Source organism: Phalangium opilio, unplaced genomic scaffold, assembly GCF_054372755.1.
Source record: "Phalangium opilio isolate 3A_F unplaced genomic scaffold, DU_Popi_V2 ptg000011l_1, whole genome shotgun sequence".
Classification (NCBI taxonomy): Eukaryota; Metazoa; Arthropoda; class Arachnida; order Opiliones; family Phalangiidae; genus Phalangium; species Phalangium opilio.
The window spans coordinates 4998842-6004514 of NW_028324147.1; the positions used below are offsets into that span (position 1 = coordinate 4998842).

General features: G+C 37.0%; 73 protein-coding genes, 12 long non-coding RNA genes and 1 other non-coding gene across 138 annotated transcripts; 37 read left to right on the top strand and 49 right to left on the bottom strand.

Annotated features, from left to right (window-relative positions):
• The first annotated feature begins 910 nt into the window (after positions 1-910).
• On the top strand, positions 911-13131 carry Nep3 (M13 family metallopeptidase neprilysin 3). Its single transcript, XM_089858629.1, has 18 exons — positions 911-1208; positions 4741-4774; positions 6874-7255; positions 7790-8020; positions 8123-8250; positions 8316-8648; positions 8712-8947; positions 9015-9237; positions 9304-9402; positions 9459-9536; positions 9599-9761; positions 9829-9880; positions 9973-10040; positions 10126-10250; positions 10359-10424; positions 10664-10836; positions 11108-11221; positions 11337-13131. The coding sequence occupies exons 2-17, from the start codon at positions 4751-4753 to the stop codon at positions 11205-11207; spliced, it is 2481 nt and encodes an 826-aa protein (XP_089714755.1). The 5' UTR covers positions 911-1208; positions 4741-4750; the 3' UTR covers positions 11208-11221; positions 11337-13131.
• A 396-nt stretch (positions 13132-13527) lies between these two features.
• On the bottom strand, positions 13528-67136 carry Obsc (Obscurin). Its single transcript, XM_089860752.1, has 69 exons — positions 66652-67136; positions 66140-66454; positions 65981-66064; positions 65833-65907; positions 65710-65753; positions 65530-65628; positions 64013-64489; positions 56708-56792; positions 54780-55441; positions 41343-41479; positions 38150-38323; positions 37901-38071; positions 37739-37808; positions 37580-37672; positions 37430-37522; positions 37195-37359; positions 36840-36977; positions 36366-36528; positions 35779-36069; positions 34298-34366; positions 33616-34024; positions 33377-33552; positions 32595-32679; positions 32022-32289; positions 31788-31800; positions 31430-31565; positions 30846-31303; positions 30481-30762; positions 30309-30417; positions 30061-30239; positions 29893-29998; positions 29649-29827; positions 27768-29243; positions 27325-27612; positions 27045-27150; positions 26809-26981; positions 26456-26755; positions 26275-26383; positions 26037-26215; positions 25689-25970; positions 25337-25624; positions 24918-25268; positions 24549-24836; positions 24202-24495; positions 23825-24139; positions 23463-23756; positions 22754-23391; positions 22441-22679; positions 22244-22369; positions 21671-22170; positions 20128-20193; positions 19704-20069; positions 19351-19638; positions 18899-19286; positions 18637-18837; positions 18235-18573; positions 18016-18168; positions 17902-17947; positions 17761-17841; positions 17472-17689; positions 17071-17411; positions 16723-17007; positions 16520-16651; positions 16098-16455; positions 15732-16017; positions 15421-15677; positions 14908-15057; positions 14604-14792; positions 13528-14063 (listed from the first exon to the last, which is right to left on the bottom strand). Exons 2-69 carry the CDS (start codon positions 66441-66443, stop codon positions 14024-14026), a joined length of 16224 nt encoding a protein of 5407 aa, XP_089716878.1. The 5' UTR covers positions 66444-66454; positions 66652-67136; the 3' UTR covers positions 13528-14023.
• Positions 67137-70490: 3354 nt separating this feature from the next.
• arm (armadillo) lies at positions 70491-78855 on the bottom strand. 2 transcript variants are annotated; one of them, XM_089858631.1, is made up of 11 exons: positions 78654-78855; positions 78370-78442; positions 78169-78290; positions 77491-78089; positions 75389-75590; positions 75072-75320; positions 74409-74870; positions 74024-74339; positions 73433-73557; positions 73203-73323; positions 70491-71595 (listed from the first exon to the last, which is right to left on the bottom strand). In XM_089858631.1, the coding sequence occupies exons 2-11, from the start codon at positions 78410-78412 to the stop codon at positions 71393-71395; spliced, it is 2442 nt and encodes an 813-aa protein (XP_089714757.1). In that variant the 5' UTR covers positions 78413-78442; positions 78654-78855; the 3' UTR covers positions 70491-71392. The 2 variants fall into 2 exon arrangements, with proteins under 2 accessions (XP_089714757.1, XP_089714756.1); XM_089858630.1 differs by having other exon boundaries at positions 75066-75320.
• A 288-nt stretch (positions 78856-79143) lies between these two features.
• On the bottom strand, positions 79144-89597 carry LOC149710001 (uncharacterized). The gene is made up of 11 exons (XM_089858632.1): positions 89396-89597; positions 88437-88507; positions 88211-88319; positions 87200-87240; positions 86852-87125; positions 86373-86787; positions 85724-85782; positions 85536-85645; positions 85337-85439; positions 85141-85275; positions 79144-84651 (listed from the first exon to the last, which is right to left on the bottom strand). Exons 2-11 carry the CDS (start codon positions 88467-88469, stop codon positions 83870-83872), a joined length of 2061 nt encoding a protein of 686 aa, XP_089714758.1. The 5' UTR covers positions 88470-88507; positions 89396-89597; the 3' UTR covers positions 79144-83869.
• Positions 89598-90099: 502 nt separating this feature from the next.
• Positions 90100-91651, top strand: LOC149710002 (uncharacterized). The gene has a single exon (XM_089858635.1). The coding sequence runs from the start codon at positions 90249-90251 to the stop codon at positions 91395-91397; it is 1149 nt and encodes a 382-aa protein (XP_089714761.1). The 5' UTR covers positions 90100-90248; the 3' UTR covers positions 91398-91651.
• LOC149710003 (beta-1,3-galactosyltransferase 5-like) lies at positions 91579-120332 on the bottom strand. 3 transcript variants are annotated; one of them, XM_089858637.1, is made up of 2 exons: positions 119874-120332; positions 91579-94809 (listed from the first exon to the last, which is right to left on the bottom strand). In XM_089858637.1, the coding sequence occupies exon 2, from the start codon at positions 94774-94776 to the stop codon at positions 93700-93702; it is 1077 nt and encodes a 358-aa protein (XP_089714763.1). In that variant the 5' UTR covers positions 94777-94809; positions 119874-120332; the 3' UTR covers positions 91579-93699. The 3 variants fall into 3 exon arrangements, with proteins under 3 accessions (XP_089714763.1, XP_089714762.1, XP_089714764.1); XM_089858636.1 differs by having other exon boundaries at positions 119880-120331; XM_089858638.1 differs by lacking the exon at positions 119874-120332 and adding an exon at positions 97447-98455.
• A 5169-nt stretch (positions 120333-125501) lies between these two features.
• On the top strand, positions 125502-126947 carry LOC149710004 (uncharacterized). Its single transcript, XM_089858642.1, has 2 exons — positions 125502-125613; positions 126455-126947. The coding sequence occupies exons 1-2, from the start codon at positions 125523-125525 to the stop codon at positions 126910-126912; spliced, it is 549 nt and encodes a 182-aa protein (XP_089714768.1). The 5' UTR covers positions 125502-125522; the 3' UTR covers positions 126913-126947.
• Positions 126948-127459: 512 nt separating this feature from the next.
• Positions 127460-129335, top strand: LOC149710005 (uncharacterized). Of its 2 annotated transcripts, XM_089858641.1 has the most exons (3): positions 127460-127722; positions 127892-128482; positions 128871-129335. In XM_089858641.1, the coding sequence occupies exons 2-3, from the start codon at positions 128389-128391 to the stop codon at positions 129323-129325; spliced, it is 549 nt and encodes a 182-aa protein (XP_089714767.1). In that variant the 5' UTR covers positions 127460-127722; positions 127892-128388; the 3' UTR covers positions 129326-129335. The 2 variants fall into 2 exon arrangements, with proteins under 2 accessions (XP_089714767.1, XP_089714766.1); XM_089858640.1 differs by having other exon boundaries at positions 127460-128482.
• Positions 129336-130000: 665 nt separating this feature from the next.
• Positions 130001-130773, top strand: LOC149710006 (uncharacterized). Its single transcript, XM_089858639.1, has 2 exons — positions 130001-130180; positions 130324-130773. The coding sequence occupies exons 1-2, from the start codon at positions 130042-130044 to the stop codon at positions 130740-130742; spliced, it is 558 nt and encodes a 185-aa protein (XP_089714765.1). The 5' UTR covers positions 130001-130041; the 3' UTR covers positions 130743-130773.
• A 2439-nt stretch (positions 130774-133212) lies between these two features.
• LOC149710007 (uncharacterized) lies at positions 133213-137771 on the top strand. Of its 2 annotated transcripts, XR_016376456.1 has the most exons (3): positions 133213-133736; positions 134496-135923; positions 136810-137771. XR_016376456.1 is itself a non-coding variant. In XM_089858643.1 (2 exons), exons 1-2 carry the CDS (start codon positions 135815-135817, stop codon positions 137190-137192), a joined length of 492 nt encoding a protein of 163 aa, XP_089714769.1. In that variant the 5' UTR covers positions 135712-135814; the 3' UTR covers positions 137193-137771. The 2 variants fall into 2 exon arrangements, 1 of the variants encoding a protein (XP_089714769.1); XM_089858643.1 differs by lacking the exon at positions 133213-133736 and having other exon boundaries at positions 135712-135923.
• On the bottom strand, positions 137564-145040 carry LOC149710008 (arylsulfatase B-like). Its single transcript, XM_089858634.1, has 13 exons — positions 144838-145040; positions 143620-143731; positions 143273-143428; positions 143079-143197; positions 142923-143017; positions 142197-142298; positions 141970-142033; positions 141412-141509; positions 140695-140831; positions 139807-139865; positions 139570-139684; positions 138134-138336; positions 137564-137983 (listed from the first exon to the last, which is right to left on the bottom strand). Exons 1-13 carry the CDS (start codon positions 144938-144940, stop codon positions 137799-137801), a joined length of 1548 nt encoding a protein of 515 aa, XP_089714760.1. The 5' UTR covers positions 144941-145040; the 3' UTR covers positions 137564-137798.
• A 1027-nt stretch (positions 145041-146067) lies between these two features.
• LOC149710009 (uncharacterized) lies at positions 146068-169680 on the bottom strand. 5 transcript variants are annotated; one of them, XM_089858627.1, is made up of 13 exons: positions 169532-169680; positions 168980-169127; positions 159569-159762; positions 156766-156795; positions 155151-155491; positions 154567-154750; positions 154239-154430; positions 153745-153903; positions 152910-153407; positions 150874-152056; positions 150468-150547; positions 149764-150175; positions 146068-149051 (listed from the first exon to the last, which is right to left on the bottom strand). In XM_089858627.1, the coding sequence occupies exons 3-13, from the start codon at positions 159679-159681 to the stop codon at positions 148869-148871; spliced, it is 3375 nt and encodes a 1124-aa protein (XP_089714753.1). In that variant the 5' UTR covers positions 159682-159762; positions 168980-169127; positions 169532-169680; the 3' UTR covers positions 146068-148868. The 5 variants fall into 5 exon arrangements, 4 of the variants coding, with proteins under 4 accessions (XP_089714753.1, XP_089714752.1, XP_089714751.1 ...); XM_089858626.1 differs by lacking the exons at positions 168980-169127; positions 169532-169680 and adding exons at positions 166921-166986; positions 167096-167490; XM_089858625.1 differs by lacking the exons at positions 168980-169127; positions 169532-169680 and adding an exon at positions 166921-167490.
• On the bottom strand, positions 169531-169632 carry TRNAR-UCG (transfer RNA arginine (anticodon UCG)). Its single transcript has 2 exons — positions 169596-169632; positions 169531-169566 (listed from the first exon to the last, which is right to left on the bottom strand). It is a non-coding gene; the product is annotated as a tRNA-Arg (tRNA).
• Positions 169681-169869: 189 nt separating the features above from the next.
• Positions 169870-172909, top strand: Rabex-5 (Rabaptin-5-associated exchange factor for Rab5). The gene is made up of 2 exons (XM_089858633.1): positions 169870-170217; positions 170716-172909. Exons 1-2 carry the CDS (start codon positions 170211-170213, stop codon positions 172761-172763), a joined length of 2055 nt encoding a protein of 684 aa, XP_089714759.1. The 5' UTR covers positions 169870-170210; the 3' UTR covers positions 172764-172909.
• Positions 172910-175046: 2137 nt separating this feature from the next.
• Positions 175047-177909, bottom strand: LOC149710012 (dehydrogenase/reductase SDR family member 4-like). The gene is made up of 9 exons (XM_089858644.1): positions 177684-177909; positions 176979-177169; positions 176419-176596; positions 176141-176218; positions 175960-176054; positions 175837-175888; positions 175577-175711; positions 175450-175505; positions 175047-175370 (listed from the first exon to the last, which is right to left on the bottom strand). The coding sequence occupies exons 2-9, from the start codon at positions 177140-177142 to the stop codon at positions 175256-175258; spliced, it is 873 nt and encodes a 290-aa protein (XP_089714770.1). The 5' UTR covers positions 177143-177169; positions 177684-177909; the 3' UTR covers positions 175047-175255.
• Positions 177910-178063: 154 nt separating this feature from the next.
• LOC149710013 (SOSS complex subunit B2) lies at positions 178064-180105 on the top strand. Its single transcript, XM_089858645.1, has 6 exons — positions 178064-178535; positions 178952-179090; positions 179168-179239; positions 179315-179393; positions 179468-179579; positions 179705-180105. Exons 1-6 carry the CDS (start codon positions 178460-178462, stop codon positions 179869-179871), a joined length of 645 nt encoding a protein of 214 aa, XP_089714771.1. The 5' UTR covers positions 178064-178459; the 3' UTR covers positions 179872-180105.
• Positions 180106-180796: 691 nt separating this feature from the next.
• Positions 180797-228192, bottom strand: ninaC (STKc_myosinIII_N_like and MYSc_Myo21 domain-containing protein ninaC). Of its 2 annotated transcripts, XM_089858667.1 has the most exons (27): positions 227830-228192; positions 205955-206047; positions 204823-204923; positions 203350-203682; positions 198247-198351; positions 197940-198039; positions 197466-197542; positions 196606-196751; positions 196425-196490; positions 196251-196341; positions 193450-193614; positions 192572-192793; positions 190220-190714; positions 189345-189471; positions 189049-189259; positions 188838-188979; positions 188613-188766; positions 187712-188551; positions 187552-187635; positions 187400-187459; positions 187211-187279; positions 186969-187093; positions 186108-186193; positions 185775-185888; positions 184791-184924; positions 183749-183965; positions 180797-183030 (listed from the first exon to the last, which is right to left on the bottom strand). In XM_089858667.1, the coding sequence occupies exons 3-27, from the start codon at positions 204823-204825 to the stop codon at positions 182463-182465; spliced, it is 4734 nt and encodes a 1577-aa protein (XP_089714793.1). In that variant the 5' UTR covers positions 204826-204923; positions 205955-206047; positions 227830-228192; the 3' UTR covers positions 180797-182462. The 2 variants fall into 2 exon arrangements, with proteins under 2 accessions (XP_089714793.1, XP_089714794.1); XM_089858668.1 differs by lacking the exon at positions 185775-185888.
• Positions 228193-229412: 1220 nt separating this feature from the next.
• LOC149710015 (myosin light chain kinase, smooth muscle-like) lies at positions 229413-257830 on the bottom strand. Its single transcript, XM_089858646.1, has 15 exons — positions 257604-257830; positions 238082-238139; positions 237804-237980; positions 237524-237708; positions 237395-237451; positions 236405-236854; positions 236052-236348; positions 235891-235989; positions 235035-235714; positions 233619-234178; positions 231895-232098; positions 231486-231827; positions 231253-231405; positions 230305-230428; positions 229413-230155 (listed from the first exon to the last, which is right to left on the bottom strand). The coding sequence occupies exons 2-15, from the start codon at positions 238108-238110 to the stop codon at positions 229898-229900; spliced, it is 3615 nt and encodes a 1204-aa protein (XP_089714772.1). The 5' UTR covers positions 238111-238139; positions 257604-257830; the 3' UTR covers positions 229413-229897.
• A 318-nt stretch (positions 257831-258148) lies between these two features.
• LOC149710016 (uncharacterized) lies at positions 258149-259389 on the top strand. 4 transcript variants are annotated; one of them, XM_089858649.1, is made up of 3 exons: positions 258149-258710; positions 258833-258922; positions 258953-259389. In XM_089858649.1, exons 1-3 carry the CDS (start codon positions 258419-258421, stop codon positions 259294-259296), a joined length of 726 nt encoding a protein of 241 aa, XP_089714775.1. In that variant the 5' UTR covers positions 258149-258418; the 3' UTR covers positions 259297-259389. The 4 variants fall into 4 exon arrangements, with proteins under 4 accessions (XP_089714775.1, XP_089714773.1, XP_089714776.1 ...); XM_089858650.1 differs by having other exon boundaries at positions 258168-258710; positions 258842-258922; XM_089858647.1 differs by having other exon boundaries at positions 258162-258710; positions 258833-259389.
• Positions 259390-260072: 683 nt separating this feature from the next.
• Positions 260073-261154, top strand: LOC149710017 (uncharacterized). The gene is made up of 3 exons (XR_016376459.1): positions 260073-260231; positions 260687-260840; positions 260941-261154. It is a non-coding gene; the product is annotated as an uncharacterized LOC149710017 (long non-coding RNA).
• Positions 261155-261562: 408 nt separating this feature from the next.
• Positions 261563-271114, top strand: LOC149710018 (ceramide synthase 6-like). Of its 3 annotated transcripts, none has more exons than XM_089858651.1 (11): positions 261563-261833; positions 262146-262266; positions 262354-262466; positions 262583-262640; positions 262861-262911; positions 263009-263101; positions 263685-263813; positions 263906-264012; positions 265739-265895; positions 266281-266304; positions 267705-271114. In XM_089858651.1, exons 1-11 carry the CDS (start codon positions 261646-261648, stop codon positions 267801-267803), a joined length of 1140 nt encoding a protein of 379 aa, XP_089714777.1. In that variant the 5' UTR covers positions 261563-261645; the 3' UTR covers positions 267804-271114. The 3 variants fall into 3 exon arrangements, with proteins under 3 accessions (XP_089714777.1, XP_089714778.1, XP_089714779.1); XM_089858652.1 differs by having other exon boundaries at positions 266290-266304; XM_089858653.1 differs by lacking the exon at positions 266281-266304 and having other exon boundaries at positions 261565-261833.
• A 574-nt stretch (positions 271115-271688) lies between these two features.
• LRP1 (LDL receptor protein 1) lies at positions 271689-332252 on the top strand. 3 transcript variants are annotated; one of them, XM_089858663.1, is made up of 88 exons: positions 271689-272416; positions 278881-278997; positions 282863-283006; positions 283147-283275; positions 283337-283447; positions 283545-283667; positions 284131-284279; positions 284342-284441; positions 284729-284891; positions 284952-285177; positions 285259-285433; positions 285521-285652; positions 285729-285968; positions 286047-286221; positions 286305-286539; positions 286787-287102; positions 287733-287828; positions 288008-288064; positions 290440-290568; positions 294498-294623; positions 295384-295458; positions 295533-295694; positions 295765-295887; positions 295981-296100; positions 296171-296296; positions 296547-296663; positions 296756-296881; positions 296947-297147; positions 297282-297486; positions 297666-297984; positions 298409-298505; positions 298589-298720; positions 298848-298948; positions 299042-299168; positions 299239-299416; positions 299496-299617; positions 304384-304689; positions 304828-304956; positions 305041-305181; positions 305276-305407; positions 305653-306058; positions 306160-306410; positions 306479-306712; positions 306785-306968; positions 308077-308281; positions 308362-308680; positions 309654-309779; positions 309865-310089; positions 310835-310944; positions 311026-311086; positions 311171-311311; positions 311518-311634; positions 311765-311841; positions 311925-311982; positions 312491-312610; positions 312705-312845; positions 312953-313081; positions 313152-313271; positions 314272-314397; positions 314498-314703; positions 315412-315599; positions 315672-316078; positions 316286-316515; positions 316891-317047; positions 317140-317271; positions 317361-317436; positions 317862-317905; positions 318526-318765; positions 318841-318957; positions 319051-319167; positions 319260-319379; positions 319525-319644; positions 319718-319843; positions 320499-320923; positions 321460-321862; positions 321945-322121; positions 322191-322358; positions 322425-322494; positions 322976-323107; positions 323183-323344; positions 323470-323693; positions 326084-326363; positions 327134-327262; positions 327357-327473; positions 327625-327713; positions 327852-327942; positions 328063-328183; positions 329604-332252. In XM_089858663.1, the coding sequence occupies exons 1-88, from the start codon at positions 272200-272202 to the stop codon at positions 329772-329774; spliced, it is 14388 nt and encodes a 4795-aa protein (XP_089714789.1). In that variant the 5' UTR covers positions 271689-272199; the 3' UTR covers positions 329775-332252. The 3 variants fall into 3 exon arrangements, with proteins under 3 accessions (XP_089714789.1, XP_089714790.1, XP_089714792.1); XM_089858664.1 differs by having other exon boundaries at positions 312705-312836; XM_089858666.1 differs by lacking the exons at positions 327134-327262; positions 327357-327473.
• Positions 332253-334704: 2452 nt separating this feature from the next.
• Positions 334705-336110, top strand: CSN8 (COP9 signalosome subunit 8). Its single transcript, XM_089858680.1, has 7 exons — positions 334705-334859; positions 335114-335184; positions 335242-335290; positions 335353-335482; positions 335546-335653; positions 335744-335806; positions 335885-336110. The coding sequence occupies exons 1-7, from the start codon at positions 334767-334769 to the stop codon at positions 335962-335964; spliced, it is 594 nt and encodes a 197-aa protein (XP_089714806.1). The 5' UTR covers positions 334705-334766; the 3' UTR covers positions 335965-336110.
• LOC149710021 (uncharacterized) lies at positions 335812-338463 on the bottom strand. The gene is made up of 2 exons (XM_089858681.1): positions 338077-338463; positions 335812-337583 (listed from the first exon to the last, which is right to left on the bottom strand). The coding sequence occupies exon 2, from the start codon at positions 337508-337510 to the stop codon at positions 336965-336967; it is 546 nt and encodes a 181-aa protein (XP_089714807.1). The 5' UTR covers positions 337511-337583; positions 338077-338463; the 3' UTR covers positions 335812-336964.
• Positions 337173-380547, top strand: LOC149710022 (uncharacterized). The gene is made up of 3 exons (XM_089858669.1): positions 337173-337311; positions 375176-375311; positions 375769-380547. The coding sequence occupies exons 2-3, from the start codon at positions 375217-375219 to the stop codon at positions 380321-380323; spliced, it is 4650 nt and encodes a 1549-aa protein (XP_089714795.1). The 5' UTR covers positions 337173-337311; positions 375176-375216; the 3' UTR covers positions 380324-380547.
• LOC149710023 (uncharacterized) lies at positions 339238-344896 on the bottom strand. Of its 2 annotated transcripts, none has more exons than XM_089858655.1 (2): positions 344673-344896; positions 339238-340164 (listed from the first exon to the last, which is right to left on the bottom strand). In XM_089858655.1, exon 2 carries the CDS (start codon positions 340100-340102, stop codon positions 339755-339757), a length of 348 nt encoding a protein of 115 aa, XP_089714781.1. In that variant the 5' UTR covers positions 340103-340164; positions 344673-344896; the 3' UTR covers positions 339238-339754. The 2 variants fall into 2 exon arrangements, with proteins under 2 accessions (XP_089714781.1, XP_089714780.1); XM_089858654.1 differs by lacking the exon at positions 344673-344896 and adding an exon at positions 340255-340401.
• LOC149710024 (uncharacterized) lies at positions 346048-348878 on the bottom strand. Its single transcript, XM_089860753.1, has 3 exons — positions 348494-348878; positions 346811-348436; positions 346048-346743 (listed from the first exon to the last, which is right to left on the bottom strand). Exons 1-3 carry the CDS (start codon positions 348682-348684, stop codon positions 346386-346388), a joined length of 2175 nt encoding a protein of 724 aa, XP_089716879.1. The 5' UTR covers positions 348685-348878; the 3' UTR covers positions 346048-346385.
• LOC149710025 (disintegrin and metalloproteinase domain-containing protein 10-like) lies at positions 348877-349719 on the bottom strand (the record flags this gene model as incomplete). The annotated part of the gene is made up of 2 exons (XM_089860754.1): positions 348877-348906; positions 349105-349719. Coding segments are annotated over 2 exons (645 nt in total), but the record flags the coding sequence as incomplete, so codon positions are not given.
• LOC149710026 (disintegrin and metalloproteinase domain-containing protein 10-like) lies at positions 349709-350769 on the bottom strand. Its single transcript, XM_089855989.1, has one exon. It carries the CDS (start codon positions 350377-350379, stop codon positions 349738-349740), a length of 642 nt encoding a protein of 213 aa, XP_089712115.1. The 5' UTR covers positions 350380-350769; the 3' UTR covers positions 349709-349737.
• LOC149710027 (uncharacterized) lies at positions 350960-353988 on the top strand. The gene is made up of 6 exons (XM_089855990.1): positions 350960-352292; positions 352580-352692; positions 352765-352871; positions 352933-353475; positions 353539-353671; positions 353742-353988. The coding sequence occupies exons 1-4, from the start codon at positions 351734-351736 to the stop codon at positions 353228-353230; spliced, it is 1077 nt and encodes a 358-aa protein (XP_089712116.1). The 5' UTR covers positions 350960-351733; the 3' UTR covers positions 353231-353475; positions 353539-353671; positions 353742-353988.
• LOC149710028 (uncharacterized) lies at positions 354005-360126 on the bottom strand. Its single transcript, XM_089855991.1, has 3 exons — positions 359796-360126; positions 355310-355436; positions 354005-354942 (listed from the first exon to the last, which is right to left on the bottom strand). Exons 1-3 carry the CDS (start codon positions 359878-359880, stop codon positions 354633-354635), a joined length of 522 nt encoding a protein of 173 aa, XP_089712117.1. The 5' UTR covers positions 359881-360126; the 3' UTR covers positions 354005-354632.
• LOC149710029 (uncharacterized) lies at positions 361717-365581 on the bottom strand. The gene is made up of 3 exons (XM_089858684.1): positions 365022-365581; positions 363539-363686; positions 361717-362947 (listed from the first exon to the last, which is right to left on the bottom strand). Exons 1-3 carry the CDS (start codon positions 365068-365070, stop codon positions 362626-362628), a joined length of 519 nt encoding a protein of 172 aa, XP_089714810.1. The 5' UTR covers positions 365071-365581; the 3' UTR covers positions 361717-362625.
• On the bottom strand, positions 366315-371637 carry LOC149710030 (uncharacterized). Of its 2 annotated transcripts, none has more exons than XM_089855992.1 (2): positions 371040-371637; positions 366315-366802 (listed from the first exon to the last, which is right to left on the bottom strand). In XM_089855992.1, exons 1-2 carry the CDS (start codon positions 371162-371164, stop codon positions 366451-366453), a joined length of 477 nt encoding a protein of 158 aa, XP_089712118.1. In that variant the 5' UTR covers positions 371165-371637; the 3' UTR covers positions 366315-366450. The 2 variants fall into 2 exon arrangements, with proteins under 2 accessions (XP_089712118.1, XP_089712119.1); XM_089855993.1 differs by lacking the exon at positions 371040-371637 and adding an exon at positions 367410-367574.
• Positions 372978-374463, bottom strand: LOC149710031 (uncharacterized). Its single transcript, XM_089855995.1, has 4 exons — positions 374289-374463; positions 374116-374221; positions 373396-373874; positions 372978-373321 (listed from the first exon to the last, which is right to left on the bottom strand). The coding sequence occupies exons 1-4, from the start codon at positions 374449-374451 to the stop codon at positions 373077-373079; spliced, it is 993 nt and encodes a 330-aa protein (XP_089712121.1). The 5' UTR covers positions 374452-374463; the 3' UTR covers positions 372978-373076.
• Positions 380548-382993: 2446 nt separating the features above from the next.
• LOC149710032 (uncharacterized) lies at positions 382994-392687 on the bottom strand. 2 transcript variants are annotated; one of them, XM_089855997.1, is made up of 2 exons: positions 392350-392687; positions 382994-384999 (listed from the first exon to the last, which is right to left on the bottom strand). In XM_089855997.1, exon 2 carries the CDS (start codon positions 384904-384906, stop codon positions 384064-384066), a length of 843 nt encoding a protein of 280 aa, XP_089712123.1. In that variant the 5' UTR covers positions 384907-384999; positions 392350-392687; the 3' UTR covers positions 382994-384063. The 2 variants fall into 2 exon arrangements, with proteins under 2 accessions (XP_089712123.1, XP_089712122.1); XM_089855996.1 differs by lacking the exon at positions 392350-392687 and adding an exon at positions 391353-391452.
• A 365-nt stretch (positions 392688-393052) lies between these two features.
• Positions 393053-396423, bottom strand: LOC149710033 (uncharacterized). Its single transcript, XM_089858671.1, has 4 exons — positions 396386-396423; positions 396198-396299; positions 393763-395369; positions 393053-393384 (listed from the first exon to the last, which is right to left on the bottom strand). Exons 3-4 carry the CDS (start codon positions 395354-395356, stop codon positions 393308-393310), a joined length of 1671 nt encoding a protein of 556 aa, XP_089714797.1. The 5' UTR covers positions 395357-395369; positions 396198-396299; positions 396386-396423; the 3' UTR covers positions 393053-393307.
• A 422-nt stretch (positions 396424-396845) lies between these two features.
• On the bottom strand, positions 396846-398613 carry LOC149710034 (uncharacterized). Its single transcript, XM_089858682.1, has 2 exons — positions 398025-398613; positions 396846-397846 (listed from the first exon to the last, which is right to left on the bottom strand). The coding sequence occupies exons 1-2, from the start codon at positions 398130-398132 to the stop codon at positions 397427-397429; spliced, it is 528 nt and encodes a 175-aa protein (XP_089714808.1). The 5' UTR covers positions 398133-398613; the 3' UTR covers positions 396846-397426.
• An 89-nt stretch (positions 398614-398702) lies between these two features.
• LOC149710035 (uncharacterized) lies at positions 398703-400559 on the bottom strand. 3 transcript variants are annotated; one of them, XM_089858677.1, is made up of 3 exons: positions 400419-400559; positions 399067-399572; positions 398703-399003 (listed from the first exon to the last, which is right to left on the bottom strand). In XM_089858677.1, exons 1-3 carry the CDS (start codon positions 400514-400516, stop codon positions 398849-398851), a joined length of 759 nt encoding a protein of 252 aa, XP_089714803.1. In that variant the 5' UTR covers positions 400517-400559; the 3' UTR covers positions 398703-398848. The 3 variants fall into 3 exon arrangements, with proteins under 3 accessions (XP_089714803.1, XP_089714801.1, XP_089714802.1); XM_089858675.1 differs by having other exon boundaries at positions 398703-399572; XM_089858676.1 differs by lacking the exon at positions 400419-400559 and adding an exon at positions 399713-400345 and having other exon boundaries at positions 398703-399572.
• Positions 400560-400830: 271 nt separating this feature from the next.
• Positions 400831-402762, bottom strand: LOC149710036 (uncharacterized). Its single transcript, XM_089858674.1, has 2 exons — positions 402369-402762; positions 400831-401927 (listed from the first exon to the last, which is right to left on the bottom strand). Exons 1-2 carry the CDS (start codon positions 402456-402458, stop codon positions 401118-401120), a joined length of 900 nt encoding a protein of 299 aa, XP_089714800.1. The 5' UTR covers positions 402459-402762; the 3' UTR covers positions 400831-401117.
• Positions 402763-403313: 551 nt separating this feature from the next.
• Positions 403314-407347, bottom strand: LOC149710037 (uncharacterized). 2 transcript variants are annotated; one of them, XM_089858672.1, is made up of 4 exons: positions 407208-407347; positions 406375-406786; positions 404632-406023; positions 403314-404024 (listed from the first exon to the last, which is right to left on the bottom strand). In XM_089858672.1, the coding sequence occupies exons 3-4, from the start codon at positions 405094-405096 to the stop codon at positions 403473-403475; spliced, it is 1017 nt and encodes a 338-aa protein (XP_089714798.1). In that variant the 5' UTR covers positions 405097-406023; positions 406375-406786; positions 407208-407347; the 3' UTR covers positions 403314-403472. The 2 variants fall into 2 exon arrangements, with proteins under 2 accessions (XP_089714798.1, XP_089714799.1); XM_089858673.1 differs by lacking the exon at positions 407208-407347 and adding an exon at positions 406869-407024.
• Positions 407348-411895: 4548 nt separating this feature from the next.
• On the bottom strand, positions 411896-413941 carry LOC149710038 (uncharacterized). Its single transcript, XM_089858670.1, has 2 exons — positions 412519-413941; positions 411896-412432 (listed from the first exon to the last, which is right to left on the bottom strand). Exons 1-2 carry the CDS (start codon positions 413631-413633, stop codon positions 412051-412053), a joined length of 1497 nt encoding a protein of 498 aa, XP_089714796.1. The 5' UTR covers positions 413634-413941; the 3' UTR covers positions 411896-412050.
• A 2474-nt stretch (positions 413942-416415) lies between these two features.
• LOC149710039 (uncharacterized) lies at positions 416416-418604 on the bottom strand. Of its 2 annotated transcripts, none has more exons than XM_089858679.1 (2): positions 418303-418604; positions 416416-417356 (listed from the first exon to the last, which is right to left on the bottom strand). In XM_089858679.1, the coding sequence occupies exon 2, from the start codon at positions 417338-417340 to the stop codon at positions 416552-416554; it is 789 nt and encodes a 262-aa protein (XP_089714805.1). In that variant the 5' UTR covers positions 417341-417356; positions 418303-418604; the 3' UTR covers positions 416416-416551. The 2 variants fall into 2 exon arrangements, with proteins under 2 accessions (XP_089714805.1, XP_089714804.1); XM_089858678.1 differs by having other exon boundaries at positions 418296-418604.
• Positions 418605-421111: 2507 nt separating this feature from the next.
• On the bottom strand, positions 421112-431484 carry LOC149710040 (uncharacterized). Its single transcript, XM_089858662.1, has 3 exons — positions 431364-431484; positions 421769-422147; positions 421112-421466 (listed from the first exon to the last, which is right to left on the bottom strand). The coding sequence occupies exons 2-3, from the start codon at positions 422145-422147 to the stop codon at positions 421114-421116; spliced, it is 732 nt and encodes a 243-aa protein (XP_089714788.1). The 5' UTR covers positions 431364-431484; the 3' UTR covers positions 421112-421113.
• Positions 422577-429796, bottom strand: LOC149710041 (uncharacterized). The gene is made up of 3 exons (XM_089858661.1): positions 429722-429796; positions 424653-425050; positions 422577-424304 (listed from the first exon to the last, which is right to left on the bottom strand). The coding sequence occupies exons 2-3, from the start codon at positions 424965-424967 to the stop codon at positions 423867-423869; spliced, it is 753 nt and encodes a 250-aa protein (XP_089714787.1). The 5' UTR covers positions 424968-425050; positions 429722-429796; the 3' UTR covers positions 422577-423866.
• Positions 431485-433827: 2343 nt separating the features above from the next.
• Positions 433828-436883, bottom strand: LOC149710042 (uncharacterized). Its single transcript, XM_089860755.1, has 2 exons — positions 436593-436883; positions 433828-434422 (listed from the first exon to the last, which is right to left on the bottom strand). Exons 1-2 carry the CDS (start codon positions 436631-436633, stop codon positions 433828-433830), a joined length of 636 nt encoding a protein of 211 aa, XP_089716881.1. The 5' UTR covers positions 436634-436883.
• A 915-nt stretch (positions 436884-437798) lies between these two features.
• LOC149710043 (uncharacterized) lies at positions 437799-445206 on the bottom strand. Of its 4 annotated transcripts, none has more exons than XM_089858659.1 (3): positions 444528-445206; positions 441606-441700; positions 437799-438819 (listed from the first exon to the last, which is right to left on the bottom strand). In XM_089858659.1, the coding sequence occupies exon 3, from the start codon at positions 438703-438705 to the stop codon at positions 437947-437949; it is 759 nt and encodes a 252-aa protein (XP_089714785.1). In that variant the 5' UTR covers positions 438706-438819; positions 441606-441700; positions 444528-445206; the 3' UTR covers positions 437799-437946. The 4 variants fall into 4 exon arrangements, with proteins under 4 accessions (XP_089714785.1, XP_089714784.1, XP_089714786.1 ...); XM_089858658.1 differs by having other exon boundaries at positions 444523-445206; XM_089858660.1 differs by lacking the exon at positions 441606-441700.
• A 4790-nt stretch (positions 445207-449996) lies between these two features.
• Positions 449997-451316, bottom strand: LOC149710044 (uncharacterized). Its single transcript, XM_089858683.1, has 2 exons — positions 451187-451316; positions 449997-450918 (listed from the first exon to the last, which is right to left on the bottom strand). Exons 1-2 carry the CDS (start codon positions 451193-451195, stop codon positions 450403-450405), a joined length of 525 nt encoding a protein of 174 aa, XP_089714809.1. The 5' UTR covers positions 451196-451316; the 3' UTR covers positions 449997-450402.
• A 6751-nt stretch (positions 451317-458067) lies between these two features.
• LOC149710045 (actin 403-like) lies at positions 458068-462070 on the top strand. The gene is made up of 4 exons (XM_089858685.1): positions 458068-458248; positions 459080-459223; positions 459653-460139; positions 461104-462070. The coding sequence occupies exons 2-4, from the start codon at positions 459098-459100 to the stop codon at positions 461619-461621; spliced, it is 1131 nt and encodes a 376-aa protein (XP_089714811.1). The 5' UTR covers positions 458068-458248; positions 459080-459097; the 3' UTR covers positions 461622-462070.
• An 861-nt stretch (positions 462071-462931) lies between these two features.
• p23 (cytosolic prostaglandin E synthase) lies at positions 462932-465642 on the top strand. Of its 5 annotated transcripts, none has more exons than XM_089858687.1 (9): positions 462932-463142; positions 463510-463626; positions 463719-463788; positions 463888-463986; positions 464061-464150; positions 464235-464288; positions 464417-464456; positions 464666-464702; positions 465281-465642. In XM_089858687.1, the coding sequence occupies exons 1-9, from the start codon at positions 463126-463128 to the stop codon at positions 465306-465308; spliced, it is 552 nt and encodes a 183-aa protein (XP_089714813.1). In that variant the 5' UTR covers positions 462932-463125; the 3' UTR covers positions 465309-465642. The 5 variants fall into 5 exon arrangements, with proteins under 5 accessions (XP_089714813.1, XP_089714812.1, XP_089714814.1 ...); XM_089858686.1 differs by having other exon boundaries at positions 462934-463142; positions 463507-463626; XM_089858688.1 differs by having other exon boundaries at positions 462934-463142; positions 463507-463626; positions 464417-464444.
• A 1549-nt stretch (positions 465643-467191) lies between these two features.
• On the bottom strand, positions 467192-467703 carry LOC149710047 (uncharacterized). Its single transcript, XR_016375624.1, has 3 exons — positions 467628-467703; positions 467433-467564; positions 467192-467367 (listed from the first exon to the last, which is right to left on the bottom strand). It is a non-coding gene; the product is annotated as an uncharacterized LOC149710047 (long non-coding RNA).
• Positions 467704-468132: 429 nt separating this feature from the next.
• Positions 468133-470932, bottom strand: LOC149710048 (tubulin alpha-1A chain). The gene is made up of 7 exons (XM_089858766.1): positions 470515-470932; positions 470157-470234; positions 469876-470098; positions 469606-469806; positions 469091-469543; positions 468844-469019; positions 468133-468785 (listed from the first exon to the last, which is right to left on the bottom strand). Exons 2-7 carry the CDS (start codon positions 470157-470159, stop codon positions 468486-468488), a joined length of 1356 nt encoding a protein of 451 aa, XP_089714892.1. The 5' UTR covers positions 470160-470234; positions 470515-470932; the 3' UTR covers positions 468133-468485.
• A 170-nt stretch (positions 470933-471102) lies between these two features.
• Positions 471103-481860, top strand: SCAP (SREBP cleavage activating protein). The gene is made up of 19 exons (XM_089858693.1): positions 471103-471613; positions 471899-472019; positions 472105-472262; positions 472327-472464; positions 472529-472605; positions 472680-472794; positions 472865-473052; positions 474091-474217; positions 475507-475950; positions 476004-476169; positions 476537-476859; positions 476976-477109; positions 477999-478416; positions 479245-479653; positions 480090-480175; positions 480236-480461; positions 480896-481189; positions 481269-481328; positions 481398-481860. The coding sequence occupies exons 1-19, from the start codon at positions 471471-471473 to the stop codon at positions 481572-481574; spliced, it is 3804 nt and encodes a 1267-aa protein (XP_089714819.1). The 5' UTR covers positions 471103-471470; the 3' UTR covers positions 481575-481860.
• A 337-nt stretch (positions 481861-482197) lies between these two features.
• LOC149710050 (BMP and activin membrane-bound inhibitor homolog) lies at positions 482198-550951 on the top strand. Of its 2 annotated transcripts, none has more exons than XM_089858820.1 (3): positions 482198-482270; positions 543949-544341; positions 548073-550951. In XM_089858820.1, the coding sequence occupies exons 1-3, from the start codon at positions 482213-482215 to the stop codon at positions 548552-548554; spliced, it is 933 nt and encodes a 310-aa protein (XP_089714946.1). In that variant the 5' UTR covers positions 482198-482212; the 3' UTR covers positions 548555-550951. The 2 variants fall into 2 exon arrangements, with proteins under 2 accessions (XP_089714946.1, XP_089714941.1); XM_089858815.1 differs by lacking the exon at positions 482198-482270 and adding an exon at positions 495008-495416.
• LOC149710051 (carbonyl reductase [NADPH] 1-like) lies at positions 482275-484315 on the bottom strand. Its single transcript, XM_089858865.1, has 8 exons — positions 484167-484315; positions 484006-484087; positions 483740-483918; positions 483185-483297; positions 482992-483117; positions 482785-482926; positions 482660-482723; positions 482275-482559 (listed from the first exon to the last, which is right to left on the bottom strand). Exons 1-8 carry the CDS (start codon positions 484182-484184, stop codon positions 482456-482458), a joined length of 828 nt encoding a protein of 275 aa, XP_089714991.1. The 5' UTR covers positions 484185-484315; the 3' UTR covers positions 482275-482455.
• On the bottom strand, positions 484928-486984 carry LOC149710052 (carbonyl reductase [NADPH] 3-like). Its single transcript, XM_089858853.1, has 8 exons — positions 486924-486984; positions 486729-486810; positions 486483-486661; positions 486292-486404; positions 486097-486222; positions 485900-486041; positions 485515-485578; positions 484928-485140 (listed from the first exon to the last, which is right to left on the bottom strand). Exons 1-8 carry the CDS (start codon positions 486945-486947, stop codon positions 485037-485039), a joined length of 834 nt encoding a protein of 277 aa, XP_089714979.1. The 5' UTR covers positions 486948-486984; the 3' UTR covers positions 484928-485036.
• LOC149710053 (carbonyl reductase [NADPH] 1-like) lies at positions 488545-490313 on the bottom strand. Its single transcript, XM_089858841.1, has 8 exons — positions 490154-490313; positions 490005-490086; positions 489756-489934; positions 489573-489685; positions 489373-489498; positions 489157-489298; positions 488954-489017; positions 488545-488879 (listed from the first exon to the last, which is right to left on the bottom strand). Exons 1-8 carry the CDS (start codon positions 490175-490177, stop codon positions 488776-488778), a joined length of 834 nt encoding a protein of 277 aa, XP_089714967.1. The 5' UTR covers positions 490178-490313; the 3' UTR covers positions 488545-488775.
• Positions 499563-501442, bottom strand: LOC149710054 (uncharacterized). 2 transcript variants are annotated; one of them, XR_016376463.1, is made up of 3 exons: positions 500612-501442; positions 500265-500547; positions 499563-500169 (listed from the first exon to the last, which is right to left on the bottom strand). It is a non-coding gene; the product is annotated as an uncharacterized LOC149710054 (long non-coding RNA). The 2 variants fall into 2 exon arrangements; XR_016376464.1 differs by having other exon boundaries at positions 499563-500045; positions 500612-501439.
• On the top strand, positions 508932-517866 carry LOC149710055 (uncharacterized). Its single transcript, XR_016376465.1, has 2 exons — positions 508932-516354; positions 517101-517866. It is a non-coding gene; the product is annotated as an uncharacterized LOC149710055 (long non-coding RNA).
• On the top strand, positions 528340-531524 carry LOC149710056 (uncharacterized). Its single transcript, XR_016376466.1, has 2 exons — positions 528340-528940; positions 529808-531524. It is a non-coding gene; the product is annotated as an uncharacterized LOC149710056 (long non-coding RNA).
• A 4230-nt stretch (positions 550952-555181) lies between the features above and the next one.
• Positions 555182-564850, bottom strand: LOC149710057 (uncharacterized). Its single transcript, XR_016376567.1, has 3 exons — positions 564651-564850; positions 556929-557238; positions 555182-555611 (listed from the first exon to the last, which is right to left on the bottom strand). It is a non-coding gene; the product is annotated as an uncharacterized LOC149710057 (long non-coding RNA).
• Positions 559563-562186, bottom strand: LOC149710058 (uncharacterized). The gene is made up of 2 exons (XR_016376566.1): positions 561757-562186; positions 559563-561693 (listed from the first exon to the last, which is right to left on the bottom strand). It is a non-coding gene; the product is annotated as an uncharacterized LOC149710058 (long non-coding RNA).
• Positions 564738-568158, top strand: LOC149710059 (uncharacterized). Its single transcript, XR_016376564.1, has 2 exons — positions 564738-565596; positions 565734-568158. It is a non-coding gene; the product is annotated as an uncharacterized LOC149710059 (long non-coding RNA).
• Positions 565938-568561, bottom strand: LOC149710060 (SAP domain-containing ribonucleoprotein). 3 transcript variants are annotated; one of them, XM_089858827.1, is made up of 7 exons: positions 568402-568561; positions 568243-568348; positions 567819-568171; positions 567678-567748; positions 567513-567588; positions 566837-566995; positions 565938-566059 (listed from the first exon to the last, which is right to left on the bottom strand). In XM_089858827.1, the coding sequence occupies exons 1-7, from the start codon at positions 568471-568473 to the stop codon at positions 566018-566020; spliced, it is 879 nt and encodes a 292-aa protein (XP_089714953.1). In that variant the 5' UTR covers positions 568474-568561; the 3' UTR covers positions 565938-566017. The 3 variants fall into 3 exon arrangements, with proteins under 3 accessions (XP_089714953.1, XP_089714959.1, XP_089714961.1); XM_089858833.1 differs by having other exon boundaries at positions 566843-566995; positions 568402-568550; XM_089858835.1 differs by having other exon boundaries at positions 565938-566054; positions 568402-568550.
• Positions 568562-569244: 683 nt separating this feature from the next.
• Positions 569245-707797, bottom strand: LOC149710061 (lysosomal cholesterol signaling protein-like). Its single transcript, XM_089860756.1, has 20 exons — positions 707585-707797; positions 598794-598927; positions 577423-577747; positions 575398-575511; positions 575207-575298; positions 574843-575132; positions 574440-574771; positions 574232-574353; positions 574009-574168; positions 573791-573946; positions 573610-573693; positions 572953-573164; positions 572777-572882; positions 572488-572695; positions 571837-571891; positions 571559-571730; positions 571396-571491; positions 570699-570763; positions 570078-570221; positions 569245-569661 (listed from the first exon to the last, which is right to left on the bottom strand). The coding sequence occupies exons 4-20, from the start codon at positions 575446-575448 to the stop codon at positions 569439-569441; spliced, it is 2568 nt and encodes an 855-aa protein (XP_089716882.1). The 5' UTR covers positions 575449-575511; positions 577423-577747; positions 598794-598927; positions 707585-707797; the 3' UTR covers positions 569245-569438.
• LOC149710062 (ras-like GTP-binding protein rhoA) lies at positions 614692-660211 on the top strand. Its single transcript, XM_089858692.1, has 6 exons — positions 614692-615072; positions 635313-635869; positions 654287-654374; positions 654479-654588; positions 655381-655515; positions 656769-660211. Exons 2-6 carry the CDS (start codon positions 635774-635776, stop codon positions 657000-657002), a joined length of 663 nt encoding a protein of 220 aa, XP_089714818.1. The 5' UTR covers positions 614692-615072; positions 635313-635773; the 3' UTR covers positions 657003-660211.
• Positions 702478-712105, top strand: LOC149710063 (cytochrome P450 2J6-like). The gene is made up of 8 exons (XM_089860757.1): positions 702478-702704; positions 703433-703560; positions 707413-707519; positions 707564-707889; positions 707960-708078; positions 708560-708815; positions 708890-709074; positions 711348-712105. The coding sequence occupies exons 1-8, from the start codon at positions 702478-702480 to the stop codon at positions 711536-711538; spliced, it is 1539 nt and encodes a 512-aa protein (XP_089716883.1). The 3' UTR covers positions 711539-712105.
• Positions 712106-718635: 6530 nt separating this feature from the next.
• On the top strand, positions 718636-719376 carry LOC149710064 (TD and POZ domain-containing protein 2-like). Its single transcript, XM_089860758.1, has one exon. The coding sequence runs from the start codon at positions 718636-718638 to the stop codon at positions 719374-719376; it is 741 nt and encodes a 246-aa protein (XP_089716884.1).
• Positions 719377-719984: 608 nt separating this feature from the next.
• LOC149710065 (speckle-type POZ protein B-like) lies at positions 719985-720995 on the top strand. The gene has a single exon (XM_089860759.1). The coding sequence runs from the start codon at positions 719985-719987 to the stop codon at positions 720993-720995; it is 1011 nt and encodes a 336-aa protein (XP_089716885.1).
• Positions 720996-723725: 2730 nt separating this feature from the next.
• On the top strand, positions 723726-728398 carry LOC149710066 (NADPH-dependent quinone oxidoreductase VAT1-like). Of its 3 annotated transcripts, none has more exons than XM_089858780.1 (6): positions 723726-723930; positions 724000-724487; positions 725229-725610; positions 725669-725758; positions 726215-726459; positions 726557-726783. In XM_089858780.1, the coding sequence occupies exons 2-6, from the start codon at positions 724188-724190 to the stop codon at positions 726683-726685; spliced, it is 1146 nt and encodes a 381-aa protein (XP_089714906.1). In that variant the 5' UTR covers positions 723726-723930; positions 724000-724187; the 3' UTR covers positions 726686-726783. The 3 variants fall into 3 exon arrangements, with proteins under 3 accessions (XP_089714906.1, XP_089714916.1, XP_089714900.1); XM_089858790.1 differs by having other exon boundaries at positions 724090-724487; XM_089858774.1 differs by lacking the exons at positions 723726-723930; positions 726557-726783 and adding an exon at positions 728241-728398 and having other exon boundaries at positions 724090-724487.
• LOC149710067 (mitochondrial translation release factor in rescue) lies at positions 728240-744820 on the bottom strand. 2 transcript variants are annotated; one of them, XM_089858903.1, is made up of 2 exons: positions 744684-744820; positions 728240-729078 (listed from the first exon to the last, which is right to left on the bottom strand). In XM_089858903.1, the coding sequence occupies exon 2, from the start codon at positions 729035-729037 to the stop codon at positions 728573-728575; it is 465 nt and encodes a 154-aa protein (XP_089715029.1). In that variant the 5' UTR covers positions 729038-729078; positions 744684-744820; the 3' UTR covers positions 728240-728572. The 2 variants fall into 2 exon arrangements, with proteins under 2 accessions (XP_089715029.1, XP_089715022.1); XM_089858896.1 differs by lacking the exon at positions 744684-744820 and adding an exon at positions 729170-729379.
• On the top strand, positions 729361-730431 carry Cypl (peptidyl-prolyl cis-trans isomerase-like 1 Cypl). Of its 2 annotated transcripts, none has more exons than XM_089858880.1 (4): positions 729361-729471; positions 729677-729935; positions 730001-730105; positions 730171-730431. In XM_089858880.1, exons 2-4 carry the CDS (start codon positions 729716-729718, stop codon positions 730347-730349), a joined length of 504 nt encoding a protein of 167 aa, XP_089715006.1. In that variant the 5' UTR covers positions 729361-729471; positions 729677-729715; the 3' UTR covers positions 730350-730431. The 2 variants fall into 2 exon arrangements, with proteins under 2 accessions (XP_089715006.1, XP_089715012.1); XM_089858886.1 differs by lacking the exon at positions 729361-729471 and adding an exon at positions 729476-729594.
• LOC149710069 (hypoxanthine-guanine phosphoribosyltransferase-like) lies at positions 731035-735550 on the top strand. The gene is made up of 9 exons (XM_089858872.1): positions 731035-731439; positions 731708-731790; positions 732802-732908; positions 733010-733196; positions 733933-733998; positions 734076-734176; positions 734253-734299; positions 734423-734499; positions 734587-735550. The coding sequence occupies exons 2-9, from the start codon at positions 731734-731736 to the stop codon at positions 734689-734691; spliced, it is 747 nt and encodes a 248-aa protein (XP_089714998.1). The 5' UTR covers positions 731035-731439; positions 731708-731733; the 3' UTR covers positions 734692-735550.
• On the bottom strand, positions 735548-737104 carry Ctu1 (Cytosolic thiouridylase subunit 1). 2 transcript variants are annotated; one of them, XM_089858808.1, is made up of 2 exons: positions 736724-737104; positions 735548-736644 (listed from the first exon to the last, which is right to left on the bottom strand). In XM_089858808.1, the coding sequence occupies exon 2, from the start codon at positions 736630-736632 to the stop codon at positions 735613-735615; it is 1020 nt and encodes a 339-aa protein (XP_089714934.1). In that variant the 5' UTR covers positions 736633-736644; positions 736724-737104; the 3' UTR covers positions 735548-735612. The 2 variants fall into 2 exon arrangements, with proteins under 2 accessions (XP_089714934.1, XP_089714930.1); XM_089858804.1 differs by having other exon boundaries at positions 736719-737104.
• LOC149710071 (uncharacterized) lies at positions 737367-737926 on the top strand. The gene is made up of 2 exons (XR_016376557.1): positions 737367-737628; positions 737734-737926. It is a non-coding gene; the product is annotated as an uncharacterized LOC149710071 (long non-coding RNA).
• LOC149710072 (NACHT and WD repeat domain-containing protein 2) lies at positions 738353-750557 on the top strand. The gene is made up of 7 exons (XM_089858919.1): positions 738353-742743; positions 742962-743050; positions 744509-744625; positions 744715-744918; positions 745451-745595; positions 745670-745895; positions 745961-750557. Exons 1-7 carry the CDS (start codon positions 742641-742643, stop codon positions 750168-750170), a joined length of 5094 nt encoding a protein of 1697 aa, XP_089715045.1. The 5' UTR covers positions 738353-742640; the 3' UTR covers positions 750171-750557.
• An 835-nt stretch (positions 750558-751392) lies between these two features.
• Positions 751393-753008, top strand: LOC149710073 (cytochrome c). The gene is made up of 3 exons (XM_089858904.1): positions 751393-751509; positions 752256-752467; positions 752629-753008. Exons 2-3 carry the CDS (start codon positions 752281-752283, stop codon positions 752772-752774), a joined length of 333 nt encoding a protein of 110 aa, XP_089715030.1. The 5' UTR covers positions 751393-751509; positions 752256-752280; the 3' UTR covers positions 752775-753008.
• A 1008-nt stretch (positions 753009-754016) lies between these two features.
• RapGAP1 (Rap GTPase activating protein 1) lies at positions 754017-873275 on the bottom strand. Of its 10 annotated transcripts, none has more exons than XM_089858730.1 (15): positions 873146-873275; positions 871906-872005; positions 778069-778153; positions 773731-773820; positions 763822-763878; positions 762647-763132; positions 760863-760966; positions 760665-760743; positions 760316-760554; positions 759993-760122; positions 759311-759760; positions 758055-758542; positions 757398-757909; positions 757173-757255; positions 754017-756164 (listed from the first exon to the last, which is right to left on the bottom strand). In XM_089858730.1, the coding sequence occupies exons 3-15, from the start codon at positions 778138-778140 to the stop codon at positions 756018-756020; spliced, it is 2937 nt and encodes a 978-aa protein (XP_089714856.1). In that variant the 5' UTR covers positions 778141-778153; positions 871906-872005; positions 873146-873275; the 3' UTR covers positions 754017-756017. The 10 variants fall into 10 exon arrangements, with proteins under 10 accessions (XP_089714856.1, XP_089714849.1, XP_089714871.1 ...); XM_089858723.1 differs by lacking the exon at positions 873146-873275 and adding an exon at positions 872076-872307; XM_089858745.1 differs by lacking the exons at positions 773731-773820; positions 873146-873275 and adding an exon at positions 872076-872307.
• LOC149710075 (uncharacterized) lies at positions 784142-786295 on the top strand. The gene is made up of 4 exons (XR_016376568.1): positions 784142-784730; positions 784844-784919; positions 784995-785195; positions 785260-786295. It is a non-coding gene; the product is annotated as an uncharacterized LOC149710075 (long non-coding RNA).
• LOC149710076 (uncharacterized) lies at positions 796013-797859 on the top strand. Its single transcript, XR_016375625.1, has 2 exons — positions 796013-796343; positions 797652-797859. It is a non-coding gene; the product is annotated as an uncharacterized LOC149710076 (long non-coding RNA).
• Positions 808665-811282, bottom strand: LOC149710077 (uncharacterized). Its single transcript, XR_016376467.1, has 2 exons — positions 810534-811282; positions 808665-810219 (listed from the first exon to the last, which is right to left on the bottom strand). It is a non-coding gene; the product is annotated as an uncharacterized LOC149710077 (long non-coding RNA).
• A 368-nt stretch (positions 873276-873643) lies between the features above and the next one.
• On the bottom strand, positions 873644-878621 carry LOC149710078 (uncharacterized). 2 transcript variants are annotated; one of them, XM_089858964.1, is made up of 8 exons: positions 877236-878621; positions 876056-876358; positions 875903-875973; positions 875252-875360; positions 875046-875173; positions 874226-874449; positions 873985-874150; positions 873644-873872 (listed from the first exon to the last, which is right to left on the bottom strand). In XM_089858964.1, exons 1-8 carry the CDS (start codon positions 877286-877288, stop codon positions 873760-873762), a joined length of 1167 nt encoding a protein of 388 aa, XP_089715090.1. In that variant the 5' UTR covers positions 877289-878621; the 3' UTR covers positions 873644-873759. The 2 variants fall into 2 exon arrangements, with proteins under 2 accessions (XP_089715090.1, XP_089715097.1); XM_089858971.1 differs by lacking the exon at positions 877236-878621 and adding an exon at positions 876886-877185.
• Positions 878622-881918: 3297 nt separating this feature from the next.
• Positions 881919-882736, bottom strand: LOC149710079 (MICOS complex subunit Mic10-like). The gene is made up of 4 exons (XM_089855998.1): positions 882547-882736; positions 882405-882452; positions 882202-882311; positions 881919-882123 (listed from the first exon to the last, which is right to left on the bottom strand). The coding sequence occupies exons 1-4, from the start codon at positions 882617-882619 to the stop codon at positions 882085-882087; spliced, it is 270 nt and encodes an 89-aa protein (XP_089712124.1). The 5' UTR covers positions 882620-882736; the 3' UTR covers positions 881919-882084.
• Positions 882737-883564: 828 nt separating this feature from the next.
• On the top strand, positions 883565-884799 carry shrb (charged multivesicular body protein shrub). Its single transcript, XM_089859278.1, has 2 exons — positions 883565-883606; positions 883708-884799. The coding sequence occupies exon 2, from the start codon at positions 883851-883853 to the stop codon at positions 884511-884513; it is 663 nt and encodes a 220-aa protein (XP_089715404.1). The 5' UTR covers positions 883565-883606; positions 883708-883850; the 3' UTR covers positions 884514-884799.
• Positions 884800-884935: 136 nt separating this feature from the next.
• LOC149710081 (dnaJ homolog subfamily C member 28) lies at positions 884936-887828 on the top strand. The gene is made up of 5 exons (XM_089859233.1): positions 884936-885197; positions 885989-886216; positions 886289-886509; positions 886812-886956; positions 887020-887828. Exons 1-5 carry the CDS (start codon positions 885063-885065, stop codon positions 887422-887424), a joined length of 1134 nt encoding a protein of 377 aa, XP_089715359.1. The 5' UTR covers positions 884936-885062; the 3' UTR covers positions 887425-887828.
• On the bottom strand, positions 887793-894154 carry Gart (trifunctional purine biosynthetic protein adenosine-3 Gart). Of its 2 annotated transcripts, none has more exons than XM_089858994.1 (11): positions 893895-894154; positions 893593-893755; positions 893257-893527; positions 892808-893114; positions 892318-892491; positions 891856-892262; positions 890902-891317; positions 890393-890845; positions 889578-889733; positions 888741-889231; positions 887793-888157 (listed from the first exon to the last, which is right to left on the bottom strand). In XM_089858994.1, the coding sequence occupies exons 2-11, from the start codon at positions 893735-893737 to the stop codon at positions 887972-887974; spliced, it is 3006 nt and encodes a 1001-aa protein (XP_089715120.1). In that variant the 5' UTR covers positions 893738-893755; positions 893895-894154; the 3' UTR covers positions 887793-887971. The 2 variants fall into 2 exon arrangements, with proteins under 2 accessions (XP_089715120.1, XP_089715124.1); XM_089858998.1 differs by having other exon boundaries at positions 893859-894154.
• Positions 894155-902427: 8273 nt separating this feature from the next.
• LOC149710083 (calcitonin gene-related peptide type 1 receptor-like) lies at positions 902428-953846 on the top strand. Of its 2 annotated transcripts, none has more exons than XM_089859208.1 (16): positions 902428-902730; positions 934497-934554; positions 935823-935937; positions 936971-937090; positions 940831-940937; positions 941734-941825; positions 943343-943469; positions 943952-944105; positions 944196-944265; positions 945021-945084; positions 945193-945281; positions 946294-946429; positions 948584-948625; positions 948736-948838; positions 948978-949022; positions 953185-953846. In XM_089859208.1, exons 2-16 carry the CDS (start codon positions 934537-934539, stop codon positions 953229-953231), a joined length of 1329 nt encoding a protein of 442 aa, XP_089715334.1. In that variant the 5' UTR covers positions 902428-902730; positions 934497-934536; the 3' UTR covers positions 953232-953846. The 2 variants fall into 2 exon arrangements, with proteins under 2 accessions (XP_089715334.1, XP_089715343.1); XM_089859217.1 differs by having other exon boundaries at positions 948736-948828.
• The last annotated feature ends 51827 nt before the right edge of the window (positions 953847-1005673 follow it).

Sequence of the window (1005673 nt, forward strand, 5' to 3'; positions counted from 1 at the left end):
TTTAGAGCGAGGTTACTAAACCGAATCACATACAAGATAAATAGTTCCCTCTTAAGCGTTTAAACATTTGGCAAGACGCGCTTGTGAATTTTGTCCCACGTCAAGACGAGGTTTGTGGGATGATTGCTGGGGATTTAGTGCCAAACAACTATAGAATTCATCTTACAGCGCGATGCCCATGTGAATTTTGATGAGCGGGAAAGCAAACTAAAAGGGTGAGCCTGGGAAGAATGACGTTACATAACTGCATTAAGAGGATACATAGTGTCATCCTTCTACTATTATCCCCTTCTGATAAAACTAACTTACCAAATGTTCGTGTCATAGCCTACTCGATCACGCGCTCAACGACGTGGATCGATTAAACTATGACCGTACGTGTCCACTGGCGCATGCAGCATTGTTCCACCATAGAGAAATATTATATCTGGCAGAGATAAATTTAAGGCAATTTTTTAGGAAGTGGAATTAATGCAACAGTCTATTTTTTGGGGCTTTGTTTTCCCATAACCGCAAACTTCAAACTGTTTTCCACACCAGTACCCCGTTTTCCATCCTAACAAACTATTTTTCACACGCTAGTACCCCCTATCTACTTTTGCTAGTACCTGGTTTTCCATATTAACCCTGTTTTTCCAAGCTAGTACCCCTCAAATTTAACATTAAGTGTGACACTTTATTAGCTTGGAAAATGGCTCTCTTTTGTTGGCAACAATACAGAACAATTAACCGTAAGAATAAAATGTTGGAAATTATCTTCGGAAATGTTATAAACAGGAGCAAATATTAAAAACTTCATCGAAAATCAATAAAAGTAAGCCAAACTGATAAGTTCTTTTGAAATTAGACCTAGAAAATGGCCTACTTTTTCCTCAAACTCTAGGCGAATAGGAAGGGTTCTTCGCAATTATTGATTCTCCGGATGGGAATTTAAGTAAATATCGATGGCCAAGATCTCATTTCGCTAGCAACGAGTTCGCCTAGCCATCTGGCGAGGATAAAATCATAACGGTTTCGGTAGGAAAACATGGCGGATTGGTTCGCGTTAGAGATGCCGCCGAGATGCGAGCAGTGAGTAGAGAGAACCTTTCGGAATATCGACGTAGTTTCAAACCCTTGGATTGTGATTACCCGCTATAAATGTTACTCCATCATTTCAAGACGAGATAAAAATTACTTTGGAAAATTCGAAGACGTCAATAAAAAAGGTACGGTATTTCTTTAATAGTAATTTAACAATAGTTACGAGGTGGTTAGCGATGAAACGCTTAAAGAATTAGATCTATAAATAAGAGAAATAACCTAAATTTGGAAATGGGAAGCTCAAGAGTAAAGGATCTTCTCCGGAAGATTTGTTTCCGCTTTCGTTCGTTCGTTTGTCAGAGCGATCAGATAAAATCGGAATTAGAAATTACGGAATTAATTTAAAAAATAAATAATTCAACTGTTAAAATAAGATTGTGGTTTAATTTATTTTGAGCGTGATATAATTTTGATAATTATTGGAAACTTTTAAATACTTTAAAGAATAATTTGATTTGGGTGCTATAGTTTATGGCATGGGAACTGAATAGGTATTATTATAATAATGCTTGTCGTCATTCGTACATAGCCTCGGTCCAGAATATTGATTAATTTCCCGGGGTTTTGGTGTATAAAGGTAGAGGAAAATGTACTATTGTGTAATAGTAAATGCGCTAGGGAAGAGTGTTTCCATTATAGTACCCGGTGTACTGTATTTTTTGTCAAACTAGTAAGGTTTTCTCTTTTTTTTTGAGGGAAAATAACTGCGAATGAGTTAGTTTAATTTCTTGGCACTGTATTAGGCATAATACCTTTACAGTTTTGGCGGGAAATTTTGTACGGGAAGATTACCTAACCCGTTATTCCAGGCGCGGGTTTATTTCGTCAGAATCATCTAATAAAAGTAATGTTACATTTACAACTCAGGAATCAGAGGATATAAATAAAATTCGTCGTATTCCTCTTTACGATTAAGATTAAAGGTTTTGGCGGGAAATTATTCGGTATAGGCAAAGCCGCGCGCCCATTTGCCCAGTTTTATATGATAGTCATAGACAAACTAGTAAAGAGGACAGGGATCTATCTGAAAGTAGAGGTTTTTTCGTAATATCATATTGGTTAAATTCTCAGATAAAGCGGATCTTCAACCTTAATTTAGGTAACATATAAGCCTTTGATAGAGTATTATTAATCTCGTTTTGGCGGGAAAATTATCTATTTAAATTTTTATAGACTAATTAATTATTAAGCAGGACAGGGATCAGGCTGGGTGCCTATATTCCTATTTCTCAGCAAATTCCATTGTACTGCTCTGAGATCGCACGGGGTTTGCTCTATTTTGTTATTAAATCCGCCAAAAAAAAGCAATAAGATCGTGCTCAGTTCGACCTTGAATAAAAATGCGCGTAATATCCGAAGCGTTTTCCCGCCAAAATTTCTACGCTGTCTTTTAACACGGATCGGCATCCAATAGAAGACGTGAATCTGAGAGAGATCTAGATCACCAATGGAATACTCATAAGTGTTCAGAGCACTCCGAGAGAGCTCCGAGCAGAACAATAGAATTCGCTATTAGTTTTTCTGTGATGGTAGAATGGTCTTGGTTATAGATTAGCTTTGGGAGAATAGTTGTGAGAAGAAGAAAAAAAATAATCGACGTTATATACATTTTGCTCTGCTCTTGACGTATTTCAAAGCGGACCCTTCAATAGAGGCGGTCCAAATAAAAAAATAATAAAGTGGTTTTGACTCTTGGGAGTGTGAATGTACGGGAAACGAAACTCCTTACTCTAGAAACAAACCTCAAAGGAATAGCGTCACAAACCTCTAAGAAATAGGGTCAGAAAAAAACACTTAGGTTTCCAAGGCCGAGATCCAGGGAAAGGCGTTCGAGCGAACTGAAAAGCGAGAGCGACCTTGGCGATTTTCAGATCCCCTCTGGGGCAAAAGCCTGAGGGGGAGCCGTGCAATGCGGTTCTAGCTAACTGAACTTAAACAATAGTGGATTTCCGTCATAGTGGTGCAAAAATTCGGAACAGAAAATAAAATTTAGAGCTTCTGTATTGTTTACTATATCTTTAGTTCGCTAGAACCCCCCCCAGAAGGTTTTATTCTCGTATAGTTTCGATACTCGGTTTTCAGTTTGCTAGAATCTTTTCGCTGGACCTCGGTCTTTAAAGAGCTCATAGAAAAATGGGAAATAATCATGTTTTTCTAATGTAACTTCATAAGTGTTTGGAATTAGGATTAGCTTGTATTGTGATTGGCTTAGAGCCAGGTGATTAAGTCCAAAATAAGAGATAAACGTCAAACTCACTGCAGGTTTGTGCATGGCGTGGTGATACTATACCTTTAAGAGCTATTTGACGTAAGGCGGTGTGGTGGTGAAACTAGGGCGCAACCTAAAACTATCATAAAATGACACTTGAGTCGTTTTTCAATATAATCAAGGGTTCGGAAACTTATTTAATATCTTAAAAAACTTTCGATTTCGAAATTATATTTTGATATAAATATTAATTATAATTAGAATGAAAGGTTTTTTATCTATTTTAATATTTAAATTAGTCATCAAAAGATATCGTATCTTGACAACCTTCCGACCCCTTGATTATATAACGTACTCGAGATTGAGAGTAATCTAAGTGTACGCATTCGTCGCAAAGAAAGCAGAGCTGGGAATAGAAACCTAGGTATTTTTTTAAACTAACCCTTCCTTGAGATTATACAGGGAGATAATCCTAAGAAGCATAATTATAGGACGAAGGAGTGGGGTGGCTCTATGGGAAATCAATTTTGAGTCGAAAATAGAACTTCTATGACCGTTTTTTTTGCCCTAAGGGTCACTGTTTACAAGTTATGAACATTGTCCTCGAGTGTTTTCGGTCCTACTGGTTGACACTTTTTGAAATACCCTGCATAACTTCAGTATTCTAAGCCGGAGACATTCCTAACAAAACGTTGGGGATTTCGTCATAGCTTTAGGCATTTCTTCATTCGCATTTCATCTCAAAGAAAGCGTAAATGTCGAAACCCTAGCTCCACTCTGAAACGGCGCTATAAGAAAAATTTAATAACAAACTATAAACACAAGTTCATAAGATATGTTCCATAAGTTTGTCTCTGGTTACAAACTAGAGCTTGTCATGAAGTGAGGGAGGTTGGTCATAGATTCGAGGTAGGTCATAGATTCGAGGTAAAGCGAGGGAGGCCTGGTGAGGCGCTGCATGTCAAAGGCTTAGTAATGCACAGACTAAATAGGACTAGATGATAGTCCTGCAAAATTAACCTCAGAGTGTAGGACTTCAATTCTCTCTTGTCGTTCACTTGAACTAGCTCGAGCTTTAAGTCTCTAGCATTACGAAGTATACGAAGTATACGAAGTGTCATGCTTATGGAAGGAACATATCTTATAACTTACGCTATAAAAAGAAATACAATATATTTCTGCTTAACTTTCGCTCTTAACCGTGCTGGGTAACTGGGTTTCTGTTCCTTATGCAATATTCTTTGGTGATGTTATAGCTAGCTCCTCCAGGTTTTTTATTAATCAAGATAAGATGGAGGTCTTAATCAAACATCTATCCTCCATATCGGGCTGAAATTTTAATATAGCCTAATCTTCATCTTCGGAGGCTGACCTCCCGCTCTCTTTGCTATGCAAATTTTTTTTTATTTTTTTATCTATTTACATATGGTGTAATTTTCATTTGGCAGGTACCTAGGCATGAACGGGATTCAACTAAAACCAGTAAGCCGCATGTCATCTTTCTTCTTTTGAGAGATGAAATTTATAATATATAACTATTTACACTGTGGCTTAAATATTATAATGCGCTTGCATTAAGTTAAATAGACGCTTTGAAGTAACGTAACCACTGTACTATCCGGGCCATTTCCTTTAAAATCGGGTATTTGGGAAGTGTCGTTACTTCCGTTTTAGAAACTAGATATACAGAACCGGAAACAAAGGTTTTAAATGAAGTTTGTTCGTTTTCTGTTAAGCTTGTTGACATTACAAGTGAGTTATTGGCATTAGTTGAGTTTTTAAAATAAAAATAAATCTTAACTTTTTCAAAGCAAAACAAGTGGTACGTACAATTTTGGTTTTAGTCGCTGGTTATGTGAAATACGTCTATTTGACATATGGCTGTTAATCATTCATTTATGATAATGTGTTCACTTTAAATCACATTTAAATTAAATTTGTATTAACCAGGAATATCTACGGCTTATAGGAATCATTGTGTAGACATTTTCTCAAAGTATCAAGGCGGATTTTGTATACTAATCATAATGTATGTCGAATTTTACCTCGCGAATAATGTATCTCGCTGTACCTTGCACCTAGCGTCCCCACCTTACCTCGCGTTGGTACCAACCAATGAAATCACAGTTTGAAAGACGACGTCAGAATTATGCCGGGTGACGGATAGTGCCAAAGTCCGGCCCACAAAATAGCGCACAAAACTTAACATGGAAGATATGGGAGGTCACAATAATTCCTAGCAGCTGTATATATTCCTGGTATTAACCAGCATTGAAACATACAATGTAAATATTGTATACAAATGCTAAAAAGCTTAATTGAAAGTGCTTGTTAGAGAACAAGTGAGAATTGATTTCCAATTGGTTCCAACTCCATCCATTCTCTATATAGGCTACTAAACATTTTGAAAGGGTTGGTACATTTAGATCGTAAGCAGTTTAATTCAGGTGAAAACATGGCAAACGTAGATATTCATTTACCTAATGCAAGCAAGCAAGCGGGTTACTAAATTCTATCTACTCTCGTTGTAACTCGACCGTATCGTAATCGAAACCGTGGTGCCTTTAGTATAATTGTTACGTAAGATCAACAATCCCCGGTCTTCAACCCCAAAGAAATGATGACGTTATACTTGACGTTACGAAATGTTGTAAGAATAGAACTTACTCCCCGCTTGTTTTTCTTTTTCCAATCCTACCATCTCGAAATTTGATTGAGGCCCAAAACGTCGCTTCAAAGGGATTATGAACGCTTTGGAACATAATTAGATGACATTTGATAGAATCATTCTTAATAAGAATTTTTAAATATTACGAATTATCTGTTATCAGAAGTGCACCACAAAGTGGGCGTGGTAATTGTAACATGATTCTTCCCAACATCAGTTTACATTTATTATTGCAAGGTTACTAAACCGAACAAACATACGCCATGTAAATAGTACCCTCATCATTACCCTTATTAGCGCTGCTTAACTATTTGTCAAGGTGTATGCGTTTGTGTGTTTTTGTCCCACGTCAAGACAACTAAGGTTTGTGCATGGGTTGATTGCTGAGGATTTGGTTGCTACCAAACAGTTATAGAATTCACCCTAGCACGGTGCGATAGTTACCCATCTGAAGTTTGATGAGCGGGAGAGCAAACAAAAAGGGGTTGAGATTGGGAAGAATCATGTTACATAACTAAAGAATATTAAGATGATCAATACAGAGTGTCATCCTTCATCTTATAAAGGTCTTCAAGTCCTTATGGTTTGAAGTCCCATCTAACGCCTTAAGACAAATTTATTTAAATTTGGTTTATTAAATTCTTAAATTTGAATTGAGATCCTACTCTTTTGGGTGTTGACAAAAAGATTTCATTATACCTTTGAACTAAATCAGGGGGTGTTTGTAAAATTGTTATCCAATCATTTATTTATTTATTTAAAATGGTATCTGATTACTCGAAGCTTGTTATTTTCAACCGTATAGTACGCGCGCGATACCCGTATAAAGTTTGAAAGGCCTATGTCAAATGAAAGACGGTTTAGTGTTGAAACCCTCATTTAAAATACTTTCTAACCTGATGTTTTTGATAAGATGCCACGATACAAGCGAACAGAATTTGAAGAAGACGAAACCAGCAGTACCAGTAGCATGCCAGCTGAGAACCTGCTGGGTACTGGCGTCGGTAATGACGGCGCCGATCTGGGAGGAATGGGTGGCAGAACCCTGGACAGTGGTCCCGGAACAAAGAGTCATTTCGGTGGTCCAGTCAATATGCCAGAGGTCAGCTATCAGGGTCGAAAAAGGAACTTCTGGCAACGTTGCTCCCCGTTTGAACGAGCTCTCATGTTGACCGTCTTGACGTTAACTTGCGGAATATTTTTTCTTATTATCATTATGAGTCATCCGTGCAAGGTTAAGCTCGTTCAGATTACGGCCATGAGCAACGAAACATCAGTCGAACCCCCGGCGAAAGGTAAATCAAAGAAATGGCTTTACTTGAATTTTTGCACTCTGAGCTAGCTCAGAAAAAAATGCGCAGAAACCTTACAGAATTTTGCGTACACAGGCTGCGAAGTTATAAAATCATAGATAAACCGTTTACAAATTATAAAAGCATTGCCTGAACCGTTCACAAATCATAAAATGTATGGTAGAAATGTTTAAAAAAAAATTTAAATTAAGTATAGAAATGTTTATAAAATGGTAAATTAAATATAGACATGTTTAAAAAATGGTAAATTACGCATAAAAATGTTATTAAATCACGTAATTGCGCAACGAAACGTTCGTAAATTACGGAATATCTCGTTAAAAAGTTTAAAAACGTTTAGGTAGTTAGGAAAAACTATAGAGAAAACACACGTTAAGAATATTATAAGTTTATAAGATATAAACTTATGGTATCCATATAGTTTCTGCAATAACACTATATGCAATTACACTCAGAAACGATATTCAAATGAAATTATGAAAATTAATCATAAAACTCGCTTAACGTTTTGATCAGAACCTGCGAAATTGCCTGAAAGCCCAAACTTCTGTTTAACCCCGGCTTGTATCACGGTGGCTAGCGCCATTATAAATTCAATGGATCACTCAACGGATCCTTGTAACGACTTCTATCAATATTCCTGCGGCGGCTGGGTTAAAAGCAACCCTTTACCTGACGGAAAATCCGTTTGGGGAACTTTCGGAAAATTATGGCAAGAGAATCAAGTCATTATGAAGAACGTCCTAGGTAAAAGCATTAGTTCCTTCTCTCTTCACCAGCTCTTTAGGGATTAAAACGGGAGCGTGCAATCCTTAATTGAGATTAAACTTTGTCTTAATTACCTCCCAGAGGACGAAACTGTCGTACCAAAAAGTAAAGCCGAAATGAAAGCCAAAGTTTACTACGATTCTTGTATGGATAAGAATGAAACAATGGAAAAATTAGGTGGAACACCCATGGCGGAATTATTGGAACAAGTACGTTTAACCCCTACTTGAAACCCCTTAATGGAAGGACTACTCTAAGCTCAAGTTACCTACAGGTTGGTGGCTGGAATATTTCGGGAAAACCTCCAACCAACTGGAACTTCCAATACACCTTACAACTTATACACAATAAGTACAATCGTGGTGGACTATTCACTTGGGCTGTTGGCGAAGATAAACGCAATTCCAGTCGAAACGTTATACAAATCGACCAATCAGGTTTAGGTCTCCCCAACAGAGACTACTACTTGAACAAGAGTAGCGATGACGAAATCCTCAAAGCTTACCTCAGTTACATGACGCGGGTTGGTGTCCTTTTGGGCGGTGAGGAAAATACCACTGAGGAACAAATGCGTGAAGTCATCGAATTTGAAAAGAAACTAGCCTATGTAAACTGAACCCCAAGGCCTAAAAATTCAAATTTAGCATTAACTTACCTCGATCGTGGTTAGATTACAATACCTTCTGAAGAACGACAAGATGACGAGAAACTTTACAACAAAATGAGCATCACGGAATTACAGGCAAGAGCCCCGTTCATCGACTGGTTGACTTACTTCAATTTTGCATTTAGTCAAATTGACAGGAACATTACTTCTCAAGAGGAAGTTGTCGTTTACGCACCAGAATATTTGGAGAATCTATCAAAACTAATAGTAGAATACACCTCCGATAGTCAACGCAAAGTGTAACAAAAAACAATCAGAGATTTTTTACGATTTCACTATTTCATCCTCTTGATTGCTTTTCTTCAGGATTCTCAATAATTATTTCGGTTGGGCATTGGTCCAATCCTTGACATCAAGTTTATCAAAACCTTTCCGCGATTCATCAAAAATTCTACGGAAGGCGTTAGTTGGTTCAGAGGGAGGTGACTCTCAATGGCGATTCTGCGTCACGGACACAAATAATGTTGTTGGTTTCGCACTGGGCGCCATGTTTGTACGGGAAGCCTTTCATGGTGAAAGTAAACCTTTGGTAAGCACCCAACACTTTCAGTTACATTACCTAAAACAAAGTGCTAACTAATTAGTTCAACAATAGGCTGAAAAAATGATTGATGAAATTAGAGAAGCATTCAAGGAGAACTTACCACAATTAAAATGGATGGACGAAGAAACCAGAAAACTGGCGAAAGATAAGGTAAGTGGTTTGAACTTTGAACTTTACGATATTTAAATTGCAACTGTTTATCGCAGGCCGACGCCATTATAGACATGATAGGTTTCCCGGACTTTATTATGGACCCAGTACAATTAGACAAGAAGTATGAAGGGGTAAGTCACGTTAGGCCTATTTCCGTTTCGGTAAGCCTAATTTGGAAATTGAATATCTATAGTTAAACGTAACCGAAACAGAGTATTTTCTGAACAACATCAGAGTCAACCAATTCGCGTTAATTAAGAATATGAAACAGTTGGATAAACCAACAAATAAAACCGAGTGGGAAATGACCCCACCAACTGTTAATGCCTATTACACACCAACTAAAAATAATATTGGTAGGACTTTCCAGTAGTTTCGTTTTAAACATTATTAGGCTTAACCTTCAACCTTTCAACCCATCAGTTTTTCCCGCCGGAATCCTACAAGCGCCATTTTACGATCCAAACTACCCTAAGTAAGAATTTCGCTTCGTCATCCTTTCAGCCTAAATTATGCCTTGGCGTCTTTAACTCTATCTTGGGTCTCTTTTTCTGAACTTACTTCTAGATCTTTAAATTTCGGGGCCATGGGTGTGGTGATGGGTCACGAACTAACGCACGCTTTTGATGATGAGGGTAAATTAGTCTTTAAACTAATTAACACCCTCTTCTTCGATATATTTAACCTTAATTACACTTTAAATACCGTGTCCTACGTAAGGTCGGGAATACGACAAAGAGGGTAACTTGAAAAGATGGTGGAAGAACGAGACTATTGAAAGTTTCCAAGATCAGACAAAGTGCATTGTAGATCAGTATTCAGGTTACGAAATTAATGGACAACATGTTAGTATAATTGCATAATAGTTAAATTGGTGTTGAGACCATGTGCTAATTGTTGCCGGTTAGTTGACAACGTTTAAAATACACTTGTAATATTTTTTCGTTCATCAGCTAAATGGAAAGCAAACCTTAGGCGAAAATATCGCCGATAATGGCGGACTTAAAGCCGCATTTCACGTAAGTACCTACCCAAGTACTTGGACGCGTTCACACTAGCATATTTTTTTTATTTTTGCATAAATCGTAAGATATTTAAAGTAGCTTCCATTTACCATTAAAACAAATAAAAAAGTTAGAAAGATCATAATGATATTAGTAACCATTTTAAGTAACTAGATTAAACATTATTTCTCGATCTTAATGAATCAAAGTCGGTGTAATTTATTATGGGAATAAAAATTGTATATCATATTTAGGCCTACGAATATTGGATCAACCAACACGATCCGGAGACGATTTTACCAGGAGTTAACCTAACTCATAGACAACTGTTCTTCATTGGCTTCGCGCAAGTATGGTGTTCCACCAGTACTCCGGAAGCCACGCGTTTACAAATACTAAATGATCCTCACAGTCCCGGTCCATACAGGTTCTTAACTTTTCAATTACTTTATTTGTTCTCAACTAGTTAATTATTTAAATTGTTCTTAACTCGATAATTAATTTAATTGTTCTTAACTGGTTAATTACTTTAAGTGTTCTTAACTGGTTAATCATTTTAATTGTTCTAAACTGATTAATCACTTTAATTGTTCGCAACTGATTAATTTCTTTAATTGTTCTTAACTGGTTAATTACTTTAATTTACCAGTTAAGAAGTTAAGAACAATTAACTTAACGATGTCATTAATACCATATAGGGTAATTGGAACGTTATCGAATTCGGTTGAATTTTCAAGGGAGTTCAAGTGTAAAAAGGAGGCACCAATGAACCCGACAGAAAAGTGTGATATCTGGTGATTCGTCAAAAAAAGGTAAGGGCCTTGGTTTCCCCTAAATTACTAATTGAAAAACCCGGAATATTGGATTAAGCCAACAACACACTCAAACGGTATAATTTCATTTAAACTATACTTATTTATATTTAAGATTTTGTACCACCTATATTTCTATGAAGGCGTAAAAAAAGGAACAAACTTAAAAAAAAAATAAGAAAATGAAGATGAAATATGGGTTATTTAAAATTTACTCAGACTGATAATAATTAATTAATTAAGCTTCCTATACTTGGTAATTAATTAACTATCCTATTTTCTATACTCTTTTTTATATATATTTAAATAGATATTGCTAATTATATTGTTAATTGTACCAACCAATTAAGTTATTTTATAATATCCTGCCCTTAAAAAAACGATCACATTTTTCAAATAACAATAATTAATTTCGTTTCTGTAATTAACGTATTATATTTAAGTTGCGTTTCTACCTCAACAATAACTAACACCTGTATTAATTAATGCATATCGAATTTTACCTAAAAAAAAACCAAATAGATTTATTTAATAAATGATAAGGGACAAATTAATATATATATATATAAAAATTAGAATTAAACTTATCGAAATTAATGAGAATTAAAAGTAAAGAGAAAATAAATTAGACTTTATAATGATGTAAATATAAAAATAAACCGTGCCCTTATATTTTGAGCTTAAAAGTCCCAAAATATTGGGGGGAAATATAATTAAAACTAATTAAAAAATAAAAGGCGAATAATGATAATCAAGGACTGGCGTAAAATTTTTAAGAAATAGTAATTAATATATCGGCTATTTTTCTCCAAGAATATTTAAATGAAAATAAATTTAAAATTGAATTAGGCCTAGGACTTGATAAGTAAACGCACCAGTTGGTATTTAAAACACAAGCTCGAAATTTACATATATATATAACCATAAGTTTATAAGATACGTTCCATAAGTTTGTCACTGGTAACTTAGAAACTGGAGCTTGTCATGAAGTGAGTGAGGTAGGTCATAGTTTCGAGGTAAAGCGACGCCTGGTGAGGCGCTGTCAAAGGCTTAGTAATGCAGACTAAATAGGACCTAGATGAAGTCCTGCAAAATTAACCACCAAGTGTAGTACTTCAATTCTCGTTTATCGTTCTCGAACTAGCTCGAGCTGTAAGGCTCTAGCAGCATTACGAAGTATGGAACATAACTTATAAACTTATGATATAGCCATTAGCTTATTACGTGTAAGATACCTAATAAGCTTATGATACTGCCGTAGAAAAATAAAGAGCCAAGGCTTACCAATAGTTGTTTAAAATCGGACTTGGGATGATTCTTATTTCTTTACAAAGAAATTCCCTAAATACAAAGTAAGCGTAAACAATTTTGACTCGAGTAACTATAAATACGTCCGTGCTAACGCACAGGCTTTAACTAATTAAGACTGATAATTAACGCGGCTTTTGTTAATTGTATAACGAAAACGTAACGTTTGTGTTAACGTTGAACGTTTAGAAAATGATCACAACGTCCCCATCATAAATTGTAAATAACAATTAACGTATTCCTAGTTAGCTACGGGGACTAATTAGTATAAGTATAATTAACGATAGTTCATTTACGTATTAGTATAGTAGACCTAACTCCAGGAATTTTAATACCTTAGAGAAATAATGTAAATTAGATGATGAAAACGTTAGACGTTTCGATGTTTTGTATCCCCTTAAAAAATTATAATTGGTTTTCAAGTGAAATGAGTTAAAAACGTAAATATAGTAATTTCGGTGTGAATGAGAAATAAGTATGGGGAAAGGTCATAAGGTCAGTTGGTTTAATATGTTGTTCACTTGGGTTGTGTATTTACGTGAACATACGTTTTGTATGATGTGTTGAGATTGGTTGAAAATTTGTAATAAAATACTTAAAAGTCTGCCTGGTTACTTCATTTCCTACGAAAAAATACTATTTTATATTTTCTCAGGGATAGATGTAATTTTAGAAGCAGGAATGGATAATAGAGTAATCTGGGCGCGCGTCGAAGTCCCGGACCCCCTTCCCCAGGACGGGGGGGGGGTTAAAGAAGAGGCGGGTCATAGCGACAGAGGTAAAAAGGAATTACGTATTTTTCGCCACCCCCGTCAGCAACGTTATTAAAACGTAGTTTAAGTGAGCCAATAAGATAATTTAAAATTTTGGTTACGTGTTGGAGGGAGGGGTTCTATACTGGGATATGAGTCAGACTGAAGTAAATACTAACCGTTCTCCATTCCTACTTCCAAAATTACATCTATCCCCGTTTTCTATAAATAAATGGCGAGTTTCAAAGAAAACAATAACATTTTTTTTTATTTTTTGTTTAGTTTCGTTTGAGACTCGGACAATTTTTTTTTAACTTTTTTCCTTTAAAGCAACAACTATATAACTCAACAGACAGGAAAATACATTGTTTAACTTATATTTTAAAACATCATCTACATTATTACCCTATAAACAGTAACACTTTCACTTTCGTTATGTAGGATAATATTTAATTTCCGTATTATTACGCGTAAGGCTTAACAATGAATATAAAATTGAACATTTATAATCATTATTAACCTTAAGTATAATTAACTTAGGTGTATAGGAATATATTTCTGTCATATAAATTCCGACAAACATTATTTTTTTCACTTCAAAAAGTTCAAAATATCAAACCGTGATAGTTTGACCGTAAATATTTCTTAATAATAATTTTTTATATAATTTCTTATTTAATTAAAAAAAAGTAAATTAGCGATTAAATACGCCATGTACTTTCACGAAAATAGTTCATATTTTTCAAACTTCCTCGAAGGTGTCATTCTCGAGAGAGATTGATCTGTTTGAATACAAAATACTTAACATCACCGCTATGTTCGCAAAGATCTAACTATAAAACAACAAGCCAGCCAGCCAAATTGGTCTAAGCAATAGTTTTGCGCACTACATTCGCGGAAAAAGCAAAACTGGAGAAAAATCACGCTTCCCAAAGGTTAAAGGGACTGTAAAGTTGTATCAACGGATGAATAAAAATTATTTGAACTACGTCACAGGCACCACGTGACACATGGAGTGTGACTAGACACCTAGTCCTTGTTTTTCGCGAGACTAACGCCAATTCTCCAAAATTTTCTAATATGAAAATCAGCTAAGCTTCATTTAACCACACCTTTAATTAGTTACGTGACTATGACGTATTTCAAAAACAATTAACCGACCTGCCTATGCTACTTTACAGACCCTTTAAAAACCTGGATATGTAAAAATACGTTAAAATCATGCGTAATGATTTTATAGGAAGTACTTCGTTATGGAGATAATGTTTAGGCATAAAGAAATAGTGCAAGGCATAATAATAAATAAAAGAAAATGAACTTACCGCATAAAAGAATGGCCGAACATGCTGAGTAGCCTTGGTTGTGTGGCCGCTTGTTTAGCGGCATGAAATTGTTCGGAAAATTCGTGTAGTTTATGAGCTAAGAAGACTGCGTGTTCTCGTTTCTTCAACAGGAACTCGCTGGGCAAAAGCCATTTGTGTTCTAAGCATTCTTCCACAGTTGGTCGTTTGCTGCAAACGTGAAAGTTATTTATTTCTAGTATTAAGGTTTCTCTGATATTTGTTAAGCCTTATTATTTATAAACAATGGTATGTACTATGTAGCAGAATAAATATTGGAACTTACGATGGCGTTCTTTTGAAAATGTGCATCAAAAATCTGGTAGATTCTTGCGTCACTTCCTTGTGCAAGTTTTCGAATCGGTAACGAACGTAGGAAACATTATCAGCCGTCTCGGTGTCGTTCTCACCGCGGAATGGCGATACGCCACTCAACCTTAAAAATAGTTTTTTAAAATATTAAGCCTAAAATATTTTTTACGCTAAGATTCAAATGAGTTAGGTCTAATTTTTACCTACTGTTAATAGGCTTAAATTGTACAGGAAAGAATAAGAAAAACTAATAGACCCTTTCGACGTAAAAAGGAGGGTTGGGGTAGAAAACAACCCTCAGTATCGGGACATACAAGGGGGTTGGTACATTGCCATCCGTCTTTGCACACTCTCTGGACACAAAACGCCAAGAGCGCAGGCGCCAACAAGCGAGATGGAAGACAAAGTTTTACCCCGTGTCTTTCCCTCTTATAGTTACATCGAAATGGTCTATTCGAACATAGTAGTAAAATACAGATGTACTCACAAGATGTATGTTAGTACAGCCACTCCCCATACGTCAGAGGCCGCACTGACTTCTTCCTTCTTAATTATTTCGGGTGCCATGTACTCCGTTGTTCCTCTGAAGTCAACCTTAGCTCCCGTTTTTGGTACGAAATGAGCACTTCCGAAATCGACCAATTTGACGTGAAGTCTATTTTGGCTAACCAATACCACGTTATCCGGTTGAAGTTCCAAATAGCAAATACCTCGATGGTGCAAATAGTCCAAGGCTTCCAGAACCTAAGGAGGAAATTCATGAGATGCATTTTTCTTAATTCATTAGACTAGACTTACCTGAGTTATGACTTTAGCTACGGTTTCTTCGTTGTACTGGTGCTTGGAACCCAAATAGGTCAGGATATCCATTCCGGATAACCTTTCCATGACGAAGATTGCCAGTTGATCATGAGTACTTGCCGCTAATAACCTAACTATGTGTTTATGGCAAAGTGACTTCATGGTTTCGAACTCTCTCTTGACCGCTTCTTCGTTTTCGTTCGTGGTTGCGGTTATCTTGGCAACTTGGGTTCCGGTGATACCATTTTTCAACCACGTCTTCACAACCATTGAGAATCGACCTCTGTAGAAAAAATTTCAATAATATGAGTTAGTCCTTAGTCCTATGACGTCAGAAGATGAAAGTTGGCGACACTGTCTCACCTCGTGATCTCCGCGGTAAAATTGTAGAGGTCAGTATGGCTTTGGCCTTCGGTCATTTGAACAGGATTGTCCTCTTGACTGTAACTGAATTCTTCCTCTTCTTCTTCCTCAAAGACTTCGTTGTCCTTTGACCTTTCAGTAGCGTCTTGTCTGAACTTTCTAGCCTTGGAAATTCTAATCTTCTGACCATCTCCGCTAGCAGTTGTCGTGGTCCTTTCGGACGGACTACTGGGTACTCCCCAACCAAACTTGTTCCTAGCCGTAACCCGGAAGTTGTACAAAGTACTGGGTGTCATTTCCTTGACGATGTAGAACTCGTGCTCGATATTGTCGGCAACTTTAGTCCAATCTTGATCGTCTAAATAAATCAAATCATATTGATTAATAACGTTGAGTGTTTATAAGATAAGTTAGAAAAATACCAGGTCTTTTGTATTCCAACTTGTAGCATAGAATATGACTGTTTCCGGAGAACCTCGGAGATGACCATACAACGTAAACTTCTGTGTCCGTACACTGGCTAACTTCAGGCGCGTCAGGTTTACCGGGTACATCTGTAAAACGTGGTAATTAAAGTATTTAAGTTCAGGCTTTAATTATAATTTAAAAGTTAAGGCCTTTTTACCTCCAATCTTTAGTCTGGCTCTGCAGATAGCAACTCCGTGGTTGTTCCTAGCAACGCACTTATAAACTCCGGCATCGTAGGCGTGTCCAGGTGTCAAGTGAAGTTCGCATCGTCCACTCTGCGTTTCTTTGACTTTAATTCGGCTACTCATGATAAGAATACCGTCATTTCTGAACCAGGAATAAGACGGTGCTGGAGTTCCAATAGCGTAGCAACTAAAGACACCGTCTTGTCCATCGCGAATTACGACATCAACGATACGTTCTCGGAAAAATGGCGAACCACCTTAATTGAAAACATTACAAATGAATTTATAGCAACATGACGTAAATGTTTAAAACTTCTCACCAATAGCCCTTTCTCTGTCTCCTTTGCCCTTCCAAGCTTCGGCCTTCAAGGACTCAATTTGTTCGTGGGCGTAACCCATTGTACCAATCTCGTGACTTAACCTCAATGGAATAGTCCTTGTCGACAGTCCCTTCTTTTCGTCATCAATTTCTTCATCCATGACGTCCAAAAACTTCCTACGCTCGCGGACTGCCACGTGACTATCTCCCCAATGTCCCTCCTTCAAATTATTAGCCAATGAAGGGCTACGAGAAGCTCCGACCCTGAGGTACTGTCTAACCCTTCTAGGGAAATCAGTATCCCTCAGTTGAAGAAGGTAAGTATCTGGACCATTTTGATACCTTTAACAATATATGTGTTAAATTATGCTTAGTATTTTAGACTAGTGTTAATACACTTACAAGCTTTCTGAACGAACATCGATGGCTTCCCGATTGATTTTTTGTTGGTATGTGTCGTCGAACGCTGCCGGTTTGGGTTTGGATCGGTTCAATTCGCGTTCCGGACTCTCGTTGGGCGTGTAAACTTCGCCAGGTGGGTAGATCATGCGACTGGGATGGGTGAAACATGATTCCATGGTACGTCGGCGGTAGAAGTTGCGGCAAGACGCATTGGCGTACTGTTAATTATATTTAGTTAAGTACTTGTTAATTGTACTCACTGCAATGAGTCACTTAATGTTTAGCTTACCCAATCCTTCCATTTCTTATAGTAATCCTTTAATCTGTCAATATTGTTGAGATTGTCACATTTGTCTGGAATTTCCGAGAGCTAAAATAGGGATTGAAGTGTTACGATAATAGCCTTAACTCTAACAAGTAAAATATTTACCTTCAACCATGGATGAGACAAAGCAGCCTTTACGTCCAAACGTCCGCTATTTCATTAAAATTAAGAAGGTAAGTTTCGACAAAATAATCTACGTTGAAGTCAAGCGTTACTTACGTCGGGTCAAAGACCAATAGTTTAGAAATAAAATCTCGGGCGTCATCAGAAACTTCGGCGAACGCGTCATGGAAAAAGTTAATCTTTCCATCTTGAACTCTAGTCAAAGTTTCACGGTCGTTTTCACCCAAGAACGGAGAAATTCCGCTCAAACTATGTTAGCGAAATTAAAACATTAATGTTTATATTAAATCTAACTCAATAATTGAAAATACTCACAGCAAGTAGGTAATAACACCGACACTCCACATATCAGCGGCCAAGGAAGCCGGTGACTTCTTGACCAGTTCTGGAGCAACAAACTCAGGATGTCCGTAAAGTTGAATGTAATTGCGACCAGAATGTAATCTCGCGGCCAATCCAAAGTCAGCAATCTTTATATTGTCACCGTGAAGACGGGCCAATAAGATGTCGCCAACTGTCAGTCCTAAATGACCAATGTTCTTGCCGTGCATGTGGTCAAGTCCTTCGAGTACTTGTCGAATGTAAGCAGCGACCTCGCTTTCTGTTAAGCTTCCCTTCTTCAGGATGTGGTCCAAAAGCTCACCACCTCCGCACCTGTAGGGATTTAAATGAGTTAAATGGTGTCCTTTTAATTAGGGAAGTACTTGAACATCGTACAGGTCGGTGACTAAGCTGGTTGAAGACTTTGTCTCGTAGGAATCCCATAATCTCACAAGACGAGGATGATTAAGTTGGTTCATGATATCCATTTCGGAAGCCATGAAGTCCTTCAACTTTCCTGAACCATACATAACCTTAGAGGCGTAACTCTTACCACTGGATCTCTCAACAGCGTGGTAAGTGACGCCTTGCGTTCCTCTGTTGGTTAAAACAAAAATATTAATCATAAATCTTCATGTACTTACGCAATTTAACTCACCTTCCAAGTTCCTCTCCTAAATCATAGATCTCTCCGAACGGTTTAGTTTTAGGCTTAACAACCCTTGGTCTACTGTAGGTCAAAAGGTCGTATTCATTCTCATTCTCCTCGATGGTTACCATGGCGCTAGTACTGGCGGTTCCTGCGATATTAGTGGCCGAACAAGAATAGAGGCCAGAGTCCTTCAAAATTGACCCACTCAAATACAAAGAACATTTGTCCGGTTCTTCCCATAAAATTTTAATACGAGATGACTCGTGAAGAGGTTGCCAATCCTTGAACCACTTGACTTTGGGATACGGTTTACCAATGACGCGACATTCAAGGCGTCCACCGCGTCTAATCATGATTGAAGTTTCCTCCAATCGTTGAGTAAATAATGGTGGTTCTTGAAGATAATTTCATTTGTTAGTTTATAATCATATCTAACTCTAAGCCTAATTTAAACATACCAGCCAACAACAGGTTAATTTTCTGCTTGGCTTCACCGTGTTCGTTAACAGCATGGCATGTATAACATCCTACGTCTTCTTCGGTCATCCTCGTAATGAAAATGATGACTTGACCGTTACGATCTTTCAAGAAATCATACTTTCCACCGGTTTCAAGTTTAGTGTTGTTGAAATACCAAGTGCAAGTAGGTTCAGGATAACCGTAAACCCAGAATTCAATGCTGACGGGTCTGCCCTTGATGCCGTACATGGATTCCTCTTCCTTGCGAAGAAATCTTGGTGCAGCGGCTACGAAATATTTAAATGCAACTCAATACTCTTTAAGAAGTAGAAGAGTTTTTTTCAAAACTCACCATTCTTATCAAGTGGTGGGTGTTCAATCTCGTAATCTCTTGGTTTATAATCACCAGGAGACGGTGGCATCAATTTACTTCGATGGGCGGTGACGTAGGGTGAAGGGTCACTTAACCCATGCTCATTTTGAACCCTTACTCGGTAACGATAATCCTGGAATGGTTCCAATCCTCTGACGTCGCACATTGAGTCCCTAATACCGGATCTGTAAGGAGACCAATCTCCGTTTGGATGTCTCATGTGCTCAACTTGGTAGGTGACGGGCAAACGCGGGTAGATCGGTACGGATGGTTTCCAGGCGAGGGTTAAGTTGTCATCGGACATCCTGGTAATACGTGGCTTATCGGGCAACGGTACTGGAGCTCCTGAAAGTTACGTTTATGAGTTGAAGTCAAGTAAAGATGGAGTTTCAAAGATGTCTACCTGATTTCTTGAATTTGTCATAACCAGCGTATTGATCTCCAATTGGTTTATCTGGAACTTTGTCACCTGTTTCCGGTTAAGGGTGGAAATGGTTTACTTCAAGTTATGAAGTATTTGATGCTTCGTATTGTAATTGTTTTTATAAGTAGCGGTTAAGTTGATTTTAATTTAAATTAATAATATCTGTAATTTTGTTGATTTTAAATTTGTAGTTAAGGGGATTTTAATATCAAAATTAAAATTAGTGAGTTTAGAAAGCGGTAAATGTTAAGCAACATAAGCGTCATGTGTTTTATCGTATGTTGAGTGAGTGTTGCCATACTGCGACGCATGACCAATTAAAATAATTAATTTAAGTTAATGGTTAAGTATTTAAAAAGTTTTTATTTCGAGCTCACTGAATGTCTAAGTGTTTTGCAAAATTTTTGGTTTAATTCCAATATAATTAATTTAAATTTAATTAAGCGAAGTATGACAACACGCCATCATCAAAGTTTTTAAAATTAAATAACTAGAGACAAAAACTTTCGGTAGATATTAACGTTTTTAATGTAACACTTACCTATAAATTTTACACAAAAAAACAGAAAGAAAAACGTGTTTTTATAATTATCTGCTAATACTGATAAAATTATTTAAACTTTGAAACTTAATTTAAAATTTTTTGATTAAAACTTAACGTGGTATTTACAGTAGCATTTTTCAGCACTGACATTCAGTGAGCTCCTTAAATTAAGACCTCTCCAATCAATTACACGTGTATTTACAATTATACAATTAATTGAGTTTCGCGCAAATTAATTAATTAATTACGTATTTTAGAAAACAGTCCATTTTAGTCTAAATTTTAGATATATACGAACATTACTATATTAATGTCTCGTAACTGATGTGGTTTGAGCGTGAATTTCATTAAATTCTGTTATTATTATTCCTCGGTATGAATAACTACGCTTAAATGTCTACGGGGAATGTATTTGAAGCAAAAATATCAAAGCGAGAGCTCAAATGTTTTGCCAAACAAGCTAAAGAATTGTTAAAATGCGAGAAGAGTGCTTTGCAGGGAAAAAATCAACCCAAAAAATGTAAAACTTTGGGACTAGATTTAATTTTGAGCGCAAAAATGTTTATTTCGGTGTTGAAATAATCTTACTAATGTATTACTTGAGAAAAGAACCTATATAAGACTTGAGAACATTGAAAGATATAATTGAGTTGTAGCGCTTTGGTTTCGGATTTTTTTCTCCCCCGTATTTCAATTGGGGGGAAGGAAAGTTTTTGAGGCGGCAGAGTGAAAGCCGACTCCGTTTATTGGCAGGTTCAACTGTGACGTTCCCCCCTTCAACTGATTCCACCATGTATCGCGAGCTTTCAACGACACAGTGCGAGAAACATGATACCTAAAATGGCTATTCAAAAGGTTCTCGAGTCTTATATGGGTTCTTGCAAAAGATTACGAGATTTTTGTATAGTTCTCTATATTTTATAATCTGATGGGAAATATTAAATTGAAACTAAAATTATCTTAACGTTTTAATTTAGGGTTTACTAATGTCTTTCTTAACACAATCTTCTCCCGAGCACCTATAGATATAAGCCGATAGCGCTTCGAAATACCTATCGTCACCTAAGCCAAATATGGGCGGGGTTATAGCTGCTAATACGCGATACAAAAATACGAAAGCTAAGGATCCCATGATGACGATGATAATGGGATTCTCGTGAAGATTATCTAAGACGGTCCTGGATATAGTTTCTAAATCTAAATTGCTGACGGTTCGTGATAGATTCGTAATGCTAGCGCTCGCTTGTCGGGTTAATTGAGTGAATTTCTTACTGGCTGTACGTTTCATATTAGATATCTTACTCTCTGGACGTAGTTTTCCCGTGCAGGTGTCACTGCCGTATGGATTCGAAATGGACAGTCGGTATTCCCCGAAGTCTTCCGGTTGAACATCTCGGATGTACAATCTCAAAAGGCCATTTGGTTCCAACTCGAACTTATGACGAGGACTCAAATCCAATTGCTCTCCGTTCCTGAACCTGAGTTTGAAAAGAAAAGGTTAATTGTTCAAGTCATCAAGGGACTTAACAAATTTAAACGTAAGGAACGTACCATTTAATATCAGGAGCTGGTGATCCCACGATGCAAGCGGTAAACTTGGCTTGTCCACCCTCCAAGGTATCACAGTCACCCAATTTTTTCAAGAACATAGGTGGTTGTCCCTTTTCACCCTTGTCTCTATAATTTTCAATTGATGTATTTACGATTAGTCCTTTAATCTCGTTATAACTTTGGGCGCAAGTACTTACGTTACTTTGGCTTCGGCACGGCAAACATCTTCACCTACTGGGTTCTTAGCTTTGCATTCGTAGATACCACTATCCTTGGCTCTTGGATGGGGTAAGGCTAAGATGCAAAGGTCACCTTCCTTGGTCATATTATACTTCAAACCAGGATAAATTGGACTTCCATTGAAAGTCCATTCGATTTCTGGTTCTGGGAAACCTTTCACGCGACATTGCAACTTCAAAGGCTCCGAAGATGGTGCCTATTAAACATTACAAAGTGAAGTAACTAAGTGTAATTAATGTCTTGGGCCTCGGTTTAACGTAACAGACATACCTCGAGATCAACAAGTCGTTGAATAAATCTAGGTGGAGTTCGTTCCATAACTTTAACATTGGCTTTAGAACCTGTAGTTCCAGTTGCGTTGGTAGCCTTAACTTCATACTTGCCAGCGTGTGCCGGGTTGGACTTGCGCACCTCTAGTACCGCCTTCTTACCATCGAAGGTCTGATGGACATTATCGGACGGGAAAATGGGTTGGTCATCCAGAAGCCATTGAATGGCCGGCAAAGGAGTTCCAGAAATTCCGGCTTCCAAGACAATTGGGTCACCTTCTTTCACTTCGATGTCGTTGAGCGGAGAGACAATTACTGGAGCAGAAGCTGGGTCACTTGGCAGATCGGACGTGGCCGTCACACTCAAGTCGGCATCGGTAGAAGCCTCGCCGTGAGGGTTAGTGGCGACGCAACAGTAATTAGCGCTGTCTTGAGGAATACAACGGTCGAAAAGCAGACCGACGTTTCCTTCTGGCGTATGGAATGGTTTGGCGTGGATACCGTCTGGTTTGAACACCTTGCCGTCTTTCATCCATTTGATTTCGGGAGCGGGTTGACCTGTTAGTCGGGCTTCGAGCTTAGAAGGATAACCTTCGATAGCGTCAGCCGCTTGTAATGGTTTCGTGAAAATAGGTGGTTCTACCAAGAGTCAAACAGCAAAGATATATAACAGACCACCATAGATGTCTTTACAATTACAAACAACTTACGGTTGACTGTAATAGGAGCCGAAGTCCTGACTTCCCCATTCTCATTGGCTGCAACAACGGTGTACTTTGCAGCGTCTTCTGGCAAGACGTTATCGATGTACAAGGTGCTACTTCCATCCGGTTCTTCTCTAATTCTGACGCGTCCATCGGGAATAATCTCTTGTCCATCCTTCAACCATTTGATAGCCGGTTTGGGATTGCCAGTTAACTTAGCTGTTAATTTTCCGGGTTGACCGGCGGTCAACGCTTTCTTTTCAAGTCCGATATCGATTTGCGGTTTCGTCTTGGGTACGGCTTTAAATCAATTAAAGATTGATTAGCCACGTGGTAAAATGAAGACTGAGCAAATATTATTGGCTTACGTTTTACTTCAACCGCGCAAGGACTCCTTGTTTTGCCTTCATCATTGATGGCAACAACCGCGTATTTACCAGAGTCTTCCGGCAAGGCGTGGTCAATGGTGAGTTCGACTTTGCCGTCAGGTTCTTCTTTGGTATAAATTCGATTGGACGGAACAATATCCTCGCCATCTTTCATCCATTTTATTTCCGGTTTTGGATCGCCCGTAACCTTGGCCTCCAACTTCAATGGTTCACCTTCCGTCAAATCTTTGTTGGGTGTTAAGCCTTTTTCGAATTCAGGTTTCTTGCCAGCGGGAGGCAATGTTTTGGGAATGGCTGCAAAGCAACATGAGTTACGTCTTCAATGTAAGAATATGACATCGCTCAGACTAACTTACTCGTAACTTTGGCCTCGCTTTTTCCTTCTCCTCCCTCGTTGGCAACAACAACGGCGTATTTTCCAGAGTCTTCCGGTTTAGTCTTATCAATGTGTAAGATCAAGGTACCGTCTGGTAAGATTTCCGGTTTCAAGTGGTCACTCGGAACAATTGGTTTGTTATCCTTGAGCCAAGTGACGGTTGGATTCTTAACACCGGGACTTAATTTGGCTTCTAATTTACCAGGTTCACCTTCCGTCAACAATGCGGGCAATAATGGCTGATCGAAGCGAGGTTTATCAACCTTAGGGACAACTGAAAAGTATAATTGTTAAGTAGAATCAAGGTAAAATTGTTAAATTAATTACCAGTAATAGGAGCTTCGCTTTTAGCTTCACCAGCGGGATTGCTGACGACAACAGCGTACTTTCCAGCGTCTTCGGGGGTAACTTTGTCCAACATCAAGGCGATGGTACCGTCGGGTTCTTCCGAAAGCGTAACGTGGTTATCAGGTGACAATTCTTGACCGTCCTTCATCCACTTCACTTCCGGTTTAGGTTCTCCAGAAACTTTAGCTTCCAAACGACCGGGTTTACCCTCAGCCATACTAGTTGGTTTCAAACCGTCGCTGAATGCTGGTTTTTGACTTGGTGGTCCTGTTTTAATTTTTTATCACACCACTTACTGAAAGTTTTCTTTTTTTTTGCTTTATTTTTAGTTTAAGTAAAAACACGTACTTGTAATTGCGACAGGAGCAGCAGTTGTGGCGTCACCTGCAGCGTTGGTGGCGATGCAAGTGTACTTTCCAGCGTCCTCTGGAGTTGGGCTATCAATAATCAAAGCCGAGGTACCATCGGGTTCGGTCCTCAACTTCAAACGATTGTCGCCTTCGATGGGTTCGCCATTCTTCAACCATGCGACTTGAGGGGCGGGTGTGCCTACAGCCTTAACCTCCAACTTGATTGGTTTGCCCTCGACAACGTCAGTCGCTTCCAAAGGCTTAACGAACTTAGGTTTGACTTTCTCTTCAACGGTTTCTTCGGCCTTCGAGGGTTCCTCCACCTTCGCCGCGGGTTCGGAAGGTTTGGCTATAAATTTAAATGCAAATACAATAAATTGCGGATATTCAAAGGCTTGGACCGAAATAAGTACTCACGCTTGACGGAAACTTGACTTGGACTCTTGGCTTCGCCTTGAGCATTCTTCGCAACCATTTCGTACTTGCCTGCATCGGCTGGTGTAGCGTTAAGTACCTCTAACCTGGCGACTCCGTCAGGTGACAAGGAAATCTTGGTGTTACTGTCGGGTTTCAAAGGTTTGCCATCCTTTAACCATTGGATTTCAGGCATGGGCTGACCGTTAACTTTAGCCTCGAGGATAAGGTGACCACCTTCATCTAGGGACACCTTAGGTTCCAAACCCTTCTCAACTACTGGTGAGGATTCTATGGGAGGAAATTAAACATGACGATAATGTTGCCAAAAGCTTCAAAATAATCCTGATCCTACCTTTGGTTCTCAATGCTGCTGTACTCTTAGCTTCACCGGAAGCATTCTTAGCCTTACAGGTGACAGTTCCCAAGTCTTTAGCAGTAACTCCTTTGATCGTTAAAGTGAAGCAGTCATCCTTTTGGGTGATTTTAATGCTACCACTGGCTGACAACTCTTTTTCACCCAGAAGCCAAGTTAGGGTAGGCAATGGATAACCACCGACTCTAACTTCGAAAGAAACGTCGTCGCCGATTTTGGCTGAGACGTCCTTCAAGTCCTTCAAGAAACTAGGCGCTTCACCTAAGGTCAAAAATGCATGTAAGTACTTATCATCATGGTTAATTTTATTTAATTTGATCAACCTACCCTTGATAGACAACTTCGCAGATTTCTCCTTCTTTCCGGCGCTATTAGAGGCCTTGCAAACGTAACTTCCGGTACTTTCTTCTTTGACGCTCTTAATAGCCAATGAGTGAGTACCTTTCTCTTCGTCTTTGGTAATGACTACGTTATCTGACGCCTTGATTTCAGCGCCATCCTTAAGCCTAAGCAAACAATTAATGCAGTTAGAACTAGCTTTAAATATGATAGGAAATGTTTTTACCAAGATACAGTAGGAGATGGTAACCCTGAGGTTGTGACCTCAAACTTAGCCACGGTGCCAAGTTTAACTTCCTTATCGGCCATACCGTCAATTTCAGGGGCAACTGGTTCTAGTTAATATATATATAAAAGATGGTCTTAGTAAATTTGTACTTCGTGAAACCTCTTCAATTCATTATTACCTTTGACAGTAAGAGCAGCCTGGCAAGTAGCTTCACCCTTATCGTTAACGGCTTTGCAAGAAAATGAACCACTATCTTCAACGGTCAATTCTTTCAGCGTTAAGGTGTAGACATTGTCGCTCGCGTCGCTACCCAAGATGGTAGAACTATCAGCAGTCACGGCTTGATCATTTTTGTACCAGTTAATGGTCGGTGCTGGTGTTCCGGCGACCTTAACTTCGAAACGGGCTGCGTCACCGACGATAACTAAAGTATCCACCATCTTGCGGATGAACGTTGGTGCAGCCGAGTCATCCGCACCTGAGAATTAAGTCATTTAGTTACAGTAAGTGTTTTCGATAAGTCTAACTTACTTTGGACGGACAGTAACCCCTCGGTCGATGCGGAACCAGCCTTGTTGGTAGCTGTGCACTTGTATGTTGCGCTGTCTTCCATCTTGGTTCCCGTGATGGTAACTTTACTAATTGAACCTTCGGAGGTGATTTTGATACGCTCTGTCTCAGTAATTTTACTGTCTTCCTTGTACCTTTGGTCCAAATGTCTTAGTAAGTAAACAGTTCAATAAAAAAAAACAGTTTTCGATACCCACCAAGTAATTTCTGGTTCAGGCGCTCCGCTGACTTGAATTTCGAAAAGAGATTCCTCTCCGGCCCAAACTTCTTGGTCTTTTAATCCTTTGACGAACTTGGGTTTACCTATAAGTTTACATACACATTATGTAAACTTGAAATCGTGTATTTATATTAGCAGAGCGCAGTCGCAAGCTTTAACCGGTTTAATGCCAAGCAACTAACAGATTTAACCAACAAGTCTCTACAACATCCAGGCGCCAATGCAATTACTGCCCGTCGCAGCTTTGAAGGACTTACTATTAACAATCAATTTTCCCTTGGTAACCGCTTCGCCCAAATCATTTGTAGCTTTGCATTCGTAATCACCACCCATTTCAATGGTGGCGCTGTCTATATCGATTTCGTATAGGTGCTCTTTCTCAATTTCTTGAGTAATTCTAACGGTGGCTGAGGTTTCTACCTCTTCACCATCGCGCGTCCAAGCTACTTGGGGTTGAGGTTCGCCAGTAACTTTGACAGTTAAGGTAACCGGTTCACCCTCAGTAACTTCGACATCAATAAGACCTTTTTCAATCTTTGGTTTGGCTATTTGGGTTGATAACTCAGAAATTTAGTATCGCTTTTAGTTGTTTTACACGTCAAGAACTCATTTATAGTCGACCAAAAACGAGCAAGACTTCTTTCGATCTATTTGCTTGCCTGTTTTTAGTTTATGAATGAGTTCCTGGTTTGCAACATACATAAGACTGTAAATTCCGCGCTGGTATCAACACTTCCGTGGGTATTTGTCGCTGTGGCTTTGATGGTTCCCTTTTGAGCACTATCAGCTTTCTTGATAATCAGTGAGTAGCTTCCACTTTCGATATCTTCCGTAACCTTAACAGTTTCCTCACTGGTCAAATCAGATCCATTCAAAGTCCATTTAACTTCCGCTGCAGGACTGGCTTCAACCTCTACGCTTAACTCGATGTTGGTGTCACCTTCGCGGGCTTCAAGGTCACTCAAACCCTTCTTGAAGTTAGGCTTAGCGCCTTCGCTTTCGACTCGAAGTTTGCAAGATGATATTTCTTCTCCGTATTCGTTGGTAATCTTACAGGAATATTTTCCAGTGTCGACTAAAGTGACTCGTTTCAAGATAAGTGTGAACTCGTCCTCGGCTTCTTCGGTACTTTGTACTTTCTCCCCATCGATATTGATCTCAGCATCAGCGTTCATCCAAGTGACCTTGGGTTTGGGAGTACCGGCTATCTTGACATTGAAGGTGACATCCTGACCTTCGGCTACCGTTTGATCCTCTAAGCCCTTGACAAATTTAGGTGACGATTCAACGGTGGCCTTGGAACTAGTATCGGCTTTACCCGCTTTGTTGACGGCTTCGCAAGTGTATTTACCAGCGCATGTTTCCTCTAGAGATTTGACCTTGAGGGTATGGGTACCCGTTGCTTCGTCCGTAGTTATGACATGTCTGCTATCGGCTTGTATTTCTTTGCCCTCGTATAACCAGTGGATTTCCGGTTGAGGTTTGCCCTCAACTACCACAGAAAGTTCAAGGTCTTCCCCAACTTGAGCTTTTTGATCCGAAAGACTCTTTGTGAAACGTGGCGTTTCAATTTCTTCTAGCGGTTCGACGGTGACATTGGAACTAGTATCGGCTTTACCCGCTTTGTTGACGGCTTCGCAATGGTATTTACCGGCGCATGTTTCTTGTAGAGATTTGACCTGGAGAGAATAGGTTCCCGTTGATTCGTCGGTAGTTATGACATGTCTGCTATCAGATTGGATTTCTTCGCCTTCGTATAACCAGCGGATTTCGGGTTGGGGTTTGCCCTCAACTACCACGGATAGTTCAAGGTCTTCACCAACTTGAGCTTTTTGATCCGAAAGATTCTTGGTAAAACGTGGGGTTTCAATTTCCTCTACCGGTTCGACGGTAACATTGGAACTAGTTTCAGCTTTTCCCCCTTTGTTGAGGGCCTCGCAAGTGTATTTGCCCGCACATGTTTCTTGTAGAGATTTGACCTGGAGGGCATGAGTACCCGTTGCTTCGTCGGTTGTTATGATGTGTCTGCTATCAGCCTGGATTTCATTGTCATCATGTAACCAGCGGATTTCCGGTTGAGGTTTGCCCTCAACTACCACGGAAAGTTCAAGGTCTTCTCCAACTTGAGCTTTTTGATCCGAAAGGTTCTTGGTGAAACGTGGCGTTTCAATTTCCTCTGTTATTTTAAGGGTAGAGCAGAAAATATTTAATGGTTTAGTTTTAATCTTTAGTAGAGGTTTAGTATCGTGTTTAGAGTTGTTTTCTGGTGTAGACAGAAATTAGAGAAGAACGTTTAGTTTTGTTAAAAATTGTTTTATTTATTTATTTAGCAAGTATTTATTTTTATTAATCTTATTCAAATATTAAAGTGAACTCTTATTAGAATTTTTAAAAGTTTCAACTGTGATATTTTGCTGTCAGAATTAATATAATTAAGTAAATTATACGCATACGCTTATTACTGTCGCGCTGGCATTGCGCATCGCGTGCTGCGCAACCTTAGTAAATGGTAATGTAATACTTAGTCATACTTCATACACCTTATTGTTAACCCTTGTCATCAAAGCCCTCCCAAACTTACCTTCCAAATTCAATTTGGCCGTTGACGAATCTTTTCCGAACATATTACTGACTTCAACGCTATAATCGGCCTTATCATCTTCAACTACCTTCTGGATGACCAAGGTCAATTGGTCCGAAGCCTCCTCTATGACCTTAACGCGACTTCCGTCAATAGTCAAACTAGCACCGGCTTTAGACCTAATTAAAAAAGAAAAACCCAAAAAAATCAATCTCAAATTAAAAACAAGATAAGATAAGCTCACCATTTGGCCTCTGGCTTGGGAGTTCCTTTGAACTTGATGGTAAACTTGGCGTCTTGTCCAACCTTTGTATTGACGTCCTTTAATGGTTCCAAGATCTTAGCTGAGGCTGTTGATGACGATAACGTTTAATCTCAAGTAATTGTAGACCAATACGTTTCAATTACTTACCATTAACAGAAACGTTACCACTGCTGGAACTCTTTCCGACGGAGTTGGACGCTTCCACAGTGTACTGTCCAGCATCGACGGTTCGAATTTCTTTGATTTTCAATGAATAAACACCAGTTTCTTCGTTTGAAACGACTTTGATGTTCTTAGTTTCGGTAATTTCTTTACCATCACGAAGCCTTGAGGTTTACGACAACGTATTAGACTGAGATACTTGAACGACGCAATTATACTACTACTAGTCTTACCATTTAATATTAGGTTTCGGTAACCCTTCAACTTTGACTTCTAAGGCAATATCAACATCGCCCTCCTTAAATTCCATATCAGTTAATTTCTTCGAGAAATTAGGTTTGCCTGTTGATAAGATTAATTTAATACAATCAAGTACTTAATTGCATTTTGGTTTTAAGTACTTACTCTTAATTCCGACGTTTCCACTGGTGGTATCTTTGCCATAATCGTTCTTAATTTGGCATTCGTACTTGCCGGAGTCTTCTTTGGTAACTTTTTCGATGGTTACCAAATAAGAGTTGGTTTCCTCTTCGACAATCTTGATTCGTTCGGTTTCTTTAAGGGTGGAACCATCTTTCGACCAACTGACAGTTGGTTTCGGCGTTCCGGCAACCTTTACTGACAAACTAATCGTTTCTTCTTCCACCGCTTCGACATTCTTCATTCCACGTAAGAACGAGGGTGGAGCTAAAGGTCAAAAGGTCACGGGACGTTTTCGTTTGATGAATAATATAGAAAGCCACGTAAAATATGATTGAAAATCATCATACCATTAACAGTGACGGCTGAAAAACCGGTCTGACTTCCGTATGGGTTAGTAACGATACAGGAGTAACTTCCGGCGTCTTCAGGCTTGGCCTTTGCGATGGTGAGAGAGAATATTTCTTCGGACGGATGCTCCAACTTGACTTGTTTGCCATGAGACAATGGTTGTCCATCTTTGTACCACTTGATCTCGGGTTCGGGAGTGGCTTCGACAGCTACTTCCATTTTGATTGGTTCATCTGTCATGACGGCCGTGTCCTTCAGTTGTTTCTTAAAGACCGGGGGACAAGTGACCGTCAACTTTCCGACAGATTCCACTTCCCCGACATCGTTCTTGGCCACGACTCTGTACTTTCCAGAATCAGCCTTCACGACGTTCTTGATGACCAAAGTGGTACTTTCATTATCCTCAAACAAGAACTTGAATCGGCCACCAGCCGTAATCTCTTCTTCACCATGATACCTGTGACGAAATTAGGTTAATCATTATAGTAGATATTTCTCGTGGTGTACCAAGTTAGATGACGTAGTAGATAGTAATTCTCACAATCAAAAAGTTAGATAATAGTACGAGTTATTTCAAACGTACCAAGATAAATCCGGTTTTGGAAAACCAGTTACTTTGACTTCAAGCATAGCGGAAGCACCCTCGCTAACTTCAACATCCGAAAGGTTAGCGGATATTTGAGGAGCTTCCGGTTCCCGAAGAAGTTGGTTAACTAAACCTTTAAAATAATTTCAAGTTCCATCAAAGATAATTAAATTCCTAAATGTCCACAAGCAAGTTAAAAGTTTAACCGAGTCAAAGACTCTTGCGTGTGGACTTGGAACCATTTAAACTAAACATTTAAAGGTATATACCATCACCATATATTTAACGTTACACATTAAACTAATTAAACTGAAATATAAAAGGGTCTGCGTACTTATACTGAACGTAAATTTACCTTTGACGATAAAGATGGTTGGTTAATACACGTTGTTAATAAACTGTTGGTAGACAATTCAGCCCCGTAAAAAACGTCATTAAATTCATCGTTAATTAATTAAAACACGTCATGCGTTAATTTAATAAACATGCTGAGCGATTTTTAAACGTGAAGCGGTCTCAATTTCCGATCAGGGAAAAGAGAACATTTATGTTCGGAAGTTGGTTGAGATTGAACTCGGACATTCTAAACAAAAGGATGACATTTGGTCCCGAACTGGTTGTACGGTGGTACTGGTACTGGTGGTTGCGGGCTGACGGAGGTCAGATATTCTGGGCTACCTTGGACGGTTAATTCGGCGCTGCAAGAAATTTTTCCGCTGCAAGTACTGGCTACGCAAGTGTACAAGCCAGCGTCATCGGGTTTAACGTGATGGAAACACAAAGCCAGCGTATCTTCCTGGTCATCAAACGAAACTTCGAATCGTTCGCTGGCTTCAAATTCCTTGCCGTCCCTAAACCTTCACGTTTATTACAAGAACTTATATTTAATTAACGTGCTTTAAAATTAAAGGGAGGGTGAAGCTTCGTTCCCCGGTTCGTCGTGGTACCTCTTGCTTTAAGTTGTTACCTTAATAGGGGAGCAGGACAAATGGGGGGCCGACATTTGGGAGCGTGACAATTTGGAGCTTTGAAAATAAGGTGTCCGAAAATTGGGAGGGTTGCCTACCTCCTTCACGTCGAAAAGGTGGTTTGTTTTCAGGATTTGAAGCTCACTTTTCACCCTCTCTTCTAGTACTTTCCAAGTAAATTAACAAGTACCTACCATTTAAAGGCAGGTGGGACGGGTGAGGGTGTTTTAAGGACCTCGTCATCTTCGTCCGTCAGTCCTTGGAAAACGTTTTTATGTTCTGCCAATGGGAATAAGGAGAAAAAGAAAAGAGAGCGAGTTTTTGTCGCCCGTTGACAAACGCATGCTTATGAAAATCAATTATCGTATGTCCGATTCCGATAATTAATTATATAAAAAAAAGATCGATCGATTGCTTCGTTGTCATTTTAATAAAGAGCAATGAATTAAAAATGGGGTGCAATTAACTTGCGTAGAAATTGTCGTGCAAAAATAAATAAATTATAATCATAAAATAAAAATAGTTGAAAATAATAATAATTAATAATTGTCTTTTAGTAGTAAAAAGTGACAGAGTTTCGTAGAGTAGAGAGAGAAAAAAAATAATAATAAGAAGATGAATATAGTTATAAAACTGTTTCTAAATTAAACTACATGCCTAGTTGGATTCAGCTGTTTTTGTTTAAAAAAACTATACCCATGCATATTGAAAAGACCCATCGATTCATAAGGCCTAAGCCTCACGTTAGCGCCTTAAACGTTTTCATATGGGGAAAAATAAAAATGATTATATTAAATTTAAGTACTTTAATTATAGACCCAAACCTCTACTCTAATATTTTTAACTGTGCTTTAATTTTAATTAAGAAAATAAGTTTAAATTATTAAATAACTTCTTGGTACTATCATATGTAGCCCAACTTCATTAACTTTAATTTTAATTTTAATTATTCAAATAGTAAATAACCATAACTCACTCGTCACTGCAATGTTTCCTTCTGTGACTGCTTCACCCTCGCTATTAACGGCTTTGCATTTGTACCTTCCAGCGTCAGACTCGATGACGTGGTCCAAAATCAATTCAAATACTTCCTTGGATTCGAAATGTACTTTAATTCTATCGTCGAATTTCAATTCCTCGTCATCCTTGTAGCTGTTAACACGATTAGAATTAAACAAGATCAAAAAATAAGTTAATAAAGTTTCAAGTACTTACAAGGTAATTTTTGGTTCAGGATATCCTCTGACACACAATTCAAATCGGACGGAAGTATTTTCCAATAGTTCCGTATCCTTGAGCATGACTTTGAAAACGGGTTCATGGGGTAAGACGGTTCCACCCGGGGTTGCTGGACGTGAATCGACCTTTGGAACGTCAAGACCGTGAGCTTGTTTGACGTTAACAGTGGCACTGCATGACACAGTTCCGTTTTCGTCATTGGCAATAACAGTGTACAAGGCAGAGTCTTGTACATCCGATTCCCGAATGATAAGAGAATGGTAGTTGCCATTGTTGACAATTTCGACACGGCTTCCGGCCTTCACCGGTTTGTTGTCCTTGAGCCAATTGACCATGGCTGGTGGTTGGGAGATGACCTCGCATTCCAGTGTAACGGTTTCACCCTCTGAATTAATATTTTACATGCGTTGGTTCTCATTTAAATTATGTCTTAACTAAAGACCATGTTCTATTAATTCCAGAAGAGATGTAAACAACACAGGGACGGAGGAGGTCACCTTCTTGGGTTATTTCCCTGGCGCCAAGAAGCACCGCTAGAGGCAGTGCAAGTTGGCATTGCACGGATGGAAATAACCTAAGATGGCGGCCTCCCCTCCTGCGTGTTGACTTCTCTGAAAGTAATTAAATGAACGATCTATTGACCACCACAAAGTCTTACGTTGGCACGAGACACTGCGCAAGGACTTCCTAAATTTGGGTTTGGGTGCTCCTACATCCAATTCGGAAGCTGTGGAATAAACAGAAGCGACGTCGTCTTCAAGAGCGGAGTAAAAATCTGTAACGGAAGACCAAACAAAGACAAATATCCCACCAAAAGCTCTGTAGAGATTAAGCCAATTAACTCTGCTTGTTAAGTAATTTTTAATTAATTAAATTGGTTAGTCAAGATCATCCTGACCATTTCTGTATGGTTATAATTAACCTAATAAATTATATAAAAATCCAAGCAGAGTTTGGTGGAAATTAACGTTTCGAATGGTCTTCCGCAATAAAACTTAATTAACCTTCAAAATACTAATTAATTATTCAAAAAATTCAATTAAAATTTAACAAAAATTTACAAAAAACGGACACCAACGAATATTTTTAACTCCGACTTGTTCATCTTGTTTGAATTAATGATTAAAAAGGTTTTTTTTTAATATAATTTAGTATAATATAATTTTCGAATTATTTTAATTTTTTTATAGCAAATATTTAGATTTTTAAAAATGGATTATTTAAAATTTCATAACGAAGCCTTAATTATTTCTTAATTACAAATTGAAACGACGGTATTTTTGCAAAGCTTTAGAAACGTACAAATTACATCGCTCGTCACACAAAAATGGTCAGAAATACTTAAAAGCGGGAATAAGTTGAAGAAGAAAATAGAGATTCAAGAAACGTTGATAGAAATGGAAGAAAAGAGCCCAAAAGAGAAACAAATAAGGACAAAAAAGAGAAAACTACTACGCACGCGCTAAATAGCAATTTACAAAGATTGATAGTATCAGCATTTGTAAAGTATTTGAAAGCAATTTTGAAGGAAAGTATAGAAGGTTAAGTTGAAGAAATGGAACAGTTTGGACTGAAAAAACATCTACAGACGAAATCTACTGCAAATTCCTAAGCTAAGAAGCAGGGGACAAAAAATCTCGGTATTTGAATGGTAGTTTCAAAACGCATCGAAGTTCAATTACTTTCTTACAAAAAATTAAGACTTACAATTATAATTAAGAGTAAATAGAAGGGATTGATTAAGCTCTCACTTTAGCTCTATATTTCCAGAGCTTCATAATTACACTTATAAATAATTTCAAAATTAAATTACGAAATTATTCTTGAAACTACCATATTTATACCTGTTTTGAAGCATTTCCAAGATACTTTAAAGCAAGTCTCGGCTGTGTTTCAGTTTAGGCAAATGTAACTAGATACTCCCGTGGTCAAGAGGTGGAGTTGACTGGCCCGCTAAGGTTAGCATAGGCTAGTTTTATCTCTGCCCTCGACGTTAACGAGTTCTGATTGGTTCCTGACTTTGTCAAGGTAAAATTGGCGTGTAGGGATGTATAGGGAGAGCCGACATTTGCTTTAAACACCGAGGATAGAGAGACGTTTGCAGGTTGCGATGGGCGATGCCTAGTAGAAGCTACCTACCCTCCATAGAAGTAATGGAACCAGATCGAACGCTTTCGGTAATTTGAGTGTTCATTTCTTCGTAGGCTTCGAAATCTTCGAGGATTTCGACTTTAGGTTCCGGAGACTTTGTTCGTTGAACGACGGAAGAAATCTCTTCGATTTTCGAGGAAGAGGAGAGGACGCTTTCTTGTCGTCGAATTAATGTTTCGCTTTCGTTAACTTCGGTAATTACCGGTTCGTTAGGCTTATCGAGGGAAGGTTCCTCAGGTTCAATTACTACGGGCTCGTCATCGCCTAGATCCACCATTTCTATATACGCGCAAAAATGGACAGACAAATTGGCCCCGCCACAACGTTTAGAAATTCGTTTTAAAATTGTTAAAAAACAAAATTATAGAAGCGTCCTATCAATTCCGATTTTAAAACAAGATATAGTTTAGTTCGCGATTTAAATTCATACGTATTGTTAATTTAGTTTAGAGTTTAGTAACGTTTTTTTTCTTTTTCATTTTACACGTGAAGAACTACAGCTAAGTACCTTATCTTTCAGCTATACTTACTTGGGCTTCGCGTATGACCCAAAATAGCTAGGTTTAAAAACTCACCGGATGTGATGGCGGTGACGGTTAATTCTTTGACCCATGACTCTTTCTGGATGGAGGTTCGGGCCTTGAGTTTCAATGGGAATCCCGGTTCGCTCGAACTAACGTGTTCGATAACCAAGGTTTTGTCTTCTCCGGATGGTTCAGTTACTTTGACATCAGTGAGCTATTGAAGCCAAGATCAAAGTTCATAAAAATTGAATTTAGACTAATATAAAGGTCATACGAGTCGCGTGAAGCCTAATTGAAAGGTCATACAAATTGCGTGAAACCTAAGTCAAAGGTCATACAAATCGCTTTAGGCCTAATTCAAAGGTCATACAAATAGTCTTAAGTCTAATTCAATGGTCATACAAGTCCTGTTGTTCCTAATTCAAAGGTCATACAAATCGCAATAAGCCTAACTCGAAATAAACGTGAAAAGTACTAAACCTAAGTTTGACTAACAACAAAAGCTGGACAAAGTCAAGCAATTACCTTGAAAATGTTCTTCATCATGTAAACATCCTTCTCTTGAACTTTCTTGACATCGGTAACGCACATTCGTCCTTTGAACAAGAAAACGTATCTTTCACGGGTGACCCCGGCGGTTCCTTCGGTGACCTCGAACCAATCCTGGGTTAGTAACGGGAAAATAGCCGTTTGGTTGAGTACCTATTTCGAGAAGACGTATCCCAATCCCCCTCATAGAGTATAACTTAACCAAACGGGGACTAGTAAATCCATATCAGTTAAATACAATTCCGAAGAAAACTATTCAAATCTGTCCAGGGCTATTGTCTAATGGATCTTAAGACCAACCAATTATCACGATTACTCTTCATCAACTTACGTGGCATAGCATACGACCAAATTTATGCAAATTCCCTTTGTAACCTTGAATAGAATTTAAGAATTGAGCGTCGGAGGCCTTTTGCGGAATAGTCTGCATTAGTTCTAAAGCTTTTTCAAGATCCGTAGTGTCTTCATTCAGTCTTGACGAGTATTTGATTAACTCCTGTGACGTCAAAGGTCCAATTAATTAATGTGAACATCAAGGCTTAAGTAATATTAATTTTAATGAATACCTTGAGTAAAAGTTGATAGTCGTTGATACGTTGAATGGGCAACTTAAGATGCTCAGAGAGCGTTTTGTCGTCCTTAATTTTCTTAGTATGTTCCTATTCATATTTTAAAATTTAAATCCTAATAGTAAATTGATTTACTGTTTTACTTACTTCAAAAAATTGTTTCAAAGCTGTTGTTTCTAAAATTTCCTGCGCGCGTGGTTCATTCTTACAATAATTGACGTGTTTGTCAAAATCTCTTTCCTATAAAATGTTCCAAATTATTAATTAAAAATTGACATCGATAACCAGCCAAAGTTAATTACGAACCAGTCTTAAGAAAGTTATTCCCAATTTTGATGGTTCATTGGAGTAATATTGAACTCCTTTGATCAATTCACTTTATGGAAGAAAGGTTATACAGGGTTAAATAATATCTTAAACTTTCTGTTTAATTAGACACTCTCTTAAATTATTAAATGAGATAATTACTTGTTATGAAACTCTGAGATGGCTTTAAAGTTTCCAAAGAGTTCTTCTTTGTAGTTCTTAAGTTCTGTTGGAACTGATGCGTCATCCATGGCTCTGACGTAATTACGGACAACGTATAGCATGTCCCGGGAGAAGTCCTCTTCAGTTTCAACCAATTCTTTGACTACAGCCCTGTACCAATTTACTTCAACTTAAGTTTCCTCAAATTCAAAGTTCTGTGTGCCAGTTAGGTATGTAGTGGTTACTTACGCTCTTCTGGTTGAAGCTTCGAGTTCTTTGGGGTCCGTGTACTCTTTCTCTTCAACTTCCGTTACGGTGGTAGATGTGAGGGCTTTGGTTCTGACCTTCTCCAAGTAGCAAGACGGTACCCAACCTTCTACACCACCAGCCATGTCCTTGAACGGAAATGTTCTCACAAGCCATCTACAAAGAAGTTAATGATACGTAAAATTTTACAATTTAAAAACATTCCATAATCAAGCGACTTAGATGATGTATTTAATTTATATAAACATACATAATAAATAGTATAGCCATATTATTTATGTAGTCATTTAGTTTGGAGTTCGAGTAACTTATATGGTCGCCATTTTACAATATGGCCACGAATTAAGAAGCGTCCTTAGTACCTAGATAAACCTCCCTTCAAAACTATACCCTCCAAATCGTAGATCAATAGTTTATGTGGGTACGTTAAGAAGTTGTATCAAAGGCAATCGGCGTTGCCCGTCGGGATATTTATTTTCGTTTTCGGGCTGCCATTTTTAAAGATGACGGCTAATCGAAGCCCAAAAGTCATAAATATTAGTGAAATCGGTTGAAATTCAAGGACGTTATTCCATTTCTGGCCGCCATTTTCCAAGATGGCGGTGGATTGGAAAAATCTTTCTTAAGGCGTGCGTACTAATAGTAACGTCCTTACAAAATTTCAGCCTTCTAAGTTAAGCGGTTTGGGCTTGGTGTTGCTTATTAGTCAGTAAGGACTTTGACTTATGATTGCACCTGACTATCCAAATACCAAAACTCTAAATACTTGACAATTCCTTAGAAAAGCCACCACATTAGGGAGGTTTATGTGTTTACAAGAAAAACTGTTATATTTAAACTTTACTTCTCACTAATTTTATGGTTCAAAACCCCCGCGAAGGGTGTGAAGATGGTTAGATAACGGACTGTTTTTAAAGATCTTTGTCAATCAGCCAAGCTAATAAAACCTGGATCGAATATCACCACCAGTTCATTCACCCGATGAGCAAAAGCAAAAAAAATCCTTTATTTTCTCATCCCAAAGTCAAATCAGCTGTTTTTAGCGAAGGTCTTTTCCTTTTGGTGTATACCAAAAAGGGATCAAGGGTCTTTAACTCTGAGAAACAAGCTTGCAACTCTTCTTGAATCACAAGTACATTTTTAAGAAACATTTTAAAAATTCCTTGAACTGATCGACAGATTGGAGTTCGTTGATCGAACAGATTTTCCAACTGGAATAATAAAGAAACGAGGGCCAAGACTACTCGGAAAATATTGCAGCGGGATTGCCACACAAATTATACCGAGGATTTCCTGTAATTTTTCACAAGTACAACCAAAGTTGTCAATGCTATCAGTCAGGATATTTATAAATATATTATTTTATCAGGACTACACATAGCTAATAGAAATCATTGTGGCTCCTTATCTCTCATGTTAATTTCTAGGCGGGTGTTGTGGGCCGGGCTTGAGAACTTAGTATACGTCACTCGTCATAATTCTGATGGTGTCTTTCTAACTGTAATTTCATTGGTTGGGAGCAACACGACTTCAGACGCTTGCACAAGGTGTAACGCGCAGCGAGATATATTATTCGCGAGATAAAGTTCATCAAGCATAGCTCCTCCCACAAATTCCGCCAAGATACGTTAAGAAAAACGGCTAGGCAATGATTCCAATTAGCTGTATGCATTCCTGTTCAGGTTACGTTTTAAAACACATTTATTGTAACGTTCAACGTATATGTGAATTTTCGTAAACCCAAGCAATATTATTGAATAAATTCAAATTCCATGGCCTTTCCCTGACATATTTCCTATTCTTTAAATTCCTTGACTTTTCCTTGACCTTTCTGACAAAATTTTAAATTTCCCTGACATTCCCGTGATCGTTCTGCCCCATTTTTAAAATTTCTTGACTTGTGACATGACATCTCTCTGCAAAAGGGTTCGAATCAAAAATAACGCCGCGTACTAATAATAAATTTCGACCTAAATCTTAAAACGTTTTCCAGACTCTTCAGACGCGTCAGTGATAGTGGAATTAGGTTTTTGGGTAAGGTCAAACATCAACCAAATTAAGCAAATTCTGTCACACCTCATCCTCGCAATAAACCGATAAGCAATGAAACCCAAGATATCTATCTGAAGAGGTTTAAAATCTATTTCTAAACCACGATCACAAAAAAGAAAAATAATCCGCAAAAAGTATTCAAATAAATTTCGACATAAAGTTGGCAGAATGTCATAAAACGATTATTTGTTTTTTTTTTCTAAACTTTTGAAAGCAATCGATCTGCAATAAATGACGTCGTTGATAGGTGAAACCATGGCCGGGGATTTGCCGATGCGTTGCTAATAAAAGCGCAGACACCCAGTTACAAAAATAAGGCAAAAAGAAATGGCAAATCTTAGACCTAGTCGTTACATCCATTAAATTTAGACTTCGGGGTGCTATTTTCGGAAAAGTCGCAAAAACACCCGTTACCGAATTTTGTTCGTGGTGTATCAAGGAATGAAGTTAATTAACGTGCAAGGGGAAATATTCTTAAAGGAGAATCTTTCATTGTAGCCTTCTACTCTATTAACCAGAGCCTAGCGAATCACTCACGCCTATTTACATACCGCCTCCGTCAAAATATCATTCACGGCTACGTTCTACTTACATTTAAGTAAAATAAAAATAAAATTTTAAAAGTTTTGGAGACTTTTAAAAATGACTCAGTGTGTTGATGGTTCAAGCGAGGGGCTGGTCACTTTATACACGATTGGGTAAAAGTGCGCCTCATTTTAGGATAGGAAGAAACTAAAATATCAGTATTGTGTAAAAGATGGCAATTAACGAGGTAATTAGTAAAAATTTGGAAAATGTAGTAATATTTAGTAATATTTTGGGAAAAAGGGGGAAATTTATTATGTTGATAACGACAAAACCAGGGCAACATTTAGCCAAGCATTATTTTAAATAATCATTGATTTAGCCTCTTTCTACTGACTAAAAAGGGATTAATCATTATTTTTTAATATCTTCCCTTCTATATTTAGAAAAAGAAGGCATTTTTAGGGTATAATGTTATGCTACCTGAAAAGTGAATTTTAATTAGACTTGACCTTTAATGGGTGCGCGGAGAATCAGAGTGATTATCCCCTCGGTGGACTCTCATCCCCCGAATTGCATAATTTGAAGAAACGCTTACTTTCTGGGTTTGGTGGAATCGTCCAAAATCTCGACTCTCTGTCCTTCCTTGAGAGGAATAGCTTCTTTGTCACTTCGCACGGGCTCAAAGTCGATGATGGCTTCGTACAATTTCTGGCTCGTTGACGACGACCCGCTCTGAATAAAGGAAAACAAAACGCAAAATATTGTGTTTAAATTAATCTTAAAATGCTGTCAAACGAGCAAAGAGAAAATAGAACTCAGAGGATTAAGGCTATTTGGCCTTTCGAGCGAAGCGAATCTGACGATGATGTCTTTAGATTTACACGCTACACTTCATTTAAAAACAAATTATTCATTTTTGACATTGCTATAAAAATACATGATTCGGAAATGTCTCAAAATAGTTCATTTATGTTAATTAGGATTTAATTTTACTATCCTAATGTAGAATTATTCCCCTTAAATATCTTAGAATCAGGTTAAATCGAAACACTTGAATTTATAGAAAAGTCAGAATGTTTTGTTTTATAACCACTAGCATCGTGACCTGACAAATGCAGTATTACTATAGTAACCAATATGAATCCCCTGACATTTATGACAATTTTCAAATTCCCTGAACCTTTGTGACAACTTCAAAAATTCCCTGAACCTTTGTGACAATTTTAAAAATCTCTTGAACCTTTGTGACAATTTTAATATCACTTGAACCTTTGTGACAACTTTAAAATCCCCCGCCATTTGTGACAATTTTAAAATTCCCTGACCTTTGTGACAATTTTAAAATTCCCTGAACCTTTGTGACAATTTTAAAATTCCCTGACATTCGTAACAACTTTAAAATCCCCTGACATTTGTGACAATTTAAAAAATTCTTAACTTATCCCTGACATTTCATACTCAGTTTTAAAATCCCTGACTTGTCTTTCCAGGTAGTGTCAAACAAACCCTTCTATCCCTTTATTCTGGCATACGTCCTTTTAATAATAGCGTATAAAAATCCTTGGACAATTAGACAGAAATAATGACTTCAGCAAAGAACAAGACTGAAGACTACAGTTTTTCGACGATCTTTAAATTTATTCCTCCGTGGTGGAATCTCGCGTGGAATTCAATGGAATGTTTCCATTATTCCGAATAGCTCTCCGTGTTCTGGCCAAGTGCCACCGGGCCATTAAAAGTACTTGGTCTATAATCGTGTCTTCATTGAAAGTCCTCACGGTCATTAAATACCAAGAAGCAAAAGAGCAAAGGGTGCGATGCCTGAAACTCAGTCAAATCTGTTTATCGTGTTCTTTGGAACAGTCTGATAAGAGAATGGGTATGGTATAAAGAATGTGTTTTATGCATTTGTTTAAAACAAAAGCAAGATTTCAAACAAATGTCTAGTGTAAAAGAGACAAATAGCACTCACTACACTAGTAACCGACATTTAAGATAAAATGAAAGTGAAGGATCTGTCTAAGAAAATTTGAAGTAGTGGTTAAAATTGTAAATAAATTTTTTTTTGAACTTTGATTATTTTGACATTCAGTTTGTTTAGACCCGACCTTGAACGGCCTTGAGTTTACCCTTATTTCTTGCCAAAAGGGTTCAAATTAAAAACGGAAAATACGTGACGCTCTATTGCTTATCTTCAATTTGCCTAGAATCACTTTGCATGCATGGCTTCAGAAGGAGATAATAGAATAAGGATGACATTCTGTATCCTCTAAATACTTTACTTATGTAACATGATTCTTCCCAGTCTCGTGTACCCTTTTGTTTGCGCTCCCGCTCATCAAAAATTCAGATGGGTAGCTATCGCACCGTGCAGGGTGAATTCTATAACTGTTTGGTATTTACTAAATCCTCAGCAAACAACCCTGTACAAACCTTGATTGTCTTGACGTGGGACAAAAACGCACAAACGCTTACGCCTTGGCAAATAGTTAAGCAGCGCTAATAGAGTAATGATGAGGGAACTATTTATCGCGTAGTAACCTTGCAATAATAAATGTATAGTGATGTTGAGAAGTATCATGTTGCAACCTGGACAAACGTTTTCCAGCAAAAACCTCACTGTCAGACCTATTTTAAGCCTAACTTCATTAGGTAGATTACTCAAGTTCAAGACTTAGTCATCACAGTAACCAAATAAGTACATACAAACAAGGCCTAGAGGATTTTCAACAACATTAAGTTAAGGGATCCAAGATTGTCGGATAACTTGGAAGCTAGCATTATATTATTATAAATTGTAAATCCACCCACAAACGGACGAGAATAGCCCAAGTACCAACGCACTGTTTTTTTTACTCTGATCAAGATTATAAAAGAAAACTATGCCAAAAAGATACCGTAGCCAAAATCTTCTTGCCACAGACCTAGGTCCTAAAATTAAACCGCTAAATTTTTAAAACATATACTATGACGTTCTTTATCTTTATGTAAATGAACCCTTTATTACTACTAGCATAAAATTTGAAGAGACATTAATTAATCTAACCAAGGTTTATAACGGAATTGATAGAACACCCCCCCCCCCATGAGAGACATTCAAAACTTTTCGCGAGATAATAAGGTGGGCGTTTACTGTATATCTACAGACAGTCGTTTCTGGATTTGGCGCCAAATTGACGTCACTAATTCTTGCCAAAATACCTGGGCCATGAAACATCCTAGCTGTGTCACTAATGCAATGGAAGTCAAATGTATAATTGTAAAATACGTTAGTGTTTGGGTCGAGTGTTTTAGCGTTAAAGGCGTACTGAAATTGATCAGAAATATATATTGTATCTTCATTAGACCTTTATCCTGAAAAACAATTTTACCTTAGTAGAGGGGTAAACCACTTCGCTTGAAAAGATTTCACTTAAATTTTAAAATACTTCAGATTTAAATTCCGAGATTTATCAATATTAATTTCAGTACAATTTACTGCGATTTCTAAAAAATTTTAAAAATTTTTACATCTGAGAACCCATACATTCTCAGGACAAATATAGGTTCTTTCAGGTCTTATTTCACGAGTGATTTTCCCCTAGACTTCAATGCCCCAACATGCGATAAAAATACTCAAAAATAATTAAACTTTACTATATTTAATTGTAGAACTTCAAACCAAATACATTATTCGTAACTCTGGTTTTTTTAATCATTAAATTAAATGTCCCTGTGTATAAATTAAGTAAGAAATTATTTTTAAACTACGTGTAAAAGAAATTGTTCTAAATAAAGAAGAAAGGTTAAATCTTTACATTTTCATACAAAATATTGGGGGAGGGGGTTGAGGGTCAAGAGGTCATCACCATCATCATCATGATGACGCTTTGGTATATTAAACTATAAATTACATTAACAGTTCGAGAGTGTCTGTGACCTCACGTACCTCTGGCGCCAGTACCTTCGTATGATTGGGTATCAGATCATCGTCGCTAAGGTCGTGACCTTTGTTTACTTCTACTTCGTTTACAACGCGCGAACACAGCGAAGCCAGCGATTGGGAGGGCAAAGGGGTTGAAAAAGCGGGTGGAGGGGAGATTTTATCTAATTGAAGTAAATCGTTAGGCCTAACAATGTCTAAACTATCAAGTTCTATATCGTAACATTCTTGTTCGGTATTTTCGTTATTCTCTTGATCGTGGTGTTCTGGGAAATGAAAGAAATTTTCCGAATCGTAAAAGGCATCGTCTGACGAGGTTCCACCATCGCTTAAATACTCGTTAGGTGAATGAACGTAAAGCCTGGGTTCGATTGAAACATCACGAAACGTCGAATCAGCAATTTCGATCTTTTCTAATCCAATTTTATCTCGAATATCACAATGCGATGGAATACTATCACAAACATCGGCAGGAACTATTTTCTGGTTCATTATATTTTCGTGGACGTCGGCAGACTCTTCTAGAACGTTATTTGGATGCAATTCAATTATTTTTTTCGACTCCGCTTCCTGAAATGGTTCTAGAGAATCTTCTTTCGTTGCTTCTACATTTACTTCTAAATCGTTTTTGAAATGTTCTTTTCTTTCTCGGTGTAACTGAGGAGACCTGTTCTCACTGGTCTCGTCTAATTCATTTTCAAAGGCTTCGTTGTTGTCATCCGTTACCTCGGTCTTAGGAACTGGAACGGCTTCAAACGTGGTGGTGGTGGTGGGTTTCGTTAAGGTGAACTCGCTTTCTTCTTTATTGTTTTCTTGGGTTTCTTCTAAGGTTTTGTTCGCGTTAGAAAAAGAATCATCGACGTTGAGGTTTTGGTCGTTTTCTATTTCTTCAATATTTTCGACTGCTTTTGATTCTTCTTCGACGTTGGCTTCATCTTCCTTAATATCAATGACTTCCGTTTCATTTGGAGTTATTTCCGTGTAGTTTAGATTGTATTTAGCCTCTTTTGAAATAATATCCAGTTCTATTACTGGTCCAGATTCCTCGACTTGTGGTTCAATTTCCGTTTTTTCGTTAGGCTTAACCTCATTTTCGACGGCAACTGTTTCGGGTTGCTTAAGACTGGGATCTTCTTTCACTTCCGGTTTATCGTCATTTTCGGGTACTACTAATACTTCCGTTTCAACTGGACTGCCTTCCTTCTCTGGAACATCTAATATAATTTCGTTTGTACCGGCAGACGTATTTTCATCATGAATATCTCCTTTCATTTCGTCTAAAATGTTGTTTTGATCAAAAGGATTTTCCTGTGCTGGTTCATTTGAGTTGTTTTCAAAGACAATAACGTCTAACTTCGGTTCATTTGGACTGGTATCTTCCTCAAGAACCTTTATTTTTGGTTCAATTGGACTAATATCTTGCTCAACGACCTCTACGTTTTCTTTAATTGGACTGTCATCTTCCTCGAGAACCTTTTGTCCCAGGTCAATAGAACCTTTATCTTCCTCTACTTCCGCTTCAACTGGACTATTATCATCGGACTCGGTGACCTCAGTTTGACCTTCAGTGTGATTATGTTGAAACAATTGTACTGGTCCTTCTTCAACAGTGGGTGTGTCAATCAGTTCCTCGTTTACAACTTCAACTACATTAAGTTGCGGTACTCCCTCAAGGTCTACCTCATCTCTAATCGACCTAATCTCGTTGGTGTCCCTAAATTCTCGGGTTTCACTCGAAGATATTTCAGTCTCCGAATTTTGGTTTAACTCCAAAGGTTGTTCTTCAAGCATTTCCGTGTCAATTAAGCGAGGTACGGGTACCTCAATCTCCCCCCGCTCTTGACGGAGGAGGTCTAAAGTGTCCTCTATTACCTCCGGTAAACAATCTACTTTTTCTTTCGAATCTGCCAATCTTCGTGTTGACGCGGAAAGTGCAGTCAAAATACTACTACAAGATGCAGTAGTCGAATTATTTTCATCCTCTTCCCCGTTTTCTTCATCTTGACAAGATGAGGCGACGGCCGGTTGTTCTTGACAATTAGGATTGTTATCCTTAGTAGAAATTTCGTCTCCAGGGTTATTAAGAACGACGGTATCCTCCTTGGGTGGAACGGGACTGTTATTGGATCTTTCTTCCGTGTTTCTAAACTCGTCCGAATTAAACGAATCGCAGGAAAGTCTAGACGAAACGTAGGACGCTTTACGACGTTCGCCGTAACCCGAATCTTCGTCTTCCAAGGAACCATCCATACTTTTACCGGGCGAGAAACGTCCATTTTCTTCTACATCCGTCTCTTCAGCTGATTTTGCATTTTCGTCTGGATAATTTTCGTTGAAAAAGTCTAAAATACTTTCGTCTCTCCATTCGCTGGGGTCCAAATTATTTCCAAAGTAAATGACACGGTTTTGACTGAAACCGTTAGCTTGGGATAGTTTCTCCATTTGTCTTTTCCATCTGTCAATGGCCCTTTCGGTTTTCTTATCGTAAACGACTTCGGACAGACCATTTATCTCCAGCACGGTTCTTATCTTAGGTTTAGGAATGTTCTCGTCAACTTTACCTTGAATGGTCTTCATTCTAGCCAGGAATATATCACCGCGTCCACTAACGATGTAAATATCGCCGGTGTTTGGCGATTTCCAAACACGTACGATACCCAATGGTATCATTCTATCAACTTCTTCGGGCACAAAAGCGTCTTTGGTGCGTTCGTCCCAACCGTCTAATAGTTCCAAGTTATCTTTAGTTAAATCAGTCTCACCATCTTCGACCAATACGGGGTAGACGTATTTGAAATCGACGTACGCGCGATATTTGTAACAAATACGGCAATGAAAATCGTGTTCTGTAACGGCGCGAACTTTACCATCCGGATCCAACATCGGATAGATGTATCGATAATCTCCGCATAACTTATTTTTCGTTGTGATTCGACATCCGGAGACACCGTCGAATTTGGGATAGTTTTCTTTACGCGGTACGTAACTATGTTCTTCGTTATCGACACTTTTCGACATGACACGACACGAGACTTGTTTCGAAGGCGGCGCGTGCGATGTTGATTTCTTCATATTTGAATCTTTCGAAGCCATTTCGAAGCTCTTTTCTACTACTTTAAGTTTTAATCCACACTCGTTTACAACCGAACTGACAAAATTTCAGCCCAATCCTCTTGCCACTAGAGACAGAATGATATTGAAGTCGATGTTTTTAAAAGTAAAGTTCACAGTCTAGAAAACTCGAGGAGGCAAGGCGGTTGTTTTGGTTTTTAACTTCCTCGTTCAAATTATACGCGGTATCATCAAAAAAACAGTATAGCAAGTGCACCATTTATCTCTCGTCGAATCAAAAATCACCACTGCACGTTTTTTTTTCTTCTTCTAAAGCACCTGTAACGTCACCACAAGTTGTTTCAAGATGGTTGCGATTTTAATTTCGGGAGCTATGGTGCAAGATCGAGTCGAGACGCTACGAGCTATATTTCAGCTTTAAAAATGAAGAAGTTGAGGAGACTTGGCGAGAAATAAAACGCATCAGTCTCCATATCATCGCGAGCTAAGATGCACTTTAAAACATTTTTAAAAAAGATCCTCTCTCTCTCCCTTCTTTTTCTTTTCGAAAGATTGAGCCAAGTTTCTTAATTTCGTATAGCTTGCTCGAATTTACACACTCTAACGATTTTTACCCCCTCGTTTTTAAGTTATTTTCCAAGAAGGACGCAAAATACCGCCTTGGGTACTTTTAAAGTACGTTACTACGAAGGTTGCATGCAAGAAAAACTTTCTGGCGGTCGTCGATCTAACAACAATCCACGAGAGAACTGAGAAAGACAAAAAACCTTTAAGAACGTAGAAAGAAACCTCATTTTTTACGATTCAGCGATTTTTCTCTGGTTTTGTTTTTATGTCAACGGAAGACTTCCCCTTCCGTTATACTTTGTATCTTTAAAACAATTACTATTTGGCGATGGGAATGAAAAATGACTTGGCTGAATATAGCGTTCATTTTATCATTGTTAGGCCTTGGGTAGTTTTTTGAATATCGGCAGCTAAGCCTCGTTTGGATATAGACAAACGTTAGCGGGATTTGAAAATGGTTTTAGGGTTAGGGTTGGAGTTAGGCTTAGGGTTTTGACTAGAGGGGATTTGCATATGGGTAAAACGACGAACGAAATAATAGCTAAGCAAAACGCGGACTGGGAAACAAATTCTGCGTGGCGCGAAACACGACGACGGGTTCAAGTTTGAGTGGTGAGCAGCGAGACTAAACGGCAAGGAATGTTTTGAGTTTTTGCGACTGCAGAGGCTTTAAGGCTTAAGCCTTTCAAATTCTTTCTTCCAGAAAAATAACTTAGACACGGGGATTCTTCTAAAAATAGATCAATCTATCAGACCCTGAGAATTTTTTTCTAACCATTCTGTCTCAGAGTTTGTGTGGTTTGCTGGGGAAAGTTTTAACTGTTGTTTCTCATTGACACAATGGCGCCCCTTTTTTCGCCCTACATCTTATTTTTGTAGTCAGATTGGAAGGAAATTGGAGCGATTGTTATTTCAGTATCATTAATTTCACGACGGTTACTTATGTTAAACCGACAAGTTGGGTAATCTAAGTCGGAAACTGCAAGTGCGATATTTGAAACTATCCCTTAACTTGTTAACATCCCACCTTGCGCATGCGCCTGACCTCGCCTTGTAACCAACCAATAAAATCACAGTTAGAAAGACTTCAGAACAATGAGCTCTGGCCCACATACCCGCATAGAAATTAGCATGGGAGGTATGAGGTTACAATGATTCCAATTGGTTTTATGTATTCCTGATTGGATCTTTTATAAACCGGGTGCCTGTATCGTGAAGCGTAGAGACTAGGGTGTTAGTAGATTAGCGAGTGAGTCCCTTTACAATGAGAGAAAAATTAGACTTTCGCGAATCGGGGTTTACTGGTGGCAAAGATGCCCCTAGCATTCCTTAATTCATTTAATCTTGATCTTGCATACGAAACAATACACTTTAACTGACGTCAAGAGACACTTGGAGAAAAAATAAAAATAGGGAAACTGTATCCTCATATGCTAATGTTGTTTATGTTCTGATAAACAAACGGCAATGCATCTCAACTGTCGCGTACTATATTTATTTTTGTCATCCCACGCCTCTCTCTCTCTCTCTGTACAGAAAACTCTCGAGTCTTGAAGACTGAAGTCCTGCTGCCTATTTCCAGAGTAGAAAATTAAGGTCAGGTGATTCGCTCTTGATTTTGGCCAGGGAAAATAAGCAAAGCATAGTGTCGTTATAATAACACCTACTTTAGACTAGAGTTTGGTGTATATAACCATCGTCTTATCTTAACCAAGGCTTAACTAATGAGTTTAAAGAAAAACGTGCCAATATACACAGGGTGTTTCTGATAAGTCTGCATGGCATGCATAAATTAAGGGGGATGTTCTTTGGGAAATCAATTTTGAGTCGAAAATGTATAACTTCTATCCATTCCATTTTGTTTGCCACAAGTGACACTGTTTCAAATCCAGTTATGATTTGATAAAGTGTTTTAGGAATGACCCCTTAATTAATTAAATTAGAAATCAATGCCTTTAATCAGTTTCTTAATTAAATTTAAGGGGACATCCGTAAAATACTATGTACAATCTTAACTTGAAAACAGTGTCCCTTGTGGCAAACAAAATGGAGATAGAAGTTACCTACATTTTCGACTCGAAATTGATTTCCCAAAGAACGTACATCCCCCTTAATTTATTGTATGCAGACTTATCAGAAACACCCTGTACTTTATTTATAATGCCTCGCATACTCTTAAGAGCCTAAAGGCAGGATCGGGTCATCTAGATTAGGTTCTAAAGAACGGCTGAAACAAATCTCCTCTAATTTTATCCACGTCAAGAAATATATAAGAGACGAAAAAAAAACGAAGTATTTAGAATTGAATTCTTGGCAAGGTTATAATTATAGCCGTTTCTTCTTTACGTGGAAAAGATAATCGTGATTGAAGCCGTTACAGGCCACTAATAAAACAAAACATTAAAACTTTCCATACGCCTCAATAAACTCGAATACATCAGCGTAACGAGTCTGTATGTACCAAAATTAGAAGCTAAAGATGAGATTAAAATTCTTCTGATGAATGGAATTTTCTAAGAATTTTCATCGTTAGTCTTTATTTTGGAAGGGAGGGGTCCTCACGATACCTTCAAGGATTTATCCTTTAATGAACGTCTGTCTTTATTCACCAAGAGAAAACAAAGCCTACGTTTCGAGGTGCGATTCAGTTCAGTTTAGGTAGAAGTGAATGATTTTGTTCTGTGAAGTATAAGACTCGAGGTATATTCGAAGTCTAAAGTAGCCCAATCCAAAAAGACAAATACCGCGCCAAGAATCTTAAAACTACTAACACATAGCTCACACGATCTCGCGTCAATAAGCCATGATCGAGTAAGCTATCGCTAAAGGAAAGGCGGTAACGAGGTGGTGCCATCTCTGTTTACAGCTAGAAGAAACTGAAAATTTTCAAACTAAACCGCGAATGTTTTACGTAGTCGTAGCAAAGCGACTTCTCCGACGTATACGTAATATTTTAGCAAGAAGTAATATAGTTTATTAGGGAGAGGGTATAAGTTGCCTAAGGATTCGGGCACCATAGTCCCAGTCCCCCTTTTAAAATACAAGGGGGACGTAAAAGAAGGCCCCGGGCTATTTCGCCTCTCCTCAGTCGGAAAATACGGAATTTTCGTCACTCGCGTCGCACTGACGTGAGTTTCCAAGAACCAATGAGATGCTGGTTGTAATTTAGAGGCGGGGATTAACTCCGACCTACGTTTAGACTGGAGATAAAGCTAGAAATGTGGCGAATTTATACCTTCTCCCTAGTAAACTAGAAATCACTTCTTGATTTTAGTCTATAGTCTGAACGGGCCATGACAGCATGACAGGGATGTGTACTATAGAAAGAGTTTAGATCCTTTTACTTCACAGAATATAATTCATTAGCTTCTAGTTCGGATATTCGGGTATTCACTACGAATCCTCAAATTGATTTTATAGATACATTTCTGAATTCAGGCGTTACATGGCGACATTGGACAAGGCACTAGATCTATAATTATCGAGTTGTCCAGTGACCAATAAACCACTATATAGAAATAGCAGACGCACGATCGGAGAGGCGCTCGACAATTTCTAGAGTAAATTACCCGCGTAATTAAGGGGTACTAGATTTCCTAGCTGAAATAATCGTAGTATTGACATTAGCCACAAACTATCCCCCAGTTAGAAGAAAATGCCGCGAAAAATACATTTCCTATACACACGATTTCAAACATTTTTCCCCGGATTCTTGAAATAAAATATAATCAGATACGCTCTAAAGATTTCAATGTTAGCGTCCCATAAAATTCAATGCAAAACGCATTTTATACACTTTTAAAAGTAAAAAAAATTCAGAAATATTGTATTGAAAATTAATGTTTGTTTCTAAAGCTAAATTGATTTTAAATTAGATTTGGTTTCAAAAAGAGTCCTATGCCTAGTATAAATTTTTTTTTCTCTCTCTCACCCAAATTGATAAGTCAGAAATGATGTTTTTAATAAACAAGCTTTGAATAATGTGTTTAAAAATAAAACCCAATCAAGATAGGCCTATAACTTTGGTGCGAGGGGCTAATCACTTATGGCTAGCACAAATTTCTGATCTCAAAACAAGCTGACTTTTACAGGGTTTTATCTGACCATCCTAAATTACTTTCTCTGAAGAAGTTTCCAATTTTACTTGTAGGTATTAAATCATTTAATTTAAAAAATAGTACCAGTAGATCCCGATGGACTTTTATGACACTTTTAAAATTGGATGACATTTTCAGAATTTCCAGGTACTGCGGCAACCTGAACTATCATATCTCCTTATTATATCACCTTCAAGGTTTGGACTTTCAAAAATTATATACACCCTTTAATGAAGACAAAAAAACTAATAATAATAAAATCTAAATAGAAGAAGCTCATTAACAAACTTCACTATATAGTATTTACGCTTTCAATTTTACCATAGCCAATTAAAAAGAAAAAAACTGGAAACTTTTCTGAATGAAGTAATAATCAGTGAACCATTAAAAATTGTAGAAATATTTGTAACAAAATACCAAATATTTATAACCAAAAAAAAGTGATCTGTCAAAATTTTCCCACCGTCCCATTATGTCAAAAACTTAATAAATACTTATAGGTTTATGAACTCTAAAAAATATCTACCAGACCAAATCACTAATAACACGCCCTAAAATATTAGTGCGCTTAAAATAAGTCCACGTGCTAGCAAAATAATATATTATTAATATTCGGTTAAAAAGCCAACTAATCTTGCGCGTGAACTTTATTAATTAAAGGGTTACATCGTGCTAGAATTTTAATTTCTTTTTATTTTTAATCGAAAGAGGGTAAAAAATAATGAATATTATCAATTGGAACCATGTTTCTATCTACAATATTAAAGAAGATACGAGCAATTAAGTTGCCGTAATGGACACTACGCGTTAGGCTTCCCCTCGAAGTACTGCATGGGAGTATCTCTATTGGACGAATCCGTCAGGTGGTACTAGTCGTCCAATAGAGGGGAAGCCTAACGTGTAGTGTCCATAACGGAAACTTAATTGCTCGTATCTTCTTTAATATTGTAGATAGAAACATGGTTCCAATTGATAATATTCATTATTTTATAAGCTCTTTCAATTAAAAATGAGAAACTTTAGCAAGAAATATCCCTTTAAATAATAGTTGTTTTAAAAAATTCCAACCCTTTGGTATAATGATGCTCAATTAATATTTATTAATTGTATTAATTAAACTTAATAAAAACCCGGCAAGCAAATTATAAAAACTACAGCCAGAGAAATTTCGATATATATTTTTTGCAAACATACAAACGTATTGGTTTATTAATTTCTTCTAATTTCATACATAAAAATTATGAAATTTTTAATTAACAATTAAGAAAAAAAATCAGGGGCTATCAAAGCCATTCCATTAATTTCAATTATTTTTTTAATTATTAGATTTTATTTTCGTTGTTTTTTTATTTTTTTTTGGTAATTAAATATTAAATAATATATAAAATGTAAAAAAACAATCCTAATTATGGACATTTAATTATTGACAAAACGTGCTTAAATTCGTAATTAATGAAAGAAATAATTATCAAAAATGTTTTTTTTAAGAAAAATACGCGTTTTAAACGCAAAATACAAAAAAGAAGTATTTGTAATTTGTTTTTTTTTAATTAATTGAGCACCGGTACCAAAGGGTTGGAACGAATTAACGAATGTTTATTCGTTAATTTATGTTAATTAATTAGATCCTAATTATGGTTTAATCCACGCTAATTAAACGATTTCATTTCATAGGAGTGCAGATCTCAGCTAAGAGCTACGCGAAATTAAGGGATTCAAAATTAACTACAAAAGACCTAAAAAGTTCAATTTGAAGTTAAATAAATTACGAGATCTGCTAATCTAATCAAACCAATTTGTAATTAACGCTAATTATACCAATGGTACCGGTACTTCTATCCCTACAGTATATTTTGTAACAAAATACAAAATTAGTCGGAAAAAAATAACTAAACATTTTGAGGCGCGTAATTTAATTAAATTAATTTAAAATTAATTTGATTATTTTTTTTCCGACGAATACTAAAAAATATTTAAATTATATTTTTTTACATTATGAAAAAAGAAATGTATGAAAAAATTGATAATACCGATTTAAAGGGGCTGAGTTCTTCACTCCTATTAAAATGTCACGTTTTCGCTTATAATGAGAATAAACACGCGGAAGGATTATATAGAAAAAATAGATCCGTTACCAGAGTGAAAGAAAAGTAGTACCTAAATACTTTAAGAATTACAGATTTTTGGAAGTTTAAATGTTGATGTTTGATCAGTTGTGGCTATTTTTATGAATAGAGGTTTTTCTGGCACAAATTACTCTGTGTTGCACTCTGATAACGGATTAATTGGGAATCAATATATCCCGGCCATCCTAGAACTTCTGCAAAATCTCATTGACATCTTCGCTGCTGAGAACCGATTCGACATCGCTTACCTTAGTTTCGGAGGAGAATGACTCAGAGTAAGAGAGAGCGCTGTGAGAAGACTTCCTCAAGCTAGAACCGGAAGTGTCCTCTTCCTTGTAAGACATGGAGCTCTTCTTGGTTCTCATGGAGAGCGAGGAATTTTCGTCCTCAGCGTCGATGGACGAACTGAATTTGGTCTTGGACAAGGAGTAGCGGTCATCCTCCTCCCTGGACGAGGACATCTTGGTCGATCGTTTGACCAACATGCCATCCTCTTCGTCCTTGCTGCTGGTACGGGAGCTCATACGGAAGGCGGCCGGTGAAACGGATTCGTCTTCGTCTTTGGAGGACAAGCGAGAGGTTAAGCGGCGGGCGGAGCTAAGGGTGGATTCGATGTCCTCGTCGCGGGAACTCAAGCGAGAGGTGCGGCGAATAGAAGCGATACCGCTGTCGGTGTCGTCGTCCAGACGTGACCTCAAGGACCGACGGGTTCCGGCGCCGCCGAAGACGTCATCGTCCAAGGCGGAAGTGCGGGAAGATCGCCGGAAAGAACTGGACAGATCATCGTCGGCGTCGAACGACGAGGTTATGGCCGTGCTACGACGCACCGAGGATAGAGCCGAAGAAGTTAAATCGGTCGAGTCCAATCGCGAAGAGCGGATTGAGGTCTTGCTGACTGATTCTTCGCCAACTGTCAAAAACCAAAGGAAAACAATCAGAACCAATCCAGAACCTGATACAATCATCAGTATGAAAACCGTTCCTACCAAGTTGGTGAAAGACAATAAAAAACTACATTTTTACCATACAAATTGGTAAAATGTTTGATGAAACCTTTTCAAACAATTACTACTTAAATTGCAATTCATTATATCAAATTTTGAATTTGGCCTCATTATTAACACTCCCACGTATACTAACGCCCTGTTTTAACAAGCCTCAATTACGACCTAATTAAAGGGCTTGAACCCACGCCACCTGTTTTAAATATAACCTCAATCAAATTGACAGATTAATTCCTAACTAATCCACCAGATGTCGGCCTCATTTCCTAGTGATTCAAGTCACTATTCCTTAGACCAATTTTTTTTCCCTTCCATCCCCTTTGTCTGGCTACTATCCAAAGTGATCTGGCAATTTGCTAAGAAAGAAAAAGACTGTCTTAGCCGCATTCCGTATCGCTAAACGAGGCGAAATACTTTTTAGGCTTATTTCTAGCCCCTCTCCTCTAGGAGACTCGGAAGCGTGTTCTAGAAAAGTTTCAAAGAATCGCGAAACTGAAAACCGGCACGTACGTCAAGCTAAAGAAGAAAATTTTTAGAAAAAAGGGCCATCTGGTAGACGCCAAGGCTAAACGTAAATCCAACCAATCAAAAGGCACCCTTAAGCACGCGCGAACTAACACGGAAAGAATGAAATCAAAACCGCAAAGAGCGCGCGAGCTCTAAAATTAGGCTTAAAGTCTGGCGACGGACGCCATTTTGAATTTGTAAAAAGTAAATTTTTTTTTTTTCGTTTCGCTAATTATTTCAAGAGTGAAGACCTTAGCCTTGAAAACATTAAAGGCCAGGAAGTCTAAGGATCTAATTACAATTTTTTTGTATATAAAAAAAGGGGTGAACTTCCGTGGATATTGAAATTAGATACATCCGGTTAGGGTTAGGATGTAAAAAGTGCTAAGCCTAGTTTTAAGGAATTCAAAATACGCAATTCTGATAGGGTATCTTAACTGCTACCTAATTTGAAACTTACTACATTTTGGTATTGAACTAATTTGAAACTTAAGCCTAACTAAAACTAAATTTATATTTGAACTAAAGCTAAGCCTAATTTAGTAATTTCAAACTATATTTTGTTATCAAAGTTCAAATTAAGCACTTTTTAAACACGATAGCAAACTATTTCAAATTAAGTGTATCACACATAAATTAAAAAAATAAATAACATTTTAACTCACCATATGAAGAAGCAGATGATTTAATAGTTGATTTTGAATAGGATGACATTTTGGCACTGATATCCTCAGAGCCCGGACTCTGGGCCTACAATAAAAGAGAAATCAAAATTAAACAACGCCAGAAACGATTCTTTTCAACAACAATTTAAAACTAATTAGCTTATATCCTGTAATAAATAGGGAAAGATACCGCTAGACAATTAACAAGTCGTTAATCATAATTAACGAGGAAAATATTTAAGTGGGTCGCTCGACAATTAAACCCACACGAGGAGAGAGAGATAGTTTAAATGACCCTGAGATGGTAGACAGTACCAGAACACCAAAAATGGTCAGTGTGTGAATATAACTAACCTGAGTTGAAAGCTGGTAGAGTTAAGGGTCAAAAAAGGTTTGGAAAAAGTGAGTAGAAAGCCCCCGATAAACTTCTTTATTAATTTGATGTCTCGGCCCTAGTTCCAGCGGCTATACAGCGGGACTACCTCTCGAAGAAAGTTTGTTTGAGAACGACGGAACACACTCTCTCTCTCTTTCCTGATACCGGTACTTGGGCGTGCTAAGAGTTTTTTCTTAATTTTTTTCCTCCAGTCACTTGGTCTACAAGTACACTAGGGCTGGTGCAACGTTGTGGAATTCTACCAAAAGTTCTATTTATAAATCTACGATCCGCTAGGCAATAGGGATACGGATGGTGCTCCCTTCCCAAGCTGAAGAGGAGAAGATTTTACCGAGGGAACAGACACTCAAACACCTAAAGGGTTGTTTGTAATTGCAGGAATGCATTGATTTCTCCACCACTTGGTATTGACGTAGTTAGGGGCCTGTTCATAAGCGCCGAACTCTAATTTTAAACAAGTTCTCTTTGCGTGTTCTGAACGAGTAAATTTGGGGCTGACTGTTGGTCTATACATGTGATTAGCCAATGAAACGCTAGAAAGGAGGAGTGGGCGGTTTAACGAAGTTTTAAGCCCTTCCCCTTACGTTCAATCAGTTATTAGTATGGAATCTATGGCTTCTTCAAGATTCCATGTAGATGAATCTTTGTATTACTGGTAATTGCAATAGAGAATTCTATTGGACTGCTCGGGGCGCTCTCCGAGTGCTCTGAAAAGGTTTTCGTGCTCCAATTGTGAATCGAGCTATTTCAGAGCATTCCAATGGAATTCGCTATTAGTAATTTTATTTAAATAGTGTTGTACCCCTCGGAAGTTCTTCTTAATTCTAACTCATAGTACATACTAGCCGTTACCCGCGGCGTTGCTCGCGTGTAATAAGAACTTCCATCTAAAATGATATAAAGAATGTGTAGATTTTACTGATGACTAATATTTTTGTAGCACCCAAGGAGCTAAGGCACTCGGCACAGTGTGTCAGCCCGTCGGGATATTTTTTATTACTTTTCACGCGGACATTATTCCATAAAGATGGGTTTTTAAGTTTTTGGCCGCCATTTAAAAAGATGGCAACAAATCGAACCCAAAATACCATTCAGCCCGTCTATAGGTTAAAGGAAACCATTGTACTAAATATTTGTGAAATCGGTTAATACGCGCGGACTTATTGCATAGAGAATATTTTCTTACATTTCTGGGCGCCATTTTAAAAGATAGCGAAAAATCGAACCCGAAAGACCATTCAGCCCGTCTATAGGTTAAAGCAAACCAGTGTACTAAATATTTGTGAAATCGGTTGAAACGCGTGTACTTAATTGCATAGAGAATATATTTTACATTTCTGGGCGCCATTTTTTAAGATGGCGGCGGATTGGAAAAATCTTTCTTAGTACGCGCCTACTACTTATGAATAACGTTCCTGCAAATTTTCAGCCTTCTAGGGCAAGCGGTTTGGGCTGGGCGTTGATTATCAGTCAGTCTGTCATTCAGTCAGTCAGTCAGTCAGTCAGTCAGGACTTTGATTTATATAGATATAGATTTAGTCTACCAATTTATACCCAATGAAGTTAAAGGCAGGTCCAAGTGACTTTTGGAGTAACTAACACACCTTTGCCTCTATTGGCACAATTTCATCAGATTTTCCAAATGATTTTTTAACCTTACGTTTCTGAAAAATAACATTGTCTAGCAATCTGGAGCCAAGGAAGAGAGACAGGGCATGTGTTGAGGGTAACCGGGTACTCAACACACTCTTAGCATTGGCCTTATTGGTTCACTGTTAATGAATTCTTTCTTATTTTTTTTTCATGCCATAGTTAAGAAAAAAAAAGTTTTCTCTTATTCTTATCTCTTAGTGTTGAATCGGCTTCTTTCAATTTAAACCGTTACGACGTAGAATGAGGCGAAATTAATGTGTCACGTGATTTTGTGACGTTCAATGGGGGTTTAGTCTACATCACTCGTCTGAGTAGTTTTCTGGGAAATGTTCAAATTTCTTCGGGTTATGTAACCTTAGTGTTTAATTACAGGTCTGAGACGTTATATAATATAGGACTAATTTAGGATTTAATATAAATTAATTAACCCACTTTATCCTGGTTGACCTTTGACCTATTCTATATACTTTTAAGTAAAAATTCAAATTAAAATATTTTTCATTGAGAAGTTATTGCGTAACGTTTATCAAAATAATTAATAATCAGATTAAAGAATGGCAAGCATTTCTTTTTAAAGATTGAAATGAAAAATATTTCTATTAAAAAATTTTATGTTATGTTATTTCATCTCAGCTTTTGATATCGTTTAAAAAAGTCAATTAATCCCATGTATTACGAATTAACCAAAAGTTTATATCCTATAAGTTTTAAACTGTCTACTGCAGAGCTAGGGCTTGTCGTAGCGCGACGCCTGGTGAGGTGCTTCCTAAAACGTAGTACAAACTAAACAGCGAGATGGAATGGAAACCCTCAATTCTCCGTCAAAAACGTTCTCCAAATATAGAGAGCTTTTAGACTAGGAGGATTCATACCACTTACACAAGAAGGCCTGACTCCCTGGTGGAGTCAAAAGTCAGGCCTCCTTGTGTAAATGGTATTAATCCTCATAGTCTGTAAACTAAGTATTGCAGCTCTAACTATAGCAAATTTTGGGAGTGGGGTTTAAAGTTGATATTTCTCTAAACAAGATGCTTTGTGGATCCATAATACGCCAGTTTTTATACACATCTACGCTTTAGCAAAGAATGAACGCTATTAGAGAGGAAAAAGTGTCATACTTATAGCAGCTTCGTGATTAGCTTTTGTATATCTCAAATTGACAGTTGAAAGTCGGGGTGTAAAATTAACGAGTTTCCGACACGAGTGACTGCGTAGCAATGTTGAAGATATCAGCAGTTGGGGGGAACTTAACCATTTGTAAAAAAACTATATGTTCCTTCGCCTTTAAGGCCTCTTTTAATAATATACAGGGTGTTTCTGATAAGCCTGCATGCCATAAATTAAAGCCTGGGGATGTTCTTTGGGAAATCAATTTTGATCCGAAAATGTAACTTCTATCTCCATTTTGTTTGCCACAAGGGAAACTGTTTCAAATCGAGTTATGATTTGAAGTTATGTTTTAGGGATGACCCCTTAATTAAATTAGCATTTAATCACTGTTTAAATCAGTTTCTTAATTAAATTTAAGGGGCCATCCGTAAAATACTCCATCCAATCTTAACTCGATTTGAAACAGTGTCCCTTGTGGAAAACAAAATGGAGATAGAAGTTATACATTTTCGACTCTAAATTGACTTCCCAAAAAACATCTCCCTTAACTTAATTTATGGCAGACTTATCAGAAACACCCTGTGCATAACAGAGCATCGCAACTAAAAAACCATAGACACAAAGGCCAAAAACAAATAATAGCGACGCTATTATACTTTGCAAACCTAAACTAAATAGCGAAACATTAATAGAAAACGCTGAGCCTCATTCGCGCTTCGTCTATAGTTTAAAAGTAATGGAACCTCCTTGTACCGATTGCGCTGTCGCCTATGGGAGATCATAACGCGGTGCCGACTCTCTGGGTAGGGTATACCGTAGACAAGGCCTGCACACACTTTAAATAAACCATTAAGAAAGGGGGGGTTGAAAATACCATTAATTTTTAAACGCGGGGTTAAACTTGAGTTAACGATGTTTTGATGAGGTCATGCGGGACTAATTACGTTATGGCTATACTAATAAGGAAGGCTAAAAACTAATGAATGGTTCAATTGAAATTAAAAAGAAAATGGGAGTAATACCAGGAGTTAAGTGCTCAACTATACCGAGCCACACAATTGTTGATCTTGCATTACTTCTAATTAAAACCGGTAATTTCTGGTAGTGAATTGATAGTTTCATTAGGTCTATACATAGTTTTCAGACTAGGATGATTCATACCATTTACACCAGGAGGCCAGGCTACTTGGCGGAAAAGGTTTGTAGTACTCTGGCCTACAGGTGTAAATGGTTTCAATTCATCTAGTCTGAAAACTAAATATATATAGTTCAATATACCAATTTCTTCAATCGGTAGTATAGTGATTTTCAGACAAAATACACGTTTCCTAATTCTGTACAGGAATACATACAGCTACTAGGAATCATTGTGTAACAATTTTCTAAAAGTATCTAGGCGAATTTTGTGGGAGGGGCTGGACGAATTTTACCTCGCAAATAACCTATCTCGCTGCGCGTTGTACCTTGGGCGCTCACTTAGAACCTCGCGTTGCTACCAACCAATGCAATCACTGTTTAGAAAAGACGCCAGCAGAATTATGAGGCGTGACTGATAGTACGTTCTCAAGCCCGGCCCACAAAACTCGCATAGAAATTAACATGAGATATATTGGGACACATTGATTCCTATTAGCTGTGTGTATTCCTATAATTGAATCGACTACAAAAAAAACGTTTCATCTCCAAGATGAAAACGTCAACATCATGTTGTTTATCAGTCATTCGGGACTTTTTCATAAACCGAATATAAGAGCTACTTCAATTTATATAAATGCGCGTCGTATCACTCCGCCATGTTCTCCAGATTCAATTTGGGATTGACTATATAGACCTACAGATGTAAGTTTTAAATTTGGCACTGTCTTCATCAGAAGCTGTAGATTTTTATCCTAGCACCGTTAGCCTTGACATAACGTCATTCGATGAGGAAAAATAAAATAAATGGGACGTTTTAATTCTCTCTCTTTCTCTCTCGACTTCAATCAGTAGCTTCTGGTTTCGGAGTCGGGGAAGTTTATTTCCGTCCATTTTGTTAATTGTTTGAACTGAAGAAACTCACTCTTCATCTCAGCGGAGCCAGAACGCGAAACCCCTTTAACCGGCAAGATAAATAAACCGACATTTCAGTGACACTTGATTTGAAATCAGCCCAAACACACGCACACAAACTAACGTCAGCCTTGTCGCCTCAAGATTTGATCGCCTGACAAGGTTTATTAAAAACAAGGTGGTTTATATCGTTATAAGAAACCCCTTGCTGGTTTTATTCACGAGAGAGATTTTGACTATAGGCGGAGCCTTTCTTAGTCGCTGTCAGTTTCTAACAGAGCATGTGACCTTGATAGTAACCTCGTAAAGTCGTAAGTCTGTTCCATCCCAGCTGTGTAAAATGTACCTGTGACAAGGACTTTGTGGACTTATAATTAATGTAAACACTCGGAGAAAAATGAGTTAATTAGTATAGAATTACTCATAGTGGCCACCAATGACACAAGGGTTAAAAATAAATAAATGGGAACAGACGTTTTAATGGGTTTTGCGGAGATCACAGAGCAGGAAATTTTACAGTCAAATTGTTAAGTCCATATAGACCCCGGGTGTCGTCTGCTGACCATACAATTCACAAATACTTGTCAAAGCTACAGTCTGCTACTATGAACCTGCTCGTGATGTCACACCCTCCTATCTCTTTTCTCGATTTTGGCCACCATATTGGAAGGCCAATTTAGGCCATACAATTTAGACAACCAGTATTGACGTCACGTCCCCGTAGCTCCTCCCTTTTCAGTACCACTCTATGGTCAAGCTAAATTACAGTCAAATTTTCCAACAAGAAAAGAAGAATACAAATATCTAAAGCCTGATTAATACAAGTTCGAACTAGCCTTAAACCTTCAACTTTGACCTAACCCTAAAAAAAGAAACAAAGTCCACTAAAAATATTTTAAAGTTTCTCTGGAATCTAGAACCTTCCTACCCAAATAAGCATAAGTTTAGAGACAAACTAAATTTAAATTCCTTTATTCCAACAACATTCCTAAGAAAGTTTATCGCTGTATCACAATGAAGTTCAAGACCAAAGAGTGACTATTACTAAGCCTTGGATACCACCGTGCCGTCGTAGGATGGTAAAATTTAGAACCTTCAGTCATTTGAAAACAAGTGAGCCGACAAAGAAAGGAGTTATTCATCCGAGAACAAAAAAAAAACATTTTTTCTTTGTCGCGCGGGAGTCGTGATGGGGTGATACTAATTATCAGAAACAAAGACCCAAGAAATCCCCGAAGAGGGTGGCAAATAAAGAGGAAAACTTAATAAGCGACTCCTCTCAGAGAGAGTTCTCGAAACTACAAAAATCACCCCTCCAGTGATGAGTATGGTAGAGGATTAGAAATCTAAAAATAAACCATCGTCATTTTGGAAAAGTCAGTCGGGACTTTTTCGGGTAAAGAAATAGTTTTCCCCTCTCGTTTTATCCATCATTTTGGAACTAATTGAGGCCCTAAGGGACCTCAGGCTGTTGTTTACGAGCGGAAGCGTCATTCCATCTCTAATCCCTGCCTTTGTACTTATTGGTTCAAACTGGGTTAACGTTTAAAGCCAAGAGTAATCCAAGTCTTTCTCTAATATCGCTCGAGCTGACTCAAGCTCACCACCCCGGAAATGGATGGGAAAGAGACTCGAGCGGGAGAGCGCGCGCGCTAAGACCTTGTTTTTAAGATTGCGCGGGAAATGGGACAATGTTATATACTTGTCACGTGACAGGGAGGTTAAATAGCGTCAAATGATGCTCTGTCTTACGTCAAATATGCTTTCAGAAATTTTATAAATATATATACAGGGTGTTTTTGGTTAGTCTGTCACAAATTAAATGGAATGTTCTTTGGACGAACGATTTTGAACCTATGACATTTCGCCACAAGGGACACTGTTTTCAAGTTAAGATTGTACAAAGTATTTTACGGATGATCCCTTAAATTTAATTAATAAACTGATTAAGACAATTATTTCTAATTTAATTAAGGGGTCATTCCTAAAACACCCATCAAATCATAACTCGAAAACAGGTGTCCCTTAGGGAAAAATCCAACCGAAAATGCGCTAATTCTAACTAGTTAAAAAAGAAACGAAACATAAGCACTTACACTTTGAGGTGTGGATACTCCATCAATAATTAAATGCTGCTTCCCATGATCCTCTTCTTCTTCGGCGATATCCCAAAACTTGATGGATTTTTTCGATTTAACACTCGCGACGTTTTCAGTTTTGGAGGATTCATTGGCGGAGGGCACATTAGTCACGTGACTTATGTCCGAAAAGGGGGTAACGCACGTGAAAGTCGATTCGGGGTCAGGGGTCGATAAGGAACTGACATTGTCCGACGAGAGGTCACCGAAACTCTCGTTCGTCGTAGATAATTGGGGGTACCACGAGGTCAAAGGTTCCGAAGCGGGACCCGATTTAACCGAATCCGGAGGCGACCGTGACCGACATGTACCGGAAGACCGGCGATTACCGGGCCTGCGCACTGAGTCCCACGTACTGTCCGAAACCGTTTGGTGATGGGTTCCACCGTGGTTACGGTGATAATGAGTGTTTGTGTATTGCCAACCTTCGAAAAGCTGAAAGAGCCAGCACGAATGGGGTAGAAATTAATTAGAATAAACGAAAAGGCCCCCTTAATTACATATAATTGTTGAAAACAATATATTGAAAAAAGACAATTAACGTATTGTTCTTGTAAATAAACCATTTAAAGTTTAATTATTTAGATGGTCTAAAAATTTGGGAAACAGTTCACCTCTGACCTTAAGGGGCTGAGACTAGTTTTACAGGGAAGTTAAAAATTTTAAGTGCTATATACGGTCAGCAAGAAATAATTTTTAATCAGCTGACATATTTGAAAATGGCACTATGGGTAAGTTACTAAAATTCCCTGACGCCTTTAATATTTTGACTATCTTTCTTTACATACACCAATTTATTTATTTTACTGTTGCAATATACAGGGTGTTCAAAGAAGGATGGTAGAACCGAAGTACAGCGGGTTGGTTCTATGGGAAATCAATTTTGAGTCGAAAATGACACCCTAAACCAGCTTTGATTAGAATATTTTATGAATGACCCCTTAATTAAATTAGCATTGAATTTCAGTTAATTACATAAATTTTAAGGGATCACCCGTAAAGTAATATAACTACCCCTTTTTGTAACACCCTGTATATGATACTTCAAGTGACCGTCTTTCCCGTCAAATAAGTTACAGCTTTTAGAATCAACAATGACTATACCATCTTGATATTAAAACGTCACCCAAAGTTATTAATACATAGTGAAAGAGCCATCATTTTTCTTATTAACTTTGACATTTAACCATTTATAGCTAATAAAAATTATCGGTAGCATATCACCGGAATTTTGATAATATTTATAAAATATTTGACAGGAATTAATATTGTTTTTAATATATATCATATTTTGCCCCTTTATGTTAGCTTCACTCATAAAACTGTATACACCGATGTATAGCGTGTGAAACACTTCTACAGGGGCTATGGGATTTTCAATGGAAAAATGACTGCGTTTTGCCCCTGCAGATTAGCTTACCTGACCAGCTCTAAAAACTACAAAATCGAAAAAAATATAATATTCTTTAGCTTACCATTTGGTCAGTAGGGTCAATTAAATCACGGTCCGAGCCAAAATCGTCTCGACCTAATGTTAAACTTCCGTCATCTTGAGTTAAATCCTCAATAATTCCCTATGAATCAATTAATTAAATTTAAATAATTGAAATTAAGGTTAGATTTAATTTAATTTAATTTAAACCACGTAAATTTACCTGAATTTGTTCGGAAGCTGTTAAAGACCGTCTTAAAGAACGATCTAAGATTTAATTAGTATTGATTAGATTGAGTATTAACTTTAATTAATGATCATTAATTAATTCTGAATAATTAATTACCTTGACTGTCGTCATCTGTTTGGGATCCATCATCAATTAAGATTAATAGACCCGATTGTCTTCCATTGTACTCGTCTAAATAAATTAAAAGATAATTAATATTATTTAATTAAATGTCTGGTAAATTTCAATAGCAAATGCTAATTACCATTATCGTCTGCTCTGGTGTCCGCTTCAGAGCCATCTTTAGTGGAATCGGAATACTCTGAAAAATTGGAAAAAAATTGTATGGCTTAAAGAAAAACGAATTGCAAATTAGTTTGATGAAATTTTTCCTCCTGTTTGTTAGTATAATTTAGAATCTCACCGCGAGAATAATAGTAGAGGTCACCAAAGGTCGATGCGCAGCCGTAGACGTTCTCGGCTTTGCATTCGTATTCCCCTTCGTCCTCTTCATTGGTGTTTGTGACCACGAATTCGTACCAGCCGTCCTCGTGTTTGAACAAGTCTCGTTTACCGGGAACATCGACCACAGTTTCGCCGCAATGGTACCAAACGACCTTGGGCTCCGGGTTACCGGTCACTCTTACTTGCAACGTCACTATGTCACCATCCGTCGCTTCGATTAAGGGCGGAAGACCCACCACGAAACATGGCGGCTCTCCCATCATCTTGAACCCCTCTAAATGAAAAGAATTATTTTCAATTTTATTTTAACGCGTTTCAAGCTAACTAAATTGACATTAAAACTATTTAAATATTAATAACTAAGCCTAATTACGAATATTTATAGGATAACAGACGTTAAGCCTAATCTTCTACATTGATTGGATAACATACGTTAAGCCTAACCCCTAAATTAATTGAGACACAACTTACATTTATGTTTTATTTAGTGCCATGTCAGTGCCCTCGCCAATCCATAGTATGTCCTGTAATAAATAATTCACCACTGTAATTAAATAAATGGTTGTGTAAACAATCTCAAAGCTTGCTAGAAGTAGCAATTTCCGTTTCAAAGAACTATGCCGTTCATCTCCACCCCCACCCCCAAAAAAATATATTTTCCCAAAACAGAATATTTATGGATGCTTTTCCGATATTTCTTTTAGCCCTATTAGCATAAGTACATTAATTATAAGTCTATCGATAATATATAACAAACATCGACAGCACTAGCCCTGTTGTTGTTAATAAGTATTCAATGCCAACTTCCAATCAATAATCGAGATATTCAGACTTCTAATCATAAACTTATGCTATTACAAATATTTTTAAAAGCTAAACCCCCACAAGAGAAATTTTTCTTGGCTCTGTTTTAGTTGAGGCGCGTCTGCGATGGAAGCCTAAATCAATCTTAAATCCTATCAGAGAAAAAAGCATTTTTACCCCTTTCAAAAATATCTCATAGGATAGAAACAATTTTTATTTTGGCCCCCAGTTAGTGTTATATAAACCTAACGAGAACAGAAATTCTTTTAGACTTGGCTACTCCTTGTTTTACGAAAGGCACGCAAAATCTCACCTATATATTTAATCGTTAAAAGAATATTTTTTTTAAATTTCTAAAGAAAAAAATTCTTCAACTTGACGAAAATTAATCTCGATAGCCTTTTTTTTATTTTTTAAATCCATGTCAAGGGGTTTATATCTTAGAGTTTCAAAGGGAGAGTGAAATTAAATATTTTTTATTTACTACGTTTACTAACCCTAGAAATTGGTATTTGCTTCGTATATTCGTTTGAACGAAGACAGGGTTTATGGCTTTTAGGGTTGAAAACAACCTCCGCCATATTATAAAATGGCGACAAAAAGTAAAAAAAAATGTTCCTTGCTGAGCCTAATCTGGTCTATTTTCAGTCTTGGTTTTTAGGATTACGGAGAATCATACAGGTAGGTAAATTTTCATTCCTTGCTAAGTCTAATATGGTCTATTTTTAGAATAAGTTAAGCCTAATATGGTCTATTTTTTGGAATAATTTAAGCCTAATATAGTCTATTTTTTGGAATAAGTTAAGCCTCATATAGTCTATTTTTGAAATTAGTTAAGCCATAAGTTTATAAGATATGTTCCATAAGTATGACGCTTAATTCCTATACTTCGTAATGCTAGAGACATAATGAGAGCTAGTTCGAGAACGACAAGCGAGAATTGACTACACGCGGTTTTGCAGTCCATCTCCCCATTTAGTCTGTACTAAGCCTTTGACAGCGCCTCACCAGGCGTCGCTTTACGAGAATCTATGACGTTTCATCTACGTCACTTCATGACAAGCTCTCAGTAACGAGTGACAAACTTATGGAACATATCTTATGAATATATGGTTAAGCCTAATATAGTCTATTTTTAAAATAAGTTAAGCCTAATATGGTCTATTTTTAGAATAACTTAAGCCTAATCTGATCTATTTTACCCTTGGTTTCACAATTACGGAATAAAATTACAGAAAGGTAGATATTCATCCCTTACAAAGCCTAATACAGTCTATTTTCACAACAACTCAAGCCTAATCACTCAGAGTTATTATATTCCGTTAATGAAGGATCACAGAGAGAAGAACCTTACAAGGTTTCTTTTAAGGTTTCTTCTTTCACCAACCCTTTAGACTACGGAAGAAGAGAGAAAAAAAGTAAATCATTGGGTCACGAGATATCTTTTGAAAAACAAAATTATAAGTAGGGGAGAGTTAAGCTGAGTAGCATAACGGAGTGGAGTGCAGTGCAGTAGAGAAATGTCAAACGCAAAGTTCCTCATCCGAATAACGCGATTCTTTATAGGAGGAATATTTGATATTTTGCCAAATGACGACGATGGGTGGGAAAAACCATGAAAAAAAAAATAATAGAACTAAGTCTATTCCAACTGTGTTTTCTCCTCTCCTGGTTCCAAGGGATACATTTTAGACCTTGATTGCGGAAATAAACCTTATTTTGAAGATTCAAGAATAAAAAATATCAGAGAAATCTTGTTTGGACCAATAATAGGGTCTATAAAAGTCAGGCGCCAAGAAGACTAAGTTTAAATATATTAAGATTGACATTATTGAAATAAAACGAAGTCGAATAATTCATACAGACGCCAGGATTTTAAGTATGTTATGTACAGGGTGTTTCTGATACGTCTGCATCCGTAAATTAAGGGGGATGTTTGTTCTTTGGGAAATCAATTTTGAGCCGAAAATGTATAACTTCTATCTCCATTTTGTTTTCCACAAGGGACACTGTTTCAAATCGAGTTAAGATTTGATTGGGTGTTTTAGGGATGACCCCTTAATTAAATTTGAAATCAATGTCTAAATCAGTTCTTTTATTAAATTTAAGGGGTCATCCGTAAAATACTCTGTACAATCTTAACTCAAAAACAGTGGTCCGGACGGCAAAATGGAGATAGAACGTTTTAGATTCAAAATTGATTTCCCGAAGAACATCCCCCTTAATTTATGCCAGAATTATCAGAAACACCCTGTATATATTACTACACATTTGTTTGATTTAGACCTATTTTCGTCTACTGTTTCTATGGAAACCTTCGGAACAGTAATTTCGATAAATAATCACGCTTAAAAAATTTTAATTCCGCTACTCTTTAATATTATAGAAATAGTTAAATTCGTTCAAAGTTATATTTGTTTCTGTTTCCTTAAAAAATAGACCTAAAGTAGACCAACTATTTTATCGTCTTAAGCCAAATTTCTCTTTACAAAAGAATCGCTTAAAGAAAATAGGCCAAAAATAGGCATAATTTTTCAACGTCGTGAGCCTAATATTCATCCCGAAATAAAACCATCTTTTAAAAAAATAGACCTACAGTAGATCTAGTTTTTTTTTTTTAAAAAAATTTTAAGCGTCGTGAGCCAAATTTTTGCACTTAAAAACCTACGCAGTTCATTCAACGCTATTTACTTTCAGTACCGAGACACTAATTTAATTATTTCAATTAACAATTTAAGATTTAAAACGGCTTACAACTTCCCGTCCGCTACAAAAATTATTATCGTACGACACCTGTCAAGACGTATAAAGCAGCGCGCCAAAAACAACACGGATAAAATTAACTACAAGTATTTTTCTATGCCTATGAATTCTATCCAAATAAACCCTTGAACAAATTTTAACTTTAAAAATTTACAAATAGGCTTACGAATAAATCGTTTAAATTTAAAAAATTACCTGTAAATATTGACGTTTAAAAAATTCAAATAAATCAATCAATCAACTTACCTTAAGCCTAATCGCCTTGTAGAAAAAAGGTATCCAGTCCGCTTTAGAAAAACCACATTAAGCACTGAGACACCACAGAAGCCCGTTAGTTTTCTATTCACCCAAAGGCGCAGCCTTGCGCCATAATCATTCGTCTGCTTTATCTTTTGAGTTGCGCAACCTTTTTTTCCCCGCTTTTAATCGCAGCCTCTTAGATCCCGGGGTTCTTAAAACAAAAGAACGTAACTTAAACTTGCATATTTTCAACCCGGGGTCCGCGTTTGTAAGAGAAATAAGACGGGGACCCCGGGTTGAAAGCGCTTAGTTCGAGATGCGGGAAATGGATTGGCCGTACATAACGGTACATGTATTTTGTAAAACGCGGGACTTCAGCAGCCGGGCTACGCGACTGCGCGGTAGTATAGCTATTGGTGCGTTCAGTATAAGACATCGGTAGGTAACCGAAAGCGTTTTTAAGGTAATATTTGCGCACTATAAGTAAAATACAACCAAAAAAATCATTTTTTCGTGATATTTATTGAATATTCACCTTATTTTCGTTTTACACATTGAATAAAAGTAGTAAATCATCCCCCATTGAATATTTTTTTTTTGATAAAATACTTGGTGTAAAAAAAAGATTTCTCACAATATTATTTACGCTCACTAATTACTATAAAAGGAATTTAAATATTATTTTTTATTTTTATAATGATGAGAAAAATGGGTCAAAAATTGGAAGACAACACATTAAACTATTTCGATTAAATTAATCCCACCAAAAAAAAAATATTATTAAATTGGAAAATAAAAAAATTCCTAAAGAAAAATTAAATTGAAAAAAAAAAAAAAAAATATTCCTAAAATAAAAAAAATTTAAATTTGCCTAAAATAAGAAATAAGCAAAACCTAAGTAATAACAGTAAAAATTAAAAATAATGCAATTAATTTAAAAAAAATAATTAAAAAATATATATAAAACCTTTTTAAGTCCGAAAAAAAATTATCAATTACTTTTGATTAAATTTAAACCCTCTAAATATTTCATTGGTATTATTTTGGCTTAATTATATCTTACTTTTACATTTCCACGAAAAACTGGTAAACTGGAAAATTGTTTACCATATTTTTTTAAAAAGAGGGTTTCCATATATATATATAAACTGTAGAATCCTTAGATCCAACTTTTGAGGGGAAAAAAAAAAAAAATAAAAATTATTCCCAAAATTTGATAATTTACGTTAGAACGTAAAAATTAAACCGGCAGACTTAATATAAAAAACTTGGTATAAATGCGGAGTTGGTGGCTAAAAAAATTATTATTAAATGCACGAAATGTTTTCCTGATAGAGTTCAATAGGAGCTAAAATGTTTTTTTATGTTTTTTTTTTTGTGGTTTGTTTGTTTTAACGGAGTTAGGTTATAGGTCAGTGTCATACCAAGCGGCTAATTGATTGGTACCATCCTGAGGGTTATTTGGGGAAGGGAGTGTGGGGTCCAGGTCATCGAAAGATCCGATATCCATGGGGGCATCCATGGGGGAGAAGGAGGAATTACTGCCCGGAGGACCCCCACCCAAATCCAGACCTTGCATCGAATCAATAGGGACCTGTGAATCATAAGCTAAAGGAAACAAAAGAAATACCGTTTCCGAGATTAAAATTTTATCCAATTTTGTTGTTTTCAATTAAGATTAATTTATAAAACTGTGCCGTGATTTAAATTTAATTTAAATTATAAAAGGTGTATGTGGACCCAGGGTTTTGGATTGATTGGAAAGATTTGAGGGGTCTGACGATTAAAAGTTCTTGGTTTTTTGAAGATGTTAGATGTTGGTTAGGAATTGTAGGAGTGTGTATTAGACGTTAGGAAGAGATTTGAGAGGGTTTTAGACGTTTGGGAGAGATTTGAGAGGGTTTTAGACGTCGGGGGGGGGGAGATTTGAGAGCGTTTTAGATGTCGGGGGGGGGGAGATTTGAGAGCGTCTTAGACGTCGGGGGGGGGGGGGGGATTTTGATAGCGGTTTCGACGTTGGGCGGGGGGAGAGATTTGAGAGGGTTTTAGACGCCGGGGGGGGGGGACATTTGAGAGCGTTTTAGACGTCGAGAGGGGGGGAGATTTGAGAGCGTTTTAGATGTCGGGGGGGGGGGAGATTTGAGAGCGTTTCAGATGACGGCGGGGGGGAGATTTGAGAGCGTTTTAGACGTCGGGTGGGGGGGGGGAGATTTGAGAGCGTTTTAGATGTCGGGGGGGGGGGAGATTTGAGAGCGTTTCAGATGTCGGCGGGGGGGAGATTTGAGAGCGTTTTAGACGTCGGGGGGGGGGAGATTTGAGAGCGTTTTAGACGTCGGGTGGGGGGAGATTTGAGAGCGTTTTAGACGTCGGGGGGGGGAGATTTGAGAGCGTTTTAGATGTCGGGGGGGGAGATTTGAGAGGGTTTTAGACGTCGGGGAGATATTTGAGAGGGTTTTAGATGATAGGAAGATATTTGAGAGGGTTTTAGACGTCGGGGAGATATTTGAGAGGGTTTTAGATGATAGGAAGATATTTGAGAGGGTTTTAGATGTCGGGGAGATATTTGAGAGGGTTTTAGATGTCGGGGAGATATTTGAGAGGGTTTTAGATGTTAGGAAGATATTTGAGAGGGTTTTAGATGTTAGGAAGAAATATGAGAGGTTTCTACTGTTTAAACAAATGTCTGACCCCTCAAAAAAAAAAAAGAGATAAACGCACACCATTATAGAATAAAATATTGATACCATACCCAAGGAATGTTACGTCCATTTTTTTAGGAAGCGAATGCTCAGGGGGTAAATAAGAAAAAGAGAAAAAAGCGCAGAAAGCGATTGGTTAGTAAAAAGTACCGACAAACTACGCGCTAAATTGTAGAGAAAACTGTCACAATTCACGCTGCTGCCCAGAAAGCTGAATAATAAACAAAACGCAAAGACTTTCATTGGAAAAAAAAGAACGACTGGAAAAAGAATAAAAATTCTACGAAATTGTGGAGACTTCTCCAAAATACTAATTAATTTTAATAGAAATTAAAATCCACCAAAATATAATAAATATCAATATATATTTCAATAACGAACGTCAAGACAAAATCTACAGAGACTAAAATTTTAGGCTTAACATAAAAAAAAGACTAGAAATTGATTTGTTTTTAATAAAAGGTTAAAAACAGCGAAGATATAGTTAACAGTAATTGGGAAAATAATATGTTTTACCCTGAGGTGGATAAGGGTTGTGTCTTCCACCTCCGACGCTGTGAACGCTAGGAGGATTCGAACCTTGGTACATTTGGTCGTGATAGGCTTCGTCCGGTCCTAGCATATCCATATCGCCTCCCTAAAGAATTCGGAACGAAATAATGATGGGGTGGGGGGGGGGAATGTGAGTGACGCGGTTACCCTGGTGGTTATATCAAGGACGAAATTCAAAAAGAATTAATTCTTACCCCGGGTCCCCAGGGTCCGCCATCTTCTCGAAACAAGGAATTAGTCAATTCCATTGATAAACGTTTCTTGTAATCTTGAGGTTTATCTTCCGACATGTGGTACAAAACAGCCGCGGCGTATGTAGCTAAAATAATAACAAATTATTCAAATCAATAAACAAAACTAATAACAAATCGCATAAGTATTTTAACGAAACCTCCGCCCACTACCGACCAAACCTCCGCCCACTACCGACCAAACCTCCGCCCACTACCGACCAAACCTCCGCCCACTACCGACCAAACCTCCGCCCACTACCGACCAAACCTCCGCCCACTACCGACCAAACCTCCGCCCACTACCGACCAAACCTCCGCCCACTACCGACCAAACCTCCGCCCACTACCGACCAAACCTCCGCCCACTACCGACCATACCTCCGCCCACTACCGACCAAACCTCCGCCCACCATCGACCAAACCCCCGCCCACCATCGACCAAACCCCGGCCACCATCGACCAAACCCCCGCCCACCATCGACCATACCCCCGCCCACCATCGACCAAACCCCCGCCCACCATCGACCAAACCCCCACCCATTTTCAACTTACCAACTCCTTCATTACGTGAATGAAGCAAATCTGTCAATGGTGCAGTTGCGCCTTCAGCTTCAATCATCTCGGCCCCTTCTTTGTCAGTAGCCAGCTCGGACAAAACTCCGGCCGCCACTCTTTGGATGTTCTCAATTTCGCTGTATAACAGTTGAACAAATACAGGAATGACGCTCAATCCTCGGATGATGGCGCGATTATGAGCTTCCCTGGCCAAGATGTGAAGAGCTCCGACAGTACCCTCAACTATTTCCTCCATTCTAACTCCATCAGTATAAGCGGCTTGGCTGCCATTTGACGCAATACTGGATCGTTGCTGAAACAATAGAAAAAGAGAGAATGGCTTCCGAAGTTCTCTACTCTGCAATGAACTATGGGTACTTACTCGTTGCGTATCCTGATAGGCTTTAAATAGGAGCTGAACTAAGCGAGGTATAGAGCCGTGCTCTCTCAAAGGAGCGTGATTGGCTGGGCATAGAGCCAAATTTCGAATCAGACCAATAACGGCTTTGATGAGGGGCCATCTGCTCGGAGGATGTAACAACTTAACAATAACTTGGAGGCCATAATGGAGGCGAACAGAGTTTTGCGCTTGTTCAGCCTCGGGATGACGACTGGTTAAGTGGCGGAGTGCGCAAACTGCCGGTTCAGTGATCTCCTCTCTATCACCGGCTTGAATGATAGTTCGCACCAGCGATTCGATGCCTCCAATTTGGCAGACTGTCACCTTATTGCGCTGATTATTGCAAGTCAAGTTGGAGAGAATACCAGCGGCGCAGGTCACAACGTTAATGTCGCTGCTGCTTAGGAGTTGAACCAGGTTTTGTAGAAGCATTTCCATGCTTTCCTGTTTCCGTTCGAAAAGTCGATTCAACAAACCGCAATTATTTTTAACCCATTATAATTAAGGGTGAAATGGCAAAAGCACGGACTAGTAGGCCAAAGTAGGCTTAATCTCTTTCCATTTCACCCTTTCTTCAGACGCAAGTTTGTTGGTAGAATGTCGCTATTTGAAAGTAAAATAATAACTTGATTGTATTACCGATACCTGTTTTGTGCCAGCATCGGATAAATTTCTCAATGTCCACAAACTGTTTAAGACTAATCGTTGGCTTTGATGACCAAGGTGCGTGGCTAAGGCCTGCATACCGCCAGCCTCCACAATAGCCGGCTTGTTGCTCGAACAAACTGACAAAACTTTTAAGACTCTGGAAGTAGTCCAGAGCAGTTTTTCGTAAGTGTATGAGCGCATAATTCGAACTAGCTCCGCTGGTCCTCCACTGGCTAGTATGATAAGCTACGTGTAGTAATAAATAATTATTACCAATTTAAACGGGGGGGGGGGGATTCAATTAACCACCGTACTTTGCTCTCTTGATTCCCATAAGCTAGAATCTGCAAGCAATCTGTCACAATCGCCAGAAACTTGACGTTATTGCGCTGTAAAAGGGCAACCATCTTTTGGAGACCACCGGCCAAACGCACCGCCATTTTAGAGCCTTCTTGATGAAGAAGTAGGTTATGGAGGGTTGTGATAGCGTAGAATAATACAGATTCTACTGGCGAGCTGATAACACAAAACAACAAAAAAAAGAACATTTCCTAATTAGGTTCGTTTCATTAAACTAAAACCTTGAATTAGTCTGTTTCAATCCGGCGCCCGTTTCCGACTAATACGGCGCCCGTTTCCGACTAATACGGCGCCCGTTTCCGACTAATACGGCGCCCGTTTCCGACTAATACGGCGCCCGTTTCCGACTAATACGGCGCCCGTTTCCGACTAATACGGCGCCCGTTTCCGACTAACCCGGCGCTCGCTCCCGACTAACCCGGCGCTCGCTCCCGACTAACCCGGCGCTCGCTCCCGACTAACCCGGCGCTCGCTCCCGACTAACTACGCGCTCGCTCCCGACTAACCCGGCGCTCGCTCCCGACTAACCCGGCGCTCGCTCCCGACTAACTACGCGCTCGCTCCCGACTAACCCGGCGCTCGCTCCCGACTAACCCGGCGCTCGCTCCCGACTAACCCGGCGCTCGCTCCCGACTTTACCGGCGCTCGCTCCCGACTAACCCGGCGCTCGCTCCCGACTAACCCGGCGCTCGCTCCCGACTAACCCGGCGCTCGCTCCCGACTAACCCGGCGCTCGCTCCCGACTAACCCGGCGCTCGCTCCCGACTAACCCGGCGCTCGCTCCCGACTTTACCGGCGCTCGCTCCCGACTTTACCGGCGCTCGCTCCCGACTTTACCGGCGCTCGCTCCCGACTAACCCGGCGCTCGCTCCCGACTAACCCGGCGCTCGCTCCCGACTAACCCGGCGCTCGCTCCCGACTAACCCGGCGCTCGCTCCCGACTTTACCGGCGCTCGCTCCCGACTCACCCGGCGCTCGCTCCCGACTAACCCGGCGCTCGCTCCCGACTAACCCGGCGCTCGCTCCCGACTAACCCGGCGCTCGCTCCCGACTAACCCGGCGCTCGCTCCCGACTAACCCGGCGCTCGCACCCGACTAACCCGGCGCTCGCTCCCGACTAACCCGGCGCTCGCTCCCGACTAACTACGCGCTCGCTCCCGACTAACCCGGCGCTCGCTCCCGACTAACCCGGCGCTCGCTCCCGACTAACTACGCGCTCGCTCCCGACTAACTACGCGCTCGCTCCCGACTAACCCGGCGCTCGCTCCCGACTAACCCGGCGCTCGCTCCCGACTAACCCGGCGCTCGCTCCCGACTTTACCGGCGCTCGCTCCCGACTTTACCGGCGCTCGCTCCCGACTAACCCGGCGCTCGCTCCCGACTAACCCGGCGCTCGCTCCCGACTAACCCGGCGCTCGCTCCCGACTAACCCGGCGCTCGCTCCCGACTTTACCGGCGCTCGCTCCCGACTCACCCGGCGCTCGCTCCCGACTAACCCGGCGCTCGCTCCCGACTAACCCGGCGCTCGCTCCCGACTAACCCGGCGCTCGCTCCCGACTAACCCGGCGCTCGCTCCCGACTAACCCGGCGCTCGCACCCGACTAACCCGGCGCTCGCTCCCGACTTTACCGGCGCTCGCTCCCGACTTTACCGGCGCTCGCTCCCGACTAACCCGGCGCTCGCTCCCGACTAACCCGGCGCTCGCTCCCGACTAACCCGGCGCTCGCTCCCGACTAACCCGGCGCTCGCTCCCGACTAACCCGGCGCTCGCTCCCGACTTTACCGGCGCTCGCTCCCGACTTTACCGGCGCTCGCTCCCGACTAACCCGGCGCTCGCTCCCGACTAACCCGGCGCTCGCTCCCGACTAACCCGGCGCTCGCTCCCGACTAACCCGGCGCCCGCTTCCGACTAACCCGGCGCCCGCTTCCGACTAATACGCCGCCCGTTTCCCACTAATACGGCGCCCGCTTCCGACTAATACGCCGCCCGTTTCCCACTAATACGGCGCCCGCTTCCGACTAATACGCCGCCCGTTCCGCCTTAATTAGTAATTACCTTAAGAGTTTGACGAGGGCTGGGATTCCACCGGATTTAAATATGGCCAATAACCCTTGACGATGATGAGAGAGATTGTGGAGGATACCAGCAGCACATTTTGTCGTTTCTAAATCGTTCGAGGTTGACATGGCTCTAACAAGAGCGGCTACCATTTGAGGGGAATTCATGATAGCGTGGCGAGAAGCTTCTTTCTTTGAGAGTTGATGTACCATCATGGCCGCTTGACTCACAACTACCTGATCTTCATCGTTCAGGAGTTTGATCAACTCTGGGATAGCGCGAGTGGCTAAATCTGCATCATCCTGATAGTTGATGAGATTAACAACAGCGTGCTTTAACATCTGTGATGGCTCTGAAAGTCGCTGCACCGCGGTCGATTGAGAAGGATCAAATTGCGTTGAAGGTATTTCTATTCCCTCTTCCAAAGTCTCGGGAAACATAGCGGCTCTAACTCTTTGGGATCTGGTTTGGTTTAACTGCTGATCCATTTCTTCTACTTGTTCAGCCGTAAATCCTTGTCCAAACCCAGTTTCACCCCAATCAAACACCATGGCATCGCTATCCAAATCCTCCTCTTTGCCACTCAAAGAGGGTGCCTAATTTTTACATATTTATGATTTAATTAACAACAATTTTTGCTTCTGTTAGTGGCTAATTAATGTGAAAGGAACTTACATTAGTGTTAGCACCAGAGTGAATACCAGAATCACCCATGTAGCTTCCTTGTTGCCACATCATTGTTTGCTCTTTTGGGTTACTCATTGGGAGATCGGCTGGGTTATAGTTACCATGAGACACTAATAATAGTTAAAATATTTAGTTTATAGATAATTATAAATTAAGAAGGGGGATAAAACGTAATTAAATACGACTTACTGCCTCTTGGTGCAGGCATTGGTGGCTGCTGTACGTGACTCATATTTACCACCTCACTGGTAACCAAAATTGCCTGAAATAATCAACATTATGGTAAAGATTTCTTTTCCTTAGCTACAATTCTAATTCTACACGTTTTTCAGTAATATTTTTAGGGGAAAATAGTTAAAAAATTCAACACAAAAGCCTAGTGAACGTTGATAAGCTTCGATTACGTTCGTTCGGCTCCTTTGATGTTACAAAATTGAGTTAGGCCTAACGCAAAAAATAAAACTTTAGCTTACCTGTTTTAGGACGGTTCCGAGGGACAAGTTTGACCTTTTTAAATTTTCACCAAACCGAGATTATAATATTTTTAGTTCCGAATAAACGAATAAATAACGGCGGATCATTAATTTTAAAGTAAAAACACTTTACACACTTAAGCAAATACACAGTCCAACACCCATAAAGATGGCTTCCTAGTCGGCAAAAGTTCAAAGGAATTCCCGCCCATCGAACGCCTTGTTCTCATTGGATAATATAATTAACGTCACAAGGGTTCTTCAAACTCCGGGGTACGAAACAACCAATCGGAAAGTACAATACATTCCCGCGCAATTTAAAATCGACCAGAAGCAAGATTTCCCGCTTTTTCTACTGAAAGGGATAAATAAATACAGGGTACGAAACAACCAATCAGAAAGTAGAAAACATTCCCGCGCAGTTTCAAATCGACCAGAAGCAAGATTTCTTCGCGCTTTTTCTACTGAAAACAATAAATAAATAAGCAAATTTTACATTCTACTTTATTTTATTTTGCGGGATAGGATGGGAATAGAGATTTTTTTGCACAACCAGCTGTGGTTTGTATTTAAAGAGGTGTTGTTTTTTTGCAAAATTTGGTGGGAATGTTTTTTTTTTTTTGAAGATACTACAAGCTGAAAACATACATTTCTTTTTCTATACAAAATGGTCCCGTTTTGAGAACATTATAGTAATAATTTTTTTTAAATCCCTATTTCACATTATATAAAAGAACTATATAACCTCACGCATTTTGTTTTTGGTTGTTTATTTGTTTCTTTTACTGTAATATCATCATTATTTAATTCAAAACTACCTTATTATTGGTTTACCAGTTTACAAAAGTTTTTATCTACCTATTTATACTAAGTTTATTTTAGATCGATCAATGCCGGAATTTAAATAAAAAAATCTATTTCAAACAACAATATTTCTTTTTTTTCGCTAAATTTTAATTATAGTTGTTTTTCCTTTGTATTTTTACCAAAAAACATCTTTTTTCATTTGTAATTTTGTTGTTTGCACGCATACACTTTGATATACACCACTTACAAAGACTTTTTATCGAAACATTCATTCACAAAATTGGTATTTTTTATTTAGTTTATTAATTATTATTAATTATCGGAGTTTAAGGCACCAAACAACTGAAAGCTAATAATTTTTTAAAATGTGTTTTATTTATTTTTTTTAAGGGAAATTTGTTAGGATGGGGATCGTTTTTGTATAATATGTACATTTTTAATTATGCGTTTTAATTATCTCTACGTTTAAGATTAATCACTTACTTTAATGCCGGTGTTTTAATATTTTTTTTTTGTGAAATTTGTGACCTTGCTATACAAATTAAATTCCACGTGTTGTGTTATGTTTGTTTGTTTGTTTGTTTGTTTACTTTTGCGTCATTTGCCGTTTTAAAAATTTATTTGTTAAGTTTTTTTCTTACTTAATTTAAAGTTATTTAGTTTTATAAAGAAGTGACACAATTATAAATATTGGATATTAATATTATTATTATTATTATTATTTAAAAAATTTAAAATTAAAAAGTTTAAAAAATATCATATAGGTTTGAAAGATAAAGATAAAAATTAAGTTTTCGCAGTTTGTAGTTTTAAAATTTAAAAATTCATGGTTTGTTAATTTTACTTACGAAAAAACCCTTAACCGGTGGTGGTGGTAGAAATAGTTAATTAATTTAATTAATTAATTAATTTTAATCCTTGTGTTTAAATACTATTAATTATTTTGGCACAAACAATCCATGTTTCATTCTCTTCATAATATTTTTGTAATAAAATATGTTTTCATCGTTAAAATTAAAAACTAAACATGGATGTTAATTTATTTCTTTAATTAGAGTTTATATTTGATAGATATTGTTAATTTTTAATTTTAAAGGTGGGTGGGTATTAAGAAAGGTATAAAAAGAGACAGGTGTCCGAATTTATTTGCTTGCATCAAAGTATTCTGCGCATTGTGTAAGATAAAAGTGAATAATTAGCGTAAATATGACGCTACATTTTAATTGAACACTCGAAAGCTTCCAATTAACCAAATTAAAACTGATAGCGTCATACTAAAGGCTTTAATTAGCCTTATTCCTAATCAGCGCCACCTATCCATAGCGGCGACTTTGAGAACTACTGTAATCGGCAAGCCAATCAGAAGTCGCTAAAATCTGGTGACGTCACTGACGGGCACTCTCGTCTCGGGTCTTACCAAAAATGACGTCACCAGATTTTAGCGACATCTGGAGTGGTTGGATTGCCGATTACAGTAGTTCTCAAAGTCGCCGCTATGGGTAGGTGGCGCTGATCAGGAATAAGGCTAATTAATCAATTTCTGTACTTTTGGGAGTTCAAAATAGGTTTAAATTTTAGGTTTAAAAAGTTGCCGTGATAATTTTGAATCTTTTTTAAGCGCATTTATATATCTTTTATTATTTTGTAAAATTCCGCTTCCGCTAACAATTTCGTATTACTCAAAAATTCTCTTTAAGGGTAAACTTTTCTTAATTTACAGAACAAATTAATTAATTAATACTTAAGCTATAGTTTATTTTTTCTGCCAAAATAATATTAAATCTAAGATATATAGGCCTATACATACGCGATCATTCTAATCCCAAAACATTTTTTCTACGTAACAAGCTATAAATATTTTGTTTCTTGTTAATTACGAGAGAAGTTAGTGTATAAAAAATTTATCAAAGACTAAATTAATCTTACATTTATTAAACCTGCCCTGTATTTCGTACTCGCTTTCACAATTACGACAAAAAAATACGTAAATTAAAACTAAAATAGTTTAATTTTACTTTAATTTCTACAGAAATAATAATAATATCCCCAGATTCTAAAAAGAAAAAATATCTACTTTACCTTCAAACGATAAAATTTAGCATTTAGAAAAAGTTTAATTGCCCTAAGTTGACTTTAAATTATTTATTCTAATTAGTACATTATTAGAATTAGGCTTAGTAGACATCTGGTAAATGTTTCGATCCAATGTTAGTTGAGATTGTTTATCCTAATTACTAGAATTAGGCTTAGTAGAAAAGGGTTTGTTATGCCTTATTACTAGAATTAGGCTTAGTAGAAATGGGTTTGTTATGCCTTATTACTAGAATTAGGCTTAGTAGAAATGGGTTTGTTATGCCTTATTACTAGAATTAGGCTTAGTAGAAAAGGGTTTCGTTTGTTATGCCTTATTACAAGAAATAGGCTTAGTAGAAAAGGGTTTGTTATGCCTAATTACAAGAATTAGGCTTAGTAGAAAAGGTTTGTTAAGCCATTAGGCTTCGTAAACAATGTGTGTTAAGCCTAATTCTAGAAATCAGGCTTAGTAGAAAAGGCTTTGTTAAACGTAATTGTAGTAATTAGGCTTAGTACAAAAGGGGTTTGTTAAGCCTAATTCTAGAAATCAGGCTTAGTAGAAAAGGCTTTGTTAAACTTAATTGTAGTAATTATTCTTAGTAAAAAAGGGTTTCGCCTAATTCTAGTAATCAGGCTTAGTAGAAAAGGCATTGTTAAACTTAATTGTAGTAATTAGGCTTAGTAAAAAAGGGTTTCGCCTAATTCTAGTAATCAGGCTTAGTAGAAAAGGCTTTGTTAAGGGTAATTGTAGTAATTAGGCTTAGTAAAAAAGGGGTTTGTTAAGCCTAATTCTAGTAATTAGGCTTAGAAAACAAGGGTTTAATCCTAAATTATAGAAATTTGGCTTAGCAACAACAGGTTTATTAAGCCTAATTCTAGTAATTAAGGACAAAGAGTACAGAAACTCTTACTCTGGACTTTTTAGGGATAAAGATAGTTTCAAACCATTCTAAAGAATTATTCTAAATAATCCTTATTTTAGGTCAAATTGAATTAAACTAATTTGACATTAAATCTTAGAAATACCCAAAATATACACTGCATATACTGGAAAAAAATAGCGAAAGAGAATTAAAATAATTATTAAGAATATGAAAAAACTTTTTTATACTTTTCAACTTTTTTTCTTTAATTTCTAACAAGAAAAATGGATTTTGGGGAGAGACATGAAAATAAAAATGCCAGTAAAGGATTTTTGAATTTTTCTTTTAAAATCCAACTCGTTTCTGTTATATTTCAAAAAAAGAAAGGAATTTTTATAAAAATGAAAGAAATATTGTTTGGGGGCGTATGTTAATTATTGACATTTGGTTGCTTTCATTTTTGCTAACTCGTGTATATTATTAAGTAATGTTTACAGAACTGAATGGATTTTTCAGTATTTTCGTGTTTTAATAAAGATTTGTATTAAATTTAGGCTAATCAGTAATCACTGAACAAAGAGCTCCTTATAATCAATTTTTGTATCTTCCAAAGAAAATAATACACCCAATATGTCGGCCATACATCTATCGTCTGCTAAATTGAACCATGCATTGTATACTTCAGCCAAGGCTTAAATTTTCCCCAGAATCACTGAAACTTGAGTGAATTTCCAAAATTGAGTTTCAAAGGCTTAGGTCCGAAATTTTGGTTATGGTTACCAAAGCTTAGTAACTAAATCGTGTAAAACTTGTAATCTTCTGAATTAAACCTTTAGAGATAAGCCTATTTTGTCCAAAATTAGTTACTTTAAATAAAAACATAATGACTTCTTTAATTTTTTACCAAGGCTTAAGTAAATTTCCAAAATTAAGTTTCAAAGGCTTAGGTCCCAAACTTTGGTTATGATTACCGAACTTAGTAACTAAATTGTGTAAAACTTGTAATCTTCCGAATTAAACCTTTAAAGATAGGCTTATTTTGTCCAAAATTAGTTACTTTAAAAACTTAATGACTTTTTTAATTTTTTACCAAGGCTTAAGTGAAGTTCCAAAATTCAGTTTCAAAGGCTTAGGTCCCAAACTTTGGTTATGATTACCGAACTTAGTAACTAAATCGTGTAAAACTTGTAATCTTCTGAATTAAACCTTTAAAGATAGGCCTATTTTGTCCAAAATTAGTTACTTTAAAAACTTAATATCATTCTTTAATTTTTTACCAAGGCTTAGCTGAAAAAATTCACAAATTTAGCAGACGACAGTTGTTTACAAGGGGGTGAAATTTGGAAAATAAAAATAATAACAAAGTCTAACTCTTCCTAATTGTAATTTTAATTTCAATTATATTTGAAATAGAGCGAGAATGGGGAGGGGGGAAGGTATTAATTAAAGTGTGTTAATTTTCCTTAATTTAATTTAGGTATGATTTCCGACATATCCATTAACCATAGTAGGCTTATTCGATCCCTCGGCAGCATTGTTCCCTCCTGTAACATTCTTATCCCCATTAACCCTAACATCCTTAGAGGCGGTTGCCACGACATTCCCATCATTCCCTGACTGATTACTGACATTACTACTATTATTATGATGGTGGTAACTCCGTCCCTGATTATGATTTTGAAATCTTGGGTTCCTTCCACCACCCCTTCGCGATTGTGGTGGTCTATTACGGTTGTTGTTGCCGTTATTATTTCCGGCCCCGGATTCCTCCGCATCCGTTGTATGTTGTTGTTGTCCCTGAGGCGCATTATTGTACCGCTGATTGTTACCGTTATTATTATTATAATGGGGTTTATTATAATACCCACCGCGACCACCTCGACCCCTACCACCCTGACCACCTTCGTTAAAATGACCCCCTCGACCACCTCCACCTCTGGGTTGTTGGTAATGCCTATTATAATTTGGGCGGGATTGATTAGAACCTCCTCCTCCTCCAGAGGCTCCACCTCCACCTCCACTTCCGGTTTGTGTAGATGGGTTGTTGAAGTTAGAAGAACCACCTCCACCTCCGCTAGTTCCACCGCCGCCACCACCGTAATCGGAATTAGAACCACCACCGTAATGTGGCCTAGTTTGACTGAAAAATACTCTTGAACGACCTTGGAATTGCGTTGTCGTTGTCGGGTTATGTGGTCTAACAATGTCTGATTGATGGGGGACATCGTGGGAATTAGATTCGTCAATGTTTCCGTCTAATTAATTAAAATATTAATTAATATCAGAAGGGGATGATAGAAGAAGGATGACACTCTGTATCCTCTTAATACTTCAGTTATGTAACGTCATTCTTCCCAGGCTCACCCTTTAAGTTTGCTTTCCCGCTCATCAAACTAAGTTCAAATGGGTAACTCTCGCACCGTAAGGTGAATTCAATAGTTGTTTGGCACTAAATCCCCAGCAATCAACCCACAAACCTTGATTGTCTTGACGAGGGACAAAAATGCACAAGCGCATCTTGTCAAATATTTAAACGCTAATAGAGTAATGATGAGGGAACTATTTATCGCGTATGTGATTCGGTTTAGTAACCTTGCTCTAAATGTTAATTCTGATGTTGGGAAGAATGACGTTACACTTACCCCGCTTTGTGCTCGTACACTTCTCTCGAAGAGAAGTATTATATACTTCTGTTAATATATTTCAATTTCCTCTTTGCAGGAACGGAATTTGAAATTTCTTACCTTTTAAATCGGTTGTTAGATTGCGTAGTTTTTGTTCAGTAGGGGATTCTAATATGTTGGGTGTCAAACAAGTTGAACTAGCTACTGACGAAACAGACTGTCTACGTTGACTATAACAATTCTTAACATGATAGACTGAAAAAAATCGATTAATTTTAATCCAAATTAGATCAAATTCGCATTAAAAGTAACTTACCTTCTCCAAAATTCCTAATTTCTTGAGTAATTCTATCTTTATCCCACATAAACCTTGTAGTTTTTCCTAATTCATCGTCAAATTTTCTTTCTACTACAAAATGCTATAAGAATATGTTTGAAATTAATATTTTATTATTTTTGTCTAAAAGGAACCATAATTTAGGACTAAAAGGTCTAATAATTAATTAATTTTTTACTTTAATGTCATCTTTTAGCTCTTTGAGCTCAGCTTCCGTTAACGTGGCTGCTCTATCTGCTCTTTGTTTTAATTCAGCGGCAATTTCTTTTCTTTGAGTTAAAAGAGCTCCTAGATAAATAATAAAAATAAATTATGTATTTTAAATTATTTTGTAATTAAAAATTAATTTAAATTAAGTAATCTTACTGGCATCTTTTTTCACTTTTTCCATTTCATGTTCGAGGCCTAGATTTCTTTCTTCAAGACTAGAATAGGTGAAATTTAAATTGATTCATTAGAATTTAGACCAAATTTGGGAGAATTCGGGCGTTCGGGGGAGCGAAACTCGGGCGTTCGGGGGGGAGCGAAACTCGGGCGTTCGGGGGGGAGCGAAACTCGGGCGTTCGGGGGGGAGCGAAACTCGGGCGTTCGGGGGGGAGCGAAACTCGGGCGTTCGGGGGGGAGCGAAACTCGGGCGTTCGGGGGGGAGCGAAACTCGGGCGTTCGGGGGGGAGCGAAACTCGGGCGTTCGGGGGGGAGCGAAACTCGGGCGTTCGGGGGGGAGCGAAACTCGGGCGTTCGGGGGGGGAGCGAAACTCGGGCGTTCGGGGGGGAGCGAAACTCGGGTGTTCGGGGGGGAGCGAAACTCGGGTGTTCGGGGGGGAGCGAAACTCGGGTGTTCGGGGGGGAGCGAAACTCGCGCGTTCGGGGGAGGGAAACTCGCGCCGTCGGGGGAGGGAAACTCGCGCCGTCGGGGGAGGGAAACTCGCGCCGTCGGGGGAGGGAAACTAGGGCTCTCGCGGGAGGGAAACTAGGGCGTTCGGGGGAGGGAAACTAGGACTTTGGGAGTACTTACAGTTTCTGCGCTTCTGCAATGGCTGTTTTTATCCTTTTGAAGGAGGTTTCCAATTCTTCTTCTAAGATATTGCTGACTCGAGATAAAGCTACCGTCTGTCTAGATAAATCTTTCATAGATTTGTCCAAACTAATTTTTCCTTGTGGGATAGGAGCTGAACTGGCAAAAGAGGCTTGAGAGGAGGTTTCTTCCGATAAAGAGGTTGTCCTAGATTGGCTAAAGCTCCCGGAAGAACGGTGCCTATTCTTGGGGTAGGGTTTTGTAAAATCGTGAGGGGATTTCTTAGGAGAGGCATTCGTGTCTGGAGCATTTTCGGGAGATTGGCTCGTAACAGATTCTCCCCGACCATCCCTGCTAGCGTTTGAGGCTTTAGGTTTGGTTGAAGGGTGATTTGTTGGTGATTTACTAACATCACCTACATTAATTAGTAGTTGATTAAATAGTAGCTCGTAACCCGAATTAAAACACGCGTTTTATACCATTTTGACTAGTAGAATTATTTTTATCTGTCACTGTTGAATCCCCAACTCTTTCAGAGACTTCGGAAATATTACGATTTGTTTCTTGAGGCAGTTGACTCGTAGCTGACATTTCATACTCATCATCATCGTCATCAGCATCAGCGGCAGAGTTATTATTTTTAACAACAGTTGGTGTTATTTTTGGTGTTGAGTTTGTTTCATTTAACTGAGCCGCTGCTCCTAAACTAGCTTTCTTATTCTTTCTCTTTTTGCGCTTATTTTTGTTGTTTATCTTAATTAAATAGTACTAAATTAGACAATTTGGGGGAACTAATAACCTAATTCTATTTTGGAACTTACACGTACAGAATTACTACTTGAGGTTCTTAATTCTTCAGGAATGTTTCCTTTAAATTTAAGAAATACCAATTGAATTTAATTATTCTATTTTTAGCCATAAAGGGTTGGGTTAAAGGTTATCTATACAAACTCAGGGTTGCCAGTTAATATTTCATAATTAAGATTATTACGCGCTTCCAGGTGGTGGTCTCTCCTTTAAAGGAAAAGTGTACCTAACATAATATTATACCTTTCTAAATATAAAAGGAATAGGTGAATATATAAAGTATTTGATCTTGCTCAACTTGTCAAAAAATAAGAAAACGTCATCACAGTTGCGCGCGATTTTGCACGAGACGTAAGTCTAGATGCTCGTGAGGATTTTTTTCTTTTCAAACTAAAACAAATTTCCTCACGTGCATTCTTTCCATGATCTTACGAATTTGAGCGCGAGCGTCATTTTTCCACACTAGAAACGTCACTCGTGACGATTTGTTATATTTTTCAATTAGCTCCTCCTACTTTATATATTTACCTATTAAATATTAAAAAAAACAAAGTAAATGATATCTTATTACAAAATAATTAGCATTTAATTAGTCTTAAAAATGAGGACTTTAGTGGCGTCTGCTAGCCAGAACCTACCTTACCCTTATCTAACCTAACTCAGCCTGTGAAAATTCAACCAATCCCATAGGGGTAAGAGGTTCTGGCTAGCAGACGCCACTAAACCAATGGCGGATGGCGAGGCAGTAGTTCTCATTTTTAAGACTAATTAAATGCTAATTATTTTGTAATAATAGATCATTTATTTTTCTTTAATATTTTTCCTTTTATATTTAGGGAAAGTCTGTTCTTTTAAGGTATAATGTTTTGTTATCTGACCTTTTCCTTTATTTTAAATAAAGCCAAAGGTAAATCTTTAAATTAAAAGCCACAAATTTCAAAACTTTACAGAACTTATGGCAACCCTATCACTTTGGGCCCTAAATAACCTTCACAAACCCTTTAGATATCTTAGAGTCTTAATGATTTTACCTTCAGTATAAGCATTAACAGCGGTATCAACATCAAGACCATAATACCGCAAAACTATTACAACCTCTTGCTTGTCTTTATTAGGATGCACTTCCAAAACTTTAGAGACCTTTTGTTTTTTGTACCATTTTAAAATAATATATATATATATATATATATAAATATCTCAACAATACTAGAGCCTTCTTTTCTTAGTTAGTTCATTTCAATATTAACAAAATAATACCTTATAATCCATGTTATCATCAGATGATGCCATTATCAAAAAATATAGTTGAAACAATTCTACACAAAAATCTAAAAGAAATATTTCGGTCGTCAGCGCCCGACTTCTTCTTGGTACTTATTATTAACTCGAGAATCAATGACTCAAACTAAAACTAAACTATATAGCTTCCAAAACTCAAACCATGATAATATTTTTGTAAGAATACGTGTAATCTCTCATTGCATTTTTGATAAAAATTGATAATGTCAGCTATTTAGTTGGCAAAGATAACGTCAGATTTTTCAGAAATGTTTTTAACTTATAAATTAATTGAGGAATTAATCAACTTGTAAATTGGCTTATTAATCATTTTGTTTTTTGCAAGATTTAATAAAAATTACCTCTAAGGATAACTGTGTGTATTTAATATTATATAGATAAAATTTTCTTGATAAATTTAAATAGGAATAAGTTTCTGCTTTTTCAGAATAAGACAAGTTGCATTGCATAAATGATGCAATTTTTGCAAGAAAAGCTAGTTTTATTCAACTCTGATAAATTAAACTCTCAAGAGTCAACTATTGCAACTATATTATACCCTAATAACACTAACTACATCCTAATAACACTAATTATATAGTGTTAAATAAAATTATATAATAGAGACATGCCATGAAGTACCATGCAACATTACACAACAAATTATAAATGAACACTAACCTGTCCTTAACATTAGATTTAATACTAATTCAACAAATTATGTATAATTTGACCAAAATTATAAAACTATTTTTAATGCAATTACGCATTAATTAAATGTAATATTAAAAGGGATAAAACTTATTCCAGCACCCAAAGTCTCATAGTAATTAATGGATGCTGGAATTTAGTACAAGGCCTATCGTGTTAGTAAATTAAAATTGATTCCATTCCTTCCCCCAGAATGAAGCCAAGGCTTAAGAAAATTGCATTCTTACCTCAATTTTAAGTTTCCTGTATCATAAATTCAATAGAAAATCCGTAAATTATGACTTCAATTCGATATAAAAACGTTTAAACGTCACAAACCGAAATTATTCAACACTTATTCACAGTTAATTACTTTGATTAAAGAACTGACACTATCTTACGAGGTATGAACTTGACACTTATCATCCAATGATAGGCTAAGGCATGGCTAAGGCTAGTGCTCTCGGAGTCAGAAAAAAAAAGATCAAAATTCCTTAGCCGATAAACAGGGCTGGAAATAAGGAACTTTTATTTACGTTATTACATAATTTTTTTTAGCTCCGTTGTGGATGACAGCTTTAAAAACAAAGCCTTACAGCTCCAAATTTTAGAATTAGATAAATGTGAATAAATTTGTTTTGTGGGCAATTTAAACTGCTCCAGATACGTTAGGGAGACTTTCCTATAAAATACTTGACTGATAATTCAATCAGCAACTCATTTTCAGAGACTGAAGTGAAAAATATTTAATATAATTATCCATATTTTCCACACTTTTCAAAAAAGTTTAAAAATTTTAGAAACTTATTTTCAGCCCGACTTAAGAGTACTTTGTATTTCTGTTACTAGATGGCAATAGCATTTTGAGCCTATAGAAAACCAAGGGGAAAGGGGTTTCCCCTATCAGTCATCCCCCTCGTTACAGCTTCCCGAATCCCGCCCATCATACTACTAAAGGATTTAATTTGGCCTACAGACTGGCCAGGCTCGTCAATTTTTTGATCTTGAGCTTCCCGAAAAGTTATCGCTCGGTGTAGTTCCAGTGTTACTAGCGGTTATTTTCCCGCCTTTTTAAGAAATTTGGCGCTTTAATTTTTTGACATGTCTCGTAAACAAACATCAAAATGTACTAAAACTTTACGATTTGAGTTAAATTCCCCCACAAAAGTTATCCATCTTTTAAGAGAAAACTACAACTGGAAAAAGGCTAGGAATACTTACGGCCAATCTAATCAATCGGCGCGTAATAATTTGATCTCGAATGACGATTTTGCTAAACATCTGTTAGAAATTCATAAGAGTCATTGCTCCGAATGTTCTATTAATCCTAATACCTGCGTTGTTTCTAAACAACAAAATAAACATCAGGAAGAAAATGATGATAGCAAATCCGTTCAACAGATGCTACTGGATTTAAACCAAACAATTCAAAGGCGTTTACATCAAATTGAGAATCGTTTTAAAAAACTAAATTCGAGCTATGAAAATATTCGTAGCAAAGTTGATAGATTATCAAATTTGATTCAAAATCACTCCTCATTGGAAAATGAACCATCTTCTGAAAATGGTGAAAATACCACCAGCGAATCGAACCTTACGATTGTAAGACTGAATAAAGAATCTGATTTCCCCGATGGTTCTTGGCTGGGTGACTCAAACAAACCTTTAGAACGAGTACGTTGTTGTATAACACCCAAAGACCTTTTCCATATCAACAGTACTTGTAATACAGTAGAAAAAATGGCCCTGACACTTTTGGACTATTTATTTGACCGAGAAATTCAAGCTGAATCAAATATTTCGGGTCAAGGTAGACACTGCAAGAAACAATTAAACCCTTTGTTCATCTATGGAATACAGTGCCACCTCAAACAACGTTTTGGTTTAGACGTCGAGACTTGGAATAAAATTAAACTAAATATAGATTCAAAATGCCGTAGCGCTTATCGTAGAAAAGTTAAAGGATTACCGTTAAATATTGCTAAAGTTTCTAATACGCTATTGGTCACCAGCGATAGCGAACAAAGCCAGTTTGATTTGGTTTCTAAGAATGATTTTGCCACGTCTTCGTCTTTTACGGAAGAAATAACTATGAATGAAGATTCGTTTTTGGCTGAAAATGATGGAGAATCGCAAGTTAATAAAACTGATATTCAAATTGTTGATGAAACTCCAGAACCAGAAGCTTTGGCTCAATTGGAATATGAGATTGTAACTGAAGAGCATTTGCTAAATGAATCTGAAAAATAAAATAATAATTACTAAAATAAATCAAATTACTTATTTAAAAACCTTCCAAGTTGACGGGGTTTCAATAGTATATGGTTTCCATGGCAACGCCGCCATTTTGTAACCAAGCCAAATTATACGTTACCCGGCCCTATAGAGATGTTCCTTTAGTATCAGTGCTCAATTTTTAAATCTATTTGAATCAGTCTGTAAATATTTTATTCCTGTTGTAATGAAAATGGACAATTAAAACAAAAGTATTCACTTAAACATAATGTCATTATTTTATAATAAAATTTAAGTCATCTTTTCTTCTTCTTAAATTCCAAAAAAAAAAAAAAAAGAAAAAACAATACAACGTCATTCATTTCAGACAAAAATTGTTTCAACACAGGACATCTTACTGACAATTTTAATTAATAAAAATAGTAATTAATCTTAATTACCTACGATGAAATTAAAATTAGATATTTTTGGTAGTAATACTGCTAATTGGTTTCCTTAATTAATTCTTTTTTTTTTTTTTTCAAAAAGATTTACCGATTTTTTTTAAAAAATATGACCTATTTTTCCGTTTTCAATATAATTTTTTTTTTTTTCAAAATTAGATTTACCAGTCTAATTTTTCCCCTAAAATAGCGACCTGTTTTTTAATTTTTTTTAATTAATTTTTAGTATTTTTATTTAATATTTTATCAGTGATATTATGCAGATTTTAGCAGACGTCATTAAGAGATATACAGTAGATACATTTAATTAAGAGATTGTTTATGGAATTAGAAATGTTGTTGGAACATGATTTTTTTTATAACTTTACAAAATAAAACAAAAACAAAAAAGGTTTTTAGGCAAAAAATACTATTTTTTTGAAATTAAATAAATATTAAATAAGTCCGTGAAATTGGACCAGAAATTATTGAAAGACATAATTAAGAGTCAGATCTTAAAAATAAGGACATTAGATTTAACTATACTATTTACTAACTAGAATTAATTAATTTTTAATTTTGGCACAATTTCAATTTTAATCTTATCCCTTAATTTCTATATAAGATTTTTTTTTCAGATCTTTCTGGTTAATTTTATTAATTAAATAAATGCCTTTAAATTTTTCTCACTTATTTTCTTATCATCATAATTATCATTAAAATGGGGACAAAATTTAATTTTAGAAAATACAAGATTATATTTAATTATATATTTAAATGCTAATTCTAATTTGGAAGAGATTTATAGTTTTTCTTTAATTATTTATTTAATTCATGATTGGAAGAAGTTAAGGGTAATTTATTAAATAATTTTATTTGTATTTATCTAAAATTAATTGAGCATTTATTTTAATATTTTTTACGACTTTTATATAGCCCCGATTAATTGAGATTAAAATTAATTTTACTTTTAGAAACATCAAAGTTTTTTTAATATTAAGTTAATTATTTTGAGTTTATATTTTAATTTTTAAGGGATTATAAACACGTTTTTTTAATTCAATTATCTAGCATAATAAGTCTCAGATTAACAATTAATTTGAGTTTAATACGCATAAATTAATGCCCTTTCTTGATAGTAAAATTGTGTTCATATTATTAACTATAGTTTTAAAGTCATCGCACCATATTAAGTTCACAGTAGATCAGTATTTGGAATAGATGTTAAGTTTAGAATGTGAAGGGGGGAACCGGGAGTAAGAACATTGTATAATAATTAAGCCTTTGTTTTAAGCCTTGGTCCGCCATGTGGGGGCGGCCATTTTGTTTGACCAGAATTAACCCAGAAAATGTGTGGTGCCAATCATACATTTAATTTAGGTACACGTATGATATTTTCATATTTAAGGGACTGAGGAATATTAACTCGTAATTAGAGTTCAGGTGGGGGGTAAAAAATAATTAAAATATATTCAATATTAAATAAAATTAATTAAGAACCCTGATTCGAACGGTTACGAGTTCAGAAACTAATAATAAAAAAAAAAGTAACGCGGCCGTTAACTAAATTTGTACATAATTAGGAGGGTCCCTGACTGACATGGAAACCAAAGAAAAAAATATAATTATTACAAAATACAAATTAATTATTTTACAGGACTAAAAAAGAAGGTGAAATTAAGTTAAATTAAATTAACCCTAAAAAATAGGCTTGGGTAAAGCTGACACGATTTGCTTTGCTTGAATTATTAAAATTAGGGACTTTTTAGGGTTAACTAAGCTAAACTTTTCACCCTCCAATTACGATAACAAAAAATGAGGATTATGAAAAACAAATTAAATGAAAACATAATTAATTAATTGACTTAACTAAACTTAATTACACTACCGTCCTATTACGAAGGAGGAGGGGATTGATTTAATTGGTCGTAATACTTCATCGTTTTGTTCCATAGAGCGTAAATTGTATTGACATCTGAATCAGGATGTCCAAAAAGTCTAGGCCTAACAAGGGTCGTTTCGTCTAACCAATTCTTAACATCCTCGTCAGTTATGTCTAGTTTGGGGGTAAAATCGACATGCGTCACGCCTATCCTCTTGGCCAGGACCCCGGAAACGTGTACGTCATCGACCCAAAAGTAAGGAACTTGGGGGGATTGCAAGTACAAATTAAATACGACATCCGGTGACATGACAATACCCCAACCGGAACAATAAGGTGGATAATACTTGTGCGGATACTCTTGGTAACTGACTCTCCATTTACTCGGTTCCGTACGTTTAACGTTCGGATTGTTAATTAAAAAACACATCATTAAGTCTCGCGGATTGTTCGTGCCTTGTCCGCGATAACCTTTCAAGTACCCGGACAACTGTAACATATCCACGAAGATATCATCGTCCGTTTTCAAAACGAATCTGGCTTGTCGACAAAAATACGTCACCCATTTTAAACCCATGACGTGTTTGTACGTCAAATTACGGTAAGTGTCTACGAAATTGCCCTGAACCAAGTCGGAATGCAGGTTGTTCTCCTCTTCCAAGGCTTTCTGTAGTTCAGTATCGTTGACTGTACCAACTAAAAACACTAACCTGACTTCGTTCCCGGGTTCATTTGACTCGCGACCCCACGTATCGCGTATGGCCTTACGTTTCTCGAAGTTCAAGGGCGCACTATGAACAAAAATGACCATGAACAAGTCCTCCGAGTCGCCGCAACGTTCGTTATTGATTAAGAACCGGAAATCGGTTAAGTTCACGAGCGTTTCAAAGTCCGTCGAGTTCAAGAGAGTCATATTGTAGGCGTCTTTTAAGTAATGGTCCCAAGTAGCCGCTGGTCGACGAAAGGGTTCCGTCTGGTAACTGCCCATGTAGCAGAAACTGGCGACGTAGAACACTAAAAGGACCAATAAGGAGGCGCCAACGTTCAAGCGACGTTCGCTGCCGAACCTGGAAGTTCCAGGCAAGGCCATCCTCGATGGAAGGACACGTCTAAACGTCAAGATCTGAAAGAAAATCAATTAACGGAACGGTGTTAATTAATTAGCGTCATTGTTTGTACGTGTACGATGTATTTATTTTGGGATAGAACGTGCCTAATATTAATTAGTAATTAACAGCCTCGAGCGAACCTGTCACAACTCAGCAGCTTTTTTGGTTTAGTTCTGATTTGTTGTGCAAAAGAGGTGTAGGACATTATCGAATTATTCCTTTCGTAGACACGCAGAGGCCAATTAGGTCTAAAGCTAATCATTTTTTTTTCTCTCCTCTCTAACCCTAAAGGCTTAGTGTCTCGTATAGGTAAATTCTAATCACCATGGTTCGTAAGGTTCAAACTAGTAAACATAAATAAGAGAATGTTATTAACCCCTCTTTTTGCGACGGATTTTAACTAATGCATGACTTTGCTTCAAATGGTTTAAAACGTTTCAACATCGATTTGCAATGGATATTTCAAACTGGATTTGGTTGTCAATCAAAGTTTGACATTTATGTATTCAGCTGCTAAGAATCATTGTGTATCCATTTTCACTCAACGTATCTAGCTGTACCTTACACCTAGCACGCGCCTAGGAACTCAGGTTGCTGCCAAACTAATGAAATCACAGTTAGAAAGACGTCAGAATCAGGAGCCCAACCCATAAAACCCGCATTGAAATTATCATGGAAGATATGCGGGCTCAATTATTCCTTTGATCTTTATGTATTCCTTATGTAACACAATAACCTTCGATTTTTTTAAGTATCATAAAAAGGGTTCCCATAGTTTTATGAGCATTTTAAATTTCTTTAAATTTTCCCAAACATTTCTGACTTAGCCATATTTAAATTCCATGACTTAAAAAGAGTAAACGATTATTTTAAGGAACAGGTTTCTGTGAAACGTTTCAATTTCAACTTCAAAGAATAGACCATTTCGATGTAACTTAGAAAGAAAGACACGAGGGTAAAACTCTGCCTTCCATCTCGCTTTTTTGGCGCCTGCGCTGTAGTCTTTTTGTGTCATGAGAGTGCCCATGCATAGACGGATGGCAATGTATCAACCCATCTTTTATATCCTAATACTGATGGTTGCCTACCCTCTGTTTTTTTACATCGAAAAGGTCTATGCAGTCACTGTTTTCCGAGACAATGTTCTACAAGTTTCCTGGATCCTAAAATGTTACGCTTCTGGTTTAATTTTAACTGTTGTCGAGGCGAGGTCGCAACCTTTTGATACAAGTTTTATTTTTAGAAACTATCCGATTTTCTCTTTTATTTCGGTGTATTTTTTCTCTCTAGTTTCGTTTTTAGATCCGCGGCCTTTTAATTCTAAGAAGAGCCAAGCTGTACATAGTCTTTCAGCAGCTTGTAAAGCAATCAAAACTACGTTTTAATTTAGCAACTCCCAAGGAGCTCAGGGGATTAAATTAAATTCTTTTTATGAGACACCCTGTATATCTATTTTTCTTTAACTAAAATACGATATCAAATTAATTTTCTCTTAATGAGGGTTATACGGATAAGTATTTGAGCACTATCTTTGGTAAATCAAAATATTCCTCAATAAAAACCGGTTTTTTATGAGATGTTTTTGGGAAAAAGCCATAAAGCCTTGCTATTTCAACGAAAAATATATCACTTTACAAGGTGCTAAGGTTGTAGAGAAAGAAAAACCTCGAAAGACCTTTCTTACCTTTCAATGTATTCAATTAAATCTATTGGGCGTACAATTATAATTATCATTACTTATTGTTAAGATGAGAAATGAGAAAAAACCTTGAAAACGAAACAGTTCCTGTTTAGTTTCGAATTTCCATTTTCTTTAGTATTTAGTATTTTCCAATAGACCGGTTTGAACCAGTTTTTAATTAATTTTTAAGTTTTTATTTCGGAAATGAAGCCCCTATAAACTTCGCCGTGGGTCCGGATTTTCTTATTTTTAGTTTTAATCTTTGAAATATTCAAGGACTTTTCTTTATAATAACAACGTAGCATTTTGGATGCACAAATGAAAGTTAGCATTTTCGTAGAAGTCCATAGAAGTTTGGACATTATTTAGTTAAAATTAACTTAATTATATACTTAAATGGCCGATAATGATGTCAGATAAAATATATTCAAATTTTCATCAATACGAGAGGCTACTCACTAGTATACTAATAAACAGAGGGTTCTATCACTTCGAAATATTTTAAACATCCGTCTCAAAGGAGCTATAGGTGACAACAAATCGGGAGACAACATCAGAACACGAATTTAATAAAAGTAGCTTAACTTAAGGCACGTCTAAAAATTTAAACGATAATATTCGTAATTTTCCCAAATAACTATTAGGTATTTTCACTGAGTTTCGCTCTAACAAATTTCCCTGACATTTAGATGAATCCCGCGTAAAAAAAAATCACGTGACGTTTAGGTCTTTTAAATAATACGTAATTACACGTAACCCCTTCACTTATAGAGCTAAATTACGCTAAGTAACGATCCCCTCGGCAAGCTAGTAATTACTACCAGACTCATACGAACAATCACCAAAAAAAATAATAATAATTCATTTGTCAAACATTCCTTAATGCCACAACAACAATCAGTACGTACAGCACAACAACAACAACAACAACAACAATTAAGACAACAAATCATTTTCAAATTACCCCTACCTGTATTTAATTCAAAACCTCCAAACAATATTTTTAGGCGAGTTTTTAATCCGACAGTAAAAACGTCGTCGTACATCGGTAGCTCCTAAACTTCCTCTAAAAGGATCAATTCTTTTAATACCAACGCAATTCCGAGCATGGATCCCGTTCTCTAGCTTCCTTTTTTATTCTCCATTGAAAATAACAAACCGGAAGTAGACTCAAAAACATAAATAAAATCGGAAACTCGATTTTAAATACTTTTAAAATTAATTTATAAAATCAATTTGTTGTTAAGTTTAATTAAGGTTAACATTAAGAGGGAGTATATTTTAAGGATGCTTGAATCCGTCGGCGTATCGACGGACAATGAGAAAAAAATCCAGCAGCTAGTGGCCGCCGGGTCCAAATTCCGCATGCGGACGTAGGCTCTAGTTCCGCACGTCTCCGTCTGGTTTCTCTTCTCCCACTAGCATCTCATCCTCTGCCTACCTTCCACCGCTTCCTCTCTCTCTCTCTCTACTCTATTCTGGCAGAGAGCTCCCGTTGGTCTAGAGCGCCCCTAGATCGTAGTTCTAGGCTAGTTCTCTTCCTTATTCCGGACTGCTCCGGAGCACTGTTTCCTACTGTACGGCCGCACACCAACGTTTTTAATCGATTAACGCGAGCGATGAAACGCGTGAAATCTTGCTTAGATATATATTTTCAGGGTTTTATCATAATGGCAATTTTAAAATGTTTCGCCGGGTTTAAATGTGTTAAGCATGGTTTTCATGCCAAAACGAAACAGTTATCCTGGTTAACATTTACATTAACAACGGCCCTGTTTGATTAATTTTCTCATGAAATATCCAAGGTACACAGGAATGTCGTGATTGTCGTCTGCTCCAGACCATAGAAGAATTATAGTATATTGTTCTACTTATGTCTAGCTAGATCAGGCTTCGAAATAAAGATAAACTGGTCCTCCGGACTATAGGAACCCCCGGTGTCTTGAATAATTAAACTAGCCCCAAGGACCTCTGACCCTTACCACACCCTTGAGACCAGTGAGGCTCGGGATTTGAATTAAAAAAGTGGTCCAAAGAACTAATAAACTGGTCTTAAATTCAAAAGAGCTGTAGACTTGTCTTATCTCGAAACCTGGTCTAGACGTTATAGCATTCATGACGTTATACAATACAAGCCTATGATTGGCTACGGAAATTAGAGCTGCTTGTTCCTGTAGAGTGGTAATGAGGGGGAGGAGCTACGGGGAAGAGAGTCTAAATTGTATGGACCGAGCTGACGACTTCCAATATGGTGTCCAAAACCGAGGTAAGAGATAGGAGGGCGTGACATCACGAGAAAGTTCGTAGTAGCAGACTAAAGTTTGCGCGAAAATACACTCCAGTTTTGCCTCGATTTCCGACCCCGTGAAAACCAGCCTTTAGTCCAGACAAAATGTATAACTCTGTATAATACCACTGGTATACTAACATCAGGATTCTCAAGGTTTACAAAACCATATAAGCTCATGTGTAAGAAACTTCTCGTTGGATTAAACCATTCTTTCTCATGTAACCAACCATTAAGCAATCTCAGGATCCTATCTCTCTCTCTTTCTCTTAACTTAACTAAACCATATTGTATCCTAGCGTAACGGAAACTAAGCCTTCCGCCAAAATCTTCTTGTCGTAGATGTAACAGTACATGCAGTACATAAAAAATAGAAAGCAGAGGCGTCACTTTGTCGGCCAAGGCAAAAAAATCTTATCCACACTTATGGCCAAAAAAAGAGCTGGGAAAAAATATTGTGAAGACAATTCAATGCCAATTCTTCTTTAAAGGGAGAATTAAATGTCTTGACAAACAAATTTTAATCACTTAAGATATCATCAGATAAACAACAACAAAAAGGGTACTGTGTAGTAGCGAAGTACAGTGTGTTCTATGGACGATTTTTAGTCTAAGATGTTCTATAACAATTTGCAATAAGGGTAACCGTTTACAAGTTATGACTAGAGTGCAGATTGGAGTGTTTTATGGATGACCCCTTAATGTAATTTCTAAGACATTTTGCAACAATTTCCACAGTTTTACGAGTTATGGTTAGTGTGTTTTAGGGATGATCCCTTAATATAATGTCAAAAATGTAATTTCTTAGACATTTTGCAACAATTTCCACAGTTTTACTTATTATTTTAGGGATGATCCCTTAAATTTAAGTAAGATATTTAAAGGAAATTCTATTTCAATTAAGGGGTCACCTATAAAACAGCCTGGTTTCCTGGTGTAAACGGTATCAATCCTCCTTGTGTAGCGTTAATTTTTATTGATAAATTTCTAGAGTTGACGTGCTAAGCCCAACACAAAATTTTTGATTGACGACACAAAAAAACCCATTAAAATCAGCAAACACCACGTGACGTTTTTTCAGTTGACATGGCGCGCTTTTATTAAGTAAGGAAATGACCCGCCCCACGATATATATTCAGTCATTTCGCAAAACACATTTTGTTCCTTATAATAATAATAATAAAGCTAAAATTAATACAGAAGTCTATTTTGGTGAAAATAAAATCGATATATCCGATTTTTCCCAAAAGCTCCTTCAATAAATAAAAGGAACACCATACTCTTTATTATTAAATAAATGGTATTGTTGTCAAGGGGTCGGACACTAGCTTTATAACGCAAAATTGTCGGGGCTAAAATAGAGTTTGGTGTTGAACCACCTTGTTCTCAAAGACGTAAATAAAGATATGGCTCAAACAAAAGGGGACTTTGTTGGACTGGAAATGTTAAAGCCCTAACTAATGTCTTTGTTGTTCCATCCTAATCCCATTATAAGGACAATAGAAGAAGTGTTAGACCCCTCACCCGTACAACAATACGTCTGGATAAATATAACAGCGGGGGTTGTTAACCCTACTCAAAACGTACATCTGTCTGGGCCAATATTTGAAAGAAATATTTCAAAGTTATTATTATAATGGAAAATATTTCAGCTAGGGTTCAAATCCAAAACCTAATATTAAACCTACTTCATAAAAACCCACCAGTAAAATCTTAAATTTTTTTGTTGAATTTAAATGCTAAAAAACTATTTTTAATGATAGGTAATGTTATTTCAACTTCAAAAGAATTATTAAATAATATTTATTATAATTTTTATTATGAAAAATTTTAAGATTTTTTTTTGTTATAATTATTAAGCTTTGAATTTCCAATGAATGACAATAGGGACTTGGCAGTACTACGTCATGCAACGTCAGGCTACCTTCCACTAGTGCTAAAAAACATACCAGGAGGAGGGGCTTATGTAGCTTTCATTCTGTTAAAAAAGAAACATACCATAATGGCGCTGGGGGCGGAGTTAAGCCCGAATTGCCAAGTCCCTATTAAAGCAATTCAAGCAACTGCTAAATATTAAAAACCCGAGGGCTGAGGTGAGGTTTTTTAAAAAATAAAAGCAGACGACGCTAAGGAAAATTATCGACGGCAGCACGTGGTTTTCTTTCTGATTTCTGTGTTCTGTCATAGCCCACTCGCTCCGCGCTCAAGTCACCATAGATAATAAACACGGTCACGGAGATGCGCGTGATCGAGTGGGCTATGGTCCAGTATTGTTTTATTTTTCAAACAAATATTTCCAGCGCTGTTAACCAGGTGGCGCAAGTATCGACTTATCCACGTTTTGGTATAGAGAGTTGCACATCCTATAGAGAGTCTAATGTTTTTCGCGCGCATCTCTTATCCATAATAAAAAGCAAAGAAAGACAAAAAAAGAAAAAAAAAACACTATACAAAAAGGTTTAACCCTAACCCAATCTTGGCTTGAAAGTAAAACAGAAACAAGGTTTCTAAAAATAAACTCTCTCCCTCTCTATTTCCTTTCTCTTCTAAAAACAGTTTAATTTCATCTCAGACCCTTTAAAGAAAAAAAACTAAAAAAACCTTTTGCAACTGAGCCCGATTCTCCTGGATTTTGATGGTTAAAAGCGAAAGAAAAAGAACATTTTCGGGAAACAACCTCTCTCGCTGACGTCATAAGACCCTGGGACTCTGGGAGTATCGTCAGAATTACGTCATCATCACCCCGAAATACGTATTTTCCAAGCAAAAATCTCCCGGGATTATTCCGAATCCGATGATGGGCATTTGGGGCAACTACCAAAGTTAGGATACTGATAGACTATTTCGGTTTATACTAGGAGCCATTTTCAGCAGCGCCTTTCCTTTCATGGTGTTAAACAATTATAGTTTATTATTATTAAGGTAAGCAAGGAGATGCGTCACGCGTTTACGGGAAAGGTCCAGTCAAGTTAAATGCAATTCCAGCTAGGGTTTTAAAGAGAGTATTTCTAACAAATTCCAAGCACGCCTTTGCCAGTAATATTAATTTATTTTACAATGAAAGTTCACGTAAAGGTGGGAAGGAAAGACGCACACATTTAAATCGAAATAGACCATTCTATTAAGTATTTACAGAGAAACCAACACCACTGGCGAGAGGCCGATCTCTCAGGTTATTTACCTGTGGCGTTTGCTTCTCTTCCGGAATTAATGGAACGGTTTATAGCTCTAAAAATAGTATAACGTATCCAAGCCAGAAGTTAAAGTTTATGCAACTAATTTTCAACATTTTAAATGGATGTTTTGTTTTATGGGGCGAAACGATGTTGCAGCAATCTTGTTATACACCAAAGCAAACGTCTGTTTCTTAAGTTAGACTGAGAGCTTGTCGTGACGTAACCCAAAAAAACGGTGGTTATGAAATTTCCAAATAAGAGACATACTTATGGGAAAGATATTATAAACTTATGTATGTACCTAACGTCTAAAATAAATACCGATTCTAATTTAGATGGCAAATACTGCGAAAAGAACGTCATTAAAGAACTAAACTTAGAATAAGAAAATGAAGAAATGTTTCTATTCTTTGCACCATTTAGTTAAGATTTAATGGCTTGTATCAGGAATAAATACACCTAATTGGAATAATTTTGCCCTTAACTCCCCTGTTATTTTTTGGGCGGGTATTGCGGGCCGGACTTCCTCGCCTCATAATTCTGACGTATTTTTAACTGCGATTTCATTGGTTTGGTAAGACAGTTTTAAGAATCCCAGACTTTTCCAGGCATTCCTGTATTGGAAATAACTATTGCCTGATAAATTTTAACGTCAAAATGACGTCAATTTCAAAGTGGTAATATCAAAGCAATGTTGAATAATTCAGTGATGACTAGGCCTACCTACTGTATTTTGGAGCCCATTCTGAACCACTCAACCTGATCTACTGACTGTATTATACAGGGTGTTTCTGATAAGTCTGCCATTCCATAAATTAAGGGGGATGTTCTTTGGGAAATCAATTTTGAGTCTATTTAAATGTAACTTCTATCTCCATTTTGTTTACCACAAGGGACACTGTTTTCTAGTTAAGATTGTACATAGTATTTTACAGATGACCCCGTTAAATTTAATTAAGAAACTTAAAGACACTGATCACTAATTTAATTAAAGGGTCATCACTAAAACACTTCAATCAAATCATAGCTCGATTTGAAACAGTGTCCCTTGTGGTAAACAAAATGGAATGGATAGAAGTTACATTTAAATAGACTCAAAAATCAAAATTGATTTCCCAAAGAACATCCCACTTAATTTATAGCAGACTTATCAGAATCAGAAACACCCTGTACAGTTCGAAAACAACTTGAATGCAAAATTATAGATATAGCCTTTCTCGTTAGTTCCACGCACCGGAAGCTCATATCCTCTCGTTACATAAAGTAGGTTTTAGTACGGGTATATTGAATTAAAGGGAAGACCGTATATCCGTTTCAGCCTTTATCAAAAAGTCTGCACTTTGAGATAATCGCGTACGATGGAATTCTCCACTTACACCCCTTTGTTGTTGTTGACTTGATTATCTTTTATCCCGATTTAAACTTAAAGGCTTCAATATTTATTATAAGAGTAAGTAAGTAATATAAAACCAGCAAGGCAATTTCCATTGCAGAGACGACAAGGTTATTAACTAAAAGGTTTGGTAGCTATGTTAAAGACCATTCGACTAATTCCAACTGAGAAGCCAACACCACAGAGAGGAATCCTAGTTAGGGTATTTCCCTAGCGCCACCAAGCACCGCTAGAGAATAATTGGAGAATAGTTTGACCTCTGACCTAACAACTTAGAAACTTTGTTGAATAAATAAGATTATAGTTTCATTAATTAGTACTTTCGTGTGTAACGACTAACGAATCGAACAGAATAATTGGTGATAACTGACAAGATATTTGATAGTTTTGACCTCTGACCTCTTACCCCTTACCAATTTAAAAACATGGTTCAATAAATAAGTTTATTAATTAACACTTAAGTGTGTCAAATTCAAGAATCGATCAGAATAATTGATGGTCGTTGACAAGATAAGTTAGACCTCTGACCTCTTACCAATTCAGAAAAGTTTTCCAATAAGTAACTCTAACAATTAATACTCGAGTGTGTCACGTGACACGAATCGATCAGAATAATTGGTGGTTACAGACAAGATATTTTATAGTTTTGACCCCTGACCTCTTAACAATTTAGAAACGTGGTTCAATAAATACGTTTACTAATTTAATTATACTTAAGTGTGTCAATAATCGATCAAAATAATTGATGGTCACTAACTACACATTTGATAGGTTTCACCTCTGACCTCTTAGCCCTTAGCAATTTAGAAACGCGGTTCAATAAATAAGTTTATTAATTAATACTTCAGTATGCCAAGAACCGATCAGAATAATTGATGGTCACTAACAAGATACTTGATAGTTTTGACCCTCTGACCTTTACTAGCCCATCCCACATAATAATAAAGGTGAAAAAAAAAATCAGACAGTCATAAGATGTTATTTTATGGACAATTTCCTAAAAATAGTCTGGTTCGTCAATGGCATAGCAACGGGGCTAGAGGTTGAATCAACACTCGTTAATCAAGGATGGTTACCAGGGTGTGTCTCGTCTGGGGGGGGGGCGAGAAAGAAAGAGAGAAGAAGGCCATGAAACTTTCTACGTCCATAAATAACCTCTTTTCTCCTCTCTTTAAAACTTGCCAAGCCTATAAGCATAAGTTTATAAGATATGTTCCATGATAAGTTTGTCACTGGTAACTTAGAAACTAAAGCTTGTCATGAAGTGAGTGAGGTAGGTCATAGATTCACCTTCGTAAAGTGCAGTCCGCATGGTGAGGCGCTGCTGTCAGAGGCTTAGTAATGCCAGGGATAAATTTAATTTTAGAAGTACTTTAGGAATGGAGTATTTACGGTTAGTATTTACTTCAGTTATTCCTACTCATAGCCCAGTATAGAGCCCCTCCCTACAACACGTAACTAAAAGTTTAAATTATCTTATTGGCTCACTTAAACTACGTTTTGATGACGTTGCTGACGGGGACGGCGAAAAATACGCAATCCCTTTTAACCTCTGTCGCTATGACCCGCCTCTTCTTTCATACCCCCTATGTCCCGTGGAAGGGGGTCCGGGGGGACTTTGACGCGCGCCCGTATTACTCTGTTCTCCATTCCTACTTCTAAAATTAAATCTATCCCTGGTAATTCAGACTAAATAGGAAGATTGAAGTCCTGCAAAATTAACCACCGAGTGTAGGACTTCAATTCTCGCTTGTCGTTCTACTAGAACTAGCTCGAGCTGCAAGTCTCTAGAGTAGCATTACTAAGTATAGGTAGTGTCATACTTATGGAAAGAACATATCATTTATAAACTTGCCAAGCCTTAAAAGGTACGGGTGTTAAGAGCCCCGGTCTGTGTATGTACAGTCCGAGGCGAGGCTATTATACTGAAGGGGATAAGAAACGACGTCCAAAATGCGTCGTGGCGATAATGGTCAAACTTCCGGCTGGCATAGAAAAGAAAATTGATGGAGTCTGAATAATATACGCCAACCATTCTTATATAGAATGAGGGTTCAATATATAAGCAAAAATATTTTTACATATTAAATGGATAGCGATCTTCACGACGGTATTTTGTAAACAATCTTTTAGCGCCTTCTATTGATTTGCATTAATGGTTATGAAAATCTTGGGAGTAAACCAAGATAAACAAACACAACATAAAATAGACCCTTTTCTTCAAAGGTCAGGGGGAAAATAGAGAGACCACCTTGTTGACTTAAGATGAAAGATCCGGAATATGGACAACAATGGGTTAAAAAAAATAGGAATTTGGTGGACGGGTTACATTGAAGCTCTATCCATTGTCTTTGGATCTTTCGATGGACGGGTAACTTTGAAGACCCATCTATTGTCTTTGGATTATTTGGTGAACGGCTAACTTTGAAGCCCTATCCATTGTCTTTGGATCATTCGATGGACGGGTAACTTTGAAGACCCATCTATTGTCTTTGGATTATTTGGTGAACGGCTAACTTTGAAGCCCTATCCATTGTCTTTGGATCATTCGATGGACGGGTAACTTTGAAGACCCATCTATTGTCTTTGGATTATTTGGTGAACGGCTAACTTTGAAGCCCTATCCATTGTCTTTGGATCATTCGATGGACGGGTAACTTTGAAGACCCATCTATTGTCTTTGGATTATTTGGTGAACGGCTAACTTTGAAGCCCTATCCATTGTCTTTGGATCATTCGATGGACGGGGTAACTCAGAAGCCCAATCTATTGTCTTTGGAACCGCATACTGGATATTCCTTATTCTTAACCCTATTATCAAGTAGCAGACGATACTGTGCCCCCCCCCTTCACCCCAAAACAACCTTGGAAAAGGTCTATAGCAAATGAAGTTGAAAGAAAAAGGGTTCTTACGAAATTTCCAAAAAACCAATTTGTTCCGTGAAATTCCCGTGTTTAAAATAGCGATTTTAAGGTGTGGTCACGAAGCTTGTATACACTCTTAGGCCTTGGCATGTCAAATATTGAAGTTCTCCGTAGACGAAATTTCGCGCCTGTTTTCGTTTTCAAAATTATACATTTCGCCCCTTGTAAACTATAATAACAGGAACAACCGAACGTCATAAACAAACACACCCAAAACGAAAACTGTTTTCTGATATATAAGAAAAAATAAACAATCGTTGTTTTTCTTTTAGTTTGGGCAGATATTTTAAAAGTCAAAGCGATATTAGGCGTGGGTGTCGGGAACATCACGCACGTCAGAAGGAAGATGGTAAAAAAATAAATCCGAGGGGCAACAAACACTCTTATTACAACCAATTTCAAGCCAAATTATTTATAACGTGAGATATCCAGGTTTCGTATAATCAAGAAGCGATATCTAGTTTATTAGGGAGAAGGTATAAGATGCCCAAGTATTCGCGCGCCATAGTCCCAGTCCCCCTTTCAAAATACAAGGGGGGACGTAAAAGGAGGCCGGACTATTTCACGTCTCCTCAGTCGGAAAATATGACTGTAATTTTCGTACTCATTCGCGTCGCGCTGACGTGAGTTTTCAAGAACCAATGAGATGCTGGTTGTAATTTAGAGGCGGCGGGGATTAACTCCGGACCTACTATACGTTTAGACTGGAGATAAAGCTAGTTCTAAATGTGGCGAATTTATACCTTCTCCCTAGCAAACTAGATATCGCTTCTTGATAAAACTTCGTATTAAAACTATCTTTAAACAGAAATTATTTTAGCATTAAATTAATCAAAAATTGAAGAATTTAGTGATGGATTTTATTAAAGGTGTGTTAAACAAACCCTTCAAAACTCGTGGATTTTTTTCTTCTTTGTATTCAAACCCAAGATAGAACCCTCTGTACTTTAGGCCCTATCCCCTTTCGTTAAAGGCCGACTTCCATCGAAAAGGGTTCTAGCGAACTGAAAACCGAGCATCGAGACTAACAATGGAGCGACCGTGCCGATTTTCGAAGCCACGCTGGGGTAAAAGATGGAAGGGTTCTAGCTATCTGAAAGCCGTGCAATGTGGTTCTAGCGAACTGAAGATGAACAATAGAGAATTTCGTTCGGGGGAAAGCAAAAATTCGAGAGGAAATAAATGTAAAAGGATTTCTATTATTCATCTTCAGTTCGCTAGAACCACATTGCACGTCTTTCAGTTAGCGAGAACCGTTCTAACTTTTGACCCAGCGGGGTTTCGAAAATCGGCATGGCCGCTATGGACATTGTTAGTCTCGATGCTCGGGTTTCAGTTCGCTAGAACCCTTTTCGCTGGAAGTCGGCCTTTAACACGTACTCACATACTCTTTATTATTAAAAGAAGTGAATAACCCCTCGATAAAAGCGTTCTAGAGCATCAATCGATAGTCAGGGGCGCATCATCGCAAATGCTAAAGCTTCGGTTTACACAAAATGGGAGACAGAGAAAACGATCCTAAAACTTTCCTCGGCTTGGCCCAACTGTCATTTCCAGCATTCTAACCTAAGCTTAGGGAGGCAAGAAGCAAGACGCCAGGGTGTTTTGTCTCACACGTCAGAAACTGGTGTCGTATTTCAGGGAGTAATTTAGCGTGTAGTGCGTGCGAGATTTCACCAAGAACGAATGGAAGGAGCTTATCATCTAATCTAAAATTCCAGAACGAACTGCAGCTATACTGAACCAGGATTTACGATTCCAGGATGTTTATAGCCCCCTTTATTTATTTATTCTTAATAAAATTTCAAAGACATTAAATTACATTTAAGAAGGAAACATACCGTATTTGGAATGCTAAAATTCTCCTTGTTCTTCTAAACTAATATTTAAACTTTGTATGCTTTAGACATAAAATGAGAAAGGAGGTGAGATGGAGCGGTGAATGATCATGGGCGACCTGCGGTGTGCACTGAATCTCTACCTAGTGTACCTTGCGCACGCACCTACTCTTCGGAATAGGCGATTGTTTAGTGCTGCCGCGTAGCGCCATTGTATTTGTATGAGAACTAGCTTCTATTTTTAAGACACAGAGGGCATGAGAGACGTTGCCTTACTGTACGATCCTACCTAAACGCTAAGAATTCTGGGAGAAATTCGATGCCGGACGTCTAGAATATTTCTAGCACTCCCTATGTATGACCAAGAAGTGATATCTAGTTTACTAGGGAGAAGGTATAAATTCGCCACATTTTATTCTAGCTTTATCTCCAGTCCAAACGTATAGTAGGTCCGGTGTTAATCCCGGCCTGTAAAATACAACCAGCATCTCATTGGTTCTTGAAAACTCACGTCAGCCCGACGCGAATGACGAAAATTACAGTCATATTTTCCAACTGTGGAGAGGCGAAATAGCCCGGAGCCTCCTTTTACGTCCCCCCCCCTTGTATTTTGAAAGGGGGACTGGGACTATGGCGCGGCGCGAATACTTAGGCATCTTATACCTTCTCCCTAATAAACTAGATATCACTTTTTCATACAGGTGCACTGTTTTAGCATCGCATCGCATCGTATTGCATTGTGAAACTCAAATTTCCAATTATAAATATTGAAAGAGAGAGAAAGATAGGGAGAGAGCCCTTTGGGAAGAGGAGGATCTGATATGATATGATATATTTATAGAAAGAAGTGAGTGTTTTTCTTTGTTCCGGGAGATGACTGGAAAAACAAGTTATTCTTTAACGCAGTTAGTATAGAAATGCACATGGAATAGAGGGAAGCAGACTGCAGCCGGCTCCGGCGGTCGTTGTCGCCTATCCAATTAATTAGTTTTCTATATCGCTTCGCTCCACCGCGCAAGCGACTGTAAATACGTTTACTTCTCGTGGGAGGATAAGGTTCGAGCCAGAAAAACACATTCAATATGAAGGTTGTATTATCATGGGAATTTATTGTACAATAATACACCGACGCCCGCCATCTCAAAGACACGTTACGTTACGTTTTCAACCCTTACATCTGCAGGTGAAAGAATTACTCAAAGGGTTAAGTCACTTCTAAGTATATATGGTTTCGCCAGAAGGGGATAATAGAAGAAGGATGACACTCTGTATCCTCTTAGTACTTTAGTTATGTAACGTGATTCTTCCCAGGCTTATATTCCCTTTCATTTTGCTCTCCCGCTCATCAAAGTTCAGATGGGTAACTATCGCACCGTGCTGTGGTGAATTCTGTAGTTTAGTAACCTTGCTATAATAAATGTAAAATGATGTTGGGAAGAATCATGTTACAATATACGCAACCAACAAATAAACAAGTTGGCTTGGTCTCGTCTCCATCTAAGGGTATAGGATCAAGCGATTTACGAAGTTGACTGTAGTACCATCTGTCTTTGAGCGACGAAAATAAATCTCTTATTTTTCTAGGGTAAAACAGGTTCTGCGCATGGCAAAAATCAAGCCAATCAGGTTACCCCTTTCTTACCTCAAAACCCGAGAACGAGATCTGAGCCGTTATAAAAATTCCAAAGATTTGTTGGTTGGGTCTATTACCCAGTTCGCTTTGTGGTGATACACTTCTCTCGAAGAGAAGTATTATATACTTATGATACAGCTAACAGGAAGCAGGCGCGCAAGGTGACAATTCGTCAATCATAATGATTAGGCATGCAGTTGACCATCTTCAAGAACGTACGTTTTACCTCTCGAAACCTTACAAAAAGATAAGTCTGTTTGACTTACTTTTAAACAGTTTACGATTCCAGATGTTAGGCCTACATTTCGACAAAAACACGTTGTCCCAAATAATCAAGCGCAATATTTTAGTTCGACGTAGTAACTTCGATTGACATCCTTTTTCTAAAACCACGTGAACCATCAAATAAAAATTCCTTACCTAAATATACTAAAACCAATATAATTTATCTGATTTTGGTTTATATACAGGGTGTTTGTGAAAGGTCTATCAATAATGAAAGGGCGTATTTATTGGGCCATTTTGAGTCGAAAATGTTCTATGACATTTTGCCGTCCGAGCCACTGTTTTCAAGTTATGATTGGAGTAATTTACGGATGACCCCTTAAATTTAATTAAGAAATTGAAAGACAGCGCTAATTTAATGAAGGGGTCATCCCTAAAATATTCAAATCATAACTCGAAAACCGTGGCTCGGACGGCAAAATGTCATAGAACATTTTCGACTCAAAATGGCCCAATAAATACGCTCTTTCATTATTGATGGACTTTTCACAAACACCCTGTATATATTTTTGGTGAATGTTTTAGCCCGTGAGGTTTTATTTAGCTCTGCCAGTTTTTCTAGATGTAGGCCTATACCAAAAAGGAATAGCACCGATTGAAACGAAGATAAAATGAGCGAAAATCCATCAAAGTTTTTATATTAAATCCACGAAGCGTGTCGCTTTGTTCTTGAACCTGTGTGACAACGATTGACGTTGCCATCAGACGAGAACTGCTGCTATTTTTATTGTTTAATATTAAAGGGTTCGTAGCCATTTCAAAAAGAAATATAAAAAATTATAGGAACTATAGGCCTTGGATAAAAATTTCAAAATTATAGGATAATTATAGGATGAAAATCCACGAATTATAGGATCAGTGTTTGAAGTAACGTTATGTTATGTTGAATCCGAGTCTGTACCAAGAAGCGATATCTAGTTTATTAGGGAGAAGTTATAAGATGTGTAGGTATTCGAGGCGCACCAAAGTCCCAGTCCCCCTTTCAAAATACAAGGGGGGACGTAAAGGAGTCCGGGCTATTTCGCCTCTCTTCAGTCGGACAAATACGTAATTTTCGTCATTCGCGTCGCGCTGACGTGAGTTTTCAAGAACCAATGAGATGCTGGTTGTAATTTAGAGGCGTCGGGGATTAACTCCGGACCTACTATACGTTTGGACTGGAGATAAAGCTGGAAATGTGGCGAATATATACCTTCTCCCTAGTAAACTAGATATCACTTCTTGATAACATCGATAGACTCAAAAATCCAAATTTATAAAAGTGACTTTTAGTAACTAATTTTCGGGAAAGCGACTTGGTAACCAAATTTGAAAGAAAAAAAAGTGATTTTAGTGAAAAACAGAAAGTAGCCCGGAAGCTGCTTTGTGCCATTACATTAACTTCCTAATATAGCGTGCCAATGCCAAATCGTTTTAATCCAACCAACATTAGGGCCTATAGATATATTTCTAAATATAGTATTTGCCTAGACCCTGAACAGCGACAGCCACCCAACCCAAATAATATCCTACCGGGTCAAGGAATCTAGAGCGACCAGAAAAAATTTAGTAAAAAACTTTCAATACCTTAATAATTTGCATATTTTATGACTTTAATTAAAACACAGATGAATAAATTAATTATAATGAAAAGATTAAAATGGAATTCAATTACGTTTAAATTAAAAGCGGTAAAAATTAATTATTTAACGATGTGCTGTTTAAATAACTTTAATTAAGCTAATCAATCACCCAACCAATCAATCATAAAATGAAATCAATTTTATACGACCAATTAAACATTGACATAATGGGTCATTAAAATTCCATCAACGTATATGTAAATATTGTATTAATTATTAGGCAGCGAAATTCGTCATACATTATGATAAGTCAAGCTCGTCAAACAAAAATAGACATATTGCTAGTACACCTCACCAAGAAGTGATATCTAGTTTATTAGGAATAAGTTGTAAGATGTCTAAGTATTCGCGCGCCATAGTCCCAGTCCCCCTTTCAAAATACAAGGGGGGGACGTAAAAGGAGGCCGGGCTATTTCGCAGCCTCTCCTCAGTCGGAAAATATGACTGTAATTTTCGTCATTCGCGTCCCACTGACGTGAGTTTTCAAGAACCAATGAGATGCTGGTTGTAATTTAGAGGCGGGGATTAACTCCGGACCTACTATACGTTTGGACTGGAGATAAGCAAGCTAGAAATGTGGCGAATTTATACCTTCTCCCTAATAAACTATAGATATCGGTTCTTGACCTCGCATACTGATAACCACTCCTCCCAGTACCGTCCCATGGTGTTAGTTGCTATTTGCCATTGATATTTACATAGATATAGACCAAGGTTCTTAAACTCGCATCCGCTTATATAGGTTGGCTTATAATGGGGGGTAATTTTTCGGAGTTTTGGAACGGATGGTGGGGGGGCAAGACACCTATGTTTTCCCTAGGAGAGACGTCACTGAATGTCTTAAAAAATAAAACAAGACGTAGCGATTTTGCCCTCCATTTTTTTCCATTCCCCTCTCCTCGCCTCTCCCATACCTCTACCCGAGAGTCTCGAGTAGAGTACCCGTCTGCTTCTTCAAAGCTCGGCCGCCGCTCTGGTTCATGTCCGTTGCATTTCAAATGTACTAAAATATGATTCACAGAGTTCAACCAAGGGCCATAAAGGCAAAATAATTATATTATTTAGTATTTAAATATTTAGTTTTCACATTGTCCATGTCACGTTAATTTTAGACTGACAACCAATGAAATCTAATTTCTAAAGTGTAGTTAACCTAGGCTTAATTTTTACAGGTTGATATTTTGTATTTGATTGGGAATTTCCTAAGGCAAATAATGCCGAGTTTAAACTGCGCTGTTTAGCAAACCTCAGTTGAAGCAAATACATTTTTAAACATCCATGGTTGTGTTTTATTTAATATAGTAAGGTATCAATTCACTTTAAATTTCTCAGTTGAAGCAAACACCCGTTTAAGTCCTAAGTTCAATAGAGACAGACAAAGTCATACATACTATGAGCCCGCCTTACAGGTTTTGGAGCTAATCCTAGACATTCAGCTACGTCACTCACCCCATGCAGGCTCGAGTGCGACGAATTTCGGAAGAAAGCCCAAAGTTTGAGAGAGATAGTCCCCCCTTGGATATAGACCAGACCCGGGAGATTAGGATTAACAAACAAATCATGATGATATAAGGCGGCATGCACGTGGTATGGAAATTTATCACCGCCTATCACGCGATAAAGTTGGCACCCAAACAATGTTCCCGAACCCGTCCAACAACAGTCCAAAGAATAATAAAGCAAACCCCAGGAATATAGAAAACGCATCTATCCTACTTCGACCGCGATAAATTTATGCTAAACGTAATACCGTCTGCCATTGTCACAAATTAACATCTCTCATTTGGCGCGAGAGATATAATTAGTGTCAAAAGTCCATTACTAGATGTAATAATTATATCTGTTCCCTGCTAAAGATAAAACGAACTGGTTTTGTCTTCGAATTCAGACTATTTTTAGAAAAGCGTGCGCATTGTTTGGTTTAGAAATATACTGGTCTGTGCGCATATGACGTGTTTTTATCATTAAAAAAAACTAACCGGAAATGACGTCAATAAATAGGTCACTTTGCTAGTTACGTAATTCAACATAAGTTTATAAGATATGTTCCATAAGTATGACACTTCATATACTTCGTAATGCTAGAGAGTGTCTTACAGCTCGAGCTAGTTCGAGAACGACGAGCGAGAATTGAAGTCCTATGCACTAAGTGGTTTATTTTGCAGGACTTCCATCTAGTCCTATTTAGTCTGCATTACTAAGCCTTTGACAGCAGCACCTCACCAGGCGCCTTCGCTTCACCTCGAATCTATGACCTACCTCACTCACTTCATGACAAACTCCAGTTTCTAAGTTACCAGAGACAAACTTAACATGGAACATATCTTATAAACTTATGGTTCAACGGGGTTTTACATCATTTAATGAACTTTCTAAATACATTAGGGTTGATCTTTGTTTAGCCAAGTATTTAATTATTCCGATTTCATATATACATCTAATTGTTGTCGAATTATTAAACCGTTTTGGCGCGGAGTGTTAAACAGAGGCGGCGTAATTAGAGACCACGTGATCGATTTGTTTGACGACAGGCCTCTTATGTCTTTAGAATTCTATCTAGACTCTAGAGTGGTGTTTTAAGTGTACACTTTCCCAAGATCAACTACTTGTCTTGCTACTATAGCCCGGGATCTGTGTTTTAAACCGCGCCAATTGGACCTTACTCAAATATTTTTTGTTTTCCACTTTTACTTGATTTCTATTTGTAGTTTTCAAGATATTATAGTTAACTCGCTAAGCCTAAATGTCTCCGAGTTACAATAATTTACCTTGAACCGAGTATTTATTTATTTAATAACTTTGAAAGTTTAAACGTAAAGACAATAGCTAACTAGATTGTGTGGATTTTATGACAAGCTCCAGTTTGTAACCAGTGACAAACTTATAATGTAACACATCTTATGAACTTACGCCCATACTTATATCTGATTGAAGGTAAGGGGAGGGGCTTGAAGCTTCGTTCTAAGACCAAGCTAAGACGTCAGGGTGACGGTTTTTTTACACCTGCTACTCTTAAATTCAAGCACAAAGGCTTAGAAAATGGCTTGTTAGTTTCCAAGTTGAAAAAAATCCATGTATTAATGTTTCTACAAATATTACAGTTACAAGTTGTGTGCTCACAAACTTATCAGGGCCTAACATGACCTACAAGAAATTTAATGTTATCTACACAACATCAAAAATCGGACAACTAACTACACATCACGCGATATGAACATGTTATTACAGAGTAGAACATTAATGTTTTATTCATAACAAATGTTTCCATGTAACTATAGACAACATAGGCCTATTTTAAAATTTTCTAAAACTAAAATGAGTTTAAAATTTTATACTCCATGAGTTTGACACTGTTTACCGCGAGTTTAGGTTAGTTTAACTTTTGTCAAACATATCTATTATTTCAAGGTAAAAGGGTAGTTACTTCCCATTTGCCAAAAACCAAAAATTATACATAGTTTTCAGACTAGGAGGGTTTATACTAATAACACAAGGAGACCAGGCTATAAGGAGAACAAAAGTGCAGGGTACTCTATCCTCCGAGTAGCTTGGTCACCTTGTGAAAATGGTTTGAATCCTCCAAGGTATGAAAACCATGTATTATATTGTACCATAATGTCTAAACTTTAAAAGTGATTAAGTATGGCTCTATATGCCTACGCGACCAAAGCAAAGGTATAAAAATGTTTTCAAACACATTAGGGGGTACATTTTGAACATTATCGACTCAATTTATACCTACATTACAAACAATGCGTCTATAGGCAACACATTTTCCTATACTAGCCATTTCCGGGTACGCCCCTAAGTATGATTGCCTATTTTATAAAATGTAGGCTAGTTTAAAACGTTAAAAATAACAAAATATCTACCATAATATTCTTAAAAGATATAGTATGGTTTAAAACTATCATTAAATTTTGTGTTTAATTTCTTTCTAACTCGAGCTGCAGCAAAGGCACAACATTATTATTCGTTTTCTAGCCGCCATTTTTAAATATGGCGGCAAATAGAACCCCAAAACCCATTAAACCCCGTCTATATGATTATATATATAACCCATCATCATGTAGTAAATAATTTTGAAATCCGTTCAAAAGCGTGAACATTAATTAATTCATACAGGTTTATTTGCTTTTCCGTCCGCCATTTTTCAAAATATGGCGGCAAATCGAACCCCAAAACCCATTAAACCCCGTCTATATGATTATATATAGAACCCATCATCATGTACTAAATAATTTTGAAATCCGTTCAAAAGCGTGAACATTAATTAATTCACACAGGTTTATTTGCATTTCCGGCCGCCATTTTCCAAGATGGCCGCAAACTATAGATTATCAGGCTCAATTTATACATGATTTTAGCGTGTTTAAAACCTTCAAAAGCCTTAATATTAGTCGAAATAAACGAATTGATACCATCAAGTCAAACAAACATTTTCACCGTGTCAGAATCATTATAGATCAAAGAAACCACCAAATTTTCATCATTAGGTAAGCCTAAATCAACATAACCTCACGTATTCGGTTACATTTTCTTTAAGAATAAACTTGATAAAATTACGTAAGTTTATACTTAATACCTAAAATTATTGCTGAATAATTATGTCTTGCCGTTTTTAGGGCAAAGCCATTTTAGTGTAAGTTACGGCATTAAAAATGAATTCATAAATTCAAGTGTAAATATTCTGAATACTGATTAAGATGAGGAATATTTTTTTTCTACCTTTTACAAACGCAACTATTTCGAAAGTCGAAATGAAAGTTAAACTAAAATATGATAATTATTCAGTTGAAATTCCCTACTTACGCATCCTTTTTAATTAACGGTTCTTAGAAGAATAAAAGGACCTTGATGAAGTTAGCAAATATTTAACGAGGGACCGAACACTATTTCAAATGTATTTCTGTAAAATGTTCAGATTAGCTTCCCTAACTTTGACCTGTTTTCCCTGATTTCCCTGATTTTCAACAGGGTTTCCACGGAATTTTCAGAACCAAATTCACTGACTTTTCCAGATTTTCCCTGACCTTTTTAGGCCGAAAGTGTAAATGTTTACAGCACGTTTTAAGTGCTTATAATTAAATAAACTCGATCTACATTTAGTTTCCCAATGTATTTGTTGCACCAAAATGAATAAGAAACATTTTAACTATAAATAACAGTCTAAGAGATTTTTTAAAGGCATTTACTTTATAAAAACAATTCTAGACATTTTTAAGGATTGCTCTAGAGTTTTCTGTGTTAAGAGAGGATGAGGAGAAACGTTCATTACTTTTTCAATAAAGACTTATCATCCCCAGAAATTTTACCCACTAAAATCAAATTCCATGACTTTTCCCTGACCTTTTCGGCCCATTTTTAAATCCCCGACTACTCCAGGTTTTCCCTGACCCGTGGCAACCCTATCTAGCCCCTTTAGTGCAACGCTGCTATTTTAGTAAAGGCCAAGAAAATACATAACGTACACCAAAATGCAGCAAGTTACCGACCTCTTGGTCGTTAACCTATAAGAAGTCTTACTAAGATTTAAAAAAAAAGAAACACTAAGAAACCTCCCAAGTACATTTTTTTCTTTTGCTTAACAAAACCAGAGTCTTCATCTGCCCTTGACTAAGCCTTAATTATATTTATATATTTCACGGTTTTCTAGCTAAAAAAATATTTATTCTTTGGAAAAATGAGTACGAATCGTGAATAGACTTTGCTTAATATTATTCTAAAACACAAACTGGAATAACTCGTTATATAATGCCGCCATAAACAATGTTTAAATTTACACCTTTTTAAAAAGTGTATAATAAATATTATAATGTTATAAGCGAATCCTCACGTCAAGACGAAACGAGAAGAATAGAAAGAAAAATGTGTTTAAAGGTGATGTGAAATGTATAATTTAAACGCCTCATTTTAGGCTTAATTTCTTCTAAAGTATGATCTAATTATTCGAGTAATTAGTGGCTACTAATATTTAATGCGGTATAATTGGCTATTAATAGTTTATTGGGCAAATGACTGGCAACACTTGTTTGTACACTATACAGGGTTGCCACAGATTTTTCATTTCAAAACTCCCTGACATTTCCAGGTTTTCCCTGACCATCTAAAGCGAATTTCCCTGACCAATTTTCAAAGTTACACTAACAGAAAAGTAAGAATGCAGCCTTTAAAAATTCCATATTTATCATCAGCTTTGTACTTACAATTATACTAATTTTATCAGTTTTTAATTGAGACTACTATTTAGTAGTTAATAAAACTTTATTAGGAACTATCAGAAACAGTTAATGTAGGCCTATAGAACGTTATCATTGAGCTGGTGCGCCTAGTTGGCCGTGACTACACATTTTCTCAAGTCAGTATGCAACGGAAATTCCCCGACTTTTACTAAAATTTTCAAAATCCCCGACTTTTTACACCCTTTTTCAAATTCCCGGACTTTTTACACCCTTTTTCAAATTCCCGGACTTTTTACACCCTTTTTCAAATTCCCGGACTTTTTACGACCCTTTTTCAAATTCCCTGACATTTTACGACCCTTTTTCAAATTCCCGGACTTTTTACACCCTTTTTCAAATTGCCGGACTTTTTACACCCTTTTTCAAATTCCCGGACTTTTTACACCCTTTTTCAAATTCCCGGACTTTTTACACCCTTTTTCAAATTCCCCGACTTTTTACACCCTTTTTCAAATTCCCGGACTTTTTACACCCTTTTTCAAATTCCCCGACTTTTTACACCCTTTTTCAAATTCCCGGACTTTTTACACCCTTTTTCAAATTCCCGGACTTTTTACACCCTTTTTCAAATTCCCGGACTTTTTACACCCTTTTTCAAATTCCCCGACTTTTTACACCCTTTTTCAAATTCCCTGACTTTTCCAGGATTTCCAGGTTCCGTGGCAACCCTGCTATATATAACTAGGCCATGGATACAAAGAAGGAAGTTAAACAGTCCCACAAAGAAAAGAAATTGAAAAATAACTTTTTTTTTTTTAAATATTAAACTAGATTATTTAACCAAATGGCGTTAGACCTATAGAAACCATTAACTCAGTGTAATCGGCGTACACCTTGTTGTACTTGTACTAAAGGGGTTGCACGCGATGCATTGACTCAAACCCATACCATCGACAGTGCTAAAATGAGTAAAACTAACCCCTACTCTTATGTACGTGGAATCTGACTTTCATGACAATTTTAAAATTCTCTGGTTTTTTTTTCACAATTACTGTTCCAACCCCAATTATTATTATTATTATTTTTTTTCCCCACCTACATGGGCTTCAAACTAACAATACCTAATTAAATACAATTAATAAAGATGGGAGGAAACTATATTTAAAACTCTTAAAACTAATTACGCTGTCGATTAATAATTACTTAATTAATTAATTGTACTTGTCATTTACACCAAAGCTGCGAAACTTCAAGTAATTAATATTGAACTCTTAATTGTCTTAATTTCCGCCCCTAGGCTTCCTAATTCAATTAAAACCTTAAAACCCTAATGACTAAGACCATTAGAAACACATAACCTCGCGTATGTTAGACTAAAATTAGCCGAGCCCATATTAAGAAAAATGCATTGCTTTTGCGTTACTGCAATGCGTGCCTGACCTTTAGTTCATAATCCCTTTAAAAGACAGGTCTGCTGCCTCTGTTGGGCAGGGGGTGGAGATATAAAATTCTTTTGAAGGTCGCTAACCTTGAAAAAAATAGTCTTCTCTTTTTTCAAAAGAAAAATAAAGCCAAGTATAAAGCTTCAAAGACGCCCTTTACCCAGAAAAAAATATACATTTCTGCAGAAACGGCGGGAGAAAATGTTATTTTTGTTGTTGCCCAAACGCTCTTAAATTTTGAGCCCTTGAAGATGGTGAAATTTTAGGGGAGCAAGCATAAATTTACAAGAGAAGTAGAACAGAACATCTCTAAAATATAACACAATTTCAAATACATGAGACATCCCCACAAAAGACTTTTAGTATCGGCATTTTCACAAATATCGTTTCCCTAACCGAGGCTTAGCTTTTGTCATGTCTTTATTATAACTGTCAAAATCAAATTAGCGGCAGTTAGGTTTTTACTTCAGAACCAATTATGGCTTCGTTCAAGTTTTCAACAATGATTCAAGAAGAATGAAGACTTGTTAGGCCCCTTACTTTGGGTCTAACCGCGATATTTTAACTAAAGAATGCTACTAGACCTATTATAAGTCAATAAAAAAGATATTTACACTTGCCTCGCAGTGGAATTTGACGTTTTAGATCCCCTAGACATGAAGGTCGATTACGGAAAGTCAACGGACTTGAGATGATTAGAGTTCGCCCCGGGCTATCTTTGAAAAAAACCGGTACCGGCGAAAAAAAAAATACCAACCGCCTTTTTTCCGATTTCAAATAAATACTAACCGTCATCCATATTGTCTTTTAAAGTTTATTTTAATCAAAGTTAATTACTGTAGTCCATAATTACGATATTTAAGCACAGAAAACAATTTGAAACACGATTTTAAGTAACAATTAATTGATAAAAATGTCAACAAGCTAAGCCTACTTTTTGAAAAATCACGCGCCTAGCTGGTTGATCTCTCTCGCGACGAGATCGAGAACATCCCGCTTCCCGCGCTTCTGGCTTCTGCCTCGGTTTTGGCAGCATCTGCCAATGAGTGCATTCTCTAGGAGCTCGCGCCGGCTTACCGGGTACAAAATGGGGCTGGAAATAAACGGCGAGGGGACTAAAAGGAGGCGAAGATGACGTCACTGAAACTAGGCTTATTTATTCGTGGCCGTGGTGGTGCTGGCGCTGGTAAAGTAGCGGGTTACGGGATTACGTCGCCTCTTGCCAGACAAATGTTTTTTCACCTTTATTCAGGAAGTATCGAAAGAAGTGAAAAAGGGATAGCAAATGAGCGCCAATTTGTTTATTAAACAGTTACTTTAACGTATCAACTATTTCAGGGCTAGACATAAACACTCTAAATTATTACCGTGGGCTTTGTTGAATGATTGAATCATATTTCCGAGAAATATTTTCACAAAATTGCGTATTTCGTTCGAAACCATTTTCGATTTATGGAGAAATAATTTAAACAAAACGTGATTAGTATTTTAACACCCAATTTACAAATTAGATTAAACTAATTTAATATTAGTGAAACGTGTCTATGACGTCATGGTACATGGAACATAGCAAGATACCAGTGGGATAAAAACTGACTCACTATCTTTACTGATTTCATTATGGTGATGTCATACCATAACCATGGTCATACAGGGGTGTCGGAAACTTTCAAACTCCTTGAATTCAATTCTGAGTCTCTGATGATATTTTGTAGATAAATATTTATTACAAGATAAATAATTTTGGTTGTTTTTATTACGTATTTCGAAATGCAAAGGCTACGACCGAAAATTATTATAAACTTACCAGACAAGCGTAATAGTTTTGGGGTTTAAAATTTCCAGAAAAAAAATATTTAAGCCTAAACTGTGTGTGTCCCGCCTCTCTAGAGGCGCCTGAACCGTCAGGGGCATCTCATAAATAAAATCACAATATCAATTAAGGATCACATCCCACGCTATAATCTATGATGACTGTCATAGTAATTGGTTAGCGCGTGGATCATCTGTTTTCTACATTACCAAATTAACAAAAGGAAATACAAGTTTCTATAATACAGGTTAGGACAGTGCCAACCATGAATCTTTGCTCTTTTAAACCTTATGGGGGATTGGAAACCAAGGTTCTTTCTTTATCGATACCACAGTATACACAAGCAAGGGTATAATAGTTCTCTAGTATATCAAGGTCAATCTAAACTTCACAGTTTGGCTCGAAAAGAATGACCTAAATGGTTTTCTGGCTATCGACACTAGATATTCCATGGCACTGTTCAATTTAATTTCTCTGTACTAGAAAATTGTACCCTGGCAACGTGATATAACCTCACCAGAACCTAAGCCTAATTACTTTTAAACGGAACCATAGCCCACTCGATCACGCGCTCGACGACGTGAGCAGCTTGCGTCCGTGAACGTAGGCCGAGTGGGCTATGGCCAAACGCACTGCGGGGGTCAGGTTGTTGTCTTATCCCCGTCCTCTGAGGTCACTGTACTCGAGGTCTACTCTGTTTAGAACAACCTTGGTAGTGCGTGGTTCAGCGTCACCCGCGCAATAAATGAAAGTACTTTTAGGAGAGGAGATGGTGACGAGGGGTGTTTAATAATAAGAACAATTATTCCTTGTTCCATGGCATAATGATAATGGTTTGGATGGATTCGAGAGGGGTGTGTCCATCTGCAATTCGATCCGCCAACGCGTGCGACGATTTGCCTTATACTAACCGCAAAGTACATTCAACTTCTCGGTCCGTTAGGCGTATTTGAACAGAAACAAAAGCTCTTTCATTTAATATATTGTCTGAATATATACGTAACCCCGCATCAAAACAAATTGACCCTCAACCCAAACGCTCACTTTCAGTGTAGGAGGAGGAACCATAGCTTGATGTTTTTTGAGGCTTCATTAGGTTTCTTTAAGCCTTGGTTTAAAAACGTCTCTTCCCCAAGCTTTTAGATCTAACCTTGGCAATGCTAAAATTACTATGATTAAACTAAACAATGTTCAAGGAATCTGAGGGTGATAAACAGATGCATACTTAGAACCAGTAAATCTCAATGTAAATAAACACTTCTGCCAAGTCAAAAGTTACTGATATCAAAGGCAAATAAAAATAGTAGAAAGTGAAGCCACGTACACTCTGATTAATACTAGCAGAAGTGAGATGAGACTAGAAGTGAAGGGCTCTAGCATTGATAGTAGATCCTGGCACTAGTGAACAAATTTGAGGATTTTATGCCGCTTCCCACGCGCCTACACTACTGAGAAAAAAATTGGTCGAGTTCCAAAAACATTTCCTACCCCCTTCCCCTCAACCTAAAGCCGCGGAACACGGACGCAGGTGCTTGAATCTAGTTCGGCCGTCTACCGCCACGAGCGTCTCACGTTTTGGAGGGAAAATTCTGAAACCGCCACCGGAGGGCCAACCGTTGGTGTGTTATCAAGAATATTCACTTTCGCCGAGTGAAGAATTTGGTTAGCTCAGTACTTCCGGTCTCATCTCACTTCTGATACTAGCAATAAGCGAGTTCGTAGGCAAACCGAATTACATTTACCAACTTTCAAAATCTATAATGATCATCAAGAAGCAAAAATCTCCTGATTGGTCTAGCCAAAGATGTTAAGAAGTGACGTAGGTGAACGTCATAGATTCGAGTTAAAGCGACGCCTGGCGAGGCGCTGTCAAAGTCTTATAGTAATGCAGACTAAATAGGAAGATGGAAGTTCTGCAAAATTAACCATCAGTGTGTAGGACTTCAATTCTCACTTGTTCTCTCTCGAACTAGCTCGAGCTGTCTCTACGCAGTATAGGTACTTAGTGTCATACTTTTGGAACATACCTTATAAACATATGCTGCTACTACTGCCTAATTACTTTCTGTCGTCTCTATTTGTCTTTGCTGGTACTAAGACCTTGCGAGGAATGAGACTGAAACTCGGCGTTCAACACTCTCTCTCTCTCTCTCTCTCTCTCTCTCTCTCTCTCTCTCTCGGTTGGAAAAATGTCGGTACCGAAATTAAAAGGGCGTAGACCGGAAAGCACTCGTCTCTCTGGCGCTAAGTGGTCGCCGGTCTACTCCGGAATCTTTCTCTTTTAACAGACGAACGTGTAAAAGGTGAAGGACGTAGATGTATAAAGGTAGTGGCGTATCTTGACCCGACAGTCATTAGGACTGATATTATAAGACAATCTATAAATATCACGAAAGTGGGAAAAAAGGCTTAATTCAACTACGATAAAAATCTTTCTGTATCTTTATAAGAAAAATACTGACCTACTGACAATCAATAGCCTAAACTACTTTACCTAGAAGGTTGAAATTTTGCAGGGACGTTAATCTTAAGCAGTAGGCACGAGTTAAAAAATATTTTTACAATCCGTCGCCATATTGAAAAATGGCGGACAAAATGTTAATAAACCTTATTTATGGAATAACGTTCGCGAGTTTTAACAGATTTTACTGATATTTATTTAACTAGTTTCCTAAAGTCTTTAGATGGGCTTTATGGCTTTTGGGGTTCAATTTGCCGCCATCTTTTAAAATGGCGGCCCATGAAGTAATAAAAGTGTACAGACCAGTGCATTTGAGCTAGTCGAGTACGTGAAAGTGTTTACACTAAACACTTTGAAACCGTTTTCAATTGTTTTGCAAGGATCGAAACGTAAAATTTAAAATTTGCTTTAAACTGTACAAATAAATATGTTATGATAAAATTCAGTGATTATTTTGAAAAATAGATCAGACATTTGCAAAAACCTAAATTTCCCTTTAACCCTCGTTCCTTAATCATTTATTTATTCTTAATTACAGATTGCTATGTTTCTAAACAAACCCAAAATTTACCAAATGTTGATAAATTTTAATATCAGAATAAATACATACTTATTAGACTTTCCGTTGATTTCGAAAATCGATAAAACTAACCCTTATCGTACTGTACGATTTTGAAGAATTCAACACTCAAACATGATGTGTATGAAACATATCTCTAAATGAGACAAACCCGTTTGATTCGACTGTGCATGCACGTTTCCAAATTAAATTTTAACTTTCCAACCAACATGTTCATGAAATTTTGTTTCGCGGTGTTTTTTCTGGTTATGAAACATGGATGTCCTGGTACGTGTATACCCACGGATATACGTGACCCTCCTGTAATTGGTAAGTGCAATATTTTATAATAACCGCCAGTTGAGAGCTTAAGACTGTCCAACGGGGCCTAGAGTCTCTGGTAGACAGTCCGGCACTGCCAAAACCTTTTTTTTTAAACACCCTCTATAATTGAACATTCTTCTAATTAGGATTACTTAATATTTATAATTAAATATTAGGTTGCGAGGAGTTGTACCCGAATGGCACTTTTGTCAATGAAAAGTGTCAACGTTTGTCTGATGGCTTCTTTTACCTTTTTTGTGTGTTAATGGTACTTATGGGACTACTGACCCTGGTATACCACATATGTTGCCAGCATGACGTCCGTGGCGATGACAACATGGGTTCATCAGGTCACGCGATAAATCATGACTCTAGTGAAGTTTGCGTCAATTCGAGTGAAAGTTCTTTCGCGAGTTACGGTAGTACAGATTCGGTTCCGTCTAAACAAAACCCATCAATTCACAGTTACCAACCTACATTCCATCCCCTGGTTTATTGAAAACTAATTTACTTTATCCATAAGAATTATTACAGTTTACTTGTAAATCATAGAGAAAGAAACAATAAAGGTATATACTCCTGTTCAACAGCGCTGAACATAAATGCAAAACATATTCTTGTATAGACAAGTTCGGAAATTACATACAGTGAAACCGAGATACAGTGGTCTTGTGGCTACTTGATTAATTAAAATGTTCCAAGATTAACAATTTCAAATGGTCAATGTCCAGTTTATTTAATTAAAGTGCTTGGGCTCTTCTGGCCATATGTCCAGTATTTCCCCGCCTGTCACCCAATCTATTCCCAATAACGCTGACACATCGTCTGCTCTTATACTCTTACTTGATTTACACTTGATTACGGTTTGCGACACTTCTTAAACAAACAATTAACTTCGCTGATAAATATAATTATCACAATCCACATATATATATTAAACTTCCCCCTGATTTCTGAATTTTTAAATATAACCTTTGTACATTCTTCGTGCATTTAAACGTGATAAAGTTAATGTGCATACAACAAAACATCTCAAACACGCGTGGAAAGACAACACAAAAAAATCGATCCGATCTCATTCCCGCGTTAAATTTTTCCTTTCCAAAATGTTGATGAGTATTGGTTTTGGGATATTTTTCCTGATTTTTCTAAATGGTTATATTTATAATCGTAATCGTGGCCCTTGGAATAAAGAGCGTAAGTACAACATTGTTTTACAATTGACCACTAGAACATCCTCATTGTTCGAACGGCAAAAAAAGCCATCAAGTCCGTCTTTAGGTAACAGCAGGGATAGATTTAATTTTAGAAGTAGGAATTTAGAACGGTTAGTATTTACTTCAGTCCGACTCATAGCCCAGTATAGAGCCCCTCCCTCCAACACGTAACGAAAAGTTTAAATTATCTTACTGGCTCACTTAAACCATGTTTTGATGACGTTGCTGACGGGGACGGCGAAAAAGACGTAATTCCGTTTTACCTCTGTCGCTATGGCCCGCCTCTTCTTTCATTCCCCTCGGTCCCGTGGAAGGGGTCCGGGACTTTGACGCGCGCCCAGATTACTCTGTTCTCCATTCCTACTTCTAAAATTAAATCTATCCCTGGCAACAGTTAACCAGTTACTAAATATTAGTGGATTCGGTTTAAACCCCCCAATTAACGTTATTACATAAAGAAGGGTTTTTACATTTCTGGCCGCCATTTTTCAAGAAGGCCGCGGAATGGAAAAAAATCTTTCTAGTTGCGTTAAGAGTAACGTTTGTGCAAAATTTCAACCTTTTAGGTAAAGTAGTTCGGGCTGGGCGTTGATATAAGTCAGTTAGTCAGAAGTTTGACTTATTTAGATATAGAATAACCCTATAACGCCTAAGTATGGGTCTACCATGGGGGAGGGAAATAAACGTGATGCATTCTTCTTGGCGCGAAGGAATAAACTAAAAGGGGGGCCCTCCCACCCCTGTGTACTGGTTTCTGCGCGATTTTATTAATGGAATGGTCTAATAAGACTAATTAAATAATCTCCATTTATTTCTATCAGTTTGTAATGAAGTGTATCCGAATGGCACTTACGTCACCAACGAATGCCAAGAGAAGTACAAAGAAGCCATTTCAGGGCTTCTTTTTTTCGGGATGTTGATCTTGTCATTGGCTTTCGTGGGGTGTTATATGTGTCGTTGTCGCGATGAAAAGGAGGACGGAGATCCACCAAGTCGCGTGACAAGGCGTGAATATAGGGACGAAACCGTTAGTATCAACGCGGCTACTCCATCAGTGAATTACGGTAGTACACCAATTTCGCCTCTGGAACCACAAAGGACCAGTACACAGATACCAACTTCTTCATCAGCCAATCATGGTAGTACACCAATTTCACCTCCGGAACCAGAACCGATCAGTGCACAGTTAACGAAGAACAGTCCATCCTCTGGTTATTTGAAACCGAATTTACTTTACGAACAAGAATTATTACCATTTACTTGTAATTATAAATCATAGAGGATGAAACAATAAAGGTATATACTCCTGTTCAACAGCGCTAAACTGAAATATCCCTAAATAGACAACTTCGGAAATTACATACAGAGAAACCAAATACGTGGACAATGCCGCCATTGGGGTATTCTGCCTCTCGCCAAGAATCACCGCCAGAGGCAGTGCGAGTTGGCTAGCATCCCTCGGGCTCCATCTGGCGTTGCTTCTTGACACGAGGGAGAATACTCCAGTGACGGTTTCGCCCCTGAGTGTTGGTTTTTCCGAAATGGTCTATTTTAGTATAAACTGATAAATTCCTGATCTATAAATTGTGTCAGGAAGATATCTCGATGGAGCTTGGACAGTCGTATTTTCTTTACTCTGAACCATCGAAACCACCCACCAGGGTGAGATATAAGGCGGGTGGGCCTGGACTAATTTTCACTAGCCTATAAATATTAGCTGGGCCAGTTTGAAAATTCAATGTCTGGGAAGTCTACTACTCTACTGGCCTTGTGGCTACTTGAAAATTAAAAATGTTCCAAGAAGACCAATGTCCAGTTTATTTAACCTTGGAAGAGAGAAGTACTGGAATGGAAAATACGATACCTCTAGCATAAGCCGTACGTACCCAGGCGCGGGACAGGAGGGGGGCGAATTTGGTTGAACGTCAGTCTGTAGCGGCACCTAGTGTTGAAATTTATTCTTATTTTGTGAAATTCGTCTGCTTTTTTCAGTTTCGAAAAAAATAAATTCAGTGACGGGCGGGAGGCACGGTTTAGGCTAACTTTTCTCTTCCAAAGTTTAGCAACGCGCAACGCGCAATTCGCAACGGTTTTTATTATTTTGACTCTGTTTAGTTATGGGGAAGTACTGCTGTTACATTAATTGTAAAAGTGACTTCCGATATCATAAAAATATAAATAAAGAGTACTTCCCTCTTCAAAGCCTGAACGTTCGCCATAAAAATAAAAGTACTTTTACTTCAAAATTACTCTTAAAGGTGGCAGCACTATATGACGTTCAACCAATTGCGCAATTCCGTGTCCCGAGCTTGGGTACCGCAAGATTTCCCTTCCAGTTACTTACCTCTTCCAAGATTTAACTAAAGTGCTTGGGCTCTACTGGCCATATGTCCAGTATTTCCCCGCCTGCTACCCAATCTTTTGGCACGCCCATTATCATCACTATTTTCAATACCTCTGACACATCGTCTGCTCTTACCCTCCTACTTGATTTACACTTGATTACGGTTTGCGACACTTCTTAAACAAACAATTAACTTTGCTGATAAATATAATTATCACAATCCATATATATACACATTGAACTGCCTCGAGATTTCTTAATTTTTAAATATAACCTTTGTACATTCTTCGTGCATTTAAACGTGATAAAGTTAATGTTTACAAAACAAAACATCTCAAACACGCGTTGAAAGACGACACAAAAACAAATTCGATCCGAACTTATTGTCGCGTTAAATTTTTCCATTCCAATATGTTGGTGAAAATTGGTATCCTGATAATTGTCCTGCTTATTTTACTTGGTTATATTAATTACAGTAATCCTGACACTTGGACGGTAACAGACCGTAAGTACAACATTTTTATAATGACCACTAGGGCATAATTATCATTGTTCGAACCGCAAAAGCCATAAAGTCCGTCTTTAGAATAAGGGGAAGCAGTGTATTAAATATTAGTATATGGATTTAGATACAGAATAACCCAATAACGCGTAAGTATGGGTCTACCGTAATGGCTTAATCCTAGGTGCGTGGCGGGGGAGGGAAATACACGTGATGTATTCCCTAAAGCCCACTGTGCTCGCCTGAGAAAAAAAAATACGTTTTAATCACCGGGACATGGTCATATACTTGGTCGTCCCTAAGCATGCTAGTTACCCAATAGTTCATGTTATTTAATGGAATGGTCTAATAGCCTAGGACTAATTAAATAATCTCCATTTATTTCTATCAGGTTGCGTAGAAGTGTATCCGAATGGCACTTACGTCAACGTGGAGTGCAAAAGGAATTTCAAAGAAGCCATGTCAATACTTCTTACGTTCGCAATTGTGGTCTTGGTATTACTCTCCATGTGGTATAATATATGTAAGGGTTCTTCCAATGAAAACACGAACGCAGTTCCATCAAGTCGCGTGATAACGCATGAATACAGTGACGAAAGCGTTGAATTCAACGTGGCTACTTATGATAGTACACCAGTTTCAACCCCGGAGTCAAAACCGACCAGTTCACAGATACCGACTTCCTCATCAGCCAATTACGGTAGTACACCAATTTCACCACCAGAACCAGAACCGAAGAATACACGATTACCAAAGAACAGACCATCCTCTGGTTATTTGAAAACGAATTTACTTTACCAACAAGAATTATTACCATTTACTTGTAATTATAAATCATGTTATTGAGAGAAGAAAATAAAGATACATGTTACTGTTCAACAGCACTGAACGAAATTTCAAAACATTCATGTTGATATTAAACCTCTATAGCTTAAATTCTGTGACTGTATCTCAAGAGCGGGTAAAAATGCAGGATTGATACTCGACCGAATTTGGACAGTCGTATATTCTGTACCCTTTCATCTAATGCCACGCCCATTTCAATATCACACTTTAAGTCTAGTACTGGGAACTTTACTTCTACTTTATTCACTCGGGGTAATAGCTTAAGTTTATAATATATGTTTCATAAGTATGACAATACCTATACTTCGTAATGCTAGAGACTTACAGCTCGAGCTAGTTCGAGAACGACGGAAGCGAGAATTGAAGTCCTACACTCGGAGGTTAATTTTGCAGTCCATCTTCCTATTTAGTCTGCATTACAAAGCCTTTGACGGCACCCCACCAGGGTTCGTTTTACCTGGAATCTTTGACCTACTTCACTCACTTCATGACAATCTCCAGTTTGTAACCAGTGACAAACTTATGGCCAACATATCTTATGAATTTATGGTAAGAGAAGTTCAGTTCTTGAACCCAAAATTTACTTTGTTGATAAAAATAATTATCAGAATCAAATTATTATTTGTCATTCTCAAGATTTCTAAAATCTACAAAAGTTAGCCTTATAGTACAATCACAAAGAATGTGCCTCAAATTGACGAAGAAATCCGACAAATATGGTTCGATTTAATTTCAAGTTAAAACTTTACAATATGATCACGAAAATTTGTTACGTGGCCTTTCTACTGGTTATTACCAATGGATGGTTTGGGACTTGTACACCCTCTGATAACGATGTCCCTCCTAAAGATGATGGTAAGTATAATAGTTCATAATTAACATCAAGAAAAAATAATTCTATGCTACTGAAAATGTCGTGCATGATATAATCATTCAGCGAAATCGGGGTACAGATTGATTAGGATTAATTTAATCTCTATAAATTACTTTTCAATTAGACGTAATCCCACAGTGCAGAATGGTTTGTCCTAAAAATGGAACTACGAACAATGAATGGTGTTACGATCTTATCCCTGGCTTAAAGGTCACGTGTAATGTTCGGGTACTATATATGCCGATTATGTTATTCTTGATATTTGTGATATACTTCTGTATTCAATTCACCTATGACAAACTTGTTAAACACTGCAAAGACGCGAGTGACGAGAAAACTAAAGATTCCAAGGAAGTTTGCATCAATATGAATGAGATTAAACCATCAGTGAATTACGGTAGTATACCAATTAATGTTCCGGAATCCAAATCAATCAACAACACGCAGTTACCAAACGTTAGTCCACCTCCAAGTTATTTGAAATCAAAATTACGTTATCAACAAGAATACGCGATGCTTTGTAAACAACAGCGGAAGAAATAAAGATATTTAGTATTGAATTAAATGCAAATAATATCAAGAATTCATAATGTTTGTAGGAATAAGGTTAGAGAATGAGCAGACGAATTTTCGCTACAAAAGTACACGAAGATGCTTACCAAAGGTTAGAGCATAATGCTGATTGATTCCTGGTGTTTGACCCTGGTCAAAACTCAAAAGTCGGGGGTAAAGAGAGTTTGGTGTTTGAGTATCGAAAGACGTCACAAATTGTTTAAACAGGGATAAATTTAATTTTAAAAGTAGGAATGGAGAACAGAGTAATGTGGGCGCGCGTCAACGTCCCGGACCCCCTTCCACGGGACGGAGGGGTATGAAAGAAGAGGCGGGTCATAGCGACAGAGGTAAAAGGAAACTACGTATTTTTCGCCGTCCCCATCAGCAACGAGATTAAAACGTAGTTTAAGTGAGCCAATAAGATAATTTTAACTTTTCGTTATGTGTTGGAGGGAGGGCCTCTATACTGGGTGGTCTATGAGTCGGACTGAAGTAAAATACTAACCGTTCTCCATTCCTACTTCTAAAATTAAATCTATCCCTGGTTTGAAACAAAAGAACTTTCACGCAGGCCTGGTAACGTTGAAGCCCTATCATGCATACCTATTGCGTTCACGCCCATCATTATCATCACTATTTTCAATATGAAACTTAGTCTGCTCTTGGGAGCCTCATACTCCTGATACACGTAGCGCTTCCAGAACCCACAATTTACTTTGTTGATAGAATGATAAAAATAATTATCAGAATTGGACTTCATCGTGATTTCTTAGTATTATCTTTAAGAATGTAAAGTTCAAAGTGATAAAGTTGATGTGTCGGTAAACATTTCTCATTTACGCGTGGGAAAACAGTTCAATGTCGACGTCGTTGCGGGCTTGCGGCTTTAACATGTTCGTGAAAATTTGGTTAACGGTAATTTTCTTGCTCGTTCTCTATGGAAGTACTCCCCATCGTCGTCGTAACCCTTCTCCAGATATAAAAGGTAAGTATATTATTTTCATAATGACCACTATAACCATCTCCCAACCCTGTAATCATAAATTTATAAGATATGTTCCATAAATATGACACTTCCTATACTTCGTAGTGCTAGAGACTGCAGGACTTCCATCTAGTCCTATTTAGTATGCATTACTAAGCCTTTGACAGCGCCTCACCAGGCGTCGCTTTACCCCGAATCTATGACCTAACTCATTAACTTCATAACAAGCTCCAGTTTGTAACAGTGACAAACTTATGGAACATTTCTTATGAACTTATGCTGTATGAGTCTGCCGTAGGGGCTTAAAAGACCCCATCTACAAGCACGTATAATCTTTAAAAGCTTATCCATTGCGCGTAACCTGTAATCGGTTTATAGATTGTGCGCATGCAAGTGTTGCCAGTCATGCATTTGTGACGTGTGCAATTCAAACGTTATCTACAACAACAGACTGAATTAAGCTTGTAGAATTCTGTTCGATTCAGTAATTATCATCGAGTTCCAAACTTGCATGATGCAGGAGGTGTTCTAATAACAAATTACTGGCAACTGTCCCTGAAGCGCATGCGCTGTTAAAGTTAAGAAACGGGAACGAATCTGCATAGCCCCTCGGTCGTTGCTCAGTATCTATTATGGAATATTACTCCAAATAGGACTAATTAAATGTCTCTAATTATTTGTCAATCAGAATGCTGGGAGACGTATCCGAATGGCACTTTAGTTCGTCAACGATGCCAACACTATTCGATTTCCAATTTTGTCGCGTTACTACTTGGATTAGTTGGAAGTTTCGGGTTAGGTTTTTATTGTTGTTGGCATTATCAACCCTGGAAGAACTCAAGGACCAATAATCCATCAAATCACGCGACCACGAATGATCCCAATGAATCTCGCGTCAATTTGAATTGAACTGCTTCATCAGCGAATTACGGCAGTACACCAACTTCAGATGCAGAATCCAACTCCATTAATACGCAGTTACCGAAGTACAGTTCACCTCCCGTTTATTCGGGCTCGAAAATACATTATCAACTAGAAAGTCTAGAATCACCAATTATTTGTAAACCACAGTCAGAAAAACAATAAAGATACTCAGGCTCAAACCGGTCATCTTGGGTGATACGTTTATCATGGACAATAGCAGACTGTGAACCATATTCAGTATCTCACGATAAGCCCTCTGGAATTTTTGCCATAATCTTAATTTGAAACTATCTTCCCCTTAGCGCCAACCAGGGATAGATTTAATTTTAGAAGTAGGAATGGAGAACAGAGTAATGTGGGCGCGCGTCAAAGTCCCGGACCCCCTTCCCCGGGACGGAGGGGGGTATGAAATAAGAGGCGGGTCATAGCGACAGAGGTAAAAAGGAATTAGGTATTTTTCGCCGTCCCCATCAGCAAGGTCTTCAAAACGTAGTTTAAGTGAGCCAATAAGATAATTTAAACTTTTCGTTACACGTTGATGGGAGGGGCTTTATACTGGGCTACGAGTCGGACTGAAGAAAATACTAACCGTTTTCCATCCTTACTTCTAAAATTAAACCTATCCCCCTGGTTTAAAACAAAAGAACTTTCACGCAGGCCTGGTAACGTTCAAGCCCTATCATTCATACCTATTGCCTCCACGCCCATTATTATCGTCACCATTTTCAATATCAAACATAGTCTGCTCTTGGGAGCCTCATAGTCGTACTTTATTTACTCCTGATACACGTCTTCCAGAACCCACAATTTACTTTGTTGATATAATGATAAAATAATTATCAGAATTGGATTTCATCGTGATTTCTTAGTATTATCTTTAAGAATTTAAAGTTCAAAGTGATAAAGTTGATGTGTCGGTAAACAATTCTCAATTCCGCGTGGTTAAACAGTTCAATGTCGACGTCGTTGTGGCTTTAACATGTTCGTGAAAATTTGGTTAATGGTAATTTTCTTGCTCGTTCTCTATGGAAGTATTCCCCATAGTCGTCGTAACCCTTCTCCAGATATAAAAGGTAAGTACTATATTGTCATAATATCCATCTCTCACTACTAAATATAACCGTGTAATCATAAGTTTATAAGATATGTTCCATAAGTATGACACTTCCTATACTTCTTAATGCTAGAGACTTACAGCTCGAGCTAGTTCGAGAACGACAAGCGAGAATTGAAGTACTACACTCGGTGGTTAATTTTGCAGGACTTCCATCTTCCTATTTAGTCTGCATTACTTAGCCTTTTACAGCGTCTCACCAGGCGTCGCTTTACCAGAATCTATGACCTACCTTATTCACTTCATAACAAGATCCAGTTTGTAACCAGTATCATGAAACATATCTTAAAAACTTATGCTGTAATACATAAGTATGAGTCTGCCGTAGGGGCTTAAAAGACCCCATCTACAAGCACGTATCATCTTTAAAAGCTTATCCATTAAGCGTAGCATGTAATCGGTTTATAGATAGTGTGTATGGAAGTGCTGCCTGCCATGCATTTGTGAGTGCAATTCAACCGGCGCTATCTACAACAACAGACTGAATTAAGCTTGTAGAATTCAGTTCGATTCAGTAATTATCATCGAGTTCCAAACTTGCATGATGCAGGAGATGCTCTAATAACAAATTACTGACAACTGTCCCTGAAGCGCATGCGCTGTTAAAGTTAAGAAACGGGGACGAATCTGCATAGCCCCTCGGTCGTTGCTCAGTATCTATTATGTTACATTCCTCCGAATAGGACTAATTAAATGCCTCTAATTATTTGTCAATCAGAATGCTGGGAGACGTATCCGAATGGCACTTCAGTTCCTCGACGTTGCCAACATTATTCGAGTTCCAATTTTGTCGCGTTACTACTTGGGTTAGTTGGAAGTTTCGTGTTAGGTCTTTATTGTTGTTGGCATTATCAACCCTGGACGAACTCAAGGACCAATAATCCAGCAAGTCACGCGACAACGAATGATCCCAATGAATCTCGCGTCAATTTGAATGAAACTGCTTCATCAGCGAATTACGGCAGTACACCAACTTCAGATGCGGAATCCAACTTCATCAATACGCAATTACCGAAGTACAGTTCACCTCCCGGTTATTCGGGCTCGAAAATACATTATCAACTAGAAAGTCTAGAATCACCAATTATTTGTAAACCACAGTCAGAAAAACAATAAAGATACTCTGGCTCAAACCGGTCATCTTGGGTGATACGTTTATCATGGACAATAACAGACTGTGAACTATATTCAGTATCTCACGATAAGCCCACTGGAATTTTTGCTATAGTCTTATTTTGAAACTAACTTCCCCTTAGTACAGCCAGGGATAGATTTAATTTTAGAAGTAGGAATGGAGAATGGAGTAATGTGGGCGCACGTCAAAGTCCCGGACCCCCTTCTGGGCTATGAGTCGGATTGAAGTAAATACTAACCGTTCTCCATTCCTACTTCTCAAATTAAATCTATCCCTGACCCTATTTTATTTACTCATGATAGCTACACTCCTTTAACCCGAGTCAATAATGAAAGGCTCCTCGCTTTCCCCCAAAATGGTCGCGAAATTTTCAGAATGAACGTACCTGATTGGCTAAGTGCGGGGATTGACGTTTATTGGGGGAATTTTTGACCCTTCTTCCAACTTCCTATTTACTTTGTTGATAAATAGACCACTCCAGTAATTACTTGAAGATAAACAAGCACACAAGCGGGAGGTCGCTCTATTAGTTAATTTCCCTGGCACCAACCAAGAGGCAACGCCAGACAGAGTTCACTGAACGCTGGAGGCAAGCCTCTAGCGGCGCATGCCGATGGAAAAAGCCCAATAAGGTGACCTCTTTCGCCCTTGTGTTGCTTGCTTATCTTAGACTGGAATTAGTGGAATAGTCTATAGGCTTATAACTATCAGAATCCTCAAGTATTTGACTTTCTCTTGATTGTAAAGTCTAAAATATTTACCCTTAGTACAATCTTAAAGAATTTAAAGTTCAACCGTGATAAAGTTAGTGTGTAGCAAAGAGGAATTCCAGCCATCTCAGTCACCCGTGGAAGAACGTGCGACCAAAAGAGTTCGATTGAACCCTTCTCAAAAACTTTACAATGTTCATGAAAATTGGTTACGTGGTGTTTTTACTGGCTATTGTTTATGGATGCCCTGGTACTTGTACACCAACAGATCGAGTCGGCAATGGTACTAATGGTACAGATGGTAAGTACTAAGAGTATTATTAGAAGGGTTACAGAAAATGTGCTAAATATAAAGGGTAGTTCCAAATATGGTGGTTGGGTGATTTTGAGTCCAAAATGTTTTATGATTCTATGAAATTTTGCTGTGAGGGCATGTTTTATGGATGACCCCTCAAAGTTCAGTACGAAACTGAACACAATTCTAGTTAATTAAAGGGATAATGAAGTAGCAAAAACACGTTATTTGTGATTCATTAAGGGTGTTAAAGGAATTTCCCGAGACCAATCCGGGGCAGCTAAAAATGGCTCAGTCTCATTCGTTTCTCCAGTTAAGGATTAGCCCGCTCAACGCTCATTTAACTTAATTTCGGCGTTATTTTTGGAATTAATTTATGAAATCGGACTAAATCGTGTTCCAAACTAGTTTTTTGACTATATCCAACACTTTTCTAAATGTAAAATTAACTTTAAAAGCGTTTTTAGAGCTTCCAGGTTATTGTTACTCTATAATTCATAAACTGTGACTCTTAGAGCAAAATGTCATTGAACATTTTCGACTCAAAATCGCCCACAGAACCACTGTACTTAACACCCTGTGTATATTGATATACATGAAAGCAAATAATAAAGAAACCCTAAATTGATTAGCCCGACAATCATTGCTCAATATCAATAATAGACCATTTCGACGTAAAAAAGTTGGTAGGCAACCTTCAGAATAGAGACATATCCCTACGCGCTCACATGATACAAAAAAGACTACAGCGCAGGCGCCAAAAAGCGAGATGGAAGGCAAAGTTTTACCCCCGTGTCTTTCCCTCTTACTTATATAGTTACATCGAAATGGTCTATTGAATATTCTTCCAATTAGGAGAGTAATTAAATATCTGTAATCATTTGTCAATTAGGTGTATTACCATATTGCAGAGACGTCTATCATCCGAATGGCACTGACATGCATCATTCAAATGGCACTGTTGGGTGCATCGACCCTCCCAATCACACAGTCTTTTACGCTATAATGATGGTTGTGGTAATAATTTTTGTAGGAATGGTCAACGCGTTATGTGTAAAACACTGCGATGATTTGTACCCCGATAAGCAAAAAAGTAGTGACGATACGAAAAAGGATTGTAAGGAAATTAGTCTCAAGTTGATTAAAACTACTAAGGCGAAATATGGTAGTACACCAATTTCAGTTCCGGAATCCAAACACATCATTACACGGCAAATGAGCTACACTCCACCTCCCGGTTATATGATGTCCAAATTTCATTATCAACAAGAATAAATAATTAGTTTCTAAACTAATTACATTAGCAATAAAGATACTTCTACTACTTAACAGCACTAAACAAAATAGTAAACCTATAGGCCACGTTACGTTTTTCAATGAAATAGGCCTTTTTCAAAAGGTGGGAGGGTTTAGAGTCGTCTGCTTAAAATAGAGTTGAAACCAAACATTCAAAATTCCGGACGGTATGTGGATCCGCAAGGCTTTAACGTTACTAGTCCATTTGTTTGAAGTCTTTGGTTGGTCCACATACCCATAAATGTTTCGTGCTATTTTAAAATACCCCACACTGATGATAAAGGTCTATTAAATTTCTTCTCATCTCAAATGCTATCGTTAATGTTCCAAATTAAAATTAATTAAGCCAATTGTAATTAATTGACGGAGTAAAATTTATAATGCATCTTACACAAAATATGATATGATTATTCGTTTACTGACATTAGTTTAAAACAAAATGCTGTGGTCAATTTAAGAACATAAATATACATACAAATGTGTTGTTATCAATTTAGGCTTAACTAACTAAATTTTGAGTTTAATTAATAAAGTTTGTCTTATTTAAATACTTTATAACTCAAGTCTTAAATTCCTAAATTAATTTTAAATGGTGGCATTACACCAACCGGGTGTGAATACACCCCCGTAATATTTGGGACTTCCTTTAGGGTCAACTGGTGGCTGGTCAGCTGGGACCATTTCCAGGGAACGTTCACGAAACTCCTCGAGCAAGGTCGAGACGATTCGTGGATATTTAGCCGATAAATCGTTCAATTCACGAGGATCGGCTAAGTTGTTACGTGTTTAAAAATAAATCCCAAATCGATCGATTTATCGGAAAGACGGAAAAATCAAATAAAAGATAAAAATAAACTTTCTTACAAAACTTTTGCCAGATAAAAGAAGTTAAAAAAAGAAATGGTGAAAAATTTGCATACCACGAACGTCGAACAACTTTAAGGCGGGTTGAGACGATTGATATTTCCATTGGCTTTCGCTTTTATTTCCATGTAAGCGTGTGTTGTTGTAGAAATCAGTTAAATTTCTATTTTTATTGTAGTTTCTTTTTTTAGACTGAGGAGGCGGGTACCACCCACTCGGTTCACCCCCATCTCCGACTATCAGTTTGTAATCGCCAACCCTGATTGGTAAAAAATTTACAAATGTTATAAATATACTATAGACCTACCGTTTTCAAAAGGTGTACGTAGTATCATAAGTTTATTAGATATACCAAGAAGTGATATCTAGTTTATTAGGGTGAAGGTATAAATTCGCCACCACATTTCTAGCTTTATCTCCAGTCCAAACGTATAGTAGGTCCGGAGTTAATCCCCGCCGCCTCTAAATTACAACCAACATCTCATTGGTTCTTGAAAATTCACGTCAGCGCGACGCGAATGACGGGAAAATGACGTATTTTCCGACTGAGGAGAGGCGAAATAGCCCGGCATCCTTTTACGTCCCCCCTTGTATTTTGAAAGGGGGACTGGGACTATGGCGCGCGAATACTTAGGCATCTTACACCTTCTCCCTAATAAACAAGATATCACTTCTTGATGTCTGGAAAATATCGTTTTAAAAGAGAATGAACAGCCAGTCGAAGTAAAGAATCGCGTGTCAAAGTCTATTTAAAAGGAGGGCGATACATTTTTTTATAACTTCAATTTTTAAGAGGGTGTTCAATTTCATTTTACGGAGCTTAAGGTTATAGGTCATACAGTGGGCGTTTTGGATAAATGGTTTTAATTGATTTGAACGCTTATATTCAATGCGTGTAATTTCATTTACGCTTCAACTTAATCTGAAGGTCATCAATTGATGCATGTTTAAATAATTTTTATTTTAGAGGGGTTATTAATACTGTTTCTAATGGCAAGGGGCCGTACATAAATTACGCAACTTGAAGAGGGGGCTTTTCAATAAGTGTTATTAATTGTACAGCAGATTAAATATTACTGTAATATCTTTATTATTTTATGAACAACCCCTAAATACACAACCACAACAAGATTTGAGCAACAATTCTTGTATACAGGGTGTTTCTGATAAGTATGATACGTTCTTTGGGAAATAAATTTTGAGTCGATTTAAATGTAACTTATATCTCCATTTTGCCACAACTGACACTGTTTTCGATTTATGATTTTCAAGAGTGTTTTAGTAATGACCCCTTGAAGTTACGACATTTTCGACTCAATACCGATTTCCCAAAGAACATACATCCCCCTTAATTTATGGTGGCAGACTTATCAGAAACACCCTGTACAATTTAAATACTTAGGTTTCCCTAGTTTAAATATACGACGTCATCAAGTGACAAAAAAGGCCCGTAAAATTAAAGATAAAGATGTGTATTTAAATGTATATTTACCTGACGGCTCCTCGGGGTTGTTTCTTGTCATATATATTATATACAAATTTGTTTCTAACGTTCGATTTATCCAATGATATCGACTGCCATTGATCGACGCCGTCAACTCCTTTCTCTGCAAACAAAAAACTCTCAAAATTCAGCGCAACTGCGTAGAAAATTCCACGTTTTTCTCTTTGAATATGACAAATGTATATAAAAAAGAAACATAAACTATGATATTATAGACAAACAAACCTGGAATTCCGCCAGCCAATCGAATTAAAGTCGGAAACCAATCAACCACGTGAAAGAGCCTTTCAAAGTCCGAATCCAATGTTTCGAAAGACCAAATAAAAAAAAGAAATTGTATAGAATTTTTTAAAAGATTAAAATTTATTATAATATTGAATTTTTAACCCGAAAAATTTAGGTTATTTAGAATGAATAATAATAATAATAATAAAAAACCCTTTTCTTTAAGTTTGTAATTTACTAACAAATAATTTTCATTTCTTTTATTACTGTAGGTCTCCTGTAATATTGCTCTATGGTGTCTGATTGCTGTTGGCATAAGCTAAGCTTATAAGTTATAAAATAAGTTAGCCAATGGATAAATATCAAATTTTAATTCAAATTCTCTGGAACGCTCCTTTAACCTATCTGTCTGGTCTGGTATAGTAACGTATTAAAGCCACTCAAGACTTCAAGAGTGACTTATCTCACGAAGTTAGAATTTGTAACTTCTTCATGGGATAAGTGTTTTAAAGTACAGGTGAGTTTGACAATATGGTTTACGTGTCTAAATATAATAATTTCAAGAATACATAAAGCTACTAGGAATCATTGTGTTCCATCCATTTTCACTCAACATATTTAGGCGGATTTTGTGGGAAGAGCTTGGCTAATCATAATGTATGACGAATTTTACCTCGCAAATAATCTAGCTCGCGCCTAGGAACTCGTGTTGCTACCAACCAATGAAATCACACTTAGAAAAACGTCAGAATTATGAGGCGTTCTTATGCCCGGCCCACAAAACCGGAGTAGATATTAACATGGGAGATACGAGGGCGCAATGATTCCTATTAGATGTATGAATTCCTGATAATATAAACTTATAAAGAAAATAATTTTTAGGTATACCGCTCATTGACGTATCCGGTCTTTTGTAGTCCTTTCCCATGGACAAAGGCCACGCCCCTGGTGCCACCTTCCCATAAGGTGTTTTTGTTCCCGCGAAGTGGCCAATTGTTCCCGCCATACTTGACCTGTCCCCCGTTCTGTAGAAATTAATTTTTCATCAAATATATATTTGTTAATACTAACTAAAGCCAAAGTCTCGTTCACACTAGAGTCTATAGATGCTTCCTAGAATTGTAAAAGGTCACTTTTCACTGGGCTGCTTAGTCTGTTTCGGGCCTGGTTGTAGGGGTTGTCTGCTAAGAATATTTGGTGGGTAGATTCAACTTTAAGATTTGGGCGAGGGGCTAATCACTCCAAGAGTCCGTGTACACCGATGTAATGATTTTAGTACTGTCAAAGCAGGGCTTTTAAAGATTTCCCCTTTAGTACAGTCAAAGACACACCGATTACGCTAAGTGACTGGCCCCTCGCGTTTCAATGACGTTATTTTGGTGCGTTCAGCAAGAAAACCCGATCACGTATGCCTGGAATTTCGGTACTGCACCTGAACGCACCTTTGTGACGTAGACAAAAACAGTAAACCCATTTTAAAACAAAAGTGATCAATTGGTGTCAAGATAATTTTAGACATCATCTATTCCTCAAAATATGGTTTCAAAGTTGTCTATAGTTTGAACGCGGCTATATTTATAATGAATATTTATAATGAATACGTACGTCAGTCGTGAATACCAGAAGGGTATTATCCCAGAAACCATATCGTTTCAAAGCTTGGACTATTCGACCGACGGCTTCGTCCAAGGCTGTCATCATGCCTTCATAAATTGTATTTAATGACCCCTTATTAAATTTTCCAATTTAATTTCCCCGCAGATCAATTTCTAACTTGTCATTTCAAGGGAGAGTGAATTCAATGCAGAACCCTCTGCAGAACTCGCCTATAGAGAGCTGCAATTGGAGGAGGAGCTGAGTCTCGTGACATAATTTACGCTGACATATTGGTGGGTTTAAAGCAGGGATGAAGCTGAGACCACCCAATATGGCTACAAGAACAGTGGTAAGACTTGGGAGGGTGTAAAGTAATACTATCCCATCTGAAAGCTCTTTATGTCGAATCGAGGAGAATATTTAAGAGGGGAAACTCGTTCTGGATAAAAAAAGGGGAGGTAAAACACGAGGCAGTGGCGCAATGAACGAACGGGGGGACTAAAAGCTAAAACACCAGTCTCTATTTCATTCCCGATGTGAATTCACCCTCCCTTTATTGAAATTTACCACAATAATTTCTCCTATCTTTATTTTTAATCCATTTGTATAGATTTGCATATTTCTGCGGAACCTGCAATAAATGCCGTAACATCTTATAATATCTCTGACTTAACAGTGACGTCAGAAAACGTAAAGGTTGTATAATAATACATATATATATATATATATATATATATATATATATATATATATATATATATATATATATATATATATATATATATATATCATACCTCCAAGGGGTAATGAACGGCTTGAAAAGGCAGATAGAGAAATGTGGGCGTTTTCCGGTTCAGTTTCGATATCAAATCAATCGTCGCTTTGGTGAAGGCGTGCTATCATTGAAACCCACCACAAAGGAAAGATACAAAGAAATATTCTGTTTATTGATCCAGTTCTTAAACGCGAATGGGCTTCGTAGCTTAAAGTACGTTCTATAGTCCTTGTAATCTCGTGCAAATATGAATAAAATAAAGTAAGGTATCCGCAGTGGATGAAAACCTTCCATTCACAGTGTCCTTAGTTCATAAGATAAGTTCCATAAGTTTGTCACTGGTAACTTAGAAACTGGAGCTTGTCATGAAGTGAGTGAGGTAGGTCATAGATTCGAGGTAAAGTGAAGACGCCTGGTGAGGCGCTGCTGTCAAAGGCTTAGTATGTACAGACTAAATAGGAAGATGGAAGTCCTGCAAAATTAAATTAACCGAGTGTAGGACTTCAATTCTCCCTTGTCGTTCTCTCTCGAACTAGCTCGAGCTGTAAGTCTCTAGCATTACGAAGTATAGGTACTGTCATACTTATGGAATAGTCATATCTTATAAACTTATGATAGCGCCAATAACGCATTTAAGAACCTGGGAACGTATGAACTAGGTTTCCGCGAGCACCACCATTATGGCGACGATGCACAAAGGACCTATCAGAACCAGCGGGGATTTTTATAGCACTGTCTTACTTACCGTTGAGTAGGTTCCGTTGTATCTAGGCTCTGGTTTCGTGTTATTATGTAAATCTAAATAACTGGGTCTTGAGGTACCAGGTGGTGACCTTTCGCCTACATATCCAAATCAATCGATTCTTGATGAGCCTATATCGCCTTTTCAAAAATTACTTACCATCCGTGTCTGGTCTGGAATGTTTATAATAATCTTCGGATCCCGTGTAGTACCCGAAAAATGTGTCGAAACCGCGATATGTCGGGGTGTAACGCCAGTCGCAAAATCCCATATGCCATCTGTAACCAAAAACAACGTTTAAGTATTTGTCAAAATAATCAATCAATTATAAGTAGAAGTACTTGATTACTTACTTTCCAACGGCGTGAGTTGAATACCCCAAATTACGAAGTACTTGCGGTAGGAAAGGGTACTTGAGAGTGACACCGGTTGGTTGCATCGGAAGTAAGTTGGAATTTTGTCTTCCAATACGGTAAGGGTAGTACCCTGTCATTAGAGACGATCTGGAACTAAAACCCAAAACAATGAGTTTAATTTACATAGTTTTCAGACTAGGAGGATTGGTACCATTTACACCAGGAGGCCACGCTACTTGGTACTGACTGCACTTTGTACCCCGGCCTCCTGCAGTGTAAATGGTATCAATCCTCCTTGTCTGAAAACTATGTATAATTAAAATGAATAATTTGAGGGGGCTTACGGTGTACAAATCGGTTGGACGTAGGACTGATTCATGATAACACCATTTCGGGCTAAAGCTTCCAAGTTAGGGGTAATCATGGTAGGATTGTTCCAACTGACATCGTTCCATCCTGAATTTATCAATCAAGGTTAATTGACCAATCCATAAATTTCTTGTAGATAAAAAACATAGTAGGCGTGGCTATTTCCCTGTCGCCAAGAAGCAACGCCAGACGGAGTTCACTAGCCAACTCGCACTGCCCTCTAGCGGTGCTTCTTGGTTCGAGGGAAATAACCCAAGAAGGTGACCTCCTCCCGCCCCTGTGGTGTTTGCTTCTCCCCAAGTAATTATTGGAATGGTTTATTACAACATTCTAACGATATTTTGGGTAATAGAGCCAATAGATAAAAGGTAGGGACAACTGATAAAATAAAAGATCATTACACCTTTCCTCTAAATTGTCTCAAATCAGATGGTGATAAAGAAATCCTAGTCGCGTTCGCACCAAATACTTTCTTTGAAAAGGTTTTGAATCATTTTGAAAAAGAGAATTCAACTGTTCGACCCCTCTCCTTGGTTTTACCCATCCGCTGTACTGAGCTCTATAGTCTGCTACTACGAACAGAACTTTCTCGTGACGTCACACCTTCCAATTTCTAATCTCGGTTTTGGCAAACATATTGGAAGACGTCAGCTCAGGCCATACAATTTACACTACCAATATTGACGTCACGTCCCTGTAGCTCCTCCCCTCTCAGTACCACTCTATAGAGCTATCTCAAAAGTCTTAGTGTGATGTCACTCATGCTATTTGCCCATAGAACCAAAGCGGTACCAAACATGGCCGCCGACTGCCAAAACTAAGCCAGTGACGTTTTAAGTTTTTAACTAGGCGATGACGTCACAACTGAGATAACTCTATTAGGAAGATCGTCTTACCATGCGCGAAGAATTACAATTCTTCGCCCATGGTCTTACGTCCTACGGCCCAAAATAGCTCTTTAAAATTCAATTCAATAGAGCTATCTCAGAAGCCTTAGTGTGACGTCATCCATGCTATTTCCGCAGTGATAGAACCAAAGCGGTACCAAACATGCCCGCCCACTGTCAAAGTTAACCCCGTGACGTTTTACCTAGACACTGACGTCATAACTGAGATTGATCCATTAGACTTTTAAAACAAAGTCTTCAGTGCGAACACGGCTCAAAAGTATAGATAAATAAATTTTTATTTACCTAAATCATCGGCAATGATGAAAACAATATGGGGTTTTGTTGTTTGTCCAACATTAGGCGCGTAAATCAAAGAAACTAAAGAAACTAGAGATAATATCATCATTACTTATTTATAATAGGATATTTGAAAGAAATCTCCTGGCTTAGCGCAAGCACGCACTCCGGAGAGAGCGACTGAAATGTCAAAACAATTATTGATTTTTCAAAATCTTCTTTAGAGTTTAGACTTTAAGATTCGAGATAAAATTTCCAGACGGAAGGCTGCGGAGCGAGCGGCTTCCACTATCTTCTCAAACCGATCTAACTGAGGTGTCGGACAACTTAAATTTTAAAGCAAAATGAGTACAGGTGTTTTTATCCAAATTCTACATCTTTGCGGGGATTTATTTCTTGTGGATTAAGATTAATTAATCCAATGGTTTTTGGATTATCAATTTCACTCTTAAATTCTTACTGATTTCGATCATATGTTACATTTTTCAAGATTTCTCAAATTTATGTAGAATTATTTCCTGGATTTCTTGTCATTCCCACGGATTTCGATGTTCTTCCCTTGGATTTCGGTTTTTTTCCCTAGAATTCTTGTTTTTCTCCCCTGGATTTCTTGCTTTTCCCCCCTGGATTTCTTGCTTTTCCCAGGATTTCTTGCTTTCCCCCCAGGATTTCTTGCTTTCCCCCAGGATTTCTTGCTTTTCCCCCTGGATTTCTTGATTTACCCCCTGGATTTCTTGCTTTCCCCAGGATTTCTTGCTTTCCCCCCAGGATTTCTTGCTATCCCCCCAGGGATTTCTTGCTTTCCCCCCTGGATTTCTTGGGGTTTTTCTCTTGTATTTCTTGGGGTTTTTCCCTTGTATTTCTTGGGGTTTTTCTCTTGTATTTCTTGGGGTTTTTCTCTTGGATTTCTTGGGGGTTTTCTCTTGGATTTCTGGTTTTTGCCCTTGATTTCTTGGTTTTCTTCCTTTATTTCTTGGTTTTCTTCCTTTATTTCTCGGTTTTCTTCCTTTATTTCTCGGTTTTCTTCCTTTATTTCTCGGTTTTCTTCCTTTATTTCTCGGTTTTCTTCCTTTATTTCTCGGTTTTCTTCCTTGATTTCTTGTTTTTGACCTATATTTCTTGTTTTTGATCTACATTTCTTAAATTTCTCGTATTTTCCCTGAATTTTCCAAACAACTCTAGAACAAAAGCAAAAGTTCATTAAAACCCTTTTCATTAGTTGTCGAAACATAATCGTTTTAAATAAAAAATGCTTTTCAATATTTATTTTTCTGTCAACATGAGGACATAATTAATTATGAGTGTTAATTATTTTGGGATTTTTTTCAAAAGCTACACATTTATTTTAATTTTAAACGCAATAAAAAGGAACACAACCATTGGTGAATATTATGGCTTAAATATCCGTCAACTTAATTAAATTTAATTAAAAAGAAATTAACTTAATATCATAATAATAATAATAATAAAATTGGCTGTCGACTTAATTAATTAAGTAATTAATTATCAACATTAAAAACAAAATCTCACTTTTCTTTCTGTAGCTTGGAGGGTTGGGGGGAATGTTTTAAAGTCTTAAACGTTACATTAATTATAATTTACATATTTAAATGAACCCAATGACGATGACGTCATTTTACTTAAATTTAATTTTTAAAGCCTATTTATAAAAAATTATGGCAAAAATCGACGTGAATTTATTTGGTTAATTGCAATATTTGTTTGTTTGTTTGTTTGTTTTTAAAGATGAAATCTGTACAATTTTGTATTATTATCCCTATTTACAAAGCTATACATTAAAGAGCGAATTAAGTACTTAAATTTAATTAAAATTAAAATTAACTTAAGTTTGAAATTAAAATTTTAAATTAAATTAATTACTAATTAGCTGACGTTCTTTTGCTAATTATTAATTATTTTCTGAGTGGTTATATAATTTTTATATCGTCGTAAAACCGTTCGTTCTTTAAATACATTTAAGTAATTAAATTACATTTAATTACACTATCTCGTTAATTGGGATTAATTTTAATATTAATATTAATATTAGAGGAGTTTTTTTATATAATTTTAAGGATTCTGGATTCTACACTTTTCAGCTACTTTTAATTTTTACATTTAATTCTAATTTTATATATATTTTAAATAATAATTAAGTTGGTTTTACGGGAATTTAAATAAATAATTATTTATAGTTGGAATATTTCATTTTATAATTTGCTAGGATAGGTTAATTGGTATTAATTATTAATTAATTAATTAATTAATTAAACTATAATTTCATGTTAGTTTAATTATATTTCACATTTATGTTATTATAGTCATGTAATTTATGTTTAATTATGTTTTGAAGTGTATTAGGGATTAATAATAATAATAAAAATTAATAATTATTTTTAAATTTTTTTTAAAAATAATTACTTTTGATTACGTATGGTAAATTTCTATTTTGGTTAATTATTTTTTGGTTTTAATTACTTGGTAGCTAATTAGACTCTTCTAATTAGATTAAAATTAAATTAAATGCGTATTAAACAACTTAAAATTTTCCTATGGGCGGATTAGCGTTATTTATTTTATTGCAAACAAATTTTTAATTATAATTAAAAATTTTCGTTGAAATTCCTTAAATAGGAATAGGGAATGTTTAAAATTAATTAACATTAAAAAATGGAATGTGAACGAAACAAATTTGAACAATGAAATTTATTTAAAAAAAAAATAAAAACTTAATAATAAAAAATAATAATAATTGTGGCTAATTACCAAAAATAAATAATTAAAAATGAAAACAAATAATTCATATGTCAAAAATTAAAACAAGATTTTAAATTTTGAGCGTTATACAGTAACACGTAGTTGTTATTTTAAAACTAGCTATATAGCATAAGTCTATAATTTATTTGACATAAGTTATAATCTTACGAAGGTACAGTTTTAATCTCGGGGATTTGGATAGGAAGTTAGGTATTGTCGGGAATTTATTTATTTAAAAATAGCAGGAATGAAAAACGTCTTTAAAACTAAAAGGGGAGGAGCCTTTCAAAGGGGGTAACGAATCAGACTGAAATAAAGGTTAAAGGTTAACTATTATTCACTCCCGCTAATTTTAAACATAAAAATTCCAGGTATTGTTAAACAGTGACGTCATTAATAAACTTGCTACAGACGTACGACATATAAATGACGTCATAGCTTGCTGTACAAAACCTTGCTAGCAATAAGCTTGCTATAGACGACATAATAATGACGTCATAGCTTTCTGTACAAAACCTTGCTAGCAATAGGGACTTGGCAATTCGGGCTTAACTCCGCCCCCAGCGCCATTATGGTATGTTTTTTTAACAGAATGAAAGCTATATAAGCCCCTCCTCCAAGTATGTTTTTCAGCACTAGTGGAGGGTAACCTAACATTGCATGACGTAGTACTGCCAAGTCCCTATAAACTTGCTACAGACGTACGACATATTAATGACGTCATAGCTTTCTGTACAACACTTTTCTAGCAATAAACTTGCTACAGACGACATAATAATGACGTCATACCTTTCTGTACAACACTTTTCTCGCAATAAACTTGCTACAGACGTACGATATCATATTAATGACGTCATAGCTTGCTGTAGGTAATCTTTGGGAACAAAACTATACGGGGAACAAACCAACTCTTTAATTCCATTTTAAACAACCGCCATTATAGGGGGTCCAATTATCGATCCTATACTAATCAACATCGTGACGTAATTAACCAACAAACCAACATTCAACCACCATCACTCGAGTTGCATAGTTTTAGTTTTCATACCGAACTTCATATCAATCAAATCCACGTGGCATCCAATATGGAGTCTAACAATGGGGGGAATAATCTAATTAACCCCTCTTATGGGGGTAAACTTTGTAGTAATCTCCAAGTAAAATTACTTGGTAGACATATTTTAGGCCAAAAAATGAGGGTGAAGGGGAATACTATGTATAACATTGAATTCAGTCAGCCTTTAGGCCTAATATTGTTACAATACGTCGTGTATATGTTTTTACCACACGTCAGTCTGTTTAGTAACCGCGCCATTTTGAGTTGTGGTGGTGACGCACTTTGACGGCAGGTTTTTAACAGGGGCGATGGTAATGTCGGAGACATCGTCCGAATCGGAGGATGAAGCTGACTGCGCTGAGATACAAGGAGATGAGTGAGTGTCCGGAATGACCGGAAGTTGACTCTGATTGGTCAAGTTTTGAAGAAACGGACAGGAAAAATAGGATAGAAGAAAAGAATGAAGAAAGGATTCAAAATAGGAGATTCAGGAATAAAAGAGAATAAATTTTTAATTTATTATAAGATATTTTTTATTTTTATTTAAAGACAATTAACAGCAAAGGCGCAGACATCATGCAGTAAATACTGTAGAGGTCAAAGGGTCAAAATGTTCGCGCTACGAAATTTATGATCGCCAACAACCTAAAAATACTCTAACGACACTAAAGTCGAACCATTTTCGTTGGAAAGCGGAACTAGATGACGTAATAAAGTAGAGCGCTGATTGGTCGACCCCCCCCCCCAAAAGCCTAGGGGTAAGAGGTCAAGGGGTAAAAATGTTCGTGCTTCAAAATCTATGATCGTAAAGAACCCCAAAAACATTCTAAAGCCTCAATAGTCGAACCATTTTCGTTGGAAAGCGGAACAAGATGACGTAATAACGTAGAGGTGATTGGTCGACCCAAAACAAAACCTACGGACTACGCGTTGTAAATCTCATACTGAACACTTTCAACCACCGATATTAGCACTTACCTAAGCAATATTAGAACAGCGCCTAATTGCATGACTAAAGGCCTAATTTCTCTCATTCAACATCAAACTTCACAACTTCACACAAAACGTTTACGACACCAACCAAAGCAACAAGCGTAAGAACGGACAACCGATCTGACCTTTCTCAGTCGTTCAATGCTGGCCTTTTCTTTGAGAATCGAAGCCGGAAGTGCCTTATTTCCCGTTGGAATAGTATGTCTCTTGGTAGGGTCCAGAGACTTCGCGAAGTTACAAGAATCGGAAGAAGTTAAAGATGGTTGAGGAACGACTTGATCCAAGTTAGCGGGTGTAGACGCGGAAGCGGAAGCGATTTGTAGACCGTGTCCCTGGTTCAATTTGGCCAAGGCGTCCAGACTTCGAGGAATGTCCGGGTTAGAGTTACTGGACAGGATTTCGTTCGATGTCTGCCGACTTCGTTCACTCGTGTTTTCCTCCGAATCGTCAACTCCTTCCTCTTCGGACAACACGCCTTCCGAACTCAAGGTCGAGATGGATTGACCGCTAAAGTGTTGCTGAATTCGCGATAGGTTTCTGTTAGACGCGAGAGAAAAAAGGTCGAGCTATTAAGAGGACATGAATACGCGTTAAAAGGACATGAATACGCGTTAAAAGGACATGAATACGCGTTAAAAGGACATGAATACGCGTTACGAGGACATGAATACGCGTTACAAGGACATGAATACGCGTTACAAGGACATGAATACGCGTTACAAGGACATGAATACGCGTTACAAGGACATGAATACGCGTTACAAGGATATGTCTTAAGAGTCAGAGGCAATTTGGTATGATTCGCTCAAAAAGTTTTAAATAAGCCTACCTTTGGTTCGTTAGCATGAAATCTCGCCTATCACTGTCGTAGACATCACCCTCTTCTTCTGACGTAGAAAAGTCGTGATCCTATTGGAAATTAGTTACAAGTTCAACATGGCGTAAAGTGGTACACCAGTTTAGACCCTCGTCTCAAAATAAATATTATCAGGGAAAATAGATGAGACAGTGGTGTATCATTCTTTGAGATGTCTTAGCAGGGTTTCCAAGCAAATTTTCCAATTCCCTGAATTTTCCCTGACCTTTTTGGCCCATTTTAAAATTCCCTGGCATTTCCAGCTTTTCCCTGACCTGTGGCAACCCTAACTTAGGCACTTATATCATATCTTTGCTCACAAGACAAAGATTCTCCGCGTCCTATCTATTTTTCCTGCGCCGTTACGATATCTACATACCTGTGAACTTTGAGTGATGCTATCGCAACTACTCATCTGAAACCTTCGACTACCAAACCCGGATGTCGGTTGAATCGCCGGAGGTTGGGCTCGAGTTGGCGACTCGTCACTGTCCGTCATAACTCTCTTCCGTCTATAAGCGCTAGGCGACAGCGTCATGGGCAACCCCGATCCTCCATTCACTTGCCTGTCATTCCTAGCGTCATTACTGGCCTCTTCCATCGTCTTAGGTACGTGAGACAAATTAGGGGAACCCGCAACCGAGACGCTACACGTCGGTGAGGCGTGATTAAAATCATTTCCGTTGTTAGACCCGCCATTTAAGTCGTTGTTAACCGAAGGATCCGATGACTTCCGGCTCTTATTGGAGTTAATGTCTTCGGGGGAATGTAGGAACCGTGACTTATCGATATTATTATCGTCCACGCGTAAGCAAGAGTTCAGTAGATGCTTATCATCGGTACTTCCGCAATTCCAACAATCGCGTTGCGCGGGTCGGGACCGATCGCTGCCTTCGGGGGACTGTTCCTGTCCCACCGTTGTCGTCTCAGACACAGACCTAATCCTCAGGGACAACGCGGAGTCACTGACATTCCCCAAATGTCCTGGACTGGTCAAATCAGCCTCGCTCATCAGTTCGCAACTATCGGTTTGAGTTTCGCTATCCACCAATGAACAGCCTCCGCTACACTTACGCCTTTCGTGGCAAGGACTGTTACAAGGGGAACATTGGTTACCGCCACCACCACCGCCGGATGAGGACACGACGTTACTATGGTTACCAGACCCACTACCCGAACGTCGATGATGACGGCTTCGTCGAACGCGGGTTTTTGTCGCCGAGTTATTCGAAGCGGACAAAGGGGGCGTTCCTCCAGCGCAAATATTTGAAATGACGGAAGTGGGGGTTATAGGAGGCGTTACTTGGGGCGCGTTCGATGTGGTGGGAATGTTTTGTACAAGCGTCACGGGTAAACCGCCACCGCCATTATTAGGGGGAAAGTTACGTAAATTCTCCGCGAATGTGTAACCCTTTTGAGGGCTTTCGGGGCTCGTTTGTTCCGATTGAGATTTGTAGGATTTTTTCTTGTTAAATCGTTCGTGGGCTTTGAGTAGGGGACGCACTAAACGTTTCTTGTACGGTTTGTAACCGGTTGAACAGATTTGAAGATTTTGTTCACGCCTGATAAATGGTTAACGAAATTGACCATTAACCTTAGGATCGAAGCCCAGCCAAAAATTTTAATTCCTTATAGGATTTTATAGGGAAAAAACGTCTTTTTATAGGAAAATATATAATTAAAAAATGCTCGTATATATAGTACTAATTTGGCTTAAACTATGTAGAAAAACCGTAAAATATAATAAAAAATTGGATTTTACTTTAAAAATAGGAACTTAATTAAAATGAGTGGTAATATCAAGAAGTGATATCTAGTTTAGTAGAGAGAAGGTGTAAGATGGCTAAGTATTCGCGAGCCATAGTCCCAGTCCCCCTTTCAAAATACAAGGGGGGACGTAAAAGGAGGCCGGGATATTTCGCCTCTCCCCATTGGGAAAATACGTAATTTTCGTCATTCGGGTCGCGCTGTCGTGAATTTTCAAGAACCAATGAGATACTGGTTGTATAATTTAGAGGCGGGGGGGGGGATTAACTCCGGACCTACTATACGTTTGGACTGGAGATAATGCTAGAAATGTGGCGAATTTATACCTACTCCCTAATAAACTAGATATCGCTTCTTGGTAATATAAAACAAATCCCGAGCGAGCCCCGCAATTCTGTGTCTAGTCAAATGTGATCGCGATAAAAGTGCAAAATTTTGATAAATTTGATGCTAAACTATACAAAAACTTCGACTAAGTCAAAAATACAGGATATTATAGGACCTTTCATGAAATTATCGGATATTAAAGGACCTTAAATTCATGAAATTATAGGATAATATAGGACAGGTTAAAAAACATACGACCTTATAGGAATTATAGGCCGATTGGGCTCCGTGATTGAACAAACATAAGCAAGGAAGACTTACTTGACGACTTCTTTCTCTCTGTGCTCCAACTGCAACATACAAGCCATCAAATCCATGTAGAGATTATTGGCCCTCTCCAACTTCCTCTCGTAATGTTCCCTGATGTCCTGGGCGTGTCTGAGTTCCTCCTTCCTCCTCTTAACCAGATCTTCCTCAATTTGTGGCACGTGACTACGTTCCTCTCGTTTTATATTCTGCATGTACTCTTGAATCTCTTCCTTCCAAGTGGCTTGCGTCTTAAAGTACCTTTCGCGCGGTGTACTCAGAATCTCAACGGCGGCGATGTCCAAATGAAGCATAATATGCCGGAAGGATGGCCTGTTACGAGGTTTGGCGCTCCAACATTGTTTCATCAAGAGTTTGAAACCCTCGGGACAAGTAGAAGGTACTGGTAAGTGAAGACTATTGTTGCCAACACCCCATATAATGGCGGAGGAGTCAACGTCTTTGTAAGGAACTTCGGAGGTGAGTAATTCCCAGAGGACAACACCAAATGACCTAATTTCAAGATATTTGAAGTTATGGGTAAAAGCAGAAGGGGATAATAGAAGAAGGATGACACTCTGTATCCTTTTAATACTTTAGTTATGTAACATCGTTCTTCCCAGACTGACCCCGCCCCTTTTTGTTTGTTCTCCTACTCATTTAACTTCAGATGGGTAGGCCTAACTATCGCACCGTGCTAGGGTGAATTCTATAACTGTTTGGACTTTGGTATCTTGACGCGGGACAAAAATGCACAAGCGCATGTGCATTGGCAAATAATTAAGAGCTAATAGAGTAATGATGAGGGAACTATTTATGGCGTACGTGATTAGGTTTAGTGTGAACTTACCAAATATCGACTTTTTCGTTACAAGGTTCGTTGCGAATTACTTCGGGTGCCATCCAGGCCACTGTCCCAGCGAAGGACATTTTAGTACTGATGTCATTCCATTGCCTCGATGTTCCAAAGTCGGATATTTTTAAGACGTCATTGTGGCTAATTAATACACTATAAAGATACCGATTGTAAGTTACCAAGAGGCGGGGGAATCTTTATCTACCGTCTTAACAGTTTCAGGATGACATCATAAGTTTATAAGATATGTTCCATAAGTATGACATTAACTATACTTCGTAACGCTAGAGACTTACTGAGTATGATGATACTTAGAATAAGTGGGTGGGCAAACTATAAAAAGCTCACGACGCTTGGGACATGGTGACGTCAATAAAGGGATATTTCTTCCTACATTTCTAAGTATCATCAGGACACCATAAAGATTCCCGGTGTCGTTTAAATGTTTTCCCGCTTTGACCTTTAGCTAATTAGTTTTAATTACTTACTTTGGCGATTTGAGATCACGATGAATGATTTTATGCGAGTGTAAATAGTGCATTCCGGAAGCGATTTCTTTGCTCCATTGGACAACAGTGGCTGGAGGAATTTCGCGCCCTTTCTTAAGTACTTCGTACAGTTGACCATACGGACAAAATTCCATGACGATGCAGTAGCAAGGGGATTGAGTACATACACCCCTACAAGTAAAGAAACGTGTTTTGTCTAAAGAGTTCTAGTTTCAACTTTCAACTGGATCGTTGGCCTGTCATATTCCCCCACATGTATTGGTCAAAAGGATATTTGCAACCCGCCCCATTGAACTTCAACACTTACTTGAAAGCGATGACATTGGGATGATTGAGCTTCCTGAGATGTCGGACATCAGTTTCGGATTTTTCCCGGACTTTCTTGACCGCTACCAATTCGCTGTTCAAACGTCCGACAAAAACCGCACCTTGGGCTCCGCTACCCAACCATTGTAACTCGCGAATATTTTCAAACGGTATCTCCCAATCATCTACCATTATAAATTGCCCCATAAATATACAGCCCGCATAACCTTCTACATTTAAGTCAAGGTCATGGAGACGAATTGAAACCGAGACAATAACAAAACACCAGCTGAGTGTACTATAATAATAACATCGCAACTGTTATAGATTAAAAACACAACTACATGTTCCAAAGACTCGTTAAAATTGGCTACAATAACGTAATTGGACTAGTAACTCTAACGTCAACCATATTAGATATGGTCATCACGACCTTGAAATATTAATTCAAGGTCGTAACATAAGTTCGTTCAGAGCTTTTAAAAAGATTACAACTCTACAACAAACGCTTTAATACTTCCACTACGGTCATCATAACCTTGACAAATGATATTCAAGGTCAACATGGACGAAATTTGGACTAACCTTTATTTTCAGTTTGCCCCGTTTTTCCCAGCATACTCCAAACGGGTCTTAAACATCCCAGCAACCCATCGAACCATCCTCCTCCACGTGACCCGGCACCGAGTGTAATACCACCCATCCCGGTCCCAAAGCCGCTGTAACCGACTTCAAACTCTTTCCCGTTGCTAAGCCCATTCTCGGATAGGGATCCGTTGAGACTGTTGTTGGATGGCGTGCGAATTGGCATCGAAGCTGCTGGTAACGGTGAACTTAGCGGTCTAGGCACGGACAGGCAGTTGGGTGATTTCGGACGATTACGTTCCAGAGTCAGTTGACTCAATTCTTCTTGAATACAAAGCATTCTAAATGGGTTAGAAAATGGGGTAGGGAAAAAGGAAGCGATGCTTTTGTTAGTTAGCGGGAGTTAGTATTATTTTTTTTTTTAAATTTGTTTACAAATGCAACTAGACAATAAGGATTTTTCTACTGTCTACTGTCTACCGTTTATGTTAAATTAATTTTTATTATTTTTTGGTAATGGGTTAAAACACACTACGATGTTTTAATTCTCACCTAGAAACTACCAAATTCATCAATATTTTTAAGGATTAAATAATTTTACTTAAGAATGAATATGAATTTGAAGTATTATCATTATCTCATTAAGGAAACTTAATTTAAGATTCAACTCCATGCCCAATTAGATAGATTTAAATCGTTTCGATAATTTCCTCCAATATACATAGTTAAATTCAGACTAGGAGGACTGATATGTACCGTTTAAAACTTTAAACCAGGAGGCGAAGCTACTTTTTACTGTACTTTGCCTATTATCAAGTGAAATGGGATACCAAGCTTTCAGAGAGGATATCCTGTTGGCAACCCGTTCCACGAGATAATATTGTTACTACAAGTTAAAACCGTGAAGATAATTATTTAGACATCTTTTGAAGACCTTGCGTTAAGAACTTAAGACCTTCTGTTAATTGATCTTTATAAATAAAACGCTCTAATTGAACATGGAGATTTATCTTAAACTATTGTTAATCACAAAGATAAAAAAAATCAGAGAAAATTGTACTGGAATAGAAGGTAGCGTTGATACTTGTTACGACCCTCCATTTCCGGTTATAACTCTGGAAATATAGGCCAAAAGTAAGGGAGAGGGGTTACAATACCGTCTGCTTGATATACTACATCCGGTATGTTGACCCAAGGGCATTCTTAAATAGGGCTTCAATGTTCGCGGTTTGTTTTTGAAGCCATACCTTAATTTACCTCTTTGTTGTCTACACGTACCGGAAGTTAGGTCTTAAGACAACAAGCTTGGAGTTCAAACACCAGACTTTATATTATGGAGACAGCCGGAAACGAAACAAGAACCAAACAGCCAGAGAAAGGCAATTAAGTCACCTTCTATTCCATATTTATTTTCTCTGATAAAACTTCAATAAATTCTTTTAATCTTTCTAATAAACGCCTAGATTTCAATGAATTTGAAAGTTTCCTCGATAGGTTAATTTAATTTAATTAAGTGCACCATGCTGCTAATGAAGTGATTAATAAAGATTGAAAGTAAAAGCGGAGTGGGACATATAGGATAGAAGAGAGAGAAATAGTTATTGAGTAAACGTACCCTTTTTCAAACACTTCCTCTCGGTCAGTGCTGAATCAGATGTAATGGAAAGAAACCCAGAAAGACAGAATACGAGAATTAGAGAAAGAAACAAGTAGAGACCCTTTTATTTAGAAGAATTATTCAGAAACACCATCCGTGTTAGAAAATCAGAAACAGAATAATAGAATAATTGTATAACACACCAGAAACAGGAATAATAATCCTGATAAATATGTTTACAAGGTTATGAGAAGTCGAGGGGAGACGGTGTAAAAGCATAAGTAAGATGAGACTAGAAGTAAAGAGCTCTAGCATTGGTAGTAGATCCTGGCACTAGTGAACAAACTCGAGGATTTTATGCCGCTTCCATCGCGCTAAAACTAGAGAGAAAAAAATTTGGTCGAGTTCCAAAAAAATTCCTACCCCCTTCCCCTCATCCTAAAGCCGCGGAACACGGACGCGGGTGCTTGAATCTAGTTCGGCCGTCTACCGTTGGAGTGAAAATTCTGAAACCGCTACCAGAGGGCCAACCATTGGTGTGTTATCAAGAATATTCACTTTTCGCCCAGTGAAGAATTTAGTTAGCTCAGTACTTCTAGTCTCATCTTACTTCTGGTAAAAGTTATAGACTAGACGCGAAATTGTTGTTGTACAGTACATGTGTATCAATTTCTATTCCTGAAACGTTGAACACGTGTTTGAATTTTCTTCCTCGCATGTGACTGTCGTATACCATAAGTTTATAAGTGATATGTTCCTTCCATAAGTATGACACTTCTAATACTTCGTAATGCTACGTAGAGACTTACTGGGAGCTAGTTCTAGCAGAACGACGGAAGCGAGAATTGAAGTACTACACTCGGTGGTTAATTTTGCAGACCACCTTCCTATTTAGTCTGTTTGTTGCTGGTTACTGAGAGCAGGGATAGATTTAATTTTAGAAGTAGGAATGGAGAACAGAGTAACGTGGGCGCGCGTCGAAGTCCCGGACCCCCTTCCCTGGGACCGGGGAAGGGGGGTATGAAAGAAGAGGCGGGTCATAGCGACAGAGGTAAAAGGAATTACGTATTTTTCGCCGTCCCCGTCTGCAACGTCATCAAAACGTAGTTTAAGTGAGCCAATAAGATAATTTAAACTTTTCCTTACGTGTTGCAGGGAGGAGCTCTATACTGGTCTATGAGTCCGACTGAAGTAAATACTAACCGTTCTCCATTCCTACTTCTAAAATTAAATCTATCCCTGCTGAGAGCTTATCATGAAATGACGTAGGTGAAACGTCATAGATTCTCTTAAAGCGACGCCTGGTCAGGCGCTGTCAAAGGCTTAGCACAAATTCTTGAACTAGCTCTCAGAGAGTCTCTAGCATTACGAAGTAAGGTAGTGTCACACTTATGGAATAGTCATATCTTATAAACCTATGGCACCCCTTCAACCACGCTTCCCTGTATTGTCTCTAAACCACTCAATAGAAATCGCTTTTCTCTAGGTACTCTACCTAGCTTTAATTAAAGTATTACTTATAAATTATTTTCGTGGTGTCACTTGGGTGTAATAAAATTGTCAAAGAAGCTTGAAATAGCCTTTGGAAATAATCCCAAGTGAGGTTGTTCTAAGGTATAGGGGATTATGAATGATGTACAACAACGCGCTGCTTGGCTTGGTCGTTAATATTGTCGTAGTATATACCTAGCTGGTTGGTTGGGGCACGAGGTTTACCTGACTACGTAGATAATATTATATATTACGACAAGCACCTGTTTCTCGTCGCATTCCAATCCTACCTACCACTACTTCAAAAGTTTTAGTTTACTCGAGATACGAAAAATGAGCTAAGAGAGCGAACAAATACTATATACACCGTGTTTCTGATAAGTCTGCCATAAATTAAGGGGGATGTTCTTTGGGAAATCAAATTTTGAGAAGAAAATGTAACTTCTATCCATTCCATTTTTTTTTTGTCACAAGGGACACTGTTTCAAATCGAGTTAAGATTGTACATAGTATTTTAGGGATGACCCCTTAAAATAAATTAAGAAACTGATTCAAGACATTTAATTCTAATTTAATTAAGGGGTCATCCCTAAAACACTATCAAATCATAACTCGATTTGAAACAGTGTCCCTTGTGGTAAACAAAATGTCATAGATAGAAGTTACATTTAAATCAACTCAAAATTGATTTCTCAAAGAACATCCCCATAATTTATGGCAGACTTATCAGAAACACTATCTGTATACCAATACTCCTACGGAATATTTCGAGAGGAATGTTTGATAAAAATTTGCAATCGGAAAAGGTTATTTATCTATAACTAAATTTGATTGTTGTACCAAGGAAGAATTTAATTTGATTGGAATTTCATCACAGATTAATAGAATGGGTTTCTATTTTTGGGAATTTAAAGAGTTTATTTGTTTATTATATTTTAGAAGTTCAGGGTTGAAATTTTTATTATTTTTGTGTAATTGGAGTCAATATTGACGATAAATATTATTACTTATTAGGGTTGATGTGCTTAGTGTTTTTTGGGTTGGAGTTCATATTTTAGGTGTTTTTAAGGTTTAAAGTTCGAAATTCGGGTGTTTTTAAGGGTTATAGTTCATAATTTTGATGTTATGGTACAAATTTAAAATGTTTTAAGGGTGTGATTTCATTATTTTGGTTATCAAAGGGTCAGGGATCATAATTAAGGTCTGTTTAGGAAGCAGGAAGATATGGTTTATAATTTTGCACTTTTTCAAGGCGTGTGGCTCGTATTTAGAACTATATTTGTTAGTACTCGTTATAGCTTGTTATATATCAAACGGAGAATTTTTTTACCTGGTAAAGAAATCTTCTCTGTCAGTGCTACTATTCATTGCATTCATGACGGGCACCGTTGTTTTGGCGGGTTCCTGGATCGGACTATCTACGTTAATGGCCCCCGCTGCCATGGTGGTTGCAGCCGCAAATAATTCCCAGTTAGATTTAGTCAACTCCTCTCTAACTCAACGTCATACTCAGTTGCCGCAATTCTGCCAAAACAAATTCATTTAACTTTGGTTAAAATCCACATAGAAAGACAAGTGACATTAAATATAAGCAGGGATAGATTTAATTTTAGAAGTAGGAATGGAGAACAGAGTAGTAGTCTGGGCGCGCGTCAAAGTCCCGGACCCCCTTCCGCGGGACGGAGGGGTGTGAAAGAAGAGGCGGGGGGTCATAGCGACAGAGGAATTACGTACGTCATCAAAACGTAGTTTAAGTGAGCCAATAAGATAATTTAAACTTTTCGTTACGTGTTGGAGGGAGGGACTCTATACTGGGCTATGAGTCGGACTGATGTAAATAATAACCGTTCTCCATTCCTACTTCTAAAATTAAATATATCCCTGATATAAGTTACAAAATTATTCTAATGGAATTTGACATTTAAATAGTCAACACAATGAACTATAAGTAGAGAAAATATATATGCATACATATATATCTCAAGGAAAAACCCTTGAAAACACCTTGTCAAACAGTAGACACTATTTTAACCCCGACATTTGAAAAAGGGTATTTTAATTCACCATAATGTCAACGCACAACCATCGTTCACAAAACTCAACCTAACCTAATAACCCCATATCATACCTCATACTTGTCAAAAACTAAGCTAACAAAGATAAATTAGAACTCATTACCAAAAAACCAAAACAAAACATACAAATAAGGACACTGTCAATCAATAATAATAATAATAATACACAATCACGTGGTTTCGGGTAACATAGTTCAAAGGTTACACGATTAATATCCTTAATTGAAAATGGGCGGGAATAAAAAAAACACGCGCGTTTTGGCGCGCCGACGATGCTAAGATATCGTTAACCCTAATATTAAAAGGAATTACCTCACAAAACAAAAACAGAAGGTGAAAAAAGGCGCGTTAACTGAGCGCGCGCTTTTACCTGAGCGCCGCCAACGTCGCCGGAAGACAAAGGTATTTTTAAACGTAGCCAGTTTGGAACCCGCTTTAATAATTTGCGGAGAGAACCCACCCGGTTTCCGGCTGCCAGTCGCTACGTCGCCGCACGACAAGAAAACAAAATACGTAAAAATTGAACAATCGACGTTAGACAGCCGACGTAATTCACTCTCTTTTTAGGTGAAAGAGAGAACTATACTATAATAAAGGGGGGATTATAGTTTCAAGACTGGACGCCCGGCGGCGTTGGACTCCAGATATCATTGGCGAGCGTGGGCGGGTCTCTTTAGGTCTGGAGACCATCGAATGTGACAACGTCAATGCAAGATTGTATTAACTACAGCATGCAATATCTTATCAAAATTTGACCACGTATCTTAAAAGAAAGTTTCTCAGCGTGATGAAATCAGAGTCAAGATTTTCAATAGAGCTGAATTAGGGCTTTAAATTGATACCAATGACATCAAAATCAACTCGGATTATAAATAAGAAAATAATGACCTAGTTTGAAAATATTATCGCATTTTGCGTTATCAAAAAATATATTTCGTCACGTTGACTTCATTACTAAAAACGTAGCACCCGGAATTCCAAAAGTTTCAAGTTCAATAACCCATTTTTTTCCTTGTTCTTGAAGGATTAATTAATAATTCTCAGATTTTAGCATTGTCAAGGTTGGGGCTATGTCCCTTGATTTTTCCCTGCTACCCATTTTTAAAATCCCTTAACCCTTTCCCTGACATCCATTACCAAAATCCCTTAACCCTTTCCCTGACACCCATTTTCATAATCCCTTAACCCTTTCTCTGACACCCATTTCCAAAATCCCTTTTCCCTGACACCCATTTCCAAAATCCCTTTTCCCTGACACCCATTTCCAAAATCCCTTTTCCCTGACACCCATTTCCAAAATCCCTTTTCCCTGACACCCATTTCCAAAATCCCTTTTCCCTGACACCCATTTCCAAAATCCCTTTTCCCTGACACCCATTTCCAAAATCCCTTGTCCTTTCCCTGCAAACCCATTTCCAAAATCCCTTGTCCTTTCCCTGCAAACCCATTTCCAAAATCCCTTGTCCTTTCCCTGCACACCCATTTCCAAAATCCCTTGTCCTTTCCCTGCACACCCATTCTCAAAATCCCTTAACCCTTTCCACTGACACCCATATTCAAAATCCCTTAACCCTTTCCCTAACACCCATTCTCAAAATCCCTGACTATTTTAGAGATAACCCCTAATTAATTAAATTAGAAATGATAGACTACCGACCAATTAAAACTTTGGGGGCCATCCGTAAATCACTATAAACATAACTTAAAAACAGTGTCCCTTATGGCAAAAACATTACAAAAGTAACATTTTCGACTCGAAATTTCCCAAATTTCATAAACACATAATCATAATGAAAACAAAATTTAATTTTTAATTTTCCCACGCCATCTAAAAAGGCCACTCAAAGCAATCTCCTTCCCAGAACATAAAACACATACATCGTTTTATCCCCAAAAGTCCGTATAAGCGAAAATCTCAAACAAACGACATCCCCCCCCCCCACATTCTACCATTCTAGGTCCCTATGCTTCAATCGTTATTAACACAGAGTGCTATAAAATAGAGGAGGGGGGGCAAGAAATAGTATAAGGGGGTGGGAGAGAATGGGGCAAGCAATATAATCAAAGCGCGTGCCGCAAGTTGGCGCGCGCCATTTCTAGGAAAAAATCGATCAATGACCATACACACTGCCGTTACGTTCTTCGAGGGCGCATGATCATCTTCCTATTCTCTCACTTTTCCCGCCCTTTCCAGAGAGAGCGAGCGCGAAAAAAAGGGACAATCGCCTTGTGACGTAAGCACCCACCTCACCCCCCTCCACTATCCCATCCATAAATTGACTTTCTCAGTAACGAGGGGCGTGGCCTATATGCCATTGTAAAAACAGCGTGCTGGTTATCTATTCTCTACTCTAGGCTAGGGTACAGAAAAACGATTGGTCTACAAATCTTACATTTTAGTCTACTAAGGCAATTAGGAACAATTGGCAGTCAAAGTGGCCTTTATTTGTGACTGAAAGTCCACTGTCAAAGTGGTCTATACTTGTGAAAGTCCACAGTCAAAGTGGCCTTTATTTGTGACTGAAAGTCCACTGTCAAAGTGGCCTTTATTTGTGACTGAAAGTCCACTGTCAAAGTGGCCTTTATTTGTGACTGAAAGTCCACTGTCAAAGTGGCCTTTATTTGTGACTGAAAGTCCACTGTCAAAGTGGCCTTTATTTGTGACTGAAAGTCCACTGTCAAAGTGGCCTTTATTTGTGACTGAAAGTCCACTGTCAAAGTGGCCTTTATTTGTGACTGAAAGTCCACTGTCAAAGTGGCCTTTATTTGTGACTGAAAGTCCACTGTCAAAGTGGCCTTTATTTGTGACTGAAAGTCCACTGTCAAAGTGGCCTTTATTTGTGACTGAAAGTCCACTGTCAAAGTGGTCTATACTTGTGAAAGTCCACAGTCAAAGTGGCCTTTATTTGTGACTGAAAGTCCACTGTCAAAGTGGTCTTTATTTTTGACAAAGTCCACTGTCAAAGTGGTCTTTATTTTTGACAAAGTCCACTGTCAAAGTGGTCTTTATTTGTGAAAGTCCACTGTCAAAGTGGTCTTTATTTGTGACTGAAAGTCCACAGTCAAAGTGGTCTTTATTTGTGACTGAAAGTCCACAGTCAAAGTGGTCTTTATTTGTGACTGAAAGTCCACAGTCAAAGTGGTCTTTATTTGTGACTGAAAGTCCACAGTCAAAGTGGTCTTTATTTGTGACTGAAAGTCCACAGTCAAAGTGGTCTTTATTTGTGACTGAAAGTCCACAGTCAAAGTGGCCTTTATTTGTGACTGAAAGTCCACTGTCAAAGTGGCCTTTATTTGTGACTGAAAGTCCACAGTCAAAGTGGTCTTTATTTGTGAAAGTCCACTGTCAAAGTGGTCTTTATTTGTGACTGAAAGTCCACTGTCAAAGTGGTCTTTATTTGTGAAAGTCCACAGTCAAAGTGGTCTTTATTTGTGAAAGTCCACAGTCAAAGTGGCATTTACTTGTGAAACTCCAAAAAGGTCAATACCTGCAGTGTCAAGACAACTGACCAGTCTGAGAAATAGCACGCTTCCTCCGGTCCAATTAATACCAGTTTATTAATTGCTTGGATCAGTTTTAAACTCAAGAAGTCGGGGGTTAAGGGTCCACGTGACCAGTAAATTAATTGGAGATCTTTAGAAAAACTAAGCGGAGAACAGTATAAGGACCAGCTTATTATTTAGGACAGTGGTCAAACATAAGACTCCATTTTACCACCGACTATTTAAAAGGGGCTCTTATCGTGTCTTTGTCAATATGAAGTGACGTGGGATACTTATGGAATTTAGCTCGTGATACCACTCACGTGTTTTAGATAATAGATTTATTTATATTGATAAAAAAAAAACAAAAAAAAAACAATTTATTCCGGAAAAATATTTTTGGAGGAAAAGGAAAGCAACCATGTGATTTTCATTCTTTTTTTTTTCATTCTTTAAATAAATGCTTGTAATTTCGTAATTGTCAGGAACTCTAATAAATTGTTTATTAAAAATGCTGTTAATTGGGGAACTTGATATTTAATTGTATTATGCGTGGTAGGAACGCGTTGGACCTAGGAAGTCCAGGGAAAAATATTTAATTCCTTGTACAAGAAAATAAGGGTATTTATATTTTTCCTGTTTTATAGGATTTTAAAGGACATAGGATACTATAGGAGCTACTGAACTTTGGAAAGGAAATGAACTTGGGGAATAAATATTTTAATTGAACTGGACACGTGGATTGGACTGGACTAAGTACATACCTAGAAAGGTCATGACACGTGGGTAGGACGATTCGATTGACACGTGGGTAGGACAATTACTTTACTAATAAACAAGTTACAAAGTTACGATTGGAGAGTTATAGACTTGTTAAAAATTGTTTTCATTAAAAAGGGCTAGAAAATATTCGTCCCCTCTTTCTCGGGATTAACTTTAGTGCAAGTGTTGCCAGGCAGATTAGTCAAGTACTGGTTCAAACTGAACTACTAGCCGCATTCACCTGCCTCATCAATAGTCTGGCAACACTGGAGAAACGGCAAAAACACCTTAGGGAAATTTCTCTAGCCTCTTTAATGCACACAATTTATAGGATGTTTTCCAAAATCCAAAAATCATAAGATTTTGAGAAATTATGGCTGAATTTAAAATACGTCCAAAAATATAAGATTCTAGTGTATAAGAATTATAGCTTGGGGCCACTGAGCTCTCTAAACGTATTCACTTCTGGGAAACAATAAATATTTGACTTCTAAGAAAAGAAAAGAAAATCATATAGAGATTATTTATTATGCAAACGTTCTTCTAGTCAGCTGTAAAAAGGCCATAAAATTTAATATCTAACTGTCGTAGTTGCACCATGCTAAAAATTCGATAAATTCAAAGGCTGTATAGTGTATAGTATACTATCGTGACCTCGCTGCTAAACCGCACCGCGTGTAAACCTCCAGCGTGTAAAGGTACTTTCCCGCTCAATGCCTAGGTCAAGGAAAAGCAAAAGACAATTTCCATACGAAAGCAAAACCAATCACTATAAACATCCAACGCCTTAAGTGTTGACGTTTAGTACTTAAAACTATGACACATTTGATTATGTCTTATCCGAGGGGGTAGACGCTTTGGATCTCTGTGTACACCTGAGTTCAAATGAGTTCAGCTTTGACAGTGCATTGAGTTCAAATCCTTCGGAACTCAGAGTTCAGCTTTGACAGTACATTGAGTTCAAGTCATATTGTACACCTGAGTTCTCAAGTGTCTTCCCCCTCGGTCTTATCTCTCGTGTCATGCACAAATTTTTGAAATTAGGCTTAACCATAAGTTAATGAGATATGTTCGGGATAAGTATGACACTTCAGAATGCTACTTAGAGACTTACAGCTCGAGATAACTAGTTCGAGGGAGAACGATCACAAGCGAGAATTGAAGTCCTACAGTCGGTGGTTAATTTTGCAGGACTTCCATCTTCCCATAAGGAGCTAACAACTGGCTAGGGTGAAGAGATAGTCTGACGTCACTCAACCCCCCCCCCTCTGGTTGGCATTTTTGCGCGTACAATACTGTTTCCAACCATTAGGGGGGATGAAACTCCAGTAAGAGATAAAAGGGTGTGACGTTTCAGGGTCAGAACTGTTAGCTCCCTATGTATTACTAACCCTTTGACAGCGCCTCACCAGGCCTCCCTCGCTTTACCTCGAATCTATGACCTACCTCCCTCACTTCATGACAAGCTCCAGTTTCTAAGTTACCAGTGACAAACTTATCATGGAACATATCTTATGAACTTATGGTTGGCTTAACTAAGTAATCGATTATGAGATAGACATAGACCTAAAGGAGTCCTTTCTCCGAACGAACGTTTCCAAATCCCCCCTTTTTCCCCGTCTCTTCTTTTTAAACAGAAAAGGAGGACAGTTTCTTTGAGACGAAGGGAAATCGGATTATTTCGGATGTTGGTTAAAGGTTAAAGGTCACAGAATGGTCGACGTGTTTCGACAAAAGATCGCTAACCCTAATTTGACGTTTTATTGATATTGATATTGTACTAAGTTTTTTATTTGGTTAGTAAAGTGTTAACAAATGAATTAAATCGAGCGTTTAGCGTATAAAACCTTGAATTATTTTGTGTAGAGCTATGGAAAATAGGTCATTGGGACATGAGAATTTCGTTAGCGATGCTGAAAACCTTAGTGACAATTTACGCCTTTGTATCAAGTAGTTAATTGCTTGTTGTCAGTATTTTATAAGGATTAGTTAGTTAATTGAGTGATAATTAAAGAAAATGTGATAATTAGAAGTATTATTATACAATGTCGTCACCGTAGCCCATGGAATTCCCACTAAAAAACGCATTAAAATTTATCTAGTACCGAGGATAATTTAAGTGGAAACATATTTTCCGTGAATTTTTAAAAATAGTAAATTTAAGTGTAAAATTTGGATTTTTTCTTTCTTACTATAAAACTAAAGAATTTTAAGATTAACTTTAAAATTTTAGCTCCTTCAATAGCCACAATATTATTAACCCAAAGCAATGTCCCAGCCATAAACATTTCGAAACCAAATTTGCATAATTTAAAAATTCTAATTTCAAAAACAAAATAAATACAGAAACGAAACCACTTACGTAAAAATTTGTAGTACTGTTAATCCTTCAGAAAATACGTTTAAACCACAGAAAGTTTCAACCGCACTATATTTAATACAATAATTTTAGGGAAAAACGATATTGGTAGAGACAGATATTTGTTGGAAATCGATTTTCATAACGCAATAAATAGCGCGGGGTACAAAATCCTTACAGTGAAGCACGCTAGCGGTAAAAGACTACCGTAACCATAGTAGACTCCCATCCTTCGATTCGATCCTCGCCGCAGCTACGTACGTGTTTTGCGGCGGAAAACTGCAAAAGGGGCCAATTTTGATCGACTAAGGCTTAACTGTTAAATTTTGAAATCAACTCTGATAAACGTCCTTAAACTTTGCAACGCGTTAAATTTAGGAGGAAAGAGATAAACGCGACGTACACTATTCCCGGAAACGCGAAATTTCCCGGCAAAGTCCTTTTTAAACGCAAGCACGAAGTCGGAGAGAATTAGAATTAAGCGGCGATATCACCTGTCAACCGTAGCCGCCATTGTATAAGGCCCTACTGATGTTTTTACAGGGAGAGAGAAGCCAGCCAGAGAAGCAACCACCAATGAGAAACCGAGCTCAGCGGGAGGGGAGTGTGTAGGCGGGAAAGGGGGGAAAACTAGTTCACAATAAAAGATATTTATGTCAAAATCTTTATCCAATTTTTGATTAAATCTAAGTCTTTTCAAGTGTTTTCAAGAAAATTATGGGTTTTATACGAAAGGTTCCTACTTGGTTTCATAATTGATAAAGTAATATATTTAAGATAACGCTATTAAAACCCTTATCGGTTCTTTAAATGATAAGATAGTTTAAATTTTACTGCAACTGTGAAATTTGGAATAAAAATGTACAAAATAAAGTATTAATTAAATTGTTTTGTGTTGTTCCAAGTGGTTTTATTCAACAATAGGGAAAGGGCAAAGGTGAAAATCTCACCCACTATATAAGTCATCAACCCATTAAAGCTTCCACTTTTAAAAGTTAACCGCCATTTTGAGGGAAAGGGTACAAAACCTTTGTCCGTTGGTTTTGAACCAATTAACACCTACAATATTCACTTCCTCATTCCAATTTTATCAATTAATATAAAAATCAATGCATCACAACTTCAGACGCAATTAAAACCGAAAGTTTTAATTTAAAACTTTGCTAAGCCTAACTGTTACTTTTCATAACAACTAAGCCTAATTCCTAGAAATAATGAAATTCTAATTTCTAAACGCTTAATTTAACCTCTTTAAGCACGTTTTATTTTACGGTATAGCGAACATGAGTCATAAAAAACAAGTTTTTAGTTACGTCAATGTTCAGTACTAGCGTACTAGTTTGAATAAAAATCACTATAGCAAAATAACCACCTTATATACCATACCGCCTGAAGGTATTCAAGGTTTTGACGGTGCAAGTCCCGTAGAATAAAAAAAATAAATAAAATTGGTACAAAAGGCAGATTTACAAAAATAAGGTGGTAGGATAGTGATTTCATCTCTAGCCTTTCGAGTGCGTAAATAACGCAGTTTACCAACGTACCAAAATAGCAGAAGTATCTTACCCCTCTAGAATGAGTCACCTTTCTCCCACCGGCTTCTTTTTACGGGACCACCCCCCAAAAATTCGTACTATCACTTCTTCGCTGTCAAATTCAAAAGGTATAATTTCTATTTCAAAAGTGAAATAATACTTCGGTTAAAGCAGCCGGGGTTTACGTCTAGTCTAGGTAAGCTTACGCCTTCACCTTAGATTGTAGTCGACTTTCATGATGAAAATAGGTTTAGAGGGGTGGTTCAAAGATAATAATAGAAGCACTTCGATACAAACGCAGGTTTTAAAGATTTACAGTCTATTTTTGAGGGCGATTTTAGGAGTCTAGTTCGAATTCGGACAATTTTAGACGGCTATTAAAGGGGTTATGACATTAACTCAAATATACGCGCTATACTTATGACCTAAGCTTGACCTAAGAAGCCATATTTATGTATTTCACCTTTCCTTTAGACTTAACCCTAAAATTCGGGATTTAAATTTATATCTGAACAAGGCTTACTTACCCTTTAACCTGTTTATTTTTGGCCTAAACGTGAAAAGGTCCGTGTGACTGAAACGGACTAACGGAGATACGCCTTTTTCGGGGTCATCTAGGGTCATAATGGATTGGAAAAGGTTCTTGTCCGATCTTGTTACTGATGCTAACGGCTACTGAAATGTGACAAAAAATAAATATTTTGGTTTATTACGTTTGAGATAATTTTAAATTATCAACGGTGTTAAATTATGTTTTACGGTCATGGCTGATGTCACTGATATAATTCACCAATATTTTGGTTTAGATTAAAAACTAAAATTGACCTAATATTATTTAAATGTTTGCATATAAAGTAATAGATTAAAATTAAAATTATATTAAAATTATCCCGAAAATAAAATAATATAGTGTTATTTCCAAAGTAACTATTATTTCAAATAATTATTAATTTTTTTTAATTCTAAAACATTAAAATTTGCTATTAATTTTAATTATAAAAATAAAATAAATACTTTTCCGATTATAATATAAGTTAAATAATAATTTGAATTCATAAAATAAAAATAAATTTTCTCACGTCTGCGACAGGACTCGAACCTGCAATCTTCTGATCACATCGTGACGTCATTACAACGTTACCATCGAAGTCAGACGCGTTATCCATTACGCTACGCAGACATGTGAAACTGGAACGTTGTTTCTTTACATAACCGAGACTACGCGGGTTTCGCCGCCCAGTAAGGCGCGCAAAATTCGAAGTGGGCTGTTTGAATGATAAAGTACACATTTGATTCAAATGAAATATGTGTTGAAATTTCAATTGATACTTTTATCTCAAGAGTCTCCTTGAGGGATTTGACCCTGAAAATTAAACACGAGGAGGGTATATCAAGCGACAACAATCTCGAAGAGATCACTTTGAAAACGTGGCCCACTTACTCCTGTCAGGCATTTTCTATCCTATTGTTTCTAGCTTAATCTCTTTAAGTCATACGTTAATTACGCAATTGTTAATTAATCTATAACAGAACCACCAAAAATATCGATCATATCAACGATCGTATAGATAAAATATCGCGATAAAAGTGAATTAGGGCTTAATTTTCGTGACTTTATACTTTTAATCTAGATTAATCTAGAACCATCAGCTGATTAACCACAGCATTAAATTGCTGCATTATACGATTGGAAACGTCAGAAACTGATTCATTTTATTTATTGCTATTCGTTTGAGTTCATTTCCGCGTTTTGGAGGCATGATTCGTAAGTTTTTCTATTTTACTATTCAAAATTTTATATTTAAATTAAAGCTTGAAAACTTAAAGTTTCCTAGTAGTAAAGTATGGTTAGGTAATGACTGTAATTCGTGAAACAGCTGGTTGCCTTTTCTAAGTTATAGCAGAAAACTGAGAAAAGACAATAGAAAATATTAAAAGCTGGAAATAAGTAAAATTAGGCCTACAAGTTATGAACTTTGAAATTTCCCGCTTTTGACCATTATCATTTACCTACCAAGCCAATTCGCACTTGTGATTGGTTTAAACGTAATCACATGACGATGCAACTTCGATTTCCAAATTCCCATCCCATCCCATAAGTAATATCGCGATAAAATTTCATCGTCACGATTTGCACGTGAAAATCTCGTGAGAAATTTAGGCTTGGTCGAGTCACTCGAGTGTTCGGAAGTGCTTTCTGAGGATTTTAAAGCATTCCAGAATGTTTTATCAATTATTAATTCTAAATCTTTCTGATTGTTAGGTTCCTTATTTATAGCAATTCCTAGTAGTAGTTCGATTTCGAATAAAAGACCAAGGCCTACTGCGAGTAGCAAGAAATCTAACAACAAAATGTCAAACACTGCGAAGAAATTAGAGAAAAAGGGAAGTTCCTTACATCGGATGTTAGAACAGGATCTACAATGCTTAAATAAATGTGGATTCTACGGAAACGTCCAATGGCAAGGATACTGTTCATTATGTTACAAGCAAAAGAAAGCTCAAGAACAAGAAACCAAACCTTCGGGGATGCATCCAAGAAGGTTTTCCCGAAGTCAGACAGATACATCTACATCTGGCAGCGCGAAAAGCAGTTTAGAATTTACGAAATTCGAGGAAAAGAAACGCCAACAAGCGGATAAACGCACTAATACCATCAAAAGTATAATGAAACGTACAAATTCCGCTAGAGAATCATCTTTCTCATCTCCGTTCAAAGAAACCCGTCAACCAAAACCTTTTGAGAATTTAAAAGAAGGCAGTGAACATTACGAATTCCTTAAATCCCTCCCAGATTTAGTTAAGGGCGATCTGAACAAGCATATATCTAATATAGCGGATAAAGTTAGAAAATACTTTGAAAAACCGGTCTCAATGGATGAAACATCGGAACTAGTCCTTGAATTTTACCAAAGAATGAGCGAGAGATTCGAAACGCATCAATTATACAAGGATACTTCGCACGAACGAAGAGAAAAATTGATTGATTTCACGGAATATTATCTAATGATGAAACTGTACAAGCTAGTTTTTGGCCAGATATCATCGGAACACGAAGAAAATGATTTAGCGATCCAAAATAGGATTCGAAAATTAAATTGGGTTAACTCCCAACATTTGGAACTTGAAATTAACGAATTGAAGCCTGAAATACGGGATTTAATGGATAAAGCCATCACTGACATCATTGAAATGGATTCCAAAAGAACGCCTCAAGAAAAACTAGCGTGCATCGTTAAATGCAGTAAAAACATCTTCACGGTACTTCAAGTATCTCAAGGTGGACCAGCAAGCGCTGATGAATTCCTCCCGACTTTAGTTTACGTCGTTTTGAAAGCGAATCCTCCTTTATTGCAATCCAACATAAAATACATCACTTCCTTTAGCAACCCAGCTAGATTAATGAGCGGAGAAGCTGGATACTACTTCACTAACTTATGCTGCGCCGTTTCCTTCATTGAAAAACTCACAGCAGAGTCTTTAAGTTTACCCCAAGAAGAATTTGACAGCTATATGTCCGGAGAGGCACTTCCCCCAGGGGTTTTAGAAGAAAACGCCTCATTATCGGAAGGTCTACGTAGAATGTACCGTAACCTCGCGTCACTATCCGATCTTCAAACGAGACAAGAGAAAATAATGGCGGAAGCAATTCATCTTCAAGATCAAATGGATAATTTTCGGGATAGTATTAAGAAAGAAATTGACGCAGTTTTTTTCCGATCTCCGTTGCTTTTCAAACCATATAATGTTCCTCGTGACGTCGATGTTAATCTAATTCCAATGGCATTAAGACCAAGAATCTTGGCTGAAAGGATGCAGAATGATACTGCGGATATTACCCTCGAACACGCTGAAGAAATACTCGTTTCTTTAGACGATTTGGCTAAAATTACGGAAGATACGACGATACTACTATCCCAACCAACTTCTGAAGATACAATAGGCGACTCTTCCATTGAAGACATTGATAAGACTGAAGCATCAAAAGCAATTCCTTTACCGAAAACAGCTAGTCAAATTTATGAAGAACAGGAGAAACTGTCCAGTCATTCCCCTTTATCTCGTACAAATAACGGGACATCGTTTATTCTTTCCGAAACTAACACTGAACATTTGGTGGTGATGGAAAATTCTGATATAGAAGCGACCGCATCATCGATAGACTCTTATAATAACCCAGAATCTCTATCTTTAGCCGAAATACCAGCTTACGAACCCGCCCCCGATCCTCTATCACCAGCAACTACTGGTTTTCAAGAAGCCCTAAATTTACCCCCACCTTTAATACCCCAAGTCGTAGATCCAGAATGATATCGTTAATAGTGATGAAAATATTGTAATTTTTAAAATAAAAATAAACTCCTTGTGAAATATTTCCATTTAAATTATGTAGATTAAAAATCGCAGTTGTATTAATGAATGTGAAGATTAAAGAATATAAATATGTCTCAAATTGATATGATTATGATATGTGGATGGATTAAAATTGGAATTAAAAATTAATTAGTATGATTTCGAAAATTAAGATTTACTTTGTAAATTAAATAATTGCACTTGAAGTGAAAGCCTGCCCTTCAAATATGAGTTCCAGAGGTCCTATAAACAAGGATGATGGGGTAAGGACGCGTTATCTGAGGGAAATCGGCGTGCTAACTGTGGAACGACTCCAAGTCCCGCGAGACGCTAGAAATGAGGGAGGAATACTCGGAAAAATGACGGGCGGTCTATGTCTGACAAATCAGGAAGACCGCCCGCCAATTTTCCGTGTATTACTCCCCCATTTTCAAGCGTCCCACCTCCTATAATGGCGAGAAAAACGTCCTAAATGGGCGGGAAGAACGTCCTATAATGGCGGAAAAAACGTCCTATAAGGGCGGGAGAAACGTCCTGTAAAGGCGGGGAAAACGTCCTATAAGGGCGGGTTAAACGTCCTATAAGGGCGGGGAAAACGTCCTATAAGGGCGGGGAAAACGTCCTATAAGGGCGGAGAAAACGTCCTATAAGGGCGGGGAAAACGTCCTATAAGGGCGGGGAAAACGTCCTATAAGGGCGGGGAAAACGTCCTATAAGGGCGGGGAAAACGTCCTATAAGGGCGGGGAAAACGTCCTATAAGGGCGGGGAAAACGTCCTATAAGGACGGGCGAAACGTCCTATAAGGACGGGCGAAACGTCCTATAAGGACGGGCGAAACGTCCTATAAGGGCGGGCGAAACGTCCTATAAGGGCGGGGAAAACGTCCTATAAGGGCGAGGAAAACGTCCTATAAGGGCGAGGAAAACGTCCTATAAGGGCGGGGAAAACGTCCTATAAGGGCGGGCGAAACGTCCTATAAGGGCGGGGAAAACGTCCTATAAGGGCGAGGAAAACGTCCTATAAGGGCGAGGAAAACGTCCTATAAGGGCGAGGAAAACGTCCTATAAGGGCGAGGAAAACGTCCTATAAGGGCGGGGAAAACGTCCTATAAGGGCGAGGAAAACGTCCTATAAGGGCGGGGAAAACGTCCTATAAGGGCGAGGAAAACGTCCTATAAGGGCGAGGAAAACGTCCTATAAGGGCGAGGAAAACGTCCTATAAGGGCGAGGAAAACGTCCTATAAGGGCGGGGAAAACGTCCTATAAGGGCGGGGAAAACGTCCTATAAGGGCGGGGAAAACGTCCTATAAGGACGGGCGAAACGTCCTATAAGGACGGGCGAAACGTCCTATAAGGGCGGGCGAAACGTCCTATAAGGGCGGGGAAAACGTCCTATAAGGGCGAGGAAAACGTCCTATAAGGGCGAGGAAAACGTCCTATAAGGGCGAGGAAAACGTCCTATAAGGGCGGGGAAAACGTCCTATAAGGGCGGGGAAAACGTCCTATAAGGGCGGGCGAAACGTCCTATAAGGGCGGGGAAAACGTCCTATAAGGGCGAGGAAAACGTCCTATAAGGGCGAGGAAAACGTCCTATAAGGGCGAGGAAAACGTCCTATAAGGGCGAGGAAAACGTCCTATAAGGGCGGGGAAAACGTCCTATAAGGGCGAGGAAAACGTCCTATAAGGGCGGGGAAAACGTCCTATAAGGGCGAGGAAAACGTCCTATAAGGGCGAGGAAAACGTCCTATAAGGGCGAGGAAAACGTCCTATAAGGGCGAGGAAAACGTCCTATAAGGGCGGGGAAAACGTCCTATAAGGGCGAGGAAAACGTCCTATAAGGGCGAGGAAAACGTCCTATAAGGGCGAGGAAAACGTCCTATAAGGGCGAGGAAAACGTCCTATAAGGGCGGGGAAAACGTCCTATAAGGGCGGGGAAAACGTCCTATAAGGGCGGGGAAAACGTCCTATAAGGACGGGAAAAACGTCCTATAAGGGCGGGGAAAACGTCCTATAAGGGCGGGGAAAACGTCCTATAAGGGCGGGGAAAACGTCCTATAAAGGCGGGGAAAACGTCCTATAAGGGCGAGAAAAACGTATTATAAAATCGTATAATTCTGGAAAAATAAAATACTATTAAAATGAGTCACATAAAACCCTAGTTTTAGTTAGCAGTAAAACTTTATGGCAAAAAATGGCTTTAAGAACGAAATTAGGCTGAAAATTCAAATAAATTTGAACAAATTATCAAAAAATATTGAATTTAATATAATAATAATTATAATTATAATATTGCATTAAAGTATTATATAACTTCCATAATTAACGATTAATGTCATGGTTTGATCATTGATTAAATTTTTTAGCAGTATGTCACCTTTATACTGAACCTTACACCATCCAAAGGCTAATTAGTAATTAATTACATTGACCACTTTCAATTTAGCCTTTAATTACAACCTCGAATGTATTCCACCAGTAATACAGTAAGTTTCCCCGCTAATGTAGGAAGCTTCATCGGAACAAAGGAAGGAAACTAATCCACTGATCTCATTTGGCTGACCAGCCCTAAAATTAATTTTGAACTTAAAATTAAAATAATCCCCCACAATTTAAAATTAATTAAGTTTAAAACAAACAAACAAACCGTTTTATAAGAAGCGATTCCAAAAATGGTTCAACTACATCCTTGTTCTCTAATAACTAATAAGAAACAAATTATAATTTAGTAATTAAAAGTTAAAACCATAAAAATTAAATTAAAGGTTAATTACCGTTGCGCTAAATTTTGTATCAATAATTCCGGGACAAACAGCGTTAACTCTTATGTTTAACGGAGCGCATTCTACCGCCATGGCTTTTGATAAACCTAAGAGAGCAGTTTTACTGATGGAGTAAACACCCAGCATCTGTTATAATTAAATTAAAATACAATTAGTTGTTAATTAAAATTTAACAATTAACTAAACAAAATTATTAATAGAATTATTAGTGGTTAATTTAAATTAAATTAAATTTAATAATAATTACTTACAGGCATGGGGGTATAAGCCGCGATGGATGATATGTAAACAATAGAACCACCACTGCCAATTAATAAACATTAATTAGCATTAATTACCTTTAATTCATTAAAATTTAACTTTAATATTCGTACTTTCTTTTTTCCATTTCTTCAACAACTAATTGCGATAGTTGAAAAGCATTTTTAACATTAATTGAGAAGATTTTATCCCAAACTGGCTCTTTAGTCTATATTAAATTAATTTAATACAAATTGCAATTAATTAACAACTAAATTAAAAATTAATTGTTAATGCCAATCAATTAATGCTCACTTCAAGCAGAGGTCCAAAATATGGATTAACAGCTGCATTAGAAACTAATATATCAATTCCACCAGCGTTTTTAACAGCCTAATAATTAATTAATTTCAAACATTTATTTCAATGCAATACATCGTTTTTTAGACCTAGGAGTATTGATGCAATTTACACCAGGAGGCCGGGCTACTTCGCGGACTAAGTGAAGTAAAAAGTAGCCTCAACTCCTGGTGTAAATGGTATCAGTCCTCCTAGTCTGAAAATTATGTATATTTTTAACAGATTTTTCTTACAAATTCAACTAAATGTTTTCTATCTTTCTCTTCACCAACGTGACAGACAGTTCCCAACACATCTAAACCTTCGTTTTTTAAAGTTTCTAAAGCACTGTCGACTTTAGTTTTGCGTCTGCTACTAATTATAACTTTAGCACCATCTTGGCCTAATTTTCTAGCAATGGCTAAGCCAATTCTAAATCAAAAAATTAACCGAAATTTATCACCCAAATAGCTTAAACCGAGCTTAAACTGTTTATTAAGCCACAGCCCACTCGATCACGCACGTTGCACGCGCGTGCAACCAAAGAGAATATATAGGGAGGAGTGGAAAGAGGGGAAAATCTTGTTGCTCTTTTCCTACCGCGCATCTTCAAAGCGCAGTACCGAGGCATTTCCGTTTGAGACATTTAACGGTATCGTAGGTGGCGCGACTGAGCCGGAAACTCCCTCGTACCACTAGTATAATTTAGGGGCAACAATGTAATTTAGCCTTGTGGAGCGGGAGAGCTTCAACTCCTCCCCTATATTCTCTTTGGTGCAACTTGCGTGATCGAGTGGGCTGTGATTAAACTCACCCTTCAGTTGATGCTGTAACCAATGCAACTTTACCACTCAATCGGCTTGAATTTTGTCTCATATTAGAAGAGCTTACTGATCTAACATTACTTCTTTTTAAGACTGAAAGGGGACTAATTTTGCTCATATTTTGAATGGATCGGTTTACTAATGAAGCTGCCATTTGTATATTGTTAAAATTTTTAGTAACCTATTAAAAGGAAAACTAACTCTTAAATGTAATTATTTTAAAGTCCTTATTATTATTGGGGTGCCAAACTAGTCTAGATTGGAAATTTTTGATTCAAATTGTGTCTGCTATGCTGGCCAAAATTCAAATTAAAGCTCATTTTATAGAGAAAACATAACTCTTTGAATACAAAAGATAACCTAAATAACAAATTCCTTACTATCACTAATTTTTTTAATTCTTACTACAATGCAAGGTTAAAAACCTAAATAAATATGCAATAAATTATATAAAAGTCGTGTTGTGAGTTGTGACGGCATTATAAGTTATCAATGCCTATATGTTCTATTCTATAATATTTCATAAACAAATTTTATAAGGCCTATAATTTATTCATTTTATTTGGACTCAATGGACCTATCTTTGAGTCTCTGACACCCCAGATTCAATTTAATGCATAAAATATTAACAATAACGATTCAATTAAACGTTGATAATAATTATAAATGATTAGAAATTAGTACTTAGTACTTACAGAATCCCGGTATGACCTTTGAACCTTTGAAGCTAGTCTGCTAATACTGATTAAAATGAAACAGTCTTTGTCATGCTAGGTTTCGCGATTAGGCTTAACTTTTCACACTTTTCAACTTTCAGTCGTTAGACTCGTTTTTAATGCATTTAAAATCTACTACACAGATTACATCTATCGACAATAAAGACGTTTCCTCCCCCTAACAAATTGCGCAATCAGCCAGGGAACGAGGCTCTGAATCCTAACATGCAAATAATAATAAGGGCAACGTCACGAGCGCCCGATATCAGCGCCGCCACAGTAGGGGGAAAAGTTCTATCCGACCCCTTTTAAATCCCACTCTCATTGCCAGCCATCCCCAAGTTCCCCAGTTAGGCCCCCACGAACAAAGACGTACTACACTCAAAGGCGAATCGTCGAAAACCGCGGTCCCAAAGGAAAACGAAAATTCGTTTAAATCCTTACGATTAATGATTTAAGATAGCTAATTATTAATTAATAACGAAGCCTAAACGTCTACGATATCAAATTGGACCTTATTTTCAACCCATAGAGTCTCTATTTTCGATTTTTCGGACCAAGCCCTAACGCGAATAATAAAGGGAACCCTGACGGCTTCGGCCATTTGGAACGATACGATTGGGTAAAAAAAGTGACGTAACGAAAGCGATAACGTCAGCGCGCGCGATTCGAAATTGTTTTTAAATTGCGAGCGGTTTCGCTTTCCCGCTATTCATGACAGTGCGGCCCGTCAAAAGCAAAAATAAAGTTGGAAAATGGAGATGACAAATATTCGCGATCTGAAACACGGAATGAAAAATCTTAATTTGATTTTCATCGTTTTAGAAGTTGGTAAGAGAAAATGTTTTTCTAGATTTTGGTCTATTTTTCTCTATGACTTTTGCCTATCGCGAAATTCCGTGTCATTGTCGTGGCATTTTTGGTCTATTTTTGTTTATCTATTTAAACGATATCATAGAATGAGTCAGCTACAAGCGGTACACAGTACTTTTAGCCTTGAGTACCAACGGTACTTTTATCATGCATAGAGTTAGCAATCCAGGTTATATTTCTTTAGAGTTTAATACTGTTAAAAGCAGGAAATTGCTGCTTGCCTATTTAATGGGTACCAGCTGTATTTTTCGCGTAGTATAAATATAAATCTAATTTGTAGGAAATTTTCCAAGTACATTATGACCTTGCTATGATGTTAACAGCGTATTTTCCGCTATTTTAAGTATTTTGGTCTATTTTTAATTATAATTAAGGACGCCCCAACACAACCAAAGATGGCCATGACGTCAGAACGTGTAAAATAGCTGACAGATCAGCGTCTATAAATTTATCTGTATGGGACGAACCTGGAGTTTATTTACAACCTGGGGATATATGTAGAATCACCAAAGGGTACGCCATCTTTTGTTGACCCGTGTTAATTAAGTCTAATTTGGTCTAAAATTGACCTAAAATTATTTTTGGTAAAGTTATTCCTCATTATGGAAAAGTTGCCTTACTTTATATACGGGGAAAGGTGGAGAAATTCAAAAAATCGGAGAGTGAGTTAGAGATAATTAAATCTAACTCTAATTAAGTTTAATTTTAATTAACATTTAAATTAAATTAAATATTAGATTTTGTATGGTTTTTACCGAACTACCTAATATGAGCGAACCTAATCCTGAAATGATGCAGCAATTGCAAGCTAAATTTGTAAAGAAATTATCAATTTTTTTTAATAATTTCTTTAATTAAGCTAAATTAAAAATCAAATTAATTTTAATTAGCAATCGGAAGCTAGAGGTTCACCTACTTTAAATCAACCTCTATCGGCTGTAAACCAAACGCAACCACAAATTCAAAATATAATACCAAATATGCCTGGTTCAAATCCTGGTGGTAAATATATGAATTTATTAATATTTCCCATGAATATTGTACTCGTAACGGTTCAATATTCATGGGAAATTTTAATAAATCCTTTCCTATGCCCTGAGAAATTCATCTCATAATTATTTCAATAGGTAATGGTCAGTCTTCATTTGGGCCACGAGGGGTCAATAGGCCAATTCCATACGCTAACGCGCCCAATTTACCAATAAGACCACCTCCAATGGCCACTCATAGTAATGGAATGGTTAATAATAACAATCACAATAATAATCATAAGCCAAGAATCAACAGAAGATAGTTAACATTTTAGTTAAAAAAAATGTTTTAAGAAAAAATAAGTTAGGACGATGTTTAAATAAAAAAAGAAAACCAAAACCTCATGACTTGTTTGATGTCAAGACCAAAAAAACGTTCCAGGAACTCTTGATGGACGCTCAATTATGTTCACTATAAATAATGTCAAAACAATATGAATTTTGAAAATAATAAAAAAAGAAAAAGAAATCTTGATTAAAATGAGTTTAAAATTAAATGTTTCAATATTGAATTAGTTTTTAAGCCTATAAGTTTATAATCAATTCATTATAAGTCTCCATGTAGTATATTTAATCCTCCCGTCAACAGCAGTCTAGCTTTCTTTGACGTCACTAAAGAGTGGGTAGGACAGTTTCTAAGCAGCGAGGTTTTCCTCTTTGGTCGACCAATCAACCCTAAATAATTTAAAACATAGTCTTCCTTTCTCCCCTAAAACCAGTAGACTTTTAAGGCATATATTTTGTGTTCTTGCTGCTCTCCCTCTCTCTAGCTTCTTTGGTCGACCAATCAGCGCTATACTTTAAAATTACGTCATCTACTAAAACAGAAGTTTGAGGCATTGGGGTTTTTAGAATATCTTTTGTTCGTGGTGCTTTCTCTTCTGGTCTCTCGATCCTCTTTGGTCGACCAATCAGCGCTCTACTTCAATTTTACGTTAGCGATTTCCTTCATTCTACTAAAATTAGACGTTCAGGGCATTGGGAGTTTTAGAATATCTTTTGTTCGTGGTGCTTTCTCTATAACTTCTTTGGTCGACCAATCAGCGCTATACTTTATGACGTTATCTTTCGGGGTTTAAAAAAAGCCATTTGTTGTCCTTGGTGGAAACGTATTTGTTATTACTTACCGGATTATAGTCATAAACTTATGCCTTTAGACCCAAGACAATATCACATTGCATACAATAATTGATTAATATAATTTGTTTATATCTTACTTTCTACATTATGTACATCTTATTAAATTATCTCCGATCATATAAAATCATGGGTAAATATACATTTTTCTAAATTGGGATCGTTTTCGCAACTCGTTAATAATAATAATAAGTATTATTTTTAATATTATGTCTATTAAAAATTTCGTTAATTCGTTATACATCAGGAATACATAACAGCTAATAGGAGTTATTGTGTACACTAAAATATCCCATGTTAATTTCTAGCCGGGTTTTGTGGGTATACCGGGCTTGAGAATTTACTATACGTCACGCCTAGTAATAATTCTAATGGCGTATTTGTTTGTAGCAACGCGAGTTCCTATAGGCGCGCTGCGTGATAGATTATTCGTCATACATAGTGATTAGTATAGCTCCTCCCACAAAATCGGCCTAGATACGTTGGGTGAAAATGGCTACACAATTATTCCTATTATAGCTGTATGTATTCCTGGTTATATATATAGATATATATTAGTAATTGCTAATTTAAAAAATATAATAAAATTGCACTAGTTTAAGATTTGTCTGGTTTTGGGTTTTTTTTTTTGTTTGTTTGGTTTTGTTAATAGGTTAGTTATCACAAATGAACACGGGGAACATGAAGTCCATTATTTGAAGTTAATTTCTCGTAGATTATTTTTTAATTTTGGAATTGACCCTGAGAATTATGGGGATATGAATTCTTTCCAACATTGTCGTCACCCACGGAATTCTCATGGTCTATTGAAAACTAACAAGAATTCGCTCGAAACCAGAAGTCCATAATTCACTTAAATTAACCATTGATTGAAATTAAAAAACCCGAAAAATTCTCGACCCTTTATCCATGAATTTCACGTTTTGTTAAAATCAGTGACAAATTCTCGCGAAATTCCCGTGAATTGTCAAAGTCTTTTGTAAACCGACAAATTTAAGCGAAATTCCCATGAAATGTCAGTCTTGTTAAAACCAACAAATTCAAGCGAAATTCATGTGGATTGTCAGTCTTTTTAAGACTTACAAATTTAAGTGAAATTTCCAACAATTGTTAGTTTTATTAATAAAGCCGAAAAGTTCAAGCGAAATTTCCAAAAATTTTCAGTTTCGTTTTGTTAATAAAACCGAAACATTAAAGGATAAATTCCATCAATACATAGTTTTCACTTCAGACTAGGATGATTGATACCATTTACACCAGGAAGTCAGGCTATTAGGTGGACAAAGTGCAGCACCACGTAGCTTGACCTCCTGATACCAGTAAATTGTATCAATACTCCTAGTCTGAAAACTATGTATTGTCAGTTTCGTTAATAAAACCGACAAATTCAAGCAAAATCCTCACGAATTAAATTATTTTAAAACCCACTTATATCAAGCGAAATTCATATAAATCGACTGAAAAAAAAATTCCACGAAAATTCATAGTAGACCTGGAATTAAAATTTAACTTCAAATATGGTCTTTAATAAACGTAACTAAAATCATTTCAATCGCAGAACGTCATCAGAAATTCTGAGCCTAACGAAGTTCAAAAAAAAATTACAAAATAAAAACTCAAAATTTCTAAAAAAATACATTCGGACAAAAACGATATGTAAAGACTTTAGAATCGGTTCCAGCGAGGTCAAAAGGTCAACAACAATTAAACAAAACCCTTACAACTCGATACTTCTCCCCATAATGCTGATATTTACCAATGGGTCATTTTTATCGGTCGTGAACGGTTTCAAACCTTTACACCTTCTCAAAGTCTCTGTGGGGGCGTGGTCAGTTTTCCTCAACAACTTCCTGAAATCGTAAGGGCCGGCGTTATCATCATCGTTGTTGATGTTATTATTGGATGACGTCACGTTGGTCGAAATAGAGGTCGGTTTCTTGCGATAATCTTTGTTGGACATGACATTTTGAAGGGTGATCAGTTGTTGTCTGGGAGCTCCTTTTGACTGCGGAGTGTTGTTGAATTGTTGATGTTGATGTTGATATTGACTTCGGTTGTTGTTGTTACTTCGTTGTTGGTAAGCGGATGTTGAAGAGGATTGGGACTGGTTGTGTTTGTGATAGTTGTGTTGGGGTTGGGGTTGTTGATGAGGGTGTAATAGGTTGTGGTTGTTGTTTGACTGATGATTAATGTTGCTGTTAATGACCGCAATGGGAGGACGGAGCATTTTACGAAATTGAAAAGGTCCTTGGTCTGGGTCCATGTTGGCGTTTGAATCGTCAGAACTGAATTATAAGGAAGTAAAGTAATTTTCGTTAAATGGCAGAAATTAATTTGTGACTAAAATTTTTTTAGTAAAATTCAGGGAAAAACAGCAGGGAAATTTTATAATTTTTAGTAGAATTCAAGGAAAAGTTCAGGAAATTTATTATTTTTGTTAAAATTCAAGGAAAATTCCGGAATATTTAATATTTTTGTTAAGATTCAAAGAAAAGTCCGGGAAATCTATTAGTTTTTGTTAAAATTCAGGGAAAAGTCGGGGAAAATTTATAATTTTTTTAGTAAGATTCGTGGAAAATTCAAAGAAATTTATAATTTTTTAGTAAGATTCGTGGAAAATTCAAAGAAATTTATAATTTTTTTTAGTAAGATTCGTGGAAAATTCAAAGAATTATAATTTTTAGTAAAATTCGAAGAAATTTATCATTTTTTAGTAAAATTCAAAGAAATTTATAATTTTTTAGTAAAATTCAAAGAAATTTATAATTTTTTAGTAAAATTCAAAGAAATTTATAATTTTTTAGTAAAATTCAAAGAAATTTATAATTTTTTAGTAAAATTCAAAGAAATTTATAATTTTTTAGTAAAATTCAAAGAAATTTATAATTTTTAGTAAAATTCAAGGAAAACTCAAGGAAATTTCAGGCGGTCGCAACGCGTGGCGATTCGGTATATTTTCTAGATAAAGTTCATGAAACATTTTGGTAATTTAAAAATCCTTACCTTCGACTATCAGCACCAGGTGACCTTCTCCACCATCCTTCTATTTCGGCCATAGTGGGTCTCTTCCCGAAAGATGCATTCGACTTTTGACTTTTAGGACTTCCGGATTCGGCTGGTGACGTAACGCCGCTACTGGCTCCACTGGAATTCCCGTAACGATTATCATGCAGTTTCTGAGTCGGTTGACTACCGAATAAGTAGCTCCTCGGAACCGTATCTATAATCGAATTAAAAACAAGTTAGGCCCGAATTAGAATTGAACAACAAGGATTAGGCCAAAGGTTACGACTTTATATTATATTCATGGATGAAGGATGCGCGTGAAAAACATTCGACGCTCTACAGGATGTGCAACTCCCTATACTAAAAAGTAGACAAGTCGATACTAGCGCCGCCTGGCTACCAGCGCTGGAAACCCTCGCGGGAAAAATAAAAAATACTGGGTATAAGAAAAAAACACGCGCTACCGTCAATTTTTTTCCTTAGCGTCGTCTGCTAGAAGCAAAACAGTGGTTTTTTTCTTATGTCCAGTATTTTTTATTTTTCCCGCGAGGGTTTCCAGCGCTGGTAGCCAGGCGGCGCTAGTATCGACTTGTCTACTTTTTAGTATAGGGAGTTGCACATCCTCTTGAGCGTCGAATGTTTTTCACGCGCATCCTTCATCCATGTTATATTAATGAAGTAAACAAAAACAGAACACGTAGCGTCTGGGACTCTGGGGAGGGAATCGGATTAGGCTTAACCATAAATATCAGACTAGAGTTTGACCCAAATTAGTCTTAATGAAAAATGGTCATTCCAAAGTCAATAACCCAAAGGTTAGGCTTAAATTAGGCTTGAAGGAAAAATGATCAGACTAGGGTCACTAAGCTAAAGGTTGGGCCCAAATTAGTTTAAAATGTTTAACGAAATATGATCAAACTGTAGTCATTAAACTGAAAGTTAGGCTCAAATTAGATTTAAATATCTAACAACAACTGATAAAGACAACTGTGATTTAGTCCAAAAACCGGACGCGGGCGCATAAATTGAAACTACTGACCTTTGGCATCACTCGGAATGAGTCCCATCCATTTTCCGAACATCATATTCTCTCTAGCTTTAGCTTCAGCCAAATTCGTATGCAATCCCTCTCGTACGAATTTCCCAACTTCGATTTCTTGTTCCCGTTTTTGCCTTTAAGAGTTCGCGAAATCCAAATAAATCATTCAAAACTGCATTAAAGCAGCCAGCATAAAGCTAAAGTTTAAACTTTCTAAGTATTACCAAAAGTCCATATAGATAAAAACCAAAAAGTATACTTCGTTGACAATTCTCAGCCATGTAAAATGAGAAGCAAACGACCCTATTCTCAACCCCATACACGATCCAACCAACCAATCAGAGAAGAGCTTTTTTGAGGGTCAAAGGTTTATAGAAAATAATAAGTACTCTATGGTGTCGATCCAAACGTTAATTCTTGGTACTAGATCTATTATCTTCTACTTTAGGAACCTATAGACCTTTTCGATGTACAAAAGGGAGGTAGGCAACCCTCAGTATCGGGCCATCCGTCTCTGCGCACTCTCATGAGATACAAAAAGATAACAGCGCAGGCGCCAGAAAACGAGATGGAAGGCAAATTTTTACCCCCACTTTGTCTTTCCCTCTTAGTTACATCGAAATGGTCTATTCACTCATGTTCCCTGTGCTACGGTCATCGGTCGTAAAGATAATCATACGCAGATGGGGGTCGACACTATTCTGAAAGGCAAAGGGGGGCGTTTCTCATATTACATGGCACGAGCAAACTTCAATAAAGTACACTTTTGTGCTTTTATCTACGAACTTTTGATAAAGGTAAAGTTGAAACTAAGTACTACTCTCTCTCTCTCTAAATCTATTGAACAGATTTTTTTCTTTCTTTTTCTAAATAAAAGAGTACTTAAAAGTAATAAAATAAGTCTTCTAAGTAAAAGGTCGTGGAACTCTCTAAGGGACAGCCTAAGTATTTGACTTGAAAGAATAAAATCGATATTAAACGAACGCTTTAGGTTTCAATTTTTCCTCTATAATCAAAATTGGAGCATCCCAAGGAATATCCTGATCTTCTTCCTCAGGTTCACTTCCGCTATCCAATTCATCATCCGATTTATCCTCGCTTTTTTTATTTATTTTTTTTTTAATTGCGATTAAGTTTAATTTTGTTTGATTTTTTTTATCCCCGCAGCGTTTAAATTAAATAAGATACGTAGGCAGTTAGAATTAGATTATAAGTGTAAATATTAACTTATATTTATCAGAATTAAATGAAATTTAATTTAAGAATTAGGTAAATATTAGGCCTAATTTTGTGAAATAAATAAATAAATTAACTAACCTTTTGTTTTCAGCAACGATTGTATCGTAATATTTTGACTGATCTTCGTATAATGTTTGTTTCGTTTTGGGTCGCGGAGATCTCGACTGTAAATTAAGTTTAATTTAATTACAATTAAGTTAAGAGTATAATTAAATATCTACAGGGTGTTTCATAAAAAAAACGTGATTTTTTCCTGAGAACTGCGTTAATTGCTATAATCCTCGACTGTAAGTAAATCAACTTTAATTTAATTAAAATTAAACTAAGAGTATAATTAAATATATACAGGGTGTTTCATAAAAAAACGTGATTTTTTGTGATAATTGTTATAATTGCTAATAATCCTCGACTGTAAATTAAGTTTAATTTAATTACAATTAAAATTAAATAAGGAGTATAATTAAATATATACAGGGTGTTTCTTAAAAAAAACGTGAATTTTTCGTGAGAATTGCTATAATCCTCGACTGTAAATTAAGTTTAATTTAATTATAATTAAGTTAAGAGTATAATTAGATATCTACAGGGTGTTTCATAATAAAAACGTGATTTTTTCCTGAGAACTGCGTTAATTGCTATAATCCTCGACTGTAAGTAAATCAACTTTAATTTAGTTACAATTAAACTAAGAGTATAATTAAATATATACAGGGTGTTTCATAAAAAAACCTGATTTTTTTGTGATAATTGTTATAATTGCTAATAATCCTCGACTGTAAATTAAGTTTAATTTAATTACAATTAAAATTAAATAAGGAGTATAATTAAATATATACAGGGTGTTTCTTAAAAAAACCTGATCTTTTTTCGTGAGAATTGTGTTAATTCCTATAATCTAAGTTAAAACTAAAGAAATAATAATAAAACAATGTTGCTTACCTTTTCCAATTTGGCATTATTAGAGGAATCATTGCTCTGCTTCTGATTGGTGTTATCACGATATCTCTTCCATTGTTTTTGAATAGTTCTAGCAGCGTCATCTTGACCCGTCTCCCCTAAAATTTCTAGTTTTCAAAATATATAAACAATGATTAAATATGTCAATCTTCACACACAGACAACAATAGCGTCATGAAACCAGTAAATAAATAGTTCATAAGTTTATAAGATAAGTAACATACCTTTCTTTCGACCCCTTCGACGTTCCAAGATTGGGTTTAAATGCTTACGAGTTAAATAACCACGTGCATCTATAAGAAGAAGAAGAAAATAAAAACACATCGTTTTCGTTAAACCTTGTTTTAAATTTTTCAAAATTAGTGCCAAGGCCTAACCACCAGTTACACTTAACTTAAGCCTAAATTACTTACATTTTTGTATATTGACTGCAGCTTCGTGACTGACGTAGGAATCAAGTTTTTTGATGTAATCTTCAAAGAATTTTTAATTAAAAAAACATTTAATGAAATACAATTAAAAATAGCTAAGCCTAATTAGAAGTTTAGGGTATACTAAAACTAACTTTTAGCTTCCTCTTCCTGTTGTTTAAAAAACTCCAACCTTCTTTCTTTATTGCGTTCCCGTCTGGACAACCATCCCCTCGCGTCTTTAAGCAATAACCCAAGAAATTAATTACTTCTAAACCCGTTAAGTACTTTCGTGTCCAAAGACCAAGTACTTACATTTCTGCATAATGACGACGCTTCTAGCAACATCCCATTTTTCCTTGGCCACTTTCCTCCTGGCCAACCATCTTCGAATCATACCTTGAACCTTGATGATCTTATTAATCTGTTCTTCATACAACAAGGACAAGTACTCGACGTGGTAATACTTCAAGAAGACTTTAGTCTTCCCAATGGCCCAACCGTCCATTCTCAAACGAATAAGTAGCAGACGGGCGTTCTCCTGATTGGCTATGACGCGTTCGTCGTAACCAAAGGCCAGAAAACAATATCGTTTCAAGAAATCAGCGAATGGTAAGCGATGAGAGAACCCTTGTTGCCGGATACGTATCGTCTCCAATACACCAGTGTACTGCAACTGTTCAAGTACTTTCTGTCTCGAAAACGAGCTGGCCAACTTGCTATCGTTTGGTTTTAAACAACGGACGAAGTGTGGTGTACCGGAAACGATTTTATGTAGTAAGTCCATTAAGGAGTACCGGTAGTAAGTAGAGACTGTTTGCAAGTTCCTGGTTTGACTGACGAGTCCGTGGACACCTCGTTTGGTAGTCCATTCTTCTTTGAATATCGGGGACCGAGAACGGTCAATTTCCAAGGCCATAGTGTTACATAAATGTCCAGTTTTGGTCAAAGGAGCTTGGAAAAGCGTTTGGACAATCGGGTAATCCGATTGTCGAAGTAAATGCACTATTTCCGGTGGAACAAAGTTCCGGTTTTTCTCCAAGAAGTTATGGGCCGAATAATTTACTTTCCCAGCGTAGTGTTTAATGGTAAATTGTAAAGCGTTAGACCTTGGACGGACGTAGTATTGAGATCGAATATTGTTATGGAATTTGTCTACAAAAGTATGTTATACTTAGAACAATACAACGAGTATTATACGCTATGAAATTATTACCAATAAGGCTTTGATCCGTTGCATTGGGAAAATGACTTTCTTCGTCAAGTAACGCTAAGAGACCCAGGGGTTTGGCTAAAAACATGTCTAAAACTGGCCTATTATCGCTGAACTTAACCATATCGACTTTAATCCCTTCACTCATGTATTCTTGCTGTTATTTAAGAAAATAAAACCATAACGGTAAATCAAACGCTCTCAAAGTACCTCCCTTCATCGCCTTACTTGTTCCCAAGTGAAAACGTGTTGATTAAAAAAATACTGAATCTGTTCATTAGCAATATTAATACATAATTGCTCAAACGAATTTTTATGGAAATTTTCGAACCCAAAAATATCCAAAAGACCCACGGATAAAGGTTCGCCACTAAGGTATTAAGGTCAAAGGTTAAATAATCCCTAATGATAATAAACTCGAGATAATTGCGGGGCTTACTAAGCGATCCTTCCTAAGGACAATAATCGATTAATTTCATTGACTATCCAATCGAACAAGCGTCCATAAACGGCTTTGGCCATGGCGTCACGTAAGGCGGCGGCTTCCGTGGCGCTGTTATAGCGCGTAATGGACTCGCCACGCGTGACAACACTGGTTGAGGTCAAAGCTTGAGACAGAGAGCTGCTACTTATACCCAGAAGACTAGCGACTACGTAATGGTAATTGATTTATTGTACTTTAATATTAGATAAGTACTTGGGCGAGTTGAAAAGAAGTCTGGAGTTTCTAATTACCAATAGTGACTTTTTCCTCATTTCTAATTTTGCTTTTATTAGAATTGTGTTCCGTTTCGGTTTCTACGACTTCAATATCACCCAAATGAAGAATCGCCGATAAAACGCTGTATATGATGTCGATTTCCTATTTTTAAAACGGTTATTTTGATTACAAACAAAAACAATGAGGAAAAACTCGTTAATTCTGGACAACAATTAATTAAACTGAAACAGATGTTCTTGACGCTGCAATTAAGTAACCCTTCAGTTGATTGAAATAATATAGAGAGTTTAAGAAACTAATTAACCGAAAAGCCTGTACGAAAACGGCACGGGGACTTCGTCTAAACGTTTTCTTATGCACTTTAATTTGATGAAGAAGTGATATCTAGTTTACTAGGGTGAAGGTATAATTCGCCTGCACATTTCCAGCTTTTTCTCCAGTCCAAACGTATAGTAGGTCCGGAGTTAAACCCCGCCGCCTCTAAATTACAACCAGTATCTCATTGGTTCTTGAAAACGCACGTCAGCGCAACGCGAATGACGAAAATTACGTATTTTCCGACTGAGGGGAGGCGAAATAGCCCGGCCTCCTTTTACATCCCCCTTGTATTTTGAAAGGGGGACTGGGACTAAGGCGCGCGAATACTTAGGCATCTTATACCTTCTCCCTAACCAACTAGATATCCCTTCTTGATTTGATTAAAGCCGTCTTTACACTAGATACTTTGAAACCATTTTGGAAAGGTCAAAAACTAAGTAACATTTCGATGTTTGGAGAGGAGATCTTTTATAAGAAAATGGGTTAGGCCTTTACAAAACTGTTTCCAAGTGCATCGTGTAAACACGGCTTAAGTTTAATTGAATAATTAATGAACAAACAAAGGACTTACATTTGGCCTAAATCCAAGTAGGCGAAATCCTTGTTTAATGTTCCTGAATGTTTTAACATTGGCTTCGGATCCCTTGTTACTGGACAGTCCTCCTTGCAAATATCGATGTTTTCGACTGACATCGAGATCCAAGAAATACTCTCCCAATCTGTCCTCATCAGCCAATCCATCGTACAAGTAGTAGAAGATATGGAAGTTTTTCTCGCCCGGCGCTTGCCACACAACCCGGGATTGTTCCAGCAAATAGACGGATAATTTGGCCCCCGTTATTTTGCCCGAACGCGTAAAGGTCAAGTCCAAGAATTTGCCGAAGCGACTAGAGTTATCGTTGATGCCTGTTTTAGCGTTACCGAACGCTTCCATCAACGGATTGACTTGTAATATCTTCTCTTCCAAATTGCGATTGGGCGCTTTGCCCAATGACACCAAATGACGTACCAAGAAATTGGCGCTTTCCGTTTTACCCGATCCACTTTCACCACTAATTACCACGCACTGAAATTAAATCAATCAATTTGAATCAATTAGAACACTTATTTTATCCAAATTAGTCAACCGTGAAATATAACGGGAAGTATTGGAGTATATTTGAATAATTTAAATTAAATCAAATTAAACAATATGCAAATTTTAGTTTTTTTTTTTCGATTAGTTAGAATGTCACCGAGGGGGTAGATTCCTTGGATCTTTGTTGGCGTGAACACCTGATTTCTTAAAGTTCAGGTATTTTGTACACCTGGATGCCAATATCGACCCCCTCTGACATACAAAAATACTTATCAAAAATGGCGTAGTTGTGAACATTAAATGATAATTGAAGCTCGCAATTTTTTTAATTACCAATAATTACACCATATACAGGGTGTTGCAAAAAAAGGTAATTATAGGACCAACGTGCATTGGGTTCTATGGGAAATCAATTTCAAGTCGAAAATGTAACTTCTCTTCATTTTGATTGCCCTAAGGGACCCTGTTTTTAAGTTAAGATTGTACATAGTATTTTACGGATGAGCCCTTAAATTTAATTAAAAAACTGAAAGACAATTATTTCTAATTTAATTAAGGGGTCATCCCTAAAATATTCCAAACATAACTTAGGGCAAAATGGAGATAGAAGTTACATTTTCGACTCAAAATCGATTTCCAAAGAACATGCATGATCCAACTTAAATTCTTATATAGACCGAAAATAAACACCCTGTACATAAAATTACAAGCAATTCTAACAACCAAACTATAAAGAAGAAAATACTAAGCCTATAACAACTTAAAATAAAAATAAATCATTGCCAAAAACAGAAACTCCATTTTTAAAATGTTAGTCGACTCTTTACGCCTGATTTGAAAATATTATAAGAATAAAGTCAATTAAACCTTTTAGATTTTAAAATACTCTTGTTACAAGAAAAGGGAAAATCGACTAGAAAAAATAAATATTCCTTCATTCTTAAAGACACGCAATGCATAGAGGCAACAACCGAGTGAAATAAGTCACCCGAAACCGAAAAATTCAAATGACGTCGTTTTTTGGTCGCTCCTCGTTACAATAAACGTTTTTGTCTCGTGATTTACCGTTATTAGCGCCATTTGAAACGTTTATATCTCAAAAACTATGGTTACTTTGCTGGTCATTTACGGTAAACGACGAAAGGAAGGTCTGTGTTTTTTGTTTCTTTCTTTTGTCTCGCTCGATAACCCCAATCTCTCTCTCACTGTTTTATTTCCGCGTCCTAAACTCTTCAATTTTGCAAGAAGAATTTTCAAAGTTTCTTTGACCCGAATAAAGTGAATTTTAACTTTCCATTGCGTGGTTCCCATAGCTCAAAGAGTAAATCAACCGATCTTGAGTATGTATGGGTTTCGGTTTAGGTCATAACCCTATTAACTTGTTAGGGCGCACAAGGTTAGGTCCCCTTTTTTAAAAACCAGCATTAAAATAGGACAAAATAGGTTTGAATGTGCTAGCATTTTAAACTGTCTTGGTACAGCGAAAAACCTTTTTTTTTTTGCCATAATTTACAAATTAATTAAAATAACATACTTAAACTTAATTGTTTTTGATGAAAATTAGAAAAGGCACACCCTGAAGAGTTACTTTTTAATTTAAAAGTATTCCGAAGAGTAACTTTGCTGTAATTTTTAAGTAATTTGAGTTGAACCATCACGAAAAACCCCCATGCTATTTCTATGGGACTCTAAGCCTAAAATATGTGAATTTTTGGTTTAACATTACGGAAGGGTGTCAGGTCATATCTACCAGGGTTGCCACAGATTTTTTTTCAAGGTTTACAAAATTCCCTGACTTTTCCAGTTTGAATAAGATGGTCAAAATTAGGCTAATATTGAACGTACTTGATTATGTTTTTGATGAAGCATGGCGTGGTAGGCGCTGTCAGCGACGGCGTAGATATGTGGTGGATTATTGGCTTTGGCTTGGTTCTTATAACGAATGGACACCAGGTCCGAATAGATAGGCAGTTGTTGAAAAGGATTCAAGGCCAGAAGAATGTCACCGATATACGTGTAGATTTGACCTCGTTGGTAACGAGACGCTAATTGCTCGACAACCACATCCTGGAAACGTTTCGAAAACGCAATTAAACTTTAAACAAATAAATATGAGGTTGAATAACAATCATTTCCAGTGTGGGAATAATTCGAACCATAACCCTACAAAACGGAACGGTGGCCCTTAGGTCAAAATGTCATAGATCACTTTTGAATCAAAATAGTCCAAAGAACACCCCTCCCCCTTTTAATTTCTGACAAACCTTTCAGAAACACCCTGCATAATATTGATTAAACTATTATCAAATCTGGTAGGCATAGCTTCAGGGGTACTGAAGGTCAGTAATATTTTAAGAATTAAATCTGTGTTTTTTCTCTACATTTTTCTTCAAAGAAATTAAGCTTTATGGTAATTATAATAAGTACTTCAGGGGCAAGACGAGCGAGGGCATGCAGTGTCTTTCAATAAAACACAAACTTAATCCTCTCAACTAGTAGCCAGGGTTAAGTTACGGACGAGGTAATCCGAGACGGACGGTAAAATTCAAAACCTTGAGGTGAACAACACCGAATTAAAAAGAAAAGGAAGGAACCACTCCCTTATCGAGTCGCCTTAAGACCATGCGAGAAACGGTGCTGCTGGCCAATGGCTCTATTCTATTCAATTAACAAATGGGGGAAGGGGGGGGGTTTGAGGGCTGAAACGGCCGGGGTCTTCTTACCTCGGAAAGGCACTCGAGTGCGGCTAAATCGTCATGGCATACGGGCTGCGGGCGGGACTTCCGGTCCGTCTTAAGCTGACCATGCTTCGTCGTGACCTCTGGTGGTCGCCTGGCGTAGCCGAGTTCTCTTTGTTCCATCATGATGGCACGCAATTCCGAGCAAACCTAAACAGACCAAGAAAGCAAAAAAAAAATGCATAAATAAATTATGCTGATATTTATCTAGAACTAAGAATGCGTAATGCCAGTTCTAAAGCATTTTTATAAATATTTATTTTTATTTATGGGGGTTATTATTGTGTGTTAATCCGCCTTAGTTTGCGCTATATTGCAAAGTGACGATGAAGAAGGTTACGAGTGTAACCTTCTTCAAAAGTAAATAAATCTTTACAATATTGATCTTAAGACAGAACATCGAGGGGCTATTCACTCTTAAAATCTCTGTCCACTGATTAAGAACTGTCAAGGGCAGGAAACTTAAACATTACGCGTAATCCCTATAGTACAGTCAAGGGTACAGTCGAGCACACCGATTACGCTAAGTGACTGAGCCCTCGCAGAACATTGATGCGTATGTCAATTAAAACTAAGACATTTTTAATTAAGATACGGCTTCAAACAATACGGACCATCCAAATTTGGTGCAGGACTGGCAATGTTGAAGCCGTTACTAAGGTCTTTGGATTCACATACCCAATCAATGTTAACCGCCCCCTTTTGATAAGGGGGGCTATAAAAATCATAAAATAGTATTTGAAGAATAACCACTTTACAATATGGACTTCAAATCCATATACATCAACGTCATGCATTGCAAACTTGGGTTGGAGAAAAGCCAAAGGCCTTACAACAACAACAAAACGAAGTGTAGACAGAATGGCATTGTCTACGTTTTTAACAGTTTCTTAAGGATTCTTTTTGGGTCTTTGTATTCTTTCCTATTTCTTATTCTAAAGAAGCTCAGCTATAGCTAAATACCCGGTCGGTAATTGTCCGAACGAAGGGGAAATTCATTCTCGAAAAACGGAAAACGGTATACAGTTTTGCGTAAGAAGGGAGGCCCGAGGCCACCCGGCGTCCTAATTGCTATTTTATGCTAATTCGTTCCGCCTCGGAGATGTTTCTAACAGAGTAACTCTTGAACTATAATCACGTAATCGCGTTGCTTGACGGACAACGACAGGGTCAGACAACTTTGTAAAATTAATAGAATACCAAATTATGATAATAATAAAGTTTTCATGTTTGTTTTTTTGTTTTTTTTTTAATTTCTTTACAAATGAGCGACTTCTCTTTTATTTCTAAAGTTCAGTTTTACGAAACTTTATTTTATTTATAAATGGTGACAATTAAAAATTAGTGACGTTCTAACTTCTAATCTTTATTTAAAGTACCAATTAAGGTAATTTGCATATTGCGACATCGTTAATGGGTCATTTTAAAAGCGTTATCATAATTAACGATATAGAAGAGAACTGTAGAATGCAAGGAGTGCCTAAATTTTGCAAAATGTGGCTCTATAGGGAGCTAATAACTGGCTAGGGGGGAAGAGATAGTCTGACGTCACGCAGCCCCCCTCTGGTTGGCATTTTTGCGCTTAGAATACTGTTTCCAATCGTTAGGGGGGATGAAACTCCAGTAAGAGATAGAAGGGTGTGACGTTTCAGGGTCAGAACTGTTAGCTCCATATAGTCTGCTAGTACGAAGTTTCTAGTGACGTCACCCTCTCCTATCTCATTCCACGGTTTTGGCGACCATATTGGAAGTCGTCAGCTTGGGCCATACAATTTAGACTATACCAGTATTGAGGGGACGACCCCGTAGCTAATCCCCTCTCAGTACCACAAAGAGGCTGGGCTTGAAGAAGGCTCCTCCCATATACATCAACATGGTGGTGGATTTTATTAAGTAGAAGGCTAGTGGGGGAGTAAAGCTGATTGGGCAAGCAGGGGTATGACTTTGGGTAGGAGGGGTCGCCCCCCTTACTGCAGCTTGTGTCTAATATCTATTGTACTTCCTATTGGTAGTTGATAAGATTTTTACATTGCAATTCTACTTTAACACTCTTATTTCCTGTACAACAATACACATAATAATCTGATTACGCGTTTAGTAGAGTCACAAGTACGGCTTGTACACCGATTGTACTATGTGGTTGTCACCTCGCGCTATAAGGTGTCAAATAGAAACAAAACAGGAAAGATTTCACCAGAGGTGAGTGAGTCTGGTGACTGTGCTAATGGTTTATGTTATGGACACGCTCTACCGTTATCAAAATTACATAAAGATGTAAATAACACGAGTATTGTTACAAAAATTCGACAGATTTACATCACGCACGTTACGTCACGTCACGAACGTTTTGTCAACGCGTCATGGTCAAGAGACAAGTACAAATATGAAACATTACAGTAAATTACCGGTGCGAATTTATGGGGGAAATGTTAAATTGTCATATTCTTGATAATTCAACGTACATCTATTTTAGTAACAATTGAACTCCTTTATTTTTCGAGCGCCAGAAACGAGGGGCTAACCACCCAGCGAAATCATTGTATACGCTATACTAAAAGGGATTACACGCGTTATCTTTAAAACCCCTGCCCTCGACGATGTTAAAATGATTACTAGTAATCCGTAATCGGTGTACAGGGAACCTGAGAGTGATTATCACCTCGATCAGAAATAACAGCGATATTATGGTTAAGTATCATTAATAAACAGCATGTTTTAAAACAGTAATTAAATTGCCATGGTTAAATAAAGCCGGTTTAAATGAAACAAACAAAAGTTAATCTTACCTCTTCCGGATTAAGTGGAACTTGGGTTATAAAAGGATGTTCCATTAACTCCGCGATCATCGGCCGCAATTCGAAATCTTTGACTAAACATCTAAAAACCATATTCAAATTATTTTGAGTAATATTCATGACGACTGACGAATTCTATTAACTGTCATGAAGTTCAAAACTTACTCTGACAAAAAATCGTTAAATTCTTCACTCCAGGCAACCTCGTGTTTAAGTTTAGGAGGAGGATTCCTTTTCAAAAGTAAATAAATAAACCAAATCCATAATTAACTATTAACAATTAAGGTAATAACCATGACACCGCCCACTATAGATGTAACTCAAGGTTGTTATTATTTATTGTTACCTTGGAATTTGAAAGAGAGCTCTCATTGGATGAATATCGGCCAATGGTGGTTCACCATCGGCTAATTCTATGGCTGTAATTCCGAGTGACCAAACGTCGCAACGTACGTCGTAAGAATAATCCAACTGCTGTTCGCAGGCGATCACCTATAATAAACAGGAAATAAAGAAATAAAGAAAAAAATCTTAACATTGAATATAATATATTCTTTAATAGTACATCTTTTCGGAAATCAAGTTTTAAGTTTCCAAAAACAACGCGCTTGACTGAATTTAGTCACCCTGAATTAAATTATTAGAGAGATTAAGCGGAATTTCAAAAGGAAATTATGACGCTTGTACTATTTTTGGAAGGAACATACAAAATAAGAAATATTTCACATTAGAACTTTGTCTCTATCGACAATATTAAAGGAGATATGGGGAATAACGTTTGCCCACACGTTAAGCCTTTTTAGTTATTTTTTTATTGGAAAGAGCATACAAAATAAGAAATATTTCGAATTGAAACCTTGTCTCTATCTGCAGTATTAAAGAAGATATGGGGAATTATGTTTGCCTACACGTTAAGCCTCTCTGGTACGTAGATGACGTACGGGGGCTTCAGCTTCGCACAAAGGCTTAACGCGTAAGCAAACATAATTGCTCGTATCTTCTCTAATTTTATAGATAGATGCATGGTTCCAATTTAAAATATTGGCTATTTTAAATGCGCTTTCCGAATTCGTAACAAAATTTTCTAAATTCAAGCGTGTTTTTTCTCTCTAATGTTTAAACGTTTTTGGATAACGTGGAGTCAAGGGATGGGTTTAAATTTTTAAGGGAAATGTAGCTTAAACTGTCTAGAAAATCATAGCTTACCTCGGGAGCCATCCAATATGGTGTACCCACAGACGTGTTTCGTTTGCCGAACGTTTCGGTCAGATGAGAGGAAACTCCTTCAAATAAGGAAACATTTTGACAGAATTAGAAATCAAGTTACCATGTATACTTAGAGACCATAAGTTTATAAGATATGCTCCATAAGTATGACACTTAATATACTTCGTAATTCTACAGACTTACAGCTCGCTAGTTCGAGAACGACGCGAGAATTGACTATAAGTAACCAGTGACAAACTTACGGAACATATCTTATGAACTTATGTCTCAGACCGTTTCCAATGTAACAAAATCTCTCAGGGACAAGGGGATAATCACTCTCAGATTCCATGTACACCTATTACGGGCTACGTGTAATCAATCCAGTTTATTATTGGCATACATATAACGGGGACATTAACACGAGTGACCAGCCCCTTATCTTGAACGAAAACATCTAATGCGCATATTTACCGAAATCGACCACTTTTATACGTCCTTCTTCGGTCAGGAGGATATTGTGACCTTTGACATCTCGGTGCATACAATGATTCGCGTGCAAGTACCTCAAAGCCTATATAAATAGAATAATATTTAATAAACCAATTACATCTTGTTAATTAACGGTAGAGTATAAGTATATATAGGCTTTAAGCGGCTTGTTTTGCCCAAAAATTTCCAATTGAAAAGTCGATTTTCAATGACAGTTTTAGAAGCAAATAAATATGTAAACAAAAAATACACAAACATCAACAGAAAAAATGCAAATTAAGTTACTTACATCCATAGTTTCTCTTAAAATATAAGCGATGATCACTTCTGGCAAGTGCCTTCCGCGCTTGCGCAGACCTTGAATCAGGTCCGTCACCGAACCTCCCGTACAAAGCTAAAGACAAAAAAATTAAACAAAAAGATAATTTTAATTAAAGAAATATTAATTTAATAATTAACACAAACATTTAAAAATTTCACCAAAACTATAATAATATTAATATTACCCACCCATATTACACGTTTTCGTTTACTAATAAAAGCAATCACTAAAACAATCATGATTGAAATCTCAAACCAACTTTAATTTTTTTCGATCACATCTTTACTGTGATGAGTGAATCTTTCAAATGAAATGAAATGGATCAAAAACTAAGACCCAATTTTAAAATAAAAAATAATAAAGATGTAATTAGAAATTAGAGCAAACCTAGCTTTCATTTAAAGGAGTAAAAAAAACTCGGCTCAATTTCAAGAATGAAATTCGATACAAATATTTAATACTAGAAAATTGAAAATAATTATTGCTAGACTTTGCCTTTAAAAGTAAAGCTTTTAAAATTAAGTAATTGGATTCAAATTTCAAACTCGAGATGATACTAGTGTTAATGATACTATAGTTTTAAATATCGCTATATTTTTAGCTCGATTGTACACTCAGATAAGTTATACCAATTCACCCTAAAAATTCTGATAATTTTTTACAAAATCTTTCCTGATTTTGTTAAGCGAATCGGAAATACATTAAATCCCGTATACCGTCGTTTCAATCTGTATTTTCGTCAAACTACTTTAATACAATTAGTTTCAACACTGGAAATAAATCCGCCTTAGTAATAAACCTACTCTGCAAATTCCAATTGCAAAGTTGTATCGTCTCTCCATTGGGAAGATACGGGACTACTTTAACATCTAAGGATCATTAAGATTATTTATCTCTCCGCAGTTTCTTTCCCAATACATCTCATTCCCACTGAGATTCGGAGATAAATGAAGCTTCTTGATCATTGTCACCCATCTTTATACTTCAAAATAACTCGGAGGTAAATTTCCTTTTTTTTTATTATTATATACAGGGTGTTTCTGATAAGTCTGCATCCATAAATTAAGGGGGATGTTCTTTGGGAAATCCATTTTGAGTCGAAAATGTAGGTTACTTCTATCTCCATTTTGTTTACCACAAGGGACACCGTTTCAAATCGATTTATGATTTGATGGGTGTTTTAGGGATGACCCCTTAATTAAATTACAAATCATTGTCTTGAATCAGTTTCTTAATTAAATTTAAGGGGTCATCCGTAAAATACTATGTACAATCTTAACTCGATTTGAAACAGTGTCCCTTGTGGCAAACAAAATGGAGTGGATAGAAGTTATACATTTTCGACTCAAAATCGATTTCCCAAAGAACATCCCCCTTAATTTATGGCATGCAGACTTATCAGAAACACCTTGTATCTAAAATTATTTCATTTATTTTATTACATTTTTTTAAAATTAATTCAAACCAGAATCCCTTTTACGGACTCACGCTTCGGTGATGACAATATTTTATAATATTTTTTATTTATTTTCATTGAGGACTTTTAATTTTTTTTTTCTGTTATAAATTTGTCACGCTTTTGAGAACACATTTGATCATTTCAAAGAATAAATCATGGGTTAAAAAAAAATAAAAAATTTTAAAAATAAAAAGTGTTATAATAGACGGGTATATTAAGGTAATAACCCATATACATTTATTAATAGCATTTATAAATTTAAAATCTCAGTATAGTACTTTGATATTGATATTTGTAAATGGAATAAATACAGCAGATGGGAACCATTGCGTAGCCAGTTATTTTCTAAACGTATCTAGGCGGATTTTGCATCATTTTAACCCAGATTTATCAGTTAAAATTACTTTATTTGATTTAGCTTTTAATTCCAATTAAACGCATAGATCATTCAATAAATTGTAAGTCATCAACAAGCGCCTATATATTCCTTCAATTTTTCCCCTGCATAGCACCAATGCATTAGATGAAGCCAAGAAGTGATATCTAGTTTATTAGGGAGAAGGTATAAGATGCCTAAGTATTCGCGCGCCATAGCCCCAGTCCCCTTTCAAAATACAAGGGGGGACGTAAAAGGAGGCCGGGCTATTTCGACCTCTCCTCAGTCGGAAAACATGACTGTAATTTTCGTCATTCGCGTCGTGCTGACGTGAGTTTTCAAGAACCAATGAGATGATGCTGGTTCTAATTTAAAGGCGGGGATTAACTCCGGACCTACTATACGTTTGGACTGGAGATAAAGCAAGCTATAAATGTGGCGAATTTATACCCTCTCCCTAATAAACTAGATATCACTTCTTTGTTCTATAGTATACTACTAATAATTTTGATAAAGGGTGAAAAATGGCACCAGTAAAGACCGTCGCGCCATCTAATATTAACTTATAATCGTGTCAGAAATTGAGATTAATAAATTTGGTAAACTAAATTAAACTGGATCATTTTTTCTATAACTCAAGAAGATGTTCTGCTCGATTCAAATGATGCGTGTAATAATTTATAGCTAAAAAAATGACCTCCAAAAAAAGGAAGGTCGAATCACCAAAACAGAACTGATTCAACGATTATTAAGCTTATCAATTGAAATATATTGCCTCTTCTTTTTTCATAATAAATTTCTCTACGGGAGATTAATTTAGAAGTTCCTATGAACATTAAGATATCTTTTTTTATTATTCTTAAACCTTCCATAACGCTTGAATTAGTTTTAAAAAGAATTTCGTGGTTTATAGAATTGTTTATGGTTAAAGTGATAGTAGCAGAAACAAGTATCTCTTTAAGGGCGTTTCAAAAAGGGAGGATTATTACAGGACCGAAGTACATGCCAAGAAGTGATATCTAGTTTATTAGGGAGAAGGTATAGGTTGCCTAAGTATTCGCGCGCCATAGTCCCAGTCCCCCTTTCAAAATACAAGGTGGGGGGGGACGTAAAAGGAGGCCGGGCTATTTCGCCTCTCCTCAGTCGGAAAATATGACTGTAATTTTCGTCATTCGCGTCGGGCTGACGTGAGTTTTCAAGAACCAATGAGATGCTGGTTGTAATTTAGAGGAGGGGATTAACTCCGGACCTACTATATGTTTGGACTGGAGATAAAGCTGGAAATGTGGCCAATTTTACCTTCACCCTAATTAACTAGATATCACTTCTTGCATGCGTCAGTGTAATGGATAATATACGCTACTATCCCTTTAAGGCTCTGACTACACTACAGCAGCTTGTAGCCTCAATTTTGAATGTTTGTAGGTTTATGATCGAATCTTCAATAAAACTTTTTCAGTTTCAATACAATATCGATTGATTTTTTTATGTTGCAATTTTAGAGGTTTTTGGGGAAACTCTGTAAGTGATTTACGATGGAAGCTTTATAACACTTTTACAAATAGTTCGAAATGACAATTTTATGGGTTTTCGCTTTACCTAAAAAATAAGAGTAAGTTATTGGAACTTACGCGTTTGATAGTAGCTAATCTGATAACATTATATATTTATAAAGTTACATTAAATTTAATGTTTCTGAATTAAAGTTTTTTTGTGTGTGTGTCTCTAACCCCATATAATCATAAAAATGTAATTAAGTTCTAAAATAAATAAATAGGACTTAGTATTTTTGGTTGGTTAGATTTCATTAGATGGTCGTCTACTTATAGCGCATGGGCAATAAAAGCGCGAGCCCATATGACTGTGACGTAGAAACCAGAGGTCAAGAGTGGGAGTAAGGTGCAACACAGGGAGGCTGCGAAGTAGATTATTCGCAGGCAAAATTCGTCATATGATAAGTCAAGCTCTCTTAGCACAAAATCCGCCTAGATACGTTGAGTAAAAATCGCTAGGTAGTAGGCACGCAATGATTCCTATAGTAGCTGTATGCATTCCAGGTATAACACCATAATTTTAATTAAAGTATAACCAGGATGCGTTACTCAATCACTTAAATCTATTATATTTCCTGTTGACACTTTTAAAATATTTACGATTGAAGTGTTGTCACATTTACTATTTGTATTTTCTAATGGAATGTCGAACAATATTAGCAATGCAACTTTTTAATAACACAATAAAACAGAAAATGTTTATGAAAACACCTACAAACCCTATGATATATTGAATGCCTAACACCTATTTTAAAGGACTAGTATACAAAAATTTGAAGAACAAACAATTTATTGAGAACGACGCTGATCTATGTACCATATTTGCAAATACAAGTTCTTAGTTATATTTAATCGAAAATTGCATCAAAATTTGTATTATAGATTTAAGACGTATCTATTAATAATACATGATTGTACTTTATGAAAATTTCATCACACTTATACTTATAGTTTAAATTTTCTAGCCCTAGCCCTTTAATAAATAAAATCCATTCAGTTCCGAGGCAGGCTGTCCATCCCAAACATTTTCCGACACTTTTAAATCTATAGGTGTCTATACAGGGTGTTTATGATAAGTCTGCATGCATAAATTAAGGGGGATGTTCTTTGGGAAAAATTTTGAGTCGAAAATGTATAACTTCTATCTCCATTTTGTTTACCATAAGGGACACTGTTTCAAATCGAGTTATGATTTGAAATTATGTTTTAAGGGTGACCACCTAATTAAATTAGAAATCATTGTCTTAATCAGTTTCTTAATTAAATTTAACGGGGTCATCCGCAAAATACTATGTACAATCTTAACTCGATTTGAAACAGTGTCCCTTGTGGAAAACAAAATGGAATGGATAGAAGTTGCCTACATTTAAATCGACTCAAAATCGATTTCCCAAAGAACATCCCCCTTAATTTATGCCAGCCAGACTTATCAGAAACACCCTGTATAGCCCTATATCGGTGTGATAAATTTTGATCCTTGAAGCGGAAAAATTCCGCACCCCAAAATATTTAAAAGCTTAAATTTAAAAGGAAGCTAGCTATAGCTATCAATATAGGCAGGAATCATCTTTGATAAAAAACCAATCCCATTTCATAATTTAAATACCAACACGCCCGTAATATCGAAAACGATATAAAGGTTGACTTATAATACAAGTCAACGTTGTCTGTCCAGTTCTTACCTCAATGACGAACCACAACTGATCTTCCTCGCGTCGATTTCCAGGTTTCAGGTACAATCCGTAGAACATAGGTATATTTGGATGGAGACACAAATCGCGAAGAATCAAATACTCTTCGTCGATCTCTTCGGCGTTGTCCGCGATGTTCTCCATGATTTTGACGGCCACTCGGTTACCGTCCTCCAAGTTGACCGCGGCGTATACTTCGCCGTATGTCCCTTCCCCCACAACATCTTGTAATTCAAACTTGTCACTTGGATCCGGCAACTCGCTGAAGTTGATATGTTGAGACAGCGAGTCGTAGTGTGTGACCAGCCCATTGCCAGAAGGTCCCTGAAACCCAAAAGAAGAACCGTTTAGGTCTGGACTCGAAAACATATCTTGTTTTAAAGAAGCGTCTGCTATTTTCATAACGCGTGTACTTTAACGTCTGGATAGGCTAATAGAGACCAAGGCAAGCTGGATAAGCGACTTTGTAATAGACCATTTCGATGTAACTACGAGGGAGTAACACGGGGTAAACCTTTGCCTTCCATCTCGCTATTTGGCGCCTGCGCTATAGTCTTTTTGTATCATGATAGTGCATGCGCGGAGACGGATGGCAATATATCAACCCCCTTGTATGTCCCAATACTGAGGGTTGCCTACACCCTTTTTATCGTCGAAAAGGTCTATTACGTCATAGTACGGTTCCGTTATACTTCACGCCTTTCGCTCTGTTTGATCTCAAAAATCTTATGTTTATCAATCATATGCAAATTAGAGAGGAAACAGTAACAAAGGCGAGCTCAGAGGTACTAATGACTTTAATAACACGTATCTCATCTGGAAGCTCTCTTTTCTTTAGGTCTGTTGCGTTACCATCATTAAAAGTAGTCGCGACAAAGGATTTGGCGTAACAGCTCATTCAAACTGTAGACTAAAATCTTAAGTTTACGTCGGTGAAGTCGGTTTGCTAGCTCAATTAGACACGTGTCAACGATTACGTAAAAGATTCGCGGGTTTACTTTGAAAATTTTTCAATTTCGTCGGGGCAGTGTCGAGATGGCACCACCTCGTTACCTTCTTTTCTTTAGCCATAGCTCACTCGATCATGCCTTACTAACTCGTGATCGAGTGAGCTAATACGCATTAGCAGACGATATTTATGAAAAGTTTAAGGATTATTGGCGCGGTATTTGAAAATTTTGAATGATTAGCTATTTTAGTTTTTAAAATTCCTGTTTAAAAAAATTACCATATACGCGACTCATTTTAAGCCATGGTCAGTTTGGTCACATGATAAACAATATGGACTAGCTACCTTTAGTGACCAGCCGCCCCCGCGTTTTGGCCTCCCCCCCCTCTAAGACAACCCGTTATCAAGGTAAAACTAACAGAAGGCTATCGTGGGATGCCTAACCGAAAGTTCGCGTCGGTCTTTATAGGTCAAAAAAGGTCAATTTCCTTAAAAAGTCAGTTAGTGGTACTTACCATTTTTCCTGATCCAGGCAGGTGTATGAGAATCGTCTTCTCTGCTTAAATGGTGGTCCGATGCAACCGGTCAACAATTGGTCTACGTCGTTTCGAAATATCTGAAAAAATGCGTGTTTGGAAAAAGTATTATTGGAAAATTGGGAAGCCGAGCTACAGCATCGAGAGTCAATATGAGATGAAACCTTAGAAAGCAAAAAATAGGCTAATCTAATTAATAGCCGCAAGAATTGGCTACCTCTTACCAACCTCCTCCCCATTCCGTTTCTCTCTCTCTCTCTCTTGCCCTTAGTCTTTAACTTTTAAGAAAATCGATAGAGGTGAAGGTTGCCTTGACATAGGATGACTAAGGCTTAGGTATATAGACGTAGGATCACGTGGACGCGAGATGAAGTCTGTGTAGGAATGTAAGTGTGAAAGATATAGAAACTAAGTAGTTCATGATTTAAAGTGGAGAAGTTAATTGATTCAATACACTTTACCAGGGATAGATTTAATTTTAGAAGTGGGAATGGAGTATTTACGGTTAGTATTTACTTCAGTCCGACTCATAGACCACTCAGTATAGAGCCCCTCCCTTCATGCAACACGTAACGAAAAGTTTAAATTATCTTATTGGCTCACTTAAACTACGTTTTGATGAAGTTGCTGACGGGGACGGCGAAAAATAGTGACCCTAATCCCTTATTACCTATGTCGCTATGACCCCCCCCCCTCTTCTTTCATACCCCTCCGTCTCGTGAAAGGGGGTCAGGGACTTTAACGCGCGCCCACATATTACTCAGTTATCCATTCCTACTTCAAAAACTAAATCTATCCCTGACTTGGAAATCCAATTCTTTGTCGGTTCGAATTTTTAATATTTTAATTTCTAACACTGAATCCATTTAATATGCAATGAAAGAAATCCTACACTGTATTTATGGATGGCCCCTATAAGTGCACGATTTCTAATTCAATAAAAGGTTTAGTTTCGAGAAAAAGAATTAATTGTTGACGTCATACCTACAGTTAATTACGGAAGTAGCTCTTACAATAAAAGGGGATAAGCATTGCTTGCTCATAGTGTCTGACTTAATTCAAAATAACGAACTTCCGCTATTGTTTTATATAAAAAAATAATATCACTTACATCGTTACGTGGAATGAATTGCCGCATCAGATTAGATCGTAGTTTCATGATCGAGCATCGGGAACGCCAAAAAATAGATCCCGAATTAAACCGCTATATCGGAAAAGAAAAGATAAGAGGAACAAAAATAAATAAATATCGATTCTAGTTTCTAGAGCTCCGGAATTCCCACGCCTTTGATATTCAAGATTATCGGGGAGTGTAATTCGAAGACCACGTAAGATTACAACTAAATTTAACTCGCGTAATACGTAGCCTCCCACAGTTGACGTCATACATTTCAGGGCAATATACTAAGATCACCTTTTTTAAAGGGAAGGTAACCTTAAAGGCAAGGCGTTAATTCTTTAGGGCTAATAACATCCGTCTATAGGATTAAGGGAACAACGGTACTAAGTAACTAATCAACTAAGTATTAGTGAAATCGGTAGAAACGTTATTCATTAACGAAGGTTTATTTTACATTTCGGGCCGCCATTTTCCAAGATGTCGGCAAATCAATCCCCAAAAGATATAAAGTCCGTCTATATGATATAGAGAACCAGTGTACTAAATATTAGCCAAATCGGTTGAAACGCGCGGACATTATACCATAAAGAAAGTTTATTTACATTTCTGGCCGCCATTTTCCAAGATGGCGTTGGATTGCAAAAACCTTTCATATAGAGTACCTACTAATTAAGAGTAACGTCCCTGCAAAATTTCAGCCTTCTAAATAAAACGGTTTGGACTGGGCGTTGATTATCAGACAGACAGTACGTTGACTTTTATAGATAAAATCATCCTAAACCAATATACCCTTCCTATACCCATACTTATGAACCATCCATATTATAATACACTTATGTTACCTTCAAACAAAACCAAAATAAATTAAGGGCTAGATATAACAATAAAAAAAATAATAAAAAACGAAGCCGTGACAATGACACTGTATAATTAAAAATTCAATAAAATTCAATTCAACGAGGTCGCCAGTAATAATAATAATAAAAAAAACCCAAAACAGAACCTGATGCTCTAAATACGCTCACCTGCATCTAAAAAAAAAAAAATGTTTTAATGAAATTTTATATTATTCACGCCCTGTAGATATTATGTCACCCCTTCGGCGTTAGCAACGGGCGTCACAAAGACAAAAGACCGTCACAAAAGACAGCAACCGTTTTCAAAGAACGCGTTATAATAATATATAATACAAAAGAATCACATTATAATATAATATAAATTTTTAACAACGTCACCCTATTTGGGAAGGGGAAGGGGGTTGAATATTTTATTTTTATTCAAGAGATGCTTCAAATTTGTAACGACTACTTTTATCCTTATAAGATATAACGTTGTGTATTAGTACGCCACAGTTTTAATAAGTTTACAAGTTGATCTTGAATAATATTATTTATATAATGAAGTAATTTTTAGAGCCCGTTAGGTTATAAATATGCATAAATTATTCAAGAGTATTATCAAAATGGTACGGCACATTTTTCAGTTCAGTTTAGTTTATAATTAGGTATAAATTTATATTTATATTTAGGCCTATATATTTTCTTATTTAAGTAAGGCAATCAGGTTCAGATTCTAACGGGTTTTTATGTTTCTCTAAATTTCTTTGTGTTACTTTTCACGCATTTTGGGAGCGTTATTTGAAGCGTTGATATCTTTTCACCGGAATTTAATAATAATATAAATGAAATGGGTGGGACCTTGAATTCAAAGCAGTCCATAGAATAATTTAATGTTAATTAAAATTAATTTAAAAAAGGTAATTCAACGATGGACTAAGTAAGGGTGTAATGTTTAAGATTCTGCAGGGTTTCTAAAAGGCTAGGGGTCAAGTTATTTGGTCTAAACCTAATTTTGTTGATTGCTAAAGTCGTTCAAGCCTGAATTGGTAAGACCTTATTAGCCCTATGAGGTCATTAGCACTGGAGTCTAATTATATTAATATGGTTTATCTTTGGGCTGCTTCAACAGCTCCGAGAGCATTTGGAAATATATTAGGGGAATACACCCTTTCGACGGGAAAAGGGGGGTAGGCAACCCTTATTATCGGGAGATACAAGGGGGTTGCTCCAGTGCCGTGTTTGCGCACTCTCAGATCCAAAACGACTACAGCGCAGGCGCTAAAAAGCGAGATGGAAGGCAGAGTTTTAACCCCCGTGTCTTTCCCTCTTAGACTCACTCGGTGGTTAATTTTGCAGGACTTCCATCTTCTCCTATTTAGTCTGCATTACTAAGCCTTTGACAGCAGTGCCTCACCAGGCGTCCGTTGCTTTACCATGACCTACCTCATTCACTTCATGACAAGCTCCAGTTTGTAACCAGAGATTAACAAACTTATAATGGAACATACCTTATGAACTTATGGTTTGACCCAAGAAACAAGCATGCACCCTTTAATTTTTGGCAGACTTATCAAAAGCATCCTGTATACATGTAAGTCAGTAGGAAATAAATCATAAAAATTAATTTTCTCACGCGTAGTTAAACCACATTAAAGACTTTTATAATATTTGCATATAATTAATGTATTTAGGATGTTGTTTCTTATTTATTATTTATTATTCCTGCTTTTGAATATAAACGTCTGAAAGGATGTTTGTTTATAATTCAAAATATTATTAGATCCTGATTGTTCATACATATATCCTGACAAATTTGAAACACAACTCAGAAATGTTTAATGTTCTTTAGGCTTTGTGTAGGACAAAATTTAATAGCGTGTATACGAAATATTAACCGTAACCGAGACCCATATCTTTTTTTATTTTTTTTAATAACAGGAATGTCACACGGGCATAACGGGTTAATGATTTAGCTAATTATAAATTCGGTGCTACGAAATTAGTAGCATATAGCGCCATCGGCTAATAATGTGGTTTCTTAAAGGGATAGTATTTTGCGTATAAATACATCACAAGGGCTCAAACCCGGTCCCTAAAAGTCAGGACCTATTTTCCTGCAAGGTCCTTAATCGGTATTTTTTCAATTAAATTGCGATATTTTCTTTTTCGTGAAATATCTAATAGACTACTATCACTTTAATCAGAAGTGGTATGAGACTATCATACCACTTCTGCTTTAATTAATAAAACGGTGGCTGTAAGACGGTAAATTTTTTATTGACACCCGCGAGCGAGACATTTGAGTGTAGGGTTTCATTCAAATCGCTCGGTACGTACACGCTTTTAATTTTTAATATTAAAAAGTTAAAACGTTGAATTATATATATCGAATGTAAAAGGAAATTGAAGTTCAATGTCCTATCGCTTATAGCTCGGGATTAACTTGACTAAACTCTCTAGATCTAGAAGATGGGCTGGCTATAATCCAATAGAGTCCTATTCCTCCTAGCTGGTTTTCTTCAAAAGCTTAATTCCAGTCCCGAATTTGAACTTTTGAAGACATGGATTGGCTTCCTACAAAGCCGAGGGGCCGGTCACTATTAATTTAACCAAAGCCCGGGAACAAATGATATAATTCGAGTAGCAAAGATTTGATAATAAAAAGAAATAGGATTATATCTTCACTGATCCCTAAAATTTTAGCGCAAATGATCTTAGCGTTAAAAAATAATTATTTTTAAATAATTTTAATTTTTGAGCGACTTTTAGCCGTTTCAAGTTATGTTTGAAGTGTTTTACGGATGACCCATTAATTAAATAAGCATTGTATTTAATTTTTTTGTGTTAAATTTAAGGGGTCGTCCTTAAAACACTGGACAAACGTAACTCAAAAACGGTAACCCTTAGGGCAAAATGTCATGGAACATTTTTGACTCAAAATCTCACAAAGAACATTTTAATTACTTTTTCTTCACGCCTTTCAAAAACACCCTGAATACAGTTATTAACATTAAATTAAAAAAAAATATATTGATCAACCCAAAAGTCAAGATGTTTTAAAATATTTAAAAACAACCATGGGCGATTAGAAAAATATTTTTCTAGTGTAAATTATTTATTTACTATATTTACTTCCGACTTCTGTGGTTTATGTTCTATTGTCAAAAAGACCAACTTTCTCATCTTGTTTGACCTATTTCTTTATAAAACTATTTCGGATTGGGACGTGGTTTAATTTTAGACGTTGACCTCTGACCTTTTCCTTCCACGGAGAAAATATACGATCACGTAATTAACTTAATCTAGACGGGAAAGTTTTACATCTTATCTGAGACCAAAATAAAAATAAAATGATGGGTTGCTTGTGGTGCAAGGGGAGGTGTTTTGTTTTGTCTAGATAAAAAGAGTCTCATAGCAGACGACCATGCAGGTTTCTCTAAACCATTGGCGTATTCCCGAATCCCGGGAAGTTAAATTTAAGTCAAAACAAAATCGAACGTTATTTCCTTGAAGTTCGAAATCGTTTCAGAAATATTTTATGACCACTAAGAAAAAGATATTTAACTTTCCTTTAAAAACCACTAAACGTAGGTACGTTCTAGACGATGGAAAACGTCGTAAAAACGTGGCTTAAGTAGTTAGTGGGTTTTTTTTAAAGTTAGGTGAAATGTTTTTATTGCTCATTTACCTCTGTTATCTCAATATAATAAAATTCCTTAAATTTTCTGAAGAACATCTTGTAAAGGTCATATATATCCTTTTAGGGGACAGTGATCTCGTAAATTTGTTTGGCCTTTCTCTGTTTGCATATTTGCTTATTTTAAGTCTAATTACCCACACTATAGACCGTTCCTTTAATTACTTGCGCTGCAAGAGGCAACACCAAACGTAGTCAGAGAAGGTGACCTCCCCGCCCTGTGGTGTTTGCTTCTCTTGGACTGAAATTAATCTAATGGTCTATTCTCACTCCGACGTTCTCGAACTAGTTATCTCGAGCTGTAAGTCTATAACATTACGAATTTGTATAGGTAGTGTCATACTTATGGAATGAACATATCACTTATAAACTTATGATTGAAGACTATTGAAGGCAGATATGTCTTAATTCACATGTGTGTCACTATTTTAGGACTTGTTTCATGAGACCATCAATGTTTGAGAGTCCATATCTCCATAACTAATGTTGTAGACCACATGTTCATTGACACCCTAAGACCCAAGAACACACCATTTAATTTATAGCAGACCTATCAGAAATACCCCGTTCCCAGTATGCAAATTTCCCAAGAAAACAAATCCCTTATAATAATAATAATTATTATTATTATTTTAAAATTAAAATGAAAGAACCTGCATAATTCGGGTTAATTACGCGTGAAATTTATGTTTACAGTAAATATTTACAGCACTTTATAGATTTTTAACGAGCGGTTTTAATACCCATCATTAGTTTTAGACGGTTGTTTACAACATTAGAACCTTTATATCTATGCCAAAGCGATATGGGTTACGGGTTACTTCTAAGACTGAAATTATTCTAAATCAATTGAAGTGTTTTATGGGCGTGCCCCGATTAACGTAACGAGGCGCGTAAAAATAGCGCCCATAAATTAGGAATATCCCGAGTAAATCGGGCGAACGGCTCGCTTTCAAGACGATTGGATAAATCGACAAACTGAACAGGTCATTAGGCATCTTAATCAACGATTTTCGGCAACTCGCTTCGAAGATCTTCAAAAGAGACGCTGAAATGTTTGTACTCTGGACAGTTTGAAGGAAGTTATAATACATAGTTTTCAGAGTATGACACCTCAGATGACACTACCTATACAAATTCGTAATGCTAGAGACTTACAGCTCGAGCTAGTTTGAGAACGACAAGCGAGAATTGAAGTCCTACACTTGGTGGTTAATTTTGCATGCAGGACCAAGTTCCATCTAGGTCCTATTTAGTCTGCATTACTAAGCCTTTGACAGCAGCGCATCACCAGACGTACGTCGCTTTACCTGGAATCTATGACCTACCTCAATCACCTCATGACAAGCTCCAGTTTCTAAGTTACCAGTGAAAAACTTATAATTAAACATATCTTGTGAACTTATGGTAAAATTTACACCAGGAGGCCAGGCTACTTGGCGGACAAAGTGCAGTACCAACTACCAAGTAGTGTCGCCTCCTGGTCAGAAATGCCCCAATTGGCAATATCTTAAACTCTAATAAACAAATTAAGTTGGGTAAATAAATCATATCCACAATCGTTTCACCCATAATTAAAAAAAACCTTCCCCTCCCTCCTCTGCACTGTATACAGTACCAATTAAAATTACCAAATGCAAAATAAACACATAAGGAAACTAAACGAACAATACTATATTGTATTGAATGAAAAGCCAAAGCATAGCGTTATAGAATCTTAATTAGAACCGAACAGAGTTTGGACCTCACGTGAGTTCACAGCCCTTTATGGGGAAACAAATAATTTAGCCGCGGTTCCAAAATATATTCTGTATATGTATAGGCGTACATACATAATGCGAATGGTTTCATATCGCCCCTATAGATTTGTCTATATAGCCACACATAAACCCCATTCTCTATTGTTCCTAAAGCCTAAGCTTTGTTATCGAAACAGTCAGCGATAACGGACGAAAATTATAAATGCTTTAGAAAAAGAGCTTCAAATGGGACAAGAGTAGTCGTATCAGGATTTGATGCAAAATAAGGAGAGTAGAATTGGCGAGAGTTAGAGATGCTAGTATAGGCAATGGCGCTACAAATTACCGCAGTTTTACCACCACGGTAATTTACAGGGAGTATTACCATATTTTTACCATGGTAAATTACACTGCGGTAAATCTTAATGATTTTGGTCAATTAAATATTGAAAAACAATTCTTCATTACTATAGCCAATCAATTTGCCAGCAATAATTTCCAATGATAATAAAAAATTCGACCTAACCTAAAATAACATAACCTAACCTATCCTTACATCTCCCGGTTCGGTATCCATTCCACAAAGGAACGGTGTAATGAATCCCCGATTTCACTCAATTAATTTTTAATGATAATCAGCCATACTTATCAATAATAACAAAAATTCAACCTAACCTAACCTATCCTTTCCTTACATCTCCCGGTTCAGCCTCCATTCCACAACGTAACGTTGTAATGAAGCCCACATTTCAGCCAATTCATTTATGTAAAAATGTAAAAACAGGTCCAAGAATCGATTCAATAGTTACTAAAAAAATCTCCATAAATCAATCCCATAATGCCTGGCGCCAAGAAATTTTACTTTAACGCATGGAAGATAACATACTGGGTACTTCTCTCGATCTTTATCAACTCCTGGTGATATTTAACATTTAGCATGAAAAGGAAAAAATAACTTTTGTTATAAGCGTTATCAGGGAACAAAAAAAGAGGTGCTTAGTTCTTTCTGGAGAACATTTTGATTAATTGATTACATCGTACGATAATAAGAGTCCAACTAACTATACAGGGAAAACAGTATTTGACAGGCTCTTGTTTGTTTTTACGCTGAAATTTGTTTGATAACTAAACTTATAAATGCGAAAGTTTTACGCATAAAAAAAATCAAACATCTAAAATTAGCATTAGAAATTAGATTATTTAGAACATATGTTTAATTACTATAAAAACCTCTTTACGTAACACCAATACCATAACTCCAAAAATAGCAAAACGTTAAGCGAATTAAAGGGAAGATGAAGGGCGGAACGCAGCTTGATATTAGGGTTGTGACTTAACATCCGGAGTGGGCAAAGGGGTGAAAACCTCCCCTACTAAGCGTCAGACCCTCACTAAGCCAATCAGGAGCCTTCTCCTTGCCGCCATTTTGATGGAAAGGGGAGGAGCCATTTTAAGCCATACCTCTCTGGCAGCTAACTATTTGGACAGAAAGACTTCAGATATGGCTTCGACGTTACCAGTCCACCAAAGTCCTTTTGATGGTCTTTATTATCCACATACCCATTATCTTCCGCCTTTAGAAAACGAGGTGGTCTACACACCAGACTATATTTTAGCCTATAAGTTTTTAAAATAGTCTATTTCTTTAAATGACGTCAGTTTTTTTAAAAATGAGATCAAATTATATAAATGTACAATTTTTAATCACTTAAAAATTAAACTTTCTACCCCAATTCATAACTTAATCAAAGAAAGACAGACCCCAAAGAAAAAAACTAGAAACTTTCGTTTATAAATTTCACATTTAACCAAAAAGAAAAATATTTTTAATGATAATTTTTCTATTTATTTTTAATTTCGTGGGATGTTCAAAAGAGGCGCAAAAATAAAAAAGGCGGGAAACGGATACAGAAGGCGGGAAAAATCAATGCCGTAGCCAGAAGGTAGGTGGAAATAAAAAATTAAAAACAAAAAAAAAAAAAGAGGTACCAACGACTAAGCAACAACGTACCACCACCACTTCCGGGATGCCCCAAAGAGCTAAGTGTCGCTCTCACTATAGTCCCTTAAAACATTGTTATGATAATATACCCATTTTTTGATAAAATTCGGGGGTAAAATAGAGTCTGGCTTGTATTCATAACACCATAAGTTTATAAGATGTGTTCCATAAGAATGACACTTCCTATATTTCGTAATGCTAGTGACTTACGTTAATGTTATAGCTTCCAATGTGCTAATATAGTATAACAACACTGGAATGCAGTTTTTTTTGGTTTTGGTTAATTTTTTTCTCTTTAAATCTTTTTTTTTTGGATTTCACTCTACTGACAAACAAAACCTTTACAGGCTTGAAATGGTTTTAAATTGGCTTAGTTTCAATTTATAAACAAGCTCAATTCAAGATTGCAAAACCGATTATACTGGTATATTGCATTGTCAACCGAAATATGGGGTGAATAATAACAATGACGTTCATTTTAAAACGAGAAAAAGAGTACGTGTATTATTATTAGAAAGAAGTCGGTAAAGGTACTAGATTAAAATAAATTTTTCGGTTGCCTTTTATGTTATCTGTTAACAGGATAAGTCAGATACACAGACCGCACAGACAACTCATAATACTACTACAACAACAACTAGATATGGAAATCACGTTTCGACAGTAAAATGAAATTCATTTATTCATTTGAATAATTTTTCGTTTTTTTCTTCTAAACTTTCAAATCGTGGATCACGAATTTTTTAAATTTAAGGTATATCAATTTTTTGTTGGTTACGTGCATTTGAAAAAGGCTGCTTTGTTTATCTTTTGAATTTTTAATAATTAGCACCAAAAATTTAATTTGACTAAAGAATCTCAAAGCTGTATTTAATAAATAATTTCAAGTATAAAAGAAAAAATTCTAAAATCTATATCTATATAAATCAAAGTCCTGACTGACTGATAATCAACGCCCAGCCCAAACCGCTTGCCCTAGAAGGCTGAAAATTTGCAGGAACGTTACTCATAAGTAGTAGGCGCGTACTATGAAAGATTTTTCCAATCCGCCGCCATCTTAAAAAATGGCTCCCAGAAATGAAAAAAATCTTCTCTATGCAACAAAGTCCCCACGTTTCAACCGATTTCGCAAATATTTAGTACACTGGTTTCCTTTAACCTATAGACGGACCGAATGGTCTTTTGGGTTCGATTTGTTGCCATCTTTTTAAACGGCGGCCAGAAATTTAAAAACCCTTCTTTATGGAATAATGTCCGCGTGAAAAGTAATAAAAAATGCATCCCGACGGGCTGACGGGCAACGCCGAGTGCCTTCGCTCCTAGGGTGCTACAAAAATATTAGTCACCAGTAAAATCTACCCATTCTTTATATCATTTTGATGGAAGTTCTTAATTATTACACGCGAGCGACGCAGCGGGTAACAGCTAGTGAACTATAAGGAAATCAAACCAGGTAGAAAAATTATAGCAAAAATAAAAAGTAGTTTTTTTTCAGTAGTCTACTCATTTCTGAACCAAACAGAAAATGTAGTCTTAAATAGCCCATCTAACATTCAAAGCGTAAAACCGACACTTTTTTTAGCCGAGTCTCCGAATCGATTGCTCATTAAAAATCAAAATACAGCAAACTAGGCCTAGCTAGTAACATTTTTTCCAATTCCAATTCATTTTCAATCCTGAATTTACAACAGGTTTGAAGCTAGATTCCGGCAAACTCTTAATAGACCTTTTCGACATAAAAAAATTAGTATCGCGACATGCAAGATGGTTGATACAAAAAGACTATACAGCGAAGGCTCCAAAAAGCCAGATGGAAGGCTAAGTTTTACCTCCGTGTCTTTCCCTAAAATAGTTACACTGAAATGGTCTATTGAAGTTTGAACCAGTTGGTAAATGACATACCGGTTCACTCTCCGAATGAAACGGAGTGTATAAGAAAAACCGCGGAACAATACGTGTGAAGTCAAACAAAGGAGCAAGCAAGCGACGCTGTAAAATTTTGTCTTCCTTCTTGATCGAGTGAAGACTTACTCAGCTGTGTTAAAAATCGCTAGAGATAAAACCGCAAACAAATGGCCGATTCGTTAAAATCTTTAAAAAAAATTAACGAGAAGTTAAATGGATATCTTGTTGAATTAATTACCAATTATCTCACGAATATTGAAGTAGTAGTAGTGGTTTTCATTGCACAAAGACTATTTTAACAATTTGTAAGTTAAATATAAGACTTATCTTTAGTTCTTAGCAGACGATATTAGGGAAAATAAAGTAATGGTACTTTTATAAAATAAACCAATAGAGTAATGGCAGTACTACGTATGCAAACGTCACACCCTTCTATCTCTTAGCTCAGTGTCATCCCCCTACTGGGCGCGTACAGTATCCCCTCTTACAAGAGCGCGCCCAGATGGAGGGATACACAGTCTACCACCGCCACTAGTCTATAGAAGAAGAAACTAAGCCCGAATTGCCAAGTACATAAAAAGGTACATGTGGTGTCTTAATTTATATGGTTTTTGTAATGTACAAAAGGCCAATCAAAGAAACGGAGCAAAGAAATAAGCAGACGACGTTAATAAACTTAATCAAAAGAGAAACACGCTGGTAAAAATTAACATTTTTCCTACAAATGCATGGTTCCTTTGATTGACAAAGATTAATAAACTCTAAATTTTCTTAAATCAATTAAATGCATTCATGACCGTCTGGATAATTGGACATATATATATATATACGTATATGTATATATTCAACCCTTTGAATCCTTTAAAAATAGGCTAAACCGCAGAAAACATTCGGGGAATGTTATCGGGGACTCTGGGTTAGAGAAATCAGTCAATAGAGAAACCTCAAAATATTGGTTGAAATCCCCAATTTTTATTTTATTCGAAAAAATCAAATTTTTCTTACCCATATATCAATTTTTTTCTTTCATATATTGATTGGATATTGGCCTCAATTTTAACTCAACCTTTCATTATTGCAATTAAGATTTGAGAAATTTATTTGGGTAATTTTTTATTGATGTTTATATTTCAATATATTAATTTTTTTAATACCTCCAAGGTAAAAGTTTCTTGGCGAAAATTTCCCCAAGTTACCTTCTCTGGATTTCAAACCACCAGAGTTTTAACAATAAATGGTTTAGCAACAGTTGAATTTTCAAGTGATCAATTAAAGAAAAGGATTAACTAACGAATTCAAAGGATGTAGGTTGTTTTCGCTTTCGACTTAATATAAAAAAGGTTTTCTTAAACCATTTAAATTAAACTATATTTTGATATTTGAAAAACCGAAATTCGTTACGCTTAAATAAGATCTTTTATAAACGTTTGTTTTATTTTCAAATTTTAGCGCCGTTTTATCATACAGGGTGTAAAGAAATTAAGGGGGATGTTCTCTAAACGATTTCCAGTCGAAAATGTAACTTCTATAACATTTGGGCCCCTGTTTTAAAGTTATGTTTGGAGTATTTTACGGATGACCCCGTTAAATTTAATGTAAAAAACTGATAGCGATTTCCACTGACTGCTCCAAAGAGTGCTCTCAGTGTCAGGATGACGTAACTGCCCTCAGCGAGTTTTGGAGAGAATAGTTTCGTCAGTGGAACACGATCGAGAGGTCAGAGCGCGCTCTGAATAATCAAAATTGGCGCCGGAGACGAAATGTGTATATCTTGACGCAAATGGGCCGAAACCAATTAATAGAATTAACATTTCAATTAATTTTCAAAAAATCTATTTTGAATAATGATCGACAACGTCTCTGATATAATTATTGGTTTTAGGAAGAGGCGTAATATCTTTAAAGTAATGATAAAACCTCGTATTCTTCATCTTCAGAACTTTAAGATGATTCCAGAAATAAATAAGCATAAGCGAGAGCCTGTCTTCTATGAGATACCCCATGGTCCGCCATTTTAATTTTATTACGTCATACTCGAGCACCGTCGCTCCGTCGAATTTTTCAGAGCACGAAAGAGCAATTCTCGGGCAGTTTTTGGGGTCAGTGGAAAACGCGATTCTGGGCGAGTGTTGCACTCGTGTTCCCAGTGGCGGACGAAAACGCGCCGAGAGTGCACTTAGAGTGCTCTAGTGCAGTCAGTGGAAATCGCTATGAAAGACAATGATCACTAAAACACTGCCAATCCTAATTTGAAAACTGCGTCAATTTATTACATTTTCGACTCGAAATCACCTAAAGAGCATCCCCAAATAATTTCTTACAAACTTTTCATAAACACACTGTATATTTTTACATTTCTTTAATAGCTTACTTTAAAAAATAAAAATTAAAAACCACTTCTTAAAAATTTCGCTTTTTTACATTTTCATAGGTTGAGTTGTATTAAATTTTATAGTATGAGAAATTTAAGGTCAAGGTACCTGCTTAAATTTTTTATTTTTGAATAAATAAATAAAAAAAACGAAACAAAGATTTTACAAATAAAAGAAAACCGTTCGGATGGGTGGGTGATGAAAACGATTTGCCTACATAATTTTTCTAGCCCATATTTGAACTTTTCTTCTTTTCGCGTATTTGAATTTTTAAATATTCAAATTCTAGTTTGATTTTTTGATTTTTTATTTATTTTGTTGTGGATCCGAGAAGCGTTTCTAATGACTAAAGTGTTGAAGTGTTACCGTGTTGATTGGTGAACGTTTAAATGTGATTTATTTATTTATTGCATTTACATCAGCGCAGTGTAACTCGGTCAAAACTATTAACTTTTACTGTACCTTTAGTGTGATAAAGTATGTGTAAAGGGTTGTTGCAAATTTTTCTTATTCAAAATTGTTTGAATGCATCTTTTCCAGGTGATTTTCTCTGACCGTTAAAAGTAATTTTCCTTGACCAATTTTAAATTCAACTTAAATTTATAGAAATTTTATAACTTTGTTTGTTAAAACTGACCAGTATCGTGAACTAATAAATATATTAGCTCATGCTAGTAATTCAATAAACAAATTAATGATTACTGAGCTAGTATCAAATTCCTAAACTTTATTAACAATAATTTTAAAATTCCATGACTTTCCCTGATATTCAAACCAATATACTTCAAAATCCCTGACTATTCCGAATTTTCCAAGATATCTATGGCAACCCAGTGGTTAGGAAATGGATTATGGGTAACTTTAAACATAGCGGTGTTCGTTAATTTGAGGAAATACTAACAGCTCAAATTGTGAAATTCCCTGATTTTCCCTGATATTCACACCAATATTCTTCAAAATCCCTGACTATTCCAAATTTTCCAGGATATCTAGGCAACCCAGTGGTTATGAAATGGACTATATGGGTAACTTTAAACATAGCGGTGTTTGTTAATTTGAGGGAATACTAACAGTTCAAATTGTGAAATTTATGAAATTAGAATCTCATGTTTATGACAGTAAAATTCACCAAGAAAAAAAATGGGTGTCAACTCCTTTTGATATTTGTAAAAAAATTCGCATTCATACGAATCACACCCAAGAGCCAAGCCCACATATTACCATTTTCTAAATAAGTAAATGAAAAATGCGGGAACATTTTGAAACAACCCAATTTCAAAGAACCCAACCTCACCGTAGTATACCACCAGCTGCGTTTTGCACCACACCAAGTACCAATCTAAACTAAATCCACGACACGAAATACAAACGCATACATTGACACAGAAAAAATGTAATATAAACCTATAAAAATAAAGCACAAACCATCATCTTCCAAATTTCAACTGTAAAGGCCCATTCAGACTGTAGACTAAAATATTACGTCAACATCGGTGAAGTAAGTCGCTTTGCATGCTTAATTAGACACGTGATGTGTCAACGACTACGTAAAAGATTCGTGGGTTTACTTCGATTTTTTTTTAAATTTCGTCGGACAGTGTCTAGATGGCACCACTTTGTTAAGTCTTTTATTTAGTCATGGCTCATTCAATCATGCCTTACTAACGCGTGATCGAGTGAGCTATTACGCTTTAGCAGACCATATGTATAATAAGTTTAAGGGTTCTTGGCGTGGTATGTGTCATTTTGGATTGTGCCATTTTAGTATTCAAAAGTGGCTGAGAAATAAGGATTTTTTTAAACTGGACATATGGCCAGCCAAAGCGCTTTTAATTAAAAAAACTGGACATTGGCCACTTAAAATGGTGTAACCTTGGAAGGTTTTTAATTCATTAAATGGCCACAGGGTCAGCTAGTAGACCCCCAAGCATTTAATTTTTAAACTTTACTAGCTAATTTTTAAAGTTAACATTACATTTCTCAGCCTATTCAAATTAAGCCTTGGTTCAAAAATCTCACCATATATACGAGACTCGTTTTAATTCGTCTGCTCTCACGAGCTCTGAAGTTCTGAACGCTTAAGTTCAAGATTTTGTCTAGTCTGAGTAGGGCTTTACATGAATAACAAATATGACGTAAAATAACATGTACCCTATAGCATATCACTTACGTATTTGACTCTATAATAGCGTGAATGTGATTTCAATCTTATATATTTCGTTACCTAAATAAAGAATATACTGTCTGCTTTACAGTTTTGGGAAAACAAGGCCTCTCCATTATTCATTTCGAATTTTCAGTCTAGAATTCTAGATCTTTTTATTTTTCTTTATCCATTACAAGCTATACATAACTGACATATTACAGTTCTTTTCAACTCGAAGATTTACTAGAATTCAACGATACAGTTATTTATTACAAGTTACTGAGAAAAACACAGGGCAAGCGCCTTTCAACGTGGATTAAATTCACGGTTGAAATATGTCATTTTTTCTTAATCAATACTGAAAAATCTCTATTACACGTTTCAACGGATATAATGGTACTTTTATTAGAAGATAATAAATTGAAGTAGTATATCAAAATGGTCGATCTAAACTTAAATACACAGGGTGTGTCCAAAAAGTGTGGTTGGACCAAAGTACAGTATAGGCAATCAATTTTAAGTCGAAATTGTAACTTCAATCATATTTTGCATTAAAAGCCACAAGTTATGATTGGAATGTTTTAGGGATGACCCCTTAATTAAATTCGGAATCAATGTCTTAAATCAGTTTCTTAATTAAATTTAAGGGGGTCATCCGTAAAATACTATGTACAATCTTAACTCGATTTGAAACAGTGTCCCTTGAGGCAAACAAAATGTCATGGATAGAAGTTACATTTTCGACTCGAAATTGATTTCCCAAAGAACATCCCCCTTAATTTAAGGTAGACTTATCAGAAACACCCTGTATAATAATATGAATCCACTGTACTACACCACCCCTTTATTAACACACTGTATTATTATTATACTATCCTCTGTTGCGAACTTCTGCTTGTATCAACTTTTATACGCTCCCAAGAATTTATTTCTCAAAACGGACAATTGTTTATGTTTACGGTCTTTGAGTTATAAACGCAAAAGTTGAACGACCTTGCGAAACCAAAAACTGAGGTTGATTCTTTTTTCTTACACAACACGACACGACCCGTCCCGAGGTGACAGGGGTCATCGCTATTAGTTTAAAAATCTTTAAAATCCAAGCCTAAATTGTTTAAGCTTAAGCCTGATAATTTAATCTTGGAAATTCCTGGATCGTCGTAAACCCCGTGGGAAAAACAGGTTTAATTCCGACTAGAATTTCAATTACGTAAGAAATACGTGAAAGGTATCGTTTTATTTTTTGGGGAAATGAATAAAAACCGGTCTGTAATCAAAATATTTACAAACAGAGATCTGGAGGACCTTTAAGTATGCATTTCCCGGTTTATAGTTAAATAATTTTATAAGGTTCATGGCAAGATATGCTGTCATAATAATGTTATTAGTAAATAAAAACTTGTCCGGGGATTGGAAATAACTGGACATATCGTTCTTTTTGACACGTGATGTATACTACCAAGAAGTGATATCTAGTTTATTAGGGAGAAGGTATAAATTCGCCACATTTCTAGCTTTATCTCCAGTCGAAACGTATAGTAGGTTCGGAGTTAATCCCCGCCGCCTCTAAATTACAACCAGCATCGATCTCATTGGTTCTTGAAAACTCAGGTCAGCGCGACGCGAATGACGAAAATTTAGTCATATTTTCCTACTGAGGAGAGATGCGAAATAACCCGGCCTCCTTTTACGTCCCCCCTTGTATTTTGAAAGGGGGACTGGGACTATGGCGCGCGAATACTTAAGCATCTTATACCTTCTCCCTAATAACCTAGATATCACTTCTTGACAGTAATAAATTGATAACTCGTGGTAATCCATGTAAAGAGAATCTAAGGGAGTGATTAGCCTCACGACCAGTGATCAGTCAGTTAGTAAGTGAACTTCACAAACATAGAACTACACCTTTCATCCATAAGATCGAATCACAACTTTAAACACTACGCCAGGAGAATATCTAATTACTCATAATTGGTTTCTTATCAAAAACACCCCAAGGTGTACTGAGGATGATTATTAAAGAAAATAATTCCTTAAGGCCAATCAGGATTTAATTAAGGTAGATAAGGTTTAATTTGAAAGGGACGGTCGAGGTTATCAGTACTATTATGTACCTTTAGGCTACGTCTAAGACGATGAGGTATTTTGAGTAATTACGGGTATACTTTCTTAGTTACCAAGTCCTATCTTAATAATTTCAGTTCCTCATTACGCCATTGGCGTACGTCTTATTGGAATCTCCGTTGTAGAAGTATAGAGTAATAGCACCTAACTGCCTTTGGCTACGTTTTGTTCTATGAGAAATTAACATGTAGTGCCACTACTCTATACAGTATAGGTGTTAAAAATCCAGGGGATATAACTATACAGATTCAAAGGTACAGTGAAAAATTGGTAATTTACGTGTTTGAATCTTAGAAATTAATTCTTTACGAGATTTGTCTTAACTTAGCTTAAACTGGATAATATTAAACCAAGAAGTGATATCTAGTTTATTAGGGAGAAGGTATAAATTCGCCACATTTATAATCTAGCTTTATCTCCAGTCCAAACGTATAGTAGGTCCGGAGTTAATCCCCGTCGCCTCTAAATTACAACCAGCATCTCATTGGTTCTTGAAAACTCACGTCAGCGCGACGCGAATGACAACGAAAAATACGTATTTTCCGACTGAGGAGAGGCAGCGAAATAGCCCGGCCTCCTTTTAAGTACCCCCCCCCCTTGTATTTTGAAAGGGGGACTGGGACTATGGCGCGCGAATACTTAGGCATCTTATAACTTCTCCCTAATAAACTAGATATCACTTCTTGATTGGAGGTATCTTCCTTAATATTGTAGATAGAAACATGGTTCCAATTGATAATATTCATTAATTTATACGCTCTTTCAATTAAAAAAGAAACAATACTAGCCCATTGCATCCCTTGAAAGTTTCACAGCCACTTTAATAGCCAAAGATACCATACAAATTCGCCCTGAAACCAAACCGTAGTTATTATGTATGTACATTTTTCTTTTACTATGTATTTTTTTATTTTATTAAAATATAGGTTTTCGGCAAACGTGGCCCTGGGTGTATAGCAGCCGCTATAACCGCTATGTACTTAAATATTCTAGAGGGATGGTACATACATTCTATACGTTTTTCTTCCTATATACTTTTTGGCTTCAGGATATGGGAGTGGCATTTCTTTTTATACATATATATATATATTTCCAATTCAATATTTTTTCGTGGAATATATTATACGACTATCAAAAAAAGCAAGGTCAGCTCAAAGCAAGGCCGCCTAAATATTGATGTAAGATTCTTCTAGAAGATTATCTTCAAATATTATTGAAAAATATTATTATAATATTTTTTTTTTCGTTTTAAATGCCGGTTATAGAAATACACGCCCAAAATTTACATCACGGGAATTTTGCTTAGAATTTATAAAATTTTGTTTAAATTAAAAAATATTAATAATAATAAATAAAGTTTATTTTAAAAAATGTTGGTAAATTCTTTGCACTAACTTAATAAAGTGATAGTAGGATGTAGGAAATTTTTAAAGTGTAAAGTTGTTATTTTTGGCCAACTCGTGCTACTATAACTTCTTCAATCATGCCAACTTTGAATTAAATATTGGGAAATTTTCGATCCCTTTTCAATAAACTATACACATGTTTTAAATCATAAAAAGGTACAGCTACGATACAAAGTAGTTTCCAGAATTCTACAAGCAATCAAGAAAATATTGAACTATACCAAAACATAAGTAACATAACAAACAATAAGTCTACAAGTTACAATATACAAGTTACCAACAACGAAACCAATTTAATAAGGCCAGCCAATTCTACTTCAAAAGCAAGATCAAAAAGGAATAGGCCTATTTTTTTATCAAAGAATATATTTGTATATTAGATAAGAGTGACGTAAAAACGTCATAGCGGTAAAACTATATGACATTTTCAGTTTGAATAAGGTCTATTTATAATTAAAGAAGAAATTCGAAGTTATTTACATACTTAGGAGAAAAGCAAATTGTTACTTATGTTTATATCAATATAGGGATTTCTATTTTTGAATTTAACAATAATAATAATATAGCTACCAATAAATTTACAAAAGCTCTTCTACCCTTACTTATGAATACAGCCACTAGGAATAATTGTGCCCCAATATTATCCCATGTTAATTTCTACGCTGATTTTGTGGGCCTGACTTGAGAACGTACCTCATAATTCTGAAGCCTTTCTAACTGAAATTTCTTTATTTGGTAGCAAAGAGGGGTCAATTCAGGCGCGCGCAAGATGCAACGTGCAGAGAGATCGATTATTCGCTTTGGTAATTCATAATGATTAGTCTAGCTAGCTATTCCCACAAAACTCTGAGAAAATTGATGCACAATGATTCCTAGTAGCTGTATTTATTCCTGGAATCCTGCTTTACGTTACAGGCTAAGAAAATTCATCACGTACAGTTTTTCTAGAGGCCCCTATAGCTTAACAATACAATTTAGTACAACAATAAAAGAGAGTTCATTGTGTCCGTATTAAATAAAAAACTAGTACTTAGATAAGACGTTATGGGTATTAAATTGTGTAGTCCTTAGTCTTTGCAACTTGGAAATAAATCTAAAGGTCAAAGCGGGGTCAGGGTCGGTCAGGCGAAGCTAAGGGGTCAATACTACCATAGTGTATAGATGTAGAACTCCATTACTGTTTAATATTAAACCAGTAAAAAAGATAGATACCCAAGTCTCACGGTCCTCACGTACAGTTAGAGGAGACCTCGTTTTATTCTTTCTTTGAAAATACGAAGCCTAATAATGTTTCATTATCATGATGAAATGGTTTACGAACCATAGAAAATCCTAGCTGTTACGTGATGATTCATACTGAGGTTAGGATGATTGTATAGTCTGTTATACGAGTATTTGTACGTGAATGAGTGTGAAATAACAAATTAATTGTTGTAGTTAGTGATAAGCTTCAGAAAGAGGGTCTTGTAATGTAATACAATAGAAGAGGTTTCAAAATATTGAATTCCATGGAAGAATTATTTCTTCTTTTGCTTATATCGTCTGTTATACGAGTATTTGTACGTGAATACGGTGAATGAGTGTGAAATTAATTGTTGTAGTTAGTGATAAGGTACAGGAGGAAGGATTGTGGTCTCGAAACGTAATACAATTAATAGAAGACGTTTCAAAATATTGAATTCCTGAAGAATTATTTTTTCTTTTTCGTTTATTTTGCAAGTCACAAACTAGCAAATTAAAACTAAATTTAACGGGTCATCCGTAAAGCATTCCAATGATTAACAACTCGAAAACAGTGACTCTTAGGACCAAAATGTCATAAAACATTTTCGACTTGAAATCGTTGAAAGAGTAGCCCCCTTAATTGCTGACAGATCTTTCAGAAACACCCTGTATACTGTGTCAAGTAGCATTATAACTAAGCATACATAACCATTTATAGTTATAAACATGAAAGGATAAGCAATGAAAACTTTCCTGTCTTACTTCAAATTATTTACGTCTACCTCTTGTACAGGTATACTTTACTCAAACACTGTATTACTTCTAATTATGTACGTCTATTAGCGCAGGTACACTTTAAATCTGTATTATCCTAAATTATATACATCTACTTCTTGTACAGGTACACTTGACTTAAACCCTGTATTACTTCTAATTATGCACGTCTACTTGTACAGGTAAACTTCACGTATACCCTGCATTAGTACAAATTATGTACATCTACTTTTACAGGTACAACACTTAACGTAAACCAAATATTACTTTCAATTATGTACGTCTACTGTTGATTCTGTTGTACAGGTACACTTTACGTAAACCTTGCATTACTTCTAATTATGTACGTCTACTTCTTGTACAGGAACATCTTAAACCCTGTCTAACGTCTAATTATGTACGACTACTCCCTGTACAGCTACACTTCACGTAAACCCTGTACTACTTCAAATTATGTACGTCTACTTCTTGCATGGTACCCTTTACGAAGTTTACGTGGGATAGAATATCCGTACTGAGTATTATTTTTCAAACCGGGAAACTTGAAATCACACGTCCCTTTTAAACCAGTGAATAGCGACAAAATGAACTTTGATCTCATCTGACAGTGCCTCTACCGTTTTATGAGGCCCCTATTAAGGTCTACCTTGGTTTCCACCCCCGCAATTTAATTCTTGCGGTTTCGTAATTCTCACGTATAGAGTTAGGTTCTATTCATTCCTCATTCTTACATTGTTTTATATATTTACAAATTACTATAGTTTACAATAGGATAGAGGTAAACCACGGCCGTGGTTTAAGAAGTAGCAACGCAATCAACAGAATGAATTATGATAAGAAACTGTAGTCTTGCATTTAAAAAACCGTATACTATTTTTTCAAGTGTTTATGTTTTAGTTTGTTTTTGAATTGTTCTGTTCTGTAGAGACTGCGTTTTAATTAATTTTTGAAGTTAAAATGGAATAATTAAATTTAAACGAGGTTAATTTGTTTTATACGCCGTAGTTTTGTATTTAAATTAGTAAAGATTCATATTTCAAAATGAAATTAAAATTAAGCGTTAAGTATGACGGTCTAAAATCCAAAATTAACTCAGTGGAAGGCCCGTTACTTTATTTACTTTAATGTACAAACTGGTAACTACTAGCGACTAACTACTGTTTATTTGGCTTTTACTTTTAGTATCTGTTGCTATCAGGAGATATTAAAACGTCATTCACTTAGAAACAAATATTGGCAATCAGTCAAGTCAGACTATTTTATCCTATTGGTCTTAAAGAGAAGCTTATTGTTCTAGACAAATTTGACCTTTACCCTTTTAGCAAGTGACATACCTTAACAACGATCCTCTCGAATGATAAAAAGCACCACACAGATCATTGCATTAAAAAGTATAACCGCTTGCAATTTAATGTGACCCGAAATTGTCACTTTAATTTGTTTAATTACCTGAGCAGTAATAAAACAAAACTACGAAACCTAACCTTAACCAAACTACCTACACACCATAAAATTATCGGGGTCAGTTGGCTATCTTTTTCTCGAATAATTACACTCCCGATAATTATATAAATCAATCAAATTAATCCGTAGTTAAATATATACCCTTATAAAATATTTAAATAATATAAAACTCACCAATCATAATCCAATCACATGTTTTCCTTTAATTATTTCGATGAAAAATTTCACGCACAAAATTGACTTTTCTCGAAAAAAATCCGTTAGGCCTTACTTTTCAAACAATTGGCCTATTTGGTCCACAACTCGCGCAATATCATGAAACCCTTGAACTAACGTTAAACGCGAAACAAATTCACCGCAAAATTTCGCGCGTAGTTAAAACAGTTGATAAATCAAAACACACGCCGGTATGTTTTATGATTACAGGCAAACTAATATTCGAAACAAATCACGGGCCTTCCTCCGCCAGTGTTAAAAATTCGTTTGTACTTTGTGAATCGAGAGGCGAAAAGCCAAGTTGAAGTTACAGGGACGTTGGGGGAGGGAATGGAAATTATTGTCAGGGGGGAATAGAATTATTTAATACGCTATATAAAACTATTCTTTTGAAGCCGACAAAAGGGGGGAACGATAAAATACGCTTTTTACGCTAGGTTCAAATCTCTATCGGAGTCGCAGCGCGGGAAATTATACAACAGGTTGTATCGTAGTGTCCGCGGGGGCATACGAAAATTAGTCGTGCGAAACCGCCAAAAGAAATAAAAAACCGCCCGCGCAACGCAACCATGAAAGCACGTTTTTTATAAAATTTTTTAGGCCTAAATGTAAATTTCTTTTGATTGGAGTTTTACCCATTGAGAGACCTGACGTTAGTGACGTAATGTTTCTGTGTCTAGCGTAGGTAGTTGACAAACACAAATTTATTGCTATGGGATTTTACATTACGTATTAGTCCGCCTATATAAATAGTGTGCAGGCAAGTGTTGCCAGTAATTTGTGAGTACAATTCAACCGCTATCTACAACAGACTGAAAAGCTTGTAGTTCTGTTCGATTCAGTTCCAAACCTGCAGGAGATGCTCTCACAATTACTGGCAGCCCTGAAAGGCGGTAAAGAAATCTCGCTAGCCCTTTAGTGCACATTATCTATTTCCTTAAATGAGCTTTCATTACTCATATCAGGAAAACATAGAAAAAGCAAAGGGAATCCTTATGGTGCAGCGATGATACTCAGAGATATGGGGACTAAAGATTATGAATAAATTTTGGAAATGAATTTTGACAGGTGTTATCTTCAGCCTTGACAATATTTCAGAAAGGAAATGTCATAAGATTTTCGAAATATGACTGTTTCGATAGAGATAAAAAGTCTCGGGTGAGTGGTGACATTTTGCGACTTTTTAAGTTTGTCAAGAACGAGAGCGGGCTTGCTTTGAATTGATCTCGCCTTTTAAACGATTTTTCCCGGATAGTGGCGCCACCTATTTAAAACTTTCCGAACTCACATCCCCGCCTTTAAACGATTTTCCCGGATAGTGGCGCCACCTATTTAAAACGTAACAAACTATTTTAATCCAATTTCAATAATTGTTAATTTTTTTTAACTGATATTTACATAATTTCGGCTGTTAATTACTTTGAAGATATATTAAAATTAATCCAATAGTTATATATTCAAATCTAAATTAAACATTACGTCGGCAGTTCCCCACCCTTGACTGTAGTAAATTCTACGAGAATATAACATAAACTGTCAAGTCGGTACCACATTAGATTTAATTTTTATTAGCCAACACAAAAAGCCTCTGATTACAATTACAATAAAATTAACAAATACTTAAATACATTTGAATATAAAAAAAAACACAATTATCGTCTGCTTAAAAACAAGCAAATATAAGATATCATAAAAAATATATAAAATAATCAGTATAGGCCTATTTTGGCCTATTTCAAAGGGATAGTAAAACGCGAAAACGTCAGTTAAGAATTTAATTTGGGCCTAATTTATGCCTAATATTTATAAAAAGAAAAATGTGCTTAAAATCAATAAATGTTTACATTAGAATTTCGATGTTTTCTAAGCCTAAATGCTCAAACAAACCCGGAACGTCTACGTTTTCCTTAGGCCTAAGTAATTTGTTTCACTATCCCTTTGAAAACGATCATGAAAACATAAAAAAGGGAAACTAAAATGCAAAAAAAAAAAAAAAATAAAATTTGGCCCACTGCTAAATAAAAATTTAGTTGACCTTAGTCTCGGACATTTCAGAATCTACCGAATCTGTGTCTCCCATTCCACTCTCAACGCTGGAATTTTCATCGTTTTTCATCTCGGGGATGATTGAATGACTCCCCACGCTTTGAATGCTCGAAAAGGGGGAGTTGGAGGAATAATCGCTATCCGATAAACTACCCTGAGTGGACAAAGGTGACCGTGAAGTAGACACGCCACTCAAATTGACCATTCGACCTATAGCTCTAATGGCGTTCCCGGTTTTCTATTAAATATCATTTTTGAAAATCTTATCAGAATAATTTCATGGGTTTTTAATGTTAAAACTTCTTTCACGGCACTGAAGTTAATAATTTGAAGTAAAAATCTCGGGGGGGGAAAAAGGGTTTGAGAGTTGGGACTCATTAGACCTACCTGCCATTTTCTTCTAATGATGAACTTCTTGAGTTTATCAGTGGATAATTGAACGGAACTCATGCGATTTTGTTCTTTGGCCAACCATTTGTGTTTCAAGGCTTCCGAAGGGGTTAAACGTTTTCTGAAAATGTCAGCAAAATATAATGTGAAATTAGAGTTCAATTACCAAAGAGGTAATTAGTTGGAGGAGCGAATTATCACAGGCGCGGTTGCCGATAAATCAAGTCCGATATCTCTGCCCCCCCCCCAATCCCCTCCATGATGGTCGCGAAACTCATCAAATCAAATGGATAGCGTCAGAGAAACACCACGTCAAAGATTTAAATTCCTTATAGGAAAAATAGGATTTTCTTTTCTTACGAAATTATAGGATTTTATAGGAGATGCTAAACTATAGGAAAACTTCGACTAAGTCAAAAATATAGGATATTATCAGGGATAGATTTAATTTTAGAAGTAGGAATGGAGTATTTACGGTTAGTATTTACTTCAGTTATTCCGACTCATAGCCCAGTATAGAGCCCCCTCCCTCCAACACGTGACGTAACGAAAAGTTTAAATGATCTTATTGGTTGGCTCACTTAAACTACGTTTTGATGACGTTGCTGACGGGGACGGCGAAAAATACGGAGGTAATTCCTATTTACCTCTGTCGCTATGACCCCCCGCCTCTTCTTTCATAACCCCCCCCCTCGTCCCGGGAAAGGGGGGTCCGGGACTTCGACGCGCGCCCAGATTACTCTGTTCTCCATTCCCACTTCTAAAATTAAATCTATCCCTTATATTATAGAACCTTTCATGAAATTATAGGACCTTTCGCAAAATTAGAGGACAGGTTTCAAAAAAATATAGGACCACCGGGCTCCCTGCCTTTCCCACCGAATTTGGATCCTCGTCACGGGAATTTAATTTAAGGTGAACAAAGTTACTTAATTGTCTACTTACTCTGGTCTACGAATGAATAGTTTTGATATAAGGTCCTTGGCATCTTCGGAGACTGCGTCGAAAGCTTCATCATCAAAATCATAATCAACTCTCGTAATATTAGCAAAGGTCTCGGCGTCCGAATCACCCATGAATGGCGAAAGACCAGTCAACCTAACGCAGCCCAACCCATTAACAATTACCTACAAACCTGTCAACTATAATTTTACAATTATAAGAAATTAAGTACTTACAAGACGTAACATATGACTCCGACACTCCACATATCGCTGTAAGTTCCAACGGGTTCGTAGCTAATTACTTCCGGTGCCACAAACTCCGGGGTTCCGAATAAGACGCGAATGGATTCGTCCGGTTTAAAGAGTTTGGCCAATCCAAAATCGATGATTTTAATATGATGGCTCGTTTTGGATTCGCATAAAATGTTTTCCGGTTTCAAGTCCAAGTGAATGACGCCACTGTCGTTCATGTACTTGACCGCCTCGCATATCTGTTGCATAAAGAGGACGCAATCGCGTTCCAAGAGGACGAAGTCGTCGGCCACAATTCGTTCGAACAACTCGCCACCAGTTACGCTACAGATATATTAATATTTCCAGATTCAATAATTTTTGATGAAATTCCAAAACATTCAGAGCTTACTATTCCATGACTAGCGTTACTTCTTTGGGACCTTCGTAAGCGCCATACAATTGAAGTAGTTTCGGATGCTTCAAACGGTTCATGACTTCAACTTCCTCTCTAACTTTCAATTTGTCTTTGGATTTGACGCAACGAATTACTTTAGCCGCCCTTTGAAGACCAGTACGTTTTTCGTGGCAACAATAAACAATACCGAAACGTCCCCTAGATAGGTTTGGACAGTTTTAGAGTTTTCCAGATTTTTTCCCATGCATATTTCCCTGAGTTTTTAAGGGTTTTTTCCCATATATCTCCTTCAGTTTTTAAGGGTTTTTTCCCATATATTTCCTTCAGTTTTTAAGGGTTTTTTCCCATATATCTCCTTCAGTTTTTAAGGGTTTTTTTCCCATATATCTCCTTCAGTTTTTAAGGGTTTTTTCCCATATATCTCCTTCAGTTTTTAAGGGTTTTTTCCCATATATCTCCTTCAGTTTTTAAGGGTTTATTCCCATATATCTCCTTCAGTTTTTAAGGGGTTTTTCCCATATATCTCCTTCAGTTTTTAAGGGGTTTTTCCCATATATCTCCTTCAGTTTTTAAGGGGTTTTTCCCATATATCTCCTTCAGTTTTTAAGGGGTTTTTCCCATATATCTCCTTCAGTTTTTAAGGGGTTTTTCCCATATATCTCCTTCAGTTTTTAAGGGGTTTTTCCCATATATCTCCTTCAGTTTTTAAGGGTTTTTCCCATATATTTCCTTCAGTTTTTAAGGGTTTTTTCCCATATATCTCCTTCAGTTTTTAAGGGTTTTTTTCCCATATATTTCCTTCAGTTTTTAAGGGTTTTTTTTCCCATATATTTCCTTCAGTTTTTAAGGGTTTTTTTCCCATATATTTCCTTCAGTTTTTAAGGGTTTTTTCCCATATATTTCCTTCAGTTTTTAAGGGTTTTTTCCCATATATTTCCTTCAGTTTTTAAGGGTTTTTTCCCATATATTTCCTTCAGTTTTTAAGGGTTTTTTCCCATATATTTCCTTCAGTTTTTAAGGGTTTTTTCCCATATATTTCCTTCAGTTTTTAAGGGTTTTTTCCCATATATTTCCTTCAGTTTTTAAGGGTTTTTTCCCATATATTTCCTTCAGTTTTTAAGGGTTTTTTCCCATATATTTCCTTCAGTTTTTAAGGGTTTTTTCCCATATATTTCCTTCAGTTTTTAAGGGTTTTTTCCCATATATTTCCTTCAGTTTAAGGGTTTTTTCCCATATATTTCCTTCAGTTTAAGGGTTTTTTCCCATATATTTCCTTCAGTTTTTAAGGGTTTTTTCCCCATATATATTTCCGTGAGTTTTTAAGTGTTTTGCCCATATATATTTCCCTAATTAGTTTTCTGGGTTTTCTTTCCATATATTTGCATGAATTTTCTAGGTTTTCTTTCCATATATTTCCCAGAGTTTTCCAGGTTCTTTCCCACATATTTCCCAGAGTTTTCCAGGTTCTTTCCCACATATTTCCCTGAGTTTTCAAGGGTTTTTTCCATATATGGAGTAATAACAACGGTAGTGGTTTTTTTATAGTTGAAGCAACCCCTTCAGGGCACACTTACTCAAACCTCACGAAGTTATCTGAATGCCCCGAATTTTAATTTCCTTGAGTTTTTTGTTAACTATTTATTTCCCTAAGTTTTCCATGTTTGTATGAACCCCGTTATTGGGGACAGATTTACGAATAAAACAGACAAGGTACTTACTTTCCAATGACTTCCGCTAGCGAATACCGATCAGAAAATGGTACATCCTTCTCAATTTCAACTACTTGCGAGTCCATGATGACGGAATCATTGTCGTCATTATCAACAGTGAAGACCGAATCAGATTCGGGACTTGGCGCGCTCAATCCATGGACATTCTCAGCCTTGACCCTGAAGACGTATCGTCTTTCGGGTAACAAGTCCCTGACGTGATAGGAAGTCGTGTGACAAGCTCTGCTAACTTGCGTCCATCTCATTTCGGGAAGGGAACATTTTTCCACGATGTACCCGGTTATGATGCTACCTCCGTCATAGGGTGAGCCGCTCCAACAGACGATGGCCGAGTGACTGGTGACATCGGAGACAACTGGTTTCTCGCTGGGTGGATCAGGAGGACCTTCAACCGAGACAGAGGCGAAGAGACAATCGGATCCACCGCTGTTTTCAACTGTAACCACGTATTTTCCACTATCGTCGGAAGTAGCATTTTTGATAATGAGGACCGTTAGACCTTCGTGAATTTCGATGGCGATTCGATCGTTTTCTTTAAGTATTTTGCCCTGAAAGGAATTTGTCCATGAACTAACGAAGTTCCTCGCGTTTTTTTACACTTTTCAAAAAACTATTTCCCCGAGTTTTTCCCATATATTTCCCCGACTTTTCCAGGTTTTTAAACGATATATTTCCCCGACTTTTCCAGGTTTTTAAACGATATATTTCCCAGAGTTTTCCAGGTTTTCCCCCCACATATTTCCCAGAGTTTTCCAGGTTTTCCCCCCACATATTTCCCAGAGTTTTCCAGGTTTTCCCCCCACATATTTCCCAGAGTTTTCCAGGTTTTCCCCCCACAGTTTTCCCAGAGTTTTCCAGGTTTTCCCAGAGTTTTCCAGGTTTCCCCCCCACATATTTCCCAGAGTTTTCCGGGTTCCCCCCCACATATTTCCCAGAGTTTTCCGGGTTTCCCCCCCACATATTTCCCAGAGTTTTCCGGGTTTTCACCCACATATTTCCCAGAGTTTTCCAGGTTTTCACCCACATATTTCCCAGAGTTTTCCAGGTTTTCACCCACATATTTCTCAGAGTTTTCCAGGTTTTCACCCACATATTTCTCAGAGTTTTCCAGGTTTTCACCCACATATTTCTCAGAGTTTTCCAGGTTTTCACCCACATATTTCTCAGAGTTTTCCAGGTTTTCACCCACATATTTCTCAGAGTTTTCCAGGTTTTCACCCACATATTTCTCAGAGTTTTCCAGGTTTTCCCCCACATATTTCCCGAGTTTCCCCCACATTTCCCGAGTTTTCCAGGTTTTCCCCCATACATTTCCCAAGTTTTTCCCATATAAGCTTTCCAGGTTTATATGATCCCCGTTTGAAGTTTGGGTAGAATCCACGACAACAAAGTAAAAGTACTTACTCCTTTAATCCAAGTAATTGTAGGCGGTGGTGACCCGATAAAATGCGTCCTCAAAGTGATATTCTGTCCTCTAAGAATGGATATACTTTGCGGGCCCTTTAGAACTTGCGCGGGAGTCAATCTGGGCGGCGACAAGACACGTGTCGTCAACGGAAACGGAACAGAGGCATCCGTTACAAGTATTTCCGGTATAGGTGAAGCGCTTCCGCTAATTAAAGAGTTCCTACGCCTTGAGGAACTATTTTCCATCGGGGTTACTAAAGTCAATTCCCGTTTCTCAACAAATACTTGTCCAGCAGCGCGAGTATCATTTGACTTGGATCTCCTGAAGACGGGACTCTTGGGAACCGGAGATTCCTTACCAGAGGAGGACAGGGTGTCCTCTTGGTTCGTGTCCAGGGTGGCTGTTGTTGTTGTTGAGGGGGGCGGTAATGGAGTACGTGGTTTTGTATTTGTGGGAGTGATTTCGGTCCGATCTAGGACAGTCAGAGTGCAAGAACATTCGTTTTCGCCGAACTTATTGTAGACTTCGCACGAGTACAGACCAGCGTCTTCGGGAAATAGTTCTTCAATGACTAGAGAATGCGTCGCGCCATCGTCCGAAGTGACGTATTGAAATTCGGGACAGTTTTGAATCTCGTTTTCGTTGTGAACCCAAATTACTTCCATAGGTTGAGACCCTTAATTATTTAAAATTAAAATTGGTTGTTTACAAAACTGTTTATGCTTACAAAATATATCGTAAACACTTTTAGGCCTAAATATATTCATTTCATGATAAATCAGAAAAAAGTATCTTTAACCTATGATTGGTCAAGAAGGATGACCTCACTATCAAAATCAAACTAAAACTTACCTTTAACTTGTACCGAAAGAGTTACTGGACTACCATCGACTTCTTCAAGGTCCTTCAATGCTTGAACAAACTGTGGCTTTTCCCCTGGTCTTTGTTTTTCTGATACGGTCCCAATTACTCTTAATTGAATTCTAAACATTAATTAGAAATGATTAACTTACCGTTGACAATAACACGACACGAAGTCTCAACTTGTCCAAGATCATTCTCAATTCGACAGGTGTAGAAGCCCTCGTCTTCAGGGTAAACTTCAGTGATGGTCAAGGCCGCCGTTTGACCATCGAAAGTGACATCAGCGTCTTGGTGTGCTTTAAAAACTTCTTCATCTTTCAACCACGTGATATTAGGCGCGGGAAATCCTGAGACCTCGCAGGATAAAAGACATAACTGACCATCGTCAATGGCGAAGTCTTCCAAGGGTCGGATGACCACTGGTGGACTTGATTTAGGTTTTTTGGCTAAAGCAATCGTTAAGGGTTAAGGCAAGTCGCGAGGTTGACCAACTTAGTCTTACCTCTAACTTCTAAGTCCAACGAAGCCGACGTTTTACCAACGGAATTTGTAACCATGGCAACGTAATGTCCGCTGTCTTTAACCTTGACATTTTCAATGTCAAACATGTGAATGCATTCATTCTGAGAGAACTTGAACCGCGGACATGGCTTATCATCATCGTTGGTGGTCGCGTCGGATCTTTCCCATTTGACCGTTGGCTCTGGTACGCCGGACACTGAACATATGAACCGGACAGAGTCACCTTCATCGACGACTTTACTATGAGGCGGCATGATGAATGTGGGAGCCTTGTCGCGTTTGCGGAAGGACACTTTCTCGACGGTACATAATTGGGCACCTTTCCGGTTATGGGCGGCTGTTTGCGGTTTAAGAGTGGGCGGAGTGACTTCACCATTGGTTTGTTTAGGAGGCGATTTGCGAATTGAGAAATGAAGCTTTTTGGAATCGGCTGAAAAAATTATGAGGACTGACGTGTTATTGTTATTTGTTTAATGAATAAGAACAAATAGAGAGGAAAAGGCTTAATTAGTATCACAGTGCTTTTCTCTCTATTGTATTAAATATTGAAATGTTATTTACACTTTTCCAACAATTATGGAAGTTTTTAAATGAAAGAACAAACAATTAGAATTAATCAAGAATGTATACAGCCAATAGGAATAATTGTGCCTACATAATTTCTATGCTCGGGTTTTGTGGGCCGGGCTAGAGCAGCACTATCCTAGCCTATGATCTCAATGGTTGGTTTGGTAGGTACGCGAGGTCAGGTTGCAGCGCAAGCAAGGTGCAACGCGCAGCTAGATAGATTATTCGATTTGGTAAAATTCGTCATACATAATGATTAGTCTAGCTAGCTCCTCCCACAAAACACGCCTAGATGCGTTGAGTGAAAAAGGATGGATACACAATGATTCCTAGTAGCTATATGTATTCCTAACTTAATTGTACGAATTTTAATTAACGAATATGAAACTCTTTGGTTACTTACTTCGTACGTAATCAGGTGGGGTTTTGACAACTGGTTTTAACTTAGGAAAGATAAATTCTAATAAAAGGGAATATTTATTATTTTGTTTAAACTTTAATTTTAAATTATGTTAAAATTGTCTTGACTTACTATTGATTTTATCAGGAACAGTTTTATTTTTGTTTAGTTGAGATTCGTTCGAAGGAGGAGTTGAGATTGCGTTTCCTTCAATTTTTAAAGTACTTATGGTAAAGGCGGTTCCGAACTTATTGGTGGCCATACATTTGTAAGTTCCAGTTTCGGTTTTAGAGAAACTTTTAATTGTCAGCTTACATCTGATGTATAAAAAGATACGGAACATATCTTATAAACGTATGCTTCAAACCAATTAACTAACAATTAATTTGAAATTAAAACGTGTTTCACTAACCTTTCACCTTGACGTTCGGTTCTAATACATCGTGTGGTTCCAATAACTTGACCACCTTTTTCCCAAGTCACTTCCGGTGCTGGGTACCCTTTGACGCAACATTCCAAGGTCACGGGTTGACCCTCGGTACATATTGCATTTTTCAATTTAACAGTGAATTCCGGCGTACAAGGTGTACTGATAAAATTAATATAAAATCAATCAAATTAATCGGTTAGGTTATTATGTCACTTAAATTGTTGAAATATAATATTAGTCAGCAATTAAAATACACTTACTTTTTACCCGTTAGCTTTGATGTCGACATGTTATCGGAACCTGATTTTCAACAAAGCTCTAGACAGGCAAAATAGTAAAAAAATTATAATAAATAAAAAATGTTAATTTATACGAATTAAAAATCAATCAATAACTTTATTAACCGTTAATGACTTTAATACAACGATAACAAAAACCGCCTTGAGGTTTAAAACAACACAACCCTTAATTTATAATACCAATTTATCAAAATTAAATTTCAAAAACAAAAAATGTTGTATAGTCACCCATAATTGACTTTCTGTTCTACCGAAATACCCAATTTTTTTAAATGAATAAATTTATGTTATTAAAATGTCTTTAAGCAACTTTAAGGTAACAGGATACTCAATTGCGTAGTAAAAAATTACATATTATATAGCGTAAAATATTATTGAAATCCTCCCCTATCTCGTTTACAACATCACAGGTAATATCAGAGAAACCAGGTAATAATTTTAGATAATAGGCGAGTATGTACTTTTATCGAGTATTGTATAACGTAAGGCCAATCGCTCCGCACTCGTATCTCAAATTTAAGTACGGGTAAAGTGTCAAAAATGTTACGTTATTGGAAATGTGGCGATAATAACCAATTAGAACACTTTGTAATCTTATCGTTGCCATAGTTTCTAAGTTCTAACAAAATTCTTAGGGCTAGAGCAGATTTTAATTTTAGAAGTAGGAATGGAGAATGGTGATATCTAGTTTATTAGGGAGTAGGTATAAGATGCCTAAGTATTCGCGCGCCATAGTCCCAGTCCCCCTTTCAAAATACAAGGGGGGGGGGACGTAAAAGGAGGCCGAGCTATTTCGCCTCTCCTCAGTCGGAAAATATGACTGTAATTTTTGTCATTCGCGTCGCGCTGACGTGAGTTTTCAAGAACCAATGAGATGCTGATTGTAATTTAGAGGTGGTGATTAACTCCGGACCTACTGTACGTTTGGACTGGAGATAAAGCTGGAAATGTGGCGAATTTATATCTTCTCCCTAATAAACTAGATATCACTTCTTGATAAGATATTCAAGCCCAGAGTATCCCTGTATGACTCATGTTCCTTTTTCCTTACGAGTTTCGAATTTCATAACTCCATTTTTAATAACACAACTATGAATAGGTGGTATTTATCCTTTATATAATGACAGATTACGTTAACGCAATTCATATTCAACACCTTTTAATCATCTTTAAATGATACCACATTCAAACGTAGACGCGGATTGACACCTCATTTCAAAGCCCGTAAATAAAAAAGTAGTCCATAAACAGTACAACCCAGAATAAATAATAATAAATAAAGAAAAAATAACCCTGAGAAATCAAGCAATAACCGAGGGCGGACACCATCGGTCAAGTAATGACACCCCCTTACCTTTAACCATATTGAAATACGTATAAATATTGCCTACAGTGCCACTTCCAAAGCATGAATAATCCGGCACCCTTCCTAATAAGGCTTTCGCTTTCAAACTAAATTTTATTTAGAATATATACCGGCAAATAATGATAGCTTTGAAATTAAATGTTCGAAAGTTATATAATAACGGATTGCCTTCCAGTAAAAAAAAAAAAAAATACATAATCTTTTCTTTTGAAAAAGATTTTCTCCGTGACCTCTTTACGAACTCAGTTTGATGGAGCCAACCCTATAGTAATAATAATAACCCCCATCCATCTATGAATGAATGAATGCGACAAGAATTCACGACGCCATCAACATTAAACTAAAGTGACTATGAAATGGATTTGAACCATTTTTAAGAGATTTATCTATACTATACCTATATAAGCATAAGTTCATAAGATATGTATGTTCCATAAGTTTGTTAATCTCTGGTTACAAACTGAAGCTTGTAATTTTGAAGTGAGTGAATGAGGTTGGGCATAGATTCGTGGAGGTAAAGCGAGGGAGGCCTGGTGAGGCGCTGCTGTCAAATTTGGGCTTAGCAATGCAGACTAAAGAGGAAGATGGAAGTCCTCCAAAATTAACCACCACCGAGTGTAGGACTTCAATTCTCACTTGTCGTTCTGATTGAACTAGCTCGAGCTGTAAGTCTCTCGCATTACGAACTTGTATAGGAAGTGTCATACTTATGGAACATTTTTTATAAACTTATGGTCAAAGTAATGACTGAGTAGGTGATAGTCAACGCCCAGTCCAAACCGCTTTACTTAGAAAGCTGAAATTTTGCAGGGACGTTACTCTTAAGTAGTAGGCACGCGCTTGGAAAGATTTTTGCAATCCGTGGCCATCTTGAAAAATGGCGGCCAGAAATGTAAATAAAGCTTTATGGAATAACATTAATTGCCCGTTTCAACAGCTTTCACTAATTTTAACTTAATACACTGGTTTGCTATACCCTATAGACGGGTTACCCTATAGATGGTTTCGATTTGACGCCATCTTTAAAAATGGCGGCCCAAAAGTGTAAATTGAGTGGTTCATGATCCGATTTCACGGATGTTAAGAAATTTCGAAATTTCCTTAACCCTATTTAGAACGAGATGTCGAGATGAGTGAGTAACTGACTGTCTATCTCTCAGGACTGTTAAAGGACTTAATTTAAATTGGTTGATAAGGTTTATTTTAGATTGAGACCCCATTTTTACGACGACGATGACGATGTATGGGTGTGTATACACTTATTTCAAAATGGTTGTTGAAACTTTGGTTTGTTTGAGAGTAAATTTGTATAGTTCAGCTTGGGTTTGTCTATAGTTTGTAGTTTGTATGTTTGCGTTAGGTTGTGATTCACGCTGCTAGTTCCGGAGATAGTCTAAATAAAAATTTTGAAGAGGAAGTTCTTAATTTGAAGTGTATTTATATCATCAGATTCTAAGAAACTCTGTTCAGTTATCAGTTCACCATAAGTTTATAAGATATGACTATTCCACAAGTATGACACTACCTATACTTCGTAATGCTAGAGACTTACAGCTCGAGATAACTAGTTCGAGAACGACAAGCGAGAATTGAAGTCCTACACTCGGATGGTTAATTTTGCAGGACTTCCATCTAGTCCTATTTAGTCCGCTTTACTAAGTCTTTGACAGCGCCTCATCAGGCCTCCTTCGCTTTACCTCGAATCTATGACCTACCTCCCTCACCTCATGACAAGCTCCAGTTTGTAGCCAGAGATTAACAAACTTATGGAACATACATATCTTACGAATTTATGGTATTAAGAACTTGAACTCATGTATAGAACCATGCCCAAAGCTCGACATAAAATTAATTCATTATGAACAACCTGCTTTTCAATGCCAATATTGTATGTGTTTCTTTCTTAAGTTCATATAGTGGTTTCGCGACTTTGTATAGCTTGAAGCTCATTTCTTGTAAAACCGTTTAAAAAATAATTAACGAAATTAATTTGTACATGTGGGAAAGTCGAGATGCCTCTAAGGTTTTGACCTTGTTTTCGTGGTGAGCTCGTGGTCTACATAAAAAGAGACCCTAAGCTAATTATCGCACCCTGTTTTATTCCTATACCGTATACAACACTAATGTCCTCCTACGTAATATGCAGATTTTCTTACAATTTAATGACCTATTGAAAAAGGCGGCGAAACTATATACACTCTGTATAGGAGGAAAAATATCAAAATTACATTAACCTTGTATCCTTTTGAATAATAATAAAAAAAGGCACGGTTTTTAATAACTTTATGTAGCAGTGGTCAATATTTGATACCAGTTTGATTACGAAAAACATAATTCAATAATTTATACCAGAATACATACAGCTACTAAGAATAATTGTGTAGCCATTCTTTCAACGTATCTACGAGCTAGAGGTAACATGAAGCGGTTATGAAACTCTCGCCTGACCTCGCGTTGCTACCTTCCAATGAAATCACAGTTAGAAAGGATTCTGAATTATGAGGCGTCACGGATAGTAAGTTCAAGACCGGCCCACAAAACCCGCATAGAAATTAACCTGGGATATATGGGGACACAATGATTCCTCTAAGCTTTATGTATTCCTGTTTATACAAGTTTAGCTACAAAAGTAACATTTCGAATTATTTATTAATTTTTTATTTTTCGTTCAAAATTTATTTGAATGATTGTTTTATTGTGATTGTTCATTGGTGTTATTGTTTGTAGTTAAGCAATATTTGACCTGTCAGCGGATAAATTTTGTTTTTGAGGTTATACCGATTTAATAAATACATTTTATTTCAATTTGTTCGTGAAAATGGGGTTGTCCAAATAAAATTTTATTTCAATAATAATAACCAGTTTCGAAAATTTAATTCTGAGTTTTTGTCTTTCTGACGTGCCGCGACGCTTTTGTTAAGTTGAAAATGGAAAGTTTTCGAAATATTATTGAAATGTAAATATTATAACCAACATATTTTATGAACTTCTGCTCAGTTAGTTACATCAAGAGGTGATATCTAGTTTATTAGGGAGAAGGTATAAATTGGCCGCATTTCCAGCTTTATCTCCAGTCCAAACGTATAGTAGGTCCGGAGTTAATCTCCGCCTCTAAATTACAACCAGCAACTCATTGGTTCTTGAAAACTCGTGCACGTCAGCGCGACGCGAGTGACGAAAATTACAGTCATATTTTCCGACTGAGGAGAGGCGAAATAGCCCGGCCTCCTTTTACGTCCCCCGCCCTTGTATTTTGAAAGGGGGACTAGGACTATGACGCGCGAATACTTAGGAATCTTATACCTTCTCCCTAGTAAACTACGTATCACTTCTTGGTTACACCAAAATGGTGTTATAGATTCGTCTTCGACCATAACTTTGTTTCCTTAATTAAAAGGCATACTTATAAGTATCAATTACTTGATATTTGATTGAATTAAAAAAAAAAGAAACACATCTAAAGAAAACTGGAAAAAGTGACATAGCCTGCAAGACTTGAAATGATAGAAGACTTTTAAGATTTTTAGACGTAAATATTTTCTTAGCTCTTATCGCGGGCCAAGAATGAGTGTTTCACTACTTAAATAGGAGTCTAAGCGTGAGTGGCAGCCTGGCACCCTAGCCTTGCCTATATCTTAAAAGAGCCCATGAAAAACACAACACGACCTAGACCCTAGGGAGCCTGTTTCGCAAAAAAAAATGCATTCCAAATGATCCGTCATTCGTCGTATACGAGTTCTTGAAATTCATTTCGTTAAAGATTCAAAAGACAAAATGGTTTTTGTTCGATTTAGTATAACGTCAATCAACCAATTAATTTTTATATTAAACAATATTGGTATGGTACAGGTATGACCTTGTCTGATTGATTTTTCAAGCTTAAATAAAATTAACTGTTAATGATTTTACGTCCGGAGCGTGGCACACTTCTGGTAAGTGAAACTTCTGGGCGATGAAGTTTGAAGGAATACGACATGACACGTGACGGCGTACCAACCCTATAGGTGATGACCGTCACTTGTCCACTGGAGGTGACTTGACCCCAGGACCCTTTCCAAGTATACCTCACGTCCTTCCCAGTTTAATTACACATCCTTGCTAAGGACCTCCAATTAAAAAACTCTTAAATTTATAATTTCGATTTAAATATAGCTATGATGATCAAACCACAAACAACGGCTAACAGTAGTCAAAAAACCACTAAACGCAAATACAATATATCATTTACTTTCCCTTTAGAAGAGCATGCACGTTCATTATCCCTTCAGTAAATTAGTCCAACTATAAATAAATATATTTAAATAATTCGAGTGCAAATTTGAAATTCACAATTTTTTTAAACAATTAATACAAAAACAAATATAAAGAAAATAGAGTTAAGTTAATAAACAAGCATAACTGGGTAAAGCACGTGGTATTTGGTAACCAGTCAGATAAGGCCGATCTCATACGATACATGGCACCCAGTAACCTACACATTTCTTGAACTATTTCTTTTAACAAATGTTACCCTCACTTTAAAATTGGGGAGTCACATCCACTTAATAAACTATTGGGCTTGAAAATCAAAAACAATCAACAAAACGAGGTTTGTTTTTGTATGCGGGGATGTTATATTAAAGGAGGGGAGAGGAGGGTCTCCATTTGGGTCAAATCGCTCGTCTGTGGCGTTTCGAGTTTAGTCATCCGCTTTTTAGTTTACGATCGCCTTAGTTTACTGCAACAGCTACAATTAAACATTTCCCTTCGCTATTAATAAAAATATTCCCAGTAAAGCCCCATTCAGACTGTACAGTAAAATCTTAATGCTTCGGTCGCATCGATACTTTCATTTCCCTGTTCAGACTTGAGACCAGAAGACTTAAAAACAAGTCTCATTTTGTGATGTGATTTTTGAACCAAGACTTTTGAATACTAAAATAGCTGCTCATCCAAAATGATAAACACCGCTCCAAGAATCCTTGAACGTTCCATAAATATCGTCTAATAAAGCTTATTAGCTCACTCGATAACGCTTCAGTAACTTGGGTATGATCGAGTGGGCTATGGCTAAAGAAAAGGCGCTAACGAGGTGGTGCCATCTGGACACTGTCCGACGAAACTGAAAAATTTTCAAACTAAACCCGCTAATCTTTTACGTAGTCGTTGACACGTCTCTTTGACACGTCACGTGTCTAATTTAGGGAGCAAAGTGACTTCACCGACGTGAACGTATGGTTTTTAGTCTACAGTCTGAAGGGGCCTTAAGAGTCTGCCAAGCTGCCACCTTGTTGTTCTAATAAGAAAGAATAAACACTTTAATTATCCTAAGCAGGCCTCGCTCCTAAAAAGACGGGACATTTGATACCTCCAAGTACAGTACGACTACGCGGTTTTAGTCCTAGATTTTATTTTAATTTTTTACTCCCAATTTAAGGCACTGCCATCTCGAGTTCAATGTCAAATACAACCACCTTCAAGGACATATACAAATAAGTAAGTTCATAAGATATGTTCAATTTATGACGTTTCAACAACGTCACTTCATGACAAGCTCCAGTTTGTAACCAATGACAAACTTATGGAGGAACATATCTTATGAACTTATGACAGTACAGATATTTAATTTTTCAAAATTGCCATGGACTTTTCCAGGTTTTCGCTGACCGTCTAAAGCCACTTTCCCTGAAGAAAATTCCTCACTTTTAATTGTACAAAAGTTCGAATGTTGTGGCTAAAAATGCCTTGTTGACCCCTGACCCGCAAATGTCATACAGCCCTCCTATAGGATGTAACAATCCAGAATATTAAATATCAGCTATGTAGACTATTCCATAAAGGTTTTTTATGTTTCTGGCCGCCATTTTTCAAGACGGCGATGGATTGGAAAAATCTTTTTAAAGCGCGTGCTGCCTACCACTTAAGAATAACGTCCATGGAAATTTTCAGCTTCCTATATAAAGCGGTTTGATCTGAGCGTTGATTATGAGTCAGTCCCTGACATTTGTGACAATTTTAAAATTCCCTGACTTGTACCAGAAACCCACTTTTAAATTTCTCGACTTCAACGTCACTATAGCAACTATGTTACACCATAAAATCAATATATAAAAGCCCTACCATTAGCAAAAGTAATTATTAGCAGCTAAGTCAAATTAAGGCTCCAGAAGTCATTCCTTAGACTTCAGTTAAAATAAGGCTCCCATTTTGGGGTCAAGTCAGTCTGTTAAGTCGCGTAAACACTTCATCTTCCCTTTAAACAAGTGTTAAAATAACGTAACAGTATTTAATTTCCCACGAGAGAGAGGAGGGAAGAACGCTTGTCTGAGTGTGTATGTGTGTAAAGAGAAGAAAATAGGTTTAACATAAATTATGTTTGTGACAGGCATAAATACAAAGTTGTATCGTTTATTTTGTTTTAATTTCTAGTTTTTCCCTGAGAACCGAACCTTTCCCACTTATAAGATAACATATATAAATATGTCTAAAAATAAGGTTGAAATCTGGGATGGGCCAATATCATACCGTAAAGAGGGAGTTTCGCAATTAAATTAGAAACATTCATTGGCCTAAGAGGAAACATACAAACTTTGTTTTTGAGTAAGATTAAATGGGATACATAGACTGGACTAGAATATTTTCCTTTTTAATCAAAAGAGCGTATAAAATAATGAATATTATCAATTGGAAACATGTTTCTATCTACAATATCAAGAAGTGATATCTAGTTTATTAGGGAGAAGGAATAAGATGTCTAAGTATTCGCACGCCATAGTCCCAGTCCCCCTTTCAAAATACAAGGGGGGGGGAAGTAAAAGGAGGCCGGGCTATTTCGCCTCTCCTCAAGGGGGGGGAAGTAAAAGGAGGCCGGGCTATTTCGCCTCTCCTCAGTCGGAAAATATGACTGTAATTTTCCACATTCGCGTCGCCGCGCTGACGTGCGTTTTCAAGAACCAATGAGATGCTGGTTGTAATTTAGAGGTGGAGATTAACTCCGGACCTACTTTACGTTTGGACTGGAGATAAAGCTAGATTATAAATGTGGCGAATTTATACCTTTTCCCTAATAAACTAGATATCACTTCTTGCAATAAGTTTACTTACGGATATCAATAGCGTAAAATATTTCGACGCAAATCATAAATATTAAATTTAAAAAATTAAATAAAAATGAAGTTAGATACCGGACTGCATAATTCGGAAACGTGGGAGGTTTTTGTGGATTAACATAATATTAAACATCTTTTTTTGATAAGAAATAAATTTACGCGTTTAATATTGTAATTATTTAGTGTTGAAATACAGAGTGGCTTATTTGAAGCCAATCTTTACCTATGTATTTGTAAAATATACACAAAATTATCCTCGTGACCTACGATATTGAAACAAGTTTTGAAGAAAAAGCTGACATCCTTAAGCACATTCAAGATGTACTTCAAAGGAAGCTTTAAATCCGCGGCGGCCATCTTGGAAAATGGTAACCAGATTAGTTACAATTAGGTTTTAGAGTAAAAGGGCTTTAGATCGAATTATTTACACCAATTATACTTAATTTCATATAAAGACATTTATATTAAATAAACATTTTTACAAATAAGATAATTTAGACCAAATTTGACATCAAAACTTTCTAATCTACCATCAACACCAAACCAATAAAATTCCACTTAAAATACAATAATTTTCAACCTGAATTTGTACTAAAGTCGAAGCTAAACTAAGTATTATTATAACGTAATTAACTTAGAACACTCCCAGCATTATCTTCTATGGTACATTCTTAACGTCTGTTAAATTATAACTACAATAAAAAGAATTTCAAGGTCATATACAGTATATAAAAAAAAACCATTCCTAATTACACAGGCTGTCAGAAGGAAATTATACCGTCAGTCCTACCCCTTCAATATATAACTCACTTAAATTGATAACAGACAAAAAAAATTAATATCATATTTAAGTATCAAACTAGCATTAAAATACGCATTAACTATAAATCTAAAACTTAACCAAATGTGTCTTAATATATATTTTTTTTATGTTCTAATACTTATTTAATTGTAGGGTATAGTGAAACGTTAACTGGTAATTAAATTTAAGGTTGAATTAGTTTTTCATGTAAAATAATTAACTAATTCGTATGTGTCTCTGTGTGTGGGTTTTTTAATAATTAGAGGTACGAGTCGTTTAATTATACAGATTGAGGAGATATCTTTATCAGTACAAATTTTCCTTTTGTAATAACAGAAGTGAGATGAGACTAGAAGTACTGAGCTAACCAAATTCTTCACTTGGCAAAAGTGAATATTCTTGATAACACACCAACGGTTGGCCCTCTGGTAGCGGTTTCTGAATTTTCCCTCCAAAACGTGAGACGCTCGTGGCAGTAGACAGCCGAACTAGATTCAAGTACAGGCGTCCGTGTTCCGCGGCTTTAGTACGAGCAGAGAGAATTTAGAAGGGGAGTGGAAGGTCCCCCCTTTGACTCTATTAAACGTGATGACGCCCAAACAAGATGTCGCGTTGAGCTTTTTGGGGTAGGCGAGTTTCCGGTCACGTGTTCTAAAATATCTCTGTTACAAACGCATCATACCGGAAATCGACCTGCCTAGATAACGTTTAGCAGACGACGTTGCGCTACATTCCAAACCACCCTTTCCACTCCCCTTCTAAATTCTCTCTGGTACGAGGGGAAGGGGGTAGGAAATTTTTTTGGAACTAGACCAATTTTTCTCTCTATTGTAGGCGCGATGGAAGCGGCATAAAATCCTCAAATTTGTTCACTAGTGCCAGGATCTATTACCAATGCTAGAGCCCTTCACTTCTAGTCTCATCTTACTTCTAGTAATAATGAAGGGTTTTCCTTATTTTTGGTGTATTTTCGTGCAGTTTTTTTCTAATTAGAAAGGCTTAATTAGTTACTCTTTATTTGGTTATTTAGTTAATGAAATACAGGGTGTTTCTGCTGATAAGTCTGGCTGGCATAAATTAAGTTAAGGGGGATGTTCTTTCAATCAATTTTGAGTCGAAAATGTAACTTCTATCTCCATTCCATTTTGTTTGCCACAAGGGACACTGTTCTCGAGTTATGAGAGCAAGTTCGAGGGAGAACGACAAGCGAGAATTGAAGTCCTACACTCGGTGGTTAATTTTGCAGCTAGGACTTCCATCTTAGTCCTATTTAGTCTGCATTACCAAGGAAGATGGAGATAGGGAAGTTTGGTCAGTATAGGAATCTCTCTTCACGAAATGTAGCAGGTCACATGACTTATATTCGGCGTTAGTTTGAACTGCGCAGGAAACCGGTAGTGCCGCCTATCCTCAGTACGATGCGCGAGAAAAGTGCGGCGCATGCGCACATGCACATCCACGCCTAAAACGGGATTTTTGGGCGACCGGAGTTATAGCGTCACACGAAACTTCCCTATCTCCATCTTCCTTGGCATTACTAAGGCCAAATTTGACAGCAGCACCTCACCAGGCGTGCATCGCTTTACCTCGAATCTATGACCTACCTCACTCACTTCAAAATTACAAGCTCCAGTTTCTAAGTTACCAGTAACAAACTTATAATGGAACACATCTTACGAACTTATGCTTTCTGTTATTTAAATGAAACGAAAATTTATAGGGGAAGAGACACTTGAAAATTCGGTGGAATTTAGCCTTGCATAAAGCAATGTCAATTAAAAATATCGTATGAAAGAATTATGTTTCAGAAAAACCGCTAGTAAATTATACAATTTATTTTTCAAAGTGCTGGCGGTTTTTAGGGGGAGAACAGATGGTGCATGGTTGTATGTTTCTAGAACTGATATCAACTTGAATCTTGGACTACTAAAATAGAAATAAAATGCTTTAAAAGACTTTAATTATAATCCAGCTAGGGTTAAAAATTATGAGTTTTTAAGTAAACTACGTCAATGAGTCGAATTTAAAAAATTATTTAAATAAATAAGAGGGGGATAAATTAGGATTTACGTCAATGTAGGTCTGCACAGACTATATATTTTAGAGGCTAAGAAATTGACCTCTAAACGATAACGTCTAGACCCTTGGTCTAGCCAGGGATAGATTTAATTTTAGAAGTAGGAATGGAGAACGGTTAGTATTTACTTCAGTCCGGCTCATAGACCACCCAGTATATCCCCCTCCCTTCAACACGTAACGAAAAGTTTAAATTATCTTATTGGCTCACTTAAACTAAGTTTTGATGACGTTGCTGACGGGGACGGTGAAAAATACGTAATTCCTTTTTCCCTCTGTCGCTATGACCCCCCGCCTCTTCTTTCATACCCCCCGTCCCGTGGAAGGGGGTCCGGGACTTTGACGCGCGCAGATTACTCTGTTCTCCATCCCTACTCCTAAAATTAAATCTATCCTTGGTCTAGACAAATATAAATATTCTAGCGACGTTACCAGTCAGTATACTTAAGCCTCCATTTTAAAAGATGGCGGCGAGTTCTACCCTAAAACACTAAAATGACAACTCGAAAACAGTGACCCTCAGGGCAAAATGGAGATAACATACGCCATAACATAAATACAATGGTGGGTCAAGTTTCCGTTTCTTATCCCATAATTCCTTACTCCGAGTTGATTTACTCTTGATATTATGTAAATTTTTTTACTTGGCGTAAATTTAAATTTAATCGTTCTTTATTATAGGTTTGGCAAAGCGTAAAGAGAATGAAACTATTAATTCAAAGATTTTCATCTTTCTGCTGTTGGCATTCGACTTAAAAATAGGGAACCTCGACACAATAAAGGGATTAGTTTACCGTGAAATATGATTAGTTTTAACCTAAACTCAACCTTGAGATATGAATTAAATAGTTTAGCGGGTATTTTTTATTTGAAGAAATACACGTGTGGTGTATTTGTTATGGATGGTTTAAATTACGTCGTCGGAATTTATAATTTTAGTTTTTGTTTAAAATTCATCACAAGGTTTAGCTTTAATCATCCTCAGTGTTAAGAATATTAGGTAGCAATTTACATTTTTTAGTCACCTGGCAACGGGTCCGAGAGTTTCGTGGGCAAATAGCAAGAATTACCAGGGATGCATACAGCTACTAGGAATAATTGTGTCGCCATCCATTTTCTCAACGTATCTAGGCCGATTTTGTGGGAGGAGCTATAGACCAATCATTATGTATGACGAATTTTTACCGGCGAATAATCTATCTCGTTGGGCGTTGTACCAGAAGTGAGATGAGACTAGAAGTACTGAGCTAACCAAATTCTTCACTCGGCGAAAGCGAATATTCTTGATAACACACGAACGGCTGGCCCTCTAGTACCGGTTTCTGAATTTTCCCTCCAAAACGTGAAACGCTCGTGGCGGTAGACGGCCGAACTAGATTCAAGCACAGGCGTCCGTGTTCCGCGGCTTTAGGTTGAGGGGAAGGGGGTAGGAAATGTTTTTGGAACTCGACCAATTTTTTTCTCTGTAGTGTAGGCGCGATGGAAGCGGCATAAAATCCTCAAATTTGTTCACTAGTGCCAGGATCTACTATCAGTGCTAGAGCCCTTCACTTCTAGTCTCATCTCACTTCTGGCTACACTAATCATTTTATACGAGGGATTTTACCTGGCTAATAATCTATCTCGTTGCGTGTTGTACCAACCAATGAAATCACGGTTACAAAAATTATCACCGTCGCGCAATAAATTCTCAGGACCTATCAAACACTGTCTACGCCCAACTTTGATTGTTAGTTAGTGCCAAGCACGTAAAAATCCATGTAACTTGCGAAATATTAAACAAATTAACAAGAGATTCAACTCTCTCACAAAAAACACTGTACGAATTTTTTCAAATATGTATCCATAAACCAGTTTAATACCAAATTTTGGAATCGCATCGCGTTTGAATTCGCTTGTATTTTAGGGTCAAAAGGTTAATAACGCCAAACCCTTTCGTTTCGTAATGCTAATATTAAACTATGTTAATAGATTACGTGCTGTAATTAGGCCGTGAAATCCGAAAAAAAATGATTTTAAAAATATTGGATGGTATTTCAAAGAGACCGATTTGAAAATTCGTTTCAAGAAAAACGTAACAATTTTCCCATGCATGTTTTCTAGCCCATATTTGATAACGTTAATTAATAAGTATTAATAGCGTATTAATTAATAAGTTATGATCAACCTTGAGCGGCGCCGTAGATCAAAAATACGATATTCCTAAATTACAGCTTTCAAACAATTAATTGAAGGTTAATTACTATCGGTTTTTAAAATACCTATAATTATATATGTAAATTACAAAATGTAGTTAAACAAAAGCCACGCCTAGATCGGGATACTTTTAACCAAAATCAATTAATATTAATGACAGAAAAAGCCTTAAACCCTTATATAGATAAATCTTTTAGAAAACCAAAAATATGTCGAAATGCAAATAATTTTAAATTCGTTAAAATTCACTGCAGTTAAATGGCGCTAACCACTTTCTTTAAATTTTTCAACACCATAAAAAATACGCTGATCAGTTATAGCAGGGATAGATTTAATTTTACAAGTAGGAATGGTGAACAGAGTAATGTGGGCGCGCGTCAAAGTCCCGGACCCCCTTCCACGGGCCGGAGGGGTATGAAAGAAGATGCGGGTCATAACGACAGAGATAAAAAGGAATTACGTATTTTTCGCCGTCCCCGTCAGCAACGTCATCAAAACGTAGTTTAAGTGAGCCCCAATAAGATAATTTAAACTTTTCATTACGTGTTGGAGGGAGGGGCTCTATACTGGGTGGTCTATGAGTCGGACTGAACTAAACACTAACCGTTCTCCATTCCTACTTCTAAAATTAAATCTATCCCTGGTTATAGTGAACAGCCCCTTTATTTGAGGCTTGGAAGACAACCGCAAAAATCACATATAAGGGTAACCACGAAATTGTACCCAATGTCGATTAGCCTAGTTTTAAATTTTTTAAAGATATTGAGATAAACATCTCAAAAACAAAATAGAAAATATAACGATTAACGGAGACTTTAAATCTTGCAAAAATATTTAAAATCCAAAAGGATTATAAAGCTTTCAAATCTAAATGTAACGAAATAAATACTAAATCACTCAGTCACTCAAAGATTTCGCAACGAAAGATTTTCAACAAATATTTTGCAAGATAAAATATCGAGTTACTAATCGAAAATCGCTAATGAAAATATTCTTGAAAAATATTGAATGAAAAGCAAAAATAAAATTGAAGTAATTAAGTCCTCGCATCTGTTTTACAGTCGAAATATATAATCTAGACCATACGCACACCCATAAGTTTATAAAATATGTTCCTACCATAAGTATGACACTACCTATACTTCGTAATGCTACTCTAGAGACTTACAGCTCGAGCTAGTTCTAGCAGAACGACGGAAGTGAGAATTAAAGTCCTACACTCGGTGGTTAATTTTGCAGGACCAAGTTCCATCTAGGTCCTATTTAGTCTGCATTACTAAACCTTTGACAGCAGCGCCTCACCATGCGTCGCTTTACCTCGATCTATGACCTACCTCATTCACTTCATGACAAGCTTCAGTTTGTAACCAGTGACAAACTTATGGAGCATACCTTACTAACTTATGTTTGAAGTTCATGATTGAAAATGGGTTTTGACCAATTTGTTAACATTAAAATTAATTTAAAAAATAAAAGGCAATTCAAACAAAATTCTTTAATTACTGCTCAGCAACTTGTGTGACGTGTGTTGAATTTCAATCCTAAATTATATTTATGTGGGGTGACCTTTGACCTCAAGCATATATCTTATAAACTTATGATTTAACGTTATAACCATTTTTTCCTAATTTTCCCACAATAATTGTTTTCCCTGATTTATCAAGAAAATTATGATTTCAAAACGAAATGTCCTGAGAAGCAACTCCCTGGTAATTTTTGCAACCCTAGCACACAACAGCAACCCTTCCATTTAACAACTATACCACATTGTTTAGAGTAAAACGCTCAACACGAACATGACCATAATTTAACGTTGTCCTTTCGCCCATTTTACTAACAAAAAAAAAATATGTAAAATCATTTCCTTTCATATGAAAACTATAACCATAATTTCAATTTTCTCTCTCTTTTTTGTGTGCGTTTTGTGGACAAAAAAATGGGGTTACCGTTCCACTAACCCTAAATTGAATATTAATTAATAGCCCAGGCGGTTTATTTAACCGCAACTAGACGACGACGACTACGACGACGAAAGTTACCGCCACAAATCCCAATCCGCGGTTTTTCAATTTTTTATCTTTTAATCAAAATGGACAGAATCAGATTTGGTTTTTTTTTTTGCGAAACAATAGATTAAAATTTGAGCTTTAGCTCTGGGCAATTTTTGGGGCTACAACCGTTAAATTTCAATTAAATATATATCTATTTATCTGACATGTTTTCACGGTTTATACAAGATTTTTTTTCTCTATAGTTTTGATTTGCTTTGGGAACTTTCGACACGTTCATTATTTTTTTTTTGTAATGTTACTCAAACCAAGAAGTGATATCTAGTTTATTAGGGAGAAGGTATAAGATGCCTAAGTATTCGCGCGCCATAGCCCCAGTCCCCCTTTCAAAATACAAGGGGGAACGTAAAAGGAGGCCGGGCTATTTCGCCTCTCCTCAGTCGGAAAATATGACTGTAATTTTCGTCATTCGCGTCGCCGCGCTGACGTGAGTTTTCCAGAACCAATGAGATGGTGGTTGTAATTTAGAGGCGGCGGGGATTAACTCCGGACCTACTATACGTTTGGACTGGATATAAAGCTGGATTATAAATGTGGCGAATTTATACCTTCTCCCTAATAAACTAGATATCACTTCTTGCTCAAACTAACTATACAATTATTTAAAGTGGTAGTCGCGTAAATTGGTAGGTAGGGGTCATACCCAAAACACACATCAAATCATAATTGGAAAACAGTGTCCCTTGTGGCAAAATGGAGATAGAAGTTACATTTTCGACTCAAAACAAAATTAATTTCCCACAGAACATCGCCCATAATTTATGCCATCCAGATTTATCAGAAACACCCTGTAGAATTCCTAAACCCTTTAGTTTTCTTAATAGAATCACCTGCGACTATCCCTTTAAATTAAACACCATGCATGGTAAATCTAAACCACTTTAAACTCAACGCAGTAATTCCTAGATAATCCCGTCAAACATTAACCACGTGGCTTTCGTGAGAAGGCGGGAAAAAAAAACAGCTGAGGGGTTGCGCGTGACATTCCCCGCCTTAACGCCATCAAATTTTATTTATACTTTTACTAAACAAGTTAAACTATTATTTCACGTTGAAACGACACCACTATCAATAATTTAATACCTTACTACTCTACCTATAACAATGGCACATTCTGAGACTCGAAAAAATACCAAACGCACCCACGCGACACGACAGTCGACATTGGTAACCGTTATTTGCACCAACGACAACTTAAATTTGTATGAAGTACCGTTTACCATAAATACAAATATACGAGTATTTTTTACTAGTAAGATAAGTTGGTTTTTTGTGTACTTCAATCGTGAGACCCGGAAAATGATAGAAGCATTTTACGGTCTTTAATTTATAAACTTCCGGGGAGAAATGGACTGACTCGCTAAGACTACAATGTAATTGACCTTTTGACCCCTATAAAATTATTTTAAATTTTTTTAAAAAAAAAAGGGACAAATGAACTGAATGAAAAATGGTTTTTGTTAAAAAATAAAATTGCTTCATAAATTAATGTTTTTTTTTAGGTGGTTACTTAAATTTTGGCCCAAAAGAAAAATATTTACGTAAGCTGAACCTAATCCCATATACAGTGAAAGAAGCTTATAGTCGACTCAAAATTCGTAATGGTTTGTTTATTTTAAAAGATCAGCGCTATATTCTGGCTTCAATCGGAGTTTGCTCTACCATCAAAGCTACGTTAACGTATTATTAATACCATAAGTTCATAAGGTATGTTTCATGATAAGTTTGTCACTGGTTACTTAGAAACTGGAGCTTGTCATGGAGTGAGTGAGGGGACCGTCCATAAACTACGTCACGTGAAAAAAGGCTTTTCTGACCCCCCCCGTCCCCCCAGATCACGCTTCGTCACGCTTTTCTCAGACCCCTCCCCTAAAAACCACGTCACATTTCTTTAACCCTCCCCCCTCCGCACTATGATTTGTCTTAATTTACAAATTTAATTTGATTAATTTCTTGGGTGATATGCCGCCCCCTCAGAAATATTTTCTTCCGTTTTAAGCTTTTTCCATCTGATTGACCTTTAGAATTTTAATGTCTGGATGTGCTTTTTATAAGCTTCAAAAAAGTTCCATAAAGCTTAGTTAAAGGGGCACACTTTTAAGTTTCGACACTGTCACCGAAAACAGACTAATCGAGCTTGAGATTTAGAAAATTTGTTAAAGAAACGAAACCATTTCAATCGGCAGGGGCATTTGATTCATCCTCACAAATAATAGGGGCGAATAAACAGAGACATAAGAGAGTTTACGCTGTTTATTTTAAATGCGCTATTTAAATTGGCTATAAAAAGGTGTAAATAGTAGATAATTGCTTAAATTTTCTACTATTTAAGCGATGATGGAATATCAATTTTGCTAAATTATTATAACGGTGGACTTTGGAATGTTGTGTTTCTTCTTCTATAACATAAGAGAGCCAATCGGCCTCTTACTGACGTCGTATCAAAATCAATGCTAAATGTGACGTCACGCATCGAAGAACCCCTCCCTCCCCCTTGTCACGGACCGTCACAAATTTAGAAACCCCCTCCCCCCATAAGAGTGTGACGTAGTTTATGGACGGTCCCTAGGTCATAGATTCGAGGTAAAGCGATGATTGCCTGGTGAGGCGCTGCTGTCAAAGGCTTAGTAATTCAGACTAAATAGGAGCTAGATGGAAGTCCTAGCTGCAAAATTAACCACCTATTGTTAGAACTTCAATTCTCCTCGCTTGTCGTTCTCGAACTAGTTATCTCGAGCTGTAAGTCTCTTCTGTAGCATTACGAAGTATAGATAGCGTCATACTTATGGAAGGCACATATCTTATAAACTTATGTTAACACTATCGTGAAATTCACCGGCGTAGCTTTGTCAAATAGAGCAAAGTTAAGACGTACACGGGTGACCCAAGAACGGGAAACCGAGATTGGTAACGCGAGAAACTTTCGCTAACTAAACAAAATTAATTGTTATCTACAGTTTTTGACACGCTTATGTCGGTGTTTAGAATCAATTTGCAGCAGATTGTAATCTAGGAATGGGTTTAGTTTAATGAGTTAAAATTGAAGAATTGATCCATTCTATATAGGTTGAAAATAAGGAACTGGAATAAAGGTTATAGTTAAGAGTGACTTGAAAAGGGTAATCAAAAAACAGTACAGGACAGGTATGGTAGTTGAATCTAGCATAAGGTTTTTCTATAAATTGCACAGATATACAGACTTCTACCGTTTATTTCAACAGCAGTTTTATCATAGATTACGATTACGTGACGTCAGAGACGCGTCAAAGCTATTTTGATTTATGAAGCTTAAAGTATTTTCTAAATTAAAATTTTATCAATAGAATTTCTTAGACTTTTCGATTATTTTCGTATTGAATTACGTTAATTAAGACTTTTAACTTCTTCTTAAATTACCATTTTTAAAAGTTGAATATTTTCTAAAAGAGTTCATTCAACTTCCAATCAACGATTAGGGGTTTAGTGTATCGACTAACTTGACAACTATATTTCTTTAAGTCTATTTCAAGAAAAACATTTCGAAAATCAAATTTGATGTATATACGATGTATAGAGACACGACTAACAAGTTTTATAAGTTCTAAAAAGCCCAGGAATTTTATAAAATTTGGGTTATTTTGTAACTAGTCACTGCATGTTTTAAATGGTTTGTGAAGATTCATTGTATTCATACTGGGGGGTCAAAGGTTAACAACGATTGGCGCTAAAACCGATTAATGATGCTAAGCCTAATTTTGTTGCCATTTTTTTAAAGCAATATCTTATCCATGCTTATTTTAATATGGTTAAAAAGTATACAACTAGATCTAATGTGTATTTTACAATTTGCTTATAACACGTGACTTTTGAACCCCTATAAATAAATGCAACAGTAAAATAAACATACCCATATATGGCGGTATCATATTTTTGGTAAATAATTTCCCGTGGTGTTGGTATCTTATCCGGATGACGACCGTCTTCTAAAATACTTCAATAACGCGAAATTACAAATTTCCCAAGCAATTTTGCATGAAGTTGCGACTTTACGCGTAATCCGTAATATTCGCAAGAACACCAAAAACCTTCTTCACCGCGGACTGGCGCTAAGCCGACTGATCACTGGCTTCACTGATTACTTGTCAAACGGTAACTAAAAAAGATTGCATCTTTACTTGTTTCGCGCCAAAACTGGCTAGTGTTCGAGAGTGTCTCTACATCTATCGGCAAATTGCTGAACTATTTTAAAATGCTTCGCGCGATTTTAATTTTAATTTACAGATTTATAGAAAACCATAGGTTTAAATTAATAAAATAGGCCTTTCAAAATTATAAGATAATAAAAATAATGAAAACCCATTATCTCTAAATACTCCAGTAATTAGTTAATTTCAGTCTTAAAATGGGTAAATTTCCTACGTTTATATATTAAAATGTGATAGTTTTTAAGACTGTTAGCTTTTATCGTATTAATATCAATAAATTTAATATTTGATTTGAACTCAAAATATGGACGAGGCACCTGCCTGCCTTTATTGTACTAAAACTCTATTTGAAGCTAACATTGGGTGCCAACTGTTGACGTAGCAATTTCAAGTGAAAGGGAATTTACTAACTCAAAACATTTCTCAAGTACCACATAAAATAAACTGTAGAATTAAATTGTGATCACTTTTAAACTTTATTTCAACTCAGAAGGACGCGAACGTGGACTAACCCAAAATGAAGTTTTCGTTAATTATTTTCACAATTGTTGTCACTCTAATTGCCACAATTCACTGCCGTCCGCAACAACAACCGGAAGTTGCTTCATCCGAGGGGGATGTGGCATTTTCTGAACCTGAAATACCTGAACCTGGACTGGACGAACCTTTATCAGAACCGGAAGTACCTTCTTCCGAAAGAGAAGCCCTTCCTGAAATTGCAGAGGGAACAGAAGGTCTCGAAGACGAAAACAAGGGCCAAGACAGGCTTTTCTTTGGCAACCATAATTTGCATATAGGAAACTCGTATGGTATGGTAGAAGTCAACCTTAGAACCATGTAGTTTACCAATGAGCAATGTTTGTTCTCTATGGGAAACAGTACTGCTTCTAAGACTGCATGGTTAAATTACTTCAATTTATTTACTTCCTAGTTTTTTTAGGAGGTTCTCCCGAAGGTCAAGGCAACTTCAATGGAGGATACCCTGGAGGTCAAGGAGGTTACAATGGAGGCTATCCTGGAGGTCAAGGTTTCAATGGAGGCTATCCTGGAGGTCAAGGAGGTTTTAATGGAGGCTATCCTGGAGGTCAAGGAGGTTTCAATGGAGGTTATCCAGGAGGTCAAGGAGGCTACAATGGAGGTTATCCCGGAGGTCAAAATGGAGGATATCCTGGAGGTCCAGTAGCCTTTCCAGGAGGCCCAGGAGGTTTTCCTGGAGGTCAAGGTGGGTTTCATGGAAGTCAAGGAGGTTTTCCTGGAGGTCAAGGCGGTTTTCCTGGAGGTCAAGGCGGTTTTCCTGGAGGTCAAGGAGGTTTTCCTGGAGGTCAAGGCGGTTTTCCTGGAGGTCAAGGTGGAGGACACTCTATTATGGATTTTTTAAGCTTACTAGGAAAATAAACATATATAACCATCTGTTGTTTTATAATCATTTTAATTGTTGTAATATTTATTAAATTTTTAAAATTAATGAATAAATGGTCTAACGCACAACCGTTTTGTGTGAGCCTTTATTTACTCAAAATACATTACGATATATTTTGTTAATTAATAAATTTATCACATACTCTCTTACAAATAGCAGGGACAGATTTAATTTTACAAGTAGGAATGGAGAACGGTTAGTATTTACTTTAGTCCGACTCATAGCCCAGTATAGAGCCCCTCCCTGCAACACGTAACGAAAAGTTCAAATTGTCTTATTGCCTCACTTCAACTACGTGAACTCCGTCTGGCCATGGTCTGGAGTTGCCTCTTGCATGGCGCAATCGAAATAACGCAAGAGGGCGGCCTCCTACCCATGCGCAATGGTTTCTCTTCAAGTTATTAATGGAATGGTCTATTGTTGCAACCTCAAGTATTTAGTATCGTTGGAAACAGAAGAAGACGGGCTGTTTCCCCGAATCTCTTATAATATAAACCCAAAATTATGACGTATTTCTATGTAAACATTGTCTCACACGATTTGTAAAATAAATTTATCTGATATCTGTAGGTTTTCCAAACGAAGAAATTTTTGACGTTCAAATTTACTCATTTTCGTCATTAAACCAAATATATTGCAAAATTCCCAACCCCTTTATTTCAAGATAAGGTAAATCTACATGTTTGAACAAATATGGGGTTTGCAATTTGCACCACAGTCGAAGCTACCCTACGTCATCAATATTGACTCGTAACAATCAGAGTCGTAGTCTCTTCTTTGGTGACAAGTATCTTGAGTTGCGGAAAATAACTTGAAGGGTATATAAGGAATAGTCTTTTGATTCCATATTTCACTTTCACACTCTGTTCAGTCTTGACGTGTCGTCCAAGGATCCGCAACATCCAAAATCGTAAGTACTCGTTTGAAATTTTTAACTGTGATAAGTGCTAGCTAGTGTTGCCTTTGAAAAAAACCAAGGCGATTTTCTATAACCAGCCAATTTTAGACTCATGGTCAAATACAATAACGTGGCTGTTCTAATTTGATTTTTGAAAACTTTAAATTCCCATTCGGAATTCTACATTACATAGTTTTATTTAGAAATTTGAGCGAAAAACGTGTAGCACCTAGAACTACGAAGATTTAGTTTAGTTAAAATTAAATTTCGCAAAAATTTGTAGGGGTTAAGCCTAATTTACAAGTGAGAATGAAAAACACGTGGTCAATTTTATTCGCGCCATACTTGAAAGATTTTAGTGTTAGAGAAGGAACATATTTAAGAGCCGATATGACCTTATAGAAATCTAACACAACCAATTATATTTCATATCCCTTATAAAACATTAATCCTTGCCTAATTTTCAGATGAAGTTCACCCTTTTCTTGACCCTCTTCGCTTTGGCGATGGCCTGCGTTTTTGCCGCTCCCCAAGACCCTGAAGTTGCTGGTGAAACCGGAGAAGCTAAGGAAGACAGATTTTTCTTTGGAAACCATAACCTTCATCTCGGAAACCAAAACAGTAAGAAATGAAGATAACTTTAATTTAACAATTTCCTCTTGAATCATACCACCTATATGGAGTTCACTTAAATTACAAATATAATTTTATATTTCTATAGGTCAACATGGTTTTCCTGGTAGTGGTTACCCTTCTTTGCCCTATCCTGGAGGCTATCCTAACTTCCCTTATCCAGGCGGATATCCTTACGGCAAATAGACTTATGTGTATGTCACGTGACATTTCGAGAAACACCATGAAATATTTTTAAAATGATTCAATGTGTGTTATTTATTAATCTTTTTGTCTAATAAAAAGAGTTTTAAATATACAAATTTATAAAGTTTTTCATTATATAAAGTTGGGGTTCTTATCTCCCACAAACGATATACAGTTAAAGGTAGAAATCTGCCGTTGCTTTATTTTCTTGCCCAATATATAATTTCAATTTCCCGCCACCAGTAATGTCCAAAATCACATATTAGCCCCCACCCCCTTTGGTGGAAATGGTCGAATTTGCTTTCCGCGTCATAAATTTTTGCGCTGTATGATTCAATACCTTTTAGTAATTAAGCGAGCAACAATACACATGTATGGTGATATTACAAAACACTGTTTGCGTGTAGAAAATTAGAATAACAAGATCAATGATTATGGACTACGGTAAGTACAGCTGTAAAGTGAACTGAACTGAATTACATCATACCATACCGATTAACTAAAGCGCGAGGAAAGCTTAGCCAATGCTTAGGGCAGGGAGGAAAGCTTACGGAAGCTGCGGAAAAAGTCAGAAAAGCCGAAAAGGCGCGTGAGTGTGTTTTAAAACATGGCGGATGCTAGTGCGTTTCAGAGGTTTAGCAAGTGGTTTTGGGCCGATCATATTTGGCTTCCCAAAAATTACACTTGGGAAGATTTCGCCAACACCGAAAAAATAAAATACGCGCAATTTAACGATCTATATTACGCCCTTGGTGTCGCCGCCGTCTTATTTATTGTCCGAGTTATACTAGAAAGGTATGTTCTCGCTTTTTGACCAAGGCTTAAAAGTCCCGTTCATTAACGTCTTCAGTTCATTAGAATGTAATGTAAGGAATAACGATCTAACCTCGCCGCCGACTAGGCTACCCCCCTTAAAAAACGCCCATTTCCCTATAGAAAGTAATTAGCGAAGTATTTCGTGTGCAAATAAGAAAATTATCCCTTTAAAATTCATTGGGTTAATGCCTCTATAAAATGAAATGTGTACTACTACATAATAATAATCATGGACTAATTGTCAATCAATGTGTATCATATGTAACATTAATTTTTTTGTTATTATTATAGATTTGTGTTTTCGCCAGTTGGTGTTTATTTAGGGTTAAAATCAACCAAATTAAAACGTGCCCCTGATAATGGGGTCTTGGAAAAAGCTTTTAGAGCAAATGGTAGAATTGGCTATAAACAGGTAATGGTGTTTTTTATACAAAACATGTTTTTAGGGTGTTAAAATATGAATGTTTCCCAAATACCAATCATGTTTTCAACGCTGTAGATTCAGGGATTGGCCAAACAACTCGATTGGTCAGAGAGAAAAGTTGAAAGATGGATAAGACAAAGAAATCAACAAGAAAAACCAACAACGTTGGCAAAATTCACGGAAAGCGCGTAAGTTTTGCTTCGTTTTTTTTTTAAATTAAAACGTGTTTTGCTATAGACAAGGGTATAATAAATAAATAAATAAATAAATAAATAAATGGAGTGTTTATTTGTTTAATTAAAAGATGGAGATGCACTTTCTACAGTTTTGCATTTTGTTACGGTCTTTACACCTTATCAGACGTAAGTAGATAATTGGAGGGATAATTAATAATTATTGATGTGTATAACTGTCTTGTTATTCCTTATTCTTCCTAAAACAAGTAGCTATACCCCCGCACGTTGTATGTTCATGTTGGATAAATAAACAACTAATTAATTAATTAATTAATTTGGGCTAATTATGATATTATTAATATTAATTTTAATAATAGTTTAATTTTAATTAAATATTATTATTCAGAAACCGTGGCTTTGGGACACAATGCATTGTTGGTATGATTACCCAAATCATGTAAGAAATAAATAATTAAATTAATTAATATTATAATTATAATTAATTTAAATGAGGATTAATTAAATTAAAATTATGATAATTAATTTAATTTTAGTCCGTAACTGATGGAATTTGGTGGTATTACATGATAGAATTGGGTTTCTATTGGTCTCTAATTTTCTCTCAGTTTTTAGACGTAAAACGCAAGGTAAGTTTAATTTAATTATCTAGGAGATTAAAGGGAGGGTGAAGTGGAAAATCAAGTGATTTTTTTTATCGATTCTTCTTCTAATTATAAGACCAGTCTGCATAGTGAAACATTCAGGAAATACAGTCTCCGAATGATTTTAAAATTCAAATTAGGTTCCGATTTTAAGAATCATTTTAATCAAGGACTGCCGACCAATCGCGTAACGCCCTGCCTTTTCATAAACAAAATTCTATTGGAACGTTCCGTGTTGAATGAAATTTATCGCGAGATTTGATAAAATTAGGCGCGCGATGTGACGTCACAATCGTGGCGCGAGACATGGAGCGTGCGTGCCACGAGAATTTTGTTAATAAAAAGGCAGGGCGTTACGTGATTGGTCGGAAGTCCTTGATTAAAATTATCCTTAAAATCTGAACCTAATTTGAAATAATTTTAAAATCATTCGGAGCTGGTATTTCCTGAATGTTTCACTATGCAGACTGGTCTTATAATTAGTAGAAGAATCGATAAAAAATCACTAGATTTTCCACTTCACCCTCCCTTTAATAAAAAAATATTAATTAAAATAATAATTTTTCAGGATTTTTTGCAAATGTTTGTTCATCATGTGGTGACCATACTTTTGTTATCATTATCATGGGCATCTAATTTATTTCGTGTTGGCACTCTAGTTTTGGTTGTTCACGATTTTGCTGATTGTCCCTTAGAGGTGCGACTCTATTTTATATTAATTAATTAATTAATTAATTTTAACTCGCATTAATTATTATTATTATTTTAATTGTTTTAATTTTTTTGCAGGCAGCAAAAATGGCAAAATACCTCCGTTGGCGTAGGATAGCCAATGCCACTTTCACTCTATTTTTTGTTGTTTGGCTGTTCTCTCGGTTGGGACTCTATCCTTATAGGTGAGACAAGTGTAAAGTGGAACAGTGTTTAATAGTGGTTTACACGCAAGGCTGCCTTATGTGGAATTTCTCACGAAATTACCATAAGCTGGGGGAACCTGTCCTGGAAATGTCAGGGGAAATATGTTGTAGACTAAAATTTCATTCAGATTAACTCAAGGAAATTTATATATAATAATTTATATATACCTAATTTTTAATAAAGTCTGGGGGAATTTGTGGGGCTTGGGTAACTTTGCCCTTTTGAAAGGTTTGCTGCAGCTAAAAATAATCAATTCTGCAGTTCAGTTATTTGGTGGCATTGCACCTGGAAATATATAGGACAAAACCTGGAGATTTTATTGAAATATATTGGAAAGAAAACATAAGTTTCATAGAAATATATAGGAAAAAACCTGGAAATGCATAGGAGGAAACCTGGAAATTTATTATAAAAAAACCTGGAATTTTTTAGAAAAAAAAACCTTTAAATTTATAGGAAAAAAAAACAGGAGAAAAACATGGAAATTTATAGGAAAAAAACATGGAAATTTATAGGAAAAAACATGGAAATTTATAGGAAAAAAACATGGAAATCTATAGGAAAAAACATGTAAATTTATAGGAAAAAAACATGGAAATTTATAGGAAAAAAACATGGAAATTTATAGGAAAAAAACATGGAAATGCATAGGAGGAAACCTGGAAATTTATTATAAAAAAACCTGGAATTTTTTAGAAAAAAAACCTTTAAATTTATAGGAAAAAAAAACAGGAGAAAAACATGGAAATTTATAGGAAAAAAACATGGAAATTTATAGGAAAAAAACATGGAAATTTATAGGAAAAAAACATGGAAATCTATAGGAAAAACATGTAAATTTATAGGAAAAAAACATGGAAATTTATAGGAAAAAAACATGGAAATTTATAGGAAAAAAACATGGAAATTTATAGGAAAAGAACCCGGAAATTTATAGGAAAAGAACCCGGAAATTTATAAGAAAGAACCCGGAAATTTATAGGAAAAGAACCCGGAAATTTATAGGAAAAGAACCCGGAAATTTATAAGAAAGAACCCGGAAATTTATAAGAAAGAACCCGGAAATTTATAGGAAAGAACCCGGAAATGTATAGGGAAAAACCTGGAATTTTCAGGGAAATGTATTGGAGAAAAACTGGAGTATTCAGGGATGTGTATTGAAGAAAACCTGGAAATTTTGGGGGAAATGTACAGAACACCTGGAAATTTTGGGGGAAATGTACAGAAGAACACCTGGAAATTTTGGGGGAAATGTGTATGAGAAAACCTGGAAATTTTGGGGGAAATGTATTGGAGAAAACCTGGAAATTTATAGGAAAAAAAACCTGGAACTTTGTAGGAAAACAACCTGGAAATTTATAGGAAAAAAACCTGAAATTTTCATTGAAATGTATATGAGAAAACCTGGAAATTTTGGGGGAAATGTATAGAAGAAAACGTGGAAATTTTGGGGGAAATGTATAGAAGAAAACCTGGAAATTTATAGGAAATATCGGAGAAATGTAGATGGGAAAAAAACCCTGGAAATTTCGGGGAAATGTATATGGAAAAAAAAACCTGGAAATTTCGGGTAAATCGGTTTTCCAAAAGTTTTATGAACCCTGATAAGTTAAGACCACTGTCACTGAAGTTGGACTAAGACACGCATAGATCTTTAACAACTCCATAAACATTTGTATAATGTATTCATTTTCGTCGTGGCAGAGTAATCTACAGTACATCGGTTATGGCTATAACAGTGGTGGAAATCAGTCCGGCTTATTACATTTTCAACTCTCTGCTAATTGCCCTTCAAATTCTACATATTTTGTGGACGTTGATGATAATCAGGATCGCCCGACACGCATTCGCTAACAAAGAAGTAAAATTAAAAAGAAACTTTTCCTTCCTCTCTCTCTCTCAATCTCAAATCTCTCAATCTCAATCCCGCATTCAATATATTGTTTTCTTATCCTTTTTTAATTATTCCGTAACGTTCTTGTATATTTATTTTTTGTCTTTTTTTTGACGAACGTTTAACGTACATACATTTTTTTCTGAAATCCTGTCCCTTGTCTTTCTTCATGAATTAACCCAAATATTAACCACTAACTGGCTTTTTTTGTGTTTTTTGTTTTTTCTATATTAATCAAATTAACCAACTACCCATGGATTATCCTAAAAAACAAATCAAAAACAAAACAATCAATTTTTATCCGCAAAAATCAAAAATTAACCAAAAATTTAACACTTCACATGAAACTTAGCATTCAAAGACGAAACCTTTCGAAGTACTTTCAAATTGAATATTTTTCTTTTAAATTATTTATTTTAAAGGGCAACGGAACCTCGAATTTATTATTTTGAATTTTTTTACAAAATGTAATGAAATTCAAAGTTTTATCAAGAAGTAATATCTAGTTTATTAGGGAGAAGGTATAAGGTGCCTAAGTATTCGCGGCGCGCCAAAGTCCCAGTCCCCCTTTCAAAATACAAGGGGGTCGCGTAAAAGGAGGCCGGGCTATTTCGCTACACTCTCCTCAGTCGGAAAATATGACTGTAATTTTCGTCATTCGCGTCGCGCTGACGTGCATGAGTTTTCAAGAAGCAATGAGATATACGCTGGTTGTAATTTAGAGGCGGTGGGGATTAACTCCGGACCTACTATACATTTGGACTGGAGATAAAGCTAGATTATAAATGTGGATGAATGAATTTATACCTTCTCCCTAATAAACTATAGATATCACTTCTTGGTTTTATATTATTATAATTTTTGTCCTATAATCCGCCGCAGCTTTGAATGTAACATGTTCCCGCCCGTCCCGCCTTTTCTCCTTGCTTGGATTGGAACTTGGATTGCATTTACCTCCTTCCTCTCGCTTATATGAATTATAGGATAAAAATTATTTAAAAGGGGTTATGGGATTGAAGAACCATTAAATTTAGTGTTTCAAAACTGCAAAGTTCTGCCATGAATTATGGCTGAATATCTATTGCTTATTGAATCTTACTGGCAATGAATTATTCTTCATTGCATCTGAACCCCTTAGTCCGTGAATTATTCGGCTCATTAAACCTTATGCCACGAATTATTCGGCTCATTATACGTTATGCCATGAATTATACGGCTCATTGAACGTCATGCCATGAATTATTAAACCTAATGCCATGAATTATCCGGCTCAGTGCATTTTACACCGCGAATTATCCGGCTCGGTGCATTTTAGGCCGCCGCGAATTATCCGCCTCAGTGCATTTTACGCCGCGAATTATCCGGCTCGGTGCATTTTACGCCATGAATTTGATCAATCTGCAGTCATGAATTTAATGAGTCATTTAAGATTTTAGTGGATATGAATTTAGTGAGTTATTGACCTTATTGCAGCTTATAGGTCGTAGATTTTCAATAGATGAACAAACTCCATTTAAAAACCTCGTTTAAATATAATATGTTTAAAATTAATTACTTAAAACATTCGAATTAAAGCAGAAAACTAAAATAATTATAACTGAGAACCGAATCGTTGGGGAAAAAGAACGATACGATATCCATTGCCCTTTAAAGTCCGCGATTGGTATAAATATTAACAAACACGTGATCTATAACAATGGTTTCTTTGCTTCTTTCTTTCTCTTTTGGTATTTTGCGTCCTTCCCTTCTCTAAAATAAAAAACAAAACAAAACTAGATTAAAGATCTGAGAAGCGACGAAAGCAGTGACTCCGATTCGAGCCTGGGACGCAGCGAAGATAGCAGGACCCCTTCTAAACCGAACCGCAAATCATGAGACGGACGCAACACTCTTAGACACACATAATTGCAACGTAAAAGTAAAACAGGTGAATCAGGAGTAGATAAGAATATAATACACACAAACAAACAGAAAAACAAAGAAACAACTCTTTAGATCTTAAAGAAACCAAACAAACAACAAAATATATATATAGCATCATTCCAGCATTGCCCATCATTAAAAAGAAATTCAAATTCTCGCAATACATTATTATTATTATTATTAAATATAAAACAAAGTATTCAATCGTCGCCGCTTTTTATACTAATTGTTTATTAGTGGTCCGTTTAATTATGTCTGTCGTAATTAAAAGACTTATTATTTAAATTTAAAGACTTTTTATTAAAGTTTATTCCCGGTTTCGTACGCGTAATTTATTTAAAGCTAGACTCTGCTTGATTGTAACTTGAAATCAAGTTGCCGCTGAAGTTAGAATTTCCTATTTCTTTAACCAAACGTGTATTCCTCGCTTCTTATTGGTTGAAACTTAAATTCTATCCATTCAGAGTTAAGATAATGTAAACTTTTATAGTTAAACTCCGCCCCCTTGGGAAAACATACTAGCGCCATCTAGAATGTGAAGTTAGAATTTACTATTTCTTTAACCAAACGTGTATTCCTTGCTTCTTATTGGTTGAAACTTAAATTCTATCCATTCAGAGTTAAGATAACGTAAACTTTTATAGTTAAACTCCGCCCCCTTGGTAAAGCATACTAGTGCCATCTAGAATGTGAAGTTAGAATTTATTATTTCTTTAACCAAACGTGTATTCCTCGCTTCTTATTGGTTGAACCCTTAAATTCTATCCAATCAGAGTTAAGATAATGTAAACCTTTATAGTTAAACTCCGCCCCCTTGGTAAAGCATACTAGCGCCATCTAGAATGTGAAGTTAGAATTTACTATTTCTTTAACCAAACGTGTATTCCTCGCTTCTTATTGGTTGAACCCTTAAATTCTATCCAATCAGAGTTGAGATAATCTAAACTTTTATAGTTAAACTCCGCCCCCTTGGTAAAAACATTTATACTAGCGCCATCTAGAATATTTGAATTTTTTATTTCCGGTGTAGGCAGAGTCTAGCGTGAAAAATTAAAGGAATCTAGACCGGTTGGTTTAATTTACAGTCACGTGTCTCGCTTTAATTAAAATTAAAGACCAATTAAAATTCTCCAGAATTATTTGGGATTTTTTTGTTACATAAATTAGTATTTTAAGGTGTGATAATTAAGCTTAATTAATAAACCATGAGATTAAAAACAAACCCCAAGAATATAGGCCAAGGGCAATAATTAAATTTTTAAATTTAATGTTGCTGCTTTATTTATTCCTTTAAACTTAATTCCGCATGATTAAAATTAAAAAATTAAAATTAATATTAGTATTAGTATTGTTTCAAGCCTTAATTAGTATTTTTGTTCAGCCATTTGTTAAGTTTAATTAAAAATAATCATACTTAGTTAAATTAAATTAATGCCCTTTTTTTATTCCGCATTTAACTAATTCCATGCTTAAATTAATTTATTTTTCATGGAAGCAACGTTAAATTTAAAAATTTAAATAAAGAGACGAATGTTTTTGTTTATATATGAATTTTTTAATTGTTAATTAATTCATTCGCTACGTGTAAACTAATTAATTAATTATTAATTTAATTAGCTTAATTGTAAAAAAATTAATTGTCGTTAAATGTTCTTTAAATGCGCTTAATTAATAAATTAATTAAGAGAACCAATTTTAACTCGGGTTTAATCCATTAAAGCTCTCAAGTTTTTTTTTTTGTTTTTTTTTCAATCAACTTTTTTTATTATTATTAATTATTAAATGTAATTAATTATTCAGACTAATTATATAAATTTTTAATTAATTTAAATATACGTTATAAGAAAGTTAACTAGCCTATATATTTTTTCTGTCATATTTTTGTCTTATGGACCAAAATAAAAATTTAATAATAAATTAGCCTTATTCCTGATCAGCGCCACCTACCCATAGCGGCGACTTTGAGAACTACTGTAATCGGCAAGCCAATCAGATGTCGCTAAAATCTGGTGACGTCACTGACGGGCACTCTCGTGGTCTTACCAAAAATTACGTCACCAGATTTTAGCGACATCTGGTTGGCTTGACGATTACAGTAGTTCTCAAAGTCGCCGCTATGGGTAGGTGGCGCTGATCAGGAATAAGGCTAATTCATATCTCTGCTGAAATATTACACTGGCGCCATCTACAGTCGTAAGTTCGTAACTATCTTGGAAGGGAGGGCAGAGTATCGCTTTAAATATCCTCAACTTGTATTCCATCTTAATGACGTCATTTTTGAAAACAAAACAAAGTCCAGAATCGTATTTGTATTTTTATTTTCGTTTTTTTATAAATAAATAAATAAATAAATGAAAAACTATTTGTCAGGCGCTAGTCCAATTAATAAAATGCTGAGCTTAATTAAATTAAATTAAATTAAATAATAAGGTATGGTATAATTATAATTAAATCTAATTAAGTGCTTTTTGTTACACGTAAATTAATTAAGGAAAAAATTAATTTAAGTGGGATTCTAAATAAATTAACGAAGCCTATAATTTGGAGTAGACATATTTTTACTAAATTAGGCCAAAAAATGTCTATTTTCTTTAAGAATTGCGAGGAAATGTAAATATAAGATTGAGAATGATTTACTTCAACGTATAGACTTTTGATAAGTTTTTTTTTTTATAAAATTGAACAAAAATGTAATAAAATGTTTTTTCCAATTTTTGCCAAGCATAAGTCGATGTTTTTTATAATAAAATATAAGTCAAGATAAAATACTAACAGATTTTTCAATCATATCATAAAATTAAACGTTTTTTTTTCTAGCTTTTTCATTATAAATTGAATTATTGTTGGTTTAAATGTTATGTAATAAATTTAAATATGTGTAAATAAAAATAACATATTTTGCGCCTCCCCCCACCTCATGATGAAAAATAATGTCATGAATATTTTTGCCCTTCCTCAATTTTTGCCTAATTGTAATTATAATAAAATTTTAAATCTACCTAAAACTTGATCCAGTTTAAAATAAAATAAAATAAAATTGAAAATAAAATACGTATTTTTACGAATAAAATTTAAAGCTTGATAGAATATTATATAAAAAATAAAATGAAAGTTTCAAAATTGCCATTAAAAATAATTAAACTTTCTCTTAAAATAATTAATAATTAGTAGAATTATAATTAGTCTTAGTGATTAACAAAATTAAAAAGAGGAGAATCTGTATCATCATCAGTAAAATAAATTAATTTTTCTTTTGTATTAAATTGACACAAATTATTTACGCTTTGAACTTTAAGCCTTGGTTCACAAATTATTTACACTTTGAACTTTAAGCCTTGGTTCAAAAATTATTTACGCTTTGAACTTTAAGCCTTGGTTTGAAGTTTAAGCTTAATAAAATATGTTTCTCCTGAGTCCTGGATAATGCAAGCGGTAGAATTCATATAGGCCTAGTTTGTTGACAATTAATATTATGATTATGATATCTTACTTATCTACATTTTTTATTTAGGCCTAACCAATTAATATTCAAATTAAGCCTATTTCAAAGTGTAGTTACACTTTTCCGCCAGTTTTTAAAAAAAAAAAAAGAATTGCGCGGGATAAAGAGGGTGAAGCAATCGCAAGCCTTGGAGAAAGTTTTAGCCGGGAAAAGTGGGAATCATAATGAGAACCACAACATCTAGGGGGAAATGCATAAAACTCCCCCTCGTAATACGTAATAATAGATGCCGCCAGCATCTCCGTCTCCTTGGGAGAGTAATCCCCGCAACCAAAAAACTGAATTGAACCAGCCCTTCAAGTTGCAACTTTTTCATCCCCCCGTCCGTCTCCATCTTTCTCCCATCTCAGTCGGGAGAAGCTAGCAAAGAGTGCAGTGAGGTTTCTCTAGTTGCAGTCGGGTTCATCCCAAAAGAAAGATATTATTCACAGAAGATAGTACCAGGGAACTTTGAGTGAAAACGTACAATTTTCAAGGAAGAAACCCCCGCTGCTTGTCGCGTTTGGCAAAAGAAGTTTGAAATACGACGATTTAACTAACAATCAAAGCGTGATAGAAGTTAAGAAGCTGCACTTAAAAATTGTTCCCCTCGGAATATCGTCCCCCTCTCACGACTGGCAAGGTCGCGACTCCGGGCGCCAAAATTTCCAAAATCTCGGTTTGTAGTCCGCCGACCGTACTACGATTCGATTCGTGCAGAGTTTTTGACGCGGGAAAAAAACGGTAATTTTTGATTTCGGAAGCCGCGAAAGCGAATCTTCAGGCAGATACGTTTGACAAGTCGCGGTGGTCTAACATGTCAAAGTGGGTAACTCGTGATTTAAGCGCTTCCGTTTGACCATACAAATGGTCTTGGATGATACGATGGGGTCGGGAACGGATTTTAACAACGACTGCGGCGGCTTCTTCTCGCCCATCGTCCGGAATCGACGAGATACTTCGCCGGAGAAATCTTCCCATCTTTACCGTCGATCGGAACTAACGGTTTATTTCAATTATTTCTATTATTTGTGCGTTTTAATCATCGTGTTTTCCGCTATCTTTTCGTCGGCTACCGCCAAAGGTAAGAAACATTCAATTTCGATTGATTTAGTTAATTTTAAAACAGAACTAAGTAATAAGGTTTACGTAATCAATTTCTTTTTTTGACAACCCAAGTTCCGACGTTTTGTTAATTAAGCGAAAATAAATGACAGTCATTTGATACAAAAATGGATTTTTTCTTCTGAATGTCACTTGTTTTTACCAGTGACATTCACAAATTATTTTAATTTGATTAGGGCTAAGCAATATTTAATGACAGATCGTTGTGATACACGTTTTTAGTTTAATTTCGGTAATTTATTCGGTAATGATGCTAAATTAATTCCTTTAGTATAATCAATTTATTTTAATTACTTGTGTAGGAGCTTATATTTCGAAACCCAATATTTTCGAAGAACGTTTCTAGAGATAAGAAACGCGCAGCAGACCGATCCCTACAGCGCATAGCAGCTTAAGTGGGAGATTATCTTAATTTTATCTTCAAAGGCATAGATTAAAGAAATTATGGCTAGAAACGTGAGATTGGGAGTTGTAATTGTGGTCTGCTTCTTTCGTTTTTTTCCGTTTGATAATCTGTTATTTATCCATTTCATAGTTTATGCAATTTCCTATAAAGGATTGGTTATGTAAATTTTGGTATCGAATGATTAGATGGCCATAACTTGAAGTGTATTAGGCGCGATTTAGTTGTGGTTAGGGGGGATAAGACGGGGTTGAGATGGGGTTCGTTTGGAACCTGGATAACCTGGAAAACGTCAGGGATTTCGTTAAATATTTAAAATTTAAGTCCCTGTGTAAAATATCAGGGATTTTTGATATTGTCATAGGCCTAAATGTCAGGGATTTTGGTATTGGTTTGGTAATCTTTTATTGTAGGAGTAGCGCGATAAGTTCATGGTATAGTTAAGGCCTCTTCAGACGTTACAACGTTTGACTCAAGTAGATGGGTCAAATAGTTGAGTCAGCAAAAATTGTTCAGTGATAAATGTTTAATTTGGTGCTTCAAATTGTTCACCAAATTCTGTTCACTCAACTCAAGTTGACTCATCTAAATGAGTCAAAAAGTCGTATCGTCTGAAGAGGCATTAAGTCATTTTTAAAAAACCACAAAATTCGAATTTTTCTACATACATAAAAAAGGTGCATTTGGAAACCAAAATTGGTCAGGGAAAATTACTTCAGACTGTAATTAGGGAAGACCTGAAAACATCAGGGAATTTTCTATATATTAAAGAAATTAAAATTAAAAATTGTAACAACTCCATTCATTCATTACGAATTCGGACAAGGGAATATAACTTATTTTAAAATTTAAATTTTAACATAATTTTTATGGGGAGTTTCTTAAATTTCTCGGAATAATTATTTTTAATTGAAAGTGAAAACTTTGCGTTGGGTGTGTATCAAATGGAGATTTTCCATTGGCACGCGAGACATATAATTACAAAGTTAACTTTCCCTCTCCAAGGTCTCTAATTACTAAACGCACAACCATCCAGAGGAGTTGGACAAATACTTCAAATCCCAAAAAAATATTAAAACTTCTCTTAAACCGATAATGTTTTTGCTTATAATATAAAAGGGAAACCCCTTTAGTACTTACTGATAAAACCATATGGTACATACTCCAAAGTAAACGAACGCCAAGTCTATCATAAGTTTATATATAACATCAGGAATGCATACAGCTACTAGGAATTATTGCGCCCTCCTACCTCCCATGTCAATTCCTGTGCGGGTTTTGTGGGTATACCGCGCCTCATAATTCTGATGGCGTGTTTCTATCTGTAATTTCATTGGTTGGCAGCAACGCGAGGTCAAGTACGCACGCGCAAGGTTCGATGTTCAGCGCTTTGGTAAAATTCGTCATACATAATGATTAGTCTATAGGGAGCTAACAGTTCTGACCCTGAAACGTCACAGCCTTCTATCTTTTACTGTAGTTTCATCCCCCCTAATAGTTGGAAACAGTATTCTACGCTCAAGAATGCCAACCAGAGGGGGGCTACGTGACGTAAGACTATCTCTTCCCCCTAGCCAGTTGTTAGCTCCCTATAGCTCTTCCCCACCAAATCCGCCTTGATGCGTAGAGAAAATGGATGATTACACAATGATTCCTATTAGCCTTATACATTCCTGGTTTCATATAAGTATGAAATTTTGAAAAATCGTAGGTAAAAATAGAGTGGTGTGTTGACCAGCTTGTTTTCTTAAGACGAAACATTGATGGTTATGTGCAAAACAAAGACTTTAGATCTATGGCTTCGAACAAAAGGACGTTGATGGACTGATAACAATGAAGCCTTATCCAATGTCTTTCTATCCACATACCGTTCTAATTTTCGTCTTAAACCTATATCAAGCAGACGATATTACGTCCCCCCCCCCCCCGTGTTGAAAATGGTCTACAGGCTACGCACGTCAAGCTCTCAAACTTATAGAAGATGTCTTATAAACTTATGATTGAATTGAAGTTTTCTTATAAATTGACTTTGATATTTAGTGTCAAGTGTTGCCCCTCTCGGTGTCGAAGACTGAGTGTTTTGAAATGAAAATTACACAGGAAGGTTTCGCTTTGCCAAAGTTATATCTGCCACCATAAAAATTTTGATTTACTGATCCCGCAGACATTCTAGAAGTTCATAAAATTGAAGTTAACGAACGCTATAAAATTTTCTTTGCGTTTACATTTGATCAAATTGGTTCCAACAAGGTATTCATGCAAACCAAGAAGTGATATCTAGTTTACTAGGGAGAAGGTATAAATTCGCCACATTTCTAGCTTTATCTCCAGTCCAAACGTATAGTAGGTCGGAGGTCCGGAGTTAATCCCCGCCTCTAAATTACAACCAGCATCTCATTGGTTCTTGAAAACTCACGTAAGCGCTACGCGAATGACGAAAATTACAGTCATATTTTTCAACTGAGGAGAGGCGAAATAGCCCGGCCTCCTTTTACGTCCCCCCCCCCGTATTTTGAAAGGGGGACTGGGACTATGGCGCGCGAATACTTAGGCATTTATACCTTCTCCCTAGTAAACTAGATATCGCTTCTTGGCAAATTGTCTCTGTGAATTGATAAATATACTAAATTTTTCAAGTGGAAACTTCGCTAGAATTTGTACGTGACGTGTTAAGCATATTTTGAAAAATGAAGGAATCTAAAAGCACGTGCGATTTTTCTCTCGTGCCAAAAACCTTTCAAACACGTGCCATTTTCCTTGAAATTCCATGACATCTTAGACCTCCATCAATTGACGTAGTAAAATCGTAAATGTACAGTACATACGTAATAGTGTATGGTATATGTTTCTGTTATGCTATTGACCCTTTGTTTTATCAATTTTCTTTCTGTTTGACCCCTAACAAATGAATGGGTTTGAAATATATACCCGCGAACCAAACCAAGATATCGTATCTTGAATTCTAGATCTCGTAAATGGGCCCTGTAGGCCTATAGCTAACAATTCCCGGGCAATGAGATAATTTCGAAAGTATTATAGAGTAGATGAAATTGTTAAGTTTACGCAAGTGTGTTTGTAATTTCAAGAAACCGCAGGGATAAAACCTGGTCCCTAAGGCCCCTATATTCCTGTAAGGTCCTTAAGTTACCCTAAAATTCGTATTTGTTCCTTAAACCACCCTATTTCCCAAGAAAAAAACCCAGAATAAAGCTTTATTATCATCGAAGCACCATATACAGGGTGTTTCTGATAAGTCTGCATACCATAAATTAAGGGGGATGTTCTTTGGGAAATCAATTTTGAGTCGAAAATGTAGGTAACTTCTATCTCCATTTTGTTTGCCCACAAGGGACACTGTATTCAAGTTAAGATTGTACATAGTATTTTACGGATGACCCGCTAAATTTAATTAAGAAACTGATTCAAGACATTGATTTCTAATTTAATTAAGAGGTCATCCCTAAAACACCCACCAAATCTTAACTCGATTTGAAACAGTGGCCCTTGTGGAAAACAAAATGGAGATAGAAGTTACATTTAAATCGACTCAAACTTGATTTCCCAAAGAACATCCCCCTTAATTTATGCATGTAGACTTATCAGAAGCACCCTGTATATTCCCAGTGTCTCTCTGTAAAATAAAGTAACCTATATGTTTTCCGGATAATATTATAGTAAAGCAATATACTATTATACTATTTTAATTACTGTAAAATCAGGTAAAAATCATTACAAATTACCATAAAAATTAAACAAAATTGACGTATTTCAATCATCTCATCTATATAATACATTCTTAGTGTATGGTTTGAAACTGCGTAGTTTTGCCAGTCTCGATGGAGCGCCGTTAGCTCTCTCCCCCCCCCCTCTCTCTCTCTCTCTCTCTCTCTCTCTCTCTCTCTCTCTCTCTCTCTCTCTCTCTCTCTCTCTCTCTCTCTCTCTCTCTCTCTCTCTCTCTCCGAAATCAATAATTCCGTCGCACGCTCTCTCTTTCTCTGATGGGGATGTGGGAAGCTCAAGAGCAAGGCAAAGGCTTAGGGATGCGAAGAGACGAGACAGGGATGGAAGCGAGCTCAGCGGAGAAGCCCGCCTACACATTTCCAAGATTTTTATCCCCGTTTTCCTTGGCTAATGTTGGTAGGAGGGGGGACGAGGTATATAGGGAATTTTAGCCCCTAGGCCTTGCCTAGAGGATGTATTGACCTACTTCTTAATTTCGCCTACTTCTTTCAAGTAGGCTTAGCAAAAAGCCACCCCCTTCTCATTCTCCCGCTCACTTTTTGTCTCGTAACAATATTTTTTAAATCGAGGGACTGGACAATGATTGATTGATAAGAGTTAAAAATGATTCCCTGAAAATGTTTCAATATATACAGGGTGTTTCTGATAAGTCTGACGTAAATTAAGGGCGATTTTGAGTCGAAAATGTAGCTTCTATCTCCATTTTGTTTGCCCTAAGGGCTACTGTTTTCGAGTTAAGATTTGAGTGTTTTAGGGATGACCCCTTATTTAAATTAGAAATCAATGTCTGACAGTTTCTTAATTAAAATTTAAGGGGTCATCCGTAAAATACTATGCACAATCTTAACTTGAAAGCAGCGGCCCTTATGGTAAAATGGAGATAGAAGTTGCCTACATTTTTCGACTCAAAATTCATTTCCCAAAGAACATCCTCCTTAATTTATGCCATGCAGACTTATCAGAAACACCCTGTATATAGCTGAGCAGGAATAAATACAACTAATAGGCATAATTGCGTGGTAATTTTGTCAACGTATCTAGGCTGTTTTTGTGGTAAGATTTAGCTAGACTTATCATGTATGACGAATTTTACTATACCCTCTATAAAAGTCGACCTACGACTTAGCCTCTCAAAAAATTAATAAAAAATGTCTTAGTGGGCAAAGACTTGAAAAATTAAACGATAAGAGAAGAAAATGGAATGACCGAAGTACCAGATATTAAAATTTTTCAGTTTAAAGACATGATTATAAAACATGAATTATCGACTTAGCCTCTCAAATAATTTGTTACCATTAACAAATTAGAACCCAATTAACAATTATTATTATAATGATGATCTTGATAGGCGACGGTGTAAATGGGCGACCCCTCGTTTAAAGACGATGACGTGAATATATCTGTCATTGTTAAATGAGTCCTAGGCTCAGAGCTATGAGCTAACGTTTTCGAAATCTCTGACGTTTAACAAGGGGCCCCCCTCATAGAGGATAAAGATATTATTTCTGTCAATTGCTAGTAATATATTTAAACCTAACTTAGTCATGAATTTTCTGGGTGCCCCTGAACGTTTTCATTTTTGAGGACCTATTTGCGATACTAGTATAGCAAAGGCATGCACCCGGTGTTGTATGTTGGAAAAGTTTTATTAGTTTTAGGACCGCCATTTTTAAAGATGGCGGCAAATCGAAGCCCAAAAGCTATAAAGATCTTCTATAAGTTATTAGAGGCAGTATCAAGTCTTATCTAAGAGAGCGACCGCTCTCCTAGAATAGTATACTAATATTAGTCAAATCTGGTCAAATTGATTGAAATGCATCGACGTTATTACATAAAGAATATATTTTTTATATTTCTGGCCGCCATTTTTCAAGATGGTGGCAGATTGGGAAAAATCTTTCTTAGTGCGTTCCTACTACTTAAGAGTAACCTCCCTGCAGAATTTCAGCCTTCTATATAAAGTGGTTTGGGCATACACGTTGGTAATCAGTCAGATATAGAATGTATAATTGTCTGTACTAAGCTCTGCACATCAGGAAAAACAATTGGAAAGAATTTGCTTATATTACGAAAATGTCATAACAAATATGTTAAATTATTGAATCCATTTGGGGTTGGGTCAAACACCTCGGGTCGAATGTGACAATGTCGTTAACGCTGTTAGTCAGCGATGACTTTAGAAATTTTGATAATCATTATTAATATTTATTGTGCTTCTAAATGTATAGGGCCATAAGTTTCGTTTGACATTAATTAATTTGTCGATTTAATTTTTGCAGTTCAGTGTGACGAGGAACATTTCGCGTGCAACGACGGTGAACGTTGCATTCCTAATAGGTGGAAATGTGATCAAAGTCCCGACTGTAAAGACGGATCGGACGAACCGGACGATTGTCGTGAGTATCTCTATACCCTTTTTTCTCCTCGGAAGTTAATAAGTTTTAGCCTCGGAAGTATAAGAGCTCTAAAGGCCCCTTCAGACTAGATTACAATCTTACGTTCCCGTCTACAGTCTGAATGGGCCTTTAGTTAAAGGTGAATGCACGAAACTAATAAACTTTTTGCTCTCAGTCTTCTACTTCTCAGGATATAAGTCATTAACTTCCGCTATTCTATAATGGATTAAACCTTAAATTGAGCGTTTGCTCGAGAACTATACATGCACGAGACGAGAGTTGATTAAACGCTAAGATTAAAGCACATAACTTAGTGGCAGATTGATAAACACTCAAAATATTTTATCTACTCTATCTAGAACCAACAATTTAGTAATATTTATTTTTTCTTCTTCATCTTTGAGTGAGGGGTTGTACATAGCCCTTGAGGGTCCAAGGAAGAGGCGGGATTGGGAGGGGGAGGGGAAGAAAAATGAAGGAATAAACGAGGATAGATTGAAAGTAAAGAGTTAGACGCGATGTGATGATTCTTTTGTATCATCCATTACTACCAGGGTACAACTCTAATCAATTTTCATTAAGTCCAATTTTCGTGACAAGAAAGGGTTATTACGCGTGACTTCTGACTATATAGAGCCGCCCGCCTTTTATGCTTTGATTGAAATTTATAACGTGCTACTACAATTCCCCCCCCCACCATTATCTCCTCTCCCCCGTCCCCCGGTTCTCTACTTTCATATCAAAGCTCAAGATCCGATATTATGTTCAAGGGATGGTGTAGTGTCAAAGTTATACTTCGTTACATAACATGGCCATGATTCGCTTGTTTTCTGGGCCTCATTTTCAAGGATGATATTCTGTTAAAAACTAAAAGCTGTGTACAGGGTGTTTCTGATAAGTCTGGCATAAATTAAGGGGATGTTCTTTGGGAAATCTGTTTTGAGTCGAAAATGTAACTTCTATCTATGACATTTTGCCCCAAGGGATACTGTTTTCGAGTTATAATTTGATGGGTGTTTTAGGGATGACCCTTTAATTAAACTAGAAATTATTGTCTTTCAGTTTCTTATTAAGTTTAAGGGGTCATCTTTAAAATACACGGGACAATCTTAACTTAATTTTCGACTCAAAACCGCCCAAAACACATCCAACTTAATTTATGGCAGACTTATTAGAAACACCCTGTATATATAGCTGATAAGGAATACATTCAGCTACTAGGAATCATTGTGTATACATTTTCACTCAACGTATCTAGGCGGATTTTGTTTCATTATGTACGACGAATTTTACTTCGCGAATAATATTTCCTGCTATTGTTAAGTGTTTTAGATGATTTTGATGTTTTTTCAATCTAAATAGATTAAAAATTTATGTCTCTAGTCGTTTCATTCTCCCTTTAATGTTAACTAGGACAATCCATTATGTCACCCCCGTGGTTCTGGGCCCTCTTTTAGTGAAATGAAACAAAACGGGAGTCGGAAGAGAGCGAAAAAAAAATAATAAAAACAAACCTCCATTATTTTTGTATCGTTTCGCCCATAAGGAAATAGTTGACTAAATGATGTCCTTCATCTGATATTCATTATCGCGTTTTTGCGTTTTAGGCTTAACTATGCCTATATTAAGATCGTGTACCTTCATTGCAAAAATCGGCACTGTACTTTAACTTCGGTACACCCTGAATAATGTTATACTCATCATTGAAGGCTTAACTATATTAAGTTCTTACCTTCCTACCTTAATTAATATATATCTATAGAATCTGTTCTTTATTAGACATAACCACATGTACAATTAAGTAAGGTATATATATATAAAATGTCAGGCTAATCATTGTAATGTTGATATCGCTCGTATTTAAGTAAAATCTTCTTTCGGGTGCCTTGGTCAACCTTGACCTTGTTTCGTTGAGCGACGGTAATTCTTTTCTTCAAATTTAGACGCAAGTTGCTAAGAGCCACTGCAAAAGATATTAAAAAGTCGTTGATGTAAAGAAAGAATAATTTAATTTTGTAAAAGTTCGCGATTGAATTTCGCCAGATTTCTTCTTCCGCTAAGCCTAACCCGAGGGGCTAATCACTCTAAATCTGGCTAGACACGTTGAGAAAATGGTTATACAATGATTCATTTTAGCTCTATGTATGCTGATAGTAGAGAAATGTATCTGAAGCTTCGTGTCACTTGGTTGACCTAACAAGCCAAAGTTCACATTTCATTTTATCTACATGATAATTTGATTACTAACTTATTTTTGTACATAATCCAACCGTGGTGTTGGCTCCTGAAACGTTTCAGGGTTTCCAAATATTCCAATCCATTATTGGACGTCTTGTACGTCATTTCAGATTCCCCTGTCCAGGTCAAATAATTGGAAACCCTAGCTGAAACGTTTACCAGTAAAAAATACCTTGACTATAAGTACGTCATCAACTTACGGGCAATGTCCTGGACAAAATTGACGGCCATGAAAGGGTTGTTCGCCAAAATATGAGACGCGTATTGGAAATCCTTAATTTCAATCAGGTCCGTAAGAGATGGGATTGTACCCTGTGACGCGGACATAGTAGAAACCCTTGAATCCATTTCCGGTGATGATTCTGTTGACTCTCTTGGCGACGTCATTACTATTACACCTTGAGTTAACCCAGGTGGCTCATTTTGGGTCCTTGACTCAATCACAGTTACTGGCGTCGCGTCAGAGTTGCAATCTGTTTCAGTGTTGGGTTTTATCAGGATCTCCGTTGGTTCAAACGGTGCCTCAAGTGTAGACGTATCCTTGTTGGAAGTAGCTTCAGACGGTACTGTGTCATTGTTAGGTGCCATGCCCTTGTAGGTGTCTGTCGATGTTGCCTGATTCGACGCGTTCTCAATGTTTGCTTCCACGGACGTAGCAGTTGGTGCATCCGTGGGTGCGGAAAACTGTTCTTCATTGGTATTCGGTTGCGTTGTTTTAGAGCTTGACGCGTTGGAGTTGTCCTCTTTCAATATTTTAGCTGTCTTAGCGGTGTCGGACACTGTAGTCTCGGCGGCTCTGTTTTGCTCTGTAGGTTTTGAAAGTTCCACTGCGCCTTTGAACTTATGTTTACTTGGTGAACAAATGGTCAAATTGAACATAAGGGTTAAAATGATCGCCATTGGTATGTTAGGTACCGTCATGATTATTTTTTGCAATTGTTTTTCCCGCAAAGATGAGATCCAGAAGTTTATATATCTTCAGATTTTGTTTCTTTTTGTTTAATGGGATGAACGTGATACCGAAACGTAACACTTTTGAAAACGTCTCTGAAATTTTAAACCTTAATGCTAATAATTGGATAGGACGATAAGGTTACTTTGGAGGATAAATGTACTCGATATTGAGTTACCATTTTAGCTTTTCCCCTGATTTTAATGCCAAAATTATTAACCTCTCCCGTCTCTAACCAAAGAACAGTGTTAACGTTACTGTCATGTTTGGTCCCCATTTTAGGATAGATCTAATTTACATTTTCGTCAAACGAACATCTCCCTTAATTTCTGACAGACCTTTCAAAAACACCCTGTATAAGTTAAGATTGTCCTTTTTCTTGAAACTGACATATTATAAGTACCATATTAATTTGACAATGACGCATTTAATTTGAGATGGCGTCATGAAACGTTAGTTATAATTACGCAAATTTAATTCATTTTTATGTTATAATTATGATGCTATTATAGTCCATAATTATTTAACGGACCTTGATATATTAGATCGTATAAGGTCAACTTGCTCGTGACGCGGTTTCTGTCTCGCGTCAAAGCGCTCTGTTTTTGTAGTATTCTCTTAATGCTCCATAAGGTCCGTTACTTACTTTGCCCCCTTTTTCTTGGACGCGTACAGCTCCTCAGGTATGTATGAGTGGTCAGTTCCAATGTGCCAGTACGCGTCATTGCATTCCATTGGGATGGGTGTGCGACGGTGAAGCGGACTGTGGATTGGGTGAAAATCTAGTACCGGACACTTCCGACGAAGACACTAGAAGGTGTAAGTTGATGAACGATAAACAGTTTTAATTGCATTTCGAAACAAGATTAGTAATTGAACAAATTAGTTTTATTCGGTTTATAATGGTATTAAATTGAGTAAGCAACCGACCACGTGGGTAATTGGGTTTTTGTGATTAGGTCATAAAGGTAGTGCTTGTCCTCGCAATTACTTTCGTTGCAAGGATGGTATTACGTGCTTAAAAATTGCTCAGTTATGCAATGGTCATCCCGATTGTCCGGACTATTCGGACGAGGGGTCATTTTGCCGTAAGTTTCCCCCAAAACCATGTGAAGGACTCGAAATGACCTCTATTTGACCCCTAATCAGAAAAACAAGATTGTACCGGTGCCAATTGTAAATATGGTTGTCGACCTAGTCCCAAAGGACCATTGTGTTATTGCGCCGATGGCAAAGAACCCAATGGAACCGATTGCATCGGTAAGAAACGTCAAATAAGTAGTTGTGATATTAGATCAAATATTGGGCTATAGTTATGAACTGTGTATTTATATACGTTATGGTTTAAACGTAATAGATACAAACGAGTGTCACGTGGCCGGTATATGTGACCAATTATGCACCAATGTGCACGGCAGTTTCGAATGTTCTTGCGCAGAAGGTTATGTTCGAAATGGATCAAGATGTTTCGGCGTTAACGGTGCGATTATCGATTGATCTGTTTATTGTTTTCATCGATCAATTGTTTTTTCTGTGTTGATGAATAGATATAGAGGGTGTTTCTGATAAGTTTAGCATAATTTAAGGGGGATGTATTTGGGAGCACAATTTTGAGTCGAAAGTGTCATTTCTATCTCCATTTTGCCACAAGGGGCACCATTTTCGATTTATGATTGTACATAGTATTTTACGAATGACCCCTTAAATTTAATCAATAAACTGACTTAAGACATTGATTTCTAATTTAATTAAGGGGTCATCCCTAAAACACCCATCAAATCATAACTCGATTTGAAACAGTGTCCCTTGAGGCAAAATGGAGATAGAAGATACATTTTCGACTCCAAATTGATTTCCCAAAGAACATCCCCCTTAATTTATGTTAGACTTATCAGAACCATCCTCTGTATATATTTCTATTCTTATAATTGACTACGATACAGATCCACCGTCACAAAAACCAACTTTGTTATTCGCTAATTCCATCAACATTCAACATATTTATTTAAACGGTTCCCTCGTTGAAGGGGTCGTATCGGTTAAAGATAGTTTAGCCATGGATTTTAGTCATAAAAATCGCACAGCCTGCTGGGTAGGTACACTATGGTTTTAATCAGGCTGAGTGGAAAAATTGGATTGGATCATTTTTTTTAGATCAATCATAACTCGACCCATTCCAATTTACGCTGCGGTCGTGTTTACGGGTTAACCAAACAGTGGAATTATCCACCGTTAGATGTCTTTTCGCTCTCTTGTAAGTTCTTCGGTTTAAATCGTGAGAATTAGGCTTAGCTCAATCCGGAACATCCTAATAGACAATTTCGAAAATTAAAATCAGAGAAACCATCACACAGGGGCGAGACCGCCATTGGGGTATTCTCCCTCGCGCCAAGATACAATGCCAGAGTTCACTATAGTTCGTTTCTCTGTTTGTCTATTAGTCGTACCAATGTTAGGGACAGTCCTCATTGCTAAGCCTAGTTCGATTTGGTACGTCTACCTTAAAGATAAACCGGAAATAACTGATAATTTCGTCTTCAGCCGTTAACCAAATTGCTCACGAATGGATCTCTGGTAACTGGTACTTCTTAGACGATATGCGCGAGATGATATTCATGTGTAACGGCACCTTAAGGGCATGCATAAGTATCATTGACGTTAATCTCAGCAAACCTAGAGGGATCGCTTTAGATCCCACCAAAGGGTATACAGTCTTCGAGGGTTGAAAAACAACTTCCGGTTTCTAAAGCTTTAACCAATTTAGGGTTATGTTCATAACGGAATGGGGTAGCACGGCACCCGTTCTGGAACGTGCCAAACTGGACGGCACTGACCGTGTTAAACTAGTCGAACATAAAATCGTCTATCCTTACGGTGTGACGGTTGATTTTCCAAACGAACACGTCTACTGGGTAGACACCTACCTCGATTTTGTCGAGAGAATTAATTACGATGGTACCAACCGTAAGACGGTTGTCCGCGGAATACCCGTTAGTAATTACTTAATTGATTGCTTTTCAATTACTTTTGGGTTGTTTGGAGGAGATTTGACTATCAGGCTACTACTTTAGGTGCGTAACTTGTACGGGGTAACCGTCTTCGAGAATCAGTTATACGTCACCAGTTGGCATGGTAATAGTATCATAACTGTGCACAAGTTTAACCAAAGCCAAATCACAACGGTCAAGGGAAACCTTACTCGACCATTCTCAATTCACGTCTATCATAAACAAAGACAACCCATTGGTTAGAGTTATTTTCTCATTTATTTGCGTTACAGCAATCAAGAAATCATATTTTCATATCTAATTGATTCCACAATTACCAACATAGTTCCTCATCCTTGCTCAAAGTTTAACGGAAATTGCGAACACATTTGCATTCCTCAGTACAAAAATAACAAACCCGTAGCTCAATGCGAGTGTCGGGCGGGTTTTAAACTCATTAGGAATGGCCAGTGTATCGGTCAGTAACCTTTTAACCTTTCTTCACTCGCAACCAAACACTCGGTGTGAAAAATGTCAACCCGTAATATTTGTAGCCGCGAAACTTACTCAATTCCTAATCTACGGTCGTGGTAGACCGGCTAGTGTTAAGGGTATTTCAATGGGAGCCGGTCCCCGTTACGAAGAAGTCATGGTACCCGTGACGCAACTAAGTAGACCAACGTCCATCGACTTTGACGCTGGAGCGCAATACATTTACTATTCCGACGTTCAACGATACGTCATCGGTCGACAGAAGGTTGATGGTACCGCCAGGGAAGATTTTATTAGTTCTGGTACGTAATTGCAAGCCTTATGGTCCACTGGCACTCTGGTACCTAACCATTTAGTGAACCCCCCCTCACCTACCCAAGGCTTGAACAACTGCGAAGGTCTAGCGGTTGACTGGATGGGTAGAAATTTATACTGGACAGACGAAGGTCTCTTGTCCATCAGCGTTGCAAGATTGGACAATTCCTCAATACATAAGAGACTAGTTCATGGCAATATGTCACATCCTAGGTCCATAGTTGTCGACCCAAAAAGAGGGTAAAATATATTTTTCTTGCGATCTTTTGATGGGGTTGGGGTAGTAGGGTTTTTAATTTTCTTTTTGGCGACTTTGTGGTCAGTTACATGTATTGGTCCGATTGGATGACGGACCCTCATGGAGGTGGAGCTACCAATAATTACGGAGGTCGTATTGAACGAGCTTATATGGATGGAACCAGAAGGGAAATTTTTGTCGAAACCGATATTCAATGGCCTAATGGACTCAGTTTGGATTACGTTGGGAAAAAGTTGTACTGGTGCGACGCGTCCTTGCATAGAATTGAAAGAATTAACCTGAATGGCACTGGAAGAGAGGTAGGTCAAGTATTTCTTTACTGGTTTGTGGTAACGGTTGGGGAATAGACCTGCATAAACCAACCCAATGTAGTTTGAGGTCAGTTAAGGGTAGATGAGGTTAGGTTGAGTTTGGCTTCTTTTGACGTGGGTCATCATGACCCCTATGCATACTTAGGTTGGGTTAGCTTAGGTTATAGCAAGGTTAGACACCGGGATGGCCAGTTAATTTATAGTTGGTCAAAATCCTCTTTTCACGCGCGATCAGCTCTTGCTGAAGGATGACCGAATCGGACATCCTTATGGCTTGACCCATCACGACAATTTCGTTTACTGGACGGAGTTCCAACAAGGGCAAGTATTAAGGCTTCACGTGGCTAATAAGAGCATTACCAGTCTGGTCCACGAAAATTCGCCCCTCTTCGAGATTAAACTCTACGACAGCTCATCGCAAAGTGGCACCAATCCCTGCACCGAAAACAATGGTGGATGCGATGATCTCTGCTTAGCTGTCCCCGGGAAAACAGTCTGCTCTTGTCGCGACGGATACGTCATCTCCCCGGAAAATAGTCGAAAGTGTGAAGGTAAGTTGAAATGTTTTTTAATGTCTGGAACTTTTATTTAATATTAATTTGGTAGTACTATCATTATATTTGTAAGTTCATGGTACTCAGGGTTCGAAAAAACCCAGCCCAACGGGTTTTATTGGTTTTTCTTTGGGTTTTATTGGTTTTTTCTGGGTTTTATTGGTTTTTCTTTGGTTTTTTCTAGGTTTTATTGTTTTTTTCTGGGTTTTATTGGTTATTCTTTGGGCTTTTCTGGGTTTATTGGTTTTTTCTGGGTTTTATTGGTTTTTTCTAGGTTTTATTGGTTTTTCTTTGGGTTTTATTGGTTATTCTTTGGGCTTTTCTGGGTTTTATTGGTTTTTCTTTGGGTTTTTCTGGGTTTTATTGGTTTTTCTTTGGGTTTTTCTGGGTTTTATTGGTTTTTATTTGGGGTTTTGGGTTTTTTATATTTAGCAGTTGCAGGAATTGTAGAAATTGTCACTCAAAAGTCGCTGCTTTGTGAAAAGAAGTCTTAAAATGTTTCATAATAATAAATATTTATTAAATAATACTTTTAAAGTTGAAACAATAAATATCGTTAAACAAATTAAAATTAAATTACTTTTGCATTTAAATACCGTATTTTTCTTGTATCTTTGTGTTGTTCAGAAGCCCATAACTACACTCAACCGTCGCGATGTCGCGAAGGAGAGTTTGAATGCGTGAAGAATTTAAGATGCATTGATGACCGATACTTGTGCGATGGTACGTAATACATATTACCATAAGTTTATTAAATATGTTCCATTCCATAATTATGACACTACCTATACTTCGTAATGTTAGAGACTTACTGAATTATAAAGTTAAAGATAATTAATTTATATGCCTTTGTTAATTAGGATATACGTTTTAAAAAACTATGTTATTTTAAATTATTTCAGGAGATAATGACTGCGGTGATAACAGCGACGAGGATCCCAACTTTGGTGGCAAATGCGGTAAGTAAAAAAAATTGCATGGTTTATTTGTTATTTGTTATTGATTTATTTAATTACCATAAGAAATAGGCATATGCAAATTAATTTTGTAGTCAATACAGTGTTAAGGCTTTACTTAATTAATTAAAGGGAGTGTAATAAAGGTCAAAATTAGACTTAATTACCATATTTTGACACCGTGTTTAACGGATGCTAGGGGAAAATGTCGCTAGTTACGTTAACAAATAAGACGTCGCGTTTTTTATTTTAGATTGGCAGGGTTCGTACGAACGTGAAAATTGGTGAAAAACCATTTAATTACCTTCAACAATTAGGGGAAATCTTAATTATTTTTAAAATAATCAGGGAAAATCTCAATTATTTCCTAATAAATCAGGGAAAATCTTTATTATTTCTTCAAAAACCAAGGAAAAACTAAATTATTTCTTATAAAAATTAGGGAAAATCTTAGTTATTTTCTAAAAAAATCAGGGAAAATCTTAATTATTTCCTAAAAAATCAGGGAAAATATTAATTATTTCCAAAAAGTTAGGGAAAATTCATAATTATTTCCTTTAAAATGTGGGAAAACAATTTAGGAAGTACTGTTGGGGATATTTCGTACTAACCCTGTTATACTCCCTTTAAGCAATTTAATTTAAAACTTTAGGCAATTTAATTTAATGATTTAATTAAGGAAAGCTATAGGGCCAAGTATCCCGAATTAATTAATTTAGGCTTGCTTCAAGAAATTACAAATTCTACTCAGGGACTTTCGAAAAATTAGAATAGTTCGGTTAAGGCCCATAGTATCTTTTCTCGAATGTTCCCCATGGGAAATTAAGGCCGAAATATTTAGGCTTAAGGTTCTTAATTAAATACTGAAGAAAAAATTGGGAAAACCTTATTACATTCGATTGCCACCGACTCTAGAAAGTTAAATTTATACCAAGAAGCGATATCTAGTTTTCTAGGGAGAAGGTATAAGATGCCTAAGTATTCGCGCGCCATAGTCCCCGGCCCCCTTTCAAAATACAAGGGGGGACGTAAAAGGAGGCCGGGCTATTTCGCCTCTCCTCAGTCGGAAAATACAAGTAATTTTCGTCATTCGCGTCGCGCTGACGTGAGTTTTCAAGAACCAATGAGATGCTGGTTGTAATTTAGAGGCGGGGATTAACTCCGGACCTACTATACGTTTGGACTGGAGATAAAGCTGGAAAATGTGGCGAAATTATACCTTCTCCCTAATAAACTAGATATCACTTCTTGTTTATACTAAGGTGGCAATTGAATATATTTAGACAAACTTAATTATAATTTATTACTTCTTTTTTTTTAGTTTTCTATTTTAATATATTTGAATATTTCTAAAATAAAAAAAAAAAACAAAGGAAATTTATTTTAGAGCTGGCAGTTTTTGCGCGCAAAATCCTAGTAGTGAAATTATTTTATTTTTTTTTTATTAATCGTTTTTTTATCTCTGTGAGTTGGATTGAAACAAATATACAATTCTTTTCAATAGAAAAAAAAATATGTTTTTAGAGAGTTTAAGTTAGCATTCCCAAGTTAGTCTGCTTCTTGGTGATTTCACCTTCAAGCCAAATTTGAAAAAGAAAACTCTAAAAGCACGTGTGTAATTTTTTCGCGCCTAATTTGAAAATGAAAACTTAAAAAGCACGTGTCATTTTCTCACGCCTAATTTGAAAATGAAAACTTAAAAAGCACGTGTCATTTTCTCGCGCCAAATTTGAAAATGAAAACTCAAAAAGCACGTGACTCATTTTTTCGCGTCTAATTTTAAAATTACTTCAAAAACACGTGAATCATTTTCTCGCGCCAAAATGACTTAAAAAGCACGTGTAATTAAATTTTCTCCCGCCAAATTTGAAAATTATTTAAAAAGCACGTGTGTCATTTTCTCGCGCCATTATTTTCGTACACGTTTTTTTAGTCAATTTCTAAATCACAATTAAATAAATTGTGAACGCCAACTTAAGCTCTCTAGTTTTGTAAATGTGTAGGCTTTACGAAAAGAATTGTGTAAAATATATATATCTCTAGGAAGATATAATACCAAAAATAATTAGTTTAATTATTTTTTTCTCGTGATATTACGGTATTGGAAACAAAAAAATTGATATTTAATTTCAATTTTTTTTTATTGAATTTTTGTAATTTGTTAATTATTTTCTGGCTATGACAAATTTGTTTTATTTTTTGGATCTTTTTTTTCTCTCTCTCTCTTTTTTGTCGTTTCTTTCTCTTTCTCTCTCCTCTTGGAATCCCCTCTCGTACTACCGACCAATCAAAAATGTCCCCGCCATTTTTGATTTGGACGATAATAAACGAAAATATCGATTTATAAACAATACTTAAACACAAAACAAAAACAAAAGCCCAAGTGACATGTCGTAGCGACCAGTTTAAGTGTGACGTGAATCGTTGCATTTCGGTCCATTGGGTTTGCGACAACGAGAAAGACTGTATAGACGGGACAGACGAAGAACCCATTTCCAAATGCCATAGTGAGTAGTGGTCCCTTATAGTCCAAGTAGCCTAAAGGCGTAGGAACTATTTCTTTTCATTTACGAGTTGTTTTTATTTTAATTTAATTTTATTTTCTATTTCCCCCTACTGTACTTACTATCCTTTTCTTTATTTCTCTTCTCTATCAAATTTCCACGGAGTAACAATGCGCCACGTAAAATATGGATGTGTTTAAAAGTGGTCAACTTCAGGGTCAATATTGATATTGTGGAGCCTCTATAAAACGTTTTTTTTTTGTTTTGACAAAAGTTTTGAATTTTTAAATAGTTTTGATTCACATTCGATAGATGTCGCCACAAATTTTAAATTTTTAGTATAATTGCGCGTTTTTTTAAGGAAAATGGCGGGTCGATACTAATTTAAAATTGATCAAGTAATTTAGATTTTTTTGCTGCCATTTTTTGACCCAATTATGAAAATATTAGAAGCTTCATTCAAAATTTGTCGCTAGATGGCGCTACCTCAATTTAAATAATTTAACCATCCAAACGATACTATTTTCAAATTGATAAAGTGCTACAAGGTTTTTGACGTCATTGTTTTGCTCCTGTTTCAAAAACATTTTATTTAAAAATCATGGCTAGATGGCGCAAATTCAAATCGTCTGATTGACCACTTTTTAAACGTCAAACATATTTTCAATGCATTGCAACTCCATGCTCTATCTCTTCTTGAAAAATTCTACCACCTAGTATCACTAGTCCCTCTGAATTTTTGCCCAAATATTTTGAAACAAAATTTGAACGTACTGAAATTTGAAAAGAAAATACATGAGTATTATTAATACGTACCCACTTGAATCTAAACAGCTCAAAAGTTTATTTAGTTTAACCGTCAAACTGAAAACACTTTTCTTGTTAAGGTTTGTATTTGATGAACGTGAATGTTAAATATGGAAAGATTAAAAGTGGCACTGGGATTACTGCGCATGCTCCAGAGTTTTAACACATAATGTTGACGGTGCATGATATGACTTTATAGTATAAGGACGCTTAATTAGTGTAGTTTGTTCAATCGCCACCACTCGTTATAGTAGTAAAATAGGCGCACGTTATAACGTAAAAATGTTGTGTTACCGCATATGATAACGCGATTTTCGTGTTCCCAACCCGCCAGCCAGCCAGACGGGATGTCGCGCTATAACTTTCACGCGCTCCAACAGGTCCCATATAAAAAACGTTAAAATGTTATTTCCCCTAAAAATAGGCGAACTTTCAATCGTAAAACGTGTGCGTTACGACACACGCAGTTTTCGTGTTCCCAACCCGCCAGCCAGCCGGAGAAGTCTGGGTATAACTTATACTCGTTCCAACAGGTCCCATAAAAATAAAACGATCAAATTTTATTGCCCCGAGTTTGGAATTTCTTAAAAGGCGCGTAAACTCGTAAAATTTTACGAGGGTAATAAATTTGTTAGGCGAGCAACAAGAGAGACCATGAACTAAGTTAAGTTAGTTTTAAGATCAAAAGTAAGATATTAACCAATAGTATGACATCATTGGTTATTTCTAATCAGACTTATGGTTAATTATATGATATTTAAAATATTAAATCGTGTTATTCCTCGTGATTTCAAAATTGAGAAACAAAAATTTTAGGAATAATTTAACGTATTCACAAACCACATGACGCTATGAGTAGTTATTTCTTCAAACGCGCGCGAAATTTCAAAATTTAAGAAAAGGCTTAAGGAATATTTTAAATTAAATGGCCTCAACGGGCTTTTTGTTCCGCTTTTAAACGTAATTTGTGCCAAACAAAAATGTGCATCGTACGTTAGTGGCGATTTAGTAATTAGATGATTCAATAGTATTGTGGAATAAAACTGAAAGATTACCCGAAAAGGACTAAAATTCGCTTAGAATTTTGTTCGTTTTTATTAAAAATCAACAAAATTTAAGCGAGTCTGAAATTAAATTTCTGGTAAAAAGAGTTTGTATATAATTTGGGTGTTTCTTTGATGGTGACACGATAGCTCCTACGCCTTTTTCAGTTTATCAGTCAAAGTTTTGCTGTTTCTTTGGCTATATCTAAGTATCAATCTCTTTTCATTTTTCCTGTTTTTTATTGTTAATTAATTTTTAATTACACGGTGTGTTTCGTGCAAAAATGATTAATTTTCTTTTTGTTGATCTTTTCTTACGTAGATGTCCCTGTTCCCCGCGCTTTATGTGTTGTACTGTACTTTGCATGGCTCATACTCTATCTCTCTCTCAAAATATATTTATTGTCTATCGCTATACACTTTATCTTCTTTTTAATTCATTATGAACTTACGGTATCGCCTAACATTCAATTTATCGCCTAATCATAATTTTTTTTATATCAAATTAAGCTATTTTGAAAAATGTTAATCGTTTTGAATTTGAAGTCCATGTTCGATCTAAGTAGTAAATATTAATTATATAATTATATTCTATTGAACAGAGCTAACTGAATATTTAAAACTAATTATTTTAAAATATCAAAACAAGGGAGGTTAATACCCTTTTGAAAATAATATTGATAAATATTTGTCTTAACAGGGATAGATTTAATTTTAGAAGTTGGAATGGAGAACAGAGTAATATGGGCGCGCGTCAAAGTCCCGGGCCCCCTTTCCACGGGACGGGGGGGGGGGATATGAAAGATGAGGCGGGTCTTAGCGACAGAGGTAAAAAGGAATTACTTATTTGTCGCCGTCCCCGTCAGCAACGTCATCAAAACGTAGTTTAAGTGAGCCAATAAGATAATTTAAACTTTTCGTTATGTCTTGGAGGGAGAGGCTCTATACTGGGCTATGAGTCGGACTGGAGTAAATACTAACCGTTCTCCATTCCTACTTTTAAAATTAAATCTATCCCGGGTCTTAACTATTATAAGGAATACATAAAGCCATAAGTTTCTAAGATATGTTCCATAAGTATGACACTTCATATACTTCGTAACGCTAGAGACTAACTAAGAGCTAATTCAAGAACGACAAGCGACAACTGACTACACTCGGTTTTGCAGTCCATCTTCCTATTTATTCTGTTGCTTTACCTCGAATCTATGACCTACGTCACTTCATGACAAGCTCCAGTTTTTAACCAGCGACAAACTTATGGAACATATCTTATGAACTTATGCTTTCATGTATCAACACGTAAATCAAAATTAGAGATATTTAAATTAGGAGACTCGATAATTAAGAAAACATTAGATCGCGTGTGGACTTTAACCGCAAATGCAATTTTTAAGCAAATAAAAAAAAATATTTAAAAAAAAAGTCATATTATCATAATATAGTTCAAATTACATCGCGCGATTTGAGCCGTTTAGAATATCATATAACATTATTAAAATTATGCAAATTAACCAGCATGAAAACTGATATGGTAAAACCACCTAACGATTAAGGGCATATACTCTCACATAATTACTATATTTAAATTTACCCTCAAAATGGTGCACATTTATTATTATTAGATATCATTTTACAAAATATTTTTCTTTTTTAATTTTGAACGAAAAATCCCGAATTTAATATACCTTTGGCACCAACCAAAAACCCCTGACTTTTAACCCTTCTGTCAGAAACTATAACCCTTCGCTATCTCTATCCCTTTAATCACCTTTTAAATTAATTAATTAATCAAATAGTTTTAGTAATTAATAGCTATTAGTTAAATCGCGAGAGAACATCAAAAGGCCTATTTAATTACCAAAATTCCAATTAGATCATTTTTTAACTAAAAATTATTTCGATTTGTTTTAAATTTTGCGAAAACAATATGATGTTCTTTCGATGGAAACCCAAAAGTGGAATTAATTTGAATTTTTTTAATTTTTTGAGAATTTAATTTGGGTTTTCATATTCGAAAAACAATTTATGGGTTAATTTTTTATTATAATAAAATGAATTTACGATAATTTCGAATGACAGACAGCACGTGCAATCCCAATCAATTTACGTGCAAAGTGAGCGCGCGTTGCATACCTCATAGTTGGACGTGTGATTCCGATTTTGATTGCGGCGAAGGTGATACGTCAGACGAACACGAAGCTTGCGGTATTTAATTAGATCTTGATTTGTAACGCTGTAATCAGGGTTCGTACAATCCTGGAGAACCAGGGGAACCTGGAATTTTTACTAAAATTCAGGGTCATAAGGGAAATTTATGTTCTTAAGTAAAATTCAGGGAAATCAGGGAATTTTCAGTTATTAGGTGGCCTTGGACCAGGAAATATATAGGAAAACATCTGGAATTGTCAGGGAAATTTATGGGAAAAAAATCTGGATATTTCAGGGAAATTTATGGGAAAAAAATCTGGATATTTCAGGGAAATTTATGGGAAAAAAATCTGGATATTTCAGGGAAATTTATGGGAAAAAAATCTGGATATTTCAGGGAAATATATGGGAAAACCCTGGAAATTTCTAGGAAATATATAGGAAAAAAACCTGGAAATGTCAGGAAAATACACTGGAAAGTTCCTTGAAATGTCCGGGAAATATATTGGAAAAACCAGGAGATTTGAGGGAATATCTGGGGAAAACCTGGAAATTTAAGGGAATATATGGGAAAAACCCTGGAAATGTCCGGGAAATATCTGGGAAAAACCTGGAAATGTCAAGGAAATATATGGGAAAAGTCTGCAAATTTTAGGGAAATATATAGAAAAAACCTAGAAATATCATTGAAGCATGGGAAAAAACCAGGAAATGTTATTGGGAAATAGGTTTTCCAAAATTTGTATGAACCCTGTTATAGCGCTATGATCTTAAAGGAATTTGGCTTAGCGGATTATGTATTTGAATTTCTCCATAGCTTATCCGGAATGCGACGTTTCTGAATTCAAATGCGATAATAAACGATGCGTGCAAGTAGAATACGTTTGCGATGGTACGCTACCTAGTATATTTCATACCTCTGCGGCAATTGCAGTTATTCTAATTTAAATCTTATTGAAACAAAAGGGGATGATGATTGCCGCGACGGTAGTGACGAGAAAAATTGCGTCCTGCCTTGCAACGGAACAGCGCAATTCGCGTGCGACAACGGGGTTCTCTGTTTGAGCGATTCTTTGCGATGTAACGGTGTCTGGGATTGCAAAGACGGCACTGATGAAAAGAATTGCCGTACGTTAAATCATATAAATGCAACAGCGACAAAGCGCGAACATATTACAATAGTCGCAATTTTAAATAGATAACACCACTGTCATTTGCCACAAGGGACAATTTAATTGCAGCGACGGTCAATGCATCCCCGATACGTGGGTTTGCGATTCTAAAAGGGATTGCTTCGGTGGCGAAGACGAAAAGAATTGCTGTAAGCATATATAATACCATAAGTTTATAAGATATGTTCTATAAGTATGACAACGTATCTTATGAACTTATGTTATTACTAATTACCATTTAGCTCGTGTCACTTGTGGTGCGGACGAGTTTCTCTGCCTAAACAAGGAACGATGCGTTCCATCTATTTACGTCTGCGATGGCGAGAACGATTGCGATGATGATTCAGACGAATTTGATTGCGGTAATTAGGCCTAATTCCCAACCATATTATAATTAGGCCTAAATTTACGCGTTTGATCTAAAATTATCAGAAGTGAAAGTTCCTTGTCTTTGGCCCAACAATTCATGCGATAACGGAACGACTTGTATCGAACCTTCAAAGTTTTGCGATCACATGTTCGATTGTAAAGACGAGGCTGATGAAGGTGGTGTTTGTGGTAAGTGACTTTTGACCTTTATGGAGTGGTTTCAATGCAATTTGGTGCTCGGAAAGGATACGATGAACTAGGAGTCCAGTTTCTAATTGATAAGGGAAGGAAATGGGGTTCACTTGGGAGGTAACGGAAGGGGTGTTGGGGTCAAGTTACCTTCAGAGGACAGGCTTGTCATAATCCGTGTGAAATATCAGAGAATTTTAATCATGAAAGTCAGGAAATTTCATGTTTGCTCCGTCATTTCGCTTTATAGACGAAGATCACTGTTTCTTCAGCGATTGCGAGCATGTCTGTCAAAATACGCCATGGGGTCACGTGTGCTTGTGCCCTGGTGAATTGAAACCATCTGTAGATGGACGGACTTGTACTGGTACGTTCCACTTCCGTTTGTTACGGAAGTACTTGTCGCGTAAGCCTACTTACTATAAGAGCCACGGGAAAGATAGGATAATCTCTTTTTAGACGCGAAACCTTGCGACCAATGGGGTTCGTGCAGTCAAAAATGCGTTCAACTCAAACGTAGCCATCACTGCGAATGCGTACAAGGGTATAAACTGCAAGCTGACCATTTTACCTGTAAAAGCACGGGTATGTTTTAATTAACCGCGGACAGGGAAAGTTTTCAAGGTCGTGATGACCCTAAACCTTAACAGATCCAGCGGTACCATACATTATATTTTCAAATCGCCACGAGCTACGTAGCGTTGACTTGCATACCATGTCGGTCAAGGCTTTAATATCAGGTTTGAAGAACACGATAGCGTTGGACTTTTTTCATTCGGTTGATGGCGACATGATATTCTGGACTGATGTTGTCGATGATAAAATCTATCGAGGTTCCATGATCTCAGGATGTGAGTACTTAAGTACTACTTAAGTCGTCATTTCGGGGTGATGGGCAGAGTTGGCCAGTCTGGGTTATCAACATATCTTAAGAACTTAGGGTTAACTAACAGTTTGGGGTGGTTTTTGGTCACTACTCTTTTAGCCCTAACGAATATCGAGGTGGTGGTTCAGACTGGTTTATCGACTGCGGAGGGTTTGGCTGTTGATTGGATAGGAGAGAACTTGTACTGGGTGGAAAGTAACTTGGATCAGATTGAGGTGGCCAAATTGAACGGGAGTTTTCGAAGGACCCTTATTGCCGGAAATATGGAAAGTCCCAGAGCTATTGCTTTGGATCCAAGACACGGGTAAGTACTTATTGTAGCCAAAACTGTAGTTCGTAAGGAAAGCCCACTTGTAGGGGAACCACGTGACCCGCGCTTTGCTTTAACCTTAATAAACTAGATCCCAAGCTTTCGCGCCCTTTCAATGGTTTAATAAGATCCACCCTAACATATTATCCGCGTAAAATGAAATGACCGTACAGTGTCGTGTTTTGGACGGACTGGGACAAAGTGACCCCTCGTATTGAGAAGGCTTCTATGAGCGGTGACCACCGTAAAATCGTCTTCCGCGTGGATAACGTGACGGATGGTGCGTGGCCTAACGGTTTGACCTTGGACTACGTGGCGCTTCGTATCTACTGGATCGACGCGCGATCCGATTCGATCCATACGGCGACATACGATGGCCTGGACCATCGGGAAGTCCTCCGGGGTCACGACACACTGTCCCATCCATTCGCCATCGCCCTTTTTGGTAATTACATCTACTGGACCGACTGGAGGACCAATTCCGTCATTAGGGTGAGTCCAATCTTGTTCTTTTTTTCACCTTAGTCCTTTTAAAGCGACACTGAGCTCGGATAGTCTTTGAAATAGCTGCTGCATTGTTTTCTTTTTATAAACGTAACTTTCAATTGCAATTAAAAATGCGTAATTAAGGGTTATACGTAAGGTTAAAAGGTTAAGGGCCTAGAATAGGTCGTTTTAGGCTAGCATTCTTAATGACTTGGGGTCCGCGAACTCTACTATGAGGAATTCAAGCTAACCACTTATCCCACGTAGATTGTGGGTTGATTGCTGAGGATTTAGTACCACCAAACAGTTATAGAATTAACCCTCGGTTCGATGCCCATCTGAATTAAGTTTAATAAGACTAACTGTAAGCTACCCAGCCCTTTATCACCACGTCTTAAGCGCGGCGTATGTCTGGTTTGTCTTTTAATAGGCCAACAAATGGAATGGTACTGACATACGCGTGGTACAACGCGCCATTACGCAACCTTTCGATATTCAAGTTTACCATCCTTCTAGACAACCTAAAGGTAATTCAGGTTGCCTTTGTCTCCGTGAGCAATTTTAATTGTACACGTTGTAAGAACGGGAAGTTGGGTTGGTTAATTTACAGGAGAGGTTGAGAGTCCTTGTTCGAAAGACAACGGGGGTTGTTCTCATCTTTGCTTGTTGAGTTTTAATAACACCTACAGTTGTCATTGTCCGCACGTAATGAAATTGGGAGATGATAATAAGACGTGTTTTAGTAAGAACATTTAAACGTTGCGTTCGGTAACTTGTACCGATGACCAGAGCTGGTCTCTTCGGTATCTGTTACTGAACGGGGCCTGAAGACATTGTCCGAATATTTTGTGACTAATTACTGTTACTAGGCAACGAAAAGGTCCTGTTATTTTCGAGACCTAATGAAATACGCGGTGTTGACTTAGAAAATCCTTACTATCATATTATACCACCGTTCAGTTTGCCAAAGGTAATTAATTAATTACCAATCGCAATTACCTTTTAAAACTTCGCGGCGCTATTTTAATTTTAATTCAAAATTAAATTATTAATATAATTAAAGGTTTTAAACGCGGCTGAGTTAGATTACCAAGCTAAAAACCATCGTGTTTATTGGGTCGATTCTCAACTGAACGAGGTCAAACGCGCTTTGTTGACCGGTTCCTCCATCGATACCGTTATAGACACTGGTCAGTTTTACTCTTTGAACCCTTAAGCCTCCTTATACACTACTAGTTTAGGCCTAATTTTTAATTATAGTCATAGAAAACTCTTCGGGGTTCGCGGTTGATTGGCTTTCGGAAAATATGTTCATATCATCGTACGGGGTCAAGAAACAGACAATTTCAGTTTGTAATTTGAATGGGGAATATTTAACATCTATTATCAGTACTGGTTTGAATAAACCTAAGTCATTGGCTATTCATCCCGTTGAAGGGTAAGTAACATTTATTTTTAGGTTTTGGGTAATGAGGTGTTTGTTAGGGTTGAGGTCGGACGTTGTGTTCTTGACTTAGTTGGTTGGTCTGGAGCGATCACGGTGGTAATATTCACTCGATCGAGTCTGCTCTGATGGATGGCAATCAACGAAGAACCATTACTAGTCAGAGGGACAATAATCAGTTGGATCATCCAGTCAGTAAGTACTTCATACCTTTGATTTAATTTTGGGTTCTTAAATAGTTATTTTTATTAATATCGAGAGTGAGATACTGGAATGTCCTTTGAGTATGTTGTAGTCCTATTTGTCCCCTTTTAAACGATACTAAGTACTTGGCGTTCTGACAATCAGGGTCCGAGTAATTGAACAAAATGTTCATCAACATACCCTCCATAGGAATAGCATTACACCCAATTTTAGAGGCTCATATCTCTGGTTCTACTAGAGAAACGGGGATGTCCTTTGAGTATGTTATAGTCCTATTTGTCCCCTTTAAACGATACCAAGTACTTGTCGTTCTGACAATCAGGGCCCGAGTATTTGAACAAAATGTTCATCAACATACCCTCCATAGGAATAGCATTACACCCAATTTTAGAGGCTCATATCTCTGGTTCTACTAGAGAAACGGGGATGTCCTTTGAGTATGTTATAGTCCTATTTGTCCCCTTTCAAACGATATCAAATACTTGGCGTTCTGACAATCGGGGCCCGAGTAATTGAACAAAATGTTCATCAACATACCCTCCATAGGAATAGCATTACACCCAATTTTAGAGGCTCATATCTCTGGTTCTACTAGAGAAACGGGGATGTCCTTTGAGTATGTTATAGTCCTATTTGTCCCCTTTCAAACGATATCAAATACTTGGCGTTCTGACAATCAGGGCCCGAGTAATTGAACAAAATGTTCATCAACATACCCTCCATAGGAATAGCATTACACCCAATTTTAGAGGCTCATATCTCTGGTTCTACTAGAGAAGCGGGGATGTCCTTTGAGTATGTTATAGTCCTATTTGTCCCCTTTCAAACGATATCAAATACTTGGCGTTCTGACAATCAGGGCCCGAGTAATTGAACAAAATGTTCATCAACATACCCTCCATAGGAATAGCATTACACCCAATTTTAGAGGCTCATATCTCTGGTTCTACTAGAGAAACGGGGATGTCCTTTGAGTATGTTATAGTCCTATTTGTCCCCTTTCAAACGATATCAAATACTTGGCGTTCTGACAATCAGGGCCCGAGTAATTGAACAAAATGTTCATCAACATACCCTCCATAGGAATAGCATTACACCCAATTTTAGAGGCTCATATCTCTGGTTCTACTAGAGAAACGGGGATGTCCTTTGAGTATGTTATAGTCCTATTTGTCCCCTTTCAAACGATATCAAATACTTGGCGTTCTGACAATCGGGGCCCGAGTAATTGAACAAAATGTTCATCAACATACCCTCCATAGGAATAGCATTACACCCAATTTTAGAGGCTCATATCTCTGGTTCTACTAGAGAAACGGGGATGTCCTTTGAGTATGTTATAGTCCTATTTGTCCCCTTTCAAACGATATCAAATACTTGGCGTTCTGACAATCAGGGCCCGAGTAATTGAACAAAATGTTCATCAACATACCCTCCATAGGAATAGCATTACACCCAATTTTAGAGGCTCATATCTCTGGTTCTACTAGAGAAACGGGGATGTCCTTTGAGTATGTTATAGTCCTATTTGTCCCCTTTCAAACGATATCAAATACTTGGCGTTCTGACAATCAGGGCCCGAGTAATTGAACAAAATGTTCATCAACATACCCTCCATAGGAATAGCATTACACCCAATTTTAGAGGCTCATATCTCTGGTTCTACTAGAGAAGCGGGGATGTCCTTTGAGTATGTTATAGTCCTATTTGTCCCCTTTCAAACGATATCAAATACTTGGCGTTCTGACAATCAGGGCCCGAGTAATTGAACAAAATGTTCATCAACATACCCTCCATAGGAATAGCATTACACCCAATTTTAGAGGCTCATATCTCTGGTTCTACTAGAGAAACGGGGATGTCCTTTGAGTATGTTATAGTCCTATTTGTCCCCTTTCACACGATATCAAATACTTGGCGTTCTGACAATCAGGGCCCGAGTAATTGAACAAAATGTTCATCAACATACCCTCCATAGGAATAGCATTACACCCAATTTTAGAGGCTCATATCTCTGGTTCTACTAGAGAAACGGGGATGTCCTTTGAGTATGTTATATTCCTATTTGTCCCCTTTCAAACGATATCAAATACTTGGCGTTCTGACAATCAGGGCCCGAGTAATTGAACAAAATGTTCATCAACATACCCTCCATAGGAATAGCATTACACCCAATTTTAGAGGCTCATATCTCTAGTTCTACTAGAGAAACGGGGATGTCCTTTGAGTATGTTATAGTCCTATTTGTCCCCTTTCAAACGATATCAAATACTTGGCGTTCTGACAATCAGGGCCCGAGTAATTGAACAAAATGTTCATCAACATACCCTCCATAGGAATAGCATTACACCCAATTTTAGAGGCTCATATCTCTGGTTCTACTAGAGAAACGGGGATGTCCTTTGAGTATGTTATAGTCCTATTTGTCCCCTTTCACACGATATCAAATACTTGGCGTTCTGACAATCAGGGCCCGAGTAATTGAACAAAATGTTCATCAACATACCCTCCATAGGAATAGCATTACACCCAATTTTAGAGGCTCATATCTCTGGTTCTACTAGAGAAACGGGGATGTCCTTTGAGTATGTTATATTCCTATTTGTCCCCTTTCAAACGATATCAAATACTTGGCGTTCTGACAATCAGGGCCCGAGTATTTGAACAAAATGTTCATCAACATACCCTCCATAGGAATAGCATTACACCCAATTTTAGAGGCTCATATCTCTGGTTCTACTAGAGAAACGGGGATGTCCTTTGAGTATGTTATAGTCCTATTTGTCCCCTTTCAAACGATACCAAATACTTGTCGTTCTGACAATCAGGGCCCGAGTATTTGAACAAAATGTTCATCAACATACCCTCCATAGGAATAGCATTACACCCAATTTTAGAGGCTCATATCTCTGGTTCTACTAGAGAAACGGGGATGTCCTTTGAGTATGTTATAGTCCTATTTGTCCCCTTTCAAACGATACCAAATACTTGGCGTTCTGACAATCAGGGCCCGAGTAATTGAACAAAATGTTCATCAACATACCCTCCATTGGAATAGCATTACACCCAATTTTAGAGGCTCATATCTCTGGTTCTACCAGAGAAACGGGGATGTCCTTTGAGTATGTTATAGTCCTATTTGTCCCCTCTCGAACGATACCAAATACTTGTCGTTCTGACAATCAGCGCCCGAGTAATTGAACAAAATGTTCATCAACATACCCTCCATAGGAATAGCATTACACCCAATTTTAGAGGCTCATATCTCTGGTTCTACTAGAGAAACGGGGATGTCCTTTGAGTATGTTATAGTCCTATTTGTCCCCTTTCACACGATATCAAATACTTGGCGTTCTGACAATCAGGGCCCGAGTAATTGAACAAAATGTTCATCAACATACCCTCCATAGGAATAGCATTACACCCAATTTTAGAGGCTCATATCTCTGGTTCTACTAGAGAAACGGGGATGTCCTTTGAGTATGTTATATTCCTATTTGTCCCCTTTCAAACGATATCAAATACTTGGCGTTCTGACAATCAGGGCCCGAGTAATTGAACAAAATGTTCATCAACATACCCTCCATAGGAATAGCATTACACCCAATTTTAGAGGCTCATATCTCTAGTTCTACTAGAGAAACGGGGATGTCCTTTGAGTATGTTATAGTCCTATTTGTCCCCTTTCAAACGATATCAAATACTTGGCGTTCTGACAATCAGGGCCCGAGTAATTGAACAAAATGTTCATCAACATACCCTCCATAGGAATAGCATTACACCCAATTTTAGAGGCTCATATCTCTGGTTCTACTAGAGAAACGGGGATGTCCTTTGAGTATGTTATAGTCCTATTTGTCCCCTTTCACACGATATCAAATACTTGGCGTTCTGACAATCAGGGCCCGAGTAATTGAACAAAATGTTCATCAACATACCCTCCATAGGAATAGCATTACACCCAATTTTAGAGGCTCATATCTCTGGTTCTACTAGAGAAACGGGGATGTCCTTTGAGTATGTTATAGTCCTATTTGTCCCCTTTCACACGATATCAAATACTTGGCGTTCTGACAATCAGGGCCCGAGTAATTGAACAAAATGTTCATCAACATACCCTCCATAGGAATAGCATTACACCCAATTTTAGAGGCTCATATCTCTGGTTCTACTAGAGAAACGGGGATGTCCTTTGAGTATGTTATATTCCTATTTGTCCCCTTTCAAACGATATCAAATACTTGGCGTTCTGACAATCAGGGCCCGAGTAATTGAACAAAATGTTCATCAACATACCCTCCATAGGAATAGCATTACACCCAATTTTAGAGGCTCATATCTCTAGTTCTACTAGAGAAACGGGGATGTCCTTTGAGTATGTTATAGTCCTATTTGTCCCCTTTCAAACGATATCAAATACTTGGCGTTCTGACAATCAGGGCCCGAGTAATTGAACAAAATGTTCATCAACATACCCTCCATTGGAATAGCATTACACCCAATTTTAGAGGCTCATATCTCTGGTTCTACTAGAGAAACGGGGATGTCCTTTGAGTATGTTATAGTCCTATTTGTCCCCTCTCGAACGATACCAAATACTTGTCGTTCTGACAATCAGCGCCCGAGTAATTGATCAAAATGTTCATAAACATTCCCTTCATAGGGATTTTTGGCACAAATCTGGTTCTTAACAACTTAGCTAGCTATGACAGAATATGACGCGTAGAATCCAACAAGCCTTATCTTGTAATTTATAGGCCTGTCCATCGACTTCGGGACTTCAATGTTATATTGGGTGAACAGTGGTAGCGTCAGTGAAACGATCCAAAGAGTTTCCTTGCAACCCGGACGCCATGGTAGCAATCGCGTAGAAACCTTGCTGACAGCGAAAGGACTTCAACCATACGCCCTGACCGTCTACTTGGACAAAATCTACTACAGTACACGTCACGATGCCTCCATCAATGTCATGAGCAAGAACAACGCCTCCGATCACAAAGTCCTCAGGAATAACACCGACGAAGTAATTGCTCTTAAAGTCTACGATAGTGACCTGCAAAACGGTGAGTGCAATTACTTATTAAGTTCATGTTCATGTTTATGGGGTTGGTCGTGGGTTGACGCTACTAGCCAATAAAAAGCGGCGCCAGTGTTCTTGCGCAGTAGGGCTCAATAAAAGGTGCGCAAAATATCGCTTTCAGGTACAAACGCGTGTACTGTCAATAAGGGTGGGTGTTCCCAACTATGCCTTCCTGTGTCCCCAACAACTAGGGTTTGCAAATGCACTTCCGGTTTCAACGAAGATCCCGAAGACGAAACTAAATGCATCGGTAGGCTTTTGCTTAATTAGTTTCATTAACGGAATTAACAGAACCGGAAGTAAAATAATTATCCCTTTGTAATTACCAAACAAGGCGTGTCCTCTCTATTGATGTACTCTATCAGTTGGGAGATTAAAGGGTTGTCACTTAACGTCAGCGAAATTAATACAACCGATAACGCCTTAGCTCCCATCCCTAGAATCGCCTCCGCCTCATCCATCGATTTTGACGATGGTAAGATTGTAATTGCATAAATTCAAACAAGTACTTTAGTACTTGGAAGGGTTCAGCGCTCAAATTAGGCCCATTTAACTTAATGTATTAATAGCGGAAGGTTACATCTATTGGGCCGATGGTGACGCGGGTACCCTAACCCGACTTAAACGGGATACAACCGATCGGAAGGTCATAGTTCAAGGGCTCGATTCCATTGAAGGCATCGCCGTTGATTGGTTAGCCGGTAAGTGATACACATTTTTAAGTGTCTTCATTTTGCTAGTTGACTTTATGTAGCTTGTGACGTAAGTAGCTCAAGGTTGTCTGCTTATTATTATTAATAGTTAACCGGTTGTTCTTTATCGAGGAAATAGTACAGGGGTGTTAGAAGGTTGTGTTAAGCGCGAGAAAATAGTCCCATTATCTAAATTAAATAGTACCACACTGACCACTAGCGAAATAGGTTACCGACCATTAAATAAATCTTAGGCAACATCTATTGGATCGATCCTTCATATGACGTCATCGAAGTTGCCCGATTAAACGGAGAGAAACGTTACGTTGTCGTGTCCGATAATATGGACAAACCCAAAGCCATCGCTGTGCATCCTTATAAGGGTTATTTGTACTGGAGCGATTGGGGAACGCCCCCTAAAATAGAACGATCCAATCTTGACGGCAGTGACCGAATGGTCGTCGTTAACGCCTCCATTCAAATGGTCACTGACTTGGCCATCGACTTTGACGAAGACAAACTCTATTGGAGTGACTCCCGACTGGACTCGATTCACAGATCGGACTTAGATGGGTCCAACGTCGAAGTGGTCACAGCTGATAACCTAGAGAACCCTTTCGCCCTGACCGTTCATGGAGATTACGTTTATTGGATTGATACGTAAGTACTTTGAGACTCTTTGACTTACGCTTCTCGCAACGTGATGCCAATTAAGGCAAGTACTTGACCCCTCGCGTGTTCGTGTTTAACCTTTAAAAAAGAACTCGGGAACGCGGGTCAATTTGGCGTTTGAACAAGGACAACGCCACAGACGTTGTCATGCTCTTAAACGAATTGGGGGATTCTTTAAAAGACATTCAGATTTACCATCAAAGACCCGGTTCAGACACAAATCCTTGCGCGACCAATAATGGCGGCTGCGGTAATGAACTCTGTTTGTATCGTGGTGGAGATAACTATACTTGCGCATGCGCCCACGGTAAAGTCAGCCCAGATGGAAAATCGTGCGAAGGTAATTCGAATATTCGAATTACGCGGACCTATTTTATTTTACGCCTATTCGACCTTTTAACCTTGCAGCGTACGAAGCTTTCATCATGTTTTCGCGCGTCCTAAAAATCGATAGTATTCACGTCTTTGACGAGAATAATTTGAACGCCCCGCATCCTAGCATTTCGGACAAAGAACATATGCGAAACGTGATTGGTTTAACATTTAATTACAAAACGGAAACATTGTTCTACTCCGATATTCAACGCGGAAGTATCAATTCCGTCTTTTTCAACGGAAGTAGTCATAAGGTCATCGTTTCAAGTAAGTACTTGCCGAGATGGTACTGGTAAGATTTTTTTACCTTTTTCGTTTTGGTAAATGGTTGAATTGTAGAACAAGGATCGGTGGAAGGTTTGGCCTTTGATACGGCTAACAACGAATTGTACTGGACCAGTCATAGTGACGCGTCCATTAGTCGGATTAATTTGGCGCACAAAGAAGCCGGTAAGGCTGAAAAGATTATTAGGTTGGGACCAGATGACAAACCCAGAGGTCTCGATATTGACAGTTGCGCTTCGTAAGTACTTGTTCTTTTGCATATTTGGTATTTATGAAATTTCCAAGACTCATTGCTACCGCTTACTATAAGCATGCTATAAGTTAACCTTTAAATTACCGCTCTTAGTTACCGGGTTCTCTAAATTACCGCTCCTAGTTACCGGGTTCTTTAAATTACCGCTCTTAGTTACCGGGTTCTTCAAATTACCGCCCCTAGTTACCGGGTTATTTAAATTACCGCTCTTAGTTACCGGGCTCTTTAAATTACCGCTCTTAGTTACCGGGTTCTTTAAATTACCGCTCCAAGTTACTGGGTTCTTTAAATTACCGCTCCTAGTTATCAGGCTCTTTAAATTACCGCTCCTAGTTACCGGGTTCTTTAAATTACCGCTCCTATAGTTACCGGGTACTTTAAATTACCGCTCCTATAGTTACCGGGTACTTTAAATTACCGCTCCTATAGTTACCGGGTACTTTAAATTACCTCTCCTAGTTACCACGTGGTTATAGTTAACCGTTAAATTACGTCTTCCAGTTACCGCTTATTTAAGTAAACCCTTAAATTATCGCTCGTGATTACCACCTGGTTTTAGTTAACCCTCAAATTACCGCTCCTATAGTTACCGGGTACTTTAAATTACCGCTCCTATAGTTACCGCTCCTAGTTACCGGGTTCTTTAAATTACCGCTCCTAGTTACCGGGTACTTTAAATTACCGCTCCTATAGTTACCGGGTACTTTAAATTACCACTCTTAGTTACCGGGTACTTTAAATTACCTCTCCTAGTTACCGCGTGGTTACAGTTAACCTTTAAATTACGTCTTCCAGTTACCGCTTATTTAAGTAAACCCTTAAATTATCGCTCCTGGTTACCGCCTGGTTTTAGTTAACCCTTAAATTACCGCTCGTGATTACCGCCTGGTTTTAGTTAACCCTCAAATTACCGCTCCTGGTTACCGCCTGGTTTTAGTTAACCCTTAAATTACCGCTCGTGATTACCGCCTGGTTTTAGTTAACCCTCAAATTACCGCTCCTGGTTACCGCCTGGTTTTAGTTAACCCTTAAATTACCGCTACTGATTACCGGGTAGGTTTTAGTTAACCTTTAAATTACCGCCCCTGTTTAGTCGGGTGTATTGGACCAATTGGAACACGAGACATCCGAGTATCCAGAGAGCGTATTTAAGCGGATACGACATACATTCCATAATTACGACCGAAATACGCATGCCCAATGCCTTGACCATTGACCATAAGTTACAGAAACTATACTGGTCCGACGCCCGATTGGATAAACTTGAAAGGTGCAATTTGGATGGTACCCAACGCCATGTAAGTTTGACCAATACTTCTTTCTTCTTCAACATATGGTTGTTTGTGTAAAAATGACCTTTTGGGTCATGGGTCACCAGGTACTTTTGACCGAAGACCCTCAACATCCTTTTGACATCGCGGTTTTTGGGGATTATTTGTTTTGGACTGATTGGGTGGCACATGCCGTGTTTCGCGCTAATAAATTTACCGGTTCGGACGTGGTGGTTTTGAGAAAGAATATCGCGCGACCAATGGGCATCGTGGCCGTCGCGAATGACACTCAGGATTGTACTTTGAACCCGTGTACCACTCTTAATGGCGGTTGTGAAGAACTTTGTTCGGTTGATGTTAACGGTATGGTTTTGTGTTCCTGTACGCGTGGACGTGCCTTGATGCCCGATGGAAAACGGTGTACTGGTAAGTACCATGAAATTTCGTTATTTTATTTTTTATTTTGGGGGACTTTTATTTTTAGTTTATTTTAACTGGCTTATTTTTAGTAATTGCTTTAATTAATTGATGGGATTTTAACTAGAAACATATTTATTTTAATTAAAAGTTTTATCTTGCTGGCGAAGGTTTAATATAAAATTAGAACCCCAAGGCCTATCAGATCGTTTTAAATAGAGATGTGAAGTTACCGTTTTAATTACAAATTCAAATTTTGGGAAAAAATTAAATTACTGTTCTGTCGGTATGATATAAGTCGGTAATTTACGGCGGTATTTGATAAATAACTGGTATGTTACGGACAATAAATTACTGGTAATTTACGCCGCTATGTGGTACATTTCTGGAAAGTTACGGACAGTAAATTACCGGTAATTTACGCCGGAATGTGGTACATTTCTGGAAAGTTACGGACAGTAAATTACCGGTAATTTACGCCGGAATGTGGTAAATTTATGGTGAGTTACGGACAGTAAATTACTGGTAATTTACGCCGGAATGTGGTACATTTCTGGTAAGTTACGGACAGTAAATTACTGGTAATTTACGCCGGAATATGGTACATTTCTGGTAAGTTACGGACAGTAAATTACTGGTAATTTACGCCGGAATGTGGTACATTTCTGGTAAGTTACGGACAGTAAATTACTGGTAATTTACGCCGGAATGTGGTACATTTCTGGTAAGTTACGGACAGTAAATTACTGGTAATTTACGCCGGAATGTGGTACATTTCTGGTAAGTTACAGACAGTAAATTACCGACTTGCACCTCTAGTTTCATGCTCCATGAGAAACTATCAAAATTTATTGAATTCTGATCGAAACTAGATATTTTAATTAGAGTATTTTATTTATGGTTTTAATGTCGTTTACTTATTAATAATAGTACAATAATAATAATAATTTTAAATCCGAAAAAACGCTTGAATTATCTTTAGAGCGCGAAGCTAATTGTTCCGATTCGGAATTCGAATGTGGTACCGGTATTTGTATCCCTTACGATTTAACTTGTAACGGGGTGGCCACTTGTCCCGATGAATCCGACGAAAATCCTACCTATTGCGGTACGACAATTAAAATATAAACCCAACCCAATTAATTAAGCAGTTAAAATCTACATCGCGAAATTCCTACAAAACCACTTTATAGCTTTTCGAGATTGCCGGGATGGTTTCTTTCATTGCGAAAACAACCGGTGCATCCCGCAATCGCGCGTTTGCGACACGGCCAACAATTGCGGCGACTACAGCGACGAATTCAATTGTAGTTGCGCCGAAGATCAATTCCGTTGCCAACAAGGCCCTTGCATTAGTAAAACTTATACTTGCGATAATGACCCAGATTGCCCGGATGGTAGCGATGAAATGAATTGCAGTACGTCAAGTTTAGTAATTAGACTAGGCCCATAAGTTCATAAGATAAGTTCCATGATAAGTCGTAGATTCGAGGTAAAGCGACATACGCCTGGTGAGGCACTGTCAAAGGCTTAGTATTGCAGACTAATTAGGACCTAGATGGAACTTGGTCCTGCAAAATTAACCACCGAGTGTAGGACTTCAATTCTCGCTTCCGTCGTTCCCCCTTGAACTAGTTACCTCGAGCTGTAAGTCTCTAGCTGCATTACGAAGTATAGTTAGTGCTGTCATGCGACGCCTGGTGAGGCGCTGTCAAAGGCTTAGTATTGCAGACTAATTAGGACCTAGATGGAACTTGGTCCTGCAAAATTAACCACCGAGTGTAGGACTTCAATTCTCGCTTCCGTCGTTCTCGAACTAGTTACCTCGAGCTGTAAGTCTCTAGCTGCATTACGAAGTATAGTTAGTGCTGTCATGCGACGCCTGGTGAGGCGCTGCTGTCAAAGGCTTAGTATTGCAGACTAATTAGGACCTAGATGGAAGTCCTGCAAAATTAACCACCGAGTGTAGGACTTCAATTCTCCTCGCTTGTCGTTCTGCTAGAACTAGTTACCTCGAGCTGTAAGTCTCTAGCTGCATTACGAAGTATAGTTAGTGTCGTACTTATGGAAGGAACATATCTTATAAACTTATGATTGGGTTCAATGGGAAAGCGACCGGAAACTAATTAGGATTCATTTACAATTAAAAAACATATTAAAAAGATCGCCCAAACTGCTCGAGACATCCTTTATTCTGGCATCCCGACCAGCAACTTATAAATTGCCCCAAAACGACCGCTTGCATTCACCCAGAATGGATTTGCGACGGACAGGTCAGTTCGCGAAAAACCGTACACGCAAAATGCTAATTACAAACATCAACTCATTCTTAACTTCAATTTAATTTGAATTAGAATGATTGTTGGGATATGTCAGACGAGGTTGATTGTGATAAAAATAAAACTAGTAAACACGGTAAGTTAGTTAACCCCCAGATATTACTTACCCCGATCCCGATTTGGGCCCAACAATTTACAAACCGGAAATGAAATTTGTCAGGTGCCCCAGCCGTTTCCTCTTGCGGCAACAATTCCTTCCGTTGTCGCAATGACTTGTGCATTCCAATATCGTGGCTCTGCGATCGTGATGACGATTGCGATGACGCCGTCAACGGCACACATTCCGACGAAGAAAATTGCCGTGAGTTCAGTAGTTACCATGAGGAATCATTGTCCCCCCCCATATCTCCCATGTTAAGTTCTACGCGGACTTTGTGGGCCGGGCTTAATAACACTTACTATCCGTTACACCTCATAATTCGGACATGGTTGTACACAATGATTCCTAGTACCATAAACACCATATTAGGCTTAAGTAGCTAAGTATCAACGTTCTTGAACTATTAGAATACGATTGCCAACCCGATCAATTCAAATGCGCCAATAAGGATTGTATTCCCGCAATATGGCAATGCGACGGACATCGAGATTGTACCGATGGTTCGGATGAAACCGAGGATTGCAGTGCGTAAACATTTATTTATTAGTACACTCTTTGAAAGGAGTCGTTTTCTCCATTGAAGACAATGATATTCAGTGGTGAAAACGACCCTTTCGAAGATTGTATTAATCTTAGAAGTTAAAACGTCTTTAGTGACTCGAGTTTGCGGTAACTCCGACTTTAAGTGCAATAACACTGGTCAGTGTATCCCACATGCTTGGTTATGCGATGTAAGTACTGGCATCCTTTGTTTAGAAGTACTTGCGATGTACTTGCGCGAAGTACACGAAACTTTTTGCATTTGCGTAATTAGGGTGAAAATGATTGTGGTGACGAAGACGGTAGTGACGAAATACAAGAGCAAGGATGCGGTAAGAATCTTAATAAATGTTTTGGAGTCATTTTATCGTTAAGACTAATCTTGAGTTAGTTTTGTTCGGGGTCATTTGTCGTTAGGCTTAATCTTGAACATGGTTTGGGGTCCTTTGTCGTTAGGATTGATGTTGAACAAGATTTGGGGTCATTTGTCGTTATGCTTAATGTTGAACATGGTTTGAGGTCATTTGTCGCTAGGCTTAATGTTGAACATGGGTTGGGGTCATTTGTGGTTGGGTTTAATGTCGAACCTGGTTTGGGGTCATTGTCGTTTGGCTTAATGTTTAACATGGTTAAGAGTCATTTTTCGTAGGCTTATTGTTGAACATGGTTTCGGGTCATTTGTCGTTTGGTTTAATGTTCAACATGGTTTGAGGTCATTTGTCGTTTGGTTTAATGTTGAACATATGGTTTGGGGTCATATATCGTTAGGCTTAATGTTGAACATGGTTTGGGGTCATTTGCCGTTAGGCTTACTGTTGAACATGGTTAAAAATGTTCCAGGGGTGAGCGTCTGCAAGGCTCAAGAATTTCAATGCATGAATTTTATCTGCATCATTCAATCTTTTTACTGCGACGGCGACAATGACTGCGGTGATAACTCGGACGAACCGGCGTCCTGCGGTAAGTACTTACCAATATGTTTGCGCCACACGTACCCGCGTAGGTTTTGGGGTTTGTTTGGTCTGAATGGTTTGTACTCGCATGAACAATGCAGAGCGCGCCGGTTGCGAAGAGGACGAGTACGTCTGCAAAGGGGACAAGGGAGGCAAGTGCATCCCTAAAACTTGGATCTGCAACGGGATTCGAGATTGTTCCGATGGCAGCGACGAAGACTCGGCTCTTTGTGGTAAGCAGTGTAAGAATTTTGTTAATTAGAGATTGCATAGGTGGGTAGTGTTAATGGGGGAAATAAGTTAAAGCGCGGACAAGGCTTAATAAAAGGCGCGCGTTGCTTCTTTACAGTTCAAAATTCGTCGACCTCCGCCTGCCCACCCGACTTCTTCGAGTGTAGCAATGGCGTTTGCGTCGAAGCGTCTTTGCTCTGCAACGGGGACAATAATTGCGGCGATTATTCCGACGAGTCGTCTTGCAGTGAGTTGACTTTTTTCTTGTATTTTTAAGTAACCGCTTGAGATTAGGCTTACGCTGGAAACATTGTTAGATATCAACGAGTGTCAATCAACGTTGGTTTGCGCTCAGCACTGCGAAGACATGCCCATTGGCTACAAATGTAGCTGCTATGATGGCTTCAAGGCTTTAAACGGAGGCCGTTTTTGCAACGGTATGTTTTCATTTTATTTTAAGTTGCATTTTGCTCGAATGTCCTATTTTTCAAGGTCATGATGACCACTTATTATTATTTTTTTAATGTTTTGGATTTTAATGGCGATTTTAGCGTTTATTGGATTTAGTTATTTGAGCAAATAATTAGTATATTTAGGCCTAATTTTTGTTAATTCATTATTGCATTGAATGTCCTGAATCCCGTTTCTCAAGGTCAAGATGACCTCTTTCATTTACCCTTATTTTTCCTAAAAGTATTTGATTTTGATGGCGACCGTTTTAACTTTAGTTAATTGAGCAAATAATTATTATATTTAGGCCTAATTTTTGTTAATTCATTATTGCATTGAATGTCCTGAATCCCGTTTCTCAAGGTCAAGATGACCACTTTTATTTACCTTATTTTTTTCCCCTCAAAAATATTTGATTTTGATGGCGACCGTTTTAAATTTAGTTAATTAAGCAAATAATTATTATATTTAAATTTTATTAATTATTGCATTGAATGTGGGGAATCCGGTTTTTTCAAGGTCAAGATGACCACTTTTATTTATTTATTTATTATTTTTTGAAAAATAACTGATTTTGATGGTGACCATTTAAATAATTGAATCAAATAACAATTATTATTATTATTACCAATAATTATTGCATTCCCTGAAGATATAACGAATGTCGGGAGTCCGGTTTCTCAAGGTCAAGATGACCACTTTTATTTACCTTATTTTTTCCCCAAAAAATATTTGATTTTGATGGCGACCTTTTTCAGGTTTAGTTTATTAAGCAAATAATTATTTCATTTAAATTTCGTTAATTATTGCATCGAATGTCGTGAATCCGGTTTTTTCAAGGTCAAGATGACCACTTTTATTTATTTATTTATTTATTACTTTTTGAAAAATAACTGATTGCTGATTTTGATGGCGACCATTTAAATAATTGAATCAAATAACAATAATTATTATTATTATTACCAATAACTATTGCATTGCGTGTAGATATAAACGAATGCACTGAGCGACCTTGCAGTCAAAACTGCAGGAACAGTCACGGCTCCTTTGTTTGTTCATGCGAAGACGGTTACATCTCAACGGACAACGGAGTTACTTGCAAAGCCAATAGCTGTACGTCAATATTTAGTAGACATTTTTTCGCGTCATTATTTAGGCCTAGTAAATGTTTTCATCTATTGGAGCCCTTGATTCGATACATTTCAATTGGCAGCCGTTCATCCGACACTGATCTTTACCAACCGTTACTATATCCGCGAAATCGATCTACACGGTCACGATTCCCGATTGCTGGTCAACAATTTGACCAACGCTGTCGCCCTGGACTTTGACTATGTTGAAAAATGTCTCTACTGGTCCGATGTCACCGCCCTAGGCAGCAGCTTGAAACGTTCATGCGAAAATAGCACAGAACACGAGGTAAGTGCTTAACTTTCGGTTGTAACCAAATCACTTGAACTCCTGTCTATTAGTTCTTGAAAGCTAAGCCTAAAACTTAGAGACTAGCCGCCTTTCCTCGAGGGTAATAACTTTCCGGAACCAATGTCCTGTTTATTAATGTCACTAGTTCTTGAACGCTAAGCCTAAATCTTAAAGATCGAGGTTAATAACTTTCTGGAACCAATGTTCTGTTTATTGACGTCATTTCTTGAACGTTAAGCCTAAATTATAAAGACTAGTCTTTCCTCAAGGTTAATAACTTTTCGGAACCAATGTCCTGTTTATTAATGTCACTAGTTCTTGAACGCTAAGCCTAAATCATAAAGACTAGCCTTTCCTCAAGGATAATAACTTTCCGGAACCAATGTCCTGTTTATTAATGTCACTAGTTCTTGAACGCTAAGCCTAAATCTTAAAGATCGAGGTTAATAACTTTCTGGAACCAATGTTCTGTTTATTGACGTCATTTCTTGAACGTTAAGCCTAAATCATAAAGACTAGCCTTTCCTCAAGGTTAATAACTTTTCGGAACCAATGTCCTGTTTATTGACGTCCTTAGTTCTTAAACAACAACAATAAACAAAGACTTTGTTCATAAACCCATGCAGTAGTTCTTGAACGCTAAGACCAGAATTCCTGCTTAAAGTACTTAATAAGTTAATTGATGGTAAACCCGCGAAATGTTAGGTCCTTCACGCGGCCACGGTACAAAGCCCCGATGGTTTGGCCATTGATTGGATCGCGCGAAATTTGTACTGGTGCGACAAGGGTAAGGACACCATCGAGGTATCCACCCTAAACGGGCGATTCCGTAAAGTCCTGATTCGAACTGGTCTTGAGGAACCCAGAGCCATTGTCCTCGATCCTTTCGAAGGGTGAGCGACTAACGCTTACTTAACCCAAGATTACGATACAATTACTGACCACTGTCCTTCAAAATCATAAAGATACATGTACTGGACAGATTGGGGTAGTAAACCTTGCATAGGCAAGGCGGGTATGGACGGAAGTGACCCTAAGATCTTATTAAACGAGTCCCTGGGATGGCCTAACGCGCTGACCATTGATTACGTTACCCGGGAACTGTTTTGGGCCGACGCCAAAGAGGACTACATCGCAGTGTCCGATTTGAACGGACAAAATCGGAAGATTGTCATTTCCCGCGGTTCGATGCACGCCGTTCATCATATTTTCGCCTTGACCGTTTTCGAAGACTATCTTTATTGGACCGATTGGGAAACTAAAAGCATTCATCGCTGTCACAAATACACTTGCAGTAATCAGACTGTCGTTACCACAAACATTCACAGACCTATGGACATACAAGTTCATCATCCTTTTAGACAGATGCCTCGTGAGTTAAACTCGTTACATTCTTTTAATCCATTCATTTTTGGGGCAGTTTGATCGTTAAGCCTATCTTTGAGTATGGTACTTAGGCCTAATCTTGAATATTTAATTATTTTGGAGTAAATGTCGTTGCCTGTGTTCTTGAGTATAATTTATGTTAATTATGTCGTTGAGACTAATCTTGGGGAATTGTCATTTTATTGGCACACAGTACCTTACGATAACCCATGTGAGAATAACGGGGGATGTAGTACATTATGTCTACTGACACCGGAAATGGACAGTACCGGCCCAAAAAAAGTTACGGCTACTTGCGCGTGCCCGGAAAATTACTTGTTGCAATCGGATGGATTCAGTTGCGAAAATAATTGCACGAGTTCTCAATTTGTTTGCGATCAAACGTACAAGTGCATTCCTAGTTGGTGGCGTTGCGATACTCAGGTAAGCAACCATATTTGATTTTTACCGATTACCAACCGACTTTTACCTATTAACGACCGACGTTTACCGATTAACGACCGACTTTTACCTATTACCAACCGACTTTTACCGATTACCAACCGACTTTTACCTATTACCAACCGACTTTTACCTATTACCAACCGAGTTTTACCGATTTTTACCGATTATTGACTGAAAAATCGGTAAATTAATCTAGAACGTAGTATAGGATTACCGATATAATATCCATTTTAACAAATGGTAAATGACGCGGCATTATTTGGGTGATAAGGAATTTAGGCCTAATTAGCTAATAAGCAAATCTTAGTCATAACGTTAAGCCTTAAATTTAAGCCTAACCTATTTTAACAAAAGGACGATTGCGGAGACAATACTGACGAACCGGAAGACTGTCCGGAATTTAAATGCAGTCCAGGACAATTTCAATGTCGTAGCAGCTCTTGCATCTCTCCTAGTCAAATTTGCGACGGCATTTCGCAATGCGGCGACGATTCCGACGAACTCGATTGTGGTAAGTACTCAAAACTTGTGACCTACCTAGGCCTACTTCTTTATTTTACAATTACAATTACTTAACGCTTGTACTTGTCGAACGAAAACCAGATAAACATACTTGCCTACTAAGCCAATTTAAATGTCCGCGAAACGCCAGCAAAGCCTCGCATTGCATCAGTTTGGCGAGCCAGTGCGATTTTAATGTCGATTGTCCGGGCGGTGAAGATGAAATAGATTGCCGTTAGTTTAATTTTTATTAATTATTAATCGCGATTAATTAGTAGTTAAGCCATTTTATAACGACGGTTAAATTTAATTAAACCTTTTAGCCGAAAAATCATGCATGAGTAATCAATTTAAATGCGGAAATAATAAGTGCATTCCACAAGTTTGGGTTTGCGACGGGTAAGTCTAGAGAGGATTATATTGGGTGTTTCTGAAAGGCCTATCAAATATTTTGGGGGTAGGGACGATTTTGAGTCGAAAATGTTCTGTGACATTTTGCCGTCCGAGCAACTGTTTTCGAGTTAAAATTGTACAGAGTATTTTACGGATGGCCCCTTAAATTTAATGAAGAAACTGAAATACAATGATAACTAATTTAATTAAGGGGTCATCCCTAAAACACCCATCAAATCATAACTCGATTTGAAACAGTGTCCCTTGTGGCAAAATGGAGACAGAAGTTAAATTTTCGACTCAAAATCGATTTCCCAAAGATCATCCCCCTTAATTTATGGATGCAGACTTATCAGAAACACCCTGTATTCTTAATAATGTGAATTAAGTTTGGGATTAAAACTATTGTGGTGATTGAAATGTTACTTTAGCGATAATGATTGTCCAGATAAAAGTGATGAACCAGCTGAATGCGGTAAGTACTGAACTGTTATTTAATAGGACATGATAATTTTGAGAAAGTTGATTTTAATTGCTATGGAGTTATAAAAAAAGTTTTAAAATCGTTCATAACTCGATAAAACATCGGTGTTGATTTTTAAAACCGATTTTTGAAGCTGCCTACATTAGGCCTAAATGAAATGGGCCATTTTTACCAGACGGGCGGTCATTGGTCAAAGTATCAGCCAATAAAACGAAAGGACGCGAAAAGTGTAATGTCACGGGGACTACGTTTTCGTGTTCTCTTAGCTTTGATTGGTTGTAGCTTTGCCCAAAGATACCGCTGGTTTTAGCAGATAGTTTCAGCCAATCAATCGAAAAATCGTGTGTTCCCTTAGCTTTGATTGGCTGAAACTTTATCCAATGAGACCGCTGATTTTTGCGGGAAACATTTAGAGTTAAAAATGATTGAAATAATTTCGCATCTTTTAGGCCTAATATTGGCAACCTTTGAAAGAGAAGTTTCATTAACATTTAAGCCTATTTTTTCATTCAAAAACGAGTAAAATCAACTTTAAACCCTTGACAATCCCTTGAACTTAAAAAACGACAAATTGAAACAAAAATCGTGTTTGTCAATAAACTAATAAACAGCCGATCGCCGATGTCCCCCGAACTATTTCCGGTGCAATTCCGGTCGTTGTGTCCCGGTTTCGTGGAAATGCGACGGAGATTACGATTGTCCCGATCAAGGGGACGAATTATCGAGTTGCGATAACACGACCACTTGCCATCCGACTTACTTTAAATGCCAAAATAATCGTTGCATCCCGGGCCGATGGCGATGCGATTTTGATAACGATTGTGGCGATAATTCAGATGAAGAGAAATGCGGTAATTAGGCCTAACCATATTTTATAATGTACATTAAAATTAAGTCTAATTTTAATGTACATTATCGCGAAACAGTTCCTAGAGATTGCAACGAAAACGAATTTCGTTGCGATAATGGTCGATGTATTCGCAAATCGTGGCATTGCAACGGAGAGTTTAATTGCGAAGACAGAAGTGACGAAGTTAATTGCAGTAAGTCAATTGCTCTGTCAATTGCAATACTGAATAGATCGATAGTTCTTTCTTTAAATTGACCAATTACCATTTGTCCCCCTCCCCTCGAAGACGTTACTTGTCTAGAACCCGAGTTTAAATGCAAATCTGGCAATTTCTGTTTGCCGAAAGTCTACCAATGCGACGGGGACACTGATTGCCCCGATGGCTCCGATGAAGAAAACTGCAGTAGGTTTTAATTTATTTGGCAATTTTTAGATCAATTAATTCGTAATTGCCAAAGAAAAGCAAAAGTGCAATTATCAACTTTTCTATACAAGATCGGTCATGTCGCAAAGGCGAATTCATGTGTAGAAATAAGCAATGTATCTTCAGTCGGTGGCAATGTGACGGTGATTCCGATTGCACCGATGGTTCAGACGAAGATCATAAGACGTGTGGTAAGTACCTTTACAATTACTTACTTAATGGGCGCATTACATTGCCTTCAATAGGCGCAATTGCGTCGGTAAGTACCTATACAATTACTTAATGGGCATTACATTACCTTCCACGTGCAATTGCGCCTTTGTCAACCCATTAAAGCCGGTTTAGCTTGTCCACCCGAGACATTCCGTTGCAAGAACAATATTTGCGTCCCTCGTAGTAAAGTCTGCGACGGAACAAACAATTGCAAGGATAATAGCGACGAAGATTCCAGTTTTTGTAAATACATCTTTGATTTTTAAGCCTTGGTTAAATTAGGTTTTAGGCTTAACCATAACCCTTAAAAAAATAGGCAATCATCAACATCCTTGCAATTCTTCGACTCAATTCACTTGCGACAACGGTCATTGCGTCGAGCGGAAGTTAGTTTGCGACCAACATGACGATTGCGGTGATAATTCGGATGAATTTGAATGCGGTAAGTTTTAATTTTAATTTTAATTAATATTAACATTAATATAGGCCTAATTTTCGAAAATGTTTCTGGGTTCGATTGGGGCAACTTGTTTGAAAAGTCGCGCCGCGCATGCGCGTATTAACCGAGTTAATGACAGGCTTATGTCGTTGGTCATAGAGCTATCTCAGTTGTGACATCAGTGCCTAGGTAAAACGTCACGGGGTTATAGCTTTGGCAGTGGGCGGCCATGTTTGGTACCGCTTTGGTATGACGTCACACTAAATCGGACCTTTTACCCATGATTCCTATCGCGTTTCGGGCTATTCTCAAATCATAACTCGTCATTTGGTATTAAATTGTTGTTTTCGAAAATGTTTCTGGGTTCGGTTGGGGAAACTTGTTTGAAAGGTCGCGCCGCGCATGCGCGTATTAACCGAGTTAATGATAGGCTTATGTCGTTGGTTATAGAGATATCTCAGTTGTGACGTCAGTGCCTAGGTAAAACGTCACATGCTTAGCTTTGGCAAGCGGCCATGTTTTGGTACCGCTTTGGTATGACGTCACACTAAATCGGACCTTTTACCCATGATTCCTATCGCGTTTCGGGCTATTCTATGTATAATCATAACTCGTCCTTTGGTATTAAATTGTTGTTCAACTAAAACCTTGTTTCAAGACGTTGGTCCTTGCCGATTCGGTACTTGCTCTCACATCTGCTTCCCCAAGAAGTCTTCACCGACCAATCACACTTGTAGTTGCGCGGCTGGGTACCAGAGATCCCCGGGAAATCACAGTCTTTGTAAAGCCGAAGGTCCACCGCCCATCATCTTAGTGGCTAGCCATAACGAACTGCGGCAAATTGACCCCTACAAGTCTTATTCCGGCGACCACGAAGTCGAGGATGTGGTACATCATACTTCCGGCGTTAGCCTAATGGATTCTGTTGATATTTTCTATAACGGAAGTACCGCCCTTATCTTCTGGTCAAGCGTACATGGTGGCAATATTCAAATGAGGCTTGTCAATTTGCCGGTTAAGGATAGAACGTCCAATAGGAATAAGCGAGAGGAAAAGAGAAATAATGATCAACCTTTGACATTGGTAAGTCCGAATTTTCATAACTTAATCTTCATTTGAATGACGTGTGCCGTGTCGTGTTGTGATTATGATTTCCAACTATAGTATAAGCCTATAATACTCTCCATAAGTATAGTTGAAACATAAGTTTATAAGATATGTTCCATAAGTATGGCACTACCTATACTTAGAGCTAGATCGAGAACGACAAACGAGAATTGACTACACTCGACGGTTAGTTTTGCAGTCCATCTTAATTTCTATTTAGTCTGTACTTAAGCCTCACCAGGCGTCGCTTTACCTCGAATCTATAACCTACGTCACTTCATGACAAGCTCTCATTAACCATTGACAAACTTATGGAACATATCTTATAAACTTATGTTCGAAAGGATATTTTCAACGTACTCGTGAGTCGTGTATAGTTAGTGTGTTGGCAAGTGTTACCAGTCATTTGTGATTGCAATTCAACCCAGACTTAATAGCTTGTAGTTCTGTTCAATTCAGTTCTAAGCCCGGGGGTATTTTAATTAATTTTAAATGGCATTAAATTGGTTCAGATTTCCGGTTTATCCGAACCACGGGGTATTTCGGTCAACTGGGTAAACGAACACTTGTATTGGGTCGATTCGGGGGCTAAAACTATCTCCATGACTAACTTGGACGGGACATCGCGTCGCACGGTCATTAACTCGGACATGGACCAACCCTACGACATCGTAGTTGATCCTGTTTCGAGGCATATCTTTTGGACCGACGCCGGACCATCGGGACGCCTTGAGAGAGCCCGATTGGACGGTTCGGAAAGACGACGTCTAGTTGAGAAAAATGTCCAATGGCCTACTGGCTTAGCCCTGGACTTTCCAGCAGCCAGATTGTATTGGAGTGATCCCAAGGCGTCAACGGTGGAGAGCGTCAACTTGGACGGACGGTACCGACACGTTATTAGGACATTTAAACCAGGTTTGTGAATTTTCATTCGGATCGTCTAGTATGTGATAGGGTGCAAAATTCGCGTTAGCTAAAAAGGGGGTTTGTTTTGTAGAGGAGAAACCTTTTAAACTGGACATTTTTGAGGACAATCTTTACGTCACGACATTCCATAGTAACATGGTTATCCGTATTGATAAATTCGGTACCGGTGAACCGACTTATTTAACACGTGGAATGCATAAAGCCACTGATATCGTTATAGTCCAGGAAAATAAACATCTTCCCAATTGTAAGAAGCTCATTCTTGTTTAGTCCTAATTCGCGAGAAGAAACACTGAAAATCGTTTCTGACCATTAGTGACCAGCCCTTGCAAATTTAACAATTCTTGCGGGAGCGATTCCCTTTGTGTGGCAAGAGATTCCAAAGTTGCTCTTTGCCTGTGTCCCGATGGTATGGTTGAGACTAAGACTAGTGAGGGTAAAAAGGCTTGTACCGTCATCGCACCAACACCTAAACCGGGAATAAGTGAGGGATTAACATTAATCTAGTCCATAGTTAAGTGTTTCTTTTATTAAAATAACGTCATCATAGTTGATTGCGGCTTGTACTGCCTAAACGGTGGGACTTGCAAGTTGAATGCCAACGAAGTTCCATATTGCTCGTAAGTTTCAAATAGTTTCTTAACCTTCCTTGACCTTGACCATCTAACGTGACCCTGTGTTTGCGTTTGAGCGTCAATAATGCTCCACTTAACCTTTCTTGACGTTGACCTTAACGGTCCTTAACCTTTCTTGACGTTGACCTAAACGGTCCTTAACCTTTCTTGACGTTGACCTAAACGGTCCTTAACCTTTCTTGACGTTGACCTTAACGGTCCTTAATCTTTCTTGACTTTGACCTTAACGGTCCTTAACCTTTCTTGACGTTGACCTTAACGGTCCTTAACCTTTCTTGACGTTGACCTTAACGGTCCTTAACCTTTCATGACGTTGACCTTAACGGTCCTTAACCTTTCATGACGTTGACCTTAACGGTCCTTAACCTTTCTTGACTATGACCTTGAGAGTCAAGGATGATCCCCTTAACCTTCCTTGACGTTGCCTCGAGGGTCAAGGATGGTCCGCATAACCTTTATATTGCAGATGTCCCGCGGCGTATGATGGCCACAGATGCGAGATATTCCGATGTTCCAACTACTGCAAGAACAAAGGTTTCTGTTACACCGATTTACTACAAAACTCTGCACCCGGTCAGAAACCTCCTCTTATGTGCAAGTAAGTACTTGTCCCTGTGCTAACCACGCTTACTTACCAGTTCCTGATGGTGTTCATGGTTTTAAACTCTCATAGCTGCGGACCTCAGTGGACGGGTGAAAAATGTGAAACTCCCACTCATATATGCACGGATTACTGTCACAACAACGGTACTTGCATCATAGAGTACGGGGTTCCGCGTTGTACTTGTCCGCCGGAGTTCACGGGGCTCATGTGTCATCAGTGCATCGGGTTGAAGTAAGTCTTTTTTTCTTATTCTTCTTTCAATTCACTCGAGCGCGCATTATCGTTAAGCCTAACACGAAATTAGCTAAGCCTAATCCAAAATTAGCTAAGCCTCGTCATGGTATGTATTTCTTTAGCTGCGGTAATGGAGGGGTTTGTACCAGAGGAAACGATGGTCGTCTTTCGTGTCAATGTCCCGAAGGTTACAAGGGTGACCAGTGCCAAAATTCCGAATGCGACGGTTACTGCAAGTATGGTAATTGCACCCTCAACTTGGGATTGCCCATCTGTACCTGCAATCAAGGATACACCGGAAAACGTTGCGAAGATGATATGTGTCATTCGTTGTGCCTCAATGGGGGTAAGTCGCCATTTTATTTTTTTGGTACTGGTGTGATAAATACGCGTGACTGTGGGGTTTGGTGACGTAAAATGTAAATCAATTAGTACGCGAACATTTATGTCTTTTTGGACTTCGTTCGTGTAGACCCAGAAGTAGGACTGTTCACGAGCTCGAGCCAGCTCGGGCTCGTGACGAGCGAGCCGAGTTCGAGCCGAGCCGAGCCGCCACTTTTGCGGCTCGATTAATTAACGAGCGAGCTTTTTTATGGTCGAGCCGAGCCGAGCCGATAGGCATCGAGCCGAGCCGACTCGCGAGCCGGCTCGCGAGCTTAGTCACTGATATAGTGCTTTCCTTTTAGTCTTTATTCTCTCCACCAATAGCGTTCCGTTGTATCTTTACATGAAATAAAGCGTGGGAAAAATCTCTCGTCTCTAACCTTGAGCATATTATAAAGAGCGGGTTTTACTGAACCACTACATTCCTAAAAATGGGATGGCATTTATAGTCATTCTCAAGTTTGACGTTAGTAGTAGCAATTTTTTTTAATCATGTATATGTTAATCGAGCCAGCTCGGCTCGGCTCGATCATTTTCGAGCCGAGCCGAGCTAGAGCCGAGCCAAGACCCAGCTCGGCTCGAGTCGAGCCGAGCCGCCGTTTTTTTGACTCGAGCCGAGCCGAGCTTTTAAAAAGCTCGCTCAGCTCGGCTCGTGAACAGTCCTACCCAGAAGGAAAATCGGTTCCAAATTTTAGGCTAACTATAGACCAGGGATAGATTTAATTTTAGAAGTAGGAATGGAGAACGGTTAGTATTTACTTTAGTCCGACTCATAGACCACCCAGTATAGAGCCCCTCCCTCCAACACGTAACGAAAAGTTTAAATTATCTTATTGGGACTCACTTAAACTACGTTTTGATGACGTTGCTGACGGGGACGGCGAAAAATACGTTATTCCTTTTTACCTCTGTCGCTATGACCCCCCGCCTCTTCTTTCATGCCCCCCTCCGTCCCGTGGAAGGGGGTCCGGGACTTTGACGCGCGCCCAGATTACTCTGTTCTCCATTCCTACTTCTAAAATTAAATCTATCCCTGCTACAGACCTTTTCGACGTAAAAAAAGCGGGTAGGCAATCAGTATCGGGGTCTCCTCTCGTTCTTGCATGATAAGAGGCGTGGCCTGCTGTGATTTATTTCCCATATGGGTATATAGTGATGAAGGTCACTGTAGTTCATTGTTTTGGTCCCTCCAAATCCGCCACCAGTCTCCGCATTTGAAAATTACCGCCCATTGACCGTTTTATAAAGGATACTTGTCCGTATAGCAAAAATCCTTATACTTACCCATACTTATTGAAACCATGATAGGCTTATGATAATATTTTGAAAGTATAATTTGAATTATACCTTGGCATCCGTTATTCTTTCCCAATTTTTTTACAATATAAAGTTTGGGCATGGGTTTATGTCCGGCTCTGATTCGTAACTGGAATCGATTGTGGAGGTTTTATTTTGTTTTTGCCTTCTGGGCTCTCAAGCGTCTAGCGTAAATGTAAATCATGCATGTACTGTACAATGCGTCTGTACTATAACATAACGCGACACACGTACCGGTTTCTAGCAGGTGTGGTTTTAGTCTAATAGCTACGCTATGCATTCGTTCATTCACTTGTTATATAAACCGTTAACTATGAAGAGAAAAAATTATTTAAAGTCGCCGACGGTTTTTTGTTGATATTTACGTTTTTATGGAACGTACTTGGAACCTGTTCAAAATTTAATACGGAATTTTTAACTCTTTGAAACCGTAAAGGTGGTTTAATGTGAGTTGAAAATGTGTGCTTGATGGGGAACTAGGATAGTATGATACACGTGAATTTTAGCCTGATTAATTATAGTACTTGAGTATTCTAAATTTATGCTAATTAAGTAATTGTATAAGTTAGATTAACTTTTTAATTAATTTTACTGGAATAATTTTAATGAGAAGTTAGAAACGTGTTCTATATTTATCTTGAAATCCCCAAATTATATCACCTGGCTTAGACACGTGGTGGTACTTGAAATTGCCGATTTAAACACGTGCTCTTTAAAGGGTCTGTAAAGTCGGCTTCGGCACGTGGGTAAAAATTATTTGAAATACGTCACATGACCAAGGAAAAGCGTGGTTCAAAGAAGTGGGGTTCTTTTTTTTCGAATTTCCACTTCAAGGAATTTGCGCTGAAATCTCGCGAAAAACAAGGACTAAATGTTCAGTCCCACTCTATGTGGAGTCTTTGTATCTTAGTGTCACGTGGTGCCTATGACGTATTTAAAATAATTTTTACCCGACGGCCGATGCCTGCTTTACAGTCCCTTTTTAAGCAACTTGAACGCTCTGTGAAATTTCGGTTATTGGTATGTATTTATCAGGTACTTGTCGCCGTCACGACAAGAAATTGTCTTGCGTTTGCCCCGAAGGTTATACGGGAAACCGTTGTCAAAACGATCCCTGCAATTGCCGAAATAACGCCACGTGCATTCGTGGTAAAAGTGAAAATTCCGAGTCGAAGTGTTTGTGTCGACCTGGCTTTACTGGGCAACGTTGCGAAACTTCCTTGCATTTCGTGCCGTCTTTCCCCAGTTCTTGTAAGGATTTGAAGTGTTTGAACGGTGGTACTTGCGTCATCACCAAGGGAAGGCCATTCTGCAGGTAAGCTTTAACTTGTCTAATATCGCGGTAGAAAGTAACAGGGTTCGTACAGACCTGGCGAACCGGGCAATGTCAGGGAAATAGTCTCATGGTCTGATGGAAATTTGTAATTTTTAGAAAAATTCAGGGAAACCTCTGGGAACTTTATAATTTTTAGTAAAATTCAGGGAAATCGCATTGAAATTTATAATTTTTAGTAAAATTCAGGGAAATCGCATTGAAATTTATAATTTTTAGTAAAATTCAGGGAAATCGCATTGAAATTTATAATTTTTAGTAAAATTCAGGGAAATCGCATTGAAATTTATAATTTTTAGTAAAATTCAGGGAAATCGCATTGAAATTTATAATTTTTAGTAAAGTTCAGGGAAATCAGGGATTTTTTGAGGCTGGAGTAAAGGGTTGCTTCAACTAAAGAAACCACTCAAGTAGTTTCTAGGTGGCCTTGTACCAAGAAATGTATGGGAAAAAAACATGGAAATGTGAGGGAAATATACGGGAAAACCCTGAATATGTCAGGGAAATATACGGGAAAACCCTGAATATGTCAGGGAAATATACGGGAAAACCCTGAATATGTCAGGGAAATATACGGGAAAACCCTGAATATGTCAGGGAAATATACGGGAAAACCCTGAATATGTCAGGGAAATATATGGGAAAAACCTGAATATGTCAGGGAAATCGGTTTTTAAAATGTTGTATGAACCCTGAAGGCGATAAATGTTTGTCCGCGTTTTTGACAAATTCTGTCCGTCTTGTCTTAAAAGCTGTCCTCATGGTTGGGAGGGTAAATACTGCGGCAATATGAGACACAATTATTTTACTTGCGCCGATTATTGCTTACACGGAGCCACTTGTTCGCCGCCACCTAGACCAGATTCAAAGCCCTTGTGCATGTAAGTCTTAGTCTTATAGTTCGTGCGTCGAAGTTGCTAAACTATATTCGCTAATTACCAATCATTTAAATCAATTCGACAATACGACTTGAAGATGTACCAAAAATTTCACCGGAAGTCGTTGCGAACACGCTACCAGTTGTAAAGGTTTTTGCTTTCATCAGGGTACTTGCGTATCTCCATTACACGGTGACGAACTACCGGCTTGTCTGTAAGAAATGTCGTTGTTTACTTTATTTGTTCTTGGTGTTGATGTTGATGTTAGGCTTAGCTGTAAATTGTTGGGGGTGAAGTTTTCTAAAGGACGAAGCTCTTTGCTTATTTATCTTTTGATCTCGCGTGCATTTTCGCGCCTTTTTAAGGTGTCCTGAAGGATTCAAAGGTTTGAGGTGCGAAGGCAGGGACACGGGGTACATTGCCAGGGAACCCGAACCGGAAACTGATTATAAATGTAAGAATACCAAGTATAATTTATTAGGACATTAATTCGGACCCTTTGATCAGTGTTACCAGAAGTATGATCAAAGGTTGCAGGGGATTGACCCAAGGGATGGTGTATAATTACTTTTGAACTTTGAACTTTTTATAGACGTCAAGACGATAGTTCCTGCCATTTTAGGCGTGTTTATCGTTGCTCTGGTCATTTATATAGTTGTGGTCATCGTGCGTAAAAGGAGAGGGTCAGTATATTCGTAAATTTCTGTTTATTAATTTAACTCTTGATAATCATCCATGGACAATTGAATATTGCCTTTGTATTTTCGTTAATGGGGGCATCTATTGTTGTGTCGTTGTTATAGGGGGCGTGCATTTTCTCATACTCGCATGCAAGACAGCGCCAACGTGGAGATTAGTAACCCGGTCTACATGAGGGAAGAATGCGAAGACGAAGCCGCCGCTTTTACCATCGATCCCGACAAGGTAATTAATTTACCTTTTTAATTAGGCCTATAGATAGTGCGCTAAAAAGTGTTGCCAGTCATTTGCGAGTGCGATTCAATTGATGTCTACAACAACAGTAGTAGTATTCTGTTCGATTCAGTGTCCAATCCTGAATGATGCAGGAGATGCTCTAATGACAAATTATTGGCTGGCAACTGTCCCTGAAGCGCATGCGCTGTTAAAGTTAAGAAACGACCCGGGGGGGAGTTAATTTCTCTAGCCCCTTTAATACATGCTCACTATATCTCAGTTGGTAGCAACGCGAGGTCGGGTGTCTATAGAGAGCTTTCAGGTGGGATAGTAGTACGTCACACCCTCCCAAGTCTTACCGCTGTTCTGGTAGCCATATTGGGTGGTCTCAGCTTCATTCCTGCTTTCAACCCACCAATATGGCAGCGTAAATTATGTCACGAGACTCAGCTCCTCCTCCAACTGAAAGCTCTCTATAGATACGTTGAAAAAAAAGGCTGCGCAATGATTCCTAGTAGCTGTATGTATTCCTGGTCATACTTAATCTAATTTTGTTCCTTGTGCGGCTTACTCGGGACCACCCGAAAGCCAGCTTTGTCCCTACTAACATCGTGAAGTCCCCGACTCCCCGGTCGGTCCCTCGAGGCATTTATGTACATTCTGACTTTGACAAGCATAGAAACTCACCCCGGGGGTTCCTTTTAGTACTTGAAGCCGTGAATGATTTACAAGTACCTGTCAAGTACAAATAATAGGCGTAAACTGAGGTTTATTTCTGTCCTAAAGGGGTTGGGGTTTATCGTGGGGCGCGATCTCCCCCGACACTAACTTTATAGCTCGAAACAAGCTGGCATGTACGGTATAATACTTCTTTTTCACACAAAATTTACGGGCAATAGAGTAGTGTCGGTAGAGAGGGGGGACTGTGTATCCCTCCCTCTAGGCGCGCTTTTGTAAGAGGGGATACTCGAGGGGGTAGACGCTTTGGATCTCTGTGTACACCTGAGTTCAAAAGAGTTCAGCTTTGACAGTGCATTGAGTTCAAAGCCTTCGGAACTCACAGTTCATCTTTGACAGTGCATTGAATTCAAAGCCTTCGGATCTCACAGTTCAGCTTTGACAGTGCATTGAGTTCAAAGCCTTCGGAACTCACAGTTCAGCTTTGACAGTGCATTGAGTTCAAAGCCTTCGGAACTCACAGTTCAGCTTTGACAGTACATTGAGTTCAAGACATATTGTACACCTGAGTTCTCAAGTGTCTACCCGGGTACCTCGGGGATACTGTACGCGCCTGGTAGGGGGGATGACACTGAGCTAAGAGATAGAAGGGTATGACGTTTGTTGGAAGGGAATTTCTTGAAACAAGTTGGTAGTGAGATGTTAATAGCTTCACCTTTATCTTACTCCTCCCCCTGTCCATACCATATAGTCAACCAATTTTTCGAACCCGGTGTATGATTCAATGTATCCCGGTGGTGGGGCTTCAACGGGGGAAGAAAAGAAAGGCCTACTACAAAGCGAACATCAACTACACGTTGAATTCTCCGATTGCCCATCCCAAGATTCCATCCGAGCTGAAAGACACCATCCGTTAGCCTAGACTTAAAAATATAGAAACATTTCTCGTAATTCCTATAAAAACAACCTAGAAAATGGTAAGTTTAATTTCCATTAAATTAAGTTATTGTTTTCTCTCTGAAAAAAACAACAAATTTTACAAATATTTGCGTTCCTGAATTAAATAAACAAAAACAAAAACAAATCTAATAGTACCAAACTAATTATATATATAGCGTTTTCAAGATCTATATTTGATCCATTATTGTATCATAGTAGATTAGATATATATATATATATATATTTACAAAATATATACCGAAAAAAAACAAATTAATTACTTCTACCCTATTAGCAAATTAATTAAAATTTTCGCCAAATTTCCAACAATTATTTTTTCGGTTTTTTTTTTAATTAATTAGTTAAAAACCGGTTATTTTTAATAGTTTATTTTTTAAACTAAACCGAGTGCTATATATCGCTGCAGCTATGAGTGAGATTAACATTAAAACTAATTAATACGATTAATTACGAACCCCCTCCAAAAATAAAATAAATAAATAATGAATAAATAAACAAAAATGTAAATAGTTTGTACTGGAAAACAAATAATGTTTGAGAGTTTTTGAAAATGATATGGAGGTAAGTAATTAAGACTTGTAAATTAATTAAATGAAAGATTTAAGAACAAAAAACAAATTATACCTATATACTATCTTTTACAAAATAATTAATTGGAATGTTTTAAACTAATGGGAGTTATCTAAGCTATGGGGGATAAAAAAAAATGGTGCGTATTTTAATCTAATTTTTTTTTCTACAAATTTTTTTTTAAATATTTCCATAATTTAATTAGGCTTAATTTAATTTGCTTTTAATTAATTTTTTTTAATTAATGCAAATGCAAATGCAGGATTTATTAATTTAACTTTTTAATATTAATAATAATAAAATTAAGACTGCCAAAGAAGTAGGCCAAATTTTTTTATTAAAATAGACCAAAATTAAAATTACGCAAGAATATAAAAAAATAAATTAACCAAACAAACAAACGCTCAGTAATTTATAGAAATGTACAATCAAATCAAATAATAATAATAATAATATAAACAAAAATACAAATAAATTAAATTAATTAACAAACAAATGCTAAATACAACTCAGAATTAACCAAAAAAAAATTAACAAATAATACAAAATACACCAATATTGCTCAGTCAATTATTAACACTAATTAAAAAGGTTCAATTGATGATAGAGACGATTAAAGGTTGAAGGTCAAGTTCATTTAGATTTTGTTTTAAATTCGCGTGACCTGTAAATGGGGTAGCTATATTAATTAAAATAAAATATTAATTATAATTAAAAATGGAGTTAAAGTTAACTAAAAGTGACCTGAAAGAGTGTAAATGTAAAAAAAAAAAAATTCAGTTTGTAAATTTTAATTTTCCGTTTTTTTTTATTTTTTTTTTAAAGAAATAACACATTTTTAAGAACGAATCACATTTTTTTTTCGAAAAACCATGTTATATGTTAATTAATGTATAGAATGAGGTTTTGTAAATAATTTTAATTAATTTCATTTATCAACATTGTTTTTAATTAACTATAATTAATTTTAATTTTCTACCTGAAAAATCAACCTTAACGTTTTTCGTTAATTATTAATTTTTTGTATAAAATATTTCACTAATTATTCTTGACTGTTTACAGGAGAAAAAAAACCCCACAAAAAACACAATCCAATATATTATTAATTTTTTTAATTACTGTAACGTGTACTTAACATACCATGATGTTCCCTTGAAAATAGTTAATATTAATTAAGTTTAATTCGTGTTAAAATATTTACAATGACGTGCCAAAAATATTAAGAAAAAAATCTTGTAGTTTTCATAAACTTCAAATTCAAATGAAATTTCACTAGAGTTTTTGAAGTTTCCACCTATTACGTCATCATTAAAGACACGTGATAAGTATAGAAACCAATCATAACGCCGCAGGTAAAATAGTAACTAAAAAATACTCGTTTCCCGCGCTCTATCCTGTGAAATTCTAAGCCTAAGCCTAACGAACGCATTTGGTTGTCCAATCAACTTCCAAAGATTTCTTACGTCACATAATTTGAATTTTATGAAAAATTTGTTTTTTGTTGAAATTTTCTGAAAAACTAGTGATTTTTATGCGTCTAAACTTTAGCATATGAGTTACTAATGGCGACATAAAGCTAAATATTTCTATACGCTAGGCCTTGGTCAAAAATACGTTACCCTTTAACATTGTACATCGCGTTTTTTTATTCATTTCAATAACTTGAAAAAACAAAACAACTGGTCATAACTTTAGGACATTTTCACTGCGTCTTTAATTAATTGTAGATTTAAGAATGATGTTTAATTATCTTCCAGAAGTATTTGCTCATTTCGTTCAAGACAAAAAAACAAACAGCAAAAGTAAATAATACGAGATATTATTGTCAAATGAGAGACAAATAAATAGTTTCTCGTCTTAGTCAAAAATATTTACTCGGGTTACTTTTAAATAGAGCCTATTTAGTTCGGGTCAGGATGGGGTACCTGACCAATTTTAGAAATAATGCCTTGTTTGTATATCAGTAGCTCAGGGCCGGATTAAGGGGGGCGAGGGGGTCACTGGCCCACGGACGCAAGGCTTGTTGGGGCCGCATTGAGTTAAGGTTAAACCAATCCCCTCAGCAACATTTGCTGTTTCTTTTTTCCCGGCTTAAAGGGGCGCATATTATCTCGGCCTCCCCGGGTGCAAATTGCTTAATCCGGCCCTGCAATGGCTTGAAACGAAACCAGGGAGAAATGGGGTAAGATGTAGTGGTAATGATAATGGACGACCTGCGTCACCGAAACTCTCCCAGTCTTCCTTGCGTACGCCCCTACCCTGCTCTAGGCGATTCTTAAGTGCTGCCGCGTAGCACCATTGTATTTGTATGAGAACTAGCTTCTCTTTTTAAGACAGAGGGGGCGTCCTGTACGACCCTACCTAAACGCCGAGGGTGCTGGGAGGACATCGGTGCCGTTCCGTAGGTGCAGGGGTACAAAGGCAACATTATAGGTATGGGGATTACCACTCCATCACTCTCTCCTTCAAGACGAATCAGCTATTTGGTTGAAGGTAAAGATTTGCCAGTCCTTTCTATTGGGTACAGTTACCAGTTTCGCACATTCGCAAAGCCTGCAATTCGTTTAACAATTCGGGGCTAAATTGAACGTAAATGACCCCGTATGTCGCCAATAATCCCAAGTACGATACGAGCAGGTTTTTATTAATGTTGAAACAGTCACCCAGTGTTAATGTTATTGGTGGACTGGACAATTGGCTGTACAACAATTGTACCTCATCTGCCATCTTGAACTTCAAGCCAAAGTGGGCTAGCTTATGAACCAAAGGTAATCCTCGCTCCACTGTAGCGGGGATAAGAGATCCGAAGAATGTTCCACACAGAACTAGGATGGTACATTGAAAGTTGTCCAGCATACGATACCAAAAGGCCAAACCAATTCCTTGGCCCTGTCTTATGATCTTAATTAACGTTGTTAATCCGTGACAAGCGTAGAACATGCTGCCAACGTAATGAATTGCGTTTCCAACAAACATGGCGTCGTTGAATTCGTCAACCAAGTCCCGAAAGACGTCAAGTCTTTTACGCATAACGGGCATCATTTCTTTGAAGAATATGGGATCGCTGGACATCAGTAACAAATTTTGATTGATGTCTTCCGCCAGTAAGGTCAAACCCGTCATGTAAAAGTAATAAAAGTAGACGTTGATCAAGAAAAATGCCAATGAGACAAGAGCGTAGGAAAGTGACTCCAAAATTATGTAGAAACGTTTGACACCCGACGACAAATTTGAAAAATCGCAACCGAAACATAAAGTGACCATGTTCTTCTCGACAACCTTTTTCTGACTCGGGCATAGTCGATACAAACAAGAGCAGACGCACATGAAGAGCAAGTAGGAGAGAACCATCAAGGTAGCTATGACCATCTTGCGTTTCAATAACGAATACCGTTCTACGGACTGATGTCTCAAATGACGGACGATGGTAGTTGCGACGTGTCTCAAATTGGACCTCTTGTAGACGATCACAAGAATTTCGATCAGGGCAACGGTGCACCCGAATATCAAGTTGACACCTCTTATCCCCAAGAACGTCGAAGGGTTATGAATTATTTGCGTGACAACAGCGAGCCATTGGTAAATATAGTAGACCGAGCTCAAGATGAACCATATAATCAAGTACCATTTTCCAATGAACAAAAAGTAAGTTGAACAAGGGTCATACGTGAACTGCTTAACCCTGAACTTTGTTAAGAAGCTCAATTTCATTAACTTTGATCCTGAAGAACTAAGTGATCTTATTCTTGAACCCATTGTCGCTGAGTGTTACAGTGGAAATGGAATTTATTTTTACAACAGTCTTTAATATCGACTGGAATTATATTCTTTATGGTTCTTATTGTGTATTGTGTACTAGGCCTATTTACACATAAGGGAAAACGCCCGAACTGTTTATTGCGAAACGTTTTTGAAAGAACCACAAAATCCATTATATAGTATTATTGCGTGTGACCGTTTGCATTAGCTAAGAGTTGCGATCTTAGAATGAACGAAGTTATTGTGAAAATTATATTGTATCTGCTGAATTTTGTCTATTCTTTCTTAGTATGGTTTTATTAGTTTCTTTGGCTTTCATTGTGTCAGAACGTGAGGTTTCATATTATTTAGGAAAACGCCCAGTTCAATAATTTTCAAAGTATCGCACAATCGATTGACTGCCTTTGAGGGTTACCTATAATTATTTTTTACTGCAAGGGAGGCAGCAGCTCCTCGCCTTTGATTGTTTATGATCTATGAGAAGTGTCACCTTAGAAAAATCTAGAATCAGGCAGTTAGAAAAAAATATTAATGTTGCATATTACTCCTTGCTACCGCTCCAGATTATTTGGTCTATATACTCTATGTCGAAATTTACATCGTCGTCTGCTTCTTCTATTTAACAATGGTTGTGGTAGCCGACGAAATGAATTCCACCGACGATATTTTCAGTGTTTTTAACGAACAGTTAGAAAGTCTGGAAAAGCAAGAACTTGAGGTAAGTCATTAAACAGTCCTAAAATGAAATTTAATTGGTTTTGAGTAATGATGTAAGGAATTGAGTCCGTTAATGGGTATAAACGCAACTTCATGTAAGCCTTGGCCACGATAGACTGTAGAGAGATTGGGGATGGGAATCGCTAAAATGGAAGTGCTTTGTGATTGCAAAAATTAATTAAATAACCCTCGGATTAATTAATTTCTGGTCATTGTTTATGTCAGTTAAATGAGCCCAAATTCATATATTTTCAGGCATGTGTTGGCATTGCCACTCCTCAAATTTATGGTGAAATGCTGGCTATATACCTGCTTCAAAATGATATGTAAGTTTTAATTAAATCTTGCTTCTGATAGAGTCTACATTTTAACTAATTAATTAGGCCAAATTCTAAACTTCTATGGAAGAGAATCCCAGTAGCTGTTAAGCAGGTAATCTCATAACCTTTAGGGCTATTTTAGGCCTACTTATATAATTATTCAATCGAAACCAGAGTAACCCTGAACTTGGGAAAATTTGGGCTGTTGGCACAAAACTCTGGAATAGAGATTTTTCTAATGTCTATGCTCTTTGTGAGGATGAATGGTCTGAGCCTTTAAAACCAATAATGGAACTTATAGCAGGTTCTTTAATCATTTTCACGTAAAGTTAACTGAATTGGTCTAATATTTGACTGTTTTAATTAGAAAAAACTAGAAAACGAGCTTTAGATCTTGTTTCCAAAGCATATACTTCAATCCATGCTAGTGATGTTGCTGCTTTTCTTAATCAAAGCCCAGAAAAAGTACCAGAAAGTAAAAGCACTGTTTACCTAATTTATTAATTATTTGAGAGTAGTTACTAGTTTTGGGCCTAATTTCTTAATTAATAATGATTTAATTTAGCCATTGCAGCATTGGGTTGGACTATGGATGAAACGAACAAAATTGTAGCTCCAGTAAAACCAAGTACGTTGTTGTTAAAATATTTGTTTATTTTCCTAGTACAAAGTTTTACATATTTATAAGATTCAATTATCACATCAGGTTGTACACCAGAAGAGTTAACTCCCAGCGAAGAACAACTCGCAAAATTGACTGATTTTGTAACTTTCTTAGAAACGTAAAAATTTTAAAATGTCAATTAATTAATGTATCACACTCATTTTGCTTTATTGAAAGGATTATATTCAAATTTACTGTAATTTCCCTTATTCAGCTGTACAAATAAATCTTTTTTGCATAAATAATGATTAAAAACTCTTAAAATTAATTACTCAATTAAAATTTTTAATTTAACAATTAAACTTTTCATTTTTCAGCCCCCAAAATCAGTCTTTTAGGCTTTGCTAAATTTTTAGACCTATCGTGGCTTCTGATTGGTTAGTAATGATTGACCCCGACTTCCGGAAGGGCGACCTATCGTGGCTTCTGATTGGTTAATTTTAATTGACCCACACTCATTTTGCTTTATTGAAAGGATTATATTCAAATTTACTGTAATTTCCCTTATTCAGCTGTACAAATAAATCTTTTTTTGCATAAATAATAATTAAAAACTCTTAAAATTAATTACTCAATAAAAATTTTTAATTTAACATTTAAACTTTTCATTTTTCAGCCCCCAAAATCGGTCTTTTAGGCTTGCTAAATTTTTAGACCTATCGTGGCTTCTGATTGGTTAATAATAATTGACCCCTACTTCCGGATTGCGGAAGGGCAGAGTTATTTCTGAAATGAAGCGTCGGCTGCGTCGTCTGCTTGATCTTTTTTTTTTCTGTGAGTGATGGAATTACGGGGTCATCCGGTAACGAGGTATGTCATTTAAAACGATAAATACGCGCGAATAATTAATTTGATTATAAAAAATGTCTCTAAAATATGAAAATACAATGTCTAATGAGTATTGCGGAATAGTTTTAATTGAAACAAGGCTTAAAATTAAGCCTATTATCTTCGATTGAAGTTGAGTAACTTGAGTTAGAGCCCTCACGCCGGGATAAAAATGTCGGATTTGTGTTAAGCCTTTGTCATCAGACTGCATTATTAATGAGTATTGAGGTAACGGATGTTTTTAAAGAATCACAAAAACTAAGCTTCGCGATCGGAAACTAAACTTTTATGACTTTATGGTAATGAAGAAGATTTATCGCGTTTAAAAAAATTATCGTTTATCGTTGGATTATCGGCGCATGGTGATATCGTTATGATGGGTATTGGATTAGTAATAGTCACTTCGGAAGCCCTGGAACTGGCTCTACTTTGACGGGGCGATACTTGTTCTTGACTAAACGTTTCCGAACGATGCGCGGTAACGCTTGCCGATCTCGATAAGAGACTTTCTCTTTCTTCCGGACTTTCAACGTCCGAGGCTCCACACTGACCAGTTAAAAGAGCTTCGCAGAACAAAATCGACGTTATCAAAAGGAGAATGACACCCAATGATAACAAACAAGAACTGTACGTTTTGTAAGGTAAGTTGATATCATCTTTTAATTGTCTCGCGAAAAAGTGCAACAAGATACCGGCGGCGATAAAAACTAGGCTTAAAGTCAAGAAAAAACACAGTGGAAGGGTCAAACCCCTTCGATAGTGTGGGTTGTAGTATTCGCGAATACCAGGGGTCATTGACGCGTCCAATCTTGGACGCGATCCAATATGATCACGGTCCATCTTGTAACGCTTGTCGACTTCGGGGATTGTAACCTAGGGGTGTTGATACTGTTTCTTGATACTGCATGAAGAGCTACAGTACATAAAGAAAATTTGCATTAATTTCATAGAAAACCAACCCGTACCTTAAATGGTCAACACTTGGACCTATTGTAGTTAGATTTCTAGTCTTTCGGTGAATTGTTTCGCATTATAACACACTGAAACTTCTTCAGTTTATGGGTTACTTTGGGTACAGTACAATTTGTAACGACATCATTGCTAAAGTCCTTGGTTCAAGTATTTAAAAACGTAACGTCTTTGACTAATTTTGAACTTTCGAACCATTACCATGATTGCCATTGCAAAATTAGATAGGACTTAGAAAGATTGCAAAGATTAAAGGCAAATTAAACAATATGAGTTAATTCTCACGAACTACGGAAAATTGTTGTTGTTCTATAAACATGTTGCATCAAGTCAAGTTGTCTAAACTATAACGCGGGTTTAATCATCGAATATTTAAATTTGTTTTTTAATCTTAATCAATGCAATCTTAAAAAACATTTAGAACAAAAAACACTTGCCTGATAATCTTATAGGTTGAATCATGGGGCGGGAAACTTTACATTTTGGAAACACATGGCAGCATAATGTTGAAGATTACGTTGTATAAAAGAATAAGTGACAAAATCACTCCGCAGTATATACAATTTTCGTATAAATGACTGAACATCGCTGTAGCGAAATGATAATCCTTATGTAGAAGCGATCGTAAAATTGAATAATCGTCAATCTTGATAAAACGCGTAACTATTATCAATATTATAATAGAAATAATATTTCCGAACGTGACATTAAGCACAGTAACTACGGTACAAGTGGGCCCAGATCCTTAGATTTTGCCAAAATTACGGAAAAAATTGAACGCACTTCGAACCTTGTCCCTCGTGAAGATACCACCGCCGTTATACTAGCAGTATACTTTAAATGTTGATAAATTCGCGATAAATTTCTTATCAATTGGGTATATACAGTTTTTGTGAAAGCGAGGTTTGATTATCTGTAATTGATAAGACAACAATTGATTTGTTGACTGGTTTTATTCGGCCGAGATTTCATTATTTCGTCGTGGGAATGTATGTGTGGTTAGGAATTTTTAAAGTCACTTGACTCCCCGATGGCTGACGTGTGACGGACGAATTCCCGTTTCATTCACTTATCATTTCTTTTTATTAAACAAGGTTAAAAGGTTAAAAAGGGTATTGGAAATATTATTACTGTATCGTCAACGTCACATGTTGTTCTTAGCGTAGCTCTTATTGTTTTTGTATTGCGGAATTGTGTATAATTCATTGCAAAGGGGTGAGATCAATTGAGTGATGTTTGGAAAGAGATTTAGATTTGATGGTTTGTTTATTTATTTATTTATTTATTAAGGGTTTCAGTACAAGTAGGATGGGATGTTCGCGGTCATGATGCGAGTAATTAGGGGAGGGTTGGTTTGTGTGATGTTAAGCTGGGACATATTTGAGGTTAAGGACCAAATCGCCCATCTCCGACTTTGAATGTTTAAACCCCAAAATGTCCCAACTTTCGATTTCGAAACCATTTCTCGCTTCATTCACATTTGTTGTGAAATTCAACGACAACTTTGAACCTCTTTATCTCTGAATAAATATTAGCAATGGAGGAAGAAGTTCTCTGAAATATTTTGAAATTCTGTTTTGAAAACATAAATCAACAAATTTAAAAATGTATAAAAATTTTAATAAGTACTTAATTGTAGGTACACATATATATATATACTCTGTATTTTATACAAAAATATTATCAGTTAAAATTTGTAGAAGTATTTTAAAAGTCAACTTGTTATTACAATGAGATACATAATGAAATGTTAGCATGTTCAAAGCTTGGCTGGAACTTAATTTGATGTTTTTGCTGCTTATAGTTGCCCGCATGGCATGGAATATAACAAAACACCGTTTATAGATTTTTTCCCATAACAATATTTTACATGACTATTATAATACAATATGTACAGATATGCCAGAAAATTCAGGCAACAATATTTCACCGGGGTTTTGAAATTATACATTGTTTTGTGACGCACATTTCATATTTAAACACATCGGAAACACGATCGAGCTACACATGGCCTTTCGTTAATCAGGATTTTTAACACTAACCAACACTAGCCAACGTTTCGGCCACTTCCTGGCGCTCAGGGTCTTAGTTTTGGCGACTCCGAGGTCATAAGGTTCAATATCTCTCAGTACCGGATAATTTCCCATCTCCAAGTTTATTCATGTCACATATTTTTCTCTGGTTTCGGCATTGTTTACTTTGCAAAATTCCTCCGACGCATAATATTAGTCCAATTACTAAGATGACAAGTACCGTGATTCTTAAAAACATGTTGTCGAAATAAACTGGTAAAACTATGATGACAAAAAGCAGACAGGCTAATCCGAACGGGATACCCAAACGGAACCAAAGATGTACGCGACTTCCGGTCATTTCTTCACGGATTTTTTCAACTTCTATGGTTCCTGGTTCGACCACGACCACGGGTTCACCGTCAAGGTCCTGGTACTTAGGAAGGGACATGGTTGTTGATTGTCACTAGGTCACCACCTCCTGTGTAGTTTATTTGGTCTTTCCTTAAATATCTGAAAATGATTTAAGAAATTGAAGTTAATATTTGAATTTATAATTTAGGTTTTTGAGGAATTAGATTAAGACTAATTGCGCCGGGCCACCATGAAATAATAGACGTTCAGTAATTAGCGTTTTCCCTTTCAATATTTATAACTTTTAATTGTATTTTTGAAGAAATCATATCAACGCCACCGCTTTGGTGTACATTTTGTTTTGACTGTGCCTGTTTTTGGGAAATATCTTTTATACTAAAGTGTTTTAGATAAAATCCAGCGGGTTGGGAAACTAGATATTTTATTGATTGTCGAAAACCTTTCTTCTTAGTACTTGGTACTTTATTGAATACAATATTGGTACCATCATAAGTTCATAAGATATGTTGGCCATAAGTTTGTCACTGGTTACAAACTGGAGCTTGTCATGAAGTGACGTAGGACATAGATTCGAGGTAAAGCGACTCCTGGTGTGGCGCTTTCAAATTTGTCTTAGTAATGCAGACTAAATAGGAAGATGGAAGTCCTGCAAAATAACCACCGAGTGTAGGACTTCAATTCTCGCTTCCGTCGTTCTCGAACTAGCTCGCGCTGTAAGACACTCTCTAGCATTACGAAGTATAGGTATTGTCATGCTTATGGAAGGAACATATCTTATAAACTTAGGTTGTATACATAGTTTTCAGACTGGAAGGATTGGTATCGTTTACACCAGGAGGCCACGCTATTTGGCGGACAAAGTGCAGTACAAAGTAGCTTCGACTCCTGGTGTAAATGGGTTCAATTCTCCTAGTCGGAAAACTATGTATATTGCCCAGTTTTATGACAAGAAATCAAGCGCGATTTTGACCTCTGACCCAAGTCCCCGAACAACAAAATTCAATGGCGTATGGTCCCATCAATCGACTAAAGTATAGCCCACTGCCCGACTATATAAAAATAAATTCAGCGCTCACCCTTGCTTTTTCACGGTCGTCTCTCGTTTCGTTTATAACCAATATGAAATTTAAATCAGGGTAAAGGATGCTATTACGCTTAAAAAACCACCAGATATTTTCTCAGATTAGCTCGAGGACGGGAAAACCAGTTTAGCTTTTTTTTTTGCTCGAATTGAAGCCATACGATGTACAGGGTGTTTCTGAACTAGGGCTGTCAGAAATTAAGGGGGATGTAACTTCTATCTCCATTTTGCCCAAAAGGGAACACCAGTTATCAAGTTATGATTAGTATTTTACCTATGACCCATTTAAATTTAATTAATAAACTAATTTAATTTAGGGGTCATCCGTGGTAATACAGACTCCAAACATGACTTGAAAACTGTGTCCCTTAGGGCAAATGTCATAGGTTATTGCCCAAAGAACACCATCCTTATAATTTCTGTCAAATCTTTCAGAAACACCTTGTACATACAGTGAACTGGATACAACATCAATATTATAAATTTAAAGATAGGGTATTAACATAAGTTTATAAGATATGTTCCTTCCATAAGTATGAATGACACTACCTATACTTCGTAATGCTAGAGACTTACAGCTCGAGGTAACTAGTTCGAGAACGACAAGCGAGAATTGAAGTCATACACTTAATTTTGCAGGACTTCCTAGTTCCTATTTAGTCTGCATTACTAAGCCTTTGACAGCGCCAAAACCAGGCAGTCACCGCTTTACCTCGAATCTATGTTTACTCACTTCATGACAAGCTCCAGTTTGTAACCAGAGATTAACAAACTTTATGGAACATACATATCTTATGAACTTACGCTATTAAAGATAAGTCGATTTACATCGAATGATGAACTTCTATAAATATATATTTTTCCCTTATAAATGATTACGCACTTTTGGCGTTACGCTTATTGAGCGCGACTCAGAACCCGTCGTTTGTGTTGGGGAATAAATTTTACATTTATTTCTAGTTCATTTTTCCACGTTAGATAAAATTAACGAGTTTAAATGTAGCATCAGCATCAATAACCGAATTTAGGTCAGAACAGGGAGCGTTCACTGTATGTTGTCAGAATCTTTTTATTATTTTTTTAGTATAGAAATCTCAGTTCATTTAATAATAACCTGTATATTTTAAACATCTTATAGCAGCGACTATAAACAACCTCTTACGTATTCTTATTCGTGTGTTTGACCCAGTTAAGTTTTTGGGCAGAATGACCTTTAATTAGATTTTGTGGTAAATTTAACGTTACCACGTTCAAAACAATATTATTATTTTTTTAAATGGTTTAATGGGTGGTTTAAATTAAATATAATGAAAATTTAAAAGCCCCAAATGTTTAATGAGTGAAGTCGAGGGGATAATCACTTCGCAAAATTGACATTGTTGTAAATTATTACCTTTGGGTGTACTATATACAATATTTTTGAAAATTGATATATGGGTTGATTAGTATGAAATGTAATAGCTATTATAACCACCAATGGTTAGATGGATGAAATTCGAGGGGTTAACCACTTTGCAAAATTGGTGTAAATGATTACCTTCGATTGTACAGCGACCTATAAACATTTTTTTTATATAAATTGATATATGGATTACGAAATATAATTGCGATTAAAACTGCCAATGGTTAGAGGAGTGAAAATCGAGGGACTGTTCACTCTGCGAAATCAGGTTAAACTCCGTACCTTTGACTGTACTGAAGGGATTCCTCAATTTTTAAAAGCCCTATACCCTTGACAGTTGATTAAGGCAAACCGTAATCGATGTTTACAGGAAATTTAATAGTGATTAGCCCCTCGTTGCAAAACGAGTTTATAATAACGGTCCAATACACTTCAAACCGTGCTGTAGATTCCGGAAGTATTTTTAATTTAATTTAAGTGTTTTTAAAAATTGTTCATTATATATATTTTTTTTTTTTTTTAAGTTGTTTTGTTTCCAATGGGTTACCGTCCTGTATTGGCATTATTTAACTGTAATGGCAAACATTCACTTTGACTACGTTAAACCTACGGGAAATTTAAATGGAATGCCGACAGTGTTTTTTGCGGATAGCTGATTGAATATAATAATGCGTAAAATTGTTGGAAAAATGTTGATAATAGAGAGGAACGTTTTTGTACAACCTTGACGGAAAAAATGCTTTGAATGAATTTGAAATGTTCGTACTAAACCGGATATGTCCATACACAGGTAGATTGAATTTATAATTTTATGTATAAGAGAAGAAACGTATAAAAGTTTCAGGGCTAAATCTAATTATCTTTGATTAAATCTTGAAGTTTTAATAATAACATAACGAAAAGAGTAAGACCATGGCATTATTTCTCCATTGGAAAGTACGCGTTGAAAGTCATGGTTTTGCCAGCTCGCAATAAAACCTATTTAGAAGTTAACTATATAGTGTAATGGCAGCCCCTTAATATTCACAATGGGAAAATAACATGGGGGTGTCATTAATTGTTTTTTTTTAAACAACGTAATGTATTCTCCTTTATAGAGAAATGACAGCCCCCTTCTTTGACGGTACGAAAATTTATAGGAAAAGAACTCGTGGTGTCATTAGTCTAATGACATAAAACTATCATTATTTAATATCAAATTAATCTTTGTCGTTTACAAAGACTTATTTGACGCATCATAATTTTTGCAAATTTTTTAATCCTAAACATTATATGACACTTATTAAGTTTGTTTATTTCTAATAAAGGTTAAAGTAATATATCTGCCATTACTGCAATATTAATAAACGTTGTCAAATAAAGTCTTAAAATCCCCGAAGAGTGATTAAAAACTAAGAAAGGATGAAAGGGTCTGTCAGGCACTTAGCATAATTGACACGATAATATACCTCTACTAAAGCGGCGATTACAACTTAGTAATTTTTAAAATTCATACCCTTAACAGTGTTATATATAATGCGTATATTACACTGAAACTGTAATTGGTGTGTGGGGAATTTGAGTTTAATTAGTCCCTCGAAAATTAAAAACACTTCTAAGTACAATTATGTTATACAGGGTGTTTTTGATAAGTCTGCATCCATAAATTAAGGGGGATATTATTTGGGAAATCAATTTTGAGTCGAAAATGTGTAACTTCTAACGCCATTTTGTTTCAAACAAGGGACACACACTGTTTCAAATCGAGTTATGATTTGAAATTATGTTTTAGGGATGACCCCTTAATTAAATTACCATTTAATCATTGTCTTTCAGTTTCAAAATAAAATTTAAGGGGGTCATCCATAAAATACTCTGTACATACAATCTTAACTTGAAAACTGTGTCCATTAGGTCAAAATCTCATAACTCATTATCGACTCGAAATAATTCAAATAACACTGCCCTTAATTGCTGACAAACCTTTGATAAACACCCTGTTTACTTCACAACAGGCGTCTCATCTAAGCCTCTGCTAATACTTAACACACCCAATAAAGAAACACTTAAATTGCATAAACAAACATTAAATAAACCTACAATTACAACAAACGCTAGAGGGTAAACAAATAACTTGTACATAAATACATAAACGCGTTAAAACGATCAAAAATAATAACATACCCAATGAAATAAGTTAGTATAATCCAAGTAAAGTTGTCGTTCCTAAACTAGCATCTTAGAGGATCTGTAGGAAACTAGAAACAAAACTTCGGCAGTTGTATGACGTTGCCAATTAAAATTCACCCCCAAAAACTGGTCCTTCATGCAGGACACTACCACGCACGCACCACCATGCGAAGGCAATATTTTTCAAGCCCCCGCTTTCCCGTGACGCGTCAACTCAAAGTATGGATGGAATTATGGATGTATATATGTGTGGCAGCACTGCCTCTTTTCGCTGCGGTCAGGGTGGCGCGAAACGCGTTTTGTTTCTGTCCCCCCTCGTATTAAATACAAGTGGATTTTGGTTTACATCTAGAGGAGGGAGGTTGGACTAACATTTTTGCCTTGATGGGAAAATTCAATTCATAAATCGAGTCTCTACAGCGCAGAAGCGGAGCGGGAAGCTTTGGCTTTTGGTAGAAGCATAAGGTTATATGATATGTACCATAAGTATGACACTACCTATACTTCGTAATGCTAGAGACTTACTACTGAGAGGTAGTTCGAGAACGACAAGCAAGAATTGAACTCCTACACTCGGTGGTTAATTTTGCAGGACTTCCATCTTCCTGAGTTCCTATTTAGTCTGCATTACTAAGCCTTTGACAGCGATTCACCTACCTCCCTCACTTCATGGCAAGCTCCCAGTAGCCAATGATAAACTTATGGAGCGTATCTTATGAACTTTTGGTAAAAGCTGGTTTGATAGCTATATTCTAGAGTAGCTATGTCGTACGTTAGGCGATGGCTGACTTAACATTCCGTTTTTTTGAGGAGCCTCTGTTTGGAATTTTTTTGATGAAATTGTGTTAGGGTGCGGGAGATGTTTGTGATTTGACACCCTTAAAGGGATGGTGAAAAGGAAAATCAAGTGATTTTTTATCGATTCTTCTACTAATTATAAGACCAATCTGCATTGTGAAACATTAAAGGAAATACCACTTCCGAATGATTTAAAAATTAAAATTAGTTTTTATAGATTTCGTAGATATTGGCCCCTTCGACCAATCGCTATGCCTTCTGGTTAACATAATTCCCGTGGCAACGTCGTACCTTTCTTGAATGGCTATGGTCTGTCAAGGAAGGCAACGAAAGTATTGGAATCAAATATTAGTGACATCAATTTAAATTAAAAGCTTCGACGCTATAGTAGAAATTGACTTAGTCGTTGTATACGTTTTAGCTTCACTTCAGTTCAGTTCACTGGTGCATGGTAATGCGTAAAAACGAACTCCCATCGGTCATTGACGTAGTAGTTCTAGAGAGTTTAAGTTGTCTAGGTAGATGAAGCCAAGTTGAACTATGCACGAATCATATTATATTCGGGGGAAAGTACAGTTTTGAGGCGGGGTTTCGCTAGTCCCAATCCAGGCGCCTTATTGTATGCGAAATTTAGCATAGAGTTCTTCAGCGGCCCCCACGGAGGGAGGGTGAAAACGGGCTCCGTTTATTTGCAGGCCCAACTGTGACGTTTCCCCCCTTCAATGATTCAGCTGTGTCGTAAAGTTGCTTAAACTCTCTATTACCATCGTGTGTGAAATTTATGTTAGGAAAATTCTTTCGAATTTCTTTCATATTTATAAACAAAACGTTACATCTATGTTTATTCCTTACAATTTTATCGAAAACAATGCACGTCGATTCTAATGGTTTTTCTAAAATATGAGATATTTAATCGTCTGCTTCGTTTTCTTCCGAACTTCCCTTTTTGGCTACTTTCCCACGATTATTAAAGTACCCGCGTCGAACCCCCTGGTTTCTGTTTAAGAATAGGTGCCTTCTGGGTGCAGGTATTTCGTCTTGTTCTTCGGAACTACCGCCAAGACTCGTGTCTGCGCTTTGAGGACCAAGTTGACTAAATCTAAATCCGTCTAGTTGTTGATTTTGATCATTGTCTTGGTTCATGAAGCAATCTTTACTGATGTCCATGCTAGGACAATCAAAATTGGCCAGGAATGCATTGACGGATTGATACAGATGATGACATTTCGAGGTTCGTGTTGAACATGGTTTCAAGTACCGCCCCAAGCTAATGAGGATATAGTATCGTTAAATGCCACTCAAACTTTTTACCTTAAGTAATTGCGTTGACTTACCAACATGCTCCTTGAATTTCCTCGGGTGATATTGGTTTTTTGTGCTGGCAGGGTTTGTGATCACCATGGTGATGGTGATGATGATGATGATGACCATGATGATTATCGTTGCAGGGTTTGTGACCACCGTGGTGATGATCATGATGATTATCATCGCCAGGTTTATGATCACCATTGTGATGATGATGACCGGGTTCATTGCAGGGTTCGTGATCACCGTGGTGATGACGATGATCATGATGATGACGATGGTCATTTCCGGGTTTGTGATCGCCATGGTGATGACGATGACGATGACCGTGATGATTATCATCGCAAGGTTTATGATCACCATGGTGATTATCATTGCCGGGTTTGTTAGCATCAGTTTCATTAGTTTTTGTGGAGCTTTCTGGCATCTCTCCAGAATTTACGTTAGCTTTGTTTGTGCTCTCCTCTTCTGAATCGCCATTACCAGCTGGAGCCTGTTCTCCAGACCCTGATTTAGGTTTTCCTTGTTCCTCGGATCCCGGGGCATTTTGACCTTGTTCTCCAGATCCAACATTTGTAGCTTCAGTGCCTTCTTCGCCGGATTCCACTGGGGTTTGAATTGTTTGGCCTTCAGATCCTGGAGACGCCGTACCTTGTTCCCCTGAACCGGCTGCATTTGGGCTTTGCTCTCCTGAACCCGCAGCAGTTGGGTTTTGTTCCCCTGAACCGGCTGCGGTTACGCCTTGTTCACCAGAAGCTACAGCCTCAGTTGGACCTTGTTCTTCAGGCGCGTTCGTAGCCAGAACTTCTCCAGATTCCGCCGCAGTTGTTGGTTCATGGCTAGTCCCTGCTGCACTTGGACCTTCAGAAGGGTTTTCTTTTACTAAAGCGCACCCTTTGGGGCTTTTTCGTGATCCTGAATCACCCGTTGGTACCGTGGTTACTATACCCTGTTCCTTAGAATCAACATCACTTGTTGTTGGCTCAGTACCAGTAGCGGCATCAGGAACCGGTTCGCCTGCACAACCTGCTGGCTTAGATTCTTCAGTTGTTACCAGTACGACTTCCTCAATCTCGGGTTGTTTCCTTGAACATTTTGGTTTAACGACTTTAACCGAATTCGCTTCTACTTGTACAGGAGTTTCGGTGGTAATTGTTTCACCTTCCAAGTAGGGGGCAGCGGTTCCTTCGCCTTCCTCTTCACCCTGACCATCGCAATTGGACGTAACTTCTTCCCCAAATGACAGTTCTTTCACCGTCGTTGGTTCAAGATTCAAGGTGTCAACGGTCTCGAGTGTAAGTCCAGGTTCGGTAACCGTATCCGCGTAGTTGGTAGGTCTTGGCTCGGGTCCATTCAAAATGTCGATGGCTTTATCCAGGAGAGAATTTCCCGCATCTTTTACGTCTTGCGCGACTGAGTTGACATTATGGCGAGGCTTAAAGTGTGCTCCGTGATCCTGATGAGATCTGTAATCTACCAGACTGAAATTTGGAATTCCTGGTTTATTTTTGATTCCGGCGCATGGGTAACGGTTGTATTCTAAACAGTCGATGTTATCTCGGTTTAAACTGTCGTATAAATTGATGACGAAGTTTGTGTAGAGGGGGCGACAATCTGTGTCGACGAGTAGACAACGTTCCACATGTTTCATATGACTAGTTAATGAAAATTTGGATTAATGTTTGAAAATTTTTTTTTCAAAAAAGACTTACCAACAAATATCTCTGGCTCTTTTGGCCGGGTTGATTGTTATGTAGAGGGAGTTTTGTTTATAGGAATTAACGATGAAGTTAACGTGTGTTCCGCAACAGGACAATGATTTCCCATAATCGCAATTAGCATTTGCGAAATCAACCACAAACGCGAACAGTAAAATCGCGAACAAGAAGTATAAAGACTTCATGTCCGCGTCGAGCAAAATTATTAAATTAAAATTTTCGAAAATAATATAAACTGTTTATAAACTATCTCGAAATTTAATACCACGATGAATCTCCCTTATCGATTTAGTTCTGGAAATTATCGAAGTAAAGTGTAATGCCAAGAAATTAAATCTGAAGCTTTTCTTTGTTAGTTACCATGTTTATCAAACTTTTTATTCGTGTTTCATAGTCACTTTAACCTCCTTAAATAAAATTTTGGGAAGTTTATCTTAGAGTTAAGGTCATACAATGATAGCTCTGGTTTTAATTACAATCAAGTAAAATTAAAAATAATAATATTTTTTGTAATAATAATATATTCACTTTTAATCAAATTTGGTTTCATTTAATCATTCTCGGAATTGGTTAAAAATTTTACACCAAACAGGCATTAAACATACCATGGAAATAATAAATATAAAAGCAATTAATGGCAAAAAATATATAATAGCCAGTTGTCTTTTATGTTCATCCGATGAAATGCAAACACCGTTTTTATTGCATATACCACTACCTCCCCAGCAAGACGACCCCTCCGGCAATAAAACGGCGTGTCCGGTTATTATTAAATTGCCGCAAACATTTCCGGAGACGCAACAAACCTTGCAATCATCTTCGGGGCAAACGCAAGTTTCCAAGTTTGATTTAACGCAAGCTTCAGCCTCGCATTGAGTATCGTTGAAGGTATCATTTTTGGGGCAAAATTGACTTGTACCATCGCAGATATTGGGTACTTTACAAAGACCTTGTTGGTAATGGCATATTCGTTTGATTGTACCGGTGGATATCGTGCATTGTTCCGTACAGCATGGGTCGGTTTTGTGACTGCAATTGTAACCTTCCTTGTAAGTGCAACCTGTTGGTTGCGAGGTGTTGGTGCTTGGCCTAGGAGGGTTGCAACAAGGATCTAGGATATGACATAAGTCGGACATACCGCAGTCGCATTCTTCGCCTAGTTCCTTCACGCCATTACCGCACCAAGAACCTGTGAAAGGTGAGAGACAGAGATGGTACGTGTTGCACAAACAAGGTTTTTAAACCAAATGTCCAGAGTGATCCACACAAAGCACGTGCAAGATTCTCAAGTAACACGCAAGAAGAAAACAAAACATGTCGACTCTATTACCAAAGACTAGCATACCTGTATGATTCGTTTCCAAACAGCTTCGTCTACTTCGTAATAGTTTACTAATCTGTCTTCTACTACAAGGCGAGAAATAATAATTGTTTGATTGGTAACCTTCCAAGGTATGCGGATGCATGATGTAAGGTCCTCCTTGTTCTGATCTTGGACTGCATCTACTATCATCGTGTGAACTCCCGAAAGCGTGTCCTATTTCGTGAATAACCGTGCTCGTCGTTAAGGCATCCGGTAAAAGATGTCCTCCACTTGATTTCGTAGTGATGGCTACCACGTTCAGTCTCCGTAGGCTACCATCCTGATACTTTATTGCCCGTTCGCATATACCACCGAATTGTGTCGGGTTATTCATATCAGGGACATAGGCGACACCAACTATGGCTTCGGTGAAACTTCGATGGCAAAAGGATATGACCAAGCAGACGTCATTGTTGCGTTTGGATAGATAATCCAAGTATTCATCCGGTATGATTTTACCGTTTATTGTGTGTCGGTGGTAAAGTGAAGGAAGGAGATTGTGCCAATCCTGGTACATAGTTACTTTACGAACTTGAATATATAGAATATATGGATAGTAAGCAACAAGTCCAAGGTTAATAGGCAACTTTTATTGACTTGTACTTGTCTTACCAATAAGTCCGACTCCATCCGGAACGCTGTTATCGTCAAAATCAGTTCGACGCAAAAGCGCATCCGCAAATGAGATGTGTTTGTACATTTTCAAAAAGACTTGTTCTTGACTCGGGCCAAATTCTTCGAAGAAGGTTGGATCGGCGATCAACTCCAAGCTACACAAGTGTAAAACCTTCTTTACAATTGTCTGACGTTTTGGAGCCGGTCCAGATGTTTTTGACCTCAAATTCGGGCAATGGTACTTTACAGAGGCTTTGGAATCGATGGTACAACCTATGGTACCATTTCGTAGGGTTTCCCGCGTCTGTTCCAAGCCTTGATAAAAATGCATGCTGGTTTTGAACGAAAACCAGTTTTCTCCAATGACACGGGTGTGTTCGTCTATGAAATAGACCTCGTCCTTATCGGTGAATTGAACCATTCCATGAAAGTAATTGTTCTTTAGGAAACCGGTTAAACTAACGCCTTCGTAATTGGTAGAATGTCCTTCGTATTTCCGAGGTGATTCATATCCCGGTATGACGAATGTATCGTTTGACGTATAAACTTGTAGGAAAATTGGGTCGATTCCACGTCTTTCAGAGACGATTTCACGCAATTCAATGTTTATAACATGCTCAGATATAATCATCTCGAATGAGTTGTCCATAACTCTACTTAAAGTGACGTTGCAGAACGTTTTAACTGACCCCTCCTTTAATTTTACTTGCTGATAAAGTGAAAGCGTTATTAGTAAAACGAGAACTAAGTTGAGATTCATCTCGATAAGATGCAATTACAGTGACTTCAAGGACAAAATAAGTTTGAATTTAGTGTATTTTTAGAGCACGTGATTTGGTGGTAACTATGGTTACCAACCTTCTTTATAATTGAATGGGGTCATGGTGCGCGCGTTGACCTTTACGCGCGTGATATCTCGTGCAATTTGAAATTTCAAAAAGTGTTTCTAAAGTTAGGCTTAACGTGTTGAAATGAAAATCGTCAAGAAAGGTGTTTTTCTCATCGCGGTGCTGTTGTTTTGTAGCATTGTTCAAGGCATGTTTTCTATTTATTTATTTTGGGCTTTATTCAGTAACAAAATAAGACTGTTAAAAAATTAATATAAAGGTGGGTGTAATTACACCGTAAACGTCGACGAAGATGAAGTCAAAGTGGAAAGAACTACTTTGGACTTGGTGACGAATAACGAGGGTGACAAAAATATTATTTTGAGTTCAAACGGCAAAGATAAAGTCAAAGAGGAAAGAAAAACTATTATGGACTTGGTGACGAATGTCGAGGATGACGAAAATAATACTTTGAGATCAAATGACAAAGATACAGTCAAATTGGAAAGAAAAACTGTTTTGGATTTGGTGACGAATGTTGAGGATGACGAAAATATTACTATGCTTTCAAACGACAAAGATAAAGTCAAAGGGGAAAGAAAAACTATTATGGACTTGGTGACGAATAACGAAGATGACGAAAATATTAATTTGACTTCGAAACGACGTGTCTACAAGGATGAAGTTCGTCTAGATGACGATGAAATTCAACCTCCGTCACTTGCAAAGAAAATCCATGAGATTCAGGTGAAAATCATCGACGATGATGAACAGGATTCGAAAAGGAAACCTCGGATTTATTTCGATGATGATGAAAAACTAGACACGGATGACGACGAAATTCCAAAACTAATGAAAGTTAAGAAAATTAAGATTTATAAAACTGATGATGAGAAAATTTTGAACAAACTACCAAAGAAAAATTATGAAGGACCCTTTATTTTTGAAGATGACGAAAATGACAACTCCGTGTTTAATAGATTTCCCGGTAAGGCTAGAAGTCCCCTATTGACTCTAACCCAAGATTAACTTAACCTGAGCCCGAGCCTAACTTAACCTGAACCTAAGCCTAACTTAACCTGAACCCTTGCCTAACTTAACCTGAACCTAAGCCTAACTTAACCTGAACCCTTGCCTAACTTAATCTGAACCCAAGCCTAACTTAACCTGAACCTAAGCCTAACTTAACCTGAACCCTTGCCTAACTTAATCTGAACCCAAGCCTAACTTAACCTGAACCCAAACTTAACCGAAACCAAACGTCGTATTTCACAGATATGTCCAATGAAACTCGTACAACAGAAGCTACTAAGCCTAAATCTAGTACCATTGAACCTACTCCGGATGTAAATCTAAATATGATTGACGTGAAACGAAATTTACCGCAAGTACGATCGATAAAATTAGTACAATAATCCTGGGGAAAAAATGATAAAAATTTAGGTCATTGTAACGTACAGGAATCTTGCAATCGCAATTTAACAAATTTGCTGAAATCAATGTGCGAATGGGGTTATCAAATAAAGATAGACGATCCCATTAAGTACGACAAGGAAAGCTTTTGCTGGTAAATTCCTTGAAATTTCCACGAATTTTGAATTTTCTTAATTATTTTTTGTTTATTTAAGCGCTGCGAAAGATTATCTAAAATGCATCTTTAGTGCTTTTGAAAATGGCGAATGTTTCGCCAACTACGATGAAAATTTGTTGATTTTCATTTTGACTCATGGTATGGCCCAATTAGATTGTTATCGGTACCAAAAAGTATGCCATAGAAGGACCCTGTCCGATAATACGCCCGTCCAGGCAAACCATCCAAGATATAACCCCTATCCAAATATTGCGAGTGCAGTTTCTAATTATATTTGGTTAATGGTACCATTTATAATCAACCAAATTTTTTTCTCAACTACATTTCTTTTATAAAAGATTATGTAACCTGATATTCGACCAATTATTTTTATGAAATAAAATTTCTTGTTTTGCACGTGGCTTGTTTGTCTCTCGCGCCTTTTTTTCAAATATTGTTGCGCGTGATTATAGGTCCCGCCACTTTTGAAGTGATTCGCGCCTTTCTTTTTTTTTTTTGCTAAGCCTAATGCGGTTTAAAAGTACAAATATGTTAGTGTTCAAGACTTTGGGATTTGTATTTCTTATCACACTCGTAAATGGTAAGATAATCATGTAATTTATGTAGTTTTAAAGGTTTTTCACGATTATTTTTAAATAATTAGGCGTTTTATCAAATACAAATGAAACTGTTTCAACGTGCAATTTTTATCGGGCGATGGTAAACGCGCAGTTTTGTAGAATTTCCTTTGCGGATTACTCTGTTGATAAAGAGTTTAAAAGCCACGTTATTTGTTGGTAAGTCGCGTAGATTTTAGAGAATTAGGCTTAATGTTAAGCCTTGCTTATTATGTAATTGGTGTTCTAGCGCGCTGGCCGATGTATTGCAATGCGTAAAATTGGCTTTTCTGCAACAGAACTGTTCGAACACGGATCATTTTGGAACTTTTACTGTATACGGATTGGGACAAGTTAGAGAATACATTGGGTGCTCGTTTCATAGTAAAACGTGCGAAAATTCGTTACTCAGAAACTAGGCAAAAACTTGATTTCAATTAGTAATAAAATTGGCGTATTTAGAAAATAATAAAAATTGAAAATGTTATCTGGTTTAACTGTTTATTGTTTGTTGTTTTTATTTTAAATTCTGGTTTATCTTACTGGAAGACTTTGAAGTACAAACTATAGTTAATTCGTAATCTACCATGTTTTTGTCGTGTTTATATTTGCAAATATCGTTATATTTAACATTATAATTTAATTACGAAGTAATTTTAAACATTATTTTATCAGTATTAATTATTTCATCAATTATTACTCTCAAACATTATATTTTTAAAAATTAACGCGTCAATATGACTAAAATAATATATTTTTTTTATATTTTAACAATTTAATCATAAGTTTATTTTCCTCTTAAGTCTCCAGTTAACATATACTCAATCTGTTGACGTTACAAAATTGAAAACGCTACTCGTTGCAAAATGAAAATAATCTAGAGCATTTTTCTTATTCCATCGCGAGCAGGGTTCGAATCCCAAAAAAACCCAAGGGCTTTGTTGGATTTAATCCACTTATTAAAAACCCATCACTAAAATTTTGTTGAATTTAAATGCTAAAATAATTTTGGAAGCCGTATTTTCATCTACCCAGAAGTTTTCTTACAAAAGCCTTTGAGACTTACATTCATAAACTTATGATAAAACGTAACCAATTGAAAATAAGTGGTGGGTGTTTGTTTAATTTAATTGTTCCCTAATTAACTAAAACACAAGGCGATGACGGTACAAGCGACAGCCAAGAAAGGCGTAACTAAGGCGCTGTAAGCTCCATTGAGAGCGTCGATTTGAACCTTGGCTTTGTCGTATTCTTCGACTAAATGTCCGCACTTGGCCCGATTCTGTTCGCCGCAAATGACACTGCCAATGTAAGACGCTCCCTTGTTAATCTCGGATTGGGCCTCCTCGACTTTCTCATTCAATAAACTAGCCATTTCTAAGTGCTCTTCGGGAGAGCACTTGGCTTTCGTGAAGGCATACTTCACACAGTCGCCCATATTGTATGATAAACTGTTCGCGTGTGATAAGACATTTTAGTATAGTAAGAATTGATGAACCAAGACCATAAGTTCATAAGATATGTTCCATGATAAGTTTGTCACTGGTAACTTAGAAACTGGAGCTTGTCATGAAGTGAGTGAGGTAGGTCCTAGATTCGAGGTAAAGCGATGATTGCCTGGTGAGGCGCTGTCAAAGACTTAGTACAGACTAAATAAGAGAGTGTAGTCAATTCTAGCTTGTCGTTCTCGAACTAGCTCGAGCTGTAAGTCTCTAGCATTACGAAGTCGAAGTATAGGTGGTGTCTTACTTATGGTACATATCTTATAAACTTATGCCATGACATATAGGGTCTCTGAATTTTAACTTGAGGACTTACCAGCAGCCAGTTTTCTTGGGATGTTGAACTACTTTCATTTTGTTGTTTTCGTAAGTGTCTTTGAAGGCCTTTGAACATAATTTCGCACCTTCTTCAGCGTGGTCCATGTTACAGTCTCCATTACTTCCTAAAAGTAATAATTGATTTAGTTGGATAAGTTTATAATTTCGCCATGGATCTTATAAATCCTATATAGGGGATATTGATACTGGACGCTTTGTCCCGCTTTAGAATTTTATACCCCCTATGCCATCTGTTTCACATTGTTGTCTAACGCCTGTCCTCTAAGTTAAGTTTATTGTTCTTACCAGGAGCAGATGACAAAGGAGTCTCGGACGCTAGCTTCCACAATATAGAGGGCAATGGCACCCGCGTACGTCACAGCTGTAGCGGTATCGTTTGCCATAGACGCGCTATCAGACATTATAGCAGACGATGCTTTTGGTGGATTATATCTGGCACCAAAGTCTGCTGGGAATTTGTTTTGTAATAACGGACTAACGGTGGCTACTGAGGTTCGTCTTATCCGATCGCGACATAAATATACACAATATAATTATACTTTATTCAAACAGCTGTAACCGTTGGTATTAAGATAAAAGATAAGACTAGGCCTACATTTTGTGACTTTAAACCTACTAAATAGTAAATTAAGTCCAAACTAGCAGAGAAACCCAGGTAAGCCAAGGCTTAATTAACAATTTGTGCCCACTGGAATGATTGGGCTCGGGTTTTCAAATTATAAAGCAAGGTTTTAAAAGATGCCGAAACACAATGTTATATGTGTTTTAGGGCCAAAATATTCCGTATGTTTTTGAATTAATTGACTGCTACAAGAGGTTGGAAACGAAATCACTGTCTCTTACTTTTTGGGTTTTAAAAGATCGTGAGTGATTTCTTTTCCCAACCTCTTGTAGCTATCATTTAATTCAAGACGAAATTAAGAAAAAATTGGCACTGAAACACATTTTAGTTTTTTAATAGTGTACATACGTTACTCGCTGGGCTTTTCATTATCAATTTTAGTCTAAAAAAAAGATTAAAAAGCCGTTGAAATCCATTTTAACTCTAATACTCGTTAAGCCTAGGCTAATTATAAGCAGACGATACGTATTTTTAAAGAGAGGCTCCAGACGCAATTTCCCAGATCTCCTTTCGAGACTTTGCAGCCACGCTATTGGTTGGAAAATAAAGCTCAAATTTCCTACGAGAGGGGGCACTGGCGTAATGATTTTGGTTAATAACCGTGACGTTCGCGGATCCCATTGCCCTCTACATTATGGAAGCTAGCGTCCGAGACTCCTTTGTCATCTGCTCCTGTTCTTACCAGGGATAGATTTAATTTTAGAAGTAGGAATGGAGAACGGTTAGTATTTACTTCAGTCCGACTCATAGACCACCCAGTATAGAGCCCCTCCCTCCAACACTGGGTAACGAAAATTTGAAATTATCTTATTGGCTCACTTGTTAAACTACGTTTGAATGACGTTGCTGACGGGGACGGCGAAAAATACCTAATTCCTTTTTACCTCTGTCGTTATGACCACCCGCCTCTTCTTTCATACCCCCCTCCGTCCCGGGGAAGTGGGTCCGGGACTTTGACGCGCGCCCACGTTACTCTGTTCTCCATTCCTACTTCTAAAATTAAATCTATCCCTGTTCTAACCTACTTAATTCATTCCAATATTATTTTAAATATTCTTTGGAATAAAATTAAAAAATTCAAAGATTTCTTTTTAATTTAAAGCAAAGAAACAATTAAAGATATAAATAACTATTAATTACATTTTAATCTACTACACCTCTTTATTCAACCAACCCACAAGTAAGAATTAATATTTCAAAATGTATAATTCCCACGCCTTAAAGAAAATTATGGGGGTTTTTTGGCACTGTTTTAAAACTCATTAGTAGGAGTACATAATTTAATAATCTAGGCAGCGGCGAAATTCTTTGTAATCTTGAATTCTTATTCTGAGAGAGTTGGAAGATTTAAGATTTTTGTCATCTCTAAAAAAAAAATAAAAAAAGCAAGAACACCCTCGGTGCATGGGGTATACATTATCGCGTCGGATTGCCAACTTTAAAAAGCTTATCACACGTGACTAATAATAGGCGTGGCCAAAAATATAAAAAAATGCGAGAAATTCATGCAGCTAAATTTAGAAAGTTGGAATTGCTCCACATTACACACAGAAAAATCGGGAACACTCGGAACAGTCACACATGCGCTGAAAAGGTGTAATTTTCGTTACGAGGTATTACCAAACACATACAGGGTGTTTCTGATAAGGCTGGGAATAGTCGGGGAATTTGATTTTAGTGGGTAAAATTTCTGGGGATAAGTCTTTATTGAAAGAGTAATGAAAGTTTCTCCTCCTCATCCTCTCTTAACACAGAAAACTCTAGAGCAATCCTTAAAAATGTCTAGAATTGTTTTTATAAAGTAAATGCCTTTTAAAAATCTCTTAGACTGTTATTTATAGTTAAAATGTTTCTTATTCATTTTGGTGCAACAAATACATTGGAAAACTTAATGTAGAAAGTTTATTTAATTATAAGCACTTAAAACGTGCTGTAAAAATTTACACTTTTGCCCTAAAAGGTCAGGGAAAATCTCAGAAAATGGTCAGGGAAAACCTGGAAAAGTCAGGGAATTTGGTTCTGAAAATTCCGTGGCAACCCTGTAAAAAGTGTCTTGATTTGGACCAAGGCCCAAAAAACTAACGATAATTGACTGAAGTTCAGATATTTTTCAAAGTTTTTCAGTTCAAAATTTAATACTCGATTTACGCGTTATACTATCTCTTTATTATTTCAAAAAAATTTTTGTCCCTGACAACTCGAAGCGAGCGCTGACTTCATCATGACATATTCGCTTAAATTATTTCGTAACAGGCTTGAATTAAAGCTTCGTTAGTTTAGGGCCAAAAGGGTTGAGTTAATTAGTCGACCCCAAAAAAGGTTTAACACAGTCGTCTATAACAGCCTTAAACCATCGAGTCAACTGGCGTTTCGAATTTCTAAATTTGCTAAGTAGATATATTGTTGCGTAATTTGAAACAGAAGTAAAAAAAAAAAACCCGCTGAGCTGAGACCTACTGAAGCGCGTATTTTCTTTAATTTTGTATTATTTATTTTAATTATAAATTGTTAGATGTTTAAAGTAATTAGTGTTAGTTAAGTAAAATGGATTTTCGTTTAACCCAAAATAATCTTAATCGTTCTCTAATTTCGTATTAATTATTTTAATTATAAATTGTTAGACTGTTTAAAGTAATTAGTGTTAGTTAATTTTGGATTTTCGTTTAACCCAAAATAATCTAAATCGATCTCTAATTTCGTATTATTTATTTTTTAATTATAAATTGTTAGACGTTTAAAGTAATTAGTGTTAATTAAGTTATATTGATTTTTGATAAACCCGAAAAAAATAAATAATAATTCTAAAGCGAATATTTAATTTTAGAAAGTCGATATTGCAATTGCATGGCCGTAAAATTCATTTTCCAATATTACTTAATCCTTTCTTTACAGATGAAGTAATCCAGCTTGGGTTTGTTTGAAGTTCAAACCGAGAGGGTGGGTAGTTAGTTCAATAGTTGTCAAAAATTACCTTCCCAGTATCTTTCAGTTAGCAAAATAAAAAGAGGTTAATTTATTCCATTTAAAAATAGTATATATTATAAGAAAAATAAATATCCGAGACTCGGCTCTCAGTCCCATTAGATTAAATTGTGATTATATGATTAAATTATTGTATCATAATTATCGATTCATTACGTTAAGTAATCGATTACAATCAATCGCGTTGATGTGATTGATTGTATAATTTGTTGTGATTAAAATTATTAATCTAAATTAATCTAATCCCGAAGACACCCCCACTCTGTAACAAAAATGCGAAGGTAAAACTTTAAACCAAAAACTGCAGTCCCCCAAAGGCAAGGTATAAAAATTGAAACGTTTAATCTCCGCAGTAAGGGAATTATTAAAAATTATGTTATTAATGAAGCTAAATCTAATTAATTTCAATTCATAGTCCCATGAGAGAGCTTTTGACCGAGGGGCTAATCACTCTCGAATTCCCTGTACACCACCGATTATGGATTACGTGTAATCATTTTAACACTGTCAAAGGCAAGCCTTTTAAAGTTTACACGTAATCCTTTTAGTACAGCCAAAGGCACTGCGTATACACCGATTAATCTGAGTGATTGGCCCCTCTCTTTCGTCTTCCAAAATCCCTCTTTCAATATTCACCCAAAACCCCAACTATCCGACCCCACATTTGACTCTACTCTTAACCCGCGTCTCTAAACCTTTCTGCTAAATTAAAACTGAGAAGCAAGCAAAACCCAAATCCAAACCCCATCCATATAAATTCCCAAAATAACTTTATAAAATGAGTTTTCTCTCACTGAAAGGTTATCGTTTGAAATAAAAGGTTATATACCTGCTTGTACAAGTAAATGACACATCCTACCTTTGGTCAAGGAGAAGAAGACCAAGAGCAAGATGAGGATGGATGAAGAGGAGATGAAACATTGGCGAGATTTTAATCCTTCCATTTGGAATTATATTTTATAAACCACGTTTTTAAGGTCCTCTTGCACTCAGTGGGTGTTACGTAACTTTGGGGATGCTCGACACTCTTCTGGCTCACAAGAACGCGAGACTAGCTATAACACACTGACACGAACGGAGAAATTTCTTCCAAGTTGGAATTGGGGATCTTATGGGTTGGGTTTGGGTGAAGAGATGGTGGTGGAGGCACAGACTTGATGGCAGCATACTTCGTAACCCCCTTTCCACGACGTTTCCCCCCCTTCTCTTTCCTTCCATACTTTTTATTCGAGATCTTATTCGTTCATTTAGGAAACTATTTCGGACTTCCACGGAAGTTGGGTGCATTTAAATGAAAGTTTCGTATTTGTGAAGAGTGTTGTGTTGTTGGGTACGATTTTATATTTAAATCGAAGGTGGTATTCTTTTGAACCGTTTTAAATCAACTCGTGTGTAAAAATGCTAGCTAAAACAAAGTTTAAGTATACGTTTATAAAGTGATATGTTTTTATAAGTATGACTCTACCTATGCTTCGTAATGCTACTAGAGGCTTGCTGAGAGATAGTTCTAGCAGAACGACGGAAGCGAGAATTGAAGTCCTGCACTCGGTGGTTAATTTTGCAGGACTTCCATCTAGGTCCCTATATTTAATCTGTATTACTAAGCCCAAATTTGACAGCAGCACCTCACCAGGTAATCATCGCTTTACCTCGAATCTATGACCTGCCTCATTCACTTCATGACAAGCTCCAGTTGCCAGTGACACAAACTTATTATTTAACATATCTTATAAACTTATGGTTTAAGATATTGAACGAAAAATCTGTACTGTTATGAAAAAAAACAAAAAAACTTTAGACTTCCGCGGAAGTTGGGCGGGTTTAAATGAAAGTTACGTATTTGATAATCTTGTGAAGGGTCACGTGTTTGGTACGATTTTAAGTTTTCAACTTAAGATTTGCGTATTTTACAGGTGACCCCCTCAAATTTAATTAAGAAACTGAATAAGACATTGATTTCTAATTCAATTCAGGCGTCATCTGTAAAACACCAAATCAAATCATAACTCTAAAACAGTTTCCCCTTGTTACAAAATGGAATGGATAGAAGTTACATTTTCGACTCAAAATTGATTTCCCAAAGAACATCCCCCTTAACTTAATTTATGCCAGCCATACTTATCAGAAACACCCTGTATGACCTCTTATACCGAATCTAAAATAATATTAATTATTTTAGTGAATGCTCATTGGGGTCTTGTCGAGCTTGTTTTGCCTGTTTGACAAAGTCAATGCATAGAGAGATCTTCCTATGGGTGCTTCCTTCCTTCCTCCTCCGCTTCATCCGCACCCAAATATTATGAAATCATCTTCTTCTTTTACTCCTAGGGCATTTTTTTTTATTTTAATAGACGCCACCGCAACCGCCAGGGGCCGCTCGCTTTCATCCATATCTATCCATTAATAATCATAATGTTAATGCTTCCTTTTTTTTTACATACTTGGGCGTGTCCTACTCTATCTTGGTGCGTGCGTGGGATGATATGTACAGTAGTAGATATCTATGTACAAGAAGTATTGACAGTTGTCTAACTTGGGGCTTTGCAATTGATATTATAATATTAATATTAGATGCTGGTTCTCTTAGATATTAAGGCTTGATTATTTCGATAATGGTTTCTCCGGATGAATTTATTACTGCGCGTTTTGGGTACTGTACATTGGAACCGAGGGGCTAATCACACAGATTACTATTAGTGATTAGTCCCTCGTTCGGAAGCGATCTAAATGATATTCAATTTTGACTCGTAAAATAATTTTAAATAAATATCAATTGGATAACTCGATATAAATAATTTTATTAAAAAAATTACAACTTTTTCAAGCGTTAATATATTACAATATTAATATTTGCTAATTAACATTATTATTAATCTTATTCTTATAAAAACATTTTCGATAAATATTTTACTAATATTTTTTTTTTTTTTGCATCGTGTATTTTTAATATTTTTTGTAGGTTTTATTTTGGCTTATCACTCCCTGAAAAATATTCGATTTTACTAAATTTATTTTAAACTATTTTTTCAACTATAGCTTCGTAAATTTTAATGGCTGCACTTCCGGTTTGTATACTTGAGACAACGGAAGTGACGTCAAGTTTGCTATTGATCTATAGGTATTGTTCTTTTGTTCGGTGTTTTTGTTCTGGGCAATATATAGGAAGTTTTAAAATATCTAAAACATTTTTGGTATTATTTATTTTTTTCTTTTTTGAATATTAATTTTTAAGGCTTTTGTTAAAATTCAAAACTTAAAAGCTATATAATTCTATTTTATATTTCAAACTATTGTCTTTACTTCTACGTGTTTCTCACCTCCCTGCCTATTTATTCATTGGTTCTATTTCAATCAATAGACAATCTATAAATTTATATTTAAGGATTAAGGGGGATTGTAATGCTTTTAATTATAAAGACATGGTCGCATGATTTATATTATTATCGTCTTGGGAACACTTAGACGTTCTTATTAAAAATCCTTACTATATTTTCAATAAACACAAATGAGTCGTTTCAAATCACGTGCTTGATAATTAACCAATCATTTTAGATATCAGCATTGAATAAAAAAAATCAGGAAAAATCATGGAAAATAGTCAGGGAAAATTGAGGGAATTTTTTATGACAACCTATAGCAATTTTGTAACATAGTTCCTGACAGGATAAACTTTGTTTCAACTTGTTCAACTACTTAAAACTGTTTCTCGTAAAATGTTTTAAAATGAGCATTGTCATTACTAAGTATGACAGTTTCTGTATGCTATTGGCTCCATTATTCATGACTTGTATGACAAACATTGTTTTGGCGTACTCGTCAAACAGATGCTCGCATCTTTTCCAATGCATGTAATTGCAATTAGTGTTACCCAAATAATTGGCTTCGATGTTTATCATCTTTTGAAACTCTCGTTGTTTCGCGGCGATCAATTCCAATACTTTGTACTCGTGAAGAGCGCATTTCGCTTGCGTAAATGAGTAGTTGTAACAAGGATGGATATTTTGCGATATACTGTTTTAAATAGAATAGAAGGTGGTTCAGATTTTGTTTGGTTATGGCGTGAGAAACTGACCAGGAGGACAAATTGGGGTAAATTGTTTCGTCAATCTACAACGCTTACAATACAAGTGTGACCAAAGAAGCGAGAGATAAACAACATACACTACAGAATTATTCATTCCAATGCCCCACTCTCTAATATTCGTATTTGCTCTTGATATTAGCATACGTTTATAAGTGATATGTTCCATAAGTATAACATGGACTACAGCTCGAGCTAGTTCGAGATCGACGAGCAAGAATTGAAGTCCTACACTCGGTGGTTAATTTTGCAGGACTTCCATCTAGGTCCTATTTAGTCTGCATTACTAAGCCCAAATTTGACAGCACCTCACCAGGCCTCCCTCGCTTTACCTCGAATCTATGACCTGCCTCATTCACTTCATGACAAGCTCCAGTTTGTAACCAGTGACAAAACTTATGGAACATATCTGATGAACTTATGATATAAGCAAAACTATAAAGCTTGTAATAAAAATATTTTTGGATCGATAAGGCATATTTCTTAAGCAGGCTAGTCAGGTATGAGTAAAGGGTACTAACCAACAACCGTGACGTTTTGGGCTCGCTATTATGGCTTCCCTGTTATAGTTCAACGCTCTCTCGAAAGCTTCGTCGCATAATATGACACCTTTGTGCGCCATCGTTTTATTGCATTCTGGGATTTTGTTATTTACGTGGCCTTGAACAGCTAAATTACATAAAATATAAATATGAACATTTATAAAAAAAATATTTTGTAAGCTGTTAAAAAGTTTAGAAAATGTCTCATCGGAATTTTAGTGTTTATTATACCAAGAAGTGATATCTAGTTTACTATAGGGAGAAGGTAAAAGATGCCTAAGTATACGCGCGCCATAGTCCTAGTCCCCCTTTCAAAATACAAGGGGGGACGTAAAAGGAGACCGGGCTATTTCGCTTCCCCTCAGTCGGAAAATACGTAATTTTCCTCATTCGCGTCGCGCTGACGTGCGTTTTCGAGAACTAATGAGATGCTGGTTGTAATTTAGAGGCGGGGATTAACTCCGGACCTACTATACGTTTGGACTGGAGATAAAGCTGGAAATATGGCGAATTTATACCTTCTCCCTAATAAACTAGATATCACTTCTTGATTTGACACAATTCTGAATAGAAGTTAACTAAATGTTCATCAGTTTAACTCATAGCCTTTGATTCATGGAAGGCAGACTTATCAGAAAAACCTGCATACTAGAATTATTCTTAGCTATATTTCTGTGAATTTTGCATAGAAAATACCACGTAAGAAACAATAGATAAAATTCTATCACACAATACAACTAAAAGCCCGAAAAACAAATCTTAGTTCTTCTTAGACAAACGTCAAGAAAACCTAAAGAGAGCTAAAAATACACGAAACCGAACTCTTCATACGGATGTTTTTACCCCTTTCGGCCCTCAAGGCTTCCCAACCGATATACAAACTCAGTTTCTTCAACGATCTAATCGATAAAAGGCGACAAACCAATCCTCATCCACCAATAAGAAAAGCGGGTAAAACACGTAGAACAAATATTACATATTACAATATCCAAATACATCTTTCATCTATACACATTGTCTTTCTGATATGCATGTCATAAATTAAGGGGGATGTTCTTTGGAAAATAAATTTCTAGTCGAGAATGTAACCTGTATCCATTCCATTTTGCCACAAGGGACACTGTTTCAAATCGAGTTATGATTTGATGATTGTTTTAGGGATGACCCCTTAATTTAATTAGAAATCAATGTCTTTAATCAGTTTCTTAATTAAATTTAAGGGGTCATCCGTAAAATACCCATCCAATCTTAACTCGAAAACAGTGTCCCGTGTGGCAAAATAGAGATAGAAGTTAATACATTTTCGACTCAAAATTGATTTCCCAAAGAACATCCCCCTTAATTTATGTACGCAGACTTATCAGAAACACCCTGTTTACTTCATTGTAACTAAACCCAATTATTCCTAAACCTAAATAAGAAATTAAGAAAAACGTAATTAAAAACACGTCATAAAACTTACCAGGTATTACCGTAACGAAACCTAAAATACAAATAATAATCCAGTTCATTTTCTCCTCGACCAGATGAAATAAATTAAATTGACTAAAATTCTTTTGGGGTATTTTCTGGAACTCTTTTGGGACGTTATGAATATGAACGTATCTCAGAGGTTTTACTATGAGCAACCAGACTTGGTGGCGTCAGCTTGGACGTGGATGGGGAGTTTGTGACTGGATGCGGCCCTTAGGGTTCAGGGCAACCTGAAAACTAGCCTAGCTCATAGAGCAGAGAAAACTCGTGGAGAAAACAACTGCTGAAAATCTAGCTGGAGAGGAGTATGGTAGTGACTGTTGGAGTCGCGGGCAGCGGCCAAGGTCTGAAGGCTTTGGCGATAGCTGGCGCTTTGGGGGTTTGAGGGGTGTTCGAGCCCCCTCTTTTGGATCGAACCCACGGTTCTTTCAAGCGTAAGAAATGGGAAGAGAAGGGAGGGGGTAGCCTGGGATCTAGATAGAGGATTGAATGAGTGTGAACTTGGTATGGTAGTACGCCTTACAGGCAAAAAGGAAGGATAACTACTGTTTTTCTACTCCAGCATCTTACTTTTGTCTATCGACACCCACATAGCTTTTTATATTTATATTTTTTTCCGTATTTTCTAAGGGATTGGTTTTTCTTAACTTTGAGGGAAGGATATGTCTTAGTTTTCAACGTTATTTATTACACATGCTTACTCCTAGTTGATTTACTCTTGGTTTTTGAATATTTTTGGGTTTGATTTTAGGACGGTTTATTTATGCTTATACTAGTTGCAAGAAGCGATATCTAGTTTATTAGGGAGAAGGTATAAATTCGCCACATTTCTAGCTTTATCTCCAGTCCAAACGTATAGTAGGTCCGGAGTTAATCCCCGCCTCTAAATTACAACCAGCATCTCATTGGTTCTTGAACACTCACGTCAGCGCGACGCGAATGACGAAAATTACAGTCATATTTTCCGACTGAGGAGAGGCGAAATAGCCCGACAGCCTCCTTTTACGTCCCCCCTTGTATTTTGAAAGGGGGACTGGGACTATGGTGTGCGAATACTTAGGCATCTTCCTTCTCCCTAGTAAACTAGATATTGCTTCTTGCCAGTAGCAAGTAGTATAAGTTACCAGGGAGTTAAGAGGTAGTATGGAGTGGAAATAGTGATGGGCCATAATCATTTAGTGGGGGAAACCTTAAGATCTTTATATGTTCTCAGTTTTTATATGGGTTCTTTATATAACGTAACCAATAATTGAAGAACTACGAAATGAAATTGTCACCATGTTACACAAAAAACAACTTTTAATTTGTTCCAAACAAATATATTACAAATAATCGCACGCGGGTGCAGTTAGCGAAAATTTCGCGCCACGCGTCACACGCTTATATACAACACTTCTCCCAGTTCAACCCAACTCAGTTCAGGTTTTAATGGTAGATACTGTGACATCGTTGTTTCGTAAACCGATCGGCTTAACTGTATCGAATGATTCAACATCTTCGCTTTCACGCGCCACGACCGAACACCAATAGATGCATCCTGAACCCAAGAATATTAGATTGGTAAAGATCAGAACCACGATGACCGCTCCATCCACTAAGTTGTCCGGCACTTTCCCGAATCTACTGGCTACCAGGACAATGCAACTTCCTAACATAGCAATGAACGAGATGGTCAACAGCAAGGCTTCGAGCGTGATAAAGTCCCGTCCGTCGAATTTCTTGACCACTCTGGGCACCATACGATTCGCTTGGTTTTCCAAAGACGAGAAACTGCTTAGAAAAATAAAAAAGAACTTTAATTCGAAGCCTAAATTGTAATGATAACATAGCTCGTTGGTTACGTTAATCAATGGTAAATATGAGATCGACACGGATATGTGGGCTATTTTAAACACCTAAAAATGGTCAGGGCAAAAATTGCGGGTCAGTACTTCCAGTACTAACCCTCTGATCATGGACAAACTGTAGTAACGTCTTTAAAATAAGAAACCTCCAGTTTCAAACGCGATATCTCCCGGGCAGACAATCGAATACAATTCTGACCAAAAACATCAATGTATCCATTGCAAGAGATTTTCTTTTGATCATGTATCTTATATAACTCTTGTACGGGGTCTGAACCCTTTTTAACTGACCTCTCCAGGAAATGTTTGACATTACGTAAAATGAAAGTACTTGTAACACGGAAAGTACTTGTAAAAGTCAATAGCAAGCAAACAACTTTGTACAACGATCTTACGATCAATTATTTGTAAGCAAATAACCGAAAAATGTTATCTGTAAACGATTTCTCAAGATTTATTTCCTGGATTGTATTGTCGCTTCTACAGTTGAATGAACCGATAACTTTAAAGACAAAGCAAATAAGAAGACGTACTTGGCATTAAGAAGAAACGCGTCTCCATGGCAACGCCGACAAAGTATCCTAATAGGAGGAATCTCTGGTCTACTTCGAATTCTCCTGTTACTCATCATGATTCATGGTGTGCGAATAATACCCATCCCATACATGAATAAAAGATAACTTTATGTTGCTCTTAACTTGAACAGCCAACGCAACGCGTTAATTCAGTTATGAATTTTCAAATGAATGGATATGTCGTTCGTTTCTTCTTAAGACGTTAAGAGGGGTAGTCTCGTTTCTTAATGGTCAGTTAGTGGTCAGCTGACCGGAAGCTATGTAAAAGCATTTATAGCGCTGGGCATCTGAAGTTCTGAACACGCACAAAGTAGGCGGGGTTTTGATAGGAAAGAATTTTTGGGGTATTTTTGTCTAAAGGAACTCGGAACTTAGTCATTTCCTATTCACGATCGTTCAACCTTTTCTTCGAGAGGTAGTAACACGCCTTTTAGATTATACCTTTAGTGCTTGCTACCACCAGTATTAGGGTCTATGTTCCCGATTACATGGATGGGCTTATCGGTGAAGTGCTTGCTACTAGCTGGCTGGCTACTTAAGATTAAGAAGCTAATAGGGTATAGGGCTACTTCAAATGGCTACCTAAGTTTTTCTTATACATTTACCATGACGTAATAGAGAGTTTAAGAAGTTGATCCTTGGGCTGAAGTATATCGTCTGCTAGATATAGGGTTAAGGAAGAACATCCGATATGTAGACAGCAAAAACGTTAGATAGGACTTCAAATTTACAAGTCCACTAAATCTAACGTCTTTGTTGTGCAGATACCGGATCTTAAATAAAAACTAGGTGGTCAAACAACATACTGTTTTTTATGAGTCTACGACAACTGGGTTAAAGACATTTTGGGTGACAACGACTGGGTGTTCGACAATTGGAGGACTGAAAATTGGGTGTGCGACAATTGGATGAATTGAATTTTTTTTGAAAGACTAAAGGTCCTTATCTGACCCGACTTAACCAAACAAAACCTAACCTGACTCAACTGAACCAACCCATTCGACGCCCTGTCTGTTTCATTGGCACCCAATTGTCGGACACCCATTCGTCGTCAACAAAATGTCTTCCACCCAGTTGACGTGCTCCCCTATTGTATACCCCGACTTTTAAAAGGGTCGGCCAATTTCTTAAACTCTCTAAAGTATTATATAGTTTTGGTATAAGAAGCACGCTCTCTTGGGTCAAGAACTACAGGCTATTGGTCATTTTCTTGAAAGGTCCTTGTACACTTTTTCTATTACCATCACGTAAGACATACGCTGAAAAGCTTGTGTTTTCTTACATGTTGGTTTTATACTAGTTCAAGATAAGTGCTGTTCTTCTAAATAGCAAAGGGGACCGAAAACCGGTGTTGCCTGTGTAAAGACTTAGTTAATTAAGAAAATTCTATACTGGTAATTACATCAGTGTAGCACGGCGCTAGGGGAGCTCAATGTTTTTCTCATTAAGCTTTCGTGCACCGTAGCTCTGAATTAATTATGTATTATTGATTGAATTAAGTATAATTTCATGCCATTATAAATCTCTTTGTATGCATTTAAAACTCTGGGTTATAACGTGTTTGCCTTTGCCTAAAATAACCATTATTTCTGCTGCAGCTTTTGTTGTCGTGATATTTCTTAGCCCGTCTCATTACCTCGAAAATAAAAATTGGAAAATCGATCATTTTTCTCCGGGAAAAACATTATCAATTCATGTAAAGAATTATTTTGACAGCATATACTTTGAAGAAAGAGATACACGTATTAACATATTTCTCTCTCTCTCTCGCCTTGCCTTGGTTTTATTAGCTTTAAACATAAGTTTATAAGATATGTTCCTTCCATAAGAATGACACTACCTATACTTCGTAATGCTACCTAGAGACTAACTATAGGAGCTAGTTCTAGCAGAACGACAAGTGAGAATTGAAGTCCTACACTCGGATGGTTAATTTGCAGGACTTCCATCTAGGTCCTATTTAGTCTGCATTACTAAGCCTTTGACAGCGTCTCACCAGGCGTATCTAGCTTTACCTCGAATCTATGACCTACCTCACTCACTTCATGACAAGCTCCAGTTTCTAAGTTACCAGTGACAAACTTATTATTTAACATATCTTATAAACTTATGCTTTAAATCAATAGACACACGGAAAATTACCAGATGTTAAATTGTAAACCACCATAAAATTCGTATTCACAGAATTCTTGCCAATTATAATTAGTTTTCTCTACTTAATTTTTGACCGGAGAATAAAGCGGGGGTTATGGTTTACGAAGTTACATTCGTAATACCCGTATATTGACTTTGAACAGTGGTAAAAACTCAGCGTGAAAATATTTTGGAATATAATGTCGTGTTGAAAGCTTGGGTAATCGAGTTCAGAATACATTGTTATGCCTTTACTAATGATAGAATCTAGAAGAGGTAGTTCTGATTTGATACCCCGCAAAAGGGATAATTTTCTATCGATTTACCATATTGCAGTTGTAATGGAATTGCGCATGCATTTTGCCGAGGGGGCCGGCTTAATCGGTGTACATCTTAAGGGATGATACTTAACAGTAATCGATGTACAGGGAATTTGAGAGTGATTAGCCCCTCGCACTTTGCTGCATCTCTGAGTGACTGTTTTCGTATCCGAAGTTGCGCATTAAGCCTTGGCTACTTAGCGTATTAATTATAACTTGGAGGAGAGAGAGGTGATATGATGGAGTTGTAATGTTGGTGGGCCATGTTCGGCAATGAAAGTATCCCAGAATACCTCGCGCACGCCCCTACCCTTTGATAAGAGATTTATTAAATGCTAGCTGCCGTCTATTTAATTTTCTCAGTTAATACTTAAGCCTAGTTTGAATACGAAAATTGAAAGATTTTAGGTTTATGGCTAGCGCTACACGTTAATGGGTTAATAAATCATTAAAGAGGATGCAATTAATTACTTCACAGTCGTCACAATTACCCACAAATTTCCTGGGCTCAATCTTCGTTCGAATCGGTCAAGTTTTCGTTTTGTTAAAGATTTATTGACGTGCCCTAAATTATAGACAAGTTGCAAGGTTGTCACGAAGTACTGTATTTCAAGTACTTTCTTTAAATTGGTCAAGGATATTTGTCTTTGGTAACCTCTTAGATTAACACACGTGATCTAAGTAAATATGAGCTGATTGGCCAATTGCGTCTTAACCGATAATTTTGGCTGCTTAAACTAAGCGGTGATGTCATTCATTATTGATAAAAAATTTGATAAAATTTAAATCAGGAATGTATTTTCAACATGGCACAATTGCTTCATATGAAGAAACGCGCAACGAGTGGAGCCTACGCCCTTTCTCTTTAATGTGACAGACTACTGGCAGTCAATTTGAATCATTAAACAGCATCACGTCAGCAAGTATGACGCGGCTACCCGAGAGCTTAATGCATTGCATCATTCAGAACTAGAGTTATGACAAAACGGGCATACATTTATTTAAATCGTCCATTTTATCGATGTGATGTGATCACGTCCAAAACGTAAAAACCCCCAAAAACGATTTACAAAAACTTAAGGCAAATGGTCCCATAAGACAAAAGCATTGCAATAAAACATATTGAAGTAGATACCTGGGTTTTTTCGATGCCAGAACTTTGGCAAACCTCCAGTCTTTAACTCCGGATAATTTAGGCATGGCTTTCATCTTTTCGTTGAATTTTTGGAAAAACGTCTTGTCCGATATTTCTTCTATCATGATGATGACAAAAACGGGCTATCGCTAAGCCTAATTCACGCGAAGCTTAAGCCTAACTTACTCGTCGACGAGTTGGGAATACGACGCAACTTGAATTATTATAACTAGTAACCCCTTTCAAAAGCGTTCGTGTTGCAGCGCAAAAACAATGTTGCGTGTTAAACCTTAATGCGTTTGCTTTTAAGATACGTTAACGTTAGTGGACACGGTTCTGTAAGTTTGCTAAGACGCTGTTGAAGCTAGCTGAGGGGAGAGGAAGGCAGCGATAGTCGAACCTTCAATGTACGTAGTCGTACCGTGTTGCGTCCAAAAGAATGGTTTATTTAGAATTGGTACAGTACTACGCCTACACTGCATGCTGGGAAAATAAAGAAAAAAAAGAGAAAATGCATTTATTATTGATTTGACATTTTTCCTATGTGTTTTCTCGTGTCCCTGAGTCCTAAAAGCGTCGGAGAGAATTTCGTGAAGGGACATCCCACCGGACATTGATTGCTAGGTCATTTTAACCACGCCCCCAATATTCTTTGGAAATTTTCCATTTCTTTCGCTATCTAATTGCAAAAGTTCCATGAGGTCCTTCTGTTTTTCATACCTTAACAGTTTGCGTTCTGTCATAGATCTTTTAAACCATGTAGAGGATGGGAAAATTGAGTGATAGCTTTGTCCATGCACTAGTAAGGGGATCGTCAGGATTCTAGTATTTCAAGGTCATTCGTTCGAAATAGACCCATTTCAAAAATTGGGTATCAAGGTCACTCCAAATATTGAAGTAAAGTTTGAAAGTAGTCGCGTGGTGGTTACTATGTTTGCCCATAGATCGGTCTGAGCCTTGGGTTTAAAAAAAAAAACAACATATTTTTCTAGTCCTCTTTATGATCAAACAGTCCATTGTTCCATATCAGATTACCTACAAATGAGTTTCTAGAATACTAATCAATATTTTCAACTAAAGGTTTACGATTTGAATAACAAGTTAATGGATGTATTGATAGTGTGCAGACAAGTGTTGCCAGGCATTTGTGACGTGCAATTTAACCGTTATCTACAACAGACTGAAAAGCTTCTAGTATTCTGCTCGATTCAGTTCGAAACCTGATTTGCAGGAGATGCTCTAATAACAAATTACTGGCAACACTGAAGCGCAAGCGCAGTTAAAGTTAAGAAACGGAGGGGGGTAGCGACTTTTCTAGCCCCTTTAGTGCACACAATCTATACGCAAATATGTTTACCTTTGATTACATGCTAGGATTTGTCGATAACATATTTTGAGTCAACTGCTTTTTTGTTAAATGGTAGGTGCAGATATTTTTACAAAGAAAAGAAAAATCGATCTATTTAGACTCTGTAGAAAATGGAAAGCTCCAGAAATGTAAAAATACTGTTTCAGTATCTTAAAAAACAGCGCGAGATTTTTAATTAGATTACGTTTAAATTAAACCATTAGTGGGTGTTAGCAATTATTTAAATAATTATCACACGGAGATATTTAATCTTGAAATCAAGAAATATGCTTTAATGGACATAGAGATTTCGCGTAGGAGTCGAAACTCTACTTTAATTAACCTCTTTTCTGCCTATTTAATTTTATTACAGCTGACAGAAGAATTCTGAACTTTCTTATACAATTAAGTAAAACATTAATTCTTATCCAGAAAAGTTCTTCAAAATTAATATAAGTTTAATTTATTAACAAAATATTTACGTATTTTAACGTAACGACTGTTAATTAGATCATTAGTAAAGAAAGAGAATGAACAAAATATAGCGTATTATATTAATTAAATTAATTGTTAAGAATAGAAGTAGAAAAATTAGTCATAATGAACAAAATATATAGATTAATATGTAATTAATTTAGTTAATTAATCGGAATTATATTAGTAAACATTTAAACAAGTAGAAATATTAATTAACAAAATAAAACATAGTATAAGTTATTGCCAACTAACATAAAATTAATTCCGGCTATGATTAAATTAACTTTAATTAATTCACCGGAATTAATCATCCCTCTTGACTGTCTGACGTCCGTTTTGGTCTTGGTCAAATCTGATGTATCAATGGACGTCTCGTTCGATAAGAGGTCATCTTCTTCCGAATTTTCTTCCTCCTTTTTCATCAGTAACGTAATCTCATCAGACGAAGATAATAAACCTAAATCAATTCAAAACAAACAGACAAATTGTTAAGAGTGCTTTTTAAGACTAAGAAGCCATTAACAAAATTACCATTAGTAGAACTAGTTTCAGTTTTATTTGCATCTGAACTTCCTGTTGTACTCGTTGTTGGTGCCATGGTTGTTGTGTCCTCCATATAGTCATCCTCTTCCACATCCGACACGTTTAAAACCTTATGAAAGACAATATCATTGACGTCAACTTCAAGACTGTCATCCGAGTCTAATGTATCATTGTCCGATAGTAAATTGTCATCCCAGTCGGGTCCATTCCATTTCTTGGCTTTTCTGAGGACGGGCTTCATGGTTGTATGGTGGCTAGTGGTTAAGTCAGTCTCAACAGTGGACTCCGTGGAGGACACCACTTTGGTTTCATCTACTTCCGGTGGGCAAGCGTCCCGACAGTCCAAGTAATTCGCATGATAAAACAAGTTGGAAAAGGAACTTATTCGGTCATTGATTGCCAACTCCCTTTGACAGTCCGATGACGTTAATGCGTCAGATACGCATATGTCCCAACTTTTTTTGATACTGTTGGAAAGAAGTTGACAGAAATACCATTTTAAAGCCCATAATGTGCCTTATTTTCTTGGCTAAATTTGGGATTTTTAAGCAAGGTATAAGAAGTCAAGGGTGGAACTAGTCTGCTTGACATTATGGTTAAGACGGGACATCCTGTATGTGGACCCAAAGACCTTAAATAGGGCTTCAAAGTTGCCAGTCCTGCACTAAAGTCTTTGTGTTTTTGAAGTAATTAACGGATAAATCATACCAGCAATGTAACGTAATGTTGTGTCTAGGCGGTAAGGTCTTAACTCTTTCGTCGGCCTCGTTATTGCAGTTGTCCAGTTCAGGTATCGCCATGGATTGGTTGCAAACTGTTGAAAATATGAGCGGTTAAATTGCGGATTGAATGTTACCCTGAAAATCTTTAACATTTAGTACCGGGCGTCGGCATTACAGGTGCGATTGCCTTGTTAGATTTGGCCAAGGCGCAGATGGCCACGATTAGTGCCAAAGTGGCGATAATGGCAAACGGTAGAATGTACATTTTGTGCGACTTTTTAATACGTTTCTCTAAATCCCTTCTAAGGTGCGATTGATACATAACTCGAGAAACCTTCATTGCATATGAGCCTTCTTTTAAACATACAAAGAAACCTGGCGATCAAACAACTAACTATAATTGTACTTAAAAAACCTGGTAGACCCGCGCATAATTTAGGGGTCTTATTCCCCCTTTGCATGGAATTTACATTGATTTCTACTAATCCACCACAATGGAGTAGTATTTTGATAGACATAGCCGCAATTAGTGCATTATTAAGGAAAATTTAATTTTTACTCTGATAAAATTACTCCATGCAAAATCCCAATAGAAAATGGCATAAGTTAGACAACATTTTAATATTTTACGTTATCAAAATACCGATAGAAAAATATAAACATTTTTATTCTATATTTTTTTAGGCGAAAAGTCTCAAAAATTTTATAATTTTCCACTATCATGCCCAATTTTTAACCATAAATTTTAGACGAAAATATATTTTGGCCTACTGGTGACTCATTTCTTTTGGCGGGGAAAGGTCACGAGGTAAATCGAAGAACGAGAAATTATTACAGTTTCCTCGTGCCTTTCGAACGAGGTAGATCGGCTGAAAATTAGGCTTAACGAAAACTAATTTTCGCGGTAGTAATGGCGCCCGTTTTACGGGAAGTTATTATCGGCCTGTTAATTTTACAAGTTTCTCAATTTATTAATGGTAATTTGTGGTAGTTTTGGAAGTTCATTACGGTCTTGATTATATAGAAAATTTCCGATGTTTAAATAGGTCAAGGTGACCCTGTCTTAATATGCGATCACGTGGAAGCCATGATGGCGGCCCCAGTATGCCAAGCTGCCCTACAAGATACTTTAGCCGCCTATTCATCTCGGACAGTTCAACGCATTGCTGCCTTATCCTGCTGGTAAATACTAAGTTTTTATTATATTGATTAACTGTGCACTGTTAAGCCATTGTTTACCCATGATTTGAAATGTGTTTAAGCCTAAATGTCGTATCTATTTAAGCCTAGTGTTAGATTAACTAATTGGGGATTAGGGTTGTTACCTTAATCTTAAACGTAATTACGCCTAGAATTAACACCGAGTTAATTAACTTAATTGACAACGATAAAATATTTTCCACGTTCAACTGTAATTGAACGTGATGTTAATTGTGACTTAAGTTGTTGTAAGTTCCTTTTAATTTCCTCAACATGTAAACGGTTTCAAACCATTCTTGTAATCATTTGTACCATAATTTTACTAATCCATCATGCAACAAACAAATTGTTGTACTGTAACTTAACCAATTGAAGCCTCGAAACTAACTAGAATTAAAGGTATATTAGCATTATTGAGGCGAATATGATAACTTTTCAGCACCCGTTTCGCTTTGAATCACTGTTTAACCGCGGCATTTCGTACCGGTAATTGCACCGGAACTGAAGAAAGCATGAAGGCCGCAGTCTCCAACATTCACTACTTAGCCAGCACCATCGTGAGACGCGTCAATGAAGACGACTGCCCAACTTATGAAGTAATGGGTTCTAGAAACGGACTATGTCAAGGCATGTTTGGATTCTTCAACGCGGCAATCCGTCGAATCAATTATCACGAAGCGTACCCTAATATCGAAGACATGAGCTTACCGGAAATCGAAGCCGTGCTCAGCCAACTTCCTAGAAGAAGTGTCTTTTCCTGGTTAGAAGATTACGAACCCGAGGACCTTATCAACGAGTTGAAGAGGGTCCGGGAAGAAAGTCAGCCAGATTCGGATGTTAATGACGGTTCATACGATGATGTTCCAAAATCGGACAGAGGTGCCAGGTGTCTAAATATCTCCAGTTTTGACGAAGCTTGGGAAGTCGCCATGCAACATTACAACGAATTAATCGCCAACTCTACCAGGAATTTTCTGATGTCCTTCAACGAAACCGTTCCAGACGTACCAGAGTTCAACTTCACAAAATCCTCCATTGACTTTATTGAAGCCTGGAACAAATCGGTGGAGTCTTCAAATGAATTTTTCGCGAATGCTACTCGGGACTTTGCAAATTGGAGGGATAATCTTAAATCCGCCGAAGAGGCATTCTTAGCGGCGAATAACATATCCACTCTTGAAGAAAGAATGTCCAATATGATGATCGACTTGAACAACACTTTCTCGAATATCAGCGAAAGTTTTAAGAATTTTCAATTTCCGAACATAACCAATTTTCTGATAAATTCTTCCGATGACAACCCACTGGACATCTTCGCAAACTTTACCACATTTCCGCAACTCAACCTTACAAATCCAGCTATTGACTTCCGATCCGCTTTGAACAATTCTTTAGAAGACATCCTTGGCAACGTCTCCAACACCCTATCATCTCGTAATGGCGTGTTTCCGGTGACCAACTTCTCAAATGAAGGAATACCAGGGTTCAACGTATCAACTTTCGATGTGGCTGTTGAGTCCCGAAATACTTCTTCAAATTTGGATGAAAGATTGGCCAACACAAGTTCCCGGTTAAACGGCTCTAGAAGTTTCCACGAAGATCTGAACATCGATGATGGTGACGAATTCGAAGAGTTAAGTAATGAGACTGAAGTTGAAGACGGACGTAGAAACGGTTCCAGGAGTTTGGAATCCTTAGTGGACTCCATTAGTAACTTCACCGGAAATACTTCTTCAAATCTGGATGAAAGATTGGGGAATACAAGTTCCCGGTTAAATGGCTCCAGAAGTTTTCATGAAGATCTGAACATCGATGTTGGTGACGAATTAGAGGAGCTAAGTAATGGTACTGAAGTTGAAGACGGACGTAGAAACGGTTCCAGGAGTTTGGAATCCTTATTGGACTCTATTAGTAACTTCACCGGAAATACTTCTTCAAATCTGGATGAAAGATTGGCAAACACAAGTTCCCGGTTAAATGGCTCCAGAACTTTCCATGAAGATCTGAACATCGATGTAGGTGACGAATTCGAGGAGCTAAATAATGATACTGAAGTTGAAGACGGACGTAGAAACGGTTCCAGGAGTTTGGAATCCTTATTGGACTCTATTAGTAACTTCACCGGAAATACTTCTTCAAATCTGGATGAAAGATTGGCAAACACAAGTTCCCGGTTAAATGGCTCCAGAACTTTCCATGAAGATCTGAACATCGATGTAGGTGACGAATTCGAGGAGCTAAGTAATGATACTGAAGTTGAAGACGGACGTAGAAACGGTTCCAGGAGTTTGGAATCCGTACTTCACTCTATTGGCAACTTTACCGGAAGAGCTAGAGACGGAGTTGAAAGCGCCTTCAAGGATGTGGCCAATAGAACCAAGGAATTACTTGGGAGACTGGATAACGCCACTCTAATTGATAGGCTTGAAGCTAGAGATGATTTTCGGGGATTCGTCAACAAGACTAAGGCAATTTTGGAAGATGTAAGAGCCGCCTTCAGACACGAAGAAAACGCAACCGACCGTGATGCAAGATGTCTATTCAACACCTCAATATTCGGTGAAGGCTGGGATGACTTCCTTAGACATGTCGATACGATGAACTTGTCTCTAACTAGTCGCTCTGACGAAGATGGACTTAACGACACCTTAACTACCAACAACACGCGATTAAATGCTGCCAGAAGGTTACATCAGTTGGATGGAGACGATGTCGATCCCGAAAGAATGTCCTGCGAAGAGATGAGGGAGAGATTCAACTTTCTGCTTAGTTTTTACGAAGACCATTTAACATCCATTGATTTGGGAGAAGATGTCAACCTTTCCGAAGAACCCAGAGATGATAGGGCTTTATCCAACACAACTTTGGATGAAATTGACGCTCCCGATGCAAGTGTAAATGAATCTTCAGGCATTGCAAGTTCAAGACACTCAACGTCGTTTCTGGATAGCAACTCTAACAGCTCGGATAGTAACGACAGATTAGAAGAATTACTGAATGCTACTGGTGGATTTCTAGCTAGAATAGACGAAGCTATTCCCAATCGAGATGCCAGACAACTGTCTAATGAAACTTGGTCCGAAATCATCACGAACTTAAACGAATCTTTGTCCAAACATTCGCCAACCTTCGCAGATATGAATATTTCCAATGATGACGTGTTACTTGAAATATTGAACAACAGAACGATGAAGAGATTTGATGGTGAAGATAACAATAATGCGTCTGGTATCTTCCTCGCGGAAGTCAACGGCTTGTTAACAGAAATCAATGATTCTTTATCCGAACGAGGCGCTAGACAACTGAAGAATGAAACCTGGTCGGAATTTATATCGAACTTAAACGAGTCATTGTCCGAATATTACCCATTCTTCTCCAATCTCGAGCTTGCTAATGATGACGTCCTGCTTGACTTATTGAAGAATAGAACTTCGAGAAAAATGGAAGATGATGGATACGATTCGGAGGATGGAGATGAGGACGACGATGGTGATGAGTTTTTGACAGAAGAGGAAGTACTTGGTCTTGGCACCAGAAACGACGATGACGAGTTTTTGACAGAAGATGAAGTACTTGGCACCAAGAACGAGACTATTTGCGCCGATATGGAAGACCGTCTGAAAGATTTCCTCACTAATACCACCAACACAACCACGGGTGAACAACTGGAGTCTCGTGATGATGAATTCGATTCTGAAGGCGCCACTCAAAAACCCGGAAACTTTCGGTTGGATGGGTTCAAACCTTTCGCATTCCGGGAAGAGATCAATGGTACCCTTAATGATACCTTAGTAAATGAAGGAAGCAATGGCACTCTCGGGGAATTCGTTGACATTTTGGTTCAAGATCCGTTTGACTCTAATGCAACCGCTCCCACCATTCCTGTACTTGAAGTGGATGAAGATAACCTAACGTCTTTCGCCGTTAGCCAAAATGACACTCAATTTTTTCAAGATACATCAAACTCAACCAACGTCACCATCTCTGAAAACGACGTATTTATTGACTTCGATAATACGCTAAATAACTCTTCCAACTTGACTACCTTCTTTAAAGTTGCGTCCAACAACTCCAACGTCACCGAATTTGAAGCCTTGGATACCAGCTTAAATCTGACCAACTTCTTCGAAACTACTTCAAACATCTCGAACGTCACCCAATTGGATACCAGCTTGAACTTGTCCAACTCTACCTTCTTAGAATTTGAAATACAACCCAGTACGTCCAACTTCACCAACTTCTTAGATACAACTTCAAATACCTCTAACATCACTGAATTTGAAGATATCCTCGTTGCCTTTAACACCTCAAGCCTAAACGACTCTGAGGATGGCGGTATCGTGAAGAAAGGTCGCGCTCTGAGTTTATGGGACCTTCCATCATCCCCGGACGTGGACTCAAATTCAACGTTTATTCACAACAGAAGCGACTCCAATTTAGCCCGCTCCCTAAACATTTCCGCCGAAGATAATGTACCTGATCTCTTTGAGGTTCTTTGCGAATTGGCCGACAAGGGATACAACACCACTAAAGACATCTCCGACCTGAGATCTAATTCGTCCAGAGATGCGTTCGATCGTAGTTTTATGGTCGAAATAGGCGATGAAGAACTGAATGGCACCTTTGCGGAAATTCAAAATGCTACAGATACGGAAAGTGGCCGAGACGCAAGACAGTTCTTCCCTGGTAGATTTTTTCCACCGAATCCATTCAAAGTACTCCGAGATACAGCCAGAGCAGCTAGTACTACCACGACGACTACCACTACAACAACTACGGAAAAGCCACAAACCACACAGCCACCTACAACAACTGGTGAACCCACGACAGTCGTAAGTTGGACCGACGAAAATTTCAACCCGAAAGAATCGGACCTTCTCAATGTCATTAGAATTCTTAAGTCGCCCTCAAGTTCGAGCGAAACTGTACATAACCTTGTTTTAATTGTTAGTTCTTTAATTTTCTTGTTAATTTTAGTTGAAAAGTTTATGTAACATGTTTGAGTTAGTTAATAACCAAAGTGTAATGCTTTTTTTCTTTTGGTTTTGTTGTTTTAACTTTAAAATAGAAGTTGTTTTTAATTAAGTCAAATGGCCGCGCCTTTTCTGTATTATCTAAGGTAAAGAACCATTGCAATATCGCCGCCTATTTGTGTATATTTATAGAATTTTCAAAATAGTTTTAATATATTTGACAAAAAAAAAAGAATTATAATTTCGGAAAGGTTTTGAAAAATTGTTGTGAGTTATGAATAAAATAAAGTTTAGTTTATTAATCATGTTGACTAATTATTTAAGCTTCGTTAAATAGGTGGCGTAGTTTTAAGGGTTTATTTCAATCGATATCAGAGGCTTTTTTAGCACACTTAAAAGTACTTGTAACCATGGAGGAAAAAGGGTTAGGAGAGGAAAGTGTAGGCCTGTCTATCAAACATTTCATGCTATAATCGTTTAGGCTAAATGGATCTAGTTTGTTCTGTGGACATTTGGGTAATTAAGGCATTAAATAATTCCATTTAATGATGAGTTATGTAGCCTATTATATAATGCTTATTTGTTTATGCCTAATAGTTTTCATAATCAATAAATGAATTTATTCATATATTTGTGAAGTTGCGAATGAAAACCTTTATCATGTTCGAATGATTTCGATTAGTTCCGGTTGGTTGGGAAATAAGTATTTTCCGTATTTAGCAATGAATATCGATTTATTGCAAATCCATAATTACGTAGATAATATATTCAAATTGATCAAATTCGTGAAAGTTTTTTAGGCTAAAATCTTTGAAAGCTGGTCACTGAACCTCGTAGATTAGAAAAAATAAATATAAGTGTCATAGTTCCGGAAAATCTTCAATATATGTCCCAGCTTCCGCGTAGGACCCTTTTGGTCAAGATAGCCATCCGCTTCAACCATAACCTTTACCTTAGTATGAAAAGGGTCAGGAATTTATATAGAGGTGACACAGAGAATAATTATAATATTCCCTACGCCGTTGTAACCATGAAAATTCGTTTATAAAGTATATGATAAAAGCTAGCTCCTACCAGGTTCATAACAATCATCACGAAATATAACAATTCCATGCGTCACCTCTATAATTTCCTGCTTGTAGAGTTAACGTAAAAATAATTTACTATATTTAAAAAAAGTTTTGATTAATTTATTGTTTGACAGCCAAGTTAAATTTTGATTCATAAACAAATTGCTAAGCCTAATTTGTAAAATAAAACTAAGCCTTAGTTTTAGTGAATTTGCTTAAATATTTCAACCACAAAATATACAATTTCCAATACTAGTCCTATGGCGTAGAATATGACGCCCCATTTGATTAATTTAAAGCAAAACAATTCTTGGTTTGTTGACAGCCCGCCTTCGGAATAATTGGTGGTGCTGTACTTGTAGAAGAAATACGCCATTGCCAACCAAAACAGAAGCTCACCAGTATATTTGAGGGAACGGTACAAACCCCAAAGTGCCAGGACTGGGATTCCAATTAGTCTACGTACGCATATCTCTGCTACTGGTGGAGCGCAACTTCTTGCCACGGACTTGCCTAATCTCTTGTACCATGGTGGTCGAGTAATTGCGTTCATCTTGAAAGGTAATGGAACGTTTTTGATATTTTTGTTTGAATGCTTATGTCAGGAACATCTGAAAATGCCTCAAAGGGGGCGGGATAAGACAGCTGCAACCTGACCCCCAATTTGTGTGTGGTGAGATGGTTTGGGTTAGGGTCAATGGAGGGGTCAGGTTGCCGTCTTCTAGAACTAATACGTACCTTTACACTGTTGAAGTGACGTAAGACAAAGTGAAAATGAGGCTTCTGATTGGTTGACGAACTTGCTTTAGGAGTTTTGCGGTAATTTTGAGAACTTACAGGTTTTGACAATTTTGACGTTTGCGCGGTTTTGTTAGAAATAGGCTTAACGCGATATCGACCACGCGTTAACAGCGCGTGAAGATAATAAAGTTGCAACAGTGTTTCACGTGACACTAGCAACTATTAAACCAAAATCATTAAAAAATACGTTTTGGTTAAGCACAACTTACCATCGCCATTTTGTGAGCGTTTTTATGATGGCTTTGGAAAGGACACATAATGAAGACGATATATTTTGAATATCACCTCATTGGGTAATCACAAATTTGAATTTCACCTGATTGGGTAATCTTAAGTTTGAATATCACCTGATTGGGTAATCTTAAGTTTGAATATCACCTGATTGGGTAATCTTAAGTTTGAATATCACCTGATTGGGCAATCTTAAGTTTGAATATCACCTGATTGGGGTCTCGCAAATTTGAATATCAACTCATTGGCCCTTGGGTAATCGCAAATTTGAATATCACCTCATTGGGTAATCGCAAATTTGAATATCACTTCATTGGGTAATCGCAATTCGAATATCACCTCATTGGGTAATCGCAAATTTGAATATCACCTCATTGGGTAATCTTAAAGTGGATTATCACCTCATTGGGTGGTAATCTTAAAGTGGATAATCGCAAATTTGAATATTCCACTTTTGTGATAACGCTGTTTTCTCTGAAAGCCAATCTGAAAGTATGCTTATTCTAGAAAACACTATTCGACCTACATTTTAATATGTTTAGAAAATCAAACGTTGGTGTTTGATTTAATCTATAAAATAATTAAACACTTTATTATAATAAGAGATATCTTTATTTTGATATTTCAACAAGATTCTTGATGTGTTTGGCTATATAACAAACAATTAGTCTAGTAATGGTACGATATCGTTCAGTTATTTGTGTTTGTGCTTACGAAAGTTCTTGATTTTTGTTTATTTTCTCCAACTGAACATTTTTTTAATATTTTAGCAATTTGAAATATAATTAATTATATTTCAAATAATATTATTATAAACAAGCCTTAGTTGAATTACGTTTTGACGGTTTGTTTTTCCAACTCAAAAATAACCCATTATAATCATAAATATCTAAATAACATTATTGTGGTAGTTATTGTACTGAGAGGGTGGCTTTGAAATTAATGCAGTCATGTTTATGTGTGAAATAATAATTTATAATCGATGTATGACTATTGATTTTAACTTGCAATATCAAAAATTAGGATATTTTATACTATAATTAAGTTAATAATTTTGTGAATCTATTTAATTTAATATTTCTTCATATCACAAAACGCTCGATTATTTAACAGTAACAATTAAGTAAAATGATTAGTCATTAATGTGCCATATTAAACTTATATCCTTAACGATACAAGCTTTAATTCAGAGCAAATATCACATAATTGAATCGTTTAGTTTTGAACAATAATTATTAATTATAATTTAATTTGGCTTATAACCGAGCTTTAAACCTTTTTAATTAGCTTCGTAATTAAGTTCCTTAATCAATCATTGTATTTAATTTACTTTTTCAAAACGAAGATTCAATTGTTTATTTAAATTTAAACAATTACTATTAATTTTAATTTGGCTTATTAACGCGCTTAAGCCTTCGTAATTCACTTCAATCCTTAATTATTTAATTCATTAATTAACTACATCATTTTGTTTTTCTAACGAGCAATTTAATTACTCGAATAATTTACTACAAATTGCACTTAAGGTTATTTATACCATAACCATGACTGATATGCCATAACAGTCCAGTATTGTTTATGATAGTTAATTTATTCTTTTTTAAGTTCATAAATTTATTTCGAATGTCACCTAAATTCCTAATTACTTCCTGATGGACGTCATTTAAAAATACTCGAAATTGAGTAGCTTCCAGATGGTGTATTTGGCGGGTAAGCTGGGGCTAATGGCCCGCAGTAAATTGCTATTGTCTGTCCATCAGAGTATGTCGTTGAGTAGGGTTGTTTAGCCGAATATGGGAATGGACTACTTGCGTAATCCCGTCCGAATGGTTCCTCGGGTGGTGGGAAATAAGTCGCGTCGTAGTAAGGTGGCGGCGAAGAACTACTATGTCCATCGTCATGTACCCCGATCTCGTCTAAGGTGTTAACTGTAGCGATTTCGGAACCGTCCGCGATGCCGACTAATGTTTTTTTCGCCGACTTAATGGCCAAGATAAGGAAAAATACCGAAATTATGAATATAAGTCCACCGATACCCAGGAATACTGGTCCCAGTAATAGCACGGGACTCTTGTCTTTGTCCCTATTGTTGTAATTAATTTTGGCGTGAGGGTTCTTGAAGCAATTTGTCACCACGATCATGACAATCCCCATTAAAAGTACACCGAATCCGAAGAAAGCCATTGCTAGGATGCAACGACCCGCTATCATGATACCAGCAAATTCCGCGCCAGATTTCATCCAATTGCTGTGACGGTAATACGGGTTCGGGATTGTGTACATGTAGGGTGTATCGTCGTTTCGGTGGAATACGCATTTTTCTCCTTGTCCGGGTTGTCCCCCGGTTTTGTTGTTGACTGTTGATGACAGTTGATGTTGTTGTTGAGCTTCTGATGCGGTATTGACACTGTTTGGGTGACGATTTAATTGATTTTGATTTTGGTGAACTTCCGGTTGGATGACAGCCGGGTTTAACGCGCTAGTGTCCTTCGTGGCCGTCATTTTGTATTTGTATTTGTTGAGGACCTTTATGGTAATTTATGGTGGTAAGGTGGAGGTTTAGTATCGTCTAACCATGGGCTGATTGCGAAAATCCTATAAGAGTCAAATAGAAAAGGGATAAATATTTATTAGGGTTATTTTGTAAATAGTTTATTTGCATTATTTGTGCAACACTCTAAAAGTTTGGGTATGGTGTTTGACAACGTTGTCGTTTAATTCTGGGGACAAAATGTGATTACGTGATTAAACTATGACGACACACCTAAGGTTGACCCGTGATCTAAATAGCCAGTAATTTCTGGTTTGGTCATATGTTAATCATTGATTTCTCGCGCGTTTGTCTACTATACCAAGTTGACGACTTACTATGACCGTGACAAAAGACAGTCTAATTTCAAAATGTTATCTAAAATTCGATTTTATCATATTTTCTAGGTTAAAAAGGTTAAAAATCTAATCTCCCGAATGGAAATACGTTTTCGATAGAGACACATTTTACAGTCACACGACATTAGCCCATATTTAAAATTATTCAAAACTCCCTTTTTTTGGTAGGATTTGTCATTTTAAATACATTAGCGTGGATTGAAAAGTAAAACGAGACGAAAATTTTCAAAACCGGCTTTTCTAAATGAGTAAGGATTTTTCTTCATAATGATGATAGTTTTTGATTTTAAAAATTTAAATATACGTTTCGAAATCATATAATGATACTGACCTTTCGAAATATATTCTAAAACGCAACTGATCTATTTCACATACGTATTTTATTTAAAGAAACTTTAATAAAACCTTAGCGATGACTGTAGGTCAATTCGGTTTGACTCGAATTCAACCTGTGAATAGTTTAGCCTTTTAGCTGAATCCTTGCGCAGTTGAAATAGCTTAAAGATTTCTAGCGCTTACACTAAACTATGGCGTTACTAATTTACTTTGTACACGATTTTCTACTTGCAAAGAAAGTACTTGAAGTCCAAGGACGGAAAAAGCCCCGCGTTGCTATGAGGGTAACCCCGTGGTAAAGGTGGTAATGGTGGTTGGTTTTCGCGCGCGTTTTACGCCACGTGCCTCAGCTTAGATTGCATGACGGACATTTGATCATAAAATCACATGAAGCTAATACCCCAGGTGTATTTAGTACTGAAGCCGGTTAAATGTCCGACATTTTGTGATTAAATGCTCGAATTGATTTAAACTCGAGGTCGGGGAAATACCCACCCAGGGAAACCCGCATTAGTTCAATTGCTATGCGTTTTTAGAATGTCGACCTTTTAGCCTATTTCTTTTAATGCACGAGTAAGATTTCATTGCGCAACAGCTTCTTTGATTTAATGATTTCACGGAAGGGCAATCCCAGATTTCTCGAGACTTAACATGACATTTAAAAGGTTTTTTTTTTATAAGAATTCGATTATTTCGTAGTTGCGTAATGCAACATTACTGTGCGAGGGGCTAACCAGTACGAATTTGCCTGTACACTGATTACGTAATAATTGAGTGGAATAATGGGTACACCATTAGCACTAATGATGACACTGAGTACGAAATGATTACGAGGAGTACGGTAACAATTGAGTGCAGGTGAAGTCTACAGTTACACAATGATAACGAATGATTACGGATTGTAACAGGTTCATAGACTGATTACGTAGACATTACAGATAGGGTGTACACCGATTACGGCAAGAAGTGGTTGGCCCCTCGCCTTAGTGCACCGGTAATACAATTTAAGATTGCAAAGTTTGTTTAAAGACGTGCTTGTTGCTAAGGCTTCTTTCTATATGACTCTAAAATCATCATTAGAGTCATATAGAAAATGGAACCTCAAAATGAACGCGATTTTGGAGTTGTGGTTTCACGTTTATCAAAGTTTAAGAAATTGATGGGAAAAAAGGTCTACGAAGGAGTCGATAGAACTCTAAATACTTTTACTTCAATTTGGTGAAGTTTGTCTAAAATTTCTCGAGTGCTTCTACAACTTAAGTTTAATTGATAATGAAATTTAAAAAAGCCTGGGTGTAATTGTTCACGTATGCCACAAACTTGAAAGGTATTACGTAATCAAATTTAACGTTTTGATTTTGGTAATTTTATCAAAATGAGTAAAATTAAACGAGTACCACAAAACGAATTCAAATTTATCCAACATATTCATTTACTCCGCGCGTATTTTATTTGATAATTAAATATATTACCACTATAATTATTATTTGAAAGAAAAAATCTAGATTCATGCATGGTTTTAATTGAATTATATCAAGATCTCATACTTACAAAGTCTACCAATATTTTTAAATTATCAAATGTTCATTCTTCAATGACATAACCGTAACTTCGACGCACTTATCCTAAGCCTATCTATCCACACAATCTAATGGTACAAGTCTATGTCCGTCAAGTTCCGTCTGAATATACTTTAAAAGGAGATGGAAGCGGATTTTTATTTTTTTGTTTTTTCTATGATGTTGACATTCCCACAGTTCCCACGATTCCCACAATCTTAGCACGTGAAATACCCGTGTTAGTCCTGGGAATCTCTAGTTTAGTCTGGTTATGCGCATAATGTGGGAGAGATCAAACTGACCAACACAAATTTAATAAGAGTGTATGGAAGAAATCGCTCTGGGTTAGTAAGGGACCTGGATTAGTCAGGGATTTTTAAAATTGAAGGGAAAATGTCAGGGATTTGAAGTTTTTTTCCTGAAAGGTCAGGGATGGGTCAGGGATTTCGATTGGTACATCAAGCCATTCTTCGAGGAATTCTGAATAAGAGAGAGGTGTGGAAAAGTGGCCTCTGCAGGTCGCTATTTGTTTGATCCGTTCCACATTGTATCTCTGACAATATAGTAGAACACGCTTCAGAAAATCACTATAGTTTGGCTAGCTGTAACTTAGTGACCGTCCGTCAATCGTGGGAACCGTGCACGCTCTCTTGTACTCTTCTATTTTAGGCATTTTTCTCTTATAAATGTTTAATGTCCCAGACTCCCAGTGCCCATTGTAAGGCCTAACAGTCCAGCCCTACTTATTTGGCTACATTTGCACGTTCTGCCCGAGTGTTCTAGGGAGTTTTTTTAGTGTCATTCTCTCTTGGAATCGATATGATCTTTTTGATAGATTATGGGAAATAACTGGTTGACACCTAAAGTTGTTTATTGACACTGAACGAATTTTGCGCCGTTTATTCACGCCTTTATGGACGTTAATTGTATCCACGTACAAGTTGTTGTATTGAGAAAAACTCGATTAACCTGTCGTTGTATTAGGAAATGCTTTGACGGTGTTTATTGTGGGCTCTATGAGAAATCAATTTTGTCTCTATGACTTTTGACCCCAAGGGTCACCTTCTTAATTCAACCTCGTTAGCAACGTATAATGAACCAGCACTCGGAATACAGAGTGTTTCTGAAACGTCTGGAAGAAATTAAGGGGGATGTTCTTTGGGAAGTCAATTTTGAGTCTAAAATGTAATTTATATGAAATTTTGACCCCAAGGGACACTGTTCTCGAATTATGTTTGTTCAGTGTTTTACAGATGACCCCCATTGTGTTTCAGTTTGTTGCTTAAAGGGGTCGTCCATGAAACACACTTGTAAACGGTGTCAAATAGGGCGAAATGTCGATAGAAGTTACATTTTCGACTCAAAATTGGTTTCTCAGAACCCACTGCACTTCACTTTTAAAATTGCACTTTTTGAAACACCCTGTATACCTAAGTATAAATCGTAAGATCCGTATGCATTTTAAAATATGGAACATACAACTTTGTCTAGCTGTCAATCCCCTTAGTAAAGATTGAAGCTGTCTGTGACTGTGACACGACGCTACATTAGGATCAGAACATTAGACGCCTTCTACAAAATCTATTTGTGGATCATAAGATAGGCGTGTTTTGCATACGCGTGACATTTGAAAACAGAATAATTGCCGTTGCAAATGACTGTCAGTAATGTTTTGAGCAAAAATGTCTCTTTATAATATCGCGCGACCTAAACGTGACAAAATGATCTCACGTGGATAGCGACTTTTAATTTTTGTTTTTCGGGTCAATAATGAATTCACGTGTTATTTACCGCCACGTGAGTTGACAAAACGTTTGCGACCTTTTCAAGGTTAATTAAACTCGTCGATATCATACGTTTATCGTCATAAGTATGCCTTGTTTCCCTTGCCCAATAATATATTTTCAAATAATGTTGGGAGAGGTGTTTGTTTTTACTTTAGACCATAGTGGGGAATAGACCATTTCAATGTAACTAAAGGCCTTTGACCCTTTGACCCATCTAGTTGAGTCAAAGGTTTTATCATTTGAAAAGGCCTTTAGAGAGAATAACACAAGGGTAAAACTTTGCCTTCCAACTTGCTTTTTGGCGCCTGCGCTGTGGTCTTTTTCGGTCCAGAGAATGCGCAGATATGGCAATGTATCAACCCCCTTCCATGTCCCGATGCTGAGGGTTGCCTACCCCCTATTTTTAAGTGGTAAAGGTCTATTATTGGATATGAAATAGGCCTTTTCGACGTAAACAGGTTGGTAGGCAACCCTCAGCATTGGGACGTACAAGGCGGTTTATACATTGCCGTCTCTACATGGGCACTCTCATGATACAAAAAGACTACGGCGCAGGCGCCACAAAGCGAGATGGAAGGCAAAGTTTTACCCCTGCGTCTTTCCATCTTAGTTACATCGAAATGGTCTATGGTGGGTATGACGCTGGAGTACATTTTATTTACGTTTAAACTTATGATCATAAACTTATACCAGGGCCGAAAATGAAATAACAAGAAGTTGGGTCATGTTAGGTTTGTTTCTAACGCAACAGTCGCGTGATCAAGACAAAAGACACATCTTTGCCATTTTCTAAATTATAATGAACTAAACTTGACTCACGCCCAGTCTAACGGCCTCGTGATACGGTATTAAAATAAATATTTCAACTTAACCGTGTACCATTTACGAAACCTAATGTTATATCATACGCCGAGCGGTATATTTTTCGATTTTGTCAAGCTCACGTGTTTCATATGAGTAGAACGTTATTTGCAATGCATAAATGTAAAATAGAAATTTATTATTTACCGCGTCTGTTTTGGGTTGGTATAATTGCTTTGTTGCAAAGTAATCCTTGATTGCATTTTAATATCGGAAGTGTGACACGTGATATACTCCTAGTGACTGTTCAGGTTCAATATAATGGCCAATATAGGGTCGACATATAGGTTAGGGCAAGAATTTGAACTCAAAATAGTCGTGGATTTAAAAAATTGGATGGGGCTTTAAAAAGGTCAGGGTAGTTCGAAAGGGGGCTTCAAAAAGTTCAGGGTATTTCGAAAGGGACTTAAAAAGGTCAGGGTATTTCGAAAGGGGCTTCAAAAAGGTCAGGGTATTTCGAAAGGGTCTTCGAAAAGGTCAGGGTATTTCGAAAGGGACTTCAAAAAGGTCAGGGTATTTCGAAAGGGGTTTCAAAAAAGGTCAAGGTATTTCGAAAGGGGCTTTAAAAAGGTCAGGGTATTTCGAAAGGGGCTTCAAAAAGGTCAGGGTATTTCGAAAGGGGCTTCGAAAAGGTCAGAGAATTTGTTAACGGGATTCAAAAAGGTCGGGGTATTTCGTAAGGGACTTCAAAAAAGTCAGAGAATTTCGAAAGGGGCTTCAAAAATGGTCACGGTATTTCGAAAGGGGCTTCGAGAAGGTCAAGAAATTTAAAAAATTGGCTTCATAAAGGTCAATTTAAAAGTACTTTTCAAATGTCAAGGGAATTGATAATCGGTTTTATAAGTCGTCGATTTTAGAAAGGCCTTCAAATATTACATGGTTTGAAAATGTTATTTCAAAGATAAGGGTGTTTGAAAATGGGCTACAATATCTGAATGATCAAGGAACTGAGAAAGTTCTTCAAAAAGGTCAATTTAAAAGTGGTCTTTTAAGGTCAGAGGATTTGCAATTTAAATGGGCTTCAAAAGTTAGGGGTTATGAAATAAAACTTCGTGGAATTCTTTGAAAGGTCAAGGATATTTGAAATGGGTTTCAAAAAAACCAAAAAAAAATAATAATAAAATTGATTGCTCATTTAGATTTATCTTAATTCCAATTATAATATTAACATTTTCAATATAATGAAATTTTAATGAATTTGACTTAACACTTCTTACGCTGTTAAATATCGCTTTATTTGAATTTCATATCCAAATGAGATTATAATAAACAAACTTATTATTGATTCTAAAACTTTCCTCATAACGAAAACCAAAAATAAATAAACCATAAATATATATAAAAAAGTTTTTAAACATTAGCGATAAACCCCTAGCGCTTGTTATTGGAATATTGATTCAAAATCGATATTTATTCCTTGTTTGCCCTGTCCTCATTTATAATCTTGATAGACGGGACGACATTTGCTGACTGTATTTATAATGGTTTCCGAATCAAATTTACAAACACACATAACCTTTTTTTAGTACCACGTGGTCTGTTGACGTCTTCTAAAAGGTTATTTAGGGGCCTCAATAGCGGAAATTGCTTAAACCTAAAATATTGGAACATATCCCCCTGGGGAGTTCCTAAAGGTTGGGTCCGCGGACCCTTAGCCATTAAGCCTAGCTTTATTTATTTTTAACTTCAATTAAATTTATCTAATTCTAATACTGAGTTTATAAATCAATAGATTAATTTAGGGAAACATTTTCGAGTGTCTTTCAAACTAAATTTGGTGAACACTTGTTTTCTAAATTTGATTTCAAAATAAATATTTTTTTTTCTTTTATTATTTGTTAAAAGATCAATTTCGAAAGTCAAATATTTGAGAGGTTTTTTTTCTTGAAATTGTCTTATAGTGAAGTTAAAGTTAGTCATCAAGTACCCATTCCTAATGTACGTAGTTAAAACCATAGATATTATTTATTTTGTAGCAGATAATATTACAAACTTGAAATAAATTGAACTCCCTAACCCATAGAAAACCCAAGTTGAATTATTGGTAAAATTACTTATAGTGGGCGGTGCTGAAACATAACCTTTTGTTTTCTTGTAAATTTCGTTATTTAGAAGCCTAGAGGATATACAGTAAAGGAGTAGACAATTGTTGTATTCAGTTATCGTTAAATATTTTGAAGGTACTTCCGGTGGCACGTCGTGGAAATTACCTTTGTCTAAATACCACTTTCCGCCTCCATAGAGGATATACAGTAAATTGGACGACATTTCCAACCAATAATGATATGTCTTATACAGAATGTAATCACCCAATGGATAAAAACCGTAAATGAATAGTAAAGATTAAAAGCGAGATATTCCCTTATGTATTGGTAAAGGCTAAAGTGTCGACTCCTCTACTGTATATCCTGAACGGTTAGTGCGTTCAAGGGTGCCAAGGGACTCGAACCGAATGTGTTACATGCTACATGCAAATAATTATACTTAAAAATTCAATTGCGTCAAATACTTACATGGAGACGTGTAGTGAACTTGCGATTACCGTTCTGGTGTATTGTTGAGTCCGGTGACTGCTGTATCTTGTCCCGACATTCAAACCATTCGACAGTCGAACTATGACTAACTTAAACTGTCCTATTTGATAACGGCCGCTCGAGGTCGCCTGACTTCGGTACGTTTCGTGATCGCCGGTACCACGTTTTAGTAGCGTTTAGTAACCATGGATACGCTATAGGTTCAGGCAACAGTTGGTTAAGATTAGAGGGGTCAAACACTATACAAATAGAAAGCACCTTAAACGTATATCCGTTTTAAGGCATTTGATGGCAAGCGTCCGAGCCCTTAAACTGCCTCGTGCACAAAGAAATGACTCGAGAACGACTCACGTGCCAGGCGCAGGTAATCGATAGCCATGTTAGTTACTGACGTAACATAGTTAATTATGCCATGGAGCATAATTGCTTTTTGTGTAAGCTATCGAGATTCTACTAATAAATCAATGTGTCTCCATGTCTCCCATGTTATTTTCTATGAGGTTTTGTGGGCCGGGCTTTTCTGTAGCTAAATCTTCCCTCAAAATCGGCGTAGATACTTTGAGAAAATGGGTGCTCAATGTTTCCTATTAGCTTTATGTATTCCAGGTGCTATTATATCAACCTTTAACAAACTGGTTAAGCCCTGAATAAAGCCAAATTGTTCCCATTGAAAATTACAATATTATTTTCATAATAACAACAAAAGTGATATCTTTAATTCGAATATAGATACAATATGTCATGATAAAGTATATACAAATTTTTAATACATGATTTGAACTTCTCCTGACCTTCTCTCGACCTTCACGGGTTACGCCTACATCACCGCTAATTACCGCGTTTCGGCGAAACCTAATAACGACCCTCGGTTGAGTTATTAGGCTTTGTTAAAACACGGCATTAATAAATTCCAGTGAACAATTTATTAATTTGTCCTTCAATCGCAGCTTGAGTCGGTTAACTTGTGATAGGATTTATTGAACTCCTTGTATTTGTCAGAAATCGTGAGCAATTCTGCAATGCACAAAATGAATTTAGAAGAATTAATTAACTTTTTATAGATCGTATATCTTAATTGGTAATGGTTTAATTTAACTAAGCAATTGAAAGACATTGATTTCTAATTTAATTAAGGGGCCATCCCTAAAACACTCAAATCGTAACTCGAAAACAGTGGCCTGGAGGGCAAAGTGTCATATCATTGTGCCCTCGTGTATCCTCCCATGTTCATTTCTATGCTGGTATTGTGGCCCGGACTTAAGACACAAAATCTCGCTTTATCTCTAGCTACTTTGGTAACGTGCCCTAGCCTTGCTACCCCATATTCTGTTATTTGTAATATTACTTTGGGGAAACTAGCTTTATACTTATCAAACTGAAGGTGATACTAACCTGGATGGTGTTCCTTCAGCCAAGAAACTCCCCTGTATCCAGAGCTTGTACTTGGGTAAACCATTTCCGGATTCTCTCCTTCGTGCAAACCAATACGACTTTCGGAACAGCTATCCTCAAATTTAGACTGGGCAGCGTGGACGTTCGCGAAATGTTCATTTTTCTCTAGCACACCTCCAAAATCGCTGTTACTCAAGGATATCATGTCGTCATAGTCCCTGACTGCAAAGGCCATACACGATTGAGGTCGCAAATCCGTTTCATCCCATTCAACTTCTTGGTCGGCATCAGCTTTGCGAACCTTGGGTCTAGCTCCGGTTGAAGCCCAGTTGTCAGTAGTCATTGTATTGAAGCCATTTGCAACGTAGCCTGTCATATTATTATTCAAGTTGTTCCGTAGCTCCGCGTCACCCTTGTGAACCTTGGGACTAGATCCGGTTGAAGTCTTGCTATCACAGTTTAAAGTATTTGGAATGTAAGTCGGGATGTAAGTCAGTTTTCTGTCCAGACTATCCTGTTTCTCCAAGCTTGTTACGCAAATACCGTTAGGCGTCACGCCATTCGAAATGCTCCCGTAGTTCCTCTTCGCAATTGCCAGTGAGGAGGAATTGCCGTTAAATTGCGTTTCTGCTTGCTGATGGTTTGACGAAATCTGAGCAACGTGGCGCAAGATAGTCCTCAAGTAATTGACTCGCTCTTTCTTCTGGTACAAGTAGTACGACACGATACCCATTACCAAAGAGCACAAGGTGATAGCGTTAATGATGCAACCGGATATCAGCCATCCAAGCCCGCACCAATATGTTACGGGGTTTGACGCGCCATGCGGGTAAATTTCCAAGTTAGGGAACATTAAGTAAACCCCGAAGGAAGTGATCATGGTTCCGAAGAATACCCCGATCAAAGCTGGCCTGGACCATTTAGTGGAAACGGGGACTAAAGGATCATCATCCGTGAACCATTTTCCAATGAAGGTACAGAAACCGGATGTGATGTAATAGGTCCTCCTTTCGTCCTCTTCATGGTTATTTAATCTGTTTCTACGGTTGTTGTTGTTATTGTTACCCGATGAGGCAGATCTGGACCTTGAGTTTGTTCCTCTTAATTTATTCTCATGGGATTCTTGACGCGTTGACCTGATGTAATGTTCTTTCTCTTGACGCTCGAATTTGTAATAAGCCCAGCCACCAACGACGGTGAGAAAGAAGGAAATGATGGACATGATGGTACCAACGACAAAGCAGACGTATCCCGTTATTTGACGTGATTGGTTTTTCATCATGCAAGCTTTGTACCCGAGATAGACTAAAAATAGTCCCACGAGAAACGAGACGGGTGTTTTTCGAGACCATTTCGTTAATTTGGGAATATTGGCATCGTCATTGCCAAACCATCTTGTGAAGAACCATTGCGACAAAGGAGTTATCAAGTAGTATTGGCGTCGGAGATATTGCGATTCGAAAAGATCCCGGCGAGATGCGGTGATGTCTTCGACGACCACCGAGCATTCACACGGACCTGGTCCTTCTTCCATTGTCGAAGTGTGCCTGAAACACTCGTTGTCCACATGAGAATTCGATTCTCTTACACCCATCTTTGTTGCTGGCCTGAAACGGTGGTTAGGGTATTTGATAAGTTTAACTAAAGATTTAATTGATGATTTAAGTGGGATCATATAAATAACTAAACAGAATCCCTGAATCCTATAAATCTAGGCATTGAGAAGTGGTAAGTATGGTCTTGAACCCCAAATTACTCTAGTTTATAAGGTATCTGATATATATTTCATAGAATTTTTGGTGTGTTTATTATTTTTGAATTGGACTTACCAAACTGGTTGATATCAACATAAGTTTATAATTTATGTTCCACAAGTATGACACTACCTATACTTCGTAATGCTAGAGACTTTCTTAGAGCTAGTTTTACGCGAGAATTAACTACACTCTGTTTTGCTGTCCATCTTCCTATTTAGTCTGTACTAAGCCTTTGACAACGCCTCATCAGGCGTCGCTTTACCAGAATCTATGACCTAAGTCACTTCATGACAAGCTCTCAGTAACCAGTGACAAACTTATGGAACATATCTCATAAACATAGGTCCTGACTGATAATTGACTCCCAACCCCAAACCGTTTTATTTAGAAGGCTGAAATTTTGCAGCGACGTTACTCATAAGTAGGAGACACGCAATAAGAACGATTTTTTGCAATCCTAAGCCATCTTGAAAAATGGCGACCAGAAATGTAACCAAAACCCACAGATTTCTTTAATATTTAGTACGCTGGTTCCCAATATCTTATAGACAGGCATTATGGTTTTTGGTTTTTGATTTTCCCTCGTCTTTAAACTAATAAAAATACCCCAACAAGCTTCGTTTTCTACTAATATAGCCTAATTATATAATCTTAATTATAATACGTAATTTTACTTACTGTTCCTTGAAAGAAAATGAGAGTAGTAGATGTCTTGGATCGCGGAGACCCTCAAGCTCGCCCCTGTTCAGTAGGAAGACTCTCGAGGGTATGAAAGCTAAACTGAAAATTCTTTATCATAAAAGGGTTAAATTCCAGTTTAAAATAAATACAATATAGATATATATAGTTTCGAATATTCTATGTACATTGTTAAGGGAGTATAAGTTGCTTGAAAAAAATCCCCCTGTGTCTTTGTTCAGTAAGTACACAATGCTATAACTTTCAAAATTCTAATCGACCTTGATTCAACCTTCAAAATTCAATATGAGTTTTCCCAGGATATCATGGACCTTATATAAACACGCATGGGGATTTTTGAATTGTATGATTACTTTGTCAGTGCAAGAGGATTCTAAGGATTGCTAGTATATCAAGGTGATTTCAAAACATTCTTTAAACTAGGTGGCTGCATGGATTTAATGTAAAGGTTACAACAAACTACTAATTGATTACTGGTCCGCTTTGAAAATGAAAGTCCATGACGAAATTGAGAAATTTTAAATTGGGGCTGTGATACTGAGTGTGTCTCGTAATACCTTAGTGTCGTCTAATAGTTATTGGGACGTAGACAAGATACAAACATACATGATGTTTCAAAAAGTGTTGTAGGATACTTGTGGCAAAATTTAATAGAACATTTTCGACTCCTAAGTCTATATGGTAGATTAATATGGATTCGAGGGTCTTGACCCCATGGTATCACTTGAGATTGAAAAATACTTGAATTATATTTGTTAGTTTTAGAAAAAATATATTTGTTTATTGAAAACCGAGTTTGCTTTACAATTTTCAAATATAAACAAAGCTTTTTTAAAGTCAATAATGACAATAAGGACTGATGATTTTATTTACATCTGTCAAGTTTTGAGAGGGTTTTAAAGAAAATATATGAAACATTCTTTGCATTCCATTATAATTTAATTAAAACCAATTAACATAGGGTTATAAGTTATTTGAATGTGACGGCAACTTGACCCCCATAGTACTCATAGCGTGTTATGCCATGCTTAGAATAGGTTTGGTTATAGTTTGGGGAGGCTTAGATTAGTTATGGTTTGGTTAGGCTTTGATTAGTTATGGTTTGGTTAGGCTTAGACTAGTTATGGTTTGGTTAGGCTTAGATTAGTTATGGACTGGTTAAGCTCAATGGGGGATCAGGCTGCCGTCTTCTAACCATTATTTATACATCATGGTCTGTAAGGTGGTGGAGGTATCCCCATATTACTGAATGACGCGTATGGTTCCACAATTTCTATGAAATTGCTTTCTTCCGATGGTAATCTTGCTAAACTGATGACGCCTCTGTTAGTGGCGGGCGGAGGGTGGATAACTAAGGATGGTCTTCTAAATAGTTCGCTACTTCTAACGTATGCCCCGACGTTACTGTCGCCAACAGAGACGTTTTGAGTTATCATGTATTCCTTATATCCTCTGAGGACCTTTTCAAAGAGGGCACCAACAACCAATAGGTAGATTCCAACCGAGAAAAAAACGGGTCCCAGCATACGTGTTGAGATATGGTCCCGTTCTATGCTGTACATGTGTGTCAAAATGGGTAAAGACGCGATGACCAGGATGAAACCGATAACGATGGCACAGCGAAAACCCTGATGGAAAAGGAAAATTCATAAGTTAAACAATAGAGAGGGAAGAATCATGTTTGCCGTAAAGGGCCGTCAAAACCACCGGTTTTTGATTGTGAGAATTCAACCAATCCCGTAGGGGTAAGTGGTTCATTCTCGGTTTATAAGTATTTTTAATAATAGAATAATAGAGGAAACTTACCAGTATCCATCGGCTAAGTACTTCCGGTTCAATCTTAAGTAGTTCCGGTTCTTGTTGAACCAGGCCACCCGGTGGCATGGTACTGACACTTGTAGAAGCCGAAGCCATTGTTGGAAATTTTAGTGACCTAGGGCGCCGACATTTTTTGAAGGCGTTATTTGAAACCTACAACATCCTGAATGACAAATTATCCACCTTAATTTATATCGCCTTGTTATTGTTAAATCAAAGATTACAATATTCATTATGTTCTTAACAATGAAATCGATAAATGCGTTAATATCGAGGGGCTAATTACTCTAATTCCATGTTGACTGTTTACAGTATCTTTGTAACCATTTTGACACGGTAGGACTTATCAATATTAGGCCCAATCTCTTTTAAGATACAGCGTGTACACCGATTAGACTGAGTGAAAGACCCCTCGGTTCATATTGATAAGATTAACTCAAAACATCCTCGAAGTATTAGTTCCTTTTTCCAAAATTTGTCATAAGTTGGCCGAGTTTATACCAAGGAATAGAAATGAGGTGTTTTAATAGTCCACCGGAGGTGACTTGACCTCAACACCCCTACCATCACCTCCCAAGTAATCCTCATTTCCTTAACCGTGATTAACCACTAATTCAAATTCCGCGGACCCTCTAAAGGACCCCACTGCATTGAAACCATTCCAAATATGACACATTTAAAATTTATTTATAAAATTACTTCTTTATATAGTTCTGATAAAAACAAAAATTTACATAATTTATAAATGCAGGAATACTAGTTTAAAAATTAAACTATCGTCAGTCCAATACGCCAATTAAACCTCGGATCTCTTATATTATGTTTACATCCGGAGGAAGCTGAGTGACATTGGTAGCCGCGTTTGCCGTCACTTCCGTACTTGCTTGAGATAATGTCTCGGATTCATTGGTATTTAAACCGGGAATGGGCAAGTACCCTTCCTGAACTAAGTACGTCGTCATGTTTTCTGTAAACGCAAAACCACTGGGGTAAACCGCTGAAGAAAAACCAGCCAAGGTAGACGTATTACCGTCGTAACCAGATAAATTCATGGCGTTGGCCATTTCCATCCGTTGTTGCAGCATACGGTACCGGCGCCATTGGTAATGAATGAAGTACAAGCTGAATATGATGACTGACACTGCGCCAATTAGCGATACTACGATAAGCACCATCAAAAAGTCTGGACTTTCTTGGCCGTAAAATAATAGTAACCACAACGCCATTGAACATGCCACTGTTATTATGGTGATGGGCAATGCTAGAGTAATAAGGTGGCGTTTCATTTGGCGTAGCGTCTGGTTTGGTGGACAAAAGCACGATTCAAAACTTCCGCCGCAAAACGACGCGGACTCTTCCTGAATTAATGAATTTATCGGCATGGTTGCCGCGTTGTTGTTAGATTCAAGATGATTGGGACCAGGAGCTTGGTGAGAAACTTCGTGCAAATTGGTGTCTTGCACTTGGTTCGTTTGTGGTAAATCGGTTGGGGTGTTTGTGGTGTTCGGGTTGACACTGTAGGTGAAAGTAGAGTATCTGAAAAGATAAGGATATGTATTACTCGATGTTTTGGTATGGGACACGAAGGTTCAGTTCGCTCTTGAGACACTTAAGACCTCCAGCATGAGAGTATTATTAGTTTGAGAAAGAATATCTTTTAAGCTTGAATCCCTTACGCAAGTACACAGGATAATGCAAGCACCCGCAAGTTACTTGCATTTGCCATCCATTGGTCCATTGTTGCCAAAGACGAGAGAAACGAGTTTATTAGTCATTTATTCAGTATTTGCGTTTGGGAAACAAACTTTCAAACCGGTTCTTTCTTGGCCTTGTAGTTCAATGGGAACGCAACCTTGAAACCAACAAATCGCTATTGATAAAATAAGAGGGATATAATACTTCTCTTCGAGAGAAGTGTACCACTTAGCGGGGTAATTGTAACGTGATTCTTCCAAACATCATTTTACATTTAGAGTAAGTAAGGTTACCAAACTGAGTCACATACGCGATAAATAGTTCACTAATCATTACTCTATTAGCGCTTAACTATTTGCCAAGGCGCATGCGCTTGTGGATTTTTGTCCCACGTCAAGACAATCAAGGTTTGTGCAGGGTTGAATGTTGAGGATTTAGTATACCAAACAGTTACAGAATTCACCCTAGCACGGTGCGATGCCCATCTGAAGTTTGATGAGCAGGAGAGTAAACTCAAGGGGGTCAGCCTGGGAATAATCATGTTACATAACTAAAGTATTAAGAGCACACAGAGTGTCACCCTTCTTCTATTATCCCCTTCAGATAAAATATAAAGTACTTTGCGAAATACTCCAACAAAATAGTTGAATGTTTTTGAAGCACTGAGTTCTATTGACAATTACTTACTTGTTTTCGTGGTACCGAAGATCTCGAACACTTAATGGACTTTTCTTGAGCGTATTTGGGCATGGCAAAATACTTGTCAACTCGTTTTTGTTCATCATATTTTAATTGCGCAACAGCGGTGTGCGTACGTGTGCTTCAATCCGTTTGGTATGATTAAATTAACTGTGTTTTTTAATCTTATTTACCATTCAACGACGTCCGACAGTTAAATATGCTAATTTTGGTTTTAAGTTTAAATTTTTTAAACTCAACCTATAGTTGGTTAAAACTAGTTTGATCTTGACTTTTGTTCGACGATAAAGCAACAATCTTTGTGTTTTCTAGACAAAACCGGAGTGATAAAAAAGAATGCGAAAATATTTTAGTTAAATTATTTTTTTTTTATTTTTCTAAGACCATAAGTTAGTTATTAACGTAAGTAACGCAAAATGTTTATCTACTGTCATTTTCACTCGATATATCACAGAGCAAATTATATTATTAGAGAGTTTAAGTCACCTCTAAAAATCGTCCGTCAGAGTTGTGGAGATATTGTCTCAAACCATGGCGTTCGACGCACAAGTTTTAGAGGTAAATTAAACTCTCTATTACAAAACTTAGGCTTTCACTTCTGAGATTTAATTTACTTCACAAACGTTTTAAAATAAAGTATGGTAACCTTGCTTGAAGATTTTCAAAGTTAAAACTTAATCTTTAATGTTAATATCTTTGTGGTGACGAATTGACAGCCTGACTGTACGGTGGGGGTAGTTCAAAATAAGATGGCGGTGGTGGGTCGAGTCTGACCTGATCTCGGTGACTCGTGGGTATTTGTCCAAATAGATCTTGAGTAGGAAACCTTCCGTCTGAAATAACTCTTGGAGATCGCAAATACTGATCATTAAAACCTAGATTGACGTGGCATTCTTCGTCTGATCGACTTCTTCCTCCTCGTTTAAAATATCCGCAGAACTTAAAACTCAAAACCATTCCGGTTATGACGAAACTTAAACCAAGGCCTAAGAAAACGGGTGCCAATATACGGTAATAGTTTGTGGTTTGGTAGATCTTATCTCCTTCGAGTGTTAAAACACCTTGGTGTTTCGGTCCTCCACTGGTGAACATACTGATGGAACTGATGATCAGAACGACACCCGAGATGATGAAACCCGTCAAGAAACTTCCGGTTGTCCGCATACCAGTCGACGTGTTTTGCGTCCTCGAATGAGTTTGACGTGGAAGACGGTACGTTGTCCTGGGTGCAGTCCTCGTACTGGTACTTTCGTTGTGGTGGATTTGAGGCAATCGTGTCGATGGTTGTACTTGGACTTGGTGTACCGGTACCAGGGGCGCTGGTGGAACTGCGTGAGCGCTGATGGCATCCCTACAACCACTATCCTGTGTCTCCGTTGGTACTGGTACTGAGCTTTCATTATGGGTCGTTTCCGCTTGAAAACTAGTTGGTTTTTCATCCATCACGATCGTTGTTGAACTGGCTGCAATTGGCGTCTCTCCGCGAGTATCCATAACCTAGGGTAATAGAGGTCATGATAAGTTTTTGCTGAAATTTTATTAAGTCCGAGTGTAACGATTTGATGAACTGTGCTAAGCCATAGTTTGACGATGGATGTAGTTGCTTTGAAATGGTCTATTAGTTGGTAGCTACGCAATGATTCCTATTAGATGTATGTATTCCTAACGAAACTATAAAATACGGGTGATGTAGTTAATTACTACGTCGTACTTCGGGCACAAATACAGTAAATAATTAATTACTCAATTAATATTTGTTAATTGTTTAAAACACCCTGCTTAGACTTATGGACTTAGAGATGACCTATGGGGGAAGGGGTGTGAACGTAATCTTAACTTCTCGTTGCATAAATTCGGGAGAATTAACCAATAATCGTTGCTTAGGCTTAGGAGAAGCGCATATTAGCTTTAAATTTTTGCCCAAAATGTCAAACTTACCAGCTTGGACTGGTTTGATGGAAAGGTGGTGGTAACTAAGCTTGTTTTGCCTTTGAGTTCCTTGTCTGAAAAGAACGTAATTCTCTTCATCAAGCCCTGTAATACGCGATATCCAGGTAATTCTTATCAGCGCCGATTAAAATTCTATTCAATATCTGTTATTGAAGGATATTGGAAGATTGGATAAGGGTGAAACACGCTTAGAGAAATGTGATCCGTAAATGTTTTTGCGCAGGTTATTTTTATCATACGACGTCAGTCGGTCTGTCTAGGTTTTATATCTTAAAATGCCAATGCACTAAAATGCGACGAAAATTGATTAATAATATTAAAGTACTAAACTGTAAAAAAATTGTTTGAAACCTACAAGGCTCTATATTAAATTTAAGGCCTTTTAAAATTCGAAAAAGAAGTTATGTTATTTTAGTGTGAAAAGATACGTTCTCCTTAAGGTTTTATAGGGATCATCCATAAGTATGACACTTCTCATACTTCGTAATGCTAGAGACTTACAGCTCGAGCTAGTTCCAGCAGAACGACAAGCGAGAATTGAAGTCCTACACTCGGTGGTGGTTAATTTTGCAGGACTTCCATCTAGGTCCTATTTAGTCTTCACTACTAAGCCTTTGACAGCGCCTCACCAGGCGTATGTCGCTTTACCTCGAATCTATGACTTACTTCAATCACTTCATGACAAACTCCAGTTTATAACCAGTGACAAACTTATGGAACATATCTTATGATGGAAAATGTAACTTCTGTGACATTTTGCCAATTAAGTTACGATTGGAATGTTCGGTAGTATAGTTAACCTTTCTGGAACGACCATATCATAAAGACTAAAATCAAGCATGTAGTGGAAACATAACTAATTGGTAATACTGTGGGAATTGGCACGAGCTAATTATCTTGTAAATAAATAAACCTTTAATGAAGCAATTAAGTACCAAAATCATGTAGAAAATTTATTTGCAAAGTGAAATTTCAAGGAACTATTATGTTTAAAGCAGAATTAGTTAAGAAGGTATTGAATATTATACTCTTAGAATTGACCATAGCTAAATAAAATTCAAATTAATTAATTTAGGGATTGAAATTAAAAAGTCAATTCTCGTTCTGACGACTGGCTTCGTCGTTCGCGTCAGTGTCGTCTCTTTCTTCAGTACCGGCTCCCTCAGTGACTGGAGCAGCAGCCTGGACTGGGGCGTGAGCGTCGTCTCTTTCTTCAGTACCGGCTCCCTCAGGGACTGGAGCAGCAGCCTGGACTGGGGCGTGAGCGTCGTCTCTTTCTTCAGTACCGGCTCCCTCAGGGACTGGAGCAGCAGCCTGGACTGGGGCGTGAGCGTCGTCTCTTTCTTCAGTACCGGCTCCCTCAGGGACTGGAGCAGCAGCCTGGACTGGGGCAGGAGCCCGAACACGATGGCGCGCTTGCTCACAGACGAGCCAGTGGAAAAACCACCACAAGACCATTGCCACCATGAAGCCCGACAAAACCATCAAGACTAAGCCAATTTTGTCACTGACCATTTTGTAGTAGGGATCTTCTATCAAATTACGGTCGTGAAATACCTTACTAACAATGGTTCCTCCGGCTATCACGAGCAAACCACACCCAAAGCTCTTGTATCCACAATTTCCGAATCTTTGGGATATTTTCTGGAAAGAAGACACACCCCATTACAAATAAGATTTCCATAAGGTAATAGTTAAAAGAATTTACTATAAGTTAAATTCAAAGCACTAGCTATCTTGCACTAAGGGGGAAATGACGCGCGAGATGTTTAAGGACGGACAAACTCGATAGGCGAGAGGAAACAGTCTTCAGGCTAGGAGGATTCATTCCATTTACACAAGGAGGCCAGGCTAATTTGTCCTGCTAGTAGCCTGGCCTCTTTGTGTAAATGATATGAATCCTCCAAGGTAGGAAACTATGCATAGGCCACTCGAAACGTCATTTCACCAAATACTACATTGTTTAAGATTTGTTACGAAAGACAACATTCATTTCATAAAAAATCAACCTATGGACGCTTTCCAAATGTAGAAATTAAATAGAGTCTGGTGTGTTGCCCACCTTGTTTTCTTGATAGGTATGGTAACAAAGACGATAGACACAAGACTTCAAATAATTTGATCTTAGGTGGACTAGTAACGTTGAAGCTCTACCAATGTGGGCTCTTTGTTGCCCACATACCATTTAACTAGCAGCTAGACGATACCGCGTAAACCCCCTTTTCAATACTTCGAGTTTGTGGTTACTTACGCATAGACGACCAATTCTAGTGACGCTTGTCACGCGCTCCTGGTTTGCTTGGCCCAATAAGGGAGTTTGTTCAGTTCCCTCATTCTCAGGGTCTTCCGTGTCTAATACTTGTTCGGTAGCCGAAAACAAGTCTGTTGCCAACTCGCCGCCGCCTGTAGCTGTACCTTGATCTTCGTTACTGGGTTCTGTTGCCAACTCGCCGCCACCCGTAGCTGTACCTTGATCTTCGGTACTGAGTTCTGTAGCCTGTTCCGTCGTTCCGACATTGGACACATCTTCCCCTGTACTTGTGGCAGTTGCTGTCTGAGAGTCCAAAGGCTCTTCGTTATCCTCTTCTTTGGTAGGTGATTCCAACGACTGTTCTTTCAACGTAATTGGTTCGAGGGTGATGAGGTCTTTTTCTTCTACCTTTGGTTCATTGACTTCCTCCGACAGGGCAGTCTTCGCTTCACTTGGTTCGGCCATCGTATGAGCGCGTGTTTAATGTTAATAAAATGAGAATCGTTTAAAGACCTAACGAGAAAAATTACGATATATTAAGCGGCATATATATAGATCTCAAAGGATATTAATTTTTTAATTTGATTTTATTTTTTAATTGAAGTTATCTGTGAGAATTTATAGGCCTATTTTTTATTAATTATCTAGAGCAAGTTGTAATACAAGAGTAAATAGAGAGCTAGTAGAGAATTAGGCAAATAGTGATGTGAAATTATACCGCAATTTTTTAAAACGGTTTGCAAAATTGCCGATTAAAATTTTGGGAAAACTAAAATTACATGTTCTGTTGGTAATTTAATGTAATTTATTTTTACACGTAGTCTATTAAACTACGTTGAATTGCGAGCAATTTATACCCAGTTTAGGTCATGCTTTAAAAAGCGCGAACTAATGGCAAATTGAGGAAAAACTGGACTCCGCCAAGTAAAATAGGCAAATTTTGACACTTGGTGTTTATCAAAAAGGTTTGGACTCTTTGCTCCAAAATGTGGAAACTGTTTGGTAATTTACCGGTAAATTACCATTGTAAAATTACGGTTAAATTACCGGCGAGCTACTTACGGTAAATTACCGACTCACAAAAATGGATGACTAAATGATGAAATCTTTTTTTATAAATATAACAATTTATTGGCACAAAGTTGTTGTTTTTTTTCCATTCGCTATTTTGATGAAAAGTTACAAAATTTATAAAACACTTTTAGTTGCGGTTTAGGAATAGACCATAAATCGTGTAAAGTTCGTAAATTTTTATTTATTGTAGACTACGAATGCCATTATGGTAAAAGAAGATAAACTAATAGCCATGAATGAATATTTCACGATATTGAAAACTTCTAATGCGTCATTAAGTTCTTTGACGTACTCTCCTGTAGTGATGGGATCGGAATCCTATAAACAAATACTTTATTAAATAACATAACAATAATCTTCGCTTTTCTGTCTCTCTGTTAGTAACGCTTAGTTTTGCAAAATATCGTAAATAACTTGAGTATTAGTTACAGTTTTGTATGCCTAGCTTGAATACTATCCGTCATATCTCTTAAACAATAACGTGGTCTTCATTGGCGTTGCCAAATGCCATTATGGTTCGTTTGAACCGGGCGTTGTCACGCATCGTTTAAACATTATGTAATTATTATTGTGCATAGTAAACAGCACCCAAATTGAACTTTAGATTTATTTAGTCTTTGTAACACAATATCAATTTCAATGCAAGTACATGGTAATCAAGTATCTTACCTCATTCTCTATGGAAAGTTTTTTGATATCCATGTTCGTTTCGTGCAGCAACTCGACGACAACAATCACTGAGAACCAAAAGCTATTAAAATGTCAAGACCAATTAAGAGCTTATCAGGCTGGTTCAATAGTTTTAAGTCGAAATATATCAACATGTTCTTATATTTCCGCCTGTTTTTCTAAGTTAAATATCGACTTTTGTACTACTTGTAACACGATAAGAAAGACACTCGAAACTTTTATTTCCACCGAAAGACAATCCAAATTTTAAAATTTCTTGATAAATGCAATTAATTTCGTGACCTTGACTGAATCTGTTGGGAACCGCGGCTAAACCGGAAGTACTTGTCGATACTTGACCGGTAATCGTGGTAAGATGCGTGTATTCACTCGGGTATCACGTCAACACAACCTATTTTCAAGAAATGGAAAGGGGTTAAGAAACGTAAAATAAAATTATATTAGGTACACTTCATTTTCAGTTTAAAAATGACCTGGTCCAGTTTAAAATCTAACCCTGGGCGGGAATCGGTGGTCAAAACAAATGCAACCGTTTCTAAACTATTCATCATTTTGTGTTTTCCGGTTATGTTCCAAGAGTCAAATTATTATTGTTTTGAAATTGGAAAGATGTGTTTTAAACATACTTTCCACTAAAGGGGGAATTAGCCGTTCCCCCAGCCAGTGTTGCCAGGTCGTTGATGAGTCAAGAGATAGCGGAGAGAAAGACTAGCAGTTCAGTTTCACTCAGTACTTGACCAACTTGACTCACAGAGAGCCTGACAACACTGATACAACCAAATTCAATCTTTTAATGTTCTCAAGTGTTGTACCTCTGTAATCGAGGAGTCCGTTTCAACCCTTGAACTCTCTTTGTAAGCGCGAAACAACAGGTAGAAAAAGGACAAGGTAATGCCAACCCAAGCAAAGATCAGGATGGTATTAAGAACGGTGTTTACGTTGTGTTCCCAGTCTTGATTATGGTTTTTTTCGTAGAATGGTTTCGCAATCAAAGCCCCGAGAATTATACCCAAAAATAGGAAAATGACGTAGCGTATGTACCGGAAATACTTGCAAAATGTATTCACGAAGGTCGTACTTGGAGTGGAGTTAGTAATCTGTAAAAAGTAGAACGTTGTTTCGAAAGTTAAGATTATAAACCTCCTACTTTAAATATTGACATAACCCTACAATACTTTCCATAAGTATGGAAAACTCTAACCAGAATACCATGTATAGTTGGGTTACGTGTAAGCTAGTTTATAAGATATGTTCCATAAGAATGACACTTCCTATACTTTGCAATGCTAGGGACTTACAGCTCGAGCTGATTAATTTTTGCAGGACTTCCATCTTCCTATTTGACAGCGCCTCACCAGGTGTCGCTTTACATCAAATCTATATATGATCTACGTCACTCACTTCATGACAAGCTCCAGTTTGTAACCAGTAACAAACTCATGGAACATATCCTATGCACGTATGTTATAGTAAGCTATCATGGATCCTGTTTCATGAAATACGTTACTACAAGACGTCCCTAGCTCTACAATTTTACGCGTGCAGCCTTTCATGCACTATACTTATGGAGATTATTGTAGGGTTTTGATATTTGTAATTGAACAAGTGGATATAGGCCTAGTGCGTATTATTGTAACATGTAAATTTATAAAATCATAACGATGCTAGAGATCAAGGGTAGACAATGAGATTCGCGTAATTACATTTTAAACCTGCGTCTGCATAAAGATCTGATATTACCGTCATTTTACAATGGTAATTTACCGTGGTAAATTACCATTGTAAAATTACGGTATGATATAAATCGGTAATTTAGGGCAACGGATTTTTAAATTTAATTTGATGAAACTATACGTTTAATCTAATTACCGCGTGTTATTAAATGATATTAACTGAATATTAATCGCTTACCACGACTTCTGGATCAATTTCCTCGTAAGGCGAAATCATTTGATAACCACCTCTAGGCATGGTGATCGATCGGTCTGAGTCCTTTTAGTGTTTAAAGTTTAGTTTTTTGAGATTAGCATCCGGGAACTACGCAGTTCTTAAACGACCCGTCTCGTCTAAAATTGAAATTGAACTCGCAGTTCCAATGATAAAAATTCAAGAGTGGTTATAAGTCAATATTAGGAATTATCGGGATTTAAAATGTATTGATTATTTTATTTAGTGTTTTGAGATAGGGCAAAAAAGGCAAAGGAAGTATTTAGAATGGAAAACTCCCGTGTACTTACACAACTTGCCCCTTTTGAAAAAAGGGAGTTCAAAGTGCTCTGGTCAATTGTGAAGTACTTGTAAATATGTATTTAATATAAAGATTAACCGATGACTGATTAAACAGACGATATTTTGACTGGACGAGATTATGAGTAGGATAATGCTATGTTCACACTTGCACAGGAGTCTGTTGACAACTCGTTTGCACAAAACGTTTTTATTACTAGTTCAAATGGATTTCAACAGCCTCGGTCCACGCATTAAGATGCTTCTGTTGCTTTTGTCTGCTAAAGCCCGTAAAAATAACCTTATCAATTGACTGAACGTTTCAGATATTGCAGTTTTTCTATAATTATTTCTATTTATTTAATCCTTAATCACTATTTAATTCAATCAACTGAATTTACTGTTAATCGATCAATTACATCTAAATTAATTGATCTACGCTTTTTCAAGAACTATTCCATTTTCCGAAAGCACATTATTATAAAATTAATTATTTTCAAGGGATTTCAGTGTCGATTACCCCAATACTTGTAGTGCAAGTACCAGTACAATTACCAAATACAAGCACAAGCACCGAATACAAGCACAAGCACCGAATACAAGCACAAGCACCGAATACAAGCACAAGCACCGAATACAAGCACAAGCACCGAATACAAGCACAAGCACCGAATACAAGCACAAGCACCGAATACAAGCACAAGCACCGAATACAAGCACAAGCACCGAATACAAGCACAAGCACCGAATACAAGCACAAGCACCGAATACAAGCACAAGCACCAAATAGTTATAGAATTCACCCTAGCACGGTGCTATGCCCATCTGAAGTTTGATGAGCGGGAGAGCAAGCAATAAGGATGAGCCTGCGAATAATCATGTTACATTACTGTGTTAAGAGGGTACAGAGTGTGATTTCTATTATCCCCTTTTGGTATCACAAAGGAGTAACATTGTTTTTTGAGACCTCGCACAAAACCTTTGTCTATAACTTGGCAACAAAATTACCCTAATTATGAAATTTACTTCTTTACCTTTGAATGTATTTGCAAGACAATTCGTTTAAATGTTAAAAGTGAAGTGAAAACCATTTTATTTACGATACATAACTAAAACACTCCAAAAATAAGTTACATATTTTTTTGTTTAATTACCATATGATAAATTTAAATTAAGAATTAAGACTAAACACGTTCGATTAAATTATATTAGAATTAATTACGAACTTAAAACAAAAGTCCAAATAAGCAACTTCAATTTAAGGGATAGGTGGAGTAGCTCCATAAACTAAGGCATCCCTTTGAAACTCGGCTTCAACATCTTCGGGGCTTTGACCAGGTCTTCGAACTCGATAACAGGGTTTGAAGACGCACAGTATCGCCAAGTACAAGGCGTAAAAGACGATAAAGGCCATGCAAAAGATCATCATATAGTTGATCATGTACAGAATGACCCTGGGATCATTGGGTTCGTGAGGTTGATAGTAAAAGTCCATGAGACATATTCGTATTCCAACCAGTAAGGACAAACCAACTGCAGCGATGACCGTGAACTTCCAGCGACGTTTTGGGTTGCTTAATGGATTAACGGGTGTTCCGGTACTTTCTGGATTGGCCGCTTGTTTGACCAGTAGCGCTTCACGTTCCGTCTCCCTAGCAGCACGTGCTCGCGCAGTTAGGGTAGAAGCCGATTCGAGGTACTCTATCTCCACCTCAGGCTGGGCTTCAGGTGAACTGGACTTGGCTTCAGTTGATCTTTCTATTGCTGGAATAACGGCTGTCGCCATGGTGCTTTTACGTCGTACCCTACGTTAGAGATTGCTTTGATTTATTTTCGTTTGAAGATATGGCAGGCTATTTATACGCGTTCAAAACTAAGTTGTAGTCTATAAACGCCTTGGTTTTTTTGGCCAAAATTTGTATTGATACACTATTTTTTCACTCGGACCTTTGGTCGAACCAAGCTGCTCATAGACTGTAATATTTTTTTAAATTATTTATTTAATTTCCCTCTGTTTATTTTTGAATAAATAAATTATTTTATCTAAAGTAAAAAACGTACGCTATATTTTTCAAGAGCACTTACAGTTTAATTAACAAACAATTTTTATCTTTATCCGTCGTCTACTTAACATTGACCATCGGTTACGTCATAGCAGCAAGTGCAGCCGTAAAAGGCAATATATTGTCAAATTAAATAGACGGGCGATGGTCATGCTGACCATAAAAATCCCTTGAAAGTTCTCTTCCCATTCAGCGGTCGACAATATCGTAATTTCGTAAATTATCGTCTGCTTACATACCGAAATTCATAATATCAGGAATGCATACAGCTAATAGGAATCACTGCGCAGCCATTTTCACAACGTATCAAGGCGGATTTTGTTCTGTCTGACTAATTTTACCTAGCCAAGAATCTATCTCGCTGCCTGTTGCACCTTGGGTTGTTCCCAACCAATGAAATCACAGATAGACGTAGAAAATAACACGGGACATATGGTACACAATTATTCCAAGTAGCTGTGTGTATTCGTGGTAATATATCATTTGGACCGGTATTCTGCATTGTACTTCGCATAAGGGAAGACAACTTTGAAAGGAGCTCTTCCATTGGCCAGTTTTCTTTGAAAAATTCAAGATAATCTATAGGCTAGATACTAGAGTCCAAGTATGTAACATCATGGATGAAGTGCTCACTGGTGACATTATATTTTGTGTCGGGCCTTTGAATTAAGTTCCATGACATGACGTAAATGCGTGCAATTGGTGACATCATGCTTTGTACATTAAAATTTAACTATTTACCTTGATATTTTGTTTAATATCCTATAAACTGTAAATAAAAAACTTGTCTCAGCCATTAGAGATATCAAATCTCACCCTTTATTATGGAGTAGATTAATTTCGGGTAGACAATCTAATTGTTTGATTGAAACTGAACTGAACCAAAGGTGGTATTTGTTTGATATTTAGGAAAGCTTAATATTTCCGTCTAAACTCTAAAGTAGCGACTAAAGGATCCAAGAATAAGTACTTAGATCGTATATCTTTGAATTTTGAACACCGAGATATGGAAATTCCAATTCTGTGAATAATATTCATCTTTTTGGGCCCAAATACGATAAAAGTCCAAAAAATAAATTTATCTCGCCATTTAATCACTCCTAGTGGTTAAAATATGCACTAAGGCAAAGTTTCTGTGGATTTATTAGTAATGTAACACCCAAAGCCCTAAGTTTCCCTGCCGCTATGAAGAATGTTAAAATAATCTCAAATTGAAAAGTGCATAAACCAAATTTATTTCAAACACTTACTTAAAATTTAACTTACAATTATAATATAATATATATAGCACTGAGGAAAATAAACGTGTTTCGGGAAATGGTAAAACAAAGAAAATAATAATTAAGATTACAATTACTTCGCGGATCTACACTGAACCATATTGCGCACCTAATGTGGGTCTGGGGTCTGACTCTTCGACGCTCTGATATCCTCGACACCGCCTCGTGATACAGTCCTCGCAGGAGTCCTTGCAGGAGAAAAACGCCCAAGTGAGAGCTGCCCACAATAAGTAAAAGATAATCAGGCCCATGAGGACCATTTCACACATGGTGATGATCGTCACTGGTTTGTTGGCATTCTTGGTAGGAATTTTAAAATCAGACAAGATGTTTCGAACGGCCATTAGCATGACCAAGACCATGGTTGCGACAACGCAAGCCTTCCACTTAAGATCAGGGTTGAAATCGCTCTGTTTACTGTCCACGCTACTTGGACGCGAAAGAGGGTGAGGTGGGAAGAATGACCTACTGCAAGTGACAGATCAAATTGGTATGACTTATACGAATTCAATATTAGACAGTTTTGGTTTAAAAATTGAAGTTGTACAACTTACCTGTCCGAAATCGATTTCTCGGCCCAATGTCTCTGCGAGCGTCGCGACACGACCACTTCCGGTTCCGCATCTTCACTAATCCCATTGGTATCGTCGTTATTAGAGTGGTAAAAAGCTACTTGTTCTGTGCCCTCTGGGAGGTTAGGGTAAAAACGACTACGATATAGGATAGGCTCTTCCACCTTGCGCTTAGGACTGAGTTCCGGTTCCGATAACGAAAGGCTAGATGGTTTGGGCTTTCCTAGTTCACCGGTTTCTTGATGACTGAATGATTTTTTGGGGATGGCTCCGGTAGACGCGTCAGGTCTTATCGGTATAGACAACAAAACGCTTGTACTTGCACTAGCGTTATCCTTGGAGGCGTTCACACTTGCACCACTGACGTTCAAGACTTCGTAAGAAGCTGTTCCTTGGTTGGAAGGATGCCCTGCTTTTACTTCCGGATCATCAAGTTTAGCAGTAGAATGACGCAAAGGCTCGGAAGTAGACGCTACTTTTACTTCCGGCTCCTCTAGGGTAGGACTAGGTTGACGCAAAGGCTCGGAAGTGAACGCTACTTTTACTTCCGGCTCCTCTAGGGTAGGACTAGGTTGACGCAAAGGCTCGGAAGTGAACGCTACTTTTACTTCCGGCTCCTCTATGGTAGGACTAGGTTGACGCAATGGCTCTGTAGCAGGCGCTACTTTCACTTCCGGATCCTCTAGGTTAGCAGTAGGTTGACGCGATGGCTCGGAAGCAGATGCTACTTTCTCTTCAGGCTCCTCTGGGGTAGTACTAGGTTGACGCGATGGCTCGGAAGCAGACGCTACTTTCTCTTCGGGCTCCTCTGGGGTAGTACTAGGTTGACGCGATGGCTCGGAAGCAGACGCTACTTTCTCTTCGGGCTCCTCTAGGGTAGTACAAGGTTGACGCGATGGCTCGGAAGGAGGAACTACTTCTACTTCCGGCTCCTCTGGGTTAGGACTAGGTTGACGCGATGGTTCGAGTTGCGGTTCCCTAGGACTTGGAGCGGTAGGTGGCGGTGTGTTAATGACGGCTTCAGTAACTATCATATTACTGGGAATAGTGGTTTTTTCCGTTACCGGAGGCGTATTGGGATTGGCTTCGTCACTCATTGTTTTCACTTTAGTTCCTAACGCGTTGACCTTTAGAATTTCGACTGGATTTTATCTCTTGAAACTTTGAAATAATTCGTTTCATACGTGCTTATATATGGCGAATTTAAAATGATTTTAATCGACTTTATCTGACACTTCAAACTTCAAAGGCAGTAAAAAAGGGTTAAGATGTTTTTTAAGACGCGTGTTTTGCTGAACGGTGTTGCAATACGGTCAAGCCATAAGCAGACAATATAATTGTTATCCTTATTCCGTGTGGAAACGCCCCCTTGTCAGTTGGTGAAAATATAAGCCCCCTACCACGGTGACCTTTAGTAATAGATCTAATTATTTATTATCCATGGGTTTATCATAACTTCACAAGAGATGTTTCACAGAAGTTTGTCACTGGTTACAAACTGCAGCTTGTTATGAAGTGACGTAGGTCATAGATTCTCGCAAAGCGACGCCTGGTTAGGCGCTGTCCAAGGCTTAATAATGCAGACTAAATAGGAAGATGGAAGTCCTGCAAAATCAACCTAGTGTAGCCAATCAATTCTCGCTTGTCGTTCTCGAACTAGCTCGAGCTGCAAGTCTCTAACATTACGAAGTATAGGTAGAGTCAAACTTATGGAACATATCTTATGAACTTATGATTTATGTTAATGATCTCTACTCATTTAGCGTCTTAGTCTTAGGCAGACCAAAATACTCAATTTCAATTTGGTCCATTTTACCAAATAATGCTGTTGTCTTAAAAAATTAAATAACGAAGGCTGATCAAAATAATTTATTGAACTTATTTTTGGGGTTAAATAAATGTTAAAAAAAAATTCTTCCTTAACTACAACCACATTATTTAAACACAGATTTAAATTTGAAATTATTTGTAAAAGATTTAGTTAAAAACTAAGCATTATATAATTTTAAAGTGATATTAATTAAAATATAATAAAACTAGAAAAAAATTGGCAGGTAACTTGATCATATAATTTCTTCTTCTTCGTCAAAACAGGCATCTTCGCACATTTTAATCCCAATGATCGTGACGATAAATGCTAGAATCCATAGAAGGAAGCTGTACAATACGTATTTGCCCAGTGTTATCTTCATATCACTTAGGATTACGATTATTGGGCACGCTGAAAATGCTACCAATCCCAAAAATACCATAATGCAAATTTGTTTGGGTTTAGTCAAGAATCGAACAAGTCTCCGGATATTTTCATCCTCGATTATATCATCTTGGTCCTGCAGGTGTCTCTCGACTAAAAGAGGAGCTTCTTCTTGAGACATTGCGCTATTGTAATCCTTGTCAGTTTAACGCCAGACTTCACGGAATAGATGTTAAAATTTGAATCTACAAGTATTATCTTACAAATCTCGTAATGCGTTGGGAGGTTTTATACACCTGAAAACGAAGTTAATGTATGTCGAGTCGATAAGATGATCCCCCTATGACGTCAGAAGACTAGACTGTCCAGAGTAACAATTCAACTTTGGGACAGCGGCTAACTTAAGCGCCAAAAACGGTCAAGTTAGCGCAACCTTCATCAGTTATTTTTCAAAACATTTATTTCAAAAGCAATATAAGACAAAATCAAAGATCAATTTACATTTCATTATTTTTAAAAAAATCTGACAATACCCAAGAGCATTTTACAGGCATAATTATCTAAAAAAATTAATTAGTAATTAAGCCTAAATGCTGTCATAAGGTCGTCTACCATCAGTCTCCATTAAAAGTGGGTCCGATTCTTTATTGTTCTTATCCAAAGTACAAAACGTCTTGATCGTCCAGTTGGAAGAAGTAATGACATAGATAGCGATGCAAGTTAACAACAGCCCGATCAAAAACACGAATCCCACGATCATAAACATTACACCTAAGATGGCTTCTGCCTCTTCTTCCTCACTTCCGTCGTCATATTCGGACAAGTACATCATAATGAATACCCGGAAACTAACCACGAAGACCAAGATGGAGAGGCAACTAATCAAGAATTTAAAACGACGATCCTGGTAGAAGCGACAACAACCTAGAGTGGGCCTAACTCCACCTTTCTCGTTTGGAAGACTGACTGTCAAGATCGTGGTCGGAATCTTTTGCACTTCCGCTACTTGATGACAAACATCTTCCTCTTTTTCGAAAGGATTAGGGGTCAAAGGTTTTTTGGCCACCTTTTCGAAAGGGTTCGGGGTCAAAGGTTGAGTTCGGTTGTTGGAAATGTTGGAGGAGAAAGTACTGTTAACTTTGGCGACTTGCACGAAGTCTATGACTGGTCTCTTTGGTTTGGATGCAATTTCATCATGGACTGATTTTCCTCGAGAACTTTCTTCTATGTCGTCTGTTTCTTCCTCAAATGGATTGGTTGATTTCTTAATTGGTTCCGAAATCCTTCCGTAATTGCATTCTTCTTTTATGTCGTCTGCTTCGTCTTCAAACGGATTGGTTGATGGGATGATTGATTTTGAAGTGGTACCGTTATTGTTTGACATCTTGGAAGTTTCTGCCTTTTGCTAAGCCTTGGACTTTTCCAACATGTGTCTTAAAGACAAGTGTAGTTTAATTTCTAGTTTGAGGTTTCGTGGTATGTCACTTACTCCTTTGATTTTCAATTTAATAAAATTGTAAAAAATATGTTTTCATTTATTTTTAATCCATAATTTTTTTTAATTGAAATTTATTTTTCGGTGAACAATTTTTAAAAAATTACATAAGAGCAGAGCCACTAGTAGTACTTAGTAACTTAACAAGGCCCGCTTTTAAAATCACTTTCAGAGTATTTATTAATCACAATTGCAAGTATAGACTCATTTAATTCATTTAAAATTTCTTTTAAAAAATCACAATTTAAATTACATGGTAAATATTTTTTATAATTAGTTTAAAAAATACTGTGTCTGTCATATCCTTAAGGTAGACAATTTGCTTATTAGTACTTTTCAAGTGGCGCGTTGGGACCCTGTGGTCCTTGTTGGTAAGGAGGTGGGGCTTCCTGCGATGTTTCCCCGGACATGACGGGTCCTTGCGCGTAACCCTGTTGAGGATAGCCACTTGGTGCTTGATTGGGGGCCGGTGATTGGGTTCCTTGAGGGTAGGCGGAACCGTAATAGGGTTGTTGCGGTGGTGGTTGTTGTCCGTATGGGGTCGCTTGTCGACCGGAAACGATAGGTGCTGGTATAATAACCGTGGACGTTGTAGTGAAAGCTTCTGCCCTTTGTTTCTTTGCAGCTTTAACGGCAAAGATAATTCCAAGTACACCACCAATCAGGAAGACGATACCCAATGTTAGAAAGATGGGTGCCATAATACGCAATGGATTGGTGAATGATTGATTGAAGTTGTTATTGCGACTGATGGAGTCAATGTTGTTGGCTTGGACAAACATTATCAGCGACGTAATGATCAAGAAGATACCGGACGTGACAAAACCAATCAGGCATCGTCCAGCGATGACAAATCCCGCCACATTGGCGCCATTGGACACCCAGGAACCCTGTTGAGGCGTATGAAGAGTCGTGCCAATGTAAGTACCACCGGGTGGTGGTGGGGGTGGTACGTTTCCATATTGTTGTTGGGGGTACTGGTACGTTTGTTGTTGTTGTGGGTACTGAGGAGGGGCAGGAGCGTTTTGACTAGTGTTGGGATGGTGTTTGTCGTAATCTGGTATGGGTGTTGGTTGAGGTTGAACTGGGTACTGAGGTTGTTGTGACGATGCCATGACTTATGTCTCTGTTCTGAAATTTAAAGGTATGTGTTGTTAGTCACTGATTACTAATAGTACACTTTCGTAATTAAAAACGAAAGAAAAATAACAGTTGGCTTTGTTAAAGGGGAGGGGAAGTGATGTTTGTACGTCATTATAGCTTCTACATGTACATTACTAGCTCAGGAGACCCTTATCTCTATAAAAAGATATCCTAGACATTTCAGAGATTTTCTTTAATACTCTAATACAAATACTCGACACCTCGAAACTAAGATTCGTGAGGTAATTTATAACCACCAATATGGCTGCTTGAACCACTGGTAAGGCCTGGGAGGTTGTGATTTACTACTAACGGAAATAAAAGCTCTCTATACAGTCGAGTTTCGTCTAACTTTTATAAATACTTCATTTTCCAAGTCACGTGAAAAACCGACCAGCCGTAAGGGGTCTCCTTGAAAGTTTTTAAATCTCGAGCAGGAAAAGCTAAAAAAATATCTATTACACTCATAATATATTAAAAACTAAAAAGCTATAATTATAAATACAAAATTGATAAATTCTTATAATTTTAAACGTTTTTTGATAGTGTTATTAGAGTGTGGGTCGATACATTTATTTCTAAAGGTCATCAATTTTAATTTACATTAAATTTAATATACATAGACCATTTACACCAGGGGGCGGGGCTACTTCGTACTGCACTTTACCCGCCAAGTACCTTGGTCCTCCTGGTGTAAATAGTATCAATCCTCCTAGTCTGAAAACTACGTTTCACTACGCTTATCATATCTAATATTTTTAAGTGAGACAAAAATAGTTTTAATTCAAAACCAAGCATATACATTTCATCACAAGTGACTAGCCCAGGGGTTGAAATTAAAACAAGACAATACACCCATAATTTTCCCCCGGCATATAATTAATAATTATGTGAACCTAATTTAAATATAACTCAAAACAAACTTACTACTTACGCTGTTAAGCCTTGAAAGGTACTGTAAAACTCGGGTGTTATCTTTTGTTAGTGCACCGTTGGTAACCTTTTAAAAGAAGGAAAGTTCCGAGTTACAGGCAGCTTCGATGGTGTATAAACTAGAATTCTTTATCTTTTTAACAAAGCAGAAATATACGTAGCGAGCTGATAAGACCCGCGAGTCGTGTCGCCATCAAATGAAACTGTACGGGTAACGGGTGGTGTTTTATTATGTGTTTCGTTGCGTACTTTCGTTTCCTACGGCTTTGCAAACTATTTCGCAATATATGTTGCGGGTGGGTTTTAACGTCAGGTTTCAAGGATAAACAGAGCGTTGTCTGGGTCTCTGGGATGGGATAGGAAATCGTGAAGTAATGTAACAAATAAAAGTGTACCCTCTCTTTATTTACATAGCTTTCAGGCTATGATGATACATACTATTTGCACAAGGAGACTAAACTACATTTTTGTCCTCGAAGTAGCTTGGGCTCAATTATGTAAATGGTATGAATCCTCCTAGCCGGGAAACTATGTATTAATTTATTGATTTAATTAAAGCAGGGATAGATTTAATTTTAGAAGTAGGAATGGAGAACGGTTAGTATTTACTTCAGTCCGGCTCATAGACCACCCGGTATAGAGCCCCTCCCTCCAACACGTAACGAAATGTTTAAATTATCTTATTGGTTCACTTAAACTACGTTTTGATGACGTTGCTGACGGGGACGGCGAAAAATACGTAATTCCTTTTTACCTCTGTCGCTATGCCCCTCCGTCCCGTGGAAAGGGGTCCGGAACTTTGACGCTCGCCCACATTACTCTGTTCTCCATTCCTACTTCTAAAATTAAATCTATCCCTGATTAAAGTTAATGTACTCCCGCTGTTCTTTTTTGAGGAAATATTACAGTGGTGTAGAAAGACCCAAAAAAAAAAATATATTACCGTTTGTTTTTATGAAAGCAACTTAACTAGCTAAGGTACCCGGTCACGTCCGGGGGTGTTTTAATGAACTGGAAACCGGAAAGAGTTTCCTGTCTATGTAGACACCTAAACACTAAACGGTCTTTGGACCCAAACTTAATCTCCCTGATGTTATTTTTATTTTAGAAGCAACCTTTTTCTTTTACTTAAATTACAACTATCAAATTCAATAAAATTGGGGGTTATTCATAAAGCTAAATTGTTACGGGTTTATAATGGGACATTCTTGACATGCTTAAAGACTAGGGATTCGTCTCTGTCCCAACCTGGAGGAACTTAACCAAACCACTTCATAAAACCCTTCCCCTAGTGTTTCTGATATCAACCATGATACAGTTTTATCAATGTCAGAAATTAACAGGGCATTAAGGGCATCTTGCTGGGTCCGGAGTTCGACTTCGGGTTATTAGCATAGAGGTTGCGCTTAGAAGGCGTACTTCTATTTGTTACAATGTTTATGATTCGCATAATTTAAAACGGAACGATTTAGGAAGTAACAAAGTTCCTTTTTTGTAAAGTTTAAAAATAACTGAAGTTGGGAAAAACCATTTCAATTTAGGAGAAATTCTACAGTTTTATTATTTAATTTATACAATATTTTATGTACCATAATTTTAATTTAAACGGGGATTTTGTTTTTTCTTTAAAACAATATATATATTATACAATTTTAATATCTCTACAATAATTTATATATATTTATATACTTATATACTTACATATATATATATCTATTAACACTTTTAATGTAGTTTTAAAGGTAAAGTCTCAGTGATAAAGACAAGCCCTTTAAAATAACAAATTTTTATAATATTATAACCTGTTACAGGATACTTTTCACGTTTTTATCTGACGTCATATATTTTCTTTGGCACGTGATATAATTTTCATTTCAATCTTTTTTTTTTCTTTTTTAAATTTATGATTTTTGATACGCATTATGTTATTATCTTTTCAAAAATGTAATAGCAAACATTTTTTCAAAGAACCACTGAGGTTTTTAATCTTTGTGGAAGGTCACGTGTCATCAAAATTTGCATGTTTATCGTCTTAAGTTATTTTACTAAGATAAGGGTAAATTAAGGATGACTAAAATGTTTTCAGAACCCTGTGAGTGTTCTAGGGGGGAAGCAAAGATGAAATTGGTTGCAATATTCGATAAACTATGGCGCCACTAGTAAGCTAGAGAGATAAAAGTTGAGATAGAAGAGACTCAAGAGAGAGAAAATTCGATCTTGTCGAGTTAGGGAACCAACTCGACCAAGGTACAACAGGGACTCCATTCTAAAGTCCATTCTACTACCTAGGAGGAAAGATGTGAGATAAAGTCGCAATCTCCATACCTATAACGGAGCCTCTGTAGCCCCATCTAAGGAACGGTAACGAATGATCCCAGCATCCTCTGCGTTTTGGTAGGTTCGCACGTTAACGTCGACAATGCCACACTGTGTCTTAAAAATAGTAGCTAATTCATGAGAACTAGCTTAAATTTTTACATGGCACTACCCGGCAGCATTTAACAATCCCCTACCAAAAGGATAGTGGCATGCGCCAGGTACTCTGGGAGACTCATTGCCGCACATGGCCGACCAACATGACTACCCCATCATCTCTTTCCTCTAAGCTTCTACTTTATTTACTTCTGCTAATGCTAATACGTATCAAAAATCATGAATTTATATCGAACTTGTTCTAGGCATTTTCCCTGTTCAAGGGTATTTATTTATTTTCTTTTCAAATTGTTCTTTAGCATAGTAGCGAATTACTTTAGTTCTTCCCGCCTTTGACTCTATTCAATGACTCGATTCGAACGCTTTACAATTTGCCTTCCTAATTAACGCGTATTGAGGATATTTCTTCGTAAGGTGGTGGTGCATCCGGAATTGGTGTCATACCATCATTAGGGTTATTCGTGTTTGGCCCAGTGGCCCCTTGTTGGGGGTTAGGAGGCGGGCCCATTTGGTGACGTATATCGGTTGGTTGAAAGTCCTGCATTTCCATCCATTGGGGGGCGTTTGGTAGAGGCGCGAATACGAAAGACGTTCCTGGCATTCCCATGGAACCCAAGTTCTCCGTGTATACCACTCCAGGAAAGTGAGTTTGAGTTGAAACGTCCGAGGCCAGTGGTCGGCTACCATCAACTGTCATTGCCGTTCCGTCGGCGCAAACTTGAAGTACTTGTCCTGTTGAGGAAGAACTATCGTTACTTAGAATATAAAGATAGTATATGCGTTGCCTGGGTGTTTTGGGGGCCTGAAAACCAGGAGTTTCCTGTCTGAACACTAAATTGTCTTTGGTCTCAACCTTGAGAATAATAATAATAATCTAAGCTTTGACTATGAAGGGATTTCAACACTAAGCCTGTGGCTTGTTAACAGGTGGGTCCCTTTACAATGCATAGAGGGGTGATGGCTAGCTCCTATGCCACAGAAGCACTCAATCAAACATCTTTCTAAAATCTACAAGAAGATTAAACGTTGTTTACCTTTGACCTTTCCGCTATAACACTTATGTATAAGTATCTTGATGGCTATGAAAATCAGTGGTCCCAGAAAAAACGAGAACCCTTTCAAGTAGGGATCTAAAGGTAAGACGCTGATAACTATCTCAATGGCGAAGAGAATGAAGATGATGACGCATGTCCATACGATGCAACGGGCCAATCGGGAGTAACAAGTCGATTGATTGGCTCCCGAAACCGCCTGAGGATATTGGTAGATCTGTTGTATGATGTAGGGCTGCTGTCCTGGTAATGGTTGCCCATTGGGACCCGTAGTTGGACCGGCTTGGACGTAAGCGTGTCCTGGTTCGGCTGGATTGTGCGTAATAATGATTTGACGCTGAAGACCCGGACCAGACGCCATCTGGAAAAGAAAGTATTGAGATAAAGACAGATCTGCAAGCGACCTTGTTATAAATGAACCAAAAATTCATTACCAGCAACTCAGAAACCTTAATTAACACCGCTTTAGGCTTAACGTTTATGTAACAAGAATTCACCTTTGTTAAAGCATGCAGACGACAGTACAATGGTTACTAATTCACCAAAGCTCAAACTAGATTATTAATGGACCCAATTATTGTGTTCTTACTCATAAGCCTATCTTTTCTGTCAGTGTTGGGAATTTTACATGAAGCCTTAACCCCGAAAATAAAACAGTTATTAGATAAATTCCAAAGTTTTAAAGAAAAATAATCATCTGTTTTAATGGTACGGTCAAAAATCTTTTGTACAATACTGACTTACGAACCTCTGGTCAACTATAGAGGTCAAATTACAACATTATTACGGTTATTAAGTATGTTCCGGTGGGGGTTTTTGTGTGCATTTCAAAATATTTGAAGAATTGATGATAATATCGAACATTCAATATTGATTTTACTTAAAGGGATAGTAGCATACAAAATTATTATTAAATATCGAACTTTATTTAACCAAAACTATGGTTTTCAAGATTGAACGCCACTATCCCTTTATTATGTGTATATATATATATTTTTTGCAAACAATTTGGACGAGTGCGTTGCTCCCAGCTTAGGGTTCATTGTTTATATCAAACATATCCTATCACGTGAACATTTTGAATGGATAAGGTGGGGCTAACTCGCGAAATCAATACAAAAATATTGCGGTGCTTAGCGCTGATATTCTTTTATGCTTTTTTCGGGAAAAAATTGTCCTGGAAAATCGATTGAACAAATCGAAATTGTGGGTGTACTTAGTTATCAGGGCTTTGTTAAGTTTGTGTCGTACTTAAAGGGATAGTAGGGGGATAATTTCGACTGCGTAAGGTTTTGATTGTGAAAAGTTAAGCCTAATAAGTTAAGTCTTTTCATTTAAAAATTAAAAATAATTTAATAATGAATTAATAAATATGCAACGTGAGGCAGAGGCAGACCGCTCACAATGCTCTAATTTAACTGGTATATGACTATCCCTTTAATAAATAACCTCAGAATGGGTCAGGTGAGTTTAAGGTAAATGACCTGATTGGTTTGGAAACCATCGGTCATTGATAACCTAACTTCTAACTAAGATGGAATTGACCATGTCACAGTCGAAGTAATGAAAGCGAAAACGTCAGGTCCTGCGAAATAAAACGGCTACATAATGATTCCTATTGAAATAGGGCCTGTCAGTTTGTGGGTAGATCAGTGGATCTTTCCATAAAGCCCTATAGCAACGCTGTCTTGAAAATAAATCTACATTTCTGTCGACTTGCATTCATAAACCCCACGTGATAGTTTTGAACGGTCATGGTTTGTCTCTGTTTCTACAATTGCTCGAAGCCTGTGGGCTTAATTTAAACCATTGCGAGACAAGTTAAGCAACCAATTTTAAAAAAATAATTAACTACTTCAATTGGCAAATACTATAGTGCGAGTTAATAGTTAGGGTGCTATTTAAGCTACCCCTGGACTAGTTAGTATACCTTCGTAGAAAACATTTTTTTGAACTATTTAATCCATTACAATGATGGATTTGATATATTTTTGTTTTAAAATTCTTTTTGAATATTTAAGGCCTATTTCATATGTTTCTAAGACCACCGTGGGACGGTTGTTAATTGTCATTTGACGCTTCAGGCGTTGTACCGTGATTCCGAATAGGCGGGTGGTGGGGAATGAGTGCAAGTTAAGGGTCCAGCGTTATTGGCCGCTGTCCTATAAGACGGAGGACGTATTGCGGCGTAAGGCTTAGGGGATTCCGGTTCATCGGCCAAATAATGAGCGGACGGATTACTGCAGGCTAAACTTCTCTGAGGAGAAGATTTGTACGGGACGTAGATTGGGGAGGATGGTTGGTATGGTTCGGCGGCGTAACGCGTGCTGTGTAAGACGGGTTGATGATGTTGTTGGTGGTATTGATGTTGATGGTAGTTAGCCTCGTCTCTGGCTGCTCGAGCCTCATCTGGAGGTGGATTGTATATTGTAGAGACTCCGAACGAGCAAGTGCCCGTTTCAATTGGTCCCGGAAGGTCGCTGTGTCCTGATGTGTGGTAATGGACAGTTGGTTGATTCTAAGAGAGAAAGTAATTAAATCGTGTTAAATTTTGACTGGTACTTCGGGCTATTTTTAGTTGTGATATAGTTCATTTGAATTAGACTTTGTTAGTATTTGGTCTAAGCCTTTGTGTAAACATCACAGCATGCCTGCTAATCTCTAACCTAACAAGCTTCGTAGGCGCAGACATTTTAACCTGATACTGGCTGATATCTGTAGTCAATAAACCAGTAAAACCTGGACAAAGAACTTTTACCTGACTGACGCTAAGTTGGCATTTCTAACTATTATTCAACTCTCTCAATAAACATAACAATATCTTATCAAATGAACTAGCAGAACTTTAGACCTAAAAAAAACTCACGGCGTATGAGTCAACAACATCATAGTTCCCAGGCGGTCTGGGTACGGCGTGTTCATTCTTCGAGTACTTAGCGATGACTAGAAGACAGACGATGCCTCCGACTAGGAAGAAGAGTCCCACTGATAGAAAGATGATACCCATGACGCGTGGAACATTGACGGATCCATCTCGACTCTCAAACTTGGAAGCAACGGCCAAGGGAAGAATACCCATGATGCACAGACCGAAGCCGAAGAAGGCCAACTGCAGGACGCAACGTCCGCCGATCGATACGAAACCGAATCGGGAACGTGACTGCATGAGATTGCCGGGCATAAATGTCTTTCCCGGAAGGCAACACGAACTGGACAAAGACCAAAACGGTGGACTTCCTCCACCCAAGGCTACATGTACACCTGCTAGAAATATCAGCCTCGATTACTAACCCGAAAATTTGAATCAGTTTCAGTGGGGAATCTTTCGCGTGAAATGAGTCAAGCGTTTTCCCCATTCTATATAGTCTACTCCCAAAATTGTAAACCCCTTTAAACAACGACGCCCCGAAATCGTGTCGTGATTAAGGACAATTAAGAGCGTTGAGAAATTGTTTCGATGAACCGAGTGACTGGTCGGTGGAAACGTATAGCCTAACCCATGCCTACTGCGTGTTTATCCAATCGATAAGCTGCCAGAAAATAAGGAATAACAAATTTAATTTATATACAATCTGATTTTAAGTTTCAAACACCTGCTCTTGAAGTTTATAGTTATATCGTTATATAATCTAATTGAAATATGTTTTAGTCTGTGATAGCTGATTTCAGAACGTTTAGGTGGTACACGTTTTCCATTCAATTGGGTTAAAAAATGGCAACCCGACCCCGTTGAAACTATAGCCTAAACCTGGGCCTGAATTTATCCTAAACTTAGGCCTAATTTCACCCTAAACTTCAGCCTAAATTCACCCTAAACCTATGCCTAAATTCACCCAAAACAAAAGCCTAAATTCACCCGAAACTTCAGCCCAAATTCACCCTAAACTTCAGCCTAAATTCACTCAAAACTTATGCCTAAATTCACCCTAAACCTAAACCTAAATTCACCCAAAACTAAAGCGTAAATTCACCCAAAACTTCAGCCCAAATTCACGCTATACCTAAGATTAAATTCACCCTAACAAAACTCCGTTTTTGACCCTAACCTAAGATACTAAACTAAGCCTAACCTTACCTAAACTATAACACAATTCAATTAAATTGCCATCTTGTCCACACAACTCACTAAAGCTTGAGAAAATTTCAAATTTGATTTTCACAAATTTTATCAAAATCCAAAATACAGAATAGAGTACGTTAAAGAACCCTTGGAATAAAGTAGATAATAATGACACCATATTGGAAATTACATTAATCTTTAAGAATATCCATGGATATTTGAATCCTTTTTCTCGCGTACAACCTGGTGCTCACGGAAATCTAGGGTGGAATTTTTTTTAGGCGTGTCGACTTTCAGTTATTATGAGATTGGATTTGATACTATTTCTTTTTTCCCGGACGCTTACGAGGGATCATTCTCTACACGTATGGTAAAATGAACTTCCTCGCTGTAGGAGTCGAAGCGAAGGCTAGGCGTGGTTACCTTACTTAGTCCCCAATGGGAAGTATTTTAGTATAGAGGCATGATCATACAGCCGAAGAATTACTAATTTTCCCTAACCCTAACTTTCTGCTATTTTTACTTTTAAATCAGTAGAACGCGTGTGCCTTAGTCAAAATGCCTTGCCTTCATTTTTATAAGCCGACAATTTTATTTTTCAGTTTTTGAATAATTTACATGGTGAAGTGGAAATGCAACGTGAATTGTTATTGGGCTTACGAGATACATGGACGACGCCACAAGCTATACCGGTACGCCTTTGTTGGTGTTGCATTGTGCTAAGTGCGTAGCCTTGACAAAAGAAAAACAATAACGTCACCTTTATGGTTCTGAAAGCTACGTATAGTCAGAAGTCACTTGAATACCCTTAGTGTGACGTCACCCATGCTATTTGCTCATAGAACCAAAACGGTACCAAACATGGCCGCCTACTGCTAAAGCTAAGCCCGTGACGTTTTACCTAGGCACTGACGTCACAATTGAGGTAGCTCTATAGGAATCATTGTGCCTCCATATCTCTCGTGTTAGTTCCTTTCTATGCGGGTTTTGTGGGCGGGGCTTAAGTAGTATCCGTTACGTCTTATAATTCTGACGTCTTTCTAACTGTGATATCATTGGTTGGTATAGCGCGAGGTCCTAGGCGCGTGCTAGGTGCAACGTGGAGCAAGATAGATTATTCGTAATCCCGCGTTGCATTTCTACTTTGAACCTAACTCCCTTAATTAGTTTCAAATCTTTGAAATATTTTTACGAAGTCGCTAATATATGTCTAACATCATTAAGTATTAATTCATGATAAAGAAAAGAAGGAAAGAAAAAGAAACCTTCCGGAAAATGGTTGGCTTCCGAATCCGAAATCGGATTATTAAAGAGACCAATCTTTCATATTTTGTCATTTGCTTTCTCACGAAATCTTTTTTGCTGTAGTGTCCAGCGTCCAATGCTCACTGCCTTTCATTAACTGTTAAGATAATTTGGGTTATTTATAACAGTGAGGGTAGAAGGGCGACAATCTAACTAAGTAGTGTCTATCGGGTGGAATTACATTTTAACATAAGTTTATGATCATAAGACTGAAACTCTACAGCCCTTTGGGTACAGATATTACGTGCAGAGCGTAAGGCCTATTCAGAATTTAAGATTAGTCTAAAATCTTACGTCGCTTTGCTCGCTCAAATAGACACGTGTCATTTGTGTCAACGACTACGTAAACAGTTCGCGGGTTTAGTTTGAAATTTTTTAAATTTCGTCGGGCAGTGTCGAGATGGCACCACCAGGTCGTTGGTGGCTTCTCTTTAGCTATAGCTCACTCGATCATGCATTACTAACGCGTGATCGAGTGGATTACGCATTAGCAGACGATATTTACGAAAAGTTTAAGGATTCATGGCTGTGTTTGTAATTTTGAATTCGGATATTTTAGTATTCAAAAGTCTGGCTCTAAAATCGCTATAAAATGGGACTCGTTTTAAGTTGTCTGCTCTCTTGTCTGAACAGGGAAATGATGTTAGCGACCGACGGAAAGGTAAGGTCTTATTTACTCTAGTCTGAAGGGGCCTTAAGGCTTTACTTATAGGGGTGACAAACAACAACTCGAACGTTCTACCCTCTGAAAAACGCGTAGCCTACCCTCTCTTTATAGTATAGTGGCTTTTGTTTATAGCGTCGGACTAGTGGTCGTGGGTGGGAGTGGCTTTGAGCCTTATGATCGAAGACTTACGACTGGGCTCTCTCTCTAGTTTGGGTCATTCGTTACTATTTTAATAGCATGCTAGGAAGCACCGTTTATCATAGAGCAACCATGCAAAAGAGATCCCTTCTTTAGCTATTTATAACGAAAAACGTGCTTCCAAAATGAAAAGGCGTTGTTTTCAAAATGATCACTAAATCATGTGCACCCTTATTCTGTAATTTTAATATACAAAATTTTAAAAGACACGAAGTCAGACGAAAATTAAGAGGTTTCACTGAATTTTCTTTTTGGACTTTCTTGACTAGAAACGTGATGGTGTTCAAAGCGAACTGAAGATGAAATATTATATGACATCCTATTTAACACCTTAAAGTTTGGTAGAGCTGAAATAGCTTGGCCTTTGTTAGTTTCGGTTCGCCTTTTATTGGGTTTCGGTCTTAAAATTTCGATGATATTCAGTTGAGGAGAAGTAAGGTAAGATGGAGTAGTTATGATGATGGATGACGTGCTGCACTGAAACTCTCCCAGTGTACCAAGTTGCGCACGTCCCTACCCTTGGGTAGGCGATTGTTAAGTGCTGCCGCGTGGCGCCATTGTTTTTGTATGAGAAGTAGCTTCTATTTTTAAGACATAGGGGGCGACATTTACGATTCTGTACTATACGTACTAAACGCTGAGGATGCTGGGAGGACTTCGGTGCCATTCCGTAGATGGGGTACAGGGGCAATGTTATAGGCACATGGGGATTACCACTCCATACCTCTCTCCTTTTAAGGGTTAATTGGTTTGATCAAATGATCCCTGACTTTTGCTAATAGGGAATAATGATTCTTATTTGATTAAGTACTCTATCATGTTTTTAAACGCGTAAATATAAAATTCAACGAAATCTATTCAATACATAGTTTTCAAACTAGAAGGGGGTTTATACCATTTACACAAGGACTGGCTTTTGACTCCACCACGAAGTCTGGCCTCCTTGTGTAAATGGTAGGAATCCTCCTAGTCTGAAAACTATGTATTAGATCACTAAAATGATCAACATTTGGTCACTCACTCACTCACTGATCACTGTAGATCCAGAACCCTAGCTGGGTCCTAAGAATACGATGCTAAAACTATAGTTTACAATGTAACTTGATATTCTTAAATACTGAGCCTAGATGCTCACTGAGAAATATCTATCTATGATCCGCGAACGTCTCGTTGTAAATACGTTTCTAAAACTTCCCTAAATTTTCGAAACTATTCGTTTACACAGCAGCACTGCTTTATAGGTAGATATTGTTTAAATTATAATATAGTGGTAGCTCTCTTATATGTATAAGAATTCAAACCGGGTTTAATGCATATATATCATTAAATATGAAAACAGTCTACTATATTTCACTATAAAATGTAACCGGTCTAAACATCCGCACCACAACCACAATTGGGAAGTATCGAGTCTGGTCTACGCTTCCTTCTTGGTAGCTATTTAGTAAAATTAATACAGTTAACGTTTGTTTATTACGAAACGCTTCGCAATATGCAAACGTTAATATACATCTGTTCTTTCTTCCTAAAGTTTATTTACTATTCCATTCATTTTAAAAATAATCCAATGAACAAAAAACCTTGATAAAATAATTTCGCTATAACTTATCAAAAACGCTTTACTCATTTCAACGCGGAAGCCTTTAGCGTGGGTTGGTGATTTGAAATTCTTGAAATTTCAAACCGAAATAATATAAATTCTTACCTGTTATATGACGATAAGTGACATTTCGGACGGGGTTTTGTTGTACGAGATTTTTGCGACAGACCGAACCGAAACGATGTATCTTCGAAGGGGGATTTTTACACTATAACGCGCTCTTGAAAGCTGTGAAGCTCCGCCGGTGAAATCGCCCGAAAGGGGCGCGAAAAATCGACATCGCGTGTGCTGGTCAAGCCGTAAAGGTAGTATAATAGCCTGCCAGGTCTACTTTCCCGTCCGTCAGGTACCCACCCTAATGACGTCACGGGAAGGAATGGAATCACGTGACACTATTCGAGCGTGATTATATAAGATGTTTGGATCATTGTTTATGACCATGGCCTTAAACCATAAGGGCCGAAAGCCTCCGGACGATTTTTGGACCAAGTTATAGTTCTCCTTTTTGAAATGGTGTATGATACTTTGTGTGATTATATTTTAGCATAGTTTTAGCTATCGCCTATCGTGTTTTAGAATTAAAAGTTTTATGGGCCTAGTTGGGTTGGACAGTTGTGATGCTACACAGAAAAGTAACACTTTGGGTTTAACTAAGTAAAACGTGATTATTTTGACATGATAATTTTTATCAGAGAACCTGATAACTCATTTATATTTAATTGAGTATTCAAAACTAAAAGTTATAAATAGATAACCAATTATTATTTGTGATAAGTCTGGCAAAAATTAATTTTCTTTGGACAATTTTGAGTCGAAAATGTAACTTCTATGACATTGTGTCGTCCGGGCCACTGTTTTCAAGTTAAGATTGTAAGTAGTATTTTACGGGTGACCCCGTTAAATTTAATTAAGAATTGATTTCTAATTTAATTAAGGGGTCATCCCTAAAACACTTAATCAAATCATAACTCGACTTGAAACAGTGTTCCTTGTGGCAAAATGGAGATAGAAGTTACAATTTTGACTCAAATCGCCCAAAGAACATCCCTCTTAAATTATTGCAGACTTATCAGAAACACCCTGTATTTTGTAGAATTTTCGTCATCGAATCAATTACTGTTCAAACATAATATCATCTGAAGACATAATAAGCTTTTAATTTTTTCAATTGTTAATGTTCTTGATTGACATTAACGGAAGTCCATAAACGTTTTGAACACAATGACGGTGATCGACCAATATTATTTTGGTTTATCGCCTCATTGCCGTCACACTTTCCCCATGCAGCTGTGTTGTTCAGTTTGTCATGTGCAATAAAGTACAACAACTTACGTACTACTATACAGGGGCTATTACAATTAAGCCTGTAGATAGATACACAAGTGTTTACAGGACACAAACACGTAACAGAATTAACTGTCCAGAACGTACCCTAAATTCGACGACAATAACTCATTACACGTCATTAAACTGTATACGTAGCAATTAATGAACTTCCTTTATTGAGTACATGTACTAATGAAATACGTCAAAGTTCAAAACCCAATCGCGTCTATTTTAAACCAATCAATAGCCTGCATTTGCTCCACAAATAGAATACTTAAACTTCTTTTAATCCCTGTGTCTTTAGGCCTTGCCTAACATCATCATGGGTAAAAGGCGTAAGAATCTCTTAATCTCTCCATAAGGGGACGTACGTACTTTCTTCATGCACAACTTAAAATCATCGTAAATAATTAATTCTTACCTTGAGTGGCTAATCGCTGACGTCACACCGCTAACGGGGGACGATTTTGAAAGGTACTTGACCACTAGAAGGATGTCCAGTTTCTATCGTTGTCCAGGGTGAATGAAATATTAGGAAGGTTTTTTTTGTAGACGACGACAAAGATGAACTGTTAAGACTAAGCTTACCATAGACTATACGAGCGCAGTTAGCAGTTACCGGAACTTGATCTCCCGGTATTCCTCGGAAGCGAAGAGATCGAAAAGACGTACGTACTACACGTCAACCATCGATCCAAGATTGTACTATGGTGCATCTTTTCCTGCCCCCTGAATGCGTCTCTTTCCTGCAAAACGCCTAGATGTCGCTTTTAGTTATATCATATGCAAGGTGTATTTTAAATCGATGCTCAATTTTGGTGTTTATACGCTTCATTTGCTCCTGTTAAAGATTGAGGAGATATTGCTGTAGTGGAAACCCCCATACTTATAACGTTTCCTCTGAAACCCCACCTACGGAATGGCACCGAAGTCCTCCCAGCATCCTCAGCGTTTAGGTAGGGTCGTACAGTACGGAATCGTAAAGGACGACCCCTTTGTCTTAAAAATAGAAGCTAGTTCAGATACAAATACAATGGCGCTACGTGGCACCATTTAACAATCGAATAACCGAAGGGTAGGGGCGTGCGCAAGGTACACTGGAAGAGTTTCAGTGCCTCAGGTCACCCACCATCATTTCAACTCCAACTTATCACATTTCTCCCTGGTTGAAGAACGTGCTGCTGAAATTCAAGCGGCTTGTTTAAGGTCTAGGGGTCAGATACTTGGGATGAAGTCACTCAAGTCTGATTTACAAAATTTTGAACATATTTTTGAAGTATAATTTCTGGTGATTCTTTTGAAACAAAAGGATTATGGGAACAACAATTAAAGAACCTAGGTTAACGGTTAGGCCTTGGTGTGAGTGAGGAAAATTCAACAGGTGGTGGTGGTACTAGTCGTCCAATTGAATTTTATACCCCAACGTCGACTGCTTTTCAGTTAATTTCCCTTGCGCCTAGAGGCAAAGCCAGGCGGAGTTCACTACACGCGGAAGGAAACGCTAGGCGACTCGTGCTGCACTCTAGCGGTGCTTTTTGGCGCGAGGGAAATAACCCATGAAGGTGACCTACCCAGCTCCTGCGGTGTTTGCTTCTCTTACAGTGTAATTAATGGAACATAGTCTTTATCTTATTTGAATTCTTGACTCATCGTGCGTGCATGGAACCTTAAGTGCACAAAATCAAAACAGTTAATTTTAAATTAACTACGACAATAAATAGGTTATTTTGATTTTGAATGAAGATAGGCCGGTGGTAGTACATTCCAAAGTTGTTAACTTAACTCATTGTTACAGCTTCAAAGTTTTGGTAAATTGAGGGTGAAGTATTATAAAGCGCAATTTTTCTCATATACGAAAAGCAGCGCGTATCGAGGAGCGCAAATTTTTACACCCCTGTTCTCTCCCTCTTGACAAGTATTGTTAGGAATTTTTATAAATTGCCTTAAGGCTTAGTGTCTTTATACTGGCAACGAAGGAATAGCCTGAATTATTGCTCGTAAATCAAAGTGGTCCACGTAATACTATGCAATATGCAATCTGAGCCTCAGGTTGTAAATATATTGATGGGAGAAAACCCCCAAGTTACATTAAAGGGATTTTTACGGGACGTCGTAAAATAGATGCGGCGAAATAAATTTCCCCTTTATTGTACTTTTTTTGTTGTTTGTTTATTTTGTTTTTCCCAAATTGCCATTAAAACATTATTTGCCTGGTTAAAAGAGATTCTAGGGCGACGATGGCGAAATGGTATAGCCGCTTTCATCAATTAATAAACATAAACAACTAATTCCATCAATAGCTTCCGGGAAACAAACGTATGACTGAATATATTCCAGGAAATTCGGAAGTTCAAAGGTCCAGCTTTCATATTCAGGAACTGGGGAAACTGACAGGGATTAATGTATGATTAATTGATTATATTTAAAATAACTTAGAATCTAGACAAATATGACATGACCTGGCTTTGACTTATCTCAAGCCACAGATCGAATGTTTGAAATTGGGTATCGAAATATGTCAAGGTGTTGCTGCAAATCAGTGAAGGGAGACTTATCATGTTAAACTTATGAAAGTGGCGTCGACTATAGCTTGAGTGGTGCAGACACATTGTAGGATTTGGCAGTAAGATAGATGTAATAGATCATTCCATTAATTCCAGAAGAGAAATAAACACCACAGGGGCGGGGAGGTCATCTTGGGTTGTTTCCCCCGGCCCTAGAATTACCGCTAGAGGCAGTGCGAGTCGACTATAAACAAATGTCAGGTACATGTTTATAAATAATCAAAATTAGAAAAAGATAAATCAAAATTATTTATCATTTATTCTCGAGTATAATAAAATATTTGAAGTAAAAAACATTTGCCTAAATTTAAATTAAGTATATTAAGCTTCCGTTTGGGGCGGTGAATACGGAGGTGGGGGTTCGTACGACGGATATGAAATCAAATGCCTAGATAATGGCATGGACCTCGTGTCCCTTCTGAGGTTTATTGGTCCCGGCGGTCTTATACCATCCACTACGTCATGACGCGTGCCCCTAGCCATACTTGGGAAGATACTTTCCACGGTTGCCGGTAATGGCGAATGACTATCGCTTGATTCCCCGCTGGACCGTCTGCGTCTCACTGTCCGATGGAATTCAACGTTCATAATCATGTAGAAGCAACATGGCGCCGAACAAACCGTCCCGAAGACCCCGATCAAGATCATGGCCAAACCGGATACTCTGTAATCGTAGTTATTGATGGACATGATAGCCAAGACCACACCCGTGATTAGAACCATGGCCGATGCTACCATCAACGAGGAGAAGAAACGTTTTTTCGAACAGAACGTCTTGCGGGCCACTGGATCAGGAATGAAACTGATCCCCGATGAGTCATCTTCGATCGTGGTCACGCTGGTCAAGCTGCTGTCGCTTCTGGTACGGCATACTTCGGCGTAGCTTGGTAGATAAGCCGGGTCATTCACGTTCAGGCTGATTGATGAAAGAGGTTTATACGCAATAATTAGTAAACTTTGATTGAAACAGGGATTAATAGAAGCGTCACCAGGAATATTTATTGGTTAAAATTAACTTTAAGTTGTGAGCCGGTTCTTTAGTGAACTCGGGACGTCGTGACGTGGATAATGGAGTACCGTAGAAGCTCCTACTACATCACTTTGAAGTATCATAGCTGTATCATAAGTATTACCCGTGTCTCTTCTATGTTAGGGCCTTCGGTCCGTTTTCCTGGGGCCCGCACCTTCTAGGGGCCCGGGACGTGTGTAGGGCTGTTTTGAAGGGGGCCCGCGACTTAGTCAACTTTCCCGGGTCCCACAAACGGCTCTGTTTATGTTTTCCATTTAGGTATATTGTTTGAAACCGTATCGGTGCAAAACCAGAGAGAATATAGCAACGGGAGTAGAAGCTTAAGCGCGATAAGAATAAGACCTCGCTCTACTTCCTCATGATAAATTTTCACCGCGCAAACGCAACCTCGCCCAAAGATTTATTTCTTAGCATCTCAGTTGAAATGAAATGAACTTTTGATCATCTTCTTAGCTTTACTACATTAATATAAGTTAATATTGCACTGCTTACGTCATACCCAAAAGTCTTTATGATTGTTGGGACCCCTTTTGTGATTTTAACCGCGATAACATCCCTAATTATTCCATCGTTATATCGTAATGAAATTTCGCGATAAAATATTGCAACGTATACACGTTTTATGACCTTTCCCCCCCTTTAAACATACGTGTATTACTTGTTTATGATCTATATATACATCACGTTTACATTTAAAATTTACGAAATTTTAGTAATTTCATTCGCTAAATTTATTATAGATTCATGGAAGCCTGGTCATTCAAAGCCCCGAGTTTTTCTTGGGCAACGGTTGCAATATTGTGCAGGCACTCAATGTGAATGTCTTAAGATTAGACAGGTGAAACTACTAAACATCTTTTATGTAGAGCAATGACAAATTTCTTGAAACCATTTTTCAAGATGGATACCAATTTAAGGTTATATCTATGCAGCTTATCTGCAGGATATAATAAATGTGTAAGCCAAATATCCCTCGAATCGGTTAAAATTTAAGTCAGTTATTGCGTCTGGAAGTTTCAGTTACTTCTCTGTCCGCCATTTTATAAGATGGCCACCAATTTTAGCCAAGAACTACGCAGAATTTCTGCAGGATATAATAAATGCATAAACCAAATATCCATTGAATCGGTTAAAATTTAACTCGGTTATTGCGTATGGAAGTTTCAGTTAATTTTCCGGAAAGTCCACCATTTGTTAAAATGGCAGTCGAACCTGCATGCTCCGCTATAAATGTACTATGCGCAATTATCGTGCGCGCATGCTATATATAAGGTTAAGACGGAACCACCACCTGTATGTGGACAACGAAGACGTTTAAGAGGGCTTCTAAGTTACCAGTTAACAAAATTTGAAGCCATATCTAACGTCTCGTTATTCACATACCCATCAACAAGGTGGTCAAACTCCAGACTCTATTGTAACGTTAAATTGCATTGACCCTGCACCGTCACACATGAAATTCTCATGTCCTGTCCCTGTACATCGGAACAGGCAGTATTCCCTTAAGTCAAAATTTTCCCATTCCTCGGGAAGCTCAAAGTAAAGAGAGGGAAGTATGAGATTAATTTATAATCAAAAGGCAAATACGGTTTACGTTATGTCAGAAGTATATAATACTTCTCTTCGAGAGAAGTGTACCACAAAGTGGGGTAAGTGTAACGTCACTCTTCCCAACATCGGAACATTTAGAGCAAGGTTACTAAAACGAATCACATACGCGATAAATAGTTCCCTCATCATTACTCTATTAGCGTTTAAATATTTGGGAAGACGCGCTTGTGCATTTTTGTCCCACGTCAAGACAATCAAGGTTTGTGCAGGTTGATTGCTAGGGATTTAGTGCCAAACAATTATAGAATTCACCTTACGGTGCGATGCCCATTTGTAGTTTGATGAGCGGGAAAGCAAACTAAAAGGGTGAGCCTGAGAAGAATGACGTTACATAACTAAAACATTAAGAGGATACAGTGTCATCCTTCTTCTATTATCCCCTTCTGGTTATGTCTATTCCCAGGACGCTGCTGGTAGACCCCCCTCAAAATGTACAACAACTTACGTGCTACCATCATCCCCGGTTGCAGCCGCGTTCGTTGGCATATTTTACAAATTCACAATTTTCATTTTACGCAAAATTGAAAAGATTGTCTCTCCTCGTCTCCCTGGGTCCATATCAAATCCGGAACGAACAAAATTTCTCGCTAATTAAACTCTCTTTTGAAAAGTTGATACGACAACAACCGCCAAAACGCGTTCGCCAACTACCGATAGTTGTAAAAGGTCAGTTCATAGACTCGTAAAAGGCTTAACTTACATTTAGGCTTAACGATTTAGACCTATAACAACGTACGAAGCTGTGTAGGGAACTTTGGAAGGTTTTTATTTTACAGTTACCTGTTAACTGATATCGTAATGGACCCTGGATAAGAAATGGTAAAGTTGAAACAACCGACCAATAAGATACGAAAAAGATTAGATTTCCTAGAAAAACTTCTCCAAAAGTTCGTTCGAAGTTTATGAGACTTTCGAAGTACGGGATGGTAATTTAATTTTATACCAGGAAGGTGAATTTCGATTCCAACAAATGGCTTCAAGGGAAAACGAAACTCGGTTAAAGGGATTGCAAACCAAATTCAAAAGCCGTCTGTTTGTAATTCTATGCCGTTTTCCATTGAGACGAATTCAAATTTCCTTAAAATTGCAGCTAGACCTTAAATAGTTACTACTCCGTTTTTTCAGATTGTCAGTATTCTACATACTTCTAGAGTCTCATAGACCTCTGATAATAACTATAGTGTTCAAAGCCAATTCACTGATAAGCTTTCGCGGATGTTGCTGTTGTGTTGCTGTTAAATATATATTACGTAGCCTACCTGTAGTCTTTTTCAATTTGTTACAACTTTTAGACGATTTTTTCCTCTTTCCTTTTTGGTAATTTGTTGATTGCTTTTTCACGGCACCTGGTATCTATCTTAGAACTGTTATGTAACGAACCTTAGAAGAGGTAAATTTTACCGTAAACCATTTATCATTTCGATGTAACAAAAAGGGAAAGACACGGGGGTAAAACTTGGGTCTTCCATCTCGCTTTTTGAAGCCTGCGCTGTAGTCTTTTAGTACTTTCTGAGAGTGCATGCGCAGAGATGGCATTGTATCAACCCTCTTGTATGTCCTGATACTGAGGGTTGCCTACCCCGTTTTTTACATCGAAAAGGTCTACTGTGAGCCTAAATAATCGTTACTTAAAACCAATAACAGCGCCATCTTTTGAATCATTCGTAAAATTTTATTTACAACTATTACAAAAGTCGAAAAAACATTGATATGTATAGGGATATATTTGTAAAAGGATTTTAAAATTTTCAACCAATTATTTAAAAAATTATTATTAAAATAAGCAGCGTTTAATATAATTAATATCTTTGTCTGTTGGCGTTTCTGTAATTAGGGTTAAAAGGGGGCGGAGGTTCTTCGTAATCTTGATCAATGGCGTACATCCTTCCTCTACTATAATATGGATTATGAGTATACGCTGATGACGTTTGTAACTGGGGTGGTGGTGGTGGGACGTTTCTACGAGGCGTGACGTCATACTGTTCAATGTAAAAAACGTCGCTACTGGCGCTGGTTGCTGTAGACAATCTTGGTGCCGAAACCCGGGTAGGTAATTGCGAATATATACTACCTTCGCGTTCAGCTGGATAACCACCGGTATTACCGGCGTATTGTTGACCTTGCACCACCACCTTATGGTTAACTGTTTGCACCGTTTGTCTGTTTGGGTGCATGATCTGAATTTGACCTTGACCTTGTACTGAAGGTGGTGGAGGTCTAACTTGAACGGAAACGGGTCTAAGGACGCGTTCGGGTACCGATCTAACCGATTTAACCGTTAAAGCTAAACCGGTGAAGAAGCAGATAACACCAATTGGTAGTATGATCAACCCCGATATCTGCATGCCTTTGTTCCCACTGTCCACTGGAACTTCACCCAGCCTTCCACGACGCGTTTCACTTGGACTGAACCCGAGCGAAATTAACGTTAGACCAGTGACTAGTAGAGCCAAACCGACGAGATCTAAAACTATGCACCATTTGAAGGATAGATTAGAACACGCTTTCCACCCTGATACTGCCACCTGGCGAGCGTTATGGGCAGGAGTTGAAGGCATTTTGCGTGTTGAATTTAAGTCTACGTTTGATGGAATTGGTCAGTGTTTATTATCCTAAAGATCAAGCGTAGAACTCTGCCAGTTCCGCGTCGTCTTGTACATGAAGAACACAACCTAGGGGGATAAGAGAAGAGTTCATATTAAATATTTAAAATTGCGAAATGGGATAGAGGACTTTTACATATTTTACATCCTTATATCGAAGCGGAAGCACGTTTCGTTCATCACATATTTACATAAAGGGGAACGTACATTACGTTACTGGGGGCCCACCCCCTTTCGAACCCCGATGTATTATTCTATACCTTTGGAAACAAGTAAGATTAAGATGCCTATAACGTATCAACTAGCTCCTTTGAAATTTTAAATGAAATCTTTACAAAGCTTTTAGAAGATTAAGTATAAGTAATTAACCAAATGAATAAATGATTCGATGAGTCTTTTACTAATTATTAATATTATAACAGGGGTAAATCAATTACTACAATAATCAACTAACCAGCGTTTGAAAAAAAAATGGAGCCAAGGCTTATGTTACGGCCATAGCGACATCTGTCGACGGATACTCTGCCCAAAACTTCAAAACGCGCTGTGCAGTAAACTTTAATGTTAATTTTGTAGTATAGTAGTTACGGTTCGAAAATAGCACCCTTCTTAACTAACAACAGTGTACTGTCATCTTTCCACTATTCACTGTATTATGTTCATTGGAAAGAAAGTATTGAGTGCTACTACTTTAAGATACTAATGAGTACAATTTGAAAATATTCCCAACCCAAAACTGGCAGTCAGGGTGAGCCTGTAAAAACACTGTAAGGAACAATTCTAATATTAGCTTTAGCTCGACGTCAAAAATGGATAAAAGTTAAAAAAAAAAAAAGCCTAAAGGTGTTTGCTTAAGAAAAGATGAGTTAGAGTACGTATTCCGGGCGGGGCCCCAAAATGCCCACTCTCTCTTCAGTAACTTTAGGTAAAGGATTCATACCCCTTCCTAAAGGCCCCTTCAGACGGTGCAATCGCTTTAGTAGACACGTGTCAAACGACTACGTAAAATATTCGCGAGTTCAGTTTGAAACTTTTCTGTGTCGAGATGGCACCACCTCGTTAGCGCCTTCTGTTTAGTCATAGCTCACTCGATCCCCAACGACTACGTAAAAGACTCGCGGGTTTAGGCTGAAAATTTTCAGTTTCGGCGGACAGTATCGAGATGGCGCCACCTCGTTAGTGCCTTCGTTTAGCCATAGCTCACTCGATCATGCATTACTGATGCATGATCGAGTATTTTACTCTAGTCTGTCTGAATGGGCCTTAATAGAGAAATATACTCCAGGGTACGGAAGAAAGAAGATGAATTTTCTATTTTTCTATAAAAGTTTTCTTTTCATTTTCATTCTTTTCTCGTTGAGTGCTAGTCTAGTACGATTCTTTAGCTGTAATCTGTACCGAATCCCCGAAAGAAATTGGCGGCGCTACTTACGTCACCCCTTCCCTATCAACCGAAAGGTATAGCTTACTATATAAGACGAGCATGTGTCCATGTCGAAATCAACCCCAATGACAGTTGATAATATTTTTCATCCACGTCAAATTTGAAACGGAATCTGAACAGAACAGAACTACAATCTTTTAAGACTATTGTAGATTGCGGTTGAATTTTAGTCACAAATTACTGGCAACACATGTCTGCACACTATCTATAGTTTCATAAATCAGAGAAGTTTCTTAACGGATCACGTGACGTCTGGCTCCCCGGTTGTGCGTCGAGGTAGGTGCGCGTGAGAGAGATATCGTGCTGTGCCGTTTTAGTAACTTTCCCTCTTTATGACTCTCATTGTTAAACGTGCTCGCTGAATCTATCTACTCCAGCTTCATTTACTCTTGATTGACGTTAATGGCTGCGATACTCTCAACTCTGGGACAAGTACTTAGCGTGATTTTTTTTCTTTTGAACATTAACCCTAGTCCGGCTATATTTTGGGAGATGTTTGGGAGGGGGGGGTGAAAACTCTATACTCTATAGCTATCGTCTCGGGAGATTTGTGAACATTTTCCCATTTCTAATCCTCCTCCCACTTTTCTTCTCCGATGTTTGCCAGAACTGAACAGATAATGCGTAATCATTTCCAAGCAAGATTGTATATTCTTAAAAAAAAAAAAAATACTACATCTACCTAAGCTTACTATTTTCTGATTCTTCTTATTCTGCTTCTGAATATTGGAATATAAATAATTCCGTCTTTGTAAGGAAACCATACTAAAGTCTCTCCTAATCTTAAAGAGAGAGTGAAATCATTGTAAGCTTTGTTTCTTTCCTTTGAAGTTTTAAAACACAAAGGAAGATACTGAAAGAAAGTAAAGTGCTCAACAAGTTTATGGTAATAAGACTGCCTGCGTTTAGTTTAGGGGTAAATTTATTGTCACAATTAATTGTCTGCATGGGTTCTCTTCAACCAATTGTATGGTACCTTTAATTTTTAAATAACTTTCATGACCTACTCACTCGTGAAGCATTGTCCCTACCTGCTCTAAAATTAATCAATTTGTAGTAATGGACCGGACCTGAGTTGTTCCGCAGTTAGCCCGCCTATTTCTCCCAGATTTAGTATCCACACCCTCCCCCTCATGCCAGTATGTATTTCTTCCGTTAGCTCAGAGGGAACCTGAAAATACCCCCTCCATAGGAATAGCATTACACTAAATTTTGGAGGCTCATAACTCTGGCTCTACTAGAGATACGGGGATGTCCTTTGAGTATGTTATAGTCCTATTTACCCCCCATCCAACCATACTAAAAACTTAGGGCTACGACAAACAGGGGCTGAGTAATTAAGCAAAATGTTCACAAACATACCCCCTTCCATAGGAATAGCATTACACTAAACTTTGGAGCTTTAGATTACCTTTGATATAACTTTAGCGATAATTAAAACTTGTAGAACACTCGATCATTCGAGTATCTCTTTGACATCTAACAGCTTGATGTCTTGCACCATTCCTTTAAAAGTTAAAGATAGGAGAAGATGTTTGAGAGAAAGCGAGAGGAATCTTTTTAGGTTATGTCTTTATCTGTGCAGGAATGAGAAGGGGTTATAGCCATGCACGCTATATATATATTGGGATTTAAATCGCTTGCTAAGCTTATTACTGAAGGAATAGACGGAAGAAGCTGGGCTGGGGGGGGGGGGTTTAAAAGGCGTCTTATAGTAGTAGAAAACATTAAAATGAAAGAGGCTATCAGAATCAGTAAGGGGTAACTGAAGAAGACCCACCGCGTAATCGATACATTCAAGACAAAAAAGAAAAAAAAAGAAACCGGTCATGAAACGTGGCTATACATGACCTCTTCCTTGAGGGGTCGGATATTAAACTAAAATACTTTGAGCTGTACAGAGCTATCATTGAAGTTGTAATGATTTTAATTAGTGGTATCTATTACCCTTTCCCTTTCTTTGATCGTCCGTATCTTTTAATTAAACATTCAAACATGGAGTACAGTGTTCACTTTTGGTTTAGGAAAAGTGGGGCTTAGCAATTTTTGTCAGTTCTTTTGTTGTACAACTACGTAAAATATTTGAACTTAGCAACTGGTGTCTGTCTACTTTATGTTCAATTTTGGTCCATTGTAAGCAAATGTTGTACGTAAAAGTGAAAGTATGACCCAGGGTTAGCAAAAGTTGGACATAGCAGAGTAACTATGGCCCAGGGTAAGCATAAGTTGAACGTATCAGAACAACTATGACCCAGGGTAATAGCAATAGTTGGACGTAGTAGAGTAACTATGACCCAAGGGTAAGCTAAATTTGGACGTAGCAGAGCAATTATGACCCAGGGTAATAGCAATACTTGGACGTAGCAGAGCTACTATGACCCAGGGTAAGCAAAAGTTGGACATAGCAGAGCAACTATGACCCAAGGGTTAGCAAAAGTTAGCTACGTCCAAACGTAGCAGAGCAACTATGACCCAGTGTAAGAAAACGTTGGACGTAACAGATGAACTATGACGCAGGGTAATAGCAAAAATGGTAGTAGCAGAACAACCATGACCTAGGGTAATCATAAATTGGACGTATCACAGCAACTATGACCCAGGGTTGGCAAAGGCTGCAACACGTCGTCTATGCTCTCCTTACATACCTTCTGATAAAAGTAATCTACAGGTAAATCCAGTACCTTAGGGGCGGTATTGTTTCATTTAATTAAAAACGAGAGGAAACATATTGAAGGCTTAACTTGAAATTTAAAACAAAAGATCTGGCAAGTATTGGACACCTTGTAATTTCCTATCTCCGTTCGCGTTTTAGTTTTTCCACTAAAAAGAGGCATTCTCGAATTTCCGAACGGTGTCGTTTTCTCAAATCATGTTTTTATACGTTTTAGCTCAGGAATTTCGGTTAAACCGAATTTTCTACGTCGCCTATACTTTCAATTCAAAAACGTGGTAACTGCTTTAAAAATAAAGCTAGAGATACGAGGTGGTCGTAAAAGTTTTAAGTGTTGCTTAAGTACCGAACTCCTCGGGTTTCTTTTTTTAAACATTCCCCATTGTTAATCTTGAGTTACGTGGTTACGTTTATGCCTGGCGTTAAGTTGATTGATGATTTTCATTAAACAAAAACTCCTTATTTAACTCCCTAAATGTCGTATCGATTATGGGTTTACTACCTAAAGATACCACACTTTGTAGATAAATAAAAAATAATTATATCCTAAATTTAAACCTGGCCTCTTAGGTTCAATCAACATCAAGGTGCAATTGTATATTAGTTTACATCCTTGAAAAATAGTAGATTTCTATTGTTGTGGGTTTTAATTTAGGCAAACTTCTAAGAGTGTTAAATAAGCATTAATTAAATGTTGGGTAGCTATAATTCTCTTGAAAAATTAGAAGGGACTTCAGATAAGGCTTATCTGTGCTATGTTTATCTGAAATTCTGAATTGTATATTTGCTGGAGGAAGAAAGTCTACGGTTCCGTATCTAATAAATTTTTAGGGTGCGTTGTAAATACAAGAATTTTGTGATTTCGAAACGTGCCATTTTTTATATATATAGGTTATAGTTCAATTAATATAGTTTAAGAAAATTCCATTCCAAGGTTTTGAAAACCCAAAAAGTTCGTCTGCTATAAACGAAGACCGCGACTTGTATTTAACTTAATTACTGTGAAATTTGTATTAATTTTGGTAAATTAATATGCTAGCTCCCCCAATTAATATTTATGTAAATAATTAATCAAATTACATTCAAAAGGAAAATACAGTTTTCTCAATGTTTTCACTGTAACTCTAATGGTACTTTAGAACTGATTCAAACTGAATTACACGTTGACAACCTTAAAACAATGATGATAACTGAGGAATTTTCTTCCACTCCTCCCCCCTTATTGAAAACTATCATAACGTTTTGATAGAAATCAGCATGCCATGTTTGATAAAAAAGGGTTTCGACATAACAAAAAACAATTATGTTTAGTGCCGTTTTCAATTGACTGCTAGTATTTTTTAATTTTTTCCCCCAACCATGGAGTATTAAATAAGGAATCCCAGCTTTAGTTTGATACTTATCTAAGACATCTTAATTACGACTCCAGTAAAGTGAAAGTGACTAGCCTACATTCGAAAATTCAATTCAATTGTAAACGGCATAGGATGTGACTGACAAATAGAGTAATACTTCAAATAAAAAACCAGGCTTTATTTTAATTCTCTTTTAAGGCATCTTAATTAATACTTCACGCAAAAAGTGAATGAAAAACGGCGGCATAAGTACAAATAGGATGTCACAAAATACAGAAGGCGGGTTAAGTACTTATCAATACCTCACTTTACTCAGCGTCTTCACCTCCAAAGCGTGGTAGTAATTAACGGTGGTGAAACCACTTCATTCCAATGAAGCTGTCTCGACAACTTCTTCACGCTTCATCTCTCCATTCCGTTAGTAATTGCGATTGGGTAATTCTCTCACTCACGTCGGTACTCCTGACGAGTGTTCAGGAGCTCCAAGTAAGAGTGCTCTTGATCTCTGTATCTCCTAAGAGTCACTGAGCAGGCTCTGCTCTGGACAGCGCACCACCCAATCTTCCAAAACTACCTGTTTTAAAAGCTTGATCGTACTAGCATCTAGTGGTCTATGAATCTTTGATGTATCCTAACGTTTTGAAGCAGGGGAAAGTGAAGGAGAGAGAGAGGGTGTTAGAGGAGCGCGCGCATGCAGCGACACGAACAGCTAGCGGCGTAAAAAGCAGTCAATAATCTTTAGGATAAATTTTAAGCTTTCCTACGGTTCGGTTGCCTAGCAACTCCCTTGTCAACATTACTCTATACTTATTAGCCAAACGGTTAAGCTGAGGAATTAAGTTTGGTTCACCCCTCGATTACCTAGACTTCTTGGGGCTAAATTGTATTTATGGGTAGATAAATTCGTTGGCTAAAGGTGCCTCGAGCTAGAATCGCTAAACGGTTGCTAAAGGGATGGTGAAATAACGGGATATTTTTTGGTGAAAATAGAGATGCTGCAGCTGGAATAGATTGTCCTCCCTTTGGAAGTATGTTAAGGAGGGTCGTTTCCGGTTGTAGCTGATTGGTTGGCATTTATTATTAGTTCCGGAAATCGAGCTACAACTGTTTTGGTTTAAGTAACGATCTACCCTACGCCCTACTTTCTATTCCAGTGTACTATTTTCTCTGGTGCTTGGAATTCTCGTTAAAAAAAATAGAAAGTTTGCAACGTCGCCGTCGGGGCTAGGGTTCACAGGGTCTTTAATGTTTTCAGGGGTTTTCTGATGGATATTGAAGTAGAACCCAACATTACAAGTGGTAATTGTTCACGTATGAACACCGCGTACTTTTTCTATGTTAATACAACGTAATTTAGAATTTGGCTGTAATGTCGGGATCAAAATGTTCATGGAAAGGTTCACAAAATACCAGAGAAGATTTCTTAGGTTTGAACTTTGACTCATAAACACGTGGACTTTTAAGAACTATTTTATTAAAAATTATACGTAAACAAATGACTTCATTTAGTAAAGCGAATAATTAAGAACTTCAATTCTTGTTTATTATTGATTAATTTAAAGCTTTTTCCATTAATTGTTAGCTAGCTATAAAAAATCATGGAGTAATATTTAAGGACACCAACCTTCATTGTTATAATTGCTCCTAGTGATTTGTTTCTTGGAAAATTACAATGGAAAAGGCATTAACTCAAACAATTTATATAAAAAACATTTCAAACTGTACACAGTAATATAAACATTGTATTTAAACACTTATTAGTTCATCATTATTAACTTATGAAATCCCATACTATTGATAATTTAAATTCAGTCAGTTCAAACGTGAGTTTTTCCTGATAAATTGTCTTTTCTCTTTGATCAGGTCAGATCAGGTCAAAGTACTTTTACCAGGGTAAGGAGGAGGTGGATCCCAATACCTGCAGGGCAACCCTGACCCATCAAAATCTTGACCACCGCAGGATTGAAATCGTCCAGCGTTGACCACCGATGAAGAATTCACATCCGGGTAATACAAATGATACGAATTCACTCTTGACCAGGGCGAGAATCTACCTTGACCGGCACCGAACGGTGGCGCACTCATTGAACAATTGGTCCCCAAGTCCGATTGGGCCGGTATGACGTCGTCGATACTGGAAGATCTGAGCAAGGCCCGACGGTCCAACGCGAAAAGGATAATGGCCTTAATCATAACCACGCCCCCGGCGCAAATGAAGGCGTAACCGAAGACGCGCATAGTATTGCCGTCTGTCGATGGTGACATTATACCCGGATGACCAGCGACCACCGTTAAGGCGATACCCGAAGCCAAGAACGCGAAACCGACCACGAGCACAAGGTGTAAGCAAGGTCGAGGCCATAAACGTCCGTTTCCGGAATTTCTGGATGGTGACATATCTGGTAGGTAATGGTCCCGTGGATTGTATTCCATTTTGGTCACTGTCTTTGGACTGTTTGGGGCGTACTTCTCAATGGACACGTTTTACAGTTTGGTATTTGAGAGGAAAATATCAAATCTGAAATTTCAAGAGATGTTTAAATTTTGTTATCTGACCAGTCAAATATTTGTAGCAAGACAAATATTTATATTTTGATATTTGGAAAGGCGTATTTTCAAAACAAATATGCAAATTATGACAGTGACAACTTTTTAAATGCAATGAAAATCAAAATTTTACAGTTTAAGAGCCTTAGCCGAAAAACACGTAACACCCTAGACATTTCAGACATCGAAAAGCATACATGGATGATTTTTCCCCGCGCTAAACTTGAAAGATGTTACGTCTAGAAATACGTTAGGATATTTTCGTACACGTTTCTCGATAAATGTCTAATGCCGTTTACCATTGGCTGCAAGATATATTCCACCATTGAGTAATATTTAATGATACCGTGCTTTCGTGCGATGCATTTCAAATTAAAAATTCATTATTACTCCAATAAACCTATATACTCCAAGGATGCTTGCTTTTTGCATGCCAAAGGAAATCGACACACAAAACTCTTATATAATTTCAAAACAAACTTTCTCAACCCCTATGTACATACAATAAACCGTTTCTAAAGATTAGTTTGCATGCATTAAAGGAGCTAGAGAAATTTCCTCCCAAGTTTCTTAACTTTAACTGCACATGCTCCTCAGTGTTGCCAGTAGTTTGTTATTAGTGCATCTCCTACGTCGTTTAGGTTTGAAACTGAATGAAAATGATTGAATCGAACCGAATACTACAAGCTTTTCAGTCTGTAGAGAGCTTTCAAATGGGATAGTAGTACGTCACACCTTCCCAAGTCTTACCGCTGTTCTGGTAGCCATATTGGTTGGGTGGTCTCAGATTTATTCCTGCTATAAACCCACCAATATGGCAGCTTAAATCTCCTCCTCCAACTGAAAGCTCTCTATTGAATTGCACACACACGAATACATAACTGCATGGCAACACTTGCCTACACACTCTAGATAACGCTAAAAGATATTCAAACGAAAAGTGTACATACCAAATCTTCCAAAACATAATTCATCTTGCAATCCGTAAATACATCCAAAAAATTGATTGTGGAAGTTAATTGTCTATATCAACTTAATCACGAAAACGTTGCGTTTTATCTATTCGAACCCGAACCGTTCTCTGTTAAAAACCGAGCACCAAAATTTGAAAACTGCCAACTGAACCAACGAAGCCTCTCACTGGTAACAAAAAACTCAAATTACGCAACGCAACGCAACGCAACTATCCTATGGGAACGAAATCGAAAAAGTGAACCCCCTTAAAAATTAACCGTTTACAAAAGGTTGTGAGTGTGTCCCCAGCCGGTCCGGTCGGGTTTGTGCAAAGAGTGGATGGAGAGTAGAGTAGGAACAGCTCAGCTCAGCTGAAATCCCAAATATTATTTGAATAAAGTCCTCCATACTCCATCTCTGCACGCGCTTCGGACCCCGACACCCCGTGCACGTGGAGCATGGAGTATGGGGAACACGAGAGGGGGAGGAAGGGATGAAGCAATATGTTAATTTCTGTTCCCTCGCCAATCCAAGCTGGGGGTCATCTTTAGAAAAAAACAGTAAAATAGGTTTAAGTTATAGTTATAGTAGACTGTATAGTTAGTTGGGGTCTGATGACGACGGAGAGTGGCGCGTGCCACAGCGCTAAAACCGTCGACAATATAAAGCATCTGTTTTTACATAGTGTACCCCCTCTCTATAGCAGCTGGTTTCATATAGGATCATAGAGGGTTTCCCGCTAAGGATCATATAGATATAATACAATTTCCTTCCTGGCCTTCATCTGGGCTATCCGTCCCATGAATTTACGCAGTTTTACATGAATAATTGGCTTAATTTTTATGTAATGTTTTAATGGTAGCGTAAGTTTATGAGATATGTCAAATAATAAGTTTGTCACTGGTTACAAACTGGAGCTTGTCATGAAGTGAATGAGGTAGGTCATAGATTCGAGGTGAAGCGAGGGAGGCCTGGTGAGGCGCTGCTGTCAAAGGCTTAGTAATGCAGACTAAATAGGACCTAGATGGAAATCCTGCAAAATTAACCACCGAGTGTAGGACTTCAATTCTCGCTTCCGTCGTTCTCGAACTAGCTCGAGCTGTAAGTCTCTCAGTAGCATTACGAAGTATAGGTATTGTCATACTTATGGAAGGAACATATCACTTATAAACTTATGCAAACACCTTTAAGCTTCAAATTGAAGGAAGTTATCGCGTCTAGATCTTTTGGTTCGTTAGTTTTCTGTCCTCCATTTTCCAAAATGGCTACCGATTAAAATATAATTTTATATAAATATGCTATAAGCTATATTGAACGAATGTCCAAAATTTCAGCAAAATCAGTTGAGAATTGTGACATTTACGACGTCGGAAACGAAGCTTTTTATTTCAAGGCCAGAAGCAAATTCCTAATTCAGTTAAAAATTCTCGTGGTGAAACTTGAATCAACTCATAGTCTCGTATACAGATACCCGAATAGCATATGGCTCCCGCCAAGTTTTTCCCGCCAAAATTTGGGGGTACTGTTATTAAAACTGTCCGAATCGTTATATTTATGAATTCCCCTAGTCCCTCCCCCCCTCCTTTCCGTTTTGATGGGTTTTCTAAGCTATACCAAAGTATTGGTAACGAGGATTGGAAATGGTACTACTTGTGGTTCAGTTTAGCGACTATTGGGCGACCGTCCGTTCCGGGAGATGAAATTAATGGGATTTCCGGTTGACACCAACACGCCAAGAGTCAGCTATAGTTTCCGGTTAAGAGTCTTTCGTTAATAAATAACAATAAATGCCCATTAGAATTTAGATTTTTTTATATACATGTATATAAAGGTGATTCAAAGTTGTTGAAAAATAGTAATCATTTGTAGAGGTTATTGGGTAGCGTTAAGCGATGACAAAAAGAGATGGTAATCTATTGTTGATTGTTGTTTAACTGATTTAAATAGGTAACGGGTTCCAATCTGACCGAGATTCTGACCTTTAATGGTCAATAGTTCACCCAATTTACTGACCAATTAATGTTTATCTGATCGGATTACTTTATTGGTGTAATAAGCCACAGGAAATTAGATCTTTAGTTGTAGAATAATGCGACCAAGTTTCATGACTCATGAATCATTGAAACATTATCCCCATAATAAAATGGAGAACTCGTGTTTGATCGAGTCATCAAACGCAACAAGTTTTCAACCTAACTTTTGATGGTTATTAATTAAACTTAAATCCCAATAAATAAGATGTTATTATTAATTCCCCGAAATTATAGTTAGTTAGTTGCTATTATTTTAATTATTTAATGAATATTATTATTTACAAGTAAGCAGATCTTACATCACAACATGCATTCCGAGTATCAGCATTATATGCGTAACTGATTTAAATAATTATAATAATTGTTTCCTTCAATTAAAGTAAACCATTTTTGCTTTAATTGTTTGGTTGCGGGTCATTTATTTTTAAGTAGTCTTTGTAATAGTAATACTTGTACGAATTGAACATCACGAGATCCATATGTTTATATCTTAAGTCACCCTGACTTACTATTCTGCTCAAAATGTGAAATAAGGCGGTCGGAGTGTGAAAATGACCAGTTTTTAAATTGTCTTGACCAGGGGTTCAATGGTCAACTTGTTCGTTCGGTTAATTACCTTCCAGAACCCAACTGACTACTGGTCAACGCTTATTTTATGGAGACCTTCCTAATAAACTGCGCGATGAATCCATGTGTGGTGCCTTCTTGCAGAGGCGGAAACGATTCCAAAATGTGTCTTTCGTCATTGTTTGACTCAACGTAACCGCTTACGCTGGTCACTGTCCTTTCGTGCTGGACAGTGTTACAAGCTGCTTGGAGGTCATTCCGTCTCAACTTTCTAACCGTCAAGGCCACTCTGGCTAGCATAAATACGCCGAAACCCAAAGAAGCGACACCTAAAACGAAAAATAGAATTGCGAAAGTGTCCAATGGTGTTTCTTTCCAATGTTGAGCTGTGTGTTCTCCAGTTTGGGTTTTGAATGAAATGACCTCTACGATGATTCCCAATGTAATGAAGGCTAAACCAAGCGCTATTAAACACGCTGCAGTCTTGACCGCGGTTTTAAGGTGCAGACTAGCACCATTTGTCTCTGACGCGGTCGAAAAGTCTCCAAGGGTCACTGTATCGGTTTCGACGCTGATACTTCGTTCAGTTAGAAGACCCTAGAAGTATAAAAAAACTGTACTGTATGACCCGTTTCATGACGTCATTACTCTCTCGAACATGTCGTCATAACCAATTAAATTGAAACAGGAAGTTTCTTGACTTTAACGGTAATCATTTCGCGGCAATTTGACCTAATTATCTTAATTTCTAAGCCTTAGCCCCTCGGTTGATCTGGGATTATGATTATGATATTACTATTGATCTTGTAGTCTGGAGACTTATGTTTATAGACGTATGATAAGTTAATTTTCACCTTAAACTTACTCTGTCCATGGTGATTTCTTTTGTCCGGATCTATTTTCTACTATTTTGACATTTATTTCCAGATATTTGCCTGTCATTTTTTCCACCCACTGTAAAGGCTTTGTTCTAGTTGTTAATTTTTCAAGATAGATTTAGCGTTTTTAATCCACCGGTACTTGAATATTTGATAATAATTGTACCTTGAACCACCGTTATCTTGTAGTTTAATACTTTAATTCCAAAACGATATATGTATGTCATGAGTTAAACTTAATTACAATCATAAAACCATTGTTTTTTGTCGTCAGGCCACTTTAATTTAATGTACTTTAATTCTAATGAATTCCTGTTCAATTATAATTCTACATTTCGGTGAATTTCCAATACTGTGTTATTCATCCATTTCATTTGATTCAACTCCAACAATGCGTACCGCCTCCTTGGTTTATTCGATTAAATTTTTATTGATTTCTACTCCTGTAGTATTCATCCTTGCTGTTAAATTCAACTCCAACAGCGCGTAGAACCTCCTTGGTTTGTTCGATTATATATTAACAAATTTCCACTCTAGTAGTACTCATCCATTTCACTAGATTCAACTCCTATTGTGAAATCATACAGCCTCCTTGCTTTGTATTTTTTAAAAATTAGTTCCTAAGCTTGCCGACAGATGGCGACACGCAGTCCAATAATCATTAAATTGTTGCGGAATTTCGTATCTTTTTCAAGTTTACTGAACTGAAGCGTGTCCTGGCGGTGTATCATGGAAACGTCTTTGAAGTTTGCGCCTTTGCGTGCCGGCTATTTACGTTTGTCGACCGGAATAACCCAGACAGCTAAAGACACTTTTTTTTCTGTCAAAACTGGAAAGCTAAAATGCGTTATCTGTTTCAGGTGAAATACCTTCAATCTTTCTTTATAAGTGGCGGGATTGGCACGTCATCGAAGATATTTCTTCATTTCTTGAAATAGATATTGAAATTAAAGGAAATAAAAATCAATTTAATATCTTACGTCATCCGTTATGACGTAAGAGCCTTGATTTAAAGTCTTAAATCTGCCAACGAGTAAAGAACCTTACTTTTAAATCAATAACACTATGTCGTAAAGTCTGTTATATGGCTTCAAATTTTTATAAATCCGAGGGGCTATCTACTTTTCTTTTCTGGTATGAAATAGTATCGCTTTTGAATGCGATTTCATTTAATATGCCAAGACATACTCGGGAAAATGACTGACTAGCCCCTCACACAATTTTAGTATCAATTTGAAATGAACTTATAACGCATCTTTCAAACATGTACAACCGTAGAGAGCGTGAAGTTGAGGAGTAGACGCTTAGAGTTGAGTTTTGGCAAAATATAAGATATTTCGTACACTTGAAACACGTGTACAACCATAGAGAGTAAAACATTGAGGAGTAGAGTGTAACAGCTTTTTCAAGGCATTTATTTCTTTAATTTCAAACCTAATGTAGTAATGTTCACCATATTTCAACCAATAAGAGTGCAGAGTAAGAAACGCTCATATCAGAAATTGAGATGAAAAAGTTCAAACCAAACCCACCCAGCTTTCGACTCCTCTACTTTATACCACTCTCTTCTATAATATTGTATATTTATTAATTTAATTATGTTTTAAAACTTCGAATTAATGAGCTTCAATTTGACCCATAAGTATGGTCTTAATTATTAAGGGAAATTATACAGGATATTATTATACTTATAGGCTTCTGTTTAACATCACTAAAAATCACAAATGAAGTTTTTGACATATTGAGGCGAAGTACTGTTACGTCACGTGTTTGACTTGGGCGGGTAACCAAAGAGCGATTGCGGTTTCCGTTTGATATAACTAACCCATTCTTATTTATATACCATAAGTTTATAAGATATGTTCGGTATAAGTATGACACTACCTATACTTCATAATGCTAGAGACTTACAGCTCGAGCTAGTTCGAGAACGACGGAAGCGAGAATTGAAGTCCTACACTCGGTGTTAATTTTGCAGGACTTCCATCTAGGTCCTATTTAGTCTGCATTACTAAGCCTTTGACAGCAGTGCCTCACAAGGCCTCCCTCGCTTTACCTCGAATCTATGACCTACCTCACTAACTCCATGATAAGCTCCAGTTTGTAACCAGTGACAAACTTAAGGAACATATCTTATGAACTTATTAATATACCACATAGCTCTGTGTCCATAGAGATCCGTATCTCGATTTCACAATTTTCTAATTGTTCCGATGTGTTTTTAACAAAGTAATTTTGGGAAAAATGTATTATAAAATCTTTTGATAAAGAAATTAATCATTGTGATAAAATGTTTAGTATCAATTTATCACTCTCGTGAGTCGTACAATTTTGATAAATAATACCAGATAATACACTATAAATTGCACTCAAGGTTTTGGAATTTTAACAAATTTCGTGGAAACTAATGAAGTACTAATACTTTCGCAATATTAATAATGAATGGTGACGTCATTTATTGCCATAATTCTCCATCAATTATCGTAGTAAACATTAATGTATTTATCACCCTCGTGACTGTAGATTCAGATCATAAAAATAATTGTATCTATTTGATAAAATCATAAGTTTATAAGATATCTTCCATAAGTATGACGCTTCCTATATACTTCACATTAATGCTATAGAGACTTAAAGCTCGAGCTAGTTTAAGGGAGAACGACAAGCGAGAATTGACTACACTCGGTTAATTTTGCAGTCCATTTTTCTATTTAGTCTGTACTAAACCTTTGACAGCGCCTCACCAGGCGTCGCTTTACCTCGAATCTATGACCTACCTCATTCACTTCATGACAAGCTCCAGTTTGTAACCAATGACAAACTTATGGAACATATCTTATGAACCTATGACAAAATTAACAGTACTCTTGGGCGACAATAAGTTTCTTGCGTTTTCCAGGTGGCGCTGTTATAGCATTTTTAACGAGGGGCCACTCACTTAGCTTATACTGTGTACACGACTGTACGTTTGACAGTACTAAATGTATTACGCGTAATCTTTGAGTTTCCTGTCCTTGACAGTGCTTGAACGATTAGGCCTAATCCTTAATCAGTGTACAGAGACTCCGGAGAGTGATTACCTCCTCGATGTTGAATTATACCCAATATAGCCTTGGAGACTTGTTGTTATTATCGTTCATTAACTAATATGTTTACAAATAAATTAACGATAAATAATAAGAGGTCTGCTAAATACCTAACAGAACCATCCTTAAAAAATACTAAAATTAAGTTATAAATCACTTGTTTTTCAATGTCAAAATATATCCCTAGTGAAGTTGCTAGCGTGAAAATAGGCTTAGCTGCTTATTTGTGAAACTCTATACGATTGAAACAATGGCTGGGACACGGGTTGGCAGCGGATGTAACCTTAATAACTCGGACTAAATCAAGCGAATCAATATCTAGTCGAGTAATCAAAATATCAAATGAGAAAACGCGGAACCCTATTGTTAGAAACCGACTCGGATATCATTCAATCTGGAGAGAGAAAAAAATATTGTTACTAAAAAGAACGCGTTCTTGATTTTCATCCTAATTGGACATAGAATTTAGAAATGAGTTCCTCCAACGTTTCTCGAAACTAAACACCAAGGAATAGAAACTAGTACAGCAGACGTCTCAAATTTTTGAAGGTCATAGTCATTTCTTTCCCATAGAGCTATCTCAGTTGTGACGTCAGTGCCTAGGTAAAACGTCAGGGGCTTAGCTTTGGCAGTGGGCGGCCATGTTTGGTACCACTTTGGTTCTATGGGCAAATAGCATGGGTGACGTCACTCCATGAGGCTTCTGAGATTGCTCTATATATGGCAACGTCACACACCTCTATCTCTTACCTTAGTTATATCCCCCCTTCCGGGGGCAAATAGTATTCTCTATTACAAAGTTGTCCCCATCGTTGCGTTGGGGATACACAGTTCACTACCGAAATTACTCTAGAGATACATCTACATAGTTTACACTAAAGGGGTCTTTTGCCGTTTCCCAAGTGTTGCCAGGACGTTTGTGAGTCAAGATAATACAGATATAATCATATAAAGGCTAACAGTTAGTTTGAATCAGCGCTTGTCTTGATCATTGTGACTCACAGCTAGAGTCCTGGCAACACTGCGCTGAAGTTTAAGCTGAGGGGGAGGAATTTTCTGTTGCCCAAACAGTGAAAACTATCTATAGTTCATAGTAATTTACTTATAGATTCTGAACCAAAAATGCTAATGTATTGGTAATTTCCAGGTATTCTATAACTTGGTAATTAACAATCAAGTATTTAGTAAATTATAGACTCTCAACGTTCAAATTTTTTGATATTTTTAGACCAAGAGTAATGGAGGTTTGATACCATTTACACTGCAGGAGGCCAGACTACTTGGCACTGTACTGTTGTCCGCCAAGTACGCTGACCTCCTGGTACAAGTAAATGGTATCAATGCTCCTATCTGAAAACTATGTACATGTTGAGCTATTTGATCACAACACTACAGGAAATACTGCTCTCGATCTCCAAATATTTCTTCATCAAGATAAAACTTAAATAAATTTTATTCACCATATTTTACAAAATACGCGATTAAAATATTAATAAAGGTTCCTATTCCTTCACCAATTTTCTTTGATTCCACCACGTCCACCGTCCACGAGGTAGGTAGGAAGTTCGCTCGATTCCCGAAATTTTCCGCGGTATTTTTTCCCCAAAGCTGACCCTGAAAAAACTCCAGACGCCGGAGCATAGAGAAAAGAGATTTTTTCAAGGGGAATAACATAACGCATCTTCTACCTTTAGAGACTGCCTTAAAATGGTTGAAATTCTAAACCGAAATTTGGCAAGCGTTCAGTCCCTCGTATCTTTTTCCATTAAAGAGCGTAGACCCACCGCGTACCGTCAATGGCCAAATCCATTTGAACGCTTCAATTGTTAAGAAAACCAGGCCTTCCCCTCTTCTTGTTCCTGCCTTCCATCGCGGCGGTATTTAATACCGTATGTCTTCAAAAGTTAAGATACGAGGCCTAAAGTATGCAACTAATTATTTTACTTTATAGCGCGTTAACTTTAGGCAGGGCGGGGGATACGTCACTCCTTGTAATAATATACTATTTTTAAATTTCACTCTAAAGTCCCCTCGAATTCACTTGTATTCAAGAGAAGTTACCGAGGTCTAAGTTGATTTAAGTGAATTCACGAGATTTCAAGTGACTTTATGGTAAAATTCACGAGATTTCAAGGGACCTTGTAAATAATTCACGAGATTTCAAGGGACCTTGTAAATAATTCACGAGATTTCAAGGGACCTTGTAAATACTTCACGAGATTTCAAGGGACCTTGTAAATAATTCACGAGATTTCAAGGGACCTTGTAAATAATTCACGAGATTTCAATTGATTTCATGGCGAATTCACGAGATTTCAAATGATTTCATGGCGAATTCACGAGATTTCAAGTGACTTTATGAAGAGTTCACGAGATTTCAAGTGACCTTTTAAATAATTCACGAGATTTCAAGTGACGTAATGAAGAGTTCACGAGGTTTCAAGTGACTTTATGAAGAATTCACGAGATTTCAAGTGATGTCATGGTGTATTCACTTCTAATTCGCCAAAAATTCTTGTGAATATGACACTAAAAATCAGCTATGCAAATGATTCACGAGACTAGTCCCTCTTAGTTGAATAATTTGAAGGTTATTTTCCCTTTAAGGCTACATTTGAACTGCGGGGTTCACCGAAGCTTATTCATTTTACCTCTGTCATGGTGTCATCTATCTTTGATATGGGACAAGGACAATAGAAAAATGGATAGGATTATAACCTCTATATTAGTAACTTTTACCATGCCTCATATGTACGGTTTTCTGTTTTGAAAATTTAGGTCATATTGAACTATACTAACTCCAATATTGCCAGCTAATATATTTGTACTTCAATGGCTTCTTAAACCAGGGCTTGAAGACATTCTCCTTATTTGTATGGTTGTAGTAAGAACGAAGTACAAGTACAAACCCATTACATCACACGTAAAAACGGAATAAATCTAGGCCTAAATTTGGGGCGTAAATTTTTCTAATTTCGTTTGAAGTTTAGCGGAATGAAAATGTTGTAAAAGTTCCTAGACTTTCAAGTCCTTAAGCGGAAAAAACGTTTCCGTTTTCGGGCAAAAAATTTCCGAGCTTCAAATTCCGGGAAACAACCTTGCCCCAAGCTTATGTCTTCCCCATCATCCTAAGCCTTGGTCTCTTCCAACAAGTGTTTAAAAACTAATGTTTTCTTTTTTTTTTTAATAAAAAATTTTTTTATTGAAAACCCCGACCTATTTCCTCGCACACATTCATATTCCATAAAAGTACAACTTTATAACAACATGTAGAAATATATATTTTGTATTTTCCAATAGCAATGCGGGCATTTACAAGGGCTTTTTACTATTTATTTTTTAGTACTATGTATTTCATCCCCTACCGCTTGCTTGGCTGAAGGGGGGCAGGAAATAGGGGCAAGTTTCCGGAAAGATTCGCCGGTTTCCTTATATGGGCATAGCGAGCGGCTCTATAGTCCGAAACCGACCAATCAGGGAACGGCTAGAGATCTGTTTGAATGCGGTATAGACGAGAGAGAGGCCTACGTCGGAAGTGGGGTAACTGAAATAGGAAGATTCGTAGCAGCGCTATCGGTGAAAACACCTCCTTATATGAAACTCTGCTCGAGTTCTCTTTGATTTTTAGTTCCCAGTTTCGCCACTAGTTCAAAATCGGTCGCGCCTTTTTAATATTGAGCGGGAGTTTTGGCTGAAGGTTAGGTTGTTTCGTTAGTGGTTTGATAAAAAAACGTTAGTCAAGGTGGCCCCGAGACTTTACCATATATGGGCATGAGCTTCTCTCTTGTTCGTTAGTTCTTACTGAGTCGGCGCGCAAGGTACACGTGGAGAGTTTCCCGGGCTTCGACTGTGCTAGTTGAAGTTACTGTTTTAAGTTTCATTCAAACCACCTACACTTGATCAGATCGGACGGTCTATATCAAGGATCGAATAATTCAAATTTTTTCTCTTCGAAAGCTCAATGTAAGTTGAAATTTTACTGATTTTAAGTTAGTTTTAACCTTAAGATAGTTCCGTTCTTTAGTTATTTAATTAAAAAAATTTTTTCGGTTTTTACCGCGGAAAATCTTTTAGTTTTTTAAGCTATGCGGTCTGTAGAGAAATGTATTTCGCCTCTAATATTTTAATTTAAATGAATATTAACTAACGGAAAATATTAGTGGCAAGGTTTTATTGTAGGCTTTCGGTAGAGTTTTAAGGTCTTGTTTCCGGCGAAAATTTAGGTAGTTTCATTCCTAATTAATCCTGAATCTGGGCATTTAGTTGGTCAACTAGGTTAGTAATTACCCGATCATTACATTAACCTAGTTCATTTAATACAAAGGAGTCTACGGATTAGTAAATCTGTTGTTTTAATTGTAAAATCGACCCATAAAATTATTTGCTAGCCTTGCTAACTTCAACGGGGATTCGAGGGAAAAAGAGAGAGGCGTTTCTCCTTTGAAAAGTTAGACCGCCGCTTTGGCGTTATGATACAGTCAGTGGGGGGTCTTTCGTTTCACAAGAGGGGGGGAGTTAAGGCTAAGCAATAAGGATGATAACGATGGATGACTCGTTCGTTCCGTGATTCAACGGAAAAATTCCTCTTAGGGGTGTGTATGAATCATAGTTAGTCGTTCCAGTATCCCTTTAAGAAATAAGGCGCGCCTAGATCTCGGCCACTCGGTGCTCAGTGGCTTCCCTCTCTTCATTCCTCTGTCGCGCGTTAGTGCAGTTGTATTTATACGCGGTTTTAATACTTCGAAGACTTCGGGTTTTTTAAAACTAATAGGGATTTATTTTAATTGTTAACAGAAAACTTAAAAATCAATCATGTGTGACGATGATGTTGCCGCTCTTGTCGTTGACAACGGATCCGGAATGTGCAAAGCCGGTTTCGCTGGGGATGATGCCCCCAGGGCCGTCTTTCCATCCATCGTTGGTAGACCAAGACATCAAGTAAGTACTTGTGGTGACGGTGATTAAGATTTTACGGCAATTAGCGTACCGCGTTAGGCTTTGTGAATTCTTAGAATGTTTATATAGAAAATTAGGCAGCCAGGCGTGACGTGATGGTTTTGGTTTAATTGGTAGGCATACTTCTTCAATCTTCATAGTTCATTAGCCACATTTTTTTTTCTTCTAGTTATTGTATTAACTTAGCGCAGTGTTAAGATTTTAAGAACACAAACTTTAGTCTATTTTTGACCTAAAATGATCTCGTAATTCGTAGGCGAACTTATTCAATCTTTATAGTTCATTAGCGACATTTTCGTTAGTTATTGTATTAACTTAGCACAGTGTTAAGATTTTGCTAGGAACACCAACCTTGGCCTATTTTTGACCTAAAATTAAACATTTCCCCCTCTTCTTTCTTGTCTTTGCTAGGGTGTCATGGTTGGTATGGGTCAAAAGGACAGTTACGTAGGAGATGAAGCCCAAAGCAAACGAGGTATCCTTACCTTAAAATACCCCATTGAACACGGTATTGTCACCAACTGGGATGACATGGAAAAAATCTGGCATCACACCTTCTACAACGAACTTCGAGTTGCCCCCGAAGAACACCCCGTATTGTTGACTGAAGCCCCGCTCAATCCTAAGGCCAACAGAGAAAAGATGACTCAAATTATGTTCGAAACCTTCAACACCCCCGCCATGTACGTTGCCATTCAAGCTGTCTTGTCTCTATACGCTTCTGGTCGTACCACCGGTATTGTCTTGGATTCTGGAGATGGTGTCTCCCATACTGTACCAATCTACGAAGGTTATGCCCTTCCTCACGCTATTTTGCGTTTGGATTTGGCTGGACGTGATCTTACCGACTACTTAATGAAGATCTTGACTGAAAGGGGTTACTCATTCACCACAACTGGTATGTTGACCACCACTTTGGCCTATTTTAAACCCTTGATTAGGTTAGCTAGTTTAAGGGTACTTATTTTAATCTATAGCTGAGATTGGTCTAATAAGATTAGAGAGAGGTGGGAGGGAGTAATAATGTGAATAGGCCGCGGGTTGTTAGCTAGCTTAGTGGCTAGAATCTTCTCTCTCCAGCGCTGGCTCAGCTCAGTCACTCGCCGCGGTGTCCGCGCGCATGCGTCAATTTTAAAAACCGGCTTTGAACTAGTGGGAGTTGGGGGGACGCCAATTGCTGGTGCGCGGTAGCTAGAAACGAGCGATAGAGATAAAGATTCCTACCCCCACCCATTTTTCCCCTTCCGTTTATATTACCGCGTCTTATCAGCTCACCTCTCTCATCCCTGGTCTATTTAACATTAGATTATAGGCCTTTTTATGTTTATGAGAGTTTTAACACGGTTCTATGTTTATTTTAATCAACAGCCGAAAGAGAAAACCCTTGATTTGGTCGCGTTTCTTATTTTAACTATAGCCGAGATTGGTCTAATAAGATTGGAGAGAGGTTAGAGGGAGTAATAATGTGAATAGGCCGCGGGTTGTTAGCTAGCTTAGTGGCTAGAATCTTCTCTCTCCAGAGCTGGCTCAGTTCAGTCACTCGCCGCGGTGTCCGCGCGCATGCGTCAAATTTAAAAACCGGCTTGGAAGTGGGAGTTGGGAGGGGACGGCACGTGCGCAGTAGCTAGAAACGAGCGATAGAGATAAAAATTCCTACCCCCTCCCTTTTCCCCTTCCATTTATATTACCGCGTCTTATCACCTCTCTCTCATCCCTGGTCTATAGAGTAATGGCAGCCCTCTGCCTTCGACTGTATTAAGCTCTATGGGGAAATAACATGGGGTGCCATTAGTCTATTTAACCCTAGATTATAGGCCTTTTATGCGAGTTCTAACGCGGTTCTATTTTTAATTAATCAACAGCCGAAAGAGAAATTGTTCGTGACATCAAGGAAAAACTTTGTTACGTCGCCTTGGACTTTGAACAAGAAATGAACACCGCCGCTTCTTCATCCTCTTTGGAGAAATCTTACGAACTTCCCGACGGACAAGTCATTACCATTGGAAACGAGAGGTTCCGTTGCCCGGAAGCCCTCTTCCAACCATCATTCTTGGGAATGGAATCTTGCGGAATCCACGAAACTACTTATAACAGTATCATGAAGTGTGACGTTGATATCCGTAAGGACTTGTACGCCAATACTGTCTTGTCCGGAGGTACCACTATGTACCCGGGTATCGCTGATAGAATGCAAAAAGAAATCACCGCTCTCGCGCCCAGTACGATGAAAATTAAAATTATCGCTCCACCCGAAAGGAAATACAGCGTTTGGATCGGAGGTTCCATCTTGGCTTCCCTTTCCACCTTCCAACAAATGTGGATTAGCAAACAAGAGTACGACGAATCCGGACCTAGCATTGTTCACCGAAAATGCTTCTAAATTAATTAATTAATTTAAAAACTTTATTAATTAATAACATTTTCGCTAATTTTTTTTTTTCCTAAAAATACCAAAAAAGTTTTGTTCAGTTTTTGTCAATTTATTTTTATTTTAATTAATCGCTAATAAACTTAAGGACATTAAAATGAGCGTGAAGGGCCGAGTGGTCAGCCCAAAACTTCAGTGGAACGGCAAAACAAAACTCTGGGAACAATTTACGATGAAATTGTTTAAATGGTTTATTTTTCTCGTGTCGGTAAAGTGAAAATTTTGTATTGTATATTTCTCGGTTGATATTATTATATTTTTCGTCTTGATTTTATCCCTTGAAAGCCCAAAGTGTAATACTAATTGTATATTTTTCCGTTTCACTTTATACGAAGGAGAATAATTTTCCGTTTTGAAGTATAGTTTATTTTTTTATTTAAGTTAAACAGACGTAAAAAGATGCTTTCCTTCCCCCCTCATTCCATCCCCACTTGGATATAATAATAAATAAATAAAGGGGTTTTGAAAACAAAACTAAATCTTGTCACAAGTTTTTTAAATATATTAATATTAAGAATAAGAAATTCCCTCCCCTTTTTATTATTTTTCATTTATTTTCCTTTTGTGAGTTTTTTTTTTAGTCTTTATTATACGTGTATTTATGAAATGGCGACTAAAAAATAAAAACCAAATTTGTTAATTTGATATACTTCGTTGTAAGTCTTGATTAACGTCAACAGAAAGAGATATAGGCTACCTTGACGTCATACGTCTTTAACTTGATACGTTACACTACAAAAATTAACGATATATCCACTTAAACTGTTCGTAAGTACGATATTTGTGATATATCCGCAAATTTGTACATCAAAACTTGCTCTATAAAAGTAACTGTTCTGTACACACACACTAAAAAATTCACGAAATATCGTCTTAAACTCTTTGTAAGTACGATAGTAACGTGATACCTTCGATATTCGCGAAGGTGGTTCAAATATTCGGAAGAAAACCGCAAATTTCTACATCAAAACTTGCTTTATAAAACTAACTGGGATGTAAAACGTAAGACTAAGCGTTAAAAGTAATATATTTAGTATTTTAAGCCTTTTTGCTCAGTTAAATATCTAAATTTAAACCGTAAAACGCCTAAAGACTGTTAAGATCATAGGTTAAGATCCCATAATTGTGAAGTTATTCTTAAGCCTTGGTGAAAAACACGTGGCATTAGGGAGTTCATAAAAAACGCGCGAAATAATTCGCGGGAAAATACCATTCACGGGCGCCATCTAGCACCGTGTACTCGTATTATGAGCCAATTAGCATGGTGAGATAGCGCCGGCGAGAGAAAACACACTTTCCTTTCAAGATTTTCTGTACCCGTAGCCCGTGGTTGGTGTTTTGAGATCTTTGTGTTTTACTTTCATTTTTCATCGTAAGAAAAATTTGAGTGTAAAATTCGACAAATTAATTGCCGTAGTCATTAAGTTTATATTAATTTAAATATAAAGTCCGAAAAATGCCAGAAACAGACAGGTATGTAACGAGTTCAAAACCGAAAATGTGCTTTTCATTGTCACGGGTACTTGAGCCTTGGCCATAGAAAATGTTATGGAGTTTTCTTTTCCAAAACTAAAATTAAATATAGGGTAATGGCAGCCCTCTCCCTTCTACTGTATTAAGCTCTATGGGGAAATAACATGGGGTGCCATTAGTCTTAAAATAGGCCTTGGTACGTTTCGGAAGCTTTTTTTTTTAGTTTTACACGCTTTTAAATATTAATTTTGCTAAAATTAAATTATTTTGGCTACCAAGTATTCTAATAATGACACGTTTACGCCTTAAAATGATAGAATAAGTTAAAAATAATGATGATTAAACTTAATTTCTGTAATTCTAGTAGTTTGCCCGCCCCTCCAGTTTTATGGGCTCAAAGACACAATCTAGTTTATCTTAAAATTGCTCTTGAAGACTGCAAAAATCCAACAATTAAATTAGATAAAGACAAATTATACTTCAAGTATGAACATTCTTTATTCCTTATTAATTATTCACAATTTATTTAATTATTATCATTAAAACTTAATTAATTAATATTTAAACAAATTAAAGAGGACTCGGTGGTACAAGCAAAACTGACCATGAAGTAACTTTAGAGTTTTACTCTGAAATTAAACCAGATGTGAGTTAATTAATTAATTTAAAGAAAGACTATTTTATATTGAAATTAAAGATAATATAATTAAATTTTATATTAACTTTAATTATAATTAAACTAAAGGAATCCAAATTTGTCACGAGAGATCGTGGTACAGAATTTGTTTTAATAAAAGCGGATGAAGGACCATTTTGGAAACGTTTACTTAAAACAGAAACCAAAGTAGGAGAATTAATTAAAAGTTAATTAGAGCATTAAGTTAATTAATTTGATTTAAATGTTTATTTTAATTGCAGTTTCACTGGTTAAAAGTAGACTTTAATAAGTGGAGGGATGAAGATGATTCTGAAGATGAAGTTGGTGAAGATGGAACCGATTTTGAAGAGGTTTGAAAAGCTTAATTAGCTGTTTTAATTATAACTTCTTAATTAGCTGTTTTAATTAATATTTTGATGTTTATTCCTTTATAGATGATGAAAAAAATGGGAGGGTTAAAGAGTGGTAGCAATGACTTAGTTGATATGGTAATTAAAACATTTTTAATTAATTTACTCATTAGAAATTTTAATTTTAATGTTAAATTACTAATTAGGCATTTTTTGATTTAAATTTAATACAACTAATTTTTATTTTTTATTTTTTAATTAATTAGGGTAACGATGCAGATAGTGATGATGAAGGTAGGTCTAATGGTATTTAAAAAAAACAATTAGTAATTATAACTATTTTAATTATATTTAAACTTTAATTTTAAAATTTAAAGGGTTAGTGACTCCATAATATTATTTTCGATTTTTATAATTTAATTTTAATTTAATTTACATGGTGTCTCTATCTCTTTAAAGGCATGCATGATTAAACCCAACCCTAATTAACTTCAATTTAATTTAAATTAAATTAGAAATTCCAGACTTGGATTTAAACTTCAATGTTAAAGGGTTAGCGACTCCATAATTTTAATTTTATTTTTATTTTATTAATTTTATTTTTAAGTGGTGTCTCTATCTCTTTAAAGGCATGATTAAACCCAACCCTAATTAATTTAACTTTAATTTAAATTAGAAATTTCAGACTTGGATTTAAAATTTTAAACTTTAATTTTAAAGGGTTAGGGACTCCAAAATTCTATTTTGATTTTATAATCTCATTATGATTTAATTTTAAATGGTGTCTCTATCTCTTTAAAGGTATAAAATCCAACCCTAATTAACTTTAAATTAAATTAATTTTGATCAGAAATTCCAGACTTGGATTTAAAATTTTAAACTTTAATTTTAAAGGGTTAGGGACTCCATAATTCTATTTTTATTTTATAATTTAATTTTAATTAAATGGTGTCTCTATCTCTTTAAAGGCATTAAACCCAAACTTTAATTTTAAAGGGTTAGGGACTCCATATAATTCTATTTTTATTTTATAATTTCATTATATTTAATTTTAAATGGTGTCTCTATCTCTTTAAAGGCATTAAATCCAACCCTAATTAACTCTTTAAATTAAATTAATTTTTAATTAGAAATTCCAGACTTGGAGTGAAGATGTGAGAATAAAAATTAGGCCCAACAACAAAAAAGCAAACAAAATTCAATCCTATTGCAAAAACAAAATATCATTGTCATCGTTCGTTCGTTCGTTTGTTTATTTTTCTCCTCTCAAAATTTACTACAAAAAAAAAAAACATCCATGAATTTTTTTCTTTTAATTTAATTAGTCAAATTAATTAATTAATTAATTAATCCACTTATTGTTTTTTCTCCTTAAAATTATTAATTTTACATTTTGTTTGTCACAAAAAATAAAAAACGATTAACAACAATCTGCTGTTAATATCATTTCATGAAGATTAAATAAAATATTCCATTTTTTTCGTTTCCCTAATTTCGTTTTTTAGTTTTCACAAATTTTTAATTGCGTGAAAATTAATTAATTATGATGGCATTCATAATAAGATGTAAATTTACCTATTTACCTATTTATAATTAAAAATAATTGAATAGAAAATGCTGAAAAAAACAAAACTTCATAATTTAATAAAGTTACAAAAGGGTTAGTAAGTAATTAATTAATTAAACTTAAAATTCCATTTTTCCTGTAATTAACTTTGGAGGAAAAAACAGTTTTAAGGAAAATTTTGGATCAATTAATAAGAATATTGATTGTGTATTTCTGAAACTTCTTTTTTCAATTTATAAAAGAAATTTTCACCAACTGAAAAAAAAGTAATAAAATTTCAAATTTTGTTCTTAATTTATTATCCAATTTTCTGAATAAATGGCCAAGGCTTATAATATTTCCATTCAAAAACAAATCAAACATAGGCCTAAGTAATGGTTTGTGGTTTCAAAAGTTGATTATTAGAAGTGCTAATATCAGAATGTAACACCGCATCGATGTTATCACGTGACAGAATCGTGGTGACGTCAATTTTCCTTGTAGACACTCTTCCTTAACGGTTTCTGTTCCAAAAATCAAAATGGCGGCGGCCACGTTAAATTTAACATAATCATCATCAAAGGCTTAAGAATCGTTTCTGTTCCAAAAATCAAAATGGCAGCGGCCACGTTAAATTTAACAGAATCATCATCAAAGGCTTAAGAATCGTTTCTGTTCCAAAAATCAAAATGGCAGCGGCCACGTTAAATTTAACAGAATCATCATCAAAGGCTTAAGAATCGTTTCTGTTCCAAAAATCAAAATGGCGGCGGCCAAGTTAAATTTAACAGAATCATCATCAAAGGCTTAAGAATCGTTTCTGTTCCAAAAATCAAAATGGCAGCGGCCACGTTAAATTTAACAGAATCATCATCAAAGGCTTAAGAATCGTTTCTGTTCCAAAAATCAAAATGGCGGCGGCCAAGTTAAATTTAACAGAATCATCATCAAAGGCTTAAGAATCGTTTCTGTTCCAAAAATCAAAATGGCAGCGGCCACGTTAAATTTAACAGAATCATCATCAAAGGCTTAAGAATCGTTTCTGTTCCAAAAATCAAAATGGCGGCGGCCACGTTAAATTTAACAGAATCATCATCAAAGGCTTAAGAATCATTTCTGTTCCAAAAATCAAAATGGCGGCGGCCACGTTAAATTTAACAGAATCATCATCAAAGGCTTAAGAATCGTTTCTGTTCCAAAAATCAAAATGGCGGCGGCCAAGTTAAATTTAACAGAATCATCATCAAAGGCTTAAGAATCGTTTCTGTTCCAAAAATCAAAATGGCAGCGGCCACGTTAAATTTAACAGAATCATCATCAAAGGCTTAAGAATCGTTTCTGTTCCAAAAATCAAAATGGCGGCGGCCACGTTAAATTTAACAGAATCATCATCAAAGGCTTAAGAATCATTTCTGTTCCAAAAATCAAAATGGCGGCGGCCACGTTAAATTTAACAGAATCATCATCAAAGGCTTAAGAATCAATAACGCTACACTTTTATTTTTATATAAAACGATACAAAATTTAAGAATATTATTTAAAATTTATGTTAAACTCGGGGAAAATAGAAAATAATCATTAACTTTAGTAGGTTGGTGACGATTCATAGTTGTAGGACCTTTGAATTTGCTCCGCACGTTTCTTGATTGCGGACCTCGAAACTTTATACGTCTAAAAATATAAAAGTTAAAAGAATTCTTAATTTTAATTTAGTACACCTCAATTATTATCGTTACCGGAACAGGACTCGCAACCACCGTAAATACGGAAGGGTCAGCGGTTTCACTGTCACCCCAATCTGTGTCCCAAGAGGTCATAGAGAAAGTAGCAGCCAGTGGTTCCTTAGAGACTTGGCTACCGCCCCTTGGCTAAAAGTTTTTTTAAAGCAATTAAACTTAGCGAAAATCTTTAAAATATTAACAAAAACCAACCGATTCGTCCCTTTCAATCGACGAAACTGAAATAACAGGCGGTTTTCCGGAATTTCCAACCGTTAAGTCTTAAAAAGAGAGAAATATGATTTGAAATACCGACCAAGTCTTAGCGTTAAGCCTAATTATGTCTATTACTTTGAGAATGAACTGGGGCCGTAACAACTGGTTCAATATGGTTCTTGAATGCTATTGACGGATTCTTATTATCCTCATTTGGAATCACGACGATTTGGGACCTATCTAGCTGTCGAAATTTACCAACAGGTGTAAATTCCGAGTTACTCAAATTGTCCTCTCTCTGGGCTTGTAAGTCCAAAGTAATGACTCTGGGTTCAGGACGTACGGGCCGGGACCTATCGCTAATTACAAGAAACAATGCATGACAATTACTGTAAATCCTAACTTCCAACCAAGAAACTAATGTCTTACTTTTGTTTGGATTTGTCGGAACAACAGCAGTTAAACATGGCGACAATTATTATTAATGCAAAGACAAAGGAGAAACGTTTAGAACACGAGGCGTTTATTTTCAAAATAATTCTTACACAATATGGTGTAATGTCTGTTATATATAGTTTTGTACGTTGATTATAGAGATAGGTTAACTTAAAAATAACATTGTGTAATCAGAGAGGAGTTTTTTAAGTTAATTAAGTTGCTTCACTCTTCAAAAAATATCACATTCTTAATAATCGGTTAAAAAATGTAAGCTTCATTCCAAATTTTTCAGGAGAGTGCAAGACATAGTGGTATTCATTTTTGGCGCAAATTTTACGCAAACATTCAATTACGGAACTATAGCTACACTTGTAAAGTTAATACAAAGATCGAACATAAACTATTATGACGTATCTATTAATATTCTTCTCCAGCGCCTTCGTCCTCGCCTTCCATCGAGTCAACTCCGACTTCTTCGTAATCTTTTTCCAAAGCAGCCAAATCTTCACGGGCCTCGGAGAACTCACCTTCCTCCATACCCTCGCCGACGTACCAATGGACAAAGGCTCTCTTGGCGTACATCAAATCGAATTTGTGGTCCAGTCGGGCCCAAGCTTCAGCGATGGCAGTGGTGTTGCTAAGCATACAGACGGCACGTTGCACTTTGGCCAAGTCACCTCCAGGCACAACGGTGGGTGGCTGGTAGTTGATACCAACCTAGAAGACACTGAAAGTTAGTCCCTGAACAGTCTTCGTGGTTTCAAACCCTGTGTACCTTGAAACCAGTGGGACACCAATCAACAAATTGAATAGACCTCTTAGTTTTGATTGTCGCGATGGCCGCGTTCACGTCTTTAGGGACAACGTCACCACGGTATAGCAAGCAAACTGCCATGTATTTTCCATGACGTGGATCGCATTTAACCATCTGATTGGCCGGTTCAAAACAAGCTGTAAAGTATTTAGCACCCAAATTAGAATCGCGACCGGACTTGCTATGACAGTTATGAATGATTTCTAACCATTAGTTATCTCTCCGACAGTCAGCTGTTCGTGATAAGCCTTTTCGGCTGAAATGACGGGCGCGTAAGTGGCCAACGGGAAATGGATCCGAGGGTACGGGACCAAGTTGGTTTGAAACTCGGTCAAATCAACATTCAATGCTCCGTCGAATCTGAGTGACGCTGTGATAGATGAAACGATTTGACCAATCAAACGGTTCAAGTTTGTGTAAGTCGGGCGTTCGATATCCAAGTTTCTTCTGCAAATGTCATAAATGGCTTCATTGTCGACCATGAACGCGCAATCGGAATGTTCCAAAGTGGTATGCGTCGTTAAGACAGAGTTGTAAGGTTCAACAACAGCCGTGGACACTTGAGGTGCCGGATAGATGGAAAACTCCAATTTCGACTTTTTACCATAGTCAACCGATAGTCTTTCCATCAAGAGGGAGGTGAAACCCGATCCAGTTCCGCCTTAAAGATATGTCCCGAATATTAAACACAATTTATCGAACAAATAAGTACTTTCTACTTACCACCGAAAGAGTGAAAGATAAGGAATCCTTGAAGACCAGTGCATTGGTCGGCCAACTTTCGGATACGATCAAGAACCAGGTCTACAATCTCTTTGCCAATCGTGTAGTGTCCTCTCGCGTAATTATTGGCAGCATCTTCTTTTCCGGTTAGCAATTGCTCGGGGTGGAATAGTTGTCTATAGGTCCCGGTTCGAACCTCGTCTGAAATTGGTCTTCCGTTACGATTTAAACAATCTTTGTGCTATGTAACCTAAGTTCGTAAGTACTTACCCACGACTGTGGGCTCCAAGTCTACGAAAACGGCTCTTGGTACGTGTTTTCCGGCACCAGTTTCGCTGAAAAAGGTGTTGAAAGAGTCATCCCCACCACCAATGGTTTTATCCGATGGCATTTGTCCATCTGGTTGAATACCATGTTCCAAGCAATACAGTTCCCAACAGGCATTGCCCATCTGAACTCCGGCTTGACCAACATGAACGCTGATACATTCCCTCTACGTAGATGTAACAATTGGTTGTCTGAGAATATTATATGTCATTCTTAATGCTTACCATGATTATTGTAGTCTAATTAGTTTAATTTAATTTCTAAAAGTTACAAGATAAGCTTCGTCAAATGCGTCCGTGTGCCTTGAAAGACAACACAAAATGCAAACAAATTATTTGAAGAAAGTTTGAAAGGAACTTGTAAGTCTTCTTCAAGGTTCAATAATTTTAAACTTGGGTGTGTGTTTGTATACGCATCGGTAAAAACGGTCGTCAAGGCAACGACCGGATGTAGAACGCGTTATTGGTCACGCAAGCTTGGATACACTGATCAATAATAGCTTTTACAACGTTTTTTAAAGGGACTTGTAGGCTAGTGTTAACAGTTCGCGTGGAAGCCAATAAAGGAAGCCAGGTGTATTACGTGTTGGGTTGGGCAGACCTTGGGGAATCCTTTTGACGTTTGGTTCTTTCTATCAGAAGTATGCACGCAAATCGTGTTTTACGTGTCCGAGGAAGTCTGTGAAACATTTGTACAGGTTTATCGGGTTTATTGACTGCCCTATAAGTTTAAAAGGTGGTAACTGTCGAATAAATAAAGATATGAAATTTCCTTCTGTCATAAAATAAACTATATTCACACTTCGCATCAAGATATAGTTAGGCTTATATTTTATCTCCAAAAATATGGCTTCTAGTTAGATCAGAAATTTATGTACAAGAGAAAGTATGAAAGGGTAGTGTGAGTTTTGGAAAATGTATTTCAATATCTCTTTCAATTTATTTACGCGCCAAAAGATAATGACTGATCCCTAATTGGTTTGAAGTACAAATGATGTAATCTCCTCTGATTATTCCTTAACACCACGTGCTTTGAGAACGTATGACTAATGGTGGGCAAAGAGTTGAATTTGTAATTACGCGCCCTTGTGGAATCACCAATGATTGGCCTATCAAACCACGTGCTGAAAATGACGTCGTGCATGTGCTTCTGGCAAGGCTTGAAATTTCTCACTTGCGAAATTTGAAGTACCAGTAATCGTGATTTGTGATGATATAAGTATGGCAATTAAAATATAAGTGTAATTTTAAATTTTCTTAAGTACGATTATATATTATGTAAGCCAGTCTATTAATTTATATTTTATTTAATGTGAATTATTGTCGGAAAAGTGCCAACCAACTTATATGTTTTCGACCTTGAACTTCAACCCCTTGAAGGGCTTTTTCAGGAAATTTCAATGAGATTATTATTGATTTCACGTAATTAATTAGATATAATGATTATATAATAATATTACAACAAGTTTATCTTGATAAAAATGCGTGTACACATACTATTCTATCGTTAATGAACTTTAAAAACGGCAAAAACGGAGTATGGCAAGTTCAAACCGCAATAGCAACACTTCGGGGGCTTTTCGCGATAAAATAGCTAATTTGTATTATAAACATGGTCTATTCTGCGCTAGCCATCCTTATTCAGTCATTCTACTTACTCTAGTTATAGCATCATTTTGTTGGTAAGTTATAAACTTCAAATATTTTGTATCAACTCATGATATATAATAGGGTAATGGCAGTCCTCTGCCTTTGACTGTATTAAGCTCTATGGGGAAATAACATGGGGTGCCATTAGTCTATAAAGTTCAAATAGGGTAATGGCAGTCCTCTGCCTTTGACTGTATTAAGCTCTATGGGGAAATAACATGGGGTGACATTAGTCTATAAAGTTCAAATATTTTGTATCAACTCAACCCTAGCTTTCTAATCATTCTTGTTAATTGCATTCAAATAAATTGTTATAGTTATCCTTTACGTTATCAACCCATTCTTGGCAACTCATCCCAAAGGTTTACAAGCCCATTTGCATCCCCACAAACTGATAAATTTGATTCGGAAGATGTTCAAAGTAGAGCTCCTAGATGGGTTAGTTTAAGTTTAACTTTTAAATTAATTAAGACTAATAAATAATAAGATAATCATTGTTATGGTTAATCTTAATTAATTTAAGTTTCAAGCCGCTCCTTTCGCTTACATTCAACAAATCTTTATTAAAACATCCGTATCACCTTGGCAAGATGATTTGGTTTTAACAGACTCTTTCCGTGCACCTTTAGCGGAGGTTTTTAGGATTGTCGAGTCTGTTAATAATTTCCAGTTTTTAGATGGGTAAACTAAACTATTAAATGATTAATTTTATAATTGAAAGGATTAATTATATTTAATTGTAAAGGAGTAAAGGATTGGTTTCGTTAAGCCAACTTTGTCTTCAAGTTGACGAAACGTTACAAAAATCTGTTAAAGATTATCTTCCTCAATATGGGTGCCTTATGGTTTCTCCCGCCGCAATTTGGAATAATAATATTAATAAGTACGAGCCGCAATGTTTAAATACTAATTAAGTTAATTAATGAAGGATTAATTGGCTTATTTAGATTTCAAGAGGATAGTAATCTTTTAAAGTCTATTTTTGAAAGACACGGGAAATTGACGGATCCAACTGGTTTTCGGGGTAATTATAAAGTTAATTAGTTTAATTTTAATTAAATTAATTTAATTCTTAATTATTCATTTAAAAAATTGTAGAAATTCTTTTTGGTGTTCCTTGGAAAGAAAGTGGAATTAAGAAATTCTTGGTCCGTACTCGTCAAAGAGTTTTGACCTATTCAGTAACAATTATCTATAGTTCTTTACGTGTTAAGTAAGTAATTAAGCTTTAATTAACGTTTTAAATAGTAATTTTATTAATTTGTATCGTTTCGTAATTGCAGTTACACTCTAGCATTAAAAGATCATCTCTTAGAAAAGTTTCCCTCGAGTCAACCTGTTACAAAAGAGAAACTTTGGGATGAAAACAGTGTTACGCACATTTACTTTGAAGATAATTACACCATGGCCGAGTTCATACCTCTGGGTGTTACTTACATCATCCTTTGTCTTTATATCTATTTTTCAGTCCGTAAGTTTAGAGAAAAACAAGATGGTTCCGGCCATATTAACGTTTTTGCGTTGGCGACCTCTAGTGACTAGAATTAGTATTATTAAATTTTTATAATGTTTATTGATATGATTATATTAGTGAGTGGTAATGTTTAAGTTCCAAGTAGAAATTTAATTTAATCACACCATGGCCGAGTTCATACCTCTGGGTGTTACTTACATCATCCTTTGTCTTTATATCTATTTTTCAGTCCGTAAGTTTAGAGAAAAACAAGATGGTTCCGGCCATATTAACGTTTTTGCGTTGGCGACCTCTTGTGACTAGAATTAGTATTATTGAATTTTATTATTATATTTATTGATATGATTATATTAGTGAGTGGTAATGTTTAAGTTCCAAGTAGAAATTTAATTTAATTTAATCTTGCCTAGGATTAAAAATTTTATGTAATAATTATAAATTGGCAAAAAAAAAAAAAAAAATAATTGCGCGTTGCACACTGCACAGCGCTGGAGCACGCCGCGCTAACAATGCTCGGCTAAGGCTAGATAAAATTGTCTATGCTAGCGCAACCCCAGGGAGGGGGAGTCCCTCTATTCTCTCTCTCTCTCCGCTCCCGCTAGGTAGTGGCGCGCGTCGGGAGGGGGATCCAGATCCTTCCCCTCTCTTTTCTTAAACAGAATAACTCGAGCTATGTAGTAAGCGGCCGTTGCACAGACGGCTAACGCGTCAACATTGGCGTCAAGTATAGATAAGGAGGTCGCGGGATCGGTTCTCGGTGTAGCAGAAAAATAATTTCGTTTGAGATAAATTACACTACGCCACCTATGAGGTGTAACGTGAAATAGAAGAGAATTTTGAGTGAAAAATTCGAAGTAAATTTGAAAAGCGGGAACTTGATTTATAACAAAACGCGTCAGGTCACACCAAAAAATAGGGGGGGGGGGAGGCGCCCAGCCGGAAGGGGACGGAACAATCGTTTTCCAGCTCTAAAGAGCGCAAAACCAAAAAGGCCTAAAATAGAGAAGTGTGAATAATGAATGATTATGTTTTTAGGTAAAATAGACTTGGTGAAATACAAATGGGCTTTGGCCATCAGCGCTGTCTTTACTGTTATGATGTCATTATTGATGTCAGTTGGTCTCTGTGTCTGGTTTGGTTTAAATCCAAACTTAAATGGCAGGTAAAAAACAAATTGAGTTATTTTAGTGAATTATAAATAATTTTGGAGGTTTTACTCTGTGTGGTTATTTATTAACAAACGGAGTTATGGGCTGATACCCAGTTAGTTAGTTAGTTGGTTAGTGTTATGATGTTCCTGACCCACCAGTTTTACGACTTCAGAACCAGTTTTTCCTATACACATGCTTCATAAGATATGTTCCAAAAGTTTGTCACTGGTTACTGAGAGAGCTTGTCATGAAGTGACGTAGTTCGTGACGTAGGCCATAGATTCGAGGTAAAGCGACGCCTGGTGTAAATGTCACAGATTCTCGTAAGGCAACGCCTGGTGAGGCGCTGTCAAAGGTGTATTTGAGCCTAAATAAGAAGGTAGACTGCAAAACCGCGTGTAGTTAATTTAGGCGTCGTTCTCGAACTAGCTCTCAGCAAGAAGTGATATCTAGTTTATTAGGGAGTAGGTATAAATTCGCCTCCACATTTCTAGCTTTATCTCCAGTCCAAACGTATAGTAGGTCCGGAGTTAATCCCCGCCGCCGCCTCTAAATTACAACCAGCCAGCATCTCATTGGTTCTTGAAAACTCACGTCAGCGCGACGCGAATGAGTACGAAAATTACAGTCATATTTTCCGACTGAGGAGAGTGTAGCGAAATAGCCCGGCCTCCTTTTACGTCCCCCCCCCCTTGTATTTTGAAAGGGGGACTGCGACTATGGCGCGCGAAAACTAAGGCATCTTATACCTTCTCCCTAATAAACTAGATATCACCAAGAAGTTATATCAGTATCTCAGAGAGAAGATATAAGATGCCTTTGTATTCGCGCGCCATAGTCCCAGTCCCCCTTTCAAAATACAAGGGAAGGCGTAAAAGGAGGCGCCGGGCTATTTCGCCTACTCTCCTCAGTCGGAAATTTTCCTCACTCGCGTCGTCGCGCTGACGTGAGTTTTCAAGAACCAATGAGATATACGCTGGTTGTAATTTAGAGACGGGGATTAACTCTGGACCTACTATACGTTTGGACTGGAGATAAAGCTGGAAATCTGGCGAATTTATACCTTCTCTCTGAGATACTAGATATAACTTCTTGACCTTCTCCCTAATAAACTAGGTATCACTTCATGCTTTCAGTAAGTCTCTAGCATTAAGAAGTATAGTTAGAGTCATACTTATGGAAGGAACATATCTTATAAACTTAAAAGACTATAGTCGCGGCACATTGGAAACCACACGGAGTATTGCGAAACTGACTTTTTTGCTCTTGTTAAAACCTGGTTTCGATTTGTATCTTTTAGCCTCTCGTTTAGTGAAATCTTACCGTACTTAGTGGTTGTTATTGGCTTGGAAAACATGTTAGTTTTAACAAAATCAGTGGTATCAACCCCGGTTAATTTGGACGTCAAGATAAGAGTCGCTCAGGGTTTGAGTAAAGAAGGCTTGTCCATCACGAAAAATCTTTTCGCGGAATTGGCACTCTTGGCGGTTTCCTTTTTCACTTTCGTTCCCGCTATTCAAGAGTTTTGTCTCTTCGCCGTTGTTGGACTTTTGTCCGATTTCTTCCTTCAAATGGTTTTCTTCATAACCGTTTTATCCATCGATATCAGACGTTTAGAAGTTGAAGAATGCAAACATACTCTTAAGAAAACTTCGTCAAACGTCGGGAACTTGAATGAAACTGGACACGAAGATCATGAAATGGAGGGTTCTGGCGCGACTGGACCCGTTTTGAGACGAACTAGGTATTATCATGTCTAGTTTGTAACATGTATCATGTTAATTAACCGTTTTTTAGATTGGCTTTAACGAGAATGAGAGCGCCAGTTGTACCTTATAATAATACCCCTTATTCTACGAGTGTTTTTGCGACGCCAACAACACCCATTTTAGCAAAAATACCCAAACGTTTGAGGTTTTTTCATTTTTGGGCCCGAACTCGAATGGTTCAAAGAGGTTTAATGGTAAGAATTAAACCATGGAAATTTCGAGTAAATGGTGGAAATTTCATGGAAAACCATTGGAATTCCGAGTAAATGGTGGAAATTTCATGGAAAACCATGGAAATTCCGAGTAAATGGTGGAAATTTCATGGAAAACCATGGAAATTTCGAGTAAATGGTGGAAATTTCATGGAAAACCATGGAAATTCCGAGTAAATGGTGGAAATTTCATGGAAAACCATGGGAATTCCGAGTAAATGGTGGAAATTTCATGGAAAACCATGGGAATTCCGAGTAAATGGTGGAAATTTCATGGAAAACCATGGAAATTCCGAGTAAATGGTGGAAATTTCGTGGAAAAACAACGTTTATTTAACATTCTTTGCAGTTCTGCCTCGTTGTTTGGATCATGATATTGGTATACAACTCGGGTTTAGTCGAACATTTCACTGAAAATGCTACGGCAATTGCCCCTGATATTTCGCAGCAAGTTAAACCCTTCTTTCATTCATTTTTGAGTGTTAATAACACGCAAGACCTTAGGAACGGGATTATGTCGACATTTGGATTTAAAAAGGACGAAAGTGGCGTTCCAACATCCTCATTTTCCGAGCACAAACTTCAACATCATAACTTGAACTTATGGCAAAGTCTACCTCCTAATCATTGGACCAATCTATTTGGATTTTACAATATTTCTCTTCTCGGAAGGTGAATTATTTTGTATTTAGAAGCTTTAGATTGATTGTTTTGGACGTGGCTTCGAAGCTACCCTCGAATCGAATGGAAAACGTAATCAAGGTAAACTTGATGTATTTTAATATTAGATACATCACAATGTTGCCCCCAATTCACTTGTCAATCCCTGTTTCGCCAACAAATGCAATTCAAATGAGACATCCTTCCGAAATGGATCCTTCGTTAACTGCTTACTTCAAAACGTACATTGATAAACTTCAAGGTAAATTATTTTAATTATTAGTAGGAATTACGTGAATAGCAAAAGGCGAATAGCAATATCTTACGAAGCGAAACGCGAATAGCAATATCTTACGAAGCGAAACGCGAATAGCAATATCTTACGAAGCAAAACGCGAATAGCGATATCTTACGAAGCAAAACACGAATAGCGATATCTTACGAAGCAAAACGTGAATAGCGATATCTTACAAAGTAAACGCGAATAGCGATATCTTTCAAAGTAAAACGCGAATAGCGATATCTTACAAAGGAAAACGTGAATAGCGATATCTTACGAAGCAAAATGCGAATAGCGATATCTTGCAAAGCAAAACGTGAATAGCGATATCTTACAAAGGAAAACGTGAATAGCGATATCTTACAAAGGAAAACGTGAACAGCGATATCTTACAAAGGAAAACGTGAACAGCGATATCTTACAAAGGAAAACGTGAACAGCGATATCTTACAAAGGAAAACGTGAACAGCGATATCTTACAAAGGAAAACGCGAATAGCGATATCTTACAAAGCAAAACGCGAATAGCGATATCTTATCAAAGCAAAACGAAATAGAACGGCAGTCAAAGAAACACTGATATTAACAGCCGGAAACGTACTACAGGTACTACCGGGCTAAAATGTGTCATATAGGCCTATGTTGAAGTAAAAAAATCAGCAAGGTTTGTTCGACGTATTAGCACAAAAAAAGAACTAAAAGTTGAAATGATTAAGTGAATGAGGAGTGTTCAATGAATGTTGAAACAATAAGTTTATAAGATATGCGCAAGAAAAAGTATCCTATATGGAATGGGATGTGTCCCTTGACTAAAACATATTGAAATTCAACATATTTGTTTCTTTATCATTCTACTTTAATTTTCACGCAAGATGATGAATCTGAGGATATCTCATCAACTCAAACACCACCGGCTTTACTCTTCAACCATCCATCATCGACGGGGGAAATTGTTTTAGCTATTGGGTTGGCACTGCCAACATTCATCTTATTCATTTACTTCATGGTGATCTTGTATCGCTGCATTTGTCCAAAACATTACGCGGAATGGAGGAGTTCTTGGAAGAGGAAGAACATCGCTAATAACAATAACATTCTGAACTCGGAAATGGATCCCGATACCTACTTAATCATGGAAACGCTTCCAATTAAATTAATCGGACATAATCAGGAAATCGAAGCTATCGTTAGCGACGAAAATATCGTCTGTAGCGTTTGTCTATCGGGAGATATAAGGATTTGGGACGCAATGTCCGGAGAATGCCTTAGCGTCATTGATAGGTCCAAAAGGTACGTTGATTTTGGTTTATTTTAATGGAAAAGTTCAGGCAACGTAACATTGTACCTTAAAAGAACGGCCTTAGTCTAAAAATAGAAGGAAAAATGTTAAATAAATGATCTCTTATTGCAAAATAATTAGCATTTAGTCTTAAAAATGATTACTACTGAGCCGTCATTGCTCCAAACATGGCGTCGGTTAGCTAGAACGCGCACGGGATTGGTTCAATCATGGCGGCTGTTAGCTAGAACCCTCACGGGATTGGTTCAATCATGGCGGCTGTTAGCTAGAACGCGCACGGGATTGGTTCAAACATGGCGTCTGTTAGCCAGAATCCGCACGGGATTGGTGCAAACAAGGCGGCTGTTAGCTAGAACGCGCACGGGATTGGTTCAAACATGGCGTCTGTTAGCTAGAACCCACACGGGATTGGTTCAAACATGGCGTCTATTAGCTAGAACGCGCACGGGATTGGTTCAAACATGGCGTCTGTTAACTAGAACGCGCACGGGATTGGTTCAAACATGGCGTCTGTTAGATAGAACCCGCTCCGTCCCGCACGGGATTGGTTCAAACATGGCGTCTGTTAGATAGAACCCGCTCCGTCCCGCACGGGATTGGTTCAAACATGGCGTCTGTTAGCTAGAACGCGCACGGGATTGGTTCAAACACGGCGTCTGCTAGCTAGAACCCGCACGGGATTGGTTCAAACACGGCGTCTGCTAGCTAGAACCCACACGGGATTGGTTCAACTTCAACCAATTCCGTAGTAGGGTTAAGGCGTTCTGGCTAGCAGTCGCCACTAAGCAGTATTCTGCATCGTTTTGTTTTGTTTTCAGTCGTGTTCAATACGATAGAACCCGAGAGCAAAATTACTCCTCGGAAAACATCTACATCCCTAAAACTAACATAACCTCGGATCCGAGTAGCGGATTTCATTGGAGTCACGTGGGTGAGATTGAACAAAGTTTCCCACCCATGGGTGGTCGAAGTCATGGCACTTCGGACAGTGGTATGTCCAGTCCAACCACCGGTGGCGGTGGGAGTTCGGAACATCCAACATTTGCCGGGATGCACCCATCTAGAAATTATCGGGGACATAGACGAAGCCGGAGTGAAAATTTCAGTGTCTCTTACCCTTTTAAAGAAGAAAATATTAACGAATCGCCTTTCGAATACCAACCGGTGTGGTGCATGAATTGTAAAGGACCTTGGCTTATTTTAGGCTGCGCTGATGGACGTGTTGAGGTCAGGGGACAGTTTAACTACTCTAAATCCACTCTAAACTAATCCACCTTATTCCCTATCACCGGAAGTTAGGCTTGCTTAGCTAGGGATTCATGGGGGTGAGTAACGGGAAGAAATTGGTCTGTCGTCCGCTACAGTACATATTTTTGTGATTTTTTTTTAGCAGACGACAGACCAATTTCTTCCCGTTACGCACCCCCATGAATCCCCAGCTACGGAAGTTAGGCTAGGGGGTGAGTAACGGAAAGAAATTGGTCTGTCGTCCGCTACAGTACATATTTTTGGCTTTTTTAGCAGACGACAGACGAATTTCTTCCCGTTACGCACGGCACCCCCATGAATCCCCAGGACCCCAGCTAAGCCTAACTTCCGGGCGAAAGGGAATAAGGTGGATTATGAAACGATTAATTAAATTAATTTCGGTTGCTCGTTTTAGTTATGGGATTCGGTAACAGGAACGCTGTTAACAGCGTACACTCAAAGTAAAATCGGAGTAACTTCTCTTCATTTAGATAAAAATAGGTAAGCCTTGGTTAGTTTTAATTGTTAGTGAATCCCCCTAAAGGTTTGATTACTTTTAAGACTCTACGTAGCCAGAGTGAACGGAGTTGTTGAGTTCCTAGTAATAGACGTTTGCGAGTTTAGTCCCGATGAAGAGATACGTTTAGAATTGGGTTACAAACAGAGTTCTTCCGGAAGGCCTCAGATAGGTTGGCTGAATAGTTTAAGGGCTCATTCAAATCCCATCACAGTTTTGACTGTAAATGGCAATCAACTCATCACAGGTAGTCAAGATCATCTCATTAAAGTAAGTTTTATTTTTGCCCAAAGACGATTTAATAATCAAGAGATAACCAAGGCTTAAGAATTTGGCCACCATCTTGGTGGTTGTTTATTTAGTTTTGGTTTAAAAAAAAATAATCCAGAGATAACCAAGGCTTAAGAATTTGGCCGCCATCTTGGTGGTTGTTTATTTAGTTTTGGTTTAAAAAAAATAATCCAGAGATAAGCAAGGCTTAAGAATTAGGCCGCCATCTTGGTGGTTGTTTATTTAGTTTTGGTTTAAAAAAAATAATCCAGAGATAACCAAGGCTTAAGAATTTGGCCGTCATCTTGGTGGTTGTTTATTTAGTTTTGGTTTAAAAAAAATAATCCAGAGATAACCAAGGCTTAAGAATTTGGCCGCCATCTTGGTGGTTGTTTATTTAGTTTCTATAACTGCGCGCGCGTTGTCTTGTGTAGGTTTTTAATTGTGATTCGGGCACACTCCTCTACACTATTCATGGTCATTCGGGGCCCTTGTCCGCCTTGCACATGGATCAGTCAAATCCAAGCTGCGCCGCTAGCGGATGCCAAGAAGGGATGATCTGCGTCTGGGATCTCGTAACGGGAACTTGCGTTTATAATATACGCGCACACGAAGGACCAGTTTTAAATCTAATGACCACTTCAACTTATTTAATAAGTTTGGGGTCCAATGATTGCGTTTGCATTTGGGAAAAGAATCAGGGACACTTAATTCATACCATAAGACAAGTAAGTGCATCTTAAAGGTCCTCTTTAATCTTTACGAAGTTTAATTAGGCCTATAACTTAATCAAATAATTGTTTTTAGCCAAACCTCTGCAATGATATCGCCTTATTAACAAATAATATATTAGTAACAGCCAATCAGGTTCGTCTATTATTTTAAACCTCTCTTTTTAATTGCGTTTTAAGTTTTTAACGATCTTCGCTAATTTAGAATCGTTTGGTGCTTTGGGACACCAATTTTGGTGAAGCTTTGAGAGTTGTTAATTTAGGTATGGAAGATCATTTAAATATTCGTCATTTGAGGCTTATTGGACGAGCTATTGTGTGTTGCTATGGTAACGAATTATGCGTGCTTCATTTTCCCGCTATGACGGAAAAGGGTGATTAAAAAAAACTTTTACTTTTCCATGACAAGAATATAGGCCTAAATGCAAGTAACTTATATTGCCTCAAATCTTATTCAATTCTATCACTTTTTCATAATTTTTTTACTTGTAACTTTTTTTTTTTTTTTAAATTATTGCCGCGTTCGCGTTTTAAGCTTAATTAAAATTAACTATTAATTTCCCTTTTTGGAAATTCTAAATATTAATGCGTGCATTTTTTATGTCATGTAATGATTTTTGGGGTAATTTTATTTTTATATCGAAATAAAACCAAAAATGAATCAAGTATTTGTTGTGAAACTTATTTTGAAGCCTAATTTGCCGGTTAAAGAGTTCGTGGGAAGTCACGTTGTTTAAGAGCGTTTGAGTTTCGTAGGTAATGACGTAATATTAGAGTTAACGGGCTGGAAATAAGTGTACGTAAATTATACACCGTTTTTTATTTCCATGGAGTAGTTTTATTGGAGTGGAAATTATAAATCCTTAAAATGTCATGATTTAAGAGATAGGTTTACATTATTATTGCTCCATGGTGTGATATTACTGGAAGGGTGGTATAAACCGGTGTAATACATCCTAAAAGTCGTCTGCTAGTCTACTCGCGATGTCGCGCTCTATTGTGCGGTTTTGTGCCGCCAAAATGTTCCTAAGAATCCCCAAATACAATGGATTTATATTTCGTTTTCAATGGAGACATTGTAAGTGCAATATTTTTTATTATAACTATGCCTAGCTTTACAAATGTGGCTTTACGAAAATATAACAAGTAGTATAAGACAATTTTGCGCAAAAATAGTAGCTCTAATATAGATATATAATTCGGGGTTTGATATTGATATTAGGCTTAGAATGGGTTCGTTGTCTTCTAAGCCTTGGTTTGTTTCTAAACGTCCCACTTTGAAATCTTTGTATCGTTCCAAATGAACTCTCCTCTCGGAGATTCGACATTAGGCGGTAAGAGTGCCAAATATATCGGAGCTACAGCTCCTAAAATAATAAATGCCCCAAAAAATATTAATTAGCACTTATAACTTTGGTAAATGTGAATGAATATGAGCATGACATGACACATATCGCCAAGGCTTACCTTCATCGGGAGAAGCGGAAAACGCATGATTTGACATGTCAGTTGCGATGTATCCTGGATGAACCTAGGTCAGATAAAATGGAATACTTTAAAAACTTAGTTAAAGATTGAAATCAAAACCTTACAGCATTGACAACAATATCCATTGAAGGGTCTTCATTGGCTTTACGATGTAAAATGAATGAAAGTGCATTAGCTGCTATTTTAGACATTCTATAGGTTGTAGTAGCCCATCCTTTGTCCAAATGCTTTCCCGCTCTCACGTCACTAATAGGTTAATTATATTAATTAAAAGATACGTTAATGAGTACCTAAATTAAATATAACTTTACTCCAAATATCTTTCCATAATCTTATCCAATTTGTCAATTGTTAAATCGGGATCGTTTAGTTCTTTCTTAAATTCTTCATTTGAGATGTGAGTCAGTTTACCCTCGGCGCTCGTTATATTGACAACCCTTTAAGTTTATCATGATAATATTCAAATTAACCTCATTATTTTAATCATCGCTAATACACACTTACCTGGCGTGTTTCTTTAGTATAGGAAATAATATCTCACTAACATTTTTAGTCGAGTGATAATTAGTGAAAATAGTTTTCTCGGCTTGCTCTATCGCTGGAACTGTCGAAGCACCCTTTGTAGATAAAAGAAAAATACTCAAATTTGACATCCGTCAAGATAATATTAATGTGTTAAAACTATGTCTAATGGCGAATGACTTCGTTACAACATAAGTTAATAAGATATGTTCCATGATAAGTTTGTTAATCTCTGGTTACAAACTGCAGCTTGTTATGAAGTGAATGAGGTAGGTCATAGATTCGAGAAGGTAAAGCGAGGGAGGCCTGGTGAGGCGCTGCTGTCAAATTTGGGCTTAGTAATGCAGACTAAATAGGACCTAGATGGAAGTCCTGCAAAATTAACCACCGAGTGTAGTACTTCAATTCTCGCTTGTCGTTCTCCCTTGAACAAGCTGTAGCTTTGTCTCTAGCATTACGAAGTGTCATACTTATGGAACAATCTTATAAACTTACGATGACAATGGTTATTTTCGTAATAACAAATGTTAAACTTACTGAAAACGCAATTCCAGCATTATTAACTAGAACATCCAACCCATCATATTCTTTTTTCAAATAATCCCTTATAGTTTCAATACTAGATTTGTCGTCTATGTCCAGCTTATGAAATTTAGGGTGAAGTCCCAAATCCTCTAGTTTTTTTACCGCTTCTTGACCCCTGATAACGTCCCTCGCTTAAATATAAAAGTTAAAAACAAATAATAAATAAAAATTAACCCAATATCCATTCCAACCCAATGACGTAATAATATTTAATTTACCCGCCAAAATAACATCGCCGTCAAATTTTTCACAGAGTCCTTTCACAATAGAAAATCCGATTCCCTTATTCCCACCAGTTACCTTAGTGGCATTAAATTTAATTTTAATTAAATGAAATAATACCCATTTATAGAAATAATTATTTAGTTTAGTTACTTACTAAAGCCACTTTCACCATTGTCTTTATTACAAGATTAAGTTTAGCGACGGAAAAGTATGATCCAAACACCGCAACGCACGTTTTGGTTATAACTGTTAGCTCATTGATTTGACAGTGACCTTGTAAAAGAGGCGAGACAGGAAAGCTACGCCGCGTTTTTCAGATAAAACCTTGAGGCGAAACCTGTTTGTTTATTCGCCAGACTGTTTCAGTGTTGATTTATTAATGGGATACTACAAGAGTAAATTAACAAGGAGTTGGGAACTCTAGATATCAAAAGGGAATACACGTAGTTAATGGGAATCATTGCGCCCCCATATGTAACGTGTTAATTAATTTCTATGCGGGGTTTGTGGGTATACCGGGCGTGAGAACTTACAAGCCGTCACGCCTATTAATAATTCTAATGGCGTTTGTATAACTGTTGTTTCATTGGTTGGTAGCAACGCGAGTTTCTAGAGGTGTAAGGCGCGGCGAGATAGATTATTCGTGAGGTGAAATTCATCATACATAATGATTAGTCTAGCTCTTCCCATAAAATCCGCCTAGATACGTTGATAAAATGAGTACGCAATGATTCCTGTTAGTTGTATGCATTCCTGATATATTAGTAAACGCGACCTTTGCCCGAAATTTTAAACAAACAGAAGTTACGCCCTGTCAATATACTCTTGGTCTTAGATAACTGCGATTATTTTATATAAAAATAGAAAAATAAACAACAATGGTGTCTAAAATAAGTGAAAAAATATTCGTCATGCTTGTGAGGAGTTAGGCATTAATATTCTTTATTGTGTGTAAAAAAATAGTACAATGAAGAGACTGATATTTATTCAAATTATAGACAATATATTTTCTCTAAGTATGAATTTAACTTGCCCAGTCAGCAACTTTTTTGTCATACCAAACAAATTCACCCCTAGGGGAATCCACGTTAGGTGGTAACAAAGCCAAAAATAATGGAGCCGCAGCGCCTATTAATATTAATAACCAAATTAGTTAATTGTCTCATAAGCTCATAAGTTATGTTCCATAAGTTTGTCACTGGTTACTGCGAGAGCTTGAAATGAAGTGACGTAGGTGATACGTCATAGATTATCGTAAAGCGACGCCTGGTGAGGGGCTGTCTGTCAAGTGTCAAAGGCTTAGTACAGACGAAATAGGAAATTAGGAAGATAGACTGCAAAACCGAGTGTAGGACTTAAATTCTCGCTTGTTGTTCTCGAACTAGCTCGAGCTGTAAATCTCGAGCATTACGAAGTATAGGAAGCGTTATACTTATGGTGCATTTCTTATAAACTTATGATTGTATGGGTGTAATAAGCTAATAGCAGTTAATGTTACTGACCCTGCTCAATGGTCAAAGGCCCTTGATGACTGCTCATATCTGTGTCGACGTGACCAGGGTGAACCTGTAAGATTCACATAAATTTACATATTCAGATCTCACACTCAAGGTCAAGGTCTTTTCAGCCAGCAACTAAGACTTAAGATAACGTTTATCTAGAAGTTATTGTTCTTGCAAATGCTTTTGGAAAACCACCCATTTAGAGTAGCTGAGCGACCCCGTTTCCTCTTTCACCCACCCCCTATGCTATGCTATGCTCTTTGAGGAAGATCGTCGTTTGTCCCACTTTTCAGGACAGCCCCTTTAAGTTTAAGATCCACTTCCCAAGTCTTACAATCACTGTCTTGCAAAGGCATAACGTAGGCCTTGGTTGCTATGAACTTACAGCGTTGATGACGATATCTTTATCCTTATCTTGACTCAACTTGCGATGTTGAATGAATGTCAGGGCATTTAAGAATATCTTGGACATTCCATAAGTTGAATCAGCCCAACCGTTTTTCACATGAACGCCAGCTCTAACATCACTATTTGGAAAATTTCATCATTATCATTTATCAAGCTCATCATCATTATTTATACCTCAAATATTTTTCAACCAAATTTTCCAATTTTTCCTCGGTTAATTTTGAATCCGTTAGTTGTTCGCGAATTTCTTCGCTAGGGATATGGGACACCTTTCCTGCTGAGCTTGTAACGTTGACGACTCTTGAGATAAAGATTATTAAGAGTAATTAACATCGTGTAATTAGACAATTAACTGCGAATTAAACCAACCTGGCATGTTTCTTAAGAATAGGAAACAAAATGTCGCACACTTTTTTGGTGGACTTGTAATTTGTACCTACAGTTTTCTCAGCCTGTTCAGTTACAGGTGCTGTAGATGAACCCTAATTAAGTTGTTAGATTAAATTTAAATATAATTAACTTCTTAATTTGCGTTTAAAGGTGACAAACAGTGCACTAACTTTAAAGGCAATTCCGGCGTTGTTAACTAAAACATCGATTCCACCGTATTTTTCTTGCATAAATTGTTTAAGTTTTTGGATACTTTCTTCATTATCAATATCCAATTGGTGAAACTTTGGTTTAAATCCTTCTGATTCTAGTTTCTTGACCGCCTCATGACCCCTGGTTTCGTCTCTAGCTGCAAATAAAGATACGTTAACTTAACGTAATCAGTAAAGATAAATTTCGATAAATTAAATTTGTACCGGTCAAATAAACATCGCCCTGAAATTTCTCGCATAATCCTTTAGTGATCGCGAAACCAATTCCTTTGTTACCACCAGTTACCTGCGCGTAAATTATATTCATAGAAAAATTGTTAGAGAATTGACCTTTGAGAATTGAGTGGAGGTTAATTTAGGGGTGTGTTAATTAATTAAATTACAATTACCGAAACTTACAATAGCAACTCGAGTTGCGGACATTTTTATCTGTACAAGTTAGTACTCGGTATATCGCGTCGCGTTTGAGATACTGATTCAATTGAAATGAAAAACACCGAAATAATTTTCTCGATATGAGTTATGAAAGACCTTTGATGTCTCTTAACGCATTTACACTGCGCAGATACGAGACTATCAATCAATCAGTACTACCAGGGATAGATAGACTTTTTTAAGACGGAATAAACAATGTTTGGCCTTTACTTCAGTCCGACTCATAGACGAGTATGTAGTCCCTTCCTTCAACACGTAACCAAAAAATTAAATTATCTTATTGGCTCACAAAAACTACGTATTGGTGACGTTGCTGACGGGGAGGGCCAAAAATACGTAATTCCTGTTTACCTCTGTGACTCTGTCGCCATGACTACGACCCCTCTTGCGTTGTACCATAGCCCACTCGATCACGCGCGTCACGACGCAAGCTGCTCGCGCTATAGCTATAGAGCGCGGATCGAGTGGGCTATGGTTGTACAGATAAGCGTCTTCACAGGGGTTCAAAATGGAGCCGTCTAAATGCGAGGGTCCAGGTAATTATTCGGGAATTGTTTTTAATAGCAATTAAGAAGGTTGTTAGTGAATTTGGTGCCGGTGTTTTGGATTTGGAATACATCTGTAAAGGTGAAAAGTGTTCGCTAATTCTTTCTTAAGCCAATAATTTCTACTATCCTCATGATTTTGTAAACGAATTTGATGAAGTTAACCAAGGCTTAGTGAATGGTCAGGAGATTTGTGAGCTTAGTGTTTGTTTAAAACCTGTTCGTGCTGTAATATATATGAAGACTTTTACTCAATTCTAACTCACTTTTAATTTTCTTGGGTCTTCCCCGTTTTTTTTCAGTTGCAAGCCCTATGTCTTATGTAACTTCCATTTTTAAACAATGTTATTTCAAAAATTACAATCCGAGCCCATTCCAACTTGGCAGACGAATGAGCAGACGACGGGCAGACGACGTTTACTTGACCCGGATATACATACAACGTCATAACGAAAATAAGACCCGCCTCTTCTTTCATACCCCTCCGTCACGGGTAAGGGGGTCGTGGACTAGGACGCGCACCCGAATAACCCTGTTACCCATTCCGTCTTAAAAAAGTCTATCTATCCCTGGTACTACGTTAATTTCAAACTAGACGTCGCTAGAATAGTCTGTATGATTAGATTTTAATTAAAGTGCTACTGAAAGCCGATAGAAATGACGATAAGCAACAACAGTGCGAAAACGAAAAGACTATATTAAAGCAGAGATAGATTTAATTATAGAAGTAGGAATGGAGAACGGTTTGTATTTACTTCAGTCCGACTCATAGCCCAGTAGAGCCCCTCCCTCCAACACGTAACGAAAAGTTTAAATTACCTTATTGGCTCGACACTTCAACTACATTTTGATGACGTTGCTGACGGGGACGTCGAAAAACACGTAATCCCTTTTTACCTCTGTCGCTATGACCCGCCTCTTCTTTCATACCCCTCCGTCCCGTGGAAGGGGGTCCGGGACTTTGACGCGCGCCCACATTACTCTGTTCTCCATTCCTACTTCTAAAATTTAATCTATCCTTGATTAAAGCTTATAAGTAATTATGCTTTAATATTTTTTATTGCATGTAAAAAAATAATACAATGAAGAGACAGATTTTTATTCAAATTTAACAGCGTTTAATATTAATATTAAAATTTCATATTTTATTACGTCATACTGCAATAACTATTTATTTATTCAAATTATTATGTGGATCGCATTACAATTTTGTTCAAGGTTCAGGATGTACTGTAGAGTGTAGAGGTGTGTGTGTCGATACGTTTGTGAATTTAACTTGCCCAGTCAGTAACTTTTTTGTCATGCCAAACAAATTCACCTCTAGGGGAATCCACATTAGGTGGTAATAACGCCAAATATAATGGAGCTGCAGCGCCTAATGATATCGACACCCAAAAAATTATTTAATTGTAAAGGTATAATAGGCTAATAGCAGTTCATATTACTGACCCTGCTCAATGGTCAAAGGCCCTTTATGACTGGTCATATCTGTATCGACGTAACCAGGATGAACCTGTTAATATAAATACGCGTAACGACCCTTTTAGTAACTTTTTGAACCCATGAACTCGAGAGGTCAAAGTCGCACTAGCAAAGGCTTAGAGTAATTTTCCGCAAAGGCTTATCGTAAGCCTTGGTTATTTGAAACTTACGGCGTTGATAACAATATCTTTATCCTTATCTGCACTCAACTTGCGATGTTGAATGAATGTCAGAGCATTTAAAGCAATCTTGGACATTCGATAAGTTGAACCAGCCCAACCATTCTTGACATGAACGCCAGCTCTTACGTCACTATTTTGAATATAATAACAATGTCAACCCCCTCTAGTCATTAGTAACTGATCAGGCGTATTTCTTAATTATACCTCAAATATTTTTCAACCAATTCCTCCAACTTTTCCTCAGTTAAATTTGGGTCCATGAGTTGTTTTCGAATTTCCTCATTAGGTATATGGGACACTTTTCCCTCAGAACTTGTGACGTTGACAACCCTGGAATAAATAATATTAAGCTATAAGGTTAGTTAAGATTATCTAATTAGATAATTAAGTGCAATTAAACCAACCTGGCGTGTTTATTAAGAAGAGGAAACAAAATGTCGCACACTTTTTTAGTGGACTTGTAGTTTGTACCAACTGTTTTCTCAGCCTGTTCAGTTACAGGTGCTGTAGATGAGCCCTAGTTTGATTAAATTTAAATATAATTAACTTCTGAATTTAAGTTTAAAGGTGACAAACAGTGCACCAACTTTGAAGGCAATTCCGGCGTTGTTAACTAAAACATCAATTCCACCGTATTTTTCTTGCATAAATTGTTTAAGTTTTTGGATACTTTCTTCGTTATCAATATCCAATTGATGGAACTTCGGTTTAAATCCTTCTGATTCTAGTTTCTTAACCGACTCGTGACCCCTGGTTTCGTCTCTAGCTGCAAATAAAGTACCGTTAACTATTAAACTTAATCAGTTAAGATTAATTTTGATAAATTAAATTTGTACCGGTCAAATAAACATCGCCTTGAAATTTCTCGCATAGTCCTTTAGTGATCGCGAAACCAATTCCTTTGTTACCACCAGTCACCTACGCGTAGATTTTTTAGGGTAATTCTTAATAATGATGAAAGACAAGTACCAATACAGAAACTTACAATAGCAACTCGAGTCGCGGACATTTTTATCTGTAGAAGTTAGTATATCGCGTCTGTTTGGTAGACTGAAATATCTCTTACACGAGGTTATCTAAGAAGGAGGTTCAACCTTGAAGTTGTGTTTATCATTTAGTTCTTTTGCTAAATTCGAGATAGACGGCGCCAGTTTGATTAGATTTTTACGAAAATAGAGCTCCTCGTTCGATAATTCTCAACCTAAGGCAAATAGAAATGATAGATGGTAAGGCAGAGCCAGGAATATACGCGGCTAAAACGAATCATTGTGCTCACATGTTAACTTCTATGCGGGTTTTATGGGACGGGCTTGAGTACTATCCTTCACGCCCCATAATTCTGACTTCTTTCACATGACTCACTTTTTTTTTATTTCTATTTGCCTTTGATACAAACTGCTATAGGAAAAACTTGTCGCAGTGTAAGTAACACAGTTTAAGTGCTCATTTATGGTCTTATAGTGATAGCATAAGTATATAAGGTAAGACAGCGCCTCACCAGGCGTCGCGTTACAAGAATATATGACGTTTCACGGACGTCACTTCATGACAAGCTCTCATGCAGCAAGACAGTAACCATGCAGTGACAAACTTATGGAACACTTATTATGAGCTTATGGTAATAGTTTAACAGTGATGAAATCACACTTACTAGCTGTTTACCAGCAAAGTAATACAACTGCTTCTTCATCTTGAACATCACTTTCAAACCAATACAATCATGATCCGATCGTACATACGATGTGTCGCAAATTTGGCCGCGTTTGGTTCAAATTGGTTGTTATAATTAGTTTTAATTTATTTAAGTTGCCATTTTTTCTCCTTTCTGTTGGACGCAAGGCCATGCCGTAACTTAGTTAAACTCACGAAGTTGCGATATTATAATGACTGTAATTTTAGTATTTTACAAATGTACTCCGTAACAGCAGCTGCTCTTCGTTCTTAGGGGTGAAGTGAAACACCATTAAAATTTATGGAAATGATCTTATCTTATTACTTAACGTTGAAAAACGCAGTTAGCTTTCACAAACCCTTTAAAAGTCTAAATCCGCGTCTACCGACTGCTGTTCTCTCCTCGTAGACCAAACCATAAGGCTATATCCTACTGTTCATAAGTTTGGTTCGAAAGGATATCGTATTTGCGTTGAGAAACTTCTCAGTATGAAAAGGGGCAGGGTCTTCTTCTTAAACCGAATGTATCGCCTACTGTGATCTCATTTAGCGTGGTTCAAAGAAACTTAGTTCGTTTTATTTGGAAAACTAGCACTAATCTCTCGAAAACAAGGACTATGCCCATGCGGAGTCTTTTGATCTTGGCATCGCGTAGTGCCTGTGACGTTATCTCAAATAAATTTACCAACCTGCCTTATGCATTCTTAATACTCCCTCTAAAACCACCAGTGTAATCGTGGCAGGAATCTTAGCTCCACCTAGGCTAACCGAAAGCTTTATATGATCATATACCATGGGCCCATACGGCAGTTGAAAACTTAGGAATTATATGGCTATACCCAAACTTACTCATTATAAATGCAGTTAATTTCAAATCCCCTGGTCGCCACCCTCGAGTAGAATATTGAAAACACAACACAACAGACGTTGGGCGAAAGCCACCACAATATAACCAAAAAGTGATATCTAGTTTACTAGGGAGAAGGTATAAGATGCCTAAATATTCGCGCGCCATAGTCCCAGTCCCCCTTTCAAAATACAAGGGGAGGGGGACGTAAAAGTAGGTCGGGCTATTTCGCCTCTCCTCAGTCGGAAAATACGTAATTTTCGTCAATCGCGTCGCGCAGACGTGAGTTTTCAAGAACCAATGAGATGCTGGTTGTAATTTAGAGGCGGCGAGTATTAACTCCGGTCCTACTATACGTTTGGACTGGAGATAAGGCTGGAAACGTGGCGAATTTATACCTTCTCCCTATTAAACTAGATATCACTTCTTGATATAACCTTGTTATATCTCTTATAATATTTTCCCAAGACGTTAAAAATTATGTCTAGATTTTATATAACAGTCTCAAGTGCATCTATGAAAATTTTAATATAAACAAAAGTTGCCAGTTTGAAGTGTTTTCCAAGGGGAGGGGGCACGTGATTTAATGTTTCGAAAACAATAGTGGCTTGTATAACCCCTTTGAAACCTGAACTGACGTGAAAACCATTTTCTCACGGTTCTTATGTATAAGAAAATTTTGAATTTTATTTTTTAACAGTCTATTTCATATCAGAACCGAGGGGATATGCACTCCTTGGTACGTCACCGTTTTGGGCTTCATATAAACCTGCAAAATTCAGGGTTATTAATTGTTGACTTAAATTCGAGGGTTCATAATTACAAACTTGGAAATATCAAGGATGTAATTTGTAATTCAGGGATATCTATTTTTGAAAGGAAATTTGTTACGCTTGATTAAATTTGATGAAAGTGAAAATGGTTTACAAAATTTAAGACGAAAGGTCTCGGGAAATTATTTTCAGTGTTTTTTTTTTTTTGAAATATTTAACCTGGAAATATCTGCGAAAAAAAAATTTGGAAGCTCTAAAAAAATCAACTTGAAAATATCAGTGTAAAAACCTGGAAATATCAGTGTAAAAACCTGGAAATATCAGTGAAACACACGTGGAAATTTCAAAGAGATATCTGTGAAAAAAAAACCCCTCTGGAATTTTCAAGAAGATATCTGTGAAAAAACCCTGGAATTTTCAAGAAGATATCTGTGAAAAAACCCTGGAATTTTCAAGAAGATATCTGTGAAAAAACCCTGGAATTTTCAAGAAGATATCTGTGAAAAAACCCTGGAATTTTCAAGAAGATATCTGTGAAAAAAACCCTGGAAATTTCAAGGAGATATATCTGTGAAAAAAACCTTGAAATTTCAAGGAGATATCTGTGAAAAAAAAACCCTGGAAGTTTCAAAGAGATATCTATGAAAAAACCCTGGAAGTTTCAAGGAGATATCTGTGAAAAAAACCCTGGGAGTTTCAAAGACTTAAGAGATATCTGTGAAAAAACCTTGAAATTTCAAAGATAACCCTGTGAAAGAAAACTGGAAATATCATGGAAATTTCTCTGAGATATCTGTGGAAAAAAAGTAAAAAAAACCTGGAAATATCCATGAGGTAGCTTTGAAATCAAATAATCTGACAATAAGTGAGGTATCTCTGAAAAACTCCTGGAAATATCAGGAAATTCAATTTTCCTGAAGTTAACAAACAAGCAATAACCCAAAGTATTTAATATCAACCCGACTTTATTCATAAATTAATAGATTCACGTTATCATTTAATAATTTTGGACGTAACTAAATAATAAACTATACTGATGAAGTTGAGTCATATTTGTTTGATCGTGTTTTTGCAAATTGAAAGATATCCATCTTTATCTTTCCATGGAAGTCAAGAGTTCTAAGGTCTTTCCGACCTTCAGTTCCTTAAGCATATTTTTTGTTGTTGTGCATGGGCAGTGGTCTAACTCTATCCTTGGGGTGATGGCGTCACGATGGTCAGAGAGCGGCGGCGGCGAGTTGGGGGTGGGTTGGTCGGTGGGAATCCCCCCCCCTATAGATAGATATTCTTTTAAGCCTTGGCACTGGGGGACTATTATAGGAGGAGTTTCGGCGCCTGGCGCGGTTAAGGCGCCTTCTCGGCGTCTCTCACCCTCGACACCCTTGACTTCCCTTTTTCGGAGCGGGGGTCTGCAGGCTTGGCTGGGATCGCTATCATATCAGCCCCGTCCGGAAATGAAAAAGTGAACCCACTCGCTGAGAGAAATTGGTCAGCCGATGACAACGCTTCTTTTTTTTTTGAGTCTAGTCCCTAACCCACTATCCCACGGAATGACTATGAAAGAAAGAAAGGAAGAATAAAACTATTTTGGAGCCGCAAAAACAACTCGTGTTTTTGTTATTTTCAATAGACCATTCTAGTAATTCCAGTCTAAGGGAAGCAAATACAATAGGGGCGGGGTGGTCACTGGTCACCTTCTTGGGTTATTTCTCTAGAGTAAAGAAGTACCGCTAGAGGCAGGGCTAGCCTTACCTCTTAGCGCTAAGAAAGTAAGGTAAGAGAGCGGCCTCTCGCCCATGTGCGTTTTGGCCAGGGATAGATTTAATTTTAGAAGTAGGAATGGAGAACAGAGTAAGTAATCTGGACGCGCGTATAAGTCCCGGACCCCCTTGCCCCTTCCACGGGACGGGGGGGGGGGTATGAAAGAAGAGGCGGGTCATAGCGACAGAGGTAAAAAGGAGTTTTACGTATTTTTCGCCGTCCCCGTCAGCAACGTCATCAAAACGTAGTTTAAGTGAGCCAATAAGATAATTTAAACTTTTCGTAACGTGTTGGAGGGAGGGGCTCTGTACTGGGTGGTCTATGAGTCGGACTGAAGTAAATACTAAGCGTTCTCCATTCCCACTTATAAAATTAAATCTATCCCTTGTGTAGGTTTATTTTCAAATAATTAATGAAATGGTCTGTATTTAATAATGTTGACCTCTTAGGGGTATAGTTATTTATTAATTACTGACGCTGACAAATAATTGTAGACAGGATGTCGGAAAGTGCTCCGGGATTTTTAATAACGTGGTAATAATTTTTGGTCATTTAAAACAGGAGTCGAATCTATAATTCAATATTTTAGAATGTTTTCAAAATAATGGGAAAATATTTGCTTATTTTGGTTCCTAAAACTACTCTAATTTTTATCTTCAATATTTTATTGTTTAAAACCTAAATAAACTCATAAAAATTCGTTTTAATATTGCTCCTATAACGTCGAAAATACGATCATTACGATGTTTATTTTGTCTCAGTCCCGACAGGTGGCTTACGGCTGCAAGATCAAGCGCCGCCAACATCCCTCTATCGGAGAGCTAAAGTTTCCCGCAAAGTTTCTCTCAAGGCGCGCGCTTAGACAAGCGTTTAATCGCGTTGAGGGTGGTTGTGCGTTTATCGCGTTCCATACTCAGTCGCGTGCTAATCGTTCACGTGCTCCGTTTCTCGCACGCGTTGCCAGCTTGAACTTTTAACCCCGCCTTTTAAAGTGTCAAAAGTCACCGTAGTGGCTTAAAAATGCTGGTTGCTACACTTATTTTAAGCCTTGGCTTTTATTTAATTTCGGTGTGAATTGTGTACTTTAAATTGTGACATTATGGCGGCAATTTTTGATCTTTCACCTTTAACAAGGACTAATTCGGCTGTCGTCTTCATCGTAGCTTTTGTGGCCTCAGTTCTGCTAACAGCTAAAGGTAATTTCAATTTAATTAATTTCTTGACAGGGATTCGTTAACGGTTAACGGTTTACCGGCATTTGTTTTTGGTTTTTATTTTTCTGCCAAGGCCTAACTTTTAAATGGGGGTGAAATTTTACCGTCAAAAACCTATTTAGAAAGAACCAGTTAGAAATTTTTAATCTGGTGCCAGACTGTCGGGGTCGCAATATTTCACCGATTTAGTAATTAGATACGTACGAATTTGAAAACACCCAATTTACGATTATTCCCATGTTTCTTTGCTAAAAAATTGAATTCCTCTTAATTAATTTGTACTGTTTCCTTGGAAAGTGTGCAAGCGGATTCTTGGGTGTCATAGACGAAGTGTCGTCTTCCCGAAACCCCCAGGGAAATTTATTTCTAACCAAGACTGGTAGTTTTTCAATCTGTAGATAATTTATGCTAATGTAAAACTATTTTTCAAAGTTAAGGGGGTCGTACCTAACAATCTATTTCCCAATGGTTTGTTAAATTTTGAACACAGAACTTATAGAGCTTGTAACTAGACCGATATCAATACTATAAAGCTCGAAATTAGACGAAACTTGCAAAAGTTTAGCTTAAAATTAGACGAAACTTGCTATAGTTGAGTTTAAAATTAGACGAAACTTTCAAAAGTTGAGCTTATAATTAGACGAAACTTACTGTCCAATTAAGCCCGAAGTTAGACTAAACTTACTGTCCAATTAAGCCCGAAGTTAGACTAAACTTACTGTCCAATTAAGCCCGAAGTTAGACTAAACTTTCTATCCAATTAAGCTCAAAGTTAGACTAAACTTTCTATCCAATTAAGCTCAAAGTTAGACTAAACTTTCTATCCAACTAAGCTCAAAGTTAGACTAAACTTTCTATCCAACTAAGCTCAAAGTTAGACTAAACTTTCTATCCAACTAAGCTCAAAGTTAGATTAAACTTTCTATCCAACTAAGCTCAAAGTTAGATTAAACTTTCTATCCAACTAAGCTCAAAGTTAGACTAAACTTTCTATCCAATTAAGCTCAAAGTTAGACTAAACTTTCTATCCAATTAAGCTCAAAGTTAAGACTAAATTTTCTACCCAATGAAGCTCAAAGTTAGATTAAGCCTAGAAATTAGATGAAACTTTCTATCCAATTAAGCAGCTCGAAATTAGACTAAACGTTCTATCCAATTAAGCAGCTCGAAATTAGACTAAACTTTCTACCCAATTAAGCAGCTCGAAATTAGACTAAACTTTCTACCCAATTAAGCAGCTCGAATTTCGACTAAACTTTCTACCCAATTAAGCTCAAAGTTAGACTAAACTAGAGTTGAATCTTAGAACTTAAAAATTAGAAACTCCAACCAAAACCGGACAAAACCCTCTCTACTAAAAAAAAACTCAAAAAGTAGAAGTCCAAAATAAATTTAAACAATGACCCCTTAGAAAGCAAAAAAACTCCCGAAATATTCTCTCTGACTTTTTCAAGTCGTGACTTTGCTTGGGGCTAAGCTAGTCTTGGAGGAACGATTAACTGGACCCCTTGAGACTTTGAGGGAGAAAATTTTTATCTTGTAACAAGATGGCCCCGGCCAGATTACACTTTTGCGCGCCCTCTAGTGACTAGAATTAGTATTACTATATTCATTGACCCCGACAAATTTATAATTTTCAGGTTTTTTTCCATTGTTTATAAAATAGCATTCCGATTATGAATAAAACCAATCTAGTAAGAATTTGGTTTACAGTTTAATTAAATAAGTAATTAACTGTAGTGTTCAAGTCTTGGTGGATTAATTAGGCTAGATATACTAATCAATATCCAAGATTTATTCTACCATATGATTATGGTCATTCGTTACATTGGGTGGCAAGGATGCCGCTTGAGTGCGGATAAAGAAGCGAGGAGTGTTCTCTCCTATACGCGATGTACGAGGTTACCTCCCATTTTTAAAATGTGAGTAGTTTTTGGTAATCGCCATCTAATGAGCGAATTCTGTACTTTGATTTTATTCCGTATTTTAAAAATGGCCGCGGACAACAACAATCTTTATGACACAGAGTTAACCCTTTGTCAGGTCCCGAATGAAGTTTGCAAACCCATGATCTCCACTCCCTTAAATCCCTATCACTACTTTTACAGCCAAGAACGGAACATGTTCTACCCCAGCTTGCCATTTTTACTTTTCAAAACTTACTAATTACCAATGAGAATTAAAAAATATGTTCAAATCATCGGATTCACCGAGCCAAAGGATTTCAGACGAAGGTTTTGAACTTCCTGCTTTTGAACGCTAGATGGCTTTAAACACCGACGTTTAAAGAGACAAAAATACCGAATTTTACGCTTTACTTCGACGCTAGATGGCGGTATCAAAAACTACTAAGACGCAATGGCAGCCCCCCTTGAATTTGCCTGGTAAACAGACAATTAGAAAATGGGGGTTACAATCAATCGATATCTGAGGATGGGGCGCCATCTAGGTTGTGTTTGGAATAGGCGGGAATTACGAATATAGCAATACTCTCCCGTGAGATTAAAACCCAGTGACTGTATGAGTCTTAAGATAATGTGAGGGTTTAACAATAAAATTCGAAGATCATTGGCAACTTGTAATATTGCGCTATGCATTTGTAACAGTTTGGTTGAGCTTAATGAGGTAGATTGTAATTCAGATTTAACTTTGTTTAAGTCATTATTTATACTGTCCTTTATGAGGTTATTGTTATTATGGTGAAAAGTTTGTTTAAACTCATTATTTATACTGTCCTTCATGAGGTTATTGTTATTATGGTGAAAACTTGGTTTAGCTGCTGTCTCATAGGTTGAGCCTTTCAGGCGCTCGTCTGTTTCGGAGTGGGTTGCGGCGAATTGGTGTTGCGGATGTGGTGGTGGTCCTTGGGACCAGTGACCCTCGCATTAATTATTATTTTACCGGCCCCACTATAAATTAAATTTCTAAAATGGTGAGAATAAAAAGCACGTAAAGACACAAAAGTAAAGAAGCTGGAAATTCTAATTGAATTTGAATTTTTTACTGTAGGAAAAAGTAGCATATAACAATCCATAACAGTTAACTTTTATTTCTTATCACAATTTTTCAACTAGTTGCCACTAAATATCAATCAACATGTCTAATGATATTTGAAGTTCTTAATCCTTTTATGAACTAGCCTTATTCCTTATTGCATTTTCCATAAATTCAGCGGCAATATCTTCTCTCGCTATCAGTAAGCCAGATCAAAATCTTGTAATGTGACCATGCACTACTGAGAAATACGATTACTGACAACTAGTACTGGCTATGGTCTAGACTGTCGACTACAAGAGACTCATTCTAGAGTATAGACGCTAGACAAGATCAATAGTCAATAGAATACAAAACTTTTGTAGGGAAGTTGTAGCCAAGGAGTACTAACTACCTAGGAGTAGAATTGGTAGAAAATGAGTTGAGATAGAAAAATTCTAAAAAGGAACCCCGAATTTATAAACTGGTCCCACCGTCTATTTTTTCCAAAAACCCTAATTAATAAAGTGCTCCCTGATACCACTGACCCCAACTTTTGGAATAAATAAACTGGTCCGAGCAATTAATAAACTGGTTTGGGACTTGTAAACCTGTCTTATTTCCTACCCTGTAGTGACGAGCCCATGATGTAAACAATAAAGATGGCCGCGAGCTACGAGGTTTAAGCCTCGGTCTTTAGTGTATCGGGACGGGGGGACGGGGAGTCGGGGACTCGGGGTCCGAGTAAAATTGTCCATGCCCATGCCTTTTAATAATTATCTTAATGTTCTTTTTATTGATGATTGTTTATGCCTATTAATATTTATCTTAATGTTCTTTTTATTGATGATTGTTTATGCCTATTAATAATTATCTTAATGTTCTTTTTATTGATGAGCTTAAGTTGTAAATTTTTAATTCGATACGTTAATTAAACCTTCAATACCTTGATTTAAATTTTCATTTATAATCCTTATTTAATTTAAGGATGATGTCAGTTTGTAAGTCTCGTTAATTTAATTCCCCCTTTCCCACAGAGAGGGTCTGAAAATTTAAATCACTTGGCAGAGACTGGAGATCTTCAACATTCAGTGACAGACTCTGAATCTCAATGGGCATTTAAAAAACTGTATAAATTTAAATTGAAATTCCAAATTATAATTAAATACTTTTTGTTTGATATGTTGATATTAACGTAATCAATCCTTGAATACTCTATTGGTACTATCAACACCATCGTTAAATTTATTACTTAAATAATATAATTTTTTTTAAATATAATAATCAAATTAGCGACTTATAATTAGTTAACTTTAAATGAGTATGTTTCACTGATTAAAATTACATTTCTAAAAATTGTTAGGTTGATAGCACTTTCATGTTTCATGTAGAAATTTCATATTTCCGTGGATGGAGAGATGAACACGTTGATTCCGTTTGTCGTTGATTGAAATTAGATTCATTTTGATCATAAATTTCATTTTATATTTAATTTAAGGATGATGTCAGTTTGTAAGTCTCGTTAATTTAATTCCCCCTTTCCCACAGAGAGGGTCTGAAAATTTAAATCACTTGGCAGAGACTGGAGATCTTCAACATTCAGTGACAGACTCTGAATCTCAATGGGCATTTAAAAAACTGTATAAATTTAAATTGAAATTCCAAATTATAATTAAATACTTTTTGTTTGATATGTTGATATTAACGTAATCAATCCTTGAATACTCTATTGGTACTATCAACACCATCGTTAAATTTATTACTTAAATAATATAATTTTTTTTTAAATATAATTATCAAATTAGCGACTTATAATTAGTTAACTTTAAATGAGTATGTTTCACTGATTAAAATTACATTTCTAAAAATTGGTAGGTTGATAGCACTTTCATGTTTCATGTAGAAATTTCATATTTCCGTGGATGGAGAGATGAACACGTTGATTCCGTTTGTCGTTGATTGAAATTAGATTCATTTTGATCATAAATTTCATTTTATATTTTGAGTTGTTGATTTTATGAGATTGTTGATTTTATTTTTATAATTATCACTTACGTAACTGTTATTAGTAGATGAACCCAGCGAGAGCGGAAACTGCCAAAATGATTAGTTAATTTTGCAAAGAATCTGCAATTTAATTCTGCAAAAATCTACCTATTATTTTATGTCAGTTCCGTTAAGTGATCATTTAATTTTAAACTTGCCAAACAAATAGTGAGCAATGGTACCTCCGTCCCAAACTAGTTATAGTTTTAAAACGCTGACTCGAGTTTCATTTTGTTAATACATTTAATTTTATTAGTAAATCAACCTGCCTAACTTTTAAGCAGACGAGTCTTAAAAAACGATATCATTGGTGAAATTAGAAAACTCTCTCTGCTTAGCGCGCCTTCTGTCGGGGAGAACCTTAATTTCTTTTTTGATTAATATGATAATATTAATTGTAATGTTTAAGTTCCCAAGTAGAAATCTAATCTTGCCTAGGATTAAAAAGATATATAATAATTATAAATTGCAAAAAAAAATTGCAAGCAACTGTCTCTCCTCCTCTAGCGCGATACAATATATATTCGACAGCATCCAGTGGCGGGCGTCGGGGAGGTGGGGGGTCCATACAGTTGCACAGTTCTCTCTCTCTCGTCTCCCGCTAAACCCACGCAGTAAGTGCGGGCGTCGGGGAGATGGGGGGGGGGGTCCATATCCTAACTCTCTCTTTCTTCTCTTCAGTATAATTTATCTCGCTTTATATTACAAGCAAGCGTGGCTTCGTGGTAGAGCGCGCGGCCGGGCGTCTTCACTGACGTCTCGTATGGATTGGGATATCGCGGGTTCGAGGCCCGGCGCCGACGGGAAAATAATTTCAATTGAAATTAAATACGTTACGCCACCTATGAGGTGTGAGGTGTACTACGGATGAATTTCGAGTCGAAAATTCGCGGGAAATTTGAAATTCAAAAAGTTTATTTATGAAGAATCTTATTATGCGGTTACACCAAATCCAGCCAGCCGTCCAGCCAACAGAGGTCGGAACAATACTTTCGAGCTCTAAAGAGCGCAAAAGTAAAAAGCGCGGGGTTGAGGAACGCAGCCTGCACCGTCGTCGCACGGTTTCGCTTGAAAATATTTCAAGGGAGACTGAGAAGGAGTTTTATTACTTTTCGCTTTGCTAACTACCACCAAACCGAGAGAGAGACCGAACGGATGAGGATGGGATTGGGAAAATTACTTTCTCGGCTAAGAAAAATGCTTTTAATTGATACCTTGTTTCTTAAATCGTGGTTTGGAGTTTTTCATTTTGGGTTTTTTCTTTTTTTTTTTTTTTTACTGCATGTCTTCTTGGACTGACACTAAATTATTTTTTCACCCAGACAATTATTTTGCGTGGTGAGAGAAAAATTCCTAACTGTAATTAGAAAATTTTATACTTAATTAGACTGACTGTAACATATAAAAATTAAGGGAGTCATATTTATTTTTAGATGTTTTTTTTTGGTTTAATACACGTACATTAAAAAAATGAGGTTAAAATAAATGTTTTATAAAAATATACTTGGGTTAATTTCAAAGTTAAAAATATGCACCTAAATTAACGCTAATCCCACTCTATTGAGTTGCCTTAGCTGTACTTCATTAACTGTGTTTAAAGGGAGTATAAACAGAACATGCGTGTTAATATATTGAAATTAAATGATTTGGTTGAATTACGTATTAAGGGTCACCATGCCTAATAAAGGGGGTATGTTCCGGTAGGTCATAGGTCATAAACCTCCCATGTATTTATCCTTTTTTAAATGCAGGGTTCCTACAAACCTGGAAAACTCGGGTTAACAAAAAATTCCGGAAAAACTCGGGAAATTTCGAATTTTTAGTAAAATTCAGGGAAATTTATAAGTTTTGAGTTAGTTTGCTCTGAAAGGGTTGCTTCAACTAAAAAAACCCAGGCCCATGTTGTGGATAAAACCTGGAAAATTCATGGAAATATATGGGGAAAAACCCTGGAAAATACATGGAAATATGGGGAAAAACTCATGGAAATATATGGGGAAAAACCCTGGAAAATACATGGAAATATGGGGAAAAACTCATGGTAATATATGGGAAAAACCTGGGAAAACTCATGGAAATATATGGGGGAAAACCTGGGAAAACTCATGGAAATATATGGGGGAAAACCTGGGAAAACTCATGGAAATATGTTGGAAAAAACCTGGGAAAACTCATGGAAATATGTTGGAAAAAACCTGGGAAAACTTATGGAAATATGTTGGAATAAACCTGGGAAAACTTATGGAAATATGTTGGAAAAAACCTGGGAAAACGTATGGAAATATATGGGAAAAACCTGGAAAACTCATGGAAATAAATATATTAGAAAAAACCTAGAAAACTCATGTAAATCTATTCGAAATAACCCTGGAAAACTCATGGAAATCGGTTTTCCAAAAGTTGTATAAACCCTATAAATATCCATATTGGTCTATAACGCAAATTAAGATTTGTACAGCGGCACACTATATTTATTTATTTATTTTATTTATTTATTGGAGGGATAGGGTTGCTAAGCCAAATTGACTTATGTGCAACCCCCCAAAAGCATTAAGGTACAACAAATGAACCGAAAAATATTAAATTATTAAAGTCAGGCGTTGTCCAAGATCCAAGCCGTTATACTGTGACGGAAAGTGGTAGAAGATTCCAATGATAACAACTCCTCAGGTAACGAGTTCCAATCATTGATGACCCTTGCGGTAAAGTGACTAGCTTTAGGAAAGGACTTCGCCACTGGTTTCGCCAGTTTAGCAGGATGTCCTCTGGTGCGTAGATTAGTTGACGGGAGAAATAGTGAAGACATGTCAGTGTGCACATTGCCTTTATAAATATCGAATACGTAGACCAAATCATTAACACGTTGTCTAAGAGACGGGGAAAGTAGGCGGAGTCGCTCATCACGCGTAGCAGGGGAGTGGTGGCTAAATCCCTTTGTGACCTTCGTGAATCTATTGTGGGCCTTTAAGAGTAGAGATTGCTGCGTAATTCGAGGAGGGCGCCAGATGACAGAAGCGTAGTCAATTAATGGTAAAACCAGGGAATTATAAATTGTACGCATGATAGTTGGCGAATGGTGGCAAAAATTCCGTCGCGTTAGCCCAGTAATGCTATTTATACGATTGGCGGTGCGTTGAGCATGGGTGCTAAAGGCAAATGTTTCATCCATAAAAACGCCTAGGTCCCGCACTGAAGCCACATTAGACAGAGAGATACCGTTGATATTGTAAGAAAACCTAGGGTTTTTTGTTCCTAAATGAAGCACCGCGCACTTTTCCACGTTGAATTGCATCCCGTAGGAGGACGCCCATGCGACGACGTTGTCCAAATCACGCTGCAATTGAAGGCATTCATCCTCGGTCTGTATGGCATTGTAGAGTTTCGCGTCATCCGCGAACAGAAGCATTTTAGAGTAGGCGACATTGTTAGGCAGCGAGTTTATAAATATGGAAAAGAGCAGTGGTCCAAGAACGGAGCCTTGAGGAACGCCACTTTGTAGTTCGCGATAGGAGGAAGCGAAACCCTTGTAGACCACACGCTGACGCCTGTTCGAGACAAAATCGATTAACCAGTCAAGGGCATTCCCGGTGATACCAGCACCCATCAAGGAGGAACGAATGGCGGAAATTGGAATGGTGTCAAACGCTTTAGTGAGATCAAGGTATATGATGTCAACTGAAGCTCCATTCCCAAGCCATTCCACCCAGTCGGTAGTGGCAGTCAGTAGATTAGTCACGCATGATTTTTTACGAAGAAAACCATGTTGGGAGGGATGAAAGAACTGAGTAGCTTCAAGATAGTTGTCAATTTGAATTTTCGCGATCCGTTCGCAAGTTTTGCCGACTTGACTTGTAAGGCTAATTGGTCGAAAGTTCTCCTTTGCAAGACGACTCCCTTTTTTATGAATCGGAGTGACATCCGCGGTTTTCCAGCCCATCGGAACAGTACCCGTAGAGAAAGAACGATTGAACAATATGGTTAATGGGCCGCAAAGGAGAGTAGCCGAATTTCTCAAAAGATTCGGATGTAAGTCATCGGCGCCGGGAGATTTCGAAACATCGAGTGAAGAAAGCTGAGAGAATACATCCTGTTCAGTACAGATGAAAGTGTCTAAGGCACAGCGATCGAGTGACTGTGCCCGTTTGGAGGTCACGGCGGATACTTCCACGACGTTAGACGAAACCCCCGCGAAGTAAGCGTTTAATAATTCCGTGATCTCCTCCTGGTTGGATGTCAATGAGCCATCAGGACGCCGTAATTGCGAGATGGAGAATTTGCACGAACGTTTAGTGTTAATATAACTGTAGAAAGCTTTAGGGTTGGATTGTATCATGGAGGTTAGCCGCATATCCTTTTTTCGCTGGGCTTTCCTGGCAGCATTTGTATAGCCATTACGAGCCTTCTTATAGCAGTTATACGCTTGGTCAACGAGAGTATTATTAGCTTTCCGCTTCTTTAGTCGTGAATAGCGTGCCCAAGTTTGTCTCTTATATTCATATGATTTCGTCGAACGAACATTAATAGGTGGCCTTGCCGACGATATTTTGCGGTAAGGAACGTAATACGAGATTCCACGCTGTAGAATTAAACAAAACTTCGACCAGCATTCATCGAGAGTGGGATTGTTGAAAATGGCTATCCAGTCTTGACTTGATAAATAAGCGTAGAAGTTTACATAGTCGCCTTTGAAATAGTCTCGTGTGAGTCGAGGAGTGGGACTGGACGAAAACACCGGAAACGCGCAATTAAATGTTAAAACATCATGGTCGCTGGACGCGATGGGCGACTGGTGAGAAAGATTGTAAACAAGCAAACAATCAGACACCAGTAAGAGATCCAAGATGCTTGGCGTGGTACTGGTGGTTCCCGCGCGGGTGGGTTCAATGACTATTTGATAGAGATTTAAATCCTGAACCCGTTCTAAAAACGCTTTCGTTGCCAATGTTGCTCCGCTGAGTGAAGTAAAGTTTGACCACTCAATTTTCGGATAATTGAAATCGCCCAAAATCAAAAGTTTACATTTCTTCATCAAACTGTAGTCGTTGGCAATGGTTAGGACAAGGCGGACTTGCTCGTGGTTATCAAAGGAAGGAGAGCGATATAAAACCAATAATAATAGACTGTCCTTGTCATTACTGCAAAGCACCGTTAAAAAATCAAGACCAATAGTTGAAGACCATAAATCATCTTGATCCGATGGAACAATAGAAATTGATTCGGCAAGATAGTCGTGGTGTACATAAAGAGCTACACCGCCACCATTGGACGCGGCAACACGATCCCTTCGAAACAAGTGAAATTTGGGAATTGATCTTTCACTATCCAAAATGTCCGGCTTCAACCAAGTTTCAGTTATAGCTACTATTTTCGCGTTGTGCAAGCAAATCAGAGAGGACAATTCAGCGAACGCATATTGCCCACGTACACTTCTTATATTTGTATAAAGGACGATAGAAGATGCCCGGAGAGTGTTTGTGGTATTGATTGAGTTAATGTTATTCGGAAGCAAGGCAGTAGAGTGGTTGACAGGTGGAGAAGAGACTGACTTAGAAAACTCAGTTGACTGTGTAGAAACAGGTATTGGAGCCTCAAGAACGGCTAGTTTTTTTGTTGAAAATGTGATACGTGGCCGAAGGGAGCAAGGAACGGACGGATTGGATGAACTAGCGGCGGAACGTAGAGCGGTGTAGGCATGCTTGCTGGTAAAGCGCAATCCTGAGGAGTAACGCGTTGAGAAGATTGTATTGGCAGAACAGGTATTAAAGTAGGTGATTTCGATACATCACACGCTGGATGACTCGAGTCAGGAACAAGTCCGGTACGGCGTTGAGTAGATGGCGGCAACTGAACAATTTGGCCTTTCCGAATGCCAATATTAGACTCTCCTTGGTCTCTTCGACGACGAAGTTCAGAAACCAGGTCCCTATTACGTTGGCGCTGGGCTTCTGTCCGATCGGGGATTGCAATGAAGTCTGTTTGGGCTCGAATACGCATTTCAGCGACTCCACTACAAAAATATTGACGATCCGTAACTGTGCTGAAGCGAAAGAGTATCGGACGTGGTTTCGTAACCGAAGGGTCAAAACGACCGAGGCGCCGGTATTCGATCAAACTTATTTCGCGCCTGGAGAATCCTAGATCATGCAGAAGACCACGACAGAAACCACCGAGATGGACATCAGACGAGTCCGGTATATTAAAAATTAGGGCATTCTTCTTCCTGTATGAAATTTCATCTGTTCTGCGAGAATGATCGTGCTCTGGGCGGTCACGAGACACTGAGGAAAATATCCGATCCTTGTGCCTGGGAGTCGTACGCTTAGGGCTTTGAAAAGCAGCTTCGTGGCGAGGTTCAGGGTTTGCGCGCACATCGGAGGAAGAACGCGAATTTTCAGATTTCCCACGAACATCAAAAGTGTGCTGCTCAGAAAATGACTTAGAAGTCGCGACATCAGCTGGCAGGTGGGAGACATTGTTCATTAACTTTTCCATCTTCTCTTGATTTGTCAAAAGTTCGCGGATGGCGTTGGAGTTGGACTCGCATTTTGATCCGACCGAATGGAGTTCGTGTTTGAGGGAAACAGCCAGGGAACGAAACTCGGAAACCTTAGTGGTGGTGGCGATGGTTCGGTCGTGATGGGCGTGGTCCTCCACAAAGCGAGTGTTGGAATTACATTGATTTTTTAGCGCAGAGAAATCGTTCTGGAGAGAGTGAATGTCAGATGAGATTGTCCGTAGGCGCTCCAAGAAATCAGATTGAAACGTGTCCAGGGTCTGTCGTAGATCTTGAAAATGAGTATTAGACTTGTCTTGTGAAGGTGGGGCAACTGTTGAGAGAAGTGCATCAATACGCATAATTTCCTCTGAATTCCGGGTGATTAAACGTCGAAGGTTGGGTGCTATTGTCAAGCACGTAGGGCACATGAACTTGAAATGCTTAGCTTGAGATTCGTCTAGATGTATCAGTGCTAGCGACAGTGAATCAGGTAGGTTCACGCAATTGCTGTGACATAGGTTTTCGCATAGGCCACAGGAGAAATTAGGTTGATCAGTTGACACTACATCGTTACAAACACAGCATAGGGAGTTCAAGGTACTAGACTCGCTGACCGTCGAGTTGAGAACATCGCTGCAAAAGTCGTCTGTTTTTGGTGCATCAAATACTTTCGAGGAATCGTCATCCACAGTCGTAGTAAGGGTAGCTTGAGGGAGACAGGAATCGGCACAAGATGAAGCGGATGTTCCAAATGGCACAGAGGTCTTAAGAGGGAGTAGTAGTAGTGCAGACTGACTAGTATCACCAGAACAAACGCCAGGATTGTTTAGGATTCGAGAACGACTTCTTGTCAATATGTCAAACTCCGGGCGAGAACAAACCGTATCATCAAGGGAGGACGTATCCGGGAGGGATAGGGAGCGTCGTGCCCGAGGCATTGAAAATGAGTAAATTACGGATTTACTAAAAAATAGCTAAGCCTTGGACTTCAAAAAGTCGTAGTTTGAAAATTGCATTAAAATTTAAATAGAGCACGAGGTTAAAAAAACGCGACCGCTTCACGTGACATGGAGCTATATCCTCTTGTATATTATACGCAGGGGGGGGAATAAAAAGTCGATTATAAAACTATCAACCTCTCGGATATTATTTCAATTTCTTTCCCTTAGATAAGACTCACTAAAATTTGACCTTAGAATCTCTGTACAGTAGAGAGAGGTTGGACATAGTTCTAAATACTCTAATACTACCAATAATATAAACGTCATAAAAAAGATTAATTATTCCACCCCTCATTGGGGCACACGCGCCGATTAAAACGCACCGCCGCTCGTCAAGCGCCGAATACAGCGGCAGAAGGCGGAGAAGAGAATGTTGTTGAACTTCGTACGTATATATTCCCCCCCCCCCTCTCTGCTATAACAGTATAACTATATCTATCGCTTGTTGATTTTATATTGGTGACTTATCCATTCAAAAGACTTATACGGTTACCTACCGTATATATTTCCTTCTGTTACCTGCACAGCGGTTGGCGCCGTCGCGGCGTCGTTCAATTAAAATTAAATTGTACACTACTCGTCGAGATGTTAGTTGACAACATATGGGAGGCGAATTATTTATATAAATACCCTTGCATTTTGCCAACAACCTACTCTCTCTCTCTCGCCTGCTATACATGCAAATTTTGAAATGGCATAAAAATCAGGTATAGCTGTTAGGGACTTTGCATATTATGTTTTTATCTGGGAGATTATTTAAAATTATAATTGCTTTTGCTTTGAAATGCAAGACAAAATTTTTCTTGTTTTTCTTCTAAGCTAAGTTAAGTTTACCCGGTGTTGCTTGTTAAGGGAGGGACTTGTAACCGTTCGTAATCTGTATGTTTCTTGAATTTCAATTAAACGATTCTTAATTAACTAATTAAGCATAAAGCTAAAACGGTACCTTGAAAAGAACTCAACCAAATTATTTTAAATTTTTTTTTACTGATATGAAGCGTGCAGTTTTAATTGGTCAAATTCGGAAATTAAGGAATTATGACTCTTTTTCTACTCAAAATCGATTTCCCAAAGAACAAACATCCCCCTTAATTTCTAGTATGCAGATTTATCACTCAGAAACACGCTGTATTTAACTGAACACAAGCCAGTCCACGCGTTAGGCCTCAGTCTCTGTTTACCAGCAATTAACGTCAGTGCAAGTTTTCAAAACTTTATAATTTAATAAAACTCCCTTTGGAAACTATAACTTGAAAACTTGAAATGAATAGCAGTTTTGTTTTCTTGACTGTACCAAAAATGAATAAGATAAGGATGCTAAATGATGCTACATTTTCGGAGGAGACAAGTTGGAACCTGAAATCATGACAACACTCATCCATAAATCCTTAAGTACACACAATATACAGTGACTTATCAGGTAGACATCACGGAACTTCTTTGCCATTGTTAGTCTCTCCCTCTCTCCCTTCGTCTTTGGTTGTTAGTTTTCTTTTTTTAGAGAGAGAGAAGTTTTGCTGGCGAGTTTTGTTGACAACTGAAGAATTATCCGCTTGTCTTACCTCGTATACCGCGCTCTCTTTACCTTTTCCAAAGGGCATGGCCTCTACAAATCTCCAATTTCTTCTTGAGAACGTTCCAAATAATATCTGAGCTTTACATAGACGTTAGTTTAAATCTCTGGTAGATTCTTAACTTGAAAAATGGTTACCAGAGTTCCCAGGTAAAACTTCAGACTCCCGCTGTGTTTAAGTCCTCCTATGTTTGTTTGTCCAATGAGGTAGGCCGAATGGGGTTGAAACTGGGCGCCGCTTTAATCGTTTTTCTTTCTTAGAGAGAGTTTCTTAGCAGTCAAATGGCTACGTATCTTCGCCATCTTAGTAACAAGAATATGTTTAATACTTTCACGAATATTTAGTTTTACGATATGAATGGATTTTCACTAAAAGGGTCTTGCCTTTGACCGACGTCCAGAGGGTTCTAATATTAAAAAAAGAAAACCCAGCTCAAAAAAAAAACCCAGGGTTTTTATATCCACCTTAAAATCCACTTATTAAAACAAAGATCATTAAAATCTGCAATTTTGTTGAATTTAATTGCTAATATAATTTCTTTTCAAAGATAGTTTTAGATATTTATTGTTTCAATTTCATACGTATTTTGTAGATTATTTAGAAATATTTATTATTTTTTATGAAGCATTTTAAGATTATTTTAATTATTAGAAGTAACTTCAGAATTTTTTCAATTATTACAATTCAAGCAACTGTTAAATATAAAAACCCCAATAAAACATGGTGGGCTGGGTTTTTTTCTAACCACGTATCGGGCTCTCTAAGTATAGAACTGATTAAAACTGAACTGATTGCCTTAATTCCTTGAATCACTTGATCTAGCTCTAGCAACAATTAGAGACACCTCTTCATTCACTAATTATTAACCGTAATTCCCACGGTGTGTATTCTCCTGAAAAACTAACAGATTCGTGTTTTTTGACTTCCATTTTCCTAATTCATTCGTTATATTCTAAGTGGACGGATTTGTATTTGTTTAACCAGCTTAAATGCAATGAATTCAAGGCGGGGGACTTATGGGTGCCTAGGTGCTTTTAAAAACAATCTTATATGGTTTTATACGTGTTGTTTCTATTTGATTAGACAAACTTGATTCGGAGTCAAGTGTATGTAGACTATAAGGGTCTTCCAATGTAGAGAGGCTCTTTACTTGTGGCAAGAAGCGATATCTAGTTTATTACGGAGAAGGAATAAATTCGCCCCCACATTTCCAGATTTATCTCCAGTCCAAACGTACAGTAGGTCTGGAGTTAATCCCCGCCTCTAAATTACAACCAGCATCTCATTGGTTCTTGAAAACTCGTGCACGTCAGCGCGACGCGAATGACGAAAATTACAGTCATATTTTCCGACTGAGGAGAGGCAATGAAATAGCCCGGCCTCCTTTTATGTCCCCCCTTGTATTTTGAATGAGGGGACCGGAACTATGGCGCCCGAATACTTAGGCATCTTATACCTTCTCCCTAGTAAACTAGATATCGCTTCTTGCTTGTGGCACAAACAAACCAGTTCTATATAATTTTCTTTTTAGTATGTTTTATCTTTCATTTTTTTTAGTATCCTAAATAATGGCTTCGGCGAAGTTCTTTTAAAATAAGAAAACTTGTTGAATTATCTCTCTCTCTCTCTCTCCGCTCTCGGATCGGGATGAGAGAAAGTTAGTAGTTCTTCTCCGAATGGTCTAGATAAATTTTAACTGAAAGAAAAATTTCTTTAAATTAATGCCATCAATTTTGAAGTGTCTGAGAACCTTTTGATGGGGAAATTTCCGAGTTGGGAATTTTCCTTTCATCAAATTTCTTTAGAAATAATTTTTTTCACGAAATGAAATTAATTTAATTTAATTTAATTAGTTAATTAAATATTTAAGGGGCTGCATTTTTAACGTAGTTTTACCTGAAGTACAGCATGGAATTTTCATTATTTATTTTTTTGAATTTCCATGGAAAACCATGGAAGTGTCATGATTTATTTTTATAGTTGTAAATTAAAGTTTTAATTAGTTAGTGAATTAATTTGTTAATTTAATATTTTAGAGGTTGAATTTTTAACGTAGTTTTACTGTAAGGGAGTAAGACATGGAATTTTCATTATTTATTTGGTTTAATTTCCATGGAAAATCATGGAAGTGTCATGATTTATTTTTATAATCACAAATTAAATGGTTAATTAGTTAGTTAATTTAATATTTTAGAGGCTGAATTTTTAACGTAGTTTTACTGTAATGTAATGGAGTAGAACATGGAATTTTCATTATTTATTTAGTGGAATTTCCATGGAAATTCATGGAAATGTCATGATTTCTTTTTATAGTTACAAATAAAATCGTTCAAACTTTAAATTATAATTAAAGAAATATTGTTTATCGAACAAATTAGATTAGTATCGTAAGGAAGTGTTATAGAAGTGACAAGGGGAATCCTTTCCCGCTTCCACGACTTCAGGGGTTCTTGGCGTCACTTTTATAAAATTATGGTATACATAGTTTTCAGACTTGGAGTGTTGATACCATTTACACCTGGCTACTTTGCGGAAAAATACAGTATCAAGTATCCTCTCCTGCTGTTGTAAATGGTATCCTTTCTCCTAGTCTGAATTTAACTATGTATGGTAAACGTATGTCAAATAAACAATAAACATCAAAATTGGGATATCATCAAGCTGTTTAGCGAAATTTTCGAAGCGCAGAGGGGAGGGGGTTACGTGAAAGTTTATTTTTACTATTTTTGATAAATTACCTTGCAGGGTTTGTTAAATTGAGATAGATGGTTAGCTTATATTACTTTATAAACGGGCCCCTCAAAGAAAAAAGCCCTCCCTCCCTCTGCCCTCTCCCGTATTACCCTTCGGCAGTATATTATTTGAGAGGAAGGGGGCACATCCGTGAAGCGTAGTGACACGTGACGTTTATCTTCCCATAAGAAAAGCTCGGAGCAAGAAGCGATATCTAGTTTATTAGGGAGAAGGTATAAGATGCCTAAGTATTCGCGCGCCATAGTGCCAGTCCCCCTTTCAAAATACAAAGGGGGGGGACGTAAAAGGAGACCGGGCTATTTCGCCTCTCCTCAGTTGGAAAATATGACTGTAATTTTCGTCATTCGCGTCGCGCTGACGTGAATTTTCAAGAACCAATGAGATCGATGCTGGTTGTAATTTGGAGGCGAGGATTAACTCCGTCCTACTATACGTTTGGACTGGAGATAAAGCTGGAATTTAAATGTGGCGAATTTATACCTTCTCCCTAGTAAACTAGATATCACTTCTTGCTCGGAGCTCCTGGTTCCTGCTCTGGGAAGAAGTTTGGAAGTACTGAAAATATCCCTGCCCTGGCTGCTGGCTTTTTACTTCTCAAACTATGACCCCTCTTGCCTCTCCTCGCCCCCGGCGGGCCTTGGCTGGTTTGCCGGGTACCATATATTCCCTTCCTAAAAGCTCTGTTTACTTTAACTAAACATATTTATAAACTATCTTGGTGAATAAACCCTGAAGAGACGATAACAAATTTTCTTTGCTTTTCTTGTTTTTTTTTTCCTTAATCACTACAGACTTTAGTGCGCTTTAACTACCCCCTTCCTCCCCCATACCCGGCTGCCCGGTTTCTTCATTTGCTTCAAACGAAGATTACGGATTAACTTTTTGACTAAAGGAGCTATGAAAGGGGGGTGACATTTGATTTTTTTGGGTCCAGAAAAAAGGAGAACGTTGGACGAATTTTCATGGAAAAATGTCCAGAAATTATGGAATATTTACATTTGGCGAAATTTTGTTGAAAAGGTCCAGAAATTGGAGAAATTGTTCGAAATTTCATGGAAAAGGTCCAGAAATTAGAGAAATTGTCGAAATTTCATTGAAAATGGTCCAGAAATTGGAGGAAATTGTTCGAAAGTTCATGGAAAAGGTCCCGAAATGTTTGAAAATTGTCCGAAATTTTATGGAAAATGTCTAAAAATTCGGGAAAATTTTACGAAGTTTCATGGAAAAAGTCCAGAAAAAAAATATTTCATAAGGGTCATCAAGTTTAGGGAAAACAGATAGTAGCAATATAGCTTTGTGGAAAAAATGGCCAATAATGCTTTAGGAAAGTCATAGTGATGTGAATGGGAGGTCATAATAATTAAGGAAAGCTTTAATAATGAGAAAATTTGCATAAATAAAGAAAAAACTAAAATAGACCATATAATTTCACTTTCAAAAAATAGATAATAGGGCTTCATATTCAGGCACAAAACACGGTATATCTTTTAATTTTGTCATTTAGTATCTCTTTAAGTACTACATTTACTCTGTAACTAGTTTTGTTATCGTTACTAAACTTGTTTGTAATAGCTGCTTTGATTCGACTTATTCTCTTCTGTTGCTGCTGTTGCTCTCTTAAGAAATATCTACTTAATAGATTATAAGAGTTGTTTTATTGACGACCGCCGAGATTAAACCTTAACCCCCCGCACTTCAAGTAAATTGCTTTTTTAAAAGAAGCAGATAAAGATGTTCGTTTATGCTACTGAAATAATCACGGAGCACTTAGTTAAATTCTTAAGATAATAGATGCATAGATGCGTACAACACAATACATTTTAACCAGAACCCATGATGTCCTTTGTAACAAATTTATTCTTTTATCATAAGTCAAAAAATAAATCGTAATAAGTTGTAAACAGACTCGTAGTGGTGTAAAATAGACCTTTACGACGTAAATAAAAGGGGGTAGGCAGCCCTCGGTATCCGGGACATACAGAGGGGGGGGGTTGATACATTGCCATCCCTCTCTGCATGCGCACTCTTCTCATCTTATACAAAATGACTACAGCGCAGGCGCCAGAAAGCGAGAAGGAAGGTAAAGTTTTACCCCCGTATCTTTCCCTTCTTACTTAGTTACATCTGCGAGTCGATTGAAGACCTACAACAGTTATTACTTAAATGGTAATATTTAACTTATTGGTGGCAATTATTGACTTATGATCCTTTTTATAGATAACGTTCGTTGATAAAGGTACTAATTACTTGTTTTAAACTAAATGGAAACCATCAACAATTGTAAATGGATAAAAAGTTTTTTTACCCCACGCGATGCGTTTAAGAATTATCTTCACATCAGTTCTACTTGCAGCTTTTGTTTATTTTCTAGAGATCTCTCTATACATTTAGAATTGGTTGGTACTTGGTAGACTTTTGTCTTCTTGCTCTAAGTAGTAAGTACCTTACTGTCAGATTATAAAGCAACAGGGTTCGTATGAACATGGAAATCATGGTGTCGTCTGCTTAAAACGGAACATTGATATTGGTATGTGAATCCAAAGACTTAAGATAGGGCTTCAAAGTTATTTACCAGTCCAACAAATTGGGTTCGTATTGTTTGAAGTTTTATTTCACGTCCTTCGACTTACATAACCAGGGTTCGTACTGAAGCTGGATAAGTCAGGTGTTTGTAAAATGGTGGGATTAGTCAGATATTTAAAGGGTTTTTATTTCCTGAAAAAAGTTAGGGATAGGTACATCAAACAGGGAGCCCACCGGTCCTATAATTCCTATAAATTCCTATATTTTTGAACCTGTCCTATATTATCCTATAATTTCATGAAAGGTCCTATAATATCCTATATTTTTGACTTAGTCGAAGTTTTCGTATAGTTTAGCATCAAATTTATCAAAATTTAGCTTTTTTTATCGAGATCACATTTGAATAGACACCGAAATTGTGGAGCTCGCTTAGGATTTTTTATATATTATATTATATTATATTATGTTATATTTTAATTAAGTTCTTCTGAGTTTTCAAAGTAAAATCCAATTTATTTTTTATTTTTTTGGGATTTTTCTACATAGTTTAAGCCCAAAATTGTATTATATTAGAGCGTTTTTAGTCCTATATTTTCCTATAAAAACACATTTTTTCTCCTATAAAATCTTATAATTCCGGAAAAAAATTCCTATTTTTCCTATAAGGAATTTAAATTTAAGAGTGGGCTCCCTGATCAAACCATGCTTCCAGAAATGAAACTGCTAAATAGGGGCCAGGTGTGATTAAGTGAGCTCAACAGGTAAACACCTTAAAATGGTCAGGGATGTGATGGAAAAGTCAGGGATTTTCGGTTTAAAAATATCGTCTGAACCCTGATAACATACGTTCCGTCCTTGGGGTACATGGTGATCAAACATCAGACTCTATTTTAGCACCGCCCCACGGCCCCCGATTCTTCAAAACCTGGAAATTCAGAAGAAAGGTCTTTGGGAATTTTGGTAGGAACCCTGAAAGCAGGGATTTTATGATAGGCTTTAAGCGTGCCAAACGTCGATTGACTGTTAGATAGATAAATTCCCTCTTATATTTTAACTCTATTTTTAGAGTCTACGTTACCGCATCTCTATTCTCTCTACAACTTACTCTGTTATTGCAATCTTCAGCTTTTTTTCTCGAATATTTTAAGGGAAATTGTTCTGTCGAAAAGATTGCCACCACTTCACGAAATCGCGACAGAAAGGCATTTCAAAATAGTGTCATTCTTGAATAATTTATTTTTATTACGTTTGAGTTGCAAAGGAAACATTTAACATCGTAAAGATTGTGACCAAATATCAAGTTGGTTAGCGGATATCACGTTGTAACAGAAGTGTTTAATACTGCTTCTCTTCGAGAGAAGTGTGCCACCACAAAACGGCAGGGGTAATTGTAACATGATTCTTCCCAACATCATTTCACATTTATTATTGCAAGGTTACAAACATACGCGATAAATAGTTCCCTCATCATTATACTCTCTATTAGCGCTGCTGAACTATTTGCCAAGGCGCATGCGCGTGTGCCTTTTTTGTCCCACGTTAAGACAATCAAGGTTTGTGCATGGCTTCATTTCTGGGGATTTAGTACCAACAAGAAGTGATATCTAGTTTATTAGGGGTAAGGTATAAATTCGCCACATTTAGAACTAGCTTTATCTCCACTCCAAACGTATAGTAGGTCCGAAGTTAATCCTCTCCTTTAAATTACAACCAGTATCTCATTGGTTCTTGAAAACTCCTCACGTCAGCGCGACGCGAATGAGTACGAAAATTACAGTCATATTTTCCGACTGAGGAGAGGCGAAATATCCCGGCCTCCTTTTACGTCCCCCTTGTATTTTGAAAGGGGGGACTAGGAATATGTCGCGCGAATACTTAGGCATCTTATACCAAGGAGGATAATATGGAGGGCCGACTTAGCCTTTGGGGGGTGTTAAGTGATTTTTGGAGCTCGATCCTGCTGACACCTGGTTCATTTACGGAAAACTATTGGTTTGGCGGGGGGGGGGGGTGAGGTAGGGGGATATTTTTTTTGGCGAATCGCGATGGCGGACCGAATATGTTGCAGACGACAAAACGCTAGTTTTCCGCAGATGAACCAGGGGCCACTAGCGTAAGCAGGGCTACCAGTCACTTTCCTAAAATTATACTAAGTCGGCCCTCCATATTATCCTCCTTGCTTATACCTTCTCCCTAATAAACTAGATTTCACTTCTTGGTACCAAACAGTTATAGAATTCACCCTAGCACGGTGCTGCGATGCGTATTTATTTAAATTCTCTCTCTTGGAAATATTTAGCCTGTACAGATGTACTTGTGGATCTATAGACGAAGTGAATTAGTTGTTACGTTGCCTGACTCGAGTGAGATTGAAGACAGAACCTCGCTGGGTTTTTAAAAGTCGGTTTTTCTTCAAAAAAGGATTTTGTCATACGTAAAGTGAAGAAAGAGGGAGAAAAATAGAACTTCTTTTTGACTGAGAAACATTTATTTTCAACGCCATTTCTCCATCAGGCTTTCCCCGAACAAGGACTCGACTCTCAAAAGATTAGTCCTAAAAGATACAAGGCTTTCTTTGTTGTTGTTTTTTCCCTCTGTCATTTGCGGCACCTTCAGAAAACTGCCAAATGTTTATAATATTGTCCTAAACACGTCAATGCAGTTGTATTTGTAAGCGATAAAGTATTGCGTTAATGTTAGCTAAACAATTAAAAAAAAATTAGTAGTAGGCAAAAATAGACATATCGGGTTAAGGAGGAACATTTTGACCTACTGTACATGATTTCTTTAGCTGACATGTAATTTTAATACGAGTAGATAGTTAAATTCATAACGTAACCACGTGACATTTTTGAACTACCCTGGCACAGTCATAATTGACAATCAACTATTTTAATTAACTAATCAAGCGTTATGATTTTAATTAACGGGACATGTAAATCGAAATATTACACATTTTCTTAACAATAATAGAAGTTAAACAGAACCAATTTAGTTTATTGTGCAAAATTACGAGTTATTAAAGTTGCTCAAAAATAAGTAAACTATTTAAACGCTTGACAAAATTTGGTCGAAACTTAAATATTTTTCGATAATTAAATTATTTAAAGGGAAGGCTAAAATATTTAAAGGTAATTAATCATATTAAATGGGAATTTAGACACGTCGCAATTATTTTTATTAATAATTTGACTGCAACGTAAAACGTGTAATTTCAGTATATTTTCTACGCTGTGTTTAAAGTATTTCCTAAGCCTAATTTGGTAGAAGCATTAGAAGTTGGAAAAACGTGGGCGCCTTTCCGAGGGAAGAAGGCACGGGGGCAATTATCAGTCTTTTTTAGGGTGAAAGGTCACGTGATGGATGGACTACATTCCCCTTCCTAACGTTTAAAGGAACCCTCTATCCATATTCGTAGAGACTCGATTAATAAAGACAAAGCTACCAAGTGAACATATAAACCCGTATTTTCTTGACATTTACTTTATTAATTGTCTTGAGTCGTACAGTATATTAAGTTCCTCCTAGTTGCCAGTTTTTGGGAGACCTTTTTGTTTGTAATTTTGAGTTTCATCTGGTTGCGAGAGAGAGAGAGTTCCAGGCTCTGATGGGATGGCAGCAGGGGTAGCATAGCGGTTTGACGTCTTTGACATTGGACACGAGGCCCTGACTCTCGTAAAATAACCTTAGTTTTTAAGTTACTTCGGAATACGGGTTTCTTCCCTTCCACTGTTTGTGTAGCGCGCAAAGCAAATGTTTTTTTATTCCCAATAGTTTTGGTTCGTGGTTTTTTTCTTTAAGAGATACACATCTCTTAAATTTTCATCGCTAAGGCATTATCCTAAATTTAGGGAGTTTTATCGAAAAATTTTGCGGTTTTCTTTTAGGGATATTTAGTTGGATTAAGGTATGAGGTCATGATTTTTATATAGGGGAAATTTTTCTCAAATGGATTTTTATACATATATTTCTTCAGTTGTATCATAAGTTTATAAGATATGTTCCATGAGTTTGTCACTGGTTACAAACTGGAGTTTGTCATGAAGTGAATGAGGTAGGTCATAGATTCGAGGTAAAGCGAAGTACGCCTGGTGAGGCGCTGCTGTCAAAGGCTTAGTAATGCAGACTAAATAGGACCTAGATGGAAGTCCTGCAAAATTAACCACCGAGTGTAGGACTTCAATTCTCGCTTCCGTCGTTCTGCTAGAACTAGTTATCTCGAGCTGTAAGTCTCTAGCATTGCATTACGAAGTATAGGTATTGTCATACTTATTTTTTTACATATCTTATAAACTTATGATTCAAATCATTCCTGAATCTTTAGCCTGAAATTACTAGTTAGTGACAAAAATTATTGCCGACGAATCGCAAATATTTAAGAACTGATTTTAGCTAATCATAATCCCTTGATTTTTTACTACGCCACGTGTTGTACAACGTTACCATAACGTTTATTTAAAATGGGATCAAAGTTTCCTGTTCTTAAATATCTATTTTTCTGAGATAAAACTAAAAGCTTTTTCAAGAAAAAAAGAAAATGAAAAAAGAGAAACGAGGACTTTCGTGGGAATTTTGTTTTTCAAACAATTTTTCGTCTAATCTTACTTCGTCTTTTTCATATCTTATCTACTACCATATATTTTTCCCATTCAATGGCACTCACTAGTACTACTAAGCGTGCTTATAGCTTAGGAGGGGGTCATAGATGATGGAAGAGCATACGTGAGATTTCTATGAGGACCAACCCGACGCAGTAATTACCTTGTCCAAACTCAACTGTATCGTAAAATACTATCTCTCAAAAATATTTCCCAAAAGAAACCTTTCTTTATTTTTTTTTTAGTGTAATTGCTGTTGTATCTTGCATTTTTCAACATGAAAATTCACTTAGCTTACAACTGGAAACAGCCATAAACCTTTTTTGACCAAAGAGAGATAGAAAAAAATGCATTCCCGGGTTTCGGCACCATTTTCTGAACTTCAAACTGATTCGTAGTTTTCAGGCTAAAATGGAGGATTGCTACCATTTACACAAGGAGGCGAGGCTTCGTAGTACTGCGCTTTCAACGCCAAGTAGCTTGGCCTCCTGGTGTAAATTGTATCAATACTCCATTCTAGTCTGAAAACTATGTGTTTAAACTATCGACTTATCAACTTATCGTCTTACTAGGGCTTAAAACTAGATACAATGATATTTGAAAACGCTTAAAAATATATAACCCACGTCTTAAGCTTTAGTAAAGACTTAAATTGAAATAATTCTTTGAGAAAATGTTACAATCGGGTTTAAGATCTTAAATTGTTATCTCTTATAACTGTGTATTTATGGAACGTTCAAGTTGAAACTTGCAGGTAAAAATCACCCCCTGTATCTTTTCAAGAGAATGACCCTGGGAGGTTGGGTTGGGAGTTGAGTATTTGTTTGAGGATGGACAACTGGGTGGATTTTTAGGGTGGCGTTCTCGTGGGTTCTTCTAGGCCTTGTTTGTTTAGCCATGAACCCCCGTTGTATGGATGGTAGGAACTCTATTGGTTTTATTACTTTTCTTGCTGGGGGAATTTGTGTCCGCTTTCTTGGGGACTAGTCTATAAATAGAAGTAGGGACACGCCTCCCCTCTCACCCCCCCACTTCCCATAGGTCATACCACCCATGTTGAAAGGCTTTTTCTTTCTTTTCTTCTTTTTTGAATGTATTCAAGCATAATTCTGCTATTCTGGATTTTGTTGTCAGAACGAATCGGCTACATTATTATCCCCATAGTATGCGGTATTTATTAAGATATTTCCTATGGAATCTAGGCTCAGTTTACAGAGGATTTTGAAAAATTTAAACATAACCTTTAACCCAATTTCAGTTACTTAGCTTTCTTACAAATAGTTTTTTATAATTTGAAAGATTTTAATTAAAAATTTAACAGTCTAAATTCGATAAATTTCAATTGTACGTGTAGAATTTAACTCTAAACGGTATTTTTCTCTACTATTTCATCTATTTGGTTCAAAAATATTCGACTTTTTGGGTATTTTGTTTATTATTTTCAAATAGAGTTATTAAATTCGAGTTGACCCTTAATTAATAAAAGCATTGTCTCTTCAGTTAATTACTTATATTTAAGGTGTCATCCAAAAAACACTACAATCATAATTTGTAAACCAGTGACCCGGGACTTCAAAATGTCATTTGCGACTCAAAATCTTCCACCCTTGTTATTAATTTTAGGTTCTATCAGGGATAGATTTAATTTTAGAAGTAGTAACGGAGAACGGTTAGTATTTACTTCAGTCCGACTCATAGCCCAGTATAGAGCCCCTCCCTCCAACACGTAACGAAAAGTTTAAATTATCTTATTGGCTCACTTAAACTACGTTTTGATGACGTGGCTGACGTAGACGGCGAAAATACTTAATTCCTTTTTACCTCTGTCGCTATGACCCGCCTCTTCTTTCATACCCCAGCGTCTCGTGGAAGGGGGTCCGGGACTTTGACGGACGCGCGCCCACATTACTTACTCTGTTCTCCATCCATTCCTACTTCTAAAATTAAATCTATCCCTGGTCCTTGTTACATTTGAATATAAATGTAGAGGCACGGAACGGTTTGGTTTTATCTATATTTAAAATCGAAATCTGCGTTGTTTGAAAAACGCTTGTACCACATTACAATATCGCTCCTTTTTGAAGCCGCAACATCGTTGAGTTGTTAATTAAAAGAAAGACGTTAAAGTTTTCAAAAGATTCCACATCTGTTCCCGGTTTAAGGCATCAAATTCGAATTTAACAGTGGAATGAAGCCAAAGTTGTTTGAAGGAAAACAGAGGCCTACTTAAAACGCTAGCCTTTAGCCTTAAACCGTATTAACCAAGTTAACGCGAATAAGTCTTATCGTTCATTCGCCATCTCGCGTGTGTGGCTCAGCACTCAGCGGATGTTGGCCTAAAAACTCCTATACCGTAAATTGAAATCTTTTCAAAGATGAAATAGTTCCTCTAGTTTAAACTGAGATCCCATTCTTTTCAAATCTTATTTAAAATCTAACCGTCCCCCGCCTTTGACTATGGTATGAATTGCTATTGAAATTCAGGCCAAGAAAAGTCACGCGCTAAACGTTACTCCATCCCGAGTTTGCTCTGTAATGGAATATGTAGTTGATGAAATCTTTATGGACTATTAAAGATAATCAGGGCTGCCTTTGACTTTAAAGCAAATTGAAGATGAAAACTCAGCGCGGAACTTTTGAAACTTCTTGACGACGAAGTTGGGGCCCCCTAGTGGATGAAAGTAAGGACTAAAAGTTGAAAATTTCAGATCAGTAGCTGAGATATCAGTTTATGGGAGAAAAGAAAAAATAAACTTGGGAAATTTTTACGTGTATCTCAGGCGCAGAATTCAGCGTGTTTGAAGCTAGTTAGGACTATGGGAAATGTATGTACGCACTCCTCCGAGGGGACAATCACTTGTGAAATCAGGGGTTTAATCTAAAGGGATAGTAGTCAAAGTTTAATTTCGACTACAGCTAAATAATTTAAGGGATCATCCCTAAAACACTATAATCTTAACTCGATTTTAAACAGTGTCCCTTTTGGCAAACAAAATGGAGATAGAAGTTACACTTTCGACTCAAAATTGATTTCCCAAAGAACATCCCCCTTAATTTGTGGCAAACTTATCAGAAATAGACTAGTGGTGGTAGAGAGGGGCCTAGACTGTGTATCCCTCCAACTGAGCCCAGTAGGGGTTTGACACTGAGCTAAGAGATAGAAGGGTAACACGTTTGCATACGTAGTACTGCCATTACACTATACCCTGGCTGTACCTTTGCCTAAAACATTTTCAATCCATGAACAATTTTTGTGCTACCATCCCTAGCAATACGGCCATGCACGTTGAAGTTAGAAGTTAAGGGAGATATTAGAGAGTTTAAGCATCCCCTAAACGCGTACGTGTAGCTACCTTCCACAGTGCATTAGACCAATGCATTGTCAAAGGTGGCTACACGTACGCGTATAGGGGATGCTTAAACTCTCTATTTACTAAAAAAGAAGAAATTTTTATCTGTGGTTCGAACTCCCAATATTTCAGAACACAGAATGAAGACTCAAAGTGGGACACAAAGTTTTTTGGGTAAAAGAAGTTTCTTTCGAGCTATAGCCAGATTGGGCGATTACAATCAATGGGGACTCTAGCAGTCTTCCTGAGATAAGAGAATAGACAGTTGTACCCTTAGAAAGGTTGATGTATTTATCTTTTAAAAAGTTGATATCTACGAGAAGATCTACTCCTTTTAAGATTGCAAAGCTTCGTCCTTAATGTAGCTGGCGCCCTTGATCTTAGAGAGAGGAGAAAAAGTTGTTCACGCGGCGACGACCAGCGCCGATCTGCCGGCCGGGACCCCCCGACCGACCAAAGTCTCTCCTTTAAAACTCTTTTAGTCGGGGAAGAGCGGAGCTTCGGAGCCACGCTGACGAGCTCTCCTCTCAGGGGCCATCCGCCATACAGCTTTTTAAAGCCTTTAGTTTAGCCAAGTGGCGACGAGACGCCGCGTGGTCTGAAGATTGAAGCCCCAACACTGCCACTTCATCCCAAGCGCGCTACTCCCCCCCCACCCCAAACAATATCATACTATACTATCATAGATGAGATAGTTAATAGCGGGGATAGATTTAATTTTAGAAGTAGGAATGGAGTATTTACGGTTAGTATTTACTTCAGTTATTCCGACTCATGGACCACCCAGTATAGAGCCCTCCCTCCAACACGTAACGAAAAGTATAAATTATCTTATTGGCTCACTTAAACTACGTTTTGTTGACGTTGCTGACGGGGACGGCGAAAAATACGTAATTCCTTTTTACCTCTGTCGCTATGACCCGTCTCTTCTTTCATACCCCCCCCCCCCCGTCCCGGGGAAAGGAGGTCTGGGACTTTGACGCGCGCCCACATTACTTACTCTGTTCTCCATTCCTACTTCTAAAATTAAATCTATCCCTGTTAATATTGCTAGTTGATTCTTAAAACTCAAGAATTTAGGGGTCATTAAGAGGTCAATTTGACCAATCGCTGGGCTCCTCAAGGTTTTGCAACGTTTCTAATATACATCGTGCACAAATACGGTATGGTATGACCGGAAGTACAGTAGGGGTTCTATGGAAATATGATAGAACATTTTCCACTCAAAATGGTCCATACAACCACTGTAGTTCTTCCTCACAACTAGCCCACCTTATTCAATAATCACGTGACATTTTAAGAGCGGAAGTTGAAAAGAAAAAGCATATAACGAATATGAATATGCTCGAAAAGCATTTTTCTCATTTAAAGCGCGCCACATTTTAAAAATAAAAATTCAAAATAACCAAGGCTTAACAATTTAAAAAAAATTGTAATGCTAGCCACGTTGCATTTTCCTTAACTATCTCAACTTCTACGCTACCCATGTCCCCTTGTTTTTTGGAGGGAGAAGATTTTAGGAAGGGTCCCGGACTCTCGCCTTGACTTATCTCGTCCATCCGTCAGGGGTATCCTGCCCCCCAAGTATATAGCTTGCCTTAAAGGATGCCTTTTACATTACACGACGATACTAGTCTTTTAGCGTCACTCCGGAAAGATACCCCTTTCGTTTGACCCCGCTCTAAATAGAGAACTTTTACCCCAAAAAGGGGCTTTCGAACTTCCGAGAGCTTATTTTTCATAAATGTAGATTTTTTGCCTGATTATAGATTAGATAGATAAGAGGGGGGGGTAAAAGGAGGGGGAAGGGAGGGTTGTGTGGCGTCGAGGCGACCCAGCTTACTGATGTCGATGTCTCGACCTATGGGCACCGAAAAGTCTTGCCTTCTTTTTTCTTATTTTTTACTATTTTACTGGCTTTTGGACAACTGTTTTCAAGCGTTATTTAATGAGGGGTTTACGCCCCCGCTCCGCTTTTCTATCTATTGGCCGCGAGCCAATGGACGACATTGTTGTTTTCAAAGTAATTTAAAATTAACTAACTTTGTCTTTAATTTTTTTTGTTGGAAAAGAAGTGTTTTAATTGTTGTTAGATTGCGGTGATAAAACTGAGTTGTATAGTGATAGTGAAAACTTTTATTTGGAATTGGCAAAATTGATTGGTTTGGTTTTGAAATGAGGATTGGTTGACATGGGTCCAGGAAAGTCTGGAATAGTCAGAGAAAAGTTTCAGGGAATTTTATTTTGAGTCCTGATAAATGTTTTAAAAACATAACCTGAAAAAATGTTCTGTTAACATCCACAATAGTTTTTCACATGAAATAGTCAGGGAAACTTTGGAAAAGTCGTTCATTAGTCAGGAAAACCCTGGAAAAGTCGTTCATTAGTCAGGGGAAACCCTGGAAAAGTCGTTCATTAGTCAGGGAAACTTTGGAAAAGTCGTTCATTAGTCAGGGAAACTTTGGAAAAGTCGTTCATTAGTCAGGGAAACTTTGGAAAAGTCGTTCATTAGTCAGGAAAACTTTGGAAAAGTCGTTCATTAGTCAGGGAAACTCTGGAAAAGTCGTTCATTAGTCAGGGAAACTTTGGAAAAGTCGTTCATTAGTCAGGGAAACTTTGGAAAAGTCGTTCATTAGTCAGGGAAACTTTGGAAAAGTCGATCATTAGACAGGGAAACTTTGGAAAAGTCGATCATTAGACAGGGAAACTTTGGAAAAGTCGATCATTAGACAGGGAAAACCTTGAAAAGTCCTGGAAAAGTCGTTCATTAGTCAGTGAAAACCTGGAAAAAATCAGGGAATTTGAATCTGAAAATTTCGTGACAACCCTGTCCAGTGTGAACACGACTCAAGAAAAGGCGCGAAATGATTGAGAAATTACGGCTACGGAAAACGTTTGAGGTTAAATTCAATTCGAGCTACAACCCATATTTAACTCTAATCCAAATTTCAGCTTCGTCGCGGTGACTATCCCTTGAAGATAAAAATTAAATACAGTCTGTTTTATGTCTTCGGTCTCCAGATGAAAACAAAAAAAATCTATTCGTTTTTGACATATATAAGTTGTTTAAGATAAAGATGCGCTTTGCTGACATTAACTTCATATAGATAGTTTCACTCACTCTACAGTACTTGCTTGCATTCTGGGGTTTGAACCATAATGCACGGTCCTCGCCACAGACTCATCTTTGAACCAACCAACGTTGGCACTTGGTTCCGTCGAGTGCGTGTCGTCTGATCCAGATGTTTCGGGCTTTTGAGTTGAGGACTCGCCTCATCTTTCTGTCCTACCAAAGTCCTCTAATAGCCTCTCGAGACAGTTTTAGCTTCCGCTATCTTAACTTCTCCTAAACCCAAAATAGACTAAACCGAAACAAACAAATATTAAAGTTTATACGCGATGAAAACTGTTTATACGGAGACTGAAGTTTATTTGTTATTGCTGTCTTTAATAATCTATTTGCTTGTCAGTCTTCATACCGTTAACCAATGTTTGTATTTTAGTAAATGTCGAAAACTAATTACGTTACTTGAAAAATAGTTAAAAGTTGTTTTTTTTTAGTAAAATTAATCTGCTTATTACGAAATGATAGTACTGTTGGCATAAGTTTATAAGATATGTTCCATATAAGTATGACACTTTCTATACATAGTTTACAGGCGTGGAGGATTCATACCATTTGCACATGGAGACCTGGCAACTTAGAGTGTAAAATAGCAGACGATTTTACACTCTAAGTCGCTTGGTCTCCTGGTGTTAATGGTAGGAATCCTCTACGCCTGTAAACTATGTATGCTTTGTAATGCTAGACTTTCAGCTCGAGATAGTTCGCGAGAACGACGGAAGCGAGTATTGAAGTCCTACACTCGGATGGTTAGTTTTGCAGAACTTCTATTTAGGTCCTATTTAGTCTGCATTACTAAGCCTTTGACAGCAGCGCCTCACCAGGCGTCTTCGCTTTACCTCGAATCTATGACCTACCTCACTCACTTCATGACAAGCTCCAGTTTGTAACCAGAGATTAACAAACTTATGGTAGGAACATATCTTATGAACTTATGCTGTTAGATTAAGTAGTCTGTTTAAATTTAAACGGTTGTTTATTATTTTGGTAAACATAAACTTATGTAGTGTTTACTGATAAAATGTGCAGAGCGCCCTTAAAAAATGTTCATTGGTGCAGCCAGGAATACATATAGCTACTGGGAATCATCTACGTAACGTAGACTTGTCAACAGCCTTTATTATTATTTTAGTGTTAGTGAGAAAATTTGTATTGCTTTGGTTTAATTTCGGTATTAATACACTTCGGCCTAAATCTAAAAGATATACTCAGTTACTCACCCAAACTTGGGTAAAAGACTAAAAGCGCGGCGCGTTAAGGGCCCCTTGAAAATTTCTCTTTAAAGCCCTAAAACCAAAATGGGTAAACCGCAAAGCTGTTTCTGTGACACTTGGAACGATTTACGCAAACTGTTATACCGCCTATTTTTCAGTCATTTCGATTCCTCTTTAAGATAAAACATTTAAGAGAAATACTACTTCAAACCGAAGTTGTTTATGTTCAAAACACAAACGAAATATACGAAGATGACCAAGAACTGCTGACATAAATCTGTCTTCATGAGTTACCACGTCCCTTCAAATTTTGGACGTTATTAAGAGATTATAATAGATTATCGTTATTTTAAATGGTAATTTGTAGTAGATTATCGTAATTATAAAGGGTAATTTATAATGGGTTATCGTTATTTTTAATGGTAATTTGTAGTAGATTATCGTAATTATAAAGGGTAATTTATAATGGGTTATCGTTATTTTTAATGGTAATTTGTAGTAGATTATCGTAATTATTAATGGTAATTTATAATGGGTTATCGTAATTTTTAAGGGTAATTTATAACAGAATATCGTAATTTTTAAGGGTAATTTATAACAGAATATCGTAATTTTTAAGGGTAATTATAACAGAATATCGTAATTTTTAAGGGTAATTATAACAGAATATCGTAATTTTTAATGGATTACCGTTATTTTAAGGGTAATTTGCAATATATTACTGTAATTTTTAATTAGATTAGTGGTAAAATATATATGGGTAAATTACCGTGATACAATTATGATATGATGATATAAATCAGCAATATATTTAGTAAATTACTCATCACATCATCTAACTTCGCATGAAACGTGCTTTTCAACTAAAACAGATTTAATATAAAATGTGATTAATTGAATATCCTTGGCTTGAGGCTTAACGTTAAAAGGAATAGAGGACTAGCATTGTTGGTAGGCCACAAATGAAATTATTTGGCGTCACTGAGATAGCTTTGTTTTGGCATTGTTTTGAGTAGACAATTGTCCGCCCCTCCCTAACCCCTCGGCGTGTCCTCGTGTCTTCTACAATTCCTCTCCCTCTCTCTCCCGACATGGATATATAAATCAGAAAATGTTATATGGTGGCCTGGCCTGCCCTTCCTTGATCTTTTAGTTTCTAACAACCAGTAAAAAGCAAGCTTCGGATACGCCAAGGGGATTAACAAGGGGCGAGGGGGGGGGAAGGATGAAAGGAGGGGGGGGTTATAAGCGCCTGAAAGTTTGGCTTCTCGGTATGGCGACATGGCGCCAGTCGGATGACGAGCCCTTTGAAATTAAAGGCATAGTTCACATTGCAAAATTAATATTCTTTAAATTTTATTTATGAAGGGTGTTTCTCGCATATATATAGAGGAAACTCAGATAAATTAATTCGTAAATTTAATTCATTTTATAACGTGTTAAAGGGAGTATGAAGTTGAACAGATCCCTTTCTAACCTTCAGTGAAGTATTCTGACCAATACTTTTCAAGGTCCATTCAGATTAGAATAAGATCTTCTATTCCCGTCGGTCGTCTTGGTTGGTACGTTTATTTCCGTATGCAGACGCGATAGCAGACGACTTAAAACGAGTCGCGTGTATGGTGTGATTTTTGAATCAAGACTTAATTAACTAATCATTCAACAAAATGATAAACAACTCGCCAAGAATCCTTAAACTTTTCATAAATATCGTCTGCCTAAAGCGTATTAGCTCACTCGATCACGCGTTAGTAAGGCATGATTGAGTGAGCTATGGCTAAAGAAAAGGCGCTAATGAAGTGGTGCCATCTCGACACTGCAAGACGCATTAACAGTTTAATTTAGCGAGCAAGGTACTAAGGTTTCCCACAGTTCAGTTCAAACAGTTCAGTTTTCGGTTCAGTTCAGTTATTTTCGGTTTCAGTTTAGGCCCTAAACTGATTTGATTGCTTCAGTTCAGTTTCAGTTTGCAAATCTCCAAACTGATCAGTTTTCAGTTCGGTTCGGTTTATTACTTAAACTGAACTGATGAAAACTGAACTGAAGAGATAGTTAAGTACTCTTTCGATCTATCGCGAGAAACGATATCAATACGTTCCCACAAACATTAGTAGAACAATAGAAAACTGGCATCGTTTAGTATTGCATGCTGGATGATATTTTGGGGGATGTGCCACGTAAAGATACCTAATTAGTGTCGCGTATATTTCATCATTTATGTAGCGTATATTTAATTATGCATAGAAATAAGCTATTAATTTAAGTCCCGTGATTAGCTGGGACCCTCTGCAGAGAGACACAGGCTAAAAGAATACCAAAAATTAGTAACTAAAAAGAGTATCATAATTAGTTAATTAGTCAAAGTTAAATTGTTCAATGTTAATAATTAGTAGTTAGTGAAATGAACATGACTTTTTAGGGGTGGAACTTCACGATTCCAAAATACTTAGTAGTAGTAGAAAATGTTAGCGGTTAATAGTTACAATCTGGGTATTTTCGGCCTCTGACACCGAATTTTTCTTCTTGATAACCTCTGAAGGGGTTTTCGGTTCAGTTCAGTTATAACTGAAAACTGAACTGATCAGTTCGGTTTCCTGGCTGAACCGAACTGATAATTTCAGTTCAGTTTCAGTTCTTGAAAATCTTAACTGAAAAGTTTCAGTTCAGTTTCAGTTTTAGTCCAAAACCGATTTGAACCGAACTGTGGGAAACCTTACAAGGTACTTCATCGACGTGGTCAACGTATCTAGTCTAAATTGGTTTGACCATGGGGTGTAATTGATCGCTAATTGATACTAAATAGGAGTACCTTTAATGTTTGATGAGTATTTAAACACGTTAGAGAATTTATTTAATTGGTGCCAAATGGCTGCGTTATATTGTTCAAGGTTGATACTCTCTTTAAAAGGCGGATATTGCAATGCAATTTTAGGGAACTATACCATAAGTTTATGTTCTATAAGTGTGAATCTTTCTGGAGACCATTAGGTTAAATAGTTTGCAGTTGAAAGCTTTTAAGAACGCTGTACCATAAGTTTATGTTCTGTAAGTGTGAATCTTACTGAAGACCATTACATGATAGTTTACAGTTGAAAGCTTTAAGAACGTCTCGTGAGGGATAACCTAACCTTTAACCCCCTTGCCACAATCTTTACAACATGCACTTGATGTCAAACTTATGTAAATAAACTTACGATATCCCGTCTAGCCATGTTACTTCCTTAAATTACACCAGTACATTGTTGTTGTTTCGAAAAAACATAAATTGATTAACATCCGTAATATTGTATATGGTCATATCCGGGAATACTTCAGAATCTATTTTAGAAATATAAAGTTTCTAAACGATTCTAGGGTTAAGGGGTTTTTTTTTATTATTTTTTTGTGTTGTAGGAAATGGGGGGCAAAAATGTGTAATCTAAACAGAGCCGGAAAAATATCAGAATATGTCGTCGTAGCGGCTAAAAGTCTCTATCTTGACGACAGAATGTCGCCAATGTATGTACCACCACCACGGATATGCAGGGGGGGCAAAAAACGCGTCCAAACCAAGAGAAGTTTTCTCCTTTTTTCTTTCTTTCTTTCTTTAAAACTTCCTCCGCTATTAAAAGCATTTCTGTTCCATAGAGGATATATAGTAGAGGAGTAGATACTTTAGTCTTTACTTTACAGGGTTCATATATACCTGGAAAACTCAGGGAAATAAATAATAAATAATTGACAAAAAACTCAGGGCAATGAGGGGAATTTGTGAGGTTTGAGTAAGTTTGCTCTGAAGGGGTTGCTTCAAGTGTCAAAAAACCACTCCCATTGTTATTACTCTATATATGGGAAAGACCCTATAAAACTCAGGGAAATATATGGGAGAAAACCTGGAGAACTCAGGGAAATGTATGGGGAAAAAACCTGGAAAACTTATATGGGAAAAAACCTGGAAAACTTCTATGGGAAAAAACTTGGAAAACTCATATGGGAAAAGAATCTGGAAAACTCAGGGAAATATATGGTGGGAAAAACCTGGAAAACTCATGGAAATCGGTTTTTCTAAAGTTTTATGATCCCTGCTAAAGTTTTACTATTCATTTCCGGTTTTTTCCCTTTACAAGACATCATTATTGGTTGAAAAATGTCATCCAATTACTGTATATCCTATATGGAGGCGAGGAGTGATATTTAGACAAAGGCAATTTCCACGTGTCTACCAAGAAACCGAGTGCCACCGGAAGTAGAATTAACTCCAATACAACAACTGTCTACTCCTCTACTGTTCATCCTCTATGTTTCTGTGCTAAGGCCCAAAGAGAAACAAGCACTAACTTCTTTCCCCTTCCTTCCAACCCCCGAGCTCCTTAATAACCAGAAAATACATTTCCTTTAAAAAAGATGATACGCAAAAATTGTTATACTTTGAAATAAAAAAAAAAATATAAATAAATATTAAGAAAAAAAAAAGAAAAAACTTATCGAGGGCGCGTTAGACTTAAGAATGCGTATAAAAAGAAAATGTCTTCGAGATGAATCATTGGATTTGAAGTATACGTCATCCGAGTTAATATGGATGGCTCCATTAATTCTATACTTTGTGTTCTTCTGTAATCATCATCATCATAAGTTCATAAGATATGTTCCATCCATAAGTTTGTCACTGGTAACGGAGCTTGTCATGAAGTGAATGAGGTAGATCATAGATTCGAGGTAAAGCGACATACGCCTGGTGAGTCGCTGCTGTCAAAGGCTTAGTAATACAGACTAAATAGGAGCTAGATGGAAGTCCTGCAAAATTAACCACCGAGTATAGAACTTCAATTCTCGCTTGTCGTCCTGCTAGAACTAGCTCGAGCTGTAAGTCCCTATCTTTACGAAGTGTAGGAAGTGTCATACTTATGGAACATATCTTATGATGGATACATATTCCAAGTTTGACCAAGAACCCATAGAAGAACTGAGAACGTTAAAAAAATTCAGATATTTATTTTTTCACCCACTATTCCCGGTTTTCTCACGGTGACGTTTCAGCTTTAATATTAACTTTGCAGTCTTGAAAAGGCAATTTTTTCATTGTAAAACCAGTTTCATTATATGATTTAGGTGACCTTTTAGACCGCAATATTTTTATGCCTTCTTCAATTGAAAACGAAAAATTAAATTGGCCAATTCAATTGACTCTTGTGGTGGTTTATAAAAAGAATAAAATTGATTTATAGGCGGTTCTTTTCAAGTGTTGAGTGTGTTATGCACTTTTTTTAAATATTATTACCCAAGGCTTCAAATCATTAATTTCCTCTCAATACCGTTTCGTTTTTCAAAAAGCAAAGCCCATTACATACATAGATACATTCTGTTCAATTCAAACATTTGGAAGAAGTAAAAGCTTCCATCAATAAAAATTGTTTCACTCCTAAATTTCAAAACGTGAAAAGCGTATCTTATTTACTTGACAAGCGTATAAACAATCGTGAAAAACCTTTTTAAAATGTTAAGCCCTCCAATTTAAACAAAAACTGGTCACAAAATTTATTTTGTATGTGTAGGACCATAGCCCTGTAATAATCTCCATAAGTATGGAGCTGCTGCATAGGCCTGGTGTGGGTTGGTGGGTATTGTCATGGAGGAAGTAGAGAAAGGAGAGTCAAAGCAGGGAGAAATGAGGTAATGATGATGGGTGACCTGCTGCACTGGAACTCTCCCAATGTACCAAGTTTTACACGCCCCTACCCTTCGGTAGGCGATTGTTAAGTGTTGCCGTGTAGCACCATTGCATTTGTATGAGAACTAGCTTCTATTTTTAAGACAGAGAGGGCGTCCTTTACGATTCCGTACTGTACGACCCTACCTAAACTGAGGATGCTGGGAGGACTTCGGTGCCGTTCCGTAGGTGGAGGGTACAGAGGAAACGTCTGCTACTACTACGAACTTTCTCGTGACGTTGTCTGCTCAGGCCATACAATTTTGACTACTAATGGTGATGTCACGTCCCTGTAGCTTCCCCATCTCAGTACCACTCTATCTGCTCATCATGTTCAGTTTCAGGCAAATCCGCCACTAGGTGACGCCCCTCTATGAGAAATAGGTGCTGGTAGCAAATATTCTTTCAACCCATACTTACGGAGAGTATTATGGGGTTGTGTTAAGTGTTACTCGTGTTGCAATCATCGTTGATTCACTTGAATTAATTTAATATTGTGGCCGCCAAGGCTTAGTACATTAGTAATTATATAATACTAGCCGTTACCCGCGGCGTCGCTCGCGTGTAATAAGAACTTCCATCTAAAATGATATAAAGAATGTGTAGATTTTACTGATGACTAATATTTTTGTAGCACCCTAGGAGCGAAGGCGCTCGGCACAAACCGTCAGCCCGTCGGGATATTTTTTATTACTTTTCACGCGGACATTATTCCATAAAGAAGTGTTTTTAAGTTTTTGGCCGCCATTTAAAAAGATGGCAACAAATCGAACCCAAAATACCATTCAGCCCGTCTATAGGTTAAAGGAAACCATTGTACTAAATATTTGTGAAATCGGTTGAAACGCGCGGACTTTATTGCATAGAGAATATTTTCTTACATTTCTGGGCGCCATTTTAAAAGATGGCGAAAAATCGAACCCGAAAGACCATTCAGCCCGTCTTAAGGTTAAAGCAAACCAGTGTACTAAATATTTGTGAAATCGGTTGAAACGCGCGTACTTAATTGCATAGAGAATATTTTTTACATTTCTGGGCGCCATTTATTAAGATGGCGGCGGATTGGAAAAATCTTTCTTAGTACGCGCCTACTACTTATGAGTAACGTTCCTGCAAATTTTCAGCCTTCTAGGGCAAGCGGTTTGGGCTGGGCGTTGATTATCAGTCAGTCTGTCAGTCAGTCAGTCAGTCAGTCAGTCAGGACTTTGATTTATATAGATATAGATTTTTCACGTCATCGCAAACCCTACACAAAAAAATTGAAAGATAAGAAATAATTTATAATAGTGGCGCCGATGGAAGATAATTATATTTTTTATCTCTCGTTATAAACGTTTATGAAAGACTAAATTTTAGTGGGCGGAATGATTACTTTAATATCAGTAATTATAGGCCTCCAGTCTTAATCAATTAAGTTTAAAGATGGGATAACAATTACATTGGATTAAAGTCAAGTTGAGTGAGATAGAGAATCGATTCCTTGCGTTTGTTTAAAAGTTGTAAATCAAGTTGACTTCTTTTCGACGTCATGCAGTAAATTTGGTTTCGTCGTGAAGTTTGAAATAAGCATTAAAACATAATGGAGATCATGGAAATGTCAGGGAAATTAATTGTTCACTTAACATTCAGGGAAAAGTCAAGGAAAATTTATAGTTTTTTGTAAAATTCATGGAAAACTCGGGGAAATTTATAGTTTTTTGTAAAATTCGTGGAAAACTCGGGGAAATTTATAGTTTTTAGTAAAATTCAGGGAAAACTCGGGGAAATTTATAGTTTTTAGTAAAATTTAGGGAAAACTCGGGGGAATTTATAATTTTTAGTAAAATTCTGGCGAAATCGGGGAATTTTGCGAGGATTGAGTAAGTTTTTTCTGAAGAGCTGATTTAAGGGACTGTAAAGCATGCATCGGTGGGTGGGTAAAATTTATTTGAAAATGCGTCAGAGGCACGTGACCAAGGAGAGGCGTGGTTAAATGAAGTTTAGTTCGTTTTATTTCGAAAACTACCACTTAGGAGAATTGGCGCTGCAATCTCGCGAAAAACAAGGACTATAGATGTCCAGTCCCATACCATGAGGAGTCTTTGTATCTTGGCGTCACGTAGTGCCTTTTACCCACAAGACAATGCCTTTTTTACAGTCCCTTTAATTCAATTAAAAATAACGAATCCCTTTGTTATTACCCCAAAAAACCACACACAATTTTACAATTTAAACTTTATTCTAAATCTATAAATAAATAAATATAGGTGTTGCAATCTAATTCAAGCTTATAAATTTGATTATTATAATAAAATAAGTAACAATGCAATTGTGAGAATAAAAATGACGACATTTAATTTTTTTTTTAGTTCGTGATAGAGGGTGGGTGGGAAATTTGGCGCCAAAAGACTTTAGCGGAAATGTTGTCGTCCGTGAATATGGTGTGGAGTCGCTCGTGCCAGACAATATAACCACCGGCTCGAAGTGAACCAGGTGGAACAAATGCTAATTAACCCTAAAAACTCCGCCGCCGCAATAATACGGACGGCGTGAACCATTTTCATTCATTTTTTGGCGCCAATCAAAAAAAGAAAATTACACCGGAGACTCTTCTTTAGAGTTTAGAGAGAGATATATTTTACCTTCCAGGTGTGCTAGTCATAGGTAATTAGGTAGTTAGACAGCCGCTACCTTAATAATACGCTTCTTTTTTTCTTCTTTAAAGTGGTAGTCGCTTAAGTTTGGTTAGAATGTTTTTTTTATTATTGTATTTTATTTAAATAGCGAAATGATTTTTATCCTAAGGCGACAGACACTTTGAAGATAAATGAGGCATTGTTTCCTCTCAGTGTCTGCATGGGAATCGCCATACTCGCGATGGGAAAAATAGGTTTGTAAAATTGCAGACAATATGAAATAAATTGGGGAGAATGTAAAATTAGAAATGAGCAAACGCCTTGCCTTTGAGGTTTTTATTATATTATTATTATCTAATACCAGGGATAGATTTAATTTTAGAAGTAGGAATGGATGGAGAACGGAGTAATCTCCAAAGTCCCGGACCCCCTTCCACGGGACGGGGGGGGTATGAAAGAAGTGGCGGGTCATAGCATAGCGACAGAGGTAAAAAGGAATTACGTATTTTTCGCCGTCCCCGTCTGCAACGTTATCAAAACGTAGTGTAAGTGAGCCAATAAGATAATTTAAACTTTTCGTTCGTGTTGGAGGGAGGGGCCCTATACTGGGTGGTCTACGAGTCGGACTGAAGTAAATACTAACCGTTCTCCATTCCTACTTCTAAAATTAAATCTATCCCTACTAATACAGACTAGTAGGATGAAAAGAGACTATTGTACACATAATTTCGTGGGTCTTCTGTTTGCTATACCGATTTTTATTTCGTCGTCAGTCTTGCTCAACTTTTCCAGCGAAATTCAGAGTTACTATGCTATTATCTTCCACGATTCTATTGCAGACTTTGTCTATAACTACTATACACGAATTTTTAGGGTACTGGGATGTTTTAAAACACACCAGATTTCTTTCATAGGCTTCATATATACGTATAGATTTGATTATATGGTGCAAAAGGTATAGAATTCGGCGGCCCTAGGGTTTTGGTGAACCAGTTGATTGATGATTTTAAGAGGAGGGTTGTATTGTATGGAAGTCCGTATACTCCGTATCGCGTCTGAAACTTTGGAAGTTTCCTTTTGTAAACATCAATTACCTAGCTTTGACTGTATACTTATCATAGTTCCCCCCTTCTCATTGTTCTTTTACAACACATGCCCAGTTGTTGTTGTTGAAAATTTTACATTTTAAAGCTGATTTTTGGTAGAAATTGGTGTGGCGTTGGTTGTATTTGTATAAATAGTTTTAGGACTAGGAGAATTGATACCAGTTACACCAGGAGGCGAGACGTATTAGGTGGACAAAGTACAGTACCAAGTAGCCTCGACTCCTGGTGTAAATTGTACCAAACTTCCTAGTTTGAAAACTGTGTATAAAACCAAGTGATTACAAATTCAGTATAGATTGAAATAACTTTAACTGTAATGCCCTTAGTATTAAAAATACTTCAAATACTTGGAATCTTCATACGCACTGGAAAAGTTGTGCTTAAAACCCTCCCCCTCTCACTCTAAGCCTTAACTTCAGTGCACTGCAGTGTTGCCAGGCACCAATATGAAATGAATCAAGTTACAGGTCAAGTCCTGATTTAAACTGAACCGTAGGCTTTCTCTTATAATTAAGTATAATCTGGATTGAGTTGAGTAACTCATTTCTTGAACTTTAAGACCGTGACCCCTGACCTTCTCCGTAAAAAATATATAATTTTAGCACCAATATGAAATGAATCAAGTAACTTACAGGTCAAGTCCTGATTTAAACTGAACTGTAAGCTTTCTCTTATAATTAAGTATATAATCTGGATTGAGTTGAGTAACTCATTTCTTGAACTTCAAGACCGTGACCCCCTGACCTTCTCCTTTAGAATAAAAAAAATATATATAATTTTAAAAATTTCAAAATAACCTTGAAACTGTTGTACTGGGCTTAGGTAGTACGCCGCTTCTAATAAAAGAAAATCCAATTTTATTCAAACCACAATGGATCGACTCTGTTATGTATTTCCCCCAAATAATTTGTGTCTCGACTAGAAAAGTTATCCAAGGCCTAATGTTGTTATATTTTATTTTTTTTAAATTCTTAAGCCTTGGTAAGTTGGTTGGTAATCCCCCCCATCCATTAAATACTCCTCCCCACTGTACTAAATAATGTTAAGGAATGATTTATACAGTAAAGTTTCTATCCGGGACTTGGTAGTTGGTAAAAGAAAGAAGTTCACATCGGCGAAGCAAAAACCTGTTGGGTAAATAGAGAACGTGTCTTTGGACCATCACGGAAAAGTACTTAATGATGGGGGTAAAGAATTTTTTTGCGCTGGTTTGTGGGGCCCCTTAATTGTACAGCTCGTGCTGGCGGAATTTTTTTTAATGTCTTAGAAGGAATGGCTTTATACCAGTAGAAAGAAAGAGTCTTGCCTGGAAAAATTTTGGTACGTTTCTTTATTTTTCATTTAAGAAAAGATGAAAATAAAAAAACTACCATTACCGCCTCCTGACTTTTGACATTATCTATAAAGAGCTGATGATAACTAGAGACAGACTTCTTGGATCTTTTTTACCATAATGCCTTGCTTAGTATGCCTTGGAGGATATAGGTGAGACGCGAGTAATTGCATCAACATACCTATAACAATCCATAAGTTACATAAGTTTGTCACTGGTTACAAACTGGAGCTTGTTATGAAGTGAGTGAGGTATGGTCATAGATTCGAGGTAAAGCGATGACGCCTGGTGAGGCGCTACTGTCAAAGGCTTAGTAATGCAGACTAAATATGAAGGACTGCAAAATGAACCGAGTGTAGTCAATTATAACGTCTTGATTTAAGATCTAATAATTTCTCTAAAAAACTAAAATTATCAGATGATTAAGGTTATAAAAAATATAAGGAGGGCTGAATTTGGGACCCTTGTCTATCTCTACTTGTTAATTAAATCAGTTAATTGCTTTTTAAATCGTGGTCTTAATTTAATTCCAATTATAATTAGGGCAATTTTCCAGTCGGTCCCAAGCTAACTATCTCAATTATACCTGGGTAAGGGTTCGAACCCGGCTCTCGCAACGTAATATCCTGAATGAATCTCTTCCACTACGTCATACAAGCAAAGATAATTAAGAACGGTATGGTAATTAGTCTCCTATAGAATTTAAATCTGTCATATAACATATTATAGCGTAGTAGTTAAAGTAGGCCTAAACATAACACACCAGAATTTCAATTTACATATGATTGCCTGCCATTCTTATTATTAATGCTACCAGTGAAGCTACTACGTGCTAGATTCGAATGATACGTGTACGATTTACTTGGAATGCAAATTAAAATAGTAGATACATTTTCATATCTAGCACCACCCGGAAATGCCTGGCTTCTTTTTCTCTTTTTGGTTTTGGCCAAAATACGTGCGGGCGTAGACTCATAAATATTACATTGGAAAAATATTGAATGAGTTAAAACGTTGCCGCGCAAAGAAAAAAGAAAAAATACCATCGTACAGTATGTATTTTAATCAAGACAAACCGGTTAAATACGCGGTATGCGATAGGCTGTCTCTGATAAGTCTGCCATGAGTTAAAGGGTGTGGGCTTTGGGTCCAAATGAGTAATTGGGAAGTGTCACCAGAACATGGAGACGTACGTCTACAATTAACATTTAGTTAAGGGGATATGGACTCCCAATAATTGATTGGCCCCTAAACAATTAAGGAAATAGTCACGTGTTTGGAGTAATATGCTTTACCCTATCGGCGTACGAACACTTCAGCCCATTTAATAGAGAGCTTTCAGTTAGATGAGGAGCCGAGTCTCGTGACATAATTTACGCTGCCATATTGGTGGGTTTAAAGCCGGAATGAAGCTGAGACCACCCAACCAATATGGCTACCAGAACAGCTGTAAGGCTTGGGAGTGTGTGACGTACTACTATCCCATCTGAAAGCTCTCTTATAGACCATTTTGATGTAATTGTGAGGAAGGGGGGGGGGGTTAAACTATGCCTTCGGTCTTGCTTTTTGGCGCCTGCGCTGTAGCCTTTTTGTATCATGAGAGTGCATGCGCAGAGACGGATGGCAATGTATGACTGATAGTTGCCTACCCCTTTTTAACATCGTCGAAAAGGTCTATAGTTTACAAATACTTGATAAAGGGTTCAGTAACGTTCTGAGATCGAAGACTATTGAAGGCTGATACGTCTTACTCTACGCATGTGCAAAGATCTCCTTATTTTATTGGTCAATCAATGTTTGGAAGCACGTGTCTCCGTAAAATGTTGTAGATACCATCCATGTTCTTTGACACTGTCCACTGACTCTTTAGTTTATGGCATACTTATCAAAAACACCCTGTATATAGAAAAATATGAAATATTTTATGACAAGACTTGATTAGACCTCCACGGAGGAACTCATCGGCTTTTCAATAATAATCTTAAGTCTTATACGATTTTCTCTTCGACTTTTCTTTTTGAAGCGTGGGGCGGAGACCTAGAATTGATACCCGATCCTTAGACTTTGGGGTTTTTAATTCCAAGTGGCCACGTCCTACCAAAATATTTTTGCTTTGGTAAAGTCAAAGAGGCTCCTCGGCGGGGGTCTCCAATTTCTTGAAAGAGATACCCCGCCGAGAAGACAATCTTCTATAAGGAATTCTATATACAAGTGTCCCACCACAAAACTTAACTCGCGTAGCATTCAAGTTTTCCCCTAGTCAAGTTTGGTTTCTACGTGAAGATATTTTTATTTATTTTTTAATAAAATTTATTTATTATTGATTGATTGATTGATTTTCTAGTCCGGCCTTCGCTGAAAAATTAATATAATTTCATTCATAATTGCTCCCTGCTGTAAGGTACTAGTGATTTTCTGCTATTTTTATATAAAATTAATTACAACAGAAGTTTATAAGATATGTTCCTTCCATAAGTATGACGCTACCTATACTTATTGGCTGGAGACTTACAGCTCGAGATAGTTCGAGAACGACAAGCGAAGCGAGAATTGAAGTCCTACACTCGGTGGTTAATTTTGCAGGACTTCCACCTAGGTCCTATTTGGTCTGCATTACTAAACCTTTGACAGCGCCTCACCAGGCGTCGCTTTACGAGAATCTATGACCTACCTCATTCACTTCATGACAAGCTCCAGCTTGTAACCAGTGACAAACTTATAGGACATCTTATTTATTTATATTACAACAAGTAATGAAGATTCTAATTAGACTCGGGTCTAAAATTTCTAGTTGAACGTAATTTTAGCGCAATTTATAAACATTCCAAAGGCAAACACTTATTTCGCCACCGATTAAAGATAGCCCTAAAAGTACTTGATCAACCTTTTTTAGTAAAACTAGTCTCTGCATCAAATACAGTGATCAGTCATTGAGAGTGAATTTCGCAAGTAGAGGTCCACAAGTATAAGTTTTGATATTGGTTATATGGAGAACATATAGTGGTGACGTAGGTGAAACGTCATAGTCTGGTTTAGGCCCTATATATGAAAGGTTAAATTAGGAAGATGGATTGGTAGTGCGTGGCAATTCTCGTGCCGTCTTTCTTCAGACTAGTTAAAAAAATTCAGTTTTCTTGACCCCTGCATAAATTAACCTTTTATATCCACTATTTCATGTATCGTTTACGCAATGATTTTGGGCTATTAATGAATGCAGCTAATTGGAATAATTGTGTAGACATTTTCTCCTAATTCCTAGTAGCTTTATGTGTTCCTTGTGAAAATAAATAATTTAGTTTTGATGCCAAATATGTTTTACACTTTTTGAATAAATTAAAATTCAGGTATTTGACCTATGGGTTGGTTTATCTAAGTTAAAAGGTCTAATATTTGTATGGTATTATACCTGTTCTAAAATTTAGCGTAGCACGTAGGGCTAGTACGTTTCTGTATGGTTTGTTAGTCCAAGAAGGAATTAGGTAGTTTCTTTTTAATCCTTTGAAATGCGAATATCGTGCGAATTATTTTTTTTTATTCATCACGAAAGTTTCTGTCTGGCGCCGCTCTTTATCGGCGCTAAGAAAAATCCTTTGACTTATTTAAATTAATAAATGAAAAAATAAAACCGAGAAAAGCGAAGAAAAAAAAAGAGATTAAATTTAACGATATTGCCCGAAAACTAGTTTTCCTTTATACAGGGTGTCTATGAATGGTATGTCTGCAATTAAGCGAGATCAATGTGATCTTTGGATGATTTCAAGTTGAATAAGTTTTATCATGACATTTTGTCGTCCGGGGTACTGTTTTCGAGTTAAGATTTGATTGCGTGTTTTAGGGATGACCCCTTAATTAAATTAGAAATCAATGTCTTGAATCAGTTTCTTAATTAAATTTAAGGGGTCATCCATAAAATACTCTGGAAAATCTTAACTTGTCCCTTATAGGAAACCAAATGGAATGGATAGAAGTTACATTTTCGACTCAAATCGATTTCCCAAAGAACATGATTTAATTCTATTGCTAACTGAAATTTGAGAAACACCCTGTATGTATAGCGTAAGGGATTCGTTCTATTTCCCATTCCATTATGGCGCCATTATACCGATATAAATAGCCAGGTATATTTAACCGAAGCTCATTAACTTAAAGTTAGTATACTGTATGTTTAATGAGGAATATTTACAGCTACTAGAAATAATTGTGTATAGGTATCCATAAGCGGATTTTGTGGGGAGAGCTAGCTAGACTAATCATTATATATGACGAATTTTACGCACACACCCGACCTCGCGTTGCTACTAACCAACCAATGAATGAATTCACAGTTAGAAAGACTCCATCAAAATTATGAGTCGTTATGGATAGCCCGACCCACAAAACCCTAATAAATATGGGAAAAAATGATTCCTATTAGGGCTGTATGTATTCCAAATTATTTCCTATTATAGCGTCCGTGAATCAGTATCCTTTATCAGTTTATTATAAAAACGACATGGCTGGCTTGTTTTAATAAAAATTGAGATCTCAAGTGGCCATTGCAAACTCTATAAAATACATCCGCCATTTGTATAAATCAAAGGCCGACAGGAGTAGACTCCTGGGAGCCGATCTTTTTCCCACGCGTGACGTTTTAATTTCTAGGGTCACGACCAAAGCACGCGTTATTAATATCAGCATCAACCGAGTTTGAAATTCCAAAACGCGCCCGCTCTAGCTATATAGAAACGCGACACCCTTACTAATTTATCACTTTTAATAACTCTTCGCCTTACAGCGCATGCGCTAAAGAATATTATATATCAAATTCTTCATACTAATTAAAATCGAGTCCCTATAGCCATAGACTTCCATAACCCCTAATTAGAAACAATTACTATATATATTTTTTTATTATTGTTATTATAATTTTTGGCTAGGGTAGTGTCAATCTTATATTTGGTTTTTATTAATTTATTAAAAACCAGTTTCTGTAGGTGAAACATGTGCCTTTATAACAAGAAGTTTGAGAAGGAATTCATACAAGTAATAGGAAACATTGTGTAGTCATATGTCCCATGTTAGTTTATATGCGGGCTTTGTGGGCCGGGCTTGAGAACTTTAGTCATATATAATGATTAGTCTATCTCTCTTAGCACAAAATTCACCTAGATACGATGAGAAAATGGTTATAGACAATGATCCCTAGTATGTATTCCTGGACAAATGTTTGGTTATTAAGTTAACGTGAAAGGTATATTCCCAATTTTACTTGGTAGGTTTAAAATTTCGGTAGTGCAGAATGGGAGGGTATCTTAAATGACTGTTTTATATATTGCGTACCATTGGCACTTGATATTGGTAATTAAGTGAAAATGATGGTTCACCTGTCTTTGATAATACCATGAAGTATCATTGTCATTCATTATGCGAATGTAGGCTGATACTCCTTATTATTAATTCGAAGGTCGTAGTTATGTCATTAATTTCCAAGTCTTTCGAATATGCTTCTGTTTTTAACCGGGGGTCCTCCTGAATTTTTTTGATAATTATTTAGACCTATCATTCCTACGGCTATTTTCTCCCGCCTTTTGCAAAATAAATGATCACATTTAGGCTTAAGTTACGGTAGTTATAAGAAGCTAGTTTGTTTTTACCCCCAACATTCCACAAAAGGTGAACTTAATTCCCTTCAATATACAGCAATCTGTACAAAAATATATTTATTTTTGAATTGGTTTTAAACATCTGTTGTTTTTGAACAACAAACCTACCTAAATGCAAAATATTTTATGTAAGCCATTAGTTTATATTATATTTTTATGTAAATATTCTTTGTTGTAAGGATTTTATTGCTATATCATAACCCTGTAATATTCCCCATAAGTATATGCCTGTGCTTTAGCAGAAGTTCATAAGGAATGTTCCATAAGTTGGTCACAGGTTACTGAGAGCTTGTCATGAAGTGACGTAGGGGAAGCGTCATAGATTCTTGTAAAGCGACGTCTGGTGACTCTCTTTCTTTATCAAATTCGTCACCAATGGGCGCTGACCATAATTAAAATGACATACTATATTATTTGCGCATTGTTTATTAGTAATTGCATCCACTAACAGTCTATTCTTTTTTCTTGTTTTTGCCTAGGTGAAATTCGATGTTACTGCAATTTGCCAGTTTGCGTGTCTACGGGTTATATGTGCAAGTCGGCGAAGAACACTTGTTTCACAGAGCACTTCGCGTTCAGTAGTGACTTGTCACAATCGAGACACGGATGCTCGGAACTCTTGCGGACCAATAATGCCAGAGACGCGAACCAAGGATCACCTTGCTCTCGTTTGACGCGTCGAGGAGGTTCTAATGACGTTTTACCGGACCAAACGAATCATGGCCTTCGAGAACAGACTCGTGATTCAACGGGACACGGCGATATATTCCCATCTTTATTCTGTTGTCAGGAGGACATGTGCAATTATGTCAATGCCATGGACATTCACGTTCAAGTGCAAGCCAAGTCTAATCACACCAGTCATCGTTCTGGTAAGCTTACTTTTCAATTACTTTTTTAGTGTACAGACTGGGTTCACATTCACATCAATATTCAGGCTACTTGGCGGACAAAGTGTAGTACCAAGAAATGATATCTAGTTTATTAGGGAGAAGATATAAATTCGCGCCACATTTCCAGCTTTATCTTCAGTCCAAATGTATAGTAGGTCCGGAGTTAATCCCCGCCTCTAAATTACAACCAGCACCTCATTGGTTCTTGAAAACTCACGTCAGCGCGACGCCAATGACGAAAATTCCGTATTTTCCGACTGAGGAGAGGCGAAATAGCCCGGGGCCTCATTTTACGTCCCCCCATGTATTTTGAAAGGGGGACTGGGACTATGGCACGCGCGAATACTTAGGCATCTTATACCTTCACCCTAATAAACTAGATATCACTTCTTGGTAGTACTAAGCAGCTTGGCCTTCTGTTGTTAATGGTTTAGTCTGAAAACTATGTAAATGAAGCAGACGACGTAATGCGACCCCTCCCCCTTTGTTGAGAGGCAGTTTGGCTATTCATAGACGATACAAATAGAAAATCTAACATGACGTCACAAGACTGAAAATTGTTGGTTCTATTTTTGAGGTTTATTTAACCTAATGTAACCTTTGGCTCAGTAGAAATTATTATAGCCCAATTTCGAGTCTTTGAAAAAGAAACGTTCCACTACTCTTATGTGGGATGAAGTATTTAATTCTTCTTAATCTCCGTGCTGGAATTCCTGGGTGTAGTTTTAATGTTAAGAGAGAGAGAGGGGGATGAGATATTTTTGGCAATGAGCCATCCCTCGCGCTAATTAAAATCGCCTCTACTTTTTCGTAATGAACCTAGTAATTTGGCCCAATTAACTTTCTCATCGTGCCTCTCCCAACGTTTAACGCCATCGTCATGGAGTGTCGAGTAAGTACTCGCGGTTATAGACATGCCAAGAATATAGGCCTAGCTTATTTTGACCTCAACGTAGTCTCGGTTCAAGTGTACTTCGAATATTCCCCGAAAATATTGACAGACTGTAATTTAATGCTGTATGATTATCAAGACTGTTTTGAAAATATTATCGTAATTGGTTAGGTATTATATTAACTTCTTTACAGTTATTGTTACAATTTGGCGCTATTTTAAAATTTTCCGTCTATATTTAGGTCTATTTTTCAATTTATACGACTTTTGCTGTTCCATTTTAATAGACCATGGGGTAAAACTCTACTTTCCATCTCGCTTTTTGGCGCCTGCGCTGTAGTCTTTATGAGTGCGCAGAGACCCCCCTTTTTTACCATCGGAAAGGTCTATTGTCGTCTACAAGTTTTCCTGTCCATTTTTAGTGCCTTTTTTCCTTCAAATTATATAATTTTAGCGCAATTTTCAAATTCCCTAACATTTTCAGACCTTCAGACAATTTTAATTGACATTTTCGGACCTTCAGACAATTTTAATTGACATTTTCGGACCTTCAGACAATTTTAATTGACATTTTCGGACCTTCAGACCATTTTATTGACATTTTCGGACCTTCAGACAATTTTAATTGACATTTTCGGACCTTCAGACCATTTTATTGACATTTTCGGACCTTCAGACCATTTTATTGACATTTTCGGACCTTCAGACCATTTTATTGACATTTTCGGACCTTCAGACCATTTTATTGACATTTTCGGACCTTCAGACCATTTTATTGACATTTTCGGACCTTCAGACCATTTTATTGACATTTTCGGACCTTCAGACCATTTTATTGACATTTTCGGACCTTCAGACCATTTTATTGACATTTTCGGACCTTCAGACCATTTTATTGACATTTTCGGACCTTCACACAATATTTAGTGACATCTTCAAACCTTCACACAATATTTAGTGACATCTTCAGACCACCAGACAATTTTTACTGACATTTTAAAAGAAATTATATAACAATTCCAAACAAATTACTAATGATGTTATAACATATCCTGATGATTTTTTAAGTCTCTTCTACTTTCACTAATTCCCAGACGTTTTCCAGATGGTATTACGCTAATCCCCGCCTTTTATTGAAATTAAAATGCCTAGAGGGTGTGGTGGAACTGGCACTAGCAATTTTATTTCTTTCTGGGATTCCAAATTAGATATAACTATTTATGATAAACTAGATCTCCATTTCATTTCAGAAAACACTTCTGTTTCTTCAAGGTCTTTAGGATAATAAAATATTCCGAATATTTTAGCCAAGAGAGAAAGAGAGGGGGAATCGCTAATAGACCCGGACGCGACGAGGGTTCGAACACTTCTTCCCAGTGTTTATGTCCTCGGTTGATGAATTATTATTGAGAACGTATTCAGGGTACCGTAAGAACATGTGGTATCGCTTACTTCTGTAGAGCGTTATAGGGAGCTAACAACTGACTAGGGGGAAGAGATAGTCTGACGTCACGCAGCCCCTCTCTGGTTGGAATTTTTGCGTTAGGGGGGGATGAAACTCCAGTAAGAGATAGAAGGGTGTGACGTTTCAGGGTCAGAACTGTTAGCTCCCTATTCTACGGCATGCAGAAATAAGCGTTGAAATAATCAATATAAAATCACCAACGTGTCTACACAAAATTAATAAAAATTAAGACCGAAGTCACAGATATTAATCAAGTGACGTAGGTCATAGATTCCCGTAAAGCGACGCATGGTGAGGCGCTGTTAAAGGCTTAGCACAGACTAAATTAGTTAATGGCGTCAGTATTACTATGTTCGACGTTCTTATGGTATCCTGAATAAGTTCTTGAATACGTTCGCACTAGATAATTTAAACTTTAATTTCGGTTAAGGTTACGTGCCCCTCACCTCGGTCCGAGCTCCCGGACACTGTTAGCTTAACATGAGGGACAAGTTTTTAATAAAATAAAAATAAAAATATCTCCTAGAGGTATCTGTCTACCTCCTTAAAAATACCGTCAGTATTTTTTATGGGCCTAGGAATTTCTTCAGGGTACTAATTGGATAAAACCGGTAGCTATGGGCTAGGACTCGATGCTTCTCTCCACCTAGTGGTGTCTACTCTAAACTCTAAATGGATTTTTAATGATCTAAGATAAGCGGCTTATATATGTATAAAATATTTCGTTAAGTAACTAACTACCCGTATCTTTGTTCCGAAGTTTAAAGAAAAAAAAACTGGATCGAAAAGAAAAAAAAAATCGAAATTCTTATAATGATAAGATCAAGAAGAAATTTATTTCTTTTTAGTAAGAAGGTATCATTTTAGCAGGGATAGATTTAATTTTAGAAGTAGGAATGGAGAACAGAGTAATCTGGGCGCGCGTCAAAGTCCCGGACCCCCTTCCACGGAACGGAACGGAGGGGTATGAAAGAAGAGGCGGGTCATAGCGACAGAGGTAAAAAGGAATTACGTATTTTTCGCCGTCCCCGTCAGCAACGTCATCAAAACGTAGTTTAAGTGAGACCCAATAAGATAATTCAAACTTTTCGTTATTACGTGTTGGAGGGAGGGGCTCTATACTGGGTGGTCTATGAGTCGGACTGAAGTAAATACTAACCGTTCTCCATTCCTACTTCTAAAATTAAATCTATCCCTGGTTTAGCAAAAGGGGATAGAGAGTATCACTTTTGCGTGTAGTGATTGAGCTTAAGATTTCAGGACAAACTGTCATTGATTTTCAAAATTTTAGAATGCTTTTATGACGTCATTACACTGTCTATATTAATTTTATTTATTTTTTCTTGTTTTTAGGTGTGACATATAATGGAGAAAAAGGCGGATATCCGTTCGGCGGTCCCGGAAGTGAACCGACTTTTTTCGCCAATCACGATCTCTGGTTCAAAGCAGCCGTTATTGCAGTTCCAATCGCCGGAAGTTTCGTTCTAGTGCTTTTAATCCTATTAGCCGCGCGCATGCTCAAACGAGACTCTGAACGACAGCGACGTCTGTCGGAATTAAGGCGACAACGCCAATTTCAAGCGCGTTTGTTACTCGGTGAAACGTACTCTACGGAGAAAGGTGACCAAAACAATTTTCATTTCTCTGGACATTACAGCGAAATCGGGGCGGAGGCCTATGCCACGGACTATTTAGTTTCGGCGCCTGATAAAAAAGGCGAACCGAACTACCACCATGACTTTGTTTACGAGAGACCAGTGAGTGTATCCTTGTGCGGAAGTTTTTTACCCTTAACTAAGTGGGATAGTAATTACAAGTCACCCGCTTTTGTTTGAAAACATCGGTTTATAAACTTATTTTTCGCTTAAGTACCGCATTAACGTTAAGTACGACAGTTAATTAAACGATGCCAAGAGTAAATGCGTAATGGGAGTGTGCAACAAACAGCGGCGCGGCGAGTGGGGCGTGGTATGCGTTAAAAGGGGGTAGAGAAATTCCCTCCCCCTTTTTATTAACTTGAACTGGGCTTCAGGGTTGCCAGTAATTTGATATTAGAGCATCTACTGCAGGTTTGGAACTGAATCGAACCGAATTCTACAAGCCTTTCAGTCTGTTGTAGATAGCGTTTGAATTTCACTCACAAATGATTGGCAACACTTGTCTGCGCGCTATTTATTAGGGAGAAATCGAATTTTCTCCCGCTTTCCTCTCCTAGTTCCGATTTCAGTCACTAGTGGCGCTGTATCTTCAAGAGATTTTTGCCTCTAGCGCGTGTGACCTTGGAGTGAAGTAGCTGCGCGCACATTTCACTCCCCTATTTACTCTTGCTATTGCGATACTTACGTTTTATCTAAGCCACAGTTTACTGCAACATTTTTCAAAATTTAGTCAAATTGAAATAAATTAATTTAAACCAGTGGCAAATTAAGTTTATCAGTTTAAAGAGACAAATTTATTATTTCCCCGGGCTTTTTTAAATAACGCAACTAAACGAATTAAGACAAAAATTGTCTTCCAGTTAACAAAAGTTAGAGAAAAAAATAAATAAAACGCGTTTAACAAAATGGTGCCTTTTTATACAAGATAAGAAAACCTTAAAAAAAATCTCGTCAAATTTTGAAAAATCCCGCTTTTCAAATTCAGAACTTCATATTTAAAGAAGTATAATTTAAAGCAGGGCCTCTTAACAGTTAATTTGTTTAATTACGAAAAAGAAAAGCTTGAACAAAATGGGATAGTCGCGTTTTTTTTTTTTGGTAATCGTTCAAAATGTGTGCCAAAAAAAATTGTAAATATTTATACCGAACGTAAAAGTTTAAATTTGAAAAAAATTTAAATAAATTTAAATTTAAATATTGCGCTTTTTGTAAATAAATACTTTAGAGATTTTCATGAAAAGTAGAAATTCAATATAAAATGTTTATTGGCTTAAATTAAACCGTTACCGATAGTAAACAATTTAATTTTAATTGCAAAAATTTAAATAATCTTTAAATTAAGAGAAGAAATATTTTACAATTAAAATAATAAATTACTATTGGTTAATGTTTTATTTGAAGCTAAAAAAGCTTTAGCTTGTATTTTTTATCTTTTTTAAGTCAAAAAACGTGTGGTTTCTCAAATAACGAATTTAGAAATTTTTCCAAACATTTTCTAGAACAAAAAAAAAAAAAAAAAAAAAAATGCTTTTAAAATTTTTCCTAAATCTAGAAAATATTTTTGTAGTTCGTGTTAGCGAAAGTGAAACCTCTTTCAAAATTTGTATAAAAATTTCTAAAGAAAAATAAGTAAAAAAGAATCCCCAACATTTTTTCCAATATTACGTGTGTGCCAAAAAATCATGCCTAATAACAATTAGCGATCAAAAATTTGTCCAAATTCAAACCTACCTCTTTTAATGTAGAATCAAGAAGTGATATCTAGTTTATTAGGGAGAAGGTATCGATATGCCTAAGTATTCGCGCGCCATAGTCCTGCAGTCCCCCTTTCAAAATACAAGGGGGGACGTAAAAGGAGGCCGCCGGGCTATTTCGCTACGCTCTCCTCAGTCGGAAAATATGACTGTAATTTTCTCGGTCATTCGCGTCGCGCTGACGTGAGTTTTCAAGAACCAATGAGATATACGCTGGTTGTAATTTAGAGGCGGCGGGGATTAACTCCGGACCTACTATACGTTTGGACTGGAGATAAAGCTAGATTATAAATGTGGGGCGAATTTATACCTTCTCCCTAATAAACTAGATATCACTTCTTGGTAGAATTTAAGTGATTGTTCGTTTTTTTTTCACAAGTTAGGGAACAAAATTGAATAAGAATTAATCATATGACCTATCTATGTGCCCGTTCCAAAATAGAACTTGGGGACACCTAAGAGATAATTTAAATAGACGGAAATTTAATTACTTGTATTATCTTTAATTAATATTGTAGATGCCAAGAAGTATTTTCCCAAATTTGGTCATATGATCAATTAATCTTAGTTCCTTTAAATCCTTACAACACTGACTCGAGTGACTGTTTTCATATATTATAAATTTTGGCTTCATGGAAGTTTAAATGTATTTGAATTTGTTTTATGTTTTTTTTTTAATTTTGTATATATCAATCTTTCCATCCAAATTAGCACAAATATATATATAAATATAAATTGTACAACCTGCAGGATGTAAACATATTTTAATATGAAAAACTTATTTATTACTGAAAATATAAAATATAGTGTTACGCTTAAATTGTTTTCTTTGTCATTTCTTACATAGTAAAAGCATATTATATTTACAACAAAATAATAGAAATGTATGTGTAACCATTGATAGATTTAATTTTAGAAGTAGGAATGGAGAATGGTTATAATTCACTTCAGTTATTCCGACTCATAGCCCAGTATAGAGCCCCTCCCTCCAACACGTAACGAAAATTTTAAATTATCTTATTGGCTCACTTAAACTACGTTTTGATGACGTTGCTGAAGGGGACGGCGAAAAATACGTAATTCCTTTTTACTTCTGTCGCTATGACCACCCGCCTCTTCTTTCATACCCCCCTCCGTCTCGTGGAAGGGGGTCCGGGACTTTAACGCGCGCCCATATTACTCTGTTCTACATTCCTACTTCTAAAATTAAATCTATCCCTGGTGTAATTAAAGGTCCGGAGAGTTAAGGTTATGCGTACTGTAGCTGTAGTCCCATTCTCTGCCGCAACAACACGTGTTGCAAGTTATATATGGCTTCAAACTTACCAGTCCACTCAAAATCCCTCTTTTTTGAAGTCATATCTAACGCCTTTGTTGTCCAAATTCTAAGACAACGGTAGCTCTCTTAGATAAGGCAAAGAGAGTATAAAGAGGGGGAGTTGAAGCTAGCAGCAGTTTTGACATTGAGGCATTTTTTTTAGTTCTCCCTTTTTCTTTTTTATCCCCCTAACATCCGGTTTACCTTATTTCGACCAATAAGAGGGCAGAGAAGAATGCGCGCACACGGTTTTCAAAGCGAGAACAATCCAACCAAGCCTTTTACTCCCCCTCTTTCTACCCTCTTTGGATAAGACTTCATACTGCCCTTTATAAGGACATAAGGACATTACTGTACTCCCTTATTGTCTTTCCGTAACATGCCTAATGTATCGATTTACGATGTTCACACATACGTCACATTGTTGACTTTGTGAACAACACATTCAGTTCAATAAATAAATAATAAATTGAAAATGGCAACATTGTTACCAATGTTTGAACGTGGATTATCCCACCGTTGACGTTTCTAACTTTCAACTGGCATTTTCCTTGATAAAAGTTTAGTAGTGACAACGAAAGAACCCATAAAATTGCCATAAACGTAGTTTTGTCTCTTTAAATACTACTCCATTGTGACAAGCATTAATTCCGTGGAGTAGTTTTACTGGAGTAAACACAGAAACTTCCTTAAATTGCCTTAAATGCAGTTGTGGCTCATAAAATACTGCTCTATGACGGCATAGCCGCTCAACGCTTCATGGGCGAATAGACACTGGCATAGCGCACTCACGCACGCAATATCTTGCGCTACATTTTTGAGAGCGTGATTGAGTGCGCCGTCAGAATTAAGTCGTCGTCTGCTTAAGCACGGTTGGAGGTTTCACGACTGGGCGTAACGCTGGATAAAATAACCCGGATTTGGTAATTTATTAAGGTTTTTATCATAATTTTTAATCGTTTTTGAAGTAGAAATGTTTGTCTATTAATTTCAATTTAAAATAGTCAGTGAAACTCTGTGCAAATCAAGCTAAACTGTGGGTTCGTAAATTGCGTCAACGAGATTAGGCTTAGTGTGGCGAAGGCCTAGCCTTTGGTTCGTAAATTGCGTCAATGATGTTAGGCTTAGGGTGGCGAAGGCCTAGACTTTAGTAAGTACTACTATGTTTCAAGTTTTCAACTTTCAAAGTCTCAAATTTTGTCAAAATCAAGAGTATAAGCGATACAAGTTTATTAATCAAAGCCGTGTAAACGTAGGGAAATTGTCTAGTCAGTATTGGATGTTGCGGTATTGGTGAACTTTGGCTTTAATGATCGCTTTAATCTTGGCCTCCGTTTTGGCAAATGTAAGTTTAGTTTCTCTAAAGCTAGGTGTAAACTTTCTGTTCTACGATTTTTAAGGGAAAACGTTCAGATTCACCTTTCAGATGAATAGTTTGCGGCTCAAATGCCGGAACCCCTGTTTTCTCCTTTATTTGTCAAAAGTTGTTGATAGATTAAGAATGCAATTTTTAAATTGTGGAAGTTTATTGTAAACTGACCCTTCTTTTAAGTTTGCTTAATTAATTTATTCAAAAGTTATTGTAAGATATTGCTGTGTCATTTTAAGCCACTTAGCTGGCCGGAAATGTTTTAACTCCGGTAGAAAATGCCACAGTTAGAACATTTTTGAAAGATCAATCTGAATAGTTTTAATTAACTTAATTTATTGCTAATTGAGCCTTCAAGTTAACCGTTTGCACCGAAGCATTTGATTTTCGCAACAAGTTGGGTAGTTTAGTACTTTACCTTGGAATTTGTTAGCGAGTTTGATAGACTTTGTTTGTTAAATAAGACCTTTGAAGGAAACTTAAACCTTAGTTGATTTTATATTTTGGTACCAAACTATGGAGGCAATTCTTAAACTTTTTAAGCGAGTTATTAATAATCTTTGGTGTAAATATGGGTGTCCGGCCCGTTTGTTTTCACCGTAACAAGTTATTTTGCCCTATCGAAATGGCTTTTTGGATAGAATTTGGAAGTTTAGTTTGGGAATTTAGATTTGATTGGAGTTTTTAGCAGGTTCAAAGGACTTTTAGCTTTGGTCGCTTATAGTAAAATGGCACTGTTTCCACGAGTAACATTTATTTCATACTTAGTCTAAATATTTGAAATTAATCTTATTAAACTTTTGAATCGGCTTAGTTAAACGTTCTAGTTAATTGTACCGTTCGTGGTCCCACTATTCAATCTTTTTAGTCGGTTTAAAAGTAATTCAAAATGATTATTTATGCCCTTAATTGTTAAATATTTCAAGATTGACCCTAAACCGTGTTTTTACCGATATGATATTTATTTTTCTAATTACGTTAAATGATTTATTTGAATGTGAAATTAATGTTATTCTAAAAATACTTGTGCCATTTAAGATGATGATAATTTTAAATTGTATTTGATTGTTTGAATTGAACAGATTTTATTTTATTTTAGCTATCATCTGTTTCCAAAGGAGCAATTTATGTTGGATTCTAGAATATCTATTATTTGACAAAATAGCATGCAATATTAATCAGGCCAATGATCCCATTACAATTCCATTCCCGATTCAGGTCTACACTTTGATTTTATGCGTTGAAAGGGAATCTCATAAGAAAAACTATTTAGAAAGCGCGTGAATCATTAGTGCGTAGCAATTGTGCAATTATTATTTTCTATTCTATTTATTTTTAGAAGGGAAAGCGCTTGTGTCCTTTTCTTTTTAGGGATATTTTTTGCGCCAGGATATAAATAAAATGCTCAATTATGGAATAGGTGAACACTGGTCCTAGCCCTCCCTTTTAAGAATAATGAAGGTAATCAGGATTTTAAGGGTGAGATTCCCTTTGCGGTATTTAGGTATCTAGTTTATGGTTTTAACTATAAATATTTTTAGAGGAAAAGCGTTTGGCAACTCGTTGAGGGAGTTTTGTAGGATCTAAATAAATTTCTGATTTATGTTTAAGGTTGCTTATACGCTTTGTCCTTTAAAAGTAAACACGATTTTAAGCGGGTTTAAGGCAAGGCTTAGCTTTTTATGGTTTTATTTTACTTCCCCATACTAAGGCATTTAGTTTAATGTTACGCATCTGCTATTTATGTCAAATAATAGTAATTTGTTTTATGCCTGAACATTTTACGTTACATCATGCAAGAATATTCAAGTGGATTTTCGTATTAAGGTAATTAATTTCAAGTTATTCATGTGCCTTTTTCAAATAATAATTTGAATTTTTCTTGTGCAGGAAGAAGTGGACGTCTGCGAGTGGACTTTCATTGGAAATCCCATGCTAAGGACGAAGTTTCCTGGTTTTGGGGGCTCCACAGCGGGCTTTAGTTTAAATTTAATAATTCCCGAGTTGAAGAGGGACTTGTTAAATTTAAATTGGGCTCGCAAGGCTTACTTTGGGGGTGGTAGCTTAAGTTTAAAATTTAAGTTTCGATATTGGGGAAGGAACAAAAATAGTCGAAAAACACTTAGGGTAGTTTTTTTGACCTTTTTTTATGCTCTTTTATTGTTTTTTTAATAAAAGTTTTATTTTTTAATAAATTTTTTATAAAAAAATTTTTTTTTATAAAAAAATTGTTTTTATGTTAATATTTTCTTTTTTATCAAGTAAAAAGCTTAAAAAGGGGCCTAAAAATATCCCCCTAAGTCCAGACCCTAGAAAATTGAAACCAAGTCTAGTATATTAAAAATTCAAAGAAAAGAAAGAACGAGGTTTAAGGCAAAATTTATTCAATAAGAAACAAAAAAACCAAGTGTATACAAAAATTTCGAACAAAAAAATATTAAAGAGGTTGGTAAGTTAAAGTTTGAACGCAAAAAATAATAATAAGTAGTTACAAATAAAATTCGCAAGCAAAAAAATTAAGTTAAGTGGTTACATGAAAAATTTAAGTTAAAAAGATATATTTTGTGTCTTCTAGCTTCGATGATTTCCTCCATATCTTTAAGTCACCGCTGAGAGAAAGAGCAAGTCCAGAAGTCATCATGTAACGTAAATCCAACGAAGCATGTCATCAGGAATGATAAATAGCAAGTCCAGAACAGCTTCGTGTTGCGTCAATCGGAACAAAGGATGTCATCTGGAAGGATACGTCTCGGAATGACCAGCGACAGAAAAATCCAAGAAAATCATCCACATCTATAAATTAAAACATATCAATAACACATTTTAAACTGTTGCCTACTAACAAATATACTCATAGATTTAGATTTAAGAAAAGCGTATCCTTAATGAAAAAAACTGGCTACCAAATTTATAAACCGAGACGAACTAATTGCCACCCTAAATTAGAGAAAAACTTGACTACCGTGATTAAATCAATGCTCTGGCTAATTAATTATTTCCCAAAATTGCATAGAACAATTTATTTTAAATTAAATTATGTAACTTAATAATGAAAATAATTTAAAAAATCCTCTAAACTAATTTTAGAAAAAACTGCTAAACTACTGCTAAAAACTCTAGTTGAAATTGGACAGGGCTTAGTGCAATGATCTCTGCGGGACTTGATTTTCGAAAATCTTGCTTTATCTTTAAATTTATTAATAATAGCCCCTAAACTAAATTTAGGAAAGCCCGCTATTTATCTATTTTAAAACTATTCCCACAGATAAGCCCCGTAAATAACTAGAGTTTAAATGTGACAAGGCTTAATTAGGCTTAGGGCAACGGTCCTCGTGTTCGGCGGGACTTTATTTCCGAAAATCTGTCGCGATATCTCTAAATTAATTTTAGTTGAACCCGCTATTTATCTATTTTAAAACTATCCCACAGATAGACCCCGTAATTAACTAGAGTTTAAATAAGATTAGGCTTAGGGCAACGGTCCTCGTGTTCGGCGGGACTTGATTTCCGAAAATCTGTCGCTTTAGCTCTAAATTAATAATAGCACCTAAACTAATTTTAGTTAAACCCGCTATTTATCTATTTTAAAACTATTCCGTCAGAGAGACCCCGTAATTAACTAGAGTTTAAATGTGATTAGGCTTAGGGCAACGGTCCTCGTGTTCGGCGGGACTTGATTTTCGAAAATCTGTCGCTTTAGCTCTAAATCAATAATAGCCTCTAAACTAATTTTAGTTAAACCCGCTATTTATCTATTTTAAAACTATTCCCACAGATAGGCCCCGTAATTAACTAGAGTTTAAATGTGATTAGGCTTAAGGCAACGTTGCGGTCCTCGTGTTCGGCGGGACTTTATTTCCGAAAATCTGTCGCGATATCTCTAAATTAATTACGTACCCCGTTTAATATCTTTAAATTATAGGCCATAAACTAATTATTCTCTCTTGTCCAACATCTCGTTGTAAAATTTTATTTATGGTACTTGATTTTTAATAAATAAATAAAATTCACTAACATTTAACACTACCTAATTAATTTAACAACTTGAAATAAAATAAATAATTTAAAGGGGGCTAGATGAGTTTGGATTATTGTAAAGGTTAGGCTTACGGACTGTTAAAGCACCACGAGGCGAAGCAATGGCCGCCAATTAAGTTGAAGAGCGTCGAATTCAGCTTGCTTCCTCGGCAAAAACGATCAGGGAAATGGCGGATCTATCAGGCATCGACCTCAAAAGCCGGGATCACGATCATCATCAGCTGAGCGGGAGAGGTTTTTAGAAGCGACCTTCTTCGACGGCTTCCAAGAACGAATGAGCCGGCTTACCTTTGCCTGCAACTTACAACGAAGTAAATTTCCTCCGTCTGGGGGCGCTAAAAGCTCCCCGGCACGGAATCCAAATAGCTGAACACTGCTAGGCCTATCTGAATAAACGCTAGACCTAACTGAATGGATAATCATTACCTTTTACTATTAACATGTCGTGACGTCACAAGTCAATTACCTCGGTGACGTCGTAGGTGACGTTACCGGATATGACGTCATGTCACGTGACCGGATATGACGTCATGCGACGTCACCGGATATGACGTCATGCCACGTCACCGGATATGACGTCATGCCACGTCAACGGACATGGACCCCTGCTGTTTCCATACTGTTACCCCTGCTGTGACCCCCTGCTGTTTCCATACTGTTACCCCCTGCTGTGACCCCCTGCTGGGACCCCTGCTGTGACCCCCTGCTGGGACCCCCTGCTGTTTCCATACTGTTACCCCCTGCTGTGACCCCCTGCTGTTACCCCCTGCTGTTACCCCCTGCTGGGACCCCCTGCTGTTTCCATACTGTTACCCCCTGCTGGGACCCCTGCTGTTACCCCCTGCTGGGACCCCCTGCTGTTTCCATACTGTTACCCCCTGCTGTGACCCCCTGCTGTGACCCCCTGCTGAGACCCCCTGCTGGGACCCCTGCTGTGACCCCCTGCTGTGACCCCCTGCTGGGACCCCCTGCTGTTTCCATACCGTTACCCCCTGCTGGGTCCCCCTGCTGTGACCCCCTGTTGAGACCCCCTGCTGGGACCCCCTGTTGAGACCCCCTGCTGTAACCCCTGCTGTTACCCCCTGCTCGGACCCCCTGCTGTTTCCATACTGTTACCCCCTGCTGGGACCCCTGCTGTGACCCCCTGCTGTTACCCCCTGCTGGGACCCCCTGCTGTTTCCATACTGTTACCCCCTGCTGTGACCCCCTGCTGTTACCCCCCGCTGGGACCCCCTGCTGTTACCCCCCGCTGGGTCACAGCAGGGGGTAACAGTATGGAAACAGCAGGGGGTCCCAGCAGGGGGTCCCAGCAGGGGGTAACAGCAGGGGGTCACAGCAGGGGGTAACAGCAGGGGTCCCAGCAGGGGGTAACAGCAGGGGGTCTCAGCAGGGGGTAACAGTATGGAAACAGCAGGGGGTAACAGCAGGGGGTAACAGTATGGAAACAGCAGGGGGTCCCAGCAGGGGGTAACAGCAGGGGGTCACAGCAGGGGGTCCCAGCAAGGGGTCTCAGCAGGGGGTCACAGCAGGGGGACCCAGCAGGGGGTAACAGTATGGAAACAGCAGGGGGTCCCAGCAGGGGGTCACCGCAGGGGTCCCAGCAGGGGGTCTCAGCAGGGGGTCACAGCAGGGGGTAACAGCAGGGGGTCCCAGCAGGGGGTAACAGCAGGGGGTCACAGCAGGTGGTCCCAGCAGGGGGTAACAGTATGGAAACAGCAGGGGGTCCCAGCAGGGGGTAACAGCAGGGGGTCCCAGCAGGGGGTCACAGCAGGGGGTCACAGCAGGGGGTCCCAGCAGGGGGTCTCAGCAGGGGGTCACAGCAGGGGGTAACAGTATGGAAACAGCAGGGGGTCACAGCAGGGGGTAACAGCAGGGGGTCACAGCAGGGGTCCCAGCAGGGGGTCACAGCAGGGGGTCCCAGCAGGGGGTAACAGTATGGAAACAGCAGGGGGTCACAGCAGGGGGTCACAGCAGGGGTCCCAGCAGGGGGTCACAGCAGGGGTCCCAGCAGGGGGTCCCAGCAGGGGGTAACAGTATGGAAACAGCAGGGGGTCACAGCAAGGGTAACAGTATGGAAACAGCAGGGGTCCATGTCCGGTGACGTGGCATGACGTCATATCCGGTGACGTGGCATGACGTCATATCCGGTGACGTCGCATGACGTCATATCCGGTCACGTGACATGACGTCATATCCGGTAACGTCACCTACGACGTCACCGAGGTAATTGACTTGTGACGTCACGACATGTTAATAGTAAAAGGTAATGATTATCCATTCAGTTAGGTCTAGCGTTTATTCAGATAGGCCTAGCAGTGTTCAGCTATTTGGATTCCGTGCCGGGGAGCTTTTAGCGCCCCCAGACGGAGGAAATTTACTTCGTTGTAAGTTGCAGGCAAAGGTAAGCCGGCTCATTCGTTCTTGGAAGCCGTCGAAGAAGGTCGCTTCTAAAAACCTCTCCCGCTCAGCTGATGATGATCGTGATCCCGGCTTTTGAGGTCGATGCCTGATAGATCCGCCATTTCCCTGATCGTTTTTGCCGAGGAAGCAAGCTGAATTCGACGCTCTTCAACTTAATTGGCGGCCATTGCTTCGCCTCGTGGTGCTTTAACAGTCCGTAAGCCTAACCTTTACAATAATCCAAACTCATCTAGCCCCCTTTAAATTATTTATTTTATTTCAAGTTGTTAAATTAATTAGGTAGTGTTAAATGTTAGTGAATTTTATTTATTTATTAAAAATCAAGTACCATAAATAAAATTTTACAACGAGATGTTGGACAAGAGAGAATAATTAGTTTATGGCCTATAATTTAAAGATATTAAACGGGGTACGTAATTAATTTAGAGATATCGCGACAGATTTTCGGAAATAAAGTCCCGCCGAACACGAGGACCGCAACGTTGCCTTAAGCCTAATCACATTTAAACTCTAGTTAATTACGGGGCCTATCTGTGGGAATAGTTTTAAAATAGATAAATAGCGGGTTTAACTAAAATTAGTTTAGAGGCTATTATTGATTTAGAGCTAAAGCGACAGATTTTCGAAAATCAAGTCCCGCCGAACACGAGGACCGTTGCCCTAAGCCTAATCACATTTAAACTCTAGTTAATTACGGGGTCTCTCTGACGGAATAGTTTTAAAATAGATAAATAGCGGGTTTAACTAAAATTAGTTTAGGTGCTATTATTAATTTAGAGCTAAAGCGACAGATTTTCGGAAATCAAGTCCCGCCGAACACGAGGACCGTTGCCCTAAGCCTAATCTTATTTAAACTCTAGTTAATTACGGGGTCTATCTGTGGGATAGTTTTAAAATAGATAAATAGCGGGTTCAACTAAAATTAATTTAGAGATATCGCGACAGATTTTCGGAAATAAAGTCCCGCCGAACACGAGGACCGTTGCCCTAAGCCTAATTAAGCCTTGTCACATTTAAACTCTAGTTATTTACGGGGCTTATCTGTGGGAATAGTTTTAAAATAAATAAATAGCGGGCTTTCCTAAATTTAGTTTAGGGGCTATTATTAATAAATTTAAAGATAAAGCAAGATTTTCGAAAATCAAGTCCCGCAGAGATCATTGCACTAAGCCCTGTCCAATTTCAACTAGAGTTTTTAGCAGTAGTTTAGCAGTTTTTTCTAAAATTAGTTTAGAGGATTTTTTAAATTATTTTCATTATTAAGTTACATAATTTAATTTAAAATAAATTGTTCTATGCAATTTTGGGAAATAATTAATTAGCCAGAGCATTGATTTAATCACGGTAGTCAAGTTTTTCTCTAATTTAGGGTGGCAATTAGTTCGTCTCGGTTTATAAATTTGGTAGCCAGTTTTTTTCATTAAGGACACGCTTTTCTTAAATCTAAATCTATGAGTATATTTGTTAGTAGGCAACAGTTTAAAATGTGTTATTGATATGTTTTAATTTATAGATGTGGATGATTTTCTTGGATTTTTCTGTCGCTGGTCATTCCGAGACGTATCCTTCCAGATGACATCCTTTGTTCCGATTGACGCAACACGAAGCTGTTCTGGACTTGCTATTTATCATTCCTGATGACATGCTTCGTTGGATTTACGTTACATGATGACTTCTGGACTTGCTCTTTCTCTCAGCGGTGACTTAAAGATATGGAGGAAATCATCGAAGCTAGAAGACACAAAATATATCTTTTTAACTTAAATTTTTCATGTAACCACTTAACTTAATTTTTTTGCTTGCGAATTTTATTTGTAACTACTTATTATTATTTTTTGCGTTCAAACTTTAACTTACCAACCTCTTTAATATTTTTTTGTTCGAAATTTTTGTATACACTTGGTTTTTTTGTTTCTTATTGAATAAATTTTGCCTTAAACCTCGTTCTTTCTTTTCTTTGAATTTTTAATATACTAGACTTGGTTTCAATTTTCTAGGGTCTGGACTTAGGGGGATATTTTTAGGCCCCTTTTTAAGCTTTTTACTTGATAAAAAAGAAAATATTAACATAAAAACAATTTTTTTATAAAAAAAAAATTTTTTATAAAAAATTTATTAAAAAATAAAACTTTTATTAAAAAAACAATAAAAGAGCATAAAAAAGGGTCAAAAAAACTACCCTAAGTGTTTTTCGACTATTTTTGTTCCTTCCCCAATATCGAAACTTAAATTTTAAACTTAAGCTACCACCCCCAAAGTAAGCCTTGCGAGCCCAATTTAAATTTAACAAGTCCCTCTTCAACTCGGGAATTATTAAATTTAAACTAAAGCCCGCTGTGGAGCCCCCAAAACCAGGAAACTTCGTCCTTAGCATGGGATTTCCAATGAAAGTCCACTCGCAGACGTCCACTTCTTCCTGCACAAGAAAAATTCAAATTATTATTTGAAAAAGGCACATGAATAACTTGAAATTAATTACCTTAATACGAAAATCCACTTGAATATTCTTGCATGATGTAACGTAAAATGTTCAGGCATAAAACAAATTACTATTATTTGACATAAATAGCAGATGCGTAACATCAGGAGCAGAAGACAAAGGAGTCTCGGACGCTAGCTTCCACAATATAGAGGGCAATGGGACCCGCGTACGTCACAGCTGTAGCGGTATCATTTGCCATAGAGGCGCTATCAGACATTATAGCAGGCGATGCTTTTGGTGGATTATATCTGGCACCAAAGTCTGCTGGGAATTTTTTTGTAATAACGGACTAACGGTGGCTACTGAGGTTCATCTTACCCGATCGCGACATTAATATACACAATATAATTACTTTATTCAAACAGCTGTAATCGTTGGTATTAAGATAAAAGATAAGACTACATTCTTAAAGGTAGGAATTAATTGACTGCTACAAGAGGTTGGAAACGAAATCACTGTCTCTTACTTTTTGGGTTTTAAAAGATCGTGAGTGATTTCTTTTCCCAACCTCTTGTAGCAGTCAATTAATTCCTACCTTTAAGAAGAAATTCAAGAAGAAATTTAGAAAATTTGGCACTGAAACGCATTTTAGTTTTTTAATAGTGTACATACGTTACTCGCTGGGCTTTACATTATCAATTTTAGTTTAAAAAAAAGATTAAAAAGTCGTTGAAATCCATTTTTTTAACTCTAATACTCGTTAAGCCTAGGCTAATTATAAGTAGACGATACGTATTTTTAAAGAGAGGCTCCAGACGCCATTTCCCAGATCTCCTTTCGAGACTTTGCAGCCACGCTATTGGTTGGAAAATAAAGCTCAAATTTCCTACGAGAGGTGGCACTGGCGTAATGATTTTGGTTAATAACCGTGACGTTCGCGGATCCCATTGCCCTCTACTTTATGGAAGCTAGCGTCCGAGACTCCTTTGTCATCTGCTCCTGGTAACATTAAACTAAATGCCTTAGTATGGGGAAGTAAAATAAAACCATAAAAAGCTAAGCCTTGCCTTAAACCTGCTTAAAATCGTGTTTACTTTTAAAGGACAAAGCGTATAAGCAACCTTAAACATAAATCAGAAATTTATTTAGATCCTACAAAACTCCCTCAACGAGTTGCCAAACGCTTTTCCTCTAAAAATATTTATAGTTAAAACCATAAACTAGATACCTAAATACCGCAAAGGGAATCTCACCCTTAAAATCCTGATTACCTTCATTATTCTTAAAAGGGAGGGCTAGGACCAGTGTTCACCTATTCCATAATTGAGCATTTTATTTATATCCTGGCGCAAAAAATATCCCTAAAAAGAAAAGGACACAAGCGCTTTCCCTTCTAAAAATAAATAGAATAGAAAATAATAATTGCACAATTGCTACGCACTAATGATTCACGCGCTTTCTAAATAGTTTTTCTAATGAGATTCCCTTTCAACGCATAAAATCAAAGTGTAGACCTGAATCGGGAATGGAATTGTAATGGGATCATTGGCCTGATTAATATTGCATGCTATTTTGTCAAATAATAGATATTCTAGAATCCAACATAAATTGCTCCTTTGGAAACAGATGATAGCTAAAATAAAATAAAATCTGTTCAATTCAAACAATCAAATACAATTTAAAATTATCATCATCTTAAATGGCACAAGTATTTTTAGAATAACATTAATTTCACATTCAAATAAATCATTTAACGTAATTAGAAAAATAAATATCATATCGGTAAAAACACGGTTTAGGGTCAATCTTGAAATATTTAACAATTAAGGGCATAAATAATCATTTTGAATTACTTTTAAACCGACTAAAAAGATTGAATAGTGGGACCACGAACGGTACAATTAACTAGAACGTTTAACTAAGCCGATTCAAAAGTTTAATAAGATTAATTTCAAATATTTAGACTAAGTATGAAATAAATGTTACTCGTGGAAACAGTGCCATTTTACTATAAGCGACCAAAGCTAAAAGTCCTTTGAACCTGCTAAAAACTCCAATCAAATCTAAATTCCCAAACTAAACTTCCAAATTCTATCCAAAAAGCCATTTCGATAGGGCAAAATAACTTGTTACGGTGAAAACAAACGGGCCGGACACCCATATTTACACCAAAGATTATTAATAACTCGCTTAAAAAGTTTAAGAATTGCCTCCATAGTTTGGTACCAAAATATAAAATCAACTAAGGTTTAAGTTTCCTTCAAAGGTCTTATTTAACAAACAAAGTCTATCAAACTCGCTAACAAATTCCAAGGTAAAGTACTAAACTACCCAACTTGTTGCGAAAATCAAATGCTTCGGTGCAAACGGTTAACTTGAAGGCTCAATTAGCAATAAATTAAGTTAATTAAAACTATTCAGATTGATCTTTCAAAAATGTTCTAACTGTGGCATTTTCTACCGGAGTTAAAACATTTCCGGCCAGCTAAGTGGCTTAAAATGACACAGCAATATCTTACAATAACTTTTGAATAAATTAATTAAGCAAACTTAAAAGAAGGGTCAGTTTACAATAAACTTCCACAATTTAAAAATTGCATTCTTAATCTATCAACAACTTTTGACAAATAAAGGAGAAAACAGGGGTTCCGGCATTTGAGCCGCAAACTATTCATCTGAAAGGTGAATCTGAACGTTTTCCCTTAAAAATCGTAGAACAGAAAGTTTACACCTAGCTTTAGAGAAACTAAACTTACATTTGCCAAAACGGAGGCCAAGATTAAAGCGATCATTAAAGCCAAAGTTCGCCAATACCGCAACATCCAATACTGACTAGACAATTTCCCTACGTTTACACGGCTTTGATTAATAAACTTGTATCGCTTATACTCTTGATTTTGACAAAATTTGAGACTTTGAAAGTTGAAAACTTGAAACATAGTAGTACTTACTAAAGTCTAGGCCTTCGCCACCCTAAGCCTAACATCATTGACGCAATTTACGAACCAAAGGCTAGGCCTTCGCCACACTAAGCCTAATCTCGTTGACGCAATTTACGAACCCACAGTTTAGCTTGATTTGCACAGAGTTTCACTGACTATTTTAAATTGAAATTAATAGACAAACATTTCTACTTCAAAAACGATTAAAAATTATGATAAAAACCTTAATAAATTACCAAATCCGGGTTATTTTATCCAGCGTTACGCCCAGTCGTGAAACCTCCAACCGTGCTTAAGCAGACGACGACTTAATTCTGACGGCGCACTCAATCACGCTCTCAAAAATGTAGCGCAAGATATTGCGTGCGTGAGTGCGCTATGCCAGTGTCTATTCGCCCATGAAGCGTTGAGCGGCTATGCCGTCATAGAGCAGTATTTTATGAGCCACAACTGCATTTAAGGCAATTTAAGGAAGTTTCTGTGTTTACTCCAGTAAAACTACTCCACGGAATTAATGCTTGTCACAATGGAGTAGTATTTAAAGAGACAAAACTACGTTTATGGCAATTTTATGGGTTCTTTCGTTGTCACTACTAAACTTTTATCAAGGAAAATGCCAGTTGAAAGTTAGAAACGTCAACGGTGGGATAATCCACGTTCAAACATTGGTAACAATGTTGCCATTTTCAATTTATTATTTATTTATTGAACTGAATGTGTTGTTCACAAAGTCAACAATGTGACGTATGTGTGAACATCGTAAATCGATACATTAGGCATGTTACGGAAAGACAATAAGGGAGTACAGTAATGTCCTTATGTCCTTATAAAGGGCAGTATGAAGTCTTATCCAAAGAGGGTAGAAAGAGGGGGAGTAAAAGGCTTGGTTGGATTGTTCTCGCTTTGAAAACCGTGTGCGCGCATTCTTCTCTGCCCTCTTATTGGTCGAAATAAGGTAAACCGGATGTTAGGGGGATAAAAAAGAAAAAGGGAGAACTAAAAAAAATGCCTCAATGTCAAAACTGCTGCTAGCTTCAACTCCCCCTCTTTATACTCTCTTTGCCTTATCTAAGAGAGCTACCATTGTCTTAGAATTTGGACAACAAAGGATTGGAATTTGGACAACGAAGGCTTAGAATTTGGACAACAAAGGCTTAGAATTTGGACAACAAAGGCTTACAATTTGGACAACAAAGGCTTAGAATTTGGACAACAAAGGCGTTAGATATGATTTTCACCCCCCCTTTGCCCACTCCCTATAAGTTCTTAATAAAATAAAACCATTGAACATCATCATTTTGAAAAAAAAAAGGTTTTTTTTTATTTAGTGACATTTGTTAGTAAGTATTTACAGATTTAAAAACAATTTGAATTGTTCATTTAGCGGCAAATCTTTCCAATCTTTTCTTTTTTCTATCCTTTAATATTAAAAGTAATTGTTAGAAAAGAAGTTCAAGTTAGCTTGAACGGACACTAGTTGGAGCGTTACTTTAAAGATACATTGGCAACCCTTAAAAGTTGGAACTAAAGAGTTATGAAATTCCATAACAGCCCTTTTCTAAATATTAAAAATAAATAAATAAATGATCTCTTATTACAATATGATATAATTTGCATTTAATTAGTCTTAAAAATAATCAAGGACTACTGCAGCATCCGCCATTGCTTTAGTGGCGTCTGCTAGCCAGAACCACTTACTTACCCCTACAGGATTGGTTGAATTTTCACAGGTTGAGGGAGGGGGGAGGGGTAGTAATGGGTTCTGGCTAGCAGACGTCTACAAATGATAATTGGCATTTAATTAGTCTTAAAAACAATCAAGGACTACTGCAGCATCCGCCATTCTTTTAGAGGCGTCTGCTAGCCAGAACCACTTACCCCTACATGATTGGTTGAATTTTCACAGGTCGAGTGAGAGGGGGAGTAATGGATTCTGGCTAGCAGACGCCAGTAAACAAATGTCAGGGCAGTAGTCCTTGATTATTTTTAAGACTAATTAAATGCTAATTATTTTAGTAATAAGAGATCATTTATTTATTTTTTTAATATTTTTCCTTTTATATTTTGAAAAGGGGCTGTTCTTTTAAGGTATAATGTTACGTTAACTCTGTCCGTTTCATTTAAAAATGACATAACTCTTTTCTTCCATCCTTTTAAAGGACCACCAGGAATGTTTTTATTTTTTTTAATCTTACCGATACCTCTTCATTTGTCAATTTAAGGGAAGGAACCATTGTCCCAAAACGTTCTTTTCTTTTCAACAGTCTGTCTTTTTCCTCAACTTGTTTAATGGCCGGTGAAATTACTTGACCAAATCTGGCAGCTCTTTGTTTCAATTGATCAACATTGACCGCCTCAATAAATAAATAAATAAATAAACAAATAAATAAATAAACAAAACAAACAAACAAATAAATAAACAAAACAAACAAATAAATAAATAAAACAAACAAATAAATAAATAAACATAAATAAATAAATAAATAAATAAACAAAACAAACAAATAAATAAACAAAACAAACAAACAAACAAATAAATAAACAAAACAAACAAATAAATAAAAAAAACAAACAAACAAATAAACAAAACAAACAAACAAACAAATAAATAAACAAATAAATAAACAAATAAACAAATAAATAAATAAACAAATAAATAAACAAATAAATAAACAAACAAATAAACAAACAAACAAACAAATAAACAAACAAACAAACAAATAAACAAACAAACAAATAAATAAACAAATAAATAAATAAACAAACAAACAAATAAATAAACAAAAATAAATAAATAAACAAACAAGCAAAATAAATAAAACAACTAGAGGTAAGGAAAGAAGATACATTAAATTATGAGTTATTACTCACAACAGGGGATGATTTGATAGATTTAGCAGTCATGTTGCTACTGCTAACAGATGACGTTTTTAAAGTATCACCAAATCTAATTAAATTTAAATTAAAACAAGATTAATTTAATTAATATTAACTTTTAAAAACCCTGATCATTAAATTAACAATAGGATCGATCACCTTTCAGCTCTGGCTTTCAATTTAGTTTCATCAGAAATAACACCAAATCTTTTAGCTCGTAAAGTTAATTTCTAAGATATTTAATATTAATTTTTTTTAAATGATAACTTAATTAAAATTATAATAATAATAATAACTAACCTCAGAATCCACCGCTGGTTGAATTGTAATAATTTTCTTCTCTGTTCCAGAAGTCTTGCTAACTTTAGGTTCTTCAGCATTGGGTTTCTTTACTTCAGTAACAACGGGTGAAGGTACATCAATATTTATGTTTCTCCTGATGGTTATTTTTGGCTTTTCCACTGGGGTTTTAGGTTTGAGCTTGGACTTCTCGACTACTTTACCACCACCACCACCACTACTACCATTTTCCATATCTTTTGTATCCAAAATATCATCTTCCGTTAAGTCTTGACTCTTTACTTCTTCGCTTAACAAAGAATCATCAGCTAGAACATCATCTTCATTCAAATCCTCAGCAGACTCTAAGGGATCTAAGCCAAGCCATGAACGACGAAATTTTATAATAATCAATTAGAAAATAGGTTAAATTTAACGAAGATACCTTTATTTCCATTAGCCAACGCTGTTTGAAGTCTTTGTAACAACTCCGTTTTGTTCCCAGCAACGCCAAGGCCTCGTGCTTTTAGCTCACGTTTCAAGTCAGCAACCTAGATAACGAAATTAAGCCTAGTTTTTGGGGATATTTTAAGGTTTTACCTACCTTGAAAGCTTGTAGATTTTCCACTTTTAATTCAGTTTCATCTTCGTGCGAGGAAATACTAGCGTTATCCATTTAAACACCGGAAATTTTAGGCCCTACTTTCAGCGATGGATGCGATGCGATGCTCCAAAAATGTCGGAGTTCGATAGCTAACCATAGAGACATGAAACTATAAGATACTAGAGTCGCAAACTCAAACTGGAAAAATTAAATTATGCGAACGTATAGGCTTAGAATTTAGAGATTGTGAACATAATCAAAGGCATCAAGCACCAGGTATGAAAAAACATAGCTCTTTAAACAAGGTTTCCGAAAAAAAATTGGTATTCTATGATAAAGTTACGTTTGTTTCGTCTTTTCCATAAATCGATTGTGACTCTAGAACTACTATAATATTTTTCTATGGGACCGGCGGGCAGCGGTTGCTTACAGCTCTTCATCACCATAGCAACTCACTGTCACGTGATATGTTATAAGCCCAGTTCCGGTTCAGTTCAGAGTTAAAGAATAACCTCCAATTTTGGCGCGAACTTAGAAAAATCTGAACTAACGAGGTGCCATTTCGATAGGCCGTCGCAAGAAAGAGTCTAATTTAAAACAAGGACTGTCTATTTATACACTCTAGAACTACTATAATATTTCTCTATGGGACCGGCGGGCAGCGGTTGCTTACAGCTCTTCATCACCATAGCAACTCATTGTCACGTGATATGTGATAAGCCCAGTTCCGGTTCAGTTCAGATTTCAGAGTTAAAGAAGAACCTCCGATCTTGGCGCGAACTTAGAAAAATCTTAAATAACGTGTTGTGCCATTTCGATAGGCCGTCGCAAGAAAGAGTCTAATTTAAAACAAGGACTGTTTATTTATACACAAAAATAAACTTAAAACGTACAAAATAAAATTAAATTTAATTTTTAGTTTCTTTGGCATTAAAATACATTCTTTCTTTAAAGAACTTTATCATTTCACCGGGTTTGAAGTACCTCCCCTTCCCCACCCCCGTCCAATTAGGGTGGCCAATATTATATTAAATAAGTTAAAAACGGCCCAATTCTGTATTTAGGGTGTAAAAATAATGCCCATCTTGAAAATGAGACGGCTTCTGCTTTATTTTTCCAGCCGCTTCGATTATTTTTCCTCGTAAGAGTTGATTCCCTTGTTTGGTTGCTTCTTTTCGACTTCGACTTAAGCCTTGGTCCAATAACCAATCAACCATTTCCCATCCCCAAAAGACAGACTCGTGCTTCGTCTTCTTCCATCTTAATTTCGAAGATTATTAAAGAAGATAATTGAAAAGGAAAATGATTTAATATCATTATTATTATGAAAGATAAGTTGGAAATATTATTGATTAAAGCTGACTGGCTGGTTATTAAGCCTTGGTCAAGAAAAATATCGGAACAGTACAAAGCTCACCGTAATTATAGAAGATTAACTTGTATAATTTAATGATTACGGAAAATTATATAGGTTAGTTAAGAGACAAAGTGGTAGAAAAACATTTCATGCTTAAATTAATTGTTAATTTGTGTAAATTTGTATCGCAAATCGTCAAAAATTCACCGAGACGTTTCTTCGCTATTCAGGCATTAGGTGTTACAGTTTAGAAAAGCAAGTAGTGTTAAGAGAGTTAGTTTATATTAGTTAATTTGAAAATTAATACTTTAACACTCACACTTTGTCTCTTGGTAAGGTCTCCAAACATTTCTGATAGTGATATATCATGAACTGAAAACATACGTATTGTGTTTCTTCATCTAACTCTTCCAAAGGTGACATAACCGGATCTTTTCTTCGATTTCTTCGGATTTTTTCGACACTAAATTTTGATTCAATAAATTGTTAATCGCTAAGCCTAATCCACCTTATTCCCTTTCGCCGGAAGTTAGGCTTAGATCGGCATTCATGGGGGGTGAGTAACGGGAAGAAATTGGTCTGTCGTCCGCTACAGTACATATTTTTGGCTTATGTAGCAGACGACAGACGAATTTCTTCCCGTTACTCACCCCCATGAATCCCGAGCTAAGCCTAACTTCTGGCGAAAGGGAATAAAGTGATAAATTGTTAATCACTAAGCCTAATCCACCTTATTCCCTTTCGCCGGAAGTTAGGCTTAGATCGGGATTTATGGGGGGTGAGTAACGGGAAGAAATTGGTCTGTCGTCCGCTACAGTACATATTTTTGGCTTATGTAGCAGACGACACACGAATTTCTTCCCGTTACTCACCCCCCATGAATCCCGAGCTAAGCCTAACTTCCGGCGAAAGGGAATAAGGTGGAAATTGGCATACTTACAAATTTACAATAGGAACTACAACCACATTAACATCACGACCAAAAATGCATAAACAGAATAACGCCTAAAAATAGATAATTTTGAATTATTAATATTTTGATAAATAAGCCTATAATGCCTAAGTATGGGTCTGCCGTGAGGGGTTATTATTAACGCGAAAACAAACTGGAACAGAGCGTAAAAAAGGGGGTAGGAAACCCTCAGTATCGGGAGGGTCATACAAGGCGCACTCTCACAATACAAAAAGTATGATAGGCTTATGAAAATACTTAGAAATTGGGCTTAAACATACCTGGCCGATAAATAAGCCTATAATGCCTAAGTATGGGTCTGCCGTAAGGGGTTATTATTAACGCGAACACAAACCGGAACGGAGCGTAAAAAAGGGGGTAGGCAACCCTCAGTATCGGGGAGGTTATACAAGGCACAGTCTCACGATACAAAAAGTATGATAGGCTTATGAAAATACTTAGAAATTGGGCTTAAACATACCTGGCCGATAAATAAGCCTATAATGCCTAAGTATGGGTCTGCCGTAAGGGGTTATTATTAACGCGAAAACAAACTGGAACGGAGCGTAAAAAAAGGGGGTGGGCAACCCTCAGTATCGGGAGGGTCATACAAGGCACAGTCTCACGATACAAAAAATATGATAGGCTTATGAAAATACTTATTAGAAATTGGGCTTAAACATACCTGGCCATAGTTAAGAATTACATCTAAAAATTCTAGAGCGACAAAAATTCCACTTTGTCTATCGGATAAAACTTTCCAAATTGATGTTGTTAATCCCTGATTATTAAATCAAATCGGCTCATTAGAATTAGTTTAATACGATATTAAATCTTTATTAACTTACCACCATCATGGATATTGATAAAATAATTAAAAGTGTCGCGTGTCGAAGAAACTGCATTTCTTTAATTTCAACTTTCGTTGTATCTTTGTATTCGCCAGAATCGCTAGTACTTTGACAATCCGAAATCAAAGCTCTCTTGCTAATCGATTTTTCCTTCAGATGTTTAGGGTTTCTAAATTAACAAAAGATAAAATACAATTAAAAAACAATAAATCTTAAACTTAACCTAAAAAAACAATAAATCTATTCATAGAAACATGAATAAAGCCAATAAACACCTTTTAGGTATAGAAGGGTTATCGTGATCTTCAATTTTGATTTCGCAAGTTGGTTCTGAAATTACATATTAAAAAATTTCATTACAATATTAGTAATTCAATAGATATTGCGCGGGAAAGTGCTGCCAGTCATTTGCGAGTGAGTGCAATAGAGTAGTGGCACTCCATGTTAACTACCCATAGAGTTTAATACAGTAAAAGGCAAGTAGGTGCCTTTACTCTATTCAACCGCTGTAGTTCTGTACGATTCAAAACATTCAGTTCCAAACCATAAGTTCATAAGGTATGTTAAATAATACGTTTGTCACTGGTTACAAACTGGAGCTTGTCATGAAGTGACGTAGGTCATAGATTCGAGGTAAAGCGAAGACAAGGCGCCTGGTGAGGCGCTGTCAAAGGCTTAGTATGTACAGACTAAATAGGAAGATGGACTGCAATTTAACCGAGTGTAGGACTTCAATTCTCGCTTGTCGTTCTCGAACTAGCTCGAGCTGTAAGTCTCTAGCATTACGAAGTATCATACTTATGGAACATCTTGTAAACTAATGTCCAAAGCGCATGCGCAGTTAAAGTTACGAAATGGGGGGATGAAATTTCTCGAGCCCTTTTAATGTATGCACACTACATATAGGCAAAAAGAATGAAACATACCTATAGCTTTAACGGGCCAATTAGCAGCCTCGATGTCTTGAACAGTAGCATTGACTAGACCTTTATCACCAATTTCTTCGTTGACAATATCACTGGAGTTATCGGTATTTAAGGTAACTTCTAAGCCACCGTAAATTCGGAAGAACACAACTAAACACCCCACAGTTGTAACCAGACAAAATGATAGAATTACCACAGCCATACACGCCTGAAAAAGAAGGTAATTAATTTAATTGGTAATTAAAAAGATCGTTCATGGTAACTTAAAACTTCAGAAAAAGATAGTTACTTCATTTTCTCCGAATAAAAACGAAGGCACCGCTTCGTGGCCGTATGCAATTACTTCCGTAAACTGCGTTGTTACAACCAAACAAACGACGGTAATTATGGGTAATCTGTTAATTACTTTAATTTTAATAACTAATTGTTTGAAGGGCGGGGAATAAAACATAATTTCAAACTTACACGAGACCCAAAATGAGAAGATATGGTGTATATTTTTCGTTTACGCATTGGTTTTGAACATTTAAACAAAGGGAAATAGCGATGACCGCTGTCCAAAACCTAGACGCCATTTGACCGCCCGTTATTGTAAATATTTCAAAATATAATCGCCAGCCTTCCGACGAATCAGCGCCGTTCCACGCCCACAAAAATAGACCTATAGACATTAAGGCCTAAAAACGAACAATAAAGAAACGCGCTGATTGGATAAAAGTTTCAAACTAAATGATAAATGTTTTCAAACTTTTGGGTAAACCTTTCAAAAACTAAATGTTTCCAAACTTCAATTTTGAAAATTTTAAAAACAAAGAAAGAAAAAAAAAATCGGATTTTCAATAAATAAAAAATATTTATTTTTATTGAGATATTGATTATGATCGAATTTTCCAAATTTACTAATTTTTTTTAGTAAAATAAAGTGAACTTAAATATCTAATACTCTCATAAGTTTATGTTCCATAAGTATAACTGTCACTACGTGCCTTGAGAGCACCTCACACTACGAATCTATGACGTTTCACCTACGTCACTCCAAGACTAAATTAAAATCTCAGTAACCAAAGTGATACTTACGGAACATACCTTATAAATAAATGCAATTAACTTTAATTAGCGTACCTGTGACGCAATTAGAGCCAATGTAATGGAATGAGGTGCCTTCCTCCAACGTCCTCTCATAATAAATAGAAAAGCGATCCATATCTGAGCGAAACACAAGTTAAAAGCAAGCATGAATTACAAGTTTACAACACACCCACGTGACCCATGAAAAATTAATAAATTGTCTTTGGTAACTCACGCAAGATACGATGCTTAGTGTTGACAAACACCAAATAGTCTGCCTAATTTGAACCAAGTACGCCAAAACATCGTAGGCTTGAACGGCTAACATCCTGGCCGAAACGTACATAATTGGACCAGACAGGAATGTGCACATTACCAAAGTTGTGGCCAACTAATAAACGAAGTTGTTAAAATAAAAGTTACATAATTTGATAAGAATTAAGATAAATTCACCATTTCAGTTGGCATCCCGAATTGCGAGGCATACAACAAGACTACGGGTGCCGTTGGAACTGTTCCATATAGGAACCCATAATCAGCTAAGTCGTTACTGTCCTCCGCTCCATTACAAAACAACTGGACAGTGCCTCTGGTCAACAGAGGTGACAATAGCCTGAAATTTTTAACAATAATTATAGCAAATTCAAAAGGTTATCCAAATTTTAGTGTTAATTACATTTTTATTGCTAAAAGAATCCCAGGTATTAAGAAATTTGTGGCGGACAGAGACAAACTTGCACCAGCTACTTGGAACCCCAACAGAAACAAGACAGAGCCTTGAAAGGTCGACGCAAATATCTGAAGAAGTTTAATTTTTTTCTTTTACAAATTTAATAAATGATTTTGAAAAGGGGCGGGACTTAAGTAAATAGGCGTGTTCTAACCTTAGAAACTCCCTTTATGGTTGTAGGAAGTTCACCTTGAAACGAGAGGTTAGCAATGACACCCAACACCGTCATAAAAACGTTGGGATTCGTTAAAACTCGTCGTAAAACGTGAAGATAAGGTAAGATGATGTATTTCAGGCGGTCAAATCTTAAGCATAAAGGGGTGGTACGTCTAGACGTCATTGGACCTTCGTCAGCCCGATCTTTGGTCGCCTTCTCAATTTCAATTAGGAAGAAACCGATTGGATTTAGAACCACCAATGAGATCAACCCAATGACGTACATGTATCCAGGGTACGCGGGATGTCGCTCTTCGTAAACAGATTGTACTGAAAAGTGCCAAAGATTAATTAGGCTAATTGAAAAAAATCAAATATGTTCATAATTTCAAAGTTCTTACAAATGGGGTACGCCAGTCCAAAATCATTAACGTGCGTACAAAAGATTGAGTATATTGCTATAGAAGCCAAGTTAATTGGTCGAACAATGAACGCTATTGCTACAGCCACGCCTACAAAAACTAGGAATTTCCCAAATGTGATACCGCCCACAAATGCCCAATTAACACCGGTCAAGTTCAGAGTCGCTAAATTCAGGAACAATAACGAAGGTAGAGCGAAATTGGTCGAGAAGAAATTTAAACCAATCATCTCTGGTTTAGATAACACTTTGAAACGGCCGCACAAGTACCTGATTGGATGAATAAATAAATAGTGTCAGAGGCGTTCCCAAGGGGGGCGGAGCTTAAATAGAGTTACGCCTACCCGCAAAATATGATCGTAAAACATTCAACCAAAGTTGGTAATAATTCGTCAAACGCATGGTCAGTCGTGTGTCCCGACTCATTCTTTAAACTCTATTAAGTATCAAATTAGTTTTACATTAATTAAAATCTTTTAGTGTTGAAATATTAAAAAAACTTCATATTTTAGGACAAAGGCAATAAATTAAATACCGTGTTTACTGAAACGTAATTCGTTATGTTAATCATGTCAGTTATATTCATTTCGTTACCCGGTTTTTTTTAGAATTATACTTCAGCACCAGTGTTGGTGGTCATTTGCAATTTCTTAAATGATAAAAAGTTAAAACAGATTAATTAATAAATTTTTTATAACACTTGACTATAATTTCTTAGTCATTAGTAAGTTAGTACGTTTAATCGCGTGTTGCAAGCTAGTATTACCAGAAGGGGATAATGGAAGAAGGATGACACTATGTACGCTCTTAATACTTTAGTTACGTAACAGGATTCTTCCCAGGCTTATGCCTCTTTTTGTTTGTTCTCCCGCTCATCAAACTTCAGATGGGTATCGCACCGTGGGGTGAATTCTATAACTGTTTGGTATTTACTAAATCCTCAGCAATCAACCTGCACAAACCTTGATTGTCTTGACGTGGGACAAAAATTCACAAGCGCAAGCGCCTTAGCAAATAGTTAAGCAGGGCTAATAGAGTAATGATAAGGGGTTAACTATTTATCGCGTATGTGATTCGGTTTAGTAACCTTGCTATAATAAATGCTAAGGGATGTTGGGAAGAATCATGTTAAAAATACCCCGCTTTGTGGTAGGTACACTTCTCTCGAAGAGAAGTATTATATACTTCAGATATTATTAACAGACAAATAAATCAAACTTCAGTGTCGGACATTTAGTGACATTCGAAATTTGAAACTCTTTTTTTTTCGTAACGGTGAAGTTGTCGAGTTGACATTATGACGACAATAAATCTAATAGTTCACTAATCACCTATTTTTATCTGCAATGACTTCCCAAACACATTTACGATTTTTTCAAGTTTCCGCTATAATAAGTTAATCCCTAAAGCATTTTTCAACTCTTGAATGAATTGTCATCAACATCCTCGCGTTAGTGCGGCGTTACCAACCTTCAAATACTTCTACCAAACTTAGACTTAAAATTGAATTGCGTATGATATATTTATTATTGTAATATTATATTTATATTTTTTATACTAAGAACCAATTGCTATGTACACACAAGAACGCTGAATGATTGAGTAGTTCATCTTTAGTTTTAAATTAACAAAACTATATTTTTATAGTCTGGTAGGATTGCAAAATCATGACCTTGCGCTAGAACTCGGGCGGAAAATAATGATAAGCTCTTTATATTAAATTTATATAATATAATTAATATAGAATAGATAAGGATAATAAAAAATTAATTAATTAAATGAAAGTGGATTAAAATAGTTAAATAATTAAAATAATTAAATGAAATTAGATAAGTGAATTCGTAAAATAGCTATCATAAATTTGAAGAACAGCTTAAATAAAGTGAATTCGTAAAATAGGTATCATAAATTTGAAGAACAGCTAAAATAAAGTGAATTCGTAAAATAGTTATAAATTTGAAGAACAGCTAAAATAAAGTGAATTCGTAAAATAGTTATAAATTTGAAGAACAGCTAAAATAAAGTGAATTCGTAAAATATCTAAAATAAATTCGAAGAATAGCTAAAATAAAGTCCTAAAACCGCTAAAATAAATTCGTAAAACCGCTAAAATGAAGTAAATTCGTAAAATAGTTAATTAAAGTAAATTCATAGGAGAGTAGATTGCTATCATAATTAAAAAAAATTAATCAGTCATTAATATCTCGAGTAAATTCGTGTTAAATTTCACTTAACAAACAAAATTCATAAATTATCTGATAAAAATTTATCCACTAATCTAATTTGAATTTAGATAAATTATATTTTCCGCTTCGTTCGACCTTCTCAATCTGATAAACATGAACTGGTGCATAAATTAAAATTAAAACCGAAAACTTCTAAGGAACAAGGACGACACTAAACTTAACAATAGCTTTAAATGAAATTTACATTAATCAGCTTAAAATACGTAGCGCAGCGTAATAATTTCTCTAAATTCTAAAAAAAAACTTTAAATCAAATGTAACATAAACCACCGAAAGCAAGCAAATAAAAAATAAATAAAACAAATTCCACTTACTTTTTAATACCGTTGACTTTGAAAATTCAGCGTGTGAAATTTATCAGTCTAGTCCGGACGATGTCCAAGAGATAATAAACGCACAATTCTATCTGAAGGCTGCTTTTAATCCTTTCTCTTTTGAGTCAGTCTCTTCCGCGCTGGACTGAAATGTACTGATCTACGCAAGCACACTTGTGAGAGCGTGCCGAGCAGCCGAGGAGGAATTGGATGTCGTGATGGGAAGAGAAACTGCGCAGGCGCTACTATCCCATTCTTCAAGAAAAGATGATCAAAAAGACCTTCGCGCCGAACGTTTAGCTCCCTGTCTACGAGAACGTCCTGGCTGTAATGTAATAAAGAAACAAATTATATATATAAAATTGAAAATGGAGTTTTTAATTTATGAGCAGCGTATAAATTACATATTTTCTCCAGTCTTAGCACATTGTTATTACCACGAAATGTAGAGAGATACTAACAAATAAAATACAGGTGTTTCTGATAAGTATGCCATAAATTAATTAACAGATGCGTTTGTTCTTTGGGTCAAACCAAGAAGTGATATCTAGTTTATTAGGGAGAAGGTATAAATTCGCCTCATTTCCAGCTTTATCTCCAGTCCAAACGTAACGTAGGTCCGAAGTTAATTCCCACTGCCTCTAAATTACAACCAGCCAGCATCTCATTGGTTCTTGAAAACTCACGTCAGCGCGACGCGAATGATGAAAATTACAGTCATATTTTCCGACTGAGTAGAGGCGAAATTGCCCGGGGCCTCCTTTTACGCGACCCTCTTGTATTTTGAAAGGGGGACTGGGACTATGGCGCGCCGCGAATACTTAGGCATCTTAGACCTTCTCCCTAATAAACTAGATATCACTTCTTGGTCAAACTGAGTCAAAGAACATGGATGGGGTCTACAACTATTAGTTATGGGGATATGGCTACCAAACATTGCTTGGCCCCTAAAATAAGCCCTGAAATAGTCGTGTGCACACATGTAGAGTGTTTATCTTCAATAGTTTTCAATCTAATTGAACCTTTATCTATTATTTTATTGATCCCAAGGCATTCCGGAAAATCTCATTCTAAAATTAATTAATATGGAAATTCAGGAGGTCACCTACCAATGTGCTAAGATGGTAGTAATATAGATCAAAGCTAAGATTCCCTTATCGTTAAATAAAAATAATGTCAGAAGATCATGGAAGGAAATAAACTTTAATGGAGGATTAATTTTAATCATACTTTAATTGGTTAATGGCAGGGATAGATTTAATTTTAGAAGTAGGAATGGAGAACGGTTAGTATTTACTTCAGTCCGACTCATAGCTCAGTATAGATCCCTCCCTCCAACACGTAACGAAAAGTTTAAATTATCTTATTGGCTCACTTAAACTACGTTTTGATGACGTTGCTGACGGGGACGGCGAAAAATACGTAATTCCTTCTCACCTCTGTCGCTATGACCCGCCTCTTCTTTCTTACCCCTCCGTCCCGTGGAAGGGGGTCCGGGACTTTGACGCGCGCCCAGATTACTCTATTCTCCATTCCTACTTCTAAAATTAAATCTATCCCTGTTGATGGGAAGTATATTTAATGAAATAACTTCGAGGTGTGGGCTTCTAGAATCTTCCAGAAATTCAATAAGGCACCGGGGTTGTTGTGAGAGCGTACTGCGTAGAGGGGAACTAAAGGATTATAAGACAATTTTTATAAAAATTCTTACCCAAGTTGATTAAATAAGGAATTTGTTTTATCAAAAGGAGTGAAGGATGCGAATTAAAAAAAGATATAAAAATAAAAATACGGTTATGTAACTTTATGATATTTTAATTGGCTTGGGGTTAATTAAAGTAAGATTAATTGGATAAAAATTAGAAGATAGAAATTTATCAGAAAATTTAAGTTTCATGGAGCACAGCCAAAAATTTAAATTCCTTGGACAAAAAAATTCAGAGGAACTTAATTAAAAATTTATATTTAAAATGTTCTGAGCAAACTCCGTAATTTCGCTGTCTAATCAAATGTTATCTCGATAAAAGAGCTAAATTTTGAAAATTCGGTAAAAACTTCGACTAAGTCAATAATATAGGATATTATAGGACCTTCATGAAATTATAGGATAATTTATTACAGGTTTATAAATATAGGATTTCATAGGGATTATTATAAGACCGCTGGGCTACCTGAAGTTTAAATCTATCTCCATAATCCCTTCGCCTACGACGCTGAAACTAGTTTTGACTAAAACTTGATTTTAAGTACTAATTTTAATCGCCGATCCTGTCTTCAAAAAGAAAAAAATGACCAATAAAAAGTAGCTGTATTTGTTGTTATTAACTTTCAAGTATAAGTCGAGGATATTTTGCTAATTTTAAGACAAAAATAAATAAAAAAAATATATAGAAATTTGAAAACACTGTTTTTGTGTTGATTTCATTTAAAAGTACCTTCCCCGCCGTGTTTAATAAAAACTTGGGAAAACATACAAGTCAGTCAGTCATAAATTAAATATTAAGATACTTTTTTGGAATAATTTATGCTAATTAGGATAGATGGGAAAATGAAAAGTTGGAATAATGGATTTCGAAGGCTATAGAGCTTTGATGATCCCCTAAGATCTGCTCTAACTTACACCCACTCCTAAAGGGAATATAAAATGCCACGACTAAATAGTTTTTCGTTTTATTTGAAAAAGCGTTAAGCAATCTAGACCAAAGAGGGGTGTGGCTAGGGTGTTCTCGCTTTGAAAGTTTTCCTCTAAGCTTCCGGTGTGCGCGCGCATCTTTCTCTGCCCTCTTATTGGTTGAAATACGGTGTACCGGATATTAGGAGGAAAATATAACAAATAAATAAAAAGCTAGAACTCGAAAAATGAATTGCCAAAGCTGCTAGCTTCAACTCCTCCTCTTTATACCCTCATTGGCTAGATTACTGAAGCCTACTCTACGCGTTAGACATCTCATTGAAGCAGACGATGTTTCAGGCCTGGTTATGGCCAATTACAGTCCCCAGACAATATTACGTCATCATGATTAATTGATCGTGTCATCTTTAATATTGTAGACCACATAAGTGATTCCAATTAGAAATATTAATTATTTTATACGCTCCTTCGATTAAAATGGAAAACTTTGCAGTATTTTAATTTTTACAAAATTTAAACCGTTCATCACACCTTTAAGAACAAAAAGTGTCCAACCTTCAAAGGGATATCTTCCGCGCGTCTAGAATATACTTAAAAACTTCAATGTCAATGAGCTACACTCACTCGCGGGATATAAACGAGAGCTTCTTTTTTTCTACATCTAATTTTGATTTAGATGTCCCTGAATTATATTTTCAAATAAAACAGTAGCGAACTGACGACAGCAAGCAGGGTTGGTAATTTCAAATTAATCTCCAAATGTAGGGGGTCGAGTGACATTTCTGACTAGGTCTAGTATAATTTCGAATAGAGTTCAAATTGGGCCTTATTCCTATTCAGCGCCTCTTGCGGAGGATCTGGAAACTACTCCCATAGAGACTAGGTAACTAACGAAGGTTCACTACACAGTTCTAATATTGTTTTACTATATTTTCTCAAGAAGCGATATCTTGTTTACTGGGGAGAAGGTAAAAATTCGCCACATTTCCAGCTTTATCTCCCGTCCAAACGTATATAGTAGGTCCGGAGTTAATCCCCGCCGCCTCTAAATTTCAGCCAGCATCTCATTGGTTCTTGAAAACTCACGTCAGCGCGACGCGAATGACGAAAATTACTACGTATTTTCCGACTGAGGAGAGATGCGAAATAGCCCGGCCTCCTTTTACTCCCCCCTCGTATTTTGAAAGGGGGACTGGGACTATGGCGCGCGAATACTAAGGCATCTTATACCTTCTCCCTAGTAAACTAGATATCGCTGCTTGATTTTCTATAGTCGGGGTAGCCTTACCCTTACAACTACTTAAATGCAAAGTGGAATCCTAAGATGGCTCTTCGTACGTTGTCAAGTCGTAAATGGGTACTTATTCTTTCAGATCAAAATCACGTATTTATATAAATTTACATAATAGCTGGTTAAAATTAGGTTTCCATCTTCGCTAATGTATAGAATTCATAATTAAAGTCTTTCAAGCGTTGAACAATTTTGGCGCGGAAAGTACGTCAGAAGAATTTTAGCAACCAACGCCGTACTTAAAAATCCTACAAACAAGCTGGGCGATTTGAATTAAAATTTATAATATAACCTTGAACTTGCATTATTTCTGTCAATATGTTACTTCAGGGATACATACAGCTAATAAGAACCATTGTGTCCTCGTATATCCCGTGTTATTTTGTAAGCGGTTTTTGTGGGTCGGGCTTGAGAAGCTACTATCCGTCACACCTCATAATTCCGATGGCGTCTTTCTAACTGTGATTTCACTGGTTGGTAGCAACACGCGGTGCAACAGGCAGCGAGATAGATTATTGGTTAGGTAAAATTCGTCACACATAACGAATGATTAGTCTAGCTCTCTCAGCACAAAATCCACCTAGATACGTTGAGAAAATGGAAATGGGTACTCAATTATTCCTATAATAGCTGTATGCATTCCAGGTTTTATATAAGCCTTCAATTTGAATGGGTTGACGTAATTTTTTAAATACACTTCCTATAAAAACCTTGCTAATCGCAATAATAACCAAATTTGTTTAGAAAATAATGGTTTTATGGTTTTATCTAAATAACAATACAGCCTTTATTATTATCATCGTTGGTACCATGAGTAAATAAGGAAGCATTCCATACATAAATATTTAATATTAAATTGGCAGTTTAAATTATCTTTAACATATTTAATAGTCAAGACGTGGTATAGTTGCCATATTAGTTACAGTCACATGACTATGGCCAATAACTACTCCAGGAAATATTAAAGGTCCATTCAGACTGAGTTAATAAAATCTCACGTTTCTGTCTGTCGCGTCGGTCGGTTCGTTCATTTCCCTGTTCAGACGTCAGAGCAGACGACTTAAAACGAGTCGCTTATATGCTGATTTTTGAGCCAAGAATTTTGAATACTAAAAAAGCCGAATAGGGACTTGGCATTACTACGTCATGAAACGTCAGGCTACCTTCCACTAGTGCTAAAAAAATAAAAGGAGGAGGGGCTTATATAGCTTTCATTCTGTAAAAAAAAACATACCATAATGGCGCTGGGGGCGGAGTTAAGCCCAAATTGACAAGTCCCTATTAAAAATCACAAGTACCCTCAAGAATCCCTAAACATTTCATACAGCGTCTGCTAATACGTAACTCGCTCGATCATGCATCAGTAAGACATGATCGAGTAAGCTATGGCTAAAGAAAAGGCGCTAAGGAAGTGGTGCCATCTCGCGCACAGCCCGACAAAATTTAAAATTTTCAAACTAAACCCGCAAATGTGTTACGTAGTCGTTGACAAGTGTGTTTGAACAGTCCAATTAAGCGAGTAAAGCGACTTCGCCAACGTCAACGCAATATCTTAGTCTGCAATCTCAATGCGCCTTTTCATTACTACTTCAAAATATACTGCAGTTCCTGACACGCCCAACTACATAAACGCATTGTACATCTCTTTTTTCACCTAAAAATATTAACTCTTGCTAGAACGAACAGGCTGGCAACCACTCGACAACGGAAATTTCATGGTCAATGTTTTTTTTTCCGAACGTACGTACGTAATGAAAATTGTCTTTTCATTGAAAGAATATAATAAGTACTAGCTATAATGATTATAAAATAGATACTGTTCGCCTCGCCTTTCATCGAAGAGGAATACGTGCTGGTGTGTTTTGTTTTGTTGTTTTGAGGATGTTTAGCGACTCATAGCGAACTCGCAGCACCTCCTAAAGTCACGGACGGTGTGATACACAGAAAAACACTATGCTTATGTAATTCTACCATTTTTACGTAAAAAAAATATAGAAAAACAGTCATGATGTCTCCGCCAATTGTCTAAATATATTTTAACACAAATGTCATCAAAATCCAAATATTGAATAGCCGGAAATGAAGATTTTTTGGCGAAAGGGTTGATTGTATAAAATATAATCCGAGATTACAATGGGATATATATAAATAATGCAAGTATATTAATTAAAAATGTTATACTATGTACTATTTACTAATTTCTCTACATTATCGTTTTAATTTCCAATGAATAATTTAACCATAATTTTAATTGATAAAACTAGTTTTGGCCGATGTCGCAAATTAACTGATGCCGATATCGCAATTTTACTAGAACCATAAGTTTATAAGATATGTTCATTCCATAAGTTTGTCACTGGTTACAAACTGGAGCTTATCATGAAGTGAGGGAGGTAGGTCATAGATTCGAGGTAAAGCGACGTACGCCTGGTGAGGCGCTGTCGAAGGCTTAGTACAGACTAAATAAGGAGATGGGTGCAAAAGCGAGTGTAGTCTGCAATTCTTACTTGTCGTTCTCGAACTAGCTCGAGCTGTCTCTAGCATTACTAAGTATAGGTAGTGTCATGCTTACGGAACAATACTTATTAACTTATGCTGAAAACGATACCGATTTTAAGCAATTATTTAAAAACAAAGGAAAGAAGGTTTTGCTAGAGTCTAGCTATAATGCTCATAAGCAAACATATACTTGAAGTGCTAAAATATCTGTGGATTTATAATTATTTTAATTATAATATATTATTACTAATTATTAACAGCTTATACTTAAAAATAATAATCCATCATAATATTTATCTACTTTAAAAGGTTCGTTCTGGAAGGTTCTTGGTCTGACATATTAATCTTGGTTTAAAATCGCTTCTTATTTTTTTCAAATCGTCTGTAGCATAATTTATTCAAGAATACGAGTTATTATATAAGGAATACATACAGCTAATTGGAATAATAGTGCACCCATATATCACGTGTTAATTTCTGCGAGAGTTTTTGTGAGCCTCATAATTCTGATGGCGTCTTTCTAACTGTAATTTCATTGGTTGTTAGAAACGAGAGGGTGAGATAGGCTCGCAATGTGCAACGCGCAGCGAGAAAATACATTGAGAAAATGTCAACACAATGATTCCGATTAGCTGTATGTATTCCTAGTTATATAAATAAGTACTTTGCAACCTTTTAAGGGTTATATTTAACCATTTAATACCTGTTTCCATAGAACGTTTGGAAGTCTAAAACAAGACTGTAAACCCATTATAGCTGACAGAAAGAAGGGGGAGTTTTGTTATTAGTTTTTTAAAGTCAGGTATCCATTTATAAAGAAGATTTTTGAATTTTAATTTATTTTTTATTTTGTTTCATTTGCAGTTAAACTAATTGGATGTTCGTGAAATCTTCTTCAAACCGGAGTTTCAAACCCTCAACCTTTAAAGTGAGAGTGAAACCAGAGATAATAATGCAGGGATGTTTCTTTTATGTTCTTTGGATCAAACTGAATGGAAAGTGTTGAAAAACATGCATGGGGTCTACAATTATCATTTAGTTACGGAAATACTGGCTCTCCAAACATTGATTGCCCCTAAAACAAGTCCTGAAATAGTCATAACACATGTAAAATAATTGGCTTTACTTTTCCAGCGTAAGAACACTTCTACCCATTTAATAGTATATACACTTCTGCTAGATAAAGGTTCAATAACGTTTTTATAATGCTATCTTTCTATTTCATTTGATATATTTTCTCTTGTGAAAGGAAAATCCGTTATGCTTGGGGGGCAAACCCCCTTAAATCTTATGGCGAAATTTCAAGCCAGATGGTTGTAGTTCGTTTTAGTGAGAAATTTCGATATTCTTGTCTCGCATTTCATACAGACGAGTTATTTGAAGCGTGAGAAACAGTATACGTCACTTAGTGTCAAAAAATGGTGTAGATAAATAACAGACTTAAGTGATGTATTTTTTCCGATTTTCGCTCGAGTTTCTACGTAAAGATTTCGAATAGATTTCAATAGTTCTGAAATGTTTAGTCTGGTTTAGAAATGTAACGTGATTCCATGAACGTGAAACACACTTTAACAATGGTAAAGCATCTTCTCCTATTGACGTGTTCGCCGGAAATACGTCCACTGGTGACTTATTGTGTCGGAACTCGAAATCATGATAGCTGCCCACTGAGATCTCAATCTCTACCCGACCAAGGAAATCTATTGATGGCGCAACGGTTTGTCACTGACAATATCGATACTATAGTCTGCTACTACCAACTTTCTTACGCCGTCACACCCTCCTATCTTTTACCTCGGTTTTGGCAAAGTCGTCAGCTCATGCCATAAAATTTATAGTACAAATATTGACGTTAAGTTCCCGTAACTCCTCCCCTCTCAGTGTCACTCCAAGCCCCTACGACAGACCCATACTTACGCATTAAATGGTTATGGTTGTATAATGCATACTTATTTGTATGATCTTTTGGTTTAAACAAACTTTTTCACTGTTCCTTTAAAAATTGTCTTCAATTTACCTTTTTCTTTAAGTTTTAATTTATAAGATCGTTACGTATTTCGACACGACTTTTTAAAAAATATTTCTCGGTGCATCCATTATTATGCTATTTTCAAGGTTATTTAGGCTATTACTTTACACGGTCAAGGTAAATATTATATTTTGTTTATTTCAAGGGTTTATATAAGTTGAAAACAATGCTTTCTAAACAGTCAGTTTTAAGCATAATTAACGTAAATTGTAAAGGATTTGATGTTTTCTGAAAGTTTCTAGGAGAAAATATACTTATTAACCCTGCAAGTTTACCTCGAGTTTAATTAATGAACAAATTTAACTTAAGTGGATGGATGAAAAATGTGGTTTAAAGATGAGTTTAGATTTTTTTATACATATATAATTTAGTGAAAACAAAATATACAGGTAAGTAATTAAATATATTATCAGATCAATGAAACAATTGAAATGTTATTGAAACGAGTCAAGTAACTATAACTAACACCGAGTGACAGTATACAGGGTGTTTCTGATAAGTTTGCCATAAATTAAGGGAGATGTTTGTTCTATGAGCGATTTTGAGTCGAAAATGTTCAATGACATCTTGCCGGTCGAGCCACTGTTTTCGAGATATGATTTGATGAGTGTTTTAGGGATGACCCCTTAATTAAATTAGAAATCAATGTCTTAAATCAGTTCATTATTTAAATTTAAGGGGTCATTCGTAAAATACTATGTACAATCTTAACTCAAAAACAGTGTTCCTTGTGGCAAAATGGAGATAGAAGTTACATTTTCGACTCAAAATTGATCCCCCTTAAATTATGACAGACTTATCAGAAGAAACATCCTATATAAACTTGTTGATTTCAAAATATTTAAGTGTGTTTACAATTTAAGATGAAATTTAGGTTCTAAGATCTAGCAATGAACTAAAAAATAAATGTGTAAGTAGATTAATATAAAGGTGTTAGTAGTTTAATGAATTCGTTTCAAAGCTCAGGTAGTAATTATGAGAAGCGCGGTATCAGTTGATTTCAAAATATATCGTTGCATTTAACAGGTAAGATTAAATTCAGGTACCAAGATTTAGCAATGAAAAATTTCAAAAAAGGTAAAAATAGTTAAATGACATCGTTTCAAAGTTCAAGTACAGTAAATATTATGGGAAGCGCGTGGTATCGAGTTTGAATTTTTCTTTTTCTTTCGAAATTTTTGTACGTTATATAACAAGTCGTTTTTGATTTCCGTCCAAAGCCAATTAAGTCACGCAAACAAGAAGTTATTCAAATTGCCAAAGTTACTCGAGCGACGGACAAAAATGGAAAAACCGCGTTTCTTTAAAAGAATTTTCCTTCCGCGCTTATCTTTAGTTTTAATATAAATATTTACATTGTCAAGACGGGAACAAATCTTCATTTATCAATTATCTAACCATGCAGTTACTTCAGCTTCAATGTAATAAAAACCAGCCAGTTGTATAGACATTTATATAATGGTGTTACTCAATTCTCAATTGGCTTATCCCAATGCATCTCAACTCGAATAAAGAATTACGGCCACAACATTTTGTTTTACACCAATTGACATATAGGCCTACATGTTGTTTCTGATAAGTCTGCATGCATAAATTAAGGGGGATGTTCTTTGGGAAATCAATTTTGAGTCGAAACTGAAACTTCTATCTCCATTTTGCCCTAAGGGACACTGTTTTCGAGTTATGATTTGATGGGTGTTTTAGGGATGACCCCTTAATTAAATTATTAATTAATCATTGTCTTTCAGTTTCTTAATTAAATTTAAGGGGTCATCCGTAAAATATTATGCACAATCTTAACTCGATTTGAAACAGTGGCCCTTAGGACAAAATGTCATTGGATATTTTCGACTCAAAATGGCGGACCGAAAAGCAACAACATCAGGGAGCCCAGCCTAAATTTTAAATTCCTTATATGAAAAATATGAATTTATTTCCCGGAATTATAGGATTTTAAAGGAGAAAAATGTGTTTTTATAGAAAATATAGGATTAAAAATGCTTGTATATAATACTATTTGGCTTAAAACTATGTAGAAAATGTAAAAAATAACAAATTTGATTTTACTTTGAAAATTCAGAGGAACTTAATTAAAATATAAAGAATCCTGAGCAAACTCCGCAAATGTAATCTCGATAAAAGAGCTTAAATTTCGATAAATTTGATGCTAAACTACACGAAAGCTTCCCAAATTAAGTCAAAAATATAGGATATTCAAGGACCTTTCATGAAATTATAGGATAATATAGAACAGATTCAAAAATATAGGATTTTATAGAAATTATAGGACCGTATGGCTCCCTGCAACATTTTCACAAAGGGCTAATGGACAAAGCCGGGTTCCTCTGATGTTAGTTAAAGAGTTAGATTTCATTTAAATTCTCGTCATATTTCAAGGAGTATTGTTGGAGACCAGAGTTTATTTACTTAATGTACCATAGATGACGCACTTCATCTCCATTTTACGTCATACAGTAAGGTATTGGGTTCCAACTTCCAAGGCATCCCAGCCAGGCAACGGAATAAATTTATAAGGCAAGAAAAATGGGAGGAATTCAATAAGAATCAGGTAGGTGCCTCAGAATCATCCAAGAATGTCGGGAATTTACCAAAGTTCCCTAAATACTCTCAAACTATTTGATCGATTGGTTTCCCGCGTTTTCAAGTAACTCCCACGCCTTTCAATAGCCTTTCGCGCACTCCATCTAACGTCGGAGGATTCAGTAACTCGCCTATTTTAAGGTAAAATTAAGCCTTAGTTTAATATGAACGACTAAATCAAAATACCTTATGCCTAATTCCACTTTCTAAAGAATGAAGCTAAAAAGGAGAGGGAATTATATGTTTTTATGTAAGACCATCCAAGAGATGTCGAGAAAAGGTTACGACAAATTTATAGTTAATGTGGAGGGAAATTAAGTCACGTGTTCTAACTTCTAAGGTACTTCATGCCATTTCTAAAAGTAAATATACACGGCTTTTGCCATAATAAATAAAGGGGATGTGCTTTGGGTGCACGGTTTTGAGTCGAAAAGGTTCTATGACATTTTGCCTCCGGGCTACTGTTTCAAGTTATGGTTGGAATATTTTACGGGCAACCCCTTAATTAAATTACCATTATCTTTCAGTTTGTTAATTAAATTTAAGGGGTCATCCCTAAAACACTCAAATCATAATTCAAACACAGTGGCCCGGACTTCAAAATGGAGATAAAAGTTACATTTTCGATTCAAAATCGATCAAAGAACATTCCCCTTAATTTATGCCAGGGACTAAAAGGACTTGTCGGTGATCCCAAAGTGTGTGGTGTCCACAAGTGCCCTTAAATGCACCACCTATACAAACCTCAATTACTTCCCTAACTAGTCACTTAACAAAATCCTGATTAATCGTATCCTAGCCGAGGACTTCGGACCTAATTAACCTTGAAACCTCCAAGAGAAAAAAAAAAATAAAAAATAAACACCTAACTAATAATTGGCGACATCAGCGTTAACTCAATCTTTATATGATAAAGTTCTCGGACGATGAGTTTATCGTGTTAGGGTTTTTTGGTGCTACCAAGAAGTGATATCTAGTTTATTAGGGAGAAGGTCAAATTCGCCGCCACATTTCCAGCTTTATCTCCAGTGCAAACGTATAGTAGGTCCGGAGTTAATCCCCGCCTCTAAATTACAACCAGCATCTCATTGGTTCTTGAAAACTCACGTCAGCGCGACGCGAATGGTGAAAATTACGCGAATGACGTAAATAGACGTATTTTCCGACTGAGGAGAGGCGAAATAGCCCGGCCTCCTTTTACGACCCCCCTTGTATTTTGAAAGGGGGACTGGGACTATGGCGCGCGAATACTTAAGCATCTTACACCTTCTCCCTAATAAACTAGATATCACTTCTTGGTGCTACGCGCCTTTTTAAAATCTGTTGAACAATTATTCTGAACATCTTTTAAGAAGCGGTAATGGGCGAGGGCGTTTAACGAAAAAATTACCGTCGAAAATAATTCCAAAATGAATAAAAATTCAAGCGAAAGTCCTGTTATACCGTCATGGAGATGACATTTACAAAATTTTGGCCAGTTTTTTTTTAATGTCGGGAAATGCTTTGTAAACCTCAACTCAAACCGGATGAGTTTCAAAATTCATCAAAAGACATTTAACACGATTTTAGATAAGGATCATGAGATAATTTCTTTCAAATATCAACTACTTTTAAAGGAAAGGTTCAGCCAACATAACATTATACCAGGGTTAGATTTAATTTAAAAGTTCAGCCAACATAACATTATACCAGGGTTAGATTTAATTTAAAAGTAGGAATGGAGAACGGTTAGCATTTACTTCAGTCCAACTCATAGCCCAGTATAGAGCCCCTCCCTCCAACACGTAACGAAAAGTTTAAATTATCTTATTGGCTGACTTAAACTACGTCTTGATGACGTCGCTGACGGGGACGGCGAAATATACGTAGTTCTTCTTTTTTACCTCTGTCGCTATGACCCGCCTCTTCATTTATACCCCCCGTCCCGTGGAAGGGGGTCCGGGACTTTGACGTGCACCCAGATTACTCTGTTCACCATTCCTACTTCTAAAATTAAATCTATCCCTGGTATAATATTATGTTACCTTAACTTTTCCTTTAATTGAGAGCGGGGAAAACATACATTTGAACTTAACCCAGTAATTAGAACCTGACTAGACTGACAAGAGAAAAAATATAATAATTTCCCGCGATGCTAATATCAAAGTTTAAACATTTCTTTTAAATGCGTACTTTGAAGTAATACTCAACAGTGATTAAGATGTTTATTATTTTTACCAAGTTGGATTATATTTTCAAAATTATAAGTTTATTATCGAAAGTCTCTATCCAGTATACCAGGAATTACTAAATAAAGTTTGCTAGATGATAATACTATATATACTATTCGTTTACGGCTAATACAGTCAATTGACGGCCAACAACAAACACCATTAGAATATGTTGTTACTTTTTGAACAAAGAAGGTTTTTCACAATTCTGCCTACCATTTTGAAAGATGGTGGCGGTAAATCTAATCCCAAAAGACAAAACACCGTCTATAGGATGTAACGAACCAGTGTACTAAATATAAGTGAAATCGGTTGACAAGCGCAGAAGATATTCATAAAGAAGGTTTTTTGACATTTCTAACCACCATTTTACAAGATGGCCACAGATTTAAAAAATCTTTCATAGTGAGTGCTACTACTTAAGAGTAACATCTCTGCAAATATTCATCCTTCTAAGTAAAGGGGTTGGAACTGGGCGTTGATTACCACTCAGTCAATCAGGAGTTTCGCTTTTTCTTTACATTTTTGACCGCCATTTTACAAGATGACGGCGGATTGTAAAAATATCTCTTATTGCATGCCTACTACTTAAGAGTAACGTCCCTGCAAATATTCATCCTTCTAGGTAAAGCGGTTTGGAATGGGCGTTGATTATCATTCATTCATTCATTCAGACAGTCCAGACCTTTGTTTACTTAGGCTTATGACTTCATTAAACTGTGTATCGCCTTAGGGTTTATTTTCATATAAGGAATTATTTATTTCAATTTAAATTACGTCTGCAATTTTAAAATTTAAATATTTTTAAAGTTGTTTCCGATGTTCCAGTCTACGGGAATGAATTATAAATGTTCGCCTTTTCGGAGAATTTAGACAGTTACCAAGAATACGTTTTTTGAAATAAGTTTGAAGACTTATTAGGAATGGCAAAGCCTACCTAGAAATGGAACCTTTCGATCAAAGACTAGCAGAAGTAAGATAAGGGACCAGAAGTACTGAGCTAACCAAATTCTTCACTTGGCGAAAGTGAATATTCTTGATAACACACCAACGGTTGGCCCTCTGGTAGTGGTTTCTGAATTTTCCCTTCAAAACGTGAGACGCTCGCAGCGGTAGACGGTCGAACTAGATTCAAGCACCCGCGTCCGTGTTCCGCGGCTTTTGGATGAGGGGAAGGGGGTAGGAAATTATTTGGAACTCGACCAATTTTTGTCTCTCTAGTGTAGGCGCGATGAAAGCGGCATAAAATCCTCAAATTTGTTCACTAGTGCCAGGATCTATTACCAATGCTAGCTAGAGCACTTTACTTCTAGTCCATTATCTTACTTCTGCGACTAGCAAAGGGTTAACCAGCAGAACCCTTTATAGAAATTGGAAACTGTTATTCTTAATCTACCAGCTCGTTCGCCTACAAGAGTTCGGCTTTTCCAGGGATCAATAATAGAATGAGAACGGGTATAAAAAATAAAGGTATCAAGTTTCTCATTCGAAGAAAAGGTTGGTTGCGATGGTTTCCCCCAAAGTTCGTGGTAAACTATCATTTCCCATCTAGCACCTTTCTATTTCCGCGGGCAGATTTTAAATTAAGGCTTGGTCGTCGGAAAAAAGAACAGTTTTAAGTGAGGATGAAGTAAAACTTTCTTATAGATAAACGGGAGTTAGGTCATACTTGGTATTCGTGATTAGTAAACACGGATTACATGCATTAATCATGTTTGCGAAGATCAATACCGCGCTTTGCATCTAAGCATGAGGACTTTACAAGGGGAGCATGTTGGTAAGAGGTAATATCATAAGATTATAAGTGATATGTTCCATAAGTGTGACACTACCTATACTTCGTAATGCTAGAGACTTACAGCTCGAGCTAGTTCGAGAACGACAAGCGAGAATTGACTACGCTCTGTTTAGCAGGACTTTCATCTCCCCATTTAGTCTGCATTACTAAGCCTTTGACAGCGCCTCACCAGGCGTCGCTTTACCTCGAATCTATGACCAACGTCACTTCATGAATCATGACAAGCTCCAGTTTGTAACCAAAGACAAACTTATGGAACATATCTTATGAACTTATGCCAATACTGAGGGTTGCCTACCCCTTTATTTAAATCAAAAAGGTCCATTCAGGGCAGGGTTTGCAGACGCCCTCTGTGAACAGCGTTAGTCAAACTTCTTTAGTAAAAACTATGCGTCGAAAAAAATCGGCACTATCACCTGCCCTTTAAACTCAGTTCTAAATACTTAAAGAGGTAGTATAAGTACTTACTCTAGGAGCGAAATTTCAAACTCGATCCTTCAACGACAACGAAACTAAAGCGAACCGCGCCCTCTATTTCCTACCCAGAAATGAAATCGACTGTTAAAGCTGTAAAACGAAGTTAAGATCACGTGATAAAGCTCAATTACTCCATATTCAAGCCTTCCCTTTTCCATCTTAAGGAATCATTTTCGATCAGGGGCCCTAAATTGCTTAACGTTGCTCGATTTTTTTTTCTTATTTCAACCCCCCCCCCCCGGCGGGTGCGGGTAAAAGTCGTTTGACCCCGCCCTGAGAAATTAAGAATCTAAAAAAAAAAAAAAAATGCTTGCATAAAAGAATTCTTTTTCAAATATCATTAACGAAAAATGGAGCAAGATACCCGAAGATGAAAAGTTGAAAAAGTAATCAGCTTTGAAAATATCTTTTAAAGAGATTGTGACCTAACGTTAACTAAGACGCGATTCTCATCAAGGTAAGATTTTCTCTTAAGCATGGTTTTCATGAGACCGAATTGTGGAGCAAAATATGATGGCAAGTTATTTTCACGCAATTGCAAATGATGTGGAACAGTTATATTCTAGTTAACATTAACACGGCCCTAATTCATGTCTGCTCAATCGCCTGCTTTGCTTTCTCAAGAAATATCTAACGTCATTGTCATGAATGTCGTCTGCTCTAGACCATAGGAGGAATAAAAAGATATCATTCTATTTTTGTCTAGACGTTGCATTATCGCATCATTCATTGCGTTACACAATACAGGCCTATGATTGGCTGAGGAAACTTTTGATTGCCGGAAATTAGAGCTTGACCCTTTTCGTTTCGGTTGACCGTGAAAACCAGCCTTAATGCAACAGCATTTATTGTAATTTTGCCTAAAAATGGTGGTTCCATAAACTTATTGTCATAAGTCTCCGATCTACAAATGAGCAGATAAAAATCAAAGCACCCGATCCAAGGTTTTGAAGTAACACTGTATTGTTGTAGACTTACGCTCAAAAACATACGGTTGTTTTTCACGTTATTACCCAGCTACTTATTTCAGAAACAATTTCAACCTCCCTTTGTTACAAATTACTTTATTTGAAGCTATAATTATATAAACGGTGGCGCCATCTAAATGTACTTGTTAGACGTTTAACTCCTTATTTCTTTTCTTTTTTTTACAAAAAGCGGTATTTCCAAAGCACCTTAGGTTCCGCTTGAGATACAATATAATGGCACTTACGCTTACGTAAGATTCAGACGTCATTGATTGGTTAAAAGTTAGCGAAGCTTAACGATCGGGGAAGATAGAAGTGTCCTTAGGTCTGGAAATCCTTTAATCACTTTATCAAGCCGGGAGAGAGCTCTCTAGGAAGTGATTTATTGTCGCGTCAATTCCTCTTGATTGAAAATTTAAATCTTACAAATTGCAACGTACGGGTTTAATTAGCCCAGTGTTACGCCTAAAGTCCGTTCCGTTGAAGGATTAATTCAGATCTACTTGAATAAAATGGCCTTTGATTTACGAAGTCAGTCAACAAAATGTAGATTTGTTACATAATGCGATTTAAGATTGATCTTATAGCCTTAATGTGACGTCACCCATGCTATTTGCCCACAGTCACACTAAGGCTTCTGATATAGCTCCATTTCAAACTTGACAAGAATAAATATTATTTCTATTGACACTATACAGATGAAATAAAATGGAACCTAACTTTGCTAGATTTGGGGGTTCCATTGAACCAAGCTTAATTATCTCGAATTAAAATTTAAAATAATATTGTATATTTAGTCACGATACATATGGGGTTTTCAATTGTGAAGTTAAGAAGCAGGGGCTTTCGGATTTCTCATTGTCGACGAAGCTAATTTCTGAGAGCGTCAATATTGAAACAAGGTTAGGTTTTGGGAGAAAAGCAGTTGAGTTTCTGTATATATAGTTTGAACAAACAAAGACCAATATTTGCCAAACGAAGGCTTCACCATTTTCTAAAGTTAACTATAATAAACTCGGGGGGTAAACCGAGGACTAAATTCGATCAAATAAAACGGACTTCCAAAAGCAAAAATTTGCATCGTTCGATTTATTTTAATTATCATTAAACAGAGATACGACCACTGAACGAGCCATTACCGAAAATTTAATTTAAAGGGAAGCTGACAGGACAATTTAAATTTTCAATGGGGAAAACAACTAACTAATTTCTTCTCTTAATAGCGTCAACATTTTTTGTGAAACAAGTTCGACACAAATGGTGTGGTGAAGAAGTTGAAGTACTACAATTTTATCTTGCAAACACACGGAAATATTTTGAAATTAACATGTTTTTATATTATCAGTGGAGACTACGAGATCACTGAACTTTTGGTCGAAGGTGGGACTACAGGTGTCTTTCAGTATTCAGCATTAGCATAAGTTTATAAGATATGTTCCATAAGTAAGACACTACCTATATACTTCGTAATGATAGAGACTTACAGCTCGAGCTAGTTCGAGAACGACAAGCGAGAATTGCAGACTACAGGCGGTTTTACAGGACTTCCATATTCCGATTTAGTCTGAAATAAGCCTTTGACAGCGCCTCACCAGGCGTCGCTTTACCTCGAATCTATGACGTTTCACCAAAATCAATTCATGACAATTCCTCAGTAACCATTGAGAAACTTATGGAACATATCTTATGAACTTATGCAAGTAGTCTTTCACAAATTACACTATTGCATGGTCAGATGGCGCTACAGACAGAAATTGCAAAATAACCCTCGTTTATTTAAAGTTCTTATATACTTATGCTATAAATCTTTCCCAGCATGGATCAAAATTTGTGTCGAAAGTTATCTCTGGTGCGAACTAGCTTTAACAAATAAAAATTGCAAAAACAAAGAAATGTACCAACGTTCTATCCGAGAGACCGAGACGCCGAAGGCAAAGTGAAATCTCACTAGATAGTAGTAATGTTAAGGTGGCGAGGGTCTTCCTAAAAGGGGCCATATTTCAAGGGTTCCCATCTCAATCTCAACCGTAAATACACAGTCTGGTCCCAAGAGAGACATCTTTAAGGTGTCCTTACATCTGCAATGTGTCTTCGCGAGAGAAAAAAAAACTAAAAGAAATCTTAGGTTAGAGTTAGGCTTAGAGATGACTTTGCTGACAATCGATGTTGACAGGGAACCCTAACTAAAGGGGAACATTAAATACACTTTATATCTTTGGACATTTATGGTTGCCATCTAGGGAAGATCCGCTCCGTTGAGTAACATTGATATCAAAGGTGTTTTTCTTTTTTTTAAAAATTGCAAGTTTTTTAAAGGGGCATTGTAGTTCTAAATTTTATAGTTTTTAGACAGGATGTGATGTCGCTAACCTAACCAAGCCCTTACTTCAGTCCGACTCATAGCCCAGTAGAGAGCCCCTCCCTCCAACCCGTAACGAAAATTTTAAATTATCTTATTGGCTCACTTAAACTACGTTTTGATAACGTTGCTGACGGGGACGGCGAAAAATACGTAATTCCTTTTTACCTCTGTCGCTATGACCCCACCTCTTCTTTCATGCCCCTCCGTTCCGTGGAAAGGGGGTCCGGGACTTTGACGCGCGCCCACATTACGCTGTTCTCCATTCCTACTTCTAAAATTAAATCTATCCCTGATATTGCGGACTCTAGAACAACTCAACGTTTAAAATTAAACAGTTTTCGAACCATTTTCATTTTACCAGATCCGTTCATATAGTTTAAGCTCCAATTACAATGACCAAGGCTTAGCTTTAAGCCTATTTAGATTAAATTCCAACATCCCTTTAAAGGTTGATTTCGATTTTCCTTTGCCTTTTGTTGGTCGAGCAAAATAATAGAGAGTGAAATTGGGTTGCGGGGGAGTTTGAGAACTGTGTGTTTTTTTCTTTTTTGGGTTCATCTCTTAGTTTTTTTCCCCAAAAATAAAGGAGTAAATCCATTGGGGAAAATCTCTATTTGGTTCCTACGTTCCTAAACGTGGCTGCCAAGGCCCATAAGGATAGACCGCCAAGGGTTAGCGAGATAAAAAGAAGGTTTTGTTTGCGTTCTTAGCATGCCCACAAAGGATAAGTAGATTTAAGCTTCTTTTTTTCTGTCTTTTGAAAAATGTCCAAACGATGTTGTTGAGAAATTTTTATAGAGATGTAGGTATACTTTGTATTAAAGTTTTTTTTTCTCGAAAAGTTATATTAAGTTTACGGTTGGAATATTTCAAAGGATATGATTGGATTAAGTATCTTGTGATATCGTACCGGAATATACTATAATATACTCGGACTTTGAGATGGGTAATATAAATTTTTCGGCCAATGTTAAACTATAGATAGAGCTCTCTCAGTTGTGACGTCAGTGCTCAGGTGAAACGTTACGGGCTTAGGTGTGGCAGTGGGCGGCTTTGTTTGGCACCGCTTTGGTTTTACGGGTAAATAGCATGGGTGACGTCACACTAAGGCTTCTGAGATAGATCTACTAGTAGATGGAGGATACCAAAGGCTTTTGAAGATAGACAAGTTCCAAGATTTCATTCGGGAGCTACGCGAAGGAAGGGTCTTGTTACTGGAGTGTCAAAGCAAGTCTCGGCTGTGGTTTAGTTCAAATACGGACAGATTTAATTTTAGAAGTAGGAAGGAGACCGGTTAGTATTTACTTCAGCCCGACTCATAGCCCAGTATAGAGCCCTTCCCTCAAACACGTAGCGAAAAGTTTAAATTATCTTATTTGCTCACCCAGACCACGTTTTTATGACGTTGTCGACGGGGGAACGAAAAATACGCAATTCATTTCTACCTCTGTCGCTATGACCCGCCTCTTCTTTCATACCCTCCCGTCCCGCCCACATTACTCTGTTCTCCATTCCTACTTCTAAAATTAAATCTATCCCTGGTTCAAACAAATGATACTAGGTGCTCCCAGAGTCGACTCAAGGGGTGGAGATAACTGGCCCGCTATTGGTTCCTGCCTGTGCCTTTGGCTAGGTAAAATTGGTGTTAGGCGCGACAAAGTATCCTACATTTGATTTAATTGTCTTCAAACCTGGAGGTTTATTTCGACCTCAGTTGTTTTAACCTCAAGGATTTAACTGCATCTCTTATAAACTTAAAGTCCTGACGAGACAAAATGTAGACTGTGTCAATAAGGACTGCAATATGAAGAGAAAGCTTTGGTTTTGTTTATTTATTTATTTACTTACGCCCAGATTGTTGTGGTCTCAAGTATTTAGTTATCGCGGGAGAGAGAACAAGTAGGGAGGGCTAAAACATGGTCGAGGGGTTTAAACTTTATCTTTTATAGAACAAACGTTTTAACACTTAAACAGCGAGGTGAAGTGCAAGGTGTTGAGGAATATTTCGTTTCATTATTTTGCTTATTTACTTAAGCTCTGATTTTATTTCGGCCCACGTGTTTGTTTTAATTGGACACAAACCATTGTATCTTAAGTCCTCAACGCGTTAAATTGCCAGAGCTCTGACGTCCTAAAGCTATTTTACATCGTAACCCAATTAAAATAAATAGTAAACTCATTATCTCCTAAATTTATCTGGTTGTATTAAATTATCTCAATTTGGATCTGAAGTCGTTTGAAGTCTATTTCTAACCAAATACAACTTTTTTTTTTTGATATAAACCTTCTTAAGTTTTGTAGTTCTTCGAAATTTGTATAGTTGTGGGGGAAAATTTCTCATTTATTTGCAGAACTTAAAATCTAGAAATATTGGCTTACAAAAAAGTCCACGTGACTAGCTTTTCTGTTATAAGTTGTCAAAAATAATATTTCCGAGAAAAATCTTCACCATTTCAGAATATATATTATTCCCTTAGATATTAATATAAATAAATTCAACTCACTTTGAAATTCTTCGAGTCGTTCTTGTAGACCTCTTCAAGTACTTAGGTTTCACAAACTCAGATCTCCACTTGATTCCGCAAAAGTACTTGGGTAATACGTTTCAAGAAAAACACAAAATCGAAACTAGCGCCACCTACGAACAAAAATTGAAAACCCGTATTAACTAACCACTTGATAATTTAAATAAACCATTTTGAAAAATTAGGCTTAGCAACACAATCCGAAGAACAACCTTCAACTTGGAAGCGCCAAGAATACTGAGGGAAAAAATTATCACCCAAATAAAATAAAAAAAAGCAGACGACAGACAACTCATTAATATCGAACTTTGACAAGCGGAAGATCAAAATAAAATGACAGAGATGAACCCCTCCCCTACCCTACCCTGAAACACTCAGGGACAGGGGACGCGGGTTAAGAGGTTTTAGGGGAATTCACCAGGGGGCGCCGGAGTAATTTTTTAAAACACCAGCAAAAAAAAGTGAACAACGCAAACGCATTAAGGTCACTGGGCGGAATTAATTGCCATAAAAAGCTTCGCCAAATCTAGCTTTAATAATACAAAAAAAGGGTTTAGCCTAAGAGGTGTTGGATACTTGCTAGTTTAGGATCTTCAATAACAAAATATAACTTATCATAATTTCATAAGATATGTTCCATAAGTTTGTCAATGGCTACAAACTGAAGCTTATCATGAAGTGAATGAGGTAGGTCATAGATTCGAGGTAAAGCGACGCCTGGTGAGGGGCTGCCAAAGGCTTAGTAATGCAGACTAAATAGGAAGATGGACTGCAATTTTACCGAGTGTAGGACTTCAATTCTCGCTTGTCGTTCTCGAATTATATCGGGCTGTAAGTCTCTAGAATTACGAAGTCCAGGTAGTGTCATACTTATGGAAGGAACATACCTTATAAACTTATTGTATTAATTTGACAAATTCTGGGGTACCTTTATGAATGACCCCCCCCCCCCCAAACACACCACTAACTAGCGCCAAAAATATGCAGAACCAAAGAAGGAAGCGGAGAGGTTTTGAACCTATAATATTTTGAATAAAATGGGAAAATCCCGATTAATGTCCTTTCCCTTGTTGCTTCATCCTCTATCAATCAATATCAGGCATGGAGAAATAATAGTAAAAAATGAAGTGGATGTATATACATATATTTGGGGAGACACATACATGTACGTCTATAAGCATGGCGTTGTAAATGGCTGACCATTTGTCATACAAACATTAATAAATAGACCGCCTATAGCCCCGCACTCCCAGAGTCTCGCTTGTTCCTTTAACAATTCATCGTCATTGGGAACTATCAGTGAGTTAGGCTTAAGTTAGGCCCGAGTTAGGCTTGCTTCCCTTCCCTTATCGTTGTGAAACAGATAGGACTGTACTTGTTTGATTAATCAAACACTAAGGATATCGTTCGCATCATCAATCTATATCAAAAAGGCTAAATCGATATACGCCTATGGTTCCAAAGTATACCAATAAAAGCGTGCATTGCGAACAAAACTGTATTATTCAAACAAACACATCAAGAGAGAACGTTAATATATCAACGAACTTGGCGCCCTGCTATAAAAGTATTACGAAATGTTTTATGTTATAGACCCAGAACTTATCGCAACGTGTTGAACTAAGGACCAATATAAGATACCCAAGAACATGTGAATAGTCTATAACGATAATTCTACCTTACTATTAAAGGTTGACAACATGGCGGTGATGCATCAGAGAACCTTGTTTTGGGGGGGGGGGGGTAAAACGTACTTGGATCTTACTAGGAATACATACAGTTAATCGGAATCATTGTGTACCTCGCGTTGCAACCAACGAATGAAATTACAGTTATGAGACTTGACGAATAATACTAAAGACACAAAAACAGCATAGAAATTAACGTTGGAGATATGGGGTCATAATAATTCCCAGTAGCTGTATGTATTCCTGGTTTAACTAAGCCCCGGACCCCCTTCCCCGGAAAGGGGGGTATGAAAGAAGAGGCGGGTCATAGCGACAGAGGTAAAAAGGAATTACGTATTTTTCGCCGTCCCCGTCAGCAACGTCATCAAAACGTAGTTTAAGTGAGCCAATAAGATAATTTAAACTTTTCGTTTCGTGTTGGAGGGAGGGGCTCAATACTGGGCTATGAGTCGGACTGAAGTAAATACTAACCGTTCTCCATTCCTACTTCTAAAATTAAATATATCCCTGATAAAACTAAACCCAGTCAACATAAACATATATCATGACGTTAAGAAACTTTCCCCACTGAATTTTTCAAGCCACTTCTCTAAATTCACTTACTGTTTTTATTGTAGTCTACGAGTTGCTTAATTGTCTCAAAACAAACAGTTTAATTAGTGTTTATCAACAGGAAACCATAGTACTTAAAGACCAACACCTCGAATTTCATCGAATCCCAGGTTAGCTAGGTGTTCCTAACCAATACAGCAACCCTGCCTTATACGTCAGAATTCAGAAGAAAAATAAGACTAAAGTATCCCAAGAATGATCTGCGGAATTCAGTCTTTTACTTATGGAAGCAAGAATTTCTCTATGGGCCCTAAGTGTATTGACTGTACCGTATAATAAACGGATAGTAAGAAGTCAGCCAATGAAAGGAAAGGTCTACATAGGAGGCTAACGACTGTCCAAGGACTCGTAACTACGAACGAGGGTAATGGATTGGAAACTTGAAGCAGCTACGAATCCCGAGTGAACTAGACTCCCCAAAAAAAATCATTTCTAGAACAAAACTAAGAAAATATTTTTTCCTTTGGTGTAGCGCCAGGGTTGCCGCAGAATTTCCAAATTGAATGTCCCTGACGTTCCCAGATTTTCCCTGACCATTTAAAGTCCCTTTCCCTGAGTGTCAATTTAACCTTTCCCTGACATTTTCAAGCCTATCTTCATAATTACTGACTATCACATGATTTCCAGGTACTGTATCAACCCTGCATACTATAGATAGTCAGACATTCACTTTGGAATGGTTAAAACAAATCTTAAACCACGGGTTTCAAGCAGCCATTCATAAATATGGACCTCCACTAATGGTACATAACATACAACGTCCATTTCGCATTCCGCTAACACCTTCGAAATCCCCGAAAGGCTAGGTCTATTGTGCAAAATACGTATTATCATTTAGTGGTTGATACACGCGTACGTTTATGGTCGTAATAATGTGCTAAGACAATATAATCTTGATCTAAGGACATAAAGTGCCTCTAGTCGTTTTTCTCCAGTAAATGGTAATGACGCTAAGCAGCCATATTTGTCATTTAAAACCCAGACAAAAGGGATTTAGAGAAGTTTTACAACTTTTTAATATAGTTTTCCTTGAACTTTAAAATTTGGCGCCATTTTTAACTGCCCATAACTTTTGCGGTAATGTACTTAGATAAAAATGAATGACACCATAAGAAGCTAGACCTAAAATACAGTAATTGCTCCGGGTTTCATGATCCCGACAAATCAAATAACTTCAACTACGGTTGAAACAGAGATAACAGTAGGTTGTCATTATTTCAACGCTTGACTCTTGGAGGAAAGAGATGGTGGAGTCGTATTCTTCGTACCTATAACGTTGCTTCCTTACCCCCATCTACAGACACGAAACCCTCCCAGCATCCTCGGTGGGTGTTTTGATGGGGTCGTACTGTTCAAACGTCCACAATGCCCTCTGTGTCTTAAAAATAGACGCTTATTCATGAAAATTTCAAATGGCGCTATGTGGCAGCACTTAACAATCCCCTACCTTTGAAAGGGTCTTGTGCAAGATACTCTGGGAGATTTTCATTGCCACACACGGCCCGCAAACATAACCCTCCATCTTACCTCTCCTCTAAGACGCAATCTCCGTTTAAAAATTTCTCTACCGTACTTTTGAATATTGAAATTTCTCATAGATGGTGCGACCTTACCCTACCCCATCCTTAAGCCTAAACTGCATTCTGTCGTCTGCTAATATTTATTACCTCGCTCTAAGGGAAAGGGGTCGAGAACCTTTGCCTTTTGTAAAATTTATCCTAGCTCTGTCTTTTCGCAAGTACAGGTTACTGTACGATATTAATCTTTCTTGAAAATACAACGCAATACATAGACGCGAACTTCCAAAAGGGTTCAGCAAGCGCCGAGCATCGAATAATAAAAAATGGCGCTGGCAGTTTTTCGTTCAACAAACTATTCATCACGCTTTTGAAGGGAGTTGAGACGCGATGATCTCCTCCAAAAAATGGAAGAAATTCAATTATTAATCCAGCAAGTCTCATTCGAGAAAGACGGCTCCTGAATTATTCAACGAGAGACCTAGGCCCATAGCTAGTTCTTACCCAATTCGTATATATATCGTGGTGGCACACCCCCAAAAAAAGAAAAAAAATGGTTCATAACGAACTCTGACTGACGAGGTCAGTTAATATTTAAAGGGCTAGTTTCCAATAACTACATGTTTAAAGCAAGCAACCAGAGAAGCGAGCGAGTTAGCTAGGCCTAACCAAAAAGTTTGACTCGATTTTTCTTCAGATGAATGTTGAATATTTAATGAATTGAAATTCAAGTCTCGTTCGTATTCATTTTTATTTAAAGCTTCCTCGCAAACTTCTCAGGGCAAATGTTCAAATATGTCAGTAGGTAATTTAGTTGCTGTAGTTTTATCATGGTAATTTAGCATTAAATTACCAGTGTTTTCGGGTGAAATTATTTTTAGCATTTGTGGAGCTCAGAAGTGCATACATTAATTTAATTGGTTAATTACAATATTAAAACCAATTTAATTTCTGGTTTCTCTGAATCAAATTTGGAGTTACCATATAAACATAGATATTTTCATCGAAAGTGAATGTGTCATATTTAAAATTAAAGATAATTTGAAATAAATCATAAGTTTATAAGATATGTTCCATGATAAGTTTGTCACTGGTTACAAACTGGAGCTTGTCACGAAGTGAATGAGGTAGGTCATAGATTCGAGGTAAAGCGACGTACGCCTGGTGAGGCGCTGTCAACAGCTTAGTAATGCAGACTAAATAGGAAGATGGAAGTCCTTCAAAATTATCCGACTGTAGGACTTCAATTCTCGCTTCCGTCGTTTTCAAACTAGCTCGAGCTGTAAGTCGCTAGCATTACGAAGTATAGGTAGTGTCATACTTATGAAACACATCTTATAAACTTATGATAAATGTCATAAACCAAGCAGAGCGTCTATCTTAGTATTTCACTGGTTAGTAGACGAATCACGTGGAATTAAGATAATCGTCAGCTGGTGAAATATCACTTTTCTGGTATAATAGGTCACGAGGTGTCACCGTAATCAATATTAAAATATACGTTTTGAAAGCTCTATACTCTACTGAACATCTCTCCTTAATGCGGTACACCATTGGTATCTGTCTTTGACTTCTAAAACATTTCTACCGCATACTGTCAAACCGGAACTTTCCACGTTAACGTTTTCCGGAAACGACTCGGCATCTTGGCGCTTTCGTTTAACAAAAAAGTCGTCGTCGGGAGGAGGTGGATTGCATTGCTCTCTCGCCGCCGCCTCGTAGAGTCATAATTGGATTTTAGCTAAAGGGCGACGGGCTTTTTTCCAGTCGATTTTCTACTTCTCAAACGACATTCCGAAAAAGTTCCCGCGTTGCTTGCTTGCCTTCAAACGATCTCATTTGTCAAGAAAAGCGCTCCCGGCTATAACGTTGTACGTTCCCAGCATCGTTTTGCATAAAATAGGAACTATTTCTATGTCCCTGTCCCGTAGTAGTTAGTGTAGTGTAAAAATTATCGTCGCATCTCAACCAAAAGGTCTATTTATCTCATGAATCTCAAACTAAGAATTATAATGTTTATGCAAAAGTTTATAAGTTATGTTTCACTACTTATTTCTACTGTAATTCTAGAGATTTACAGCTCGAGCTAGTTCGAGAACGACAAGCGAGAATCGAAGTCCTACACTCGGTGGTGGTTAATTTTGCAGGACTTCCATCTAGCTCCTATTTAGTCTGCATTACTAAGCCTTTGACAGCAGAGCCTCACCAGGCGACTGTTGCTTTACCTCGAATCTATGACCTACGTCACTCACTTCATGACAAGCTCCAGTTTCTAAGTTACCAGTGTCAAACTTATCATGGGACATATCTTATAAACTTATGATTTAATCAACTGATTGTTCTACTAATTATAAGACCTATCCGCATAGTGAAACATCCAGGAAAAAATCTCCGAATAATTTAAAAGAAAAATTCAAATTAGTTTGAGATTTCATTGAATTAATTTGAAATTTGCACCTACGACCAATCACGTAACGCCCTGCCTTTATGTTAACAAAATTCCCGTATAGGACGCTGCATATCTCGTGCCACGATTGTCACAAGTTGCCAAAATTTCATTACTGGGCCTAAATATTATCAACGGATAGAAATAGAATGTAACAAAGAGCTGACTGTTTAAAATTCCTGGTGAGAATCGAGTAAATTCATTCATTTCCGTATTGAGTTGGCGAAGACATTCTTTTTGTAGACATATTAATGTATTATCTCTCTTCCTCATCTTCCGGAATAAAAAGCGGATCAAGTTCCTATTTCCATCTCGTTCTATTGTGTGTTTTAGACGAGTTTCACTAATGATCCTTATTTTCATCCATTTCTTTTTAGGTTTGAACTTAGGGTTAAGAATTTAAATGAACGTACAGACAGTTTTTCGACAATCAACAAAACAGCATTTCATTATTTATGCGTGAATTTTAGACAAAGGCTTAGTAAAATTTGAATAATGCGTTTAACAGTACGCGTACGTTGTTATGTAACTTGGAAACTCCCAGTGCATCGCTATACTGGATGTATTTATGTTATCATAAGTTCAGAAGATATGTTCCATAAGTTTGCCATGGGCCACCGTTTTCAAGTTAAGATTGTAAATAGTATTTTACGGACGACCCCTTAAATTTAACTTAGAAACTGTAAGACAATGATTTCTAATTTAATTAAGGGGTCATCCCTAAAACAATGAAATCATAACTCAAAAACAGTGTCCCTTGTGGCGAAATGGAGATAGAAGTTACACTTTCGACTCAAAATCGCCAGCCCAAAGAACATCTCCCTTAATTTATGTCATACTTATCAGAAACAACCTGTATAAACAAGTTATTTTATTGCAATCAAAGCTAACACGAACCTGTACTTAATTTTTCAACCGAGTGTTATCGCGATTTTCCCCAAAATAATTATATAATAAGTTAAATTTTAAAATGGTGACTTAACAGCTTACCTATGACACCTTCTGGCTTCGGAGCTCTAGCGCAAAGGCTCTAATCCCGCGACCGCGCTCGTTCAGTGTGCATTTGAATGTCATTTAATAATGAAAATGTGAGACATACAAAAGTACAGCAAAATGTACGTACGCTTCGTATTTTGCTCTATAACCGTTAAAACAGCTGGATTTCACGTCAAAATTATCGTTCCGTCTCCGACGCATACATATATTGGTCCTGGGAAATCGCACGGCGTTGAATATGGCGACACGGTGTAAAAAGTTAAGCTAGTATTAATTTCAAAGGGATCTAGGCCTAGTAGAGTTTAATTTCGACTTCCATTAAGGTTTTGCTATGTTTTAAATAAATTGAAATGTGAAAATTAAGCCCGATATACTTTATTATTTGAAAACCGAAAACATATCCAAATTAAAATAGGTAATTATTCCTGTAGGCAAAAATCTGTAGCCTGTGGGGCCAGGACTGACCCTTGACCCCATTCTAAACTATTTATAATTTAGGGTGTACTAGGGATAGATTTAATTTAAGAAGTAGGAATGGAGAACAGAGTAATCTGGGCGCGCGTCAAAGTCCCGGACCCCCTTCCACGGGACGAGGGGGGGGGGTATGAAAGAAGAGGCGGGTCATAGCGACAGAGGTAAAAAGGAATAAGGTATTTTTCGCCGTCTCCGTCAGCAACGTCATCAAAACGTAGTTAAAATGAGCAGCCAATAAGATAATTTGACTTTTTCGTTACGACGTGTTGGAGGGAGGGGCTCTATACTGGGTGGTCTACGAGTCGGACTGATGTAAATACTAACCGTTCTCCATTCCTACTTCTAAAATTAAATATATCCCTGGGTGTACTATTAGTACAAAGTTACATAAATAATTTCTAATATTGGTGCCACTCTCACTGACGGATTTCTCAGGGCCTAGCCTAGACATTGAACAAAAATATTTTTCATTCGTTGATGCCACAACTAATGGTATAATACCCAAGTACTACCAGGATATTGTTCTATAATGTTTTGCGATACTTTATAAAGGTTATAAATAATATAATTTATATTTTTTTTAAAAATAAGAGGAAGGTTTGTCGCATAACCTTCACATTGCCCTTTTAGACGTAAGCTGACACTTAAGGTAAACATCCAATTTATTATATGAAGTCACGTTTAGGGGCGTTTGACCCCAATTTAAAATTAACGTCTTGAGCTCTAAAAATAACTGAAAATAGTTCAACATGAATAGTGGAGCTTCAAATGGGACATAATACCAAAAAATGGGACACGACACTAAAATCGGGACACAACACAAAAAAACGAGACAGTAAATAAGAAATGAAAAAAAAAGGATTAACAAAAATTGCATTTATTTACAAACAAAGATTCACATATTTACATTGCGTCCTCGAACGACATATGCTTAAAATGACTTATTTTCACAGTGTACTTCATCAAGACTCACAATCCATGTATAAGCCTCGATTTTGAAAAACATATGTCAAGGGCGTAAGATTTAGAAAAGGTTTCCGTGTTTTAAAATTACACCGAAAAACGTGTAGGTTTGTTTATCAACGTTAACTTTCGGTTCTGTACTTTAATTTAAACAATTTTCAAAAATAAACCATAATTTTCTTTATTTGGTACTTTCTAGGTAGAGCGGTTTAAGCTAAAATTTCCAGTCTGCATTTACCTTCAACATTCCTTTCACATAAAAGTAATATAATTATAAATTCGATTTCACTTTCAGTCATCGGCCATTTCCACCAGCTTGACATTACGAGGTGAAATGAGTGACCTCATTGGTTTCCCAATTTTCGTACTGTACGATCTAATTTCCATTTCAAACTTCCGCCCATACATGTAAAGGCAGGCAATGTTTTAATGGCGATTTACAAAACATGAATAAAATCATTTTTCCACGTTAAATTTATTTAGAAGTTTTATATTAGAAATGATGATAATTCATTGAATATTTTACTTAATTCTTGTCTTATTTTGAATTTTGTAGCTTGCAAAGTTTACAATAGGGGGAGGGGCGTAATATCGTCGGCTTAATAAAGGGTTAAAACGGAACATTCATTAGTATGGGGACGCCTAAACATTAAACGTTATCAGTCCATGCACTAAAGTCCCCTTGTGTTTATAGCCATATCTAACGTCTTTGTCAATAGGCGAGACCAGAAGTAAGATGAGACTAGAAGTAAAGAGCTCTAGCGTTGGTAGTAGATTCTGGCACTAGTGAACAAATTTGAGGATTTTATGCCGCTTCCATCGCGCCTACACTTGAGAGAAAAAAATTGGTCGAGTTCCAAAAACATTTCCTACCCCCTTCCCCTAACCTAAAGCTGCGGAACACGGACGCTGGTGCTTGAATCTAGTTCGGCCGTCTACCGCCACGAGCGTCTCACGATTTGGAGGGAAAATTCAGAAACCGGTACCAGAGGGCCAACCGTTGGTGTGTTACCAAGAATATTCACTTTCGCCGAGTGAAGAATTTGGTTAGCTCGGTACTTCTAGTCTCATCTCACTTCTGGCGAGACGAATAGCGAAAAGCCTCACCCTGTATACATTCAGCAAGGAGCACTCATTCTTGAGATCCTCAAATATTTGAGCTTCGAGTTTTGGGTGTTGAAAAAACGTGAGTTTTTTCCCTGATTTTTTTTATCCTTTGCTCATTTTCCTCACAAGTAAAAAAAATCCAACAAGTTTTCTAAACTCTTCTTCTAAGTAAGCACGCATCTTACTTTTTTTAGATAAAGCCTTAAGCCTTAGCTTTGAAGGAAATTTACAAATAGAATAGGAAAACATTACATTCTATATATGAAAATAAACATCAGGCATAGGGAATTTTTTACCTTAACAAAAATAATGTATAGGGTAGTTTTCTTTTGCTTGTATTAAACCTTAGGGGAATTCACCAGGTCATAGAATTGTCTTTCTTTTCGATGCAACTTTAATTTGAATTTTGCGTAGGTATAACCTGTATGGTTCATACTAAGTGTAGACTATAGGTTTTAAGAAATTCATAGGGACTGGACTAGAGTTTCGATCGGTTTGGTGGTCTCCTTATGTTGTCAATAATAATTCCGAGATGGAACGAACTATTTTGTTGTAAGGGTACGAGTTTCACTCAATAACTGAATAGGGATTGGTTGAATACAATACAACGCCACGCCACCTAGCAGACGACTATTGAGTGGGGGAGGGGGGAAATGGAAAACTATAAGTCTCTAGGCCTATAGCTCTAGCAACAGCGAACAATGGAAATACTGTGTTCAATAGTACAACTCTCTCTCTCTTCCAGACTCTTTGGTCATTTTATTGGACTCAAAGGGACAGCGTAACTTCTAAATATTTTAAATGTATTTAAATAATCTTTAAATTTGATTAATTTAACTTAATTGTTAAGTTGTTGTTGAAACTTCTAATCTAGCTGATGTGCTAAGCCTACTTTGTGTTTTCAAATACACTTAAGAAGCTAAGCCTAGTATGAGATTTTACTGTTCAAAATTACGATCACAATAAGTCTATCATACTCTTAATAAGTAAGTTAGAAGGATATTTATAACTTGGAGGAATGAAGTGTGATACTGGAGTGACATAGTTGAGGCCATCCGTGGCTGTTTAAGAATACCAGCATGCTTTTCTGGCGTCAGAAATCATTGAGTGCCGACATCTCCACGCGGAAAAATTTAACTAGCTTAGTCACGTGTAAATATTACTTAGTTCTTGTTGCTATAACCAGCGTAGTCTATGCCCAACCTAAAACCAGGGTACTATGGGTAAAATTTACAGCCATGCATCGGAAAGGGCCTATTGACTCCTCCAGTATCAACATCCTCCCAGGCGTCAAGGTTATAAAAGGGTAAAGATGAGTCTTCGTAAACAAGTCTCCTGGACATGGAAACAATCAATCCGTACCCAAGAGATGATACGACAAAGGAAGGCAATCACAGGAGGTCACGCCTCACTTCAATCCCAGAGTGAAGGAGAAAATTTTAAACCAAGATGGCGCAGATTTCACTTAGATACACTTAAGCCTACTTTTCAAATAGATTCAAATAACGGAGTGACTATGATCTAGGTACGTACAAGTATCAATAGATCTTATCGATATAAAAAAGCGAGGGGGTAGACAACCCTCAGTATCGGGACGAAAAAGGGGAGCCACACTCTCACGACACAAAAAAGACTAGAGCGCAGGCGCCAAGAAGCGAGATGGAAGGCAAAGTTTCTACCCCCTTGTCTTTCCCTCTTGGTTACACACATCGAAATGGTCTATTGTAAATCTTCTCAAATGTTTCTGTACCCCTTGAAAGACGTCGTAGGTCTTGAAAAAGAGAAAGAGAGAGAACGAGAGAGAGAGAAGACTGCTTCTCTCCTCATACCACGTGAAGTTAGTCGGGGAAGCGGAATCCATAAGGGGCATTGGACAGAGGAATGAGATCTGAGAGGACTGCTGGAGAACAGAACAGAGGTCTGCTCTGGCGATACGCTTTTCCGATGATTTCTTCCTCCATCCCCCACATAACCAACCCTTAGCTGGATTCTTTCTTTCTCTCTTTCTTTCTTGAAGCTTCATCGGCCTTCCTCGCTTGACGAGCTCTTTTGCTACCCTCATAAATGCCTATAAAAAAGAAAGAAATCTCCTCCCCCTTTTACTATACGTTCATTCACTGCGAAGAACTATACAGAATAACACAAGAATGAAGGAATATAAAAGACTCGTGAGGTCTGGGATACTTGTCAGAACAATAGAACAATAATAAAAAAAGAAGAAAATCCTTAAGACTAAATTGAAACAGAAAACTAAATGATTCGCAACGTCTGTCTGTATACCAGTTCGGTGTTAAGATGGTTGGTTACAAGAAGATACATTGAAAATATAATACTTGGCTAATTTTATTATTGGTATTAATTGAGTTGTAATGATGAATTTGAATAATAAATATTAATTTACTATATTTATAAAGAGATAGATTTAATTTTAGAAGTAGGAATGGATGGAGAACAGAGTAATCTGGGCGCGAGTCAAGGTCCCGGACCCCCCTTCCACGGGACGGAGGGGTATGAAAGAAGAGGCGGGTCATAGCGTCAGAGGTAAAAAGGAATTACGTATTTTTCGCCGTCCCCGTCAGCAACGTCATCAAAACGTAGTTTAAGTGAGCCAACAAGATAATTTAAACTTTTCGTTACGTGTTGGAGGGAGGGGCTCTATACTGGGTGGTCTGTGAGTCGGACTGAAGTAAATACTAACCGTTCTCCATACCTACTTCTAAAATTAAATCTATCCCTGCTTACATCTAAAACAATTTAAGTTCATCATGACAATTGTGAACTTTTGATACTATTGGCCTCAAATAGCTTAGCCACCCTAAATTTAAGCAAAACACTTTCAATTAAATCCTTTCTAAACTGACACCACTGAAATAAATATTATAATTCACTATTTTCTGAAAACTTTCTTGGTTTCCAAATTAAGCTTTTAACAAGCGTTCGACCCCTTGGGCTTGTAGCCTTATGGGGGCTGTAAGAAAGGGTCTTTTCCAGGGCAGTCGACGAGTGGGTCCACTTCACTGGATACAAATTTACAAAAGACGGGAGAAAGGACAATCGCGAGTTTGGAATTCTTGGGTCGACCCTTTTGTGTATAGCCCATACATATATATATTTTTATATAAGGAGCAACGCTTATTTTTATATGGAAACGGCTTAAAGAAGCCCAAAAAAAGCAGGTCTTAAATGCATTCCGGCTAAGCCTTGGCAAATTTGACTAGATAAGGAAGCATTGGAGCGGAAATCTGCAGCCCGTTCAGCAGCGCTAAAACGAATTTCAATAAGAAAAAAATTCTTTGTATTTTTTCTTTTTTTTTTTGGTATTTTCAATTTTGTTTTTGTTGAACACCAGGAATTTGGGTTTCGTTGAATGGGAAAAATTGAATATATATATTTACGGTTTAATTTTAAAATAGGTTTTCTATAGAAGAGTTCTACCTTCGAAGGAATAAATTTTTACCATAGAAAAACATGATTTAATTATGCTAAATTCTACCCCTTCCAAGGTTGAGGGTTGAATAGTTAAAGATTGCTTCAAGGTATGCATGGTTAAATTTAGGCTAGGGAGATTCATACCATTTACACAAGGAGCTCGGCCAGGCTACTTGTGGACATAAAAAGTGCAGACTACTTTGACCTGCAAGTAGCTTTGTCTCCTTGTGTAAATGGTACAGATACTCCTAGTTTGAAAACTATGTATTACGGAACTAGTTTAGTTGTAACAAGATGGGGGCTCATAATAGTAACCACATCGTACCCTATTTAACAGGCGTATAGAAAGTTTGTGTGAATAGCCCCTCGATTTATTTTATACAGCCTCCTACTACGACAACAGGGCAGGTCAAACTAAGATCCTCATCGTAGATGTACATCATATGATGTGGCTAAAAACATGTATATATATGTAACCAATTTTCAAAATAAAGAATGCATACAGCTACAAGGAATTATTGCGTAGCCATTTTTCTGAAAGTATCTATGGGGGATTTTGTGGGAAGCGCTAGCTAGACTAATCATTATGTATGACCAATTTTACCTCGCGAATAATCTATCTCATAGCATGTTGAACCTTGCTCAAACACCTGACATAGCGTTGTCACCAACTAATGAAATCACAGTTAGAAAGACAAGCAGACTTTTAAGGAAGGATAGCCAACTCGCACTGCCTCTAGCGGTACTTCTTAGCGCAAGTGAAACAACCCAAGAAGTTGACCAAGCTTCCCCACCCCTGTGGTATTTCCTCCTCTTCAGGAATTAATATAATAGTCTATTAGTGACGCTAGTATACTTGATGATCCAAATATAGCAACAATTCCATCCATTCTTTAAACGTTTGAAAACTGACAAGTGAGATCGAAATACAGAATCAATATCAAGTTTTCCCGGTTTCCTTTCGGATTGAGAGAAAAAAGAAATAAGAAAAGAGAAATTTGCGGGGGCGATTTCCCCCTATTAAAAGCCCCCCTCATAGCCCCAGCTTAACTCCCCTCCCCCCAAATAAAATCAGCCCCTGTATACGGTCTAGAAAGTAACTGGTACAGTTTCCGGACGATTTTGAGTTTAGCAACTTAGTACCCTATATATATAGCGAAACTATACTAGCACCATAAGTAGATAAGTTATGTTTCATGATAAGTTTGTAACTGGTTACAAACTGGAGCTTGTCATGAAGTGAATGAGGTAGGCGTAGGTCATAGATTCGAGGTAAAGCGAGGGAGGCCTGGTGAAGCGCTGTCAAAGGCTTAGTAATGCAGACCAAATAGGAAGTTGGAAGTCCTGCAAAATCATGAAGTGAGTGAGGTAGGTCAAAGATTCGAGGTAAAGCGACGCCTGAAGAGGCACTGCTGTTAAAGGCTTAGTATAAACTAAATGGGAAGAAGTCCTGCAAAATTAACCATCGAGTGTAGGACTTCAATTCTCGCTACCGTCGTTCTCGAACTAGTTATCTCGAGCTGTAAGTCTCTAGTGCCATTACGAAGTATAGTAAGTGTCATACTTATGGAAGGTACATAAGTTATAAACTTATGCTATAGCACGATGATAAAACCGATATCGGGGGATTCGTAGAGCTGGCTAGCTGGCTGGCTGCTGAACGTCTGATTTTATTTTTTTTTCTCTTGGCTCAGAAAGTTGTGAACGGTTTCTCCGGAGCTCCAACAGTTCCTCCTTTACGTGATCCTACGTTACGTATAAGCTATCTTTCCAATATTTTCACCCCCTCCCCCCGTTGGTCAGCCTTCTCTGCTAGGCAGGAGTTGAGCCTCTCTGCTCCGACTCAGACTCAGAGAGAACGTTATCCCCCTATCCGAGGAAATTTCCAACCAGATCAAATGGAGCCCAAGGAATAGATAGCCCCCTAAATCGACTGCCTTCGTGGTGGTATCTGGTTAAAGTCCTTACTGACAGACTGATCCCAGCAAAAATGCTTTACTATATAGACGAAATTTTGGTTTTTCTTTCAATCCGTTGCCATATTTTAAAATGGCGGCTAGAAATGTAACAATTACTGAATAGCTTCCTTCCGATACAACCTCTGATATAAAGTTTATTGGTTCAATATATGCATAAGATGGGCTTTGTTAAATTTTGTTTAGGTTGACGCAGGAATATATACAGCCAATAGGAAGTATTGTGCCCCTATATATCCCATGTTCATTTCTACGCGGGTTTTGTGGGCCGGGCTTGAGAACTTACTATACGTCACGCCTATTAATAACTCTGATGGCTTCTTTCTAACAAGCATTTTCATTGGTTGGTATAGCAACACGATGTTCTACACTCGTGCAAGGTTCAAAAAGCAGCGAGATAGATTATACGCTTTGGTAAAATTAGTCATATATATTGATTAGTCTAGCTCTTCCCATAAAATCCGCCCCGATACGTTGAGAAAATATAGCTACACATTTATTCCTACCATCCATGTTTATTCTTGGCTGACGATAAAGGCCTAGTAAACGCAGCTATATTTTCTACTCCTTAACAATTTTCTCTGATGACTCCCACACCCATTTCCCGTAAAAATTCTATCCGACACGCGCGGAGTCCTTCCTGGGAACGAGAGAGAGAGAGAAAGAGAGAGAGCCTAGAGAGGGTCTTAGCTTCATTCTAAAATCCGTTCTCGGGCTGAACGGACGGAGGTACTACAATAACTGTAACCGCCTTGAAGTCGAAAGACTCGAAGTTTGACTGTGCTAATGATATAACGGTAGACGCGCGTTGGAAACGTTTGTCCAAAATTTCACCGCCAATCGTGATCTTTGTTTTTTAATTAATTACTATTTAATTTTAATGTCAATTAAGATGACGTATATGAACTTGACGCGTCAAGTTCCGAGAAAAACGTGTAAATAATTATAATAACAGTTGTTTAAAACATTGAATTGAAGTTTTGAAAATTCTCAAGTCTACAGGATTAATCATTTATAAATTTGTTGGTTCGATTCCCAATAATATTTCAGGTAATTTATTATTGTTATTATATAAATGTATCGTCAATATTTGTTGCTTTGATTATTTGATAAGTATTAAATGGGGTTTTTGATACGAGGTAACTTGATTTCAATTGGGGGAGTAAAGATGAAAGATGTCAATAATAGTAAATTACTAGAAATGAATTAAATGAATGGTAAAATTACGGTTTGGGGAATGTTTAAGGGTTTTAAATTTGAGGTATAGTTAGGGTAAAGTAGAGTATATACAAGGTGTTTCTGATAAGTCTGCCATAAATTAAGAGGGGATGTTCTTTCGGAAATCAATTTTCAGTCGAAAATGTAACTTCTATCTCCATTTTGCCACAAGGGACACTGTTTCAAATCGAGTTATGATTCGAGTGTTTTAGGGATGACCCCTTAATTAAATTAGAAATCACTGTCGTCTAGTTTCTTAGTTGTACTGTAATTATACAGTTTGTATAATTGTTCATTTCTTTAAATTAACTTGCCATGTAAAAAATGAAAAACTTGATAAACTGATTTAGGAAAAATTTAAGATTTGATATATTAGGTACGAAATGGATTATTTAATATAAGGATTTATCAAATTATACGTCATTTTATGGGCTACATTTTCCCCAAAAATTCAATTATATTGATCGAATGGAAAAGGCGAATATTCTTGTTGAAAATACCATACGAGATATTTAGAATTCTTCAAACAAAACAGAAGCGCCTATAACCTTTCTAAAATGTTATGTATTTATCAAACCATCATTACCGACGAGCTAGCTGTACAGGGTGCTTCTGAAAAGTCGGTCAGCAATTAAGGGCAGTATTTTTTATAAGAATTTGAGTCGAAAATGTAACCTTCTATGACATTTTGCTCAAAGGGACACCGTTTTCGAGTTAAGATTGTACATAGTATTTTACGGATAACCCCTTAAATGAAACTGAAAGTCAATGATCACTAATTTAAGTAAGGTTCTCATCTTAACTCGAAAACGGTGACACTTAGGACAAAATGTAATAGAACATTTCTGACTCAAAATCGCCCAAAGAACACGCCCCATAATTGCTGACGGACGTTTCAGAAACACCCTTTATTTCACTATACATTCAACTGTACAAATAGTATACATAGTTTTCATTCTAGAATTCATACCATTTACACAAGTATACCAGACTAGAGTTGTAGGACAAAATACAGACAACTGTGTACTCCAAGTAGTCTGGCCTCCTTGTGTAAACGGAGGTATGAATCCTCCTAGGCACGAAAATATGTATTAAATATTTATAAAATCGGTTAAGTTAATTGAAAAAATAACCTTAAAAGCTTCTTAAGACTTAAAATCAATAAACCTTTCGATATATTTACCAAAATATTACAATAATTCATCTTCATCACGTGACCATAATTCTAATAAATCACACAAATCACATAATACCTAGAACAATCCGTGATTGAAATGATGCGAATATTTCATGATGGATTTACTACGTATATATTGGTAACGCGATAGTTCCAAAACACGATAGAATTCTTTCAACACGTCACGTAAATCTTGTCACGGAAAAAAACGCTTTGAAATATTGCGATTCAGCTGTTCAATCTAAGTTAAGTAACTAAATTCAAGGCCAAGGCGGAGAGAGTCACCGTGTCTAACGCTCATAGAGGCTAAAGTAGTCTGCATAAACTTGTGTTGAACAAGAAAACCTGATTCATATAGAAATAACGTATCACGCTATGCAGGTATCGTAACGGAATGTGGTTATAAATACAGGGGTTTTCTGAAAGGTGTGTCACAAATTAAGGGGGAGATTCTTTCGGCGAAAATGCAACTTTTATGACATTTTGAAACAAGGGACACTGTTTTCAAGTTAAGATTGCACCAGGGATAGATTTAATTTTAGAAGTAGGAATGGAGAACAGAGTAATCTGGGCGCGAGTCAAGGTCCCGGACCCCCCTTCCACGGGACGGAGGGGTGTGAAAGAAGAGGCGGTTCATAGCGACAGAGGTAAAAAGGAATTACGTATTTTTCTCCGTCCCCGTCAACAACATCATCAAAACGTAGTTTAAGTGAGCCAATAAGGTAATTTAAACTTTTCGTTACGTGTTGGAGGAAGGGGCTCTATACTGGACTTTGAGTCGGACTGAAGTAAATACTAACCGTACATCTCCATTCCTTCTTCTAAAATTAAATCTATCCTTGATTGTATATAGTATTTTATGGATGACCCCATTAAATTTGTTTCAAGCAAAATTGAAAGTCGAAAGTTATACATTTTCGACTCTAAATTGATTTCCCAAAGAACATCCCCCTTAATTTATGGAACACTTATCAGAAACACCCTGTATAGTACACCTTCTGTATTATAACTTGTTTACAAGTGTACTTTTTTTCCCATATACACGCAACGCTGTTTCATTACGTATACATCATTACATATACATACACGTATGGTTTTAGATGACATTGAAAATTATACACAGCAGCGTGCGTGAGTTTCTTGGGTGGTTTTCAGGGGCATGCATTTCGTGACAAGTAATCTTGAATTAAATAGCAAGATAAGCCTCACGGAAAAACGTTTCGAGATGTGATGACCTAAAAGTTTGTGATATCGTTGCTGACCTAAACACGATTACTTTTATTATAAGTCTTGGCTACAGTCGTGTATATTTTTAAGAATGCTATTTAACTTGACCTAAGTTGAACCCATTTTAGCGGATTTTTGGTGAAAAACGTGGATTTCTTTATTTACAATATGTTTTTAAACGTTTTTTTTTGATATAATTCTAAAAACTTCAAAGTAATTTTAAGTAATATTTGTTGTAATTTTTAAAATAAACTTTTAAACTTTGAATTATATTTCTGATAAGTCTCTCATAAATTAAGGGGGATGTTCTTAGGGCTATTTCGAGGGGTCGTTCACTCAGTATAATCGGTGTACACGGCTGTATCTTTGACTGTACTAAAGTGAATACGCGTAACCTTAAAGTCCTCTCCTTGGCAGTGATAAAATGATAACACGTAATCTGTAATCTGTGTACATTGAATCTGACAGTGATTAGCCCCTCGGGCTATTTTGTTCTGTGACATTGTGCCCTAAGAGATACTGTTTTCAAGTTACGATTTGAGTGTTTTAGCGACGACCCCTTACGTAAGTTATCACTGTCTTTCAGTTTCTTAATCTTAACTAAATTTAAGGGGTCATCCGTAAAATTCTCCAAACATTGTGGATAAAAAAGACGTCAACTAACATAGATTTTGATGGACTAGTAACCTTGCAGTACTATTTATTTAACGTCTTTGGATTCACATACAAATCAATGTTCCGTTTTAACCCTACACCAAACGGAACAGACGACGCAACGCGCAAGGGTCTATTAATTTTATTGAGATATCAGTATAATGATCTACCTGAGAGATTAACCTTTGTCCTATATAGTATTATAATATTAGGAGAGTTAATTTCCCGTAATACCTTATGGAGAAGATCTGGCTGGTATTGCGTTGACATGCAGTAAAGTATATGGGGGATAATAGCGTAAACCGATCAATGATCTATACTGAATTTGCATGCGAGACCGCGATTATGCCAAACATTTGGCCAATTTCTATATAGTTTCGCCCCTCCCCCTCTCCCCTTTGAGTCTTCAATATTACCTGTACCATAAGTTAATGATCCAACGTTTACAAATTGCGTTTCAAGGACCTGGTTGACTGGAAAATTCGATCATGATACTTATACGGCATTATATTGGAGACTAGATAAATACAGAGATGAAAAACAATGAAGGTCTAATCGAAATATGACTGGTCATAGAAAAATTGGTTTGGAGCGTAAGTCTGCATGGGCAGGGATAGATTTAATTTTAGAAGTAGGAATGGATCTAACGGTTAGTATTTACTTCAGTCCGACTCATAGACCACCCAGTATAGAGCCCCTCCCTGCAACACGTAACGAAAAGTTTAAATTATCTTATTGGCTCACTTAAACTACGTTTTGAAGACGTTGCTGACGGGGTTGGCGAAAAATACGTAATTCCTTTTTACCTCTGTCGCCGCTATGACCCGCCTCTTCTTTCATTCCCCTCCGTCCCGTGGAAGGGGGGTCCGGGAATTTGACGCGAGCCCAGATTACTCTGTTCTCCATTCCTACTTCGAAAATTAAATCTATCCTTGATGATACACAGGTACCAATGAAATTGGTTTGGAAAATTTCATATTTATACCAAATTTCTAAACTGCGAGTTGTGAGTTTAAATTACGCTAGTATTTTTTTGGAGAGCGTTCACAATGCATTTCACGACTGGAACCATGTATCGTGTAGACTTATGGTTTGATGATAAGCTTATAATATGAAATGGTTAAGCCTAATCGCTTCAGGTCCACTATACGGGGATCATTCGGGGATAAAGTGAGTTGGATAATGTATTTCCAATAGTGCGGGAAATCAATCGAAACTGTAAGCAGACTACCGTTGAAGAGATCCAATCACTTGGCTAATTTCCAAAGACGTCGTGTGCCTGGGCTGGGGGGCGGTATGGCGTAGATATCATAGAAAATAGGCCTCCTAATTTGGTTTTGAAAATACCAGATAGCGACTATGCGCACAATTATATTGTGTTCCAATGTGGCCATTATCGAAAGGGTCACTTCGAATTTTAACTACCCGGAAAAGTTTGCTAATATTGTTTGCAAATCAAATCAAATCACTCTTATTGGCTGAAAGAGTCACCAAGGCAAATGTGCCAAGTTTCAAACTAAATTGATTTTTTTCTTTCGTCTATATGTCACTTGATTTATGTCACAACATTAATGAAGGGCGTGGTGTAATTAAAATATATTTTAAATTGTCTTTCAACTTAATAATATTCTTGATTTTTCTATAAATTATTCTGGTAAATACCAAAGTATTTGGCATCGATACAAAAATTTCGAGTTTTAATTTAAAATCCTTCCTTGGAATTTTAAACATTAATTAATGTTTAAAATATTATAGCCAAGAGGTGTTTTTATTTTAAGTACCATAAGGTTTTGATAATTAGTTTTAATACTTGAAATGAAAATGTAAAAAGTAAAATTTTGAAATTTAATATTTAAAAAAAAATTATTTTGCAAATAAAATGTTTCAAATTAAATTTAAATTATCGATTTCTCCCCAGCTTCAAAATTTTGTAATAAGTTATTTTACTATTTATTTATTTACATTTTATTATGACTAAACTTGAGATTTAAATATGAACAAAAGCACTTTAGTTATTAAAATGTTTTTGTGAAATTTATGGAAACAGAAATTTTAAACGAAATCAAATTTCAAAAATAGAGTGCAAGTCGACAAATAAAACTTCATTCCGCTTTATGATCAAAAATCATTACCGAATTATTTTCTGACTGCCCAAGCAACTCCGTCGTTCTAAACTGCATCTTTATATTGGTAATCACTTGAACTAAACATAGGAGGGGTCCCTGATCCCGAATTTTTAAAATAGCCTCTTTAAAAAACGACCCAAATACATTATTATTATTATCAGTCGTTGAAAAGTCAAGATCCCTTTTTGTAAATTACAGCTAAGTTAAACACTTAAACACTTATTTTTATGATTTTATCAACACGGACCTACATTTTTGTAGTTTTTTCCCCAAAATAATTACTAAACAAAGTAACAAAGGTCAAATCATAAGCTAGTCATACTCTCTATAAGTATTGGGCTTATCGCACGCAGGCTCGTGGTGATATTGTTGACGACCGTGATCTGGTGGTGGATTTTACCGGAACAGAACTCATCGCCTACTGTGATCTTCATCTCTACTCATAAGCATGAAAGGAATCACAGTAGGCCATGCCTCAATTCTGTTAAGCTTTTTACGAAGAAACTTTAAAAGGCTCAGGTAACATAACTGGATTGGTTGAGGTAAGAGGTTCTGGCTAGCAGACGCCACTAAACCAATGGTAGTCCACTTTTTTAAGACTAATTAGATGCTTATTATTTTGTAATAAGAGATAATTTAATTTTAATATTTTTCCTTTTATATTTACAAAAAGACCGTTATTTTAAGGTATAATGTTATGTTACCTGAACTTTTCCTTTAAAACGAAGCTAGTGCCAACGAGTCTCGACTCTCTTCGAACAAATTTCTCAAGCCCCAAACTTACTCATTAAATGGTTATGGTAAAATCCTAATTTCCATTAAGCTAAAAATACTAGATACATTCAAAGTTGAAAACCAATAAAACATAAGTGCATAATTAAACCACTCGAAAAGATACTCGAGTTTAGCTTTAAAAAAATAATTAGTTAGAATCACTTTGTTAAACTTGTATAACAATAGAGTGTTCTAGATAATTGTTATTAGTCACGAACGTTCTAGATAGACTGGTTTTGTTTAGTTTGTTTTTTACATTAGTCTGAAAACTAAATATTCCATTCAATTGAATTGAAAACAAGTTTATTCAATTGTATATAGTTTATATTTGAGGAACTAATTGACCTTTTTTAACCTTTCAATATAAATCAATTAATTTTATTATTAAATATCCTGAATCGTTTCCGCCTTAATTATAATCATAAAAGACTGCAGGGGTTGTTTTCAATTAATTTAATTTATATAATTTAAAAAGTAAGTCGTAAAGTTTAAAAGAATATCTCATTGAATGAATGAATGAATATAAACCATCATAATTGAAAAGTAAAACTTATGGTTCGTCAAATAATGGTTCTTTGTTACTTAGATGTATATTTTAGAATTATATTCCCACACCATTCTTAATTATCTTTGCTTTTAAAATTTTACGAAGCCATATTTCCACTTCACGCTTAATCATTTCTAATTACAAATAGTTAATAATTACTACGATATCAAATATTACTAACTACGTTTTTGCAAGCTAAACACCGTATTCCCATACTATTCTTAATTCTCCTTGGTTTTAAAATTTACGAAGCCGTATTTCCACTTCACGCTTAATCATTACTGATTTTAATTTGTTTATAATAAAAAATACTACGCTATCAAATATTACTATAACTACGGTTTTTGCAAGCTAAACTATCAAAGCGTTACTAACAGACAAGCAGACGAAGATGGGATATTTCTCGTTATAATATACAGTGGCGTAAAATCAGATAAATAATTTTCAAGAAAGTTTTTGATTCTTTGGAGTTTTGCTATCACCGAATTTAGAGTTTAAATTTAAAACCCTTATTTAGTAAAGCGAAATTAATCTAATAGTTCTTAGTTATTTCTCAATTCATAAAAACAAATACCCAAAAAAGGCGTACACGAAATACGTTGCAAAATAAACCTTGATACAAATGAAAGATTTCCAACCAGTTCTATTGTTTGTCAACAAAACTATAGGCCTATATCATTACATTATCGTTTACCATATTTAGTGTCTTTAAATTGACATAATTTTCAAAATAGGAGCATTGATACCATTTACACCAGAAAGCCAGGCTATTTGGCATACAAAGTGGAGTACGAAGTAGCCTCGACTCCTGGTGTATTAATCCTCCTAGTCTGAATTTAACTATATATAAGAGTTTAATAACCTTCTTTTTAAAAACCTATTAAAGAAAATCGGTCCATTTTTGGATGGGTATTTTGACTCAACAAGAATAAAATCTTTTTCAAAACATTTTAAAACGAAAAACTAAATAAATCGAGTCCTTCAATATAAGTGGGTGCAAGTTAAGTATATCTTAAAATTAGCTAATATAAAAAAAAACCCCAAATATTTTAAATAAATCCACCTTTTAAGGACTTATCTCCATATCTCTGTCACCCTAGACCAGACTGGTTTCACCCAAAAAGGCTGGGAAAAAAGTCATTGACACTGTTAAAATACCAGTTATTTTCAAGTTCACATAAATAACCCTTGAAGGAAAGTTTTCTATGATACGGTACCCGAGACATAATAAACTACTTAAGTACAGTTATAATTAGCTTTCCATTTGGCCATGCATGCAGGTCTGTGTTACAACTTCAAGAGGTGGACCCCCCATTATAGATATGATACCCGCGTCAAAATATGGACCCCCAGGGCCTGAATGACATAGACCAAAGCAGACCAGATACCGTATACCACCCGCGTAATCATAAACTCGTTTTCACCAAGTTATACCGAGGAATATGACTCGAAACAAGCGCCGAGGGATGTATAGTCAATTTTTTTTCTTTCAGCAACAACGCTTGTAAAGATATAATACAGTATGAATCATTTATGAGACAGTTACGTTACGTGTATAATGCTAACCCGCCCGTTTCACTTTTTTTTTCTTGGTAAAACCCCTTATAGCACAAGTTTATGAGGTACGTTCCATAAGTATGACACTATTTATACTTCGTAATGCTACTACTGGGGGCTAGTTCGAGAACGACAACCGAGTTGAAGTAATACACTCGGTTTTGCAGGGCTTCCATCTCCCTATTTAGTTTGTGCTAAGCCTTTGACAGCAGCGCCTCACCAGGCGACTGTTGCTTTACCTCGAATCTATGACCTATCTCACTCACTTTATGACAAGCTCCAGTTTCTAAGTTACCAGTGACAAACTTATGGAACATATCTTATAAACTTGTGGAAAAAATAACCCCCACGTGAAATTCATAAGTTGACGTAACAAGATTGGCGTTTTGATAAAAAGATTGGTAATCATTTAAAAGGAAAGTAACAAAACATCGTGGATTTTATAAATACTATTTGCAACTCCTGTTTTAGATACGCGAAGTTCAAGGTTTAAATAACTGGTAATTTCATCTTACACAGTTTCAAGTAGGAGTAAGAATTCTCTGTTGAAATGAGATAAGGATTTTCCTATTTTAAAGCTTCGTATCTCTTACCACGTTAGGATATATACTCCTAGTTCAATGTATGAAGGTTAATTTATTCAGAGCAATTTTGAGTCTGTAGTTGCAATGGAATATTTAACAGGAAAAATCTATAATTTCCATTTATTTATAGATTTATATTAATTCTTAAATCTTTATCTACAGTATTCCGAAATTTTCTAATGTGTTTTAAAAGCTAATCAAACGAGGACGTCATCATGAGTGTTTCAAGGGGTTTTCGCAAATTTTCTTGGTGACGTACGCATTAGCCATTTTCCATTTCAAAACTCGGCTTAAACAACTTGATCGTTAAGCCTAATGTAATTCCGCGACCAAGAACGAGCCTGAAAATGTTTATTTTAATGACGTCATTTAAACAACTCGAAAATTGCATTTCGGTAATATTGTTGCGGGGCCCGAGATTAAGCCTATGTTTGTCATTATTGCTATATGCTTTGTTAACTCCTCCCACAGCGAGGGGACCGTCACTCGGCGTTTTAATTGTACTTTTGACAGCATTACATTGATTACTAGACTAGTAATCAATAAAAGTCATATCCTTGACAGTGGTAGAATAATTACACATAAACTCATAATTGTGTAGACACAAAGTCGAATAGTGATAAGCCCCTCGTTCCTCTACACTTGTGGTAGCATAATTAAACTTATATCATAATTGGTGGATACACAAAATCGAACAGTGATAAGCCCCTCGTTCCTCTACACATCAATGGGATTATTTTTGCTAAGCCTTGGCCGAATCTAAGCCTAAACGTAACCCTAATATGAAGCTTTAATTCCAAATACAATATTTTTCTCACTTCAAGTTATACGCTTCAGAAATGACAAAATGAAAAGTATATTTTAAATTTCAATTCACGTGCCTTGTGCCCTTTGGGTTCAAATAACAAAAACTAACGGTGTATAACCAACCGAGGCTTAAATTAAGTACTTCCTGCGAGACGTTATCGGAAACTGCCTACCTTATATAAAACGTGGCTTCCGGCGGTGAATTCCCAAACACTAGGCGATAATTATCACGGGATATGTCCACTTTAGGGTTGGCTCTTCATCACCGATTGATAAAAAAAAAAAGAATCCAAAAATAGCGAAGTGATTCACGACTTTAATTAGCATTTCCGGATTTTTAATCACGTACTCGAGGTCAATTTCCTTCGGGACTAGGACGAATATCGCGTGGGATTCTTATTCAATGTCATCGAACGTTCTGACGTTTGATATTGATCTAAGCCTCCTCGGAAAGGGGTAGTAAATTGATAAGATAAGAAATTGTATTTGATTTTCAGTAAGCCTATTTTTTGTATAATTTTAATTTTGTAGGTTTTTTAGTGGGAGGGGTTAAAAGTAATGAGTATAAAAATGAGCGGCTAAATTTGCGCCTGTTTTGGTTATTATCAAGGTTTATCGACAGAGTAAATTTCCTCCTTTCCAAAATATTACAAAATTGGGTATTTTTTAACCCCAAAATATTGCTACTTTTCCAAATTATTGCTAATTAGCTTGTTTATTATCAACTTTTTCCACAATATTCTTATTTTACTTAATCTGTACCCTAAAAAGAGGCGCACTTTTAGCCACTCGTGTTTAAAATCAGGGATTCAAAAGATTTCTGAGCATCGAATAATACAACTAATAGACCCCAATTCAAAAGTCGGGGGAAAGGGGGGGGGGGTTAAAATAAGAGTTTGGTGTGTTGACCAACTTGTTGTCTACAATCAGGCCGTTTTCCATTGACATTTTCTATGGAGTAATTTTCTTGGATTCAGAAAAAAAAGTACCTTTAAAATTGCATTAAATGCATCTATGTCTAATTAAATATTGCTCCATGGTGGTTGGTAGGAATCTAAATACGTAATCATAAGGTTTATTAAATAGTGATGGCTTTGACTGGCACAAAAACTTCACACATACACACGCACGGATGGCACTTGGATATCGGGGGCAGGGGGTGTAGAAAAAACCTCTGGATGATGATAAAAAAATCCACATCCGGTCTAAGGAACTTGGGGAGGAAAAACGGAGAGAGAGAAAGGATCAGTGACACTCGCCACTTTCTTGGGCGTTTGCCCACTCTCCCTTATATAACTCTTTCACTATGTTTCTTTCAAAGGCATACTTAAATATACTCCTAAAACATAAGTTCATAAGATATGTTCCATTCGTAAGTTTGTCACTGGTTACAAACTGGAGCTTGTCATGAAGTGAATGAGGTAGGTCGTAGATTCGAGGTAAAGCGAAGACGCCTTGTGAGGCGTTGTCAAAGGCTTAGAAATGAAGACTAAATAGGAACTAGATGGACTGCTATGTTCCATGATAAGTTTGTCACTGGTTACAAACTGGAGCTTGTCATGAAGTGACTGGCGTAGGTCATAGATTCGAGGCAAAGCGATGCCTGGTGAGGCGATGTCAAAGACTAAATAGGAAGATGGAAGTCCTGCAAAATTAACATATAGTGTAGTCTGCAATTCTCGCTTGTCGTTCTCGAACTAGCTCGAGCTGTGAGTCTCTAAGTAAGCATTACGAAGTATAGGTAGGGTCATACTTATGGAACATAACCTATGCTAAAAGTATACTCGTTGGGATGGACCACAAGAATCCCCAATGATCTTTTGATGTCAAGTACATCTTTAAAACCTGCCTATCTGCCTACCAAATTTTTGACAACTTAGTTATGAACCAAAAAAAAAAATCCTACACAGTCGAGAAATCTTGCAACGGAAAAACATAGATCTCTCTTCTTCAGAGCTGACTCAAAAAATATGACAAAAATAAAAAAATCCCCATCCGTAGCTTGAGGGGAACATTTATTAATTAAAAGCTGCATGGTCTGATTTATATTTAGAAGCAAAGACGCAACGGGTTTTGGCATCGGTAGGCAATTTTGGACCACACATTAATTTATGGTACAGTACACGTTGCTAACCAACAAAATAACGTCTAGGCTTTTGGCCTCCTTTCTTAATTAGGGATATACCTTGTTTTGAGGTTTTAATTAGACGTTAATTGGATGAAGACAAGCGTATTTACGTTTTGGGTCTATTCGACTCGTTCTCGAGGCTCTAATTTGTTCGCAGTTATGTCAAAAATTAATTAAATAATTAGTTAGAGGTAGATTTTGGAATATTATTTATTGACATGGAACAATTAGTGTTTTGGAAAACGAAATTGGGAATACTTTGACAATTTTTAAGAGAGGATTTTGAAGAAACTAGAAAAATTTTAATCATGGTCGAATTCATTGATTTGGCTAAGTTTTTTAATGCATAATATCATAAGTTCATAAGATATGTTCTGTTCTATGAGTTTGACATCTCCTATACTTCGTAATGCTAACTCTAGACTTACAGCTCGAGCTAGTTCGAGAACGACGGAAGCGAGAATTGAAGTCCTACACTTGGTGGTTAATTTTGCAGGACTTCCATCTAGTCCTATTTAGTCTGCATTACTAAGCCTTTGACATCACCTCACCAGGCGTCGCTTTACGAAGGTGAATCTATGACCTCACTCACTCACTCACTTCATGACAAACTCCAGTTTGTAACTAGTCCCAAACTTATGGAACATATCTTATGAATTAAAGATACAAGTCATTACTGAATGGTTAATTTTGCAGGACTTCCATCTAGGTCCTATTTAGTCTGCATTACTAAGCCTTTGACAGCGCCTCACCAGGCAATCATCGCTTTACCTCGAATCTATGACCTACCTCCCTCACTTCATGACAAGCTCCAGTTTGTAACCAGCGGTGACAAACTTATGAAACATATCTTATGAACTAATATTAACGATATCAACAGTGTATAATTATTTTAGAAATTTGTTAGAACACTCCCTATCAATGAAAACATCATGTAGGCCTACTATCAACTTCAACCCAGAACATATCTTCATCAAAAACTTCTTTTATCTAACCCACCCTGTGTTTATAACCAAAACGTTAGGGTAGGGTAGATTTTTGACGTTGGCGTATTTGAAAGATAAATCCTTCTTTTGAAAAGATGAACGCGGAACGCGCAAAATTTCTAAGGAAAGGAAAAAGATTTTGGGTGGATGAATTCCTTCTTTCCTTGGACCCAAATCCTCCAGACTGCATGCAGCCAGCCAGCCGCCTTTCCTTTTACATCAGTTCAGGAAACTAGCCCCCAATATATATATATATATAACGTTGGAAAAATATACGCTTTGCTTTATAGGAACTGGCATAGAGATGAAAATCGCTTTATTGGTGATCAGGAAAGCGTGAAATCACACTACACTATCAATGCCCAAGCCTGTGATATGAATAAAAATCAAGCCTTTTATGAGCCTGTTTGCCAACATCAGCCAAAAATCTAACTCGATTTATGCGAAAAACCGAGCGCCTAGACAAACACCGAATTTAATTTTAAGTCTATCTTTGAAATGTTAAGTACTGTCAACAAATCAAAAATTAAGTATGCACTGGGGTCTGGGGTCGATGAAAAATTAGACTTTGGTAGTCAACAGTATGTTGTTTATTATGTAAAGTCTAGTCTCCTAGATTCTTTGGTCGACCAATCACGGCTCTATTTAATTCCCCTATCTTTCTTTTTTTGTGTCTATACAATTAAGAAGAGTTCACCGTGCTTTTGAGGCATTCGGGCTATTTAAATATTTTTGGGTCTTGTGACTAGGTTAGTTTAAAAATGACTTATTCTGATTCGTGGTCGAGGTCTTCCTGTGTAGTCTGTACTAAGCCTTTGACAGCGTCTCACAAGGGCGGCATCGCTTTACCTCGAATCTATGACCAGGGATAGATTTAATTTTAGAAGTAGGAATGGAGAACAGAGTAATATGGGCGCGCGTCAAAGTCCCGGATCCCCCCTTCCACGGGACGTGAAAGAAGAGGCGGGTCATAGCAACAGAGGCAAAAAAGGATTACATATTTTTCGCCGTACCCGTCAGCAACGTCATCAGAACGTAGTTTAAGTGAGTGAACCAATAAGATAATTTAAACTTTTCGTTACATGTTCTCCATTCCTACTTCTAAAAATTAAATCTATCCCTGCTATGACCTAAGTCACTTCATGACAAGCTCCAGTTTGTAACCAGTGACGATAAACTTATCATGGAACTTATCTTATGAACTTATGGCTTAATAATTACAGTCGTACAATTCATAAACGGTCGATTCAGCTAACCATAGACCATTTTTCAACTCATTATATTTAAAAGAGTCGACACTTCTTCGTTAAAACTAAAGTTCTTTCATTAACGTGAATAGAAAAATCATAAGAACAATTTAGAAAACTCATTAAAATGTATCCGACTTATCCATCTCGAGTCTACCTTAACTAAGAAAAAAATTAAAAAAGGGCGGGAATTAATTCTTAGTTGGCGCAAAATCCAAAGCCACGAAAAAAACATAATCAATCTAGCAAAGTAAGATCCCATTGCGCTAGAAAATCACTCGAGCGTAACACTTTGAGAAACCAGAAAAAAAGAAAGAAGAAATTGAAGAAACGTTCTAGCTGCATGCGGCGGCATCTCCTTCCGTAAAAATACTAACAAACCATTTTATTCCGTACTTTAATCTAAAACTGCGTGCTGCTGCTACGTTTATTTTTTCTTTTCCTGACTAATCTTGGTTACCATCATCTCAAAGAATAAAAGGTTGCACAAAAAGATGAAGATTAAAATCCCCCAAGATATAAACCAAAATAAAATGAAAACATCTTTTTGTGAAACGCGCCCATAGCTGTTTTCTATTATATCATACGTTTATAGATTCCATAAGTTTGGCACTAGTTACTGGAGAGATTGGATGAGGAACGTTTGATTCTGGAGTACTTAGTGTAGTTGGCTGTTTTAAAAATCGCATGATTTCAGGAAGTATATTTAATGTCACACTTATGGAGTATATCTTATAAACGTATGATAATATTTTGAACAAAAAATTGGGTTCCCTTTTACTTCTGCATTTCTCGCGCTTTTCGTTTTCCATAAAACACCAGATATTTATTTCCGATACCGATTTTTTTTATTTGATTGTTAGGGAGAGATGGCAGAAATTTGTAAATGAATCAAATAAAACTATTATTTTGGTTTTCGCAATGAGACTTTATATATAAATGGTTATATATATGAAAGTTATAATAAAGCTACTTGGGAAAATTATAGTAGAATAGTCAAAGTGATAAAAATTAGATTTATTTATATTGTAAAAGTATGAATAAAGTAGTTATATTTTGTATTTTATAAGCATTAGATAATAAAAAGACTTAATTGGTGTATATTAAACGGTGTAAACAGCGGTAATGAATAATATTGTCAAAATATATAATAGCATCAGCGAATTAAGTAACTTATCTAACCGCCATTTTGCAATATGGCCGTCTGTTAAAAAAGCTCTCCTATTACTTTAGAATATCAAATACCTGCAAAATTATCTCCTCCTCTTTTAAGAACACTCTGCATATAATGAGACATAATATACGCTCGAACCAAGTCTTAAATTTCTAAAATGATTCTAAACTTGCTAACTAATTTAAGTTTCATCCTCACTTTAAAAAGTCACCTGTAAATTATTTCTCTAAAAGCAGTTCAGTATTTTCTCTTTAATTTTTATTTATAGCCAATTTAATTTTGAGCTTGTAAAATTCGGAAAAGGGGTGGGATATTTATCCACAGTTAAATCCCGCAAGTTTCAAAAATCACTTATAAAACTTTACATAAAATTGAAAATGTTATACCCACTTAACTTTCTGGCTATAGCCCAATTTAATTGGACCAGCAAGTCCGGACATGGACCATTTGAAGTTTAAGTGCTTTTAAAAGTGTTTTTCTATAAGACACTTTTACTAAGGCTTCCTTTACACACTACATCCTGTCAGGGAGGTGTAGAAAAGGAGTCGCATCGAGGGATGAAATAGTATTCTAAATCGCGAGCCTAGACTGCTCCCACTGAGGGAGAAAGGGGTCGTAACCGATTACTTCTTGTCACGTGGGTTACCGTTTGTATATTGAGCTAGAACTTTGCGCCCTCTATCCAACACAAAATGTACTATTTTCAAAAACGTCTTGTACTGATTGCGCTTGTAACTACAGCCACAGGGTGCTTGATCTATGTATGAAGACTGTCACAAGAGGGCAGTTAGGAGTGAGATTTTTACTCCAATCACCCTTTTTCCCCGTTGTGGGATTTAAAGGGACTCTAAAGAAGGTTGCGGCGGGTAAGTAAAAATTATTTTAAATACGTCACAGCCACCACGTGACGCTAAGACTCCGAATGCAGTGAGACTATAAACTATTCTAAACTAGCTTTTCACAAGGCTGTAGCACATTGGAAACCACGCCTAGCCTCGGTCACGTGTCTCTGACGTATTTCAAATAATTTTTACCCACCCGGCGCTGCCTTCTTTGGAGTCCCTTTAAGTTGTACATACAGTTGTAAGTTTAAAAAATTGCTCCCCGATCTTGTAAATCTATCAATTTTAAGAGTTTAATATTTCAAAAATGAGCTTCTTAAGGTTTAAATCGACACGGAGCTATATTACATGGCGCGGTTTAATTCGAACTTGACACTCCACTTTCAGGAGGGGGGGGGAGACTTGAAATTTATGCTAATTAGTTTCTTTAAAAACCGCTTACCACGAGAACGGCCACCATACTCATCAAAATGGTAATTTTTAAAAGCCTGTAAACGTACAGTAAGTACCCCTCTATTTATGTCCCCGTTTAAGGTACTTATTTTTAAAGTTATTTAAACGATCAATCTAACAACCCGTTAACTAGACTTAATTTTAATCTAATTAAGTTAATTCCAATTAAAGGAAAAATTTAATGAGTTCACAAAGTACCGAAGAGTATTGTTTAAAAGGATAGAAGCGTTTACTTTAGTTGTTTTAAATACTTGAAAATTTAAATATAAAAACCACCTAACTCGACTTAATTTTAATTATAAGTTAATTCCACTTGAAGGAAAAGTTTAATGAGTTCACAAAGTACCGAAAAGTATTGTTTAAAGGGATAGAAGCTATTAATTTGGCAGTCTTAAATACTTGAAAATTTAAATATAAAAACCTCTTAACTCGACTTAATTTTAATCTAATTAAGTTAATTCCAATTAAAGTACTTAAGAATATTGCTTAAGGGGAGAGAAGCAAATAATTTGATAGTTCTAAATTCATGAAAATTTAAATCTAACAATCCCTTAACTCGACTTAATTTTAATATAATTAAGTTAATTCCAATTAAAGGAAAAATTTAATGAGTTTGCAAAGTACGGAAAAATATTGTTTAAAGGGATAATAGCAATTAATTTGCTAGTTTTAAATACTTGAAAATTTAAATACAACAACTGATTAACTCGACTTAATTTTAATCGAATTTTAATTATAAGTTAATTCCACATAAAGGAAAATATGGAATGAGGTAGTACCGAAAAATATTGTTAAAAGGGATTTAATTTGGTAGTTTAAATACTTGAAAATGCAAATTTTGCAAAAAGTCGAAAACAATTTCGAAAATAAAAAACAAAACAATTTGACTAATTTTTAACATTTACGAATTTGACTAAGGCATGACCTCCTTAACTGTGTCATTTCCTGATTTATACGAAAAGATCTTTAGTTCACGACTGTTTCTATTTGCTTGATCTTGGATTATAACGTACATTAGACGTTCAATTAAACCTCTAACAGCATTATCACAATCTAACTTTCCACCAAATAAAAAGCTATACTCTGATGATGAAATTGTACCAACCTATTAAAGGCCGACTTCCACCGAAAAGGGTTCTTACGAACTGAAGACCGTGCATCGATTCTTAACAATAGAGCGACCGTGCCAATTTTCGAGTCCCCACTGGGGCAAAATTTGGAGGGGTTCTTACGAACTGAAAACCTTGCTATGCGGGTTCTTACGAACTGAAGATAAACAATAGAAAGTCTCTTAAATATTTTATTCCCGATTTTTACGACCCTCTGAAGGAAAATATCTATTGTTTATCTTCAGTTCGTAAGAACCCCCGTATCAAGGTTTTCAGTTCGTAAGAACCCCTCAAAATTTTGTCCAGCGGGGATTCGAAAATCGGCACGGTCGCTCCATTGTTACTCTCGATGCACGGTTTTCAGTTCGTAAGAACCCTTTTCGATGGAAGTCGGCCTTTAATCCCCAGAAAACGAGAAAACTCGGGCAAACTGATACGGAAAATTCCTTATAGCAGAAGTATATAATACTACTTCTCTTCAAAGCGGCCAACATCATTGTACATTTATTATAGCAAAGTTAACTAAACCGAATCACATACGTCATGTAAACAATTCCCTCATCATTACTCTAGCGCTGCTAAATTATTTGCCAAGGCGCATGCGCTTGTGCGTTTTTGTCCCACGTCAAGACAATCAAGGTTAGTGCAGGTTGATTTCTGAGGATTTAGTAAGTACCAAACAGTTATTGAATTCACCCTAGCACGGTGCGATAACTACCCATCTGAACTTTGTTGAGCGGGATAGCAAACAAAAATGGCTCCTTCGCCTGGGAAGAATCATGTTACATAACTGAAGTATTAATAGGATACAGAGTGTCATCCTTCTTCTATTACCCCCTTCTGCTTATAGCCAATCATTTATCTGGTACATCGATTCCTGGTTCAGTTGGAAGGAAAACAAGAGGATAGTCGAAGAAAAAAAAAACTCGAAAAAACCAAAACCAAAGTTGGTTTTCTTTTTTTAGGGGAAATGTCTTTTTTTCTGATAGGCGCGTGTATCGAGGTGTAGGACATTTTCCCTAGTTTTAACAGCCCCAATTGAACAAAGAGCAGGTAAAGTGTCGCGTGTCCAATCTCTCAGATTACCTTCAGCCTCTATTCGTGATATTCGAAACTATCTACTAGCTGTTATGTTATCATCACTGGATATAGCAAAACAGAAAGAAAAAGTCTTCTTTCTATAAGGTTTATACCAAGAAGTGATATCTAGTTTATTAGGGAGAAGGTATAAATTCGCCCCCACATTTCCAGCTTTATCTCCAGTCCAAACGTATAGTAGGTCCGGAGTTAATCCCCGCCGCCTCTAAATTACAACCAGCATCTCATTGGTTCTTGAAAACTCGCGTCAGCGCGACGCGAATGACGAAAATTACTACGTATTTTCCGACTGAGGAGAGGCGAAATAGCCTGGCCTCCTTTTACGTCCCCCCTTGTATTTTGAAAGGGGACTGCTGGGACTATGGAATACGCGAATACTAAGGCATCTTATACCTTCTCCCTAAAAAACTAGATATCACTTCTTGTTTATACCTTCTTCTTCAAGAATGGGACACCTTTGGGATTGGAAAGAAAAAGGGCTAGACGTTTTTCAGAGAAAAACTGTTGCTGTCGTTAAGATATTCCTTACTTTTCTTGGCGCCCAATAGATAGGGTATTGAATCTCTTATTTGAAAATATGCAGAAGTCAAACTAAAGTCACAGTATGATATTTTGAAATAAAATTTAAAGAACTTTTTTTGCTTACGTTATCTGAAGTGAGATAGTTTTTAAACTAGGTGATTCTACTTACTTTTCTTGGCGCCCAATCGTATATGAAAATATGCAGAGGTCAAACTAAAGTCACAGTATGATATTTTTTCAAATAAAATAGAGTACGTTATCTGAACTGAACTGGTTTGGAAACTAGGTGATTGTTTTATGGAATTACACGTTTAGATAATATAGTTACTAAAAATAATTAGAAATAAATGAATGAGAGGACCGTGCAATTCAATTTGCTAATTAGTCCCTGTAATAAGTTACAAGTTAAGCCAAACAATACACAAACTAACAAATTTTTTGTTAGAATTTTAGTTCTAAGTCGTGTTCCAGTTTTTGTTACATAAACTTTTTATCTATATTAATTACCATCTAAGGGGTCAACCCGGGTCAAATACCCAAAAATCTCTCTCTAAATAGGTCTTCACGTCGCTAGATTAAAATCAAAACCACTAATTATACACTAAAAATCAAGATAACCAATTATAAATCAATTAAGTTTTCCATTTTTTTAAACTAAATTAAATGTAGGTTAATTTACTCCTTATACATAGTTTGTTATATCATAAAAAAACGTTTAAAACTATAAATTACCACATCATATCCCGAGACTCCATTGTAATTTAAATGTAATTAAAACTCTCTTTATAATTATTATAACAATGGTTTTATAGAGTATCCCGGTTAACAAGGAAAAAAAACCCTCATAATATAACAGAAGAACTTTCAACTTTTAAGAATTGTATCTTTAAAAAGAAATATAACATCTTGGGTGGGTGTCCTAAATTCGCTAGCGAAAATAATAAATCAGATGAAAGTTTTTATTTTTTTTTGTTATTTCTTTTTCTAATTTTAAGTTATAAAGCTTAAAATTTAATATTATAACCTAACAGAGCGTTCTTTATACATTTTATCTTTACAGATATTTCTCTGGACAAGAAAACGAAGTGGTTTTTGTGATCTAAGAAATTTCTAAATTCTGAAAATCCGTCCAAGGATCAAAGACAAAAAACTCGCGAGTGCAACGCCACTATTCTGGATTATTTAAGTTTTTTCAACATCTCACTCATTTGAAGCGAATTTTCGTGAGAAAATCCACTCAACAATTTTGTAAGTGCACGCGCGTGTTACAAGCTCGTGAAACTGAACGAATTCTCCTTCTACAGAAGTTCGCGAATCACGAGAAAATCTCATTTTTCATCCTTTTTCGTTATTTTAGTTTTCGAATTTGTGTTAGGTATTTTATTGTTTATTTTTGGTTACGAGGTTGCATTGTTGTTTAAAAAAAAAAAAAACAAAAACAAGTGTTAGTGAAGTGAAGCGGTTCAATTTAGAGGATTATAACATCAAGACTAACTTTTACGGTGTTCGGTTTTTCTACAAATGGAAGAGTGGAGCTGCAAACTAGTTCTAGTTGGGAATAGTAGAAGCGGCAAAACCTCACTGGTTCAAAGGTTCATTCAAGATCAATTTTTAGAGGTAAGTTCTTTGTTTATAAATGAAAATTTTATCTTCGACGTTTCATACTTAGTTTAAACAAGAAGTGATATCTAGTTTATTAGGGAGAAGGTATAAATTCGCCACATTTCCAGCTTTATCTCAAGTCCAAACGTATGCAGGTCCGGAGTTAATCCCCGCCTCTAAATTACAACCAGCATCTCATTTGTTCTTGAAAACTCACGTCAGCGCGACGCGAATGAGTACGAAAATTACGTTTTTCCGACTGAGGAGAGGCGAAATAGCCCGTCGCCTCCTTTTACGTCCCCCCTTGTATTTTGAAAGGGGGACTGGGACTATGGCGCGCGAATACTTAGGCATCTTATACCTTCTCCCTAATAAACTTGATATCACTTCTTGGTTTAAATTTATTTTTCCTGTTTTAAGTGCTAAGCGTACAAGGTGTGAATTGAATGAACACTACGCGTTAGGTTTTCCCGCGAAGCACTGGAGAGTACCCCTATTGGTCGCCTAGTACCACGTGACAGCCTAACGCGTAGTGTCCATTGCGCGCCGCCATTACGGAAACTTAATTGTGCTTGTATCTTCTTAAATATTGTAGATAGAAACATGGTTCCAATTAACAATATCCATTATTTTATACGCTTTTTAGATAAAAAACAGAAAGAATCTACTGCAGAGTATCCCTTTAAGAGAAAATCCCGATTCATTGATTGGGGAATGTGCTAGCTAGGGTATATACTATATTACAAAGGAAATGCTAAGTTACTATATTTATCTCCAGGTTTATCACAAAAAGGGAAGGCTACAAGATAATCCAATAATCTCATAACCAGTACATTGACTTCTTGCTTCTGAGAAGAGAACGTTATACTTAATCTGACCCAACCGTTACATATCTTTCTCCATACCAAAGACGCGCGGCAAACTGGATTAAGTCACATTCAGGACTCTTTCTCCCTTGGTAAATCACGTGGGGGATGGGATATGAAGCTTATATCGGAGCAGTTAGTGCCTTATTATAGTACCATTTTCAGTGGGATGATCCCATGGCCCGCTAACTGTACTACCAAGATGTATCACACTTCCTAAAATCAATTCGAAACACCATAAATTTATAAGATATGTTACATGATAAGTATGATAATACCTATACAAGTTCGTAATGCTAGAGACTTACAGCTCGAGCTAATTCGAGAACGACGGAAGCGAGAATTGAAGAAATTAACTCGGTGGTTAATTTTGCAGGACTTCCATCTAGCTCATATTTAGTCTGCATGCTAAGCCTTTGACAGCCCCTCACCAATCCTCCCTCGCTTTACCTCGAATCTATGACCTACCTCACTCACTTCATGACAAGCTCCTGTTTCTAAGTTACCAGTGACAAACTTATGGCCAACATATCTTATGAACTTATGAAACATTTAATTATACAAGGAATACGTTGAAGTGTTAGACACCTCCCTATAAGGGAAGAATCAGGGTGAAAAATGATGGCTACATCCCTGAATGGACTATCATTTTAGTTTGTCAGTGACTCTTAAAGGACACCTTCCGCCTCTCGGAAGATCATCCATTATTAGTGACGTGTCGGCTAAAGTCGCGGGACAGGGCGACAATTTATCATGGCAACCTTGAGGAAGGGAGCTATATAGTCGATAGGGCCCAATTCACTTTTTCCCGGGTTTACCATTTGGTTTCCCGAGTGAGATATTTCCCGGGGACCCTGATGCCTCGTAAGGTATAGTTCTAGGGACGCTACAACCCATACCGGAAGAGGTCAATCGTCGGGTACCAGTACTGGGGCGACGTTTTTATTAAAGCCACGCTCGCTTCGATGACGGCTTGGGGTATAGCACTATACCATAGTCGCCAATTGAACCGGGAGGTCTTAAATTAATGGTAGTTTCGTTGTGGGTTTCTATATAATCTTGCCACCGTCTTCTTTCTTGGGGATGACGTCACGTATAGGTTGAAGGGATCCTAAATTTTATAGATGAAGAGTTTACCGTATGGGTTTTTGTGCATACAGCTACGGACTTGATTCATTTAGAAGCTTTGTGCACTGTGTTTTACTTTTCTCAATATAGATGTGGTGTTGTTTATACACAAGTACCCGGTGTTACCCGGATGTTTGAAAGGACAGGAAACCGAGAAGAGTTTCCTGTCTCTATGTTGACACTAAACACTATGGAGTCTTTGGACTGACCCCTATGAAATGGGGTCGGGGGAATGTTTTTTTCAGAAACTAAACATTTTCACAACTTTGAAATTCAATAAATCGATGCTTAATTGGGGGGGTTATTCATAAAGCTAAAATGTTAAGGGTCTACAATAGAGCTTAATGGTACCATAAGTTTATAAGTGATATGTTCTTTCCATAAGTATGACACTTCCTAAACTTGGTAATGCTAGAGACCTTAAAGCTCGAGCTAGTTCTAGCAGAACGACAAGCAAGAATTGAAGTCCTACACTCGGTGGTTAATTTTGCAGGACTCCCATCTTCCTATTTTGTCTGCATTACTAAGCCTTTGACAGTGCCTCACTAGGCGTCGCTTTACCTCGAATCTATGACCTACCTCACTCACTTCATGACAAGCTCCAGTTTGTAACCAGTGACAAACTTATGGCCAACATATCTTCTAAACTTATGATGGTAATAGGGGTTCGCCGTCCGTTCCAACCTTGAGAAGAACTCAAGCAAACCACTTTTAATGAATCCTCTCCCTATTTCTACTGACATCAACGTTCATTCGGTTTGGCAAATCAAACTCGGAAATTATCTAATTGAGACTGTGCATAAACCACAAACATATTATAGAATTTGCCTGAATGTTATAAAGGAGTTACTATTTACATATACATAAACATTCAACCTCAAATCAATTTACTCGTTGACCGTGTAATTACAGAAGCGTTTAAACGTAGCACCGTTGCGTTGGCCCTTCGTGTCAACGAGTCTTTAAATTGAACGATGTATAGTTTCTGGGATTTTCAAAACGGGCTCAGGCCAAGGGTTAGTTAATTCAGGTAACCAGGTTTAGTATAAAAGGAAATAATTTTTATTTCTGAATGAAGGCGAGCCGAGCTTCCAAACAGAATTATATCAACACATAGTAGCCTATGTCACCAGAAGTATATAATACTTCTCTTCGAGAGAAGTGTACCAGCACAAAGCGGGGTGGGTAATTGTAACATGATTCTTCATCCCAACATCATTTTACATTTATTATAGCAAGGTTACTAAACCGAATCACATACGCCATGTAAATAGTTCCCTAATCATTACTCTATTGGCGCTTTTATTTTTTGCCAAGGCGCATGCGCATGTGGATTTTTGTTCCACGTCAAGACACTCAATGTTTGTAGGTTGATTGCTGAGGATTTAGTAAATACCAAACAGTTATAGAATTCACCCTATCACGGTGCGATGCCCATCTGAACTTTGATGAGCGGGAGAGAAAACTAAAAGGGGTGAGCCTCGGAAGAATCATGTTACATAAGTATGAAGAGGATACAGAGTGTCAGCCTTCTTCTATTATCCCCTTCTGGTGTTACGTACAGTTGCATTAACCTATAGAAATGCCACTAGAGATGTTGTACATAGCGAGTCCCACGGGGGAAGTCAGAATGGATATACACTGATCAGGAAACGAAGGATTGAAAGGAGGAAATCCATTCACGTACCAAGAATTAATAGAGATAGTCTTTAGAGGTTTATTGAGTTTCCTACCTTCATTGCCTTTCATAGTATTCACATTTTGAAGGTGATTGTGTCAAAGACTTCCGGGGTTTCCGCGTGAGATTGGGATGATAGTTAATCCATTGGAATGTAACCCGAGTATAAAATTTTAAATTTTTGTTTTAAGGTAACTTAAAAGTTTATCAAATAGAAAAATCATAAACTCGTATTTAATTAAAAACTAAACGGTTTAAATAGTGGCGGTCCGGCTACTGGTTCTTGCCAATTAAACCAAGGAAATGACAATAAAAAATTCCCCAACATGGCATCGATAGTGATTCAAAGTACAAGTCAACATTACACCTTACTTAATTTGCACACCTATTTTCCATGAAATCGCGAGAATTGGAAGCTATAGCGCCCTGGGCTTTTTCCTTGACTTTTCCTAAATCTGTTGAATGAAGCGAAGAGGATCCTAGATCCTTACTTTACCATTTTCCCCAACTAACTTCGTTCAAAGTCGGTATATATATAAAAGGCAACGTCTAGTTTAGCTGGCAATTTAGGGTTCAAGGCGTAACGGTACAAAATCGATGGTATTCGTGACCGAGCTCGGCCTAATGGAGTTAAAGCCTTTCTAAATATTTAATCGCGGACCACCTTCGCCCACTCACTCGCTCTTAATAGTTTGTCCGCTAAGCCTCGGTTAAGAGGTAACTGAAAATGGGACGAAAGGAATATAACCAAAAGAAGATCAGGACGGAATAAACTGGATAATTTTCTAAAGCTATCATTACCTTTAAGACTTCAATTTGTAAGTCACGGGTATAAGGTACTATTGTTATTGGCTCGAAGACGAATGCCTAAATTCTTATTTAATGTATTGTATACCCAATCGAAATGAATCTCAAATTCGTTTTATCACGTGCAAATATAGGTAGGTAGGTCTCGCGCCAAGAAGTAAAAATAACTAACATAAATAGAGAAATAAATACAGGAGTGGAAGGTCTATTAGCTTTGTTAGGTTTTAGGCGCCAACCAAAGTGATGTGTAGAGGCAATTTCTTAACAAATACGAACGCAGCTTTAAGTCTTAAATGGCGGGCTGTTTTACAAATATAAGGAAGAAAATAGTTATTTGGAGCACGTGTGTAAAGGGTATGAACCAGTGACTTCTCAGCGCAAACGCAATACCTTCATCGTTCATTTGAAACAAGAAAAGACACCTAAGACAAAAGTCGACATGAACAACATAACTGTACATAAAACTCTGTCTACCCCAATAAGCCTCTGCAATGTAACTAAGAGGGAAAGACACAAGGGTAAAACATAGCCTTCCATGCGGGCTTATTGGCGCCTGCGCTGTAGGGCACTTTTGGGTCCAGAGAGTGCGCAGAGATGGCAATGTATCAACTCCTCGTACGTCCCGATACCGAGGGTTGCCTAAAGGTCTATTGCATTTCGTGTTCCTCTACAACCCACAAACGCACAAACTAACACACTAACCAATATTCATAATATAACCTACGTTGCGTATAGATTAAATAGTGAAGTTTTTCTTCGTGCCTTCCCTGAAGAGTTAATTACATCAATAAATTTAGTGGAAGCTTACGCCGACGAGTTTTCCCATTGGAAATTTCCAACTCAATTTAGCATGGTTAAGGTTTTTCGCCATTTTGAGACCCATTCCCGGACATTATTTCTCTATGTTTAAAGCTATACTTAAATCTCAGCACGACTAAAAATTTAGTGACATTTTTGGGTAGAAGACACGTTCGCATATTCAACTCCTCATTAATAACGATTAGGCTTAAGGTTTTTCGGGAAGCTCCAATTTTCACTGCAGACCACGTAATTCATAACCACGAGCATGCATGGGAAAAAAAATTGTTATAGCTACATACTTTAACTTAGTATAATTCCAGTTAAAATCCGCGAAGTACCGAGCCCTATTCGCTTAGATCTTGAGACGAGATTATTTATGACAACTTGGATCTCTGCAGAGAACTTTGAAAATATCCACTTGTTAATGCCCATTCAGACTAAATTCTCACGTTCCCGTAGGTCGCGTCCGTACCTAAATTTCCTTGTTCAGACGTTAGAGCAGACAACATAAAACGAGTCGTGTATATGGTGATTTTTGAGCCAAGACTTTTGAATACTAAAGCTGCGAAACAAAAACGACAAATACCACCAAGAGTGCCAAGAAGCTTCATACATGGTCTGCTAATGCATAGCTCACTCAATCACACGTCAATAAGGCATGATCGAGAGAGCTAAGGCTAAAGAAAAGGCCCTAACGATGTGGCGCCATCTCGACACTGGCGCCAACGAAACTGAAAATTTTCAATCTAAACCCGCGAATCTTTTTTGACACGTGTCTAATTAAGCGAGTAAAGCGACTTCACCGACTTGAACGTAAGATTTTAGTCTGGTCTGAAACTCTGAATGGGCCTTTAGCGAGATATGTCTACGCTTAAACCTAGTCTAAGGATATACTGGTGGTTTTGTTATATCAAACACGTATACTTTATTTCGAATTAAACTTTAAAGTTTAGCGTTTTTAAATATAATCTAGCGGTTTGTATTCATCTAGTTTGGAAGCCTGCAAAGGCTTAACGATGGAAGATATATGTACAGTACCTAAGCCTTGGTTTCGGGGATTAACTATTGTTTCTGTTTCAAGTTTTGAAAAGCCCAAAGCTGGGGAATTAAAATTCAAAGTTTACTCGCATTTTGAGTAAAATGCACGTTTAGTTTTTAATATATTTTGTAGCATTTTCATATTTAGTCTCGAAGATTAAAAGCTTTTACAAGTTTATAAGGTATAACATTAAAATTCATGATCAAACGTAGAATCCGTACGCTCTCTTGGGAGTAGAAAAATGTATTTTACCTGAAGTATATAATACTTCTCTTCGAGAGAAGTGTACCAAAAAGAGAGGTAACTGTAAGATGATTCTTCCCAACATCATTTTACATTTGGTGCATGCAAGGTTACCAAACCGAACAAACATCCGCGATAAATAGTTCCCTCATCATTACTCTATTAGCTCTTAACTATTTGCCAAGGCGCATGCGCTTGTGGATTTTTGTCCCACGTCAAGAGAATCAAGGCTTGTGCAGGGTTGATTGCTGAGGATTTACCAAACAGTTAAGAATTCACCCTAGCACGGTAAGTGCGATTCCCATCTGAAGTTTGATGAGCAGGAGAGCAAACAAAAAGGGAGGGTGAGCCTGGGAAGAATCACGTTACATAAATAAAGTATTAAGAGGATACAGAGTGTCATCCTTCTTCTATTATCCCCTTCTGCTTTAACTTCACATTACAGATTATATTGAAAAGGCAGTAGCACCTAAACCAAACCCAACACGATAAAAACTGAAGCTTGTTTATAGCGTTTTAATTTTCTCTGAACGTTTTAAAGATGTTTTAAGCAAGAACAAAGGGTTAGATTTGCGCGCATCTATCCCATTAAATTCAATCTTGAAATAGTTAATTTTTCCACCCAAAAAAAAAAAAAAAAAATCACAATTTCATATAGGCCTAAGTATAATGATAATATCAACTTTGAAGTATTTTTAACTGTTTCTTGATTATTTTTTTTTCACATCAGTTAATTTCTTAATTAGAATTTAAGAAACAATCCTTCATTCCCCCACCCAGTTTTTACCCCCCCCCCCCCTGCCTCAGTGTCTTTTTGCAACGTCATTCGTTCGTTTAAAATAGTATAGCTATGAAAAGCTAAGCCGGCCCTAGATGTGTCGGGGAATTGGGGAGCAGCGAGCCGAGGAGAAAGCGAGTAGCTCGCTCCTCCACGGAGATGGAGTGCTACATAAAGAAAACGAAGAAAAATCAGGGAGCGCGCAAAGAACATGGACAAAACTATCCCCTAGTGGTTACGTGTTATATTATCCTGACAAACGTATATACAGTTCGTTTGCTCCTTTTCTACCCCACCCCCATTGTCCATCTCAGTCTCAGTGTACTCTAGACATAAATCGGTTAACACCGGTGGTTGACCATCTGGTATAATTGAGATATAGCCAAGTTTCTTTCAACTACGTTGCAATTTACACCTGGCATGAACCCTTGTTGGCTGTGGATTTTTTGTTTTTTTTATTTTCATGTATGCGCAGTTTTGTTATGGACTTTGTCTTTATAAACGGACAGGAAAAGCTGTAATTTTAGCGATAAGAGAATATTCAATGCTTTGATATTAAAAGTGACCTTGCTATACTAAAAAAATAAATAGTTTTATTTAAAGGCATTGACGTGTGGGGTATAATTATATGAAATACGTCATAGGCACATGACTGAGGAAAGGCGTGGTTAAAAGAAACTTAGTTCGGGTAATTAAGAGGGAAAGACAGAGGGGTAAAACTGCCTTCCATCTTACTTTTCGGCGCCTGCGCTCTAGGCGTTTTGGGTTCAGAGAGTGCGCAGAGACGGCTGTGGATCAACCCCCTTGTATGTACCTATACTGAGGATTGCCTACTAATTTTTTTCACAACGAAGACGTTTACTGGCGCTACAATCCCGCGAAAAACGAGGACTAGTTGTCCAGTCCCACTGCATGTGGAGTGTCTTCGTATCTTGACGTCATTCAATGCCTGTGACGTATTTCAAATAATTTCTACCCATCCGCCCATTAAGTTACCCCCCTCGTTAAATAGTGACCTGTGAAATTAACTTCCTTGACCTTGATAAACTAGATACTAATCTCCCCTTGCTAGTACCGTGTGATTTTTGTATTGACAAAGCGCCTAGCTAGGTTTCCTATCCCCTATAAAGGGTCTTTAAGATCCGTGTTTTTCCCGAAAATCAACCCGAGTATTCAACAGAGGTCAAGGTGTTCTGCAGGCTTTGAGAAATCAAGTAACAGGATACATTATACTGCTGTTGCTCCTGTTACGTAACGACTATTTTTTTTTTTATCCCGTTGAGGTTTACGATAGAGTAGTATCAGTAACCAAGGTGAACGTTTCATTTTTGCAAAAAGGTTCTAATATAAACAATTTTGATTTTCTGTACCAAGAGGTTATCAACCCTTGTCGCAAATCCCGCGTCAAAGCACTGAGATATTATACCACGAGTCCACGAATCAGAGCTCTCCGTTTTGATTTAAAAGTTGGATAAATTATATAAAATTTTGGACCCATTTAGCTGAGTCAAAAAGGTTGTATTTTCTGAAAATGAACTTCTTCAGAGTGATGAACCCCATGGCATTTTAATTTAGGGAAGCTAAAGCTCCACTATAATTGGTTCTTTAGTTTTCAGCTGCCTGATTGGTTGGTTTACATTTAGTATTGATTCTTGTGACAGACATCACAACCGGAAGTGGATTGGTCTTAATAACTATTGACTCTACATTCAATTCTAGTACTATTTTCTCTAAAAAAAGGGTCGCCGGAAACGAAGCTGTGCTCTAAATAACCCAATAACGTTTCTCTAATATTAACCGAGAAAAATACTTATTGCAAGCAATAGACCATTATGATGTAACAGAAAGGGAAAGACACGGGGATAAACTTTGCCTTCCATCTCGCTTTTTGGCGCCTGTGCAGTAGTCATTTTGTATCATGATTGTGCGCAGAGACGGATGGCAATGTATACCCCCTTTTATGTCCCGATACTAATGGTTGCCAACCCCCTTTTTTAACGTCGAAAAGGTCCTCGTTTTGTATCCTACAGCCAATGCAACTTCGGTTGTTTTACTAACTGCACTTGAACGGGGGGAACACAGTACGTGTAAAAGGGTATACAAGAAAAGACCCAGTTTTTCACGCCGTTCAATTAATCTGGGACGCAATCGAGAGAAAAGATTCTCGCATCAGATTCTAGGTCCCAGCAGTTGAGGCAAAAATCCCAAACCCAAGTTACAGAAAACAAATTCCATGGCTTAACTTCAATTCCAAAAGGGGAGAAACCACCAGGGGAAAGGAAGGAAGAGGAAGTGGAAGCAAGCCCCTCAAGATATAAATGAATGAATCAATTCCATTAAACTCCTCTCTTACCCCAGCTCAAAACCCCACGTGCTTTAAGAAACGAACCGAGTTAACCGAAAAGGACCTATCGAAACGGGAATGAATAGGAACTCCTGTTTAAAGAATCATCAGCTTGATCTGACGCCATTTGCAATGGATATAGATTCTTCGCTGCCGCGCTTCCAAAGAGAATACACCATGAGGAGTGGAAGTTGCAGTATTATTTTTGGTAACCTTCATTTTTAGGTAGGGTTCGAACAGGAGGAGAGACTTGAAAGGGAGTGTTAGTCTAATGCTAAAGAAGCAGTAATATAAATGGAAGGGGAAAAAAGGGAGGGTAGGAATTTTTATCTCTCTCGTCCTCGATTCTAGCTAACGCGCACTGCTAGTGGCGCCAGTTACTACACTACCGCCAGCTCCTACTTCCAGTTCTGACGCATGCGCGCGGACACCGAGGCCAGTGACTGAGCCAGCGCCGGAGAGAGAATAGTTTAGCCACGAAGCGAACCAACACTCCTATTCACATTATTACTCCCTCTTTAGTCTCTCCTCCCTGGTTCTAGTCACATCACGTCGGCTGTTTAGTTGTCTGCTGAAAAAATATTCGTTTCTAGACTTTGTAGTACTACTAAGACTCGGTTCTTTAAGCAGACGACACATTCCAGCTATAAGCCCTAAAACCCCAAGACTTCATTCTTTAAGCAGACGACACAATCCAGCTGTAAGCCACACACACTCCAAGGCTTCATCTTCGACTCCTCTTGGTATTCTCTTTGGTGTCTCCATCTCTAGTAAAAGCCAATAAGCGGTTGGGCGATGGCCGCCGATAGGAATGCCCTCCTCCTCAATTGTAAAGGAGCAAAAAGAGGAAGGAAGGGATGCTAGGATTTTATCCGAATTTATTACCCAATTAACTTTGCCTTTGGAAAAGGTTTGGGCGAATCAATGAGGGTTTCGAACGTTTGCCCAGATTTGGTGGATGATACGTATAAATAAAAACATCGCAGCATTCAATGCACTTTTTTTCTTTGGTTAGCAATAATTATTTTCATTTGAATTGGAAAAGAAAATTAAAAAAATCTTCATTTTAAAATTAATGAAGCATTTTATTTGCACTGCATTTTAATTCTTTACTATTCAAATTATTTTCTAAATTTCAAACCAATAGCTTTAATAAACTAGTGGATTCCACTGTAGCTAGTTGAACCATTCTAAATAGACTATTCCATTAATTCCGCCTTCTTAGGCTATTACCCTTCTGCGAAATGACGCTGGCTCCATCTGGTGTTGCCTTTTTGGTCAAGGGAAATAACCTCCGCAAGTATTTAATGGAATGGTCTACGAACTATACTCTGAATGAAACCAGACCACATTAATAAATTTTATCGATTGAAAATAATCCATAATTAAAATCCCACCAAAATTTTAATTAAATTACACAATTTAATACGGTACTTTCGGCGGTACGTCGGTTATCCTTACACTCAAATAGTTTTAAATAAATTACTTTCTAGAATATATACCGGAAGCAATTCCTTTCATTAATTTAATTAAAATATTAAAATTGAGCCTTCTCGATATTTGGGAAGTTGATTAAGTCTATAATCTTTAAAATTGATGATTTTAATTTACGAGAGATTCGATTTAGGCTTCGACATCGATAAACTACACCTCCTACAAGATTTGTAACGTAAAACTTTGCATATTCGTCTACGTAGTGGCGCGTAAATTTTAGACTCACTGCAGCCGCCGCCATTTTGTACTGGATTTTTAATTCCCAAGAGTGACGCATGAGGTCGTTGCGTCGAACAGTTTGGCAGTTTAAAGGCCCGTTCAGACAGGGCTAAGATCTTACGTTCACGTCAGTAAAGTCGTTTTTCTCGCTTAATTAGACACGTGTCGAGATCAATGAGATAGAATATATATATGAAACCTAGAGTCACAACGTGAGATCTCGAGATCGACGTTTCGCAATACACCTTCTGTCGAGCATGAATCTTTATCAAATACGGGTGGCGCCACCCTAAGAACTTTTTTATTACCGTCTGCTGCTATAATCTGTGTAACAAGCTGTCAAGATAGTTTTTAGACGTGTTAAATAAAATACGCGAGTTAAATATTAAAACTAATAAATAGATGAAATAAAAATCAGAACGATATTTCTGATTGCAAATAAGCAAGTAAAAGTTGTAATTAGTTCCGCTAGAGGCTCCCAGGTGGCGCTGTCACGTTTTGATAAACGTGCTTGATAAAAACAATGTGTTTCGCGGTAAGCCGATTTGAATTGTAACTCTATCTATCTATCTCATTGGTCGAGATGGCGCCACCTCATTAACGCCTTTTCTTTAGCCATAGCTCACCCGATCACGTCTTACTAACGCGTGATCGATTGAGTTACACATGAGTAGACGATGTATGAAACGTTTTAGAACTCCTGACGGTATTTATCAGTTTGAATTCGGCTATTTTAGCATTCCAAAGTCTTGGTCCAAAAAAAAAAAATCACCATAAAATGCGCCTCGTTTTATGTCGTCTGCTCTCGCAGCCGAAAAGAAATGCGACCTACGGGAACGTAAAATTTTACTTTAATCTGAATCGGCATTTAGAAGGTAAATTCTCCCTTGAGGCTCAGTATGGTATTACAAATCCTGTCGGAGGTAGTTTCTCGATGTTCAGACATACGGCCGTTTGTCTTAAAATTGCGGGAACCGCGCGATGAAAACTTTGCGGATAAGTTCATTTATATTGAAATTGAACTTCTATTCTAATCGAATCTCTACATTATTCAAATTTTAGTCGGGACCTTCCTTGGAGCAATACGTCCCGCCTGCGATTAAATTTTAGGACCAATAACGAACTGAAGGCTCGTTTAATTTGAGTGTAATCATTTTAAAATTTATAATCGATATAGTAAATGGTAAATTTAGTAAAGATATTACCTCTACATACACTCGAATTTAGGCGGTTTTAGATATTCACGGATTATGCACGGTTAGGCTTAATCGTTTCAAACATTAAGGAAATAAATAAAGTGTTCTCGGAAATTTGCAATTTTCATCATTTAAAGGTTTGATTAATTTAAATGTTGCAACCAAAATATTAATTTAGATATTTCAATGCTAGTATTAAAGTGGTAATCGTACGCATATTCAATTGTTTCCAAGAACATTAACTACACAACTGCATTTAAAATTTCAAAAATTTCACTACCACGGAACTTGATTTATGCGACTATCTCTTGAGAGCATTTTTCAATATAAAATTAATAGATATACTCTATAATGATTATCTCTTAATGATATTTAAATTATCACAATGCACCCTAATGACGATTTAAAATTACATATATTTAATTAATGAATCCTCTTAATGATCACACTTAATTCATTACTTTGATGAAACGCTTATAAATTCAATTTAAATTAAAATAAATAACTTTGAACTTCATTATGAAATAAATGATATACGTATTAGCATAAGTTTATAAGACATGACTATTCCATAAGTATGAGAGTACCTATAATTCGCAATGCTAGAGACTTATTGCTTGAGCTAGTTCTAGCAGAACGACGGAAGCGAGAATTGAAGTCCTACACTCGGTGGTTAATATTGCAAGACTCCCATCTTCCTATTTAGTCTGCTTTACTAAGCCTTTGACAGCCCCTCAACAGGCGTCGCTTTACCTCGAATCTATGACCTACCTCAGTCACTTTATGACAAGCTCCAGTTTCTAAGTTACCAGTGACAAAATTATGGAACATATCTTATAAACTTATGGTATTATCTAAGCAACGTTAATTTACGGTCGTAATTGGCCATAAGTTCAGAATGGAAAAAAAGTATACTTTCTAATAGTTAAGGTCCTTTGAACGATTTAGAATATTTTATAGTTTTTGTTTCTCGATTTTAGGAGCGAAAATGACTTTTTATCTTTAACGGTTCCCATTGCGGGTCATTAGAAAGATTGCTATGGTAACGTTAGGCTTAGCATTTTCCCCGCAAAATGAAGAAGTTTAGAACTTATTTAAAAAAAAGGAAAGATTTAAAAGGGAGGCTTAGCGTTAGGGCTAGCTCGTAAAGACGTAAACAGGTTGCTTAATGACCCGTATCGAGCTATTTGGCGGGCTTTTTTTTTATACCGCGACACACACGCCACGTAGGAATGGCGGGAAGGTGGAGAAGGGGGAGTTAAGCAGACGACCAAAGAAAAATATTGGATCTAAAAGACCCAAAAATGGAGCAGCATCGTTTATTCCAGGACATATCCCCAAAAATCAAGAAGAAAATAAAACAAGGGTTTAGACTTTAGAGGTGGAATAGAGTATAAGAGTAAAAATTTATATGAATATATAGTTTCACGTCGTGAAGGGGAGGGTCATCTAATATACAGGGTGTTGTGTATGATATTACATAAAGCTAAAACGTAACGGATCTAGATTAGGACGTACGTTCTTAATGGCGTTCAGGAGGGGTTCGCCTTCGTCCCAACGTTGAGAAGAACTATACTCAAATCAGTTCAAATCAACCTTAATTTCCCTAACTTGCGTTACTGGTATCAACAATGCAATTGGTAACGAATTGTAACAACAAAGAAACCAATATTTTTCTGAAATATACAGGTCATCCGTGAAATACTATGCACAATCTTAACTCGAAAACTGTGGCCCTTAGATCAAAATGTCTTGCTATAGTTACGTCATAGATTGATAATGCAGCAATAAGAAATTATTTATTTAAAAGAAGCAGAAAATTATGAATAACTTGTATATACATGTACAAGAACCCGTTATAGTCCACGACGTATATACCTTCATCCCTTCGCTATATCATTTCATTCTTTAAAGAAATATGAAGTGCTTAAATAATCTTTCATTTCCCCCCAAGCAAAGAAAAATACATGAGACTAAGTTAGATCAGGGAGACGATGTATAGAGGGAGCCAACAATGTCATAGTTTGGGGAAGAGACTATCTTGCCACAAGAGGTAAATAACGCTCCTCTTTCAGGACCCTCCGTTTAATGAGACTAGTCACGTGATCTGAATCGCAAAATTCAAATATAAGTTACCCAAATTATAGCAATAAAACCATAAGTTTATAAGATACCTTCTATAAATTTTACACTTCCTATACTTCGTAATGCTAGAGACTTGGAGCTCGAGATAACTAGTTCGAGAACGACGGAAGCGAGAATTGAAGTCCTACACTCTGTTAATTTTGCAGGACTTTGACAGCTTTACCTCGAATCTATGACCTACCTCATTCACTTCATGACAAGCTCCAGTTTGTAACCAGTGACAAACTTATGGCCAACATATCATATAAACTTTTAATAAAATTAAAGAGGTTTTCCGACAGAAGGCAGTTAAAACCGTCCGTTTTTGGAAAATCGGGTTACATAATTTTTCCTACTACCCCCAAATAAAGTCTCCCTGTATACCTCTTCCCTCAGGTGCTTAGAGGCAAAAATGATTCTTAGAGGCAGGCAAACTTTTAAAGGGGTTATGAGGGAAGGAGAAGAATGGGGGGAAACCATTGAGCTCTTAAGATTCATCCACAGGGAGGCGCTGATGAGATTTTTTTTTTTAAGGAAAAACCTTAAACCTTTCCCGCCCTATTTTTATGAAGTGGTAGGTGGTAGTAGGTTTCCTTGTCTGGAAAAGGCGCAAAGGAAGGGGGGGGGAGGAGTCTTTAAGATCAACTTGGTATTCCAGGGCGCGTGCCTTTTTGTCTTTATTGGCAATTTTAGAAAAAGTAAAAAAGAAAAATAAAAAAAGGCTAGTGGCGCCCCATAGTAGTAGTTTTCAGGGCGGGAAAAACTAGCATGGTAATAGAGAGGTCTTCGTATGGTATTATGTACTTTAGGATTAAAAGTAGGGGACGTTTCGTAAAAGACGTAGTCGAAATTGGACCAATTTCTTAGAACTAAATTGGATGAAAGCCCTGCCTGCCTGCCTAGCTCGTGGGGGCCTTAGTCTCTAGAAGACAAGGTGTTTTATGGCCCGGAGTGCTTTGCGAGTAATGGATGGCAAGGAGGATTACGTTAGCAACTACTAGAAGAATACTTCATCTAGTAACCAGGCAATATAGTAAGGTAGGATCAAGAAGTGATATCTAGTTTATTAGGGAGAAGGTATAAATTCGCCCCCACATTTATAATCTAGCTTTATCTCCAGTCCAAATGTATAGTTAATCCCCGCCTGTAAATTACAACCAGCGTCGATCTCATTGGTTCTTGAAAACTCACGTCAGCGCTACGCGAATGACCAGAAAATTACGTATTTTCCGACAGAGGAGAGTGTAGCGAAATTGGCCGTCCTCCTTTAACGTCCCCCCTTGTATTTTGAAAGGGGGACTGGGACTATGGCGCGCGAATATTTAGGCATCTTATACCTTATCCCTAATAAACTAGATATCACTTCTTGGTAGGATATAGACACTTAATACGACGTCATTGACTGATGTTCTTATTTCCCACGGCGGCTTTCCACACAATTGCTTCTCACGCCTGAGACGTTATTAGGATGTTTATTTAATTGTTTATCGTTCAAGAGATGCTAGGTAATTTTAATTTATAAGCAAAGGTATTAATTAAAATGGACGATATTGGCCCGGGTAGATCTATGGAGGTTTTATTAATTAATTAATTTTAATTTTAACGTAAGTGAATTTAAAATTAAATTTACTAGAAAGAGTTACGACATCATCACCCTGTCAAGCAGCGGTTAAGAAAGAGTTACGACATCATCACCCTGTCAAGCAGCGGATTGTATTATTTTATAGATAATTTACACACATGGAGGATTCATACTATTTACACCAGGAGGCCGGCAGCTAAATGGAGGACAAAAAGCAGACGGGTTTCTTTACACCAGGTAGCCTGGCCTTCTGGTGTAAATGGTATGAATCCTCCACTTTAGCAATATTTGGTCAAATAAAAAAACAAACATAAGGCTCAAATTTTCATATTTTCAAATATTTAAAACTACCAAAACTATAAAGTAGACGAAATTAAGCTAATTAATTTGAACTATCAAATTTTACGTCGACTAAAGAGGGTATTAACAGCAAAAACATTTTAAATTAAGAATTTAAACCCGTATTTTCCAATATTCACATTTAGAACTATGAAAATCAACTGTCTTAAAAGTTTAAATATACTTAATTTCAAATCATCTAAATTAAGAGACTATTAAAGTCAACTCAACTGTATATAAAATTTTAAATTTGGATATTCTATTTTGTAAGAATTATGTTTTTAATACATTACCCAGAAAAACGCAAGGTGACAGATCAGGTATAAATGAATCCGGGTACGAACTTTATGGAAAGTCCCTTTTTTTCCAAAGGTGATTTTTATCCCTAAATCTCCCGTAAAAAAAAGTGAAGCAGGGAAAAAGAGAGGAGGGAGAAAGAGAGAGAGGGAAAACGTGAAAATGAGGAAGCTCAGATTTGGGGCCCAGTTAAGACCCAAGAAAGATGACTAGGGACCCGCAGAATAAAAAATAACGGCTCCCCATAACAGAGGCCGTAATATAAAATGAGAAATATTAAGAGGGAAGCTAGAGCTGGCCAGACTTCATTGGTACACCCTACACCCTACCCTTTATCAAAAGGATTCCTAAGCATCGTTTACCTTCAAAAACCTAAAGGCCAAGGCCTAACTCGAGTCGACCAAGGCCTAACATTTTCCAAGTCATTTATATTTTCTACTTAATATAAATCCTAGGTCGTAGATAAAAAATTCGTCCAAGAGAAATCTGTTTTAACTTAGCGCCCTATATAGGCCTACTTAATTAGAGTCAGGGCCCCCAGCCAGCTCTCTACCCCAACCCCTATTCTTTGTTAATCGTTTGGGGGCAGGCTAATGAGCCTTATAAAGTATAGGGGGGTCTTGTAGTACCCTTATCGCGAGCTCTAATCCAAAAGCCACTAATCTAGTAAAGGAGAAATTGGGGCTAATAGACCCCTTGTATTCTTATTATACATAAACTTATAGCTAAGCCTTGGTGTATGTCGTTTTAAAGGTTCCGTGGAGCTAAAGTCTATTTAAGTAATATTTTCTATTATATAAATGTTAGGGAGGTTAAATGTGTTTGGTACAGTACTTTTAAGGTGGTATGAACACTACGTAATTTGCATATTTTCCGATGATTAGTAATGACTCTAATCTGCAAGGTTTTAAAGGTTAAATATTTTGAAAAGGCTTCACGTGGATACATTGTATTTAAAATTAACAACGGAAAGTGACAATGTGTTTCTAAATTAAAGGTTTTTTCCTTTCTTTTAATTCGAAAGAAGGTCGAAAATAATGAGTGTTTAAAATTGGAACTATGTTATTAAAAAGATACACAAAGTTTACGCAGCTATAGATTTAATTTTAGAAGTAGGAATGGAGAACGGTTAGTATTCACTTCAGTGAGACCGACTCATAGCCCAGTATAGAGCCCTTCCCTTCTACAACACATAAAAGTTTAAATAATCTTAATGGCTCACTTAAACACGTTTTGATGACGTTGCTGATGGGGACGACGAAAAATAAGCAATTCCTTTTTACCTCTGTCGCTATGACCCGCCTCTTCTTTCATACCCCTCCGTCCCGTGGAAGGGGGGGTCCGGGACTTTAACGCGCGCCCACATTACTCTGTTCTCCATTCCTACTTCTAACATTAAATCTATCCCTGATCTTTCTAATAAGTAATTAAAATATTGGGGCGAACTTTCCCTTTTAAAGTTTTTCTTAAATTAACAAAAACATATTTCTTTTTCAGCTATACACTCCGACGGGATTCGAAAAATACGCAGTGACATACGAAATGGCGGAAATTAGAATACATTTTCACTTATGGGATACGTCAGGTAATTAAATATTACACCCTTATTGGTTTAGTTCTAATTGATGTCAATATTTCAAGTGAATTAAAATGATACGGGGTACTTTTGTTTATTATTTTTAAAATTAGGAGCTCAGGCGTACGATACAGTTCGACCTTTAGCCTATCAAGACTCCAAAGTTTTCCTACTGTGCTTCCAAATTGGTGACCCGGATTCCTTAGAAGACACCGTCAACAAGGTTATCACCAGACAATTGTCATTGTTATAAACAGATTATAGTCCTATACTCAATTTACTTAGAAACTGGGATGAAAATAAACTTAAGGCATTGTTAACAGCAATAGCAAATAGGAATATTCGAGAGTGAAGCAGTAAGGAGAGAGTCTCCTATTAGCTGCTCCCTCTCCCACGTTATAGCAAAGAGATAACTGGAGTATTAATTCTAGAAAAGATATTGGCTGCAAGCAAACCATATTAAGTTCTACAGAATCTATTATCTTTAAAATTCAAAAATATTCTAAAATTTCTAACGCCCTCTATGACTCAAAAACTGAACTATTTCCGACGGATATTTATACAATTGATAACGCTATATTAACGTAGACCGCTGATTGGTTGAGAAAAGAAGCTAGAGTAACGCCCATTATACCTCAAAAAAACTAACTACTATGATTGGTAGACCAATGAAGCAAGAGAGAAAGCGAGACTTGGGCATTAGTCACTCCAGTACCTAGTTACTTCCTGTTACTTCCATTTGCCTTTGATAGTTCCAATTAAAAAAAATTAATTATTTCACATGATATACTTATTTAATTTAACAATGCAATCGATTAAAAATAATTTATTTCTAAGATTTAATACTTCCTTAATATCAGAGCATAATATAATTTTCGTCGTCTCCGTGTTTGTCATCTAAGTCACCCTTTAAATCTAACGAACAAGACTAAATTTAGTCTTCCTCCAAATGATGATGGAGACACAATTTTCACAAAATTATTTTCTTCCTTTGTACATTTTAACTGGATATTAGTGGCAGCCAGAGATAAGACAACAGTGTACGAACGTTCCCATCATCCTTTGCGGATGTCAGAGTGACTTAAGATCCGATACGGATACAATATGCGATCTAGCCAAATTTAAAAAATCACCAGTCACGTCCGAACAAGTAAGTTATGAAATTTTTCTAATGATTTTTGGTAAATATTGTATCTTGCCCCAGAATGTTGGCTTTCCAACGCGCAGTGAAGTGTTGCGGGTAAAACATTTCTACAGGCGTTCTATGGGAAACTAATGTTAACGTTTACCCCTGGAAGTCGGTATTTCCGAAATGCTTTTGATTTTCTAAAATAAATTCATTTTCGCCCAGTTTTTAAAATTAAATAAGGTTATAAAAATTAAACTACAATATCAGTTTTTAAACACAAAACACTGCAAATGACACATTTTATGAGAGTTCTATGGCATTAAACAACGCTAACCACTAGGCTAGAAATGGAAAATACAATTTTAAAATTTATCCTTTTCGTTGTTTGAATTATTTTTTCCGGAGTTGGAAAAATCGGCATAAAATTAAAATAAATATCATCCCGTTAATGAGTCAAAAGACTCGAAATGAGTTGGAAAAATAGTTAATTGAAACCTGCCACGCCTTTTCCCTCCCCATTTCATCTCTTGAGAGAAATAAGAGTTTAAAAGCACCATTTTGGGACTAAGGGCTTCAGGGACAAACGGAAAAATCAATTCGAAAACGAAATAAAAGTAACTAGAGAGAAGTCAGATATTTCGGGGATTAAAATCGTTGCAAAACACGGAAGTTTTCCGCGGAGTCAGTGATTTTCTAACGAATTAAAATCAAGGTGACTTTTGCTACGAAAATAGACGACGTTAAGCCTAAAGTAGGCCAAGGCTTAACTTTAATTACTTGTCTCCGTATAATGAAAGCTTTTGACTTCAATTGGTGCAGAAATATAAAGCTCTGAATTATCAAAAATGCAATACAAAAGTAATGGTGACGTAAATTACAAAAGTGAAGGACACTAAGCCTAACGTAGTCCAAGGCTTAAGTGTCATAACTTGTCTACTTTGTAAAGCGATATTTTAGGTTCTATTAATTAGTGATGAGATGAAATGTTGCTCTAAATCGTAAAATTGTCTTACTAGACCTAAATCATTAAAAACTGAGATTATAAAATATTCCCAGAGTATTTTGAGTTCATCTTTCACGTAGATCTATTTTTCACAGCACCACTTAGTGACTTGATTTTAACATTCTAAAAAAATTAGGCTTTTTTATCTAAGTACTGTTCATTGTGGTCGCCTCTAAAATACTCAAAGACAACAATCAAACATCAAATATAGCTGAAATTACATTGGTTGGGTAAATGTGGGTCTAAATCATTGTTTCGTGTTTTTCTTTAGGCCTTGGCCGTTTCAAGAAGGATAGGGGCGTTGACGTACGTGGAAACAAGCGCCAAAATGGGTGCGAGAACAGTTCGGGACGCGTTCGAAGTGGCGGCACTCGCGGCCTTCGGTAAGCTTAATAAGAACCACGTGATGCCTTCCATGCAACGACACAGGTCGTTTCTAAAACTCAGGTGCCGAAGTAAAATGGATCTCAAAGACACCAAAACTAGAAACTGCGCCATCATGTGATGGTTACCTTTTACTGCGCGTGCGTGAATCTTTAAAAAAACGTTACTCAAACGTAAGATCTCCAATCTCTTGAGAAGAACTCAGTTGATCGATTTTAAATTTTTGATTATTTCATAAGTTACTGAGCGTAAGTCTTTTAAATCAAAGATAACGATGTCTACCGCATTGATTACGTCACAGTATCGTTTCTCAGCCTTGACAGGAGCGCCATCTTTAGGCATTATGATACACCCTTCCCAATCTGTTTGCCATAATCCTAAATTTTCTTGATAGATTTTAACGGTAGGTAACGCTGCGCTCTAGGTGTTGTTAAATCGTGTATAACGATAAAGACTTACGGTTATAAACTTATGATTCTGTTAATAATTAAATATCAAGACGATATTCGATTAAAAATGATGGGAAATTTCACATCAATTGTATAGAATATTAAACGATGTAAATACGGGAATACTATATAGTTTTATAAGAAACCAAATAATAATAAATAAATAATTAATAATAAAGAAAACAAAAGAAATAACAATAATAGGACGTCACTAAATTGAACTTTTGAGTATATAAAGTTAGTGTTAATACGAGTTGGATATTTTTATGGAATAATTAAACAAAATGCGATAGCTATTGAAGTTCATTTGTTGAAGTAGACAATGTTTAAACACCAAAATGTTGAGTCTTTAAAATATTACTCAGTTGATTGAGTTTGCTTAAATTTGCTCTTACAATCTATTGGCCCCAAATGTTTGAAATTTACTTATTCCCATGGGGTCGGACACTTCGTAATTGGGGTACAGAATTAAGAGTGAGATTTAAGTGAGTCCCTAATGTTACAACGTAACACTCGAAATTTCATCCGAGATATTGGGATATTAAGATTTTATAGATATATTTTGAGGTTATAAAGATATCAATAAGTGTAGAGGATATTGACGATTGTCCGACCTCTTAATCATCTTAAGTCATTAAACTTTAACCAGATTTTAAATTAAAAAATGGTTTTGCTATTAAATATTAAATTGTTCTGACAATTGGGGAACCGCACGTTTCTGTAGCTAATTAACCTTAAGCCTACTACACATTAACGCGTTTGAAGCGTTAATTGCGTAGTATACACGTTTTCCCGCGTGAAAATCGTCACTAGATGTCACTATAACGTAATATTTTGGCGCGATTTTTCAAACGCTTAAAATGTGTAGCAAGCTTTAGCGCCACGGTGACAGACAGAAAATGGAAAACGCAGTAATACAACAAACAGACTTAGCTTGAGTAGAGTCAGACTCCCTTCAAGGAGACCGACAACTACTTGAATTGATATTATGAAAAAGAGTGATAAAATACGCCTAAATTTATTAAAATATTGCTAAGAAGTTTTGACTTTCTATTTCTTTGTTATAAATTAAATCCACCCGTACCTTATTTTTTGCCAACAAACTAAGAGACAAACTGACGTATTAATTAAATAAATACCCAAACATATCCTCGTCTCAGCAAAAAGAAAAATAAAAAACACCCCAAATTTAGATACAAAAATATTTTCAGTCATAAAATTCCTGTAAAGAGTTAAGTTTCCTCAAATTTTGCCCATCAAACCGTCGAGGTTTCTGCTAGCTTGTTATCGAATAATAAACGTTGAAACACTGTTTTTTATAAATATACTTGTTAACATAGGGGGTGTCGGTTGTTTAGGAGGGGGGGGGGTAAGAGAAAAACACTCAGATTCGCTGAACCATGGTGGCCCACCACCACTGGAATCATTTTTACGAGGGAAACCGTTGACGTAATGGGCACCCCCTGGTGGAATTTATTTGAATTTATTGTTCCTATTAAAGAGAATCACGACCCAAAAAAAGAGAAAAATCATTTTCAGATCTCTAGTTCTAAACGAGCTAGGTTTCTGTGTACAAAGGGGTCGGATAGTTGTAGGTTAAATTTTGCGGGGTTACAAAAAGGGTTGAAGTTTTTAAGGATGATCCCTTAATTAAATTAGAAATCATTGTCTTTCTGTTTCTTATTTCAATTTAAGGGGTCATTCGTAAAACACTCTTCCAATCACAACTTGTAAACAGTGACCCAGACGAAGTGTCATCAAGAAGTGATATCTAGTTTACGTAGGGAGAAGGTTTTAATTGGCCACATTTCTAGCTTTATCTCCAGTCCAAACGTATAGTAGGTCCGGAGTTAATCCCCGCCTCTAAATTACAAAGACCATCTCATTGGTTCTTGAAAACTCACGACAGCGCGACGCGAATGACGAAAATTACAGTCATATTTTCCGACTGAGGAGAGGCGAAATAGCCCGGCCTACTTTTACGTCCCCCTTGTATTTTAAAAGGGGGACTGGGACTATGGCGCGGCGCGAATACTTAGACATCTTACACCTTCTCCCTAGTAAACTAGACATCCCTACTTGGTGTCATAGAAGTTACATTTTCGACTCAAAATCTTCCACAAAACTCACTGAATTTCGGTTCTAAAACCCTTTTGAATCACCCACGGTATTGGAGAGATTTATGAACATTTTGGGAAGTATGAACTATCCGACACCTTGGCATCAGCCGATGTATTTTTTATCGGGAAATTTATTTTCCATCCTCACTCATTTTTGGCGCCAATTTTACGCGCCTTTTTTAAAGTAATTTACAAAATTATTTCCACGTGAAAAAAGAACTGATTTTGGCGCTCGTGTCTTCGGTTTGTGGTGTTAATTTAATCATTAACTAATGAAATTAACCAAAAAGAATATAGACTATCACCATGTGACCATCCCAAAAGTGTACTTATAAAAAAAATTAAATGGTAGAAATACTGTATGTTTATCTGAATAATACAAACAAAAAAAAAACAATTTTTAAAAAAATAAACAAATTGTGGTGGCTACAAATAAAAAAATAAATAGCCATCAATAATTTAAAAAAGACTTTCTTAAAAGATGAATTTAAAAAAATCCAAGATGGATTCCATGAAATCAAATATTGTACCATAATAGTCAACAAACAATCCCTAATTATTACCCAAGAAAAAATAAATATAACTATAGTTATTAATTGTAAGATAATGATAAAAATAATGTTAATTAATAAAGAAAAAATGTTATTATCAAATTAATAATGAAGCTTAACTGTATTAAATAATTGAATAATGAAAACTTTATAAAAGAATCTAAAAAAAAAGATTATGATTCGTCGAAAATAAATTGTTATTAAAATTGATGTGTTTGTTTTGGTTATTGATTTTTTGCCTGTCAGATACTATTTTGGCCGCCATTTTAAAAGATGGCGGGTTATATTAACGAAATATTAGTAAAATTGGTTGAAACACAAGGGCATCAATCCGTAAGGAAGGTTTATTTACATTTTTGGTAGCCATTTTCAAGATGGCTGCCGATTCTAAAATTCTTACTTGGCGCGTAATAGCAGCATTGCACGTCAGATACTATTCTGGACGCCATTTTAAAAGATGGCGGGATATGGGAACGAAATATTAATGAAATTAGTTGAAACGCAACTGCATCATTCCGTAAAGAAGATTTATTTACATTTTTGGTAGCCATTTTTCAAGATGGCGGCATATTGGGAAATCTTTCTTAATTCGTGCATACTACTTAAGAGTAACGTCCCTACAAATTTTCAACTTCCCAGGTAAAACAGTTTAGACAAGTGTTAATTATCAGTCAGTTTGTTAAAAGTTTTAGGCTAGAAAATCAGTTTCAAAACTAAAAGCTAAATTTGATAAAACAGAATAATAAAGAGTATACGCCATTTTAAACCTCATAGAGATAAATAATTTTTGGGAACCTGATTTTGAAGAGATGTATACACAAATTAATCTACGCATAATTAGTGGACATCTCCCCCAAGCTTAAAGTTAATTAATCTAATGATAATAAAGCTTTTAAAACTTCAAAAGAGTGTGTATGAGGGATTCGAGGCCCCGAGCCTTTGAAAATTAAAACTCAAAAGCAGACGGAAGTACAGCCTGAAGGATTTTGAGACGATAATTTCACCGTCAGTCCAATATTTTTCTGGCTGAATTTCAAACACTGCCTAAAGAGACAAAGGCCAAGTCTTAGCTATAAATGATCATTATGGAGGATTATATATCCAGGTTGACTTTGATTAGGGTGCAAACTTGGGTTGAAATTTGGATAATAACTCCTAGGCCTAAGCCTCGCGTTACTTTCCTTTCAAAACAGATCGTCTCAAACTTAATATTCAATGAATGTAACTGTTGTGTGTTTACAATTGTATAGTTTGGGAAACAATGAAACGAGTTAGGCCTAAAACTTTCCAAGTGCTCTTATATTTAAGGCATTCAATTCACCCGAAAATAATAATTCTAGAGACCTACATCTTGAGCTAGTTCGAGAACGACAAGCGAGAATTCAAGTCCTTAGACACTCGGTGGTTAATTTTGAAGGACCACCATCTCCCTATTACCAAGCCTTTGACAGTCAGAGCCTCACCAGGCAATCATCGCTTTACCTCGAATCTATGACCTACCTCACTCACTTCATGACAAGCTCCAGTTTGTAACCAGAGATTAACAAACTTATAATGAAACATATCTTATGAGCTTATGGTATTACGTAACTTCAATATTTTTGAAATGATTCAATAAATTCATGTAGCCCGTTTTGATTATAGCACGCTATATATATCTTTGTGAAAATGATCAAAGGAAAGGGTGTTTCTATATCCTCCATAGAGTTCTTTTGATCAAAAGATCTCCATTGATCTATCTTTTCGTCTTTTCTCTTTTACAAATAACACTTCCTGCCTGCCCCAAACCCCAACCCCCAGACTCCGTCCGCATCGCGTAGCATAGCATCGCTCCGCCAATTTTTATGTTCTTATATAAAATGGGGCGAGCTGGCCCCAACTATACAATAACCATCAAAGTCTGGAGTCCTTGGCCCAGTAGACTTGTTATGGTGGTTTATTCCAGGTTTATTAGAAGGCGGAACGTTTCATATACAGAAAGAGAGAAGACTAGAAAAACAATATTGGGGCCCATAAAATGAAAAAGGGCTAGCTATAAGAAGAAAGGTCCGGGGATCGGTCACTTCTTACTTGCCTTTTAAAGAGACTCAATAGAAGGCAGCGGGTTAAAATTATTTGGAAATACGTCAGAGGCACGTGATTGAGTAGAGGCGTGGTTGAAAGAGTGGTGCTTGCTAGCAGAAGGGGATAATGGAAGAAGGGTTACCACTCTGTATCCTCTTAATACTTGAGTTATGTAACATGATTCTTCCCTGGCTCACTTCCATTTTTGTTTGCTTTCCCGCTCATCAAACTTAATTTAAGATGGGCATCGCACCGTGCTAAGGTGAATTCTATAACTGTTTGGTATTTACTAAATTCTCAGTAATCAACCTGCACAAACTTTTGATTGTCTTGACGTGGGACAAAAACGCACAAGCGCGTGCATGCGCCTTGGCAAATAGTTAAGCAGCTCTAATAGAGTAATGATGATGGAACTATTTACACGACGTATGTGATTCGGTTGGTTTAGTAACCTTGCTATAATAAATGTAAAGTGATGTTGGGAAGAATCATGTTACAATTACCCCGCCCGCTTTGTGGTAGGTACACTTCTCTCGAAGAAAAGTATTATATACATCTACTGCGACGTATTTCAATAATTTTTGAAAACGGCCGACATTTGCTTCTAGTTTAGTTTTTTCTTCGTTATGTATTTTATGGTTAAAGACAACTTTATCCTTACTTTGAGTAACGAAGAGACTTGGAAGTTCTTGCACCGGTTAAGTGTAAATATGTTAACTTAAGAGAGTACTCAGGAAGCGCAATGAATGAATTAATTCACGCTCTATTGCATATTCAAAGCAAAATTATCTAGTAAATTTCCAAAATTTGTATCTCAGACAGACTGCCGTGTAATAAATATGAATAAAAGAAAGACAAACAATGAATACTTCTTAACTGTCTTCTTCAAAAGAGAAACTTAAATGGACGAGCAACTATTACCACAGCAGGAATGCATACAGCTGATAAGAATCACTGAAGCCCCATATATACCAAGGCCCGAAACGATACGAGTGAGGTGGTTTATCAATTGACTGAAGTTTCAAATGTAAGGGGCCATCCGTAAAATACTATGTACAAACATAACTTGAAAACAGTTTCCGGCCTTAGGGAAAAATGGAGATAGAAGTTACATTTTAGACTCAAAAATCGCTCAAAGAACACTGCCCCTTAATTTCCACCACACCTTTCAGAAACACCCTGTATAGATCAAACCCTTCCAAAAAATAAGCAGAATAAAACAATTTCTGCCTTCAAAACTGGAAATAAAACACACTCTTATTGTTTAAGTATCCCTTTCACTATAAAACTGACGCCTTCTCGAGTAGCTCATGGCAGAAAATTGGATAAAATTCAGGAATCGTAGGGGCGTACGCAAATGAGGGGTTAGGTTAAGATGAAAAAGAGAGAGAGAGAAAAAAAACTGCAAACTCAAGTTGAGCGAAAAATCTCGAAAACGACTTGGAAAAGCACGCGTAAGATTTGCCGAAAAGATATAGCTAGCGAGAGAGAGGGAGCAATCAAAAATTTTACTTTCATGAAGCTTAACTCTTACTTATTCCGAGATGGAGAACGTAACAAAGAGAAGGAGAAGGAGAGAGTAAAAGTTAAAGAGAAACGTTTGGGAAGATGTTTGTTCCATGGAGAAAGCAAAAGCTACAGCGGGAGTGATGCGGTAACCATGGTAACGGGATCGTTTCGCCACGGTTTTATCCGCGAATGGTGGAAGTAAAGCACGAACTTCGTCCCAGAGTTTGTTAACGGATTCATTTTAACATAAATAACATAACCCACTCGTAAGTATGTTAGTTAATTGTATTTACTAACAAAATTCTGAAGTAGATCATATGGCCTTGATATGCTAAATCCTAGCTCTCCTAGTGTCCAGTTTATAAAAATTCATGATGGAGCCTTAAAAGGAGTTAAGTTTATCATAGAAAAACAGATTTTCTATAGAACCTTCCATTAATTACTTGTGCAGAGAAACCAACACGTAGACACTTGAGGCCGCCATCATGGGTACTTTCCCTTGCGCCAACCAAAGAGGCAACGCCAGACGGAGTTCACCTGAGTTCACTACACGCGGGGGGAGGCCATAGCCGACTCGCGCTGCCTCAAGCAGTGCTCCTTAGAACGAGGGAAATAACCCAAGAAGCAACCTCCCCCAGCCGCCTCTGTGGTATTTGCTTATCCTCCTGAAGGCAACTTTACCCCTTCTAAGATTGGGCTCTACTACAATTCGTCATTTAGTATCTCTTCCCAATCAACTTATATAGAAAATCAGAGGACTGAGAGCGTGTCTAAGAGTGATTACTGATTAGCCCCCCCCCTCTGTGAAATCGGTCTGAAACGATCTAGATCACTAAACAAAAAGTTCAAAGTTCACTTACGAGAGCAAGTTACTTTTGTTTTCAAATTCATTATGCAGTGATTGGAGCGTTTTTCTGAGTTTCACGTTATGCAAGTCCGTTTGAAAACAGAGTTGATTTTTAGGCTCTAGGGTTCAAGGGTCAATATTTACTCCATTACCACGTGGAAAGACTGATGACGTCATTACCCACTTTGTCTCTCTACAGTATATTGCTTCAAGTTCAGTCAACAGAATAATATACGGAAGTGCATGGGTGTATTGAGATAGTTTCCGCTAAGAAGATAGGATCGTGTATAAAGTATAATTTAAAAGTTATCTATAGAAACTTATCTATCTAAAGGTGTTAACTTTAAAATGGATTTTATGTTAATTTCCAAAACTTATCGACGTTCTAAAATAGTTTCCTCGTATCTGTATAATTTAGCTCGGCTTTATCGAATCATGGATATTTTAAATCCCTATAGTGAATGGGAAAAGTGGAAGAGCGTTTTGTTGGTACAAAAAGCACGGTATGAGCATGGCGAGATTAGGGTTCTAATGTATCAAGTCTAATTTTTTCTGGTATATCAAGGTCATTTGAAAATTTAAAGAGGTCAGACTACCATTTTAATCCCTTTGTATTAGTAAATTAACATCAAAATAATTAATAAAACTTATACCAAAACCTTTCCGTTTTAATTTTAGATAGGCCTTGTCTGGTGTTTAACCACCATGTTGTCTTAAGACGGAACACTAAAGGGTATGTGGACAACAAAGACTTTATATGTGGCTCAAAAAATACGGACTTTGGTGCAGGACTAGTAACTTCAAAGCCCTAGCTAACGTCTTTGCATCCACATACCCAATATATGTTCCTTCTTAACCCTAATCAAACAGACGATGCTACGGGCCCCCTTTCAAAAAGGCTCTGTTACAGGTCGGTTCAATGGGCTAACTGATTATAGATAAGCTTATAGAATCATCGTAAGGATGATCGTGATGGAACCACAAAAATAAAAACTCCCCACAATGTCTCAAACTTATACCTGAATTTGGAAACGTGCCACTGGTACGAACGTAACGCAAATATGTATCATTTTGTTCTCCCAGACCCTTGGAAAGATGGGCAGTGCACGCTGGCTGGGTACTGGGAAAGAATTTTGATACAAAAAGAAATATAAATCTAACAGCCGCGGGAAATAGGTTACTTCAAAAAAACGCACCAGTGTTTGTTTAGCGGTAGAGTTCCAATTGATCGAGAATATATCCCCCCAAAGCGCCACCGCCATTCAAACCCCTATCGACGATTTCAAAAGACCGTTTGTACAAACGTAAAACGAACCAAGGGTTAAAAGTACAAATTTATTTTATACCCAATATCAAACTGAATCGATTTGAACCGTTTACATTTGGGTGAAGTATCAAGAAGAGTCGATACTAAAGAAAGAGGTTTGAAGTTCTTATTGTTATCGGTAAGAAATAAAGTTGAAACTACGATAGGAAAGCGGTAGAAGAGTCATTTTGCTTCCACTATCACGTATTGGGTTTGCGTTCTATGGTAAGGACCATAAAACATAAGTTTCTCACTGTAAGTCTTCGTATAGATAATAAAACCTCGCCATGTTGACATCGGACAACAGGTTAGTTCTTTTCTCTACCGCCAGAGGTCATGTTACCGCTCTCGGAGCGCTCGGAAATATTTTACGTTCTCCATTTGTAAGCCTAGGTCAGCTAGCAATCTGAACTCAGTACGGATCACGTTTTGGCGGGAAAGACAAACTAACGTTAAATCAGCTTGGATATTTCCAGGGAAATCTGAAATTAACGATCTTGGCCCTATCTGTCGGATTTTGAACGCCAATAGAGCAAGCAAAACGCAAGCGAGTAAATGCAATACAGCATTAGACACAAAGGCTTAACCCAAAATCAAAAGGTGACGAAGTTGGCGCGGTTAAGTGTTGAACACATCCTCTGATAAATTGGAGATAATTCTCGTCTCGAGACACATCAACCGTCGCCTACCCACAATGCACCGAGGGTTCCATTCAAGATGGCGGGCGCTCTGCTCTAGCAACACGACCTGTTGGGTCTATATACCGTTGCAGACTTACCGTCTTAACTGTCATAACTTTATGCAAGGGCTTATTGATAACATTGAGGCTATGGAGGTTCTGAAGAAAAGAGTATTTTCGATGGTCAGAACGATATTGGCCCTTTGATTTTATTCGTGACTGGTAGCACTGCAGGCAGTTTTATAAAAGTATTAAAGTGGTCGTATCTCCAACACAATAGCTCGACAATGGCCCCCCACCAAAAACCTAGAAGAGTTTTAGTAGTTTGGGGGGAAACACGATATTACTTTGGCTATATATGGCGCATTGTCTTTAAAATGGATTCTAAAACTTCCGTGGCAAACATTTTTAAGGGTACCTTAAGCCGTTATTACTATTTTTAATGTTTCTTAGTCACTTTCAAGATGGAGAATGGAAAAGGCCTACCATCTTTATTGAGAGGTTAAGTTCATCAATTTAGGATCCAGTGTCCAGTAATTTTGCATCAGTGTCCGGCAGTTTCTTATCAATTTGGGATACAGTGTCCAGTTTTGGATAAACGCAAGAGTGTTCAGTCGTTGATCATTTAACCAATGTCCAGTAGTTAGTTTCGCATCAATTTATGATCCAGTGTCCAGTTTTGGATAAACGCAAGAGTGTTCAGTCGTTGATCATTTAACCAATGTCCAGTAGTTAGTTTCGCATCAATTTATGATCCAGTGTCCAGTTTTTGGATCAACGCAAGAGAGTGTTCAATCCTTGATCAATTGACCAATGACCAGTAGTTTCGCATCAATTTATGATCCAGTGTCCAGTTTTTGGATCAATTCAAGAGTGTTTAGTCCTTTATCAATTACCCAATGACCAGTAGTTTCGCATCAATTCAGAATCCAGCGTCCAGTTTTTGGGTCAATTCGAGAGAGTGTTACTCAATGTCCAGTCTTTCATAAAATTAACCAATATCCCACGTTCGATCAAATAATTTTCGTAATTGCACTTCATTAATTTATTAATGTGATGAAGCTGATTGCAACTAATTAATTCACTAGTACATTGGTCCTAAATATATATACAGCTTACGAAATTTGTCAATCCGCCCTGAAATTCTTAACAACCCTATAATCGAGTAAAACAAAAGGAATGTATAAATTTACAGCACGTTAACCGATCCCACCTTTAAATAATAAAGTCTAATAAAGAAAGCTTTACGATGCAAGAATTTTCCTTATCAGTTTTATAGTCCTTTGGGCGATGTATTCAAAAATGAAAAACAAACACTAGTTAGGTGTTAAATTTAGTGAAAACTTTCTCCCACTTTTAATTAAGTTGGCTAGAAACTCGAGAAATACTTGGAAGGGAATGTTTCGGAGCTTGTATAATATTAGTCTCAGCTAAAACTAAAAGAATTTAGTGAAATTAACACGTGTTTAGCATTCTCCAAAACAGAGGGGAAATAAACATTTGAAGACAGAGAAAGTATAGCAAATGGAATTGAAAGATAGCCTCTTACAAGACATTATAAGTTTTAATATGAAGTAGCCGTTTGAAAATCCCAGAAGGCTTTTCGCGGTTGACTTGGGCATCATTGAGTACTGCCATCTCTCGGCGGAAATATTTTTACTAGCTCAGTTACGTGTAAATAAAAGTTCTCGTTACTATAACCAGGTGGCGCCTAGAGCTTATGCCCAACCTAAAACCAGGGTACTATGGGTAAATTTTACGTCCATGAATGGGAAAAACCAATACAGTTTGACACTGCAGAACCAATTTTCCCTCCTTTAAGGTATAACTTACCCATAGTACATTAGTTTTTGTTTGGATTTAAGCATTAGACGCCACCTGGTTATAGCAACAATAACTTCTACTAACACGTGACATCCAATGTTATAAAAAAATATCTCCATCAACAGGTGGCTGCATTGACTTAAGCCTAACCACGAAAAGTATTCTGGGATTTATAAACAGTTACTCTAGACAAAGAATTTGTTAAATTACACGATAAAAGTGCTTCTTGTTTTTTCAGATTTAGTTAACTATTACATCTAGTATATTGGTTTAAATGGGTTGTCCAAAAAATAGTGTCAAGAAAAAGAAACTAAAAGAGAAGTATATTTAAGGAGTCGCCATTCGGAAGCTTAAACTTCTACTCCTCTTTACTTTGTCTTAATTTTCTCTGACACAAATAAGCATGTACAAAAACTATTCAGGCAAAATAAATTATTATTAAGACAATGCTGGTAAAGAATACCTGTATAATGATAATATCTATCGCATCAGTAATCTCCTAGCTAGACAAAAGCCTAGTTCCACTCTCATCTAAGAACTGACTTCTTTGTCCTTACAATAATCTTATTTGAAAGACAATTAGGGCCTAAGTATACATTGAAAAAATAAAAAAATAGTCCCAATAACAATAATAAGGTCATTTATCTAGCGCTGCTTCATCCTACAACAAAATAACAAAAACAAAATCCTTGAGGATGGATTGACAAGACTCAGAAGATAAGAACGAAAAGAAGGAAGAGTTTGAGCTGATCTAAGTTTTTTTCCTTCACCCTTTTGTCCTTTTTACATTCCCTCCTACGATCTGACATCAGTGTCAGTCGGGTTTTACTTTATTTTGATTGTTTAAAGCACTCTAGAGTCTAGAGACTTAGTCTCATACTATAATTCTAACTCTTTATGTACATTGATACTTGACTTAAATGGTTAAGGAAATAGAGACTTTGAGAAAAGTTATGGGGGTAAAATAGAGTTTGACTAGATGTTACCCGCGGCGTCGCTCGCGTGTAATAAGAACTTCCATCAAAATGATATAAAGAATGGGTAGATTTTACTGACGACTAATATTTTTGTAGCACCCTAGGTGCGAAGACACTCGGCGTTGCCCGTCAGCCCGTCGGGATGCACTTTTTATTACTTTCCACGCGGACATTATTCCATAAAGAAGGGTTTTTAAGTTTTTTGGCCGCCATTTAAAAAGATGGAAACAAATCGAACCGAAAAGAACATTCAGCCCGTCTATAGGTTAAAGGAAACCAGTGTACTAAATATTTGTGAAATCGGTTGAAACGCACGGACTTTGTTATGGTTTCAAACAATATGCGCCGAATTTGGTGCGGACTGATAACGTTGAAGCCCCATCTAATGTCTTTGGGTCCATATACCATCTGGAGGTTCAGTTTTAACCCTAAAGAAAGCAGACGATTCAGGGTCATATCGCTAAACGTTTCCGCATCATTTTAGTAAACAAAACAAGAACCATTCAGTATTTAATGTAGAAAATAATGACTTAGTCTCTTAACTATTTTTTCAAAGATCTCTACCACTTAGACACCCAAAAGAAATAAGGATTGCTAAAAAGATAGAAAGGGTTATAGAAGATAGTTTCAGTTATACCTCTGACATACCGAAGCGACACAGAAGTGGGGGGAGGGGACTGTTTCCCAAGGGATCAACCCATTTTTAACTTTATAAAAAACAGAATAGAATGTGTCACCTATAAACTATAAAACCTTCGAATAGGTTAAAGGACTGTATCCATCTGTTATATAATAAATTTTCTTTTAATCTATGTATATTTTTTATATCCAATAGTTAATTCCGAAACTGACACTCCTTTAAAGGGGCACAGAAATGTAGACCTACATTTTCTGTCTGGTGTGTCACTCAAACATCACCAACACCATAAGTTTATAAGATATGTTCCATAAGTATGACACTTCTTATACTTCGTAATGATAGAGATTTACAGCTCGACCTAGTTCCAGAACGACAAGCGACTAATGACTAGACCCAATTTTGCAGTCCATATTCCTATTTAGTCTGTACTAAGCCTGACAGCGCCTCACCAGGCCTCTTCGCTTTACCTCGAATCTATGACCTACCTCATTCACTTCATGACAAACTCCAGTTTGTGACCAGTGAAAAACTTATGGAACATATCTTATGAACTTATGCAACCACTAGCTCTTTTCTCGCTCACCTGCCAAGTAAATTTACACCTACTTTAAAACGTTTGTAATTACGACTTCACGAATTAAAATTTGGACTTAAGTTAATTAGGCCCTAATTAAAAAAAATTATCTAAATATATTCAATTTTCTTTCTAGATTTTAACAAATGTTTTCAGGTTCAAAATGCAAGTCCACAGTTTTTAAAATACGTTCCCAATTTAATTTCTTTAAAAGGCATACTATACGCTAATATCTATGGACTGCACACTTACTACACAAAATATGAAACGTACGTGTAAATTGATTTAATTTCCCGCATTCACGTTTAAATATGACTGCATCTTGTATCAAAATTCCGACCACGTCAGCTTTAAAGTGTTTCGTATTCTGGTATGGCCGCGCGCGCGTGTTTCGCGCCAAAATCTAGTTTGGCGGGATGTCGCTCGAGGGAGACGACCCAATTCAAATGTTAATCCATCAAGGCACTCTCTCTGTATATTACGGTGAAAACGCGCCAATTTCGTTTCGCGCCAAAACTCTAGTAGACCAAGCTATGGCTTGCTTGCCTTATGACGGTGTCAATGCCAATTAGGAAACCAATAGATTAAATAAACGGGAGTTGTTAGCAAAATGTCAAACCCGAATAATGTTTAGATAGTTCCTTCCTACAGTTTAAATAGGAGTTGCTGACCTTATCTATATATATACGAAGCCTATTCAAGAAGTGATATCTAGTTTATTAGGGAGAAGGTATAAGATGCCTTAGTTTTCGCTCGCCATAGTCCCAGTCCCCCTTTCAAAATACAGGGGGGGACGTAAAAGGAGGCCGGGCTATTTCGCAGCCTCTCCTCAGTCGGAAAATATGACTGTAATTTTCGTCATTCGCGTCGCGCTACCGTGAGTTTTCAAGAACCGCAATGAGAATGAGATGCTGGTTGTAATTTCGAGGCGGGGATTTACTCCGGACCTACTATACGTTTGGACTGGAGATAAAGCTGGAAATGTGGCGAATTTATACCTTCTCCCTAATAAACTAGATATCACTTCTTGGTCTATTTCAATATATACCTCTCTCTCGCTCTCCAATAGAGAGAGAGAGAGAGGCGGGATTTATTGATCATTTCGCGGAGGAAACATGACCGTTTATGTGTAACTAAAGGGTTAAGTTATGGGGAAACTCTATTTGACTAGACTATACCACCGACAGATAGTATGTCAATATTAAGGCGGGGAGATAACTACGCGTATATTTATCGCTCTTTCAGGTGAATTAGGCTTAGGTCTACCACAAGAGATGAATATACATTTCATAGAAGCCAAGTGGGACATATTATTATTCGCTAGTAATATTGCCCATCGTTAAGCCTAACTATAGATTGGGTGGAATGAAAAATAAACAGGTTTAAAACTAGGGTTCACAACAAAGGTGGGTGTGTGTGTGATGGATTTATGTTGTAGATATTTTAGGCCTAATTCTCAAAGGATAGGTAGCCAACACCTACGAGAACTATACAGTATAAGTAGGCGGTGTACACGCTTTACACTTGACAGTACTGTCGACAATACGAGAGTGAATAGCCCCTCGATCCAGTGTCGTTTATTGAACTATCAAGTACACGGAATTCAGAAAAGTGTTCTGAGAATAATGACTTAGAAAACCTTCAAGGAAGTTCAATCAGGAGAAGAAAAAACCCAGGATTTCTACTGGAACATTTATGATTCTACTACAGAATCTTTTGTAGCAAAAACCGGGGCTCTTCAGGTGACTTTTATTTGATAAAAACCTAATTTACCCATAAATTAATCAAGCATAAGTCTTCATTAAGCATATAGCACAAACAGAAAATTTACATTACTTTAAACATCTTAGAAAAAATGTTTCTTTTACGCAATGCGAACCCAAACAATACAGTTCAAATTTTAAAAAACAAGCCAGACAATATTGCCTTAACGTCACAGGAAATTAAGGTAGAAGCAAAAAAGGGGATAGGCAACCCCCAATACCGGGACATACACTCTCATCATACAAAAGACTACAACGCAGGCGCCAAAAGCGAGATGAAGGGCAGAGTTGTACCCTCTTAGTTTCATCGGAAAGGTCTATTATGAACATCTAATATCAAGATCACATTTCCATAAATTCTCGGGGCAGGTCTTACAAAGTTAAGTAAATTTTTCTGGTCCATACCAACAGGGCACGTCATTTTACACCGAATGTTCTATAGTCAATTAGCAACTTATAAGCATAAACTTCTGATAAAGCTAATCTCCATTCGTCGGTAAAAGATGAACGAAACAGTACTTAAGACAGAATTGTCATGTCGGGCGAGTTGAAAAGCAGATCTTGTAAGGAGTCTACACAAGCGAAAGAGGGGATGGCAGCTTCCTGGCGTAGGTTACGTGTCTTAAGGGCACGCATTTAGCGGAGGAAGCCAGGAAGGGTCCGAGCCGTTTGCCTCACACTTAGGAATCAGTAAAGCGTGGCCTCTTTAACGCCTCTTCCCTATATACCGTATACTCCTGCAGTCCCACCCATCTCGCCCCAAATTCTCCTCAGATCTGAAGCTCTAGCTCCGACTTCGGAAATGTGGACTAAAAGTGTTCCAGCCTCCAGGGTTTGGAATGAACTGGGCCAGAAATAAAGGGGAGACCCCCCCCCCCAAATTGAACGAACCCCTCCCCCCTTGACTGCATGCATGCAACAAACGACACTTTCTGAAAGAAGTCATCTAAAATTAAAACTGTTTTTTATTTTCTTTTCCAAATTTGAGTGAAAATCCGGGATGATTTGCAAGTAATAATTAATAATTATATTTTAAATATAAACGGTTAAACATAATTAAATTTGAAATTAATTATTTTTTCTTGATTGCAATTAATTATAATATTTTACCTAAATTTATTGAAGTAATAAACGTAGTTTCAAAAAATTAAAAAAAAAATTTAACAAACTCCCAAATGTAAGCTTTCTCCTAAACTTTAATGTGTTGCGGGTTAAACATTTCTACAGGGGTAGGTAGAAAATACATGGGAAGCTTTACCCCTGAATGCTGTGTTTCCCTCAATGCCCTATTTACGAATTTTAATAAAGAAACTTTTGTTACTTATAACAGTGCCGCATAATTATAATATTTAAAACGGACAACCGGCTTCTGTTTTAAAATGGCACTACGAGGCAGCACTTAACAATCCCCTACCAAAGGTGCGCAAGATCCACTGGGACACTTTCATTGTCCAACACACATTACAACTCCATCTTAACATGATCTAAAATTCCCATGATTCATAAATATAAAGTTAACTTAATTCTAAAGTAAATAAAATATGAAATAAGACTGTATATTAAGAAAAATTTTAGTCTAGGGGGAAAATTGAGTGAAAGGAAGCCGAACGTTAGTTTTCATAAATGTTTACATCTTAAGATAAAACAAAAACACCATGTCATCGTTGCATTATATATTCGAAATAAAATTTTAGATGTAAATATATAAATATATTAAACAGACCTGGCCTTAGGGTGAACACTGCTTTCCGCAAGTTATAACAGAAGAAAAAGAAAATCAAGTAAAACTTTCAGCAGACGGTAATAAAAATAAAGTGGTCTGAAACTAAAGCATTTGGGTCAGTTGTTTAAGTTCCCAGACTGAAGCAAAGATGTAATTTCCTCAAAGGGACACTTAAATAAACTAAACATTGATAATAAAGGTAGTTAACGGTTTGTCTAGCTGGAAAATATGAATTTAATTAGCAAAATCTTTAATCTCTAAAAAGAAACTGGTCTAAATTTTGAGGTAATATTTTTGGTTCTTGATATTCATATATATACAGGGTGTTTCTGATAAGCCTGTCATGAATTAAGGGGGATGTTCTTAGGGCCATTTTGAGTCAAAAGTGTTCGATGAAATTTTAATTTGAAATGTTGTCATTGTCACTATGTGAAGATTTATTATAACTTTTCTTGTTTTTAGTATTTTGGTACCAGTTAAGAAATCAAAAGTATTTGTTTTTGGACATTTAAGTATACTTTCAAAACACGCGGCATAAGAAATTCAATCATAAAAACGGTGAAGGAGAAATTTAAAAAAAAATGAGAATTCGATTTTAGGGTTGGTACTGGTAATTGGGAACACTTTTTACAAATCTTTGAATAACTTTCGTGGCGCTAACGTTAGACACCTGAAACTTTCAGGACATGAAATTTGATTCTTTAGACACAATTCGCTATGATTTCAGCTCTTTAACTCTTTTAAATTTTGCACAATATCCTATTTCCTAAACCCCTTAGAGGACCCCAAATATGAACAATCGCTGGTAAATGGGAACACCCTGACCCTAAATAGTGAACGCGGGACCCAAATGGGAACACTAATGCTAATCGAATGGGAGGAATTAAAAAGGCCCTAGTTAAAAAGCTACCATTACGTAGGGCCTAAATTCATGCACCCGGATTAAAGTTTACGCAGATTTGATAAGTGATAATAGGATAATATAGTTAAAAACAATACCTGAGTCAAAATGCTCCATAATTTGTTGAGAAGTCACATTTTATTCAGCCCCTAGCATAACAGCTGACTCGCGATCCCGCTTTCGCGCCCAATCAGTAGTGGTAGCTACGGCCCTCTTACGGCTAAATTGATAACTTTACTAAAGGCGCGAAATTTGAGAATTTTTTTGGGTCAATGATGTATTTTAAAGTTAATATTATCCGAAAGTAGCTTGTTTACACCACTGTTACGTTTAATCTTTTAGTAAAATAGCTGAAAAAGGATTAAAATTAACCTTGAAACGTCGTGTTCACATTTGCAATTTTTACTTGGTTTTTTCCAACTCTATTTTTGAATCGAATTCCGAACCGAAACCAGAGATTTTAATATCAATTTTATAGCGAAAAACGTGATCTATCCAATGGTTAAAGGTTTGTTATCGTGGGATTATTGTAACTCTCGCTAAAGCTTATTCCCCGATGGTACTGTATTAAGAAACACCTAAAATTGGCATCAACTTAAGTTGATCAGTCCGAGTTGGTGCGTATATTGGTCCGTATCTTTCATCCGCGTATTCCTACAATATTCTAACCATTTTTATCGTAATCCTCGATATTCAATCTACAAATTGAGCCCTTTAAAAATGAATTTGAGCTGCCCAAAAATTAGTTACAAAATTTTAAAGAAAAAGTGTTCCCAATTAGAATCGTTCCCAATTACCGGTACCAACCCTAATTAAAATCAAGAGGCGATAACAAGTTCTATTACTTTAGAAAAAATTGACATCAAATTTTAATAAAGGAAATGAACTAGTAGAAGTTCATAACTCATATTGAATAAGTTCGACACTTCAATTTTAAATTACCGTTGTTAAAGTTATGTTTAAACTCTAATAACAAACCCAACACACCCAGTTTTGTCAATAAGAATACAAGCTAAATGTATTGTATACCATTCGAGTTTTGTAAGTTACTGGTTTGCAGACAATTCTATTTATTTCAAGTACGAGTACTTCCCAGTGCCATTGGGACTCTCGAGAGTTTTTCCAGATTCCTAACACATCCACGGGGCTCTAATTGGACCACGCATGCGCTTAAAGACCTTAATTTCTCACTAGGCCTTGGTCGAGCGATGAAAAGAACCAAGGAATTCCAGCAACCCGGAATAAAAACCAAATTCCCTTTATGTCATTATACGTTATAAAGAAAAACAGGTTCCTTTCCGAATAATACCTTTTTTTTCGTACTATTTAAATACTCTTAAAAATTGTTCTAAATTCTAATTTACTTCCGGAATATTATGGGGTTTTTTCATTTTTCTAGATAGTGTTACGAGGATTGTATATTAGTACTTGAAGTGTTTCTTCTACGAGTTTAAGACTGCTTAAAAAATATCTCTAGCCTATTTTTTCAAACAATCTCCAATCATCTCTAAGACTAAATTCCAAACATTCCTAGAAGAAAATAACTAAGCCTAATTTTCAAACATTCCTCTAAAAATCGCTAAGCCTAAATTCAAACAATCCCTAAACATTCCCCTAACAATTACTAAGCCTAATTTCAAGCAATCCCTATACATTCCCCTAACAATTACTAAGCCTAATTTCAAACAATCCCTATACATTCCCCTAACAATTACTAAGCCCAATTTCAAACAATCCCTATACATTCCCCTAACAATTACTAAGCCTAATTTCAAACAATCCCTATACATTCCCCTAACAATTACTAAGCCTAATTTCAAACAATCCCTATACATTCCCCTAACAATTACTAAGCCTAATTTCAAACAATTCCTATACATTCCCATAGTAATCGATAAGCCTAAATTCAAACAATTTCCAATCATCTGTAAGCCTAAATTCAAACAATTTCCAATCATCTATGAGCCTAAATTCAAACAATTTCCAATCATCTATAAGCCTAATTTCAAACAAATCCCAAACACACTTCAAAAATTGATTACTTAATCTAACATCCCCTGATATTTCACCCCATGAACACTTAACCCAATAAAAAACCTCAATTCACGTTTAAAAACTACCCCCACGAAAATAAAAACCACTATGACTTAAAAAAATAACCCTTCAAGAGGTTTTCGATCCATTTACTGAATTTACACAACATAAAAAAGGCCAACCAGTAACCAGCCCAACAGACCAACCAACGTTCCAACCTTTTCTTGACTTTGATATATTTACGGGTGGTTATTTTTTAGTCTAATTTTAAATTGGCTTCTTTCTAGAACGCGCCAAAAAGAGGAGAGAGAGAGAGAGATGCTCTGGACCTCTTACCCGGAAAGGAAAAAGGAACTTTTAACTCAAGAATCCTTGAAATAAGTAAAAAAAAAGCATCAAGGAAACGAAAGAAAAGGGGGGAACTTTTCTGACAAAGTCGAATCACGCGTACTGGCAAATCGAAAAGTTTGGGCAATCCATCACCGAATCGGTGGTGGTAGTAGCATCCGCGAAGAGCACCGGGAAAGAGGATGCTCCAAAAGGGATGAAGCGGGTCCCGGGTCTAAAAAGCTCCGAGGATGCGATGCGAACGTCGTATACAGCCAAGAACCAGGAACCGGGCAGGCCGCGCCAAAAACGAAAAAGGGAAAAGTATAGGCCCTTCAACAAAAAAATAAATAAAATGGAGCAGAATAGACGCGGAAGAGGAAAGCCAGCCAGCTATTGCCGCCAAGGATGCCTGCCTACCGCTCTACGGATGAAAAATAAAAGGCAAAGGAAAGAAAGAAAAAGATTCCGGCGGCATCTTTTAAGCAAGGATAAAAAGAGGTTGGACACGTGGAATTCCTGATGTTACTTGACACGTTTTCTATTATAGTGTTATCCTTAATGAGCACACTCTACCTTAAATTTATCAGAGGTCCAGCCACGCTAAACTGTCGCGTTTTATTGTTTATTCGAGGGTCTACTAAAGCAGTTTACTGAATCAGGATGAAATGAGGTAAGATGGAGTGGCAATTATGGTGGGTGGCCTGCTACACCCAAACTATCCCATGCAGTGTACACAATTGTGCACGCCCCTACCCTTCGGAAGAGGCGATTGTTAAGTGCTGCCATGTAGCGCTATTGTATTTGTATGAGAACTAGCTTCTATTTTTAAGACACAGGGGGCGTCTTTTACGATTCCGTGCTGTACGACCCTACCTAGACGCTGCTGAGGATGCTGGGAGGGTAACAGAAGCAACGTTAATACCCTTCAATAGGCGATTTTTAAGTGCTGCCATGTAGCGCCATTGTATTTCTATGAGAACTAGCTTCTATTTTTAAGACACAGGGGGGGGGGGCGTCCTTTACGATTCCGTACTGTACGACCCTACCTAAACGCTGCTGACAGGAGCAGATGACAAAGGAGTCTCGGACGCTAGCTTCCATAATGTAGAGGGCAATGGGATCCGCGAACGTCACGGTTATTAACCAAAATCATTACGCCAGTGCCACCTCTCGTAGGAAATTTGAGCTTTATTTTCCAACCAATAGCGTGGCTGCAAAGTCTCGAAAGGAAATCTGGGAAATCGCGTCTGGAGCCTCTCTTTAAAAATACGTATCGTCTGCTTATAACGTGTCGTCTGCTTATAATTAGCCTAGGCGTAACGAGCATTAGAGTTAAAAAATGGATTTCAACGGCTTATTAATCTTTTTTTAGACTAAAATTGATAATAAAAAGCCCAGCGAGTAACGTATGTACACTATTAAAAAACCAAAATGTGTTTCAGTGCCAAATTTTTCTAAATTTCATCTTGAATTAAATGATAGCTACGAGAGGTTGGGAAAAGAAATCCTTCACGATCTTTTAAAACCCAAAAAGGAAGAGACAGTGATTTCGTTTCCAACCTCTTGTAGCAGTCAATTAATTCCTACCTTTAAGGTCACAAAATGTAGTCTTATCTTTTATCTTAATACCAACGATTACAGCTGTTTGAATAAAGTAATTATATTGTGTATATTTATGTCGCGATCGGGTAAGACGAACCTCAGTAGCCACCGTACGCGTTAGTCCGTTATTACAAAGAAAATTCCCAGCAGACTTTGGTGCCAGACATAATCCACCAAAAGCATCGTCTGCTATAATGTCTGATAGCGCCTCTATGGAAAACGATACCGCTACAGCTGTGACGTACGCGGGTCCCATTGCCGTCTATATTGTGGAAGCTAGCGTCCGAGACTCCTTTGTCATCTGCTCCTGCTGCTGAGGATGCTGGGAGGGTAACAGAAGCAACGTTAATACCCTTCAATAAGCGATTGTTAAGTGCTGCCGCATAGCGCCTTTGTATTTGTATGAGAACTGGCTTCTATTTTTAAGACAAAGGGGGCCTCCTTTACGATTCCGTACTGTACGACCCTACCTAAACGCTGCTGAGGATGCTGGGAGGGTAACAGAAGCAACGTTAATACCCTTCAATAGGCGATTGTTAAGTGCTGCCGCATAGCGCCTTTGTATTTGTATGAGAACTGGCTTCTATTTTTAAGACACAGGGGGCGTCCTTTACGATTCCGTACTGTACGACCCTACCTAAACGCTGAGGATGCTGGGAGGGTAACAGAAGAAACGTTATAAATATGTAGATTACCACTCCATACCTCTCTCCTTCAAGATTGAATGCCTTAAAAATACTTCAAAATATTCCTTAAGGCTTTGCATTTGAATTTTAAAATTGCACGCGCTTTAACAATTGACAAAAATACGATGTCACGTGATCATGGAGGTAAGTGTCGCGCCTCTCGCGAGGAGGAAAACATAAAAGAGAGCGTGCGAGTGAAACCTCAAAGAGAGAAATCGGATGAGAGAAGAGAAAAAAGCGCGAATCGGATTTCACGCCCGAGACGAGTTTTGAGAAGCATCCGTGATGCTGATGCTGCCTCGAGTGGAAAAACTACGGCCCGCAATTTTGGACACCCAACCTTCAAATGATACTCGAGTGCAAGGCGCTCTATAGCTCTCCAAGAACCACCAGGGTTATTCTGAAAACCTATATCAAGCAGTATCGTTTCAATATAAACCAATTTAAAAGTGATTTTGATCGATTTTAAAATTAAAGTCTACTTTACGATTTCACCTGTAGACGTAATGTGTACGTTCAAACGTTAAAAGACCTGGTTTAAAGGGAAAGTTTGGGTATCATAACATTATACCCTAAAAGAACGGTCTTTTTCTAAATATAAAAGCTTTAGTGGCGTCTGCTATCCCGAACCTATTATCCCTACGGGATTGGTTGGATTCTCACAGGCTGAGAGTGAGAGGTTTTTGTTTAGCAGATGCCACTAAATCCATGGCGGCACAGCGCTCCTCGTTTTTAAGACTAAATAAATGCTAATTATTTGGTAATAATTGCATTCATCGACAAGTTTTCTTAATTGCACGTGCAATTCATGACATGACGTAATGTTGTATTAGGACTGTGATTGGCCACCCTAAACCTTTAGCTGGTATCCTCCTTAAATGTGTCAAGAAGGATTCACGATACCAATTTGAAATATTCAACAAGAAAAACTTCTAACCGCTGGTTATTATTTTTAGATAAAAAGGACTAGGCCTAAACTGTTTAGCTCAAAGAATCAAAAATTTATTGCCTCTTAAATAGACTAAAAAAATCGTCTGCAAGGAAAATTGTCCTTGGCTTAGTATTTGTTGCTTGTCAGACAAAACAATAGACTGTTTATAGTTGTTCAGCTTCATTTGTAAACTGAACAGGGCTTGACAAACACTATTGCGTGCAAAAGTACAGCACGCACCATAAAACAACATCTTATCATAAGTATGACACTACCTATACTTCGTAATGCTAGAGACTTACAGCTCGAGCTAGTTCGAGAACGACAAGCAAGATATGACTACACGTGACTTTGAGGTCCATCTTCCTATTCAGTCTGCATTACTAAGCCTTTGACAACGCCTCACCACCAGGCGTCGCTTTACCAGAATCTATGACCTACTTCAGTCACTTCATGACAAGCTCTCACTAACAAGTGACAAACTTATGGAACATATATTATGTAGTTAAGTTGTTATGTATTTCGTATTATAACCATTATTATTCAACTCAATATACAATAAATATAAATTATTCACGATAAACTAATATTTAATTGAAAGATGCGAATTGGCAATCATAAAATACGTAAACTTCGTAGACTAACAATCAATTATTATCAATCATAACATTTCAGAACTTGGAAGTCATAAACTCCAAGTATGTTTAGAATTAAGTTCGCTAAGCAACAGACTAAAAATAAAGAAAAAAATTAAATAGCCCTAACCTAAATACAAACACTCGATCAAATATTTCAACTCTGAGTAAAAAACAACACACCTCAAGACTACTCTAGTTATAAGTCTAACCAGGAATACATACAGCTTATTGGAATAATTGTGACCCCTTTATCTCCCATTTTAATTTCTAGGTGGGTTTTGTGGGTATACCGGGCTTGAGAACTTACTATCCCTGTCATGCCTATTAAAATAATTCTGATGGAGTATTTTTAAAACTGTCGTTTCATTGGTTGGTAGCAACGCGAGAACCTACGCGCAAGGTGCAACGCTTAGAGAGAGGTAGAATTCTTCATACATAATGATTAGTCTAGCTCTTCCCACAAAATCCACCCAGATACGTTGAGATATAACCTACACAATTGTTCCTATTGCCTGTATGTATTCCTGGTCAAACCCATTTTTCAACCGAAAGAAAAACGCCAATTCATGGCACTTGGGGATTCACAAATCAAAAAAATGAACAGAAATAAATGTGGCCACGATATGGTAAAACCGATAAAGGAAAAAAACGGTTTTCTCCTAAACATATCTTTTCTCTCGAGGAGCTTATCACTCAATTTTCTTGTCTCTCTGTCTGTTAATAACGTTTGGTTTGTTAGTTGCAGGAATATACAGTAGATGGCTCTTAGTATTGTAACCACCACGAATAGGCAATGCATTTCCTCTGTACTTTCCTGCGATTTTCTTCACATAATAAATATTATTTCACACTGCATAAGCTACCCGATGTTGTCGAAGCGTGACTATGCATAAAGAGCCACCCAAAACAACTTCCTCAAAGATTTTTAGAGCAAGCAGCACTATTGGTATAAACTTGAAGGAGAGAGGAATGGAGTGGTAATCCCCATACATATAACGTTGCATGCAACCAAGTCATAACAGCGTCCTCAGCGTTTAGGTAGGGTCGTACGGTACGGAAACTTAAAGGACGCCCCCCTGTGTCTTAAAAATAGAAGCTAGTTCTCATACAAATACAATGACGCTAGAAGGCAGCACTTAACAACTGCTCAAGGTACACAGGGAGACTTTCATAGTACACCGCACGTCCCCCATCATCAATTCCATTGTCCATCTTACCTCATTTCTCCATGGTATAATTTTTAATGTTTATATCGCTATCTCAAGAATGAACGACCTCTCTTTTGTTAAATGGTTGGTTATCCCCACGAAGACTTAGTCCGTCCCCTTCTCACCAATTTCTATCTGGTATCCAAATGAAAAGAGTTTTCTATATCCATACAAAATCGATAAGCAACAAACGAAGGAGGGAGGGAGGGCCGCGGCTGGAATCTCAACTGGTCCCGATCCTCCTTCGACGAACGTCTAGCAGCAGAACTCTAGTCCGGAAGGAGGCAAGCCCGAGAAAGAACGAATACCGTTTTCATATTTTATATCGGAAATTTCTCCGTACGATGCGCTAGCAATAGCTCAGTAAATTATTAACCTTTTTTTCCTATATTCTCGCTTCTCGCCCACTCTGAAGTCTCAAGGGGACCCACCCCCAATCCATATCGTACCAAGAAGGCCTGCCTTTTTTCGGGCCCCGAGATATTTTAAGTCCCTTAGTAACCAGGAGTTTTGTTGGGGTATTTATATAATAAGTAAAATCCATTAATTTCGTTAGTGCGAACAGAACCTTGACCAAATTGGCCGAGAAGCGACTTTGGTAATGCGTGATTTGCTACTATGAATAATTATACCGATATCAATATGGTATACTACAATACCTATGTGGTGGAGAGTAGTGTGACAGAAAAAGGTAAGTTTATCAACTGCGAACAGTACCTTAACCATAATGGCCGAGAAGCGATTACGGAAAAATGAGAGTTTAACTCTGATAAGTGATTATTATCATTTATGGTCGATTAACTATCATCGGTTTAATTATTTTCATCAAAACCCAATCAGTCCTGCAAACAAACGAATTGTTAAATTTCCACCATTTTGTTCGCTTCTCGGCCTTTAACAGATTAAAGAAAAATATGCGTTTAACAAACAAGTGATTATTATCATTAAAGGCCAACTAACTATCATCGGTTTGATTATATCCATCAAAACCCAATCAACCAGGCTGCAAACGAACGAATTACTAAATTGGACACCATCTTGTTCGCTTCTCGGCCTTCAACCAATTAACCAAAATAAGACGCGTTCGCACTAACACAAAAAATATGAAAAAAATCAAGGCGATGAAAAAACTTAAATATGCGTTTAACTCTAACAAATGATTATTATCATTAAGGGTCGACTAACAATCTTGTCCGCTTCTCGGCCTTTAACCAATTAACCAAAATAAGACGCGTTCGCACTAAGACAAAAAAATTGAAAAATAAATCAAGGGGATGCAAATACTTTGACACCACCATCTTATTTCGCTCCCTATCATGTCTTCCTTTTCCTTTCCTGAATGTAGTAGGTTCCCGTTGCGTTGCCTTCTTTGGCGTTAAGATTGGGCCCCAAAAGAGGACGAAAAGGGGGGTAAAAAGAGAAGTATTTCTGGAAATAGGGGACATCCGTTTCGACGTGCTGAGGACGATACATGGCAACGCTATAGCGACCCCTTTTTTGGGGAGATGATTTTTTCCTACACATATACATTTTTTTTTTCATCCTAGCCACTTTTCATCCATAATTCTATTTCGGGTGGGTTGAAAAAGGTACGCCTTTTGATCGATGGAATTTGGTTATATTATACAGTATTTCACACAGAGAAGGCACAGCGTAGCTATATGCTAATGGCACTACGTGTTAGTTCCTTATAGAGTTTAATACATTCAAAGTTGGAGCACTTCCATTTCTATATTGGCATGGAAGGCTTATCCTGAGGCAAGGATGGATATATTATAAAGCTATTTAAAGTGGATTTTATTTAGAAATACATCTTATTCCCCCTTCCACCATCTTCCAATTCCTTTCAGGTTTTTTATTTTACTTAAGCCTAATTTATAGCGACATCTAATATACAAAAGATAAAAAGATAACGTACTTTTTTAAAAGTGGTTTAAATAAATTTGATTTGAAAGGTTTTATGTGGGAGTAATAGACAATTTTTAGAAGTGTTTTTTAATGTAATGGACCAGCCTTTAGGCTTAATTGAAATGGGTCATAGTTAGGTTAGGTGGGCGGTTTAAAGCGTCTGTCGTCTGCTATTTAAAGGCCGGGAAACGGCGAAAAGGGTTCTTGTCAAACTGAAAACCGTGCATCGAACTAACAATGGGCGACCGTGCTTCAAAATATTTAGGGGTTCTTGTCAAACTGAAAGCCGTGCAAAGCGGTTCTTGTCAAACTGAAGATAAACAATGGACAGTCTCTTAAATTTTGTTTCCCCGACTTTTTGCATCCCCCATTTAAGAGACTGTCCATTGTTTATCTTCAGTTTGACAAGAACCGCTTTGCACGGCTTTCAGTTTGACAAGAACCCCTAAAAATTTTGAAGCACGGTCGCCCATTGTTAGTTCGATGCACGGTTTTCAGTTTGACAAGAACCCCTTTCGCCGTTTCCCGGCCTTTAAGCTAAGCCTAATTTTCAACGACGCGAACTAAAGTTCTTACTTTATGAAACTGGTTTTAAAGAAATTTGATTTGAAAGGCTTTATGTAGGAGTAATAGACAATGTTTAGGAGTGTTTTTTAAGGTAATGTAACTTTAGGCTTAATTGCAACTGATAATGATTAAGCGAGCTAACTAAGCCTAATTTTCAAGGACGCGTACAAGACTTCTTACTTTTTTTTAAATTGAAATAAATTTGATTTGGAAGATTTTAGTTAGTAGTAATAGACAATGATGGGGATATTTTTATTTTAGATACAGGTGTTTCTGATAAGTCTGCATCCATAAACTAAGGGGGATGTTCTTTGGGAAATCAATTTTGAGTTTGAAAAGGTAACTTTTATCTCCATTTTGCCACAAGGGACACTGTTTACGAGTTATGATTTGATGTGTGTTTTAGGGATGACCCCTTAATTAAATTAGAAATCATTGTCTTGAATCAGTTTCTTAATTAAATTGAAGGGGTCATCCGTAAAATACTCCATCCAATCTTAATTCAAAAACAGTGTCCCTTGTGGCAAAATGGATATAAAAGTTAATACATTTCGACTCAAAATTGATTTCCCAAAGAACATCCCCCTTAATTTAAGCCAGACTTATCCGAAACACCCTGTATAATGAAACAATACCATAATGGCCAAAACTACATAACCTAACCTTGAACGTCCTTGGGTCTTACATCCACGAGTTCTACTAAGAATCATATAACATTACCGGTCTAAATTTACGAGAACCTAAATGATTTTCCGATCAAAATTACGCAACACACCAAAGTCGGTTCGGTGTTTATAGACCTACGCCTATATGTTATTTCATCAAATGGTAGGCAAAGGGTGAATGGAAGGGGAGAGAGACGATAAATTGAATCGGGATGAGCGAACCTCCTTGCCTCTTTGGTCTGGAGTACAGTCTACCGGAGCACCATCAAGAAGGGATATCTAGTTTATTAGGGAGAAGGTATAAGATGGTTAAGTATTCGCGTGCCATAATCCCAGTCCCCCTTTCAAAATACAAGGGGGGACGTAAAAGTAGGCCGGGCTATTTCGCCTCTTCTCAGTCGGAAAATATGACTGTAATTTTCGTCATTCGCGATGCGCTGACGTTAGGAGTTTTCAAGAACCAATGAGATGATGCTGGTTGTAATTTAGAGGCGGGAATTAACTCCGGAGCTACTATACGTTTGGACTGGAGATAAAGCTAGATTATAAATGTGGGGCGAATTTATACCTTCTCCCTAATAAACTAGATATCACTTCTTGGCACCATGATCAGGATATGGGATGAGACCGGTAAAGTAAACAACATTAATAATCCAAACTCGATCTAAGCGTCCGCTAACTTAGCTAAGCCTAAAACCTCCCGCCTCTAACCATGAATCCGACCCTTATATATTAACCAAGGCTGTACTAATCCGTATTCGCCATGCAATAGTTAATGAAGGCAGAGAGTTAATTAAAGGGTTGTTCTACGACCAGACCAAATTTAAATAGACTGTTTGGTACCGTCTGTCTATCGCGGTTTAGAGGACATTTATTTATTTATTTCAATGGAAAATAACAACTGTTACTCTTACCTATTCGTTATATAGCTTCTAACAAGATTAAATTAAAATATTAAAATATTTTGAAATGCTATTTGGAATAAATAAATAAAGAAATAAATAATTAGTTACTGAATTTGATTTGCCAAACTGCATGGCTGATATCAGTAACACTATGGGTGAGGTTCATTGGAAGTGGTTTGTGGGTTGAAATCGTCTCAAGCAACATTGAGACGGAGGCCACTTAAACATCTACGAGTGACGATGACGTCACGGAGAGGTACTACACTGGACGTATCTGTGTGTCTGTCACCGCGTTAGCAGTTGGCAAATCAAAGCAAACGTGTTCGCAAAAAGATAATTTTGGCTTCTACTCCCAAAGACCCATCAGAATTATGAGGCGTGACGCATAGTAAGTTCTCTAGCCCGGCCCACAAAACCCGCATAGAAGTTACCAAGGAACATATTGATTCCTAGTAGCTTTTTGTATTCCTGACTTTACTTATATAACAATTTTATACTGTTTATAGTTCTTGGATAAAGGAGATAAAATTTCTCATTAGAAAAATAATAATAATACCTAAACGCAAATGTACCGAGCCGAGAGTGTCGTCGTGTATCCGGATTTGTCTCTAAGCCTTTGCCGTGCAATTCGCCAAAATGAGTTGAATTAAAACCTCGAAGAATAAGATAAAAATAACAGAAGGAAAGTATTGGTTCATTCTAGCGGAATTAATCTTTGTATCTTTTCAGTCGTAACAATATAATAGCCCAGATATTCTTAGCTTCCGTAACAATGACAAGTGACATCGTCTATGAGTATATTGTTAAGAGTCCAGGCGTTACGTGCCTGGCGACGAGTTGGGGGCAATTAAAACGGATGTTTCTCTTACAGTACAATAATCGGAGAGAAGAGCAAGGAAGAAACCGGAGGGGATGGACACTTATAATACTTTAAAAGTCATTAACAAATTCCGGAAAGATTTGAACAATTTAGCCTAAACTTGGATAGGTGTACGACCTCAGTCTTCCCTTGTTATTCTGGAAAGGCTTAACACTCTATATTCTGTTTAAATTATAGGGGGGAATTTTAATTAATGTCCGACCCCTTGAAGCCGCCAAACCAAGCGCGAGACGATCCTATATATATATTATTATACAACGTTACTTGTCATTAAGAAAAGGTGTACAAGAAGGTCGTTTTTACCTTTCTCAGTGGTTACCAGTGTAAGTGAGATTAACAGGGCGTAAAGACAGAATGGACATAGGAAAAGGAAAAGAAAAGGGATTGGCTAAGAAATAATTGAAATGCCGCGAGTGGAACTTTGGGAAGAATGGTTCGAGAAATGGCGGGAAAAACGGATAGGGGGGAAGGGGGTTACGGTCGCGGGTTGTACGGACGTTAACGAAAAAGCCGACGGCAAAAAGACAAAGATCACCAAACTACATTCAACTTCGAGCGAGGATCAGGTTAAGGAGAATCTCGACCGCTTTTATTTTCAACCTATAACGAATTAAAGGGATTATGAAGTAATCAAATTTGAACGAAGAAATAGCTAGCGGCCCCGCCCCTGTGGTCTTTTCTTGTCTTTTGAAATTAAGTTAAGGTTTCATTACGTAAATAGTTATACATAATTTACAGGCATGGAGGATTCCTACCATTAACACAAGGAGACCGAGCGACTTAGAGCGTAAAATCGTCTGCTATTTTACGCTCTAAGTTGCCTGGTCTCCTTGTGCAAATGGTATGAATCCTCCTTGCCTGTAAACTATGTATTATTCTTGAAAATGTACTTGTGAGAAAGTAAATAAACATTCATTCATTCATGTCTACTCTACCTTCAACAGTTCGGTGCCGAACTCGACGACCGAGGTATTTTCCCCTCTAGAATAATTAATACGGCTCGCCTTTATTAACTGGTCATTGCTAAGAGTCATTTACATATGCCATATGGGCATGGTTCCTTTTACGTATGCTGAAGTTACCATTCTATATATGTAGAAAAAAGAAACCTTAATTGGAAGCATTTTCTAGTAATTTTCTTTAACGATATATTTCATCACCCCTTTAAAAACTATTCTCTTCAAAGTTTAGATTTCATTTTCAAAAATATGTGAAAAATCTTGGCGGCTTAGTCAAACGTTAAGCCTAATTTTAGGGCGTAGGTTCTTTTTAGCACAAACTTTTAAGTATGTCTTTGCGGATTACCATAAAATCATAACCTTATAATACTCTCCATAAGTATGGTTCTGCAGTAGTTGATTAAACTATCGGTATTGCTCAAATACGAGACAAAATTAAAGAGCCATCTTCATTAAAAGTTTCAAATCTAAACTACTGATTCCTTCCTATAAGTCTATTCCAGCTGCAGGTACAGATGACGATCACAATAAGAGATTCATTCTGATTTATTAAAAATCCGCCACCAGTTGACGCTCCTTACTCTTTAATAAAGGATAAGTGCTCGTAAGTAAACCTTCTAACCCATACCTTGAACGAACCAGCTTGGCTGGAGGCGAAAAGAGGGTGTGACATGCTCGGGAGCATAAGTTTACTTGGGCCTAAGATTGCAGCGCCATCTATCGCATTCCTTAGTTTTTATCCACATCATCGTATGTGTGAACATTAAAACAAGCCCCGCTATTTTGTCCACTATATGCCACCTGAGGAGTAGGCCCACACTAACGCGAAGACCTCTCTGTAATAGGTACAATCAAGGCTCCCTTATCTTACCTAGGAAGCCTTGGTATAGGCTTTTCGCCTCAACTCAAGTTGGTTCCTATAAACCCCATACTTATAGAGAGATTAACAGGGCTATGAGATAATTTAAAACACAAAGCAGACATTAAAAAACCTATTAGAGTTCTGTCTGCAAACTTTAAAACCTCGTTGCAACAACGAAAGAAATTGCAATTAAACTTTCTTAATGACACGTGCATTGTGTGGTGTTGGACGGATATATTGTTCCTTTTAATTTATGTGCGAGAATCATTTGGAGCCTGTCATTATCGAATAGCAACTACGATTCAAATGACTTCCGGGTGAAAAAAAAGATCAGGCGAAGACGTAAGGAACGACAAAAAGAACTTATTGCATTTGCCTCCTTGCTGCCTTATTGCGGAAAATCATTTAATCAGCTCCCAAGGCCCATCTTTGTTCGTACCACCATAAGTACGTAAGATTTATTAAATAAGTTTGTCACTGGTTACAAACTGGAGCTTGTCATGAAGTGATTGAAGTAGGTCATAGATTCGAGGTAGAGCGACGCCTGGTGAGGCGATGTCAAAGGCTTTTTAGTACAGACTAAATAGGAAGATGGGCTGCAAAATTAACCACCGAGTGTAGGACTTCAATTTTCGCTTGTCGTTCTGCTAGAACTAGCTCGAGCTGTAAGTCTCTAGCATTACGAAGCATAAGTAGTGTCATACTTATGGAAGGAACATATCACTTATAAGCTTATGGTACCACCCTCTCCCGCAATAAGTAAAAATCTACGATAGCAGCAAGCTGGAACGACTGGCTTAGAGTATTGTCAAGTTCCATACGGAATTTAACCTCTGTTTTGACATAGCGTGGTGTGTTACTGTCCCGGCTTGGATGGGGTATTTAACTAAAAGCCAAGGCCTAAGGCGTATTGTTAATTTCGGGTGCTCTAAATGGACTTGGTATTCTGGGCGCTAGTCCAAAATCGAAATGAGGGACACCTATCAATGACAGCTGGCGTACTATCCGAGCCAACGAGCGTCTACAGAAAACAATATCTCGCCACTTACAATTTATTCCTAGATCGAGTTAGGACTTGGTTGCTTTAAAGAATAAGTCTAATGTATTTGGAGTTAAGTCAGTAAGAGTTAAAATACTTAAAGAAATATTGCAATAACAATTATTTTTCACAAAATATGGATAAGAATAATCTCTAGACTCTAGTATGTCCATTTTTTGTATATCATACACATGGGCCAAGGCCCAATCAGTGGCCTACAGCCAACCACAACATAATTTGTATACTAGTACAGTCAATCCACGGCCAATTCCATGGCTATGGATCTAACAAGTTAACCTTGAAATTCCAACAAAGAGAGAAAATTGCCGATAAAATGTTTGATTTTTCACGAGTCATGTCCTTTAAGGGCTTCCAGTAACTGACCACTATGGAACTTGGACTTATTGCTTCCGACTGAAATTGAATAAATTTTTACCACTACTAATTACTAACGTCTGGCAATTGCTATAGCCTTGAGGCAAAAAGGGGGTCGGGTGTTTTGCTTTGAGAGGTTAAAGGTCGAGATCCAAAAAACTGACTGAAAAGAGAACATTGAAATAACATCAAGCTAATAATAGATGAACAGTAGAGCATCAATTATATTATTTTATTATAAATTTTAATTTGAACACTCTTGACCACAACCCTAAACGAGGGTTCTATAGTCGTCTGAAGACAAGAATACTATTGCAGTATTATCTACATTATGAATCATTGTGTCCTCACAAATCCCATGTGGCATGGGAAGTGCGAGATCTCCAACATGAGCACTGGAATAATAGTTCGATTCTGCGTTAGTTTTCAGCTGGCCTCGACAGGGATGACTAGTGTTTACTTCAGTCCGACTCATAGCCCAGTATAAAGCCCCTCCCTCCAACAAGAAACGAAAAGTTTAAATTATCTTATTGGCTCACTTAAACTACGTTTTGATGACGTTGCTAATGGGGACGGCGAAAAATACGTAATCCTTTTTCATCTCTGTCACTATGACCCGCCTCTTCTTTCATACCCCTCCGTCCCGTGGAAGGGGGTCCGGGACTTTGACGCGCGCCCACATTAATCTGTCCCTGGCCTCGAATAAACCCTAAATCGTTGGATCTCAACCTTTAAGGGTAGCAGGGGGTGTGCAACCCAAGCTCCTAATCTACTAAATTATCCGAAATCGTTGCTCAAAGACCATTTGTATTTTGTAGTGGCTATGGAGAGACAATAAGAGAATGAGGGGGAGGACCTAGCTGCATAGCCAACAAGGCAAAGCGTGAAAGGAAGCGGGTCCAACCATTACTTAGTTTTCGTTTAATATATGACAATTGAAAATCGGAAAAGCGGGACATATTCTATACGTTGTTACATGTATCAAAGCAGACAGAGCGTGCAACCAAACGATGTTGATTCTAGCTCTGCTGGCTGGATTCATTTGGAATCACCCGCGGAGCGAAACTGAAATTTCTATCCGAAAACCCTTTACGTACGCTTTGAGCTATAGCAAAAGATGTAGTAATATGATCAAGAACAAATACAATGTTCTCGTGAATGTAGAAATTTGAACTTAAACATTTAATTGCCTAGCTATTAATGGTCATTGTATTAAATATAAATTGTTAAATATTAAAGCTAAGATCTATTTAATTCAGTATATCAGGGATAGATTTAATTTTAGAAGTAGGAATGGAGAACGGTTAGTATTCACTTCAGTCCGACTCATAGACCACCCAGTATAGAGCCCCACCCTCCAACACGTAACGAAAGGTATAAATTATCTTATTGGCTCACTTAAACTACGTTTTGATGACGTTGCTGACGGGGACGGCGAAAAATACGTAGTTCCTTTTTACCTCTGTCGCTATGACCCGCCTTTTCTTTCATACCCCTCCGTCCCGTGCAAGGGGGGTCCGGGACTTTGACGCGCGCCCACATTACTCTGTTCTCCATTCCTACTTATAAAATTAGATCTATCCCTGGTATAATGTTATGTTACCTGAACTTTTCTTAAAAAAAATATTATTACTACAATTTCTATACTCTTTCTTCGAGCTTCTGAAGGATGTTTCATAAACTTCAGTAATTAAAGTTAAGGTTAGTTTTGGTATTCGTGGATTAATTGAGTAAATTCGTAAAAGATATAATACTCCGAACGGGCGGAACGTTAAATTTAGATTTTCAATGTACTTAATCACAAGTTTCCCTTAGCTCGACTAGCTTTTGTCTCGCTTAATTAGGTAAGGAAAATCGCCTATTTCGCTTATTTAGGACATACAAGACACTCGTACGTGCATGCCTACCTTAGTATAATCTTAAGCAGTTTTCAAACATTAATTCTGCTAAAACTAACGTTAGATAACCCAATAGGAGAGTAGGTGATAAAGTACACCTTTTAGGAAAGTGACCAACAATTTCACAAAGCCTAACTTATGATCTTTCGCTTCAATTTAAAGAATTCTTCGAGAATTTGTTTATTTAAATGAGACAGGGATGAATAACTGGTAAACATTACTTAATCCGTCTGACTCTTAATTAATCCAATGAATAGGTGCACCCCTTAACGTGTAAAGATATCTTTTGAATTGAGTGTGAAAGGAAAATCAAGTGATTTTTAATCCAATCATCTGCATAGTGAAACATGCAGGAAATATCTCACAACGATTTTAAAATTTAAATTAGTTCGAAATTTCGTAGATAATTTGTAATAAGCACCTGGGACCAATCGCGTAACGCCCTGCCTTCTTGTCAACAAAATTCACGTGACACGCTCTATGCCTATATCTCGCGCCACGATTATGACATCGCGCGGATTTTTTTTTATCAAATTTCGCGCTAAAATTCATTCGAGATTTCATAGAAATTAGCACCTCAGACCAATCGCGTAACGCCCTGTCTTCTTGTCAACAAAATTCACGTGGCACGTTTATATCTCTCGCCATTGTTGTCACGTCACACGATATTTTTTTATCAAATTTCGCGCTAAATTTCATTCGACATTGAGCAACGTGCCACGGGAATTTTGTTAACAAGAAGGCAGGGCGTTACGCCATTGGTCGGAGGTGCAAGTAACAAATTATCTATGAAATCTATAAAAACTAATTTTAATTTTAAAATAATTCGGAGATATATTTCCTGGATGTTTCACTAAATGCAGATTGGTCTTATAATTAGTAGAAGAATCGATTAAAAAAAATCACTTGATTTTCCACTTCACCCTCACTTTAAGAAGCGCCCTGCAGAAAACAACATTTAACTCTGGCTCGTGCCTAAGAAGTTACACCATATTCTCGACTGGCAAATATTATCCTTAATTCCTTCCCATTTCGAATCTACTTAATGCTTGACATTATTTGTTGTTATTATTACAGCATAATTATTTATCAGCTCGCCAATAATACACCTATTCGCAGAAAAGGATAGAGAAAATTTTAACCGTTAGAGGGCGCAAGTAATAGAAAATTGTCATATTCCCTTTGAAAATGAAAATATCATATTTTCCAGAACACTCCTATTTGTGACTCTGCTACATCTGTAGATGAAATATTTATCAAGAACGTATTAACGACCCGAGAACGTTAAAAGAAAAAAGAATTTGGCTATAGTGAGCACCGTGATGGCGTGATCTATGGTTTTCTTCCCCCCCCCCTGTTGCATCGTCGCCATATTGGTAAGTATACAGGGTGTTTCTGATAACAATTCATGCAAAACGTACGATGCCCATATCTCCGTAACTAAATTTTGTAGGTCACATGTTCATTGACACTTAAACTCAGTTTGACCCTAAGAACACACCCCTAAATATACGGCAGACCAATCAGAAACACCCTGTATAACAATCCAGTGCTAGAAGAACGAGCTCAAAGAATCATGGCTATCACACGTTCTCAGGTTCAATATGGGTTAATTTCCATTATCTAATTAGATATGTCTCTCCGAGAGTCCGAGTGAACAAAATGTTTCAAAGATACGATGAGAGGTGGTTGGAAATTTATTAATTTCTGGGATTCCCGGAGGCGTTTCCCGGACATCAATTAACGTCCCTTACAGATGAGATAATTAGTAATTAGATTTCGCAATTTTGGACAATTTTAAATTTTGGTTCATTACATACACGCTAGTTAGTTCCAGATCTGAATTTGTTTCAAATAAAAATAAATTCACCACTAATGTCACGTGTCCGAAAAGGGGAAAGGGTACCTGTCATGTCCGAGGCAGGTTGAAATGATTTTCAGAAATATATTCATAAGTTAATTATGTTCATAAGTCTGCAGTAATACGTACAGAATCTTAGGTAAAAGTATTTAGAGCAGAACGCCATCTATAGGATTTTAAAAACGGTGTTGCAATCAGGGAATAAAAAATATCAGTTTTGAGAATTGTCACCCATAATTCCTCGCGAGAGAATTATAATCATGTTGATTATTTATTTCTCGTCTTTTTTCCCCCGAAAGGTAGCGTTCCCGTCAACAGCATTTAAATGATTAAGGTTAATTCTATGCTGAACAGTGTATAACTTTGAAACTCGTTATTGAGAAGCGTCCGACCTCTCTAAAACAACTTATTTTCTCTGTTAAAGTTTAATTTAAAATTTAATCTTAGTCTATGTCTATATAATTAGTTAAATATTTCTAGAATATTTCTCACTCAGTAGAAATTTAGTCAAAAAAAATAAGTTCGAAGTTGGGACTTTCAGAATTAATTAAGCAAAATGATTAAAAATTTAATTATCAAAACATGTGCCAACATCAAAGAAATTAACCTATATTTTTCATACCAATTTCAAAGTTTATATGATATGATGAAGAGCAAATTAAAAATGGAGAAGATGGTAAATCCAAAAGAATCTCTTGCTAAGTCAAGGGATTCGGTGCACATCAAAAGACACAATTAAAAATAACAAACCAGAGAGGACTTAGGAACTCTTTATCTACCTACTCTTGCTATTAATAAGGGTCAAAAACAATATAATGCGAAAACCGTTTCCAGACAGGAACTTAAATAATTCATAATCTTAATATTTAATTTCCGATGCGTAGAAAGAGAGTCCCGGACTCCCCAAGATCGCGGGGAAAAAAGTGAAATATAGACGAAAATAGGCTTAACGATAGAGCAAATACGAATTAGGCCTTGCACATTGAAACGTACGAGCCCCTAGGCAACTGCATACGTAAATAGAACAGCTACAGAGATAGATTTAACTTTATAGACTCTTGACGTGAAAAATATATCTTATTAGACCGAAAAAGAGTTCAAGAATTTATCGTCAATTTTAAAGCTTACCCTAACCTTCAAAAGTTAAGCCTAATACACTTTTTAGACCAAAAAAGCTTAGGAAACTTTTAATAAAAGGATACTCTAACCCTTCAACGCTAAGCCTAACTCGAAAACAATTCGCGTATCATTTTCAGCCAAGGCTTAACTTTGTTTTTGCAGTTCCGGGCGGGCAGCTTAAAAGACTAATTAGCTTGACCAAAAGGGGAGAGAAAGAGTTAGGTGGGGTAGGCGTGGCTTAGGATTTTGACGCGTTCATTACACGGTTAAACAAATTCCAATAATACCTTCCCGTTAACAAAAGCGTGGTCCTCAAAAAGAAGGCCCAAATTCCTAAGCCTTGGACAGCGAGGTTTTTAGTTTTAGCCAGGCATTTTTGGCGCGAGAATGAGCACCGTTAAGCGTACTACAGCGCCACCTAGAGTGAAATTACGTGTACATGTTTTAAGGATACTATATGTGTACTAGCATTTAAACTACATCAACCCTATTTTCGGGGGGGGGACTAGGTTGGGGGAGTGACTTGCAATTTACTTAATTAAAAAACCACCGTCCCCAGGTCTAATGAGTTTAGGGGTTAGCTAGTATGTGTCGTACACTAAATTGATTATGTTAGAGTATGTACCCGTCCGTATACTTCGGTAAATGTGACATTTTTAGAAGTACCTTCTATATTGTATTTGTTTTCATGGGTTATTAGAACTTTTCAGTAACTAGATTATAAAATTATCGCAACCCCAAAGTCGTTGGATTTTAGAGTGCTAATTAATTTTTCAAATGTGTAATTTTAAAAATGGCTAATGTGAATATAGTTTCAATAAATCACTTCTGTGGAATTGATATAATTTTCATGGAATTTAAACTATTTTCACAAATGTTAATGAACACTTTTCACGATTTTTCATGCGATTTAAATCTATTTTCATGTAATTTAAGTCATTTTTCACGTATTTTCATGGAATTTAAGTCGTTTTTGAGAAAAATCTTCATATAATTTTCTTGAATTTAAATATAACAATAATTATTTTTAATGGAATTAAGGAATGAATTTAAAAATTTCATGAACATTCATTTTAAAAAACCTAAGTTTGTGAAACGAAACATCATCGAACTTAACTTTTAATTAAATCTATTAGTTAATTAATTTTATCGAAACATAAAACTGTCAAAACATAAACCCAAAAAACATTTTATATTTTCTCAAGGACATCCACAGGCAAAAACAAATTTAAATTTTATCTCGAAATTCTTATAGAAAATAAAACAAAATAAATTTTGTTAAATTTTAAAACTCGAAGTTTCAATCTAAAATAAAACTGGGTAATTAAAATTTAGATTGTTTTCCAGATTAATGAATTCAAATCGATAATGGGGTTGAACTCAAAAAAGACGTCGGATTTCTTATTGGGTTGTTTGTAAGAAAAAAAAGAAAAGTTCTGAGAAAAAAAACGGGCGAAATTCGAAACAAGCTTCCTCGAAATAATTTGACAATTGTAAATTTGAAACCTTTTTTAAAAAAGGCGCTAAAAACATTTATTTTTTTTTTATTTTCAACAAAAGCCCCAATATTTATTTCTTTCATTGGTACTTTTAAGAACCCATCCCAAAATAACAGAGCTATTTTTTCCCTCTGATTTTTATCCCTTATTGGGGGAAAATAAATAAAAATAAAAAAAATGTATAAATTCCATGAAAAACAGTCTTGAGACTTAGAAGTAGAATAACGGAGTCTTTGTCATTTCCCAAGGTTACCTGACACTAAAGTCTATAGCGGAATGTTAATCAAATACTCTCAAGCTTGATGACAGGTGATAACGGTAACGACGTATAGAATGGAAGATTATTTTAGGGAGAGAGAGGAGGGAAGGGGTCTTTCCCGCGGGGAGTAATGAGGTGAAAACATCCTCGTAGGGGATTTCAAAGCAATACGGTAAGAATTCAGACTGAACAGAATGGAACAGAAGACAGAAGGAAAATAGAAAAGTACCTTTACGAACGTATATTATCATTCTTAGAAAATTGGCGAAGCGAAAATCTCTGTTCGAAATGGGAATAAATATTGCTAGAGTTTTAAGCCTTATTTGCGTGTAAAAGACTAATGGATTTTATTTTCAGATGTAGATTAATTTTAGAAGTAAATTCAATTATTTGCAATGTATTATATCAAGAAACGATGTCTAGTTTACTAGGGAGAAGGTATAAATTCTCCCCCATATTTCCAACTTTATCTCCAGTCCAAACGTATAGTAGGTCCGGAATTAATCCCTGCCGCCTCTAAATTACAACCAGCATCTCATTGGTTCTTGAAAACTCACGTCAGCGCGACGCGAATGAACAAAAAATTACGTATTTTCCGACTGACGAGAGGCGAAATAGCCCGGCCTCCTTTTACGTCCCCCCTTGTATTTTGAAAGGGGGACTGCAAGGACTATGGGCGCGCGAATACTTAGGCAACTTAAACCTTCTCTCTAGTAAACTAGCTATCACTTCTTGATTAAACCTTCAGTTTATAAGATATGTTTTATAAGTATGACACTTCCTATACTTCGTAATGCTACTGAGAGACTTATAGCTCGAGCTAGTTCGAGAACGACAAGCGAGAATTGAAGTCCTACACTCGGTGTTAATTGGTAGGACTTCGTTCTTCCTATTTAGTCTGCATTATTAAGCCTTTGACAGCGCCTCACCAGGCGTCACTTTACCTCGAATCTATGACCTACCTCCCTCATTTCATGACAAGCTCTCAGAAACCAGTGACAAACTTATCATTGCGTTTTTAAAATTTTCCGATTTAGTTAAGACTTGGCTTTTAGGTTTAAATTTCGCAAGAATGAAATTGTTCGAGATAAGCCTAATTTGAAGTGGAATAAATTTAAAAGCACCCGTGAATTGATTTTCTCGCGCCAAAATTGAAAGATATGGCGTTTAGAGATTAGTTGTTTTCGTAGACGGTTGTCGATCAATTACTTTCACTCCCTATTTTATCACTTTGAATTGATATTATCACCCTTGAAAGTCAATTTAAATATACTTTATCAATTTCCTTGGAAGATTTCGGCGTATCCCCGAGATGCGCGCAATAAATTACATCACATCGAGGGGGGGATCACTTAATAGTTTTTAAGCGGTTTTTATACGATATGTGGGCCTAGGTTGAATCTTCCTCTAGGTTTAGTTCCGATTGAAATGTTAAGAATTTTTTGATTGAATAAATCATGTTCGGAATTTCATAATTCCCAGTAAAATTAAAAATGTTTAGAACGTTAAAACTCCGGTTAAAATAAATCATGTTTAGAATGTTAAAATTCCAAGTAAAATAAATTATGTTTAGAATGTTAAAATTCCAAGTAAAATAAATCATGTTTAGAATGTTTTAAATTCCGATTTAAATATATCACGTTTAGAATGCCCTAAATTAAGATCATAATAAATCATGTTTAGATTATTAATTAAACTGCGATTGAATGTCTTAATGAAAATAACCCATGTTTAATAATTTAACTTTAACATTATTAAATACGCCATAACAACAAGTGATCATCTCCTCCCACATCAAAACCGTATCAATTAAATTATCTCACTCATTACAATCATCAAATCGCCTTAACCCAATTAAACTTTAATCTGAACTCGAAAGAAACACAAGCTTAATCCTGATAAAAAGAATACCGCAATATCAAAACTACTTTTTCAAACAAAATTAATTTTAATCTAAACTAAACTTTCCACCAAATTGCCGGTTTTATAAAAAACAACGACTTACCCGAAAAGTTGTATGAGAATCGCGCTGTATTTTAAATATTTCCCACAAAAATATTAAGCCGCTATGAAATCAAACGCGTTATCCGTTTAAAGTAACAATATTTAAAGAAAGTTTTTCAACTAGGGAAAATACCTATATATATATTTAATGGTTCTTCTGTAAAGGTCACGTGATGTAAATATGGAATAATAATTTGTCGCGGCTTTGTTCGTTCGTGTCTAAGACTTTGCCGCTAAAAAGGGGGCCACGTTTAATATATATTAATTAGCAATCTAGGTTAGTAGTTTTAACATTTTAGCGTATGTTTACGCAAGAAAAGGAATTTCTCACAAATCCCCCTTCGAAAATTTTCCGAAAAGTGAAAGTGGATTCGTACGCCTGTCAAAGAAAGGTATAAGGCCAAGTACTATAAGCTAGGTGGGTAAGTATATGCAATGCATATTTAAAGTGATACTAAAACTACATTGAAGTTAAGTGTTATCTCAGGTTACATTATAATAAATGTATTTGAAAAATATCATATTCAAAGTAACAAAAACGGATTTATGTACTAAGAACGTCGGATCTTAGCATTAGCCTCTATTACCATCCTCGCATACTTTATTGAGAAACTTCGTCTGCTTATATTTTGACTCCACCCACAAATTATGGTTAAATTTTTTTTTTCCAAATTGCTATATACAGAATTTGTGGGTGGAGTCAAAATATAAGCAGACGAAGTTTCTCAATAAAGTATGCGAGGAAGGGTAGTGAATTTGCTACCTTCAACGTTCTTCTTGCATAAATCCGTTTTTGAAAGTAACCTATAGTGCATGCATCAAAAGGGAACTAGTGTTAAAGAGAAGGGTCAGCCAACATAAGATTTTATAACATCGAGAATCGAAATATTAAATTTCTTGGTATAAGCAGGGATAGATTTAATTTTAGAAGTAGGAATGGATGGAGAACAGAGTAATGTGGGCGCGTCAAAGTCCCGGACCCCCTTCCACGGGACTGAGGGGTGTGAAAGAAGAGGCGGGGTCATAGCGACAGAGGTAAAAAGGAATTACGTATTTTTCGCCGTCCCCTTCAGCAACGTCATCAAAACGTAGTCTAAGTGAGCCAATAAGATAATTTAAACTTTTCGTTACGTGTTGGAGGGAGGGGCACTACACTGGGCTATGAGTCGGACTGAAGTAAATACTAACCGTTCTCCATTTCTACTTCTAAAATTATATCTATCCCTGATAGAAGCTAAGTTAAGAGGCAGATTAATTGTAAAATAATTGGGAAACATCGTTAGCAACAGACTGTTAATCTGTTGGTTTGATTTGATTTAAAGTATGTGGTCATAAAAAATACAAGAAATAAGATTAGGTTTTCCATCACATATTGCTTTCACAATTAATTTAAAAAATGCATAAATTATGAAATCAAATCTGTCATTAGTAATTTAACTATAAGATTAAATTCTAGTTCAAGTTCAATTGATAATATTAAATTACGGTTGATCATATTGGGGTCAAAGTTAACAACAAGATACGCGCGTTATATTTCTAACTTAAAAAAAGAGACCCAATTTCATAAAGGTTAATTGTTGGTAAAGATTAAAGTAATACATGACGACGGAACGCCTTTTTTCACTTTCTGGAAAATTATAATTTACCAATATCCGGAGTTTGAAATATTTTCGAAGAAACTAATTTCAATTTTTCCCCAACTCAAACTGCAAAAAAAAAAAAAAAAAAAAAAAAAAAAAAAATTGGGCCACCTAAAATACACCGCTAAAATTCAGAACAAGTATTACGATGGAAGATGAAATTGTTATTGTTTATTATTATTATATAAGCGTGTTAGTTTTTACTATTATATAAGCCTGTTATTTTTGTTTATTATATAAGCGTGTTATTTTTTATTATTATATAAGCGTGTTACTTTTTATTATTATATAACCACCGTATTTATTTCCAAATATAAATGATTACGTCATAAATTGAACCAAATTTCTTGAATTTTATACAGAATTATTATGTATCGAATTTAATATTGACAGGTTTTGATCATTTGAAATATTTGATTGATTATTCAATTACGTTTCAGGAACTAGTTTGATTCGCGTTTCAAGGATATTGAGGTTTAAAGTTGTAGTAAATGATCTAGAGTACTTTAGCTGGTTATAAATATGGAGTTAAAATTAAAATCTTTATCTATAAAAGAGGTGGAGTGGCGTCTGGGGGAAAAGCTCAAAATAATGCTGTACCAAGAGAAAATACAAAAGCGTACAATACTTGGGTCAAAATTTTACTTTAGCCCTGCTTTCTAGCTCGTTCGAGTATCGTCCTGTTTTCATCCCCTCTCCCCTAAAAAGTCAAGTAGCCAATCAGGAAGCTAAGCTAGAAGTTAGATAATGATCATTACTCCCTGCCGTTTTGCGGGAACTATTTTTCTATATCTAAAAGTTGTAATGAGGCTATTCTGGGAGGGTGGCAGTAGAAATCTCACTCTCAAACTCTTCTATATTCTCTTGGTACTACCAAGTATAAAACATATCTTTGAAACTTATTTTGATGATGATATCTAGACTTCAGTGTAATGGAGACATTTTGACAAACGGGGACATTGATAAGAAAGACATTATTCAAGCCCATCTAACGTTTCTATTCAAAAATAGATAAGCAGACAAGGCCACCACTTTCTAATAATTTGCATATTTCGTTAGATTACGGGAAACAAAACCTTATTTCCATTTCACGCGGCATTCTCAGCGTGAGCTCGAGCGCCAGATAAATTAAAAGCTTTTAGAAACCATAGTGCGTAACCAGGAGGCCCAAGTTAAATAGTTTCATTCGTACCGTGATCCGCATTCAATTGGCAGAAACATAAATCTGCATAGAGACAATTTTAATACAAGTGCTTGTACCATAAACTATTATACTCTCCATAAGAATGGGCCAAAAGGCCATTTACTTAGATTATCACAACCATTCTCTATAAAATTGTAGAAAGGCGTCACCTGGCGGAGGATTTACTGGAAACACAGGTGACCCGAACTTATTCCTCTCAAGCAGAGCAGGAAAACACTGTAAGCTGCCTTTATTCTCATCCGGTTTTGTAGCAGAAACTAAAATGAAGATGGCGCTGCAGTCTTTCACTTTTCCCGGCATGGAAAATGCCGTACGGTAGACCCATACTTATGAATTATACGGTTATGAATGATTGTAAAGTCTCGATAACTACAACAACTTAGCTTCCTGGTTACTGTAGTGACGTAATCTACACGCTCTTTGTCTAAACAATTTATAGATTTAAATACAAATAAGTTATAAGCCGCACTTTGCCATTTAATTTCGCCATAGATAACCGCGCTTATGTTTTGGGAAGATGTTCCAATTTATGGAATAACAATTGCGGAGTGGAATTCAACTTCATTCGAACTTGAAAACGTATCAACGAACCCAAAATGGATCAGGATAGCGCGCTTTCAGTTTACCTACCATCGGTTATTGGACTCTCTTTAGTGGCAGTTGCCGTGACATTATGGTCAACCAAAAATCAAAACCGAAAGAAGCAGGCTTTACCACCTGGTCCGAAAGGGTTACCCTTACTGGGATACAGACCTTTCATGTCAAAGGAACCTTACAAGAAGTTTATCGAATTGTCCAAACGATACAATTCGCCTGTTATAAGGTATGTTGCTTTTAACCACCACTAATCTATGGTTTATTTAGTAAAAAAATACGTTTTTGTCTACTTGTATTTGTCTACTTGTTTTTGAAGTAAATTTTAGAGACGTAGTGTAGTTATGTGCAGCCTTGCGTATGTTTGTTCGTCTGTTTTCCGAGCCGTAAAGGCTGGAAAGGTACTGAGTGATTCGGATAAAAAACAAAGCAGAAGCAAAGGCCCAGGCAGGGCCGGATTAAAGGGGGCCAAGGGGGCACTGGCCCCCGGGCGAAAGGTCTGTTGGGGTTCACAATGAGTTAAACTATTCCCCCTCAAACATTTGCTGTTCTTTTTTTCCCGACTTAAGGGTGCAAAATTGCTTAATCCGGACCAGGCCATGCAGGATAAAAAATATACCCTAAACTAAAAATTACACCCAATAGTCAGGTCACCCCATATACACTGCGCCTGATTTCTCTTAGACGCTGAGGTAAAGGAAGGCGCATATGAAGTTTTAAAAGTATCTAATGATGTACACTTAAAGATGATTATCCGCTTATGATTTTAGTAAAATTACAATTCTAAGTACCCTGTTCTAACTTCTTAGTGATGACGCGGTAACTATGATCTATTACCATTTTGAGGTGGTATTATTTATAGAGTTAGTCTAACACACTTTTTCGAGCACTTTTTAAGAAACAATATTACGGAATCGCAATTAATATTTTGTTTTAAATTCATTTTTCTCTCATTAGCTTGTACTTGGGCAACCGGTTCACGGTTATATTAAACGATTTCGAGTCATTGAAAGAAGCCATGTACCAAGACGCCTGTTTGGGTCGACCTAACGGAACGGCTTTTGTACTTTCAGACAAAGCCATTAGTAAGTCTAGAGCCATTACAATATATTTCAACAAATAAATAAAAATGTATTTGGAGAAACTAGGGAAATTACATAAGTGTCTATACATAGTTTTCAGACTAGAAGCATTGATACCATTTACACCAGGAGGCCAGGCTACTTGGCGCAGTCAAAGCAAAGAGGAGAGATGGAGAAGGAGATAAAACGCGCTTTATAAAATCCGCTGAAAAATGGGAGAATAGGAGGGGGAGGTAAAAACAGTTTTCGGTTTCGCGCATGGGAGGATAGACCTCGTCTCGTCTCTGTCATCCCCTACGCCAACTATGCGAGAGAAAGCTGCGCTCAGGCGCCGCGGCGTACCGTAGTTTTACCCCCGTTTTTTCACGCATGGACCACAGCTGCATGCCTATACTGATTCTCTCTCCGTCTCCATCTCTCCTCTTTGGTCAAAGTGAAGCACCAAGTTGTCTGGCCTCCTGGTGTAAATAGTATCAATCCTCCAAGCTTGAAAACGATGTATACAGAGAAGGGTAAATTTCTCAATACATTTTTCCACGCCAGTTGTAATTCGATTAAATTTCTTGGCGAAACTCAAAACTCAATTTTTCAAGCGTGAAACTGAATCAGCGGAATTATAATGAATCTTATGTCTAGAGTCAAATTTGCTTCTAATTTTGCACCAGAAATAAAGACACAGAGTATTTATTCCTAATACTATATCAAGTAAAGAAAGAAGTAGTCCGTTTATTCTAAAATTGAAATACGATTAGTTTCTCTCGACATCGGAGTTGACTACCCGCAACAAAGGAATGGATATTTTAATAGACTTTTATGACGTTAGGAAAGCTAAGATCTAATTCCAAAAGAATTTATTTGTTTTTATTTGGGGAAAATCTCAATTGCATTTTTGAGCTCGTATAACCGTTACGCGATTTAACTTGGTTTTAGTAATTAATAAAAGTAAGAGTAGCATTAGAAACTATACCTAGGTATTTTTAGGGGAATATTTGGCTCAATTATTACGAGACTGCAATTAAAATAAAGTTAAGCAATAAATCCAACTCCCAACTGTCGTAATCGCCCAAATTTTGTAGGGCTCATAAAAATTTTACCAATTTACTTATTATATAATCAGAAGTATATAATACTTCTCTTCGAGAGAAGTGTACCACAAAAGGGTAGTTGTAATATGATTCTTCCCAACACCATTTCACATTTGGAGCAAGGTTACTAAATCGAATCGCATACGCGATAAATAATTCCCTAATAAGGCGCATGCGCTTGTGAATTTTTGTCCCACGTCAAGACAATCAAGGTTTGTGCCTACTTGATTGCTGAGGATTTAGTAAATGTCAAACAATTATAGAATTCACCACGGTGCGATGCCCATCTGAATTAGTTTGTTGAGCGGGAAAGCAAACAAAAAGGGAAGTGAGCATGGGAAGATTCAAGATTCATGTTACATAACTTAAGTAATAAGATTATACAGAGTGTCATCCTTCCTCTATTATCACCTTCTGATATAATGTACTCAAAGGATTTCGCTGGCTAACTTATGTTATCAGCATTGATTGTTGCTATCTCAAGTATTTAGTACCGTTGAAGAGGGAAGAAATAGGTTTAGCACATACTCAAAGGACTATCCTTGAATCTCCTTTCATAATACAAGAGTTCTGAGAGTCAAGGGCTCAAGGCGAAAGAATTCGCTATGTTAAGTAAATCTCGTACTTAAGTGAAGTATCCTCAAGATACGCAGTGACATTCATAGCACTCGTGATTAAAATATAGTCCTTAAAATCGATCAAAGATTTTAATAAATCTTAAACTCATCAATTTCTACCCATCATTAAACAGAAATCGATAAACCTTAGTAACATATTAGAAATATATTTGTGGCTAGCCACATAAATTTTAAACAACAAATTACGCGGATATTAAAAAAGAGAAAAAGAAACCCGAACAACCGACGCCAAAAATAAAAGTACTTTTATCGACAGGTCAAAATTGGTGGTGGTGGTGCTACGGTTTTTTTCTTTGAGACCATATCGTTCCCTAAAGTCGTGAAGAATTTAACGAGCATTGTAAGGTTTCAGAAGAAATTAAAAGAAAACTGACGGTTTTTCCAAACGAGCATTTTTATGATTGGAAAGCCTGGAAAGTTTTCAAAAGGCTCTGATACGCGATGAAAGACTCGAAGAAGTTGGACACTTACTTCGACGGACCCATGCCCCGATTGTAAAAAATGTTGAGTAAAACCACATAAAGTGAAACGTTTTCATGAACTGTGCTATTGGGAAATTCACATATCACGTGAAACTAAAAACACACGTTTATGTCAGAGTAAGCCGGCCACTATAGGCAATAATAGAATTGTCATTAAGTAATACTAGATGGTGCCAGAGTTTCTATATGCGCAGAGGCAAGAGGTTGTAATATAAACGCCAAGAGGCAATCCTAGATGGCCCTAAGTTATTAGATCCACCAAGAAGAATCCTAAACAGAGCCAGCGCTCCTGGATTCAGATTCTTCTGTGGTTCCATCTACAGTTAATTTGCACTTGAAATTTCAAGTAAACTACCTCTAATGAAGCTCGCTCGCGCGGGGTATTATGAGAACCCCCTCTGCGTAAGAATACCTTCACGACCATAGCACAAGGAACATGCGTGAATAGGCGCGATATAGTACCAAGCACTTGCAAGCACAAGCAAATTTCCCTGAGGTCTTTGTCAACTATTTATTTCCCTGATTTCTCCAGGTTTTCCCTGTTTTCCAGGTTTGTATGAACCCTGATTAACGTTCCGATAGCGACCGAAGAGTACTATATTCTATAAACCTTTGATCTAATAAAAAGCTCCTCTGATGGCTTAGTTCGCGTAAAGATTGAGAGGAGCGTAAAGGTTGAGAAAAGGGTCGAAGGTTGCTTCTCATTTAACATGGCGTCTACAGCCAAAAGCAGGGAGTGGGAACTGTAAACGAAGTACACTTTAAGTTTATATATATGAACATTTGTTAAAACTAAGATAACCACGGAACAATTTAGTAGAAAGTGTGAAATCCCTCGATTTTTATGACGCCTAGCTTAATTAAACTCCGATAGGCTATTTGGAGCAGGAAAGACGCGTGGTGCGCGGTGAGGAAAAAATATTTTTAAGTGAATGAGATTAATGCGCTTGGAGTTTTAAAGATTTTTTAAAACTATCTTTTTTTAAGGACTAATATAACCCGAAGGTCTTAGGGGGATAAACCCCCCAGAATTAATTCACAATCGATATTAAAGGGGTGGAAAAATTTTCCATAATGACGGAAGTTATTAAAACGAACCCCAAATGGGAAATATATTTTAAGTGAAAATTATCTGCTAAAAATAAAAGACGTTCAAGCAAGTACACCTAAGGTGAACTAATAAGTAGTTAAAATCTTATAGACGGTCAGGGTCAAAATTACCTTAATTAGCATGAATTCATATACTACTTTTGATTCAGAATTATGCTAAATTTATGTAAAGGTAAAGGTCAAGTTTAATAAGCTATTAAATTAATACCCAAGGTCAGGGTCAAACTTGAATTCCCCGATTCAAGTAGTTAAACGTTAGCGATAAAGGTCAAGATTATGTTTGAAGTATTTAATACATAGGGTCAGGGTCAAATTTGTTTCAATTTGAATTCTACGATTCAATTAGCAAAGGTTTAATTCATGTCAGGGTCATATGAAAGTCGGCTTCATGAACAGGGTCAAACTATGCCCACAAAGTACTTTCACCAGTCAAGGGCAAAAATAAGTCAAATCAAATATCAGTCAAGTCAATTGAACAAATGTCAATGACAGTTATACCAAAAACGTCTTCAACTACCATTAACTCAATGTTTCACTTAGGTTTAAATGACGTCAGTGGTGCACCATGGCGAGAAAACCGTCGCACCACAGTCAGGATACTCAAAGAACTTGGGTTTGATAAAACCCCAATGGATACTCAATCCAGAGTAAGTTCAAGATTTACCCATTTCTCCCTTAAACCATCACCAAGCTAAAACAAATTATGTCCTACCAGTACGAAGTTCAGGAGCTGATCGAGTACTTGAAGAGTTCTCAAGGTCGGACGATAGACTTCCACAATCGTTTAACGTCAAGTGTATCCAATATGGTCACATCTTTAGTCTTTGGTGAACGTATGAACTACGACGACAGTAGACGTCGTCTTTTGGATGATTACATCTTAACCATCTCGACGTTCTTCAACCAGACCAGTTTGCACGCTTGCTTCCCCTGGTTAAAAAAATTGCTTTACTTTTTCAAAGTCATGGATTACGATAAGGCACAGTTTCAATTACTAAGGTTTCTGGGTTACGTTCAGTAAGTACTTAAGTTCTAATACACTTGTCTTCAGTTCTACGGTGGTAATTGTACCATTTATTTTATGAAGAAACGCCATAGAGGAGCATAAGTCAGCACCAGAGTGCGGCGAAAAAACTAAAGATTATATTGATGGGTACCTGAAAAGCATGACCAAATCGGACTGTCCATCTGCTCCTTATCTTTCAAGTAAGACTTGGTCAATCTTGACTCACGTGACGCGTACTTGCAAGGTCTAAGCTACTGAAATTCTACCTCGAGTGGTTTTCAACAACGAAAAATAGTCTAAACTATCTTAATTTTTGTCTAAGCCTTGGTAATGCATACATCCAGCAAGGGCTTAGCAAGTTAGCTTTAAACCATGGATTTAGTATAGAAGCCTACGCTTAAGCTTCTATAGTAAATCCATGTTTAAACCTCAATAATTCTGCATACACGTTAACGCTTTAGAGAAATTAATGGTGGTTGTTCGATTATTGTTAAGCCGAAATGATAAATTAAATCTAAGCTATTTTCAAATTCAACTAAACTTGGGTGCTAACAACAAAGGCTTAGATCTAAAATAACACAGGCCGCCTATCCTTGACACTTCAAAGTTTATGAGTACCTTAGATCAGGTTCTAACACTGTCGAACCAGTTCTACCCTAAAAATTACCCTTTATCGTTTAGTACCGTTCCTCCGTGGTAACATTCGGTCACTCTTTGGAGCTGGTACGGAACCAGCACGTTGCACTCTAGAATGGTGCTTCATAGCCATGGCTCACTTCCGGAACTACCAGAAGAAAGTCCACGAGGAATTGGACGCGATACTGGGTCGCCAAAAAGCACCCGGCTTCTCAGACGCGTCATCGACACCATTAACTCAAGCGGTTGTTTACGAAGTGTTTCGTTGGATGGGATTGGTTCCATTTGGACACGTGCGAGGGTGAGTCTGAAAAAAGATAAACGAAAAGATTAGATTAGATCAAGTACTTATGGAAACACTTCCAAGTATTTCAGGTCAACAGAGGACACAGTCCTTCAGGGTTATTTCGTACCAAAAGACACGGTTATCTTGATGAACTTTTACGCTGTCCACCAAGACAAGAAGTTATGGGGCGATCCCGAAGTATTTAGACCAGAAAGGTTCATTAACAACGACAACAAACCATTCAGACCGGAGTATTTCATACCATTCGGTTTAGGTAAATTCTTACACTTAAATTTAATTTTTTGACATTAATTACTTTGCACATTTGCTCGCTGCCTCGTCTCAAAAATTTTCCATACCGAATTGAAATGAGTCACAATTTAGTCAGTAACGATGATCTCATTTTTTACGATCTGCCTGTACGCCTAGTGAATTTATGAATTTTTAAACTTTTTGTTATTTTTTTGCGGTGCCGTTTTTATATGGAAAATTGAACTTTAAACTCTTGAGTATTTTTCATGGAATTTATAAATAGAATAATGGTATTTTGGCCTACTTTTGATACTCGCTAAGAAGTATTTGCCAATTTTCTTACGCGATTAAGTATGAACAGGGATAGATTTAATTTTTGAAGCAGGAATGGAGAAGGGTTAGTATTTACTTCAGACTCATGGCCCAGTATAGAGCCCCTCCCTCCAACACGTTACGAAAAGTTTAAATTATCTTATTGGCTGCTCACTTAAACTACGTTTTGACGGGGACGGCGAAAAATACGTAATTACTTTTTCCCTCTGTCGCTATGACCCGCCTCTTCTTTCATACCCCTCCGTCCCGTGGAAGGGGGGTCCGGGACTTTGACGCGCGCCCAAATTACTCTGTTCTCCATTTCTACTTCTAAAATTAAATCTATCCCTGGTATGAATAAAAAATTAAAAAGCAAGTTGAGTTTATCATTATAGAGCATTCCATTAATACCCTAGAGAATATTTCCAAGTCATGTTACCAATGGACTTTCCCCCCCAAAATTATTCTACGTACCAATTCAACAACCTTGACCACTGAACTATGGCTCTTCAAAGCCTTAGCTATGATGAAAGTGACCCATTGAAATATTGGATACGTGATTCTGGCTGCTGAACTTATTTAACGTTTTTCTAACACTTCTCTCTCACCTTAAAAGCAAAACGCCATAGTCCAGTGGTCAAGGTCGTTGAATTGTTACGTAAAAAAAAGAATGGTGGGGGATGGGAAAAGCCCATTGGTAACATCACTTGGAAATACACTCTAGGGTATTTGATGGGTGGTTGAAATGGTTGTAGTTTTTCTAGCAACACTTTCACTTTTTGGCTATAGCCTAGCTGTTTCTTGCCCTTTGCCTTGCCTTGTGGGCCCCTAAAAGATGGGTAGGCTATTAACAGTTAGAAAACGAGCCGATAGCAAATGGCGCCCATATACCCAAAGACCTTCTTTCACACCCCAAGCAATTTTATTTCCTTCACCAAGGACCAGCGATATAAGTTTATAACCAGCATGAATTTAGGTAATTATTTCATGAAAATACGAACTACAGATCCTTCAGAGTAGAATCAAACCTTAGAAGGGGTGAATATATATATTAAACTAGACATCAAAAGGGTTGGATTCTACTATTTCATATTGCAATATTGCAACGTATCTTTAATATAAGCAGAAGGGGATAATGATAGAAGGATGACACTCAGTATCCTTTTAATACTTAATGTAACATGATTCTTCCCAGGCGAGGGAGCCCTTTTTGTTTGCTCTCCCGCTCATCAAACTTCAGATGGGTAGCTATCGCACCGTGCTAGGGTGAATTCTATAACTGTTTGGTATTTACTAAAACCTCAGCAATCAACCTGCACAAACCTTGATTGTCTTGACGTAGGACAAAAATCCTGCACAAGCGCATGCGCCTTGGCTAATAGTTAAGCAGCTCTAATAGAGTAATGATGAGGGAACTATTTATCGCGTATGCATGGGATTCGGTTTAGTAACCTTGTACACTCCAAATGTAAATTGATGTTGGGAAGAATCATGTTACAATTACCCCGGTTAGTGGTAGGTACACTTCTCTCGAAGAGAGGTATTATATACTTCAGCTGCTAGTAATTGCATAGATATAGTCAAGAGTAAATCAACTAGGAGTGAATGAGAAACGCTAATGTTCTTTCTCGTTTCTCTAAAAAAAGGACCACCCAAACTATAGAGAGCTTTCAGATGGGATAGTAGTACGTCACACACCCTCCCAAGTCTTACCGCTGTTCTGGTAGCCAGCCATATTGGGTGTCTCAGATTCATCCCTGCTTTAAACCCACCAATATGGCAGCGTAAATTATGTCACGAGACTCAGCTCCTCCTCCAACTGAAAGCTCTCTATTCCGCCGTTGGTGACGCTGGCGTTTATCCACTTAAATATTCGATGAGAAATTGAATAAATTCTCAAAATAGGCCTATATATATATATAACAATGTGTATCTTTTTTCCTTTCCTTGGCTATAACACGGCGCTTTCAATTTTCCCCATAGGAAAAAGATCGTGTCCTGGTGAAGCTATGGTTTATATCGAACTGTATATTTATTTCGCCACCATCATGCAGAGTTTCGAGATTCTACCGCCAGAGGGCGAAGAAATATCTTTTGATTCCGTACTGGGAATCGCCTTACAGTCAAAATCACCTCGTTTACGTTTCCTGTACAGGGAAGAGCGCGTTTCCTGAGCGAGTGAAATGACCATGAACTTACTGTACCATTTCATTACCCCTTAATATATATAGTCTGTATACTTTGTCCATATAATCAGAGTCAATAAAGCGAAAGCCAATGTAGCTATATCCGTACGAAAATGTGGTGATCAAAATTGGATTAAAAATTAAACTTTTAACTCATAAACGCACGATATTTTCTCTTCGTAGTTCAATTTTAGAAGTGGCCCTAATTCAAATTGATTGAACTAATTGACCCAAAAAGGTTTAATCAAATCTATATCATTCGAATTTTTATCAGAAGTTTCATCATATTTTACCAAGCTTCGTGATCAGACTTCTCACAACATTTTTGATCAGATTATATGAATTAACTTTTAAACAAAAGTAGCTTGATAAAAAGTTGATCCATTATGTTTAATCTTAACATATATATTGACGAAAATTCATCCAGATCAATCAACAATTTACTTCTGATGAAATGCATCTGAATATAAAACGTATGATCCAAAAATTGTGAACTAAACCTCCAGACTGAATTATAAAATTTGATCAAATAGAATTCCCAATATATTTATCAATCTATTTTTGTAAAAAATAGACATAATTACGTCGTTACTCGCTTCTCTTAATCCCTTACTGCCTTTCGATGTTTCTATTCCCCCTATATCGGGTTTTGTTGTTCAAAGGATCTACAATAAACACATTGCAAAATTCCCCTTACAGTCTGTCCAATTTTGGTGTAAGGCAGCAGTCAGAAATAGATATACAGAATGACGTCAATTCCGTGCCTTCCTTTCTATTGGCTCTGGAATAGAGAACGAACTTCTCTTCCATTCTTTCTTTAGTGGCATCAAAAGTTAATGGATAAAAAAACGTAGAGTATACTTCGATCACAGTTCCCAGCCTTTGACTGCAGACGCCATGAGAAATGAGAAGCAACCGTCGACCCTCCTCTACAGGAACTAAGCCATCAGAGAAGCTCAGGTTTTTTGAGGTCAAAGGTTTATAGAAAATAGTACACTATGGTGGCGATCCTAACGGTTAATATAAAACCCTTGGTACTATATTGCGTCTATTCACGCGTGTTCCCTGTGCTACGGTCGTGACGCAGAGCAGGTCGACACTATTCTAAAAGGTATAGAACTTTTCGATGTAACTATAAGGGAAAGACACGGGGGTGAAACTTTGCCTTCCATCCCGCTTTTTGGCGCCTGCGCTGTCTTCTTTTTATACTTTCTGAGAGTGCGCCGAGACGGATGGCAATGTATCAACCCTCTTGTGTGTCCCGATACTGAGGGTTGTTTACCCCCTTTTTAATGTCGAAAAAGGTCTATTCTTGGTACTATATTGAGTCTATTCACGCGTGTTCCCTGTGCTACGGTCGTGAAGGTAATCATACGCATAGGGGGGTCGACACTATTCTACGAGGTAAAGGGGGTGTTTCTCATACTACACGGCGAGAGCAAGCTTCAATGAAGTATACTTTTTGTTTTTATCTATGAACGTTTGGTGTGTGGCATATTTCTTTTCAAAGAATGGACGGAAAAGAAAGAAAACCTTGAACAGGAAAGAAAACAAATTTTTCTAGATATACCTTTTCTTGTGGCCCTTTTTTTCGGGGCCCGGTTTCAATTCCCATAAGAAGGGACTCTAAAGAAATAAGGGTCCCCAAGAAAAAACTGATAACGGAGCCCGAATATATTATATATAAATATATAACTGGAAGAAAAAATCTTGAGACTTTAAACGAAAAAGTACTATATCTTGTTTTTGACCTAAAAACTGTATTCCGAATATATTTTTCCATAAAGTTAAGGTGAAATGGAACAACGGCAACAAAAAAATATGTGAATTTGTGTCTGCACCAAAGATTATTAACTTTAAGATGAAGTACAGTGTTTTCGCGTAATAAAGAAATGTGGTTCATAAATAAAAAATTGTTTTGCCTGGCTTTTTGATGTTCGAGATTAAAAATTTTAATAAAACAATACCAGGAAATGGAATGCATACAGCTACTAGGAATCATTGTGTACTACATCCATTTTCACTCAACTTATCTAGGTCGATTTTGTGGTAAGAGCTAGACTAATCATTATGTATGACCAGGGATAGATTTAATTTTAGAAGTAGGAATGGAGAAAAGAGTAATCTGGGCGCGCGTCAGAGTCCCGGACCCCCTTCCACGGGACGGGGGGGGGGTATGAAAGAAGAGGCGGGTCATAGCGACAGAGGTAAAAAGGAATTACGTATTTTTCGCCGTCCCTGTCAGCGACGTCATCAAAACGTAGTTTGAGTGAGCCAATAAGATAATTTAAACTTTTCGTTACGTATTGGAAGGTGGGGCTCTATACTGGATATGAGTCGGACTGAAGTAAGTACTAACCGTTCTCCATTCCTACTTCTAAAATTAAATCTATCCCTGGTATGACGAATTTTACCACGCGAATAATCTGTCTCGCTGCGCGTTCCACCTTGCGTTGCTACAAACCAATGAAATCGCAGTTAGAAAGACGTCAGAATTATGGGGCGTGACGGATAATACTTAAACCTGGCCCACAAAACCCGCACAGAGATTAACATGGTAGATTATTCTTATTATCTGTATGCATTCCTGATAATACGACGGAAATGGGAACCATATGGAACTCTCTCTCGTTTATTTATTTATTTATCAAAATTAGCAGGACCATTCTAATGAACCGAAAATTAATTAAAGCTAATAAATAAACGTTAAGAAACGTGACCATAATAAGTTAAGCTATAATTAATTATTAATCGCTTCTTTCACTTTCCTGGTATTTAATTTTTTTTTACCTTCTTAACAAATCAATCTAAACTAAATATAGAACTTAGGGTCAAAAGATGAAGCTCATTAATGCTAATTTATCCAGAAAGCTTTGAATAACCTTTCTATACGTTCATTAAAAGAAAAACAAAGGGAAGCGGGCTTTACTGGGATGTTTTTTGGCCCCCAAAATTTTCATAATGCCCAACCGGGACCCCAGGGATAATAGAGAAAAATTCCAAGCGAAATGGATTTTGAGCTCAAGAATCACGCTTGTAATCATTAATTTTACAAATGGTCCCATTGAATACGGTGATGGCTACGAGCCTAATAATACCAGCGTACCTAATTTCACCATTTGACAGGCTTTGTGTGTATTAACAAATACTTAGCGAATGGATGTACTTTGGTTGGGGCATTCCCGTGGGGTTTGGTCTTATGCTATGCCATAGTTAGGATACTGGTCCTACATGAAATTAGTTAATTATAATATGAAAAATGATACGGTTTTCACACTAGTTAGTCTCACTTTTCACATTTTCACGTTATCTATGGTTTATTCGCGTTCTAGCAAATCAGCTAATTAGTGTTATTAAGGCGTTTAAGTATCACTTACAGCATTAGTAAAATTAGTTTACCGTGTTCTTGGAGGAAAAGTTTGTTTCTTGGGTAGCGCAAAGTCTATAGCGCTAAGACCTCGAAGGAGAGATTGATGGAGTGGTAATCCCCATACCTATAACGTTGCCTCTATACCCTCACCTACGGAACGGCACCGAAGTCCTCCCAGCATCCTCAGCGTTTAGGTAGGGTCGTACGGTACGGAATCGTAAAGGACGCCCTCTGTACCTAAAAAATAGAAACTAGTTCTCATACAAATACAATGGCGCTACGCGGCAGCACTTAACAATCGCCTACCGAAGGGTAGGGGTGTGCGCAATTGGGTACACTGGGAGAGTTTCGGTGCACTGCCCCAACTACTCTACTCCGGATTCAAACTTCCTTCCTCCAAGCTGTGCTAATGGGATGTAATATTCTTGAGAATATTAAATAAACCATTTGAAGTAACGAAAAAGAAGGCCTAGCTCACAATACATTTTAATTAAGGGTTACGTCATCAGAGCCCAAAAAATGATTAATCAGAGAAAAAGGGGGCTGGAATCTTTTTCCCGCCATTATTGGCTTTAATTAAAAACTAGGAAAAACGTCAGAAGGAAAAATGGTTCGTTATCTGAGACAGCATCACCCTGCCCCCCTGAATGAATGACTGTGACGTCACGACCCGTGAGGGATGGTGTGGTGTGGGGTTTGGAACCGGGGTCCGATTTCAATCAGAAGAAGATTAAATACAACGTTCATAAATACACCTCTTTGGTATGTGGACAGGAATCTTTTCACGTGTCGGTGATTTTGGGGTTCTGTTTAAGTCAGTTATTGGATTCGAGAATCAGAATTTTGCATTGTCAGGTGTAAGACTCTTGGTGTGAATTTCGATTCAGTGACTTTAAATAATTCGACGCAGGTGCATTAATATTAAAAACTTGATATTAATTAAAATACTCTTGATGTTTTAAAATTATACGCTGGCATTTTACCATAAGTTTATAATATATGTTCCACAAGTATGACGCTTCCTATACTTCGTAATGCTAGGGACTTAACTGAGAGCTAATTCGAGAACAAAGGGAGAATTAACAACACGCGCTTTTGCAGTCCATCTTCCTATTTAGTCTTTAATGACAGCCCCTCACTAGGCGTCGCTTTATCTCGAATCTATGACGTTTCACCTACAAACTCTCAGTAACCAGTGACAAACGTATGCAACATATCTTATGAAGTTATGGTTTTACGTATAGTAACTTCTAAATTATTTAAGACTAGCTAAGATATCCGTTTAAACAAAAACGGATTTATGGGATAAGAACGTCGGAGTTAGCGAATTCACTCCTCATCCTCGCATACTTTATTGAGAAACTTCGTCTGCTTATATTTTGACTCCACCCACAAATTCTGTATATAGCTACTTCTAGAGATCGAATTTGTGGGTGGAGTCAAAATATAAGCAGACGAAGTTTCTCAATAAAGTATGCGAGGATGGTACTAGAGGCTAAAGCTATGATCCGACGTTCTTATCCCATAAATCCGTTTTTGGTTTAAATAATATTTGGCCGATCTTAATGAAATATCTCCATTTTTAAAACAAATTTTTTGCAGCTTTCAATTTCAATAATGCGATGCTTAATTAGGGGTTATTCATAAATTACTGGTCTATAATAGGACGTGTTTTCTATTAAGGCTAGGGTATCAGTCAGCACTTTGACTTGTACAGATATAGATTGTTATCAAATTGCCATTACATTTTTATATTTTAAATAAAAAGTTTGATCCTGAAGGTACTAAGTAACATTTTAAAATTTTTAGTTTGAACACAAAGTTCTTTTTGCGAATCTTAAAAATGTAGATAAATTTTATCCTCATCTTCAGATAGTTGGGATTTTCCGTATACTTCAACCATAAGTTTATAAGATATCATGTTCCATAAGTATGACACTACCTATACTGTGTAGAGACTTACAGCTCGAGCTAGTTCTAGCAGGACGACAAGCGAGAATTGAAGTCCTACACTCGGTGGTTAATTTTGCAGGACTTCCATCTAGGTCCTATTTAGTCTGCATTACTAAGCCCAAATTTGACAGCAGCGCCTCACCAGGCGTCTTCGCTTTACCTCGAATCTATGACCTACCTCACTCACTTCATGACAAGCTCCAGTTTCTAAGTTACCAGTGACAAACTTATGGAAGGAACATATGCTTTAACCTACAGGATATTCCCCTTTTTAAGCAAAAAATTCTAAAGATCCGTGTCCTGGGAGGTTGGGATAAGAAGTATGTACAGTTTAGTGCAAGAGGGAAGCTGAAGAGCAAAGATGGAGAGCGTGTGTGAGAGAGAGAGGGATTGAAAAAGGAAAAGGATGTAAGAAGCGGTTGAAAGATGACATTTTGAGCGACGACTTTGTTCGTCCCTTTGGAGCTTTTAATCCCGATACATTTTCCGGTAAACAACAAAAAATAACTTTGCCAGCCGCCCCTTTTTTTTTACTCCCAGCAAAAACTACTCTTAAATTTTTTTCCTTGTTTCTGGAATCTAGAGGTTCTTGACACAGACAAGCTTTCTGTTCTTAAAGGAGAATGGTCATCAAAAACACTGTTTTAAAAACTGCCCAACCTAACATCTTAAATGTTCTGAATTTTATTTTCGTTGAGTTGAAATGTAGGTGTTAAGTCTAATACAGCATAAGTATGACACTTCCTATACTTCGTAATGCTAGAGACTTACAGCTCGAGATAACTAGTTCGAGAACGACGGAAGCCAGAATTGAAGTCCTACACTCGGTGGTTAATTTTGCAGGGCTTCCATCTTCCCATTTAGTCTGCATTACTAATCCTTTGACAGCCCCTCACCAGACGTCGATTTACCTCGAATCTATGACCTACTTCAATCACTTCATGGAAAGTTCCAGTTTGTAACCAGTGACAATCTTATGGAGGAACATATCTTATGAACTTATGTTAACAGCTAATGGAAAAGGTGTGTAGTATCCAAGATGTTTAGCAGTTATAAATCGTACGTGTTAAGATAATTTGACTATGATAATTTATGGTGCACGTGATTTTTCTTACGCCATAGTTGAAACACCTTGCGTACGTATCATTTCTAAGACTCTGTAATCTCTACTAAAAAAAAACAACTCAACTTTAGGGGCTCAATCCTAAACTAATTTCCTAGAAAAATACTGATAACTCCTTCCCTATCTCATTAAGAGAGTCGGTGAACCAAAGACGTTAAAGTCTCTCAAATCAAAAAATGTTATCTCTCAAGGAAGGTCATCATTTATTCAATCAGTTCCGAAAAAGAAAAATTTATAAATGAATCTCAATTAACTGTTTTCTGCATTAGCTACTCTAGATTTTAACCAAACCATCGCAATATTGAAGTCTCCACGTTAAGAAAAGAAGAAACAAGTTGAAATAAAGGAAAACTAAAATCCGAGTTCAATATGGTCAAACTTAGTCAACCCATCATTATAGTGGTCAACATATCCCTATTATGTATCATTATACCGGTCTTCTGTTCATTGGCCATCACGGAAAATGAGAGTTACAACATCAACTTCAAATGGACAATCCGAAATTTTCTCAACTTCCCAGCGAAATTCGGTGAACATATCAACAGTCCCGATTTTGGTTTTCAAGTTCATTCTCTTGATGCCCGTGTGGAGGTTAGAGCGTCATTATACCCTCGCGGTAGAACTAAAGACGAAGAAGATATGGTATCCGTGTACTTGATCGTGAAGGTACATCCCGTCAGCGCGCTTGTTAGGGCCATGGCGTCGTACGAAATCGCAGTTTTGAGCCGCAATGGTACTAAACTTGAATATGGAACAGTCAATAAAGCTGACGATAGAAACTTGACTGGTGGGTTCGGCTTCAGTGAGTTCGTTTCTTTGAAAGATATGGAAACGAATCACGAAGATTATCTACCGAATGGCCACCTGACCTTGCGGTTCATTGGAAAGGCGCATTTCCGGTTCAACAACTATGTCCCCAAGGTCTTCGCGCCAGAGTTTGCCAGGGAGACATTGACCAGGCTTTTCAAGGAAGAGATAGGTTCGGACCTAATTGTAAAGTCGGTTCATCGTAAGGAGACGGTGTTTAGAGTTCATAAGGGTGTCCTATCTATAAGGTCACCTTACTTTAAGACCTTAATCGAACTGAAACCCAAAGAAAATGAGTTAGACTTGAGTGACCAGATGAACGGTGATGAACTGAGTGATATGATGGAATATATTTACTTGGGGTCAACAAGTAACTTGAACCAGACTTGCAAGACTTTGTTTAAGTTAGCACCGATATATGGGTTCCCGGAACTGAAAGACTTGGGGGAATTGGCCCTGATTGATCAACTGACCACCGACAATGCCTGGGATATGATGCAATTCGCCCATCAACACGGCGCCAAGAAACTCAAACAACAAGCGGCAGCTTTTGTGGCCAATAATATAGATTAATATGCCTTTGAGGACCAAGACACGTTATCAAGATAGCAGAACAATTTTTACAAATATCACCAAAGACAATGGAAAACTCATGTAGGAGCATATTTTTTAGAGTCACGTTCTTGAATTAATTTGGCATTAATTATAAATTAAATCATACGTACAATTAAGCATTTTGTTTGATAAATAAAGAGTTAAATAACCTAACGGAAAAGTTGTACGTAAATGCGTTTCTTCTAATATGTTTCACAGTTAAACTTCGTTAAAAAAAGTTCAAATTACGCAAATATTTGTACTCATAATGTCTTAAGCCTAATTTTAATATCAAAATTGATTGTACACGTGTTTTTTTCTCGAGCCATAGTCGAAACATCTTACGTACGTGGTTTCTTGCCAATTCCTTAAACTCTGTAATCACTATAAAAATAACTGAACTTTAGAGTCTCAAACATCTATTCTCGAGTAGTTATTACAACAGTTTCAGAAATAAAATTTTGATAAACACATCTTTATAAATCGTTTTCTCCTTTAGCCCCTCTAGTTTTTATCCAAACCATCGCTTCAAGGTTAAGAACAACTGAATAAGTTAAAATAAAGTAAAACCAAAATTCGAATTCAATATGGTTAGGCTTAGACTAGAGTCCGTTATAGTGGTCAACATATATCTATTAAGTATAATTACCGTGGCCTTCTGTTCTATGGCCATCACGGAAAACGAGAATTACGACATCAACTTCAAATGGACAATCCGAAATTTCCTCAACTACCCAGCGAAATTCGGCGATTCAATTATAAGTCCTGATTTTGGTTCCCAAGTTCATTATTACGGTGCCCGTGTCGAGGTTAGAGCATCGTTATACCCTCGCGGCAGGACTAAAGAAGATATGGTATCCATATACTTGACAGTGAAGGTACATCCTGCCAGCGCCCTTCTTAGGGCCATGGCGTCGTACGACATCGCGGTTGTGGGTCGCAATGGCACTAAACTTCGAAATGGAACAATAAAGAAAGCTGACGAAGGAAACTTGACCAATGGGTTCGGATTTAACGAGTTCGCTCCTTTGAAAGTAATGGAAATGAATCACGAAGAATATCTACCCAATGGCCACCTAACTTTGCAGCTCGATGGTAAGGTTAATTTCCGGTTTACCAACAATGTCTCCAAGATCTACGCGCCAGAGTTTGCCAGACAGACTTTAACCAGGCTTTTCAAAGAAGAGATCGGTTCGGACATTATGGTAAAGACGATTCATAATAAGGAGAGGGTGTTTAGAGTTCATAAGGGTATCCTATCAGTAAGGTCCAATTACTTGAAGACCTTAATCGAATTGAAACCCGAACAAAATGAGTTGGACTTAAGTGGACAGATGAACGGAGACGAACTGGGTGATTTAATGGAATACATTTACTTGGGATCAACAAGTAACTTGAGCAAAACTTGCAAGACTTTGTTTAAGTTAGCACCCATCTATGGGTTTCCGGAACTGAAAGAATTGGGGGAATTGGCCCTAGTGGATCAACTGACTCCCGACAATGCTTGGGATATGATGCAATTCGCGCATAAACACGGCGCGGCGAAACTCAAAAAACAAGCGGCAACCATCGTGGCTAAAAATATACGTGTACATTAAAATGCCTTTGAAGCAAGCTTCATTTCTACTGCAAGGATTTAAACCAGAGATAGATTTAATTTTAGAAGTAGGAATGGAGAACGTTTGGCATTTACTTGAGTCCGACTCATAGCCCAGTATAGAGCCCCTCTCTCGAACACGTAAAGAAAAGTTTAAATTATCTTATTGGCTCACTTCAACTACGTCTTGATGACGTCGCTGACGGGGGCGGCAAAAAATACGTAATTCCTTTTTACCTCTGTCGCTATGACCCGCCTCTTCTTTCATACCCCTCCGTCCCGTGGAAGGGGGTCCGGAACTTTGACGCGCACCCACACTCTGTTCTCCATTCCTACTTCTAAAATTAAATCTATCCTCGTTTAAACTAGTTCTCTTCAACCAAAAACTTTTATTTTCCAAAAGGCAACGGCTTGGATTTTGTAAAACTTACTAGTTTCGTATTTATTTTGAGTTTGATATCAATTCTCCTTCAAGTCCTTACCATCAACGAAAGAGTAATGACGCAACGTATCTCGACATCGTATTAAAACTCGTGTACAGATATCACAGAATGTCACTTCTTTAAACTATCGTACCAAATTGAAAATGCACCGAATACAAGGCTCTAAGCTCTACTAAGGGGAACTTTGGACTTTCATTCGCCTTTAGTTGTATTACATTCTTAAGTTGAACGAAAAACAATAAATACTTTGTAGACTAAAAAATAGGTTTAATAATAAATCTTTCTATACTTTGTCGTCTATTTTTGTTATTGTCCCTTATTGTTAAAAGATGAGTAGCCAGTCTGTTCTGGGAGTTGGAAGTTAGTACGTAATATGAAGTTTTAAAAAAGAATGCGGAAAAAATAGGTCACTTTAAATTAAATAGCGAATGAATTTAATTTTTCAGCTAGTCCTTGGAATTTTGTATTTTGTGTGTAAAAAATTAATCAAATTCGAAATGTAAACCTTAAAGGGATACACCGAGCTAGAATTTTATCTTTTCTTAATCGAAAGAGCATGTAAAATAATGAATGTTATCAATTGGAGCCATGTTTCTATCTACAATATTAAAGAAGATACATGCAATTAAGTGTCCATAATGGCGAGACACTACGCGTTAGGCTTTCCCGCGAAGCACTGCATGGGAGTACCCCTATTGGACGAAAACGTCAGGTGGTACTAGGCGTCCAATAGTGGTACTTCCCAGGGCTTGACGTTAAGCCTAACGCGTAGTGTCCATTCCGGAAACTTAATTGCTCGTATCTTCTTTAATACTGTCAGAAGTGAGATGAGACTAGAAGTGAAGGGCTCTAGCATTGGTAGTAGATCCTGGCACTAGTGAACAAATTTGAGGATTTTACACCGCTTCCCACGCGCTAAAACTAGAGAGAAAAAATTGGTGGAGTTCCAAAAACATTTCTTACCCCCTTCCCCTCAAACTAAAGCGGCGAAACACAGACGCGGGTGCTTGAATCTAGTTCAGCCGTCTACCACCGCGAGCGTCTCACGTTTTGGAGGGGAAATTCTGAAACCGCCACCAGAGGGCCAACCGTTGGTGTGTTATCAAGAATATTCACTTTCGCCGAGTGAAGAATTTGGCTAGCTCAGTACTTCTGGTCTCATCTCACTTTTGATTCTGTGGATAGAAACATGGTTCCAATTGATATACTCCTTATTTTATAGGCTCTTTCGATTAAAAAATAAAAAAAATTCTAGACCGGCGTATCCCTTTAATCAAAATGAGGGTAATCAAGAAATAACCTGTTAATTGGGTTGTTTGTTATATACTTAAAACGTGTTTAACGTTCTAATTTGGTTCATTTTGGATTCAATTAGGGTCCAAACTAAAGTATGGAATACAAAATACCCCAAGTCCGATTTTATCTCGGATTTTTATTCACTTTGAACTCAACAAAGTTTCTTCGCGAATGTGAAATGCCTCGAATTTATGCCGTCATGTGACTGATAAAGGGACCTCCTAACCGGTCACGGCGGGCCTTGAAAAGTAATGAAAGCATGATTAATCTTCGCAGGATTCCTATTTATTATCTAGGGGGTTGCTTAGCTTTTTGACGTCTATAGCTTCAATTGGGTAGTACAATGTTTCATTACGAATACTCACGAAAGGGATTACTTGTAATCCTTAATAACAGTGTTATAATTACTAGACGTAAATCCGTAATCAATTTACACGGAATCGGAGAGTGATTACCCCCTCGGTGTCGTATTATCCTATTATAACTTTTATCAGGAATACATACAGCTACTAGGAATCATTGTACCTCCATATTAGTTTCTACGCGTGTTTTGAGGGAGGGGCTTGAGTGCTCTCCGTCACACGTCATAAATCTGTTGCCTTTCTAACTGGGGTTTCATTAGTTGGTTATATTCCTGTGGCGCATGGGCAATAAAGTCACGAGGACATATACTGTGATGTAACAACACGAGGTCAGAAGCGGGCGCAATTTTCAATGCGCAGCGAGATAAATTTTATTTGTAGGGCAAAATTTATCGTGCATACTTATTATCCTAGCTCCTCCCTAAACACTAACAATATAATTATTAATTTTAAACCTGAACGCTTGTTTCACATCGAAATTCCATCATAAGGGAGACTTCTAGCCTCGAATTGCTAAACCATGATGTAGGACCAATATACTGTATTTTTATAGATAAAATCACTTGCAATTTGCCAAACCACCCTGTATCACCAATATATTGTACCAGAATGTACTTATAAAAATCTCTTGAAATTTATCAAATAAAACAGAACTATTTTCAAGAGAGAAAGACAAAACCAAACCCTACAGTGACAATAAGGAAGTCTTACAATTTTTTTCTTACGAAATTTAGTAAATACCATTAAGGAAACAATAACCGTAATTTAAAATTGAATATCTTCTTCTTAGAAGTCGATGTATTTCGACAGTGGTTGACCTTGGCTATTAAACGTGGTATGTGGGTTATTATCATGTCAAAATCCAACTCTCGCTTCTCAAAATTTCCAACCCCAATCTTTTTAGTTTGAAGGAAAGTTCTACCAAAAAACGTCTCGAGATTCTAACTAGTTTCGAAACGCAACAGTTCAACATTAACACGGTTTACTTATTTAGTGAACCGAGAGAACCTAGGAAGGAACTCTTCAGCTTTCAGTTTCTTTGAGGAACGTAATTCGAAACAAATCACAACTAAGCGAGTAATCTCTCTGATCATGATGGGTTCGAAGCAAGTGAAAGAAATTATGGTTAAGGATATACCACCAGCCATCAAGAGTGTTTATCTTACGGGTCACGGGGGTTACAAGAAGTTAAAGGTTAAATACGCTCAACCACCGACTGATCTAAAGGACGGTCACATTCTGGTATCGGTCAAAGCGTGTGGAATGAATTTTAGTGATTTGGTTACCAGACAGGGGATCCATACGTTCAAGGGATGGAAACCACCGTTCATAATGGGCTTGGAATGCTCTGGTATTGTGGAAGCAGTGGCGTGGGACGTGCATAGTGTCAGGGTAAAGTACATTGTTTTATAAAACTTAATATTAACTTTCTGCATAAGTTTATAAGTATGTACCGTAAGTATGGATCTTCCTAAACTTCGTAATGCTAGAGACCTACAGCTCGAGCTAGTTCGAGAATTGACTACACTCAGTTTAGCAGTCCATCTTCCGATATAGTCTGTACTAAGACTTTGACAGCGCCTGACCAGGCGTCGCTTTACAAGAATCTATGACCTACGTCACTTCATGACAAGCTCTCAGTAACCAGTGAAAAACTTACGGAACTTTTCTCATGAACTTATGCTTTCTTCCAAGATTTTTTTATGGATAATTTTAAATAACCTTAAACGTTTACAATTTATGTTCTTGATTAATATCTACCCCTAGTATGTCCAATAAATATTCAATATTTTCTTATTATTTTTAATTTCATGCGTATTTTAAGGGCTAATTATTGCTTTTATTAAGCAATTAAAACACGCCGGGTCCATTAGCACCGCTTTCAAATAAAAATTGTCATTGGAAACAATGTAAACTAGCGCATATTTTAACCTACCCATTAGTCTTCACCAAATGGGCGATAACAGGTCTTTGTGTGGTTTTTGAAGGGACCTAAAAACGTGTTTCGTCTGGAATGCCTCCAGTTAGTATCCTTTCTATAACCAAACACTCATTGACCAATGCGTTTTAAAAGGAATGATTGAACAATAGAAGGGCACTGATTGTTGTATAAACGCATATTCTTCGTTACAGGTTGGAGACCGGGTTGTGTGTTGGAGTTTTAATTACGGAATGTGGACTGAACAGGCGTCAGTACCCGAAACCCATTGTCTACCTATCCCTGACAGCATGACCTTTGAGGAAGCCGTAGCATTCCCGATTCAATACGTGACCGCCTATCTCGCTGTGATTGATTTTGGCCATCTAAGACCAGGACAGAGTGTTTTTATTCAAGCTATCGCCGGAGGTGTCGGTTGGGCAGCTACTCAGATTGCGAGAACCGTCCCAAATGTTACCATCATCGGTACCACTTCCGCGATAAAACACGACATAGTTCGAGAAAATGGAGTTGATTACGCTATTGATTATACAAAGATTGACTTTGCAACTGCAGTCAAGGAAGTTGCACCTCTAGGTCTGAGCTCTTGCACAAAAATGCACTCCAACACTAATATTTCTAAACTTAATTTTAGGAGTTGATGTCGTTTTGGACTGTTTGGCTGGGAAAGGTTTGATTAAGGCGCAAAGTTTACTCAAACCAATGGGGAGAATCATTTCAATTGGTAATACTAATTAACAAAATGCTCTTAACATAATAACAAGAAGTGATATCTAGTTTATTCGGGAGAAGGTATAAGATGCCTAAGTATTCGCGCGCCATAGTCCCAGTCCCCCTTTCAAAATACAAGGGGGGGTGGGACGTAAAAGGAGGCCGGGCTATTTCGTCTCTCCTCAGTCGGAAAATACGTAATTTTCGTCATTCGCGTCGCGCTGACGTGAGTTTTCAAGAACCAATGAGATATACGCTGGTTGCAATTTAGAGGCGGGGATTAACTCCGGACCTACTATACGTTTGGACTGGAGATAAAGCTAGATTATAAATTTGGCGAATTTATACCTTCTCCCTAGTAAACTAGATATCACTTCTTGATAATAACTTGTCAAAATTAAGCTTACGGATAAGACTTGGTTTGTTTACAAAAATTAACGCTAAATTTGTTTTTTAAAACATATTTCAGGGGTGACAAGCATGTTTAGTGGAGAAAAAAGAAATTTCCTTAGGAACATCATAGTTTGGTTTCAAACCAAGAAAGTTTCTTTCTTAAACCTGCTTATGAAGAACAGAGCCATTTGCGGAATCCATGTTGGAACACTAATGGCGAAGGATCCCCACCGTTTCAGAGAAACTCTATCAAAGTTGTTTGCACTTTATAACCATGGAAGAATCAAACCCAAAATTGATTCGGTATATTCGTTTGAAGAGGTAAGGAAATGTACAAAGAAGTTCAAATAACCTTAGAAATAATGCTCCTTCGATTCTCACATAAATTCAAAATGGCCGCCCAATAAATTTCTGACAGACGTGCCCGCCAATAATGGCCTCATACCCCATATTTAACAGATATCATGTTAAATTTTACCTTCAAAATGCAGAGTTTACTGTCCCACACCCTTCTAACTATGGACTGCTACTACAAACTTTCTCATGACTTCACACCGTCCTATCTCTTACCTCGGTTTTGACGATCATATTGGAAGTCGTCTGCTCAGGCCATACAGTTTAGACTAATAAGGACTTGGCAATTCGGGCTTAACTCCGCCCCCAGCGCCATTATGGGGTACGTTCAGTAAAGAAAATCTCAAAGAAATCGCTGTTTTCTTGATGTTTGGTTGATGGGCTCGAGACGTCACAGTGACGTAAAAGGTTGTTGAACGGAAAAGTCACATTTTGAAGTTAGCGCTGTTTTCGAAAATGGGGTTGGAGAAACGTCTTACTGGCCCTCAAAACGTTACGAAGAGCAAATGGTTCTTGTCCACTATTAACGAGCTCGCAAATAATGAAATTGTTTAAGAAAATTATGTCCATTTGAATGGTAGAAGTAGTTTTGTAAAGAAAACTAATACAATTACTGTTGAAATAGCATTATTGGAATTTGGTTTTTAAATCCCGCGCCAACAACAGTCAAGCGCTACGTCACGCCATCAAAAAAACCATATCGATTAGATGGTTTTTCTGATGAGCAAGCGCTGAGCATCATGACGTCAAAACCGGAAACGCGAAAAAGCGTACAGCAGTGAAAATCTGGCATCGCTTAGTAAGCGCTGTCATCAAAGAGGGTTACTGAACGTACCCTAGGTATGTTATTTTTGCAGAATGAAAGCTATATAAGCCCCTCCTGGTATGTTTTAAGCACTAGTGGAAGGTAGCCTGACTTAGTACTGCCAAGTCCCTATATTGATGTCATGTCCCTGTACCTGCTCCCCTCTCAGTACTACTCTATGTAACACTATAGAGTAATGTCAGTTCTACTATGCAAACGTCATACCATAGAGTAGTGTCGGTAGAGGGGGGGAGTAGACTGTGTATCCCTCCCTCTAGGCGCGCTTTTGTAAGGGGGGGATGACACTTAGCTAAGAGATAAAAGGGAATGACGTTTGCATACGTAGAACTGACATTACTCTATTACATCTCTTAGCTCGGTGTCATCCCCCTTACCAGGCGCGTACAGTATCCCCTCTTACAAAAGCGCGCCAAGAGGGAGGGATACACCATCTACTCCCCTCTATACCGACACTACTCTATAGAGTGCTGTCAGTTGTGACGTCAGATCCAAGGTTAAACGTCACGAGTCTGCCTTTAGCAATGGGCGGCCATGACAGTTACCGTTTTTTCTTTATGGGAAAACAGCATGGGTGACGTCACACCGGCGCTTCTGACAGCACTCCATAGAGAGCTTTTGGTTGGGGGAGGAGCTAAGATTCGTGAGATAATTTATAGCGCCATACTGGTGGGTTTAATGGGGAAAGTTCAAACCCACCAATAGTTCTACAAAAGAGTGTTAGGCCTATGACTTACCATGATACAACTAACCCAAATGAAAGTTCTCTCTCAAGTCTCTCAAGAGTTCTCCATTTCAAGTATTATTATTTTATCAATCTATTCCTATTTTATAGGCCTATTTGATCAAGGTTTTCCTTGACAAAAATTATTAAAAATTTAACCTTGAAAGAGTCCAAAGAATTTGAAATAAAAATACAAAACAGGTTGTTGAAGCAACAAAGAGAATGGTGGAAAGAAAAAACATTGGGAAAGTTGTTTTGGTGCCAACAACATCTGAAATCTGAAGGTTGAAGACCCCTTTTTAAAATCTTAAACACACCCTTTTGCCTTTTTTTAATAAATTTGTACAAAATTCAATAAACATTTGTTGTTATTTCAATTTTGTTTAATTTCCAATAGTTAGTAGTGTTAGTTTTTGGTTTAGACTATAGAAATCACATGACAATTAGTTAGTTAGTAAAGAGGATTTCCCTCTAGTTTAGTTAATATTCTACTTTACTTTAAACCCACCTAATTATATCTCATGCAACATGCATTAAGTTAATCCTTCTCGTTCTTTGAATTCCTTTTTCCGTTCACGTAATTTCTCAGCTTTCTTTCCAGCTTTGTAAGCTTTTAAATCATTAAATCGTTTCTCCTGAGCTTCGATACTATTCTCCTTGTTATAAAGATTGTCCAGTTCTTTCAATAGTAAAGTTCTCGCAATCTTACGATTTTGTTCCAAAGATCTTGTTTGATGACATTTGACAACAATGCCAGTGACTGTATGTTTTAACACAACACAATTTGAAGTTTTAGCTACCGCTTGACCACCGGGTCCAGAACCACGAACATATTGTTCTTCAAGTTCTTCTTCGACTAGTTTAGGGTACCGTGACCAATCTAAAGTCGCTTTATATCTCACTTGATTGCAATTAATATGACTTAAAACTGTCACTACCGCGCGATTTTGGTATTGGCAATAAAATTGTCCGAGACGCGCGATTTTAAACGCAAACATGTTTACAAGAGTCTTTTATTCTTCAAAAATTCGTAACCCTTCTGAAAAGATAAAAAATTTGATTAATTTTAGCATTAAGTGTGGAATTTCGTAGTAAATGTGAAAAATTTTCGCTAAGCCTTGGCTCTTTACCTGATACTGAAATTTAATTTCTTCCTCCCCTTTTAAAAACTGATTATTACGAAATGATTTTTTAATTTTATTTTCGTAAAAGTCTTTGTCAGTGTATTTTAAAGACTTTGAATACCTTAACAAACTTCTATATAAATTTAAAATTTGATTTTTATTAATGTTTAAACTCATGGTGAAGAATAGCCGGTTTTGCCCTCTAGTAGCAGAAGACAGATTACGTAACGTAAGTAACCCGGAAGTCAATGCTCATTGGTTGAAATTTTAAAATGGCCGGCATTCGCGCTTAAACAACTTCTTAACACGTGAGTGTAATAGTTTTTAATATTTTTAACTGAAATTAGGCGAAAATTAACTATTTTAATCACATAAATCAATAAATTAAGTTTAAATCTAAGTCTACACATATAAAAAACTTTAGAAATAAGGCAAATATATTTATTTGCGTAACTTTTAACATCCAAAGTAATTAAATATGTCGTTTTAAATTAATTTAAATTAATTTTACAGGGATTTTAGAGTGCGTAGTTTAGCAAAAACTCTTCCTAAATGTCAGGAATACCAGACAGTTCATGGCAACCACCCTTAGTGAGCATTGAAACCACTATGGGTGAATTTACAGTGGAATTATATTGGAAACATGCCCCTAAAACGTGTCGTAACTTTGCTGAACTAGCTAGACGCGGTTATTACAACAATACCAAATTCCACCGTATCATTCCTGACTTTATGATACAAGGTGGTGATCCAACAGCCACAGGGAGAGGGGGTAAAAATAATCTATTTTCACTTAATTAATTTCCAAAAATAGAATTAAATTAGAGTTAATTATAGGAGCATCAATTTATGGTAAAACATTTGAAGATGAAATACACCCTGGATTAAAACACGCTGGAGCTGGTATCTTATCAATGGCTAATTCTGGTCCCCATACAAATGGTAAGTAAATTACTAAAAATATCTTAATAAAAATTTTATCTAATGAAGCTTATTTCCTAATTTAGGTTCACAATTTTTTATCAGCCTGGCGCCTACACAATGGCTAGATGGAAAACACACTATATTTGGTCGCATTCATGATGGAATGAGAGTTATAGAGAGATTAGGTAAAGTTCCAACTGATAACGCGGATCAGCCTGTAGAAGATGTCAAAATTGTCAAAGCATCTGTCATAAATCAATAGTTATAATTAAATCATCACTCTAAAAATATCATTGTATTATTTTTTACACAATAAAATGAAATAAACACGTTTTATGACGAAATTACGATTTCCCGCCTTATTTTTCATTCAATAGGCGGCAGGAAATTACGATTCCCGCCTAATTTTTCATTCAATAGATGGCGGAAGCTACGATTTCCCGCCTTATTTTTCATTCAATAGATGGCGGTAGTAGCGTATAGCTTCAATAAGGCAAAAAAATGTAGTAGTTACAGCTACTTGGCTTCCCGCCTTAACTGTACTGTTAATACGTAAGAAAAACGTACATTTGAAGCTTGACACTGAAACAGCAGTCGTTTTCAACAAAAAAGGCGCATTAGGGGGTAGAATTAGGGCGGGAATAAATTATAATAGACCATTTCGGTAATATTTCCGTGCCGCTTTATATCGCTCCTTAAAATATAACGTTACGAAAGGCGGTAGACATTTCGATTGGAGGATACTTCAGTCACTTATTTTTCAATCAATAGATGGCGGGAGTAGCGTTTAGCTTCAATAAGGCAAAATAATGTAGTAGTTACAGCTACTTGGCTTCCCGCTTTAACTGTACTATTAATTCGTAAGAAAAACGTACGCCTGAAGGTTGACACTGAAACAGCTGTCGTTTTCAACTAAAAAGGAGCAATCGGGGTAGAACTAGGGCGGGAATAAATTATAATAGACCATTTCGGTAAAATTTCGGTGCCGCTTTATGTCGCTCCTTAAAATATAACGTTATAAGGCAGTAGATATTTCGATTGGATACTTCAGTCAAAATAGCCTATAGAGTCGTACTCCTACATATGCATAACCCTTTGAAGCTGCGTTTGCGTTTTTAAGGGTTTATCATTCAAACTTGACTCACATTTGCAATATCCGCGCGGTACCATTGAACTTCGTTGGGGTAGGACGTCGCAGACTGCGACCACGAGGTCTAAACGTGGTTTCAGTGAGTAATATTTGCTCCGCGTCCGGTTTAATTGACTTCCAATTAAGTTAATTGTAATTAAATCGCGGTGTATGGAATACAGTAACTTTAATCACGATTAATATATAATAAATTCGTATTTAAGTAAGTATTTAAGGTTTTAAATACCTATAATAATCTTGTTTGAAAGGATTGTATTTGGTTAGGAGTAAGTTAGACCTTGAGAATGTTTTTCTTTATGTTTCAAAATGTACTATATTCGTCCTAAATTGATGTTATAGTACCTTGATAATTTTAATCCATCTAATCTAACCTATTTATTTAAATCGTGTGTTGAGGCCAAATCTATAAAAGTTTCGGTTGTTTTTTATTATCTTTCATTGGATTAAATGTGTCTTTACACCTTTCTAAGATATCATAATCAAAATCTGAACAATTATGGAAAAGACAACGACAGTTCTTGATCAAGGAAAGTCTAAACCAACGAAAATTGTGGTAAGTTTTTAATTTTTTTTTTTAATTTGTGGGGGGAAATATGTGTGTTAGTTTAAAATTATTGTGGTTTTGATTAATTAATTTGGGATAAAGTTCTTATTTTATAAATAAAAGTTGAGATGTTTTGCTTTAATGTTTTTTTCTATAGTTGCTCAAATTTTTAGCTTAAATAAACCCGAGCTCAAATTTTTAGCTTAAATAAACCAGAGCTCAAATTTTTAGCTTAAATAAACCAGAGCTCAAATTTTAACCTTAAATAAACCCGAGCTCAAATTTTAACCTTAAATAAACCCAAGCTCAAATTTTAACCTTAAATAAACCCAAGCTCAAATTTTAACCTTAAATAAACCCAAGCTCAAATTTTAACCTTAAATAAACCCAAGCTCAAATTTTAACCTTAAATAAACCCAAGCTCAAATTTTAACCTTAAATAAACCCAAGCTCAAATTTTAACCCTAAAGGGAGGGTGAAGTGGAAAATCAAGTGATTTTTTATCGATTCTTCTTCTAATTATAAGACCAGTCTGCATAGTGAAACATTCAGAAAATACTTCCGAATGATTTTAAAATTCAAATTAGGTTCAGATTTTAGGGATAATTTTAAAGAAGGACTTTCGACCAATCGCGTAACGCCCTGACTTTTTATTAACAAAATTCTCCTGGCACATTCCCTGTTGAATGAAATTTAGCGCGAGATTTGATAAAATTAGGCGCGCGACGTGACAATCGTGGCGCGAGACACGGAGCGTGCCACGAGAATTTTATTAATAAAAAGTCAGGGCGTTACGCGATTGGTCGGCAGTCCTTCTTTAAAATTATCCCTAAAATCTGAATCTAATTTGAATTTTAAAATCATTCAGAAGTATTTCCTGAATGTTTGACTATACAGACTGGTCTTATAATTAGTAGAAGAATCGATAAAAAAAAATCACTTGATTTTCTACTTCACCCTCCCTTTAAAAAAATCACCATCAACAAAATGTAATAACTAGTAATTACACTTTCAAAAAAGATTTCGGAAGATTTTCTTGGATATGATTTGGATGTATTTTGCGTTCCTCGCCATTACCAAGAAGCCTTAGAATCGGTTTTAATACCATGTGGCATTATAAATGATAGGTATTCTATTCTATTTATTATCAACCCCAGACGAGGGAAAAAACAAAACAAAATTGTACTTTGAACTGAAAGGGTTTAAGATTCGAAATTATTTGTTATAGAATCGAACGATTGGCTTTAGACATTGCTTCCGATATCGGAGACGAGCCTTTTATAGCCTTATGCGTTTTAAAAGGAGGATATAAATTTTTTGCCGATCTAGTTGACAAAATTAAGCAGTATAGTCGTTACGATAGAGGCAGATCTGCCCCGATTTCCGTTGATTTTATAAGATTAAAAAGCTACATTGTAAGAAATCAATTTGAATTATTTTATTTAAAGTAAAAGTTCAGGTAACGTAACTAAATAGCCTTATCAGCGCCACCTACCCATAGCGGAGACTTTGAGAACTACTGTAATCGGAAAGCCAATCAGATGTCGCTAAAATCTGGTGACGTCACTGATGGGCACTCTCGTCTCGGGTCTTACCAAAAATGACGTCACCAGATTTTAGCATCTGGTTGGCTTACCCATTACAGTAGTTCTCAAAGTCGCCGCTATGCCCCTGGGTAGGTGGCGCTGATCAGGAATAATGCTAATTATACCTTAAAAGAACGGCTGCTTTTTCTAAATATTATCTCTAATTACAATAATTAGCATTTAATTAGTCTTAAAAATAATCAAGGACTACTGCGCCATCCGCCATTGCTTTAGTGGCGTCTGCTAGCCCGAACCTCTTACCCTCCTCCCTCTGTGAGAATTCAACCAATCCTGTAAGGGTAAGAGGTTCTGGCTAGCAGACGCCACTAAAGAAATGGCGGATGGTGCAGTAGTCCTTGATTATTTTTAAGGCTAATTAAATGCTAATTATCATATTGTAATAAGAGATAATTTGTTTTTTTTAATAATATTTAATTACTTTTATATTTAGAAAAAGCAGCCGTTTTTTTAAGGTATAATCAGTTATGTTACCTGAACTTTTCCTTTTAATCAAATTTGATAAATTAGTTTAATTAAATTTTAATTGATTGATTAAAATTAAAAGGATGATAAATCTCGTGGTAAAGTAGAAGTTATTGGTTTGGAGAATCTCAATTATTTAAGAAACAGGGTAGGATATTAACGAAAATTAATTACTAATTGGAATTTTGATAATTAGTAATTAATAAGTATTAATTGCTATTATAGAATGTGTTAATTGTTGAAGATATTATTGATACCGGGAAAACAATGACCAGATTATTAGATCTAATGCAAGATTATAAACCTAAACAAGTTAAAGTTGTTAGGTATGATAATTTTAAATTTAACTTAAATTAAAATATTAATTAATATTTGTTAATTGCGTATATTTTTCTTTCTTAGCTTATTTGTTAAACGTACGCCTGAGAGCTGCGGTTACGTTCCTGATTGTGAGTTGAAAATTAAAACTAATTACAATTAATTTAATTAATCTTAATAATTAATTAAGATTAATTTAATTAATCTTAATAATTAATTAAGATTAATTTAATTAATTGAATTTTTTTTTTTAGATTTAGGATTTGAAGTTCCTGACAAGTTTATTGTTGGTTATGCCTTGGATTATAACGAATATTTTAGGGATTTGAATGTAATTAATAATAATAATAATTATTATTATTACAGGATTCAACTTAATTAATTAATTAAGTTTAATTATAATTAATTAACTTTGCAGCATGTTTGTGTCATAAACGAACATGGGAAGAAAAAATATTCCCGTTCAAATTTGGCTGATCCCATTGAACAAGAAGTTCAACAACCCACTAATTCGGTTAATTAATTTAATCTAATTAAACTTAAATAATAAATATTTTTTGTTTGGCATAATGAACTGGAAACTTAAAAAAAATTTAGTTTAAAAAAAAATTAGTTTAAAATAAATTTAGTTTAAAAAAAAAACTCTAAAAGAAATTAAAAAGGAAAATAATTATGGAAAAAATCCGTCCTTAACTAATTATTATTAATTATAATTAAATTTAGAACCACTAGTTATTATTATTAAACTTAAAAGCTTCTATATTTAAATCTAAAGGACCAAATATTTATATAAATTAGTTAAATCTATAAATTCTAATTAAGATTCTAGAAAGAAAAAATTAAATATCGCAAAAAAAAAATCATTTTTGCTAATAAAAAAAAATCATGAATTTATCGAAATTTGTCAGTTTAAATTTGAGTCTGTTAATTGTTAATCTAATATTGATTGTTATTAGATGTTTTTTTTTTTTTTTCGTTTTTGTTAACCTTTAACCCTAGTCTAGAAAAAGTTAATTCTACAAAATATTCTTCATTTTTAAAGTTAAACTAATTAAACATAGTCTTAATTGTTTTTCGGTCCGTGAATCAATCCCATAATGAGCAAATTACATTACCACCTTCCCCACTATTGGTTTAATTACGTACGTGTGACAGATTATAAGTATTAACTTAATTATCATCATAATATACGCTGCCACTTATTTAAAAAAGTATTATTTTTCCCCAATTAAGAGCTTCTTTATCATATTTATCAGTATTTTGAACAAAAAAGTGAAAAAACTAACGTAACGTAACATTTTCATTTCAACCCTCAATAACTATGTCTGAACGCTAAACGATAATAAAAATAAAAATTAAAAATACCACAACCTTAATAATTAAATTTAATAGTCTTATTTCATTTATTTCTCGTTAAATAATTAATAAAGTTTCAAGTAACATTTTAAAAATCGATTTTAGGTAAAGAAGACTTATCGTTAATTAACGATAACATTTCCATTTTCTTCGCAACTTTACTACTCTTTCCAATACCTAATCTAGGTAACCCTTTATCTAACCCTTCCAACATGACGCAAGCCTTGCAAATCTCCTGACTGGAAATATAATTACAACGTGTACATATTCCTTGCGTTGGTAATTTTATTCCTTCCTTAATAGCCATTACTTCGCCAGAATGAATTACGTTTAATATCGTTTCAGGTTTTATCGCTTCTAAATCTTTTAAATAAGCTCTAGCGTGTCCGCGATAAGCGAAAGGGGAATAAATACACTCTGTAGAAAAGTAATCTAACTTTTTAAAATATGCGTATAGGACTATTTCTTTTTCGTAAGTGTATTTGAAAGGCTTGCAACGCGGGATGGCCCCTTCCGTTCCCGTGGTTATAGCGGTGCATCTTTGTAATCTAGCTACATCTCCGCGTAATATATTCATTAGGACAGTTTCGGCAATATCATCAGCGTTATGTCCCGTTACAATTTTATCAACCCCTAATTTCATAGCACCACGATCGAGAGCTTGTCTGCGAAAAACTCCGCAGAAAGTGCAATTATTCTTGCGTCCGACTTCCCTTACAATTGAATCCATGGACCATCCATACAGATTTTCATACGATAATATCTCCAAGGGTAGTCCGTATTGTTCTTTATTTCTTTTAACAGTTTCTAACGAATCGTCTCTGTACCCGGAGATTCCTTCGTCAATTGATAGTAAAACCAAACGGAGCCCATAATTGTGGCGATCATTTAATAGTTTCATCATGTGGGCTAATACAGTTGAATCTTTACCTCCCGATGCCGCGATAGCGACGTAATCCCCGCGTTCGAATAATTTAGCGCGAGTAATAGTCTCATGGACTTCAGTTTCAAGTACTAAGTAGAAACATTCCTTACACATTGCCGATCCGGTTTTTGGACGTTTGAGTATAGCTCGACCAACTCCACAGCGAATGCACGTAATAGGCATGGTTAATATTGCCTAAATTTTATATAACCTGAGTTACTGATTATTAATTTTAAAAATTCATTAATTAAACTTATTAGTATCTATACCGTACAAAAAGTGACGTAATTGTTAAAGCAGACGACCTGAGAATGGGATACACGTGGAATCACGGAAACGGTGGATGACAGCGCCCTCTAGGCTCTAGGCCTATATTCTAAAAAAAGGGCGCTAACTTCAAATCTATAAAGTTCTTATTATCTTTATCTTATTTTATTTTCTCCATATACATGGTTTTAATTAATCTCGTGTTGTTATTTTTGCTCAATACTATTGTACTATTGCTCCTGACTACTTGCGTGTTAATGTTTTCTTATTTTGTAATTACACTTATTTTTCTTTCTCTTGACATTTTGTAACTACGTACGATGCCCATTTACACGTCACTTTGTTGACTTTGTGGGCAACCATTCAAATAAATAATAAATAAATAAAATAAATGTTGGAATCATAGACATTAGAATACTATCTCTATGGTCGGAAGCCACCTAATAAAATTGGGGAATAAGCAGACGCTTTTTACAACACTAGGAAGTAGGAACTTAAGACCACTGGCCATTGGCCAAGCCATGACTCCGCCCCTCTGCCTCAAAAGCGCGTGAAATTCAAAAAGGGAACGCACGCGCGGCAACATTTCAAACTTTTCGTTAGGCTTAATATTAAACAAATTTCTACAGCGCGGTTTATATTCAAAATATTTCTGATTTCTCAGCAAAAATTATCAACTACAAGCCGTCCAATTTTTATCAGTCTTCTTAACTGAGGGTACGTTCAGTAACGAAAATCTCAAAGAAATCGCTGTTTTCTTGATGTTTGGTTGATGCCCAATAATGGAATAAAAAAAAAAAAAGACAAAACGGCAACGCAGAAAAGAAAGACTTGCAGATATGGCCAAACCCATCATAAGGGAAATGAATCCCAAGGAAAGCGATGCTCTTTACAGTGGAGCAAGTCCTGCTGGTCAGTATATTCTAAAAACAATTTTTCTAGCCCAATAGTGTTCGCCTATAATAAGCTGACACGTTAGGAAAGTTATATCATGGTGAAATTCGAGTTACTTGACAGGTTTTTCTGCTCTGGAGAGACTGGATCTCACTCAGCGACAGGGCCGTCTTAAGTGCTATATGGGCCCCTGGGCAGTGCAGTATATTGGGCCCCCTAATCCCCTATACAAAACAATAATCGAGAAATAAAACTATTTATTATTTCCTTCAAACTAAAGTCTACAAAATTAACAGTCAACGCAAAGTCAGAAACATTTGCACACTTTCTTCCTTGAAAATTCCTTTACAATTGGATCAAAGTCGATCATTTCTTGGATCGCCAATGTAATTCACGTTTGAACACATTTTTTGACCAATATCTTGTCTTGGAATTCTAATGCTTTCTCCATCTGCTTTATACACTCGGCGTGTCTTATAAAGGTCGCTTCCATGTTTCTGACAAGATGTCGGCCCATTTCGAATCCAGCAATCAACTGAGTTAGGATTACCCATAGCCCTGCATCTGTTCCTGGAAGGAAGATTTTTAAGCACTTCCACTGGTGGAATATCCTCATCTGGATCAGTTGTAGGAACAAGTGATGACTCCACTGCAATGTCGGTTGGAACTGTGCTAGTCGTTGAGGGCTTCGGTGATACTGTTGAAAGAGTCATTTTACCAGGCTCAGCACTTGTCATAGCATTTTGATGGAAACATGATGTTAGCTTTCTCTTTCTCCTGCGCAGCTGCTTTTATCTTCTGAGCACCGCTCAAAGTATTACGTTTCATTTTTGATTTGATCACTAATAATCTCTATTTATGGTTTGTCTAACATCTCAGCCATAATTTTATTCATAACAGGCATTATATTTTAAACAGAGTTTTCTACTTTCAGCAGGGAGAGAAATAGACCACCACCTAACAGCGAGAATGATCGAGAAAATTCCAGGTTTTCTCTCTGAGCATGGGCAAAATGACAGGATAGACTGAGACTGTTTTAGAGTGAAGGTTTCAAACTAAATAAATAAGCCGATGTGCGGTTGTGAAGTCAGGCCATGGGGAGGGGGATAATGTAAAAGCCAAGGCAATGGGTGACTACTTCATAGGTCTCAGATTTTTAGTTTTACATTTTTCAAGTTCGAAGGCGAAATTTTTTATTGAAAAGACTGAATGACCGATGGAAAGTAGTTTATATTTTCTTGCGCTTTTCTTATGACAAAGGTAAAATGAGTATTATTTGACAATTATGGGGCCCCTGTTCTTAAGGGGCCCCTGGGCCAGTGCCCAACGGGCCCAATGGATAAGACGGCACTGACTGAGAGTCATTGAAAAATCGCCCATATAAGAACCCCTGTGTACTTCCGGTCCTACCACCCTTTCTGGATCAACTCAAAATTGTTGTTAAAAATACGATCAAAATTTTGTAATCAAAATAAAGAAATTTCTATTATTGTGAGATTGTGAATATTTTTTTAGATGGTAAAAGAAAGCACATGTGAAGTAGTCATTCGTGGAAACTTTTACAAGTGTTGGTTGAGTTGCTATTTAGTTGACAACATTATGAAAACTTGATGTAGGGTTGGTACCGGTAATTGGGAACGATTCTAATTGGGAACGCTTTTTCTTTAAAATTTTGTAACAAATTTTTGGATGGCTCAAATTCCTTTTAAAAGGGCTCAATTTGTAGATTGAATATCGAGGATTACGATAAAAATGGTCCGAATATTGTAGGAATACGTGGATGAAAGATACGGACCAATATACGCACCAACTCGGACTCATCAACTTAAGTTGATGCCAATTTTAGGTGTTTCTTGATACAATACCGTCGGGGAATAAGCTTTAGCGAGAGTTACAATAATGCCACGATAACAAACCTTTAACCATTAGATAGATCACGTTTTTAGCTATAAAATTGATATTAAAATCTCTCGTTTCGATTCGGAATTCGATTCAAAAATAGAGTTGGAAAAAACCAAGTAAAAATTGCAAATGGGAACACGACGTTTCGAGGATAATTAGAATCATTTTTAAGCTATTTTACTAAAAGATTAAACGTAAAAGTGGTGTAAACAAGCTACTTTCGGATAATATTAACTTTAAAATACATCATTGACCCAAAAAATACTCAAATTTCGCGCCTTTAGCAAAGTTTTCAATTTAGCCGTAAGAGGGCCATAGCTACCACTACGTATTGGGCGGGAAAACGGCAAACCGAGTCAGCTGTTATGCTAGAGGCGAATAAAATGTGACTTCTCAACAAATTATGGAGCATTTTGACTCAGGTATTGTTTTTAACTATATTATCCTATTATCACTTATCAAATCTGCGTAAACTTTAATCCAGGTGCATGAATTTAGGCCCTACGTATTGGTAGCTTTTTTTCCTAGGGCCTTTTTTATTCCTCCCATTTGATTAGCATTGGTGTTCCCATTTGGGTCCCGCGTTCACTATTTAGAGTCAGGGTGTTCCCATTTACCAGCGATTGTTCACATTTGGGGTCCTCTAAGGGGTTTAGGAAATAGGATATTGTGCAAAATTTAAAAGAGTTAAAGAGCTGAAATCATAGCGAATTGTGTCTAAAGAATCAAATTTCATGTCCTGAAAGTTTCAGGTGTCTAACGTTAGCGCCACGAAAGTTATTCAAAGATTTGTAAAAAGTGTTCCCAATTACCAGTACCAACCCTATTTAAAACCTTTTGAAAGGAACATTCTCGGAAATTAAAAAAGAAAGAGTCAATTTGATTAAATTTACACGATATCCCTCAAAATATTAAATACATGATAAAATGTTTCAGGAAATGGAATTGTTGTTGAAAAATCTGAGATAAGTAATTTTTTATTTCAATTAATTTATAGGAAACTAATCCATTGGCAGTAAAATCAGGTTATTGAATTAAATTCTAAAGAGTAGTAAAATACGGATTGTCTTTAAAATTCAATAGAAATTTATCGTTTTGTTTTTAAGGCTTGGGCAAACCAAGTCTTTTTTATATAATTTTAATAAGAACTGCTACTATTACTAAAGGGTAAACTATTATTTATTTCCCCTTCAAATGTGAATTGAATATTCTTCTAAAAAATGATATAAAAAAAACGATATAAAAAATGGGGCAATGTGGTCACCTTCAATCTACGTAAAAAATGAAAATTGGTTATTTGTACGATTAAATTAATTTAGTTCATTTTTAAAATTGGCTGAAGAAGGACCGCGGTCCGAAAGCTCCTAAAGTTTTAAATCTTAAATTTGTAATAAACGTATAAAAATTACTCCATGAAGTAGCAGTTCTTATTAAAATTATATAAAAAAGACTTGGTTTGCCCAAGCCTTAAAAACAAAACGATAAATTTCTATTGAATTTTAAAGACAATCCGTATTTTACTACTCTTTAGAATTTAATTCAATAACCTGATTTTACTGCTAATTGAAAATTGAAATTCCTACTGAAGTTGTTGAAAACACGATCAAAATTTTGTAGTGTAATATTTTATTAAAAAAATAAAGAAATTTCTATTATTGTGAGATTGTGAATATTTTTTTAGATGGTAAAAGAAAGCACATGTGAAGTAGTCATTCGTGGAAACTTTTTCAAATAAGTTTAGCATTTCTGCCTAGTAGCTCTCTATATGCCTTGCGGTGAAAGTCATTTCAAAATCACTAAGTTAACGTCGTTAAAAAAACTAAAATTTTGCTAACAAAATTTTATAATATTTCTAATAAAATTTATAGTTTTAGAATATCGCCAAACAACCAGAGAAAATATAATGATAATCTTCTCGAAATGGTCTAACAGCGAATAGAACTAGTAACTTATTTTTCACAAGCTTATATTCAACTCATTTCCAAGACTAAGCCGAAGTAAATAAATAAATAAATAAATGCTTTATTTAGGATATCCTTTTAAGATAATATCTTGTTTACGAAAGGGTCCTATGATTAAGTTAAAATTTTACATGACAAATTAAAAATTTTTCACAAACGTATTGCGTTATTCGTTAAAGATAGATAAATTTTAAGTTCATTTTTAAAAATAGTAATATTATCCAATTTTTTGATAGCCCTAGGTAGTTCGTTCCATAATTTAATTCCATTTTGCATTACACTCTTGGTCCTGAATTTAGACGGGAAAACTTCAACCACAAAATCGGTGTCACTAGCTCTAGTATTTTTATGATGGTCATGTGGAGGGAACCGTTCGACAATATATTGGGGCACCATTTTATGTTTAATTTTAAACATCAGTAGGTATTAATAGGTTTTTCATATAAATTGAATTTAACTCAATGATATTTGCACTTTTCCTCGCTAATGAGGCGGACGATTTCTTTGGCTGTTTCATAACTAGTCTAGCACAATTATTTTGCATGATCTTTTTATATTGATCTTATATTATATTATATTATATTTATATATTTATATTTATATCTATTTATATTTATGGCGGTTAGGCCTAAATTGAAAAATCAGTTTCTCCTTAAAATCATAGACTTAACTTGATTATGTCATACGCCGCAAACAATATAATTAAATACTTAAATATAAGTAATAAATATATTCCTGGAAGTTATCAGTTACGTTTAAACCTTTCCTTAACACTAAGGAACACAATACACTAATGTCCCGTTAGGCCTTAGTAATGGTTGTCAGTACTCAGTAGAGAAAACTTAACTTCCGTACTTAGGTTTAACTTAGTTATAGAAAACTTCGAAATACAAGATTTGACAAAAACCAAATGAAGTGGTTAATCAATAACGTAGCCATGGGTAAAATAACTAGGTGGAAGGTCCCTCGAGTCCTTAAACGACACAATGCGTGTCGGTTTCTATGCCAACGACAAAGCGTCTGTCAACTCAACTATGTACACGAATTTTCAAGCCGGTGTTTTGCATTCCCTTTTGAATGACCATTCAAGCAAGACGTGTTAATTTTGTAGCTAGCTCAAAGTAGATTCATAAGAAAGGTACAAGTACCTTCGTATCCCTATGCAAAATGGACGATCGGACAGTGGATCGTATCTTCGCGGGAATTTTGGACAACCTGCCACCTGTCAGTTCCAAAATCGTTCGTATTTTTACGAGTTCCACGTTTACCGGTAAGATTTGAAAAGTACCAAGTTTGAATTTTACAATCCCGACTAAATTAAAGTGAATGACATTCTATCTTGAATAAACGTGTGAAATAATAATTATCCTTGCTAGTCTCAAAGTCTTTGAGCAGATTGATTTGTTGCTTTAATTTCCTTGAAAACATAGTTTTTCAATGGAAAGCTAGGGTCAAGCATAGAAACTAATGTGTTTTAATTAAATATAGATATGTCTGTCGAGAGAAATACATTGATGGAAAAAGTGTACCCAAGATTGAAGGACTATTGTCGTGAGCGACATGGTCTCGAATTTCAGGTAAATTAAGACTATTGAACAGATGTTTTCCTGACAATACATACACACAAAGGACTAGACTAAATTGCTAATTTCTTAGTGTTACCAAGAAGCGATATCTAGTTTACTAGGGAGAAGGTATAAATTCGCCACATTTCTAGCTTTATCTCCAGTCCAAACGTAGGTCCGGAGTTAATCCCTGCCTCTAAATTACAACCAGCATCTCACTGGTTCTTAAAAACTCACGTCAGCGCGACGCCAATGACGAAAATTACGTATTACCCGACTGAGGAGAGGCGAAATAGCCCGGCCCTCTTTTACGTCCCACCTTGTGTTTTGAAAGGGGGACTGGGACTATGGCGCGCGAATACTTAGGCATCTTATACCTTCTCCCTAATAAACTAGATATTACTTCTTGGCGTTACCTTATCTTTAAAAGTTGTTAGGGTGTTATCGCAAAGTTAATTAAATCAAAGTCCTTGAAACTCAATCATAATTTCCACCGGTAATACTGTTCTCACATTTGACCTTTGTAAATCGTTGTAACAGTTAACACAAATGAATTAATGTTTTGGAAGCACTTTGAGTAAAAATCAAAGGAGGGTATTGTAATTCGACGGAAACAAAACCCTATAATCGGTCATTTGGTCATTTTGCGGGGGCCACTTCCGGTCAATACCTATTACCTTGGTATTACAGAAAGAATCGAGGGAAAGTGGGGAAACTAAGACCGGAAATTAACCATTCATAACGCGAAAACTCTTTCGGGGCGGTTTTGTAATAACAACTTTAACCTAAAATCCTTTATGTTGTCCATTGATTAAATTAAGCGAGGGTTTTACTTTTTTTGAAAGCCTTGCAAAAGTTTTAAATCAATCACATTAACCCAGACTCTGTCCAGACATAATTACGAAAAACCTTGGCAAGTCAGGACATGAATTCATAAATAGTTATTGCCCAAAACCAATTTTGGGACTCCCAACTATAACCACATAGGTTTAGACATAAGTTCATAAGATATGTTCCATAAGTTTATCACTGGTTACTGAGAGCTTGTCATGAAATGACGTAGGTCATAGATTCTCGTAAAGCCACGCCTGGTGACGCGCTGTCCTAGTACATACTAAATAGGAAGATGGACTGCAATTTAACCGAGTGTAGTCAGTTGTCGCTCTCGAACAGCTCTCACTAGTGTAACGAAGTATAAGTTTCATACTTATGGAACGTATCTCATAAACTTATGGTTTAAAGCACGCACGTCTTTTTATATAAATTTACCCTCACTCTGAAAATTTAACCTCTTTAAATATTTAAGTACTTAACAATTTAAGTAGTTAGACATAACATTAAAATATATGTTCCACGTGTGACGCATTGAATACTAATTTACTAGCTCCAAAACCAGCTCTTAACATATATGATTAACTTCTGCTTGGGGACACCGTTACCTTAGAATTAAAGAACAAAACTTCCCTACAGGTAGTGGACATGAGATGGGGTGTTCGTGACGAAGCTACGGACGATCATATGACCACTGACCTTTGCATGAAAGAAATAGAAAACTGCCAACGACTTTCTATGGGGGCCAATTTTGTGGTACGAACGCAACCTCTAATTTTCTATTAAAGAAAAATGTGTGCCAATGGTCACTCACCAACTGGTTTCATTCCTCAATGTCCGTTAAGGTCTTCTTGGGTCAAAAATACGGATATCGTCCGATTCCTACTATTATTGATGCTGCAGAGCTGAATCAGATGAAGGAAGCCTTAGTGGCTATGGGTTGCGATGTCCATGCGGTCGAGCGTTGGTACGCTCAGGACACAAATACAGTTCCACCAGTGTATATCTTGCAACCCATCAGTTCCATCCTAGTCAATTTTAACAATAAAGTAATTAGAAAAATTATAATCCTGATACTTTAAAATAAGAATAAGTATGGAGCAGAAGGGGATAATAGAAGAAGGATGACACTCTGTATCCTCTTAATACTTTTATATGAAACCAGGGATGGATTTAATTTTAGAAGTAGGAATGAAGAACGGTTAGTATTTACTTCTGTCCGACTCATAGCCCAGCGTAGAGCCCTCCCTCCAACACGTAACGAAAAGTTTAAATTGTCTTATTGGCTCACTTAAACTACGTTTTGATGACATTGCTGACGAGGACGGCCAAAAATACGTAATTCCTTTTTACCTCTGTCGCTATGACCCGCCTCTTCTTTCATACCCCCCTTTCCCGGGGAAGGGGTCCGGGACTTTGACGCGCGCCCACATTACTCTGTTCTCCATTCCTACTTCTAAAATTAAATCTATCCCTGATGAAACGTAGATATTAAACTTTAATTTTTTTGTTTATGATTCCGCGCTGTATAAAATATTTTGAGGTGTTAATGTTCAAATTCCGTGATTATCCTCGATTTAGAGAGTCCCCAAATTGCAAGCGCAAGACCAAGCTACTTGGTGGGACACTTTGGCTAAATTGCAAAAATTACTACGAAAGGCCGCCCAAGCATTGCACGCAGCTGGAGAAATGTCGGACGACTGTTTGCATAATTACATGATGGCGGGTACTCTATAAATAAACCTTCTTGAACTTAAGACCATGTCCTGAATTTAATTTATTTTTTCACACATTCTTTAGTCACGGAAAGAGAAGTGATTAACGGTGTACTATCCGTGAAAAACACTAGAAACCATTGCTTGGCGTATATCAGACAAATAAACAACATTAACATGGCCAATTTAAAAAGTGCCAGCAAGTTTATCGATGTCATTAATCGTAATGTGGACACAGAGGCTCAGAAACTTTTAAGTAACTTGAGGGATGAAAGGTTGCCAGCTAGGATAGAAGCAACCAACATAGTCAGGTAAATATTCTAGTCGCACTTATTGGTAAGACCATAAGGAATGATGACACTCTGTACCTTCATAGATTCACCGTTGAATGGATGGGTCGAGATGGACTGGACGCGGAAAACCACAAGGACTATTTAAGACAATTCACGGCGCATTTCTACAAGCATATCATTAAGTTAGTGGACAGAGCCATGCGCAAAGAGGATTTGAGTTCTCAAGGACAAATAGTAACCGAGATACTTCAACATTTACACGCGTGTAACAACGCGGTTAAAATATTTCAAGGTCGCGAAGAAGAACTTGTTCGCATTACCGATTATTTAACCGGTCCATCCAACCAACCGTTAGTCCTTCATGGCGAAGGGGGTTGCGGGAAAACATCCTTATTGGCGAAATCAGCCAGTATGGTTTGTCAACTTTGCCCCGAAGGTAGCAAACCCATCGTGGTATTACGTTTCCTAGGTACCACACCCGATAGTTCCACCGTCGTACCCATGTTGACTAGTATTTGCAACCAAATTTCGTACAATTACATTATACCCTGGACCGAAGTCCCTGATGATTTGATTCCTTTAATCGCTTATTTGAAACGACTGCTGAACGTGGCCAGTAAAGAACAGCCGTTATATATCTTATTGGATTCCGTGGACCAGTTAGCTGGTTGTAACGAAGCCAATATGTTGTCTTGGTTACCGTCTCGATTACCTAACCACGTTAAGGTCATAGTATCAACCGTTTCCGGTACAGAAACGCATAAAGAACATCGCGTTTTGCAAAAAATGATAGAAGATGAGAAACAGTTTATCGAAGTGAAGCCTTTGGGGACGGACTTGGCCTTATTCGTAATAAAATCGTGGTTGGCATCGTCCAATCGCGACTTAAACGCTTACCAATATAAATTAGTACGCAACGCGTTGTCCCGATGTACACTGCCTATTTTTGTTAAGTTAGTTTTCGCTGAAATCTGCAGATGGAAGTCATACTCCAAACCAGCGGACACAACCCTAGCAAATACCGTCATGGACAGCATCATGAAACTATTCGACAGAATTGAGCTTCAACATGGCAAGACACTAGTTTTCCACGCGCTGGCCTACATCACCGCATCCAAGAGTGGTTTGAGCGAAACTGAACTCGAGGATTTGATATCGTTAGATGATAAAGTTCTTGATGACGTATATCAATACCATTTACCACCGGTCAGAAGAATACCTCCTCTATTATGGACGCGTATCAGAAACGATTTGCCCAATTACTTATCGGAAAGAGAGGCGGATGGCGTAAGCGTCCTTAACTGGTACCATAGACAATTCCGAGAAGCGGCTTTAGAACGGTACTTCAAGAATATGAATACCGTTTGCTACTTTCACTCCTCAGTTGCGGATTACTTCTTGGGAATTTGGGGAGGTGGTAATCCGAAACCTTTCAAGTACACTGAGATCCAGAAACATCGGTTTGGGTTAACGGACAAGGAAGGTAGCGCTGATAGAAAGGTGCCGCTACAACCAATGGTCTTCACCGGTTCGGATGGTCGAGTTGTCCGATATAACCTTCGTAAATTCGGTGAGCTACCGTTTCACTTGGTCCGATCAAAACGATTCGAGGACTTGTTCGACAGCGTTCTTTTTAGTTATCAATGGTTGCACAGTAAGTTAAGTAGTTGCCCACTGCAAGCCGTGCTCGCCGATTTTGAAGACGCCAGGGAACATTTAAGCGACAAGGACAGTATCAGAGCAGTTATATTAGTAGCGGACGCGTTACGATTGGGCGGGGCCATCTTGAGCCAATATCCGAATATGTTAGCTCCGCAAATGATTGGACGGTTGTTACCATTGAAACATTTATACAAGAATGTCAAATCCTTGTTACAACAATGCGACGATGAGGGTTACCAACACTGCGGATTGATACCGGCGTATCATAGCTTGCATACGCCAGGTGGTCCGTTGAAGTATTCTTTAGAAGGACACCAGTTTGCGATATTTGGGTTTGTATTGACATCCGATTCAAGATACGTCTTATCCGTGTCCAATAAGTTCATTATGTGGGACTTGTCAACGGGGGAAGTGACACGAGACGTTAACCCAAACATACGAGGAATCATGCAAACCCTTGCGATTAGCCCTGATGATAAGCACGCTCTGACTTACACTAACTACAACGAAGTACTCTTGTTGAGTCTACTTAGCGGTGACGTGCACAGCTTCAAAGTTGACGATGAAGAGAATGAAAACAGCATACAAGGAGTGTCCGTTAGCGATACGCTCTTTGTGGTATGGACACTAAAAGAATGGACGGTGTACACCCTTACTGGCAAAAAGCTGGAGCAGAACGATATCACTGAGAACAAGTTTTCTCTGTTGCAAGTACTGTACCTCAACGCTTCTGAATACTACCTTATGTTGAGAAGAGGTGATGAAGAAAATTCCGGACAAGTACTTAGGTGTTTTAAAAATGGAAAGGACGTAAAAGAATTACAAGTCGACGGAGGACTAGTTCTAAGTCAGGATAAGACTAAAATCTACGCCAGTCAAAATACCGAAGACAAAGTTACTGTCTCCATTTTCGAGTTTGTGAATGACCCTAAACCATATTGGAACCAAGTTAAAACCGTATCGACAGAGGAAGCCAAAGTACTATCCTTGGAACTCATTCCGTGTGAGAGCTACCTAATCGGCACATTTACCTTGAACTTTACAATCTGGCATCTTCCGGAATGTCGTCGTGTACAAATGGACTTGCCTCACGGTGTCCGCAACATTTCAACCAAACCTTTACAGTCACAGAGCTCATTGGTATTGACCAAGAATAACCAATACGCCATTGGTGGAGTCCGAAAAAACTTATACGTCTGGGATGTTCAAAATGGCCGCATGTTGAAAGTACTTGACGCGCATTTCGGAAGAATTCTGCAACTGGTTCCTTTAATCGTCGACGACTTTAACGCGGTAATATCGTCGTCTATTGATCGTTCGGTTAAAGTATGGAACGTCAACAACATTTTCGAACAAGTACACGCTATAGATCGTATGGAGATGCCAATTGACAGTATGTCTTTGGCTAAGGACAGCGATTCTGGAGTAACCGTCACTCGTGGTTGTCTCGGAGTTTGGAACCTAACAACCGGAAGATTACGAGCCAAGCTAGCTGATAGTCCTGTTGGAGCCATCGTAACTCACGCTGTAATTACCGCAAACGCAAAGTTCATCGTGTGCGTCGAATCAGGCAACTTGTTGGTTTGGAGTCTGGAAACGTCATCCGTACACCAACGAATGGCAATTATGAACGTCAAACAACTTCTACTCACTCCTGACCATAGTGGAGTACTAGTCAACTACCAATCGGAAGAGGAATCGGACCAAGAAGTCGCTTCCGCCCCTAGTTCCCCAGCCAATAACGTTCCATTACCAAAGAAAACAATTTGTTCTTGCAAAAGTATCCCGGAACTGGTCGAATTATACTCTTTCTCTTATCCCACTTTCAATTTCAAGAAGGGCGCCATAACCGCTGATGGACAGTTTCTGGTCAACGCCAGTACCGACAAAGGTCGCGAATGTCTTCTGGTAAACGCGGTGCAAAATGGGCAATTCATCCATAAAGTATACTTAAGAATGACGCAGTCCAGTGGGTTCGCCGAAGTAATTCCATATCCGGCTAAGGGTTATTTGGTGGGTCTAATTGGCGGCGAGAAGTCATACATAATTGACGTCAAAAACCGGAAGTTGCTAAGAACCTTGAAGAAATGGAACGGGTCATGTACCAGTGATGGAAAACTGGGTTTATTCGCGCCCAATAGAGGTGGTTTGGAACTTATAGAGATGAGGCGCGGTACAACTGCGCGCGTTCTACAAAGCCGTATGTCCGAAGGTGTATTCAGCGTCATGGCTATGTTCAATACGACCAACGACTATGTCCTGTATTACCATAGTGGTCGTAGAACCGTACAGGCCTTTAGGGTATCTGATGGCAAGATGATAGCCAATTACAGATTATCGGCCGAAGCGGGAACATTGGCTACCACGTCTGACGGACATTCAGTCGTGGTAGGAGGGGTTGATGGTAGTTTAACTGTCCTGGTCATTGTTGACCCGAATGACCCAGAGGGGTTAAAGAGGTTGGGTAATTTACCGAGCAGGAAAGATCAAGGGTCCGAATTAGGGTCTTTGTTGAGGAGGAATGGCGGGATAAGTTTTAAAACTACAGCCAGGTTGGTGGCAAAGGCCTCAGCCTTCAAAGGGGCTGGTGAAGAGGACCCAAATACATCCAAAGCGTGTAGTATTTCCTAAGCCTTTGCAAACAATTCTTAATTATAGATATTTTAATTGCGAATAACGTGAGCTTTATGTAGGGTACAGTCGAACTAAAAGACTGTACAAATTTTAGCAACTAATTTGGCCCTAAAGCTATAGGGGAATCCAATCTTGAAAGTATCACAATTTAACATATAAAAAGCCGGTTTTACATTGCAATATTTACACCTTCCAAGGTAGGAATCCACTATAGACCCTGAGAACAAAGTTGATCAAATGGCACAAACAAATTGCGAATAAATGTAAAAAAGAATGTTCTAATTGTTTAGTTTCAAACTGAGTCTTTTTGCAAAGACCCATCCCTTCCATACAAGTACATGTACCTAGTCATTAACAATCAGCACTTAAATTTAAAGATAATCATGTTATCTGATCAAAAATTATATCAAGTGTTTTCCTGAATTTTTCCGCGATTACTATTGAAATAAATATATATCTGATTCAGACTATTTTCAATTCTTTTGCGATTGGCTTCTGTTTAAATGGAATTTCCAAAAGAAACTTTCGATTTTAGGATTTTCAAAAGATAATCTAATCACTAACGTTGTGAACTTTGAAGTCGGATTTCCCCATCTCGTGTCAAGAAAATGGTAAAGTAAAGGTTTGTTTCTGATTACTAAGACATTGAACTAATTTTTTGAACCAAACCATAAGTTTATAACCATAAGTCCCACTGAAACAACGCTTTCACTTTTAAATCTAGTATTCCTATAGGGAGCTAACAGTTCTGACCCTGAAACGTCACACCCTTCTATCTCTTACTGGAGTTTCATCCCCTAACGGTTGGAAACAGTATTCTACGCGCAAAAATGCCAACCAGAGAGGGGCTGCGTGACGTCAGACTATCTCTTCCCCCTAGCCAGTTGTTAGCTCCCTATTCCATTTTCCCGCCAATTACAAAGTTGATTTAATAAATACAGTAATAAACATAAAACTAACCAAGGAAAATAAAGGCAAATAATTTGCAAAAAATAAAACCAATCTAAGAGTTATAATGATTGTAAAACTAATGGTAACGCGCCAACTTACACTTTTTTCCGGGAATGATGACGTTGGTTTTATTACTAATTAAAAGTGGGAGGTGTCTTAGCTATTGCGTCATTTAGCGCGCGCATGGTTTCCCTCGTGCGGTGACGAAAGCAGATCTATCGATTACACCGGCAACCCTACTACGTACTTCCTCCTTTTTCCCAGTATCCCCCCCCCCATCCGACAGTACTTGGCGCGCGCAAAGCTTCCTAACTAACTTGCCACTCCAGAAATAAGCCAAAGTCAGTCTGCAGCGGCGTTTCGACTTTGAAAGAGTGTACTAAAGGTCAGTGGTACTTTTTTGGACTTTTCTAGGCTATTTTATGGTTCATTTAGTTTATTTAGTGTTTTTTATGTCACATTTTTACGGGTCTTTGCTTAGGTGAAGATATTTTTTAGATTAGAGTAAGTTAACTTAGATTTAAGGATATAAAATGCTAAGCCTAACTCGGCGAGTTTCTTGGAAAAAAAAACAGCACGAGGTCATTCAAGGATTTCCGTGGCCCGGTGGCTTATTTTTTTAGAAGGGTTATATAACGAAAGTTTTGACCAAAAATACGCGTATTTTGGTCTAATTTTTTGAATCTTTTTTTAATTAAATATATATATTTCACCTATTTTTTTAGAAGATTAGTTTAGGGAGCTATTAATTATGTTTTAGAGCTACAGGTATGAGCTCAATTATGGTCTAAAGCCCGGTGGCTTATTTTTTAAAAGGGTTATATAACGAACGTTTTGACCAAAAATACGCGTAGTAAGACCAATTTGGTCTAATTTTTTGGGTATTTTTTGTTAAATATGTATATTTGACCTATTTTTTAGAAGATTAGTTTAGGGAGCTAATAATTATGTTTTAGAGCTACAGGTATAAGCTCAATTATGGTCTAACGCATTTGAACTTTTGGAGGGCATAGATTAGATCAAATTATCTGTATAAATATCAATTCTAACTTCTAATTATGTTAATTTAACTCCCAATTAACTAAATATACAACTATTTCAATCATTATTAAATTAATTATTTTTAAATAGGCTCAATTAATTTATTGCAAATAAAATGGTTGAAGAAATCCCAGCGGGAGACCCAGAAAAGGGAAAGAAAGTATTTGTTCAACGTTGCTCTCAATGCCATACAGTAGAAGCTGGCGGAAAGCACAAAACTGGCCCTAACTTGCATGGTTTAATAGGACGTAAAACTGGTCAAGCTGCTGGTTTCTCATACACAGATGCTAACAAAAATAAGGGTAAGTAGAATAGACTAATGGCACCCCATGTTATTTCCCCATAGAGCTTAATACAGTCAAAGGCAGAGGGCTGCCATTACCCTATCTAATTTTATTACCGGAACAAATAATTAACTAAATCTTATCAGTTAAGTAATTTTTCATGTTTTCTCGTTACTTAGGTATTACTTGGAAGAAGGACACACTTTGGGAGTACTTGGAAAACCCCAAGAAATACATTCCAGGCACCAAAATGGTTTTTGCCGGACTTAAAAAGAAGCAAGAGAGAGCTGATCTGATCGCTTACCTCGAACAATCCACAAAATGAACGTAGTCTTCAATTTAGCATTCAAAATTTAACATTATTCAAATAAACCTGTGAAATATTATAATTATTGTCAGTCATTTTACCCGATAATATATTATCAAAATTTATTTAACAAATAAAAATTGGTAGGCTAGGTTAAAGGTTAAAAAAACATCTCTTAACGTTAAGCCTAAGACTGAATTGTAAAAGTGTTGCCAATATGGTTATTAAATTTAAGGTTATTTACAGAAATGATCACTGTTTAATTTAATTATTCACCTGCAGTAATAATATTTCATCATTTTGTAGATAAGGATTGGTGTCAATAAATGTTAAAAGTGATATTAACTTTTATTGCCTGATGATAGGATAATTATCAGAACAATTTCTCTAGGCTTATTATTAGGCCTAAACTAATGACTCACAAGCTGACCTTTGACCTAAAAGCTAAAGGTAGCCTAACCTAACAATGACTCAGGATCGCCTTTGAATCTTTGACCTAAAAGCTAAACGTAACATAAATAGGCATAGAAAAATACTTAAGCCTAACTAATTTTTTTTTTGGCAGCAAACCAAAATAACTTGGAATTTCTTTCTGGGTCAAAGCATCAAATTACCTTGGTCTTGTTTTCATAACAAAGTCTTGATCTACTTTAGCAATCTCGCCATATTTTATACGCTATTGATGATGTTAATTTAATTAAAACGTTTAAATAATGATCTTAACTTGAGCAACAGCAAACAGGCGCGAATGGTCAAAAGTTCAAAACTGTCACTTTTGTTAGCAGCCGGCTTAACAGTAGATGGGGCTGGAAATCAGATAAAACAGCTCAGAAAAAAAAATAATTTAAAATTGCGCGCGATCACGAAATAATACAACTAGCTGCATCTAAATGTTAGGGTTCAAATTCAAAATATTTAAATTTAGTGCATATTTGAACTTTAAATACACCCCTAGTTAATTATCGTTAAGCCTTTGCCAACTCTGTAATAAGCCTACAAACAAGGTGCTCAAAAAGTCAAAAGTTTCAAATAATATACCACCTCCAATCAGTTCATTCCGGTTCATCCAGTAGTAAATAGGATTCAAAAGTTACGATTAGGCCTTTGCGATGTTGCAATATGACTCCGTGTGATGATTGAGGAAGTCCGAGTTGACGAGGTCACTACATAAATAAACATACCACCTGTCTCTCTTTCAAAAATTACGATTAGGCCTTTGTGAAGACTCTGGGGGACATTCCATAAATAAACATTCCACAATTTTATATATATTTTATCGTTAATTTATTAACCAGTTTTAAATTTTTTTCACTTAAAATTTAAAACTAGCTCGTCAACGATTATCATCATACCAATATTTTTAAATTTTCCAAAATTTTTGTATTTTCTTTCTTTCTTTCTTTCTTTCTTTCTTTGATAAACAAAATAAATTACCGGGGTCACTATGTATGTTTAGGCTACGTTTTTAGCATTATTTTAAACTTTCTAGAGAGATTTTTTTATTTTTGGTATATTTTTCAAATTTCTGCATTCTAAAAACATTATTATGTAAATTAAAATAATTGAGAATAGTTTGTTTCTTATATAGACTGGCCAGTTTTTCGGTATAACATAATAATTATAATATTATAACGTTCTTATTATTTTTTTAATATAGTTATTAAAAACATTTTTTTTTTAATTTTTATCTGTGTTAATTTAAAAAATACCAAGATTTAATTTTAAATTTGGTATTTTTATTTTTTTTTTAGAATATATTTTTAACTACGATATTCTAAAAAAAAAGCTGCGGCTTGTACTCTTATATACCATGTTTAATTATCATTTTAATTAAACTTAATTATTTTCGTCGTTTCAAATATTTTTAAGCGTAAAACTGTACATTGACTTTTTTTAGGACGATACTATTTCAGAATAAAGTTTTTTTGTTTTATTTATTTTTTCGTATATAATTTATATAATATTTTTTTATTTATATATAATATATTTATGGGACGTTTTTATGTTATTTTTTTTTCTTCTTATATACACGTATTAAAGCCAAAAAAAAATTATTGGCTTTCTAATAATTTTAATTGTTCATATTGTTTTTTGGGTTAACTATGCTTAAATTGGCGTTAATTTTAATTGCATAGAGCTAAAAAAACACTGCGGGTTTTGGGGGGGGGGGGCTACGCTACTACGGCTCAACATCTAATATATCTTTTAACCACCACGTTAGGCTTAGTTAATAAGTTTAATTAATATAAACTTGAGTCATTAGTTTAAACATATATAAGGATTTGTGGTTTATTTTTAACTTTTTTTTTAAAGGGAGTATGGAGTTCTCGACGAATCTTTATTCGTTTAACCTCCCTTTAACGATAGTTAGTTTGGTTGGTCACGTGTTAGTGTTATATTACGCCAAGGCCTACATGGGAATCAAAAACAGTTCGTTTTTTGGCACTTTTCGAAACTCATAAGTTTGAAAAATGTGTCAAAATATTTAATTACACGTACGCTGATGAGTGTTATTAACTCATGTGTCATGGTTCCAAATGACGTCACAACTTTTAAAGCTTAATTTTGGCATTAAAGATATTATACGTTTTAACGAAAAAGCCAATCAACATTTAAATTTTCTTTTATTATAAAAGGTGATCGTTCGTTAAGGGATTAGAAAATAGGCTTAATCCGATTTCGCGCCAATCGTATCGTAACGTACTAAATAGAATGTCTACTACGAACCAAGGCTTAAACTTAATTAAGCCTTTCGGTCCAAATGACACCACCAATAACCAATCAAGTCTTAAATAGGCTTAATCCGATTTCGCGACAATCGTATCGTAACGTACTAAACAGAATGTCTACTACGAACCAAGGCTTAAACTTAATTAAGCCTTTCGGTCCAAATGACACCAATAACCAATCAAGTCTTACTTGTTAAAAAATTTTAAATATTAAATTATGAAAAAAGGAAAATTAGTGTAGAAAAATAGGTTAAAAAAGATCTTTTAAAAACACTTTATAATTCATATTTAACAAAATTAGTAAATCAAACAAAAACGAAACGTTTAATAAATTGGTCCAGTCGTAAATCAAATAAAAAAAAGGCCTACTGCTTCTTCATCTGGTCCTAAAATATATCACTATAAATCGTTCTGAAAAATTTGGTAGTTTCACGTAAGGTTTTCACATCGTTTTTTATTATGAAAACCAAAAGGTGTAGGCGTAGGAAAAATGTTTGTCCAACTGGTCAAGATCGACTTTATCCTCTCTAGGTCAAAGGGTCGTTGGGGAATGAGAATTCCTCTCTCTATCCTGGGCCATCTCCAAATGGAGTCGAGATATTTGTCTCTTTGCCAGTGACAAGTCAGTCGTCAATCGAACCTCTTTCTCTTTCAACTTTTTGATGTCTCTCTGACACGCCTTTCATCAAAATCACAAAGGATTGATTTTTTAAGTCTTTTAAACACTTAAAGCTATACTAATGATCGGTGAATTGTAGCTGCAGATAAAATTACGGCGAAGCTACTGAGACAGGCGCGAGTCACAATTCCCTAACCCATGAACACTGTCCTGGTAAAAACCATCGATAACTTGCATCATGCTTCAATCAATACAATGTCATTTTCACGATACAGTATTCATAGAACTTCACAAAGAGAAATACGCGAGAAAGGCCAAGTCCTAAGTGATCGAGAGAGAATGACCTTGATCCGAAATTTCGCAAGCACAATGCGCATTCGCACGATCATGACGTAGACAATGACCCGAAAAATATTTGATCACGATCCGAAAATTCGCAAGCACTATGGGCATTCGCACGATCATAATGACGTAGACAATGACCCGAAAAATATTTGATCACGATCCGAAAATTCGCAAGCACTATGGGCATTCGCACGATCATAATGACGTAGACAATGACCCGCAAAATATTTGACCACGATCCGAAAATTCGCAAGCACTATGGGCATTCGCACGATCATAATGACGTAGACAATGACCCGCAAAATATTTGACCACGATCCGAAATTTCGCAAGCACTATGGGCATTCGCACGATCATAATGACGTAGACAATGACCCGCAAAATATTTGACCACGATCCGAAATTTCGCAAGCACTATGGGCATTCGCACGATCATAATGACGTAGACAATGACCCGCAAAATATTTGACCACGATCCGAAATTTCGCAAGCACTATGGGCATTCGCACGATCATAATGACGTAGACAATGACCCGCAAAATATTTGACCACGATCCGAAATTTCGCAAGCACTATGGGCATTCGCACGATCATAATGATGTGGACTTAAGATGAAACTGATGAAATGCAACAATTACAAACATACGTCACGCCCGGACACTTAACGCAAGCCCGCGACAAATAGAGATGAACAAAACTTTAAATGGGCAAACGAAAACTCACCACATTTTGTTTGAGTAAATCCATTTTGTCACTTTTGAGCTTGTTAATTTCTTGTTTCAAATTGTCCAACTGTTTCTGCATGGCTATTTATGGTCCGAAGAATTAATAACAAGGTGGGTGGGGGGAAGAAATTAAACAATCATGATTTGAGAACAAAACGTAACGTCTAATTAAGCAATCAATCCATTGAACTTCGAAATCGAAATAAGAATCGACTCCTCTTACAATCAATATCGGCCCTCAAGGCTTGCGTACTCTCTTCGGAACATCGCGAGCAATTGCCGAACAACGGATCTTGGGAAGTCGCCGTTCCGACGCTGATGAAGGCTTCGGACGAGGACATGCTTTCCAAACCGGTATCGGAGTCTTCCGGACCACCCAAATGCGAACTCATCATGACGGGACAAGTAAAAACGCTCCGACCTTCTTGGAAAACGTTGCAATGACGCGTTCCGTCGTTGCCAACCAATCCGCTGACGCTACTGGCCCGTCCGTCCAACTCGAGACTGTTCAGACTGGAGGAGTCAGACTCGGAATGTCCGGAGATGGTGGCAAACGCCAGACTTTGGAGAATCGGTCCGGGAGAATGAGGTGGCATGTAGTTACCCACCGAATGGAGTAGGGGAGGCGTTCCGGGACTCGAAACGGGAGTTCCCGGCGTGCTATTGGCTCGGCCGCGGTTTAAAGAACCCAAGGACATTACTTCTGAGCCGCGTTGACTGTCCCTGTAAGACCCACTGTTTGTTTTCAGACGGAATAAGTTAAGTAAACTACCGTTTCAAAGAAAATCTTATAAATAGAACGATATCACGATCGTGACGCTGGTTCAAATCAATTTACCGGTGAGATCGTTCTATAATCTAATTATTAATGATCAATTACCTGCTACCGGAACTTTGAGAGGGTGATCTTTGGTGTATAGTCCTATTAGGATTAGCCCTCATGGTCGTGGGCGTGGCTTCACCCCCGCTTCCGCTCCCACCGCCTCCACAATGGGCCACTCCTCCGGCGTTACCCGTTAAGCTGCTATTACTGGAAGATGACCTCTTTGGCGTTGCTCCAGCTAGGTTCGACTCCACCGACTGACTCCTGCTTCTTCCACTCAGCGCTTTTCGTACAGAGTCCAAGAAGCGTGTGGTACCGCCACTGTTACCTCCACTAGTGCTATGGTGATGGTGGTGGTGGTTTCCGCTAGTTTCTTTCAGACTTCCAGTATGATGGCCGTTCGTTTCCGGTATACTGTTGTGTGTCGACGAGGAACAACTCTTGCCGCTATCCTGATGAACCCAAGATATTGGACCGCAAAAATCTTGAGTTTTATCCTTCAAGTTTTCGTACAACGTTTGAAGAAGCGCCGCTCGCGTTCGATTCTGGTCAACAGAAGAAGGTTTTACTTAGTTACGACTACCCATAAGTACCCCTAAAACTACCCATAAGTACCCCTAAAACTACCCATAAGTACCCCTAAAACTACCCATAAGTACCCCTAAAACTACCCATAAGTACCCCTAAAACTACCCATAAGTAACCCTAAAACTACCCATAAGTAACCCTAAAACTACCCATAAGTACCCCTAAAACTACCCATAAGTACCCCTAAAACTACCCATAAGTACCCCTAAAACTACCCATAAGTACCCCTAAAACTACCCATAAGTACCCCTAAAACTACCCATAAGTACCCCTAAAACTACCCATAATTACCCCTAAAACTACCCATAAGTACCCCTAAAACTACCCATAATTACCCCTAAAACTACCCATAATTACCCCTAAAACTACCCATAATTACCCCTAAAACTACCCATAATTACCCCTAAAACTACCCATAAGTACCCCTAAAACTACCCATAAGTACCCCTAAAACTACCCATAAGTACCCCTAAAACTACCCATAATTACCCCTAAAACTACCCCTAAAACTACCCATAATTACCCCTAAAACTACCCATAATTACCCCTAAAACTACCCATAAGTACCCCTAAAACTACCCATAAGTACCCCTAAAACTACCCATAAGTACCCCTAAAACTACCCATAAGTACCCCTAAAACTACCCATAAGTACCCCTAAATTAAACTACCCATAAGTACCCCTAAAACTACCCATAAGTACCCCTAAAACATTTAAGACTTACCTCTAACTTGGAGAATTTCTCGGCTTTGTAGCAGGCTTTCTCGGCATTGATTAACTTGGTCAATAAAAACTCCCGAAATTCGGGTCCTTTGGCAAAAATAGGATTGGACGGGAGCGTTGGTCCGAAATACGGAACGTCTTCCCTGGCTGTCACCGACACTTTGTACTTTGTCACTCGCCCACTTTTATTCGTTGACGTAAGGGTGACTGAAGACTCGCATCCGTTCCCGTGATGCACCTCAGTCCGCGTTACGTGGTTCCCATTTTCTTCCAGAATTTTATTCTTTTCTCGAAGATGAACTGATGGTTCGTCTTCTTCGGGTGGAACTACTTGTACCACGATAAAAGTGTGTAGAAAATGGGAAGCAATCATGGTGGGCATAAAAGGCGTATTGCCTTCTTGGAATATGACGGCTACGATGTCGTTTCCTACGTGTCTCTTGCGTTGAAGCTGAAATGAAAATACACAATCGACAATCGTTAAGCCTAATGTTCATATCTTGATCCTAAGCCTAAATTTGTGCAAAATCGTTAAGCCAAATGTAGTAACGAAGAGCTAATGATAAATCGTTACAACCCTAAAGTCTCCAGTTAATTGAAATCGTTTTAAACCCAATTGGAAATCGTTAAGAACAATGCATGCGATAAACATCTAGGAATAATAACTTGACGGTATTCGTTACCTGTTGAGGATCGCCTTCCGTAAATGGTAAAAGCGTAGAAACGTGAAACATGACTTCGTAGCCCTGAAATTGAGTGTAAATCGACTCATCACCGGTTTGACCGAACTGCGTGTCGAGACCACCTCGAAAGCTGTGAAAAGAATCAAATTTAAATAAAATTAACCAGAAGTATATAAGACTTCTCTTCGCGATTAGTGTACCAAAAATCGGGGTAATTGTAAAAGCATTAAGAGGGTACAGAGTGTCATCCTTCTTCTATTATACCCCTCTGATTTAACCCAAAAGCTAATCAGGTCAAGTAACGTAAGTATTTAAATATTTACCCTCTGAAGTCTTTTAATTTCACTCTATCGCCCAACATATCTAGGAATTCGTCCATCTGTGGACTATGTTGATTATTGGCAAACATTTCCTCCTCGGTCGTTTGACCTTGCCTTTGGTATATGATTCCGAATTTGAAGTTATTGACTAGAACATGTTCGTCATAAGCGACCATCAAATCGGACGCCTTAGGGAATAACACTGGGTAGAAATGGTCCGTTGAGATTTCTTCGTATAACAACTATTGCGAAACAATTATAAAAAAAGAACACGCAAAACCCTCATTTAATAATTACGAAAATTTGAATAGTTAACAATGAAATTAAAATTAAAAACGAAATGAAAACCTACTCTAGCGAGTCTGACTGGGTTGATGCACTCGCCAATAAAGGTAGAGGGAACTAGGTCGTGCGTGATACCAGATTTAGTCCTATGGAGAGAAAGGATTATATATATATAATTGTCGTTGCAATTGAAGAAGACACATTAATTGTTAAGGCACGATCATATTCTTTCATTGTGTTGTAATAAAAGGTTAATCGTTTTTACCTCAATAGTATTCTGTAATGCTCCTGATCAGCTATCGCTTCTAGTTTTATGGATATCACAATAGGGCCCATCGCATCGTCGAATGCGGTGAAATTGAAATGCTCCTAAATTATGACAAACGACATAATTGGTTTATATTAATTAAATCTATTTATAAGCAGCGATTCATGTAAGTACTGCACTCTTAAATAGTCCTAACCCTCAGTTGCAATTTGAGATAGATTCGTAATGCAAGGTTCATTCACGAGGCTTGCAAAGAAACGTACTGTACATTCAGGGTTCATACTAATTTTGGAAAACCAATTTCCCCGAAATTTCTAGGTTTTTTTTTCTTCATATATTTGAAGGTGCAAGGCCACCGTAACTGCAGGAGTGGGTCTATTTTTGGAGTAATAACTTCGGGATTGGTTATTTCTAGTCACAGCCACCCCCTTTAAGGGAAAACCCTCACAGATTTCCGTAAATTTTACTATAAATTATAAATAATTTCCCTGAGTTTTTTTTAATTGAAAACTGATTTTTTCAATGACATTTTCAGCTTATCCAGGTTTATATGAACCCTGTACATTTCTCCGCACAATGAACACCTATTCTTCTATTCCACAATTTCGGTTAAAGGTTTATTTGTATGGGAATTTGGCTAACAATAACTTTCCCAGATATTCAAAATCATTATGTCTTCGTCTTTTCAGTAAAAACCCTGTACTTTGCGATGCGAGTAAACTACAGACCTTTCTCATATCTACTGTATAAAATCCCTCATTGGCTATCTGATTACAAGTCAAGAAATACAACGTATCGTGTAACCTAACCACATGACTAGTATTTCGTGCACAACCTCAAACAATACCAAAAAAAAAACCCAAATAATATGTAACCTAATCGTGATTACAAGACGAAACTAAAACCTTCATCGCATCTTGTTATTTTCAAACAAAACAAAAAACACCCTGAAAACAGCTAGTTCCTTACATATACTTAAAATCAAGATAAGTGTTGTTAGGGGTGTGTGTTGTGGGAACCCATACCATCTGCTTCTACCGCCACCCAAACAGTCGGTAACCCGCAGAAGCAGGAGTAAGTCACACCCAGGAGTATGAAACGATACTGGTTGTAGAGACGTACCTGGTTTAAGTAGCAATAACCTAACTCGCGAAGGTCGAATTTTCCCTCTCATCTCTAGGCAGATGTCAAGGACCACCCATAGACCATTTCGACGTAAAAAAGAGGTTAGTATACCCTCTGTATCGGGACTTAAAAGGGGGTTGATACATCGCCATTCGTCTCTGCGCACTCTCATGATACACAAAAAGACTACAGCACAGGCGCCAAAAAGGGGGGTGGAAGGCAAAGTTTTACCCCCGTGTCTTTCCCTCTTAGTTACATTGAAATGGTCTCTAACTTTAACCGCGTTTCATGGTTGGTAGTGCATCCAGTGTAGGTTTGAACTGAATGATCACTTTATCGACAAGAACTACAAGCTAGCTTTGTTCACTCTGTAGTAGTTAACAGATGAATTGTACTCACTAATGACTGGCAACACTAGTCCGAACATGATCTATTATATAAACATTTGAGTTTTATGTGATTCTCAATTTTTTCGCGCCCTAGAGAAATTATCACGTGTGCTCTTTGATTTACTCTGTGTGAAAGAAATTTCTATCATATATGGTCCATGCTGGAGTCTTAACCAACCTAGTCTGGAACCGATAAGACAAGGGAGAAATTCGGCAGAACATTTTCCGCGTGGTCTGATACGAAGTCTGGTTTGCAATTGTACATACCTTTCCAAGGAAGAAGCGACGATAAAGCTTGGCGGTCTCATCCGTCTCGAATCTGCTCAACCAGCAAGAAGGTGATTGGCGTTGCTGATAATAATGGCAGTGGTTCGTGTGGTACTGTTGATGGTTATTCACTGTCGTCGTGGTGTGGTGTTGGTTGAACTGTACTGAACTAGTCAATACGTGAGAGACGGGAGGTGGTGGAGGTGGATATTGAGGGGGCTGTGGTTGGGGTGCTTGCTGTAACTGCGTGGTGTGGTTGGTGTGATTGTGCGAAGAGTGATTGAGTTGGTGGTGGTGCTGGAAATGCGATTGAGGAGGTGGTGTCCCGTTTGGGGGAACGAAACGACCATCGCTGTAAGACTCTCCGACGGAAGTGCCACTGCCGTTACTGTCGCAATTACTAAGATTGGAATCTCCCCTGTCCACCCAGTAACCACCTACGGGTGGCAAGACGACTAAAGGGTATGGTCCAGGACCGAGTAGAACCTATTGAAATGATTATATGGTAAGACATATTAGTTCAAAGATTATCTGGTTGTGAAAGAGCTCTTTGGAATGCTCTTCGTTTATGGCAAAGACAACATGAAGCACTTAAATATAATTCTATTTTGCCTTTGCCATCAAGAGACCAATGAAAGGCAAGATTATCAATTGTTGTGGCTTGGAGGAGATAGGTGTGATGGAGCAGCGATCTCCATACCTATAACGAAGCCTCTGTAACCTTATCTACGGCAATGAAGTGATCCCACCAGCCTAAAGGTTCCCTACCAAAAGGTAGTCGTGCGCGAGGTACTCAGGGAGACTTTCATTGCCGCGCATGGCATGTCCCGCTAACATTACAACTCCATATCATCTCTTCCCTCCAAGGTTATGATCAGTAATAATGTTTGAATCTTTCACAAGTGTCCTTTGGGTTCGCAAATAGTTTTCAGATTTGGAGGATTGATACCAGGAGGCCAGGCTATTTGACGAACAAAGTGCAGTACCAAGTAATCTGGCCTCCTGGTGTAAATGTTATCAATCCTCCTAGTCTGAAAACTATGTATTGTCACGTGGTGAAAAGATCAAATAAGCAGACGATATCGACCAAAAGGAACGATTTTCACGTAATACAAATTTTCAAGGACTTTAAATTGTCCGTGCAGTAAAATGAAGTAAAGAAAAGTGATACTAACATCTTGTAACGCTTCTTTATCTTTCTTTTTCATCTTCTGATGCGAACTGGTGGAACTCTGCGAATGATACGCGTAATAATAACAACACGCTATTATAATAATTATCAAACCAAACATAATGTAGCGGTTTTTCGATTCAATACACGAGGAAGTTAGAGAAAAAAAACCCATCAGTTTCCGCCAAGTCACACAATACATTACACAACATTTACCATTATACCCATATCTGTCCTTCCAAACTGAGCTAATAGAGAGAAATGCGAACATTAAAAATATTGTAGTATATCTACTGTAGTTCCGTATATTGCTTCTAAATCAGTGAACGTACTAAGAAAACTGCATCGCGCATAAACGTTTCTATTTTAAGTTTTATTATAATTATTGTTATCTGTGTTATCCAAAAATAAACTCATATTCTATTGATACCAATTACAGTGTTTAATATATCGTCTATTTTTACTTAAAGAATCGTGTTTCTGATAAGTCTGCCATAAATTAAGGGGAATCAGTTGTTAATTTATGTCAGACTTACCAGAAACACCTTGTCTAAAAAGTAAGCCTTCTTATTTTCGTATTGAATTTGTTTGAATCTAGTTCACATTTTCCAAAATACCCAAGTTACTTTTGGAAGATGGTATTTTCTTTATTTTTTTAACCAATTTGTTGAAGTTAACAGAGCGAAAAGTTATAGATTAAAGATTATAGCAGATTACGTAAGTACTCGGCGAGGAAACAAGATAAATTTTGTTTTAAAATATTCCAGCACGTATTTTTTAAAAGGAGAATTTAGGGTGGGTTTTTTAGATATGGCCATTTGCGCCAACGTTACGGTTATTGTAAATTCCTTCGGGCCAAATAACGTGATTAATAACGCTATATTCTTAAATGAGTTTCATATTTTAAGGGCGTAGTAACTTTCGCCTAAAGAGATAATAAAATGACAGCGTCAAAGATATCGGACTAGCAACCACATAAATAAAAAAACAAACGCGATAGACGCGTCCATTAATTCCATACGAGAAGCAAACCTCAATAGGAGCGGGGGAGGTGACCTTCTTGAGTTATTTCCCTTCTCGCGCCAAGAAGAACCGTCCGCCAGAGGTAGCGTGTATTGTACTATGTCTGGCGTTGCGTCTGAGCGCGAAGAAGAGGGAAAGACAAAAAGTGGGGGGGGGGTGAAATTTAGCCTTCCATCTCGCTTTTTGGCGCCTGCGCCGTTGCCTTTTCGTAGGATGATGAGGGGTGCGCAATGTATCAACCCCCATGTATGTCCCGACGATACTGAGGGTTACCTACCCCCTTTTTTATGTCCAAAAAGTCTAGAACCTAAACAGGGCAGCCTACAGCTCATGTGCGTTTGCTTCTTTGCAAGTAATTTCTGAAATGGTCTAGGCCTATATTGTCAAGGTAAACAAATCATTGTACTAAACTTCTGGCTGACCTTGCAAACCGGGAGAAGGTATAATTAAAACTAATAAAAACAAAACCCCTTCCAGTAATTATTAATTATAATCTAAATGAGTAATTATATAGACAATAGTAAATTAACAATAACGGGCAAGGTTTGAAAGATAAAAGGCTTACTACAGATAAAATCAAACTGTATCAAACCATTACACAATCCCTTTAAACATCGTATAAACATTTGTGGGGGTAGAGAATACTTTGGCCAAATAGCTATAGTTATTCATTGATTTACAGCCACTGTAGTGAAGGCATTATGGGACGGAGTAAATGGGTAACGTCATCATTATATTTCATTCATCGTACCTTCCCCTTTATTAGCTCAAAATCAGTTAACCAAGATATAGATAGCTATATTAAAATTGATACGTACCAGCTGACGTTGATATAAAAAAATTTAAGACTATATATTACATTCAACCTTTAAAGCTAAAATTCTTCCCTAACTTTAAGTGCATTTTTCAATATTAATTTAGAACCTTTTGAAAGTTGCAAAGAACTTTAAGAAGAAATAAAGATGTATGTATGTATATATACAGGGTGTTTCTGATAAGTCTGCATCCATAAAATAAGAGAGATGTTCTTTGGAAAATCAATTTTGAGTCCAAAAATCGAACTTCTATCGCCTAAGGGACACTGTTTTCGAGTTAAGATTGCATCCAGAGTATTTTAAGGATGACCCCTTAAATTTAATTAAGAAACTGATTTAAGACATTGATTTCCAATTTAATTAATTAAGGGGTCATCCCTAAAACACCCAATCAAATCATAACTCGATTTGAAACAGTGTCCCTTGTGGAAAACAAAATGGAATGGATAGAAGTTATACATTTTCGACTCAAAATCGATTTCCCAAAGAACATCCCCCTTAATTTATGCATGCAGACTTATCAGAAACACCCTGTATATACGCATACAGAATTACCATCACGAATTTCGCAGTATCGAATAGCCTTCCGTTGAATGACTTTGCCCTAGCTTTCACCATTTTAGGCTTAGCAAAAATTCACGTCGATATTAATTAACCTAGATATTCTCCCCTTTTGAAAAGTTTTCTTGAAAGTAATATATCAAAGCCGATCGAAATATTGACGACTCGAGCTCGCTCTAGCTCGGGCGGCCAAGTTTCAAAGTCTAACTAACGTATGGACAGGCAGCCTTGCTAGCTCGATAACATTGTTCCCTCGCAACTTGGCTACTAGTAGCGAAACAAACTTATCGGAAATATGAATTTAATTTCTAAAGCTCTTTTAAAAAAAATTGCATACGGAAGTCATTAATACGTACAAAAGATTCTAAAGATCAAAAAACAAGGAAATGTTACGAATTTTGTGTTTAATTTTTGCTTTGGTTAATTAAATCTTTTCAATTACGAGTGACGTGAAATGAATTTCCCGTAATTAGCAATTTTGGTATCTTGATACCGCTCAGGAATTTCTCCAAAAACTAATCAATTATCTAGAAATTTACAGATAATTTGGCTTAGCACCCTGATTCACGCACTCTTAGCTTCACTGTACAATGATTACTGATTAAGTTTAATTTTGTTATACGTGGCTTAGCACCTTCAATTCAAATATTAGTTTATCACTCTCACACTTATTGTACATCGATAACTGATTAGTTTTAATCATTTTAGACACGCTGTCAATGGGTAAGTAAGGCTTTTAAACATATCATGTAATCCCTTCAAAGGTTCATACACCGTGTACATCGATAGACTAAGCCGAGTAATTGATCCCTTAACCTTGATTGGCCAAACTTAACCCTCTGACCATTGCATAATTCAAAACCAATAGCGAGGAAGATTGCCTGATATGACGTAATTATATCTGAACTATTTAAATCATATCATGCATGCACAATTAATCTTTAAAAATAACGTGCCATTAATAAATTTATATTAATTAATTAATGTCACAATTAACTAATTAAAGAAAATTTACTAGTTACCCTAACGACTAACCAGTAACACCCAACCACTTTTACATTTAAAAACTCAACAATAATCAAAAAATAATAAAGAAAAACAACACAAAATCAATTTTAAAAAACGCTGATTTTAAACATTCTTACCCCTTGGCGCAAAAGCTTGATTTTCAAATTCAGTTTAGCGATCTCGAGAGTCTTTTCCCAAAAAAGGCGCGATTAAGCAACGTAACGGTTCATCGAATCATCGATTAATTCCTTTTCGTTTGTAAAACGTTTAATAAAAATGCTAAGCCTAAAGTTTTAACGCGGGAAAATTTTTTGGCGCGCTTTCGAAAAAATGGAAATCTCGCGCGCGACCCGCCGTGTTAAAAATCAAGTTACAAATTTCTCCACGAAAATATCGGCGACCGAATAACCGGGTAGAATAACTAAATTTCACCAAAACTAGTTTTCTATCGGATAAAAAAAAATAACACGCAACTGAGCGGTTAATCGTTCAACTTACATGTAGTAAAAAAAAACCTTAACTCCGACCGTTTGACTTTAGGCTAGAGTTAGTAGTATACGTTGCCGTGGAAAAAACAAGGGATTCTTTAGGTAGATGAAAATTATAATAAAATTGAAGCAGATGCGTGGGTTGGCCGGGCCATGATTAATCTACCGAGACACTCTGTGTCACCTGCCTCGCTTCACAATAGAATCATTTTTATTTTTTTTAATAAACTGCCTTGCAAAACAGATAGGTGCGCGCCGCGAGGTAGATACGCGCCTAAACTAGACGACAAATTCTACGCTTCAACGATTACAATATTCATAACCCTAATTTTAAGATATGCAAATTAGAAATCGTTTGACATCTTCCAAAACCATGCATGGTTGGTCGCCCAAGGCTACTTGCAAAAGAGTTTCTAACGGTTTCTAATTTTAGAATTATCTAAGGCTACTTCGAGACGCGGGTTAATTCTTTCGCATCTTTTGTTACGCAAGAATATTTCCGTTTCAAGGCATTTCTCCAAACTATGTCCAAAGTTCATTGGGTTCAAACACCGCAACTAACCCTAACTAACTTACACCTGTAAGAAACAGTTCTAACTAAGCCTTATTTCGACTGGTGTTCACCACACTCTGCAACGAAGTTAATTACGACCGGTTTCAAACACTTTATGCAACTAACTAAGCCTAACTTGCTCAAGTTTCAAACATCTGACGTAATCAACTCTAGTTTTAAACACTTCACGCAATCAACTAAGCCTCACTTCGTCTAGTTTCAAACACTTCACGTTATCAACTAAGCCTCACTTCGTCTAGTTTCAAACACTTCACGTTATCAACTAAGCCTATCTTGCTCTAGTTTCAAACACTTCACGTTATCAACTAAGCCTATCTTGCTCTAGTTTCAAACACTTCACGTTATCAACTAAGCCTATCTTGCTCTAGTTTCAAACACTTCACGTTATCAACTAAGCCTATCTTGCTCTAGTTTCAAACACTTCACGTTATCTACTAAGCCTAAATTCGTCTAGTTTCAAACACTTTACGCAAAGTCTAATTTCTCTCTAAGACATCGTTTGCAACAACAACAAGACCATATCACTCTCGATTCTCGAACGATTTCAAAGTTCGGTGCTAAGCCTATTTCGAACCGTGATTACGCACCGTATTTCCATCATAACATAACACGAACGAAACGCGTATTTTGAGCGTAGCACCAACGCGAACTTTAGTCAAGGCACTCAGTCAAGTCTCTTTGAAGCAACACTTAAAAAGCATCCACCCCCTTATCCGTCTACCGACAAACTCTCAACTACTAACTTTGAAACATCTAAGCTGCCTTTCTGAAAAGAAAACTAATTTCTTTTTTACTGGAAAGCAAAGCAGCCTGCGTGGCTTCTGAGAGAGTACACGTCCGAGGGGCAGGTGTGAGTTTTGGGGCTAGCGAAAGGTAACATAAGGGTGGGATCTAAACTTAACTTCTTTAAAGGGGGCTTAGTTAGTTTCTTTTTTTTTTATCCAAAATAAATCAACTTCTCGAAGCCTCTTTCAAGAGAAAACTTCTCGCGTACAAAAATATAGCAGCAGCAGTACGTAGACTTACGCATTCAGGCAGCCATGGCACACACACCGCAACCAAAACTGGTTCGACTGACTATATGATCGTAGAAAACTTCTTTTCTATAGCGCCCGCTAAATCAAGGTCAACCTAAATAACATAGTACCCCCTTAAAGGGAGACTCAAACTAAAAGTATTAAGTTTATTTAAATTAAGTTCTAAAATTTGGGATAAATTTCTTGCCTTCTGGGGAAAGGGTGGGCTGGACCAAATACCAAGAAGGTTCTTTCCAAATGGAACAGCAGCAGTCCAAGTAAGAACCCATGTAAGTACGCCAGGAATTGTGGTGTAAAATGATACGGAGATGGGTTCTTTCAGCTATCTTTGGATGTTCACAGGGGTGCCACGAAATTTTCATATTCAAATTCCTTCACTTTTTCAGGTTTTCCTTGAACTTATTTTACGATTTTCCCTGACCTTTTAAGGTCATTATTCTAAATATAAGTAAACAATTGCATTTAAATCGCAATTTTAAGAATTTAATGTGAAACATTGAGATGAGAGCTCCCCGATTTCGGTGTCTGTTCAAACGTGATCTCGCTGAAACTGAGTTTAAAACGTCCTGAATTTGTTGAAATTCTTAAAATTCCCTGACTTTTCCCACCGACCTTTTTGGCCCATTTTGAAATTCCCAGCTGACCTTTTCCAGGTTTTCCCTGACCTCTGGCAACCCTGTGTAACATGGGTTCTTGGTTTAATTATTATTAGAATCCTGATTTAGAATCAGAGATTAACATTTACTTTAAAATACACTGATTAATTTAAAATAATTCTTTTTTTTTGTAAACTTAAAAAGAAATCACGAGACTTTTTCCGAAACTTCAAAATTATCTTTTTTAGATGACTTCTAATTCCCTGCACGAATTTACAAGAATTTACCTGTGTGATTTCAAGGCGAATTTAAATTAATTCAAATTTTAGGAATTTGAAGAAATTTTTACACTGCCTTTCAATTTTCAAATATTTTGATCACAAAATAACTTATTGTACCATATAAACTTGAAAATTGGCGTCAATCTAATATTTAAAAAAATGACAAATAAAGAATTTCCTTCAAGAATAGATTAGATTGAATTTTATTTATTTATTTTTTCCAAAGTATCTACCTAGGCCTATATTTCACAACGACTTTACAAAAAAATAAATAAATAAACGAAAGAAATCATCTTCGTTTTCAAAAACCTAGGTACCATTTTTGTTAAATTTTCTTAAAAATTTCGAGAAAGTTTTGGCTTTTAATATTTTTATTTTTATTTTTTCTAAAACGCTTTTTGAATTCCATACCCGCTTCTTTTGGGGTTAAACCTATATTCAAGGAGTTTGAATTTTTACTTTAAAAAAAAAAAACCACTTTTTTTTACAAGCAGCGTAGTATATAAGATGGAATCTGCTTTCTCCACGGATGATTGAAATTTTCGGCGATGGGACGAACCGTATCTCGGTCAGAACTTTGGGTAATGTACGTAACTTCATATAACAATTGAGAATACCTCATTTTTTTTTCTATCTCTATCTCTCTCTTTCTTTTCCATTTCAACTCTCTCATCTTTCTCGTTCCTATACAGGGTGTTTCTGATCATAAGTCTGTCATAAATAAGGACATGTGTTTGTTCTTTGGGTGAAACATATTAAAAAGTGTCAAAGAACATGATAGGGTCTAAATTATGTTGTTGGCCACATGTTCTTTTACAGCACTTTCAACTCAGTTTGACCAGAAGTAGGATAATGGACTAGAATTCTAGTAAAGAGCTCTAGCATTGGTAATAGAACACTAGTGAACAAATTTGAGGATTTTATCATACCGCTTCCATCGCGCCTACACTAGAGAAAAAAAATTGGTCTAGTTCCAAAAATAATTCCTACCCCTTCCCCTCAACCTAAAGCCGCGGAACACGGACGAAGCGGGTGCTTGAATCTAGTTCGGCCGTCTTCCGCCGCGAGCGTCTCACGTTTTTTTGGAGGGAAAATTCAGAAACCGCTACCTGAGGGCCAACTGTTGGTGCGTTATCAAGAATATTCACTTTCGCCAAGTGAAGAATTTGGTTACCTCGATACTTCTGGTCCCTTATCTTACTTCTGGTTTGACCAACAGAACAAGTGCACCCTTTAATTTACCACAGACTTATCAGAAACACCCTGTACAGTTATGAGATAGATGTGGAGCGGTAGAGAGAGAGAGTAGAACGATTTAGCCTTGAAGTAAAATGATGGGTAAAACTAGAAATGGTCTTCTTTACAAATCGGTATACCTTTTTAACTACAACTCAACAATTTCATCTTATTTTTTTTTTCTTTTTAATTTTAAAATAAATTCGTAGAATTCTATTTCTATTATAGTTTTTGCTTTTAAATTTTTGATTAAAAGAGGAGGGGTACTAATATAAACTGAGAAAAGTTCAAGACAAACTTTTGAAGGAATCTTTTAATAATCTAGCAGGGTATTTTGAGTTATAAAAGTCAGAAGATAGCAGGATCTCATTTCTGCCTCAAAACTTAATTGGCATCCATGTTTTAAATTACATAAAGACATTATCTGATATTTTATTAGAAAGAACGTGTTAAATAATGAATATTTGAAAATTCGAACTGTGTCTCTATCAACAATATTACAGAAGATTCAAGAGATTAATCAAGTTTTTATTTCAGAAATGATAGGACTATCAAGCAGATGATTTCATTGGCTAAAGTGTCTTTCCAACAGATAGCTTGCAGTTGAGGGAGGAGCTATGATTTGTGAGATATTTAACACTGTCGGACCATATTGGTGGGTTAAATGCAGGAGAAAAGCTGAAACCCACCACCAATATGGCTTCCAGAACCGTGGTAAGACTTAGGAGGGTCTGACGTCATAGTATTAACCCAACTGAAAGGTCTCTATTTAACACCCGTAGCCCCACGATGTCACATGCTTAAAAATCTGGCCTATAACGCGTACTAAGTTAATTAACTCGTATACCTTCTTGAACATTTTAAATAGATCTGCATAGTTCCATTTTGAAATATTGAATATTTTATAAATTCTTTCAAATCAAATTCTAAGAACAGCCCTTAAACTCTTCATGACGTCTTTTACGAGAATAACTGTCTGTACACCATAACAATAACCCCAAGACAAGTAAAGTTATTTGTTTTTAATAACTTAAGGTTATCTCAAGACAGGTTAACCACCTTCAAAACTTTATACTTCCTACTCCTTAAAAACCGTATGGTTAAAACAATCGAAAAACACTACAATCGAATTGTAAACGTTCTACCGTCAATAAACCATAATACAAAACATCTAACACCACCCGCAGTGAAAAAAAACACATCACTATATTGAAGAATAAACCCCATTACTTATCAAAATAAAATAATAACAATAAACGTTCATATACGTTTACTGTACGGTAAAGTTGGGTAAACAATTAAATAAAAAACTTCCACCAAAGGGTCGAGGCTACTGAACGATAAATAGACTGAAAATAGCTTCCAAGGGATAACCGGAAATACATTTTATATTTTTTAAAAAACAAAACTTAATGTCACGTTTTACCATTCAAAAATACTTATACTTTGGGGGTGATGGGGAATTCAAAAATAACGGCCGAATAAATATAACAACAAATATAAAGACCTTATTCAAAATACAAGGTGTACCATAAATAATAGTAGGATCGTAGTACAGGGGGTTCTATGGACGATTTTGAATTTTTTTGTCACAAAATAGCACACTGCTTCCGGTCCAAAACCAGTTTATTAATTGCTTGGACCAGTTTTTAAGTTCAAGAAGTGGGGGTTACTGGTCCTTAGGAGTCTGAATCTGTTTATTAATTGCAGATCTATAGGAAAACTGAATTGGGACCAGTACTATGGACAAGTTTATTATTTTTAACGCTAAGGGGGAAGATTACAGGTCCCAAGGACTAGTTTTAAAAAATTCGAATTTTTCAGGCTGATTTTGAGTCGAAAATGTATTTTCTATGACATTTTTTCCTAAGGGTCACTGTTTACAAGTTTTACGCATGACCCCCAATTATCACATATTTAATTAAGGGGTCACTCATAAATCGCTCTAATCATAATCTGTTTTGGGGTGGTCCTTGAGACAAAATATCATCCATTTGTCCTTAGGGTCACTGTTTACAAGTTATGATTTAAAGTGTTTTACGCATGACCCCCCAATGACCACATATTTAATTAAGGGGTCATCCATAAATCGGTCTAATCATAATCTGTTTGGGGTGACAAAATATCATCGATATTACATTTTCTGTGACAAAATTGATTTCCCTGCCCACTGTACTTCGCTCCTACTATCCTTTATGAAACACCCCCGTTTGAATAACAAAACAAAATATAAAAGGGGTAATGAAGTAAGGAGAAAAACAAAATGAAGCAAAAAAATGTCGTATTAAACTCACGTTCGTAGGAGGGGGTAGCACGCATCTTTGATCATCTAGACGACTGTTCTGTAACCTCTCGAGCAGCTCGAATAAGTCTTCCTGCGTGCTCTGGACCGTGGTGTGTCATTTAGTGTGCGCAAAAATCATAATTTTTGTGTGTGGTTTCGGTTGGAAAATAAAGAATTCCGTTTCCGACGGGGGGAACGCAAATTATATCGCAAAAAACCAGAAGAAAAGAAAAAAAAGCAACGAATAAATAAATAAATCATAAAGAAATCATAATAATCAATTAATAAAAATATAAATAATAAAAAAGGCCTAAAAATTTATTTCAAAATGATAATAACACGAATTTCCGAGCGATTGAAATATTACGAAATTAATATTTGGGGGATTTTGCATATATTTGGATGGAAAATTCGTATGTATTTTAAGGGATATATGAAGGGAAAATTCGTATGTATTTTAAGGGATATATGAAGGGAAAATTCGTATATATTTGAAGTGATATATTTAGGGAAAATTGGTATAAATTTCAATGGGAACTCGTATACATTTGAAGGGAATCTTATGTATTTCAGTATAATTTTATTTTTAATTGTCTAAAAAATTTTGAATTATAATTGCGGATTTCGGGAGAATATCTGAACCCACCTGCTCGTTTCAAACGACTGTGAAGCTAATCAAAATCACAATTAAGTCCCCAAAAATAACAATATTCAATATTTAAATTTAACGTTCGTGTTATCACCACTTTAAAAAAACTAAAAACATAGTTTCACTAATTTTTCTGGACTGAAAATTCAGGTTAAAAACTTTGTTAATGGCCTTGGAATAAAAATATATTACGAACCAAAAACCCTCTAATTAGTGTGATTACAAAAATCGCTTTTAGCCATTCAATCTTTTTGGAAAGCAAAAATAATTCGTAACGCGTAGGCCTCAATATAATGAAGTAAAAAACTTGTATTGATAGTAATTACTCTCGCGCTATGGGCCATATTTGGATCTTTTTTTCAAAAAAGGAGTTTAAAAGACCGAACTAAATATAGTCTGAAGGGAGTTCAATTAAATGATAAAATGCTTCTACGTGTTCAAATTTTGTAAATCTACTAAAAGATGGGTCCTAATTTTAGATTTAAGTCTTACAACAAGAAATAAAATAAAAAAAATAGATCATAATCACGAGGAAATAGAAATTAATAGATAACGAACTATTTTTAAGGGGAGTGAAAATTACGTTAAAAATTTTTTAACGGGATTTTTATAATTTAAGAAACTTCAATTTCAATCCTTAAGGTAATTTTAAGAAATACACCTTAAGCCTATAACGTCAAATTTGTGGTTTACTGAAGAATTTTACCGACTTTTCGAAGCTATACTTCTCAAATTACGTTAACCCCTTTTCAAATATAATTTATTCATAAGAGTAATAAGTAATTACCTCTAATTAAATTTAAGAATTACACAAAAATTAATTAGGTTATCGTCTGATCTAATTTGATAAAAAAAGCTGATTGCTGAGTGCGGTTTATAAATTACCGTTTTCCAAAAATTAAATCAAGGGTAATTTAATATCTCTAGCCATCGTCAAGTTTCTGTGTTATGTTTACAGGCATTTGTTACGTCAACACAAAAATGCCCAAATATACGTTAAAAAAGGCTAATATAATTTATTTAAAAGGGAAGTATTTTTAGATTTAAATTAAACAGCCTGCAGAAAATTCATATTAAAATATTTAAAAAATTATAACAGGATACCTGAGGGTACATAATTAAAATAAAATTTTTGAGGTAACATCTATTAGTAAACAGTACTTTTACAACTTAACGTTACTCGCGTCATAAGTAATTATTTTACAACTACAGACTGTTGACCACACCCCTTCGAAATATATACCGCATGACATCAATGCATTGCGGGCTTTCACAGAAACTGGACTATGGCAAAGAGCAACACCCTAATTTAAACGCTTTTTTATTCAATTTTTTTAATTATGTTCGAAAGAAAGTATAAAATGAAGAATATTTCAAATTGAAACTACTGGTCTATCTACAATATTAAAGAAAATACGACCAATTAAGTTTGCTTACACGTTAGGCCTAACTCCGTGAAGCGGATGACGTCAGGAGGCTTCTTCACGCCAAGGCCTAACGCGTAGGCTCATAAAAAAAACTTAATACCTCGTAACTTCTTTAATATTGTAGATGGAAGCGTAATTCCAATTTAAAACATCCATTATTTTAAACGCTCTTTCGTTTAAAAGTAAGAAATAATAACCTGAATTTAATTTTCCTAAAACTTTATATAGATGTCTCCACAAGTCCATAAATATTTAACGCGATATTAAAATAAATAGGGGTACGCCAGTGGCCTTTCAACGACACAAACCGGTATATATGCGTGTGTCTCACCAAAACACGTGTAATGTTTAAATATAAAGTGTCAATGAAGTATGTATGAAACAAGAATCATAATAAAAGATGAGACACTAATAAAAAGAAAAACTAGATAAACGAGTTGCGCCGAACTATACTTAAATACTTTACGAGGAAGATTATAATCAAATTACCGGTAACCTGTTATTTAAAACGAACGGACGATCCCATACTCATAAAAATTGAAATATTTTAGATTAAAGTGCTAGTGACACGACACGGTAATTGAAATACTTATTTTAAATAATATAAATATAAGTAAAAGTCCTGCAGATTGACTAATAATCAACCGCCTAAACCGCTCTACATAGAAAAAACTATGCATTTATCAGGTATAGACATAATATTTTTTTCCTAATCCGGAAGTCATCTTGAAAAATGGCAACCATAAATATTAAATAAAAAACAAATTTAACATTCGTAATAATCTATCAACCCATTTCATTAATATTGAGTATATTGGTTGATATCTATATACTATAGACGGGTTTTATGGCTATTAGGGTTAAATACGCCACCATCTTTAAAAATGGCGGATCGAAAAGTCAGATTCAGGAAAAACCTTAACAATGAACTACTGTGAAGTTCTTAGCAATGCAAGCAAAAATATTTGTGGCATGTGACGTATTCGAAAATGGGTTTCAAATTAAATTAGTTTAAAATGCATACTTAATAAATAATATTACAATGCATGATTATTTAAGATTTAAATCTCGATTCTTTAAAGATTAAACTAAACTTACCTTCGCAGATCGAAACTTAACAAACTTTGGTTGACGCATTATTACTCTCTGAATTTTAAACAGAAAGTGATTTCAATTTCTTTTTCTAACTTTTTATTAAATTTTTGCGTCAGTAATTTATTGTCTACTTTGCCAAATATTTTATCGGGACCTTTGACGAAGATAACGGCGAAAAAACATTCTTTTGTCTTAGCGAACGTTGCGCTTCGACTAACTAGTTTTAACTCGTTAATCTATCGTTTATCCGTTTTCTATAAACGGTACAGACTGATTGTTGTCTCCATAGGCTGTTTGATATTTAAGAAACAAAGAACCAATCATAAAGAGACGTTGAAAGTTTGGTGCGATCTTCCGAATATCTTTTTTAAGAGTTAGTAGCTAGCGTTTAATTTTGATAATACCATTGCGCAACGTTTTGATGGGGTCTGACTGACTGATAATCAACGCCTAGTCCAAACCGCTTTACTGAGAAGGCTAAAATTTTGCAGGGACGTTACTCTTAAGTAGTAGGCATGCGCTACCAAAAAATTTCCAATCCATCGCCACCTTAAAAAATGGCGGCCATAAATGTATATAATCTTTATGGAACAACGGTCTTATGTTTCAACCGATTCCCTTAATATTTGGCACACTGGGTCCCTAATCCCTATACCCTATAGACGGGGCTAACTGGTTTTGCGTTTCGATTTGCCGCAGCCATCTTTCAAAATGGCTGCTCGAAAAGCAACAAAAATATTCGAGGAGATATAAGCCTTTACAACTAGTTTTAAATACTCGAAAATATTGAAATAGAATCTAATATACTATTAGTTTTGATCATTTTAAAAATTTAAACAATTAAAGACCGTTTTTCGACATAACATTGCTGCCATCTGGTGGAAAAGATCAGTAGCTCGCGACTGGCACCAACACCAACACCAACACCGTAACGTGCTACTAACCCTTTAAAGATGAGGTTAAAATAATGAAATATAAAATACATCGGTGTTTCATCTCTCCTTTAAAATTTGTTTGTTATGGGAATGACGTTACATAAAATGACTATACGAATGACTAAAACCTTGAAAGACAAGCTCGTGCCCGAAGGCTACATACATCATGTGATTAGATAACGCGCCAATTAAATTGAATGCATGTATAAAAACACCGGTAGTTAAAATAAAAAGATTCTGACCTTTCGGTAAACGTCAGGTTCCGAAACCAAGGAGTCTGAACGCTCCGATTCTGTATCCCCTCCTTTCTCCATGGCACCTCTCCTCCTAGAAAAATTTAAAAAGAAATTAATTAATTAATTAATTAAACAATAAATACGGAAGAACATCTTAATTTGATCTTACGGTAGTAAAAATAAAGATTCAAAAAACTTGGGTCTAATTGGCTTGACAGCATTTTCTATTTGAATATTATTAGTCGTTTCTGCTAAACCTAAATTCTTAAGCCTTGGTTTAGGTTTATTCTGATGATCTTTCATACCTTTATTAGGCATATAATATTCGCTAAAACCTAACTCTAAATCTAGTCGGAGCCGACTAACCCCAAACACCTTTGCCGCGAAAGTTTCAAACAATCTTGGTCCTCAAGAAAAATAGATAAGATTATTAAAAAATATATTGAGAGTTTCTCAAAAAAACGAACACTTGACAAAAACTGACAAATTGCATTTCCGTTTGAAAAAAATTGATAAAGAAATGATTTCTCAATGAACTTCATAAGTAGATCTATTAGGTCCTGGGAATTTCGTGAGCTATAGCGTTAATAAACTGATTTCAATTAGTTATTTAAATTAAAACAATACATTTTAATTTTTACAGCGCAAATTAAAAGGTTTATATTCGAAAAATTTTAATATTCGCGCGCTTATATTTGAGGTCACGTGGTTTGGTTCAGCCAATGATAGACGCTTATGATAAGGAGAGGTAGTACGTCAGCCTGGTCGTGTGATACAACAGTGTGTTTATCATTGGCCCTTCTAGGTCGCGTGTTTAAATTTTAATAGCAAATCACAGGGCTGCGTTTTGTGAAATAAATAAAGAAAGAAACATGGCGACGCACTTGAAAACAAATTTCGTTTTATTACTAGGTATTATTATTTATTTCTCAATAAACGAAAATTAAAGAAAAACTAATGTCTATTTCGTGAAACAACTTTAATTTAAAATATAATCTTAAACCAAATTTTTTGCAATGTTGCCAAATGTTGCTTACAACATTCCCAGGACCTTTTATTTTCTAAAACCTTTCCCAGAATCCCATCCCACTAAGAAAAGACCTACACGTCACGTTTAAGATAAGCAACTTAAGCGTAAAAGACATATTTAAGACACGAGTAAAACCAAATCTACGCAAAGTCTACACTGTATGTCAATTAAACAACTTCTCGTGGACACAAAGTATCTTGTTTGAGAGACTTTATAAGCAATCAAAGTGACAGTTTTATTTCAAGAGAAGCCCGGTTCCAGACTGATAAATAGACTCATTAGAATAACTTCAACAGAAAAATTAGGTATTCAGTATACAAACTCTAGTTAATAATTTAGATAATAAAATAAAACTTTTTGGGCTTAGGCAAAAATAAATTCCAACTTGGTGAGCTAATAAATTAGATGATATCTCTTCTTCTCTCTCTTTTTCTCGTACAGATGTTCGCTTTTAGAAATTTATCTACTGGCTGTGAGAATAGCTAGGTCAGTGGTGATACCATGAAGGAAGGGTTCATGGAACTTTGCGAAAAAAAAACTGGCTTCCCTGATATTAAGGGTACTTCTGAATGGGTTGATGACCAGCTGCAAGGTCCCTAATATTTTTTAGAGGTCCCATATTCATGAATGGTGTAAGCCCAAGGGCCCCGGTGCACTGACGGGTAAGCCCAGTGCTACGTATAAACCCTGACGTTTAATTTAACGATAGGGTAAAATCACGCCTATGCTACAAAAGTTGAGTTAAAACTGCAAGTTCTAGAGCACAAAATAAATACATTTATTTACAAAAGCGTTTACTAGTTCATCCTCAATTTAAGGGCCACTCTTGACTCTCCTGAGTCTTAGTTCTAAGTACCTTTGGGCATCTCTGCCCCGGGGCTCTCGTCACAGCCCAAGTGCCCCCCGGTGCTGCGTCGGGTAAGCCCAAGGGCCCCCAAAATTATTAATCAAACCATGGATAGTTCTCTAGATATAAACGTAATTTCCCAAGAAAAAAAAACATCTTCATGGTATTTCTAATAAATACTTGGTATTTGCCATCCCCTAGCAAATCTCACAGACGCCTTTTTTTTGGTCTATTCTAACTAAATTACTTGGGATAATCGAGCGAAGAAAGTCTAGAAAACGTATTCATTTCACCAAAAACAGAAGATACACGCTACCGAGCATAAATTACTCTTATTAAACAAAAATTTTTAAGTCTGGAGCATGCGTAAAAACGCATCAATCAGCCGGATTTTTTTCACCCCGCTGAGCAAAACCAAAAGAAATCCAATACTTTTTGCAAAACAGTTCCCGCAAAACGCTCTCCCCCAAAAACAGAGGCGATACTATTTTGAACCAAGTAGCTAACCACTAGTAAGGACTTCAGTTAGTTGCTAGGTTTTCACAAGTAACCCGAGATAGTGAATATCCCCTCGAACACAACCATTCATTATGAAAGTAAGGGAAATGAACTACAAGGCTCAATATGTCAAAACGAAGAAGCATGGAGTAAAAACCAGCTGCGGAGGTTGTAAGGGGAGTTGCTCTTCGTCGTCATTGACCGAAATCGACTGGAATTAGAGTGTTATTTACACCCGGTATACAGGGTGTTTCTGATAAGTCTGCCCGGCATAATTTAATGGGTTGATATTCTTTGGGAAATCAATTTTGAGTCGAAAATGTAACTTCTATCTCCATTTTGCCACAAGGGATTTCAAGTTAAGATTGTCCAGAATATTTTACGGATGACCCCCTTAAATTTTATTAAGAAACTGATTCAAGACATTGATTTCTAATTTAATTAAGGGGTCATCCCTAAAACACTCATCAAATCATAACTCGATTTGAAACAGTGTCTCTTGTGGGAAACAAAATGGAGATAGAAGTTACATTTTCGACTCAAAATTGATTTCCCAAAGAACATCCCCCTTAATTTATGGTATGCAGACTTATCAGAAACACCCTGTATATCCCAAGCCAAGAAAGAATGCAGAATGATGTAGAGAAGAAATTAGGCTTAGTAATCGTGTACGAGACTACGACGTACAGTCATTTATTTCAGAAAGGGAGTACTCCAACCTTATGATTTGAATTTTAAGCCTAATTACACGTTTCTTTGGTGTAACTTTCGCGAACAAAGGAGCATACGAAGTACAATAGTCTGCTCCGGGACTGCTATTTACGGATTCGCGTTATAGACCATCCATTCCATAAATTACTTGCAGAAAAACCAACACACAGGCGGTAGTACGTCCTCTTACGTTATTTCCCTGGCGCAAAGAGGCAACACCAGATGGAGCCAGGGTACGCGAAGGTAGGCTAAATGACTCGTGCTGCCTCTAGCGGTGATGCTTTTTGGCGCCAGAGATCAGGTAGGCCTCCCCCACCCCTATGGTCCTTGCTTCTCTACCGGAATTAACGCAATGGTCTATTGACTCTTGAGACTTCATTTGGGTCTAATCTCTACAGCAGTGCATAATAAAATGACCATTATAGAGTATGTATAATGCATCTTTTCATATACCATAAGTATAGAGTAATTTTCGCTCTACGACAAAGTTAAGTAAGCTAAACTTGAATTTTAGTTATTACGTTTTTTTATACAAATACGCGAGGAGTTTGGGTGGTCTAATAATATAGAGGAAATGGTACTTGTAACGTTTCAGAGTAGGCTTGAATGGATGGTAAAGCACTCAGCGGGCGATAGGAGACATAGTGAGAAAGACACTATAAGCGATAGTTAAGTGCCAATCACTCAGCGGGTAGTTTTAATAAATTTATATTCCATTAATGGCCAGATGACTATAGATTTATACATAAGCGCGTGGGGTTCGTTTGGTCGGTTACCACGCACCTACAGTTAGTTATCGACAATTTCAAGTAGGTTTTCTTTTGAAAGACAAAATGGTTTTAATGGCACAGAGGGTAAAAAAATATATATAAATTATCTGAAAATTGGAATTATATCTCTAAAGTCAATAATTAACCAATAACCACTTAAGCCTAATGCATAATAGCGCTCGTTTTTAAGCGTTGCTAGGATACGCGTTTTCCAGCGTGAATATAGAGAGCTTTCAGTTGGAGGAGGAGCTGAGTCTCGTGACATAATTTACGCCACCATATTGGTGGGTTTAAAGCAGGAATGAAGCTGAGACCACCCAATATGGCTACCAGAACAGCGGTAAGACTTGGGAGGGTGTGACGTACTACTATCCCATCTGAAAGCTCTCTATAGCGTCACCAGATGTCGCTATGGTCGTAACGCGACCATTGGCTCCAATTTTCAAACGCAACGTTTCAAAAAACGTACACTACTGTGTGGTAAGCCATGTAACACTTTGTCGCGATTGGTTCTGACTATCTGATATCCACGTCACGTGTGAGAAGCATGTTTTGAAAATAAAGAAAGTTTAATACACCCTTTTCAAAGGTCAGAGGGTAAAATAGAGCCTGGTCACTCTGGTGTTTGACCACCTGGTTGTCTTAAGACGAAATATTGATGTGTATGTTTACAATAAAGACGTAAATTAAGATATGACTTCAAACAACACGGACCAAATTGTTTGCAGGACTGGAAACTTGGATGATGCCCTATTTAACGTCCTTGTTGTGAACCCTAATATCAAGCAGACGACACCACACGTAAACCAATAAAATTTGACACCAGTTAATACCCGGGGTCAACAATCGACAAATAAGTAAGAAGAAAAAAAAACCGCACCGTTTAAAATAGAAATTACAAAAAAAAATAATAATAATTCTGAAGCCATAAACTTAACATAATAAGAAAAATATTCTATTTTTACATCAAAGCTACGGTGAAATATCATCGGACTAAACCAAGTTATGGTCCCCGATTAAATTATAACTAGGGTAGGGAACCCAACCTTGGCTATACGGGAAAATGAAATGAGATTAATTATTTACATCGCCTATGGCTAATAATCAGACAACCAAGATTGAGTAAAAAGAGAAGTCCCAGAGAGATATATGGAAGGCTGAACGACATGTCAACCTTAGTAGGCTGTACACGATAAGGGATCCGTGGGTAGGAGATTAGTATTACCTTAACTGCAAAGTAATAACGGTTCTGAGCGATTCACTGAGATAGAAAATAATACATTATCGACGCAAACCCTGTAATTAAATGGCAGTCCCAGGAGAGCGCCTTGGGTTCCAGGTTCCTAAAGCCCTGCCCTCATATATATACATATAAACCTCTCATTCTACCCTGGTGCACCCCAGTGCAATCTAGGGTTATTTTCCAGTTCAAGAGCAGTTTGCAGGCATAGAGCAGGAAGCTAAGTGCATAAGCGCTTCAAAGGACAAGTCTAATAAAACCAAAACGTAGGGTTTTCGTTCTATGCGGTGTTCACGAGAGAATTTCAAAACCAATTTAAGCATAAGTTCATAAGATATGTTGGCCATAAGTTTGTCACTGGTAACTTAGAAACTGGAGCTTGTCATGAAGTGAGGGAGGTAGGTCATAGATTCGAGGTGAGTAAGGCGCTGTCAAAGGCTTACTACAGAATAAATAGGACAGATGGGCTGATAACCGAGTGTGGTCAATTTTCGCTTGTCGTTCTCGAATTAGCTCTCAATAGGTCTCTAGCAATAGATTTTTGGGTGGATCTTTCTTTTTTAAATATTCCAAAAATTTGTATCTTACTGAAATCTTAACAGATTTTAATGAAACTTGTTTTAAATTAATGAGAAAAATACCCCCTATCTAATTAAACTGGATCTAAAAAGGATTTCAAATGAGACTCTCCCTTTAAATACATCACTTCAAAATACCCAGAATAAAAAATAAACCCACCACTTTGACTTGGTCTCGACTCCTAACTACGTCTGAATTCTGGAAGGTGTGCAATTGCAACCAGACTATCCCTTTAAATAAGTTTCAAACCTCTTCAAAATACACAGTATAAAAAATAAACCCACCACTTTGACTTGGTCTCGAGTCTCGAGTCTCGAGTCTCGACTCCTAACTACGTCTAGAAGGTCTGCAATTGCAACCAAATTCTAGTGGGTTCCGGGTACAAATACACCGTGAAATAAGAATCAGCTTAGCTAAGCACTGCCCTCTAACACCCAAACCAACCCAGCGTGAGAAAATATATATTTTTACAGACACAGTCGTACGCATGCCAAAAAATTTATACATATATACAAAAACCCCCGCCGGAAAATGTAGTTTCAATCGTATAATGGCACTTCATATCATTGGCCATGGGGCTGGGGGTATTTGGGAATAGGGGGTGATGTCATTACTCGATATTGAAAGTCAATTTGAAGAAGCGTTAGACGTTAATAAAACCCAAAGGGGAATTAAGTTTAAGATAAGTACATGACTGTACAATCGTGCATCGAAACTGGTCCGAATTCCTGACGACGCGACTAATTTCAAAGAACATTGGTGGGAAAACGCCCGGAGACAGTCAACTTACTCAAGTTCAAGTACTTCAAAAATATACTTGAATGGAAATGATTTCGCGGTTTTCTTTTTTTAATTTTTTGTTTGGTTTTATTGATACGTGGGAATTAATGTTTTTTTAATTTTTTTAATTTTAGACTTCCGAGCTATAGATTCCATCAAAGGATAAAATTAAAGGGTTTAAGAATGGCGTGGGATTATCATAAGTTTGTAATCGTAAGTCTAGATTAAGTTTTCAATTTTAGGTGAAGTTACGGCCAGCGCTGTTGTAGGGAGTGAGTGGCTAATGTGTCAGCCTAGTATTTACAATGGGGGTCTTCCTACTCTAGCTTTCCAATCCGCCGCCATTTTGAGGGAAAGGGGAGGAGCTATAATCGAATCACACCCCCCTGATCTCCCCAAGAAGTATGGATAATATATGGAATGCATACTGCTATAAGGAATCATCATGTAGCCATTTCCCAACGAATCTATTTGCAGATTTTGTGGGAAGAGCTACTAATCATTATGTATGACGAATTTTACCTATAGCCAATAATCTATCGCTCTGCGCGTGCACCTGACCGCTACAAACCAATGGAATCACAGTTAGAAAGACGTCAGATTCTCAAATCCAGCCCAGAAAATCCACATAGAAATGAACGCGTTGGAGATATGGAGGCACTATAATTCCAATTATCTGTATGTATTCCTGATATTATATTATGTACAATAAGTGATTCAAAAACCCCGCGTTGCATTTTAGGAAATTATACATCCCACAATTCCGGGCAGCAGTGGCACATCAGTGTAAAAACTACACTATCTTCAAACATCAACTGGGCCAGAGTGCATGCTAACATACATCAAACGCATATTACTCGATGTAGACTTATGAAATTTATAATATAATAACCTTATACTACACGTCGCGAAGAGTCAAACTCAAATATAGTAAAACTCTGTAAATTACCTGTCTAAAGGCGAATTTGCGAAGGCTTTGGATAAGCGATTCACCACCCATTTCTTTTTTCTTATTAGAAGCTGTCTCTTTTGCATGATGCCAATGGTCACACTCAAATCTACCATATCATTAAAAAAAACTACATTCTTATAGTAGTAAAAACGTTAATGTTAAGTTCAAATTGACTGAAAAGTGCAGCCAGGATATTGGTCTTCCCTCGACTAATCACTAGATTCCCACAAAAATACGTTTTCAGATAAAAATGAAAAACTGTTGAAAACCCTTATCAATCGACACAGCGGATCAAAATATCAAGAACAAAAAAAATTATTACTCTATACACTTGTATGAACTATGAAGTGGATTGTATTAAGGGTAAACGGTTTAAATCACCCCTATAGTATAGATTAGCCAGGGTTTACTAATATGTCTAAATTAGAGGATTATGACGGATTATCCTTATGTAAAAGACGGGATTATCTCATCCAATCAGGAAGCAAAACACTAATCCCTGTAATAAGTCGTTTATTTTTATACCAGTGTGGTGTGATTATTTATTTCCATTGCGAAATTAACTTAGTTTTTCATTGGCTGCTAGCAATAGAACATTCCATTAATTAGTTACAGAGAAACCAACACCGTCTTAGGTTATTTCCCTTCGTTTTACAATGGTAATTAACCAGGTATATTACAGGCGAGGGGCTAATTACTCTCAGGTTACTGTATACCTTATTACTAGATGTGTAATCAATTTATCACTGTCAATCTTGTAAGTGTATACCAAAGGCTAACAAACCATGAATATAAAGTAATAAATTTGATATCAGAAAGAACATAACTCTGGCTTTTTCGTAACAGGTATAAAGGCAAAAGTTCATAGGTAGAAACAAAAAGTATAGTTTGTTCAAAGTTCCCAGTCTTGGGCTGTAGACTCCCATGTAATATGAGAAGCAAACGGCCCTCCTCTCAACCTCTATACGAAGTTACGAACCATCTAACCAGAGAAGAACATTTTAGAGGTCAAAGGTTTAGAGAAAATAGTAACATATGGTGGCGACCCAAACGATAATTTTTGGTACTAGAGCTAGCATCTGCTACTTTAGGAGCCTATTCACGCTTTTCCTCTGTGCTACGGTCGTGAAGGTAACCATACGCAGAGGGGGTCGACACTATTCTGATAGGTAAAAGGGGGGTTTCCCCATATTACACGGTGCCAGCACGCTTCATTGCAGTACACTTTTTGCTTTTATCTATAAACCTTTGGTACTAGACACAGTTTTCTATGTAGCAAGCAAAACATTTCCCAGTTCTTCAAGATAACAGAGTAAGTGTTAGAGTTATTCATGATTAAAATGAATACATTCAGGCTGTCGAAAGAAAATCCAAAATGCAAACATCCTTGAAACGATCGATACAGAGTAAATATTGACATTGTTTTATCTCTTAAATAACGCCGCCGGGGGGAAGAGAGGGGGTAGGAATTTATCACATCATCATATCCTTCTGCCTAAGGGGATTAATCATTAACCTAGAGAGTAATTTGAGCAATAACGTCACAGCCCCCCGCAATTTTCCCTAAATACACCGCACAGCCAAGGTGTGTGTATAAATACCTCATGGGCGGCAAAAAACAAATGATCTAATGATTAGGTAAACGTCATTTAATCCCCTTATCAACTGTGTGAACTAAATAATGAATTCATAATATCCTTTCAAGTTTCAAATTCCAAAGCTGGAATATTTTTGGTTTTCTTCCTATGATTGGTGATAAAAGTATACTTATGCAATAAGGTATTTACATGGCAGTCAGAAGGGGATAACTGAAGAAGGATGACACTCTTTATCCTCTTAATACTTTAGTTATGTAACATCGTTCTTCACAGGCGAGGGAGCCACTTTTTATTTGCTCTCTCGCTCAACAAACTAATTCAAATGGGTAGCTATCGCAATGCTAGGGTGAATTCTATAACTGTTTGGTATTTACTAAATCCTCAGCAATCAACCCATGCACAAACCTTGATTGTCTTGGAACAAAAACACGCAAGCGAATGGGCCTTGGCAAATAGTTAAGCTGCGCTAACTATTTATCGCGTATGTGATTCTGTTTAGTAAACATTGTACACTACAAATGTAAAATGATGTTGGGAAGAATCATGTCACAATTACCCCGATTTGTGGTTGGAACACTTCTCTTGAAGAGGAGTATTATACACTTCTCATACAGGTAATAATTGTGTTAGCCATTTTATTATCGTATCTAGGAGGATTTTGTGAGAAGAGCTAGACTAAGTGGACAACAAAGACATTAGTTTTGACTTCAAACAAAAGAACCCGTAACTTTGAAGCCCTATTTAAAGTCTTTGGATTCACATACCACCAGATGTTCCGTTCTAACCCTAATATCAAGCAGACGATAATGCTCCCCGAACCCCTTTCGAAAAGGGTATATTCCTCAAATTTTAAACACTGTTGAAATAAACATGATTGAAATTTGAATTATACATTATCTGATTTGGTATTTCGTTTAAAGAAACCGAAAGAGAAATTCTAGGCCTTTCTAGTAAATTTAAAATAAAGATGAGACTAGACCAAATTTTCCAGCAAATATTGCTGAAATCCGCAAGACAGACTTTGAGCAAACTTGCCTCTATCTTTAAAAATAAATGTATTCTGTTTCAAACTATACAGTATAGTTAATATATATCAAACTTTTCAAACTTCTGCTCAGAAAAAAAGAAAGAAGACTTCAAAGTAAAAATTCTCTTTCAACCATAAAAGATTGTGCAGACAAAAAAAGAAGCTGCCAGAAAAGCCCTTTAAAATAAATTCGGTTTCATAGGCTATATTTCTTATTTTAGTTTCAATGTGTTTACGAAGCGTTACGCTAGCTTATGAGGATCTAGCAGGCGTAAGCGAGTCCGTACCACTCTAAATATTCCATTCAGCAAGATCTGCACGTCCATTGACTTTGACTTTCAACGAAAAAGCAAAAAACGTGACAAAATTTCATCAAATATACCATAACCCATAAGCTAATAATTTTTTCAGGATACTTCTACTAGTAACTAGATGACGCTTTACCTACGTCATCTCTATGCATTAACCAGTATTAAACTTCAGTCTGAACATTTATTATTAACTCAATCTCTAACCAAAAATAATGAAACTTTGAATTTGATAATATTCCACTTTTACCTAAACTTTGAGTGGGATGCAAGCAACCTTCCCATTCGCGTATACTCAAGTAATGCAGAATCTACTTAGGAATAAATGCGATTATAAGCCTTGCCAAATATTATCAATCTTTCTGCACGCCAATAGATACTTTACTAAGTTGGAGCATGGATATGTATTATGGATTCCCATCTTTTAACTTACGTAAGGCGTTTCGCTTACGGCGCCCGTTCAGCAGAGAAAGAAATATAACTTCCAACCCCCCAGCCAACCTTGTGTGAGAGAGAGGGAAATTCGTATTTTATCTCTTTGCGCATGTGCCAAATTTCAAACTCACCACTCACTCGAGATTCTCGAGAGAGCTACAATTCCTTTCCCCCAAGAGTCCTAGCCCCTCCTGACTCGATCCGCGAGTGTACCGCGCGCGTATTTGGAGGCAAGCTTTAGTAGCCTTGTTGGGAATCCATAATGCGTAGTATTTACAGATATCCATGGTTGGAGTTAGTGTAGCCCGCGCAGCTTTAGTTTGACCCTTTATCAGGTTTGAAAAACGAGTGATAGTGATGGATGGGTTATCGCGTACACGTTGGGGAAAGAAGCCGAGGAGCTCTCTGGAGTATCGGAGCAAGGGAAGGATCATATTTTAGGAGGAGCCCTGAGGATGATGTGGCCGCCGCGTGGGCATGAAGGGCAACAGAGTATCTTCAACCCTGAGCATCAATCAGTATTGTTTCTTTCGTTCCTCTATACCCTACTAGTACTCCATTTTATTGTACATTGACCTTTGGAATCAGGGAGTTAACAGTTAGGATGGAACCTTTGATATCATCAACAATAAATACAAGATCGTTAAAGGAAAGGGTTAAGCAACAAAAAAGAAAGAACTGCCTTTTTTTCTAAATATGAAGGAAAAATATTAAAAAGAAAATAAATGATTTCTTAATTAAAAGAAATTATAATTTAATGCTGACTACTGCCTCGCCATGTTTAGAGCTGTCTGCTACCCAGAGCCCGACCGGGATTGGTTCAAACAATCCCAGAAGGGTAAGGGGTTCTGGCTTGCAAACGCCACTAAACCAATGGCGAGGCAGTAGTCCTTGATTATTTTTAAGACTAATTAAATGTACTAATTATTTTGAAATAAGAAATAATTTATATATATATATATTTTTTAATTTTCCCTTTTATATTTAGAAAAAGACCGTTCTTTTAAGGTACAATGTGTACCTTTAAATTGTGAAATTGGATTACTATTTGAAATTAAGTTCAACATCTACTCTTATTAATTAATTAATTAATACCTATCGTATTAATACATAAAATAATAACATATAAATATAAATAACAGAAGTTTTATACCTTCAACTTAAATTCTCTATTGTTAATGTTAACAATTCACAGACTTTCAATTAGTCTTAGTAATAAATAACGCCACACATTTCTTTCTCCACCAGTCCACCGACATCCGTTTCAAAATAACAATTATAATTTTACACCCGGCGAAAAACAAAGACAAATAATTATAATTAAATTTGCGCTCGAATGAATAAAGAATTTCTTAATAACAATTTAATTTCAATTTTTTTTTTCAAGTAATTTAAAGATTTTTAAGTACGATAAACCTACGATAAAGCAACTATAATCGAGTTCCACTTTTATAATTTCATATTTGGGTTCTTTTTCGAAATAAATTACACTTTTAGTTCTATATCGGCCCAGTTTATTTTATTCACGAATAACTAATCAAAAATAAATTAAAAACGTCTAGATTCTTGAAAATAAAAAGTAAATATTACGATTTCGATCTTGTTTCGTCGAAAGGGGTCGAGGTTGAATGGGAGATACATATCGCGTGTGACTTGGTGTGACGTAAACACGCGCCAGAAAGGGTGGCGACGACTGCCTTGTCAATTCATTCAACCCTTTTCTTCTTTTTTTACGATTTTGTATATTTTCCACATGGCTTAGTTTTACCGTCGTTAAACTACTGAAGTTCATTTTGTTTTTCCGACTCAAATTGTAAATGGACGCAGAACGTGATCAGAATCATGTAATTTTTAAACCTATTTTAATTATGTTGTTGTATATTGACATTGGTAAACCATAAGTTGATAAGAAATGTTCCATAAGTTTGTTACTGGTTACAAACTGCAGCTTGTCATGAAGTGAGGGAGATAGGTCATAGATCCGAGGTAAAGCGACGCCTGGTGAGGCACTGTGAAAGGACCAATCAGCGCTCTGCTTTAATATTAAACTATTTCATGGGGTTTGAATCTTTCAGTTATTTGTGATCATCATAGATGGGGTAGATGTACAGCGTATCACTTAAATTTTGTTAACAAGAAGGCAGGGCGTTACGCGATTGGTCGGAGGTGCAAATTTCAAACTACCTATGAAATCTCGAACAAATTTCAATTTTAAAATCATTCCGAGGTATTTCCTGGATATTCCACTACGCAGATTGGTCTTATAATTGGTAGAAGAATGGATTAAAATCACTTGAATTTCCTTTTCACCCTCCATTTACCACCGATTTAATCAAATTTAATTTTGCTAACAACAAACCCGTGACTCATGGATCGTACCAGGGATATATTTAATTTTAGAAGTAGGAATGGAGAACGGTTAGTATTTACTTCAGTCCGACTCATAGCCCAGTATAGAGCCCCTCCCTCCAACACGCAACGAAAAGTTTAAATTATCTTATTGGCTAGCTCACTTTAACTGCGTTCTGATGACGTTGCTGTCGGGGATGGCGAAAAATACGTAATTCCTTTTTACCTCTATCGCTATGACCCGCCTCTTCTTTCATACCCCCTTCGTCCCGTGGAAGGGGGTCCGGGACTTAGACGCGTGCCCAGATTACTCTGTTCTCTATTCCTACTTCTAAAATTAAATCTATCCCTGTAACAACAAACCCGTGCATCGTAGATCGTACCAACGCATGCAAGCAAACCAAACCACGTCACGAAATATATAAATCACTCATAAAATTCACGTAGCAAAAAATGGTTGCCCGTTAAAAAGGGGAACACCATCTTAAACACACTCGATTTCCAATTAATTCTTATACATTGTCGTCTGCTCAAGAAACAGGAAACTCCTCTTTACATACACAATATAAAGGTCCTTTTAAAAAATTATATAACATAAAAGAAAAGTCACCGTTAAAGATGATCGAACATCACGCTTTTCTATTGAAAAAATAAATGAATATAAAAAACAAGAAAAACCACAAGTTAACTTGAAAACAAAGCATATCGTTATTCATTCATATGTTCTCGTTGAATAGCGCCTAATAATGACACGGATTTTAATTTGTCGGTGGAAATAAATTACAAATCCAGCTCACGTTCGGCTAAACCATTTTTTTCTTCTCCTTAAGTTTATATGGTTCTTAAAACAATGAACTGGTTTCCTTTATTCCTATATACATGAAATATTTCTCCATCGTGAATAGGCCTTGGGAATGTCGGTACGTCGCTCTCTGCACTAAATTAATTACTCCTTTTCAGAACTATATACCTAATTAGGTATAATACGTAAATGGGATGGTGGGCCATGTGCGCCAATGAAAGTCTACAAGAGCAGGGAGAAAAGAGGTAAGATGGAGCGGTAACTGATGATGGGTGATCTGCTCCAATGAAACTCTCCCAGTGTACCTTGCGCACTCCCCCTACACTTTGGAAGAGGCGATTGTTAAGTGCTGACACGTAGCTCCATTGTATTTTTATGAGAACTAGCTTCTATTTTAAAAACATAGGGCGCATCCTTTACGTTTTCGTACCATAAGACCCTACTGAAACGCTGAGCATGCTGGGAAGACTTCCTTGCACCATAGATGGACGTACAGACTGCAACGTTATAGGTATGGAGATTTCTCTTCTAAATCACCTCTCTCCTTCAAGCAGTGTTGTTCCTTAGATTTTTGGGAACGTACTTTCCCCAATAGTAAAACGTACTACCCAATGGGAGGCTTTTTGAAAACGTACTTTTCTCCCTTTGGGGGTATTAAAATTTCCTTCCCCCTCCACGAAAGGCTTTTGGCGCCATCTTGCGGAGTAATTTTCGTCCCATAGACGCTAATGTTAAAAAATTTAATTTGAAAATGTACTTTCAAACATCAAAATGTACTTTTCGTACTGAAGACTTTAAAATGTACTAAAAAAGTACAATTGTACTACCAAGAACAACACTGCCTTCAAGCCCAGAGTACCTCGCCCCTACCATAGGTAAGGGATTGTTAAGTGCTGCCGCGTAGCGCCATTTTAAAATAGAAGCTAGTTCTCTTGAATTATATAGCTTCTATTTTTAAGACACAGGGGGCATCATTTACGTTTCCATATCGTTAGACCCTACCAAAACACCGAGTAGGATGCTGGGTGGACTTCGCTGCCGTTCGGTAGATGGCGATACAGAGGTTTCGTTATAGCTATGGAGATTACCACTCGATCTCGCATTTATCCTCCAACTACTGCTGAGCACTACAAATTACAACACCTTAGAGAAACTCACAAATTCATGCGACTGCCTTGTTGCGAAAAAAAAACACAACATTTGCCCAAGAAATCCTCAGGCCTTACATACCCGCCCCTTATTTCAAGACCTTTCACGGTATTAAGCAAAAAAAAAATTATAAAAAGGTTCCTCTATAGTGGAACAATTGGGTCTACTAGCGCACGTTTTCTTATAGAACCAAGTAATGTAATTATCTTCAACCGATTAATGAATGAGGCAAGAAGACGAAAAAAAGATGACTCTAGAAGTCAAGTTATTGTTATTAAAACCCTAACAAAAACTTGTAGGAAGTGGCGAGCCGGTATTTAATAAGTATTGCGTAAGACCCTTTTTTTTTATAAAGATGGAATTAATTGCTTTATGTATCTCGAAGGCATTGTTAATTTCTTATTATTAAAAAACATGATTTAAATCTTAGAAGGGTTAAAGGTTATAATATAAGCTTATAAATTTGATAAGTTGATGACTGAATGAGATTTAGATCTCGGTTTTATTTTAAAGGTACTATGAAGTATTTTTCTTTTTATTATTTTAAATTAAATTTTGAAACTTGTTTGAAGTTGAACATTTCACGTTCCCTCTAATGTTTTAATAAATCTTTCAAAATGTAGAGGGTTCAATCGATTTTGATTGAAAGCTACGGTTGATTTTTAAATGGCCCATCCCCTAAAGTGACCCTAATTTTAAATTGTATGTATTTAGGCCAAATTGTTTTATGAATGACCCTTTAAATTCCACAATAAAGAAAAAAAGTATTAAAAAATTAAAATTTCAAGTTATATTATTATTATTAAGCCGGAAGTTATTTAACATAATAATTATCCCATGAGCATAAGTTTATTATTCATACATCGATAAATCTTCATCAAGCATAACTAGTCCTGTGCATGCACTCAATTATGTGTGTACACATGAAAGTAACCCACCCTCTGACCTTTGACTGAAATTTTACACATACAGGGTGTTTCTGATAAGTCTGCTATAAATTTTGGGAAGGGGATGTTCTTTAGGAAATCAATTTTGAGTCGAAAATATAACTTCTATCTCCATTTTGTTTCCCACAAGGGACACTGTTTTCGAGTTAAGATTGTGACCCCTTAAATTAAGAAACTGATTAAGACATTGATTTCCAATTAAATTAAGGGCTCATCCCTAAAACACTCATTTAAATCATAACTCAAAAACAGTGTCACTTGTGGCAAACAAAATGGAGATAGAAGTTACATTTAAATGGACAACTCAAAACTGATTTCCCATAGAACATCCCCCTTAATTTATGGCAGACTTATCAGAAACACCCTGTATATTTAAAATTATAAACAATTAACGAAAATTATATGAAATTATGGAGCAATAAAGGTTTATAATTCTTTTTCTTAGGACGTTTCCGGCAAAAGAAAGAAAAAATTATCCTAATCGTACCAAAAATAAATCGTACGTACAATCATCTTCCTTGAACAATTTGCGAAACAATTTGAAAGCAAATTAACGACATAATTTAAAGCGTAAAATAGAATGACTGACTCATCTTCATCGTTAAACGATTCTTAACCCCAATTTTATGAAATTATATAATCATTAGCATAATGACTTTCACCGACTTTATTTTTCTTCCGACCAGTTATCTAGAACTAGGTTTAAGTAATTGTCCTCTTTAAACGAATTTTAAATTTTCAGATAACAACTAAGAGAAAATATGTTAACTTTGAAACCCCTGTCCATAACAGGGTTTGCTACGGTTTTTTCATTTCAAAATTCCCTGAGTTTTCCAGGTTTTCCCTGACCATCTAAAGCCAATTTCCCTGACCATCCAAAGCCAATTTCCCTGACCATCCAAAGCCAATTTCCCTGACCATCCAAAGCCAATTTCCCTGACCATCCAAAGCCAATTTCCCTGACCATCCAAAGCCAATTTCCCTGACCATCCAAAGCCAATTTCCCTGACCATCCAAAGCCAATTTCCCTGACCATCCAAAGCCAATTTCCCTGACCATCCAAAGCCAATTTCCCTGACCATCCAAAGCCAATTTCCCTGACCATCCAAAGCCAATTTCCCTGACCATCCAAAGCCAATTTCCCTGACCATCCAAAGCCAATTTCCCTGACCATCCAAAGCCAATTTCCCTGACCATCTAAAGCCAATTTCCCTGACCATCTAAAGCCAATCTCCCTGACCAATTTTCAAACTTACACTAACAGAAAAGTAAGAATGCAGCATTTAAAAATTCCATATTTATCATCAGCTTTGTACTTACAATTATGCTTATTTTATCACAGTTATTAATTGAAACTACTATTTAGTAGTTAATAAAACTTTATTAATACTTTGGTTTCATTATACGGGACTCGAGGTTAATCAAAATTTTAACAAGATCTGATAAAACCTACGAAACAACCACAACCACTCCGACTTCCACCCCATGCAAAACTAATACCCAGATATCGTAGATGTCCATCATACGATGTGGCTAACCAATGAACAGTTAGAAAGACGCCATCAGAATGATGAGGCGTGACGTATAGCAATAAGTTCTAAAACCCGATATAGACCCACAAAACCCGAATTCATAGAAATTAACATGGCGATATAAGAGGGTCCCAATGATTCCAATTATCTGTATGCATTCCCAAGAGAGTAAAGGTATAATACTGCATGGACACGCTAAACGTTGATTGATATTAGCCTTAGACTTCCGTTGCAGTGTCAACTAAGATCTGTCTTGGTCGTATTAAAACGCGTAAGTGAATATCTAGTTCGGGTTCAAACGTTCCAATTAATTTAAACAAACTTCGTGACTTTTAACTGGTTTTTAAATAAAAACCGAGAGTCCTTTTGAAAGAGAGAGAGAGAGAGTAGGCGGAGTAATCTCTTTAATCATATTTTGGAAAGTGACTAAAATATTGAAATAGAAAATATACCAACCAACTACGCTATAGTTTATTATTTATGCAAATTACCGTTTAATGGTTTACTTTACGCGCCTTTAACTGTTTATGTTGGCTGTTGCGATCGAGGTTGCCGCGTATTATTTCAACCGTGAACGCGTTGGCCAAGTGAAATCAAGGGGTTAACCACTCCTATGAATTAATTAATGAATTACACACCATTTGAAAAAGTAGTTTGAAAAATAAGGTCTGGTGTAGGAGTGACTACAACGTTTTTGAACATCCGTTATACTTTAGTGGACCAGTTGGTAACGTTGAAACCCCGTTGTCTTTTAAAATAGTACCAACAACTTATTGCTTACATCCTTGCAAAACTATATTTACAGCATAATAGCATAAGTTTATAAGATATGTTCCATCCATAAGTATGACACTACCCATACTTCGTAATGCTACTCTAGAGACTTACAGCTCGAGATAACTAGTTCGAGAACGACGGAAGCGAGAATTGAAGTCCTACACTCGGTGGTTAATTTTGAAGGACTTCCATCTACTTCCTATTTAGTCTGCATTACTAAGCCCCCTTTGACAGCAGCGCCTCACCAGGCAATCATCGCTTTACCTCGAATCTATGACCTACCTCATTCACTTCATGACAAGATCCAGTTTGTAACCAGTGACAAACTTATGGTAGAAACATATCTTATGAACTTATGATAATAGATGGAACAGCTATTTCAAAATACTTGTGAATAGCACCACGTTTTACCGTCCGAAAGCGAATTTATACGCCCAGGTTTTAGTACTCATTTCGTATTCCTAAGATTTTAGCTAAATTTATGTTAAGCCTAAATCGCTGTAAAATTTAATATTTCGGGTTTAACCATCGCAAATTTATTCGAAAATAAAATATAATCTTAAAAGTTTTCAACGAACATGTTCCCTTTTCAAAAAGGGGGAATGTCAGTATCGTCTGCTTTAAATAGGTTTAAGAACAGTCTGGGAAATAAGAATATTTTTAAACTAATCCTTGTGACCAGTGACCCCACTAGTGTCCAAAATAATAAACTGGCCCTTGAACTTGTCCACCCCCTTAATTTTCCTATAGATTTGCAATTAATAAATTGGTCCCGTGGACTAGTGACTCCGATTGACCCCCACTAGCGTCTTAAATAATAAGCTGGTTCAAGGTCAGCAACACTTAAAAACCACAAAAAGACAAATAACAAAATATAAATTTCTAAGCCTAAAAATAAATCTTAACAATCATAATGGGATCGACCTTGATTATAAAAACAACCAAAATATTGGGTGAGATTTTAAAAAAGAGAGAAAGAGAGAAGAGCAAGAGAGCGAACGATTTTAAAAAGGGAGCGAAATTGAGTTAAGTATTCCCTGAAGGGACAATTGAAGAGAGATGGGTCGCAATTTAAGATACAAGTATGGTACGCCCCTGAAGACAAATTAAACTTTTTCTTTTAAACTACCTTAAAACTTGTCATTAGAAAATAAAAAAAGACAGACAACCTAAATTATCATCTTAACCCGTCAACGAAGCACGAGATCAAAGCTCTGTTCGCACTAACCAAGAATTATTTATTTTTACTATTTCCCAGAGACACCGCCAGACGGAGTTAACCAGAGTTCACTACACGTGGGAGGTTAGCCAACTCGTAATGCCTCTAGCGGTGCTTCTTGGGGCGAGGGAAATAACCCAACCAAGAAGACGACCCGCCCCTGTCATGTTTGCTTCTTTTCTGAAATTAATGTAATAGTCGATAGTAAACTTTAAAACACTATTGAAGTAACAGTTACGAGTTGAAACGGTCTATTTTATTTCTTTGAAATTATACTATAATGTGAACTTTTCTTTCTGGATAAGATCATGCGCAAAGAGACTATAGAGTATAAAGCCTTATTGACGAGAAAATTAGGATGCTGACAAAAAAGGGGTACATTCATTAAAGAACCGATCGAATGTTTGAAATTTAAGAAGAAAAATCTATAATATGAGGTAGGGGCCCGGAATATATTCAATACTCGTAAGAATATTGCATAAATATTTGGACTGTCAGTCAGTCAGTAACGACTTGTACTTGCACAGGGCGTTCTAAAAACGATATGCAGGAGCGAAGTACAGGTGGTTCTATGGGTGAGTTGGAGTCTAAAATGTTAACAATCATGACATTTTGCCCTAATCGCCACCCTAAACAAGGCTTCTAATTAAGAATTGAATCTTTTATGGATTTTAATTTAAAAATTTTAATGACACGCAAAATACAGGTGGTTCTATGGACGGTTTGGAGTCGAAAATGTTGGATGACAATCATTAAATTTTGCGCTAATCGCCACCCTAAACAATTCTTCTAATTAAGAAATGAATCTTTTATGGATTTTAATTTAAAAATTTAAAGACACGCGAAGTACAGGTGGTTCTATGGACGGTTTGGAGTCGAAAATGTTGGATGACAATCATTACATTTTGCCCTAATCGCCACCCTAAACAAGTCTTCTAAATAAGAAATGTATCTTTTATGGATTTTAATTAAAAAATTGAAAGACAATGCTAATTACACAAAGAGATGTCATCCGTAATTAACTTCCATATTAATAACTTGTAAAACGGTCACGTTTAGGGCAAATGTCATAGACTCAAAATTGATCTCCCATTGAACTCCTTTTGAAAAAATACCTTATATCTATAGATAAATATTCATAACCAAATTAAATAAATTCATGTAAAAAAAGAAACAAGCTCCTTAAGAATTTATAGTAGCCGTATAATTTTAGAATGAAATATACATAAAAAACAAGGGCGTTGTACTTAAATACTAAACATTAAGAAAAAGAAAATTGCCCGATAGCTAAACATCAGTCGAGGCTCGCGTCATATACTTTTTTTAAAAAACTATTCCCCAATTGTATAGTCCTATACTATACGTCATAAGTTAATAATGCATAATTAACTTATGTATACGTATATATCGCGCCAAAAATTCGTGGAAAAGGTGCCAAATTCGTTTCATGACCTAGTGTGATATTATTTATTCAAAACCCGGCGAGCGAGAGAGAGAGAGAGAGAAAGAGCCTAATTAGAATTAATATAATCCTCTATATCATAAGTTCATAAGATATGTTGGCCATAAGTTTGTCACTGGTTACAAACTGGAGCTTATCATGAAGTAAATGAGGTAGGTCATTCGAGGTAAAGCGACGCCTGGTGAGGTGCAGTCAAAGGCTTAGTATGTACAGACCAAGAAGTAACATCTAGTTTACTAGGGAGAAAGTAAAAGATGCCTAAGTATTCTCGCGCTATAGTCCCAGTCCCCCTTTCAAAATACAAAGGGGGACGTAAAAGGAGGCCGGGCTATTTTGCCTCTCCTCAGTCAGAAGATATGACAGTAATTTCCGTCATTCGCGTCGTGCTGACGTGAATTTTCAATAACCAATGAGATGCTGGTTGTAATTTAGAGGCGGGGATTAACTCCGGACCTACTATACGTTTGGACTGGAGATAAAGCTAGATTATAAATGTGGCGAATTGATATCTTCTCCCTAATAAACTAGATATCACTTCTTGTACAGACTAAATAGGAAGATGGAAGTCCTGCAAAATTAACCACCGAGTGTAGGACTTCAATTCTCGCTTTCATAGTTCTCGAACTAGTTATCTCGAGCTGTAAGTCTCTAGCATTACGAAGTTTAGGTAGTGTAATACTTATACCGAACATATCTTATAAACTTATGCTATATTTAAAGCCAGGGCTTTTAAAACCACGGGGGAAGGAAGTCTGAAAGCTTCTGAGAGGAATTAGCATATTCAAGATTAAATTTTCATATTTAGATTAAAGGATCAGCTCAGCTGCTAATTAGAATTTAAACTTAAAGGCATTCCTCGAGTCTTAACAAGATAAAATTTGTTTTAATATCTAATGTATTTATTATAAAAGAGAATTTAAATTTAGCATTGGATTAAATACGATTTAAAGGAATTGTTATAAATAAACAAATAGCTTAGCTTCTGTTTCATTATCTAGTATAAGGAATAGATAGAATTCTTCTACTTGGAATGTTTAAGAGGCCATAGACCCGATAATAATATCTGATTGAAGATATGGGGAAGGGCTTAGAACTTTGATAAACCCTCGGCTACACTTTCGTCACGTTTCATTGGCTATTCATACGTATAGGGCAAAGGTCCGACTGAGGGTTCTCCCCCATTTCACCCAAAAACAGTTTCCCCAATTCCCATTTCTCCCAATCCCATTTGTCCCAAAATGTTTTTCCCCCAAAACAGAAACATTGGCTATTAATTTCCAATATAAAATCCTCTCGATCCATGCCTTCCATGCTTTAATAAACTCGGCGCGTATTTATGAGTTTTTTTTAAAAAGTACACTTGAATATTGTACTATTCTTCAGGCTGTATCAGTTTACAATTCTCTTACCAGGATAGAAAAATAATTCGAGAAAGGTTATTTGATTTTGTTAGAAGATAATTGTAAACAGTTATTTTTTGGAAAAGGCATATTATAATTTGAGAAAGGTTATTATATTTCGGAAGAAGATAATTGTAACCAGTATTTTTTTGGAAAAGGCATATTATAATTCGAGAAAGGTTATTTTATTTCGGAAGAAGATAATTGTAAACATTAATTTTTTGGAAAAGGCGTAACATTGTTAAACCATTTCCAAAATATTACTTACCTAAGTCTAACCAAACGAAACAAAACCTAACCTAACCTGACCTAATACTATTTAGTTGAAAAATTCAACTTTAACCTAACCAAATTATCCATATCTGACCTAGTTATTTTTGAGTTCATATAACCCAGCTGGGCAAGATTACACCATAATAAACAACTATGGTTTTTCGCATATCTGTTTTCCGCTCTTTAGAGAACTGCTGTATCGGTAACAGGTGAACTGCCATTTCGGGAACCGCTATTTAGAGAACTGTAGTTATGAGGACCGCTAATATGAAATCCGCTCATAAGGGAACTGCTCATGTGAAGGCTTCCCACCCACCTAGCCTAACTCAACCCAACCTAACCTAACCTAGCCTAACCCAACCCAAGGCTAATTTTTTCTAGGTCTTTTTTATTTCTATAGGCTAAAATTAAATCTCAACTTCTGGGCTTGGGCGAAATGGGAAAAAAATCTTTTGGGCGAAATGGGACAAAAATCTTTTGGGCGAAATATTCCTTTTGGGTATTATGGGATTGGGGAAAATGGGAACATACCCCGACTGAGGAGAGGCGAAATAGCCCGGCCTCCTTTTACGTCCCCCTTGTATTTTGAAAGGGGGACTGGGATTATGGCGCGCGAATACTTGGACATCTTATACCTTCTACCTAATAAACTAGATATCACTTCTTGCTATAACCAATGTCACCCTTCACACTTATAATAAACGTTAATTAACTAAATTGAGGTTCATTAAATTTCATCTTCACGGACCCTAAAAATAGTTCCCAGTGGGTGCCACCAACCCTAAATTTATTACCCCGTACACTTTTAACGCGCGTCACATGACGTGACATTTCATAATACCAAAAAAATGGCGGGAAAAACATGGGCGCGAAGCTGCAGTAGCAGCTGAGAGTGTACGAGTAATGCAAAGACCAAAAAGACCACGACACGGTCAATTTGATTTAATTTGCAAACCACCCACAACCCTTTTAACCCTTCTTGCAACCGGAAGTGAGTGGGTGGGTGGTAGAGGTCTGTTACGAGTCAAAAGTAAAGTTGAGAACGAGATAAGAGAGGCAACCCGAAAGCGCCGCTCGCTTTGTCGCGAGGATTTGCCTCGACACGTGCAATTAGCGGGAAATGTAATCGAGAGAAACACGCGCTAATTAGGGAATGGTTCCTCCATGGAAAAGGCGCGGAATGAATCCGATTCATACGCCAGGAGACAGTTAATGAAACAGAAGGCTAGGTAATACTTAAGGGAAGTGTCTTAGACCAATTGTAGTTACATTAACGCTCTGAAGTCGAATAAACTTCGAAAAAGGGTTGAGTTTTAAAATGACCCCAGTTGTATGTATATAGTTATACGAGTCCTATCTCGAATCTAAGCCTTGATTTTCCAACTTTTACTGGTAAGAGACTTGCACTTTTAATTTCCGAGAAAAAGAGGTTACTGTAAAATTCGTTTGCTTTCAAGTTGTTAATTTTAATTGGAACATTTCAAGACTTTCTCAGAACTTAAGGTCAATTGACTAACTAGATTAAAATCTTCCGTCAATTTTGTTTAGGTCACGTTGGTACGTTCATTTCCCTGTTCAGACGTCAGAGCAGACGACTTAAAACTAGTCTCGTGTGAAGTGATTTTTGAGTCTAGACTTTTGAATACTAAAATAGCTGCTCATCCAATATGATAAGCAAATACCTCGCCAAGAGTCCTTCCTAAAACTTTTCATTTATCGTCTGCTAAAGTATAGCTCACTCGATCATGCGTCAGTTCGGCATGATCGAGTGTGCTATGGCTAAGGAAAAGGCGCTAATGAGGTGGTGCCATCTAGACACTGTAAGACGAACTAGTTTTCAAACTAAACCCGCGAATCTTTTACGTAGCCGTTGATACGTCACGTGTCTAATTAAGCGAGGAAAGAGACTTCACCGACGTGAACCTAAGATTTTAGTCGAGTCTGAACAGGCCTTTAGAGTGACTGGAAAAAAATATATTTAGAATGGCAAATTATTTCAAATTTCGAAGGTTATATTTAAAAAGAAATTAAACTATGACCTTGCAATAATTAATAACAAATCCGTAACATATTAACTCACCACCTACACTATAAAATAATAAAGTAAAATCCCTGAATTCAATGAAATTCGAGGGGCTAATCACTACCTTGATTAAATGATATTAATTGGATTGTAGCTTATAAATCGACCATTAAACATATTGAGGGTGTTAATTAACACTCAATTACACTAAATATATTTAAATTCTGATTAAATTGTTCCAGTTAGTGAGTAGCCCCTCATTAAATTGTTCCAAGACGCAGCCTTGATTCAATTCGAAAAAACACCGATTTGTTTCTTTAAATATTAAAAATTAAAAAAATTTAATATACCTTATTCTATAAGAGTTATAAATCATTCTTAAACATAAAGATTTCAAATTCGAGAAAGGACAAAGCTATATGGAAAAAAAATACGAAAAAGATATACCCCACACAAGAAAATGACCTTCCAACTTCCATAAAAAAAGAGTTGCACATAAAAAGGACATAATGCTTTCGAAAAAGAAAGATATATGTATCCTAGACTTAATATTTTTGAATTTCAAAAATATAGAAAATATTTCTATAACTTTTTCCGAACAAGGAAGGCGTTGTGGGTTTGGTTTTAAAAGTGAATTTTTTTCCATATTACTGGAAATTTTATGTCACAATATTGATAAAAATTCAGAATCGATTTCGAACTAAAATCATCATACGATGTGGCTAAAAAACAGAAGCGCAGAAAGCTTGCCTTTTTTGAAAATTATCAAGAATTAACATCATACTACCGTCAAAATAAATTAATTTTAAATAACTATTTATTTATTTTGCTATATTTTATAAATAATGTTCTATTTATTTTTGATATAGTCTGGTATTTTTTACTTGTTTTCCAATGACATAAAACTACGTGACCTTTGACCTTAAATAACTCGCTAATAGACAGCGAGCATCATATCATATTATACAATAAATTTAATACCTCAAATCAACATACAAATCTTACGAAGAGCAATTTACTCCAGCCTTTTTATCCTGATTTACATAACATTACGCGATTGACCTTTAACCTCCTTGTAGGCCGAAAATGAAAAACTCAGCTTAGTCACGACATTAAATGTAATTAATTCTAACTATATTCCAAATTTCATTTTAATCTGACTAATAGTTACTGAGTAAAATACGTTATGATGAAGTCCAATTTGAGTGGACACAAATTTAAAAAGAAAATAATAAATAAAGGATTTGTACTTCCGTGCCTACTGCAAATTCAAAATGGGATAAATATCATTAAAGAGAAGCCCCCAGTTCAGTTTTTATGGAGCGAACAAAATTTTGAAACTTGACACAGATTTCAAAATATTTCGTTAACGTTTTTATTCGGGTGCATTTATTTCCCGCCAAAATGAAATTTTTGCCAAATTTTTCTCACGCACGTGCTATGCGATTAAAGCGGGCGTGGACGTTTTAAAAAATAATAATAATTTGAAATTATTTTTCAGTTAGTGTATTAACACAATTTTGCAACGACATAAAAAATTATAGTCGGCTAACGTAAAAATAATAGATAATTTAACTCTTATGACCATTGGGTAAATTTTAAATTGAAATTTTTGAAATATGCCACAAGGAAATCAAACTATACTTACTATAGGCCTACACTTAACGACATTTCCAATTACTTTTAGTAATTTTTCTTAATTTTAAGCCCTGGGAATTAATTGAAGTCGCTCAATTAACTCCCATGTTCAATTAAGAAACCGATATTGTCAGCATGTTCAAAGATAGCAATAAATATTATAAATAAATTTCAGAAAGTGGTTTGTCTGCTTATTTATTTTTATGTTTATGTTTATGGAGAATTTGACCAAACTGCATGAGTAACACCAGGAATCCATACATATAATAGGAATGCTTGTGACCCTAATCTCAACGCGCAGCTAGCGAGATAGATTATCTGCGAGGTAAAATTCGACATACACAATTAGTCTAGAACTCTAGAACTCTCTACTGACAAAATCCGCCTAGATACGTTGAGAAAATGTAATATACACAATAATTCCTGTTATCTGTATGCATTCCTGGTAAAGGTCATTATCTCATAATTCGAGTTGATATTGCATTTTATTAGAGAAACAAGATCGAATCAAATTATTTATTAATCAAAAATGTCTTGATTAGAATCAAGTCCTAAAAAGTATCGATAAGACTGAGGTTATCACTTGTCTGAAGGATCAGATATTAATTTTTCTTTTTAATTGAAACTTAAAGGCATGCTTAAGAAAAAAACAACGTTCCATTACCGTTTTCCGTTGAAATAACTTATTTTACAGGTAATCAATTTCAAAAATTTACTTATCTCGGGTTTTCGGGCACAATTCCATTCCCCCAAAACATTTTATCATTACATTAATTACTTTTGAGAGAGTACGTGTATGACATTGAGTTTTAAAAGGTTCCCTCATTTGTGCCCGGTATGCTTCGCAGTGGATACGTTTTAAAACAATGGCGGAAAATTAAGTAGGGACAGTTAGATTTTTACTCGTGGTTATGCAAAATGATGTAATGTCTAGTGTACTTCAGTCAACAGTCATACTGTTCATTCTCATAGCTCAGGACATGATTAATGCTGCTCACTATTTCTCTCTCTAGTTTCAAACAATGGTTAGAGACCATTCAGTGCCACAGGTCGCACATGAATATATTTCAACTACAGTTTACATCAATTCTCCGTGGTCGTACTATTAGAGGGTTAAGCACTAATTTGTTCAGAACATGTCTCGAAAGTGTGCTTGTTGTAAGTTTTTAAAGCAGTGTTGCCAATGTGTGGGTAATTTCCCACATCGTGGGAGATTTAGGTTTGGTTTTAGGCTCTGTGGGGAAAAGTAATATTTTTCCGAAATCAATCAAATGTCGGAATTTTCCTGTTCAAGGGTTAATAGTGCAAAATTTTCAAAAATGCACTAATTTTAACTGCACAGTTAAAATTAGTGCATTTTCGAAAATTTTATCCGGTTTAATAATTTCAAGCGACATTTTGAAATAAATTCGGTGATTTTAAGTTTGGCACTGAAAAAAAAGAAAGCATATTTTGAGAATTTTAAAGCTTTATAGCATTTGTACATATTGTCAAAGCCATGCGGAGTGATATTCCATATTAAACTTAGTATGATAAAATAGTCCAGATAAATATGACTGTAAAAAAGGGGGTGTGGGAAATGCGGCAAATTTTTAAAATGGAAGTGGGAACATCCACTTTCTAACATTAGCAACACTGATTTGAAGGTTTTGGTCATGGCTAAACAGACCGCTCATTCAGTTTTTTATTGTTTTAAAGCTTATTTTGACACGTTATCTCTCAAAAGTAATTAATGTAATGATAAAATGTTTTGGGGGAATGGAATTGTGCCCGAAAACCCGAGATAAGTAAATTTTTGAAATTGATTACCTGTAAAATAAGTTATTTCAACGGAAAACGGTAATGGAACGTTGTTTTTTTCTTAAGCATGCCTTTAAGTTTCAATTAAAAAGAAAAATTAATATCTGATCCTTCAGACAAGTGATAACCTCAGTCTTATCGATACTTTTTAGGACTTGATTCTAATCAAGACATTTTTGATTAATATCTGCTCCTTCAGTCTTCATTTTAATTAAGATTGTTAAGAAACTGTTTTACATTTTCAAAATCTACACTAAGCAGAAACATATAAAAAGGGGACCGTAACTTTAGCTCAATCAGTCATTTATTTATAATGATACTCCAAAAAATAAAAACGTAACTCATTGAAAGTTTGTATTCTTATTGTAATTAACATAATACAATTTTTTACAACCCTTTATTGAAACGCGAGGCGCTCCCCTAAAAATTCCACAAATAGGACCAAATTGACAGTTTTACACAATTTTTTAAAACGCTGATTTATGTCTGTTTAACCTTTAGCTCAAACTTTTCATAAGCCCAATATGAAATTCGGATATCCTTAAAACTTCTCAAAGACGATCCGAGATTATCAATTTCGAACTTTTTTTGTAGCATTAACTAACGTCTGTTTGATATTAAGCTTATAAACCTTAAACACAAAATAGTCAGGGCAATGCCGACTCAGTTTATAAGGGCTACCCTAAAAGTCCACAAAGGTGATCCAAGATTGTTAATAAATACGCCTAAAAAGTGCCCTCTTCAAAATATGTAGCCGGGGAAAAGAGAGCGTGATCGAGTGGGCTATGCTAGTGGGTATTTTGGTAGTAAGTAACGGGGGTTGGGACTCCAGGCATAGCCCGCTCCATCACGCACTCGACAACGCAAAGCAACTCGCGCCAGCGTGGGAAATAAGGCGGTAACACAGGGCAAATGACGAGTTTAAAAATTGCCTGGTACAGTTCAAAAATTAAATCGGAGGGGGGTCAGTGGTCCACGAGACTACTAAAAAATTCAAGGGTAACCAGAGTCCACACATTAAAATTCTAATATTTTAATTATCCACTTCCTTAGCTTAGCAGACGACGTGCTCTGGCCAATTAGCCTATTCACTTTAAGGGCCGCGCATGAGAAGTTGCAATGTTTGGGGGCATGAGTTATAGCGCTTCTATGGAGTTAAACGTGTAAACTAAACTACGATGGACGTATGGGAGACCTTTTGAAATTCAATATTAAAATAAAATGCCTAGTATTTAAAACTGAGATAGTACAATTAAAACCATGTTAAGAAATAAAGTGTTTAAGTTCTAATGGAAACGGTGCATTGATACTAGTAGGTTAAACTCACTAAGCCTCGGCGACGGTATGGGATCATCGGCGATGACCGCCGATGCCGTGCCGAAAGTGCTGCGTATAACACGCTCGTAAGCCTTGGCGCCCAATTTAGTGAGTAGAATTTCATTAAATTCCCTAATTTTACGTCTATCAATTGAATTCGATAAAATTTCACCTCGGAAGTTCAATTAATACTTTTACAACAAGTAATAAAACACTGTTTTATAAAAATAAACTCGAATGCGTAGCAAATAAGGCAAAAGGAATGGTTAAAAGTACTGCACTGCACCCAAACATTCTTTCTACGCATGCTCACCTCTCGAAATTTCCCCCCCTGTTCACCCCCGCTCTACCGGTGAAAAGGTCTATTGTCACGGACTAGTTTATTTATTCCAAGTCAGGAGGGCTCTGGCCTAATGTCCAGTTTAAAAAAATCCTTATTTCCCACCCTGACTCGCGCTATAGCGCAAGCAGCTTGCGACATGGATATATGTTCTGAACTCAATGCTTGCGACGTGTTGCGCGTGATCGAGTAGGCTATGGTCCGGTCAAAAGAAATCTTCAGTTCAGCGTTGCAAATAAGGCGGTGGCACAGGGAAAATGACCAGTTTAAAAATTAAATCGAAGGGTGAGCAGTGGTCCACAGGACCACTAAGGAAATTCTAGGGTAACCAGGGTCCAGACATTATCTCAACTATTTTAATTACCCACTTCTTTAGTTTAGCAGACGCCGCGCCCTGGTCAATGGTCATGGACCAGTTCATTTATTCCTGGGCAGGGGGTCGCTGGCCCAATGTCTAGTTTTAAAAAAATCCCTATTTCCCACCCTGATTCAGTTGGGAGTCCTGGAGCTCCTAAAGTCCAGAGATGCATATGACAAGGATTCATTTCTCATAAGCGAGAATGGCCAACTCTGTTGTGTAAAGAGACAGCCTGGCAGCCTGGTATTTTTTTACTTCTAAGTCAGCTGGGTTTTCACCTTTAAAAGTTAATACAGCCCTTTGAATTTAAATAATTAGAAATGAGAAATGTTATTAAATGAATAAATCTATACGGTTGCAGTTGTGTCGAAATGAGAGCAATTAAATATGTGTCTTTCATATTTAGCTCTGATAATTTCAGAAAATTAATAAAAAGTAGTGTTATGTATTTAACCAGAATTTATTTTATTGAAATTTATTAATAATTATTTAATTAAAAAAAATTGTAATACTATTTTATGTTTTAAATTTTACAAATAAAATTCAAAACAGTAAACATAGGGCAAAGGTTATATTGTAATATAATTAGCCCGTGGGATTGATTTTAGCTATATCGCAATTAGAGCTCGACATTTTCTATCCATTATCCACAAATTAGTAATTAATTTGAATGAAAATAGGTGGATATCTTTTATTAATCGGGAAATAATGCACACACTTTACATTTAAATTTTAGAAGTTAATTTATTATTTACTTTGTGTATATAATATTCAGCATTAATTTCACTAAGGAAATAAACTAATTACCTACGAGGAATTAACTAGTATATATGTTTAAAATTATAATTTAATCGTTTCAAAACTAATATGGTTTTGAACCGGTCTTTGTAATTTAGTTATTAAAATTTTTGATTGTCGATTGGTCAATATTGAAAATTAACCAATGGTGGAACTAATTTTTTTTAAACTCAATGAAACTGAAATATGAATGAATAATCTACTGAAAGAGGTATCAACCTATTATTTTTTTTCAAAAGAAGGTCAATAAGGATTAGATGGCTTGCTGCTTCAAACAAGATTTTTAACCATGAAGGGAATATTTTGTTAATTTTAGTCAAATTTAGATATTCGGTAATCGAGTTGATATGAATAAAGCCCTTTTTGCTCATGTCTATTTTAAACTTTAATCACAGATTTCGCTTACCATTTCACAAGCATAATAAACACTACTGAAGGGCGCAAATCTATCTGCGATCGGTAATGGTGACCAATATAGCAATTTGCCCAATTAATCAGTTAGAACTTCATTTGCACATTTCTATTCGTTAATTTGAAATGTTGCGAGAAATTTGAATGGAATATAAGTAGATATCTCTTTCAGAAGATAATTTTTGATGTTGATATTTAAGATTCATTGAGTTAAAAAAATTGGTATTGGTATTTCAAGTAAGCTTAGATATCAACATCGGTGAATTTACGATATGGGCTTATGATGTTAGTCTGTTTATAAGATTAAGTCGTTACTTTAAGTGTCACTAGACAGTATCTACCTCCAAAATCGAGAGTTAGTAACTTTATAACCATCTCCTAGTCAGAGGATATCCGAGGGTCAATTTCTTATATCATTGACTGACAAGGCTCACTATAGCTTGGTCAACTTTTGGCAAGGCCTAATACCGTTTTTGCATGACTGTCGCCGTCAAATTCCTTTTAAAGCATAGATCATTAGATCATATAGTATCCACCCTTGATTTTCATTACGCAACACACGTTGGATTCGTAAACCTCGACGTGCACCACGATTAGAAGCATTAAAATGCAAAAACAACACACTGACCGCATACATTTTTGGTAAATAACAGAGTCACTACAGCTGTTTTCGGGGGAATCGGGGCTGAACGAGCGACCGAGAGGGCGTAGAAGAAAAAGCCTCCGGCGGCCGGTCTCTTAAAGGGGGTAGTTTCGAGGGAACGAAATTCAAATGCAAGGCGCGTCCCTTCAACAAAAAACATTGAATTCGTTAATACGGACGTTTTAGGCAATTATAATATTGAAATTTTATACAATTAAGTAATATTTAAGAAAACTAAGCACTACTTTCAAAGTCTAAACTTTAAAAACACGACGATACGAGAAGGCGAAGTAACAACAAGAGGTAAACATTTTTATAAATGGCAAAAATTAAAGGTAAGCCAAGGCTTAGCGCAATTTCACCGCCTTAAAGAAAGTGCCAAGTTTAGAAATAGATTGTGGGACAATAAAAAGGTGGAAAACTATGAAATTAGGCTTATATTAAAGCTTGAAACCTACTTTATATTATATTTAAAATCCATCCATGAGCAAATCCTCAAAAAATATGAAAATGGCAACGAAAAAGGACCCACTCTCAAATTTTTTTCCCCTTAAAAAAATGGCGGCCACAAACGGGGTAATTTGTCACGGCGGCAATATTAAAGCAGTCTTATCTCACTATCGATAGGCCATTTCAACCAAAAGGCATTAAGAAAAAACAATCGGATTATTATGACGCAACTATACGTAAAAAAAGGCCAATATTGGTCGCGCTGATATTTACCAATGAAACAGCGTATCCATGCTAAAATATCGCAGATTGGGGTAGTTTTTAAAATTTAAAATTAAACATACTTAAAATTAATTTTTCTCAAAAACCTTAAAAATGGTCCTAGAAAAAGGTTTAAATTTTGATATAAAACCGTTCCCAAACGTAACAAACGAATATTTCATTTCAAAAGGGTGGCCACAAAATGGCTAAATTTGAAAAAAACTCCATGTTATTTCTATGGGAAAATTTAACTTTTTCACCAAAAGGGCTGATTAATTTTATGGAAATGAAAACCACCCTTAGCAACTTTATTTTTTATACAATAAACTAATGGGTGGATCTTCTTGAAATTTTAACCACATATTGAGGGCCCGAATTGTAGTTCTGTGGAATTTTTTCAAAGCAGTTAATACGATACAAAAAAAGTTATAACCAATCAAAAAACCATCCTTATACATTAAAGTCGGTATGAGGTCTTATCTAAGAGAGCTATCGCTCTCCTAGAATAATTTCGTTCCCCGATTAAATTACAAGTGATAGGAAAGCTATGGCGTATTAATACGCAATAATAAACGTCATAAGATTAAAAATAGCCCTTGCTGCTCTCCAGAAGTATAGGGTAAGTTGAAAGATGAGACTCGAATCTATCATATTTTTTGTTTGAAAAAAAAACTGTAGGTTTGAAATATTCTTAGCTCAGAAATTTCGGAATACATACAAGTTTAATGACGGAAATCGATCATGGAGAGAGGCTAGGGGCTTTCATATTTATACATGTGTTGAAGATACGAGACTAAAGGGGGATGGACATTACTCAAGGGATAGTTGTATGGCCTTTTTGGGCAGCATGGTTTATTTTTCGAAGTAACTAAGAGGGAAAGACATGGGGGTCAAACTTTGCCCTACATCTCGCTTTTTGGCGCCTGCGCTGTAGTCTTTTCGTAACATGAGAGTGCATGCGCACAGACGGATGTCAATGTATCAACCCCTTTATACGTCCCAATTAAGTGATTTCGCAAACTATGTCAGCACGCTCCATCTTGTTTTAGTGTTTGTGCAACGTCAGTCACTACTACGTCATAGGTTTATTGCAGGGAAAACATCATTCAGGGTGAAAAAACGATATTTTCTTAAGACTAGAGTCAAAGGATTAAGCTGTCTGCTTGTTCAAATTGTACAGTTGGATTAGTGAATAATAATATTAACATTTATTTATTTAATAATCAAATTAATGAAAAGTTAACACGTTTTTAAGCCTTTAACTTGTAGCATGGCCTGTCTAATAGTAGCAGACGACGCATAACAATCAATCCCTAGAAATAGGGCCGACCACAACCTATACTGTTACAGTAGTAGGACGTTGTGTGGCGTCTCAAGAAACAGTTGCACGTGAAGAGCCCGACTTTGCGAAATTACCTTACGTCGAAAAGGTCTATCCCACAAAATAATGTCTCCGGCACAATAAAACGATAGTTGAGCTGGCGAAATCGACACGTGTTCGACACCACGAAAGTATACCGGAAGCGTGCAAAACACTCGGTGCGTGTGAGAGAGTAAATCTAGACACGCAAACTGACTGAGAAACATTCCTACATACATTCATTCCTTTCATAACTAAGCCTAACCATTAAATATTTCAACAGATGTTTAGTCTTGGCTACAACGAAAGATACAAACTTTGCCAAATCGTTGCACTGTCAAATGTATTTCAAAGACATTTAATTTAATTAAGATTATTTTTATTATTATTTCTCGTCAATTAATGAACTTCTATTTAATCTACCGACGTCCTTTCGATATTAAAATTATTTAAATTAAAAACTCATTCAGCGTGAAAAGGCCCAAGAGTGTCAGTGTCGTTTCCCCCTTGATACAAAATAAATACCGTGCATAATTTTAAACGTGAATTTAATGGTTCGTTTTTGTTTTCGAAATCATTGACCATGCAAAGTAAGCACGGAAATCACTTTTGCGTGGCATATCATAAGTTTAATTGCGAATGAAAACAAGCGTTTCATTATTGCTTGCTACAAGGAAAACGTTCGTAATCACGGTTCATTCATAAGTAAATGATTGAGGGCACCCTAGAAGTCTCCGTAATATAATAATAAACTGACGGGCCCTAGGAAACCTTTTAGGAGCGTGGTGAGGTGAAGTGGTGAGCCATGTGCGGCAATGTAAGTCTGCAAGTGTACCTTGCACACGCCCCCTACCTTTTATAGAGAATTTAAAAAAATAGAGGCCAGTTATAATAATAATAATAATCTAGGCTTTGTCTAAGAAGGGATTTCCACACTAAGCCTGTGGCTTGTTTACAGGTGGGTCCCTTTACATTGCATAGAGGGGTGGTGGCTAGCCCCTATGCCACAGCTAACCTACAGCGCCCTATACTAACTATTACCGTTAACCTCGGCAAGTTTTGGTGGAAAGGAGAAACCGGGTTAGACCGCGGAGGCAAACTCCTTTTTAACAAGCGGGGAGAGAACTTGCAAACTCTGCGCAGAAGGATTTGTTCCCAGATTTTCGCCCGGTGCCACAGTCCGGGATCGAACCCGGGATCCTCTTGCTGCGAGGCGAAAGCGCTAACCGCTACGCCACCCCACTCATTCATGAATTAACTTCAATTTTTAAGACATAGATGGCACTGTCTACGTTTTCGTACCGTGCTACACTATCAAAACGCCACTGAGGATGCTGGGAGGACTTTGTTACAGTAGATGGGGGTACAGAGGTTACGTTATAGGTATGCATATCACACCTTAATCTCACCTCTCACATTCAAGAGGAAATCGTCAAACTAATAAGCCTTTGCATTGTAAAAATGGGAGTAGGCAACGCAACCCTCAGTATCGGGACATGAAAGGGGGTTGACCCATTGCCATCCGTCTCTGCGCACTTTCATGATGCTAAAACACTGCAGCGCAGGCGCCATAAAGAGAGATGGAAGACAAAATTTTACCCCCGTGTCTTTCCCTCTTAGCTACATCGAAGTACAAAAACGAAGCGTGTAGACTTATGGTTATCCCCTTATGCTATAGCCAAGATAACACGGAGTGTACATACATTACCAAAACTGGAATCAGTAACTACAAATACTAAGTACGTTACGTTTTGAACTCGAGTGGAAATAATTTTTGGTCTGGCCCGGGGCCAGTTATATCGGACAGTGCTGGTTCAAATCGATTTTGGTTTTTGGTGTAGTACGTTAGCTTCCCGAAGGCAAGGCTATATTCTATCAGGGCATATTATGGGTGGGTGTAGGAGGGAACGGGTTTCAAAATAAATGGCTAAGGGACACCAGATTTATTTTTGGCATCTGGCCCGCTATCACTAAAGGTATTCAACGCATTAAAAGGCTATAGCTTTCCCTAGTATAATACGTTTCCCGCTGGCCCGCTAGGCTAAAATGGGATTATTAATTGATTGAGCTTCGAAAGGATTAACTGGATCCTTCCTTAAACCCAAAACAAAAAATTAATCAAAAAATAATCCAGAGGTATAATCAAACCTACAGAATAGAACCATGGCATGCAAACTAACAAGTCAGGGTTGTTATTTTTTAACTCCGGGATTTACGTGGGTTAAGGTACACGAAAACATTAATTGCAGCAATACCGAATGCGTAATATTAAGGAGATTAATTGCTAATTATCTTTATCTTTAAAAATAATTAATGAACGTAAAAAAGAAGGAATTACATTGCTTCAAATGACGTCGTTGATTATCTGAACCTAGGGTAAACTTCATGACCCCAAAAGCAATGTTATTTTAAGAAATTTTATAAAGAAGTGCGTGGAACCTCTATGCTTTCTTAGACCGTATTAATTATTTCAAACTAATTAACACACCCGGAATTAATTAATTACACTTCCATCGTTTATTTATTTTGATCATCGCTTACCCCAGTATATGTGACGTAGTAATGACGTACCCCGTTGCGTTGTCAATAATCAAAACTAAACTAATTGATATGTCAATATTTTAAACAAGTCATGAACCGGAGATTCGAACTTCAACGAACTCCTGAATTAAGCTTCGAATTTTGTAACACTTTAAATCATAAATAACGAGACCCGGAAATTGGCTGCAGACTATTTTCGATTTCTAAGTATGATAAAATCTTATCAAGTAGAATAGCAGACGCCTAATTACCCTTACAATATAGTGCCTTAATCACGATTAAACTATATATAAAGAGCAAACGCCATTTAAGACCCAATTAGCGTCACTCAGAAACCTTCAAAATCATATAATCACCCCTCTAATCAGTGTGGGAAATTTTGCAAACAAATATTGTAATCACCATACCTGAACATAACCGAAACGGCCATCTGTATCATGTCAATGTTAAGGGTACCAAATTTCCTTTCACGGGGGAAACAAAAACCGGTGAAAAATTTCACGCACAAAAACGGTACGCGTCACGCGAAGCTTTAAACACTTCAATTTAAGCACCTTTCACACGTGACAATCATATTTTAGGCGGGAAAAAATATGGCACGACACGAAACGAAACGCAAAAAAAAAATCACGCGCCAAAACTTTAATCCTTCCGCTTCTGAAGAAATAGGCTGGCAGCCTGGCACAGGCTTGGAAAAGCCAGGGCGCGCGCGAAGCTTGTATTGTACCAGTAGTTGCAGTAGCGGTAGAAGAATTTTTACCGCGTATGCGTGAAAACCGAGGCTTAGCTTCGACCCAGGACCGAAAACCGAAGACCGTCCGAACAGAAACTGAACGAAAACTCCAAAAACCGAACCGGCGGATAAAAGGCCGCGTAACAACCGGGAACAAAATGATTCTCTCACATCGTCGTTTGCAACGGTTAGAATCTCGTGTGAAAATTCTGACAGCTAAAAAACCACCACTTCCGGTGGTGGTAACTGACGAGGCCTAAAAAAACTTGCACTTGCCAGATGGTTTTATTAAAATTACTCAAGATGTATGTATCTAGCGCTGCTCTGGAGAAGTAAAACTCTGCGTACGCTTCTCCGAGAGAGACACAGCTGACTGGTAAGAGATCAAACTAGTCTCTCTCTCACTGAACTGGGAGAGTATAGAGGTTCACTGCGGAGAAGCCGAACTAGAATAGGATAGAAGCAAGGGGATGGTGAGAGAGAGAGAGAGTATTTCCACTCTGCGACGTCGGAAAAGCTAAAAATCCGGGCCTTGCGTAACTTTTGTCCCGCCCCCTCCCCCTAGCGAAAATTTTCCCGCCTTTTTTATCTTCAAAATAAAGACCGGTCCGGTTTCAAGCGTACCTTTTGAACTGAGGGCGAAATTTTTTATACATATTTTTTTGGCAGTACCCGAATACCAAACTAAATGTTAATTCTCGCTACTCAAGAAGGTATTTTATTTTTTTTTTATTTTTTCGCTCTATAAGAAGTGGTGGGAGAAATTCTTCAAGGAATAGTGAATTTAATTTAAACTAATTCATTAATGGCAAAATAAATTAGAGAAGATAAACTGTAGTTGGATTAAATCTACAAAATGCATTAAGGTCACTCATTCGCAGACTGATCAATTTATATATCTAAAAAGTCATTTGACCTACGAAATTGAAACGAATTTTGTAGAGGAGCTTTTATGCAAAGGAGTAGTTTTAATCTATGGCCTGTTTGAAAAAAAGGCAGCAGGCAAAAACTTAGTAACTGCGTAAATATTAGGATTTTATTATTCATAATATACACAGTACACAAAGTAAGTAGTGTTTGATGTTTATATGCTATGCTTTTTAGTTACCATCTTTCTCAATAAATATGGAAGATATTTTATTATTAAAATATTTATATATACATTTATATTTTCTGATCGCTTTTTACCATGTTGCACTAAAATATTCTAGTAGCTTTATTTATTTATTTATTTTTGCTAATACGTTTTATTATGATATCAACAAACAGTAGGGAAGTGCAGTGAATTTTTTTATGTTCCGAACAGGTTTTGCATAAAGATTAGTGATCGTAAATTAACCGATGTCGATACTGTTATCGATTTTAACCGATTATTTTAACTCGGCGAGAAAACTAATTATTTAACCCAATGAAACAGATATCGACCGATTTGAACCGAATATCGACCGATTTGAACCGAATATCGACCGATTTGAACCGAATATCGACCGATTTTAACCGAATATCGACCGATTTGAACCGAATATCGACCGATTTTAACCGAATATCGACCGATTTTAACCGAATATCGACCTATGTCTACCGAATTTTAACCGATTATCAACCAATACATCGGTAAATTAGTCTCTAACAGATTTATCGTTAAAAATCGGTCAATTTAACTCGAACCGATATATCGGTCACCGATAACGATATCATATCTGTTTGTTCCCATCTCTACAAATCAATAAAGTATAACAAATCGATTTCGCTTTTCAGCCTCCCTTTGTAAGGAGAAGATGATACATACGCGGGCACGGGCACGTGATAACTTTTCATAAAATTCTCTATGGCACCCGTCTAACAAGATTTTTTCGCGTTAAGGATTCTTCTTCAGAAAAAAAGAGTCGTTTAAGATTATATAGCCTAAGTTATATATTAAAATTTGGCCTCAAGGTCTTTAAGGGGATCTCTGGTTTTGTATAGACAAAACTTTAGTAAGAAACTATATAGGCTATAAGGCTGCACCACCAGAATTCCGGACACTTTTGTCTGGACCCCCAAAACTTCCCCAGAACTCAAATACCCCTATGTCTAAAAAAAAAAAAGAAAGAAATATATAAGGAATTTTTCTTTATTTTTTATTAAAGAGCTCGGCAAAAATTCTTTAGGGCTACCGTTTTTATCAAGTTTTATTTATTGTAGGCGAGACTTAAGGGATCCCAGAACATGCCATAGAGGGTGCCTTTACTTCAGCAGTAAATGCTTAAAGGAATATTGTCATGAGCCATAATAAATATGGGTGTTATTAAAATCTATTGTAATATTTCGCTTGTCATTAAAATAGGCTTGGATTGTCAAGCTTTGAGTATTGGTTCCTTTAAAAAGAACATTAATATCCCTTATCCCATAAATTCCCCTTTAAGTGGGGCACGTAATTACCCTTTATCCCATAAATTCCCCTTTAAGTGGGGCACGTAATTACCCTTTATCCCATAAATTCCCCTTTAAGTGGGGCACGTAATTACCCTTTATCCCATAAATTCCACTTTAAGTGGGGCACGTAATTACCCTTTATCCCATAAATTCCCCTTTAAGTGGGGCACGTAATTACCCTTTATCCCATAAATGTCCCCTTTACGTGGGGCGTGTAATTACCCTTTATCCCATAAATGTCCCCTTTACGTGGGGCGTGTAATTACCCTTTATCCCATAAATTCCCCTTTAAGTAGGGCGTGTAATTACCCTTTATCCCATAAATGTCCCCTTTAAGTGGGGCGTGTAATTACCCTTTTTCCCATAAATTGCCCTTTAAGTGGGGCATGTAATTACCCTTTGTCCCATAAATTCCCCTTTAAGTGGGGCATGTAATTACCCTTTGTCCCATAAATTCCCCTTTAAGTGGGGCATGTAATTACCCTTTGTCCCATAAATTCCCCTTTTAGTGGGGCATGTAATTACCCTTTGTCCCATAAATTCCCCTTTTAGTGGGGCATGCAACACCATCCACCACATAAATGTGACAATGTCCCTTCTAAAAGGGCATGTAACACCGCTCATCCCAAAAAAAATTATTCCACTTCAATAAAATGTCCTAGCTATTTGTTAAATAGTACCCTCTAGGCATAAAATATTGCATTAAAATTGGCACGAAACTTTTCCTTTCTCCTTTAAACCCACGCAAGATCGTCGTTAATGCCACTTTCCCTTTAAAAGTGGGCAATATCCTCCCGTTTTCATTTATCTAAAAAACTTTTAGAGAAAAATTTATCTTTTGATATAACGGTTACCCCGGAAGCTAGCCCGCTTGTCTAGGAACCTTGCAAACATTAGGTTCCATCCAGGCCTGGAGCGAAGCAATCCAAGTTTTCCCAACGGATCGTTGACATTTTTCGATCGCACTTTTGTCGCATAAAAGATTTTTGCGCTCAAAAAATAATAAAATAAAAACAAAAGTTTCTACAAGAAAGATTTACCGAAAATGAAAAAGAAAACTATCAGCCTTTCTAAGAAACTTTCACAAAGAAAGGACACTGATAAGTGTACCGGTATTCATGCCATGTTATGGATATATATCAATATAGTCAGATGTCCATGGACTTGAAGTTTCTATCGGGCGCCGAAAATCAAATTGTACCGTTTTGATGCTATTAATGGGGTAATTTGCAGCGGTTTCGACGCTATTATGGGGGTAATTTGCAGCGGTTTCGACGCTATTATGGGGGTAATTTGCAGCGGTTTCGACGCTATTATGGGGGTAATTTGCAGCGGTTTCGACGCTATTATGGGGGTAATTTGCAGCGGTTTCGACGCTATTATGGGGGTAATTTACAGCGGTTTCGACGCTATTATGGGGGTAATTTGCATCGGTTTCGACGCTATTATGGGGGTAATTTGCATCGGTTTCGACGCTATTATGGGGGTAATTTGCATCGGTTTCGACGCTATTATGGGGGTAATTTGCAGCGGTTTCGACGCTATTATGGGGGTAATTTGCAGCGGTTTCGACGCTATTATGGGGGTAATTTGCAGCGGTTTCGACGCTATTATGGGGGTAATTTGCAGCGGTTTCGACGCTATTATGGGGGTAATTTGCAGTGGTTTCGACGCTATTATGGGGGTAATTTGCAGCGGTTTCGACGCTATTATGGGGGTAATTTGCAGCGGTTTCGACGCTATTATGGGGGTAATTTGCAGCGGTTTCGACGCTATTAACTGTGTAATTTACAATGATTTATAATATAGGAGCAGTTATCTTTTGTTAGTATAAATGCATCTATCAATATTAAAAACACACAACCCAACCCTTGATTTACCTTTAATTGATAAAATTAAAATTTAACAATTTACTTCAAGTAAATTACTTTCTGCTCTAAAATAACCATCAAAAAAGGTACAATGAAAAATTTGCCCAAAAATAGACGGAAGTACAAGCGTTTTGACAAAGCATTGTGGTGGTGGTGGTAGATACTATATACTATATACGGTAGAGAAAAATAAGTATATAGATATATTTTCCATCAGGCTATATAAGAAAAGGGGGTGTAAGCTCAGATTAATAACCCCTGGATATGAAAGGCAAGCAAAACCGGGCGTTTTCAAATAGTATCGCCATGTGGAGCCCTCAGACGGCAAAACGTAGAACTTTGTCACCCCATGCAGACGTCGCAGTTTGAATTGTACGGTTGTACCGGCAAGTGAACGTAAACGTTTTTTTTTGTGTCTTCGAAGACCATTATTGCTTTTCTGTCATCCGATTTATCAAATTTATAGTTTAATCTAATTTTTACATTAAAAAACCAAAAACCTACCTAATTTAGTGACCAAAACCTCCGGACCGGGATAAGAAGAGAAAAAGAAACGGGAACCGCCGATAAAAAGTAGCCGAGGCTTAAAAAAGCATGGAGTAGCAAACGCGATCACGCGCTTACTGAGTCTGTTTGGGGTAACTTTTTTCCAACTTTTGACTATAGGGGCGCTAGAGATGCCGATGCCCTATTCAAGTATGCCTCCCTATTTCCTTTCATATCCAGGAGGTTATTAATCTGAGGTGTAAGGAAGGGCGCTAGGCTGGCTGGGTGTCATCTGTAGGGCAGTGAACTCCCGGGACGGCTTAAGTCTAAAACGAACAACAGGAGGGTGCATAATATCAACCACGCAGCTGTCTTTGCATCAACCTCAAACATCTTTCGACTAGATTTACCAACGGATCTAATTACAATTTACATTTATAAGAAAATCAAAACTATATGATTGATAAGCAATAATTCTGTTTAATATAATTAACGCATAATTAATTATTTTCTGATAGTCTTTGAATTTTTAGCAGCGTTTAATTTCGATATCTACAATATAAGGTTTTAATAGTTTTACTTAAATTTTAAGGCGAGGGGCTAATCACTCTGAGATTTCCTGTACACCGATTACGGATTACGTGTAATCATTTTAACACTGCATCAAGGGCAGGGCTTTTAAAGATTACGAGGAATAAATTTAGTTCAGACAAAGGTACAACCTTGTACACCGAATACGTTGAGTAATTCGCACTAGCTCGATCTGTAAGTCGATAGTTAGCATTACGAAGTACAGGCAGTGGCATACTTATGGTAGAAACATATCTTATAAACTTATGATTTCAATACAAAACGTTATGTACTACGATCCCTTTAATTCAGACACCATAACCCTTTATTTTCAAGGTTTCATAAGATACAATGGTTGGTAAACCTGAGCAGCCACCTCAACACTATCTCGGTGAATTCATCGCAAATCACGATTAAAAGAACACAAACCATATATATATATATTTTAAAGTTTCCGTATAAACACAAACAGCGATCGTAAAATACGGTAAACATGTTTGCACGAAAGCCATTATAAAATAGTACATTGTTGTTATAGCTTCATACCCCCCTCCCCCCTAAAACCAGAATAAATAGGCTACTTACATAGGGTAGCGAGTTTTTGTTTCTGTTTTGGTTTTCTAAATTGTTATTTGTTTCTTCAAAACTTTAAAGAGATACTTCAATGCTATAACAACTCTGGCAATACCATCCTTCAGTATTTATATTATTACCTCTATGGTATGGTTGGCATGATGCAGCTACACGTGCAGTATGTTATAAAGGACTGATACCAAGAAGTGATATCTATAGTTTATTAGGGAGAAGTTTTAAATTCGATACATTTCCAGCTTTATCTCCAGTCCAAACGTATAGTAGGTCCGGAGTTAATCCCCGCCTCTAAATTACAACCATCATCGATCTCATTGGTTCTTGAAAACTCACGTCAGCGTCACGCGAATGACGAAAATAACGTATTTTCCGACTGAGGAGAGGAAAGAAATAGCCCGACCTCCTTTTACGTCCCCCTTGTATTTTGAAAGGGGGACTTGGACTATGGCGCGCGAATACTTAGGCATCTTATACCATCTCCCTAATAAACTAGATATCACTTCTTGCATAGGGTAAGGGTTGTCTACCCCCATTTTTACAACTAAAAGGTCTATTGTTTTAAGTCATATCTCAATTTAGGTCTTTGTTGTTCACATACCACCGGATTTATTAAGAAAACCAAGTGGTCAACACACACCAATATCTATTTTAACCCTAGACCGAAAACCTTTTCTAATTTCTAAAGGTCAATCGATTAAAAATAAAACAAATTCAACAAATACTTTATATCATTTTTAATTTCTTATATTTCCCAATTAAAAATACTTATTACTCCAAAGGCTTCACTTTTATGTATCTCTTTAGAGTCTGAGCAAAAGATTTTTTTGTAAAAAGTGCGCCAAACCAAGCCAAGCAATTTATTACTTGACTTTAGAGATTACAAGACGAGATAATCAAGAATTGAGAGTAAAAAAACTAAAAAGATAAATTCGTTACACCCGCGCCCTTTGATTTACGCTTCGATGCAATTTACAGATTACAAATACTTGTCCTTTTTTATTTTACAAAAAAACTAAAACCCCCAACCATTTTTTTTTTGTAATTAAAATATAAAGTCTTAACTTTGAGATAATAACCAAGTCCAAAGAGAAAAAACCACAGGTTTATTTTTTTTTTTTTTGGACATGGTTTTCAAACAGAGTTGAAAGATCTTACCAAGAAGTGATATCTAGTTTATTAGGGAGAAGGTATAAGATGCCTAAGTATTCGCGCGCCATAGTCCCAGTCCCCCTTTCAAAATACAAGGGGGACGTAAAAGGAGGCCAGGCTATTTCGCCTCTCCTCAGTCGGAAAATACGTAGTAATTTTCGTCATTCGCGTCGCCGCGCTGACGTGAGTTTTCAAGAACCAATGATATTCTGGTAGTAATTTAGAGGCGGGGATTAACTCCGGACCTACTATACGTTTGGACTGAAGATAAAGATGGAAAAGTGGCGAATTTATAACTTCTCCCTAATAAACTAGATATCGCTTCTTGACCTTACTTTAAATGAAAAGACTGTAAAATGATAACATTCTAAGCCTAAATTAAAGGTCACCATAGCATAGACACTAAACTTGAATTTTCAATTTCGAAGCAAAAATCGATCAATGTGTGGAGTCCCGGTCATAGGGAAGAAAAAACTAATTATTTAATTTTTATACGGAAATGTTTTTTATCAATGTTACGATGTTAATATTTTTTTCATGCAATCAATCTGATATATAAAGCAAAGCAAAATAAATCTAGTTTTTAGTTTTTACCGCATTCTGAATACCGTCTCTTCTTTTAAACACGCGTCCTACAATTGGTGACCCAGACGTTTACATATTAAGTTTTAATTATGTTTAAAAATACCGTTGACCCACGAGACGACGTTACCGCGTTATCAGAACAAATTAAACAACTAACTGAGAAGCTTAACCAAGCAATGGAAGACAAGGACCAATTTGAAGAGGATAGGACGGGAAGCCAGGAAATCGCTCGCGTCTCCATCAAGTTACCACAATTCTGGAAGGACAGTCCGGATCTATGGTTCACAACTATTGAATCACAGTTCAGAATTCATCATATCACAACTGAACAAACAAGGTTCGACTACGTTTTGCAATCTTTGGATCCTAGTATAATTCCTTACGTCGCGGACATACTGAAGAAACCACCAGAAAACCCATACACGGCAATCAAGGCTAGAATTATCTCGTCTTTTTGCGACACCGACGAAAAAAGACTACGCAAGTTACTCAGTGGTATGCAAATTGGGGACCAGAAGCCATCATTATTCCTGCAGACGATGAGACTGCAAGCCGGTTCTCAAGCAAACGACGCTATCCTCAAATCCCTATTCATGGATCAACTGCCCGAGCAAGTTCGTGGTATCCTTGTTATGAGCAATGAAAGTGATTTGGAGAAAATTGCAGCCCAAGCGGATAAAATCGTTGAAGTAATACGTCCAAGTACCATATCCACCGTCACTTTACCAAGACCAATAATCGACGAGGCATCAACCATAGAACGCCTCTCTCAACAAATAGAAGAGCTCCACAAGAAATTCGACACGTTCAGTCGTGGTCGTGCCCGCAGATACGATAACGAAAGCCGAGGACGAAGACAAAGCCGTTCCCAGTCTCGTGGACGTACATTCAATCCGCGTGGCAAACTCTGCTACTACCATTTCCGATTTGGTGAAAAGGCGGAAAAATGTCAAGATCCTTGCAGTTGGGAGCGAAATCAGGCGTCATCCAAGCGATCGGACCAGGGAAACTAACCGGCCCGTCGGAACTTGCGACGACCGACAGTAATGGCCAGAAATCTCGTCGCCTTTTTATCTACGATAAAACGTCACAACGCAATTACCTAATAGACACCGGAGCTGATGTATCTGTTATCCCACCTACCAAGCAAGATAGACGAAACCACGGTTATCAACTACAACTTTTCGCTGCAAATGGCACACAAATCAGAACTTATGGGATGAAGACACTTCAGCTGGATCTTGGACTTCGACGGTCTTTCAAGTGGAAGTTCATTATCGCCGACGTTGGCAAACCGATTATTGGAGCCGATTTTATTACCACGTTTCACCTCCTACCTGATCTGAAAATGAAGAAGTTGGTGGACAGCAAAACTCAGCTATCAACACTCTGCAAAGTAATTCAGCATCCCTCAACAACAATAACAACCATAAGTGGCACAACAAGCTATCACAAAATCCTAATGGAGTACCCTGAGATTACTCGTCCGTCAGCAGCGTTGCAATCACCAAAACATAACGTTTTCCATCATATCGAGACTAGTGGACCACCGGTCGTAGAACGTGTCCGGAATCTCGACCCAAAAAAACTTGCAATTGCGAAGAGAGAATTCATGCTTATGGCCGAACAAGGTATATGTCGACCCTCAAAAAGTAATTTTGCAAGTCCACTCCACATGACGCCTAAGAAAATAGGAGACTGGAGACCATGTGGAGATTATCGAGCTTTAAATCGTTGCACTCGTCCGGATCGATACCCCCTAGCATTGATAACCAACATGACGGCAAATTTCGCAGGATGCACTATCTTTTCCAAGTTCGACCTCGTGAAGGCATTCCATCAGATACCAGTACACCCTGATGATGTTCACAAAACGGCGGTCATCACACCATTTGGGCTTTGGGAATTCCTGCGCATGCCTTTCGGTTTATGCAATTCGGCGCAAACTTTTCAACGCTTCATGGATGAAGTGTGCCGGGGGTTGGATTTCGTGTTCGTGTATGTCGATGACGTCGCAGTAGCATCAGCTGACTCAGAGACGCATAAGAAACACCTCCGCATCCTTTTCGACCGATTTAAGGAATATGGTATCGTAATACATCCCGGAAAATCCCAGATGGGAATGGCCGAAATAGAGTTCCTTGGATTCTTGGTCAATTCAAAAGGCATCGCACCATTGCCAGACAAGGTCAAAGTAATACTTCAGTATCCAAAGCCAGAAACCATCGCTGACCTTCGAAGATTCTTGGGAATGAAAAATTTCTATCATCGCTTCATTAGGAATTCCGCAACTATTCAAGCACCATTGAACGAATACCTCAAGGGAGCGAAAAAGAACGATAAAACCCGAATAAAATGGACTACGGAAGCGGAAAGAGCGTTCCAGGATTGCAAAAAAGCCCTTCAAGATGCCACACTGTTAGCACACCCGAGGATGGATGCCCCTCTGGTTCTGAAAGTTGATGCTTCCGATTTTGCAATCGGAGCAGCACTGGAGCAGAGAATTGGAAACGATTGCGAACCCCTTGCGTTCTTTTCCCGGAAATTATCACCAGCACAATTAAAGTACAGCGCGTACGACCGAGAACTTCTTGCGGCCTATGCAGCTATCAAAAACTTCAAGCATATGCTTGAGGGCAGACAATTTATTCTGTATACCGACCATAAGCCACTGACGTTCGCATTCATGCAGAAGCTGGATAAAGCAAGTCCTCGACAAGCGAGGCAACTCGATTACATTGGTCAATTCACCACGGATATACGGCATATTAAAGGCGAGGACAACACGGTTGCAGACGCCCTTTCACGCATCGAGATAAATTTCGTAAACACTGGGACCTTCGATTTCCAGAAGTTGGCTGAAGCACAAGTAATCGACGACGAATTAATTACACTGTTATCTTCGGAGACTGCATTGAAGCTGAAGAAAATAGACCTACCGGATTCCAAAATTGGTCTCTATTGCGATATTTCAACGGACAAAGTTAGACCCTACATTTCACTGCCTTTCCGGAAGCAAGCCTTCAATAATATCCATGGTTTATCTCACCCTGGAGTACGGCAAACGAGGAAGCTTCTCGCACAACGTTTTGTGTGGCCATCTATGAATGCTGATGTAGCAAAATGGACTAAAGCGTGTATCCCGTGTCAAAGGAGTAAAGTCAACAGGCACACTGTCAGCCTGCATGGCAAATTCACCACGCCTTCACAACGGTTCACGGACGTACATGTAGACCTTGTTGGACCGTTACCGCCATCAGAAGGATACTCCTACCTTCTTACCTGCGTCGACCGTTTCTCTCGTTGGCCTGAAGCATTGCCAATCACCAGTATTACCGCAGAATGTGTATGTCGTGCGTTTTATGATGGATGGGTTGCAAGGTTCGGATGTCCCGACACAATATATTCAGACCGTGGAAGGCAGTTTACTTCGTGTTTATTTAAAGATCTCGCACAACATTTGGACGCAAGACACCAGCAAGTCACGGCATTCCATCCCCAAGCAAATGGGATGGTTGAAAGGATGCATCGGTCTCTCAAAGCCGCTCTCACAGCTCGAGGACATGAGCAATGGACAAAAACTTTGCCATCGGTGCTCTTGGGACTACGAACAGCAGTAAAAGAAGATATTCAGTCGTCAGCGGCTGAGATGATTTACGGGGAGACATTACGACTGCCTGGAGATTTTTTTCGTCCAAGTCAAGCAAGGCAAAACCCAGAAGATTTCCTGAGTTCTTTGCGCACGATCATGGATGCTGTGCGGCCAGTACCTGCGTCAAACCACTCCACACAGAAGGTTTTCGTACACAAGGAGCTTACAAGCTGTTCACACGTTTGGATTAGAAATGACACGGTCCGAAAACCCCTTCAACCGAAGTATGATGGTCCTTACCTAGTACTCGAGCGGAGTGCTAAATACTTCAAAGTTCAAATTGGAAAAAGAACAGACACCGTTACTATCGATCGTCTAAAACCTGCGTTTCTCGAGGTAGATGAGCCATGTACTGTCACAGCGAAACTGCCAAATGCTCTTGATGTGAAGAAGATAGCAAAGAAAGTATCATTTCCGGATATGCCTACCGCTACTTCGACCAGTGATCACCGAACCCGTTCGGGTCGAAATTTCAAGCCTGCTAGTTTTAAGCGTTGACACTGGAAGGGGAGTAATGTGGAGTCCCGGTCATAGGGAAGAAAAAACTAATTATTTAATTTTTATACGGAAATGTTTTTTATCAATGTTACGATGTTAATATTTTTTTCATGCAATCAATCTGATATATAAAGCAAAGCAAAATAAATCTAGTTTTTAGTTTTTACCGCATTCTGAATACCGTCTCTTCTTTTAAACACGCGTCCTACAAATGCCAGATTAGAAATAGTTTTTTTTTTGGTCTTTAATTAGGTGGACCAATTTTAATTTTCTTTTTATAAAATATCCACTTTCTGTAAAGAATCTAAGCAAATGTTTGAACTATCGATTATATATTATCGTGAGATAAATTGTCTAGAGATATTTTTTAGTAACATTGCATTTTTTTTGTCTTGGTTAAAATGACAGTTGCATTTAGGACACGTATTCTAGAAATAGCCACAGGTCAAGCGAGCGTCGTCCGCGGGCCAAACGCATAAAAAAATCAATGTTCTCATGAAACTATTCAATAGTAACTTGAATGAATTGTACGATAGTGTCACTTGTAAATCTTACATACTAGTGGATTGTTTTCGTTTATATGCTGGTTCTTTATTGCCCAGTCCAATTCGTTAATGTCCGAATTTGACCAAACTGCGTGATCTCACAAGAGGAAGGATTTAGAAGTGGTTTTGTTGAATTCTTCAAGGTTGGGTCCGAGGACCCCTAGACATTAAACTATTCTAGACCCGTAACATTTCAACTTAACGATAAAGCCCTAATTTAGCATAGTTTTCTTGAATTTTAAAATTTTAATAACCTTTGTCTCTCAAATAACCACATAATACAGATATTTCAAAAGGGTTGACCAAAGACTACTTAGTACTTAGTGTTTAGTGTCTACATAGATAAGAAACTGTTCCCGGTTTAGAGTTGCTTAGAACATCAGGGAAATGCTGGGTATCTCATCTATAACAGAAGTGAGATGAGACTAGAAGTGAAGGGCTCTAGCATTGGTAGTAGATCCTGGCACTAGTGAACAATTTTGAGGATTTTATGCCGCTTCCCACGCGCCTACACTACTGAGAAAAAAATTGGTCGAGTTCCAAAAACATTTCCTACCCCTTCCCCTCAACCTAAAGCGGCCGAACATGGACGCGGCTCCTTGAATCTAGTTCGGCCGACTACCGCCACGAGCGTCTCACGTCTTGGAAGGAAAATTCAGAAACCGCTACTAGAGGGCCCACCGTTGGCGTGTTATCAAGAATATTCACTTTCGCCGAGTGAAGAATTTGGTTGGCTCAGTACTTCTGGTCTCATCTCACTTCTGCCTATAATCTTCAATAACTAAATAACCCAATACTCTAATTGACTGTAACTTAATATTTTAACTGGAAAAATTTTCAATGACAAAAGTTACACTGTACCAATATTCATGTGAAAAATTGAATATATTCGTCATAATCCTTACGTAACACAAACCTTTTAGGCTTAATTTCCCAATAAAGCGTGAATGTTTATAGGCTGCTTTGTTCCGAATTGCGAATTTACAAATTCCGGCCCCCCTATCTCGTTAGCTAAAGTGGGTCAAATAAATTCGTTCAATTAAGCCAGATTAGGTTTTTGACAAATTTTCCCAATTGGAATATAAACGTTACAATTAACTGTCTTATTACAAATCACGCAGCGCGTTCCTAATGAGTTTTATATTATAATTGTAATTAACATAATTTAAACGGACTATACGGCGTTAATTTTACAATTTTGAGAAATTGTAACAGTCTGAATTAAATTTCGTGGAAATTTATATAATATTGCGAGTAATTTAGACCTAAGGGTTGAAAATAAGACCATGAACCGGTAAACTTTAATCAATTAAATTCTAACTAAAGTTTTAGCACTAACTTTCAATTTTTTAATTATCTGTAATTATTAATTTAGATGATAATTTTAGTTGCTTATGGTGAAATAAGAGGAGTCTTGCTTACACTAAACAATAAATAGCCTGTTGTTGTCATTCATTCACTAGAACATTAGTTAAAGATGTCTGAAGTTGGGAGTAAATTGGCATATTTCTGGGTGGGTGTTCCATTACAGGTAAATTAAGACATATTTTCTATTAGAATTTTCTGAATAATATTTGGCCCTTGCAAAGGCGATTAATATGTTAAATTTGAAGAGAAACATCCGAAGCAAAGTTTATTTCCTGAGAATTTTAAATTCACATTGGGTAAATCAATTTAAGTGAAAAATACGGGGTTGCCTAATTATGATTGTATCTTCCCTGGATTCTAAAATAGAGTCTTGTAACCGTGTTCAATGGATAGAGGGATGTTCAATCTTCAAAATGAGCCCTTAAAATATTCAATTCAAGCTCTCAAACTTAAGTTATGTTGATTATAAGAAAAGTGTTCCAAATTAGAACTGTTCCAAGTTTGGGCTACTGACCCGAGCTAGCTCTTAAAATCGTCCATGAATTTCTCAGGGCCCTTAATTTATGATTCCTAAACTATAAGGCAATGAATGAATTGAGAGAAAATTTAATGAAGTGTTCCAAATTTGAGCTGTTCCATGTTAGAGCTACTGACCCTTTAGCTCATGAATTTCTCTGGGCCCTTAATGGCTAACACTTATGGTTCCTAAACTTAAAGGCAAAGAATTGAGAGAAAATTTTAACGATTGACACTGACTAGCAGTGACCACTCAAACGGATAAGCTAAAGGTTAAACTTTCTTTTTTCAGGATTTGGTCGAAACTACTATAAAAATCGATCAGATTGTTATTTGAGAGGGTTCAACTGTACTTCAGATCGGCCCTAAAAAAATCCGAAAAACGGTTCGATAAGAGGCGGATAAACACACTCGTTCCATTAAACATTAGTCCAACTAAAGGAAAAAAGAAGTAGTTTGGCCATTCTCTATAAGAACACAAACCCCTTGAAAGAATTTGGTTTCATCTTTAAAGAATATTGATAAGATTCCGAACTTTAGGTATTGAAAAATGCATGGTAATTTCTTTCAAATCCAGAATAAAAGAAAAAAAACTTCACGGTAAAATGAAAATAAATTAATCGTATTTTTTTGAATTGAAAACTTAGTTGTGACAAATACAGCCAAGAATTCTTAAATTTTGCATATATCGTCTGCTAATGCGTAGCTCACTCGATCACGCGCCAGTAAGGCATGATTGAGTGAGCTATTGCGAAAGAAAAGGGGACTAACAAGGTGGTGCCATCTCGACACTTCCCGATGAACATGAAAATATTCAAAACTAAACCCGCGAATCGTTTAAAAGTTCTCTAATTAAGTGAGGAAAACGATTTAATTGAGGTAAACGTAAGATGCCCAATAATAGACTAAACATAATCACATGACAAAGACGTATCAAGCAAATTTTGTCTATGAACTACTCAATTTACGATTTTTTACTCTATATTTACTTATAATAATTAATGTTTTAAAATCATGTCTTTAAACTGAAAACATTTTCAATATCTGGAACTTCAACCACTTAATTTTGTTCTCTTGCCATTCTTTTTTTCTAGTCTTCGTTCACTAAGACAGTTTTTATAACACGGATCACCAACGGTTTAGAAGTGTATAGGAACAATATTCATTGGATAAATGAATTAATTCGTGGTTAAAACTAAATATAGGAGAGAATGGCAGGGAAACCTTTAACCCTACGCCTAAAGGTGTCACTGAACTTGCCAGCCAGCAGAGAAAAGGCCTCTCAGAGTCTACTCCATATAAAAGCATTTACTCCGATTTCTCTTTAAAAAAACTAACTTATAACCTTCAATTTTGACACCCACTCAAGTAACTTTGAACATAAGCGATATTTCCAATCATCATATTGAAGAAGGAAGGTCAGGAATAAAAAAAAACGACGCCTTTACAACCATTTAAAACCAATTTCAAGACATTTAAATGCAACATAAAAACAATAAATAATAATTATATTCCAATTACAAGTATCGTAAGTTTATAACAAGAAGTGATATCTAGTTTATTAGGGAGAAGGAATAAATCTGCTACATTTCTAGCTTTATCTCCAGTCCAAACGTATAGTAGGTCCGGAGTTAATCCCCGCCACCTCTAAATTACAACCAGCGTATATCTCATTTGTTCTTGAAAACTCACGTCAGCGCGACGCGAGTGACGAAAATTACAGTAATATTTTCCGACTGAGTAGAGGCGAAATAGCCCGGCCTCCTTTTACGCCCCCCCCCTTGTATTTTGAAAGGGGGACTGGACCTATGGCGCATGAATACTTAGGCATCTTATACCTTCTCCCTAATAAACTAGATATCACTTCTTGGTTGAAATTTATTTTTTCCTGTTTAAAGTGCTAAGTGTACAAGGTGGGGTGTGAATGCGTTAGGTTTTTCCCCCTATGACCTACGTCACTTCATGACAAGCTCCAGTTTGTAACCAGTGATAAATTTATGGAACATATCTTATGAACTTATGCAAACCGCCAAAGCTAAGCCCGTGACGTTTTACCTAGGCACTGACGTAACAACTGAGATAACTTTATTTCTAACGGGACATCTAATAATTTGGCAATATATATTGTGACCTTTAGCGTAAGGTCAAAGGTCAATGATCAAGACAGGTTAGTATATTACAAATCCTTCATTAAATACCCTTTGTTAAGGCAAAGATACCCAATACATTTTAAGGCCTAATTAAACGAGATTTCCAAGAATCACTTTCCCCAATTCAAATCACTCTGAAAATGCAATATTAACCAACGCCATTTAAACCACTTTAGCCAAGAAAGTAGTATATTTTCCAAGGCACATTAAGTATGACATGAACTACGTGACTAAAATGTTACCAGCGCAGTTCATTTTTAGCTATATACTTTACTTAGCCTTACCAAGGCCTAAGGAACAAGGTCTGATGTTTTTTCATTAAAGAAGCCTTATATTCGATACCAACAAAGGCTACTTATCGTCGGGTTTACGTGATTAAATTCACCTTGAAAATGCAATACAACCAATTCTAAAACCAACACCAAACATAACCCTTAAACCCCAGTATTATTTCCATCGCATATTCCCAATGAAATACGTCTCATAAACCAAGACTGTCGGCAACCTCGGTCGAATCGCAGACACGAGGGTGCCAATCTTGGATAACATTTTTAAACGCGAGAATTTACCACATACAAAGGCAGGGATTATGAATAAAACTTTGATGGTCTGTAAGCTTTCCTTCAACACAACCACGTGATAAAATATTTATAGCAGCGAGATATTCGGGTCAGCCGGGACACTAACATCTATAACAAAATAAGGGTTACTTGACAGTACTATCAAAGGCGGGGGAAACCTTACCAAAACCCTTGGGAAAAACCCCAAAGATCAAAGCATTTGCAGTGGTTCATCTCCCAAGCCCGCGACAGAAGCCATACTTTCATAATACACTATTCATTTCACCAGTTACTAATAATATACAACGTTACAGGCTAAGAAAGTGTAATATTAACAAAAGAAAAATATGCATATACTATGATATTTCTACCCTTTTTACAGACTGCAACTTGTAATTTTAAATACAAAATACAAGTAGAGACTTCAATAAAAAATAGAAAGGGGCATCTGTTTAAAAATTATCTTCAATTTTAATCACGATTTCTGAACGGATGTGACATCATCATTAAGTACTTGTTAGTAATTACAGAATCCCTCCCCCAGCTAGTTTTATAAGGAATCATTTTAGGCATATAAGGTTGACAAATTAAGGTTTCGGAATTGACTACATTAAATTCCTATCAAATTTCAAAAGCTTGTTATGAAAACAGAACGAAAACAAAAAAGAAATTGGATTTTTTTTTTCTCTTTCAAAATTGCGTTACGTCATATCATACAGTTGAATAACCTTATCCTTATTAGGCTTCGTGGAATTTTGTATTTACGTATCCTTTATTTTTAAGTAACATAAATTTATAAAGTGCGATTTTTAAGCAACTGAAGTTTGGGAAATCATTGCAATATCAACCAACGTTAGACGAGCACCTTTGAAATCATTTTGCGTTACGAAAGACAGACAGACAACCTCAAAACTTACTCAATGAAGCTGAACAAATTACTTCTAACATAAGTCCATAAGTTATGTTCCATGATAAGTTTGTCACTGGTTACAAACTGGAGCTTGTCATTAAGTGAATGAGGTAGGTCTTAGATTCAGGGTAAAGCGACGCCTGGTGAGGCGCGGTCAAAGGCTTAGTACCGAGACTAAATACGAAGTACTGCAAAATTAACCACCGAGTGTAGGACTTCAATTCTCGCTTCCGTCATTCTCGAACTAGCTCGAGCTGTAAGTCTCTCAGTAGCATTACGAAGCATAGGAAGTGTCATACTTATGAAACATTACTTATAAACTTATGCTTCTACATACAGGGTGTTCCAAAAAGGGTGGCACAATCTCACTTACAGTACAGTGGATGCTATCTTCGCGATTTTGTGTCGAAAATGCAACTTCAATGACATTTTGCCCTAAGGTCCACCGTTAACAAGTTAAAACAGGAGTGTTTTAGTGATGACACCTTAAAATTAGGTAATAATTTGAAATACAATGTTAATTTAATTAATATGTCACCCACAAAACACTCCACATGTAAACGGTGTCCCTCAGCGCAAAATATAATAGAAATTACATCTACAAACTGTACAGGAAGTTAATTACACTTAACGTTGGTTATTTTTCTTAGATTACTTTAAATATTAAAATAAGAGCAACATTTAGACAATAATGGAAACGTATACAATTTCAAGTCGTGTTGTTAGTAGCAAATCCCAAAAGAAATACACCACCTAATAAGGATAAAAACAGTCTTTGTAAACTGCTCTCGAAATGGAATTAAATCGCCGCGTGATAACTGTTTTCCTAAACGTTGCCGATCCATTTTAAACCAAAAATATGTTAATGAGCCACGAAATCTCCGTAGCAGACGTACATTTCTTTCTTTTTTCCCCTTTTTAGGCGAAACCGATATATATTTATATTCAACTATATATTTATGTTTACCAGCCCAAGTATTCTTTAATGGATTAGAACCGTTAGTCGACGCCCATTGTACAAACACGGGCAATGAATCAAGCGTGCTCCGACTATCGGCAAAGAGATAGATAGGTTTAAATTAATCCTATTTATTCCAGACACCCTAAAAACCCCTATTTTCCCCTCATACCACGTACCGTTACGTTCGTTCCAAACGTGAGACGCTCGACCTTAATATTCTACTTATCCGTTAGACATACATATAAGAGTAAGTTTATATTTTACTGGCCTCTATAAGTCTACAAGAACGGAGGAAGTACAGAAAGGAGAGACAGGAGAGACAGGAGAGTCAAAGGGGGAAGGTAACTGGAACGGCAAAGTTGTTTCTCTACCTCACGCGCATTTACCTTGGCGCACGACACGTGATCCGTCAAAGAGAATCAAAGGGGGAATGTAAGTTAAACGGGACAGCCGTTTCTGTATCTCACGCGCATCTACTATGACGCACGACACATGATCAGTTAAGGAAGGTCATTCAAAAGGGTAAATAAGAATCGCGGTTAGAGCAGTGATTGTAAAAATGAACGCTAAAGGGGATAGATAAATTTCCTCCCCTCTTTTCTTTAGTTTAAAGCACTTCAGGGTTGCCATCTCCTGTAGGTTTGGAACTGAATGAACTGAATCGAACGGGACTAGAAGCTATTCATTCTGTTGTAAATAGCGGTTGAATTGCACTCACAATTAAACGACTATTTATGACATATTTCACAGAGAAAGCCACTTTCTTTCCACAGACACAACCATCCTTTTTAATGGCGTCTGCTTAATTTGTTAATATATTACAGGGTTTAAGCAATTAGCGAGAGAAAAATCACTCGTGCATTTCAATTTTCATTTAACTCCTACAAGTTCTTGTGAAATTTAAATTTACAGAAATTATAAATGCAAAAAGAACTAGATGGCGCTACATGTTTTTCAGTTAGTTTCATCACATCAATTCATACAGACTTAAGAGTTATCCACTTATGATATAAAGTTGACAATGCAACTAATAACAAAACCACGTAATTTTCGTTAAAGATAAAACGTTTTCGTTATTAAATTGAAGTCAAATATATTTTTATCATCCCTAAAGGGCGTCGGTCGGTTTTATTTTAGAAATTTCTCTCCCATGTCCAAATTTTATTTGAAAAATCTAAACTGAGTCATTCTCTAAAGTTGAATTAAACTTTAAGAGCTTTTTTTCTTCATCGCAAAATGTTTTTATGTACTTTGGAGATTTGGTTGGATTTTTAGTTTCACCCATGGGACGAATTTCAAAGGCCCTCTCTTTTTATTACAAAAATAAAAAAAAAGGATTATTTCAGGTCTTTTTTCGTTCAAAACTTTTACCTTAGTTTAAAATGAAATCTGATAGATAAGGAAGGGATCCATTTATTCTGTTAAAATTAAACGCGTGGGTTTTCTAATTCGTTATCGTAATTAAATTTAACCAGAAAAGCCAATTTCCATCCTATGATTAAATTAGATTATTATCATTTTAAAGTGACAGTGAAATAAATTGTTTGCGCAAGAAAATATACAGCTCATTAACTCTTCAAAGATATTCAATGATATTTAATTCATGTTTTTTGCAGCTATAAGTTGAGAAATTGGCTATAAAAATTAACATTGAATTTACTCAGCATAAACCAACGATTTCAAGGGATTTTCGAGAGAGGAATTTCTATGGGTCTGAGTGTCATTCCTTATCCGCGCATGCGCTCATTAGCTTCGATAGAATATGTCTTTCTGTCTGTTAGTAACTCTCTGACAACGTTGAGCTTGCAAAACATAATTTGTGCCTCTAGCATCTCCTGAATGATCACACTGAATCAAACAGAATGCTACAAGTTTTTCAGTCTGTTGTTGACTTGTTGTAGATCGCGGTTGAATTTCACTCGCAAATGACTGGCAACACTTGCCCGCACACTATACATTAAAATAGGGTTTGATTTGATACTTTGAGGGAACAGTCTTGGGTGTTTTCCAGTTAGAAATTTTATAAAACATAAAAAGAAATTAAGATCTAGTATGTTATAGCAAGAAGTGATATCTAGTTTATTAGGGAGAAGTTATAAATTCGCCACATTTCCAGCTTTATCTCCAGTCCAAACGTAGGTCCGGGGTTAATCCCGCCGCCTCTAAATTACAACCAGCGTCTCATTGGTTCCTTGAAAACTCACGTCAGCACGACGCGAATGACGAAAATAACGCATTTTCCGGCTGAGGAGAGGCGAAATAGCCCGGCCTCCTTTTACGTCCACCCTTGTACTTTGAAAGGGGGACTGGACTATGGCGCGCGAATACTTAGGCATCTTATACCTTCTCTCTAACAAACTAGATAACACTTCTTGGTTATAGTATACTGTGCTCGATTGTTTCTATTTCAACGTAAAATTCCTTTTAAAGTCTTCATTGTTTTTGTTTGAGTGTTGAACCCACGCACACTAGGCCCAGTTGAGAGTATAATTTATGTTTTTAGGTAGTTCTTTAAAGATTCCTTCCTAATTCTAGTTTACCTTGATATTTTCCAAAACGTTAGGGAAATGAGTTAAGTTTGATATTATTATTTTTTTAACTTAATAGACAGTTAGTACTTAACCTTCTTTGGTTCTTAAATTATTAGCTAGAACAAGAAAGAGGTGGCTGGCGGGCGACGTTAGTGAAATTTTGTCTAAAGAATATTTTATGCAAATAAGTGGGCGGCAAATGTCTTTCTGATGGTTCTTTTTGTTCGAGTAGGTTAGAATAAGTCATTGAAAAGTGTACATGCTATTCCCTATGTCTTCTCACAACCCCCTCCTATTGATATGCTAATATACCTAAGTTTCATATTATTAATAAGTATGCCAATCTTATTATCCTTAGTTCATAAGATATGTTCCATAAGTTTGACTGGAGCTTGTCATGAAGTGAATGAGGTAGGTCATAGATTCGAGGTAAAGCGACGCCTGGTGAGGCGCCGTCAAAGGCTTAGTACAGACCAGGGATGGATTTAATTTTATAAGTAGGAATGGAGATTAAACGGTTAGTATTTACTTCAGTCCGACTCATAGCCCAGTATAGAGCCCCTCCCTTCAACACGTAACGAAAAGTTTAAATTATCATATTGGCTCACTTAAACTACGTTTTAATGACGTTGCTGATGGGGACGGCGAAAAATACGTAATTCCTTTTTACCTCTGTCGCTATGACCCGCCTCTTCTTTCATACCCTTCCGTCCCGTGGAAGAGGGTCCGGGACTATGACGCGCGCCCAGATTACTCTGTTCTCCATTCCTACTTCTAAAATTAAATCTATCCCTGAGGTAGCGTCATACTTATGGAACAAATCTTATAAACTTATGTTTATATCTATTTATACACCGCGCAGGGTGTTTCTTAGAGAGATTTTGAGTCGAAAATGTTCGATGACATTTTGGCCACAAGTTGCACCCTAAACAAGTTATGATTTAAGTATTTTACTTATAGTGTTTAAAGTCCACTTCGATTCAATGTACTACTTCTCAATATCGATTTTATTGATTATTAAAGCCAACCCATAAATGGAGTTGAAACAAACTCCTAATATCAATAAAATATCGAATAAAACATCAAACAAAAAGAACATCACGTCAGTACACGTAGGAAAGCATCATAGTACACAGGAGTGAGTGTTGTTGAAAAGCCATTATTAAAGGGGGCGTACCTCTTAATCCCACTAACTCAACCTCTATACATTAATGTGCCTTGCCAAGTTCTCATTCCCAAAACAAGATATATATATATATAATGTACAAAGGGATTGGATACTATCGCCTTTTTGGGAGTGACCTGAATAATAACACAATTCATTTATAGGCCATGTTCCATTAGTTCCATAAGAGAAGCAAACACTACAGGAAAGGATGCCGCCTTCAAAGGCGACTGTGTGTTAGTTTCTTTGCAAGTAATTAATTGAATGGTCTATAACAAACAGACACACGTGAGCATTTGTATAAACAATCTATGAAAGGTAATAATAAAAATAATAACCATAGATGGGGTTCTAGTTCTGAATTTTAGTTGTGCTTCAACGGAATAACAATAATTCATACCAACCAGCTTGTTTTACGACGTGTTTACCGATTTTTCGACGTCACAAATGCGCGTTCAACCGCACATATCGAAACAGAGTGATAAAGTGATCGGTTTCTCTCGCTGAACGCAACACAACCAAGACCCTAGCCTTAAAATAGGCTTGAAATTTTGAATCTCAAAGCCAAGTCGTAGGGGTTATTAAGCGTCAGATAAATAATTACCAGATTTTAAGGTATTTGATTTGTTCTTTTAGTGGATTTCCCAAACAAATACAGTTATGATAACGATCCAGTCAGTGACCGAGATTTTAAAACGGAACTGAAACAGACTAAATTCCTAGCAGACGAACCCTAAAAAACCACGCCCAACTTATTCAATTCTCTTTAAACTTCCGGTAACATACACGGTTGCCAGTTTCCAAAAACCGCACAACCTTGTAGAAATTTAGAAATCAAACTATTACTAAATCTAGGCCCTTATACTAATCTTGGACAACTGTCTTACCCCGGGACCTAGGCCTAGAATCGATGCATACCTATTTTACTAATACCGAAAAAGAACTAACTTCCGGTTACACCCCTTCCTAGCTACTAGAGTCAGAACTTTTCGTTTCCATATCCGTATAAAATATTCTATACCAAGGTTGAATTCACCCTTTGAAACCTACAAGCAAAACCCTTACTGAACCGGTGCCACATAACCAGGATCGTGGCCTCCCTAAAATAAATAAATGTAAAGGGACCCCAGGTTGGGCAAATACTATCAGGCATACCTTGTAAAGATGAAAATACATAATACATGAGTTGAAAACCCACGTGTAATGTTTGGAAAAGAAGAAAAGAGTTCGTCGTTGAATATGGATGGACTTTCGAGGTTTTACGAGACTAGATTTAGATTCGTTTCATCTCGTCTGATATTAATACCGAAAAAATTTGAATAAATACTCCATAAGTTTATAAGATATGTTCCGTATAAGTATCACACTACCTATCCTTCGTAATGCTAACTAGAGACAGCTCGAGCAATAGTTCAAGAACGATGGAAGCGAGAATTGAAGTCCTACACTCTGTGGTTAATTTTGCAGCTAGGTCCTATTTAGTCTGTATTACCAGGGATAGATTTAATTTAAGAAGTAGGAATGGAGAACGGTTAGTATTTACTTCAGTCCGACTCATAGCCCAGTAAAGAGCCCCTCCCTCCAACACATAACCAAAAATTTTAATTATCTTATTGGCTCACTTAAACTACGTTTTGATGACGTTGCTGACGGGGACGGCGAAAAATAGGTAATTCCTTTTTACCTCTGTCGCTTTTTATCCGCCTCTTCTTTCATACCCCTCCGTTCCGGGGAACTGGGTCCGGGACTTTGACGCGTGCCCAGATTACTCTGTTCTCCATTCCTACTTCTAAAATTAAATATATCCCTGTTTTTACTAAACCTTTGACAGCGCCTCACCAGGCGTACATCGCTTTACCTCGAATCTATGACCTACCTACCTCACTTCATGACAAGCTCCAGTTTCTAAGTTACCAGTGACAAACTTATCATGGAACATATCTTATGAACTTACGATAGTCAAAAACAAAAACACAAATATGCAAATAGAAAATTGAGAGACGTGAAAGAACTAATTTGAATCTTTCAAAAGGTCTTTTTCAACTGCTCATAAGAAAGGGACAAAAACTACGAAATTGCGGGGCTAAATTTAGAAAATGACTATCCTAGTGAAATTAAAAAGGTGTAGACTCGATTCATTTGCATAATTTTAACGCCCCAATTCGTTGATTAATTGACGGTAGTAAGACCCCTATACTAAATGTCTTTTTCAATGAATTTCGCATTATTATTATTATTTTTTTAAGATTTTAACGAAAACTTGCGTAGGAAACCTAATATCTTTTAGGCTTACTTTACATATATAATTACTAGGCCTACTAGAAGTTTTTCAAGCCAAATTTTTCCATTAAAATAACCCCGAAATGGTAGATTTTTTAATATTAATAACGCGTGCCATTGCAGATTTTAAAAATGTTTAAAATTTAAATTAAACGTCGTTACAATATAAATTTATTGAAGTTGCGTTTACACTAGGCACTTTGAAACCGTTTTGAACGGATTTCAATCAGAAAGACCTAAATTACATTTACAGAAATGGTTTTAAAACGACTTCTCTCAAGTGTAAACGCGGCTTCACATTGTTTACTATTCGCAAATTTCATTGGAAAATAAAATCCGCTTAATTTTTAAGTAATTATTATAATTAATTCAAAAGCTTACCTAGAATATCCCACCGACATCGAAGTACTTGAAGTAAACTCAACATATTCGCTAAGTACTTCCATGGACACCCTGCCGCGTGTAACTCGCGTTTACAATTAAAGCTAAGCCTATATTTGACACTTCGTAAAAAATACAGTCACATCCACATCCACATCCGAGAGAAAAATGTTTGTCGACTAGCTCGTCGCGACAAGTTAAACAATAATGAATTAAGAGCCGGGAACACTAGCTAAAATCCAACTCTAAAACTTTGCAGAACACATAACATTTCGTGAGTCATTTTTTTGAGCCTCTAACTAGAGCCTGACAAAAAAAACTGTAGCATTCTCCTGCAGAGTACCAACTTCCCCAAGCTAAAAAATTACGTAGGATACTAAGTAACTAACCATTGTAAGTATGACAATAACTATAGGTTCAAAACTTGCAGCGCTTTTTCAAGGCGATTTTTAAAAGCAAGGAGAAATGAGGTAAAATGGAGTAGTAATGATGGGCGATCTGCGGCACCGAAACTCTCCCAGTGTACCTTCGAAATAGGCGATTGTTAAGTGCTACCGCCTAGCGCCATTGTAATTTTAGGAGAACTAGGTTCTATTTTAAAAACCTAGGGGGCGTCCTTTACGATTCCGTACTGTACGACCCTACCTAAACGCTGAGGATGCTGGGAGGACTTCGGTGTCGTTCCATAGATGGGGGTACAGAGGCAACGTTATAGTTATGGGGGTTACCACTCCATCCCTCGCTTCTTCAAGTTAAAAGCAGAGGCAATTCTAGATGGAGCCAGCGCCCCTTAATGCCGAGGCGTGATGAAATTCAGGCTCCATCTGGATTTGTCTCTTAGCAATTATATACAATTAATTCTGATACCCGTGGCACTAAAAACTCTAGAGATGACGCCACAGAGAAGTTTGTATCCCATAACCTCTCTGCCTTAAGGGAACCAACTCTCTGGCTCCATCTGGTTTTACCTCTTTTCAATTCACTTCAATTAAATAAATTTCAATACGAACACACACGTTCCAAAACAAAATTATACTACACAATCAATAACGGGTTTAACTTTCGGTTTAAAAATCACACTTATTATTATTAGATCACTTATGGTAGGAATTGTATAACAGAGATTCGAGCCATCTGCGTTTATACACAACATTTCCTTTGGACGATTATTCCACTGAAATGGCAATGTTTAAAGTTAAAATTAAAACATTTCTATAAAGTATATTTCTAAATGCAAAAGGAGAAAGTCTGAGAGTTAAAGGGGAAGTAGACAAGGGGAGGGAAACTTCCTCGGAAATAGACGTGATGACAATGCGTCGGATTTATCCGGTTCAAGTTAAAAATTTATTTCCGAAATACTAAAAAGAAAAAAAAAATATTTCGCTGTAATCAAACCGAGGATGGATGGTAGAAAATATATATGAAGCGAGTAATGCGCTTATGAAAGGGTTGTCTTTGTTTCAACAAGAAAAAAAGGGTTAATTTTAACTTAATTTATAATCAAATTAACGGCATCTCTCCCACCAATGATTTATTTTTGCCATTTAAAACATCTGGATAATTTAATTTAATTTTTTAAAATTAATCATATCACGTGACTTCGTTGGAAAAAGGCAAATAGATCTTCTTGGCGCCTTTACTTCTATTTGCTCTAATCCATTGAATGATTTATTGAAGTTCATTATAAAGAAGAATTAAGTACTTAGCCAATATTAGACTGGGGTCTTTGCTTTATTCTTAATTATCCTTGCTTATGAACATTAGCAATTATATGCTTAATTTTCCTAGATTTTAATATTAAAAACTTGCCCTTCGGAACAATTTCATTAGTTTTCGGCACGCCATTTTTAAAGATGGCGGCAAATCGAAACGCAAAATCCATAAGGCCCGTCCATAAGATATAGGATATAGGGAACCTGTGTACTATATATTAACGATATCAGTTGAAATTCACCGACGTTATTCCGTTTCTGTTACATCGTTACTAACAGACTGACAGATTAGCCTAGGGTTTTCTTTACATACTTCCGACTACCCAAGCATCAAATTACTTTCTAGGCAACTAAATTTAGTTGAAAATCTGCGAAAAACTCACCGAAATCGCGTCTTTGCCTTCAATGATTTGGAATACTTTAATAGGCTTAAAGTTTTTCGATTTTGAGCTGTTAGGCCTAACACAAAATCGTTATTCCGATCAAGGAATTCTCAAAAATCGAAGTGGCTATCGAAACTTTATTCGAAAGACGTCCAAAGTGGCCCTGAGAATTCCGTCAGCGACATTGCATACCCCAAAATACTACTAAAACCCGGCTTAAGTAGAAATGACAGTCAAAAATGGAAGGTAACAGTAGCTTCTGTCTCGCACGCGCAGTCACCTCTGCGCAAAGTGGAGGAGTAGTACGTCACGTGATACTTAAAGCAGGAAATCACGGAGGAGCAGTACGTCACGTGATCCTTTAAGCAGGACACCATGGAGGTAAATTGTAAACAAATTTCTCTGTGTTGAGCAGTTTGCGCATATACTGCAGGACTGTTTGTGAAGACATTTGAGTTCCTTTTCAGATCGCCATTTTGAAAGATGGTGGAATGTTTAAACCCGATAATAAACGCTACAAAAGCGACGGGTCCCTACAGCACAATGTCACCTCACGAAATTCCTATGGCCTATGCTCGGGTACGTAACGCACGTCTTTCAAGTGTTTTTCTTGAAGAAGCGAGAGCGTGCTGGCAAGGAAAGAAAAACTTTAGGAGTGAAGGAAATAATAACACAGCAAGCTAGGCCTTGGCGAGAATTTCTTCAAATTTTTTTCTTTTTCAGATAGATCCAACAGTCGTATCGTAAAAACGGAACGGGGACTCGAACGCCGAGTTGGACTCAAGTAGTCAGCTGCAAGCTTTCCCCTGATGTGTGTGTGCCACGTGTCAAAAATTTGCAGCTAGGGATTGGGGAGAATCTGAGATTGGAGACAGCTCCCTGAACCAACTTTTAAAATATAACCCATAAGAATATCTATTTTTCCCCCTCTAAGTTTGTATCTTGTCATATTAACAATTAATATTGTACTACCAGGGATAGATTTAATTTTAGAAGTAGGAATGGATGGAGAACAGAGTAATGTGGGCGCGCGTCAAAGTCCCGGACCTCCTTCCCCAGGAAGGGGGGCGTATGAAAAAAGAGGCGGCTCATAGCGACAGAGGTAAAAGGAATTACGTATTTTTCGCCGTCCCCGTCAGCAACGTCATCAAAACGTAGTTTAGTGCGCCAATAAGATAATTTAAACTATTCGTTACGTATTGGAGGGAGGGGCTCTATACTGGGCTATGATTCTGTCGGACTGAAGTAAATACTAACCGTTCTTCATTCCTACTTCTAAAATTAAATCTATCCCTGGTACTACTATCCATTTAAAGAGCAGAAAAAGTCTATAGCGAAGGTTGATTGTTCAATTTCACCGCATGTTTGAGAAATGTTAAGCAGATGCTTTTTCAATTTGTTTTCCACCTTCGTCATGAGGCTTAATGATACCATCAGTAACATATGGACACTGACAAAACATCCAAAGCTCTCCAATTGTACAGCATATCTTGTAAAATAACCTAATCACCACTTCATGACATATATTCCCTTGGATATCAGCGTAGCATCCATTGGGAGCTACTGAATACCGATTTTTGTTTATTTCCACAAAAAGGATGTTGGCTCTTTCATCCTTCGGTTCATCCCAAACCTCTTCAAAAACAAATTTTCAAGGTAAAAGTATACCACATAAATCAACTACAAACCCTTGTAATAAAGGGCCATAGAAATACCGTAATAACCAGCCTTACTCCGTAGTAAAACCTAACATCCGTGATGAAAGAACCTCTGAAAGGAAAACGATACTATGAACTATTTCACGACGAAAATTGTCCAAAGACAAAGGCAGGAATCTCGATATTGAATTAGAAGCATCAGTACGCTTATACGTGGTTTAATTTCGGCTTGAAAAAAATATAGAAACTACGAAGTTCAGGGCGCCACAACGACGCTAGGCTTTTCGTTAGATTCAATAGGGGACCCTCCATGTGACTATTATTGACCAATCAGAAAGGCGTTTTACAAGGCGATGCGGCACGGCACGAGAGAAGAACTACGCGCGATAAGAATATCAAAAGGGTTAAAATTGCATTTCGGCTATGGCCTGACCCGTTTCAGGCCGAGATTGCAATGAAGGCCCTATTTTTTAAAAGCTTGGGACACCGTTCCGAATGGTTTTTAACATTAGGCATATTCCGGGTGACCCTGGCGATGTAAGTGTTACACAACCACCATGGGAACGGATTAAAGCCAATTTATATACCATGGAGGATTAGTTTGCAAGGTTAGAAAGACTAGTTCCAAGTCCCCAGGGTCTCTAGAGAGGCTTTCAACGCTAGGTGGTAATTTACAGAAAGTTTCATTGTAACTTTGTTCAAATAATCCCACGTGGGTCCCTGAAGTTAACTTTAGGTGTTGAAGGTCCTAATTTACACGTGAAAGAGAACCGTGAAAGTTTCCAGTCTTATTCCAAAGACCATATGGATGCGAATTCATTCATCTTTTACGTGGTGTTTTGCATCAGACGACAGTGAATTAACTATAGCATAGGATATACCGCATTGACTTTCAGCGTGTTTCGAGGGGCTAATCACTCTGAGATTTCAAAATTAATACATAGTTTTGAAACTAGGAGGATTCATAACATTTACACAAGGAAGAGAGGCTCCTTGCAGGATAAAGTAGTCTGCACCTTTTTGACCACAAGTATGGCTTCCTTGTGTAACTGATACGGATCCTAGCCTGAAAACTATCCATAAATAGTATTTTTAAAGGGAGTATCAAGAAATTGGTTGAGAAAGATGTGCACGAAAACGTTTAGAGCAGACTCTAGCGCTCAGGAAGTTCGGTGCCGGAAAAATCCGATGTTTTTAATTTAACTGTTAATTTCCAAGTTAATGTTAAACCGTAAATGGTCTCGAGAAATTTCGACACTAAATTTAAGCTGGATAATTACAGTCACGCCAGAAAACACCGCTAGAGGCTGCGGCATGATCGAGTTGGCTAGTCTCTCACATGCAGTGAGCTTACATGGGCTGCTTCTAGTGAGGGAAATTATACAGCGCATGGAGGCGTGCCCCTGGAAGTTTGTTTTCTCTGCATATATTGGTCTATTACACTTTAATTGAAAAAACAAAACTGACAAACATTTTAATATACCAACAAGAAGCAAGCATACGTGCGTTGTATAGTTAAGCAAGCCATTCTTTGTATTAAATTACTCTCTTAAATCTTATCTATCTTGCAGTGAATTTCTTTCTGGTGAACGGAGTCTATGTGACTCCAGGAGGAGGCCTATTCCGTTCTGCTTAATATCAACCGAAGAAAGGAAAAAGAAAGAAAAAACCAAAATCATATTTCTTTCAGACGCGTGGATGGACACGAGATACAATTCTCCTTTTTAGCCATATCGTAGTATACGATAGGCTCTTAGTTTGACCCGAGCCGTAATAGTAGTAGTAGTAGTAGTAGTAGTAGTAGTAGTAGTAGTTGTGACCGGAGTTTTCGCTTCGTTATCGTCAGATTTTAGCTTAAAAGGAACTTTATATTATCACAACCCATCCATAGGGGTTACTGGGCTCGGTTAGAGATTTAATTTTAATTAAAATTTTTTCAGGTCAGACCCGGGATTCGAACCCGGGCCGCTGGCGTAGTAGACGAACACTCTACCCACTCAACCATAGAGACCTGATAGAAACCTCGAGTTTTTTATTATTTATTCTTATCTCTAAAATGTCGGGGTGATGTGGGGTGGGGTACCTCTTAATCTGTGGGGTCGGAAACTTTTGAATTTTTATCTGTGGGGTCGGATACTTATGAATTTGTATGTTTGGGGTTTTTATATTTAATTTTTTTATGTATGTGCTAATTAAATAGATAACGATTTTCCCCGTTTCCTACCTCGCTCCTCATGTGTTTCGTTCTCGTTCGGTAGCTATCGTCATCTATGTTATGTTTGACTGGAACGTTTTGGCGGTTAATTCAAATGTGGGTTTAGATAGAGCTAACATAGTGTTAAATGGGCGTTATGCGTCTGATCATTTTAGCATTGCTAAAGGTAATTCGAGGGGATAATCACTAAAATGCGTAATCACTATAACTAAACTTTCTCTTTCAAAAGTTTCTGGGCATAAGTCCTTGTTAGAAATTTATAAGATGCGATAAGTGTGCATCGGCATAAGTCTATGTTGTAAACTCATCGAGGGGATAATCACTAAAAACTATCTGTTCTTCGATTCGCCGGAATATTAGAATTACAGCATAAGTAAATTTATACGGTTATAATTTAATCACTGTTTAGTGTAGGGAATCGAGGGGCTATTCACTCTGATTTTATGCACGGTAAATCATTTAAGCATTGAAAAAGATAGCGTTATTCACTCGTTAGGGTAGGTATAGAGGGGCTATTCACTCGTACGATATGGCTACTATTACGAGCCCTTGGGCCGTCTTGTTTTTTTTTGCTTCTAACTGCAATTTTGATTCATAGTAAAAACAAACATTATCTAATCAAATAGAAATAAATATATTGAAAAATGAAATTAAGTGCTTTTTGTCGTACAGTCTATTAATGATATAAAACATTAACTCTACACTATTATGAAAATGCCCAAAAAATATATTCAGGAGTACATAAGCTTTCTTCCACTGGGAATCTTTAACAGGTTATTTTCTGAGCCTTTCTGCTTGAATTGAATGGGAGGACGTGTTGAAACAGTCAACCCTGACGTCTTGCATAATGTATTTGAACTTAGTACCCACGTCATATTGACATAGCTAGCAACCTATGAGCGTGGAACTCGAATATAAACACAGTTCTCTTTGCGTGTTCTGAACGAGTAAACACTAAGCTTCGGTTTTACTATGCATTTAATTAGCCAATGAAACACGAGGAAGGAAAGATTTTAGCCCTTCCTCTTACCTTCAATCAGATATTAGTATGGGGTCTAGGGTTTCTTAAACATTCCAAGTGCAAGAAATCCACGCATTCCTGGTATAACTTAATCGTTAATGAAGATAGCCTTAAATTAAAAAAAAAAACATTTAATAAGTTGCATAACATCAGGCTCGTTTTTAATCAGATTCCAGTTTGAAAGGAGGTTGATTGTAAATGTTTCGTATAGTTAAGGACACCTCGTCGCCGCCGAAACGGAGATTACGTACATAGAAACCAACACACAGCCTGTGAGAGGCCGCCCTTGTGGTATTCTCTCTCTCGCCAAGAACCACCGCTAGAAGCAGTAGGAATTGGCTAACCTCCCTCGTGCAGTGTGAACTCTGGCTCCATCTGTCGTTGCCTCTTGGCACGAGATAGAAAAAATAAATTGGAGCCTCGCCCAGGCTGTATGTTGTTTTCTCTGTGCGTAATCTCCGAAATTGTCTACTAACAAACTTTTCCAAGAAATCCCCCCCCCCCTTGGCGGATCAGTATCAATCCAATATTATTAAGTTCAATTTCAATCAGTTCCAGAATTGAACCTTTTCTTTACCCATCATCTGTATTGAGTCAATAAAAGAAGGCAAGACACCATATTGCGAAAACCACGAAAGACAAAGAAAAAATCCTTTTATTTCTTGCTTCAATCTTCTAATTTCTCTTTTTAACTTTATTTACTTGAAAGGTCACCTGCAGCTCTATTTACTTTGTCTAACAACAGAACCGAGGCTTAATAGAAATAAAGGTTTTAGCGTTGATAGCAAAGCGAGGGGGGAGGGAAATAAGGCAGGGGTTGCTTGGTTAGTTGGTTTGTTCTCATGATGTCCCATAGGAGATGATTGGGGTAACGGAAATAGAAAATAGACCGGGTTGGTGGGTGGAGTCAGGGGAAAGGAAGGCACTGCAGCCTCTCTCTCCAAAGTGTCTTTCTACATTACACTTAATTGGTTTCACGGGGGAATAACCCCATTCCACCCCTACACTCTAGCCCCTAACCCTAGGAACTCTAATACGGTGTCAAATGACAGTACTGTCAAAGGTATGGCGATACGGGATTAACCACTTGGTTCATTACCAAGTAACATTGTCATTTAAGTATGGATTTGGTTATAGTCATTCTCTATTATTTGCTTTTTCAGGCTTTAAGTCTTTTCTAATGTTTATTCGCACTGATGAACTACTCGTTAACTTTGATGGTGGTGGTGGTGAATACTGACACGAATGTATTGCATTTTATCATGAATTGCGTCCCATTGGTATTGCACTTCGTATATTACCTTACTCTGAGCCACGGTACACTAATACAAGAGGGGTATGCCATTTTGTACACGCTGTACTATAGAGGGCTACTACTGATAGGGGAGGAGCTACGGGGACGTGACGTCAACATTGGTAGTCTAAATTGCATGGTCTGTGCTGACGACTTCCAATAGAGCTTTCTGTTGGAGGAGGAGCTGAATGAGTCTCGTGACATAATTTACGCTGCCATATTGGTGGGTTTAAAGCAGGAATGAAGCTGAGACACCCAATATGGCTACCAGAACAGCAGTAAGACTTGGGAGGGTGTGACGTATCCCCTCTGAAAGCTCTCTATATGGGCGCCAAAACCGAGGAAAGAGATAGGAAAGTGTGACGCCACAAGAAAGTTCGTAGTAGCAGACTATAGGGTTATCGTAATAAACAGGGTGTTTCTAATAAGTCAGCCATAAATTAAGGGGAATGATCTTTGGGCGATTATGAGTCGAAAATGTGACTTCTATGACATTTTGACCTAAGAGACACTGTTTTCGAGTTACGAATTGATTTAGTGTTTTAGGGGTGACCCCTTAATTAAATTAGCGATCACTGTCTTTTAGTTTCTTTGTAAAATTTAAAAGGGGCCATCCCTAAAACACTCAAATCTTAACTTGAAAACGGCGATTCGTACGGCAAAATGTTCCTGGGTGAATGAAAATTAATTTTTGTTAGTGCAACTATACAATCCATTGAATGGGGGATATTGTCTTCAACATTGCCTTTTAACGGGAGTCTTTACTATTGCTTAAAGGCGGGGATCAGCTGTAATTACTCAGTTTGATGCCCTACTTTGGGCTTAGTATAATATCGAAGTGAAATAGGGTATGTCTTATATTGTGATTAACACAGCAATAGACCCATGGGACTGTCTTCAACTAAGGGCTCACGAATGATCGAACCTTGACTCAAGGACCCCAACTTATATTCCCGAGAATTTCATTCCCTGGTAAGATAGTCCTTTCATTTGTTCTTCCAGAGTTTCGGTAGTTTTTTTGATAAAGATGTTTTTGATTAGGTTTTCAACACATCTTTGTTTTCAGCTTCAATCCCTTACCAAATCTATTCATCGTTTATTTAAGAAAAGTCTTTTTTGTGGGAAGCAAACGATAAAATTTCTAATGACTAAGTTTAACCAAATTTAGAATCTCATATCAGGGATAGATTTAATTTTAGAAGTAGGAATGGAGAACAGAGTTATCTGGGCGCGCGTCAAAGTCCCGGACCCTCTTCCACGGGACGGAGGGGTATGAAAGCAGAGGCGGGTCATAGCGACAGAGGTAAAAAGGAATAACGTATTTTTCGCCGTCCCCGTCAGCAACGTCATCAAAACGTAGTTTAAGTGAGCCAATAAGATAATTTATACTTTTCGTTACGTGTTGGAGGGAGGGGCTCTATACTGGGCTATGAGTCGGACTGAAGTAAATACTAACCGTAAATACTCCATTCCTACTTTTAAAATTAAATCTATCCCTGCATGAACAGAAAGATTTTAATTCTAAATATTTCCAAAACAGAAAAAATTTAGCCTGACATATCCGTTCAAATTAATCATACAACAGTACCAGCATGCTAAAAATACGACAGGTCATATATTATGGATTAATTTAAAGCCGATTGGGGAAAAGAAGGACATCACATCACGTGACGTCAGTCGAACCAATCAGGAGGTTTTATACGAACTTATCCCTTGGTTTGAAAAGAGTTAATTTTCACATCGGCGTCTTAGGCAAGCGTTTTCCTTTTGGATGGGTCATATACTTAGCCATTATATAAACCAGATTAATAAAATATATTAAAAAGGCTTAGGAAAGAAGCAGAGAAAAAAGTGAAAACGTTCTTTATGCAGAATTGCTTTCACCGGAAAGAAAAGAGGCCTAAGTCCCCTCAACTCAAACTTCAAATCAAAAGCGATGGCAAAAAATATTCTAAGATCTGCAATCTTTCACATATTTTTTTTCATACAGATCCTTAAAGAATTTATCCCAGTTTCAATATGCAATGGAGCTCTTTAAAGGGAGTATGAAGGCTTCAACTTGTTTGATTTTAATTAAATTAAATTTAATGTTAAATAGACTAGATAACGTTATCAAAATTATCAAAATACTTGCAAGAATTTTTAATTCATTTTCATAGTTGAATATATTTAAGCATAAAAAGTGTCAGAAATTGATTTTATGTGTATTTTCCCGCAAAATCCGACCGGCGCTTTCATTGGTCGAAGTTTCAACCAACCACAGGAAGGAATGCGAAAATGGTAGTTTCGCCATCTTGTGGTACTTTTGGCAATGTCTAAGGGAAACCGGTCACAGATTGGAACCTTTTTAGCCCTACTTCTCGCGTTCCTTTCTTTACTTGGCTGAAACTTTGACCAATAAGAGAATGGGTCGAGATAATACAGATCAAAAATGGCCGAATTCTTTTGGCAGCTTTAAGGCCTAATATCTGCCTTTGTTTTGGTGAATTTAAGTAACGGTTTTGAGGTAAGTTATCATTTTAAAGGTAATAAAATTCACACTATTTTGAACCTTTCATCAGTGATAGGTGGTATAGAAGGAGACTCAGAAAGCCAAATTCTCCGTCATCCCCCGTTCCAAAACCGGTAGCTCGGTCCTACAATTCTACACATGCGCAGAGAGTAATTTGTTCACAACCACGGAGTAAACTCTCACTGCTATAACCGTCCATTCTTATTTACCCTTTTAAACTTCCTTATTAACGGATCACGTGTCATCTGGCTCCTCGGCTGTGCGCCGAGATAGCTGCGCATGAGATACAGAGAAGACTGTGCCGTTACCTTCCCCCTTCCCTCTTTGAATCTCTACTTCCTCCGTGCTTTCATGCTCCCTTTAAAATGTCGAGCATAAAGAGTCATAGCGGATGAACTTAAATTTAAGCAAGTGGTTGGAAATGTGAAAAAAAAATGTTTTATTATATTTGCTATGTGAGTTAGATGAATTACTCCATACAAGCGAGTGAGAGGGTTCAAAAAATAAGCATGGCCCACACACGACTCTTACAGGGTATTAATTTCATCATTTCCTTCTAGGAAAATGATTCTAATTAAAAGGCAGTTAGCTTTAAGGGTTTAGTCTCATTAGTATAAGCAAATTTAATCTTTAGTTAAGAACTACGAATGTTAATTGAATTTTCTTTTTAGTGATTTTGTTTATGAATGAATTTCTCTTCCTGACTCCGTAAATTTAAACAGATGCAAATGAAATTTCGTACGCAATCTTAATATACCCTTGAGTATAGTCTTGTAAGTTTTGGTTTAAATTCGCGGCCATTTTGAAAAATGGCGACCGGAAAAGTGATCCCAAATTTTCTGAAATGATAACTGTCGTAAATTTTAACTTATTACAGTGAAATTTTGTACACATCTTCATTATATCTTATTGTATCGCTGTATAAAATTTGGTTAAAATCCGCGGCCATTTTGTAAAATGGCGACCAAAAGAAGAAGAAAAATAAATCCAAACTTCCTGACGCGATAAATTTCAACGTATTAACGTAAAAATTAGTATACAAGTTCGTTACATTCTTCAGCATCGTTGCTTAAAGTTTGGTTTAAATCCGCGCCCATTTTTTAAAATGGCTCCCAAAATAAGACTTCTAAATTCTCTGATGACGTAATTATACAGAGAACTATAATAGAACCTACAAAGTTAAATCTACACTACCATTAATAGGTGATATTGGTCTATTAAATCAATAAACTAATTTAAATTGACATGAAAAAGCTATTAATTATCAAATCAAACAAACCATTTCGTGTACTAAAGACAAACACGTTTTTTGTAAAAATTATATTTAACTTAGTTAAAAAAAACGAAATAACACGCTTCTAAAAATAAACACTGTAGAGTTTCTTACGTAATGTCACGTAAAGCTCCCAATGTACACAGAACAGGTGAAGTTGATAGAATATATATTAATAAACCACGTCACTTGTCAACGTTACCAAAGGCGGGGAAACATCACTTGTAACGAAGCTCCGAGTCTTAAGTTACCATTGAAGCCCACTATAGAAAGATAAATAAGTTTTTTTCGGGAACAGAAATTTATGGGGCGCCAAACCGGACAAAATTCGTACATATTAGTGATATATATCAGTCGAACTCTGATATATATTAGTTGAAATCTGATATATATTAGTCGAAAAGTGATATATTTTAGTCGAAAAGTGATATATTTTAGTCGAAAAGTGATATATTTTAGTCGAAAAGTGATGTATATTAGACGAAAAGTGATATATATATATATTAGTCGAAATCTGATATATATTAGTCGAAATCTGATATATATTAGTCGAAATCTGATATATATTAGTCGAAATCTGATATATATTAGTCGAAATCTGATATATATTAGTCGAAACCTGATATATATTAGTCGAAACCTGATATATATTAGTCGAAACCTGATATATATTAGTCGAAACCTGATATATATTAGTCGAAACCTGATATATATTAGTCGAAACCTGATATATATTAGTCGAAATCTGATATATATTAGTCGAAATCTGATATATATTAGTCGAAATCTGATATATATTAGTCGAAATCTGATATATATTAGTCGAAATCTGATATATATTAGTCGAAATCTGATATATATTATTGTTTGGAGGATTAGCAAAAACTAATGCACTGTGCATGAAACATTGCACAGTGATAAATAAGGGTATTTCTAATTAATTCAAGATTAGAGCCCACCTCAAACTCATCTGTGACATTTGTGACAAGCTTTTAAAAGTCCCCTAACGACATATACTGTATATTTGAATTCTGAAATTTATGAAGTTCCCTAAACTTCGTTGCAGAGCGAAAGGCGGACGGTCCAGTCGGGACTCGCTAGCGATAACATACGCAATTTATGCAGTCTTAAAGGATATTATATGTTTTTAAAACAATGGAACTGATTAAAATATAGAGAACGTACACAATTTTGGTTTTAACACTTAAAATAGACAACGTTAAATGCAATTTAAGAAGCGCTATTTGAATATTTTTCTTTTTAATTTATTGCGTTCTTAAAATTATTTTACACACCCTCCAAATTTTCAAAGTGCGGTGCAAGGTAAATTTGCTTTTACACATTTGCATTTACCATGTCAACCTTTTAGGCACCCACATTTAACTATTTCCCGACAAGCTTCTGCCGCTGGTGGCATTGTCAACCATTTTGGTTGCCATTCTACCGTACTATGAAGTTGTGCCAGTTTAGTCCGGCTGCTTTACCAATGTTCATACGTAATTACAAATCTCTTTATAGTTGGTAGAAATTCTTTAACGACTATTTTAGAAGGACTTCTGAATTTGGTTTGTAAAGCATGAGTTAGTTCATAGAATGCTTTGCAAGTTGACCATGCGGTTTTCTCTCCTTTTGCGTTAAAATGTGATGGGGAATGAGAGAGAGAGAGAGGATGACTGGCACCGCGTAGTTACAACCATAGATATAGTAAAACTATAAAGGGTCTAGATCCACTTCGCTGGCTTAGGCTTAACGAAAAAACGCGGAAGGGGCAACGAGCAGACAGCCACTATTTTCTGGGGGTAGCCGTATAAAACGCCATCTATCGGGAACTTTCGAAACTAAATTAAGGGATGAGCTTAGAGTAGTGGCACTCTATGTTAACCGCCTATAGGGCATAATAAGTCAAACCCTCGGAGATGCCATTACTCCATTTTATACGAGCTAAGAGCAGAAAAACGTATTTTATAAATTTTACACCTGTAAAATCTTTTAAAAAAACACTTGGAACTTGTATTTCTACTTACTTTCGAGGAAATACCACCGTTTTCTGAAGGTAAGAGTCTTTTTTTATACATTTATTAGTAATAAAAACATTTAAGGCGAGCTAAGCCTTGGTCTTGTAAAACACGGCAGATTACGCTCTCTTTTCTCTATGTGCAAATCTACATTATGGCCATGACCAAGGCTTAGCTCGCCTTAAATGTTTTTATTACTAATAAATGTATAAAAAAAGACTTACCTTCAGAAAACGGTGGTATTTCCTCGAAAGTAAGTAGAAATACAAGTTCCAAGTGTTTTATAAAAGGTTTTTCTGCTCTTAGCTCGTATAAAATGGAGTAATGGCATCTCCGAAGGTTTGACTTATTATGCCCTATAGGGGGTTAACATAGAGTGCCACTACTCATCCCTTAATTTAGTTTCGAAAGTTCCCGATAGATGGCGTTTTATACGGCTACCCCCAGAAAATAGCGGCTGTCTGCTCGTTGCCCCTTCGGCGTCGACCTCCCATTGAATTGTGTATCTACCCTTTTAATATATCTATGGTTACAACACATGCTTCGAGTGACTTTTGGGGGCGGACATTGGTAAAACAGCCGTATTTATCGGACGCGTCTAACTTCGGAATGACCAAACTTGTACAACCTGATAGTACCATAGAATGGCAACCAATATGGCTGACAATGCCGCCAGCGGCAGAAACTTGTCGCGAAATGGTTAAAAGTGGGTGCCTTAAAGGTTTACATGGCAAATGCAAATGTGTCAAAGCAAATTTACCTTGCACCGCACTTCGAAAATGTGGCGGGTGTGAAAAATAATTTTAAGAACACGATAAATTAAAAAGCAATACTATATTCAAATAGAGCTACTAAAAAGTGTTAAAACTAAAATTGTGTGCGTTCTCTATATTTAAATAATTCCATTGCTTTAAAAAATATTATATCCTTTAAGACTGCACAAATTGCGTATGTTTTCGCTTTACAGACGGCCCCCGTGGAAATGCCCTTAGCGAGTCCCGGCTGGACGTATTTCGCTTTGCAACGAAGTTTAGGGAGCTTCATAAATTTCAGAATTCAAATATATGTGTCGTTAGGGGACTTTTGAAAGCTTGTCACAAATGTCACAGGTGAGCTAGAGGTGGACTCTAATCTTGAATTAATTAGAAATGCCTTTATTTATCACTGTGCAATGTTTCATGCTTTCTTCACAAAGTGCATGATTTTCTGCTAATTCTCCAGACTATAATATATATCAGGTTTCGACTAATATATATCAGACTATATATATCTCGACTAATATATATCAGATTTCGACTAATATATATCAGATTTCGACTAATATATATCAGATTTCGACTAATATATATCAGATTTCGACTAATATATATCAGATTTCGACTAATATATATCAGATTTCGACTAATATATATCAGATTTCGACTAATATATATCGATTTCGACTAATATATATCAGATTTCAACTAATATATATTCGATTTCGACTAATATATATCAGATTTCAACTAATATATATCAGATTTCGACTAATATATACCAGTAATTTGGACGAATTTTGTCCGGTTTGGCGCCCCATAGAAATTGGTTCGCTGCTCTGACCGGCGGCTTAAAGACACGATAAAGACGTCCATATTTAGAAGAAAAACAAACAAGAAAAAAACGGCCTAAAAAACTGCCTAAAATCGATTTAAATTAAAGGGGTAGTAAAGTATAATTTCGACTGGAGTATGAAGTTCTGAAAGTTTTAGAAATATGAAATTTCAGCCTAATAAGTTTTGATATTTGAAAAAGGAAAATTACTCAAAAGAAAATAGAAAATAAAATAAGCAAACAGCCCGCCATAAACGTCATAACAGTGTCGCTAATATTTAAACTCAGACTACCTAACCATGGCCAGGCAACTGAACAGGGAGCTAGGTTTGCTTAGCTTAGATCAACGTCAGACACTAGCGCCGTGGCGACAGGTGTAACGAGTTTATCACCAAACCCTAGTAAAATAGAGCTATCTCAGAAGCCTTAATGCGACGTCACCCATGCTATTTGCCCATAGAACTAAAGCGGTACCAAACATGGCCGCCTACTGCCAGAGCTAAGCCCGTGACGTTTTACCTAGGTACTGACGTCACAACTGGTAATAGAGAGCTTTCAGATGGAGGAGGAGTTGAGTGAGTCTCGTGACATAATCTACGCTGCCATATTGGTGGGTTTAAAGCAGGAATGAAGCTGAGATCAATATGGCTACCAGAACAGCGGTAAAACTTGGGAGGGTGTGACGTACTACTATCCCATCTTAAAGCTCTATAGTAAAATTCGACGACAAATTGAGGTTGGCAGACTCGTGAGGGTGCGTGCTACACATTGCCATTTTTAACACGGCTTTACCTTTACATGATTATGTGGTCTGAGACAATAGTGGTACTGGGAGGGGAGGAGCTACAGACTCGACTCCGTGACGTCAATATTGGTAGTCTAAATTGAATTTCCTGAGCTGACGACTTCCAATATGGTTGCCAAAACCGAGGTAAGAGATAGGAGGGTGTGACGTCACGAAACAGTTCATACTAGCAGACTATTAGATGCAGCAGGAGCAGCTATGTCCCAGAGAGAAATTTCAACCGACAACTTAAGACTACTTCAATTTATAAACGTCTTAGAGGGGAAAACCCGTAGATCTACGGACCTATAAAGCCGCGTATATCCGAAGAAAATGCCACGGACAAATTATATTTAACGGGAAATCGGAAAGAGAGGTTGGGTGAGGGGGGGATTTCGGGGGTTACCGGTGGGGGTCAACCAGAGTTTGCACGGACCGGAAAGACCTTTATATCCCATCTAAGATCCATCGGACCGCCCCTCATCCAGAGAAGAAAAAAATAAAACTACTTTTTTAGGGACAATCTTCTTTTTATTTGCTTGGTCCGTCTTTTTCTATTAATGGGTCAACGGGCAAAGGCTTACGACTCTTTAAAGAAGTACTACAACGAACTAAAAGGGATTTCAACTCTTATCAAAGGATACTACCGTCTTCAGAGCAAAATCCTTAGAAAGGGTTTCAACATAAATAAACTTAAGACCATCGCCATTCGGAAGGGTAAAGAATTGAATGAAAGTTATCTGATTTGACGTAATTTGTCATGTAGTAAACTTATAAGTACTTATGATATAAGTTTGTCTCGGAAGTAGCCACAGACTGCGCTCGCAAATTCATAATTCCTTACTGGTTTTCTCAGGATTTTACCAAGAAGTGATACCTAATTTACTAGGGAGAAGAGAAGGTAAAGATGCCCAAGTATTTGCGCGCCATAGTCCCAGTCCCCCTTTCAAAATACAAGGGGGACGTAAATGGAGGCCGGGCTATTTCGCCTCTCTTCAGTCAGAAAATAAGTAATTTTCGACATTCGCCGTCGCGCTGACGTGAGTTTTCAAGAACCAATGAGATGCTGGTTATAACTTAAAGGCGGGGATTAACTACGGAGCTACGTTTGGACTGGAGATAAAGCTGGAAATGTGGCGAATTTATACCTTCTCCCTAATAAACTAGATATCACTTCTTGACCGTTTAAAGAGAGACGTCTGAAGTCTTTTTTGTGTACAATGGGCAGCCCTGATGGCTCATAGGGGGTCAGACTAGGGTCAAATTAAGCATACTAGAATAACAGCAGGTAGTGGAACTAAGCCAGGACGTACAAAGAGCCACTGTTTTGGAGTTATGATTTGATGGGTGTTTTACGGTTGACACCTTAATTAAAACAGAAATCATTGTCTTAATCAGTTTCTTAATAAATTAAATTTAAGGGGTCATCCGTAAAATACTATGTACAATCTTAACTTGAAAATAGTGTCTCTTAGGTGAAACAAAATGGAGATAGAAGTTATACATTTTCAACTCAAAATCCATTTCCCAAAGAACTTACCCCTTAATTTATGCCATCCAGACTTATCAGAAACGCAAAATTTAGATTAAAACAATCAATAACCATTAAATGTAATGCACACCCTAGTAGGTGAGAACTAATCACGAAAAGGAAACACTTCTTGGGGAAAAAAAAATAAATAAATAAACCAGCATGGTATATTTACTATCATCCAAAAATGAGAAAATAAATTCGTATTTGAAACAGAAGCGAAACAACTCCAAGTCGAGTGACTTTTTTTTCACAGATTGAACTTGTAATTTGTAAAAAAAAAAAAAAAAAAAAAACTTTGGGTGGTACTTTTATTTATACTTAATGGCGCAGATAAGAACAAACATAGCTGAGACTCTTACTCCCTCTAGTGACAGAATAAAATAATACCAAAAAAATTGAGAGAGAAAAAAAGGGTATATTAAGTACAGCTGAAGAGCAATATACTTTGGGAAGGAAAAAGTTTGAAAAAGAAAACTAATTTCGAGTTGGCACCGCCCATAACGTCATTCTGGGTATAGGGATAAAGATGGAAAAGAGAGAGGGAGCGCGGAAAAAGGGAAGCTCAAGAGCAGTCAGAAGATGGGGAAACCGGAGAAGGAAGGATAACAAGAACGGGAAACGAGATAAACAGAGGCCAGTGTTAGGGGTGCAGATAGAATTTTCACGAAACGAAAAACGCGACGGAATTTTCAAAATTTTCTTCATTTGTTGTGGAAACAAACGGTATATATCGATAATAATAAAAGTATAGAAAGTCACAGGTGCCAGACTTTGGTTGTAAACGCCAAGTAAAATGAGAAGCCAACGATCTACCTCTCAACCTCAACACGAATCAACCAATAAGAGCTGACCTTTCGAGGGTCAAAGGTTTAGAGAAAACAGTACTCTATGGTGGGGATCCTAACGTCACTTCTTGGTACTAGAGCTAGAGGGCCTATTCGCTTGTGTTCCCAGGGCTACGGTCGAGAAAGTAACCATACGCCGAGAGGGGTCGACACTAAGCTGAAAAACGGTATATTCCGCAAAAACAAAGTTACTTTTGCGCCTAGAAATTTCCGCGGAACAATTTTCGCTTTCCAACAAACTTGAAAATGGTTTTTAACACCGAAACTACGTGTTTATTTTAAGAATCGTATATAAAGCCAGAAAGAAAAAACTATGGTGGGTACAATAAAAAAAAGCATAAAACTCGGAATACTGAACTTTGACTTATCTCTCTATATAGAAAAATTCCGCCGACGGAATCAGAAAAACTTAAAAAAGAAAAATAAAGTTTGTTATAATCTAGTTGCGTGTCAGTGACTTCCAACGAAACTTTTAAGACATATATTTATTATAACATGTACGAAACAACTACCGGAATATACCATCAACAAGAAATATAGATTTTTTTTCTGTCTTTTATAAAAGGGTGGGGAAGAAGAAGAGTTGAAAAGGTCACGCACGCGGATAATATACGAGCACGTGACAAAAATCCTATCGATTTTGGCGGGAAAAAAGGCGTGTAAGGCGGGGAAGCTCGATACGTAGGAAAATGTAGGAACACAGCGCCGCCACTGGGGATATGGATATAAAGGGGCAATGAACTAAGAAAAATAATTGCGGTTTAAATAATCGTTACCAAAATTGGAAAATTAAAGGTTAATTGCCATAATTATCAGAATTTCCAGCTTGGATTGCTAAGCCTAATTAATGTTTTGCACTACAGTCAAGATGACTTAAGCCTTGCTCGTTTTAAAGCAAAAACGTTAAAACACGTGCGACCTCTGATTGGCTGAAGCTTTACTCAGAAATTTAGATTGAAATTCAATAGAAATGTCATTAGGCTTGATAATTAACTGTAAATGAAGGGGAAAATTATGGCTAATTTTGGATGATGCAATTTAATATGCAAATTTAAAATTTTGGAAACGCTATAAATTAATATATATATATGTAGGCCTATAACCATGAATTTCGAACAGCCTGTCAAAAAAGGCTGGACCTTAATTATATTCATCCCCTAGATTAAAGAGCGCCTTCTTTAATCGAGGGGCTAATCACTTCGCGTTATCGATGTACAAGTTGTACCTTTGAAAGGTACGCTTTAAAATTCCCACCCTTGACTGTATTAAAATTATTTCGCGTAACCCTGACGCCTTTTACAGGTAATTTCATAGTGATTATCCCTCGTCTTTAACGTACGTCACTACCTCTTTATCTTCTGATTAGAGCAGCCGGAATTAAGTTCAACCTTCTCACGAGTGATGTTACCAAGAGGATCATTAATGCATGTTAGTTAAATAGAGAGAATTTTCGGTTGTGGTGGAGCTAATATTTCACCACTGTACTTCACATTGGATAATCTGAAATCCACCAGCATGGCCGCCAGAACAGAGTGTGACGTACTATTGAACCTAATGGAATCCATTAACTTTTCTAATACTTAATTTTCAGACTAGGAGGATTGATACCATTTACACCAGGAGTCCAGGCTACTTGAGGGACGAAATGCAGCACTTAACAAGTTGCCTGGCTTTCTGGTGTAAAGTTACCAATCCTAGTCTAAAAAATGTATTATTTCATTACGCCTTTAAATTATGGAGCTGTTGAAGTAACGATTGGCGGGAAATATTGGGGACAATAAAGAGCTAAAACGTTGGGGTAGAATCCCGACAACCCCCCAATTTTTTCCCTTTTTTTCTTCAGGGGGGTACGTACTATACTAATGTATCCAGCCAGCCACAGCTCGGTGGTGCAGTGTCCCGGTGCATCCGATAATGCACCACCAGAATAGTCTAGAATCGAGTCAGAACTTGGGAAAAGTAATGAGCCAAACCCAACCAGGGATAGGGATATCGAACGTACCATGCACCAACCCCCTTTCCATCTTTATCCGGCCTTGATTTCCGCCTGGTACTGAACTTGATAGGGTGATAGTTCATTCTAAGGGGGGTAATACCCCCTCTTCACCCTGCAACCCCGGGGTTTTTTCCTGGTCACCGATAAAAAATGGTCTCATTTAGGGATAGCGAAATAGACCATCAAGTCCTCCTAGGAAGAGACTCGTCGTGGTGGCTCAGCTCATGAAGAAGAAGAAGAATAAATCTTACAAGCATTGAAGGTAAAAATGGCTTCTGGGTTTTCTGAGATTTACGGACCTGGTGTTCCGCGGGAAAAACCTCTTAAAAGGGGTTAGTTATCTGAGGTTACCACAAATCCACATTGCCGGTTGTTATACCAGAAGTTAGTAATGTAACGGGAAGGAATTAATATCATTTTTTTATCATTTCAGTTGGTAAAATTGAAATGAATTGCCCAAGGGTGGTTTTGTTGGTTGGACAGGAATATATACAGCAGGGATAGATTTAATTTTAGAAGTAGGAATGGAGAACAGAGTAATGTGGGAGCGCGTCAAAGTCCCGGATCCCCTTCCACGGGACGGAGGGGTATGAAAGAAGATACGGATCATAGCGACAGAGGTAAAAAGGGATTACATATTTTTCGCCGTCCCCATCAGCAACGTCATCAAAACGTAGTTTAAGTGAGCCAATAAGATAATTTAAACTTTTCGTTACGTGTTGGAGGGAGGGGCTCTATACTAGGCTATGACTCGGACTGAAGTAAATAATAACCGTTCTCCATTCTTAAATCTATCCCTGATACAGCTAATGGTAATATTAATTTCTATGAGGGTTTTGTGGGCCGTAATATTATTATTAGGTAGCGAAGTCATACCAGACTATGTAAACAAGACTTTAGTGTCAAGAGGATTAAGACTTACAGTAATTAACTTATGGCTGGTAAAACAACAATAGAAGACAACTTTCAGTAATCCGATTCCAAATGCAAATAATCTTGTTATTTTAACCAGAAGTATATAATACTGCTCTTCGAGAGAAGTGTACCAACCACAAAGCGGGGCAATTGTAACATGATTCTTCCCAACATCATGTTACATTTGGAGTGAACAAGGTTACTAAACCGAATCAGATACGCGATAAATAGATCCCTCATTACTCTATTAGCCCTTAACTATTGTGGATTTTTGTCCCACGTCAAGACAATCAAGGTTTGTGGGTTGCTTGTTGGGGATTTAGTAAATACCAAACAGTTATAGAATTCACCCTAGGACCGTGAGATGCACATCTGAAGTTTGATGAGCAGTAGAGCAAACAAAAAGGGTGAGCCTGGGAAGAATCATGTTACTTAACTAAAGTATTAAGAGGATACAGAGTGTCACCCTTCTTCTATTATCCCCTTCTGCTACCACCCACAGAACTAAACACAAATGCCTAGCTCCAACGAAGGCCTATAGCTCCAAGCACGTTAAATAGATCTTGAGTAGAAACTGAAGCCTTCTCAATCGAATTAAGGGCGAATTAAATACATACAATTGAAAAACTTCATATGCAGGGGCAAGGCAGCAATTCCCAAAGGCCCCCTTGTCAATATTTAGTTAATGCTTCGTTTAATTCTAGAGCGACACCCACCAGTGGGTGTTGTTGAAAGCGAACTTAAAAAAAAGCGAAAATCATTCACATTAAAAGGGTTCACGCGCTATTGAATCACGAGGAGGTATACGGGGAGCAGTGTGGCAGAAGCAGATACGTCAATTAACCAATCAAAAGGGAACCGACCCATTGACGTCATACACCGCGCTTTCATACATCAATTTAATTATCGCAAATATACGCCAATTTAAACGAAAATCTATTAAATTTACGATTAGAAATGACAGCTCGCTGAGCTGGGAACGAATTCGGGTCATTGCTTAATCAAATTTAATAAATTATTGCGCTTAAATATCTACAAATTAAGATTTAAATTAAGTATTTGACGTAGGGAAAGGTCATTTAAATTAAATTCTATATTTAGAAGTATACCAGATAATTAAGCTACGTCATTGTCCTTTTTTTTGGGGAGTTGATACCGATGAGAGTTTCGTGTCCATGTAAACACTAAACACTAAATGGTCTTTGGGGTTATTGGCTAGGGGTTCAAATACGCCCAGTTTTGAGAAGACCTCAACCAAACCACTTATAATGAACCTTCCCCTAATGTTATTGATATTAAGTATTTTATGGATGGGCCAAAACGTTCAACTAAGAGACATTATCTATTGTTTTAAACCAGTAAGCCAAGGCAAATGTTAAATTTGGAAGCTTAAATCAAAAGGACCAGGGGTGGCATTTTAAGTAGGTATAATATTTAATATGAGGATGTGCGGGATTAAACTATTACAGCAAAATCTAATCCTGGATAAATTTTCGCAGCGAGTTAAATAGGAAATACCGTCTACCGTACTGTTGCATGCCGGGAAATGCCTTTTTTTAAATCCCTTATAATGACAGAGGAGGAGATATTTCCAGGGATTATCCTCTTCCAAAGTTTAAAAAAATATCTTGTTAATTTATGGTTTAAAATAACTTTATATAGCAAGTTGAAAGGTCAGTCTGTTCAAACCACGAAAGATATCTAGTTATCGAGTCTATACCGATTTGGATATATGACTCTTGTACTATTGGTTCACAAACTGGGATATTTCCATATTGAAAATCCCAGACTTTTCCCAACTTATCCCTGACCAAATTCCGCCAATTTCCCTGATCATTTTAAGGTGTTTACCGATAGAGTACACTTCATAATTACACCTTGCATGGTTTGATACACTGAACGAAATCCCTGACCTTTTAGGATTTTTTTTCTAAATCCCTAACTTCCTCCTCCATTTCCCAAATCCCTAACTTATAAAGGTTCCGTAAAAATCCCGACCAACCAATTTCGCTGATGGCTATTATTAAACCTTTCGAGAGTCGTCTGAACGCAACTTAACAACGTCTAAATATTGACGTCACATGCAAAGCTCCAAAACTCTCTGATAAACTGAAATCAGTCGGCTCATTTGAATTCTTATCTGAATTTTCAGGGGCCACGTCCTCCATAGAGGGCCATTAGTAGAAATTTTTCATTAAGAAAATAGGCAAATAGGAGGGGTTCTAGGTAGTCATTTGCATTTTGATCATTTGGGAGCAAACCTGTCTCGAGCATTATCTATCCCGTTCTCATAGATATCAGAATTAGAAATAGTTATAATAAATAATATCGGCAATGAGCCAAGCCAGGGATAGATTTAATTTTAGAAGTAGGAATGGAGAACAGAGTAATCTGGGCGCGCGTCAAAGTCCCGGACCCCCTTCCACGGGACGGGTGGGGGTATGAAAGAAGAGGCGGGTCATAGCGACAGAGGTAAAAAAGAATTACGTAGTTTTCGTCATTCCCGTCAGCAACGTCATCAAAACGTATTTTAAGTGAGCCATTAAGACCATTTAAACTTATCGTTACGTGTTGGAGGGAGGGGCTCTATACTAAAGTAAATATTAACTGTTCTCCATTCCTACTTCTAAAATTAAATCTATCCCTGGTCTAGTCAAACGTGATCTCAATAAAGGGCTAACTAAATTTGGATAAATTTGATGCTAAACTATACGAAAACTTCAAAAATCTAAGTCAAAAATATAGCATTATTATAGGACCTTAAAATAATGAAATTATAGGATAATAAAGGATAGGACAGCTTCGAAAATATAGGATTTTACAGGAATTATTTACAGGACCGCTGGGCTCCCTGTCAGTAGCAAATAAAGCTGCAAATCGCAGTTGTTATTACACAGTCTAAAACCAGCAAATTATAAAACACATTTCTCATATCTACTAAATTTTCGTTGTTCATTTTCTCGGGGCCGGGCGCTTTAGGGACTTTATTAATTTGAAATATCAAAAGAGAAAGCGAGAGAAAGGTTAGCCAGCTAACGTACGCGTGTGTTCCTGCATGCAGACCAATCAATATTATTCACACGAACCTACAAGTATCCATTAGGCCACACAACCAAGCCAGCGTTTGCTAAGTTCGCCAACCCCTTGCCTGGCCTGACAAACCCAAACAATGTCACTCGCCTATTTCAAGATCTATATTAATATCTAAAACTATATGTATACGAACGGGGTTGTCCGTTAGTAATTGTTGCGGAGCAAATATTGAAATATCACTATCAAACACGTCAAAGGAAAGTTTATAAATTAATATAAAAACGTTAATATTCAGAGCGTGTTTCTCACAAAGTGCGTTATAGATCCACCAAAATAAAATTTGATACCTAAATTACATGACTGACTGACAGAATGAAAACAATAACATTGTATCATAAGTTCATAAGATATGTTCCATTATAAGTTTGTCACGGGTTACAAACTGGAGCTTGTCATGAAGTGACGTAGGTCATAGATTCGAGGTAAAGCGAGGGAGGCATGGTGAGGCCCTGTCAAAGGCTTGGTAACGCAGACTAAATAGGAAGATGGGAGTCCTGCAAAATTAACCACCGAGTGTAGGACTTCAATTCTCGCTTCCGTTGTTCTCGAACTAGCTCGAGCTGTAAGGGTGACCAGTCCTAAGGACCACTTTATTATTTGGGACGATATGGGGTCATTGGTCCCAAAGCCTAGATTAAAAATATTCATATTTCACAGACTGTTTGAAACATATTCTAATTGGAACACCGATGCAACGCCATCTCGGCGCGGTCTCGTGGATACAAAACTCTTAATGAGCAGACGAAAAAAGCAAATAATCCACCTCGAACCGTTAAATGGGGGAGTTTATTGCGAGGGAGGAATAAAACTAGAAACTATGTGGACTGAGGTAAGCCCCTGGCGCAGCAGCAGCTAGATTTTGTTTCCGGTGTCTTACTCTATCAACTTCCGGTTGGAAGTTACGCGATCCCTTTCAGAACGAGGGGAATAAACGGAAACCACCGTCTGGCCTGGAAAACACCCCCTTATTTATTCTAATTACGAGGTCATTTCAAAGTTTTACTGAACTCATTTATTTAATTATGTCAGGCTAATTATTGAAAGATGTTTTAACCTCGTGACCTCTTTGTGACCCCATCAGCCGCAAACCTTAAACAGTCTTTACGTTGACACTTGGGTCAATTTTCATAAACATTTCGCAAACATATTGACAACATAAATATTACCTTTCACCTAAATATTCAAGTATACAGGGTGTTTCTGATAAGTCTGCATGCATAAATTAATTAAATAAGTGCCCCTTGTGGCAAAATGGAGATAGAAGTTACATTTTCGACTAAAAATTTATTTCCCAAAGAACTCCCCCTTAATTTATGCCAGACTTATCAGAAACACCCTGTATATTTCTCAAAACATCAATCTCGTATTTCCCTTTAAATTCATTAATTCATTTAATTTAATTAAACCATAATTATTCATAACAACAAAAACCTTAACAAGATTCGGACGAACACAATCCCAATTAAAATTAATTCCATGTCGAGCTCAAGCACCTTAATAAATTTAAGACCATTGAAATTAAAAACCACCGCGATCTAATTAGCGAAATCTCTTTGAATAAAAGATGATATTCTCAAAATGGAGGCTCTCTCTCTCTCTCTCTCTCTCTCTCTCTCTCTCTCTCTCTCTCTCTCTCTCTCTCTCTCAAATTTCAACTGAGAGTTTACTTCCTATAAATGCCCACGCAACAGTATTGAATGATAATCAATTAAAAGCAAACCCACTCAGTGTTAAAGCCCTTTAGAGATTCGAATCTATTAATAAATCAGACGAATTAAAAGGCTTCGCCTGTACATAACTATTCAGCCTTAAGTGTTCAATAAAACCCGCCTTTTATTTATTATTTACAAATAGCATAGCCCTATTATGCTAAACATAAGTATGGGTCGCAGAGAAAATTTCCCCTAGAGCTGATGTCTTATTATATACAGTGTTTCTGATAAGTCCGCATGGCATAAATTATGGGGGATGTTCTTTGGGAAATCGATTTTGAGTCGAAAATGTAACTTCTATCTCCATTTTGCCACAAGGGACACAGTTTTAGAGTTATGATTTGAAATTATGTTTTAAGGATGACCCCTTAATTAAATTAGAAATCATTGTCTTAATCAGTTTAATTAAATTTAACGGGCCATCTTAAATCCAAGAACCATACTTTTAAAAAGTATTATAAGGCTATGGGAAAAAGTGTAACGGCGGAAGAAGACTACACTATAGACCATTTCGATGTAACCAGGAATAGATTTAATTTTAGAAGTAGGAATGGAGAACAGAGTAATCTGGGCGCGCGTCCCGGACCCCCTTCCACGAGACGGGGGGATATGAAAGAAGAGGCGGGTCATAGCGACAGAGGTAAAATGGAATTACGTATTTTTCGCCGTCTCCGTCAGCAACGTCATCAAAACGCAGTTAAAGTGAGCCAATAAGATAATTTAAACTTTTCGTTACGTGTTGGAGGGAGGGGCTCTTTACTGGGCTATGGGTCGGACAGAAGTAAATACTAACCGTTCTCCATTCCTACTTCTAAAATTAAATCTATCCCTTATGTAACTAAGAGGGGTAAAACTTTGCCTTTCATCTCGCTTTTTGGCGCATGCGCTGTAATCTTATTGTATCATGAGAGTGCATGCGCAGAGACGACAAAGTATCAACCTCCTTTTATGTCCCGATACCGAGGATTGCCTACCCCCTTTTTAACATCGTCGAAAAGGGTCTATTAGATGGAAGCAATATTTGCGAGTGTGACGTAGCAGAAGAAGATGCCGATATTTATTTATTCCCCCCCCCCTGAAAAAAGAAACTGTACAGGTGGTGCCAATCAAAAACACCTGTGTCCAACTGGCTTAGCATCCGATATACTATAAAATAGAACATACCTACTACACCTATATTTTATGTAGACGAATAAATAACGGTAAACACGAATGAACCCACGCTCTTTCGGAGTTTCCCATCTGATGCGCAGTAATGTAATGTTGTGAAAAGGATGTTATTCCAAAGTTTATATAAGCAACCATATTTATATATATATTTTCTAATACCAATTTTTATGGAAAAGGGGGATGGTTGCCTGACATTCAACTTATTACATATATAAAACTAGGTCTATTTAATGACTGTGACGTCATAGGGTGGGGTCAGTATATACATAAAGGTTTAACCCCGGAGATGTGTTTTGGTTATATTGATTTGTAATATTATAAAACCCAAAAAAGATAGCCCAAAATTAGTCCCAAATGAATGAATGTACTGCCAACTTTTATTGCCAGTAAATAATCAAGGTCGGCTCTTAATTTTCAGATTAAAATTCCTCAAACTTCCTCAAGTATTTTCTAAGGATTTTTTCCCCCATTTTCTCCAAACCATTTTGGCCAATTTTAATAAATTCCCTGACTTTTCCATGATATCCCTAACCTTTCCATGATTTCCCTAACCAATGGCAATTCCTTAAACCAAGACAAGCATCCTGGCTCTAATGGCTCAATTTTAACTGCCAAGCAAACTTCAGAGAAAGTTATTCTTTCTTTAAACATTTTTTTTGAAATATAAAAAAAAGAAAACTCAATTTTCGTTTTTCATAAAAAGTAGCTGTTCTCTTTTGTAGTTTTTTACTGGAGCCCTTTTCAATTTCCAAAGAGACCCAAATGAAAAAGAGTTCAACTATTCGAATTCATTTCTATATCTGAAGAGCGAGAGAGAGCGCGAAAAAGAAGTGGAATTTAACCGAAAAAAAAAAACATCCTTTTGCTGTTGAATAAAAAGATTTGAGTTCCTCCTAGACTAGTAGGAACTAAAAGCTACCGCGTTTTTGCCTTTCATATCAAAACCCACTCTTTTTTATATAAGCCACCATTAAGAGGGATTTTTTTATTCTATGACGCAATCATATATAAAAATTGTTAATAACCTGACGTCACTGACAATAATATATATTTTCTAATTTTATTTTAGGGATTAGAGTGCGTGGTTCACGAATGTTAAAGTCATTTAGTTAGGGCAGGAATACATAGAGCTTATAGGAATGATTCGGGCCCCGTATCTTTAATGTTAATTTCTATGCGGGTTTTGTGGGCCGGGCTTGAGTACTGGGTGAAAGACATTTGTGTGAGGACGATTGGGTGTTCAATAATTGGGAGAGTTAAATATTGGATGTCCGAAAACTGGGAGAATTTAAAATTAGGTGGCAATGAAATAGACAGAGGGTCAATAGGGTGAGTAGAAATTGTTTTCTCCGAAACTTAATGTTTTAGACCCAATTTTCTTTGACTCTTTTCACTCGCACTAACCCAAAGAACATCCCCCTTAATTTATGGCAGACTTATCAGAAACACCCTGTACATAAAAAACTTCATTCTAAATGCCAGTCGTAACTTCGAACTACAACAAAATTTATTCGATCCAACCAAAGTTGGCGTTGAAAACATTATTTCAAAAATATAAAATAATAAAATAAAAACTGTAATAATGATTTGTATAAAGCTATTACAGAAAAATAAAATTATTCTAACAAGAATTTTAAATATCTGCAATTGATGTTTAAATTCAAAGGCCGAAATAAATTTATAAAATTAAAAAAATATATATATATAGATATATTAAAAGCTTTGTTACATTCTACGTACCCTTTATATTTCACGAATTTCGAAAATAATTTTAAAGCTATAAAAAAAACAAAAAAAAACTATATTGGTTTGAATAAAAAATAAAATTTTGATTTCCAAGTAGCTCCGTTAGGATCTGCCCTACGGCTATTGTTTACGAATTTCAAACCGTATGTATTTATCTACCCGCTTGATAAAAAGAGGTATTTACAGTTAACTACAACCCCGAAGGCATTTAAATGCATTTTAAAATGTAAAAAGAAAAAAAAAAGAAATTTCAAATTCGTCTCGTCCAGTCCCACTTTTAACAGAAACGAAAAAAACCACCAGAGCTGTCTTTACGAAATCTCAGCTTTACGAAACAATGGTCAATCATAATTTTTACGGTATAAGCTGCTATATAAGACCTTATTTGGTTATATTATTTGAGCATACTCAACAACGGGAAGGGAAATTTAAGATTAAATTTCCCAAGATAATGTTTATTTCAAAACAAACTTTTTGACATAGTTTATATCTCTAGTTATATCATACTTTTGTTATTAAAAGTAACGTATGAAATATAAGTATGTATATGCCTAAGTTTCGTTAAAATTTGGGGAAGACCGATAAGCATCATATTTGGTTTTCTTGCTGAACCCTTTACAACGATATTTCAAAGTTCAAGATGACTTATTTAAAAAAAAAAAATCCGGCAAAAACGTTTAAAAGCGTTGGAAACTTATGCTGTATTTCACTAAGAAATTTAAACATCCCTGAAATTCCTCTGGACAACAATTTATTTCCCTGTTATTTAAGTCAACAATCTCTTCCAAGGTTTTCCAGGTTAGTAGGAACCTTTGAATGTCTTCATTATTTTCCCATAGAATTTAGGACTTTCATATACTACCAGGGATAGATTTAATTTTAGAAGTAGGAATGGCGAACAGAGTAATCTGGGCGCGCCTCAAAGTCCCGGACCCCTTCCACGGGACGGGAGGGGGGGGTATGAAAGAAGAGGAGGGTCATAGCGACAGAGGTAAAAAGGAATTACGTATTTTTCGCCGTCCCCGCCAGCAACGTCATAAAACGTAGTTCAAGTGAGCCAATAAGGTAATTTAAACTTTTCGTTACGTGTTGGACGGAGGGGGGCTCTATACTGGGCAATGAGTCGGACTGAAGTAAATACTAGCCGTTCTCCATTCCTACTTCTAAAATTAAATCTATCCCTGATACTACTTAAGGCTATTACAGTACGTCGTCTGCTAATAAATACAATTTTCAAGCTTTCGTACTTATGTAACGTGGTCCGAAAAATATTCTCTAATTGATTTTAGGCTTACTTATTGAATATTATGTTACCTATGATATTATAAAAGAGAATTTAGACTTAAAGGGGTCATGCCCTTAAATTATAAATTACGGTTATGGAAGATTCAAAGTCTGATACCTATTTAAATTGTTTACAAAAACGAACCTAACCAAACCACCCACTAAATTTCACGTAAATCTACAATACGAACAATATTCCAAAATTAGACAAGCGCGAGTTCAGTAGTTCAACTTCAGCGATGTTAATTATAAATTATAATTGTGTGTCAACGCAATCAAGCTTTTAAACCCAATCGCAATTGACGTCAACATATCGAAACTATCGATGTCAATTATTTTCTAGGAATTTAAGTAGGACATATTTAAAATTACTAAAAAAAATACCGCCATTTTTCCATATAAATTCTGTCACTTTCAACAAAACCGTATTTTTTCATAGAATAATATGACAAGAAAAATCCTTGTCTTTCAATTTAAACCCATCAAAAAATAAAAATAGTCCATGGATTTTGGGAAAAACCGAAAGAAACCATAAAAAGAAAGTCTTACCTCTAAACTTCAAGACCGGAAGAGCATTTTACTTGATGGAATTGTAGAAGAATGTTGATATGAAAAAGACGCTGATGTTTGATTTTTATTCGGTTTGTACCTAAAGAAACACACAAAAACAATCGAACAATAAGTGATTTACCAAGTTTGTTCCTTCTTTTCAAGCTTACCATAAACAAACTGTCGTTTTTAGCTAAATTTAGGCTTAAAATGGCAATAAAACTGCTGTCATTCAACACAGGGTCACCCTTACCAAAACGGGGTTGAAGGAAATACGCGCCTTGTTTTTTTTTTAGGTCTAAACACCGTAAAAACAATCTAGAAGCAACTTTCACGAGCAGCAAGCACGAGCTTTGTTTCAGCAGCGCGCGCTAGTCGGTTGTCATCTATTCGAGCGGGGAAAAAAAGCGCGCGACACGTAGCGTACACAAACTCCGACAATCAACCGCGTGCTCGGTTGCTATGGTAACCGGGGTAAAGGACGAATCCATAGCGCTCGCGGAAAAAGGCGGGAGAAAACATTTTTAAGGCGTGCGCGCGCTCTGTTGTAGTATGGGGATTCATTTTTGGTGGGAAATAAAAATGAGAGTAAAGAGCGGGTCGGGGGTGTAGGAGGGTTAGGGTTAATATAAAAATTAAGCTTGTTGGACCAAGCAAGGGAGGGAGGGAGGGGGGCTGGAAATAAGGGAAAAGAGAAATGACTGCGAAATGTTTTTGGTGGGAAATGTAACTCGACACTGAGGATTTCCAACAAGCCGTGACACCCATTTTTAACTTCCCCCCCCCTTCGCACAAAGCTAGGAAGTTTGCAAAACCATTTAAAGTTGTTTCTAATTCTTCTAATTGTTGCTTAAAATAAACAGAAATACTTGGGGAACTTCATGCATTAATGAATGCATTAACATAACTTACTGACAAGATGAACAAAAGATACGAGCCAACAGTGATATAAATTAGAACAGCTAGCTCGCCACTAGCGTGGACTAATCGAGCTTAAATTATAAATGTCACGCGTTACCAGATCAATTACATTCAATTCCCTTCCTTGGAAAATAAAGCCTAATTGAGCTACGTCACGTCTTACACAACATTTCCGTTAAAAGCTAATTGCTACATCGTAAGATGTTAAAACTTTAGACAAATTAAAACAACACGACTCTAAATTTGGTAACAATATCGTTGATTAAAACGTATTACACTATTTACGAAATATAATTAGGATTAAAATGGATTAACTTACCATATATTAATTGATACATTCATTTGCATTACGCGACCACGACCCAAAAACAAACTACACAGGTTCATGTCATTTTCGACAGTGACCTCGCGCCAAAAGGGGGGAAAGGCAGACGTTACGCGGAATTTTTCGTCTACTAAAGAATCACGTGACAAATATCGACCAATGAGAGACTGCGTGATTCGAACGGCGGGAGATCCGTAAAAAAGCCGGGAGATGACGTAATTCAGCAGGATACAAAGGTTCTTCTACACGCGAACGCGATTTAAAAATGGAAACTCGTCATGAAGAGTGTTTTCCTCCCATAAAAACCATAAAAATAAAGATAATGTTTGTCTATTTTCCCCCTTGCATTATAAAAAGCGTTATTTCCCGTTGTTTGAGAGGTTTTACTCGCCCAAGATCGTGATGAAACTTTATCACGAATGCAAACATAGGCTTTTTTGCCAATGAAAAAGGCCTATTATTATAGAAAATAACTAAAAACCATATTTTTTATCGCTCATAATTTTATTTCAGTAAAATAAACCTTTAATATCTAATTTTCGTCTAAATTATGGAAACATATAGGACTAGTGGCGCCATCTAGCGGCCATTATTTTCGTCAATTATTTTTAATTCCAGGAAAGCTCAACGGTACGACCTTCTTTGGCCGCTTTTTCGCAGGCGGATGCGATTTTACTAACGGCTAAAACATCTTGACCAGTGACAATTGGTTTTCGTTTACCTAAAGTTTAATTAATCATACTTAATTTAACTCTAAATGAGTTGATTTATTAAGCCTATTTTTAAGGTTATGTTTAAACTAATAAAGAATAAAGAACACGTCCGTGGCTTACCTTTGACCTCTTCTAAGAATTGCGCAAAGGCAAAATTATAGGAATCAGTGTAACGACTAGTAAAAGAGTAGCAAATTGGGTTTCTGATGGTACCAACTTCGTTGTGTAATTCGACAGTAGTTGGTCTAATGTCGCCGGAAGTCAACATGCCTTTATGACCAAAAACCTATGATAAAATCCCCATAATAAAATTAATCCAATTAAGCTTTCCCCTTCAACAACCTTCAAAAACACTGCATACCTCTAAACGTTGGTCGTAACCGTAATTAGATGACCTACTAACATCGATAACCCCCAAAGCCCCAGATGGAAACTTCATGTTAATGGCCACGGTATCAAAATCGCCAATTTCAGCTATCTTAGGGTCAAAACTGTGACCCACGGAAGAAACGCTGGTTGGATATTCACCAATTACATAACATATCAGATCAATGTCATGAACGATGCAGTCATGGTAAATTCCTCCTGAAATCGGACATAGTCCATCGTTAGTGGAATAAATCGCGATTTCGTCGCTTACACGGCATCATAAGCCAATAAAATTCTACCAGGGATAGATTTAATTTTAGAAGTAGGAATGGAGAACAGAGTAAGGTGGGCGCGCGTCAAAGTCCTGGACCCCCTTCCACGGGACGGGGGGGGGGGTATGAAAGAAGAGGCGGGTCATAGCGACAGAGGTAAAAAGGAACTACGTATTTTTCGCCGTCCCCGTCAGCAACGTCATCAAAACGTAGTTTAAGTGAGCCAATAAGATAATTCAAGCTTTTCGTTACGTGTTGGAGGGAGGGGCTCTATACTGGGCTATGAGTCGGACTTAAGTAAATACTAACCGTTCTCCATTCCTACTTCTAAAATTAAATCTAGCCCTGATTCTATATAAAGTTATGGTTTAAAGGAAGATTGCGATGCAGGCTCTTTGTTTGTTTCGCATGAACAATGAAAATAGGGTAGGCCCTTTCGGCAGACCAGGGATAGATAGACTTTTTAAGCCCTGGGCAGAGCCATAATATACATTATAGTGGTATGATGATAAGAGGGTCAAGGTCAAAATATAAAAGTACCTGAGGATGCCAAATATTCATAGGCAGGTTTTGGAGAATCCCGGGCGCATGACTTCAATACTTGAACAGTGCCAATTTCCCCATTATCAACCCTTTGTTTAATTTCACCAAAAGTAGGATCAAAACGTCTAAAATGTGAAAATTAAAGACGTTATAGTTTAGAAGAACTTTCCATTAAAAATTACGACCAAACAACGCTTACGCACCGATTAAAAGAGCAGAAAAGTGTTTTCCCCGTGTTTTTTGCTAGTTGGTAGCAGTCTTTGATTCCTTCGTAACGATAAGAGAGCGGTTTTTCACAGAAAACAGCTTTACCTGCGAAATAGACGAATTCAAGATGTTTTACATTCCATAGATCGCACAGACAACTGAGCTGGGAGGCAATTCAGAGATAACGTTATCAGTTCACGTCACTACGGGCTGTTCTCTTTCGCATTGCCTTCCAACTCATTTGATTCTAGATGATGGTGTACCAAGAGTCGAAAAGAACGAATTTATCATGAAAGTTCGTCCAGGATCATAAGTTGATAAGATATGTTCCATGATAAGTTTGTCACTGGTTACTGAGGGCTTGTCAGGAAGTGACGTAGGTCATAGATTCAGGTAAAGCGACACCTGGTAAGGCGCTGTCAAAGGTTTAGTACAGACTAAATAGGAAGATGGAAGTCCTGCAAAATTAACCACCGAGTGTAGGAGTTCAATTCTCGCTTGTCGTTCTCGAACTAGCTCGAGCTGTAAGTCTCTAGCATTACGAAGTATATAGGTAGCTTCATACTTATGGAACATATCTTATAAACTTATGACAGGATTAGCGCAAACGTTTGTATGAATCCTGATAGTCTAAATTAGGTGCGTACCTGCTTTCAAAGCGTTGACGGCTATCTCTTCGTGGGCTTGGGTTGGAGTGCAAACTACCACTATATCAACGCTGAAATCATAAATGTTCAGTTATTCATCGTGCTACTAAAAGAATATCTTTGCTCTTTGGTAAAAACTACGGAATCACGTACTTGGGATCATTATACACTTGGTCAGATTTATCAGGTGTCAACATCTTGGCTTTGACGTTGTACTTGAAGGAAACGTAATTCAACCTAGCTTGGTCGTATTCGACAACGTAGAGAATTTCGATGTCCAAGGTGTTTTTTAAGTTCAAGAAATGAATCATTCCAATACGGCCCAACCCAAACAAGGCCACTCCGAATGGTTTCTTTTCGTAATTAGCGCCGTTGATTGGATAGCTTAATCCGGAGTCGTTACGATGGTACTTATCATCCTCCAACATTTTGCGACCCTTCGTATCAGCGCTGACGCTGTAGTAGGGAATTAGCGTTATACTGGGGATTATTGGACAGAGTTCGAATTTGTTTACGAAGAAAATATGGGTCAACCATAATGTCAACGTGAGTGGAGGAAGGACAACATTTACTTTTGTATTTAGGTCTACCAATAACGGTATAATTTGACACGCGTAAGCTATGCCTACTTATTGGAACGTTAGAAGCAAATAACTAGGCATAGGGCCTACAGTTATAGCATAATCCAACATTGGGTCACAGAGTAGAATTGAACTTATTACTACGATCCCGTAGCCAGGGTCGTCGAGAGAGGGGCGCAATACGGTCAGTTTTCCTGGGGCCCGCACATTTTTGGGCACCCGGGCCACCTGTAAGGGTGTCTTGATGGGGGCCCGCAAACTCTCTTGATGGCCCTGCCAATAGCAAAAGCTCTGTACATAACTGCTTTAAATACCCTCAAAAAATGCAGCACGAACTTCGTCTTTAAATTTTAAAAGTCTAAAATATGAATAGTAAAAGTTAAAACGAAACTTTTACACTACCTTTATAAAACATTAAAAATATCAAAATCAATATCTTAATAATTATCGTATTAATTATACTGCTGTTATTGGTTAATTTAGAGCTAAAATGGGCACCCTATAACTACCAAGTTAATCTCGGTAAACTGACATAAAATTTCTAGAATATTTCTCATTTTTATACGCCATTTGACCCAGGGCTTCTTTTCTGGTAACTTCTATTCTCAACTTTGAAAACCGCGATTTGATATACACTTCGACAAGTTCAAAGTTCAAAAGAGTTTGGCGTAAAATTTCCATCTTTTCTTCAAGAAGCCAAACAATTTTGATTAGTGGGGAATAAAAAACCAATATGGTACTCTTCATCTCACCTCAAATGCTTAAAATCTTTGGCCGAAGCATCGTCTATTATATTGACGCTCATTTTAAATTAAAGTAATTAACCTTAAAAAAACTAAGCAGAATGAAAAACCGCGTTCGGTTACGTCGAAATCTTCCGCAAAAGTGAAATATCTAATTTTCTCATGTTCGGAATTATAACTTGTAATTTTAGAAACGGCTGTGATAATCTCACTGATGGTTCAATCGGAGTTTGCAAAGCGTCCGAAACGCGTAGCTACTGTGTTGGTGAAGGAATGTATACAGCTACTAGGAATCATTGTGTATCCAAAATCTCCTCAACTTATTTAGGCGGATTTTGTGCTGAGAGAATGATTATGTATGGCGAATTTTACCTAGCGAATAACGTATCTCGCTGCCTGCTGCACCTTGGGCAAGCGCCTGACTTGGTAACCAATGATATCACAGTTAGAAAGACGTCAGAATTATGAGGCGTGACGTATAGTACTCAAGCCCGGCCCACAAACCCCGCATGTGATAGGATATGGTTCACAATGATTCCGATTCGTTTTATCTATTCCTGGTTAGGCTAATATATCTTATGATAGACTAATCCAGTGCCCGAGAACCGAATATTCGCCTTACAGCGAGCAGATAGAAACAAGACAACACTAAAGATGTGGACTGGTGGACCCACAACTAAGAATTCTAAGGCATTCGGCACCAGACACTCGGGGCTCTCCGAATACCTTACGCCAAAAATTCGCAATCTTGTGTTGCAAGCTGGGATTGATTAAGATGTCTCATAATCGCGTCGTGTCTAATCGTGAAACATTCGCGTCGGCGCATTTAAATTTTTTTTTTTTCGATTCCCATCTTTAGTTGTTTACTTAAACGATAATTTTTCCGATTGGTGATTGACGATTGACGTGTTATACATTTTTTCCCAAGACTGAGTGATAGTTTAAAATCGAAGGCCAATATGTTATTGAAAAACTTTGACGGCTATCGAACTGTTGATAATGTTTTAGAGGTTAAAATATAGACATATTTCTTAATAAAGGTTAACTCTGAACTAATAAGTCTATTTCAAACGTTTCTTCGTAATTTATTGAAATAAATTAATTGAAATAAATAATTTTAAATTTCTTCATTAAAATACGCCTTATTTTGCCCCTTAAAGACAACCAGACAACAAAATCAAAATGATTGCGATATACAGGCCTAGGCCTAATTAAAGAGATAGTTCGGAATAGATCTTTTCTTTTTCCATTTTAATCGAAAGAGCTTATAAAATAATGAATATTAGCAATTGGGTCCATGTTTCTATTTACAATATTAAAGAAGATACGAGTGCAATTAAGTTTCCGTAATGGATGGCACTACGCGTTAGGCTTCTCCGCGAAACTCTGAGATGAATCCGTCCAATAGGGATACTCCCATGCAGTGCTTCGCGGGAAAGCCTAACTCCTAGTATCCATTACGGGTCAACTTAATTGCAATCGTATCTTCTTTAATATTGTAGATAGAAAAATAATTCCAATTGATATATTGCATTATTTTATACGCTCTTTCAATTAAAAAAGATAAAATACCCCATAGTATGATTAGTATCCCTTTTAAAAGAGAAACGCCATAAAAAGTCATGCAAGAAATTATATAATTTTTCTGTAAAATAAGCTATACTCCTCGACAGATTTTTTTGCAGATTTTTATGTTAGTTTTAAGAAATAACGGTTGTTTCAAATGAAATAAATATTTTACACATGATTTTTCCCAGATGAATTATGTAATTTTGTAGAAACTTACCATTGAGAGGCCCTTCCCCTTAAATTTAAACCCTGGGGTTACTCTTCAATAGAGTAATTTCAATTTTGAGGGGGAGTGAACTGTGTATCCACAGCATTGGGGGCAACTTTATAATAGAGAATACTTTTTACCCCCAGAAAGGGGGATATCACCAAGGTAAGAGATAGAGGGTTATTTATGACCTATATTGCTATATATGGGGAAATAAATCACAATATTTATGAATGTACAGTAAATTTCACTTTCAGGTGTGGTAAAGACATTTTTTTACTACATAACATAAACAAACTGGCCAAATTGTTCACTGCTTCCTCTTATTGAACTAATTAACCATTTTAATCTTTCTACATGTGTATTTATTTTCTAATTAATTACTTACCTATTAGTCCCTTGAAAATCCATATCTTAATGAATAGTTAACAGTGAAAATAGACTTGATTTAGGCCTATATTAAAATTTTTAAAATAATATATTCAAGCAGCCAAGATGTTGCCTGAGCTATGTTTGTGGAATAAATGAAATGTTGAGTAATTTAATCTACCTATACATTTATACATTTATGTTTATAGGAAAAATATGCCTCTACATTAAAACCACCTGACATTTGCATTTTGTTTCATCACATCAATATAAAATGGGGAATTGTCTTAAATTTCAGTTTGAAATTTCCCCAAAAGGTCCAAAACCCTTTAAAAATTTCCCAAAAGGTCCAAAACCCTTTAAAAATTTCCCAAAAGGTCCAAAACCCTTTAAAAATTTCCCAAAAGGTCCAAAACCCTTTAAAAATTTCCCAAAAGGTCCAAAACCCTTTAAAAATTTCCCAAAAGGTCCAAAACCCTATAAGAATTTCCCAAAAGGTCCAAAACCCTTTAAAAATTTCCCAAAAGGTCCAAAAACCTTTAAAAATTTCCCAAAAGGTCCAAAAACCTTTAAAAATTTCCCAAACGGTCCAAAAACCTTTAAAAATTTCCCAAAAGGTCCAAAACCCTTTAAAAATTTCCCAAAAGGTCCAAAACCCTTTAAAAATTTCCCAAAAGGTCCAAAACCCTTTAAAAATTTCCCAAAAGGTCCAAAACCCTTTAAAATAATTTCCCAAAAGGTCCAAAACCCTTTAAAATAATTTCCCAAAAGGTCCAAAAACCTTTAAAAATTTCCCAAAAGGTCCAAAAACCTTTAAAAATTTCCCAAACGGTCCAAAAACCTTTAAAAATTTCCCAAAAGGTCCAAAACCCTTTAAAAATTTCCCAAAAGGTCCAAAACCCTTTAAAAATTTCCCAAAAGGTCCAAAACCCTTTAAAAATTTCCCAAAAGGTCCAAAAACCTTTAAAAATTTCCCAAAAGGTCCAAAAACCTTTAAAAATTTCCCAAAAGGTCCAAAAACCTTTAAAAATTTCCCAAAAGGTCCAAAAACCTTTAAAAATTTCCCAAAAGGTCCAAAACCCTTTAAAAATTTCCCAAAAGGTCCAAAACCCTTTAAAAATTTCCCAAAAGGTCCAAAAACCTTTAAAAATTTCCCAAAAGGTCCAAAAACCTTTAAAAATTTCCCAAAAGGTCCAAAACCCTTTAAAAATTTCCCAAAAGGTCCAAAACCCTATAAGAATTTCCCAAAAGGTCCAAAACCCTTTAAAAATTTCCCAAAAGGTCCAAAAACCTTTAAAAATTTCCCAAAAGGTCCAAAAACCTTTAAAAATTTCCCAAACGGTCCAAAAACCTTTAAAAATTTCCCAAAAGGTCCAAAACCCTTTAAAAATTTCCCAAAAGGTCCAAAACCCTTTAAAAATTTCCCAAAAGGTCCAAAACCCTTTAAAAATTTCCCAAAAGGTCCAAAACCCTTTAAAATAATTTCCCAAAAGGTCCAAAACCCTTTAAAATAATTTCCCAAAAGGTCCAAAAACCTTTAAAAATTTCCCAAAAGGTCCAAAAACCTTTAAAAATTTCCCAAACGGTCCAAAAACCTTTAAAAATTTCCCAAAAGGTCCAAAACCCTTTAAAAATTTCCCAAAAGGTCCAAAACCCTTTAAAAATTTCCCAAAAGGTCCAAAACCCTTTAAAAATTTCCCAAAAGGTCCAAAAACCTTTAAAAATTTCCCAAAAGGTCCAAAAACCTTTAAAAATTTCCCAAAAGGTCCAAAAACCTTTAAAAATTTCCCAAAAGGTCCAAAAACCTTTAAAAATTTCCCAAAAGGTCCAAAACCCTTTAAAAATTTCCCAAAAGGTCCAAAACCCTTTAAAAATTTCCCAAAAGGTCCAAAAACCTTTAAAAATTTCCCAAAAGGTCCAAAACCCTTTAAAAATTTCCCAAAAGGTCCAAAACCCTTTAAAAATTTCCCAAAAGGTCCAAAACCCTTTAAAAATTTCCCAAAAGGTCCAAAACCCTTTAAAAATTTCCCAAAAGGTCCAAAAACCTTTAAAAATTTCCCAAAAGGTCCAAAAACCTTTAAAAATTTCCCAAAAGGTCCAAAAACCTTTAAAAATTTCCCAAAAGGTCCAAAAACCTTTAAAAATTTCCCAAAAGGTCCAAAACCCTTTAAAAATTTCCCAAAAGGTCCAAAACCCTTTAAAAATTTCCCAAAAGGTCCAAAAACCTTTAAAAATTTCCCAAAAGGTCCAAAAACCCTTTAAAAATTTCCCAAAAGGTCCAAAACCTTTAAAAAATTTCCCAAAAGGTCCAAAACCTTTAAAAAATTTCCCAAAAGGTCCAAAAACCTTTAAAAAATTTCCCAAAAGGTCCAAAAACCTTTAAAAAATTTCCCAAAAGGTCCAAAAACCTTTAAAAAATTTCCCAAAAGGTCCAAAAACCTTTAAAAATTTTCCCAAAAGGTCCAAAAACCTTTAAAAATTTTCTCAAAAGGTCCAAAAACCTTTAAAAATGTATTTGACACAATATGCTTTCTTAATTGTAACTATTTTCCATATTTAAATAAAATTTATACTTTTAATGAATTTTGTTTGTTTGTTTGTTTGTTTCATGATGATCTATACAAATAACAATTTTTATTGATATTTATTTAATTTTTTTTTACGAACTAAAGCCTTAAGATTTTACAATTAAATAGCAGATGGGGATAGGGATTATTGTGTCTGTGTTTTGGTACTAGCAACTTCCTTTTTCTGCGGAGAAAAAGTAACCAAATAAGTGTTATCAATGTTTCAAACACTGATGTATTAAACACTTGGGTGCAATAATACCTTTAAAGCATACACCCTGCTGTAATAAGGCGTATTGAAATCGTGTTGACAGTTTGCTATTCCCATTCCTAATCCTGTTCCCAGTCCAAAGGTTACAGGCCATGACCTTCCTGATTACCAATTTATACAAAACATTACTAATTTTAAGTTATATCCAATTTGGGAGACAGTTTTAAACATTTTAAGATTGAGAAAACCCTTACTTTTGAATAATACGAGTGAAAATATTAAACCAACGCCAACTCCCGATCCTAAGGAATTAATTTTAATTAATTAGGATCAAAATTCAAAATTTGCTCCTAAGCCTTGGTTTCGTTACTAATAAAACGTAAATTCTAGACTTGCCCATTTTAACCAGGGAATCTGCTAAGCATCGGTCCCATTTTTCGCCAATTTCGTCTTCAGATCTCGTACCCATTTTTAAGAAAATGATTATATTTGACTAATTAACGATGTTTTAGCTTAATCAACAGTCTGCGGATCGACTTTGAGACCGGTTTCACTTCACCTGCGAGTCATATTACACAGACAAATCAAAGTCTGAAGCAAAATGGATTAGTAACTTTATTTTATATGGGCGCGTTAAAATACTTAATGACTTTTTCCCCCTCTTAATAAAGTTATAGTTTTCTGCCTATTTTCCAAAGGAAGAAGAATACTGGAGTAACTGAACTTGTTTTATGAATAAAAATAATTTTTTTCAATAAGAACTCTTTGAGTTTCTACTTTCTAGGGGTAGTAGGTTGTTCAGTCCATTACCATCTACCCTTTTCGATAGTCAGTAAAGTGAGTAAACTATTACGTCAATATCAGACAACTTCCGGTCACGATATTTTTTTTTTTTTTTGTAATCGGGGCCCGCAGGGATGCCATATTGGGCTGGAAAGCCGCCAATTGGGCTTCTTCTAAAAAATATTGGCTGGAAATAAACGGGTTGGCTGTTGGCTGGAAATTGGGCTTGTCGGGGTTTTTCTTTGGCTTTCTGTGCTTAAAATACCGCCAATGGGAGAAAATCATTAAAATGCCCAAAAAACTGACAAATGGTACTGTCAAACCATTTGTGTTGCCTAAAAATTCGTAAATTTATGGTTAAAAAAAGTGGTTTCATTTTGTTTTGGGTTTTTAAAAGGTGTCATTATGTAATATGCATTGAAATTTCTAAAAGAAAAACAAATTCCAAATTTTCACGATAAATTTTTGGCTTGTTTTTGGACTGGATTGTTAAGATCTTAGGCAGTTTTTGGGCTTCTTTTCGAAGTATAGATTGGCGGTTTTTGGGCTTGTTTCCAATTTGGTTTTGGCGGGTTGAAGGTTTTCAATCTGGCAAGTGGCATCCCTGAGCGGGAGTTCATATCGTATGACGTCAGTACTCAGTTACTCGGCGGAATACGAGATATTTTGAGAGGTAATTATTAGTTCTAAACGTATTTTAAATTATATTTTAATGAATTAACTGTTAATAAACGACACACTATTAATTAATCCCATATTTATAAATCTTTGCAGAGTTTTTACAAGTTTGTTTTTAACCCTTGGTCACGTCTGGTAGTCAAAAATACTGAAGCCAAGCCTTTTGTTTTGAGTCTTTTGACTAAAGAATTAGAAAACACCCAAATTTTGTTTTTTTTTATTATTACCTTCAAAGTAAGATGGCTTTCCTAGCGAAAATATTTGGTTCCGGCAAAAAAGGAGAAGCGGCCCCAACTCCAGCCGAAGCAATTCAAAGGTTACGCGAAGTTGAAGAAATGTTAATGAAGAAACAAGAGTACCTTGAGAAGAAAACGGAGCAAGAAATGGTCACTGTCAGAGCCCACGGAAAGAAAAATAAACGAGTGGCGTTACAAGCTTTAAAAAGAAAGAAGAGATACGAAAAACAGTTAGCTCAAATTGACGGAACTTTGACAACGATAGAGTTCCAAAGAGAAGCCCTTGAAAACGCTAACACGAATACGGAAGTTTTGAAAATAATGGGATACGCTGCGAAAGCTCTTAAAAACGCCCATGAAGATATGGATATTGATAAAGTTCACGATCTCATGGATGAAGTCCAGGAACAACAAGAAATAGCCAATGAAATATCGGAAGCCATCTCTAATCCAGTTGGATTTGGAAATGACGTTGATGAAGATGAACTACTAAAAGAATTAGAAGAATTAGAACAAGAGGAATTAGATGAAAAATTACTAGATGTAGAAGGACCATCAACTGATAAACTACCATCACCTCCTTCAGCGGAACCCGCTCGTCCAGCAAAAGCTAAAGTTGTCGAAGAAGATGATGATATGAAAGCTTTAGCCGCTTGGGCTTCATAAATGCAAAAAAAAAAAAATTAACAAAAATAATTGGTGATGAAAGCTGGTTGGTTGAAAAAAAAGTTGCGATGTTACAGAGCTAATTTTGTGACTTTTTGTAAATAATAGTAATTCTAAAATAAATAAATAAAGTGATTTTCAATTTTACAAAAATAAAAATATGTATAATCTGCAAATAAAAACAAAAAAATACCCAAATGAATTAAAAAAAAAAAAAAAAAACACAAAACGCCTTTCTTCTGGTTTTTGAGATTGTTTAAAATAAATAAAATTATGCTAATGTAAATCTTGTGTCGTTTCTTAACTTATTAATTAAAATTAAAAATTTCCAACAAAAACTTATTCTAAAATCGGAACTCAAGGTACTAATACTACTACTACTACTACTACTACTACACAGATAGGGTAATGGCAGCCCTCTGCCTTCGACTGTATTAAGCTCTTATGGGGAAATAACATGGGGTGCCATTAGTCTATTAGGCATGGCATGGAGTCTGACGGACTGATTGAGATACTTCGAGATATTATTTTGATTATCAAATAATCATCATGACTAGAGTATTATTTTCATCTCAGATTTCTTTTAAAATATGTGGGAAACAAAATTCCTTGACTTCCCTAATTGGAATGTTCCAGTCTCGTTCAATAATAACTAATAAAAACGATACCGATCGTAAATTGAAGGTAAACAACCTAAGCCTTGTCATAAGCATGGATAAATAATACGTTATACGCGTAAGGAAATTTGTTTTCACGCTACAGGATAGGCAACTCCCTATTTTTCGACGGAATCTTATTCTTAAGCATTACAAACGGGTTTCAAGTCATACTGTGTTCCAGCTTAAGTTGTCAGCAAGCGCATAGTAAGGTCTCTATGTAACGTAGCTTTGCGCGTGCTGACAAGAGACAAAAGAAATCCTGAAAATTAGCATGCCTATTTCTTTCGTACCTTGTCAGCACCCACAAAGCTACGTTACATAGCGACCTAGCTTTGAGCGCGCTGACAACCGAAGCTGGAATAGAGTATACAGAGTAATTTCGGTAGAGAAGGGTTCAAGAGAGTGAACTGTGTATCCCCTGAGTTGGGGAAACGTAGTATCAGAGAATAGGGAGCTAACAACTGGCTTGGGGGAAGACATAGTCTGACGTCACGCAGCCCCTCTCTGGTTGGCATTTTTACGCGTAGAATACCGTTTCCAACCGTCAGTGGGGATGAAACTCCAGTAAGAGATAGAAGGGCGTGACGTTTCAGAGTCAGAACTGTTAGCTCCCTATACTATTTGCTCCGGAAGGGGGATATCACTAAGGTATGAGATAGAGGGTTGTGACGTTGCCATATATAGGAAATAAATTACTCTATAAGCTGCCGTCGGAGATAGGGAGTTGCCTATCCTATAGCGTAAAAAATTTCCTCACGCGCGTTCTTTATCCATCCGATAAGTTTATAACGTTCACAGAATTCGTAATTACTAAAGGAATCCAGAAAAATCTTAGGAGTCAATGAGGAATCAACTCTACAAGATGTCAAAGACGCCTTCATTAACCTTGCCAAAAAATATCACCCTGATAGCCAATTACCAACTGCCGATCCGGAAAAATTCTCTCAAATTGAATCCGCGTTTAGGACGCTTAAAGAATCATTTGACGGTTCGCGGGATATCTCCGAAATGTCTCATATATTAGAGAAAGATTACGGAATTAAAGTAATTTCGCTGTCCTCAAGAATTAATTAATTAAATTAAATTAAATTATAATATATAATAATAAATCTACAGCATACAGTTCCTCAACATCGCCGGTATTTAAACTTAGAAGGGGTTGGCTTCGGAACACCGAGTCAACGCGAAAAGCAACATAATCGATACAAAGTCTCAAAAGCAGTCGATAATATCTACGATTATCGGGTTAAAAAGGAAGAAAACCCTAAAAAAGGTCGTGAAACTGCTATTTTTAAACGAGACGCGGCTATGGCCAGGGAATATACTGGTAAAACCAGGTTGAAACATTAAAATTATCGCAGAGTATCAATTAGCCTTATTCCTAATCAGCGCCACCTACCCATAGCGGCGACTTTGAGAACTACTGTAATCGGCAAGCCAATCAGAAGTCGCTAAAATCTGGTGACGTCATTGACGGGCACTCTCGGGGTCTTACCAAAAATGACGTCACCAGATTTTAGCGACATCTGGTTGGCTTGCCGATTACAGTGGTTCTGAAAGTCGCCGCTATGGGTAGGTGGCGCTGATCAGGAATATGGCTAATTTGGAGCGGTTAAATTGATTACAAACATCCCGATAGACAAGCTATCGAGAGATTAGTGGAAGATTTAATTCTGGAATCCATGAAAAAGGGAGAATTTGAAAATTTATCGGGAATGGGAAAACCACTCAAATACAAAATGGAAAATCCTTATGTTGACTTCACAACTCAGAAAATGAACGAAGTACCTAATTGATCATTTTTGAGTTTAAATTAGTTTTAACTAATTTCTTGTAATTAACTCTAGATTATGATAAACAACGGATTTATTCCCGAATGGATTTTATTGGAGAAAGACCTGAAATGGGAGAAGGAAAATTTAAGGAAAGAGTTGGAAGAAATTCGAGCTAATTTCAAAGTTGCGCCTTTGAACGCCTTCGAAATGATGGAATGGCAGACGGAGGTTGAAAAACTGCGCGAAACGACGATTAAATTAAATAAAAAGATTGATAAATTCAATATGATTGTGCCGATATTGAATAAGCAGCAACTCCATTTTCAATTAGCGAAGGAGGCTCAAAAAGCGTTGGAAAAAGAACCAATTAAGATAATTAAAACGGTAGAAAACGATCAGGAAACGAAACCTAACGCGCATCAAAACGACAATAGCAATAGTAGTCTGTTAGATATGTTATGGAAAATTGTGCCTTAATGCTCCTCAAGATGGCGGCGCTTTTTTGTCGCCTATTCGATAGTACCGATACTATAACTTGCGAAGATGTAAGCAGACGACGGATAGGCGGCGCTTTTTTTGTCGCCTATTCGATAGTACCGATACTATAACTTGCGAAGATGTAAGCAGACGACGGATAGGCGGCGCTTTTTTTGTCGCCTATTCGATAGTACCGATACTATAACTTAATTGCGAAGATGTAAGCAGACGACGGATAGGCGGCGCTTTTTTTGTCGCCTATTCGATAGTACCGATACTATAACTTAATTGCGAAGATGTAAGCAGACGACGGATAACCGCCGCCATCTTGGGCTAAAACTGTCTTAGAGAATAAAACTGTATAGAAATTATGAAAAATTATAGTAAAAACTTTATAAACAAAACTAATTAGTAATTACCATTCAATTATAAAAAAAAATACCTTGTAAATTCAATAGTTTTGCTTTCTTATATTTTTTTGCGTGTAACATAATTGTACTTAAGGATCTTTAGGACTATAATTTGTATGTAATTGGCGACTCTCATTTTACTGTACATGTTCTACTTTCCCATTATCATTAAGACGTATCTTCCCACTCGCTAACAGTTCTAACGACTCCGGGTAAATTTTATGCTCCAATAATTTAACCCTTTCAGAGAGAGTATCTTCGGTATCATTATGGTAAACAGGCGCCGCTTCTTGAAGAATTATGGCGCCGGTATCGACATCAGGCTGAAATAAAGACGAGTATACAAATAAATGGTGACCATACTTACGCTTAAAGGGAGGGTGAAGTAGAAAATCAAGTGATTTTTTTATCGATTCTTCTACTAATTATAAGACCAGTCTGCATATAGTGAAACATTCAGGAAATACAGTCTCCGAATGATTTTAAAATTCAAATTAGGTTCAGATTTTAATTAAGGATAAATTTAAAGAAGGTCCTCCGACCAATCGCGTAACGCCCTGCCTTTTTATTAACAAAATTCTCGTGGCACGCTCGATGTCTCGCGCCACGATTATCACGTCGCGCGTGAATTTTATCAAATCTCGTGATAAATTTCATTCAACGCGGAACGTGCCACGAGAATTTTGTTAATAAAAAGGCAGGGCGTTACGCGATTGGTCGGAGGTCCTTATTTAAAATTATCCTTAATTAAAATCTGAACCTAATTTGAAATAATTTTAAAATCATTCGGAATCTGTATTTCCTGAATGTTTCACTATATGCAGACTGGTCTTATAATTAGTAGAAGAATCGATAAAAAATCACTTGATTTTCTACTTCACCCTCCCTTTAAAGAAGTTGACATACTTCGACAAAATGTACGGTACATCCTGTAAATTTAACTCCAGCTTCTAAGGCTTGTCGGTGAGCGTGAATTCCTCGGAATGACGGTAAGAGCGATGGGTGAATATTAAGCAACGCCCCGCGCCATAACTGAACAAATTCGGTTGAAACTATTCTCATGAAACCGGCTAGACACACAATCTCAACTCCAGCCGCTTTCAAGGCTTTATGAACCTCCATATCAAACTCCACCCTCGACTTGTACTTCTTGTGACTTATGACTAAAGTAGGAATACGGGCTTTCTCGGCTCGCGCTAATCCAGCCGCACTTGGAATGTTGGAAATGACTAAAACGATTTCAGCTGCGCTATTTTTTGTCGGATCTTGAGTATGATCAATCAGGGCTTGCATGTTGGTTCCGGAACCAGATAATAAGACGCCAACCTTTTTACGTGGTCTATTCGCGACTGGTTTCTCGGCGACTTTGAAGTTTGTTACGGTGACTAAATTCTCGCCTTGGAATTAACATAATTCGTGAATAATGTACGGAATCGAAGGTTAAAGGGACTGTAAAGAAGGCATCGGCGGGTGGGTAAAAATTATTTGAAATACGTCAGAGGCACGTGACCAAGGAGAGGCGTGGTTCAAAGAAGCTTAGTTCGTTTTATTTCGAAAACCACCACTTCATGGAATTGGCGCTGCAATCTCGCGAAAAACAAGGACTAGATGTTAACTAGTTCCACTCCATGAGGAGTCTTCGTATCTTGGCATCACGTGATGTCTGTGACGTATTTCAAATAATTTTTACCCACCCGCCGTTGCCTTCTTTGCAGTCCCTTTAATAATTATGGTTTAAATTACCAGGAGATGCTTGAACAATTTCACCAACTATGGACGGATTCTCTCCCTTTTCGACTAACATTCTCATAACTTGTGGCGTGTCATTTTTTTGGACGATAAGAACCATTCCCAACCCGCAGTTAAAAGATCGTAACATTTCTTCTGATGAGACGTTTCCTGTTGATTGAATCAGTTATAAATTAACCTAAAATGGCGTTTACGATTATGTATCCTATGCTTAGTTTTTGGTACAATCTCTTTTAAAGGGAGGGTGAAGTAGAAAATCAAGTGATTTTTTATCGATTCTTCTTCTAATTATAAGACCAGTCTGCATAGTGAAACATTCAGGAAATACAGATTCCGAATGATTTTAAAATTCAAATTAGGTTCAGATTTTAAGGATAATTTTAAACAAGGACTTTCGACCAATCGCGTAACGCCCTGCCTTTTTGTTAACAAAATTCTCGTGGCATGTTCCGTGTTGAATGAAATTTATCGCGAGATTTGATAAAATTTGGCGCGCGACGTGACAATCGTGGCGCGAGACACGGAACATGCCACGAGAATTTTGTTAATAAAAAGCCACGGCGTTACGCGATTGGTCGGAGGTCCTTATTTAAAATTATCCTTAATTAAAATCGGAACCTAATTTGAAATAATTTTAAAATCATTCGGAGCTGGTATTTCCCGAATGTTTCACTATGCAGACTGGTCTTATAATTAGTAGAAGAATCGATAAAAATCACTTGATTTTCTTTTTCACCCTCCCTTTAAGAACTTTGTAAGCCTTCATGGGATGGCAGACATCTTGATGATGGTCTGAGCGAGTGACTTACCAGAATCGGCAATCCACTGAAATATTGGCGGCAATTTCCACGTTGTCGCGTCTAATTTGGCTCCAAAGCCTTTTGGTAAAACTCGCGGAATGTTATCAAGGATTCCTCCTCCAGTTATATGAGCGGCGGCTTTAACTAAACCCATTTGGAGAATGGATAGCATCGACTTGACGTAGATTTTTGTAGGAATTAGTAAAACTTCTCCTAAGGTTTTAGATGGATCAAAAGGTGCCTTGGAGTTGAAATCAAGTCCTTCAACAGCAGCTATTTTACGTAGAAGACTGAAACCGTTGCTGTGAACTCCCGAAGATGGTAGACCAATAAGATTATCCCCTATTTTAATGCTATTCATATTGGGAAGAACTTTATTTCGTTCTACGGCCCCGACAGCGAAGCCGGCCAAGTCGTACTCTCCTGGAGGGTACATTCCCGGCATTTCAGCAGTTTCTCCACCTAAAATTATAACTTTAGCGCTGAAATCGTTGACGAACGAGATGTCAATTGCTAACCAATTAGAGCTGAACCAGATTGTCTGCAACCTTCCGCAACTCCAGCTACAACGTCCCGACAAACGTCAACGTGTAGTTTTCCGCAACCGAAATAATCCAGAAAGAATAACGGTTCGGCTCCTTGTGTCAAAATATCATTGACGCACATTGCGACTAAATCAATTCCCACCGTATCGTGTTTATTGCAATGTTGAGCCACTTTTAATTTGGTTCCGACACCGTCAGTGCCGGAAACTAGTAAAGGATCTTCGTAACGACAAGCTTTCAAGTCAAATACCCCACCGAAACCTCCTAAGTCGCTGGCTAAACCAACTCGTTTCGTGCTGGCTGCTAGCGACTTTATTTTGCTAACCAAGAGTTCCCCCGCTTCAATATCAACTCCGCTGCTCTTGTAGGTTAAGAGATTTGAGCTAGCGCTAAGTTAAAATGATTTTAAGCCTCGACGAGATTAATTTTTAAATTGGCCTTATTCCTGATCAGCGCCACGGAGGCGAAGCGGCGACTTTTGGAACTATAATAATACGGTAGCCAATCAGAGGTGGCGCTGGAGTCGATGGACTCTGATGGAGGTCTGTTATTTTTTCTGTTTTGATTATTACCGCTTCAACTTCAATAGCCAAGGCTTAACAAGCGATATGGTTTCAAAAGTATTAAAAGTTGATTTTACCTTTCTTATTCTGTCTAATATTATGAAATAAGACTTTCGGAGTAAGTTTTCATTCGATTTTGGTATATTTGGAGATTATTCGGTTCATAATAATTAGTTAAAACATGTTTTTTGAAGTTTGAAGCGGTAATAATCAAAACAGAAAAAATAACAGATCTCCATCAGAGTCCATCGACTCCAGCGCCACCTCTGATTGGCTACCGTATTATTATAGTTCCAAAAGTCGCCGCTACGCCTCGGTGGCGCTGATCAGGAATAAGGCCAATTAATCCACTTTATTAATTTACCTGGCCAAATATCTCAAGGCTTTATGAGCAATATCTCGTCTAAAAAATGCCCCTTCAAACTTAATATTCTCTACTCCTTCCATGGCTTTCTCTAAAGCCGACTTCAAAGACTTCTCGAGACCAACTACAACCAAAACTCGGCCACCGGAAGTCACAATAGAATCTCCTTGTTTGGATGTACCAGCGTGGAAGACAACAGTTCCCTCAGACTCAGACTCAGAGTCACACGAATCTAGACCAGTGATAACCTTTCCTTTAGGGTACGCGTCAGGATAACCTCCGCTGACCATAACAACGTTGACGGCTTTAACTCCTTCTTTCCATGAAGGAATATGAGAACGTAAAGTTCCATTAGCGCACGCCAATAAGGTTTCATATAAGTCCGATTTGAGCAGTGGAAGAAGGGACTAAAATAATGGTTATTTAGTAACAGGTCAATTAACTTTAAGGTTAATTAATTACTTCAGTTTCTGGGTCACCAAATCGGCAATTAAACTCCAAAACTTTGGGTCCATCTTTTGTCAGCATTAAACCAGCGTATAAAACACCAACATAGTGTATTCCGTCCTTAATCATCCCATCTATTGTCTTTTGCATTATATCTCGCTCTATTTCTTTGTAATCTTTATCAGTTACCTAATAAATTACGTAATTACTAATTAGTAAAGATGATTAAAAGTTAATTTCCCATGGTGTACGCGTCATTATAAAAAAAAAATAGTGCTGCCATCAAGTGAGAAAAGTTGTCAACTACACGTACAAGGGGCGAAAGTTGTCAACTACACGTACAAGGGGCGACTAAAGGGCAGAGTCTTGCTTTAAAAACTTAATTTCCCGTGGTGTACGCGTCATTATAAAAACTAGTGCTGCCATCAAGTGAGAAAAGTTGTCTGCAACTACACAAGGGGGGCGACTAAAGGGCAGAGTCTTGCTTTAAAAACTGGATTATTACCAAAGGACAAGGACAATAAGCTCCCATTCCTCCTGTGTTAGGTCCTTTATCCCCATCCAAGGCTCGTTTATGATCTTGGGCTGGTGGCATCAATGATACGGTCTTCCCATCGGTAAATGCTAAGACCGATATCTCTTCTCCTTCTAATAATTCTTCGACAACGATCGTTTCTCCAGCTTCTCCGAATTTCTTATCCTTCAAAATCATTTCAGCAGCTTCGACAGCTTCTTTCTTATCGGCAGCAACTACAACTCCTTTACCAGCAGCTAAACCACTAGCTTTGACAACCAAAGCTTTAAAATCAGCGCTGTTTAAAGGTGTATTTTTAAATTAATACGGTTAATTTAACTATAAATAGACGCACGCTATAGACTAATGGCACCCCATGTTATTTCCCCATAGAGCTTAATACAGTCGAAGGCAGAGGGCTGCCATTACCCTATACTAACGTTTCTATGTAATTCTTGGCTTCGGTCGCATCTTGAAACGATTTCCATTTGGCTGTCGGTATTCCGTGTTTGTCCATGAAATCTTTGGAAAACTTTTTACTGGCTTCGATTTGGGCTCCATCTTTCCCTGGACCGAAACATTTAATCCCCTCAGCTTTTAAATCGTCAGCAAGACCATTGGCTAATGGATCTTCGGGTCCGACTAGGACGAGTTTGACACGATTTTCTTTGCAATATCGCGCCACCTCCTTATGATCTTTGATGTTTAAACCTTCGAACAACAAATTAAAATCACGTTCCAACTCAAAATGGCGCAGTTAATAACTTAATACGTACTTATATTAGTGGATTTCGGAGTTAAGTTGGTTCCAGCATTTCCAGGGGCAACTTTAATTTGCGATATTAAAGGAGATTGAGATAGTTTCCAAGTCAATGCATGCTCTCTTCCGCCACCTCCAATGATTAGAACGGTGTCACCCATGTTTTTCTTCACTTAATGCTAATTAAAATAAAAAAGAAACCTTGAATTAACTTAACAACTTAATTCGTTGTAAGTTTCGGTATATCGGAATTTGGGATTATAGTGACAAACAAAAAGTCACCCTATGGATATTATCTTATCATCAAAATTATCAAACCTCAAGGACTTCTTAAACTAAACTACGTCAGTATCTGGTGAGACCGAGACGTCTATGTATATTAGACTTGATAGATATTTTATTGCTTATGAAATGGGGCTCCCTAAGGGAATTTGAACAGCTTTTCAAGGTCAAGATTATTCTTTTATAGGTATTTTTCTATGGTAAGCTTTTCAGTTTAAGGACAGTTTTTGGTTTAAACTTTACTATAGACTAATGGCACCCCGTGTTATTTCCCCTAAGAGCTTAATACAGTCGAAGGTAGAGGGCTGCCATTACTCTATTAAACCAAGGATTTCGACTTGCAAGCAACAGGTGGTTCGTTTTGGAAAACCCATTGCATAGATTAATAATAAGAACACTAGAGTGTCAATAAGAAAAATTGGTTCAGATACGTAAAACACTATTTCGTCTCCCGTCATATTTCTCTACTTCATTTAGGCGCGCGTTTCAATGTCCTCAACTCTCGGTACCAAAACATTTTCCCATTAGGTTATTTAAAAATTAAAATTAAGTGAAATAAAATTAAGTTAGAAAGCAATATTTAAACTTTATTATATAACTCAATTTCACAAATTTAATTACTCGATTGAACGGCATTTAAATCCAAAAGTCTTAATTTTATCCAAGAAATTCTCGAATTCGGAAACTTCCTCCTCATTGTCGCTGAATTTACCAAGTTTCCAAATTGTAATGGCTTCGTTTTGGAAGAAATTGACCACTAGGTTGGTCCATCTACATTCGGCAAAGACTTTTTTGGATTCGGACAATAGCTCGCTTCGCACATTTTCCCAGGCATTATTTAGTACCCTGACCAGTCCAACGACGTAGGTTTCGTTGTCCATCTCGGCCATGGCTTGTTTGCAACGTTCATACACCCATATGGCTACTGTAAAGTTGTTCGTCATAGCCCTGTTCCTTTCCATCTTGTGTGTGAATACGTTCCAGTACATTTTCAAATTCATTTTCAAAGAATCGTTCACCAAAGTCAGGTTACCATTATAAGAAGGTGTGCTAATGGTAGTGAAGTTTTCTTGAAATTTCGACGTGAATTCAAGACTAGTAACGTTTAAAACGGTCATAATGGCGAGCTCAGTGGTACCTTCTTTCGATATGTTCTTAAAAACCTCCGTACTTGAAGGTTCAGTTACATTTTTAGCCAAATTTGGGCCGAACACCATGACAAAGATAATCAGAGAAAAATTCATGTCTATTTTGAATTAACAAAACCTTCGTTACGCGCCTGTCTTGAAGTTCTACTGACTTCTGAAGTTGCCAATCGTGGTTTATACGCTTTTATTGTGTAATATATTGATTTATTATAGTTTCACTGTATCAATATTTCAGATACAACTCAAAAATATTGAAATATCATAGCTTTTGACAGATCTTTTCAAACTTAAAAAAATATCTTTTCACACTTAAAAACCGATATTAAACATAGTGAACAAATAATGTTGACTTTATAATAGTCTACCTGACAGTTTGATTGATTTTGTGAGAGTTGTTACTACGATTTAACAAATAGTGTGTATTTACTTAAGAAAAATATGGTTCTAATCAATGTACTTTACTTCCATAACACTAAAGTAAAATCTCCCGCCAAAAAACCTTGAACTACATCGATTAAAAACGTTTGTTCTTTTGAAACAGTTGGTTAGATGGCGAGAGTAGTCTTGGACCAATCTCAGACTTTTACAAGGGGTGACAACGGGTTAATATATGGGACTTCTAAGTCCCTTTCTAGGTCGCAACAGGTCGCAAACTAACAACTAAAACTCAGAGAGCACACACCAACTGGAAAAAAATATATACGAAGTCTATAAAAACACTTCCTAGAAATCGAAAATTTAGTTCATGTTGGTAACACCTGACGTTTTCATTCTATTTGAGGGTCGTTTTGAACGAAGGGACATTACGAAAATATACGCTCTTGGACAAATGGCACAACTGCTGGACACTATAATGGAATCATCATGGTCAAGACTTAAGCAACACAAGTTTTTCGTAACGAATTTATCAAGAACAGCTGTTACTCGTGGGCGACTTAAAGACCAGCACAAGGCTAATAAAATTAAGCCTTCAGAAAATATCAACAACTTTAGAATGGCCTAACAGATTCCAAAGTTAATACAGAACTAGTCAACAAAAGGAGCGTAGAATTCTTTGCTTGTATTGATTAATTTCAAAGTTTCAAAAACTCTAACTCTCGTTACGTCAATGGAAACTAAGCGGAAATGCAATAAAAATACTTCCGGAAATAATGAATCCTTTAAATTTCCCTAATAATACCCATGGAGTTAAAACATTTTTTGAAAGGAACCTTCAAAAAGAAATGGGGCAACTTGAACGTGAATGCTTTCTTAATGTACCAAAATTAGTTGAGGAGAGAAAAAACTTGAACAAGATGGTCAATACCCATTATACTCATACAGCTCTTACTACGCATTTTTTTTTACTTTTGGGGGAACATGTTCTCCGCCATCTTTAAAATGTTGACATGAAAAGGAACAAAAACGTTCTGATGGTCAAAACCGTGTCTATTTGCCGAGCTATATATATTATAATTATAATAGTTCGATTTTAAAGTAAATGTTGTCTCCTGTGGCACCTCTAACATTCTGACTGATCTTCTACACAAAAAATTTTACCTAGCCAAAGGCAGGAGCCAATCAGAATTCACCCATGAGGGCGGGGCTAAATCAAGCCTTTGGTAAGCTTAGAGGGTCAGTCAACTCCACCCCTCGGTTATGGGAGCATTTTGTGGCATTTGTTTAAACTAAACCACAGCAGAGACTTGCTTCAAAGTATCATGTTTGAAGTGCCGGTCTTTCAGAACGAGTACGACACCATCAACGCTTATCAACTATACTACTACAACGGATCGTATGAAACTAATAGCCTCATAATATAAACGATGAGGCTAAAAAATCGTATCAACAGAAAATATTGAAAAGAATTTTCTACAGAAGAAGCAAATTCCAAGAAAATTAGGCTTAGCAAAAATTGATCAGTAGATTGAGGATATTAATATGAGTGACCCGAATTGGGGAATCAATTATATTGGAAAGAAAATCAGTCAATCCAGTCGGAATTTGCATAAAATACCAACTAAAGTAACATTGAGGGGGTTAGCTATATTAGAACTGCATTATCGGCTTGAACTTCCCTATAAAATCTATTAATAAAGAATCGGTAGCTCTTTATAAAAAGACTTCAACTTCATTAGATGCTAATCACGCAATTTCAACTTAACGATGACCCTATCCAAAAAATTTGGCACCTAAAGAGAATCAAAAATTTAAAATTTTCAAATTAATTACGCTTTAAAATTTAGTATTTCAGTTTTTTTTTGCCAAGGATTGGGGTTAAAGTTCAATAACCTCTAACGACTCTTACTCTTCAAAAGACGTTGATAGCTCTATGAAAGCACAAAAAATTAAGTTATCATATCATAATGAATAGCAACCGAGGGGAACTAGCAACAAATGTCGTACGAGTTTTAAAGTTGCTTAAAATGTTACAGTGCAAAAGTGCAATAGGTTATTTAGAAGAAACCAGCACAAAGGTGGGAGGAGGCCCTTTCAGGTTATGTTCCTCGCGCCTAGAGACAACTCCAGATGGAGTTCACTACACGCGAGAGGCTAGCCTACTGGCACTACTTGAGTGTTTACGCGTAAACTGCAATCTGCGAGTGATTAGCCCCACGGTTACAATCTAACTTCACCAATAAATATGGGACCGAGTATTTCGTTATAGGTTACAAGCCCCCATGAATATAAAAATCATAAAATTGTAGACGTATGGTAAAGGTTACAAGCCACCTAACGAGTATAAAAATCATAAAATTGTAGACATTTTTGTAATTATTTAAAAATAAAGTCTATATATTTCGAAAAGAGATTTCTCGATTCAGAAGTTAATGTACTATGAAGAGTCACGAACCTTTAGAGTGCTCCAAAACATTAGATTGGACGCTCTGTAGCTGCACGAGTGCAGTATAGTGTAAAGATCAACTCCTTGGGCAAATTTAGTCTATTTTGTCTAGAGAAATCGAACCAGAGAGAGTAAAGGCGTATGAAGGACATCATAAATCTAAGTTATCTAAGTTTTCTAGCCTATGTAAGAATTGGTTTATCGTTATAAACATTAGGTGGATCATGGATAACAAGCGGCGTTTATCAAAAACGCTTTCAAGATAATTACGCTTTTAAATTTAGATCGTCTGGAAACTTCATTTTTTTTTTAAATTTTGAGACTAAAGTCATTTCCAAAATGCACTAGATGGAACCATACAAGGTGGAATACACTATAAGCAAGAGCCCATATAAGACACGAGAAAGGTCAAAGATAGAACTGGACTGAACTGCAGTGATCTAAGGCTTTTACCCCAAAAATATTCCATGTTCTCTGATATCACAAGCAAGAAGCGATGTCTAGTTTATTAGGGAGAAGTTATAAGAGGCCTAAGTATTCGCGTGCCATAGTCCCAGTCCCCCTTTCAAAATACAAGGGGGGGCGCAAAAGGAGGCCGGGCTATTTCGCCTCTCCTCAGTCGGAAAATACACTGTAATTTTAGTCATTCGCGTTTTCAAGAACCAATGAGACGCTGGTTGTAATTTAGAGGCGGGGATTAACTCCGGACCTACTAAGCTAGAAATGTGGCGAATTTATAACTTCTCCCTAGTAAGCTACATATCGCTTCTTGTCACAAGCTTGAGGAAAAATCTACGATAGTTACAAATCATACGTTCTCATGTTTTAAATGTGTTCTTCCTTAAGCCTAGTGGGCATTCAAATCCGAGGAGCTGACCTCTTCAGAGATGATCTATTGTAGTGTAGTGTAGTTACGAATTACTAGTCGACTAGTGAACACCCTCTCTAACCAGTCTGATGAAAAATATCTAACGGGATTAAAAAGACACTAAACAAAATGATTGATAAGTAGACATCAAAACTTTTACAAAATGCTTCGAATTTGCCATATGTCTAATCAGCGCCACTAGCGGATGGTCTGAAAACTACTCCCATAGAGTCTAGGTATATTTAAGCGGGTTTGCAGAATTTCCGCCAGGTGGCTCGAACGCCGCGCCATCTGTCGGAAATTCTGCAAACCCGCTTAAATATACCTAGTCTCTATGGGAGTAGTTTTCAGACCATCCGCTAGTGGCGCTGATTAGACATATGGCCAATTGCTCGGACGACGACTTATTTCTGGTTTTAGAGGAAATGGTGTGGAAGGTAGGGGGGATAAGTGATAAAAGTAATGACGTCATTGCTTGTTTCTCTTTTTTCTTCTTTTGCCTTCAAACTTTATCGAATCTAAGTAAGTGGAAACGGATGGGTCCATAGCTTAGCCAAAAAACAAAAGCTATACTATTGTCAAGTTAAGAGACAAAATACAACATTAGCCATAAAAATTATCATCAAATAACTTAACAGGGAGCCAAGCTACCCGGCATCGCTAGAAAATTAGATACAGAAAAACCAGCATAGAAGGGTGAGACCGCCATTGGGGTATTCTCCCTCGTGCCTAGAAGCACCGCTAGAGGTAGTGCGAGTTGGCTAGCCTCCCGACGCGTGTAGTGAACTCAGGCTCCGTCTGGTGTTGCTTCTATTCGCGAGAGAGAATACCCCAATGGTGGCCTTGCCTTTTCTCTCTATGTAATTACCGAAATGGTCTCTAACACTAAAATGTCTTTGGGTTCACCGTATGAAATATCCGTTTCAATAATGTTTTTAAATATTTGCCTCCACGTCCCAACCTGGAGAAGAAGTGAACTAAAAGAACTTCTAATGAACCTTTCCCCTTGTGTTACTGATATCAAGCATACAATTTGACAAACAAACAAACCACATTCTGAAATAAATATAAGTGGTTCCGCTGAATATGTTCCAGCACTCCGAGATCGTGTGATCTGCCTCTCGGAAAAACGAAATCGCGGCTTTTTTTCCCCGCTTCATTTTGACGGAAATTGATGGATTATGAGACTGTCTATTCCTTATCGATTGTCTTTTTATTTGTTTCCTTTTTTGCTACTCGAACATTTTCTCCTTTCCGTTACAAAGATGTGGACCTAACTCTTGTCTCCAGTCGTAATCTAAGACAAATTTCGTGTAATCGGGGGTTTGAAGCGTTCGCAGCCAGTTTCGAGCAGCTCTGAGCTTGGAAGGAGAGAGTTGAGATGGAGTAGAATCTCCCCCTTCCTATAACGTACCCTCTGTACCCCCATCTACGGAACGACAACGAAGATCTCAAAGCATCCTCAGTAGCGTTTTGGAAGGGTGGTAGGTACGCAAACGCCCACAATGCCCCCTGTGTCTTAAAAATAGAAGCTAAATCACGAGAACTAGCTTCTATTTTAAAATGTCGCTACGTGGAAGCACTTCCCTCCCAAATGTAGGGGGCGTGCGCGAGGAACTCTGGGAGACTTCCATTGCCGCACATGGCCCACCAAGATCAATTTCTACTCCATTTTACATCTTTCCTCCAAGCTCTGAGCCTCTGACATTCGCTAGAGTCAAGAGAGAGGAGTACCAAACCCATCTTTGTAATATCAGATTCGACGGACATCCGAAGATGTCTTTGTCAGGGATTTTAAAATTTCGTTTCTGACAAAGAGTTTAAAACTGAAAAGTGTCAGATAAAGAAAGGCTTAGCGCTGCAAAGTTCCATTTTATACTTCGCGACTGATGTGTAAACATCGAACAACCTAACCTCTCTTTCTAGTCTTCCTTCAGGGGTGGAATCGAGTATATTTATCTCGTCTATTAGCGATTTCCAGAGTAAAATTAAGCCTAAAATAAGCCATGGCACTTTGTCAGGTTGCGTGAGAACTCGCTAAGAGCGAAAACGGCAATTATTTGAGTTAGAGCGTGGGCGAGACTTGAATTAATTGGACAGGCATTGGCCAGGAAAATAATTCTAGAAGGAAAAAAAAAATATTCTCAGGATCTTTTGCGCAAAGTCTCATGGGGATTTTGGACACGGCACGATTCTGGATGTAGATGGTACCGCCTATTTACCATTCAAGGAGTCGGACACTTTATTGACTATTCTCATCTACGTCATTTCAAATGCACTTTAAAGCAAATGTCGGCTCATTTCTGGCTAATCTTCTACACACAAATTTTACCTTGCCAAATCAAAACTCGCCCATGAGGGCGGAGTTAAAACTATCCTTTGTTAAGCTTAGAGGGCAAGTGAACTCCAAAACTCGATTCTGGGAACATCTTGTGGCATTTGTTTGAACTAAACCACAACCGAGACTTGATTTAGAGCTTAAAGATGGTCAAAATAAGTATAGCTGCAATGCTTACCCCCAAAATATTGTTGAAAAACAATAGATTTATTGTAAGGAGTTCCAAATCAATGGATATATAAAATCAGAACTGTAACGAAGGCACAAGAAAATAACTTAGGCCTAACCGTGAAGTAGATGACGCTAAGGTATAAAATTTTTTTGGACAACTTGGCCTAGTACCACGTGACGAATTTTCCACTGTCTGCTTAACAGATAAGGCTAACGCGTAGGCTCCAAGTTATCGTAATTGCAATCTCGTACATAGACATACAAGTTCGAATTTGAAATGTACGTTGCTTTACGTATGTTGTTTCAAATAAAAAAACAGTAAAATGTCTGATCGAAAATTTCTTTTACAAGGCATTACCGATATTGTACGTGACGAGACACCCATTGCAAATCAATGTACATAAACAAATCATGGTGGAAACAATTTTCTCTCCTGGAATTACTTAAACACACAAAGACAGCAAATTGTACTACCAATACCCATCGCCCCATTGGATGAATGCATTCAATTCCCCCGAAAATTTCCTTCCTAATGAATTCTAGGAAGGATTGTTTTGGGCAGATACAACTTCAAGAACTGCAGAGTAGCAAATATCTAGTACCGAATTCAGATCTTCTCATAATATCATAAGTTTATCAGACATGTTCCATAAGTATGACACTTCCTATACTTGGTAATGCTAGAGACTTACTGGGAGCTAGTTCGAAAACAACAAGCGAGAATTGAAGTCCTACACTCGGTGGTTAATTTTGCAGGACTTCCATCTTCCTATTTAGTCTGAATTACTAAGCCTTTGACAGCGCCTTACCAGGCGTCGCTTTACGAAGCTGAATCTATGATGTTTCATCTAAGTCACTTCATGACAAGCTCTCATTAACCAGTGACAAACTTATGGAACTTATCTTATAAACTTATGATAACATCAAAGCTTCCTGGCCCTCCTCCTAGAATAAATAATTTAAATATTCAAGAGAGAATTAACTTTCTTCTCGATGCTCCCACGGAAACGTTTCTTCTGAAACCTTCTTAGCATCCTTCAGGATGAAAAAAATATATTAAAAAAAAAAGCAGAGCATCTATCGGGGCATTTTTACCCCTTGTTCGACGACGACGTCATCGATTTGGCGGGCGTCGATTGGCGCGCGAAAAGGGCTATAAGAGCGAGTTGGAAAGCCCCGGAAAATAAAGCTCACGTGGAGTCAAACGCGCGCGCCAACGATGTCGAAGCATCCGCTTTTCCGAAGATCGGACTCGGACAAGTCGACGACCCATTACTACGAGATATAACAGCTCGAGACAGGAAGGGTCTTTTTTAACCTCCCGGACAGGCAAATATTTAATAAATCTCAAGTTTTTGATCGCCTTCCCAAGAGACATTTCGTAAGAAAAGATTAAATTGCAAAAAGAATTCGAATGAGACTGACTTTAAATCAAAGTGAAAAGGAATTTTTAATATGAAGACGTGGATCGTCTTCAATTTCAATCTGGATTTATAAGAGTTAAAACTCAATATATTTCAAAGGTAAGGAATTTGAATTTTTCAAAGGGTTTTGTATACATTACAACGAGATATAAATGTTACTCTGAGCTATTACTCCACGGAATAGATTAGAAAGTAAACCTCTTTTGGTTTACCAACCAACTTTTTATCGTTAGTAGCGTTGGGAAGAAAATATTTAAGATTTTTGGTTAAAATTCAAATTAATGTTTCGATTTGAATGATGGAGTAATTCTACAATGTACTGATGGTAAATCGCTAAAACATAATTTTTATGAGCAGTTCTTTGATTATATTAGAGCAAAGAAGGAGCGTTTTAATTATTTAATTCGATTTGTCGTGGTCATAATACTGTGACCTATTACTCTAGCAATACTTTACTACTAAAACATTAAGATACTATACCAATCAATAACTACACGTGGTTTCCTAGGCCTATATCATTGGTTTTAACCTAATTACTAATTAAACCAATATTACTATAGATTCTGCATGTTAGTTGTTTTAAATATACTATATATAACATGGCAAGAAGTACAGTTATAAATTTAAAGTTAAAAAATAAAATAAACAAAGGTACCCGAGTCTGAATGAATAATTAGCGGATGCAAATGAGTAAAAAGTGTTCAGAATGCAGTTATAGTTATTAATAAAATACCAAACATAATTAAAGAGAAAGACAGTACCTGAATTTCAATTACGATGCTCTGTGTGTAAAGATACTTAATATAATATGTAATCAAAATATTTACGGCAGTTAACCATATAGTAACTAATAAAGCGTTACTTTCTATATACAGGGTGTTTCTGATAAGTGTGGTATAAATTAAGGGGGATGTTCTTTTGGGAAATCAATTTTAGTCGAAATTGTAACTTCTATCTCCATTTTGTATGAAACAAGGGACACTGTTTTCAAGTTAAGATTGTCCAGAGTATTTTACGGATGGCCCCTTAAATTTAATTAAGTAACAGACAATGATTTCTAATATAATTAAGGGGTCATCCCTAAAACACTCAATTTCTAACTCGAAAACAATGTTCCTTATGGCAAACAAAATGGAGATAGAAGTAACATTTTCGACTAAAAATTGATTCCCCAAAGAACATCCCTCTTAATTTATACCAGACTTATCAGAAACACCCTGTATAAAAGCCGAGTACTTTGTTAGAAAGCATCTTAATTGTAATTTAGCTGAAACTTCTCATATAGAAAACTAATTAAATTTTAGTGGTCAGCCAGCTATAGAATTAAGTGGATTTCGCAAATCAATGCATATAAAATATGTCAGCAAAAAAAAAAAAAATTAAATATTTTTATAACAATAAATCTGAAATCGTTACATCACTATTGTTAGTGAAATCACTTCATAAAACAATACCTTTAAATTTTCCGTGACTAGCTATACACTTGATAACCGATTTCATTTAGCCCACTTGAACCCTATAACAACTAAACTAATTTACCCCCTTAGGCAACATCGTAATTAACAAATGAATTTATTCAAAACTTTCGCGTCGAACAATATTGTCAAAATTTCACCGTACACGCAAACTTTAGCAGGTCTGTTAATTAATGCCCACTTCATCTTATATATAATCTGTACCATAATGAGCAGCGTGGAAAAGGGGGTAACTGATTATCGTATATTCCTATTATTAATTAATAGTAAAACCCCCGATTGTTGCCCGCCTAATACGTTAGCAAACCTTTCGAATTATCGAGTTAAAATCCGTTGACAAGAGCGAATTAAGAGATGCGGTGTTAAGTATACATAACGAGGGGCTAACCAACTGCAATGTCACGGATTTGATTCTCTCAAGTTTCGTATTTAATTAAACAGTCAATCTTTCGAAAGCAAAATCACGAATTAATTCTTTGAAGCGATGATTAAAATAACCCTTGTAAGAATCTATAACTTTGAAAGGATTACAGTTTATCATAGAGTAATGATATCTTCAATGAAAATATTTTCCAATTAGGAGGTTGAATTCTACCAAGAAGTGATATCTAGTTTATTATTGGAGAAAGTATAAGTTTCCTAAGTATTCGCGCGCCATAGTCCCAGTCCCCCTTCAAAATACAAGGGGGGGGGACGTAAAAGGAGGCCGAGCTATTTCGCCTCTCCTCAGTCGGAAAATACGTAATTTTCGTCATTCGCGCTGTCGCTGACGTGAGTTTACAAGAACCAGTGAGATGCTGGTTGTAATTTAGAGGCGGGGATTAACTACGGACCTACTATACATTTGGACTGGAGATAAAGCTGGAAATGTGGCGAATTTATACTTTCTCCCTAATAAACTAGATATCACTTCTTGATTCTACTGAGCAACGTCGTCAATACGACGTTGTTTCTATGAGATGAAAGGAATAGCTCTTACAGAATCCATTCACTCTTATTACCACCGGTTAAGACTACTTTGAAGACTACACAAAATTCACGAAATTACGGTCTGTTTCTGATAAGTTTGATATAAATTAAGGGGGATGTTCTTTAGGCGATTTGAGTCGAAAATGCAACTTCTATATCCATTTTGCCACAAGGGACGCCGTTTTCAAGTGAAGTTTGGATTGTTTTACGGACGACCCATTAAGAAACTGAAAGACAATGCTAGTTTAAATAATCCGTAAAACACTCCCATCTTAACTTGAAAACGGTAGCCCAGAGGACAAAATCTCTTGTTGCAAAATCGCATAGAAGTTACATTCTGACAGACCTTTCAACAATACAATTTGAAATTTGGGACTTCTCAAATATGCGTCATGATATGTGGGCGCTTTTCCTTATCTTAATGTGATTGGGAAGACTATAGAGGTAGAAATTTTACCTTTCCAGAAAATGTACGCATTCCTGATGTAAAAGCCAGTAACATATGTCTTATTACTAAGGGAAATAATTGTCTTATTGGTAGAAAATTACATTGAACGGCTTAGCTATTTGAGACCAACATGTCTTAGATGCAAAGTTTACACATACATTCTCAGTTCAGTTGGGGAAGCTAACCAAAAACGCAAAATTATGGATGATATATTGGACTTACTCTTATAAGATCATAAGATATGTTCCATAAGTATGAAACGATTGAGAACGACGCGAGAATTGATTACACTCGTTAGTCTGTACTAAAGCCTTTGACAGCACCTCACCATCTATGACGATTCACCTACATCACTCCATGATAAGCTTTTAGTAACCAGTGCAAACTTATGAAACATGAACTTATGGCCTTACTCATATAGCTAAGACTCTTGTATAAGTCTGATATCTTATTTACCTATTGTCTACCTAAGTGGTTAGCCTCTCGTTATCGATCCAAGCCCACTCCCCCCCCCCCCAATTGTTCCCTGAAAGGAGCAGAAAGGTTTCAATTCCTAGGAGCGAAATGAGGAAGTAAAGTTAAATTATTCAAAACAATACGTGTAGAAGGGCTCTTTTATAAATTTTCAATTAACATCCGTACATTCCCTAGGTATAGCGTGCCACTGTATTCTCGAATACACGGACGGCTAAAACGTCCTTATATTACGGCAGTGAAAACTCTCAACTAACCTTTAACAAGTACTGAGAGACTCGTAACAAGACTGTTGACACAGGTTCCAGCATGAATATATTGTTTTGCAATGCGAATATTGACGTGTAAAACTCGAAATATACCAAGCATTTTTTAGGTATCATTAAAGCCACGTTTACACGAGACACTTTTAAACCGCTTTGGAAAGTAATATTATGCTGTTAAAAGCCGAGATCTTTCACGATACAATGCAAATATTATTTTTCAAAAAAGATTAGGCTCTTCTAAAACGGTTCCAAGGTGTCTCGTGTAAACGCGGATTAAATAACATTGTCGTTGAAAAAAAGTTTAGATAAATTTCCATGAACAATGATAATTCACTAGCTATAGAACATAATTTTGTGTCTTCTGATTGGTCACGAGAGAAACGAGACCCTACCCCGATTGGTCACTAAAATTTACTTTAAGTTTGCTCATTAAAATGAAATCTTCAATTTAAACTCATGAATATTTTTCAGAGTAAAGGTAATTAAATAAATATTTTAATGAATTTGGTACGTACGTCTACCGAATAAATTTCCATCGGCGTATAAATTTCAAAGTGCTTTACATTTAAATTTCTTTTTACCGAAAGCGAATTATTTTAAATAGTAAAAATACCTTTGGATGGCTTAAGTTCAACCAGTTGATATAAAATAAAATCAAAGGCTTAGCAGACGACGTTTAGATGCGTTCAAGATTTAATGGAAGGGATATAAAAAGGGGGTATTGTATTTCACTTAAATATCGCGTGAATGCATTTGACGGCCAACTGAAAAATGGTCGAGAGGCGGGAAGGAATTTTGTAAAAGGCACGCGTGAGTTCCAGAACACTATCTCGAAGAAAACTTCCCGTCTAAGAATCCCTCAGAATTTTAAATAAGAAAGAAGAAAAAAAACTATCTTCACTCTTTGCAGACGACGCGAGGCTTACGCTTTTAAAGGTTTAAGTTTATAGAAAAAATCTGCAAAAGTTAAAAAAAAACTTTAGAATGTACGCGATCTTTCATTCGGACATAAAAGTTGAAATAGAAGACTCTACATTAACTGGATTGCAAGTATAGTGTATTATTAGATACTTAAAAGTTGTCGAATGCAATAGGTGAAGTGGCATTTGGGGGCATTCAAGGCTCTAGGGTTAGAAAGGTGCGTTTAGTCACTCGGGACTTTTCATAAAGATATTTTAGGTACAAGTCACAAAGTACTTAGGTGAACGCTGACCGTATCACATCCGTCCAAATGTCAATAGATTTCCAACACGATAGACCATTTCGGTGTGACTATGAGGGGAGTAAAACTTTGCCTTCGGTCTTGCTTTCTAGCGCCTGCGCTGTATGCATTTTGTATCATGATAGAGGGCAGAGACGGTAATGTATCAATCCCCTTGTATGTCCCGATACTGAGGCTTAAATACCCCCTTTTTTACATGGAAAACGCCTATTGCCTGACATATTGTTTGCTTACGGCATTTATGAAATAAACAAAAGTTCGATATCAGGGGCTGTATGAAAGGGATCGTGTCAGCAGCAACACAATGTTTAGTTCCACCCACCCACGCAAATATATCCAAATACTCAAATAGCAGATCGGAAAGAACCGGACGAATGGTCCCAGTTCCGAATCATGTGGTAGTCTACCAGAAAAAAAGGGATTAGAAGACATCGAACAACAGAGAGAAGAAAAAAAAAATACGCATCACCTAACAAGGGAACTCGCAACAAACAGCGCGTATACATCTCTCTTTGGGATTTTATATAGAAATAGTGTTTCAAATAGAGAATGCAATGGATGTATCAATAGGATTCGGTGACCACTAGGATATCCACCCGTCTTTATTTTGCTACGGTTTAGGGTTCGTACATTCAGTTACAACTCGTATTAAAGTCGATTTGCTCTTTGTGCTTTGCAAATTCTTAAATTCCTCCAAGTCTCGTTCTCGTATTCATTCCTTATAATACAATTTCACCATAACTTTAATACAGAATTTCGAAGGGTGGCACACTTTATATTCACTGCACATTCAAAATGAAACGTCTGCAAAACTAAAAGGCGAAACTTTTGCAAGGTCTGAGTCGCTCCATAAATTTTCATTTCCTAGACGCAAATTTCTCTCTTGGTAAAAAAAAAAGGGTTACTGACTGAAGTAGCCATCTAAGAGGAGAGCAAAAAGAATACTATCGCGACTACTGAACTGCGATTATTTTCTCATTTTTTTTTGGGTGGGGGGTCCTTACTCTCCACGATTTCAACCCCCCCTCGAAAACGCATTATCTAGCTATAACGATTTACTTCCAAAGTACTCAAGCAAAAATCGACGCGGGATAAAGAAGGAAATAACGGAGATAATTGCGCCAAGGCCTAAACACTAACCCTAACCAAGGCTTAAGAAGAAGAAAAGTGCCAACCAAAAATGCTTTAATGCTAGGTCGTTTATTTAACAAGTGATAAAAAAGGAATTTATATCAAAATAAGAATCATCGCGGAGTAATACTTGTCTAGAGCAATTAGGGTTAAAGAGTCCCCTATGATTTAGGGTCCCTGCGGAGCCCTACATTTGAACTCGGGAAGATTTTTCCTTTCCCAGCTTGCCCTGACGTCATATTATATTTCTCTCTGGTTATTTTAGATTGTTTCTAATCGTTTATGAAGGCGGATGGTCTCTTTAAATGCGTGTATGAAAATGATCAAATTTACGTCAAATTATTGACTTCAGACATTAAGATTCAAGAGAAAGGTGGAGGATGATAGACTGTACGGGGTAGCCGCTGGGTTAATGAATGAGACCAAAGTGCTGCGTGAAAGATCATTAGGGAAAACTCACTAATCACGACAGGTTTAAGTCAGACTAGAAGGATTCTAGATATCGAACCAAGGCTTAAGGAAAGGAGAAAAAAAGAATAAAGAATATTCACGCATTGCACTGACTGGTGACTGCTAAAGAAAAATGTTACTGAAAGTTGGAAGGGCCTTGGTTGTACAAAAAATAGCCAAGTAAGGCAGAGAGAAAAGCAGTTTTTGCTAGAACATTATCTCCGATAAAAATAGCTCCCTGTACATCCAAGAATGGCGGGAGAATTCTCTTTCAAGTATAGGCATAAGGAATTCTGATAATTTCATCTTTAGTTTTAATGATTCTTAAAAATAAGAATGGATGGTATCTAGAAGCTATACGCAACGCGTTTCAAAGCTAAGAAATAGGCTTAACTAAGGCCCGAAAGTCTATGAATTAGGCTAAAGTATCTAGACAATTTCAACAACTAAAAATTAGGCTTAAGAAGTACGGCGCTATCTTCAAAGGTTATTTATTAATAAAGGATAACACTCAATTATATAATTGTTGCCCAAAGAATAAAGTTGAACGACTTTTGAGGCCTAATTTAAACCCCGCAATCTTCAAGGTTACTTCTAAAGTTAACCCCATTGTAAGTTCATTTTGCGTTTAAAAAGAAAGAAAAAGAAAAATCAAAAAGTAACTAATTTACTTCTTAATTTGACGTTTTTCCTTATAAATCTCGTAATCTGGACTCTGGCCAAATTCCCTATATCTATTACCAGAGTGTGCTGTCACTAAAAACAGAGCTACACTTTACATTATGGTGGTACGATCAATTGTGTCAAAACATCCTGGCAATTTAGGACTTGGCCCATTTGTGGCCATATCATTTTCGCCGAGTTAGGTCTTTTCAAATTCTTGGAAGATCCTTTTTTTTATTTTTTTTTTTCTAAATTTTCCTCAGACGTTACGTAAAGTTTAATAATTATTAATTACGTCTGTGTCTCCAAAAACTTCACGATTCATTAAGTAATTACAAAAAAAAATCTTAGTTAAAATCAAACGATAAGAGTTAAGCATTGAAGTTACAGATATTGAAATTCTTGTTTAATTTTTTCAAAATTTAAAAGTATTGTCTTAGAATAGGTTTAATATTTCTTTGGTGAAATAAAAATAGACGAAAAATTAGGTTTAATGTTTCTTTGATGAAATAAAAATGGATTAAAAATTAGGTTGAATTTTTTCTTTGATGAAATAAAAATAGACCAAAAACTAGGTTTAATATTTCTTTGACGAATGAAAAATAGGCCTAAATTAGGTTTCATAATTCTTCAATGATTTAAAAATGTACCCAAATTAGATCTCATAATTTCTTTGAAGATCTAAAAATAGACCAAAATTAGGCTTAATATTTCTTTGATAAATGAAAAATAGACCTAAATTAGGTTCAATATTTCTTTGATGAATGAAAGGTGGGCCTAAATCAGTGAGTGTACTATGAACAAATGTTAAGCAAATTCGGAACACCAAGTCAATATTAACTCTATGGCCCCTGGTAGCTATCTTTTCCATCAACAGTGGTGCAAGGCAAAGTAAACATTTCTACAGGCGCTTATAGGAAATACATTGATTCTTTCGCCCCTGTATGTCATCTTCACCCTTAGGCTCTCTTTTGTGATGGGACTACGTATATATTATTAATAAGAAATATTTTGAGAGCATAAGTCTAAAACCATAAACACTAGTGGAAAAAATTGGTTTTTAAAATTAGAGTTTAAAATAGACTGTTTTTATATATATATATTAAACTGGGTGATGATTCTCTCCCATAATAGTCTATTTAATAAAGTAAATATTACGGTCTTGGACATTATAATATTGAAAGGGTGGTAGACGTCGCAAAACCACGTGACTTTGACGAATTATAGGGCAGTCATTTCGGTTTTAAAAACATTACTGTAGACCGTTTAACTCTATAGAGCGTTATTTCAGAAATTGCTTCATGGCTCTCCCAAAATAATTTGTTAAAAATAAAATTAAATAAAAATTGTGATCTTGGACACGTTGTTGGAGAGTCGCTAAGCGTCACTAAATCACGTGACTGATGTATTTAAGGTAGTAAGGTAGCCATTTCCGGTTTATAAAACGAGACGGTTTCTTACGTCATTACAGTAAAGGCCTTACAACTTCTGACTCAAATTCATGGGTCAAAATGATGAGTCAGCAAAAATTGGTCAGTGATAAATTTTAAATTTAGTGATTCAACTTGTTCAACTTTTGTTCACACGACCCAACAGGTTCACTCAACTCAAGTTGACTCTTCTAAACGAGTTTGAAAGGGCCTTTAGTATAAAGCTGACGAGATTTGCACGTGCAGAGACTTACGATGATCAACTTATGATTGTATTAAAAAGACCTAATCGAAACTGCAGGCGTCTCGGTAATGAAGCTTCATTGAATGGACGCGATCGAGCTCTTAATAAATCATCAAGTGAGGTTCGCTCTCTCTCCCCTTACCCTTGTGCAATCAAAGAAGGCGCGTTTGCACCCATACCACTCTGATTCACACTGCCCTTCCCGCCAAAAACACGCAGTTATATATCGCAGACTAAAGTTCGCTGACCCCAAGGCATCTTGACCCATAAATGACCTACAAGCATTAGCCGATTTTACGAGTATTCGCAATGGCAGACCTCCCTTTTCAAGTATCGGACTGCTGGACAACCAAGGGTGCAAAACTGTACTCGAGGAATAGACGTTCACAATTTGAAGTCAACCCGTCTACAATTTATAACTTCAAAACAGTTTAATACCAGTAGAAACAAATTGGTGAACACTTTCAATAATAAACTTCTATTTTGTGCTCTTCCGAAGTTCCCTGGGTTATTCACACTATACCCAAACTAGAACTAGAACTAGATTTTTGGGCAACAGCCTGGGGGTCGTAAGCGAACGAACAAAAACAGACTTATACATAAGAATCCCTTGTAGAATATTATCCCCATAGAGAAAAAATATTATCACCCTATTGTAAGTTACTATACGACAACGACGCGCCCCAACGGAGTATAGAGAGTGAAAAATCGGCCCAAATGATATGCGGAAGGAAACAAGGACACCATCCGCCGAGGCTTAGCAATACAGTAATAGCATCAGAGTATTAGGGACTATGAGAAGTACAACACTGAGCACATTACTCTGCGAATGCATACTCTCTCTACTTTCATTTTCATTTTTGGAACCCTATTGGGTAGAGAGAGAGAGAAAGAGAGAGAGAGAGTGAGAGAGAGAGACGAGAGAGAAAGAGAGAGAGAGAGGAGAGAGAAAGAGAGAGGAGAGAGAAAGAGAGAGGAGAGAGAAAAAGAGATGAGAGAGAGAAAGAGAATCGAAAAAGTTTGGCCCTATTTACGGAAATGAAAAACAAAACAAAAAATATAAAACGGACTGAACTGTTGTTACATACAAGAACGGATTGAGGCGGGCCTTTTATGTTCTTAAATATTTATTACTCTCTCTCGGAGCGAGCTGGCAAAATCCCGGATGTGTCAAAAAAAAGTATATATATATATATATATATATATATATATATATATATATATATATATATATATATATATATATACACACTCATTTCCACCGGATGAAGGATGATATCGTGTTTTCTATCCGGGTTTATATCCGATTTGTATCCAAACTTTTGGCGATGGATCAAACGTAAAAAGAACGTAATGGTATTTGTTTGAATTAAATGAATATTTACTATTTGCTACAATTTTTATCGTAACCAGGAATTTATTTATGTAAAAAAAAAGAGGGAATGAATAACTTGCCTCTCATTGGGCGAGAACGAAATAGTTTAGCGGAGGGGGGGGGGATAAGGGGAGAAAGGCGGAAGTGGAGGACCTCGGATCTTAATATTAAACGAGATAAACGGTTAAGGGATATACGTATTTTTCTCAAGAGTAACCCAATGGAATTCGTTATATAAAAATCATGTACCTGTACCTATGTTTCGGAACACTCCTACATTCAATTTAAGGCCAACATCCAGCGAAAAGGGTTCTAACGAACTGAAAACCGAGCCTCGAGATCATGGAGCAAACCAATAGAATTGACTCTATGATAACCGATTTTCGAAACGCGACCCTGGCGACTCTTTTTTTTCGTATGGATAAAAAGGGGATATTAACAATAGGGGAACCAGTCCCTCGCCATCCCCGAATGTCTAATTATGTTCCGTAAGAAAACTAGAGGCCGCAAGAAGCACTAGCTTCTGCCATGCCTCTACCGGACGGTAACGGAAACTGCCAGAGTCGACTCTCCTGCTTTCCTCCATGTCGAGATTAACAATGGAGCGACCGTGCAGATTTTCCGAGCAAAATTTGGTAGGGTTCTAGTGATCAACTGACGATGAACAATATAAAGCAGCCTTTCCAAAATGAATTTTTGTATTCCTCTGAAAGAAATTCTTTATTATTCATCTTCAGTTCGCTAGAACCACATATCACGGCATGCAGTTAGCTGTAGAACCCTTCCAACTTCTGCCCCAGCGGAGATTCGCAAAACTGAGCAGTAGCTTCATTGTTAATGTTGATGCACGGTTTTCAGTTCGCTAGAAACCCTATTCGCTGGAAGTCGGCCTTTAAGTTCTAAACGGTACCTCTATTAAAGAAATAGCCTAGTTTTAAAAGCCGCACAAAAAACTAAAAAAACAATGACTATCCCCGGGGGAACATAGAGCTTTCCTCAATTAAATGAAAACGACCGTTAACTGAAAGCGTTATTTCTTTGGGTCAGTTCTTAACTACCGCAAAAGATCCATCCAGTTTTGAGAAAAATCGAGACAAGGAAGATATATTGAGGGAAGTTTGGTCGGTGTAGAAGTTTTTCTTCGCCAAACGTTACAGGTGCACGTGTCTAACTTCCCGCGTTAGTTTCAACTGAACCCATGATCGGTGCGCAACATTTAATAGAGTAATGGCAGTACTACGTATGCAAACGTCATACTCTTTTATCTCTTAGCCCAGTCAGTGTCATCCCCCTACTGGGCGCGTACAGTATCCCCTCTTACAAGAAGCGACTAGAGGGGGGCTATACAGTCTACACCCCTCTCTACCGCCACTAGTCCATAGATATTTTCCAAGCAAAAAAGCGGTATAGGCAACCCTCAACATGGGACATACAAGGGGTTGATACATTGCCATCCGCATCTGCGCAATCTCATGATACAAAACGACTACAGCGCAGGTGTCAAAAAGCGAGATGGAAGACAATATTTTACCCTCTTGTCTTTCCCAAATGGTCTACTGACGTCAGAGGTACTTCAAGTACATCGGCGCCGACGACGAGAAATGTTAGGGCTATCTTAGTTAAAACGTTAGACCAAACTTCCCTCACTTGATCTTCCTTTATCGAGGATAGCTATCCTGGAAAGAGAAATTAAATAAGGGGGCTCTTTCGATGGTAGAAAGTCTGAAGATAAAAGTTATCGAAGACGTTTACCGAAGCAATTATTCGCTTAAGTTAAAAAGCATCAGCCGGCAAATGTCCCCAAGTGCATCCAGAAAAGTGGCTCGGCTCATTGGAGCGGTTAGAACAACAACTAAAACTTAAGACTCGGTTCCTTTTTCCCTTCCCTCTCCCAAAACTCGGCAGTAGTCTTTCAACGGCAAAGAAAAGTTACTTTTCCTCGATAGATATTTTTCTTAAGAGAATTTCCACAGTCTCTCGCCCGCGCTCAATGCTATGCTCCTTCTTTAAAGGGAAACTGAAACATAATTACAGATGTAATAAAAGTTTCGTACTACCATAGATTATCAATTGAGCGATGTTTTTAATCGTAGAGCTCTTAATGAAAACATTTTCTTTTTTTATACAGTCCTGATGATGCTAGAATGATTATATCAGTAACTTACGGCAATTCTTAATACGATATTGAGAATTTAAGATTAAAGTAAATATCACTATAAAGCTTAGGGCTGTTATTTGAATTTCCGGAGATTTAGACTAATTTCACTTGAAAGCAGCCGATGACTTTAAACAAACATTAATTAAGTTATAAATGTACAAGAAAGCCTTCTTAAGACCTATAGGTAGAGGACAGAAGGATGTGGATTAAAAGTGACAACCGCTCTTTCTATCAAAATGGCGTCTGATGCCGTTTACATTGGCTTTTTCCAAGGAGTAATTTTAGCGTTGAACTAACGTTTGATTTACTAAAAAATATTACCATACGTTTATAAGATATGTTCCTTCCATAAGTGTGACATTACCCATACTTCGTAATGCCAGAGACTTACTGATAGCTATAGAACAAGAGAGAAGTGACTACATTAGGTTTTGCAGTCCATCTCTCTATTTAGTCTACATTACTAAGTCACCAGGCGTCGTTTTAACTCGAATCTATGACCAACGTCCTTCATGACAAGCTCCAGTTTGTAACCAGTGACAAACCAATGAAACGTATCTTGTGAACTTACGATATTACATATTGATGACAAAAACAAACTGGCAATGAAAAAATGTGTAACTTCACACTCAAATTCACGAACTCCTGAATGCCGGGAAAATCTGCAACTAAAAGTTTTATCCAAATTTGATAAGAAATCCCTGATGAACCGCTTAGTATGTAATGAACGTATCCTTTACTATAATCCGAAAACGCTACTTCTCAGCATTTTCCTTAAGACTCGGTTCGTTCGGAGACGAGAAGGTGAGTGCAAGCAGCCTACGCGTCTTTCACCAACATGTCGTAAAAACAAACACAAGTTTTCTTAGTCGGTTGGCGGGAGAAGAAAATTAGAGTTTGTTCAGAGTCGCGGAAAAGCCAAGTCACGTAGAACTCTTCCTCGAAAAATTTTCTCGTCGTTAAATGACGATGGGACCGAAACTCTAGGGACCCCAAAACACTCACTCGCTTCTTACTTTGATAAAAGCCAAGAGAAGCTTGCTTCTAATATCCGAAAGAGCTTCACTATCTCAAAGGGACAGTAAAATATAAAAACGATTTGACCAATAACGATGCAGTGTTCACTACCCGGAAGCCTTTCGAACGGTACGGTACGAACAACAGACTAAAGGAGGTAGAAAGGGGTGTAGACTGTGTATCCCTCCCTCTGGGCGTGCTCTTGTAAGCAGTCTGGGAAACAGCACACTTCCTCTGGTCCAAAACCAGTTTATTAATTACTTGGACTAGTTTTCAAATTCAAGAAGTGGGGGTCACTGGTCCTCGGGACCAGTTTTTAAATTGGAAATCTATAGGAGAACAAAGGCGGGGACCAGTCCGGAGACCAGTTTATTATTCATGGCACTAGGGGTCACTGGTCCCAAGGACTGCTTGTAAGAGGGGATACTGCACCAGCCCAGTAGGGGGATGACATCGAGCTAAGAAGCTAGAAGGGTGTGACGTCTGCATACGTAGTACTGTCATTACTCTATAGATGATACGCAAAATTGTTTTGGGCACATCGCAGCTTGTTTTACATGGGTTTGCTGATTTTGTCGACGTCACACTGGAGCGTTCAGTGCACATACCAAAGAGGTTGGTTATGCGTGACGGCCCGGCCCACAAAACCCGCATAGAAATTAACATGGGAGATACGTATAAACTTATTAAGAATAATATTTGCTTATGCTTATCCAAAATGCGAGAGCTCTTTCGAGCATTTGAAGTCGGATATAAATTTCAATCCCTTGGTAATCCTAAGATAAAGTTGGGTTTATGTAAAACTCTTACAACACTCAGACAAGAATCAAGTACTTTACGAGGTTTCAAGTGAATTTACCGCTCTTACGTAGTAAAATTCAAATTTTAGGCGTAAGAATTGAACAGCTGAAGACCCCGAAGCGATCCTGTATACTTAAATAAAGTTCTTAAAATGTCTTACTGAAATCAGATATTTCAAGCTTTCAAAGACAATTTTAAGTTTTATTCAGACTTAAGCCTTGGTAAGCCTCTGTACATCTAAGGCCTATTATTGGTAAGAAACGTATTCTCAATTGACAAAGCTTTTACAGTTTTTAGAGGACCATTTTATATGGATTTAGGGTTATTTTAGACTTTTAAAGAGAGAGGATTGGACCCTATAAAACGACTGGGGGTAAAAAAAAAAAAAGTCATTTTGAAAGCTTATCTTCAAAGCTTGTTTCCTGGGAAATAAATAAGAAAAGAGTTCCATTCTCAAGGCATTCCGCATTTTCTTCCACCAAAAACACAACAACACAAATACATCCGTTTTATTTTCCGCATAAGATGCCTTTAAAGGGACAAAGAAATATGGCGATAACCATGCATCGTCATTCGATTTACGAAATCTTTCATAAACTAATTTGAGTTGACAATTTAACGTGCTTGGCTAATTGTTTTTTTTAGAAAACTCACGATAGGTAATTTGAAAAAAAAAAAAAAACAACCTTGGCGACATAAACATCACGTGACGCTTTCAGTAGATCTCGCGCGTTTTTGTTCTCAAGGTCGGCAATTGGATAGAAATATTTCAGAAACCTTAATGTGACGTCAACCGCCTACCCCCTTTTTTACATGGAAAAGGTCTATAAAAAAGAATTTGTAATACCATATCATTCTCCCTTTAAATCCTACTCGCCCTCCCATCCCTCACCCACCGACTGAGTAGAGCATCTTGATGGCAAAAGGAAGAAAAGAGTGAATCGTTCAAGCAAAACGGAAAAGAAACATTTTGCAAATATTTCTGTGGAAATGCGTATCTATTTTTAAAACCCATGCATGGTACATAATATTTAGATTTTCGCTTCTTAAAAACATACCCTACATCTTAAAGCTAGTACGTTACTTTCGGGTCTATATTATAGACAGTATGCGGAAAAGTGTTGCCAGTCATTTGTAAGTAAGTGCAAGCAAGACTAAAAAGCTTGTAGGCCTAGTTTCCTGTTCGATTCAGTTCCAAACCTATGTACAGAAGTAATATACGAATTTATCTATACAAAACAAATATATAACGCTATGCAAAATATGGTTAAAAAAAGAGTAGCCTGGTTTCAAAACTGTTGCAAATTTCCCTTAACAATTTAAATAGCAAAAGATGGGGAGTAAAAAGTTTATGAGATAGAAGTTGCCATATACAGGGTGTTTCTGATAAGTCTGCCATTTTTTAAGGGGGATGTTCTTTGGGAAATCGATTTTTAGTCGAAAATGTATAACTTCTATCTCCATTTCGCCACCAGGGACACTGTTTTCAAGTTAAAATTGTACGTGAATTTTACTGATAACCCCGTTAAATTTAATTAATAAACTGATTCAAGACAATGATTTCTAATTTATATAGGGGGTCATCCCTATACCACTCAAATCATAACTCTATTTGAAACAGTGTCCCTTGTGTCAAACAAAATGGAGATAGAAGTTACATTTTCGACTCAAAATCGTTTTTCCAAAAGAACATCCCCCTTAATTTATGGCAGACTTATCAGTCTAAAGACCCTAGGTGTGCCGTATTTTCTCTTTAAAGTCGCTGGTAGCTTAGCAAATACCTGGATGGGATATTAAAATTCTTGGAAGTTTGTTGCCTAGAATCCATTCTAGAGTTTCTCCTCTTCATCCAACAGTAAATCCAACCCTCGAGGGTCTCACCAAAAATTCCAATTTTATCCCAAGACAAACAAACCCATATCCTTACTACCTTATATCGCTACGGAAAAAGATTTGAAAAACTCAGCTTATTTCCCAAGGAAATTAATTTTGACGTTGCAACATATACCGGAATAAAATTAGATTCGAAATAGTTGGCTTCGCGAGTTGGCCATGGTTAACGGCGTAATATTTTTACAATAATTTTTAAGGGAAGCTGATATCATTTTATCGAAATTGAATAAACATTGCTCCATTTCTCTTTGGCACAAGTATAACCATAAATTTATGTTCTACCAAGAAGTGATATCTAGTTTATTAGGGAGAAGGTATAAGATGTCTAATTATTCGCGCCAGCCATAGTCCCAGTCCCCCTTTCAAAATCCAAGGGGGGACGTAAAAGGAGGCCGGGTTATTTCATCTTTCCTCAGTCGGAAAATAAGTAATTTTCGACATTCGCGTCGCGGTGACGTGCGTTTTCTAGAACCAATGAGATGCTGGTTGTAATTTAGAGGCGGGGATTAACTCCGGACCTACTATACGTTTGGACTAGAGATAAAGCTGGAAATGTGGCGAATTTACACCTTCTCCCTAATAAACTAGATATCACTTCTTGGTTCTACCTTCGAAGTAATGCAACCTAAAAAATTTTGGGACGTATAAATTTGAAAAGCCTTTCCCACTGACCTCATCAAGTTTACGTGAAATTTATATTTAGTGCACCAAGCAAGCTGGCTTACCCTTTCACGGGTTCTAATCAAGGGGGTTTTCAAAGTTGTCAACATGTTTTTAAAAGAAGAAAATTGTCAACATGTTTTTAAAAGAAGAAAATTGTCAACATGTTTTTAAAAGAAGAAAATTGTCAACATGTTTTTAAAAGAAGAAAATTGTCAACATGTTTTCAAAATAGGAGAGAGTTGAAGGTACATCTTAACCAGAGGGCAAAGAGCTATTTTTGGACACAGAATCGAAAGTTGCTTGACTTACAAAACAAGCTATTATCCTCAAAATTAAGCAATGTTTACCAAATGAAAAACACGCGCATTGTTTTCTGTCGGCCCTTATGTTTAAAATAATTAAAATATTAAAATCGCTTTCCCTCATTAAATCTTAATCAATGTTTTAAACTTTGATGATAACCTAATATTTATCCTAACAAAACCAGGTAATAAACAAGATGGGAAAATTGTTTACCAACACGTCCTAATTACGTCGTTTACTTTCAATCCTTTGTTTAAGGTACACAAACATTTCACCTATAGTTTCTACGGTAAAATTTAAATCTTAATCAAGGGTTTAAACTTCTATGATAACTTAATTAATATTAATCTAGTAATTAAACTCAAAGGCGCGTGATAACAAGCATACAATCCTTTCACCTGTTGATACCACCATTAATTTAAAAGGTTCAAAGTCGACGATGAAATTTCCTTTAGGGGTTTCTATTTATTTCCCCCGTTGCAAGGGGCTCAAGTCCCAGTGGTTAACGGATTTAATCCCATAGAGGATGGACTCGGTGGTGCTAACATCTTACAAGATGAAATCCCACTCTCCCATCATAGCCCCCCCCCCCTCTCCTACAATTCGATAACTGGGTATAGCTCGACCAAAGGCCCAATCTCGGTTAGCCTCAAATTGAAGGAATATTGAAGATAGGCTCCCGAACCATAAAATGAAGAGAGAGGATAAACTTTAAAGTAACTCGGCTTCATCGCGTTAGATTTTAGTTCCTTTCTTTTCTTTTCTCTTTACTCTTTTATCGGAGAGACTTTCTCCATAATTACGGTAATCTCAAACTCGGCTCCGTTGAACTGTATCGTAACCGTTAAAACTTGCAGCAGTCTTCGACGCGAAAGACTAAAAACAAGGAGTCAGCAACTTTCCAAATATCGTTCCTAGAGGTTAATTCGACTTTAGAAGGGGTTGGATCAGGCGCAGGATTGCATTGAGTTCTTTTACTTGGAATCTTTAAGAGGCTGTAGACCCCCATACTAATATCTGATTGAATGTAAACTTTGTTAAACCGGCCACTCTCCTTCCTCGCGTTTAATTGGCTACAGTCTGCTACCATGAACTTCCTCGAGACGTTACAACCGGGTTTGGCGACCATATTGGAAAAAGTCGTCTGCTCAGACCATATAATTTACACAAACAATATTGACGTCATGTCCCCGTAGCTCCACCCCTATTGGCACCAATCTATTCAAATTTTAGGTTAACCATTGACGACGCAAAGACAACTTGTTTACAATTGGGTTTGGGGCTCATAGGTCGCGGCACAGGTCACTATCGAAGTGAATATCACGTCCGGCAACACGTGGTTTCAAATACCTTATGCGTGACGTCAAGGGTGACGCTTAGTACAACTTCCATTTAATTCAAGCAGAAAGGGCCAGAAAATTAAAGTCTGTTAAAGTTTCCAAGTAGAAGAAATCTATGCAGTCCTGGTTGGATTAAAAAGCGAAACTTGGGGTGATTCATCTAATTACCATATTATTTTGGCAACAATGTTAACAGATGTTAGGGGAAAGTGCAGGTCCTATTAGTTACGGTTACGGTTACGAAAAAGAGTGCGACGTCACAGGCGTTTTGTCTCAAAAATTTAAAACGCCTTCAAAATTAATATCAACCACTTGAACTACTTGTTGCAATATTAAATTACGCAACAAAATTTAATTATATTGTTCACTAAATTTCTACTCTTAGTCTTTTAGTCTCTTGGAAGACCACAAAATAGGTATGGAAAAACGGGTTTATCGTGTCCAGGGTTATGTAATAACAGCTGTTTCAGTACCATAGAGTTATAACAACGGGAGTAGAAAATACTAACTCAATCTTCACAAACGTACCAGACAATAGAAAAAAAACCAAGTACAATGTAAAGTCGATTACGAAGAAAATTACACCAAGCGGTTACATAATTGTAACGTTCATTAGCATCACAACATTGACGGGTAAATTAACAAGCATAAAAACTTTAATTCCAAAGCAACTATCCTACCTCTTTCTTAGGTCGAAATCTTCTCTTAAAGGAGATATATACGAATTTGCAATTCTTATTAAAGTTATTTCCAAGTACGAAATTGTCTTCCCGTAACACTTGGCAGCACTAAAGCTTAACCAGCACTAAAGCTTTGGGGGTTTTGTTGGGGCTAACTTTGATGACGAGTTAAACTGGTTGATGATATATTAATTTTATCATGGGGGGTTTTATTGATTAAAGGCTTTCTACTCCTTGTTGATATATATTGTAATTGTATAGTCAGCATGCTGGATTTTGCTGCTATCTTTCAGTTTACTTACTCAACTAAGATACGGAATTTTGGCCTCGTTTTGGCCTGACCAAAGTGAAGTGAAGTGATATTTTAGAGCCAAAATAAGCAGCCTAAGATGTTTTTGTTATTAAAATTAAGCGTCTATTTTTAAATTAAACCGTATTCTAGAGTGTTTGCGTTAAGTTTTGTGATTAATTTTATTATAATGTATCAGGGATAGATTTAATTTTAGAAGTAGGAATGGAGAACAGAGTACTTTAGGCGCGCGCCAAAGTCCCGGACTCCCTTCCACGGGACGGAGGGGTATGAAAGCAAAGGCGGGTCATAGCGACAGAGGTAAAAAGGAATTACGTATTTTTCGCCGTCCCCGTCAGCAACGTCATCAAAACGTAGTTTAAGTGAGCCAATAAGGTAATTTAAACTTTTCCTTACGTGTTGGAGGGAGAGGCTCTATACTGGGCTATGAGTCGGACTGAAGTGAATACTAACCGTTCTCCATTCCTACTTCTAAAATTAAATCTATCCCTGAATGTATATTTGTTTTAAGGATGACAAAAAAACCCTTTATATTGTCAACAGGGAAATACCGTAATGGTTTCTATGTATGTAATTTATGAATTGGTCTATTGTTTATCTTCAGTTTACCCAGTACCCCTGAAATTTAGTCTATGGCCACCCGTTGTTAGTTCAAATCCTCGGTTTCCAGTTCACCTCGGTCTATAAACGGATGAAAGTAGGGGCGTATCTTATAGCAAGCATATCTTGGATCAAATAGAGATCTACTGGACATGCGTGAATTTCGTAGTCTAATCAGCGGAGATTGGGAAATAAATGTGCATTGGCATTTCCGTTGTATCCTTTATTATAGTATTCTAATGTCTATGGTTGTATCTATACGCCTGTCACGTGACACTTCATAATCACTACTCCAGATAATTGTAGCCTAACACTACTACGTCAATTCAAATATTAGTTCTGGACGCGCAATTAAATAACGACTTGTGCAACCCCTTAAGTGTTGTACTCGTTACATAATAGCACTAGAGAGTAGAGACTTATAACAGTAGTAAACTTATGACGCAAAGCATTATGGGTCGGTCGGTCTCTATGGACTCACATTTTTAGTATCGCTGCATGGCTAAGAATGAGAGCAATATCACAAAACTAAGCCTTGCCACAAATAGTCGCTTACGATTTTATTACTGATTCTCTAGCTTTTTATTACTGTTGCTGAACCCAAAGGGACTTGGGCCACTTGGACCCCATGACCCTCTACCCTAAAATGGAAATGAGAATCCCGGTTGTACCGGGCCGAGAAATCGAAGGGAAAAAGAAAATTCCTAATCAGAGAAAGTCACATTTAATAGAATTTCATCTTTTTTCAACCCAATTCCCCAAAACGAAAAAGAGCCAACTGGCTTTGGCTTTTTCAGCGCGCTTTGGAAGTTGGTTAATGAGAAATGGAGAGAACTTTGCGATTGAAAAAAATTGGGTGAAGATTAATTTATTAAGCTCTTAATTTAATTACTTTTTCTCTCATAGGAAATCGGTTAAAGGGAATTAAAAGGTTTGCAATTAAAATAACGAAGATTTAAATTTTCAACAGAATTTTATAAAATAATGATTAGAGTCGCATATGACTTCAAACAATAAGGACTGGTAAATCCCTATCTAAGGGCTTTTGATCCAAATACACAATCAATGTTCCGTTTTAACACTACATAAAGCCAAGAAGCTCCAGTCCAAACGTATAGTAGGTCCGGAGTTAATCCCGCCTCTAAATTACAACATGCATCTCATTGGTTCTTGAAAACTCACTTCAACGCGACGCGAATGACGAAAATTACGTATTTTCCGACTGAGGAAAGACGAAATAGCCCGGCCTAATTTTAAGTCCCCCCTTGAATTTTGAAAGGGGGACTGGGACTATGGCGCGCGAATACTTAGGAATCTTATAACTTCTCCCTAGTAAACTAGATATCACTTCTTGATCAAGCAGACGACGATATTACGATCTCCCTTTTGAAAACGGTTTATTATTTGACAAATAGATTTCATGGCGGTTTTTCACTGGAAGACTTCCGATTTTATGAAAAGTATAGCTATAGATTTCCCAGTCAATATAGAAGGCGATAGTGCGTAGGAGTTGAGATGAGTGAATAAAAAAAATGTGCGAGAGTATTTGAGGTTCTCCTTTTTTGCTTTTGCAATCATCGCCGTGGAAAGGGCCTATCCAGAACCTAATCCGTTTTGTCGATGACACTGAGCTCCGACCGGGAAGATTTTAACTCCTTCCGTTTTTCTCTTATCCCCAGCCTCTTACCATCCCACAATCCCCCTATTTCTCCATGCTCCATTTCAACTGTATATCATAACCTTAGAAAACTCTACATAAGTATGAGTCTGCCGTAAAGGCCTTCTGCTTTTGCCATGCGAGACCAAATTGAAGAGAGCGCAACGCCATCTAAGTTTTAAAGTAAACCCCTCCATAACCGGGTTAAGGGTAGCAAGAATGGATAAAGAAGGGGAGTCGAAGCTAAATGCTTTGACAAGACATTTTTTATTTACTGTTTATGTCTTTAATAGGGACGCCATTTTGGTATTAATTTTTTGCAGAGTAGAAGCTATTTCAGCCCCTCTTCCCACCACCTACTTGGAATGTTCCTGGCTAGAGGGAAACTAAAGTGCGCGAGGTTGCTTTAAGTAGTATTGCCAATTCCTTATTTTTCAACTCATATCCGGTTCACCATATTTCAACCAATAGAAAGATGCTAGCGCATACCGGAAGCTTAAAGAGATAACTTTCCAAACCATTCTAGTTTCTACTTACCCTTTTATACCCTCTTTGCGGGTAGAGTTAGAGATCACAGAAGGGTATAGTTTAGATTTTTAAGCAAATCCGCCACCAGATGTCTCCCATTTATGAGTAATACGATGGGAAAACGAGACACCTATACAGCCTTTTACGAACGTATAGAAAATATCCTTTAGCACCCGTACTTATGGAGAGTATTATGGGGCTATGACTGTATCCCCATTGCGGACACCGTATCCATTTCCAAGGACGAACTCTCTACGGGGCTTAATCCGAATCGACTTAGCGAGAGAAAAATATCTCTAGTCCTTTACGAAGCTGTATATTTTTGTACATAATCATTTTGGGAACGTGATGAACACTGAGGCGGATAACTACATACTGTTTGGTATCATAAGAGGTAAAAGTAGTCGTTGAAAATTGCTCTTGAACGGGATTATTTTTAGGTTTCTATACTTCTAAGAGGACTTCCTTATTACACTCAGCAAACCGCGAACGAATTTTGATTAAAAACAAGTAAAGACGTGACTTTATTTTTTGAGAAGCTTATTTACTAAATTACTAAACCTTGTTTACTTTTGGGGACATCTTTTTAAATTCCCAAGAACATAGATACGCCTAACCAATCAGAAAATGTTGTCAACTAAGAGTAAATTATTAAAATCTTTCATTAATATCTTTCATTAATACACCTGTCCTTTGAATAAAACTAATTTAAATAATAAAAATCCATCCATTAATGTTAATGAGCGCTGAAAGCTTTTAAAAATTTCCAAAGGTATTTTATAAAATTATTTGTGTCATTAAATTTTGAATCTAAACTTATTTTTCCCGAATAGAATATACAGGGTGTTCTGATAAGTCTGCCATAAATTAATTAAGGGGGATATTCTTTGGAAAAACGATTTTGAGTCGAAAATGTAACATCTATCTCAATTTGGCCACAAGGGACACAGTTTTTGAGTTATGATTTGATCTGAGTTTTTTAGGGATGACCCCTTAATTAAATTAGAAATCATTGTCTTTCAGTTTCTTAATTAAATTTAAGGGGTCATCCGTAAAACACTCCAATCTTAACTGTAAACGTTAGCCCTTGGGGCAATACGTCATTGAAGTTACATTTTCGACTCAAATTTGATAGACTTCGCGGTCCTACAACTAATTTTGAAACACCCTGTATATATATATATCAATTTCTTAAGCCTTTCCTTTTTGACATAAGTTTTATAGTTAAGACATAAGCCTGGCACCAAAGGGATTTAAGTGGCCTGTTGCAATTTTCTATATAACCATGAAAGAAAAAGGAATAAAAATTTCCATCAACCAATTTTTCGCAAAAATGTCTGTTTGAAGTTCTAGCCTCTATAGAGGAAATCGGTTTTGTAAGAACAAACATTTACTAAACCCCAATGAACTCGGCCTATACTCGTCTATCGTAATATATTTAAATGGATAAAGTTCTTTCAAAACCGAGACACTGAAGTAGTTTCGATGGAGGCATCAAACTTTACAGCGTCGAAAAACTACATCAGACGTTAATAATATTTATCCCGTGAAGTATAAGACTAGGGCGTCGAATGTTAGCCATCAAGGGGGCGAAAATTCCCTCCCCACTAAGAAAATGTTCCTAAGCTCATGAACGAACCAAAAAGCCAGAGGATATAGTTTTCCAGCAAAGAGGAGTGTTCAAACTTGGAGGAAAGAGGTGAGATAAACTCTAGCCATGTTGACACATACATGGGAAACCGGTTCGAAGCGATTCAAAACATTTCCAATGTTAAGTGTGAACAAAACTGTTACTCTAGAAACTAATTACAAACGTGGTTTCTTGAAATTTCTTCTCTAACCAACTTAAAGCTAGTTTAAAGGAGAGTTTATAGTTTTAAGGGATATTTTACCTGGGATGAGACTCAATTTCATGGTAATGAAGAGAGATTCAACTCCAGTTCGGAAAACCAGTTCTGAACCGATTCCCGTGCACCGGGTGGGTACACTAAGGTTGGGTCGTTCCTTATTCGCTAACTCATTACGTTACAGTTTCTAAAAAGTTTCAGTAGTTCCATCCACTCAAAACAGAAGATTGCGGGAGAGGGCGCGATGATCATAAGTAACAGAGATGGTTTCGAATATCCTAACAGTCTTATACTTCAGGGTATAGAAGTTAATTAACTTCTTAGTACATGTAGTTTATCGACGGGCCAAGGGACCCTAATCTAAGCAATATATCTGTCCCAAGATATACGTTATTGGCGAGATTGAGAAGAGACTGGAGAGGCCGAAATTGCCAAAGTGGTTTTGTATGATCTGAAAAGATATGGTCGGTCCAGCTGCAGCCAGACCGGTCATGGCAGACATTGCCTATTAGACCCAAAGGACAAATATACCTTTCTTTTTCTCAAAATTATTCAGTCTGTATAAACCCAAGGAAATTACTTTGAGAGTGATAGTGTCCTATTGCCTATGGGAGCAATTTGCCCAGGGATATTGTCTCCAACATTTTTTATTGGCGAATATGTCCTTTATATTTTTGAAAAGGGAGGATGAAGTGGCGAAGAGTTCGTCCTTCAACGATTCCTTGTTCTTACGGCGAACGTTATGTTTCTTAAGATAATTACAAATCAATTAAAAATGGGCTAAAGATCTAGACCCAATCAGAAAGCGTAACTATTAGAAATAAGGAATAAGAATCTTCAATGTAACTAAGAGAGAAAGAAATGGGGGTAAACTTTGCCTTCCATCTCGCTAGGCGTTTTGTGTTCAGAGAGTGCGCAGAGACGACTATGGGTCAAAGCCATTGTATGTCCAGATACTGAAGGTTTCCTACCCCTCTTTTACAACAAAGGGCTTATACCGTCCTAAACTACTCCAGAATGCTCTCGATAAAAAGCATACTACAGACTCCACGACTTTTCAAAGAAAAGCTTATTAAAATCAGCGTGCCCTCTGATTGGTGGAAAGTTTTTACTCGCGTCACTTTCAGTTATTTCACTTTGCATTTGGTAATACATGAAGTAGATAATTCTTTGTTTTTCTTTCGCTAAACTCAAGGCAGAGACGACATAAAAAGCACAGCGCTCTCAAAGCTTGAAAGGGGCAACTTGGGCATAATGAAAACATCTTTTAGCTGTAGCGTCTAGAAAGAAGTTTACGCTCAAACGGTCTTTCCAGAAAAATCACTACAGGGTACGTGTTTCTGATAAGTCTGCTGTAAATTAAAGGCTGTATTTTTAGGATCAAACCGAGTGGAAAATGTCAAAGAACATTTAGTTACCAAGAAGCGATATCTAGTTTTCTAGGGAGAAAGTATAAGGTGCCTAAGTATTCGCGCGCCAAAGTCCCAGTCCCCCCTTTCAAAATACAAGGGGGGGGCGTGAAAGGAGGCCGGGCTATTTCGCCTCTCCTCAGTCCATCATGTTCTTTGACACTTTGACGCTAAGAACACACTCTTGCATTTATTGCAGACTTATCAGAAACACCCACAATATATAGCAAGCGGTTTAAGTATGGAAAATAGCACTTTTAAGATTGTTCTACGATGCATAGATCTTCCAGCGAAGCTGCAGGGCTACACGTGCAGCTGATACTTGTTTGTTTTAACAAAGAATAAAGACCAAATTCTTTTAAAAGGAATTTGGGTTTATATTAGGAGAAGAAAAAATATGTTAAGTTTCTTTTTTTTTGTTTTGTTTCAGTCGATAAGAATCTAAAACGTTATTTCATCGCAAAAGATGACAGTGTAGCTATGTTAATTAAATTTGTAATTAAAAAAATCCAGATTTTTAAACAAATACGGCACGTTCTTGGTGTTGTAACGTTATAAACATAACTTAAACGTAATAATGTAGTTATGGTCATAAATTAAACGTAATTATATAACCATAAACATAAATGTTATTGGGTTGTGAAGTAAAACACTTTGAAAAATAAAAGTTAACGTCTATCATGCAAGCAATCTATTAAACGAGTTTAGAGAAAGTTCCCAACAAAAATTATGTTTTTTTTGTTGGCGAATTTAGAAAATAAAAGAAAACCCGAATTAATTTAATGGTGGAAAATAAGAAAACATAATAATAAGAATAATAAAGAAAAACTTTTATAGCAAGGGATGAACAAGAATGCTTGACAAGCTCGATTTAGGTTTTTACTTATTATTATTAGGCTTGCTTTTTTTTATTCCAGTGGAATTTTAAAGAAAAAGGAAGAGCTATTTGGGGTCTAAGTAAAACCATTATCACAAGGTAACAAGAAAACTCCAAGGCAATATCTTTTCTGAATAGACTAGTTTTTGCGAAGAAAGGCACCTGAGAGGGTGTTCCAAGAAGGGTGGTTGAACTGCCGCACATTGGGATCTTGGAGTCGAAAATGTAACCTTTATGACATTTTACCACAAGGGATACCCGAAAAAGTTATGATTTAAGTGTTTACATTCAAACGCAAATTTTTATTTAAAAACAATGCTCATTTAATTAAGCAGTGGTCCTTAGGACAAAATATCATGGAAGTTGCATTTTGGACCCATAGAACCATATTACAGTTCTTCGAACGTTCCACCGTTATGAAATGCTCACACTGCATATATCCTCGGCCGTAACGCAGCGAGCTCTACCCTTGCAGTTTTTTATTACCTTGTGGTACGATCAATACTAAAACTACTACTGATGGTTTGAGAGATATAGAGATCAGGCTAAATTGCTTGAAGGATAAGAGCCTAAGACACTAATAAAGGTTATGAGCTCTCATAAATGACTGGAATTAATATCCCACCACTTCAAAATTAATATGAAGGACCAAAATACACTTGTAGAAAAGTTAATTTGAAGGAACAATTAATTCACATACTAAAGATGTAATTCGTATTAATCACGAATATACCACAGTAGATGACCAAAACATCGTATGACATTTTGCCACAAGTGCCAGTGTTTTCGAGTCATGATTTGATGAGTGTTTTAGGGATGACCCCTTAATTAAATTAGAAATCATTGTCTAGATCAGTTTATTAATTAAATTTAAGGGGTCATCCATAAAATATTATGTACAATCTTAACTTGAAAACAGCGTCCCTTGTGGCAAAATGGAGATAGAAGTTACATTTTCTACTCTAAATTGATTTCCCAAAGAACATTCCAATTAATTTATGCATGCAGACTTATCAGAAACACCCTGTACAGTACACTCGATTTGGAGCGCCCATTGACGCGGATGAACACGCAATATAAAAATATCATTATTCAAGTCAAGTGAGACCTTAATGAAAACAGTTCTTTAAAACAAGGCTTAACGCAATGGGTGGGATACATAGAATTTTACACGAGGAATCAGTGTCATGGCATTTAAAACTCCGTTTTCTTTATTTGTTCTTTTCAAGCTAAATAGTATACAGCGAAGGAAAGGGAATCTCGCGGCGTCGCTCTTTAATTGAACAAAAGGGACTCGAAATTAGAACAAAAGAGTGCGGGGAAAGGAGGAAGAGTAAGGACTTCATCCATTAATAGCCACTAATTCCAAGAGCTATAGGACACTTTTCTTTTGTTAACTAAGCCTTTTTTCGAGGTCTCATTAAACCGAAAGAAGTGTCGCCTGCTAACACGACTCGTACGTAGGAGTGAGTGAAACTTACAACTTGGAAGTAAAAGCTTTAAAAGATTTTTTTTTTTCGTTTTGCGCTCTTTAAAGCTGGAAAAAGATTGTTCAGTCCCCATCCGGCTGGCGCGTTTACTTCCCCCCTTTCTTCCCCCATTTATTTGGTGTGACCTGGTGTATTTGATTATAAATGAAGTTTCACTGTATTTCATTTTAAACTTTCATTGAAAAGTGCGGGGAATGCACCGAAGTGCTCATCAAGATATTTTGGGAAGCCATTTTGAAAGATGGCAGGTTCATATTCAACTCCAAAAGCCATCTATAAGGGTATACTAAATATTAAAGTTCTATAGATGTGAGTCGGTAAAATTACTAGTTTCCAAATATTGTGTACAAGACTGCCAGAGACTCTAAAAATTAAACCTATTTTTCTTCGGAGTTCAGTTTTTACTTGATTTCAAATTAATTCGGGCTCTTCAAAACATCTTAAAGGAATAGCGACGTGATTTAAAAATTATCTCAAATCTAAAGAAAACCTTACTTTTTTGAGAGTTTAAACTCTTCTGATTCCAAAAATATGCTTGATTAATATTTAAATATGAAGGAAAACACAGAAAAACACTTTGAAAACTTGAAATTTGGGGGGGCAAAAGCAAATTTGCGGAGAAGATTTTTGGCGGGTTTTCTCCTTGCTACGTCACTCACGGCATCTCGCGGAAAAGCCAAGCGCGCGCGCCCGAGACTCCCGAGTCTACTAATGCCGCGCGAATCTGAATAAAATAGGCTTAACGCGGCGCTGAGACACTTATAGGCGTCACGTGAGCGACATCTAGAGTGAAAGTTTCTCCTTACTACGTCATTAAGCGAAACAAAATTTTAACTAGGCCTTTCCAAACACTAAACTTTGATTGCAATTTTACAAATTTCTACGAAACCAAATACAAAAGTAAACATATCATAATAAACTAGATTTTTCAAGGATTTTTTTAGCATTTTAAGTTTGTGGGTGACGAAAATTATGTCACTAACACTTTAACTAGGTATAAATTTCTCGCAATTCAACATAGTTTAATAGACTATACACAAGTGAAAAAATAAATTACCAACAGAACGGTAATATTATTTTCCCCAAATATGTTTATCGGTAAATTACCGTACGGAAACTTCACATCTTTAGTTGAAACGTACGGGAAGGTTTTTATCACACAGAAATACTCGAAAGCTTCTGATTTCTAAAGCAAGATGAAATGACTTTTAGTTATTTGCAATTATCGGCTTCACTTCTTGTCACACTGTCTTCAAGAATCAGTTATTCCGTATGTATTGAATCCTTACACGCGTCATATACAGTATATAACTATTTTCCCATCAATCTTTTCTGGAGTAACGCGCCGATAACAATGATACATGGCCAACTTTAATTCTTTCTTATGAAATAGAAATAGTTGGACGTATCTAACGATTTCCTTGTGTTAATAACACTCTCCAAAAAACAATAAATCCTGATAATCCGTGCAGTATAAATTTTCGGACGTCTCGAGAGACGAGAGGTCAAGAAACGAAAATCCGTACCCTATCAGCGGCTATTACATTTTTATATCTAACACATAGATATAAGAAATATTATAAAACACAGAGAGTATGCTGTAACTGACCCAAAGTCCTGACTGATAATCAACGCCCAGACCAAACCGCTTGCCCTAGAAGGCTGAAAATTTGCAGGAACGTTACTCATAAGTAGTAGGCGCGTACTAATAAAGATTTTTCCAATCCGCCGCCATATTAATAAATGGCGGCGAGAAATGTAAAAAATCTTGTCTACGCAACAAAGTCCGCGCGTTTCAACCGATTTCACAAATATTTAGTACACTGGTTTCCTTTAACCTATAGACAGGCTGAATAGTCTTTTGGGTTCTATTTGTTGCCATCTTTTAAAATGGCGGCCAGAAATTTTAAAAACCCTTCTTTATGGAATAATGTCCGCGTGAAAAGTAATAAAAATGTCCCGACGGGCTGACGGGCAACGCCGAGTGCCTTCGCTCCTAGGGTGCTACAAAAATATTAGTCATCAGTAAAATCTACCCTTTCTTTATATCATTTTGATGAAAGTTCTTATTACACGTGAGCGACGCTAGTTAAAAATATTACGCTAGCAAATCTCCAAAATTATACCAGCATTTCTAATATCTATTATCTTCTTGACCTGTCTCGGAACAAGGCGTGAAAATGGTGAGATTTTAAAACCATTTTTCTTAAGCTCAGACTTGGATGTACTGGGCAAACCAAAACCGCCCATGAGAGAATTTGGGGGGATATATCGAAAGACAAATTATATTTAGGTCCACACACAATGATCTAAGTAAGGTATAAATGCGTAGCGGCTATCGTACGTCAAAAAGATTATCCATTGTACTTGATGCAGCTAGGGACCCCAGATTCTAAATTATCGCGTTGGCTAGAAAAACAGCTTTAAGGCGTTACCTTGTCTACTACAGTCAAAATCAGGTTGAAATGACAACGCCTACGAAGGTGGTCTGTTTAATCCATTTGAAACAAAGGATATACAGGGTGTTTCTGATAAGTCTACCATAAATTAAGAGGGATGTTCTTTGGGAAATCAATTTTGAGCCGAAAATGTAACTTCTATCTCCATTTTGCCAAGTCGAGTTAAGATTGTACATAGTATTTTACGGATGACCCCTTAAATTTAATTAAGAAACTGATTTAGACAATTATTTCTAATTTAATTTAGGGGTCATCCCTAAAACACTCCAATCATAACTTGAAAACAGTGTCCCTTGTGGCAAAATGGAGATAGAAGTTACATTTTCGACTCAAAATTGATTTCCCAAAGTACATCGCTCTAAATTTATGGCAGACTTATTAGAAACACCCAGTGTATGCCAGGACTCTTACCTTTGTACGTGGTGGTATTTCAAAGTGAAATTGACACGAGTAAAGCCCCCCCCCCCTTCACCAAAGTTTGTCCAGACAGAAAATCTGATTAATGGTACATATCCGTTAAAAGACTCTGGGAGTCTTTTGCATGGCGAGAGAGAGAGGGGATATGGGACAGGGACAACATATCGTGTCCCGAGAAATTAAACATGGTCAGCACGAACCCTCGAGTCTTATTTTATGTATGGTCCAAAGCTTAAATACTATTCAGCAGACAAATCTTTCTAAGTAATTGTTAAATGGTTTAAATGCACAGGTCTAATTTTAGAGTCTCGTACACGTCCATAAACGAACTTAGGGTTAACACCCTTTCGTTGAAATTAATTGGATAAATATATTTAAACGGGGTCATTAAATAGGTGTTTAATCATCAAAACCTAATATTAGTTATTTCGCGACAAATTAGGTCAAACAAATGCATATATAGAATGAAGTATTTTGAATCAGAAACAGAGAGCTACTGAGGGGAGGAGTTACAGGGACGTGACGTCAATATTTGCTAATTTAATTGTATGGTCTGAGCTGAAGACTTTCAATATGGCGGCCAAATCCTATGTAAGAGATAGGAGCGTGTGACGTCACAAGAAAGTTCCTGGTAGCAGACTAAATACACCAAAAGTTACTACCATCTCTATTTCGCATTTCCAAAGTTATAATGAGTTAGGGCTCTAGCCTGTGACCCTGTCCTTTAAGAGCCATGTCAACATGGGCCACTGTCCCCATCTTCTCAAAATCAAAAAAAAAAAAAAATTAACGTCATATACTTATCTACGCCTTGTTCTATTCATTACTTGTGGTCAGTTCACGATGACCACGCTCTGCTACCACGTTCAGGTGTAGTGTAGAATAATAACAAACCGACGAAAAATAAATAACTATTAAATAATTAACTATATAAGTAAAATACACTAAATTAAATTAGCATTCCGACTTAAGACCAACTCGAGATGAAAGACCGACCGAAAGGGGCGCCAACGAAAACCATACCGAAAGAAGTGATTACTTTTTTACATTTTTTAAAATTAAACCCCTGGTGGGTATATTTAAGGTTAAACGTTTATCATGGCCCGTCATCTATTAGGTCAAAGATCTATTACAGATCTATTTTTGTTAGTTTCTTTTCTTAATAAAAGATATCACAGCTTCTTTTTGATTGAAAAATTTGCTTAAACTCTCTAAAAAATGCTGACAAGGTGCATATATCTTACTATGAACCCATCTTTTCTTCCATAGGTGGTGACTTAAGGCGACGGAAACCAGAAGCCCCCCGAAGATGGGCAATGATAGCGAGGTGAGTTGGCAAAGAAAAATAAAAAAAAATCACTAAAATTTCGATCTTTCTGACCACCCGGAGTATGCGTAAAGACCACCATAACTTATTATGCTTTTGAATAGGAGATAACCCGAGTTATCCTTTGTAAATATTGCATATTGCGTCTGGATGGTCAGACGTTTCCGAGAACCACGCCACGAGTAAAGGGTTCACAAACACCAGTTCCGTTCCGTTTCGCCTTCTATATCCTATGGCGAGAGCAAGCAAAAATCGGATTTTTTGGGGGGATGGGCGGTTGACAGGGTGGGCTAACTGGATTATATATCCGATTTTCTATCTGGCCAGGCGATTGGTTCCCCGATAAAGAAGGCATCGGGCAAAAGAAAATAACCCCAAATACAAATAAAACCAATCTAATCCAATATCACAAACCTATGTTTTCCCCCTTTTCCCAGTTTTGGGAGGGGGGGGGTTAATAAAATGGGTAAATTTCATTTCTACGAAAGACGTCTATATTTTTGTTCGATTTATTTCTTTTTCTTTAAACGAAAATTGAATAAAATAAATATAAGGTTCTCTAAAAACCTTTCGAAAACTTGGTTTACAAGCGGTAGGCCTATGAAATTTAACCCATACTAAACTGGAAGAAATAGAGACTGGTAACTTGATCAAAAACATACTTGTCAGAAAAGCAATAACCCCATCAAAAAGAGAAAACCAAAAAATTACGATTATGTGTGTTAGGAATGCATACAGTTAATTGGAATAATTGTCTAGTTATTTTATCAACGTATTTAGGCAGATTTTGTGGGAAGAGCTTGCTACTAGACTAATCATTATGCATGACGAATTTTACCTCGCAAATAATCCATCTCGCCTGGAGCACGCTCCTGACCTTGCGTTGCTATCAACCTATGGAATTAGAGTTAGATAGACGCCATCAGAATTGTGAGTAAGTTCAAGCCCGTTATTCCCACAAAACTCGAATTCATAGAAATTAACATGGGATATTTGGTCGCACAATGATTCCTAGTGGCTGTATGCATTCCTAATAAAGGTTTGGAAAACGAAAGGAAGGGGTTGTTAATCTTGACTCTCGCTCAGGAATTAGAGCTCCGATAGTTAAGCCTTTAACTATAAGTAACGTCATACTTATCGAGCATAAATAGTAACTTATGGTTCGGGATAGGCTTTGAAAAATATTGCATTTATTTCTATGGGAGTTTTGGATTTGAAATAAAATTTCGCTTCGCCTCATTTTTCTCTTTTTTGGTTGAATTTTACAGGTTGAATTTATATTTTTGGACCCCAAGGATGATTCAGTGGTGAACCCGAGTTACTTATCGAATCATCTTTGTTTAGATCAAGATTATACCCACAATGCATCGCTGCGTTTGAACGGTAAGATCAATCCTTTTAATTTATAACAACTTTTTGCCCTAATTTATTACGCATAACTGGGTAAACAATAGCTAGTAACAGGCGGGGGGAGGGGGTTCATCTACTGCAATATAGCTTGACACGTAACATTGAAGCAATTAGTAACAATCGTAACAGCCCAACTAATGCTACCTCAAAATTTACTCAAGAAGTGATATCTAGTTTATTAGGGAGAAGGTATAAATTCGCCACATTACCAGCTTTATCTCCAGTCCAAACGTATAGTAGGTCCGGAGTTAATCCCCGCCTCTAAATTGCAACCAGCATCTCATTGGTTCTTAAAAACTCACGTCAGCGCGACGCGAATGACGAAAATTACAGTCATATTTTCCGACTGAGGAGAGGCGAAATGGCCCGGCCTCCTTTTACGTCCCCCCCCTTGTATTTTGAAAGGGGGATTGGGACTATGGCGCGCGAATACTTAGGCATCTTACACCTTCTCCCTAATAAACTAGATATCACTTCTTGATTTCTTATTATCAGAAGGGGTTAATAGAAGGATTCTAACCCTGTTTAGAACGCAATCCTGAATTTTCTACTGTCCATCCCCTCGGTTACCCATATAGCCTAAAACAAATTGTATATTTTCAAAAGTTTAAAAGTCGATATAAAAGGGGTGCTTTTGAAATGAATGGGAAAAGCAGTCTAACTGAAATATTTAAAAGACAGTTGCATGCACGCGAGAAAGAGTTAGATCACGTGGGAAAAGGGGGAGTAAGCGTTAGGTCTATATCTGTGTGAGATAACTGATGGACAACGGAACTGAGAAAGAGGTTACAGGAAGGAAGAACACCACCCCACCCCGCCTGAGGGGACAGAAGGGGCAGAGATCTCTTCAAATATAAGAAACTGAATTTTTCTCAGATTTATTTCCTAAACCGTTTTATATTCTTTATTTCTTTTTTTATTTCGTCGCGGCGATGTTTGGGCCTTGCAACTCGCTCACTCACTCACTACATGTACCTTGTTGTGTTGTGTCGTGTTGCCAAAAAAGAGAGCACGGGTGTCTTTTGTCCGCGGACTCATGACGGTTGGAGTTGTTGGAACGCCACTCCCGCTGGGGACCACGCTTTTCAACCTTGTCCGGCTTTCGTGCCAGGATTTGACTTTACAAGTACGTCCTAAAATTTCCTCTATATTTATTTACAAAGTGTTAAGATTGACCACTACTTTTGTGTCGTCATCATCAATGCTAAATTTACATACGGTTCTTATACAGGGTGTTTCTGATAAGTCTGCATCCATAAATTAAGGGAAATCGATTTTGAGTCGAAAATGTAACTACTATTTCCATTTTTCCACAAGGGATACCGTTTTCGAGTTAAGATTTGATTGGGTGTTTTAGGGATGACCCCTTAATTAAATTAGAAATCATTGTCTTTTGATCAGTTTCTTAATTAAATTTAAGGGGTCATCCCTAAAACACCTAAAAAATCATAACTCGATTTGAAACAGTGTCCCTTGTGGCAAAATGGAGATAGAAGTTACATTTTCGACTCAAAATTGATTTCCCAAAGAACATCCCCCTTAATTTATGCCAGGATTATCAGAAACACCCTGTATAGTAACAATAGAGGCGTATTTATCCAACATAAATTTACCTAGTGCGTTGCAAATTAGTGTTGGAGACTTATTGTCATGAACTTATGCTAAGAATGGGTCTATAGATTGAAATGGTATTATTCTGATCACAAAATAGAACCAAAGGGGTAAGACGTCTTACAGGGGTGAACGCATCCATGCATTTCCTACCAGCGCCTGTAGAACTGTTTACCCTGCGGTACAGCCGCGTACGCATAAGTCCAAGTATTGATCTTTTGTTAATGGGTTAGGTTATATTTAGAGATTCGAAATTAACGTAAATATCTTAGAACTTAAATTTAATGAATAAATTAAAATTTCGGGGAGAAAATGCAACCACGGTTTTCTAAATTAAGTACATTAGCAGTTGTTTTTCCATAGATTAATTCTGAGAAACGAAAAATATTAACAATTTTATTTTTATTTTATAAGATATTTTTTCTTAAATTACCAGTAATTAAAGTAATGGAATATCAGACTCCTATATCTATAGTTAAATTGAATTTAATTACTATCATATTCGTTCGGTTCAAATAATCTAAATTCCGTTACTATTTACATAGTCCTTGGAAAACATACCTTCTTATTCTCAAAGCGTGTATAGTTTCAAAACGTTTTGTTCATGTATTTTTCATAAAGTTTGCAATACACACAAGAGTCTAATACACACCAGAACAAATATTTGATATACACAGTTCCATAAACTAGTCTAAAACTTTGATAATATCTCTTGGAAAATGCCAACACTTTGGAACATAAAAACAAAAAGACTGAATTCATATCATATACCCTACGTTTTACGCCCATGCAGATCTACAGCTATTTAAAATTTAAACCACGCCGCGAGTTTGCGAAATATACATATTTCCAAGAATGCATACAGTACTAATAGGAATAATTGTGTGTCCATATCTACAACGTAAATTTCTATTTAGGTTTTGTGGGCAGGGCTTGAGAACTTACTACCCGTCACGCCTCTAACTTATTTCATTGGTTAATAGCAAAGTGAGGTCCTGGCACACCCAAGGTGCAAAGTGCAGCGAGATAGATTATTCACGAGGTAAAACTCGTCATATATTATGATTAGTCTATAGCTCTTCATACAAAATCCGCCTAAATAGGTTGAAAAATGGCTGCACAATAATTCCAATTAGCCGTATGCATTCCAGACATTTCAGTTTAAAATTATTCTCAACCACAAAACCCTTTCATCCCTAAAAGTTGCAGGCTATCATTATTCCAAAGGAGGAAGAAGAATCTGAAATATGTTTTTTTTTTAACTTTCATCTCGATTTTTGGCGACATACGTGGACAGATAAGATCCCTAAATCAGTCACAGTATGCTCTGAACTTAAAGCTACAACGTATGCTAAGTTATCCCTATAATAAATACGCTTAAACATTAAGTAAAGTCGTATGAAACATTAGTGGGCGGAGAAGTTCAAAAGTTTTCATCGGATTATGGATTTTTTCTTACTTACTTTCCAGCATTTTGGACGAATCGTATTTTTATTTTTTTTTATTCTTTATTACAACATTTTATCCGGAAGGAAAGGTTTAATAGAGTATAAACATAAGATAAGGATGGTTTACAACCCAATAACCCTATCAATTACCTTCAACTGTATTAACAAAAGAAACGCGAACAAACGGAAGACGAAAAAGCTTCGGAAACAAGAGATCACTCGGATATATATCTTTTACCGAAGATTATTTTCAAGTTAAGAATGTAGCATTGTCTTAAGCGTCTTCTAACGTTATTAGGATGTGATTGAAATAAGAGGGAATCGTTAATCAACGTTGTAGTAAAGTTCAGTTTGAAAAGGAGACTCCGGTCTTTTCTTGGCCAATCCGCAACTCAATAAAATTTAGGTTTAGATTTTTTCTGCAAGAAAAGAACCGAAAAAAAAAAAATCCGATATCAAGAAGAAATTGGAAGAAATAAGAACTGAAATTATTTATGGCTAAACCTAATAGAGCGTCTGCTAATTTTTTCTGACATTTATAAAAGAACTAGGCCTAGAATCGAGAAAATAAAAGCTGCAATAATAAAGCCAGACTGTATCGATTCGACACAAAGCTCTATGAGAATTTACTTAAAGGGATACTCTGGGCTAAAATTTTTCTTTTTTAATTGAAAGAGCGTATAAAATAATGAATATTATCAATTGGAACCATATTTCTATCTACAATATTAAAGAAAATACAAGCAATTAAGTTTGCGTAATGGCGGCGCGTAATGGACACTACGCGTTAGGCTTTCCCGCGAAGTAACCCTATTGGACGAATTCGTCACGTGGTATTAAGCATCCACAGCGAAAATTTAACACGTTCATGAAGCAAGAAATATTTATTAATAAATTATTTCGGGTTTATAAAGAATATTTTTTTAAAAAGTTTATTCACATAGCAACTAAGGAAAACAGGCGCAAATAGTTAGGGGCTAAAAATAGAAAGGTTAAAGGTTAATAAGGATATTTGAGTTTTCCACCTATACGTGCACAGTCCTTCCCTTTATTTTTCATGCATGGGAATATTATTATATTTGAATGAGGTCTAGGATTAAATAATGAGAAGCTTAACAAAAGGTCTGATATGAATATTATTAAAACCATAAATTCATTATAATATATGTTCTATAAGTCATAGATTCTCGTAAAGCGACGCCTGGTGAGTCGCTGTCAAAGGCTTAGCAATGCAGACTAAATAGAAAGATGAACTGCAAAAGTTACCGAGTGTAGGACTTCAATTGTCGTTCCCCCTCGAACTAGCTCTCAGTAAATCTCTAGGATTCCGAAGTATAGGTAGTGTCATACTTATAAACTTATGTTAAAACTAACGAACAAAAAAAGATATTTGAATAGTAAGTTTCTAGAGCTTCGGAATACGAAATATTAAAGACGTGATTTTAACAAACCCCTTAATGAACTAATTTTAGGTTATTCGTTATTTATTTGTGAGTGGCAAGGAGGAACATACAAGAACCTAATTAATATTTTAAGTAGTTTTTCACTTTAAAGCCCCGACTTCCCTTAAGCCTAATCCCGTCATCACCAATTTAGTGACATCATGAATAACTTAGTTACGAACAGACAACGTTTCACTTTAAAACCCTTACTTCCACCATCATATTCAAATTAGTGACAACATGAATTTCATCATAACATTTGACTCCCTTTTTCAAATAATCAAAATTTTGACGACTTTCCGATTACAACTGTCAAAAATTTTGTAAAACGTCGATTTGATCGTCTTGTTGTTTGTTTGATGCAGGAATGGCTCACAAGTATTGCACACCGGAAGGTACGTGGTACCGTCATCCAGCTACCAATAAGACGTGGTCAAACTACACGACGTGTATCGACAACGATGATTTACGGGTAAACGACGCATTAATTAAGATCAAATCTCAAAAGGCCATAAACCATCCTCCCCAATGTCTACCCCCAATATGCGGCAATACTACTTGTATTAACAGGAACCCATATAGGGCCTAAGAACGTACGAATAACCATCTAAGCTTTCCATGAGTAGGTATATAACTAACTCCCTGGAAGACATTATAGTACGTCTCATTTTTCTACCCAAGGAAAGTGGTTTGGCGCAAAATATCCAATTTTGATTGGCGGGAAATTCAAAATTTGAGCCAGCAAGGTCAGACGCCATCTACTGGTGGCTTTATACACTTTCATTCCCACTTTTAAGCCTTTGTATGTAATAAAATGCCAAAAAGGGAGCTCATTGGTCGTTAAATGTTTGTCAATAGACACTTTGCAGTACTTGGCGACAGAGGGTGGAGCTATGCATGTTGAGTCCTAGATATTACAGCCCAAACCGATCTTTGAAAGTTCTTAGGGTTTTAAATGGGTTCTTGGCATCACTATCGGTTGGTCGGGAATCCATATTCAGGCGCAGCTTCGTTTCTAGAGAGGTTCGCAATGATTAACTACATCTTTAAGGGTAAAAGACATCGTATATTTGATGAATGAAACTGATTTTTGCCGTTGGGCCCCCGGCGTGTGCTTCTATGGGCCTTTCCTCCTCTAAAATTAGGGTAGTGGGCCTTTGCCTTTGATAGGGTTTATCCGGTTTTACCAAAGAAGGCTTATGAAAGATATGGCTTGGAGTACGGACTAAAATAGCCTATTTTTCTTTTCACCTCTTACATATTTTTAGTTTCGTCAGTCCATCAATAATCTCTACATCATCGGATACTCAATTTCAGTCAGCGCTCTAGTAATTTCTCTCGCCATTTTCTGTGCCTTCAGGTAAGGACGTTTTTACTTACGTTTTAATATCCTTGGAATCCTAAGCCTTGGCTAGTTATATTATAGTACGAAAAGATTTAAGGGTAAACTTCAAAGCTGGAACAATTATTTTTACCATAAGAGATTTCTAGCAAACTTAAACCAAATTAAAATTCCATAAAAGCTGGATTTTGAGCTAGGGGGTGGAGATTTTAATCGGAGTGAAGTAAAAGGGTTTATTATTCCTGCTACTTTCAAATAAACAAATTCCTGACTTCATATTAATAAAGATAAATATTTTTATAATTTAATTTAAAAACTTTGAAGGAATTTCCGAATTTTAATGAACTTAGCAGAAGTTTTAAATTAAATATTTCTTTCTTTTGAATGTTAAAGTATACGAGCCTAGCGATTGACCCTAATTTCATAAGTTCAAAGGTCACTAATTAAGATGAATATTTTTATAATTTAAAAACTTTGATGAAATTTAAATGAACTTAGCAGAAGATTTAAATTTAATATTTCTTTCTTTTGAATGTTAAAGTATAGCGTAGCGTTTGACCCTAATTTTGAAGTTCAAAGGTCACAGGTCACTAATTAAAATGAATATTTCAATACTTAATTTCAAAAACATGATAAAACTTTAACCGAATTTTGTAGTTACGAGTTTTTTCAAAGTGTAATGTTAGACCTTAACTTTCAAGTTCAAAGGTCACTTTCAAGTGAGATAAAAAAAAAAGAAAAACTTGAGAAAATGTTCATTTGTTAAAAACTTTTCAATTAGATTTTAAGCTTCAGCTTCTCAATCTTCTTAATAGCCTATAGCGTTGGTTGGTTTGGTAAAAGAGAGGTTTCAAGCTAAAAATGTGATTAATGGGTATTGACGGAAAGGGGAAAGTGTACAAGACGCGTAAACAAACCGTAAATCAAGGACCGCAAAGGAGAAAACCAGTAACAGAACGAATCCATAAGCGGAGTAATACATCTCTCTCCTTTCAACCATAACAGGAGTAAATCAAAAAGGAGTTGTTTCTTTAGGGGCGTTACAACTATGATCATAGTAGATGTGTTTACAGAGACTAGAAGAGTCTGCGTTAGCGTTACGTACTTCCGGTTGATTCACTCATGACACTATCCTTGTCTAGTCTACTCCATTTACACAAAACACCATACAAATCCAGACGGCGGCCAGAATATCACATTTATAAATTATATATAAAGGATAATACGCTAGAAAATTCGGTTTTAGGAAACGCTTCTAGTTCAAAAATATCTAAATGGGATTGAATTCTAGTGCATCAAGTCCAGCCAATACCACTCTTAAGTGGCTTCCTGCATCTTTAATCAAAGAGAATAGGATTATTGCTATAAATATTTATATGTAAACAAAAATACTTCATAAAAATTATTTCATTTTAAACTTTTACCAAATGAAGATAGCTACCATATTTTTGAAATTGCTTGTTACGTATAATTGCGTCTGTTTAAGTTATTGTACTAATTACTCGATAATTATTTATTATTTATCCAATGAAAAGGTCTCTTAGATGTACTCGAATTTACATCCACAAGAACCTATTCTCTTCTTTTATCTTTAACAACGTTATGTGGATTATATGGTATACAACCATAGTCAAAAGACCCGACGTTCTTCTCCACAGCGCGGTAAATAGCCCTTACTTAGCTCTTCCCACCGAGGGGTAGATCACTTCACTCGCTAAACATCATTTATATTAATTAAATCCCGATTAGACTGGACAATTTGCGATCACATTGGTCAAAAATCCCGATCAAATCGGCCCAAATCCCGATTAAGACAGTCCTAATCAGGATCAAAACGGCCCAAATCCCGATTAAACGGTCCTAATCAGGATCAAAACGGCCGAAATCCCGATTAAAACGGTCCTATAATCAGGATCAAAACGGCCCAAATCCCGATTAAATTGGTCAAATGATGATTATTTTGATTTAATAATTTCACAACGCATTGTTTATCAAGAAGTGATCTACCCCCTCCTCACCTTTTCCATTAACGAAAAAAGATTAAAACTATACTATTAAACAGCTAGTATATTATAGTCTATACATTTTGAGCCGCGCGTAATCTCCTAATTAAAATTAACGGCCGGGATCTTCGACCCTTTTAGCCTCCCTGTATCATCTTACACATATTGGTGCAGTATTCCCTTTTGTCCAACTACCTCTGGATGTTTTGCGAGGGCTTATATCTCCACACGTTGTTAGTCGTAGCCTTCGTTAAAGAAGAAAGGTTAATGTGCTGGTTATACGCCATAGGATGGGGTAAATATATCCCCCAAATAATTTATCGATAATGAAAACTTTTCTTGGAAATTTACATTTATTTTTTTTTCTTCTCTGGTTCCATTTTAGGTCTACCAGTTTTGTTAACGCTAACCTATACGACGGTTAGAGCTACGGTGGAGACATCAGATTTAGCATAGTATGTTGTTATAATAACTTTAAAGAAAGTAGTACAACGCTAGCAATTTTTTATTTTTATTTTTTAATTGAAAGAGCGTATAAAATAATGAATATTTCAAATTAGAACTATGTTTCCATCTACAATATCAGGGATGAATTTAATTTTAGAAGTAGGAATGGAGAACAGAGTAATGTGGGCGCGCGTCAAAGTCCCGGACCCCCTTCCCCGGGACGGGGGGTATCAAAGAAGAGGCGGGTCATAGCGACAGAGGTAAAAAGGAATTACGTATTTTTCACCGTCCCCGTCAGCAACGTCATCAAAGTGAGCCAATAAGATAATTTAAACTTTTCTTTACGTGTTGGAGGGAGGGGCTCTATACTGGGCTATGAGTCGGACTGAAGTAAATACTAACCGTTCTCCATTCCTGCTTCTGAAATTAAATCTATCCCTGACAATATTAAGGAAGATGAAAGCGGTTAAGTTTTCTTACAGGAGCCTATGTGTGAAGCAAATTGGGCAAATTTTATATTGAACCCTTCAGGTGGTACTAATAGTTCATTAGAATTTTTTTATCCAAACTTCATCTGTTTTGCAGTGTGGTCTAACGCGTATTGTAGATGGATAAAATTTGCGTGAAATATTCATTACTTAAAAGGCTTTCTTCGAATAAAATTAAAAATATTCTAGCGTAGACTTTTCCTTCAAATTATTTTATACCTAACTAAACAAGTTTAGTTTATAATTAAATTCTTAATTTTTAATATTTCCTTAAGTTGTTGGATATTAGAGAGTGCCTCAGTATGGATTCTATCCGGACCCGTATGTTTTTCAATGTTGGTAAGCGAAAAATTAAAAACCAAAATGGCTTTTTAATTTATTATTGTTAATTAACTTTTAAACTTTTCAATAGCGGTTTTTAATTATTGTTATTTAACTTTTCCATAGCTCAATCTGTTTTTCCTAATAAATATTGTGAGGGTTTTGGTGACTAAATTGCGAGCCGTCAACAATAACACAGACTCCAATCATACCAAGTAAGATATTTTTGTCTTTTCCCAGTTTGACTTCAAATGTCTCGGGCCTGAGATCGAATTATTGAAGTTTTAATTACCATTTTTAATATATTTATTTAACATTTTCAATATAGAGGATATGCAATAGAGGAGTAGACAGTTGTTATTGTATTCATTTCTCGTTAATAATTTTATTTGGAGCTACTTCCGGAGGCACTTTTTTTCTTGGTAGACACGTGGAACTTACCTTTGCCTAAAAATATCATTTCCCGCCTTCCTAAGAGCATATAGGCCTATAGTAAAGCAGACGACATTTTTAAACCAATAATGTAATGTCGGGTACAGAAGGTAATCAGCTAATGAAAAAACAAACCGGAAATAGTAAAAAATTTGGGAAGATATTCCCTTATCTATTGGTAAAAGCAGGGATAGATTTAATTTTAGAAGTAGGAATGGAGAACGGTTAGTATTTACTTCAGTCCGACTCATAGACCACCCAGTATAGAGCCCCTCCCTCCAACACGTAACGAAAAGTTTAAATGATCTTATTGGCTTACTTAAAACTACGTTTTGATGACGTTGCGGACGGGGACGGCGAAAAATACGTAATTCCTTTTTACCTCTATCGCTATGACCCGCCTATTCTTTCATACCCCTCCGTCCCGGGAAGGGGGTCCGGCACTTTGACGCGCGCCCAGATTACTCTGTTCTCCATTCCTTTTTCTAAAATTAAATCTATCTCTGGTAAAAGATATAGTGGCTACTCCTCTACTGTAAATCCTCCTTGTTTTCAAATAGTAAAACTAAGGTATTAGCCGAAAATTTCACATTTTCACGTATATAGCAAAATAAAACTAAGCCATAACTATCCCAGTGGAATCAAAATTTAACTTCCCCAAATCGCACTTCCTTAAACAGCCATAAACAGAGGATATATTTACTCTTTCCTAATGTTGCTCTTTTTGAACCAAAATTCCCCGTTTTCCCTCTCTCTCTTTCTCTCTCGCTCTGGGTTTTCTCCTAAACCAACCAGGAAAGCGGTTCGCGCTACACTGATTCTGATTCCGTTACTGGGATTGCACTATGTCATCACCCCCTTCCGACCGGAACCTCGTTCTCCTGGTGAAGCTCTTTACGAAACTGTCTCAGCCACTGTCACCTCTTTCCAGGTGGGTAATTAGTAAATATTTTTGCACGCGTTGTACTTTTACTTTAAAGGGTTTAGATTCAATCCCGGTTTGACCTTCATCCCCAATTTCCTGAATAACAAGGTATACCTTTCATAATAGAGCATACTCCGATTGATTTATGAACAAGAGAGCGTAGTTACGGGTGGGTTGATTTGAGAAGGTTTAGTCTTATCGTAACAGGAGTGACTTTTGTTTAATTAATTTTTGACAACTTGAAATATTTCCCGTGAAGAAGTATACGTGGTCCTATAGTTAGTTTTAAGCTTGATATGGTAGACGAATTTCCGCGTGAAAAATTGTACGTTCGGAGCTTTAGGTTCTTTGCTAATAGTGTATTCCATTTGCCGCTCTCAGAGTGCTCTAAAAACATTTTTCGTGTTCTTTTTATAGATTAAGATCAGCTAGGATTTACGTTGTGAATTTACCGATTACTCGACTCAAAAAACGGTGTATACACTAAGCAAATGAGCAGAGCTCCGACTAACTTTCAACTGTAATCATTATATATTCTTTTCGTGATTCACGATAATTATTTTGCGTTATCAGAATTTAATTTAGTTTATCAGACAAATGGAGGTAAATTTCAAAGGGTTAAATGTTAACTACTAGGCCTACTTGACAACATTTTTATAAATGTGAAGTTCAACAACAGATATTATAAATAATTCCCTTTGTTTCACTAGAGCTTCAATTAAGTTTATTTAATGTGTCTGTACCTCGATCTATAATCTACTCTTTCAAACCGAAAAAAATCCTCTCACTGTTTGAACTAAACCCAATTTAGGTCCCATAAACCCGCCAAATCTAGTGCTCTTATCTTTGAATATGGTCCACTTTAAACCTTACTTCTCAACCAACGAAAAGCCCCCCTTTGAAAAAGATCCTAAAAAAATCTGATATAAAAGCCACGAAGCAAGACGAAATCTTGTCTTTTGGGCGAAAGAAGTCTTCTCACTCTCTCTCTGGGGAGCCAATAAAATCCTATAAATTTTGGAATAAGAACTGAAAAGCTTTAACTTTAAAGTTGGGGAAGAAAATAAGTAACGTGGAAAGGCTTTTTCAAAAGTCTATTCTATAGATTGAACCATAAGTCGATATAATAAGGTCCCAATAAGTCGTAACTGGTTAAAGGCCCATTCAGAGTCAAGAAAAATCTTACGTTCCCATGGGTTGCCTCGTTGATTTCGTTACGATACGTTCATTTCCCTGTTCAGACGTGAAAGCAGACGACTTAAAAACAGTCGTGTATACGGGAGTTACGAGGTTACCGCCCCCTTTTCCAAGAGTTGGTCTGTCAAGGCTACGGAGCGCGTTCGACTACAGGATATGTCAGCCACTAACTAAAGGCCGCCGACAGGTTATGGCAGCGCCCACAGTAATACCTCTCGTAAATACCGTATAGAGTAATGGCAGTACTACGTATGCAAACGTCACACACTTCTATTCGTTTCGGTCGCGTCAGTACGTTATTTTCAATGTTCAGACGTAAAAGCAGACGACTTAAAAACAGTCGAGTACAGAGTAATGTCAGTACTACGTATACAAACGTCACACCATTTTATTTCTTAGCTCAGTGTCATCCTCTTACCAGAGCGCAACCAGAGGGAGGGATACACAGTCTACACCCCCTCTCTACCGCCACTAGTCTATATGGTGATTTTTGAATACTAAAATAGCTGCTCATCCAAAATAACAAATACCGCCAAGAATCGTTCCTAAAACGTTTCATATATCGTCTACTAAAGCATAGCTCACTCGATCACGCGGTAGTAAGGCATGATCGAGTGAACTATGGCTAAAGAAAAGGCGCTAAGCAGGTGGTGCCATCTCGACACTGCCTGACGAAACTGAAAAATTTTCAAACTAAACCCGCGGTGAATCTTTTACGTAGTCGTTGATACGCCACGTGTCTAATTAAGCGAGTAAAGCGACTTCACCGACGTTAACGTAAGATTTTAGTCTACAGTCTACAGTCTGAATGGACATTTAAACTTATGGGTGACAATTATTGACTTATGTTTTGGGAACTAAATTTTATATCTCCCGTTACCATATATCCTTTGAATTTTCTTTGAACTGAAAACTTTTCCCCGCAAACTTGTTTTATTTTTTTATCTGTGCTGCGTATCACAGGGATTTTGCGTATCCTTACTATTTTGCTTCTTTAACGGAGAGGTAAGTTTTTAAACTTTTAAGGATGATTAAAGAAATTTTGATCGTTTCGACATCTTGAGTGGCTTTTTGAGGTTTTCAAACCATTTCTTTTCTTTTTATTCTTTTTTAAGATTCTGGGTTTGGTAAGAAGGAGATGGAGGCAAGCTCGAATGATTAGACACGAAGATATAAGATTCTCTAAAGTCTTGGCGACCACCGTCACTGTAAGAACAGGTTCAGAAAATTTTACATATTTTTATAAATTATTGTAATCTATTTTTTTTTCCGGAAAATCTGCTAGGGTTTTCTTGAGTATATTTACGTTATGTTTTCTCTAAAATAAGCGCATTAAATTTCTTTACACGCAATACAGTGGGACGACGAGCACACGACGTTGTGAGAAACGCGGGAAAAGAAGGTAAGGATGAACTTGAACGTAATTAATCAATAACCACCCTGATAAATTAAAGAGTTTTACCAGGTTTTTATGTGTAATTTAAAACTAGCTATAACTGAAGCCCGGTCTCGTTTCTCGATAATATATATAGTTTAAAGAGTTTCCACGAAATTTTCAGATTCGAATTCCCTGATTTTTTAGGTTTTCCTGACCTGTTCTTACGATTTTCCCTGACCTTTTTATGCCCAATTAGCCATACTATTGAATATGTAACGTAAAACATTGCGAAGCGAGCTCCCCGATTTCGGTGTCTGGTCAAACGTGATCTTGCTAAACTCGGTGTTTAGAAGATCACCCAGCTGGATTGTTAAACCGCAGATATTTTAGCAACTTAAACCAACTTTCATGACATTTTGGACATTTTTAAATTCTCTGACTTTTCCAGTTTACTCTGTTTAAAAAACTGACCTAAAAATCGTTTAGCACCCTAACCTGGTCATTGCACATTTTATTAAATCTGAACTTTCGAAGCTTCGTAACGAGAAAGATCTACTATACAAGCGTGGGAATTTCTTGGGCGACAGAATTAAAATATTTTAGAAATTATAAATTAATTTCTCATTATTGGCCCCTAGGCTTCATTTAATAACTAAATAAAATAGTTATTTAAAATTCACTCACAGAGTGACTAATAATATCTGTACCTTCAGAACCCGGTCGTCACCCACTTTATACTCAAGCCCTAAAAAGTAAAAACTGACTTCGATTGAAAGTTAATTGAATCAAGAACGGGGTTTCGGCACCTTTTATGTTTTCCCCCTGGGTATCGAGAAACTGCCAAATTTTCGTTTAACCGAAGGGTCTTAAAATTAAAAGAGGGGTGGGAAAGGAGACGTAAATGGCTGACATGCGCTATTTTAGACGCAAAAGTTCTCAAAAATTTAATAAAAATGCTATAACGGCACTAAAGCGTTGCGTGTAAAGTTTTTAAAAAGAAAAATAACCCATCACTTTGCTAATTAATTAAATTAAATTATTCCATCATTGCTTTCAGCCCGTTTAAATGTTTTAGTTGTCGAGATTTTGATTTCAATTTTAAAAATAGGTAGAAAATTGATTTAATCAGGGATAGATTTAATTTTAGAAGTAGGAATGGAGAACGGTTAGTATTTACTTCAGTCCGACTCATAGACCACCCAGTATAGAGCCCCTCCCTCCAACACGTAACGAAAAGTTTAAATTATCTTATTTGCTCACATAAACTACGTTTAGATGACGTTGCTGACGGCGACGGCGAAAAATACGTAATTCCTTTTTACCCCTGTCGCTATGATCCGCCTCTTCTTTCATACCCCTCCGTCCCGTGGAAGGGGGGTCCGGGACTTTGACGCGCGCCCAGATTACTCTGTTCTCCATTCCTACTTCTAAAATTAAATCTATCCGTGATAAGGTATAACACACTGTACAACACCCTGTATAGATAGCTTTTAGCCTGTTAGAAAAAGAGGTCCTGATTCAAACTGAACTGCAAGCCTTTTCCCGCGCACACTCTGGACTAACCAACGCAGAAAAAAAAATAACTTCAGTGAAAACTTATGTAATGTATTATCTTGACCACACTCGAGACTTAAGCCCTTGTATATATCGATTTATTGAAAAATATTTCACTAACATCTTTCGGACATGTCTTGAGGGGTGGGGGCATTTCCCCACGACCAGGGAAGGGGGTACCTCAGTGCTGATCTGAAAGGTTTAACGTTTTAATATAAAAGAAAAATCTCCGTTATCTTGGCAAGAAAACAGCCCTTCGTGAAAAGTCATAGAGAATTATATAGCAAGTACCGGGAGTGGAAGTTAGTGTCGCTCAGTGTACACCTTGTGAGTAAAAACTTGTGTATCTGAGTACGGTTATCTCAAGCGTTTCGACTTCCGGAGAAATAAAGCTAATTCGAGGGAGGTCAGAGAGAATAAAAATATATAGGAGTAGAAGGCTATTAAATACTAACCTTTGGGAGGGTGTATACATTGTAATACCAGAAATACATACAGTTACTAGGAATCATTGTGTAGCCATTTTTTCAACGTATCTAGGCGGATTAGCTAGACTAATCACTATGTATGACGAATTTCACCTCGCGAATAATCTATGTCTGCCTGTTGCATCTTGCCTGCGCCTATAGGAACTCGCGTTGTTACCAACTAACCAATGAAATTACAGTTAAAAGAATGTCAGTCAGAATTATGAGGCGTCATGGATTGTAAGCCCGGCCAAGAAACCCCACATAAAAATTAATGTTGCAGATATGGGGTACAACAATTCCAATTAGCTTTATGTATTCCTCATAACACACAAAACGCAGTAAGTCTTACTCTTATTTCAATCCGCAACTGACGCGTTCACTCCAGGAAGTGTCGCATTTTAAGAGATCCTGTGATTATGTTAGTGGAATTCCATTTTTCCCCTTTCAAATGAAACTAAACACGTGAGGAGTTCTCGCAAGCAGCGAGATAATGTCTACCTCGCCAACTCATACAGTTATCTCCTCCAAGTATAATTCTCTGTGTTATATTTGGGCCTCAAACGTCCGGGATATAGGGACCATTTACTGTCGGTACGAAAACCAAAATAGCCAGCAAAAAAGGCATCATAGCGTAAAGCGTAAAGATCCAATATCAGAACCGATATTTTCTCCAGAAACACCAAAAATTTCCCCCTGTCAAATTCAGCTACGGTAAACTATTAGGCGTGTTTGTGTAACGCTATAGTAGTCCCTTCTCTATAGGTCAAGGACAATTACTTTGATTTTTACTGGTCGAAACTTATCTTTCGTAACTCTAAACTATAAGTTGGGAATTGTACCAAGAATCCACGATCTGAGTACGCCTGAATATAGCCATGACTTCACGGGCAACACAGCAGAATTCTAACCAAGAAGTGATATCTAGTTTATTAGGGAGAAGGTATAAATTCGCCACATTTCCAGCTTTATCTCCAGTCCAAACGTATAGTAGGTCCGGAGTTAATCCCCGCCTCTAAATTACAACCAGCGTCTCATTGGTTCTTGAAAACTCACGTCAGCGCGACGCGAATGACGAAAATTACGTATTTTCCAACTGAGGAGAGGCAAGAAAAAGCCCGGCCTCCTTCTAAGTCCCCCCCCCCTTGTATTTTGAAAGGGGGACTGGGACTATGGCGCGCGAATTCTTAGGCTTCTTATACCTTCTCGTTAATAAACTAGGTATAACTTCTTGTTCTAACTTAGTAGGTACATTCTCAAGTTTTATGTGGGTTCTTGGTTGTATTCTGTTAGTTATTTAGGATGATACATAGATGACCATTTTAGCTAAAATAGAGACAACAAGATAGCGCTTTTTTGTTGTAAATTGTAAAGCTAACAACATGTCAACAGATTGAACAGAAAGAGATATGAAAGAATTTTAAAATGTTTGAAAATAAAAATAAGTTTTTGTTATTAACAAGAGATTGTAGATTGATGTTAAGCTAAACGAGCGCCTGAAAACGAGACCAATATAGAATCAAAATCAATAATTCAATTTGACGTCAAGGTCAGACGGAAAAATAAAGGTCTACAACGTGTTTCTGATAAGTCTGCAATAAATTAAGGGTGTGATGTTCTTTGGGAAATCAATTTTGAGTCGAAAATGTAACTTCTATCTCCATTTTGTTTGCCCTTAGGGACACTGTTTTCGAGTTAAGAATTGTACATAGTATTTTACGGATAACCCCTTAAATTTAATTAAAAAACTGATTCAAGACATTGATTTCTAATTTAATTAAATTAAGGGGTCATCCCTAAAACACTCCGTCAAATCATAACTTGAAAACAGTGTCCCTTGTGGCAAAATGGAGATTCGACTCAAAATTGATTTCCCAAAGAATATCAGGTGCCCTTAATTTATGCCAGACTTATCAGAACAGTTATGTACCAACATAATTAGTTCATAACTTTCTTATTTCTGGCCCAAATATGACATAATTGGTCTCATTTTCAAGCTAAAATCCACCTCTATCATAAACTCGAATCTTGGTATTAATGTCATATTTTTGGTGCCAGCTGATCTTTATCAAAAAATAACAGAGTACAAAACTAAAACACGTTTCGTTTCCTTCCCAATTTTCTCTCCTTTATAATCCCAACTATATTTTGACACAAACGCAAAGGCCTAGCGAAACACCGTAACAGTCAATGCTTCACGGTACAAGCTTAAAGAAGAACCAGGCTTGCAGTAAAGTAAAACAACAGAAAACAGAAAGCCACAAAAAAACCCCAATAAAAAGACAACAAAAGGAGAAAAATTAGGCCTCGACGTGGAGAAAAATACTGGGCGAAAGAAAGTTCATTTTTGATGGCGCGAGCAGCTCTGGCTGGCCCCGAACTCGTTCGCGATGTCAGTCTTGAGATAAGGACCAAAAAAATATAAGAAACAGGGTACACCTAAAACCTTGACGTTTCCCAATCCCCGTTGCTCTAGAGTTACTCCAGAACCATCATCCCAGAATGAATCGAATGACCCAGAGTACATAAAAGAGTATCATCCCCCATTTTTCCTATTTCCAACCGAATCGCTCATTAGTTTCGGAAACTTTTAGAAACTAGATCCCACACGAATGAAAGGATAATTGTGATTGGTCGAGTGTAATCCCCGTCCGTCAAGCGCTATACACGAAATTGACCAATCAGAAAAAATAATAAATAAATAAAAAATAATTCGATGAAAAAGGAAGCGATATTTTGTTAGTGTTAGACATTAGATATATTTATATAAATCGTCTTATATCTTAATTAAATCAATTAAAAATAATGAATTTGATTAACCCCTAAGTGTTCAGTTCGTTCAAGAGCCAATTAATGACGTCATATCCCTGACTTTCGTTTAATTGGCTCATTATCATTTTAAATTAATTTTCAGCACTATTAAAATAATAATGATAAATAAAATTAAGCAAAAACCCGAATTAAATCTAACTTTAAATAAATGAAAAAAAAATTCAAAACTCCATCGACAGCTTGAATTATAAAAATAATAATCTAACCCCTCACATACATGAAATAAAAAAAAATTGATATTAAAATATAAAACTCAATTAAAATAAATATTCTCTTACTAAATTAAAACATTAAAATTAAACTCCCCACAAAAATATCGAAATTAATTTAAGGCATATTTTATACTTAAATATAATAGCGTGTTAGCAAGAACCAATATGAGATCTAAGAACATGTGAATTAAGCTCATACTTTTGCACTTGATTGATATTTGTTGTTGATAGCCCAATTGTATCTTTTGTACGTTCTCAGATCTCATATATGGGTTCTTGGTGTTAGTTATATAGTCAAAGTATATAGTTGATAATTATATAAGTAAGTCTTTAGATCTAGAGCACCTAAATACGTATAATTAAATTCATAATATAATAAATGAGATGAAAAATACACGAGAAAAAATATCTATTAAATATTATATTGAAAACACAAAGCAAAGTGATTGTATAATTATTGTTGAACTGTGATCTCTAAAAGTTGAACGGCGCGAAAAAGTGTTTGCATAAAATTAAGACATATTTGTAAATATTATAACCAAATAACATGGAACGTATACGGTGAGTTAAATTTTGTGTACGATAAAACAACAAATTAAATAAAACAAAAGAAACTAATATGTTTTGGTCAATTTTCTTGGGTTGATGACTAAACACTAAAGTAAGCCTAGAAAAGTAATGGGGTCAAAGAATAAGCTTAACTATTCAAAATAGGCTTAACTATGGCTCATAACTAAAAATTAGGCCTAACTAAGTTTCATATAAGGCCTAACTATGTTTCAAATTAGGCTTAGCTATAGCTCAAAACTAAAAATTAGCCTTGCTCTAGCTCAAAGTTTAAAATTAGGCTTAGTTAGAGCTCAAAGTTTAAAATTAGGCGTGGCGCTACATATCGAAACTAAAAAAATAGTCATGGCTATTGTTAAAAAATTTTAAAATGGGCTTAACAAAGAGCTTGAAATTTAAAAACAGACATAACTTCAGCTCAAATATTATTAATAGCCTAACTACTACTCAAAATTGAAACAATAGGCTTATCAAATAGTTGACTGCCGTCTGATCGCCATGAAAAGGTAAGTTTCAACAAAAAAAACCCATAGCAATGTCCTTAAAAAATAAATTTCAGAAAAATAAATCCACTCCACTTATTCTGTAAACTATATTTTCCGTAAACACGAATGCATCGAGAGAAAAACACTTCTACAGGGGCCGGTAGGAAATACATTGGTAATATTGCCCCTATATGTCGGCTTTGCCCAGCATACTATATTTTTTTCTGTATCCCATAAAAAATACATTAACTTTTGTTAGGCTTCCAAATTCGAATCAGAAATACCCAAAAGAAAAAATCCACTATCTATCCTCGAATAATAATACATAATTCAAATAAATACCAAGGACATACCCTCGATTTAGTACTACTTTGCATCTAAGATATCGTCTCCAGACGGGGTCAATATTTTCCCAAAAACTCTGCCTATGCGGAACACATAACTTCATACAAAAGATTTCCAAAATAATCCCCATGGGAATCTGAAGTTATTTCCAAACCTTATCCTGGTTGTTTGAGAGAAGTTTGCAAAGTTTGCTTTGTACAGTAGTAATACCACGTGAAATACAGGGTGTTTCTGAAAGGTGTGCCAGCGATTAAAGGTGGTGTTCTTTGGACGATTTCAAGTCCAAAATGTTTTATGACATTTTTTCCCCAAGGAACACTGTTTTCTAGTTAAGATTGTACATAGTATTTTACGGATGAACCCTTAAATTTAATTAAGAAACTGATTCAAGACATTGATTTCTAATTTAATTAAGGGGTCATCCCTAAAACACTCCAAACAAGGTGATTCTTAGGAAAAATGTCATACAACATTTTATACTCAAAATCGCCCAGAAAAAAAAAACATCCCCTTTACAACACCTTTCAGAACACCCTGTACAGATTATAAATTCGACCAAGGCTTAGCTAGAATGCTAAACAGCTATGAAAATTGAACGCAATGTTTATCAAAATCTCGATGTCACGGATAGGAGGAATATAACGCCAACGTTCCTTCGTAAAATTGTTTGAGTTTCGATTTCCCAAAAGAAACTTGCAATCCCTTGGGGTTTTAACAGAGAGTTTAAGAAACCCACAAAAGCCTTTTGGATAAACCCGTGAATTAAAGTATGGAGCGTGCGAGAGAAACGACGTGTTTATATTAATTTTCTTATCCCAATTAGCAGATTTGAGAATTTTGAAAATGAATTTAAAAAGTGCAGTTATTTTCTTAAACTAGCTATTATTGAAAGAGCAAGAAGGTAAGTTATGGTGGTTCTCGAACTATAGAAAAGAAATCCTTAAGGAGTCACATATACTTCTTAATATTATCAAACAAAATAAATAATTTGGCAGCACGTGTACATATGCAACAGGGTTAAAAAATAAAGAAAGAAGTACTGACTTCCCAAGGGTTTTGAGAAATACATAAATTTATACTAGAGTTGGGTATCTCCATATTGATCATTTCGGCCTTGTAAGTTATGGTTGACATTCAGCAATCGTCTAACGCAAAACTTCGTAAATCCAGTTTAGGTTATTGCATAATTTATCTTAAGTCCCCCATTAAAAGTACCCATACATTTTTTTTGATATTGTATAGTTCAGTGATAACACCATAAAATACTTCACTCGCTAAAAAACAAAAATTCCTAAATTTCCCACTTGACCTTTGACCCAATTTAAATTCCATGGGCGATCTTTGTCACACTTCTGGTTATTACCTTCCTTTCTAAGAAGTTTCAACAAACAACAGATGATAGCACAACTCAAACCCTCCGCATCGCTGTTTCAGAAAACACGGAATATACGCAACACGCTTGAGTTAGTTAACTGAAGTCTTGGAAGACGTCGCAGTTATGTGATATCTCGCCTCCTCGCATTTATAGAGCCAATTACAAATCTATTGGGCGAGAGGAGAAAAATCGAATCACAACTGGACAATCCTGATAAGCCAGATGGATCGAGTGTCGACCTACGAGTTGCTGCTGTATACAGGGTGTTTCAGATATAAGTCTGCCGTCGAAAATGTATTAACTTCTATCACCATTTTGTTTCCCACAAGGGACACTGTTTTCAAGTTAAGATTGTACATAGTATTTTACGAATGACCCCGTTAAATTTTATTAAGAAACTGGATCAAGACATTGATTTCTAATTTAATTAAGGGGTCATCCCTAAAACATTCATTAAATCATAATTCGATTTGAAACAATGTCCCTTGTGGGAAACAAAATGGAGATAGAAGTTATACATTTTCGACTTAAAATTGATTTCCCAAAGAACATCCCCCTAAATTTATGGCTGGCAGACTTATCAGAAACACCCTGTATATTACGATCAATTTCGACCGTTGAAATGACCGTTCGGGCATTTGGACGACGTCATTTTGGACCTTTTAAGGGATACAGTCCTTCGGAGAAAGCCGATACGCTGTTTGGAAATTGACCATCATATCAAATAATATCCAGCAATACTTATTTTCACTTCGATAAATGGAAGAGGGGCAAGGTGATATGAGAAAATACCTCGAGAAAATATCTATTCAGTATTCGAAATGTTTATAGTATCTAATAACAACAATAACACATTAAGATTTTGTCTAGCTAAACTTAATAGGATGGTAGAGTTTTATTTCAGTTAATAGCGGATTCCACTGGACTGCTCAAGGCGCTCTTAGACTACTCTGAAACATTTTGCGTGTTCCTTTTCGTAGATTTAGAAAGATCGTCTCTTCCTATATCGGATTCACGTAGACCGGAATTCCATTGGTAGAGAGCTGGGCCCGAGTTCCACCCGGAACCGATCACTGACAGTTTAGTACAAATCACTCCGTAAATACGCATCTTATTTTGGCAACAAACGTTAAAATTGCTACGGAATTCCAGCATATAGGTAGCTAACAGTTCTGACACTGAAACGTCACACCCTTCAATCTCTTACTGGAGTTTCATCCCCCCTAACGTTTGGAAACAGTATTCTACGTGCAAAAATGCCAACCAGATGGGGGACTGCGTGACGTCAGACTATCTCTTCCCCGTAGCCAGTTGTTAGCTCCCTATATTTTATCAAGGTCGAACTGAGATCAATCTGTCGGATTTTTTTATAAGGAAATAGAGCAATCTCAGAGCAATCCAATGGAATTCGGTATAAGGTTTTGATAGTTAGACCTAACTAACAAACTACACAAAAGTACTCAACGTTTTTAATCGAGTTCTCCCATCTACCTTTTAAAAAACAAGCTGGTCCAGCAACCAGAACATTTTGCACACCCAATCAATTTATAGGACATTGGTCCAGTGAGGCAATGACCCCTATAAGTGTCTCAAAGTTATCTTACTTCTGTCCCTGCTTAAAATAAAACCGACGAAATAAATCACAGCAAGACAAGGTTGAAAAGGGGCGGAAATAAGTCAAATACTTTGAGCCTCCTGGAAATTCGCGAGAGCGGAAATAAGCTGAACACTTGACACTATTCTCTAAAAATTTCAATGATTAAATACCCAAATCCAAATGTAAACATTAGGGTTGGTTCCATAAGGAAAGAGAGCTTAAAACCTTATTCTCTAACCCAAATCCGAATCGACATTTGAATCTCCCGCCAAACATTTCACCATCTCAAATTATTCTCTTATTTCTTTAATCCAAATCGACATTTGAATCTCCCGCCAAACATTTCACCATCTCAAATTATTCTCTTATTTCTTTAATCCAAATCGACATTTGAATCTCCCGCCAAACATTTCACCATCTCAAATTATTCTCTTATTTCTTTAACCTAAATCGACATTTGAATCTCCTGCCAAACATTTCACCATCTCAAATTATTCTCTTATTTCTTTAATCCAAATCGACATTTGAATCTCCCGCCAAACATTTCACCATCTCAAATTATTCTCTTATTTCTTTAATCCAAATCGACATTTGAATCTCCCGCCAAACATTTCACCATCTCAAATTATTCTCTTATTCTTTAGCCCAAATCGACATTTGAATCTCCCGCGAAACACTTACCCAAATGTACGTCACTTCCTCTTTCACTGCATAATTTTATTTCAGCATAAATTACACTAAGGCAGTAAATTAATTACCTACGATAAATTCATTTATTACTTTAAAATTAGAATTTTATAACAACACTTGAGCTATTAGTAAAAGAATATATTACGAACAAAAATGGTCTCACTTAGATCGCAAAAACTATACTTAGCTTAAAAAATTAATATTTAAATCAAAGTAGAAAATTCAGTTAAGCAAAGGCTTAGAGCTGCCGACTGAAAATATTAGCTTCCCGCGTACATTACTATAGACTCCCGTCTCCCGATAAAGCTGAGGCGCCCCTAATAGCGCTCGGTTCTTCACAGCTGCAATCTCCACTCAGTATCATCTTAAGCTTAAAATACGAGGTTACCTACGTACATAATATCGAATCGCCGTGATAGCGAGGCGCCTAGGCGAACCTCGCGAGCCCCGAACATCGCTCGAAAGAGTCGAAAAGCGAACAACCTCGTCCGAGGGATCAGCCACTGGCGTATTCCCCCGGTATTACCTCTTTGGAGGTTTCAATGCCGTAAATTCGGGCGATATGCCTACAATCCGTTCTAATATTGAAATAAAAACTGTAAAAAGTAATCCCGAGTGTATTTTCGCGTTAAACGGCGTTATACGCTTGCCATCTTACACCCTCAGAAAGACTTTATTACAGAGTGGCTTCTCCCTCGTCAAATTTTCCGTATAGAGCAATATTTTGCTAACGCCATCTATGATGGCGTGTGCAAAATAAAAAGACCATAGCTCTAGGCCTACAATTAAAATACTTGTTGCATTCGAATACATATAAATCCCCATATTTTTACGAGTCTCCTAAATTATTGTTTTTAAAACAGATTTAGTGAGAGAGAAAAAGAACAAACACCCACCCAACCAACTAACCAACTATCCAACAATATTGGATAAAGGAAGTCCAGTAAAAAAAGCTAAAAGACAGTAGGCTGAGTATAGTTTCCTACATTTATTGTTAGGGTCCTTTTGAGAAATATGGCTGGCAAGGAAGAAGCCGTCGGTTAGAACTATGTTCGCTTCGTTTCAGCTCCTAATTGACCGAGACATGAAACAGAAAGATAGTCGGGACTCCGGTTGTGGGGAGAGGGTAAAGAGGGACGGTCGGCACAAGATACGCGCCAAAACTTTGCAACGCTTCCTTGCCCCCAAGACTCCCCTCACGTGACCAGTTGTCTTTAATAACGAAGGAAGAAAAAGAAGAAAAGAATAATAAAAGAAAGATTCCAAAAAGAATCTAAAAGACAGGAAACCATCGGGAAAACCAACTAAAACCCCTCTATACTGTATAACAGAACAAAATACACGTTTCATAAGCTAAAATGTACACCGCTACATGATCATTTCAAAGGCAACGTTCTACGGTAGAAAAGGTGGGTCAACTTTGAGCTTAACATGGGAGTAAGCATCGTTTGTATTGCATTCTGAGATTGGGCAAAAAAGCGAGTACCGAGAGGTTCACCACTCTTAAATGTTTATTTCAATAGGAACGTTCTGCTTTGGAAAAGGTGGTTCAACTTTAAGCTTAACATGGGAGTAAGCGTGGTTTGTATTGCATTCTGAGAATGAAAAAATAAGCGAGTACCGAGAGGTTAGCCACTCTTAATTGCGTATGTGAAAATTTTTATCCTCTGTTTCGTGAAATAGAGCAAAGCTGTGGCTTGGTATCAGAGTTCTGAACATGCGCAATCGGCTCAACAGAGACGCGAAAAGAAATAGAATTTTGGTTACGGCCAGCACGAATCATGTGACGTTTGGTTTCTGGGCTGTGCGCCGAGGTAGGTGCGCGTGAGAGAAAGAGAGAGTTACCTTACCTCTTTGACTCCCCTTCTTGTAAGTGTTCAATGATTCGAAGCAGTGTCGAAACCCTCGAGCTACCCGCCCTTTAAGAACCTGAACAACAAACATCCCACTTAGAGAATTCTATTAAGATAAGCTCACTCGCACAACTAAAAATTCCAAAGTATCACAGCTGCAACATTTGTCTCCACAAACAGAATATTCAAACTGGGATGAATTGCCGAGTAACGGCAGTTCTAAGCCTTTCTTTGTATTAAGGCATATTAAAAAGTAAAAAGTATGCCATTTATCCTTTGATATCTGGGCGTCTAAGATAATGGGGGAATGGAGTCGGGGCATAACTCGGTTTAGAGAGTTTTTGACTTGATATATCCTACACGGGATATCAGCGGGACAAAAGCCTTAGATGCCGTGGAAAGTAAAAAGATACGTTCCGGTCAACGGGCTTTTGACCATTAAAAGGGAATGCCCAAAATATATTTTCCCGTGAAGTCTTGGCCTACAGAGATGGGGATATTAAAACTCCATTTTCTGGTACCCTGTATATTTATTTAGTATATCACAACAATTTGGCAAGTCAAAATGTCATAAAACCTTTTCGACTCAAAATAGCCCAAAGAACACCCGCCTTAATTTATGCCAGATTTATCAGAAACACCCTGAAGAGGTAAGACGAAACATTGATTGGGATTATGGATCCACAGACGTTCGATAGGGCTTGAAAGTTACCAGTCCCCCAAAGTGGTGGTTCAATTTGAAGCCATATTATGACTATGACATGCATGCCCTCGGGTCTGTAATCTAAAGTTGTTAACTCAGAGATTCCCTAACCAGTCCATAAATCGTTGAAGCTTAAAGATATGTTCTCGCTTCGTCAACGCAATGAGATATGATGCAATTAGAGTAACAATATTAAATCCGTCCTGCCAATCATAATCATCTTTCAAGCGGATATAAAACTGTTATTTGGCTAATCGCATCGCCCCCTGGTGTTAAACCTCAGATTAATAACCCCTGGATATGAAAGGCAAGCAAAACCGGGCGTTTTCAAATAGTATCGCCATGTGGCGCCCTCAGACGGTAAAACCTAGAACTTTGTCACCCCATGCAGACTACGCAGTTTTAATTGTACGGTTGTACCGGCAAGCCCTAGTAAACGTAAACGGTTTTTTTGTGTCTTCGAAGACCATTATTGCTTTTCTGTCATTTGATTTATCAAATTTATAGTTTAATCTAATTTTTACATAAATAAAAAACCAAAAAACTACCTAATTTAGTGACCAAACCTCCGGACCGGGATGAGAAGAGAAAAAGAAACGGGAACCGCGGATAAAAAGTAGCCGAGGCTTAAAAAAGCATGGAGTAGCAAACGCGGTCACGCGCTTACTGAGTCTGTTTGGGGTAACTTTTTTCAAAGTTTTGACTATAGGGGCGCTAGAGATGCCGATGCCCTATTCAAGTATGCCTCCCTATTTCCTTTCATATCCAGGGAGTTATTAATCTGAGGTTAAACTAAATATTTATCGACTAAATTCATTCCAGGTGATTACCGAATCTCATTTCAGAAATAATTCAGACTCCGGGATTATTTCCATCAACTTAAAACGAGCCTTTTATTTGTTATTTAATTGAAAAAGTTGATATATTTGAAGGGACCGTTCCTACAGAAAGCAAAGGCAATGCTTTCCACATACGTAATTTCTGACCCTCATTCTCCTTAGCTTATATGTAAAGTGATTGGCCAGTGATAGTGACCAGTACAAGCAGGAATTTCTGTAAAACTGTTTGGGAAAAAATACCGAGAAGGTAGAAATGATTCTGAAGTAGCATAGTTGGGTACCATCTGTAGCTGTTTAAAAATCCCAGAATGCGTTTCGCGCTTGGGCATCGGTGAGTGCTGCCACCTCTCGGTTGGTGGAAATATTTTACCAGCTTAGTCACGTGTAACAAGTGCTTAGTTCTTGTTGCTATAACCAGACGGCACCTATGGCTTATACCCAACCTAAAACTGGGGTATTATGGGTAAATTTTATGGTCCTATCGTGTTAGCGCTATGACTTCTACTCCGGTATAAACATCCCTCCTTCAAGGTAGCATTTTCTGTTTAATCTCACTGAAAGGGGGACTTAAATACTAAACGTAGCTTACACAACCTTTATACCTGACCCCTTTATCCTTTCAATGAGAGCCCTTCTTCCTACAGTCGGACATGTAGCAACTAGCACGGTCTAAAATTCATATCTTCAATTTCAATTTATATAAACAGGCAAACAAGCCCAATGGCACGCGGATAGAATTATCCGTACCTTGCTAAACTTTTTGATTTTTCTAATCAGATAAACGGCGGCGAATGAAAACTGGCACCGGGCACGCGTATATACTAAAACCCGATATCACGATACAACTTTGATTTCAATCTAAATGTTTACGAGGGCCCAAATACAATTATAAACTCATCAGAAGCCAAAGTAGACGAAGGGAAAATGAGTAAAAGGGGGTGGCAAGGATTTAATTTTCAATTTTCCCCTCATCATATCCAAAGTTCTAAAGCCTCCAGGCCAGGTTCCATACCGAGGCTAAAATTTAGGCCTTGGCAAGCGAGTCTAAGGTTACATCGTGTTACATTAGAAGACGCAATTTCCTCGTCTTATGATGGGAGCGCGGACCCGGGATAAAAATACTTCCTTCAAAACTATGGCATCAAATTTCACTTAGGCAAAAAGCGAAAGCGGCTTCAAACTAGATGTATAGAAAGATCTTCCGCGTTTCGTTTTTGCCAAGGTATTAGTATTAGATGGCAAAGGCCCATTCAGACTAAGGAGTAAAGTCTTACCTTTACGTCCGTCGCCAGTCTTGTTAATTTAGTTTCGGTCGCGTCGGTACATTCATTTCCATTTTCAGACGTGAGTGTGGCCGAATTAAAACGTATACCGTGATTTTTGAGCCAAGGCCCAATTCTTTTGAATACTAAAATAGCGGAATCCAAATTTACCAACACTGCCACGAATCCTTCCTAAGTTCCTAAAACGTTTCACATATCGTCTGCTACAGCATAATAGCTCACAACTCACTCCATCATGCGTCAGTAAGGCATAGTCGAGTAAGTCGAGTGACCCATGGCATAGCCCACTCGATCACGCGCATCACGACGCAAGCTAAAGAAAAGGCGCTAAAGAGGTGGTGGGGTGCCATCTTGACACTGTAAGACGAAACTGAAAATTTCAAAACAAACCCGCGAATCTTTTACGTGGTCGTTGACTGGTGTCTATTCCACCTTATTCCCTATCGCCGGAAGTTAGGCTTATCTCGGGATTCGTGGAGCGGAGTAACAGGAAAAAATTCGTCTGTCGTCTGCTACAGTACATATTTTTGGCCTTTGTAGCAGACAACAGACGAATTTCTTCCCGTTACTCCCCTCCACGAATCCGGAGATAACCCCAACTTCCGGTGATAGGGAATTTGGTGGACTAAACGAGCAAAGGGAACCTACTTGACGAAAGTGAACGTAAGATTTTAGTCTAGCCTAGTATGAATGGGCCTTTGCAAAGAGATTTTTGTTCAATTATCTCCCACTTGTACCTACTGTTGAGAATCCCAGTTTCTCCTTGCCTAGGTTTATCAACAAGCGCCTACGTATATAGTTTCATAACTTCTTAAGAGTTTTATATAAGATCCATGCTTATTATTTTCAAACCTAAACAAATTGGATCATACTCTACCTACGAAACTGGATTAAATCCCAGACTAGAGATTTCAAAATTTAATTCAAAGATAGATATATCCAAAGAATATTTTAAAGGGCGTTTACTATAAAAAACAATAACCTTTATAGACCATACCCTTAAGAATGTAGCCTTTAAAGTAAATAAGTCATATCTCTATAAGATATTCTTAATAAGATCAGAAAATTCTGAGAATAAAAATTTGATTTTAAAACTAGAAGCCTGATATACCGTATAGAAAATCGGGAAAATCCCCCAAAAATAAATAAAATAATAGCGTATGTAAAAACAGGGTGTTCAAAAAAGGTTGGTCGGATCGAAGCATGGTGGACTGGATTCTATGAGAAATCAGTTTTGAGTCGAAAATGTTCTATGACGTTTTACCCTAAACAAATTACGATTGAATGCTTTACGGACGACCCCTTAATTAAACGAGCATTGTCTTTCAATTTCTAACTTAATTTAAAGGGGTCACTCCTAAAACACTCTAATCATGGTTGCCCTTTGGGCAAAATGTCATAGAAGTTACATTTTCGACTCAAAATTTATTTCCCCACAGAACCTTCCCACTGTACTTCGGTACACAAACTTCCTTTTTGGAACACCCTGTCTATAAACCTCCTTAAAGACTAACTTTTATAAGGTCAGCAGAGACTATGATATTCTACTTTATATCAGAAGGATTACCTTAAGTAAGGTAGCAACCGTAAGTAAACATCAACACAATTCATTCATAGTTCTAGGCCCATTCACACTAGACTAAAATCGAAGGCTCACGTCGGTGAAGTCGCTTTGCTCGCTTAATTAAACACGTGTCAACGACTATGTAAAAGATTCGCGGGTTTAGTTTGAAAAATAGTTTTCAGTTTCGTCCGGCAGTGGGGTTGAGATGGCACCACCTCGTTGGCGCTTTTTCTTTAGCCATAGCTCACTCGATCACGCCTTACTGACGCATGATCTTGTGGGTTACACTTTAGCGCGGTATTTGTCATTTTGGATGAGCAACTATTTTAGTATTCAAAAGTCTTGGCTCAAAAATCACTATATACGCGACTGATTTTAAATCGTCTGCTCTGACGTCTGAACAGGGAAATGAACGTAGCGACACCACAGAAACGAAATTAACGAGGCAAATGACGCAAACGTAAAATTTTACTCTAGTCTAAACTGATCTTCATGAAAAAAAAATTATTTACGGAAAAGTCACACTTATCGTTCATGGGTTACTTAAACGGCTTAAGAATTGATAGAGCCATCCTGAATAATTCACGATATTCGCTTTGCCTAACTTCGCAACTTTTAACGATGCATATCGTGGAATAATATACACCCACATTTTTCTCTTTTTAAAAACAAATGAGATATTTTTGGATTTCGCTAGCTTTCAAAATAACGAGATATATCGTTATTTTCAAGATATTTCACGGGTTTCTAAACCCAATTCGTGATTTCGAATTTCATTATATTTTCCAAATCTCTCAATTGAAAAGTAAAGTATTTTCCCTCTAATCATTGGTTCTTTTTTTAACAGAATAATTAGTTAATTAGTTTGGGTGGGTGAAAAAACGGGGTCCATATAATTTCAATTAGGCTTAATTATAGCCCATTAAGAGCAGGTGTTGAAGGGGAAGTAAAAACAAAAGAAGTTAAAATTAATGACAAAGATTTTATGTACTTACCCAAAACTGGTGGAAGTTATGATGAAGAAGACTCTGGATTTTGGTTGAAGAATATTTTTGTCTGGAACTAAAAGTAAAAAAACAAAAGAATTGTTAATTTAGGTATGATGTGAATAAAGCCAATATTTAAACTAAAACATATATTTTTTTTCTAATTCTATCATATGTACATATGTAAATCTGTAAGTTGGAACAAGTGCAGTTTACCGGACACTTTTCTAAATGTAAAATAAGGTCCATATTAGATGTAAACCCAGCCCGAACCCGAGGTAAACCCAGCCCGAACCCGAGGTAAACCCAGCCCGAACCCGAGGTAAACCCAGCCCGAACCCGAGGTAAACCCAGCCCGAACCCGAGGTAAACCCAGCCCGAACCCGAGGTAAACCCAAACCGAACCCGAGGTAAACCCAGCCCGAACCCGAGGTAAACCCAGCCCGAACCCGAGGTAAACCCAAACCGAACCCGAGGTAAACCCAAACCGAACCCGAGGTAAGCCCAACCCGAACCTAACGTAAACCTTCGGAATGAAGTTATAATAGGCTAAACGGCTTACAGTTTAAAACGTCTTGATTATTTTTTTACTAACAAAAAAGTGCCTGGTAAACTGAACTTCGGTGCATAAGTTTATCACAGTAAGTGTGCATCGCTAACGCTTACGAATGAATATAGCCTTCCTGAGTAAACAATTTTAACTGCGAAAGGAACGATTGGCTAACTATCAACAAATACCCAATGCAGATAAACAACGTTAAGGCCGCGAGGAATTATGGTAGAGATATTAACCTGCAGCAGCTCCCTCCGTTTACTTCCCAGAATGCAACGCAGGGTTTATATTGGCCAAATTCGACATTCAACTCCTACAGATTTCTGTTTATATATATACAGGGTGTTTCTGAAAAGTCCATCACAAATTAAGGGGCGTGTTTATGGGACCAAACTGAGCGGAAAGTACCAAAGAACATGGGGTGTACAACATTTTGTTACGGAGATATGGCCTTCCAAACATTCGCCCCTAAAACAAGGAAATATCCAAAAATGAGGAGTAACACTTAAGACCGACTAACCAGCTTGTTTAAAATTACTAGACAATTTCAATAGCCTTTAATCGAACAATTGATTTCTACCTTTACTAATCAGAAGCGTATAAATGAGTAGAAGTATGCCTACGGTGGTAATGTAAAATTAATCCCAAGTGACATGATGTTTCAAGATCTTCCCAGCACCAAGTAAAATGGTTCTGATTGAAGGGACTTTTATTAGCACAGCGTAAACAACGTTATTTTCAGGAATTAGTCCAAATGTCCACGGGCGGCATTACAAAAACGAGGCAGTCTTTCGAATGATACTTGGACATGTTGGAAGATCCCTGGCTTGTTCCTGTTATCTCAAACCGTAAAAAGCTACGCAAATCTTCATCATCACGGACAACACTCTTGTACGTTAGGTATGACCTTGAGAAAACCTAAAAGGACATCTCGAATGTATTTGAAAAACCCATCTCCAATTAAGGGGCGTGTTGTTTGTTTCCAACAGAGTAAACTCGCCCAGAGAACAATTACAATGCAGAGCCACGTTTCGGCGTTAATGGCCCACAAAGGTGGTCCCAAACAAAAGAACAAACTTTAATTTGTTTCGTTCAGTAAGTATTTCATGTGTCATAGATAAAACGCCATGATTAATGCACAAAGAAAATGTTATTGACAAGTTTTCGGACCGCTATGCTGAAATGTGGTGGTGCACCATCGTGCATGAACCACATTCTGTTTATTAAACCTAAGGGTACGTCTTCGAGTAGTTCTGGTAAATCGTCCCGTAAGAACTACAAGTAAGCCACACCGTTTAACCTGGGCTCTAGGAAATATGGCCCAATTAAATTGTCACCCACAATACTACACCACACGTTTAAGCTGAATTGTACGCCGAAACGTGGCTGTGCATTGTAATTGTTCTCTGGGCGAGTTTACTCTGTTGGAAACAAACAACACGCCCCTTAATTGGAGATGGGTTTTTCAAATACATTCGAGATGTCCTTTTAGGTTTTCTCAAGGTCATACCTAACGTACAAGAGTGTTGTCCGTGATGATGAAGATTTGCGTAGCTTTTTACGGTTTGAGATAACAGGAACAAGCCAGGGATCTTCCAACATGTCCAAGTATCATTCGAAAGACTGCCTCGTTTTTGTAATGCCGCCCGTGGACATTTGGACTAATTCCTGAAAATAACGTTGTTTACGCTGTGCTAATAAAAGTCCCTTCAATCAGAACCATTTTACTTGGTGCTGGGAAGATCTTGAAACATCATGTCACTTGGGATTAATTTTACATTACCACCGTAGGCATACTTCTACTCATTTATACGCTTCTGATTAGTAAAGGTAGAAATCAATTGTTCGATTAAAGGCTATTGAAATTGTCTAGTAATTTTAAACAAGCTGGTTAGTCGGTCTTAAGTGTTACTCCTCATTTTTGGATATTTCCTTGTTTTAGGGGCGAATGTTTGGAAGGCCATATCTCCGTAACAAAATGTTGTACACCCCATGTTCTTTGGTACTTTCCGCTCAGTTTGGTCCCATAAACACGCCCCTTAATTTGTGATGGACTTTTCAGAAACACCCTGTATATACCAATCCGCGTACGTTTACTTATACATCTCAAGGAAAACGAGAATAAAATTGGTGTAATAAGAGAAAGGTTGCAGGGAAGCTAAGCTGCGGGGGGGGGGGATTCAAGGCACGGGGTAGGTAGGTCTCCCCCCCCCCAGAATCCCGCTATATAACTATCCTGTAGAGAAGGAGGGAGCTGGAATACACGTTTTCAATTGGTGTCATCGTTATCCGGGACCATTTGTCATAGGAAGAACATTTCTCCACCAATTCCTAAGAGAAAAAGACGTATTTACTGAAAGAAAGGGGAGCAGGGGACCGGGGGGGGGTATGCTCCTCAAAGAAGATACCATAGAACGAATGATGAGACATGGTTCCTTGACGAAATGGTTGATGAACGACTTTATGAAATTCCGTAAGTTACCCAAAATGTATTAAATTTTACCTATCCAGAAAGAAATGCGGGAGAAGTTGGCTTATGCTAATGAAACTCCGCTGAGGGTTGCCACGGAATTTTTAGAACCAAATTCCCTGACTTTTTTCTGAGATTTTCCTTGACCATTTTAGGCCGAAAGTGTAAATGTTTACAGCCCGTTTTAAGCGCTTATAATTAAATAAACTCTCTACATTAAGTTTTCCAATGTATTTGTTGCACCAAAATGAATAAGGAACATTTTAACTATAAATAACAGTCTAAGAGATTTTTTAGAGAGCATTTACTTTATAAAAACAATTCTAGACATTTTTAAGGATGGCTCTAGAGTTTTCTGTGTTAAGAGAGGATGAGGAGAAACTTTCATTACTCTTTCAATAAAGACATCCCCAGAAATTTCACCCACTAAAATCAAATTCCCTGACTTCGCTGAAATTTTTAAAATTCCCTGGTTTTCCATGACCTTTTCAGCCCATTTTTAAATTCTCTGACTTTTCCAGGTTTTCCCTGACCCGTGGCAACCTTTGTGTTGCAGTGAGGTGACCTTACTAACCCTGACAGGTCTATAGTCTGAATGGACCTTAAGAGATGTAGGAAATACATGTCCAATTACCGACGTAACCATGGTCCAAGCATTGTAAGCCCCACATTTTGACCTTTCAAGTACATCCCTCTTAAAACTAGAGCAAAAATTTGAAAGGGAGATGAAGAGTACTTGTCTGTATTCCCGAAACCATTTACATCAAGCAACTATGAAAGAATTCTATGGAATACCCTTAGAATGGGGCAAAGAAGCTGATATTTGGGTGACAAGAGAGAGAGGATTCCATCTCTGGGTCCATTCGCTTCGTTCATCTATGTATACACATATACGTGCCCCTTCTACAAGCATCCCCTCATGGCTCCTTCTGCAGTCGTTGCAGGGCAGTCTCTCTCCGAATCTTTAGCGGGCTGGAAAACCGGAAAAAAAATAAATGACCGCGTGCTGCCCCTCTTGGTCCCCTTCCCAGATCTTGATTCCTTCCCCATTTTCAATAGGAAGTCTAATGCCACGGTCGTAGATTGTATACCAACCCCTGTACCACTCTCACTGCCCCTTTATCGGTCCCTGGTTCAACCACTAGAAAAGTAATCGCGAAGAAAACGCGTAAATCTATATTGGAATAGTAACGTTACAATTCATTGGATGTAACGGCGGAGTAATGCGTAACGTAAAAGGTCCCGGATAAAATATAGTTCCGGGTATACTGGTAGTGGAATGGACTCTATTATAAGAAAAGTTGAGCTTCCTCGCTGACAGGGCCAAATATTTTCAATCGGCTTTCTTTCTTTTCCACCGTGGAAACCTCCAATACCATATATATATACTCAAAGATTAACTTTTAAACAATTTTTACAATGTCGTTCGCTGTTTTTTGAGAAATATGTTTTTTCTATTTTTCCTTTTTACTTTTTAAATGATTTTCTGGGATTATAAAGGTTTTATTCTTTTTTAAAAAAATAATACAGATTACTTCGACCAAGCGTATAATTTCTTCGATCTAGCCTGCGTTCAATTAGAGTCACCGAGTATAAAACCGGTGAGCTATGTATGTCGTCATAGCTATGCTGAACGCTTTTTCCCAGTCATAGGTGGTTTTTAAAAATGGCGGCAGTGCAGTAAAGCGTACAAGGTACCATGGCTTAACGAAATCAAAGAGTAACAAGTTGGGAAAACCAAAATATTACCTCTCCGTGTCGAGAAGATTATATAACCTTAAGTATCCAATGAAAACGTCGACCTTTTTGCGCCTTGATAGATATAGGAGGTAATGAATGAAATATATCACAATGCACGGGCCTTGATAGATATAGGAGGCAATGAAGGAAATATATCGCATGCACGGGCCTTAATAGATAGAGGAGGCAATGATAATCTCTCTCTTTGCACGAGAGGTTTATCTTTAATATTTAAATATATATAATTATTTTTAATTATTTTAATCTTCAATAATTAACTTTAATAATAGTTAAATCGTTTAAAATAAAGTTATACCTATTATCATCTCAAACTTTGCTAATATTGACGTTTAAAGTGAAGGGTACCCCTCTTGCCCGCTTTCTTCACATTTTGGGGTATATATACGATTCGTTTCCATTATAATAGTAAGGAAAAAGCGCAATTGCGAAACCTCTGGTGGTAGATCCCACCTTATGGAGGCTAGACGTTTCTCGTAACCCTAGCTGATCGCCGCGTATATCCTAAAACCAAACGATGATAATAGAGTAAAAGCCAATGATACAGATTGGTGTCTATGTGGAATAGACGGAAGACCAGTGTATGGTGGTGTTAGACGCCAGTGTAAGTGCAGACTGGTGTCAATGTGGGATTGACAAAGAACAGAAGATGGTGGTGTTGGAAGCCAGAAAAGTACCAGACTGGTGTTCATTTGGGATGGACGAAGACCAAACATGGTGGTGTGAGAACTCAAGTATAGAGTAGCCAACGGAGAGTAATACAATTTTCCAAATTTCTGTGAACTGTCAATGCGGTCCGGAAATTGGGAACACGTTTGCTCCGATACGCAAACTGCGAACGCGGTCACGTGGGTGTAACAACAGACAGACACACACAGACACGGCCGTTACAGAACCTCTCCTGGACTACGTCACACGGAGAGGTAAAAACCGGCGAGCTATATGTCGTCATATCTACGTCATAGCTAGCTTTGCTGAACGCTTTTCCCAGTCATCGGTGGGTTTTAAAAATGGCTAAGGCTTAATGAAACTTGGATATTCGTAGATATAAATAAGAACAACTTCAATAATTAAAATTAGAAAGACTAAACACAGAAGTTTTATCTAGTTTACTAGGGAGAAGGTATAAATAACGCCACATTTCCAGCCTTATCTCCAGTCCAAACGTATAGTAGGTCCGGAGTTAATCCCCGCCTTTAAATTATAGCCAGCATCTCATTGGTTCTTGAAAACTCACGTCAGCGCGGCGACGCGAATGACGAAATTTACGTGGTATTTTCCGACTGAGGAGAGCTGGCGAAATAGCCTGGCCTCCTTTTACGTCCTCCCCTTGTATTTTGAAAGGGGGACTGGGACTATGGCGCACGAATACTTAGGTATCTTATACCTTCTCCCTAATAAACTAGATATCACTTCTTGACTAAGGATATATCTTTAAATTCTAGAGTGATCAGCTGGTTTGGGGGCAATTAAATATGTAGTCCCATCAGAATCTGCAAGGGCTATTTGCAATAATTGCCCTATTTTTTTTCTCCCGCAAAATTCAGAGCGCTCCGAGGGCGCCTGAGTTGTAAGTGGAATATGCTCAAAAGTTCTGTAAGATAAAGGACTTTCCACACTTTTCTCAGGGAATTATATTAAAATAAAAACAGCAAAACATTGTTCTTTAAAAGATATTTGAATACTCGGTGTAGAGTCTAGTGACTAGCGTCTTGTTTTTGGGAGAGGTCATAACCCCGTTATATTCGCGTCTGAGTGGCGTAGGCATTCATTTATCAAGTGCACGGAGGTTTCCCTTTCTTTTTTCTCCATAAACATAACATCGGAAAAGAGGATGAAAAATATTTGAAATCGGATAAAAAAAACAAAAAAAATATGCGGCTAGCAAGTAGGCCCTAGTGAAGACGAAAATCCCCTAAAATCCCACAATTTTTCTTCAACTGTAAGTAGAGCTTGTAAAAATGTAAGGATAAGAGAGGGAGAGAGAGGGCGGGGCATTACTTTATACTTCTGAAAAATGAAGATCCCCTTCTCTTAGCAATCGAGAGGAAAAGGGAGCTCTTGAACTCTCAAAAGTGTATGAGCAAAAAGAATAATAGACAGGAGTGTTAATAAAAGACCATAGTTCTTATCTCTTCAAAGTTATTTTTACACTTCATAGTTTTTACATACTCGAAACTGAACAATTGGCATTTCACTTCTGTATACCGTATGCAAAATACAAGCAAAACTGCCCGACCAGCTAAGGTTCGGACTAAATTTTTTTATATATTGAAAATCCCTGACTTTTCCAGCTTGTCCATAACTAAATTTTGCCAATAACCCTTACCAAATTTTGCCAATAATCCTATCTAAATTTTTCAATAACCCTAGCCAAATTTTGCCAATAACTCTAGCCAAATTTTTCCAATAAAAACAAACAAATCACTTCCTGAAATATACAGGGTGTTTCTGATAAGTCTGGCATAAATTAAAGGGGATGTTCTTTGGGAAATCAATTTTGAGTCGAAAATGTAACTTCTAGCTCCATTTTGCCGTTCGAATTAGAAATATTAACTTTCTCGCGCTTGGAATTTGAAATTTTCATTTTCGCGCATGTTTCGGTCCAGCTATCAATACCATCTCGCTGTAAAATAGAGAGACAATAAGAAGTAGCGTTTCTTAAAAGTCGCCCCCTTCGAAACTACCGCGTACAGGCCTTGATTAAAGTAGGCAGCGATTCACGTGGCCTTTAAAACATCTCCTTCTAAGCTAAACGGTTGATGGTTTAGGCCAGGTTGTCAGTCTGAGTTAATTCGCTAGACAAGTCATCCATTATCACGGTGATTCAAGGCCAATGGCGGTATGGCGGTCCCCAATTTTACGTTTGAAACTCTGCTCCCTTTAAACTTTCGAGAAAAAAAGCAGAAGCTTTTTTTCTTCAGTGTCGCCAAAAACGAATTTCATTAGTTAGAAAGCTCGGATTTCTCTAAGCTACCGAGCAATTCTTTTTTCTTTTATATATAGCTTCTTTGATTAGTGTCATTTAGACCTTGAAAATAGATCAAATCAGCTAAAAATAGATCAAAATTAGAGCAAATTCTTCTTTCGTATCCCAATTATAGTGCTCGGAATTGGGATAAATAGTTTTCAGTAAAAAGAAGTTTGATGATGTCTTCCCAAAACTACGTGCCAGAACATTTGTTAGTTAAGAGGCTTTTCCATTAATGATTCCAAGTAGAACTATATAAGTTCCTGTCTTGTTATCTTGCATACAGGGTGTTTCTGATAAGTCTGGCATAAATTAAGGGAGCTGTTCTTTGGAAAATCGATTTTGAGCCGAAAATGTATAACTTCTCTCTCCATTTTGCCACAAGGGACACTGTTCTCGAGTTATGATTTGATGGGTGTTTTAGGAATGGCCCCTTAATTAAGTTAGAAATCAATGTCTTTTAGTTTCTCAATTAAATTTAAGGGGTCATCCGTAAAATACTATGCACAATCTTAACTCGAAACAGTGGCTCAAGTCCAGCTAACAGCGCTCTCAGTCTCAGGTGAGAGAATTCGGCAACTTAAATAGCCAAACGAAAAATAAAAATCGGCGCTGTGTACATGCCTTGATTAACGTAGGCAACGTGTGAATATATACCTAAAGCCAAATAAAAAGAGGAATTAGATCTTTTTTCCCTCAATATTAAAGTAGAGCATTGATTGGTCAAGAAAATTAAAAAGAAATTAAGCTGGAGGGAAAGAGATTCAAGACTTCACTCGTAAACATAATTTTAATGGGCACTATTGAAGCAGGGAGAAATGAGGAAAGATGGAGTAGAATTGATGATGGGCGACCTGCGGCACCGAAACTATCCCAGTACTGTACCTCACGCACGCCCCTACCCTTCCGTAGGCGATTGTTAAGTGCTGCCGCGTAGCGCCATTGTATTTCTATGAGAACTAGCTTCTATTTTTAATTCAGAAGGGGCGTCTTTTACGATTCCGTACCATACGACCCCTACCTAACCGCTGAGGATGCTGGGAGGACTTCAGTGCCGTTCTGTAGGTGCAGGGGTCACAGAGGCAACGTTATAGATAAAGGAGTTTCAACTCCAGCTCTCTCTCCTTCAAGGTTTGAACGCTTTCATTAAAGAGACTGTAAAGAGGGCATCTACGTGTGGGTAAAAATGTTTTGAAATACGTCACAGGCACCACGTGACGCCAAGATACAAAGACTCCACATGGAGTTGGATTGGACAAACAGTCCTAGCTTCGAGATTGCAATGATAATTCTCCAAAGTGGTATAGTTTTCGAAATAAAACAAACTAAGTTTCTTCGAACCACGCCTTTCCACAGTCACGTGACGTATTTCAAATAACTTTTACCCACCAGCAGCTGCGCTCCTTTACAGTACCTTTAACGTCCCCAGTGCCTTACTTTCTGATTATCGTATTTGCATTCGATAAACGGCAGAAATAAATTTGAAAATTGATTAAAATCTTAACTGCCATAGTTTTTAATAAGGCACCCCTTTCGTTATTGGGTTTCTGGTCATTCATAAACGTTTACACGAGATTAGCCGCATTGAGACCCGAGGATTGGTGTCAACGGCCAGACTTTGCGCTAGAAAGAATTTTAATAACGCTCTGAACTAAGTCTTAAGACATTAAAAAAAATCTAACAAGTCTACCATATCGAATTTTCCATAAATTTATCCTTTTTTTCAGTCATGAATATAAAAAAAATAGGAATAGCATTACACCCAAATTTGGAGGCTCATAACTCTGGTTCTATTAGAGATACGGGGATGCCCTTTGAGTATGTTATAGTCATATTTGCCCCCCATTCAACCATACTAAAGACTTCGGATTAAGAAAAACAGGGGCCGAGCAATTAAGCAATATGTTCACAAACATAGCCCCCTCCATAGAAAAAGCATTACACCCAACTTTGGAGGCTCATAACTCTGGTTGGCCATTTTTTTGAGTTAAGGCAATTGTTTTCCTGACAACGAGACCTAAGTTAATAATTTTTGTCAAGCCGTAATTGGACTTTATAAAAACTAAATTAAAACCTTTTATACCTGACAGGTTATATACTAACATGTGTCAAAGAAATAAAACAAATCAAGAATATAATCAGAAGTAAGACAAGGGACTAAAAGTAAAGTGCTCTAGTGAACAAATTTGAGGATTTTATGCCACTTCCATTGCGCCTACACAAGAGAGAAAAAATTGGTCGAGTTCCAAAAATATTTCCTACCCCCTTCCAATCAACCCAAAGTAGCGGAACACGGACGCGGGTGCTTGAATCTAGTTCGACCGTCTACCACCACAAGAGTCTCACGTTTGGAGGGAAAATTCAGAAACCGCTACCAGAGGGCCAACCGTTGGTGGGTTATACAGAATATTCACTTTCGCCAAGTGAGGAATTTGGTAACCTTGATACTTCTACTCCCTTATCTTACTTCTGATAGAATGAATAACATATAAAATATAAGAAAATACCAAACAATCGTTGACATATTTCAATAAATTAAATGTCCAGATTACATACTGCATTCGTATATAAAACAGAACTGCGGGCAAAGCTTCACGTGATTTACGAACATCTTTTGAAAATGAGTACGAACGACATTGGTGAGTTTTATTCAAATTTCTGTAATACTCAAACTCAAGCGTACTTGATAAAGATTGTTTATAGTTTCTTACCAGGGGTTAGCTTCATAGCTTCCCTTATTTTATCAATTGCTCTTGCACAAATGAAACGATTTTGTTTAAAGGCTAATGAATTCTTTCGGCTAATTGCAGAACTTCAAAATATGACAATCAGGGTGGCGCACGTAGAAGTAAGTAGCAATTATAGAGATATAGGCAAGGAATTAATTAAGCCAAAGTTAATTAAAACCGTTCCAATTGTTTACAGCGATTAGGTGCCGTCCAATACGATACAAATTCAGGTAAATTTTTCGGATCGGATGCCCTGAGTTTTAACCTTTTATTTGAGTCCCTCGTCAATATATTTAAGTAAGAGGCCATAGCTTAATTTTCGACACTTAATATAACGGTAAATATAAATATTCTTTCTTTGCTTAACTTCAGAGCCCGTTTGGAAATCATTGTATTGAGTGAAGATGCAAATTTTATAGAGAAACAAGAGTTGATATACAGAAATGTAAGTATTAATTAGCCCAATTCTCTAACCTTTTTATTCAGGGTGTTTCTGATAAGTCTGCATACCATAAATTAAGGGGGATGTTCTTTGGGAAATCGATTTTGAGTCGAAAATGTAACTTCTATATCCATTTTGTCACAAGGGACACTGTTTTAGAGTTATGATTTGAGTATTTTAAGGATGACCCCTTAATTAAATTAGCATTCAGTTTTTTAATTATTAATTAAATTTAAGGGGTCATCCGTAAAATACTCCATACATAAGGAATAGTCTAGTTCTTCCCATAAAATTATCCTAACTACACAATGATTACCATTGGTTGTTCCTTCGTTCTAGTCACTAGTTCATTAACAAGAATAATTATATTACCTTTTTTTATTTAATAATAGGCAGCGGATTTAACGACCGAATATTTCAATCAACAGTATTATGGGACAGAACCTTTTATGGAGTACAGTAGTCCAATTAGTAATTTATTTATGATCCTGATGTCATTAAAACCTCGAAAAATCGTAGAACCCATATTTCAAGAAATTTCAATTTTCGACAATTACGTGAGTAATTAAGTACTAACGTTGATATTATCGTAATCTAATTCCCTGATATCCCCTGGTGTCATTAGTGTCCCAGAAACTCTGAGACTCAAGTGTGTGTCCAATTAGAATATAACCTTTTACGAAAGAGACTGATATCTTTTCAGGTTTGGATTTTGATATTTACAACGTTTTGGTTGACACCACTTCTGGTAGTCTCGCGTCACCAAGGAACGCTATCGCTCGAATCCTTCAAGAAAGCTCTTTACTACTTCTTCGTTGAACTTGTGGGCCAATGTAAGTCCAACTTGAACTACAAATCAAAAACAAACTAAGCTGATACTAAACATGATACATTCGGATTATTTAGCCACGAGCCTTGACTGGCATCATTTCCGCTTCAGCGTTTTGCTAATATTTTACACAATTCCGGCATTTGTTCTGTCAAAATCGTTTACGGGTCTTTTACTCTCAAAAATGACACTGCCGGACAAGCCAATATATTTCGAGACTTTAGACGACGTCGTTGATGATCCCGACATGATTGTCGTCGGCATGGAGTATGCCCAAAAAATTGCCATGGTAATACAACATGAAGCGCAAGTCGCCTACGCTCTCTTTACACTTTCCATTTTTTCTATTTACCTTTGCTACTACCAAGAATAAATACCTCTAATAGGAGTCATTGTGTAATCATTTTCTCAACGTATCTATGCGGATTTTATGGGAGGAGTTAGACTAATCACTATTTGCGATGAACTTTACCTCGTGAATAATCGAATTTGCTGCCTGTTGCACTTTGCACAAGCCTAGAACCTCGCGTTGCTACCAACCAACGATATAACAGTTAGAAAAACGTTAAAACTATGAGGCGTGCCGAATAGTACTCAAGCCCGGCCCACATAACCCGCATAGAAAGGAACACGTGAGAAATGGGGTCACAATGATTCTTATTAGCTGTATATATTCTCGCTAGTACCGATGGACTAATGATTATTTTTCAATGTTTATAGAGATTGAGAGGCGATGAATTAGGTTTGAAGAAAGTAAGAAAATTCAGGCACGATTACCTTGCAGGCAAGTTAAGCGTAAATCAATTTTCGGAAAATATCAAAACTTAACACGGGCGATCGACTTAAGAAATTTTTCGTTTTCAAGATATCCTAGAGTTTATGGACGGCGACATTTGCATGACGGTGGACATCTTGCACGCCATTACGGCTATTGACAAACTGGGCGCTTGCGACGATTACAAAGACTACTTATACAAGGCTAAAGAGTTTTTGGCAATCATCCCCACTGAAATGGTAGTAAGAAAGAGCGCCCACAAAATATTTCGACAAAAGTTTCACGATTCGTAAGTAAAGTCCACAAAAGCAAAAATAATAGGCTAAAAATGCGAACACCACACCTGATTCAATATTGTTAATTCCTTATTAAGTATTACGTTAAATCATGTACTTTCAGATGTCATCGCATCGTTGAAAGTGGTTTACCGGACTATTTCACGGCATTCCAGGTATGGAAATACGAAAGATGTTTCAAGAAAATCAGTTTCTATCCTGAAGGAGTCGTACCTCTAACAATGAGAAGCCTTTATCTACCCTTAACAATTTTGGCAATTGGAGTTGTATCGAGTATACTGGCCTACATTAAGCAGTTAATCAGCGTTAAGAAACTAAACAAGTGCCGTCCTAAAAACTAAGACATATCCTATAACCACGACATCAATAAAACCACGTTCACACATACACGAGAAACCGGTTCGAAGCGATTCAAAACATTTTCAAAGTGTAAACAAAACTGGGACTCGAGAAACTAATTAAAAAAGCGAACCAACTTGAAGGTGTTTTAGCCACATGTCCAATCATTTCAGCTCAGAAGTGTGGGTTATACACGCGAGTTTCAAGTTTTCAACTAAACCAAAACACATCAATAATTTTATAAAAAAAAAAACTGAAAAACATACAATTGTTGACATAACTTGAAAAATTAAATGTAAATACTATGGACTGTATATTCGTATTAAACAGTGTATAGATAGCAAATACACCGATTCAACTGCAAACGTGGCACCACGCGGATTACAAACACTTTTCCAAAATGATTAAAACCGACAGTGTCAAGTTTTTTCCCCTATTTTCTCGTTTTCATTGAAGCGTATACACGATTTCTTTCTTATGCGTGTTAACATTGTGTATCCACCATAAGTTTATCTTCCTATTTAGTCTGTACTATACATACTAAGCCTTTGACAGCAGCGCCTCACCAGGCGTCGCTTTACCTCGAATCTATGACCGACCTACCTCCCTCACTTCATGACAAGCTCCAGTTTCTAAGTTACCAGTGACAAACTTATGGAACACATATCTTACGAACTTATGATCCACATTTAACATATTTTATGAAGTGCTTTCGCATAAATAAAACGATCATAATAAAAAGATAACGAATTCTTTGGGTTAATTATAAAACTTCAAAACTAGAGAGTGTAGCAAGAAATAAAGTAATTGAAAGTGAACATTTTCATCCGTTTCATGCACCGAATAGGGGCTTTACCATGAATTAAGATGAAAACCTAAGTCGATTTTACGGGGTGTGTAAACAACGTGTTATAATCTTTGGTTTTTGAATGCCTCGTCGATATATTTAATTTAGATTTAGAGAAGCTCGCCACCTAAAACGGTTGGTTAATATAAACATTCGTATTTGTTTTTAGAATTAAGATTGGAAATCAATGAAATGAATGAATGCAATCATTAAAGGGAGGGTGAAATAGAAAATCAAGTGATTTTTTATAGATTCTTCTACTAATTATAAGACCAATCTGCATAGTGAAACATCCAGGAAATACAGTCTCCGAATGATTTTAAAATTACAATTATTTTTAAATTTCATGGATAATTTCAAATAAGTACCTCCGACCAATCGCGTAACGTCCTGCCTTTTTATTAACAAAAATTGTAATGGCACACTCCGTGTCGAATGAAATTTATCGCGAGATTTGAAAATTAAATATATTTATAAAGGTGGATTTAGACGATCAACATTTTGAAGTTCAGATTGACTTTGACTCAAACGGTTTACCGACAAAAGTTCAATGGACCATTTCGATAAAACTACGAAGGAAAGCTGCAGCGAAACCACCCTTGCAGGCTTCCATCTCGTTATTGGCGCCTGCGCTGTAAGTTTTAAGATCTTCTAAATTCTAAAATTCTTACTCGCTTGATTTGGAGAGCCAAGTCATAAAGGTTAGCTAGAGCTTATAGGCTATGTCAAAATTGGGCAATTTTGCTAGGTGTGGTTATGTAACTTGCGCTGATGTTTTGTGTGTATGTATGTGTGTTTGCTTGTTTGTGGCCGCCCTTGCCACACCAACCACACCTAGCCAATACGTAAATTTCATTTACGTGACTTGTTTTAGAGTTAAGGCCATTCCTTTTGGTGACAACGAGAAAGCAGTTTAAACATTGACAGCATTTTGGTCAAGCCGTAATTGGAGCGCGAATGATTTTAAAATAAATAAATAAATGAAACGCATTATACCTGACACTTGTATACTAAAAGGTGTCACGAAATAAAACAAATCAAGAATATAATGAATAACATATCAATAATATAAGAAAAAAACAAACAATCTTTGACATAACTCAAAGAATTAAATGTCAGGGTTACAGGCTGAATTCGTATGTAAGACAAAACATTCGAGAGGATCGCTAAACTGCAGGCGAATCTTAAAGTGAATTACGAGCATCTTTCGAAAATGAGCATGACTATGAACGACAGTGGTACGTTATATTTCAATATCCCTAATACTCAAATTCAAGCGTAATTGAATTTGATAAAGATTATTTAGTTTCTTAAAAGTGGTTAACGCCTTAGTTTCCCTTATTTTATCAAGTGCGCTTGAACAAATAAAAATAATTATAGAACTTCAAAACATGACTATCAGAGTGGCACATGTAGAAGTAAGTAGCCATTACAGCGTTAGGCAAGTAATTAAGTAAAAGTGAATTCAAACTTTTTAGCGATTAGCTGGCGTTCAATATGATAAAAGTTCTGGTAAATTTTTCGGATCGGATGCCCTGAGTTTTAACCTTCTATTTGAGTCCCTCGTCAATATATTTAAGTAAGAGGCCACAGCTTAATTTTCGCCAGTTATAACGGTAAATACAAAAATCCATTTTTCCCCCTCTTGTAGAGCCCGTTTGGAAATCATTGTATTGAGTGAAGACGCGACTTTTGTTAGGAAACAAGAGCTGATATACAGAAACGTAAGTATTAATGGGTTCAATTCTCTAACCTTTAAATACAGGGGGTTTCTGAAAAATAATATCATCTTAATAATAGGCAGCGGATTTAACGACCGAGTATTTCAATCAACAGTATTTTGGGACAGAACCTTTTATGGAGTACAGTAGTCCTATTAGTAATTTATTTATGATCCTGATGTCATTAAAACCTCGAAAAATCGTAGAACCCATATTTCAAGAAATTTCAATTTTCGATAATTACGTGAGTAGTATAATCTTGTTCAACTTTGGAATTATTGTTAAAGCAAGAAATGTTATACCTCTAAAATCTAATTCTCTGAGACCATATCTCTTCCATGTTTTTCCTGTAACGTGGCAACCCTGTCAAAGGAACTCTCTCACTCCATCAGAAAGAAACTGATATCTTTTCAGGTTTGGATTTTGATATTTATCACGTTTTGGATGACACCACTTCTGGTAGTCTCGCGTCACAGAGGAACTCTATCGCTCGAGTCCTTCAAGAAAGCCCTTTACTACTTCTTCGTTGAACTTGTGGGCCAATGCAAGTTCAAATTGAACTACAAATCAAAAAACAAACTAAGCTGATCCAACACATGATACTTTCGGGTTATTTCAGCCACGAGCCTCGACTGGCATCATTTCCGCTTCAGCGTTTTGCTAATATTTTACACAATTCCGGCATTTGTTCTGTCAAAATCGTTTACTGGTCTTTTGCTCTCGAAAATGACACTGCCGGACAAGCCAATATACTTCGAGACTTATGACGACGTCGTTGATGATCCTGACATGATTGTCATTGGCATGTATTATGTCCAACAACTTGTTATGGTAATACAACACGGAGTCGCATAAGCTCTCTTTACACTTTCCATTTTTTTCTATTTACCCTTGCCAGTACCAGGAATACATACAGAATAATAGGAATCATTGTGTAATCATTTTCACAACGTATCTATAGGCGGATTTTGTGGGAGGAGTTAAGACTAATCATTATGTATGTCGAATTTTACCTAGCGAATAATCTATCTCGCTGCCTGTTGCATCTTGCGTGCACCTAGGTTCTCACGTTGCTACCAACCAATGAAATTACAGTTAGAAAGACGCTATCAAAATTATGAGGCGTGAAGGACAGTAATCAAGCCCGGCTCACAAAACCAGAATAGAAATTAATACGTTACATATGTTGCCACAAAGATTCCAATTAGCTCAACGCATTCTCGTTAGTACCGATAGATTATTGATTATTTCTTAATGTTTATAGAGATTGAGAGGCGTTGAATTAGGTTTGAAGAAAGTAAGAAAATTCAGGCACGATTACCTTGCAGGCAAGTTAACTATAAATCTATTTTCGGAAAATATTCAAACTTAAACCGGGCGAGAGAACCTTCATTTAAGAAGCTTTTCGTTTTGAAGATATCCTGGAGTTTATGGACGGCGACATTTGCATGACGGTGGACATCTTGCACGCCATTACGGCTATTGACAAACTGGGTGTTTGCGACGATTACAAAGACGACTTGTACAAGGCTAAAGAATTTGTGGCAATCGTCTCCAATCAAATGGTAGTTAGAAAGAGCGCCCACAAACTATTTCGACAAAAGTTTCACGATTCGTAAGTAAAGTCCAATAGGGTAAAAATGCGAACACCACACTTGGTTCAACATTGTTAATTCCTTATTAAGTATTATGTTAAATGTACTTTCAGATGTCATCGTATTGTCGAAAGTGGTTTACCGGATTATTTCACGGCATTCCAGGTATGGAAATACGAAAGATGTTTCAAGAAAATCAGTTTCTATCCCGAAGGAGTCGTACCTCTAACAATGAGAAGCCTTTATCTACCCTTAACCATTTTGGTAATTGGAGTTGTATCGAGTATACTGGTCTACGTTAAGCAGTTAATCAGCGTTAAGAAACTAAACACGTGCAGTTCAAAAAACTAAGACACATTTGAACATAATCACAACATGATTAAAGTCACGTTCACACATACACGAGTTCGAAGTGATTCAAAACGCTTCAAAAGGTTACGTGTAAACAAAACTGGGACTCGAGAAACTAATTACAAACGCAAACCGACTTAAAGCGGATTTAGAGGCTAGAAATTCAAGTTTTCAGGGATAATTCCCCTGGGATAAGACTAGTCTTGCCTAAGAAAACAAGCACTAATAGAAGAGTGGTAAAGTGTGAACCGGAGGCTGTTAAAATCGCTACGAATTGGTCCCGCGTAAGTATGAACGTCGCTTCTAGTTCATACGGATGTAATCCCTAAAAATATTCACCTGTATTGCACAAGTGCCTGTCTGTAAAATTATTCGTAAAACACTGGTTCATACAATAAAATATTGAAAAAATTATCTTGCGAACTCTTCTTAAGTTTCGCCAAATAGTTAAATAAACTGATAATTAAAACGAAATACTCGGACAGAATTCTCTACAGACACAAGTCCAATAATTTCAATTAAAGTGGAAAAGCCACGTGGTTAAAAATTTGCCTTCCATGTAGCTATTTGGCGCCTGAGTATACAGTTCCAACAGCTAGGAGCAACTTGTTTCTCGGATACGATAATCTTCTTGGTGATACTGATTTTTGATGGAGTAGCCAAAAATGGAAAGCTCTGTATATAAGCGTCCATCGAGATATACTCGCTTGATTTCTCTCCTCTATACGCATAAAGGTTGGACAACTCTATCGGGGCTTGTATGTCCAGAAAGCTAGACTAGAACTGCCACGAGGCGCTCGAGCCCCAATATGTCCGAGTCATCCATCATTCCATAGCCGCGAAAGTTGCTGATGAGAGTGCCGCACCGGTCAAAGGTCACGGGCGACCCTTATAAAGGGCTGAGCTATATAAGTTTCTATCTTGACCATGTTCATCACCTTTTCTTCTTAGTTAAATTTAGCTAGTATTTCAAAATTTTTAGAACTCAATTAAGTTGAGGACAAGAATGGTAAATTCTAGAGCGTTGGTAGGTCCTTTTAGATAACACTACCCTCCCGTAATTTTAGAAAACAAAATTACAAATTTCCCATGGAAAAAGCATGGGGTTTTTGATTCGTTTGCAGGTTTTCAAACCTTTATATACAAAATGATGATGGACCATTTGCGGCGGCAATGAAAGGCTCCCAGTGTACCTTGCGCACGCCCCTGCCCTTTGATAGGCGATTGTTAAGTGCTGCCGCGTAGCGTCCCGGTATTTGCATGAGAACTAACTTCCATTTTTAAGACAGAGGGGGCATCCTATACGTTTCCCAACTGTACGACCCTACCGAAACGCTGAGCATGCTGGGACGACTTAGTTGTCGTTTCGTAGATGGGGGTACAGACTTGACTGCAACGTTATAAGTATGGATATTACCGCTCCATCCCTCTTTCCTTCAAGATTAAATTGTGTCTGCTATCGAAGATACAAATTAGGCTTAGCAACACACCCATGCACTCTCAATCGTTAATCACAACGCGTTTGACGTAATTAATCATTTTGTATATAAATTTCCTAGGACTGTTATAGGAACGAGGAGAAGGTTTGGTTAGGTTCCGCTCTTATCGCTATGGAAGTTCCATTTTTCATAGTTTTGTTAATAATTTCAAATTTGCTTATCGCCAGAGTACATATATATATATATATATACAGACTGCAAATTGTATATCCACGTTATACAGATTGCAAATTTTGAAATGAGAGCCTATGGTCCTACAGACAGTAATACAAACAACAATCAAAATATTTTCCTAATTAACTCAGTCTCTAGGCCTATCATAAGTAACATGATTTGAATAAGCAAGTCAATTTTGTCTCAATGGTTTCTGCTACGAAAGCTAGGCCTAGTTGGTTGGAAAAAATAATTTTTCACACACTTCCCATAACGTGTTTCACTGAGAGTCAAACTTATTGGTGTTATGACGTATGACGTTTCCTTGCTTAATGTAAAACGTCTTAAGGCGCCACTAATTAATAAGAACGAATGAAGTTTCATTAATTATTCCAAGAAGAGAAGTTACAAAACGAATGTCATAGGTCCTGAGAATATCTTGCAATGAGATAAGGGATTTCTGTTATTGCGAAAAGCACGTTGCTCCTATAGCTATAATTAAGTGGGCACACAACTGCTCCTTTTGCTATAATAAAGTGGGCACACAACTGCTCCTTTTGCTATAATAAAGTGGGCACACAACTGCTCCTTTTGCTATAATAAAGTGGGCACACAACTGCTCCTTTTGCTATAATAAAGTGGGCACACAACTGCTCCTACTGCTATAATAAAGTGGGCACACAACTGCTCCTACTGCTATAATAAAGTGGGCACACAACTGCTCCTACTGCTATAATAAAGTGGGCACACAACTGCTCCTATTGCAATAAGAAAGTGCGAACAACTGCGAAATGCCAACAACCGCTCCTGTAACTATAACAAAGAGCTCCTGATACAATGTCACCAACTCGCCATCGAAGCTCATGAAACCCTCAAGTCCTATATCGACTTCAATTTTTTTAATAAATCAGTAGAGTGGATGAGTGCACGGGTTGCGTAAAAATAGAAGAATAATATTGAGAATTCGGAAATGAATTTTGCGGGGAAATATCATTTTTCATTGAGCAGTAAGTTGTCAAAAACAGAAGTAACTAATGAATGGGGTAAAAAGCGATCATTAACCAAACGGGAAAGATGGGAAGAAGGACGGGCCAGGCCTTAAAACTCTTAACTGCTAAGCTAAATAGTTTAAAAAGACATAAACAATGAATTTCAACAAAGAAAGCCCAGCAAGGGCACCTGTTGGCTACAAGGAATTTTAAAAATTTAGGAAGAAAATGAATTCCATTTCCTCGGTCGGAACTCAAATATAGTGGTTTAATGCAAGAGAGTATTGATTATTTTATAAGAGTGTACTAAATTGTGCCATGAATACTAGGCGTCCAATAGGGGTACTACCATGCAGTGCTTCACGGGAAAGCCCAAGGCGTAGTGTCCATTACGCGCCGCCATTACGAAAACTTAATTGCACTCGTATCTTCTTTAATATCGTCGTTAGAAACATGGTTTCAATTGATATATTCATTATTTTAAACGCTCTTTCAATTAAAAAAAAAATTAAATAAAAAAGACCGAAATTTAAGTTTGCTTTTGAAACCAGGAAAACCGTGAAACTTTACGCACAGTTTTGAACTCTGCAGATATTTTGGGAACAGAATTCCTTTACGGAAAAAGGAAACCATATATACTTTCTTTAGAAGAATACAAATAAGGAAGCTGGCATCCTCTAGAGAACTTATATAGGGTCGATTATGCTTGAAACAATTTCCATCTCGCTTATTCTATCTTTTCTTTTATTCATCGATGTTTCGCCCGTCTCCAATTCGTCCCCAGTAAGTTTAAGAAATATAATACCATAAGTAAGATTATTCAAATATTCTTATACTCATATTTATATTTGCTTCACCTAAACAATATACTTTCTTTCGTTTGAACGCAAAATTTGCTAATATATTAGTTTCTGCTCGCAAAAAAATCTTAAAGGTGGAATTCATAAACGTCGGACGCAACGCAATTTAGTACAGGCAAAGGCAGGGCGTCGTGCGCAAATGTCTGCCTTTTGCACACGACGTCATGCCTTCGCCTGTACTAAATTGCGTTGCGTCCGACGTTTATGAATTCCACCTTAAATCCATACAAAATCTTAAGCACACAGAGTGTTGCTGATAAGTCAGCAACGTCATCAAAACATAGTTTAAGTGAGCCAATAAGATAATTTAAACTTTTCGTTACGTGTTGGAGGGAGGGGCTCTATACTGGGCTATGAGTTGGACTGAAGTAAATACTAACCGTTCTCCATTCCTACTTCGAAAATTAAATCTATCCCTGATTAAAGCAATTAGATTCTTATGACCACTTATATAAAGTCACCCGCAAATTTTTTCTCAGCAAATCATTCTCGATTTTCCCAAGAAACTTGAGCAAAAACGAAGAAAATTCCCGAAAACAAACACATGGTGAGTATAAAAAGTCCAAGACAAATTATACCTATATCTCAGCAGATACAGAAGAAAAAAAATAATAGAAGACGCGAAAAATCTTGCGGTTATAATTCATACAAACGCGAGAGATTCTGAGAAAGTGAGAGGGGCAGAAAAAAGAAGCTCAAGATGAAATTAACTCCCGAAGAAAATCATCCCAGACTCAGAGTAAATCTCATCTCGAAGCAAATTGCTCCAACAGCAACAAAGTAATAATAACAAACATGAAAATTGCAAATAAAATAAATAAAAAAGTAAAAGAACATATAATTCTGTTTGTGTCCTGGATGGAATTGGTTTATATTATTTTATACCTGCATCTGTTTCTGTGTTTTGTATTTTGCGCGTTGGTAGGGGGGGGGAAGAGAAGTTGACTAATTTGAAGTTTTCAAACAAATTAAGTTTCAAGAAAATAAAATAAAAACAAACATCGAGATCTCACACCATTTAACAATTTTCAATATTTCAACAATTAAGGTGAAAATTTCTGACCCAAAGAACAAACACACACTTTAATTTGTGACAGACTTAATCAGAAACGCAATTGATGTACTCTACCATTCTACATTTTCAAATTTATCTATTTTTGTTTTGGTGAAAGGAAGCAAGCACAAGAAAAAGATTCCATCTGATCTCAATCTCACGTCAGAACGAGTTAGAGAAAATACCACCCATATATGTTACGTTTTCTTTGGCACTGGGCTCCTGTTGAGAAGTTAGGCCTAGTTTGGGATCAATTTATACCAGCTTGGAATTGGTTTAGAAGGCTAGTTCGGCATCACCTTAACTTTGAACGCGGTGTAAAGTGACTTGGGAACCAGATATATTGAAAAGCAATCGTAAAAAAAAAGGTGAAGAAAATGGTATAAAATATATCTCAAGAAATTGACACACTGAACGTATAAATCTCAGTGTCAGATATGTCTATTTTTGTCTAATATATTTTAGATTAGTCTATGTCCCTGAATGACGCTACAATTTCTACAAATCCCCAAAACATTTGACCAATAAACCCCCCTAACAAAAGATGATTTCGTCTATTTTAGATCTATTTTAAATTTCAGTGCAAGAAAACAAATAATCGAAAAAAATATTGGGTAGAATCATGGCAATATACAGAAAATCACATGAATCAAATTGAAACATTGAAACTTACAAATTCTGGAGTATGTCCTCATTGAAAAATCCTGATCCAAAGAAACGGCGCAATTTTATCTTGAAACATCATTGTAATTACACAAATGCACTCAAAACTGAAAGTAAAATAAAAATAAAAATAACTTAAAATTAAGAAGCTAACGTTAATTTAATTTTAATTAAGGCTCAATAAGTCATAACTAATCGATTTATTAACGCAAGTGGCTCCTTTCTAACAAGCAACAAAATAAATATAGCCCTTAACCCTAACAACAAACTTAGTATTAATAAACTTAGTAAGAAATATTCCCGGAAATTCGAGGGACAGTTCAGTTATTCTTCAGTTCATTAAATTGCAGTTAATTTGATAATAAAAATGGGGGTTACGAGAAGAAGCATCTACCCTTAGTATGGCCCTCACGGATATCTGGTAAAAACCAATAATAAAACTTATTAATTTAATTATTTATTATTAGAAACAGCTCACTCCTTGGAATAACAACCCGTTACGTTTTCAGTTCATTGAATTGGATTTAATTTGATAATTAAAAAGGGGCTATGAGAAGTAGGGTCTTCATAGAAATCTGGTAATATCATTAAAGCCATGGAAGCAAAAATTAAGTTGGTCCTTGATCCTTAGGCGACACTCTTACAAAGATAAACAAACTTATAGGATCATGAAACCGTTTCAAAAGAAACGTTCCCGTGAATCTTTTGAAGCGTTAATGAAAATCTTTAGTTTCGTTTTCATGAGAAAAATAAAAGATAGAGACAAAAGTTAATAGATACAATAAAAAAGTATACTTTGTTGACAGTTCCCAGACTTTGGCTGTTGACGCCATGTAAAACGAGAAGCAAACGACCCTCCTCTCAACCCCTACCCACGATCCAACCATTCAGAGAAGAGCTTTTTAGAGGTGTGTCAAAGGTTTATAGAAACTAGTACTCTAAGGTGGGCGATCCAAACGTTACTCCTTGGTACTACTTAAAGAGCTTATTCGGTCGTGTTCCCTGAGGTGCTACGGTCATGATGTAATCATACGCAGAAGTATTCCGAGAAGTAAAGGGGGGTTTCTCATATCACACGGCGCTAGAAAGCTTCAAAGAAGTAAAGGGTACTTTCTGTTTTTATCTATGCACTTTTGACAGGGATGTTGTTAGCGTAGGAGGAAGCTTGAGACCGAGGGATTTGAGATTCAGCACTCCATCCTCAAACAGAGCAAGTGCAGCGGGGGAATTTTTTGCCCCATGAACACCTTGCCGGGATAATTGGTTTTTTTAGATACCCATATTCCCATTTGGCCCAATAAGGAGAAGCGAAGAGACTGAAGCAGCGATGCCTATGGGCCATTGATTCGATCGACCCGATACATACTACAACTACCTCCATGAATTTATGAAATATTTCCATGAAATTCTACTATACTGAACTGCAAGAGACTTAATAGAAACAACATACGTAGACACCTAGCTCTATAACCATTTACAGCACGGAGAAAAGAGGAAAGATGAAGGGCGACCTGCGGTATTGAAACTTTCCCTTCGGTAGGCGATTGTTAGGTGCTGCCGCGTAGCACCAACGAATTTGTATGAGAGCTAGCTTCTTTTCTCTAAGACAGATGGGTGCGTCCTTTACTACCTTGGCTAAACGCTGAGGATACTGGGAGGACTTCGGTGGCGTTCCGTAGGTGGGGGTACAGAGGCTACGATATAGGTATGGGGGTATCAACTCCATCCCTATCTCTCCTTCAAGGATAAACAAGCGGGTAAACATTGCCTTCCATCTCGCTTTTCAGCGCCTGCGTTGTAGACGTTTTGGATCCAAAGATAGTGCACAGAGACAGCAATGGATCAACCCCCTTGTATGTCCCGATGCCAAGGGTTAATTGCACCCTTTTTTTGCATCAAAGAGGCTTAATCTTTATTGCTAACCCAGAGGCGGTCCAAGAGCTTGGCTGAATCATATTCGTTATGGAATTATATACATTCAAGATACAACTGTATACACCACACACAGACTTACCGGGTATAGAAGAAGAAAAAATTAATAGCATTAATCTTAGGAAATATATAAACAAAAGAATTAACTATCAGTCACTGCAACCCTCTGGGGTAAAATCTATAATCCAATATTGATATCAATGCTCTCAAGTTAAGAACAACAAAATCGACAGAATGTGTCATCCGCAAAAGTTACAATTTCGACATATAACCCCATCAACTGAGTAAATATAATCTGAGGTAAAGCCTTCCTAAGCCTTGGTTAAAACAAATACATTGTAGAAGTCCATCCTCATTGATGAAAAACTTCAGAAAACAAACAATACAGCTTGGTTGGTGGACTAAAGGTTCATAACCTCTAGGGAATTTTTTCCATAATTGAACGTGATTCATCATAGTGTAATTAATTAAAATGGGTGACGTCAGAGAATTTGGGCCATTTCCGGGTATTTTAATGAGGCGCGGTCAAATACTTCTTTTAGTGAAGGCAGGGCGTTAAGCGATTGGTCGGAGATGCTAATTTCAAATTAAACTCAAACTTTAGTTTTAATTTTAAAATAATTCGGAGGTATTTCCTGGATGTTACTGTGCACATGGGTCTTCTAAATACTAGAATAATCAATTAAAAATCAGTTAACTAAAGGTGTTTTGGTGCAATCAGTAGAAACGTATACAACCCCTTAACAACAATTATAATTACAAAAACCTTTCAGCCATAAAATCAAAACTGAAAGCTCTTTACATCATTACAGCAATATATAGATAATTTTAATCTTAACGAGAGTTGATTTCGTAATAGATATTGAGCACTTAAAACGATGCGAGTTATAAACTATAACTCTTAAATAAGTCGTAAAACGTCTGACCCAAGAAAAAAAACACGACGTCAATCTTGTCTCCAAGCGACAATACCGAAAAAAAGAAAAATCTTCGATATCAAGATGACGTCGGTCTTTTATCAATAACATTCTACACGTAAGGTTTTTCCGTCGATAAACTTCTAAAGGACTTCAGTTTTATCGAGATATTGTCTCAGTAAACAGTGAAACTTAAAGTTACACCAAGAAGCGATATCTAGTTTACAAGAAAGAAGTTTTAAGATGCCTAAGTATTCGCGTGCCATAGTCCCAGTCCCCCTTTCAAAATACAAGAGGGGACGTAAAAGGAGGCCGGGCTATTTCGCCTCTCCTCAGTCGGAAAATATGACTGTAATTTTCGTCATTCGCGTCGCGCTGACGTGAGTTTTCAAGAACCAATGAGATGCTGGTTGTAATTTAGAGGCGGGGATTAACTCCGGACCTACAATACGTTTGGACTGGAGATAAAGCTGGAAATGTGGCGAATTTATACCTTCTCCCTATTAAAATAGATATCGCTTCTTCGTTACACAAATAATCTTGGAAAAATTAAAGCCGGAGTCATGATAATTTATCAAAATTAAATCAAGAAGTAGGCCTATATATGAACTACAACTTTGCAGGGGCGTGTTAGGTAATACTAATAAGGCAATTGGAAGTGTCATACTTATTGTTACAGCGTTACTTACGGTCTAAAAAATATCTTAGTGTCTTTATGGGACTGTATCATAACGAGTTCGAATCGTGGCAATAAATGTTTAGACATAAATACGTTATCTCTTGGACACATACGAGCTGGTCCACTTATACTCCAAAGGGTATTTACTTATTTAACGAAAAATCTTAGGATGGAGCTTTTCACATTTTACAACCGATCCCTTGTATAACAAACAATTTTGTGTACAGTAAAATTGTCTGGGGTTTTATGGGGAAACAACTCTACGGGAAATCAGACTTTTTAAGACTTTTTTTTACTCCTTGATCCTTGGAGATATTAATGGGTCAAAAACATCTTAGCAAAGCATGTTGACCGATCGGAACTTGTCAATATTGTAAAATGCTTTTAAAAGACAGAAGTACGATATGAATCGAAATCACATCTACAGGAAAGTAGCTGCTATTATGGCCCGGAGCATCCCCTTAAAGTGTAGTGACTGACACCTATTTAGATCTCCAATTGACACTAACCCTTTAAACGACAGATATCAGTGTCAATGACGCAATAAAAAAGTTGAGAATTGCCCCCCAATGTACGTCGATTTCTAATATTGTATTAAAAAATGCTGCTTACATTTGAAGAAGCTATTTTTACAAGACTACGTAAGATTAAACCAGGGATATTATATTTAATTTTAGAAGTAGGAATGGAGAACAGAGTAACGTGGGCGCGCGTCAAAGTCCCGGACCCCCTTCCACGGGACGGAGGGGGGTATGAAAGAAGAGGTGGGTCATAGCGACAGAGGTAAATACGAGGTACGTATTTTTCGACATCCCCATCAGCAACGTCACCAAAACGTAGTTTAAGTGAGCCAATAAGATAATTTAAACTTTTCGTTACGTGTTGGAGGCAGGGGCTCTATACTGGGCTATGAGTCGGAATAACTGAAGTAAATACTAACCGTTCCATTCCTACTTCTAAAATTACATCTATCCCTGATTAAACACAGTACTGCCAAGAAAATGTCTATTTATTTAGCAAGAATAAGAAACGTTACTAGGACTGAATGCGACTTTTGTAAAAGGACTCATTCTTTCTTTCATATATAATTAAATAGATCTTGATACTAAGTTACAGAATACGGTTTCTTCTTCTCTCCCCCCCCCGCCCTCTGTGTCTGTATAAAACGATATATATAAGTTGAATGCGCCGCCTGTTGCCAGGTTAAGCCTTTGTGGAAGCGATATTAATCAAATGGTCATTAACCAAGCTAAGTAGGAAGCGTCTCCGCGGGTGGTAGGTACTTCCTAAGTTCCTTATAAGAAGAGATATGGTCTTTTCCTTCGTTTTCACTGGACCCCGGGACTACCAAGGGACTACCGACTTCCGGAGGAAGGGTAGAAAGAGAGAGGAGGAGGGAGAGAAACTACCCCACACCCCCTAGCGCCATTTTAACGAAGATTTATTTACGGAAAGGCGTCGGATTAGATTTTTATATCTGCAACGAGGCGCTGGACGGCGCTGTCGTTTTAAAGCGCTTTTTAATGCTGTCAAAAAATACGACGCACAGATAAAAATAAGACGTTGACAATTCATCAGGATAGGCTATAGGTAAAGCGTGGGGTCGGACATATGGGTTTCAGAGGGATATCAAGCAATGAACGCTGGCTCAACCGTTCTATGGCGTCGGACATTTGGAGCTGGCTCACAACAGACTGGCTGTTTATGGTTTTGGGTTTAAATATGCCAGCATCTTTAACAATGGCGGGCAGAATTGAAACCAAAAGATTGTGATATTGTAGGGTCCATATTATAAAGTTGACCTTGGAGTCAACTTTTCAGTGTTGATAAACCGATTCCCTGAGTTTTCCAGGTTTGTATGAACCATGCAGTGTCATATTTTCAACGCATATTCGTAGTAAAAAAATTAGTCCATCCGACCTCTCGGACGTGTATCGCAACCACGCGCTAGCTAGATACATTTTTTTCTATTCGAAAATGTACCACAGATAAAGGTAAGATCCGTTAATTTAAAAGCTATTTAAAACACTCGGAACAGCCTTCGCACGTGGTACCTTTAAAAGATAAAATTCCAATCTCTTCCGTGTTTTAAGGTGGAGTCACTTTCCAGGCACCTAAACTCTCTTCGTCTCAATAGCCATCGTTACTCTTCAAAAATTACAATCTAAGTTTGCAATAAGAACAAAGGCGGGTGTTAGGGTCAGAGCTAACCTAGGGGTTTAAGCATCACTTTGGTGCATTCTTAAATTGAAAAGCAAAGGATCGTAAAAACTTGGGAATACTTTTTTCTTCAGAAAAAGTTTGTTGTAGGCGTTAATCAATAATTTTTAGTTCGATAAGATAATTGAACGGTAATGAGGTAGGCATCACGATCATTATGGTCTAAAAAGAGAATTTGGATGGGGTATGTATGGGTCATTTTGGGGTTTGAGCCTTAGACTTTATAAAAATTGGGCGTAGGCAAATTAAAGGGAACTAAGGCCCAAGGGTCAATGAACTTTTGGAGTCTAGAAACTTCACGTTCACGCCTATTTAATTAAGAAAGGCTCTGAAGATAACGGACCCATAATTTTAACCTAAAATTACATTACTTTTCAAAGAGAAAGAGTTAAAAATAGGCTATAACTCAAAAATAGAGCAAGAAGCGTCACACCTTTTACCAGGCGTGAACTGATATATTAAAGATTGAGGTGCCAGAACTCTTTTAATCTCTATAACACTCACTACTTCCGGTTAGTTCATTAATGAATCGCAGAAATATTGGCAAGTCTATAATGACTCAGTTCAACATTAAGAGGTTAAGGAAAACCTAGAGATGTAAAATCACTTTCTAAAATCAGGGATAGATTTAATTTTAGAAGTAGGAATGGAGAACGGCTAGTATTTACTTCAGTCCGACTCATAGACCACCCAGTATAGAGCCCCTCCCTCCAAAACGTAACGATAAGTTTAAATTATCTTATTGGCTCACTTAAACTACGTTTTGATGACGTTACTGACGGGGACGGCGAAAAAGACGTAATTCCTTTTTACCTCTGCCGCTTTGACAAGTCTCTTCTTTCATTCCCCCGTCCCGTGGAAGGGGGTCCGGGACTTTGACGCGCGCCCAGAATACTCTGTTCTTCATTCCTACTTCTAAAATTAAATTTATTCCTGACACTACCAAAACTAAAATTCAAAGCCTTAAAAATACCCTTATCAATTAAATATATCAATTTGGAAAAGACAAACTAAAATCATCTCAGAAACCAACCAATTTATTCGTACATCTTTAAAATAAAAAAAGACAGAAGTTAATAACTCAATCTCTTTAATAATGAATTGGTTTCTTGAAAAAAAAAACTTTATAGACCTAGATAGAGACGACCACCTCAAGCTATACTAATTCAAGTACTAGCAATTTTTCAAATCTGATTGAGTCTGTCTCTAGAAAATCTAATCTAGAATAGGATGAACCGGTCGCGTACGACAATGGGCCGCGCGCGCGCATTCATTGTTCCCTTCATATCAATTAATCAAATGGAGATTTTTCTATTAATATAAAAGTTGAGATGCCAGATTTCCTTTTGCAATGTAGTAGCCGCCATCCCCCCTTTTCTCCAATGACTAATTCAGGCTCTGAAATCTAATATTTCAGACCTTTCCCTCGGATTTAAAAAAGATTCAATTTTAATTCCGTCGCGGGCTCGTCTCTAAGAAACAAATCGTTTCCGTTTTTCATTGCAACCAAAGAAGATTCTCGAAAATTGCCACTTTTTCTCGTCATTTGATTTGTGGCCAGATAAAGCCGCGTTTTCATTGAAGCTAGAAATTCAGTTTTTAGCGATTTTAGGGTCGACCCAGCATAAGTTCATATGATACGTTCCATAAGTTTGTCACTGGTTACAAACTGGAGCTTGTCACGAAGTGACGTAGGTCATAGGTGCTCGTAAAGAGACGCCTGGTGAGGCGCTGTCAAAGGCTTAGTAATGTAGACTAAATAGGAAGATGGACTGCAAAACCGAATGTAGTCACTTCTCTCTTGTGGTTCTCGAACTAGCTATCAGTATATTACGAAGTATATAGGAAGTGTCATTCTTATGAAATATATCTTATAAACTTATGAAAATAACAAAGCTATAAGCGAGATTTATTTCTAGTGAAAGTTTCTCGTTTTACCGCGATTTTGTCACGCTTTTAGCATTTATGAAAAGGCGGCTTAAGTTCTCTTCAGCAACTTTCAATTTTCTTTTGTAAGGAATATCCCAAAATTATTTCTGTTTTTTAGAATAAATATGTTTAAATTGTTTTTATGTCTCGTATAAGAAAATCATAAGTGTATTTTATATAAGTATATAACACTTCCAAATTTTAAGTTCCTTTAAAAATTTAATTTTTAAACATAGAAGAGTGGCCAACTGCTCAAACTTATGGAAAACGCATATTACAAACTTATGATAAATGGTAAAAACGATATCCCAGAATTTATTTTTATTGTTTTGAAAATAATTATTCTCGAATCCTGTTTTTAATATAAAAAAGTATAACTTGAGAATAGTAATTGTTATTGTTTTTTCAATTGATATTAATTTATTAAAATATTCGTCTCGAACCAGTCTGGAATATTCCATTATCTTTACTAGCGTTCTTTTATTTCTACTTATTTGCTTAAATTTTAATGCAATTACTGAAAAATAATATTTTTCATGGAAGTAGCATCCGCAAACTGGGAAACGCGGAAACACTGTTAATAATTATAGAGTGAATATAAAATGGATACTCTATCAAATCCACCCCGAGGTGGTTGTCATCTTTTCACCTCGGGATGGTACACGGAATAACTCTATCCTCTCACCTATACTAGTTTGAAAATAATGGCAAATTTCATGATAAAATATTTTGGGCAAATGAAATTTTGGTTAAAAAAAAAAGGAATAAACGAAGATAAGTAATTTTCTATACCCGTGTCTCTATAAACTGAAACATTTCAATATCTGGTACTTCAGTCATTCCATTTTGTTAACATTTCTTTTACTTTTTCAAGTCTTTTTCCATAATTAAGACAGTATTTACTAATTAATTAGGCAAAAACTATCTCTAACCTTGAAACCTAGAGATGTGTCGGTAATTTATCGTCCGTAACTTACCGGTAACTTACCAAATACCGCCGTGAATTACTGACAGAACGGTAATTTTATTTTTTCCAAAATTTGAATCCTTAATTTACCTGACAAATTACCGTTATTAAAAATTAAGTTTAATTCTCCTATTTAATAAAACCCCTTAACGGATAAAACTGCCCTACGCAGGTGCACGTATAGAGAGAGATAACTTCCCCTATTGGAAAGTTTAAGCTGGACATTGATAAAATTAACGGGGACACCAGTCTAACTTGGAACTTCCTAGCCTATATATATATATTTCTCTTCCGGTGCTGGTTCCGGTGTGGGGAAATAGTTGAAGCAAACAAAACTAAAAAAAATAACAACAAAACAACATGTCCGGTCGGAATCCGTTTGACCGTTAACGAGGACGGGGTCAATCGGAAAAAGAATGGACAACCTATCTAACTAACTGCCCCTTTTACCCTGGACCCTGGTAGTTAGTTCTGTATCCCGCGTCGAGGTCAAACTAGCCTCGTTAATCAACCTTCAACGATACTCGACACTTATTAAGGAAAGGCAAAACTTCTCCTAATTCCGAACCAATCAGATTGTACGTTTTCACTTTACATTGCTACAAAAGGTGAGTGTATTAATACAATTATTGGACAAGTGACGTTTTCAAGGGGTATATGTTCCAATTACTTTCTCCTAAGGATCGGGGGATGAAAATGCCTCGAAGACTGGAACGTTGGGGGGAAAAATGATTATCCTTAACGTGGCGGGAAAACAATTATTCAAACTCGTGGGATTTCAATTAATTGATTATTCTCGAACCCCTCCCTTCCCCCACCTCTTGAGATCAAGATTATTATCAAAAGATTTTGACGCAGCCTGAAAACAACGAAAGTCACTCCAAGACGAGGGGATAATCACACTCGAATGAGATGATGTGCTGATATTATGGTTTACGTGTATTTGAAATTAATTCATGACGATGAGAAAATGTTGGAGTAATTTATGTAAATTTTTACTTTTGAAATGATATAATGGAAACATGATGAAATATTTAGCCATTTAGGCCTAAATCATGCAAATTTCGCAAAGGTTTAGTAAAATTTTCGCATGAATTCAAAGAAACACTGCAGTTTTAATGATTTCATAGAAATTTAGTGTAGTTTTAACCATTTAGGCATAAATCATGCAAATTTTGCAAAGATTTTGAAAACTTTTCGCATGAATTCAAAGAAACACTGAAAGTTTAATGATTTCCTAGAAATTCAGTGAAACAATTTCAGATGATTTCACGGAAATCTAGTGAAATTTTAACGATTTCCGGATATTTTCACGGAAACTAGTGAAACTTAAACAATTTCGGATGATTTGATGGAAACCCAGTGAAATTTTAGCAATTTAATTTCAGTAAATGAAGTAGTGAGGCACTACACCATGATAAATGTGACGTGAGAGAATTGTCAGAAATTACTCAACACAATTCGTCTTGAATTCATTTGCCAAATTAAAATAAGTCTGGCTGGGCGTTACCCGAGGGGCCGTTCACTCGATGTAATCGGTGTACACGACTGTACCGTTTTGACTGCACTAAAGTGATTACGCGTTATCTTTAAAATCCCTTCCCTTGACAGTGCTAAAATGATTACACGTTACCCGTAATCGGTGTACAGAAACTTTGACAGTGATTAGCCCCTCGGCTGAGGAGCTTTCGAGCATCGATCTTCACTTGGGCTTTGCGACAAAAATTTGCCGTCAAATAACGAAGTAAGTTAAGGATACTCGAGATCGAGAGTTTATCAAAGAGAAGGAATTATCTTTGAAAAGCGCCAAGTTTTTAAAATCAAGATTCTTTATTAAAATTTTACGACGCGCGGAAAGCTAGACAAGAAATATTATCAGACGATCCTATAACGATTACGAAACTTTTGACAGCTTCAAGAGCCTCTTCTTGATAAAATAGATTTATTCAAATACGACCTAAGCCTAATTATTATTGCTTATTGTCGCTAGATTAGATGGAGCTTCTAGAATAAAAAAAAGGTGATTTATCTTTATCTATAACAACCCATTTACGAGTTTATAGTCCAATGACAGCCCTTGACAATGAATAAAACGTTAAAATTGAGAGTGAAATTGCGCAAAACATTTTTATCAACAGAGTAAAAACCATAACAACCAAACTGCGTTACCAAGGGCACCGCCTTAATTTCACATTTCAGTCAATAAGTTTAATCGTAGTTAGGCTGCGAAACTATACAGGGTGTTCCAAAAAAGGGAGGGTTTGAACCGAAGTACATTGCAGGATTCTAGAGGCGATTTTGACTTAAAAATGTATTTCCTATGACATTTGTACTAAAGGCCAGCGTTTACGAGTTATAATTGAAATATTTTATGTGTGACCCCTAAATTAAATTAGCAATAACGTTCAGTTGCTTACTTGAATTTAAGGGGTCTTCCCTTAAGAACTTTCTTTTAATCAAAAGAGCTTGTAAAGTAATGAATATATCAATTGGAACCATGTTTCTATCTACAATATTAAAGAAGATACAAGCAATTAAGTAATGGACACTACGCGTTAGGCTTTTCCGCGTAGCACTGCATGGGAGTACTCCTATTGGACGTACGACCTGACATATTCGTCCAATAGGGGTACTCCCATGCAGTGCTTCGCTGGAAAGCCTAACGCGTAGTGTCCAATACTAAATTGCTTGTATCTTCTTTAATATTGTAGATAGAAAAAGAGTTCCAATTGATATATTACATTATTTTATGCGCTCTTTCGATTAAAAAAGGAAAAATTGCAGCATTGAGTATCCATTTAAGTAAATTCTACCTTAGTAATATCCCCCTTCTAGAAACAAATAGTATTCTCCATTACAAAATTGCCTAAATAGCACGGGATACACAGTTCACTTCCCCCTCTCTACCGAAATTACTCTATTGCAGCATCGATACGATTTCATCACAGGATCAAACACGACCATAAAATAATATCGTTTTTTTTTCCCAAGAAATTATTCTTAAAAACAACGGGATAAACAATATATCCTTCATAAGGAAGTAAATAGTTTTGTCTAATTAATTGGACACGATAAAGAGAAGCCAGTAAGCCTTAGAATATTGTTTAATACACTGATATTATCGTTTCACTGGCTGCATTTCGACAAACACTCGCCCATAATAAAACAAAACTGCGCATCATCCGAGGCTACAATCGAAAGAATTTCGAAACGTCGTCGAAAAACTGCCGATGACAACAAAAACCTTTATGCACTTATCAACATCATAAACCGAAACAGAAACTATAAGACCATACAATCATAAAATCATAAACAATTATGACTGCTTACAACGAACAACGTATAACTATAACACTAATTCAATTCAATGGGAACGGCTACACAATCATAGGCTTGACACTGGAGCAAACTTGGAAAGTTCCAATTAAACTAAGATTGAAAAGTCATAAATTTAAGTGACCTAAAACTCTACAATATGAAGAAATAATTTACGTTAGTAAAAAATTTGCAATCAAATAATTTTTTATCTAAAAATTTGGTAATACGTCGTAAAAACGAAAAAAGAGAAGGAAAACAACTTATAGGTGAGAATATAAGTGAATTAACACGAGGTTTCACACTCCAAGTGATATTAAATCTACACGGAAACAATTAATTAAATTACTAATGAAGAACTCTAAACTAGGGGAAAGAGTTTGATAATATTAGCAGGGCCCCCCAAACACAACCTCAAATTTGGCGATTTAAGGACCAAATACTAGGATAGATTAAGGACCTAGCAGGAAAATAGGGACTTTTAGGGACCTGATGGTAGCCTTGTCTTCACGAAATAACATGAATAACCTTAACAACATTACGAATTTTCTCGATTTCATTTCAAAATTGTCAATTATTTTTCTTAAAAAGACAACTTGTTTATGTCTACATGTGGTTTAACTCAAGTCTGTCTGTTTGATTATAATGAATGCATCAATGAAACGATTTACCTAATTACCAATTAGGTAAAAAGCAAAAGGATTAAACTTGACCGCTAAATTATCCAAGGTTTTCTATCCTCTAACCGGACTATTATCCCAAATAATTAATAACTTCCAGGCTAATTAACTTCATATACCAATAATCAAAATCATAAAAACATATTTATTGATAAGAACTAAACAAAGAAAATTCTTTGAATCCCGTCAAAGGTTTGTAGTTCTCCCTAGATCCCCTTTAAATGCCCCCACAAGCAAAAATCAAAAATGAAGTAATATGTCACAACATAACCCTGATAAACATACGTAGGGGGGAACGAGTTTTAGATCACATGACATCTTTGCTAAACACGCTATAACCTTATCCCCCATTTTGTAAAATTTGCGGAGGTTCATTTAATACAGTTAGAAGCTGGAATTAATTAACCTTTTAAGTCTAAAAGGCGTACTTAAACGCGACAAGGCATTTTAGACACGGCAATAAAAGCTATAAATAAATAAAAACAAAAAATCTAATAAATAAAAACAAAAAATAATCTAATAAATAAAAACAAAATTATTTAATAAATAAAAACAAAAAATAATCTAATAAATAAAAACAAAATTATTTAATAAATAAAAACAAAAAATAATGTAATAAATAAAAACAAAATTATTTAATAAATAAAAACCAAAAATAATCTAAAAAATAAAAACAAAATTATTTAATAAATAAAAACAAAAAATAATCTAATAAATGAAATAAAAAAAATATCCAATAAATGAAATAATAGTCGAATAATTAAAAAATAGCCGGAATTATTAGAAAATAATCGATATAAATAAAAAAATGAACTAATAAATAAATAAAAATATTCATATAATAATAATAAATTAATCAAATAAAGATTCTCACGGCTAAGTACGCCTTTAACGAAAAAATACCCTATCGTAATCCCCAGCCCTAACATTAATTAACTCGCCTAGCTCGAACAGAGAAACCCATGCAACGTCTTTAAGACCAATCAATGCGTACCCTCCCCATTTATCTGAAACGAAAGTCCACCACCGTTCTTTTTCGGTTGGTACCGGGCACGTGACCCAATGTAGGCTTATATAATAAAAATACCCCAAAACCGGCGCTAGTCTTTCTTAATTGCTACTAGCTCTATCAAATATAAGAAATATGCAATAGTACAAACGGGGAATTTGGAAATTCTGACGCTATCTTGTTTAAATTAAGGTGTAATTCGACGGTACGGATATCCGAATTACAGTATATATATATAAAGTTATACACCTTAAAAAAACCATTAAAATTATTGTAACGAAAAGGCACGTGATTAAACCTTGAGAAGCTTAAGTATCTCGCGGTACGGACGGCGTTCGAAAAACGGGAATCTTTTTGGCTATAGACAGTTTAAAAACCTTTCATAAGAAGGTAAGTTTTTCTTTATCTTTTTGTAATTTTATTTATTTTTTTTTTAAAAATTACTTATGTAATATGCTATAATGGTGCAATTATTTAAATACATTATTATTAAGATAACGTTAGGTCTCTTTTTCTTTAAATTTTAAACTTAAGGTTGCATAATCTTGTACTAATCACGAGATTTAAAAGTAAATCTTCAAGGTTTTGGAGTTCGAAATATTTATCTCTAAAATATTTAGGTAGCAATGGTAAATTATTTAAAATAGTGTATTATTAAGATAGTGTTATGTTATGTAAATTTAAAACTTAAGGTTGCATTATCTTGTACTAATCACGAGATTTAAAAGTAAATCTTCAAGGTTTTGAAGTTTGAAATATTTATCTCTAAAATATTTAGGTAGCAATGTTAAATTATTTAAAATATTGTATTATTAAGATAATGTTCATTCATTTCATATATAAAAAATAAAATAATCTTATACTAATCACGAGATTTAGAAGTAAATCTTCAAGTTTTTAGAGTTCAAACTATTTATATACCCAACTGTTAAATTATTTAAAATGTTGTATTATTAAGATAGTGTTATTTCATTTTAAATATAAAAAATTAAAACTTAAGGTTGCATAATCCAACTAACGTTGTACTAGGTTCTAATCACGAGATCATTTAAAAACAGTAAAATCTTCAAGGTTTTTACGTTTGAAATATTTTTTTTACAGATATTGGAAAAAACATTAATTTAAGTTTAATTAAGTTCAATTATATTGCTGAAAATGCCCGAATCGGATAGATCATTTATAAAAGGTTTTACAACGCCGAGAATACGAAAAAATTCTTTTAAAAATGTGACTGAAGATGAAGTTTATCCATGTTTGCTCAAACAAATTAGTCAGGTAAGATATTTTAATAATTAAATTTTAATTAAATTTCATGAATATATTGAAATTAATTGCTTTGCGCTAATTTTTATAAACAAATATTTTAAAATTAAAATTTATTTAGCTGTAGGGCCTTTTTTAAAAAATAAATGTGCTCCTCAATTTAGAGTTTGAATTTTTTAAAATTAAATAGAGTCAAAGAATACATACAGTTAATTGGAATCATAGTGTAACCATTTTTTCAATGTATTTATAGGCGGATTTTGTGGGAAGAGGTAGCTAGACTAATCATTATATATGACGAATTTTATCTCGCGAATAATATATCTCACTTCGCGTTGCACCTTTCACGCGCTTGACCTCGCGTTGCTACCAACCAATTAAATCACAGTTAGAAAGACGCTGACCAGAATTATGAGGAGTGACGGATGGTAAGTTCTCCTCAAGCCCTACCCCCACAAAACCCGCATAGAAATTAACATGAATGAATGATTGCAACTAGCTGTATGTATTCCTTATCTCGTTAAAAGCAATCAAGTTTTATTTTAGCTACCTTGTTTTAAATTGATTAAATAAATATAATAGTTTCTAGTTTAACATTACTAAAGGTCATTAAGATCAATCCTATGCAGGTATTTAAATTTGATTCTAATCAATCGTTAAATAATTTGGTTAATCAAAAGGGTTCGTAGAAAATTTCCAAAAACCAAATTTCCCCAAAATTTGTACGTTTTCCAAAGTACTGCATACTTCCTAGTTGAGTTATTTAATTTTAAATTAAATGAGAATTTTTAAATTAAAATAACGGGAGTCGCAACGTTGAGAAAATGGTTGCACAATGATTCCTAGTAGCTATATGTATTCGTGCTAACATAAGCTAATAAATACGTTCCATAAGTTTGTCACTGGTTACAAACTTGAGCTTGAGGTAAAGCGACGCTTGGTGAGGCGCTGTCAAAGGTTTAGTAATGCAGACTAAATAGGAAGATGGACTGCTATGTTCCATGATAAGTTTGTCACTGGTTACAAACTGGAGCTTGTCATGAAGTGACGTAGGTCATAGATTCTCGTAAAGCGACGCCTGGTGAGGCGCTGTCAAAGGCTTAGTAATTCAGACTAAATAGGAAGATGGACTGCTATGTTCCATGATAAGTTTGTCACTGGTTACAAACTGGAGCTTATCATGAAGTGACGTAGGTCATATATTCTCGTAAAGCGACGCCTGGTGAGGCGCTTTCAAAGGCTTAGTAATGCAGACTAAATAGGAAGATGGAAGTCCTGCAAAATTAACAGAGTGTAGTCTGCAATTCTCGCTTGTCGTTCTCGAACTAGCTCGATCTGAAAGTCTCTCAGTAGCATTACTTAGAAGTTAGAATAGGAAGTGTTATACTTATGGATGGAACATATTTATAAACTTATGGTGCTAATAATAGTATTCCCAATGTGTTTCACTCTTTATCAATTCCCCCGCGATACTTTTCCGTGATCATACGAACCCTGATCTAGTTTATCGTTCTATTA

Excerpts from the sequence above, each read along its gene's own strand:
- LOC149710081 (XM_089859233.1), top strand. The coding sequence starts at position 885,063 with ATGACTAGAGTATTATTTTCATCTCAGATTTCTTTTAAAATATGTGGG. Across the intron at positions 886,510-886,811 it reads GAATATACTGGTAAAACCAG|ACAAGCTATCGAGAGATTAG; the intron begins GTTGAAACATTA and ends ACATCCCGATAG. Across the intron at positions 886,957-887,019 it reads CAACTCAGAAAATGAACGAA|ATTATGATAAACAACGGATT; the intron begins GTACCTAATTGA and ends AATTAACTCTAG.
- LOC149710002 (XM_089858635.1), top strand. The coding sequence starts at position 90,249 with ATGTCTCGTAAACAAACATCAAAATGTACTAAAACTTTACGATTTGAG.
- LOC149710031 (XM_089855995.1), bottom strand. The coding sequence starts at position 374,451 with ATGTATCAATCGCACCTTAGAAGGGATTTAGAGAAACGTATTAAAAAG. Across the intron at positions 373,875-374,115 it reads AACATTACGTTACATTGCTG|TATCAAAAAAAGTTGGGACA; the intron begins GTATGATTTATC and ends TCTTTCCAACAG. Across the intron at positions 373,322-373,395 it reads TGAAACTAGTTCTACTAATG|GTTTATTATCTTCGTCTGAT; the intron begins GTAATTTTGTTA and ends GAATTGATTTAG.
- LOC149710052 (XM_089858853.1), bottom strand. The coding sequence starts at position 486,947 with ATGTCCGCAACTCGAGTTGCTATT. Across the intron at positions 486,811-486,923 it reads CCGCAACTCGAGTTGCTATT|GTAACTGGTGGTAACAAAGG; the intron begins GTAAGTTTCGGT and ends ATTTACGCGCAG. Across the intron at positions 486,223-486,291 it reads ATTCTTAAGAAACATGCCAG|AGTCGTCAACGTTACAAGCT; the intron begins GTTGGTTTAATT and ends CTTTATCTCAAG.
- LOC149710045 (XM_089858685.1), top strand. The coding sequence starts at position 459,098 with ATGTGTGACGATGATGTTGCCGCTCTTGTCGTTGACAACGGATCCGGA. Across the intron at positions 459,224-459,652 it reads TTGGTAGACCAAGACATCAA|GGTGTCATGGTTGGTATGGG; the intron begins GTAAGTACTTGT and ends TGTCTTTGCTAG. Across the intron at positions 460,140-461,103 it reads TTACTCATTCACCACAACTG|CCGAAAGAGAAATTGTTCGT; the intron begins GTATGTTGACCA and ends ATTAATCAACAG.
- LOC149710042 (XM_089860755.1), bottom strand. The coding sequence starts at position 436,633 with ATGCCAACGAACGCGGCTGCAACCGGGGATGATGGTAGCAC. Across the intron at positions 434,423-436,592 it reads ACCGGGGATGATGGTAGCAC|CCTGAACGTGAATGACCCGG; the intron begins GTAAGTTGTTGT and ends TTCATCAATCAG.
- LOC149710004 (XM_089858642.1), top strand. The coding sequence starts at position 125,523 with ATGTTGATGAGTATTGGTTTTGGGATATTTTTCCTGATTTTTCTAAAT. Across the intron at positions 125,614-126,454 it reads TGGCCCTTGGAATAAAGAGC|TTTGTAATGAAGTGTATCCG; the intron begins GTAAGTACAACA and ends TATTTCTATCAG.
- LOC149710016 (XM_089858647.1), top strand. The coding sequence starts at position 258,419 with ATGAAGTTTTCGTTAATTATTTTCACAATTGTTGTCACTCTAATTGCC. Across the intron at positions 258,711-258,832 it reads GCATATAGGAAACTCGTATG|TTTTTTTAGGAGGTTCTCCC; the intron begins GTATGGTAGAAG and ends TTTACTTCCTAG.
- LOC149710067 (XM_089858903.1), bottom strand. The coding sequence starts at position 729,037 with ATGTTTGCGTTTAAAATCGCGCGTCTCGGACAATTTTATTGCCAATAC.
- LOC149710026 (XM_089855989.1), bottom strand. The coding sequence starts at position 350,379 with ATGTACCAGGATTGGCACAATCTCCTTCCTTCACTTTACCACCGACAC.
- RapGAP1 (XM_089858694.1), bottom strand. The coding sequence starts at position 778,380 with ATGCCTAATAAAGGTATGAAAGATCATCAGAATAAACCTAAACCAAGG. Across the intron at positions 773,821-778,068 it reads AACCTGACGTTTACCGAAAG|AGCACGCAGGAAGACTTATT; the intron begins GTCAGAATCTTT and ends ACCACGGTCCAG. Across the intron at positions 760,123-760,315 it reads AAATTAAAAGACTTCAGAGG|CTTTCGAGGTGGTCTCGACA; the intron begins GTAAATATTTAA and ends TTCTTTTCACAG.
- LOC149710078 (XM_089858964.1), bottom strand. The coding sequence starts at position 877,288 with ATGAGCGTCAATATAATAGACGATGCTTCGGCCAAAGATTTTAAGCAT. Across the intron at positions 875,174-875,251 it reads CTTTTCTGCTCTTTTAATCG|ACGTTTTGATCCTACTTTTG; the intron begins GTGCGTAAGCGT and ends TTCACATTTTAG. Across the intron at positions 873,873-873,984 it reads ATTCTTAGAAGAGGTCAAAG|GTAAACGAAAACCAATTGTC; the intron begins GTAAGCCACGGA and ends ATTAAACTTTAG.
- LOC149710003 (XM_089858637.1), bottom strand. The coding sequence starts at position 94,776 with ATGGCCTTGCCTGGAACTTCCAGGTTCGGCAGCGAACGTCGCTTGAAC.
- LOC149710066 (XM_089858780.1), top strand. The coding sequence starts at position 724,188 with ATGATGGGTTCGAAGCAAGTGAAAGAAATTATGGTTAAGGATATACCA. Across the intron at positions 724,488-725,228 it reads GGGACGTGCATAGTGTCAGG|GTTGGAGACCGGGTTGTGTG; the intron begins GTAAAGTACATT and ends TCTTCGTTACAG. Across the intron at positions 726,460-726,556 it reads CGGTATATTCGTTTGAAGAG|ACGTGCCCGCCAATAATGGC; the intron begins GTAAGGAAATGT and ends AATTTCTGACAG.
- LOC149710009 (XM_089858627.1), bottom strand. The coding sequence starts at position 159,681 with ATGGCAGCGGGGGCCATTAACGTAGATAGTCCGATCCAGGAACCCGCC. Across the intron at positions 154,751-155,150 it reads GGGGCAAACTGAAAATAAAG|ATGATTGGGAGATACCGTTT; the intron begins GTTAGTCCAAAT and ends TTATAATGGTAG. Across the intron at positions 152,057-152,909 it reads AGAGAGAAAGAAGTCGTCAA|GCGTGAACAAAATCTTCAAA; the intron begins GTAAGTCTTCCT and ends ACCATTTATCAG.
- LOC149710050 (XM_089858815.1), top strand. The coding sequence starts at position 495,320 with ATGGCGGCAATTTTTGATCTTTCACCTTTAACAAGGACTAATTCGGCT. Across the intron at positions 495,417-543,948 it reads AGTTCTGCTAACAGCTAAAG|GTGAAATTCGATGTTACTGC; the intron begins GTAATTTCAATT and ends GTTTTTGCCTAG. Across the intron at positions 544,342-548,072 it reads TCACACCAGTCATCGTTCTG|GTGTGACATATAATGGAGAA; the intron begins GTAAGCTTACTT and ends TCTTGTTTTTAG.
- CSN8 (XM_089858680.1), top strand. The coding sequence starts at position 334,767 with ATGGTTGTGGTAGCCGACGAAATGAATTCCACCGACGATATTTTCAGT. Across the intron at positions 335,291-335,352 it reads TCCCAGTAGCTGTTAAGCAG|AGTAACCCTGAACTTGGGAA; the intron begins GTAATCTCATAA and ends AATCGAAACCAG. Across the intron at positions 335,483-335,545 it reads AATAATGGAACTTATAGCAG|AAAAAACTAGAAAACGAGCT; the intron begins GTTCTTTAATCA and ends TGTTTTAATTAG.
- LOC149710021 (XM_089858681.1), bottom strand. The coding sequence starts at position 337,510 with ATGGACCGTGATCATATTGGATCGCGTCCAAGATTGGACGCGTCAATG.
- LOC149710040 (XM_089858662.1), bottom strand. The coding sequence starts at position 422,147 with ATGGCGTCTGGTCCGGGTCTTCAGCGTCAAATCATTATTACGCACAAT. Across the intron at positions 421,467-421,768 it reads TTATAGCGGAAAGGTCAAAG|GACAAGTACTTCAAGTTTGC; the intron begins GTAAACAACGTT and ends CTTCCTCAACAG.
- LOC149710035 (XM_089858675.1), bottom strand. The coding sequence starts at position 400,516 with ATGATGAACAAAAACGAGTTGACAAGTATTTTGCCATGCCCAAATACG. Across the intron at positions 399,573-400,418 it reads CTTCGGTACCACGAAAACAA|ATACTCTACTTTCACCTACA; the intron begins GTAAGTAATTGT and ends TTATCTTTTCAG.
- LOC149710023 (XM_089858655.1), bottom strand. The coding sequence starts at position 340,102 with ATGTCCCTTCCTAAGTACCAGGACCTTGACGGTGAACCCGTGGTCGTG.
- LOC149710001 (XM_089858632.1), bottom strand. The coding sequence starts at position 88,469 with ATGGCATCATCTGATGATAACATGGATTATAAG. Across the intron at positions 87,126-87,199 it reads GAACCTCAAGTAGTAATTCT|ATAAACAACAAAAATAAGCG; the intron begins GTACGTGTAAGT and ends TATTTAATTAAG. Across the intron at positions 85,783-86,372 it reads ATTGCAGAAGCGCAGAAACT|TCTTGAAGAAAGAAATCTAG; the intron begins GTAAGTACTCCC and ends CACCTATTCTAG.
- Cypl (XM_089858880.1), top strand. The coding sequence starts at position 729,716 with ATGTCAGGAATACCAGACAGTTCATGGCAACCACCCTTAGTGAGCATT. Across the intron at positions 729,936-730,000 it reads AACAGCCACAGGGAGAGGGG|GAGCATCAATTTATGGTAAA; the intron begins GTAAAAATAATC and ends AGTTAATTATAG. Across the intron at positions 730,106-730,170 it reads TTCTGGTCCCCATACAAATG|GTTCACAATTTTTTATCAGC; the intron begins GTAAGTAAATTA and ends TTCCTAATTTAG.
- SCAP (XM_089858693.1), top strand. The coding sequence starts at position 471,471 with ATGGCAAGTTCAAACCGCAATAGCAACACTTCGGGGGCTTTTCGCGAT. Across the intron at positions 472,020-472,104 it reads AAAGTAGAGCTCCTAGATGG|TTTCAAGCCGCTCCTTTCGC; the intron begins GTTAGTTTAAGT and ends AATTAATTTAAG. Across the intron at positions 480,462-480,895 it reads GTCAAGATCATCTCATTAAA|GTTTTTAATTGTGATTCGGG; the intron begins GTAAGTTTTATT and ends TGTCTTGTGTAG.
- LOC149710079 (XM_089855998.1), bottom strand. The coding sequence starts at position 882,619 with ATGGGTACGAGATCTGAAGACGAAATTGGCGAAAAATGGGACCGATGC. Across the intron at positions 882,453-882,546 it reads AGATTCCCTGGTTAAAATGG|GATCGGGAGTTGGCGTTGGT; the intron begins GCAAGTCTAGAA and ends TTAATTCCTTAG. Across the intron at positions 882,124-882,201 it reads GCAGGGTGTATGCTTTAAAG|AAAAAGGAAGTTGCTAGTAC; the intron begins GTATTATTGCAC and ends TTTTCTCCGCAG.
- LOC149710043 (XM_089858660.1), bottom strand. The coding sequence starts at position 438,705 with ATGCCTTCAACTCCTGCCCATAACGCTCGCCAGGTGGCAGTATCAGGG.
- Nep3 (XM_089858629.1), top strand. The coding sequence starts at position 4,751 with ATGAACGGGATTCAACTAAAACCA. Across the intron at positions 9,537-9,598 it reads TAGACAAGAAGTATGAAGGG|TTAAACGTAACCGAAACAGA; the intron begins GTAAGTCACGTT and ends GAATATCTATAG. Across the intron at positions 10,041-10,125 it reads GCACGCTTTTGATGATGAGG|GTCGGGAATACGACAAAGAG; the intron begins GTAAATTAGTCT and ends GTCCTACGTAAG.
- LRP1 (XM_089858663.1), top strand. The coding sequence starts at position 272,200 with ATGGTCTTGGATGATACGATGGGGTCGGGAACGGATTTTAACAACGAC. Across the intron at positions 297,985-298,408 it reads GGACCAATTCCGTCATTAGG|GCCAACAAATGGAATGGTAC; the intron begins GTGAGTCCAATC and ends GTCTTTTAATAG. Across the intron at positions 308,282-308,361 it reads TGGATGGTACCCAACGCCAT|GTACTTTTGACCGAAGACCC; the intron begins GTAAGTTTGACC and ends ATGGGTCACCAG.
- LOC149710061 (XM_089860756.1), bottom strand. The coding sequence starts at position 575,448 with ATGAATATAACTGACATGATTAACATAACGAATTACGTTTCAGTAAAC. Across the intron at positions 575,299-575,397 it reads ATTACGTTTCAGTAAACACG|AGTTTAAAGAATGAGTCGGG; the intron begins GTATTTAATTTA and ends GATACTTAATAG. Across the intron at positions 573,694-573,790 it reads CACTAAGCATCGTATCTTGC|ATATGGATCGCTTTTCTATT; the intron begins GTGAGTTACCAA and ends TGTTTCGCTCAG.
- LOC149710037 (XM_089858672.1), bottom strand. The coding sequence starts at position 405,096 with ATGGCCGAACCAAGTGAAGCGAAGACTGCCCTGTCGGAGGAAGTCAAT. Across the intron at positions 404,025-404,631 it reads CTAGAATTGGTCGTCTATGC|AAAATATCCCAAAGATTCGG; the intron begins GTAAGTAACCAC and ends TCTTCTTTCCAG.
- LOC149710051 (XM_089858865.1), bottom strand. Across the intron at positions 483,919-484,005 it reads CGGCGATGTTATTTTGGCGG|CGAGGGACGTTATCAGGGGT; the intron begins GTAAATTAAATA and ends TTTATATTTAAG. Across the intron at positions 483,298-483,739 it reads ATGCTGGAATTGCGTTTTCA|GGTGCTTCGACAGTTCCAGC; the intron begins GTAAGTTTAACA and ends TTATCTACAAAG.
- LOC149710015 (XM_089858646.1), bottom strand. The coding sequence starts at position 238,110 with ATGTCGACATCAAAGCTAACGGGTAAAAA. Across the intron at positions 237,981-238,081 it reads TCAAAGCTAACGGGTAAAAA|TACACCTTGTACGCCGGAAT; the intron begins GTAAGTGTATTT and ends TAATTTTATCAG. Across the intron at positions 230,429-231,252 it reads CTATTCATTCGTAGACCAGA|AAAACGTTTAACCCCTTCGG; the intron begins GTAAGTAGACAA and ends TGACATTTTCAG.
- LOC149710033 (XM_089858671.1), bottom strand. The coding sequence starts at position 395,356 with ATGGGTGTAAGAGAATCGAATTCTCATGTGGACAACGAGTGTTTCAGG. Across the intron at positions 393,385-393,762 it reads GCTGAAGGAACACCATCCAG|AATTGCTCACGATTTCTGAC; the intron begins GTTAGTATCACC and ends TGTGCATTGCAG.
- LOC149710064 (XM_089860758.1), top strand. The coding sequence starts at position 718,636 with ATGGTATCCGTGTACTTGATCGTGAAGGTACATCCCGTCAGCGCGCTT.
- LOC149710029 (XM_089858684.1), bottom strand. The coding sequence starts at position 365,070 with ATGAACTGGATTATTATTTGTATTTTAGGTTTCGTTACGGTAATACCT. Across the intron at positions 363,687-365,021 it reads TTTCGTTACGGTAATACCTG|CTGTTCAAGGCCACGTAAAT; the intron begins GTAAGTTTTATG and ends TATGTAATTTAG. Across the intron at positions 362,948-363,538 it reads CCAAAACGTCACGGTTGTTG|TATATCGCAAAATATCCATC; the intron begins GTTAGTACCCTT and ends TATTTAAAACAG.
- LOC149710038 (XM_089858670.1), bottom strand. The coding sequence starts at position 413,633 with ATGAGTGACGAAGCCAATCCCAATACGCCTCCGGTAACGGAAAAAACC. Across the intron at positions 412,433-412,518 it reads GAGAAATCGATTTCGGACAG|TAGGTCATTCTTCCCACCTC; the intron begins GTAAGTTGTACA and ends TGTCACTTGCAG.
- LOC149710063 (XM_089860757.1), top strand. The coding sequence starts at position 702,478 with ATGGATCAGGATAGCGCGCTTTCAGTTTACCTACCATCGGTTATTGGA. Across the intron at positions 702,705-703,432 it reads TACAATTCGCCTGTTATAAG|CTTGTACTTGGGCAACCGGT; the intron begins GTATGTTGCTTT and ends TTCTCTCATTAG. Across the intron at positions 708,079-708,559 it reads ATCTGCTCCTTATCTTTCAA|TACCGTTCCTCCGTGGTAAC; the intron begins GTAAGACTTGGT and ends TTTATCGTTTAG.
- LOC149710072 (XM_089858919.1), top strand. The coding sequence starts at position 742,641 with ATGGACGATCGGACAGTGGATCGTATCTTCGCGGGAATTTTGGACAAC. Across the intron at positions 743,051-744,508 it reads GACATGGTCTCGAATTTCAG|GTAGTGGACATGAGATGGGG; the intron begins GTAAATTAAGAC and ends ACTTCCCTACAG. Across the intron at positions 745,596-745,669 it reads GCATAATTACATGATGGCGG|TCACGGAAAGAGAAGTGATT; the intron begins GTACTCTATAAA and ends CACATTCTTTAG.
- Obsc (XM_089860752.1), bottom strand. The coding sequence starts at position 66,443 with ATGATGGGAGAGCCGCCATGTTTCGTGGTGGGTCTTCCGCCCTTAATC. Across the intron at positions 66,065-66,139 it reads CCTCTACTATTATTCTCGCG|CCATACAATTTTTTTCCAAT; the intron begins GTGAGATTCTAA and ends TTTTTCTTTAAG. Across the intron at positions 55,442-56,707 it reads ATCATCTGCTTCTTCATATG|TTGGCGAAGAATCAGTCAGC; the intron begins GTGAGTTAAAAT and ends GGTTTTTGACAG.
- LOC149710041 (XM_089858661.1), bottom strand. The coding sequence starts at position 424,967 with ATGCCCGGCAATCTCATGCAGTCACGTTCCCGATTCGGTTTCGTATCG. Across the intron at positions 424,305-424,652 it reads ATGTTGTTGACTCATACGCC|AATCAACCAACTGTCCATTA; the intron begins GTGAGTTTTTTT and ends TTTCTCTCTTAG.
- LOC149710069 (XM_089858872.1), top strand. The coding sequence starts at position 731,734 with ATGGAAAAGACAACGACAGTTCTTGATCAAGGAAAGTCTAAACCAACG. Across the intron at positions 731,791-732,801 it reads CTAAACCAACGAAAATTGTG|ATTTCGGAAGATTTTCTTGG; the intron begins GTAAGTTTTTAA and ends CTTTCAAAAAAG. Across the intron at positions 734,177-734,252 it reads AAACAAGTTAAAGTTGTTAG|CTTATTTGTTAAACGTACGC; the intron begins GTATGATAATTT and ends TTTCTTTCTTAG.
- Gart (XM_089858994.1), bottom strand. The coding sequence starts at position 893,737 with ATGGGTGACACCGTTCTAATCATTGGAGGTGGCGGAAGAGAGCATGCA. Across the intron at positions 892,492-892,807 it reads CTTATTGTCCTTGTCCTTTG|GTAACTGATAAAGATTACAA; the intron begins GTAATAATCCAG and ends GTAATTTATTAG. Across the intron at positions 890,846-890,901 it reads ATCTGGTTCAGCTCTAATTG|GTGGAGAAACTGCTGAAATG; the intron begins GTTAGCAATTGA and ends TTATAATTTTAG.
- LOC149710048 (XM_089858766.1), bottom strand. Across the intron at positions 469,544-469,605 it reads TATCTTTCACTCTTTCGGTG|GCGGAACTGGATCGGGTTTC; the intron begins GTAAGTAGAAAG and ends CATATCTTTAAG. Across the intron at positions 468,786-468,843 it reads GGTGTCCCACTGGTTTCAAG|GTTGGTATCAACTACCAGCC; the intron begins GTACACAGGGTT and ends AGTGTCTTCTAG.
- LOC149710005 (XM_089858640.1), top strand. The coding sequence starts at position 128,389 with ATGTTGGTGAAAATTGGTATCCTGATAATTGTCCTGCTTATTTTACTT. Across the intron at positions 128,483-128,870 it reads CACTTGGACGGTAACAGACC|GTTGCGTAGAAGTGTATCCG; the intron begins GTAAGTACAACA and ends TATTTCTATCAG.
- LOC149710008 (XM_089858634.1), bottom strand. The coding sequence starts at position 144,940 with ATGATGATATTATCTCTAGTTTCTTTAGTTTCTTTGATTTACGCGCCT. Across the intron at positions 141,510-141,969 it reads AGATAGGAGAAATTATTGTG|GCATGATGACAGCCTTGGAC; the intron begins GTAAATTTCAAT and ends CAATTTATGAAG. Across the intron at positions 137,984-138,133 it reads AAAGTTGTTCGACGTTCGTG|CCGATCCTCGTGAATTGAAC; the intron begins GTATGCAAATTT and ends GTAACAACTTAG.
- LOC149710062 (XM_089858692.1), top strand. The coding sequence starts at position 635,774 with ATGGAAGAGTGGAGCTGCAAACTAGTTCTAGTTGGGAATAGTAGAAGC. Across the intron at positions 654,589-655,380 it reads TAGAAGACACCGTCAACAAG|TGGCAGCCAGAGATAAGACA; the intron begins GTTATCACCAGA and ends ACTGGATATTAG. Across the intron at positions 655,516-656,768 it reads CACCAGTCACGTCCGAACAA|GCCTTGGCCGTTTCAAGAAG; the intron begins GTAAGTTATGAA and ends GTTTTTCTTTAG.
- arm (XM_089858630.1), bottom strand. The coding sequence starts at position 78,412 with ATGAGTCACGTACAGCAGCCACCAATGCCTGCACCAAGAGGCA. Across the intron at positions 75,591-77,490 it reads GCCCTCGTCAAACTCTTAAG|CTCGCCAGTAGAATCTGTAT; the intron begins GTAATTACTAAT and ends TTGTGTTATCAG. Across the intron at positions 74,340-74,408 it reads CCTATCAGGATACGCAACGA|CAACGATCCAGTATTGCGTC; the intron begins GTAAGTACCCAT and ends CTATTGTTTCAG.
- LOC149710073 (XM_089858904.1), top strand. The coding sequence starts at position 752,281 with ATGGTTGAAGAAATCCCAGCGGGAGACCCAGAAAAGGGAAAGAAAGTA. Across the intron at positions 752,468-752,628 it reads AGATGCTAACAAAAATAAGG|GTATTACTTGGAAGAAGGAC; the intron begins GTAAGTAGAATA and ends CTCGTTACTTAG.
- LOC149710036 (XM_089858674.1), bottom strand. The coding sequence starts at position 402,458 with ATGAAGAGAATTACGTTCTTTTCAGACAAGGAACTCAAAGGCAAAACA. Across the intron at positions 401,928-402,368 it reads CATCAAACCAGTCCAAGCTG|GTTATGGATACTCGCGGAGA; the intron begins GTAAGTTTGACA and ends CTATTACCCTAG.
- LOC149710006 (XM_089858639.1), top strand. The coding sequence starts at position 130,042 with ATGGTTCGATTTAATTTCAAGTTAAAACTTTACAATATGATCACGAAA. Across the intron at positions 130,181-130,323 it reads TGTCCCTCCTAAAGATGATG|ACGTAATCCCACAGTGCAGA; the intron begins GTAAGTATAATA and ends CTTTTCAATTAG.
- LOC149710034 (XM_089858682.1), bottom strand. The coding sequence starts at position 398,132 with ATGGCTTCGGCTTCTACAAGTGTCAGTACCATGCCACCGGGTGGCCTG. Across the intron at positions 397,847-398,024 it reads TACTTAGCCGATGGATACTG|GGTTTTCGCTGTGCCATCGT; the intron begins GTAAGTTTCCTC and ends CTTTTCCATCAG.
- LOC149710027 (XM_089855990.1), top strand. The coding sequence starts at position 351,734 with ATGGACTTGGTGACGAATGTCGAGGATGACGAAAATAATACTTTGAGA. Across the intron at positions 352,293-352,579 it reads CGTGTTTAATAGATTTCCCG|ATATGTCCAATGAAACTCGT; the intron begins GTAAGGCTAGAA and ends CGTATTTCACAG. Across the intron at positions 352,693-352,764 it reads TGAAACGAAATTTACCGCAA|GAATCTTGCAATCGCAATTT; the intron begins GTACGATCGATA and ends TGTAACGTACAG.
- shrb (XM_089859278.1), top strand. The coding sequence starts at position 883,851 with ATGGCTTTCCTAGCGAAAATATTTGGTTCCGGCAAAAAAGGAGAAGCG.
- Ctu1 (XM_089858808.1), bottom strand. The coding sequence starts at position 736,632 with ATGCCTATTACGTGCATTCGCTGTGGAGTTGGTCGAGCTATACTCAAA.
- LOC149710018 (XM_089858651.1), top strand. The coding sequence starts at position 261,646 with ATGGCGGATGCTAGTGCGTTTCAGAGGTTTAGCAAGTGGTTTTGGGCC. Across the intron at positions 262,467-262,582 it reads GCAAAATTCACGGAAAGCGC|ATGGAGATGCACTTTCTACA; the intron begins GTAAGTTTTGCT and ends TTTAATTAAAAG. Across the intron at positions 266,305-267,704 it reads CAAAGACGAAACCTTTCGAA|ATTAAAGATCTGAGAAGCGA; the intron begins GTACTTTCAAAT and ends AAACAAAACTAG.
- LOC149710030 (XM_089855992.1), bottom strand. The coding sequence starts at position 371,164 with ATGATAGAAGAAATATCGGACAAGACGTTTTTCCAAAAATTCAACGAA. Across the intron at positions 366,803-371,039 it reads CTGGCATCGAAAAAACCCAG|TTTCTCGTCTTTGGAAAACC; the intron begins GTATCTACTTCA and ends TTTTCTAAGCAG.
- LOC149710024 (XM_089860753.1), bottom strand. The coding sequence starts at position 348,684 with ATGAAGTCTTTATACTTCTTGTTCGCGATTTTACTGTTCGCGTTTGTG. Across the intron at positions 348,437-348,493 it reads AGAGCCAGAGATATTTGTTG|TCATATGAAACATGTGGAAC; the intron begins GTAAGTCTTTTT and ends TTCATTAACTAG. Across the intron at positions 346,744-346,810 it reads GAAATTCAAGGAGCATGTTG|CTTGGGGCGGTACTTGAAAC; the intron begins GTAAGTCAACGC and ends TATCCTCATTAG.
- LOC149710083 (XM_089859208.1), top strand. Across the intron at positions 948,839-948,977 it reads CACCGTCACTGTAAGAACAG|TGGGACGACGAGCACACGAC; the intron begins GTTCAGAAAATT and ends CACGCAATACAG. Across the intron at positions 949,023-953,184 it reads GAGAAACGCGGGAAAAGAAG|GCCTAGCGAAACACCGTAAC; the intron begins GTAAGGATGAAC and ends ACAAACGCAAAG.
- LOC149710007 (XM_089858643.1), top strand. The coding sequence starts at position 135,815 with ATGTTCATGAAAATTGGTTACGTGGTGTTTTTACTGGCTATTGTTTAT. Across the intron at positions 135,924-136,809 it reads TGGTACTAATGGTACAGATG|GTGTATTACCATATTGCAGA; the intron begins GTAAGTACTAAG and ends TTTGTCAATTAG.
- LOC149710065 (XM_089860759.1), top strand. The coding sequence starts at position 719,985 with ATGGTTAGGCTTAGACTAGAGTCCGTTATAGTGGTCAACATATATCTA.
- LOC149710012 (XM_089858644.1), bottom strand. The coding sequence starts at position 177,142 with ATGGCAGCTTCATTAGTAAACCGATCCATTCAAAATATGAGCAAAATT. Across the intron at positions 175,889-175,959 it reads GAAGAAATGGAAAAAAGAAA|TGGTGGTTCTATTGTTTACA; the intron begins GTACGAATATTA and ends ATTAATTGGCAG. Across the intron at positions 175,712-175,836 it reads CGGCTTATACCCCCATGCCT|ATGCTGGGTGTTTACTCCAT; the intron begins GTAAGTAATTAT and ends TAATTATAACAG.
- ninaC (XM_089858667.1), bottom strand. Across the intron at positions 198,352-203,349 it reads AGTTGTGGTTCGTCATTGAG|CTTTGTACGGGAGGTTCGGT; the intron begins GTAAGAACTGGA and ends TTTTGTCTTTAG. Across the intron at positions 184,925-185,774 it reads GAAAAATTGAAACCTAAAGC|GCAAAAACGGGAACAAGAAA; the intron begins GTTCGTTTAATA and ends GAACTCTTAAAG.
- p23 (XM_089858686.1), top strand. Across the intron at positions 463,987-464,060 it reads TACTTAAAACAGAAACCAAA|TTTCACTGGTTAAAAGTAGA; the intron begins GTAGGAGAATTA and ends TTTTAATTGCAG. Across the intron at positions 464,703-465,280 it reads TTAAACTTCAATGTTAAAGG|AAATTCCAGACTTGGAGTGA; the intron begins GTTAGCGACTCC and ends ATTTTTAATTAG.
- LOC149710013 (XM_089858645.1), top strand. The coding sequence starts at position 178,460 with ATGGAGATGACAAATATTCGCGATCTGAAACACGGAATGAAAAATCTT. Across the intron at positions 178,536-178,951 it reads TTTCATCGTTTTAGAAGTTG|GACGCCCCAACACAACCAAA; the intron begins GTAAGAGAAAAT and ends ATTATAATTAAG. Across the intron at positions 179,091-179,167 it reads ATATGTAGAATCACCAAAGG|TTATTCCTCATTATGGAAAA; the intron begins GTACGCCATCTT and ends TTTTTGGTAAAG.
- LOC149710028 (XM_089855991.1), bottom strand. The coding sequence starts at position 359,880 with ATGGAAGGATTAAAATCTCGCCAATGTTTCATCTCCTCTTCATCCATC. Across the intron at positions 355,437-359,795 it reads CTTCTTCTCCTTGACCAAAG|GAAGTAATGGAGACTGTAAC; the intron begins GTAGGATGTGTC and ends TATTACTTTTAG. Across the intron at positions 354,943-355,309 it reads CCCAAGAAAACTGGCTGCTG|TTTATCATACAATATGGGCG; the intron begins GTAAGTCCTCAA and ends ACACGCGAACAG.
- LOC149710022 (XM_089858669.1), top strand. The coding sequence starts at position 375,217 with ATGATGGCGGCCCCAGTATGCCAAGCTGCCCTACAAGATACTTTAGCC. Across the intron at positions 375,312-375,768 it reads ATTGCTGCCTTATCCTGCTG|CACCCGTTTCGCTTTGAATC; the intron begins GTAAATACTAAG and ends ATAACTTTTCAG.
- LOC149710060 (XM_089858827.1), bottom strand. The coding sequence starts at position 568,473 with ATGGATAACGCTAGTATTTCCTCGCACGAAGATGAAACTGAATTAAAA. Across the intron at positions 568,172-568,242 it reads GTTGGCTAATGGAAATAAAG|ATCCCTTAGAGTCTGCTGAG; the intron begins GTATCTTCGTTA and ends GGCTTGGCTTAG. Across the intron at positions 566,996-567,512 it reads CTATCAAATCATCCCCTGTT|GCGGTCAATGTTGATCAATT; the intron begins GTGAGTAATAAC and ends TTATTTATTGAG.
- LOC149710039 (XM_089858679.1), bottom strand. The coding sequence starts at position 417,340 with ATGGCATCGTCACAACAACCTCAGTACCCAGTTCAACCTCAACCAACA.
- LOC149710032 (XM_089855997.1), bottom strand. The coding sequence starts at position 384,906 with ATGACGGCCACGAAGGACACTAGCGCGTTAAACCCGGCTGTCATCCAA.
- LOC149710053 (XM_089858841.1), bottom strand. The coding sequence starts at position 490,177 with ATGTCCGCGACTCGAGTTGCTATT. Across the intron at positions 489,686-489,755 it reads ACGCCGGAATTGCCTTCAAA|GGCTCATCTACAGCACCTGT; the intron begins GTTGGTGCACTG and ends TAATCAAACTAG. Across the intron at positions 488,880-488,953 it reads GCCTTTGACCATTGAGCAGG|GCGCTGCAGCTCCATTATAT; the intron begins GTCAGTAATATG and ends CGATATCATTAG.